General features: G+C 43.1%; 3 protein-coding genes, 6 long non-coding RNA genes, 2 other non-coding genes and 2 pseudogenes across 24 annotated transcripts; 6 read left to right on the forward strand and 7 right to left on the reverse strand.

Moving 5' to 3' along the window:
* Nucleotides 1-7505: 7505 nt before the first annotated feature.
* On the reverse strand, nucleotides 7506-9134 carry LOC129635508 (tyrosine--tRNA ligase, mitochondrial-like; annotated as a pseudogene).
* An 18409-nt stretch (nucleotides 9135-27543) lies between these two features.
* Nucleotides 27544-120138, forward strand: TGFBR2 (transforming growth factor beta receptor 2). Its single transcript, XM_055558314.1, has 7 exons — nucleotides 27544-28185; nucleotides 65683-65851; nucleotides 70155-70345; nucleotides 94710-95509; nucleotides 97428-97569; nucleotides 114719-114846; nucleotides 117592-120138. Exons 1-7 carry the CDS (start codon nucleotides 28092-28094, stop codon nucleotides 117769-117771), a joined length of 1704 nt encoding a protein of 567 aa, XP_055414289.1. The 5' UTR covers nucleotides 27544-28091; the 3' UTR covers nucleotides 117772-120138.
* Nucleotides 120139-147837: 27699 nt separating this feature from the next.
* GADL1 (glutamate decarboxylase like 1) lies at nucleotides 147838-653255 on the reverse strand. Of its 12 annotated transcripts, none has more exons than XM_055558455.1 (19): nucleotides 652544-653255; nucleotides 557983-558169; nucleotides 556031-556124; nucleotides 409414-409538; nucleotides 408370-408453; nucleotides 302163-302335; nucleotides 297204-297330; nucleotides 294384-294474; nucleotides 290651-290757; nucleotides 289850-289965; nucleotides 284121-284200; nucleotides 283943-283997; nucleotides 279065-279181; nucleotides 273819-273883; nucleotides 273443-273524; nucleotides 241470-241669; nucleotides 227492-227543; nucleotides 216470-216559; nucleotides 147838-149671 (listed from the first exon to the last, which is right to left on the reverse strand). In XM_055558455.1, exons 6-19 carry the CDS (start codon nucleotides 302313-302315, stop codon nucleotides 149498-149500), a joined length of 1509 nt encoding a protein of 502 aa, XP_055414430.1. In that variant the 5' UTR covers nucleotides 302316-302335; nucleotides 408370-408453; nucleotides 409414-409538; nucleotides 556031-556124; nucleotides 557983-558169; nucleotides 652544-653255; the 3' UTR covers nucleotides 147838-149497. The 12 variants fall into 12 exon arrangements, 11 of the variants coding, with proteins under 11 accessions (XP_055414430.1, XP_055414429.1, XP_055414432.1 ...); XM_055558454.1 differs by lacking the exon at nucleotides 652544-653255 and adding an exon at nucleotides 649918-650070; XM_055558457.1 differs by lacking the exons at nucleotides 557983-558169; nucleotides 652544-653255 and adding an exon at nucleotides 649918-650070.
* Nucleotides 164892-168223, reverse strand: LOC129635441 (uncharacterized). The gene is made up of 3 exons (XR_008706304.1): nucleotides 167916-168223; nucleotides 165983-166017; nucleotides 164892-165273 (listed from the first exon to the last, which is right to left on the reverse strand). It is a non-coding gene; the product is annotated as an uncharacterized LOC129635441 (long non-coding RNA).
* LOC129635662 (U6 spliceosomal RNA) lies at nucleotides 220659-220761 on the reverse strand. The gene has a single exon (XR_008706417.1). It is a non-coding gene; the product is annotated as a U6 spliceosomal RNA (small nuclear RNA).
* Nucleotides 245502-254777, forward strand: LOC129635442 (uncharacterized). Its single transcript, XR_008706305.1, has 3 exons — nucleotides 245502-245717; nucleotides 249560-249664; nucleotides 249752-254777. It is a non-coding gene; the product is annotated as an uncharacterized LOC129635442 (long non-coding RNA).
* On the forward strand, nucleotides 648925-650708 carry LOC129635440 (uncharacterized). Its single transcript, XR_008706303.1, has 2 exons — nucleotides 648925-649809; nucleotides 650458-650708. It is a non-coding gene; the product is annotated as an uncharacterized LOC129635440 (long non-coding RNA).
* A 23281-nt stretch (nucleotides 653256-676536) lies between the features above and the next one.
* LOC129635271 (uncharacterized) lies at nucleotides 676537-697023 on the forward strand. Its single transcript, XR_008706196.1, has 3 exons — nucleotides 676537-676622; nucleotides 692871-692934; nucleotides 696782-697023. It is a non-coding gene; the product is annotated as an uncharacterized LOC129635271 (long non-coding RNA).
* A 7902-nt stretch (nucleotides 697024-704925) lies between these two features.
* On the reverse strand, nucleotides 704926-735916 carry LOC129635277 (annexin A2-like; annotated as a pseudogene).
* Nucleotides 726385-726488, forward strand: LOC129635668 (U6 spliceosomal RNA). Its single transcript, XR_008706422.1, has one exon. It is a non-coding gene; the product is annotated as a U6 spliceosomal RNA (small nuclear RNA).
* Nucleotides 735917-858515: 122599 nt separating the features above from the next.
* Nucleotides 858516-886510, reverse strand: LOC129635279 (uncharacterized). Its single transcript, XR_008706201.1, has 3 exons — nucleotides 886248-886510; nucleotides 868965-869114; nucleotides 858516-858800 (listed from the first exon to the last, which is right to left on the reverse strand). It is a non-coding gene; the product is annotated as an uncharacterized LOC129635279 (long non-coding RNA).
* Nucleotides 886511-941178: 54668 nt separating this feature from the next.
* On the reverse strand, nucleotides 941179-946459 carry LOC129635278 (uncharacterized). 2 transcript variants are annotated; one of them, XR_008706199.1, is made up of 4 exons: nucleotides 945643-946459; nucleotides 943242-943388; nucleotides 942779-942885; nucleotides 941179-941394 (listed from the first exon to the last, which is right to left on the reverse strand). It is a non-coding gene; the product is annotated as an uncharacterized LOC129635278 (long non-coding RNA). The 2 variants fall into 2 exon arrangements; XR_008706200.1 differs by lacking the exon at nucleotides 945643-946459 and adding an exon at nucleotides 945253-945412.
* Nucleotides 946460-972620: 26161 nt separating this feature from the next.
* STT3B (STT3 oligosaccharyltransferase complex catalytic subunit B) lies at nucleotides 972621-1074506 on the forward strand. 2 transcript variants are annotated; one of them, XM_055558132.1, is made up of 16 exons: nucleotides 972621-973360; nucleotides 1026985-1027093; nucleotides 1030615-1030902; nucleotides 1041865-1041930; nucleotides 1043551-1043650; nucleotides 1051271-1051369; nucleotides 1052349-1052495; nucleotides 1053584-1053632; nucleotides 1057707-1057861; nucleotides 1061194-1061405; nucleotides 1062868-1063055; nucleotides 1063672-1063843; nucleotides 1064714-1064887; nucleotides 1067343-1067456; nucleotides 1069495-1069707; nucleotides 1072847-1074506. In XM_055558132.1, the coding sequence occupies exons 1-16, from the start codon at nucleotides 973059-973061 to the stop codon at nucleotides 1072925-1072927; spliced, it is 2469 nt and encodes an 822-aa protein (XP_055414107.1). In that variant the 5' UTR covers nucleotides 972621-973058; the 3' UTR covers nucleotides 1072928-1074506. The 2 variants fall into 2 exon arrangements, with proteins under 2 accessions (XP_055414107.1, XP_055414108.1); XM_055558133.1 differs by lacking the exon at nucleotides 972621-973360 and adding an exon at nucleotides 984896-985253.
* Nucleotides 1074507-1086461: the final 11955 nt, after the last annotated feature.

The following is a 1086461-nucleotide window of genomic DNA, read 5'->3' on the forward strand; positions in this document are numbered from 1 at the left end:
TATGGCAGAAATTGAAGAACTAAAGAGCCTCTTGACGAAAGTGAAGGAGGAGAGTGAAAAAGTTGGCTTAAAGCTCAACATTCAGAAAATGAAGATCATTGCGTCTGGTCCCATCACTTCATGGCAAATAGATGGGGAAACAGTAGAAACAGTGGCTGACTTTATTTTGGGGGGCTCCAAAATCACTGTAGATGGTGACTGCAGCCATGAAATTAAAAGATGCTTACTTCTTGGAAGGAAAATTATGACCAACTTAGACAGCATATTCAAAAGCAGAGACATTACTTTGCCAACAAAAGTCCGTCTAGTCAAGGCTATGGTTTTTCCAGTGGTTGTGTATGGATGTGAGAGTTGGACTATAAAGAAAGCTGAGTGCTGAAGAATTGATGCTTTTGAACTGTGGTGTTGGAGAAGACTCTTGAGAGTCCCTTGGACTGCAAGGAGATCCAACCAGTCCATCCTAAAGGAGATCAGTTCTGAATATTCATTGGAAGGACTGATGCTGAAGCTGAAACTCTAATACTTTGGCCACCTGATGTGAAGAACTGATTCATTTGAAAAAACCCTGATGCTGGGAAAGATTGAGGGAAGGAGGAGAAGGGGACGACAGAGGATGAGCTGGTTGGATGGCATCACCGACTCAATGGACATGAGTTTGGGCAGGCTCTGGGAGTTGGTGATGGACAGGGAGGCCTGGCATGCTGCGATTCATGGGGTCACAAAGAGTAGGACATGACTGACCAACTGAACTGAACTGATCTAAGCCAGGGAAAATATCTTTTCAAGATTTGGAAATAACATTCAGAGAAGTTACATCGGTTGCCCAGGACCACTGGTGCATCACTGGTAGTTACACTGTTGGCAGCAGCATCCTCGAACACTAAAAAGCACGTTGTGTGTGTAAACCCAGGAGTGAGGTTATTTATCCCTCTTTATCATTAGAATCAGACCTGCATACTCATTGGCTATTTTTCATTTCATATACACTTAAGAACCTGAAAGTTAAATGCTTGAAAATGCACTGAATGCAACAGACTGAAAAAAATGTCACATTCATATGCCTGCAAAGAAATGTTTAACACGTGTGTTATTTTGATATTAAATTATATAGACACACATGCATATGGGCTTCCCAGGTGGCTCCTGCAGTGCAGGAAACATGGGTTTGAAGCCTGGGTGGGGAAGATCCCCTGGAGAAGAAAATGGTAACCCACTCCAGTATTCTTGCCTGGGAAATTCCATGGAGAGAAGAGCCTGGAGGGCTACAGTCCATAGGGTCGTAAAAGTCGGACACGACTTAGTGACTGAGGCACCACCAACGCCACACAGATATATCAGATCAGATCAGATCAGATCAGTCGCTCAGTCGTGTCCAACTCCTTGCGACCCCATGAATCGCAGCACACCAGGCCTCCCTGTCCATTACCAACTCCCAGAGTTCACTCAGACTCACGTCCATCGAGTCAGTGATGCCATCCAGCCATCTCATCCTCTGTCGTCCCCTTCTCCTCCTGCCCCCAATCCCTCCCAGCATCAGAGTCTTTTCCAATGAGTCAACTCTTTGCATGAGGTGGCCAAAGTACTGGAGTTTCAGCTTTAGCATCATTCCTTCCAAAGAAACCCCAGGGCTGATCTCCTTCAGAATGGACTGGTTGGATCTCCTTGCAGTCCAAGGGACTCTCAAGAGTCTTCTCCAACACCACAGTTCAAAAGCATCAATTCTTCGGTGCTCAGCCTTCTTCACAGTCCAACTCTCACATCCATACATGACCACAGGAAAAACCATAGCCTTGACACAGACACATACATATATATATATGTTATAAAGAGCTTTCATAGACACGATCACATTTGATTCTCATGGTATAGATAGACATGGTTTTTTAATTAAATTTTTAAGGTAATTATAGATCCACATGCAGATATAAGAAATAAGGCAGACAGATTCCATGTATTCCAAACCCAATTTTCCACTAGTGGTAACAGTTCAAATCTATAGCAGTTCAAATCTATACAGTATTTCAACTATGACATTGACTTTCATGCAGAAGCTGCAGAACCTTTCTATCATCACCAGTCCCCAAATGTTGCCTCTTACTGGCCACATCCATTTCATATAATGAAACTGGCCACATCCATTCCCTACTACCTTCCACCCTCCTTAACACCTGGCAACCACTAATCTGTTCTCCTGTTTTATACTTTTCTCATTTCAGGAATGTTATCCACAGATTTCCCCTGTTCTCTGAAGGCAGGGCATTCCTATGAAATGTTTATAGGCTGAAGTGTTGTGACAAAAAGAGGCCATTACTTTAGGATACATGTTGCTAAGCATGCACAAAATAAATCAAGATAAAGCCCAGGGGTTCCTGGGCAAAGGGAACAGTAGCCTTTTCAACAAATGGTGCCAGAGTGTTTGGACTTCATATGCAAAAAACAAAACAAAACTTTGACCTAACTCTCTTATAGGGCTTTCTTGGTAGCTCAGATGGTAAAAGAATCTGCCTGCAATGCAGGAGACCCCAGTATGATTCCTGGGTCAGGAAGATCCAATGAGAAGGGATAGACTACCCACTCTAGTATTCTTGGGCTCCCCCTGGTGGCTCAGCTGGAACTCTCTTATAAGAAAATTAACTCAAAATGAATCACAGACTTAAATGTAGAACATAAAACTACAAGAACTTTAGAAAAGTAAACAGAGGAGGAAAAATCGTTGAGAGCTTAGCTGTAGATTAAAGTTCTTAGTTTTGAGAAAATAAAGAAAAGAAAAACAGATACATTAGATTTCATCAAAATAAAAATCTTTGTTCGGTGAAAGATGCTTTAAAAAGATGAAAAGACAAGCTATGGGTAAGTAAAAATTTTATATTCCACACATGTAATAAAGAACTAGTGTCTAGAATACAAAAAGAATCTGCAAAATTCAACAATACAAAGCCAAGAACATGAGAAGATGTTTTAAGAAGGAAAATGTTTAGGTGGCAAATAAGTCCATAAAAGATGTCCAACATCAATATTTATTGGAGAATTAAATTAAAGCCACAAGGAGCTATCACTGTATACCTATGAGTGTGGTTAAATAAAAAATAAGGGCAACACTAAATCCAGGTGAGGCTGTGGAGAAACTGGGTCACTCATATGTTACTGGTAAGACAGAAAATGATGTGGTCACTTTGGAAATCTTGGCAGTTTCTTAAATAATTAAACATACTGCTGCTGCTAAGTCGCTTCAGTCATGTCCGACTCTGTGCGACCCCATAGACGGCAGCCCACCAGGCTCCCCCGTCCCTGGGATTCTCCAGGCAAGAACACTGGAGTGGGTTGCCATTTCTTTTTCCAGTGCATGAAAGTGAAAAGTGCAAGTGAAGTTGCTCAGTTGTGTCCGACTCCTAGCGACCCCATGGACTGCAGCCCACCAGGCCCCTCCATCCATGGGATTTTCCAGGCAAGAGTACTGGAGTGGGGTGCCATTGCCTTCTCTGATTAAACATACAAAGATCATATAACTGAGCAATTCAACTCCTAGACATTTTATCCCAGAAAAATGAAGATACTTGTTCACACCAAAAAATGATAAAGAACTTTTATAGTAGATTTGCTCATAATAAGCCCCAAGCTGGAAATAAAACAGGTGACTTTCAACAAATGAAAACCACCTTTTGTTGGCCCTTAAACTGAATGAAGTTGTGAAATGTAGAGATGATCTCTGACATTTATAATGGATGCCTCTATGTTTTTATGGTGTAAATAAAATTGCTAGTATTAAGTGACATTAGAATCTGTCAATAAAGGAATTGTTTGTAACTTTACTCCCAGAAGATATTTTAAAAACTACAGCTTTTATATGAATCTACTTTGGAACATAGCAAAACAGCTTATACTATATGCAAGTTTTATGACTATTTTCCTTGTAGATTTTCATAATTGAGATATTCTTACATCTCCATTTTTGCATATGGAGATAATGACTTGCTCCAAGTAATCAAGGTAAAAAAAAAAAAAAAAAAATGGCTAGAATTTGAACTTAGAAGCCATGCTTTGCTGCCTCCTGTAAGATTTTCTAGAACAAATCTGGTTCTAAGTCATTTGGAGTATATTTTTGTGTTTCACTTGATCCTCAGAGGAAAATAGGATAGGAGTGCTATTAACTTGATTTTTCAGATGCTGGAAAACGTTCTGTAGAAACTTGCCTAATGATTGCAGGGTTTAACTGAACCCTGAACCAAATCTTGATTCCAAAGCCTTTAAATTTGACTTGAAAATTTCCCTGACTGGAATATCTTTTGGTATGAGAATACCAAAAGATATAGTTGGATATCTAGCAATAATATTTGCTTCTTTTATTTTGTTGGCTACTTAACTTTGGTTGATCTCAAGTTGCGATCTGACTGGGGACAGAAGTTGAAATAGATTCAGATTTCAGATAGATTTATCAACTTTAAGTTAGCTTTAAGACACTGCTACCTTTTTTACCGAGTAAAAAAACAAAGCTATGAGTAAGTTTAATTATATGGAAACACAAGCAAGGGACTGGAAAACTGATTAGGAATTTTCTGAAAAGTCAAGTACTGATTTTTCTTTTCCCTGAAAAGAAACTATTTCTACTGTAACTTCTAATGCCAACTATGGTTTCTAACTTTTCTCCTTTTTTACAGAAAACTGCATTTGCTTCCCAAACAACAAAAAAATGCAATGAGATATACACCTGATAAAAAGTATCCACAACTCCAACCTACCTCAACATAGTAAAGGCCATATATGAAAAGCCTACAGCAAACATGATTCTCAATGGTGAGAAACTGAAAGCATTCCCCCTGAGATCAGGAACAAGACAAGGGTGTCCACTTTTACCACTATAATTCAACATAGTTCTGGAAGTCCTAGCTATAGCAATCAGAGAAGAAAAAGAAATACGGAATCCAGATTGGAAAAGAAGTAAAGCTCTCACTGTTTGCAGATGACATGATATTGTACACAGAAAACCCTAAAAATAGTATCAGAAAATTACTAGCACTAATCAGTGAATTTAGCAAAGTTGCAGGATACAAAATCAAAACAAAGAAATCACTTGCATTTCTATACACTAACAATGAAAAATCAGAAAGAGAAATTAAGGAATCAATCCCATTCACCATTGCAACAAAATAATTAAATGTCTAGGAATACACTTACCTAAGGAGACAAAAGAACTATACACAGAAAATTATAAGACACTGATGAAAGAAATCAAAGATGACATAAACAGATGGAGAGATATTCCATGTTCCTGGGTAGGAAGAATCAATATTGTGAAAATGACTATACTACCAAATGCAATCTACAGATTCAATGCGATCCCTATCAAATTACCAATGGCATTTTTCACAGAACTAGAACAAAAAAATTCACAATTCATATGGAAACAAAAAAGACCCCGAATAGCCAAAGCAGTCTTGAGAAAGAAGAATGGAGCTGGAAGAATCAATCTTCCTAACTTCTGATTATACTACAAAGCTACAGTCATCAAGACAGTATCCTACTGGCACAAAAACAGAAATGTAGACCAATGGAACAAGATAGAAAGTCCAGAAATAAACCCATGCACCTATGGGTACCTTATTTTTGACAATGGAGGCAAGAATATACAATGGATCAAAGACAGCCTCTTCAATAAATGGTGCTGGGAAAACTGGAGAGCTATATGTAAAAGAATGAAATTAGAACACTTCCTAACACCATGCAGAAAGATAAACTCAAAATGGATTAAAGACCTAAATGTAAGACCAGGAACTATAAAACTCTTAGAGGAAAACATAGGCAGAACATTCAATGACATAAATTAAAGCAACATCCCCTATGACGCACCTCCTAGAGTAACAGAAATCAATACAAAAGTAAACAAGTGGGACATGGTTAACCTTAAAAGCTTTTGCACAGCAGAGGAAACTATAAGCAAGTTGAGAAACAACCCTCAGAATGGGAGAAAGTAATAGCAAAGGAAACAACTGACAAAGGATTAATTTCCAAAATATACAAGCAGCTCATACAACTCAATACTAGAAAAACAAACAACCCAATCAAAAAGTGGGGAAAAGACCTAAACAGACATTTCTCCAAAGAAGACATACAGGTGGCTAACAAACACATGAAAAGATGCTCAACGTCACTCATTATTAGAGAAATGCAAATCAAAACTACAATGAGAGACCACCTCACACTAGTCAGAATGAACATCATCAAAAAGTCTACAATAAATGCTGGAGAGGGTGTGGAGAAAAGGGAACACTCTTGCACTGTTGGTAGGAATGTAAATAGATACAGGCTCTATGGAAGACAGTATGCTGCTGCTGCTAAGTCACTTCAGTCGTATCCGACTCTTTGCAACCCCATGGACTGCAGCCTACCAGGCTCCTCCGTCCATGGGATTTTCCAGGCAAGAGTGCTGGAGTGGGGTGCCATCGCCTTCTCCGATGGAAGACAGTATGGAGATTCCTTAAAAAGCTAGGAATAAAACCACCATATGACCCAGCAATCCCACTCCTAGGCATATACCCTGAGGAAACCAAAATTAAAAAAGACGTATGTATCCCATTGCTCATTTCAGCACTATTTACAATAGCTAGAACATGGAAGCAACCTCAGTGTCCATCAACAGACGAATGGATAAAGAAGTTGTGGTACATATACACAATGGAATATTACTCAGTCATAAAAGGGAGCACATGTGAGTCATTTCTAATGAGGTGGATGAAACTATAACTGATTATACAGAATGAAGTAAGTCAGGAATAAAAGACAAATATCATATTCTAACACATGTATATGGAATCTAGGAAAATGGTACTGAAGAATTTATTTACAGGGAAACAATGGAGAAACAGACATAGAAATGTGACTTACAGACGTGGGGATAGGGGAGGAGAGGGTGAGATGTATGAAAAGAGTAACGTGGAAACTTATACTACCATATGCAAAATAGATAGCCAACAGGAATTTGGTGTATGGCTCAGGAAACTCAAACAGGGGCTCTGTATCAACCTAGAGGGGTGAGATGGGGAGGGAGTTTCAAAAGGGAGGGAATATATGTATACCTATGGCTGATTCATGTTGAGGTTTGACAAAAAACGGCAAAATTCTGTAAAGCGATTATCCTTCAATAAAAAATAATTAAAAAAAAAAGTATCCACAATTCCATATTATCCTTCTTTTTCACTATTCCTCATCTCCAAAAGAGGAAACAGAATGGGAAAGACAGCATTTAGTTTTTCACAAAAAAACTATTATTGAAAGAGATTAACCCTGGAAATCATGCTTTTCTATTGTAGTCCTCAATGTTCAAGGATTAGGAAATAAAACAGCACACTATTACACAAACATAACCAACCTATATAAATCATGAAGTAACTCACACTGTCAGGCCTCGAGTATACTCCATACTGTTTTGGATTTCCATAAGCCAAGGTATAAGTTCCTATGTCTTGAGAATGAATGATGTATAAAACTGAACCACCAGAAGGATTTTTTCATCATAGCTGAAGCCATTGTATCATGTGGAATTTTTTTTTTTTTCCATTTTAAGTAAGGAAAGGCCATTCTCAAGGATACATGGTCCAACAACCAAAACCAACTCTCAGCATTTGTTACTGTGATATACACTGACTCTGCCTCCTGACCATCTTATACCCTCATGAATCATCAGAAATGGCATTTGCTTTGTTGCAAATCTACGATGCTAGTTCCACAATGAAGAATTCAGAAAATGAATGTTCTTCCAAAACTCTTTTAACTCTAGGTCAGACATGGCTTCCAGTTCATCTATACTGCTAAAGGGCTTGTGTGCACCTTTGAGCAGAGTCCAGAGTACGTGTCCAAGATCAAGTTTTCTGACTTCTGCAGCAAGTTGTCTCTGAGGACCTTGCTTTTTTGGCCCTTTGACATACAGCTGCATTATGTGGTCAACCTCTGCAAGGGGCAAAAAAGTGAAGAGCTTCAGGGACCTGCTGCTGCTGCTAAGTCACATCAGTCATGTCTGTGCGACCCCATAGACGGTGGCCCACCAGGCTCCCGTCCCTGGGATTCTCCAGGCAAGAACACTGGAGTGGGTTGCCATTTCCTTCTCCAGTGCATGAAAGTGAAAAGTGAAAGTGAAGTTGCTCAGTCGTGTTCGACTCTTTGCGATCCTATGGACTGCAGCCTACCAGGCTCCTCCGTCCATGGGATTTCCCAGGCAAGAGTACTGGAGTGGGGTGCCATTGCCTTCTCCTTCAGGGACCTACTATCCACTTATTCTGCTGCTTGACAACAAATTAATACCATTTAAATGGAGATGTCTTATCTCTGTTCAGCCAAACAGCATTGCCAGCGGACTTTACCAGTTTTGCTTCAGTTGTAATTAGAGGAGCAGAGATTTCCAAATACATCTTAGCCACTCAACTTGCAGATGAACTTGGACCCAGATATGGTCCTTCCATCTGATCATATCCACCCAGCTAGACCCGACATCCATAACGCAGGAACAGGGAGGAGAAAACAGAGGCCTGGAGTACCTGGTTTCAAAACTGCCAAACTCCTGCCTTTAGGGCTCTTGAGGCGAGTCAGCATGCTCCACCTGTGGAGGTGCGTGCTCACGAGGAAGTGGCCGCTCACTGCCGCTAGTAAATCCACCAGGCGCTGCTTCTGGTACCAGGCGGAGTTTTCCAGAATAGCTGCTGGCCCAAGCCTGGAGCCGCTCTGCGTCAAGCGTCGCTTACGTGCTATGTAGCGCCCTGCTCGGGTCTCGCGTGAGCTCTGTGGGTCCTCCCACCAGTGTGATCACGTAGTGGCGAGCTCGCTGGGATTGTCACACTCCCCAAAGCGCCGGCAGGTGCCCACACTTAACCAGTTAGCCGTGGGGGTCAAAGCCGCAGCGGGTGGTACTGGGAGAGCCTCCGTCAAGGTCTAAAAGCTGGGGAGTTCTGACTTCCTGCGTCTCTCAGGGGTGAATCCCTTGAGCAGACCCAGAGCCTTCAACACCATCAGCAACCCCTGAGGCCAGAGTGGGCCTCATGCAGCCCCCCGGAGGGAAGACATCTAACCCGGCGAGGCTCACAGATTCCCCCTCCAGCGCAGCATGTGTGCACCATCTTGGCCACTTCACCAAAGGAATGGTGCCTCATGTGGGTTTATTTGTTAATTTTCTGTCTGTTTTAATTTTTATGTTATATTGGAGTATAGTTGATTTACAGTGTTGTATTAGTTCTAGGTGTACAGCAAAGAGAGTCAGTTATATGTATATATATATTCCTATTCTTTTTCCATTTTTTTTTCTTATTTAGGTTTCAGAATATCGAGTAGAGTTCCCTGCATTATACAGTAGGTCCTTGTTGATTACCTGTATGGTTTTGTGTGTGTGTGTGTGAATTCCAAACTCCTAATTTATCCCTATCCCCAGCATAATGTCATTTTGATGAGAAACAGATAATACCGTGTGTGTCTGTGGGTAGAGACTCTGCAAATTGGCAAATGCTACACCAATATTAAGGTCTAACTGAAGATTGTATTGTACACTTCATCCAGAAGTAGAATTTTGTGTGCAGAGTTGTTACTTTTCTGTTAAACATGTATGTAGAAGACCTGATTTGAAAACTTAACAAAAGTCAGTGGTAAAACCTCTTGTCTTTCTCTAGTTAAAGAAAAATGTCTCAGGGATCATGGGTGTTCCCCTTAAGAGAAGCAAGTATGTTTTCTTGGAGCAGATGGGTGAGATGAAAGAGTCGAGCATAATAAAAGGTGTCTATAAAATCAGTCAAGCAAAACATTAAGTGCTGTGAAAAGAGCTCAAGGTTTTAATTGTCTTTCAGAAGTTTGTTGTGTGTGTGGAGGGAAAATGATAACGGTAAATTTCAAAGGCAGCCTCTCTGAATGACTTCCTGTGAAATCTGTAGAACTGGTAGCATTCTGATAGCCTCTAGGTGAGGAATGAGGACGTGGAGCAGATGTTTTAATGTTATTACGACTTGGCGATAAGCATGTGCCTTGGTAACTCTAAACAAGGATGAATGAGTCTATGGTCAACTTGAGGAAAGAGGCAGCCCTTTGAAATGCCTGCAGCCCAAGTGACTCATGCTTTCCCAGTGATTCAGCAGGTTAATAATTAATAACATGTGAGTCTTGTGCAACTGATTACACAAGAGCACTGCGCCCCACTGTGAATACTTCACCCCTGATATGCTCAGGCTTAGTGTTTTGTTACCAAATATTCCCTGCAGTCATTCTTAGCCATTAATCTAAAGTTTCTTTGTTTATAGAATTGCCGTGAATGCACCAATTTATCATTGACAAATATTTAGTTCCTTTGGTTGATGAGACAAGTTGGAAATGGATCAGAACTCCAGGTCTCCCCACCTCCTGGCTACCAGGTAATGCTTCACAATGAAAGTGGATCTCAGACTGAATTCTGCTAAATGTACAAATATTTGTCAGCAAACTAGCATTGGCTTCTTCTGTAGGAAGGGAAAGACTCTGCTGTCAGTCCTTTTGTATATCCTGAAAGTATTTTGCAGGAAATAGCCAGTTCAGGAAAATGTGACTGTTTTCTGGCAGTAGAATTCAGTTAATCTGAGATTAAGGGTCAGACTCTCCCCAAAGAGGCAAACACAAGATACTGGGTGAGGCTTAAGGGACCACTCCTTTAAACCAGTCTCCATGTCCCAGCACCAGTTATTTCACCAATGAAAATTCATTTCTCATCTCCTTTTGTCAATTGACAAAACTTCTGGAGTTAGTGATAAAGATGGCTTGGGAATTCCCTGGTGGTCTAGTGGTTAGGATTCTGCACTTCTACTGCTGGAGCTTGGGTTTGATCCCTAGTTGGTGAACAAAGATACCACAAGCTGAGCAGCAAAAAAAAAAAAAAGGCTTAAGTAATAGGATAAATACATGTGTGCTAAGTCACTTAAGTCGTATCTCACTCTTTGCAACGCTATGGACTGTAGCCTTCCAGACTCCTCTGTCCATGAGATTTTCCAGGCAAGAATACTGGCGTGGGTTGCCATTTCCTTCTCCAGGGGATGTTCCTGACCCAGGGATCAAATCCACGTCTCATGTCTTCTGCATTGGCAGGCAGGTTCTTGACCAGTAGCACCACCTGGGAAGCTGCCTATGGGTGTAGTCATTTGATAAGGGCTTCCCTGATGGCTCAGCTGGTAAAGAATCCACCTGCAATGTGGGAGACCTAGGTTTGATCCCTGGGTTGGGACGATCCCCTGGAGAAGGGAAAGGCTACCCACTCCATTATTCTGGCCTGGAGAATTCCATGGACTGTATAATCCATGGGGTCACAAAGAGCTGGACAAGACTGAGTGACTTTCACTTTCACTTTCTTTTCTAAGAGCTACCATTACCCTCTGAATACTTTACCATACAGAATTTTTACCAGAAAATCTCAAATATGCATTACATCTAATTAGCATACAGGCATATTTTATGTTCTAAGCTGTGAAGTAGCATGCATTTGGAGTACAAATTAAATGATGTAGCTCTTAAAATGGTTACGTATTTCTCTGACCCCAACTAAATAAATCCTCCTTAAGCTACTTAATTTTTTTGTCATTCAACATATACTGTTAAGTGATTTTGTACTTTTGTGAAATGAACAATTAGAACAGTTCGTTGTAAAGTCATAACTTATGTTTAAGGTTTTAACCTTCAAGTCCTGTAATGTAACTATTCAACTGAATGATTTTCAAGCTTGGAAAATGATGTCAAAATGAGAGGGAAGTTATCTAGCATTTCTTAGAAAGTAAATATAATCAGCTCTCTGTATCCACCTACGCATTTCAACTAAGCACAGATGAAAAAGGCTTGATATACAAAATTCCTGAAAGTTTAAAAAGCGAAACTTGAATTTTCCTAATCTACCAGCAACTATTTACATAGTATTTACATAGTATTTACAACCATTTACATAGTATTTACATTGTATTAGGTATTGTAAGTAATTGAAATAAGATTTAAATTATATCTTAAGGGAGGATGTGCATAGTTTATATGCAAATATTTAGCAGTATTATGTAAGGGTCTTGAGCATCTGAGGATTTTGTATCTGAAAGGCTCCGGGAACCAATTTCCTGTGGATACCAAAGACTGCTGTACTGTTAGACAAAAAGATTGTTAGACAGAATTGGTTAACATGATTGTCACACACATAAATCTTCTCCCCTGGGTGAAATCTATCCTCTTTTGTACTGTTTTCACTTTGGGAAGCATTTCTGAGCATTTTAAAAGGAAGCTTATGCTGGAGTTTAGATCTCTTGACAAGCATTCTAGTCTCATTTTATCTTCAGGCATCAAGGGCACCATAGGTTCTAGTTCCCAAATGTCACAATGTGCAGAGTCTCGGTTCTTGAGTGTTACATGGTACGGGATTTATCCATTCAATCAGCCTCTCCTTCACAGTATTTATTGAGCAACAAATATGGATCAAGCAAAAGAATCTAAAGATTTGAAAAGCACAGTCCCTGCCTTAAGAATGCCTCAGTCTGGCGGGGAGACCAGGAGGGGCTGGTGTGGTGGCAGTAGATGACAGAGCTGCCGAGCCAGGCTGTCGTTGGGCTGGAATTCCGGCTCTGTCGTTACTTAGTCTCCCTGTGGTTCAGCATCGCCACCTGTAAAACGAGTACACATCACATAGTAACGTGTGGACAACATGTGTTGGTGATAGTTACTATTAAGTGTAGGATGCTTGGGAGCTGCTTCCACAAAAAATCCCTGTGGTTTATCTGAATCAATTCAGACACCAATTCCTTCCAAACTGAGCTCTTGGTTACGTTTCCTATCTAGGATTTCCTTCCACTCCTGATCGTGACTCTAGTAAGAGTTGTTATTTCACACTGTTTTCCCTGACAAGAGTCTTATGCTCTCAGATGCATCTTTCAGTCATCCCAGTCACTAATTTGAAAATCTTATATAATTGTCTTTGATCATCTCCTTCCCCTGTTCAAAATCTCCTTCAGTGTCTATCATCATCTTGAGTATAAAATACACTCTTAGTCTGACATGGAAAATGGGGTCTCCTGGAGATCAAGTAGTCCTGGGTCCCTCTTGGGGGACCCCTTTTTTCCCTTAATGTGGTGACCCAAGGATGAAAGAGCAGATTGAACCGAGGACGGTCTTGGAATGCGGAAATGGAAAAACCAGACCCTTATTGTCCTTCCCTTCCCCATGTTGTAACTATTAATGGAACAGTGTATTCTGTCTCCCCTCCTACCCCATAGGGAAAAGGATTTGCCTTACTCTTCCCCTACCCAGTACATATGCCTCATCCAATCAGCAAATGACCCGCAAGACCCCCATCCCACTCTTTGTACCCTGGGTATAAAAGTGGACTAAGGACCCCCATTCGACGTTGGTTCTCCCTTGAGCTGGCCCACTGTTCTAACAGAGTCTCCCACTCTAATAAACTATTTCCCTCTCATTCTGTCTCATGTCTAGAAATTCTTTTCCAACCCGCGCCCAGACATTTTTGGTGGCCCGTAGGGGAACCTGGGGTCTCTTCCCCACCTCCTCACTTCTCCTCCCCCATAGGGACCCTCTGTGAACAGGCAGGTACTGTGGAAGCAACTGAGGAGCTCTGGCCAGGGCCACCCTCTGGTGTGCTCCAAAGGCCCACTGCTCAATGCGCCCAGTAGCTGCCCGGTGAGGGTGCCGGAATGAGGGTCTCTCCTTTGTCTTCTCCCAACTGAGGACTAGGCTAAGCAAGTCCTCATTGTGTGGGCACGGGTCAGGCACTTAAAAGCCATTAGGGCGCCTGCCACATGAAGACTCCTGTGTGAGGATAAGGGGGACAGGAACGGATCAGTCCCAAGGGCATCCGCCCCCAGCAGGACAGCTTCCGTGCACTGTGTCAGGCGCATAGTGGTTGGAGCAAAACAGAGACTTCATCCCCTGGCTGCCGCCTCCCCACAGGGTTGTAAGGCGGGTTCCTCAGCCTTCTTCCCTGACACTTTCACTTCTTTCCCTTTTCAGTTGGATTGATTTCCAGGAGCCCAGGTGTTGCCTCTAAGCCATCCCAAGAGCGCCCTCCACGTTTCAGGGAATCTCCAAATGGTGAGTCACCCTGTTGCTCCCAGGAGTGTCTTTCTCTGCCCGGGTCACATGCTGCCCTGGCCACATGGCTCTCAGGGGTCACCTCTCACTGTTGGATGCGGCTGTTGGGAGGGTCAGCCATTTTTGTGCCATTGGTCGCATGGAGAGATGACTGGGACAAAAGGGACGCCTTTCTGTCAGCTGGTGACTCTCAGTGCGCCCGTTCTATGGTGGTAGGCTAAGAGTGGGTTCTGGTACATCCTGCCTCTCTCAGACTCACCCCTTGGCTACATTCTCAGAAACTGGAAAATTTTGACCCTGCAAAAGGCCTGGCCCCAATACAAACTGGGGGACCCGCAAAAAATGCCCTCTAAATGGCACACTAGCTTTTGCCAAGAGCAGGGAAAGGACTCAGAATTTCCTTACGTTCGGTCCTTCATGGCCTCAGTCAGAGTCCGGATTCGAGGCACTCATGCCTCAGGTCTATCAGTTGCCTCCCTGTCTCCTGCCCCCCTCTGTCTCTCTCCATCAGATTTCCTTTCATATCCACATGCTCTCTAGGAAAGGATTCTGAGGTTCCCCTTGGTCCAGTTCTTTCTCTTATAATCAAAATCCTGAAGGATCAAAAACTCTCCTAACATCCTAAAGAATTCCCTTCTAACTATGCGTATCTCCCAGGTGGGGAGGGAACCAAGGTTTTCCCACTCCTGAACATCCTAAAGAATTCCCTTCTAACTACTCCTGTTTCTCATGGAGGGGAAGGACACAGCTTCAAATCCCCTTAACCTTCAGATTCTTCTGATGGGACAAGGACCTCACTTCTCACCAAAGGGACAATCCAAGATTTTTATCAGTTGATCTGCCTCTGATATCAGAGTTAATTTGAGCACTATTTGGTCTATAATTTAGGTATAAAACTATGACTACAGAAAGGAAAGATGACTTTTTGACACAGGATGGCCATTATATTCTTTAGACTCTGGAGTAAACTGGTTAAAATGAAATCCTTTTCTTGGAAACTGCAAAACCTGTTCTTTTTGCATATGCAATTAAAAACAGCTAGCTTGTTAAAAAGCCTGTCTAGGGAAACGCTTGAAGTTAACCCTTTCCACATCCCTGAAATACACAGTCCACTTTGCCTGAGACCTCAGCCTTGAGCAAATTAAAACTTAAAAAAAAAAAAAAAAAAAAGGCGGGGGTGGGGTGGTGGTGTCAAAAGAGACATTTTAAATATCAAGTGGAAAACTATGAGATTTCCATCTGTCTGTCTGGATTTATGTATGTCTCAGTGTGTGTCTTTTTTTTTTTTTAATAATATTGCTGAAGTTGTAAATGAGTTCTAATTTAATTGGCCTAAAGAAAAATAAACGCTTACAAATCAGACAATTCTAAATACAAGAGAAATTAACCTAAAGAATGTCAGATTCATGTGAACTGGAAAATATTCAAAATTAAATATCTAGTATTAATGTTTGTTTTGCTAATCTAATATAGCTATGTCTAAGAGTTATTAACATTAAGTATAATATTTTCATTGTGCCTAGGTTTATTATAAGTTAAATATTGTTATTTAACAATATTTCCTTCCACTCCTGATCGTGACTCTAGTAAGAGTTGTTATTTCACACGGCTTTCCCTGACAAGAGTCTTATGCCCTCAGATGCATCTTTCAGTCGTCCCAGTCACTAATTTGAAAATCTTATAATATTGTCTTTGATCATCCCCTCCCCTGTTCAAAATCTTCGCTTGGCGTTGGCACTCACTTCCTCTTACAGAGAAACTAGAGACTTTGGACTATTAATGAATACTGTTTGATGCCATCCTGAGATGTTCTCTAGAATTTTTTTAAAGAAATTATCACTGGTATTTATGTTCACCAATCTATAGAATGCTAACATAAAGGTCAGTTCTTGGTTGCTTAAGGAAAGTAGGATGTGTGTTTTCAGTAAAGAAGGTGTGAGGAATGGAATTACATTTTATGAAGGGAAAAGGAAGTAGGTCTGACTTACAGGTAGCTGTTTCAGGATGGGAGAACAAAGTAATGGGTGCAGAAAGTGATAAGATTTTATGGAAAGTGGACCCCAAGGCAAGAGTTTTGCACATAAATACAAGTTTTCTTGAGATGTTGAACTGCCTTTGATAATGGATTTTAAGTTTCTTTACCTCTGAAGTGATCTGTTCTATGTTTACCTTTGAAATCTTCTTTGTTACTTTGGCTAAGTGGATATATAGTTTCACAGTGATCTATATGATTCTATCTGACTGAGTGTTATAAACCCTTTTCTTATTTATTGACAAAACTTCCTAAATAACTTGACTTCTAGCTGACTTTGGGATGCTTCAGAGGGCCCCTGAGACATCCCAAAGAGCTATTAAGCTACCTGGGTTCATTGGACATGTTAAATTAAATGGGAAGTACTGTTGAAGGGGTGATAAATCTTCTTAGGTTGTACTGTATGGTTGATGTTACTAATACAGATATTCTGAAATTATGTGGAATTCATATAGATTTTATATGCCCTGATAAAATATGGTCAATTATAATTTTAGTTATCATATTAAAGTGTTACATATCACAGCAATGACCAGGCTACTTGGGCAATTGCAATTTAATCAGATTTTTAACTTGTCTTATATGGTTTCACTCTGATGCCTTTGCAAGAATACTGCTACTTCAAGATTTATGGAAAAGACTTTTCTGAGATTAACCGATAAACAAATTTTGCTTCTTTGTTATCTGATAAACTGGTAACAGACTGTAATTTAGTCTACTCTCTCTGGCGACCTCATGGACCATACAATCAGTGGAATTCTCCAGGCCAGAATACTGGAGTGGGTAACTTTTCCCTTCTCCAGGGGATCTTCCCAACCCAAGGATCGAACCTAGCTCTCCCGCATTGCAGGCAGATGCTTTACCAGCTGAGCCACAGGGGAAGCCCAAGAATTCTGGAGTGGGTAGCCTATCCCTTCTCCAGGGGATCTTCCTGACACAGCTGAGGAAGATCTTCCTTTCTACCAGCTGAGCTATGAGGGAAGCCCTATATGGTTTCACTCTGATGCCTTTGCAAGAATACTGCTACTTCAAGATTTATGGAAAAGACTTTTCTGAGATTAACCAATAAACAAATTTTGCTTGTTTGTTTTCTGGTAAACTGGTAACAGACTGTAATTCAGTCTACGTTCTATGTTAAGAGAACAAAGTTTTCTTAGAATGCAGCTTTCAATAACAGATTATGAATTTCTTTGCCTTTAAGTGATTTATATTTGTTTTTTAAATCTTTTGTTACTTTGGTAAAGTAAAGAAGCATTATTTAAGATTATGGTACATGTAGACAAAGCTCATTCTGCTTCTACAAAAAATAAGCCCTCATGGTTAAACTTTTGCTATCCTGATGTCCTTAAAACATGGCAAGTCTACTCCTAAATGGGGGAATTAAAAATAGGTGAACAATAGCTGTAAATCAAAGAGTCAGGGCTATGGGAAATCCAAGACAGCCGCTTGGCTTTTCCCGGCTCCCTGACAAACCTCATTTTTATTTGATGGGTTAAAGCCTTCCTTCCCTGGCTACAGGGTTAATGCCCTCATAATGAAAAAAATCATGTTTCACTGAATATTAAGTTTTGTTCATTGTTAAACTAAGTTTCTAGTTTTGTTAATTAAGGTCTAGTGTTTACTAAGACTCATTTCTGAGATAGTTACCAATCTTCAGATAAAGATCAGATGCTCCGTGATGTACACCCAGGAGATTAACACCAGGCTATAGGCATTTAACAAGTGAAGTCAGATGACCTGGGGTATACTGGGCTCTACCTAATGAAGGTTCTCGACTTAAATTTTTGCTTGTGACCTTACTAATAACTGCTCGCTATACTATTTTCTATGTCACTTGTTTCAGAAGATTGTTTCTTACGTTACCAAATGTGTGCCTGAGCCTGGGATAAAATGCTGATATGCAGTTCCATATGAGATCAATGATTGTAATAATATAACTCTAGATATGGGAAGAAGCAACAAGAGGGAATATTTTCCTGGACCAAGAGGCTAGTAAATCAGGTATGGTCCAGAGACTTTTGCTACTCGTAATGCCTGGTCCAATAACAGCACACCGAGTGGCCTGTCAATGGAATCTTTGTTAAACTTGGGAATGAGCCTTCCCAGCCCCGCGGGACACAGTGGCCAGGAAATGCCCCCATAAGATCAGATCAGATCAGTCGCTCAGTCGTGTCCGACTCTTTGCGACTCCATGAATCGCAGCACGCCAGGCCTCCCTGTCCATCACCAACTCCCGGAGTTCACTCAGACTCACGTCCATCGAGTCAGTGATGCCATCCAGCCATCTCATCCTCTGTCGTCCCCGTCTCCTCCTGCCCCCAATCCCTCCCAGCATCAGAGTCTTTTCCAATGAGTCAATTCTTTGCATGAGGTGGCCAAAGTACTGGAGTTTCAGCTTTAGCATCATTCCTTCCAAAGAAATCCCAGGGCTGATCTCCTTCAGAATGGACTGGTTGGATCTCCTTGCAGTCCAAGGGAATATGGGGCTAGGAAGGGACTGGAAGTGGGCACTCGCCAGCTGCCTCTGCAAAGATTACATCATGACCACTGCAAGCTGCTGACCTTCAACACCCCCTGAAAGGAGCTGAGGGTGGAGATCAGAAACAAGGCACCCTGTGCTCTGGGAAAAACCCAGAAGAACTGGCCTTCACATAGTCAGATGTTTTCAGGTAAAGATTTTATGAGCCCAAATCTTTGCATCTTCTCGTACCTAGAGAAACACTAATGTCACGAACCAAGGTCTGGCCCTGGTTCTCCTGGCTAGCCCCTGAACAGCTTTTCTATTTCTATTACTCTTTGGGCCAAATATCTTTAAGTTTCTTGTTAAGTTTGTTTCTTCTAGAGTACAACAAATCTTCAAGTGATAGTTTGACAATATTCCCTGGCCAACACCCAGACAATGCTGAAACAAACCTCCTTATCATTCCATGGACTCTCATCTCCCTTTGTAAATGCATCCTGACAGAGAGCAGGCAAAGGGAACCCAGAGCCCCACGATGCCCCAGTACAGCCTAAGGAAACCAGAGTGGTCATCGCCCCTTTTCCTTTGAGACTGGGTTCCCAAATGCCTGAGAAGGGAAATAAGTAGATAGTTAGAGATGAGCAGGGTAGCAAAAGGGGCATGTGGTGACCCAAGGACGAAAGAGCAGATTAAACCAAGGAGGGGTTTTGGAATAAGGAACACCTCTTGTTCCTGCATTTTGGAATGCAGAAATGGAAAAACCAGACCCTTCTCGTCCTTCCCTCCCCCACATTGTAACTATTAATGGAACAGTGTAACCTGTCTCCCCTCCTACCCCATAGGGAGGAGGTATTTGCCTTACTCTTCTGCCCACCCTGCCTCATCCAATAAGCAAATGACCCTCAAGACCCCTATCCCACTCCTTGTACCCCGGGTATAAAAGTGGACGAAGGACCCCCATTCAACATCGGTTCTCCCTTGAGCTGGCCTGCTCTTCTAATAGTGTCTCCCACTCTAATAAACTTTATTTCCCTCTCATTCAGTCTCAGGTCTGGAAATTCTTTCCAACTCGCGCCCACGACACCTAATACTTATTTTTATTGTCTGCTCCGGGTCTCAGTTGTGGCATGTGAAATCTTTTATTTGGGGCACGTGGGATCCAGCTCTCCAACCAGAGATAAAACCTGGGTCCCCTGCACTGGGAGCACGGAGTCCTAGCCACTGGATTGTCAGGGAAGTCCCCGCTTTGGGATTGTGAAATGCCTTATTAATGTGTGAAAATGGAGAACTGCTAAAACAAAACTCTCAAAATTTTGCTACATTTACATGTCTGCAACATATAATAAACATACAAATGCATATTCATATGTATTTATGAGAACAAATACATAAATGTAATTGTGTAATTCACAAGACAATTTGAGAAATTCTACCGTTCTTAATTCATAGTTGATATGATTCGTATTTGGTACACAGATTAATAGCCATATGGTGACTAGAACATCTTCCTCTTTCCTTATGATCAGTGAACTTCTCTGGTATTAGTTAGGAATGATTTTGTCTGGAACTAATGACTTATACAATATCAGTTTATTATGTCTCATGGTTCTGCCATCTGGATTGAACTCACTGAGCCTATTCCCTCTGCATTTTCTGGGGCTGGAACATTCACGATAGCTTAGTTACTCAGATGTCTGGTGCTTCTGCCAGGCTGCTGGGATAGCTGGTGCCTGGCTGGGGGTCTCTCTCTCCATGTGGTCTCACGTGGCTCGCTTGGGCTTCCTCAGAGCATGACAGTCTCCGGGTATGTAGACTTCTTAACCTGGTGACTCATTTCTGAGAGAGGAAGTCCCCTTTGAGACTAGTCCTTGAACTGGTGTTGTGTCATTTCCATCATATTCTGTTGGTGAAAGTAAGATACAAAACCAGCCCTTTAAAGGGCCCTTTAAAGGAGAGGGAAAATAGAATACAGACCCCATCTTACCTCTGGGTGCAGGACGCAACGTGTGGGTCCAGTGCGGGGAGGGAGGGGTCACAGCCAATTGTGAGGGCTTGGCTGCCTCAGTCAGGTAACATCCATATGGAGGTAGCTGCCCTAGTGACTCACTGGTTCTACGTGATGCCTGTGGCATCCCTCTCATTGTTGAAAGGTCACGGCATCACCTCTGTGTCAGTCTCTGCTCATCAGGTCCAAAGGTAGGAAATGGAAGTGGTGAGGGGCATGTTGCTTTCTTTGGGCACTTCTCTGTAGTCACATAAAGAAAAAATCTTTCTCACAAGCCCCGATCGGATTTCTTCTTACATGTCTTTGTGCAAAATTGGATCATATATCTACCGTTAAAAAGGATGAGTCCTTTCCCTAAGTTGTAGTTAAAGTCACATCCTAATCAAAATTGGATTTCTGAGCGCAGTATGGAAAGGGGAGAATAGATTTTGTACAAAGCAAGTAACAGTGTTGGCCACGTTCTGTAACTGCTTATATACAGCTTATATACTACAACCAACATTGTAGAACAATTACATAATTGCATATAAGTTCAGATAACACTGTAATATTCACATTAGATATTTACCATCCACATAACAAGCCTCAGACCAGTGTTTGACTTTAAGAACTCTTTGCCTCTAGTGAGAAGAGCCATACAGATCTAATTGCAGGAGGTATGCAGAATTGGGGCCAAAACATCCCATCTAAAATCCCCTCATATTTATTATCTAGCATTCTGAAATCTTTGCCTGTCCTTATGCACTCCAAGGTCACACATGTTGTCTTCATGCTGCCATTCCGTGTACCTGTAACATCTTTCCTTATGCTTTCACCTGACCATCCTTCAAGATTCAGCTCAAAAGGCATTTCTTCCCCTGGGCCTTCTCTTACTCTTAAGCTAGATGGATGGCCTCTATTGCCTGTCTGCTCCCCATGGTACTTGGAGCTCATCACCACTGTGCTAATCATATTATCAGATTTATTAATATTGTGTGTTTACTTATATATGTTTTACATTAGATCATAAAGACAGCCTAATGCCCTTCAACTAAAGCTAGGATTACATTTTCTGAGTCCTCATATCTTCAGTGCTTAGAGAGTATTTGGGTCCCAGAAAATCCCATGGATGGAGGAGCCTGGTGGGCTGCAGTCCATGAGGTCGAGAAGAGTCGGACAGGACTGAGCAACTTCACTTTCACTTTTCACTTTCATGCATTGGAGAAGGAAATGGCAACCCACTCCAGTGTTCTTGCCTGGAGAATCCCAGGGACGGGGGAGCCTGGTGGGCTGTCGTCTATGGGGTCGGACAGAGTTGGACACGACTAAAGAGACTTAGTAGCAGTAGCAGCAGCAGAGAATCAAATGCTGGTCGAGTAAATGGATGGACAGTAGGCGGAAATTCTATCCTGAAGGCAAGAGGAAGCCACTGGATAATTTTAAATGTGATTGTTATTGTTGTAATTTTGGTGGGGGAACATTTTGGTAACAGTGAAGAATGTAGTAGAACGGGTGAGATTGAAGAGGTGAAAAGATTAGGAAACTGACATAAGACTCTATGAAGTAATGAGAGATAGAACTAAAATAACGCCGGTGTTGAGGATGGGAGTGGAACAGACTCAATATTTAGAAAATAAAAAGATCCTAATTCCCAGTTGGTTCTGGGGGGCAAAATAGAGGCAAACTCTTGGCTGATTTTTATCTTTCTGGCTTGGGTTACCCATGAAAGATAGAGCCTTTTCTTCATATTAGAAATGTACCACAGGACAGATATTCTGGAGTCCAATTTTAGAATAACGAGCATGTGGTACCAGTGGAACACCCATGAAGAGAGTCGAGTAGGCAGTTGGAATAATTGTAGCTTCAGTGAGAAACCAGAGCTTGATAATTAGATTTGGGAACATAGATTAGTAATGTCATAGAAATAGCTGTGTTCCACAGAAGGAACGAGAGAAGGGGCAGAGAACAAGCATTGTAAGAACCAGCACTGACCAGTGATGATTGGGTGGAAACAAACCTGTGAAGATATTGAGAAGGAGCAGCTGGAGAAGCAGGCAGAAAGTGGGGTGGACTAGTTTGTTAGGGCTGCCATAGCAAAATACTGCAGACTCCATGGCTTACCCAACAGAAATCTATATCTCACGGTTCAACAGGATAGAAGTCCAAAGTCAGGGTGGTGGCAGGTTTGGTTTCTGCTGAGGCCTGTCATCTTGGCTCCCAGGCAGCCGCCTCCTCGCTGTAAGTGCACATGGCTTTTTCTCTGTGTATTCACAGCAACATCCTCTCCTTCTGAGGACACTGGTCACAGGGGGTTGGGATCCTACCTTCAAAGACAGTCATGTTGTAGGGTAGGGCTTCAACCTGTGAATGTTGGGGATACAATTCAGTCAGTACCATGGGGATACAGAAGCAACACGGCAGTCAAAGGAAGGAGAAGATGTGCAAGTGTCTACAGCGTTAGACAAGATTCTGACTGAATTGTGCCTACGGGGTGCATTGGTTGCAGACCAAGATGTGAGTCAAACAAAAGGAGTTTCCACCGAACGGGGGGCGGGGGCTGCAGTGGCTGATTAATGAGTAAGAGATGAGGAAGTAACAGCAAAGGGTGGCGCTGATCCTTCCAGAGTCTTCTCAGAATACAGGGTGCAGGTAGATCAACCACCTGATCAGCTTACCCTAGAGTGGAGACTCTAGAGCTAGACAGGCCTCTTTCGCAGCTGGGCTCTGGTCCTTACTACTCTGCTGCTGCTAAGTCGCTTCAGTCGTGTCCGACTCTGTGCGACCCCATAGACGGCAGCCCACCAGGCTCCCCCATCCCTGAGATTCTCCAGGCAAGAACACTGGAGTGGGTTGCCATTTCCCTCTCCAATGCATGAAAGTGAAAAGTGAAAGTGAAGTTGCTCAGTCCTGTCCGACTCTTCTCGACCCCATGGACTGCAGCCCACCAGGCTCCTCCTTCCATGGGAGTTTCCAGGCAAGAGAACTGGAGTGGGGTGCCATTGCCTTCTCCATACTACTCTGCAACCTTGGCCAAATAGTCTTTCTGAGCCTCAGTTACTTATGTGTGCTTACCTGCAAGGTGAAAAGTAGAGTAATACTGTGAGGACATGCTCCAGAAGTTAAGGGATTATCTTTGGGTGACAGGGTTAAGGATCCTTTTCATTTTCTGCCTTTGACTTATCTGTATTTCAGAATATTTCTACCTAAAATTAACATATATTACTTTTGTGATTTTAAAAGGTTTTGTTGTCTCCAAAAGAAGCTGTTCATGCTTTCTGTAAACATGTGGCAGAATTTCAGTTTCTGTGAATATCTGGAGAACTGTAAACAAGGAAATGAAAATGGAGTCAAGAAAGATGCTCGTTTTTCTCTTTAGTGAGGACAGACATGCACTGAATACTGTAGGGCACAGAGTTGGGTTCACAGCTGAGAAAAATCTGTGCTTGCAAAGATTTTGTAATTGGTGGGTTAGAATTCCTCCAAATAAATGGATATGCTCCATGTCAAAATGGGACAAAACATTTTAAAAATAGGTCGTTGTTGTTGTTTAGTTGTTCAGTCGTGTCGGACTCTTTTGAGACCTTTTCATGGCCTGTAGCCTGCCAGCCTCCTCTGTCCATGGCGTTTCCCAGGGTAGAATACTGGAGTGGGTTGCCATTTCCTCCTCCAGGGGATCCTCCCAACCCAGGGATCGAACCGAGTCTCCTGCATTGGGAGACAAAGTTTTTACCACTGAGCCACCAGGAAAGCCTGACAGGTTAAATAAACTAAATGCTCCTCGGGTTCTCCCTGGGGGAGGAGGGATGGCATTAGGCTCGGAGGAATCACAGTGTTTCCTGGAGGAGGTAGCATCCTGGATGGACTGAGAGGCTGGGTGTCCCTCACGCGTTCACTGCTGTCTCAGTGCTATTGGTCAGCTTCACAATGGAAGGAAAATTGGTCCAGAGGTAAGAGCTGAGGATGCAGAATGGCCAAGGTACATGGAGAGGAATTTCCCTGACCACTGCTTTAGTTCCAGTAACCTCAACAGCTGCATGTCAGAAAGTTCAGAGGAGTGGAAAGTTCTTGCCTCATCACAGCTGGGAGATGCAAGACTTGCAGTAACCACATTTTGATCCAGTCCAGTTGTTGTCTGTGTTTATGTTCAGAGTTTGTAAAGCTGGAAAAACGAAGATGCGCAAGCTGTGTAACTTTTGTTCAAGTTGGTTTTTACTGTTTTTCAATTTGATCAGAACATAAAATTTTCCCCCTTGTTTTCCTTTTCTAACATAGTTCCTCCAGCCTTCTATTTATTTGTTTGTTTACTTGGCTGTGCTGGTCTTAGTTGCTGCATGTGCGATCTAGCTTCCTGACCAGGGGTGGAACCTGGGCCCTCTGTATTGAGAGCTCGGAGTCTTAGCCACTAGACAACCAGAGAAAACTCCCCCTCCTTGTTTTTCAAGCCAGGAGTCATACTTTTAGTTTTTGTTTCCATCTGTAAAAGGCCTAGTTTTTGCAACTGGATCTTAACTGCTTACGTGAATGCACAGTAGATGACATTAAGTTAAATATGCAACTGTGTGAGAGGACCATGGCTTAAGGGTATCAGACTGTTCTTACAGTGAGAATCCCCAAAGGAAGGTCATATTGACAGATTTGTAAGATTGTCAAATTGCAGTATACGTGAGTTTACATGACTCTGATTTCACCTCAGTGGTTTCTGAAAGATGAGTCTGCACTTGGCAATGCTGAATTCAGACTCTCAATTTCACAGGGGATTGAGGATGACATCAGAAATGTTCAAGGCAAACAAAATTAAAATCAGCATTAATCATATCCAATGACAGAGATCACCAGTTAAATATTCCATCCTGGATTCAAATACCTTAAACCTGGCCTCAATGTAGAATGTCTGTTCATTGCATGCAATAAATATAGAAAAGAAGGCCTTTGGAATTGATTGGGCATTTATTTGCCTCACTGTGTTTCTGGGAGTAAGGAAGTGAGTGTATGTATACTGGCCAGAGGAACTTGGGTGAGTTTAGAAAAAAAGAAACAAAACCACATACTTCTCCATTTGTAAGAAAAGGAAGTAGTATGACATCATCCTCAGCTAAAATCTAGCTTGTTTATATCTCAGTTTGTTAGGTAATAGAATGCCTTGTCCCGAGAGATTAAATAGGATGATTAAGTACAGTTTTCTTCTGAATCTTGATTACCTCATTCATTTATTCACATAACAAATGTCTCTTAAACACCTATTCTGTGCTAGGTCCTGAGTATACAATAGTGAGTGGAGGAAAAGATATATAATTCCTGTCCTCGAGAAATTTGGACATGAATTGGGAGAATAGAAAGGAAAAAAATGACACAAATTATTATAAAACTGCAGGTGTAGTAAGTGCTAAAAAGGAGAGGCCTCTGGTGCCGAGTGAATCTATAATAAAAGGGAGGGTGGGGAAAGCTTGCTCATCAAGGAAGTCAGGATTCACCCAGGGAGACCAGGAGCAGGCTGGGTGGAAGGGAGGACAGAGGAAGCAGAAGAAGGGGAGTGCACATCCCTCTGGTGGAGTGGGGAGGAACACACCCCAGGCAAGTTCTAGGAATTTAGAGATGCTCTCAGTGGAAGAGGAGAAACCCTGGAAGGTCACAAGAGAGGAAGTGGCTCCAGGGCACCTTAAAGGAGCTTGCTCCTATCCTCTAGCTCAAGAGCTGCGGGAGGTCTTCAAATGACTTTAATAGAAGGGTTGGGACAATCAGGTTTGCCTTTTGGAAAATTGACTTCCACTCTAATTTGAGAAATAGAGTTAAAAAGGCCCAGAATGGCCCTGACTGGGGATGCATGGATGGGGAAACTCCTACTCAAGGGATGGTGGTGGCCTGGGCGGCGACTGCAGAGGAAACAGGAGAAACAGATTTTGAACTCAACTTTTCTCCATCACTCAAGTGGCTTTGGCAAGGCCGTTGGTGGGAAGGAAGATGCCCAGCCCTGCTGATTTCATCCCACTTCCTGCATCCTAAATTCTAGAGCTAGGAAGTGGTCTTTTCCTAAAAGATGCATGCAGAGGCAGCTTCCATGCTGGGTAGAGCAGTGGTGACAAGACTTAAGTTTATTCCAGGATCACGCAAAAGAACTCCTGAGATTGACAGGGAAGATGGCAGGGTTGGGTTTCCAGGGAGAGCTAGTTGCCTTTATTCCCAGTAAGCCTGGCCACCTGCCTCTGCAAACAAGCTTTCTCTCAGATAAAAGAGTTTTATTGTGTAACCTCCTGGAAGATCTCCTGACCAGAGGGCTGTACTGAATCTAAATCTTTCAGGGCTAGAAGTAGGGTGAGCATATCTACCAGGACACATGGGAAAGAGAAAGGGGGGCCTGCTAATAATTCAACTTTGAAGCAAATATACACCAGGATTGTTTGGGGGCAAACCTGACCACCAAACCGAGATGGGGAAGTTGGAAGTTCATCCCGTTCTGCTCTCTCTCACCCATGTCCCCTTTTGCAGGGAGGGGCTCAGGGTCCTGTCCTATCACAGTGCTGGAAGGCAAACCCTGGCACTTAGCTGACCCCAGGCCACTTTTACTCTCACACTTTCTGCCCTACCTGATACATTCTGAAGATAACATTTCCCCTTACAATGATCACTCTGTGATGGCTTGTATTAGTAATTGCTCACGGAGTCACTCCCAGAAAGAAAGAGGGGATTCCAACTGGGAGGCATCACCCAAGAGCTCATCAGAAATGCTGCCTCTTAGGACAGCTGAAGCAGAAGCCGCCTTTTAACACGATTTTCAGGGGCACACTGAAGTTTTCCACCTGCAGTAAGATAAACATTTTACAATGTGACGATGTAGGCAAACACAATTAATTGAAACAAAAGTCTAATGAGGAAATACTACTTTATTGGGGGCGGGGGGGTGGGGGTGGGAACTGTGCTAACAACTCGGATTTCAGCATCTACTCTTGCCACTTGAAGTTTGAAAACCCCGCTCTGAGTCACTTAGGAGCAGCCCGAAGAGGGTTGTAGGGAAGTGGGAGGATGCTGGTTGGGGGTGCTCTGGAGAGTGCACATACACCCTGCGTTCAGTGACTTTCTGGAACTTGTGCACTTATTGCTCAGCAGTCCTCGGAGCGGGGAACGTGGAGGGCAGCGAGGGGCCGCTGAAAGTTTGCCAAAGCCCCGGAGGGGCTGGTCCGGGGCCGTGATTGGCAGCTGCGAGAGAGGGCGAGGGCCGGGAGCCGAGCCGGGGAGCAGGCTCCGGGCGGCGAGAGGTCCTGCCCAGCTGTTGGCGAGGAGTTTCCTGTTTCCCCCGCGGCGCCCGGGCGAAGTCGTGAGTCACTCGCACGCCGGGCCCGACGACACTCCGCGCGCGCACCCGCCGGCCGGGCCGGCCTCCAGCTCCGCTCCCCTCGGCCGCCGGGGCCCCCCGCGCCTCGCCCGCCGCCACCCTCCCCGCGGCCCGCGGCGCCACATCTGGCCGCACCGCTGCTGGGCGCCCGGCGCGGGTCCGGAGGGCGCGGAGGCGCGGCGTACGCGCTCGGGCCGGTCTATGAGGAGCGGCGGGGGCTGCCATGGGCCGGGGGCTGCTCGGGGGCCTGTGGCCGCTGCACGTCGTCCTGTGGACGCGCATCGCCAGCACGATCCCGCCGCACGTTCCCAAGTCGGGTGAGTGGCTCCCCGCCTGGACTTGGCGCCGGGGTCCCCGGGTCCCCGCCGGGCTGCGCTTGACAGTCGGCCTGGGAGGCGGGCCGAAGCCGGGACGTGGCCTGGGTCCCCGTGCCCCGGTGCCTTGTGCTGGGACGGGTGGGCTTTTCTTTCCAAAGGCCAGGAAAGTGGCTTCGGTGGGGGGCGCGCAGGGCGCCCGGTCCCCTTTGTGCGGGCAGGAAGGGCGCTGCGTCCCGGGCCGCCCCCACCCCCGGAAAGGGAAGTTTGAGAAGTTGGTGATCGGTGGAGGCAGGACGCTGCGGGCCTCGGAGTGAGCGGCGGGCACACCTGGTCCGGGCCCGGGGTGGCCCAGCTCCCCGAAAGGGCAGGGTCCCCTATTCTCTGCTCCTTCCCAGGGTCACATGCCCCCGGACCGTCCTCTTGGCCCGGAGTAACTTTAGCAAAGTTTCGAGGAAGAGAGCGATTGCCAAAGGAAAGTTGTCTGGTTCCACTTGGGGTAGGCATGGATGAGGCCAGAGGGGGGGGGCTTGTCAGGTGGAAGGCGGAGTGTTTACTGAGTGCCTGCTAGGTGCTGGGTGCCTGAGATGTTGCCCGGAGCAGGACAGCCCCTCCTTCCGGGCTTGAAGGCTCTCTGCAGTGGTTTGGTGGAAACAGAGGGGTTAAAATCTTAAACTCCCCTGCCCACCTGATCTTGATGTCTAGAGGGTTTTGCGGGGAGAAAAATGCAGAAATTGCGCTCTTAAGGATTTGTTATGGAAAGTATCCAATCCCTGAGACCTCGACAGTTAGAAATTTTGCAACTCTTAGCTACAGAACTGAGTATATGCATCTGGGATCTGGTAACAGACCCAGAGTCTTTGACCTTTGTGGGCCTCAGTCTCCTCATCTGTGAAAGGACGTGGTTAGGTCTGGATCATTTTAGTTCCCTTCATCTTTATCATCTTATGTCTCTCTCCTTCCTTTTGATGACTTGGAGATGCCCTGCGTGGATTAGGGATGAAATGTAGAGGATCCGACAGCCCTCTTCACTCTTGAGGACATGTTCTGTTTACCAAGGGCCAGAGGCATACCGCTTTTGGTTTTGTCTGGAAGAAATATGGAGGAGTTTCTACATAGGACATTCCATAGTACTTGAAGTGGATTGACAACTTTTAAGAATTATCTTTTATGTTGAAGGTGGCATGGAGATGGGAGTTTTTAATAGAATGAGAAAGAAGCAATATTGTAAACAAGAAGATCCTAACACAAATTTGAGTTCTATAGTTTACTAACAGTCCACTGTTTTATTCTTATATTGCAGTACCAGAATGTTTGACTCTCTAATTATACCCCAGACTCTTAAAAAACCAAGTTATATTTTGCTAATATTTTAAATGGCACCTTTAGTTTTCAGTTTACATTAGAAATCATTAAAACTTTTGTTTCAGTTTATGAAAGAAGGAAATTAGTGGCCCCTGATTCTGTTCGGGTTTATTTACAAGGATCAGATTTATGATTTGCAAATTCCAGACTCAGTAGTTCATGAGTCAGTCTCAGTTCATCTATATACACACTTTTAAACAATTAGCTTGAAAGCCAACTGGCTTTTTATTTGGGCTTTTAAACAGCATTACAAAACCCACAGATTTCATATTTTTATGGAATTAAAGCCACAAAATGGTTTAACCCTTGTAATAGGTATTCATTTGAAGTTACATTTTTGAAGATAGTTAAAGGTCAAAGGTAGCTGTAATCAAGATAGGAAACCTAATTCTACTTGTATTTAATTTTCCATGGAAGTCAGTAGTTTTAGGATTTTCCTAACATAATTAGTAACCTGTTGTGACATTTTTCAAAGTATCTTAATGCATAGTAAGGGAAGAAATAAGATTTTTTATAGCCTTCTCTTGGGTTACTTAAAAAAAAAAATTCCATCTTATGTTTAGGATATTGACAGGTGAGCTAAGATTTCAGTACACGGACAGACTTCACTAAGCTACATACTGAAAGGTATCTGAGTTTTTGTTTTTGACTTAGTAGACTCACTTATCCTAAATGCCTCAAATTAAGTAATTGCTCTTCGGGGGAGAACTTTAAATGTCTGAAAACTCTTCAGATCTGAAAAATATAACTTTTACTTTTCAAATACCTAACAGGATACCCTTGTAGAGGACTCAGTGTTGATGAAAATGTCAGTACAGATAAATTTCTTTTCCCGAATCACTGCTGATTTTGTCAGGGTTCTGGAAACCACTAGGCCTAGAATTTGATCTATTTGCTTTTGTTCCCAGAAAGCACGTTTCTTACCTCTAGGCCCCTTGCATTAATGGCATCTTATTTTTAAGCAGTTATGGTTTTTATAAGATGCTCATCACGTTTTGGATTCCTGGTCTTTTTTTTAGGGTAGCACCCCACCTTGAAACTCTGCTGTCTGTAGAACCAGCATCCCTGCTACATGGTCTCCCTTTCCATTATCAACACAACTTAAAAAAAAAAAATTTAAACCCTGTTTTTCCAATTAAGAATGACACTTCATTGGTGCTGTTGCAGAAAATGTCCATTACCCTTTCTTCCTTCTTAACAGTATTTATAATGTCATTTGGTGCCAGGCAGGTGGCTCAGACCTGGAAACAGCATCTTGAGTGAATAAGACAGGCTGGTCTTTGCCTCTGTTGAGTCTAAGATATAGGAGTGTGTTGAGACCCAGAGAAGGATACATATTCTAACCCTGGGTCCTGGGAAGCATTATGGACCCTAGACCCCTTTGTCAGAAGCCCACTTTGGTGAGTGTTGAGTGTTTCCTTCCATTCCCTCCACTGTCCCTCTGAACATAGGTTTTTCATTGATCCATGCTTTTCTATGCCTGCCTTGTTCCAGGCCCTCAGTTGGGTCACCCCACTTTTGTTCAAGCTGCTGTCTGGAACTCCTGCTGCTTTGGATAATTTACGGTCATCTTTTAAGACTTACCTCAAGGGTCATCTTAAGCAAACCTGCTTTCAGTGCCCTGGGTGGAGCGAAAGTTTCCCTCCAGGGGGCAGGCCTCTCTGGTAACAGTAGTAAGGCAGAATTCTCTATGGGACTCTCTCAAAGGCAGTGGATTTGTCTTACTTGTTTTTCTGACTCCAGGGTCTCCAGCAACACCTGGTGCATCACTTAGCACCCAGGAAACGCTGCACTGAGCCTCCACTTCATCCTCCGGGAGGCAGGGCAGGCCAGGCAGGCATGTTCACACCCAGGCAGTCACTGTTTATTGGGTGCTTGGTCTGAATGGTCAAATCTTTACTTTTAGTGAGAATAGTTTGGTTCTGATGTCAATAGGCAATTTTGCTGTTTTATACTGTGTCATTGGTCCTTTGATTCTGATGATCTATTGGAAAAGCTGCTTTTAACTTCTGACAAACATGGAGGAAAGCTGCAAGTTGTCATCCAGCCTCTTTAGCTGTTCAATTGAATTTGTGTAGGGCATTCAAAGCCATTGCAAAAATTTTTCCAACTTTCTCCCAAAGATAGTTTCCAGTGAATACTGGAAATACAGATCCATTCCCCCCGCTCCTTTTTTTTTTTTTTTTCTAGAAAATTGTCGAAAGGAGACTTTCATTAAAAATGAAGTGCAGAAATCTAAATTTAGCTTTGAAGTTTCTTTTTTCATCAGGGTCTTATGTTTGGGTTTTTAAGCAGTGAAGCAGAGTCTGTCTAAGGGAAGTGTGGCCCTGGGGCAGCTGCTGTCTGCAGAAGAGCAGTGTCGCTCTTATTTAGGTCTGATGCAAACCACCAAAACAGTTTAAAATAGGGTGTGGAGGAAATGTCCTTCCTGGCTGCAGCATGGCATTATTTAGCCAATTTCCACAGAAAAACATAACTCTGTCACCTTGTTGGCTCCTGCCCTTTGGGGCCTTTGGTATAGCGTTCCAGAATAACTCATGATTTTCAGTAGAAGTGATTTAACAGATAGGCATTAGCAGCAGGAACGCTCACCATGTGTTTCACACTCCTTCTTTCCCTTGTAATATTTTGCTCTGTATGCACTTGTGGCTTCTGACCAAGGTGGGATAACGATGATGGTCCTTCTTGCCTGGCATGTTATGAGGTTTGGGAAGCCAAGAAGGCACACTGGCTCATCTCAAGGAAAAGTAAGGAGAAGGGAGAAGTAACATTTGAGAAGCTGCTCTGAGCCAGTGGCCTGACATTACTATCTAATTTAATCCTCAGAAAAAATGGAGAAGATAAGTTTCATTATCTTTATTTTATAAATGGGGAAGGTGGCGTCTGTACAAGGCCACTTGAAGTTAGCCTCTGTGTGTGTGTGTGTGTGTGTGTGTGTGTGTGCATTTTCTAATCTCGCCTTCCTTGTGTTCTGCTCGGTGTATCTGTGTGAACATGTGTGGAGATGGAAGTTACGGAGTGAGTCAAGGGATGTCATAGGAAAGGGGAATTTACCATCTAATATCCATTCAGTAGATGGGGAAACAGTGGAAACAGTGTCAGACTTTATTTTTGGGGGCTCCAAAATCACTGCAGGTGGTGATTGCAGCCATGAAATTAAAAGATGCTTACTCCTTGGAAGGAAAATTATGACCAACCTAGATAGCATATTAAAAAGCAGAGACATTACTTTGCCAACAAAGGTCTGTCTAGTCAAGGCTATGGTTTTTCCAGTGGTCATGTATGGATGTGAGAGTTGGACTGTGAAGAAGGCTGAGCACCGAAGAATTGATGCTTTTGAACTGTGGTGTTGGAGAAGACTCTTGAGAGTCCCTTAGACTTCGAGGAGATCCAACCAGTCCATTCTAAAGGAGATCAGTCCTGGGTGTTCATTGGAAAGACTGATGTTGAAGCTGAAACTCCAATACTTTGGCCACCTAATGTGAAGAGCTGACTCATTGGAAAAGACCCTGATGCTGGGAAAGACTGAAGGCAGGAGGAGAAGGGGACGACAGAGGATGAGATGGTTGGATGGCATCACTGACTCAATGGACATGGGTTTGGGTAAATTCCAGGTGTTGGTGATGGATAGGGAGGCCTGGCGTGCTGTGGTTCTTGGGGTCGCAAAGAGTCGAACACGACTGAGCGACCGAACTGAACTGAACTGATTCATTCAGTGCCTCAGAGACCATGATTTGCTTTGCTCCTGTGATCTGCCTCCTTCCTAATTGTCATCTGATTGTCATCATACTACAGAAAATCAAGATAGGGAGAGTCTCTTTGCCCAGGGAAATTCGGCTGTCCCTAATAATAGTGTCCGAGTGGTGGGACACCCTGCGGTGACCCATCCCTTGACCACTGACAGTAGTTAGACTTGGGCCGACTGTCTCTCAAGATGTGCTCTGCCAACCCTAGATTCCAGGCGTGTAGGACCAGCATCTGTGGACAGACCTCCAACAGCTGCTGGAATGGGTGGGAAGAGTAGGATTTATCCAGGATCACAAAGGAGGATGACTTGATTTTTGATGTCTCACTCATTGGAAAACTTATAGGCAGCTAATATTCTTTGCCTCCCAAAAGGATCTCTCTTTTATTTGCCGTAATCAGCATTTTCAGTCTTGGCGCTCAACTGCCTCCTTGCCTGTGGTCAACTTAGGATTTCCTACTTAGCCTCTTCAGGGTTCCTAGGTCTGTTCTCGGGGCTGAAGCTATAGATCATTAGAATGGACTTATCTTGGGGCAAATGTATGGGCTGGTGAGATTGTATCTGGGGAAGGTTGCCTGCCCTTTATTTTATGCAGCTCTTTTTAAAATTTATTTTTGCTCTTTTCTGGTAAGATATTTGCTCCTCACCAAGTTTTTCTGCTTAGTTAAAATATAGGCCTAGTATACAGGCAACAGGAGCCTCTGCCCTGGGATTTAAAGGGCATTGCTTTTATTCTTCTCTGGTCAGGCCCCTGTCCATGGGATGAGGAAACCCCTGGCCTTGTGAGTCCAAAGTGTCCCCTTTTTATTTTTTAAAAATATTCATGTATTTAGTTGGCTGCCTTGAGTCTTAGTTGATGCACGCAGGATCTTTGTTGCATCATGTGGGATTTTCCATTGCAGCACACAGCCTCCCTAACTGTGGCCCATGGGCTCAGTAGCTGTGGCGTGTGGGCTTTGTTGCTCCATGTCATGTGGGATCTTAGTTCCCTGATCAGGAATCGAACCCGCATCCCCTGCATTGCAAGTTGGATTCTTAACCACTGGACTACCAGGGAAGTCCTCAAAGTCTCCCCTTTGTAGATCAGTTTCAGGTGCCTGGCAACCCAGAATATGCTGCTCGGACGGCTGTGGACCAGCTTGTACAGCTCGTGTGGATCTTTGGCCCATCTTCCTGTGGACCTTTGTAGCCACTGGTCTGTGGGCCTGAGCAGTGGCAAAGGCACAGCTGTGTATATATGGGATGTAGAGGGTGTGAACGTTAAAACTGGGGAGTTTACATGTCACAAGGTCTCTCTTGGTGCCGGATGGAGCAGCCAGTGGAAAGAGGAAGGTAGATCGTTGGCCAGGTCTGGGACGGTGTTTCCCCATTTCCTGGGCTGGATTCTGAGCAGGTCAAAAGTTTGAGAGTTGAACTTGGTCTTTTCTAAGAAGTTATCAAGGTGCATTTGTCAGTTGAGGCAGAAGGATCAACCTGTTTTGCTGAACAGTTGGTTAGTGCGATCTGTAACTTTCAGTATCTGACCTGTGGTCTGTGGACGTTATCAAGGTGCATTTGTCAGTTGAGGCAGAAGGATCAACCTGTTTTGCTGAACAGTTGGTTAGTGCGATCTGTAACTTTCAGCATCTGACCTGTGGTCTGTGGGCCACCATTTGTACGCCGCTGCCCTGGGTGTTCCGATGCCGGGGGTGGATCTATACAAACCACATGCCTTTGCTGAGGTGTTAAGTATAAAATTAGTTGTTGTGGATTGTATCATATTTTCCCTGGAGTAAAGAGATTGCTCATTAATGAAAAGGCTAAGAGTTTGGCTGTAGTAATAGTATTGTATCTCCTTGAGGAAATTCAGTTTTTCGTGGCTTGTCTTTTTGTGCAGGAAACTTAAGCTTTATTCATTTGACTTGTTCTAGCCAGGATTTCACTTACACAGCTTCTTTAAGATTTCCCAGTGTCTTGCTTGCGTTTCCTCTTGGACTTGGGAACATGAGGCACGGTGCAGCTTATCTGGATGTTTTCTTCTCCTATTGTAAATATTTTATTTGAGAGATCTGTGGCCTTCTCAAGCCTTTTTAAGGAAACAGGAATATCAGTACAGTATAAAGAAATAAAAAGCCCTTAGGATACCGTACAAGGTATTTTTGTCAAAACTGTGCATTTTTGGGAACTGGTAGCTTCGCAGAATCAACATTGAGTGTCTTTGAAGGAAAATAGGGAGCCAGGTGTGTGTTATCAACATTTTCCACTTGTTCTGTTAAAGGTGTAAATTGTGGTGGAGGATGCATTAGCTGTGGCAGGAAGTTCACTCCGCTGCTTTGTGGATGACTGCTGGTGGTCCTGAACTCTGCAGAACTTTGCTAAGGTAGCCCCCGCAGTGGTGTTTCGTCTTGAGGAAGCTTCATGAGAGAGACTTTATGGGCAGGTTTCCTGATAACGTTATGATTTTAGTTATACTCATTGGACCACACTGAGCACTTACTGTGTATTATTTAACCTCCAGGCAGGTAAACTTTATAATGCTCGTAGTAAGTCTTCTAGAGATCAGGGAAATTAACTAAGGCCACTCAGTTAGCAAATGGTTAGACTGGGGTTGAACCCAAGATGGTCTGGTTTGGGTACCTAGACCCTAAGTGTTATGCTGTACTGAACAGGCCACCTCAATTGATACAGACCACTTCTCCTTTATAGCCTGGGTGCTGGGAGACTCTGGGAGTTCAGAGAAATAATGGTGATAGCCAACATTTTTCTAATGCTTTGGCCTTCTTTATATGTTATCCCGTTTAATTTCTTTAAATAAAAGAATGTTTAATCCATACACCAGGTAGTCAGTCATTAGGCCTATCTTATGACCTTAATGGGAAAATGAAATATACACATCAGATGAAATAGCCCTGGCTGAATCATGGCCATCAAGGAGTTTAGGTATTCTGAGGAAAACAGACCCTTTATTTGGAAGGACTGGGGAAATTCAAGGATGAATTCAAGGATGTATAAGTAGGTGGGGGATATATATGGTGTGCCAAGGTGGTTTTACCATGATGTGGATAGAACTTAACCTCAAGGCTTCTCCCTGGTACAGGCCTGCCTTCTTGCTCTAGGAGGGACCCTGGCAATACAGTTAACAAGTATCATCAAGGTAAAGAATATTTAAGACATTTTGCAATGCCCTGAAAATTACAGCTCATCTGTAGAAGAAACTGGATACAGAGGCTTTCCCAAATTTAGAGGCATCTCAAAACATTCATATGATACTAATTACATGAGTTAGTTATGAAGCCAAAAAAATACTTCCAAGTTATTCAAGAATAAATTAAAAAATTCTAGGGGCTTCCCCGGTAGTTCAGTGGTTAAGACTCCATACTTCTGCTGCAGGGGATGCGAGTTCAATCCTGTTGGGGAACTAAGATCCCGCATGCCACACAGTGCATCCAGAAAGAAGGGGAAAAGAAGAATAAATTACAAATTGTGGTTATCAATTCTAGAGGAAGTATCGAGTTATTTTAAATTTTCTCTAACGAGATATTGCGAAATACCATTGGAAGAGATGATTAAAGACAATGCAACCAAAAACTGTAGTAGCATGTATCTGAGAGGTGTATCAAGCAGTTAATTTGTTTTCTTTTAAATTTTATATCTGTGGTATCTGCAGCTTCTTAAAATTTGGAATTTGTAAGATTCCACTCTAAATTCTAAATACTCACTTTCATACCTAAATTTCTGTTCTTAGTTTTATATTCTTTTTCTTAAGGAGTGCCCTTAAAATTGATAAACTTCAGCTTCCAGAAGACCTGACTCTGTGCCTAACGGTAGAGTTTGCTTGTTGACTTAGAAAATAAATTTAAAATTTTCACCACCCCCAATCCCATATAAATACTCTGAAGTCTGCACGGTTACATTACCAGACCAAAGCTTTTTTTTCCCTAACGTCTTCATCATTTTGCTAGTTTAGAGGCCCCATGCCAAGTAGAGAAAGAAGTTGTAAGTACGTAATTATCACAGAACCTTGATCTTGAATGATCTAAGCCTGCTTTGACCCATGGTTTTGAGATTAAGTCTCTGCCTAGGAGACCGCTGATGAAGATTAAACCCCATCATACTGGCCGTCAAGGTGTCTCGGGGCCTGGTTACCTTCTTTGGGCTCCCTGGGTCTCATTTTTCTTCTATGTATAGTGACAAGAATTCAACTGGCTAAGATTTGCAGCTTTTTCTGTCCTGAAAAAGCTGGGTGTTACTAAAGGAAATCATCAATGTTGACTTAGAAAACATAATCATTAACTAATCAAAATAGAAAACTATTGAAAGTCATCCCAGATCGGAACAGACGAATACCACAGACATCCAGTTGCAGTTTGTTGGGAGTGGATGCTGTTAAAGAAAGAAGCAAGCCCCGGTTATTTTGGAAATCTCCTAGTGCAAGTGCCTGTGGAGACTTCCTCACCAAAGAGCACGTTTCCTGCAACTCCCGCTGTCTCCTCCTGGCCGGAGAAAGGCGGCCTGGGTTTGGGTGGGAGCACCATTTCCCTCTGCTTAATTACAGTGTTGGCATCCTCCCCTTCCTCTGAGTTGGTGAGAAGGTCTGTGAATAGTTTTCCTAAGGTAGAGAGTTAGGAAATGCTTCTCTACGTCTAGGAAAAGAGAACCCTGAAGGAGCATCTGTCTTTGGGGGGAAATGAATGGAAACTTGTCTGAATATAACTAGTCTTGTCTTGCCTTTCAAAAATTTCTCCAAACATTCTCAGAAAGGCCAGAATTTGCTTCATTCGGGCAGTTTTCAGATACTCTTTTCGGCAGGGGCGTAGCTCTGAGTCCCATAATTGCATTTCTGTATAGTCAGCAGCGGAGGAATCTTCTGACTGTTGCTTTGGATGACTGTCTTGTTATCACAGCTTACATTTATGTTTTAGTCTCTCAAACCCATAATATTGAGCAAAAAAAGAAAGACCATATGATAGAATTTGCCTTCAAATATGTGAAAAGGCAAAAACAAAACAAAACACCCAATAGCAACATTTTGTATTCACTGTTCTGCAATCCCTTGAAGTTCGTTGTTTTAAAATAGTCTCTAGCCCTCTGAACCCAGCCTGGGCATGCTCCTATCCTAGCTTCTCTCGTGGCTGCTTACTCGCTCTAACGTTGCAGCGGGCCAGCCAGCCTTCCCGTCTGTTGCCCTCTTCTGTTGTCCGTCCCCTCCCCCTGCAGCCCTCCTTCCTCACTCTCCAGGAGCCTCATTTCTCTTTCCACATCCACCTTTCATGACCTGTAGTGTGCCATGAGGCCAAATTCTTGAGGTCAAAAACGATGCCTTTCTATCGTCCCCTGCTAACAGCAACGAAAGATGCTCCAGTACTTTGCTACCCAAAGGGCGGTCGGGCTGCCAGCAGAATCTGCATCACCGAGGGCTTATGGGAAATGCGGAATGTTGGACCCCTACCCAGACCTACTGCCTGAAATCTGATTCTGCATTTTAACAAGATCTCTGGGTGTTTCATGTATGTGTACATTAAAGTGTGAGAAGCACTGCTGTGATATTGTGGAAACCTTTCCACAGGAGTATCAAGTGATCTGCAGAGATTTCAGTATGTCAGATCAGACTTTTTTTCTGTCACTGAGAAAAAGAAGGAAGAATTCAAGGAAGGGTAGCTGCCCATTTTATGAGGGTACTTTGACTCATCCTCAGCTACAGGGCCCGTTTTAACCGAGGGTGAGTAATGCTCTAAGGCTAGCAGAAGAGAAAATTGCTGAAAGCAAGTCAGTTAATTGAGGTCTTAACCCATGTCTTTTGGGCTTCCCTGGTGGCTCAGCTGGTAAGGAATCTGCATGCAACGCAGGAGACCTGGGTTCGATCCCTGGGTTGCGAAGATCCTCTGGAGGAGGTAACGGCTACCCACTCCAGTATTCTGGCCTGGAGAATTGCATGGACTGTGTAGTCCATGGGTCACAAAGAGTCAGACACGATTGAGCAACTTTCACTTTCACTTTACCCAGAGCATCCTTCATGCCTGTTTCCTCCACTGACTGTCCCAAGACCACCAAGTATAGCTCCTAGGGATCCTTTTCTCTGCTAAACTCAGCATTCATCATGTTTACTCTTTAGGCATTTAATCACAGAACACCTTGACATTTATAGGCCATAATTAAGTCAGCAGCTATTATATGCTGGCGTGTCTTAAAATGTGTTGCACTCCCTTGTATATAAAGTATGTTTACAATAAATTAATGAATTAATGTCTGGTTTTTCAGGAAGTGGGTCTACTTTTCAATATGGAAAAAAAAATCTATTGTCTTGAGAAATGTTTTTGGTCAATGCTCAGGGAGGATTCCATTTTTCTTGAATCCCTCAACATTGATTTTAGACTGTTCTGAGAGCCCTATGACTGGTTTCTTCATTGATGAGCTTCTGTATTTTACTCAACAGAAGGCAATGTTTGTACCTCAGCTGCTTTTATCTTCCAATAGTTGTGGCTCCCTGTCAGTAGAAACAACTCGTTCTCATAACAACTTTTTGATTTTTCCAAATAATTTTATTTTCTGACCTTTTTTTTTCTTTTGACATCTGACTTGGCAAAAACAAACAAAATGTAGAAAAAACTTTCCATTACAGCCTTGTCTCATGTTGCTTCTTTCCCATCAGATCTCAACTTATTTATCAGAGTAACTTTCTTTTTTTTTTTTTTCAGAGTAACTTTCAAATAGAGTCTCATATAGTGTGCGTGTACACACACTCAGTCACATCCAGCTCTTTGTGGCCCCATGGACTGTAGCCCACCAGGCTCATCTGTCCATCCCAGGCAAGAACACTGCAGTGGGTTGCCACTCCCTACTCCAGAGGATCTTCCTGACCCAGGGATCCTGCATTGGTAGGCAGGTTCTTTACCGCTAGTGCCACCTGAGAAGCCTCTGACTCTCTTAATTAATTAATCAGACACTATTTACAACAATTACCTAGTTACAAGAAATGCATTTTTGCTCTTAAAATGCTACCACAGTGCAAGACTGAGCTCCTGTTTTCTGTCATCTGTAAGGCTCTCCTCATTGGTTTCTGCCCATGGACACGCCTCGTCTCTCCAGCACACAGTATATATCCCATCAGTTAACTCTGCCCCGCACCTGTCATGTTGACAGGTGACCTGCTGGGAAGCCTTCCGTGGATCCTCTCCACGGGTCCGGGGTGACTGCAAGGCCCTCGCTTCCTTCCTGAGGTCTGGGTGCGTCCCTGGTCTAGGGCGCACAGACAGGACCCGGCATCAGCTGGACGACCACAGGCCTGGATGGGACCAGCTTCTCCCTCAGCCCTGTTCTGCCCTCTTGCATCCTTAGGCCCTGGTTTCACTCAGCTTCTCTAGCCCGTGACTGTTCTGCTCTGCAGTTTTCCCGTTCTCTCCTCATACCCAACGACACCTCTGTTCCTTTGAAACAATGCTGGCCAAACCCCACTTCTCCTGTCGCATCTGCAGTCAGATTTGTCCTGTTTTTCCTTTCACAGTATCTCCGTCAGGCCTCACGTCCTCTTGGGCAGCCCTGGAGGGAAGCTCCCTGTGGCTAGATGTGTGTGTGTTTTAAATCTCGTCCTAGAAGGAAAACCCTTTGAGGGAGAGCCATCTGTCTGATTTTCCCCTGGTGCTCAGCATGTATCGTCACTGAAAAGAGTGTTGGGTTTGAAATTCATTACTGCTAAAGGCCAGGGACGCTGCTTATAAATCCAACATGGCGGGTGGGGGGGTTGACAAGATTTTGTTTTTTGCTCCCCCAGGTGCGTCCTCCAGGGCTGGTTATTTATAGCCACCTGTGGGGGTATGTGAGAGAGCCACGGGCTTGTGGGAAGTCGCGCGTCCTGACTTGTGTGAGTGGCTCTTTACAGTGGAGGTTTCCTGTGTGTTCAGCCTGTAGTCTCTGTGAATCTGGGGGAGCTGCACTCTGTGGGTGGGAGGGCTGTTGTTTTTCCACCCATCACAGCCACCTTTGATTCATTTATCTTCTTGTGCACATCTTTTGTCGAGGGCCCAATGTGCTATGACTGCAGAGGCCAGAAAAAGTCAAAGTAAATCATACCATCTGACGACTTAGGACAGTTGTTTTTTTTTTTTTTTTTTTCGCCAGTTCTGCCTTTCATTTTCTGACTCATAGCTTATTTCCTGTGTTGGGATGGTTGGAGAAGGGGCTGTTGAATGCTGGGGAGGTGGGGTGGTGGAGAGCTGCTGAAGACATCATCCTACCTGCCCAATGGAAAACATCCCGTCTGCAAGGGACTCCTGTTGGCACATTTGGAAAAGTCCTGTGGAAATAGCTCAGGGGTAGGAGACAGGTAGAAAGGCTGCCTTAGGTGGGCACTTAATGGGGATGGGTCTCCAGAGAAGGCCTGGAAGGTCTCAGCCCTGCCATCACCATGGTCTCCACAGCCCCTGTGTCAGCGCTCCGTTGCTGGGGTGCCTCCTGGGCCAGCACGGCTTCCAGACACATCTCCCCTCCTTTCCAGCTGAGTCATCACCCCTCAGCCCTCCTCTGTGGACATTCTGGAGTAGACTTCATAAAATAACATGGACATGGACTAGCAAGCTAGCCCCGCCTGCTCTATTGATGGGGGGGAAGGAGGTAAAATAAGGAATTTGCATCTTAATATATCTGTGGCACTTACTAGACAGAGAATGCTTCTAAGCTGATGTGCCGTTGGTGAGCTTTCAAAACTGTTGAAAACATGAACATCCCCAAATGTGGGGATGTTTGTGGCAATTATAGACTCACTTCTGTTTATTCAACACTTTGCAAAGCAGTTTGTAAAAATCAGAGTGTGTCCCATTACCAGTTTTTGAATTAGAGGCCTCTCGTGTCTTTGGGGCCCAGTACGGAATCTGGTTTCCTAACAGTTCAGCGGTTACTTCTTGAGTGATGTTAGAACTCCAATGAACTTGAACCTCGAAGCCCCTCTGCTCTAAGCCTATTGGCTTTGCTTCTCAAGGGATCCCTTCTTTTATGTAAAAACAATGGACTAAATGTTAGTTGTCTGTGTCACTCACGTTCTGCCAGTCAAAGCAGTTTTGTTCTTCTCTGTATGTCTTTATTTATACATCTTGCTTTAAGTGGAAAAGGAAGCCTCAAACAATTCCTGACCTCTGATACAATGGACTATTTTGCTGATGACCCGTACTCTAAAATAATTTATATTCCTGAAAGTTTTTGGAGGAAGCCCCTGAAAAATCTTGGCAAAGTCGAATTGGTCCCGAGTCGCTTTTCTTAAATCATCTTCCAGGTTACACAGGCCACCCATGGAAGCTGCGGCCCTCGTGCTCTCTCAGCTGCAGTGTCTTGAAGCTATAAGAGAAGCACGAGGCCGCAGGGAACTGAGGATTGTGCTGGTTGACAGCAGTCACAGAAACCTCAGGACACTATGGGCTCCTTTGCCTTTTATCAGCAGCAAGCAGGGCTTCAGGGGAAGGACCTGATTTCAGTGAGCGTTTCTGCCCACCGCCCTCTGTGTGCATATCTCTTGGGAACACATACAATGTCTTTCATTGTTAAAATAGCTGTTAAATGAAAGTTTAAAGCTCAGCAAATGTTGTACAAATAGTCCTTTGCTTACTTGTCCAGGCAGATGGAAAACTAGCGCCAGGGAGACAGAAAAGAGAAGTGATTTGAATAACTTGAAGGAAATGGCAACCCACTCCAGTATTGTTGCCTGGATAATTCTGTGGACAGAGGAGCCTGGCAGGCTACAGCCTGTAGGGCCACAGAGAGTCGGATAAGACTGAGCACGCGTGTACACGCACTACCATTGAGACGAACTGGGGAGAGAAGACCAGTGGAAAAAATCTAGTCAGCTAACTTTGAAGAAAACGTATTGACCATGTCTGATTATAACGGTGTTTTAATCATCCCATATGTTCACAGAATACTTTGATATCTGTAAAACACTTTCCTTTGCCCATCACATGTAACCTTGGAGACAACCCTCCGAGATGGGTCTACTTATCCCATTTCACAGACACGGAAATGGAGGCCTAGAAAGATGAAACCCCCAGAGGCATCGTAAAGTATCGTTCGTCTTTCATCATTTTTAGTCATTATATTCCCTCGCTGCTTCATGAGCAGAACCCTGGTCCCATCGTGTTTTTCTGCTTCTATAACTGAATTGTAGAAGAGCGAATGGGAGGGTGGGTGTCAGAGGCCTCGTGTTTCTGCCTTAAACCTGAGAAGCCAGCTTTAGGAGTGGAGCATTCCCTCCTGCCAGACGTTTTTCTGAGGGTTTTGTCTACCAGTCTTACTGGAGTTCTGACTGTGTTGTGAGTCATTTTTCTCTTTCCCCTTTTCTTGTGGGGATAGTTTCTCTTTTTAACACCATGTGGTCTAGAGTTATGTCACCATTGTCCCGAGACAGATGTTGCCATTTAGAAGAGCCCGTGGCCGTTGCCCTAGTCCTATAGGTCTGCCTTGCCTTGAGCTTCAAGGTACATGACGTGGTCAGGAACGTGAGGGTCTTTATGTGGGAAGGCCCAGAGATCAGGGACTTCTGGGATCCCTTCGAAGATCTTCTTAAAGACAGATGTCTGGAAAAGATGGAGGGGAAAAACACAGTTGTTTGGGCTGGCAGAATATGAGTAACATTAGACCTCTAGCGTTTAGTCACATTGCTTTGATAGGAAAGAAATCATGCCTTGAGGAGTTGTGAAGACTACACCTCTGATTATGACATCTTGAAAGGATTTGGTAAGAAATGGCCTCGTTGGCAGAAGCCTCATTCAGGCTGCCAGCGCACAGGGATAGTTAAGAGAGTTCATAAAAAGAGCAGCTGGGTTGTGCTGTTGCTTTACTATATTTCGGTTAAGGAAATGCGTAGAAGCAGCCCCATCTGTCCCACGGACCACTTTCTCTCCCAGCAGGTCCATCAGGAGGATTTCCCATACCAGGATCCCAGATGAGTCTGATCCTTCCTCCTCAGTGGATGTTTCTTAGAACAGATGAGCTTCTTTACATAATGACTGGGTTCATGAATTTGTATCATAATTGGAGAGACTCTCCCAACTATAATACATTTCAGTGTTATCTTTATACACTTTCTTCTGTAAAGGGACTTGTAGTAAATCCTCTGGAATAATGCCTTTTATATAATCCTTTAAAATGTATCATTTTACATACTGACTCCTGTTAAGGCAAATGTAATAAGGAAAATACATTTTGAACATTTTAGAAATGGTCCTTTTTTGGATCTGTCATATAGATGGTGCTCAATATATGTTTAAATAGAAACATGTGCTCAATATATGTTTGCTTAAATAGAAAAAAGAAAAATTTCACGAAGACTAGAAACAGAAATTACATTGCTGGGATATACTGACTTAAAACTTACCTTTTTTTTTTTTTTTGTCTACTTAACTATGTGATTTTTCTGAAGGAAGAGTTTATCTACAACTGTTACCTCTGATCTAAGGAACTGTGTATCTTGTTAACTTCTTTGCTAGTTTCTCTAAAGGGAGATATGCTTTCTCACGTTCGTCTCCTTGAACTCACTATTCGTTTTCCCTTATGGGGGTCAAAACACTTGAGAAATTCAGCTTTCTCAGGAAGCCTGCTCCTCAGACTTTTCAAACAGACCTTCCTTTAGGCCTATTGTCCCCTCCATGATTGGCAGAGGATTTCCACCCTTTAAATGATAGGAACTTGTGAAATCTGCACTTAAAAATTAATCTAAAAATGATCTTCCTGGAAGGAATTCATACAATAGCAAATAAGTGCCTTGAGGCCGTTATGTTTATGATCCCTGCTTCATCCTAAAACGATTTCTTGAATCATGTACAAAGATTGCTTAGGTTGAACTTGACCCTACCTGTGTAAACATTTATAATAAGGTTCAGTTTGAATGCAGCCTGTGGTTTTCCTGACAGCAGGCCAATGGCTGGTGGGCCTGGCCGCGTATGTCCAGGGGCACCATACCCCTGTCCTTACACCTCAAGTTTGTCCCTGCTGAGGTCTTCATTCTGTATAGCATAAATCCTCCCTGAACAGTATTTAAATTCTGGCTGCACATTAGAATTATCTAAGGAGTTTTAGATGCCTGAACCAAACCCCCCAAAGTTTGACTTCTTTGCCCTGGGGTTAGGCCCTGGCATCAGTATTGTTTTGAAAGATCCCCAGATGATTCTCATGGGGAACCCAGAGTGAGAAACACACGTTTAGCCTAACCCAGCTGGGCTGCAAATGGAGAATTTGACCAAGGGATTTACTTGGTCTCCCAGCAAAGAAGTACCATTTTTTAGGTTCAAAATCTAACATCTTCTGACTTTAAATCCAGTGTAACTGATAAGAGCAAGGTTTTATTATAGAGCTGAAGGAGGATCCGAATCCCTTTACTTTTGGAAACTTACCTGCAGAGTTGGGTAAATATAGGCCATAAGGGTGGTGAAAAGTCAAGGCCAAAGGAGGCAGAATGCTGTGGATTGGGGTGGAGATCGGTGACTTTTCCAAAGGAGTAAACAGCTGACCGGGCACCACCATCCCCTCATCAGCCAGGGTCAGACTTGTGAACTTGCTCCAAGGAAATCGCAAGCTGGGAAGACGCCTGCCTGTGATGTGTGCCCGCCAGCCACACCGAGGTCGTTTTCCAGCTCCCTGCCTGTGATGTGTGCCCGCCAACCACACCGAGGTCGTTTTCCAGTTCCCTGCCTGTGATGTGTGCCCGCCAACCACACCGAGGTTGTTTTCCAGCTCCCTGACTGTAGCCAAGGCGGGCCTCAGCCCGCTGTGGACCCCAGGCCTCCTCGGAGAAGCTGTTCTCCTGGTCCCAGCCACCCTCCAAGCTGCTGGCAGGGGCACTGAACTTCCTGTGGGGCCAGGGCAGGCCTCCTAGGTGGCGATCCCTTGGCACAGCCAGGAGACCTTGGGAGAAGGTGGAAAGGCCTGGGGTGAGGAAAGCAGAAGAAATTAACATATCAAAGGGTTTCTGATAAGGGGTTTTTGAGCAGGAAGTTAATCAGATTATGAGGGCCTTCATGCCAGGCCAGGTCCTTTAGGCTTAATTGTTTTTGTTGTTGTTTAATCACTCAGGTTGGACTCTTTTGAGACCTCCTGGACTGTAGCCTGCAAAGCTCCTCTGTCCATGAGATATGCCAGGCAAGAATACACTGAGTGAGTTGCTGCTACTGCTAAGTCGCTTCAGTCGCGTCCGACTCCGTGCGACCCCAGAGATGGCAGCCCACCAGGCTTCCCCGTCCCTGGGATTCTCCAGGCAAGACCACTGGAGTGGGTTGCCATTGCCTTCTCCAAAATTGGGAGAATGGGTTTCAATACTCACAGTACTGAAAATCTGTTCCCCAGCCCTAACTCTTCCTATATATATAATTAAATTCCTGGTGAAAAAACTAAAGTAGGAGTCAAGAAGCTTTGGATTTCAATCCTGTCTTCATCAATGCTTTGCTATTGTAGCCTTAGGTAATTTACAGGAAACTCTGCAAGCTTGTTACGTCAGCTACATCATACAGATATGAGAATGAAAGAGACAATGTCTGAGAAGAGCTTACAATTCCTTTTAAACTAGCTGGCTTAATATGAGGATTCACAAGATAGAAGAAGCAAACAAAAAAACATTATTAACCATCTCCATCATCATCAATTATCATTCCAGCCCCACCTCCCTCCCTAACTGCACTTCCTCGGTCTGAAGTATTAGATTCAAGAACACAACAGAGGTATTTGCTCCTAAAGCACAGGTCTATGCATTCCTGCCATGCCTAGCACCTACTCCGAGCATATGCGGAGTGTTCCTTGGTGATGAGGCAAGCCTAGAAAGAACATCCCACTTCTTGCCCCGGGGGATCCTCAAGATTCCACGGAAAACAATCCCTTCCCTTCTAGGTGGGTATATTTCTCATGAAACACTGGATTTGTCCTGTCTTCTCCAGACTGTCAAGCAGCCGAGTACAAGATGCAGGACTTGGGCATGTATTCCTGGATGAGAAAACAACATGGGAAGGAAAAGAACCACCACTGCTCAATTAATGCCCTAGATCACGAGGCTGCTCCCACTCAAATCAGGTGCCAGCACCTCTGCAGTCATGAGAAAGAAACCCGGAGGGAGTCACCGAGGTTGCCCAGCTCAGCCGGTGAGATGCTGGAGGGGCGAGACGCAGAGACGGGAAAGGCGGAAGCTCCTCCACGGCTAGGGCCTTGGTAGGACTAGCACGGGTTTCTGGACAACCCTGACTTCCCTTCCTGCAGAGGATGACTCGCAGCCCAGACTTTACCCCCATGCCTGCCCCACTGGTTTTAGAAACAGACACCTCGGACGCTGGCTGACATCCCACCACAGCTCAAGGAGGCTTTAGAGGATGCGATTCAGAAACTTATTTCTAATGGTATTGCTAGGAGCCCTAAGGAGGTCTTGAGGTCCCCAGGAAGGCAAAGAGGAGATACCCAGGGTATGGGGCTCTATGCACCAGCCTCTCTCGAACCAGAGCAGTCCTACCCTTACACTTTATATACTGGATTCCACAGAAGAGCTCAGTGAGAAAAAAAAAAGGGGGCATATTGCTTAAATAAACTCTCTAGGTCAACTTCCTCATTATACAGAGAAGACAGAGGCCTGCAACAGCTATCCAACTTTACCAGAATCAGCTTCCCCAAACAGGGCTTATTCCTCTCCCCTGGAATTGCCCGCTGCCCATCACAAAAGGAGACTCAGTGAAGCCAGGTGGGGTCCAGGCCAGTGACCTTAAATGCAGGGTCTATTACCTAACTGGGACCAGGTGGTTCCTTTAGCAGGCCCCCGACTTCCCAAACAGAAGAATACACTGAGTGGGTTACCATGCCCCTTTCCAGGGGATCTTCCCTACCCAGGGATCAAACCTATATAGGCAATTGGATTCTTTTACTGCTGAGCCACTGGGGAAACCCTTTGGCCTAATTGGTGACTGGCAGATTGTAAGTAGGGGCATGTCATCCTCAAACCATTGCAAGACCAGGAGGGTGTGGTGTTCAGGTAGTGGGCTCCTTTCTTCCTTTCCTGTCACGCGTGTGCAATGAGCAGAAGGCAGGGGAGCCCATCACAACCTCCCTGCATGTCAAGTTAGCTCCTGGACCCTTGTTTCTGATCCCATGGTGAAATATATGTCTTATGGTTTTACATACATATTTTTAAATTTAATTGAAGTATAGTTGTTCTACATTTTGTGTTAATTTCTGCTGCACAACAGAATGATTCAGTTATACACACACACACACACACACACACACACATATATTCTTTTTCATTATGGGTTAATCTCAGGATAGTGGCCCTGAGCTAGGTGGCGCTAGTGGTAAAGAACCCACCTGCCAAAGCAGGAAACATAAGAGATGCGGGTTTGATTCCTGGGTCAGAAAGATCCCCTGGAGGAGTGCACGGCAATCCACTCCAGTATTCTTGCCTGGAGAATCCCATGGACAGAGGAGCCTCCCGAGCCACAGTCCATAGGGTCAGAAAGAGTGGGACAGGACTGAAGCGACTTAGCACACACACACATGCTGTAGGGCTTTGCTGTTTATCCATCCTCTATATACTAGTTTGCCTCTGCTCATCACAGACTCCCAATCCTTCCCCCCCCAAACACTTCATTATTTTTTAAAACAGTATTTTCTTCATGACACCTCCAAAGATATATAGGGAAGCTCTTAAGAGGCCCAGAGCCTTGAGTATCCCCCACTTACCCTTGGTGGCTCAGGCTGTAAAGAATCCGCCTGCAATGCGGGAGACTTGGTTTCATTCTCTGGGTCTGGAAGGTACCCTGGAGAAGGGAATGGCAACCATCCAGTATTCTTGCCTGGGAAATCCCATGGACAGAGGAGCCTGGCGGGCTACAGTCCATGGGGTCACAAAGAGTTAGACACAACTGAGTGACTAACACTTACCTTGAGGTTCCACATAGACCTCACATCCCTCACAGCCTGCTGACTCCTCTGAAAGTGTGAAAAAAACAAGGGCACAGGTTCATCCATTCCAAGGGAGCACTTTCTTTTACCAGGCCTCACTCATATTTCCTGGCATGTCTGCAGCACAGGTACCTCAAACGCATGCTTCATACCTTTAGAAATCTGAAGAATGTAGCGTTTCAATTGAGTGCCTCAGTGGAATCCTTTTCTTCTACCTAATGCCATTTGAATGCCTGCGCCCAGGGGGGTTGAGTTGATTGGACAACATATATAAACCTCTGCAAGGAATTCACTAGGTGGAGAAGGATGCCAATAGCCCAGAAACGTGGTATCCCGGGAGCTTTTTATTTCATACTCTTCATGGGGTCATGGAGACAGATCGTGTAGGCACCTTGGTAAGCAGCCCTGCTCCGTGGGGCTTTCTGCAGTGGCGGCCTTACCTTGTATCTGTGCTTGCTGTCTTCTGTGGTAACCTTTAGCCACATACGGATGGCTTGAAGTGTAGCAGCTGCAGCTAAGGAACTGAATTATAAATATTATTTGATTTCAGTTAAATGGACGTATCCACATGTACATAGAGCTGCCCACTTGGCTACCATAATGGACAGGACAGTTAGTGCCTTCAAATTCCCCTTCTCCTCAAGTCATCCAGTGAGGGCAATCAGGTCATTTCTTAGCGGGACAGACTGAATTATTTGCACTTCTCCATTCCTGTCTTTTGGAATTGGTTAGAGGCTGTCTCTTTCCTGGATCCATGATATCCTAATGTTTATGGAAATACTACTCATCAGCAGTAACACTTAAATTATAATACTTTGCTATAAGAGGATACAGCCAGCCCTCTTATTATCTGTGTGTGGTTTTTTTGTTTGTTTGTTTATTTGTTTGTTTTAATCTTTAAAGGACTGGACAAACACTATTGTCTTGTAGGAGAAGAATATGCATAATATCTCTGCCCAGGGAAAGGTAGAGACTGTAAAACATTCCTCCTGGGAAACCGGGTAAAGAGAAGTTAAAGAGGCAGGTAGAAATCTCAGGGAGAAAACTTTTCCTGAAGGAATGCTTTTCATTGGGTTCCTCTTCCTTCAAAAGACTCCAGGGGAAGAAACTTCCCTGAGGGCACTGGAATTTTCCCTTGTGAATAAATACTCCCCGCCTTGGTCACCTCTCTGCTATGTTCTTCTGGGAGCTCCCCCTTCTTTGGCGTGCTGTGACTTACACCCTTGTAAAGACTTTGAAAAAAAAAAAAAGGCTAGTATTTTTCCTGAAATGTTCATTTCCTTGCTGTAGGCTTATGTGGGCTTTGAGTGGAAATGTGATCTGTGCGCCTCACTCTGCATTTGGTCTCAGCCATTGAGATGGGGTTTAATAAGAACTGTTTGATACCTTAGAGTCAGATGGGCCTTACTTTGTGAGCAGAGTGTTGTCTTAGACAGAGGGATTTGTATCTTGAGAGTGGCGCCAGCTGACGTGAGTCCTCCCAGGCACCAGCCTGTTGCAAATCTGGTTAGGTCCATGTTTTCTCACTTCTGGAACCTTCTGCGGCTGCCACTCACAGCTTGTGGGTTTACTCTGGAACTCTAGCCCTTGTTCACGACTGTCTTCTGTCCTTCCCTCAGCTGTAACACTGCACATGGGCAGTCATTTAATACAAATTTAATACAAGTCACATTTCTTATGAAGTCAAGATGGAGCTTTAATTTCCTAGGACATCTTAGCCAGTCAGCACATCTCTTTGGGGAACATCTTTTCTGTTTTGTCCTGCTTCTCCTTCCATGTCCCTTGGAGCCTTTGGTTTCAGAGCTCCTTGGAAGATGAGAAACCCAGGTCTTTTGGGATTTCTTTGTATCAGTGTTGTCCAGTAGACCTTTCTTCTGTAATGAAAAATGCTCTACATCTATCCTGGCCAAATACGACTACTAAGCCTTTTGAAAATGGCTATCGCTGCTTGAAACTGGAGATTTGATTCTATTTCGCTTTAGTTAGTTTAAATTGAAATGTCAACTCTTTGACTTCTTTTTTTAAAATTTTATTGAAATATGGTTGATTTATAATGTGTTAATTTCTGCTGTTCAGCAAAGTGACTCAGTTATACTTGTGTATACATTCTTTTCCATTCTGGTTTATCACAGGATCTTGAATGTAGTTAGTTCCCTGGGCTATATAGGAGACCTTGTTGTTTATCCTTCTTTGACTTCTGAACTGACTTCTTTATATTATGGCTAATGTTGACCAACCAGATCTCAAGCTTTTCATTTTCTCTCAACTCTGCCCTTACTGTTCATACCTCCATGTCTGGGTCCAGTACATCTTTTTGTCTCTATTGTCCTGTTTTCTCTGTGAGTATATTTTTATTCCTGCTCCAGAAAATATGTATTAATTTTTTACAAGTAAGGAGAATTTATCAGGAAGGTAGAAGGTTTCTCTTGGAACCTAAGGAAGGCATATGAAGCTTGCCTTTGAGAACTCAGGGAAATGGAAACCTGGAAGGGGCCTACTGCATGCCAGGCAGTGTTTGCAGTCTGGAGCACAAAGTCCACGTGTACCAGTGAGCAGACGGGACTCTGCTGCTGTGTCAGGGATGGTGAGTTCAGGATGTGGGCAGAGCGATTGGCATGTCCTTGTGAGCAGAAGGTAGGTGTCTGGAACAAGAACATTTTGGTTGGAGGCAACAGCCAGTTCCGATGCCCTAAAACCAGAGGCCGCTTGTCACCTTTCCCCCGCCCAACCGCCTGCTGGCTTTCGTGTTTACCTCCCTTTTTACATTTCTAGACACGGCTTACATTGTGCTCCATAGAAATGGAGCCAGACTGCACCAGCACGGGTGTAGGTAGGAAGATCAGACCAAGGTGGTGAGGGGGTTCCCTTGTAGCTCAGTCAATAAAGAAGCTTCCTGCAAGGCAGGAAACCTGGGTTCGATTCCTAGGTCAGGAAGATCCCCTGGAGAAGGAAATGCAACCCACTCCAGTATTCTTGTCTGGAGAATCCCATAGACAGAGGAGCCTGGCAGACTCCAGTCCATGGGGTTGCAAGAATCGGACATGACTTAATGAGTAAAACCACCACCACCAAGGTCTTGAGAGACCATGAAATGGAATAGAATGTGCTCTCTCAGTCTCCTAGGAACCATGCCGCTTTTTACACACCTTGGCCTTTGCTCCAGCACGGGGTTGGTTGAATGAATGAGACTGAGTGCAAATCAAAGACACCAAAGTCAGCTGCTTACAAGAGCTTGCATAAAACTCTTCTGAAGAACTATAAACTTGACTGTAGTCAAGAACTGTAGCTTGACTTCCTAGTCAAAGGTAATTGACAACATTTTGAAGTTGAAGTTGCATGCTCCACCCTTAGTCCTTGTGGTGAATGTTACTTCACCATTGCCCATCGTTGGAAGCATCCCACTGGATCCCAGGCCCGAGTGATAAGATGCACTTCTAGGGCCTTGTGGTTCTCGTTTTTCCTGGTTAAAGTGACTGTTGGATGGATAAAGAAGATGTGGTACACACACATACAATGAAATACTGTTCAGCCGTAAAACAATGAATTAATGCAATTATAGCACCATGGACACAACTACAGATGATCATACTAAGTGAAGTCGGAAAGAGAAAGACAAATGCCATGTGCTGTCACTTACGTGTGAAATCTGAAATATGACGCAAACGAGCATACAGTCTGTGAGGCTCAGACTGTGAGATCAGACTTCGGTTGCCGAGGGGGAGGTGGGGATGGGAGTCTAGACGGAGCAGAGGCAAACTATTATATGTAACATGGAAAATCAACAAGCGCCTGCTGTGTAGCACAGGGAACTATGGAAAAGAATATTAACAAACTATATCTTTGGATAACTGAATCGCTTTGCTTTGCAGCAGAAATTATCACAACGTTGTAAATCAGCTATACTTAAAGAAAATAACTTTAAAAAGTAAAATGACTATTGGGATCTAACTTGACCCTCCTGCAACCTGTTGACAAAGATCATCATGTAAATGTTGCTTTCTCTTCTCACCCACTGCAGGGCTCTCGGGACTTGCAGCGGTGGGGTGGGGCTTTTAACTTGTCACTTGTTGGAAGATAGCATGGTGCGGCTCACAGCAACTTACCTGCGCAGAGCCTTTCACACTATTTACTGCAAGTAACAGTAAGGTCATGGCAGCCCGGGAAGGGCAGAGACCCGCCTCACTTTCTCGTCCAGCTGCGCCTTGAGAAAACAAGCCAAGTTGCCCACTTTAAGGGCAGATTCTCATTTTGTTTCAAATTTCCTACCCTTTGTTGTCCTTTCTTGAACTTAACAATGCTTGAAACTTGTTTCTTTTCAGTTTCACTTCCTCTGCTTGAAGGACGTGAAGAGGGGGGTTTCAAAATGGGTGGCGTTATCTTAGAAGCCAAAGTGAACCTGAGCATGCTTTTTCCTCCTCCGATGCCAGCAAGCCAAGGTTTGTTTGGCTGCTCTTAATCCAGTAAAGGTGCCCCACTCGCCCTTCCCTCGCCCATGGCCAAGTTCTTCTAGAATTGGGTCCCTGTTCACATAACACTGAGACTCAGAGTGCTCTTTACTTTCATTTCCTTAAAATTGACTGTATTTTCTTTTCCTTAATTTGCATTTTGGAGAGAATCAACCTTAAACAGATGGCATAGTAGTAGGAGCTTGATTTTGAATTTTGGCCTTTAACTCAGCCAAGACTTATGGAGCCCCTGATATATGGTCCACCTGGGCTGAGGCTGTCTGTCCTGGAACAAGACAGGTGACATTCCTGCCCTCATGAAGTTTCCAGCCTCTGCCTACCAGCCTCATCTAGGTACTTAAACACTTCCCTCATCTGTAAAGTGAGAACATCAGTCTTTCGTAACTACATGTCACACATAAGCAAGGCGTTGAGCAAGCAGAAGGGTCAAGTGTAGCCATTCCTGTTGTCAGTTATCATTCAAGCTGAGCTGGGGAAATGGATCTGGAGTAAACAGTTAGCAGTAAAAGTCTCTGTTCTAAATTGGAACTTCCTCCTCATCCCCCATAGTTGGTGGAAAGGCCTCTCTACGGGCTGACTGGAAAGTGATCCTCTGTCCCCTGACAACATTTTCCTTCTTTCCACTCTCGTGATGCGCGGCTGACACTCTGGTTTTGCTCTTAGAAGCCCAGGTCAGCTGCCCTGATCAGGTGTGTGTCTGTGCGCGTGAAGGGGGGATGCGGTCCTTCAGCAGTGTGCTGAGAAGTGGCCCATGGTGGCAGAGAATACACAGCAAAGTGAGAGTCCTGAAGCCGTTTCTCTCGTGAATGGAAACATGACATCTCATGGCATTTAAGGAGGGCTGCCGGGTCAATGCTGGGACATGTTTGAATTATTCAGCTTTCATGATTTTGGGGGTGGAACTGTGAATGTTTTCCAAAATGAAAAGGACTTGAGACATCATTGTGCTCAGCACAGTATTTGACTGGTCCGAGGATGAGCTGTGTAGACTGGTTGGGAGCCTGGAGCCCTGCTGTGGTCTTCTAGAGCCTGCTCCGCTCCCTGCCTGGCCGGTTCTCCAGTGTGATACGGGGAGCAGTAGCCCCTCGTGAATTTTTACGTGATGAAATGGCCTCAAGGAAAAGAGGTTAAGGAATAGTGTTTTCCATATGTCTGAATGGCATGGAGCCCCTCTTACTAGACACTTAAAAGTCTAGTCAGGCTGTTGTCTGTGTTCACCACTTTTCTGTCCGCTGTGAACCTAAGCGTCCCGGGTCTTTCGCTTGAGAAGGAGAGCCAGCCATAACCGTATTTCAGCATGTTAGAATTCCAGAATCTTAAAGTGCCTCCTTGCCTCCCCATCTCTGAATGTTGAAATTCACTAATTTTATCAGCACGTTGCCAGATAACACACTAGGTGACTCAAAGCCGAAGCAGACCAGCTCTGGCTTCTTGAATGTTTTGCAAAGGTCAGCAGAGGATTGGAAAACTTGACCTTCAGCTTACTACCTATTTGCCAGATCTAAGCTGGTTATAGACAGTATTTTAAAACCACATTTTTTGTTTCTAGAAGGATTGTTAAAAGACTCTAAGCACTCTTGGAAACCTTTTGGTAACAATGATTGTTTCCATTCTATCTCTGAAAGCTTTGGGAGCATCACAGTAACAAAAGTTATTATATTTCGTTTTGTCTATTCACTCAGATGTCCTGAAAGATTTCTTGGAAGTCATCAGGCTGCTGCATCCAGTTGATAACTGGGAATAGATTTACCAGACTCTTAGTTATCTTTGTCACTGGCATGCCTTTCCTGTAATTTTCGTAACGGAGAGAGAGCATTGCCTGCTCTGTTCCTTTTCTCCCCAGAGAGTGCTTGTGTGGCACTTCTTCTGTCTAGATGGCTTTTACATGTATGTCAAGCCTGTTTTCTTTCCATCTTGACCCTAAAAAGTACCATTTCATAGATCAAGAAATGGAGGTTCTAAGAAGTTAAGTGGCTGACCCCCAAACCTGAACTCACACTCACGTTTTTGTCTTGAAAAGTCTTGGACTTTACCAGCCTGCCCTTATTATAAGCAAAGTAATTGCAGAGAACCAAAGCTGCCTTCTAAGAGGCTTACTGCTCCCCCACCCTCTACCTGCTCCCCTCAACTCCAGCTGGCCGCATTCAGGGTCTTTGCCTTCAGCTGGAATGAGCGTACACCTCTGCTCTTAGACCTCTGTAGCAGGAATCGCTGTTTTATTGTTCAAAGCAAGAAAGATGAGGGCCTACATATGACCTGTGGCTTTGTCTCTCATTGACTGTCTCTCATTGACCTTCCGTAAGTTACTCACCTCTTCGACCCTTAATTTCCCCATCTATAAAATGATGATGAGAAAATTCCATGGCATTTGTGATGAGTAAATGAACTAATCATCACAGCACTTAGCACTGGACTGTGCATTTGGCTTGCATCCAGTAAATGGTGATAATAGAAATAATAGTATTAGATCGCATAGATCTGATTTCTGAAGCAGAAAATGTCCCTTCTCCTTGAACTGAAATATGAGTATCCAGAGTAGAGAAGCAAATGCATATTGTAAAATATCCATAGTAGAGAGTTCATCACAAATTTTTACATTCCTGTGAAACCTCTAGTAATGGAAGAGAGAATTGAATGGACATGATAAACACTCACTAATGGAAAACATTTAGATGGCTGCAGGGTGGGGCAGGGAGGCTGGAGCCGCGGAGCAGCAGCTGGGAGGAGGCGCAGGTACAGATGCTCTGCACCACCGCGAGGGTGCCGACCCTGCCCTCCAGATAGCGGTTATCGTGAGGGGAGGTGGCCCATTGTTGCCCCGTCTTTTTATTTTCTTAAATCCAGTTAGAAATCCAGCTTTTCATGTAACATCTCCTCATTTTCAGACTTGGTTCACATCTGAAACAGAACTTAAGCCATATCTGGTTGCCATCCCCACCTCCCACCCGACGTGGTGATCTCGGCTGCGGCATCTCCCAGCCTGGGCCAGCCCCAGGCTCCCTCATTGCCAGAAACCCAGCCTCTCGAACCAGACTCACCATCTAAAGGAGTATCTCTCCTGAGTGTAGTAGCATTTCCGGCCCTTTTCCAGATCACAAATATGGGAATTATCTGCTTTGACTGATATTTTCACATACGTCATAAAACTGTAATTGAAAGACCTTTCCAGCACTGGGCGCGCACCAGGACACTGAAGCACATTTTGAAAGACAGTTAGGGAAAAACGGCCACAGAAATTTAGGAATGAAAAGCTGGATCTCACAGGAAATTGATACTCAGACCAAATTCCTTACTTAGTTGAAGCAAACAGCTTAACCCAAATACCTATTTTTCTGATGGTCAGATAGTTGCTACCTTTTAAAAAATCCTTTCCTACCGGGATTTTGTATTAGTTCTGGCATTTTGCTTTCAGTTGCCTCAGCATTTTGAGTTAAAGTATTGTTTAATTCATAAATAAATAACTTAATGGAAAAGCATATCTTTGGGTAGACTATTTCAAAGTTCTTTTGGCAAAAATCATTTTGTGCATGTTTTTAATTTCCTGTCAGATCATAAACATCTTGCAGAAAGAACCATGCTCTATTCTGTCCAACCTTTCCATAAAAGGTTAATATGAAGGCTCTTCCAGGGCAGATAAATAATGCATGTTTGTTTATGTTGGCTAATTTTTCTGCTAAGTAATAAATGATTTTAGCTGAATTGGAATGTGATAACACTCCATAAATCCGTGCTCATTATCTTGCCTCCATCAGACTATTTACCATGTTGTTTTGACTGTCACTAAGAGAGTTAATCATCTTTTATTTTCAATAATCTCTGTGTTATTTTCCTTGTTGCTACAGCCCATCGTCAAGTCATATCACCTGAAGGAGAACTGTTTTCTCTGTTACTATTACTTTCTGTAACAGGCCGACTTTCATGCCCTTCCTAGTGGGATGGTTACGATGTTGATGGTCTGAGAAGTGGCGCCACAGCCTGCTCTTCGCTCGGTGAACGACCCCACGTGCGCTGATGTGGGCTCCTGTTTGTCAGTGTTCCCTCTTTTCCTCAGCCGCACTCGGCATGCTCTTGGGTTTTGGCTCATTTCAAAAATTCTACAGTTAGGATTCATGCGCTACAGATAAACGCACTGTTAAAAATCAGCTTTCTCAGTGATGAACTAAAGTTGGCAAGTTTGGACGGTGGTTTTTGTTGCAGACTGCTCACCTCTGCCCAGCCTTCTCAGAAGAGTGTTTTATCCATGAGATCTCTGTTACAGTTGGGAGACCTAAAAGTGCTGCAGCTCTCTGAACAGGCAGAAGTGCCTGTATTTTGAAATACTGCCTCTGGCAACAAGACAGATATTTCCATCTGCAAGACTCATTTTAAATGTTTGCGTTTTGTCACCTGATATGTGACCTGATTCTGGGACATATATCAGAAAAAAAAAGCGAATTCAGCAGCTTGTTTGAGAACTCAAACTGTACGCCATTCCTCAGTGATCCAAGAAATTCAGGGATAAGCAGAAAACAGAGCCTGCCTGCTTGGGAGTTATTTGGAGTTCGTGGGGCTGGGGAGTGTAAAACAGGGAAGAAGCAGGTGAAATCCCTACTCAGTTGTTTTATGTTTGCCACTCTATTCAGCTCTAGCTTGTCTTAAACATATATTATTAGTTTTATATGTATATAACTCCTTTAATAGTTCCTTGCAAATCAAAATTTAAAAATCCTAGTTCAAAGGCACAATCAGGTTTTCAATTTAAAGTACTCTATAGAATTAATCCCTTTGAAAGATCCCGTAATTCCTTAATTTGCTTGCTTGGGGAATACAAATTTATGTTTATATGACTTAAAGCCATCCATAGATCCATAGTGAAGTGTTAAACTCATGAGCCAAAAAGGCTAAAAAAAAAAGAAAAGAAATCCTTAAAGCTAAGTTCCCTCGGTTGAACATGTCAGAGGGTGGAGAATTATTACAGACATAAACACACACACACACACACACACACACACACCACCTCAGAGGGTGGAGAATTATTACAGACATAAACACACACACACACACACACACACACACACACACACACCCCCACCACCTTCCAGGGCTTCAGAGTTATCTCCGTAACAGTGACATTAGACTGGAGTTGTATTAGGAGGGCAGAGGGCCTGCAGCTGTCCAGATTCAGGGGTTTATTCACCAGCTCCTGATTTTTAAGTTTTTAAACCAGGCTTGAGTTTCTTCAGTTCACTCTTAGAGTGTTGTTGTTGTTCAGTCACTCAGACATGTCCGACTCTTTGCGACCCCATGGACTGCAGTGCGCCAGGCTTCCCTGTCCTTCAGCGTCTCCCAGAGTTTGCTCAGACTCACGTGCACTGAGCCAGGGATGCTGTTTAGCCATCTCACCCTCTGTCGCCCCCTTCTCCTTATGCCTTCAGTCTTTCCCAGCATCAGAGTGTTTGCCAATGAGTTGGCACTTCACATCATGTGGCCAGAGTGTTAAAGCTTCAGCTTCAGCAACAGTCCTTCTAATGAGAATGGAATAGTCCTTTCCTATAGTCTCATAACAGATTAGGTAGACAAAATCAGATTCTGTTGTTGCCTGTTGTGCTTCTGCTGGGACATTTTTTATGCCTCCTCACTCTCCTTGTCTTTTGTAAATCTAGTTTTGGTCAAGCCATGCTATGAGCTGTGTAAACCTCGGACATCCCTGTGGCTCTCCTTCTCTCCATCTGTCAAAACAACAATTGTTGTTGAATAATTCTCTGTCTCCAGAGATCCTGCCCCTGTGTTGTCTGGATTCCGCGCTCTGCTCAGCCCCTCGTGGTCTACGCTCTGCTCCCAGTCAGAGTGCCTTTCTGTACTCTCATGCCTCTGAAAACCACCCATCCTTTAAGAATAAGCTCCTCCATGAATCTGGCTATCCCTGTATCAGCTTTTTGTCCTTTTCTGACCTCATGCTTGCACGGAAAGCAAGTTGGTTGCATCTGATAGCCTTGCCTTTCTATCTAGTACGTAAGCCACAGGAGGGCAGGGACCCACCTAATGTTTAAGTCTCTTTCTGTGTGGAGAGGATTTCAGAGACCTGATGAATCCCTGCTTGTTGACCATGTAGTCTGCAGTTTCAATGTAGAAAAATAGGTGTCTTTTCTTACTAGGCTTTTGACTGCTAGGAATGATCTCCTTGCCTCTTCAAATAGATTTTAGAGTATGGATTAGGTCATGCTTGGAGGGTCCTTAAGGAGTATTATCGTTGCAAAAAATACTTGCATGAGAAACATGGATGCCTTCAGGCCAGTGTCTCTGAGTCTTTCCTGTGCAGACTCTGGCCTCCCAGTTACCTTTGTGGTGGTTTTTCCAGAACAGCTCCTGGTGCCCGGAGACCCGGGGGGACTGTCATTGGAGAAAAGCCCCTCCTCTCCTGCTTTCAATATACTTATCATTACTTAAGGGATGAGGGTTAAAATACAATTTTAAAGCTAATAAAGAAGGTATTGCCTTGTGTTAGAAGTTCCGAGTATGCAGGAGATGTTCAGAGAAGGAAGATCTTTCTCAACTATCTCTGGCTTAATTATGAGGTGTCTTTTTGGTGTATTTATTTACTTATTTATAGCAATTGGCCAAAGGCTTTGACTCACTGGAGAATGTCTCTCTTTTCATTATGAATATGAAGGGTCCTGTGCGGTTGTTCGGTGCTTCATTCTGGGCTAGAGAACGCGTGTGACAGGCCCCTAGACTGGTCCCTCTGGTCTCAGGGGCCCTGGGTGTCTGTTGCCTGCATTGCAGACCGTGGTGGCTGGCTGCCAGATGGTAGCCTCCGTGTCTGACTCTGAAACGCCAACTGCAATTGAAAACCTTCTTGCCGAGAACAAGTCTTTCCATTCTGGGACCATATGGTGATCAGAGCCTCTGGGCCCACGATCGTTTATGGGGGCAGGCTCAAGAGAAGAGCAGATGGGAAGAACTGTCATAGGAGAGCATGGCTGGAAAAATGGTGAGGAATTGGTATTCAATTTTGCTAGATCCAGAATGAGTGGAGATAGGGGACTCATGGCCAGCCACAAGCTGGGTTCTGCACAAGACTGCCCGAAGAGTGACCGGGCAGCTTCAGCGTCAGCTGAGCATGGGGTCAGTGCCTACCTGAGAGGAGGGGCGGAACCTGTGAGTGTTTGGCGGGGTTCCAGTGCTCGATCTCTAATCAAACGGGAGCCTGGGGCTTGCTGCGAAAGTAGAGGATTGACGGCTACAATCAGCTGACCTTCCGAGAAGTAGATTGCCCTCAGTAACGTGATTGGGCGTCCTCCAGTTGGGTGGCCTTACATACAAGCAAGAACTGAGGTTTCCTGGAGAAGGAGTTCTGCCTGAAAACTGCAACACTGGTTCCTGCCCGAGTTTCCAGCTTGCTGGCCTGCTGGAAGTTCCAGACTGGCCATCCCAGCCATTTCATGAGCCAGTACACAGAGAAAACGCACCCGGGGGGGTTTAGCGTGTCCGCAGGGGCTTTGTGTGCTTGTTAGTGTCAGAGGAGCACTGCTGTGAGTCATAGTGGTTCTGTTCGCCAGTTGCCTTGGATTATTCTTTGAGATGCTGCACTTGGTTATATCAGTTTTAATAATCCTTGCTATGAAATTTATAGCACAAAGCAAGACATCCACAGGTGTTTGTAGAATAAATGAATTTCTAAGTGCCCTCAAAACATGCTGTAAAATGACAGTAGATAGATGCAGGAATTCAAAGCTACCCAAATGCATTTCTGCCCAAATGTTTGGGATTATTTCTGGAATTTTGAGACTTTACCTAATAGTTCAGCTAACGGTAGACACCATTCCAAAAGGTATGCAGTCACAGTTTGTATGCAAAATCCTTAATATTTTTATGGAATAATCTAACCCTTATTAGGCTGCTCATCTTTGACCTTCAAAGACAACAGTGCTGCTGCTCAGTCGCTTCAGTCGTGTCCAGCTCTGTGCGACCCCAGAGACGGCAGCCCACCAGCTCCCGCGTCCCTGGGATTCTCCAGGCAAGAACACTGGAGTGGGTTGCCATTTCCTTCTCCAGTACTGTTCTAGAAATAGACACAGCTAAGCATTTACTTTATTCATATTCTTAAGATCTGGCAGCAAGGTCTCTAGGCAGCAAGTTTGGGGAAAACGTGCTCTAAAATGAGGAAGGCGATGTGATCGAGACTGAAGGTCTTGCCATGAATCATGGGTCTGTGTGAAAAGAAGTGACATGTGATGGTCCATGTGATCGTCATGTGCTAAAGGGAGGCCGCCTTCGCTCACTTCCTTTGCTGGGTGGCTTTCTAGGTGAGAGATCTTCTCATTCTGGAGAATGCTGCATGCTGGCTCAGTGTGTCCGGCTCTTTGCTACCGCATGGACTGTAGCCCACCAGGCTCCTCTGCTTGGGGCTCTCCAGGCAAGAGTACTGGAGTGGGTTGCCATTCTTTTCCCATGGACTGGAATGCACAGAGGCAGTCGTATGTGGAGTGAATGACCATATCCCCCTGCCCCAGCTCCTTCCCCCCGCTGCTCTTGCCTCCCATTCTAATTAGCCTTGAACTGTCCAGCAGGTTCTCAGTGACCTGTGACGACTCTGGAGTGGGCCTAGGTTTCTTCACCTGGGACTACAGCCTTTCAGGGAATAGTGAAGCGATGAACCAAAGTTTGTATGCATTTCTCTCTACCCCTTCGCTCCAGAGTGAGAGCAGAAATCTTTTATCATGATTAGGTGGCTCCCAACAAAGGTGTGAAGAGCGCTGCGTCCCTGCACTTAGCTCTCTGCCCCACCAGGGCTCCTGTTCACAGAGGACAGTGCTGGCTTTGAGCAGAGGTTAGAAGTTCCTTGCTGGCAGATGCTCCAGGTCAGGAGCCTCCTGGTCAGCTAGTAGGGAGTGGCTGGTAGGGCTGGGGGCATGGCAGAGACTATGCCCTGTGTCAAGGCTTTCAAACTGAAAAAGAAAAAAAGCTGCCAAGCTAGAAAGTCCATTCACCTTAGCAGTGGTAGCTTTTACTGTCACAAAGAGGAAAATGGGGCCTCCTTGCGGGTACTTAGGAGGCTCTGTGATAACTGAACACCTTGACAAACAGGTGGGGTGCACACAAGCTGCCTCCCTCCACAGGCCGTGCCTCCAAGCAGGGGTCAAATTGGCCTTTCTCCTCTCCCCAGAGTTCACCGGCGCAAATCCTCCCCACCGGGCAGCCAGGCTAGGCAGCTCCCCGAGGCCCGGCCCCCTAACCCTGCAGTCTGCTGGCCCTTCTTTCTTCTTCTCCTCTTCTTTCTGTTTTTGGGATGACACTTTTTTTTGTCTCTTCCCTGTGGACTGTTTTGCAGGCATCAGATCTAAAGCACTTCTGCTTGTCCACACATGTGGCTGCTGCTGCTGCATTCTCCACCAGTCACGTCTGACTGTCTTGCTCTCCCATCTCTTCTGACTGTCACTTTTGTCCCATTTCTTAGCTTTTTGCTAGAAAAAGATTTGCCGGCGCGGGGAAGGACTCCTTTGCATCAGCAGTGTGTCGGAGTGCGGATCGTGAGGCTTTGGTGCGTGTTTCCCCCGGCTCTGCTGAGAGGCTGCCCTCCACTGTCACAGGCGTTACGTGTGTGTGTGTGTGTACGGGGAGGGTATGTTTGTGCCGCTTTGTTTTGTGCTGGTTATGTCATCGTGTCAGTGTCTCAGCCTTGGTTGCATGTGAGAATTGTCTGGGCAGCTTCTAAAAGTCCTGGTGCCCAGGCCACCCTCCAGAATAATTAAATCAGCGTGTCTGCGGGGTTGCGGAGTATTCCATGAATGTGTAAGCACCCTAAATGATGGATGGATTTCAGCACGGGCCCCAAAGTTGATAACCACTAATAGAGGCTAAAACCCTAAAATGCTGGAAGGCTGAATTCCAAGTCCTGGAGGCTTGATGTTATATTTAAAAGCAACAAAGCCTTCTAACCAAATAGATGTTTGTCTGAAGCTACTCTATTAAAAAAAAAAAAATCAAATAAACAGAAGACAGCCTGGCTTTTTTTTTTTCCTTGCCCATGTCTTTTAGGGAAGCCCGAAGGGTTAAATTAGCTGTTTCACAAATGGATCCAAATCTAACCATTGTAGGGGGAAAAAAATATACATATATATATATATATATATGTATATTTTTTTCCCTGTTGTCTTAGTCCCAAATGGAACGCAAGATTCAGAGAACATTGCAGCCTGTATTTTTAGCTAAGTTTAGTTAGAGCTCTTGGTCCGGGAGACATTGAGAATTTCAAAATAGTTTGTTACCTCAAAATACATTTCCTGAAATGGACTTGAGGCCTGAGAGGGATGAATGGGCTTTTTTTCTTTTTTTTTTTTTGCTTCTATATTTATTGTACCACAAGAAAGCAAATCTTAAATTTATGTAAGTTTTTATTTTTAGAGACCCAGGAAACAGGTGCTTTGCCCAAGCGACAGAAGGCTGCGTGGCAAAATGTCAATGGCAGACTAGAATTCATGGGCAGGGAGCGGTGGGGGAGGGCCCTGAAGCTGTGCATCTGGCCTCAGGCCGGAGCATCCTTAACGCAGGGGCAGACCAGGAGGGCTTGCTCAGGCCTGAGAAGCACCGTCCCACCTCCTGAGGGCGGGTTTGGTCCTGCGCCCCTGCGCCCGGGCGCCCTGTCTTTTCTCGTCTAGCAAGAAGGGGCTTTGAGTTCACGTTTGTTGAGGATACCCCGGGCTCCATCTCCCGGCTCACACTTTCAGTTGCCAGCACTGCCAATGGCAGAGGACCTCACAGAGGAAGAAGAGGGGCGAGGGTGCCAGGCCTTGTCGGCGCTCCTCAGCGTGGCGTGTGCTGCAGGGACAGTTTGCCTCAGCATGTCACTGGTGGACGTGAAGGAGTCTCACGTTTGCTCGCGCACTCTGCCTGGGGTGAGCGGAGCGCTGTGTCCCTCCCTGCCTGGTGCAGAGCCAGATGTGCCCCTCTGTGTTTGCTCCTTCGTGGATTAGCTGGTTACCATTGAGCACAACACATTTTGGATGGCATCTGTGCGATAGCCCCTCTTCTTGGCCCTGGAGAGGCAGCGTGGAAACAGGCAGAGAGGGCCGCATGGAGCTTGCGTTTGGTGTGGATTGGAAGCCACTGGGTGGTGGGGAATGTGCAGAAGATCAGACGAAGCCCTATGTTGATTGCCTTAGGACCACGCGGTGATGTTTAACAGAGGCCAGGAAGGCGCAAGAGGGCAGGTGAAGACCAGAGGAAGGGCAGGACCTGAGGCAGGCGGGAGCCCGGCTTCCCCCAGGAGAGGCCCTGGTGTCCTCGAGGGGAGTGAGTGAAGAGAGCGGGCAGCCGGTGGTGCTGGGAGGGCAGAGGGCGGAGAGGGGGCAGGCAGCAGAGCCCGGAGCTGGAGCTCACTGGCACTCACGTGTGTGTTGTGTGTGTGTATGTGTGTGTGTTTGTCTGGGAGACACACTTTTATCAGCTGAGTTGGCTCAGGGCAATAGGGAGAAGTCAGAGCCAGGCTTTTGCCAAGAAGAGCATCACCCTGATGCTCTGGTGAGTATAGGTCAGGAATGCAGTGGCCAAGTCTGCCCTCTTCCCCAGGGTCTGCTCTGAGCCGGCTGACCCCCTTTGCAGATGCGGCAGCTGCTCTCTGCGTGGCCCGGGTCTGCCCGCCGCCCTCTCGTCGGGCTCCCGCGCCCTCTGTGCCTGCCTCGCTTTTGAACTGCCCTGTCCTGGTCTGTTTTCATCTCCACCCACCAGCTAAACTATCACTTCCTCTAAGAGCACGTTCCGCAGCACCCAGTACCACGTGGTAGGCTGACCTGCCGTCTGTCTCTGGGTTGAGCACGGAGGTTTTGGTGGAAGGAGTGCATTACGATGGTCGCTGACAGAGGCAAGAAGTTGCCAGGCCTCCCCCAGCCGACCCCACCCCTCGCTGGCTTCCATCACAGCCTTCTCCTCTGCTGTGGAGGTGTTGGCAGCCTTTCTCCACGTTCATTCTTAGTGGCCCCGGGTTCATCTGGCATTGCGTCTCCGTTGGTAGCGGGCTGTGTTGGCTCACTGCATGGTGCGTCTCTCTTTTCTTTGCAGTTAACAGCGACGTGATGGTCACTGACCACAACGGCGCCATCAAGCTGTCACAGCTGTGTAAGTTCTGCGACGTGCGATCGTCCACCTGTGACAACCAGAAGTCCTGCTGGAGCAACTGCAGCATCACGGCTATCTGCGAGAAGCCGGAGGAGGTCTGCGTGGCTGTCTGGTGAGGGTGCCTCTCAATGCTGCTCCCTCCGCCCCTTACAAGCAGTGTGCGCTCGTGGGATGTGGAGTCACGTGTCTCATCTCTCCGGCATCTGTCCCGTTTCCCCCACTTCAGACCCTCTCTCTCAGTTACGCAGTGTAATTTCTCGAGATACTCTGTACACTTTCAAATACACACACACCCCTTCCTCGTGTCAAGGAGAGGGATTTGCCGCTTGCCAGCCACTTAAGTGACCCCCCCTGGGGACCCTGCAGTGACGCCCTGAGCTCTGTTCTGAGGCGGACTCAGCCTTCTCTCACAGAGATGGATGCTGGGCTGTTGCAAGAGGGACACGCTTGTCAGAGATGGAGCAGCGACTCAGGGCGTCAGGACATAACCCGTTCCTTAGAAGCCTGGCCACCGCAGCGCACCACCGCTGGCCAGACTCCACGTCTTTCTCTGGGAGCAGATTCTCTCCTCCCTCCCTTTCCCTTTCTTTCTCTTTCTTCTTCCCTCCCTCATCTTCTCAGTTTTGCTACGTACACGCACACACACACACACAGTGGGAATCATTTGATTAGCACGTAGTTATTAACACATATTATGAATTGGAGGTATGAGCCAGAGATTAAAAAAACAGTGATAATTAAGAGAGTCCTCATTTTATATTAAAAAAAGTATACATTTGTTGATGAAATGTAACATTTTGAAGACTTATATGGATGGTTTCAATGTTTCAGCTATTGTTTTTTAAAGTAAGCTCTGTATCTTCTAGCTGTTAGCAAATGAGAATATCCACCCAGTTATCTTTGCCTGCTCCTTTGAGCAGGAGTCTCCAAAGACTTTCTCCAGACCATGTGCCCTCAGCCTGGACAATAGATCTGAGAGCCTGGCACATTTCCCTACCCACCGGGGCATGAATCAGGTTCTTAAGAGCTAAAGGAATGTTCACAGCCAAGACCTGTCATGGTGGCTCGCCATTACCTGCCAGCTGCATTGTGTCCAGCTCTGAGCCCTGCTTTTGCAAAAGGGTTTTGACAGAGGTGGTGTTCGAGGAGAGGGACACGTGTGATGGGAGGTCCAGAAGCATGCCAGCCGAGGGCTGGCAGGGGCAGGGAGCTAGGTTAGTCCAGTAAAGAGGACGTGGGCTCTGCGGAGGGAGCGGAAGGGCTCTTGAGTGGGAAATGCAGTAAATAAATGGTTGTGCAGAAGCCTACAAGGCTGGAGAGACACACAGCTTTTCGAAGGGGATGGACAGACACACCTGAGCTCAAGGTCAGCTGAGGTGTTCTGTCAGTCGTGGTTTCCTGCCAGTGGGGCAGGCGCCCTTCTCTGGAAGCATCAGACCAAGGTCAAGTGGGGGGGAGTGACCACCGGTCAGTTCAGGGCAGAAAGCTTCAGATCCCGACCGGGTGACCCCAGGCTCCTCCTCCGTGTCTGTTCTCTGCTCACCTTTGCTTATGGAGCCACTGGGAATGAGAACTTAACTTCTGCACCAAAAGCAGACTTTTTCATTAAGGGGCGTTTCCCTACCCCTAGTCCAAGTGCAGGGGGTAGAACGTGAACTGCGTGCTCCTGGCATTGATGCTTTGCTGTCTCCGAAGGTAGGAGCATGTGGGCTGCTCTGCCCCCTCCTTGTTTCAGATGTAGAGTAAGCACAGTGAATGTTGTTTCTGCCTGTCTGCAGAAAGACACATCCAGAGGCGAAGAGGGGGGGTGCCAGTGCAGGCGCTCTCCTGTGACCCCACCCCGCCCTCCAGGGAGGGCCCCGCCCCTGCACTTACCAAGCTGGAGTCGCTCTGCGTCCAGGGACCAGCCGCCTAGGACTGGCTGGTGCAGGGGCTCCATTGCCTCAACTTGGGACGGCTCCGATGGGCCCTCGCAACCCCCAGGCGCCCAGAGGACAGCTGAGGCCACATCGCGAACCACTTGCCCACTCTGTGCAGATTTGCTCCCTGAAGGGACATTTCCCCAAAGCACCTGCACAGAGCTCTCACAGCCTCAGAGCCTGTGTGCCCGGGCCCTCACACTCAGACACAAGTCTATGTTAGAAGCAGCCGAGTGGGTGAATAGAAGACTGCTCTCTGTGATCCATTTCAGTCTTCTTTTCATTCATTCATTTGTTGAATTAATGCCAGTTGTGCACTCTCACTAAGTGAAATGCTTAAGTCCTTTTCAAGGATAGAAATATTTTGGAACCAATATTAATTTGATTACTGTGGTTCTTTTGTCATGGATATTGACAGTCTCTTCAGTTGTAGGACAAAGAAGTCTGTGTTTATTTCCCTGTATTTTTCCTTTCTGTCCTTCAGTGAATCCAAAATGTTTTGCACAGTGGGCCCTGTCTGTCCGGGGGGTGCTGTTACAACATTGAGTGGAGAAAGCCCTTAAGGACCTTACGGAGCCTCAAGTTTTATTTTTTTGTTTGTTTGTTTGTTTGTTTTTTAACGCATGTCTATATGTAGTGAAGGAAGTGAAGTCTCTCAGTAGCTTCCGACCCTTTGTGACCCCATGGACTGTAGCCTGCCAGCCTCCTCTGTCCATGGGGTTTTGCAGGCAAGAAAACTGGAGTGGACTGCCATTTCCTTCACCAGGGGATCTTCCCGACCCAGGGATTGAAGCTGGGCCTCCCGCACTGCAGGCAGCTTCTTTACCATCTGAGCTAACAGGGAAGCCCATACATGATTGCGTATATCCGTATATGTACGCCCACTCTTGTTTAGATTCTTTCTCCATATAGGTCATTACAGAGCACTGAGTCGAGGCCCTGTGCTACTCAGCGGGTCCTTACTGGTGTCAGTCACGTATAGTAGCGTGTACGCAGTCCCAGGTTACCCCCGCCCCCGGTAACACACATGTGTTTTCTACATCCGTGACTGTGCTTCTGTTTTGCCTCGGGTACCGAGGTTGAGCCCCCTCCCTGCGGTCCCAGTTCTGCGGTTAGTGGCGGTGGAAGGCGAGGGCTCAGAGAGAACCGGCCCAGGGCTCTGGAGCGGCTTTTCTTCAAGCTCCCAGTTTCTTCCTTGTCCCATCCCAGGGCCTCTGGAAGCTTCGCAGAGGAGCAGTACCATGCCCTTCCCTGGGAGCCTGGGGGACTCGGCGTGCCTTCATTTCGTTACCAAAATCAAACACGGACCCCCCCCCCAACACGGATGAGCACACACCTGTGTGCTCACCCACCTGTGTTCCCCCCGAGAGCCCTTGAGCTCTCTCCACAGCCCACACCTTATGGGGTAAGGAGGGCCTCTTGTTTCACGGCCACTGTTTTCCTCAAGACCTCCCAATAACTTGGGGGTTAAGGAAAGGATTTTTTTAAGTGTGATTTTCAAAATTATTTTTTAATTTTTATGCAGTTTTTAAAGGTTACCCTCCATTTACAATGATTAGAAAATACTCCTATATTCCCATCCTTGAGTGTACCTTACACCCAGCAGTTTGTGCCTCCCACTCCCACCAGCTCCTCACTGATTAGTTCTCTTTGTGAATCTGCTTGTGTTTTGTTACATTCACCGTTCTGTTGTGTTTCTTAGATTCCACATATAAGCAATATCATACAGTACTTGTCTTTCTGTGTCTTATTTCATTTAGCATAATTTCGCCAAATCCATCCACGTTGCTGCAAACGGCAAACTTTGGTGGGGGAGTCTCCCGGCTCTCTGCTGAGCTGGGCTCCAAGTGTGCGGTGCGCAGGGACACTCGGTTTATGGTGTCGGCACGGAAGGACGCCTTGCAGTTCTTTCCCACGTCGCTCTGTATTTTCCCTCATGTCCCTTTCTTCATGCAGGAAACCACAGTTCTTCATCTAGAAGTTTCTTCTGTCTCCAGCCCCACCAGCTGCTGGCTGGGATGGTGCCCTCACTCACAGAGCCCCGGGCCCAGCAAACAAAAAGAGCAGAACCGCAGCCTCTTTGCCAGACACACTCCCTGAGAATAATTTAGCTAGATTCTGTCCAGCAAACTAGGGATGTGTTGGGAGCCTCACAGGGCGGTCAGGAAGGAAGGTTTAGAGTCACCCCCAGGACCTAGCCATCTCCTTTTCCCCACGCCCTCCCTCTAATGATTGAATGAGTGAATTAAGGCTTCGAGTGTACTTTCCCAACAAGTTAGTCCCCGAGACAACCCTCATGTTATGATCCTAAGTGGGCTCTGAGATAAGCAAAGGGAAAAGTGGAGTGGGTGGGAAGGCATGGGAGATGCCGGGTGAGCTGTGAGAGATGGAGCTGTGAGTGACAGGAGGCAGCACCACTTAGAGACGACGTCCTGAGGTTGACACGGCCCAGACCGCCTCCTTGGGGTCACACTCACCTGCCTTCTCTGCACCCAGGAGGAAGAATGATGAGAACATCACGCTGGAGACAGTCTGCCACGACCCCAAGATTGCCTACCATGGATTTGTCCTGGACGATGCTGCTTCTTCAAAGTGTATCATGAAGGAAAGAAAGGGGTCTGGAGAGACTTTCTTCATGTGCTCCTGCAGCTCCGAAGAGTGCAATGACCACATCATCTTCTCCGAAGGTGAGTGTTCCTCTTCGAACAGTCTGCAGGCGCAGGTACGTCCTTCCATGGCTGGTGCTGGGAGCGGGCTCACAGGCCCCCTTACTTGCTGGAAAGAGGGGCTTAAGGGGTGATAGGGTCAGCTCTGGTCTGTATCCAGTCTGGCTCCTGGGAGCCACATTATGATTCTTCACTGAGGTTCTCCAGGTGCAGGGCCTGGAGAGGCAGTAGCAGCATCACCTGAGAACTTGATAGAAGTGCAGGTTCCAGGCCCCAGCCTGACCGTGGAACCAGAAACTCTGGGTGCACGTCCAGCAGTCTGCGTTTAAACAAGCCTTCTGGGTGATTCTGACGCCGCTCAAGTTTGAGAACGACTGGTCCAGCGGTGGGCGGAAGCTGTGTGATTCGGGAAGAGCCGTGCTTTGAGTCAGCTGAAGTGGTCATGTGCACACGCTCACTCCTTGGATTTGTCTAAAGGGCACTTACCCTTTGTCACTTTTGAGGAGGACTGCGGTGTAGAGGCAGTGAGGACACCCCACACTTGGAACCCAGCTCAGTCAGTGCCCGCCGGGGAAGTGCAGCAGCTGGCTCAGTGTGGAAGGAGGGCACCCACGTTTCCTGCAGTGTAGAAACATGTTCAGTGATTTTAAGGACAAAGGTAGTATATGTCACTTATCAAATATACAGACAATCCAACAGTATATAACACCTGTAAAATGGAAGACCTTCGCCTGTTCCCTTCCTCCCAGCCCAGCAGATGAGCTGTATCGATGGCCTGTAGGATGCACCCCTGTCTCTGCCTTTCATCCATGTTAGCCTTCCTTCCCTCCCCTCTTTCCCTACTCTCTCCCTCTCTCCTTCCTACTTACCCTCCCTCCCTCCATCTGCCCATCCATCTGTCTGTCCACTCTCCCATCTGTCCATCCATCTGTCCATCCACATGTCCATCTGTCTATTCATCCATCCATCCGTCTATTCATCTGTCCATCTGTCTGGCCATCCATCTGTTATTCTGTCCATGCATTCACCCACCCATCCATCTGTCTATCCATCTATCTGTCCATCCATTCACTGTACCCACTCATCCATCTTTCAGTGCAAATAGTTAATCATACTATAAATATTACCTGGCAATATTTTTTTTTTCACTCAGCCACTTTTATTCCTTTTCTAAACAAGATAATATATATAGATGTATTGTAACCTGTTAATTGCTGTCTAGAATTGTATAGGCATATCTTCTACAAGTGACTTAACCATTTCCTTGTTGATAGATTGTTTCAGATATCTCCAGTTTTCCACTTAGTGCTACACTATCTTAGTAAAAACATCTTACACATTTGTGCTAATGTTTCTGCAAGATAGACTTCTAGAAATGAAATTTCTGGATCAGAGATATGCACAGTTTAAATTTGGATAATTCTGTTAAATTGTTCTCATGCCCCTCCCTCAAAGATACATAAGCATATGAATTTCCATCTACTTTCTCCAACACTGGAGATTATGTCTTTTAATTTTTCCAGGCAGCAGTGAAATTAATATTCTTTTGGTTTTAGGATTGTAAATCAGAATAAGGAAAAGTTATTTTAGCCCTCCATAGGTCCAATTCAACAAACAATCCTTTGGGAACCCAGGTGCTGGGCTGGCATACTACCCCTTCTGCCATGTGTGTGCCAGCTACGGGGCACGATGAGCCTCTGCTTTGTGGTGCTCGTGGGCGCTGCAGACCCCTCTTTCTCTGTGCCCTTTAGCCAGTTTCCCTCCCTTCCTGTTCAGCTTCCCGTCCGTGTGAAGTTCTCAGTGTACAAGGCACGCATGTGCACTTTGTTAGCACAACACTTTTCAAAATCACTCCCCTCTCCTACTTTTTCCTCCTCCAACCATGCCATTTCATTTTTTCCTTATGTAATATAAGTTAGGAGACATGCTGCAACTAGATTTAATCACACTAAAACATGGCGACCCTGGTGACCTGGTTCACCCTGTTAACCTTCCCCAAGTACTTCACCTTTAAAAAGAAGGCCCAGGCGAAGCCAAAAGAATCAATCCCTAATAGTGGAATATCCGTTCATATTTACTATCATCTGTGAAACTTTTCTCTCCTTTTGCATACTGGCTTATCCACAATGGAAGAATTTATTTCATTCAAAGGTGACAAAAGTTGACAAATGGCTTGAAAATTGGATATATTTTATATGTGTGTGTGTGTACTCCTGTAAGCTCTTAAGGTGTTTATGACTTCAGTTTTCACTGTATTTCAACTCATGTGATAATCATGGGCACACGTTCATGTTTTCCCTCTTATTCATTATCAGACTGTTTGTTTCCTTGTGAGGTGAGATAATCAGCATAAAGGCAGTTTCTCATTGTACAATTCAAGAAATCCAGCACAGCTGATGACTCAGATATCTGAGTGATTTCAGAGTCTTCTAAAATGCTCAAGGGAGTATGCTTAAAAATAAGTCTTTCCTCTATAGTGAGATATTTTCCTCACCTACAACATTAGGTATTAGAACACTTTGGGATCGATTTCTCTTATTGCCACTATCTCTTCTTTATACTAAAGAATGAAAACTTAAAAAAAAATTTGAAGTATAATTGGCCTATAATGTGTTATTAGTAATTACTGCTATATAGCAAAGTGACTCAGTTATACACCCACCCCTCCCCCCCACACACATTCTTTTGTATATATTCTTTTGTGACTGATCATACAGGATTGAATACAGTTCTCTGTGCTCTACGGTAGGACCTTGTTGTTTATCTGTTCTGTATATAAAAGCATATGTCTGTTAATCCCGACCTCCCAGTCGATACTCTCCCAACCCCTTCTCCCTTGACAACCACCAATCTGTTGCCTGTGTTCATGTTTCTGTTCCATAGATAGCTTCATTTGTGTCATATTTTAGATTCCACATATATGTGATCTCATACAGTATTTGTCTTTCTCTTTCTGACTTAGCATGACCATCTCTAGGTCCATCCAGTTAAGTTTAGTTCAGTCACTCAGTCATGTTCGACTCTTTGCGACCCCATGAATCGCAGCACACCAGGCCTCCCTGTCCATCACCAACCCCCAGAGTTCATTCAACTCACGTCCATCGAGTTGGTGATGCCATCCAGCCATCTCATCCTCTGTCGTCCCCTTCTCCTCCTGCCCCCAATCCCTCCCAACATCAGAGTCTTTTCCAATGAGTCAACTCTTCGCATGAGGTGGCCAAAGTACTGGAGTTTCAGCGTCAGCATCATTCCCTCCAAAGAAATCCCAGGGCTGATCTCTTTTAGGATGGACTGGTTGGATCTCCTTGCTGTCCAAGGGACTCTCAAGAGTCTTCTATAACACCACAGTTCAAAAGCATCAATTCTTCGGCGCTCAGCTTTCTTCACAGTCCAACTCTCACATCCATACATGACCACTGGAAAAACCATAGCCTTGACTAGATGGACCTTTGTTGGCAAGTAATAATGTCTCTGCTTTTGAATATGCTATCTAGGTTGGTCATAACTTTCCTTCCAAGGAGTAAGTGTCTTTTAATTTCATGGCTGCAGTCACCATCTGCAGTGATTTTGGAGCCCCCAAAAATAAAGTCTGACACTGTTTCCACTGTTTCCCCATCTATTTCCCATGAAGTGATGGGACCAGATGCCATGATCTTAGTTTTCTATGAATGTTGAGCTTTAAGCCAACTTTTTCACTCTCCTCTTTCACTTTCAAGAGGCTCGTTAGTTCTTCTTCACTTTCTGCCATAAGGGTGGTGTCATCTGCATATCTGAGGTTATTGATATTTCTCCCGGCAATCTTGATTCCAGCTTGTGCTTCTTCCAGCCCAGCATTTCTCATGATGTACTCTGCATATAAGTTAAGCAGGGTGACAATATACAGCCTTGATGTACTTCTTTTCCTATTTGGAACCAGTCTGTTTTTCCATGTCCAGTTCTAACTGTTGCTTCCTGACCTGCATATAGGTTTCTCAAGAGGCAAGTCAAGTGATCTGGTATTCCCATCTCTTCAAGAATTTTCCACAGTTTATTGTGATCCACACAGTCAAAGGCTTTGGCATAGTCAATAAAACAGAAATAGATATTTTTCTGGAACTCTCTTGCTTTTTCCATGATCCAGCGGATGTTGTCAATCTGATCTCTGGTTCCTCTGCCATTTCTAAAACCAGCTTGAACATCTGGAAGTTCATGGTTCACATATTGCTGAAGCCTGGCTTGGAGAATTTTGAGCATTACTTTACTAGCGTGTGAGATGAGTGCAATTGAGTGGTAGTTTGAGCATTCTTTGGCATTGCCTTTCTTTGGGATTGGAATGAAAACTGACCTTTTCCAGTCCTGTGGCCACTGCTGAGTTTTCCAAATTTGCTGGCGTATTGAGTGCAGCACTTTCACAGCATCATCTTCCAGGATTTGAAATAGCTCAACTGGAATTCCATTACCTCCACTAGCTTTGTTCATAGTGATGCTTTCTAAGGCTCACTTGACTTCACATTCCAGGATATCTGGCTCTAGGTGAGTGATCACACCATCGTGATTATCTGGGTCGTGAAGATCTTTTTTGTACAGTTCTTCTGTGTATTCTTGCCACCTCTTCTTAATATCTTCTGCTTCTGTTAGGTCCATACCATTTCTGTCCTTTATTGTGCCCATCTTTGCATGAAATGTTCCCTTGGTATCTCTAATTTTCTTGAAGAGATCTCTAGTCTTTCCCAGTCTGTTGGTTTCCTCTGTTTCTTTGCACTGATCACTGAGGAAGGCTTTCTTATCTCTCCTTGCTATTCTTTGGAACTCTGCATCCAGGGTGCTGCAAATGGCATTATTCATTCTTTTTTATGGATGAGTAATACTCATTTATATATGTGTACCACCTCTTTATCCGTTCATGTGTTGATGGACGTTTTGGTAACATTGCCAAACTAATCAGTCAACCCAAGAAAGATATAGTTGATCTTAAACCTTGTCATTTGGAAATGAGCTAAGTAAGCTTTACTCAGTCTTTTCATGTGACAGAATTCCCCAATGAAATGGAAGTGTTTTTCCATAGTGATAGTGAAGACATTTGTGTGTGTGTGTGTGTGTGTGTGTGTGTGTGTACTCCACAGACTTTGTGCCAGCATGGAGCTCCACGTAGAGAAGGTGAGGTGCCTTTTCAGGAATATTTCTTTGGTTTTTATGATAATGTTCACATTACTTTTTCTGTGGAATTGTAACCATACTATTGCCTAAAGCAGGAAGACATGTAGGAATGCCTTCAGGATGCATTTCACAAGATGCTGTTCTGAACTGGATCTCCAAGGGAGCTGTTAGGTAGCCTGAGGAACCCTGGACAAGGAGTTCAGTTCAGTTGCTCAGTCATGTCTGACTCTTTGTGACCCCATGAATTGCAGCACGCCAGGCCTCCCTGTCCATCACCAACTCCTGGAGTTCACTCAGACTCACGTCCATCGAGTCAGTGATGCCATCCAGCAATCTCATCCTCTGTCGTCCCCTTCTCCTCCTGCCCCCAATGCCTCCCAGCATCAGAGTCTTTTCCGATGAGTCAACTCTTCGCATGAGGTGGCCAAAGTACTGGAGTTTCAGCGTCAGCATCATTCCCTCCAAAGAAATCCCAGGGCTGATCTCCTTTAGAATGGACAAGGAGTAGAGAGGCATTAAAGGGGTTCGCCTGCATCATTTTGCTCCTCAATTGTCTATTATGTTCATCTGAGGGGGTGAGAAGGTAACTCGTGGCAGGTTGAAGGAGGCACGCCTCTGCCCTACTTCCAGCCCCTGTGGCTGGATCCCTGGCCATCCCATTCTCCTCCTGACTTAGAGCTGAACTTCTGGAAATGGCAAGGCCCCTTGGCCATGTGGGAAAGGGCATTAGCAGTAACCTCAAGCCTGGACTCTGAAAAGTTTGGTTTCAAGGCCAGAGGTCCACCCCCTTCTTAACTGGCGTGCAGCATGCCCGAAACCCAGGCTGTGAAAATTCCTGGGACAGCGGTAGCAGTGGCCTTTCTCCGGGTAGGAGCCTGGTGTGGCCGGTCTGCCTGTGCTAACTGCTTTCAGGTGCGTGGCTTCGTGTCCTACAGGCATAAATTTTTTGACATCATACTGTACCAATTTTTCAAATTTACTCAGGTATATTTAACAAATAAAGTTGTACATATTTATAGCATACATCATGGTGACTTGATACACATATACTTTGTGAAAGGATTTCCACTCCCCACCCCTCCACCTAGGCAATTCACATATCCATCACCTCACATATTTGTCTTGTGTGTGAGATCATTTAAGTTCTACTCTCTTAGTAAATTTCAGTTGTAGACTAATGTTATCAACTGTAGTCACCATGTTTTACACCAGATCCTCAATACTCATTCTTCTTAGAGCTGACAGTTTGTACCCTTTTAACAACCTCTCCCTATTCCCCCATCCTCCAGCCCATGGCAACCACCATTTTTTTTTTTTTTTGGCTGACTTTTTCACATTTATTTTGCTTATGTTAAATGTGTGTATTCTTGGATTCAGTTGGACCTAAATTTATTTCTAACGTGGTTAAAAAGCACTAACTATAACACTGCAATCTACAACCATTTTTCTCTCTGTTTTTATGAGTTAGCTTTTTTTTTTTTTTGAGATTCCACATGTAAATTATACCACGAGGTATTTGTCTTTCTGTCTGGCTTATTTCATTTTGCATAATGTCCTCAAAGTCTGTCTGTAATGTTACAAATGGCAGGATTCCTGTCTTTTTTGTGGCTGAATACTACTCCATTGTATATACACACCACATCTTTATCCATGCATCCCTTAACGGACACGTGGGTTGCTTGCATATCTTGCTGATTATTAATGATGCTGCAGTGAATATGGGAGTACAGGTATCTCATTGAGATCCTGTTTTTATTCCTTTGGCTAAATACCCAGGAGTGGAATTGCTGGATCAAATGGAAATTCTGTTTTTCTTGTTTTGAGGAACCTCCGTACTGTTCTCCACAGTGACTGCACGGGTTTACATTCCCATCAACAGTGTAGGGGGTTCCCTTCTCCTCACGTTCTTGCCAGCACTTGTCATCTTGGTCCTTTTTAGGCTCATAGCTTTTTTATGCTGAAACGAAGCCCATGCAGTTAGCTCGTCCAAACTTTTCATTTTACCCACAAAGAAATGGGTTTTTAGAGAGTGATGTAAATTTCCCAAGATTTCACAGGTGGGTCTCCACCTTTTGTCTATGGGAGAGTTGGATAATTTGGTCTGTTTTTGAGGGAATACCATCAACCTCCCATGTTCGGGGGTGGGAGGGTTGCTTGTTAACAACTGTCTCACCCCGTGCAAGGCTATGGATACACATCTGGTCACTGAACTGCACCCAGGCTTCCCATTCAGCCAGTCCGAGGCAGGCAGCTCAACCAGAGGCTGTATCGTTCACGGGCTTGTGAGAGGACTGATCTTCACAAATGATGACTAGTGGGATGCTCATCTTTTGAGACGATCGTGGTCTCCCCAGTGAGATTTTCTGGGTTCAGATCCCAGCTAAGCCATTTATAAGTGGTTTGTCCTTGGATGAAACAGTTTCAGTTTTCCCCTCTGAAAAATGGGGATAGAAAACTGTGCTCACTTTGAATAGGATTTCTGTGAGGATAAACGTGTTTATTCATGTGTGGAACGTAGAATAAGGCCTGGCAGAGAGCAAGTATGCGATACGTTCTGGCTGTAAAGAGTCACTGCTCTTTCCTTTGATCCATTTGGATCTTGTCTTTGGATTTAGCCAGAGGAGTGAGGCGCTTTGTACCAATGTTGTGTTGCGTTCTCCTTCCAGAAAATTCCTTCAGCAGACACGTGTATAGGTATTGTCCATCAGCAGCAGCAGCCCTGGGAATCAGAGGAAATCTGTCAAGAACGCTGTTGAGGAAACTATTCTCTACATTGTCACCTTGCTGAGGAAGCCGGCAGAAATTTCTCTCAGCTCTCTGCCTTGGAAAGAGTATTCCCTTCATGAGGGTATATTTGCTTCTGATCTTCAGGACAGCTTGAAGCATAGAGAGCTTCAGATAGAGCAGGGATCAGCAAACGTATTTGCTAAAGGACCAGTTCCTGATTATTTGGGGCTTCACAGGCCAGGGAGTCTCTGTTGCAGCCACAGGCAGTATGTAAACAAGTTGGACACGGCTGTGTTCCAATAAAACTTTATTTACAAAACACGGCTTCGGGCCAGCCCCTGATGTGGATATCACGTTTTACTGTATTTCTCCCTACAGTGCTGACTACCAGAAAAGTTTGAGGCATGCTCTGGCAAGTATGTTGGTGTGGACTTTGTGGACTGACATCACCCGTTTGCCAGTTTTCCTACATCTACTGTCCATTTGTCTTGGTTCCAGCTCCCATTCTTAATTTCTCTTGGCCTTTCCCCTGACTGCATCTATCTCTAGGTTGCATGAGATTTTATATTTTTACAGGATGGAACTGTCAGTAAATACGTCAGTTATATCTAATTAACTTAGAAACCGGGGCTCTAGAAACCACTCTGACTCAGAGTTCACCAGATGTGGTTAAACAGCGATGCAGCCTCCACGCAGCGACTTGAGTGCTGCCGGCCGCCCGTGAGCTGCCTGCAGGCCGCGAGGTACCCCAGAGGCCGAGCGCAAGGGGCAGGGGCTCCTGGTAGCCACAGTCTCCTTCTCTCCTCTCATTGTTGTCGAGTTTCTTTTAAATGAAAACAGACTCTTTGGTTTGCAAGCCTAAAGCTGGCAGGAAGACAGATGACTTTTTTTTTTACAGTATCAGACACGCGGTTTCCTGTCTCTGTTTAACTTGCTAGCAGATCATCTCAGCCAGCTGGGTCCCCGTGGACCTGTGTGACCTTAATCCTGTCGCTTCCCGCCACCCAGCAGACCCACTCTGGGTGTGGACCACGTGCCTTGCGTGCTCTGTGGACGCGTCTTGGTTTGTGAGGCAGGGAGGGCTGGGACGTGCTGCCTCCTTCCTTTCCAGTCTCACTTTGCGTTCCTTCTGCTCCAGCATGCAGGGGCTGGTTCCGTGGGGAAGCGCCGAGTTTCTGGCGGTAAAGCAGCAGCAGCAGAATGCTGGTGCCGGGCGGCCCTGGGTGTGCTGCTGCCCGTGAGCGTGCCCTCGCCACTCAAAATAGCCGGCTCGCCAGCTGGGCCTTTTTGTTTCAAGGAAAACAAAGCAGATTTACTTTCTGGTCTCAAAGCAAAAGGAAAAATGTAAGTGTGGAAACCCGGTGGAGAAAAGTTGTTAGATGAGAAAGACAATTATGGATTGAAGTTCCACGTCTCGTTCCTGGGAAAAGAAATCAGTTATTTGAGGTGATGACTCGGTGCTGAAGGAGACTTGGGTCATGAATGACTTAGAAGCACCCCCCGAATCCCCGAGTACAGCCCTTGTCTGGTGAAGGAGATGATAAAGGTCGTACATGCCGGAGGGTACGGTGACTCAGTCCATTGAGGCTTAGCGTGTGTTTGAAGTGTCTTCAGGCAAAGCAACTGGCTTCTGTAGGTTTTTTTCCCTTTTCCCTAAGCAGCAAAGTAAACAAAGATGCTTTGAGGCCATGTGTGGTTGCCGGCTGGGAATATTTCTACCCTGGAGCCTCATTCTGACGTGAATCACAGCCGAGTGGAATCCATTAAGGACATGGTCTGTCTCGAATCCCAGCCCCTGGATGTGAGTGACCAGTGAGACGCTTGGGCCAATGGGGCTGGCCTTGTTACAAGTCTCTCCTCTCACAGCCACCGCCTCGTGTTCTGTAAACAACACACAGATGGGTGACGGTGAAAAGAGTCCAGGAGGCTGTTTGCTCCTTTCCAAGTACCCCAGTGTCCCACCAGTGGAGAAACACTGGAGTTAGCTAGCCACTGGGAAACTGACCCTCATTTCCGCCCGTTCTGAACCCCAGAGGCTGTATTTACCTCTAGTTGGACATCTGGCTGACTGGTTTTTTGGAAAACCTTTTCTGATCCTCAAATAACTCTTGCTCATTGCTAATTATGTAAAATTTCAATGTTCACAGCAATAATTATGCCTTATAAAAGCTAATATTAACTTTTAAAGAAACAATACATATTTGCTTCTCTACGTTAAAAAATATATATACACCTCTGTCGCTGGCTCCAGTGTCAGGAACAATGGATCCTACACTTGGTGATTAAAATTCTTTTCACAACTTCTCTTTTTCTGGGGTCGTATCCCAGTCTCCTGTCAGGCTGAGGCCGGTCTGGGCCTTGGCTACACATTGGAAACACCTGAGAAGCTTTAAAAAATGACTCATTAACTGGGTCTTAGCCCTGCAGTTTCGGACTTAATTGGTCTGGGGCCTGGTGTCAGGATTAAAAAAAAACAAAAAACCCAGCTCACCAAGATATTCTAATATGCAGCCAGTGTTGGAAACCACTGAATTCAAGACAGTTTGTTCTGCCAAAGGGATTTATATTTTTCATCCTGTTCCCCATATAACCTGAAAGAGGATGGGGACAATTAGAGTGGCAGCCACCACAGGAAGTGGCCAGATTCAGCCCTTGAGGCTAGAGGAGCAGAAGAACAGCAGGCCACACACCTGGGTCAGCCCTCCCCTAGGGAATAGCGGATCCCTTTATAGAGGCTATCACCGTGCTCGCCACACTCCACAAGCAAGCACTTCAGAACGAGGCCCGGGTGGGCACCTCAGAACCTGTGAAATGACACATTCCGGACAGGTTCATCTGTAGCCCTGAGGAGAGATGGCAGGGGTGGGGGCCGAAAACCAGCCAGAGCGTGCTTCAGGCGGAGCCAGAGGGAAGGCAGGGGATGGCGGTGTTTTGGTAACGAGACAGGTGTTGGTAATGTGCACAATTGATGTGCTTTTCTAAAGCCTTCTGGCCTCCCTGTTGGAGAAGATAGTGGGGTCACTCCAGCCCGGTCTCTCTACCTTCAGGTTTCCCGAAAACGCGAAGGGCCCTGAGACAGGGTAGATGATACGGCCCAGACTGTTCTTTTCCAGCCAAGGAACAGAATGAGAGAATTGGGGCAGCAGCGGGGAAGGGGGCCTACACCAAGCCCAGGCTGCGTGAGCGCCCGGAGGACTCTCGCCTGGACAAGGCGGTGAGGAGATCCTGCTCCAGAGAGCGCGGTCAGCCAGTGGAGGAAAGACAGTCATGAGATGTGTCCGTGTCGCGGGCAGAGCCTGGCTCCTTGTAGGCTCTGTCTCCTGCGGGAGGGACGAGCAACACAGGGGCAGGAATGCTCCTGGCGGGGACGACCCGGGCTCTGCCTGCCTGAAATGACCACGTGGGAAACTGGGCCAAACACACGTATGAGACGAGGCCTGTCAGTTCACACAGGTGATGGCAGGTAAGCAGCTTATCAGAAAGCGGGCTTGGCATCTGCTCGGCGGGTTCAGAGGTGAGTTCAGGTCATTCTGAAACTGGGGACTTAGTGAAGAGAGTGAAAGGGAGGCAAGAGCATACAAGCCAGGAGTCGTCTCCACGCCTTGCTAAGAGCGGCGGGCGCCCTGCGCTACTGCATTCCACGTGGTAGAGCTGGGTCTGGTGAAACGTCAGAGAATCTTCAGGAACAAGAATGATTCCAGAGAACAGATCACTTTATACTCAGAAAAAGGACCCAGTGTATATGGGGTGTCTGCTTCTTGCTGGGCGGGCAGACTTTAGAGTCTGATAAATATGAACGTGATAAATAGGTCTTTTCAGGAGTGACTGATTGAGGGAAATGGGCTAAATGCCCAGCAACAGTTTGAGAACTCCCATCCCACAGAAGAGGGAGCCATTGTGTCGTCTTTTGGTTCGGAGAATAGCAGGAAAGCTGGTAAGTGGGCTTATGGGAAGGCCATGCCTGATTATAAAGAATGTGTTTTAGAATAACCCAGTGTTAAGACTTTGTCCTAAGATGTCTGTCGGGGTGTAGAGTATGGGGTGACTTACAGAGGACTGGAGTCCCGCTGTGGTTACCTTTATGGCAGGTTTCCTCTGCACCTCTCAGGAGTGTTCTGAAGAGATGTCATCCTGGAGTAGACTGCCTGAAAGGCCCTTTTCGGGGGAGAGAGGAAGGGAAGAAGTAAATAATGGAGACTGTGGAGTGGGATGTGAGGAGGGAGGCAAAAGCTTACTTTTGAAATATGTACAGTTAGAAGAAAACAATTACATGGGCTGGAGAGAATTCCATCATTTGGGGAAAAAGTATTCTCGAAGTCTGTCTAGCGTCAAACAGTGCTGTCCACGTGCTGGAAGTTTAAGCCCTGCATGAGCTCCTGGCCTTCTGTTGTTTAATTTAGGTGGTTTTTTTACTATTTGGCTGAATTTGTTTACTTTTTCTTGAGATAATGGATAGGGAATTATCTCTCTCTCTGCACTCCCCCTGCAGTTTTTCTACTAGAACATTCTCATGGGCCATTTTCTCACTGGCTGGCAGAGTATGGTTGTCCTAGGGCTTTGCCAACAAGTCCTGTCTGTGGCAGACTCCCAAGGGATGTTTGCTGAAGCTGCTACTGCTGCTAAGTCGTTTCAGTCGTGTCCGACTCTGTGTGACCCCATAGACGGCAGCCCACCAGGCTCCCCCATCCCTGGGATTCTCCAGGCAAGAACACTGGAGTGGGTTGCCATTTCCTTCTCCAATGCATGAAAGTGAAAAGTGAAAGTGAAGTCGCTCAGTCGTGTCTGACTCTTAGTGACCCCCTGGACTGCAGCCTGCCAGGATCCTCCATCCATGGGATTTTCCAGGCAAGAGTACTGGAGTGGGGTGCCATTGCCTTCTCCTGTTCGCTGAAGCAGTGCTTCTCAAACCGGACTGTGTAAGTGAGTCTCATAGAGGATCTGTCGTGCGCAGGTCTGCTGCCGCAGTGGAGCACAGGGCTGAGGTGCTGAGTTTCCCTAAGTCCCCAGGTGGTGCCTGCTGACTGCACTGGTCTGAGGGCATACCCTGAATAGCAGCGTTCCAGGAGATTCTTTTTGTACCATGCTGTCCGTATTTTTAAAGATGAGAAAATATACAAAATTTTGGAACTCCCAAGTTAGAAAGTATGTATATATAGTAACTCCCGGATTAGAAAGTATATATGTAGTATGATGGATCAGGGTGTAAGGGAGAGATGGGGCAAGAACAGAGGAAAGCTAACAGGATGTGGATGTCGCAGAATAAGGAGGTGGTTTGCTTTGCTTCTTATGAGGGCCTGTATATTTTCCTCTAGGGATCCGTGTCCTCTAGGGCCCAGGGCTGCGACTCAGTAATGCTTCCCTTGTATGTTGAGTGAGCACACTTGGAACTTAGCCAGTAAATGTTTACGGGATGGTGGCACCTTTTGTTCACTTTCAACATCTTCTTTATTATAACTGGGTCCAGCATCACTAGATATGTGGTAAAACTGAGTTTTGCCTCTGGGAAAACAGAATTCAAACCAGACAGACAAAAAGCACCTGCCTCTCTTCTCTTAGTATATCCAGACTGAGTCCCTCCATAGACTTCTACTTGCTTTTTTTTTTTTTTAATTGAGGTATGGTTGATTTACAGTGCTGTGGGTGTTTGAGGTGTGCAGCAAAGTGGCTCAGTTATATATACACATATACACACACATACATTCTTTTCCATTGTAGATTATTACAGGGTATTGAATATAGTTCCCTGTGCTATATGGTCCTTAATTGTTTACCTGTTTTATATATAGTATCAATTGTTTGTACCTACTAATCCTATATTCCTAATTTATCCCTCTCCCACACTTTCCCCTTTGGTAACTATAAGTTTATTTTTGAAATCTTGGAGTCTGTTTCTATTTTGTTAATTTGTTCATTTGTATCAGTTTTTAGATTCTACCTGAAGTGATATCATATGAAATTTGTCTTTCTCTGTCTAACTTATTTCACTTAGTACGATCATCTCCAGGTCCACCCATGTTGCTGCAAATGGCATTATTTCATTCTTTTTAATGGCTGAGTAGTATTCTATCACACACACACACACACACACACACACACACGGCATGTCCTCTTTCACTGCTCATCTGTTGATGGACATTGTGGTGGCGTCCATGTCTTGGCTATTGTAAATAGTGCCGCGGTGAACATTGGACAACGTATTTCTCCAGATACATGCCTAGGAGTCGGATTGCCGGATTGTATGGTAGCTTTGAGACACCTCCATACTGTCCTCCATAGTAGCTGTTACCAATTTACATTCCCACCAACGACAGTGTAGGATGGTTCCCTTTTCTCCACGTCCTCTCCAGCATTTATTGTTTGTAGATTTTTTTGATAGTGGCCATTCTGATCAATGGGAAGTGGTATGTCATTGTAGTTTTGATTTGCTTTTCTTTAATAATTAAAATACTGATCATCTTTTCATGTGTATTTTGGCTATACCTATGTCTTCTTTGGAGATATGTCTATTTAGCTCTTTTTTTTTTTTTTTAGAATTAAAAAAAAAAAATCATTTAGTTTTGGAAGTCCCAATCCCTGTGTTGGGTCTTCTCTAGTTGGGGTGCATGGGCTTCTCTCATTGCAGAGAACTGGCTCCAGGACACATGGGCTTCCACAGTTGCGGTTCTGGGGCTCCAGAGCACAGGCTCTGTAGTTGCAGCACGCAGGCTTAGTTCCACGGGCTGTGGGATCCTCCTGTGTCAGGTTGAACCCGTATCCACTGTATCGGCAGATGGATTTTTTTACCACTGAGCTACCAGGAACACCCCCACCCACTTTTTTGATTTTTTTTTTTTTTAATATTGAGCTGCACGAGCTCTTGCATATTTTAGAGATTAATCCCTTGTGGGTCTCTTCATTTGCAGACCTTTTCTCCCATTCTTGGGTTGTCTTTTTGTTTCTTTTGCTGTGCAAAAGCTTCAGAATCCCAAGTTCTTAAAAACCAACGTCTACCATGCTGTTTCCTCTAAATATACAGAATGATAACTGTCAGGTTTTGGTTTTGTTTTTTGCTTTCCATGCTGCATGGCTTGTGGGATCTTAATTTCTCAACCAGGGATAGAACCTGGACCCTTGCCAACGAAAGCACAGAGTCCCAAACACTGGACTGCCATTGTAGAACCTACTTTGATTATTCTTAGGGGTTTCTATTGCCTGATAAAATATTACTAGCTTAAGTCTAGAACTTTTTTTTCCTAGACTTCTATTGACAATTTTTTCTTCAAATTGTCAATAAAGGCAACTTGTAAGTGTGTATTAAGAAAATCATGAAATCGAATCTCAGCTCAGTGTAGTGTCTGGTTTAGAGGCAAAGGAGTAACACGAAAAGTACAATACCTTCCTTAGATTGTAGACTTGGAAAGCTCAAGAGAAGTTTCCTTCCAAGGGCTGCAAGGAGTTCAGGATTTGAAATTCAGTCACTGTTGGGTAATGTCCTGCACAAAAAGTGACCTTAAACCCCAGGCAGCAAACACAGCAGGGCAGAGAGATGATTTGGGGATATACAGGAGACTTGGGATAAAAATTCTCAAATAAGCCGTTTTAACAAAATGTACGTTGTGTTGGTCTCTTTGGAAATAATAGGGTTTTTGGGCTGAATGAAGAGTGCTTTTAATATTGTGAGCTTGTCTTCCTGATGCCACATCACCCCTTACATAAAATTGTATCATCAGAAAGGCAGCTGCCTGTCAGTGGCTCTGTTCATACAGTAGATGAGCAAGCCCAGTGACATTTGGAGACTGAACACCACTGATCAGGTGTAAAGGACCGGGTGAGATGAGCCTGTCTGGGTAGACCTTCTTACCCGGCATGGCACATTCCACCATTCTGCCTCTCAGTGCTGGTTGGTTGGGATGTAAGTCATGTTGAGTAGAAATAGCTCTAGTTGGCCTCATTGCCTGAACCATTTTTCAAAGGATTGCATTTGAAATATCCCCATTAGAATAAGGTTTGCTGAAGATTGTTGGTATGTATTCCTTATGGAGGCCTTTTGCTTTATCATATACTTGCTCTGTATCTACCGAATGGATCATACATTTTTTTCCTCCTTTAAATTATTAGTGTGGTCAGTGATAGGAGTTGTTTTATTTCCATATTTGTTTTTAATTTAAAATAATACTTTTATAGCCTTGGCTGGATTTGGATTGCTAACATTTTTATTATTGGTGCTAGTGGTAAAGAACATGAATGTCAATGCAGGAGACATAAGAGACAAGGGTTTGATCCCTGGGTCAGGAAGATCCCCTGGAGCAGGGCATGGCAACTCACTCCAGTTATTCTTGCCTGGAGAATCCCATGGACGAGGAGCTTGGCAGTCCATAGGGTCACAAAGAGTCAGACACGACTGAAGCAACTTAGCACCGCACAACACACCATTTTTATTTAGAATTCGTTTTTCAAATCGTAGTATGTAAGTGAGATTGTTCTGTAATTTTCATATATTCTCTTTGGTTTTAGTTGTCCTGCTTTCAAAGAATGAGACACAGTGCTTTTCCTATTTACTGAGCTTGGGTGACATTGAAATGACCTGTCCTTGAAAGCTTGGTGGCTCTCAGCTTCATCTGAGATGGGTGTGCAGTAGGGGCTTTGAGGGGAGCATTGTTGCGCACGTGTTTTTGGATACTTTCTTCCCCAGTTTCTACTGGGAAGAACGGAGCTTTCAGCTAAGCCGAGAGAATGCAGCAGTGAGCCCCTGTGTACCCTCCCCTTGTGTTCACCCCCTTCTCATCCCCGTGTGTATTTGGGGGTGGGGGTGCATTACAGTCACAGTTCAGCTTCCCCAGAGCAGTGAGGGCATTGTCGACCCAGGCAAGGACCACCGTGGCCTTCAGTTGTTTTCACTCTTCCATGTGTCTCTTGCTTTTTGTGACTTTGACTTTAAACAGGTGGACCATTGATTTCATAGAGGCACATTCCGGATATATCTGATGGTTCCCCACTTGTTGAGACAATGGTCAAACATTTCTATAAGAAGTCCACTGGCATTTTTATTGTAGGAAGTTTAGGGGGTTGGCAATTCTGCAAAAAACAAACTCTGACATGTGTATCCAGTCATTGGTACTAAGAAATTTGACAGTGACTCATGGGCTTTAAAAAAGATTCAAAATTACAGTTATACTCTAGGAAGATTTTTAACTACTCAATTACTTTAATGTTTGTAAGACTATTCAAGTTTTTCTTGGCTCAGTTTTAGTAAATTACACATATTAATTTTTAGGACGTTGACCAGTATTGTTTAAGTTTTCAAACTTAATGGCAAAAGCTTTTCCAGTGCCTGAGAGTCTGTGTCCTCCAGGCCTCTGTCTGCCCTTCGCTGCGATTCATGTCACCGAGGTTCACCTGCTGTGTTGGTCACTGCAGCAGAGTCTATCCAGAGTGTTGCTGATCCCTCCTGTGTCTTTGTTTTCCATTCCTCTGATTTCAGTGTTTCTCTTTACTCTCTTTCCTTCTCTTCGACCATATAGTCAGTCTGGTCCTTTCTCTAAAAGTTCATGTTGAACCCTCTGTTGGCCAAAAATCCTGGGAGCTATCATCAGCATCCCTCTTGAGGGACACTCCCCCTGCAGCTGGCCACTGCCTGCCACGCCAGCCTCCACTGTACACACAGGATCCCCGTGTGTCTAGGAAGTGACCTGCCACGCCAGCCTCTGCTGTACACACAAGATCCCTGTGTGTGTGTCTAGGAAGTGACCTGCCACACCAGCCTCCACTGTACACACAAGATCCCTGTGTGTGTGTCTAGGAAGTGACCTGCCACACCAGCCTCCTCTGTACACACAGGATCCCCGTGCACGTGTCTAGGAAGTGACCTGCCACGCCAGCCTCTGCTGTACACACAGGATCCCCGTGCACGTGTCTAGGAAGTGACCTGCCACACCAGCCTCCTCTGTACGCACAGGATCCCCGTGCACGTGTCTAGGAAGTGACCTGCCACACCAGCCTCTGCTGTACACACAGGATCCCCATGCGTGTGTCTAGGAAGTGACCTGCCATGCCAGCCTCCGCTGTACACACAGGATCCCCATGCGTGTGTCTAGGAAGTGACCTGCCATGCCAGCCTCCGCTGTACACACAGGATCCCCATGCGTGTGTCTAGGAAGTGACCTGCCATGCCAGCCTCCGCTGTACACACAGGATCCCCATGCATGTGTCTAGGAAGTGACCTGCCACGCCAGCCTCTGCTGTACACACAGGATCCCTGTGTACGTGTCTAGGAAATGAGACCTGATTCAGATCTAGCAGCATGGCTACAGGACTTCAAAATAGTCCACATGAAACCAGTGCTTGGCGTTTAGTAGGCTCTCAGTAAATGAAAGCTGTAGTTTTAAAGATCACCATTAACCCAGTGGCTTTAGACAGGAAATTCTCCCTTCCCCCCAGCCTATCTCTCTCGAGCACAGCTTCCTTGTTTGGCTCTCAGCCAGTTGCGTATATATCCTGTTGCTTTAGATGAACATGTTGGCATGTGAAAGTCTCTGTGGTTAGATGTCACTGCCGGCTTCAAGAAGCTCTGTGGTTGTCTTGCCGTGTTCACCAGCGCACCGAGGCGTATGGAGAGCAAGCATCTGATAGCCCTTTCTGTTGCTTGGGTCACTTCGTGCCTTGGTAAATTTCTGCCCAGACTGCTTCACTGAGTCAGAGGAATTGCAGAACCAATTCAGCTAGTGAAGTAGTTAGCTCTGTTGATTTGGTTTTTATCAAGATGCATTAAACAATCCATATAGGCATTTTTACTCTTGACCTTAATTTAATGTCTTTTTCTCTATGTGATTTTTTTGAAGAAAAAATAAATTATAGAGATTCAGTGTTAAGTTCCTTTTGGCAAGCAGCGATGGATTTGGGCCTCACAGAGGACTTGAAAGAGCTTGGGAGTGACCTCTTTTCATTGTGGTGTGTGTGTGCGGGATTAGGCCAGTTGTTTACTTTTAAATTACTCAGGAGGAACCTGTACCAAGGAATTTCCCCTTGAGGTTTTCTGCCAGTTTGTATGTTTTTATGGCATACTAACATTTATCTTTGATGTTTGTCCTTAAAAAATATTTATTTATCAAGATTCTGACATTTGCAAATGGCTGTTTATTTGCAGCTCACTTGGGCTCCTGTATGTGGGACACATTTGGTTGGAAATTTTGGGAATTATTAAACAGCCTGCTGGGGCCGTTGCTGGGGAGACAGCTTGGTGGTGTGGAGAGAACATAGGCTCTGGAGCCATCAGACCTGAAGGAAATGGGACCCCCTCAGTTCCTCCCCTCCCCACCCCCATGCTCACTCTGCCTTCCCTCCTTTCCACCTTCCCCTCCCTTTCCTCTCGTAGCCTCCTCTGTAAACTAGGCAGTGAACAGAAGGCTGCTGGGGGAGTAAAGTGAGATGCTGCTGATACAGTGAGGGACCTGGGATTCAGCTCAGTAAAACCCATGAGGGGTTGGTTACCTCCACCGTTCTTCACAGAGTTCAGAGGAGGGTTTCCCACCCTTTTCCACTGCAGAGCTCCCCTCACAAGGGCAGAATCTACCCTTGTCCTTGGGGCGTACAACACACCACCCCAGGAGGACCGCTCGTTGGCACCATTTCTCCCTTACTCAGTTCCTGCAGAAACAGAGGCGTCTGGAAGTTTCCACTCCAGGAAACCCGGGCAGGCAGACCAGCACTCGATGCCTTCTCTCTGGTGCTGTGCGCGCCGTGCACGCTGGGACGCCTAGCGAAGCCTGCGGATCTCTTCACAGTGATGTCTTTAAATGCCTAAAACAGCACACACGGGAATTCAAAGAAAATCCAACCTAGAGTCATACAATTAAACCATACAAATGATTTAAGAAATCTGTGATATAGTAATCTTTGCTTCCTCTATAGTAATGGTTTAAGTAATAAGATCTAGCATCAGATGGAACAAACTGAAATGGCTAAGTGCTGAATATAAAGGATTTGTTGAGGCCTCTGCAAGAAATGTTAACATGGCATAAAATTATCTGTGGTTTCTCTTGGTGACAAAGTCATGGCATGGCTCATGCTGGGAAATGTGAAATTTTAGTTAAAGATTAGAGAAAATAAAAAGGTGTCATTTTGCCCATGTAAGCTGTAAGCCCACTGAATTCTGTCTCTGGAGCCCAGGCTGAGTCACCTCTGTGTGCGCCTGGGAGGCGTCCCCTCCTTTGTAGGAACCCCAGAACTCGGTGTGGCCACTGTTGTCCCCTGTTGCAACACGGGAGTGTAAAGTGAACCTCAGGTTCTGAGCACTGGTTACTTGTGTGTCCAAGAAATAGGTGATGGAGAGTACTGATCCTTGATCTCGGGTGTCCTAGGCCTGCAACAGCTTGCAGCGGGGCTTGGGTTCCCATTCAGAGATTGGGGCTGGGTTGCAGCCGTCGAAGCACCGGATCATAGCCACTAGGCCAGTGGTCACTGACAAGGGCCCTGGCCCTTCGGCTCTGCAGAAAAGAACTTCCACGGAGATGGAAGAGAGTGAAGCAAGTAAAGTGTTTTATGAGCAGGAAGGAGTACAGTGTGCATGGACAGACACACAGGCAGACTCAGAGGGAGAGTCCCTGAGTCGCGTCCTCATGGCAGTTTAAATCACTTATATGGGGTGTTTTTTTTCCAGTTTTCCTTTGTCCAATCATTTTGATTTGCCTGGTTCACAGTCCGTATTTGGTATATCTCAGGATCCTCCCAAGTGTGCGCACACATCTCTTAGCCAAGATGGATCCTACCGAAGAGGCCTCTGGGTAGAGCATCCCATGACATTGCTCCCTCTCCGGCCTGCAGGGAGCTTTTCTGTGCCTGTGTAGTTGGGGAGGTTTCCTGACTTCCGGAATGAGAAGTATGTGGTTTGAGCGGGGCCCAGCCTTCTCCCTTAATTGTCCTGCTATTCTTGTCTTGGAGTTTTAGTCAATAGAGAACGAATTTCCAGTTGCTTTATCCTGCGGGGGGCCCATCTGCCTCCTCCCTCAGGACCAGTAGTTCAGCAATTGTATCTTGAGTTCCCTACAAGCTGTGTCCTGTGATGATGGGTTCTGAGAGAAGAAAGTAAAAAGGTTTAAGGTTCTTCCTTGTGTAAGACTTCTGATTCCCAGACAGGAGAGAAATGCACAGTGGCAGGAACACTGGTTCTTCATGAAGAACCGAGGGGAGCAGTCTACACACCCAAATGTGCCCCTTTGGACACCCCGGGATCACTTAGTGGACGGCCTGCAGTCACTTAGGCCAGCCCCAAGTGAAGACAGCCACTTCATCCAATTGAGCGCTTGTATAAAGGCATTCTTAATTGGCTCCCGGTGATGTGAAGTTTAGAAACAGCATGGCATGGGGTTAAGAGCAGGCATCTCTAATCAGAGTTTAAGAATCTACAGAATGAGGTTTATAATAATAGCAGTATCTATCTCATAGGGTTTTCTGTCAATTAAATATAAATATTATATAAAACTCTTGGCACACAGAGAAGTATATAATTTGTATTCAGTTTACTCTTCTATGTGTAATTGGGGGTTGGCAGGAAGAAATACTTCCTGCTGGTCCCTGAGTAAAGGAGAAGCTGATTGTACCTGCTCTACCCACAGCTGCTGGTTTTTCTAGGAGCAACTCAGGGGTTAACTCTGAGAGGGTGTGGGTGGCTTCTGTTTAGATAAAGCCACATCCCAGAGCTTCCTTTCAGCCTGATTTGCTATTGTTAGGGTTTTTCACCACCTCTTTGAAGTTTCAAGACTGACAGATGTTAATAGATAATTCCCTCCCCACCAAATTTTTATGTGTAGGTTTTCAAAAAGAAATCACAGGAAATTTGAGGGGAACGTAACATTTGGTTTCTGATATTGAAAGGGGGATTTCTAGAGTCTTCTTTAATCAGTACATTTCAGATTTCTGTTTCTGTGTTTCCTTTAACCTGAAAAAGACTAGAAATCAGCAAGGAATATTCTTTTTCATAAATGGACAGGAATTGGAAAATAAAATTATCAGTGATACATGAATAGTTCATTTGGATGTTTTACCCCCTTTAATGAATTGGACACACAGCTAAATAATTAGGCAATTAATATTTAGAAATTTTTCATTGGGTTGTTTTCTCATACATAAAAGAATATACACATTGGAGCAACATGACGGCTCTTCAGATTTCCCCGGTGCATTGCAGGTTGTTAAAATAGCACCAATAGAAGTGGGGCGAGCAGACTTTTTCTGTAAAGGGCCAGGTAGTAGATGTTAGGGCCAGAAGTGATCTCTTGTATGAACTACTTAGTGTCTTTTTTTTTTTTTTTTTTAATTAAACAGCCCTTTAAAAATGGAAAATCCATCCCTCTTGAGGCTGAACAACAGCATCCCCTGTACCCTGGGGCCATAGTTGCTGACCCCTGCTGAACAGCGTGGAGAATGGGAAGGAGTTTTATAAATTGAAGTCTAGTTGATTTACAGTGTTGTGTTAATTTCTGCTGTACAGCAAATTAACTCAGTTATGCTGGGAGGGATTGGGGGCAGGAGGAGAAGGGGACGACAGAGGATGAGATGGCTGGGTGGCATCACTGGCTGGATGGCATCACCAACTCGATGGGCGTGAGTTTGAGTGAACTCCAGGAGTTCGTGAGGGAGGCCTGGCGTGCTACAATTCATGGGGTCGCAAAGAGTCGGACACGACTGAGCGACTGAACTGAACTGAATACATATATATGTACATTCCAATATGTATATATAAAGGAATATATATATACATATATACATTCCCTTTTTCATATTCTTTTCCATTATGGTTTATCATAGGGTATTGAAATAGTTTCCTGTGCCAAACAGTAGGACTTTGTTATTTATCCATCGTATACATACTAGTTTGCACCTGCTAACCCCAAACTCCCAATCCATCCCTCCCCCAACCCTCTCCCTCGGGCAAGCACAAGTCTGTTTGTTATGTCTGTGATTCTGTTTGTTTCATAGATAAGTTCATTTGTGCAATATTTCAGATTCCATATGTAAGTGATAACATATTGTATTTGTCTGTCTGACTTTACTTAGTGTGATAATCTCTAGCTCCATCCATGTTGCTGCAAAAATGGCATTTCGTTCTTTTTTATGGTTGAGTCGTATTCTGTTGTCTATATGTACCACATCTTCTTTATCCAAGAAGGGAGGGATGTTGTCTCATTAATCATTCATCCAGCTTCTACAGGAAACATTTGCTGAGCAACTAAGTGCCCTGTGCCAGCTGCTTAGTAGAGTGTGGTGATCAGTACCTCTAGATTTACCCCTGTAGAGCTTACTTTCTCATGGGAGGAACAAGCAGAGAATTAAACACGTTTATTTATAAGACATCTTATGTTGTTACAGACAGGTGTCCACTTGAAGAAAACATTCCCATTGGATAGTCCAGATAGTAGAGGTGGAGTTACAGGAGAGGAATGTTATTTTCTGCAGCATCTGCTGCAGTATCTGATGCTGATACTGCATCAGTATCATTTTATCTGTCCCCTCAGTCTTGATCTCTAGGCTCATTCTTTGCTGGGTAACAGGCACCATCCATATCTCTACAAGAGTTTCTATTTCTCCTGTAGTTCAATCTTTTCCTGCAACCATTTTGTCCCATCACACTTCAGCCTCTAGTCCCACCTACCCTGGGGTCCCATGCAGCCTGCCAGTGTGAGTAAAAACTTAGGTTTTCAAGATTCAATCACCAAATTTTTCCTTCTTCCTGTTTTTAAAAATTTTATTGAAGTATAGTCAATTTACAGTGTTAATTCCGTATAGCAAAGTGCCTCAGTTATATATACATACATGTGTGTGTGTTCTTTTTCCTACTGTTCTCCGTTATGGTTTGACACAGGATGTTGAACACAGTTCCCTGTGCTATGGTAGGAGTTTGCTTATCCCGTGTATAACAGTTTGCATCTGCTTAACCCAGACTCGCACTCCACCCCTCTCCATCCCTTCTTGGGAACCCTAAGTCTGTGTCTGTGAGTGTGTTTCTGTTTTGTAGGTGGGTTCATTTGTGCCATGCTGTAGATCCCACATGTAAGGGATATCATATGATATTTGTCTTCGCTTAGTATGATAATCTCGAAGTCCATCCATGTATCTGGCAGTGGCATTATTTCATTCTTTCTTATGGCTGAGTAATATTTCATGGTATATATGTACATCTTTATCCATTCATCTGTTGATGGACATTTAGGTTATTTTTAAGTCCTGACTATTGCGAATGGAGCCAGCAAAGCATTTTTAAAGGCCAGTGAGGAGGGCCTTGTTCTCAGCTTGTAAATCAGCTTGTTCTCAATTCTGATTGGTTGATGGTGAATTTCGATTTCCCAGCTAAGTTTTGAGGGAAGAGTAAAAGACGTTGACTAGATGGCCAGATGGACAAGCACACCCAAGCATCCATGCCTGGAATAAAAACTTACCATACCGTGTCCATGACAACTGTGCTGATGGTAAAGCCCACAGTGCCTGGGGCGTGGACCACTTCTTCCCAGGCCACACCTGCTGACCCGCTCCTTCTCTGTTTCCACTTCAGAGTACACCAGCAGTAACCCCGACTTGCTGCTGGTCATCTTCCAAGTGACAGGCGTCAGCCTCCTGCCGCCGCTGGGCATCGCCATCGCCGTCATCGTCACTTTCTACTGCTACCGCATCCACCGGCAGCAGAAGCTGAGCCCGGCCTGGGACTCGGGCAAGCCGCGCAAGCTGATGGAGTTCAGCGAGCACCTGGCCATCATCCTGGAGGACGACCGCTCCGACATCAGCTCCACCTGCGCCAACAACATCAACCACAACACGGAGCTGCTGCCCATCGAGCTGGACACCCTGGTGGGCAAGGGGCGCTTCGCCGAGGTCTACAAGGCCAAGCTGAAGCAGAACACGTCTGAGCAGTTCGAGACCGTGGCCGTCAAGATCTTCCCCTACGAGGAGTATGCCTCCTGGAAGACGGAGAAGGACATCTTCTCGGACATCAACCTCAAGCACGAGAACATCCTGCAGTTTCTGACGGCGGAGGAGCGCAAGACGGAGCTGGGCAAGCAGTACTGGCTCATCACTGCCTTCCACGCCAAGGGCAACCTGCAGGAGTACCTGACGCGCCATGTCATCAGCTGGGAGGACCTGCGCCGGCTGGGCGGCTCGCTGGCCCGCGGCATCGCGCACCTGCATAGCGACCACACCCTGTGCGGCCGGCCCAAGATGCCCATCGTGCACAGGGACCTCAAGAGCTCCAACATCCTGGTCAAGGGCGACCTCACCTGCTGCCTCTGTGACTTCGGGCTCTCACTGCGGCTGGACCCCACCCTGTCGGTGGATGACCTGGCCAACAGTGGGCAGGTAGGCCAACAGTGGGCAGGTAGGGTGGCCCTGCCCCTCGCTGCTGGCGTCCCTCCCGCTCGTGCTCCATCCGCCCCTCCCGCTTGCGCTCCTTCTGCCCCTCCCGCTTGCGCTCCTTCTGCCCTGCACTCTGACCTCGCCCAGGGGATCCTCTCAGCCCAGGAAGCGCCCTGCTCTCCTGCCAGGGTGCTTCCGACAGCCAGCAGCACTTCTCTACCTGGCTCTCAGACCCTTCCCAGTCTAGCACAGCCATTTTCTCCTTGAGTCAGTCCTCATTTCTCGTCCATTTAGACTTTTTTTCTTTGCTTCAAGCACTGCTAGTATTTCTTTTTCCTTAGGGTTGTACTCAGCCTCTTTCTGCTCTGTACTTTTGGTCCTTATGTTGCCTTTTTTTTTTTTTTTTTTTTAACCATTTTAGAAGGCAGTCTCCTTGAAGTCCAAATCCACATACATTTGGTCACATCCAACACAAGGCCTTGAACAGGCAAAGAGACCAATAAGTATCTATAGAGTGAGTGACTGACTGGGTGAAGGGAGAGTTCTTCTTTTGAAACATCTCACAGATTAAAATGGAAACCTTTTAATGTTACCAGTGGGTGCCCCAGGTGGCACTATGGTAAAGAACCCACCTGCCAGTGCAGGAGACATAAGAGACTTGGGTTCAGTCCCTAGGCCAGGAAGGTCCCCTGGAGAAGGAAAAGGCAACCCGCCAGGAAGGTCCCCTGGAGAAGGAAAAGGCAACCCACGCCAGCATTCTCGCCTAGAGAATCCCATGGACAGAGGAGCCTGGCGGGCTACCGTCCATGGGGTTGCAAGAGTCAGACACGACTGAGCGACTTAGCACACAGCACACAGCATTGTCATGCTTTATAAAAGATGGGCCCCGTGTTTCACACACCAGAAGCGTGGCTGTGACTCAGAGTAAAGTCTTGGGAGCATCGTTGCCTCCTCTGACCAGGCTGAGGGTTGTGCTTTTGGAGCATCTCGTCACTGCTCAGGCAGCCCTCCAGGGGTGCACATCCAGTGAGGAGATGAACACGTTGAAACTCAGATGAATCAATGTGCCAGGGTGACCAGTCGTGGAGTGACTTATTAAAAAGAAACTTGTCTTCTAATGCATGACAATAAAAAGCATTATTTTGGAGTAATATTATCAACTCACTTGACATTCCCCTGAATCCTTGGGAAGGTAGGACATCGCTGTTATTTAGTCAGTCTATACAAGCTGCATTATCACTCACTCAAATGATTTTTTTCTTAGAAATATTTTTTTCTTTTTTCCTATGTATCACAGTGTTTTCACACTGTCAGATAAAATCACACAGCATGCCTATCAAAATTATAAAATGACCAGATTTGAGCTTGTAGTGGAAATACTTCTGTATAGTTCCACTCAGCAGAGCTTTTATGTAATTATATGACATCCTCGGCACACTAGAACGTACCAGGGGGTGAACAAAGAAGACTAACGCAACCCTCAGGGGACAAAAAGGATCCTGGCAATTATTATTTTCACCTCGTATCTTGGAGTTTCGAGAATGAAAAGATATTTAATTTGGAAAAACACTGAACGTGTCCGTCACCAGTGTGGTCTCAGGGTCTCTGCAAGGACGTTATTGCACACGTGGTATGATGATCTTGTGTCCTGAGCCTGGACACAGCAGCTCTGCACTTTGCCATTTCCTTATTTTGGCATTTGTTCTTTATATTCTTTCAAGGTTTTTCAGGGAGAGACAACCTATTTTTTTAAAAATTGCATAAGCTCTACCTTTCTATGCAGGTCTCATTATCTTAAAAAGCATCATGGTTTTTAAAGACCAACTAACTACTCACGTAGGGGTCCAAGCGTCAGCTGTATTTTGAAAGCAGACCTGCGGTTGGAGTTGGATGACGGGCCTCCGTGTGTGTTCTTCTTTAGGTGGGAACGGCGAGATACATGGCTCCAGAGGTCCTCGAGTCCAGGATGAATCTGGAGAACGTGGAGTCCTTCAAGCAGACTGATGTCTACTCCATGGCCCTGGTGCTCTGGGAGATGACGTCTCGCTGCAACGCAGTGGGAGGTAGGCGTGGACCACCATCCTGGTGGACCTCCAAATGATGCTGTGCTCATTGCTTCAGCACGAGTTCAGGGATACGGAAGAGCTGTGTGAGATCTGGTAGGACACAGATATTCCAGCATGATGTGGAATCACGCCTTAGTTCCGTAGCTGAAAGCCAGGTTCGGAGCATAAAGCATTTTATCTCCTTTCCTGAAGTATATAATTACTTTTCCCTGGACCCATCTCTCCACTGGTATCTACAGATCTAGCAAGAGAGGAACACTAATAATATTTATAAGAATTCATTTCTTCTTTGATTCAGAAAATTATCTGATTTTTTTAAGGTTTTTCAGAATTAAAAGGTCCAGAAAATAGATTTTACTTAAAATTTACTTTTATGGACTTAACTTTCCTTTGCTGGAGAAAACAAGCAGAATGGTTTGACGGATTTGTTTAGGTTTTGAAAAATCTAGAGAAGAGAGGTTATTGAGGAATGAATGCAGCATTCTTCAGGGGTACCGGGGATGTCATGTTTTAGAGGGCATTGTCCCCTCATCTTCCTGGAGATGGGCATGGCTGATGTCCACACCACTTCATCCTTTTCTGGGCCTTCTCTCAGCGGTTACCGTCAGGATCTGAGGTCTCACCTTAGAAGTGTATATATCCTAACCCTGTCCTGGTGGGATGCTAAGTCAAGCCAGGCTAACTCCAATTTTATGTTTAACCCTTTGTTTCATAATAATTTTAGACTCACAGAATCATTGCGTGAGTAGTACAGGGAGTTCCCATATGCTCTTCACCCAGCTACCCCTCCTGTTAACATCTTACCTAAACCAAGTCCCCAGAATTGGGGAACAGGATTCACTCTGGGATTCCACATTACTTTGGTGTCCAGGCCACCTCAGTCTCCTTCAACATGTGATGGTCGCTCAGCCTGTTTCTTTTGTGACCTTGGCAAGAATTCAGACCAGTTATTTTATAAACAGTCTCCCACTGTGGGTTGCTCTGATGCCTTCCTGTGGTTAGACTGGGATCGTGCCTTTCCAGGCAGGAATGCCTCAAATGGTGCCGTGCCCTCAGCGCCGCACGCGGCTGGTGTGCCAGCGTGCTTGCTGGCCCGTCTCCTCACACGCTGAAGGCGGCCCCAGCTCTCTCCCTGGGGAGACACTACCTTTTCCATGTGTAATTAATACATATCTTGTGGGAAGGCGCTTTGACCTGTTTCTACTAAACACCTGTTTAATAAGGAGACTAGACCTGTTTTTTAATAATAATTTTACCTGCTGATTTTTAGGGTCAATTAATAGTTCTTGCAGACGATTATTACTGTAACATTTGCTTAATGGTGATTTTCTATTTTTCTTATCCCTTCTACATATTTTTCACAGATGCTTGGGAAATATCTGTCCTTTCTCTCACCAGCCCCTGTTATTTATTCATTTTACTCTGTGTTTACATGAGTATGGGATTGTGGGTATTTTATTCCGTGGATATTTAATGTTATCAGTATTTGTCACTTAGGTCAGTTTTGGGCACTGGCCAGACTCTCCAGCGTTTTGCTCCAGGTGGATTAGGTTGTCATCATTGCTGGCTCTCATCATTCCTCCTGCTGAGGACTTCCTTAGCTGACTGTCCAGGATGGGCCAGGCTGGGAGCCTTGCTGTCCCATCACCCATATCCTTGGGTCCCTGCACAGGACATAGAACTTCCTGTCTGGCTAACCCAGTTATTTTCTGGTTTTCTGCATGAGATGTCTTCCCCCACAGTATTTCCAAAAGTAACTGATTTTTTCCTTGCACAGTGAAATTTGTTGAACCAAGTTTCAGTCACTGAGAATCGTTTTCTGCTTGAAGCTTTGACAGTTCCAAAATGAACCCTTAGACCAGACCAGCGTGAACTGTGAAAGAGGGGACATGCCGCTGTCACTGTCAGAACAAATTCACCTAGGTTTTGGTATCTCTCTTATCCTTTCAAAACGGCTCATCGTCTATAAACATGCAGGAGCCCATCTCTGCCGTCCCCCCTGTTGGTGTCACCGGCTTCTTAAGGCCTGATTTGAGCTCCCTGCTTCCACAGTCGTCAGTGACTGAAGCCCTTTCCTGTTGATATTTGCTGAGTGTGGAAGAATTCTGGCTAGTGGGGAAGAACCGAGTTCACCAGCTTTTACAAGATCTAAAAACGGATACAGTATAAACAAGTTTTCCCAAGGAAGGAACAGGGTCCTATTTGTTCAGTAATCCTCATAACCTTTAGGATAAGAACAGACGGCTTTGGGGAACCGGAAAAGAGGCCATCCCTGTTCTCATTTTGTTTGATCTTAAGCCCACAGTACGGTTTCTCCCATCAGGCTGCAAAATCAAAGTGATTTGTCTATCCTCACTTTGGCCCAGCAGACAGCCCTTCTCTTGACTAAGTGTGTGAACTCACGTGTTAATAACCCCTCTCTTTTGTCTACTTTTAAAAGTGTTATTATATTTGGGTTTTTTGTTTTGTTTTGTTTTGTTTTTTGCATGTATGTGTGCGTCAAAAACTGTAAAGGCAGATTTTCAGCCTAATCTTAATTTCAGAGACTCTTATATTTAAAGATCTTCTTAGAAGATACGTTAAAGTTAGGACCTTCTAAGGGGAGTTAGGATGTGCTGCCTCTTCCCTGTTGTACAAACACAGATTTCCGTAGAGAAGCTTGCTGTCCACTGATGAAACAGGCTTTTCCCCCCTTTCCTTTTTAAATATTTGCATTTTCAGACACATTTCTTTCTTTACACATAAAATAGGTAATACCACTCTAGTGGATATTAGGCTTTAATTTATACAGAGGGCAGAATATAAAAGGCCTTCCTGAAGCTTAAACTTCTTTGTATAACTTGAAATACAACATAAGAAATTACTATCTTTTTCATGGACAGTCTCATTTCAGAAAAGGAAATGTGGAAAATGCTTACCTCAGTGTGGTGAGTTATAGACTGGTATTTTACTTCACAAAATAGATCCACTGATATTCCCTCTCAGTTATTCTGAGGAGCTGGACATCTGACTGAATGAAGCAGGAGTCTAGGCATCAAGGAACTCTCTTGCAGGGGGAGAATGTGAAATCCCAGCTTTCTTGCCTGGAGAACAGGACCCCATTCTATTCTCAGGGCTGAGCCCAAACTTTTGGCCTGGAGGCCCAGGCGCTGCCTGCTTTTTTCTGCATTTATCACAGGACTCAGTACGAGACTTTGTCTTGCGCTGTTTACGAGGCCTGGAACACTGAAGGAGACTTTTTTGCAGGCAAGGCAGGGAGCACCAGACTGAGTGCCCAGGTTGGCTAAAGACAATGTGACAGCAGGGTCAGGCAAGGAGGGTTAGATCAGCTCTTGAGGGAACAGTGAGCCTCGGAAGTGTCTTCTCTGCGCAAGCAGCAGAGAGGGAACATGAGCAAGAGAAAGCATGACACTGGAGAAGCCACATTCTTCTCAGGTGAGAACATGCAGACATAGTAAGAGCACCCTTTGGAAGCAAGCTGGTCCAGCTCCCTTACCACAAGACATGGATTGTCGTAAGTGAAGAAGGTGGTCAAAAATGAAAGGCTTTCTGGTGGAAGTAGGTTTGGTCCAGATGAAGAAGGCCACAAGAAATGATAGCTACCATTACATAAGCAATAGCATTATGGAACAATTCATCCCACTTACCAAGGGTTCTTTGAAGGGTGTGCTGTTACTAGCCCCATTTTACAGGTGGGTAAACTGAGGCTTCAGGAAGTATGATAGTGGAGACAGAAATCAACGCCCTGTGGTCTGACTCTGGCCCACAGGCCCTAAATGTCCTACTACAGGACTGATAGCTTATTTAGTCGGTGGCAGCTAGGATTACCATTATTACTGCGGAAGGGGTAGTCAGTCCTACTCTGTATAACAGCCTTTGACTTGAAGCCCTGCTGAAAGCGCCTGGCGGGACCATGCAGCGGTGGCCTCCCCGCAGCATGTTCCCGGCGGTGGACTTTGTGAGTCTGTTAATGGAATCCCAAAGCTGTTAAATGCTGTAGCATGTGTACCTCACACGCCTCGGTGCCTCAAAGTCTGAGATAACTTCTTTACCCTTTCTCTCTGAAGATGTATCAATTCATTATTTCTTTCACCCAACCTGTGTTTTTTGAGTACCTTCTGTGTGGCAGGCATTATTCAAAATGGTAAGGGTGCAGAGACTCTCAGGAGATGGAAAAGTAGAAGGTACTGAGCTTCCCTGCTTCTCACAAAAACACCAAAATCACAACTAACTGCTGAAAGCCATCAACAGCAAAGAAATGGTGGAACCTACCAAAAGATACCATAGGTCCAAAGACAAAGAAGAGCCCATAACAAGAAAGTAAGAGGGGTGCAGTTGCGATAAAATCAAGTCCAATACCTGCTGGGTGGGAAACCCACAGATTGGAAAGCAATTATATTGTGGAGGTTCTGCCACAGGAATGAACGTTCTGAGCCTTACATCAGGCTCCCCAGCCTGGCGGTCTGTCAACGGGAGGAGGAGCCCCCAGAACATCTGACTTTGAAGGTCAGCAGGGTTTGTTTGCAGAACTGGGGAAAACAGAAGCCCCACTCTTAGAGGGCACACACAGAGTCTTGTGCACAGCAAGACGCAGGGGGAAAAGCAGTGACCTCATAAGAGCCTGCTGGTATTAGACGGTCTCTTGCAAGGCTGAGGCACAGCTGTGACTTACTGTGGGGACAAAGACCCTGGTGGCAGTGGTTCTGGGGAGTTCTCATTGCTGTGAGCCCTCCTAAAGGCCGTCATTTTTTCACCATGACCTGGCCCCACACAGCAGCCTACAGGCTCCAATTCTGGGATGCCGCAGGCTAACCAACCGGAAGAGTTGACTCATTGGAAAAGACTCTGATGCTGGGAGGGATTGGGGGCAGGAGGAGAAGGGGACGACAGAGGACGAGATGGCTGGATGGCGTCACTGACTCGATGGACGTGGGTCTGAGTGGACTCCGGGAGTTGGTGATGGACAGGGAGGCCTGGCGTGCTGCGGTTCATGGGGTCGCAAAGAGTCGGACACGAACAAGCGACTGAACTGAACTGAACCAACCAGAATGGTGGGAACACAGCCTCACCCATTAGCAGACAAGCTGCTTAAAAACTTCCTGAGCATGTGACTGCCCAATAAACACACCTGTTGACACAGCTCTGCCCACCTGAGGGACAAGAACCAGTTTCATGCACGGGTGGGAAGAAACCAATCCCGCCCACCAGGATGCCAGCACAAGCATCTTATACCAGCCTCATCCACCAGGGGGCAGACAACAGAAGCAAGAAGACCTACAACCCTGCAGCCAGTGGAACACAAACTGCAATCATAGAAAGGTAGACAAAAATGAAATGGCAGAATATGTCTGAGATGAAGAAACAAGATAAAACCCCAGGTGACCAGCTAAATGAAGTGGAGATAGGCAATCTACCCAAAAAAGAATTCAGAGTAATAACAGTAAAGATTATCCAAGATCTCAAAAAAACAATGCAGGCATAGATAGAAAAGATGCAAGAAATGCTTAAAACAGAGCTAGAAGATCTAAAGAACGAACACGCATAGATGAACAATAAAATACTGAAATGAAAAATACACTCGAATAGAATAAATGAGGCAGAAGAATGGATAAGTGAGTTGGAATACAGAATTGTGGAAATCACTACTATAGAACAGAATATAAAGAGAATGAAAAGAAATGAAGAGTCTGAGAGGCCTCAGGAGCAACATTAAATGCACCAACATTTTCATCATAGTGTCCCACAAGAAGAGAGAGAAAGGACTTGAGAAAATATTTGAAGAGATACCAGCTGAAAAATTCCCTGACATGGGAATGGAAACAGTCACCCACGTCCAGAGAGCTCAGAGACTCCCAGGTAGGATAAACACAAGGAGGAACACTCAAGACTCACAATCATCCAATCGACAAAAATTAAAGACAAAGAAAATTTTAACAGCAACAAGGAAAAATCGACAAATAGCATACAAAGGAACTCCCATAAGGTTATAAAGCTGATTTTTCAGCAGAAACTCTTAGGAAGTGGTATAATATATTTAAAGTTATGAAAGGGAAGAGTCTATGACCAAGAATCTACAAGCAGGAGTCTACAAGCAAGGTTCTCTTTCAGATACAATTAAGAAATCAAAAGTTTTACAGACAAGCAAAAGCTGGAGAATTCTGTACCACCAAACCAGCCTTGCAACAAATGCTAAAGGAACTTTTCTAGGCAAAAAGAAAAAAAGAGCCACAACTAGAAACAAGCAAATTACAAATGGCAAAGCTCACCATTAAAGGCAAGCAGACAGTAATGGTAGGAAATCATTCATACTCAAATATGATGTCAAAACCAGTGACTGTGAGACTAGGAGAGCACAAATGCAGGATATTGGAAGTGTATTTGAAATGAAAAGGCAAGCAACTGAAAACAATCTTGTTTATGTATAGACTGCTGTATCCAAACCTCATGGTAATCACAAACGGAAAATCTACAGTAGGTGCACACGGAAAAAAGCAGCCAAAACACAACACTAAAGTTACCAAATCACAAGAGGAGAGAAGAAAAGAGAAACGAAATAAAAAACCTACGAGAAACAATTCCAGAACAATTAATAAAATAGCAAAAAAAGAGCATATACATTGATAATTATCTGAAATGTAACTGGATTTGATAATTATCTGAAATGTAACTGGATTAAATGCTCCAACCAAGAAACATAGACTGGCTAAATGCTTACAAAAACAAGACCTATACATGTGCTGTCTACAAGAGACACACTTCAGACCTAGGGACACATACAGACTGAAAGTGAGGGGATGGAAAAAGGTATTCCATGCAAGTGCAAATCAAAAGAAAGCTGGAGTAGCAATACATATATCAGACAAAATATTCTTTAAAGACTGTTACAAGATACAAAGACAGATACTACATAGTCATCAAGGGATCAATCCAAGAAAAAGATATAACAGTTGTAATATATTTATATATATGTAAATATATATGCACCCAACATAGGAGCACTTCACTATATAAGGCAAATACTAATAGCCATTAAAGGAGAAATTGACAATGATACTCTTTGATCAACGGATGGATCATTCAGAAAGAAAATAAGGAAACACAGGCCTTAAATGACACATTAGACCAGAGGGACTTAATTGATATCTATAGAGCATTCCATTAAAACTGCAAAGAACAAAAACATGTGGAGGCTAAACAGTATGCTACTAAACGGTCAATGGATCACTGAAAAAGTCAAAGAGGAAGTCAGAAAATACCTAGAGACAAACGAAAACAAAAGCATGACGATGCAAAACAGATGCAGCAAAACCAGTGCTAAATGGAAAGTTTATATCAATACGGTCTTATCTCAGGAAACAGGGTAAATCCCAAATAAACAACCTAAGGTTATACCTAAAGCAACTAGAAAAAGAGCAACAAATAAAACCCACAGTGCAAGCAAAGAGATCATAAAGATCATAGCAGTAAAAAATGAAACAGAGACAAAACAATAGATAAGATCAGTGAAACTAGACAGCTAGTTCTTTGAAAAGATAAACAAAATTGACAAACCTTTAGCCAGACTCATCAAGAAAAACTAGAGGGCTCAAATCAATAAAATTAGAAATGAAAAAGGAAAAGCTACAGTGGACATCACAGAATACAAAGGATCATAAGAGACTACTACAAGCAACTATATGCCAATAAAATGGACAACTTAGAATAAATGGACAAATTCTTTAAAAGGTACAATCTCTCAAGACTGACCCAGGAAGAAATAGAAAATATGAACAGACCAGTCACAAGTATGGAACTGAAACCATGATTTTAAAATTCCCAACAAACAAAAAACACTCCCATACTTATTCTGTGAGGCCATCACTCTGGTACCAAAACCAGACAAAGATATCAGAAAAGAAGAAAATCACAGACCAATATCACTAGTGAACATAGAACCAAAAATCTTCAACAAAAATACTAGCAAATCAAATCCCAATATAGTAAAAGGCTCATAGACCATGATCAAGTGGGATTTACTGCTGAGATGCAAGGTTTTTTTCCTAATATCTGCAAATGAATCGGCATAATACACCATATTAACAAACTGAAGAATAAATTTGTTTCTTATAGTAAACACTCATACCATATGATATAAATAAATCATCATACCATGTGATCCTCTCAACAGATACAGGAAAAGCTTCTGACAAAATTCACACTCATGTATAATGAAAATCTCCAGAAGGTGGACATAGAAGAAACATAATTCAACATAACAAAAGCCATATATGACAAACCTACAGTCAACATCCTACTGAATGGTGATAAGCTGAAAGCATTTCCTCTAAGATCAGAACAAGGTATGATATCCACTCTCACCAGTTTATTCAACAGTTTTGGAAATCCTAAATTCACTGTAATCAGAGAAGAAAAGAACGAAAAGGAATCCAAATTGGAAAAGAAGTAAAACTATCACTGTTTGCAGATAACATGATACTACAGATAGAAAATCCTGAAGATGTTACCAGAAAACTGTTTGAGCTCATCAATGAATTTGATAACATTGCAGGATACAAAATTAATACACAGAATCTGTTGCATTTCTACACACTAACACCAACAGACTAAAATATGAAATTAAAGGAACAATCAACCCTATTTATCATTGCATCAAAAAGAATAAAATACCTAGGGATAAATGTACCTAAGGAGGCAAAAGACATGTACTCCAAAAATTTTATACATGCTGATAAAAGAAACCAAAGGTAACACAAACAGATGGAAAGATACACCATGTTTCTGGATCGGAAGACATATTGTCAAAATGACTATACTCCCCAAGGCAATCTACAGATTCATTGCAGTCTCTATCAAATTACCAGTGGCATGTTTCATAGAACTGGAACAAAAATTTTTTTTACATTTGCATGTAGACACAAAAGACCCAGAATAGCCAAAGCAATCCTGAGAAAGAAAAACAGAGCTGGAAAAATCAGGCTCCCTAACCTCAGACTATACAACAAAGCTATAGTAATCAAAAAAGTATGGTATTGGCACAAAAACAGAAATACAGATCAACAGAACAGGAGAGAAAGGGCAGAAATAAACCCATGCACCTAAGGTCAATTAATCTGTGCAAAGGAGGCAAACACATACAATGGAGAAAACACAATATCTTCAGTAAATGGTGCTGGGAAAACTGAACAGCTACATGTAAAATAATGAAATTAGAACATTCTCTAACACCATACACAAAAAGAAACTCAAAATGGATTAAAGACCTAAAGGCAGGACAGGATAATACATAACTCTTAGCAGATAACATAGGCAGGACACTCTTTGACGTAAATCACAGCTGTGTCTTTTTAGATCCATCTTCTAGAGTAATGGAAACAAAAACAAAAATAAATGGGACCTAATTAAACTTACGACTGAGCAACTGAATTGACTGAAGTGACTGGATTAAACTCAAAAGCTATTGCACAGTAAAGGAAACCATGAACAAAGTGAAAAGGTAACTCACAGAATGGGAGGAAATATTTGCAAAACACGAGACTGACAAGGGATTAATCTCCAAAATTCACAAACAGTTCATGCAGCTCAATATCACACAAACAGCCCAATCAAAAAATGGGCAGAAGACTTAAATAGACATTTCTCTAAAGAAGCCATGCTGCTGCTAAGTCGCTTCAGTCGTATCCGACTCTGTGCGACCCCATAGACAGCAGCCCACCAGGCTCCCCGTCCCTGGGATTCTCCAGGCAAGAGCACTGGAGTGGGTTGCCATTTTCTCCTCCAATGCATGAAAGTGAAAAATGAAAGTGAAGTCGCTCAGTCGTGTCCGACTCTTAGCGACCCCATGGACTGCAGCCCACCAGGGTCCTCCGTCCATGGGATTTTCCAGGCAAGAGTACTGGAGTGGGGTGCCATTGCCTTCTCCAAAAGAAGCCATAGAGATGGCCAAAAAGAACATGAAAAGATGGTCAATACTGCTAATCACTCAGTTCAGTTCAGTTCAGTCGCTCAGTCGTGTCTGACTCTTTGCGACCCCATGGACTGCAGCACGCCAGGCCTCCCTGTCCATCACCAACTCCCGGAGTTCACCCAAACTCATGTCCGTTGAGTCGGTGATGCCATCCAGCCATCTCATCCTCTGTCGTCCCCTTCTCCTCCTGCCCCCAATCTTTCCCAGCATCAGGGTCTTTTCAAATGAGTCAGCTCTTCACATTACGTGGCCAAAGGATTGGAGTAATCTCTAGAGAAACACAAACCAAACTACAAAGAGATAGCACCTCACACCAGTCAGAGCAAACAATAAATGTTAGAGAGGCTGTGGAGAAAAGCGAACCCTCCTAAACTGTTACTGGGAGAACAGTATTCCTTATAAAACCAAAAATAAAGCTACCATATGATCCAGTGATCCCAGTCCCGGGCATACATCTGGAGAAAACCATGGTTCAAAAAAATAGGTAACATCCCAGTGTCCATTGCAACACTATTTAAAATAGTCAAGACATGGAGGCAACCTAAATATACATTGCTAGGTGAATGGATAAAGAATATGTAGTTCATATATATGGTGGAATAATACTCAGCCATGAAAAAGAGACACAATGCCATTTGCAGCCACATGGATGGACCTGGAGGTGATTATACTAAGTAAAATAAGTTCAGACAGAAAAAGACAAGTGATATGTTGCTTATATGTGGAACTTGAAAAGATACAAATGAATTACAAAACAGACCCACAGACTTAGAAAAACTTACAGTTATTAAAGGGAAAGGTGATAGAGAAGGATAAATAGGGAGTTTGGGATTGAAATATACACACTGCTCTATATCAGATAGATAACCAAGAAGGACCTACTATATATTACAGGGAACTCTATTCAATATTCTGTGATAACCTAAGTGGGAAAAGAAATTGAAAGAGAATAGACACATATATATGTATCAGTGAATCACTTCGCTGTACACCTGATGCTGGTACAACATTTTTAATCAACTAGAGACCAATATAAAATTTTTTAAAATGCTGAGAGTGCAGCAGTGAGAAAAATCTTTGTCCTCAAGGGACAGAGTGTCTAATGAAGAGCTAATACAGCGTGCTGCAGTCCATGAGATTGCCAAAGACTCGGACATGACTTAGTAACTGAACAACAACGAAATATGCTAGAAAGACAAGTAATGTGTCAATATCAGGGCTGGGGATGATGGTTGCAGAAAGAAAAACCAAGTTGGGCATAGCTCATAACAGAGACTGTTATTTCAGAGACTTAGGTCATCTGGAAGTATGCAACAGAAAAACCAAGAAAACAGGTTTTTCAGAGTTGTTTGAGGAGGGAACAAGATGGAAGGAGCTGGCTGGTGTGTTATTGTTTTATAAGGGAGTAAGTCATGAACTCACCATCTCTCCAGGACAAACCTGGAGACTGGCTCTCTTACAATGAAATCTCTGTCCTGGCTTTTGGTTCATCTGGTGTCCATGCAGGAGTGTGTGTGTAATGTGTGGGAGGCAGAGGAAGGCGGGTCCTTTCAGGGCCCCCCTCTGGGAGCATGGCAGGCAGTGTTCATGTCACCCAGCCAAACTGGCCCCCAGGCTGCCTGACTTTCAAATCCCTCGCCATGTCAGCCTTTGAATAGCAGCTGACACACAGCAGCCAGCTGAGCAAGTATTTTCACAAGACGATGAGAAACAAACTCAGCCTGCTGCAGCCTGTGAGGCAGAAAAAATGAATCGAAAGGAAAGGAGTGGAGTGGGGGCAGGGAAGAGGGTGGGAGAGGAGTGAAGAGAGCCTGGGATAGCAACCTTCCTCTTCCTGCGTTTTGAGGCAGGATAATTTGGAAGGAAGACAGATATAAAAGGGTTCCGCTCTGGGGAAAACTGCCAACAATTTTGCAGCTCTGTGAAGTTGGAACCACGATCAAAACAGCAGCTGTGGACCAGATGCTGACTTTAAGAGGAGCATCCCTATTGCCCAGGCCCCTCTGAGCACCAGAGCTCGAGATGCGGACTTTCCTTCTGCCAGCCTTCAGCCAGATAAAGAGATGCCAAGGGGTGGGGGTGAGGCCCTGGCCCTCAGGGGAGCCTGGGATGGGGGTGGAAAGAAGAGCAGCGAGATCTAGAAGCTTCCTAGAGCGGCAGCTAGTTGAAGCCTTCAAGGAGATCCCAGGGTGTCCCTGGTGCACCTAGCCCTGGGTGGTAGCGACGGGGGAGCTGATCTCAGCAGGTGGTCCTGCTGGGGGAGCGGGGTGTCAGCCTGGGGATGGACCGAACCCTTGGGTCAGCTGGACTCTTGAAGAGGAATCCAAGTTCAGCAGTCTGTAGGGAAAAGAAGGCAGGAAAGGCCTAGAAGAGAAGGAACAGGAAGTGAGACAGGCCGTGGAGGGAGCTGGTGAGCCCCAGGCGGTCACCTGGGGAACAGCTGAAGCATGGGGTCTGGGGAGTGGGGACGCTGGTTCAGAGCGCACACACACCTCAGCATCACACCCCCGATTCCGGGTTTATCTACCGTCTGCCATCAGTTGACAGTTAGTGTACCTTCTACCGGCATTTGTGGTTCTGCATTCCTGGCTCTAACCGCTCTCGGATCTTGTGTTGAGTTTATGACCCACAGCTGCTTGACTCACGGATGCAAAGCTCACGTATACAGAGGATCGGGTGGGAGACTGGGCGTCTGTGGGGGTTGGCGTCTGCCTCTGGTCCTGGGACCGGCGCCTGCAGGTACTGAGGGAGCGCTGTGCTGAGTGATGGTGGCGGTACTCACGCTCTCTCTTGTGCTGTGGATATGGAAACTGAAGCACAGAGTGGTGCCCTCTCTCTTCCAAGTCCTCGCCTCTAGTTTGTGATGGGATCCAGGCAGGCACAACCAACAATATCCCTGCTTATGATGCATATTGTTAGCACTTTTAAGTGCTAAACTTAATCTTACTCTCTAAGCTCCTTGATTCTTTTTTCATAGAGGTATTTCCTTTTTTTTTTTTTTGGCCACAGTGCACAGCACACAGAATCTTAGTTCCCTGACCAGGGATCGAACCTGTGGTCCCTGCAGTGGAAGCAGAGTCCTAACCACTGGACTGCCAGGGAAGTCCCCGAATTCTTAAAAGATGGCACTCTCTGACCTACCCTTTGACTTGCTTTCTCTGCTGTTCTTCACATTATTTAATCAAGGGCACAAAGAGGAAAATGCCCAGTGTTACTTTCCCCACCTGCACTGCCACCAGCCTGATCCCAGGACTGATCCTGATCCAGACATGAACTGCACCACCGTCATATCCTCCAGAGGAAGACACTTAGACTCTTCACACTCCCATGTTGTCCTTGGCTTCAGACTGCCCCTGGGGCTGAGGCTGTCATGTTCTAGAAATCTCCAGGCCAGGAAGCTCCTGTTAGCCAAGGGCAGTTCTCCATAGAAGGGAGAGAGCGTGTGCCCTTAAGACCCGATGCCTGCAGCAGCTGGGGGCTACTGCCTATGGCTCAGTAAGGGGGGTTTAGGCAGGCTGCCAGCCACACCTGCTGTGGCAGCCAAAACGGCTGCAAAGGGAGAGTCAGTGGACTGATACATTGTCTAAGGAGCAGTTTATATCATATGCAGACCCCATCACATCGCATTATATTATACACACCTGAGGGCGTGGCACCAAGAGAGCACCATCATTTGATCAGATTGGGTTACAGGACAGCTCTGGAGCGGGGACGCGGAGGTCATCCAGTTCAGAAGCCCATTCAGTTTAGAGAAGAGAAGACTTAGGTCAGAGTAAACCCTTAATGAGAACAAACTCTGATTCTCAGTTCTCAGCTCTTGCTTGAATCCAAGCCAGCTCATATTTATTGAAAGCCACCTATGTATAAGACATAATTTCAGGAGGGAATTAAGACACAAAACTCAGTCTGTGTCTTGGTCCTTAGGAATTTACATTCTGGTAAAAATGTAAGGGAATGGAAGAGAGAAATAAGACATCTAAGTACCATCCAAATCAACATTCAGATCTCACCTCCAGAGTAGTATAGATTCAGGGGCTGCAGGCTCTTGAAGGCAGACGCAGACACAGAGTAGGTTGTTTATGCTTGTCTCAAAGTGATTGGGGGGGGGTGGGTACGAGGAGGGTGAGAGAAGCCTTCATCCCACTAAGGGAAGAAACAGTATCCTGCCAGCACTTCTAGTTGGGTGAGGCTGAAGAAGATAAATATGCAAGAGGGCTCTGGGAATGGGGAGAAGTCAAATAAACAAGAACAAGCCATCTCTTTTCAAAATGTCATTTTGCCTTAAATGCTTCTTCGATTCTAAGCCTGTAGGGGCAATTTATTGAAAGTTTCACTCATTAAACAGGGTTATTTTGAAGTAAAGGCCAAAGGTGGTATTTATTCTGGAGGAAACTGTTGAGTCATGCCCACTCTTCCCTTTGGGCCCAGACATGTTTCAGTACTGTAGTGTTTTTATTTTCTAAATTGTCCTGGGACTCACTGGTGTGGGTATTGTCCCACCAACTTAAATTAACAGCCTTTCTAATCTTCACCTCGAGTTTATGCATGGGCCACTTTGGATAGGACCTAAGATTCATTCATTTGTGATAAAAACTCTCAACAAATATGATACACAGGGAACACAATTCAACATAATAAAGACCATTTACGATAAATCTACAGCTAACATTATACTCAGTTGTGAAAAGCTGAAAGGCTTTTATCTAAAATTAAGAACATGACAAGTATGCCTACGGTTGCCACTTCTATTTAACATATTATTTGAAGTTTTAGGTACAGCAGTTAAACAAGAAAAAAAGAGGCATCCAAATAAGTAGAGAAGAAATGGTCACCATTTGCAGATGACATGATATTATATGTAGAAAACCCTAATGACACCACCAAAAATCCAATGGGACTAATGAGTGAATTCAGTTACGTGGCAGGATGCAGGATTAATACATAGAAATCTGTTGCATTTCTAAACACTAATGATGAACTATTGGAAAGAGAAATTAAGAAAACAATTTGATTTACAATCAAATAAGAATAAAATACCTAGGGATAAATTTAACCAAGGGTAGAAGACTACCTGTACTCTACACACTATATGACATTGAATAAGGGTAAATGGAAAGAAATCCCATGTTCATGGAATAAAAGATTAATATTGTTAAAATGTTCATAATATTCAAAGCAGTCTGCAGATTTAATGGAATCCCTATCGAAATACCCATGACATTTTTTACAGGACTAGAACAAAATAATCCTAAAATGTGTATGGAACTACCAAAGGCCCCAAATAGCCAAAGTAATCTTGAGAGAAAAAGAACAAAACTGGAAGAATCATGCTCCCTGACTTCAGACTGTACTACAAAGCAGCAGTAATCAAAATGGTGTGGTACAGGCACAAAAATAGACATGCAGACCAATGGAACAGAGGGCCCAGAAATAAACCCACACACTTGTGGTCAACTAACCTACAACACGGGAGGCAAGAATATACAACGGAGAGAAGACATTCTCTTCAATAAGTGGTGCTGGGAAAGCTGGACAGTTACACATGAAAGAATGAAATGACATTTTTTCATACTACATGCAGAAAAGTATGTGTGTACACACACACACACACATTATGGAATATTAGCCATAAAAGAGAATGAAATTTTTCCATTTGCAATGACATGGATGGAACTGGAGGATATTATGCTTAGTGAAATAAGGCAGACAGAGAAAGACATATACTGCTTGATTTCACTTAAATATGGAATCTACAGAATGAAATAGAGGCAGATAAACTGCTGCTCATTGCCAGCAGGGTGAGGGGTGAAGGGAGGGGAAATGGGCAAGGGTGATTAAGAGATACAGACTACTAGGAATGAGATAGATAAGTTACAAGGATACAATGGACAGCATAGAAAACATAGCTCGTGTTTACAACTGTATACAGAGCACAACCTACAAAAACACTGAGTTACTATGTTGTATACCTGAAACTGATACAATATGGTCCCCCTGCCAATGCAGGAGATCTAAAAGATGCAGGTTCGATCCCTGAGTCGGGAAGATCCCCTGGAGGAGGAAATGGCAAACCACTCTAGTATTCTTGCCTGGAAAATCCCATGGACAGAGAAGCCTGATGGGCTTCAGTCCATAGGGTCACAAAGAGATGGACGTGACTGAGCAACTATACTTCAACAGGAAAAAATTAGAAGAAAATAAGTGACATGAATTTCCCTTAAAAAAAGAAAAGAAATGGACCTTAGTTGAAACCTGAAACTCTGATGAAGGGTTTACATCATCCTTCATTATTTTCTTTTTAGCGAGTATCACTGAAGGAAAATTACATTTTTAAATTTTTTGTTATCAATCTGTCTCCTCTGTCAGCTAACTAAAACAGCATTTCTGAACCTCATTTTCATTATTACTATTTAAAGGAGACTTTGTAGACTTTTTTTTTCCTTAATATACATGATATAAAATTCACCAGTTTAGCCATTTTTAAGTGTTTATGATTTTTAAAAAAGTAAGTGGTGCAGTTGGGTAGCATTAAGTACATTCACAATGTTGTGTAATCATAATCATCATCATTATCCATTTCCAGAACTTTTCCATCTTCCCCAGCTGCAACGCTGTACTAGTGAACAGAGTCTCTCCGTCCCCCAACAACCTATATTCTCCTCTCTGCCTCTGTGAAGTAGCCTAATCTAGGTACCGTACATAAGGGGAATCATACAATATTTGTCGTTTAATGTCTGGCTTATTTCATTTGGCATAATCTGTGTTGCAGCATCTATCAATTTCATTCCTTTTTCATATGGCTGAATCTCTGCAAGAAATTTAATACCACATATTAAATCTATTTATGTGCTGTGGACTTTTGTAGGGCCACAAACCTTTGTAATATGGAAGATTTTTCTACCTCCTAGGAACCACGATCCTTAAAGCCTGTGTCCCTGGACCTTGTTGACCTTGTTCTCGGATCTGTCTCCAGCCGTTAGCACTTCATGGTCACTTGTTGACTACTTCACGTTGAACAGTCACGTGTTGACTACTTCAAGGTCCTTCTATGACCCTCCTTATAATTTTATTAATCCATTAGAATTAAAAACCACCCCCAGCGTAATCACAGGCGAATCCTGACAGTATCCCAACCGTGCATGCCCTTCTCAAAGCCCTGTGTCCGCCTGCTCTCTCCAACAGAAGTGAAGGACTATGAGCCTCCGTTCGGGTCTAAGGTGCGGGAGCATCCCTGTGTGGAAAGCATGAAGGACAATGTGCTGAGAGATCGAGGCCGACCAGAGATTCCCAGCTCCTGGCTCAACCACCAGGTGAGGAGGGACTGTCGTATTCACCCAGAGGGAGAGGGACAGCTCAGGCAGCAGAGAAGTCCAGGCTGATGGGCATCAATCTGATGTGTTCCGTGATTCTGCTTGGTTTTCTTCATAAAGGAGTTTCAGTAAAATGGGATGACCTTGTTACTGTATGTCCCACCACAAGTAAGAAAGGGCTCACACAGAACATGTGACGGGCACCTGTCATATTGTCTAAGACCCCTTGGTTCTGAACTAAAATATTTTGTTTACAGCCTCTGCCACTCATCCTTTCCATAGGGAGTTTGTGTTTTGTTCTCTTCTGGGTTCCAAATGTTTTCTTCTGGGAACCTTCAACATTGGCAGGAACTACTTGTGAGAAAGAAGGGATTGTCTGCCAGCTGGCCTGCGAGGGGCTGCTGTGTGCTCAGGCCACAGCAGGCCTGTCGGGGAGGAGGCCGGGATGAAGAAAGGCAAAGAAGAGCAGAGGGCAGGGGAACAAACAGGAAATCTTTCTTTCCAGAACCTCCTGACAGGCGGTGGATGCGGCCGTCCATCCGCAGCAGATTCTTTGCTCTGGGGGCATTTTGATGGGGCAGCAGAGAGGGGAGGAGGACCCATGGGCTGCGGGAGCAGGGACGGTCTGGCACAGCAGGGAGGAGCTCTGGACCACACCCCCGTGCTCCCAGCTCACGACACCCTGTCTTTTCCATTGACGTAAACCTTTTATGGCTGCCTTTGGATGAATTCCCTCGTCCAGGGAGGGCTGGGCTAAGTCCTAGGTTTCCTAAGGGTAAGGCAAATGCAGATGAGAAGCCGAAACCACAGGTCAGGCATGGCAAGGAGACAGATGGAGCAGGAAGCCTGGTATGTGCCTGCCTGGCTGAGAGCCGCTTCAGCGGGCAGGCCCGCTAACATCGGGGAGAGCCTGCAACAGGCTGTGGACCCAACCGTGGGGGCCCAGGGTTTCTCCCCGGGTTTCAGTGGTTTCAGCAGAGCCTCTTTGACTTTGAAAATGCAAAGCTGTTTTGTGTTCACTCTAAACTCAGAAGGTGCAATAGTGTTTCCTTCAGCTCTGTCGCCTCCTCTGCTGTACAGTTCTTATAATGAATAGCCATTATTCATGATGATAAAATTCTGGAAAGAATTTGCATAATACATTTTTTTCTCTTAATGAGATTTGTTGCCCTATTGATTTCAAGTTAATGCTTAATATTTAATTTAATTTACTGCCTGTAATTACAGTGCCAGAATAAAATAAATGTTACTTGTGTACCAACAATAACACTCCACTCTTAACAGGGCCATCAATCAATACCATCAATTAGGGGAATTATACAATTAATCCAACATCATGGGCTCACTCACGGGGCAGGAAGGGAGGGCAGGTCCTGGGTGTGGGGTGCTGTTGCTCAGACTACAGACAGGAAAGTGCTGCTCTCAGGGAAGGGCTGGGATGGATCCATCCCCCGGGGCCACCCATGTGCGGGCCCACCAGTGACAGGGTCGGGCCTCTGAGAGGCACAGTCTGTTTCCACTCTTTGGGCTACGTATTTAATCCGTGTCTGCCTTATTTCCAAAAAACAACTTGAACTAACAAAAACATTTGCAATGCAAAATGAGAGTTATAGCAGTGAGAGAAGACCCTTGTCGTCTGTTGTGGACAGCATTTTCTGGATCGGCCTTTTTTGAGTGGGGCCTTTAGGGGGTTAGGTCAAGCCCCCTGATACAGCCTGCAGGACATACGAAGACAGCTGTTTGCCAGGGTCCAGGCTGAAGCTGGAGAGGAAGGGCCTAGCAGAGGGTGTCCTTGAAACTTCTGGAAGATGGGCTTGGATCCTTACAAAGCATGTGGACTTGACTAATACAACCAGACTAATGCCCACATGTCACTCCAACCGGGATAGTCAGTCCTACTGAAATAGGAATGCTGGTGGCTCAGATGGTAAGGAATCCGCCTACAGTGCAGGAGCCCCGGGTTCGATCCCTGGGTCTGGAAGATCCCCTGGAGAAGGGCATGGCAACCCACTCCAGTATTCTTGCCTGGAGAATCCCCAAGGACAGAGGAGCCTGTCGGGCTACAGTCCATGGGGTCGCAGAGTTGGACACATATGATTCCAGCTCTGACTCTCTGGAAAAGGCAATAATACCATTGAGACAGTTAAGAGATCAGTGGTTGTTGGGGGCCGACAAGGCGCACACAGAGGAAGTTCAGGGCAATGACCTTGTGGGGCTGTAATGATGGACGCTTGGTCAGAACCCTGATCCTGTACCTCACCATGAACCTTGCTCTGGCTGACTGTGGTCAGCGGTGATGTTTAGTGTTGCTTTACTGGTTTTAACAAATGCCTCACACAGATGTAGGGTGTTGATGGTGGGGCTGGGGGAGGCGGTCTGCGTTGGGGGAGGGGGTATATGGTATGGAAATTCTGTAATTTCCATTCGATTTTGCCGTGAACCTAAAGCTTCCCTCAATAGTAAAGCCTGTTACTGCGCCCCAGCTCCCTGGAATAGAGAGGTAGGAAGTGGCAGTAGAAGCCCACTTCTTGGGAATTTTCACGAACGGGGATGCTTCTGTCCCCGGAAGCCTGCTGGGGACCTTGTGCTGTATCTCCGCTTCCCCGCTTCCTGTGAGCAGGAGCCCCCGAGTGCTGCGGTCAGATGGAGCCGGGGGCTGGCCTGCAGGGGGACAGGGCGGGGGCTCCCCCACCCCCAGGAGCTGCCACCCCCTCTCAGGAGCTTGTGGACCCTCTCCCCCTGCAGGGCATCCAGACGGTGTGCGAGACGCTGGCCGAGTGCTGGGACCACGACCCCGAGGCCCGGCTCACGGCGCAGTGCGTGGCCGAGCGCTTCAGCGAGCTGGAGCACCTGGACAGGCTCTCCGGGAGGAGCAGCTCGGAGGAGAAGATCCCCGAAGACGGCTCCCTCAACACTACCAAATAGCTCTTCCCGCGGCCGGCCCAGCGCGGCCGCCCTGTGGCCAAAGAGCAGGGTCAGCAGAAAGCTGCCCCTGACGATGCTTCCTGGAACCCGGGGTGCTCCCTCCCCCGAGCTGGGAGGGGGTGGCAGGAAGCAGCCTCTGCCTTTGACGTTGTCATAGGATAAGCTGTGTTAGCACTTCCTCAGGAAATGAGATTGATCTTACAATAGCCAATAACATTTGCACTTTATTAATGCCTGTATATAAATATGAAATAGCTATGTTTATATATATCTATATATGTCTATAAATACACAGCCATACTCGTGGAAAGAGATGAGGACAGAGACCACACGTGCCCAGACGTGGGCTGGAAGGGCAGCCTCAGCACTTGGCGGCACGCGTGTGCTGGGCTCGGGGCACACGGGGAGGGGGTCTCTGCCTTCAGAGAGAGGCTCAGGTCTCGGAGCCTGCTGTGCCGCATTGCACTTGCTTTTGCAACGTAGTAACTCCCTGCACTGGGTCCTGTTCTGGCTGTGGAGCCAAGTGGAGCCGCACTGTCTGGGGACCAGTCCCCGAGGTCCCCACGTCCCGTCATCTCTCCTGGACTCGGCGCTGAGCTTCACACCCACGTTTGGTTTGTGAACCTCCATCCTCAGCTAGCTCAGAAAGTCTCATCGCGTCAACGTTTTAAGTCCCATCTTTTACCTCCACAAGCTACAGAAAAATCAGGACATGTTTTCCCTACCCGTGAAATTGCCACACCTTGTACTAATGAGAAAGTGTTCTTTTTAAAAAAAATCCTCCCCCCCACACCTATATTACTGTTACCCATTTCCTAAAAGGGCACAGATCTCCCCTCCAGGCTTTTTATGTTCAGTTTTTCATCACGCTCGGTTTCTGTCTTCCGCTTGCTACGCATCACTGGTAGGTCTCAGGCTCCAGGGGACTTGAGCACGTTTTGGCCACGTGGACAGTATTGAAGCAGCAGGGCGCTGCCACAGTCAGGACTGTCCAGGCACTCGGAACGTGTGTTTTGCTTGGCCAGCACAGTGTTTAACAAAATTGAGCCACTTTTTAAATATCTGAAGATATTGCAAACAAATTTTGGATCCCTGAGTGAGACTAGATAGCTGATGGCTTACAGTTCTCGCTGTCCCACGTCATTCACAGATGACGGTGAAGACACACTTAGAAAGCTGCTCTCTTCCCCTTTGAACATTCGTGTTTTCCCCTGTTCTCACCCTAGTTTGGGAATTAAACCTTCTTTCCCCAGCCAAGGTTCCCTGCAAGAAATGTGCATTCACGCAATCATTCTCTGGCTATAGAGTGTCGTTTTGATTCCCTTCCTGGGGTTAAAATTTGAAGTTGGCCTTTTTTTTTTTTTTTGGAGTGACAGGGACTGCCTCTGGATGGTCCCTGTTAACGCAAATCTCTTTTGCTTGTATATTAAAGAGTGTTCCCCTCTGCATTCAAAGGGGGAGACCTTTACTCCAAGAAGTTGTCATGGTTACCAGTCTCTTAGTCATACCCACCTTCAGTGTTTGCAGAATTTGAATGTGGGATGCAGGAGTCCCATCTACAGTTAGGAAATCTGTGTCCATGTGGGTAAGAACAAAGAATGAGCTTTAATCCTCCATAGGAAACTTGGTAATCCACAAACAGGTGTTAATGCTGCAAATAACAAGCTCTTTTGTAAAAATGATTTGAAGCTTATTTTCAGCCAAATAGGTAGGAATATTGGAGAGGGACTGGCAATGATCAGATCAGCTCTGCTTGGGTTTTGGAAGCCGCATCTCATTGGGGTTTTAGCAGACACGCTGAAGTTGGGATTAGGTGGAATTTTTAGGAACCCTTCTTGGTTCAAGTGGACTGAGAGAGATTAGGCAGTTTGGCCACAATGCCATGGAAGTGCCCAGAAGTCCCGTGCACTTTAGGGCTGGTGATGCTGTCCCAATAGCTGTTGCTCATTGACCTCTAGTGGTGAATTTCTAGAATACTGGTCCATTATGGGAACTTCCAAGATTCAAAAGAGCTTTATCACTTCTGGGTCATCATCAGCATAAACTGGAATGTAGATGATACTGTGGCTTGTTTTATGTTTGTTTTTTCCTTATTCAAGAAAAAGACCAAGGAATAACATTCTGTAGTTCCTAAAAATACTGACTTTTTTCACTACGTAAAGGGAAAGTTTTATTCTTGTATGGAACATTTCAGCAATACTCATGTATTAAAATAGGAATGTGAATGCTGTATACTCTTTTTATATCAAACGTGTCAAGCACTTATTTTCATTCTATGCATTGTCTTTTATATAAATAAAATGTTTATTCGATTGAATAAAGCAAAAGTACTCAGGTCAGCTTCCAGCCTCCTGTTCTTGTTCATAGGAGCCCGCAAGCCTCATTTGGTTATTTTGTAGTCTGCAGAAAAATCCACAAGACAGATCCTCTCCAGCTTTTCCACGTTCCCTGTCATCTTCACCTGACTGTGGCAGGTCCCTATTTCTAAAAATCAGTCACTTAGTACTGACATGTGGCAGGTGCTGGTGGTGGCTTCCTCCTCATCCCAGGGTCCGCACGGTGTTGCTCTGCATTTCCGGACAGTACCATGTCTATCGTTTCCCCTTGGCTGCTCCTGGGGCGTGGCTTCTAACGGGTGGCACAGCCTTGGCTCCGCACATGCTTGCTTCTGCCCTCCCTTCCTCCTCATAGTAACCGGCTGCCACCATCTTTTCCTCCTCCAGGTGTCATGCTTCCTGCCTCTTCCTGTCTACCCAGCCACCGCATCTCGCTTGGAGCTTTTTCATTGAGGTATAATTGATATACAACACTGTATTAGTTTCAGGCGTACAACAAAATGATGCAATATTTGACTGTATTGTGAAAGGGCCACCATAATAAGTTTAGGTAACATCCATCATCATAGTTACAGAATTTTTTTTCTTATGGTAAGAACTTTTAAAACCTACTCTTAGCAACTTTCAAACATGCAGTATGGTATTATTATCTATCGTTGCCATGCTATACATTAGATCCCCGGGACTTATTTTGTCAACTGGCAGTTTATACATTTTGACCCCTTTCACCCATTTCATCCACTCCCACCCTCTGCCTCTCTGGCAACCACCAGTGTATTCTCTGTAGCTCAACTTTTTTTTTTCCCCAAATTCCACACATCAGTGAGATCTCAATGGTATTTGCGTTTTTCTGTCTGACTTATTTCACTAAGCATGATACCCTCAATTTCCGTCCATGTTGTCACAAATGGCAAGATTTAAATTTTCATGAGTGAAAGTAAGCATGATACCCTCAATTTCCGTCCATGTTGTCACAAATGGCAAGATTTAAATTTTCATGAGTGAAAATATTGTTGTATATAAGTGCCACATTTTTTAATCCATTCATCCATCAGTGGATACTTAATTTTATATCTTGGCTTAATGCTGAGTGAACATGGGGCACAGATATGTTTTCAAGTTAATGTTTTCATTTTGTTTGGATAAATACCCAGACGTGGAATTGCTGGATTGTCTGGTAGCTCTATTTTGAAATTTTTGAGGACCCTCCATATTATTTTACATAGTGGTTGCACCAATATGCACCCACCCCCAGAGCTGTGACAACCAAAAGCATCACCAAACATTGCCAGATAGCCCCTGGGGACAAAATCGTGGCTCCCAGCTGAGGGTCACTTAGCTGGACGTGGTCCTGTCCCACTGTGGGCATTAGTTCTAATGCTATCTTAATAGTAGCTTGGCAGTTTTAGAGATTACTAATTTTAGCAGTTACCTGCTCCTCCATTTACCACCTATGTGACCTGAGTAAATTACTTAATCTTCCCATGCCTCACTTAATCATGTGTACAATGGAATTTTTACAGGCTTCGTCTAATACCAGAGACCACTGTGGTAAGGAATACTGGTACGGCGTTTGGAGTTGGTATTGAAATTGGAAAGCCCTCAGGGCATCTTGGCCAATGTTAGGCTGCTTTAGTGTGCCAGGGCTGCTTCCCAGAGAGGCTAAGACTGAGATACATGTTAGGGCGCACTAACAGCACAGAGGAGAAATGGATGTGCCGCAAGCCTGGAGCACAGGGCAGCTCCTGTCCTGGGTGCACAGCGGTCATCTGGGGAGGGTGCCCACTCACTGAGCACTGGCCTGGACTTCCTCCCTGAGGCGGGTACTGCCCATTTCCCAGGTGAGAAATGCGCCAAAGGCTCCGGTAAGAAGCTTAGGGTCTCAGAGAAGTTGGTCTGCTTGCGGAGCCAAGTTGTCCTGGACCTCAAATCTGGAATAATCATTTGGAGTAATGCTTGGTTCTTTTCTGTACTGTCTCCTGAGGGCTGGCCTGCCCAGTGGCATGACAGGGCCACATCACCACAAAACGTCCTGCCCCATCCGCACGGCACCGTTGTTCTCATCCCCCGCCCCGCTCCCCTGGGGCTGCATGACAACCAGGACAGGGAAGGTGTGCACGTCCTCATCTGCGCTGCCTGACATTCTTCCTCTCGTGTGAGAAGTGCCGCCTAAGTTCTTGCTGAGAGCAGGACTGGGGGACGAATGTGCACATGCCTTCAGAAGGTTTCAGACTGTGCCAGCCTTTAAAAACATTTTTTTTTTAGTGTGTCTATTTTTTAGCAATGGCAACCCACTCCACTACTCTTGCCTGGAAAATCCCATGGATGGAGGAGCCTGGTAGGCTGCAGTCCATGGGGTCGTTAAGAGTCGGGCACTACTGAGCTACTTCACTTTGACTTTTCACTTTCATGCATTGGAGAAGGGAATGGCAACCCACTCCAGTGTTCTTGCCTGGAGAATCCCAGGGACAGAGGAGCCTAGTGGGCTGCCGTCTGGGGTCGCACAGAGTTGGACACGACTGAAGCGACTAAGCAGCAGCAGCAGCAGAAAAAAAATTAACACATTCAGCCTTAGTTAGTTCAGTCGCTCAGTCGTGTCCAACTCTTTGCAACCCCATGAATCGCAGCACGCCAGGCCTCCCTGTCCATCACCAACTCCCGGAGTTCACTCAGACTCACGTCCATCAAGTCAGTGATGCCATCCAGCCATCTCATCCTCTTTCGTCCCCTTCTCCTCCTGCCCCCAATCCCTCCCAGCGTCAGAGTCTTTTCCAATGAGTCAACTCTTCGCATGAGAACAACAGACTGGTTCCAAATAGGAAAAGGAGTACATCAAGGCTGTATGTTGTCACCCTGCTTATTTAACTTATATGCAGAGTACATCATGAGAAACGCTGGGCTAGAAGCAGCACAAGCTGGAATCAAGATTGCCGGGAGAAATATCAATAACACATTCAGCCTGGACTTTTACAAATATTATGGCTTGAAATATAGCTTAGTTTAAAAACTTGAATTGACTTTTTTTTAATGAATTAAGTAGATAATTGTCCTTATTTTTGGCAGCTGCAGGGGCTGGGATGAGGAATGATGAGGTTAGCATGTTCCCTGCAAGGAAGCATATCCACACAAGCCCTTGGGAAGCACCAAACCCCACGTGCTGTGTTTTTCCATCTGTATCTTTTCATCACTGCCACCAACCTATGAGGTAGTCTCACCTCCACATTAGAGGTGAGGAAACTGAAGCAGGGAGTGAGGCATTAGTAAGGGCCCATGGTGAGGGGTCCTAAGGCCAGGACTGTAACTGAAGCAGTCAGATTCCGGAGCCCACACATAGACCCTGAACACAAGGTGAAGCGGGAGTTGAAGGCAGGTGGAGCCTAGGATGCTCAAGGGTCTGATTCCTTAGGGTCAAACCCAGATGAGGGAGATGCAGTGCACACAGGAGGGGTTGGGGTGGCCGTTAGGGAGTGAAGACTGTTCCTCAAAGGAATGGATTCTGGGCTCCAGCCCAAGCGCTCCAGCCAAAACAGGAGCCAAGGTCTTCCGACCCCCCTCGAGGGCTCCGTTTTGCCCGGGTTATTTCAGTTCTGGCTACTGCAAAGTCGGGAGCATTCCTGGTGGCAGTAAATCTCCAAGTGCCCTCAGCAGGGTCCTGGCCCTCACACCCTTCAGCAGCTCTGGAATGTAGGCACTCTGTGCCTGGCAGTTTCTAGTGTGCAGAGGTGGCTTTTAAGTTCTCTGTGCGAATGACAGTGTGTCCACTAATAGTCTAGTCCTGAGGGAAAAGCCTTCCTGAGTGACAGGGAAGTTTTCATTTAAGCAAACTTGTCCATCCGTTTTCACAAAAGTCACTAAAGTTGACATCTGCAATTCTGTTCATTTTTCTCCAGAAATAGGCTGCCTAATCGTTACTTATCATATTTCCAATTAGTTTTTTTTTTTTAACTTGGATAATTATAGCTCCAGACCATGAGTGTGGGGCCATGGCTTTGGGGCCTACTTTGCAAACTGTTCAGATAAAGACAAGACTGGGAAATTTCCCCCATTACATGGCCTGCCAATCAGCCTCATGTGGTGAAATTTAATTCTAATATACCTCCTGATATTGGTGCATTTAAAAATAGCTTGTTAAGAGTCTTCCTATTCTAATTAAGCTAAAATTGCACATGCTATGAAATGTGTGCTGTCGCACTTTTTCCACACACACACACCTTCCTGAAAAGTCACACTTGTGCAGCCTATGCGAAACAGCACTGCTAAAACTGTCCTCTAATCTTCCCCCTCTATGTCTGCAATGTAGACAGTAATGATAGCCCTGGTGCTAGAGTCATCAAAAAGAATGACGTGTCTTCAAAATGTCATATTTTGTCTATTCATAACAAAATCATTAAAACTGGGACCTCTAGAGCCAGACTTCCTTGGTTTGGTTCAAATCCTAGCTCTGCACTATCTGACATGGTGTGAACCTTTTAATCATTCTATTTGATTCCTTACCAAATAAAATGGAACCTACCTAGGAGAGTAGTAAGAATAACTATAAAAATAGAGTTAACTATTTTCAAAGTGGTTAGGACAGAGATAGGTGCATGTAAGTATTGATTTCTGTTCAATTCAGTTCAGTCACTCAGTTGTGTCTGACTTTGCAACCCCATGACTGCAGTACGCCAGGCTTCCCTGTCCATCACTAACTCCCAGAGCTTGCTCAAATTCATGTCCATTGAGTCGGTGATGCCATCCAACCATCTCACCCACTGTCATCCCCTTCTCCTCCTGCCTTCAATCTTTCCCAGCGTCAGGGTCTTTTCCAGTGAGTCAGTTCTTCACATCAAGTGGCCAAAGGACTGGAATTTCAGCTTCAACATCAGTCCTTCCAGTGAATATTCATGACTGATTTCCTTTAAGATGGACTGGTTGGATCTTCTTGCAGTCCAAGGGACTCTCAAGAGTCTTCTCCAACACCACAGTTCAAAAGCATCAATTCTTCAGCACTCAGCCTTCTTTATGGTCCAACTCTCACATCCATACATAACTACTAGAAAAACCATAGCTTTGACTAGATGGACCTTTGTTGGCAAAGTAATGTCTCTGCTTTTTAATATTGGTCCAGGTTGGTCATAGTTTTTCTTCCAAGGAGCAAGCATCTTTTATTTTCATGCTGCAGTCACCATCTGCAGTGACTTTGGAGCACAAAAAAATAGAGTCTGTTACTGTTTCCATTGTTTCCCCCAACAATTTGCCATGAAGTGATGGGGCCAGGTGCCATGATCTTAGTTTTTTAAATGTTGAGCTTTAAGCCAGCTTTTTCCCTTTCTTCTTTCACTTTTGTCAAGAGGCTCTTGAATTCCTCTTTGCTTTCTGCCATAAGGGTGGTCTGCGTATCTGAGGTTATTGATATTTCTCCCAGCAATCTTGATTCCAGCTTGTGCTTCAACCAGCCTGGCATTTTGCATGATGTACTCTGCATATAAGTTAAATAAGCAGGGTGACAGTATACAGCCTTGACATACTCCTTTGCCAATTTGGAACCAGCCTGTTGTTCCATGTCTGGTTCTAATTGTTGCTTCCTGACCTGCATACAGATTTCTCAGGAGGCAGGTAAGGTGGTCTGGTATTCCCATCTCTTTAAGAATTTTCCACAGTTAGTTGTGATCCACTCAGTCAAAGGCTTTGGCATAGTCAATAAAGCAGAAGCAGATGTTTTTTCTGAAACTCTCTTGCTTTTTTGATGATCCAACAGATGTTGGCAATTTGATCTATTATCTACGCCAAAATGAAGTTATGGTGGTGTCATATTTTAGAGACATAATATCTCAACATCACTATCAGAGAAATGCAAATCAAAACTACAATAAGGTATCAGCTCACACTGGTCAGAATGGCCATCATCAAAAAATCTACAGACAATAAATTCTAGAGAAGGTGTGGAGAAAAGGGAATACTCACTGGTAGAAATGTAAATTGGTAACAGTCTCTATGGAGAACAGTATGGAGGTTCCATAAAAAATGAAGAGATACCATATGATCCAGCAATCCTACTCCTGGGCATGTATATAGAGAAAACCAAAATTAAAAAATACACATTCATCCCAATGTTCACTACTGCACTATTTACAATATTCAGGACATGGAAACTGTCCATTGACAAATAAATGGATAAAGAAGAAGTGGTGTGTGTGTGTGTGTGTGTATGTAGTGAAATATTACTCAGTCATAAAAAAGAATGAACTAATGCCATTTGCCACAGCAGGAATGGGCCTAGAGAGGATCCTACTAAGTGACCTAAGTTAGAGCATGATAAATATATGATGTCACTCCCATGTGAAATCTAATTTTGAAAAAACACAAATGAATTTATTACAAAACAAAAACAGATTCAAAGACTTAAAAAACAAACTTCATGTTGTTGTATGGCAAAACCAATACAATATTGTAAAGTAATTAGCCTACAAATAAAAGAAATAAATTTATATTAAAAAATAAACATTAAAAAAAAAACTTATGGTTCCCAAAGGGGAAATGTAGTGGTGGGGGGACAATTTAGTAGCTTGGGGTTAACATACACACACTGCTATATATAAAATAAATAATCAACAAGGACCTACAGTATAGCACAGGGAACTCGATATTCTGTAATAACCCATACAGAATAGAATCTGAAAAAGAATGAATGTATGTATATATTCAATCACTTTGTATACCTGAAACTAACACAACGTTGTAAATCAACTATACTCCAGTAATTAAAAAAAAAAATACACAATGTTCCCCAAGTCATTGGGTAAAATGGTCCCATGAAGAAGATGAGCCATGTCTTCTGTATAAAAACCTTGCTGCTAGCTCCCTTCCATGAAGTACTTCTAACTACTCATGGTTTGGCACTGCCCTATTCAAATAGATGTTTGCTGTAAGTCTTCAAAATTTATTATGGTTCAGTTTACCTTACTTACACAAATACACCACAATTTCTTCATTTACCTTACTCAAAGACACTGAGATTTTTCTTTATTTTTTTTATTACAAAATTCAGAGTAGACAGTATGGATACATTAAAGAAGGAAATATATCAAAGTTAAAAGAAGTAAGATGATTTAGATTTTAGAATTCATTGGAAAATATACAGATTGAGTATGACTAGTGAAGAAACTGGACAAGAGCAGAAGACAGCATAGTGGTGACTTCCCCAAAGTGAGAAAAGCTCTGCCGCTTTAAACACTAACAAAATGCTTGCAGGATCTAGACACTGAAAACTACAGTAAACTGATGAATATAAAAGACCAACATAAATGGGATGCTATTCTTTGATCATGAACTGGAAGATTCAGTATTGTTAAGATATCTATTCTCTCCAATCTGATCTGTAGAGTCAAGACAATTCAATCAAAATTCTAACTTTTTTTGGATAGATATCAGTAAGGAAATTCTAAAATGTATGTAGAAGTGCAAAGGAACTAAGAAGGCACAAACAGTTCTGAAAGAACTAAGTTGGAAGGCTTACTCTACTTTGAAAACACACTATAAAACTATGCTGACCTAAAATAAATATTCTTCCATTTATTTCTCTAGCAAAAAATGGGTTTATTTTAGATCCTCAAGAAATTGCAATTTGGAGGGGCAGTCCTAAGATGGCGGAGAAATAGGACAGGGAGACCACTTTCTCCTCTCACATTCATTGAAAGATCATTTGAACACTGAGCAAATTCCACAAAACAACTTCTGAACGTTGGCAGAGGGCACCAGGCACCCAGAAACGCAGCCCATTCTCTTTGAAATATGAAAGATAAAAAAAGACAAAAGAGTTAGGGATAGAGACCTGTCCTGGGGAAGGAGTCATGAAGAGGAGAAGTTTCTAAACACAAGGAAACCCTCTCACTGGCGGGTCTGTGGGGAGTTTTGGAATCTTGGAGGGCAACATAACTGGGAGAAAAAAAAAAAAGAACCCACAGATTACATGCCTACCCACGACTCCCAGTGGAGAGGTAGCCCAGACGCTCGCATCCGCCAGCAGCAGCGGGGGCTAAACAGGGAGGCGGGCAGCATGCATAGGGTGGGGACCGGGCCTGAATTCCCTGAGGACAATCTGAGGGAGCTAACCTGAGATAGCAGCCCAAACTGTGGGATAGCCAGGGAGAAAAAAAAAGAGAGAGAGAACTTTCCTGCGAAAAGCTCTGAGGCACAGCCTAGCTCGCTCACAGAACAAAGGATTGAGCAAATACCAGAAATGAGCTAGCCGGCTGCAGACCAGGCCCTCCCCACGCTGGAGGCCGGGAGGCAGGTGGGCGACAGCCAGAGCTGGAAGGCAAGGGGCATTCTCCACCAAAGTGTGAGCAGGCTCCCAGTTACTAACCAAGCCTTCCTGGGATCCTGGATGGTTGACATCCACCAGGAGGGTCACAGTCAGAGATCAGCTCCCCAGAGGAGACACATGGCACACCTGAGGCAGCACTCATTCTGCCACCCAGGAAACTGAGGGGCTGGGACTGGGGAGGCGATAAGACGCACCCCCACCTAGGGAGAGTGCGCTCACCAAGCACCTGGTCATCTGCGCTGCTCGGACCTGGGAAGGACACGAAACGCAGGCCCAGCCGAGTCTGCGCCTTTGTGGAGTACCCAAGAACCTGAACCTGAGCAGCTTAGACCTGGGAAGTGCACGCAACCCAGGGCCCGCTTTAGACAGTTCCCCTGCAGAGCAACCTGGAGCCTGAGCAGTGTAGACCCGGAAAGCACACACACCATGAGCGGGGGCAAACCCAGTGTGGCCCAGACACTGTGGGCTCTCCCCACACACGCCAGCGATATTTGTTTGCCAGCGGTATTTGTTTGCGGTGTTCCTCCCTCCCCACAGCACGACTGAACAAGTGAGCCTAAATAAGTGAGCACCACCGCCCCCTTGTGTCAGGGCAGAAATCAGACACTGAAGAGACTTGCAAACAGAAAAAGCCAAAATAAAGAAGAGGGAACTGCTCTGGAAGTGGCAGGTGCAACAGATTAAAACCCTGTAGTTAGCCCTGACTACTAATAGAGTTTTGCCAAGAAAATGCACTGGTCATAACAAACACCCTCTTCCAACAACACAAGAGAAGACTCTATACATGGACATCACCAGATGGTCAACACCAAAATCAGATTGATTATATTCTTTGCAGCCAAAGATGGAGAAGCTCTATACAGTCAGCAAAAACAAGACCAGGAGCTGACTGTGGCTCAGACCATGAACTCCTTATTGCCAAATTCAGACTTAAATTGAAGAAAGTAGGGAAAACCACTAGACCATTCAGGTATGACCTAAATCAAATCCCTTATGATTATACAGTGGAAGTGAGAAATAGATTTAAGGGCCTAGATCTGATAGATAGAGTGCCTGATGAACTATGGAACTATGGAACTATGGAACGAGGTTCATCACATTGTACAGGAGACAGGGATCAAGACCATCCCCATACAAAAGAAATGCAAAAAAGCAAAATGGCTGTCTGGGGAGGCCTTATAAATAGCTGTAAAAAGAAGAGAAGTGAAGCAAAGGAGAAAAGGAAAGATACAAACATCTGAATGCAGAGTTCCAAAGAATAGCAAGGAGATAAGAAAGCCTTCTTCAGCGATCAATGCAAAGAAATAGAGGAAAACAACAGAATGGGAAACACTAGGGATCTCTTCAAGAAAATCAGAGATACCAAAGGAACATTTCATGCAAAGATGAGCTCGATAAAGGACAGAAATGGTATGGACCTAACAGAAGCAGAAGATATTAAGAAGAGATGGCAAGAATACACAGAAGAACTGTACAAAAAAGATCTTCGCGACCAAGATAATGACGATGGTGTGATCACTGACCTACAGCCAGACATCCTGGAATGTGAAATCAAGTGGGCCTTAGAAAGCATCACTACGAACAAAGCTAGTGGAGGTGATGGAATTCCAGTTGAGCTATTCCAAATCCTGAAAGATGATGCTGTGAAAGTGCTGCACTCATTATGCCAGCAAATTTGGAAAACTCAGCAGTGGCCACAGGACTGGAAAAGGTCAGTTTTCATTCCAACCCCAAAGAAAGGCAATGCCAAAGAATGCTCAAACTACTGCACAATTGCACTCATCTCACATGCTAGTAAAGTCATGCTCAAAATTCTCCAAGCCAGGCTTCAGCAATATGTGAACCGTGAACTTCCTGATGTTCAAGCTGGTTTTAGAAAAGGCAGAGGAACCAGAGATCAAATTGCCAACATCTGCTGGATCATGGAAAAAGCAAGAGAGTTCCAGAAAAACATCTATTTCTGCTTTATTGACTATGCCAAACCCTTTGACTGTGTGGATCATAATAAACTGGTGAAAATTCTGAAAGAGATGGGAATACCAGACCACCTGATCTGCCTCTTGAGAAATTTGTATGCAGGTCAGGAAGCAACAGTTAGAACTGGACATGGAACAACAGACTAGGTCCAAATAGGAAAAGGAGTACATCAAGGCTGTATATTGTCACCCTGCTTATTTAACTTCTATGCAGAGTACATCATGAGAAACGCTGGACTGGAAGAGACACAAACTGGAATCAAGATTGCCAGGAGAAATATCAATAACCTCAGATATGTAGATGACACCACCCTTATGGCAGAAAGTGAAGAGGAACTCAAAAGCCTCTTGATGAAAGTGAAAGTGGAGAGTGAAAAAGTGGGCTTAAAGCTCAACATTCAGAAAACGAAGATCATGGCATCCGGTCCCACCACTTCATGGGAAATAGATGGGGAAACAGTGTCAGACTTTATTTTTCTGGGCTCCAAAATCACTACAGATGGTGACTGCAGCCATGAAATTAAGACGCTTACTCCTTAGAAGGAAAGTTATGACCAACCTAGATAGTATATTGAAAAGCAGAGACATTACTTTGCCAACAAAGATCCGTCTAGTCAAGGCTATGGTTTTTCCTGTGGTCGTGTATGGATGTGAGAGTTGGACTGTGAAGAAGGCTGAGCACCGAAGAATTGATGCTTTTGAACTGTGGTGTTGGAGAAGACTCTTGAGAGTCCCTTGGACTGCAAGGAGATTCAACCAGTCCATTCTGAAGGAGATCAGCCCTGGGATTTCTTTGGAAGGAATGATGCTAAAGCTGAAACTCCAGTACTTTGGCCACCTCATGCAACGAGTTGACTCACTGGAAAAGACTCTGATGCTGGGAGGGATTGGGGGCAGGAGGAGAAGGGGACGCCAGAGGATGAGATGGCTGGATGGCATCACTGACTCGATGGACGTGAGTCTGAGTGAACTCTGGGAGTTGGTGATGGACAGGGAGGCCTGGTGTGCTGCGATCCATGGGGTCACAAAGAGTCAGACATGACTGCATGACTGATCTGATCCGATCTGATCTGACACTAGATAGGGCCTATAGACTTTGAGAAGAAGCATAGCTGGAAAAGGAACTATCTGAAACTGAACTGACCCCACACTGCCCTCAACGGCTCCAGAAAAATGCCTAGATATATTTTACTATTATCATTTTTTAATGTTTTCAATTTTATTATTTTTAAGTTATTACTCCTTTAATTTTCATTTTTTATAACCTATTACTTAGCAAAAAAAGACCATATTTTTAAAGCAAATTTAATATATATATATTTTTTATAATTTTTGTGATTGTTTTTTTTAATATTGTATTTTTGAGGGTCTAACCTCTACTCTAAATTTTTAATCGTTGCTTTTGGTTTTTGTTATCAATTTTGTACCTTTAAGAATCCAATCTTCAGTGCCAGTTTTTACTTAGGAGTGTGATTACTGGCTTGATTGCTCTCTCCCCTTTTGACTCTCCTTTCTCTCCCCAGGTCACCTCTATCTCATCCCTCCCCCTTCTCTTCTCTACTTAACTCTGTGAATCTTTTTGGGTGTCCCAGGCTTTGGAGAGCACTTAGGGAACTAATGGCCAGATCTCTCTCTCCTTTTGACTCCCCCTCTTCTCTTGGTGACCTCTATCTCCTTCCTCCCTCCTTTCTTCTCTATGTAACACTGTGAACCTCTCTGAGGGTTCCAGACTGTGGAGAGCACAAAGGGAATTGATTACTGGCTAGACTGCTCTCACTCCTTTTGATTTCCCCTCTTCCTCCTCCTGGCCACTTCTATCTCCCTCTTCCCTCTTCTCTTCTTCATGTAACTCTGTGAACCTCTCTGGGTGTCCCTCACTGTGGAGAATCTTTTCACCATTAACCTAGATGTTTTATCATCAGTGCTGTATGGATGGAGAAGTCTGGAGACTACTGTAAGAATAAGACTGAAAGCCAGAGGCAGGAGGTTTAAATCCAAAACTTGAGAACTCCAGAAAACTCCTGACTCCAGGGAACATTAATCAACAAGAGCTCATCCAAAAGCCTCCATATCTACACTGATGTCAAGCTCCACCCAAGAGCCAACACGTTTCAGAGCAAGACATACCAAGCTAATTCTCCAACAATGCAGGAACATAACCCTGAGCATTAAAATACAGGTGGCCAAAAGTCATACCAAACCCATAGACACCTCAAAACTCACTACTGGACACTTCATTGCATTCCAGAGAGAGGAGATCCAGCTCCACCTACCAAAACTGACTCAAACTTCCCTAACCAGGAAACCTTGATAAGCCACTCATCCAACCCCACCCACAGGGAGGAACCTCCACAATAAAGAGGAACCACAAACTACCAGCATACAGAAAGGCCACCCCAAACACAGCAATCTAAACAAGATGAAAAGACAGAGAAATATTCAGCAGGTAAAGGAACATGATAAATGGCCACCATACCAAACAAAACAGGAGGAGATAGGGAGTCTACCTGAAAAAAATTCAGAATAATGATAGCAAAAATGATCCAAAATCTTGAAAACAAAATGGAGTTACAGATATATAGTCTGGAGACAAGGATCGAGAAGATGCAAGAAATGTTTAATAAGGACCTAGAAGAAATAAAAAAGAGTCAATCAGTAATGAATAATGCAATAACTGAGATCAAAAACACTCTGGAGGGAATCAACAGTAGAATAACTGAGGCAGAAGATAGGATAAGTGAGGTAGAAGATAGAATGGTGGAAATAAATGAAACAGGAAAGAAGACAAAGGAGTTAAAAGAAATGAGGACAACCTCAGAGTCCTCTGGGACAATGTCAAATGACCCAACATTTGAGTCATAGGAGTCCCAGAAGAAGAAGACAAAAAGAAAGGCCACGAGAAAATACTTGAGGAGATAATAGTTGAAAACTTCCCTAAAATGGGGACGGAAATAGCCACCCAAGTCCAAGAAACCCAGTGAGTCCCAAACAGGATAAACCCAAGGCAAAACACCCCAAGACACATATTTATCAAATTTACAAAAATCAAATGCAAAGAACAAATATTACAAGCAGCAGGGGAAAAACAACAAATAACACACAAAGGGATTCCCATAAGGATTACAGCTGATCTTTTGATAGAAACTCTTCAGGCCACAAGGAATGGCAGGACATAATTAAAGTGATGAAAGAGAAAAACTTACAACCCAGATTACTGTACCCAGCAAGGATCTCATTCAAATATGAAGGAGAAATCAAAAGCTTTACAGACAAGCAAAAGCTCAGATTTCAGCACCACCAAACCAGCTCTTCAACAAATGCTAAAGGATCTTCTCTAGACAGGAAATACAGAAAACGTTTATAAACTCAAACCCAGAACAACAAAGTAAATGGCAACGGGATCATACTTATCAATAAATATCTTAAATGTAAATGGGTTGAATGCCTCAACCAAAAGACAAAGACTAGCTGAATGGATACAAAAACAAGACTCCTATATATGCTGTCTACAAGAGACCCACCTCAAACCAAGGGACACATACAGACTGAAAGTGAAGGATGAGAAAAAGATATTTCACGCAAATGGAGATCAAAAAAATCAGGAGTAGCAATACTTATATCAGACAAAACAGACTTTGAAATAACAGCAGTGAAAAGAGACAAAGGACACTACATAAGGATCAAAGGATCAATCCAAGAAGATATAACAATTATAAATATATATGCACCCAACATAGGAGCACCGCAATATGTAAGGCAAATGCTAACAAGTATGAAAGGGGAATTAACAATAACACAATAATAGTGGGAGACTTTAATACCCCACTCACACCTATGGATAGATCAACTAAACAGAAAATTAGCAAGGAAACACAAACTTTAAATGATACAATGGACCAGTTAGACCTAGTTGTATCTATAGGACATTTCACCCCAAAACAATGAATTTCATCTTTCTCTCAAGTGCACATGGAACCTTCTCCAGGATAGATCACTTCCTGGGCCATAAATCTAGCCTTGATAAATTTTAAAAAGTTGAAATCATTTCAAGCATCTTTTCTGATCACAATGAGGTAAGATTAGATGTCAACTACAGGAAAAAAGCTATTAAAAATACAAACATATGGAGGCCAAACAACACGCTTCTGAATAACCAACGAATCACAGAAGAAATTTAAAAAGAAATCAAAATATGCATAGAAACGAATGAAAATGAAAACACAACAACCGAAAACCTATGGGATTCAGTAAAAGCAGTGCTAAGGGGAAGGTTCATAGCAATACAGGCATACCTCAAGAAACAAGAGAAAAATAAAATAAATAACCTAACTCTATACCTAAAGCAACTAGAAAAAGAAGAAATGAAGAACCCCAGAGTTAGTAGAAGGAAAGAAGTCATAAAAATTAGGGCAGAAATAAATGAAAAAGAAACAAAAGAAGACCACAGCAAAAACCAACTAAGCAAAAAGCTGGATCTTTGAGAAGATAAATAAAATAGACAAACCATTAGCCACACTCATCAAGAAAAAAAGGGAGAAGGATCAAATCAACAAAATTAGAAATGAAAATGGAGAAATCACAACAGACAAAACAGAAATACAAAGGATCATAAGAGACTACCATCAGCAACTATATGCCAATAAAATGGACAACTTGGAAGAAACAGACAAATTCTTAGAAAAGTACAACTTTTCAAAACTGAACCAGGAAGAAATAGAAAATCTTAACAGACCCATCACAAGCATGGAAATTGAAATTGTAATCAGAAATCTTCCAAAAAACAAAAGTCCAGGACCAGAAGGCTTCACAGCTGAATTCTACCAAAAACTTAGAGAAGAGCTAACATCTATCCTACTCAAAATCTTCCAGAAAATTGCAGAGGAAAGTAAACTTCCAAACCCATTCTATGAGGCCACAATCACCCTAATGCCAAAACCTGACAAAGATGCCACACACAAAAAGAAAACTACAGGCCAGTATCACTGATGAACATAGATGCAAAAATCATTAACAAAATTCTAGCAATCAGAATCCAACAACACAATTAACAAGACCATACATAATGAGCAAGTGGGCTTTATCCCAGGGATGCAAGGATTCTTCAACATTCGCAAATCAATCAATGTGATATAACATTTAACAAATTGAAAGATTAAAAACCATATAATTATCTCAATAGATGCAGAGAAAGCCTTTGACAAAATTCAACATCCATTTATGATAAAAAAAACCCTCCGGAAAGCAGGCATAGAAGGAACATACCTCAACATAATAAAAGCCATATATGATAAACCCACGGCAAACATTATCCTCAATGGTGAAAAACTGAAAGCATTTCCCCTAAAGTCAGGAACAAGACAAGGATGCCCACTCTCACCACTACTATTCAACATAGTTTTGGAATTTTTAGCCATAGCAATCAGAGAAGAAAAAGAAACAAAAGGAATCCAGATTGGAAAAGAAGTAGTAAAACTCTTGCTGTTTGCAGATGACATGATCCTCTACATAGAAAACCCTAAAGACTCCACCAGAAAATTACTAGAGCTAATTGAAGAATATAGTAAAGTTGCAGGATATAAAATTAACACACAGAAATCTTTTTGCATTCCTATACACTAACAATGAGAGAACAGAAAGAAATTAAACAATTCCATTCACCATTGCAATGAAAAGAATAAAATACTTAGGAATAAATCTACCTAAGAAACAAAAAACCTATATACAGAAAACTATAAAACACTGATGAAAGAAATCAAAGATGATACAAATAGATGGAGAAATATACCATGTTCATGGGTTGGAACAATCAATATAGTGAAAATAAGTATACTTCCCAAAGCAATCTATAGATTCAATGCAATCCCTATCAAGCTACCAAAGGTATTTTTCAGAGAACTAGAACAAATAATTTCACAATTTGTATGGAAATACAAAAAACCTCGAATAGCCAAAGCAATCTTGAAAAAGAAGAATGGAACTGGAGGAATCAACCTGCCTGACTTCAGACTATACTACAAAGCTACAGTCATCATGACAGTATGGTACTGGCACAAAGAGAAAAATAGATCAATGGAACAAAATAGCCCAGAGATAAATCCACACACCTATGGACACCTTATCTTTGACAAAGGAGGCAAGAATATACAATGGGGAAAAGACAATCTCTTTAACAAGTGGTGCTGGGAAAACTGGTCAACCACTTGTAAAAGAATGAAACTAGAACACTTTCTAACACCATACACAAAAATAAACTCAAAATTGATTAAAGATCTAAATGTAAGACCAGAAACTATAAACTCCTAGAGGAAAACATAGGCAAAACACTCTCTGACATAAATCACAGCAGGATCTTCTATGATCCACCTCCCAGAGTAATGGAAATAAAAGCAAAAATTTAAAAATGGGACCTAATTAAAATTAAAAGCTTTTGCACAACAAAGGAAACTATAAGCAAGATGAAAAAACAGCCTTCAGAATGGGAGAAAATAATAGCAAATGAAGCAACTGACAAAGAATTAATCTCAAAAATATACAAGCAGCTCCTGCAGCTCAATTCCAGAAAAATAAACAGCCCAATCAAAAAATGGGCCAAAAAACTAAACAGACATTTCTCCAAAGAAGACATACAGATGGCTAACAAATGCATGAAAAGATGCTCAACATTATTCATTATCAGAGAAATGCAAATCAAAACCACAATGAGGTACCATTTCACGCCAGTCAGAATGGCTACTATCAAAAAGCCTACAAGCAATAAATGCTAGAGAGGGTGTGGAGAAAAGGGAACCCTCTTACACTGTTGGTGGGAATGCAAACTAGTGCAGCCACTATGGAGAACAGTGTGGGAATTCCTCAAAAACCTAGAAATAGAACTGCCATACGACCCAGCAATCCCACTGCTGGGCATACACACCAAGGAAACCAGAATTGAAAGAGACACGTGTACCCCAGTGTTCATCACAGCACTGTTTACAATAGCCAGGACATGGACGCAACCTAGATGTCCATTGGCAGACGAATGGATAAGAAAGCTGTGGTACATATACACAATGGAATATTACTCATCTATTAAAAAGAATGCATTTTCATCAGTTCTAATGAGGTGGATGAAACTGGAGCCTATTATACAGAGTGAAGTAAGTCACAAAGAAAAACACCAATATAGTACATTAATGCATATATATGGAATTTAGAAAGATGGTAACGATAACCCTGTATGTGAGACAGCAAAAGAGACACAGATGTAAAGAACAGATTTTTGGACTCTGTGGGAGAAGGCAAGGGTGGTATGACTTGAGAGAATAGCACTGAAACATGTATATTATCATATGTGAAACAGATCGCCAGTCCAGGTTTGATGCATGAGACAGGGTGCTCAGGGCTGGTGTACTGGGATGATCCTGAGGGATGGAATGGGGAGGGAGGTGGGAGGGGGGATCAGGATGGGGAACACATGTACACCCATGGCTGATTCATGTCAATGTATGGCAAAAAACCACTACAATATTGTAAAGTAATTAGCCTCCAATTAAAATAAATAAATTAAAAAAAAAGAAATTGCAACTTAAGAGTCTGCAACCATGGCAAGCCACATGCAAGTCCCCTGCACAGCAAGGAGAGGAGAACTCTTTTAAAGGGGGGAAGAGGGAAGAGGAAGTGGGAGATACAATCTATTAGGTGTAAGATAGGCTCAAGGATACAACACAGGGAATGCAGCCAACATTTCTATACAAGCCATAATTTTTTTAATTAAAAAATAAAGAGAGAAAAGGCAGTTAAAGGAGGTATAGTAAACAAAGAGTCCACTGGAGAAATTAAGATCTTTGAATAACTGTGGCTTTTCATTGGCTGAGCTGTGACAGGCTCTCATTGGTTGACCCCTTTCCAGGCATAAAGAAATAGTCTTTTTCTGGACTCTGCTATGGTCACAGGACGTGAGAGCTCACCCTTCTGACCTTTTGGCTTTATTTTAATTGATGTTCTTGTTTATTAATGTTGATGGCTATAATCATCATCAGAATAAAGAGTCAAGATTCAAGACAGTAAATCAATAAGGCAACAGAGATCCTAAATGATACAACAGAACAGTTAGACTTAATTGATATCTTCGGGATATGATATTCAAAAAAAGCAGAATACACATTCTTTTCAAGTGGAAACATTTTCAAAAAGGAAACATTCTCTAGGATTTTCCATGGGTATGTTTTGAGTACAAAACAAGCCTTAACAAATTTAAGATTATAGAAAATATTTTAAGCATCTTTTCTGACCCACAATAGCATGATGCTAGAAATCAACCACAGGAAAAACAAGAAAAAATTTACATGGAAACTAAGCAATATGCTACTAAAAACCAATGGGTCAACAATGAAATAAAAGAGGAAATTTAAAATATTAATACCTTGAGACAAAAGACAATGAAAACACATTATACAAAATATACAGGATGCAACAAAAGCAGTTCTTAGAGAGAAGTTTATATGGGTCTTCTTTAAGAAACAAGAAAAATCTCAAGTACACTAACCTACCACCTAAAAGAATCAGAAAGAGAAGAACAAACAAAACCTAAAGTCAGAAGAAAGAAGGAGATAACAAAGATCAGAGAGGAAATAAAGAAAATACAGATTGAAAAAGCAATAGAAGAAATAAAACTAAGAGATGGTTCTTTGAAAGGGTAAATAAAATTGACAAATCTCTGGCCAGGCTCACCAAGAAGAAAAGAGAGAAGATCCAAATAAATAAAATAGGAAATGAAAGAGGAGAAATTACAACTGATACCACAGAAATTAAAAAAAAAAATCCACAGAAGAATACTATGAACAGTTAAATGCCAGCAAATTTGACAACCTAGAAGAAACGGACAATTTTTTAGACATATACAAGCCCACCAAAATTGAGTCAGGAAGAAACAGATAACTTGAGTAGGTCAATCATTAGAAATTAAATAGAATCCATAATTTTAAAATAAATTAAAAAACCCTCCTTCTAAATTAAAGTCTAGGACCAGATGGCTTCACTGGGGAATTCTACCAAACATACAAAGAACTTATATTGATCCTTCTCAAACTCTTCCAAAAGATTGAAGAGGAAAGAATACTCCTAGAGACATTCTATGAACCCACCATCACCCTGACACCAAAATCAGACAAAGAACCATGAAAAAGGAAAATTTCAGGCCAAAATCTTTGTTGAATATAGATGTAAAAATTCTCAATAAAATATTAGCAGCACATGAAAAAGGTCATATACCACAACCAAGTTGGATTCATTCCAGCATCACAAGGTTGGGTCAACATATGCAAATAATTAGTGTGATACACAGTATCAACAAATGAAATGAGAAAAACTGTATGATCACCTCCACAGATACAGAGAAAGCACTTGACAAAATTCAGCATCCATTCATGATAAAACTGTTGTGAAAATGGATATGGGGGAACATATCTCAATGTAATAAAAAGCCATTTATGACAAACCCAGAGCCAATATAATACTCAATGATAATAAGCTGAAAGCCTTCCTGCTGAAATGTGGAACAAGACAAGGATACCCATACTTACCACTTCTCTTCAACACAGTATTGGAATTCTTAATTGCAGCAATCAGACAAGAAGAAGAAATAAAAGGTATTCAAACTGCTAAGAGGTAAAATTGTTATTATACACAGATGACATAATACTAGATAGAGAAAATCCTAAACACTCCACACAGAAACCACTAGAACTGATAAACAAATTCTGCAAGGTAGCAAGATATAAGATTAACATACACAAATTTCTTTAACAAATGAAATATCAAAAAGGGAATGTAAACAATCCCTTTTATTTATTTTTTTAAACAATCCCTTTTAAAAACATGTAAAACATACTTAGAAATAAACCTCACCAAGGTGGTAGAAGACTTATATGCTGATAACTACAAAACATTAATAAAGGAAATTAAAGTTGATTCAAAGAAATGGAAACATATCCCATGCTCTTGGACTGGAAAAATTAATATTGTTAAAGTGGCAATAGTACCCAAAGCAATCTACAGATTTAATGTGATTCTTATCAAATTACCCATGACACTTTTCACAGAACTGAAACAAATAATGCTAAAATTTATATGGAACCATGAGATCCAGCATTGCCAAAGCAATCCTGAAGAAAAAGAACAAAGCAGGAGGCCTAATCGCCTAGGCTTAAGACAATACTATAAAGCTATAGTAATCAAAACAGTGTGGTATTGGCACAAACACAGACATACTGATCAACTGGCCAGAACAGAGACTTGAGAAAAAAAGCCCACACCCCTACGATCAGTTAACCTTCAACAGAGGAGGCAAGAATATAAAATGGAAAAAAGATCATCTCTGCAGCAAGTGATGCTGGAAAAGCTGTACTGCTGCTGCTGCTGCTAAGTCGCTTCAGTTGTGTCCGACTCTGTGCGACCCCATAGACAGCAGCCCACCGGGCTCCCCCGTCCCTGGGATTCTCCAGGCAAGAACACTGGAGTGGGTTGCCATTTCCTTCTCCAATGCAGGAAAGTGAAAAGTGAAAGTGAAGTTGCTCAGTCATGTCCGACTCTTAGTGACCCCATGGACTGCAGCCTACCAGGCTCCTCTGTCCATGGGATTTTCCAGGCTAGAGTGCTGGAGTGGGGTGCCATTGCCTTCTCTGGGAAAAGCTGTACAGCTACATGTAAATCAATGAAGTTAGAACACATCATACACAAAAATAAACTCAAAACGGCATAACAACTGAAGCCTAAGCCATGACACCATAAAACTCCTAGAAGAGATCATAGGTGAAACACTCTCTGACAGAAATTGTACCAATGTTTTCTTAGGTCAGTCAAGGCAATAGAAAATTAAAACAAAAATAAACAAATAGGACCTAATCAAACTTAGAAGCTTTTGCAAAGCAAAGGAAACCGTAAACAAAAACCCAACCTATGGAATAGGAGAAAATATTTGCAAACAATGTGACTGACAAGAGCTTAATTTCCAAAATATACAAACAGCTCATGTAACTCAACAATAAAACAAAAAACCCAATTGGAATATGGGCAAAAGACCTAAATAGAGATTTCTCCAAAGGAGACATATAGGTGGCCAATAGACACATGAAAAAGATGCTCAACATCACTAATTGTTACAGAAATGCACATCAAAACTACACTGAGGTACTACCTCACACCAGTCAGAATGCCCATCATTAAAATGTCTACAAGTAACAAATGCTGGAGAGGGTGTGGAGAAATGAAAACCCTCCTACACTGTTGGTGGGAATGTAAATTGGACCACTGTTGATAACAATTTGGAGGTCCTCAAAAAACTAAAAATAGAGTTGCCACATGATCCAACAATCCCACTCCTGGGCATATATCCAGATAAGACTATAATTCAAAAAGATACATGTTCACAGCAGCACTATTTTCAACAGTCGAGACTTGAAAGCAACCTAAATGTCCATTCAACAAATGAGTGGCTGAAGAGGATATGGTACATATATACAATGGGATATTACTCAGCCATAAAACAAAATAATGCCATTTGCAGCAGCATAGATGGACCTAGACGGAGAAGGAAATGGCACCCCACTCCAGTGTTCTTGCCTGGAGAATCCCAGGGACAAGGGAGCCTGGTGGGCTGCCGTCTATGGGGTCGCACAGAGTCAGACATGACTGAAGCGACTTAGCAGCAGTAGCTGATGGACCTAGGAATGCTCATACTAAGTAAATTTAGTCAGAAAGAGAAAGACAAGTAACATATGGTATCACTTACACATGAACCTAAAACCTGACACAAATGAGCCTATGTACAAAACAGAAACAGCCTCACGGATGTAGAGAGCAGACTCGTGGTTGCCATGGGGGAGGGCTGGAAGGGCAGGCCAGGGTTAGCAGGTGTAAGCCTTTATATACAGGATGGGTAAACAACAAGGGCCTACTAGAGAGCACAGGTAACTGCACTCAATATCCTGTGATAAACCATAACAGAAAATAAGAACATAGAAAAGTTTTCTCTGATAAGCCCATCTACATTAATCTGCAGGGGGAAACCATTCTCTTTTCCTGCAGGAGCACATATACTAACCAGAATAAGTGACATTTCAGTTTGTAACACATGCTTTAAGAAGGTAACTTAAGAGCTTTCTCTAAGACATGAATTAGTTATGTTACATGTATGTATCCAGGAGTTCCCCAAATAAAGAAGTTATATCCAAAGACAAACTAGCGTACCTACTGGCCAATCCTCCTGCCATGATAATTAACTACTATGTGCTAGGCCCCGGATATTACAGTTCAATTTTCTAATGCATAGAGATAGATAATTACAAATAGTGATACATGTATTTTGAGAGAAGTATAGAGAGCTTATATTGGGGCAGACCCCCTTTGGGGTGGGTGGAAGGCAGGCAGAGAATCGAGCTGAGATCTGAACTGTAGGCAGAAATTTCACTGGGGGGTCGGGGGGCAGCATTGCAGGAAGAGGCAGGACCACATCCCATGATATTCAACAGCTGGTGTAAAGAGGAGCGGTGGGATCTGAAAACAGCCCAGCTTCCGGCTCCCATCAGGGCAGAGACAGTGCACAACAGCCTCTACGGGACTGGAAGGACACAGCGCCTTGGCAGCCACTTCCAGAACTTGATCTTTATCCTGGGAATTAAAACCACTTGCCTTCGTATAGCTTAACTATCGGGACGGCAATCACCTACATCAACATGATTTAGTTTTGTCCCAGGAGACTTTTGCTCAGAAAGTTCATGTTGTAAATCAGTGACTGACTTTACTGTTTGCTTTAGGAAATTCCTGCCAACCCACTTATCCAGACAAACACCTGACTCATCCCTTCCATCAGGATAAGAGGGTGCAGCCTGCTTATCACACATAACAGTTTATATAGAGAGACCTGTGCCAAGATGCTCCCCTTGCTGTGCCCACCAACCCCACACTGTTACAACCATGTCCCAACCAGTTTGCCTTGAAAGACCCACCTTAAGCCACCTGAGTGCACACACCAGAACCCTGTAAACAGGCATCTCCAGCCCCTGATTCCGAGCCCCCACTGGGGCTCGCTCAGGGCAGTGTTGGCCCCTATTCAGTCAGGCTAATAAATTTTTAATTAGCTTTCCTTGACCAATAGCTTTCCTAAAGGTCTTTTGCAGAGTTTGTTATTGTCAATCCTAATAGCAAACAAAGTGAGAGATAGGATCAGTCTGTGTTTTAATCTGGTTGTAGTTTGGTGAGCAGATGGGACAAAGTCCAGAATCAATGCGTAGATGCAGTAAGCAGGCTACAGCTGTAGTCCAGAGGAGAGGTGAGAAGAGTTTGGAATTTGGCCATGACAATGGAGCTGGGATAAGTGGATGGGCTGCAGACAGGTTTTGCAGGTGAATCCAACAAGGTCTGCTAATAGGCTAGACAGTGGGGGAAAGGTAGAGACAGAGATATAAGGTGTCATTTGTAAAATGTTGGTTTGCCAAACTAGATAGAAAACGATGTCATTCACTGAGATGGAAACACGGACAAAGGAACTTGTTTGAGGGGGGATGTGGGGCTGGGGATAGAAAACCTTGAGTCAGTTTTGAGTTTGGGTGAGACCACTGAGTGAGGCTGTCAAGTAAGCATGTGCGCACATAGACATGGAACTCACAAAGGTCTAGGAAGAAAGCAACGGCCAAATACTCAAAATATTCTCACCCCCGCTGTTGCTGCTGCTGCTAAGTCGCGTCAGTCGTGTCCAACTCTGATGGCAGCCCACCAGGCTCCCCCGTCCCTGGGATTCCGGGTTGCCATTTCCTTCTCCAATGCATGAAAGTGAAAAGTGAAGGTGAAGTCGCTCAGTCGTGTCCAACTCTTAGCAACCCCATGGACTGCAGCCCACCAGGCTCCTCCATCCATGGGATTTTCCAGGCAAGAGTACTGCAGTGGGCTGCCATAGCCCTTTCACACCTCTGCTGGGGTTCCTGTAAAAAAATTACTGTTTCAAATCAGAAGGACCTCTAGACTGTTACCCTCCAACTTCAGTGGCAAAAAACAGACAGGAAAATTCCTATCTTCTGGTTTGAAAAACAGGACATGACAGTATGATATAATTATTGCCTCTTCAGTTCAGTTCAGTCGCTCAGTCGTGTCCAACTCTTTGAGACCCCATGGACTGCAGCACACCAGGCCTCCCTGTCTATCACCAACTCCCGGAGTCCACCCAAACCCATGTCCATTGAGTCGGTGATGCCATCCAACCGTCTCATTCTCTGTCGTCCCCTTCTCCTCCTGCCCTCGATCTTTCCCAGCATCAGGGTCTTTTCCAATGAGTCAGCTCTTCGCATCAGGTGGCCAGTGTATTGGAGTTTCAGCTTTAGCATCAGAAGGCAATAATGAGAGCCCAGTTCTCGATGCTTTGTTTGCCTGGTGACTGTGGGACATCAGGCACAATCAGGTGGCAAGATTAGTCAAGGGTGACCCTCTTCTGTCCATACATTTTCAGCAGCAAAGTGAGGATGTTTACAGCCTGGGCTCTAGGGAGAGGTGGACTTAGGCTTGACTCTGGGGTCTACCACTCAGTAGTCTGATAATCTCACACAGTTTGAAGGCCAGTTTCCTCAAATGAAAACTGAGGATAAGACTCCCACCTTGATGGAGTTTTGTGAGATGTGAATAAGACCATGTAAATGCACTAGCTGGCATGCAGTATGGACTCAGTAAATGTTAGTGATTTTCACCATCCTTGGTCTTCTGCATTACAGGAGGCTCAAACTTGTGGAGTTTGCCATGAGAAACACCACACCTGCAGGACTAATCAATTAAAGAAACAGAAAACCTCTATCATCTTTCTCCTTTTGGCTATGGCACTCCACATACTCCCCCCACCCCACAGGCATTTATTTTAAGGGTCTTGGTGTCCAGTGCTTCCCTGGTTCAGTCTCATGTCCCCTGGAAGATGAGACTCGTAAGTAATGTCTTGTATGTATCTGGTTGGCTGACGTACAGACAGCTCATATTGTATGTGACTAAAACCAGGAAGAGCTTCTCTTCTTACAGCCTTCATCCCAGGAGCTGACAAGTCCTTTCTTAAAGTTGTCCAGGCCAAAGATAAGTGAAACTATCCTTGATTTCTCCCCCTTTTTTAAAATACTCAACTCCACCAGCCAAACCTACGGACTCCACCTTTCAACACCTCCAGGATTACAGCCCTTCCCACCACTTCCCTCACTGCTCCTCTAGCATAAATGCATAAATGTTTCCCTCACTGCTCCTCTAGCATAAATGCATAAATGGCCATGGTTCCTTGCTTGCACTATTGCGATTGCCCCCTATTTGAACTCCCTGAGCCCACCCTTGCCCACACACACCCTGTTCTTCAAACAGTAGTCAGAGTGATCCTCTGAAAACAGAAGCTGAATCATGTCAGTACCCTGCTCGGATGCTCCTATGTATATCCGTCTGAGTCCCACCTACACAGCCTAATATTCTGACTCCTAGAGGCGTCCCTGACTCCTTTGCCCCATCCTGACTACCACTCACCCCACTGTTCCCTCCATTCCAGCCACACTGCCTTCATGCTGGTCCTTGGATGGACCCCAAGCCTTCAGTTGACCAAGCCCTCCACCTGGAACACCCTGCCCCCAGATAGCCACAGGGCTCTCCCCACTTTCCTGACCTCTGTGCAGAGGTTCCCTTGTCAAAGAGGCTCTGCCTAACTGACTTCTCTCCAGCAGCCAAGTCCATCCTCAGTGACACCACGCTCCACCCCCTCACTCTCTTTTTCTTAAAAATATACCTTGCCACCTGCCTTATACTAAAAAGCAGAGACAGCACTTTGCCGACAAAGATCTCTATAGTCAAAGCTATGTTTTTTCCAGTAGTCATGTATTGATGTGAGAGTTGGACCATAGAGAAGGCTGAGTACCAAAGAGTTGAGCTTTCAAAACTGTGGTGCTTGAGAAGACTCTTTGAGTCCCTTGGACAGCAAGATCAAACCAGTCAATTCTAAAGGAAATCAATCTTGAATACTCATCGGAAGGATGGATGCAGAAGCTGAAGCTTCAGTACTCTGGCCACCTGATGCGAAGGGCTGACTCATTGGAAAAGACCCTGATGCTGGAGAAGACTGAGGGCAGGAAGAGAAGGAGATGACAGAGGATGAAGTGGTTGGATGGCATCACCGACTCAATGGACATGAGTCTCAGCAAGCTCCAGGAAATGGTGAAGGACAGGGAAGCCTGACATGCTATAGTCCATGGGGTCACAAAGAGTCGGACACAACTTAGTGACTGAACAGCAACAACAACCTGCCTTGTTACAGGCTGGCTTGTTGACTATCCGTTCTTCACATGAGCAGGGACTTCTGTCGGCTTCACTCACTGTGCATCCCCCCACACCTAGATAATGGCCGGGGACAGTAGGCCCACTAGCAATATGTTTAAAGGTCGAATGAATTACAATTAACCTTTTATCAAAAGGGCTTCCCTGGTAGCTCAGCTGGTAAAAAAAAACCCACCTGTAATGCAGGAGACTCTGGTTCGATTTCTGGGTCAGGAAGATCTGCCACAGAAGGGAATGGCTTCCCACTCTAGTATTCTGACCTAGAGAATTCCATGGATTGTATAGACTATGGGGGTCATGAAGAGTCACACACGACGGAGCAACTTTCCCTTTCACTTTTATCAAAAAATGTTTCTCGATCATTCAGTCAAATATCTGATTGGGGGATGGTATGTCTGTACATTTTAAGGAGAAAGAAGTGGGATGTTTGAAGTACCTGGTAGCATTATTCTTCCCCATTGAGCAAGAAACTGTCTCCTCACAAAAGAAGGCCTGACAGGAGTTGAACTGGGGCTGTGTGGGGTCTCCCATGGCCTGCCCAGATGAAGACAGACTGAACGAGAGGCAAACCCACACTGGTTATAACTGGCTTCATGTAAGGTGTTAACTAAAAAACAGACCACTTCCAACCTGCTCTCAATTATTTAACTAAAACACCAACAGAGCCCAATTCACGTACTGGCACCAAATAAGCTAATTTACAAAAGAGAAACAGACTCACAGACTTATATAGAAAACAAACTGAAGGTTACCAAAGGGGGAAGGGGGGGGGAGCATAAATTACGAGTTTCTGATTAACATATACACACTAATATACATATATGTGTGTGTGTATAACAGATAATCAACTGTGCTCAACACTGTAATAACCTATATGGGAAAAGAATCCAAAAAATTATATATATATATATATATATATATATATATATATATAAATAACTGAATCAAGCTGCTGAATCAATCAACCTACCACAAACAACACTGTAAATCAACTATATTCCAATATAAAATAAAAAGTTTTCAAAAGATATTAACACCTAAAAAATTAAAATGATTATGTATTGCTTACAAAATAAATAACATGTATTGGTACAATCCAGTGAAGCGGGAAAGACAGGAAAAGAAAAGCCAAACACACTGTGTGCTCACATTGCTTTTTTATTTCATTAAACCCAAATTATTGCAAACATCAGTTTCAGAACATTTTAGGGAGATGTTTAAACAAAGAGGTAACAAGAGATGCAATACACATACCACAGATTAAAGTAGTTCAGAGAAAGTTTAAAATATTCTTTGACCGATGGAGATACTGAGAAACCACACACTCTAAAATGAAAATATGGAATACAAGGAAATAGTGCATATCTGGTTTTTAACTCTTCAAAATTTAAATGGTGCAGGTTAGTGAAGGCGTACAAGATGGGTACTGAACATGCTAAGTCTAACGTCTGAACACTCAGTCACATGCCTTCCAAAGCGGAGCTCTAACCAAAGGTGTAACTGTGCCTTGTCGACCTCTGCTCCCGTCTAATACCTGAACACTCTCCATCACTTGCCTTCCAGAGGGGAGCTCTAATGAGAGTCATAATTGTACCTTGTTGACCCCTACTCCCACACCTCTGAATTCTGTTTATTTCTTAGTCAAAGGAAATTCTGCTAGAGATCTAGGACCAGGATTAGAGACAGAATTACAATTATCCACTCCCAGGATAAATGGCGGAGGTGTGTGCCCCAAAAGACCTCTAATTCCCTGATTCTCTGCCCAATATAAACCCTTTAATAGTCTACACTGCCATTTTAAAGCTTGAGAAAGGGAATGTTGTATAACCCTGGACTTCACTCTCGTTATTTCCTACAAGCAGAGATCAAGATAAGAAAGGAGCCCCTCAAGCTAAGAGGCATCTAATTAGAGACACGTATATCTAACATGTACTCCCAATTAATGACATGAACGATTTTGGGAAATGAATTAGGGACGTTGCTTTGATTAAAAGGCTACACTACAAAAGTCTGTGTCTTTTATCCTTAGCTCTAATTCAGATACTTTATAATAGATAGTGGTTAATTTTAACTTTTGAGAATAAACATTTAGCCTGCATAAAAGATATCTTTTCATAAAGTAAACATCTTATATATAGTTTCTCTTTTAAAAACAGCTTTGCTATACTTCTGATGCCCCTAAACATTAGTACTAAGAGCCCACAGCTGCATTCTCAGAGCCACCAAAGTATCAGATATCCCTTTGCGGGCAAACACATCAGAGTGAGTAGTACTCAGTTAATTCAAAGTTGTGTTAAACTGCTGGTTCTCAGATTTTACCTTGCCTAAGAAGCACCTGGAAGGCTGCATGAAGTTCAGAGCACCCGGCTCCCCCCACGCCCCAGGGATTCTGATTCAGTGGGTCTGGGGGAAGGCTGAGGCCAGGCATTTCTAACAGGATTCCAGGGCTGCTGGTCTCTGGGTCACACCTTGTAAACCATTCTTCCACCCGCTAATTCAGCTGCTCTTTCAAGAGCAAAGAGCCCAGAGCCCATGTGGTACTAAACTCTTTGGGGCTCTGTCCCAGGGGTCATCTGGGAGAAAACCCACCTCTCACTACCTCCTTTATTGCAGCAGTAGCCCCCTGGCAACTAGAGAGTACTTAACACTACTTGCTTAGCATTTCGGTTTTGCTGGGCAAGGATGTGGCATGTGTCCTACTCGCCCCAGAAGGGCTGCAGTGTGTGTGTCCCCGGATGCCCTGGACCCTTACCCGCAGGGCAGGACCCGCGCCTCTGGGGGACCCAAAGCCACAGCTACATGTCCCTCCCCAGGAGGTCTATCTCATCCAGCAGGAAGTCCATGTCCTCCCGGCTGACTTGAGGGCTGATCACCACCTGCCGGAAGAAGTTGACCTTCCCCCGGTGTGGCTGGTAGCCCAGCATGAGGCTCCCCTTCTTCATCATCCGCTCCTTAATGGCCGGGGCCACCTGCACGGGAGAGGAGGGAGACGGTGAAAGACCAGAACACTAAGTGTCACGACTGCGTCGCACCCAGGCACGGGCAGCGCACAGTGCGGCCACTGCTGTGGAAGCCCCTCTCATGCACACAGCGAGGTCGGCATTAGTACCAACAACTGGCTGAGCACTCATGGCACACGAGTAGTGATTCCAGCACCTTAGACAGATGAATTCACTTAATCTTCACAATAAGTCCACGCAAGACATACTATTAACATGCCCTTTCTAGGTGAGGAAATTGAGGTGCATGGAGATTAAATAGCCTGAGCTGAAATTTAAAACCAGATAGTCCCACCCAAGTCCTTGCTCAGAACCTTAAATCACAATGCAACACTGTCGCATTGAAAACAAACCAGTGTCCGCAGGGGTCACACTTTCAAAGGTGTCAAATGTTACATACCAAATTTGTCAGAACTAAAAAATACTTCAGTTCAGGGAACTCAAATAAAGATTAGTCAGAGATGGATAAAAATCACCCAAAATAACAGCCGTGCCTTGACAGTCTACCAAGGAAAACACTAAAACAGGTGCGATGTGCAGTTCTATTTTGAAGACTACATTTATTAGCTTATTCGTAGGACATACTGGTTTATTAATAGTAAATAGAAACATTGTATCCTTTATTAAGAGTGTACAGTTGGTAATAAAATAGGAACTTCATATTTGAAGGACTTCTGGTGAACACGGGGAGAACAGGCCATGAACGTCCAAAGGCACAAATTTTTCTACTTCTCCATTTCCATTTTAACTCACAGCTGCTGAGCGTGTCCTAAGTGAATATGGGGAGAGAGACTGGAAGGAGTGTGTGTTCTCTCTTGTCAGGACATGGAGTTAGCTAATAGGGAGAAACACATACGTAGCTAAAGTCAGACGCAGTGTGGTATAAGATGCCTGAGGTGAGAGGCATGAACCTCTGTTCCTGGGACTCTTCTCAGAGTGTGACCACCCCACCCCACCCCACCCAGCACCACTCTGGTTTGAACCACACCTATGATGTGTCAGGTACTTCCCTGAAGACATGCCAAACTGCTTCATCCAGCTCTCAACTTAGGGATCGGTTCCAAGCTTCTGGGAAGATCAATGCTTCAGACCTCTGGAGATCTATGTTGGACTCAACTAGAGTCTTATCAAGGGATGTCCAAGGGTCCTTTTCCCTAAAGGATTTTTTCGTATCATATGCTCATTTTAGACCCTAAATCTTATAACACATGGACCATAACCTGCTTAAAACAGCAAAAGCAGAGATCTACTAAGCTCAATCACACTGTCATTCCAGCGAAGGACTGAATGTCTCTCGTGGTATGAGGAACATAGAAAGAAAATACATGAGTTTTAACAAAAAGTAAATGTAGAAAAAGAAGATGAAGTCAGAGGTCATGTAAGTGAAAAAATACAGACCATCAGATTCTATAAATTTTGGGAAATGTGTCAAAAATTTTATCATGAACTTTTTAGAGATGCCGAAAACAGCTGAATCAGTACCACCTCCATCCTCTTAGCATAACTTAGAGACAAAAGTCCACTGGATTATGAAACTGGTCGGTAACTCTATGCATGTCCATTTGAAAGCCTTCAGCTTTTATGCTCTTAGTATCAGTTTTCTTCCAAAGATGTTTATGCAAGTACCATGTCTTATTAGATTATAAAATCTAGTGAAATAATACATAAGCAAATCAAAGTGAAGAAGAGTGTTTTCCATAAAAACTAAGTTGAATCCTTCGGAAAGACCAGATAAGGGGGAAGACGGAACTGCCAAACATTGCTGCTATCGAGGTAGGCGTGATGGAAGAACTATAAAAGCTTCACAACAAAGCTTTGCGCGTCCAGGCCAAGTCTGCACACAGGTGGCTGCCCAGGTGCTGAGCACGCTCTCCATATAAAGACTCCTGAGCTGGAAACGACAGATGATTCCTGAAGAGTGTAGTTTAGGCAAGAACCATAGATGCTCTCTGAGCATCAGACTTCTGCTCAAGACCAGCCTCACTGGCTCTTGGAAATCCTCACTTGATGGGAAAAAAAAATTCTATCAAAAGATGTAGAAATTGAAATGCACATAGATGTGTTTTAAGTTAAAATATTTAAGTTACGTATGCATCACATTTTTTTCTAGGATTATTTGCTTTAACTTGACCCATCCGCATACCCTCAGGTAGGTAGGCTTCCAGTGCAGCTGGGGATGTGAATGTGCATGTACGTGCATGTCTGTATGTACATGCATGTGTGTATCCATGTATGTACACGCACATGCACTTGTGCGTATGTGTGTACCTGTGGGTGTGTGTGGGCGTGCATATTTGCATGCATCGTGTGCATGCATGTGTGTGCATGTGCATGCATAATCACATGTAATTTAAACTTCCAACCCCCATCTGTCATGTACAGCTCTTACAATCCTTCCTAATCAGTCACAGGGCAGTGCAGAACTGTGGGCTGACTCAGGCTCATGCCAAGGGCACATTTGTTTCTCACTCCCAGAGTGAGAGGGCTCTTGCCTGTAAGCTGCAGGTGTGAGGTAGGTATGAGAGAGCATCACCACAGTGCCTGTGCTCACCAACCCCAGGAAGACCAGTCCACGTGGACAAAGGTCTGCCCAGGAGAGGCACAGACTATCAGTTTTAGAGCTAACAGCTTGTGGCTCTGTAGATTTTTTTTTTTTTTTTAATAAAAACATCCCTTGTATTTACCTCCATCTTCCTCTAGGTACCCAGGGTATAACCTGCTCTGGCCTATAGCCAATTTTAAATTTAAAACAGGCATGTTCTTGGCTCAAACTTAATTTGCATTGTCTATTCCTGTTTACTTTTCCTCTATTTTTCTTCCCCAAATGATAATTTATGCCTTACCTTTGGAGAGCAGAAGAATTCTGATTCTGGCCCCTAATGTTATCAGGGGCTCACAGGAGACACTTATCAAAATGAATGTCAGGTCTGCATTTCTTGTAAGCAAACCCAAAACACCTTCTAACATGAGCAAGGAAGGTAAAACTAAGAGGGCCACTTGGATGTTTTAATATAAAAATATTTTTGATCTTTAAATTCTTATTCCTTGTAAGACATAAAAATGTGCTTTCATGGGCAGAACACATGGCCTATGGACCAAACTTCTGAGACAAATTTTGCATCAGATTTTCAAAAATTATAAAGAAATGACTATCTCTGTGAGTCAGAGAACCAGCTAAGTAAGGGTTTGGCAGTAACAGCACACATCTTATCTTTGTACCCATGAATATAAGCTTAATTCCTATAGGTAATTTCTCCAGGCCAAGAGGGGAAAACTATCTTTGTTTATGAATACTTGATGGAAAAAGTAAACCGTAAGCAACACCAAGGCTGGTATTCATCAAATCTGCCACAAACTGTATTGCTAACAGTAGTATCGATTGCTACTGGTGTGGTGGTGGTTGTTTCTGTTAAATATTTTACCAACTCTAAAATCTGCAATGTGCTTTCATGTCTCTCATTCTCATGAACCCAAATTAAAAAAGAATCCACATTTTAGCAATTCAGAGACCAAGAATGTTCTTGTTAACAGCCAGCTTGTCACCTTTGAACCTAAAAACAAAAACAAAAAAACAAAACCAAAAAAAACCCACTTCCTATTTATAGAGCTTCAGGCATAATCCAGCACTGGGCACCTCAGAATATTCTCTTTTGCTGATCACAGCAGAGCAACAGTCCTAATGCGACAGGATGGAATATTCACAAGGGAAAGAAAATATGCACAAACTAAATGTAAGCATTCGAATCTCGCCTCTAAATGGAGCACACACGGAGGAAAGCAATTTGGCAGGAATAAGATTGCTTTCCAGCTCTCAATTATCTCACTGCTGGTTTTCCTTCGAATTGTAAATCAAATTCTTTTCTCATGCCTCAGTGCGCTTGTCCCTGCATCTTAAGTGGAGGAAGATCCTGACATTTCTATTTGGTTGCACAGGAACTTAATCCACACATTTCTGTAGGATTGCTGTCCTCCCCCCACCCCCGCCCCTACCTTAAACTATGTTTCAGCAGTGATTTAGCCATTTAAATAGAATTCTGTTGTCACACCCCTGCCACATAAAGCAGTTTCTGGTATTTAAAAGTTGTTTAAACCCAAGGGAAAAAAAAGACAACTCTCTCCTTCTGGTCAAGCACAGTAATTTGATAGCAAATAACTGACCAGGTGTTACCACAGCCTTTTATTAAAATAAAATTGTCATGTCTGTAAAATGACATTTCTTGTTTAAAACGTGTAACTTATTTAATGTTAAGCAACACGTTTATTTCCCAATATACAGTGTTTCTTAAACTCCCTGTAAGGAAGTTCATTTTTTCCAGTCCGTTACAGACATACATTTGTGAAATGCAATAAAAGTGAATTACTAAATAAAAATGAAATAAAAAAGACATAAAAACAAGGTCCTATTGTCTAGCACAGGGAACTATACTTAATATCCTGTGATAAACCATAATAGAATAGAACATGAAAAATAACATATATATATATATATATATAACTGAGTCATTTTTATATAGCAGAAATTAATATAACATTGTAAACCAACTATACTCCAATAAAATGAATTTAAAAATTTTTTAAAAGAGAAAAAAAGTAAGAAGGTTAAAAAAAAAAGACAAAAATACAAGCTAAATTAGTTTTTAAAGTCAACAGTAAAGTTACTGCTATTACAAAAGTTTCTGAACAGTTACTCTGGATTCCCATACTTTACTTGTCTCAGACTGGTAACACCCAGCTCATGTATCTGCAGGGGGCTACCACATTTTGAGGACTGAAGCTCTGTTTTACCTCCCTCGGTTCCTTAGGGGTGTACATCATTTTAGTTATGAATCTTGGTGTTATTTTGCGTACTTACTTCTGCATACTGGCATAATCTCCATACCATTCTGAGACGTGTTTCTTTTTTCACTATGCCATTGGTGCCATAGCTTATCTAAATATGTCCCACTTGTTGAATCTTGGAGCTGCTCCAGTTTAAATGGCATTTCCGTGAAATCATGAACCTAATTGTGAAACCTCTAAATCAGTTCTTCAAAGTCTGGTTCAGAGATTATAAGAGTAAATGTCTCAAAAGCTTCTAGACTTCAGGATCTTTATACAACCTTTCCCATCATTTGCTATAGGAGTGAGTTAGTCACATTTTTACCTGGAAGACATGGGCTGCACAACATCCAGAGTGACTGAGAAGATACGCCCGTAATTAAAGGAAGTGATCCTTTTCAGCAAATGCAAGGGACGAAGACTGCATACATGTGTGCTGTGACTCTAAGACAGCAGCATCATTCAGAGCTTCTAATAAATCTAGCGAGATCTGTGTTTGCTAAATTCTCCCTAAATCTAGTGAGATCTGTGTTTGCTAAATTCTCCCCTGAATTGATGTTCTTCAGACTCAATTTTAGAGTTGTTTTCTCAACTTCATTTTAATTAAATCTTCATTTGCTAATCTCCAAAGATTCTTTGAGGAGTAGGAGGCTAAACTCATAATAACTTAAACATCTTGTGGGTAGAGCATGGGGTGGAAAGGTGGACTAAAAAACTGGAGAATAAATTTTAAGAGTTTTATTGTAATTGATACTTTTTCTGGGATTATCTTGTCTAAAAGAGAGTTAGTTGTATTGAATGCAGAAAATTATCTACATTTTTTTCTATGAAAGTCACTTGAAAGAGTTTTTTATTTCTTTATATTAATACTTACATTAAATTTCACACATCTTTGGCCTCTTCTGTATTTCCCAGAACAGAGTTTATAGCCACACCAAAGCCACTCATTACAACACATGGTTAAGGAAATTAACACCAAGAAAACTTTACAGTGGGTGCTTATTCAGCTGCTATGCTGAATGTTAGCTGTTCTAGCTCTAGGGTGACAAGTTTTCTTTTTTTCTGTAAAATGCCAGACAGTAAATATTTGGGGCTTTGTAAAGTCATACAAGCTCTGTTGCAAGCACTCCACTCTGCCACTGTATCATGAAAGCAGCCCTGGACAATATATAAACAAATGAGTACGGCTATTTAGGGACTTGATTTAGGGGCAATGAAATTTAATATCGTATGATTTTCAAATGTCATGAAATAGTAACTGCTTTTCATTATTTTTCAACTTCTTAAAAATATTAAGCCATTTGTAACTCCTATGTTGTACATAAAGAGATGATAAGCTAGATTTCGTTTTGGACATAATTTACTAATTCCTTGGTTAAAATGGAAAAAATGTATAATGATATGTAAAATCTACCCCTTACAAAGAAAAAGTGAATGAAAATTAGGTTCACTGGGCTTCTTTCAGAAATTTTGAATTGAGCCAGGAAATGAAGAAGCTCTTCCTGGCCCTTTTTCTCCAGTAGAGCATGAACCCAGAGCCAGAGATGGGTGGGCAGGGTGGCCACAGTTATTCTTGAACCATCATTAACAAGTAGCTTGCTTTATATTGTTTTCCCAAATAATCTGGGTTATGAACTTGAGGTGAGTTCTTCTGAGAAGGATAATAACATTTAGTCATGAAAAGAGTTGGTACAAAACGTCCACACTTGATACCTGGTACCTAACACAAAAATGTTTCCAAAACATATAATAAGCTATATAACTCCTTTCCCCTTTAAGTCACTTTTTTGGTATAGTCTGGGGACATCCCAGATTTGCTGAGCCCAGATAGAGATGCAGTGCAGATCAAAGTCGGGGCCAGAATTCTAGTCCTGAGGAGAACTAGCATGACTAAACCGTTCAGAGTGCTTGAGTGGGCTTTCCAGGTGCCTTCCTTCTTCCAAGGTAAGTGCAGGCCAGCCCAGTGACAATCTAGGAGCCTTCCCAGTGCAGATAAGCTGAAGGCCAACCAATCATTTGGGAGAAGCTACCCTGAAGACATTCAGGCAGTCCGTAATGCCCTGTTTTGCTGTTGATAGAAAATAAGATGTGAGAAAAGGTGTAGCTCCTGAATTTGTGCGTGAGTGTCTCTGGAATCTGTCTCCATAACTAAAGCATCATGATGGTCCTTGCATGAGCCAGTAAATGGAAGGTGATCAGAACACCTATAACTGAATCATAGTCTAAACACAGATTTGCATCTCATTTTCCACTCAGCATCAAGTAAGAAATGAGTTGTACTCTTCAGTGGAAAAATGTTCCATCAATTTTTGATCATGAAAGAGCTCAAACATATAAAAACTTTCTAAAACTTAAATGAACATTTTTATCTTGATTTCTTCTGACTGTACATAAGAACTGGCTTTTCCAAAATTTAAAATTTGTATGAAAACACAGAAGTCTGCAAATAACCAAAGCTCTCCTGAGAAAGAAAAACACAGCTGGAGCTATCAGGCTCCCTGACTTCAGACTATACTACAGAGCTATAGTAATCAAAACAGTATGGAACTGGCTCCGAAACAGAAATACAGATCTCTAGAACAGAATAGAAAGTCCAGAAATCAACCCATGGACCTATGATTAATTAATTTATGACAAAGTAGGCAAGAATATATAATGGACAAAAAAAAGTCTCTTTAATAAGTGATGCTAGGAAAACTGGACAGCTAATTAAAAGAAGGAAATTAGAACATTCTCTAACCATATACAAAAACAAACTGCAAATGGATCAAAGACCTAAATTTAAGGGTATTTACATATTATTTACATACATTTACACTATAAAGCTCAGAAAAAATATAAACAGAACACTCTCTGACATAAATTGCAGCTATATCTTTTTTGATCCACCTCCTAGAATAATGAAAATAAAAACAAAAATTAAAAAAAAAAAGAATGAGACTGGAGAACAGTATGGAGGTTACTTAACAAACTAAAAATACAACTACCATATGACCCAGCAATCCTACTCCTGGGCATATATCCTGAGAAAACCATAATTCAAACATATTATGCACCCCTATGTTCACTGCCACACTATTTACAATGGCCAACACATGGAAACAACTTAGATGTCCACCAACAGATGAACTGATAAAGAAGATGTGGTATATACACACAATGGAATACTACTCAGCCATAAAAAACTGAAATGATGCCATTTGCAGCAACATGGATGGACCTAGAGGTATTATACTAAGGCAGACAGATAAAGACAAATATCTTATCATATCAGTTCTATGTGGAATCTAAAAAAATAATACAAATGAACTTATTTACAAAACAGAAGCAGATTTTAAAAACAAATTCATGGTTATCAAAAGGAAAAGGTCAGGGGGAGGCATAAATTAGGAGCTATACACACTACTATACATAAAACAGATCACCAACCAGGACCTACTGTGTACTACTGTGTATAGCACAGGGAACTCAATATTCTGTAATAGCTTATATGGGAAAGAACCTTAAAAAGAATATATATATGTGTGTGTGTGTGTGTGTGTGTGTGTCTATGTATGTTTGTATAACTGAATGGTTTTGCTATCACCTGAAACTAACACAACATTGTAAATCACCTATACAGCAATAAAATGGAAAAAAAATTATTTTCATGGGTTTAACATATTTCTGCTATTTGGATATATGTGAAATCTATATAAATGAACACTATTATAACAGTGAAACTTTCAATCAAAAAAAAAAAAAGAACTGGCTTTTCCTTTACACATGCAGTTCAAAACATACTGAAATGGATTTTGAATTCAGCTAAATATACATTCTCCAGTTTGCAACCTCTATATTACACAGGGAAGTTGTTGCTAAATGAGCAGCTATTGAAAGAAAGCATTTCCTTACAATCTAAACATGTTACAGTCACAGTGATTTTTTAGTCTTGCACAAAAAGTTCCTTGTGGTAATGGTTAGCTTTACATCTTTTAAATGGAGTAAAATGAATCTCTCACCCATTACTAAAGTAATAGTTGCTATCTCACAACATAGAAACTGTTCCATTGTACTTCCAAGCACGTTGGAGTAATTTGCCCCAAATGTGATATTCTATATAGCATAGGCATTTGCCCTCCTAACATAGTTTGCTTTTGTCTATAAAATTGTTCTGATCTCACAGCCCTAAACTGCAGAAATCTTGTTTATGGCTGATCACAAAGGCAGTTTCCACCTCCCTCCGACCCCCATCAAGGAAAAAACCACTATCTACCAGAACATTAATGCACTTCCACATTTCTGAGAGCGTTTCTGACTCAAAGGTGGAAAACCATGATATTATAGTGATGGATACATGATCACTGGTCTACAAACTCTGTTCAAAGCTGGGTCTTCACTTTATTTTTCTTTATAGCCCTCAAAAGCTAATGTAAATCCTTGCCAGGAAATAATGCTTTACACTTGTAAAAACACAGAAGTGCACACCTTAAAAGGTGAACTTTACCTAAAGCTTGTAAATTTAGAAATGAATAAATAAATTAATTAAGAGAGAGCACACAGATATGTGAGATGAGGCAAATAACTTCAGTTCCTGGTGCTCCAGTCTCCTCACCTCTAGGAAGGAGATGATAATAATAGTACAGACCTTTTCTTAGGATTGATAAAATATGGAGTGTGATATTGTGGGTGAAGTGCTTAATGCTGTGAACAAGCAGTCTGCAATGGAGATTAATATTCTCACTCAAGAAGAGTCTAGAAATACAAATAAAACCCACAATGGGGGTACCACTTCACAAGGGTCAGAATGGCCATCATCACAACGTTTATAAACAATAAATGCTGGAGAGGGTGTGGAGAAAAGGGAACTCTCCTACACAGCTGGTGGGAATGTAAATTGGTACAGCCAATTGTGAAGAATAGTATGGAGGTTTCTTAAGAAACTAAAACTAGAACTACCATATGATCCAGCAATCCTACTCTTGGGCATATATGCAGACAAAATTTTAATTCAAAATGATCCACACACTCCTATGTTCAGAGCAGAACTATTCACAATAGCCAAGACATGGAAACAACCTAAATGTCCATCAGCAGATGAATGGATAAGGATGTGGTGCATACATACAATGGAATACCACTCAGTCATAAAAAGAAGGAAATAACGCCATTGCAGCAACATGGATGCAACTAGAGATCATCATAGTAAGTGAGGTCAGAAAGAGAAAGACAAATACCACATGACATCACTTACATGTGGAATCTATAATATGGCACCAATGAACTTATGAAACAGAAGCAGAATCATGGACATAGATAACAGACTTGTGGTTGCCAAGCGGAGGGGTTGGAGAAGGATGGAGTGGGAGGCTGAGGTTAGCAGATTTAAGTTTTTATATATAGAATGGATAGAAAACAAGGCCCTGCTGCATAGCACAGAGAACTATATTTAATATTCTGTGATAAACCATAATGGAAATGAATATAAAAAGAATATATATGTGTGTATATAATATATATATAACTGAATCACTTTGCTGTACAGCAGAAATTAATAACACAGCATTGTAAATCAACTATACTTCAATAAAAAGATATTAAGACTGGAAAAAAAAAATAGTCTAGAGAACAAAATCTAGAAAGGAAATGGAGCCTGAATCGGGATGTTTCTTTCTAGTTCTACCACTAGTTGCTTGTCCCAAGGCAACCACTTGCGTTCTCTGTAGGTCTGAAAAGTCACGCTGACCACTGTTACGTGCTGTAAAGGGCATTTTGCGCATGGTGGCACTTGAAGCTTTCCTTCATGGTGGACAGTGGCGACTGTTGGAAACTGTGGCCTGAGCCTTTCTGGAGGCTCTGCAGCACATCAGATCAAATGGACTGTGACAAGGAAGAGCAAACCTGGCTCTGCGTGAGACCTGTCCCTTTGTTTACGCTTTGTGCTCTGTTGCTGGAGCTCAGCCACAGTGACTGCACCTTTTGTTAGACGATGCTGCCTACAGCCTGAAACATACAGGAGAGCCCATTCTCAAGATTCTGAACTTTAAGAATCTGTTCGTGTACAGAACAGAGAATAACATGTGTTTTCTTGGAGGTTTACAGGAGCATCGTGACCTGCCCTATGTGACAGCTGCAAGAATGAAGAATTCCAGAAGTCTGTAACAGCTAACCAGACCCATTCTCCCAAGTTTGCCTTTCAAAGTGCTTGCTGACACCCTCTGGGGAGTCTGGGGTTTCTTTAGGCACGAGCCATCCGTCACGTTCCATGTCCCTGAGATAAATCTTTTCTCTGCTCCAAACTCCAATGTTTCGGTTCGTTTAGCCTCACTGCATGCAGGCACACAGACTTTAGTAACATACCGCTATACTGACTGACTAGAATTCACATAAAATTATAGAGGATCGCAGCTGAGTTGTGACTGAGTTAACATAATCTTTCATTATGTTTGAATTTGCAGTTTTTCTTTTGTATGCTGGAGCCATCTTTAGAAGCTAGCAAGTATTTTTCAATGCCCTCATTCAATTTCAATGTTCCATCCCCACGCTTAAGTTGCCTGATGACTAAATAAACTGGCTTTATCACATTACAATGGCTAAACACCCAGTGTTCTCTACCTGTAATTATCAACAACACTCCTTTTCACTTGTAAGAGTGTCTGAGTCTAGATGCCAAGTTGTATGGTTTAAACTCACCATAAACAGACCGAGAGACTAGTTTATGGACCAGTGATCCAACTCCTGAAATTCCACATGACTCTGGACAAGCATTTAATTCCTCTCGGACTTATCATTTTCTCTTATGAAGAATGATAATCCTTGTAGGACTGTTATGTGGACTAAATGAAATAATATACATAAAAAACCAAGCATAGCATTGGCATCTGCTAGGCACTCAGTATGAACTGGTATTATTAATTTCTTAAAACGAATTTGCTTTTAATTGATTTACAGTCACACCTGGCCTTTTACTACTTTATTTCATTCTCTCTCAAGACACGATAATTTGAAAGTGTTGTGAAAACATAACTTGTAATTTATTCTTTCTCCCCAAAGCATCTAACCTGTATTAAATAATTCTGTGAGTTAGCAGTTTTAGAAATTAAATCATACACCTCATGCATGCTGCCTCTATATTAATCTTCTACTTATGTTCTAGGTTTTTTTCAAATCATACAGAAAATAACAAAGTAAACTTTTTTTCCTTTAAAATGTAAAGCAGTTGTCGATTATCTTGGCAGTCTGGTAGTGAGGAGAGAAGTTTTCATTGAAACATTTTGTAAATGGGGATGGGTTCCCATTGTATGCTGGAAATTTCTGTGTGTTATATAATTTTGCAAATTACAGAATCATTTTCGAAGTAAAGAAGTTACTTCCTTTTTAGACACATGAAAAGGTCATTCATATTCATGAGCTCTGTCCAAACTTTAGTGTCTTTGTGTTGTCCTGCCACATACATTTTCATCAAAGGATGATCAAAGAACTGTATTAGGTGCTTCCCAAACGTGCCTAATGATACAGGGCACCTGGACCAGACCCCAGTCCAGAGCAACTTAATTTGAATCTTGACGGGATAGGCTGGTGGTCAGTCTGTGTACTGACCAGGCACTCAAGTTCTTGCTATCGTGATGCAAGCCTGGGAGCTTGGACAATGGCACTCCTTTAACTAGGATGCTGGAGACATAGGGTGTGGTGAGGTACTGGACAGGAAAAACAATTTTGAGAAGGGAAGGATGTGAGATTGGGAGTGAATTGCTTATGTCAATTTCACAATAAACAAGTGACCTTCAAAAGAAGTTGTGAGCCAACTTTTCTGTTAACTATTAAACATGAAAAAGTGTTCAAAACATTGAATCATGGCCCAGAAAACAATGAAATTCTTGGCACTGATGTTTAAAAGATCAATTTGCCTCTCCCCATATATTTCCTGCCATTCCTTACCTCATCGATTCTGCTCCTCTGCCTTCACTCATTTCCCGGAGGCCCTGCCTGCTGCCATCATAGAGAGGTGAGCAGCACTGGCGTGCCTCCCAAGCCTGCATTACGGAAACCTGAGTGTCTAAAGGCCATGAAATCATTTACATCCAAGAGGTCATTCCAGCCTGGCAGACATGGAGGAATTGGCCACGCTCAGGGCATACCTTTTTACAAGTATGGATTTTTATTTTTACCCTTATGCTCCTCCGGAGTATATCTCAAAATCAGCACAACATTAAAAAGTGCTTCCACTTAAAAGCACTGCCCTGTCCATACGCCTCCAATACAGATGAGCGGAGCCACAGAAGTGGAGAGCTCAGACCTCCAGGAAGAGTGAGGAGCGCAGTTAGCTTCACATGTGGTGTTTACAACACAGAAACGACCAGGACGGCATCTTCAATAAACTTAATGTCAGTCATATATTCAAGGCAGCCGAAATGAATGGTCATAAAAAGAAACCAAACTGAACCGAAAGCTTTAACTGAAGGATGGACACAATAAACGTTTTACATCCTCTATAAAGCAAAGCCTTAATGTTCAGCGGTGTCACACCTGAGCTCACAGCTCCTCGGTAACTGCCGCGGGCCACCCCCCAAACAGCAGCCCACACTGGGAGATCCCTACTTTGTCCCTTAGAGTGGCAAGGTCTGTGGGAATGCCCAGCCAGGGCTGACACCACCTCTCGGGGGCAAATATTTGGAGAGGAGTGCAAGCATCCTGGGTCATTGCAATGACGTACTTGATGTCTGAGGTCAAGGGTGCCAAATGCTTCTTGAAGCTCAGACTCAGCTGGCCCAAGGAAGAAGCATGTGGCCCTGAATGCCTATGATGCCCTGTTGAGAAAGGCTGGTCAGGAGCCATGTGGGCTCCAGGAACACCTACACTTGGTCGTGACACCTCTTGGTCCTTTCAGATTCTCCTGCGAGTTACTGACCTTGCTTTGAGTCAGAACAGGTGACTAGACTGATGGGTCAGTCAAGTAAATGGAATCCTCGTGGGGGAGTAGGGGGGGACCCAGTATTTTGTTGTTTGCCTAAGATCCTTTTTTAATGCTTCACTTTAATTTCATTTTTTCCAGTTTTATGAGGTCAATTTGAGAAATAAGAATGGTATGTATTTCTAAGTGTCTGACGTGATGTTTTGATATACACTTAAGTAACAAAATGCTTTAGGTTTGCACATTTTGAGCAAATTAACAAACGTGATTATACATTCTACCTTATGGAACTCACTCAACACTGCTGAGCCCAGTGCTTAAAATTAGAAGTTGCTTTTGAAACCACATACAGGCCTCCTTGTCTTCTGAAGCAAAAGGCTGATTCAAGAATTAATGACTGGGGAATGAGAAGATGCAGAAACAAAGAATAGCTATTGGGCTGGGGACCTGGTAACGATTTAGACTATAAATCCACCACACAGCAGAATCACGAAGTTCCCTGAAAGATTTTTTTTTAAAGACTTGACACATATTCCTAAGTTGTTTTTACAGGAAGCAGACTTCCACCAGATGAAAACTGCTGACCAAAAGCAGACAGACCCTAGACTGGTTGGAACCAGAAGGTTGATGATGCTGACTCCCAATTACTTCACCCCCAACCAATCAGAAAAACGTCTGCAAGCTGATAACCCCCTGCTCTTTGAACCATTCCTATAAAACTCCTTACTACTCCCTCCAGAGTGGACACACAGGCCTGAGGGCATGAACCTGCTGTGTCCCCCTTTGCCTGGCAAAGCAATAAAGCTATTTCTTTCTACTTCACCCAAAACTCTGTCTCCAAGATTTAATCTGGCACTGGTGTACAGAGGCCAGATTCTGGCAACATTTTTTCCTTGAAGTCATGGTCCAGTTGTGTTCCAGGGGGCTGCAGGGGGCTGCTCTGGGGGAGAGGGGCTGCCACAAGCGGCCAGAAGGAGGCAAAGCAGACAGGGGCCTTTGTGGCCTCAACCCTCCACTTCACCCGTCTCACTACAAGTCTGGGTTCTATGTAAGAATTTGACAGAAAGAGATCTGCCGCTTTAAAAGACCAACTTTAAATCTGGTTGGCAATGTGTTTATTATTGGGGAATCCCAGGTGGCTCAGTGGTAAAGAACTCGCCTGCCAATGCAGGAGACACAGGAGACATGGGTTCAACCCCTGGGTCAGGAAGAGCCCCTGGAGGAGGAAATGGCAACCCACTCCAGTATTCTTGGCTGAAGAATCCCATGGACAGAAGAGCCTGGTGGGCTACAGTCCATGTGATTGCAAGAGTCTGACATGACTGAGCATGCATGCATGTGTTTATTATTATTAATTTAAGATCTATCATTTTGGGATAGCTGCAAAATAGCCCTCAAGATGTTGGCCAAGGAATGGTTCCTAGATGCAGAGTCTAAGGGCAGAGAGTGGAACCTAGGGTCTGACATTCTGAACTGGGTTGGGGAAGCTAAGAGAAGTCACAGAGAAACCTGTCTCTTTGCTAAAACTGAATTTCTTTTGTTTAAGAGTTAAGAATAAGCCATACATCATCAAATCACATTCAAGTTTAATAATGACAAGTAACCAATGGCCATCTAACATAACTGGACTTCAAGTACGTCCCACTCACAGCTAGGTAACAAAGCCGCATCAACTGCCCGTCCAGGGGCTCTGCTGCCTCCGCAGGTAATCACCATTCCATTCCTGGGCTCCTGCTCCCCCGCAAGTGCCCCAGGGTTCCAACTCAGCTGCTGGCTACTCGAATGTCCTCCTTTTAAAAAATGCTCATTCATGTTCTTTGCCCATTTTGGGTGGTCATCTTTTTCTTTTTGATTTGGAAGAACTCTGTTGGTAAGAACAGTATCCAAGGGCTTTACATGTTGCAAGTGATTTATCTGCTTTTAATTTTCTTTTTAGCTATTACAAGTAGGGTTTTAATATTTATATAATCAGACCTGTCAACTATACATATATAGTTTTCTAATACTGCTGTTAGAAAGCCTGATCCACACTAAGATTTAAAAAAATATGTGGGTTTTTTCTGATTTGATTCTGACCCTTAAAACTTTGAATCCATCTGAGCATTCCCTTTGCACCCTGTGTAAATTGCAGATGCACTCCCCACACTCTCACATTTAATCAGCAATGTCAGTACCACTGATGGAATAAGCCCTCCTTTCCCCAGCACATACTGGGAATGTGCGTGATTGCTACATTCCTACTTGGAAAACTTGGATTACTTCAGTCTGAGTTTTCAATTCTGTAAGATCAGTATGTCTATTCTTAGAATAATCAAGTGCTTTTATTCACAGCCATTTATGAAGTATTAAACTGCTTGCAAAGGGACTCCTCTTGTAATATTCATCCTTCTCAAAATGTTCTTATATATTATTATCCATCAATTCCTTTAGATAATAGATATCTAGATAGAAACAAGTTTTAAAAGACCCTCTAACCCTCCTACACTGTTGGTCAGAATCTTAACTGGTGCAGCTACTATGGAGAACAGTACAGAGTTTCCCCTTAAAAAAATAAAATCTCAAAATAAAATTACCATATGATCCAACAGTCCCACTTCTGGGCATATATCTAGAAAAGATGAAAACTGTAATTCAAAAAGATATATGCATGAAATATGCATGCAATATTCATAGCAGCACTACTCACAACAGCCAAGACATGGAAGCAACCTAAACATCCATCAACAGATAAATGAAGTAGATATATTAAAAGTTCAAATTACACAATGGAGTATTACTCAGCCATTAAAAAGAATACATTTGAATCAGTTCTAATGAGGTGGATGAAACTGGAGCCTATTATACAGAGTGAAGTAAGCCAGAAAGAAAAACAACAATACAGTATACTAACACATATATATGGAATTTAGAAAGATGGTAACAATAACCCTGTATACGAGACAGCCAAAGAGACACTGATGTATAGAACAGTCTTTTGGACTCTGTGGGTGAGGGAGAGGGTGGGATGATTTGGGAGAATGGCATTGAAATATGTATAATATCATATATGAAATGAGTCGCCAGTCCAGGTTTGATGCACGATACTGGATGCTTGGGGCTGGTGCACTGGGACGACCCAGAGGGATGGTATGGGGAGGGAGGAGGGTTCAGGATGGGGAACACATGTATACCTGTGGCGGATTCATTTTGATATATGGCAAAACCAATACAATATTGTAAAGTTAAATAAAATAAAATTTTTAAAAAAGTTCAAATTAAACCATATATAAGCCAGAATGACTTTCCCATATCTCAGTATGTGAAAATTTCTTCCATTGTTTCCCCCTTTTAATTGCAAATCTTTCCATAGAACGCATTGATAATCAATACATTTTTCCATCATTGCCAGAGTAGCTCAGGTGCCTACTCTGGGTCCATTCATGTCTCTTGATATTAGGCCTACATTTTGTTTATCTATCTGCCTAGTTATCCATGTTGGGGGAAAACTAATCAGACATAACAAACAAGGACAGAGAGGTATGTTGATGGAGAAACATATCCTGGGCCATACTTCTTAGCACTTATACCATATTGTCACATAAGCACTGTCCATGTGCTTTAGGCAGTGAACTTAAAGCCAGCAGTGACACACCATAAGTAAGTATATTCTGATAACGTTGCTAGACAATTTTTTCCATCCTAATATTAGGGTCAAAAATACGGTTTGAAGCAAAACATTTCCATTCGAATCCTTTAGATTTCTCACTAGTTTGGCAGTGTGATCTGAAAGTTATCAAATGTCTTCCATATAATTTAGTATACCAGATAATCCTAGTCCCTTAAATATTTCCTTCAGAGATGCCAGGAGCCTTTTGGAATTCTCAAAGTTAGCTAGAGAAAGAAACTTGCAATTTGTTATCAAAAGCAGCTCAATATTAACAGGGAGAACATTACCTGGGGACCAGTAAAAGAAAGAAAATCAAATTCCAGTCTTGTACCAGCTTAGTACAACCGGTCAGAATTCTGAAAACAGTATTTTATCAAGCTAGCTTTCTCTAACTGCGTATGCAAAAAGAACCAGTTTTGGAATTTCAAGAGTTTCATCTTCACCATTTTTTTCTGGAATCTAAAAAATACTGTTGTTGTATATTGTTAAAAAATTATCTTTCTTTTTCTTTAATCATAATATCATAGCTAAAGTTTTTCTAATGAAGTGAACCTGAATTTCCCATTTTACAAAAGGCAACAAGAATACCAGTCACACAAATGGCACACACACACACACATACCAGAAGACAGAACTGTCACAAACCCTTCAATAAGGATGACCGATACAGAGTCCCAAACAAACACTTTCCAACACAAATGGGCCTTGACGTCAGATACACGTCAGAACCAGCTGGCAAAACACCCAAAAGACCTTCGGTGTTCACAAAGGGTCCTCAGTGGCAGACACACATCAGAACCAATTGGCAAAACACCCAAATAGCTCTTTGCGCTCAAAAGAAAAGTTAGCTGGGTACACACCAATGGACTGACTGGGTCTTGGAGCTCCTCGGCTTGCCCAGAAGCGTCTTTCTGTTCCATCAAGGAAAAGCATAGTTGGGAATCAGTGCCGAGCAGGAGAGAAACAGGGAGGATCCCTAAAACAAATGGTATAGGCAGCTGCTAGGAACTTCCCCCCAAATCCCTTTCAGAGGGGCCAGTGAGCCACGAGCAGCGGCTCCTTGAAGCCTTCCAGGTGCATCATCATGGCGGCGGCCTCGCTAGGGAAAAACCCTGGGGAGCCAGATATCGAGAGAGGGGAGTCAGATATCGCGAGAGCACAGCCTCATGTGGGCGCCAATATCCATTCGTGAAAGTGGGTCCAGGTGCTCCCGGCTCCAAAGCCAATAAAGAAAAGGTTGGTGGAAAGGAAAGTTAGCTTTATTTAAAAGGCCAGCAACTTGGGCTGAGGGAAGTACGTGGACTTCTGTCCAGAGGTCAATCCCCTCCTCCACCCACCGATTAGGGGGAAAGAACTTTTAAAGGAGAGGGCTACATGCAGAAAGGGCACTGTCAGCTCTGACGGTCATCTTGAAATTGGTCGTCAGTGGTCTGACCAACGTCCTCCTGATTGTTTTAAGTACATTTAGTCTTTATTTCCAGGTTTGGTTTGTTACCATTTCCTTGTGGCCAGTTATCGGAATTGCAGCATATAATGCCATGACGAAGTCAAGTGGGCCTTAGAAAGCATCACTATGAACAAAGCTAGTGGAGGTGATGGAATTCCAGTTGAGCTATTTCAAATCCTGAAAGATGATGCTGTGAAAGTGCTGCACTCAATATGCCAGCAAATTTGGAAAACTCAGCAGTGGCCACAGGACTGGAAAAGGTCAGTTTTCATTCCAATCCCAAAGAAAGGCAATGCCAAAGAATGCTCAAACTATCGCACAATTGCACTCATCTCACATGCTAGTAAAGTAATGCTCAAAATTCTCCAAGCCAGGCTTCAGCAATACGTGAACGGTGAACTTCCTGATGTTTAAGCTGGTTTTAGAAAAGGCAGAGGAACCAGAGATCAAATTGCCAACATCCGCTGGATCATGGAAAAAGCAAGAGAGTTCCAGAAAAACATCTATTTCTGCTTTATTGACTATGCCAAAGCCTTTGACTGTGTGGATCACAATAAACTGTGGAAAATTCTGAAAGAGATGGGAATACCAGAACACCTGACCTGCATCTTGAGACACCTATATGCAGGTCAGGAAGCAACAGTTAGAACTGGACATGGAACAACAGACTGGTTTCAAATAGGAAAAGGAGTACATCAAGGCTGTATATTATCACCCTGCTTATTTAACTTATATGCAGAGTACATCATGAGAAACGCTGGGCTGCAAGAAGCACAAGCTGGAATCAAGATTGCCGGGAGAAATATCAATAACCTCAGATATGCAGATGACACCACCCTTATGGCAGAAAGTGAAGAGGAACTAAAAAGCCTCTTGATGAAAGTGAAAGTGGAGAATGAAAAAGTTGGCTTAAAGCTCAACATTCAGAAAACAAAGATCATGGCATCCGGTCCCATCACTTCATGGGAAATAGATGGGGAAACAGTGGAAACAGTGTCAGACTTTATTTTTCTGGTCTCCAAAATCACTGCAGATGGTGCCTGCAGCCATGAAATTAAAAGACACTTACTCCTTGGAAGGAAAGTTATGACCAACCTAGATAGCATATTGAAAAGCAGAGACATTACTTTGCCAACAAAAGTCGGTCTAATCAAGGCTATGGCTTTTCCTGTGGTCATGTATGGATGTGAGAGTTGGACTGTGAAGAAGGCTGAGTGCCGAAGAATTGATGCTTTTGAACTGTGGTGTTGGAGAAGACTCTTGAGAGTCCCTTGGAGTGCAAGGAGATCCAACCAGTCCATTCTAAAGGAGATCAGCCCTGGGATTTCTTTGGAGGGAAGGATGCTGAAGCTGAAACTCCAGTACTTTGGCCACCTGATGCAAAGAGTTGACTTATTGGAAAAGACTCTGATGCTGGGAGGGATTGGGGGCAGGAGGAGAAGGGGACGACAGAGGATGAGATGGCTGGATGGCATCACTGACTCGATGGACGTGAGTCTCAGTGAACTCCCGGAGTTGGTGATGGACAGGGAGGCCTGGCGTGCTGCGATTCATAGGGTCGCGAAGAGTCAGACACAACTGAGCGACTGAACTGAACTAATGCCATGACTATAGTCTGGTCATCATGTAGTTAACGTCTTCCTCCTGGTGGGTGTCTTGGTCTCTATAAGAGACACAGGACGTGGCTCAGAATATTATCTGTAGCCCTTGAGAAGAAGCTAAAGCCTTGACTTTGCTTACTGACTAAACTATTATTACGTAGTCGTGTTGGACTGTTTTCCTTTTATTCTGCATTTTCTCACTTCCCTGATTATATTTATTGTTTGGCTAAGGTTTGTACCCAGACAAAAGGCAGGCAGAAGACATGGTGTCAAGGACCCATAGGGTACTGCTCCATTTCAGATGGACCTAGAGATAATCGTACTAAGAAAGACAAATACCACATATCACTTATATGTGGAATCTAAAAAATTGATACAAATGATTTTATTGAAAAAACAGAAGCAAATTCACAGACATAAAAATCAAACTTATGGTTACCAAAGGGGAAGGTGGAGGATGGATAAATAAGGAGTTTAGCAGTAACAGATATATACTACTATTTATAAAATCAACAACAAATACCTATTATGTAGCATAGGGGACTATATTTAATATATGCTGCTGCTAAGTCGTTTCAGTCGTGTCCAACTCTGTGCGACCCCATACACGGCAGCCCACCAGGCTCCACCGTCCCTGGGATTCTCCAGAACACTGGAGTGGGTTGCCATTTCCTTCTCCAATGCATGAAAGTGAAAAGTGAAAGTGAAGTCGCTTAGCAACCCCATGGACTGCAGCCCACCAGGCTCCTCCGTCCATGGGATTTTCCAGGCAAGAGTACTGGAGTGGGGTGCCACTGCCTTCTCCTATTTAATATCTGCTGCTGCTGCTGCTAAGTCGCTTCAGTCGTGTCCGACTCTGTGCGATCCCAGAGACGGCAGCCCACCAGGCTCCCCCGTCCCTGGGATTCTCCAGCCAAGAACACTGGAGTGGGCTGCCATTTCCTTCTCCAATGCATGAAAGTGAAAAGTGAAAGTGAAGTTGCTCAGTTGTGTCCAACTCCTAGTGACCCCATGGACTGCAGCCTACCAGGCCCCTCCATCCATGGGACTTTCCAGGCAAGAGTATTGGAGTGGGGTGCCATAAAATCTAGTAATAACCAAAATGGAAAACTTAAAAAAGAAAAAAATATATATATATAGCTAAACTACTTTGTTGTACTCCTGAAACTAATACAACACTATAAACTATATTTCAATTAAAAAAGAAGGGATACAAAGAGGATTAAAAAAAAAAACCCTTCCATTGATATGATTAGAATTATATTAGGCCTATATATTAATTAGGGAAAATTGATCTTCTAATCTAAAATTATGGTGTTTCCTAATGAGGTGATTTTTAAAATATGGCTGCAAATTCTTTGGCACTCTTCTCAGAGATTTCCTGAATTGGAGAGGATCTGTGGCAGGTTAGTGAACAGTAGAAGGTGGTGGATGCTGTGTGGCCTTGAGGTGAAGTCAGGAGAGTGGGGCAGAGTCCAGCTGGTTCTCAGGCACTCTCACCTTTTGAGGTCCGACTGTCCTGGGCCCCAGAGCTGTGCTGAATCCCAGCCCCCTGGGGAGGCCTCAAACAGGTGCCCTGGTTGAAAGCCCCAGATGGGGTTCCTGCCCAGGGCCAACCATCAGACACAAGTGTGAGATGCTTCCAGAATGTTCCACACCCAGCCATTGCATCACCCTTGGTCTTGTGATCCCATTTGCTTTGTGCTGTCCAAATTCCTACCCACAAAATCTGGGAGCATAATAAAAAGGCTGTTTAAAGCTGCCACACTTGAAATAATTTATAAAACAGAAATTGTTCCCAGAACATTAAGGGTATGTTTTTGGTCCTCCAAGTTTTACAGAATTTTCTTCTGAAGGTACTGTACTTCATTTAACTCTTATTCATTTTTCAAGCATTTTTTGCTATTGTGGTGATGAAATTATTTTGACTAAAAATATGCCTTGTGATATAAGTTTCAATTTTCAAGCTCCTAATTTCTTACTCTGTATGTAAGGAAACTCTTTTTAGGTATTCAACTTTTATCTACTGTGAAAATTTTCTAAAGGTTTTTTCCTTTGCTGACCTTGGATCTTACAGGTTTATAGTTATACAATCTAAAATAAATGTATTTGGATCATCTCCTTTTAAGTATTTTAAAACCCGTGCCTTCTTCTGACCATTAAACTGGTAGTGCTCGTTAAACAACATTAATGCACAGCAACATGGGCAGATGCACCTCATTTGTTCCTCAGTTTAATGGGAAAACTTTTGTGTTTAATACACGTTAATCTAATACATCATATAAGCAAACAAAATGATATAACCATGAGATAACCTCTAAACCTTATTTTTTTTTAATTGAAGTATAGTTAATTTACAATGTTGTATTAATTCAAAGTTGTGTTCCCGTGTCTGTACAGCAGTGCTTGAGTTAATACACATGCATATACATATAAATATTTTTCAGATTTTTTTCCATTTTGGTTATTAGAAGATATTAAGTATAGCTCCCTGTGCTATACAGTAGGTCCTTCTCATTTATTTTATGTATAGTAGTGTGTATCTGTTAATCCCAAAGTCCTAACATTAATTTTGAAGGTCGGTCAACATGTGTATTTCATTTTTCAATTTCTAAGGATTTGTCAGCATTTTAAGTGGGAGAAATACTTTTGGACTACTTTCTTTTTTTTTTTGGACTACTTTCTTGATTTACTTGTTCAGCAATAGGTATAAAATGATGAAATTGCTTTTTCAAACCTGCTTTGGCTTAGCTTTGCAAATAATGGAGTAAGGCGGAGAGGAGCACAGAAAATGGACCTTCTGCCACGTGGCTGACTAATCCATCTCCTTGGACCATTCCGGGGAGTCCAGAAACACTGTATAAATTAAGTTGGTCAACTTGTGTGAGTGGGTTATTGTGCGGCTTCCTGAAATCAGCCTCTCATCTTTTACCGCAGTTCTGACCTAGTTTGGGGAAGGATCTTTAATATATTCTTCTGCTTCCCCGACCTTGAGGCAGACTAGCCAGAAATACCTGCATTTAACTGGCAGCTTTCATCTTCAGGCTCACAAAGTGGTCAGCTTTCTTAAAACTTATATCACAAGGTGTCTTCCTAGGCGTTCTGACTTTCTCTGCCGTGACCCTGACAGACGGAAAGCAGAGACCCGAAACGACTGAAGTGCTCAGAGTGGCGCCCACCCGCTGATGGAAGTGAGTCAGGAGCGGCCGAAGGGACCTGCTTAACCTCACCACTGATTGTCGAGTCACAGGCACTCGCCCCAGAAAGGAAAACAGGAACATGCGGTGTGGAAGGTGAGGTAAGGCTCGGGGGTTAGAACAGGACACAGACAATAACCTACCCTGAAGAAGAGGGGGATTGTGACCTGCTTACGGGAAGCATAGCTCGGAGATTTCACAACACACCCTGCTTATCTACAGGACGCTTAGGAGGTTAGGGGTCCTCTAGTGGTGGACGGGGGATGGATCCTCTTGGCCTGCGGGAGATTCTATTATTGTCCTCAGTTATCCACTGGCCTTTCTCGCTGTGCGTCCCTGCCCTTGCCTGCTAGCCTGAGGGGCCTCTCTGCAGCAGGAATGTGTAACATCCTCCCATTGGCACACGGCCAAGCGCTCGCTGAAATTTTAAGAGCCCTTGTGTGTTTCTGTCAGCTCTTTCCTTTCCCTTTGCTGCGAGGATGGCATATCCCAGACGGGGCTCTCCTTCAGTCGGGCTGCGAGGATGAGGGCCCTGTAGCAGAGCAGAGCAGCGACTAACCCTCAGCAGAGCGTGAAATGTGATCAAGAAATAGAGGTGCAATTGGGGTGGGGGAGCTCCTTTGCTCTGTGTTACTACATGAAATCTAATGGACGTGATTCAAACTAAGGTGGAGAATCTGAGATCCAGGACTCACAAAATCAAGTGAGTCCCACTTTAACTTTATTTTTTAAACATTTATTTACTAAGTTGGCTATATGGGGTCTTAGTTGCTCCAGGGCTTGTGGGATCTAAGTTCCCAAACCACTGATGAACCCATGTCCCCTGCATTGCAAGGTGGATTCTTAACCACTGGACCACCAGGGAAGTCCCTGAGTACCATGTTAGAAGAATCCAGGTAATTCCTCTTTGTCTGGAAGTTTGTGTGTACGTGTGTGCATGCTCAATCATATCCGACTCTTCGCGACCCCGTGGACTGTCACCCGCCAGGCTCCTCTGTCCAGAATACTGGAACAAGTTGCCATTTCCTTCTCCAGGGGGTCTTCCCAACCCAGGAGTCAAACCTGCATCTCCTGATTCTTTACCACTGAGCCACCTGTGTGCCAGTCTGGAAGTTTGGCTGTAACTCATTCTCCTCACATTAGGCAGTGGAGACTAAAGCCCTCAGGCTCTCAGGACACCACACACTTAGATTTCCACAGGCAGAACCAAGGCCACAGTCTGAACATTCAAAACCATTTTTCGGGGCTTCCCTGGCGGCTCAGTGGTAAAGAACCCACCTCCCAACGCAAGAAATGTGGGTTTGATCCCTAGGTCTGGAAGATGCCCTGGAGAAGGGAACGGCAACCCACTCCAGTATTCTTGCCTGGAAAATTCCACAGACAGAGCAGCCTGGCAGGCTACAGTCCATGGAGTCTCAAAGAGTCAGACACAACTTAGTGACTAAACAAGAACAACAAGATTCATTGAGGACCTGTATTAGGGTTATCTAGGTTAAGATGCAATAGAAACATTAAAAAAAAAACAAAACCCTAAACTATTACTTAATGAGTATCTGCCATCCTGAAAGTAGTTCAGTCATACAGAAACATCTTTGACGTGTAGCGCAAGGGTTGGCTAGGTTTTTCTGTAAAGGACCAGACAGTAAATACCTTAGGCTTTGAAGGCCATAACTTCTGCTACAACTACTCAGGTTGTAAGTGAAAGCAACTGTACATAATAAAGAACACAAGACTGTGGTTGTGTTCCAATAAAACTGAGTTTATAAGAACAAACTATGGGCTGGATTTGGTCTGTGGGCTGACACTGCTATAGCATAAGAAAACTTAAAAAATACACGACTAAGAAGCCTAAAGTTTTACAACCACGTTTATAGTGTTTTAACATTAAATTTAAAGCTAGCCAGTGGTCCTGGAAAGACATGGGTAATTCCTCAGTTTTGCCATAGAAATAATAAAAGCCACTTCATAAGGCTTTTGGAGGAATTAATTAAGATAAATATAAAGTGTCAATGAGTAAGCACTCACTGAATTTCACTCCCTGCATCCATCGTTGTCCTGCTCTGCAGACTCAGGGTGGATTCTCAGTGAAGATCTATTTAACACACGTGAGTTAACACATGAGGTCAAACAGTAACGCGATGAAGCAGAGAATCCTTTAGGTCAATGTTTGCTAAACAATTGGTTTGATAAGACAAACAGGGTAACTGGGAATAAATATTAATATCTGTCATGATTTACATGCCCATTAATTAGACTCTTAATTATATTGCCCTGACATGGAAGTGCTTTATTTTCAATTCAGGGGTGTATATTGAGCAACAGATTATAATTCTATGTTCTACAGCAAAGTTAAGAAATTCCCGAAGCCTTGCATTAGAGCTTGTCCTGCATGGACAAGGGATAGAAAACAAGACCTCAGTGTCATGTGCTCAGGTACACAGAAGTCAGTTTTGTGACTTATTGAACTCAGACTGGGAAGTCAAGCTTTCTTTTAAAAGACAGTGAACCTCAATACTATGTTGCTGTATGTCCTGTTGCTTCTGTTTTCTAACATCAACCATGAGCATCACATGCGCTTAGGACCTCCCCACCTATATCCACCATCTTTGTCACACGGGCCACAGAGACAATTGTTGAGATAACTGAACCACCTTTTTTCTCCCTGTAAATGTAAATGCCACCAGAGAAAAATGTATTTAGTTTTCTGATACATTCTTTGGCCTGATTTAGCATTTTAAATTTATCTTCCAGGACTTCTTCTGGATTCCCTGCATCCCTGAATTAAAGAATCCCCTCCCCTCCATCCTTCTCACGTCTTCTTCAGCCAAACTAATGACCAACATCATTAGCAACCACACAGTGTCTTTCCTGTCTCAGAAATGGATGATCTGACTCGCACCTTATCTGTCACTGTTCCCTCAGAAGACACAAGACAGGTCTGAATGCCTGCCTCCTGGCACAGTGTACAGAGGGAGAGAGAAATATTCTCCTGTAAATTCTGCAGATATACTTAAGGAAGCTTCAACTTATTCACAGGGTAGGGGAGATTTTTAAAGTAAGTGAAATTGCTCTGAGGTGATGGTATGGTTGTGTGTTTTAAAAAACATGTGGAGAAGGGAGTAAAGAACAGGAAAGTGACTTAATATTTGTTTAATCCTGACATCAACATACTTCAAGCGTAGTGGTGGGTGAAGACCACAGCATTTACACAAAGCCCCGAAGCACCCTGTCTAGTATTTCTGGAATTTACATACCATTCCTCTGAATGGTCCAGAGATGCTTGATAAAAATACGGACGTTGGGGTACCACCCACTGCAGACCTCCTGAACCTTCATTCGGTAAGAAATTGAGCCTGGAAATCTGATTTTTACCGTAACTGCCCTGTGATTCTGAGATGAAGTCAAGGATGGGAACCTCCTTATTAAAGGCACATGAAGATCAGGAGAGAGGCAAAGAGGCATCTCCATCAGCGTTTTCACGGCAATGTGAAGAGTGTCCTGGGGTCCGTCCTGCTGGGCAGCAGGGTGACAGGTGGGCTAACATTTCTGTGAGAACCATCTTTCTCTTCCTCCTTTGTACTGTTCTCTAGGCCATTGGGCATCTCATACTCAGGAACATCAACAAATAAAAATGAAATATAATTTGGGGATGCAAGAAAAAAATTGTTAAAATAACTGTCAGTTAAAATTGCCATTTGAATGCTTGAAAAAATGAACCAGATGGATCACATGCACAAAAATAATTTTCTATGGATTCAGTGTTGTCTCTGAGCATTTCGGCTGGCTATGGAGAGTAGAGATGAGCCCGTGTGAGTTTGAGCATTACAGAGCAGAGGACCACTGAAAGATCCCTTCATGAATGAATACAGTCGAGACCAGGAACTCCCATGCTTTAACCTCCCAGGCCTCTTGGTCCCTAGGGAAACCAATGGCACGCTTCTCTTTGTTGCTCAGATAATTTTCATCGCCATTGGCCCAGACTAAGCCTTGCAGACGAAGCATATCCTCAGGACAGCCCAACAGAATTGGGCTCTGCTCTGTCTACGGTGACAACAGAGTTATCTCAAGTGGAACCGGGCCATTGTTCCCTCCCAGGGATTTCAGACCCAACCCGCTGGGTTGTCTTAAGCTTTTTTTCATGAAGCTGCCTCCAGACTCAAACGTGTCATGAAAAAATTCAGTCTCCCTGGCTACTGACAATAATCAATCAACTGCATATACAGCTGTCAAAGTGATGGTATGTTCACCTATCTGAATAATCAAGCGGCCAGGGCAGGAAGGAGTGAGGAACTGTGGAGCCAAGCAGGACAAGTTCATATCTATTCATACATCTCATTGGACTGTTGTTTTCAGAGCATCCTAAAATACAGTTTGTTTTTGAAAGATGGTCTCCAATGTCTTTTGTGAATCAAGTGAATTTTTCAGTATTTAAGGAAAACAACAGTAACTCATCATTTCCTTTGAAATAAAGACCCTAGACACAGTGCTAAGAAACACGGATCCAAGATTTACATATGTGGGCACAAGTGTGTATACTTCTGGGGCCTATCACCTTCTGTAAATATTTCTATTCATTACTCATCTGTCTACCTCAGCCACCACCCTGGGTTTCAGTTCCTGCCGTGACAGGGCCCTGTGGTTTGAACTGGCCGTCTTCAACCAGGGAGTTAGGATGAATTTGTGATTTCCAGCACCAGCAAGAGTCAAGGGACTGCCGCTGATGGGTCTAGCAAAGCTTCCTGCCAATCACACAGAAACGCCTCCTGTCAGAACCCCGTTCCCGCCACAGATACTGAAGAGCATGGCCTGTGAAAGAGCTCAACAGTACGCACCCCTGCACACCTACTCACTGGCTAGGGGGGAAGGTCCAGCCATTCTTGAAGCCAGAGGGAGGGACCGCGGTCGGTCACAGAGGGATGGCTGTGTGTTTCCCCCATTTTCCTGGACCAAAGCAACCACGTAGAGACTATGGATTGACATGGAACACCATCTAGTGAAGGATCTGAGGAAGTGCAGGAACAGAGAGAAAATCCCAAGCCCAATTCTGATTCAGTTCTTTTGGACTCTCAAGTGTGTCTGAAATGATGATGGTGTGATTTTTAAAGTGAGGGCCAAAGCCAAACAGGATGACCTGCGTGTACTCCAGCCAAGACCAGCTGAGGCTAGTTACCCGTCGGCCTCCTGGGACAGACAGGCGAGGCTCCCTTAGCACCTTCCCCTGGATCATGGTAGGAATGGAAGGAGCACCTCAGGAGTCACCCCAACCAACAGCCCGACCAACCAGAGGTCACAGCTGGGAATGACACTGAAGAGCCAGGAAGAATGAGGCTAGGGCACCAGATTTTCAAACACGCATCTATCAACTGCTGTGTTTTCAGGTGAATAGTACATGTCAGAGGCCTTAGCTACCAAAACGCTTAAAAAATTTCTAAAACTCAGTTGCTTTTATTGGCAGAATATGAGTACCAACAGCGCCTTTCCCACAGTGGGCTACACACAGAAAGTGCCCAATAAATGTAAGGTTGTTCAATAACGAGAGGTGGGTGTGAGAATTTTTAACTGGGGAGGAACGCTGAATATAATTCAACTATTACATTTTGAATTCTCCTATATAAAGCTGTGTTCTTTATTTACTTCTTCATTCGTTCATTTATTTATAACTTCTCAGCTCTGCATTTCAAAGTCACACCCCTCATCCATTGCATCTACATGCTCTTCAGATCAGATCAGTCACTCAGTCGTGTCCGACTCTTTGCGACCCCATGAATCGCAGCACGCCAGGCCTCCCTGTCCATCACCAACTCCCGGAGTTCACTCACACTCAGGTCCATCGAGTCAGTGATGCCATCCAGCCATCTCATCCTCTGGCATCCCCTTCTCCTCCTGCCCCCAATCCCTCCCAGCATCAGAGTCTTTTCCAATGAGTCAACTCTTCGCATGAGGTGGCCAAAGTACTGGAGTTTCAGCTTTAGCATCATTCCTTCCAAAGAAATCCCAGGGCTGATCTCCTTCACAATGGACTGGTTGGATCTCCTTGCAGTCCAGGGGACTCTCAAGAGTCTTCTCCAGCACCACAGTTCAAAAGCATCAATTCTTCGGCGCTCAGCCTTCTTCACAGTCCAACTCTCACATCCATACATGACCACAGGAAAAGCCATAGCCTTGACTAGACGAACCTTTGTTGGCAAAATAATGTCTCTGCTTTTGAATATGCTGTCTAGGTTGGTCATAACTTTCCTTCCAAGGAGTAAGCGTCTTTTAATTTCATGGCTGCAGTCACCATCTGTAGTGATTTTGGAGACCAGAAAAATAAAGTCTGACACTGTTTCCACTGTTTCCCCATCTATTTCCCGTGAAGTGATGGGACCGGATGCCATGATCTTCGTTTTCTGAATGTTGAGCTTTAAGCCTACTTTTTGACTCTCCACTTTCACTTTCATTAAGAGGCTTTTGAGTTCCTCTTCACTTTCTGCCATAAGGGTGGTGTCATTTACATATCTGAGGTTATTGATATTTCTCCCGGCAATCTTGATTCCAGCTTGTGTTTCTTCCAGTCCAGTGTTTCTCATGATGTACTCTGCATGTAAGTTAAATAAGCACGGTGACAATATACAGCCTTGACGAACTCCTTTTCCTATTTGGAACCAGTCTGTTATTCCACGTCCAGTTCTAACTGTTTCTTCCTGATCTGCATACAAATTTCTCAAGAGGCAGGTCAGGTGGTCTGGTATTCCCATCTCTTTCAGAATTTTCCACAGTTTATTGTGATCCACACAGTCAAAGGCTTTGGCATAGTCAATAAAGCAGAAATAGATGTTTTTCTGGAACTCTCTTGCTTTTTCCATGATCAAGCAGATGTTGGCAATTTGATCTCTGGTTCCTCTGCCTTTTCTAAAACCAGCTTGAACATCAGGAAGTTCATGGTTCACATATTGCTGAAGCCTGGCTTGGAGAATTTTGAGCATTACTTTACTAGCATGTGAGATGAGTGCAATTGTGCGGTAGTTTGAGCATTCTTTGGCATTGCCTTTCTTTGGGATTGAAATGAAAACTGATCTTTTCCAGTCCTGTGGCCACTGCTGAGTTTTCCAAATTTGCTGGCATATTGAGTGCAGCACTTTCACAGCATCATCTTTCAGGATTTGAAATAGCTCAACTGGAATTCCATCACCTCCACTAGCTTTGTTCATAGTGATGCTTTCTAAGGCCCACTTGACTTCACATTCCAGGATGTCTGGCTGTAGGTCAGTGATCACACCATCGTGATTATCTGGGCCGTGAAGATCTTTTTTGTACAGTTCTTCTGTGTATTCTTGCTATCTCTTCTTAATATCTTCTGCTTCTGTTAGGTCCATACCATTTCTGTCCTTTAGCGAGCTCATCTTTGCATGAAATGTTCCTTTGGTGTCTCTGATTTTCTTGAAGAGATCCCTAGTCTTTCCCATTGTGTTGTTTTCCTCTACTTCTTTGCATTGATCGCTGAAGAAGGCTTTCTTATCTCTTCTTGCTATTCTTTGGAACTCTGCATTCAGATGTTTGTATCTTTCCTTTTCTCCTTTGCTTTTTGCTTCTCTTCTTTTCACAGCTATTTGTAAGGCCTCCCTAGACAGCCATTTTGCTTTTTTGCATTTCTTTTCTATGGGAATGGTCTTGATACCTGTCTCCTGTACAATGTTATGAATCTCATTCCATAGTTCATCAGGCACTCTATCTATCAGATCTAGGCCCTTAAATCTATTTCTCACTTCCACTGTATAATCATAAGGGATTTGATTTAGGTCATACCTGAATGGTCTAGTGGTTTTCCCTACTTTCTTCAATTTAAGTCTGAGTTTGGTAATAAGGAGTTCATGGTCTGAGCCACAGTCAGCTCCTGGTCTTGTTTTTGCTGACCGTATAGAGCTTCTCCATCTTTGGCTGCAAAGAATATAATCAATCTGATTTCGGTGTTGACCATCTGGTGATGTCCATGTATAGAGTCTTCTCTTGTGTTGTTGGAAGAGGGTGTTTGTTATGACCAGTGCATTTTCTTGGCAAAACTCTATTAGTCTTTGCCCTGCTTCATTCCATATTCCAAGGCCAAATTTGCCTGTTACTCCAGGTGTTTCTTGACTTCCTACTTTTGCATTCCAGTCCCCTATAATGAAAAGGACATCTTTTTTGGGTGTTAGTTCTAAAAGGCCTTGTAGGTCTTGCATTCAATAAATGTCACGTGACTGCTCTGAACTTCAAGAGGAAGAAATGAAACAAACCACAAGCCCCACACCCCACCCTGTGGTGTGTTTACGTGTGCATGCAAAGTCACTTCAGATGTGTCTGACTCTTTGTGACCCATGGACTGTAGCCCACCAGACTCCTCTGTCCATAAGATTTCCCAGGCATGAATACTGTTGTGGGTTGCCGTGCCCTTCTTCAGGGGATCTTCCCAGCCCAGGGATCGAACATTCATCTCCTGCATTGACAGGTGGGTTCTTTACCATTAGCACAACCGGGGAAACCCAGTATTACTTTGACTATGATTAACTATCAGTCAGACAAGATCAGATCAGTCGCTCAGTCGTGTCCGACTCTTTGTGACCCCATGAACTGCAGCACGCCAGGCCTCCCTGTCCATCACCAATTCCTGGAGTTCACTCAGACTCATGTCCATCGAGTCAGTAGTTTCTAACAAATCTTCATTCATCTTATTCTGACTTCCTGACTTCACTTTCTGGATTGGAAGCTTGCTTTGTCATTTCTACCTGTTGCTCAGAAGTTACACTCTCCATTTGCCATCTGGGGCATCACCATTTCTAGGATAACTAGTTCTAGCTATTCTAAATGGAAATAAATGTTGTATTTGTGTTTCTCGTGTTGCTGAGTTTTCCAATTCAGGTGAAGAAAAAAGCCTCCATCAGGTCTCCCAGCCTGGATCAGTGGTCCCTGGGGAGACAGTGATGTTCCATCTTACCCTTGGTCTGGTGTCTAATCAGAAGGGAAGAGAAGCAGCCAGAATGCTGGGTGGCTGTCTTGCTTCCTCCTTGAACTCTCCTGTTGTGTGACAAATGGCATATTTGTGTGTGTGTACTCAGTCACTCAGTCATACCAGACTCTTTGTGACTTCATGAACTGTAGCCTGCTAGGCTTCTCTGTCCATGGGATTTCCCAGGCAAGAATACTGGAGTGAGTTGCCATTTCCTTCTCCAGGGATATTCTGGACCCAGGGATTAAAGCCATGTCTCTTTCATCTCCTGAACTGGCAGGCAGATTCTTTACCACTGCACCACCTGGGAAGCCCCAAATGGTATATTACCCATCATTATCGTAATCCAGCCCGGCTTATTTTTTAGCAACAAGTGACTCTTGGGAAATTTCTTCAAGAAGCCAATATATATATATATGTTAGTAGCTCACTCATGTCCTACTCTTGGTGAGTCCATGGACTGTAGCCCACCAGGCTCATCTGTCCATGGAATTCTCCAGGCAACAATACTGGAGTGGGTTGCCATTTCCTTCTCCAAGGGATCTTGTCAACCCAGGGACTGAATCCAGGTCTCCCACACTGCAGGCAGATTCTTTACCATCTGAGCCACTGGGGAACTCCTCAAGAAGACAATACTTTAAACCAACTGGACTTACTTTGAACTTAAGAGAATATAGCAGTTTTCAAACATTTCAGCTATGCTTTCCGTGTATTTATTGGTGGTCCTATAACTAAGAAAGAGAGAAGGTCTTTCCCTGGCAGCACATCCTCAGTCTGCTGGACGCCGTGAAGAGTGCCTGGAGGCAGGCAGAGGAGCGGGAGGCTGCTTCTGAGCGGCTGGAGTCCCTCTGCCCATGTGAGGTGCCCTGGCTCAGCACCTCACATAAACGGCCGCTGAGGGCGCTAGCAGGGCATGAGCAGGAAAAGCACATCACTTCTCACAGAAGGGTGAGAAAGCATGAAGATGACAGGAAATGAAGCTGGTTACATATCAGAACTGAAGAACCAAATGTGATGGAGGTTTAAGACTCAGTGGTCTATAGGCAGAGATCAGGGGTGGTGGCAAAGGATGCTTTGGGTAGGAGAGTTTGTACTTTAGAGAAGGTTCCAGAGATACTGCTGGCACTCAACAGGTGTGTGGTGTGTGGGCAACTTATTATAAATTGAGTTATAGTACAGGAATTTGCAAGTAATACCTCCTCTTCCTCCTCTTTCTTAAAAGCATTTCAGATTATTCCCCATATAACATCTCCCTCACTCCTCTGACATGCTTTTGTGAAAGACAGAGAAGGAGTTAAAATTACAATCAAAAGAATGTAAACCAGAGCATTCACCTCTGTTACTTCTAACGTTAAAAATGTAGAGGGGAGGGACAAAGTAGCTTGGGACTAACATATACACACTGCTATATATAAAATAGATAACCAACAAGGACCTAGTGTATAGCATAGGGAACTCTACTAAATAATTATAATAATATTATGTAATATAATAATATTTTAAAATATTATAATTTTATATGTATATTATATTATATAATATTGTTATTATTATATTATTTATTATATTATATAATAATATAATAATATTATATCATTATATTACAGAGTTATTAAAAGAGTTATTATTATTACAGCACAGGGAACTCTATTCTGTAATAACCAATATGGGAAAAGAATCTGAAAAAGAATATATATATATATATATATATATATGTGTGTGTAACAGAATTACTCTGCTGTATGCCTGAAAGTAACACAACATTGTAAATCAACTATGTGCTAAGTCACTTCAGTCCTGTCCGACTGTGTGTGACCCTATGGACTGTAGCCTGCCAGTCTCCTTTGTCTGTGGGATTCTCCAGGCAAGAACACTGGAGTGGGTTGCCATGCCCTCCTCCAGGGGATCTTCCTGATCCAGGGATTGAACCTGGGTCTCCCCAGTCTCCTGCATTGGCAAGCGAGTTCTTTACTAATAGTGCCACCTGGGAAGCCAACTACACTCCAATATAAAACAAAAACTAAATTCAAAAACGTAGAAACCAAATGTTAACAGTGAAAGACTGAGTTGTGTAAAATGATGGTACATGTGTTCTCTTGTGTGTATAGACATTAAAATGATGCAGACCCACACTGGACACCATGGAAAGATGCCTGAGTGTTTACTGAAGGCAAGCAGATTTGTAGAACATTATATATCACTTGATCCCATTTGTGTAAGAGTACATTTGTGTTTCTGCGCATGTATGGGAAATAGATGGGGAAACAGTGGAAACAGTGTCAGACTTTACTTTTGGGGCTCCAAAATCACTGCAGATGATGACTGCAGCCATGAAATTAAAAGACACTTACTCCTTGGAAGAAAAGCTATGACCAACCTAGATAGCATATTGAAAAGCAGAGACATTACTTTGCCAACAAAGGTTCGTCTAGTCAAGGCTATGGTTTTTCCAGTAGTCATGTATGGATGTGAGAGTTGGACTGTGAAGAAAGCTGAGCGCCGAAGAATTATGCTTTTGAACTGTGGTGTTGGAGAAGACTCTTGAGAGTCCCTTGGACTGCAAGGAGATCCAACCAGTCCATTCTAAAAGAGATCAATCCTGGGTGTTCTTTGGAAGGAATGATGCTAAAGCTGAAACTCCAGTACTTTGGCCACCTCATGCGAAGAGTTGACTCATTGGAAAAGACTCTGATGCTGGGAGGGATTGGGGGCAGGAGGAGAAGGGGACGACAGAGGATGAGATGGCTGGATGGCATCACTGACTCGATGGACCTGAGTGTGAGTGAACTCCGGGAGTTGGTGATGGACAGGGAGGCCTGGCGTGCTGCGATTCATGGGGTTGCAGAAAGTCGGACACGACTGAGCGACTGAAATGATATGCATATTTAGAGAAGACCAGAAGGATGATCACCAAACCGTGAACAGTAGTTAGTTACCTCTGGGTTCTGGCACTGCGACGGACTTTTACTTGTCTTGCACTTTCTGTATTGTTGGGTTTTTCAAGTTGCTTTCACAACATTTTCACAATGTAGTGTATCTTACTACAAAGGTCTCTTTTTCTAAGAGGATTCTGGGTTAATCAAACGCATATATCAAAACAGAATTAAAATATGCTTTCTGCTTTTGGAACTCGTCAGAGGAATAATCATGAACAACAAAAGGGCATATAACCAGGAATGCTGGTTTGCTCCAAGCTGTGTGTTTCTGGTATAATTATTAACACCATCCACTTTACTTTCAGAAGTGTCTTGAGTTGAGCATACATTCTGGGTCACCAGACCCACTCTGACTGTCTGCCTTGTGGACGCTGCGTAAGTGTATGGAGTTGGCTACATGGGCAGGATGCACTAACAGCGCCTACTGGCCCCAGGAACCTGCTGGTTTCCCCTCTGCTAAGGTTTCTGAAATGTTGGGTCTCCCAAGCTATCCAAACAACATTCCAAATGGTGAGGCTGTAAGAAACGTCATAGTGACCATTGAGAGGGCACCACTGTATGCTTTCAAATGTTGGAGAGTATACAGCAAGTACAAATTTACATCTCTCCCTTCCTTCCCCTATGCCAATCTTTTGCCATAAGTGCCAACTAATTGCCAGTATTAGCAACACATACATACATACACAGAAGTGCACGTGCGTATGTGTGGTTTGTTCTGTGGTTTCATATTGTTTGATTTAAATTAGTATCTTTGTCAAATTAATTTATTTTCAGCTGGACTCCAAATAAGTGCTAATTCATGAGCTTGACTTGGCTCATTTTTTATTCACAATGAACATCAGGCCCTGATAAAGCAACTAAGAAATAGAACCTTATATAGTCTACATAGTTGGGAAGACACAGGGCTTCATCTGTATCCCAAGGTCAACTTTTGCAGCAAAGCTAAAAGAGTGTCTTTGGTAAAGAAAGAAGTAAACAGTCATTTCTTAGGCAGACTGGATATAAACAACCAGAGCGGAAAAAAGCCCTCCAGGTTCTGAACGGTGGCATCTGTGGAATACAGGCTAATATATAAATCCAAAGATAAATGATTGGAGGAGTGGTCTCACCTCCCCCAGTCTAGGTGCGCCACAGCTGTGGCCCAGAGACGATGGACAATTAGATTTCTGCTGCACTGGCACCCCCCGCTGGTCTCACCACCTCACTGCTCTGCTCACAGTTTCAGAGGAAAGCCCTTTGGAAGTTTTTCACAGGTTTTTGTCACAGTCTGCGGCAGGATTTAAACAGCAAAGTTAATCCAGCTTTCCTCTTCACCCCTAGCCAATTTCCTTCCTCTCTCTTTCCAACAAGTGAACGGCAAAGGGTAATGAGGCCAAAAATGAAAAGGACCAAAAAAAAAAAAAAAAAGAGATGTGCCAATGGATGGATAGCTGTCTGAATAAAGCAGGCTGAGGTTCTGAAATTAAACCCAGCAGGCTGAATCTTCCAAAGACTGCCTGACCTGCCGGCTGAAGCCTTTCATCCAGGGTCCAAGTGCTGCTGTGGGTTCTCAGTCCACACACACACAGGGACCTTCACTGACATACCTGAGCTGCGGCCTGCTTCCTGGGTTTCCTCGGGTAATTTCAGGGCCATTACCAAGGCAGGCAGATTCACAAACTGAGCACTAGTACAGGCTGCCAAGAGACAAAGCCTACTGTCCTCTTGTTTCAGACCCCGTGGGGCTTGCGCCTCCGATCTGACAGTTACAGGCACGGTTTAAGCATAAATCCATGTAAGTGGTGTGCTGTGCACGGAGGTGAAGAAATCCATGGTACAGGATGATGGGAATAGCAGAGGAGTCTGCACCACGCCAACCTCAGCTTCAGCTAATGCCTTGCATTTCATGGTTACCATAGTTACCGTGCGTTTATGGTGCATCTCCATAGCCCTGGAGATGAGGGTGACATGGAACTCTATTTGCTTCGTTGAATCACCAGAACCACTCTGAGACCCCTGTCTCAAGGAGCTTCAAGTGACTCTTCCCTTGTTTTTTGTCTCCTCACCTCTCCCCCTTAACCAGCTGAGGACTGCCGGGAAACTGTGGTTAGAGCTCACTCCACAACAGATGGCAGGAGCCGGAGGGCAGCATGGATTGTTCTAGAAGCAATTTCCCCATCTCCTAGTTCACCTGTGGATTTCTAGAAGGTGCTAGAGTCCAAAGATTTGTTTGTTAGCATCTGAGAGATGGTAATCACCTATTAAAACAACCCAATTGTTGGGAGATTGGTGTCTGTTTTATTTAAATTAATAGGACAACTATTGCTTAAAGTCTCAAAAATAAATGCTAAAAAAGGTGGATGGAAGTCAAGCCAGTATAAGTGGATGACAGCAAACAGGTAAGACCTTTGAAGTCAGCTGAGAAGGCAGACTCTTCATTCTCACCAACTTTCATCAGCGTAGGGCACTCTACCATCTGTATCAATGAAGCCCATCTTTTTTGTTTTTTTTTTTTTAATTGTGTTATTGAAGCATGGCTGTTTTACAGTGTTGTCTTAATTTCTGCTGTGCAGCAAAGTGATTCAGTTATATACGCACACACTCTTTTCCATTATGGTTTATCATAGAGCACTGACTCTAGTTCCTGGTGCCACACAGGAGGATCTTGTTGTTTATCCATCCAGTATAGTTTGCATCTGCCAATCCCAAACTCCCACTCCATCCCTCCCCGGATGTAATCTTAAATTACACTTCAAGTATATTCAGATTCGTAGAGAAGAGTCATGAGGCATCTTCATAAACCAACTTCTCTTTAAAACAAAACAGTCACTGCCAGTAGACACATACAATGCTTTCCCTCACTAATGAGACAGCGATTTATGGCCTCTGTGATCTCAATCTGCTAAGGAGGCTTGTGAAATACTAACCATACTCTAGAAACCCCTACCCACAACTGCAGACATGCAGGGGACCTGCCTTCAGACTGCATGTGTGGGGACGGTTCCAACAGACAGTACACTGTGTGTGCCTAACAGCATTTTTTCCTCCGACAGTCATTCCTTCGATTCAGAAGGCTTTCCTCAAAAGCAGCTTCCATAGATCCAAATACATCTTTAAGGACACCATGGACAGGTTTGCATACAATATGCACTTTGCTTATTTATTTTGTTTAATTGGGGTTCCTGCTTATTGTCTATTTTTATATTTTCTTAATTTTAACATTTAGGGAAAACAGAATATAATACTCTAAGTAGTCATTTTTGTTTTCAATTTAAAAAGAACCCAAACTGCAAAAATTGAACATAACACTGTAAATCAATTATATTTCAACAATTTTTTTTTAAAAAGGAAGCAAACTACTTCTGTTAAGAGTGGTTTCTTGTTATTGTTCAGTCATTAAGTCGTGTCCAACTCATTGTGACCCCGTGAACTGCAACCCCAGGCTCCCCTGTCCTCCATTAACTCCTAAAATTTACTCAAATTCACGTTCATTGAGTCAGTGATGTTATCTACCCATCTCATCTTCTGTCACCCGCTTTCCTTTTGGCTTCGATTATTCCCAACATCGGGCTTTTTCCCAAAAAGTCAGCTCTTCACATTCAGTTCAGTTCAGTTCAGTTGCTCAGTCATGTCCAACTCTTTGCGACCCCATGAATCCCAGCACGCCAGGCCTCCCTGTCCATCACCGACTCAAACTAGGAGTTCACTCAAACTCACGTCCATCTAGTTGGTGATGCCATCCAGCCATCTCATCCTCTGTTGTCCCCTTTTCCTCCTGCCCCCAATCCCTCCCAGCATCAGAGTCTTTTCCAATAAGTCAACTCTTCGCATTAGGTGGCGAAAGTACTGGAGTTTCAGCTTTAGCATCATTCCTTCCAAAGAACACCCAGGATTGATCTCTTTTAGAATGGACTGGTTGGATCTCCTTGCAGTCGAAGGGACTCTCAAGAGTCTTCTCCAACACCACAGTTCAAAAGCATCAATTCTTTGGTGTTCAGCCTTCTTCACAGTCCAACACTCACATCCATACATGACCACAGGAAAAACCATAGCCTTGACTAGATGGACCTTTGTTGACAAAGTAATGTCTCTGCTTTTCAATACGCTATCTAGGTTGGTCATAACTTTCCTTCCAAGGAGTAAGTGTCTTTTAATTTCATGGCTGCAATCACCATCTGCAGTGAATTTGGAGCCCCCCAAAATAAAGTCTGACACTGTTTCCACTGTTTCCCCATCTATTTGCCATGAAGTGATGGGACCAGATGTATGATCTTAGTTTCCTGAATGTTGAGCTTTAAGCCCATTTTTTCACTCTCCACTTTCACTTTCATCAAGAGGCTTTTGAGTTCCTCTTCACTTTCTGCCATAAGGGTGGTGTCATCTGCATATCTGAGGTTATTGATATTTCTCCTGGCAATCTTGATTCCAGCTTGTGCTTCTTGCAGCCCAGCGTTTCTCATGATGTACTCTGCATATAAGTTAAATAAGCAGGGTGACAATATACAGCCTTGACATACTCCTTTTCCTATTTGGAACCAGTCTGTTGTTCCATGTCCAGTTCTAACTGTTGCTTCCTGACCTGCATATAGGTTTCTCAAGAGGCAGGTGAGGTGGTCTGGTATTCCCATCTCTTTCAGAATTTTCCACAGTTTATTGTGATCCACACAGTCAAAGGCTTTGGCATAGTCAATAAAGCAGAAATAGATGTTTTTCTGGAACTCTATTGCTTTTTCAATGATCCAGTGAATTTTGGCAATTTGATCTCTGGTTCCTCTGCCTTTTCTAAAACCAGCTTGAACATCTGAAAGTTAACGGTTCACGTGTTGCTGAAGCCTGGCTTGGAGAATTTTGAGCATTACTTTACTAGCATGTGACATGAGTGCAATTGTGCAGTAGTTTGCACATTCTTTGGCATTGCCTTTCTTTGGGATTGGAAAAAAAAAACTGACCTTTTCCAGTCCTGTGGCCATTGCTGAGTTTTCTAAATTTGCTGGCATATTGAGTGCAGCACTTTCACAGCATCATCTTTCAGGATTTGAAATAGCTCAACTGGAATTCCATCACCTCCACTAGCTTTGTTCATAGTGATGCTTTGTAAGGCCCACTTGACTTCACATTCCAGGCTCTCTGGCTCTAGGTAAGTGATCACACCATCGTGATTGTCTTCGTTGTGAAGCTCTTTTTTGTACAGTTCTGTGTATTCTTGCCACCTCTTCTTAATATCTTCTGCTTCTGTTAGGTCCATACCATTTCTGCCCTTTATTGAGCCCATCTTTGCATGAAATCTTCACATGAGGTGGCCAAAATATTGGAGCTTCAGCAATTGTCCTTCCAATAAATATTCAGGGTTGATTTCCTTTAGGATTGACTGGGTTGATTTCCTTGCTGCCCAAGGGACTCTCAGAAGTCTTCTCCAGCACCACATTTCAAAATCAGTTTTTCTATGTTCAGCTCTCTTTATGGTTCACCTCTCACATCCATAGATAACACTGAAAAAACTATACGGACCTTTGTCAGCAAAGTGATATCTCTGCTTCTTAATATGGTGTCTAGGTTTGTCACAGCTTTCCTTCCAAGAAGCAAGTATCTTTTGATTTCATGGCTGCAGTTGATTGTCTGCAGTGATTTTGGAGACCAAGAAAATAAAATCTGTCACTGCTTCCACTTTTACCCCTTCTATTCACCATAAAGTGATGGGACCAGATGGCCATGATCTTAGTTTTTTGAATGTTAAGTTTTAAGCCAGCTTTTTCACTCTCCTCTTTCACCTTCAACAGGAGGTTCCTCTTCACCTTTTCCCCTTAGAGTGGTACCATCTGTATATCTGAAGTTGTTAATATTTTTTTCTGGCAATCTTGATTCCAGCTTGTGATACAAGCAGCCCAGCATGTCACAAGATGCACTCTATAGATAAGTTAGATAACCAGGGTGACAATAGACATCCTTGTCATGTTCCTTTCTCAATCTGGAACCATTCTGTTGTTCCATGTCCAGTTTAACTGTTGCTTCTTGATCCGCATACAGGTTTCTCAGGAGTCAGGTAAGGTGGTCTGGTATTTCTATCTCTTTAAGAATTTTCCAGTTTTTTATGATCCACACAGTCAAAGGCTTTAGCATAGTCAATGAAGCAGAAGTAAATGTTTTTCTGGAATTCCTTTGCTTTCTCCATGATCCAATAAATGTTGGCAGTTTGATATCTGATTCCTCTGCCTCTTTGAAACCCAGCTTGTCCAACTGGAAGTTCTTGGTTCATGTGCTCCTGTAGCCTAGCTTGAAGGATTTTGAGTGTAACCTTACTAGCAAGTGAAATGAGCACAATTGAGCAGTAGTTTGAACATTCTTTGGCATAGCTCTTCTTTAGGATTGGATGACCTTTTCCAATCCTGAGGCTACTGCTAAATTTTCAAAATTTGCCGACATACTGAGTGCAGCACTTTCACAGCATCATCTTTCAGGATTTTAAATAGCTCAGCTGGAATTCCATCACCTTCACTAGCTTTGTTCATAGTGATGCTTCCTAAGGCCCACTTGACTTCACACTCCAGGATGTCTGGCTCTTAGGTGAATGATCACACTATTGTGGCTACCCAGTTCATTAAGACCTTTTTTTTTTTTTTTTTTGTATAGTTCTTCTGTGTATTCTTGCCACACGTTATTTATCTCTTCTGCTTCTGTTATGTCCTTACTATTTCTGTCCTTTATCGTGCCCATCCTTGAATGAGATGTTCCCTTGATATCTCCATTAACGAGAAATTCTTTCCCCACACACTAACACTGAGCTCATCCAACAAAACCAAAGACCACAGATGTTACAGGATAACTGGTTAGTCCCCCTCCTGATCAATATTTAAATCCACTATCCTAACCTCACGTTTACCTGAAGGACGGGGCCTCCAGTCAGCCTCACTGACATGTGTGTAATCATATGAGGAAACCGATATGAATCTAGTAGCCCAAAATGAACTACCACAAAAAATAAACGTTGACAATCTCATTTGATTCGTAACTATTAAACTTGGAAGGCATGGATTTCTAGGTAAACTTTAGCTAATTATCATAAACTGCAAGAAAACAGGCGAGTCTACTTGACCCCTTAACTCACTTATGAGCTGACTCAGTAGCTTAGTTTTAGCAGCCTCTGCAAAAATAGGTAACAAGAAACTCGACTAAAGGGCATCATCTGTTGGCTAGGAGCACACTAAGAGTCATGGCCATGCACAAGATTTTCCCGAGGGTGCTTAGGGCCACTTGCATCACAAATTTTATCCTATGTCTTCAACCTTCAAGTGATAAACTCAACTAGTGACACAGCCTCCTGTAAAAAAAAGTGTACCTGATAGATATGTGGTCTCTAGATGATTAAAAGTTCTTTTAATAAAAAGTGAAATGGAAATGTATTAGTTTGCCTTTGACATGTGATTCCATCCTTTTAACTTCCTCCATGGGTCATGAGTCCAGTGTGTGTGGGGGGTGGGGGGGCAGCAAGCCCACCATTTAGTTTTATTTTTAAAAAATTTACTTATTTGGCTGTGCCAGGTCTTACTTGCAGCATGTGGGATTAGTTTCCTGACTAGGGATCATATTTGGGCCCTTTGCATTGGGAACTTGGAGTCTGAGCCACTGAACCACCAGAGAAGTCCCTATTGTTCCAAGATATAAAAAAAACAGTGCTATACACAAGCATGCAAACTATAATCTTAAACAACAAATGAAATGAAAGCTATCAAGTAATATCACCATGGGCTTTCCAGGTGATGCTAATGGTAAAGAACTTGCCTGCCAATGCAAGAGATGTAAGAGACATGGGTTCGATCCCTGGGTGGGGAAGATCCCTTGGAGGAGGGCATGGCAACCCACTGCAGTATTCTTGCCTGGAGAATCCCATGGACAGTGGGGCCTGGTGGGCTACAGTCCATGGGGTCGCAAAGAGTCAGACACGACTGAAGTGACTTAGCACGCAGCAGTATCACCTTATGGATTCCTTCAGAAAAGAAAAGTGGAGTCTGTTGTGATTGCCTTTTGAAAGTCATGATGCAGTGGTGATGATAAACATTATGAAACCTAAATCCTAAAGGGATTCAGAAAGAGGGAGCATCACAGGATGCTGCTAACAAACTTCTGAAGCCACAGGAGCCTGGGAGCATCAGGAGTGTGGAGTCCAGCTTCTCCAGCTAAGCTGGCAGATGGTAAAGCGTATATTACCTCAATGGCTAAAGATTTAAGCTTCATGGAGTGGAAGATATTTGACTGTAAAGGAGCCAAGAATACAAAATTAGAAGGAAAAAACTGCCTGCGAAATTATACTGCAGATATAAATCCTCAACTGTCCCAGAGCCCCCGTTTTTTAAAAGCCGTGGTTGACAGAACAAATTAAGTAGTGAGATGTTTACCACGGCTAACAGAGATAAACCGGGGTGTGTGAAAGATGTAATTACCCGGCATGTTTTCCTAAAAATGAATCGTAACTCTGGGCCATGGGAGCACTGGTTTATTTTCCTCTTTTTCTTCCTTTCTGAAAAATCAGCTCAGGTGCTTGGGAAAACTTTTAAAATTTTTCTTTAGAAACTAAAAAGATGGTCAAATACTGAAAAAACGCTGAGCCTTTCCCTGAGAAAGCATGACAGCCTCTCTGAAGAAGATTTCCTAAGTGAAGACTATTATTTGGGCTAGCAAGAAATCCAGAGGACTCACATTACTACCAAGTTCCCTTCCTGTAAATTATATCACAACTAGTTATGTCTTGTATGTAACAGGAGTAATTATTTATTGACTGGGAGGTAAAAACAGATGTTTATATTACGAAACTATAAACCTGATTTATTAAAGAAATTGGGGTTTTTTTTTTTTTGTATTATTAAATAGCAGCATTAAAAGAGGACAGTTCCAATCTAGTTCTTGAAAAAAGAGAACCACTGTAATAAAGTTTTCTATATGGTGAAATGCTTAAAAAGTCACATTTTCTCTAAGCCAATACTGGAGTAAATAGAAAGATGATTAGTCACACATTAAAACATATATTAAACTAAACCCTTTGTGAAGATTCTTCCTATCTGTAGGGCCTTTCGTGAGCCTCTCCTAGAAGGGTTACCTTCTTTGCAATACTGTTAAGACAGAAAATTCTCAGGGTCTTTGTTAGGGTGTGCCTTTGGAGAAACTATATATTTGCTGAATGATGATAAAATTATAGTTACTTATATGTCTGTCTGTATATTTAAGAAAGTGAAAGTCTCTCAGTCGTGTTCGACTCTTTGTGACCCCATGGACTATACAGTCCATGGAATTCTCCAAGCCAAAATACTGGAGTGGATAGCTGTTCCCTTCTCCAGGGGATCTTCCAAACCCAGGGATTGAACCCAGGTCTCCCGCATTGCAGGTGGATTCTTTACCAGCTGAGCCACCAGGGAAGCCCCTGTATATTTATATATATTAATATATATATTTTATACATATGCACATATACATGTATATATGGTATATACTTATATACACTAATGTAATGTTAGTTATTTCTTCATCTGTATGTTATATAGTATATACACATACATATACACATACATACACATGTATAAACACATGTAAACATATATGTATATATAGTTCATTTATATAATATATTTATATTATAGTATATTAATATATATAGTATATTTATGTGTTGCCTGTATCTCCCATTAGACCTTAAGCTGAGAACAGTGCCCAACATATGGGAAATGATCACTAAGCATTTATTAAATGAGTGAATAAAATAAAAGCTGAATGTCCAGAAACATATGTTATGATAGAAAGTGATTTAAACATGTACAAAAGTACCCTCTCTTTTCCTCCTAAAGAAAGTGTGAGGTGCTCATCTGTACACTCAACCTTCATCCGGGAAACCCCGAGTCAGCCTTACGGGGCAGTGCCCCGGGACACCCCGCACCACCGCGTAGGGTGAAGACCCGGCGGCAGACCCGCGCCGTGCAGGGGGCGCTCACCGAACCTGAGGAGCTGCACAGGATGCCTGGGCGGCGCGGAGCCGGCAGAAGCAGCGACAAAATCACTCATGCTCTCTGGACACACACGATCTAGCCACATCAAGAGCACTGCTTGCCCCCTAATCATCTTCTCACGCGCCAGGAACACAACACGAGCATGGTTACAGTTAAGAACCAAATATAGGTCCCGGCTCCACCTCAGCTCCACTGAGTTATCTACCTCATGAACAAATCTGGACCTCAATTTCTTCATACGGAAGATGGGGAATGATCATCAGAATTAAACTGACTTTACAGGATTCTTAGGCAAGTTGGGTGAGACTGGATGTGGAAACACTTGCCAAGCCACAGAACATACTCGGCTCGGCTGTACACGGTTATAAAGAAAACGGTCTGTGTGGCAGAATGCTAATTTTCTATCCCTCCGCCACGCTTTGCAGTGTGACTTTTAAGTCCTCATCAGCTGTGGTGGCATCTATTCCTCCACTATACTGCCTCTGTAATCTGGCTGGCTTCGCAGTTTGCTCTGGTCTATAAAAAACCAGCAGAGGATGGTGTGCCAGTACTGATGCCAAGAAGTCTTGCAAACTTTCATCTGTGCTCTTAGAACCCTACCGCCCCCGGAACAACGTGCCCAGAACAGCCTGGTGAGGATTAGCATTGTTGGGAAGTGAGCTCAGTTGTCCCTGCTGAGGCCGTTCCTGGTTCAGCAAACACAGCCATGGTGAGCAGAACCACACAGATCATCTGACAATTCATCAGGACTGAGAACAGCTTCCTGTTCAAAACCACTGGGTTTGGGGGTAGTCTGCTGTGTGGCCATCACTAACTGACCCAGCATCACAGCTTCCCACCAGAGCCCTTGGGGACATGTCCAGAGCAGAGGGCTTGCGTGGTCAGAAACTGGGAGAGTCAGTGGCAGCTGAACGGGACAGCTCTCCCCTTCAGCTCCCTTCAGCATTTCCCGGGTGGCTTCAACCAGTTTCTGGCTGACCTCAGGACTAAGGCTGAGAGCTTCTGACCTCAGCAGAAAGCCTGCCCTGAGTTCCCAAGACACCATGAGAGCAGCTGTGGTTTTGCTTCCAAGACGCGATCTAAAAGCAAAGTAAGAAATGGCCTCCTGGATCTCAGCCCTCTTGAAGTATGCTGTCTCAGTAAAGAGCCAAAGATGCAGGCGGGTCTCTTTTTAAATATAGCTTCTGAAATCAACCTGCTCAGACTGACATTTAAAAATCAGCTGATAAAGGAAGGGAGGAAGGGCCTAGTTGACAAAAATGGAGAAGGGAGAAGACCAGAGGCTAGAACATCATAAGCCCGTAAAAACCATAAATGCTCAGGACAATCTGCACTGGGGAATAGAAAGGTACTTAAGAAATAAGGGAAGGGTAAAAGCCATTTAGTCTTCTTGATGAGCAGCTGTGTCTTCACTCACAGACGTCTGGCCACCATAGCCACAGATAACATGATGCCCTTTGTGAATATTGTGAGGATAATCACAGGCCCAGGGATTAACATTTCTCTGTATTTCTATCTTACTGTTAGTGTTTTGTTTATTTCCCAGGACTTAACTCTCCCACAGAGTGTATATAAGCCTGGGATGAGGGCCCAGGACTCCAGTCATCCAAATATGTCTCAGGATTAATAGATTAGGTTCACAAATCTATGAGGACTTGAAGGAATTCTACAATGCCTACAAATATCTCCCCACCCTGGCTTGAAGGGTTTTCTTTTTATATTGTAACTTCTGGATACCCAGGCTTGCCTCTTTCTTCTTAATTATCAAAATATACCAGCAGCAAAGCTATTCAAACTACCAGTAAGTCAGCAAAAACAGAAAAAGCCACTGAGCTTAAAATGAGAAGGCCAGGGACCTATCACCAATGACTGCAGGTAACATTTACCAAGTCCTTTATGAGGTACTGAGGAAGGCCAGGTGGCTCAGCAGTAAAGAATCCACCTGCAATGCAGAAGACATGGGTTTAATCCCTAAAGATTCCCTGGAGTAGGAAATAGCAACCCACTCCAGTATCTTGCTGGGAAAACCCCATGGACAGAGGAACCTGGTGGGTTATAGTCCATGGGGTCGCAGAGAGTGAGACGCAACTGAACACCAGCACATACGAGGTTCTGAGGACCACCTGTTCATCCATTATCTCAAAATTGTCTTCTCAACAATTCCATGAGTCAGCATTATTAAGCCCACTTTACAAATGAGACTTGGCAAGATGCAGTGGCTTGTCCCAAAGTCTCATAGCTCATTACTGGCTGAACCAAGAGCAAAGCTGAGTCTGAAGATGACACCAAAGCACTTCCCTCCCAACAACCACTTGAACCTCAAGCTTTGACTCCAGCCAAAATTCTTTGCATTTTAAAGTAATGCTTATTCAACATGTTACAAACTGTCAAGCGTTGTCAGCTGCCTGCACCAAACGTTTCATCTTCCCTAGTGCAGCCCTTTCCTTGGCCGAACTTGGTCCAGCTGCCTGCAGAGTCCCTTCTGGCTGATGATTTTCCTCAGGGACCCCTCTTTGAAGCCTCTTCCAGATCTGCCTTTTGCCTGAGCTTCACTACCTATACTTTGCCCGTTGTTCGTTTTGCTTCCTTCCTTTTTCTGAGAGCCATGGTGCCTGGACTTAAGAACTTTAGGGTTAGACCAGCTCTGTTGCTAACTAAGAGACTAATCAACATGTGATGTCCCACATGTAACTTGCCTTCTCTGAGGGTAACAATAGAATCTACTTCATAGAAAAGACTAAAATAAATAGGGCCCCAAACAACTCTCAACAAATTTAAGAGGACAGAAATTATTTCAAGTATGTGTTCTGGTCACAACTGCATGAGACTAGAAATTCATCACAGAAAGAAAAAGGAGAAGGAAGCAATTACATGAAGACGGAGCAGCATGTCACTAAAAAACTGTGGGTCAACAATGAAATCAAAAGAAATTTAAAAATACTTTGAGACAAATGACAATGAAAACACAACCATACATAGCAAAAACAAGCCAAGAGGGAAGTTTATGGTGATACAGGCCTTCCTTAAGAAACAAGTCTCAAATAAACAACCTAACCTACCACCTAAAAGAGTTAGAAAAAGAACAAAAAAAACCCTAAAGTCAGCAGAAGGAAGGAAATAATAAAGAACAGAGCTCAGGTTTTATTGATTTTTTTTCTATTGTTTTTTAATCTGTATTTTATTTATTTCCTCTCTGATCTTTCTTATTAAAGATAAAAAAGTGTAAAAGCTCAAAAAACGTTATGGAAAAATAAATACAGGACTTCTATGAACATGTAGATCTGGTGGGAGAAGTCAAACATAGATTCTAGATTCTCATTTCTAAGAAAAAGATCTCCATGGTGACTCCATTCGAGAGGACTCCATTGGAAGTCCATAAAGCAAGCCTTCTTTATATTTGTGTGCTGCTTTACAAATTATGAAGTACTTCAATAAACAGAATGCTATGTTATCTTTGCTACAGGCACCACTTTCTAAGACCTGGTGCCAATGGCACCCTCTCAGCGACGTCTTCCTTGAACTTCCTGTAGAAGACATTCAGGATTCATTCAGCATCACCCAACCCCCTTCTCAATAAAGTCCACTCCTATACTGGAGATGCTGGTACATTTCCGAGACTTCCTTGCAGCCAGGGTGTCTGGTGTGACTGCCAATCAGAGGCACGTGTATAAGCCATCATTTCAGAACTGACTGGGAGAAGAGGCATAATGGTAGGGGTCCACTTTTGCTGGGAAGCTCACGGTGGGACAACTGGTTCTGGTGTTGGCATGTCTCATGGCAGACTCACAATTAAACAGGCCACTCCAGGCTCAGGCAGGAGCAGCAGTACCCTGCGTGGCCCAGTTCTGGGGCAGCACTTTGAAACGTGTCTTTTCAGCCCTTCGATGATTATGTAAGTCTTTAATTTCCTAGAAATCCCTTTCTTCTTAAATTAGCCCCAGCGTGCTCTATTTTCGATACTTGGTCTCTAAGCAGTTACTTAGAAGAGGAATTCTTCCTGACTGCCTTTTCATACACATTGCACTTTGTTCCTGCCCATAATTCTTGTGACATTTGACTTTTCATTACAGTAACTTTTTAAAATAGATAACTGTCTCTCCTTCCAGTTGAAGGCTGCTTGATAGAAGACATCATGTTCATTTTTGATTTTCCCCACAATGCTCAGAACAATGCATGTGCTGAATGGAATGCAGACAGGTTTCCACAGCAGCACTGTGACTGGCAAAGGACTGATTTTGAATTATCGCTAGGTTTTATTATTCCATGTCTGGGCTCTTTATTAAATCATGCCTAAACGCAAGACTTCAAAGTGGCCATCTTTATTTGTGGTCGGTTAGGTAACTCTTCAGAAATATTTCTTCTGACTGCCTCTCTTGTAAGGAAGTCATATATTGATTTTGGCCATATGGCTTGATTTGCCCTCACGCTGGGGCGGGACATCTCTCCACATCTTTTCCTGTTGGGTTCACTTATGTGATTTTCTTTGGCCAATCATCTGTTAGCAGACAAGCTATGATGGAGACTCTTGAAAAGCTCTTATGTAGCAGGTTTGGGCCTGTGGGTCTCTGCCATTGTCCTAACAGCATGCCCAGAGAGTCCACTGGCTCGAGGAGGAGGATACGGGACCCGTGGAGCAGAAAGCTCCCCACAAGAGTCCAGTCTAAATCGTTCCGCCTCCCCCGCTCATCTGTTTACTGTTGCCGATCACTGAGGCTTGGGACTGGTGGTTACACGGTGCGGTTGCAACAATAATCACATTCCCGGAGAGGCGAAGAGGGAAACTCTCCCTTTCAAAGAAGACTGGGTGTGTTAGAAAGAGAAGGTGCCTCCTGAAGTTTAATACCTTCCTCAAACACTTTCCTTCTTCCACCCCCACGCCTTCGCTCAGCTCCTTCGTCTCCACACAACACGCTCTGCCGTGTGTGTTGGGGCTGCTCTCTGCCCTGCCTGCCTCCGCCTCCCGCGCTCCTCAGTAGATTGTGGATTCTCTTCACTGAGTCCTGGTCTTTCCTCTCTCTGTCATTTCCCAGGACTTGCGTCACTCTCTGTGGAGAATTCCAAGACGCTAGCCCCTGTTCCTGAGTTGTCCTTAAGTCACACCCACTGAGTTCCGGGTGCCCAGAGCCTCTCTTCGGCTGGCATTATCCCAGACCATGCCCAGCAACTTCTTCTAACTCATTCTTCTGTCTCCTCTTGCTTTGACTGACCATCTTCCAGGTCACCCAACTGCAAAAACCTCAGGATTCAACAGTTCTCTTCCTGTCACCAGGCACCTGCCAAATACCTTGCAGGTGAACTGATGTGGCTTTCAGAAGCATGCAGAGGGAGTTACTTAGGTTCATGGAGAACACTCTTTAGAAGCGGAGTGACTGTGGCAATGTGGCTTTGCCATGAATGTGTTCCCTAATTTCAGGATTTTTACTGTACACACTTTCCTTGAACAGGGGGCAGGCGGTGAAGGACAAAAGACAGAGCCTCACCTGTAAAAAGACTGCGGGAACCAGTGAGGGTTTTGGTGGCAGAGAAAGGGCATAGGGAGACCATGGCCATGCACGCGTTGATTTTCAAAATTAAAGGCTGATATCCTGTACTGTCTTATTCAAAAATCAATGACTGGAACTTTCTTGGTGGTCTAGTGGTTGAGAATCTCCCTGTCAATGCTGGGGACACGGGTTCAATCCCTGGTCCAGGAAAATCTCACATGTCACACAGCAATCAAGCCCATTGCTACAACTACTGAAGCCCATGCTCAGAGACGCCACCACAATGAGAGAAGCTCAGAGAGGCTTCTCTTCCGAGAGAAGCCTGTACATCACAACACGGAGCAACCCCCACTGGCCACAACTAGCTAGAATCCACACACAGCAGTGAAGACCCAGCACATTCAAAAATAGCAAAATAAACAAGTAAATAAAACTTTAAAAATAACTGTAAAAATCAATGGCTAATAAAAATGTACACAATATTAACTCAGGCTGACAAAATAGGGATTAAAATTTACCATGTGGAACACAGCCCATAAAAATTTTGCAACTACATTTTTTTTTTTTTTTTGCCATTCTAAAAGGCAATTCTTAAAGGCATTCTAAAAACATTCTCAGTTTTTAGATAGGCATTTAACAAACGACCTCTGAACAGACCCTGGGCATAAACCTCATACTGGATGCTTTATCTACCTTGTCTTATATAATCCCAGCTTTTCTTCCAGTCTGGCTGGCTTTCCATCACACTGTTGCTGAGAGATGTCTGTCACTGGGGAAGGTACTGTCAGAGACAGTGCTGAGAATTCTGGGCACAGCCTCCAGAGGGGAGGCCATGAGAGCCTATAATGGCCCCTTACCACCTGCTGAGTTAAAATTGACTCAGAGAATATTTATTTGGTGAATTCTAGGAATGAATAACAACTGTTTACTGAGTATGTGTGGGGCTTATGAACAAAACAAGTGGCTAAAGGCTTCTCCCAGCACCCAGTGTCTGCAGCAAACACATTTTCACATCCCATTAACTGCAGAACCTGAGGTTGTATATGTTTATTTTTATTTCGTGGTATATTTTAGCTCCTGTGCTGGCCAAGATGTTTTGTACAGATGGAAATTGGGTAAACTTCCTTCCCTGACTCTCTAGCTGATCCTTGTTCTTCACCTGAAAAAAGCCTCTGAGTCTGGACTAAACTTTATCCAAACTGAAAATATCAGTATTTAGCAGACTGCAGTGATCACAAAGCAGGCTGGGATGAGATTTTCAGAGGTGTATAGGGAGAGAAACAGAGAGAAAATGAATTTAGTGGACCAGCATTAACTCAAAAAATCACATTGGAATTCTAATTCTACCATATGTAAAATCAAGCACCCAAACACACACCAACTGGGGCCAAACCTAAGGGTGAGTATCTTAAGACAGTGCTGAAATAGTATATCACATCAATGTGTTGTCTTTGGCCTTATATATAAGAAACGTATATATGTGTACACACAGGTATGTGTATGTGGTATTTCAGGAAGATGGGGCCATGAATGCGGTGAGATTCTAGGGAAAGGGGCCACCAGAACTGAGGTACAGAAAGGAGAGCAGAGGCCTTGATCTCGGAGCTCTGGGATCCATAAGGAACTCATGTGGCCTGGACAGGTGAGAGATACTGATGTGTAAGGAGGTGAAGCCATGTCTCCAAACACCCCAATGGCCCTGCTCAGGCACCTGCACTTTCTAGAGAAGATGGTGGGAAAGCCTTTAGTTGGATGGAACACAATGATTTGATGTCCATTGAAACATGGCCCGCAACAGTCTAAGGACAGAGGCTCGGAGAAGAGCCGGTGTTGGAAGCAGAGGGTAGCTGGAGACTTTGGGGCAATAATCTACGCAGGAAAAGAGGAGTGAGGAAATAGGTCTAAAACAGCTTCTGGTTCACCCAGCACCTCAATACAATACCCCTTTGGAAGGCTACAGTCAAAGTTTCCACGTGATTTTTCTGAACTGCCATTACTTGAAAAAATACACAATGTATAGATCTGAGTTCTCTAGTGCAACAAGCTTACCTCCAAAATCAGAGATTAGAAATTTAACAAAAATATTTTTATAAACGGTCTTTTAAACATGCTTCTATTAAAAATCTAACTGTGCATGTATAAATACATGTATATACACACATTAAAATTATATATAAATATATATTATACACATATATCTGTGTCTGTATATGTATATTCATATGGGTGTTTATGTGTATGCGTGTGTGCGAAGTTGCTCAGTAGTGCCCAACTCTTTACAACTCTATGGACTGTAGCCTGTTAGGCTCCTCTGTCCATGGGACTGTAAAGCAAGAATACTGGAGTGAGTTGCCATGCCCTCCTCCAGGGATCTTCCTGGTCCAGGGATAGAACCCACATCTCCTGCATTGCAGGCGGATTCTTTCTGAGCTACTGGGGAAGCTTCCTTTATATGTATGCTGCTGCTGCTGCTAAGTCACTTCAGTCGTGTCCAACTCTGTGCGACCCCCCAGACGGCAGCCCACCAGGCTCCCCCATCCCTGGGATTCTCTAGGCAAGAACACTGGAGTGGGTTGCCATTTCCTTCTCCAATGCATGAAAGTGAAAAGTGAAAGTGAAGTCACTCAGTCATGTCCAACTCTTAGCAACCCCATGGACTGCAGCCCACCAGGCTCCTCCATCCATGGGATTTTCCAGGCAAGAGTACTGGAGTGGGGTGCCATTGCCTTCTCCGCTTTATATGTATATATACATATAAAATCTTTAGTCAGCTTTTGACCAGAAATTTAAAAATTATGTAACAAAGTCAATATGTCTACTAAGTGAAAAAATGTACAAGTATCAGAAAATATCTTTTTTTGAAATGATGTAGAATATGGCAATATAAATTTAGAAAATATGGCTTTGTAATACAAAAGAAACTACCTTTCCATTGATTTTTTTTCTTTGTAACAAAAAGAACCAAAATATCATAAGGTGTTCTCATTATCTAACTTTAAATATCTGAATGGGGCTCTCAGGCCATTAAATGTTTTATTTAATATGAATTTTATGATAATAGTATAGAAAAATTTAATAACAGTATTTTACAAAGATGTAAGTTAGCATTTTACATAGTGAAGCTATTTTATACTTAAACTTCATACCAAAGCATAAATAAACTGCTTTAAGAAATTTTCACAATTTAGTTCTCTTAAGTAATAACTGAAGATATGAAAGGGGAGAAAATCTCAATAGAATTATAGTATAAGATTTTAGATTCAAGTTATTTTCTTTGTTCAGACTATAAGAAGATATACAGTATTCATCTTGGAAAATAGTTTCCAAAACATGAGCTGATAGATTCTGGTGTTCAGAGTATAATAGAAATCATAACTCAGCTTTGCAAAATTTATGTTAGATTATGCTTACAATGTAATGTATGCCTGTCAGAACAACAGAACTGCAGGACCACTGCATTATAAACTAAAAACCAAGCTGAACCTTTATTTGTAAAAACTGAGGGGTGATTCAGTTTTAATTTTTAAAATCTTTCCTGTTATCCTTCATAAAAACTCAGCCTCTAGTTATAATGATCAACACTGATTAACATTGTATTAGAGAAATTACTCAACAACAGAGATGCACTCCAAGCACCTAGAAGAGAATCTGCACGTGATAGGTGCTCGATACGCTTTTTGAATGAATGGGCTAATTCCAAAGCAAATTCTGACTCCCTGATTGTCTTTTTACACTGAAGCATTGTTAATGTACATGAAAGATGTGAGGAAGACCCAATTTACTACCTACAAGATTCTGGTCCACTATAGTACCACCTGGAAAAGCAGCTCCCCCAGGCTGTTGGCTGAAAGCCTCCATTCTGAGTCAGACAGGAGGCTTTACAGTCAACTGAAGCAAGCTCTGCTGCTGCATTTCTAGCATATGAATTACCCCTGCCCCTCCCCCAAACAGTGGGGTGCTATCATTTTTACGACCTTCTAGATAAAGGGATATTTCCATAGGAAGCAGAGCATGATTCAAAGAGAGATAGTAGGAAAAGTCTGAACTAAAATTAAGAGATCCATCTGAAGTCACACTTTAAACATTATGACTTCCAAAAAATGTTTTTTTTTGCATTCTGAACTAATGATGATTTGGCCAACAGAACAGAACTAGACAACCACAACACCAGCCTGCTAGATTCACATGGAGACAGAAGATTGGCTTCCTCCGATTCCCAAAATGTCTTCCTTATCAAGCTGCCCTTGTCCTGAGAATCCCCCACACAGATCCTTCGTGAGATGTGATGATTCCCAGACATTCCTGCATATCAGAAGCCAGATAGAACAGATGATCCCAGAGCTTCACTCTGGACCAACCAAATCAGTTGAGAAGGAGCAGTTACAGATTTTAAAATGTCTATGGGTGAGCTGATGGGCAAGAAAGATAAAAACAACTAATGTCTCTGCTGCTGCTGCTGCTAAGTCACTTCAGTCCGACTCTGTGTGACCCCATAGACAGCGGCCCACCAGGCTCCCCCGTCCCTGGGATTCTCCGGGCAAGAACACTGGAGTGGGTTGCCATTTTCTTCTCCAATGCGTGAAAGGGAAAAGTGAAAGTGAAGTCGCTCAGTCGTGTCCAACTCTAGGAAACCACTATAAGCATGTCAGCTGGTCACCCACAGGGCAACCTATTAGGCCATGTCTCTACTCACCGACTCATTTATTGAGCATCGGTGCATGTCAGCAGCATTGTGAGAAAACGCAAAGTAGTAACCACTAGCAACTGCCCTCTTATTGAAGACACCATACGAGTGTAGGTGATCACTAGGACGGGTTCACAAGTGTGCAACATGCAGCTGCAAAGGACCCTGGGTGTGGAAGAGCCTCGTGCTTGGTTTAATGCTCTGCTGTCACTATCTTGAAATTCCTGAAAATTTTGGAACAAAGTTCCAAATTTTTTTGTATTTTGCTTTGGGCTGGGCTCTATACTAGCCTGGCATAAGATATGAAAGCTGGAATATGGCTAACCCCAGTGGGACACTCTGCCACTTTCTTCATCTCCCTTTCCATCAACAGTGTCATCAATACAAATAAGTGAATCTTTGCTGATCACAGGGATTATCAATGCATCTTCCTTCCTTGTGCTAAAATCCATCAGCTATTTCCTCCAACAGGTGACTCCTGATTGCCTGCTCTCCTCTTCCCTGGCTTGTTGCCGTCTTTTCCACTCCCTGCCCCAAATGTTGCTATCTTACAGTAACTGCCAACACAGGGTAGCAAAGACATCACAGGAGTATATGGAAAGGGTGGTAGTGGTGGGTTGGTTGCTAAATCATGTCCGACTCGTGCAACCCATGGACTGTCACCAGCCAAGTATACTGGAGTGGGTTGCCATTCCCTTCTCCAGGGGATCTTCTTCGCCCAGGGATCAAAGCTGTGTCTCCTCCTCTTTACCAACTGAGCCACCAAGGAAGCCCCATATGGAAGGGGTACTCATGCTCAACTAAAGTGCCTGAGCACACTCAGGAAGTGCTCTCAGGGCAAGTTGGGGTTTGACAGCTTAATTGGAGGTTGACTCAGACCGCCAAATTCCCTATGTACTAGGTTGAAAGCTACATTGAGGCTTGGAGAAGACTAGGTTACAGCAGTGTTCCTTCAGAGAAGGAAACAGGTACAGTATCTCTGGAGCCTCCAGGAGGAGATCACACGTGAAGATGGTGAGCAAGAGGCTGAATTAAATCAGATCTCTGCAGGTCCTGAATGATTGTGGACTCTCTCCTCTGGGATGAAGGGAAATCTAAGCAGTGACATGATCAGGGTTGTATTTTAGAAAGTTCACTGTTACAATGGTATTGAAGGTAATCTGGAGGGGGACAAGAAAAAAGACAGGAAGAAAGCGTTTAAGGCTCATATAGCCCTTCAAACATGGGGAAACAGGATTAATAATAATGAAAGGTAGTATTTAATGAACACTGACTCTGAGCCAGACCCTGAACCTGAGTTATGCCAGCCCTATCAAAACCCCTTATGGTATGTGCTTTTTATTATCCCCATGCTATTGAAGGAACAGAGGAGGTAAAGGGACTTAAAGTAGCTTGTCTCTGGTTATACAGCCAGCAGGCAACAAGGGCGTTATTTATTTAACTCCAGATCTGGTGATTTTAAACGCCAATAAAAATCTTAACATGATACTTTTGTAACTACAAAAAAAAAAAGTTCTACAAGAGGCACACAAAGTTTTAAATATTATATTAAAGACTGTTCTTTTAAAAACATCCAGAAGGGTAGCATTTTAGCAGCCTTGAGAACTCATTATAAAGCAACACCATTTAAAACCTTTTGTTCCTGGAACAAAAACAGAAACACAGATCAATAGAACAGATTGGAAGATCCAGAAATAGAAAAATTGTTTTTTAAAAATGTGACACATGATAACACAAGCTTCCCATAACAAAAAGTGCTAGAAAGAATTATTTAATAAATCAAATTGAAATAACTAGATAATAATTTGAGGAACTGATCAGGTTAGATACATACTTTATACTGTACACAAAAATAGCCTCTGCATGGATTAAGGAGTTAAATACAAATAAAAAAAAAAAGTTGAATGACAGAAAAACCAGCAGGAGATGGAATAGAATATTTATCAGATTTGGGAAAGAACAGTAACTTCAGCTTTGAAGCAGTGGAATAAATCATGAAGGGAAGGACTGACAGATTTGAATACATAAAAAATTTAAAACTTCTGTACAATGAGAAAACAGCAAGACTTAAATAAAAAGGACATTATACTGAGGCATTATTTGCATTCCATCTGACAAAAAGGGCTTTTAAACTCAAACTCTATATACCCTCATTCAAATTTATAAGGAAAACATCAGATCTCCAAATATAAATATGTAATATAAGGAAAAAATAATGGATACACAGAGAAGCACCATAGGTAAAGAAAAAATAGAAAATGGCTCAGTCCACCAACGATGAATACAATGAAAGGAAAACAAACTTAAGATGGGAGCTTTTACCTTCCTAAGTAACATTCCCCCCAAGCAGACAGCACGCAGGGTTGCCGCACTCGGCTGGAAGGCTGAGCACTGGGTGCTTCCTGGTGGCTGCGACCTTCTTAAAACTCAGCATCACAACACACAGCTGGAGTCAGGCTCCAAACCACAGTGATTTCCACAATCAGCAATTACATACTGAGCCCTTTTATCTTCCGGAAATAATAAAAGCAAAAGTGGACTGAGCCTGGAGATGGTCATTCGTTACCGCTCACAAGGGGGAAATGCTGTGAACCACCTGAACATCACAGTTTTGGGGAATGGTTTTGTAAACTATGACACACGCTATTAAACAAGGGGAGACGTTTTAAGCTTTTCAGAATTTTCGTCCAAAAGGATGGAGAGAGACAGGTAGCTATCCTGAGAGGGGAACAGTATGAAGAGCAAATCATAAAATGATTGCCTTTAAGGTTATTAGAGCCTGGATGAGCTTACCATTGGAGGGGAGCAATATATTAGAGAAAAAAAGAAGGAGCATGTGAGAAAGAGAGAAAAAAGCATGGAGAGGAAGGATGGGAGCAGAGGAGAGGAGAGTGTGTGTTGAGAGTGCAGGGGGGGCTGAAGTGCAGACAGCAGACGTCTGCCAAGGTAAGCACAGACGGGAAGACGCAGAGCTACGGGCACATGCTTGAAGCGAAGGCTCACAGGCCAATTTTATCATTCGAGCATTCCTCACCTAGGTAAGCTGTTCTTGATTTGGCAGAACCCTGTACCCTTGATATCAGCGGTGCTATAATTCTGTAACCTTTTATAACAGTCAGCTTTTAGTGTCACTTCCCAGCTAGGAGAAGGTGATGGCACCCCACACCAGTACTCTTGCCTGGAAAACCCCATGGACAGAGGAGCCCGGTGGGCTGCAGTCCATGGGGTCATGAAGAGTCAGACACGACTGAGCGACTTCACTTTCACTTTTCACTTTCATGCATTGGAGAAGGAAATGGCAACCCACTCCAGTGTTCTTGCCTGGAGGATCCCAGGGACGGGGGAGCCTCATGGGCTGCCGTTTATGGGGTCGCACAGAGTCGGACACAACTGAAGAGACTTAGCAGCAGGACAGCTAGGAAAGGAAAAATGCACAGAAGTGCCACCAGGGGGCAAGTTTGGTACTGGCAAAGGGACTTCAAACAGAACATGCAAAAAAATATATATATCTATTTTTCCTTCAGCACGGGGTCCATTCATTGTTTTGCAACAATAGATACTGCATCAAGTCCAGAGCAATTTCCTTAATGGGTGTGTAGTGGGTATGAATTTCGCTCAGGTGTACAAGAAATGTCACAGTGCTTTACATCCTTTAAATAAAATGAAATCCAACCTCAAGCTGTCATCCTACTAGTTCAGGTTAAAGGTCAATTCAGCCATCATCATGGCTCCCGCAGCCTCACAGGGTCCAGCAGAGATTCTTGGGGGAGTCTCAGTCAGGGCTAACATTTGGCCTTTGGTTCAGTATGTGAAAGGCTTATGGTTTGAACCAACATGATCCCTTGATAGGCTGTGACTTTTTAGGAATGGGCAGACAGCCACCTGAAACACACACACACACGCACCTCCTTAGAGCACTCAGCGGAGGGAAGCTGGGGATCAAGGCATCCTTCTCTGCAGAGCCCTTATCTCCAGCATGCCATGCCCCCCTCTGCTCCTCTTCACTGTGCCTGCCACTGCCTCTACACTCTTCACCTTCCTCTGTGCGTTTTGTCTCTGGCCAGCTGAGGCTTGCAGAAAATCTAGGAAGACAGACCTCTTCAAAACTACAGAAGCCTCAGGAGAAGCTTGGAGTCCAGAGGCCAGGTCTAGTCCTCAGGACAGGGAAGGTTGAAAACACAATAGCAGCAAAGACACCTGTACCCTAAGCGTGCTGCCACAACTGCCCACAAGACCACAGTTCTTAAACACCCCGCTCACGAGCCCGACAGCATGGGACAGTGAGTTTTCTTTTTCTGGCAGATGACACAGAACTCAGATATCCCTCAGAGCTGATGGCAGGCCGGGACTGCCCTGGGGGAACAAAGACAAGGGCAGGGCACATCCTCATCTCAAGGAGCTTCCGGTGACACACACACGGAAACATGGGATCGGGTACTAGTGGATTTAGGGAAGAGTTGCAAGCTAAGTGAAGTGAAGTCGCTCAGTTGTGCCCGACTTTTCACTTTCTTTCACTTTGCAAGCTAAAAGCCTGAAGGCCAGATCCCGCTGGCCTTAACACATTTTCCGTTTGCCAACATTTACACATTTAAAAGCAAAGGCCAGTTTACATAAGTTTCTATAAATCTAGAATCTCTTTAAAAAATAAGGAGGCCTGGAAAGCCAGGTCTGTGTGCCCATATGGCAGCCATCCCTAGGGACTGAGCGGAGGCTGCTCCGGGTGCCTGGAACCAGCACTCCCCGCCAGGTGGCCACAGCCTCGCCACTCCCCGCGGGGCCATGCCCCGTCTGCTTCCTTCCTGTGTCTGCTGGCTTACCGCTACAGGTGTTAGGTTTGCAACTCCTGACTGAGTGGACTAAATACAATTATACTCAGGACACAGTGGTAAGCGCTCCATGAAACTAACAGCTTCTTCAGTTCTTCAGGGCTCAGTGTGATGGATCTGGAGATTCAGAATTATTTCAGACAAGCTTGAAGATCTGAGCAGAGACTAAAGAAACTGCCATGTTTAAGTGATCGACTTGTTTCATCTGTAAATGTTACAGACCAGGCCAGTCATCCTCCCACCATCACACAGAGTATATGCATGACTGTGTGCTTAAGAGCAAACCCGAGGCACGAACAGGGATTCGGGAAATGTGGCTGCGGCTGTGTGCTCTGGTCTCATTTCCCGTTACTGCTATCCTGAGTACCCCATGGATCAGCCAGTCACAAGTGGACAAGTGTGTGCTGGAGTGAGTGAGCTGCCAGAGGCCACGCCCACAGACATTCTTCTCTCAGACACAGTCCTGTCCTGACCTCGGGCCCATGGACTCAGCCCCAGCCTTTAGAGACACTGGCTTCATTTTTCTGAACTTAAATTTTCAAAAGATAATTAAAAACTCAGAACTTCTTGCACACTCAGTTAGAAAAGTCTAACAAAAACATGAGAAACTCTTAAACACGGGGAGAAAAATAAAGGAAAGAAAAAAATAATTTTTTTTTTTTGAGAATATCTAGACTTGTTTGGCTTTCTTGGGGGAGGGGTGTGGTTCAAGTAACAATCTGGGAAAACTCTTCCCTATATGTCTGAAAATAATGCTTAAAGACCAGAAAGCAATGTATGAAATAAATTAACAACACCGTTTTGACAAATGTATTTTACATGTTGGAAACTGCTGCTGAATACAAAGGACAACTCATGTGAACCTCCCCTTTATACACACATCCCCAACATGCAGCTGTGTGAACCTTTAACTGCTTGAAACTGTATTGACCTGACAAAGGAGAGCTACTTAGAAAGACCATGAGGAGACAACAGGGAAGAGAGATAGGCATCAAAGCTGCATGACAAAGCACCCACCTCCTCCAGCAGAAGGGGCAGCCAGCCTCCCGGGCTGACTCTGAAGAGGCTGCATGCAAGGGACTAAGAGGCTCCTTGACCCCTGATGACCCAGAAGAAACTGCTTATAACTAACAGATTGTACAAAATAACATCTTTCCCTGAGAGAATACCTAAGAGAAGAGCATTTTATCCCTGGTCTTCACAGTTTGGGGAAAGAGGATATAGTATCTGTCCCTGATGGCTCAGCATGTAAACCCACCTACCAATGCAGGAGGCATGGGAGACGTAAATTCAATCCCTGGGTCAGGAAAATACCCTGAAGGAGGAAATGGCATCCTGCTCCAGTGTTCTTGCCTGGAAAATTCCATGGACAGAGGAGCCCGGTGGTCTATAGTTCAAAAGGTCCCAAATACTCAGACATGATTGAGCAACTAAGCAGGCACGTAGGCAAGACATAATAGAGTATTTTCAAAACTGACATCCCACCCATTATCAGAAGGACACCATCTCAAGTTACACTTAGAAATATTTTGGGCTTCCCTCATGGCTCAGTTGGTAAAGAATCCAGCTGCAATGCAGGAAACCCTGGTTCGATTCCTGGGTTGGAAAGATCTGCTGGAGAAGGGATAGGCTACCCACTCCAGTATTCTTGGGCTTCCCTTATGGCTTAGCTGGTAAAGAATCCACCTGCAATACGGGAGACCTGGGTTCGATCCCTGGATTAGGAAGATCCCCTGGAGAAGGGAAAGGCTACCCACTCCAGTATTCTGGCCTGGAGAATTCCATGGACTGTATAGTCCATGGGGTTGCAAATAGTCGGACATGACTGAGCGACTTTCACTTTCTTTTCAAGACACTTCTATATTAGCTGCTGCTGCTAAGTCGCTTCAGTCGTGTCCAACTCTGTGCGACCCCACAGACGGCAGCCCACCAGGCTCCGTCGTCCCTGGGATTCTCCAGGCAAGAATACTGGAGTGGGTTGCCATTTCTTTCTCCAATGCATGAAAGTGAAAAGTGAAAGCTAAGTTGCTCGGTCATGTCTGACTCTTAGCAACCCCATGGACTGCAGCCCACCAGGCTCCTCCGTCCATGGGATTTTCCAGGCAAGAGTACTGGAGTGGGGTGCCATTGCCTTCTCCCTCATCATGCTATAGTGACTGTTCTATAACTTATCTTTCCAGTTAATAACAAATTATGAATATGTTATTCTGGAACAAAATTTTAATTGTCTATACACTACTAATTTGCATATAAATTGTATTCTATATTTGAACTAATTCCCTATAGCTGACTATTGAAGTTTTAAAAAATGTCTTGCTATTTTAATGCCTGAGGATCAGATATGGAGGCCTTTGGATGCCAAGCGGAATGGACTAGATTGTATCCTGTGGATCAGTCATTCTCAGGGGAATGGTACTACACCTCCAGGGAATATTCTGGGAAGTCAGGCAGATACTTTGGTTTTCTTGATGTTTGGGGGTTGCTACTGGTGTTCAGTCGCTTGGGCACCCAGATGCCAGCTGCCCTGCTGTGTGCAGAGCGGTCCTGAGCCAGAAAGAGCTGCCCCACATCCTGCAGGACTTTCAAATGTCCTGCTGGAAATGCAGGAGCCCAAGAACCTGATTATGGTTACCAGAACCTGTTTCACAAGCAAATGCAAACTATTCTATGCCCGTTTTAAAAAAACACCAAGTTTTCTACTATCATGTAAATCAAGAGAAAATGTCTTCTTCAATGCTTTACCAAGAATTGTGTGTCTTGTTTGGAAAATTACGGGGCCTTCCTCGGTGGCCCAGTGGTTGAGACTGTGCTTCCAGTGCCGCAGGCATGGTTCAATCCCTGATCAGGAAACTAAGATCCCACGTGCCGCACAGCACAGCCAAAAATAAAAATTAAAAAAAGAAAAAAGAAAATCATGTCTCTAATATCATCACCCCATTCCTATTATTTGCATCAGCAATAACTTTTAAGAGTCATATTCATAGTGATTCTAAGAGGATATGTAAGGATCTCTTATCACTTCCTCACGTCTTCTAATATTGTTGTGCCAAATGTTTATGTAGTAAAATACATATCTTTAAAGATTATTATTCCTTCATATGACCAGTAATGCCTTCTGCTACCTTTCACAAAATTCCATGTAGGTAGGCCTTATTTTCTATTGGTTTCATCTTCAGAGAATAAAGAGAACATCAACAGAATTTATTATAAACAGTGGTTGGTGGCCAATCAGGTGGAAAGCTATGACTAGAAGAACAAGGAAAGCATTCAGAGGCCTTCAGGAGGAAAATGAGGAGATAAAACAGGGCAGTAGGTATGACTGTGTGGAGAGAAGAAAAAATAAACAGGAGACAGACACCAGAAAAGATGCAAGAACAATCTGCTTGGGGAACTAATGAAGACCTAGAAGGCCGCAATGCCTGAAAAAACAAAACAAAACAAAAAGAAGAGCTCTAATGGAGGAGAGCTTCAAGAGGAGTCTGGAACTCGGTGGGTGCGTAGGGTCAGAGAGGCGCTTTCACAGCAGCAGGAGAGTGTGTTCTCAACAACCGTCTCACATGTGCACGTGAGCGCACACAGACACACACACTCTTACACACGGACACACTCAAACTCCAGATTCATTACCAAATAATCTTCCTCCCCTCCTCCTGCCACAGGGAAGACTCCTCACACCATTGATGCTGAACTTGGACAGCTCCGTCTGACACGAGTCTGATGCGGGCGGGCAAAGCCTTAATCGGTTTATTTATTTGTTTGCGATTCTCCAACCAAGATAAACCCCGAAACAAATTTCAAGTGTGCTTTAAGTACACTCCAGGTTATAAATCACACGCTTGCATTCTCATACTACAGTAAGCATGAAATCGCATAGATCATCAATAGATATATACGCCTCCCTGCCTTGCAGAATTCACGCACACACATCCACGCAAAGAGAAAGGCTAAAAGGAAACTAAGGCTGAGCACCCATGATGATTCATCTGCAACATACGTGTTTATGAATCAGAAGAAACCAGAACAATTAGAATCGGATGATACTAGCCTGGGCAAGGGCCCCAAGGTTCTAACTGGCAGAAAAGCGTTTCCAAAATGAAAAGATGGAGATTCACGGATGTTAATCATGAGAGCATAAATGCTGGCAAAAACTGCAGGGAGAAGAGATGGCCCCGATTCATATTCAATTTCCAGTTAAGATTAAAACTGTATTATGTGCTGATTTATCTGATTTTAACTTATATACCCATCTTGATTTCAAATTTTCTGAGATTAGATCATGTAAATATTTCTTTAAACAAAGGAAGAGTGAGGCCATGGTATCCCCAAACATAAAAGGGACTATTTAGTTGTCCTGATCCATGTCCGTGCAATGGTCCATAAAAGATGAACATCACCTTCTCGTGTGTTTTTCTTAACAACCAGAAAGAGAGAAGAATGGCCACCATATTTTTCTCAGCTGTTAGCAATTATCCCCCACATCGCCAAACAATGCCTGATGCATTCTATCAAAGCAAACATCACGATTAAATTCTCACACCATTAAGCTCTTGTTTCTTTTTGAGTCACTTCCTGTCTGAAATGTATTCTTTAGTACTTTCTCATTTGCACCGTGTGATGTATGAAAGGCAAGCCAGATCCTGCCTGAAGTGGCCCATGGAAGGCTTGTCTAGGCAAAGGCACAGGTAACTCTGTCCATCTCTCCCTATCTCTGCTACCTGATCGCAGGTTCAAGGAGAGGTAGAGTATTTATATATTGGGTATATACTGTGCTACCTTGCAGGAGATGAAATGAGCTACAAATAAACAGAAAGTCACCCGAGGCAAAAGAAGATGCTGCAGGTAAGGATCCAGGTGGCTATGGCTTAAAGGTCATGATCGTCCCACCCCCACCTGACTAGGCACAAATCCCAAGCACCTTGCAGTGGGAGACGGGCCTCCATCTGCGCATGCCACTCACCCGCTGCTCTCATCTTGCCCTCCGCCTGCCCCTCACCCCACTCTGTTGGTCTTCCACCACGCCCTCCTCTGTTGAGCCTCTGTGCCTTCATGCTGTGATTCTTCCTGGAACCCACCTGACCGGCAGCTGCTTACTATTCAAGATTTGGATCTTCTGTCACACACACTAGGGTGATATCCTTTCTCTCTGCCTTATAGGGTTTCTCTACATCTAGGCACCTATGAGTTCCCTTGTGATGATCTCTTTACTCGTCTGTCTCCTAGAATACGAGATTCCCAGGATGGGGACCAAGTCCCTTACATGTGTATCTCCTGGGCCGGGCATAGTGAGCACCTGATTGGAAAGTTTTCCCTTTTCTTCTAGAGGGCAAGGAGAAGGGGTACCATCTATCGAAGCTGTTAAAACTATCATTGATTTCCCCACTGAGGGCAGAGAGGGGTTTGCAGATAGGAGCTGTTACAGTCAGGCCCATATAGCTAGCTCACTGTGCTGGAGAGGGAGCAGGCAGGGGGTACAGGAATACAGAGCTCCGACGTGACGGGACCCAAGAACTCGCCCTTTACATGACGGGCACAGAGTGCTCAGGGGATGCTCATTCAATTCAATCTGCACTCCGTATATGCAGCGGGAAGGTGGGGTCACGGAAGGTCGACTTGGGAGACTTCAGAATTCTTGGAAACGTGGGTTAGGAGGAGGATGCTCCTTGGCAGGGCCATGCTGGGGGAGGTGCAGGAGGGACACAAGAAGTCCCCAGCGCCCGAGGCCTCTCCTCACTCTGGACGGCCAGCCCTCCCCAGCTGTGTGTGAAGGTTCCCTGCAGCATATTCAGTTCGATGGTGAGCTGACATTCTTTGCCGGCATCTCTTTCTTTTTTATCACGTTAGTCCCTTGGGCAAGAGATGCAGGGTCTTTGTTGACAGAAAGAACAGAAAGTCTCACATTCACGAAGGGGAGCAGATTTAGACGTTAAGGTTGCCTTCTAGGGAGGTGATGCGCAGTCACAGACAGATTCCAGTGGGGATGAAGAAAGAAGCCACGCGATGTATGACATCAGCCACTCCAGATCACATGCTCGGAAGTGCACCGATATTAGAACTTCGCATACATTCTACAACCATTTTGCAAACAGCATAATTATTTTGAATTTGTGTGTGTGTGTCAAGTGTGTTGGCTGGTCAAATGTAAACAATGCTTATAACTGTTTGGCATGTGCTTAGCTTTTAATATACTAAGAACCACCTCTCTAGAACTTCAAGACGATCTTGCCAGTCTGGAATTATTTACAGGCTCAATAGATAACAGGCATTGGATCTACTTCTTTGGAAGGAAAGATGTGATGTGCTTATTACTCACCAAATGAAGTTTTGCCCAGAACTCAGGTCCTTCCTCCATCTGTCTGAGGCTCGGTGGAATGTACCAAAAGCAAATATTGGCATATTCAGGCTGAAGAGGAAGAAAGTTTGAAAGCTGTTAATTAATCTTAGAATGCAGTTCAATTCTAAGCTAGTTTCTCTGAGTCATCATATGTGTCTTACGTTGGTAATGCCAGAATCTGATAGATTAGACATCCATCCTGCCTTACTTTCGGTACAGCTTATTGGGAAATTTTCTTCTCAGTTGGTGTACCCAGAGAGTGCTATTTCCTCTGGATACGGGATGAGCACAAGATCAAGAATAAACACAATTAAGTTAGAAGCTGACTCAACGCAGATCTAACTAAGCATTAGTTATAGTGCCTGACACGCAAACACCCAGAGGTGCCCTCATTTATCCCTCTGGTGTGATCACTCACCTAGAGCCAGACATCCTGGAATGCAAAGTCAAGGGCCTTAGGAAGCATCACTAAGAACAAAGCTAGGGGAGGTGATGGAATTCCAGTTGAGCTATTTTAAACCCTAAAAATGATTCTGTGAAAGTGCTGCACTCAATATGCCAGCAAATTTGGAAAACTCAGCAGTGGCCACAAGACTGGAGAAAGGTCAGTTTTCATTCCAATCCCAAAGAAAGGCAAAGCTGAAGAATGCTCAAACTACTGCACAATTGCACTCATCTCATACGGTAATAAAGTAATACTCAAAATTCTCCAATCCAGGCTTCAGCAAAAAGTGAATTACAATACGAGATAAAATTGCCAACATCTGCTGAATCATCGAAAAAGCAAGAGAGTTCCAGAAAAACATCTGCTTCTGCTTTATTGACTATGCCAAAGCCTTTGACTGTGTGGATCACAATAAACTGTGGAAAATTCTGAAAGAGATGGGAATACCAGACCACCTGACCTGCCTCCTGAGAAACCTGTATGCAGGTCAGGAAGCAACAGTTAGAACTGGACATGGAACAATAGACTAGTTCCAAATAGGAAAAGGAGTATGTCAAGGCTGTATATTGTCACCCTGCTTATTTGACTTATATGCAGAGTACATCATGAGAAACGCTGGGCACAGCTGGAATCAAGATTGTGGGGAGAAATATCAATAACCTCAGATATGAAGATGGCACCACCCTTATGGCAGAAAGTGAAGAAGAACTAAAAAGCCTCTTGATGAAAGTGAAAGAGGAGAGTGAAAAAGTTGGCTCAAAGCTCAACATTTAGAAAACTAAAATCATGGCATCCAGTCCCATCACTTCATGGCAAATAGATGGGGAGACAGTGGAAACAGTGGCTGACTTTATTTTTCTGGACTCCAAAATCACTGCAGATGGTGACTGCAACCATGAAATTAAAAGATGCTACTCCTTGGAAGGAAAGTTATGACCAACCTAGACAGCACATTAAAAAGCAGAGACAATACTTTGTCAACAAAGGTCCGTCTAGTCAAGGCTATGGTTTTTCCAGTGGTCATGTATGGATATGAGAGTTGAACTGTGAAGAAAGCTGAGCGCTGAAGAATTGATACTTCTGAACTGTGGTGTTGGAGAAGACTCTTGAGAGTCCCTTGGACTGCAAGGAGATCCAACCAGTCCATCCTAAAGGAGATCAGTCCTGGGTGTTCATTGGAAGGACTGATGTTGAAGCAGAAACTCCAATACTTTGGCCACCTGATGTGAAGAGCTGACTCATTGGAAAAGACCCTGATGCTGGGAAAGATTGAGGGCAGGAGGAGAAGGGGCCGACAGAGGATGAGATGGTTGGATGGCATCACTGACTCAATGGATATGAGTTTGGGTAAACTCCGGGAACTGGTGATGGACAGGGAGCGTGCTGCGGTTCATGGGGTCGCAAAGAGTCAGACACGACTAAGCGACTGAACTGAACTGAAAACTGATTATTATCTCCCACATCTCCTTCCAACAACTCCTTCTCTGTTTAAGGTAGCCAAAGTTGTCTTCTATTTCCTGCTATACTTGACAAATGCAAAATCACTGATTACCTGTGAGTTGATAACAGACATACTTGGGCTTTACTTAACCAGCCTTGCTGTGACCCTGATCAATACAGCACCAAAAGAACAAAAAAAAAAGACATCACCTTGACTCCTGACCTTCGAGTATCAGTATCGGGAAGGGTGTAAGTCCACTAGAGACCTTGATCACAGACCACACTTAGCCCCTGGGCTCAGCACCTCCAGAGTGCAATTCAGTGCATCACAGAAATGGCTGAAGAACTGGCATTTTCAGAAGCATTTCAGGGGACTTCCCTGGTGGTTCCGTGGTTAAGAATCCACTTTCCAGTGCAGGGAACATGGGTTCGATCCATGGTCGGAGAGATCCTACATGCCTTAGAGCAGCTAAGCCCGAGCGCTGCAACTACTGGGCCCACACACCACAGCGAAAGAGCCCACGTGCCTCCACTGAGACCTGATGCAGCCAAAGAAATAAATTAGCTAATAAATTAACTTTTAAGGAGAAGCATTTCAGGTGATCTCAAGTGAGCTGCACATCGTCTATGTTTGAGAACTTCTGGTCTAAAGTGGCCCAGTTATTTTCCCCAGTAATCTGGTTTTCCATTAGAAATACTTTGGTTAAATGTGGAATAAGGTCTCACAATGGGCTTCAGGCAGCTGTTTTCACAGAGACATAAACGCAGGGCCTGCTAGGGGCAATCACAGACTTGTACTCAATGACCAGGTGATAACAGACATTACCTTGGGGCTGACAACTCAGACACACCAAGCTGTGCTCAGAAAAGACCATGGGTCGTGCCCTCCCACTGGGCACCTTCCTCATCGCATTCTTCGTGCTGATAGTTTCGGAAATGACTTCCATTTTCCCACCACAAACACAGTTTGTAGGTAATAACCAGTGTCAGCATAAAGTTTCAAAGTATTTCAGAGAGAGAGGAAATGGCTATCATCTCATCTCCTAAAATCAAAACTGGTACTATAGAGAGTTTGGATTTTAGTGGATTTTAAATTACAAGTGATAGCCCAGAAACATTCCTAGCTCAACAAGATAAGCTCTTGATCTGATCATCCTTTCACCTTTGAAGTCAGTAACAGGTTTATTGAGTTTGACCAAAAAAAAAGTCAAAAGATTAAAAAAAAGAAAAAAAAAAAAAAGGAGCTACAAGTCTTCAAAACAGAGAGTAATTCAAAACACAATACTTTGTAATTCTAGTCAATTTCCACAAACATTTACCATGAGACTATAACAGTCTTTACAAATCTACACAATTTATACTTGGTTTTCTAATTTATGATTAATTTGGTTTTTCTAGACTAGAATGTCGGGCCTTCAAATTATTTAATCATCTAATGTGAACAAATCTGTTATTGAATAAATAAAGTCACTATGGTTGATTAGAAAGTAGAAAAAAATGGAGTTCTTATCTGTCACTAGATTCTAGGAATTTGTGTCTTTATGTAAACGAAGGATTCTGTTCCAGATACCATTTATGTCAGTTATCAATTTATTGCCTCTCAGCTCCAAATCCACCCTCTCTGTATGTCCTGCAATAATGGAGGTGGACACTATAAATATTTCTCCTTGCCATCTGGTCCTATCAGAGGCTTTATCAGCAGAGGGTGCTGGAGGGATACGGAGGAGGAGTGGACTCCTCCTTGTCCCCTGGCTCATCTCACGGGGCTCCTGCTGTGGGTGGGGCTCTCGCCAGCAGTTTTGGTGGCCAGCACCAAGTGGCCCCAACAGCGTCCCCCAGCCCCGCACCCTGAGGTGGCTTCACCATGGCCTGGCCACGGGTGGGCATCCATAATGGTTTTCCCCTTGCCCACTCTCCTCCAGGGATCTCATCGGGAAGGCCGCCAGCTAGGCGAACTTGCCTTGGACAGCTTGAGTGAGTCCAAGATTCAGCAGTGCCCTGAAATCAGCGTCCTGCTCTCCAGCACTCCAGCTGGTGGATTCCTAGAGACCCAACCGCCCTGACACCTTGGGGGATGTGCCTGCCATCCTGTGAGTCATACACACTCTTTCCAACCAACTCTGGATCTCAGGTCTGGGCAGAGGCGAGCTCTTGTCTGATGCTCTGTCTCAGTTCTAGAAGTGATGGCTGTTCTCTACATCATCTGCTATTTCTGTACTTTTAAAGCTCTTTTTCTCTCTTATGAGGCATCTCCCATGACTCCAATCCCCTGTTAATAATTCTTTTTTTATGGAACTCTTCACAAATCTACATATCATCCTTGTACTGGGACCATGCTAATCTTTTCTGTATCACTCCAGTTTTAATATATGTGCTGTTAAAGCAAGCATGATAATTCTTTTTTTTTTTTAATTTATTTACTTAGCTACACTGGGTCTTAGTTATGGTATGTGGGTTCTGATCGAGTTCTAAGACCAGGGATCCAACCCAGGCCCCCTGCATTGGGACTGCAGAGTTTTAGCCACTGGACCACCAGGGAAGTCCCAAGCACTATAATTCTTTACATTTCATGTTCCCACTTCAAATTATTGTGCAGTTTTTGTCTTCTTATTAGACACTAAAACATCATTAAATTAGCCATTCTCTTTCATTTGCAGGGCAACATTATGAATCATTTGGCAGTAGCTTCTATCTGATTCCCTGGTGGCTTAGATGGTAAAGAATCTGCCTGGAATGCAGGAGACTTGGGTTCAATCCCTGGGTCAGGAAGATCCCCTGGAGAAGGGAATGGCAACCCACTCTAGTATTCTTGCCTGGAGAGTTCCATGGAAAGAGGAGCCTGGTGGATTACAAATCCATGGGGTAGTAGACACGACTGAGTGACTAACACATCATTAAATTCACCATTCTCTTTTATTTGCATGGCAATATTGTGAATCATTTTGCAATCGTTTCTATCTGCTATCACATCTGCTCAATATTTTATAATTTGGGACTTTTGCCTTTTGAACCACGTTTTAAGCTTTCTTCCTTCAGTCAGTTTCAGTTTAGATATTTCAGAAGTGACAAATCTGGGATCTCTTTGCCCAGCCTCTTTGAGAATGGTGTGGCTTCAGTGCTATGACATTTGAAAACTGGTGAAGCCTTTTTGACATTTCATTTCACTGGAGGAAATTTGACGTGCCATTTGGTGGAATACCTATATGATAAATCATTCCTCAAATTATTAAAATTTGAAAAAAAAAGTTAAAAAACCACAATAAACCTTGAATATTCACAAAGAGTGTTCATATTGAGTTTTCCTGTCTCTGCCTATGTAGCTTTTATTTTATATAGACTTTCTTCAAGTGCCTTCAAAGCACTAACCTGTATTTTCAGAGTAGAATTATTCACATGCCACTTAATTGCCTACATATATGAAAGCCTGACCTCTTGGGTGTCTTAGGACCACATTTAGCCCATATTGTCTAACACTGTAACACTGAGAAGGCATAAGAAGGAATCCAAGTGTCCAGACCAGGCAGGTGATAGAATGGCACAAAAAGTCTATAGCAGTGAAAGTATCGTCATCATTTTTTAAAATTCATTAAGACGTAAAGAGGAGAAGGCGATGGCACCCCACTCCAGTACTCTTGCCTGGAAAATCCCATGGACGGAGAAGCCTGGTAGGCTGCAGTCCATGGGGTCGCTAAGAGTTGGACACAACTGAGCAACTTCACTTTCACGCATTGGAGAAGGAAATGGCAACCCACTCCAGTGTTCTTGCCTGGAGAATCCCAGGGACGGAGGAGCCTGATGGGCTGCCGTCTATGGGGTCGCACAGAGTCGGACACGACTGAAGTGACTTAGCAGCAGCAGCAAGACGTAAAGAAGTGTCACAAAAGAAAAGATGGGTTCATTCTACCCTGATTGTCTCAGAGAAAGAAAGGAGATATATTCCAAGAAAAAAAGCCAGTGCTTTGATGTCAATTTCAGCAAGGATTATCGAGCAAATAATATGTGACTCTTGGGGAAAAAAGGTCAATGGTCACCAAGCTGTAGTGGCTCACGTTCTCTAAAACTGAGTTTTGTCAAAAGAAACTCTTTTCCCTTTCTGCAATATCATTAGGTCACCACCACCACCACAATAAAAGCCAGCGCTATGCTTTTTAATAAGTATAACCGTAGAATCTAGCATAGACCGAAATGATCAGTCATGCAAATATAGAATGGACAAGGGGGTCATGATGGATTTTATTTGACTTCAAGCTCACAAATTTTAAGTTACACTACTGAAAAATTCCAAAGACAGCACTTGGTAGCACAAAGAGCCTGGCTTTTGGAGTCGCATGGATGCAGTCTGAATCCCAGCTTCACCAGGTCTTTGCTTCGACAGGTACCTGTCCAAGCTCTCTAAGCTTCCGCTTCCTAATCTACAAGATGGAGATTGCACTGTCTACCCCCACAGAGTTGGCTTGATGAGTAAAGGGATTATTTCCAATATTTACCATCGCATATGGCATACAGAAGGCACTCTCCTATGTAGCAACTATTATCTGGAACTATACTCGTAGGAAAATACATCCTCTACAAGTGGATAAACAGCACCATTAAAATCTCTACTATGTGAGACACATCATTGTGGTAATTTCTGCCAATATATTAGAAGGGGACCATGAAAAAAATCATAGCATGCCAGAAGAAGGGCAACTTACATATTCAATTTAATAAGAAACAGAATAGAATTCAAAATTTTTCTATGTTCTAGATATAAAATGTGGGAAAAAGTGACTTGCTCTTAATGCTTATCTCCAGGAACTCAGACAATAGTAATAAAGCTATTAAAGATACAGGTGATCAAACTGCAATGGGATGAGTATTTTAAAAGAGGAAACCCAAGAAACGTTCCTGACAAAGCAAACAAGCTCACATGTAGAAGCCAGTGTGCCCAGGGTGATGATGAGTGCTTGGGATGAGCAGATGTCAGCGTGTGCCGAGGAAGGGTGAAGGGCTTCCTCGTCAGCCATGCTGGGCAGAGGGGCTTCATCCCAGAAGCAACCGGAGAGTTTCAGTCCAGGGCACAGATTTCATTTTATTAGAGGGCCCTCGTGGTGGCTGCAGCATGGAGATGGGCTAAAAGGTCTGACTGGAAGCTGGGGATGAGTCGGGAGACAGTGCCAACCTGGGGGAGCCTGAGCTAAGTGGTGGCTGGAGGAGTGGGGAAGGGAAACAGTGAAGGCAGTCCCTAGACTTTTTAAAGATGGGTTAGAGTTCTAATAAAAGAGAAACTGGCTCATAGATCTACTGGCAAAGAATTCCAAAAATTCATCTGGAAAATGAATTTATCAAACTGTTGATAAAGAAAATGGCTACACCTCAGCCTTAGAAATGATGAATTTGAGGCTCCTGAGAGAGCCTAATTGAAAATTTCAGGACATACAAAGGACTAGAGTTCAGGAGACAAATCAAGGATGGAGACATAATTGAGATGATTGATGACAAAGCTCTAGATATGGATACAACATTTCAGGTAGAGTGTGTAGACACAAGAAAGGACTAAGACAGAAGATTGCAGAACATTGAAGTAGTACCCAGATGGAGAAAACTGGGTTTTCTTATAGAGCTGGAAAAGAAAAAGTCATATGGAAAGGAGAAAAACTAGGAGAGAAACCTAAAGAAGCCAAAACAGGAGCGAATTTCAAGAGGGATAAAGTGGATAATGGTGCAAAATGATGCAGAAATCCAACAAGGAGATTAAAGAACATGCATTGGATTTAGCATTTATAAGATTGTTGTGATCTAATATAACTACATAAAAACTATGTTTAAAAAACTGTAAGTTGCAATATGCTTGATACATACTGAATTTTAAGAGTAGGATTCTATAAGTATTAGAATACAAGTAATTAGAGCTCCCTGGAAGAGGAATAAACTGAACTCTCTCACATAGGAAGTGTTCAGGCAGAAGTTGACTTCCTGTTACAAGAACTATCAAGAGAGGTTTCCTGCAATGAGCAGGCAGTTGACTAGATGTCCTTGAAGATCCTTTGTAACTCGCAAAGTCGATGAAACCTAAATAACTCTTTCTAAGGCAGAACTCAGGCAGAGAAAAACAAAAAGTTGAATAATTAGGACTCTCCCAAGAGATCAAAATAAAATATGTGAATGATAGTATATACCTCTAGGAAACCATCTATTAGATCTTGGGTCCAACATAGAAAAATAGAATTTGCAGGGGCCTATGAATAATGCAGAATTCATTTGAAATGATAAGTTTCAATCATCTTCAAGAACATATACGTTATTTTTATTCTTTTTAGGAAAAGATATTCAAGTATTGGATATGCTGTTTGGTGATGTGCATTTACAGGTTTTAATGTTCCACTTAACACTCTCACTGCCATCTGTGAAAAATATATAAGCCAAGACAGACTTTGGTTTTTCGTAAATTGACAGTCTTGCAGTTTTACAGACCTGGGTTCCCATCGAACCTGTGTTATCTCTTCTCTTAAGTATGCATTCGACTTATATTTAATCAACCCAAGGAAGGCTTTTTTTTTTTTTTTTTTTAAACAAAAAGAGGCTAATCAACTTGACTCTTATATGTGACAGTCAAGGTCTATTATTTCTCTAAATGGATACAGAGAAAAGGGGTACATGCAGATCACATACAGAATCCCTTGTAAGTAGGAACTCTGGAGGACCACTGAAGAAACCATCTTTCCTGCTTTGGGGCCATCTGGCTCCCAGAGATAAAATAACCAGGGCAGGAGGCTGCCTGATGATTACAATCCACCGTAACTTTCATTACAAGGATGTGAATGCCTGCATTTCCCTAAAGCTGATGGCAACAGGTTCCTCCCTCAAATTTTAAGCCTTTACGAAGAATATATAAACAACTTTTAAATCAGTTCATAATTTTCCTCATCACTTTTCCTCTCAGCTCTATCAAAAGTCCATGCAATTCCGAGGTGTACAGCACTTTTAGTAAGCCTTTTAGCTCCCACCACCAGAAAAATAAAGAAGGCACTTCAAACTTGAGAAAATAAAGAAGTAATTCAATCTCAAGAAAATGCAATATGGTAACTCAAAGTCAAGAAAATAAAAAAGGTGGTTCAGACTCAGACTCAAGCCAATCATGCAGTTGTTCATCCTTACATGATACGTATGTATCTCTAGAAAATACAGACATTTTCTTCCTTAGATACAATGCCATCATCATGTCTAACAAAATTACTGATAATTCCTACCAGTTCATATGAGAAATTCCCCAACTGTTTCAAAATTTACTGTTTATAATTAGCTCCTTTAAACTAGGATTCCAGTGTGTACCCGTTGCCTTTGGCTGTCCTGTCTCTTAGGTTTCTTTGACCCTGAAAATGATTATCATTACTCCTTTATTTTCCTTCATGCCACTGACCTGCTGAAACCACGTCAGCTGTCCTGTGGAATGTTCCACATTCTACATGTCTTCTGGCTTCTTTCTAGTGTTATTAGAAAGTCATTTAAATATGGATTCTTCTGCTATTTTTGCAAGTCCCTTTCTACCTCTAGTTTTCAAGGGGTTTGAATTGTTAGAACCTTCTGACCTGACGTCCCCTTGGCAGACAGTGAGGAAATCCACGGCCAGGAGTCTCCACAGGAGTGTCTTCCAAAGTTGTCTGAGGGCCCTCCTCACACCCCACTGGAGTTACTTGCACTGGTCTCCCAACTTGTCTCGCTTACTCTTTTCTTGTCCTCCCCTCACCATCACCCCCCTCTTTCTCGTGACATCCAGCACCGTCTTTCAAATGGAAATCAGACTCCCTTCTGCTTAAAATTTCTTCAAGGATAATTACACTTCAAGGGGGTATTACAAAAGCCAGAGGCCTTTACCAGCACCTACATGGTGCCAGCAGACTCAGTCTCTGCCAACCTCTCCACACCAGCACCTGCTATACCCTAACCTTGCTTGATGCACCTTCCTTTGGCTCCTCAAGGGGGCAGAACTTTTTCAGTTTCATGCTTTGCGGTTGTCTGTGGATTCCACCTGGAACGCCTTTCCCTTGAACCTCTGCCTGGCATGCTTCTCACCAACGCACAGCAGGTCTCAGCACCAAGAAAGCCAATGGGGCCCTCCCTGCACCCAAATCAAACAGGCCACCCCACACCCGCCGCCATTTCAGCATGTTTGTTTATTTATCTCTCTATTCCCACATCTGGAACTGTCCAATTAGCTATTCATAATTATTTATTATCTCTCATGTATCTCTTTTATTGTTTCCTTAGTATCTGTTTTACTGTTTCCTTAAGACTTCCCCGACCCTGATGTTCCCCATTTAACAATCTGCTTGCTTAATTGCCTGTTACTTTCCCTTTGAATGTAAGTACCATAAGAGCAGGGAGCTTCCCTGTCTTGCATCTCCACCGCACAGCAATTGCTCAATAAATCTTGCTGAATGAATAAATACCAAAATATACCCAGATTGCTTATTCACAGGATAGATTCCTAGGCTACAGCCTCTAGGTGATTTTTGCATTATCTTAAAAGTTGCTACAAAGTATATACTATAAGAAGGTCTAACTGAACCTAACATTTCATATTTCTTAAAATCAGATTTCAATAATATTTTATCACTTTAGCCATACATTAATATTTTAGAAAAAAACAATATTCTCTTTGTAACCACTTTGTTTCTTATTTATAACAAACAATCCAACAACAAAATGACTTATTTCCCATTGTTCCAAGCTAATAAGCTCTCATTATTCTATAAAAAGAGAAAACTATCTGTACATTCACTTTAATTGATTTTTCACCTACAGGCCCCACTATAACACAGTTCAGTATTTTCAGTACAATCATTATGCAACTTAATATATCAAGATAGAGGTCATAATTTATTCCATATTATCCTTGGTAATTATTATCGAGCACTTTAATTTTCAATACTCAAAGGCAAGTGTTCTCTGTGAGTCCAACAAAGGAAAAATACTCACTAATAGAATAAATTAACATAATGGACTCTATGAATTAAGCTAATGACTTGCTTTTAAGTCTGCAACACAAAAACCAATGAAATATAACAGATTAGAAAATTACCACCTTCAACACTGTTGACTGACAAAATCACAAGTACAATTCTGTAATCACTTACTTCCATCAGTAACTTGAATCCTTCTCTTTTCTTGATTTCTTCTACTAGGTACCTAAAAAAAGTCACAATAATATTTATAAATTGCAATCTAAACATTCCATGAACCTGACTGACATACAATGAAACTATCGTATAATTTCCAATGTAGAGACAAGGCTTGGAAATAAGTAAGGGTCCATACACAGATACAGGATTGGATTTAGATAGATGCTGCTGCTGCTGCTAAGTTGCTTTAGTCATGTCCGACTCTGTGTGACCCCATAGACGGCAGCCCATCAGGCTCCCCTGTCCCTGGGATTCTCCAGGCAAGAACACTGGAGTGGGCTGCCATTTCCTTCTCCAATGTATGAAAGTGAAAAGTGAAAAGTGAAAGTGTAGTCGCTCAGTCGTGTCTGACTCTTAGCGACCCCCTGGACTGCAGCCTACCAGGCTCCTCCGTCCATGGGATTTTCCAGGCAAGAGTACTGGAGTAGGGTGCCATTGCCTTCTCCGATTTAGATAGATACATCTATCTAAATGTAGATAGCTTACTGTAATCCACTGTGCCTGAGGAAAAAGGTACATCTTTTTCATGAGATGATGTCTATCTCACGTGTTAGCATCAGACTTTGTGTGAAAGCCACTCAGAGTAGACTGGATACATATCTCCTACCATGTGGGATTTCACATTCATATCCTAGATGGGGATTTAGCATAGGTACTTAAATTCTCTAGCTGGCATAGTGGAAAGGGTTTTCAGTGTGTAGTTTTGCTTGTGTGTTCTTTTTTCAATCAAGGAAGTGTAACACCCTCTTTCCCAAGGCCAGGCCATAGGGAGCAAAGACTGATCACTGATATCACGCTAAAAGCAAGTGGATTGTAGACATTAATAGAATGCCTATGAAATTATCACAAATATCAGGGAAAAGAGAATTACCATGCCATAAGCAAAGGCTGCAGCTACATGAAGTATGCAATATTATGAAGAAAAGACTAAAATGACATTGAAAATGTAGAGTAAATTAACATTGACTCTGCCTTCCTGGGCTTTGTTATTGTCTGTATAAAAAGATAAATCTTTTGAACAACTAGTCTTGAAAACTAGTGATTTGATCATGAGCTTTGAAAAGTTCAGAACGTTTGACACAGAATTTCAAATTTGGAGGTCAAATGTAAGGAAACAATCAGAGGTGATGACAAAAATGTACTTGCCAAGGAATTTTTTATATATAATAGCCAAAAAGGAAGGAAGGATGGAAAGAAGGCATAGAGGGAGGAGTAGTTTTGAAAATCCTGTCCATATCATATGGAATTACGATACTATGACATGGAACTGCAATATCATGACACGGAACATGATCATGTAACTGAATTACATACATTCAATTAACATTTAAGGACAACAAAGAAATGCTTCCCTTTGGACCTCAATTCCCTTACCTGTAAAACTGGAATAAACTATGCTGATTTTCCAATCGCAAATGGATGTTGTAAAAAAATTAAATAAGTATTACTCAGCCATTAAAAAGAATACATTTGAATCAGTTCTAATGAGGTGGATGAAACTGGAGCCTATTATACAGAGTGAAGTAAGCCAGAAAGAAAAACACCAATACAGTATACTAATGCATATATATGGAATTTAGAAAGATGGTAACAATAACCCTGTATACGAGACAGCAAAAGAGACAATGATGTATAGAACAGTCTTTTGGACTCTGTGGGAGAGGGAGAGGGTGGGATGATCTGGGAGAATGGCATTGAAACATGTATAATATCATATATGAAATGAGTCACCAGTCCAGGTTCGATGCACCATACTGGATGCTTGGGGCTGGTGCACTGGGACAACCCAGAGGGATGGTATGGGGAGGGAGGAGGGAGGAGGGTTCAGGATGGGGAGCATGTGTATACCTGTGGTGGATTCATTTTGATATATGGCAAAACCAATACAATATTGTAAAGTTAAAAAATAAAATAAATAAATAAATAAAATCACATGTAAAAATTATATAGAATATAAACTGTGAAAATGGAGGATTATTATTATTATGTTTATTTACTAAAGGACATCCCAGAATGTGGGTATTGAATATATCAGTTAATGGGATGCAGTTCTTTTTTCCAAAACATTTTTTTTTTTTTAGTTTTTTTGCATAAGGTTAACTATTGGTGTTTAACATAAAGATTATAAAAATAATCTTTAATTTATAAAAAAATTATAGATAAATTTTAAATTATAAAAAATCTTATAAAAATCCTATCAGTATTAAATGGATAAAAATGAGTATTTTATATTGAGCAATAATGTTGTGATATCACACACACACAGACTCACAAAGTATCTGATGTTCTTTCCACATACTCCTTTCCCTGAATAATTTTTCAGGAGATGTTACGTAGTTGTAAAGTTTTTACACCCTTAGCACACTGCCTAACTTTCAATAAAAGCAATTCTAATGGTCAATAAACATCAGAAAAATGCTTAAGATCATTAGTAATCTGAGAAGTGCAAATTGAAATAACAATACTAAACCATGTTGCCCACAGGACACTGGAAACAAATTTAAATAATGACAACATTCGGTGCTAGTGAATGTGACAGAGAGCTGCTACGAACCTTTCAAAATTAATAATACTCATATATTCTGATACAGCAAACCACTTATGAGATGATGGTCTACCAGGAAAATCTCATCAACACGAAAGTAGGTAGATAGATGGCTTATTGCATGGATGGATGGATAATAGGTTGGTACGTAGATGGATTGTTGGATGGATAGATGGATGGATAGGTAGGTAGGTAAGTAGATAGATTGTTGAATGGATGGATGGATGGATGGATGAATTGATGGTTAGGTAAACAGGTAGATAGGTAGGGAGATGGGCCGATTGTTGGGTGGATAGATGGATAGGTAGGTAGGTAGATAGACAAACAGAGATAGAAATATAGATAGAGACAGAAATAGAGACAGATAGACAGATGATGCATACACATATGTTACTGCATCTACATTACCTGTGTATGTGTATGTATTCCATACAGAATAATTAGAAACAAAATTAATATCCAGAAATTGACAAAGGTAAAATAAAATGTATTATAGCAACACATGTTCTATGATGCAGCTATTAAAGAGGATGGATTATATCCACTTCAATTAAACCACCGAGATGCTCATGATGCATTAGACATGAAAGCAGGGGACTGAGAGATATAGATAATGTGATTCCACTTTTTAAGAAGCTCTAAAAAAGAAAGCATAAGTGATCACTCTCCACATGTATACATGAGCATGGAATAAGGCATGGATGACCAATCATAAATCCTTGATGTATCCGAGGAAGGGAAAAGCCGGATTCAATGGGGAGAAAGGGACTATTCACGCTCTGCAAAGTTTTATAGGTGTGGTTACTTACAATTTGTGAAAAGGAAATTAATAAAAGAAAAAATATAAATTACAAAGCAAAATAAAACACACATACAATCTTTATCTATATGAGGACCAGCTTTGTGAATCCTATTTTTTCCTTACCTTCTCAGGCACAAATGTAAAGGCAACCTGCAAACTCAATGCCAGGATTCCATCCTGAGGGGGCCTGCACTAACCCTGAAAACCCCCCAGACTACAGAATCTGGGGAATGAGTCTAGAAGATTCTAGATGTGTAACTGATTGACTCTGTGACTCTAGGCAAACTCCTTAGCCTCCCTGAGCCTGCCTCAGCTTCCTCATGCATGAAATGGAGAAGGAACTAGGTTGGTAAAACTCTTCCCCAGTAGATTATGACTACATGACACGCCGCCTATAGTCCTGATTTAAAATATCTGTCAAACTGGTGAAGACTGCTCCCAGGAAAAAGGCATGCTAGAGCACATCTGAATCATTTCCGTTAAAACTCTGCTCTGTGCTAACCGTCAGGCTCTGGGTTTTATGTCAAAGTCAATGTCCCCATTCAGTCACTCTCAGAATCTATAAAACCTGGTGTAACAGTTCAACTGAACTGAGGGTAGAGGAGATCTGCATGAAGAATGATAACCATAATAAAAGGTTTACACCAGAGTTCCCAAACTATTTTTCCATGATATACTGTGCTAATGGGTTTCCCACTTATCCTTGAAAATGAATTTGAGCAATGTTAGGCTTATCAATCTCAATGGACGTGAGTCTGAGTGAACTCCAGGAGTTGGTGATGGACAGGGAGGCCTGGCGTGCTGCGATTCATGGGGTTGCAAAGAGTTGGACACGACTGAGCGACTGAACTGAACTGAACTGAGGCTTATTAGTTAGATCATTTTTGTCTGAAACTAGGCGTATACTTGGCTTAATTCATAAGAACATTTATTGAACTGTTTGGAAGGTTCAATAATGTCACCAAGAAGCAGGCTTTTTCAATTGTTCCAGCCTGCCGTGTTTGCAGTGTTATTGAATTCTCTCCTGTTCACGAGACGGCAGCTACAGCTCTGCCCGTCACGTCCATATATGACCGTGTCCCAGGAAGGAGGGGAAGAGGTTAGAAAGTATTTTCTCTTAGCTTCGCTCTGTTTAGGTAAGAATATTTTCCCCAGAAGCCATCACAGAATTCGTCCTGTATCTTACTGACTGAATCTGAGTCATACATCCATCCCTGAAGTGATGATTGGCAAGGAGGATAGACTTGGACCGACGTTCCCAGTTGGAATACTGCTATCTGTACACAATAGAGGCTCTGTTGGCGGGGAAGAAGGAAGGATGGTATTCGGATGAACAGTCAGCAATGTCTGCCTACTGGCTAAAGTGAAGTTAACATTGTACCTGTATTACAAGCCTTTCAGAGACTTCAATGTGCTAACAAACACTTTGAACCCCCAAGAGAGGACTAATGTATTGGTTAGCCTTTCTCAAACATACTTGACTAAGGAGACATTTTTTGGAACAACATCTATTAAGATCTTCTGAAAGCCTACGACCCCACAGAGCGTAGGCTCAAAAACGCTAGTTTCTACACTAGCGCCTCTTCTACAGGGTACGTACCCTCTTCTTAAATAAATGCTTAAATACATTGAATTTTGAGGAGTAAACAAATTCTGCCTATGTTCATAGGTGACTTATTCCTCACAACTTTTCAGTATATAAAAACAGTCTAAAGATAATATGAGAAAAAAAAACTCTATTCTTATCTGATGCAAGCCATAAAAAAAGAAAAGATGTACATTGAGGTTTTGGACAAAACTCGGGAACCACAAACCACTTCTACCAAAAGGCATCCAGGTATTGTTCAGAAAGCAACAATGACTTCATAAAATTCACTGTCCTTTCCACTAAGCTCAGCAAAAGGGAGAAATACTATACATTAGTAAGAGTTTTCACCAATTCTACTGGGTAAAAAAACTCATTCCATTACGATTCTGGCCTAGTTTTGAAGTGTACAAAAATGAAATCTTGCTCTGAAACATTTCCTGTCCTTCGTTCCACGAGTCCATCTAATACTTGTGTGTTTCACTTGCCCTTTTTGAAGAGCATGCATTCCTTTCCGGAGATAGCTTTTCCAGTCCCTTTCTCAATTCACCAGCCTCCTGGAGTCTCCCTGAAGCGCTCTGGACCAAGTGCTTCTTCTGGTCTCATCTCCTCATGGGAAATTTCTTCTGATGCACTGGAGTCTCCCTGAGTTTCTGAGATTTTTTTCCACCTGCTTTGTGCATGCTCTGCATACATGAGAACACATTGCATGGCCTGTGTGACTCATCACAGACACCTGCATGTTCCATTCCACTGCACTGTGATGTTTTTAAAAAATATAAATATAAGAAAAAATGCAAACGCTGGCCCTTCTAGAGTCTTCTACACTCTCTCCCTCTTCTCACCTAGAGAAATACACTAGCGCAAAGGTGCCATTGTATAACAGCTTACCTTTTCCATACTGGTACCAATAAATCTCTCAGTATTCATGCAAGTCAATGAAATGAATTCCATCTGAGAGATTACAGAGATTGTGTGTCATGGGAGCAGATAAATGATACACGGGAGACCTAGCAAAGCAGCAGAATGGGAGTTCCTGAGCTGTTTGTTGTTGTTGAAAAGACTTACGCACATGACTCTTCTGGATTTGCTTTAAAAATTGCCCCCCAGCGAATATCCATTTAACTAGAGTGTCGTAACAACAGCCTACAAGGTGCCCTCAGCAACCAGAAGCCCTGAGGATTGTAACACATTTTCAACTTTCCTAAGCAGATATCAGAGATCACAATTGCCTGCCTTCTGCAAGAACTGGTGATTTTAAACCTCAGCCTTCTCAGTTTCAATTATGCTTAATAATCACATGCTGCTTTAGGTTCACAATGTCACTGGTTTTCAAACAACCGAAGAAAAAGGCAAGTTTTTAGTCATTAATATTTCTTGAAAGCAATGTTCTCTCATTCAGTGAAACGACAGGGTCAAATGGAAATTAGGGAATGCCTTGGAGATCTTCTAGGAACTAAGAGCTCCTTCTTTCTGGATTTGACAACTCATAAAACAGGAATTGCTGTCCCCTTGAGAAGGTCTGCTCTTGCTTCCCCGAGGGAAGAGGGAGCATCTGGCCAGGGTGATGCTGTCCACTGGTCCATCAAAACCTGGTCTTTACATCTTAAGGTCAATATACAAATTTTAAAACTATTTACTTATTTTTATTTATTTATTTATTTAGGCCATGCCAGATCTTAGTTGCAGCACACGGGCTCTTTCATCTTTATAGTGGCGGTGGGATCGTGTGTCACGGCGTGCAAATTCTTAGTTGTGGTACGTGGGATCTAGTTCTCAGATCAGGGATTGAACCTGGGTCCCCTGAACTGGGGGGCTTCCGAGGTGGTGCTAGTGGTAAAGAACCTGCCTGCCAATGCAGGAGACACAGGAGACGAAGGTTTGATCCCTGGGTCGGGAAGGTCCCAAGAAGTAGGAAATGGCAACCCACTTCAGTATTCTTGCCTGGGAAATCTCATGGACAGAGGGACCTGGCGGGCTACAGTCCTTCGGGTCGCAAAGAGTTGGAGACAACTTAGTGACTGAAAAACAACAACAACCACATCATTAGGAGCTCGGGGTTCTGGCCGGTGGACCACCAGGGAAGCCCCCAGTATACAATTTTCAAACTAAGCTCCATTCTGGTTCAGGAGCATGGAAGCATTGCGTCCATGGAGTCCGTGTGATCCTCACTGCAGTGGGCCGGGGCAAAGACTTGCACAGCCTTCCCCGTGTTTGAGAGCCCTGACTTAGCAGGCCTGTGGGAAGAGACATCTTATCTACCTCGGCTACTGATGACAGATGTGCACCCCAAACAGCAACATAACTGTCACCTGCAGCTTTCCTTGGCTGAAGTTACCTACTGAAGAGAGTCATACTTCTTGGAAACAAAATGATGCTCCTGCGACCTAGCAATTAGCCAAATACAGTCTTCTGACCATGCATGAGAATTTTTATTAGGTAAACTCTAAAACAAGTGGCTGAAGGTCAGTAGGCTGGATGAGAAGTGGTATTTTAACTCCTACCAGCCAGTGGTTTGAACGAATTATATTGGCTCATATAATCAATGGTGCTCTAGAGCTCGTTTGTACTGGTTAGTGAGATCCAACTGTTAAATATAAGAGCATTTACAAGCCATGGCTGTTGGCAGCTTGAAATTTTCCACAGTGGGAGTACTTATACCATGGAAATTGGCTGACATTACAAATTGTGGCTTTTCTTCCTCCTGAGATCCAGTTTACTAGTACCCAACTGCACATGGGCATGAGCAAGTGGAATAAACTTCAGAATTCAGAAAATGTTTCCTCTTTCCTGAAGAGCACACCACACTTCATTTGAAAAAAAAATAAATCATGAAAATAAAGCACTGATGTTGCTAACTTAAAATAATTGTTATTCCCAGAGAAACTTTCTCCAAGTTGATAGTTTCACGTTTGTTTCAAGTAACAAGCCTAAGAGGATTCTGCCTTGGCACCGGGGATGGGGGACGTGGATGGCTTTTGCCCACTCCAGGAAAGGACTTGCTGGATAACAAGAACGTGGGAAGTTAAGGCAAGAGAACCACTGTGACTAACAGCACGACAGAAAAGGGACCATTTTTCAAATATTTAAATATAGGTCACAGAGCCTGCAGTGATGCTCACTGAAATGTTAATTCAATTCAATTCAGCATGACAAACATTTACAAACAATAAGTGTTGTTGAATTGAATTGAAATGTTAACATTTATTCTCCAGTGATATTTCTCTGCAAAAATTAGGAGGTATCCTTAGACTATAAATTAAATTCCACCCTGAGATGAATGTTAACTCTGTAATAAATGTGATCATCAAATATTTATATCTAGCTTTGTTTCAAGACACCTGCCATTGAATTACTTAGCAGCTTAGATAAAATAATGCAGAGTCTACCATACTTATATAGTATGAGAAAAACACAAACAGGGCAATAGAACTTTCTGAACCTTTTAGTTCAGTGGGCAACTTTGAATATTTATGGTTGACAGTTTCATGTTTTCACCACTGGGTAGTTATCTTCCAGGACCAACCCCATTATACAGTGGAGGTGAGAAATAGATTTTAGGGCCTAGATCTGATAGATAGAGTGCCTGGTGAGCTATGGAATGAGGTTCGTGACATTGTACAGGAGACAGGGATCAAGACCATCCCCATGGAAAAGAAACGCAAAAAAGCAAAATGGCTGTCTGGGGAGGCCTTACAAATAGCTGTGAAAAGAAGAGAAGCGAAAAGCAAAAGAGAAAAGGAAAGATATAAGCATCTGAATGCAGAGTTCCAAAGAATAGCAAGAAGAGATAAGAAAGCCTTCTTCAGCGATCAATGCAAAGAAGTAGAGGAAAACAACAGAATGGGAAAGACTAGAGATCTCTTCAAGAAAATCAGAGATACCAAAGGAACATTTCATGCAAAGATGAGCTCGATAAAGGACAGAAATGGTATGGACCTAACAGAAGCAGAAGATATTAAGAAGAGATGGCAAGAATACACAGAAGGACTGTACAAAAAAGATCTTCACGGCCCAGATAATCACGATGGTGTGATCACTGACCTACAGCCAGACATCCTGGAATGTGAAGTCAAGTGGGCCTTAGAAAGCATCACTATGAACAAAGCTAGTGGAGGTGATGGAATTCCAGTGGAGCTATTCCAAGTCCTGAAAGATGATGCTGTGAAAGTGCTGCACTCAACATGCCAGCAAATTTGTAAAACTCAGCAGTGGCCACAGGACTGGAAAAGGTCAGTTTTCATTCCAATCCCAAAGAAAGGCAATGCCAAAGAGTGCTCAAACTACCGCACAATTGCACTCATCTCACATGCTAGTAAAGTAATGCTCACAATTCTCCAAGCCAGGCTTCAGCAATATGTGAACCGTGAACTTCCTGGTGTTCAAGCTGGTTTTAGAAAGGGCAGAGGAACCAGAGATAAAATTGCCAACATCCGCTGGATCATGGAAAAACCAAGAGAGTTGCAGAAAAACATCTATTTCTGCTTTATTGACTATGCCAAAGCCTTTGTGTGGATCACAATAAACTGTGGAAAATTCTGAAAGAGATGGGAATACCAGACCACCTGACCTGCCTCTTGAGAAATCTGTATGCAGGTCAGGAAGCAACAGTTAGAACTGGACATGGAACAACAGACTGGTTCCAAATAGGAAAAGGAGTACGTCAAGGCTGTATATTGTCACCCTGCTTATTTAACTTATATGCAGAGTACATCATGAGAAACGCTGGGCTGCAAGAAGCACAAGCTGGAATCAAGAATGCCAGGAGAAATAGGATGGGGAACACATGTATACCTGTGGCGGATTCATTTTGATATTTGGCAAAACTAATACAGTTATGTAAAGTTTAAAAATAAAATAAAATTAAAAAAAAAAAAGAAATATCAATAACCTCAGATATGCAGATGACACCACCCTTATGGCAGAAAGTGAAGAGGAACTCAAAAGCCTCTTGATGAAAGTGAAAGTGGAGAGTGAAAAAGTAGGCTTAAAGCTCAACATTCAGAAAACGAAGATCATGGCATCTGGTCCCAACACTTCATGGCAAATAGATGGGGAAACAGTGGAAACAGCGTCAGACTTTATTTTTCTGGTCTCCAAAATCACTGCAGATGGTGACTGCAGCCATGAAATTAAAAGACGCTTACTCCTTGGAAGGAAAGTTATGACCAACCTAGATAGCATATTCAAAAGCAGAGACATTACTTTGCCAACAAAGGTTCGTCTAGTCAAGGCTATGGTTTTTCCTATGGTCATGTATGGATGTGAGAGTTGGACTGTGAAGAAAGCTGAGTGCTGAAGAATTGATGCTTTTGAACTGTGGTGTTGGAGAAGACTCTTGAGAGTCCCTTGGACTGCAAGGAGATCCAACCAGTCCATTCTAAAGGAGATCAGCCCTGGGATTTCTTTGGAAGGAATGATGCTAAAGCTGAAACTCCAGTACTTTGGCCACCTCATGGGAACAGTTGACTCATTGGAAAAGACTCTGATGCTGGGAGGGATTAGGGGCAAGAGGAGAAGTGGATGACAGAGGATGAGATGGCTGGATGGCATCACTGAGTTGATGGACATGAGTCTGAGTGAACTCCGGGAGTTGGTGATGGACAGGGAGGCCTGGCATGCTGCGATTCATGGGGTTGCAAATAGTCAGACAGGACTGAGCGACTGATTTGATCTGAGTTATCTTCCAACTTCTGAAGATGACATCTATCAGAAAGAATTAAAACCTTCTCGGGATTGTTGAGAAAGGAGCACTCTCTCCTTTTGACCTTGAAGTTGAACCTGGGAGTCTACAGATCTGACCCCCTTTGGGAACTACCTTCCTACAGGGGAGTAAACCCAACATGAAGGAGAGCAGATCTGACTGATGGACGAAAATTAAGGCCTGGTGAACTTGCTTAAGCACTTAGAACAAGCCATTCCATGGTCATCACTACATTGACTTATAAGTTACATGAGCAAATAAATTAACTTTGTTTATAGTACTTTGACGGTTTCTGTTGCTCACCACCAAGAGAGTCCTAATTTATGAAATATTTATAGGTTTTTCAAACTACTTTTTAAACCCAAATCACCAGAAATGCTGACTTCTAACAGGCTTCTGAAAGTGCCAAACCATCTCTTTTCCTGTCTTTATTTCCAAGCCCTTCGGCATGTAACCTTGCAGTTCTTCCTACCTCTTGATACTGACCTTGGCCATCTGATCTGCTCGGGCCACTGGAATTCTAATGGGCATGATGCGTGCTAACAGGAGTTTAAAGCAGGCTTGCCCTCTTGGGCTTCTGTCGCCACCATCACAAGAAGAGGCTCTGGCTCAAGGAAGTTACAAGACGTGCCAGCAGCAGACCCAGGCCTCCCCCCACCCCCACAGCCACTGGAGAATGAGATGAAGCCACTCCCGCCAACTTGCAGACCTCTCAAAATAAACAACTGTTGGTTTAAGATCCTGGGTCCTCACTATTTCCAAGGCAGGAATACAGACGCAGACACAGAATGGACACATGCAGACACAGTGGGGAAGGAGGCGGGGCGGGATGAATCTGGAAGCAGCACTGATGTATATACACTGCTGCTGCTGCTGCTGCTGCTGCTAAGGCGCTTTAGTCATGTCTGACTGTGCGACCCCATAGATGGCAGCCCAGCAGGCTCCCCCGTCCCTGGGATTCTCCAGGCAAGAACACTGGAGTGGGGTGCCATTTCCTTCTCCAATGCATGAAAGTGAAAGTGAAGTCGCTCAGTCGTGTCCAACTCTTAGTACCCCATGGAATGCAGCCCATCAGGCTCCTCCGTCCATGGGATTTTCCAGGCAAGAGTACTGGAGTGGGGTGCCATCGCCTTCTCCGGTATATACACTATAATACGTAAAATAGTGAGCTAGTGGGAAGCTGCTGTCTAGCACAGGGAGCTCAGCTTGGTGCTGTGATGATCTAGAGGCAGGGGATGGGGAGAGCGGAGGTAGGTCCAAGAGGGCTGGGATATAGGTATACATATGGCTGCAAAATCACTGCAGATGATGATTGCAGCCATGAAAATAAAAGACGCTTACTCCTTGGAAGGAAAGTTATGACCAACCTAGATAGCATATGGAAAAGCAGAGACATTACTTTGCCAACAAAGGTCCATCTAGTCAAGGCTGTGGTTTTTCCAGCGGTCATGTATGGATGTGAGAGTTGGACTGTGAAGAAGGCTGAGCGCGAAAGAATTGATGCTTTTGTACTGTGGTGTTGGAAAAGACTCTTGAGAGTCCCTTGGACTGCAAGGAGATCCAACCAGTCCATTCTAAAGGAGATTGGTCCTGGGTGTTCTTTGGAAGGACTGATGCTAAAGCTGAAACTCCAGTACTTTGGCCACCTCATGCGAAGAGTTGACTCATTGGAAAAGACTCTGATGCTGGGAGGGATTGGGGGCAAGAGGAAAAGGGGACGACAGAGGATGAGATGGCTGGATGGCATCACTGACACGATGGACGTGAGTTTGAGTGGAGGGGAGTTGGTGATGGACAGGAAGGCCTGGCGTGCTGCGATTCATGGGGTCGCAAAGAGTCGGACACAACTGAGTGACTGAACTGAACTGAACTGAATGGCTAATTCATCTCACTGTGCAGAAGAAAGTAACATAACATTGTAAAGCAATTATACTCCAATTAAAAAAAAAAAAGATCCTGGGTTTTCAGACAGTCCTCACTGGTACTCAGAGAACCCTTGTCACACAGAGTGGCATACACAGCACCTACACCATTCCCCCTAAAGGAGGAGGAGGCTGATTAAATCTCAGGGAGACTCTGCAGGCTTTTGCCCGTGAAATATGAACAGGGAGTAAAGAAGGAGAGGTTTTCCAAACCAGAGATCACAAATGCTGATGCTTCTAGTGACCAAGCAGGTAAGAAAATAATTTTTTAAAAATAATTAAAACACAGCATATGGCATTTGCCAGGCACTGTCCTGGGTGTTTAACAAACATCAGTTCACTGAATCCTCCTCACAGTTAACTGAATTCGGAGTTGCTATCTTCAGGACCCTGGGATGGAACAGTACAGACAGTTTCAGCAGCTTGCCCTGGTCATGAAGCTTGTCAAGGGTGGCCCTCTCTTTCCCTGGCTCTTGGCCTCTCTGAACCACAGTGAAACAGGCTTGACGAAACCCAGGGAGTGTGGGGGTGCCTCGTCACCATGTGGGACTGAGAGCATGCTCATCTTCTCAAAGAAGCCAGGAATCTAGACTGTTTACAATTTCCCTCTTTAAAACTGCTTGGAATGTTTGAACGCTCGATTTTTAAAACACAATCGAGGTTAACCCTATAGAGCTCAGGCTCGGCAAATCACAATTAGAGCCACACTTGGCCGTGGCCTGCCCTCCACCCACTGGTCTCAGCAGCAGAGCCCTTTCGGGTGACAAGCGCCCAGCACGCACATCTCAAGACCTTCTCTAGTGTCACTGCAAGTGGTTCAAAAGCTTTGTCCTTATGTTAGAAAAAGGCGAGCAACCAGGGAGCTGCCACATTTGCCTCTGCCCGTCTGTCCTTCTGTCAGCCCCACGTTCTCACAGGCCATATTTCGGGTCCTTGAAGTTACTGGGATCTCTCCCACACGCAGAGATTGGACCTGGGGCTCCCTCTGCCTGAACTCAATCATCTCTCCTTTCCTCACTGGGTCTTAGCTGCATGTCACTTCCTCCAGGAAACCTCTGCCAGCAGCCCTCATGACCATACTAGGGAACACCTGAGTGCTCTGGAGCATCGTGTACCTCCCCTTACCAAAACGTAGGTGCACCTGTATTGTATCTGCTCTGCCACCTGGATGTATCTCTCCCCAGGCTAGGATGCTGCAGAACAGAGGGGAGAGCTGCTTTGTTCCCAACATCTAAAATAGAGGGTGCTGAGAAAATGGCTATGACATGAAAGAAGGGATCCATATATGAGAGAACATGTACAGATCTTACAAACGTACTTTCAGTGAGTCTATCAGACACCCACAGACACACAGACACACACACACAGCAAGTACCTAGATAAAGCAAGAGCGCGGTTAACTCTTTCTTCAAGGCCTAATGTGCCCAGGGCCTTCCAGGCCAGCCAGAACTTGAATGCATCTGGTCTCCTGCTGCATTGGATGGACTTGTCACCCGTGTCATAGCTGACATCATAAAATTTATCCTGCTGGAAGAGGTAAGATGCATTGGCCGAGTAGCATCTCTTAAGAAGGTCCTTTTGGGGAAAAAAATAGAAAGAAAGACAACTTGTAATATTGTCCATTTTTCAAATACATTTGATTTCAAAAAACACACCCCACCAACAAAACCTCGTATAATATTCTACTGCTTCGTGCCAAAGGCATTTGGTCTGGCTCTGTGACTGACCTGTGTCTGGAACACTAGATGTGTATTAACTTTGAGACACAGACAACTCCTTGTATTTTCAAAAACACCCAAAATCCTCAGAGTCCATCTTCACACTTGTATGGGTGAGTATTAAGAAACTTTAAACGACCATGTCATCATCTGTATGACATCAACATGGGCCAATTACTCCAGATGGGGAAAAAAAAATCTATCTGAAACTCACTCAAGGTTCCACATTAGAAAAATACCCAACATACCGTATATACTTTATACAATTTCACAGGCGAAAAAACTAGGCCTTGGGGACTTCGCTGGTGGTCTAGTGGCTAGGACTCCAGACTCCCAACACAGGGGGCCTGGGTCTGATCCCTGGTTAGAGAACTAGATCCCGCATACTGCAACTAAGAATTCCATGTCACAAGTAAGATCGAGGAGCCCATGTGCCGCAATTGAGAGCCAGTGCAGCCAAAGAAATATAAATTAAACAAACAAAAAAAAACCTAGGCTTTAAAATCCCTTTTTTCAATTCATATCCATAATGAAAAGGCCAGAATCGATAGTTAACCCAGAGATTAAAAAAAAAAAAAAATCTGAGGAAAGAGCAATGAAGAGTAAAAAAAAGAACTGACTAAATAGCACCTACAGTTCCACAGGGTTTGGGGTTTGGTCTCACACTGGTTTTATCTGTAATCAAATTCAATTTACATTTATTGACTGGTTACTTCTCTCTACAATTTACCCTGAGTGACAATTCACCCTGTTTATTTCCATTCTACAGTCTTTACTTTGACCTCAAATTATTAGCATTTAAGCCCTGTTTCCTTCAAGTCATGTGGGATCTAATACTCCAGGATTCCTAAGCCACCCCTCAGCCCCCACAATTCCCTGAGCATCTTCACTCCCAGGGAACGCCTATTAGAACCTCTGCTTCCCCAGCATGGCCTTCCCTGGTGGCTCAGACGGTAAAGCGTCTGCCTACAATGCAGGAGACCAGGGTTCGATCCCTGGGTTGGGAAGATCCCCTGGAGAAGGAAATGGCACCCCACTCCAGTATTCTTGCCTGGAAAATCCCATGGACGGAGGAGCTTGGTTGGCTACTGTCCATGGGGTCGCAAAGAGTCGGACACGACTGAGCAACTTCACTATCACTCTCACTATTCCCCAGCATAACAGACTGTTCAATGTCCCTCAACCACAAGATCATGCTCTATGTCTTTGTTCACACTGTTTGCTTCACCTTGTCTCTGCTTTAATATATTTGGCACATTCGGAAGAATATACCCAGCATATTTATAAGCTGTAAAGTTTACTAACATCAAATGTGGCTTCCCTCTTTGGGTTCCATCTCAGGTTCTGCTTCCCTCCAGCATTTTTTTCCCTGCCCCTCCTGCTAGACGCCTTTCCTCCTCCCACCCTTGACTGCATTTGCTGGCTTTGGTTCTGCGTCACCCCTACTCGGTGAGCAGCCCTCTATATTCTCTCCTCGAGAACCAAGCAGCTTCTCGACAGCAGGAATCATTTCCTGTCCATGTCCACACCCACAGGGCTTAACACGGTATTGAGCACAAGACCCTCACTGAGCTGTTAGCTGAGGACACGGCTCCCCACATTCTGTCCCTCTCCCCCATCATCCTGACAGATCATATGAACAGAATAAACACAGGCACAGGAACATCTTCCAGACTTTAACAATGCAGAACCACCAGCGCTGACAGGAAGCCCTGGAGAAACTCCCCAGAGTCACAGAGGTCCTAGAAAAAAATGATCCCTTCTAAAGAGGGAATATGCATTTTATATTTTTTTAGAGACTATGTATTCATGCATTTAACAAACATTGAGAAATTTACTTATGATGAGTCGGGCATTGTACCTTACAGAGTGCATACCAATGTTTTCTAATAGTAAGGATTTGCAGTTTAGTGGGACACTGATGTATAATTCAATGATTATTTTCAACACTTACTTCTAAGAATAAGCTTTCTTTTGTACACATTGTTATATTTAAAATAAAATGTTTTTCCATGAGAGAATGTATTTATTCCATGTACCCAACTGACTGATCAACAAACATATAAAGAATAAAAAGAAAATTTCAAGATATCATATTCCAAACGAAAGCACACATTTGCTGTTTCAATAACAATATTGGCCTGTGTGGACACTAATTTGGGTATTATTTGCACCAGAAAGTATGATTCAATACTAAGCAAAAAAATGTATACTGACTATAGTCAAGAACTCCCAAGTCCCACTCATCCACTACCCAAAAGTAAAGTGATTTTAAAATAACAAAGGAATGCTCATAAGCCTTCAGCCTGGCTCAAATGGGTAATATTGGTAGACATAGGAGAAGAGGAGATTGCTCCAATGTGATCATTAAGGTAGAAAAAGTGTGTATTCTTTAATCTTGAGCTTAATTCTATCATCAATCTCTCAACTCTGATCATAGCTGCCACGGCCACATCTCCCTACTCTCAAAGGTCAGGAAATTTGGGTATTGTTTCCATAGCAACTACAGCCTGACCATATATTATGACATTAAAAGGCCACTGCAGCTTAAGGACAAAGCACACGCGTGCGCACACACACACACACACACACACACACGTGCACACACACACACGTGCACACACACACACACACACACACACACACACTTGTACTTGCATCATGAGTACAAATTTACTTTCATAGACCATGAAAGATGCAAACAAATCCCCAAAGCACACGAACACTGGACACATCCCGGGCAAGTTTCAGTGCCTGCTGCCAGTGATGGAAAGGGAGACGAACCCATCCATCCTGGGAAGACAAATGGCATCACTGTAGGCAAATGGAGGAGTGGAGAGCCAAGAAAGTATGTCGTAAGATGAGTGATTACCCTGCACTCATAACACTGCCGATCTCGCTGCACTGAAAAATCCTCCTGCCTTGGAAAGGTTTCATGAACAACTAGAGGCTTGGGACTTCCTTTATTGAAAATAAATGAGAATTCTCCCCCCAAAGACCCTGCTTTGCATTTTGGTTTCTGTCCTTGTACTAAAATGGATGAGGTGTCTCCAGTTTTAAGACAGACATCAACCAAGAGGATGTTCGGATCTCCAGAGAAAAACAGCACTTTAGAATAAGTGTGGTAAAAGTTAACGTTTTTGAAAATAATTAGTCACTGTTGTGCTATTAAAGAGAAGGACTGTGTTTGTCTTGCTCATCTTTATATTCTTAGCCCTGGCAAGACAATAAATACCCGTTATCTAAATTTCAAAGACAAATATTCAATGAGAATGCCGATTGTTTCATATTGTGATAGCATCTCAAACAGTTCTCAGGAATTAGGAGACAATGGGTTAGGACACATACAGTGACAAGTGAAATAAATGAAATCAGCAGCTTAAGCAGAAAGGAGAATGTTTATAGGCATGTATATTTTAAAATCCAGTCATATATCATATATCAGGCACAGTTGGATCCAGGACTAAACCAGGAATCTATCTTTTCTCTCTGTTTTCTCACGTGTTGGCCTCACTCCTAAAGCAGAACATGGGGAGGAAGCCTCGGAATGGGGGCTCGCAGTAGGACCTGTGAGCCCAGAGGGAGGCTCTGTGTGGAGAGCCAGGAGATCAGAGAGGAGGCGGCCTTGGCCGGTGATGCTACCCCTGCAGAGAGAGACCAGTGACCTTCCAGCCTCAAGCTCTGTCTGAAGCCAGTGGGCCAGCGAGCGTGGGACACATAGTTCCCAGCAGTCAGGCACCGTTCGGGGCAAAGCAGAAGAAAACGGGAGGACGAATGACACAGTAAAGGGAGTGGACAAATGACAAGCACACTACCAGAGTCCAGAAACCAAAACTCTCCTTTCCACCGAGCGCGTAACAGGCCTGAGTGGAGCTAACGTTTGAGGAGTCCTCATTGCGTGCCAGGTACTGTGTGTGGGTGAACTCGTAAATCTCATAACAGCTTGAAGAGGTTATTCTATTATGTTTTCAACGCCACTGCAGGTGTGTGAAAACTGCAACCTGGCAAGGTTCAGCTAATGACATAAGATCATGTAGCTACTGAGTGGTATAGCTGGCTTTCAAACTGAGGCTGCTAGGATTCAGGATGCGAACTCTCTAACACGCTCCTCTCTCTACACTGGAGCTTAAATACATGTGGAGGAGAAAGAAAAGAAAGAAAGTGAAGTCATTTATTTGTGTCTGACTCGTAGTGACCCCATGGACTGCAGCCCACCAGGCTCCTCCATCCATGGGATTTTGTACTGGAGTGGGGTGCCATCGCCTTCTCCAGGGGATCTTACCCACCCAGGGATCAAACCTGGGTCTCCCACATTACAGGCAGAAGCTTTACCGTCTGAGCCACCAGGGAAGTTATGTGGAGGAGAGGGCCCCATAAACATTCATGAAGAGCTTTTTGTTTGTTTGTTTTAACTGGAGTATAGTTGCTTACAGGCTTGTGTTAGTTTTTGCTGCACAGCAGAGTGAATCAGCTGTATGTATACGTGTATCCTCTTGTCTTTGGATGTCCTTCCTGTTTTGGTCACCACAGAGCGCTAAGTAGAGGGAAAGGGAAGCTGGTGGGGTGAATTGGGAGACTGGGACAGACATATGTACACCATTGATACCATGTATAAAACAGACAGCCAATGAGAGCCCACTCCACAGCTCAGGGAACTCATGAATTCCCGAACACGACAGTAGGGAACGCACTGCACTAGAGGTCAAAGCCATTCACATCCTGTTTCCCAGTCTTGCCTTGTTCCTGTATATGTGACTTCTGGTCTTACTAGTATAATGTCTTCTCTCTAAAGCACTTTGAGATTCTTCTAAATAAGTGTGACTGGCCATACTTAATCTATCACATGGTCATACTTAATCACTGAAAATACATCCTGAGTCACAAGTCTACATCCTGAGTGATATTTTCATTGTCAAAGTTAGCTGAGCTTTCTGATTTCCACAGGCCAGACAAGATTCTGCAAGCTCTTTCCCAGGAGCAGTGACTACCCAGACCTACTTGAAGTCTCCACTTCCAGCAATCATGTTTTTCAACTTAATCAAATCTCCTAAAAATTCTTCAAATATAGCTTCTCACATAGTCTGTCCCCTATCACCCTTATTTATGAGAGAACTTGCCTAAATGCTTTAGGAAATGAGTCTATTAATCACCTTCATACTAATTAATTCATTCCACATTGAAATATTGAGGACTTTTATACAACAAGCACTATGATGCTGGGGGCCTAGAGACATAACCCCATGGAGGGACTAAGCATCTAGGCTCAAACTTGGTGACTGAATGTGCAAAACTAAATTTAGACTGTGAGTAACAGGAAGGCTTAGTTGTGGTCTAGAATACAAAAGTGAATTTTTAAAATGATCATAGCTTCTGATGTTTCTTTATGTATTTATTGAGGAAACATTTTGAGAACTGGACTATCTGCCAAAAGCTGTGCTAGGCACTGGGGCTGGAACGGAAAATGAGAATGTCACTATCCTTAAGAAGTTGAAGGTGGAGACGGGATGAGAAAAATAGGCAGTTGCAGTACAGAGCAAGATTAGGGGGAAAAACAAGGTCTAACGAGCAAGAAGGAAGCTCATCGTTCACCAACTTCGAGGCATTAGATGGGGATCTTCAGAAGCAGAAATGTGTCACCTAAGAGCTGAAGGATGAGAAACAACTGAGTAGGAAAAGGAATTAATTCAGTAAGAGCAGGGCTAATTAATGAGGTCACACAGAGAGAGGAAGAAAGAGAAGCCAAGACACTGAGGATCTCAAACGCCACGGGGAAAGTGACTGGCTGTGGAGTTCTCGGCAGCTCCTAGAGCTGTTACCGTTATTACTGATCTGATAGAATAATGTGAGAATCAGCACATGAAGATCCCACTATGGGTTTCGTACCTTGGTGTCAGAGCTCAGAGCGAGTCACTTAAGCAGTTTGGGCTTCATTTTCCTCCTTGGTTTGGGCCTCCCTGATAGCTCAGTTGGTAAAGAATCCACTTGCAATACAGGAAACCCCAGTTCTATTCCTGGGTCAGGAAGATACACTGGAGAAGGGATAGGCTACCCACTCCAGTATTCCTGGGCTTCCCTGGTAGCTCAGCTGGTAAAGAATCCACCCACAACACAGGAGACCTGGGTTCAATCCCTGGGTTAGGAAGATCCCCTGTAGAAGGGAAAGGCTACCCACTCCAGGATTCTGGCCTGGAGAATTCCATGGACTGTATAGTCCATGGGGTCGCAAAGAGTCGGATATGACTGAGCGACTTTCACTTTCCTCCTTGATTAATGGAGAGAATGACCCTTGCTCTCCCCTCCATCCAGGAACGTGATGGAAGTCTAGGGAAACGGTGTTACTGGAAACAGTCTGTTGCCAGCACCCTCCCCACTGCTCCCTTTCGCATGCATATCCTCATACCCCCGACCCTAAGCAGGCATTCCCACCATGCTTTGATTTATGCTCTCCCCAGGCAAGATGCTGACAAGGATGATGCCAGCTCTAGACTAATTCACTGTTTATGAAATGAGCCTGTTACACCTCCCAGCCACTCACCCTTTGTAACAGGATGTATCTGCCAGTAACTCTATGCTGCTGCTGCTGCTGCTAAGTTGCTTCAGTCGTGTCTGACTCTCTGCGACCCCATAGACGGCAGCCCACCAGGCTCCCCCATCCCTGGGATTCTCCAGGCAAGAACACTGGGGTGGGTTGCCATTTCCTTCTCCAATGCATGAAAGTGAAAAGTGAAAGTGAAGTCGCTCAGTCGTGTCCGACTCTTAGTGACCCCATGGACTGCAGCCCACCAGGCTCCTCCGTCCATGGGATTTTCCAGGCAAGAGTACTGGAGTGGGGTGCCATTGCCTTCTCCGAGTAACTCTGTAGGAGTAGACCAAGTTGATAGAATATATTAAAGCTATTATAGGACATCTTAGAGCAAAAGGAAGACTTATCCACGGTCTTCATTCTCCAAGCAGAAGTAAGCCTGACCTTGCTTAGCTATCATGATGACGGCTGTCTTAGATGATGTGGGTCTTTACAGCCCCAGTGTAGTTAGAATGGAAGCCACAACAAGTGCAGTCCAGGGTGAGAGTGGGCACGGGCACGCGCCAGGGGGACTGAGGCCCAGGAGCCATCGCCTTGTTAGGGAAGCACACTGATCGAAACTGCCCACCCTGGCCAGGCACCGTAGTAACCATTTGCATGAGTTGTTTTACCACAGGAGGTCCTGGGAAGGGAACTAATAAGCCTCCACCAATCGGAGGAGTTTGGGAAAGGTCAAAAGGAAACACTACATGTCCGACCACCTCCCAGAATCCTTCTCTCTGGCATTCATCTTGGCTGAGCAAGGCGTGCACCACCAGGAAGGACTCTTGAGTCAGAATGACTGGCTAAAGACAACCCGGAAATTAATCCCATCACCATAAAACCGGAGACTGCGAGCCATGAGACAGAGCAGTTCTCCTGGGTTCCCTTATCCTCCTGCTCTCCACCTGCGTACCCTTTCCCAATAAAATCTCTTGCTTTGTCAGCACATGTGTCTCCTTGGACAATTCATTTCCGAGTGTTAGACAAGAGCCCAGTTTTGGGCCCTGGAAGGGGTCCTCCTTCCTGCAACAACCTGGCCAAGTGGAACTGGTCTAGGGGTCTTCGGTTTCCTTAGGCAGAGGGGGGACAATGGATGTGCTGACTGACCGCTGAGGGGTAGGCTGGGGAGGAGGGAAGAGAGCAAGCCGATGACAACAATATCAGTGTAATTTTCCATGAAAGGAAGTAGATCAAACTGAATCATGGACAAGGAGGCTGTATTAGGCAGAGCCATGAAGAGTCTGGAAAGAAAATAAAGGAGAAGAAAGAGAAAAGAAAGAAGGAAGGGTAAGAAAATGCTCAAAGTTTATATCTTTGGGGATTTCTTAAGTCTTTCCTTCTTTTATTCTCCTTTCTTTTCTTTCTGACTTTCAGATGCAAATGGAACATTTTACAAACCCTTAGAAAGGAGAGTCGGTCGTCAGAATCACTTGGAGCAACAAAAACCTGTGCCTTCAGTCTTCCCTGTACTCCTTTCTCTGTCCGTGAAACTTCCACCCGGTTTCCTAGCCCCATGCAATCACTGATGACGGCGGCTTGTGTGTTTCATATGCTGCTCAGCTGTGTTGTAAGATCCGCCCACTTACTGGCAATCTGCTTCAAACCGTAACCAGCCAGGCCTCCACTTCCGGGACCTGCACTCACCGTATGTCTCTGTCATGCCCCGCACACAGATGTGTCCGTCTGTCAGACAGACACCTCAGAGCAGGTGTCCCCTCATTCCTGAATTCTTTACACAGACACTTCATTTTCCATTAATCCCTCTTTTGGGGATTTATTTAATTCATTTTCTTCCTGCTGTAGTTTTTCTATTCTCAGTTACAGTAGAAAATTATTAAGTCATCTCACGTCACCTCCTTGGAGAAGGAAATGACAACCCACTCCAGTGTTCTTGCCTGGAGAATTCCAGGGATGGAGGAGCCTGGTGGGCTGCCGTCTATGGGGTCGCACAGAGTTGGACATGACTGAAGCAACTTAGCAGCAGCAGCAGCATGTCACCTCCAGGTTGAGAAAATCTGTTTTGGATGAATGGCCACAGTTTCTCCCTCAACTCATCACCACATCTGAGTTCTCATCTGCCTTCTCCTCTGCCATCTGCACAGCTGGGTCAGTCACTGACCGCTTCAGTTTCTGCGGAAGGCTTCCATCCTCTTATAAGAGGCTTCAGCAGCCAGCGAGGAGCTGTTTTCTGACAGGTTGATTCTGTGTGCCGTTCCATTCCCTTTGAGCATGTCCCTAGCTCTGGTGTCACCTACACATCAGCCTCTGCCCACATCTTCAGTTAATTCTCCAGTTTTTCCCCTCCCCTCCCCCCATCACCTGTATATTCTAGGAGATGTTAGGGTTAGAAGTGTGCTGATATTTACGGGGTTTGTGCTTCAAATTCTGAAGAGCTTGGGGATGGATACCTGGCTCTCTATTGCCATGGGGTGCTTTCCTGCCATTTCCTCATCTCCTTTCTTAAAGTTCACATCAGCCTCTGTTGTCTCAAAATACAGCTGACTGTTAGCCCTCTTTGCAGACCTGCTTGATGGACAGCCTGTTTCAAGCTGTTTCCAGAAAGTTTCTGGGTACTGTGAGATGGGCTTTTTCATAAAAATGTAATATCCTCTCCTTTCTCATTCAGTTCATGCATATAACACATTTAACCACACAGTGCTCTGTGAAGGGATTGATATATTCCTTGAGGAAACATCATTTCATCCATGAGGATCCAACTTCCATGATACATACTTGCTTTGTCTTCCTCTTTGGGGCAGAGATTATTTTTTCCCCACAATTCCTAAGCTGCTTTTGAACAGCTGAGTTCCAACTCTCCTTCCTTTAATGCATTTGACATAGTTTTCAAAATTATCACTTTTCCACTGTACTTCTCGAAGTTATGAAACAGATCCTACAACTCTGTGCCCCAGTTCAAGGTGGAAGGGGAAGAAAGCACACACCACCCCCATATTTTCTTCTGAAATGTAAATCATCCTTAAATACCCCTGAACTAAGGGTTAGACTCAGCAGATTCTGAAATGAGGAGGCTGAGCTAAAAGACATTTTTAAGAAATGCAAACTTAATACTTGAAAGCAGTGGTGGTACCTATGGGGAGCGGAAAGTCAGGCTCAATGTCTCAAAGAACGTGTGACGGCTTCTATAAATAGACAAGAACATTTGACAGTGTGGAGTTCACTTGGCAATACCTCTGCATGCCCCACACACATTTAAAAATAGTTCAACAGGGCCTCTTTCTTAGGACAGATGGAAATTTTCTGATCTTCCCCGGGCAGCTATCAACATACCTTCTCTGTTAAATATCATCTAAAACACTGTTTTTCTGACTATAAACTCTGACTATAACCCACAGTAAGAAATTAGTTTTAAACAGTGATAGCATCCAGTCTAAACTACAAGAAACGGAAATAAAAGTTTTCTGATAGAGTGGTCATCACTTCTACATGAAATGCATACTGATATTTTCTATTCCATTTTATTGTCACTGTTCATTAAAAAGGAAAATAAAACCCTGACATGACTTACAATTGACCATATAACTCAAGATTAATTAGTATGGTGGTTCTTAATTCAAGTTAACATTAGAATTATCTGATGAGATTTTGTTTAAAAAATAGCAATTCAGGGTCCTTTACTCCAGACCAAAAAATCAGAATCTTTGATGTGGGGTAATTTTTTTTTTAAGTTCCCCAGGTAACCCCACTGTGCAGCCAGGACTGCAAACCACTGCTCTGAGGGATCTTGATCTTCTGTTGAAAAATTCTGTTGAGAAATTTCAGTAGGTGTTACATTTATGTTGAATCCAGGAAACTCTCAAGTGCTGAGTTTTCACCAGAGCACATAAACCAGGGTGATTATCTGCCTTCTTTTTGTGCTGTGAAGGCCAATCATCAAAGTTTTATTTGTGTATGAGTACAAGTGAAGAGTGATTTTCATCCATGCACCTAAATAAAGAACATTATGGGGTCAATATGAATAATGCTGGAGTCTTTGCTGGTGGGGAAAATGCTCTGAGCTATGAAAAATATGACCAAGGATTTGGCATGGATGTGAAGTGCAAAATAAATAAATAAATAAATAACCTTAATCTATTACCAGAGATCAAACTGGCAACATCAATTGGATCATAGAAAAAGCAAGAGAGTTCCAGAAAAACATCTAATTCTGCTTTATTGACTATGCCAAAGCCTTTGACTGTGTGGATCACAATAAACTGTGGAAAATTCTTAAAGAGATGGGAATGCCAGACCACCTCACCTGTCGCCTGAGAAATCTGTATGCAGGTCAAGAAGCAACAGTTAGAACTGGACATGGAACAACAGACTGGTTCCAAATCAGGGAAAGGAATACATCAAGGCTATATATTGTCACCCTGCTTATTTAACTTCTATGCAGAGTACATCATGAGAAATGCTGGGCTGGAAGAAGCACAAGCTGGAATCAAGATTTCCGGGAGAAATATCAATAACCTCAGATATGCAGATGACACCACCCTTATGGCAGAAAGCAAAGAAGAACTAAAGAGCCTGTTGATGAAAGTGAAAGAGGAGAGTGAAAAAGTTGGCTTAAAGCTCAACATTCAGAAAACAAAGATCATGGCATCCAGTCCCATCACTTCATGGCAAATAGATAGGGAAACAGTGGAAACAGTGGCTGACTTTATTTTTCTGGGTTCCAAAATCACTGCAGATGGTGATTGCAGCTATGAAATTAAAAGAAACTTGCTCCTTGGAAGAAAATTCATGACAAACCTAGATAGCATATCAAAAAGCAGAGACATTACTTAGCTGATAAAGGTGTGTCTAGTCAAATCTATGGTTTTTCCAGTAGTCATGTATGGATATAAGAGTTGGACCATAAAGAATGCTGAGCACCAAAGAATTGATGCTTTTGAGGTGCGGTGTTGGAGAAGACTCTGGAGAGTCCCTTGGACAGCAAGGAGATCCAACCAGTCCATCCTAAAGGAAATCAGTCCTGAATATTCATTGGAAGGACTGATGCTGAAGCTGAAGCTCAAAAACTTTGGCCACCTGATGCGAAGAAGTGACTCACTGGAAAAGACCTTGATGTTGGGAAAGCTTGAAGATGGGAGAAGAAGGGGATGACAGAGGATGAGATGGTTGGATGGCATTACTGACTCGATGGACATGAGTTTGAGTAAGCTCCGGGAGTTGGTGATGGACAGGGAAGACTGGCGTGCTGCAGCCCCTGGGGTAACAAAGAGTCAGACATGACTGAGTGACTGAACTGACTGAACTAATCTATTAGATTTTTTGATTTGCTAGGTGTTTGTGATTGGGACAAAGACTCATTTGTTTTTGGAATCTTAATCGTATCCACATGGATATGAGTAAGCCTCATTCATTCAACCCAATGGGAGGAAATGAGAACTTGCATTAGTTCCATCTCTGACTTTCTAGATTCTATCTGATATAGCCAACCTTCTTTGTTGCAAAAGGGATTTAAGGAAGCTCACAAAAGTACAGTATGGTGAATTAGAAGAGCAAAGGAGGAAGGGGAGACAAGATAGCAGGGCAGGTAGGAGAGATGAGGGAAGCGAAGTGGTGTGGTGGGAGGGGAAGGGGGAGAAGCCGATGTGGATGAAACATGATGAAACGTGAAGTGACGTCTGTGCCAAAAGGAGGGTGAAAGGAGACAGGCTATTTGCCAAGCTCTTGGCACACCTGGTCCCACGGACACAGCCAAAGCATCCAGGCAACTAAGTGCTGGGTCTTCACTGTGAACTGTCAGCTACATCATGCTGTCCTATCACCTCACTCCTCACGCATCTGTAATTTCAAGATGATGATACTGTGCTGCATCCCACCTCTTGGGGACGGGTATTCATAGCATAGTGTTGAAATGAATGTCTGGAAGAAAACATTTATTAATTCAGAACATATTCCTTTAGTCTAGGTGGTTAGTTAATTCTCTCCAAGATGGGTGGACAGACATAGATGGAAATGAGGTCTTTCAAGCTGGACAAAAAAGACCCTGAAAGAGTGCTGCTTTGGACGGAGGCCAGGAGAGCCATTCCTCATCAGAATGCAACAGGGAACAAAACCAGACTGTGTCTCCAGCTTATCACGATGCTGTTCAGGTGGCTGAACAGCAAGGCTGCCAGCATACACTTCTGAGGCCTGAGCATCGTTGAGAAGCCTGGCTTCTAAAGTCTAGAGCACAGGTGAGGGATTGATTTTGTACAGGGAATGCTTCCCAGAAGGGCCATTTCTGAAACACTGCTCCCTGCTCATTTTCGTACAAACCCCGTGAAAGGGTTAGTTGATATTACCATAACCATGGGCAATCCTACAGAAACCTAGCCTAAATTACAGTTTAAAATGAGCCAGGAAGCACTTGGTAAAAATCTCTGAATAGATCCTAGAATTTGGGGAACAAAAGTATATTTTCCCAGACTCATGGTAAAATATAGAGATGTGCCAAAAAGGCAAAGAATGTTCCCACTATCCACATGGATGCTTGTCCACATGGGAGAACCTGTGCCCTCAATGTGGACCAACAAGGGAACGAGAAATGGCACGCACAGGGTGCCCACCGCATGGCTGGCAGTACACTGTGCACTTCCGCACCTTCTCATTCAAGGTCAAGGTATTTCTTCAAAATGGGAAATGTCTCCACTTAACAGATAAAATAATGAAAGATCAGAGAAGTTAAGCGACTTGTCAAAGTCGTCAAAGTCACATAGTGAAGAACAGAGGGAGAATTTGAACACAAGTCTTGCCAGGCATCAAGGGCCCTACGTGGATGTACCCCCTGATAAACTGTATTTAATGCCAGAGTTCCCTAGTCAAACTGTGGTCCCGGAGCATGGGGAAGACAACGCCCTCTCCTCTGGAGGTTCTAAATTGGGGATGGGCAAACAATTTCTGTAAATGGCCAGATAGAAATATTTTCAGCTTCATACAATATTTGAGAGGCTTCCCAGGTGGCACTCGTGGTTATGAACCCACATGCCAGTACGGGGGATGCAAGAGATGTGGGTTCAGTTCCTGGGTCAGGAAGATCCCCTGGAGGAGGAAATGGCAACCCACTCCAGTATTCTTACCTGGAGGCTCCATGGACAGAGGGGCCTGGCAGGCTACAGTCCATGGGGTCGCAAAGAGTCGGACACGACTGAGTGAGCGTACATAAGCCATTTACTTGCTGTCATAGCTACTTAGCTCTGGGACGATAGCCTGAGAATAGCCTTATGTGACACATAAATGACCAGACCACACTGGACTGTTCAGAACATAAATCTGAGAATAACTGGGGTGAAGATGTCACCCTGATTCCTAGCCTGTATCCTCAAGCCCTCAAGCCCCCTCTGTTCAGAACCCTCTAGGAAGGTCCTGTGGGCTGACCAGTCTTGTGCCCAGAACCACAGGAACTTCAAATGAACCACAGCTATATTTTTCTTCTTCCAGTCTCTCAAAATCCATGAACTGGTACAATGATAAAGGATAGCATGTCTTTACTTTTTTCTATTTGGGGGGTGGGGTACACTGCAGAGCATGTGGGATCTTAGTTCCCCAACCAGGGATCAAACCCATGTCCCCTGCGTTGGAAGCATGGAGTCTTAACCACTGGATCACCCGGGAAGCCTCCAGTATTCCTTTTCTACGATTTCTGCAGCCTGGCACCGAGGAATGACAATTTTTTGGTCCTAAATAATTATGAGAAATGCCCTGAATGGAAGTGACGCCCTGCCTCAAGAATGCCTAAAGCAAGGGTGGCTTTGGGGGACATCCCCAGGTGGGGACAGTTAATCCCCACAGGTTCCCACCACTTCACTGGTAAACTCCATAGCCAATATCAGACTCTACAGTACATTGAAGATTGCCAGCTTCATAAAGTTTACCTCAGCACTCATCACCAGTGAATCGATCCCCAATCACAACCTTTTTAAATTAAGGAGACGCATAAAGAACTTCACTCCCCTGGAGATTTTCCTCTTGGCTTTCAACTGAAGCCTTTAAGTGAAGGGCAGCCTATAGCTCTCACAGTGGGAAAATACAATCTGTTAAAGTGACTAACCTTCTAATCCTTGCTGCTGCTACCTTGCTGGTAGAAAACAATCTTTTTCCTATTATATATAAATTCCTGATTCTCAGTAGCTCAGAAGAAAAGCTATGTATTTCATTGCATTTCACTGCATCTCTGGCAAGTTGGATATTGAAATGGCACAAAGATGCTGACAATCCTCTAAATGAATGCATTGGTATTTCCGTGACTGGTGACTGGGTGTCAAGGGTTTAATCCACACTATGGTGCTGTCTAAAACTGGTAATAAAACAGAGGAATAATACACCAAGATAAGATCCAAAGGACATATAATAGTGACATGCGCTGCTCCGTGACAAGGGCATAATGAAACATACGTGGGAGAGACTCGCTTTATAAAAAAGAAGCCGTGAACTTCTTTCCGACAACTGCTGTGAGCTAGAAACGGGCAAGATGCAATCCATCTTCCTGTTCCATTTCTGTTTCTGGACCAGGTTTAAAACTCAGCAATCCATTAGTAAGCTGTCACAGCAAGAGATGGAAGATGTTTATAGCTCACAATCCAGGCTCTCTGCCCAGCTGCCAGGGACCCCTTACTCTCCCTCTCTCCCACAGGGACCGTATCACCTTCCCCCAGCCCATCCCCCCATCCCAGCTGACCGGACCAGAGGAGAAGACAAGTATTTGGAACAAATACTGCGAAATCCTAATTTAACTTGTGCTGGTGTCTTGGGTAAAGATGTAAACATCATCCTGTGAAGTGCCAGCTTTTACCCATCACATGAACCAAAAAACAAAGCTGTTACGAATTTCAAAATGATATCCCTTTGATGGGCAAAAATGACACCACTTTTCTTTTGCTGAAAACATTTTTGACTTGGAGCTATGTTTCTTTCTAATGCAAAATATTTAATCAGGTCATTTCCAGAAAAATTCAAAACTCAGATTGAGTGATCTCTTGGACCATATACAGACATAAAATATGGGTGGGTGACTGAGATTCTTCCTCTGAGTTCTCTTTCTTTTCCTCTTAGTTTGATATCATTGGGGTATTCACAGATGCCACTGAGGAGGGTTGCCAGATAAAATACAAAGCCATCTAGAATTATATATGTTTCATATAAACTCATAAAACTCAAAAATTTTAGTAAAGGTATTATCCATGCAATGCTTAGGAAATATTTTTACTAAAATATTATATGGGATTTCCCTGGTAGCCCAGTGGTTAAGAATGTGCCTTGCAATGCAGGGAACATAGGTCCAATCCCTGATCGGGGAACTAAGACCCCAAATGCCGGGAAGCAATGAAGGGCGCGTGCCATGACTGGAGACTCCGTGCGCCGCAGTGAAGATCCATGCGCCGCAAACAAGACCCAGTGCAGCCAAACGAATAAGTAAAATATTATATGTCATTTGTCTGAAATTCACATTTCACCGAGCATCTTATGTTTTCAGTTGCTAAGTCTGGTGGCTGAAGGCAGGGAAGGGACATCTGTCTCTGCAGTGTGGTCGCTGCTGTCGTACTGACGCCTTGCCCCATCTCTAGCTCCTCCCAGATGGTCTTTTCGGTTTGTGTCTGAAGACCTCACATGGCCTCTGGCTGTCAGCTCACAAGAGTCGGGCTTTCTGCTTCTTGCCCTATTTCCAGGCTCCCTGGTGTCCCTGGTCCATTCTCAGTCCCTTTCGATTGATCTCCTGACCAGCCTCTCTGAAGCCTACAGGAGAACTCAGGGCTATCTCAGGCACCCTCACGCCTCAGTACACTCCCTTCTCATCTCTGCTTAATTTCTATTTTCCAGATTGACAGAGGCAGGGAAGGAGGAAGCCGTCCCAACTCTCAGAGCCTCACCCAGAACCTGAATCAAGAGAGAAAAGAAGCCACAGATTCTACTTATGGGGAAGTTCTGTTTTTTTCTGGAACGCCCCTGGCTTTGTTTATCCATATTTAATGTTTGGTTCCCCTTCAAACACTCTTCCATCGTCCCTTCCCAAACCTGAGGACTGTTTGCTCCTTGGGAAAGAAAATGCAAACTAAAAGTGGATTCTGGATAAGATACCCTTCCAACTTTTGAGTTTAAAAGGTAAAAATTCATCACTCTTGATCTCTGCTTTCATTTTGATTATCCGACTACAACAAAACAAACCAGAATTTCATAACATGTCTTTAGCACTTGAGAAGTTAAAATTACTTTTATAAATCACCCTTGGCTCGAAGAGTAAATCAACGGTATTATTAAAGATTAATTGGAAAATAACTTAAATGAGAATACTCCAAAACAAAACGAGCTGAGCCAAAACTGTCCTCAACTGTAAAATAACATTTTTTTTTTACAGAACAAAAACATAAGGAAGCAGGAGTAAATGAATAAAGATGTGAACTGAAAAAAAATCAATGCAAGAAGTGATTCTTATGGAGAAAAGATAAGCAAAGTAGGTCAGAAAAGGATTTTAAAAATTAAGACTTCAGGCAAGGATATAAGGTGGAAATTAGATGAAAATGATGAGATGATATAGATTCTATACAATCTCAATAAAATTTATTCAATATTTGAGAAAATGTTCTTGAAATTGATCAAGCAGAGCAGAAAGTTCTTAATAGCTGAATAAAAGTGACAATATAAAAAAAGAATTATCTCCCCCTAAATTTCTGAACAAGAATTTTATGACTCACTTTTCTGACCATTTCTTAAAACTGACGATCTCTATGCTCTTGTAACTATCCTAAAACAAATAAAACAGTTGAAAGGTGACAGTCAAAATATAATCCAACCAAGATAACAGGTGCGCGCGCACACACGTGCACACACACACACACACACACAGAGGAGACTAATCATATATATGACGTGAAAATGAAAGTATTAGTTGCTCAGTCATGTCATACGCTCTCTCACCTCATGGACTGTAGCCACTGTCCATGGAATTCTCCAGGCAAGAATACTGGAGTGGATAGCCATTCCCTTTGCCAGGGATCAAACCCAGGTGTCCTGCATTGCAGGCAGATTCTTTACTGTCTGAGCCATTAGGGAAACCCAATTGTATATCCATGGGCCAAAATCTAAGTATACAAACCCATTAACATATTAAAGCAATTTACTGCAACAAAGTGAGGTTAATTAGTAATGTAGAAAATCAATGAACACACACCTAACTTTGTTCACGATTAAAAGGACAGAACTAGCTTTTGCTATTAGTCACTCAGTCATGTCAGACTCTTTGCAACCCTATTGGCCATAGCCCATCAGGCTCCTCTGTCCATGGGATTCTCCAGGCAAGAATACTGGAGTGGGTAGCATTTCCTTCTCCAGGGGATCTTCCCAATCCAGGGATCGAACTCAGGTCTCCTGCATTGCAAGCGGATTCTTTACCACCTGCAATGCAGGAGATTCTTTAGAGCCACCAGGGAAGACCTAGAACTACCTTATCAGATACTAAAAAGGGATATAGTAAAAGTCAGTGACTTTCCCATCCCTAAGTCACTTCTTAAGAGGATTTATAAAGAATATATATTTTAAGGCTCTGTTAATAAAATCACAAAGAAGAAAAAAATGGCTTCTATTTAGTATTACTACTGAATGTATTTTTGAAGATTCTATCATAATTGCAACTTATATCAAGCAAACAAAATAAATTAGAATATTAGAAAGCAAGTCATAGTTATTATACTGATATTATATATTCAGAAAATGCAAGGAAACTCTCAGAACTAATATGAAATCTGGTAAGATAATGTGGTCATCATTTAAAAAATGAGCACATTTAAATCAAGATTTTATAAGCCCAAGTGCCTCTGTTTTTTTGATCATGATGGTGGTAGGAATGGGTAAAGAAAGGCGGTGCAAAATACAGACTCTATAGATTCTATATTTTTATAGAAGCAAAATATATTACTATACCAATATAGATAAAATAATATATAAATATTCATCTATCAATAAAAATTTAAATGATTTAAGTCGGTGGGTTACACAGGATTTTTCTATTCCTCATTATGCCTGGCCCAATGCTATTTTGATCACTGCTTTAAAAATGGAAAGAAAATACCATTTTAAAAGTTCTCTCTGTTGCAATTAAATTTTCTAAACCAGCTTCTTCAGGAGGGTTATACTTTCACTTGATCTGCATTTATAAAACAACTGCTTTTCACACTGTTACATAAATAGAAGTATTCGATTTTATGTATTTATTTTATATATTTTAATTATTTGCATAAAATCTGTCTCTGCTACTGTTCCTTGAGCTCACTTAGGGCACAGAGCATGTCTGACTTGGCAACATGCAGAGAGGCTGCGGCATTTGCAGGCTGTGAGAAGGCGAGTAGAGCAAGCAACGCTCGTCCCGCCGGCGGCACTGAAGTGCGGCTGACTATGAAAAGCCAAAGCCGGGCATGTATCAACTCCAGTAATAAGAGACTAGATGAACTGGAAATGCTCCTACTGAAAATAACAAAAAGGTTGGAAAAATATAAAAACTGCATCTAATAAAAGTACTGCAGACCTGCTGCTGCTGCTGCTAAGTCGCTTCAGTCGTGTCTGTCCGACTCTGTGTGACCCCAAAGACGGCAGCCCACCAGGCTCCCCTGTCCCTGGGATTCTCCAGGCAAGAACACTGGAGTGGGTTGCCATTTCCTTCTCCCATGCATGAAAGTGAAAAGTGAAAGGGAAGTCGCCGAGTCGTGTCCGACTCATAGCGACCCCATGGACTGCAGCCTACCAGGCTCCTCCATCCATGGGATTTTCCAGGCAAGAGTACTGGAGTGGGGTGCCATTGCCTTCTCCTACACCAGCAGAAATAAACTTTTATTTATTTAGGATGTACAGGAAAGGTAGGGGTGGAGCTCAGAGGGGAGCCAGAGGTGCCTGCAGTGCAGGGATATGCTCAGATCCAGGAGCAGAATGGGGAGAGGGGAGAGGAAGGAAAGGGAGAGGGGAGAAGAGGGAGGGGAAGAGGAGGGGAAGGGAGAAAGAGAAGGGGGGAAGGGAGGAGAAGAGGGAGGGGAGCAGGAAGGGGCAGGGGAGAGGGGAGAGGAAGGGGAGGGAGAGACAAGGGAAGGAGGGGAGAGGCAAGGGGAGAGGGAAGGGGATGAGGGGAGGAGGAAGGGAGAGGGGAAAGGGGGGAGGGGGAGGGGAGAGAGGAGGGTGGGGGGGAGGGAAGGAGGGGTGAGGAAGGGGAGGGGGAAGAGGGTGAGGGGGAGAAGGAAGAGAGGGAAGGAAGGGAGAGGGGAGAAGGAAGGGAAAGGGGAGAGAGGAGGGAAGGGACGGGGGAAGGGGAAAGGGAAGGAGAGAAGGGGAGAAGGAAGGGTGGGGGTGAGGGGAGGGCAGGAGGGGAGGGGAGAAGGGGCAAGGTGGGGAGAAGGTAGAGAGGGAAGGGAGGGGGAGGGGAGAGGGAAGAGAAAGGGGAGAGACTAGGGAAGGGAAAGGGGGAAGGGGGAAGGGAAGGGAAGGAGGGAAGAGAGGGGAGGGTGGAGGGAGAGAGGAGGGAAGGGGAGGAGATGGGGGAAGAGGGTGGGGGAAGAAGGTAGAGAAGGAAGAGAGGGAAGGGAGGGGAAGGGGAGAGGGAAGGGAAAGGGGAGAGATGAGGGAAAGGGGAGAGAGGAGGGAAGGGAGGGGGGAAGGGGAAAGGGAAGGAGAGAAGGGGAGAAGGGAGGGTGGAGGGAAGAGGAGGGGAGGGGAGGAGGGGAGAGGCAGGGGAAAGGGAAGGAGAGAAGGGGAGAAGGGAGGGTGGGGGGAGAGGGGAGGGGAGAAGGGGCAGGGTTAGGGAAGGGAGAGAGAGGAGCAAGGGAAGGGAGAGTGTGGCCACCACGTGTTGGGACCCAGGGTATCACCATCACTTCTCCTCCCAACATCCAGTTAATGGGCTTCAGGACAGAGAATCAAAGTGGTCAGTATAACAAGGGGACTAAAGCAATTGTTTCTCTTAAGACCCAAAGGTCTCCACTGGAAAGAGGTCAAAGTTATACTCTGATGATTCAAGAATCTTCAAGCCTTCGTCCTGGACTGCTAATCTCCCTAGATGCCCACAAAATTAGAATAAAATCCTCTATAAAGGAAGAGAGCTTCACTTCTAGTTTCAAATTATTCCTGAAGGTAGATTTTTAAATAAAATATTCGAGAATGGCATTGAAACATGTAAAATATCATGTATGAAATGAGTTGCCAGTCCAGGTTCGATGCACGATACTGGATGCTTGGGGCTGGTGCACTGGGACGACCCAGAGGGATGGAATGGGGAGGGAGGAGGGAAGAGGGTTCAGGATGGGGAACACATGTATACCTGTGGTGGATTCATTTTGATATTTGGCAAATCTAATACAGTTATGTAAAGTTTAAAAATAAAATAAAATTTATTTACTGGTGATCAAAAAAAAAAAAATATTCAGTAAACCATCAAGAATATAATAAGGTGCCTCTCTAGAAGAGCCAGGTCTCACAGGCTGAAGAAACAATAGGTGCAGCGCCTGCGGGAATCCAGATACTGGAGTCAGCAGAGGCAGACTGTGAATCTATGATCAGAATGTTCATGAAGATAAGAGCTGATCTTAGTATCAACAAGGACCCAGAGATGGTCTATATGTGAAAAAGATTCAATTAAATACTGGGCAACTGGAAAGACAATAATAAAGTAAGAACTCAAGGGATAGTGTTAACAGTAGATTAGACAAAGTTGAAGACAAAATTACTGAATTTCAAATAGGCCCTAAAATTCTCCACAATGAAGAAAGCAAGGCAAGATAAAGTTATGAAATTTAGAAAATAGAGTAAGAGAAGAAGCAGTAAGGGAGTATAATATGCATTTAATTGCAGAACCAGCAAAGAAAGAAGAGGAGGTAGGGTCAGTAATTAAATGGAGAGTATTAAAAAACTATGAAACATGTTACTCTACACATTCGAGAGGCCCATTGAAGTCCCAGTGACAAAAACCAAATAAAATTCATATTAATAACATTATAGATAAATGGCAGAAAATTAAGAAAGTTTGAAAATTTTAAAGAAAGCTAGAGAAAGGAGTCATTTTGCCATTAAAAGAATTAATTAAGTAGTTAACTTTCTAATACATAAAACCAAAAGACCCAAAGGAGGGGAAAAAAAAAAATTAGAGTTCTAAAGGAAAATTGCTGACAGAATTCTATTGCCAGAAAAAACGAAATTACCTTTTGATTCATTAAGAAATTCCTAAATATAATCTTTAAGAAAAGAGAAAATTATACCAGACAGCATCGCAGAGACATAGAAGACATGCATAAAAAATATTCATAGCAAAATTTTGTACAGGCTCCAAATTATACTAACTCAAATGTTCATCAATAGCCAAATGGATAAACAAATGGTGGTATGTTCATAAGGAATGGTATAAATAGTGCAAATGAATAATCCTCCAATTATGTGACATGGAGTGATTCCTACAGACATAAGGTAAGATTCAGTAATAACAACAAGACCAAATCAAAAAATGCATACTGAATGACTGCATTTATATAAATCTCAAAAAGGCAAAAGTAAAAAATATATATATATTATTTGAGAATATATAATTACAAAACAAAACTAAAGAAAAAAGTTAAAATGTTGGTATCAGGAACAAGGGAATTCCTGGGTTTCTAATCTTTATTTTAATCTGTATGGAATCACCTGATTATTCGTCTTCATAAAAATAAATTTAAGCTGTTTATATATGTATCATGCATGTTTTATATTTTCCTTATATTTCATAATAATTAATTGAAAAAAGATCAGTATCTTCTAAACTCCCAAATAGCCCTCAGAATGAATGATCAGAGAAGATCCTGGTTCCTTTTGCAATTAACAAGACTCCCTAAGTTAGGGTTTTCCACCACCATCATATTGACCTACAGGTAAGTATGTTTGTTGAGTAAACACATGTGTGCTTGTGTGCAGGAATCATATTCTCTTTCAATATAGAAAATATGGTGATTATTTTACAGAGCTCTTCTTTTTTGATTTGGTCTACAATTAATTCCTTTATTATATGCCAATAACAATTTCTGTACAAATTAGGGTTTAAGCACAATGACTAAAAGTCTATATTAATCTTTATTTACCACCTCTTGAGTTATCTGCAAAATAAAAATACTCTCTTATTCACATGTACTTGTATCAGCATTTTGAATTGCCATGGAAGAAAAACCTCATACGCACAAAAAAATGGACTCTCTGAAATTATTTGGCCTTGAAGCAACAAAGCTAGAAAGCCTAATTAGGAGTGTCAGATATGTTTTTAGATATCTTCCTTGGAAAACAACGAATATGACAGCTAGAATTGTGCAAAGGAAAACAAATGGAACAATTTATGCCAAGAAGTCAAAAGGGCATCAAGTGTCATACCAGAGAGTAGAAATAGAAGAGAAAGACTTGGTGCCATGAGATAACAATAAAACAAAAATAAAAGCAAAAAGACAGCTCCTTAGAATCTTTTAAAAAATGCTAAAATCAAATTTTAGCCTACCCCACTGAGGCAGGTAAAGCATGTATTTTTTCATTAACTTTTTTCCAGGTTTCCTTTTATGCCCTAATCCTTATGTTTCCCATTTTTCTTAGTAATTTACATATAATCTTCCTGTATTATGGGACCCTAATCAGTTTTATTACAAGTTAGGATAGAAAAAAAAAAAATTCAACCCATAAGTAGAATTTTCTTTCTGAGATACTTTTTCAACTGCTAGTTTTTGTCAAATTAGAGATGAGCAAAGGGCACAATGGTAGAATTTCCCATTTTTCCCCTCATGGTCATTTCTTAGCAAATCTGAAGTTATCTGTGATGAATGGCAGAGAAGCAAAGGTTGCGGTCCCTTAGACATGGGATGGCTGTCATGAAGAACGAGTTCTTTACCTGGAAGGATATCAGAGAGATTCCCACACTCTTCAGGTTCTCCAGAAATAGACAGGCAGATGATATTAAATCCAGCCATGGGCAGCATCCCAACTCATTCAAGTCAAACTGATGAAATTAACGTGGGACGAGGTGGCAGCCACCCAAAGGCTTGAAGGAACTCAAGGATGAAATTGGAAAACCGTTGGCCAAGATGCTGGGTCCAACATTACAAACAGGCAACGCTGTCGCCCTGGCAGATTGTGAATGTCATTCTCTTCATTAGAAGGGGTCAGGGGAGGACCTGGGAGCCTTAGGAAAGCAAGTGTCTCTTCCGCTTGTCCAATATCCAGTGAAGTACAGCATCATTAGACACTGAAACAAAAATAACCTTCTAGGGGAAAGACAATATGGTTTCTGCAAAGAGGAAAGCGTGAGTCACTGATTTATTATTGGTCTCCGAGGCACTGAGACAAATACCAAATGTTGGCACGGTTTAGGGGAGAGCTTTCCTAAGTGCCATTATGAAGCAGGGTGTAAGGAGATGATGGATATCTCAAACCATATGCACAAGACAGATAATTTCTACATCCCATCAAAAAAGAAACATTCTAAGTACCAGCAAGAAGGGACAGTCTTTGAGACTCGAAGAGATCAGGTTGTGACGATAAAGGATCTACTGTAGGTGACATATTTAAAACATTACCATTTGATGGTACTGGGAAAAGACACGAAAGAAGTTCACTTGGGGAAACCTTTTTATTGAGCATGAATCAAGTGTCAGGTTTTGTGCGAAGTAGTGTGTCAAGAGCAATGAGTAAAACCCCTTCTGCTCCCCAGTAACTCAGAGTCCCAGGCGGCAGTAGTGGGAAAGAACCTGCCTGCCAATGCAAGAGGCGTAAGAAATGCAGGTTCAATCCCTGGATTGGGAAGATCCCCTGGAGAAGGGAATGACAACCCACTCCAGTATTCTTGCCTGGAGAATCCCATGGACAGAGGAGCCTGATGGGCTGCAGTCCACAGGGTCACAAAGAGTTGGACACGACTGAAGCGACTTAGCACACACACACCATACAGATGATTCCAAGACCAACAGATAAGCTCTCTGTTGGGACTTGTGCCCATTCATGACCCATGGCAACTACGGATGGAATCAGATAGTACAATCCTGGTCAGGCACGAACACATCCCTCAGGACTACGGTTCACCAGGGAACTAGGTTCCTTGAGGCATAATTCTAAAACATACTACAAATCCCCTTGTTAAAATTAATGACAATTACAATATGAACCCAATAAATCCTAAAACCCAATTTTATTGGTTTGCTCAGTGGAAAAAGATATAATGGATTTTAAACACATGCAATTCTAACATGAATTATTATCTGTCCTGACTTTGTGGGGAAGGGAAGCAGACATGATCGGGGTGTTTGTCATGACTATTAATACCATGTGAGGTTTTTAAAATGTGATACATACATAGATACACATGTATGCATAAATTGCCAAAAGCCTCATGAAAAAAATTAACTTTTTTCACTATAATTAAAGAAAACTCAGCAAATGAAAAGAGAAAACTTGACCATGAATTTGAAGAACTCTACTGGTGTTATGCAATTCTCAACCTTGCTGAAAAGTTGAAGAATTCTCTCAGCTCAGGCAACAGTCTCCCAGATCTGAAGAATAATTTCAGCAACCTCAAGCCCAGGAGACCGAAGTCTGTCCTGCCAGTCAAATGCTTCTTTATTTCCAATCAGCTTTAAGCACCCACCTTCCCCCTTTCCTGCTTCATTAGCTAGGGGGCTGTCATTTCAAAGACGCGTATAATGTACATGTGTAGGGGAAGTCTTAGTGTTCTCTGGCATGAGAAAAAAAATTATTTGATGATCAGATTGCTCAGTATTTTCAAACTATTTAAGGCACTTCCATAGGAACTCCATGAAGCAAAATCAGAGCTGAAGAAGAGATCCACGCAAAGGCAGACAGTTTTTTCTAGTTTCTCTGATAAATCACATTCTCTCCCTTTTTTCTTTTCTTGTACAATTTTTTTTAATGGCATATAATACCAGTCCTTTGCAATATCAAAGATCATTCAGAATAGAAACTGAAATCGATCTGAGAGAGAGCACGTTTCTCAGGTGTCATATCACGTGAAAAATCCCTGCCTTCCTTGGGAACCACACTGGGAGGTGGGATTTGTCTGCTTTTCCATTTTTTTTCTGCCTTTGTATGGGCCCACAACATGCCTTCAATGAGTGTGTGTGCTCAGCCGCTCAGTCATGTCCAACTCTTTGCGAGCCCGTGCACCGTAGCCCGCCAGGGTCCTCTGCCCGTGGAATTTCCCCGGCAAGAATTCTGGAGTGGGTCGCCATTGGCATCTCCAGGGGATATTCCCGACCCAGGGATCAAACCCGTGTCTCCTGTGTCTCCTGCATTGGCAGGCGGTTCTTTACCACTGTACCACCTGGCAAGCCAATGAGTGTGTGTTCTGAATGGATTTCCTGCCCCTCTTCTTTCTGCTATTTCTCTTTCTAAAGAAAAACTAGGATCATCTTGCACTTCTTGCAGACTGAAGTTGAAAGGAAAAGAACTGGAAGCCTACCTCCAAGGCCTCACATCTGAAACCTAGGAAAACCAGCACTGCATGTCAATATTTCCAGCTAAAGATCCCCGAGAAGGAGGTACAGTACATCACTGCATAAAATGAGAAGGAAAATGGTTATGTGTCTGTAAGTATGGGTGTACAAATGTCTTGTCTATCAAATCAATGAAGCTAAAACCTCTTGCGATGTCAGAAGTTAACACACAGACACACATGCCTGCTCATACTCTGCTAGGGAGAAAGCAAGCTATTTTTTAGAAGGAGAATTAGGAAACAAAGTATAAGAAAACATCATGAAAGATGGTCACAACTCTTTGACTTCTAGGAATCTATTCGTAGGGGGAAACAGAGAATATGCACAAAGATTTAGCCTCAAAGCGAGCAGTCATATCTATATTAGCTCCAAAGCAAAACAATCTAGTTGGTCAGTGGTAAGGAGGTAGTCAGGTTAATTATCAGATATCAAAATGATAGAACACTGTGCAGCTATGGGAAATGTACAGAATGCAGATTGACATGGAGAAATATTCACAATTTTGTGAAAGAGAACAGGCATGCTAAAATCAAAATATGTTTTTATATTAGGTAAATACATATGTATATTTAAATATGTGTGCATGCTAAATCACTTATAGTTATGTCCGACTCTCTGAGACCCTATGGACTGTAGCCCACCAGGCTCCTCTGTCCATGAGATTCTCCAGGCAAGAATACTGGAGTGGGTTGCCAAGTCCTTCTCCAGGGGATTTTCCTGACTTAGGGATCAAACTGTGTCTCTTACATCCCAGGCTTTGGCAGGGGGGTTCTTTACCACTAGTGCTACTTGGGAAGACCCACATTTAAATATTTCAATATGCATAACAAAATATGCATCTTCAGATATTTGTAAAGGGCATCTTTTCCTTCATCCTTCTCCCTATCTGAATTTTCTGATTCTGGTCTATGATAAACGTGAATTACTTCTGAAATTAACATAGAAATAGACATTTTAAAAATCCTTATTATCTACATAGATTTTTAAAGGAAAAAAATGTCCCTTTAACCATCTATAGCTGCTAGGTTAAACAGGAAGTCCTTGTGAGTTGGTACTGGATGGCAATGATAAGTTGAAACAGGAATAATTCATAGTCAAAAAGTCATCTGATTATCATGTTTCATATCTTCATATAACTGTCAGATTTTTTACACTAAAATGTTCTTCCAATAAACCTAAAAATCAAAAAGCCAATACCAAGATTTTTCTTCATCTATGCATCTGATTCTCAGAATATGCCTTTTATTTTAGATCAAAGCATCAAAATTGTCTTTGATTCCAAACAACCATGTAGATCCAGCATTTGCATCTAAAGTCAACCTATTTATAATCACAGATTTTTTTTAATCCCTGATTTTCTTTTTATCACTATCATGCAGAGTGCTAGTGATGGTACAACTTGGGTAGTTACAGCCCTGCTTTGTTTCGGGGGCAGTCTCCTTTACAGATGCAGGAAATTAAAAATGCAAACACTACAAGCCAGTCAATCAGGAAAGCAGCACTGTGAACGTTACGGCTCTGAGGGTACAAATCAGGGAATCAGTTTTTCCCTTAGCAGAAGTATGTTCACTAAGTAATTTGTTGTTTTCTTTAACTGGAATTACCGCCTTCCATTAACTGGAGAAGTAAGTCCAAATTAAAATCGCTATTTGTCAATTACCTGCTGGAGGTATGCTCAAGCCTTGGGTTGGGTGGTGGTGGTTTAGTTGCTGGGTCGTGTCCGACTTTTGCCACCCAATGGACTGTAGCCTGCCAGACTCCTCTGTCCATGGGATTCTCCAGGCAAGAATAATGGAGTGGGTCGCCATTTCCTTCTCCAGGAAATCTTCCCAACCCAGAGATGGAACCCTGGTCTCCTGCACTGCAGGCAGATTGTTAACCGACTGAGCTACAAGGGAAGTCCCTTGGGTTAGGACCAAGGCAATAAAGCTCATCAGCTGTCATTATAATCACCATTATCTCAAAGCTCTCAGAAGGCATAATATGGGGTAGGGGAGATGTTGGAAACTCCTAGTTACTGTTGACATGAAGGCAGACATTGTTGAGGATTTTAAATTTACTGAATTATTCTCCCTTTTTTTCAGTGAATTTTAATTTTTTCCTCGTTCTGGGAGGACTTGCTCAGCATACGGGCTACAGTAGTGAATATAATGATTTGGTCCCTGTCTACATACAGCTTACAACCTAGGGGAGGGAATGTTAAAGACTTGAGAAATCATAATCACAAATGTGACAAGCACTTCAGAAGAAGGGAATGGGGTCTGAGAAGGCGTAATGGAGAGGTGACACGGGTGAGTCAGCGAGTCTTCTCTAAGGAAATAACATTTCAGCTACACTCCTCCTAATATGCTTCTCTCGAGTCTATTATCATCACCCTTTCCTAGTCCTCCTATTGTCTCCCTGGCCACTCCAGCTCAAATTTCTCTCACTGTGGGTTCCTCTTCTTCTATTCCAAACTCAGATTCTGAAGTTTTTCAGGTCTAAGATCTCCATCTTCTTCTCACTCCAAAGCTCCCCCTAAGGCAAGCCCTTCCACTCTGATCTCAAGCATCACCTACATTCAACAATCCCTAATTTAGTTTTCCAGTCCAGAACTCTTTTCCAAGCTTTGAATCCATGTGTCAGCTGCCTACATGACACCTTCATTTGCATCCCTCACCGGAATCTCAAATGTAACATAGCCCATGCTAAAGCTAAGATATTTCCTTCTAGCATCTTCTCTTCAGCCCGGTCTAGTTGGTAGCTGAAATACATCTTGAATTTTATCACATTTTCCCATCTACCCTACCATCAGCTCTTGTTTGGGTACTGCAAGCCTTTTCTCTTCTTGTATCAATTCTGTTCCCTTCCAATTGCTGTCTTAAATGGAAATCTTTCCTGATTACTCCTTGTTTTTAAAATTCTTACCCTGTTCTAAACATTGAATCTAAAATTGTTCAAATGGCTTCTAAGACCTTGCATGATCCATCCACTGCCTAATCTTTTGGTCTCATCTCATGCCAATCTTAGCATTATTCATTGTTCAATGAACCTCTTTCAGTTTTTAAAATTAAGAAGAAGAAGAAGAAAAAAAGGACCCTCATTTCTTAAAGACTTTGCACATACTGTTCCTGCCCTCTGGAACTTCTCAGGTCTGCTTTATAGCATGAGTAACATACTGTTTTCTGTCTCAGATACCAGGACATTCAGCTTCAAGTAACAGATTACCTGGTGGAAGAAGTTTTATTATTAATAATTGCAATAAGGATACTTACTTGTACCTCATATCACAAAAAATCTGGAAGTGGGCACTTCCAAAGTGAATACAATGTCACCCAAGACCAAGGCTTTCCTCTTTTCTGCTCTGCTCTTCTGTGCTTGCCACTTTTTAATTTAGGGTCATCACCTCATGGCTACAAAGTGGCTGTTGGAGCTCCCTACATCACGGTCTGATACCACACAGTTTCTGCATTCATGGTAGAAAAGGGGAGAGAAGGCTCTCCTCTTGTGTATACCAACTCTCTCAGAAACCAAAACATTTGTTTCCCATTTTCCCCTCATCATATCTGTGTCATAGGGTGACTCTTAGCTGTCAGGGGGGCTGGTTAGATGAGCATCAGGAGACAGAAGGGAGATCATGATGGCTGGTGAATACATAATTAACTATGTCCGATGCAGCCTTCAGAGCACTTACCAAATTAGTAATCGGACAATTCAACAGGCAGGGACACTTTGCCCACCGTCTCCTCTGTGAGATCATATGCCCTTTGACTACGGGGAACACATCTGTTTCGAAGCCCAGCAGCAGTGCTGTGCCTGATCTGTGTAGGAAGCAGCTGGTGGTGGGAGAACAGGTGAAAGTACAAGAGAACAACAGAGGCAGAACCCAGGTACAAAAGGGGAGAAAACTCCCAGCACAGAACTCAAGCCGATGGTCGTCTCTCATACCTCACGGCTCAACTCTGCATTCCAGTTAATTTGAAAACAGTCTTTCATCAAAAAAGGGCAACTTTTGAAAGTGCTGCATTCTCTGCACCGTGAACACAATTTTCCTAACCTCTTAATCCCTGCCATGTGAGTAGACATGGGGACTATAGTTTGCATTGAGATCCAGGAATGAATTCTTTGGCAAAAATATTTTAACCACTGTTATAGAGTTAGATGATCCAGAAAATTTTAAATTGCCTCAAGGACATGAATGTAAATCAATTCTTGGCTAAATCACTCCAAATATCATTCAACAAGAAAAATTTATGAAAGCTAGAAAGTTATTTAAAAGAAGAGTCATAAAATTGGGGGTTTAAATTTTCCACTCCTGAGAGCATCACACTAACAGATAAAGAAGTCATCCAGACGACTGGATGAGGAGAAAGCAGATGTAAAGTGCCTGGAACTTGAAGGATGCTCGGCATAGTATTTTTGTTCTTATATCTGGACCACAGGAACCTGATTTACTCCTAACTCTTTCATGTCCTATATATGTAATTGTAGGCAAGTTGAATATATTCTTTGGTTCATAAATAGTATAGTAGTCTTAAACCACCTTCCAGTTATAACATGCAGTCACTCTACTATTTAAAAACTTAAGTTAATAAAAATTAAATGGCATTGAACACAGTCCAGAGTAGCCAATCTAATAAAACATGAAGGAATAGATTCATATTCCCAAGATGCAGAATCTGTTCATAGTTTCTGATGAGCATTCTCTCTGGTCATCTCAAAACACAAAGGGCACTCACTGACATGCAAATACCACAAAATATTTTCTTAAAGAAAGTTGTGACACAGACAAGATGAGATTTCAGATTTTAAATATGGTTGTTGTTTGAAATAAAATTCCTTAAAAAGAGAAAATGACTTTAGCGTTGGCAAAGGGAGTCCCCTAAGAAAAAGATGTAAACAGATGGCTGAGAAAGATCACCCACATGCTGCACGCAGATCTTGAGGAGGCATTTCTAAGAATGAGGCGGCACTTCCCAGCCTGGGCCACAGCCCACAAGGATCCTTATTTAACCCACAGAAAGCAGAGGGTTTTCACCTCTAACCAAGAGGAACCTCAGCCTGCTTGCCTCACAGCAATCCAGACCAGTCTCCAGCACTCCCCAACATTCCAGCAGAAGCTAAGTACCAATCGCTTGAGACAGGCAATCCTCTAGTAAATCAGGGTTTGAGATCAACCCTGAACCAACGTCTTCCCATAAAAACGGGCTGTTAAGCCCCAGCTAAGCATATTAGGCATTCAATTTAATGTGTGACATACATCTGCTTTCCTTTCTAAGGGAAGAGAAGTTTCAAGATAACTTAAATCCTGGACTTAATCAAGGGGAAAAAAAAAATTTGGCAATGTTTAAAACTGAGCTTTAAAATACAACCCCAAAGAGAGTGAGGGAGACCATTTAGCTATAACTAAAGAGATTATATAACACCTAAATCAAATACAGGTTACCTGAGCAGAAGTACTCCATCTTTTATCTGGGCCCATTCATCTTTCCATTTGATGCCATCGACACTTACCAAAGACTGTCATCTACTTCTGGCCCCAGGCACAAAACACAAGCAAAAATGCAAATCTGGTAATCCACCCCCCTCCAAGCCCAAAGGCCATAAGAGGAAAACTCACAGATTTGTCTTTGACGAGGAAAGCGCAGCACTGAATCCCAGCCATCAACATCTTGTGTGGGTTCCACGCCACAGAATCAGCTCTGTTTCGTTAAACAGAGGAAAAAGCAGGGTAAGGAGGGGAGACTCAGCTTCCTCTGGTGGGAAGAATGCTATGACCCACTGCAGGCGCATTCAGTATTCACTTTCAAGTCAGCGCTCCAGAGGACTCCTGGTGTGAGTGGTTTGGGGAGTTTGTTGTTTGGAGATTTTTTTTTTTAAAAGCAAAACAATTGCTTAGTTTTGGGCCTATTATTAAAATGTCACCTAAGTGGGGAAAGTCCAGAGAGATCCCCTTGCCTGAAGAAAAGGCACCGGGCCTGGGAAACCACGCTTACCTGTGGATACCTTGCAGGAGCCTGCGGTGCTTCCTGGACATCAAGGCTGAGCCACCCCAAGAAGCCTGTTGAGACAGTGATACAACCCAAACTGCATTATTTCAGTGGTATTTGTTCACCAGCCAGTTGTCATTTGATACTGTAAGTCAGTTTCAACCAGTATGGAGTCTAGGAATTTTTTAAAAATTATTTATTTTTAATTGAAGGATAATTGGTTTCTACCATACATCAACATGGATCAGCCATAGGTACTCAGATGTTCCCTCCCTCTTGAGCCTCCCGCCCACCTCCCACCCCATCCCACCCCTCTAGGGTGTCACAGAGCCCTGGTTTGAGTTCCCAGTGGACTCTGGGAAATTTTGATCACCAGCTATGCTCAGGTGATCTGAACCTCATTGCAACAGAAGGGTCTCCACTGATGCTTAGGAATTAAATCCCCACATTATAAAAAGACTGGTAAGTAACTCGTTGAGTTGCCAGTGGACAAAAGACACAGTCCACATGCTCTAAAATCGTAGAATCTAAAGTACACAATTGTCCTTCAATGTTGACGACTGCAACAAAAGATAAGAAAGAGCCCAATATCATATGGAAAGAAACGGCAAGACTGTGCACCATGGATGTGGAGGAGGAAGGAAATGAGAGGTCTCCAGGTTCTCAGAGCGTCGCAAAAGCTGAGCTCACTGGTGGACAGCAAAGAGTGGCCGCAAGAGCAGCCTTCCCGTTCAGGGCTGGCCAGGGGCAGGAGAGCGAGTCGCCCAGGCTGCACCCTTAAGGAGGCGCCCACTTGCAGAGCTGGGCTCTTACATGGCCCTGGGAGTGAATGTCTCATTAAGTTTTCAAGTACCAAACTGACGTTCTTATTTCTCACACTGATTCTTCCTCCCTCCCCTCCAGGCTTACTGACTCTGGGATTTCCTTTCCTCTCCTTATTCTCAGCTCTCCTCTCCTTTGCTTAAGACAATTATCTGCCCAATGAACCCTAAGGAACCTCGACTGCCTCACATTCCAGCCCTGCTTCCCTGGACTAGACTCTCCGATGACCCCAGAAGTTCCCAAAGGTTTGTGGGCCAAAACTGGTACACAGGCACATCCTCAAGATTCCCAGATAAGGGACTGATGATCAGGACTGTCAGTCAAGCCCCCTTGTCCCTGCCCTTGTCTCCCACTGTCATTCATGACGGACCATGTGTGACCCAGGCTGAGCTGTGGAGGCAACTGCCCTCAGCCTCTGGGAAAACTTGATCTGAACCTGCTAATTGAGGCTTCCCAGGCCTGGATTTTAAGAACCTGACCCTCTCAAACATGAAAATCACTTACATTTTAGGTTCTTTTTACTTCTCGTATACACCCTAAACTCTAAGTTGCCTGCTTTTCTCAATTCTCTTATCCTTTAACTTCTTGAGAACCTACCAGTGGCAACTAGGGGAAGGGTTAATCAGGAAGACTCAGCCACACCCAGTACCCTCACCCTTTCTGCCCAACTCACACAGCTGCTCTCCCTGCTGCCTCCTGCACAGCCCTCTGCCTCTTCTTCCTCCTCAAGAAGCAGACAATGTTCTGCCCATCTTAGTGAGCTGGGCTACAGTTTTAAAATCCCAGGAGCTCTTTCAAGGCATCAGTTCACTGGTTTACAGGGTGGTTAGGCATGGTTGGGGGCTTCCCTGCTGGCTCAGACAGTAAAGAATCCACTTGCAATGTGGGAGACCTGAGTTCGATCCCTGGGTTGGGAAGATCTCCTGGAGGAGGGCACAGCAACCCACTCCAGTATTCTTGCCTGGAGAATCCCCATGGACAGAGGAATTTGACGGGCTACAGTCCATAGTGTCTCAAAGAGTTGGACATGGCTGAGCAACTCAGCACAGCACAGTATTGGCAGGGTTAGAAACAGCTCAGCCACAAATGCATTCCTCAAAAGAACTAAGGAGAAACACAACACCCCGATGCCAGTGTCCTACGTATACTGGCTTCCCTCTGTAACTTCCTCATTCCAAAGCTCACTACAACATCAAACCAATGGATGTCACTCTGGACCTCTGAGTTAGGTGCCGTGGGGAACACTTGCCTATGTTTTTCTCTTGAAGTAACTAGTTAATAATCTTAAATTGTAGGGCTAATCTTGAGAGGGAAGTGGAGGCAGGGTGGAATGGAAAGACGGCAGCTCCTAGAGCCCCTGATTTTAAGTGTAGTGTTAGCCATCTTCTCCAGGACGAGGACTTGGGATGGAACGCGGGTGAGACACCGCAGGAAGTGTGGCTGGGAGTGTGAGGATTTGCAGTGGCCGCAGCCTCTGCTTCAGAGAAGAGCTGGACTAGCCCTGAAATCCTGGTCTCAGGCAGAGGCTGCAATAACCCTGGCTCTCACAGCCAAAACTTTCAACACGACTAAGGTTTTTATTATTCAGTAGTTTAAAAATGCATTGTGATTAACCAAATTTCAGACACTATCAGATGTAAGGGAACCATTTTTTTGTGGACTGCTGAGAAAGAAAAAAATATGACATCAACATACCAATTAGGTATATTAAAGATGTAAACAAAATATTTTCAAAATAATAAGATACAGTATACATGCTGGCCAACTTGGTTTTAAGGAAAATGCAGAACAAGCAATCTTGATTTCATTTTTAAAAAGAAACCCAAGTAAATACCAGTTTTTAATATTTGAAAGGATCTTTAAAATACCCTCTAGAAAACTTCAAACAGGCCAAAGTTATCACTGTAATGTTATTAATTTTTTTATCTTTCAAATTAATAAACTTGGTATGGAAAGTTTCTTCAAGAAAAGCTACATGTTCCTGCATAGAATTTGTTCAATGGGACTTCCCTGGTGGTCTAGTGGTTAAGACTTCAGAGGACTCGGGTTCAGTCTCTGGTCTGGGAAGATCCCACAGGTGTGGAGCAGCTAAGCCCGTGCGCCCCAGCTATTGAGTCCATGTGCCTGCAGCCTGTGCTCTGCAACAGGAGAAGCCACGGCAATGAGAAGCCTGCAGACAGCAGTGAAGAGGAGCCCCAGTTGCCGCAACTAGAGAAGCCCATGGGTAGCAACAAAGACCCAGCACAGCCAAAAAATAAACAAAATTTTTTAAAATGTTCATTAACAGAATGATGTCTGTAATATTAGAGGGTGAGTGAGTATTGTCTCAGTGTTAGAGCCAATTTCTTTAATTAGTCACACTAACAGTTGTCAAATTTAATCAAATACTACAAACATGCAAACAGAACAATTTTCGTGGTTCAAATATTCCCTTATAAAAGGGTTTTCTTAAAAAATTCAACCTCAGATTTTTAAAAAATCTAGAGAGGTTTTCATTCACATCTTATCAATCACAATTCTCTCTAAGCCCCATAAATCTCTTAACATCATTCCCAATTTGGAAAGTGCTGTAGTTACTCTGTTTTACATAAACTATATAATCCATATTTGATGTTTCTTTTATGAGAGTAGAATGTTTAAGTACAACTGCTCATATATTTGCTTTTGCCCCTATTTCCACAGTCACAAAAGTACTCCCTTCATATTATCTTTCAGGACACAATGTATTATTATACTTCTAAGTCTATAAAAATCAATAACATGTAAGTTGAAATGTGAACAGATACAAACCCTACAATCTCATTGAAAGAAGTCACAAATAATTTACCTGACATATTGCCATTTGCATACTAATCAAGCCTGTAACTCTAGAGAGCTTCAGGTGACTACTGCTGCTTTTACCAAATAGTAGTATACATTCAATGAAAGCTTTGGGTTGCTAAAAAATTCTTTCGATATTATATCATAGAAACCCTCCTTTCATTCATCCAAACTATAAAATTAGGTGTAGGTGTATGCCCCCAAACAAAGGTTCAGTGAGTCAAAACTATTGTCCTTTCTTTGTCTGATAAGGAAGGTATGAACCACTCACTCACTGGAGGAGAGTTCCCTGAAGTCTCGTCTTCGGGTTCAATGATTCTTTCTACCAGGTTGAATCAAACTAACTAACTGCTGGTGTCATCCACACACAAAGTCAGAAAGCTCAACAAACATTCTTAACCAGCTGAACTCAATTTTTTAACCCTGAATAAGTAGAATTTTAAGTTACTTTTAATCAAGGAAAACAATATTATGAGCAACCCCAGGACCTACAGAACTAATCACACAAAAAGGCCAACCCTTTAAGTTAGAAAAGTATAAAGAGTATATGTTATTCCAATCACTCTTCAATAGCTATCTATGATAGATCCAGATAAAAGCTGTTTTAATTACGGCATGCAGTGCACCTATGCAGCTTTTGGCATTTTCCAGCTGACTGGAATCACACAACATTAGAGCTGCTGCTGCTAAGACGTTTTCACTCGTGTCCGACTCTGTGTGACCCCAGAGACGGCAGCCCACCAGGCTCCCCCGTCCCTGGGATTCTCCAGGCAAAAACATTGGAGTGGGTTGCCATTTTCTTCTCCAATGCATGAAAGGGAAAAGTGAAAGTGAAGTCGCTCAGTCGTTCCCAACTCTTAGCGACCCCATGGACTGCAGCCTACCAGGCTCCTGCGTCCATGGGATTTTCCAGGCAAGAGTACTGGAGTGGGGGGCCATTGCCTTCCTTTACTGACCACAACAGGCATTTATTTCCCTCTTTACAAAAGAAACCAAAACCCAATGAGCTGGGGTCACAATGAAGAGGAGGCAGGTTTGAATCCTAAATCAGCCTCTCAACTCCACAGTGTGGAAGGGGTCTCCCATACTGTGCTGTCTTAATGACAGTAGATACAAGGAAATTATCCAGGAGAGAAGAGGAAATAAGAGGAAACCTGGAAAACTATGACAAAATACCCATCGAGTTTTGGGTAGCTTCTTCCTTGTTACCTAACAGGATATGACATGTTTATCTCCTCTAATCAGAAATATTCTTGCTTGTGCTCAGTTGCTCAGTCGTATCTGACTCTTTGCATCCCTCTAGACTGCAGCCCACCAGGCTCCTCTCTCCGTGGAATTTTTCAGGCAAGAATACTGGGGTGGGCTGCCATTTGCCTTCTCCAGGGGATCTTACCAACCCAGGGATCAGGAAGACACACATCTCTTGTGTCTCCTGCATTGGCAGGTGGATTCTTTACCACTGAGCCACCTAGGAAGTCCCAATTGGAAATATATGTAGATACAAATAGTTGGAGAGCTCATATCTAGCTCCTGAGAGTATGAAAAACTTCCCACCAAAGCTGCAGAAAGGCTACACAGTTTAATAGACGGGCACACAGGGGTGAACTTACGTCTACATGGAGCCAGAGGCCGTGCCTCTCGCAGATGTCCGCTATCTCATCCAGAGGATCGAAGGCCCCCAGCACAGTGGTACCAGACGTGGCACACACAAGGAATGGAGCTGCGCCCTGCGAGAAGCACCCACACGTCAGAGTTCAAGAATCGTCATCGTCACCACAGAATCCGTGGCACAGTTATACATCTGGACATTTATGTGGTTTCTTTGGAGACAAACATTCATTCAGTGAGTGTGTTTACATTTTTCCATCACATGGCCTCTGCCTGATACGATAAGTCACTTCAGTTGTGTCTGACTCTTTGTAACCCTATGGACCATAGTTGGCTAGGCTGCTCTGTCCATGGGATTCTCCAGGCAAGAATACTGGAGTGGGCTGGCATACAAACAGCTTAAGAAAATAGAAAATGCCATGATAATAGACTCCTTTGTCCCAACTCCACATGCCTTTCTTTCTTAGGTCTTCTCTAGCTTTCCCAGATAGAAAGTGAATAAGCTAGCAACTAAGATTTGGTGCTGCCAAGTAAATAAATAAATTAAAAAAAGAAAGAAAGTGAATAAGCTGAACTCCCATGGCAAAATGGCTTGCTCTGTGATTCCTAACTCCCTCCCAGGGAGACCCCCTTAGCAGCTCCAAAACAAGAAGGAACAGGCCTGGGAGACAGACCACAGCCCCAGGGGCAGGCCTCCCAGGCCTGTCTGCTGGTCACCTGGTAGCTACAAGGCAAGGGATGTGCTGGGGACAAATCTGGTGACAGAGGGGATACGGTAACCTCACTGGGATGCACTCCCCAAATGAGAGCCATGATAGAGAAAATTATTAGAATGTGCTGGAGAAGAGGACCTGTGTCTTTCTGCCACGATAATTCCTCATCTAGCCCACAGCTGCGTCTTGCAGAGGGAGCAGGTACCATGAGAAACGGGAGGAAAGGGAGAATGTGGGAACAGGAATGCTAACTCCCGCCAGGCGAGCCCAGCAGGCGCCCGGGCCCCAGGAGAGGTTTCATGGCAGCCACAAAGAAGAGAACACAGGAGGCTATTTCCAGACAGAGCCTTCCCAACCTGCTGGCAGGGGTGTGCTTCTCTCTGCGAAAGTGCCTTGAGGGGAAAATCTGCAGACAAAGATGGGGGTGGGGAGCAAAAGTAGAATCCTGATCCAGAGCACCAGGAGTCAGAGACAACAATGCTTACTTGTCAAAGTCATTTTAGGATGAGTCCTTTTCCCCTCAATTTTATCTTGAAAGACACTTGTTCTTATAATGTATTTTATGTCCCATTTAACAACAGGGATGTTCTGCTTGAACCAGATTCATTCCAATTTAGCTGACCTTTGACAGAAAGATGTGACTTCCTGGCTTCTAGATGGAGGCCATCTAGAGCAAGGATGCTTAGCCGCCATCTCCAGGCTGAAATGCAAGGACTCACGGTGATGGTACACAGCGGATCCACCTGCCGGGTGGGGAGGTGGCCATGACCGGTGGAACCCAGCCCACTGAGCCTCTTGGGAGCAGGGCCTGTGGCTGACAGAGCCCCTGGGAACCACGGGCTTCAGGGCTTCTGTCCTGTAATCAACTACCAACGGATTATGTCTTTATCATGCCCGTGACCTAAATGAAATGCGACCAAATTTACATCAGTCATTGAAAGCAACAGAAAAAGTAATTTACTAAAACCATTGAAGGTGTCTTTAATGCTGGGGCTTTCCTTATAAACTCTATGACATCCTGACAATTGTGAAAAATATCTGCGCTAGCTATTATAGCCCATTAATGAGTTTTCCTCACCCTTTTAACAATCTAGCTACAAATATAAGACCCAGAAATTAAACTTTTGTAATCTGGATTTAACCTTCGATGTTTTTCCCCTTTCTCATATCTCATGCTATTAATGAGAAAACTCAGTGGAAATAATATTGATTGTGTGTTGCCAATCAGCTGAATTCTCTAACAAAGTTGGTCATTTCAAATGCTCATACACAAAAATACCTTCACTTATTCAGCGATCATCTTAGTCTTATTTTTTTAAAATAAGCACTTTAGAACCTCTGCTGCTTCTGTGGATTTCACCGTTTTTATAATGGCATCAGGGTAAAGGTCACAGCTCAATCAATTAAAAAAATTGATTGTGGTTGGTCAGGGAATTGAATCCCAGAAGAAAAACAGAGTTGATGTACTATCTGCTACGTCTGTAACAGCACTAATTAAAAGTTTAAAACAAACAAAAAAAAACTATGTCTGAAGAACTGAGAAAAAGAAACTAGTCATGAGGTATGAAGATCTCAGAATGGATGCAAGATCGGTCCTCAGTGAATCCAAGCTCAAGTTTCAAATGATGAAAGAAGACCGAGACAGACCAACTCTAACCTTGTTGCCCTTCTTTCAAATGTGCCTAAAGCAATTCTTACTTTTTAAACACTTCCCTTTTCAAGTTTTCAGCTTCAGATATGCCCCTTTCATGGACTTTAGTTGTCAAAACAAACAGAAATTTGAACGATGAAAATAATGATGACTGCTGTGGAATAAAATCCATCCAGTATGTTAGAAGATGAGTTCTTCATGATACTTTAAATAGAAAAAACTGTTTGGCTATCTTTCAGGATGTTTGGTAATTCACTCACTATTGTGAAAATTGTTAAATAAGCGGGAAAATAAAATATTGATCCTGTCTTGGCTTGTTCAAACTGTTCCTTAGGGTAACTAAATAGGGATGAAGGAGCAAAACTGTTTATGGTAGTAGGCCTGCCACTAAATGAAGAAGGGATGAGACAATTAGCTAGGACATCACTAGTGAAATAGTGGGTCTAGACAATGAGGACAAATGGCAGCAAAGTCCACGAGGTGAGAGGCTGATGCAGAGTTCTGTGATAGATGGACTAATAATGTTATCACAAAGGGGCCCAAGACCTTTGCTGACTAAAGGGCAAAATGCCACCCGTGAAGGCTTCTTGGTAAAAATTCCAACCTGAATCTCCCCAAGTCTCAATATCTAACAGCCAAACAGAAAATATAGAAAACAGATGGGGAGGTATAAGAGCACTTAAAGTCAAATTCTCAACGGAATCAACAAAATCTACCATGTGGAAAACTCGACAGGAGAAAGGACTTGGTTTCTCCAATGGATCACTTGCAGGGGGGATAAAGGAAAAGAAGGCTGTGGGTGGGAAAGCATTTATGTGATAAATCAACCAAATGCAACATGTGGACTTTATAGGAATTCAGACCACCAGCTATTTTTTATAAAGGACAATGGGAGAAAATCTAATGAGTGAATACTGGATAATGTTAAGAGCTTATTCTTTAAGTGTGATGTGTGTGTTTTTTTTTTTTTTAAAGAGAAAGTATTTTTTACAGATATACTGAATTATTTGTGGATTAAATATCATAATGTATAGGATATGCTTCAGAATGATCCAGTGGGAGGGAATGGGAGCAGAAGTCAATGATGGTGAAACTTGCATGACCTATATGTGTAATCTCATTATATTAGTTTTATATATATTTAAAATTTTCCATAATGAAAAGTTTGAAAATTCAAGAAAGAAAAAAAGAGAAAGAAAGAAAGGGTGAAGGAAAGATGGAAGGAAGGAATCATATGAACCATACAAAGAGCGGAATCAATATTCCCCGCCAACAAGCATTAACAACATAAGTTCCTTTTGATAGGAGCTTTTGTAGAAAAAGATACAATTAGATTTTTAAAAAATAGATAAAACTAAAGGTGACATCTGTAGTCCACAGCAGAAAGAACAGGTTTCAATGTAGAATTTTACTCAAGAGGATAAAGAAATCGGATAACCTCTACCACAAGACAACTATCAAATCCATTTGTCAATGGAATGTTTTAAAAATATAAATCTAAGGACACACACCAGAAGCCAGTACATCTGCAATAAACGCAGAACGTTTACATAGAGAATTTCAAACCAAATACAGTGATCGAGCATGCTCCAGATAAGGTGAATTCTGGAGAAGTTAAAAAAATTATAAACAGTACAAGAACAGAAAAACAGAAATATAATGTTAAAATTTAAAAAATAAAAATAAAAGAACCCATCCCTCAGTATGAAGCCCTCTGAGGACAGAGAAACTTCTATCAAAGCTCAAAATCCAAACACACCTGATGCAGTCGCTGCCTATTGGAAAGTGATGGGAGAAGGGTCTGAAGCTTCACTGGCTGTGGGGCTTCCAGGGGATGGGAAGGATGCATGGAAATGGCTGTACCTAATCCATCAGTCATTTGGCCCAAGAAGAAAGATAGCTGATGTCAGGCTTAAAAATAAAACAGATATCGGGGCCAGGCTTTGCTGCAGTACAGCAGGTCACCAGGGCCATGCCTTGCCTCCCCCAGCAATGGGCAGGCCAGCTTTCAAACATTCTGGAAGCCAAGGGAGAGAGGACAGTCTGCCAGAGCAGAAATACTAGGCTCAGACCCAACGGGGGTGATGGTTACGGATGGGCTTCATGTGGAAACAACCCAGGAGGATCGTTTGTCCAAGAAGTCAGAAACTACCCTGAATGCAGCCTGGAGGTAACTGGTTTGGCCTGAAGCATCCTCAGCGTCAGGAGTTATACAGCAGCAAGAGAGGCCAGAACAAGGTTCTGAAGCTTATTCTAGGCAAGGACCTGGTACAGAGTGACATCAGTGTTTCAATAGGCTCCAGCCCCCTGGGAATGAGCACATTCGAGAAGCTCCACAGAACACGCAGAGCAAGCACCAGACACAGCACCCCTGTAGATGAGCTCCCTCCGTCCACCCGAAGAGGACCTCTTCTCTCCCCGACACACAGACAGGTGCCTGGCCGCTGCCCCGCATGCTCTCCTTCATGCCCAGACACGCGCACGTTTCCCCTCCCTCCCTCTCCTTGCCCACGCACCTCTTTCTTGGCCTCCTGCACGCGCTTCTCCAGCTCCTCAGGTATCATCTTACCTCTGAGAGAACAGATTTGTGACACAGTCACACTCGGCAGTGAGCAGACGTGGGACAGCTTTGTAAATGGTATCGATCCCCCCCGCCACCGCCCCGGCCAGGCTTCTGGATCCTGTCCCCGTTACCTTCCATCTGTCTCCACAAAGCACACATTCTCAGTACCAATCCCAAGAAAGGAAGCAGACTTCTTCATGGAGTAATGACACTACATTCAAAGAGGCGAGGGGGAGAGAGAGACACGGATACACGGCATGAAAAAGGTACTGCTTATTAGATACATGGGTGTGCGTCACACGGCTGAGCCCAATCTCTGGAATCCTATTGCCTTAAAACATAAAAAGCATTCAATTGAGCTCTTCAGTATGGTGGTTAAAAACACTGGCTTCCCCTGGGATCTGAGAAACCAAGATTTAATTCCAGGTTTTCCCCTACAGATATGGACCCTTGAGCAAAGAATGCATGCTCTCCGAGCCTCAATTTGCTCATCTATAAAGTGGCTATATGGGTGCCTCCTCCATCTGCTTGTCATGGAGTTAAAATGGTTAATACGTATAAACAGTTGGCACAGAGCCTGGTGTATAAACAAACTTGGCCTCGGGAGGTTGTTGTTTTCCGTAACACTGAGGAAAAGTTTCTCTTGATGCTTCTAATAAAACTCAGTATTAATGGAAACAGAATCTAATCCACTGCTGACTCAAAAACCCTCTAAGGGGCGATCAAGACTCTGTCTCAAAAACTGTAATCACAGACCACAGAAGAAGCCGTTTTCAAGAGCAAACAATGAGTTATACATGCTGATCAGATACTTGACTAGTTTCGTTTAATACTGACTATAAGACTGAAATTAGACACAAGGGAATGTGGCTAAAATCATAATAACGAAAGTAATAAGTTTGGGATTTTCCTGGTGGTCCAGTGGTTAAGACTCTGTGCTTCCACTGCAGGGGGCACAGGTTCAATTTCTGGTTGGAGAACTAAGATCCCAAATGCCGCATGGTGCAGCCAAAAAGTAAATAAACAAAATAAAATCTTAAGAAGTAACACTCACTTACAGAAATACTATGCGATGTAGCCCTGGCAGGAATGAGGCTAAGAGCTGACTTTGGAATTAGGTCTTGTCTATTTCTTATTGGCAAATAGCAGTATATACTCTGGGTTGTTGGGCCTTTTTTCCCTACATAAATTCAATAAAATAATTAGCACTCAAACACTGGAGATGTTTCTCTTTATACATCAATGTGGACAGGCGGTCAGTTAATTCTTTTTCATGCCAGAAAAACTGAAGGGGCTAAAGGACCTGACTGTACCAAAAAAACCTTAGTAATTTAATTTGTAGGTATGAATACATTAAAGGAGTAGTCATGCCTTCACACTTAACTTGATATATTCCCTCAAATGTGGTAATTTTTTCCCTCTTTTGTCAAGAGAGTTTTATGGAGAGCTCTTTTTTTAACTCTATAAAAATACATGCCGAAGTAACACCATCAGGAGAAATGGCATCATCCTAAAAAAATTAATTTCCAAATATCGAATAGGACACATTTGAAATGCCTGTAGGATACATTCATTTCAGGTTGTTACAAAAACACATGCATAGTGAAGAGTAATAATGTACATGGAAACATAGTTAATTCTCTACTTGCTACATCAGTCCACCATAGCTAAGGTGACAAGTAAGGTGAATTATTTCTCACCAGAGACTGGGGGCCTCTGGCACCAAACAGCTATTGATTTCATAATGATAAATAGCAGCCTACCCCCACTGACATCTGCCAGTAAGGAAAATCACACTGCTTTGCCCCGAAAAATAGCAACATATCCCCAATCAATGGATCTGCTGAATAAAAAACCTGTCCTCAGAATAAGAACAGCTTCTGGAGCTATTTTTGGGAATCTCTGGGCAAACTGGGAGTCCAATGGCAACCTCAAATGCATAAGGACAGATTTTTTTTTTCAAAGCCTGAAAAACTGAAGTCTAAACATCTGAAAACATCAGAGGAGGAAAAGAACCTTGGAAGGGGGAAAAAAAAGAAAAGAAAGGGTGATGCTTCAGATATACCAAGTAGTTTCAAGGGAAGGAAAAAGCTAGAACCCGGAGTTCAGAAGTAACAGCTGCATTTAGACACAAGAATGCCTGCTCCCTTCACTGGCAGAAGAATAGTCAGTGCTTCTAAGATCCAGTCTCCCCTTGGGTTTCACTGTCCCACAGAAGGTACACGATTCTCAGCAGGCATTTATTTCTATGAAGACAAGACAGCCAGTACCCACATGAAAGACAGAACTGCATGGAAATTTTCACTCCTAGTTCCAGAAAAGCTTTCCTCTGTGACCTTGATTTTCTCAGAGCACTGCAGTTTTCCGCGCTCATGGGCTGTGTTGTGGACACTCGGAGTCCTAACATGCAGTGCTCAGATTAGCTTCAGGTGGTGGGGAGAGCAGGGTCGTGAATGTCATGCCTTAGGAAATGAAGAAAAGGAAGTATAGGGACTTCTCCAAGAGCACACAGCTGGCTCGATTCCTAAAGAGGCAGAGCCGGGATCCTGGAGACACCCTGGAAAGCACCTGCTCACCCCGTCAGTGCCTGCGATGGTCCTGAGCCTGGGGCAGCCTCACGAGAGAGCAGGGCCACAGAGCGGGTGGAGCAGGTGAGGCACCTCCAGTGCAAAATTTAAGAAGGTGTGACCTTGAGACGTGTACTCTAGTGACCTCACTGCCTCACCCCAGCCTGGACCCTGATGGAGAGGAACCAGGACAACTGGTTGCTGGCCTGGGAGTGAAAAGAGCTTCCTTCCTCCTCCCTTTTGAGTGGCAGACAATATTCAGTACTTCATGCTGATTTCCAAAATGATTTGAATGACAAAACTAAGATTTCTCTAAATTTAAGGAATTCCCATGTGCTAAGTTGCTTCAGTCGTGTCCAACTCTTTGCGACCCCATGGACTGTAGCCCGCCAGGCTCCTCTGTCCATGCGATTCTCCAGGCAAGAATACTGGAGTGGGCTGCCATGCCCTTCTCCAGGGGATCTTCCTGACCCAAGGATCGAACCCACATCTCTTACGTCTCCTGCATTGGCAGGTGGGATCTTTAACACTAGCATTCATATCTAACTGCTAATCAAGCTACAAATGTTTTTTACTTTAATTATTTTTCTCCAAAAGTTCCCTTTTCTTTGGCTCCCCTCTGCCAAGGCTCAGACGCTAATCTACCAGCACCTTGGTCTTGGAGGTCCCAGCCTCCAGATTTGTTGAGAAATACATGTCTGTTGTTTGGGCCACAGTTTCTATATTTTGCTAGAGCAGCCTGAGCAAACCAAGACACAGGTCGAGTTTGGTTTTCTGGCTTCATCTTCTGCTGGCACGTTAGCCAAAGCATATATTTTGCCCCTTTTCGCACACACATCTCCAACAGAGATTTTAAAAAATACTCAGCTCTTGGTTTCACAACTCCACAAAATTTCCATTTCTTTTCATGCCTAATTTGCCAGCTACACCTGTGTTACTGGTCTTCCCCAGGCATCATCTTCATTCTAGTCTTCCACAGAATTTCTTCCCCACTTCCAGGGCAATTATTCCATAAAAGAATGCTGGTACATTTTATTTATTTATTCTTAACTAATTTATTTATTTTTGGCCATGCCACATGACATGCAAGATCTTAGTTCCCTGACCAGGGACTGAATCCACTCCCCCTGCAGTGGAAGCACAGAGTCTTAACCACCAGACAGCCAGGGATGTTCCTCTGGTACCTTTTAAACCAAATGAAGAATGAAAAAAGGCAAAAGTATCGCTGTGCTGATAGCAGGGCCCTTATTTAATCAGCCTTTCCAGGCGGGGACATAGCAATTCAAATGCAGAAGGGACTCTGCATTTCTGATATGCTAGGGTTCCTCCACCTGAAATACCAAGGGTTGGAATCCAGGCAGGAAATTCTACTCCATCATCATCTCAAGAAACCAAGCATTTCCCCTAGAAGTCCACATTCCTAAATATTCTTCTTTTGCTATAGAAAGAACATCTTGTGAGGAAGGGCCTGGGGAGGTAAGTTCAGAATCTCAGAGGAGATGACTCCTCCTAGCTGCCCCCAACTCAATGTCCACTCTGCAATTAGTGCTGAGCTAACCAATGGTCAGGCAGGACAGGGGAAACACATGGGGGTGGTCAGGTTCCTGCACAGATTATACTTTTGTGATAATAAGATAACTTCTGCTCTTGGAAGAGAGTAACAGATACAGGAAAGTTCAGTTGGAATTAGCAGAAAACTATCAGATTTTGCCCGTCTCATGTGTTTGACAGGAGCCCTAGGAGTACTGCAGGAGCTACAGGAGGGGATGTGGGGAAAAAGCAGTGGTGGGATGGACAGAGGCCCCTACTGGAACCACAAACAGGACAAATAAAAAGCATCCTTTCCAAGTAAGACAGCATTTGAGCTGCGCCCCATGTTGGTGTAGCTGGATCGTTCTCTCCTCCTGAGCGCATGTGTGCTAAGGTGTTCAGTCGTGTCCAACTCTGCGACCCCACCGACTGTACCCGCCAGGCTCCTCTGCCCAAGGGATTCTCCAGGCAAGAATGCTGGAGTGGGCTGCCGTTTCCTCCTCCAGGGGATCTTCCCGACCCAGGGGAAGATTGAACCTGTGTCTCCTATGTCTCCTACACTGGCAGGTGGGTTCTTTACCACTAGCACCACCTGGAAAGCCCTCTCCTCCTCCTATTACTACAAAGAGCTAACGTTTCTGTCTAGTATGTGCCAGGCACCACTCTACATGCTCTAACTCATTCGATCTCTGGTGATAACGAAGCTCACGTGGATGCTGGGTCGTTTTTATGGACTGTTCACCGCCCCCTGCACCCAATCCCTTCTCCAGGCAGCTTTGCAGAGAGTCTCCTTAAGAGGTGAAGTCTATTTCCCTACTTCTTGGATCTGGGTTCCTATATGCAACTCACTTTACCAAGAAAATGAGGGGGAAACGACAATGTGCCAGTTCTGAGCCCAGAACTCAAGAGGCCCGGTGTGTCTCTGTGCTGTTTTTCACCTGCACCGCTGCCATGACAACGCTGGGCCAGCCTGCGGGAGCATCCCTGTTGTCAGCCCAGCCCAGCCACGCCCAGAGCAGCCATGGGCCAGGCAAGCCCAGCGCTGCTCGGCTGTCCCCAAACCTGAGGGCCATGTCTGGCTAGAGCTGCATGCTTCTGGGTTGAGGAGCAATTTGTTACATTAGAGCTGACTGATACACTCATCTTTATAAATTAGGAAACTGAGTTACAGCAGGATTCATCAACTTACCCAGGTCACTCAGAGAGTAGGCAGTGGAGACAGGAACTGGCCCCAGGCAGCCTAGCCCCGGGCCTGCGCCCCCACCCACAGGCTGACCTCTCACTTCAGAGGGGGTTGTGGTAACATCCCCTTGTGTGTCTGTGTGATGTCACTGTTACTGAATAGCTCCCTTTCCTAGAAGGGCCCTTGTGTTAGCCACTCAATGCAGTCAGTTTCACAAGGAAATGGGAGCAGAAGACAGAGCTGAGATCAGCAGCAATCACCTAAATTCTAATAAATGAGACACTCAAAGCAGAGATTCACAAGAGGTGGCACTTTGAAATTAAGTGCTCTCTTTTCTCCAATAACGTTACAGACTATAAATCTTAAATAAAAGGTGATATACAAAAGAGGGTGGCCAGGGCTTACAATATCAAATGCATCAGAATTTCTTTTGGAATTAAATATGACGCTGTACATAGGCGCATGACTTACACGCTGACAAAAAGCACCCTTGGGAGCCCTCAAACCAACAAGCCCTCTTCCATGACATGTTCATTTTCAGAAAATCTGTATCTCATATCAAAAATAATTTTTTTTTTACCTCTGCAGATGTGAAAAGGATTAATCTTGGCAAGCCAGACAGCCCCTTTTCCTTAATATCAGGACAGTACTTGTATCTGGCTAAATTCATGGCATACATATTGGACACTGAACCACCTGTGAAAACAAAAATGGAAACATGGATAGCATGACGTCATTGTCCCCAGAGCACCAGCCACAGTGGGGGGCACGGATGGCTGTGGGCATGCCTGTCTAATGACAAATGACTGTCAAAGTCAAGAGAGCACCCCCATCCCATTCCTTTTACACACGTCCTCATCTCCAGCTCCAGAAGTTTTGGCCTAGTCTCTCATTCCGGAGTTTTTCTAAACTCAAAGCTTCCATCTATGGATGTAGGGCTGGTACCCACGTCTCCACAGTTAATAGTAATAATATTCTTTCTGTCTTTAATCAATAAAATGACAGCATGTGCTGCTCCCTGGTCCCCAAGAAAGACTGTAGGGGAAACAAAATACAATTCAGGAAACTTCTCAAGTAAAATGAATTGATAAGTTTGATAAACATATCATAGCCCTTCAAATTGCCACCAGTAGATCAATTCATTTGTGTTGGATATAAATCCAAAATTTTAGACATCTCTCTTGTTGGCAGGTATGTCATTTCTGTAGCATTTATACAAAATATCATACTCTGGAGAAAGGCACAAACTTGATCCTCCCCAAGTAGCATGATTCATACCTAACTTCATGTCATGTGGAAATCTGCAGGGAGTTGTTCCTCATATTAAGGCAGGAATAAAATTGCAGATGCATTAATGGAGGCAATAATTAATTGTACTTACCTGGGTTAAATATTCCATCCCCTTCTTTCCAGCCAATAAATTCAATCATTTTCTTCAGAACTGCTTCTTCCACCAATAGAAACACTGGAGACACCTCATACGTATAACTAGACAGATATAAAAAACACTTCACTTCTATGGTTAGAGTCAAACCATCCCTATGGAGTTCCAAGAAATGCACATAGTTTTATTAAACCAAGTGGCTGCTGAAGTGTGGGTAGAGTCTTTGGAAATGAATCCTTCAGAAATAAAGAAATACACAGAGACCGTGACTGCGCTGGTCATGGCTGGACAAATGCCGGGAGCTGGTACGCTAGGGACATTAGCTACTTCGAAGTCTTAATTTACAGAAAACTTTTGCTTCCATTGGGAGAGATCAAAGCAGTGCATCTGTAGCCTTTGTATTAGCCATGAGCAGTGGCCATCTTGCTCTTTGGATGCTGTTTTGGAGGTTGGTTAAAGAAAAACCATTGTCATGGCAACCAGGTTTATTAGGCTACTATCGTGAGCTACCCTAGCAGTCAGCCGTAGAGCCTGGGTTTCCTCCACCACACTCCCGTGTTGGTACAAACGGCAAGAGCACTATGGACATCTCTTACAGTGTGATTTGACTATAAAGTGCTACCTGGATCCCTGCTGTGAGGGTTTGTGGCTGAGGGTTGGAATGCTGTCAGCAGGGAGCATTGCTAAGTTAACCCCTTTAGGCACGTCCTGTGGTCATCCACACCTGATGACTGGTCCATCTGGAGGACCAACTAGGCCTGGCCACGAGGTCCCGGCTCCAGAACACCCTGCAGGGCCAGGGTAGCTCCAGAGATCCATTGGAGTCAGCTGGTGGGGTCTCAGAGCCTGCACGGTGGCTTGACTCCTAACTCTGCCCAGCTGTTTCCTTTCCCTCCAGCACCCACAGAGATCCTAAGGGTTTCCCTTAATAAACACCTGGCTCACTAAGCTCCATCTAGAGCAGCTGCCCAGGAAGTCCAGCCTGAGACAGTTACCAGGTCATTTTGTAACACTTCTTTCTTTCTCCAGAAAGCTGGAGGATGACTACTGTGTATTATCTCCTTCTCCAACAATTCTGTGACTAAATTGAATCTGAGTAAATGTGTACTCTAAATAAGTAAGCTAAAGTAAGCTAGACAGACACATTTAAATTTATAGTCACGGAATTTAATGCAGTTATGCTAACATCTAGAAGAAAAAAAAAACTTTGGTAAAGAAGGGAAAAAGAAGAACACCTACTGTGTATCACCTCCCTATGTGCCAAGCACTCTACAGACATTACATCATTTTTCAACAATTTAGATTCTATTTTCAACCATGTTTAGGAAACTAACACATACTAAAAGTGTGCAAAATGGGGACATATGTAAAAAAACATATTACACATAAAAGGGAAATAATTATTTCCTTTTTAGTATGAAAAAAATACTATTAAATTTGTCTTTGGAAACTACTGCTACTGCTAAGTCGCTTCAGTCGTGTCCGACTCTCTGCGACCCCATAGACGGCAGCCCACCAGGCTCCCCCGTCCCTGGGATTCTCCAGGCAAGAACACTGGAGTGGGTTGCCACTTCCTTCTCCAATGCATGAAAGTGAAAAGTGAAAGTGAAGTCGCTCAGTCCTGTCCGACTCTGAGCAACCCCATGGACTGCAGCCTACCGGGCTCCTCCGTCCATGGGATTTTCCAGGCAAGAGTACTGGAGTGGGGTGCCATCGCCTTCTCCGCTTTGGAAACTAGCTCAACTATAAACCCAGAGGTGGAGGAGGGGGTGATACAGAATGTGCTCATGGCTTAGTGAGATTTTGAGGGGCCTGTTCAGCAATTTAATACTTCAAAAGCCTCTAAATATTCCAGTAAAAGAACCCAGATGAGTAGTTAGAAAAATCCCAGGACTTACAAGGAAAGGGTCATGGAATTGTGTAATTTTACTATCTTTCTTACCACTTATCTCTTCTACCCATTGTAACCTGGTATCTGGGATTGTTTTGAATATTCTACAAAAAATTATCTGACGGAAGTCACCCATGACACCCATGTTGTTAATCCAGGGGATATTTGTCAGTCCTTGTCTTAAACACTCAACAACACGGGACTCTGGACACACTCTCCTCCGTGGCCCCCAGACTTCCCTGGACTTTCTCCTCCTTCTCCCTCCATTGCAGGTGGGCCTGTGCCTCCCAACCAGGGAATGTCAGTTGCCCTCAAGGCCAGGCTGAGCCTTCTGCTCACCTCCCCCCATGTTCTGTCCTGCAGGTGGTGCTTCTCCCACTCCTGGTTTAATTTTATTGAAAGTGTCTCCATCCTGCTCATTAAAATCACTTGTTGGACTGTGTATCAGTGCCTGGGACACAGTGACAGAAATTCAGATTTACTTGGTCTCTGTTGGGATTTTTCTTGGTTGGGTGGGGGGGTGGTATTTTCCTTTAATATTTTTTTTAAAGCTCCCAGGTTGAGTCAAAGAGCAGAACGAGTTGGGAAGCCTGACTTAAGGAATCTCATCCATGACTAGTAACACCTAAATTTATAATTTCATAAAAATACCAGGATTCCAGGCCCATGTATATCTCAACTCTTCAAGAGCATAGCCTTAGATATTTTGAAATTACTGCAAACACAAATGCTCACAATTGAAAACTGAATTACTAAAAAGAAAGAAAGAAAGAAAACTGAATTACTGCTCTTGCTTTTTCCACCGTATACTTGAAAATTGTCATCTCAATGACTGACACGACCATCAGCCCAACTATTAAAGCCAGAAACCTAGGCACCATCTTATAAACTTCCCTCCTGTTCCCATTTCCAAGATCCAGTATATTATCCAGGCTTTTCTGTTTTATCTTCCAAACACATTTTTTACTATTTCTACCACTTCTCTCTAAATCCAAGCAACTATCATCTCTCACCTGACTAAGGCAATGCCATCCTAATGGGTCCTTTCCAATCCACTTTCTATATTTCCAGTGATCTTTTCAATAAGCAAATGTCACTTAGTGATTTGGAAATCTTCACAGGCTTTTCATTGCACTTAGAATGACTCATGAACCTGGCCCACTGGGTCCCCATGTCTGGCTCCAATCTCATCCCAACACCCCTCACAGTTTTCTCAGCTTCCCCACCCTGACTGTCAGTTCGTGGCATGTGTCATGCTGTCTCCTGCCACAAGAGTTTTGTACGTGCTGTTCCCTCCTCTTTTCACCCAGCTAACTTCCACTCATTCTCCACCTCTTAGCTGTCACCTGCTTAGAGAAGACTTCCCTGAGTGCACAACTAGGAAAAATTGTCCCATATATATTTATAGCATCATGTACCTCTCCTTCATTTGAAAATATGACATTAATCTGTGCAGATCATTTGGATCAATTTGCATGCAGCATCTCTATATCTAGACTACTTGCTTCATGAAGGCAAAGCTAACATCTGCTTTTACACAAAGACTCTCTCCAGCACCTTAGCCCACATATGGCTTTTCATGCAGGAATAAATGAAAAGTTGCTTAATCGATTTTCTCATCTGTTAAGTGGAGAGAATTCCTGCCTTAACCATCTCACAGTACCACTATCGGATCAAACTGCTCTTTAAATACTGCTAAGTGTCAGAAGACGCTTCCATTATTTATGATGACACTGTACAAATGAAACAATTAAAAAGAAGTTCATGAAATAAAACTTCATCTACTTAACAAAATCCCTAATCCATATTCAGTGTAAAATTCCAGTAAAATGTACTTACACACTTGGGTTTAATGCTTCTGTCATAAATCTGGCCACCAAAGAGTAATAATCAAGTCCAGCATATAACTGGTTGAAAAATCTTGGATGGTCTGTAAATTGAAGCAGAATATTAATCCACACAGCAATAAAAAAGAAAGAAAACTATTGATACAGCAGTAACATAAGTGAATCCTTCAGACAATGAAAGCAGCTGGATATAGAGGGCATACAGTACATGACTCCAGTTACATGATGCTCAATCTGGGGCAGAGCTGACTGATGCTGACAGAGGTGAGAATTCTGGGTACCTCTGGCAAGGAGACGTTGATTAGCACCAGGCTTAAGGAGCCTCTGGAGTCCCAGGAATGGTCTATACCTTGATATGAGTGATGGTCACTTACATGCAGATATGTACAAATTCACTGAGTTGAGCACCTAAGATTTGTCCACTTTAGTGAATGCACATTATATCTCAATTAAAAAAAATTTTTTAATCTAGTCATGTACAAGGGAACCAAATGTTGAAGAAGAAGCCTGTCTACTGAACGTTTCTAAGCAAAACTTGAGCACTTTTTTGAGACCTTTGGTTTACTTATTTCATTTTCCTTTAATAATTTTTATTTGTTTGTTTGTTTTTTGGCTGCAGTGGGTCTGTTGCTGCACGTAGGCTTTCTCTAGTTGCGGCCAGGGGGGTGGTCCTCTCTAGTTGCGTGCACAGGCTTCCCTCTGCAGGGGCATCTCTTGTGAAACACAGGCTCAGGTGTACAGGCTCTGCAGGCTGTAACGCACGGGCTTAGTTGCTTCACAGCATGTGGGATCTTCCCAAACCAGGGATCGAACTCCTATCCCCTGCATTGGCAGGCAGATTCCTATCTGCTGTATCACCAGGGAAGTCCTACCTGTTTCCTTTTAAATACAACCCAGACCCAAACCAGAACCCTGAGAAAGGGATTATGTGAGCAATCTGTCCACATATCAAAAAGCCTGTGGCTACGTTTACCTTCTGAAATTATCCATGTCAATTTCCCTAATTTGAACACATTCCACTTACTGACAGGGTTCACTTCAGGCTCTTGGCAGTGAGTGGCCTTTTAATTTTTCAGATTGGACCGTTTTTTATAGTGCAGCTGGCATCCTGTCTATGGAGTAAGATGTGAGTCATCGCGCAGCTTACATAAACTTTCTGATTCAACGGGCTTCAAAGGCACTTGCCTTTAAGACTTGAAAAACTTTAGTTCCAACTTTCTATTTTTTCCCTCCTATAAAAGGTCTCATAAAGGTTCTTTGCTTTACACAGTGTGAATATTCACACCAGACTCCAGGCTAAGAGCTGGCTTGACATTCTCAATCATAAGAAGCCCAGCATGATGAAGAATAAAGAGGCAGGGGGCCTATTTAGAAATGTGGGTATTTGGGAACCATGTTAGTGACCTCTCACAGCAACTCAAAGCATTTGATGTTGTTGTTTTTTTTTTTTTTTTCCTCTCTTTAAACTAGTTCAATGAAAAACAAGAGGCTCAAAAGAAAATGTCTTTTCGTATAAAACATGGCAAACTTCCTCTAATCTGGCAAAGGAAACCCGACATTGCTACAAGTAATTTTAATAAGTTTTTTTTTAGTTCCGTGTTAATTTATGATTGATTTCCATGGTAACATTATGGAAAATATCCAGTAAACTGAAAAATCTACTGCACTAAATGTCATTCTGTGCTTCTGACATGCACTATAATAATGAGATATGTATCTCTGCTTTTGAAATGCTAACTGGGTTTTTGATACATGCACCAGACTTTGCTAAGGGAATATAAACCAATTATTTTTAGCCAGGATTTTATTATGTTCTTTTCACTAAATTTAGTTCAGTGTCAGAACTCACAAAGCATAATGCCTGTATGGTCTTAAGTACTAGATTACCTTTACATCACACTGAGAAATGCATATTCTGGAAAGTTTTTCCCCTACTTCTGAAACTTATTCACTGGGTATATAGTATATTAGCAGTCAGTCAGAGTAGGACTTAAGCACAAAACAAATATCATGTTGATGCATTTACAAAAGATCACAGTGGTTAAGCATTATTGTATCTTCTGAAAGGTTTTTATCTCTTGATCCTGGTAGACGGGATAAAATAACTTGGTTCTTGCCAACTCTAAGAATACTCTTCAAATAAATCTATCCCTGTTTATAGGAAGGCAGTCTCTGGAACATGTTGAGGGGCGATATTCTGGGAGGTCACGATTTAAAATCCCCACCAATTCTATAATCAAACTACCATTTGTCAGGTGGCACCAACATAAGAAATGATAAGTAGCAGTCATAATTTCTGGTCTTGGTTATAAATGGAGGATGGGGATTGCCGAGGAGCAGACAGTATTTATATAAGACTGCTTAACACCATCAGTTTTTCTATCAACCTATCTTTGGCCCTGACAACACATCCGTACTAGGGATTAGAGGAACCACTGTCAAAACCTCAGAAGCACTATTTTTCATCCAGGTTTCTCATCCATAAAGAATTTGACAGCCAGCTTTACTATGAGGTCTGTGTGTGCTAAGTTGCTTCTATCATGTCCGATTCTTTGCGACCCCATGGGCTGTAACCCACCAGGCTCCTCTGTCCATGGGATTCTCCAGGCAAGAGTACTGGAGTGGGTTGCCATGCCCTCCTCCAGGGGGTCTTCCCAACCCAGGGACCGAGCCCACATCTCTTATGGCTCCTGCACTGCAGGTAGATTCTTTACTGCTGAGCCACCGGGGACGCCCCGACTATGGGATAAACACGTGCTAACGAAAATGGAAGAACTGTCTGCAGCACAGATGAAGCGGGGGGAGCTCTTACTGGTCTTGACGCTGTAGCGTATGACGTCCTGGCAGCGCTGCAGCAGGCGGTGGTGCGGCTCTCCCGCGTCCCTCAGCTCCAAGTCAAGAAGCCGCTTCAGCTCTTCAGGGGGCCGCCACTCACAGACCTGGGGATTTGGCAACAGCACGGTTACAGGGGCACTCACTGGAGCCAGGTGTGGAGAGGATGTAGGAAACGTGAACCCCACCCTAGTGAAGCTTCCAGACCAGTGGAAGAGAGAGAGATGCAAACGGGCAAGCACCGTTCCCTGGGGCCAGAGCTCTGACATCTGCTAAAGCAGATGCTGTTGCAACAAAGCAGGGGACTTTGTCTTCAATTTTGGAAGAAGTCTTGAAAGCACTGACATCCAAGTGGGACAAAATAAGACTGCGAAAGGTTGAAGGCAGAAGGAGAAGAGGGCGACAAAGGACGAGATGGTTGGATGGCATCACTGAGTGAATGGACGTGAACTTGGGCAGACTCCAGAAGCTAGTGAGGGACAGGGAGGCCTGGCGCCACAGCCCATGGGGTCACAAAGAGTCGGACATGATTTGCTGACTGAACAACAACTAAAGAACCAAGCAAAGATTATAAGGGATGGGGGTCATGCAAGGGGCCTTCTAGGAGGAAGAACAGAACAAGCAGGGGCTGAGATACAAGAGTACCCATGGCCCATCTGAAGAGAGAAGTCCGCTGGGTGTGGCTTGAACTCAGAGCTTGGGGGAGGTAGGGAAAAGTGGAGCTGGAATCCCGGAACAGCTCCCCCACTTGTCTCTGTCCCTGGCCCCCGGCCCCACACCATCTGCTGTCAGCCCCGCAGTCAGCATCTAGAATGCTCCTCTTCCATCTCAGCCACAGGTAGCCCTCTGCTCAAATATGTCTGATGGCTCCTCATTTCCTTCAGAGTAAAAGCCCAAGTCCTTACAATGACCTGCACTGATCCTGTACATCTGTTTCCCCGGTGGCATGGACGCGCCCCCCACCCCACACCCTGGCCTCCTTTCCACTCCTTATACGTACCAGACGCATTCCCATGTTAGGGTCTTCACCCTCAGCCTGGAATGCAACCTTCACCCAAACCTCCTCATAGCTAACTTCCTCACTTCATTCAAAACTCTTCTCAGATGTCCCTCTGTCAAGTCAGCAATCCCCACTCTTTATTTAAAATCACAAGCTGTGTGTTACTCTACCTCCAGAAGTACCCCCCCCCCAACTCTTTCTTCTCTTCCTTTTTCCAGGCCCCTGTGACCTCCCCATGTAATTCATTTGTGACACACAATCACCATGAAAGCAGAGGTGTCAGTCAGTTTTCTAACCAATGCCAAGGAACTAACAGAGCCTGCCATACAAGAGGTTATCAACAGCATGTTGAATGAATGAATGAAGAGATAAAACAAGGCTCAGATGGTGACGGGCTTCATGTCACATGTTACAGAGTTTGAATGTGGCTCTAAAAAAACACTGATATGCTTTGGACAAGGGAATTACATGTGATAATATTAGTTTTAGATAATGGCTTTGGTTGCAATATGGAGAGTCCAAGTAAAATTGGAAATAAGGGGTTACTCTGATAAAGCAGGCAAGAGAAGGTAGTGGTCTGGATGAGGCTGGCTGCCTCAGGAATGAAGCATATCTGGAGATATTGAACATGCGCCATCAATAGAACCTGGAAAGCAATAACACAGGAAGGATGAGGGCAAGGAATAGCCAAAGGCCATCTTGAGCTTTCCAGCTGGCATGTGGTTTCATGGTGGGTGCGGTTGGGTGGGGTTGGATGGTGAGTTTGGGGCATATTTAGTCCAAGGCACCTACAGGACATCCAAAGGGGGTGTAACAGTTGGTCTGAAGCTCTTTCAAAAGATCAGAAACAGAGTTGCAGGGATCTATTATAATGTGACCCAAGTGACACAGCTCAGAGGGAACCTGTAGTAACAGTAGAAAGTGTGGGTCTCACCTGGGCAGCGCCAGCACGTAAGCAAAGGGTGAAGGGAAAGAGCTCACTTGTGAGGTGAGGACACTCCAAAGAGGCAGGGAGCAACCCGGAAGAGTTTAGAGCTACTACACAAAGGAAGAGGGACGCTCGGGGGAGGAGACAGTCACCACTCAGGTCCTGTAGAGACGCCAAAGTAGACAGAGATTGGGAAGTACTCCTGGGATGGATCAACAAGGCAGTGTGCTTGGCAAGAGCGTCTGACTGAGGGAGGTGGGAGTGGAGACCAGATTGCATGAAGCAAGGACGTAGGAGGTGAGGACGTGGAGGGAGGGGGCAGTGTTGAAGATCCTTAAAAAGTTTCCCTGTGGAGGGGAGGAGACAGACAGGGGACTCTCCAGAGGGTGGAGGCCAAGATCAGGAGGCTGGAGAAAGCAGGGCGAAACACCAAATCATGCAAGAGGTATGAAATTAAACTCCGAGCTTAGAAGCATGAACCACGGCGGGCAGAAGTCAACCAAACGGGGTGTGACCGTGCAAAGGAAGGACTATGAATTCATGTGATGTCGATGAAAAAACTTCAAGGACAGCAACACCCCACAAACACAAATCAGTGATTGCCAGGGGCCAGAGGTGAGGGGAGAGGCTGACAACGGAGGGGCACAGGGGCACATGGGGTGACGGAACTGTTCTGTGTTTTAATTCTGTTGCTGGTTACGCGATTTGTCAAAACTCAAAGAAGTGCACACCAAAGGCAGTACATTTGACTGAAAGTAAGTTACAGTTCAATTGAAAAAAAGTGGCTGAGGAAGAGTGTCTACAAAAGAGGGGAGCCAGAGGTAATCATGTCACTAAGTATGGCTGTGCTGTGAGTGTGCAAAGTCGCTTCAGTTGTGTCTGACTCTTTGCGACCCTATGGACTGTAGCCTGCCAGGCTTCTCTGTCCTTGGGATTCTCCAGGCAAGAATACTGGAGAGGGTAGCCATGCCCTCCTCCAAGGGCTCTTCCTGACTCAGGAACTGAACTCGAGTCTCTTATATCTCCTGCATTGGCAGGCAGGTTCTTTACCACTATCACCACGTGGGAAGCCCATCACTAAGTATGGGGACCCATCCTATCCTCAGGCCACCTTTGAAAGGGGACGCATTGAATCTCTGACCAAGTAGGCTAAGTCAGCAGCATAAAAACCTCACCTCCCTCTCCCAACTCCAACATCACAATCCAGCTTCACATGGATGCATGTCCCTGCATGACTGCTGCTGCCGCCAAGTCACTTCAGTCGTGTCCAACTCTGTGCAGCCCCACAGACTGCAGCCCACCAGGCTTCTCCATCCATGGGATTCTCCAGGCAAGTACACTGGAGTGGGTTGCCATTTCCTTCTCCACCCTGCATGACTACCATAATTCAATGGGCTTGGGGCCACTGAGTTGATAACTTAGGATTTTAAGCCCACCCTTCTCATCCTATCTCCCATCACTGCCCTGTATGAGCCCTTCTTTCCACGTGAAGGGGCCCCTTGGTGTAATAAATACCTTGCCCTATTATACCTCTCTCCGCCTCATTCACCTTCCACTTTCTGCAACACACCTGGGCCCAGTTCTCTCTACCCATCAAAATCTTACTCCAGGAACTTCCCTGGCAGCCCAATGGCTAAGACTCCATGCTCCCAACGTAGGGACTTGGGCTCAATCCCTGGTTGGCGAACTAGATCCCTCATGCTGCAGATAAGACCAGACACAGCCAAATAAAAAAACAACAACAAACACCTATTTCATCCTCAGATTCTGCATCAAAGTCCAAGGTGTCCACTTCTTAGTGAGATCTACCCAAAATCTGCCCAAACCACACAGCATTTATCACCTTCTTCTTGGGACCCCCTGTTTTTTATTCCGATTCTGTTCAAAGCTGAGCCTTTATCTTACTTTGCTTTATATCCCCCAGGGCTGAATATAATGTTTTATCCTTAGCTAGACTCAGTTAATATTTAATGACCGAATAAAGGCCAATATAAAAAATTTCCAGGGGAGTAAAAGCAGGTCCAAACGTTCCCTGGGTACAGCTAAGACAGGAGAAAACTCAATTATAAGCACAAAATTAGGAAATACCTTCAGTGATTTGAAATATGAAAGGTGATCAGTGTGATAGCTATTAATTGTGAGATTCTGAGAGACACAGGGAGAAGCCATGAAAAGCACAGACTCTGCAACCAGCCTGGATTCTGGCACCAGCCCCAAGACCCTCTGGCATGTTCTTTGGGGCAACATCCTTGGCATCTGGTGCCACGCTTTGCCCCTCGTCTCTAAAATAGAGTTGATCAATAGTACCGGCATCTTAGGCGTCTTTACAGATTCAGTACACAAACACATGGGTTACATACACAAACACATACGGAGTAGTTCTTAGAATATCAATTGGCACAAAGTAATTACTATTAAGAACAGATGTCATTAGTGGTGATTCCATTGTCAATTTGCGTCTGAATTTGAAAGCTAGAACTGGTCACTGGTACCAGTCAGAAAAGTCAGACTTAGCAACCCAAGATTTCCAGTCTAAGCTCAGACAAACTGCTAGTAAAGTCCCTCAGATAAATTTAAAAACTTTTCACACTTTTTCTACCTTCTGCTTGATTTCACTAGTAACATAAGGAATATGCGCCAGACAATGGAAAGCAGGGTGTGTGCTGGAGACTAGAGAAATCAGATCATCGGTTGATTTATAATTTGTATCGTCATCTGGGGCAGAAGGGTTCATCCTGTGCTTCACAACCTTACCTGGTTAAACTCTGGGTCTTGGCCAGTCTCCCCACACTCACTGGCTGCTTTCCAGGAAAGCAGAAACTGGATGGGGGTCTGGAAGCTGAGGTGGGGTGGGAGAGTGGGTACCAGCTTTGGTATCGGGGCATCCCCTTGAAACAAAAGTACACAGGAAATGAAAGCATGATTCCTCTTCCCCTTATATCTAGCCATCCAGGGGTGGATAAAACCTAGCAGTCCCATCCTCATGGTTTCTCACAGGCTTTCACGTTTACCTTCTCATTGATGTCTGTAGCCTTCAAAATCACCTCTTCCATTATTAGTCTACAGGCATCTTCCACAAATTTTTCTCCTGCTTTTGTATCTGTTGTGGGGCCATTCAGTATGACTCCATCCACGAGAACCACGTTCTTCCTGCTCGGAACCATCTCTTGTGGATCGATATCTCCTGGAAGCACACAATCAAACCATGTTTTAGAGAGAATCTTACTCCAGCACAAAGCAAAGCATGGAGGAAATGGCTTGCGATCCCACCTTCAGAGGGCGTCCCTTCATTTGATACGTCTGAGGCACTGAAGCGAACAGCTTCTTAATGGCGCCCAATGATACGACAGAGTTAAAGAAAGCAAGCTCCATTTTCCATTCCTGCAGCATCTTTTGTTTAGCATCAGGGAGCATGCAGGAGTTCAAGCAATGTAAATTCAACCCATTTTATTCACTCGTACAAACATCTCTCAGACATGTGCAAAAATGATCTTTGTAAACACAAGCCCATGTCTGTTTCATGAGCACACACACTCCTTTGTAATTTAAGGATGACTGTATGTTTCCTTTCATAAGTCACTCCCAGAGAAGAAGAAGAAATGTCAATGTATCTCTTCTTTTGATTTTACATTTTAAGCCTGTGATTAAACGCCCCCTTGCTGTGTTTCTGAAAGCCCCCCGTTAAATATACTTGGCCATTTCCTACTGGGAGGAGGAGGAAAACAGAGCAGCGGGAAGGTTCCTGTAAGCTGTATCTCACACTTTGAAACTTCTCAAACTTGGAATTTAGGCAGGAGGATGGAACAGAACACTTTCAGGACTGGACAGCTGCGGGCCCGTGACTAAAGGTTAAAAGTCAACATGGAAATCTATATCTGAGACTAAAGGTTACTGCCTACCCAAAATAGCTCTCCTCCAAATTAATGCTGGCAACTTAATCCAGATATTCAACCAATATTCTGCCTCAAGCTCTGATTCAATCGTATGCTCTCTTTCTAATCAGTATCTCTTTCCTCCTTATTATATTCAATAACTTGCAAAAAGTTACACAAACAATTTTAAAATATTTTTCAGCACCTCGCCAAGCATAGCACCTCCCTTAAACACACTGATGGGTCTGTGTGTATTTCAGATATTTTTATACCTACCGAGGGTTCTAACAGCATTTACACTTATTATGCCCTTTAATTCTACGACTGGCAAACTCTAATGGTGTCCACAGGCAGATAAACGTTGCGGGAAGATTCTCCAATTCGAGAAGGATAGAATCTGTAGCAAACGATTGATCTTTTATCCTCAGACTGAGGGGTAAACCATTCAGAGCTCTCACAATGAATCTCAGCTTCATCCTTAGCTTTAACTTGTCTTCCACTTGGAAAGATGTATCTAACATGGTTTAGGGCCAAATGGTGAAGCCCTGGAATTGAGCTGTTGGATGGAAGTGCTTACCACTCAAGGCACTTTCCTCCCCGCCAAATTTTAGGTCCTAAAAATAAATTGGAAAAGAGGGCAATTATTCAGGGAACCCTGGTTATGTCAGCAGGCAGTGCTATTATTAAGCACACAGAAAAGGTCTGATTTTTTTCTAGCCTCATTAGTGGGATTTCAGGTTTCTATTGCCCAGGGAATAGCAGCCACTCTGTAAACCTCTAAGAGTCTCTCTCTTTCTCACCCTCTCTGTTTCTCTCACACATACACACAATGTCAAACACCCAGTTGCAACCAAAATAGCAGAGAAATTGAAATTAAAATTGTCTCTTGCTCCACAGCCATCAATTGTAGAAATCTATAATTTCTATATAGATTTTGAACAATTCTATAGGAGAAAAATCCTACTTAAAAAACTATAAAGGTTTGGGTATAGATTAGGCATCTTTTCTTGATGTTTTAATTCTACAACAAGATGTGATCATGTGCCTCTCCTCCCTGACCCCACCACATTGTCACACTGGCCCAGACTGGAAAAGACCCTCTGGAGACTGAACAGTCGGTCAAGCTGTGCTCTTCTGGAGAGTTACGTCAGGACTCTATCTGCTAGAGTTGACAGCAGTAAACACTCAAGCCTTCTATGAGAAGAATGCTCCAGGAAGAATACACCCAGAATCTGTCTGCTCTTCAGTGCCCCCTCCCTTATCACCATCAAACGCTTGGGCTCACTTTCCAATGAACCCTCCAGCTGCCACCCTGCCCCATGTACTGTGAGGACAATTCTCAGCAAGGCAGCTCCCATGTTTCTTCAAAAAGCTAAGTCAGATCACATCATGACTCCTGTTCAAACCATTCAATGACCCTTTATCAAATTAAAAGTCAAAGTCCTGAAAATGACGTCTAAGGCTTTAAATGAGCTCCTTCCCCCATTATCTCTTGGCCATCAAACCACTTCTCTAATTCCTGCCCTCCAGCCTCACCACATCCCACTCACTGTGGCTGCCTCACTCTTCCTTAACTCTTTCCTTCAACACCAGTTTCTCAGCGAGGTGTCCGCACTGACCTCATTTCACACTGCACCCACTCCTCTCTCCCACGTTTTTCTCTGCTTTATTTGAATCCAGAGTGGTAACCACCCTGTGACATATTATATGTATAATATTTATTTACTTACTTGTTTAAATACTGTCTTTGCAACAGAGATTAAGCTCTACGGGAATGATCCAATTCCTGTCAGCTGACGTCTGTTTCAGGGCACCCGAAAGTGCCTGTCAGATTGGAAGAGTTCCATAAACATTTTTTGGTTACTAGATACAAGAAGTCCGGGACCCTGGCTCCTTCAACCAGCCAGCGACCATGTCCCCTCCTCTGAGATGCCACTGCAGGTTGCCAGCTCTAACCAAGCAGGAGACGCCTTTGGTAGGAATAGGGCAGACACAGAACTCAATTCATGGACTAGAAAGGACCAGAAGTGGGAAAGAGGGACCCGGGGAACAGGGTCGATGAGGCAAAACTGAGTTTGCAGTCTGGGTCGTCAAGGGGAACCACGGGTGAGAGGCTCCCACTCTCCTCGCCATGTGTTCTTTTCACCAAGGCCACTTTCTTTCTCTTCTCCCTCCTTCTTTGCTTTGTAGGCTTCTGATGTCTGAAGGTCAGTCCATCACAAGTCTCACTCCAGGAACCACACTGCCAAATGTGGAAACCAGTCAATCCCCAAACGTTCTGACTTCTTTATTTCCACCGATTCCTCAACTCCATACTTTCCAAACTCCTGTCTATATAATTAGCTCAACTTCTGGTTTGTTTGAAAAGATGCACCCTTCTTCCTTGCTGAACAAATCATAAAGTGAAAGTGTTAGTCACTCAGTCGTGTCCAGCTCTTTACGACCCCATGGACTGTAGCCGACCACGCTCCTCTGTCCACGGAGTTCTCCTGGCAAGAATACTGGAATGGGTAGCCATTCCTTTCTCCAGGGGATCTTCCCAACCCACGTGTCAAACTTGGGTCTCCTGCATTGCAGGCAGATTCTGTACCATCTGAGCCACCAGGGAAGCCCAAATGATAAATTCAGCTTCAAATACTATTTCAGAGTTTCATAGGATTAAATGAATTAATGCAGATGAAGACCTAAGACCTAAAGCAAAGCCTGGCAAACAGTGGGCTCTCAGTAAACATTAGAAATATTAGCTAACTCAGGAAGTGTTAGGTAACAGCAGTAGGCAATTAAAACTATTTATTAAATAAATAAATAAACAGGAGTAATTACATGTGACAGTAAGCTATGACAAGGGAAAGGGAGATCTCAGAGTGATCAGATGCCAGGGTTCAGTTCAGTTCAGTTCAGTCGCTCAGTCGTGTCTGACTCTTTGCAACCCCACGAATCGCAGCACGCCAGGCCTCCCTGTCCATCACCAACTCCTGGAGCTCACTCAAACTCACGTCCATTGAGTCAGTGATGCCATCCAGCCATCTCATCCTCTGTCGTCCCCTTCTCCTCCTGCCCCCAATCCCTCCCAGCATCAGAGTCTTTTCCAATGAGTCAACTCTTCGCATCAGATGGCCAAAGTATTGGAGTTTCAGCTTTAGCATCATTCCTTCCAAAGAACACCCAGGGTTGATCTCCTTCAGAATGGACTGGTTGGATCTCCTTGCAGTCCAAGGGACGCCAGGGTAGTGAACTCTAAAGCAGCTGGTGAGTTATCTCCTGGAACAGTCAGAGGAAGGAGCCTCAGTGGGAGGGGGTTGCCCTGTGAAGAGAGCTGAACTTCCAGCCACGGTCAAGCAGCTGTGTGGCAGCTGTCCAGACTTCCTGTCTTGTCACTTTCCACTTTGCAGGAAAGTGGCTATTTGTGTAGAGGTTTTATTTCTTGTACCAGAGTAGAAACAACGACAGAAGGGATCCATGTCTCAATTTTCTGGACATCCCAGGAAAAACAGTTCAGTTGTTGGTGTTCACAAGCACTCAACAACTCCCTGAGCTGTTGGCTGGCTACATCATTATCTTAGAGGTCATCTTATTTAACCCTTTCACACAGCCCCCAAACCCCTTCCCAACCCTGTGGCTGAGACAACAGGAGAGCTGAGTTTGAGCCTCTCAGGTTCTCTGATCCTGGAATGACACATTCTCTCTGTGCTTCACTTTCCCTCATCAATAAAATAGGAGACAATCCAGGAAAAGTGTTGGGCCGGCTGCACTCTCACCTGCTGCTACTGCTGCTAAGTCGCTTGAGTCATGTCCGACTCTGTGCGACCCCATAGACAGCAGCCCACCAGGCTCCCCCGTCCCTGGGATTCTCCAGGCAAGAACACTGGAATGGGTTGCCATTTCCTTCTCCAACATATGAAAGTGAAAAGTGAAAGTGAAGTCGTTCAGTTGTGTCTGACTCTTAGCAACCCCATGGACTGTGGCCCACCAGGCTCCTCCATCCATGGATTCTCCAGGCAAGAGGACTGGAGTAGGGTGCTGTCGCCTTCAGTTATACAAATACTTATACTAACATGCAGGTGGGTTTAGGGACCACAGTTGTTGACCTCTCAGATGCTTCCAGAATCTGACATCTTTGGCTGCCTGGCTTCTCTCTTATCATTTAATGATTATGTATCCATTTCAACAAACATGGATTACTCACCTCCCATGTGCCACACAGCAGGCTGGAGGCTAAAGACAGGAACTGGATTATCTCCTTGCGGAACTCAAAGTCTCTTTGGGGAGTTAGGTGCTGAAAATTTACAACAGTACAAGACATGTGTGACAGACTCTGCTCTCAAAATTTTACAGAGTTGAAAAATTTCATCGCCACAAAATTTTTAGCTGGTTATTCAGTTCTATAGTTGAGGAAGTGGAGACACAGAGAGTTTAACTGGCTTGTCCAGGGTCACAGAGCTGGTTAAGCAGTAAAACTGGGGTGAAGAATACACTGAAGCTTTATGAAGGAGCAACAGGGTACTGTGCTATGGACATCTGCAGTTTGTAAGGCAGTGCTACGGAGTCAATAATGAGAGAAAGACGAATTAGACTCAGTTTCTGTCCTCTGTAACTGAGAGTCTCAGAGTTTGAATAATGCAATAGGAGATAATGAGTGTCACATGTCCTGAGAAGGACACCAATAACAAGTTGAATGCAAACACTGTAGACATTTAGGGTTATGGCTTAGGGTTACAGGAGAAGCTGAGGGTCAGAGAAGACTTCTGAATTCGAAGACTTGTCTTCTCTCTAAAAATCTGCAGGAATTAATAATAAGAAGAATTTTAAAACCTCTTCATTTCTTAAAGTAGCAACTCCATGACAAACAGCTGGAGGGGCCACAGAGCTTCCCCTACGGTGACTCTGAATCTGCACTTGCGTCATTTCTCCAGGCTTCTGCAGGAGAGGAGTGGACAAAGCAAGTCTGATTTCTCTCCCGTGGGGCTCTAATCCAAACATGTGAAGACCTTGTGCTAGCTTCGGCAGCACATATCCCAAACATGTGAAGACTTTCATCGATTCTCATCTAAGTCTCTTATTTTGCCAAGTAAAACTGCTCCAGCTTCTTCCATGGATCTGATCATCCATGGGTGCTCATCTGAATGAGTTTATTTCTAATAAAAGGAGGCATAACCCAGGTATGGTCTCATCAGCTCCAAATACAGTGAAGGCATTCCCCATTCTCTGGTCAGCATAATCCCATTAGTAAGGCTTCCATTATCATCTGAGGTGATGCCCAGGCTTAAGCTTTGAAACCAGGGAGATGCTGGCCCCAATTCTAACTGTGCCGCTGTGATGTTGCCCATGCTGCTTAACATCTATGTGACCCAGCCTTCTTATGTGGCCAGTGGAGAAAACACTGGGTCGTTGGAAAGGTGGAAGACAGCCTTGCAAGCTACAGAGCCAAGTGGCAGGAATAGAGTACAGGACACAGTGAGTAAGGACCATTACTGAGGTGGTGTTAGTGAACTCTTTTCCAGTACCAACATTGCATGCTGGTTCCGGTAAAGGTCAGATCTTAGCCAGAAAATCAACCCGAAAGAACCAAGCTCGCCATTTGAGAGTCTTTAATTGTTAAGAGAAAATTAGCTCTAGGAAAATCAGTGCTTGCTTCCAAGGAACAGAAAAAGGAACAATGAGTCAAAGTAAATCCAGGCATCTGGTGGGGAGGCCAAGGAACACTTCAGAAAAGCTGTGCCAGAGATACTGGGGCCCTAGTGAGAGCTGAGGGTCAGGACCTAGAGAGCCTAGTGGGACAGTCCAAGACAGGCATGAGAAAAAAACTGGGGAAAGAGGTAACATTAATTAATAAATTAATAAGGGCCTGCTGGGTACCGAGTACCCAGCCTGGTGCCTGGGAATACAGAAAGTAAAAAACGCAGTCTCTGCTCTCAAGTTGTTAAAGTCTTGAAAGACAATATCCAGGGGGACAGGGAGAAAAAAAAAACCAGAGCTGAAAAGAAGTTGAAGAGACAGTGCTCTGTATTGGAGTCTTCTAAATCAGGTGTTTCTTGAAAAAATGGACACCTAATTTAGTCGATGTACCTGGCACTGTCAGATTTACCCACTGTTTGCATCCCTTTAGAGTTTCATATCCATTTTAAGCCATTTGTACTGTCTTAGATACAGCATGTGGAGAAGGCAATGGCACCCCACTCCAGTACTCTTGCCTGGAGAATCCCATGGACGGAGGAGCCTGGTGGGCTGCAGTCCATGGGGTCACTAAGAGTCGGACACGACTGAGCGACTTCACTTTCACGTTTCACTTTCATGCACTGGAGAAGGAAATGGCAACCTACTCCAGTGTTCTTGCCTGGAGAATCCCAGGGATGGGGGAGCCTGGTGGGCTGCCGTCTATGGGGTCGCACAGAGTCGGACGCGACTGACATGACTTAGCAGCAGCAGCAGCAGCAGATACAGCATGCCAATGAGAGGGTAGCTATGGGCAGCCTACAAGGAAGACGACTCTAGGAAATAAATCAATATTAAGAAATAACAATAATACAAGGCAGTGGCCGCAGAAGCTCCAAAGGTGTGGATAGTAGCAACAAGTTCAGGGACTAAATGTCTGAATCTAGCTCTGTAACTGGTTTAATCAGAGACCTGACTTAGACACCAAATGATGTCCACAGCACAGCCCTAAAATATGAAATCACAGGAGCAAGCGGTAAAACTACGCTCACAACTTTGGTCTGCTAGAGATGGTCTTTGTTGTTTGTGGCTTAGTCGAGAAGTCTGTCTGACTCTTTTGCAGCCCAATGGACTATAGCCTGCCAGGCTCCTCTGTCCATGGGATTTTCCAGGCAAGAATATTGGAGTAAGTTGCCATTTTCTTCCCTAGGGGATCTTCCTGACCCAGGGATCTAATTCATGTCTCGTGCATGGGTAGGCAGATTCTTTACCACTGAGCCACCTGGGAAGCCCTAGAGATGGCACCCAAAGGCAAAAAAAAAAAAGACAATGCAAATCACTCCTTTGGTCTTATTTTGGAGGTTAAACTCACTTTAGTTGAAATTCACTGTGAGTTAATGCTTCTTTCACTTATACTTCCCCAAATATTTACTCCCACTCCAGTGTTCTTGCCTGGAGAATCCCAGGGACGGGGGAGCCTGCTGGGCTGCTGTCTATAGGGTCTCACAGAGTCGGACACGACTGAAGCAACTTAGCAGCAGCAGCAGCAGCAGCAAATATTTATTGAATACTAGGTATGTGCAAGACCCCGGGGCAGGCACTGTGCGAGACTCAGAGACGAGTCAGACATAGAGACAGTAACCACAGTGTCCAACAAGGAAACACAGACACATTTGTGAATACCTAGGATCCCATCTAGAAGGTATAAAGTATAAAGTATGATGCTTGAGGTCGGATAAAGCACACTGAAATTCCAGAGAAGGGCTTCTGATTGTGAGAAGCAGAAAGTCGTTTTAGGTTAGATGGTATTTAGAATGGTCCTTCATTCAAGCATTCAGCAAATATTTATTTAGGGCCTGTTATGTTCAGGACAGGAGAAGGCAATGGCACCCCACACCAGTACTGTTGCCCGGAAAATCCCATGGATGGAGGAGCCTAGTAGGCTGCAGTCCATGGGGTCGCACAGAGTCGGACACGACTGAAGTGACTTAGTAGTAGTAGTATGTTCAGGACAATGTGTGAGGCACTGGAAGCTGAGCAATGCAAAAGAAGACACAAATTTACTTGGGGTGGATGGGAGAGATAGTTAATAAAAAAACAATCAAACAATTTAAATAATTGCAGACCCTAACAAATGCTTTAAAGGAAATTATCTGAACGGCTTGATAGAATGAAGACAATGAGGAATTTCATATCTGATCAGGGGAAAGTATTTCCTATGAAGAAACATTTGAATTAAGATGCAAATGAGGAGAAAGTTCCAGATGTAAAAAGACATGAAAAGAGAGTAGTTTAGAAAGACCAACAGATGTAAATGATCTATAAATTGTTCTCTCAAAGGAAGAGAAAGAGATGGGTGGGGCCCAATTGTGAGGACAAGGGAAGGAAGCATAGAGCAAGCTTGGGAAAGAAGTTCGGGAGCAGACCAGGCAAGGCGTTTCATTCCAAAGGCACAGAAAGCCACTCGAAGGTTTTAATCTGAAGAGCAGCATGGTCTGGTTTGCATCTCCCACAGACGTCTCTGCACCCTGTAGAGGGGGCCTGTCTAAGGGCAGATGTGGGAATAGGGAGGCTGCTTAGGAGGCTACTGTGGAAGTCCAGGCAGTAGAGGCACTAGCCTCTTGATCTGGGAGGAGATGCAGAAAGAAGATGCAGTGAAGAGCTGCAATCTGGGAGGCTTTGGCAGTAAAGCCAAGAGGGCTGGCTGATGAAGTGGATTCAGGGGATCACAACAACAGAAGAATCTTTGAAGACACCTGAGCCACCAGGGAAATGGGGACCTGAGCCACCAGGGAAATGGTAGGGCCCTAGGCAGATGTGGGGACCACCAGAAAAGGGCGAGCTGGGTCAATGTGTGGTAAAGTAGGAATGGAATATCAAGACTTTAGACTGATTAGTTGAAGTTGGTTATGATGGGGTAGAAACAAAGGTCATGGAAAAGACATTCAGGACCAAAAAACAACCTGAACTAGGTAGAAAAAGGTGTGTGTGTGTGTGTGTCCAGGAAACCTCAAGAACTTCTCTTCATCCCAGGGGCAGGGTCTGTAAAAGGGAGCAGTGACTGACTGCTGAGAGGTGGCAAGGATGTCACTGAGGACTGAGGAATGTGGATGGCACCTGATGGGCAACGGGAGCCGCTAAGAATTTCTGGGAATAAGAAAAGTGCCTTAGAAAGATGAAGTAGGTACCAGTGACGGGTTCAGATGGCAAATCAAGAGCTCAAGTTGGGGAGATATGATGGCAATAATCCAGGCCAGGGAGAGGGAGAACATGAATTACATGACAGACAGGGTGGGAAAGTGAAGAGTTAGTCGTTCACTTGTGTCTGACTCTTTGTGACCCCATGGACTGTAGCCCGCCAGGCTCCTCTGTCCATGGAATTCTCCAGATAAGAACACTGGAGTGGGTAGCCATTCCCTTCTCCAGGGGATCTTTCCAACCCAGGGATCGAATCCAGGTCTCCCATACTGTGGGCCGATTCTTTACCACCTGAGCCACAAGAGAAGACAGGATGGGGCTTATACTTAATCTGATCTCTCCCCTATAATACCGTTAACTGCAAACTTGAAGCCAGGAACCCCATGTTTTTCTAAGAAGCCTTATAATTGTACTTGGATAGTATAGCTTTCCTACACTCCAGGAAGTCTACGCTCTGAAATGATCTTTGGCTGAAAGGTGATAGAGTAAGATACGTAAAAGTCATGTTGTGCATCCATACATCAGCTCCTCTCTTGCAAAGCATGCAGGAACACAGAACATTTCAGGGTGGTGACACGCTCCCATCACCCCAAGTTTTATTTTGTGAGATCCTCTTGTGTTAGCACCTGGGCTGCCAGTCAGGTGATTCAGAGTCTGTGGAAACACCGAGCCATGACCTTTAACATAACAGCTAGGTCCATTAACACCATCCATCCTCCGAGACGGCAAGCTTCTTAGAAGGGAGTCTCTGAAACAGCCTCTCCAATATAGCTGTCACTGGAGAAGGCAATGGCACCCCACTCCAGTCCTCTTGCCTGGAAAATCCCATGGATGGAGGAGCCTGGTGGGCTGCAGTCCATGCGGTCGCGAAGAGTCAGACACGACTGAGCGACTTCACTTTCACTTTTCACTTTCATGCATTGGAGAAGGAAATGGCAACCCACTCCAGTGTTCTTGCCTGGAGAATCCCAGGGACGGGGGTGCCTGGTGGGCTGCTGTCTATGGGGTCGCAAAGAGTCGGACACGACTGAAGTGACTTAGCAGCAGCAGCAGCCGTACCAATGGCCGATACATGCATGGTTCGCCATAAACTCTATGTATTTATTTTTAATTTCAAAATGTTTTCTTTTCACAGGGCACCAGGCCAGAAACTGGGTGACCTTCTGATATTTTCAGGAGAGTAGGATTTCCTGAGACGTCTACTCTCGTGACTTGAGTAAAAGTTACTTGACAAGATCTACATGCTGGTATGGACGTGTCATCTAGTCAGGCTGACAGGCAGCTCTCAAGACCACCTCACCCACCATTCCCCTCTCTACCTTATGAATTTCTCTGATGGATACAACTTCAGTTTGCAAGGACTTGGATGAAGCTAGGCTCTATGAGAACTCTAGATCGGCATGTGCAAACAGTAAATTTCAGCCCTGGCTGCAGAACTTGGCTACAGATGACGTGCTTTTGTCTGACTCAACAGTAACGTGTTCCCCGGGAACCGCTCTCACTGTGTCTGCCCTCTCGTTCATTAGCCCTCCCCTCAAGAGTCACCATTCCTGCTGGCATTTCCCCTCTGCCATCTTCTTGGCTCTGTACCCTCTTTGACTCTTCACCTAACTTCTTGCCTACAATATCTCTGAAACATTAGATTTGACTTGTAGCCTTATTAGTGACCCTCCTGTTTTCTGAGAGTTAAGGCTGAGTAGGGAGAATGTTCCTTTTGAGTTTGCTTGTTAGCTTGGGCAATTTTTGGCCTGGCCAGCATCCCAGCTGGAATCTCTCTTCCCCCCAGGATGCAGTCTTGGCAGTACCGTCAGTTAGGTTTACCCCTTTCGTGGGTATTTCCAAGTCCCCAATATTCCAGGTCTTCAGAGTTGCCTTGGCCCCTGTTTCTTCCAAGGTCTCATTATTCAGCTTTCTCACCAATTCTGTGAGTTCTCCCAAATCCTTCTAGTAAACTCCCCCTTCTAGTGAGCAAGAGTCATTCTGTGTTCGGCAGAACCAGAGAACCATAACTAATGTTCAGAATAACTTGGCTTCTGTAGACATTTCTAATCAAGGAAAGTTAAAGCCAACTAGACATAGCTTAGTAAGTATATTCTCCGGACCTTCAAAGCTTCTTATCTATTTTTAGTGCTCTCCAAAACTTAGAGGTCACCCAGCTACCATCAGAAAACAAATATTATATTTCTTCTACTTTATGAAATGTTCCACTCACGTACAAGTCAGGATGTTTGTGGCCAGTGGGTAGATCACTGTCTTAGTAAAAAGCAACTAGAAGAGCATGGCCAAAAATAAATACCATGCCAGCCACCTGTGTGACTTTATCTTTTCTAGCAGCTTTTCCAGTAGTAGTATGCAGAAAGGGAACAAAAATATAATAGCATTTAGAAAACAATAACAGTAGTTAACATTAAGTACTTGCAAGGGATCAGGTACTGAGCTAGGTATCTTGTATATGTCACTTCATCTAATTCTCATAAGAATTATTTTTATTAACGCAATTTTACAGACAGGACGGAAGCCAGAGAGACAAAGAGAACTGTAAATGTCAGAGACAGAATTCAATGCCAGGTGACCTGAGTTCAGACCTCACATTCGTAAGGACTATATTCTATCTTTTCCCCCAAGAAAAGATAAATAAGAAGACATTATTTCTCATGTAACCACTTTAAAACTATTTGGACACATATTTTGTACTCTGAGAGCAACAAGCAATTATTTTGGAACTGTGTATAAACTGCATGTGCTGCAATGTAATATATAGTTTTAAAACCAATTTACTCAAGTGTTGACTGTGGGATTTTAAATGATTCCATTTAACCAGCAATTTAAATGAAAATTTAAATAAATGCTATAAGTGGGTGCTTCATTTGCATGATCCGTTGATTAACTCTGACGTGATGCTCATCTGTGCCAGGGTTCTACCTCCTTGCCTAGGCCTTTGGAAGGTCATCTTCTAGGTCAGAAGTGGGCAACTGCTCTCAGCTCAGTATCTCAACATGCATGCTAATTCACTTGTGGCCACCCTCAAGTGCAGAGATCTTCACTGACCAAAATCTCTTCATGAAGTTTATTACAATGGAATGGGAAAGGATATGCTGAGGAGCTTTCCGGAATGGCAAGAAGGCCTCTCAAGAAGCATCTTTAAGAAATACACGGTCTAAACTGCCTTCTAGGAAGGGAGGGCTCTTATTTGCAGGGCAAATGCATTGCTCAATGGGGGATGAAAATGTGGGTTCAGAGATGAATTGCTCAGTAAAGCAGAGAGGAGGGTGAGGAATCACTAGCATCTTCCTCCTCATCCTTTATGCTGCACAGAATCAGCCTCCCCTCCATATGATATTAGAGCAAAGATTTCAAAAAGCTTAAGCTACCTGGGAGGCAGCAGTTCCGAAAACGACAGTATCGACGGTGCCCCAGAAGCGGCAAAGGCGGCAGCTCTGGGGGTGCGCGCGTCTCACTGCCGCCCCGTGTTGATAAATGAAGCACTCAGAGACACTGCATAAAAGACCGTAAAAGCGCTGGCATGGGCTGGTCCACAGCTGAGACCCAATGAGGCATGACTTTAGAGCCATCGAGAGGACGTGCCAAGCTGAGTTTGGGGCCAACTTTGTGCAGGATCATGGCATCTTAGAGCTTGAAAAGCACTTACAGATAATTTAGGAAATGTCCTCATTTTAAATTTGGGAGAACTGTGATTCAGTGGCACGCAGACTGACATTCATTGTGACTCTATTGGATGTTCTAACAGCTGTGTGCACTACCCCTCTCAAGCATTCAGAACCTATTTCACATACAATAGCTACCATTCATTTAGCCCTTCTGTGTGCCAGACTTTGATAAGCCCTTAGCAAAAAGTAGCACATTCATCCCCCACAACAGCCCTGTGAAGATACAAACAACTAAAACCCACCCTGGCTAAGTTAAGCACAAAATAGTTTACTGGATGGGTGTGTAAGTTATCTATGGTTGTGTAACAAATGACCACAAAACTTTGTGGATTAGGACAAGCGTGGGGACTTCCCTGGTGGTCCACTGGTTAAGAATCCACCTTGCAACACAGGGGACGCAGGTTCAATCCCTGGGCAGGGAACTAAGGTCCTACATGCCATGGGGCAACTAAACCCCCATGCCATAACTAGAGAGCCAGTGTGGCACCACGGAGCGTCCCACATGGTGAAACAAGGACCCTGCAGGCACAACTAAGACCCAGCACAGCCAAGTAAATAAGCTTTAAAAAAATACAAGGATGTACTATTTCCTACGACCCTGTGGTTAGCTGGGTGCTTTTCCAGTCTCCCCTGGGCTAACTCACATACCTGCAGTGGCCTGAATGTTGGCTTAGAGCCCAGCTCAGAACTGGGAAGACTAAGAGAGCTGGGTCTCGCTGTCATTATCCAGAGATGTGACAGGTCTTCTTCAGAAGGGGAGGCAAGTTCAGATGGTGAAGGCAAAAGCTGCAAAGCTTCTTGAGATCTCAGGGTGGGTGTCACACGACCTTTTGTTCTGACTTTTGCCATACTCTGTTGGTCAAAGCAAGTCACAAGGAAAATCATACTCAAAGATGCAGAAGAAAAGCTCACGCCTTGATGACAGATGGCAACATCACATTGCAAGTGGGAGGCATTCTAGGAAGGGAGGCATCTGAATCCAGCAGAGCCTACCTTCTGGCCGCAAATTATTCCTATTCCTCCCGTCCACAAAATATGCTCTTTCCATCCCAGGACCAACCTAAATCTTATCTCATAGAGACAGTCTTCAGTCTGGGATCTCAGGATTTGTATCAAGTCTACAGACAGACAAGGCAGCTCTTGGTCCAGGGACCCATAAACTAGAACACAAGTTACCAGATATTACACATAATACACGATGGTGAGAAGGACGGGATAATACCACAGACACACCCAGGAAAGAAGGCAAGGCCCAGGGCCAGGTGCTGGCCCCTAGCAGCTCTGATATCTAGCAAGCTGTATAGTGTGCATATTGAATAGGGTCTGGCTCTGCCTCTGGGGTGCTCTCCTAACCCAGCGTTCTCTGTGGCTCTCGGCTCTGCTCTCGGGCAGAAGTGAACAAGCAGCGCAGCCTCTCTGATGTCTGTGAAGGGTAGTTGTAGACTTGCCAGCACACTGTAGCTTGGTCTCACTCTCCTCCTCTCCACTAGATGCGTGGCTCTGGATCTCCTGAGATGGTAGTTACACCGCTAAACAGCTCTGTTGCTTCAGCGTCATTCACAGCAGGCACACCTTGGCAACTTTGCATGCCTGCATTCACGGGTCCCGCGAACTCTAACCTATCCATTTTCGACGGTGCTTTGGGAAGCTGGTTAGTGACTCTTCTCTGACTCCTAACTCCTCCTGTGGAATTTTCCTTTCATAGCTCCTCCCACATTGGCGTAAGGCTTAATTTCAATAATGAAGCCCTTGTTCTATAGTGGATCTTACAGACAGCGTGTTACTGCATTTAATCTTCATCACAGCTGTGTTATAGACATGCCCATTTTACAGACAAAGACATTGAGGCTCAGAGAAGTTAGAACATGGCTTCACAGCTAAAAGATGCCAGACTCAGGTTCGACCTCAGCTCTCTTTAATTCCCATTCTGCATCTCCTGGGAGAAAAGGTTGGGGGACAATGGAGTGCTGCTAAAATTGTTGTGTTGTGTTAGTTGCTCAGTTGTGTCTGACTCTGTGACGCCACGGACTGTAGCCCACCAGGCTCCTCTGTCCATGGGATTCTCCAGGCAAGAATACTGGAGTGGGTAGCCTTTCCCTTCTTCAGGGGATCTTTCCAAGCCAGGGATTGAACTCAGATCTTCCTGCCTGGCAGATACCATCTGAGTTACCAAAGTCAAAGTGTTAGTCGCTCAGTTGTGTCCGACTCTTTTTGACCCCATGGACAATACACTCCATGGAATTCTCCAGGCCAGAATACTATGGTGGGTAGACTTTCCCATCTCCAGGGGATCTTCCCAACCCAGGAATCGAACCGAGGTCTCCTGCATTGCAGGTGATTCTTTACCAGCTGAGCTATCAAGGAAGCCCCTCTGAGTCCGCAGGGAAACTTTAAATTATCTAAGGGAGAAAAAGGTCCTGCTTCAAAGCATGTGCCTGTTTCTACAGTATGAAGACTTCCATCAAGCTAATTTCAAGGGACCAATAGTTTACAAATTGGCTTACAATATTTTTTAATATTTAACACCATCATGAGCTTGTATGAGGTGACTTCTACCCACTATGGGATAGGAATCTAGGAAAACAAAAGGTCCTCAATCAGAAAACATAATCACAGTTAACAAAAGCCTGGTAATGTGGTTCTTGAGGTGTGTCTCATCCAAGGAAAACCTACAAGCTTTCCAAGTGCTAGCACTTTCATCGGAGAAGGCAATGGCCCCCCACTCCAGTACTCTTGCCTGGAAAATCCCATGGACGGATGAGCCTGGTGGGCTGCAGTCCATGGGGTCGCACAGAGTCGGACACGACTGAGGCGACTTAGAAGCAGCAGCAGCACTTTCATCCTTTTCCTATGACCTTTCTACACTGTCTGCTCACATGGCAAACCCAAAGCTCTGAAACATTAATACCCATACCAGCATCCCTCAACCAACAACTGATAGAAATGAACAGGCAGACATCCAGTTCTCCTGCCCTTCATATGGGATAACTCTGGGGTGCATACTCTTCACCAACGCTCTAGTTACCCAGCAGAAGTAAACTGTAGTTACCCGCAGCGATAACTCGCTTTATAACGGTTCTCTGTTGATCTCCCTGGGACCACCTTCCAAAGATACTATTTACGCTCCAATCCTCGACTCATGGACTGCTTCTGGAAAATCCAAATCAAAACAAATGACTGCTGTTTTTTGAATGCCTATGGACCAGACAAACACTGTAACAGGTATTCATACCACATGTCTCTGCATGGATCTTCATAACATCTTATAAGGCAAGTATCATACCCAATTCTACAAATATGGAAATGAGAACCCAAGAGGTTAATTAAATTTATGGAGGTCACGCAGCTGGCATAGTAAATAGCAGAGCTGATATTTAAACTATGATTGATTGCAGTGTCTCTTCTCTTTTCACTAAACCATGCAGTCACTCTCGCCAGGGAGGGTGGACTAACACGGGTCAAACAATAAAAGAACAATTAACTGCTAAGCTGACATACTGTATTGAACAATTCTGGGCAAAACTGTCTCATATGTATGTTCCACAATTACTTTCTAAAGTTCTCTTTTGTTGTGCCATCAACTTGAAAAATAAGACCATGGATGAATATTAGGAAATTCAATTTTTCATAGATTTTCTTTCTCCTCTATCACTGCTTCACACAAATTAGGGACTGAAATAAAACCGAGTCGATGGCACAGTAGAACATACCACGAGGAAAATGCATATGAGGAAAATACATTCCTTTCGTTTTTTTTTTTTTTTTTTTTGGCTCATATAGGATCTGAAAGAACAGATATGTCATAAAATATCAACTAAGGCTCTATTGATTTTGTAAGTTGATACAAAGTGTTAGAAGGTCAATCAACACAGAATCCAGAGTGCTGAATGGGGAACAGTCTTCTCAGCTAAGGCACTTAAACAAAGGGAGGATTTAGCCATGTATTTAAGAGGCAAAAATTGGAGTGTGAAAATTTAAGATTTGTCAATGCTACAGCTAAATCACCAAAACAGATTTTAATATTTAACAACAAATTATTGACATCAAGTAATTTAAATAGCTGCACTGCAATATAGAAGCTCCTGGATGCTGAAATTCTTAGTGCTGCCCCAAGACCTGGCGGATGCTGGTGGAAAGAAACATAAATCTAACTCGGATTTAATCAGTATTTGGCAGGGTTGATTTCTTATGCACAGAAAGAACACTCTGGAATTTGGGATGGGGCAGGGGTTCCAGACCCAACTCTAGCCCTACCTAGTTTCTGTGGCTGCGAAATAGGACTTTAACTTCTCTGGTTAAGTGACTGGTGTTGTTTAGTCACTCAGTCCAACTCTTTGCCACCCCATGGAGCCCACCAGGCTCCTCTGTCCATGGAATTTCCCGGCAAGAATACTAGAGTGGGTTGCCATTTCCTTCTCCAGGGAATCATCCTGACCCAGGGATTGAACCCATGTCTCCTGCATTGGCAGGTGGATTCTTTACCACTGAGCCACCAGGGAAGCCCCATGGTTAAATGATACCTTCAGTTAAATGGTGGGCCACAAGATGCCTTGCCACTCTGATAGTCTATAGATGAGAGAAGTTCCTCAGTCGTGTCTGACTCTTTGCGATCTCATGGACTGTACCCTGCCAGGCTCCTCCGTCCATGGGATTTTCCAGGCAAGAGTACTGGAGTGGGTTGCCATTTCCTTCTCCAGCGGATCTTCCCGACCCAGGGGTTGAACCCAGGTCTCCTGCACTGCAGGCAGATGCTTTACCATCTGAGACATCAGGCCACAGTTAATAACAGGTATTAGTAACAGTTAATAATAGTCAATAACTCTATAGCTAAAGCCCTTTCTAAAATTAAATTCTTATTCACATAAGTAATATAAATCACATTCCAGCATTTCTAAAAGCAGTCCTCATCAATGATCTGCAAAACTGTGAATTCCTATAATGTTTCAGGACCTCCATGGTTGTGGTTCAAGAAAGGAACTGATGGAGAGTCTGTTTTATCTCACAAGCGTCTCTATACTGTTTTGCTTTGAGTTTGTAGGCATGAGTGTATGATGGAACACTTCGGCTTCAAATTATAATATGACTGAAAGTCATTTGACTGCCATTGCTTTTCCGTCTTTAAAAAGTGGAAGACTTAAATACTAAGCCTCTTGCCATGGGATTCTTCATCAGCAGACCCGAGACTCAGCTTCATACACATTTATCTTTGGCAACTGTACTCCCCCCAAACAGCGCTGATGTCAAGGGCAGTGGCTGAAGCAGCCGATTTAGTTTCAAGGGTGTCTGTGGCACAGTGATATTTACGACACTCATGTATACTGAGAAAAACTCAGTACCGGCATACTTTGGAGATATGGCTGGTTCAGTTCTAGATCACCACAATAAAAGAAATATCAAAGCAAGTTATGTGAATTATTTGGTTTCCCAGTATGTGTAAAAATCATGTTTACCCTCTACTCTAGGCTAGTAAGTATTCAACAGCATTATCTCTAAAAAAATACATATAGCTTAACTAAAAAAATACTTTATTGCTAAAAAAATTGCTAACCAGCTTTCAGTGAGTCATAATCTTTTTGCTGGCCTTGACGTTGATGGCTGCTGACTGATCAGGGTGGTGATTGCTGAAGGCTGGGGTGACTGTGGTAATTTCTTGAGACAACAATGAAGCGTGCTACATTCATTGACTCTTCCTTTCACACACAATTTCTCAGCAGCATGCAATGCTATTTGATAGCATTGGACCCTCAGGAGGACTTCTTTCAAAACCTGAGTCAAGCCTCTCAAACCCCCAACTAAATTTACTCTAAATCCTTTGTTATTTACACAAGCTTCACAGCATCTTCACCAACAGTAGACTCCATCTCAAGATATCACTTTCTTTGCTCATCCATAAAAAACAACTTCTTATCTGTCCAAGTTTTATCATTGCTGTTCAATCACTCAGTCATGTCCCACTCTTTGCAACCCCGTGGACTGCAGAGGCTTCCCTGTCCTTCATCATCTCCCAGAGCTTGCTCAAACTCATGTCCATTGAGTTGGTGATGCCATCCAACCATCTCATTCTCTGTTGTCCCCTTCTCCTCCTGCCTTCAACCTTACCCAGCATCAAGGTCTGTTCTAATGAGTCAGTTCTTCACATCAAGTAGCCAAAGTACTGGGGCTTCAGCTTCAGCATCAGTCCTTCCAATGAATATTCAGGATTGATTTCCTTTATAAGTGGCTGGTTTGATCTTGCAGTGCAAATTTTATCATGTGAATGCAAAAATTAAGTTTCATCTTCAGGTCCCACTTCTAATTCTAGTTCTCTTGGTACTTCCACCACATCTGCAGTTACTTCCTCCACTGAAGGCTTGAACCCCTCAAAGTCGTCCATGACAGTTGGAATCAGCTTCTTTCAAAGTCCTGTTGCTATTTTGCCCTCTTTCTATGAAACACAAATATTCTTCATGGCATCTGAAGTGGCGAATCCTTTCCAGAGGGTTTTTTTTTTAAATTGACTTTCCCCAGATTTATCAGAGGAGTCATTATCTATGCCAGCTATAGCCTTACTAAATGTATTTCTTAAATAATAAAACTTGAAGGTTAAAATGACCCATGGGCTACAGAATATGTGTTATATTATTTACCAAGCATTAAAACAGTATTAACCTCTTTGTATTAATACATCTCCATCAGCATTCTTGAGTGTCCAGGTGCCTTGTCAACAAGCAGTAAATATTTGGAAAGGAATCTTTTTTTTTTTTTTTTTCTGAGCAGTAGATCAACAGTAAGTTTAAACTATTCAGTAAACCATGTTGGGAACTGCTGTGGTCTCATGCAGGCTTTGTTGTTCCATTTACAGAGGACAGGCAGCGTAGATTTAGCATAAGTCTTAAGGACCTTAGGACTTTCAAAATGGTAAACAAGCATTGATTTCAACTTAAACTCACCGAGTTAGTTGCATTAGCCCCTAACAAGAGAAATCAGCCTATCCTTTGAAGGCTTGAATCCAGGCATTGACTTCTCTCTAGTCATGAAAGTTCTTCTAATAGAAGGCTGTTTCATCTACATTGAAAATCTATTGTTTAGCGTAGCCACTTATTATTTATCTTATGGAGACCTTCTGGGTAAGTTACAGCAGCTTCTATACCAGCATCTGCTGTTTCACCTTGCATTTTGATGTTAAGGAGACGGCTCCTTCCCTTCAATCTCATGAACCAACCTCTGCTGGCTTCAGACTTTTCTTCTGCAGCCTCCTCACCTCTCTCAGCCTTCCGAGAATTGAGGAGAATTAGGGCCTGGCTCTGGATTAGGTATTGGCTTAAAGGAACGTTGTGTCTGGCCAGATTTTCTTTCCAGACTATTCACATCTTTTCCACATCAGCACAAAGGCTGTTTCTCTTTCTTGTTCACTGAAGAGCATTTTTAATTTCCTTCAAGAACGTTGCCTTAGAATTCACAACTCGGCTGTTTGCGTAAGAGGCCTAGCTTTTGACCTATCATGATGCGTGTTTTCCTCACTAAGCTTGATCATTTTTAGCTTTTGATTTAAAGTGAAAGACTTGGGACTCTTCCTCTCACTTGAACACTTAGAGGCCATTGTAGGATTATTAACAGTCTAATGTCAACACTGCTGTCTCGGGGAATAGGAAGGCCTGAGGAGAGGGAGAGAGATGGGGAGTGGCTGGCTGATGGAGCTGTCAGAACTGCCACATTTATTGATTAAATCTGCTGTCTTATATGGGCATGGTTCCTGGTGCTAAAACACAATTACAAAAGTAACGTCAAAGGCCATTAACCACAGGTCACCTTCAGTTCAGTTCAGATCAGTCGGTCAGTCGTGTCTGACTCGTTGCAACCCCATGAATCGCAGCACATCAGGCCTCTCTATCCATCACCAACTCCTGGAGTTTACCCAAACTCATGTCCATTGAGTCAGTGATGCCCTCCAACCATCTCATCCTCTGTTGTCCCCTTCTCCTCCTGCTTCTAATCCCTCCCAGCATCAGGGTCTTTTCCAATGAGGCAAATCTTCGCATGAGGTGGCCAAAGTATTGGAGTTTCAGCTTCAGCATCAGTCCTTCCAGTGAACACCCAGGACTGAACTCCTTTAGGATGGACTGGTTGGATCTCCTTGTAGTCCAAGGGACTCTCAAGAGTCTTCTCCAACACCACAGTTCAAAAGCATCAATTCTTTGGTGCTCAGCTTTCTTCACAGTCCACCTCTCACATCCATACATGACCACTGGAAAAACCATAGCCTTGATTGGCAAAGTGATGTCTCTGCTTTTTAAAATGCTATCTAGGTTGGTCATAACTTTCCTTCCAACGAGTAAGCATCTTTTCATTTCATGGCTGCAATCACTATCTGCAGTGATTTTGGAGCCCTCAAAAATAAAGTCTGACACTGTTTCCACTGTTTCCCCATCTATTTCCCATGAAGTGATGGGACCAGATGACATGATCTTAATTTTTCTGAATGTTGACCTTTCAGCCAACTTTTTCACTCTCTTCTTTCACTTTCATCAAGAGGTTTTTTAGTTCCTCTTCACTTTCTGCCATAAGGGTGGTGTCATCTGCATATCTGAGGTTATTGATATTTCTCCCGGCAATCTTGATTCCAGCTTGTGCTTCCTCCAGCCCAGCGTTTCTCATGATATACTCTGCATATAAGTTAAATAAGCAGCATGACAATATACAGCCTTGACCTACTCCTTTTCCTGATTTGGAACCAGTCTATTGTTCCATGTCCAGTTCTAACTGTTGCTTCCTGACCTGCATATAGGTTTCTCAAGAGGCAGGTCAGGTGGTCTGGTATTCCCATCTCTTGAAGAATTTTCCACAGTTTATTGCGATCCACACAGTCAAAGGTTTTGGCATAGTCAATAAAGCAGAAATAGATGTTTTTCTGCAACTCTCTTGCTTTTTCAGTGATCCATTGGATGTTGGCAATTTGATCTCTGGCCCCTCTGCCTTTTCTAAAATCAGCTTATCATCTGGAAGTTCACGGTTCACGTATTGCTGAAGCCTGGCTTGGAGAATTTTGAGCATTACTTTGCTAGCATGTGAGATGAGTGCAATTGTGTGGGAGTTTGAGCATTCTTTGGCATTGCCTTTCTTTGGGATTGGAATGAAAATGGGCCTTTTCCAGTCCTGTGGCCGCTGCTGAGTTTTCCAAATTTGCTGGTATGTTGAGTGCAGCACTTTCACAGCATCATCTTTCAGGACTTGGAATAGCTCCACTGGAATTCCATCACCTCCACTAGCTTTGTTCGTAGTGATGCTTTCTAAGGCCCACTTGACTTCACATTCCAGGATGTCTGGCTGTAGGTGAGTGATCACACCATCGTGATTATCTTGGTCATGAAGATCTTTTTTGTACAGTTCCTCTGTGTATTCTTGCCACCTCTTCTTAAAATCTTCTGCTTCTGTTAGGTCCATACCATTTCTGTCCTTTATTAGAGCCCATCTTTGCATGAAATATTCCCTTGGTATCTCTAATTTTCTTGAAGAGATCTCTAGTCTTTCCCATTCTGTTGTTTTCCTCTATTTCTTTGCATTGATCACTGCAATGCAAAGATAAGAAGGCTTTCTTATCTCTTCTTGCTATTTTTGGAACTCTGTATTCAGTTGCTTATATCTTTCCTTTTCTCCTTTGCTTATTGCTTCTCTTCTTTTCACAGCTATTTGTAAGGCCTCCTTAGACAGCCATTTTGCTTGTTTGCATTTCTTTTCCATGGGGATGGTCTTGATCCCTGTCTCCTGTACAATGTCACGGACCTCTGTCCATAGTTCATCAGGAGTCCCTTAGAAGAAATGGAGTAGCCATCATGGTCAACAAAAGAGTCTGAAATGCAGTACTTGGATGCAGTCTTAAAAACGACAGAATGATCTCTGTTCGTTTCCAAGGCAAACCATTCAATATCATAGTAATCCAAGCCTATGCCCCAACCAGTAACGCTGAAGAAGCTGAAGTTGAATGGTTCTATGAAGACCTACAAGACCTTTTAGAACTAACACTTAAAAGAGATGTCCTTTTCATTATAGGGGACTGGAATGCAAAAGTAGGAAGTCAAGAAACACCTGGAGTAACAGGCAAATTTGGCCTTGGAGTACAGAATTCTGAAGCAGGGCAAAGGCTAATAGAGTTTTGCCAAGAGCATGCACTGGTCATAGCAAACACCCTCTTCCAACAACACAAGAGAAGACTCTACACATGGACATCACCAGATGGCCAACACCGAAATCAGATTGATTATATTCTTTGCAGCCAAAGATGGAGAAGCTCTATACAGTCAGCAAAAATGAGACCAGGAGCTGACTGTGGCTCAGATCATGAACTCCTTATCACCAAATTCAGACTTAAATTGAAGAAAGTAGGGAAAATCACTAGACCATTCAGGTATGACCTAAATCAAATCCCTTATGATTATACAGTGGATATGAGAAATAGATTTAAGGGACTAGATCTGATAGAGTGCCTGATGAAGTATGGACAGAGGTTCGTGACATTGTACAGGGGTGACCTTACAACAGATAATAACAATAACAGGAAAACTTGAAATATTGTGAGAGTTACCAAAATGTGACACAGAGAGGTGATGTGAGCAAATGCTGTTGGAAAAATGTTGCCAACAGACTTGCTCAACACAAGGTTGCCCCAAATCTTCAGTTGTAAAAAACAGTATCTGGGAAGTGCAAACAAGCAAGGTATAATAAAACAAAGTCTGCTTGTATCTTTACTTTGGACTCTAATTGATGTTATCGCCTCATGAATCTCCACTGATGGAAAGAGGTGACAAAATTTCCATTACTTAATCCAATCTGGTTAAAATTTGGTCAGCGATGATAAACAGTCCATTTAGGCAATGCTCCATTTTTACAACGTTCAATAAAGATGCTTAATCGCTCAGATCCCCACTCCCTTGTCTCCAAGCTTTTAGAGGTTAAAGTGTCTGCCTTCAATGAGGGAGACCTGGGTTCGATCCCTGGGTCAGGAAGATCCCCTGGAGAAGGGAAAGGCTACCCACTCCAGTATTCTGGCCTGGAGAATTCCATGGACTGTATAGTCCATGGCATCGCAAAGAGTCAGACACAACTGAGAGACTCTCACTTTCACTTTCTATTAAAGAAAGTGAAAGAAAGAAAGTGAAGTCGCTCAGTTGTGTCTGACTCTTTGCAATCCCATGGACTGTAGTCTACCAGGCTTCTCTGTCCATGGGATTTTCCAGGCAAGAGTACTGGAGTGGGTTGCCATTTCCTTCTCCAGGGGATCTTCCTGACCCAGGGATCAAACCCAGGTCTCCTGCAATGCAGGCAGACGCTTTACCCTCTGAGCCACCAGGGAAGCCACTTTCCATTAAATTAGCAGGTAAATGGGCTACTGCTCCTCATGACTCCTTGGCTTTGATCTCAGGCAATGAGAAATGGAGATAAATCTTTCAGTCCTGGTCTGTCTTGCCCCAATTACTTTTTCTGTCTCCATTATCTTTTCATGTCTGAAGTGGAGACTTTTCATTGACATTTTTCAAAATTCCCAGTGGGTTTTATTTTTTATTTATTTAATTTTTTTGCCACCCCACTTGGCATGAGGAATCCAAGTTCCCCAGTCAAGGATCGAACCCACACCCCCTGCACTGGAAGCATTGGAAGTGAGGAGTTTTAATCACTGGACTGCCAGGGAATTCCCTTTCATTCATATTTTTCACACTAAACATTCTCTTTTTTGACCTTAGCTTTTGGGAAATATTGAAGGCAGGAGGAGAAGGGAATGACAGAGGATGAGATGGTGCGATGGCATCACCAACTTGATGGACATGAGTTTGAGCAAGCTCCGGGAGTTGGTGATGGACAGAGAAGCCTGGTGTGCTGCAGTCCATGGGGTTGCAGAGTCAGATATGACTGAGCGACTGAACTGAACTTACGGCTAACCATTAAAGGTGCACAAGGGAACCTTCTCTGTAGTATGGACAAAACTCCATGAATTTGTCTTCTAGGTGCAGCAGGACATGCTCAACGGTAAATTAAAAAATTTAGAAAGTCCTATCTGAAGGCAGTAGTCTGTCTTGCAAAACTATTGTTTTGCTTTGAAACACTTACTTTGACCACAATATCTACATAACAGGGAATTCCCAGTGGCTCAGCAGTAAAGAATCTGCCTGCAATGCAGAAGACCACCTGCAATGCAGGAGACACAGGATCGATCCCTGGGTTGGGAAGATCCCCTGGAGAAGGAAATGGCAACCTGCTCCAGTATTCTTGCCTGGAGACTCCCATGGACAGAGGAGCCTGGGGGGCTACAGTCCATGGGGTCGCAAGAGTCGAACTAAACCACCACCATCACAATCTTCATGATTATCAGGCTTCTCTGTCCATGGAATTTCCCAGCAAGAATACTGGAGCGGGTTGCCATTTCCTTTTCCAGGGGATCTTCCCAACCCAGGGATCAAACCTGTGTCTCCTGCAATAGCAGGCAGATTCTTTACCACTGAGCCACCTGGGAAACAACTCTGTACATTTACTAAAAATGAATTGAATTGCACAAACAGGAGAATTTTATGATATATAAATCACAGCTGAAGAAAGCTCTTACAGAATCATGAGCAATGTGAAACAGAGTGAAGCACAGTTGCCAGCCTCTGGTAAGCTATACTAGACCTCTTAGTAGTGAGACCAAAGGGCCCTCTGGGGTTCTTGGGCACAGAAACCTTTCTAGGTCTCCCCTTGTGCCTTGTTTGTGGGAACAGACTCCAGTTTCCATGACCTTCCCTAAGTTACAAAGGACAGAGCTAACAGCTGTTAATCAGGGAAGGGAGGGGATGCAGAGACAAGGGAGAAATAATCAAGAAACAATAGTGCAGCCTTGGGGTATGGTCCTGGATCGCCTCACGGTATACATGTAACAAGATATGTGTAAGCTCTTCATAGAACTAAAAGAAAGAAAGAAAGTCACTCATGTTGACTCTTTGCGACCCCATGGACTGTAGCCTTCCAACCTCCTCCATGCATGGAATTTTCCAGGCAAGAGTACCGGCGTGGGTTGCCATTCCCTTCTCCAGAGAATCTTACGGGTCGCCCACATTGCAGGCAGACACTTTACTGTCTGAGCCACCAGGGAAGCACTGATAATTTGGTTTATAGAAATAAACTCTCAACAAATGAAAGATACAAGCATTTTTCATTCCAGAGAAGACCACCTGAGGCTAGATTAAAGGAGCACAGACTCTGTGCGCACCTTAATCTTATCAGCTACACCACCCTTGTACCATTGCTATACAACTTCTCACCAAGTACCCCCAGGGTTGGGATACAGTTGGCACGAACGGAAGCCCTCTGTGTCTCCCCTTTGGCAAAGCAATAAAGCAATTCTTTTCTACTTCACCCAGAACTCTGACTCTGAGATTCAATTTCAGTACTAGTGCACAGAAGCCAAGTTTTCAGCATCAGTTGGACAGCTGATGGGAGTAGTGTAAACAGAGCGAGTAAGGCAAGAGCGTGCAGGAATTGCCCTAAGGGCTAGAAGTCAGTCATACTGCCAGTGCAGAACAGTGAGTAAAGCTGTAATTTTCCCTTAAACTGAGACTTACATGCCAATTCTGTTTACATATGTTATCTACTGAGCAATGTTATCAGTTTCTTCAAACTATAAGCATGAACTATAATTATTCATGCACATGTTTACACAAAAATAGTTTGCCAAATAGAGAAACACTCTATATGGAAGCTTCTTATCTAGCAACATCCACCATCCAGAAGTACCTAAGAATACTAGGAATGCAAAATAAATATATAGAACAATGTCCGTGTAACAGGTATTTATAAACTTCACTCATAGTCCTCTTTGCACCTCATTCAGAGGCAAACTACCTTGTATCCTGGACAACTTCAACATTTTGTAAGCTAAAAGAAGCAAGATGAGATAACTGCCAAACTTGTTAAAAACAATGAGCTGGAGTTAAGTGCAGCAAATGGTGATTTAAAATGCTACTAGAATTAGGAGAAAGAAAAAAAGCTGATGCTCATGGAAAACGCCATGAGGAGGGAAACAGCAACAGGATCCAAGAGAAAAGAACTCAAGAGAAGCATTCTGACATCATTCAACGGAGAGACAAAGAAACAGATGGACGCCTCTCAACTCCTGAGAACGTGATACCATTCAGTGCTCCTAATGGCAGCATCAAATACACAAAGGTTAAACTGTTCACGGAGGGAAGTGAGTTCTTAAATTAGTTTATGAATTTTTCTATCCTTAACAGTCTTTTTGCTTGTTTTTAAATTGGGTATTCCATTTTTATTGTGATAAAAAAAAACATACACATAGCATAAAATTTAGCGCCTTAACCATTTTAACAATACAGTTCACTATGTTAAGTAAATTCACATTGTTATGAAACAGATCTCCATAATTGTTACCTTGCAAAACTGAAACTCTAGACCCATTAAACACTTTCCTCTCCCTCTATTCCCCCTGCTCCTGATAACGAGCATTCTCTTCCCAGCTTTATATAAGTGGAATTACACAGTGCTTGTCTGTTTGTGCCCAGCTTCTCTCACTTACCATAATGTCCTTGGGGTTCATACCTGCTGGAGCACATAACAGTACATCTATCATTTTTAAGGCTAAATAATATTCCATTGAATGCATATACCATATTTACTATATCCATCGATGCACATTTGGTTTTCTTCCTCCTGTTTGGCTATTATGAATACTGCTGCTGTAAACGTGGGCATCTCTTTAAGACTCTGTTTTCAATTATTTGGGATGTTTACTCAGAAGAGGAACTGTGGTGGTTTTGTGGTTTACTCGCTAAGTCGTGTCTGACTCTTGCAACCCCATGGACAGTAGCCTGCCAGGCTCCCTTTACTAGTACTTATATGGTGGTTTCACGTTTCCTTTTTAAAGAAACCTCCATACTGCTTTTCATAGCAGCGATACCATTTTACAATCTCAGCAACAGTGTACAAGAGTTTATAAAAACTGCCCCATAATACACCCAAGTTACTACTATTTGAAATAATTAGTAAATGAGAGCATCATTTTTCAGCCAACTCATTATAATCTTTAATGAAATTCATGAAAGAATTGAGGAGCTGAATAGGAGAAACTTAATTAAATGCTTTATTGCCTAATATTATAATAAAAAACCTAATAGATAAAATGATTTCATGGTTGTCTCTAGAATTTAAGGATCAGACTAAAAAGAGTAATTTAGCCAAAAGGACTGAGAAAGAGGAAGGGCTAGGGAGGCACAAGCCAGAGTTCAAAGAAGGCAAGCTTCAAAGAAAATGTTAAATCTTTAGCACAAAAGCAGTAAAATCCAGATTGCAGAGAATTATGTCGAGAAAATGGCCCAAGTTCTTCAACAGATAAATTATTTGAATAGAAAAGGTCAGGATAGTAAATCTATAAATTAAAAGACCTATCGTAATTTTTAAAATAGGACTAAATTATTAGGTCTAGGAATGCATATTTGGTTGGTTAAATTACGAAATGCAAAAGTTAGGGTCAGTTCAGTTCAGTTCACTCACTCAGGCCTGCCTGACTCATTGTGACCCCATGGACTGCAGCATGCCAGGCTTGCCTGTCCTTCACCAACTCCCAGAACTTGCTCAAACTCATGTCCATCAAGTCACTGATGCCATCCAACCATCACATCCTCTGTCATCCCCTTCCTCTCCTGCCTTCAGTCTTTCTCAGCATCAGGGTCTTTTCCAATGAGTCAATTCTTTGCATCAGGTGGCCAATGTATTCAGCTTCAGCATCAGTCCAACCGATGAATATTCAGGATTGATTTCCTTTAGGACTGACAGATTAGGTCTCTTTACTGTCCAGGGGCCTTTCAAGAGTCTTCTCCAACACCATAGTTCAAAAGCATCAATTCTTTGTCACTCAACTTTCTTTATGGTCCAACTGTCACATCTATACATGCCCACTGGAAAACCACAGCTTTGACTATATTGATCTTTGTCGGCAAAGTAACATCTCTGCTTTTAATATGCTGTCTAGGTTTGTCATAGCTTTTCTTCCAAGGAGCAAGCATCTTTTAATTTCATGCCTGCAGTCACCATCTGCAGTGATTTTGGAGCCCAAGAAAATAAAGTCTATCACTGTTTCCATTGTTTCCCCATCTATTTGCCATGAAGTGATGGGACCAGATGCCATGATCTTAGTTTTCTGGATATTGAGATTTAAGCCAACTTTTTCACTCTGCTCTTTCACTTTCATCAAGAGGCTCTTTAGTTCTTCTTCACTTTCTGCCATAAGGGTGGTATTATTTGCATATCTGAGGTTATTGATATTTTCCCCTGCAATCTTGATTCCAGCTTGTGTTTCTTCCAGCCCAGCATTTCTCATGATGTACTCTGCATATAAGTTAAATAAGCAGGGTGACAATCTATAGCCTTGACGTACTGCTTTTCCAATTTGGAATCAGTCTGATGTTCCATGTGCGTTTTTAACTGTTGCTTCTTAATCTGCATACAGATTTCTCAGGAGGCAGGTCAGGTGGTCTGGTATTCCCATCTCTTTAAAAATTTTCCACAGTTTGTTGTGACCCACAGACTCAAAGGCTTTAGCATAGCCCATGAAGCAGATGTTTTTGAGGAATTCTCTTGCTTTTTCTATGATCCAGCAGATGTTGGCAATTTGATCTCTGGTTCCTCTGCCTTTTCTAAATCCAGCTTGAACATTTGGAAGTTCTCGGTTCACAAACTGTTGAAGCCTGGCTTGGAGAATTTTGAGCATTACTTTGCTAGCATGTGAGATGAGTGCAACTGTGCAGTAGTTTGAACATCTTTGGCATTGCATTTCTTTAGGACTGAAATAAAAACAGACCTTTTCCAGTCCTGTGGCCACTGCTGAGTTTTCCAAATTTGCTGGCATATTGAGTACAGCACTTTCACAGCATCATCTTTTAGGATTTGAAATAGCTCAACTGGAATTCCATCATATCCACTAGCTTTGTTCGTAGTGATGCCTCCTAAGGCCCACTTGACTTCACATTCCAGGATGTCTGGCTGTAGGTGAGGGATCACACCATCCTGTGTTGCTGCTGCTATTGCTACTAAGTCACTTCAGTCATGTCCGACTCTGTGTGACCCCATAGATGGCAGCCCACCAGGCTCCCCCGTCTCTGGGATTCTCCAGACAGGAACACTGGAGTGGGTTGCCATTTCATTCTCCAATGCATGAAAGTGAAAAGTGAAAGTGAAGTTGCTCAGTCGTGTCTTGACTCTTAGCGACCCTGTTGACTGCAGCCTACCAGGCTCCTCCGTCCATGGGATTTTCCAGGCAAGAGTACCGGAGTGGGTTGCCATTGCCTTCTCTGCCATTGTGTCATTAATCCATGACAAAAGAGGAAAGAATTTACAATGGGGAAAAGACAGTCTCTTCAATAAGTAGTTTTGATAAAACTGGACAACTACATGTAAAATAATGAAATTGGAATATTCTCTAACACTATATACAAAAAATAAACTCAAAATGGATAAAAGAGCTAAATATAAGACCAGAAACCATAAAACTAGAAGAAAATATGGGAGGAATAGTCTTTGACATATATTGTAACAGTATCTTTTGGCTCTATCTCCTAAAGCAAAGGACATAAAAGGGAAAGTAAACAAATGAGACCTAATTAAATTTAACAGCTTTTGCATAGCAAAGGAAACCATCAACAAAACAAAAAGACACCTAACTTAGTGGAATAAAATATTTGCAAGTGGTATGCCCAATAAGGGGTTATTATCCAAAATATATAAACGGTTCCTACAACTCAACATCAGAAAAACAAACAACCCATCTAAAGAATGGGCAGAAGACGTAAATAGCCACTTTTTCAAAGAATATATACAGAAGCTTCAGTATTATTAGTCATCAAAGAAATGCAAATTAAAAGCATGTGAGGGAGCTCCCTGGTGGACAAGTAGCTAAGCTGTGTGTTCTGAATGCAGGGGCTCAGATTCAACCCTTGGTCAGGGAACTAAGAGCTCACATCGAGCTTTATTATACATCCCTCGTGCCACAAGACTGAAGATCCCACATGCTGCGGCCAAATAAACAAACATTAAAAAAACACACATGAGATATCACCTCACACCTGTCAGAATGTCTACAAGCAAAAAGAACACAAACAAATGTTGGTGAGTGTATTTTAAAAAGGGAAACCTCCTACGTAGTTGTCAGGAATGTAAACTGGTACAACCACTGTGGAAACAGTAAGGTGGTTTCTCAAAAAATTAAAAATAGAAGCACCATATATAGTTTTGGGTATACATTCAAAAATAATGAAACTCCACTCCCAGGTATATATTAAAAAAATAAGGAAAACACTATTTTGAAAAGATACACACACCCCAATGTTCACAGCAGCACTCTTTACAATAAAGATATAGTAGCTGGGACTTCCTTGTTGGTCCAGTAATTAAGACTCCCCACTTTCACTGCAGGGGGCATGGGTTTGATCCCTGATTTGGGAACTAAGATCTTGCATATGATGTGGCAAAAAAAATAAAGATACTCCAGCAGTGTGTGTAATCTGAATTTATACTTAAAAAAATATGAAGGCAACCCAAGTGTCCATCAACAGATGAACTGATAGAGATGTTATAATATATAATCCACACCCGCACTATGAAACACTATTAAGCCATTAAAAAGGATGAGATTTTGCAGTATGCACATATGCAACAACATGGATGGACTTTGAGGGCATTATGTTGAGTGAAATAAGTCAGACAGAGAAAGACAAATACTGTATAATATAACTTACATGTGGAATCCAAAAAATAAACTGATGAATATAACGAAAAATAGACTCACAAATACAGAGAAAAAATTAGCGGTCACAAGTGGAAAGAGGAAAGCCAGGAGGGGGATTATAGGAGGAGGAGTAACAACCTACTATATACAAAATAAATAATCCACAACTATACAATAAGTCCCCCACGTATGAATGAGTTTTGTTCTGAGAGTGTGTTCATAAGTCCAATTTGTTCAAAACTCCAACAAATTTAAACTAGGTCCCCAACTAACACAAATGGCTATGTAGTACTGTGCTGTAATAGGTTTATATTACTTTTCACACAAATAATATATAAAAAACCAACACAAAAAGTAAAGAAAACATTTTCAGTCTTAAGGTACAGGACCTTGAAAAGTACAATAGGACAGTACAGTGGCTGGCACACGGGCTGGCATCCAGGGAACAGGCAAGAAGAGTTACTGACTGGAGGAGGGAGAGGAGGTGGGAGATGGTAGAGCTGAAGGGTCATCAGCAACAGGAGACGGAGGGTGAGCTGCAGCTTCACTCATGTCTGAGTGAAGGAATGCAGGTTTGCACCTTTGAAAGTTTGGAATTTGAAGGTTCATATGTGGGGGACTTACATATATTGTACAACACAGGGAGTATAGTCAACATTTTATAATAACTATAAATGGAGCATAACCTTTAAAAATTATGTATGACTAAGTTGTACACCTGAAATTTATATAATGTTATATACAAACTATCTCAATTTTTTTTTGTTTGTTTATATATTTATTTATTTTTGGCTGTGCTGGGTTTTCTTTTTTTTTTTTCTTTTAATTTTATTTTATTTTTTAAACTTTACATAATTGTATTAGTTTTGCCAAATATCAAAATGAATCCGCCACAGGTATACATGTGTTCCCCATCCTGAACCCTCCTCCCTCCTCCCTCCCCATACCATCCCTCTGGGTCGTCCCATATCTCAATTTTAAAAAGAAAAAAATATGTAAGGTTAAAAGCTACTTATTCACAGCTCTATTCCCAAAGAATGGTGACTTTTCCCCCCCACCCCAAAGAAAGGAAAGAGACCACCTTCCCTGCTTTACAAAGTTCTTTTTCCTGGACCTAACTCTGCAAACAAAGAAAGGATACTTAATGGCAGCCAGGATGAAAGCACCTCAAGTACAGACACAAAACAACTAGGGAGCACTGACTAATTAGGTTACTCATGAACTGCCACAATCTTTACACAACAAAGGGAGGAAAGCCAAGGGCACAGGGGAGACCAAAAGTTAACTATGATTTGCAGCAAAGCAATGTATTCAATACCACAGGCTGGAAAATTCTGTCATTGGCATTAGGTTGCTTTCTTTTTCCTACTTTGAGTTTCTTTTTCAACTGCTCATCTCTTTAAATCAATTATGCTACTTTGTAACCTTGAAAGGCCGAAACTTATTTAAACATTCAAAAAGAGTTGGGCAGACACATTTGGAAAGTCAGTTGAGAAAACAATGTAAGTGTCCAGTGTCAGGGAATTAGGTGATGCAGTGTAAGTGGTCTATGGTATTTTTTTCTTGGAGTGTAATTACTTTACAATATTTTATTAGCTTCTGCTGTACAACGAAGTGAATCAGCTATCAGTTCAGTTCAGTCGCTCAGTCGTGTCCCACTCTTTGTGACCCCATGAATTGCAGCACGCCAGGCCTCCCTGTCCATCACCAACTCCCATACGTATACATAGACCCTCTCCCTCTTGAGCCTCCCTGCCCTCATTCCATCCCCTGGGTCAGCACAGAGCACTGAGCTGAGGCCCCTGTGCTACACAGCAGCTTCCCACTAGCTGTCTATTTTACACATGGTAGTGTTTTTATGTCAAACCTAACTTCCCAATTGTCTTATGGTACATAGTCCTTGTATCGTGCCTCTTCCTTATAAAAGAAAGCAAGTTCATTACATAAGAATTGAAAACATAAACAAGCAAAAAAAATTAAGGAATATTTTTTATTCTATTAATCCTCTCTTGCCTTTCCACCTAGATCCTTTTGCAACAGGTAATGATTTTCCAAAAACAGAATGCCATCACATAGCTTTTTAAAGCCTATCATAATTTATTTATGCCATCTAGCAAAGGAATATTTATGTTTTTAACACCCTATACTGTTTGGCATGTAAATACTTACAAATTTTCATAATTATAAACAACCTGGAGGAGGAAAAAGTAAGTACGAATTCAAGCTTAAATGCAAAAATAAGGACTGATGTAGTTCAGGAATCACACATAATTACCACCCATCACTTTCTTATTCACTCACACATTTCTTTGCTCAGCAGATAGATGTTGAATATATGTACAGTGTGTCAGGCACTTAGCTAGGTACAGTGAAAAGTGAAAGTGTTAGTCACTTAGCCATGTCTGACTCTTTGTGACCCCATGGACTGTAGCCTGCCAGGCTCCTCTGTCCATGGGATTCTTCAGCCAAGAATACTGGAGTGGGTTGCCATTTCCTTCTCCAGGGGATCTTCCAGACCCAGGGATTGAACCCAGGTCTCCTGCATTGCAGGTAGATTCTTTACCATCTGGGCCACCAGGGAAGCCTCTGAGCTAGGTGCTGGGGATTCAGTAAATAGAAAGATGTGGTCCATGCACTCATGGACTTTAGGTAAGAAACAGAGATGTAACCAATTACAAAAAACTCTGAAAAGTGTTTCAATGTAGACAAAACAGAATTTAAAAAATTATTCAATACAATAGAAAAATCACTGAGCAAGAATCAATGTTTTCAAAGTGAATTGTGAGGGTAACTCCAGGAGCAACCTGCTTTCTGAAAAGTACTCTCCCAGGATTCACTGGGACTCCTAACTCATTTTCCTGTTTTAATATATAAATTAACTTCTCCTCACTCTTTGCACAAAATGAAAGCTCCAATTGCACAGACACAACAGCCAAAGAATGTGCACACAAACACACACACACACACACACACACACCCCGTGTGTGGCTGGTCACACATCTGGCAGACTACCCACATCAGTAGGTACACTGTGCCTGTTGGTGTTGTACAGCTGAATGGATTTCACACTAACTCTCTTTCCGGAAAGTTGCACTTTGCTAACAGATTCTAATTAAACCTCATTAAACTCTATATCCAATTTTCTGAGTATAATAAGTTTATGGAGAGCCTGCTACCTGCCAGACACTCTGTATATCAGTGCAAATGTTCACAATAATTTCAACTAGTGGATATCTTTATCCCTATTTTATAGATGAAGAAACTGAGATACAGAGTTTTCATCATGTATTGGGAGATACTACACATCCGAGCATTCGCTGTGCATCCTTCTCTTTCCTCTGCCCCCACAGTTCCCCACAGAGAACAACTCTGCTCTACTGCAGGTTGCCTGCTCCCAGGGCACTGTCTTTTTAAAATTTTTATTTTTTATTGGGGTATAGTTGATTAACAACGTTGTGTTAGTTTCAAGGGTTTAGCAAAGTGGTTCAGGTATACATATATGTGTATCCATTCTTTTCAAATTCTTTTCCCATTTAGGTTGTTACAGAATACTGAGCAGAGCTCAGGGTACCACCTTGTAATGTGGACCCATCTTGGGCAGCCTGAGAGAGCGGGACCCCTGCCACACCTGCTCCAGAGAAGGGCTGGAGAGCATCCCGTGGGGTGCTGTCTCTGCCTCAGAAAGGGACAGTTGTCCTTCATTCCCAGCAACCAGAGGGCTTCTGCCCCTGGGGCAAAGCATGGGTCCCTACCCTGGCCAGAGGGAGAGAGGGAGCTGCTATTGCCAGCTCTCTGAATACCCAGGCTCTTCCCTCCCATCTTTCCCACCCAAAGGGAAAGGGAAGAATGCTCCTGTCACTTCAGTGAGCTTAGCGCCACCTTCCAGGGGTCTCGCCAGTGTTCCACCTGTGGACATTCAACATTGTTTTCCAGCAGGAGAGGATCTAACACCCTGGGTTAGGTGTTAGGGGAATGGATTGAACACTCACAGCTGACAGTCATCCTCCCAGAGCCTCAGTTTTATTTTTAACAATTTATAGTTATAATAAAAGCAGATAATAATAGTTCTCCTTGCTAGTGAGGCTTAAAGAAGCTAGTGCTTGTAGTTCAGCCTTGCAGGTAAGTGTTCAATAAATATGAGCACTTCATACCTTAAAGGAGGGATAAGAGACTGGGTCATAAATTTTACCTGCAGTGGGTTTCATTTAAATTATGAGCAAAAGGAATAAACAAAAAGTGAAAAGTTTATAGAGAGAAAGAAAACAAAGAAATATACAAGAGGCCAAAAAATTACACAGAAATTTTGTTCCTGAATATCATGGTTTCAATTTTATTCCAATGTACCAGACTTACAACATTCCATAAAAGTCAGATTTTCAATGGAAAAGTTTCTGCCCCTTATTATTAAAACTTAAAAGTTTCTTCCAGTTTAAAAGTAAAGAATCAAAATAAGAATCAAAAGCTGCGTAAGAAAGAAACTATGACTTTGCAGGCCAATATTATGTAGGAGGTTTGTCTTATAACTTCAAACCAGAGGAGAAAATATGAGTTGAGTCCAAAGAATTCTTTATTTCTACTGGAATTCAACTTCAAATCTGTTATAATTAGCCTAAATTTCTCTGGGATGTACTATATGCAGACTATAAACTGGGTCAAAACATGTGGAGTAGAATAAGAATTATTTATTTGTAATAAAATTCCCTATGACGTTCTTCCATAATGCATAGTCTGTAACAGATATTCAGCCAGACAGTCTGTTTTAACAAGGCGTGTCATTTAACATACTCATCACATCACTTTCACAGTCTTGTTAAACACACTTCGAAATTTACAAAGTCTGACAGATACATATCCTGTCCGCTTTTAAGATGTCATAGCAAACATTTGGCACAATTAGGTGTTATTGGACATGTTATCGCCTTGTCACCTGCTCAAGGATAACTGGACTGACAGCAGCCTAAAGCCTTTTGGTATCCTCCAAAATTCAGATTGAAGGTTAACCTCTGCACTTCACTACTCATATATAGCAATCAATGAAGTCCTCACAAGGTACAGACATGCCTGGTTATAAGGACTTATGCTTAATTTAGGAAGACTAGATACTTTAAAAGTTTCTATCAGAGGTCTAAAGAGTTTGTGGCTTTAAAACAGGAATTAAGATTTCAAACAAAACAAACAAAAGCGTGCAGGGCTAAGGCAGTCAGATACAACTATCCTGTGTGTCTATCCCTCACATAAAGAAACCTGCTATATTATTAGGAATTAAAAAAAAAATCAGCCTAAAGTATCAACCAGTTTTTTAAATAATTATCTTCCTTAGATTGCACTGTGTGTTGATCTCAGAAAGTAATCATTTTATAAAAAAGTTCCAGCAAAGTGACAGTTTTTATGTTGTTGTTATTGAAACAGTAACCATGCAACTTAAACTTTTCATTTTGTATTGGAGTATAGCGGATTAGCAAACAACATTGTGAAAGTTTCAGGTGAAAGGGGACTCCTCCGCCATACATATACAGGTATCTCTTCTCCCCCATTCTCCCCTCCCATCCAGATTGCCACACAACATTGAGCAAAGTTCCCTGTGCTATACAATAGGTCCTTGTTGGTTATCCATTTTAAATATGTGTGCATGTGTCCATCTCAAACTCCCTCACTAGCCCTTCCTCCCATTCTTCCCTAGGGCAACCATAAATTGGTTCTTGAAGTCTGTGAGTCTGTTTCTGTTTTGTAAGAATAACAGTAACAATGCAACTTTAAAAAAATATTTTCAAAAGAAGATCCAGGGCAGCGATGCTGGTAACTTCGCCTAGGACTGTGAAAGGGAGGAATGAAATGTTTCTTGCAGCACAGTGATTCTTGTCTTACCCATTACTGGGTGAAAATCCCCGCCCTTTACATGACTGGTCTCCAGGGAATCCTGCCCCGTGCACCTGCCTCACCAATCCCCCAGAGAGTTTCGGCTTAAAAAGCAACTTCATTAAGCCGTGTTCAGTACAATCCAAAAGGGTTATTGATGCAAAGATGAGTTATTCCTGGAGGAACGCTCTTCCTAAAAGGTCAATAACTAACCAGCAAATAGCAGTAATGAGGACCTTTCAGGGCAGGGCTTCTGAACCAGGGGTAAACCGAGGCAATTAAGGGGTCACGTTTGAAATCTTTAGCAAACAAGCGAAAAGGTGAATAGGTGAATTTTTATGGGAAAAAAGTTCAGAGCATTTCATCACCCGTTCATAGCAACCTGAGACTTCCCTCGCAGAATCATATAACCATCATTTACGAGACGGACTAAATGATACCCGAGTTCTAAAGTCGGTTTGGGGAACTCTGCTGCACGATGCATGATGCCTTCTTTGAACAACTAACATTCCGGGTCCCCCACCCCAAAGAACACGAGGGCTCACTCACTATAAGATGAGGTAGCCTCTTTTAACGCCTGTCTGTGGAGGAGACAGGTGGGGGGGGGGGGGGGTGGCGGGGTAGGGGTGATGCCGGGCACTTCCCAAGTAGAAGCACAATCATTTCTTAAAGGGAAGGGGCTCCCTCTGCATCTAGAGATACCCGCGGCACCCCAGCGGTGAATCTTGTTCTGTGCTTGATCTCAAAAACCCGCCCAGTGCCCACCGCTCTTTAAGAGCGGTTCTGTGAGCTTTAGCAAAGTGAACTTGTCTCATTCTAAAAAGAACACCCAAAAGAGCAGGAAAGGAGGCAATAACTTCAGGAACACGTGGACTTAATACCCACACCAGCCGCCTTACGGGGAAACAAATAACCCTCCTCCGGGACCCCTGATCCACCGACAGCGGGAGGTCAGACCTCGCGAGTCGTTACCGTCCGGGGCGCGCTCGCGGTCCGGGAGGAGGCTCATCGCTGCTCCGCGCAGGGCTGCCGGGGCGCGGCTCCTGCCGTTCAGGCCGCGGCGGCTGCAGTTGCCGAGGCAGCGCCCCCCGTGGGGACCCGCAGGTGCGCGCAGCCGCTGCTGGGCGCGAGCCACCGCTCGGGACGGACGGGGACGCGCTCGCGCTGCCTGAGCTCGGCCGCCCGAGGCTCCCGCGCCTCTCTATTAATACTTGCTGAGCTGCTGGCGACCTGCCGCCTGCTTGACCCGGGGCCAGGGTCTCTCTGCCCGAGCTGGGAAGGGCTGGGGGACGGCGTGTAGGGGCGTGAGGCATTTGCCCGAGGAACTGGCAGGGCGTACCCCGCAGCAAACCTTGCCCCGCTCCCGCCCCCCCCCGACCCCGGCTCCGAGGTAGAGACTGGGCATGAGTGAGTGAGCCTTGGAGTGTGACCTTCCCAGCTTCCATCTTTTTGGAGTCACCACCACGCAGGGTCCGATCTGGCGAGAGAAGCCCTAAGCTAAATCTGATGACCACTCCAGGCCACCAGCGCAGGGAACCTATTTTAGGGCAGCCGCTCCTCATTCATTCAGGCCTGCCTTGACATTTAAGAGTTCCATAAGCAAATGCCTTACCCCGATCGGATTTCACCCTTTTGCCTCCGCAACATTTCAAGTTTGAAGAAGGGAAGGCAGTCTGCACCTTGTTGTCCAGGGATAAAAAGAGCAAAAAAGGGCGGTGGATTCGCTATTTGTTTGGTGTTTAGACTAAAGTGTTCACAACACTCATTCTTCCAGCAAGCCCCTGAAAGTTGGGCTCCAGCCATGTTCCTATTGTAAATTTAAATCTCATCAGTGAGGGCTGCTTTTTTGCCATCCCTCCAACAAGTGTTATGTTTAAATTCCCTTAGGAGTTTTTAAGTGAGGCCATTGAGATGATAGGAGCAATCAGTTAACGCTAATTCAAAGAAAATTGGTGACATCCACATTACAGACCTGCATTCATAATACAGATCCTTCAAGGGCCTTAAAAAAAAAACCTGGTTTACTTCTGCACAGAGCCTAGAGTGGTTTCTTAGGTGAATTATTTCCTCTGGCTGCATAATTAAAGCTTGTATCAGTGCCCACAGTGCAGCCCTTTTCTCTCAAAAGAACTGATGATTCCTAATATACCCAAGACTAGAGTTATTAAAAACATTAAAGTTAAGACCCTGCAGACAAATTTTATGAAGTTTCTGAGACCCCCTCCCTCCATCTCCTCTTTTGTAAGTAGCCCCACTGACAAAGTACTGAGAGCTAGTCATGGAAGCACAAGTAAGAACTTCAGGAGTTAACCTTTGGTGACTCTATTAAAAAATATGGAAAGGAGTATACACTCTGGCAAGGTTTTCATTTACTTTTTTTAGCTTTGTAATAAGTGGGCCCTCTCTAGCCCAGCTTGGAACAGTGACCAGTGTCAGCCTCTGCTAAATTACATCTCTCTGTGTGAGGCGAACCAGGACCAACTGGGCTTCAGTGGATTGTAGAAATGCCAATTTATAGAACTGTTCCCTCATCCCCTCCTGCCCCAACCAGGGAATATGCCATTTCAAATTTCTTAGATTAGAAGTCAAAAACTGCTCTCTAAGCTCACCTCTTAATGGGTTATCTCCCATTTTTATTCCCATATTTATTTCCTATAGCAAGGGCATTGTGTTATATTTCTTCTTGCTTTTATTCTTCAGTTACTTGGCACTTTCTCTGTGCCAGTAACTAGGGATTTCAAGAAAAATCCTGCCCTTATAATGCTGTAGAGTAGTTGAGAGAGACAGGCTTAGGAGCAGTTAATTTTTTCTCATCTATTTCATGTTCTAGGAAAGAAGTGGGCACTGAAGAGCCAGAGCTGAGAGGAGGGCTAATTCTACTTGAAGGATTAAGAAATGTTTCCAACCAGCAGTAACCATTTTCTCCGATGATAGTAGCTAGTATTTTTAAATATGTACTATGAGCTAGACACCCTGCTAAATGCTGTTCATACATTTCCTTCTATAATCCTTCCATGAATGGGAATTACTATTATTCCCTTGTACCATATGTACAAACAGAGGCTCAGCTTTAGTAATTTGCCCAGAAACACAGAGGGAAAGCATTTCAGAACCATGATTGGAAGGCAGCTTTCTATAATTACAAAGCCTGTGCCCAGTGTCTACACTCAGTTGCACTGATTAGCAAAGGTATTTTCCACAGCTGGTGGTAAGAGCTTTTCACCAAAACCTTTCAGGAAAATGGGTCCTTGGAGGGTACACAGACAGGCTAGTTGGTGTTGCAAGAAACCGGACTGTCCCAGCTATCATGGCTCCTTACAGAGGAGCATCCACATTTCATAACAAGGCAGGGCCCCAAAACTGGTCTTAAGAAAGACTGCCATGAAAATAGCATTCATTCATTCATAAATCCATTCATCATTTGTTGAGCATTTACTTTGTGACATACACTTTTCCTGGAATCTGATTTCATCTCGACAACAGATTGCCCCCTAGGAATTCTCCAAGGAATTAGGAGTTTACATTCAGGAAAAGAAAGAGGAAGTAGCTCTAGAGACAGAGATGGGTGGCCATTGGGATAATGTACTTAGAGTTGAAAAACTTCCCTTTTGCTGGAGAGGCTGTGGGAGAGAAGAAAGAAGACGCACAACACCTTTTCCAGGGAGGAAACTTCCAGCAGTCATGCCTACTCAAGGAGGCCCACGGGTCATATTGGTCTACATTCTGGTGGCATGCTCAGCGCAGGGGCAGTAAAATGTAATAATCAAGAATTCAGCCTTTGTTGTCAAACAGACACTACATTCAAATGCTGACCCAGCAGACCCAGGGTCAATAACGATCCAATATTGTCAATCCAATACTGTCCAGTGAATGAGTAACGTGGGTAAGCTTTACAACTAGCCTAAGGCTCTATTTTGTAAAACAAGATTAATAGTATAAATTCTATAGGATTTTTGCGTGATAATCTATGTATTGGTAAAGAACTATTTGCAGTTGCTAGCAGTAGAGGCCCAAATTAGATAGAAAAAAAAAAAAATCAGATTGTTTTTCTCCCTTAACACGAGGGTAGTTGAGCTTGATGTCCTATATTTGGTATTGTAGCTCCATGTTTTCATCTAGGGCCTGAAGCCTTCTCATTTTCTGCTCCAGTGTCCTTAATACAAGTTTCAGCCTCGGGACTTTGTCATGGACACAAAATGGCTTCCAGAACTCCAGTCTGACTCATGGCCAAGCAAGGAGAGGGAAGGGGAAAGGACAAAATAAAACCGGACAGCTGAGTCAGGTTCCTTAAAATAACCTTCTTGGAAGCCTTATCCAACAATGTCCATGTAAAATCCAATATATACTCTTTCTGCAAGAAAAGCTGGGGTATGTCTGTGTGTGTGTGTGTGTGTGTGTGTGTGTGTGTGTGTCTTTTAACCCAGGCATTTTAGGGATTGTGCTATCCAGGGTAAGGGAGACACTGGATACTGGGTAGGCAGCCAGAAAATGCTGCCATAGCTGGAAGAACATTTGACACAGTGCCTGTCCCAAGTAGACTTAAAGAGAAAGAGACAGAGACACACAGAGAGATACAGAAAGAGAGACAGAGAAAGCAGCTGTGTTAGAGAGCCAAGAATACTTCCAGACAGACAGACAGTAACAGGACTGATCTGAATGCATGTGCATCTTGGACAGGGCAGTGAGGAGCTTGGGTCAGGCAGGTATTTTTCATGAAAGAGCATTCAGTTCATTTCATAAATTTCAAGCAGACTTCAAAACTGCCAGGAAACATCATTTAGATTACAATCAGCACAATTCGGTGCTAGAAGTCTAAGGAACACGACTTAGATAAATCAAAGAACTCTTACGCTGTGCTTAGTCATTCAGTCATATCTGACTCTTTGTGACCCCACAGACTGTAGCCCGCCAGGCTCCTCTGTCCATGGGGATTCTCCAAGCAGGAATACTGGAGTGGGTTACCATTTCCTCCTCCAGGGCGTCTTCCCAATCCAGGGATGGAACCCGGGTCTCCCACATTGCAGGCAGATTCTTTACCATCTGAGCCACCAGGGAAGACCCATGAGGAAGAAGGACTATAGCAATTTGTAGAAACAAAAGTGGAGAGATGGGGGAGAAAAAATGAGACAGTCATCTATTGTTTACTGTTTTCAAACAAGCTAAATGACATCTCCCTACCTGAAGAATTTTCTTTTCACAGGCGCTTTACCAGAGGATATCAGAGACATCAGACTTGACTAGAGGTTAGAAAATCAGGCTTGAAAGTTAAGCAAGAACCAAGCCAGTTCTGAGAATTCAATGAGGAGGCGGTACAGCAGGCATCTTTTTGCAGGGACAGGTCTAACCAAGGATGCCCGTGTCCTCCCTGGAAGACCCAATGTCCCCATGAGACTCTCCCTCAAGTACCTGGAGAGAATGCAACTTCTCATCTTAACGGCACTTGATCAAATCAATCAGATGAGTGCACCAGATTGGTCAGTCTGGATCCAATGGAGGGTACAGGATGGATATCTTCCCCAGGTGCTGAAGTGCCCCCACAATTACCATACTCAAAAAAAGTGATCCCACATACAGAGGAAGGAAGGGTAGATTCAAGACAGGCCCTCAAAAAATGTCATGACCATATCCTAGTGAGTCGAGCTGTGTTGAACACTTGGCCTGTGATCCTAGGAGACAATTGCAGGGATTCAGAGTGTGCCTTCCCCAAATGTTCCATGTTTGCAAGGTACTTATTTTGAGCTGAAAGCAATCAAGACCCCAAGAGTCCAAAAGAAACTACTGCCCCTCCCTTAACTACCTTGGAGAACTTATATTGGGGATTTTTCCCAGAGAAGAAAAATCCCATTTTTCTTGGGAAGAAGATTTCCCATTTATCTTTCTACTGAAGATAAATGTTATCTAACTGGCTTCATCTGTATGGCAGGACAAACACCAACTACCGAGTATCTGCTCTTCTTCTGGTCATCCTGTGAACTGCCTTCCTGTCCCTGGAAGCCTCGGGCCCCTATTCCATTCCTTAGATCAGAATGCTGTATGTACCTCATTTTACCTTTCTGTGTCTGAAACGCTCATGTATGTGGGATTCTCATATATATGAAATTAAAATGGACATTGTTTTGTTCACATGTCTCATGTCAGTTCAATTCTTAGATCAGCTAGAAGAACCTAGAAGGATACAGTTTTCTTTCTCTTCAACATATAAATTTTCCATTTTATAAATTTTCAACCAGGCCTCTGTCTAAGGCAACATACTTAGTAAGCAGAGCTGGGATTCAAACTCAGATTTCAAGAGCTCTTTCTTTTTGCAGTGTGTGACATACTTCGCTTTTATCATCATAAAAAAAAACATCTGCCTCGCTAGAGCTAGGATCAAGGGATTTGGAGACTGACGTTGGGATACTAAAAATCATCTGACATTGAACGTGGTTCCTGCAGCTAATTGATGATGAACAACCAATCATTATTGGTCCACTCTTTGGTCGTTCATTTAAATAACTCTTCTTGAGTTTTGATGATGTAACAGGCACTGAGTTAAATGCAGCTCACAAATAAGACATGTTCCCTCAAACAACACTGTCAACCTGGGGAAATAGATGTGTGAATAGTTAAATCAAAATGTGTCATGTTAAAGGCAGCAATAAAAGTAGGTACAGGGCTTCCCTGGTGGCTCAGTGGTAAAGAGCCCGCTTGTCAATGCAGGAGATTGGCCCCTGATCTGGGACGATCCCACATACTTCCAAGTATCTAAGCCCCTGTGGCACCACTCTTGAGCCTGTGCTCTAGAGCTTGGGAGCTCCAACTACTGAGCCCATGGGCCGCAACTACTGAAGCCTAAGTGCCTTAGAACCTGTGCTCCGCAACCAAACAGCAGGTACCGCAATGAAAAAGTCCACACGCTGGAACTGGAGAAAAGCCCGTACAGCAACGAAAACTCAGCACAGTCCTAAATAAGTAAAATTATCTAAAGACTTTGTTTTAAAAGTAGGTACAAAAGCATTTACAGAAGTAGTGGTGAGCAGGCAGCAACTTTGTCAGAATGACCTGGTTTTGTTTGGTAACAAGTAAGTCCTCAGATCCCTGTGGTTGACGATGACTAAGATTTATTTCTCATTCCTGCTAAATGGCCATCATGCATCTGGAGCAGCTTTCCTCATCACCCTGCCAGGACCTGGGATGCTGGAGCAGCCTCTCATGGACCATTAACAGGCAAATCCTATCTCTGCCTCTGTTAGAGGAACAGCAGCCATTGTCTCTGCTGATGGTTTATCAGGCAAAGAAAGTCACATGGCCAAGCCTGAAACCAACAGTACCGGAAAATAATCATCTTCTTCCGGGAGGGGCAGCGAATGTTTGAAAGTGAGGAAACTGTTACCTGGGACAGGGCAGCCATGGGGAAAGCTTCCCTAGAGATGAGAAATAGAAATGACTCTAGATGGGCTCTACAATCAACCTGATTTGAACTTTACATCTACCACTTGCTTCACAACCAATGGAAAATCACAAAAATTAGCTTATTTTTCATCGACAGTCACTATAAAGAGTAACTAAAGCAAATATTTAGCACCAGTGTCTACTATACTTGGAGATTTTAGTACATAGTAAGCACTTCATGGCTGGATGGCATCACTGACTCAATGGACGTGAGTCTGAGTGAACTCTAGGAGTTGGTAATGGACAGGGAGGCCTGGCGTGCTGCGATTCATGGGGTCACAAAGAGTCGGACACGACTAAGTAACTGAACTGAACTGAACTGAAGCACTTCATGGGTTTCCCAGGCGCTACTGGTGGTAAAGAACTCACCTGCCAATACAGGACACATGAGACTAGGGTTCAGTCCCTGGGCTGGAAAGATCTCCTGGAAGAGGGCATGGCTACCCACGCCAGGATTCTTGCCTGGAGAATCCCATAGAGGGACGAGCCTGATGAGCTCCAGTCCACAGGGTCGCAAAGAGCTGGACACGACTGAAGAGACTTAGCATGCACACATGCCAGCACCTCATAAATGTTAGCCATTATTGGTGTGAAGAGCTAACTTTTGAGAAATGAATACAATTATAACATATTAGGAAACGAGGTGGAATGACAGTCTTCCAGGCAGAGGGATGGACATGTGCAAAGTGTTGGCATCAGTAATTGGGTCAATGCTTCTCAGAAAGGCTAAGTGGGGAGATGGGGGTTCCCAGAGATAAGGTCCTCAAGACCCTGTAGACCAGGTTCAGAAGCTTAGACTTTTTCCTGGAGGCAACAGAGACCCAGTGAAGAGTTTTAATCTGGGGACAGACGGAGAGACGGAGTGGCATTATGGAAGAGGGATGGAGGGTGAAACCAGAGGTGAGAACAGTCTAATAATCCAGGTGAGAGCTGGCAAAGTGCTACCACTGGACGGGGTGGGGAGCACACAGTGAGAGCTGGGAGGAGAGACAGGCCAGAGAGGGGAAGTAACAAGTGTGTATGTACAAGCCATGCACGGAGGGGGCCCTGTCTATCTCCACTGCTGATGCCCCAAACCCAGCATATCATCCGGCATGAGCCAGGTCCTGAATAAGTGACTGCTAAGTGAACACATCAGCAGGATATGTGCTGTGACTGGATTCAGAAGTGGGGGTGGGGGAAATGTCCACAGCAGTCTCCCTTCTCTCAGCATTTTCCAAATACCGCAGCTCTCCAATTAGACGGACCTCCTCTCCCATTCCTACATCTTGGATGGGAACCTAAAAATCTTTATTTTTAACAAGCACTGTTGATTAGAGGTGAGAAACTAATGATTATCATGAGAAATCTTGCTAAACTGATTAAAATATCATTAGCCAAGAGAAACAAGGGAGCTGTGTATGTCAGTGAGGTCCCGTGAGGTGACCTGGGATATTGTATTCCTTCTTCTGTCCTGGCCACTCATGACTGTACTCTAGAGGATTTACATTATGGTTAGTTATGTCATTTAAAAAATAAATTTCTTTTTTGTAACCAGTGTGGCTTCCTCTACCCACTATTAGGACCCGTGGCTAATACACTAAGTTTTCTGGAAATCTCCCCCCCATTAGTTCACATGTTGGGTTTGATCAAAAAGGCAGTGGCAATACCTCTAGAATGTTCTTTCTTGAAGTGTGATCTGAAGACCAGCGCCAGTCTGAGAAGTACTCATAACTGGTCCACGAATAAGTTTAGAGAAAAAAGGAAGGAGTAATTTAGAAGATGTAACGGAACAATGCTGATGTGTGAGAGCAGTGCTGGCATCTCGGGCCTGGAGCTGGCTGTGGGAGCTGCTCCGTGCCTTCTGGGCCGGGGGGTGGATGCTGGGCTGCAGCATCGCTGGCGTCCACACACTAGATGCCAGGGGCATCCTTCTCTCAATCTGGACAGCCAACCACGTCTCTAGATGTTGACAAACATCCCATGGGACAAATTGTTGAGAACCACTGCTTTATACCAATTTGACAGACTAATTTTATGTCTGATGTATCAAATAACATGAAAATCAAATCAGGACTAACATTGCCTACATCTTTTTATTTTGCTTTTCTAATGATTTGTTAGTATCATATTATACTATTGATTTAAGACAGATTAAAAACATGGTCCTTCCCACAGATAACTTAGAATCCACTGATACAAACGGTCATTGTTAAAATACAGCAATGGTCCTTAGAGGAAAGGATACAACCTGGCCTACCCTTCATCTCTCCACCACAATAACCAAACATTATGTGGTGACTTGGAGAAGGCAATGGCAGCCCACTCCAGTACTCCTGCCTGGAAAATCCCATGGACGGAGGAGCCTGGTAGGCTGCAGTCCATGGGGTCGCTAGGAGTCAGACACGACTGAGCGACTTCCCTTTCACTTTTCACTTTCACGCATTGGAGAAGGAAATGGCAGCCCACTCCAGTGTTCTTGCCTGGAGAATCCCAGGGACGGGGGAGCCTGGTGGGCTGCCCTCTATGGCGTCGCACAGAGTCGGACACGACTGAAGCGACTTAGCAGCAGCAGCAGTAGCATGCAGTGACTTATGAAGAAATGAACTGACCTTTTTCTCTATGGTTGTGCTCCTGTAGCCACCGTGAGAAGTCCCCAGCACCGCACTGTGTCAGAGAGAGGAGCATCTTCTGGGGAGCCTTTTCCAGGACCAATGAAATCTTGCTGATGAGGGGATGGACCAACAGAGAGACAGAGCCTAAAATTCTGACAGAAAGGCCTAGGTCAGAGGTCACAAACTGACTAGCTACCAGCTGAATTTGGCCTATAAACATGTTGTCTTTGGCTCCTACCATGAGCAAAGTTGTCTCTCTTGAAAATCTCGTGCTCAGCATCTCTTGAAAAATCAGAAGCTTCTGGCTGCAGTGGGCCTGCCTGCCCTCAGGGTGCCAGTCAGTGGGGACTGAGGAGTGGCCACTGTCCTTACCCCTCTTCTGCTGTGCCCTGACAAGCCCACCTTTGTGTGAATTGGCACTGCCTGGAACAGGCCATCAGGGCCACTGGTTGGATATTTGGAGAAACCAAGAGGGCAGAGAACTTGACCTTTGGGCGTGAAAGGAAATGGGGCTGGGGACTGCACACGTGTGGGGGAGGCAGGTTGCAGTAAGTAGTCGTGGCCTAGGTCCTGGGGGGAGGTGGCTGGGCTGCAGAAGGAACTGGCAATACAGGAACCTCTGTAGAGAGAGGCAGACTGTATAGGCCTGACCTTCCTGCCTGTCCCAGTGGAGTCTGAGTGACGATTCTAGTCTTGCATGACAAGGACCCCACCAGCTGGTGTGCGGGATCCTCCCCCAGCACCAATTCCTTCGCCCTGTAAGCCTCAGGATTCCCCCGCTGGAGAAAGCCTAACCAACCTGGCAATGGACCTCAGGAAAATACGTAACCGTGACAGCGGCTGCACTCTGGGTGCCAGAGAGAAGTTGCCATCCGTGAGAGAACCACTCTGTGAGCATCTACCGTGCGCAGGCTCTGAGGTTACAGAGACAGATGAGACCAGCCAGGGGTCTGTGTGCTGTGACGCTCTCTGCTGAGGACTGCAGACAGAGGTGTAGAAAGAGAATTAGGACACTGGTAAGAGCTGTCTCAGGGGGTGAGTCAAACCCTGCAGCAGCCAGAGCAGGAGCAACGGGACTCTGCTTGGGAAGACTGGGGCTCCCCAGAGGAGACAGCATTCAGCTGGCTTAGAAAACAAGGCAGTGTTTACCAAATGAAGAAAAGAAATAGTTATTAGAAGAATCAGCTTGTGCAAAATCAGAGGTCTGCTGAAATGAGCAGCAGTTCAGGGTGGCCAGGACAGGGGTCGGGGGATGGGGGTGAGAGGGAGAGTAACAGAGTGGTGGGAATCTGAGCAAGGGGTTGGGTACAGTACTGTCTTCAAGTCAAGGGGTTCAGATCTGAACTTGTACACTGAATGTCAACGGGTGACATTATCACCTTTGCTTCTTTGGAAGTCAAATCTGGTGACACATTAAAGACAGACCAGGTAAGAAGAGCTGAAGATAGAGTGGTTCTGAGGCTGTTTTTAAACCAGAACTAAGAGGTAAGGCAGTCAGAAGGCATTTTCTAGAAAGTTCAAGTCGTGCAGTAAAGGTGGGTGTGTGACAGAATTGACTCAGCTTTTTGACTTGGGAGACTGGGTGGATGATGAAGCTGTCAACAGAAAGTAAAATATAATAAAGAACTAAAATCATGTTTGGGGTAAGATGCATCAGTAACGAGGGCTTCCCGGTGGCTCAGTGGGTAAAAAAAATCTGCCTGCCATGCAGGAGACACAGAAGATGCAGGTTCAGTCCCTGGGTCTGGAACATCCCCTGGAGGAGGGCATAGCAACCCACTCCAGTATTCTTGCCTGGAGGATCACCATGTTCAGAGTAGCCTGGCGGGCTACAGTCCATAGGGATGCATAGAATCAGATATGACTGAAGCGACTGAGCACATACTCAAACATAGATCAATAATGAATTGCTTGGGATAAATGTGAAACAGCCGTGAGGCCTGCGAACAGTGCTTTAAAATAGGGCATTTACAGGAGCAAGAGAAGGAGAAGGAGATCCTAGACAAAGATTTCATGGATGGTGGATGAAGACACAGGCAAGATTGATTATCACCAGGAGGAGGAGAAAAGAAAGGCCAGGACAGAACCTCAGAGAGCCCCCTGGGTGTAAGGGGCAAATAGAGGGGAGGAGGCAACAACAGGAGAAAGAGAAGATGGTGGAGAAGCGGGACAGTCAGGTCTAGACGACAGAAACAGTGAGGAGTTGTCAGGAGTAGTCCCCCAGACCTGCTCGCCGAGGCCAAGCCAGAAGACATCCTCACAGGACACAGTGATGCAGAGGGCACCAGACAAAGCCACATCAAGGGTGGTGGTGGCCAGAGCCAGAACACAGTGGGCTGAGGGATGACCCGAGGGTTTGTAGAGGTAGAGCTGGTCAAGGTGAACTGGTAATTCAGAAAGCTGGATGTTAAAGATGAGCAGAGAGTCAGAAGCGTGGTGGTGGGGTTTCACCTTTGTCTTGCTTTCAGAGGAGGGGGGACTTGAGCACATTTTCAAGGAGAGGGAAGGATCTGGTGCAAAGAGCCAGCCTGACAGTGCAGGGGAGGCGGTTCTGGGTCGTGCTCCAGCGAGACCACCATCTGGGACTGACGGAGGGACCAGAGGACAGTTGGTTTCAGAGGGGTTGCTGGAGGGACACTGACCAGAGGGAATGTCGCTAGAGAACCGCATGTTGGGAGGGGTGGCACTGAGAGCAGGGGAGCTCCTCCCCAGACTTGTGAAGGCCCCAAAGGCAGGTGGCACTTCTCAAGAATCCAGCAAGTCAGAATCTCTGGGAGACGAGCCCAGAACCTACATCTGAAACCAGCACCCCAGGGCTTCCCTGGTGGCTCAGATGGTAAAGAATCTGCCTATAGTGCAGGAGACCTCAAAAAGCCCCTGGAGAAGAGAATGCCACCCATGCCAGTATTCTTGCCTGGAGAATCCCATGGGCAGAGGAGGCCTGGTGGGCTGCAGTCCGTGGGGTCGCAAAGAGTCAGAGACAACTGAGCAACTATCCATCCATCCTGGGGCCCCAGGGTGAGGAAGGCCATGGAGTGAAGGTGGAAAGAGGGGTCTCCAGCTCTCACCTCTGCCCCTAACCAGCTGTGTGATCTCGGGAAACTTATGAAGGGTCTCTGTGCCTCTGCTTCCTGCCCTGGAAACTGAGGATGATAGTGCCTACTTCACAGGGGACTGCTGGGGAGTATGAGATGGCCCATGGAAAGCATTTACAGTCACGTCTAACACGTAAGAAATGCACGTCAAGGGACTTCCCTGGTGTCCAGTGGCTACAACTCCACGCTCCCAGTGCAGGGGGCCTGGACAGGGAACTAGGTCCACGTCCTGCAACTAAAGATCCCTCCTGCCACAGGGAAGACCCAGAGTGCCTCAGCCAAGACCCAGCACAGCCAAATAAATATTAATACATACTTTTTAAAAAAAGAAATGCATGTAGACTGGAAAAAAAAATTGCCCAACCTAAGAGCTGAGAATTATGTTCTATTTGGCCGAATTGCTGAGGACTTGAGCCAGGAGACAACCTCTCAGATTCTCCACGGAACTGCTCTGAAGGGGTAAGAGAGGAGCCAGAATATACAGGGGATTTTGCAGGTAGTCAAAATATCAAAAGATTCCTGCTAATTGAAGAAAAGCAGGCCATCTCAAGTTAATGAAGTTCGTGCTTCTCTGTGTATGGGAAGAGTCAAGAGTCGGGGCTCATGGAAATGATTCTGAGGATATGCAGGCACCCTCCAGGCCCAGTTCCCTGTTCTCCATCCCGAGTCCCCTCAGGGCACAGTCGGGGCAGCTGTGGAGGCTGCTGGCTTGATGGCTGCACCATCCTTTGCTCACTGACAAGGAAGGCGACATTCTTGCACAAGACTGCACATTTATTGTTTTTATTCCATGCTGTCTGTCATAATAATTCTGTTTATAGTTTGCCCACAAATCACCTGGGGTAGCTTGTTAAAATTCCACTGCTGAGACTCCAGAGATTATTGGAGTTGGTCTTGGTCTAAAGTGGGAGCTTGAAACTCTGCCTTGTAAACAAGGCCCTCCTCTTCCCAGGTGATTCTAACGCGAGTAGGTGCCAAGACCACACATCATTGTTCAACAGGACTGCCCTGCAGGCTGGCTGCCCCCCGAGGGTCAAGACAGCCACAGGTCTCAGGCGGCCTCATAAGAGTCGCAGAGAGGAGAGAAAGAGCTGCCGATTAGAGCTGATGGTGAAGATGTTAGAAACAACTTTCCCTTTTAAAAGCCCTTGTCTCTCAAATGACTTTCCCCCAAATTAGTCATTTGTCTGCCTTAATTACTACTGGCTTTTTCTTTGAGGGCAAAGAAACTTTGAAAAGAGATATGTGTGATTGTGTAGGAACTAAGTTTCAGGGACATGAAGTCATTTTTCGGGGTATTTATAGCACAGCTGTTCCTGTGTCTGTTGGCTTCAAACCTGACATTACAAAAAAACAGGAACTGTCAGAAAAGTAAATGAACACAGCAAACCAAACATTTTCTTCCAACCGGGTAGTGGTTCCCCAATTTCAGCCTGAATACTCAGCAAAAGGATGGTTATTTATTTTTCCAAATAAAAGTAATGGAAAAAATGATTGAAGGTGAAATTAGATTCCTCCTGGCAATGCTCTATAAAGGACGGTTATTGAAAAGGGGAGGCCAGGTGGCTGGCCTCCAGGGTGCGATGCAAATGAGGCTCCTTGCTTGCTGGGGTTTTTCTGGGCAACTTTTAGTTAACTTATCCTGAGACCTGGGATCCTCTGCTAAGGAAAGGGGGTGGCCTGGTGGGTCAGTTTCTGCTCTTCCCCAACCAGAGTGGGTTCTTATCAATTTACCAGGATTCACTGTGCTGTGCTAAGTCGCTTCAGTCGTGTCTGACTCTTTGCGACGCTATGGACTGTAGCCCACCATCCATGGGGATGCTCCTGGCAAGAACACTGGAGTGGGTTGCTGTGCCCTCCTCCAGGGGATCTTCCTGACCCAGGGATCGAACCTGCATCTCTGAAGTCTCCTGCATTGGCAGGCAGGATCTTTATCACTGGTGCCACTTGGGAGGCCCAGGGTTCTCTGTATTCTAGATTAAAAACATTTGAGCTTTGCTGGATTATATGGCTTCTAGAATCATTGACCTGAGGTGGCAACTGGGCTTGTCTGAAGCCATTGCTGGCCTGCAGAGGTGCTTTGCTGGGCTTGCATAATGTTTTTGTTTTATTAATATTCATTTATTTTTAACTGCGTTGGGTCTTCACCACTGCCTGCAGGTCTTTCTCTAGTTGTGGCGCATGGACTTCTCATCGCAATGGCTTCACTTCTTGCCGAGTGTGGGCTCTAGAGGGAGTGGGCTTCAGGAGGTGTCCCTCCTGAGCTCTAGGGCATAGGTTCCACAGCTGTGGCACATGGGCCTAATTGCCCCTCGGCACGTGGGATCCTCCCAGACCAGGGACTGATTGAACTTGTGTTCTCTGCACTGGCGGTGTCTTCTTAACCACTGGACCATCAGGAAGCCTGTGCATAATATTTTTATGTTTCTCAATAGCTGCTTTTTTTTCTTAATTGAGAGAATTCCTATTCAATTCAGATTTCAAGCTTTTTAAAAAAAATACAGGGTTATGATCCAGATTCCCACATGTTTACAATGAGTAGCCACCACTTTCTTTACGTTTCTGCACTACCTGCCCTGTGCCTCAGTTTCCTCATCTGAGAAATAGGGTTAATAATTCTGCCTGCCCCACAGAACTGTGGTGAGCAAAGAGCTAATGTACGTAAAACGCTTAGTGTTTGACCTGTAATAACAAGTCTCATAGTCTCCACCCAGCCCGATTTATTCAAATTCCTACCAGGAATTGATATGCACTTGCATTTGTGGCTGTTGCTATAAGCCATGCAAAAGTGAACTGACGCAGAAATTTCTGGAAAGTAAAGAAGTTTGAGGGAGTTTGTACCTTTCTGCCAAAAATTGCTGACCATGGTGAATTTAAGATCTGAAAGGACCAAGGCTAATCTGCTGAGGAAAAGAAATAAAGAGGTCAAATCTGTAATGCATGCTAGACCTCAGAACACTTTCTTGTTAAACTTTGTAGTGTAAATTTGAAGCTTTGGAATTTTCCCTTTCTGTTTATGTCTTTTCCAGTGTTTAAGGGTAGCAAAAGTCGTTAGAAAACAGCACACAATCTTGGATGTGTTCCAAAGAAAGTAAATAAAAGATTCAAGATAAGACTGTGATCCTGAAAAATTCCTAATATGAACAGGCAAGTGGCATCAATATTATGAAAGGAGTTTGGGCCTGAGTAACACAACCCCCACCCCCCAACCCTCCAACCCTTCTCGGAGAGAAAGGTTCAGGGGAAGAGGTGCATGCCAGTGGGGTGATACTGCTTTGCCACCTACATGCCTAAAATGCTGGGCATTTTCATCCCTCTTCCCAGATCCCCTCCTCCCTGCTCTGTGCCCAGGGGGCTGGCCTGGGTGGGTAGTTCTATTGGGCTTCCCCACCTGCCTTCTGGTATCTAGTTGGATTCACCAAACAGGGGCTTTGCTGGCAGACAGGCAGGGCCGGGGAGTGTGAGTTTCCTGTGCCCCCTCCCTGCTGGCTCCCTGCAGGCTGGTCGTGTCTCCCCACTAATGACCGATGTGGCTCCTGCCCCGTGGCCCTCCAAACAGCCAGTCTCTCTGAGTTCCAGTAAGCATTCCTCCAGCTTTGCCTCTTCAAGCAGGACAAGGAAGACAAAGGATTTCACTGTCACCAGCCCAAGAATGTTACTCCATCCTTCACTGGTCCCTAATGTCTGCTGGCATAAGGAGAGCCATCCCTTTAGTAAACGCGCAATTGTCCCCATGTGGATGGTGCTGGCCTTGGCTTCTCACCAGGACCCTGACTGATAAACTTGTCTACTTTATAATATCCATCACCACTTACATCTTGCTTGTGTTTAAGAACAGGCCTTTCACATGTTCCTGAACCACGCCCTTATGGGTAAGTTATTGGATACGGCTCCATCACTGCCTGGGAAGCAATGCTCAGTCATCTGTAAGGGGTAAATTCACTAATGTGCTAATCAAAATATTTAGGAAGGGAATATTTAGCGAATGGTGACATTTTAAAACATAGTAATATTAATCTACATGAGTTTTGTCTACCATTATCTTGAAATAATGAGGGAAAAACATGCTCCACCAATGGATGAATGGTAAGGACAGTGTGGTGAACATACACCACGGCATGCTACTCAGCCACGGAAAAGAATGCAATCCTTCCGTTCGTGACAACACGAATGGACCTTGAAGGCATTTTCCTTAATGAAATAAGTATCACGTGGAATGATAAATACTGTATGATCTCACTTACTTGTGAAATCTTAAAAAACAGATAAGAAACAAACAAACTCAAGCTCATAAATCCTGAAAACAGATTGGTGGCTGTCTGAGGTGGGACTGGAGGGGCTAGCGAGTGGGTGAAGGAAGGGGGCCAGGAGGTGTAAGTTTCCCGTTACAAGGTGAGTGAGTGATGGGACTCTAACAAGCAGCCGGCTGACTATGGTTACCAATACCATGGCACACACTCGGGGGTGGCCAGCAGGGTGGGGCTTGAAAGTTCTCATCATAAGGAAAAACAGGTTTTTTTTTTTTCTTTGTTTTTACCATGTGCAGTGATGGATGTTGACTGGACTATTATGGTAATCACTTTGTAACCTATACAAATATTGAATCATTACATTCTATACCTGAAACTAACAGGTTCCTTTCTCTCTCAGCTGAAAAAGAGAGCAATGCTTCAGTGTCTCTGTCCCATTACCGCCTTGGGCCTCTCGAGCACACCTGTCTTCCCCGCTCCCCTGACCACGCTGTCATTATTTAGCTGCTCAGTTGTATCTACAGTGCTTCCTGGTAGCTCAGTTGGTAAAGAATCTACAGCCCACCAGGCTCCTCTCTCCATGGAATTTTCCAGGCATGGATACTGGAGTGGGCTGCCATTTTCTTCTCCAGGAGATCTTCTCAACCCAGGGATCAAACTCGCATCTCCTGCGTCTCCTGCGTTGGCAGGCAAATTCTTCATACACTAGCAACACCTGGGAAGCCCCATCATGGTTCTTAAGACATGTTCATGATTTTCTGCTAAAATTTCAGCTATAGAAATTGGAAGCATGACCCCAGATGGTGACTTGATTCTGGAGATAAAGTCTACAAAAATTTCCCAAAGATCCTAGTAGCCAAGATGAAGGCTAGGTAACACTGAATTAGGTAGATCTACTGTCATTGGACAATTCAGGTATTATGATCAGCCTATGGAGATTCATATTGGGTCATTTTTCCTTCATTTACTTTTTAACCAATAACCTGGATGAAGAGATATGATTTCACATTGTTTCAGTAATGAAAGCAATCACAAATAATTTGGAAAATGAAATCCAGTTTCAAAGGAACCTTGATATACTCTAAATAATGAAATCTGAGATAAAACTCCTACATTTCAGGTAAAACTTTTGACACATCAACCAAATGCAATACAAAAGTCTTGTCTGGATCATGGGCTAAATAAACCAAGTTTGAAAAGAAATATTTGAGACAATTTGGAAAAGTTGAACATGGACTCAAGTATTAAATAATATTAACAAAATATTATCAGTTTTTTCTTTTAAGAATGATAATGACATTCTGGTTACTTTTAGAAAGAGTTTAAAAATTTGAACAATACACAAATGTTTAGAGGTAAAATTATATAACTGTGAGATTTACTTTAAAATGGTTCAGGAAAAAAATGAGATGTAGATATATGAAATACAGCAAAAAATTATAGCGTTGGACCTTGACGATAAATAAATTCCTGCTCTGGCGTTGATTATTACCTATCCCTCTGATTAAGGTTGGCAGATAGCCTTCAGCTTGTCCAGAATTCAAGTCCTGCTTCCTCTTTAGCTATCAAGGAAACACTTGCTGTGGGTGGTGTATCCACCCAGAAGGGTGGTTTGTATTTAGAAGGCCATCAGGCAAGCAGACCACTTGACTCTCCAAGCTCCATCACTCTCTTAAATGAGGGTGAGGCCAACCTGTCTCCTCTGCCCTCCACAAGCCAATGATTTCCAGTTCTGAGGTGTGACGTACGTGAAGGCGTGTGCTGAAGGAGCAGGGGGTGAAGCAGGGATTAGACCAGAGAGACAGACCTACTTCTCAGTCCTTCCAAAAAGTAACCAAGTCAGCTAAAATCTATTAACTTGGTCTTCCTGGACACTAGTCACTATTTCAGTCCCACCGGGCAGGCCCCCTCCTTTCCTAGCCTGGTCAGTGTCAACTTGAGAAAACTGTAAAACGAGGTCCTCCACCCCACACTGTCACCGTGGGGTATGCCCTGTGGGGAGCTACAAGCTCTCACAGACTTGGTAGGAGGGTTTAAGCCTAAACCAGGTAATTAATTACCAGGAGCTTATTAGCAAAAACAAGACTGGGAGCTGACTGTGGCTCAGATCATGAACTCCTTATTGCCAAATTCAGATTTAAATTGAAGAAAGTAGGGAAACCCACTAGACCATTCAGGTATGACCTAAGTCAAATCCCTTATGATTATACAGTAGAAGTGAAAAATAGATTCAAGGAATTAGATCTGATCGAGTGCCTGAAGAATTATGGATGGAGGTTCGTGACATTGTACAGGAGACAGGGATCAAGACCATTCCAAGAAAAAGAAATGCAAAAAGGCAAAATGGTTGTTTGAGGAGGCTTTACAAATAGCTGTGAAAAGAAGAGAAGAGAAAGGCAAAGGAGAAAAGGAAAGATATACCCATTTGAATGTAGAGTTCCAAAGAACAGCAAGGAGAGAGAAGAAAGCCTTCCTCAACGATCAATGCAAAGAAATAGAGGAAAACAATAGAATGGGAAAAAATAGAGATCTCGTCAAGAAAATTAGAGATACCAAGGGAACATTTCATGCAAAGATGGGCACAATAAAAGACAGAAATGTTATGGACCTAATAGAAGTAGAAGATATTAAGAAGAGGTGGCAAGAATACACAGAAGAACTATACAAAAAAGATCTTCATGACCCAGATAACCACAATGGTGTGATCACTCACCTAGAGCCAGACATCCTGGAATGTGAAGTCAAGTGGGCCTTAGGAAGCATCACTATGAACAAAGCTAGTGGAGGTGATGGAATTCCAGTTGAGCTATTTCAAATCCTGAAAGATGCTGCTGTCAAAGTGCTGCACTCAATATGCCAGCAAATTTGGAAAACTCAGCAGTGGCCACAGCACTGGAAAAGGTCAGTTTTCATTCCAATCCCAAAGAAAGGCAATGCCAAAGAATGTTCAAACTACTGCACAATTGCACTCATCTCACTCCAGTATTCTTGCCCGGAGAATCCCAGGGACAGGGAAGCCTGGTGGGCTGCCATCTATGGGGTCGCACAGAGTTGGACACAACTGAAGCGACTTAGCAGCAGCAGCAGCAGCACACACTAGCAAAGTAATGTTCAAAATTTCCCAAGCCAGGCTTCAACAGTACATGAACTGTGAACTTCCAGATGTCCAAGCTGGATTTAGAAAAGGCAGAGGAACAAGAGACTGAATTGACAATATCTGCTGGTTCATCGAAAAAGCAAGAGAGATCCAAGAGAAACATCTACTTGTGCTTTATTGACTACGTCAAAGGCTTTGACTGTGAGGATCACAACAAACTGTGGAAAATTCTGAAAGAGATGGGAATACCAGACCTCCTGACCTGCATCCTGAGAAATCTGTATGCAGGTCAGGAAGCAACAGTTAGAACTGGACATGTAACAACAGACTGGTTCCAAATCAGGAAAGGAGTATGTCAAGGTTGTATATTGTTACCCTGCTTATTTAACTTATATGCAGAGTACATCATGAGAAATGTTGGGCTGGATGAAGCACAAGCTGGAATCAAGATTGCCAGGAGAAATATCAATAACCTTAGATATGTAGATGAAACGACCCTTATGGCGGAAAACGAAGAAGAACTAAAAGAGCCTTGATGAAAGTGAAAGAGGAGAGTGAAAAAGTTGGCTTAAAACTCAACATTCAGAGCACAAAGATCATGGCATCTGGTCCCATCACTTCATGGGAAATAGATGGGGAAAGTGGACTCACAGTGGCAGACTATTTTTTCGGGCTCCAAAATCACTGCAGATGGTGACTGCAGCCATGAAATTAAGAGACACTTACTCCTTGGAAGGAAAGTTATGACCAACGTAGACAGCCTATTAAAAAGCAGAGACATTACTTTGCCAATAAAGGTCTGTCTAGTCAAGGCTATGGTTTTTCCAGTGGTCATGTATGGCTGTGAAAGTTGGACTATAAAGAAAGCTGAGTGCCAAAGAATTGATGCTTTTGAACTGTGGTGTTGGAGAAGACTCTTAAGAGTCCCTTGGACTGCAAGGAGATCCAATCAGTCCATCCTAAAGGAAATCAGTCCTATATATTCACTGGAAGGACTGATGCTGAAGCTGAAACTCCAATTCTTTGGCCACCTGATGCAGAGCTGACTTACTGGAAAAGACCCTGATGCTGGGAAAGATTGAAGGCAGAAGAAGGGGACGACAGGATGAGATGGCTGGATGGCATCACCGACTCGATGGACATGAGTTTGAGTGAACTCCGGGAGTTGGTAATGGACAGGGAGGCCTGGTGTGCTGCAGTCCACGGGGTCACAAAAAGTCAGACAGGACTGAGCGAATGAACTGAACTGAGAAGCTTATCACCTGACTGACTGCCTCTTCTGACCCTAGCATTTCACGATGTAGGATGCTAAGTTGTTCAAAAGTCTTTAGGTGAAAGGAACTAAGTCTTCATGTTCTCAAATACTGAGGTATTTAATTTTATAAATAGATGGCTCTGCTTCAGGAAAGTCAGCTGGAGCTTTCCAACTGTGAAATCATTAACTGAAGGACAAGAATTGTCACGGTCTTAAGTGAGGAGGCAGAAATGCAGGGGATGCAAATGTAAATAATATACTAAGAAATTAAATATATCAAGGTAAGAGAAACAAAATTGGATAGCAGAGAATTCTGAAAAGTATGGCTGAAAGTGAAAGTCGGTCAGTTGTGTCTGACTCTTTGCGACCCCATGGACTGTATAGTCTGTGGAATTCTCCAGGCCTGAATACTGGAGTGGGTAGCCTTTCCTTTCTCCAGGGCATTCTTCTCAACCCAGGGATCAAACCCGGGTCTCCCACATTGCAGGCAGATTCTTTACCAGCTGAGCCACAAGGGAAGCCCAAGAATACTGGAGTAGGTAGCCTATCCCTTCTCCAGCGGATCTTCCCAACCCAGGAATTGAAATAGGGTCTCCTGCATTGCAAGCAGATTCTTTACCAACTGAGCTATCAGGGAAGCCCCAATTATGGCTGAGAAACAGGTTAATAATTAAATCAACAATTAGTCAACCTACCAAATTATTGTGACATATGTGCTAAGTTGCTTCAATTATGTCCAACTCTTTGCAACCCTATGGACTTTAGCCCACCAGGCTCCTTTGTCCACGGCATTCTCGAGGCAAGAATACTGGAGTGGGTTGCCATTCCTTTCTCCAGGGGACTCCCAGGGATCAAACCCTCATGTCTTATGTCTCCTGCATGGCAGGCAGGTTCTTTATCACTAGAGCCACCTGGGAAGCCTAAGGTGCCTAATATTCAGATTTTTTTTTTTTTTAATCAAGCTTTACATTTTTCAAACTCCTCTTAAAATGAGCAGGTAGGGTCATACAAGTGAATGCTTATCTAGTCCAGGAAAAGGAAAACTGAGGATTAGGGAGGTGAAGAGACAAAGTCACAAAGTTAATTAGTGTCAGCATGCAAATTAGGATTCAGATCTTTGAACCATTCATTACTCTTTTTGCTCAAACACATTAAGACAAAGAGCTGGGAACAAGCACCCACCTACAGAAACATAAAGTTATAGAAAGCCAGTAAGGCTCATCCTTGACCACAGAGTTTGGAATTTCATTTTAATTTTTGTTGTTATCATTAAGTACCTTAAAAATGGGGCTCGTCTGGTGGCTCAAATGGTAAAGAATCTTCCTGCAATTCCAGAGACCTGGGTTTGATCCCTGGATTGGGAAGATATCCTGGAGAAGAGAATGGCAACCCACTCCAGGATTCTTGCCTGGAGAATTCCATGGACAGAGGAGCCTGGTGGGTCTATAGGGTCTATAGGGTCGCAAAGAGTCGGCCACAACTGAACGACTCTCTGAAACACACACTTTATAAATACAAATTAGATGGCCAGAATCAGGCTCTCCATCAGGTAACAGTGGACCCCAGAGTAGCCGGCCATCAGAGTCAGCTCCTGTGGGCAGGAAGGACATTGTGGCGATGCAGGGCTTGGGGAATGGCTGGGAGCTCCACTCCATGCTGGGTCAGACGCATCCACGGGACCTATCAGAGCAGTGCCTGCCTCAGGCTCAGCTCCCGCTGGGCCCACCCATGTACCAGGAAGCGCTATCCCTGCTCTGCAGCCTATGAAGGTCTGGTGCACACACCGGCAACTTCCTGTTGCCCTCCCCACACCCCGGCTTTTCTCTGTGCTTCTCTGTGTTTGCCGAGTCTACAATCACACAAAATCGCAAAACCATGCAGACCAGCACAGCTCTTCACAATCACGGTGCGGTTGTATTTTTACAGTGTGGGATGTGACCGTTTGATTAAGGACTACGAGATCTCTTGGAGAAGTGAATGGCAACCCACTCCAGTATTCTTGCCTGGAGAATTCCATGAGCAGAGGAGCCTGGCGGGCTACAGTCTGTGGGGTCACGAAGAGTCGGATATCGCTGAGCAAATCTCTGCCTGCCTATCCCCACTAGCCTGCAAGCTAAAAAATAAGGGAGAAAAATGCAGCCACTAGACAGAACTCCCTGAGTCTCCTGCTGTCAGCCTCCAAGACTGCCTGAAGCTTTGCCCGCCCAGCCTTCTCCCTTCCCTCCTGTTATGGTGGCAGAGACATGGGTGATCTCTGTCTCTGGCTAATCCCTCACCTATATTCCAGGTTCTGCTGGCTCATAACTTGCTACTGGATCCTCCCAATCCTCTCTGCATCTTCCAACAGTCCCTCCCTGCTGGCTCCTCCCCATTAGACTGCAGAGACCCTCAGCGTCCTGTCACCTCTCCCGCTGTCTCCCCTTCTCACTCTCCTTTCATTAGTGAACTTGGGGACACTTGTTCACACCCACTATTTTCTTCCACAAATCTTTCTCTCCTTGGCCTCCTAACACCTCACTGAACATTGCTTTTGCCAAGTCACCAACAACCTCCTTATTACCAAGCCCAATGGGCACTCTTAAAGTGTTGGTTTGACTTCATCTCTCAACAGTATTTGACAGCGTTGACTTTTATCTACTGTTGAGATGTTTCTTTTCTCTTACAAGACACCCTAACCCTGTTTCGTCCCTCATCTGTTTAGCTGGGTTCAGTCCCTTCTGTGTGTCTTGGTTGCTCAGTCCGACTCTTTGCGACCCCAAGGACTGTAGCCCGACCCGCTCCTCTATTCATGGAATTCTCTAGGCAATATTACTGGAGTGGGGAGCCTCGAGAAGATCTCCAGGGGATCTTCCCAACCCAGGGATAGAACCTGAGTCTCCCACAGTGTTCGTGCAATTAACGACTATTTATTGACCACTTAATGTGTGCTGACAATGTCCTAGGTGCAAAGGGCAGAGAGGAGGATGAGTGAGGGGGAGTCGGATAAACAGATAAGTACACTAACAAGATGACGTCAGAAATAAAGCTGGGCTTTAGGCAAAGCTGTGCAATAGCGGCTTCCGAGGTTCAGCTGCTGCTCATGCAGGGACCTTGCTGTCTTCTTTGTGCCTCTCTATTTCCCTATTTGGGGAAGGTAATTAGAAAAAGATGACAGAGATGAGAGTAGATTAGTGACTAGCATCTTGCACCTTCACTCTTGGAAAAGCAAGTCACGAATAGAAAAAAAGGAATCAGGGCATGGCTCAGTCCTCCTACACAGATGCCTCCAGTTAAAGAAAATGCACTTCCTTGCCCTTACAGAAGAGGGCACTCTAAAACTAAGAAAGTTATTGGCCCATTCAAACCTGTCGGCCACATTTTTTAAAATAATCACTCAGTTAAACCTAAGACATTTAAAAACAGAAAACAGGCAACACCAAGTAAAGTTACTATATAAAAATAATGAAAATGGGAAACAACTGATAAAAATACTCTAAAGAGAGGAAAAGCAGAATAAAACTATGCATAACATTTCAACATGAAACATATGCCATGAACAATTATTTGCAGATACAGGAAGACACAGCAGATATGGAATCTAGAAGAGAATGGACAAGAAATAGGAATATGTGCAAAAGACAACCAAAATCAGGAAATAATTTTAATAAAAATAAAAGGTATATAGAAATAGACTAAATGACTAAGTGTACAAAGGAAAATCAACTTGATTTAAAAATAAATTAAGAAACATTGAGGAAATGAATAAAAAGTTAAATAAAGGGAAAAAAAAAGCAAAGGATCTCAGAAAAAGTGTAAGTATTCTTAGAGCAAGAATAAGTAACATACATGAAGGAAGGAAGCAGAATGGGGGATCTAACTCATGTGTAAGAGTCTAATCCAGGAAAAAACTCCAAGAGAAAAGCATTCAGAATGTACTCATGAAAGGCCCACCACGTGTTCAGGACCATCAACTCCAAACCACAACTTGGAAAAGTTTCAGATTTAAGAGAGAAACCAAAAATTACAAGAGCCTCTTGGCAAAATGATGGTGTCACTGCAAGTATAAAATCTCGGGTTTGTGTCAGCAACATGAAAAACAAAAGAAACTGGATCGACATTTTCTTAAAACTGAAAGAAACAGTGGACCAAGGATTTTTTGTTTTTAAATCAGGCATGCTTCTAGAATCAAAGCTATTGAAAAACAATTTTAAACATGCAGCGATTTAAGTAATAATACTGTATTCATAAGTCCTTGAAAAATCTACTAGAAGATGACCAAGAAAAGTTTGGAAAAATGTCCAAATTTTGAATATATGTATATACACTCAAAATCTATATATATGTACGAATATATATGTGAATCAATGTATATATTTTCAAATTTTTGACATTTTCCCAATCTTCTCTTAAATGTATGTGTGTTTATATCTATAAACACACACAGACATATATTACATACACTTTCATGGATCTGAGACAAAAACAAAGTTATGATAAAGGTGGGAGACGGTTTGTAAATGTTTTGTTTTGATAAAGTTGAAAGAGCACAACTAAACCATTAGAGATGGGAAGGAAAAAAGGCAGTAAAATAAGCACATCTATCATCACCTAGGTGACAGGGGAGGTACCAAGGATATCATTGAAAGATGACAAATCAAATAGATAACACAAAGGGAAAGTAAGAATGTATGAAAACTATTAATACTTAGGTCAAGCCTAGAACAAAAATAAAAACCCTTTCTAAATACCAAAAAAGAAAAATTTTTAAAGCAAAAACAGACTACCTAGAAAAAAAAACAAAAACAAGAATTTATAATAAATCCACAGGAGATCTAAACACTTGTCAGTGTGGTCTTTCCTTTCTCCTTTTTTGTCAATTCCCTGCTCTGCTTTTTCCTTGCCACATCTCACAAAGCTCTCCCTCTCCCAACGTAGTCCGTTCCCATCTGTGTTTCCATACTCATGTCAGTTATAAACACACACACACACTCATACACATACATACACACCAGAGGGCTTTTTAAATGTACAAAATGATACGTATCAGTCACCCTTTCTGTATTTTATTTTTCTTCTTTTTCTCACTCACTCATCCTGAGGCCACACGAGACTCCAGGGTGTAGAAGCTCCCACTCATTCATCTATTCCCTGACAGTTTCGTGCTGGAAATAATGCTTTACAGACATATGAGTACACACATCCTTTTACTTCTATAGGATAAATTCCAGAAATGGGGTTTCTGGTTTGAAGGACACTCATATATTTTTTATTTCAATAAAAAGTTGTTCAATTTTTAAAATTTCTAGGTCGGTTTCCAAACTGGCTCTAACACTTCAAATCCCCATGAGGCAGGAATATTTGGCAGGGGCGGGGGCGTTCTGCATCACGAGATATGTGGAACCTCCCTGACCAGGGATCAACCTGTGCCCCTCGCACTAGAAGCATGGCGTGTTAACCACTGGACCACCAGGGAAGTCCTTATCTCCCTTTTTACAATTTTAAACCAATAGTGCAGAGAAAGTCAGGAAGATACTGGGATCCAAACTACACCCAGCTGGTTTCCAAACCCCGCTGCTTTTCCCACGTGGGTGCTAAGCCTTCCAAGTAGTAGGCACCTGTCCTTCAGCGGCCAGGCATGGATGCTGCAGGGTGGAGAGCTCGTTTTCTCCTAAACCTCTGTGCATGCAGCTGGCAGTGCCCTCGCTGTGGCCACAAGGCCATCGCTGCTGGGCTTGCGCTATTTACAACACATAATAGCTCTCTCATAAAAGTATAATGATGAACAATTTGTAAGAATAATGATACTCCAGAAGCATAGCGGCTACTAGAGCTCGATGCTACTAAATTTTACCTGCGAGGTCACAGGAGGTTGGTAATACAATGAAAAATACAGGGACTCGTCTTCCTGACTAAACTCATTATCCCAGGAAAGGTGCTGGAAAAGCAGAATGGGAAGGAGAGGCAGGTACTGAGGTCAGTTTGGTTACCACAAAGCTACTGTGTGAGTTATTAGGTGTTGTAGCTAACTAAAGAATGTGTCACTCACTAAACCCTACTCGCTTGTGGGTGGGGGAGCAGGAGAGAGAGAGAAAGCAGAAAGCAGCATTAATTTTAAGAATAAACAAGCGGATGTATCTTTCTGTAGCTGTTGTCAATGGAGCTCATTTGGGGAATTCAATCACACCCTGGACATGTACACTGGAAAAGGTTAGCTATAACAACATCCTTTCCAGATAAATTTGAGAAAAAACAAACAAGTTTCTGTTTGGACCACAGGGGGAAACATCGGCATGGTGTTTGAATCCTTTCCCAGCATACAGGAACAAAGTTCTGCCTGTGTGTGAGTTGTGGCCCGAGAGACAAATGACGAAAAATATTGTGAATAATAATGCGTTACTTTCTTTTTGGAAGAATGTAATAGAGTGGTCAAGCTGACATGGGAACAGTCAAGTAGGGCCAAACCATGACCTTCAACAGGTCTGATTTATGCCTGGTCATAAAAAGTGGGACAGGAGCTCCTGGGTCTCTGTGGCCGACGGGAAACTTGTAGAAAAATATAAAGAAACAGGAAATACTGCCGTGATCCAGTTCTGCACGATGGGGCAACATTATGTAATCTTCCTAACTTTCAACTTTCTTTTAAACAGTTCTTTAGACAACTGAACTGCTGTTTTGTTTTTCTTTTAATCATTATGAAAGAGTCACTTTGAATGAATGCTTTAGTCTGAACTAAAAAATACCCAGGAAGTAGAGATTGGAAGAAAATGACACAGAATATCCTTGTATTTTGAGTCCATGGATTGGCTCCATATTTGTTCCATGTTATGTCACTTGTAGCTTTCTACATGGCTAATGGTATCTGTGATAAATATTTTACCGGATCTTTGACTTTTTCTAAGAGCAGTCTTTTTACAACTTCCCAGTGGAATAAACAAAGTAGGTGTAATTACTCCCAATTACAAGTGTGCAAATTAGTGAAGTCACCTACACAGGGTCATTAAACCAGAAATAGACTCAGGAAGGACTCACACCTCCAGATGCATAGCTCAGGGGCTTTCATTAGAACACACCTTTGTACCAAGAGCTGTATAGAGTCCAAATCGGCATTTATCACCTTCTGCATGAAACACCCAAGTTCTGGGCTGACGACACACCACGTGCAGAGGTGTTTGAGAAGGGTTATGATATCATCAGTGCCATGATGGGTTGGGCATGTCTGCCGCGAGTGGGGAGAGGGGCTTGTTAAGGTACACAGCATGCCAGCCCCTGTATCTATCCCTATTCTCCATTTGGACCATAGGCTTCACTGTTCCTCAAGTCCTTCAACCCAATCTCAAGGTCACTTCCTGGACCACATTTGTCAGGATTGAACCATCCCTAACATCCTCTTTTTCCATCTCTAAAATCTCCTCTTTCACCATTGTTCTTTCATCTCAGAAACACTCCCAATTTCTTAAGCACTTTCTTACCAGTCTGCCTGACTTCACAATCCATTAACTCAGTCTTCTAAGATGCCAAACTCTTTTCCTCCTTTGTCTTTTTACTAAACTTTAAAATATTTTATCATGAATCAATCCAACTAGCCTGGTTTTTAAACCGGAACCCCACTGCAACAAACATCTCCATATATAAATCTTAGCTCCACTAAAAATGTTGGCCATTCAATTTCAACTGGCCTACCTGTGTAGGGCATTTTCCAACCATGAGGGACTTCCCTGGCAGTCCCCTCACTGATCAAGTCTTAAGAACTTTAGAAAAGGTGACATGGTGCATTAACAATTTGAAATCATGACATAAAGTTAACCTCAGTCTCTCCACTCTTAAGCTAAAGAATTATTTGTATCCACCTCCATCCTTTTCTGCCTTTAAACATGGGTGATCTCTTCTAGAGTTGTTCCTTCCTCCTACTGAAGTTTAAGAGAGAACCCCTCCTCTGACACTCTGCCACATCTATCAGTCCCTCTCCTTCCTAAATCTTAAACCCCTCCCTTTCTGTGGACCACTTCACCTTCACTTATAAACATAGTCAGGTTTCTAATGCTCAAAACTGAACATGCCATTGTGTAACAGATACTGAGAACAACACCTGATGTTAGGGATTGAACCACAACACCTGATGTTAGGGATTGAACCATCCCTAACATCCTGTTTTTCCATCTCTAAAATTATATATCCTGAATTCCTTCCATTTCAGGAATTCAAATATCTGACACCTGCCTCTTCTTTTCAAGGCCTACTTTGGCCACCAGAGCCTATTATCCTTTCAATCAGCAAGTTGCAAATTTCCATGAGGGACTTCCCTGGCAGTCCAGTGGTTAAGACTCTGTGCTTTCAACACAGGGGGTGAAGGTTCGATCCCTTGTTGGAAAACTAAGATGCCACACATTATGCAATGTGGCCAAAACAAAAGTTCCATGGAATTAATGAACTGCCCTCTACCTCCAGAGTAGCCTTCCATTGGTGGTTAATAGTAATTGGGGTATAGCTATCCCAGCTCCCTAACTCATTAGGTGGGATAAACTTTTTTTTTTTTTGCTTTTTTAAATTTATTTTAATTGGAGGCTAATTACTTTATAATATTGTAGTGGTTTTTGCCATATACTGACATGAATCAGCCATGGGTGTACATGTGTTCCCCATCCTGAACCCCCCTCCCACCTCCCCCATCCCATCCCTCAGGGTCATCTCAGTGCACCAGCCCTGAGCACCCTGTCTCATGCATCAAACCTGGACTGGCAATCTGTTTCATATATGATAATATACATGTTTCAATGCTATTCTCTCTAATCATCCTACCCTCGCCTTCTCCCACAGAGTCCAAAGGTCTGTTCTTTACATCTGTGTCTCTTTTGCTGTCTTGCATATAGGGTCATCGTTACCATCTTTCTAAATTCCATATATATGTGTTATTATACTGTATTGGTGTTTTTCTTTCTGACTTACTTCACTCTGAATAACAGGCTTCAGTTTCATCCACCTCATTAGAACTGATTCAAATGCATTCTTTTTAATAGCTGAGTAATATTCCACTGTGTATATGTACCACAGCTTTCTTATCCATTCGTCTGTCAATGGACATCTAGGTTGCTTCCATGTCCTAGCTATTGTAAATAGTGCTGCGATGAACATTGGGGTACACATGTCTCTTTCAATTCTGGTTTCCTCGGTGTGTATGCCCAGCAGTGGGATTGCTGGGTTGTATGGCAGTTCCATTTCCAGTTTTTTAAGAAATCTCCACACTGTTCTCCATAGTGGCTGTACTAGTTTGCATTCAGGTGGGATAAACTTTAAGGTGCATATTCTCTATTTTTACCAAGAGTCCTCCAATAGGATTAAGTGCCAGTTGCCCCAAAGTAACTTGCCTAAAAATACGTTCTTTTTTGAAGCTTCCTTCTTTTCCTGCCTCACTATAATACTTCTCTATTTCCTGGGATTCCTTCACCAAATACACTTCTTGTGCTTGGATCTATGTTTCAAAGTCAGCTTCTGGGAACCCCCAAAATCAGTACCCCCTCCTTTTGACCCTCTGTTGACATCTAGCAACCACACAAACCCTTTCACTCCTTCACTGCTAAGGTTCTTGAAAAATAATCATATCATGAAGAAATTGCACTTTGCCACCATAGAGAACCCCAAATGGCTTAAATTCAGGGTTATCTTTTTCTTAGCAACAATAACTTTGGGCTATGAATTCCTGGGCTGACAGGGCAGCTCCACCCAATGTCCTCAGGGACTCAGGGTCCTCTGTCTTCCCACTCGGTCATCCTCAGATCTCCTAAGTACCTCACCATCTTCAAATGGCTGAATCTCCTCCAGTATCACCTCCAGATTTAGGAAGGAAGGCAGCAATGGATGGGAAAGAGACAGAAGGGCCCTGGCAGCTGAGTCAGCTCCTTCTTCAATGAACTTTTTCAGAAGTACAGGCCAAGAGCTCTTTCTTGGATCTTCTTGGTCAGAATTCAGACCACGTTTGGTTTCAGAGGAGACTGAAACCTTTGATTTTAAATCTGGGCTTTCTGTTTCCTCTGATAATATTGGGGTTGTCTTATAAAAAGGAAGACTGGATAATGGGTAGGTAAATAGCTCTCTCTGCTGTGAAACTCTATTTAAGAAGTTACAGTTTCTCAACCACTGCTACCTGGTTAAACTACTCTATGGAAAAACCTTTCTCCTAAGCCAAAAATTACTATCTACCTCTGGTACACAATAGATAATTTCCAGTCCATTTCATACTGATTTCTCATCGATTGTCCCCATTTTATTTACCACATTTATAAATATTCCCACATTTGTAAAAAATTTTACCACATTTGTAAAAAATTTCCCTATGCTGAATTGAATTAAAAGTCCTTATCAAACCCTTCAGCTTTTCAAGGTCAACAGTCTTATGCTAAAGCTAGTTAGGCAGGGATGTTAGTGATGCTGGTGGTTTAGTCTCGAAGCTGTGTCCGACTCTTGTGACCCCAAGGACTGCAGCCCACCAGGCTCCTCTGTCCATGGAATTTTTCAGGCAAGAATACTGGAGTGGGTTGACATTTCCTTCTCCAAGGGATCTTCCCGATCCAGGGATGGAACTCCAGTCTCCTGCACTGCGGGCGGTTTCCTGCACTGCAGGCAAATTCTTTATTGACTGAGCCACCACGGAAGCCCCAAGGCAGGAGTGGAGGGCAAAGAAAGAGTGGTGGCAAGCATATGTCACCCTCTGTCCCATCTCCTCAAGTCCCCCTTTAGCATTTATTTATTTTACAGGCAGACCTTGTTTTATTGCACTAAGTTTCATTTCACTTCACAGATACCATGTTTTTTCCAAACAGAAGGCAACACTGCATCATCAGATGATGGTTAGCATTTTTCAGCAATAAAGTATTTTTTAAAGTATGTACATTTTTCAGACATAATGCTCTTTATTGCATACTTAATAGACTACAGTATAATGGGAACATAGTTTTTATATGCACTGGGAACTAAAAAATTCATGTCTTGCTTTATTGCAATATTCAACTTACTGCAGTGGTCTAGAACAGCCATCACGATCATCAAGGTGTGAGTGCCTTTTGCATGTGTGTGTGTGCACACACACCCCCATCCTGGGACACGGATGTGCTTTTGCCTCCAATGGTTTTGCTTCTTCCTCTCAACCCACTGGAACCCACTTTGCCTGTGTGAACAGAGCTAGAAGTCCTAGAAGAATGAAGAATGCACTTTCTGCTATGGGAGCAGGGGTATAAAGCCTCAGCTCCCTTGTCTCAGAAAGTGACAAATTTGAGGATGACTGAGGGCCCAGAGCTAAAGCTGCCCTCTTGCGACAGCTCAGAGCTCAGACCTCTGCTGGCCTGCCTCCCCTTCCCCATCCGGTATCCCCACTCCCTTCTGGGTGTGCTCAGTTGGGTCCGACTCTTTGCGACCCTATTGAATGTAGCCCGCCAGGATCCTCTGGCCATGAGGGTTCTCCAGGCAAGAATACTGGAGTGGGTTCCCATATCCTGCTCCAGAGGATCTTCCCAACCCAGGGATCAAACCCACATCTCTTATGTCTCCTGCATTGGCAGGTGGGTTTTTTACCACTAGAGCCCCCTGGGAAGCCCCCACCTGACTCCCTTACTGGTCTTCATTGAGAGTCCTTCCCTAAAGATCACCTGTATACTTCTGGGGAATCGATGCTGACAATTGGGTAATAAATATCTGCTGGAACGAAATGAAACCAAACAAGCTTTTCAAGATACGCTGCTGCATTAAGATACTCTTGAAGTTTTCATATTACCTTTCTAAAAATTAGACTACTTCTGAAAAGTAATATTCTGTTACAGCTCATAAAGTCTAAAAAATCCAATTGCAATCATTTGCTTAAATGCACAGCTTATTTAATATTTATCCATAAATTATAGCTAAAATCATATGAATAATCCTAATACAGTATTGCCTACACAGTTTGAATTGTGCTCTGTATAGCATCTTTAATTTGTTTTGTAAGAATTATTTAATAAAGTTAAAGGAATTTTATAAGCAGTGTCTGAGAAATCTGTCTGGAGATACAGGAAGACGTAGGTATATGATCTTTGTATAAACTCATCCTTTCTTTACTGAAGAACAAACAGTGCTGAATTTTCCTATGATCTCTTCTCCTCCCCACGTGCCTGTGCCAGTTACCAATAGATAATTAGATCCAAAGTCACCCTTTTTTCCTGCTCTGTGGTAAGGGGTAGACCTGATGGGCACTTCCCTTTAGACAGCCAGGATGATGTTAAGTCAGCAGAGGGCACTGAGAGAACGGCGGAGAAGGCAGGGGTGCCCTGGATGTGCTCCTGAGAAGTGGGTGGTGGCTTTTCGTGGTCATGTACCCATACCTGGCAGCAAAAGTTACCTGCTCATGGGCTGTTAAAAAGCACTCCTAAGGGCAGCTAATATTAAGTTCCCTGGGCACCCAGCTCCTTTTCAGGTCATTTCCCAACGGCAGCTTCTTCTCAGGGAGTAAACAGCATCCCACCACAATTTTAGTAGCTTCCCAGAACCTTCCTAGTGAATCCATCAGCTGGCTTTCCAGAAAGTCAGCGACACCCACCCCTCACCTGCCTTGGAAGCTGTCTGGTGAGTTTCCTTGGCCTCGCAGGTGGTCATGTGCTGGCCAGCCCCAGCCTCATTTCACTGACTCTGGACACAGCAACATAGCAAACTTTCCACCTTCCAAGGCTTCAACCACACGCTTGCCAACGAGGCACGAACCCCAGCCTTGAGAAGGGCACTCCCCCACTCAGCGGATTCTGCTCATTCCTTGGATACCTCTCTCAGCCTGAGGGTGCCCTTAAGAGTTCTTTTACTCCCCTCTTCTAGCCACTTCCCTGTTAATAATTTTTCATATTAAACTTTCTTTGTCCATCTTCTGATAGGATCCTATCTAACAGAGTGACTAAGGAATACAAAATACCTAAATCTTAAAAACGGAAATTTCTCTAAATGTGTGAGTTCTTTGAAGAAGATTTTTTCTAAAGATGTTTAAATAGGTCATGCCCGTTAAATCTCTTTTTCTAAAGTTGTTCTTGAAGTCAGTAAATGGTTTTCAATTTAAGGCCAAAAAGGTTGCCGGCCCCAAGAGTGACAGCGCTGAATTTTTATTAATATATGGATGGTTTGGCTATTTGGCCATATGACTATATATGGTTAATATTAAAAATCAGGGCTGTCACTCTTGGACAATCTACATAGTGCCTGGTAATCTACAAACAAGCATGACACTTAATTCTCAGAAGAGCTCTATAGGTCAACATCATCTCTGTCTTAGAGATAAGGAAATCAAGGCTCAGAGCTGTGAAAGTATCTTCTGGTGTCATCCAAGTGGTATGTGGCCCAGCTAAGACTTAAATCCATATGAGTGGGGAATTACCTGGTGGTCCAGTGGTTAAGACCCCATACTTCCACTGCCAGGGGCATGGGTTCCATGCCTAGTTAGGGAACTAAGATCCCACAGGGCATGGCCAAAAAAAAAAATCATAAAAGAAAAATAAATAAACCTATATGTGTGGATTCAAAGCCTTTCCCCTATTTTTATGGCATCGCCTGCAGGCATAGAATAAAACTTTTTGGATCTTTGTTAATTCATTTCTTCATTCTTTCCCCAACATTAGTTGGGTACCCGTTATGTTTCAGGTATTACACCTCATGCTACATTAAAAATAAAAGACCCAGAGCCCTTGTCGTCAAGGAATTTTCATTTTAAAAACATTTTTCTTGGGACCTCCCTGGTGGTCCATTGGTTATAACTCTGTACTTCCAATGCAGGGGGTGAGGGTTTGATCCTGGTGGAGGAGCTAAGATCCTACCTGTCTCACAGCCAAAAAAAAAAAACAAAAAAAAAAAACAGAATTTAAACAACAGAAACAATATTATAAAAAATTCAATAAAGACTTTAAAAATGGTCCATGTCAAAAAAATCTTAAGAAAATACTTTATTAAAAACATTTTTCTCAACTACATGACCTTAACCATTCATTATACCTTGAGCCTTCTACAAGACCTTAAATTTCTACCCAAGCCTGTGGCAATCTTTTCCAGAGTTGCTGTGAACACCTCCTGCTTGGCAACTCTCTCTACGGGATTTGCCTAGTTTTTCTGCCCCCCTGCAGTCCCCTGCGCCTTGGAATTCAGTCTCTGCCTGTTCTGCTGGCTCTCCTGACCCATCTGGCAGCTGCGTGTCCCTCCTCTGATTTTTACTTCCTCCCCTTCTCCATCTGAGCCTCTGAGACCAGTCTCCAGGCTCCCCCAGCATCCACATCCATGACCCTTTACCACCTCTCCTGGGGCGCCCCCAGTCAGGCAGTGGCACAAGCTTGCTGTAAGTGGGGAGTTTCTGTTTTAACAGGACTCAGACTGGGGGGCAGCGCTGATCTCCCCGGGGCGGGGGGAGCGCAAGCAGGCCAGCTCCTGTGGCCGGCTCCTCTCGCCTGCAACAGGGCTCCTCACATGGCTTTCCCGAAGGCTCTTCTTTTCCTTTCTTGTGTCTCTGCTCTAGCCCATCAGGCTGCCCTTTGCTGCAGTTACCCCGATAGATCCCACTCATCTTATACCTTTCACTTTAGCATTGATTCTCCCTGACGCCCCCTCCCTGACCAGCTCGAGGATATGGTTCCCCCCACCCCTACAGGTTCTGCTGGCTGACTTTTCCAACAGGAACCAAGAGTGTCTAAAGTGCCCTGAAGGGACTGTGTGGTATTAGGAGGTACCCCAGGGCCCAGTGCTGGCCACATGGTGTGTGCGTGCTCAGTTGCTAAGTCGTGTCCAACTCTTTACTCTTTACACTTTACATTTGGGGAGGAAGTGCGGGAGGAAAGAGAGAAAAGGCAGGGATGGGAGGAGGAAGAAAGGGAGACAGAGGAAGGAAATGTGTCCTCCGTTTCTCTTTTGGTCATTTGTATGGCATTTCATCATCTGAATTAAAGTTTATCATCTGACAGTTGCCGTATCTCTAGAAACACTGCTTGCGCTGGGTCCTGGCTGGGTCCCCACTTCCGGCCGGTGATGTCACTCAAAGACAGAAGCACTAACTGCACCAGCAGCAGCACCACCACAAAAGAAATGACCTCAAACAATGTACCAGGCCCTGCTAAGCATCTCCGTGCGTTATCTTATTCATCACCACAGTCAGCCAATGAGTAGGTACTATCCTTGTTCCCATATAAGGAAACTGAAGCTTCCGATGTGAAGAACCTTGCCAAGGTCACATGGTTTGTAAATAGCAGTGCTGGGATTCTAAATCAGGCCTCTAAACAGCCAAACGTCTAGCCGTCCCACCAGGCTGTGTCTCTAAGGAAATTTTATACATTTTCATGTCCAGAAGGCACACAGAACAGAACAGCAGCCTGGACCCTAAAGAGAGACACCTATCAACTTTGATTAATAAAAGGTCTTTAAAAAGCCACAAAAAAATGAGTCAACATGTGATAAACATGTTCTTACAGGAGCAAAGTAAAAGTCACCCCAGAATGGCATCTGCCTGCTTATTTGACTGGAGGTGGGAGGGGAGCAGGAAAGAAGGAAGAACGAAATAGCATCATATGCACAATTTGCCACCAAATTGACATAAAAAATTATAAAATGATCATTGCACCCAATCAGGGATGAAGGTCTCAAACAGACAAGTGTAAAGAAAACACTGCAGTAGTGAGGCTCTTGAGCAGAATCAGTCCCCAACAGCCTGCTAAGGTCTGTCTCCAGTCATGGTGTATGGGAGAGCCCCCTTACCCTTGGTGGGGGGAAACATTAGCACTTCCAAAAGGAGGGCGATGGAACTTTAACAGTGATGAAACAAGCTTCGCAAGAGTTGGTTTCAAAATTAAATGGCTTAATGATGTTCACTTTGAGTCCTGGTGCATCAAGATATAAAATGCTCTTCTGCGTGCATTCCCACAGCCATTTCTCTGTTACACTGCACTGCACTGCCAAGCCTGTTGTGTTAGGAGGAAATAACACACAAAGGGAGGTGGGCTACCTGGGGACCTATCCTATGCAGTCCCTGTGACGTGCTTAAAATAATTCAAGGATGAATACAAAGAGACCAGGTTTTGCTTCTCTCCCCTAAAACACGTCTGGTCTCCTGCAAAGGCAAGGATGAGTTTTCAGCTTTGAATGCTCAGCTTCAGAAACTCTCCGGTTTGGTTCTGCACATGTTAAATTTCAGACTGGTTTCTACTCTCAAGTGATTCATTCTCAGAGTGATTGGTCACTAGCTGGCTGACAGGTTATTTACTTGGATGCAGGCAGAAGGCAGCAAGACGTCATAGGAACAATTTATTTCCAGTCCCTGGTTCTCAGATAGGAATCCACCTAAGCCATTCATGGGGCATTGTTTGCCAAAATGGCCAGGACCCTTCACTGATTTCTTGGCTTGTGGCTTTGCAGCTCCTCCCATCAAGAGATAGAGTTTATTTCACCTCCTGTTGAGTTTTGCGTCTGACTTTGACCAATAAAATGTAGCAAAAGTGATACTCTGCTGGTCTGAGCCCAGGCTTTTGTATTAAAAATGTAAAAATGTATTAAAAATTAAGAAAAGCTTGCATCCCGCCACTCATTTCCGTGGCCCCTGACTCCGCCATATGAACATGCCCCAGCCGACCGAGGGCATGGGCAACCACGTGGACCAGAGCAGCACGAGCCCAAATGTCCCAACCAACATCAGCAAACCCATCCACCTGGCCACGGTTCATCACAGAGGTGGATGAAGGGGCCCTGCCAAGACCAGAACTACCCAGCTGAGCCGCAACTAAACTGTCAACCCATAGAGTCATGAGCTAAACAAACAACTGTTGTGTCAAACCTCTAAGCTTGTTGTTTGTTTTTTAATGCACAATAGTTAACTGACATAACATCTCAGAATTCATTCTGCTATTGTAGCAAGCCTGAAAACTGTCCTTCTCCAACACTGAGAGTGGGGGAGTCCAGGCTGTGTGCTCAAAATCTGTAACCTGGGCTCAAATGAGTGACCATGGGCTCAAAATCTGCGCCTCTGGAGTAAACATTGGAGCTTCTATGGAACAGAGCTCAGAATGCTCTACGAACAAGATCACATCCAGGTGCAAAACGTAAGCTGGAAGCATGGCATGTAAACACCAGACACCAATGAATATTCCTGAGGGCGTGTGGGGGCCAGGAGTGCGAAGCAGGCACAAGGTGGAAGACAGAGGAAGCTGACTCCCAGCAGCTGTCTCATTTGCCGGGTGTGCTCTCCGAGTGCAGACACCGTGCCTGCCGTGCTCACCAGAACCTCACACCTTGGAGGAGCTCAGCGACTGTTTCCAGAGTGAAAACATGCAAGCCCATCCTTAGGACTTGCTTCTCTGCATCTGCAGCTGAGTGGACAGGAAGCATGGATCAGAGGATCCACTCAGTTCAGTTTAGTCACTCAGTCCTGTCTGACTGTTTGCAACCCCATAGACGGCACCCCACCAGGCTCCCCCGTCCCTGGGATTCTCCAGGCAAGAACACTGGAGTGGGTTGCCATTTCCTTCTCCAATGCATGAAAGTGAAAAGTGAAAGTGAAGTCGCTCAGTCGTATCCGATTCTTAGCGACCCCATGGACTGCAGCCTACCAGGCTCCTCCATCCATGGGATTTTCCAGGCAAGAGTACTGGAGTGGGGTGCCATTGCCTTCTCCACTTCCCAGAGGAGACACACTCAAATAATCAGAGGATCCACTCAGTTCAGTTTAGTCACTCAGTCCTGGCTGGCTCTTTGCGACCCCATGGACTGCAGCACGCCAAGCTTCCCTGTCCATCACCAACTCCCAGAGCTTGCTCAAACTCACGTCCATCGAATCGATGATGCCATCCAACTATCTCATCCTCTGTCATCCCTTTCTCCTCCTGCCTTCAATCTTTCCCAGCATCAAGGGCTTTTCTAATGAGTTGGCTCTTCGCATCAGGTGGCGAAAGTATTGGAATTTCAGCTTCAGCATCAGTCTTTCCAATGAACATTCAGGACTGATTTCCTTTTAAGATTGACTAGTTTGATCTCCTTGCAGTCCAAGGGACTCTCAAGAGTCTTCTCCAACACCGCAGTTCAAAAGCGTCAATTCTTTAGCACTCAGCTTTCTTTATAATCCAACTCTCGCATCCTTACATGACCACCGGGAAAACCATAGCCTTGACTAGATGGACCTTTGTTGGCAAAGTAACGTCTCTGTTTTTTAATATGCTGTCTAGGCTGGTCATAGCTTTTCTTCCAAGAAGCAAGTGTGTTTTAATTTCATGGCTGCAATCACCATCTGCAGTGATTTTGGAGCCCCCAAAAATAAAGTCAGCCACTGTTTCCACTGTTTCTCCATCTATTTGCCATCAAGTGATAGGACTGGATGCCATGATCTTAGTTTTCTGAATGTTGAGCTTTAAGCCAACTTTTTCACTCTCCTCTTTCACTTTCATCGAGAGGCTCTTTAGTTCTTCTTCACTTTCTGTTATAAGGGTGGTATCATCTGCATATCTGAGGTTATTGATATTTCTCCTGGCAGTCTTGATTCCAGCTTGTGCTGCATCCAGCCCAGTATTTCTCATGATGTACTCTGCATATAAGTTAAATAAGCAGGGTGACAATATACAGCCCTGATGTACTCCTTTCCCTGATTTGGAACCAGTCTGTTGTTCCATGTCCGGTTCTACTACGTTAAGACAAATTAAGAAATGTTTATATTGTGCTACCTCTGGTTGCTTCCTATGGTGCTTCGTATGCTTCCTATGAGGTGGTAGGGTTCTACTCACATAATAAATAAGAAGCCACTTAATTCTCTTAAAAGCCATATGAGGTAGGCATGCATTTTATTCACATGTCTGCCATGAAGAGCAGAGGCATGTGGTATGACAGTTTGCCCAATGACATGCAGCCAGCAAGTGGCAGAAGAAGGAGCCTGGCTCTCAAGTCTGCCTGCTGGCACCTCCTCACACTGCCTGCCCTAAAGTCATCACCATGAACACAGAGGCTCTAGGAAGTGCTTAGGTCAACCCCTCTTTCTGTAGATGTGGAAATGGAGCCCAAGACTTACATGACTAGCTCAGAATCATACCAGAGGCTGGACAAGAACTCACATCTCCTGACATGCAGCTTGGTGTTTTCTCCTTGATACCACACTGAGGATGTGAAGAGCTATTTCACAGGCTTCTTTATTTTTGAAAGGATTCAGAATTTTGAGACATTTTGAACTCCGAATCTCGAACCCAGGAAGGAGTGGAAACTGACAGTAAGAATGCTAAGGAGGAGAAAGGAAACAAGAAGGAGGAAAGTGACTGAATCCTCCAGCCACATTACAACAGAACGCAGTCCCACTCAGAGACCGAAATCTCCTGGGGATTCCAGAAGCCTCCGGGACTCACGTTTTTATCTAGTGTGTGTGTAGAGGGGTCTGGGGGACTAGTACAGAGCTTCTCAAGCATTAATGTGTCTGTAATTTACATGTGCATCTGATGAAAATGCAGATTCTGGTAAAGTGCCGGAGGGGGCTTGGGATTCCAACAAACACCTAGCTGATGCCACTGCTGCTCAGGTGTGAAAAAGAAGCCTTAGCTGGATTCTTCAAATAAGATCTAAGGTCCTGATGCAGACAAACTGTATTTAGGGACAGAGACAGCCTGAAAGTAAAGACCTAAAATATGATCCGAGGTCATTCAAAGATGTAGGTGCATGAGATATATTCATATAAATATTAATTTAAAAATTAATAATATTTCGAAAAGGAGAACATGCCCTTAGACACTGTTAACGTTGCATAAAGAAAGGCAGCCAGTTTTGTGTGCCTTCTGTTGTCATATAATAGGAAATACCCAACATCGTCTATGGAATATTCTTGCCAAAAATCACAACTGGAATCAGAGCAGGTGTTTAAATCCAACTACCAGCTACAACTGTGGGCAACAATCTCTTAGAAGAAATGGAGTGGCCGTCATAGTCAACAAGAGTCCGAAATGCAGTACTTAGGTGTAATCTCAAAAACAACAGAATGATCTCTGTTCTTTTCCAAGGCAAACCATTCAATATCACAGTAATCCAAGTCTATGCCCCAACCAGTAATGCTGAAGAAGCTGAAGTTGAACAGTTCTATGAAGACTGACAGGACCTTCTAGAACTAACACCTCAAAAGACGTCCTTTTCATTATAGGGGACTGGAATGCCAAAGGAGGAAGTCAAGAGATATCTGGAGTAACAGGGGAATTTGGCCTTGGAGTACAAAATGAAGAAGCTCAAAGGCTAACAGAGTTTTGCCAAGAAAACTCACTGGTCATAGCAAACACCCTCTTCCAACAACACAAGAGAAGACTCTACACATGGACATCAGCAGATGGTCAATACCGAAATCAGACTGTTTATATTCCTTGTAGCCAAAGATGGAGAAGCTCTATACAGTCAGCAAAAATAAGACCAGGAGTGGACTGTGTCTCAGATCATGAACCCCTTATTGCCAAATTCAGACTTAAATTGAAGAAAGTAGGGAAAACCACTAGACCATTCAGGTATGACCTAAATCAAATCCCTTACAGTTATACTATGTAAGTGAGAAATAGATTCAAGGGATCTGATAGATCTGATAGACAGAGTGCCTGAAGAAATTCGGACAGAGGTTCATGACCTTGTGTTTGTGACCTTGTACAGGAGACAGGGATCAAGACCATCCCCAAGAAAAAGAAATGCAAAAAGGCAAAATGGTTGTCTGAGGAGGCCTTACAAATAGCTGAGAAAAAGAAGAGAAGCCAAAGGCAAAGGAGAAAAGGAAAGATATACCCATTTGAATGCAGAGTTCCAAAGAATAGAAAGGAGAGATTAGAAAGCCTTCCTCAGTGATCGATGCAAAGAAATAGAGGAAAACAATAGAATGAGAAAGACTAGAGATCTCTTCAAGAAAATTAGAGATACCAATGGAACATTTCATGCAAAGATGGTCTCAATAAAGGACAGAAACGGTATGGACCTAACAGAAGCAGAAGATATTAAGCAAAGGTGTCAAGAATACACAGAAGAACTACACAAAAAAGATCTTCAGAACCCAGATAATCACCATGGTGTGGTCACTCACCTAGAGCTAGACATCCTGGAATGCGAAGTCAAGTGGGCCTTAGGAAGCATCACTATGAACAAAGCTAGTGGAAGTGATGGAATTCCAGTGGAGCTATTTCAAATCCTGAAAGATGATGCTGCGAAGGTGCTGCACTCAATATGCCAGCAAATTTGGAAAACTCAGCAGTGGCCACAGGACTGGAAAAGGTCAGTTTTCATTCCAACCCCAAAGAAAGGTGATGCCAAAGAATGTTCAAACTACCACACAATTGCACTCATTTCACACGCTAGCAAAGTAATGCTCAAAATCCTCCAAGCCAGGGAAAGACTGCCTGTGGACCAGGTGAGCTTAGTCACCTGTAAGATACAGATGACTATAGTCCTCCTGTGGTTGGAGAAACACTGACTTGAAGATTTTCTCTTACTGTAAATTCCACAGGAGTCAGTAATCGAAGCAGCTGCCAACGCTAATTTGATTTTACCATAGATTAAAACAATTATTTTCCAGAAGAGTGGATGAACACAGTCACGGCATCTAGCATTTAGTAACCACTTACTATATGTGGCATCGTGCTAGGGACTACACATACGTTATCTTGTTACTAGAGACACTACACTCAGTCGTGTTTGACTCTTTGTGGCCCCATATACTGTAGCCCAAAAGTCTCCTCTGCACAAGGAATTTTCCAGGCAAGAATACTGAAGTGGGTTACCATTTCCTACTCCAGGGGATCTTCCCAACCCAGGGATTGAACCTATATCTCTTGTGTCTCCTTAGCAGCAAGAGGATTCTTTACCACCAGCACCACCTGGGAAGCCCTGGTTTCTCTGAAGGTGGAATGATACTTCTGCCACTGAAGTTATCAGGCATGGTCTGTCAGAACCTTTCAAGGGACTGATAGAATAAACTATCTGTTTAGGTCTTTTGCCCACTTTTTGATTGCACTGTTTTTCTGGTGTTGAGGTATATGAGCTGCTTGTATATTTTGGAAATTAATCCTTTGCCAGTTGTCTCATTTGCTTTTATTTTCTCCCATTCGGAAGGTTGTTTTTTCACCTTGTTTATAGTTTCCTTTGTTGTGCAAAAGCTTTTAAGTTTAATTAGGTCTCACTTGTTTTTTTGTTTTGTTTTTTAATTTTCATTCCTTTGGGAGGTGGGTCACAGAGGATCTTGAAGAGATTTCTGCCTATGTTTCTTCTATGAGTTTTATAATTTCCAGTCTTATATTTAGGTCTTTAAACCATTTTGAGTTTATCTTTGTGTATGGTGTTAGGAAGTGTTCTAATTTCATTCTTTTACATGTAGCTGCCCAGTTCTCCCAGCACCACTTATTGAAGAGACTATCTTTTCTCCCTTGTATATTCTTACCTCCTTTGTCAAAGAAAAGGTGCCGACAGGTATGTGGGTTTATCTCTGGGCTTTCTATCTTATCCAATACAACCCAATACCAGAAAAAAACCAACCCAATCAAAAAGTGGGCAAAATATCTAAACAGATACTTCTCCAAAGAAGACATACAAATGGCTAATAAAAACATGAGAAGATGCTCAACACTGATTATTATTAGAGAAATGCAAATGAAAACTGCAATGAGTTACCACCTTACACGGGTCAGAATGTCATCACCAAAAAATCCACAAACAAGAAAAGCTGGAGAGGGTGTGGAGAAAAGGAAACCCTCTTGCACTGTTGGTGGGAATGTAAATTGATACAGCCACTATGGAAGACAGTATGGAGATTCCTTAAAAAGCTAGGAATAAAATTGCCATCTGACCCAATAATCACACTACTAGGCATATACCCTAAGGAAACCACAGTTGAAAAAGACACATGTGCCCAATGTCTACTGCAGCACTATTTACAATAGCTAGAACATGGGAGCGACCTGTCCATCGACAGATGAATGGACAAAGAAACCGTGGTACATATATATGATGGAATTTTACTCAGCCACAAAAAGGAATGCATTTGAGTCAATTCTAATGAAGTGGTTGAACCTAGAGACTATTATACAGGGTGAATGTGAAAGTCAGTCAGTTGTGTCTAACTCTTTGCAACCCCATGGACTGTAGCCTGCCAAGCTCCTCTGTCCATGGACTTCTCTAGGCAAGAATACTGGAGTGGGTGGCCATTCCCTTCCCCAGGGGATCTTCCCAACCCTGGCATGAAATCCAGGTCTCCCGCATTGTAGGCGGATTCTTTACTGTCTGAGCCACCAGGGAAGCCCAGGAATACTGACGCAGGTACCCTGTCCCTTCTCCAGGGGATCTTCCTGATGCAGGAATCAGACCAGGGCCTCCTGCACTGCAGGCAGATTCTTTATCAGCTGAGATACCCTACAGAGTGAAGTAAGTCAGAAAGAGAAAAACAAATATCGTATATTAACACACACACACACATATATATATGGAATCTAGAAAGATGGCATTAATGATCCTACTTGCTAGGCAGCAATGGAGATGCAGACAGAGAGAACAGACTTATGGACATGGAAGGCAGGGATGAAGAAGAGGGTGGGACAAATGGAGAGAGTCGAATGGAGACATATACACCACCATATGTAAAATAGACAGTCATGGGAGTTTGATGCATGACTCAGGGAACTCAAACCAGGGCTCTGTAACAACCTAGAGGGGTGGGATGGAGTGAGCCATAGGAGAGAAGTTCAAGAGCAAGGGACCATATGTATACCTATGGCTGATTCATGTTGATGTTTGGCAGAAACCATGCTGTGATGCAATTATCCTTCCATTAAAAAAAAAAAAAAAAACACCCAAATATCTGATCCCTCTGGTTGAGTGTATCCAGACATCTGCTAAGGGGACCAACTTATGGACCAATGGCTAGAGCAGGAAATCTTCATGAGAAGCAGGAAGGCCAGAGTCCTGGGCAGAGGTAAAATTTTAAACTTCATAAAAATGTAAAGAGCATGAGACCCAGAATGCCAGGAGATTGACTGAATCTAGCAGAGACTGGAAATGGACACTCAAGTTGGAGGTTGGAAAAAGAGAGTTTATAGTCAGAAAATAGGAAATAAAGAAAAGCAATGGAGAGCTGGATCTCAAGGTTTGGAGAGTAGGTGGAGGATGGCAGAAGAGGCCTCAGCAGTAAAAACACACCGAGACGACTATATGCGGTGTATCGGGTGTGCCGGAGGAGCGGGGAAGCACGCCGGAGAGAAGTCAGCCCGGTCTCGAACAGGAAGCTGACAGAAACACTGAAGCATCAAGTGAAGGATATGGATTAGTGTGAACAGTCAGGCTCCTTCTGAAGCTAAGACTGTTGGTTCACATGCCGGGAGTCACGTGGTAAAGGATGATCAGTCTGCAGGTAATTAAAATCAGAAGTGCTCCCCATGTTCCTCTGCATGCTATATGAGTCTTGACAGAGTGAGGATGTTTCTGCCCTCAGATAAATTCTAATGAACAGCAATCCCCGAGTGCCGGCTTCAGGCCATGATGACGCTTGCGCAGGGAAGCAGGCTCCATGGTCTTACACATCGGCTCACCACCTGGTTTTGAAAACGTTCATTTCATAATTAAAATCCATGTCTGATAAACAACCCAGCACTAAGGAGCCATAGCATGTGTCTGCCAGGCTGGTAAAGTGAAAGTGAAGTGAAGTCGCTCAGTCGTGTCCGACTCTTTTCGACCTGTGGACTGTAGCCCACAAAGCTCCTCCGTCCATGGGATTCTCCAGGCAAGAATACTGGAGTGTGTTGCCATTTCCTTCTCCAGGAAAACTGAGTTGGATACATAGAAATCACCTTACATTTATCTATCTGTCCATCCATCCATCCATTTATCCAGGCTACTGGAGGTACATTATGATAAAATAATACAGACAAAAAGTTGAGATAAAACTGGTGATGAATGCACGTATGACTCAATAAAGGAAGCTTCATCTTGGATCCTCAAAAGGACAAGGGCATTGGCTGGCTTTTGTGGCAAGTCAGTGAGCCAAGTCAGTCACTGACCTCATGAGGGGGATGAAAAAATAGATGGAACAGTAGTGATCTTTCAGAGACCCAGAATGACCCAGTTTGACTAATCAGATAGCAGGTCTATTTTGTACTCAAAGAGACAGGCCACACTAAATCATCATGCCTGGGGCCTTCACCATTAGCCATCAGGGGCTGGTCCTTCCCTATTGTTTATGGAGTGGCCAGTGAGCCAGACCTCTCAGAGGTACACAGAACATTAATCTAGGAAAGGATATGAAATTTAAACCCACATTAAGATACAGGTCAGTCGGTGGGGAGTATGATTCATGCCCTCAGCTTAAAACCTTTCAGGAGCAACGCAGGTAGACCATGGAATCCGTTATCCTGCCCCCCTTGATGTTGGCCCTCCTGTGATGCAGGTGGGTGAGCAAAACTGAATGAACTCTCAAGCTCAAAACTGGCCCAAAAGTTCAAAGAGGAGATATAGATTGAGACCAAAACTCCCATCCCTGCTTTGAACTATACATTTTGTAGTTGGAAGTGGTCTTAGAAATTATCTAAACCAATTTCTCATCATATAGTTGGGAAAACTGATTCCATAAAGGAAAATGTACATATCTCCTGGCCATTTCTTTCTATGACAGAGCATTTAGACAACGTACCCAGTGAAAAAAAATGGGAAACATAGAATTTGGGCTTGCAGAATTTTGTTTTTGAAATCCTGCCACAGAATAATTGCTGTATCAAGGAAGAAACACTATGGGTCAGGAATTCCATGATCTGGACCCAGCAGCATCTTCACTAGCTCTGGAACCTTCTCTAGAGTCCCTTTCTGATTTTCTCTCTTTATTCCAAAACCTGTCAGAATTCAGAGCACATGGTTAGGTTAAAAAAAAGGTTTGATGAATGACTAAATGCACTTAAGCTCTAAATTTCCATACTTCTCTGCATAGTAATAAGAAAAAAAGCACTCTTTAAAAGGGAAGACTTCATTTATCAGAGTACGAATATATTCAAATTCCTGGATTTGTGTTAAGATAAAGGCACAGTAATTTTGCTAAAAATACTTCCAAAAAACCAATTAACTTAAGGACACTGTTGATGCCCTTAAGAGATGTTCATTCATATCATTCAATTGAGGAAGAGGAGCACTGCATTTTTATTCACTGGAGAGTTAAGACCCCTGGGGACAGCTTTAAAAATTGATGTCCCTTTGAGCTTCCTGTACCCTTACTTCTCAAAGTGAGGTCCCTGGATCACCAGCAGAAGCAGCAGTATTATCTGGGTGCTTGAGCAATTTGCAAAGGTTGAAGCTCAACCCTGAGCTTTTTTTTTGGATAACTGCTTTACAATATTGGTTTGATTTCTGCCATACATCAACATATATTAGCCATAAGTATACATTACTTTGCCAACAAAGGTCCGTTTAGTCAAGGCTATGGTTTTTCCAGTGGTCATGTATGGATGTGAGAGTTGGACTGTGAAGAAGGCTGAGCGCCGAAGAATTGATGCTTTTGAACTGTGGTGTTGGAGAAGACTCTTGAGAGTCCCTTGGACTGCAAGGAGATCCAACCAGTCCATTCTGAAGGAGATCAGTCCTGGGTGTTCTTTGGAAGGAATGATGCTAAAACTGAAACTCCAGTACTTTGGCCACCTCATGCGAAGAGTTGACTCATTGGAAAAGACTCTGATGCTGGGAGGGATTGGGGGCAGGAGGAAAAGGGGACAACAGAGGATGAGATGGCTGGATGGCATCACCAACTCGATGGACGTGAGTCTGAGTGAACTCCAGGAGATGGTGATGGACAGGGAGGCCTGGTGTGCTGCAATTCATGGGGTCGCAAAGAGTCAGACATGACTTAATGACTGAACTGAACTGAACTGATATATATGTATACTCCCTCTTGAACCACCTTCCCACCTCCCACCTTTTCCCACCAACCTGGGTTTGAATTTGTTTTCTAGCCAACCTTGGGTTTGAATTTGCATTACAACAAAAAGGTGATTTGCCTGCTAGCTACAGTTAGGGAAATGCTGCCCTGGGTCAGTCCAGCAGGCTGAGATGCTCAGCAGACATAACATCCACTCTGCAGTATATAGTTCCCTCTGCCTCTTCTGAAGAACCAGCCCTGGGTATTGCCTACCTAAACACCTAAGGATAAATTCCCAGTGAAACAAACTTCAAGAAGCCTTCAGAATATTTCCCTCTTAATTATTTGACTGAACCATATGAAATCACTGGCACTCCATGTCTTTGAACTACAGAAATGGCCATTTCATATATTTCAACGGCTTGTAATGCACCAAACTTTGTGTTAAGTGCTCTAACTCTGATTATTCTAATCCACAGACTCCTCTATGAGGTCAGTATTAAGTCCATTTTGCAGTTGGGGAAGTGAAGGACTGAAAAAGTCACATTCCCAAAGTTACACAGACAGGAATGAAAAGGTTCACATTCATATTCGACCCTGGCCCCAAGGAGGCCCAGCATTTCTCAAGGTGTGATCCTCAGACCATCACATGGGAAACTTATTAAAATGCATATTCTAGATACCATCCTGGACATATTGAATCTGGATCTCTGGTGTTGGGGACTAACACTGTATTTTATTGAATCCTACTCTTTATATACACTACTTCCTCTCGAAGTAGGTGATGAATGGCCATTAACATAAAAGTCTAACTCATGCCAAGGCAGAGGGACCAGGTACCCAAATTCCCCAGGAAAGTCATGGTTTACAGACATTGCTTATGGTCACGGTACAGCTTCTGGGAGCTCCTCATTTGATTCTCAGAAGAGTTCAGGTTTGGATGATAAGTTATATGGTCATCTTGTGTTAGGGGGCAGACTGGGTTGGGTTTCTCCCAAGAGAGCATCAGCGCTCTGTCCCCATCGGGCAGCTCTCCCGAGCTTCCTGGCGCTCAGGGCGGACCTGGGTCTGTCCAGTGTCCCGAGCCTCCCTCTCCCCTCCCCCGGCCCCAGCCTCAGGGGCCCGCAGCCCCAGGCCAGCATGGCAGGTGGGTCTCCAGCTGACCTGAGACATTCACACAGGGAGGGCCATGCTGGCATTCCCTGGATACCTGTTGGAAACCTCTGAGCTGTTCTGACCTGCGCTCCATTGAGAACACTGTCTCTTTTCCATGTGTCATCCTCTGGGGTAACCTTGCCTGAGAACTTTCTCCATGACCTCACAGGTGGGTCCCTACTAGGCCACTAGAACTGGCAAGGTCTCACTCTTCTCTGGATCCCAGTGTGGGACCCAGAGCCAGGCACTAGTGAAATTCCAACAGGTATTTGCCAATAGTCCAAATGATCAAATTAATGCAGTTCTCAGATTACTGTCCCAGGAGCAGGTTTTGAAAATTAAGGACAAAGGAAAATTAGAAAACTAGTGGGTAGGGAATGTGATTTTATCAAGGCCTTAAGGGAGTTCATAAAAGAAAAAAGGCCATAGAGTGCAAAGTCAGGATACAAAAAAAAAAAAAAAAAAACAAAAAACACCCAACCTTATTTTTAAAGAATATGTTAGCTTCACCATCAAATAACATAATCAATATCAATTCAGTTCAGTCACTCAGTCATGTCTGACTCTTTGTGACCCCATGGACTGCAGCATGCCAGGCCTCCCTGTCCATCACCACCTCCCGGAGCTTACTCAAACTCATGTCCGTTGAATCGGTAATGCCATACAACCATCTCATCCTCTGTTGTCCCCTTCTCCTCCTGCCTTCAATCTTTTCCAGCATGAGGGTCTTTTCCAATCTAGGGTCTTTTTGCATCAGGTGGCCAAAGGACTGGAGTTTCAGCTTCAACATCAGTCCTTCCAGTGAATATTCAGGACTGATCTCCTTTAGGATGGACTGGTTGGATCTCCTTGCAGTCCAGGAGACTCTCAAGAGTCTTCTCCAACATCACAGTTCAAAAGCATCAGTTCTTCAGTGCTCACCTTTCTTTATAGTCCAACTCTCACATCCATACATGAGTGCTGGAAAAATCATAGCTTTAACTAGTGGACCTTTGTTGGCAAAGTAATCAATATATTCTCCTTCAATCTCTGGATACCTTTTCAGGTAAATTGTGTCTACATTTAAAACAATGGGTTTAATTATGAATGCACTATGGAACACCCAAAAAGTCTGGAAAAACAAAGAAAACAATTTATTTTCCTTTTCAGATTAATATGGCATTAAATTTACAGAAATTTTATCTGCAAATATACTTGGAGGCTACAGAAAATGTAACTTACACACTGTTTAAAAATAAGTTTATCTTACATGTGGTGATTGATTTTTATATATCATCTTGACTGGACTATCAACTTTGACCAGACATTTGGTCAAAGGCTATTCTGGGTCTTTCTGGAGGAGATTAGCATCTGAATCTACAAAGTAGAGCAGATTGCCCTCCCCAGGGTGGGTGGGCCTCTCCCGGTCAAGGGAAGACCTGAAGAGAACACCAAGGCTGAGTAACAGGGACGCCTCCTGCCTGCCTGCCTGAGCTGTGACATCAGTCTTCTCCTGCCCTCAGGCTGGAACCTACACCATCAGTTTTCCTGGGTCTCAGGCCCCTGGACTTGGCTGGATTTCATCTACACCGCTGGCTATCCTTGGCCTCCAGTTTGCCAACTGTAGATCTTTGGACGTCTCAATGCCCATAATCACATGAGCCCACTCTTTACGATAAAGCCCTTGGCTCACATGATTACAGAGGCTGAGACGTGACAAGATCTGCAATTAGCAAGACCCAGAGAGCCAGAGGTCCATCCAGCAGTAGTCCACGTACTAAGGCCTAAGCACAAATACCTACATCTGTCTACCCTCAGGTCCAGGGCAAAATTCAAAATTGCTATAATTCAACCTTTTCTAATATATGCTCAGCCAATCAATATACCACTCACCCACTCCCAAAACATTTTAGAAGTCAGATAAGTGAGAGAAACACTAGATAGAGGAAAACATGCAGCCAGAACCCCTGAGATGAGTACACACATGTGAGCCTCAAAGAGAGGAAAGTGGTTCTTCTCTGATGCTTTTGATCGCTTATATCCCCTTCCTCCACCATCCTCGTTTTACCCTTGCAAGACTGAGATTCCAAGAAAAGCACCAGGGAAAAGCTGTGCCCAATTCATCCAGAGCGGCCAGTTCCAAAGCAGAAAGCAGCAGCCAGGGGCAGTGGGGCTCTGAGATGTCGCCCATGTATGGTACCCTAGGACATGCATGGCTCCTTCCATTCAAATCCCAAAGATTTGAGTACACATCTGTGGGCTCCACTTTTGTCATATTACACAATATGTCAAAACACAATATTTTGTCTCTTCCTGTAAAAATCTGCTTTGTTTGGGACTAAAGGTCAATATAAAGCACAAAGACTGTGATTTGTGGCTCTAGGCTTACCAGCTGTGTGACCTCAGGCAAGGTGCTAACTTTTCTGTGCCTCACCCCTCTATCTGCAAAATGGAGAAGATAATAGTTGTTATAAGGATTAAGTGAATTAATGCATGTATAGTCTTAATATAGAGTTGTGCTGTCTCATAGAGTAGCTATCAGCCACATGTGGTGATTTCCAAAAAATTAATGAAAATGAGGTTCTCAAGGCAAGAATACTGAAGGGGCTTGCCATTCCCCTCTCCAGTGGGCCACATTCTGTCAGACCTCTCCACCATGAACTGTCCATTTTGGGTGGCCCCACAGGGCATGGCTTAGTTTCATTGAGTTAAACAAGGCTGTGGTCCATGTGCTCAACATTCAGAAAACTAAGATCATGGGATCTGGTCCCATTACTTCATGGCAAATAGATGGGGAAACACTGGAAACAGTGGCAGGCTTTATTTTGGGGGGCTCCAAAATCACTGCAGATGGTGACTGCAGCCATGAAATTAAAAGATGCTTACTCCTTGGAAGGAAAGTTATGACCAACCTAGACAGCATATTAAAAAGCAGAGACATTACTTTGCCAACAAAGGTCCCTGTAGTCAAGGCTATGGTTTTTCCAGTGGTCATGTACGGATGTGAGAGTTGGACTGTGAAGAAAGCTGAGCGCCGAAGAATTGATGCTTTTGAACTGTGGTGTTGAAGAAGACTCTTGAGAGTCCCTAGGACTGCAAGGAGATCCAAGCAGTCCATCTTAAAGGAGATCAGTCCTGGGTGTTCACTGGAAGGACTGATGTTGAAGCTGAAACTCCAATCCTTGGCCACCTGATGCGAAGAGCTGACTCATTGGAAAAGACCCTGATTCTGGGAAAGATTGAAGGCAGGAGGAGAAGGGGATTACAGAGGATGAGATGGTTGGATGGCATCACCAACTCGATGGACATGAGTTTGGGTAAACCCCGGGAGTGGTGATGGACAGGGAGGCCTGGCGTGCTGCAATTCATGGGGTCACAAAGAGTCGGACACAACTGAGAGACTGAACTGAATGAAAATGAAATTAAAATTCAGGTCTTTGGTTGTACGAGTCACATTTCAAGTGCTTCACAGCCATGTATGACAGGCAGCCACCATACTGGATGGTACAGGAGAGATGTTTCCATTGTCAGGATGTTGTACAGTCTGAACACCCAGCAAGGACTGAATAAGGGCTAGTTTTTATTTTCCCAAAGCCTGCACAGATCAGGTTCATTGTTTAGCTCCTCAACTCATCAGGCAGGTCCCCTCCTAGGGGTCTAACACAAACTAGGGGGCCTCAGTCACTCTGCCCTCTCTTCTCTTTGTCCTGTTTCTGCCCGCTTCCCTTACGTCTCTCATCCTTCCTTCCTCCTCCCCGCCTCCCTCTCTCTCATCTTCCTCTCTCCCTCCCTCCATCCTGCCCTCTTTCTCTTCCTCCTTCCTTTACTTTTTCCCTCCCTCCTCCCTTCTTTTCCTTTCTCCCTGCCCCTGCCTTTTTCTCCAATAGGAGGACCACCAGAGGTTCCTGGTCCCTTACCATGATCCGGTAGCCAGACCTTTGCTGTTGTGTACTCCTAGTAACATATCCAGCTCTCTGCGTTCACTGCCCCAGGGTCACTGTTGGCATCTGTGCCCGAGATGTTGTCATACCACCTCTGGGAGGCCCTGACTTTGTGAGTCAGAGAGCTGAGCCTATCTGTCCACCAACTACATCCTTTCTCTCTATCAAAGTGAAAGACTTTGACAGAGATAAATGTGCACCTGCTAAATTATTTATAGTAGCAAATGTCGCCGTAACAGGATCAGTCAAGCACCATCGCCATAGGCTGCTGCATCGGCCTCAGAGAAACAGGCTAAAGGGAACTTTCTGTTGGTAATTCTGGTTGTGACAGGATGTGACCACCATTCCTTCCTAAAAGAATCATAATGGATATCGATTCTTAGTTCTGGAGTTTGGCTCGTTAAAAACCACAAATAGAATTCTATGGGGAACGAGCTATATTGATTGGTTCATTTTGCTTTATGGGTTTGTTTCCTATGTAACACGTAATTGTATATTACAGTTGCTATAATACACAAGAATTAAAGACCTAATTTGGCTAAATAAGAATTGACTTATAAATTATGAAACATTCTCTCTCATCAAACTCCTGGATAATTAAACAAGATTTTAGCGAGTGCTATCTTGGTAGATTGTTTTGTATTTGGGGTGGGAGCTGAAAGACTGGGAACCTTTTTTTTTTTTTCCCTCCTGTTAAAAAGTAACTTTCTGAGCACTTAAGCCAGTGGTAATGAGTTTAGGGATTTCAGACAAGGCTGTTAAATTTTTGCTGAGGTCTATTAAGCTGTCTTTTCTTTCACATTATTTCGCTTCTTAAATCTCAAAATGAATTGCCATCAGTGGCATGGTGGCAAGGGCACAGGTTCTGGCAGTAATTAGACTTAAATTCTAACTCTGCCTCTCCCTCCTCATTTTAGTAGGTAGGCTGTCCTTCCATGCACCTGGCTTTCTGCACTTAACCTTGTGCAGACACTTAACATGTCTTGGTCCATGTGAAGTGAGCAGATACGATGTACAGAATATCTGGAAAAGCGTCTGCGTTCTTGGGCTTGCCCTACAGTTCTCTGTCACAGTCACGAGAAGAACATGCTTATATTAGCACCTGGTCCCAGGAGGAGGAAAAATACCTGGAGGAGAGCCACCCCTAGCCAGGTTCAGCTTAGACAGCTGACTTAGCCCAAAAGTGTATCTGTGGACTGAAAAAGTTATAATCGTTGTATAGTGCTGGGTTGTATCACAGCTAACCGACACACCTGTCAAGCATCCTTTATCCGCCACCTTCTCCCATTGTCAAGGGGTATGGCTCTCTCTCAGCACTGCCCTGAGGGATGAGAAAGACACCAACAAGAATAAAGAGACCAACAAGAATATCACCACCCCCACCGAAAAAATCCACTCGGTCTGTGTGCTGAATGGATATGAACACACCCAGTGCACAACAGCGCTTTCTACCGGCAAGAGTGAGATTTGTAGAGATAGGCAGGCATCTGTGGTTCCCGAGCAGCAACTGCCTGGGAGACTAAGAACACAGCCCTTCTACCGTGAAACATATGTCAGGGAAAGTTGTTGCTAAAATAGGATACATCATTAGAAAACAAGATAACAGACAGGAAGAGGAAGGATATGCCTAAAACTCAGATGCAAGCGATCTTTAAGGATCCAGCTGAATCCAAAACCAAAAGATGAGCAGAAAGCCTAAGATTAATTTATGTGTTTTTATTTTCCTTTGTTTAAATCAGAGTCTACAACTCTCACAGGGAATATGAGCATCCTATGTGACTCCTTTAATGGTAGATGCGCAGTGGCTGAGGGAGTCATCAAGGTAGATGAGCTGCGTAAGCCCACTCACTTCAGTCATGGGCGGTAAAACTGGAGGTGGACCTGCACCCCACCCAGGGAACCCCTGTGCTTCAGCACAGAAGCACTGAGGAAGCCAAAAGAGCTGAGAGAGCAGGGGGGCTGGAAAAGGGATGCACGGGGAGGTGGCCTTCAGGACCAGATGCTCGGGCTGAGCAAGGAGAGCACGGCTTAAACAAAGGAAAGAAGAACCTTTCTGTATTGAGAAGTGTTAGCCATTAAGTCCTCGAGTCCCTGTCTTATTTGATACTGACCAGTGAGGGAGTTTCTTTATCTTTATCTTTGCCTCTGTGGGTACCACCAAGGTCTTTTGAGTGATATTGGTAACAAGTTTGCAGCAATTGAAGAAAGACCCTACAAGACTGAGGCTGAAGGAAGGCTGATGTGATTCAGTGTTGATAAATGTCTGATACATGCTTCAAGAAAATTAGTTCACATCCATAATGCCTTACAAGTAGCAAAATCATAACAGCTATTATCTCCTTTAAAAAAATCCCGAAAATTTGTGTGAAAGAGGATATATAATACAGGATAATTCATAGCTAGTTTATAAACAGTGTTTGAAAGCTATAATACAAAATGCTAATGTAACCAGAAATTGTGACATAACCATATTAAGAAAGATGGGGGAGGAGAATTTAGAAAGCACATGCGGAATATAAAATTAATGGACCTAGAGAGTGTCACACAGAGTGAAGTAAGTCAAAAAGAGAAAAACATCATATATTAGCACATACATGTGGAATCTATAAAAATGGTAGAGATGAACATATTTGCAAAACATAAACAGAGACGCAGACATAGAGAAGAAATGTATGGACACCAAGGGGAGAAAAGGAAGGTAGGATGAAATGGGAGACAAACACTCACAGTGAAAGCCACGGTCTTTCTGGCAGTTGTATACAGATGTGGGAGTTGGATCATAAAGAAGGCTGAATGCTGATGAATTGATGCTTTCAAACTGTGGTGCTGGAGAAGACTCTTGAGAGTCCCTTGGACTGCAAGGAGAGCCAACCAGTCCATCCTAAGGGAAATCAACCCTGAATATTCATTGGAAGGACTAATGCTGACGTTCCAATACTTTGGCCACCTGATGCAAAGAGCTGATTCACTGGAAAAGATCCTGATGATGAGAAAGACTGAAGGCAAAAGAAGAAGAGGGTAGCAAAGGATAAGATGGTTGGATAGCATCACTGATTCAAAAGACATGAACTTGGATGAACTCTGGGAGATGGTGAGGAACAGGGAAGCCTGGGGTGCTGCAGTCCAGGGGGTCACAAAGAGTCAGACACAACTTCGTGATTGAACAATGATAGAAACTGTAAAACAACTATACTTCAATAAACAAATTTTAAAAGATTAATGAACTTATAAATAGCAGTTTAAGCAAATGATTTAGAAAAGTGGAGGTAAATAAGAGAAGAAAAAGTAAAAGAAAGAATTAAGACCAGTTCCCCCTGGGGAGTGGGACTCCTGGGTGGAGAGAAGTGCTGTTTTTCATCATAAACACTGTGGAAACACCACTTGACTTTTAGGACTCTGACTCCTATTGTTATGATAAAGGAAATTAATCATCTATGCAGAAGCAAACAAAACAAACTGTTCTATAATGACAAGTTCTGGGCAGCACTTGAAAAGAGTTGGGAAAAAGGAAGGAAAAAATGAAATGTCAACCTATTCAAGCACAGCTTCTGCATTCTTCCACTCAGACCCGCACATGCATTTCTGCTCTCACTGCTTAGAGAAGATTTGCCAGAGCAGGAAATACCCAAGAAGAGGTTGTATTAATCCAGCAATAAACCTGCCTCCCCCTAACCTGAGGACCTGCTGTGAAGACACTGGCCCTCCCACCATCCTCAAGCAAGACTAGGAATGATAGCTGTCTCGAAGGGTGAAGCTTGATGACGACATTATCAACATTCAATGTCATGGAAGTTCTGCCAAGAAGAATAAACACTGTGTCAAAGGGGCAGAGAAAAGAACAGGGGACAAGAACAACACTAAGCTCTTCTCAAACGTGAAAAGTAATGATGGAGAGAAGTTAAGTCAGTACAAATACATTCAACCAGCTCTGTCAATTACAAAGCTAAATTAATGTAAATATCTGCAATATTTCATCAAGAAACACTCAATTGGTGAACTGACTGATCCACTCAACACATGCAATGTGAGTCAGTATCAATAAATATTATGTTGAGTGGAAGGAGCCAGACACAAGAGTATATAGCCGCACTTGTTTTTCCTGCCATTGTTCTCTAAACTGTACATGTATGATTCACATACTCTTCTAGAATGATATATTTCCTAAGTGGAACCATTCTGAGGTTTACTCTTGTAATATTTCTGGAATATAATTTTTCTAAGAATACTCCTACCTATGGAGGTCATCGGGCAACCCTGGTGGCTCAGATGGTAAAGAGTCTTCCTGTAATGCAGGAGATCTGGGTTCGATCCCTGGGTTAGGAAGATCCCCTGGAGAAGGGCATGGCAACCCACTCTAATACTCTTGCCTGGAGCATCCCACAGACAAAGGAGCCTGGCAGGCTTCAGTCCATTGGGTTACAAAGAGTCAGATATGACTGAAGCAACTGAGCACGCACTTACCCATGGAGTTCATTAATGGTTATTGAAAACCTCCTGTGCTGTAGCTACGTTATAAGTATCATTATCTTTATACTCAGAGTAGCACTGAATTAGATTATCATGGTTCTAATTTAAAGATTAGACAACTGAGGCTCAGAAGGATGAATTCCCCTTGCCCAAGATCCAGACAGCCATGCAGATCTACTTGACTTCAGGGTCCTGGCTCTTTTGACAGCATCAGATTGTGGTAATTATTATTAATTTTCTTTAGCAGCACTGTGAAGCCTATGGGATCATAGTTCCCCGACCAGGGATTGAACACACGTCCTCAGCACTGGAAACATGGAGTCTGAACCACTGGACTGCCAGGGAAGTTCCTTTTTTAAGAGGTGTTTCTAAGAGGAAACAAAGGATTGCTTGGAGCTGTGTGCAGAACACGATCAGGAAAGGCAGGTGAAGCCTAGAGTGGATGGCGGTGGGGCTGCCTCTCTGGAGGTGCCCAGCACTGTCTTCAGCATTGCTTCTTCTCCCATCATCTTCCACTCTTTCGGATAATGATGTGCCCAGATGCTTTGATAAGTTCCATCCTAGAAATTAACTTTGACAGTGATACAGAAACATTTGTCCTTCCCAGTGGGAAGCTAAATGAGAAAACAACTGATCAATAATGAGAAGAAGCCAAGAACGAACAAAACTGGAAAGTGATGATTCAAACTGCGGGGCGTCTTAGATGAATTATGTAAGATATTCCACATGCACTAGGATTTGACTGTTGCCAAAGAAAGTAAGTAGAAACTCCGTGATTTATTTAAGAGATTGTTTAAATTCACTTGATCCATGGCTAAGGCTCCAGAGGTGATATGACCCAGCCAGAACTGCTCCTCTTTCTGGAGTAAAAAGGAGAAAGAGGTAACTCAAGTTTCCTTCTGATCACAAAAGAATGGCTAGAGATTCTTTTAGAAATCTCTTTAGGTTGGATAAATGGTGAGAAAACAGAATCTGCTCTCTCCGGAGTCAGTTTCATTTTTAAAAGCATCACAATGAAGCCTGCAGTAGGGAGATCACTGCTGCAGAAGACAGCTGCAAACTGTGACTTCTTAAAAATGAGACCGAAAAACAGACTAATGAATTGACAAAATGCAGGGTGTGCCAAGAGCGTAATAAAAATCCATCGCACTTAGTGTCTACTTGTGTTTCAGCAAAACAGGAGCACTTGCAAAGTGCTGTAAATTAAATTATAAGGCACAATGATGGTGCATAATTCTCTCATATATATATGTACACACACACATATATATACCTGGACAATTGAACTGAAATCATTCTAGATGCAAAAAATTTCTTAATATCTAATTAGTAAACATCTACATAGGCCCTGTTACCAGGGGCTATATTGATATGGGGCTCTCTCTCATAACTCACATCAGTTTGTTAGAAAATCTTTCAAGTAGATCCAGAATTTAACCTCCTCAACAACATTCACTGCTACCATCCTGGTCTGAGTCACCTAGACACTAGATATTAAGGAATTTTTTGCATGAAGATAGAGGGGAGCTTCCCAGTTGTCTCATCGGTAAAGAATCTGCCTGCCACCGCAGGAGATGAGGGTTCGATCCCTGGGTCAAGAAGATCTCCTGGAGAAGGAAATGGTGACCCACTCCAGTATTCTTGCCTGGGAAATCCCAAGCACAGAGGAGCCTGGGAGGCTACAGTCCATGGGGTTGCAGAGTCGGACACAACTGAGCACCTAAACAGCAACAACAGGAGAGAGAGAGAAGCACAGAGGATGACTCAGAGTTTCTCCCTTTGACCCAATGAAAGATAGATAGAGTCCTGATAAAGTAAGATGAAGAAACTGGGGTGGAGCAAATTTGTGGGGAGAGGGAAGCTCAGTTTGGACATGTTGGGTTGGAAATGTCAAATACAATTTGGCACTTACCAAGAGCATTGCCAATGACTGACAACAAAGGCGTTTGCCATCTGCCTCTACAGAGATGGAACCCCACGCTGCTATAGCTGTTGACCTTCAACATCCCCTGAGGGAGTTCAGGGTGGAGGGAGCACTCTGTGCTCCAGGGAATCTGCTGGGACAGCTCTTTAGATAGTTGGATGTTTTGGGGAACAGGTTTTATGATCTCAATCCCTGCATCTCCTCATATCTGGAGAAGCACTAAATCCCTTCACAGTGACATCAGATCCTCATGACTGACAAAAACCTTTTGTAAAATGAGTGTTTCATTGTATTGAACTCCCCCTTCACCAAAACCTTATATATTGACTTTCCCCACTGCCGCTTTGTAGCAGTCTCTCAGAGCTATCTGAGGTGCTGCCTCCCAGGCTGCAGTCTTCATTTTGCCCCAAACAAAACTTAATTTGCAACTCCCAAGTTGTACATCTTTTTTTAGTCAACAGAAATAACCACTAGACTTTCAAGTAGAGGACTAGAGCAGGCAGCTGAATAGGTGAAGAGAGCAGGGAAAGGCCTGATGTTTTTATGTGCTTACTTGGCTGCTGGACCTTATATGCATCACCCATTTAATTCCCCAGAAACCTACATGTTAGATATCTCACATGTTTTGAATGTTTTGTTTTATGCAGTTTATATGTGGTGTTGGAGAAGACTCTTGAGAGTCCCTTGGACTGCAAGGAGATCCAACCAGTACATCCTAAAGGAAATCAGTCCTGAATATTCACTGAAAGGACTGATGCTGAGGCTGAAACTTTGGCCACCTGATGCAGAGAACTGATTCATTGGAAAAGACCCTGATGCTGGGAAAGATTGAAGACAGGAGGAGAAGGGGACAACAGAGGATGAAATGGTTGGATGGCTTCATCAACGTGACGGACATGAGTTTGAGTAGGCTCTGGGAGTTGGTGATGGACAGGGAGGCCTGGTGTGCTGTAGCCCATGGGGTCAAAAAGAGTCAGACAAGACTGAGTGACTGAACTGAACTGAGTATCAAAGCGTTTAAATGACATTGTCAAGGTCATACAGCTGGTAGATGGAGAAGCTGAAATTCAAATCCACGTTGTCTGATGCCAAACCAAAACCCATGCTCTCTTTTTTTGCTGCCTCAGGCCCATGCCTTTTGGAAGTCACTTTGAGGAAGTGACTATTTCATTAATGAGAACACAGGTTGAATGCTCAAGAGACCTGACATAGCAGTAGTTTAAATAAAACTCCTGAAGCTATTTCTCTTTTCTGTAACAGACTGAGGTAGGCACTGCCAACGTCATCAGGGGACCCAGGCTGCCCCATCTTCTTGCTCCACCATCACCCTGATATTCCCTTTGCCTGAATGGATCAGGACAGCCAACATCCCTGGACATGATCCCAGCAATAGGAATGAGGACGGGAAAATGATGGTCCTCCTCTGAAAACTGCCCACATCATTACTATTCACACCCCATTGGCTAAAACGTAGTCTGAAGCCACCTCTAGTCGCAAGGCAGGCTGGGAAATACTGCCTTTATCTTCAACAATCAAATGTCAAGTTAAAAAACCAGGGCTTCTAATAATATACTTGGAGAGGACAGGGGAGAAGAGGGATCAGAGGATAGCAAGCATGATCTGCTCTAAAAGTTGGCCTAAATCTCTTCTCAATGTCTTTAGGTGAATGCTTATGGAACAAGTTTATTTTATATAGATTTGAGTTTTAAAACATGACTACAATCTCAATGGATGTAAATTTTTACAAAAGCCAATTCCTTCATATAGAATGCAAGGAAATAGTATTTCAAAGGATGGTGTGAAATCATAAAAAGTATATCACTGGTCTTTGCACCCTGTTCCTAACACAGAACTCCTGAAATCCTTGTAATCTCTTAGATGATAAGGCTGCTTGGAGAACCTTGCCTTCTCTTATTTGCACTTTGACCCCAGTTCCTAACACAGAGCTCCTGAATCCTTCTGAGTTTCCTGGGTGACAGGAATCTTCTGTCATAATGAGGCAACTCCTGGAGGGCTCCTGGAGGGCTGCATGATGGGGGCTGATCACAGAAAGAGCAAGCCACAGTGAGAAGCTTGGAACTTTGAGCCCCACCCCTCCTCCTCTGGGAAGGGGCGAGAGAGCAGAGATTCAATCAATGATTGTGCCTCCTCAATGAAGCCCCCATAAAAATCCCCAAAGTTTGAGCTTGGTACGCTTCCAGCTTTGCTGATCACATCCATGTGGCCAGAGACAAGTGCATTCCAGCTCCCCGGGGACACAAGCCTCTGTGCTCAAGACCTTCCAGACCTCGTCCCACCTCTCTTTACCCAGCTGATCATCTGCTTCCTTTATCACACCCTTTATTACATAATAAATCAATAAATGTAAGTATGTGTTTCCCAGAATTCTGTGAGCTCCTGTGCAGATGACAGAACCCCAAGAAAGGAGTCTGGAAACCTATGCTTTATAGCAAGTTGGTCAGAAGCCCCAGTGACAACCGGGGACACACACTGCCATCTGAGGTAGGAGGGCAGTCCTGAGGGACTGAGCCCGTAACCTGTGGAGCCGACACGGACTCCAATTAGTGTCAGAATGGAAAGGAATTGCAGGACATCCCGCTGCTGTGGCAGAGAACTGCATGGTGTGGGCAGAAACCCACATGGCTGGTGTCAGAAGTGTGCGCGTGAGGGACACACACAGGAGAGCGCCTTCCACGCAGATGGGGACGACGTGGCTCGTAAACCACGCTGAAGCTACTGCCATATGGAGCCGCCACTTTAGCTGGTAAATCAAAATACCTGTCATGCTTGGCCAGGATGAGTCTCGAAAGACATGAGTTTTTAATTATCAGATTCTCTCAGTAAAGCATCTGTCACATAAACTGTAGCCACCCAATAATTCTAATTTCTGTTTCCACGATCCAACAAGACAGTTCTTTTATAACAGAGCAACTATTGTCAAAATAGTGTTACTTTTCAAATCAAACTGCCAATTTTAGGAAAATGAGGTCAAAAACACCATGCTTCTTCCTCTCTTTTTCTCTGCTCCTATTATTAAGTAGGGTAACAATGACAGTCATAATCATGAGGTATGAGAGAGAAAACTTTTCTATGTAAATCCCACATTTACATTTCTAGTTCAGACTTCTAGCTAGTTCATAGATCTCATTGTCTCCATGCGGAAGTCTAACAGACACGGCAATTTGAAAATGTCCAAACTGATTTCTTAAAATATTTGCACCTTGCATCACCTACACATCTTAGTTGATGGAAAACTCATCCTTCCAGTTATCCAGTTCTTCCACAGCACACCACTTTCCCACGTTCTCATGAAAAGTGAAAAGTGAAAGTGAAGTCGCTTAGTCATGTCCGACTCTTTGTGATCCCATGTCCATGGGATTCTCCAGGCAAGAGTACTGGAGCGGGTTGCCATGTCCTTCTCCAGAGGATCTTCCCAACACAGGGATCGAACCCAGGTCTCCTGCACTGCAGGCAGACTCTTTTTACTGTCTGAGCCACCAGGGGCTAGATGTGGGTATACCCACATCCAATCTGTCAGAAATCCCTTGTGGTTCCACCGTAATCCGGCCACTTCTCACCACACCCCCCTCCACTATCACGGTGCCGGCTGCCATCTTCCTTTTCCTGCACTGTTGCAGTGATCCCCATTCTGCCAGACCCCTATGGTCAACTCAACAGAATCGTGGACGGGATGCTTTTAAACCGTGACTTGGGTCATGTTCTTCCCCTGCTCAAAGGCCGGCAGTGGCTTCCCTCCTGCTCCCCTCTCCGTGCTCCCTCAGCTGAAGCTCCGGGGACACGACAGGCTCCCATCAGGGGCTCTGGGACTTTGCTCCCACCAGCCACTTGCATAAAGTGCCCTTTGGGCCAGCGATCCCCTGGCTCTCACCCTCACCTCCTTTACGTACCCCCTCCATGAAATTTCACCTCTTCTGTGAAGCTGACCTTCATCGCTTCTTGACACCTCAGCTACTCCCCACCTCCGCACACTAGGTTCTCCTCAATTCTCCTTTTTCTCTTCTTCCTGCAGTTTACTTATCTGCTGTGTTAAGTCTCTCTCTCCACTCAGAGTGCGAGCTCCCCCCGGACAGGGATCTGCGCGTGTCTTGTTCATTCCTTGCAGGCCCCAGCCCAAAGAAGGGGATGGGCCCACAGGAGGGAACTTGGCTGGGTACAGCTGCAAGTTACACCCGCTGACCATGTCACTTTGCACTTGTCAAAGCACCTGTATCAAATTGTTTTATGGATAAAGAACATGGTCAGCAAATCATGATGTCCTGTTGCTGGGATATTTTTCCTCAGATCTTGCCTCATTTCATTAGGAAATGTTGTGTTTGGGACTTGCCTGGCAGTCCAATGGCTAAGACTCTGAGCTCCCAATGCACGGGGCCTGGGTTCAATTCCTGGTCAAGGAACTACATCTGGTATGTCACAACTAAGAGTTCACAGGCCACAGCTAAAATATTCCATATGCTGCGATGAACATGAAGATCCTACATGCCGCAACTAAGAACTGGTGCAGCCAAATAAATATTTAAAAAATATATTGTGTGTATGGCTCAGAAAGTGTAACCAAATTACTTATAACTATCGGAGTTGTTGAAAGAATATAAAAAGAGACATAAAAAGAAGCAGTTTGCTTTTGGAAAAGGCATGAAAGTTGGCAAGACTTCAGTGTACTATGGGAAGAAATTCTCAAGGGTTTCATTTGGGTAACCATACCTGGTATTAATGATCCACCGAGGTGTTGTTTAAATATCCACGGTAAATAATTATGCGAGCAACACCCTGGCCAACTGCACGTGAGGGCTTTGCACACGTGCCGCACTTGAGACACAAAGTCGTAGTTAATTCACGGCCAAGGACACAACTGACACGAGCAGTAAATAGAGTCTTGCCCTGAGGGTCCGCAGATCAAGAAAGATGTTGTTCCACTGGAATTACTCAAGGTCATAAACTACTGTCTCTTTATTTGTTCTGCTTGTGGACAGAGCGAGGACTACTAGCCGCATTGTGTAGGAGAGCAGTCTCTGTGGATTGAATGAAAGAGCGAATGGCAGGGCTGCTAAAGAGGACCGAGCCCTTCACAGACACCGCTTAAAGCTGCTCTCACTGCTTTCACTGTTTCATTTCTCCTTCTATTCCATTAAGATGGTTGAAGAGAAGAACGACAAATAATTTCACGAGAGGAGTCTGGATAAAGATCTGTTTCATGGCAAAGCAATTAAAGGCCACAGATACAAAATTACTGGGCCAAGACAGCACTTCTTCTGGTATAAACTTTACAAATTGGTAAAATTTACAGCTGTTTTCTCACATTTTTATAGTTTTTTCAAAACCCACTCCCATGATTCTAACATGCCCAGACCACTGAAGATGTTCAGACTTGTTCTATCTTTAGAAATTTATTTCTGTCCATCAAAATGATGGCGGTTTTCTTTGAAATAAATTCCAAGGGGATGGGGACATAAAATTCATGAACAACTCATCCCCAAAGAGCTCATGGACATTTCTGCCAAGGTGCCCCATTTTTACTTTTACGTGACCCACAATGAGAGCTGAGTTTGAGCGGGTGAGAAGAGGAAGGACTCCCTTGCCCCACCCCCAGTCCTTCTCTGTAAGCACTATTTCTTGAAATTCCTTTTAATCAAGGACCACAATTGTTATTAAAATGCAAATATCTCTGAAAGAGAAAAAACAAAACTGTTGACTTAGATTCACACTAAGGGGTAAATAGCTTATCAGATCTCTTCCAAGGAGTAGGTTCTGATAGCTTCAGACTCCATGGAGAGAAAAGCAGCACTGGGGAAAAGGAGAACAAATGTTGCCTCATTTACATCGCTGCTTAAGGCTACCCTGCCTCTGGATTTAGTGGAGTCTCTACCAGATCAGTTCCCTGGAATCTCTTCTGAGCACTCACGGCTCCAACGCCTGATCCATTCTCACCACCTTCGCCCTCCCCCATCTGCCCACTCTGGTGCTCCCAACCATCCCTCTGCCAAACGCAATTCCAGTTTTGTCCGCCCCCCCCCCGTCTCAGTGAAAAAGCTGCTCTCATGGGATAAAATACTAAACAAGAATCTTTTTGCAATGACCGTAACCCCAGTTGGCTAGTAAAGGACTCAGCTTTCCACTAAGGACAGTATTACTTATCAGTTCCCAAGGGAGCAGGCTCTGAGGCCGGCCTACAGCAGCAAGTTTATTGCAGACTATTCTCAAAATCAACACCCCTGAGGAGCTGAGTGCAGGGGAGTGGGGCAGGGCGGGCTGGGGGTGGGGCTTGGGGGGATGGTCAGGAGAGAAGCCGAGCTGCAGTACAGTACAGTTGAAGCAAAGATCTCAGTTAATCCAACAGGAAGATCTATAGCCAAGACGGCCTTTCAGAGCTGTCCTGAATGAGGTGGGGGGCGGCCACACTTACAGCCCAGCCTTGACCAGCCTGTGAATGAAGTCTGTGCCTTGAGCAAGGCAGCTTCCTTCAGCTGAGGGCAAGACCCAAAGAGGACCCAAAGCTAAAGGCCATCAGCCATCAGTACTGCCAGCAGCTGGGGAAATAGGTGCTTCCGTCCTGGAGGAGCATCCTCGCAAGGTACCACGGCATGCACTACAATACATCCCTGCTCCTTTTAAGGGCCTGTCTGCCCAGCCCTGTCCCACTCTTTGTGCCCCCATGCAGTGTAGCCCACCAGGCTCCTCTATCCATGGGATTTTCCAGGCAAGAACACTGGAGTAGGTTGCCAGTTCCTACTCCAGAGGATCCCCCCGATCCAGGGATCAAACCCACATCTCCCGTGTCTCCTACATCGAGCCACCTGGGAAGCCCACCTTCTTTTAAGTACACGCTTTGAATATGGTCTCAGAGAAATAGAAAATGGATGATTATTTTGTTAGAAATTTTACCAAGATCTGCTCCTTTCAAAAATCCCTGCCCCCAAGGCCAGCAGTAACGTCACCTATGGTTTGATTTTGAGTTGCCAATTCCACACCTGGATCAATCTGCATCTGCAACTGCCACATTGATAATAACTCACCCCCACATCTGCTTCCTTCCCTGTAAGTGTAGTCAGATTCACAAATTAAAATGTTTGAAATGCACATTGTAACAAATTACCTTTCTGTTATTTCTCCTTTATGTTCAGTTAAAAATATGTGCATGAGAAATAATATTCATGTAAATTTCATTTCAGGATAGTAAAGGAAGCATTCTAAAGTACTTGATGTGAAAAAGAGAGAATTAAATCTGAAAAAGTAATTCAGGACTAGAACATGCCCTAGAGTAATTCTCCTGGCTGCCCATTAAAATCATCCTGTAAAATATCCTGATGTCCAGGCCACACCCCAGGCCAATTAAATGGGAACCTCTGGGGGTAAAACCCAGGCATCATTATTTTAGAAGCTCCCCAAGGAATTACAGTGTACAGATGAGATTGATAAATCTGGGCCCTGGAGCAGCGGATCTCAAACTTGTGTGTTTTACACTCAACTGGACCACTCATCCAATCATGTTTTGCTGGGTCCCACCCCCAGAGTTTCACAACTCTGGGAAGGGCAGATACTGGGCATTTCTAATCAGTTCCTGGGTGATGCTGATACCGCTGGTCCCAGGACACTTTGAGAAACAAGTTTCTAGGGGCTTGGCCTCACCAGTTTCCCACCACATGTAACAAATCTCCACCCTTACTTCCTGGCTCCTCTCCTGGGTTCAGTCCCTGGGTTGGGAAGATCCCCTGGACGAGGACACAGCAACCCACTCCATTATTCTTGCCTGGAGAATCCCTTGGACAGAGGAGCCTGGCAGGCTATGGTCCACAGGGTCGTAAAGAGTCGGACATGACTGAAGGACTTAGCATGCACACACACACACACACACACACACCATTCTTACTGTCTTCCCTACCCTCCATCCCCTAATCAAACATCTCAGAAAATCTTGTACACTTTCTCCCCTTAAATCAATCCCTGAGATGCCCCTTTCCCCTCTGCATAGCTATTTCCAAATGCTACATTCTCCCATCATCCTGAGCAGCAACCACCAGCCATCAGCTAAGATGACCTCTAACTTCTCCCATGATTTTTCATCTCCTTTTGTCATGAATTCCTTTGTTACTTAGGCATGATTCTGCAGATTATGAGACTAGAATCACTCCCTTGAAACTGAACTAATGGCTTTTCTTGCACACTTCAAGCCCAGCATTTATGGTTTGGAAAGCAAAGCAAAAACACTTACCTGTGCCTTTTCACACTCGCTGTTCTGTATCCTGAGATGGAGCAGATGCAGCTGTTTGTCTACACAGTTTTTGGCTGGCAGGATCTAGAAATGCATTACACTTGTTAGGACTCAAATTAATCAATGTCAGTAAACAACGCAAAGATGGGCAGTGGTGATTTGGCTACAGTCCTCTCTTAGTTACCCTAATATCAAAGGATTTCACAGAAGGGTTTAAAATAAGATTTATTTAACCCCTACCTTCCTGCAGTACTTTCAGTGGGACAGAGACCCTTCCAAAATTCATCTTAAAACTCATACCTTTAACTCCCAACGCTAAATCTGAAAAGGTGTTTGAAGATTCAGATTAAAAAAGAACTTTCCCTTTTAAGAGAGCCTGAAGAAAAAGGAGACCAAAAACGTCCTCATTTTCTCTAGCAAAAGAAAAATATTCACACGATTTTTCAGTTTGGCCAAGATTAACAACTCATAATCTGAAGATATTGGCTTCTGTTGAAGTGAATATCAAGATTTATTGACCTGCAGAGTAAATATTAACGGAGGTGAAACAGAGGTTAATAACAAACCTCAAGTGATAATACATCTTTATATTTGCTGAAATAAAAAGTCAGCCCATATATTGCTCATACACACATTCAAAAATCTCTTTAACCAGAAAGCTCTAGAAATCTGTTTGCTATGACAGATTGCTTAAATATATGGCTGAATTTCCATTTGTATTAACATCTTTGAAAACCCAGGCAGCCGGAAACACAAAGTATTAATCACTTCCTCTGAGGATCATCAGTAGCCAATCAGAGGTCAGTCCCTTATGAGCAAATGAGATCTGATTGGAAGACTCTAGCCAGCATCTCATTCTTGTCAGTCCTACTAAGGTGAGCAGGGTATTGAACTGACCTAAACTAATGAATCTTTTTTCCACATACAAATAAAAATATTTCAGACTTCTCACTTCATACAAATCCAAATAAATATGCTCATTGTCCGCAAAAAATTTATAAACTAATGTTTGTTAAGGAGACAGTTTAGAAAATAGAAGCTTACCTGGATAAAGGAAGAGAGCTCTGGGCTCTGATGCAGAGGACCACTGCTGGAATTCTGGTGCTGCCACTTATTTGCTCCGTGACATCAGGCCAGTCACTCAACTACTCTGTGTCTCAGCTCCTTATCTGTAAAATGCAGATAATGGCACCAACTTTACAAAGCTGCTGTGAAGATTAAATGAGTTAGGACATGTAAAGTGCTTTAAGTGTGCCCGTGAACTTCCAGATGTTCAAGCTGGTTTTAGAAAAGGCAGAGGAATCAAAGATCAAATTGCCAACATCCGCTGGAGCATCGAAAAAGCAAGAGAGTTCCAGAAAAACATCTATTTCTGCTTTATTGACTATGCCAAAGCCTTTGACTGTGTGGATCACAATAAACTGTGGGAAATTCTGAAAGAGATGGGAATACCAGAGCACCTGACCTGCCTCCTGAGAAACCTATATGCAGGTCAGGAAGCAATAGTTAGAACTGGACATGGAACAACAGACTTGTTCCAAATAGGGAAAGGAGTATGTCAAGGCTGTATATTGTCACCCTGCTTATTTAACTTCTATGCAGAGTACATCATGAGAAACGCTGGGCTGGAAGAAGCACAAGCTGGAATCAAGATTGCCAGGAGAAATATCAATAACCTCAGATATGCAGATGACACCGCCCTTTATGGCAGAAAGTGAAGAAGAACTAAAGAGCTTCTTGATGAAAGTGAAAGAGGAAAGTGAAAAAGTTGGCTTAAAGCTCAACATTCAGAAAACTAAGATCATGGCATCTGGTCCTATCCCATCACTTCATGGCAAATAGATGGGAAAACAGTGGAAACAGTGGCACACTTTATTTTGGGGGCTCAAAATCACTGCAGATGGTGACTGCAGCCATGAAATTAAAAGACACTTGCTCCTTGGAAGAAAAGCTATGACCAACCTAGATAGCATATTGAAAAGCAGAGACATTACTTTGCCAACAAATGTCTGTCTAGTCAAGGCTATGGTTTTTCCAGCGGTCATGTATGGATGTGAGAGTTGGACTGTGAAGAACGCTGAGCGCCAAAGACTTGATGCTTTTGAACTGTGGTGCTGGAGAAGACTCTTGAGAGTCCCTTGGACTGCAAGGAGATCCAACCAGTCCATTCTGAAGGAGATCAGCCCTGGGATTTCTTTGGAGGGAATGATGCTAAAGCTGAAGCTGCAGTACTTTGGCCACCTCATGGGAAGAGTTGACTCATTGGAAAAGACCCTGATGCTGGGAGGCATTGGGGGCAGGAGGAGAAGGGGACAACAGAGGATGAGATGGCTGGATGGCATCACTGACTCGATGGACGTGAGTTTGGGTGAACTCCTGGAGTTGGTGATGGACAGGGAGGCCTGGCGTGCTGTGATTCATGGGGTCACAAAGAGTCGGACATGACTGAGCGACTGAACTGAACTGAACTGAGAGAACAGTAAGAGGTATATAAATATTTGTCTAAATAGAAAAGGTTCTAGGGGAAAAAGAACTTTAAGATCATTTTGCCCCAAAGTCTCAGAGCCTTATGGGCATCAGGCTCATCGTTTTCCCATGTTTGGCCTGAGTCATTGACTATGAAGCACCGCTATCATTTCTGTTTATTTAAATTTAACTTCTGTGGCCAACCTCTAAAATTCAGGAGAATTCCATGTAAAATAATCAGGATTTATAGTTCTTGAAAAAAATTTAGCACACACGTCCGTCCTGGACTAATATTCACAGGGGCCAATAATCGAATGATACGAGGGGCAGCCACCTGTGGCAGAGAGGGAAGGAAGGTCCAGAGGACACAGTTCCTTTGGCCACAGTTCCCACACCTCCAATTACTCCTCATTCTGAGGTTCAGCGTCATGCGATTATCCCAGTGCCACCACTGCCTTTATTACAGTAGAACAAAAAGAAAAACGCACCTTCACATCCATGTCTTTTTCAAGAACGGAAAAAAGAAACAAAGCGTTCCATGTTTCCAAAAAAAGACAGACTTTTCTAGGACATAAAGATTCCCGGGTTTAACATGCCAACAAAGTGTGTCTGCCGCCAAAGAATACAACTTAATCTTCCATTAGGGAAACAAGCTACGAGAAGAGCCATGACTGGCGTGTGGAAAGGATGCCAATGAAAAGATTAACGATCTGTGAAAGAGACTGGAATTTCAACACCGTTGTTTTTGTGAGTGTGAACAAAACAAGCGGCGATGGTGTGGTACCTTGTAATATACATGTTTATGGTCCTGTCATCTGTCCTGCCCACGGAGGTGTTTGTGTTTCTAACCCCTGGCCCGATCCAGGCTTATCATTGTACAAATGAAGGCAGAGAAGCGAAAGGATGCCTGTGAAACCACAACCCTGGTCTCTGCAGTGCCATTCACGTAGGAACAGCATTGTGACCCCCACAGTGATTCTCAGAGCAAATACACACCCTCACGCGAGCCGAATCCCCACCTTTCACCTTCTTATCAGACCACAGACACAGATACGCTCTGAACGTCAGCTCTCCAGTTAGAAAACATGAATCTCAGTCCTGGCATTCTACCTGCCCAAAGTGCTTACAAGATGGAATGAAAAGGATCTACAGGCATTTGGGTCAACAGACCACAAAAAGGAAGTTAACACTCACCCGAGGCCTTAATCGGCAAAATGTCAATGTTGAGTGAAAATATAAAACAGATACAAACAGTAAACACACATTTGGTGACATGACATATCACTTGCCAGGAACGTCTCTATTCTATCTCAGAACAGTACAAACAGCCTTCGTTTCTTTTGGAGAAAATGCAGCATCATTGACATCTCTAACTTAAGCTTGATCGGGTCTTTGATTCACTCTAACTTTACTATCTCATTTTCTCTCCGCTGTGTGAGCCCACTGGTCGGATACCTTTAGAAAGACTGCCAGGTACAGGCTTGAAACGACAAATCTAAGGACGGGATAAAAACAAAAACTTACCCTCTTGCTCACAGACTGACATGCAAATCATTAAGGTCAAAGGATACAATGTTAATTAATATTTACAGTTATTAACTCCAAAAACATTTTGGTTTGTATGCATTTGCTATTCCTTTTTTGACCAACGGCTTTCCCAAAAGAGGAAAATTGTGTTTTTTAAGGTGTAAAAAGCCGTCTTTTCCCCCTTCAGTACTGCCCTTTTTTTCCCCTCTGCCTCCATTCAGGGGGACAGGGCCTTCTAGAACAGCCTCGGGGGAGGGAGCTAATGCCTCAAGGGTGGAAATCCCTTAAAGGGTGAAAATGGGTTTTCAGACTTTGGTGGCAAAATTTTATACCAATTAAAAATTGTGCTGATCATATATCAAGAGAAAGAGCCTGAGGGAAAATATGGCAGAGGGAGAGATCACCGTGAGAGAGTTAAGGGGAGCCTCAGAGAATTCTGCAGTCCAAATCTGGAGAGATCATTCTCATGAACATCCTACACTGTGGCTTCCTAGGTTCAGCTTCAGCACTGTCCCCTGATCTCTCCAGAGGCTCAGCTTTTCTTCTCTCTCTTCTTCAGTGGCCAGGCTGCCACAAAGCTGTGTCTTGCTTTGGAGCTCTGCTCCTGCTGACCCACCTGCCCCAACATTCCAGTTCACCTTGTCCTCATCCTCCCCTTTCCCACTGGGCTAATTCTTGCGCATCCTGCAAGCCTCAGGAAGCCCTGCTTCCTCTAAAGATGTGACCAGCTGCTCCAACATATGGATGAGCAGCCCCTCCCTAACGCTCCTGCACGCCCTTTATGTGTATCGTATTGCCTTCTGTTTATGAATCTCTACTCCCCCCAACCCCCACCATCAGAATAGATGAACATTGCCAGGCTAGGGACCAGGGCTAGGTTCTGGCTTTCTTCCTAGAAACTTCACATGTTTGGTGAGACCATATGAAGCATGCCTTCAGTGTAATGGTGAGACCTCAGTGAGTTTTGGTTGAATGTGTGGATAGATGAAACACACACACCCACCAAACACCGCCCCCCACCACACACCCCCCCCCCACACCACACACACACACACACACACACACACACAGGCTCCTCCTCTCTCCCCCTCTCTCAAAGGCAGATCTCTGCTGGAAGATCTAACTTCCAGACCAGCTAATGCCCCAGATGAACTGAATTGACACCCATGCTGGCCCAGAGAAGAGCTGGGATTTAAAGAAATAGATGAAGGGTATGGTAAGTTTGTAGAGGAAAAGGAGACTGGAGAGTGATGAAAGGTTATCTGCAGAAGCAAAAACCAGGACAAAATGAATCACGGAATGTGTCTGTGAGGACATAAAAGGAGGAAGATTGACCTTTGTTGACCATTTTGACCAACTAGCCAGGTAAATGCTATTGCTGCTGCTGCTGCTGCTAAGTCACCTCAGTCGTGTCCGACTCTGTGCAACCCCATAGACAGCAGCCCACCAGGCTCCCCTGTCCCTGGGATTCTCCAGGCAAGAACACTGGAGTGGGTTGCCATTTCCTTCTCCAATGCATGAAAGTGAAAAGTGAAAGTGAAGGTGCTCAGTTGTGTCCAACTCTGTGCGACCCCATAGACGGCAGCCCACCAGGCTCCCCCATCCATGGGATTTTCCAGGCAAGAGTACTGGAGTGGGGTGCCATTGCCTTCTCCGAAATGCTATTAGGTGGGTGCAAAGTAATTGCAGTTTTTGCATTGTTGAAATTTGCCTTTGATACTGGAATACATTCTTATGGATAAATAAATGTGGTTATGCTATACACCATTTTAATGCACATTCTCACTTTACGATTTTTTGCTAATGAGTTATTACTTGCAGTTTATCGTATGTTTATTTTAGACTATGGAAATGATGTTAAACAAAAAGCAAAATTGAGTAATTTTCTTATTGGAATTCAAAATGGGTCATAAAGAAGAGGAGACAACTTGCAACATGAACAACGCATTTGGCCCAGGAATTGCTAACAAATACAGAGAAGGCAATGGCACCCCACTCCAGTACTTTTGCCTAGAAAATCCCATGGACGGAGGAGCCTGGTAGGCTGCAGTCCATGGGGTCGCTAGAGTCGGACTCGAGTAAGCGACTTCACTTTCACTTTTCACTTTCATGCATTGGAGAAGGAAATGGCAACCCACTCCAGTGTTCTTGCCTGGAGAATCCCAGGGATGGGGAAGCCTGGTGGGCTGCCGTCTATGGGGTCGCACAGAGTCGGACACGACTGAAGTGACTTAGCATACAGTGCAATGGTGGTCAAGAAGTTTTGCAAAGGAGATGAGAGCCTTAAAGATGAGGAGCACAGTGGTCAGCTATTGAAGCTGACAATGACCAATGGAAAGCAATCATCAAAGCTGATCCTCTTACAACTACATGAGACGTTGCCAAAGAACTCAATTTCGACCATTCTGTCATTTGGCATTTGAAGAAAATTGGAAAGGTGAAAAAACTCAATAAATGGGTACCTCATGAGCTGATCAAAAATCAAAGAAATCATCATTTTGAAGTGTCATTTTCTTTTATTCTGTGAAACAACAATGAACCATTTCTCGATTGGACTGAGACATGTGACGAAAGACAGCCAGCGACGACCAGCTCAGTGGTTGGACTGAGAAGCTCCAAAGCACTTCCCAAAGCCAGACTGCACCCAAAAAAGGTCATAGTCCCTGTTTGGTGGTCTGCTGCTTGTCTGATCCACCACAGCTTTCTGAAACCCAGTGAAACCAAGAAATATGCTCAACAAATTGATAAGAGGCACTGAAAACCGTAGCACCAACAGCCAGTGTTGGTTAACAAAAAGGGCCCAATTCTTCTCCCTGACAATGCCCAACTGCACAACCAACGCTTCAGAAGCTCAACAAACCAGCTGCAAAGTTTTGCCTCATCTGCCACATTCACATGACCTCTTGCCAACCGACTACCACTTCTTCAAGCATCTTGACAACTTTTTGCAGGGAGAATGCTACCACAACCAGCAGAATGCAGAAAATGCTTTCCAAGAGTTCAGCGAATCCCCAAGCATGGATTTTTATGCTACAGGAATAAACAAACTTATTTCTCATTGGCAAAAGTGTGTTGATTGTAATAGTTCCTATTTTGATTAATAAAGATGCGTTTGAGCTAGTTATAATGATTTAAAATTCACGGTCTGAAACCACAATTTCACTTGCACCAACCTCCCTGTAGTTCATATGGTAAACAACCTGTCTGCAATGCAGGAGGCCTGGGTTTGATCCCTGGGTAGGGAAGATCCTCTGGAGAAGGGAATGGCAACTCACTCCAGTATTCTTGCCTGGAAGCTCCCATGGACAGAGGAGCCTGGTGGACTACAAGGGGTCACAAAGAGTCAGACATGACTGAATAACACTACTACTTCTAATATATTCTTTACTAATTACTTTATTAACTAATTGAATATCCCTCAAGTCCTTCTGAGGTAGATATTATTGCTCCTTCCAAATGAGGAGACTGAAGTTGAGAGGGCATTAATGATACATCCTTGATTAACAGCTAATATGAGAGGGGAGTAGAGCTTCAGTCTGTGTGATTCCAGCACTGGGGTCCTTTCTGCCACACCCTGTTACTTCTAAAGCTATGCATGCCACAGTGAAGATCAAAGATCCCATGTGCCACAGCAAAGACCCGACGCAGCCAAATAAATATTGAAAAGATACGGATGAAAAATGTTGCTTTTTTCCCTAAGTTCTTCCTGGGGACAGAGAGAAGGAATAGAAGGGCCTAATCACATCTCCTGGCTTGTATAATAGTAACAAACACTTACAGAGCTCTTAGCATATGATTTCCACTGTTATCCTTCAATCCATAACCAGCCCTGGGGGGAGAAGCAGTGGTGGGGGGCTCCTCACTTGACAGATGGGCAAGTAGAGGGTTTATAAACTTGCCCCAAGCCACCCAGAGCATGAATAGAAGATGCGAGATTCAGAAGCAAACCATGTGGTCACCAGATTGATGCCTTTAACTAATTCTGCCTCCAGTGGTACCCAGTGGGACACAGAGAGACCAGCAGAGCCTGGAAGAAAGGAAACCCAGAAGTCACATGCTCTTCCTAGTCACCCCAAGGGTTTCCCCCGTAACTGTATGAAGAGAAGAGTAAAGATGTATATCAGTACCCATAACACTGGCGACCTTCACCAGACCTTCAATTTGCAGCTAAATTTGATCTTGGAAGAAGGCTATGAGTCATACCATTATAATGTAAACTCCTATTTCCTAAAGGTAAATGCAATAAGGTTTCATTTCTAGAAAACCATTATAGTCCATAAAAATACCAAGATCATCAGAAGAATACAGGAAAGGAACACAAATGGAGGCTTTTGTAAACATTTTCTATGATTAAAAAAAAAAAAAAAAACAAACATTTAACCTAAGTTTGGATCCTGCAGGTACTAGTCTGGTTGAAGTTAGTTAAAAATATGAATTGATGAAGTTTGGATTGGAGATAAATGACTTTCCCTAGCAGATTTCCCTGTGGCAAGCATGGGCATATGTCATTGCTCTAGGCATCTTAGACTTGAATTCAAAATTAGAGTGATTTGTCTCAAAAAATTTATTTTCATTCAGTGTGAATAAATGGAAAATTTCTGCTCAGTTAAAGCTAGGAAAAGAGTTCCCACAATGTCATTTTCTCCAATGATCTCCTGCTCTTCTATTTCAGTAAGTCTGTTGACAGTGACCTCCACCTGATTCGTCAATATTGCTGATTATAGTCATTATCAGTTCTGGTATTTTAGTGTTCTGATATACGCTACTAAAAATTCAGCCATTTCTTACTAGTGTAACACCACTGCTTTAAAATTTAAATAATTCTGAAAGTGATTTGCATATTGATTGCATATAGAAGGAGTTCTCTGATGCATTCAAATTTCGTGTTGAACAAAGCTTTCCTGTTTAGAACGCATTTTGCTAAAGCTCCAGAATCCTCAAGGAGAGGAAGAAAATAACAATTGATAAAGTAAAGCCTCATCCACAAGAATAATTCTTATCTAGTTCAAAGGCTTTCGGAACAAGTGGTATATAAATCTGACAGTTTTGAAATTGGAACAGGTAACTAACTCTACTTAGAGTATCAGGAGTACAAGATAAAACCAAAGACAACACAGATAAACCCCAAATGCTTTCTTTGAGACAAAAAAATATAACTGTCTCTCAACCCTCTTCTCTTTCTGTCTCTCTAGATATATTTTCAACATAATCAAAGTCATATATATATGTATAACTAAACATCAAATTTACATATATATATTTATATGACTGGTTCCCGAAACTTGTCCAAGGAGTTTCCCTCAAACAGGAGACACAATTATAAAGTCATTTGAAGATGAAAATGAAAGCCCCTCAGTCATGTCCAACTCTTTGTGACCCCATGGACTGTATAGTCCATGGAATTCTCCAGGCCAGAATACTGGAGTGGGTAGCCTTTCCCTTCTCCAGGGGATCTTCCCAACCCAGGGACTGAATCCAGGTCTTCCGCATTGCAGGCAGATTCTTTATCAATTGAGCCACCAAGGAAGCCCACAACTACTAGAGTGGATAGCCTATCCCTTCTCCAGGGGAATCTGCCAGACCCAGAAATTGAAATGGGGTCTCATACATTGCAGGCGGATTCTTTACCAGCTGAGCCACCAGGGATATATTCCTGACAAGAACACGCCAGAGCCATGGCAGTAGCTAGAGAAATTTGTCCAAAGATGTGCTCATAATTCCGTGATCCACAGTATTAACACATGTTGCCGCCTTGATTTTGCTTTCAGATTTAGTTCTTTAATTTGTTTACAAAGAGCAAATGACATTTTCAAATTTTTCATGATTCATTATCATTTCTTTCTCATGCAATATGCTTTTGGATAATATTGTGTTTATTAATTGTAATCTGTTCATGTGTATTTAGCATTTATATTTTGAATACATCAATAATTTTTTAACCATTTTATAATGTGTTTACATGTTCTTGTGTTGAAAATACATTTCTATTTAGTTGCTGGTTTTAAAATTCATTTTATGAATCCTGCGTATGCTTTTACAAAGTTAGTAATAAGGCTTGTGTTCCTCAAATTAACTATCAAAATGCTGTAATTGTCAATCAACAATGATCAAAAAACTCTGTACGTACAAGTTTCGGGGTTTTTTTAAATTTAAGATTAATAAAAGTGAGCAATGTGATGCTATCTTACAAATTAATCTAAATCACTTGTACGACATTTAGAATTTAATTCTACTTAACTCTTTCTTTAGAATATTCTTAAAAGTTTAATATGCACAAGAATCACCTGAGGACCTTGTTGGATTTCAGTCTGATTCTGGGCTACCAACGAGCATTTTGCAATTTTTAAGAAACTCCCAGGTGATGTTGATGCTATTGGTCCAGGGACCACATTTTAAGGAGCAAGGTTCTTCTCGTGTACTTCACATCCCACCTTGTGGATTCAGTCACTTCCAGATAAATGTTAGAGTTAAGTACCAGGCAGAATCATTTTGACACCTGCAATTTGAATGAATGGAAGTGTCCTACTGGGAGCAGTGTAAGAGTGGAGAGCTTAGTCGCTAAGTCATGTCTGATTCTTTGCGACCCCATGGACTGTAGCCTGCCAGGCTCCTCTGTCCATGGAATTCTCCAGGCAAGAGTACTGGAGTGGGTAGCCATTCCCTTCTTCAGGGGATCTTCATGACCCAGGGATCGCCTGCATTGGTAGGCAGATTCTTTACTGCTGAGCCACTTGGGAAACCCTGTGAGATAAGACAGCCGGGGTGGTCTTGGTCTTAAAAGTCAGCAGAGGGTTGGATTTATATGGAAGAAAACTGAGAGTTCCAGATTCTTGTGAAGGGAGAGCTAGGCAGCCTCTGGTCATGGCATGGAATTGAAGTAGAAGAAACTGTCTGAGAATGCTGCCAGGAGCTTCCTTCTTTCAATCGACGCTCCTGAAAGAACCTGGAGTTTCTCCTGGGATCTCCTGCTGCTCATCCACTGTGGGGGAGCAATAAGCCCCTGGCCTCCCACTCCCTGCCGAGCTCTGTGCAGTGAGGCCAGTGCAGAAAGGGACAGGAGCCCTGCGTTCACTGTGGGATTTGCCCGCCTCCTCTAGGAGGAGAGGAGCTCCCGCTGAGGGCCTCCCATGCATGCCCCCGCCCCAGCCACCACTGTTACGTCATCATCGCCATCTGCTTACTCACCGGCCTCTCCCTTTTAAACCCCAAGCTTCCTGAGGGCTGATGACTACCTGTTGTGTATCTGGTACATGGACACTGATCCCTCAATATTCATTCAGTGAATGTGTGAGACCCTGAACAAGTCACCCTCTCTGAATCCTCCTTCTCCAATGTTAAATTAGAGGGTGATCTGAAGAGGGTAACCCTGCAGGTGTCCGCTTGGCTTCCTCTGTGCTTTGACCTCTGTGGTGAAAGAGTGGATTTTAAGGCCTGACCCCTCCCCCAAGACTCTACTTAACCCCCAAGGCTCACCCTGGGCTCTCTGAGTGTGCAGTTCTTCCTGAATCTGGGAGCAGACTTCACCCAAGCTATGACAGCAGGAGACTTCTTCCTTTTCTGTCTCCATTAAGCCGCTAGCTCAGGCGGTACTCAGATTGCCTCAGGAAATGGGATTTGTTCTCAGGGAACATGTGGAGGTGAGGAAGTAAGGAACCTTTCTTGGCAGTGGCACAAGCTCTCCGGGTCCCTGAGCTTCTGCAGTTGGAACAGCCTGCAGGCACCATGGCTATGCTCACTCACCATCAGCCAGGAGGCACCAGGAGCCCCAATCCCCCAACAGCCTTGCTGGACTGTCTATGCAGCAGCTCAGCTCCCTGAGGCTTCCTAGGTGGCCCTGGTGGTAAAGAATGCAGGAGACACAAGAGACTCAGGTTCAATCCCTGGGTTGGGAAGATCCCCGGGAGGAGGGCATGGCAATCCACTCCAGTATTCTTCCCTGGAGAATCCCAAGGACAGTGGAGACTGGCAGGCTACAGTCCATGGGGTCACAAACAGTCGGACGTGACTAAGCATTCGTGCACACACGACTCCTTGGGTTTTCACTCTGTTCCATCAGCGGTTTGCCCAAGGGGCATCATTAAATGACCAATGCTGTAAAGAGATATGGGGCCCAGGGCACACCCACAGGCCCTACAGACTGTCGCTTGTTCACTCTCCACGGCCGACCCGCCTCATCTCCATCCTCCTGTCCCAAGCACAGGATGAAGGGCGCATTCTCGGGGGTCCCCGGTGTCAGCACACAGACACACTTACATGTACACGCCCCCTCATGGCAAAGAGCTGCTGCTTAATATCAAGTGCTAAGTGCTCTACAAGAGCTCTTTAAATGGTTTTTAAAATACCACACTTTGATTTTGATAAAGCTGTGTAAGTGCGTTATGGGTGACTGACTGACAAAGGGCGGCCGTGGCATTCAAATGACACGTCTGAATTTGGGTTGGTGATCACAACGGTGCCAAGAGGTATGCCTTTGACGACTGTGGGCTGATGACAGGAATAGAGACCAACTACACGGGAATGCTGAATAATTCCTTCTCACCATCCGTGCAGCCCAGGGTTTAGGGAAACTCTGTTACAGAGTGATGGAAAGTGGGCCCTGTGCCCAGCGTCCTACAGCAGAGGCCGTGAAACGTGAGACTACCTGGGCCATTGCACAATCACGAGTTCATCTTGAAATGGCAATTTAGTTTCAGCCAAACACCATCATCCATCTCTTAAAATTGAGGATTTATAGCCTCAATTTGATTTTTAATGGCCTTATACTTTAAGAAATTCATTTGCAGTTTCTTTTGATTTCATGCCTTTTTAAGAAATGTAAGCATAAGATGTTTATTGAAACTACTGGGTTCATATATATTTATGTAAAGTTATAATAAAAACAACTAAAGCCAATGTTTGAAGCTAAGAAAACTTTCCCCTCTTAGGAGAGCACCCATGTACTAATCGAACTTGAGAAGGAACATCTTTCGAGGTTTAACCCCTCTGTTCAAAGTAAATTCTCAGTCAAAGCAGCATGAAGGACACAGAGCGGACTTCAAAGGAGACGTCACCTGTGGGGGACTCTGCTGGGGTCTCCCCTCGGTCCCCTTTGTTAGGCTGGTACACCCCCTCCCCAGCTGCTGGGAATGATGCTGCTAATGGCTCACAGCTCCCCTCTCCCACCAACTCGCTGGAGAAGTGCCATCAGACAAGGGGAGCACGTGAGAGATGACACCGGCCCCTCCCAACTGGGGACACGCCACAGCCATTGACCGGCTGACCTGGGGGCCCAGTCCTCTCGCCCTGACATGGGCTCAAGTGAGGGGTACACACCCTGCTCCAGGGCTCCCCCTGGGATCAGGCAGAAGCCAGGCTCCAGGTGCCATCACATCCTCACCACGCATCTTTTGCTTCTTCATCCCGCTTCCCTCGCTGCTCGCTTTCTCTCTCTGGAAAGTGCAGCCCTAACATGCAGCCCCATCCTTGTCTTGCTTGGTCTATCTTTCCAGGGAACCAAACTCAGATGCCCTCCAATCCGTGGAAGATGCCCTTGGCACTGAGGCAGGCCTGCTGCCCAGACACGCGTGGGCTCTCTGTGGATGTGATTATGCCCCTCTCTCCCATCACCATGAAGGGGAGACACACATCTCACTCCCCAGAACATGCTAGAAAATATCCCCAAGTGAGATTTAATGACACAGAACTCTCAGTTCAGTTCAGTTCAGTCGCTCAGTCATGTCCGACTCTTTGCGACCCCATAAATTGCAGCACACCAGGCATCCCTGTCCATCACCAATTACCAGAGTTCACTCAAACTCACGTCCATTGAGTCGGTGATGCCATCCAGCCATATCATTCTCTGTTGTCTCCTTTTCCTCCTGCCCCCAATCCCTCCCAGCATCAGAGTCTTTTCCAATGAGTCAACTCTTTGCATGAAGTGGCCAAAGTACTGGAGTTTCAGCTTTAGCATCAGTCCTTCTAAAGAACACCCAGGGCTGATCTCCTTTAGAATGGACTGGTTGGATCTTCTTGCAGTCCAAGGCACTCTCAAGAGTCTCCTCCAACACCACAGTTCAAAAGCATCAATTCTTCAGTGCTCAGCTTTCTTCACAGTCCAACTCTCACATCCATACATGACCACTGGAAAAACCATAGCCTTGACTAGAAGGACCTTTGCTGGCAACGTAATGTCTCTGCTTTTCAATATGCTATCTAGGTTGGTCATAACTTTCCTTTCAAGGAAAAGCCAATTAAAAGCCACACGTCTTTTAATTTCGTGGCTGCAGTCACCATCTGCAGTGATTTTGGAGCCCAAAAAAATAAAGTCTGACACTGTTTCGATCTTAGTTTTCTGAATGTTGAGCTTTAAGCCAACTTTTTCACTCTCCACTTTCACTTTCATCAATAGGCTCTTTAGTTCCTCTTCACTTTCTACCATAAGGGTGGTGTCATCTGCATATCTGAGGTTATTGATATTTCTCCTGGCAATCTTGATTCCAGCTTGTGCTTCTTCCAGCCCAGCGTTTCTCATGATGTACTCTGCACAGAAGTTAAAGAAGCAGGGTGACAATATACAGCCTTGACGTACTCCTTTTCCTATTTGGAACCAGTCTGTTGTTCCATGTCCAGTTCTAACTGTTGCTTCTTGACCTGCATATAGGTTTCTCAAGAGGCAGGTCAGGTGGTCTGGTATTCCCATCTCTTTCAGAATTTTCCACAGTTTATTGTGATCCACACAGTCAAAGGCTTTGGCATAGTCAATAAAGCAGAAGTAGATGTTTTTCTGGAACTCTCTTGCTTTTTTGATGATCAGCAGATGTTGGCAATTTGATCTCTGGTTCCTCTGCCTTTTCTAAATCCAGCTTGGACATCTGGAAGTTCACGGTTGACATATTGCTGAAGCCTGGCTTGGAGAATTTTGAGCATTACTTTACTAGCGTGTGAGATGAGTGCAATTGTGTGGTAGTTTGAACATTCTTTGGCATTGCCTTTCTTTGGGATTGGAATGAAAACTGACCTTTTCAAGTCCTCTCACCATTGCTGAGTTTTCCAAATTTGCTGGCATATTGAGGGCAGCACTTTAACAGCATCATCTTCCAGGATTTGAAATAGCTCAACTGGAATTCCATCACCTCCACTAGCTTTGTTCAGAGTGATGCTTTCTTTTTTTTTTTTTAATTTAAATTTATTTATTTTAATTAGAGGCTAATTACTTTACAATATTGTGTTGGTTTTGCCATACATCAACATGAATCCGCCATGGGTGTACACGAGTTCCCAGAACGTAGTGATGCTTTCTAAGGCCCACTTGACTTCACATTCCAGGATATTTGGCTCTAGGTCAGTGATCACACCATGGTGATTATCTGGGTCATGAAGATCTTTTTTGTACAATTCTTCTGTGTATTCTTGCCACCTCTTCTTAATATCTTCTGCTTCTGTTAAGTCCATACCATTTCTGTCCTTTATCGAGCCCATCTTTGCATGAAATGTTCCCTTGGCATCTAACTTTCTTGAAGAGATCTCTAGTCTTTCACATTCTGTTGTTTTCTTCTATTTCTTTGCATTGATCACTGAAGAAAGCTTTCTTATCTCTTCTTGCTATTCTTTGGAACTCTGCATTCAGATGCTTGTATCTTTCCTTTTCTCCTTTGCTTTTTGCTTCTCTTCTTTTCACAGCTATTTGTAAGGGCTCCCTAGACAGAACTCTAGTACATTCACTTTGAGGACTTCTGACTCAGTCTGTGTGAGAATTTCAAAACCAAAATGACTTTGTTCAAATATTTCTAAATCTCCAAAACCAAATGATTTCTTTTCATGATCCAGTTATAAGAAACTTCCTTCTGATCTAAGAAGTTAGCATCCCCCCAGGCACTCAGCGCTATAGCAAACTCAACAACCTCTGGACCCTGGAACAGACAGACAGACCCATAGCCAGGTGTCCATCTTTCCCCCAGGGCCCTACTATTTGGGAGAAGAAATCAAGTCTCTGAGAATGGAGCAGGGTCCTGACTTTCTCTGACATAGCATTTCACAAGGCTTACATTAATTGGACACTTTTCTACCTTATTTTTTGGTGGTTCTATAGACTTCACCACTCAGCCTCGAAGAAAAAAGAAGAAACTCACATAAATTAAAACCAAGTGAATGATAATAACAGCAATCAGTTCAGTTAAGGCGCTCAGTCGTGTCTGACTCTTTGCAACCCCGTGAACCACGGCACGCTAGGCCTCCCCGTCCATCACCAACTCCTGGAGTTCACCCAAACCCATGTCCATTGAGTCAGTGATGCCATCCAGCAATCTCATCCTCTGTTTTTCCCTTCTCCTTCTGCCTTCAGTCTTTCCCAGCATCAGGGTCTTTTCCAATGAGTCAGCTCTTCGCATCAGGTGGCCAAAGTTTTGGAGTTTCAGCTTCAGCATCAGTCCTTCCAATGAACACCCAGGACTGATCTCCTTTAGGATGGACTGGTTGGATCTCCTTGCAGTCCAAGGGATTCTCAAGAGTCTTCTCCAACACCACAGTTCAAAAGCATCAATTCTTCAGCACTCAGCTTTCTTTATAGTCCAACTCTTATATCCATACATGACCACTGGAAAAACCATAGCCTTGACTAGATGGACCTTTGTTGGCAAACTAATGTCTCTGCTTTTTAATTTGCTATCTAGGTTGGTCATAACTTTCCTTCCAAGGAGTAAGCGTCTTAATTTCATGGCTGTAATCACCATCTACAATGATTTTGGAGCCCCCCAAAATAAAATCAGCCACTGTTTCCACTGTTTCCCCATCTATTTGCCATGAAGTGATGGGACTAGATGCCATGATCTTAGTTTTTTGAACGTTGAGCTTTAAGCCAGCTTTTCCACTCTCCTCTTTCACTTTCATCAAGGGGCTATTTAGTTCTTCACTTTCTGCCATAAGGGTGGTGTCATCTGCATAACGGCAACAGTGGCCAACTATCAAGCACTTAGGGCTTCCCCGGTGGCTCAGTGGTAAAGTATCCCTCTGCCAAGCAGGAGACACAAGTTCGATCCCTGGGTCAGGAAGATCCCCTGGAGAAGGAAATGGCAACCCACTCCAGTATTCTTGCCTGGAGAATCCCTGATGGGCTATGGTCCATAGGGTCAAAAAAGAGTTGGACATGACTAAACTACAACACTGAGCACTTAGGCGTGTCAGTTACTGTACATAAACTTAATCATTACTATCTTGTTCATCTCTCCACTGCTGTGAGGTGACTGTCATCTCCCTCCCACAGAGGAGACAACAGGAGCTTACAGGGTTGAGGTCAGGTATCTAGGGTCACAAGACGAGTGACGACCATGAGGCCTGCCAGGACTCTGCTCCTTTGTCCATCTACAGGGCAGACCATGACAGAGTGCTTACTTGCATGAGTGTTTTTAGCAGAGATTCACACGCCCCAGCACTTCCCAGAGTCAGCAGTCTATGAGTTACCTTCACTTTTGATGAGAGTTCCTTGTTATCTCGGCAAATTATTCAAAATTTTCCCTTTCTGTTTCTCCAGCTGTGGATAACCTTAAAACTTGCTTTAGAGAAACACCCACAATAATAATAAAACGATCATCACTAAAGTTCAGTTATGGATATTTTGAGGCTCATCCTACCCTTATCTCTACTTTTGTGTGTGTTTGAAAATGTCCACAATTCAATAAAACACAACTTCAGGGAAAGATGTAGATGGTCTTCTCAACTAATGGATAGTTCCTTTACAACAGAAATGGCATATATGTGTTTGCCACATAAGCCTCTTTACCTTATAGCTCCATTTTACTGCAACCCGACATTAAAAAAAACAAAAAACAAAAAAACAGTCCATGTATGAGCATAATTGAGTTGGGTATGAGATACAGAAATCATAGTGGACTGGCTTAGACAAGTAAGAGTTCATGTTTTCCTGGTACAGGAAGTCAGGAGGTGTGTAGACCAGACCTGTGCACCTGGTCCATGAAACCACCAATACCTCTATCCCCTCATCTTCCTCGTCTCCGTCCTGGCATTGCTTTTCATCCTAACGCTCATGCAAATGAGATGCATCTTTGGGCACCACGTATGTGGGAGGCACGGAAACCACGCGGTTTTCCCCGAGTGCTCATTCACCAAGGGAGGCAAGACCTCTGCAGGGGTTTCTGGCTCCTCTCACAGACCAGAGCCGTAAACCTGGCCACACTAGCTGCAGAGGAGGCTGGGAGCTGGAGCACCTCACTTTGCAGTATTGTAGCAGCATTCCTAACTACAACTACGTACCAGATATTGGTACGGACCATGTCTTAGGTTGCCTGGACGGTCCTGGTTTACACTGTAATACCGGCGTGTCACTAACAGGGTCCCCTTTCAGCCTCAAGGGCCCTGTTTGGATGATAAATGATGTGGTTAACCTTTCTGTAACGGAGAATGGCAAAAGTGCTGAGCAAACCAACCTTGAGGAGCTGCCCTACTCCAGCAACCAAAATAATTGAAAATCAATGAAAATCTAAAGTCCTTTGTGAAAATACCAAAGGAGTGTGTATTTACAACCCAAAGATAAACTTCTTTCACGTGTTCTTCCCCATTTCTCACACTGTCAGTATCTTGCACGTGCATAGCTAAGGTTCTAAAGGGCCTCTCCTCTTCCTTCTAAGTCCAGAAAATTCTCCTCTAATTCAGTCTGTGCAGCGCCCTCCTCCGCCTCCCACGTCTTTACTTTGCCCCTCACCTCCCCACTGCCGTGCCCGCCTTCCTCTGCGCCGCGGCATCTCCCCTCTCACCGCCAAGAAGCAGCAGCCGTCACAGCTGCCATTGACAACCACCCTGTAACAGGGTGAGCATCAGCCTGACCCAGAGCAGAAGAGCCCAGAGGCACAGGGCTGGACCCCAGTGTCCTCCCCCAGAGCCCGCCCTGCGCATGGAGCTCCAGGCTGCCAGGTGACAGAGCTCTTTTGAGCCCATTTGAATCAGGATTGTCCTATTTGTAAGCAAGGATGTTCTGACAAATACACTGGCGTAACTGCGGAAGTCCCAGGATAGAGGCTTTCACCCTCTGATGGTAGTGGAAAGGAGAAGAAGGATATGTCACATATTTGTAAGTTGATGTTTCTTATCCCAATTACTGATAACTTCATATATCTTTCTTTTGCTCTTTTTAAAAATGTTTATAGGAAACCATAATTTAAGTGGGTTTTGTTTTGGGGCAGGGCCTCTTTGAGAAATCAGAGAAAGGAAGTAATGTCTTTGCTGTTTTCTAAAAAGGGGAGACGTCAGCCAGGCTGGGCTAAATCATATTAAAATCAAAGCAGACACATCACTAAGCTGGCGCTGATGAAGGCAGTCTCTTGAATGGGAAAACTATAAAGCTGCATAATGAGACGGTGTTGCAGGAAAATAGGGACCCACGGGGAAGAGAAAGCAGAGCACAGTGGCTCACGTGTTGTTAAGCTGCAGAAATGCGAAGCTTTGGGGAGAGGCTCCTCTGAAAGCCGAGCACCCTTTTTGTCACTGAATGCAATTGCAGCTCTCAGAGATTGAAGCCCGTCCCCCCAACAAGGCACAGTGGTGGCTGGAAAGGGATTCAACACCCAGGAGTCGCCAGCGGGGCCCAGCTCAGGCTTGAAAGGTAGGGCCCAAATCGCCAGCAGGTCTCTCCACTGTGGATGATCCTCCAGAAGCCACGATGGTTCAGAGACAGGGGTCAACCCTACAGAAAACACTGGGCAAAGATCATTGTAAATTTAGACAGTCAGAGGCAGGTTGGAAAGGAATAAGACACAGTGAGTTTTTGGAAAGACCATGTCAGTCTGAACCCAGCACTGTTTCTTTACATCTTGTTCTCTACTGTAATAATCTCTGATGCTAAAAACAAATGCAATAATATACGTCTAGATTCTTATGCTAAACATTTTTTGTGGGAAACAAGCAACACTGATGTCTTCTTCCTTATCTGATCTACATGTCGCTTACACATACAATACATACCCATGCTGCTGCTACTGCTGCTGCTGCTAAGTTGCTTCAGTCGTGTCCGACTCTGTGCGACCCCATAGATGGCAGCCCACCAGGCTCCCCCAACCCTGGGATTCTCCAGGCAAGAATACTGGAGTGGGTTGCCATTTCCTTCTCTAATGCATGAAAGTGAAAAGTGAAAGTGGAGTCACTCAGTCGTGTCTGACTCTCAGCGACCCCATGGACTGAGGCCCACCATAAACCAATGCAGTTTCCCCAGAGGGCTTCAGCTGACATGCTGGCATAGCACTTGCCCAGTAAGTCAAACCCTATTACAGGGACAGCCACTACAAAGAAAAAAGGACAAGGGAAGAAAGGAGCAAAGTGAGTAGAGGAAAACTATGAGTTAAGTGTGGGAAGTGGGGGCTGGAGGGGAATCAGGAATGAGGAGAAAGCCCACTGGAGAAAAGAGGAAGGAGCTACTCAAGAAAGTGGAGAGATTTTTGGAACAATATTAACCAGACTATGATGAGATGATCAATGAAACAATGAGCTTCCTACTCAGGAAAACACACACCATATAAACACAGCACTTTTTATTCACTGTGTTTGTCACAGGGCATATGAAAAGGGTACGTACTCATTTCATAGTTGAACAATTCCCTTCTATCAAAATGAAACTGGATTTAAACAACTAAACAACTGTACTCACTCAAAGCATCTGTATATATGACCAAGCTATTTAAACCAATGAATATACTCCTGAAGGTATGAGCAACAGCAGGATGGTGAACGCAGAAAGCACAGTAACTACCTGAATTCTAGGGCAGAGACCAATGATGGGGAATGAAATGTTATTTTTCATATATTGGACACAGCAGTGTGGTCAGCTTTGGACACAAATTTAGATAGCATTATGACTCACTGCCTTGCCGTCTACACAGGCAGGAACAGTCCTTCCCAGGAGAGAAGGGCAGGTGCCAACCAGCAGGAGACAGGAAGGCATTTTCGTCCATGGTGTTATCTACACAAAGCCCACCTTGGTGTATTCCTGCTCAGAGGCCTTCTGAAGTCAGCTGTCTTCAGCCAACCAGTCCTCCTCTCTATCATCTGAATTCTGCCTTCAGCTAAACTGGAAAAATAAACATTCCATCTTACTAACTAGAAAGGACATTTAGTAAATGTGTAGGCAGTCGCTAGAAATATGGATGGGCAAGTATTAGCTGTAGACACATAAGGCTCCTGCTCAGTGCCAAGGGCGGCCCCGAAACATCTTCCTGCATGAGCCTCCTGCCCATGCCCAGCAGCCTCAGAGAAGACGACTCTGAGACAGAAGCATCCCCAGCAAGGCCAGAGCCAACCCAGATGGACACTGTTGCCATTCGGTAGTATCTGTGAGTGATACTGTCTGTGTGTATTTTAAACACAACAGTCCTGATCTGGCTCAGAGATACTGAATCAACAAATAAGAGTCAAAAGGCCAAGGAAGTCACGGAAATTGAACTAAGAATCAAACTGAGAATTTTATTTTTTTAGTCGAAGTATAGTTTTTCTGAGAAGGCAATGGCACCCCACTCCAGTACTCTTGCCTGGAAAATCCCATGGACGGAGGAGTCTGGTGGGCTGCAGTCCATGGGGTCTCGAAGAGTCAGACACGACTGAACGACTTCACTTTCACTTTTCACTTTCATGCATTGGAGAAGGAAATGGCAACCCACTCCAGTGTTCTTGCCTGGAGAATCCCAGGGACGGGGGAGCCTGGTGGCTGCCGTCTATGGGGTCACACAGAGTCGGACACGACTGAAGTGACTTAGCAGCAGCAGCAGCAGCAGAGTTGATTTACAGTATTCTATTAGCTTCAGATGTATAACATAGTGGTTCAATATTTTTTAGATTATACTCCACTTAAAGTTACTATAGAATATTGACTATATTCCCTGTGCTGTACAATACACCTTGTAGAGCATTCGTTTTATACATAATAGTTTTACCTCCTAATCCCCTACCCCGATCTTGTTCTTCCCCCTCCCCTCTTCCTACTGGTCATCACTGATTGGTTCTCTTTTTCTGTGAGTCTGCTGCTGTTTTGTTATATTCATTCATTTGGTTTAGTTTTTAGATTCCACATATAAGTGGTGATAGTATTTGCCTTTCTCTGTGGGACGTATTTCACTAAGTATAACACCCTTTAAGTCCATCCATGCTGTTGCAAATGGCAAAATTTCATCCGTTTTATGGCTGATCAATATTTCATCATGTATCTATTCTACATATTCTTTATTCACTGACAAAGCAAAAAGACAACCTACTGAATGGGAGAAAATATTTGCAAATAATACGACCAATAAGGGGTTAATATCCAACATATATAAGCAGCTTATCAAAAAAAGAAATAACCTGACTTAAAAATGGGCAGAAAACCTGAATATACCTATATATAAATATATATATATATATATATATTAAAGAAGATATACAGATGACTAACAAGCACAAGAAAAGATGCTCAACACTGCTGATCAGTGGAGAAATGCAAATTCAAATATCATGTGATATCATTTATATGTGGAATCTTAAAAAATTATACAAATGAACTTATTTTCAAAACAGAAATAGACTCTCAGACATAGAAACAAACATGTTTACAAAAGGGGAGAAAGGAGAGAGATAAATTAAAACTTTGGGATTACCATATACACACTACCATATACATCACAGATAAACAAGGTCCTACTGTATAGAACAGAGAACTATATTTAATATTTATAATAACCTATAAGGGAAAAGAATCTAATAAAGAACATATCTATATAATGGTGCAGTGCATGCGTGCTCAGTGGTATCCAACTCTTTGCAACTCCATGGACTGTAGCCCACCAGGCTCCTCTGTCCATGGGATTTCCCAGGCAAGAATACTGGAGTGGTTTACCATTTCCTACTCCGGGAGATCTCTCTGACCCAGGAATTGAACCTGTGTCTTTTGAGTCTCTTGCATTGGCAGGTGGACTCTTTACCACTGGGGGAAAAAAAAAAAACAAAAAACAACAACAACAACAAAATATATATATATATATATATATATATATATATATATATATATATATATAAACCTGAATCGGAAACCAACACAACACTGTAAATCAACTATACTTCAATAAGAAAAAAAGTTCATTTAGAAGAAAATATAGATTTCTTTCAAATCCAAATCAATGTACTGAGATGTATGTATACCATACTGTTAATAGTAACCTCTTGAAGCTCAAAGCCTTTGACTGTGTGGATCACAACAAACTGTGGAAAATTCTTCAAGAGATGGGAATACCAGACCACCTGATCTGCCTCTTGAGAAACCAGTATGCAGGTCAGGAAGCAGTCAAGAAGCAACAGTTGGAATTGGACATGAAACATCAGATTGTAAAGGAGTACATCAAGGTTGTATATTGTCAACGTGCTTATTTAACTTATATGCAGAGTACATCATGTGAAATGCTGGGCTGGATGAAGCACAAGCTGGAATCAAGATTGCTGCGAGAAATATCAATAACCTCAGATATGCAGATGACACCACCCTTATGGCAGAAAGTGAAGAGGAACTAAAGAATCTCTTGATGAAAGTGAAAGAAGAGAGAGAAAAGTTGGCTTAAAACTCAACATTCAGAAAACTAAGATCATGGCATCCGGTCCCATCACTTCATGACAAAAAGATGGGGAAACAATGGAAACAGTGAGAGACTTGATTTTGGGGGCCCCAAAATTACTGCAGATGGTGACTGCAGCCATGAAATTAAAAGATGCTTGCTCCTTGGAAGAAAATCTATGACCAACCTAGACAGCATATTAAAAAGCAGAGACATTACTTTGCCAACAAAGGTCTGTCTAGTCAAAGCTATGGTTTTTCCAGTAGTCATGTATGGATGTGAGAGTTGGACTATAAAGAAAGCTGAGTGCCCAAGAATTGATGCTTTTGAACTGTGGTGTTGGAGAAGACTCTTGAGAGTCCCTTGGACTACAAGGAGATTCAACCTGTCCATCCTAAAGGAAATCAGTCCTGAATCTCCATTGGAAGGACTGATGCTGAAGCTGAAATTCCAATAGTTTGGCCACCTGATGTGAAGAACTGACTCATTTGAAAAGACCCTGATGCTGGCAAAGATTGAATGCAGAAGGAGAAGGGGATGACAGAGGATGAGGTGATTGGATGGCATCACAGATGTGATGGACATGAGTCTGAGTAAACTCCAGGAGTTGGTGATGGACAGGGAGGCCTGGCATGCTGCAGTCCATGGGGTCACAAAGAGTCTGACACAACTGAGCGACTGAACTGAACTGAGGCTCATTCTCCATTCATGAGCTAAGAACTGTGGGTGGGGCCCAGTGTCCTCATCTGAGGAAACTAAACCATAAGTGGGGTCAGCGACCTGCAAAGCATCCCACAGCCAGACATTGCTGCGGCAAGGCCTGATCCAAGGTCTCTGAGCCACAGGCTGGTTCTCTTTCTAGTGTCTTCCCCACCGGTTTCCCCACCCACCTTCACAGGCTCATTTCTCGTGCACAGCTGTGTGGGTAACAACACGTGGAGTGCTTGCTCTTATTACCCGATGGTGATGGTGGCCACGTGCACCCAGGCACAAAACAGAAGGAAATGCCACAAGGTCTCGCAGGTGTGAGGAGGACAAGGACATCCCCTGCAGCAGTGACGCTCTGAACGTGGCAGGGGACCCCCCGCTTCAGGACACACAGCCATGAACAACAACCACAGAGGTTCCAGAGTCTTCCGGCTGGATATTACCATTGCTTCTTCGCTGAACCAAGAGAACACAACATTTTTTTCTGTTTAAATCAGCCCAAGCATTCATATCTTTGGACTAGAAACTTCAAGTTTAAAATCCATTTGTTCACAGGAAAAATAAAATGCGATTTTCTATTTGCTGGCAGGAAAAAATGGTCAAGTTACTCCTTAAATACTTTTTGGAAGTTAAATCACTTCTGCCAACGAAAAATGATGAGTCAATAGAAACTAAATCATGATCAGATGGATTAAATTTTTTTCAATAAAGCAATTTCTTTAAAGCAAGGGCAAAGTGTTTAGAAGAATGGGTTTCCAGTAAATTTTATATTAACGATCATCACTTTTCTGTTCTTAAGGCTTATCCAGCGTGTTGTTATGGGAATATGGGATGTGGTCCCAAATGCAATAGTATAATTTCACTGCAAGATTAACCAAGAGAGCAGTAAAACTCCTAGTTAAAATGTAGTGCTTTGGTGTTCTATTAAGTACAAGAAGGAAAACAGCACATAGGAAGGAATTTACATTGACATCTTTCATTGCTAAAGCTTTCATTCCAGTGGGGAAATTCTTTTTGACTGCCTCTCCCTTCTGGATGGGCATTTAATTGAACAGTGTGTGTGCATTAGTTGCTCAGTCATGTCCAACTCTTTGCAAGCCCACGGCCTATAGCCCACCAGGCTCCTCTGTCCATAGAATTCTCCAGGTAAGAATACTGGAGTGGGTAGCCATTCCCTTCTCCAGGGGATCTTCCCAACCCAGGGATCGAACCTCGGTCTCCTGTACTGCAGGCATATTCTTTACCGTCTGAACCATCAGGGAAGCCCTAAATGAACAATACGGACTTTCAAAGAAACCAGCGTATTAGAGCTGACAAAATATTTGGGAGGACTGTGTTCAGAATCTTCCTAAGGATGCTGAGGCTCTGGGAAGAGGGGTACCTTGCTCAGTCACATAGCTGGGGGAGGGAGGACTCGACCCCCAGGCTCCTGATTCCAATGCCAACATGGAGTCCACAATATCACCCATCTAAACCTTTTAGAAACAGTTCAGCAAAAGCATGAGCCGGAGCTAGAAATCAGAGACCTCCAGAGGAAAAAGGAACTTGCAGAGATGTTTTCTCCTTGTCTCTCCAGCTTCCATCCCCTTCTGCCCACAGTCTCTGCTTTTGTTTGAAGACCTCTGGGTCACCCACTTCAGTCTGAGAGGTTAGGCAGGGTCAGGCCACCAACCTAAGGGGTGCAGCCCATGACCCAGGTCAAGCCAATCCCCACAGTACAGCCTCTCCCCTATGATGGAATCGTGGATGGGCACGTCACTCAGAACTAATAGCAAACAACTAGATTGGTTTTTTTTTTAACTTGAGAAAGTATTTCATTGTTCTCCTCTTTCCACTTGAAAAGGAGAAAATATTAGGCTTGAAGCCACTGCCATTCTCCTTCCATAACTTGGATTTTGAAAATAAAGCTAGGATATCAGCCAGCAGAGCCAAGGGGTGATGGGAACCACCCACAGGAGACACTGTTTGAACCCTGAATGCAGCCATGTCTGAAACCACCTCAAACCATGTGCCTTTTGGTTACATGAGCTGGTAAAGTCCACTTAATCACTCAAACCAGTTTGGATTGGGTTTTCTATCATCCGTGGGGCTTCCCTGGTGGCTCAGACAGTAAAGAATCCATCTGCAATGCAGGAGACCTGGGTTCAATTCCTGGTGGGGAAGATCCCCTGGAGAGCAGGGTAACCCACTCCAATATTCTTGCCTGAAAAATTCCAAGAACAGAGGAGACTGGTGGGCTACAGTCCATGGGGTCACTAAGAGTCAGACACGACTGAGCAACTAACACACACACATCACTTGTAATTATTAATATGAGTCCTAAATAATACAAAGCCCTTGAGATAATTAGGCCTATTTCTTACACTATAATTTTTTTTATAGTTGTTTTAAATAAAACTGAATCCAGACAACTGAAGTATCCTGTGTGGTATCACTGAATTTTAGTGACAAAGCCAGGCCAGAACTTGCCTCTGAGCCCCATGTCAAGTGTTCTTGAGTTCTGTCTGAATTTTTCAATACGGATGCAGCCTGGGTCAGGTGACGGATGCCTCAAGGCACTGAGGTGGGTAGGTCCTCCCAGTCATCCAGAATAGGATGAGGAGGGTACAGATCTAGAGCCGGGACAAACCTGGATAAACCTAACAAATAACACAAGAGAAAGCTGGTGCTGAGGATAAGAGAGAGAGATGCAAATCAGGAGAAGAGAAAAGCCAGGATCTGATTGGAAGCAAGACAGGAGCACATGCAGTGGAACTAGGATTCGGAGGAGCAAGGGAAGGACCCAGTACTCAAGGACTTCTGAGGCTTCTCACCTTCGGTCACCTGCTTGTCAAGCCATCCGCCTTTTAAAGGTTAGCACACAAAAGCATGTAATTCCCATAATGTATGGCTGGCTTGTCCTTCCCCAGCTAGTTGACCCAAGAGTCAATATGGAGGCAGATGTGACTGCGTTGGATATTCAGAGATCAGTGGTCTATCCCAGCTCTGTCACAGACCAGCTGTTGGCCTGGGCTCAAGCTAAGCCATTGGAATTTTGGGGATTTAACTGAAATTCACTCATGTGAAACTTCATATGGGAACTTTGGGTAACGGTTTCTCTGAAAATAGATGACATATATATATATATACATATATATATATATATATATGTCATCTATATCATGATGAATATTCTCATACGTACTTAGGATTGTGTATTTTCCTTAAACTTTAAATGCTTAATCATCAAAATTCTTTACTGGCTCTCCAGGTGCCTAGAGGTTGATGTTCACTGCCGCTGGCTGGTCACACAAGTCCCTTCATGGTCTGACCGCAACCTCTGTCACCAGCCTTCTGGCTCATCTGCCCTGCCTCACATTTCCAATATTCTTACCACATGCACCATCAGCTGCTCTCCCCTGGGAAAGATTTGGGAAGTGGTCCTGGCAGCTAGAGGTTGGACTGACAGGTACTGGTACAGACGGGGCCCAAGGGATACAGGGGCTTCCCTGGTGGCTCAGCGGTAAAGAATTTGCCTGCAATTCAGGCAATGGTTCGATCCCTGGGTCGGGAAGATCCCCTGGAGGACAGCATGGCAACCCACTCTTGCCTGGAGCCTCCATGGACAGAGGAGCCTGGCGGGCTATAGTCCATAGGGTTGCAAAGAGTCGGACACGACTGAAGGGTCTGAACACGCACACATACAAGGGATACAGGCTCCAAGGTCCCCGAAGATGCCCCTCTACCCCCCCCAACCCCTTGCAGCACCTCACCTCCTTCCTGCCCCATGGCTGAATGAAGGCCTTACAGGAGGCAGAACCGCAGAACTGAAGGAGCCTGGATCCTGATAAGACCACTCAGAAGGCTGCTCACTGGCTGGGAACATCCAATTGGACTTTACAAATAAACAGTTATGCTAAGCCACCAAAATGTGGGGATTGTTACAGCAGTTAGCTACCCTGACTAACACGGGGAGAAAACAGATGTCTGGACAGCCAGCCACAGTCAGGCCTTAAATATTGGAATCTGTGGGTAGCAGAAGATACGGCTGGATTATCACCTTGTTCATAAAAATCAGTGAGTTGCCAGCAGGAAAACCCCTGAGGTTACAAAGGTATGATAGGAAGGCAGCCCCGAGACAGGGCCTCTGGTTCATAAGCAAGAAAAGCCTGGGCTCAGAAACACAGAGGGTTCTTGAGCACTAGCCTTGTCTGCACTATTTCAACTACCCTTCCAGCAGGAGGAGGGGCCTGAGCAAACCTTCCAGGCACATTGCCCTTTAAGCGCTGCAGACCCACCTAAGGTTGCGGAAGAAACCCCCCAGGGGGGACAAACCAGCACAGAATCTGTGCCTAAGCTCTGAGCTCAGTGACAAGGGAAGGACACCCTCCTCCATGGCTCCTGCTCAAAAAGAAAATCAGCTTCCTGGGGGGCTAGTGAGGACAAAGTGGCATGAGAGCGAGGAGGAATGCGGGAAGGAGCCAGCATGGTTGAGGGCTGTCCTCCCACCAAGACCAGCCACCAGGTTTCACAACACAGGGTGTTACACAATGCAGTCCTGCAATCCCATGCCTCTAATTAACTTTAAATTAATTTAACGTATTTGGAAATCGTGGCGGTGGCCAACTTAACATCACATGTTTATCTTTTTTCTAAGTATCCTTCTAAATATTTGTATATAAATAAACTACTTTATGTGAACAGTTACCTAAACATTTTCTTAGAAAAAACTTGTGTGCTTGCACAGTGCAGGCCTCTGAAAGCATTCTGATGATGGAATGCGTGAAAGACACATGTACTGTAATACCCTTTTCGTGTACTGACAAAGTTCTTATTTCCATGCTCATATACGATTAGTACCCCAGAGAAGGAAATGGCAACCGACTCCAGTATTCGTGCCAGGATGATCCCATGGACAGAGGAGCCTGGCAGGCAACAGTTTATAGGGTCACCAGGAGTCGGACACGACTGGTGACCGAGCACACAAACGCACACGCACACCATTAGTAGGGCTCCCTTTGTTAATACCTTTGCTTTTTCAGCTTTGCTGTGTCACCCACCCACTACCCCTCCCTGCTCCCCCAGCAACAACAGCACCAAAACGCACACCTGAGAAACGTCCCAGCAGCGTCCTCATGAAGGCACGTCCCTCCCTTCACCTTGCACCAGCCCCTCCCACGTGGCAGCGTGCTCTGCGAGGAGACCACCCTGCTATGATGAAAATCACCCACGTTAGGTGCAGCTTTACAATTCACAAAGCACTCTCTAGAGCTAAGGAGTTTGATTTTCACAGTAACCCAGAGAGGAAGGCAAGTCAGGTATCACTGACTCCTTTTTCAACAAGAAAACTGAGGCTCCAAGGGGCCCCACGATATGCTCAGGAGACTCCAACAAAGAGACAGAGCTCCAGGGACTCAGATCACACTCTCCTCTCTCCAAGCCATGAGCTCTTTAAGCGTGAAGAGGCTGCATCTCCCCTGCTGACTTCTGAGGCGACTGGCCAAGTTGACCCCCCGCCCACCTGCCTCCAGGTACGAGCTCCGCCAGCATCAGCCGCCAGCATCCATGGCAGGGAGCAGCGGGCAAGCTCATGGTGGGGGCCACTTCACTCTCCTCTTCCAGGCAACAGGAAGGTCACAGACACAGGCCAGGAAATGAGTGCAGTCGATGGCCAGAGGGGAGCCTGTGGGCACAGGGGCAGTATATTCAGGATGGGCAGCAGACCTCCCCCAGCCACTAACCACTCAGAGACCAAAGGAAAGCTGGGCCCTCGTACACCTGGGAGTTGGGCACTTGAAGGTCTGAACACAGCCTGGCTGCTTCCAACCTCTTGGGCAAATTTTAACCCAGTCTCTGAACCTCCAAATGGGGATGAGGATATTAACATTACAATGTATTTTCAGCCTCAGTGGAGGAGGGTAAATAAAGTGCTCCAGCCAAGACCTCAATGGAAGCTACCATCGTCATCTACAGTTTCTATCATCATAACACACAAATGATATACTGTAATAAATGAGGCAAGCTTGGGGGACTGAGGAAACAAAATACCACCTATAGCAGCTTTTTGCAAAGACAGAGAGCTGTCTGTATCAACAAACAAGCACCCAGCACCTGCCCGATGAGTTTGTACATAATGAGACACAGCTCTTCACCAGCATCATTCTTGGTGTGGGAGAGGAGCTGAGTCAGAGGCGCCTGTGCCCCAGGGCACTGCTCACAGCCTTCCGTCAGATTGTGTCTGTAAAACTGCGTTAGGGCATCTTGGATCTGTTCTCTAATGAAGCAGCTCAAGCAAATTCTTGGAGTGTGATGGTCACTCAGGCAATTCTCAGAGATACAATTAAGAGTCTCCCTGGTGCAACTTTCCAGGATAAAGAGCTAAGTGATTCACGGAAAGACAGGATGGGGTTCCGAAGCAGAGGAGCATCAAGACCGGGGAGGCCTGCATTCTGTTGAAATCTTAACCCTTTGGAGTGCACTGGCTATTTGCATCTGACAGCCATAGTTCTTGAAACTGCCATGAAGATCCAGAGTCCTCAGAAGGACTAGGAGGATATAATAAGCTTTGCGTGCACACCAAGTGCACTGTATACATTTTACAGATTTGACTTTTTAAATTAATCTGTTTATTTCAATTGGAGGATAATTATTTTAAAATATTGTTACAGGTTTGATTTTAATGCCTAAGTTAAAAAAAAAAAACCTACAGGAAAGTTGAGAAACTAAAGTATCCTTTTAGAAGTGTTCATTATCTCAATTAAAATAACAGACATAAATAGGGTTCTCTGAACTTAGAGGAAGAATGGACAATTCATTGATTCATTCCAAAACACTGAGCGTCTTTCTCTTCTAGTTTGCTCAGAGCTAAATTTTGAGAAGAGAGAGTGAGATCCAACTCATAGCCTGAATCAGCTTATAGCTTAGCAAAAGAGGTGGGCATGCATTCAAGTATGGCAAGTGTCAGACCATTTTCCAAAGAAAGTTCTAACAACATCTCCCATTTCACATGCTCTTCTAGAACCTCGCACTTCCCCATCAAAAAGCAGAACCTAATTCTTCCCTTAAATCTGGCCAGGCTAGTGACTTATTTTCAGTTGCAAAACTGCAGCAGAAAGTGACAACGTGGGACTTTCAAAGTTAAGTCCGAAAAGGCCACATAACCTCTGCCGTGTTTTCTGGAATCCTCAGTCGTAAAGCCTTGAGCTGCCAAGCAAACGGTCTGACGGCCCTGAGGACACCATGCTGAGAGGAAGGCCAGACGGCCCCTGCAGAGCGGCCGCATGGAGAGGCTTCCAGACCACGGGAGAAGAGATGAGACGGCCGGCAGCTGACAGATGCTCCAGCAGCCCTTCCGGTGCTGTGCCAGCGGCAGCTCCCATTTAACCGTGACCCCCCAAGGGCCCCAGGCTCAGCGTCCCAGCCGGGGCCTCTCTGCCTCCTGGCCCGCAGAAGCCATCAGAGGGGAGACGGCTTCACGGACTAGGTATTGTGGTGATCTTCTACGAGGCAACAGGAAGCGGAATGGGGCCCAAGAGCAGACCTCTGTTTGCTCTGCTCACCTCTCTTTACCCTGTGGCGACCGCAGTGCCTGGCAGAGTCACTGTTCTAGAAGCATCTATTGAATTTTGTTGAGCAGAGGTAAATGTTAGGTACATGTGTGCTAAGCTGCTGTAGTGGGGTCTGACTGTTTGTGACCCCACGGAGTGTAGCCCACCAGGCTCATCTGTCCATGGGATTCTCAAGGCAAGAATACTGGAGTGGGTTGCCATTCCCTACTCCAGGGGATCTTCCCGATCCAGGGATCAAACCCAGGTCTCCTCTGTGTCCTGCATCCCAGACAGATTCTTTCCTGCTGAGCCACCGGAAAGGCCAATGTTGGGTATATCTATGGCTAAAGAAATGATTGATGACCTGATGAAACAGGAACTGTTTCTCAAAGAAGGTGACAAGTCTATTAGATCTCAAGGGATGGATCATTATGTTTCAGTCAAACAAGGAAGGCAGGAGGCAAGTGGATGCAAAGGCACTGGGTCCCAGAACCGCTGGTTAGATGTGGGGAAGCACAGGTAACACAACAAGGCTTAAATGGGGCCTGAAATGGGAAGTGATGGGGAATGTGGCTGGAGAGGCCATGGGCCAGATGGGGAGAGGCCTGCATGCCCAGCGGGGTGGGGGGGTAGTCTCAGAGTCACGAGGGAGAGTGCCACCCTCTCCACCTCCAACAGAAGGCCTTGCTGGGGCAGGCAGGCCTCTCCACACACCTTCTATGATTTCCATGCCTGTGCTGAGCTCATGGACCTCATCTCTTGACCCTAGAGGTCACTGAAGGGGTGAGAACTCTGTGAAGAGAGTCAGCTCTCCATGCGTTGAAGACATGTCTTCTCATCAAGCTGAGGCTGGGGTTTTTCCAAAGACAGGACACACATCCTTTCAGATCTTCAATGTCCAAACCCCACTGGGGTTTCTAGAGGAATTTTCCACCTTGCAAAGACACAGATAGAGGACGAGGACTCAGGGACACAGTGGCATCTAAGCTCTTTACTTTCCCCTCAGTTCTCCATATTTTCTCCCTCTGAGGCCAGAAGACCCTCGCTGAGCCTGGCAGACGATGGCTGGGATCGCCAGCTGGTCTTTCAAACGTGTTGTATGTGCATCTGGGCTTCAGATGTTTGAAATGGAAAGCCACAAATTAGCTCCTTTATCATCTGTTTTAAAATGCCACACTTGAGATGCTGTATCCATCAGGGCAGGTCATGTAAGGCTGTAGGAACAAGCTCTCCAAACCCCATGGTTAACACGACAAATGCCTGCTTCTCTCCTCTCTCAGGCCACAGATCCAACATGGCGGTGGGGGTGTGGTTCCACTCACCACCTCCCTCCTCAGGATGGAGGCAGATACGCTTCCATCTCCACACACGCTTCCACAGTCACTCTCTTGGGTGGAGGGACAGCAGTGTACAACACATTAACTACTAAAATCTCTGCCTAGAACAGACACATATCACCCAGGGGCTGAAGAGCAAAGCCTGCTATAGAGGCTTCAGGAAACGATGTGTTGGGGGTGGGGGTCTGTTCGGGTGGCCACAGTGAACACCACAGACCAGGCGGCTCAAGCCAAAGACACATCTTTCCTCACAGGCAGAAGCCCCAGCTCAAGGTGCTAGCATGGCTGGCCCCTGAGAGGGGTGGCCTTCCTGGTGTGTGGCCAGCTGGCATCTCGCCCTGTTCTCATGGGCCCCTTGCTGTGTGTGCAGAGGCAGAGAGGGCTCACTCTCAGGTTTCTCTTCCTACAAGGTCACTAATCCCCTCAGATTAGGCCCCTGCCCGACCTCACCTGACTCACAGTTCAGATCAGTCACTCAGTCATGTCTGACTCTTTGCGACCCCAGGGACTACAGCATGCCAGGCCTCCTGTCCATCACCAACTCCTGGAGTTTACTCAAACTCAAGTCCATTGAGTCGGTGATGCCATCCAACCATCTCATCCTCTGTTGTCCCCTTGTCCTCCTGCCTTTAATTTTTCCCAGCATCACGGTCTTTTCAAATGAGTCAGCTCTTCACATCAGGTGGCCAAAGGATTGGAGTTTCAGCTTCAGCATCAGTCCTTCCAATGAAGATTCAGGACTGATTTCCTTTAGGATTGACTGGTTTGATCTCCTTGCAGTCCAAGGGACTCTCAAGAGTCTTCTCCAACACCACAGTTCAAAAGCATCAATTCTTTGGCACTCAGCTTTCTTTATAGTCCAACTCTCACATCCATACATGACCACCGGAAAAACCATAGCTTTGACTAGACGGACCTTAGTTGGCAAATGTCTCTGCTTTTAAATAAACTGTCTGCTGCTGCTGCTAAGTCACTTCAGTCATGTCTGACTCTGTGCGACCCCATAGACGGCAGCCCACCAGGCTCTCCCATCCCTGGGATTCTCCAGGCAAGAACACTGGAGTGGTTTGCCATTTCCTTCTCCAATGCATGAAAGTGAAAAGTGAAAGTGAAATCGCTCAGTCATGTCTGAACCTTAGCGACGCCATGGACTGGAGCCTACCAGGCTCCTCCATCCATGGGAGTTTCCAGGCAAGAGTACTGGAGTGGGGTGCCATTTCCTTCTCTGATAAACGGTCTAGGTTGCTCATAACTTTTCTTCCAAGGAGCAAGCAAGCATCTTTGACTGTCATGGCTGCAGTCACCATCTGCAATGATTTTGGAGCCCAAAAGAATAAAGTCTGCCACTGTTTCCCCACCTATTTGCCATGAAATGATGGGACAGATGCCATGATCTTAGTTTTCTGAATGTTGAGTTCAGTTCTTCTTCACTTTCTGCCATAAGGATGGTGTCATCTGCATATCTGAGGTTATTGATATTTCTCCCAGCAGTCTTGATTCCAACTTGTGCTTCATCCAGCCCATTATTTAGCATGATGTACTCTGCATATAAATAAGCACCGTGACAATATGCAGCCTTGACACACTCCTTTCCCAATTTGGAACCAGTCTGCTGTTCCATGTCCAGTTCTAACTGTTGCTTCTTGACCTGCATACACATTTCTCAGGAGGCAGGTTAGGTGGTCTGGTATTCCGATCTTTTGAAGGATTTTCCATAGTTTGTTGTGATCCACACAGTCAAAGGCTTTGGCACAGTCAATAAAGCAGAAGGAGATGTTTTTCTGGAACTCTCTTTTTTTTTCTTGATCCAATGGATGTTGACAATTCGATCTCTGGTTCCTCTGCCTTTTCTAAAACCAGCTTGAACATCTGAAGTTCACGGTTCACCTATTGTTGAAGCCTGGCTTGGAGAAATTTGAGCATTACTTTGCTAGCGTGTGAGATGAGTGCAATTGTGCGGTAATTTGAGCATTCTTTGGCATTGCCTTTCTTTGCAATTGGAATGAAAACACATTTTCCAGTCCTGTGGCCACTGCTGAGTTTTCCAAATTTGCTGGCCTATTGAGTGCAGCACTTTCCCAACATCATCATTCAGGATTTGAAATAGCTCAGCTGGAATTCCATCACCTCCGCTAGCTTTGTTCATAGTGATGCTAAAGCCCACTTGACTTTGCATTCTGGGATGTCTAGCTCTAGGTAGTGATCACACCGTCATAGTTATCTGGGTCGTGAAGATCTTTTTTGTACAATTCGCCTGTGTATTCTTGCCACCTCTTCTTAATATCTTCTGCTTCTTTTAGGTCTATACCATTTCTGTCCTTTATTGTGCCCATCTTTGCATGAAATGTTCCCTTGGTATCTAATTTTTTTGAAGAGATCTCTAGTTTTTCCCATTCTATTGTTTTCCTCTATTTCTTCGCATTGATCACTGAGGAAGGCTTTCTTATCTCTCCTTGCTATTCTTTGGAACTCTGCATTCAAATGGGTATATCTTTCCTTTTCTCCTTTGCCTTTTACTTCTCTTCTTTTTTCAGCTATTTGTAAGGCCTCCTCAGACAACCATTTTGCCTTTTTGCATTTCTTTTTCTTGGGAATGGTCTTGATCCCTGCCTCCTGTACTATGTCATGAACCTCTGTCCATAGTTCTTCAGGCACTCTGTCTATTGTGTCTAATTCCTTGAATCTATTTCTCACTTCTACTGTATAATTGTAAGGGATTTGATTTAGGTCATACCTAATGGACTAGTGGTTTTCCCTACTTTCTTTAAGTTAGGTCTGAATTTGGCAATAAGGAGTTCATGTTCTGAGTCACAGTCCACTCTCGGTCTTGTTTTTGCTGACTGTGTAGAGCTTCTCCGTCTTTGCCTGCAAAGAATATAATCAATCTGATTTCGGTATTGACCATCTGCTGATGTCCATGTGCAGAGTCTTCTCTTGTGTTGTTGGAAGAGGGTATTTGCTATGACCAGTGAGTTCTCTTGGCAAAACTCTGTTAGCCTTTGCCCTGCTTCATTCTGTACTCCAAGGCCAAATTTGCCTGTTACTCCAGGTATTTCTTGACTTCCTAGTTTTTCATTACAGTTCCCTATAATGAAAAGGACATCTTTTTTGGGTGTTAGTTCTAAAAGGTCTTGTAGATTTTCACAGAACCGTTCAACTTCAGCTTCTTCGGCATTACTGGTCAGGGCATAGACTTGGATTACTGTGATATTGAATGTTTTCCCTTGGAAATGAACAGAGATCATTGTGTCATTTTTGAGGTTGCATCCATGTACTGCATTTTGGACTCCTTTGTTGACTCCACTCCATTTCTTCTAAGGGATTCTTGTCCAAAGTAGTAGATATAACCGTTATCTGAGTTAAATTCACCCGTTCCAGTCCATTTTAGTTCGCTGATTCCTAAAATGTCAAGGTTCACTCTTGACATCTCCTGTTTGACCACTTTGAAATTGCCTTCATTCGTGGACATAACATTCCAGGTTTCTATGCAATATTGCTCTTTACATCATTGAACTTTACTTCCATCACCAGTCACATCCAAAACTGGGTGTTGTTTTTGCTTTGGCTCCATCTCTTCATTCTTTCTGGAGCTAGTTTTCCACTGATCTCCAGTAGCATATCAGGCACCTACCAACCTGGGGAGTTCCTCTTTCAGTATCCTATCATTTTGCCTTTTCATACTGTTCATGGGGTTCTCAAGGCAAGAATACAGAAGTGGTTTGCCATTCCCTTCTCCAGTGGATCATGTTTTGTCAGAACTCTCCACCATGACCCGTCCGTCTTGGGTGGCCCTACACAGCATGGCTCACGGTTTCATTGACTTAGACAAGGCTGTGGTCCATGTGATCAGATTGGTTAGTTTTCTGTGATTGTGGTTTTCAGTCTGTCTGCCCTCGGATGGAGAAGGATAAGAGGCTTATGGAAGCTTCCTGATGGGAGAGACTGACTGAGGGGGAAACTGGGTCTTGTTCTAATGGGCAAGGGCCACCTGACCTTAATTCCTCCCTTATTCCCAATGTAGCCACACTGGAGGTTTTGGCTTCCACATATGAATCTGGGGGACTCAAACATTCAGCCCACAAGAGCTACCATTGCTGAGAAGGGTTGGTATGAAGCCAAGCTGGGACACTCCCTGTTAGAGGGGTGTGCATGCTCAGTCACTCAGTCATGTTCAACTCTTTGCGCCCCCATGGACTGTAACTTGCCAGGCTCTTCTGTCCAGGGGATTCTCCAGGTAAGAATCCTGGAGTGGGTTGCCATTTCCTCCTCCAAGCCATCTTCTTGACCCAGAGATCAAACCCCAGTCTCGTCTCCTGTACTGCAGGCAGATTCTTTACTGCTGAGCCACTGGGGAAGCCCTAGAGTGGTTTGGCTATAACTAAAAAGAACTAACAAACAGTGGCCTTGGATAGATAACTCCTTATATTTTTCAGATATTATGTAGTAAATCTCTTACCTGTGCTGATTTTCAAAATAGAATTTACCACCTAGTAAGTTAAAAAAAAAAAAACCAAACTTCCACTTATCTGATTAATCAACAAAGTCTGAACTTTGAAAAAAAGGAAAAAAAAAAAAAAAAAAAAGAGGAAAACAGCTTTCGTTCCTCTCCATTCTCCAAGCTTAAGTTGGAGTTTTCATTCAATAAAAAGGTATAAGTGTTGCATTGTTTTATTATACGAGTCTGTGTTTTGCCATCTGAAATGCAAATTCATTTTCAATAATCATAGTTTAGATTATACCATAACATCATTTAAAAGGCCAGAGTAGGAGATGATGATAATTTGTAAACTGACAAAATGGAACTGAAAATAAATTTTCTGCACGGTTCTTTATTCTTACCTTTGGGTCATCATTCTCTCAGTGTTTTCTGAGCAGGTCACCACAATTTGCCGGCATGCTCCCCCTTTTTTTTTTCAGTTTACAGTGAACCTAAACCAAATAAATGTGCTTCTATTTCTAACGGAGAAGGCAATGGCACCCCACTCCAGTACTCTATTTCTAAACCTAAACATGATATGATGCATAGTTTGTATTTCAACAAATCTTCGTCAGTATATCCAACTGATAAAAAAGAAGCAGTGACAGGAAAGAAAGGGGGAGGGAGGGAGGGAGAGGAAGAGGAGAGAGAGAGACTGTGGCCAATTGTTAGTGTCATAATTTGCTTCTTCCAAAGCATCTCTATCTGAACCTAGGCTACGTTACAACTGGTGTTCATCAGTAGCCGTGTCCAGGAACTTAGGTAGCAGGTCTACCCTAAGAGAAGCCAATTCAACGCAAATGATTTGTATTAAAGCCTTTATTTCATTAGAAGGGGGCAAGAGCAGCTTCAGTCCTGGGCAGCTGGGTTAAGAGACGGGGAGACAGATGGAAGGGTGGTGCTTCCCCTACCTGGCAGCATGAACAGTGGAATCGTTGGCAAAAATACGTTCTTTCTCTCCCTGAATTTTGGATGACCCATAATATAAGATCTTCTCCTCTCCCAGAAGTACTGTTCTCTTGACTTCTTCCTACAAAAGCGGAAGTGACATACCTGGTTGTTGAGACAGGGTAGGTGTATTGTAGCCCCCTGACCCGTCTTCATTCTCTCTCCATCTCCTCTCCTGCCCTCTTGGCATGCAGTGCGGTCTGTAAGGAAAGGTCTGAGCATGTTCAGGGCTTCTGCCTATGATCTGATGTGGAAATTCAGTTCAAAGGAGAACATGTAGAAACCCATGTGGCTCCTTGTCTGAGTCTCACACTCTGCAATCTAGCCCTGCAGCAGTAACTCGGATATTCTTGACTTGTGTGTGCAAGTCTTAATAGCCAGTCTTTATATGAGGCTCACCACGTGCCAGACTCTGTCCCGAATGTTTTACATCTATTTAATCATCATGAGACCCAAGGAAGAGTGAGGTAGGTCTCATGACGATGTCCCATGCCAATGCCCCAAACCTGTGAATATGTTTCATTAATGACAAAAAGGGAATTTAGGAATTAAGACTAAGAATCCACTGGCCAAGATGAGATGATCTCAGATGACCCAGGCAGGGCCCATTACCGTCACAGGGACCCTTTATAAAGTCAGAGGAAGGCAGAGTGAAGCAACACAAGGGCGGCTTGACCGATTGCTGCTGACTATGAAAATGGATGAGGGACCATGAGGCTCGGAACACGTGTGGCCTCTAGAAGCTGGATAAGGCAAGAAAACGGATCTTCCCCTGGAGCCTCCAGAAAGGAACGCTTTGACTTTAGTTCAGGGGGCCCACTTCAGTCTTCTGTCCTCGGGAACTACAGGATAATCAGTGTGTGCTGCTTCCAACCACAATAAGCCTGTGATCATTTGTTACAGCAGCAAAACAAAACTAATACGCAGTGGGTACTATTGTTATCTCCACTAACCACTGAGGCAAGTGAGACAGGGAAGTGTGGAGTGACCTGTCCAAGTTCCCACCAGGCCTCCACGTCCAGAGTTCACCTTCCCCATCACGGGGCCACTGCCTCTCCAGTGCTTTCCCCAGTTGGGTTAAAAGTGAGTGGGGAGAAGGTAATAGTTTAATTATTAAACTGGTATAAATGGGGAAAGAAGGCAATAACAGACCTGTGAGTATTTACAATTCTGGGTGTTTGGCAGGTACTTTCTCATCAGACCCTAAGAACAGCCCCAGGCTAGGGACACAGTTCTTATTCCCATTTAGCAGATGAGAAGGCTTGGTTCTGCAGAGGCGAAGCAGCTTGCCCACCGCCCAGGGATCAGGGAGCAGTGGTGGCAGGAGTGGGCACCACCGCCTCACAGGCATGCCACACGTGCGCATACATTGCTTAACTCCAAGAACTGATTTTGCAAACCTTCCAAGACTCACAGACATGCAGCACTGCTTCAGGCCCCGAAGACAAAATATCTCATGGCTCAGGGAACGGGGAATTTCCAGCTTTTCTACAGGCACATAGTCCATCCTAAGGCTTGTGTACCAAAGGCAGTGCGGTTCCTGTCGGCCGGGAGGTTGTGGGTGTCCCAAAGACACACTGCAGCTGCTCTGGCCTGGTTTGTGATGACACACGAGGCATCCCCAGAGGCTTTCAGAAATACTGAGGGCATGGAGCCGAGCCTTTGGGGAAAACTAGGTGTAAGAATTAACAAAATACAACATAGGACCTGTACTGTGATTCTGTCTGTACCCACAGCAAGTGAGGCAGGGAAAGGCAGACCTGCTGGAGTCACTGAGCTGCTGCCCTACTACTCACAAGCACAGAATCTCAGTCACGTACGATAATAAGCACTTACTTCTCACCTACATGCTTACACCTAGCCTGATTCAAGCCAAGTTGGGCCTGGGCCACAGGCCATGGTCAGGCCCAAGTTGGTCACACATATCTCTTGTTATCTGGGACCAGTCAGCTATCCACATCTTGTCTTTTCCATGAGAATAACAGAAGCACAGGAACAAGGAGAATGGATGGTGGCTCTTCAGGACTAGGCTTGGGACTTGACATTGCCACTTCCACCCTCTTTGGCCATTTCAAGTCCAATGCCACTAGTCCAGGGAGGTATATTCTTCCCATGGATGCCAGTGGCAGGAGAGGTGGGGAATCTCCACTGACCAGTCATCAGATTTGTCACAATCGTGGCAAATCAAATGCCATGAGGAGAAATGGATACTCTTGAGATGAAGTCTGCAAACATCCTCCCATTACACACACACACAGGCTCTTGCTTCTGTTCTATGCAAACTGGTGATCTGTGCTGTCAGACAAATGTAATACGGCATTCCTCATCCTCAACTTACCCATGTGGAAGTCTGCTGAGCCTCTTATACATCTGAACCTCAATGACATAATGTCCCTATGATGCAACAATCAATGTAGGTTCCCCAGCTGGTGTGGAGCTCACTCACAGCAAGAGAAACTTCCATGTGGAAATGACGCCCTTGTAACACAGTCTGTGACCTTGTCATGCTGGGCGTCCCCCGGTCACCCTGCTCCTGTGACCTGTTGAAGAGGCCTGCTGTGTGTATCATGGTGGGCTCATTGCAAACTCAGCACTTTGGGAAGAATTTTTGAGGTGTGCCGAGTTAAAAAAAAATTGTTTTCAATTATCTTTTCTCTTAACTGAAGACTAGAAAAAACAACAGAGAAAAGTGAAAGTCGCTCAGTCATGTCCGATTTTTTGTAACCCCATGGACTATACAGTCCATGAGATTCTCCAGACCAGAATACTGGAGTGGGTAGCTGTTCCCTTCTCCAAGGGATCTTCCCAACCCAGGGATTGAACCCAGGTCTCCCACACTGCAGGCAGATTCTTTATCAACTGAGCCATCAGGGAAGCCCAAGAATACTGGAGTGGGTAGCCTATCCCTTCTCCAGTGGATCTTCCCCACCCAGGAATTGAACCGGGGTCTCCTGCATTGCAGACAGATTCTTTACCAGCTGAGCTACCAAGGAGGCTCTCTTAACTGAAGACTAGACAAAACAGCAGAGAAAAGGTAAGCCCTAAACTATTTCGTTCTCGTAAGTTAAGAACGTGACTTACAAATGTTTACAAAGGTAGAGAGATCCTGTTTTTTTTCCCCCCTTTGAGAGAAAGAAAGCAGATGACAATTTTGTGAAGCATGAATACATTAATTGTCTATGGTTCGTGCTGCCAGAAATAAGATGATTGATTATTCAGTTTGTAATAAGATATCAAAGGAATTCAGGCTTCATTCTTCTGACCCTCAAGAACATATATATCTGGAGGAAAAACTGAAATTACTTCAAGTGAATCATGTCACCCTTATAGTTTTAAGTTTCTTTCTTTTTTTCCTTCCATGTACCTTCTTTTTCCTTCATGGTTAAAAATAAATAAGCAAAAGCAGTGGTGGGCTGTGCCCTGTGATCTTGTGAGAATCAGTAATTCTTTACTGATTAGTTCTGTTGGTAAATACACTCTATTTTCACTGAATTTCTGCTCAGGATGGTGTAACAGAATAGAGAACACACTTTGGAATCAGTCCCTCAGATAAATCACTAGCCTCAGCTTCCTTTTCTGTAGGACTGAGATCTTTATGCCTGATTCAATTCAAGAGGTTATTTTGAGTATCAGAATGTCAGTTCAAAAGTTCACACTGGGAAGACAGTAGACTTGAGTGACTGGGGAATTTTGTTCTCTCATACTTATTCTGCAGGGTGGACCTGAGCGAGAGAGAGCTCATACCTCACCCATCTCCTCCCAATACACGGCCAGTATGCATTTCCCCTCTGTTACAATGCTCAGCCCATCCCCAGGTAGCCATCCTCCGTGTGGGGACTCCACACTGCGGTCCCCAATCATAGACGAAGGTGAAGAGAGCTGGGGGTGGGGAGGGAAGCACCCACCGGACCACTGTGAGGCGTGGCACAGTGTGCTTGCAGCCCACCGGTCAGAACCAGTCACGGGACCCAGGCTCCTCGCAGCAGGACTGGGACCTGGTGGAGCAAATGGATACCCACCTAGCAGTAAATATCTATATCCCCACCGCACAGGACTCCAAAAGAACCAAATCCAATTCATGGATCACCCTGACCACAAGCAACTCTCATCTGGGCATCCAAGACTCTGGGTAGGCTGACCAGACAGACATCCATGAGTCCCCTCCATCTCTCTGATGTGATTATCACTTATGAGTTCAACACCCAGATGGATGTCAGAGTTCAGGGGAATGCTTTAATTATTAAGAACACAAAAGATAAAGTATACTGCGATAGGCTGAGATTAAGAAGGAACCCAGTCTGGTGCCTGGGAAACAAGAATCAATAGGATGCCAGGCAGAAAAGAAAGAATCAATGTGGAAATAAAAGAAAAAATTTATAGCACAGATATGAACTGGTAGCTTCCAAGGCACAGCCTTCCCACAGATGTGTTTTGTCTCACACAATGTTTGAAAAAAACGTTTTAATGAACTCAGTTCAGTTCAGTTCAGTCACTCAGTCGTGTCCAACTCTTTGCAACCCCATGAATCACAGCACGCCAGGCCTCCCTGTCCATCACCAACTCCAGGAGTTCACTCAGACTCATGTCCATCGAGTCAGTGATGCCATCCAGCCATCTCATCCTCTGTCGTCCCCTTCTCCTCCTGCCCCCAATCCCTCCCAGCATCAGAGTCTTTTCCAATGAGTCAACTCTTCACATGAGGTGGCCAAAGTGCTGGAGCTTGAACTGCTAACATTTAAAAAAAAATGGAAAATGTGACATCATAATATAGATTTCCCGATACTGTGGAAACTTTGGATGGCTGGGCAACACTGAGTCAGCAACAGTTTTTTCTGCTATGCCTGACAACAATAAGCTGGAGAAAGGGCCACCTACTTGCTGCAGAGGCTCAGCCTTCCGTCCCAAACCCCGCCAAGCCCTCATCACTCGTTCACAGCCCCCGGTGACCCCACTAGTGTCTGGGTTTGCAGCTTCTGTTCTGAATGAGCGCATTCGAGCTCTTGCCAGCTCTGTAAAGCAATCATGCTGCAAAGAACATACAGGTTGTTTCCAGCAGGGATCTCAAGCAGGGGTCTCCAAGCACTGCTGGCAGGCCAGCACAACCCTCTGGAAAGCAACTTAGCAAGGTACCAAGGACTTTCCAAATCTCTACACTCCTTGATCCTGTAATTTCACCCTTGAGAAGCCATCTTAAAGAAATAATTCCCTACACTGCTTCATGCAAATGTGCATCAGACTTAGTTTATAATGGAAACAATTGGAAACAAGTAGAAAGTTTATGCTGAAATCTTTAGGTAAGCAATACTATGTAGCTAGTGAGCTCTAATGCATATAAACAAAAAATGCCAATTAAGGGTCATTCTATGGCACCCCACTCCAGTACTCTTGCCTGGAAAATCCCACGGATGGAGGAGCCTGGTAGGCTACAGTCCATGGGGTCGCTAAGAGTCAGACACGACTGAGCGACTTCACTTTTCACTTTTCACATTCATGCATTGGAGAGGGAAATGGCAACCCACTGTGGTGTTCTTGCCTGGAGAATCCCAGGGACGGGGGAGCCTGGCGGGCGCCATCTATGGGGTTACACAGAGTCGGACATGACTGAAGTGACTTAGCAGCTACTAAACCACAGGCTTGTGCTCTGCAAAAATGTTAATTCATACAAATCAAAAGATAACTGATAAGGCCTTTAGGATTAAAGGAGACCCAGGAGACAGGCCTGCTGAATTCAATGTGTTATCCTTGACAGAACCCAATTTGGAAAAACATTACTATATAAGACAGTGGTTGAAGCAACTGGCAAAATTTGAATAAGAATATTTATTAGATAATTGTATCTATATTAAATACCCTAAAGTTGATCCTTTCATCGTGATTATGTAAGAGAGTGTTCTTGTTTGTAGGAGATATTTGCAGAAGCATTTAGGAACAAAAGTAAAGTCTTTGACTCAGTCTCAAATGATTCAGAAATAGAAAACAGTATTGTGTATGGAATAGAGATAGAGATAATGCCAATGTGGCAAAGTTTTTACTAACTGGTGAATCTGGGCAAAGGATAAATGTGTGTTTGTTGTACTCTTCTTGCAATTACTGTGGTTTAAAACATTTTCAAATCAGAAGTTAAAGAAAAGATGCTCATCTGGAAAATGCCATGACATAATGTTAAATAAAAAATTCAAACCAGGTAATTATGTATCCAACGTGATTTTAAGTTACAAAAATCCTTCTATACGGAAAACAAAACTGGAAGAAAAACACTGAAACATTAACAGTATCTAAGTTTGGTGAGTGGACTGGACTGGGAATGGCTTTACACTTTTTCCTATATTTTCTTCACATTTTTAATAACCATCTATCACTTTTATAATGAAAAAAAAAGTCTTTAAAAAACGTACCAAGCACATAGGAAAAAACAAAGTCATTTTTTTCCTCACCTCTCCAAATTTGAGCCTGAAGCCAGAATCCAGAGCAACAACAGAGGAAATGGTTCAAGCCCTCAGCTATTAAGGTGTGAAAGAGTGTGTTTCAGGGGATGCCAAGTGACCTTTAATGAACACCTGTCTGAGACAGAAAAATCATAGTTTTGCAGGCTGAGGACTCGCTGTATAATTTAGTACCGCAGCGGGGCCACTGGGTATATCCCCAGATTTAAGATTTATGGCCAAAAAGAGGAGTATTTTTGAATCTGGCTGGTTCTTTATGGACTTAGACCCCAGGTTCATGTGCTGCAAGCTAGCTAAACTTGACTTCAGATCAGAGGCCGAGTGGGTCAGGCCTCACCAATTGGTAAGTCTGAAGCCTCTCTCATCAGGGCAAGGCAGGCATCCTTCCTGTTCCCTGGAGGGATCCTGGCCAAGACTCCCCAGCAACTGCCCCTCCACCCACCTCCTTCCAACGAGCTCCTTCTAATGTGCTGACTGCTCTGTTTCTGTCCTCTGACTCCCGTTCTTAGAACCCACGTCCTCTCCGACCTTCTGCAAAGAGGCCGCCCAACTCTTATCTCTCGGAAACAACTCTGTACCCTTAACAGCCCTCTCCCTTCCTCTGGCCTTGGCTGCAAGCATACAGTAAAAGCCTCCCTTCCCTCCATCCCACTGGCCCTGGGCATTCTCTCCAAGCTCCCTGCCTGTCACCCACATCCATTACTCCATCCTGCTGGAAGCCCATCTAGCTTGGATACCCCAGTAGCCCCTCACACCCACTTAGGCTGATACTCCTGACCATCAGGTCGCCCCAGCTGTGGCAGAGCCCAGGTCCCAGCTGGCCCAGACCAGAGCCTCACTGTCAAGATTCCCAAGTCCCCTCCTGCTCTGGGGGGCCTCCCCTGGTGATTGCCATGGTTCTCTTCCCCCCATAATTTTATTTATTTACTTATTCATTTTTGGCTGTGTTGGGTCTTCTGTGTGGGCTTTTCTCCAGCTGTGAAGAGTGGGGGCTACTCTCGAGTTGCAGTGCTCGAGATGAGATGGCTTCTCTTGCTGCAGAGCACAGGCTCTGGAGCATGCAGGCTTCAGAAGTTGCAGCCCCTGGGTTCTGGCGCACAGTCTCAGGAGCTGTGGCACACGGGTATAGTTGCTCTGAGGTACACGGGATCTTCCTGGATGAGAGACTGAACCCGCATCTCCTGCACTGGCAGGCGACTTCTTCAGCACTGAGCCACCAGGGAAGCCCCACAATGGTTCTTAGAAACCCTCTGACACTCCCTCTCAGCTCACATCCAGCTGGGGTTCCAGGAACATCACCCTCAGGCATCCTAGAGGCCCCTCACTCCCCAGGGTCATGCAAAGGCACTGAGCTCCTTTCGACATGATGTCAGGGCACTGTGCTTGAAGCCCAGAGTCAGAACACCTGAGATCAAATCCTTCCTGTGTCCCCTTCCATCTATGAGACGTCACATAAACTACAGACCTCTCTGGGCCTCAGGCTCTTCATTTATACAGTAGCAATAATAGTATCTACCTCATAGGGTTATTGAGAGAATTAAATGACTTATACTACTTAACATGCAAAGAACAGTGCCTGGCACAGAACAAGTGCTATCTAAGCATTAGTTTTTATCACTGTTCATGTGTCTGTATCCATTATGGCCACCATCCTGAGACAAATGCTCCTTGAGACCCAATTGTTACATCACTTCCCTGACATATTAGGAGTTTAGAATACTTGGTGGGCAAGCAGCACAAAAGAGACCACTGCAACTGCCCTAACAGGTCAAGAAAAATTATTAAACTGAAACATGTGGAGGGAAAAAAAATGAAAAAATGGGAAGAGTCTCTAAAATCTATAAAATAGTATCAAATGATCTGACATACATGTAACTCGAGTCTCAGAAGGGGAGGAGTGAGCAATGAACCAAAGAAATTTTTGAAGAGATAAAGGCTGAGAATTTTCCAAAAGTGATGGAAGACATCAAACCACATACCAAAAGGTCACAGAACCCTCAGAAGGTAAAGACAAAGACAACTTCATAAGTCAAAAGGCCGGAAATGAAAGATAAGGAAAATTTTGCAGGCCATCAGGAACAAAAGGCAAATTATATCAAGGGGGAAGGGGAGACTTTCTGATTTTTAATCAGAAAAAGTGAAGCCAAGAAGACAATGAAATGGAAACTTCAAAGGTGCAAAATGAAAGAGAAACTCATAGGACTTTATATCCAGCTTTGCTCCCAGACATCTGTCTTGACCAGGAGGGGTAGTTCCTTTATCGTGTGTCAAGTCCAGGGATATAAGAGCCAGTTTCTTCTTTATAGTCCAAAGTCCACTAAGACGGTCATGGGGCCCAAGGACCACCCACTCCTTCTGCAGCTCTGAGCTCAGCGGAACTCCCAAGAGAGCATCTTTCGTTAACACAGTGGTTCCTAGCCTTGATACTCACCTGGAGAACCACCTGTGGAGCTTTAAAGAATTATACACATCCAGGCCCCACACCCTGAGATTCTGATTTAGTCATTCTGGGGTTGGTGGCTGTTGTTCAGTGGCCAGGAGTGTCCGACTCTGTGACCCCATGGACTGCAGCACACCAGGCTTCCCAGTCTTTCACCATTTCCCTGAGTTTGCCCAAGTTCATGTCTATTGAATCAATAATGCCATCCATCACCAATTCAATGAACATGAACTTGGTCAAACTCTTGGGAGATGGTGAGGGTTGGGCCTGGCTTTTTTTTTTTTAACCAAGAAAATTATAGTGAGCAGCTAGGGGGGTTGGGTGGTTTAAAACCTATTATTTAAATAGGAATCTTTCTCCCTTAAGACAGACATGATTTTACATATCAATGTTATTTCCTATGTTTCTAAATATTAAGGGCATCCTGACTGTTTTAAAAGTGGTATTAGAAGCAGCATGGGCAGGATGGCCATTCTGCTGATACGCTCTCAATTTGGATGCACATTGTTAATACAAGAGAAATTTTTCAATATCCTGCTGCCTGGATCCCTCCGCTTCCCTGGTGGCTCAAGTAGTAAAGAATCTGTCTGCAATGCAGGAGACACGGGAGATGCGGGTTTGATCCTTGGGGTCAGGAAGCTCCCCTGGAGAAAGAAACAGCAACCCACTCCAGTATTCTTGCCTGGAGAATTCCATGGACAGAGGAGCCTGGTGGGCTACAGTCCATGGGGTCACAAAGAGTCAGACATGACTGAGCACGCACACACGCTGCCTGGATCCTCAGAGATCCTGATTTATTTGGAATGGGTTACAGCCTGGGAGTCCAGATTTTTATAAGCTCCATTGCTTTTGAGATTTTTAAAAGGTGCGGGTCCCCAGCACGAGGCTGGGGGCAGGGGTTGACTTACCCGAGGCTGTCGTGGAGCACAAGCAAGAGCAGGGGGCTGAGTGCTGACCTGCCCTATCTGTGCTCAGTCACCACTTCCAATCCTCAGCAGGGCATCCCCAGCCCCTCTGGCCCACTGTACCTTAACGGCTAGCCCAGCCCGCTGTCTGCTCCAATGTAAGAGCTGCTCCTTACAGACCTCACATGCCTTCCTCTGGTCCCTAATGCTCACACACAAAGTGGGAACCTTGTTACATCAGAGTTGAAGGGTTGTCAGGAAACAAGTATTTGCTGCTGTCTGGGTGTCCTGGAGCCCAGGCCAGGCCCGGGGTGGGGGGTGGGGGGCAACAATGATTCCTGAGCATCCCTGCAAGGCTGTCAGAACCCTCAGCAATCATCACCACCACAGGAAACACTGCTCCTGACCACGGAGCGGGCTGGCCCCCTCCCTACTCTCATGGTTGGGTAAGACGGTAAGTCTCCCAGCCCTAGTACCAGGATCACAGCATTCAGCCACGGTTATGTTGCCAAGTCCAAATTCATTCTGCCCGCCTGACGCACAGTGAGGCCAAACAATATTGAAACACCAGAGTCTGGGACAGAAGTTTATTACAGGACCATGGAAGGAGAACCAGTGACCTGTGCACAAAAAAACCCTGAACTCCCCAGATTATTTCAGCAAAGCCTTTTTAAGGGCCAAGTGCAGAAAGTGGGTCACAGGGTATGTGACCAGCTCCTACACAGTTCTCTGGTTGACGGTATGTAACAGGATGGTTAACATGATCAGTCTTTAGGCTCCAATAAGTCTGGGGCTTCATGATCATGACATAGTTAATTTCCTCTGTTTGGTGGGAGGTTTTAGCATCTGAAAAACTCAGGAAATATGCACTGGATACTACTACCTGGGTATTTCAGAGAGGAGCTACAACAGAGGATATTGGGGGTCGGGGGGTCTGTCCTGGGAAGGCCCCACTGGGTTCTCCTGGGTAACAGGGAGGATTTCATTGCTGGAAAATTCAAATGCCGAGTCCCACTGACTTCTGTTAATCCAGTTTCTGTTCTCTGACGTCATTGCTTCTGACGCTGCTGGTTCAGCTGCAATTCTGTGAATCTTTGGATTATCTTTAGTGCCTACTTCTTCATCATCACTGAAATTCAGAGTCTGTCAAAGAATGCTCTCAAGATCATACAGTCACATCACCTGGGGTATCTGTCCAAAGCTCAGACTCCTAGACCTACCCCAATTCCACTGAGTCACACGTACAGCTGGAGCAGATATCTGTAGTCTGAGCAAGTACTCCGGGTCAAGGTAAAGATTGAGCACCCCAATCAGAGGTCGCACCCTGTGACCCGGACTGGATTCCTGGGTGTGAGTACTAGTTTGGCAGCTCACTGACTTTGGAGCCCTGAGCAAACTCTCCCAGTTCCAGTCTCCTCCTCTGGAAGGTGGAGCTGAAGTACCATCAACCTGCTAGGACCGCGGCGAGGAGTAAATGAGCTAACTCAGGTGACACACTTGGAAGAGCACCAGCCTGGGGCGGAAACAGACTTCACCAATAACTAACTGAGAAAAATCCCATTCACCCACCCAGAGACTGGAGTCAATATACTAGCTAGCTGACTGATTGAAATATGTTTCCTTTTTAATATAATTTCTTTATACATATGTTATTTAAATATTATATGATATATATAATATTATATATATCATATTAATTATATAATATATATAAATATATATTATATTTTTAAAAAAACTACTGTGTAATTTCATTTTTCACATATAATTATGTAGATTATATAATATTTAAATATTATATGATATAATATCATATATATTATTATATAATATTAAAATGATATGATATATGATATGATATATTATATATAATAATATATAATACATAAATAATATATATAAATGTATATATTTATAATATATAAAAATATATAATAAAAATATATTAATATTATATATTACATATATACTATATGTAATATTATAATCATATCATATCAATATTATATAATATCATAATATATGATATTATATCATATAATATTTAAATATTATATAATCTACATAATTGTATGTGAAAAAATGAAATTACACAGTAGCTCTTTTTTTTAAGTTAGGTTACAGAAAAATTGAGCAGATAATACAGTCTTCACACACCCCACTCCCCCTGCATGCATGGTTTTCCCTTATTAACATAATTTATTAACATCTTCCATTAGTGTGGTATGTTCGTTAAGATTCAGCCATGAATACTGATACATGATTATTAACTAAAGTCCGCAGTTCAATCCCATGGGCTCTGACAGATGTATAAGGATACGCATCTGCCATCGAAGGATCATACAGAACAGTTCCTCTGCCCTAAACATGCCTGGCCTCCACCTACTTGTCCCTGCCCTCGTCCCCTCAAACCCCTGACCTTTTTATTGTCTCTGTAGTTCAGCATTTCCCAGTATATCATACAGCTGGAATCATGCAATCTAGCTTTTTGAGACCGGTTTAACTTAGCAACATGCATTTAAGTTTCCTCCTTAATGCGGACATCTTTTCGTGGCCTAACAAATTGTGTATTTTCATCATTGAATAATATTCCATCATGTGGATGTACCATTTTGTTTATCTAGTCACCTATGGAGGGACATCTTGGTTGCTTCCAGTTTGGGGCAATTATTGATAAACATTAATAAATAATAATCTAACATTTTATTACGAAGTAGAAATTATGAGCAAGTTTTTGTATGGATTTATTTTCAATTCACTTGGGTGAATACCAAGGAGGGGAACTGCTGAAACATATGGTAAGACTATGTTTAACTTTGTAAGAAACCGCCACACCATCTTCCGCTGTGTCTGTGCTACTCTGCATTCCCACCAGCAATGAGTTAGCGCTTCTGTTGCTCCACATCCTCACCCACACTTCGTGTTGTCAGTGTTCTGGGTTTTGGCCATTCTAGGTGTGTAGAGCTATCTTACTATTACTTTAATTTGCAATTCCCAAATGGCTTATGATGTCAAGTGTCTTTATGTGTGCTCTATGTAAATCTTCTTTGGTGAGGTGTCTGTTCAGTTCCTTTTGCCTGTTTCTTAACTGGTAGTTTCTTTCTTTTGTTTTAAGAGTTATTTATATATCCTTTTGGAGAAGGCGATGGCACCCCACTCCAGTACTCTTGCCTGGAAAATCCCATGGGCAGAGGAGCCTGGTAGGCTGCAGTCCATGGGGTCGCTAAGAGTTGGACACGACTGAGCGACTTCACTTTGACTTTTCACTTTCATGCGTTGGAGAAGGAAATGGCAACCCACTCCAGTGTTCTTGCCTGGAGAATCCCAGGGACGGCAGAGCCTGGTGGGCTACCGCCTATGGGGTTGCACAGAGTCGGACACGACTGAAGCAACTTAGCAGCAGCAGCAGATATATACATTATCAGGTAGATACAAGTCCTTTATCAGGTACATATTTTGCAAATATTTTCTCTTGAATCTGTCGCTTGTCTTTCATTCTCTTTAACAGTGTCTTTCAGAGAGCAGAAATTTTTAATTTACTTATCAATTTTTTTCCTTCATGGATCATGCTTTTAGTGTTATATCTAAAAATTAACCACCCAACCCAATATCATTTAGCTTTTCTCCTATGTTAATTTCTAAAGGTGATATCATTTAACATTTTACTTAGAGATTAATGATTCATTTTTAGTTAATATTTGTGACTGGTGTAAATTCTGTAATATCAATATGCATTGCATTTCTAGGGCTAAATTCCCAGTAATGAATTTTCAGGGTCACAGGGTTATGCAGTTTTCATTGTACTAGGCAATGCCAGAATGCATGTTCAGAAAATGTGTTAATACTCTATTTTTGCATCATAAAAAATGGGTAGAAAATTTTACCCATATTCTCAGTATAAATTATTATTATTTTTTTCTCAATATGGTGGATGTGAAAGGATATTTCTGTGTTACTTTTATTTCTCTGACTACTAGTTGAATTTGAAAATATATTCTATATTTGGCAGCCATTCATGTTTCATTTTTATTAATTATGCATATATTAGGGGTTTTATTCTGTTTTTTATTGCCAATTTGTAAGAACTCTTTATATATTATAGACATTACCCTTTCACTACATCTTCATTATACCTTTTTCCCCCCGATCTATCTTTTTAATTAAATTTGTTCATGGACCACTTCATCCTTGACTTTATTTCCATTTGAAAGGATCAATCATTGGCTAAAATGTGTAGGAAATATTTTAACTAAAGAAATCAGAGTCCAGTGAACGACCGAACAGGTCCCTCTCTGAAAGCTATAGACATAAGGAAATCACAGACAGAATTAGGTCATTCTGCTTGGAGGAGAAAATAGTAGGCAGGGGGTAGCTGCTGCTGCTGCTGCTAAGTCGCTTCAGTCGTGTCCGACTCTGTGCGACCCCATAGACGGCAGCCCACCAGGCTCCTCTGTCCATGGGATTCTCCAGGCAAGAACACTGGAGTGGGTTGCCATTTCTTTCTCCAATGCATGAAACTGAAAAGTCAAAGTGAAGTCGCTCAGTCGTGTCCGACTCTTAGAGACCCCATGGACTGCAGCCCACCAGGCTCCTCCATCCATGGGATTTTCCAGGCAAGAGTACTGGAGTGGGGTGCCATTGTCTTCTCCAAGGCAGGGGGTTAGAGAGGGGAAAAAAGTTATTTCAAGTATCTGAATGACTGCCATGTGGAAGAAGGACCACGCTGATTCTGAATGCTCACAAGTGAAAGAACAACAAGTGGGCCGCATTAGGTTTGATATAAGAAGGAAATGTCATGGCTGCCTCAGAACTAAATGGTAACTTATGGTTTAGAGGATTCCAGGAAACATCTGAAGATTGCCAACATAAAGATTCCAGGAGACAATACCATGGATAGTTTCTATCATTCAGGAGAACTGACGCAGTTTCAGTTCAGTCACTCAGTCATGTCCGACTCTTTGTGACCCCATGGACTGCAGCACGCCAGGCTTCCCTGTCCATCACTGACTCCTGGAGCTTGCTCAAACTCACGTCCATCGAGTTGGTGATGCCATCCAGCCATCTCATCCTCTTTCATCCCCTTCTCCTCCCACCTTCAATCTTTCCCAGCATCAGGGTCTTTTCCAATGAGTCAGTTCTTCACATCAGGTGACCAAAGGATTGGAGTTTCAGCTTCAGCATCAGTCTGTCCAGTGAATATGCAGGATTAATTTCCTTTAGGATGGACTGGTTTGATCTTCTTGCAGTCTGATACAGTTTAGGCACTGTAAATAAAATGTGGTTCAATACAGACAATTCAGTGATCACTGAACTATTGTAAGGGCTGGAGAAGTGGAAGGCAGGACTCGGAAATTAGCTTTCAGCTTCACTTCCACAATTCTAGTCTCACAAGATGGGCAAATGCTGCTGTCACAGAGGAGTGGGTAATGCAGGGACCTCACAGCTAACTTTCCAGTTCCCCCTGTAGACCCAAGTCACGTGAATCTCAGGAAAGCTCAGAAACCACTGCAAAATCCAATAGCATCCATGCAAAGCCCACATCACCACCCGTGGCCACTACCAGAGGAAGGAGAAAGCAGATTTCACCCCTACTCCACCTTACTGTAAGTGCCTCTCTCGTTGACAGAGTGTAATGGTAAGTGATATCCTCAGGGCTGGAAACAAGAGGGTCTGGGAAACACAGTTCATAGACTTCTAGCCCCTGACAGACAGAGGAGCATCAGAAGGATAGCACAGGGCATAATGTTGTCAAACACCTAGAGTCTGGCTCAAGCATCAGTCTGGGGGACAGAGGGAGGGTTGTACTTGAAGCTACATAGCCTGCTTGAGACTTAAAGAAGCAGGATTCCATGTCACTCTGCACATCTTTCCTTCTCAAAATGCTTTTAAAGGTTTTCTCTGTCTTTAGAAAGTATGAGCAATGCTGCCTATCTAAATATGGAAACACACCCATCGTATCACTCTTGCCGATTCTGTGCAAACTGTACTTTAAAAGATGTCATTCACTTAAGGTGACCATCTTTGTGACTGCTAAAAACACAAGCCTGTTATTCAGCTCAATTAATGTGTATTAAGGAACACCTCCTACGAGCTGTCAGAGGCCCAGCTAGCCGCTGGTGTTGCAGACACCACCATGCACCTCAGCATCACTGCAGTGTCTTCTGGAAGGCAGGGGAATAAAGACCAGCGGCCTCCTGACTTGATGGGTTAACTGCATCATGATGGGTGGGCCTCCAACCTCCACCCGGTTTATGCTCCAAATTTCAGGATCACTCCCATAAGGTCACATAATGAAGATGAAGCCATAGATTTGACTGAGGAAAGGAAACACTAAGGCAAGATCAGCAATACAGAAATCCACAGTAATCTTCATCATTCATTATTCTAATGGAAAGGCGTGCCAGGACCAGGGAGGGGCACCTCTCAGACCTCATTCAAGAGAGATCTGCCACGAGTAGCATAGTGAGCAGACAGCCTCCTCTTTCAGGGCCTCTGGGAGCCACAGGAAGGCCGGAATTCCTCCAGAAGCTCCCGATGTCTAAGCATCATACAAGCACCAGGGGACAGGCCATTTTTGCCCAGTGGGGGACTCCTCTGCAGACAGTCTTAGTGCTGGCCGTCCCTGGTGGAGTGACCAAAACCACCCCAGAGCTCCACTGGGGAATGCCAGGAGCAGTCTCCTTGTGAGCCTGTGAGGGATTCCCTGGGGTGCCTTCCTACTAATGAAACTGTTTCACATGGCTCTCGTTACAGGTCAGCTCACTCATGCATCACAATTTCAGGCCTGCAGTGTATTATGGGCTTAATGTGGACCAAACTGCAGAATAATTTACAGTACTTCTGAAGCAAGATGCCCCTTTAAGGATCTACCTGCCACCACCACTCAGAAATTATAACTAGGACAAACTAAAGATTATTCCTTGAGCACATAAACCAAAGACAAATGAACTTGTATTGGGTTTGGAAGACAACAGCAGACTCCCGTTAAAGGAAGAGGCTCTCATAGCAGCTGGAATCACCACCGAGACTGAAACAGCATCTTCTTTGAAGAAGATTATAGAACTACAAAGCTAATCCCATTTCATCCTGGTGAGAACCTCACGGGCTTCCTTTCTGCATACCTGTATTAAGAGCTTTATCCATGAGCGAGTACAATACACCTGTCAGAGGCTCTTCCTCCCACACCTGCCTGCCTTCCTCCTCTCTTGACATGGTGTCAGATCCACACCGCGGTCTGAAGTCTTGCCCAGCCCCTGCCTGCTTCCCTCTGGCTTACCTTCACTGCATTTTCCCCAACACACTTCTCACCCTCGTAACTGGGGCTCAGTGTACACTTGCTCGATGACCTAAACGAATACAGCTATGACGGCTGCTAGACACAACGTGGGTTTTGTTCTTGAGAAGGGAGCCCTTCCCTCTTTTTGCCCACCCCCGATGTTCACATTGCTGAAGTGATGGGGTGGGGGGATAAAGAATGGCGGGGGGAAGGGGGATAAAGAATGTTTATTGCCAAGTAGGCTGGACTGGGGATGCCAGCTGTTTACAGCGGTTGTCTGAGGATGCCAGCTGCTCTGATCCTGTGTGAAATCTGGCTCTTGAGATGACAGAAGATTACGGTCTATAGGAAGCTGATTTTAGATGGAGCTTCTTCCACTGGGAGAAAGGAGGTCCTGCTCCCAGATGACTCGTTGCCCAGGTGACCCAACAAAAACTGTCAGGGCTGTTTGGAGATAGTTCTGCTCATGTTCAACACACAGACAATTGCTCTTTTTATTCACACACCATGGCAGCCTTCAAAGCAGGAGATGCTAAGGCAATCCCGGATTCTACAGCTTCCATCCCTAACTTAGAGCAGGGCTATACATGCATTCCCTGATCTTAAAATTTCCAATTAAAAAAAAGTCCAGCTGGAGAGATACACTGTCACATGTACTACTGTGTACTCCAACTCCAAAACCACGTGAGCTTGCTGTCATGTTTTGCAAGGATTTATTTCCCCCCACTTCCTCCCCAATATGCCACCTCCGCCCCCTTCCACCCCAGGACTATATAACCACCCTTCTTTCCTCTCCCTCACTTCATTTGTTCTCTCTGATGCAGGAAGAGAGAATCAGCACGACTCCGGGCTTTGGACAGCTGATTTATTCCAAGGAGCAGAGTACAGATCGCTTGTTTCTGGGTCCACACCTCTTTGAAACAGAGGCTGGAGACACTAAAGATGCAAAGTAAACTGTGTGAACCCAAGTTATGACAGCTTTTCTAGCAAGGGAACCCAGGACTTAGGTATCTAATCTGGGTACCTCTGTCCCTCCCACAAAGTCTAAGCACATGGCTGCAGAGACCGATGGAGAAGCATGGTGCCACCCTGGAGGATGGGCATCACAGGATAGACTATGGTCTTGTTTGGCTCATAATCTGTAGAAGGCAGCCAGGGAGTTGGTCCAACACTTCCACTTACCAATGATGGGATGGGTGTGACCCTTTACCTACTCAGAGTTTTACAACTAGTTGCAGTCCCTCAGAAATAGGATTGTAGTCTCCATAGCCCTAATCCACCACTCTTTCCTCAGCATCTTATTGCTTCTTGGTCATTTGACATTTTTCTGCCTCAGTTTTCCCAGCTGCTTCAGTGTAACCCTTACCAAGGACAGGCCTAGACAGGGTGGCCGTGACTCTCTCTTGCCTCGCTGCAAGGATGCAGCATAGTCAGCAGGCATCGTATGAATTGTCACCAACCAGCACTATGATTTTCCACCCGTGGGTCAGTCCCTTATATTCTTACCATCTCACTTGCCCTCTTGTGTCCAGCAGCCCTACCATCATCCACATTTATTGCTTTCTCCAGAGAGGAAAGAAGCACGGTTTATAAAGTTGATGAAGGTCACTGAAATTTTTAGGTTCAGTAAGCAGAAACAGATACAGGCAGGCAATTACTCCTCTTCCACACTGAGTCAGTTGCCTACAGTTATTACACGTGGTCATTTGCATCACTGGCCCCGCTATTTGTCTCTTTCTGAATCCATACCCTTTTCTGTTTGTGGGTGCTCACTCAGTTGTGTCCTACTGTTTGGGACCCTATGGACTGTAGCCCACCAGGCTCCTCAGTCCGTGGGATTCTGCAGGAAAGAATACTGGAGTGAGTTGCCATTTTCTACTCCAGGGGATCTTCATGGCCCACGGATCAAACCCACATCTTTTGCATCTCCTGCATTGGCAGGAGGATCACTGAGCCACCAGGGAAGCCCACGTCTGTGTGGCCACTTTGCTTTGTCAGCTTAGCTAGCTGAGCTGGAATTTCATTTCCTGCAACATTCTTCTGTCTAGTCCTAGATTAAGTTGGCACTGAAAAACTGTATCTGGGTTTTGGAAAGGGGAAGTCAAGCAGCAGCCACTGTCTTTGTTCTGGAGGTGGGCGTCACCACCTGTGGGCTCCTATGTCGGCACAGAGGGCAGCCAGGCCCCAGCACCTCCGGCCCCTGTTGGAAATTCCCCTTCACCTTCTTCAGCTCCCGTGCCAGGGGAGCCTGCGGTCGGCCACACACACACCAGCAAGAGTGCCAGCCCCCTCCCCATCACGGTGACTTTGTGCCTGAAGACAGAGGCTGACCTGGGTTCCAGGTGGTCCCTGCTGGGACCCGCGGCTGTCTTACTTTCCCTCCCCGCTGTGGGCCCTGACGACCGCAGGCTCAATGTCAGGTACAGAGGGAACGGCCATGTGCTGACTTCTGCACCAGCTCCCACAACCGCGTGAGGCTCAGTGCCTGCACCAAATCGCTTATTCCTGTCACGCGTTGTAGTCCTGCTTCGATAGTCAAACCCCCAGTGATGCTCCACCAACTTTACACCACCCCCTCTCCAGCAGAGAGTAAATTTCCTCAGCGCTTGGCTTTGGCTTTGGCTGGTACCCGCCTCGATGTGACGCGAGAGGGAACTACACGGTGGATGCTCTGCTGCAACCAGGAGAAGAGTGTGCTTCGGCCAGCCCCCAGCTCAGGAGGAAGAGGGATTCGTGTGGACACAGAAGCGCCTCCAGACAACCCCAGACCCACAGGGCAAAGTAGAGCCGCCAGGCCCAGCCCAGGCTCATCAGCCAGACACCGCCGCCTCACAGAAACATGAATGACAGGAAATACTTGTTCCATTAAACCCACTGAGTTGTGAGGTGCTTCCTTACACAGCAATAACGGACCAATATACTGTCATAAAATGTTTATGTCAGAAAATGGATTCCATACGTCTCTGACTTTTGCCAAGGTTTACTTTTATGTGTTTTCAGATAACTTAGGCAGCACTTCATTAAAAAGTCCCTCTCTTTCCAGTCTGCTCTACAGAGGCAGGAGAGGGAAGTGAGGACTCGAGTCGTGGCCCAGGACAGTTTCCCAGCCTCTCTGTCTCCCTGTCGTCAGATGATTCCCAGGAGGTTCAGGGAGTGACCGTCAGGCAAACAGCGTGGAGATTCCCACAGAGAGCTGCAGGTGTGCCCCAGGACCAGCCCTCAAGGGGCAGGGAGGGAGCAGCAATACCTGGGGATGGAGGTGAGATGAAGGGATACCCTGCACTTTTACCTTGGGGCTCCTGGAAGCTTCCCTCCCTCTGGTTCTTCTGGGTGAGCCAGACAGAACAAATGAAAAGCATCCTTCAAACAAGCCGGGGAAGAGGCCGTGTGGCATGTGTTCAGAGGCCCCGAGGCATCCCTTTCAGGCCCTGTGGACAGGTGCTCGCCCTGAAGCAGAGCATTCCCCTTAATCATGTGGGGACTTTCTGTGAAACTCTGTGCTGGCCCAGGTCTCTCCAGCCTGAGATGACCGCTTCCCTCATTCAAGCCTCGGGGCCAGCCTAATTTCTGCCCTATCAATGTAAATAGCTCTTCTTAGACCTGTCCTGGCTTTAGCCAAACTGCCGCCCATCAGCTTTCACAGATCCTTAATGCTACAGGTAGCTGAGGCAGCGTTTATAGACATAAACCTCAATTTGGGAAGTTGGGGTTAACATATACATATTATTATATATAAAACAGATAACAAACAAGGACCTGCTGTAGAGCCCAAGGAAATATATTCAATATCGTGTAATAACCTATAATGGAAAAAAATCTGAAAAAGTATATATATAGTGTGTGTAATCAAATCACTTTGCTGTACATCTGAAACTAACACAATATTGTATATCAATTATACTTCGATTAAAAAATTAAATTTAGGGTTTCCCTGATGGCTCATGTGTGTGCACTAAGTCACTTCAGTCGTGTCCAACTCTGTGCAACCTTATGGACTGTAGCCCACCAGGCTCCTCTGTCCATGGGGATTCTCCAGGGAAGAATACTGGAGTGAGCTGCCATGCCCTCCTCCAGGGCATCTTCCCGACTCAGGGGTTGAACCCACGTCTGTTATGTCTCTTGCACTGGCAGGCAGGTTCCTTATCACTAGTGCTACCTGGAAAGAGGTAAAGAATCCATCTATCAATGCAGGAGACAAGGGTTCAATTCCTGATCGGGGAAGATCCCACATGCCATGGAGCAACTGAGCCTGTGCATCACAGCTACTGAGCCCACGCTCTGGAGCAGAGAGCCGCGGCTGCTGAAGCTGGCATGCTCTAGGATCTGTGCTCCGCAACTAGAGAAGCCACCGCAACAAGAAGCCTGCACACCGCAATGAAGAGTGGCCACCGCTCACCACGACTAGAGAAAAGCCCGTGCTCAGAAGCAAAGACCCAGCACAGCTAAAATAAATAAATAAATAAAAATTTTTAAATTGTATTCAAAAAATTAAAAAAAAAAAAAAAAGACACAAGCATCCATGGCCTCCTATTTCGTCCTCTCCCTGCTCATCCATTACTGGCCCAGCAACCAGAGGGCCTTTTTAAAAACATAATAAAATGATGTGCCACACTATCCTTGCTGAAACCCTCTTAAGATACAGGGCAAAATAATGCCAATTTCATTCACCCACAAGGAGGTGCAAAGAAAGGCCCCAGCGCCCTCGTTATCACTGGTCTCCCTTTGTTCTCTGTCTCCCTGACACCCCAGCCTACTCCGCTGATACACTGCGCTACTTCCGCCCAAGGGCTTCTGCACATGCGCTGTTAGCAGTCTCCCGTCACGATTTAACTCTTTCTTACCTCTTGGGCCCCTGAGCTAAACAGCCTCTGTTTCACCTTCCAAACCCACTCCCCGCTCCACCTCCCTTTCCTCATCCCAGGGGGCTAGTCTATAGGGACGACATGAATGGTCTCCTTTGTCCTCCAACTTCTGGAAGGATACTGAAGAGAGACACAAGAGTTAGGTGAGAGCCTTTCTTTTCCTGGATTACACTTCACAAAGGGCAACTCTTCACAACCGTCAAGCATGCTGTATTGGTCAGCCATTGGCGTGTAACAGCTAAAACCTCTCGGGGTAAAAAACGATACTCTTCATTTCTCAAATGTGTCCAGGTCATGTGGTGGAGGGACAGGCACTGCTGTAATGATAATTCTTGATTTTCTCTTATGGATGATTTGACATCTTGAGGGTATGGGCCAGGGACTACGCTGGTGTCTACTGGCTGAGACTCTGCTCCCAATGCAGGGGGCCCAGGTGTGATCCCTGGTCAGGGAACTAGTTCCCACATGCCACAACGAACAGTTTTTGCATGCCGCAACTAAAGAGCCCACGTGCCCCAACTAAAAAAGATCTCCTGTGCCCCACAATGAACATCAAAGATTCCGAGTGTCACAACTAAGACCCAGCACAGCCAAATAAATACATAGAAACAAATTTTTTTTAAAAAGTACTGGCTTTAACTTTAGTAACAGCTAAAGATGTTTACATCCATATTATCGTGCATTTTTGCAGGTTGCACGGATATCATATGACAAGCCCCCTAACCACAACCCCCAACACCTGTTTTGCCAGTAGGGGACATCCTGCTCATTGGGAGACGTCCCCACCTAACAATCTCCCACCATGAGAGTGACAGAGGCTCTCACTCCTGCCTGTGCCTCCCCTGACTCCCTCTGCTCCGGACTGGCCAGGTGCTTCCTCACAAGGCCCTGTGCAGTATGGCCTACCCCTTCCTCCTGGGAACTGTAAGTAATGAACTTTCCTTTAACACTGACATTGATAACCCTGACCTCTCCATGATGGCCCTTAGTCATCTCCACAAATTAAGTCCCAGGTACGTTTTAAAACAGACATGCTCAGCTGGGCGGCAAGAGCAAGCCCGATCACGTAAGTACTTCTGATGATTTACCTGTCTGTCTCTTCTACGAAACTGCTAGCACCCAGCTTATTCTGCTCACCCTTACAGTCTCGTCACCTAATAAAGAGCCTGGCACGTTGCAAATTCTTGATAAATATTTATTGACTGACTGGAAAAAACAGGAAGCCTGTGTTAGATGCAACTTGGTGCCCTAATGTAAATGGGGGTGGGGGCACTATCAGAGGGGCTGTTCCATGCTTCACATGGAAGAATTTTGAAAACACATGGACTTCCTCTGAGGGCACAGGTGACTATGAATTGTCACTGTATAAAAGTGACCACTGCTTGCTAAAAGTAGCCAACTGGATATAGACAACATAGCCCACCATACTGACCCAGACAGTGGTGACCAAGGCTTCAACGGTGCCTAAGATGCCCTGGGACTTTCAATAGATCCTGAGTGAGTGACTGGGAGGTGGAATTTGGAATGAAATAGGCTGACTTGCTATTTGTTTGCCTTCTTCAAGCCTTGGTGGGACACCATTATCTGCCATAAGAGCTGCTGTGAAAACAGAAGGACGATGTATAAATGTTCTGCAAAAATGTACGCACCATGATTCACGCACATTGTTATTCCGGTGCTGGTAGTTATGGTCATGTTAGTTGTTTTTATTATTCACAGCTGTGACTGGGGACAAATTGAAATAACATATCCCATTTTTCACTTGCATGGGGCTCTCTGGAGCACATACATGGTTTGAATATGAAGGAGAAGTGGGAGAAGAGGAGATGGTTTGGGTAAGCACCCACCTGTGCCCTCTGATCCTTGCACTTAGGGGCCCTTGGTGCTGACAGAGTGAGAAAGGAAGGAAGCAGAGAAGGAAGGACACCCCTGCCATTTCAGGGTGCTGGAGCCTGGAGAGGGGTGCAGCATGTCAGAGCAGGTTTCTGTGTCCCAGAGACCCAGGTTCAGACCCGGCTCTAGCACTTCCCAGCTGTGTGATCCAGGCATTGTGCTCAGTTGGAGCCTCAGTTCAGTTCAGTCGCTCAGTCCTGTCCGACTCTTTGTGACCACATGAACCACAGCACACCAGGTCTCCCTGTCCATCACCAACCCCCGGAGTTTACACAAACTCATGTCCATCATGTCAGTGATGCCATCCAACCATCTCATCCTCTGTCATCTCCTTCTCCTCCCACCTTCAATCTTTGAGAGCATCAGGGTCTTTTCAAATGAGTCAGTTCTTTGCATCAGGTAGGCAAAGGATTGGAGTTTCAGCTTTAGCATCAGTCCTTCCAATGAATATTCAGGACTGATCTCTTTTAGGATGGACTGGTTGGATCACCTTGCAGTCCAAGGGACTCTCAAGAGTCTGCTCCAACACCACAGTTCAAAAGCATCAATTCTTCGGCGCTCAGCTTTCTTTATAATCCAATTCTCACATCCATACATGACTACTGGAAAAACCATAGCTCTGACTAGATAGACCTTTGTTGGCAAAGTTATCTCTCTGTTTTTTAATATGCTGTCTGGGTTGGTCATAGTTTTTCTTCCAAGGAGCAAGTATGTTTCAATTTCATGGCTGCAGTCACCATCTACAGTGATTTTGGAGCCCCCCAAAATAAAGTCTGCCACTATTTCCATTGTTTCCCCATCTATTTGCCATGAAGTGATGGGACCAGATGCCATGATCTTAGTTTTCTGAATGTTGATTTTTAACTCTAAACTTTTCACTCTCCTCTTTCACTTTCATCAAGAGCCTCTTTAGTTCCTCTTCACTTTCTGCCATAAGGGTGGTATCATCTGTGTATCTGAGGTTATTGATATTTCTCCCAGCAATCTTGATTCCAGCTTGTGCTTGTGCTTCATCCAGCCTGCCATTTTGCATGATGTACTCTGCATATAAGTTAAATAAGCAGGGTGACAATATACAGCCTTGACGTACTCCTTTACCTATTTGGAAACAGTCTGTTGTTCCATGTCCGGTTCTAACTGTTGCTTCTTGCTCTGTATACGTATTTCTCAGGAGACAGGTCAGGTGGTCTGGTATTCTCATCTCTTGAATAATTTTCCACAGTTTGTTGTGATCCACACAGTCAAAAGCATTGGCATAATCAATAAAGCAGAAGTAGATGTTTTTCTGGAACTCTCTTGCTTTTTCAATGATCCAGCAGATGTTGGTAATTTGATCTCTGGTTCCTCTGCCTTTTCTAAAACCAGCTTGAATATGTGGAATTTCACAGTTCACATACTGTTGAAGCCTACTTTGGAGAATTTTGAACATTACTTTGCTAGCATATGAGATTAGTGCAATTGTGCAGTAGTTTGAGCATTCTTTGGTATTGCCTTTCTTTGGGATAGGAATGAAAATTGACCTTTTTCAGTCTTGTGGCCACTGCTGAGTTTTCCAAACTTGCTGGCATATTGAATGCAGCACTTTCACAGCATCATCTTCTAAGATTTGAAATAGCTCAACTGTAATTCCATCACTTCCACTAGCTTTGTTCATAGTGATGCTTCCTAAGGCCCACTTGACTTCACATTCCAGGATGTCTGGCTCTAAGTGAGTGACCACACCATCATGATTATCTGGGTCATGAAGATCTTTTTTGTACAGTTCTTCTGTGTATTCTTGCTACCTCTTCTTAATATCTTGTGCTTCTGTTAGGTCCATACATTTTCTATCCTTTATTGTGCCCATCTTTGCCTGAAATATTCCCTTGGTATCTCTGATTTTCTTGAAGAGATTTCTAGTCTTTCCCATTCTATTGTTTTCCTCTATTTCTTTGCATTGACCACTGAGGAAGGCTTTCTTATCTCTCCTTGCTATTCTTTGGAACTCTGCATTCAAATGGGTATATCGTTCCTTTTCTCCTTTGCCTTTCACTTCTCTTCTTTTCTCAGCTAGTTGTAAGGCCAAGTCAGACAACCATTTTGCCTTTTTGCATTTGTTTTTCTTGGAGATGGCCTTGATCACTGCTTTTGGTACAATGTCACGAACCTCCACCCATAGTTCTTCTGGCACTCTGTCTATCAAATCTAATCCCTTGAACTGGGGACTCATTCGTCTATAAAACAGGACTCAGGAATATTCCCCTAGTATATTTGTTATATTAATTCAGACAACATATAAGGTTCTCTGCTGCTGCTGCGTCACTTTAGTCATGTCCGACTCTGTGCGACCCCATAGACAGCAGCCCACTAGGCTCGTCTGTCCCTGGGATTCTCCAGGCAAGAATACTGGAGTGGGTTGCCATTTCCTTCTCCAACGCATGAAAGTTCTCAGCACATGCTAAATTCCCCCACATAATCAGTGACTGTCACTGTGTTTCAGAGAGGAGTTAGAACAAGAAGAGACTCTAAAGTGGGTGGGAGAGAGCCAAGTTTTATCCACCATCGTGTTCTCTATGCCCACCCAACAAAACTCAGCTTCCATACAGCACTCACTCACATGTAGAAATCTAGTAACTGCCAGCAGAGGATGACTGTAGAGAGACCCTGAACAAACACCCTCGGTGAGGTCCCTGAACTTGAGTGCCCCAGAGGTGGGTTGTCGACATCCCATGTCCTCCCAGGGGCTCCCTGGCCAGACCAGGTCAGCTGTTACAGGGCTCATGACGACTCACATGGGCGAGCAATGCGGTCACTTTCCCTTGGCATCCAGTCGCCCTTAGTCTACCAGGCACTCCGCCCTTGTCACACTGGCCATGTCGGCAAGTAAGCCCATAAGCTCTCACCTGTTGTTAGTGACAGGGATGCACAAGCAGAGACCGGGGCAAGAACACAATCCTCTGAATAACTCCCACGACAGCCCATCAGTCTCTGGCACAACTGCCCAGGCAGTTTAGGGGCTCTGTATTCATCTCCTGTTGCTGCTAACAAATTCCTACAACTTAGTGGCTTTAAATGACACAGTTATTCTCTTAGAATTCTTGAGTTCACAAGTTCAAAATGAGTCTTGCCATAGAGAACAGACTTATGGCAGAGGGGAAGGAGCAGGTAGGACTCAGGGAGAGGGTAGCATGGAAATATGTACACTAACATGGAAAAGAGACAGCCAATCGGAATTTGCTGCATGACTCTGTGACCTCAAACCAGGGCTATGTGACAACCTAGAGGGAGAGGTGGAGAGGGAGGCTCGAGAGGGTGGGGACATATACCAACACATTACTACAATTATCCTTCAATTACCAATAAATAAGGAAAAAATGAGTCTTGCAAAGCTGAAATCAAGGTGTTCCCAGGACTGGCTCCCTGCAGATGCCCGAGGGTGAGTCCATGCCTTGCCTCTTCCAGCTGCTCTGCCTGCTGCGCCGCAGGGCTTGGGCTCACTCACGCCAGTCTCCACTTCCTGTTCCTCTTCTGCAGTGAAATCTCTGCTTTTTTTCTCCTATAGGATATTTTGATTACATTTAGGACCCACCTGTATAATCCATGGTATGAGTGCTGAAGAATTGATGCTTTTGAACTGTGGTGTTGGAGAAGACTCTTTAGAGTCCCTTGGACTGCAAGGAGATCCAACCAGTCCATCCTAAAGGAAAACAACCCTGAGGATTCACTGGAAGGACTGATGCTGAAGCTGAAGTTCCAATACTTTGGCTACCTAATGTGAAAAACTGACTCTTTGGAAAAGACCCTGATGCTGGGAAAGATTGAGCGCAGGAGAAGGGAATGACAGAGGATGAGATGGTTGGATGGCATCACTGACTTGATGGACATGAGTTTGAGCAAGCTCCAGGAGTTGGTGATGGACAGGGAAGCCTGACATGCCACAGTCCATGGGGTCACAAAGAGTCAGATGTGACTGAACTGAACTGAACTCCCTTTCAAGACCCTTGATCACACCAGTAAAGTCCCTGTTGCCACATAAGGTGACATTTGCTGGCCCCAGGGGTCAGGATGTGGACATCTTAGTAGGGGGCTGCCATTATAGCTCCCTTCACACAAAAGCTGGAGTAATAAATTCATGGCTTAAAAGAATAAGAATCATTAGAAATTGCAGTCTTCCTGATTGCTAACTTCACTATGTTTCACACGCTCTTTAATTACTGAGGAGGAAAATGAGCAAACAGAACCTGGGAGAGAGAATCACAGAACCCTCAAAGGTAGGTAGATGACAGATAGACAGGTAGCCCCAGACTACGAGAGATCATGGCCAGTGTTTGGATATTTTGCTCAAAAAAATCACAGTGCTTGCTTCTCCCTCTAGTGAAGCCCCCGTCACAAATGTGTGTGCCCATGATCACACCCCCGGATACCACGCACGCACACACACACATACACACTCACAAACAACGCTTCTCTGAGGGTAGTCTGCTTTCCTTTTTATTCTCGGGACACAGCTCTGCCTGTCACCCTGTAAGAAAGTGGCACTCCACCATGCCCACAGGGGCTGCATCATGCCACCCTCTCCCACGACCACCTGTGAGCTGCAGTGCTCAGCGCTAGGCACAAGCAGCCCCGTCGGTTGCTCTGCCATCTCCACTAAGCCATGGTGTAACGGCTGGAAGGACACAGCACACAATCCCCATTTGAGACTTTCAAACCATCTGAAATAGATTCCTGGGACCAGGTAAGTGGAAAGAGGTTATTAGCACAGAAAGATATTTAAGAACAAAAGCAGAGGGGAAATTGTGTGATGTGTGCAGGGCCATGCAGATGTCCTAGTGTGTCTCAAGAGTAACAAAAATGACGAATTCAGAAGGGAAACATAACTTGCAACTAATAAAACAAGCTTTTGTTTAGACAGCAGAGTCTCCCTGTTTGCATGTTTAACACATATGATGACAGATTCAAAGACAGAGAACATAAGAGACAAAAAACAATTTTCACAACGTGGTAATTCCCTCCATTCTTTCCAGTGAATGTGTCTTGGGGTGAATTCCCACTAAGCAGACTTTGAGATAAGGACTGGATGCATGGGGTTGGTTTGGAGGTATTCCCAGGAAGCACTGGTAGGGGTAGGGAAGTGGGAAAGGGAAGAAAAGGCAGGGGCGGGGGATGCATTCATGAGCAGGATATTTCTGTACAGATGATGCGCAGTCCCTCAGGGCTCCTCAGGGAGACTGGGTAAGACCTTTCAGGGGTCTTTCACAAGGGATGCAACAGTTGGGGTATCTATGCTGCAACATCCATCCAACTAGCAGAGGGTGGCTCTCTGGCATGGGATTCTAGACACACTCATCTCCCCCAGGGCAGGCTGAGCTCCCCCCATCAGAGGAAGCCCTCAGGCTGGGACTCACAGGTGTTCATGACTAGGATTGTCAACTGTGAACTCTGGTGCACAGTGCCGACCCCAGGGTCAGTGAGAGACAGGAGATGCGTGTCAACCACTCTCCCATCCTGATTCTTGTGTGGTTCCCATCCCCTGAGCATGCCAGCAGCTGAATGTCACTCTGATGTTGAAGGGAGGCATCTACCCTGAATGTAAAAACGCCCACTTTATCGGGGGCTCAGCAGCAAAGTGCCCCAGCTCCTGGCCGTATGGCAAGAACCTTTGTATCTAGACCCTGAAGAAGACCTTGTAGCTTCAGCTTCCCTCTGCCGGGAGGCATGACTAAAGGAAGTAAGGCGAGGGGGCAGATCAGAGGTGGTAGCAGATGAAAGGAAACGTTACTGTCAGTGTTGTTTTAAACAGGTGATAAAGGAGATCTGAGGCTTTACTTCTCTTAGTCTGTAGAGCAATGCAGTTTGTAAAGTAAGAAAAAATCCAAGAATGATATTACTAGCTATATAGCATGGGGTAGTTTATCTTTTTACTTTGTTTTCACCTTATCAGGATCCTTTCCTACATGGTTATGGGAATTCCATAAGCCAGGGTATATCCAAAGATATCACTGTGGCATGCAATGCACTTCAGCTCATTTCAAAACTGACATTTGCTGGGTAAACAAAGATCATCCATGTATTATCTTGTGTCCTAAAAGTCAAAGGCAGATCTGGTTCAGAGCCCTGATACACTGCCTCTAAAATTTCCCCGGGGGAATTGATCCTGCACCTTCCCTTGGCCAACGATACATGCTCTATATCTGGGACTGGATCCCAGGGTGCAACGGTGTTCTAAACTCGGGGCAGTAGAAAGGAGGGCTGCTTCTCAGCTGCTATGACTTGCGTGTTCTCAAGGCACTTGACATGAAACTCTAGCCAAAGCACACCCGCTGCACACTCTGCACTCGGCCAGGCACAAGTGGGAAGCGACGTGATATTTTTTTCCCAAGTCATTCTCTTTGGCCATCATCTGTTGAATCTCCCTTCCTGTTGCTGACCCTGGGCAGATTCTAAGCTTTTCAATTGTTTGACCACTTAAAAAGTCCAAGCTATTTTAAAACTTCATATATTCAATCTGGCAAAAAAGGAGAGAGAAAAGTGATCACGGGTAGAGTCGTAAAGGAGGAGCAGTTGCAACAGACCGTCCTGTGTCCCAGGCCTCTGACCAGGGCCCTGGGCTCTCCTGCCTGGCACTAAGAGGGAGCACAGTGGAGCACCAGAAGTGGCAGCGAGCAGGGTCAGTGTGGCTCAGACAAGGCGGGTTGTTCCTACCCGAAGCCTGTCATAAGGGCTTGATGCTCAAAGTTAAGCCATTCTGCATCTCCCCCCTCACCCAATCCTCCTCTAAACCCCAAATCTGGATTTTAATTGCATACAGGGTCTCTCTACTTGGGTGTTTAATAGGAATCTAGACAAACAGAAAGCTCACCACCCTTTGTTTTTCTTTATCTGTGGCCTATATTCTGATTAATCCGTTGCTGTCACTCTGCCATTGCTTCTGCCAGTGACAGAAGATAGAAACCACTGGATCATTATTTTTCCTTTCCTCGTCTGTTCAAAGTCCCTTTCATACTGTCAGAACCCAAAGCCTCTTGCTACTAAGGTATTCTTCCCTGACTGACATCCTCATGGACGAGTGGCAGAAAAACAATCCAGCCCCACTCACAGCAGACTCACTTCTCCTTGTCACATCAAAGGCGGTCACATTCTGTGCCTGCCCTCTCTCTCCACCGTGCAATCTCGAATTCTCTTTTCTATCTCCTCAAAAAGACCCAGGGCAGCACACTCAGCACATACCCTACAGGCAGATATCCAGGCCCACCTCACCCTCATAAAAGCCCCGTGAGAGACGGTACCCAGTGGCTCTCCTGCTAAGCCAGCAACTTAGGACTTAACAGTTCTCTCTGCCTCCCCTGTCCCAGTCTCCTGCTTCTATAGAATTAATGACAAGACTTGGGCGGACTGTGTGGCTAGGACACGGCTGAGGGAAAAAGACCAATTTAGGCTGCCATTTAAAAATTTATTTTTCAAAGCTGCATACAGAAAAATTCACTTCTCCAGGGAATATACAATTCTATGCCTTTTGACAAATTCCTAGAATTGTATAGCAATCACCACAATCGAGGTACCAGTTTCCTCACCTCCAAATATTCCACCATACCTTCCCCCTACACTTAAACACTCCCATTGTTTAAACCCTGGCAACTACTAATTTGTCCTCTGATCCTCCTGTTTTATCTATTCTAGAATGTCATGTAAATGAGATTGCATACAGTCTCATTTGGTGTCTACAGGAGATTGGCCCCAGGAGCCTCTGTGTATGTGTGTGTGTTCAATCAGGTCCGACTCTCTGTGACCCCAGGGTCGGTAGCCCACCAAGCTACTCTGTCCATGGGATTTCCGTCAGGAATACTGGAGTGGGTTGCTATTTCCTCTTCCAGGGGATTTTCCCGACCCAGGGATTGAACCCACGTCTCTTGCATCTCCTGCATTGGCAGGCGGATTCTTTACCACTGAGCCACCTGGGAAGCACCCCCAGGATGCTGGCAGATACCATATCTGTGGATGCTGAAAGCCCTCATGTACAGTGATATCATACAGTGGGCACTTTGTGTCCATGGACAAAGAACCCCAATAGGGAGGACTGACCACATCAGGCCTCTTCCACTCAGCACAATACACACAAAGACTCATCCACACTTGCTTGTTCCATGGCGTGCTCCTTCCTCTCGCCCAGCAGAACTCCACTGTATGATTATACCATAGTCTGTCACCCGTTTGCCAGCTGAAGGACCTCCAAGTCATTTCCAGTGTTTGACAATTGCAAATAAAGCTTCTGTAATCATTCACGTATATGTTTGGAGAGATAAACAGATCATATGGTGAGTATAAGTTTAACTTTACAAAACACTGTCAACTACTCAAAAGATATATACGCAGCCAGTAAAAATGTTTAAAAGAGATTTTCTTGGCAAAGCCTGGATTTCCTAATCTTGAAAAGTTTATATATGTATAATGTACTTCTCATATATGCATATATAATGTGTGTATTTGTGTGACCAGCCTACTTATAAAACTAACTCAGGGGTATAAATTGGCAGCTTGGAGATATTTTAAGGGCTTTATGAAACAGCTATATAACTGGACATGTCCGGTCTGTTGGGATGTCATAAAATGCAGAAGTACAGTGTAGGAAGCCAAAGAAAGATTATAAAATGAATCACTTAAGCTCTCTTAGTGAATAACTGAGCTTGATTATGATGGAATAAGTAGCAGCCCAGAATCGGCATCCCTGAGTTGTTCACAGAAGCCAAGGGCTCGCTCTGAGCACTCAGGGACACAGATGGTGAGGCCAGGTGAGCCCACTGTATACCCGCGAGAGCGAGTTGACCACGTGCCCTGCTACCACTGAGTATACTGCCTGAGCCTAACGCAGGAACTCATAGGAAAGTGCTGGCTCTGGTGAAATAGCAACTTTCCTGTTTTCATTGTAAAATGAAATGAGAGGAAACATGGGGAGAGAATTACAACCAACAAATGGCTCCAAAATTAGGTTTGTGAATGTCCACCAAGAGGTGAATGACTGAGAAGCAGTAAAATATTCACAGAATGGATTACAACTTAGCAGTCAAAATATATATATATATATATATATATATATATATATATACACATACATACACTGTTTATTGTTAGAGACGATGACATGGATGAGTCTCAGAAAGTTTGCGGAGCAAAAGATTCCAGACAGAAACAGTACGCACTGTACACTCCTGACTCGAACCTCAGATGATGGGATCAAACACAAGTTTCCTGGCCGGGACTGGAGGGGCAGGGGGCTGGCTGCAAAGGGGCACAGGGCCACTTTCTGGTGTGATGTAAACATGTGCCTTGGCTGCGGTGCTGATTACACGAGTGTGGCAGGGAAGGTGAATTTTTAACTCTACCCTCTCAGGGTCTTTTGACTGGCCCCGAGAATTATACTGACATTAGAGACAGATTAACAGGAGAAAAGCAGACAAATTATTATAAATTTCACATGACGTGCAAGCCCTCGTAAGAAATGAAGACCCAAAGAAACGGCAGAAACTACAGGCTTTTATAGCAGGTCGAACAAGAGAGGCAAAGTGGAAAAGTAACTAAACTATGTGCGGAAGCTAGGGGACAGTAAGAATAATTTTAACAAGGTCTATGTTATAGCGGTCTCTTGGTCTCAGCTTTCCCTGCCAATAAGAACGGTACTCTCCTCGTCCTACAGGAAGTGAGACAGGCTGGGATTCAGGACCCTTTGTAGCAGGGCTGCAGTGCCCACACCTGAACACAGCTCTCCTCACACCCTCCTTAGGCTGCTGCTGCTGCTAAGTCACTGCAGTCGTGTCCGACTCTTAGTGACCCCATGGACTGCAGCCCACCAGGCTCCTCCGTCCATGGGGTTTTCCAGGCAAGAGTACTGGAGTGGGGTGCCATTGCCTTCTCTGTCTCCTTAAGCAACAGAACACAAAGAAACGTATGGCACGAAGAGTAACTGCACGTATGTGCAGTTGGGCAGATTCTGGACAAAAGACACAAGGAGGCCAAAAAACCCAACAGCCATTCTGAAGCGCCTGGAGCAAAAGCAGGGTACCATGCAAGCCCCCTGCACACAACACCATCTAAGGCCTGGGTCAGGAAGGTCCCCTGGAGGAGGGAATGGCCACCCACTCCAGTATTCTTGCCTGGAGAATTCCATGGACAGAGGAGTCTGGTGGGCTACAGTCCATGGGGTCACAAAGAGTTGGACACGACTGAAATGATTTAGCAAGGACTGGGCAAGCCATCTAGGCCACCCCTCCAGCCCGACGCCTGGACACACCACTACCCTCTCCCCACATAATGAACTAGCTCGCCTCCCCCTCAGGCAGCAGGTGAACAAGGGAGCCTGTTAGTTATTCTCACCCCTCTGCTGCAGCAGGGGCCCCAGGAGAGCCTTGCCTGAATGTCTTGTCTGGTTTCTGATCAATTTCCATTGATTCAGGAGGACAAGAACCTTAGTTGGTAACAGAAGGACATCTTTCACATGTGAATTTTGTCTCCTACTTTTCAGAAAAAGAAGGAGGATCAGAGCGTTTTTCTTGTCTTTGCTATTATTCAAGTGCCTTTAACTCCACCCTTATGCCAAAGTGGCACATTTTGGGGTGGCATCTTCTGCCACTCTTCAAAATTCATTGAACTATACACTTAAAATAGGTGCTTTTTAAATTCTATGTAAACCAGTACCTCAGTAAAATGTATTAGAATTCAAAAGATAGGTTCGTAGCACAAACAGCAAGAACAGTTATCACACGTTAACAGAATGAGCAGTTCCCTTACGGGGCACTGTGATTACGAAAGCGCTTCCCTGAGTGTGGAGGTCTATGTGGAGCAGCCAAGGGTGGCTGCTCCCCATCGTAACCACACGTCAGAATTACCCAGTGTCTTCCGTAAATTCAGACGTGATTGTGCTGGGGGCACCCTGGGCGTGGAGGCTTTCCGAAGCTTCCTGAGTGGCTTCAGTGCGTAGCCAGGGGTGAGGAGGGGAGCGGAGGACACAGGTGTCCCGACACCCCCTTCTCCGGCTCAGACTCCTCCAGCAGAGAACAGAGATGTGGCCGAGCCGCTTGACCTCCAGGCCGCCCAGGTGCTGCCTCAGATCAGGAAGGCCCCTGAGCTCAAACCTCGGGGACTCAGATTTGGCCATGCCCAGACTGTTCCCCCGACTTGGAGGTCCCTCTCATGCGTTCACCTGGGCACGCATGCTCACTCAGCTAATTCGCCAGACTCGGCTGATGCTGGAAGACAAGGTGAGTCCTTTCAGCTCCATCACTGGGTGTTGGGGTATGTTCGTCCCTGCACAGAGGACAACGAGGTGGGACTGAGTGCCGGGAAATCCTGCGTTTTACCTTCTCAAAACGAGGGAGGAGATGGGGGAACATTGGGACAAAGAAATAGGCATAAACGTTCAAAGCGTGACGCTATCCCAGCCTCCAAAAATGGAGGAAGGAGCTAATACACAGTGAGAAGGGCTGCGCCCCGGGTACTCTGTACACATTATCCTACTCAGCCCGCACTGTCCTTGTTGAACACTCTGCACCAAAGGCCCATTCGGTGCTGCAGCCGCTGAGGCTCAGAGGGGCCATTTGACCAAGGCCCGGCGGTAAGTGACAGAGCCATGCCTTAAGTCGTTTCCTCCAAAACCTACGTGCACTCTTTCCACTACGCAGCACTGCCTCTTATCTTGAAAACTCATAACCATAAGTGGTAGTAATAGTAAGAGTTTTCTATGTGCTAGGATTAAATCTAAGGTTCTAACTGCATCTATACTTCGGGAGCTATATCTAGACCTATGTTTATACCTCGATTGTTGTTGTTTAGCTGCTACGTTGTGCAACCTCAGGGACTGTAGCCTGCCAGGCTCCTCTGTCCATGGGATTTCCCAGGCAAGAATACTGGAGTGGGTTGCCATTTCCTTCTCCACGAGATCTTCCCAACCCAGAGGTCAAATCCACACTTCCTGCACTGGCAGGCAGATTCTGCTACCACTGAGCCACCAGGGAAACCCTTACGCTCAGATATGAGTGTGTCCTATGTCACGTCAGTCATGTCCGACTCTTTGTGATCCCATGGACAGTAATCCACCAGGCTTCTCTGTCCATGCAGACCTATAAAAAGCCACTTAAAATTAGGTAGATACTATTATTATCCTCTTTAAATATGATACAACTGCTGCTAAGTCGCTTCAGTCGTGTCCGACTCTGTGCGACCCCATAGACGGCAGCCCACTAGGCTCCTCTGTCCCTGGGATTCTCCAGGCAAGAATACTGGAGTGGGTTGCCATTTCCTTCTCCAATGCAGGAAAGTGAAAAGTGAAAGTGAAGTTGCTCAGTCGTACCCGACTCTTAGCGACCCCATGGACTGGAGCCTACCAGGCTCCTCCGTCCGTGGGATTTTTCCAGGCAAGAGTACTGGAGTGGGGTGCCATGATATAACTAAGGTACAGTAAGGTTAAATAATTTTCTCAAGGGCAAGAGGCCACAAAAGATAGAAGTCATTTAATGACAATCCTTTGCTAAAAATTACCCAACTTGACAAAACCAGCCAGAAAAAAAAGATAAGAGAATTTTGCTAACCTTGCTTTCAACCTCAATACTCAGTCCAACTAAGACTGTAAAATACCGGCTCTTTCCCTCAAATTTTGCAAACTTATGACAGCCCATGTGCCTTCAGTGATTATGGTAGGTGGGAAGGCACTAGTCATGGCAAGCTCTGATTTGCAAGATCAATAAGAATATTATTACCCATGCTTGTAAAAAAGCATGGATTAGTAAGAAAGAAAAAGGTTTCTGACAGCTTCTGCAGCAAGAAAAGCAATGCATTAGGTCTGGTGAAAAGGGACTGAAGAAAGTGGTGCTTAGAAGCCAGGACTGGAACTGATGATGGAAAAGCAGAGCCTGATCCTTAATCAGATCCACTTCCAAGCAGCAACCATGTATCTGGGCTCCCATTTCACCGACATATGCGAGTTCTGAGCTTGCTGAGCCCCGCAGGGCAAATGCAAGCCTGGAACTGTGAACTGGGCCCAGCCCTGCCTCATACATCATCAGCACAGCTGTCCACAGAATTTCCAGCAAAGAACTTTTATTCATGAGGATGCAATCAGAACTGGAAGAGAATCGCAGAACTCCTCCAACTAGCCGCATTTTTACGTGCAGGTATTTATATGTACATATACTCAAGGCCGTGTTAGATCTAAGCTGGAAAACTTAAAATGTCAAAGAAAGATGATTTGAATGATAACTGGTCCCGTTTACCAACTTAAAATTTTTATGGATTATGAGAAAGCATTTGCGCTCGCGTTTAACAGTCACCCACATTCATACAATTGTCACTCGCATGCTTTCAAACTGAGATCCAGACCTCATCTCAGTCCGAGGGTGTGGGTCTCAGGGGGCTCCTCCCTCCCCGTTTCCTCAGCGCTGGCTAGGCTTAGCTGTGTGTCTTCAGGAAGGAGAATTCTTGGGGCTTCTCCAGTGTGGCAGGGGTGCGTCTTCACCTCGCCCTGAGCCGTACCTCGTGGACAGACGAGGGCAATCAAACCGTATCCCCTCCCCGGTGGCCAGCCTGGGAGTCCAGCTGTCACGTCACCAGGGAAATTCTACACTTCCTGGATTCCACTTTGCTAGATGGGATTGGTTTATTGAGTGCCTCTTCTCATCAGAGTGTAGACATAAAAAGTTCTATTTTTTCCCCATCTCTACTTTTATCCCTGCTTTATCAAATCCACATTTTCTGTCTCTTAACAACATCTTGGTGAGATTCCAAACCATTTAGTGAATTTTCATTATTAAAGGTGGTCTGAACCAGTCTTGAATTTCCATCTCGTGTGCATGTCCAAGCTCTCCGCCCCCCACTCCGCTCTGGATTTGTGGCTAAAGGCAGAGAGTGCATGTCTGGGCGGGGGTCATGCTTCACACATTCAACCCCCCACCCTCCTAGGTTCTGCCTCTTCTGAGCTTCCTGGATTGAAAAATAGAAGGAGAAGGCAGGAAGAGGAGCAGAACATCATCACCTCCCTGACCCCAGAGACCCACCTCCCCTTGTTGGCCGCGGCGGCTTCTCCGGCCTTCACGTTCTGGCCCTCAAGACAACATGTCAGGCCTCCCTGTGCTTACAAACATGCGGGAGACTTCTCTGCAGAGCCGTGAGGTTTCTCACAACCCCGCAGTTCCCTGAAGTGGGGGTCCAGCAGCATCTCCACCCTCCTAGGGAGCTGCCCAAAAGCCTCATGGCCTCTGCTGCCAGGGTCCCTCGCTGGGCAGGCAGCCCCAGGCTGGTATTTCAGGACATCAGGCTGAGTGCAGGTATCCTGTGTAACATCTCCTCTAAAACAGCTCCTCTCTGCCAGATGACAGAAGTACCGCCAGCTTCCCTGCCCCTTCCCTGTGCCTCTGAGCTCTGTGTCCCCTGCTCAGTGGGCACAGGGGCTCGTCAGCAAGGCTACTGCCCAAGCATTAACCACCTGAAAATAAACATCTCTTTATGTTGCAGAGCAATACCTCTACCCTATACAAATGCGCTCAAGAACTCAACACCTTCTTTGCTTTGGACAGAAAAACACAGCCCTCCTCCCTACTCTGTGTGGAGAGAGGGGGACCCTCTCACTCCCCATGACACCCTCTCCACAAGGCTGCCAGTGGAGACTGTCCCCTCCCCAGCGGTCTCACAGTACGAACGGGAGGCGCAGCGGGGCTGGGTTACTAACACGCGAGTGCAAAGTGGTTCCTATCATGTTTTCATAAGCCCTGGGCTGAAGGTATTGAGTCTGAGACTGCCAGAAAGACGCAGGACTCCCAGTTAAATTTACATTTCAGATAAAGAACCAATCATTTTTAGTGTAAGCATGCCCTAAGTATTGTATGGGACATGAATAATTTTTTTTTTTAGTATAAGTATCTCAGGGTATGCCTCCACAGGAAGAACCCAAGCCCAGATATTCCCTTTTGACCGGTAAACAGAATAATACAGAGCAGACAAAACACACCGGGGAAGGCTGCTTCTCTACCCTTATCCATTCCTGTTATGATTCCCCATTCAGGCACTCAGATCAAACCACTCCTCAAAAGTCCTAAAAAATGAAATCCAAAGCTTCTCTTTTTTGGAACGTTTATATGCACAGATTTTTTTTTTTTTTTTTCAGAAAGGAAAGGGCATTCTAATCCACTTACAGAAATTATGACAATTAGCTCCAAGAGGAACTCGAGAGTTTCAAAGTCATAATGTTGGCAGAAAGAATTGAAACACACGGAGTGAACATCAGAATTGTAAATTTCTAGAGCAGTTAGATCATTGTGTAAGAGTACTGTGGGGAGGAGAGACACTTATCTCATTAGCAGGAAACTTCTAAGAATCCCAGGCTGTACTGAGTAAGCATTTTTTATGAAAAAGTCCAACTGAAATCCAAAGCATAAACAGTGAAGAATTTTTGCTTTTAATTTTTTATGTAAAAGGACCATATTCAGGCCACTAAGAGAGCCTCATTCTAGAAGGAGCTTCTTTGTTCCCGCAGGTAAGCTGGCATCTGCTCAGAGGGCATTGTGGGGGAGAGTGAGGAAGGTGGTCCCTTCACACTCTGATAACGAAGCCAACCAGCTCTCTGCTCACCTCCCAGATAAGCCAGAATCTCAGGCTGGGTTCTGCAGCAGCATAGCCTGACACAGAGATTCTTGGGTGTGTGATTTAGTGAGAGAATGTTCTCAGGTGAAACCTGCATGGAAACGAGGGATGCAGGGTAAGGCAAATGAAAAGTCTAACAAAGATGCGGGTTTTTTCAATCAATCCCACTGTGAACTCTGCAAAGTCAAGCGGAGCTGTCCTGCCTGGCAGTGGGGGCTTGTCTTGCCTGGCAGTGGGGGCCAGGCTGTTAGACCCTTGCTGACAGTCACTGATTGCTGTGGACGGCTAGGTAGGGGTGGAGAGGGGCAGGGAGGTGTGATCACCCACTGTCTCTGGGTGCGACAGCGTCGGCCAAGGAGAAACTATCTCCAGGGAAGGGGGGCAGCTGTGAGTCATGAGCAACCACCGCCCACAGCAGCTGGGGTGGGCACGTCAGCCTCGTAAAGGGATGTAGAGGCACCAGGAGTAAGTAAATGCCGTGCTAAGTCACTTCAGTCATGTCTGACCGCAATACTATGGACTGTAGCCCACCAGGCTGCTCTGTCCCTGGGGCTCCCCAGGCAAGAATACTGGAGTGGGTTGCCATCCCCTTCTCCAGGGGATCTTCCCGACTCAGGGACTGAACCTGCATCTCTTACATCTCCTGTATTGGCAGGCAGGTTCTTTACCACTAGCGCCACCTGGGAAGCCCAAAAGGTTACCTCAATACCTTAATGACTCAGATCAAATGCCGCTGCAAGGTGACCTATGGTCAGTAGTTTTCCAGTAATTTCTAAAGAAGGAAACCTAATCCTCAAATTTATTCCATTTTATAATTACCCACTGCTGGCACACAAATGAAAGAAAAAGATTTTTTTTTTATCTTTTGCAACTTAACATTTCAGCCTTTATTAAAAGATGTATATCTCATTCTCTCCAAACTTCACAACCTCTGCCTGGAAACCTCCCACTCCCCACCCCAGGCTGCTGCATCCTCTGCAGGGGTGTGTTCGTCTCTGGAGAAGCCAGGCAAGGTGGACTACTGAAACTCCTAGTTCCCCAGCTCAGCTGAGGGGCCAAGTCCCTGACAGCAGCGATGAGTGGTTTCCTCAGGGTCTTGCTATTTTGATGTTGAGATCTAGGAGAGTCCCTTCCAGCACTGAGGGGTTTAGGTGGAGCATCAGAAGTCCCAGAGTTTGGTCCTCCGAGACTCGAGTCGCAGCAGGTCAGTCTGAGCTCCCACACCGGGGCCATCTCTGAGGACCAGAGAGGAGCACGGCCCAGGTGCCATGTCCAGTCTGCCTAGAAGCACTGCAGTGTGAGCAACAGCTGCTGGGCAAGGGAGCCGCCACATGTGTGAGGCAGGGCGAGGCAGCCCAGGGAGAGCTGACCTCAGGAACGTTCCTGACGGACTGAACACCTCAGGCACACCCAGAAAGGTCAAGACAAATGCCACCGGGGCCATCCAAGCCCGTCTAGAGACCTTTCAAACTAAATAACCACTCTATGAAGCGCTGATTTGGAAGACTCAGCTAGCACTGCCTTCAGAGCAGAACAGAAGGGGGTGCATTCCTGTCGTGGTTCCCCTGAAGGACAATGTGTCTGTTTAGCTCGGGTCTGTGTTAGAGGTTCTCCTGCTGCCGCCCTCCCCACCGGGCTCTGTGTGTGGAGAGCATTTTCCTGGTAAGGATAGAGCCTGGAAGGGAGTTGAGGTGGGTGGCGGCTTATACTTGAAATGAATGGTGTTTGGAGCCTTTGAAGAGCAAAAATATAAAACTGTTTATTGACCTACAGCCATCCATGAAATGGAATATAATCCCTGGCAGAAAGTATAGAATAGAAAGTCCCCAATATTGCAGCTGCCTAGAGATGAAAAGATTATCTGGAGCTAAGAAGACTATTTTTTCATCCACAGTCTTAATGCTGAGTCTCCCACAGAATCCGGAAGAATACTATCTGCTTCTAGGCTTCAGAGATAGAGACAGAGATATTCAAGGGGAGCAGAAATACCACCCCAAGGTGTATACCTTTCTTTTGCCTTTTTTCCAAAAAATATTTACTCACTTGTTTAGCTGTGCTGAGTCTTAGTTGCAGCATGAGGGATCTAGTTCCCTGACCAGGGATCAAACCTGGTCCCCCTGCATTGTGAGTGCAAAGTTTCAACCACTGGACTACCATGGAAGCCCCCAGAATGCATCTCTGTGTTATGAGGATGATTTTAGGCTGATCATTTTGGTCAGTGGGGGGAGGGGGGCTGTGATGGGTCTTTGTTGTTGCACGCAGCTTTTCTCTATTTGCAGCGAGCGGGCGCAACTCCTCGTTGTGGCATGCAGGCTTCTTGTTGGGGTGGCTTCTCTTGTGGAGCACAGGCTCTAGGTGCATGGGCTTCAGGAGTTTCAGCTTGCTTAGTTGCTCTGAGGCATGTGGGATCTTCCTGGACCAGGGATCAAACTGGTGTCCCTTGCATTGCAAGGCAGATTCTTAACCACTGGCTAGGCTGATTATTTTTAAGAAACAGCAGACACAAGTGAAGTGCTGAAAACTGCGTAGAAGTTACCCTTCAGTAAGAAACATATGGGCTTCCCTGGTGGCTCAGTGGCAAAGAATCCGCCTGCTAATGTAGGAGATGCGGATTCAATCCCTGAGTCAGAAAGATCCCTTTGGGAAGGAGATGGCAATCCACTCCAGTATCCTTGCCTGGGAAATCTGTGCTCCAGGGAATCTGGTAGAACACATCTTTAGATAGATACTTTGAGGAACTGATTTCATGATCACAATCCTTGTGTCTCTTCATACCTAGAAAATCAGCAAATCCCTCATGGTGACATCAGCTCTTACATCTAGCAAAAAACCTCTTGTAAAAGGGTGTGATTGTACTGAACTCCCCCTTCACCAAAATCTTATATTTGACCTTCCCTGACTGCCCCTTTGGAGCAGTTGCTCAGGGCTATCTGAGGGGCTGTCTCCCGGGCTGCAGTCCTCATTTTGCCCCAAATAAAACTCAATTCACAACTCTCACATGGTGCATCTTTCTTGGGCAACAGCAGGAAATAAAACCACCCATGGGAAAGGCACCCTCCCTGTCACCAGACATAGGATCCAGGGCTAAGCCGCTGTATAAACAAACTCTGTCACTTCTTCATCAATTTACTACTCCAAGCCTGAACATTTTTATCCTGTCAATTCCTCACAGGTGTTTCTTTATCTAAAAAGGATAAAAGCTGCCTGCCTTGGTCATGTCTTCAGACCTTATATTGCTGGGGCCGGGAGGGATTCAGCCAAGTTCAGTCATTTTAATTACAAAATTAAATTTAAATTTGCTTTCTCCTGATAATTTCCCTTTTATTACTGGGTGTGGGGGGGAGATGACTCAGCCAAGAACCTAGTGGAGTCAAAGGAAAATTCGTTTTCCTCCCTCACAGCAACATTTTCTGAGCATGCTGGGGTGCTCACCCCACTCCATGACAACCACTCCTAGGCACTGTCTCATCAGGTCCTCGAAATGCCTGTACAAAGGAAACACTCTTTAAAAACTGAGGAAGTGAAATCAAACTCAAGGCCATTTCCCTGAGAAACAGAAGAACCCTGTTCAGTCTGACCCTGGCCTGAGCTCTTCACCACTGGGTCTTCTAATGAAAGCAAAGTACACTCTAGACTATGGGCTTCCCTGGTGACTCAGACTGTAAAGAATCTGCCTGCAATACCAGAGACTTAGGCTCAATCCCTGGGTGAGGAAGATCCTCTGGAGGAGGGCATGGTGACCCACTCCAGTATTCTTGCCTGGAGAATCCCACGGACAGAGGAGCCTGGTGGGCTACAGTCTATGGGGTTGCAAAGAGTTGGATACAAATGAGCGACTAACACTTTCACTTTTTTTTCACACTCTAGATTGGGACTGTCCCATTGGCTCAGCAAAAAAGAATCCACCTGCCAATGCAGGAGATGTGGGTTCGATCCCTGGGTTGGGAAGATCCCCTGGAGGAGGGGGATGTGCTGTATTCTTGCCTGAAGAATCCCAGTGAGAGAGAAGTCTGGTGGGCTGCAATCCATAGGTCAGAAAGTCAGACATGGCTGAAGCAACTGAGCATCCGAGCACATTCTATACTGCAGCCACCGTTCAGTGGGCACTCACCATAGCTGCTAGCATTTCAGGGCACTGGGTTCCTCGGGCATTGGCCTGTCACCCCTGCTGCTCATAGCTGAGGGCAGAGGGCCCGCAGAGCCGCCACCATTGACTCATCCGGTGCTTTGACCTTCGTGGCTGTCAGCCACTAAATAGATTCTTCTTCGAAGGGACTCATCATCACCCTTTCCACCGCATTTCCCCTCCACTCTGGGTTCAATGTTGCCTCCTATTTGGGTCACAGCGACATTCTCCCCACAGGCTTCTCTGACTCAGCTCTCTCCTTCCTCATCCAATCTGCCTGCTCCCTGCCAGGCTTGGCTTCCAAAAGCACTGCGTCCTGCTCAAACACCGCAGGCAGCTCTCTGATCCCCAGTGACCTAGGCTTCGGCTCACAGAACCAAAGTCCAGCCCTGGTTTGTACCCTTTCCATCACCTGCCTCCCCTGCACATCTAGCCACCTTCACCTGTGCTGTCATCCCCTCCACACTCTGTTACTTAAATCACATCCAAATGTCTGGGTCAAGTTCAAGTCTCACTTCGCCCTTGAACACTGGACTTGAAGACAAACCACCAACCCTGATGTTACTGTAGATAACATGGCTGTTTTTGTTTGAATTACAGCCAAAAGGAAATGCTCAGACAAGAATCTGAACGCAAATACAGTATTTGAAAGCTACAGGAAAGGCTACAGGGAGGTGGAAAAGAGGGACAGGGAGGAAGAGCCGCCAATAAAAGGTGCAGATCAAGTCAGTTACCATCGGAGCAGCTGGAGCTCAGTCCTGTGGGGATGGGCTAGCCAGGACAGGACACACACCTCCGTTATTCCACCCAGGGGGAGGGAGCTGGTGCATTGATACACCAGCTGGAGAGTCCAGTCATTGTTGGAGAGCTGCTCCACCTGGAGCTGGTGCCCCAGCACCTCCAGCCTATGAGCAAGGCCAGAGGCAAGAGAAAGCTCCACATGAAAGCAACTCAGGTGCTGGAAGCTAGAAACCCAGTGTGAACGCCAGGACGGTGAGGGTGACAGGATACAGACGGGGCAAGGCCCACATGTGCTACAACAGCCACACACAGTTCATCACTCAAACCAGGGCAATCAGAGAGTGAAAGGGAGTACCATCAGTAATCATTCTAGGAAACAGGCAAGATTCAGGATGACCTGGGCAAATTACCATGCGTGAGCTTGCATTTGTAGCTGTGACTTTTGTATCAAGCTCATATGACTCTACGGAGTGCCTTCCACGTGGTCCTGCTCTGTGCTCATCACTGAACCGAGTAAGGTGCTTAAAATAAAGGAGATGCTCAGAAAACACTGCACTGCTGGACCCAGAATGAGGTGGCCATTCAGAGTCGGGTGCTATTCAAATGGCATAGGCTTTAAAGTCAGACAATCCCGAGTTGAAACCCAAACCCCACTGATTCACTGCTAACCCCGGGTGTAGATATGACATCTCAAGAGTTGGGGTGACGATGATGATATCTGCCTTGTACAACTGTCAAGGATCAGAAAAGACCTATACAAAAGCAAGTCAAACTACAGCAAACTGAACCTCAATTTCATTATTATTCCACAAGCTAATAATGATAATATGGATTATCAGTTTGATCATTATCCTTCAGGCTCCTACTCAGCACTGGTTCTGTGTCTGTCTCAGCTCAGCGTTTTATTTTCTTCTCTATGGCTGTGGATCGTTTTCACATAGCAGATGAGTTGAGCCTTTGTGAAATGCACTTCCATTCACAGGGACAAGGAGGCTGAAATTGGCTGGACATTCTCTAAGTCAGGAGTGGATATGAATTTGAAAAGGGAGAAGTTAAGAGGATAAGATCTGGCATGAGCTGTTAGCTGAGCTGATCAAAATCAGAATCTCCAGATTAAGCTTCACTGTTTCTCACACTTTGAAAGGCTATGAATTAAGAGGAAAGTGATAGTGGAAAGACACTCGGCTTTTCAAAAAGAGACGTCTAACACCCCAGAAGTAAACAAACCTGCCTTAAGCTTCTGAGTCACGTCCCTGGCTTACTCATCACTACTGCTTTTATTGTCCACTGGGAAGATTTTCTTTGTGTTTATATAACAACAAGAAAAATGGGGTAGACAGAAGGGAGAACTTATAAACCCAATTACTGTCCCTCTGCAATTTGGAATCATAATTTTTCACTTTGTGAAGAAGCTTAAAAACACCAGGTTCACTGTAAATTTAGAAATGAGCAGGGAGAAATATAAGGCAAAATGGAGAAACGTACTTTCATCCTGCATAGGCTTCTGGCACATCCACATGTCAGAGACACTATGATTTCTTTTAACTTTTTTATTTTATCAACATAATGCATGCATATAATTTTCAAAAGTTAGTGATAACAGTACTAAAAATTTGTAACAAAATACAGCAATAACATGCACGACTATTCCCTGTCCAAAAGGCTCATTCTCCAACCAGTAACTAATTTCAGTAAATTCAGATACTACTTCTGGAATTTACTTCCACATTTCTAAATAATATGAATAAATAAAGAAGAATGAAGAAATGGTTAGTTCCCCTATGTCCAGTCTCCCATTCTTCCATAGGAATACATATGCCAACTTCTAGCTTAGCTCAAGAGTTTTCGAATAAAAATATATTTTTTCAAGCTCCCCTATACATGGTTGTGCTATTAAATCTGGGCTAAAGGGATGTGAGTAAAGCATTACATGTAACTCTCAGGAATCTTCCTTAAAAGACAACTGAAACATATACTTTGACTTCTTCTTCATTCTTTCTTCCTTCTTGATAAATGGAATGCAGACATAATGAGCCATACTGAATCATGAGGTTAACTTGGGAATGAAATTGTGCCGTGTCAGAACAACAGAACAAACAGAAGGAGAGTGGGTACCTGAGGTTTTAGGGAGCAAGGCTGTCACCTGAAACCTGACAGCTACATTAGGAGAGAAATAAAAACTTTTGCCTAATGCAACAAAAAAACCAAACACCCCAATTGAAAAATGGGCAGAAGACCTAAACAGACATTTCTTCAAAGAAAATATACAGATGGCCAACAGGCGCATGAGAAGATGCTCGACATCACTAATTATTCAGTTCAGTTCAGTCGCTCAGTTGTGTCCGACTCTTTGTGACCCCATGAATCACAGCACACCAGGCCTCCCTGTCCATCGCCATCTCCTGGAGTTCACTCAAACTCGCATCCATCGAGTCAGTGATGCCATCCAGCCATCTCATCCTCTGTCATCCCCTTCTCCTCCTGCCCCCAATCTCTCCCAGCATCAGAGTCTTTTCCAATGAGTCAACTCTTCGCATGAGGTAGCCAAAGTACTGGAGTTTCAGCTTTAGCATCATTCCTTCCAAAGAAATCCCAGGGCTGATCTCCTTCAGAATGGACTGGTTGGATCTCCTTGCAGTCCAAAGGACTCTCAAGAGTCTTCTGCAACACCACAGTTCAAAAGCATCAATTCTTCGGTGCTCAGCTTTCTTCACAGTCCAACTATTGCATCCATACATGAGGACTGGAAAAACCATAGCCTTGACTAGACGGACCTTTGTTGGCAGAGTAATGTCTCTGCTTTTCAATATGCTATCTAGGTTGGTCATAACTTTTCTTCCAAGGAGTAAGCATCTTTTAATTTCATGGCTGCAGTCACCATCTGCAGTGATTTTGGAGCCCAAAAAGATAAAGTCTGACACTTTTTCCACTGTTTCCCCATCTATTTCCCTAATTATTAGAGAAACACAAATCAAAACTACAGTGAAGTACCACCTTAGAAAGCCCATCAGTAAAAAGTCTACAAATAACAAGTGCTGGAGAGGGTATGGAGAGAAGGGCATCCTTCCACACTGTTGGTGGGAATGTAAGTTGGTGCAGCCCCTATGGAGGACAGTATGGAGGTTCCTCAGAAAACTAACCCTGCAGTCCCACTCCTGGGCATATACTCGAACAAAACTATAACTCAGAACGATAATAACCTCCCAAAAAGGAACAGGAAGAAATAGGAAACATGCACAGACTAATCACAAGCATGGAAATCAGAACTCTAATAAAAAATCTTCCAACAAACAAAAGCCCAAGGTCACATGACTTCATAAGCAAATAGTACCAAAGTTTAGAGAAGAGCTAACACCAATCCTGCTCAAACTCTTCCAGAAAATTGCAGAGGAAGGAACATTCCTGAACTCATTCTGAGACCACTGTCACCCTGATACCACAACCAAAGATACCACAAAAAAAGAAAACTACAGGCCAATATCACTGATGAACACAGATACAAAAATCCTCAACAAAATTCTACCAAACAGCATCCAACAACACATTAAAATGATCCTCTATCACAATCAACTGGGCTTTATCCCAGCCATGCAGGGAGTCTTCAATATACTCAAATCAATCAATCTAATATACCATATTAACAAATGGGAAGATAAAAACTACATGATCATCTCAATAGATCCACAGAAAACTTTTGAAAAAATTCAACACCCATTTATGATAAGAGCTCTCCAGAAAGTAGGCACAGAAGAAATCTACCTCAACATAATAAAGGCTAGATACAACAAACCTACAGCAAACATTATTCTCAAGACTGAAAAACTGAAAGCATTTCCTCTAGATCAGGAAAAAGACAAGGGTCCCCACTCTCACCACTATTAATCAACATAGTTTTGGAAGTCCCAGCTATGGCAATCAGAGAAGAAAAAGAAGTAAAAAGGAATCCATATTGGAAAAGAAGTAAGTCTCACTGTTTGCAGATGACATGATAATATGCATAAAAAACCCTAAAGATGCCACCAGAAAACTACTAGAGCTATTCAATGAATATAGTAAAGTCACAGAATATAAAATTAATACACGGAAACCCCTTGCATTCCTACACACTAATAATGAAAAATCAGAAAGAGTAATTAAGGAAACAATCCCATTAACCACTGAAACAAAAAGAGTAGCTGGGAATAAACCTACCTAATCCAAGCCAGGCCCCAACAATACATGAAACGTGAACTTTCAGATGTTTAAGCTGGTTTTAGAAAAAGCAGAGGAAACAGAGTTCAAATTGCCAACATCTGCTGGATCACGAAAAAGCAAGAGAGTTCCAGAAAAACATCTATTTCTGCTTTATTGACTATGCCAAAGCCTTTGACTGTGTGGATCACAATAAACTGTGGAAAATTCTGAAAGAGATGGGAATACCAGACCCCCTGACCTGTCTCTTGAGAAACCTATATGCAGGTCAGGAAGCAATAGTTAGAACTGGACATGGAACAACAGACTATTTCCAAATAGGAAAAGGAGTAGGGCAAGCCTGTATATTGTCACTGTGCTTATTTAACTTATATGCAGAGTACATCATGAGAAACGCTGGGCTGGAAGGAGCACAAGCTGGAATCAAGATTGCCGGGAGAAATATCAATAACCTCAGATATGCAGATGACACCACCCTTATGGCAGAAAGTGAAGAACTAAAGAGCCTCTTGATGAAAGTGAAAGAAGAAAGTGAAAAAGTTGGCTTAAAGCTCAACATTCAGAAAACGAAGATCATGGCATCTGGTCCCATCACTTCATGGGAAATATATGGAGAAACAGTGGAAACAGTGGCTGACTTGATTTTGGGGGGCTCCAAAAATCACTGCAGATGGTGACTGCAGCCATGAAATTAAAAGACGCTTACTCCTTGGAAGGAAAGTTATGACCAACCTAGATAGCATATTGAAAAGCAGAGACATTACTTTGCCAACAAAGGTCCATCAAGTCAAGGCTATGGTTTTTCCTGTGGTCATGTATGGATGTGAGACTTGGACTATAAAGAAAGCTGATCATTGAAGAATTGATGTTTTTAAACTGTGGTGTTGGAGAAGACTCTTGAGAATCTCTTGAACTGCAAGTAGATCCAACGAGTCCATCCTAAAGGAGATAAGTCCTAAGTGTTCATTGGAAGGACTGATGCTAAAGCTGAAACTCCAATACTTTGGCCACCTGATGCGAAAAACTTACTCATTTGCAAAGACCCTGATGCTGGGAAAGATTGAAGGTGGAAGGTGAAGGGGACAACAGAGGAAGAGATGGTTGGATGGCATCACTGACTCAACGGACATGTTGAGTAAACTCTGGGAGTTGGTGATGAATAAGGAGGCCTGGCATGCTACTGTCCGTGGGGTTACAAAGAGGCAGACATGACTGAGTGACTGAAGCAAACTGAAGTGAAAGAGACAAAAGACCTGTATGCAAGAAAACTGTAAGACACGGATGAAAGAAATCGAAGATGACACAAACAACTGGAGAGGTATACCATGTTCTTGGATTGGAAGAGTCAACATTGTGAAAATGACTGCATTACCCAAAGCAATCTACAGATTCAATGGAACCTCTATGAAACCATAGAGTTCTCTATTCTTTATTCTCTAGTTCTTTAGAGAACTAGAACAAAAATTTTCATAATTGGCATGGAAACACAAAAGACCCCAAATAGCCAAGGCAATCTTGAGAAAGAAAAACAAAGCTGCATAAATCAACTGTCCTGACTTCAGACTATACTACAAAGCTAAAGCATGGTACTGACACGAAAATAGAAATATAGACAAATGGAACAAGATAGAAATCCCAGATAAAAACCCATGTGACAATGGACACCTTCTCTTTGACAAAGGAGGCATGAATATATACAATGGAGAAACAGTGTCTCTTCAATAAGTGGTGCTAGGAAACCTGGACAAATACATGTAAAAGAATAAAATTGGAACACTTTCTAACACCATACACAAAAATAAACTCAAAATGGAGTAGAGACTTAAATGCAAGTCCAGAAACTATAAAGCTCTTAGAGAGAAACATAGGCAGTCCACTCCTTGACATAAATCATAGCAAGACCCTCTATGACCAACCTCCTAGAGTAATGAAAATAAAAACAAAAATAAACAAATGGGATCTAATTAAACTTAAAAGCTTTTGCACAGCAAGGGAAACTATAAACAAGGTGAAAAGACAACCCTCAGAATGGGAGAAAATAATAATAAATGAAACAACTGACAAAGGGTTAATCTCTAAAGTATACAAGAAGTTCATGCAGTTCAATATCAGAAAAACAAACAACCCAATCAAAAAGTAGGCAAAGACCTCAACAGACATTTCTCCAAAGAAGACATACAGATGGCTAATAAACTCATAAAAAGATGTTCAACATCACTCATTATTAGAGAAATGCAAATTGAAACTATAATGATGCTTCACCTCACAGAATGGTCAGAATGGCCAGCATCAAAAAACCCAGAAAAAATAAATGCTGGAGAGGGTGTAGAGAAAAGGGAACCCTCTCGCACTCTTGGTAGGTAAATTGATACAGTCACTATGCAGAACAGTATGGAGATTCCTTAAAAAACTAGCAATAAAACTACCATATGACCCAACAATCCCACTACTGGGCATATCATCTCAGGAAAACATAACTGAAAAAGACACATGTGCCCCAATGTTCATTGTGGCACTATTTACAATAGCTAGGACATGGAAGCAGCCTAGTTGTCCATCGACAGATGCATGGATAAAGAAGCTGTGGTTCATATATACAAAGGAATATTACTTAGCCATAAAAAGGAATACATTTGAGTCAGTTCTAATGAAGTGGATGAACACAGAACCTATTATATAGAGTGAAGTAAGCCAGAAAGAAAAGAAACAAATATCATACATTAATGTATATATATGCAATCGAGGAAGATGGTACTGATGAATCTATTTGCAAGGCAGCAATGGAGACACAGACATAGAGAACAGGTTTGTGGACACAGTGGATGAAGAAGAAGGTGGGATGAATCGAGAGAGGAGTAATGAAACATATACATTACCTACATTCAGTTCAGTTCAGTTTAGTCGCTCAGTTGTGTCCGACTCTTTGCGACCCCATGAATTGCAGCACTCCAGGCCTCCCTGTCCATCACCAACTCCCGAGTTCACTCAAACTCACGTCCATCAAGTCAGTGATGCCATCCAGCCATCTCATCCTCTGTCATCCCCTTTTCCTCCTGCCCCCAATCCCTCCCAGCATCAGTCTTTTCCAATGAGTCAACTCTTTGCATCAGGTGGCCAAAGTACTGGAGTTTCAGTAAGCTGTTTCAAATGTTACCCGTTACATATCTTTCTTTTACGGTGGTTGAGGATCTTACCCTGTTAGTCCTCACGCATCTCAGCTTCTACATTACTGCCACACACATATCCTCAATGGTACAAAGCTTGGTTAAAACTTAGTGTTTACATTATAATGACAATGTAAATATTGTTTGCTGCTGACCAGATAGTTTACTATGATAATTTCTGCTACAACTCTTATTTTTCCTTGAGTTAATAACTGCTCTATTTATTTCATTTGTTTAGTTTACTGTGTAACTGTTACAGGCTAAATTATGTCCTCCCCAAATATGTATGTTGAATTCTTAGCCCTCAGTACCTCAGAATGTGACTGTATTTGGAAGCAGAGACTTTAAAGAGGTGATTAAGTTAAAATGAGGTCACTATGGTGGGTCTTAATCCAGTATGACTGGTGCCCATAAAAAGGAAACCAGGAAATGAGGACACAGACGCATACAGGGGAAAGGCCACATGAAGACACGGTGGGAAGGCGGCCATCTGCAAGCCAAGGAGACAGGCCTCGGAAGAAACCAACCCTGCTGACACCTGCGTCTTGGACTCCACCCTCAAGAACTGTGAGAAAATGTATTTCTGCTGTTTAAGCCACCTAGTCCGTGGTATTTGTTATGGCAGCCCTAGCAAACTAACACAATTAACTCTTTGCTAAAAAATTTAAAAAAGATATATGCACCCAATGTTCATAGCAGCACAATTAGGCAACAAGACAGGGAGACCACCTAAACCTCAACAGATGACTGGATAAAGAAGATGCCATCCATATACAAATGGAGTAAGAAAGAAAGCCATTTGCAACAACATGGAGGGACTGAGAGGTTCTCATACCAAGTGAGGCCAGTCAGAAAGAGAAAGGTAAATACCGTATATCACCCATATGTGGAATCTAAAATATGATATACATGAAACATCTGTGAAACAGAATCATGGACACATAGAGAAAAGAATAGTGGTTGCCAAGGGGAAGGCAGTTGGGGTGGGGGAGGTGGGAATGAAGTGGCAGATTGAGGTTAGCAGATGTAAGCTTTTATATATAGAATGGATAAATGACAAGGTCCTGCTGCAGAGAACTATATCCAATATCCTATGATAAATCAATGGAAAAATACATAAAAAGTGCATATACCTATATAAATGGATGACTTTGCTGTATAGCAGAAATTAACACAACACTGCAAATCAACTATATTTTGTAAACAAAAATTGATAAAAAAACTTTTGCCTAGTTTAATTGTTATTTTGTGTCTCTGTATTTTACAGTTAACCAAAATATGTATATTATTGCTACTTCATTTCCCAGTTTTAGAAATTATCTACTGATGATCTATCAGTTCAGTTCAGTTCAGTCGCTCAGTCGTGTCCGACTCTTTGCGACCCCATGAATAGCAGTATGCCAGGCCTCCCTGTCCATCACCAACTCCCGGAGTTCACTCAGACTCACATCCATCGAGTCGGTGATGCCATCCAGCCATCTCATCCTCTGTCGTCCCTTTCTCCTCCTGCCCCCAATCCCTCTCAGCATCAGAGTCTTTTCCAATGAGTCAGCTCTTCGCATGACATGGGCAAAGTACTGGAGTTTCAGCTTTAGCATCATTCCTTCCAAAGAACACCCAGGACTGATCTCCTTTAGAATGGACTGGTTGGATTTCCTTGCAGTCCAAGGGACTCTCAAGAGTCTTCTCCAACACCACAGTTCAAAAGCATCAATTCTTTGGCGCTCAGCTTTCTTCACAGTTCAACTCTCATATCCATACATGGCCACTGGAAAAACCATAGCCTTGACTACACGGACCTTTGTTGGCAAAGTAATGTCTCTGCTTTTCAATATGCTATCTAGGTTGGTCATAACTTTTCTTCCAAGGAGTAAGCATCTTTTAATTTCATGGCTGCAGTCACCATCTGCGGTGATTTTGGAGCCCCAAAACTAAAGTCTGACAACTGTTTCCACTGTTTCCCCATCTATTTCCCATGAAGTGATGGGACAAGATGCCATGATATTCATTTTCTGAATGTTGAGCTTTAAGCCAACTTTTATAATACCAGATAAATATTTGGCTTTCATATAACCTCTACTCCTCCACTTACACATCCTTCATCCTGTTATAATATTATAGCTATGCAATTTTTGTTCACTGCCAAACCAAGTAATACACTATCAGCATTTCCTTTCTTGTACAACTTTTCATGTTATCTGGAATTAATAACTGCCTTACTTTTTCATTTAGTTAATTTTCTCTATGGCTACTGCTAGTTTTTCTGTACAGCAAGGGAACATATCCAGTGATCTATCAGTCCTCTTTTCATTATTTCATGTTGTTCAACATTTTCAGACGCTGCCACTAGGGTCTTCTCTCCGCCTGCCCCGCAGGTCTGCGACACAGCAGTCATCCCTGAGCTTCCCTGCGCCTTGTTCCTGTGTGGGATTCTCAGCTTCCTTCCTGTCAAGTAAGTCTGCTCATGTTTTGGTTTCTCCTTTCCTGTAACTGGAGGTTTCCTAAGACTGTCTAAAAGGTAAATTATATTTCATCTGTCTTGTAGGATCAGGTATGTGGATGGCCTCAGGAGTTCTGCGGGCTTGCAGGACCCATCGGAGCCTGGAAGAAGTGATGCTGGCAGAAAGTCACTTCATTTCTTGCCTTCAGGTACATCTGTGCTGCACAGAAGAGTAAAACCAGGCAGGGAAAGACAGTCTCTGCAACAAGGTTTTCCAGAAGCCGAGAAAAGGCATCATTGATGCACCTGGATGCAAGGAACGCAAGAACTCCAGACGCTCTTCTTACGAATGTGCCACCTTTTAAAAATCTGACTTAACTCACTCCCTTGGGGCAGAAGACGTTATGTGACATGTGATGCTTTTCCCCCTCATCACCTGGAATGAGAGACTCTGAAAGCAAACTCTGTGAAGCTCATTTGCTGTATAATTAACCAACTCAAAATCTTCCAGCATTGCACAAGGAAATCAGCAGGTGGGCATCCCTGTTAGCCCAGGAGACTGCTGGCAGGCGTGCCTCCGAAGAGCCCAAATTTTGCCCTGCCCTTCCTCCAGCTCCTCCTGAGCCCTTGATCTCAGACCAGCAGTGAGCATGGTTTTGTGAAAACTTCAGTCTGGGTTTGGGCCATTTCCCGTGCAGTCTTGGATGGGTACCTTAGAAAACCTGTTTTGCTCCAGGTGAAAAAAAAAGGCATGGTGAATGAATCCAGGACCATTGTCTTGTTTTTTAACTGAAAATTGTATCTTGAGGTGTATTCACTGAAAGCAAACACACAAAGATCCGGGAAGCAGAGGGAGAGGCTACTTCCCACCACTTGGCTCTGCGACCCAGAAAATCAGGCTCATGACACTATTGCAGTGTAGTCTGAACAGCATCCGCTAACCTACCGAGAAGGTTTAGCATTGCCATAGCGACTCGGTGAGCAGCTCCATGGCTCATCACGCAGCAGGGACTCAGGGAGCCCACATGCTCCATCGCTAAGGACTGCAGACGAGTTGGTGGGAAGGTTCTGTGGCCCTTTTGGTAGCCCTGGTGCCATTTTCCTCTTTTCAGAGGAGGACACAGCAGACAGCTCTTCTCTTTGGCTGTGTGTCCTTTTCCTTCTATTTTTCTCACATTCCCTTCAAATGTGGCTGCCGGTGTGCTATGCTGATGTTCCCCCAAATGTACGTATCATATACTATTATATACCCCATAAGTTAAGGCAGTGTTTCTTGGAAATATAATATCATGACGGTGAGATTCATGTGAAAATGGGCTTGCCCTAAGTAATCGTCACTGTATGGGATTTTTTAGGTCTTCAGTATGTTAGTTTATTGAAGAAGGAGATGACAACCCACTCCTATTCTGCCTGGACAGAGGAGCCTGGCAGGCTACAGTTCATGGGGTCACAAGAGTTGGACACGACTGTGACTAAACCACCACCACCATGTTAGTTTATGATCATGCTCCAAGACCAGGCTACTGAAAGCGCCATTTCCAAAACTTACTTGACCACAGAACCCTTTATTTGGGAAGGGGAAAAGGGCATTGGATGTTTCCTTACATTTCACAGCCACTGGTCCAAAAAACCAAAGGAAATGCTGGCAGAGCTGGCCTCCATGTCCCCAGCACCCATGGTTTATTATTTCTAAACCAGAGACCGAGAGGCCAGGATTTGAAAATTTCATGTACCATATCCTGGCTGTTTTACCACTAGTTAACCTCTATGAGATCCATTTCCCTGTCTGTAAGATGGGGACAATTATACTTAACTTTTAAAGAGATGTTTAGAAGAGACTGAATGAGCGACTAAAGATAAAGCCTCCATTGAATGCCTCATTCTCAGTGGCATCAACAGTAATTAATAGCTCTGCTAATCTTTTTCAGCTTCTTCTGTAATACCCACACCCACCTCACTTCATCAACAACGTCAGTGTTACCTGTCTATTTGCTGATGTCTGAAATATCTTTTCAGAACGACTAAAATAGGTAAGAAACCAGGAAGAGGGGGGTTAAATAAAGTAGTGGTTGTCTAACACTGAAGCAGCAAAATTATATGGCAAGATTTTTTTTTAATACTACATAAAAAATGCTCATACTTGCAGATTTTCACTTAGCAGATCAAGGATCAGGTGCTGACTTCTATATTTTTAACAGAATCTCTAAGGAATTAATTATGATGCAAATAAAACTTTGGTAACCACAACATTTGAAGTAAACGTCTACACAGATCTATCTGTCGAGACTGAGATGTAAATAATATCAGAGGCTTCTGTGAGAGCAAGCGGTGGGGACCGGGAGATGGTTAGGACCCTGGTGACTGAGAAACAGAGCCAGAGAAGGCAGGCAGAATGGACTCAGAAGCTCTAGTTCTGTGTCTGAGGAAAGCGTGCCCAGGATGGTGGCCAGGTGTGGAGAAGATACTCAGTGGCCACAGCGAGTGCAGCAGGGAAGCTGCGGAGCCTCAGCAGCAGGACCCATCAAGCGGCCGTGCACTTGGGCTTGGTAAGCAGACAGACTCCGGGCCCCAGAGTCACTTCCACTTTCACTGCCAGTGCCTCTCACCCACACCAACTGCAGGCAGGGGTTGCAGTCACAGCCCCCTGACAAGAACCGGCAGGGGTCTGGGAAAGCCCAGACACTGAGTGACCCACGCCCCCAAGGTCTGGATGACGGGCAGAGTGGTCCCCTCTCCTGGTGACCCACAGGTCACCCACAGGTTTCCTGTCTGTCCTTTGAGAATGGAGCCACCAAATCGCCCTCCTATTTGGCAAATCCAAAATTGAGGAAGAAGGAAATCGTCATAGAAAGAGAAGCAAAGGGATCACAAAATAAACAAGTCTGCCCCTGGATTTCAGGGTTCCTACGAGGATTCCATAACTGACATGGTGTCCAGCCGGGAGCGGCCCACTGTCTCGTGTCCTCGGGGGAGGAACAAGAGGCACGGTTTTTAGCTATCAGACTACGGACGTCTTCAGTGCAAGGAGAGGCCTTTCACTTCTGTCGCCCAAGTTGGTCCAGGGCCCAGCATCCAGTAAGGACTGAACGAATTTCAGCTGGCTGACTGGGCAGCTAATGCAGATCCATATCAGCAAGTTTTTCGGACATATTTAGTGGATGGCCACCCTACAGAGGCCTCTTTATTGGGGCTGTGGTTCAAAGAGACAGAAAGTCTTGTCCCAGATGGAAACTTTTACAATTTTTTCTGGCAAGAAAAGCTTACATACACACACACACTGCACTTGAATACCAATATAACACGCAATCAAATGAAAATTCACAACATGAAGACACAATGTGATAATCTAGATTAAAGGAAGTTTGGTTGGGTTGGGGCAGCCTCATTAGGGATGGACTCTTTATGAAGTCATGGAGAAAATACTGGCCTTGGAGTCAGGCAATCTTGGTCCACATTTAACTTAAATTTCCTCTTCTGTTAAATGAGAATACATAGTAATAGTGCTGGAGAAGGCAATGGCACCCCACTCCAGTACTCTTGCCTGGAGAATCCCATGGACAGAGGAGCCTGGTGGGCTGCAGTCCATGGGGTCTCTAAGAGTCGGGCACCACTGAGTAACTTCACTTTCACTTTTCACTTTCATGCATTGGAGAAGGAGATGGCAACCCACTCCAGTATTCTTGGCCTGGAGAATCCCAGGGATGGGGAGCCTGATGGGCTGCCATCTATGGGGTTGCACAGAGTCAGACACGACTGAAGTGACTTAGCAGCAGCAGCAGTAATAGTGCTTGACTCATAGGATGGCTGGGAGGATTTAAGGATTGGAATGTAGAGCAAGGTAACATTTTACAATACTTTTTATATAAACGTTTCACATTGGGTAGTGTGGCAGGGTGAATAATGGCCCCAAAGTATGTCCACAGCCCAATCCCTGAACCCATGAACATGTAACTGTGTGTGGTAGAAAGGGCTCTGGAGATGTCACTAAGTCAAGGGACTTGAGATGGAGAGATTATTCCGGGTTACCCAGACGGGCCCAGTGTAACCCCAGGGGTCCTTATAAGGGGAAAGCAGGAGGATCAGAGTTACAGAAGGAGCTGGAAAGACAAGAAGGAGCAGAGTTGAGTTTGGAGGGATGCAGGGGCCCACAACGGAACTCAGACAAGAACAGAGCATTAGATGGTTGGCTGCGTGTGTAAGTGCTAAGTTGCTTCAGTCATGTCCTACTCTTTGGGACCCTACGGATCATAGCCCACCAGGCTCCTCTGCCCAGGGGATTCTCCAGGCCAGAATACTGGAGTGGGTTGCCATGCCCTTCTCCAGGGGATCTTCCCGACCCAGGGATCAAAGCCGCGTCTCTTAGCTCTCCTGCATTGGCAGGCAGGTCTTTTATCATTAGTGCCACCTGGGAAGCCCAGATGGTTGGCTACTACTGATGTCAAATAGACTCCCAAAGCACGTTCAGAAACAACAGCTGTGAAAGCCAAGACATTCACTTCGCAAAAGCTGTGATTTTTTTTTTGAGAAAGAAGGAGGGAAAAAATGGGGTCTCAGGTTCCAAAGATCAAAAGCTCATACCCTCGGATCAGAGGATGGAAGAAGAGGTGGGTTCCTGAGAGAAGTTCAGCCACCACCTGGGAAGAGCTAAAGCCTGGGAGTGACGTGGAGGAGCATGCAGGGGAACAAGGTCACACGTGAGATGCAGCCCTTCTGACCCAGAGGAGAGGTGGGCAGGCAGCTGTCTGTGAAAGGGAAAGCGTTAGTTGCTCAGTTGTGTCCGACTCTTTGCAACCCCATGGGCTACAGCCCACCAGGCTCCTCTGTCCATAGGATTCTCTAGGCAAGAATACTGGAGTGGGTTGCCATGCCCTTCTCCAGGGGAACTTCCCCACCTAGGGATCAGCCTGGGTCTCCGGCATTGCAGGCGGATTCTTTAACACCTGAACCACCAGGGAAGCCATGTGCGAGGTGCTAGTAAAACCCGGTAGGATGAGTTCAGGCCTTGCCGACCGTGAAGGGTCTTCTGCCCCAGCTCACTTCGGTGGTTCTGGCAGAAACGCCCTGGGAGCTCCCCAGAGCATGCCCCACCCACCACCAGTAAGCAGGAAGTGAACAGAGACCAGGAACTTGAGGCAACCAGAACGCCTGAGACCGCGTGTGTGCTTCCCACTGGGATCCCGACTCCAGCGCTCCAGTGGAGGGCCCAGCAGAAGGCTGAGAGGATCCATTCACTGAGAGGGAGCTGGGTCGAAGGAAGACAGCAAGTACACGGAAACCATGGCTGCGGCCTGTGACTTGGCCCACGGATGGCGGGGAGCAGCACAGCAAGCTCAGAGCAGGACACAAGGCCCGCCCACTGAGAAGAAAGCATGAGCTCCTCTGAGGCTCCGAGGGCTGTCGACGGAGAACTCCCTCTCTCCAGCTGTGACGCTGCGTGCGCTTTCCTCTGTACACGGGCAGCATCCGGAAACGAAAGCGGATGGGAGAACCCCTAAGAAGGGAGAGCAACCTAAGATTTCCGGAAATTTCAACTCTGATTTAACAAAATGTATGAGAAATTTATGACTTGTGAGAATTCATTAAAAAAGAAATTGTTTTAGCCAAATAATTTGAGTTGTCTTGGCATGACAAAAAAATTCTGCCCCACCACCAAAAGCAAGTTGAATTTGATTTCGGAGAAGGAAGTTGAAATACACTGTTGTTCTTGCAACTTGTGACCATGGGTGTTAAGCCTGGTACCTAGGCGTGAAGCACTCAGCACACAGGAGATGTCCAATGATATTATCACATATTACCTTTTGCAAAGGAAGGAAGGGGGTTGTCTAGGGGAAAAAGAAGGGGAAGGACATATTTTGTAGAAGGAACTAGAATCCAGTCTTAAAGGAAGTAGCAGGTGTCTATTGCCACCCCTTCCTGACCAGCTGCTGAGGCTCGGGGAGCAGGGAGTGAATTCACCAAGGCTACACCCACCCTAGTCCTGAGATTTGGGTGGGGAAGGATTTGCCAGAACAAAATCAGGGCAAGTGCAGAAGAGACCATGGGGGCTGGAGAGCAAAAGCCACAGATGCCACCTTAGCGGATATGATGGAGCAGACATCTGAAGCTGGAAGAGAAGCAGTCATAGCAAGGCAAAACTGAGAAAGCCGCCGAGAGGAGAACGGAAGTGAGTGATCCCACTCGAGAGACATGAGCCATTCTTCCTAAAGTGTGGATGGCAGCCTGAATCTATTTATCCTGTATCTCCGGGAACCTTTGGCACGACACCTGGCAGTTTTTGAAATGTTTTCATTGAAAATAAAACCTCTCTCAATTGAGAGAATGTTTTCCATAGCTAAGGAAGACTACATTCTTCAAAACTGATGGCTTTGCACGCTGTGTAGGGTTCCCTGGGAGACGCAGGAAGCTCTTTCATTCCACCTTATTCAGCTTCTGTATGAGAAAACAATGAGGAATCACAGGTGAGAAAGTTATAGCCTCTGGCCCCAAATTTTGCATGTTATCAGCTATAAACTTCAGAGAAGCTAGTATCAACATTTTTTTTTTTTGAGTAAGGCTTTTTTTTAAATTGCAGTATAATTCATTTACAATGTTGTGTTAGTTTATACTATACAATGAAGTGATCAGCTATTTGTATACATATATCCCCTCCCCCTTGGACCTCCCTCCCACCTCTCTAGGTCATCACAGAGCACAGAGCTGAGGTCCCTGTGCTATACAGCAGTTCCTTGCTAGCTTCTATTTTACAATGGTAGTGTATCTATGTCAATGTCACTCTCTAAATTTGTCCCCCTTCTCTTTTTCTCTCTTTTTCTGTTTAATCAAGTTCTCCAGCCACCATGTTCTGACCAGGAAAAAAAAAATTCACTCTTTCCCCCTCAAAGAAACTCAGAATCTTCAACTTAGCCTATCCATGATTTAAATTTTGTCTGCAGAAGATCTCTATTCAGTCCCAGCTACATGTTTTGGCCCCATTGCAATACTAATTATTAATCCTCAGGACATTATTAACGCTCAGAACAGCCAGAGCAGAACATCACACCAAGCTGGAAGCCCTCTAAGCAGGGTCCCTGGACAGACAGCAGGTAACACGAGCCTGGTCTCTTCATGTCTCTTCCTCCTCCTCCCCTGAAAGAGGAGACTTCCCAAATGCCTTTCCTCTAAAGAACCTGCTGCCAATGCAGGAGACAGAAGAGATATAGATTCCATCCCTGGGTCCAGAAGATCCCCTAGAGGCGGAAATGGCAACCCACTCCAGTATGCTTGCCTGGGAATCCCATGGTCAGAGGAGCCTGGCGGGTACAGTCCATAGGGTCGCAAAGAGTCGGACCCCTGACTGAAGCGGCAGCACGCACGCAGGCACCCCCTCCCCGGGTTTACCAGGACAGGCGGTGCTTTGACTGCAAATTGTTACCAAGCGAGAGGCCTCTCCCACCTTCAGAGCCTCCATTTAGCACTTAAGTTACATATTCCTTTCCATCCCATCGCTGGCCATTGCTTACGCTTTGGGGTCTGTTTACAGTTCTTTCTCAGTTATTTTATCTGACTTACTGCAAATCCATAAATCTCACCCCTCCACCCTGGCAGGTGAATAATATTTTGCCTGCAAATAAGACTCCTCAGGCAGAGACCTTTCCTCTTGGAAGTGCATGTAGACATCATTGTGCTGTCTTCTAATTTGCGGTGTTGTCAGAATACAGTTCCAGTGACAATCTGATTCTTTTTTTCTGCCTAACTTTATTTTTCTGTCTGAAGGATATAAATTTTTCTCTTTACCCTTTAGGTTTAGGAATTCTGGCAGACACATTTAGTTACGTGGTTCTTCTCTTCAATACTGCCTGGTGCTTGGAACACTTCAGTCTGCAGGCTAAGGGTTTTTTTTAGCCTCAACTCTCTCCTCAGTGCAGATAAATTTCTTTTTATTATCTGTTTACAAATAAGCTCTCCGGCATCCCTTCTTTGCTCTTCCTGGAACTGTGCTGTTCATACGTTAGGGTCTTGGGGGCCTATGTACAAATCTGTTAAGTCCTTTCTTAATGATTTTCTTCCCTATGCAAATTTGCTCCATCTTTCTGCTCTCACCCACCCGGTTCAAATCTCAATCATCACCATCCTCTCCCACTCATCTGCAAGAATTTAAAATTCAAAAATCATGGTCTTTATTCCAGAGAATGTTCTTTTCTTTGTGCTGTAGTCAAATCACCTTTGGTGGGCTTCTTGCCCTTTCACGTGAGCTCTTGAACAGACCTCCCAGCACCTTCATTTCTTTGAGATGCTGCCTGGACAGGGGACCTACTGTTCTTTCTTGCTCTGAATTTGAGATCTCTCTACCCTTGGCTCTGGAGCCCAGGGCTACACCAAGAGCGGAGCACTGGCCACAGTCTGCCCCGTGTGCCAGCTGCTAAGAGCATCTGCAGGGAAATGTAAACAAGCATAGAACCAAGTAGAAGCCAGTCTGCTCTTTATCTTCACTGTGGATGGCAATTTAAACAATGTCAGTGATAAAATACTCCTCTCTCCCAAAACTCTTCTGTTGGTCTAAGTTTTAAACAACGGCTGTGGTTATAGTAGGGTTTGAATTATACATACACTAGCTTCAAATTAGCACATTTTTGTCACTTATCTCTTAATAGACACTACATTCTACATGGAAGCTAATTCATAAGACTTTCAGTTGCACAGTTGGCCTCCAATACACCCAACTCAGTGCTGAGCTTCTGTGAAGAATAAGTTCACAGCAAGTTGGAAATGCTCCAGTTCAGGTCTGTCTCCAGCCCCCATGGTACCAAGTGTTCCTGTGTTGGCACAGCGGGTTCTAAGTGAGCAATGACAGCGTGGTAGCTGCTGTGGCCAAGAAAGAGAACCTGGGTCACTTCAGTTCTATTACAGTGGAGTTATCTGTGTTTAAAATCTTTTTTAATGAAATGAAGTATGAACTGCAAGCCAAAATATTTCATTTGGGAAGCGAAATTTTAGTTCATACATCTAACATCTTCCTGAATTTGAATAACATTTTGAAAATTAAAATTCCTTCTTCTTTGCTCATTCTTGTTTATAAAGAACAATTAAAATTATTGTTACCAAATACTACATGATTATCTCTGAAAATAACGTTATCGTATAAAGGCAGGAGTATTAAAATATGACCTATGTCGGGTATAAAATACCTCGATACTCCCCTGGGTCCACTCCCTGGGGCACCTTAGTGGCCAGAAATGGTTCACAGCCTGCCCTGTGGGTCAGTGGGGACCCAGCTGCAAAGTGCCATCCCCAGGACACCTCAAGACAAAGCATCTGGGTCCCTCAGCTGTGTTGGCAAACACCAGCACTTCTGGGCATCAAAGTAGGGGGATTCGCTTCCTATTTCAGATCCCTCACAACTTCTCAGGATCTGGCACCGGGAAGAAGTCCCAGAAGCATGCATAGGGCCAGTACTCTTCCCCCTCTCACAGGCTGCAGGCCGCTGAGGCCATGCCTTCTCCAGGAACCTGTACCTGGATCCTCACCCCACAGCTCTCTACAGTGCCCCTCAGCTCCTATTAGGCTCAGAAAGAGAAAAAAGTCCTAAGATAGTTCCTTCCAAAGACTCCAGCCAAGCCCAAGGCCCGCTGATGGTCCCCACATCATCCTGCCTGCATGGAAGTTGCATTTGAGGAGGTCAGTCAGCTGCCATCTTTCCAGAGTCCCCACCATGGGATTCACACAGTCACAGCTTCAGATGTACAATCTGGAACTTCATTTTTTGATAACTAAACTTGAGTTCTTTGGCCACTCTTTTTCTACTTGGAATTGAAAAAATGTTCCCAGTCAATGTAAATCAGTAACTGGCAGACTTAATCATGAGCGATTCCAGATTTAAAGTCAGTCAGTTCAAGATGGCATCCTTCTCCCTTGCTCTAATCTTTGTCCCGTGGCCAACCTGAGTTCCTGAGATGTGTGTTCTCCTGGCCTGGGGGAGGGGTGCCTGCTCTGGGTCATCAGCGCCTGGGCCTCCTCTGAAGCTGGGCTCCTCAGAGTTCTTTATGATCAAGCTGGGGAGGTTTGGCAGTTTCCCTGTGAATTTTTTGACACTCCTGCTATCAAGATGTGGAGTCTATCGCCTCCCTTTGAACCCGGGCAGGACTTTGTAACTGCATCCAGGGAGAGAATGCAGAAGCGCTGCCCCATGGGTTCTGAGACCAGTTTAGAAAAGGCCACGCGGTTTCTGTAAGCTGTTTTGGGGACACTGGCTCGGGGAGCCTTCAGCCACCACCCGAGATGTCTGGGACTGGTGGCTGCACTATGACAAGACTGCACGGAGAAAGAGAGAGGCCTGAGCAGCACTGGTGTGCCTGCCCTCAGCCGTCTGAGTCTTCCTGGCCTGGGGTGAGATGTGTAAGGAGACAGCCAAGGGAAGCCTGCCCCAAGTGCCTCCTGACTGCATCCATACAAAAGAGCCTGGGCAAGAAGGGCCCCGCTGGGCCCAGCTATCCATCCCCAGGCTGGTGAGCAAAACTAAGGATTGTTCTGAGCTTAAACTCATGCCAGTGGCTTAAGCTAGTGTCTGGTTCATTTTGCAGCAATAGACTGCTGAAACACATGTCTATGAACACACCTTGACATGGTTTCCTCAGCAGAAGCAAAGCTCAGTAGCTGAACTGGGAGCTCCATGTCTTCCCTGCCATGGGTGATACTCTGACTCTGGGCTAAGCCCCTATCTGTTCCTGGCCTGGGATAAATAACCCACAGCCTCTCTCATGAGATCCCTACACCCAGGGCCACATGGATGCCCAGCAGTCCCACCAGCCCTCAACTCTCAGCCTACTTCTTGGTCCCACTCCAGTATGAGAGGTGGGGTGCTACCCACCAACTCTTCTCCAGACAAGGTTGGCAGCCTGTGCCTCGCCTACTGTGATGCCTCATCCTCTTTGGGGGATGAGGCTAAAGACTGTCTGGTTCTAAATGAGAAACTGCAAGCCAATACCCTCAGCCCTCAGACACACCAGGCATCTTCTCTGCATGCAACCGCGTCTAAGCTCCAGTATCCTCCCTTCCTAATTTCTTACCCCTACTGGATAAGTTTTTCCTCTGATGTGAGATTCAAAGGCTCTTGCGCCATCCCATATATTTCCATCTCTACTTTGTGTGGCACATAACTATCCTCAAAATTCTCCAATAATTATGATTTATACAAGGCTCCAAGTGTTTGATCATCAAAGGTCTTATGGGTTAAACCAAGGAGTCTGCCCCAGAATAAAAATTCCTGAACACAGCCATGAGCAGCAGCCTTAAGCATCCCACCTATCTCCCAACAGAGGCTCTCAAATTATCAAAGAAATGGAAACAGAAGCTTCTGCTCCCTAGAATAAATCAGAACACCTCCCACCCCCATCATGACCGAAAATAAGGCAAAGGGGTACAGCAGTATGGAGCCAGTCAGGAGAGCAGGCAGGATTTCCTCCGAATAAAACTCTGCCATTGAGACAATCACCTTATTGCCAAATTCCAAAAGAGCTGAAGAGGGTGAGGTCATGGCTGTCTGCAAGTAAGTCCAGTTTCCACGTCACCCTTCTCCATTAGAATCCCCACCTTGGTTCAAAGCTCATACAGAAACACTGTGATGGATACAATCAGCAGGAGAGGCTTGAAATGCACATGTCCCCCTAGGCACTTTTTCTTTTTTTTTTAATTTTATTTTATTTTTAAACTTTACATAATTGTATTAGTTTTGCCAAATATCAAAATGAATATGCCACAGGTATATATGTGTTCCCTAAGTGCTGTCCGTTTCACCTGTGTACGTTTGCAGAGCAAAAGGGCAGAGAAGGAAAAGCCGAATTGGAAGAGAAAGAAAAGTTTCTCATCAGTTTTCTGATCCAAAACAAAGAAAGACCCATGAGGGAGGGCTCATCTACTGGATACATCCCAAGAGCTGGGAGAAAAGTACGGCAGAGTCCTGGAGGTTTCAGATACTCATTCCCAGGGCAGGAGCCTACCCAGCTCGTGTGAGAGAGGAGAAAAACAGAAGCAATGTTCCTGAATTTCCAATATGACCACAGCAGTCTTCCCTTAAAAACACCAAGGGCCTTAGCTCAAAATACTAATTCAGAAATTAGCATTCTTTTGTAGCCATTTCTCCGATAGTTTGAATAAAATTAACTTTATTAATGAAATCAATTGCAAAAGCATCAAAGCCACTATTTGGAACATGAAGGAAAAGAAACTTCTCTCTCACACATACACAAAACCTTCACTGCCTGGGACACAGCAGGAGCTTAAGGGGGTATATGGAGTACTAGTGAGTGAATGAATGAATGAACAGCCCCTCAGAAGCCATGTAACATATTTCTTACCCTCTCTTTGCCTAGATTTCCAGGGACTCCAAAAGAATGGATATAGCTACTGACTCAACCCTGGTATTAAATGATGGCACCATCCAAGGCCTTGCCATCATCACCCAATCGTTACCCATTAGCCATTGCATCTTCCGGGAAGCAGGGTTCCTCTCTGTCCTGGCACAGTGATCAGCGTGCTGGGGAGACAGCTTTGTTCTCAGAGGTGCATCTGCAGGATCCTCTGTGAGTCATTGGGAGGACTCATGCCATTGGGATCCTCCACTGGGAGGACTCACGCCATCTGGCAAAGGTTCCTGAATCCAGGAGAGCAGGACTGGGAGTCACCCCGGACTCCTGCTGCCAAAGCCATCCTCAATTGAACGTGAAGTGAGTTATTCGGTCCCTACCACCACCTTTGGCTAAAGAGTCAAATGAAGCTGTTTTCTTCAAATCAATCAGCCAGACTTTGCTGAGCTTTCAGCTCCTGCCTGCAAGGAACTTACCATCTGTCGGAAGAGGCAAGCTTTACACCCAAGGAACATGAAGGAACTAATAACACGTGGTCAAGACTAACGGACCGCACGGGAGCATCTTTACCACTTCCCTTCTTTTTGCCCGTGACAGGAAAATAAACACTGGCCCACAATAAACACATCACAGAACTGAAACTGGACAAGACTTGCACTGAGACTGCATATGGAGAGAAAACAATGAGGGGTCTCCGTGATGCTCAGAAAAGCACCAAAGAAGTAGGGTGCCTTCACTGCACTCAGGTGCTATTTTCAGCAAATGACGCCTCAGGAAAGCGCAGGCCAGCGGCTCTCAGACTTAGGTGTGTCAGAACCTCCCAGAAGGCTTGTTAAAACAGACTGCTGCGTCTTGCCCCCAGGGTTTCTGATCCAGGAGATCCAGGTGGAGCCTGAGAATCTGTATTTATAATAAAATCTCAGGAGATTTGCTGATGAGAGGGAGGGAGGACCACACTCGGAGATCTGCTGATTTAGGCGGCTATTTTGAAGTGGACACTGTCTGAAAATGTTTGGTCTATGTACGTTCCAGGTGATGCCCAAGTCTACATAAAGCATCTCACTGCTTGTTAGTGAGAGCTCGGGGGAGGAGAGAGGAAGGGGTAGAATGGGAGGGGAGAGGGAAAAGAGGAATCAAATTGTCGCTATGGAAGAGGGCTAGCCCTGATTACAGACTAACTCAGGGTTGGCAGACTCTAATATCTGTAGGCTCCAGGAGGTGACATAATTGAGAAAGGGGCAAGCAGGGATGAGAAACAGCCACTGCCCACTACAATGTGAGACACAGCGGGGGCATGGGGGCTGGTTTTGGGGACCCAGAACTTCATGCTGCCTCTAAAATGGACAGCCCCTATTCAACTCCAGTGCACTGTCCTTATTCAAAGAATGGGGCCCGGGATTCCCAGAGCTGCTAACTTTTCAAAAGAATGAAAAACTTTGGATTTTTGTAAAATATATCTATTAGGTACTGATAACCAGACCCATAGTTAAAAAAAAAAAGAAAAGTTATCCATTCAGTATCTGGGATGACCTTAAAGACAAGATTAAGCAATTCTCCAGAATTCAGATGTGGAACAACAATTGATATCTCTTAAGGACAGAGAGCTCGCCCCTCTGGCCAGAAGGCAAACAGGTCATCTCAAATTTGCTGTGAGGAGCTTTCATCGCCAGCCAGGGACATTGACCGGGGCCCTGTGTGCTGGATGGCAAAAGCTGTTCATCCCAGGACAAGAAGCCGGAGGTACCCCCTCTTCCCCAGGACTCCAGGCAGTCTCCCAGCTGAGAACAGAGGCCATGGCGTGCAGCTCCAGGTGGCCCCAGCACAAGCCTTCCTTCCCGGACACATAAGCAGGGAAGCAAGCTGACCCCGCTGAGAGCCTCCGGGAGAGCAGGTGAGGAGCCCCCTGAGAGCAGGGCTGTGTCCCCTCACCCAGGGACCTCCGGAGCCCAGCTCAGGGCCCATTCAACATGCGAACTCAGCGCTGCGGACCTAAAGATACTTCCACCCAAATGAGAGCCCTCTGGAGAAGTAACCCACTTTCTTAAAAACCTTCATTTTCCTTTCTCTTCTTTGGCCCCCACAAACCTCTCTGCTCTCCTGGTCTCCCTGCTCTCCCTGTCCCCTCACCACAGGGTCCCTGTGTATCTGTGTCTTGGACGCTGAGAGCTGCTTTTTGAGCCATTAGAGCAGACAACCCGTGCTGCCCTTCATCTCCTGTATCCAGGGGGTTCCAGGAGAAGAGAACAGGTGCAAGGACGGGAAGACAACTGAGAATTAAACACTTTAAAAGCTTTAAGCAGCCCTTACCTTAGACCCAAGGCAACTTCCAAAACCCCCAGCACAAGGCACCCCATTAGAAGTTGTGGTACGGGCATGTGGCTTAGCTTAGAGGATGCAACCGGGTCTAGGGAGGTCAGTTCTCTATTTACACGAGACTGAGGGGCTTCCTGGGATTCTGGAGTTTCAGAGCTACAACTCAGAGTGTCCCAGGAAGAACAGGATGGATGGATGAGTAAATGACCGCAGGATTCCTGGCCCCTAGGCCTGTCTTAAAGGTTGAATCAACTGAATGGGAAGTTTTCAAATATTCCCACACCATCATCACGCCCCCTTGCCTCCTACTTCTCCTCCAAATCAAAATGTTGGAGACAAAATCAAAGGATGAAATGGTGGACTAAGAAGAATGAGTCCTTTGGCTTCACCCACACTAGGAGACTCAGCGAGAAGGAAGAAAAGAAAGCCAAAAGGCTTTGCTGACCTTGACAGCACATTATTTAATCCACAAATTAAACAGAGTCCAGGCAGAGCAACCCTGCCTTGGAAGTGGGAGGACTATATGAGGGAATGAGATGGAGACAGAAGCATGCTGGGGAGCGCCACCCTGGAGGATTTCATTCTAAGATCTGTGTGTGTGCTCACTCACTTCAGCCATGTCCAACTCCGCGACCCCATGGACTGTAGCCTGCCAGGCTCCTCTGTCCATGGGATTCTCCAGGCGAGAGTACTGGAGTGGGTTGCCATGCCCTCCTCCAGGGGATCTTCCTGACCCAGGGATCGAACTGAGGTCTCTTACATCTCTTGCACTGGCAGGTGGGTTCTCTACCACTAGCGCCACCTGGGAAGCCCTTAAGATGAGCCCCTTCCTTTTCCTTTGGAGGAGCCCTGCCCTCTTGCACAGGCTGGTTCCAGGATCAGTTCCACAGATTCTGTTTTACATTAGTGCTCTGGAACAATAAAGAAATGGGTTCTTGCAAATCATTTCTGGAAGCTGATTGCTTTGACACAGTGAACTTCAGCATTTTACCATAGCAGATTTCTCTTCCATTTAGCTTATTTCACCATGAAATGACCCCATTCAGCAATAGTGTGTTACATACCACACCTGGACACTGCAATTCCCGTCGATTGCCAGAAAGGGAGGAAGCAAAAGAAGGCTGCCCCAATGGAACAGAGACTTTATTTAAAACAATTTTCTGAAAAACAGTGACTAACCAGAGGTTCTGAGCCAGGATAGCTGGGAACAAGCCATCATATTCCCCTTTCAAGGCACAGCTCCCTGTTGCTTCCAGCAGACGACGTATTTCTTAGTATCTCTGAAGAAGTGTTAAATCAATAAGCTCCCTAAAGGTTGCTGACAAATCAGATGCTGCTCTGTAAAAACATGAACCCCACTGCCAGGGAAAACTGAAGGCCTAAAGAGTTTTAAGAAGGAAAAGGCCATTTCCCAGTAACACACCAGCCAGTATTCTGACATCCAGGGTGTCTTGGCTCACATCAAAGGCACAGTCATGGGTCCTGGTTGACTCAGCCAAACCTTTGAGGTTTAAAACTCTTAGGCAGGTACAAAGAGAACATGGCCTTGACCAACCTGGAGCTCCATATTAATTTTGAAAATGATTTCCAATTGCAAAGTAGTCCCTTCTACCTGGGCAGTGCTGTTTCCAGAGCATTTCACACCATCATGCCATTGGCTTGCCACAAAAACCTGAATCCGGTCAAGACGATATTCTCACACGTATCCCTCAGCCAAGGGAAAGGAGGCTCAGAGAGCCCTTCATAACGTGCTCTAGATCACACGGCTTAAAAGCGACAGAGTTGGGTCTAAAACCTAAGGTTTCTAATTTTTCTATTTTACATTCCTCTTTTGAGTACTTCTTCAAATCAATCCAAGATTTCCTGCTAGCTTCTATACTACCTGATAATAATTCATATATTCTGCCAGAAAGAGCAAAGCTCCTGGTTTCTCCAGAAACTTAATCTACTTATATTTCTTAATGTATCAATTCTTATGTTAACAATTGTATAGCTTTATGTTTTATTGCTCAAACTCAATCACTTCAGAAATATTTGTCAGACTCCTCCGAGCAGTGTGCAAGAAACTGCCAATGAGACACAGAAGTGAGTATTAACAAAACCGCCCCCACCCCACAGACCCCCACCCACAGCAGGGGCTGGCAAACACCCTCTGTAAAGGGCTGGTTAGTGCATATTTTAGACCTGGTGGCTATCCCGTATCTGTCACAACTACTCTTTCACTGTTCAGTTCAGTTCAATTCAGTCACTCAGTCGTGTCCGACTCTTTGCGACCCCATGAATCGCAGCACGCCAGGCCTCCCTGTCCATCACCAACTCCCGGAGTTCACTGAGACTCATGTCCATCAAGTTGGTAATGCCATCCAGCCATCTCATCCTCTGTCGTCTCCTTTTCCTCCTGCCCCCAATCCCCCCCAGCATCAGAGTCTTTCCCAATGAGTCAACTCTTCGCATGAGGTGGCCAAAGTACTGGAGTTTCAGCTTTAGCATCATTCCTTCCAAAGAACACCCAGGACTGATCTTCTTTAGAATGGACTGGTTGGATCTCCTTGCAGTCCAAGGGACTCTTAAGAGTCTTCTCCAACATCACAGTTCAAAAGCATCAATTCTTCAGTGCTCAGCTTTCTTCACAGTCCAACTCTCACACCCATACACGACTACTGGAAAAAAGGGATAAAGCAGCCATAGAAGATGAATGGACGTGCCTGGGTTCCAATAAAACTTTATTTATAATCACAGGCAGTGCATAGGATTTGTCCCATGGGCTGTAGGTGGCCTACTCCCCATCCAGAGTGAGCCCCAAGGCAGAAAAATCCAACAACGAGGCCATATGTTAAATGTTCTGAGATCATGTGTGGGCAACTTGGCACCATCACTCCTATCTGGGGCTTGGAAGTACATTTCCTAGAATGCCCTTCTTTATGGCTCTAGGTTAAAGATGACTAACAGGAAGTCATGTGAGATCTTGAAGGCAGAAGAAAAGCAGAGGCCATTTCTTTAGGAGGTCATAATGGTCAAACAGGAAGAGAAACAAAGGTTATATGCCCAGAGGGCCCCAGTTGCCCACCTTCTCCTCTCAATCCACATCCAGCTCCCATTCCTGGCTGCCAGCCCTTCTGACCACCAGTCGCCCCAAGTTCACCACAAGGCATCTGACTGAACCCTGTCCAAGGGACAGATTCCACAGAGACAGCAATTTCCACATCCATTTCCACAAGCACCTCCCTTGGAGTTTCATGTCAGCAGTCAGGCACATGTAGCATCTTGGATTTTCCTGAAGTTCCAACTGTCTTCCCAGCCTGTGCTTAAGGCAGGCATGACAAGAGACTGTTTCTCTGACACTGTGACTTCCCCCTTCCAGACCTTCATTTCCTCATGGCCTTTCATTTTCACATAAGAAAAAAGTCCTGTGTTAAATTCCATATCCCATGCTATGTTGTGAATATTTGCATTCTTCCAAGAAGCAGACTCTAAAATGAGGATCGCATTTAAGTACTTTATTTGGGAAGAGATCCCAGACAGTCTCACTAGGGCAATAAAAGCAGGAAGGGGAAGCGATAAATAAAAACTGTTTTATCAAGTCACTGCCATTCTGGGTAACTGAATTTTAATCCCAAGGGGTGACTCAGGAAACTATGCAAAACAAATGCCTCAGAGTTATCCCACCTGAAAGGTGAGGGAGCGAGGGTACTGATACATGAACTCCTACCAGCTGTTATTTAAGGGCTGCTGGGAGCGATGGTAAGCGACTTTCCACTGCCTTGAAGAACACCATCAGGCAAAAAGATACAGATGCTGGCAGCTGGAAACCTCACAAGTGGGCTGGAGGTTCAGGGGATGTGAGCAGGAAACGGACATAATCTTTGCGGTATTGTTCTTTGCTGTAGGAAGCACCTGGCAGATAGTGAGCTCTCAAGTAAGTGTATGTAAATGAATGATTAAATGTGAATCAATGAATGGGAATGAAGTACTAATATCCCGATTTCATACAGGGAACTAGGCAAGTGATGAACATATCTGAGGCTAAAGTTCACACGCTTGCATGCCCAGGCACAGCGACTAACTACCCCTCCATGGGCTGCTCCTACAGGAAAATAGTGCGATGTTTTCAAGTGCCTTAAGAGTCAATTTACTACACAACTGCAACAACAGCAATCATCATAATAATTCTTTGTACTTAATAACACATCGGAGTCAGTGACATTAACAATTATGCTATAATGAGCTTAGCTGGCAGGGAAATTCAGCTTGGATAATACTGTACACATACCTGTTTTTTGCTTCCACTTCTATTTCTTTATTTTTGACTAGAGATGTGTTCACCACAATTTCCCCAAAGGTCATATTCTGGAGATAAGCGCTGGAGAGGAGATAGAACTGCTTTCTTGTTTACACAGCTTTTATGTCTGCCCTTGTCATCTCTCTGCCACTGACTTTTATGTTCCAGTGTGATTACTGTCATTCACATTTTTCCTGCATTTGGTGAAAATACCTAATATTCCCATAAGCTTTTATGGTTTTCAAAGCACTGTTCTTTACAGATGCTCATGTGATCCTTGTCACAAACCTGGGACAGAGTCACCTGTAAGATAGTCATCGGAAAGTCATCTGGTAGTTTACTATGTTGTTACAGTAAAACTCTACATATGAGGGGGATAAATGAGGGCCAAAATTCAGCTGCATAAAACATGGGATTATTGGGAAATTACAAGAGACAACTCTACACATGGATATTGCCAGATGGTCAATACTGAAATCACACTGATTATATTTTTTGTAGCCAAAGATGGAAAAGCTCTATACAGTCAGCAAAAACAAGACCAGGAGCTGACTGTGGCTCAGATCATGAACTCCTTATTGCAAAATTCAGACTTAAATTGAAGAAAGCAGGGAAAACCACTAGACCATTTGGGTATGACCTAAATCAATCCCTTATGATTATACAGTGGAAGTGACAAATAGATTCAAGGGATTCGATCTGATAGACGGAGTGCCTGAAGAACTATGGATGGAGGTTTGTGACATTGTTCAGGAGGCAGTGATCAAGACCATCCCCAAGCAAAAGAAATGCAAAAAGGTAAATGGTTGTCTGAGGAGATCTTACAAACAGCTGAGAAAAGAAGAGAAGCAAAGGGCAAAAGAGAAAAGGAAAGATATATCCATCTGAATGCAGAGTTCCAAAGAATAGCAAGGAGAGATGAGAAAATCTTCCTCATGATCAGTGCAAAGAAATAGAGGAAAACAATAGAATGGGAAAGACTAGAGATCTCTTCAAGAAAATTAGAGATACCAAGGGAACATTTCATGCAAAGATGGGCTCGATAAAGGACAAAAACAGTATGGACCTAACAGAAGCAGAATATATTAAGAAGAGGTGGCAAGAATTACTATACAAAAAATACAAAAAAGATCTTCACAACCCAGATAATCATGATGGTGTGATCACTCACCTAGAGCCAGACATGCTGGATGTGAAGTCAAGGGGGCCTTAGGAAGCATCACTTCATAGTGATGAGGAGCTAGTGGAGGGATGGAATTCCAGCTGAGCTTATTAGAAACCCTAAAAGATGATGCTGTAAAAGTGCTGCACTCAATATGCCAGCAAATTTGGAGAACTCGACAGTGGCCACAGGACTGGAAAAGATCAGGTTTCATTCCAATCCCAAAGAAAGTTCAAACTACTGCACAACTGCACTCATCTCACACACTAGTAAAGTAATGCTCAAAATTCTCCAAGTTAGCCTTCACCAGTATGTGAACTGAGAACTTCCTTATGTTCAAGCTGGTTTTAGAAAAGGCAGAGGAACCAGAGATCAAATTGCCAACATCCACTGGATCATGAAAAAGCAAGAGAGTTCCAGAAAAAAATCTACTTATGTTTCATTGACTTCGCCAAAGACTTTGACTGTGTTCATTTCAGTTCAGTTCAACTCAGTCGTGTCCGACTCTTTGTGACCCCATGAATCGCAGCACGCCAGGCTTCCCTGTCCATCACCAACTCCAGGAGTTCACTCAGACCCACGTCCATCAAGTCAGTGATGCCATCCAGCCATCTCATCCTCTGTCATCCCCTTCTCCTCCTGCCCCCAATCCCTCCCAGCATCAAAGTCTTTTCCAATGAGTCAACTCTTCTCATGAGGTGGCCAAAGTACTGGAGTTTCAGCGTGGATCACAACAAACTGCAGAAAATTCTTCAAGAATTTTCAGGTGGGAATTGACCACCTGACTGGCCTCCTGAGAAATCTGCATGCAGGTCAAGAAGCAACAGTTAGAACCAGATATGGAAAAACAGACTGGTTCCAAACTGGGAAAGGAGTGTGTCAAGGCTGTTTGCTGTCATCCTGATTATTAACTTATATGCAGAGTACATTTTGCAAAATGCCAGACTGGACGAAACACAAGCTGGAATCAAGAGTGCAGGGAGAAGAAATATTAATAACCTCAGATATGCAGATGACACCACCCTTATGGCAGAAAGCAGAGAACTAAAGAGCCTCTTGATGAAAGTGAAAGAGGAGAGTGAAAAGTTGGCTTAAAACTCAACTTTCAAAAAATGAAGATCATGGCATCTGGTGCCATCACTTCATGGCAAATAGATGGGGAGATAATGGAAACGGTGTCAGACTTTATTTTCTTGGCCTCCAAAATCACTGCAGATGATGATTGCAGCCGTGAAGTTAGAAGACGCTTGCTCCTTGGAACAAAAGCTATGACAAACCTGCACAGCATATTAAAAAGCAGAGACATTAATTTACTGACAAAAGTCTGTCTAGTCAAAGCTATGGTTTTTGCAATAGTCATGTATGGATGTGAGAGTTGGACTATAAGAAAGCTGATCACAAAAGAATTGATGCATTTGAACTGTGGTGTAGGAGAAGACTCTTGAGAGTCCCTGCGACTGCAAGATCAAACCAATCAATCCTAAAAGAAATCAGTCCTGAATATGCATTGGAAAGACTGATGCTGAAGCTGAAACTTCAATCTTTTGGCCACCTGATACAAAGAACTGACTCATTGGAAAAGACCCTGATGCTGGGAAAGATTGAAGGCAGGAGGAGAAGGGGACAACAGAGGATGAGATGGTTGGATGGCATCGACTCAATGGACATGAGTTTGAGCAAGCTCCAGGAGTTCGTGATGGACAGGGAGGCCTGGAGTGCTGCAGTCTATGGGGTCGCAAGGAGTTGTACATGACTGAGTGACTGAACTAAACTGGACTGAAAGAATATATGACTGTATATTTGTACTTACAGTTACCTTTAGGATGGACTGGTTGAATCTCCCTAAAGGAGATCAGTCTTGGGTGTTCTTTGGAAGGACTGATGTTAAAGCTGAAGCTCCAATACTTTGGCCACCTGATGCAAAGAGCTGACTCATTGGAAAAGACCCTGATGCTGGGAAAAATTGGGGGTAGGAGGAGAAGGGGACAACAGAGGATGAGATGGTTGGATGGCATCACTGACTCAATGGACATGGGTTTGGGCAGACTCCGGCAGTTGGTGATGGACAGGGAGGCCTGGTGGTTCATGGGGTCGCAAAGAGTTGGACACAACTGAGCGACTGAACTGAACAGTTACCTTATGGGAAAAAAAATTTAAATATGTCCTCATTTATTATATGTGTAGTAACTAGGAGAGTTATCATAAGCAACGGGTACACCAAACACTGGAGTTAAAATTCGCTCCATGGGGTGGTGGAAGGCCAGTCCCAATCCCAGGTGCAATTCACCCAGTGCAGCCTGAAAAGGCTCAGTAGCATCCATTTTACTGTCAAAAATGTATCACGGTAAGGATGATAATCTTTATAGTCACTAGTTTTGATGAATTTCACTTTATAACAATGAAGTTCTCAACAGGGTTTTACTGTATTGCTTCATCTTGTGGATACCAAAACTGAGACTCTGAGAAGTTAAACGACAGGCCCAAGCTGACACGGCTAGTATTTGTTCACAACTAGAACCAGAAGCCAAAACTAGCTTCCTGAGTGGGCGTGTGCTTCAGATGCCCTCTGGCACACTGCCTGTCCTGGTCTGGGCAGCTATAACAAAGTACCGCAGACTGGGAGGCTTAGAAATGGCAGAAATTCATTTCTCACATTGCTGGAGTCTGGAAGTTTGAGATCACGCTGCCAGCATGGTTAAGTACCTGGTGAGAACTCTTCTGGGTTGCAGAGTGCCAAATGGTTCTCGTATTCTCTAGTGATAGAAAGAGGGCTAGAGAGCTGTTTAAGGTCCCGCATATACAGGCACTAGTCACATTTACGAGGGCTCCTCTCTTGTGACCAAATTATTTCTGAAGGGCCTCATGTTCTAGTATCATCACACCGGGAGTTAGGATTTCAACATGAGAATCTGGGGAAGGGCGGATGGATTGCAAACCTCGGGTGTATAACAGTAGTTTACTGTGTTGTTTCCGTTTTGCAGATGAGCAAATAAGCAAACGGAGGCCCTGAGAAATTACATTACGTACCCAACACGACACCACTAGCATTCTCTCCTAGTTAGAACAAGAAGGCAAAGCTAGTTTCCCTCCTGGCACACAGCCTCCTCACACAGGCTGACTCTCACCCGTCATCACTCGCAGGGTGTCCCCTGCACATCACATCATCTTACCATTCAGCTCCAGTATCTTCTACTCTGCGCTCACACATTCTACTTTTAGTATATTTGCAGCGAGAGCACAGGTAGACAATTAAAATCTACATTCTCATTAACTACATTATCTGACAGAATGTGGTCCACTGGAGAAGGGAATGGCACACCACTTCAGTATTCTTGCCTTGAGAACCCCATGAACAGTATGAAAAGGCAAAATGATAGGATACTGAAAGAGGAACTCCCCAGGTCAGTAGGTGCCCAATATGCTACTGGAGATCAGTGGAGAAATAACTCCAGAAAGAATGAAGGGATGGAGCCAAAGCAAAAACAATAGCCAGCTGTGGATCTGACTGGTGATAGAAGCAAGGTCTGATGCTGTAAAGACCAATATTGCATAGGAACCTGGAATGTCAGGTCCATGAATCAAGGCAAACTGGAAGTGGTCAAACAAGAGATGGCAAGAGTGAATGTAGACATTCTAGGAATCAGCGAACTAAAATGGACTGGAATGGGTGAATTTAACTCAGATGACCATTATATCTACTACTTCGGGCAGGAATCCCTCAGAAGAAATGGAGTAGCCATTATGGTCAACAAAAGAGTCCAAAATGCAGTACTTGGATGCAATCTCAAAAACGACAGAATGATCTCTGTTCGTTTCCAAGGCAAACCATTCAATATCACAGTAATCCAAGTCTATGCCCCAACCAGTAAAGCCGAAGAAGCTGAAGTTGAATGGTTCTATGAAGACCTACAAGACCTTTTAGAACTAACACCCGAAAAAGATGTCCTTTTCATTATAGGGGACTGGAATGCAAAAGTAGGAAGTCAACAAACACCTGGAGTAACAGACAACTTTGGCCTTGGAATATGGAATGAAGCAGGGCAAAGACTAATAGAGTTTTGCCAAGAAAATGCACTTGTCATAGCAAACACCCTCTTCCAACAACACAAGAGAAGACTCTACACATGGACATCACCAGAAGGTCAACACCGAAATCAGATTGAATATGTTCTTTGCAGCCAAAGATGGAGAAGCTCTATACAATCAACAAAAACAAGACCAGGAGCTGACTGTGGCTCAGATCATGAACTCCTTATTACCAAATTCAGACCTAAATTGAAGAAAATAGGGAAAACCACTAGACCATTCAGGTATGACCTAAATCAAATCCCTTATGATTATACAGTGGAAGTGAGAAATAGATTTAAGGGCTTAGATCTGATAGAGTGCCTGATGAACTATGGACTGAGGTTTGTGACACTGTACAGGAGACAGGGATCAAGACCATCCCCATGGAAAAGAAATGCAAAAAAGCAAAATGGCTGTCTGGGGAGGCCTTACAAATAGCTGTGAAAAGAAGAGAAGCGAAAAGCAAAGGAGAAAAGGAAAGATATAAACATCTGAATGCAGAGTTCCAAAGAACAGCAAGAAGAGATAAGAAAGCCTTTCTCAGCGATCAATGCAAAGAAATAGAGGAAAACAACAGAATGGGAAAGACTAGAGATCTTTTCAAGAAAATTAGAGATACCAAGGGAACATTTCATGCAAAGATGGGCTCAATAAAGGACAGAAATGGTATGGAACTAATATAAGCAGAAGATATTAACAAGAGGTGGCAAGAATACACAGAAGAACTGTACAAAAAAGATCTTCACGACCCAGATAATTACGATGATGTGATCACTGACCTAGAGCCAGACATCCTGGAATGTGAAGTCAAGTGGGCCTTAGAAAGCATCACTACGAACAAAGCTAGTGGAGGTGATGGAATTCCAGTTGAGCTATTTCAATCTTGAAAGATGATGCCGTGAAAGTGCTGCACTCAATATGCCAGCAAATTTGGAAAACTCAGCAGTGGCCACAGGACTGGAAAAGGTCAGTTTGCATTCCAATCCCAAAGAAAGGCAATGCCAAAGAATGCTCAAACTACCACACAATTGCACTCATCTCACATGCTAGTAAAGTAATGCTCAAAATTCTCCAAGCCAGGCTTCAGCAATATGTGAACCGTGAACTTCCTGATGTTCAAGCTGGTTTTAGAAAAGGCAGAGGAACCAGAGATCAAATTGCCAACATCCGCTGGATCATAGAAAAAGCAAGAGAGTTCCAGAAAAACATCTATTTCTGCTTTATTGACTATGCCAAAGCCCTTGACTGTGTGGATCACAATAAACTGTGGAAAATTCTGAAAGAGATGGGAATACCAGACTATCTGACCTGCCTCTTGAGAAACCTGTATGGAGGTCAGGAGGCAACAGTTAGTACTGGACATGGAACAATAGACTGGTTCCAAATAGGAAAAGGAGTCCGTCAAGGCTGTATATTGTCACCCTGCTTATTTCACTTATATGCAGAGTACATCATGAGAAACGCTGGACTGGAAGAAGCACAAGCTGGAATCAAGATTGCCGGGAGAAGTATCAATAACCTCAGACATGCAGATGACACCACCCTTAGGGCAGAAAGTGAAGAGGAACTAAAAAGCCTCTTGATGAAAGTGAAAGTGGAGAGTGAAAAAGTTGGCTTAAAGCTCAACATTCAGAAAACGAAGATCATGGCATCTGGTCCCATCACTTCATGGGAAAAAGATGGGGAAACAGTGGAAACAGTGTCAGACTTTATTTTTTGGGGCTCCAAAATCACTGCAGATGGTGACTGCAGCCATGAAATTTTAAGACGCTTACTCCTTGGAAGGAAAGTTATGACCAACCTAGATAGCATATTGAAAAGCAGAGACATTACTTTGCCAACAATGGTCCATGTAGTCAAGGCTATGGTTTTTCCTGTGGTCATGTATGGATGTGAGATTTGGACTGTGAAGAAGGCTGAGCGCTGAAGAATTGATGCTTTTGAACTGTGGTGTTGGAGAATACTCTTGAGAGTCCCTTGGAGTGCAAGGAGATCCAACCAGTCCATTCTGAAGGAGATTAGCTCTGGGATTTCTTTGGAAGGAATGATGCTAAAGCTGAAACTCCAGTACTTTGGTCACCTCATTCGAAGAGTTGACTCATTGGAAAAGACTCTGATGCTGGGAGGGATTGGGGGCAGGAGGAGAAGGGGACAACAGAGGATGAGATGGCTGGATGGCATCACTGACTCGATGGACGTGAGTCTGAGTGAACTCCGGGAGTTGGTGATGGACAGGGAGGCCTGGCGTGCTGCAATTCCTGGGGTCGCAAAGAGTCGGACACAAATGAGCGAGTGAACTGAACTGAACTGAACATTATCAGTTAGGATTAGAAGTGCCCTAAACAAGACAGACAGAGAAGGCAATGACACCCCACTCCAGTACTCTTGCCTGGAAAATCCCATGGACGGAGGAGCCTGGAAGGCTGCAGTCCATGGGTCGCTGAGGATCGGACACGACTGAGCGACTTAGCTTGCACTTTTCACTTTCATGCATTGGAGAAGGAAATGGCAACCCACTCAAGAACCCAAGTGTTCTTGCCTGGAGAATCCCAGGGATGGTGGAGCCTGGTGGGCTGCCGTCTATGGGATCGCACAGAGTCGGACAAGACTGAAGCAACTTAGCAGCAGCAGCAGCAGCGAACAAGACAGAAGGCTTCAGGCAGGAAATCCAGGCTGCCAAGGTGGTTCCATAGTCATTAGGGATCTTTCTTCCCTTTCTCCTCCACTATCCTAGAATCTGAATCCCATCCAAGCGCACCTTGTGACCAAGACAGCCTGTGAAGCTCCACTTTTCATCTGTGAAGCTGGAAACAGGAAGAAGAAAGGAGGGACAGTGGCTAAAGGGGTGTGTCTCTCGGGGAAGTCTGCTCCTTTCAATCAGATTTCCCATAAATCTGACTCAGCTCTCTATGCTATTGGACAAACAGTGAAGAAAGGAAGGACAGGGTAAGGGGTGTATTTCTCAGAGAAGTGTGCTCCTTTCAATCAGACCTCTGGCTCAGTATCTTGTACAGAATTTAGCCACAAAGACATATCTACAGTGAAGGAAGCTTTAAAAATGTTTTCTTTTAGCTGAGCACACTGCTGTCCCAATAAAATTAGAATTTTGTTTTCATAGAATAAGGAGAGAATCGGTTATCTTCACAATAATGCTGCATAAGAAACCATCCCAAACTTTAGCGACTTAACAACAACAAGCACTTTTTTCTCATTTGTTGAATCTATTCACAGAGTAGTGCGTGATTCACAGAAAGCAGGACCCTGACTGTGTGATCTAAGCTGGCAAATAGAGAACAGAGGCCATCGTGGAAGGGTCTGCACAGCTAGAGTTCAGTGGGAAGGGTTGCATGCCTTTAGGGTCCTGCTGGATGCCTTGGAATGGAATCTCTCTAGAGCTTTTCTTGAAGCCCAATCGCCACCCCCCCCAAAAAACACCCAGGGGTATATCAAAATAAAAAGGAGATGAGAGGTCAGCAGCACTTGTATCAGTTAATGTTGCGGTGAACAGGGCTGCCACACCGCCTGACTCCTGAGGTTCCCGATCACGTCACAGCTGAGGCAGACAGCAGGACAAACTTTACATGGCCTTAAGCATAAGCCCTCGCACTGTACATGCCATGCACACTTCTCTGAAATGTGTCCTCTCCCAATACAATGAAAACATCCTTCCATGAAAATAGGTGTGGACCTTCTTCTTTTTTGGGGTTGTCTAATATCCTATGGTGTAGGTTTACCACAATATGCTTAGGTACTTTCTGAGTCATAGACATTTAATTGTTTCTAGGGGCCTTTTTGCTGCTATAATCACTACTGCAAAAAGCTTTCTTCTCCATATATCCTTTCCATCATTATCTCATACCACACAAAAATAAAATTCTGGACAGATAAAAACAAATGAACTTAAATATGAGAGAAAAACAGAATGTAGTAGAAAAATATAAGATGATGCTTTTATATTTTGTGGTATAGGCAGCCTTTATAATACAAAGCCTTTATCAGTATAACAGAAAGTAGCTTTTATGTATTTGCATAACTATAGAAAAATTCCCCTGGATAGTTTGATTTTATAGGACATCTAGATGGATAGACATAATACAAAGTTAAAAGACAAATAGACTTGAAGCTAATGTTTGCAATCCATATTGAAAACTAACAGTCAAAATACATTTATTTAAAGAGTTCCTATAAAGTGATTTCTAAAATGAGTGATTTAATAGAATTAGAGCAAAGAAGGTGAATTGGCAATTCACAAAAGAAAAATAAGAATACAAATGAAAAATAGGACACTCGGTCTTACTGGTGAATAAGGAAATGCAATTTAAAATAACAATAAAATATAACTTTAAACAACTTTTCAAACCCTAGAGTATTGGTAACATTTACTGTTGGTGAGAACTTGGAAAAATAAACATTCCCATGCTTGCTGGAAGCAGGGAGCATTAGTACAATTTTTCTGCAGAATAACTTAACACTATCTACCAAGATATTTAACAGCTCAGCAATTCAGTCCTGAGAACCCAACCTGAAGAAATATGCTTACAAGTGCAAAGACACAGACACACACTTACACACACAATCATGGGGTTTTATCTGCAGAGGCAAAAACAGGACAAAGACATGAAATGACCTAACTGGTCATAAAGAAGTTTATTTAAACGAATGGTATAGATCTATATGCTCTAATTTGGACAAATGTCCACAAAATACTTCTAGAGAAATAAAAAGCATAAAAATATGTGTAGCTTCATTACATTTATCTAAAAAATATTTTATGTCTTTGCATAACCATAGAAAACTTATAGAAAGCTATATGCCAAAGCTAACTTCTGTAGGAGACGGGATATTAAATTGGGAGAGAGAGAACTGGTCTTTCATGTTTCATACATTTTGTTCTTTTGAATGTGTTACAACAGGCAAATATACTTCTCTGATTTAAACAATAAAGATTTAAAAAAGAGAAGTGACAAATTTTTCTATTCTCCACTCCTGAGCAGGATGGGGTTTCCCTCAGCGTAAGCAGCACTGGCTGGTGTGGGTCAAGGTGGACAGCAGGCAGGCAGCCTTGATTGTCGAGTTTGTTGATTTCCATTGTGTAAATATCCCCACATGCTCAAATTTCAAGTGACTCACAAAAGTCACTTTGGCATAATTTGTGCTCAATAAATCAATTTTTAAAATTAAGTGTTAAACAGAACTGAACTGCTGAGGTCCTGAATAAATTAACAAGTTAGGTCAGAAATTCCACTCTGGTGGAATGGAAACATCCTGCTGGATGGGCAAGTCTCAACCTCGTTTGTTCACAGCACATCCATCTCTCTCCCCCGCTTGCCACTGAAAATTCAGCATTCAAGTTTTCTGAGGTTGGTGTGGTCTCATTACAGTTTTACAAAGTCAACTGATTTTACCAATTCTTTAAATGAAGCTTCACCCTTTAGAAATAGGTCAGGTGGTGGAAGGAAGTCTGCCAGGAAGGGTTCCTTGTTCATTATCAGCCCAGGCAACTGAATTCTGCAGATGGTGCACATAGGGAGAGAACCTGGTTGAATTTTCAGCCTTTACAAAAATACTCCTGCAGATGGGAAGATGTGAGAGCTGCAGTGCAGCCCCATTTCCAAGTGCTTCTCTACACTGCAGCAATTAACAAGGCACGTGGCAATGCATCCAGCTGGGAATGATGAAGAATTCCTGCCCTCACAACATGGTCACAGTCTAGTAGAGGACAGTCCAAGCAACATCACAGAGACGGTGCTATAATGGCCAGCCCACTACCAGCATTTGCAGGGACTATGAAAGTTGCCTTCCTTCTCCTCTCATCCCAGGTTCTACCTTATACTTCAGGGGTTCTTATGTGGACACCCCGCCCATGTGTCCAAACTTGATCTAGCTTTGCTGTCCTTTAGAACCAGACATGCACACCAGCTACACCATCTGTCCTCTGGTGCAAAGAATCTGGGAAAGAGACCCCTGCAGCTCTTGGAAAGAGGCAAAGGCCATTTGGGATAGGGGTTTCAGGGTCCTGGTTATTCAAGAATGATACAGAAGCAGGGCCAGGACTCTTCACCTCACCAGAAGAGGAATACAGCCCACATGGGGCCTGACCTGTGTGTGTCAGTCAGGCAGTCATGTCCGACTGTTCACAACCCCATGGACTGTAGCCCGCCAAGCTTCTCTGTCCATGGAATTCTCTGGGCAAGAATACTGGAGGAGATTGCCCTTCACTTCTCCAGGGGATCTTCCTGACACAGGGATCAAACCCAGCTCTTCTGCATTACAGACAGATTCTTTACCATCTGAGCCACCAGGGAAACTCCTGGGGACTGACAGGAGTCCTCAAATGCACAGCATGCAGAACAGGGGCTCCAATGGCCTGGAAAGTATCGGTAATGCGAATAACTGGGGCCAAGAAAACAACTACCCCACCCTTAACCAGTGCAAAGCAGGCTTCCTGGAGGAGACGAGCCTAAACTGGGCTTTGACCTGGGCATAAAGTTTAGCCCATCAGAGAACAGGGAGGGCACTCCAGACATGGGAACAGCATGTAACAGGATCTTAAGAGCTGAGAAATGCTCACAAGAGCTGATGTTAAATTGTTCCTAAGAGTCTTTGCCTTTTTGTTTACCCAAGTCAGAGAGATGCTGCTGCCTTCACCCTCAAGCCCTGAGAACAGGGAATGGCAATTCAGTGGGATCTAGTCACAGAAGAGTGATCTGCATTCTCTAAGCAGCTAGGAGTCCAAATTCTAAGCAGATGACATTGATTCTCGATTTGCCGTGCAGACCAATCCCGCCCCAGCCCCTCCCCCAGTGCTTTCCTCTCCTCCCTCCACGCCCTCCACAGTTCACCGCTCTCTCAGGAGAGGCACCAGGACCCAGGACTGCAGGCAAGGTGTTAATTTTGGTAACGAATTGGCAGCTAACCCATTTGTATTGAGTGACACATATCACTTCTGCTTAGAGCCCACTGTCCATACGCAGTCACATGCCCACACCCCACTGCAAGGGACTCTGGGCAATCTCGGACAGCACACAGTGTTTGATAAGCACAGTCTCTCTGCCACACAGGCGCTGCCCGTGTATAGTTGTATGACCTTGGACAAGGTTCGGAAATATTCTGTGCCGTACTGCATCCTCCATAGTGAAGCAGGAGTAACACTGGTCTCTGACTCCAGTATTGTGGTCTAGGAATTGATAATATGCTTTTCAATCACAATGCCAGGCACATAGCGAGCATTCAGCAAAAGCCAGGTGTCATTTTTATTGTTACTGATTGTATGATTGTGAGAAAAACGCTTTGTCCTTCTGGGTCTATGCTCCCTCATCTGCAAACCAGCCATGACAATAACCCTGATTAGGCTGGCTATTCAATTAAATGGCACAATACATAAAAAGACCATAGCACTGTGCTCGACATATAATCAGCACTTAATACAAGTTTTCTCCCCTTAGTGGAGGTAATCATGAATTGATAATCCTCCTCAGATCAAGAGGCAAAGGCCTTGTTTGTGGATTTAATAGGGTGCAATAGTATTTAAGACGCTGACCAATGGAAACCCCAATACAGAGTATTTCAAAACATAAGTGATTTTACAGATTTTCTATTTTCCAGAGGCAGCTTAACACCCAACAAGCAGGCTGAGTCACTCCAGTCAAGTACAACTCTTTGTGACCCTATGGACTGTAGCCCGCCAGGCTCCTCTGTCCATGGGATTCTTCAGGCAAGAATACTGGAGTGGGTTGCCATTTTCTTCTCCTTAACACCCAGAGATACAGTATATAATATGTAGTATGGTTCTGTGGACCACTTAGTTATGTTTCGAACTACATTTCCCAGAGTCCCTTTTTAAGGTGGTCTGGGTTAGTGTTGTGAAAAGTAAACTGAGATTTGGACGTGGATGTGGAGCGGCAGCCACTCTGCTCTGGAGGTCAGTGTTGGTGATAGGTGTTGAGGGGTGGAACCGAGGTGCTGTTGGGTCCACTTTGTCCTTGATGACTTTCCTTTCATACTGTGAGTCCTGGGGAACTGTGCTGAGTCCAGGCCCGCAGCTAGGGACTTACCAGGTGACACTGTGCAAGGCTGACCCTCTGAGAACTCCTATGTCAGCTCCGTTTTGCCTTGCCAGCAGCTGGACTGTGTCATAGCTTCCATATTTTCCTGGAGGTTCTGCTCATTCATCCCCACCAGGACTGCTTTGTGACCTGCTGTGGACTGAATTATGTCTCCACAAAATTCATTTGTGTAAGTCCTAACCTCCAGGACCTCAGAATGTGACTGTTTGGAGACAGGGCTCTTAAAGAAGTATTTAAGGTAAAATGAAGTCATATGAGTGGGCCCTAATCCAATGTGACCCGTGTCCTTAGAAAAAATGTAAATTAGGACACACACACACACACAGAGGACCCCGGGAAGATGGCCATCTGCAAGCCAAAGTGAGGGTCCCTAGAAGAAAGAAACCCTGACGACACCTTGGTCTGGACTTCTAGGCCCCATGAGAAAATACATTTCTGTTATTTAAGCCAGCAAGTCTGGTACTTTGTTATGGCCGCCCTAACCAACAAATGGGCTTCCCTTATACCTTTCCTTATAGCTCAGTTGGGAAAGAATCTGCCTGCAATGCAGGAGACCTGGGTTCTATTCCTGGGTCAGGAAGATCTCCTGGAGAAGGAAATGGCAATCCACTCCAGTATTCTTGCCTAGAAAATCTCATGGACAGAGGAGCCTGGTACGTCCATGGGGTTGTAAAGAGTTAGACATGACTTAGTGACTAAACCAACCAAACCAACCAACAAATACATAACCTTTCTATGACCTCTCAACTTCTAGCTGTGGATCATTATTCTTCCAGCTCTTCTCACAACTGGGTAAGGTCTATTTCTACAGTAAATTCCTTATTCTATAGTTCTCATGGTGCTTTTGGTTCCCTGACTGAACCCAGATTGATACATATAAGGCTTAAGAACATGAACTCTAGAGATCGTCTTTTTGGACAGAAATCTCATCTAATTTTATTCTGTGCGATCCCTGGGCTATTACTTAACTTCTCTGTGTCTCTGTTGCCTTATCTGGAAAAATGGGATAATAGTACTTTCCCCTGCTCCCTTACAGAGTTGGATTAAACAAACTACTACAAAGAGACTTAGTATATTCTTACACAAAGATTATGCTCAAAAAGTGTTAATTAATACTGTGATTGTGATTATTATTTGTTACCCACCCAAGAGCTAAAACACTGATTCATAAGTACCGCTTTCCCTGCCCTGACTTCCTATATGAATGTCCACCTTTCCTCCTGGATTGTAATACCCTAAAGAAGGGTATCTTAAGTTATTTCTGCTTTTCTACTCCTGAAACTTCCATCTTCATGTGTCAAGAAGCCTTCACTGTCTGGATGCTGGTCAAGTGAGAATTAGAGTTTCATATGGTCCAAGGAAGGCTTAAGGTCTGTGAGATCCAGCCTCTAAGATCCTGGCTCTCAGGACTCTTGCCTCCTGGTACTCACACCTATACAGTCTCCTCCCACATGAAGCGGGGCTGACCTGTGTAACCTATAGGACATTTGGGGAAGTGAGAGTGTGACTTCCAAGGTGAAGTCATAAAGGAAAGTGATGTTTCTACCATGCTCTCCTGGATCATCACAGGGGAAGCCAGCCACCATGTCATGAGGAAACTCAGGCAGCCTTATGGAGAGACCCACACGGTGGGGAAGTGATACTTCATCCCAGCAAAAGCCCTAACTTGCCAAGCATGTGAGGCACCATGTTGGAACCAATCCTCCAGCCCCAGCCAAGCCTTCAAAAGACCACAGTCACAGTGGAAATTCTAATTGCACCATCTCATGAGAGACCCCCAACAGAGACTGTTCAGGTAAGTAGCTCCCAGTTCCTGACCCAAAGAAATCATGTGAGGTCCTAAATATTTATTGCAGTTTGTTATACAGAAATAGGAAAGTAATATACAATCTAGAAGAAAACTGGCCTGAAAATATGCTTTAGCTCATCAACTGCAATGGTAAGAATCAGTTGTATTATATATCAAGTGCTAATTATCTGTTAGGTGTTATATGGATTACTTTACAATCATAACCTTATTTAATCCTTAATATTATCGTAATGAATGACAGAATTAGGTTTGTACTATTAATAGTCTTATTTTTCAGATTTAAAAAATGAGGCCTAAAAAGGCAATCAATTTCTTCAAAGTCTACCAGCTAGTTGGTGATACAGCCAAGACTGGCTGCTCATCCCCAGGCCCCCAGAGCTGGGTTCTCCTCACCGACACCCTATTACATCTGTTTGGCAGAACTCACCGAGACCTCTTCTAAGGTATTGCTTTCCTAAAAACTCAGGGGAACAAAGCCCCTGAGCTATGAATATTGTCCCCAAATCCTCCAGACCTGGATAATGAACGCCAGCTCGCCACTTCCTACAATCTGGTGCAGGCCTCACTGGGGGTGCAAAGACAACGAACTAATCTCAAGTTTGTGCTGTGAACATACTCTCTAACACCATATACAAAAATAAACTCAAATGGATTAGGGACCTAAATGTAAGACGGGATGTTACAAAACTCTTCAGAGGAAGACACAGGCAAAGCACTCTCTGACATAAATCACAGCAATATCTTTTTGAATCCACCTCATATAGTAATGAAAATAAAACCAAAAATAAACAAATGGTATCTAATTAAACTTAAAAGCTTTTGCATAGCAAAGGAAACCACACACAAAATTAAAAGACAACGCACAGAATGGGAGAAAATATTTGCAGATAAACTGATGATCAAGGGAGTAATCTCCAAAATATATAAACAGCTCATACAGCTAACTATAAAAAAAAAATCAAAAAATGAGCAGAAGACCTAAAAAGACAGTTCTCCAAAGAAAACATACAGATGGCCAACAGACACATGAAACGATGCTCAACAGTACTCATTATTAGAGAAATACAAATCAAAACTGCAATGACGGGACGGTCATCACCAAAAAATCTACAAACCTAAACACTGGAGAGGAGGCAGAGAAGAGGGAACCCTCCTACATTGTTGGTAAGAATGTAAATTGTTACAACCATTATAGAGAACAGTATGGAAGCCTCTTAAAAAATCTAAAAATCAAACTACCATATGATTCAGCAATGCTACTTCTGGGCATGCATCGAGACAAAACCATAACTCAAAAACACACACGCGCCTATGTGTCCACTGCAGCGCTATTCACAACAGCCAGGATGCAGAGGCAAGCTAGACATCCAGCAACGGGGGAGAGGACAAAGGTGTGCATATGCAATGGAATGCTGCGCTTGCTTAAGTCACCTCAGGCGTGTCCATCTCTCTGTGAACCTTTGGACTATAGCCCACCAGGCTCCTCCATTCATGGGATTCTCCAGGCAAGAGTACTGGAGTGGGTGGTCATGCCCTCCTCCAGGGGATCTTCCTGACCCACGGATCAAACCTGTATCTCTTATGTCTCCTGCATTAGCAGGTAGATTCTTTAGCACTAACATCACCTGGGAACGGAATACTACTCAGCCATAAAAAAGAATAAAGTTATGTCATTTGCAGCAACATGGATGGACCCAGAGATTGTCAAACTAAGTGAACCACAAGTCAGAATGAGAAAGACAAATACCATATGATATTACATGCAGAATCTAAAAAAAAAAAAGATACAAATGAACTTATTTACAAAATAGAAACAGAGTCACAGACTTCAAAAACAAACCTATGGTTACCAAAGGGAAAAATGTGGGCAGAGGATTAAATTAGGAGTTTGAGATTGACATATGCACACTACTATATATAAGACAGATAACCAACAAGGACTTACTGGATATCATATTAAACTTTACTCAATATTCTCTGATATTCTACACATGGGAAAAGAATCTAAAAGATAAAGAATGGACATATGCACATGTAAAACTGAATTACTTTGATGTACACCTGAAACTAACACAACATTGTAAATGAACTATACTCTAATATAAAATAAAAATTAAATTAAAAAAAAACCCATGCCCCCAGGTAACTGCAATTCAAGTATCCATATTCCTTTCCTGTCACTGCACTCTGATTTTCCTCCTGGCATAAGTGGTTTTTTCCCTGCTCAGGGAGGGGCTTGAGGATGCTTCAGGAGCAATTTCACACTTCATTCTAGAAACCTGCCCTGTTCTCCAGTGGAAGATACAACAAAGAAAGTAATCAGCTCAGAAGATTGAAAAGTGAAAGTGTTAGTCACTCAGTCTTGTCTGACTCTCTGCAACCCCAGGGAGTGTAGCCCTCCAGGCTCCTCTGTCCATGGGATTTCCCAAGCAAGAATACTGGAATGGGTTGCCATTCCCTTCTCCAGGGGATCTTCCCGACCCCGGGATCAAACCCAGGTTTCCCGTATTGCAGGCAGATTCTTTACTGTCTGAGCACCAAGGAAGTCCAATTCAGAAGATTACAGATCTTATTACGAGAACCAGCTTTCAGTTTTCAGAGCAACTTATATTCTCTTTGGCTCTTTCTATGTGTTAGCACTTGGGCTGACTTGGATTTCTTGCTGATGTAGTTCTTGATTGCTTAAACAATTCCATTTTCCACGAATCATAAGCCAGTGACTTCCTATTAGTAAACTTCCTCAACCACAAAACATCTACTTAATCAAGATGTGTTCTCATAGCATGGTGCCTAAGTCCTATGAAAAAAAGTGAAAATGAAAGTTGCTCAGTGATGTCTGATTCTTTGCAAACCCATGGACTATACAGTCCATGGAATTCTCCAGGCCAGAATGCTGGAGTGGGTAGCTGTTCTGTTCTCCAGGGGATCTTCTCAATCCAGGGATTGAACCCAGGTCTCCCCAATTGTAGGCAGATTCTTTACCCTCTGAGCCACCAGGGAAGCCCTATAGTATGTTGCAAAGGAGAGTAGAGACTTTTCAGATTTCTACTTAATTTGCTAGGAGACCAACCAATCTTTGTTGTTTTCTTTCAAATTATAATACAGAGTTGGCTGACATACAACTATTTTCCAAGTCCTGCCAGCTAAAGAATGTCACTCGACATCTAGTTCTACAAGGACTGAGTCCTGAGCCTCTGCAAACCCTGATCTACAACATACCCTGAGAGGGGTGCAGGGCGGGCGGAGATCTCCATGAGGCACTCTGTGCATTGGGAAAACTGTCAGATCAGGCCTTCAGAGAGTTAGATGTTTTCAGGAGAAAATATTATGAACCCCCATTCTTGCACCTTCCCATCCTTAGAAAAGCACTGAAACCATTCACTAAGACATCTGTTCCTTGTGACCAGCAGCAACCTTCTACCAAATGTTCCTGCTTGCTGCAGAAACCCCTTCATAAAAATCACGAATATACTGATACCTCTACAGAACAGTTCCTCAGAGCTGTGAGAAGCTGACTCCCGGCTAGAGTCTCAGTAAAACACTGAATAAACTTGACTTACAGCTTCCACATGGTGTATTTTTGTTTTCCAGTCAACGACACATAATACATAAAGTGGAACTTGCCCAATCTCCTGCCTTATCAATTATCATTGTAAACAAATCAGAGTACACACATTCAACTTGTATGCTAAAATATTTTACTTTCATTTTCTCCTTTAAAAAATAGAGCTTATACATACTGCTCTCTCGTGTATTTTTTCTCTTAGAAGTCTCTCTTGGAAAGACTACATCTTAGAAAGATGTTTCGCTTTAGTACTGATGGGGTCTGGGGCACGACACTCTAAGATGTACCACTCTGGCAAATGGATTATTTTGAGCTGAAAACAACCAAGGTATAAAAGATTCAGGAAGAACATTTGGACTTCCTTCTTACTGCCTAAAAGAATTTAAAATAAGAGGCCTGTCCCACGAAGTAGCTATCTTCCTAGTTAACTATACTGAATGATTAAGTATCATAGACGGGGAGAAATCTAGCAAAGCCCATTCGATCAAAGTTCTCTCTGTGTCACCGCCTTTGGATGGCCCAGCAAACAGCTGTCTGCCAAATATTAACATTTTTTACCTTCCTGTGAATTATCTTACTTTCCTTTGGGGTCTGAGACCCTAATTTCTTCTCTTTGTTTAGTCACTAAGTCATGTCCTATGCTTTTGAGACTCCATGAACTGTGGCCTGCTAGGCTCCTCTGTCCATGGGATTTTCCAAGGTAAGAATACTGGAGTGGGTTGCCATTTCATTCTCCAGATAATATATATACCTCACCTTGTCTGGCTGTCTTTGGAACTCTTCATTCCTATGTGAATTCTCCATGCACATAATAAATTTGATTTTTTTTTCTCCTATTCATCTGCCTTAAGTAATTTTTCATTGCCAGCCAAAAGAACTAAAAGGGGAAGGATGGATATATCCCCTTCCCCCACAGCATGCAGAGATTCTTATTCTTTGAAACAGTTACCCTGACATGATCAACTGTTCTCATATTCAAGGAGCTGTGGGCTGCTTCCTTCCTTTTTCCAAATGGCAATCTAATGGGGAAATGACCGTTCTTACCTGTATGCCCTGCACATTCAGAGGAGTGTTTCTGGAGCATAAATTCCTATAAAGGGGAATTCTGAGATAGGATTTGTGAGCTGTATCAGCTTACATTCCCATCAACAGCATCTGAAGCTGCCTGTTCCTCTGTACTTCTTCAAGATTGGATATTATCCTTTCTTCTCTCATTTTGCATTATGCCTAACTCTTCTTATAATTAACACTGGTGAGGGGAACAATGGATTCTTTTCCTCCTCTACAGGTGGATAGAAAAGGAAATTCCCTTAGTAGCAAACAGGAGATTAAGTTGGCCCAGAAGTAATTAGCATTTATATAGTGCTCATTCTCAGAACTAATTCCCATTTACACACACAAAGAGGAGTTTACATTGAGGGGAGCTCTGAATGCCCTTCCTCAGAGCTTGTGTTCTGCTGTTCTTGGCTTCAGCCAGTGATCTAGAGCCAGGAGGTCCCCCTGAAGATAGGTTAAATTGTGGATGTTTAAGTATCACTTGAGAGGACTCAGAAAAAAATGGAGTTTCTAGCCCTCTTATTTCCCATTTGATTCAGGGGGCCCTGGGTGGACATTTCTGCATCTTTTGGAGCATAAAACGCTGAGGTCATTATCCTGTAGGGCTTGGCACACGGACATCGCTACGCCACGTGGGGCCACTTCTTTGTTTTATCCAGTGACTTGCTTTCACTCCCATCAACTCCCATATCCTCTATAAGCAACCATCTCTAAGCATTGGATATATTTTCCAGAATTTTAAAGTATCTCTGGGAAATATGTAGTGTGGTTTTACGTGAATGTATGTATAAATTTTATATAAATATATATTAGATAAAAATAATGTTATAGGTATAATATAAAAAAAGAATTAAGTTGTGGTATAGATGTTTCTTTTTCTTGCTTTTCACCTCAGCACTCTATTTTAAGATCTATTCTGATGGCTGTGCGTTGCCCCCCAGAATTCCCTGGTTCTAACTGCAGATCTTTTTGTCTTTTCATACTGTTCATGGGGTTCTTGTGGGAAGAATACTGGTTTGCCATTTCCTCCTCCCGTGGACCAGGAGAAGGGGCCGGTGGAGGATGAAATGGTTAGGTAGCATCACTGATTCAATGGACACGAATCTGAGCAAACTGGGAGACAGTGGAGGACAGAGGAGCCTGGCAGGCTATAGTCCACGGGGCCGCAGAGTCGAACAACTGCAGATCAGATCATCATATCCTCCTGCCCTGCCATCGCCTCCCGCCCAGGCATGCCCTCAGAAATGGGCAGGGTGGTTGTGTCCAACTCCACGCCCTGCTGCTACAAACCAGGCCACAGTGGCCAACCTACAAAGTCCTGAGAGGGAATTTCTCTGGGTTTTATGCCTGGGAGTTTGACTGTTAGGGTTGGGCAGTTTTTAATTTCTTGATAGTTTTGAAAAATAGACAAAAGTACAGTAAATGGTATAATGAGCTCCTTACCCCCATCTGCCTGAATTTTGAATTATCACGATTTCACTGGACTTTAGCTCTTTCTTTTACAGCACTATTTTAGAGAAAATCCCTGACACTGGGCCATTTTACTCGAAGTATTTCCATCTGCATCTTTAACACATAAGAAAATATTTTACATAACCCCAGTGGCAATGTCACGCCTAAAATATTAAAAATATTCTCTCGATATCATCTTCTTTAAAGCTTTTTAAATTTTACTCAGGAATAATTGACAAATAAAACCATACATATCTGGACTGTAAATATATATATACACATTGTGTACATATATACACACATTGTGAAATAATTACCAAATTAATTCAACTATCAGCTCATGTAGCTAACTCTGTTGTAGTAGTTAGCTTTATTGAGATATAACTTGACAAATAAAGTCATATATCTAAGTGTACAATGTGATGATTCAATATAAGTTTACATTGTGAAATGATTCCCATCACCAAGTTAATTAACACATCTGTTTCCTCATATATGTGTGTGTATATATATATATATATATATATATCACATTGTGAAATAATTACCAAATTAAATTAATACAAGTATCACGTCATACAGCAAACTCTGTTATAGTAGTTCTTCCCTACCTATAGGGTTTTTTAGCTTTACTGGATATAACTGATAAAGTTGTATATTTAAGCATACAATGTGACGATTTGACAAAAGTTTACACTGTGAAAAGATCCCCATCACCAAGTTAATTAACACGTCTGTTACTTCACATGTTTCTTTCTTTTGGATGAGAATCCTTAAGTTCTACTTTCTTAACAAATTTCCATTATACAATACGGTGTTATGTCAGCTACAGTCACCATGTCACACAATTAGGTCTTCAGACCTTATTCATCTTAAAGCAGAAAAGTTTGTATCTTTTTACCAACTTCTCCCTCCAGGCCGTAGAAACTACCATTCTACCCTGTCTCTGAGTTTGACTTTTTAAAAAATTTTACACTCCATATAAGTGATACTGTGCAGTATTCGCCTTTCTGTCTAGACTATCTCGCTTAGCATAATGCCCTCAAGGTTCACCCATGTTGTCGCAAGTGGCAGGGTTTCCTTCTCTATCATGGCTGAATATTACTGAATAGATCTACCACATTTTCTTTATTCAATTCATCCCATGACAAACATGCAGGTTGTTTCAACACCCTGGCTGCTGCACGTGCTGCTGCAGTAAAGCTGGGTGCACAGATACTTTTTGACCTTTGACATGATGATTTCATTTCCTTTGGATGCACACCTAGAAGGAGGATTGTTGGATCATGTGGTGGTTCTATTCTTTTTTTTATTTTTTGAGAGTCCTCCATAAACTGTTTTCCACAGTGGCTGCACCAGTTTATATTCCCATCAACAGTGAACAAGGGTTCCCATTTCTCCACATCCTTGTCAACATTTATGTCTTATCTTTTTGATAAGACATCCTAACAGGTATAAGGTGATAATGAGGAAATTGGACACCCAGTTCAGCATTTATTATATAAAAGAAACAAGAGAAAACATCAAAAGGGCAAAGAGGTACCCAGAGATACATTCTGATGCTTCTCAAGTTTGCCTTAATCCAGTTTTACTGGGATATACTTTATACCGTGAACAGTCAAGTATATTATTACACTCAAACTGAGGGTCTGGTCTCAAAGGAGCTTTGTATATACTACCAGCATAGATAAGGGAGAGGGACACAGCAACAAGGAATATTTTCTCTAAGTAACCGCTCACAACTTTTAATAATTTGACTTTTTTAATTTTTGAGGCTTGAAGTAACATAATTACAAAGCTGAATGCTGCCTCTAGTCTTTACTGTGTGACCTTGGATAAGTCACGTAAACTCTGATTCCCAGTTTCCTCATCTATAAAATCTGGGTTACAATATCTATTTCTCACGATTGTTGTTCAGGGATTCACTTATTCCTCTAAAAAAAATTAATTCAGTGTGAAGGGACTTACAGAATATGCCGCTCCAAAATATGTCACATTGGCACATGGATCATTTTGAGCCAAAGACAATTGAGAACAGATGCAGAGAGAAACCTTCTCAGAGCTTCTCTTGCCTGATGAAAAGCAGAAAAACTTCTGAGAAATGAGAACTGCCCTATATCACTCCTCCAGGGGAGTTTTGTGACCATAAAGAAAATGGGAAATTGAGCACCAAGATGAATGAAACAAATCTAACTAAAGTAAACCTTATCTTCCATTAGTTTCCCCACACATAAATACACTCCCACAATTTACTACTCTAAGAAGCCCAAACTTCCCCTTGTCTTGTCCCTTCTCTTATCACCTTTTCTTAAAATGGTATATAAGCTTCCAAGTCTAACCGCTTTTTTGGCTTTTCATTTTTTTGTGGAGCCCTGTGCACATAAAACTGAAATGTTTTTTCTCCTGTTAATCTGCCTTTTGGAAGTTCAATTTGCAAACCTTTGTCACTTAACCTTGGCTGGGGTAGAAGGCCATCCCATGTGGAGGGCTCTGCTTCAAAGACGGACGTAAGTGGCAGACGTGAGCACTAAATGAGCTGACTACCTCCAAGGAGTAGGTCTCAATAAATTTTCACTTCCGTCTTTCCTGCATTCTTCTCTGCCAATAACCCAACTGATGCCACAGGTATTCGTTTTAAAGAGTAAAGAAGTCCTATAGACGTTTAATACTCCAGCCTCTGCCTGTGGACCAGGAGCCTTGGTCTCACCTGGGAGCACGTTAGGAATGCAGTATCTCCGTTCCCAGCCCAGACCTGCTGCATCAGAATCTACCTTTTAACTAGATCCCCAGGCGCGCTCTGCACACAAAGGTTTAGGAAGCACCGCTAGAGGATACAGGAAGGGACTAACTGCACTGACAGATGAAAGGGAGAGTCCAGAAAGCAGAGAACGTCAAGGAGAGCTCCTCAAATGCAAGGCTGCAGCAGCATGGGTGAGGTAGGTCTACACGTGATCCGGGATGGCTGATACGTCACGCGTCCTCCACTTCCGCAACGTTCCCTTCCGCAAAGTGGCCCGTTCTCATACTGTCAGTCCTCTCAACCTGGCTCCTTCTGACAGTATCTTCTTGCAATGTAGGAAGCACAACCCAGATGCAAATAACAAGAGGCTCCAATAGTGCCAGGCCTTCTCTCAACAAGATTAGTCAGCCTCCGCCAGCAGCTGAGAAGTGTGAAATGAAATTCCCTAGTTCGGATGGATGGATTCTTTCTGCCACGTCTAAACGCAATGGTAGCTTGGAACAAGCGGAGCTGAGCCCCAGTGTTTATTATTTCTGGCTGCACTGGGTCTTCACTGCTATGTGTCGACCTTCTCCAGTTGTAGTGAGTAGAGGCCACTCTCTAGCTGCGGTGCGCAGGCTTCTTTTCTCATTGCGGTGGCTTCTCGTTACAGAGCACAGGGTCTCGGGGGTGTGGGATGCAGTAGTTGCAGCACACAGGCTTAGATACTCTGAAGCACGTGGGAGCTTTCTTCCTGCACCAAGGATCAAACCCGTGTTCCCTGCACTGGCAGGCAGGGTCCCAGCCACTGCGCCACCGAGGAAGGCCCAAGGCCCAGTTTTCTAGAGCCCGAGAGGGTCAGAGTGAGGCACAAAGAAATGGAGGTAGACCTCACTTCCCACAGGGCTAAGGCAACGCAAGGAACTGGGACCTAAACAGCCCCAGGCTTAGCAAATGTCCACTGACTCTGGACCAACTTCTGTCCCCTTTTTACTATATCCCGCTCTTCCTCACTTCTCATTTGTACTAATTAACAATTAGGCAAATGATTAGATAGATAATATCGGTGAGGGAAAAAAAAAACCAATTCTCCTCTCCTCACTTATGTTTAATAATTAGGGGCATGCAAAGTAAACCAGGAAGACACATTAACCCAAGAAAAGACAAAGTTTATTCATGTAAGTACAGGGGAGCTTCCAGAAAATGTGGCTCAAAGCAGTAGCTAGCATTTGGGGCTTATATAGCATCTTAATAGGAGAAGAGGAGGGGAAGGAAGGACACTTTGGGGAAAATGAATGACTTTGGGCAAAGACAAATCATACTCCAGGAGAGCAGATGGGGAGGGATGATGGTTTTCTAACAATGTTTGTTTCTGCAATTTCTCTTCCCAGTGTCAACTTCTCATTTTCCCCAGTACATCTTCCCCCAGTATAGGAACCCCGCCCCGCAAAGGGGAACTTAACGGCAACCAAATTGTTTTGGAAGATTCTACTTCTAGGCAAATAAAGGGGGATGAGAATCAGACAGACTCTCTTTCTGCATCTTTTGATTCTCAAATGACTGTTCAGCTCAAAATAATTTTATGCCACATTGGGTGTAATTTCCTTCAGTAATTGGGAAAATAAGAGGATATAAATAAAAATACACGTGCTATCTTTGTATCACACACAGGCATGCACACACACACGCACACCATCCACTATTGACACCAACTGGAAATGACTGTTAACATTTTTTTTATGATGTGTTTTTTAATCTTTCTTTCCACTTTTTGGCACAGCTTTGGGATCACACTATATATACAGTTTCATTTCTTGGTTTTTCTACTTTAATATTTTCAGCTTAGCACTGGAGAAGTGTATATGAGGAAGACTTTTCAACATTTAATTAAAAAAATATGAAACCCTTCAAATGTAAAGTTCAGGAAGTAATATAACAACTATCCAGGATTTAAGAGACATGACTATTCTGCTATATTTGCTCTAGATTACTCTGCAAACAATGTCACAGATGCACTTAATATGTCCCCCCAAAACCCACCACAACCACCCCTTTCCAGAGGTCACCACCATCCTGAGACTTGTATGTTCCACTCTCAGCCTTATTTTTAACTGCTGCCAATGAAATATGTCAATGTTTCTTGGGGTTTTATATCTCCCATAAATGGTATTATGTTGCAAAAATTATCCTTTTGCAATTTGCTTTCTATCATTCAACATTAGGTCATCTCCATAAAGATAATCTCTTTTCCATTTAATTATACAAATGAAAAACAGGTATCCATTGTTCTGTTAGAAAATGTTCCAGTTTTGCAAAGGCCCAGAGCTGAGAGCTGATGGCAGATGGAGTTAGATGGTACCTTCTTATCTTTTTTTTTAATTTATTTTTAATTGGAGGATAATTACTTTACAACTGCTATACAACGATGTGAATCAGCTCTAAGTATACATATATCCCCTCCCTCTGGAGTCCCCCTCCCAGCCACCCCCCACGCATCCTTTTAGGGTTCTCCCTTTCATGTGCCTTTTTGAATCTGTTCGTTGTCAGAGGACTCAAGGGCATTCTGGGAGAAACAAGAGCAAGTGCAAAGCCCAAATCCTCTTAAGTGTCAGGTTGTATAGACACATTTAATGTGGCCCTGGCAGAGGCTAGGTGGCAGGAAAAATCAACAGAGAATTCTTAGGGTACCCATAATCGTGGGGAATCTAATCTGAGACTCAGATTGTAAAGCAAGTCTATTTCTAGGCACAGACTAGAGAATATCTGGTTATGAACACTGTGTGAGGATGTGGCACCCAAACTTCATCCCATCTGGATGCCTTGGCTCATGGGCAGAAGGAGAGAGAGGCTGGGGCAGGCAAGGCTATCTGTGCATACATGGTAAGAACCAGTCCTGCCAGCAAGTCAGCTTGATCGCCCTGGACGGCGGAGTCTCTGTAACGTGGAGATCACGTCTCCCGTGGCCAGACGCAGGTGGGTGATGCAGACACCACCTCGAAGGGCAGCTGAGAGGAGCATTAGAGGCAGAGGTACTACAGCTTCTGCTTTTCCTCTGCAAGCTGGTGGTTCTGAGCTTTTGCTATCCTTGGACTTGTCTAGGGAATGGGATCTGAGAGAGTGAAGGATGGACTTTCCCTAATCAGATCCCACTGATTCTGTGCCAACAGATTTGAACATTTAAAGCAACGTGACGCATCTGCACATTCTCCAGAAGCCACGTACAAGGATGTCGTGACGGCACTGTTCCCATCGCCCTGAACTGTAACTACTGCCATGCCCTTCAACAGTATATAGGTGAATACATGGCTACCAACCTATACAATAAAAATTTCTACACCCACGGGAATGACCAATTTCCACAGTAAAGATGAGCTTCACAAATACAACGTTGAATAAAAGAGACCATATACAAATGAGCACAAATTGCAAGGTTCCATTTATAGGAAGTTCAAAAACAGGCAAAAGTTAATCTGCACTATTATAAGTTGGATTGTAGTTGCTCTTGGCAGGGGTTAACAAGTGAAAGGGGACTTCTGGGGCCCTGGTGCTGTTTTATTTCTTGACTTGGGTACTAGTGAAAAGGGTACATTTCAGTTTGTGAAAATTCATCAAGATTTACACTTATGCCAAACTTTCTATAGGTATACCATCATTCCAAGGAAAGTTTTTTAAAAGCGATATTTGACTTCAAGCTGAGGCTTACACATGAACGCCTATCAAAGCCTTAACTTTACCCTCACATTCCCTGGCACTGGTTAAAGGTCAAGACACACTGTCATCCCTCCACTAAGCAGCCCACTCTAATGGCCCAGCCGTCTTCCCAGTGTCCCCCCAAAGACAACGCTGTGACCTGACTGCTTCTCCACACCCCTACTCCACCTTCTCTGCACTTCTATGAGAAAGTGCTAGAAATCGGTGCTAAGCCAAGACAGGAAAGTTCTCGATCCCCAGGACAGGACTCTAGGGGTAAACTGATGATCTGAGGGCAGACAGTGCCCACTACGCAAACATTCCCAGGAGACGGGAGGCCCAGCTTCGATCTTGCAGCATCTATATTTAGCAGCCTGGGGTTTGCCTCATTCAGGCCTCAGTAGGCATTTTGAGACCTTCTGTTGTTGCACACCAGAGAGAAGCATCAAACAAGGAACCCTCTCAACTTAAAGGCTTTGTTCCCACTGGACACTGTGAGTTCTGAGCATGCTTTCAATTCTCTGCATTTTAACCGTGGTTCTTACCTCTAACATCCCTCTTTGTGTGGTTTTTTTTTAAAGCCAGTCTCTTTAGAGCACTTAATTCTGTTTCAGACATTTGTCTCCGTCGTGCCAGCAAGTCTGAATTTGCCTGTCTGATTCCTGTTGGCGAAGTCTCTTTCCTGTGGACCCCTCACTAAATGATGGTATTGCAAGGGGAAAAGATCCCTCTGAATACAGAGGGGGCTACCCCTCCCCCATGAGCCGTGTGTCCAGTGGCGGTGCCTGGGGCCTCTTCCGGGCGGCTTGTGGACTTCAAAATCTTTTAAGTGTAAAATGCACCGAGATCAAAGATGATATTAATACGTTACTGGAAAAACTACGCCCCACTAATTCCCTTTGTTCCATGTATGGCACCTCCCTTATTACATTGTTCCTGAATAGTGCCGGAATGATAATATGTCCTCAGTATATGAGGAAGAAGAAAGGAGAAAGAAAGATGAAAGAGGAATGTGAGACGATTTCCTGATTATAGTCCAGAAGTCTTTTAGTCTTTTTTCACACTTCAAAATCAACTGGTTTGGCAAGATATGCTGTCAAATAATTATTCTAAGGTTTTTTTTTAAAAAGTGGTAAAACTCTGTACACGGTAACGTCTTCTTGGATATTCATAATGCACATAAGACACTAAAGCTGCTGGAAGTTCTGTATCACAGAAACATGTTTGATTTGGGTTTCTGCAGAGTGCTTCATGGAATCCTTTTCGGGTCCTCAATTAGATCTCTCAGTACCATCCAGTCACATCCTACAGGACCAGTGTTCTTTAGAGGATGCTTTGGCAAATCCACCTTTAACTCAAACAGATAGGATTCAAAGACTGTCAGTCCCAACTGTTCCCACGCAGAGAGTTTCTGAACCCTTAGTTATCACCACCGTGAATGCCAGAGACTGCACCAGAGACGCTCTGATTAAACACCTGCTTGTATGAAGCAAGGATACATGGCTGTATTGCACCGCACACACTGTGCCTTCTGCACAGCTGGAAGGAAGCTGTTGGTCTCAGGGGTTTCAGATACAAGTGACAGTAGGCAGCATGGCTGTAACAATCGGGAGAGCAAAGGTCCACTCTGGGGGTCATTACAGATGACTCAGAGGACTTATCAGTACAGTCTAGTCACTCAGCTGTGTCAGACTCTTTGCGGCCCCACGGACTGCAGCATACCAGACTTCCCTGTCCATCATCAACTCCTAGAGCTTGCTCAAACTCATATCCATCAAGTCAGTAATGCCATCCAACCATCTCATCCTCTGTCGTCCCCTTCTCCTCCTGCCTTCAATCTTTCCCAACATCAGAGTCTTTTCTAATGAGTGAGTTCTTCACATGAGGTGGCCAAAGGATAGGAGTTTCAGCTTCAGCATCCATCCTTCCAATGAATATTCAGGACTGATCTCCTTTAGGAAGGACTGGTGGGATCTCCTTGCAGTCCAAGGGACTCTCAAGAGTCTTCTCCAATACCACAGTTCAAAAGCATCAATTCTTCAGCACTCACCTTACTTCACAGTCCAACTCTCACATCCATACATGACCACTGGAAAAACCTTAGCCTTGACTAGACGGACCTTTGTTGGCAAAGTAATGTCTCTGCTCTTTAATATGCTGTCTAGGTTGGTCATAGATTTCTTCCAAGGAGCAAATGTCTTTTAATTTCATGGCTACAGTCACCATCTGCAGTGATTTTGGAGACCCCCAAAATAAAGTCTGTCACTGTTCCATTGTTTCCCCATCTATTTCCCATGAAGTGATGGGACCAGATGCCATGATCTTCATTTTCTGAATGTTGAGCTTTAAGCCAACTTTTTCACTCTCCTCTTTCACTTTCATCAAGAGGCTTTTTAATTCTTCTTCGCTTTCTGCCATAAGGGTTTTGTCATCTGCATATCTGAGGTTATCGATATTCTCCCGGCAATCTTGATTCCAGCTTGTGCTTCATCCAGCCCAGTATTTCGCATGATGTACTCTGCATATAAGTTAAATAAGCGGGGTGACAATATACAACCTTGACATACTCCTTTTCCTATTTGGAACCAGTCTGTTGTTCCTTGTCCGGTTTTAACTGCTGCTTCTTGACCTGCATACAGATTTCTCAAGAATCAGGTAAGGTGGTCTGATATTCCCATCTCTTGAAGAATTTTCCACAGTTTGCTGTGATCCACAGAGTGAAAGGCTATGGCATAGTGAATAAAACAGAAGTAGACGTTTTTCTGGAACTCTCTTGCTTTTTCTATGATCCAGTGGATTTGATCTCTGGTTCCTCTGCCTTTTCTAAAACCAGCTTGAACATCTGGAAGTTCACGGTTCACGTATTGCTGAAGCCTGGCTTGCAGAATTTTGAGCATTACTTTGCTAGTGTGTGAGATGAGTGCAATTGTGCAGTAGTTTGAACATTCTTTGGCATTGCCTTTCTTTGGGATTGGAATGAAAACTGACTGCTTCCAGTCCTGGGGCCACTGCTGAATTTTCCAGATTTGCTGCCATATTGAGTGCAACACTTCCACAGCATCATCTTTTAGGAGTTGAAAAAACTCACCTGGAATTCCATCACCTCCACTACCTTTGTTCATAGTGATGCTTCCTAAGGCCCACTTGACTTCGATTTCCAGGATGTCTGGCTCTAGGTGAGTGATCAGACTGACAGACAGGTTAATATGTGTGTCACCTGATCCTGGCATTCAGGTTCATTTTGTGTCATTTATTTCAGGCAGCAAAACAAAGCATTGATATCTCTTCAAATCCAATTGCAGACGGCCATGCTTAACAAGGAGGAAGAAAGCAAGTGGTTATTGAGACCAGAGTTTGCAGATGTCAACCACCCAGTGATAAAAGTCATCTGAGCCTGTCCTGTAGGGAAAATAATGGAAAGCTGGTCTTGTCATGGCATCTCTCGTGCCAATAAGAGGCAGGCAGGATATGACCTCTCATGAAGACATGTTTTTTTGACCCCAGATGGATTCTTTACCAATATCTTCAGTGCGGGGATGCACTGACATCTAGTGGATGACCAGGTGGCTGATGTTTTGGCCACAAATGATAAGGTAGGAATCAGTAAACTACACAGTAATGGCATCTGAAAAAAACTTAGTTCAAATAACATCTAAAGTAGAAATACAGATTTTCTTTTCTCTCATGGCTGAAGCCAATTAATTAAATTCATATTTAATATTACATGTGAAGACTTTTTCCTGCTAACAGTACCACCCCTCTGGTCTTGTGAAACGCTGGTGCATGGTTGGATGCCTATCAGAATTAACAAGCTTACAGGTAGGTAAAGACAGGTAACGGAACACCACAGATACCCAAATAAGGCAGGAAATGCTGTCCATTTTGGTTTTAGAAAATAAATATTTTATCTAATCATCAAATACAAGTTGAATTGTTAGGTTCTAGCCACCTGTGTGGATCACAATAAACTGGAAAATTCTGAAAGAGATGGGAATACCAGACCACCTGACCTGCCTCCTGAGAAACCTTTAGGCAGATCAGGAAGCAACAGTTAGAACTGGACATGGAACAGCAGACTGGTTCCAAATAGGAAAAGGAGTCTGTCAAGGCTGTATATTGTCACACTGCTTATTTAACTTATATGCAGAGTATATCATGAGAAACGCTGGGCTGGAAGAAGCACAAGCTGGAATAAGGTTGCCGGGAGAAATATAAATAACCTCAGATATGCAGATGACACCACCCTTAGGGCAGAAAGTGAAGAGGAACTCAAAAGCCTCTTGATGAAAGTGAAAGAGGAGAGTGAAAAAGTTGGCTTAAAGCTCAACATTCAGAAAATGAAGATCATGGCATCTGGTCCCATCACTTCATGGGAAATAGACGGGGAAACAATGGAAGCAGTGGCTGACTTTATTTTTTGGGCTCCAAAATCACTGCAGATGGTGACTGTAGCCATGAAATTAAAAGACGCTTACTCCTTGAAAGGAAAGTTATGACCAACCTAGATAGCATATACAAAAACAGACACATTACTTTGCTAACAAAGGTCCGTCTAGTCAAGGCTATGGTTTTTCCAGTGGTCATGTATGGATGTGAGAGTTGGACTGTGAAGAAAGCTTAGCACCAAAGAATTGATGCTTTTGAACTGTGGTATTGGAGAAGACTCTTGAGAGTCCCTTGGACTGCAAGGAAATCCAACCAGTCCATTCTAAAGGAGATCAGTCCTGGGTGTTCTTTGGAAGGAATGATGCTGAAGCTGAAATGCCAATACTTTGGCCACCTCATGCGAAGAGTTGATTCATTGGAAAAGACTCTGATGCTGGGAGGGATTGGGGGCAGGAGGAGAAGGGGACGACAGAGGATGAGATGGCTGGATGGCATCACCAACTCGATGGACATGAGTTTGAGTGAACTCTGGGAGTTGGTGATGGACAGGGAGGCCTGGCGTGCTGTGATTCATGGGGTCACAAGGAGTCTGACTTGACTGAGTGACTGAACTAAACTGAAATGAGCCACCTGTCAGTACAGAATTTGAGAATTTTAGAAGTTTGGTCAAAAAACTGCAAAGCTGAATATGATTATACCAGATGCTACTCTAGAATGGGGAAGAGGGCATTTCAAGTTTAAAGAAGAAAGTCTGTGTGTCTAGTTTTCCTAGAATCAGTGATCAAGGAGTCTGTAAAGTAAATCTTATGTATCTAGTTCAATGAATGATATATTGCAGGAAGTAATTAGTGTTAAGATGCAAGGAGAAAAATGGACTCTTGGATTGTGAAACAACTGGGAAATGGACTTATGGAGTAAATCAGACAAAGATTTAACAATGCAAGTCCTACTCTGGGTAAAACAGATTGAAGAACACTGTTCAAACTGTGCCCAGCATAGATTTTTCTAATAATACCATTGACTCCTGGGATTAAATTTATGCTGATATGATTATAGTGCTTCTGTCCAGTTTCTGTCTCATTTCTACTTTTCCCAGAACTCTATGTGTTACCATCTCTTATATCTATTCTTCCTTAACATACAATGATAAGAAAAGCATTATCCAAAATTTGGAAATAAGGTAAAGAGTATGACTTTTCAATGGGGTGTCTTTTCAATGTCATGCTAGAATTTTGTTTAATAGGCCAACATAAAGGACTTTGTAATTTTCTAACACAGTGCACCTGTATTTGACTTACAGCTTATTATTTGAATAGAGCTCAACCACTGTGAAGTTACATGTTAATTTGTAGAGTTCTGTAGGAAGAATCTGAATACACAAATGGGAAGTAGCCAGACCATGTATAAAAACAGAATTCTGAGACAGAAATTGAAGGAATTATCTCTAGTAACCAGTCCTGGAAGCCAGATGGCTGTAGGTTGGACCTGTAAGAATCAGATCTCCATCTCCAGTAACAACTCAGGAAGCCAAACAATAAGCTCTGTAATGATCAGAGAATAGCTAAGACTGGATCAATAACTGACAGCTTTCTAATTTGTATGCCTGCTTCCAACTGAAGACCAACCAGAGAAAGTCAAATATCCAGTTCAGTTCAGTCACTGAGTTGTGTCCAACTCTTTGTGACCCCATGGCCTGCAGCATACCAGGCTTCCCAGTCCATCACCAAATCCTGGAGCCTACTGAAATTCATGCCCATCGAGTCAGTGATGCCATCCAACCATCTCATCCTCTGTCGTCCCCTTCTCCTCCTGCCTTCAATCTTTCCCGGCATCAGGGTCTTTTCAAATGAGTCAGTTCTTTGCATCAGGTGGCCAAAGGATTGGAGCTTCAGCTTCAGCATCAGTCCTTCCAGTGAATATTCAGGACTGATTTTCTTTAGGATAGACTGGTTGGATCTCCTTGCAGTCCAAGGGACTCTCAAGAGTCTTCTCCAACACCACAGTTCAAACGCATCAATTCTTAGGGGCTCAGCTTTCTTTATAGTCCAACTCTCACATCCATACATGACCACTAGAAGAATCATAGTTCTGACTAGATGAACCTTTGTTGGCAAAGTAATGTCTCTGCTTCTTAATATGCTGGCTAGGTTGCTCATAGATTTCTTCCAAGGAGTAAGTGTCTTAATTTCATGGCTGCAGTCACCATCTGCAGTGATTTTGGAGCCCAAAAATAAGATCTGTCACTGCTTCCATTGTTTCCCCATCTATTTGCCATGAAGTGATGGGACCAGATGCCATGATCTTCGTTTTTTTGAATGCTGAGCTTTAAGCCAACGTTTTCACTCTCCTCTTTCACTTTCATCAAGAGGCTCTTTAATTCTTCTTCACTTTCTGCCATAAGGGTGGTGTCATCTGCATATCTGAGGTTATTGATATTTCTCCTAGCAACCTTGATTCCAGCTTGTGCTTCATCCAGCCTGGCATTTCACATGATGTACTCTGCATATAAGTTAAATAAGCAAGGTGACAATATACAGCCTTGACGTACTACTTTCCCTGTTTGGAACCAGTCTGTTGTTACATGTACAGTTCTAACTGCTGCTTCTTGACCTGCATACAGATTTCTCAGGAGGCAGGTCAGGTGGTCTGGTATTCCCATCTCTTGAAGAATTTTCCACAGTTTGTTGTGATCCACAGAGTGAAAGGCTTTGGCATAGTCAATAAAGCAGAAGTAGATGTTTTTCTGGAACTGTCTTGCTCTTTTGATGATCCAGTGAATTTTGGCAATTTGATCTCTGGTTCCTCTGCCTTTTCTAAAACCAGCTTGAACATCTGGAAGTTCACCATTCATGTACTGTTGAAGCCTGGCTTGGAGAATTTTGAGCATTACTTTGCTAGTGTGTGAGATGAGTGCAATTGTGAAATATACACCCCACCAATCACACAGGATGCCCTGCTTCTGTGTAGCCCACCTAGGCTGCTCTATCCCAACAGCCTCCGTCAGGGCACACCCAGAGCTCCCCCTCATTTCCACTATAAAGGCTTCTTCCTCTACTGCCTGCCATTGAGTTTCTTCCAAAACGTGAGTGACATGGCTGACTCCCTTGCTATACCAAGCTCTGAATAATAACCTTTGTCTGTGTGGCTGATCTTCACTCATCTCCACAGTCCAGTAGAAAAGAAAGCCTCAGAGGTTAATGTTTCCTCATTCTGTAGAGAATTAACCAGTTGTGTATGTAACCTAGCAACTTTCTTTTAACAATCTTTTTTGAGTGCCCAGAAATAACTGTCCCTTATATGCTCTTGGAACCAGTTTTACCATCTCACTTGTTCCCTCATTAATGAGTTAATTAAATTGGTGACATGTGTTCACTTTATATTTGTATGGGAATGATGTTTTTAAATTTTTGAAAATTACACATTGACAACAGAAAAGAAACAAAATGCCTATAAACATCTAAGGAGAAATTCAAATACATATTATATTAAAAGTTATTTTAAAAGACAAAATAGCATACTTATTACACCTATAGAATATCTTCAATTTATTTTAATATTGTGAAGTAGCTGTCCGAGATATTTGTTGAGGAGACTTACCAAAGTTACTCAGCTCACTGGAATTACTTGGCTCTGAGTGGCATTAGTCAGTTTTTGCTGCGTAACAACCCCACCCCCCCAACCCCGCTACCAAATCCAGCTTTCTGCAACATTTATTTTTCATACTCACAGCTGTGCAAGTCAGCTAGAGTGGCTCTGCCTCAATATGAGCAGGCTCAGATCTGCTCTACCTTTGAACCAGAGGCTATTTGAGACAAATTTTTCCCATAGTGATGACAAAAGAACAAGAGGACAAGCTCTCCCAGGCCAGCCACCTCGCCTCGTGTCATCCTAGTCACGCAGCGGAGCCCACATTCAGGGTGAGCGCAGGACACACACTCCCCCACAGCAGGATGTACTGCAAAGTCTCAGGTCAAAGGTCACAGAATACACCCCCACAGAGGGGCAGTGACCTCACTGAACCTACAGCAAAAGCGAAACCATGGAGGAGGGAAGAACCCCACTGACCGGCTTTCAGAGGGGCTACACATAGCCACAGACCAGACGTGGAAGATGGCAGGTGGGGACAGTACTCACCTCCCTGAGGGACATGCCCTGCACTGGTGTGATCACAGCTCTTGGAGACCTCAGAGCGCTTCTGCAGTGTGAAGGTCACAATTCCAGAAGCAACCTACAGGGAAGTATGAGTCAAGATTTAAAAAGCCCGTGTCAGCTCTATGAGGAGAATCTCAGGAATAATCTGGCGTTAGCCCTGGTGTGCTTCAGTTCCCAGAGGCAATGACTGGGCTGGAAGAGCCTGAGGCCTTGGGAATAGAAGACAATACATTGTGAACACTTGAAATAAATACACTGCATAAAATCTCTGAAAAATCTTATTATAGTCTAATTCTGAGTAATGTTCATAAAACTGATGAAATAAAAGCTAAGGTCTAACATCAATGATATGCCTATTTGTATACATCCCAAGTTGGTCACTAATTATTCTCTCTTAAAGTATCAACAGCTCATTGATTGTGACAGATGGTTTATTAGGTGTAAGCTTTATTTTTACATGAATAAATTTGATGAAATGTTGTAACTGTTCTTACATAACATTACAGATAAAGCCATGAAATTAAAAGACGCTTACTCCTCGGAAGGAAAGTTGTGACCAACCTAGATAGCATATTAAAAACAGAGACATTTCTTTGCCAACAAAGGTCCATCTAGTCAAGGCTATGGTTTTTCCAGTGGTCACGTATGGATGTGAGAGTTGGACTATGAAGAAAGCTGAATGCTGAAGAATTGATGCTTTTGAACTGTGATGTTGGAGAAGACTCTTGAGAGTCTCTTGGACTGCAAGGAGATCCAACCAGTCCATTCTGAAGGAGATCAGTCCTGGATGTTCATTGGAAGGACTGATGCTGAAGCTGAAACTCCAGTACCTTGGCCACCTCATTCGAAGAGCTGACTCATTGGAAAAGACCCTGATGCCGGGATGGATTGGGGGCAGGAGGAGAAGGGGACAACAGAGGATGAGATGGCTGGATGTCATCACGGACTCAATGGACATGAGTTTGGGTAAACTCCGGGAGTCGGTGATGGACAGGGAGGCCTGGCGTGCTGCGGTTCATGGGGTCACACAGAGTTGGACACGACTGAGCGACTGAACTGAACAGATAGAGTCTGTACTCCAACTATCAAATAAGCTATGATCACTATCTTTTCCCATGCAGCTTATAAGTGTCTGATTACAGGAACACAGACTTAAAAAAAAAAAAATTAGATGCCTGATAGAAAAATGCTTCAGTTTGCTACCCAAGTTGATTTTTTCACTCAAAATTATGTTAGTGAGATTTCTCTTATATGTGTGGTTTTAGTTTACTCATTTCCAGTGCTATATTGCATTTCATTGTCTGTGTATCCTGCTTCCAAATTCATTCTTGTACTAATAGTTATTTAAAGTTATTACTTCAGTTTGGCATCCCAAAATATTCTTTTCCTTATCATTTGTCCTTCCACATATGCTCACGTCACTCCCTAGCAGACGTGCGCCATGGCTGGAGTTTGGCACTGACTGGTTCTAAGTATGTGAAGGAGGGCCCGCTGGAGGATGTGCTGCCTCTCCTCTACTCCATTCACGGTTGAGGCCAAGATTACTCAGGTAAGAGAAACATCCAAGACACTCTGCACTGGGCCAGGCTTGCTGGATCCTGACTAGCTTGCTCATGCATCTGCAGTTGGTCACAGGGAGGTGGACTGGTCCAGGAAGGTTTCACATTTCTAGAGGCAGCGTGGTTACTGGCCTGTTGACTGGGGCAAAGAGCAGCTGGGCAGAAGTCTCTTATCCTCCAGTAGGCAGGATATCAAGATGGAAGTAGATGCTCCTAAGGCCTGTTAAGTATCGGTATAAGCTAGACATCACCTCTTCAACATTTTATTGGCCAGCCAGCTCCTATTCAAGGGAAATAGTTCAGTTATCTATATTTCTATATAACAAATCACTTCAAAACTAACTACTTTAAAACATAATTCATTATTTTACTCACCAATCTATCATTTGGCCAGAGCCCGGTGGGGACAATTCATCTCTGCTCCACTAGATGTCAGCTGGACTAAGGCTGAAGGATCCACTTCCAAGATGGCCCCATCCCATGGCTGGCAAATTCCTGCCCAGGGAAGATTCTCAGTGGGCAGGTTACACTTCTTGAATCATGGGAGATGGATCCTAAGAGACTGGAAAAGGAAAGTTGCTAGTTTCTTAAGTCTTGGCCCAGAAACTGGTATAGCATCACTTCTGCCAACTCCTTTTATCACATCCTTATTCAGGAGAAGGGAGACTTGAGACTGTATCTTAAAACTGCCATAAGTGGGCTCTAAGCCCCAGCTTTATGAGAGACGTGACAATGCCACCTTGTAAAGGGCATGGGAACTGGAAGAGAAAAGAGTCACATCCATTTTCACAATCAGTGTGAGCGTGAAGGGGGAGAGATTTCTGGTTCAATATTCTCCTTTTACAAAGCTACTATTTACTCATCTCAGCCTTATATTAACTATAACTTATCAAGAGGCAAATTTAGAAACCCTACTCATTATTTAAATGGCTTGGGATTTTATATAGAAAGGCTTTAAAGTGCCTCCTTTTTATTTCAACGTAAATGTTAGTACTTTAGCTCCCCTTGAAAGATGTGAAACCATGTTTTATTGATGGGATAACTATTATGCAACAAGAGCGAGAGTAATCGTCTTATTCCACTCCACAGGATGAACATGGCCATTTCTGCACAGAAAAGACAGTGAAATGCTCAATTACAGCTGTGTGGTCAGTGTAAAATCTCTCATTTATATGAGCTGCAGAGTCATTAATTAGACATGGGCAGGGAAAGCTGTGGCCACCTTGGATTTTCTTTAGGCTGTCTTCTCTGTGCTGTATGAGCCACAGCCAAAATGACCTAGAGGCCAACCAGATAGAATCAGTCATTGACTCTCCCCATGCTCATTCATACTCTTCACACGTGACTCCATGGGATAGAACCACTCCTTCAGGGAGGAAATTCTGAACTTCATGCCTCAATTACATTCCCAAATCCCTACTTTCCTTTCCTAGACAGAAACTTAATTTCAATAAGAAGATCTGACCTCCCAGAAGTCCTAAAAATAAAGCATCTACAATGTCCACCTAGTATGGCTTAATAAGCTCTGTCCAAAAGTTCCACGCCAATTCCACCTCCTGGGGAGCACTGGGGTGGTGATAGCTCTGTTCACTGAGACAATTTGAGTCAGTCTTTTTATGGCTTTTTAGCTGCTCTCAGTTAAGAACTGTGTTTGGTAACAAATGATGGAAAACTTTACATACAATAGCTTTTGAAAAACGGAGTTGCTCTTGTTTCCCTTTTATGTTAATGTTGACTTATTTATTCACTTATTGAAGTATAGTTGATTTACAGTGTTGTACCAATTTCAGGTATACAGCAAGGTGACTGTTACATATTAATATATATTCTTTTTCAGATTCTTTCCATTATACGTTATCATAAGATACTGAATACAGTTCCCTGTGCTATACAGTAGGTCCTTATTGTGTATATATTTTTATATGATAGGTTTCAGGGATCATTTCTATAGTTTTTTTTTGTTGTTGTTTCTTTTAATGCACAAAGAAGTATAAAATTCTGGCAACCTCATGATACAATCAGGTACTTATACTGCTGTTTGGATTTTCTTATTCTGTGGTTTTCATCCTCATGTTTGTAACCACAATGTTACCAATCAACGTTTTAAAATTTTGGATTGAAATTACTATGATGATCTTCCTAGGGGAAGTGTTTGAGGTTGTAGACAACAGAAGAGGAATCAACCAAGAAACATGAGGAGCCCGGAGCCTTTATTCACTTAGGTTAAGGCCATTCTGAAAACACTCTTAAAATACATGTACCTGTGGTTTTTTAAATTATCTTTTTAATAAACAGATTGGTCTAAAGTTTCTTGTCTTTTGGAACTGAAAGAATCTTAACTGATACAAACTGTATATCGCATATAAAGTAATTTCAGTTCAGTTCAGTTCAGTCACTCAGTTGTGTCCGATTCTCTGCGACCTCATGAACCACAATATGCCAGGCCTCCCTGTCCATCACCAACTACTGGAGTCCACCCAAACCCATGTCCATTGTGTTGGTGATATCTGAAGGTCTCTAAATCTATCTTTAAAAAATATTTATTGAATGTATTTGCTTTTTGCATTCGTGTAACAAGAACTCACATGGCAAGAATTTGGAACATGAGGAATTCCTGAACTGAATTTGGGAAAAACTACAAAAGTTGTATTTAGAGGGGACAGATAGTCTTGGATGCTTATAACAGAAGTAGAGACTGAAATTTATTGAGCTAAGCACCAGTGCCAGAATTAAGAAAAGGACTGAATATACGTAGGCATTTTCAAGATGGTGGAGAAGACACGGAAATCATCTTCCTTCCTACAAATACATCAGAATACATTTACACATGGAACCACTCCTACAGAACATCTACTGAATGCTGCAAGAAGACCACAGACTTCAAAAAAGGGAAGCTGATCTCCACAAAATGGGGTAAGACCAGAGAAGAAAGGAAAAAAATGGACAAAGGAAATGGGATGAGGCCTGCAATTTAGGGAAGGAGATGTGAAAGAGGAAGTTTCTGCACACTGGGAAACCCCCTTACGGAGGGGACAGAAGGGTCCTTTTGAACCTCAGAGGTGGGGAGTGTAGCAGCAAGTGCATGGAAGAGAAAGTGGAGAGAATTCACCACAGAGATCAGTGCCGACCAGCACTCCCCAGTGGGACATCTGTTTGTACACCCACCACAGCAAGTTGGGGCTAGGTGCTGAGGCTCCGACTTCAGAGGCAGACCTCAGGCAGAGGATTGGGGTAGACTGCTGGGAAGATACTCAGGAGGGGCTAGTACAACACAGCTGAGGGAGACCAGAGAAAAGCCTGGGCTAGTCAGAGAGCCAAGAGATCTTTGTTGCAGGGACCCTCTAACTCCCTTCGCTCACAATCTGCAGAACACCACCTTTACAAGGGCCAGAAGCAGGGTGGGATGCGGCAGTGGTTTGCGACCCCAGAGGCAGCCAAGCCTGCTGGCCACCAACCACCACAAAAATCCACGGGAGAGCAAGAGGCGGGGGACTGTAACTACGATCTGGAACCCCAAAGATGAGCAGACTGGCTGGCTGCTGCCTAGGCATACCCAAGTACTAGAGGTAGGAGATAAGACGCTGTTGCAGTCCCTGACCTCAGAGATGGGCATGACGGGACTCAAACTGTGGTATCTTCCTATGGGGCTCCACCGCTGCAGGCACTCCCCACATGTCCCAGTTGTGTCTGCTGGACCCCTCACTGCCCCCAGGCCAACTGAGCAAGTGAGCCCCCATAAGCCAGTGCTTTCACCCCTCTCTTGTCTGGGCGGGGAACAGATGCTAGAGAGAGGCCTACCAACAGAGATGGTACCAAAACCAAAACTGAGCAGCAGGGGCTGTGTGACCCAAGAACAGGAAGGGGATTTGCTTGCAGTCATGGGATCAGCAGATTAAATGCCCACAATTAGCTTGAGACTGCAGACTTCGGGGGCAACTACAGCTGGAGTAAGACCCGTCTAGCCTGACCGCACAGTGCCCACAGCAGTTCCAGAGACTAACCCGGAAATCCTGAGGGAATTCCCGAGTAGGAAGACTGGTTGCAGCTAATTGTGTGGCAAGGACACTAACAATTGAGGCCATGGGAGAAATTCTTAGTGCCACCCTCTCTATATAGGTTTTCATCTTTTTTCTTTTTCATATTATTCTATTATTGTTTGTTTTTATTATTCCTTTTCAATTTTTTACTTACATTTTCCTTTTTTAATGTTTTTGCTTTTACGTAAACTTATTTTACTTTACCTTTTTCCTATTTCTACAGTACTCTTTTCTTATATTGCATTTTTTCCATGTTTTTGGTTTTCTATTTTTGCTAGTATAGTTTTAGCAGTGTTTGTTTTTATTTAAAACACTTTTTGGGAGTGCATGAAGTTCTTTGTGAGTTCTTGTCTATTTAATGTTGCTTTTACCATTTGTCTTGGGGTTTTGTCTTTCTGTTCTTTTTTGTTTGATTTTTTTTTTTTTCTTTTCTCCCCTCCTCTTATTTTCTATCTCTTTCTTTCTCTTCTATGCTGTGTAGCTTGTGGAGTCTTGGTGCTCTACCAAGGGGCTGGCCCTGAATCTCAGAGGTGGGAGACTGAAGTCCAGGTTCACTGGACCACCAGAGGACTCCCAACTTCATGGAATATTAATTGAGAACAGCTCTCCCAAAGGCCTCCATCTCAACACTAAGACCTGGCCCCACTCAAAGGGCAGCAAGCTCCAGGGCAGGATGCCTCACACCAAACAATCAGCAAATCAGGAACATGATCCTACCTAGCAGACAGGTTGCCCAAAGCCATACCAAGTTCACAGACACCCCAAAACACCCCACTGAACATGGATCGTCAGAGAAATAAGATCCAGTTCCCACCAAGAGAACAGAGACACCAGTTATCCTCACTAAGAAACCTTCAAGGCACTGGTCCAACCACACCCTCTGGGGGCAGGATCCCCAAATAAGAGGAACCATGACCTTGCAGGCTACAGAAAGGAGACCTCAAGCAACTTAGATTAAACAAAATGAAGAGTCAGAGAAACACGCAGCAGATGAAGGAGCATGGCAAAAACCCACAAGACCAAACAAATGAAGAGGAAATGGGCAGTGTACCAGGAAAAGAACTCATACTAATAACATTAAATATGATCCAAAATCTCAGAAATTAAATGGAGGCACAGATGAAGTGAATGAAGGCACAGATCAAGAAAATACAAGAAATGTTTAAGAAGGACCTAGAAAAAATAAAGAATAGACAACCAGCAGTGAACAACACAATAACTGAAATAAAAAATACACTAGAGGGACCCAATAGAATAACTGAGGCAGAAAAATGGATAAGTGAGCTGGAAGATAGAATGGTGGAAACAACTAAAGCAAAGCAGAATAAAGAAAACAATGAAAGGAAATGAAAACAGTCTTAGAGACCTTTGAAACAACATTAAGCACACCAACATTTGAATTATAAGAGTCCCAGAAGAAGAGAAAAAGAAAGGATGTGAGAAAATATCTGAGGAGATTATAGTCAAAATGGGGCTTCCCTGGTGGCTCAGATGGTAAAGAATCTGCCTACAATGCAGGACACCTGGGTTCAATCCCTGGGTCTGGAAGATCCCCTGGAGAAAAAACTGGCAACCCACTCCAGTATTATTTCCTGGAGAATTCCATGGTCAGGGGAGTCTGGCAGGTACAGTCCATGGGGTCAATAACAGTCAGACACGACCGAGTATCTAGCACACTGCTACTGCTGCTGCTGCTCAGTCGCTTTAGTCTTGTCCGACTCTGCGCGACCCCATAGACGGCAGCCCACCAGGCTCCCCCGTCCCTGGGATTCTCCAGCCAAGAACACTGGAGTGGGTTGCCATTTCCTTCTCCACACACTGAGTCAAAAACTTCCCTAACATAGGAAAGGAAACAGCCACCCTAGTCCAGGAAGCCAAGAGTCTCATGCAGGATTAATGCAAAGAAAAACACACTAAGACACATAGTAATCGAACCAGCAAAAATTAAACAAAGAAAAAATATTAAAAGCAGCAAGGAAAAAGCAAAAAGTAACAAAGAAGGAAACCCTCATAAGGTTCAGTTCAGTTGCTCAATCACGTCCAACTCCTTGTAACCCCATGGACTGCAGTGCACCAGGCCTCCCTGCACAGCTCCCAGAGCTTGCTCAAACTCATGTCCAACAAGTCGATGATGCCATCCAACCATTTCATCCTCTGTCATCCCCTTCTCCTCCTGCCTCCAATCTTTCCTATAAGGTTAACCACTGATTAATCAGCAGAATCTGCATGCCAGGAAGGAGTGGCAGGATATACTTAAAGTGATGAACATAAAAAACCTACCACCACCATTACTCTATCCAGCAAGGATCTCATTCAGATTCGATAGAGAAATCAAAATCTTCACAGATAAGCAAAAATTATGAGAATTTAGCCCCACCAAACCAGCTTCCAGAGAAGGCAATGGCACCCCACTCCAATACTCTTGCCTGGAAAATCCCATGGACAGAGGAGCCTGGTGGGCTGCAGTCCATGGGGTCGCTAAGAGTCGGACACGACTGAGAGACCTCGCTTTCACTCTTCACTTTCATGCATTGGAGAAGGAAATGGCAACCCACTCCAGTGTTCTTGCCTGGAGAATCCCAGGGACGGAGGAGCCTGGTGGGCTGCCATCTATGGAGTCGCACAGAGTCCGACGTGACTGAAGCAACTTAGCAGCAGCGGCGGCAAACCAGCTTTACAAAAAATGACAAAGAAATTTCTCTAGGCAAGAAACACAAAAGAAAGAAAAGTTCTACAAAAACATCCCCCAAACAAGTAAATGGTAATAGGATCATACATATCCATAATTACCTTAAATGTAAATGAATTTTATGCTCCAACCAAAAGATACAGACTGGCTGAAGGGATACAAAAACATGACCTATCAGCTGTCTACAAGAGACCCACTTGAGACTTAGGGACACATACAGACTAAAAGTGAGGGGCTGGAAAAAGATTCCATGCCAATGGAAATTGAAAGCAGGAGTAGCCATACTCATATTAGATAAAATAGACTTTAAAATAAAGACCACCACAAGAGATAAGGAGGGACACTACATAGTGATCAAGGGTCCCCTCAAAGAAGATATAACAATTATATATGCATCCAACAGAGGAGCACCTCAATATATAAGGCAAATGCTAACAACTATAAAAGGAGAAATCAACAGCAACATAGCAATAGTGGAGGACTGGAACACACCACTCACATCAGTGGACAGATCACCCAGACAGAAAATTAACAATGAAACACAAGCCTTAAGTGGTACATTGGACCAGATGTTCCTAATTGATATCTATAGAACATTCCATTGAAAAGCAGTAGAATTCAGTTTGTTCCCAAGTTCACATGGAACATTTTCCAGGATATATCACATCTGGGGTCACAAATTAAGCCTTGTATATTTAAGAAAACTGAAATTGTAGTGAGCATTTTTTCTGACCACAGCACTGTAAGATCAGATATCAATCACAGGAAAAAATGGTAAAAAGCACAAACATATGAAGACTAAACACTATGCTTCTAAATAACTAAGAGGTCACTGAAGCAATCAAAGAGGAAATCAAAAAATATCTAGAAACAAATGACAATGAAAACACAACTGAACATCTGTGGGATGCAGCAGAAGCAGTGCTAAAGGGAAGTTTATAGCAATACAAGCTTACTTCAAGAAACGAGAAAAGCATCAAATAAACAACCCAGCCTTATACCTGAAGCAACAAGAGAAAGAACAAAAAGCCTCCAAAGTTGGTAGACTTTGGATAATAAATCGTAAGATGAGAGCAGAAATAAAAAGACATGAAGGAAACAACAGCAAAGATCAATAAAACCAAAACACTGGTTCTTTGAGAAGATAAACAAAATTGACAAACCATTAGCCAGACTCATCAAGGAAAAAAAAGGAGAATCAAATCAATAAAATTAGAAATGAAAAAGGAGAAATTACAACTGACAATGCAGAAATACCAAGGATCATGAGAGACTACTGTAAGCAACTATATGCCAATAAAATGGACAAGCTGGAAGAAATGGAAAAAGTCTTTACAAAGTACAATCTCCCAAGACTGAACCAGGAAGAAATAGACAATATTGACAGACCAGTTGTAAGCACTGAAATCAAAACTATGATCAAAAACCTTCCAACAAACATAAGTCCAGGGCCAGATGGCTTCATATGCAAATTCTACCAAAAGTTTAGAGAAGAGCTAATACCAATCCTGCTCAAACTCTTTCAAAAAATTGCAGAGGACGGAACACTCCCAGACTCATTTGACAAGGCCACCATCACCCTGATACCAAAACCAGACAAGAATATCACACATACAAATGTTTCAGGACAATATCATTGATTAACATAGATGCAAAATCCTCAACAGAGTTCTAGCAGAATCCAAAAACATATTAAAGGGATCATACACCATGATCAAAGGATTTAGTGTAGTCAATGAAGCAGATGTTTTTCTGGAATTCTCTTGCTTTTTCTATGATCCAACAGATACCAACAATTTGATTTCTGATTCCTCTGCCTTTTCTAAATCCAGCTTGAACATCTCGAAGTTCTTGGCTCACCTACTGTTGAAGCATAGCTTGGAGAATTTTGAGCATTCCTTTGCTAGCTTGTGAAATGACTGCAACTGTGTGGCAGTTTTAACATTGTTTCGCTTTGCCTTTCTTTGGGATTAGAATGAAAACTGACCTTTACCAGTACCGTGGCCACTGCTGAGTTTTCCAAATTTGCTGGCATATTGGGAAAAGGAATACACCAAGGCTGTATATAGTCACCCTGCTTATTCAGCTTATATGCAGAGTACATGATGCAAAATGCCAGGCTGGATGAAGCACAAGCTGGAATCAAGATTACCAGGAGAAATATCATTAACCTCAGATATGCAAGTGACACAACCCTTATAGCATAAAGTGAAGACGAACTAAAGAGCCTTTTGATGAAGGTGAAACAGGAGAGTGAAAAAGCTGGCTTAAAACTCAACATTCAAAAAACAAAGATCATAGCATCCAGTCCCATCACTTTATGGTAAATAGATGGGGAAACAATGGAAACAGTGAGAGACTTAATTTTCTTGGGCTCCAAAATCTCTGCAGATGGTGACTGCAGCCATGAAATTAAAAGACACTTGCTCTTGGAAGAAAAGCTATGACAAACCTAGACGGTGCATTGCAAAGCAGAAACATTACTTTGCTGACAAAGGTCCATCTAGTCAAAACTACGGTTCTTCCAGTAGTCATTTATGGGTGTGAAAGTTGGACCATAAAGGAGGCTGAGCACCAAAGAATTGATGCTTTTGAACTGTGGTGTTGGAGAAGACTCTTGAGACTCCCTTGGACTACAAGGAGATCCAACCAGTCCATTCTAAAATCAATCCTGAATATTCACTGGAAGGACTGATGCTGAAGCTCTAATACTTTAGCCATATGATGTGAAGAGTTGACTCGTTAGAAAAGCCCCTGATGCTGGGAAAGATTGAAGGCAGGAGAAGACGGGAATGACAGAGGATGTGATGGTTGGATGGCATCACCTTCTCAGTGGACATCAGTTTGAGCAACCTCTGGGAGATGGTGAAGGACAGAGAAGCCTGGCGTGCTGCAGTCCATGAGGTTGCAAAGAGTCAGACATGGCTAAGCAGAACACCACCACCACCACCACCACCACCACCATGATCAAGTGGGGCTTATTCCAGGGATGCAAGGATACTTTAATATATGCAAAGCGATCAATGTGATACACCATATTAACAAATTGAAAGATAAAAACATGATCATCTCAATAGATGCAGAGAGACTTTTTGATTAAATTCAACACCCATTTATGATTAAAGAAATCTCTTCAGAAAAATCAGCTAGAAGAAACATACCTCAACATAATAAAGGCCATATGCAATAAACCCATGGCAAACATTATTCTCAATGATGAAAAACATAAGGGCATTTCCTCTAAGATCAGGAACAAGACAAGTGTGTCATTCTTACCACTATTATTCAATTTAGTTTTTGGAAGTCCGACAGAGGAGCCTGGTAGGCTGCAGTCCATGGGGTCACTGGAAGTCAGACATGACTGAGCGACTTCACTTTCACTTTTCACTTTCATGCATTGGAGAAGGAAATGGCAACCCACTCCAGTGTTCTTGCCTGGAGAATCCCAGGGACGGGGGAACCTGGTGGGCTGCCGTCTATGGGGTCGCACAGAGTCAGACACGACTGAAGTGACTTAGCAGCAGCAGCAGCAGCAGCCACAACAATCAGAGAAGAAAAAGAAATAAAGAGAATCCAGATTGGAAAAGAAGTAAAACTCTCACTGTTTGCAGACAACAGGATAATAAACATAGAAAGCCCTAAAGATGACACCAGAAAATAACTAGAGCTAATTAATGAATTTAGTAAAGTCATAGGACATAAAATTTATGAGAAATCAGAAGGAGAAAATTTTAAATTAAGAAACAATCTCATTCACAACAAAAAATATAAAATATCCAGAAATAAACCTACCTAAAGAGAAAATAAAAACCTATATGCAGAAAACTGTGAGGCAGTGATGAAAAAAAAATCAAAGATTACACAAACAGATGGAGAGAAATACCATGTTCTTGGATTGGAAGAGTCAACATTGTGAAAATGACTATACTACTCAAAGATACCTACAGATTCAATGCAATCCCTATTAAAATACCAATGGCATTTTCCACAGAACTAGAAAAAAAACTTTCACAATTTGTATGGAAACACAAAAGACTCCGAATAGCCAAAGCAATCTTGAGAAAGCAAAATGGAGCTAGAGGAATCAACCTTCCCAACCTCAGACTACATTACAAAGCTACAGTCATCAAGAAAGTATGGTACTGGCACAAAAAAACAGAAATATAGATCAATGGAACAAGAATAAAGCCAAGGAATAAACCCATATGCCTGTAGGCACCTAATCTTTGACAAAGGAGGCAAGAATATACAATAGAGAGAAGATAGCCTCTTCAGTAAGTGGTGCTGGGATAACGGAGCAGCTACATGTAAAAGAATAACATCGGAACGCTTTCTAACACCATACACAAAAACAAACTCGAAATGGATTTAAGACTTTAATATTTAAGGTCAGAAACTATAAAACTCTTAGAGGAAAACACAGGCAGTTTGAAATCACAGCAAAATTCTCCTTGACCCATCTCCTAGAGAAATGGAAATAAAAGCAAAAATAAATAGGTAGGACCCAGTTAAACTTAAAAGCTTTTGCACAGCAAGGGAAACAATAAACAAGATGAAAAGACAACCTTCAGAATGGGAAAAAACAATTGCAAGCAAAGCAAATGACAAAGGATTACTCTCCAAACTATATAAGAAGCTCATACAGCTCAATATCAGAAAAACAAACAACCCAATCAAAAAACAGGCAGAAGACCCAAACAGACATTTCTCCAAAGACATACAGATGGCCAATAGATTACATGAAAAGATGTTCAACATCACTCATTATTAAAGAGATGCAAATCAAAACTATAATGAGGTATCACCTTACGCTAACCAGAATGGCCATCATCAAAAAAATGACAGACAGTAGGTGCTGGAGAGGATGTGTAGAAAGGGGACCCTACTGCACTGCTGATGGGGATGCAAACCGATGCAACCCCTATGGAAGACAGTATGGAGATTTCCTAACAAACTAGGACTAAAACTACCATATAACCCAGGAATTCCACTACTGGGCATATACCCTGAGAAAACCACAATTCAAAAAGACACATGTATCCCAATTTACTGTTTGAAATAAATCCCAACAGCACTGTTTACAGCAGGCAGAACACGGAAGCAACAAAGATGTCCATTGACAGATGAATGGATAAATCAGACGTGATACATAAATACAACACAATATTACTCAGCCAGAAGAAGGAACAAATATGAGTCAGTTCTAATGAGGTGGATGAACACAGAGCCTATTATACAGAGTGAAGTAAGTCAGAAAGAGAAAACAAGTATATATTAATGCATATATATATGAAATTTAGAAAAAGGTACTGATGAACTTATTTGCAAAGAAGAAATTTAAACACAGATGTAGAGAAGTGACATGTAGACACAGCAGGGGAAGGAGAGGGTAGAATGAATTGAGAAAGTATCATTGACAGATATACTCTATCATATTTAAAATAAATAACTAGTGGGAAGCTGCTATATGACACAGGGAGCTCAGCCTGGTGTTTTGTGATGACTTGGAGGGGTGGGATGGGAGGAGGGATGGAGGCTCCAGAGGGAGGGTATATATATACATATATATATGTGTGTGTGTGTGTGTGTGTGTGTGTGTATATATATATATAATTATGACTCATTCATGCTTTGTATGGCAGAAACCAGCACAACACTGTAAAGCAATTATTCTCCAACTGAAAAAAAGAAAGGGTTTGCCGAAAAACTTCAAAGAAAGTGAGACAAAGATGATGGAAAAGAAGAAATACAAGATGGCTAACAAACACATGAAAAGATGCTCAACATCACTCATTATCAGAGAAATGTGAATCAAAACCACAATGAGGTACCTTCTCATGCCGGTCAGAATGGCTGCTATCAAAAAGTCTACAAGCAATAAATGCTGGAGAGGGTGTGCAGAAAAGGGAACCCTCTTACACTGTTGGTGGGAATGCAAACTAGTACAGCCACTATGGAGAACAGTGTGGAGATTCCTTAAAAAACTGGAAATAGAACTGCCATATGACCCAGCAATCCCACTGCTGGGCATACACATCAAGGAAACCAGAATTGAGAGCGACACGTGCACCCCAATGTTCATCGCAGCACAGTTTATAATAGCCAGGACATGGAAGCAACCTAGATGTCCATCAGCAGATGAATGGATAAGAAAGCTGTGGTACATATACACAATGGAGTATTACACAGCCATTAAAAATAATACATTTGAATCAGTTCTAATGAGGTGGATGAAACTGGAGCCTATTATACAAAGTGAAGTAAGTCAGAAAGAAAAACACTAATAGAGTATATTAATGCATATATATGGAATTTACAAAGATGGTAACAATGACCGTATATGCAAGACAGCAAAAGAGACACAGTTGTATAGAACAGACTTTTGGACTCTGTGGGAGAAGGCGAGGGTGGGATGATTTGAGAGAACAGCATTGAAACATGTATATTAGCATATGTGAAATAGATTGCCAGTCCAAGTCTGATGTGTGAAACAGGGCATTCAAAGCCAGTGCACCGGGACAGCCCTGAGGGATGGGATGGGGAGGGAGGTGGGAGAGGGGTTCAGGATGAGGGACACATGACATGGCTGATTCATGTCAATGTATGGCAAAAACCACCACAATATTGTAAAGTAATTAGCCTCCAATTAAAATAAATAAATTAATTTTTTAAAGGGTTTGCAGAAAAACTCCAAAGAAAGGGAGACAAAGATGAAGAAAAGAGCGAAAGCTTATAAAACAAATCAAAAATAAAATACAGAGGATTAAAAATCATAATAGAAATGTAAAAGTATTTATAGCTGAATTATAATGAGAATTCTATTCACCAAGACTTGTAGGTTGAAACGAAATTGTTACTTGGAAGAGAACAATTCTAAATGCTTGTATTTGAGGAAAAAGGCTAGAATTTAATTTGCTAGATATCCAAGTTAAGAATTTAGAAAAAACAACAAAATAAATCCAAAAATTAAAGGGAAGAAGAGAAAACAAGTGCAGATCAAAGAACAGGATCAAAAAGCCAGAAGTTAGTTCTTCAAAAAGACTGTGGCAATAGGCAAAGTCTAGTAATATTCAGCAAGGGGAAAAGCAGGGGAGGGGGACAAAAGTAAATAACATTAGGAATGAAAAGCTGGCCCTATAGATAGACTCAGCAGATTAAAGCAAGAACAAAGCAGCATTATGGACAATTTCTATGCTAATGATTTGACAACCATGAAAATGGACAATTTCCTAGAAAAAAAATAATAAGATTCATTCAAGAAGAAATAGAGTCTTCACAGTGCTAGAAGCATTTAAAAAACAGATTCAGTAATTTAAAAATCTTCCCAGAGGCAAGATCTTTTTCCAGGAGGATTCTATCAAATTTTCAAAGACTATATTTAAAGTATACAAACTCTTCCAGAGAATAAAAGATAAAATATTCACAGCCCATTCTAAGAAGGCAGAATAACTCTGATCCAAAACTAGAAAAGAATATGAAAATGATCAGCTTTCTTATTGATAGAATATTTTTATGACCCAAAGGTAGGGAAGAATTTCTTAAACAAATAAAAATCACTGAACAGAAAGAACTGAAAACTTCTACATTAAAATTAATATATATTCATTGAGAACCACCATCCAGTGCACAAATACATCATAAAATAAGGGAATATTTCAAAACACATATAATAGGCAAAGGATTAATATCTAGAGTATTGAAAGAATTCTTTAAATCAGAAGAACAAACAAAAAATGGACAAAGACATGAACTGGTATTTCACATGGAAAAGAATTACAAATAGCAAATAAACATAAGAAAAGATGATCAACTGCATTATCAGCGAAGGAAATGCAAATTAAGACCATAAGAAGGTACATTTTAAATAGAATCCATGGCAAAAATTAAGAAATTTGGCAATGCTATGCCCAAAGGATGCAAGTCAGTGAGAACTCTTCTGCACTTGATTGGAAGGTAACTTGTTAGAACAATTGTGGTAAGCAATTTGCTCTTCCTTATAAATTCAAGTGTTCACATATCGTAAGACACAGCTACGCCTTGTTTGAGTAACACCTTAGAGAAACTTGCACATATGTACCATTGCTAGAATGATCGTAACAGGATTGTTGCAAGTAAGTGACTAGTTTAAAATGTCCATCAGTAGGAGATGGGGTAAATAAACTGTGGAATATTCACACTGGAGACTATTTCATAGCACATTAGTTCAGATAATACAATGAACAATCTGGTATTATTTCCTATATGTATATACATTTTGTCATTTATTTCCAGTATGCATATGTGCTCACTCATGTTTGACTCTTTACGACCCTTTGGACTGTAACCTGCCAGGCTCCTCTGTCCATGGGATTTTCCAGGCAAGAATACTGGAGTGGGTTGCCGTTTCCTCCTACGGAGGATTTTTCCAACCCAGGAATCGAACCCTCATCTCCTGTATCTCCTGCACTACAGGCAGATTCTTTACTGCGGAGCCATCGGGAAAGCCCAGAGAACCTCAAACGGGTCCATGAGGAGGCACGTGAGAGGATGCTCATTTCAGCACTGTTTGTGAAAGCAAGACCCACCTCCAAAGGGACAAGTAGAATGCGACAAATGTATGTGATGGAACACTGTGGAAACTACAACAGGCAGGAAAATAAACCAGACTCACCAAGTGCACATAAAAAGTTCTTCAAAACACAACATCGAGTGGGAGAAACAGCATTTGATTAGCATCTCAGCTATACTTATGTAATTTAAATAAACATACACACCACCAAACATTCTCAAAGAACACCAACATCTAAATACTATCGATGTAGAGGAAGTTCACTTCTTAAATACAGCAGTTCAGCTCAGTTCAGTCTCTCAGTCATGTCCCATTCTTTGCGACCCCATGAACACAGCACACCAGGCCTCCCTATCACCAGCTCCCAGAGTTCACCCAAACTCATGTCCATCGAGTCGGTGACGCCATCCAACCATCTCATCCTCTGTCGTCCCCTTCTCCTCCTGCCCTCAATCTTTCCCTGCATCAGGGCCTCTTCAAATGAGTCAGCTCTTTGCATCAGATGGCCAAAGTATTGGCGTTTCAGCAGCAGCAGACTGAGTGTCTAAGAGGCAAAATGGCATTGGAAGTGGGGATGGAAGAGAATAAAATAAAAGTGGGGGACTTCTCTAGTGGTCCAACGGTTGAGAACCTGCCTTCCAATGCAGGGGATGTGAGTTTGACCCCTGGTCAGGGAGCTGAGATCCCATATGCCAATGGTCAACCAAACCTGAGTGCCCCAACAACAGAGCCTGCTCGCCACAACTAGAGAGAAGCCCAGGCACTGCAACTGAGACCCAACACAGCCAGAAATAAATAAATTAATGTCTTTAAAAATGAAAATATTAGTATAAAACAAAAGAAGATGCCTGCATAGACTAAAGCAAGCAGCAGGCCAGCAACTGCAATGTACACTCAAACTCCTCTCTGTGCAGTTGAGTTTCTCACAAACACATGCACACACACACAGTCATTCATTTTCAGGGAGGTTTTAAAACTACCTATTAATCTACTGAACCCTCGGATCTTACAGCCTTTGTTTTATCACAATTGACTTGTTATCAGAGACCAGGTTAGTTCGACAGGACTAACACCAGTAATTGTCAAATTCTTCTCCAAATTCCCACAGATAGAACATTGCTTGGTTATCTTCTAGAATTATTTTAAATTTTTCTATCAACTGTTAGGTATGTGGTCTTTCCCTGTATCTCAGCTGGTAAAGAATCGGCCTGCAATGCAGGAGACTCCAGTTTGATTCCTGGGTCAGGAAGTTCTCCTGGAGAAGGGATAGGCTACCCATTCCAATATTCATGGGCTTCCCTGGTGGCTTAGATGGTAAAGAATCCACCTGTAATGAGGGAGACCTGGGTTTGATCCCTGGGTTGGGAAGAGCCCCTGGAGGAGGGCATGGCAACCCACTCCAGTATTCTTGTCTGGAGAATCCTCATGAACAGAGAAGCTTGGCCAGCTCCAGTCCATGGGATCGCAGAGTTGGATACGGCTAAGGGACAAATCAGAGCATTAGGTCTGTAATTCCTAGTATCTCCCTTTTGAAAAGCAGGTCATATTTTTCCCAGCTTTACCCTTCTTGCGTCTCTCCCATTCTCCAAAAATTTTCAAATATGGACAATAATAATAATCTTAAAATAACAAACAAGATAAAACCTGCGAGTGCTTTCAGGACTCTGGAATGTGACCTGTCTGAGCTTGTTGGGGTAAATGCATTTAAAGCAGCTTTGTGATTTCTTTGCTAACTCATTAATACTTGCTGCATCTTCATACTAAGACATTGATTACTCACTAAAGGCCACAGCCTTTGCAAAGAGCTTCTGTGATTTAGAAAAATACATAAAAATATAAACATAGCATGGAAACAGAACTAGCAGTGGAATATGAAACTGCTCATTCAATATTCAACTGACTATGTTTAAAAGGAATTTACATGGTGATGTCATGAGTAAGAACCAGAAACGTGAATTCTAATTTCCTATTGCCCGTTAATGACCTTCATCTATGAAATGATGTATATGTTTGTCAGGATCAAATGGGATAATGGATGCAAAATATCCCTGTAAACGTCAAAGAATTTCTAAAAAATGAACATTTTATTTTTTTATTTCTACAACTGTGTCTGAAGAAGTGGAAGGGTATATTCACTAAGATGTGTTTTGTTACTTAAGCAGTAAGAGGAATGTATTAGTTGAGCATCTGGAGAAGTCTGGAGAAGCTAGATGGGCAGGCAGTGCCCACCTCCCCTCCCTCAGTTTTCAGCCCCAGGTCCTCCGCTCATGCCCACCTTCACGGTCACATGATGCCAACAGCACAAAGGGCCACCACGCAGCTGGTGGTACAGACCTGGAAGAAACTAGGGCTGCAACCCTAAGAGTTTAAATGACACCCCTGCAATTGTGTCTTCCGTACTGAGTAGCCTGACTTGGGATGCGTGTCCACCCTCTACCCGTCCCTGCGGCCGGGAGCCTGGGACATGTGGATGGGCAGAAGCCAAGCAGAAAGCCTGGCCAAAGGAGCAGGTGTGCGCAACTCCAGAGGGCAGCACTCCTGTGTCCCTGAGAAGTAGGTCCTAGAGAGTCAGTCAATACAAGTAGACGCTGTGGACCCCTGGGAGAAAAGGCAAGGCTCGGACTGAAAGTCCTTTGAGAGTTGGGAATAGGACAGCCTTCCTCACCATCCACAGGCCAGACCCCCAGGAAAGCCCTGGATCTCACCCCATGACAATTTCCCTCATCCCTGCACACTCCTCTCCCCAATTCTTCTCTGGACTCGTCCCCACCTTGGCTCCTAAACCCACTGGCTGAGGAAGTCGTGTGCAGCCACGCTGGTCATTTCCCAAGCCCCCCTCCCTGTCAGCTTACTGGCAGCCTGTGCCCAGCATTCCAGGCCAACATCAGGTACCGTTCCACCCTAATCCCACATGACCATTCAAAGTCACGCTCCTTTCTTCTCTCCTTTCTTTAAGAGTCTGTGACCCAAATCATAATTTTCCTCCTTTCCTCTGACTTAATTCCATTTCTTTGACTGGTTCCTCTGTTTTGACAAAGGAATGCTGACGTGTTTCTGGCCTCTCTTCAGGGTTCTGTTCTTTTGCTATCGCAGGTTCCAGAGGACTTAGCGTATGCACTCTGCGTGGATGACTCAGAGGGGTAAATACACCCAGCCACCTGGAGATATCTGACTTCCCCAGGCATCCTAAGTCAACTACAGGTCTCTCCAACTCAAGCACTCAAACCAAAGTTGATTGTTATTATTATCTGATCCACCTTGGAATAAAAACAAACAGAAGCCAGCTGCTCTCTGGTAAGTGGTGCTCAGGGATGGCACCATACAGCCACCTGAGACAGAAGCCTCGGGGCTCCTCCCCGGCTCTCTCCACCTGCCACATCAGCCAGGGACGCAGCTCTCCCCTTAACCCCCAGCCCCTGTCCCGTGGTGTCCCCGTATGTACACCCGAAGTATCGTCCTAGGTAAATGCTCTCTTCCCCTGCTGGTCTCGCTGCTTCCATTGTGTGCATCATCTGCACACCTAAGGCAAAGAAAAAGAAAATATAAAAATCAGATCATAGCACCTTCCTTACTTAAAACCCTCTGTTGTTTCGCAGTGCAGAGCAAACTACATGTTGTCTACAGAAGCTGCTGTTTGCTCTTGTGGACAGTGTCTGCAACAACTTCATTTAAGTCAACGAATGAGATCACTAATCAGAGTAGAAACAACTTCATTTAAGTCAATGAATGAGATCACTAATCAGAGTAGAATTGATCAGATCCAGAGTCCTCCTTAGCCTGGTGTCTCCAGCACCAGGCCCTTGGCACCTTAGGTCCTTGTCTACCTTAGCGCTCACACAGCTTCAGGAAGCGGGTCCTTGTAGTGGCCCCATCTCACAGGCAATGAAACAAAGGGACAGAGAGGTGAAGAAGCTTGCTGAAGATGCGTGAGTAGCAGAGCCGGCAAATCAATAAATAGGGCAGCCTAACTCAAGAGTCCCCATTTCTAGCCATCCATCCAAGGCACTGCACTTGTCTATGTGGGTTCCCTTAACCAGCCCAGACATAAGCCAAAAGTTATTGAAATTACTGTGGACATACAAGTGAGGGTCTCAGTTCACCTTCAACCAAGCATGCAAATGGCAAGATCAAAGCTGACCACAGGGAAGCCCCACGTGTAAGGCCAGTGCTGAAGCCCAGTCATTTGCAGGGAAGGCCGGGCCTCGCTGGGATTCTCCCAGGTATGAGGGCTCTCAGTGGCCGCGGTCACCTCCTCCAGGCCTGGATGGGTGCAGAGTGCCCTGCTCACCTTGAGGAATGACTCTCTCCATAAAGCCAGTCTTGGGATGACACTGACAGAGAGCCTCTGCCCCTGTGGGTGAGCAGAGCAGCAGGGCCGTCAGCTGTTGGCAAGTATCCCAAGACCGCTCTGAGGCTGTGCAAGAATTCTAATGAAATGCAAAGCATTCATCAAACAGGAACACAATAGGTTTTCAAAGCTCATGCTCAGTCCTTTAACTGAACAACCACTGTCCCTCTTTAGGAAACACTACAGGCATTTCCCCGCTAGTAGAAAAAACACAAAACTTTACAAATTGTCTTATCATTTTTGTATTTTCTAAGTTTTAGGTTATGGACAGGTTCTATTATTATAAGGAAAAAGACTTTATAAATATTTTAAACATTTTTTTCCAAAGTCATGTACTCCCATGGTTCTCACAGGTGGTTCATTAACAGAATCAACACGGAAGATGTGTTCAAATGCAGACCTACTGAATCAGATTCCCTAGTGCTGGGGTCGAGAACCCGGGAAAGTGTGTCTCAGCTCACAAGTTCAGAAGTCCAGGCCTCTTGTCTATGTGAATTGAGTTGAATGTCCAATGCATTTCCTGTCTCTCTCTGCTTAACAGCACCCAGATTTTATTTCCGTAGCTACCTCTCTCTCCACATCCCGTATTTATCCAGAATAAGCTCATTCCTTCTCTCATTCCTTCTCTCATTCCACAAGTAGTCCCTGGTTGGTTTAAATCAGCCCTGGGTTCAAGGGTGAGCACCTATGCAATCAGAGCTGATCTCAGGACTTGATCAGAATGCTGGGGCAGAAACTCTCAGCATCTCACCAAAGCTGAACAGGAAGCCCAGAATCCCAGGCCTATGGCAGCCATCTTTAAACCACGAGTAGAAACAGGTCTGGGTGGAAAATGACACCGTGGAAGCTGAAGCAGGGAGATGGAAAGAAACTGCAACCTTCTGGATCAGCCAATCATGGAGCCTGCCTAGGCTCTGAAAGCTCAGGTACGTGAAACGATAAACCGTTTCTTTGAAAGGGCTGACTGAAATTAGATATTCTGTCCTTTGCAACGTGGAGTCCTGACAGCTCTTTATTGTTCTTGGTTTCAGCTGCAATACCATGTACTGATTTAATCTAGTCTGGTACTCTTTTGGAACACTACAACCAAGTTCTAGCTACCCTCATGGCAAACAAGTAACTTAACTAAAAAGAAAAAAAAATCACAGGATGCAGGACACAATGCCTTTCTCCCCATCCGTGATCATGACAACCGTCCTTGTATAAGAAGACCCTGGCTTCAGGGCTCCTCAGCTCCTGGCCCCAGGCTCTACCTCAGCTCCAACCTTAGGTCTCCCAGTGCTACGGTGAGGCCTCTAGTTCTGGGCAGTTGCCTCTGACTTGGACTTTGCTTCTCGGCCCACTGACCCTCTACTGAGATAGCCGGTGTACCATTTCAGTCCATTTTCTCCGGACATTGGCTCTCCGATAGGCTTGCTGCTGCTGCTAAATCACTTCAGTCGTGTCTGACTCTGTGTGACCCCATAGATGGCAGCCTACCAGGCCTCCCTGTCCCTGGGATTCTCCAGGCAAGAACACTGGAGTGGGTTGCCATTTCCTTCTCCAATGCATGAAAGTGAAAAGTGAAAGTGAAGTCGCTCAGTCGTGTCTGACTCTTATGTCGACCCCATGGACTGCAGCCCACCAGGCTCCTCCGTCCATTGATTTTCCAGGCAAGAGTACTGGAGTGGGGTGCCATTGCCTTCTCTGCTCCCATAGGCTTAGCTTTTCCTCGTTCATCTCCCAGGAGGGAGTCTCATCTCCCACAAGGCCAGGATGCATGAGCCCTGGAAGGCACTCAGTGTTTCTGATAGGGAGATGACTGGCCTGGACTGGAGATACTAAAGTTACAATGAATAACAAGCATCAGTCTTTCCTAATAAATAAAATGAGATCACTGAGCTGGAGATCACTCTGAGATTTCTTCCAGTTTTAAGATTCAAGAAGCTAGAGACACACCCCTTACAAGCCTACCACTAGTGTGATCCTGGAGGTCAGAGGACTCAATAATCAATACACACTAGCTCAGAGGCCTCAGGACACAGCAAGAGCCTGTATCACATGCATCAAGCTGCCATATGGGGCCTCTACTCTGTCTACAAACTGATACACAGAACACAAAATATATTAAAAGTGAGTGGTAGGATATAAACCACTATTCCAAAAGCTGACAACACAGAAATCAGGAAATGCACATTTTAAATATTCTCATTTTACTTATTCATCCAAGTCCTCCATATATGATCAGTATCCTAGAAACTATCCAAGGAGTTAAAAATGTTACTTACCACTAACTTACACAACTAAGGAGTAGCAGAAATTATAGTGGAATCATCGCACTAAGTCGTTTCAGCAGTGTCCGACTCTGTGATATCATTGACCATAGCCCGCCAGGCTTCTCTGTCCATGGGATTCTCCAGGAAAGAATACTGGAGCGGATTGCCATGCCCTCCTCCAGGGCATTGTCGCAACCCAGGGATGGAACGTGCGTCTCTTAACATCTCCTGCATTGGCAGGTGGGTTCTTTACCACTAGTGCCATCTGGGAAGCGCCATCTGCATTTATTACCATTGTCTGAGTGAACTCAAATAAAGCACCTTCATTTAGTCAAGTGAAATTCAAGTTTTTTATAATGTTTTTAATTATAAAAAATAGAAAACTAAATGTATTAGAAGGCTATGAAGTCCTTGAATCTTACAAATATTTGAAATTCTAAGTAGTTGTTAGAGAATTCACAGGCTGGTTATAGGAGAGAGTAGTTTCATGGTATAGACTAAATGACTTTAGTTTTTTCCAATCTGTAGCCACTTCGGAGCAATTATAATTTGTATCACTAGACCAGGGCCCAGATGACCTCTTCTTTTAAAATTATACTTGTAAATGTTTATTTTTTATCATGTTGGTGGTTAAAATTTAGGGTTCTGTAGATGGTTGGATTTGAGCTTCAGTTCCAGCCCCAAGATATATTAGTCATGTGATGTTGGGCAAGTTACTTAAATTCTCTCAACTCCAATTTCCTTGTCTATAAAAGGAGTATAATAACATTAAATATTAAATAATATTTATTATTAATAAATTTCATTTTATATAATTTATCTAATATATTTTATTTATGTAAATAAATTATAATTAAATATTAAATGTTGAAGAATTAAATATTAAAGACCTCATAGGGTTATAGTGAGGATCACAGGAGAAAGTACAGTCCCTGTTTACATCAACACCATCACCTCCATTACTGTATCCACTAAGAGTGGTACTTATGAGTCACTGTGGAAAAACAGAGAGAAAAGTGTTCTTTTCCTTGGAATAAGAAGAGCCCAACCCCAAGGAAACACACAAGGGCCATTCAAAACAGTATTTAGCAAAGGTCAGTATTTCGCGGGACCCAGACTCCCATAGCCCCGTCAGGGTGGGGGCTGTGCTGAGAGGGAAGGAACGTGCGTGGGCCCCTCATCCCAGTCTTCGAGTTTATGGTGAACAGCAGGAGGCTGGGAGAAGAGAAGTGGCAGAGGCAATGGAGCTACACAGGATTCTGAATGTGGACAGTGTGAGAGGGAAGAACCCAGAGGTTCAGGACACACTCCCCCAAACACGGCACCTTGCATGTTGAACATGTGCAGCCCAGCAGAGGAGTTTGAGAAAACGGGAGAAGCAGGAAGCTCGCTTTGCTCTCCTCCCCTCCCGCTTCCTCCCTGAAACACGTGGTAAAACCTTCCTGTGAGAGGTGTGCTCCCTACACGTGCAGCAGAGGAGCGGCCTCATCTCCCAAGATGAGGGAGGCAGAGGAGGACCCCAGCAGACAGGCCTTGCTCAGTCCCCAGGTCACTGCACTGGCCTCACACCCTCAAGCTCTGACATTGCTCCACTGCGGCCCCCGGCACCACAGCAAGCACAGAAATATGCAGGTCTGCTTGCTCTGGTCTCCATTTCCTCATTGAGGCTCCACCTCAGGGAGAACATCCAGCAAACAAATGTGTGTGCTTTTCTCTTGTTACTATTCTTGTCACTTCAGTTTTCACACTCAGCCAGGGACCCTAAAAGGGTAAAGGAAAGCCGCCTTCTCTCCTACAGAAGAAACCAGACCAAAATAGAATAAAAGCCATTTGCTTGGGCTCAGGGTCACTACCCTCTCCTTAAAGAAGAGACATTACAGGTTTCTATCAGAATTTACTACATATCATCTGTAGTGTGTTGCTTAATGCTTTAAAGTTCATATATAGTCAGTGTCATATCGTTCTAATTTTAGAGACAGATTGGGTCACTTTGTTTTCTTCTTATAAGAATATCCCAAGATTAAAGAAAAAAAAATCTAAGTATAGTAACAGATAAACAATCCAGACCCAATGAACTAGAGGTCTTCTGTCATCCCAGAGTGAGCAAAACCAGGAACACTATTTTGTTCATGTTCTAAGGCAATGCACGTTACTATGACGTGAACTGCTTTATTCGGCTCTGAAATCAGGTGAATCCTATTTGTGACAATTAGATTAGAGTAACTCCTTCAGAAATGCAATATGTAAAGCAGTGTTACATATCACTTTCTAGAAGCCCCCCAAGTACACAGACATCTCCTAGCAAGCAGAGGTCTTATCCCTTTAATAAGTAATGAGGTAGGGGCTTTCCTGGAGGCTCAGTGATAAAGAATTCGCCTACCAATGCATGAGAAAGAAAGTGAAGTCGCTCCGTCATGTCCGATTCTTTGCGGCCTTGTGGACTGTAGACCACCACACTCCTCCATCCCTGGGATTTTTCAGGCAAGAGTACTGGAGTGGGTTGCCATTTCCTTCTCCAGAGCGTCTTCCTGACCCAGAAATCAAACCCGGGTCTCCCACATTGTAGGCAAACGCTTTACCGTCTGAGCCACCAGGGAAGCCCTGCAGGAGACATAGGTTCAGTCCCTGATCTGGGATGATACCACGTGCTTCAGAGCAACCAAGCCTGAACACCACAACTACTGAGCCTGCGCTCTAGAGCCTGGGAACGCCGTTACTGAGCCCATGTGGCTCAGCTACTGAAGCTGGCACCCTAAAGCCTGTGTTCCACGCCACGAGACGCCCACGCACCACAACTAGAGAGGAGCCCCTGCACAAGGCAACTGAGGAAAGCCCGGGCAGCAGCAAAGACCCAGCACGGCCAAAAATAAATAAATGAGTAATCAGGTGTCCCAACAAGTTTTCCCAAAGAAACAAAAACCAGAAACAACTTCCTGGAGCTGTGCAGAATCATCTTCACCATCTTCATTGAACAGTCAGATGAAGATGGAATTCCTGTACCCCAACCCAGAGCATCCAGGAACCAGCGCTGTGTTCAGAGCTGGTTCTAGAGCTATCACGGCCCATGGAGCAGGCCGTCTCCCCTGCAGAGACCGAGGGAAAGCAGGCGCGCCGTGCTGGGAGCCCCGGAGCTGCACATCCCAGGCGCTCTTATCTGAAGCCTTCTGGAGGCCACGCTGCAGACAGCGGTGTGGATGCCAATCCCCCACTGATCACTCCCTTCAGAGTAAAGAGTGAACCAGGACGGCAACAGCGCCACCAGCGGACGTTTGGGAGGGCCGATTATGCGCCAAGCACCAGTGTAACGGCTTCAGTCCATACTAAAACGTTCCATTTCCCCGCAAGCCTACAGGTAGGCAGTCAGGATACCCGTCTTACAGATGGGGGCGTTGGGACACTGGCCTGTTAAGTAACACAGCCAGAGCCACAAGCTGGTGAGGGACACAGCAACGATTTTCCATTAAGCTGCTTTATCCTAGAGCTCACTTTCTCAACCAGCACTCTTACTGCCTCCTGGAAAAGTGAGGTGTACTGGCTTGTGTCCAATTTCCCCTGTTCCCAGACCTTCTTAGGGTTCTAAGCTTGCCTGGCGTAAAGAAAAGGGAAAGAGAAGGAACAAGGACCAGGAAGCTGTGAGGAGAAAGAAACAGGACTGATTTAACAAGCAAGCCTGTTGTTTAATTTCTATACCTGCTAAATATAGCCCTTCTTTCTTCCAAACTTTTTTACAGGAGAACAGAGTACATTTGACTGACAGTTGAGCAGAGAAACGACAAGAGCAAGTAAATTGTTATCTGTAGATCAGTGCACACATGTAAGGTATTTTCGCAGTGTTTGAAGCCGTAAGAAATTCCATGAAAGAAATCCTTCACAAAGACTAGCTCGCTGAAAGTCTGTTAACTCTTTGCAGCTTCTGGCACTTTTACCACAAAGTATTGAACCTTCATGTGCCACTCTTGTTGTTGCTTAATCACTAAGTTATGTTCAACTCTTACACAATCCCATAGACCAGAGCCCACCAGGCTCCTCTGTCCATGGGATTTCCCAGGCAAGAATACTAGAGTAGGTTGCATTCCCTTCTCCAGGAGATCTTCCCAACTCAGGGATGGAACCATGTCTCCTGCATCTCCTGAATCGGCAGGTGGATTCTTCACCACTGAGTCACCTGGGGAGCCCCACATGTCACTATCACCAAGGGTGTAATTGAGGCATGAATGGTGGTCCAGGAGATGGATGCAGAGAGCGTGCTCCAGTTAAGAGAATGAGAACAAGGATGCTTCCTCCTGTATCTGGCACGTGTGTGGAACACCCCCTCCTCCCAGGAATGAGTGCTAGGGGTACAGGAGGACCCCTAGCCCTAGGAGCTTATTGCCCAGTGCAGGGGTCTGCAAACTTCCACCTCTTTTAGGCTATGCAGGTCATAAAAGCTCTGTCCCAACTACTTAACTCTGCCTTGCAGCACAAAAGCAGCCATGAAAGTGAAAGTGAGTTGCTCAGTCATGTCCAGCTCTTTGTGACCCCATGGACTACACAGTCGATGGAATTCTCCAGGCCAGAATACTGGAGTGGGTAGCCTCTCCCTTCTCCAAGGGAATCTTCCCAACCCAGGGATTGAACCCAGGTCTCCTGTGTTGCAGGCAGATTCTTTACCAGCTCAGCCACAAGGGAAGCCCAAGCAAAACAGCTATAGATAGTATGTAAGTGAATGGACGCAGCTGCATCACAATAAAACTGTTAAAAAAGTAGCTGGCTATATTTGAGCCACAGAACAGTCTGCAAACTATTGTACCTAGACACCTAAAGAACAGCTTATGGGGAAAAAACAACTGTGTTATTTCATGTTTAGATCTGCTTGCTACCTTCATCCCTGAACAGCTTTGATCTGGGTGTGGACTCTCTGGATCCCACTTAGCTCCTGGAGTGTTTGGAGCTGCTATTCCACTGTCTGTGAGCGCTGGTGTCTCCAGTCAGTTGATTCTTCATCCCTGAAGTCCAGGAATCTTGTTAGGATATGGCTTAGTGATCCCAACATAAAAGGCTTTGTTTTCCACAAGAGATTTTAGCTCCTTTATAATTATTGATGTGATAAGGATGTTTGTCATCTTATTTTATATTGTACTTTCTTTTCTGGTTTCAGAACTTCCTCACCATCTCATGTTTTGCTTTATGTTTTCTGCTGCTTCTTATCCTAGTAGCATATGTAGTTTTATCCAAGTGGGTTACTTTTATGATTGCAATTTATACTGTATCTGCTAAATCTGTAAACAGTGATGAATTTAATATATTATCCTTTCTCCTTCCTTCACTTCCATCATCCAATTACTCAATCAAGTAATTTCACAGATACCTTTATAATATTCATTTATGTGATGGCTTAATATTTACTATTTAAGATTTTCTTCCAATTTTTGTGCTGAAGTCCTATTTGATATCTTCTTTTTTCTTACTATTTTTTCTCTGAGTTTATACATTTCTGCTTTATGTTCCAGTTACACAGTGGTAATACAATTGAATTAATTTGTGTTAGAAAAATTGGGAGGCCTGTGTTGTTTAGATTTCCTGTTCCAGGTGTATTTGAATATTGTGTGTGTGTGTGTGTGTGTGTGTGTGTGTGTGTGTGTGTGTCCCTCACCCCTAATGGAGATAGACAACTAAGGGGGGTTTTGCAATGCAAAGACTTTTCCCTCCTCCTCCACCACAGACAGCTTCTTGCAAACAAGGCTCACCTATGTGATTCTTCATGTAACCTCAGCTCCTCTGTCATCTGGAAAAAATCTAGACGAGGTCTTGGGAGCTCTGGCAACTGCCGAGATGTCGAGTTTTTACCTGCAGGTGCTCTCACCTGGAGATGACTTGTTTCTGGCTCTTTTAGCTGTGACATTTCTCTGTGCTTCTTGTGCATCCCGTTGCTGGACCCACTGCTTTTGGCAGCCCCTCCATCAGCTTTTCAATTTGGAACTTTTGCTGCCCTTTAGTTTTGCTAAAAATGGAGTTTGTGTTTACATTCTTCATTCACCTTTTCACTTTTGAGAACAATGTATGAAAATCCCTTTTTCTTTACATACTCTCAATAGATATTTACATCAGTAAGTTCTGATTTATAGTTCCCTTTTCAGTCTTGAGATAATTTCCTTTTTTGCAAAATGATGTCATGAAGCCAAGGGCAGAGAGAGTCAGAAACAAAAGTCGTGGTATCAGATGACTTTCCATATGGAGTTGTGGGAGCATTTGCTCAGCAAATACTTTTTCAGGTACTTAATATATATGCAGAGTACATCATGTGAAATGCCAGGGCTGGATGACTCACAAGCTGGAATCAAGATTGCCAGGAGAAATATCAACAACCTCAAATATGCAGATGATACCGCTTTAATGGCAGAAAGCAAAGAGGAATTCAAGAGCCTCTTGATGCAAGTGAAAGAGGAGAGTGAAAAAGCTCTGAAAAACATTCAAAAATCAAAAATCATGGCATCCGGTCCTATCACTTCATGGCAAATAGATGGGGAAAAAGTGAAAACAGTGACAGATTTTATTTTCTTGGAATCCAAAAGCACTGCAGATGGTGACTGCAGACATGAAATTAAAAGATGATTGCTCCTTGGAAGAAAAACTATGACAAACCTAGACAGTATATTGAAAAGCAGAGACATCACTTTGCTGACAAAGGTCTGTATTCAAGGTTATGGTTTTTCCAGTAGTCATGTACAGATGTGAGAGCTGGACCATAAAGAAGGCTAAGTGCCAAAGAATTGATGCTTTTGAACTGTGGTGCTAGAGAAGATGCTTGAGAGCCCTTTGGACTTCAAGATCAAATCAGTACATACTAAAGGAAATCAACCCCAAATATTCATTGGAAGAACTGATGCTGCAGCTGAAGCTCCAATTCTTTGGCCGCCTGGTGCAAAGAACTGACTTATTGGAAAAGACCCTGATGCTGGGAAAGATTGAGGTCAGGAGGAGAAGGGGGTGACAGAGGATGAGACGGTTGGATGGCATCACCAACTCAATGGATATGAGTTTGAGCAAACTCCAGGAGATAGTGAAGGACAGGAAAGCCTAGTGTGCTGCAGTCTATGGGGTCACAAAGAGTTGGACACAACTTAGTGACTGAATGATGAACAATAACTCTATGTGCAAAAACTGTGTAAGGCAATGGTAAAATTTTAAGATATATAAATATGCCCATAGAAGCACACTCTCCAGATGGGAATAAACTGTAGCCCAATATCTCTATTTAGAAAGGCCTAGAATCTGCTTCCTTATAATGTATGACTTGTTGAAACCTCAGCTTTCTTATCTAAAAAATGGTCTTGATGATACTACCTACCCTTGTGACTGTTGTGAAAAGTAGACAAGTTGATGCCAGTTTTTATATATGAAAGTCGCAGGCGATATTAATAAGATTAGACTGGTAGGTCAGGGCCAGAATGGAGAACTTGAAGATCTCATTAAGAAATTTCATCTTTAGACTATGGGTTCCCCGCAGATAATGATATGATGCAAATGGTGCTTAAGGAAGATTTTCTGGTCAGTCATTAATCTGCAGAAAAACGAGGCAATGAAGAGGCTAACAGCAAAGAGACTGGGTAGGAGGTAGATCAGTTAGATGTTTCTTCTACACGGCAGCCACTGAGATATCTTAAGAGAAATAGCATCGGCACTGACCAGGAAAAGAGGCATCTAAGTTATCACAAGAGATGCTGGCTGCAAATAACCCTTACGTCTGCACCAGAGCATATGAGCTGAATGGCAGCCCTACCCCTGAGTGAGAGAGTCCACCCCTGAAAGTGCTATGAACTCACGTAAAAGGATGATGCTTCCAGAGTTGGTTAATTGTGTCACTAGTTGAAATGCCAGTGCCCATCACGTCCCTCAGAGCCTGCCCTTCCGCATCCCCAGATCTAAGGGGGCCTCTGGCGGCAGCCTCTCTCTGTCCCTGGGGCTGTCTCCTCCCATGTGGAGGGAGGTGACACCCGGGGACAGTGCTCCACAATGCCTCCAGAGGTTGATGGACAGAATTAGGGCTTACTCACCTCCAAGGCGGGACAACTCTGAGATACGGCCTACACTTCATCCCCAAGGTCCCAGCAGGACTGAGGCTCAGTGATCAGGAGTGAAGCCTGCTCATTAAGGCGTAGCATGCTGACCGCCTTCCTCCCCCTGTCATTCCTCACTTCCCTGCGGACGCTGCCTGAGATCACTCCCAAATAAACTTCTTGAACTTAAATATCTTTCTCAGAATGGTCTTCTTGAGGAGACTGTATATATATAGACTTTCAACCTCGAGTTTGTCTGAAAGACATTCTCAATTTAATAGACAAGACAATACTTTTCAGAAGGCCCACAAGCCTTCTCCACACATGTCACTGGCCCACAGTGGGGTCACACGTCCCTGCCCAAATGTAATCACACAGAGAATGCGATGAACGCGATAGGCACCACACAGCAGACACTTGAGCCCCACTGGGGTCAGGTGACCGGGGAAGCGTGCCTCTGGATGAGAGCCACAGTCTTCCTGGAAAAGGCTTCTCTCATAAGCGGGCACAAGCAATGAGTGTCTGCTGTCGCTGTCATTGTTTCACTGCCCTGGCAGAGAAAACCTGCATCTGGATCCTGGACTGGACGTATCACCCAGTGAGTTCTGAGCTTTTCATCTTCCTTTAGAGAAATAAGAAGTTTTAGCCTTCAACTCTGTGAAGAACCTACCATAAGTCTGACGTGCACATTTCTACTGCAAAGGGCTTAATACATCTTCCTCACCCATATTAGGATAACATTTTCCATAATGATTAGGTATTCATACCACTTTTCCCTTCATTGATCTGAGTGCTCAGACCTACATTAGAACCACTTAGGAGTAGCTGTGCCGCACGCCAGCCCTTGATTATACAGCAAAGTGTCGAATATCCCCACACGCGTCTACAGCTTCACACCTAACACAGGTGTAGAAAGGTTGCCTAGAAAGCACTTATTCTTATCAAGTCTTTGCAGCCAAGACACCTAATGATCAATAACCTGGGCCATAAAGGGTCTTTGGAAACAGAATCTAGAGTTTATTCTTGTTTTGTATGAAGGTTTCCTCACCAGACTTCTCTTCACAGCCAGGAGCTGGTTCCAGGCACACCCTTTGCCTCAGTGTGGGACCCTGGCTGCCATTTTGCTCCCTTAACTTTTCCTAGATCCCAGGCACCGAGATGGTTCACCGAGATTATCTCCCAAAGGGGAAACCCTTCTGAGGAGGTCACAGAGAGAGAACTCCCCCCGGCTGGGACTGTCAAACACCTCACGGCAGACAGGGGAAGAGAAAGGAGAGTGTCTGGAACCCGGAGCTGTCCCTTCAGTGTGGACTTGAGGCCAGAGGCTGGTGCTGTCAGCCATGTGCAGAGCACCGAGGGATGGAGTTTGCCTTCACTTGGGGCTTTTATCTTTGTTGGCATGGAAATAAATTGGTTCCACTTTTTATTTCCTCTGTAAAAGTCCTTTAAATTCTAACAAGCTAATGGAGCCAATTTCTTTTGCCACCCCAATCCAAGTCCATTAACCCCACCCTACTTTTCATCGTAACCTGTGCCCGTTTCTAAGTCAAGCAATCATTCACGTTAAGTCTGTACTGTAGGAGGAAAGATTCAAAGGTGTCTGACAGTTCCTGCTTGAGACAGAGATTCAGGGAGGATGTCGGGCAGCTGAGTCCTTCAGAGACTGCTTGTCAATCTTGGCCTTTGGGCTGACACCCAGGAATATGGGCCATTAGCAGGAAGCCATCTTTTGACCTTCACTAATGGTGGGTGCTGCAGAAGTGGGAGGCATGGTGAGCCCCATCCTTGGGAAAAAAATGCAGAAGGCCCTCCACAAAGGACAAAGAAGCAGTGGAAGCTTCCACTTTCTGTCTCACTGAAGAGGCAGGCACTACACAGAGAAAGACTTAAAGTATTTTGAAGCTGATTCTCAATGCTGTATTACCCTACATTTGTTATTTTATCTCCCTGTTTTTGCATGATATTAATAGGAAAGCCCAATATGGAAGACCCTTGTGGTCCCAAATCAGGAAATGGAGTGAGACAGGGCAGAAGGTCTGGGTCCCACCAACAGCTGGTTTCAGGAGGAACAGAAACCAATGTTAGTTACATAGTGAGTAACAGTAGCTTTAGGAAGAGACAAAGTCAAATTGGGGGATTTCAGAAAGAAAAGGCAAGTGGAAGAAGATGTTCTTGACCTCAGACAGGTCTATGGAAGTCAGACCAAAGCCAGAGCTCTAGGAAGCACCATGTCACCAGGAGCTGCATGAGTTTTTAAGTCTAGATCTATACCATCCAATATGGTGACCACTCACCAGGTCACTACTGAACTCTTGAAATGTAGCTGCTCAGAATTGAGATATACACTCAATTTTGAAGACATATATATATTTGTTGCTCATTAGGTTTTTATACTGCATGCTGAAATGACCACAAATGTAATATACTAGGTTAAATAAAACATTATTAAAATTAATCCCCCTTGTCTATTTTCACCCATTTTACACATACACAGCCCATATCTCTATCTACTGAACACCACATGTATGTGCAGCCAGAGCAAAAGCTGCCCCACTTTGAGCAGCACAAGACTGGAAACACATATTTTTCCATTCCCATTGACTCAAGCATGTCTGAGAGCTGTTTTAGACAATGACTAATTGACTAGGAGAGAACTAATCTTGCTTGCTTAATTCCAGACCAAAACCTCCAGGACATGGGACAGGAGGCAGGCAACAATTTAGACTATAAACCAGCCACCTAAACGTCACCAAACTCTCAGTTCCCTGAATATATGGATAAAGGTCACACTCTTAAGCTGTTTTTACAGGAGGAAGACCCCCACCAGATGAAAACTGCTGACCACAAGCACTCAGACACCAGATTGTTTAAAACCAAAGACTGGTGATGCTCAAAACTTTACTTCGATGCCAACCAATGGGAGAATTGTGCACAAGCTGATCACACACACAGCAGCCCCTCCCTCATATTGCCTTTAAAACCTCCATCTCCTGGGGATTCCCCTGGTGGTCCAGTGGTTAAGAATCCGCCTTCTAATGCAGGGGATGTGCATTCCATCCCTGGTCAGGGAACAAAGATCCCATATCCCTCAGGGCAGCTAAGCCTCCACACCACAGTGAAGACCCAGTGCAGCCAAAGAGATGAACTGAAATAACCTTGGTCTCCTAACAGGTACCTTGGAGACGGTCTGAGGACGTATCCACCATCTTCCCAGGTTGCTGGTCTCCTAAATGAAGCAACTTTTCCTTTTCCACCAACACTCATCTCCTGAGTATAGGTCTTTTCAGCAGTGAGCAGCTGAATTTGGTTTCAGTACATTCGGACAAAGGGGTACAGAATTTCACAACTCTGGGTGGGTAAGGTCATCTGTGGAAATGTGCCCTCCTCCTCTGGACCCCAGAGCGTCCTACTCCCATGAGAAGCACTGGCACCAGCCTCAGCAAGGCTATCAGGCAGGAGGGTTTGGGCCTGCCTGCCAGCCAGGAGCACAAGCGTGGCTTTATTTCATGCATTAACTCTTCCTTTTGCCTTCAGAAAACACCTTTGGGGGTTGCTGACAACACAGGAAGCAGGAAAAGGTGTCAGTTCCCTTCTCTGCCCCAGTTTTTTCAGCTTTTGTTTGATGCTCCACTGGGTCATGGAAATTTGCCTCTTCTTGCTGCCCTGACTCGGCCCAGCAGTCTATTTCAATAAGCTGGCCATCGGGTGTGCCAGCAGCCTCCACTCTGCACTGAGGCACCAGCTCAAAATCATTTCATTACTCACGGTTGGGAGGCAATCTGAATATCCTGGAAGCCAACTTCGTTCTATTTACTCAAGTACTGAGGTCTTTCTTTATCCTATTGACTTATTACTGGGATTTGCAGAACATTTTGTGAATTCTGGTTGATTAGTAGGTTCTGATTTTAAAAAGTCTTTTTTTTTTTTCAGTTGTGTTTTACTTCTTTAAGAAAACCCATTCATCTGGTTAACAAAAATGAATGATTCATGCAAAGCACAAGCACTTTTTCATGCCCTCAATGAACTCCCAGACTAATTGAGTGGGATAGATTTGTTTTCAAAAAATTACAGATACCATGAGAGAAATCTATACAGAACAAGGAGGTATGTAAGGGAGGGAGTGATCAGTTTTCCTCTGGAGAGAGAAGAAAAGGTTCTAAGGGTCTTTGAGTTCAGACTCCCCCTCCTTCAACACACACATACACACACACACACACTCCTCCCCCAAGTGTGAGATCCAAATTAGCATATCTAAATGCCTCCAGACATTTCCACTTGCATGCCTCAGAATATCTCAAACATAACATATATAATATGTATTTCACTTTTTTCAAAGAAGCCATCCCTTCTCTGCCACCCACAGTCCCTTCAGTTTCCCCATCTCAATGAATGGCCTCACTAACAACTCAGTTCTAACCCTCCATCTGCAGGTCACTCTCGGCTCCTTGCTTTTCCTCCATACCGCTCAACCAGTCCACCTGGGAATCCTGTCGGTTCATCATCATCTCTCATCCAGGGTTAAGGCGGCTGACCCTATGTGCACTCACTTCCTCCACACCTTTCCCTTAAATTCTAAGTTCTAGGCAGCAACATCCATTTATTTCTACAGACATAAATCAGGTCTTGTCACTTACCTGCTCATGCCTATCAATGGATCTTTACTGCACAGATAAAATTCCAAACACTTATCTTAGAATCTGTAAAGATGTCTTAAATAGGACACAAAAACCGCTAGTGGTAAAGAATCCGCCTGCAATGCAGGAGACCCCGGTTTGATTCCTGGGTTGGGAAGATCCCTTGGAGGAGGGCACAGCAACCCACTCCAGTATTCTTGCCTGGAGAATCCCATGGACAGAGGAGCCTGGTGGGCTACAGTCCATAGGGTTGCAAAGATTCATACATGACTGAAGTGACTTAGCACTCACAATGAAGGGAAATAAGATAAATTGAACGATGTTGAAATTAACAACTTTCAATCATCAAACAGAATTAATTGAAAAGGCAACCCACTGAGCAACAGATGGTATTTACAAAACGCATACCTGACAAAGGACTCGTATTTAAAAATAAAAGAACTCGGACAAATAAGAAAATTAGAAACTACTCTGTAGAAAAATGAGCCAAATATTTGACAAAAGAGAACACCCACATGGTCAACATACATATGAAAAGGGCTCGGCTCATTCATCAAGTCTCAATGCAAGACCACTGCATCCATCAGGATGGCTGACGTGAACAAGGTGTATGGAATAACATCCAGCGTTAGAGCGGGTATGGAGCACCTGGAATGCTCACCCACTTCTGTGGACAGCGTGACTTGGTACAAAATGGCAGAAAAACTATCTGGCAGTTTCTACTAAAGCTGAGCATATGCACATCCTATGCTCCATCAATCCTACCCTCAGCTACACACATACACACACACCCCCAAAATCAACGTATGCATGTGAACATGCTAAATTGCTTCAGTCATGTCTGACTGTTTACGACCCCCCAGACTCCTCTGTATGTATACATACATAGGGCTTGCCAGGTCTCTGCATATGTGCATACACCTAAAGACAGCTACAAGACCACTGTCAGCAGCACTACTCATAAATAAGCCCCAAATGGAAATTAACCAAAGGCTCACTGATGGCAGATGAATAAATAAATCTTGGTTTAGTCATGTAATGGATTATTCAACAGCAATGAAAGTGATTTAAATCACAGGAAATACATGGTTGAATTTCAAGGTCATACTGAACAAGAGACAGCAAGAGAGTGCTTACTGCATGACTCGTTTGCGCCACATTCAAAAGCAGGCAAAACTGACGAGGGCGATCAGAAGTCTGGTAAGTGCTTCTTGGGCAGGGGGGAGTCCATGGTGACTGGAAAGGGGACCAGGGGTGCTCTGGCTGCGGGCTGTGTTCCGTTTCCTGATTTGAATGTTGGTTACACAGCTATGTTTTGTGTGACAAAATTTATAAAAATTGTACTGTGGTTTATGTACTTTTCTCCATGTACCTCAAACTTTAATAAAAGTTTTTAAAAATTCACATTTCCAATCACAGCCCAAGGCCCCAGCCTGTCTCCAAGCTCACCCCAAGGCCCTTCTCCCCAGGTTCACCAGCTCCCACCCAGGGCTTCTCTTCAGCCTCAGGACCCTGTTCATCCTGCTCCCTCACTGGGTGGTCTCCCCTCGCCCTTCACCAGCTGGTTCGCATTCTCCCGGGCACCTAAGCTTGGGCGCCTCCTCTTCCTGGTCACCACACCAGCAGGTCTCCATCTGATATGCTCTGCCACAAGCCTCTGTCTCCTCCTTTCACAGCACCTATCACACTTTTGAACAAACAAATCTTTAAAAAATAGTGTTGTCCAGGTGAACAAAAAAAAGGAGCAGACACATAACACTGAATTTCCCAAACTGGTACAGAAAGAAAGGAAACGAGGTCAGGATGGAGGGCATCTGTCTCCAGCAGGGCCTCTGTGATGTGCTTACTAGGAGTGATTAGATACTGCTGCAACCTCACAATGCATCTCAGGCTTTCAAAGTTGCTTCTGTGGTTGATTGGTGGGTAACTCTCTCCACAGGCTTTTTTCCTGCCTGGAAAGAGACCTAATGAAAGACAAAGTAATAGGCACTGCCTGCAAACACACTGGTCAGAACACTGCACTTAAATGATCATGCTCTGCTGGTGTCCTCAGGAAATGGAAGCCCTTCAGAAAGCTCGCCATCACTTTGTCAGGTGGAATATCCCTGCACCCTCCACAGTCACTGGGACAATTTTCCTTCCCTATGAGGGTGTCCCTTTCTGACTCCAGTGTCCTCAGCAGGTGAGAGCAAGGTTTCTGAAAGTGAAACGATGCTTTGAGTTCATGTGCATTCACTTGAGCCCTCCTTTGTAAGCTGCCGAGAGCTGTGTGATGGCCTCACCTTAGCGGAACTGCCTGTTGACCCAGCGTTCTTGACAACTTGAGCCTGTGGAAGGGATAGGTCAGCAAATCAGCTGAAATGAGAAGGCAGTGATTTTTATGACTGGTACAAGTCATCTGATGGGAAATCACAGGGCATATAGAGCATCCCACACACACTTTTAACATGCTTCCTGTGATCCACATGGCTCTATTGGTGAAAGCATTTACAAGTAAGCATACTGTACTTGTATTATTATTTCCAATTCCCCATTAGAGACACTGCAACTGAGTCTACAGTTTCTGATAAAGGCAGAGTTCATTTCTCAAGCACTGGTGGGACTCAGCCAAGCAACTTAACTTTCACCAGCTGGGTGTGGGTGGCATCGTAACACCTCCAGGCACAGACCTTAGGAGGCATCATACTTTTCTTCTCCTGCTCACACTGTGTGGCCGTGAGAAGAGCATGAGTCAGGTAGCTCACTGGTGCGAGGAGGACAAGAGACATGGAAAACACCTGGACCCAACCCACAGCTTCAAGGTGAGCTCCGACAGGCAAGGCCTCAGTCAGTCAACCTCATCCCCCGACCAACGCACAGGTGCATGAGTAAGAAGATCAGCTCTGCTTCCACACTGAGTTTGGGTGGTTTTTCAGTCAGGAGTTTTGTGGAAAAAGAAAATGACACAACAAAAATGAGTCTCCTTATGACTTGGCGCTCTCCGACTGCCCCTAATGAGTCAATGTCACCATCCCCTTCCACGAGGTCAGCAGCAACTCTCGGGCAGACAGCGTCCTCTCAGACCAGTGACGAATGACTGCGCATCCACGATGTGCCAAGCACTAACACCGGGACAACTATCAGAGGCTCTCATCCTTGAAGAGCTCATGTCCTAGGTGGGACACGGACACCCAGAAAACCACACCTGAAAAATCATAGGATTCTAAGATGGGCACTGGACTGCCTTCCCAGCCCAGGGGTGATGAGTGATAACTCCACTGTCCAAGAGAGACCATCTTTCACAGAGAGAAGACCACACGCTGAGGAGGTGCAGAGCCCGTGATGGGCCAGGAGGCAGGCACAGGGCCACTACTGGGCACAGAGTGACCAGCCCAGTGATGAGTCCCCCCAGTCCTCAGACAGTGGCTGGATGGCATGCGGGGCAGCTCCATATAAACCAATAGGAAGTGACTGTCTCCTGGCACTAGGAATCCACTTCCTCCAGACCAGGAAACAAGAACTGGCTTACACTGTCAACTTGTACAGAACCAAACAGCAGTAACCTACAACATCATTGAGCATAATTATCTTCTTTAACAAATATACATATTGAGGTATACCTTATTCACCATAAACTTCACCTGTCTTAAATATAAATTCAACAATTTTTTGTGAATTCACAGAGTTACGCAACCAGGACCAGAATTTAATACTAGAACACCTCCATCAGCCCAATAAAGATCTGCTCTATCAATCTGCAGGCACTTCTGGTTCCCATTCCTGGCTTTGGGCAGCTATCAGTTGACTTTCTGTCTCTACCTATGGCCTTTATTGGCAATTTCATATAAACAGAATCACATAATAATGTGGTCTTTTGCATTTGGTTCTTTCACCCAGCATGTTTCTGAGGTTCATCCATGTTTTAGCATGATGCATTGATGCATTTTGTTTTTTAAGGAAATTAGTTTCCTTTTCCAATTTCACTCCTGCCCAACAAAAATAGAATTAGAACAGTACACATATTTATAACTTTGGTTTCTTCGGCAATCAGGCCCAGGGAGGCTAGTGCCTACAAGAAATGGAGAAAACACTGATCGAAGTAGAAGGGAGATGTGTCCTCCACTTCCACACCCCTCATCACACTGGCCAAGATGGAACCCGAATCTGCAGCCACCACAGAGAGCATCAGAGTCATTATAACTCCTCTGGGAATGTGGTGACCTGCCGAGGTCCAGCCCCAGCTGATCCAAGGAGTTCGAAGTGGGGATGGTGTCGGCAAGGATCAGGATACAATAGCTTCAATTAGATATTAATTAGAGATGTAAAGAGTAATAGAATGAGGATAGCTCAGTAGGAAAATTCAGTGGAGAAAAGAGGCTGAGTAGCTTGGTTTACGCGGGAGACTAATAAAACTTCAAGACAAGAAGCTTGCACCACTTACGGAGGCCGCAGGCATCCTTCTGTTCTCCCGAAGGAGAGGAGACACTGAGGCCTCCCCGGTCGGATCTTAGAAGCCCAGGCATAATTAGTAAGCATGGCGGGTTCTGCGCTCCAGATGGAGACTCAGCCAGAGTGAGAGAGAGAGAGCGATACGGGGAGACCAATATTTCGAGAAACTGATCCCGATTCTTTATTTTCCATGGTCTACTTTTATACACTGAGATGTTATGCAAAAGTCACGCAGGGTCAGCAGTCCTGACTTTTATTAAAGTCAGGTGCTTCATACAAATGTATACAGAGGTCTTAGGGATGTTACATCATCTTCTGGCCAGGGGGCCTGCTGACAATTTATGACCCTCTCCTTGTGACAGTGGTCAGTCAACCAGGACACTTCTCCAGGAGTGATTATTCTTAAAACAGAGGCCACCCAAAGAAAGTTACATTCCTATAGGGTGAGGGTGTAGTGGGTTTTAGTTAAGGAAAGAATTTACTTAGCCTAAGGTCTAATGTGATTAATATCAAAGGTTAATACTTATTTCTTCTATATATTCATTAATGTGTGTAAGGGCAGGGGATATGGAGACTTAGCAACAAACATTGGCTCAACAAATGAAAAACCCTTCACCAATACAATTTCTAATCAGCCCATTATACTTATACTAATAGTTTTCTAACTTTTCTAAGGAACCTGTTTTTAGAAGGTTTAAAGCATCTCGTGCCTCTCACGGTTGGGAGGCTGTGAGCAATCACATGTGGCCGGACAAGCCTGTCAGGCAGGCTAGAGAACCTTCAGAGGAGTTTGTAGGTTAAAACACTCCTGTCACGCCCAGGAGTTTTTATTAACTGGAGCCCTAGGTTAACTCCTTCTCTGAAAGAGGTGGTGGGGCACAGCCCCCCGTAAAGTCAGAGGTGTAGGTGGGAGCACAAAGTAGTAAAGCAGGCAGGCTCTGGTTATGGGGGTAGATGCTCGAGGATTTCTAGGGGGACTCCTGAGGCTCGATCCCGCCTTTGCGTATGTCGAGCCTCCTTCCTCATGACCTTTGCCACGGGCGGAGTGCCTCACTCTGGCCCCCAACAGTGACCATTACGTATTTCCCTGACCACAGAGGACAAGCTTCTCGGGCTACTCTGATGCTGACTTCCTTTCCGCATGCGTCTCTCTCTGTTTCACTGACTCTCTCTCATGGAAACAGAGACACAGAGTGAGTGAGTGAGTGTGTGTGTGTCCTGCCCCCTTTATTGGTCCTCCAACTTGTTCACTCAGAATTTTGGAACTTCAATGAGACGGGATCTTATCCAAATAGGACTACAGGCCAAGACCAGAAAAATTGTCTTACCACATTCCAGTTTCAGTTCAGTCGCTCAGTCACGTCCGACTCTTCGAGACCCCATGAACTGCAGCATGCCAGGCCTCCCTGTCCATCACCAACTCCCGGAGTCCACCCAAACTCATGTCCATTGAGTCGGTGATGCCATCCAACCATCTCATCCTCTGTCATCCCCTTCTCCTCCTGCCTTCAATCTTTCCCAGAATCAGGGTCTTTTCCAATGAGTCAGCTCTTTGCATCGGGCGGCCAAAGGATTGGAGTTTCAGCTTCAACATCAGTCCTTCCAATGAACACCCAGGATTGATCTCCTTTAGAATGGACTGGTTGGATCTCCTTGAAGTCCAAGGGACTCTCAAGAGTCTTCTCCAGCACCACAGTTCAAAAGCATCAATTCTTAGGGGCTCAGCTTTCTTTATAGTCCAACTCTCACATCCATACATGACCACTGGAAAAACCATAGCCTTGACTAGACGGACCTTTGTTGACAAAGCAATGTCTCTGCTTTTTAATATGCTATCTAGGTTGGTCATAACTTTCCTCCCAAGGAGTAAGTGTCTTTTAATTTCATGGCTGCAATCACCAACTGCAGTGATTTTGGAGCCCCAAAAAATAAATCTACCACATGGAAGACTGTAAAATTCAATTATCAAAGTCATGATTTGCAAACAGAAACCAACAGAAAAAGGACAACTAATCTCAACATGTTTGTTTGGTAAATATTAAGCATTTCAGTCGGGCAGTCCAGAAAGGACACATTTCTATATAGTTGCTTATTACTTCCATCAGTGAGACTGGGTCAAACCAGCTCACAATTTAAGGAGGCTGTTCCTTTTATAAAGTCATGGAGAGAATCATGTAAGCTTTGCATTAAATAGAATTTTGGGTGTGTAATCAGCCAAGGGAGTGGCCCAACCTACTTGAGAAGGATGAACAGTCCTATGGACCAGCTGAATCCCCAAGCATGTACCACCACACACAATTGCTGCCAGTATCCTATGCCCAATGCACACAGTCTGATTTTCATGGCAGCTGCACGATCCCCGTTACAGGGCACGTCTGTCCTGTGCGCTGAGGCCACCTATGACATCACCACAGTCCACTGAGAGACACTGCCACGAAAAACATTTCCACACAAGGAGGCCGCGACCGTGCCAAGCCTGATTGGCAAGGGGAAGGGATCTGGCAATGCTTTGGCAGCAAGTTTGAATCCAAAGCAATCTAGAGAAGGAGAAAGCAAGGTTTAAATTAAACAGAATTGAACAGAACAGAGAAAAGGAGAAGATAAAGCCTTGTAACTGTAATAAATCCTTCCAATTCAAGGGCAAGAAATAGTGAGAAGCTGGAAACAAAACAAAACCTCCACATGCATTTGAGTCACCCACACTCATCTGGTAGAAAACAGGATGTTAACAACACAGAGGATGCTGCCCGAGGGTCCTTACGCCACCTCTCCATTCCCACTGCCTGAGGCTTTAAGGTAAAGCCAAGGCTACTCGAGTCACCCCACATGACCAAAACGTGGACCTCTATGGAAAGCGTGGAGTTAATCATATCCCTTGGTCCATGGGATTTATCATGATCAGTCTAGGCAAGAGTCTACTCTTGCTTTATTTACTTGCCCACACTTCTTATGATTTTCTTTTTCCTGTTTCCCTCCCCATCAGCAGCCAGCTTCCTGTTTTTGGGTCCATGTTATAAATATATGCTGCTATTTGCTCTGCAGCATCTCTCTTATGTGTAATGTGACCCACCTCATTATGCTTCCTTCCAACCTCTACTAAACACTAGCTTTTTAAATTTTTTTTATTTATTTAAACAAAAAAAATACAGTTCATCCATTACCCCTGCCCCATTTCCCACCTTACAATCATCATTCTGTTTGCTGTATCTGTGAGCTTAGCTTTACTTTTTGTATTTATTGATTTTTTTTCTAGATTACACATATGCAAGATGATACAGTATTTGTCTTTCTCTGATTTATTTTATTTAGCATAATGCCCTCAAGGTCCCTTCATGGTGTCATGAATGGCAAGATTTCACCCTTTTCTATGTCTGAATAGTATTTCATTGTATGTGTGAGTGTGTGTGTGCATTAATCACAATTTCTTTATCGATTCATCCATCAATGGACACTTAGTTGTGTCTGTATCTTGGCTGTTGTAAATAATGCTACAACGAATGGGGGTGTGTGTATCTTTTCGAATTAGTGTTTTTGTTTTCCTCAGATAAATACCCAGAAGTGGGACTTCTGAATCATATGGCAGTTCTAGGTTTGATTTTTTGAGGAACCTCCATACTGTTTCTATAGTGATTGCACCAATTTATATTCCCACCAACAGTATTGGAGGGTTCCCTTTTCTCCAATCCTTGCCAACACCTGTAATTTCTTGTCTTTTTGATGAGTCATTTTGACAGGTGTGAGATGATACACCTCAGCACAATAGCAACACTACCTCACTGTTGTTTGGATTTTCATTTCCCTGATGATTAGTTATGCTGATCATCTTTTCATGTGCCTGTTGGCCATCTGTAAGTCTTCCTTGGAAAAATGTTTTTTCAGATCTTCTGTCCATATTTTAATCAGATTGTTTGGTTTTCTACTTTTGAGTTGTATGAGTTTTTTATATACTTTGGATATTAGCACTAATTTCTTAATGTCCTCATTGTTATAGACAGCTCAAGTCCATTTCTGCTATTCACGTATGCAAAACCACATTTTGCCTATGCATTCCTCGGATGGTGGAATCACTTCCAGCTCCTCACCTCCACAAACAAGCTGGGATAATGAGATCTTTACATGCCTCCTGTAGACCAGGGTGGGTATTTTTTGAGCTATACACCCCAGAGCAGACTACAAGTAGATGCCACACAACCAAGAATGCCAAAACTCTCCAAGGTGGCTGTGCAGGTCTACATGATCCCCACATCTCCCCTTTCCAGATTTTCTATATTTTGCCAGCCTGAAAAGAGAAAGTGTTAGTTGCTCAGTGGTGTCCAACTCTTTGTGACCCCGTGGAATATGTAGGCCACTAGGCTTTTCTGTCTATGGAATTCTCCAGGCAAGAATACTGGAGTGGGTAGCCATTCCCTTCTCCAGGGGATCTTCCTGACCCAGGGATCATATCTGGGTCTCCTGCATTACAGGCAGATTCTTTACCATCTGAGCCACCTGGGAATGGGTGTCAAATGATATTAGTAACTCATTATTGCTTTACTATTAATTCTTGATTATTAATGAGTTAGAGTATTCTCTGTATGCTTCTTAGCCATTTGGGAGTCCATCTTTTATACTCTACCCGCTCATATCTTTTATCTGTTTTTCTGTTGGCGTGTTGGGTTTTTCTTGTTAATTTTTTAGAGTTTTTCATATAGTCTAGAAATTATAACTTGTCAGTTTAGACACTGCAATTGTTTTCTCTCAATATGATATGTGTCTGTTAACTGTGTACATGGTACCCTTAATTAAAAAGAAATCTTAAATTAATAAATTTAAAGTTAAAAAGAGATTAAAAGAAATATTGGGAAACTTGGATATTATCTGTTTACATACTTTTTAAAGTTAACACAGGACATGTGTCAAGCTAGTATTAACAAAAAAGTGAAGTGAAGTGAAAGTCACTCAGTCACATCCGATGTTTTGCAACCCCATGGGCTATTCAGTCCATGAAATTCTCCAGGCTAGAATACTGGAGTGGGTTGCCATGCCCTCCTCCAGGGGATCTTCCCGACCCAGGAATCAAACCAGGGTCTTCTGCATTGCAGGCGGATTCTTTACCAGCTGAGCTACCAGGGAAGCCCAAAAAAGTGAGTGGCATTTATTAGGACTCAAAAATATTCAAGAGTGATGGTTTTTGGGGGGTGGTGGGCAGAGGCAGGTGGCAGAACCAAGACCTGGAGAGCAGTCGGGAATTGAGGCATCGTCCCTTCTCTCTTTCTCCCTCTTTCTCTTGCTCTCATTCCTACTCCTCTCCATCCTCGCCTGGCCCTCACTCTCCCAAGGGCCCAAGTTGTTAAGCCCTCAGTTCAGAAAGCTCACCAGTAACAACACATTGCAAATTGCAGACTCCTAGAGGAGGGACTGATAGGCCCAGCTGTTTAATCAGTGATGCTAGATGAGCGCATCAGGCCAATAGAGACAGGGCTTCAGGGGTGTGCTACCTCGGCGGCAGCTCTCAGAAAAGGAGAATTGGAGCTGTGCCAACAGCACACGAAGACTGAGGAGACATAAACTGCCGTCACTGAGTGGGTGTGAGAGGCCTGTGAAAGTTGCCCTATTAACAGCTGACAATACTTCCTGTCTTGTTCTCTCTGCTGAGACCTGGGGGCCCCTGGAAATCAACAACGACTGTTGAATCGTTTGTGGGCATCACTCTTCAAGAATGATCCGCTGTCTCACCGGTGCCCCTGATAGTTGGCAATTGGTCCTGATATGTCCCAATGAGACATTTCTATATCCAGACTATGTCTGAGTACCTCAGAGACTGTGTGTCAAAAGCTGTGGCTCTTAGTCCCTGACTACAGTCTGAATGGATAAAAGTCTCCATTTTTCTCATGAAAAGCATCCTCTCTAAAGAGCTGTCTGGTCTCTAGGGCCAAACTGCAATAACCAAATATATATATCTATATATTTCAGCCTCCATTATTCTTTTACAAATCTGATTCCACACTTGTGCATATTACACAGCAAGTGTATATACTATGACTGTTTTATTTTTTCTTGTATATACATATACTAATAAAAATAGTTAATACCATTGAGTTCTCATTATGAGTCAGGCACTGGGCTAAGTGCTTAACATTTGTAATTGCCACTCTACACTTACAGTCCTCCCACACAAAAACTATAATCCCCGCAGCGGCCCTATGAGACTTTATTACCATTTCCAATTTTTAGTTGAGTATCCCAAGAGGTAGATGATTAAGTAACCTGCCCAGATTACAAAGTGGTGTGTGTAAAGCTGAGATGCAGGTATACCTGGATTCATCATTACCATGTGCTGTTCTATCTTGACATGTGTGGATGTGTTTGTGTGATGTTTGCTATTCACTGGTCCATTGCTTTATTATCTACCTTAGGATACGAAGGCTCAAAAGGCAATAACTGTTTTCTATGGCTTTACATTGTACACTTGTCTCAGTTTAGATGTACACATTTGAAAGGAATAAATCTGTGGATGAAAGAGTGGCAACAGCATACAATGCCTGATTTGAACACTGAGGGAAATCCTCTGGGTACAAACACCACACATACGGAGATTTAAGTAACACATGGGGAAATGTGGAGGAGGGGAGATGGATGCAGGCAAAGTGGGGAGAGTCTCGGAGTCCAGGGGTCAGTGCACCTTCTGACGAGCAGAGCACAGCCCGAGAGAAGGGGAGCCCCAGTCCCCAGGAGGGCCACCTGCGTGTGCCTATGGCAGACAGACTCACCTAAAGCTTGGTCATGGGACTGGTCCCTGAATGCCTCTGGGACGCACTGCAGCAGAGGAGACAGGACCTAGAAAGACCCAGGCGTGCCTCTTACTTCTGTCCGCTGTCAGTGATTTGAATTTGGAAATTTTACATTACCTCCCTGCACTCTCATTCACTTGCTTGTCTGTAAACTAACCCTTTCCTTGAAGCACTGCTGCAAGAATTAGAAATGACTTAGCCTCCCGGGTGGCACACAGGAGCAGCTAAGTTACCACCATTGTCGTCGCTGTCACTGTGAACCATAGGGAAGAAGGTCAGGGGCCTCCCTGTTCCCCAGAAATATTCCACAGCCTCAGACACATGGCTGAGGCTTCTTCTCAGGCCAAGGAATGGCCAGGAAATCTCTATTCTCTCTCAAAGAGAAAGAAAGGATCCCCATTCCCCATGGCTCCATTGAGAAATCTTTCAGATTAAAAATGACCAAGAGAAAGTGTTAAGTCATTCAGTTGTGTCCAACTCTTTGTGACCCCATGGACTGTAGCCCACCAGGCTCCTCTGTCAGCGGAATTCTCCAGGCAAGAATACTGGATGGGTTGCCATTCCCTTCTCCAGGGGATCTTTCCAACCTGGGAATCCAACCTGGGTCTACCCCACTGCATCTGAGCCACCAGGGAAGCCCCAAAATGACCAAAAACCCAATTAAAATTGGCTTAAGCAAGAAGGGAACTGTGTTGGCTCATGTAACTGGAAAGACCACAGAAGTGCTGGTTTCAGGATGAGCTGGATTTGAGGCTTCATCACAGATTTCAGGGTTCTCTCTCCTTAACCTTGATTCTTCCTCCCACCCTCCAGGTGGCTTAACAGTGTGGTAACACTTTAAAAGAGGAAAAAACAAAACAAAACCTCTGCTCATTTTTACAGCTTCATACATCTGCCCTCTGCAACTCTATTCTTTGGTCACTCCTGGACAAGTAGGGATTCATGCTGCTTGGGACAGTTTGGCTCGCATGCTCATCCTTAGAGCAATCCATGACCAAAGCAAGGAAACCATACTGGTGAGTTTAGGCCTGGGCCCCACACTCATCCCTGGGGCTGGGAATAAATTCAGCCCCACATAAAGCCTCTGGACAGAGAATGAGGTAGAGGAAGTCCCCTAAGACAAACTGAAGTGCTATTAGCTGAAGAAGAAAATGGATGCTGAAGACAAAAGCACCAGATACATGGCCCAGGCCCTAAACAGCATCAGAGAAATAACGACACCAACATTTACTGAATGTTGACTGTGTCCTGGGATAAGCACTTTTCCTTAGCTTCCTCATTCCATCCTTATAATAATGACACATGTGTGTATTATTGCTTTCCCCATTTAACAGATGATGAAACTGAGACTCACAGAGACTAAGTAATTTGCCTGAGGTCGTGACTCTGATAAACGTCAGGGTTGAGATGTGAACTCAAGCCACTGACTCGAGTCCATTCCTCGAAAAGATACATGCAAGCCAATGTTCACAGAAGCACTATTTACAACAGCCAAGCCATGGAACTACACAAGTACCCGTCAAGAGATGCATGGATAAAGAAGATGTGGTACATATATACAATGGGATATTACTCAGCCATTAAAAAGAATGAAATAATGCCACTTGCAGCAACGTGGATGGACCTACAGATGATCCCACTAAGTGAAGTAAATCAGAAATAGAAAGACAAACACCATATGATATCACTTATATGGGAACTCTAAAGAACTTATTTGCAAAACAGAAATAGACTCACAGACATAGAAAACAAACTTATGGTTACCAAAAGGGAAAGGTGAGTGGAAGCGCTAAATAAGCAGTATGAGATTAACAGAGACACACTAGTACATATAAAACAGATAAACAAGGTCCTACTGTGTGGCACAGGGAACTATATGTAATATATTGCAATAAACTATAAGGGAAAAGAACCTGAAAAAGAATATATGTGTTTGTGTGTATGTATATAGCTGAATCACTTTTCTGTATACCTGAAACTTTATAAATCAACTATACTAGAATAAAAAATTAAATAAAAAATTTTTTTTAATTTTAGAAAGAGTCCATTCTTACTCTGGTGAACTTAATAAAGATGTCCAGATCCTAATCCCTGCAATTTTTGAGCATGTTACCTTCTATGGTGGCTCAGACAGTAAGGAATCTGCCTACAATGCAGGCGACCTGGATTCAATCCCTGGGCTGGGAAGATTCCCCTGGAGAAGGGAATGGCTACCCACTCTAGTATTCTTGCCTGGAGAATCCCATAGACAGAGGAGCCTGGTGGCCTATGATTCACGGGGTTGCAGAGTCAGACACAACTTAGCAACTTTCACTTTTCATGGCAAAAGGGACTTTGCAGATGTGATTAAGTATCTTGAGATGGGGAGACTACCCTGAATTACCCTAATGGGCTTAACATGTAATCACAATGGTCTTTAGAAGACGGAGACAGAGGGAGATTGACTACAGAGAGGAGGAGGCAACACAATGAAGGAAGCAAAGACTGGAGTGACGCACTCTGAAAATGAAGGAAGAGGCCAGGATCCAAAGAGGGCAGGTGGCTTCTAGTAGCTAGAAAAGGCAAGAAAACATTCTCCTCTGGAGTCTCCAAAAGGGGCCAGTTCTACTGATTTCTTTACTTTGGCCTAGTGGGCCAAGTCGGAGAAGGCAATGGCACCCCACTCCAGTACTCTTGCCTGGAAAGTCCCATGAACAGAGGAGCCCAGTCCTCCGCTGGAGTCCATGGGGTCGCTATGAGTCGGCATGACTGAGCAGCTTCACTTTCCCTTCTCATTTTCATGCATTGGAGAAGGAAATGGCAACCCACTCCAGTGTTCTTGCCTGGAGAATCCCAGGGACGGGGGAGCCTGGTGAGCTGCTGTCTATGGGGTCACACAGAGTCGGACATGACTGAAGTGACTTAGCAGCAGTAGCAGCAGCAGCGGGCCAAATATAACTCTTTACATACTTCTGACCTCCAGCTATAAGAGAATAAACTTGCCTTAAGCCACTGAAGCTGTTGTTAGTTACAGCAGTCACAGGAAGGTACTGCAGTTACCAAACAATTTCCACACACACAAACACACACACAAACACGCACACAAACACACGCAGCCACAATGCCGCCCCAGAGCTAAGGGTACCTGAGGTCCGTGCCCTGCCCACTTCCTGCAGAGAGTCCGTGGGAAGCGGAGGGAGCACGGTGGCAGTTCCACAGCCTCCATCTGCCCCTGCAGGTCTAGGCTGAGCTGCCTCCACCCTCCTCCTCTCCTCAGAGGGCTGCTGCGTGTGGACAATGCCAGGTGGTCCCTGCGCCCTGCAGCCTTCGGCTGGGGTCCCCAGGGGTGCACCAGCAGTAAATGGACGGGAGCGGGAGAGACGCTGGAGCAAATACTCCCTCAGCCTCTGGTCTGCCTGAAGTCTGGCTCCACGATGACCAAAGCTCCTGTGCAGGAGCGCTGTCCTTACAACTGCACCTTTTCAGCTTCCTGAGAGGGCTCCTTCCCTGGCCCCTTCAGCCCTAGGAGGGCAGTACTCCCCGCACCCCTGGAATGGAGCGGGATATTTCCCTGCACCATCTCTTACGGTTTTCTTACATCCTTCTCTTACCTTGTACACTCATCTCAAAATATCCAGCTTGAGTGTACCATCTGTCTCCTGCCGGGACCCCCACTGACCCAGTTGTATGATGTAGTCGGGAAGTTAGAGATGTGGGCAGCCAGAAGTAGCAAGAAGGTTGGCTGGAAGCAGGGGATCTAATCTGTGAAACAATCTGCTGACTTAGGAAACCACAGGGAGATGGACATCTCAGCTGCACTTCTCTGACCAGGGGCATCAAGGACCACCTTAGCCCCCTGCCCCTGCAAAGACTTGGCTGTGTGTGTGTCTTAGGGTGCATTTCTCTGGAAGCAGGTCCTGTGGGTTAAGCATTTTCTATGCGTGTGTGCTCAGTTGCCTCCAACTCTTTGTGACCCACTGGACTATAGCCCACCAGGCTCCTCTGTTCACGGGATTCTCTGGGCAAGAATACTGGAGTGGGTCGTCATGCCCTTTTCTAGCAGATCTTCCCAAGCCAGGGATCAAACCCGTATCTCCTGCATTGCAGGCTGACTCTTTACTGCTGAGCTAATCCATGGGCCCATCAATAGGGAGGGGGCAATTACTCAGCAGAGGGGAGGGTGACCGCTTTGTGCCTGTCACTCTGGAAACAAATGAAGAGCTTGGCCTCTGGGATTTCCCCACTGTAGAGATGAGGGGGCAAATACACCAGCAAAAGAAACCCATTGAGGGCCCCACGGGTTGAGGGATGCTCCCAGGGAGCATGAACACCTCCACCCAGGAAGGAGTGGGGAGGACAGAGAGAAGCCCCGGCAGGCAGGGCAGAGCCCAGGCAAAGAGATGGATACGCGGTGTGAAAGTCTGTGGGTGTCTGCGGCTATGGGGAAGCCCAAGGGGCGAGGGGCGGGGGATACAGACAGCACATATGCGAAACCAAAGGAAGCTCTGAATCGATTGAGACTGTTTCTAAGTGGAAAGTGGCTGCAGACAGAAATTAGTCTGATTTATAGACAAAAGAAAATAAAATCTGCCTGCATCTGAGTTTACAGATGGAGATTCACATCCACTCAGATAACAGAAAACAAATCCTCTCAAGGTAGCACAGCACAAAGGAAAATTCATCCCAGATACACCGGGCCCTTGCACAGAACCCAAGAGCCGGAGGCTGAACTGCACCAGGGCCTGATGGAAACCAGAAGTGCCCCAGGAAAAAAGGGCAGCTAACCTCTCTGCACACAGGCACATGCGGAGCCCTCCCTCAGGGCTGCCCAGCCGTGGCCCTGCCCTCATAGTGCCTCCCTCTCTCCTTCCCCCTCTAGGCTTCTTCATCCGGTTTGCACGTGGCCCCCAAAGAGCAACCTCATCTCTATCAGGCAAAATACTAAGATGCCCCTACGAGTTCCCACTCCCCAGTGGACATGCCCACGTAACCTCCAGGATCCTGAGTGTGATGGACCTCACTCCCATGATCAGGTGACATTAAATGGCACAGTGGACTTAAAGGAAAAAGGGGTATTGGGCGAGCCTGACTGTCTGAGCTCTTCCTGAGAAAAAGAGTAGAAGCAGGAAAGGGATTGTTTCCCTGGTGGCTCAGTGGCAAAGAATCCGCCTGCTAATGAAGGAGACATGGGTTCGACCCCTGAGTTGGGAAGATCCCCTGGAGAAGGAAATGAAAGCCATTTCAGTATTCTTGCCTGGGAAATCCCACGGACAGAGGAGCCTGGCAGGCTATAATCCATGGGGTCGCAAGGAGTCAGACATGACTTAATGACTAAACAACAAGAAGGAAAGGAATTAAATATGAGGGAAATTCTCCAGGGTTGGCCTCGGGGACGAAGCAGGCCACAGGGCCAAGACTGCAGGCAGTGCCAAGGAACTAAGAAGAGACCCAGTCACCAGCCAGCAAGGAGACAAGAACCCTACAGCTACAGAAAAACTGAACTTGGTCGACTGCCCCCAGAGAGCTAGAAGTACATTCCAACAGTTCCACTCTTGTGAGACTGTAAGCTGTGGAAGAACCCAGCCACTAGGGCCTGGACCTCTGACCTCCAGAGCTGCAGGCTATTTTGAGTCGGTGCTGTTTTAATCTGGCAAATGTTCCATCATTTGCTACACAGTCACGGGATAGGAGCACACCATCCCCGGCACTGCACCAGCTCCTAACTGGAACACCCAACTCTAACCAACTATACAGTCTAGAAGTCCTAAAACAGTAGAAAGCATCAGCTTGTTCCCAGCTGGGTCACCGTCCACCACTGTCCCAGACCACTGTGGAACCAGGGCCAGGCGTGTGTCCCCCCACAGCAGTGGCTGTGGACAGTTTCAGGCAAGAGTATGTGGATGAGGCTGGCAGCCTGTCTGCCATGTTCCACTACTGCCCTTCTCACTCAGAGGGTGTAGCAATCTATCAGTCTAGACCTGCCTTACAGTATGTGCATTTCCTCTCACCCAGCTCGCTAGTGAGTCCATCAAAGGGTAGTCTGCTGCAGGGACACAGCACTATCCCATGGGGCAAAGACATGGATGTAAGTCCCGGTCATTCCCCTACATGCTAAGTGAGCACAGGCAAAACACTTAAACTCTCAGGACTCATTTGTGACGTGGCAATCATATCCCTATCGTGCAGAGCTGCTACGATAATTAAACTGGATGAAGTAGATAAAGCTCTTTGGGAATCTTTACTAAGTATCGATTCCCTTCTGCCATTTTTAGTCTATTGTCTATGTCCACCATACCAGCTGGCACAACAGTGCTATAAGCTCATTGCTGCCTCGAATCAAACAAATAAGAAAAAAAAATCCATATATTGGTGGTCTGATTGGTGGGGCAACCAATGGCAGAGAAGTGACCCAATGATCACAAGCAGCAATGGTGTCTGCAGAAGACAGATTTAGTAATGGTTCCCCCGGATATTGAGTCGGCTGAGAAAGTAATAATAAATGGCATGATGTTCAGTTCAGTTCAGTTCAGTCGCTCAGTCGTGTCCGACTCTTTGCGACCCCATGAATCGCAGCACGCCAGGGCTCCCTGTCCATCACCAACTCCCAGAGTTCACTCAGACTCACATCCATCGAGTCAGTGATGCCATCCAGCCATCTCATCCTCTGTCGTCCCCTTCTCCTCCTGCCCCCAATCCCTCCCAGCATCAGAGTCTTTTCCAATGAGTCAACTCTTCGCATGAGGTGGCCAAAGTACTGGAGTTTCAGCTTTAGCATCATTCCTTCTAAAGAAATCCCAGGGCTGATCTCCTTCACAATGGACTGGTTGGATCTCCTTGTAGTCCAAGGGACTCTCAAGAGTCTTCTCCAACATCACAGTTCAAAAGCATCAATTCTTCAGCGCTCAGCCTTCTTCACAGTCCAACTTTCACATCCATACATGACCACAGGAAAAACCATAGCCTTGACTAGACGAACCTTTGTTGGTAAAGTAATGTCTCTGCTCTTGAACACGTTATCTAGGTTGGTCATAACTTTCCTTCCAAGGAGTAAGCGTCTTTTAATTTCATGGCTGCAGTCACCATCTGCAGTGATTTTGGAGCCCAAAAAAATAAAGTCTGACACTGTTTCCACTGTTTCCCCATCTATTTCCCATGAAGTGATGGGACTGGATGCCATAATCTTCGTTTTCTGAATGTTGAGCTTTAAGCCAACTTTTTCTCTTTCCTCTTTCACTTTCATCAAGAGGCTTTTTAGTTCCTCTTCACTTTCTGCCATAAGGGTGGTGTCATCTGCATATCTGAGGTTATTGATATTTCTCCTGGCAATCTTGATTCCAGCCTGTGTTTCTTCCAGTCCAGCATTTCTCATGATGTACTCTGCATATAAGTGAAATAAGCAGGGTGTCAATATACAGCCTTGACAAACTCCTTTTCCTATTTGGAACCAGTCTGTTGTTCCATGTCCTGTTCTAACTGTTGCTTCCTGACCTGCATACAGATTTCTCAAGAGGCAGGTCAGGTGGTCTGGTATTCCCATCTCTTTCAGAATTTTCCACAGTTTATCGTGATCCACACAGTCAAAGGCTTTGGCATGGTCAATAAAGCAGAAGTAGATGTTTTTCTGGAACTCTCTTGCTTTTCCCAAGATCCAGCAGATGTTGGCAATTTGATCTCTGGTTCCTCTGCCTTTTCTAAAACCAGCTTGAACATCAGGAAGTTCACAATTTCACGTATTGCTGAAGCCTGGCTTGGAGAATTTTGAGCATTACTTTACTAGCATGTGAGATGAGTGCAATTGTGTAGGAATTTGAGCATTCTTTGGCATTGCCTTTCTTTGGGGTTGGAATGAACACTGACCTTTTCCAGTCCTGTGGCCACTGCTGAGTTCTCCAAATTTGCTGGCATATTGAGTGCAGCACTTTCACAGCATCATCTTTCAGGATTTGAAGTAGCTCAACTGGAATTCCATCACCTCCACTAGCTTTGCTCATAGTGATGCTTCCTAAGGCCCACTTGACTTCACATTCCAGGATGTCTGGCTCTAGGTGAGTGATCACACCATCATGATTATCTGGGTCATGAAGATCTTTTTTGTACAGTTCTTCTGTGTATTCTTGCCACCTCCTCTTAATATCTTCTGCTTCTATTAGGTCCCTACCATTTCTGTCCTTTATTGAGCCCATTTTTGTATGAAATGTTCCTTTGGTATCTCTAATTTTCTTGAAGAGATCTCTAGTCTTTCCCATTCTGTTGTTTTCCTCTGTTTCTTTGCATTGATCGCTGAGGAAGGCTTTCTTATCTCTTCTTGCTATTCTTTGGAACTCTGCATTCAGATGCTTATATCTTTCCTTTTCTCCTTTGCTTTTCACTTCTCTTCTTTTCACAGCTATTTGTAAGGCCTCCTCTGACAGCCATTTTGCTTTTTTGCATTTCTTTTCCATGGGGATGGTCTTGATCCCTGTCTCCTATACAATGTCATGAACCTCATTCCATAGTTCATCAGGCACTCTATCTATCAGATCTAGGCCCTTAAATCTATTTCTCACTTCCACTGTATAATCATAAGGGATTTGATTTAGGTCATACCTGAATGGTCTAGTGGTTTTCCCTAGTTTCTTCAATTTCAGTCTGAATTTGGCAATAAGGAGTTCATGATCTGAGCCACAGTCAGCTCCTGGTCTTGTTTTTGTTGACTGTATAGAACTTCTCCATCTTTGGCTGCAAAGAATATAATCAATCTGATTTTGGTGTTGACTATCTGGTGATGTCCATGTGTAGAGTCTTCTCTTGTGATGTTAGCATCAAGCATTAACTGCAAGTAGACCCGGGTTCGATCCCTGGGTTGGGAAGATCCCCTGGAGAAGGAAATGGCAATCCACTCCAGGACTATTGCCTAGAAAATCCCATGGACAGAGGAGCCTGGTAGGCTACAGTCCATGGGGTCGCAAAGAGTCGGACACGACTGAGCGACTTCACTATCTACTATCCTGTGTTCCAGGCACTGTGCTGAGGGAGTCCTGGTAAAGCTGAACAAGCCCCTGGTGAAGCTCTTTCATAAGTGCCATCGATACCAAATTTTACACATGAGGAATAGAGATTCAGAGAGATGAGATGACTTATGCCAGCTCGGAAGTGGCCGGGTCAAAATTCAATGCTGGGTCTCAGTGACTCCAGAGTCCAAAGCCTTGAGTCACTCTGCTTCAAACCGCCATGAATGTGGCAACCCTCTGCTGTAAACAGTTCTAGCTGGTGGAACCACTTATGGTGCCCGTGGCGCCTGAAACTGAATGATAAGATATAATCCCCTTCATTGACTGTTGGGCTCTTTTCAAATCTTTACATTTCCAAGTTGTTTGTTTGGGGTTTTTTTCCTATCACAGGGCAGGAAAAGTATCCAAGAGAAGGATAATGAGCTTATATCTGCCAAACCGAAAGTACCTATTCAAAAGAGAGCCCAGAGCGATTCCATCTCCCTGCCTAGAGGAACACTCCAGCGGTTAAGTCTTCCAAACAATTTCTGCTTCATTTTCAGCTGTTTAAAAAAATAAAGATAAAATGAGAGAACTCTTGTTTTCTGGTGTGGGAAAGCCAACAGTCTATGATTTTTGTCTTTGCTTTTCAGCAGAACTGAGACCTCCCAAGATGCTAAAAGTTCTCTGGGGTGTCAGGAAAACACCTGGGTCACCCTTAACAAACATGACTGCCCCTGGAAATGTGACATTTGGATTTATTGATTCCACACCCAGACAGTGCAGGCCCTCCAGTCCCCAGCAGGTAAGAGTCACAGGGCAGGAGATCAAGCCCCAGACTGTCACAATACCCCCAGGCTAGCTTTGATGGTTTTAATAAGCTTGGCCATTCCCCGCTCAGGAGGTGGCCATTATTGCTCAAACCTCTTCGTGTCAGCTTGAAATTCACCTTGGCAAGGACCCTGCCCTTCTTGGACGCTTCCCCCTGGCTTTTCAAATTCTGTGAAAGGAATTGAGATCGAGTGGAGAATGCCTGCCTGTCTAGAGTCTGTATGAAATCTCCCACAGAGCTGCCCTGGCCCTGGGCTAATTGGGCTGTTCTGATTCTACGACAGTATCAGGAAAAACTAAGGGTGACTCTTTATACCAGTCTCCGGGCCCCTGTCTCTGAGAGTTTGGAGGGTCTGTGTAAATCAGAGAACACATCAAGGCCCAGAATATTATTTTCTTGCATGGGTATGTGGGGTGTGCCTTTGAACCCCAGGTCCCATTGAAATAAAATGCTGCTGTTCACACAATATACTGACAAACAGCAAAGCTAAACAGATGCAGAAGGTTACAGACCCCCTCTCTCTGCACTCCGCCCTGTCTACACAGCAAACTCGTGTTCAGCCTTCAAACCCTCTCCACCCTGAAGCCACCCCTCCCTCGGGAGGTCCTCCCTGAGCCTGACTTGGCCGGCACCATGCGCCCTCCTCTGTGCTCCTGGCAACACCACCACATTGACACTGGTCATTACAGCCTGGGGAATGACGAACTGGGGAGCCCCAAGAACCAAGCCTGGGAGTGGGGGTGGGCCCTGTGGTGTAGAAAAGTGCTCTTCAAGGTGTGGCCCCTGAACTCAGCACCGCCAGCCTACAGAAGTCAACCTCAGCATATAGGAAACTCTGCAGTTACTTGACCGGTGCTGGGACCTTTTACCAAAGGACCAGAGCATGACAGAGGAGACAGAAAAATAAAACTACCTCTTTTTAAAATCAGTGTTTGGGATGCACTGGGATAAGAGACACACTAGAAAGGGTGGGGTGGGGGCAGGGAAGAAAGAAAAGGTGAGTAGGAAGGAGGAAATTAAAAATAGTCTCTGTGTGATTATTTACAATACACAAAGTATTTCCACACACATTACATCACTGGGCCCTGACCTCGCTGGTCCAAGGTCTTCCTCCTCAGACACTCTCAGCGCATGCGCTCTTCCCTCTGTTCCGTTCCCCTGCGGGCACTGCCCTCCACTCGCTTCTTCCCGTATTATGACCACGGTTTATATGTGATTTCCTCAGGGGGCCTTCCTAGCCACCCAATCTAGAATGTTCTCCTCTCTGACCCCAGGCCATCCCCCTCTCTCCACGGCCATGGTTTGGGTATTTTTTTCCCTCCACAGAACTTCAACAGTCCAGACTTTTTCATGTATTGGTGTATTGTGTATGGTCAGTTTCCCCACTAGAAAGTAAGCTCCTTAAGAACAGGCATGTCTTGTTCACTCTGAGAACTCCCTAAGCTAGGACATTGCCGGCCGAGGAACAAGTGAATGAATGAATGATTAAACTCATGAATGAATACAGTAGGTGTTCCTGTTTCCACTTAAAATGCAAAGAAAATAAAGAGTTTTAGGACTTTTCCCAAAAGAAACTGAGGGTCTTGTCCAAGGATACACAGCTCCTCGGGAGACCCTGGTCTCCAAACGAGCCTCCCGCTTCCAGATGCAGCTCCTTCCACCCTGTACCACTGCTGGGATGTTGCCATTTCTGGGGAAAAACCTGCAGAGCCTTTAACATTCAATAAGGGAATTCACGCAGGTTGTGTGACACTATGGTCAGCTTCTGAGGTTCATATATGCATCCCTTTGATATTAAAGGGAAAATAGCAGAGCCCGGGAGGGTCAACCTCCAGGGACATCCAACCCTAATGATGCTCTAAATCCCAGTTCCATTACTGGAGAAGAATGGTAACAGCAAAGGCTTTGGAGTCAGGCATATCTGGGAGAAAATTCAAGATTTGAATTTTCATAAAAGCTTGAAAGATGAAAAGTCCCTTTACAAAACTGCCTGGAACATAATAGGCACTCAGTAACTATTTGATGAATGAATAAAATGGGTATTTGTTTGCAACTAATAAAGAGGGAAAATGTTTGTATCCTGAAACCTGGCTTGATATCTCAGAATTTCAATTCATGACATTAACCCTAATTCATAAGAATTCACCAAGAACTAAATCAAGTCTAAAATTTTTTCTCATCTTATAGCTCCTCCTCAACTTAAAGAACCCATAATTTAAGGCCAGCTGTGAGTGGTGACATGGTCCACTGGGTGTTGGATCAAAAATTCCAAAAGTAACATCTCCACAGTCACCAAAGTGACCATTTCCCCCAGAAGAAGAGCAGACAGATCTCGACAGAAGGCATGTTTGAGGTGGCCACCCTCAAAGCAATCCAGCCCTGATTTCAGAGCACAGTCCTTCAAATCAAAACCACTCACTAAGCCTGGATTTTCAACAGCGCTCCACTGCTTTCTGTCAAGGAAATGATGCAGAAAATGCCACACAGAACTCAGATAAGAGCAGGAAGAGAGAGTTGGGCCAAAATTGAAGGGCCTGAGGTGTTGTTGCACTGGGGTTTGCGAAGTTCTGCATAAGTTCATATTAGGCACTTAGCAGAGACGCAGTTGTCTGTCACACATCAGCCCTGGTTTGCGAAGCTGTCAGTCACCACCGTGAACTACAAAGTCACCGCATGAACTGGCCAGGACCCAGGAGGATTTCCACAAAGTGAAAATCCAGATTTAAAAAACACCACTGAGCTCAAGGAACACTGGAATTCTTAATACTACTTCATACCAGGGCTCCAAAGCCACGTCAGGGCCCCTCTCTCCCCGTCTCCCCTTAACCTCCCCTCCCCCTGCCTCCCACGTTCCCCTCCTTCCTGTCACCTTTCATCTCCTCCTCCCCAGTTCTGAGAGATGTACAGAGAAAAATAATACAGAACATAAACTTTTTAGTCTATTTATCTGACATCTGCACTTCCACAAAATTCACATACGTGGGTTCGTTTTCTTTCCTTTTACGAGAAAATGGCTAACTGATGTGAAGCTTAGACTTCTGAATACATTACTATCAGGTAAGACACAAAGTCAACGTAAATATGACATCATCTGTCTGTCTCTCTATTCAATTTGTGTAATTCGACAAATACTTCCTAAGCACCAGTGAGGACTACACCCTCTCTCCTCTTCCCTGCCCACAGTTTAACTACAAACCCATGGCCTCCAGACTTCACTGGGCCTTCATGCTGCTCACAGGCTTTCTACAGCTCTTTGGTCCACACTCTCTCGCGCTGTCCACGCTAGCAGATGTCATAATCCTCAAGGTTCTGCCCAATCACCAACCTCCTCACTCAGGAAAGCCCCTCACCTCTTCCTTCTCAGAGAAAACAGAGCCATCAGCTGTCTACTCCCAAGCTCTCCGCCTGGGGTCCTGCCCACTCCAGAAGTGGCAGTGATGGTAGAACACTCTGGATGCCCCCATCCTACCACCTCTTGAGACACCTGCCTGCAGAGCAAGCCCCTTCTCTCCAGATCGCCACCCGATCCCTTTCTACCAGTTTCTTCCCCATTAGGATTTAAGGAGACTGCAAGTTATCCCATCATGAAAGTAAACAGGGATACAAACCCCCCTCCTGCGTGGAATGACCCTTTCTCTTCTCTCTCTCCTCCACTTCACAGCTCAGCTTGCTGAAAGCAAAGCCCACACTCGGCACCTAGACTCTCTCTTCCCAACAAGCTTAGGAGTTTTGGATTAAAGCACACCGAGTCCAGCTGTCTCCCATCTGTGTGATCATGGGCACAGTAGTGAACCTCTCCATGTCTCACTTTCCTCAGCAAAAAGAAATTAACATCAGTTCTACTTACTGCTGCTGCTACTGCTGCTGCTAAGTTGCTTCAGTCGTGTCCGACTCTGTGCGACCCCATAGACAGCAGCCCACCAGGCTTCCCGCATCCCTGGGATTTTCCAGGCAAGAATACTGGAGTGGGTTGCCATTTCCTTCTCCAATGCATGAAAGTAAAAAGTGAAAGTGAAGTTGCTCAGTTGTGTCTGACTCTTAGTGACCCCATGGACTGCAGCCCACCAGAGTCCTCCATCCATGGGATTTTCCAGGCAAGAGTACTGGAGTGGGGTGCCATTGCCTTCTCCGAGTTCTACTTATTAAGCTGTTGTTAATATAAAATGTGGCAATACTGGTAAAGACTTTAGGACAGAGTATGTTCTCTGACAGAATGTGGTCCACTGGAGAAGGGAATGGCACACCACTTCTGTATTCTTGCCTTGAGAACCCCATGAACAGAATGAAAAGGCAAAATGATAGGATACTGAAAGAGGAACTCCCCAGGTCGGTAGGTGCCCAATATGCTACTGGAGATCAGTGGAGAAATCACTCCAGAAAGAATGAAGGGATGGAGCCAAAGCGAAAACAATACTCAGTTATGGATGTGACTGGTGAAAGAAGCAAGGTCCGATGCTGTAAAGAGCAATATTGCATAGGAACCTGGAATGTTAGGTCCATGAATCGAGGCAAATTGGAAGTAGTCAAACAGGAGATGGCAAGAGTGAACATTGAAATTCTAGGAATCAGTGAACTAAAATGGACTGGAATGGGTGAATTTAACTCAGATGACCATTATATCTACTACTGCGGGCAGGAATCCCTCAGAAGAAATGGAGTAGCCATCATGGTCAACAAAAGAGTACGAAACACAGTACTTGGATGCAATCTGAAAAACGACAGAATGATCTCTGTTCATTTCCAAGGCAAACCATTCAGTATCACGGTAATCCAAGTCAATGCCCCAACCAGTAATGCTGAAGAAGCTGAAGTTGAACGGTTCTATGAAGACCTACAAGACCTTTTAGAACTAACACCCAAAAAAGATGTCCTTTTCATTATAGGGGACTGGAATGCAAAAGTAGGAAGTCAAGAAATACCTGGAATAACAGGCAAATTTCGCCTTACAATATGGAATGAAGCAGGGCAAAGGCTAATAGAGTTTTGCCAAGAGAACACATCCACTGGATCATGGAAAAAGCAAGAGAGTGCCAGAAAAACATCTACTTCTGCTTTATTGACTATGACAAAGCCTTTGACTGTGTGGATCACAGTAAACTGTGGAAAATTCTGAAAGAGATGGGAATACCAGACCATCAGACCTGCCTCTTGAGAAACCTGTATTCAGGTCAGGAAGCAACAGTTAGAACTGGACATGGAACAACAGACTGGTTCCAAAGAGGAAAAGGAGTACATCAAGGCTGTATATTGTCACCCGGCTTATTTAACTTATATAACTTTTCTTATATTTTGAGAAACACTGGGCTGGAAGAAGCACAGGCTGGAATCAAGATTGCCAGGAGAAATATCAATAACCTCAGATATGCAGATGACACCACCCTTATGGCAGAAAGTGAAGAGGAACTAAAAAGCCTCTTGATAAAAGTTAAAGAGGAGAGTGAAAAAGTTGGCTTAAAGCTCAACATTCAGAAAACTAAGATCATGGCAACTTGTCCCATCACTTCATGGGAAATAGATGGGGAAACAGTGGAAACAGTGGCTGACTTTATTTTGGGGGCTCTATAATCACTGCAGATGGTGATTTCAGCCATGAAATTAAAAGATGCTTACTCCTTGGGAGGAAAGTTATGACCAACCTAGATAGCATATTCAAAAGCAGAGACATTACTTTGCCAGCAAAGGTCTGTCTAGTCAAGGCTATGGTTTTTCCAGTAGTCATGTATGGATGTGAGAGTTGGACTGTGAAGAAAGCTGAGTGCCGAAGAATTGATGCTTTTGAACTGTGATGTTGGAGAAGACTCTTGAGAGTTCCTTGGACTGCAAGGAGATCCAACAAGTCCATCCTGGAGGAGATCAGTCCTGGGTGTTCATTGGAAGGACTGATGCTAAAGCTGAAACTCCAATACTTTGGCCACGTCATGCGAAGAGTTGACTCATTGGAAAAGACTCTGATGCTGGGAGGGATTGGGGGCAGGAGGAGAAGGGGATGACAGAGGATGAGATGGCTGGATGGCATCACCAACTTGATGGACATGAGTTTGAATGAATGAACTCCAGGAGTTGGTGATGGACAGGGAGACCTAGCATGCTGTGATTCATGGGGTTGCAAAGAGTCAGACATGACTGAGCAACTGAACTGAACTGATGTTTTCAAAAATGTAGTTATTATTAGTAGTAAATTCCAAACTGATATCAGTCATTTAGAACTTCTCCCAAGCTCCAGACTCAAAAATTCTACTGCTTTTAAGGTATCTCAACTAAGACAACTCCTAGACACTTCAAACGGTTCCAAGGGGACATAGCTATCGTCCACCCATCTTCCCGTGTGGACCACCACTCACCCAGTTAATACTGGGACCACCACCCAGTTAGCACGTCCACCAGCTCTAATTAATGACAGCTGTTTGCTTCATGCCCCTCCACATCCAGCTCCAGTTGTGCCTCCTGCATATGCCTCACTCCATCCGTGTATCTCCACTCCTACTGAGGCACTGTCATTGATAACACGAACCACTGTCTCCTGTCAGTATCACTATCACAAATTTCCAACTGATACAGGCTTGCATCTCTTCTGATATCTTCTCTACACTACAGCCGAAGTGAATATATATTATACATGATATATATCATCCAAGCTAGACCTTCAAAAATATACAGAAGTACAAAGAATGATATTGTACAACGAACACCACATTCACATTACCCAGAATTAACTATGATATTTTTACAATTAAAATCTTACCATATCACTAGTTCATAAAATGCTCAATGGCATCTACTTATCCTTAGGATCAAACTCAAACACAGTTGCAAGGTTGAAATGACTCTCCATAACTCCCAGCCTCTTCTCACCCACACCTCCCCTGTTACCGACCTGAAACCCAGACCACAGAAAACTATTTTTGGTTGCTCCCAAATGCCAAACTCCTCCTACCCTCCAGGTCTTTCCATCTTTGAGGAGGAAGGCATGAAAGGATGATAAACTGCTCAAGTATGAGACAGAAGCAGAAAGAAACATTGGGAGGTATTTGGCAGTCAGCCCAAGGAAGTGATATTCAGAGAAATATCTTAAATGGTAAAAGTGACGGCATCACAGAATCTTAAGAGTCGCTTGGACATTTAGTTAAATCCAGCCTCCCCTGCCGTACCCATCATGCCTTCAAAGAACCTCTATTGGAAAGGCAATAAAGTACATATACTTTGCTTTACATCTTACGGCTTTTTAACGAACTTAACAGAGAGTATATAATACATAGAGACATATGTGTATAATTCTTCAAGGCTCCTGGAAGGCAGACATCTTTCCCCAACACCCCTCCTAGGGGGCAGAGGTGATCTTTGAATGAAAAAGGAAAGAAGGTCAGTAACTTCTATTAGGCAGTTCTTTTCATGAAGAGAGAGGAAACGTCCAAAGGTTTTGGGCAATTCCTTTGTTTTATGGAGATAGTTAAAAGGAAACCAGGAAGGAAGAGAAATCTTTCCACTTCTGTGGCAGGCCTTGAAATATTCTTACTTTAAGGAAACACTGGTATTTCTTGCCCTCCCCAGTTACAGTAAACGATGCCTGGAAAATGGCACAGCCATTGTAAACTAAAATTCTTTTTTTAGTCTGCCCTGAAGTCTGTCTTCAAACACATATACATCATTAAATGCCTGATGCGATTTGACTTGGTAGAAAAATTAGTGAAATACTAATACATACAACCACACTATCAGAATTATTTATGAAACGAGCAGCCAGTGGGGAGGAAAATGAATTGTACAAATAAGCTGCCTAAATCCTCAGGGTTGCGATGGAAATTGCTCTGATTTCTGTGGATGACTGAAGACAGTAGCTTTGCTGTTATTTTTTCATAATTCAATAGTTGTTAACTGATCACACTGCTTCTACAATGACTTCTGTAAAATGCCAGAAGAAAACCAAAGGGACTCATTGCTAAATTTTTTTTAAAAATAATTATGAAAGGGAAAGGAAAGGAAATCCGTGTGTGATCTGTGTATAAGTTACCTGGGTATTGATTTTACATACAAGAAACCAACCTCCCCTGTCCATAAAGAAAATTTATTCTGGAACATAACTGACTTTCCAGTAAAGTAAAAATATTTTCAACGTGCTGCCCCTGCAACTGTAAAAGGTACACTGCCTTTTGGAACAAGTATTTTGGAAAAATTAAACTTGTGTCAAGTTGGATATTTTAATTTGTAATGGGAAGTTAACTTGTAACAAGAGCTCTAAACTATCTTTTAATGTATTATTTAGAACTTTATATCATTATGCATACACACTCAAAATTGTCAATCTTCCAAGCACAGTTCTGAGCTGATGTGCTACGGTAACACCTAAGTGGTGCTTTGAACTACAAGGTAGACTCAAGAGAAAGCTGGTGAAAATGCAGATTACATGGGGAAAGTTTTTGGAAAATTCAAAAACTCCATGACACATGGACCAGGCAGTGAGAGCTCGCGTGTGAGCATTACACACACAAACATACACGTGCACACACGCAAACACATGCATGCACACAGGCATGTACGCAGAGGACTGTTTCAGAGGCACAGTCAGGAAGTCACATGAACTCATGCTAGTCTCTGGAAACATCACCTCCTGAAGGGATCCGCCAGTCCCCGAGAGCTGGTCATGGCCGTCAATGCAGCAGCCACCGTTTATTCCCTGTTGACTATGTGCCGGGTGTCACAGCTAGTCCTTCATAATCATGATCTCATTTTATTCTTCCAACAAGCATATTTAGTAAGCTACAATACCATTTTACAGATAAGAAAACAGAGGTATGTTTTATCCCCAGACTACCACATGACCTTGAAAAAGGCAGCAAGGTCATTTATTTCCACATCACACTCGTTTCTTAAGGGCAAGCTTCCCAATGTCATTAGGAATCAAATTTGGGTTTATATTAGATCTGTTAACTTATCCCAAGGAATTTATGTTTGAAACCTAGAAAATAATGTTTTTTATTTAATTATATTCTTTCTTTTGCAACAGTATATTTTACTTTAAAAGCTAAGGATATATAAAGCAAATTTACTCCAATAAAAATTAATTAAAAAGCTAAAGATAGATATTGTCTAATATTCTGAGGAAAGTTTATTTTAATAGAATACACAGAGCAAGTATTGAAGAAATACCAATGCTTCTATACAACTAGCCTCCCTCTCTCTCAGGTTCATCAGTCCAACAGCTGATACATATGGGTTTATATCACACCGCTGCCACCAAAATATATATATATATATATATAAATAAAGAGCAGAGTACAAAACCAGCCTTAAAGCTCAACATTCAGAAAACTAAGATCATGGCATCCAGTCCCATCACTTCATGGCAAATAGATGGGGAAACAATGGAAACATTGAGACTTTATTTTATTGGGCTCCAAAATCACTGCAAATGGTGACTGCAGCCATGAAATTAAAAGATGCTTGCTCCTTGGAAAAAAAGTTATGACCAACCTAGATATCATATTAAAAAGCAGAGACATTACTTTGCCAACAAAGGTCCATCTAGTCAAAGCTATGGTTTTTCTAGTATGGATGTGAGAGTTGGACAATAAAGAAAGCTGAGTGCAGAAGAATTGATGCTTTTGAACAGTGTTTTTGGAGAAGACTCTTGAGAGTCCCTTGGACTGCAAGGAGATCCAACCAGTCCGTCCTAAAGGAAATCAGCCCTGACTATTCATTGGAAGGACTGATGTTGAAGCTGAAGTTCCACTACTTTGGCCATCTGATGAGAAGAACTGACTCACTGGAAAAGACCCTGATGCTGGGAAAGATTGAAGGCAGGAGGAGAAGGGGATGACAGAGGATGAGATGGTTGGATGGCATCACCAACTTGATGGACATGAGTTTGAGCAAGCTTCGGGAGTTGGTGATGGACAGGGAAGCCTGGTGTGCTGCAGTCATGGGGTCGCAAAGAGTCGGACACCACTGAGTGTCTGAACTGAGTTCCTGAGTATTACCCTAGTACCCACTATGTGCCATATATAGGAAATATAATATCAAGTTGGAAGACACTACCCTTGACTCTCACAGAACTTCCAATACTGTCATACATTTGAGGAAACAGATGATTAAACAAGTAATTTAAATACAGCATTACAAATGTTACAGAAGGAGAGAGTCAAGAGATCACAGGAGCATCTACAAAGGTAAAGAAGGATTCTGAGAGGAAAATGACATCTGTGCTGAGACTTAGAGGCCGAGGCAGAGCTGGCCATGGGAAGATAACGCTTCTGTCAGGGCCACAGTTTGAGAACACTGTATGTTCAAGTCACTCTTAAAACAAGCACCATGATGTGGTGGGAGCACAGAGGTGGGGATGGTGGGGAGGAAGACAGTGCAAGCAGTTAGATAAAGAGGTGGGCAAGGATGACAAAAACAAAAACAAAAAAGTCCTGAAACAAATCAGAATAGCTTCATGTGCCATTTTAAGAAGGTTGGGTTCAATCCAAAGGGTGATGGAGCAGCTCTGAAGGACTTTTATCAATAGCTACTATTTTAATTCCACTCCTGTGTCTAGGACAGAGTACAGCTCCGCCCACTCTCCTATGGCAAAAACCTCCCAGAATGTTTAGCCTCACTACATGATCAATTATTTAAAGTTTTTCTTCTGCAGTGGGCTTTAATTACTGCAGAAAAAGAAACTCCTAAGGTCTAGGACTTCCCATCCAGTCAGCATGCTCAGCCCTCCCCGCTTGCTCACTGTTCCAGTGTTCCATGTCTCCCAGCTCAAAGAACAGAGGTCCTTCTGTTGCAGGGGTAGAAGGAAAGACGTTAATAACTGCTCACACCTATAGCACAAGCCCACGTAACTCGTTTGCCTCCTGTGATACATTTGTCTCCTATACCTACCATCCACCTTACCTTTAGCTACTTTTCTCTTGAAGCTAGAACTTTTATGCGACTTGAAGCCATTAAATGGACCTCTTCCTTAGCAGCTATCACTGATGGTGGTGGTTTAGTTGCTAAATAGTGTCTGACTCTTGCAACCCCATGAACTGGGGCCTGCCAGGCTCCTCTGTCCATGGAACTCTACAGGCAAGAATACTGGATTGGTTTGCCATTTCCTCCTCCAGGGAGTCTTCCCAACCCAGGATTCGAATCCAGGTCTCCTGCATTCCAGGCAGATTCTTTACCAACTGAGCTGTGAGGGAAGCTTCTCTGTCCATGGAATTTTCCAGGCAAGAATACTAGAGTGGCTAGCTGTGCCCTTTTCCAGTAGATCTTCCCAACCCAGGGACCAAACCCAGGTCTCCCACATTGCAGGCAGATTCTTTACCATCTGAGCCACCAGTGATAGCCACCCTATCACTGATGTTGGGTTAAATTCCAAGCCATTCTCTCTTTAAAAATTTTATTTTTTTTTTAAACTACAAATATATTATGCCAGAATACAACCTTCTCAGCACAATTAACACTCGTTTTTAAAAAATACACCTTAAATACAAAGTGTATCTTCCACAGATTTTTTTTTTCTCCTTCTGGACTAAGAGACAATTCCTAATGAGAAAGTGGAAAATGCTTTTGGAATAAGACAATCCAAAACAAAGAGATAGATACGCACGCCTACGTTTCATCTGAAGACTGAGTGGCGACAGAAAGAGAGAGGTTTAGAAGGGATAGTTGGATGTCTGAACAGATAACATCCCAAATATTTCAAGTCTCACCCAGGAGGGAATTTCCACCAGCATATGCTGCAATTTGCCACAGGCAGATGAAAGCCTTTAATTCAGAACATAAGCTGGGCTCCCACCTATAAAAAATTCTACAAGCAACAGCACGCCCTGGCTAGAATAATGATGCACGACTCACGGCTGAGAACATTCCACAGCTCAACAGATGGCTCTCTTCTGGGGTTTAAGACAGGCAGGCATCAGGCAGCATCCTGATAACAGTGAGCTACTGACCCGAAAAGGAGAAAGTTGGAGGCACAGGGGTCCACCAGCCCAGGGAGATGGCATATCTTTTGAAGCACACCATTCTCTGGGCATGCCCTGCAGGAATTTCCCTGAAACACAGCATAAAGCAATTGCTTTGTTATAGAACCGTGTCAAGGAATTCATAAAACAAGAACCATTGGTGCAAATAAATTCACATGACTCAAATTTTTAAAACGCTGAGAGATGTAGGCCTTCGGTTTTTTTGGTTTCGTTTTTCATCTCTCAGAAGCTAAATCTTGTTACAGTACATCTAGATTCTAACTTGAGGTTTATCCCTCTGGTATATTTCAGCTCAAATTCCTTATTTTCCCAATGCAGATCCCATTTCCAATAGGGAGAAAAGGGAATCCATGAATAACAGTGAGTCTCCTCTTGGTCCCGTGAGCACCCATACCCGTGCAACTGGACAGCGTTGCACCCCAACCCCAGCGCACCCACACCTGAACCCACTGTTCACCCTCCAAATCCCAACCCTCCTTTCAGAATGAATGAGCACTGCTTGAGTGACTGAATGATCACTGAATTAATAAACTGTTGCAGTTTAACTGCTAAGTCAAGTCTGACTTTTTTGCCAACCCATGGACTATAGCCAGTCAGACTCCTCTGTCCATGAGATTTCCTAAGCAAGAATATTGGAGTGGGTTTCCTTCTCCAGGGGAATCTTCCCAACCCAGGGATCAAACCTGGGTCTCCTGCATGAGCAGACAGATTCTTTACCACTGAGCCACCAGTGAAACCCAGATTAATAAGCTACTCTCTTGATTATTTGAACAACTGGTATCACATCTTTTGCTTCCCGACTAACCTTCCCCACTCTCTTCCTTGTCTCTGATATATGCGCTGATCCAATCCCTCTCTGACCAACCTAGTCCGTCCATCCTCAGACCTCAGATGGGTGTGTACATGTGATGTCCCTGCTGTCTGGCTGACCCCTGGCTTTCCCATGATGTCTTTTGCTCCCCATCTCCCATTGGGTATGACTAGCCTCATAGAATCTAATTTATGGTACCAGTCACTCAGTTGGCCTATGTCTGGGCCAGTCACTACTCTACCCCAACTCACTCACAAAGTGAGGAGTCAAGACATTTTAATACACACCCATTGTTCCTGGAGTCTCAAGTGAAATCATACTATTTTGTCTCCTTAAATCATGACTATGATGTAGGGGCAGGACACACAGCCTGGTGGGATGTGCACTTTGTTAGGGTAAGAAATGGTGGTCAAGCAGGGAGCTCAAATTCAAGGCTCTGTGACAACCTAGAGGGGTGGGATGGAGTGGGAAGTAGGTTTACCAAGGAGGGGACATATGTGTATCTACGGCTGATTCATGTTGATATATGGCAGAAACCAACACAATAATGTAAAGTAATTATCCTCAATTAAATAAATAATTTTACTTTAAAATAAAGAAATGGTGGTCAAGACACTCACTTTCCCACCACAGCTGCTCAAGTAGCCCTGCCACACATCATCAGCCAGTTCTATGGATTCATCACAGAGCTGCAGAAATTCACTGACACCCAGGGCTCACAATCCTGGGGCGGCTGTTGCTAAGTCACGTCAGTCGTGTCCGACTCTGTGCGACCCCATAGACGGCAGCCCATCAGGCTCCCCTGTCCCTGGGATTCTCCAGGCAAGAACACTGGAGTGGGTTGCCATTTCCTTCTCCAATGTGTGAAAGTGAAAAGTGAAAGTGAAGTCACTCAGGCATGTCCAACTCTTCACGACCCCATGGACTGCAGCCTACTAGGCTCCCCCATCCACAGGATTTTTACAGGCAAGAGAACTGGAGTGGGGTGTCATTGCCTTCTCCACAATCCTGGAGCATTGGTCCTGTAAACCAGCCACCGTGGAACAACATGAAGGAGCACTGTGCTCTCCCTGCAGAGGGGACCCCAGCAGCCTCCCACCCACTGTGCAGGGCAGGTGCGACAGCCCCACCCACCACCTGGTCCCAGCCAGGAGTGACAAGTTAACATAACCAGGACACGGCCACCGAGCACCACTGGCCTAGCTAGTTCTCACACAGCACTCAAATGCTGAGTCCTGACACCAGCTGCTGAGACCCCTGCCACCCCCCCTCTCTAGGCACCACCCTCTGCCCCTCTGGATGTGGAGTCTACACAGACTTCCCAGGGGAAAACATTTAGCTGCCTTCCATGACCCCAAGCGACTCCCCTCCAGACTAAGATTCCAGCACCAAGGCATCCCCCAAACTAAGGTCTTCTGAGGGACAGCTGTTGTGATCCATCACTTCAGTCGTGTCCAACTCTTTATGACCCCATGGACTGTAGCCTGTCAGGCTCCTCTGTCTATGGGATTCTCCAGGCAAAAATACTGGAGTGGGTTGCCATGCCCTCCACCAGGGGATCTTCCTGACCCAAGGTCTTCTGGAAGGGGAAGTAGGGGAGGAATGGTCAGAGTCAAACAAATAACCACCCAACATTTCCCAGGGGGCAGCACCCTTTCTATAAATGCTGCTTACAGAGACTCTGAGGAGAGAGACTCAGGACTGGTGTTGGAGGCCAGCCTTCTTACAACTGACAGAGTGACTTGGGTGGGTCTTGAAGAATATTTTATCCTCTTCATGGCACCTTCAGATACTCTGCTGTCTTTCTTGAAGGCATTTTTAATCTGAAAAGTGCCAAAATTCTTAAAACACACGAGATGCAACCAAAAATACCAAACTGGGTATCATAGAAGTGCTGGCTAACCTTGAGGAGGAAGTTGGAATCTTGATCTGAAAAACCAGTAAAAGCCATCCTTTTATCTGATTCCTTCACCTGCAGGCCTGATTGCTTTTAAATGAAGATTCAAGATCTCAAGGAGAACAAGATGCAGAAAATAGAGTGCCATTTTTTTCTCTCCACTCTCTCACAGATAATGACATGGGAGCATCCAGAGGCAGAGACAACCAATGTAAATTAAGAGCTTAAGTGGGAGCACATTACAGGCCATCTCCACTCCCTCCTGCCTACTCCCATCCTCTCACAACCCACAACACGACTGGAAAGAAGGCCCAAGACATTACTCCTGGAAAACGCAATCGCTATAACCAATTACTGAGCGAAATGCCCTTTATTAAGCCCCAAGCCTCTGATTAGTAAGTTTAATTTAAAGGGATTCCTCCTTCTCCCACCTAAGGCTGAGCTGCACGGATCCTTATCATGGTGATGCGGAGCATTTATAGGCCAAAGCAGGTCTTGGATGTGTAATGGAATTGCCGCTAAGTCAGATCTGCTTTTTAAAAAAAAGAGTTGGAGACAATCAGAAGACTGTCCCATGCCTGGTCTAAGGTTCCCCCTGAAGTTTCCCCCATCACCTTCATATCAGTGACACTGTCCTTTGTGGCTGAGACACAGCAGGAATAATCAAAGAATATGTATTTTCCTCCTTCCATGCCTTTAGCAAGTGGTCAGCTGCAGAAAATTTGGGTCTTCAGTTTAGATGGGGCAAATGAACTTGAAAATCCAAGACAGACTTAGTCATGGTTTAGGGACAATATTTCCATCCCAGTACTATCTGTGGTGTGAATCCACTGCAGCGGGAATCTAAATTATAAAATCCATCATACAAAGCCCAATGTTCTGAAGGATTTTCTCGGTGAATTGAGAACTTCAAAAAAATATATGAAAGCTCATAAAAATCAGGCCATGACATTAGCCCCTTATTCAGGTTAGGAGCAGAGAAAAGGAAAAAGACAAAAAATACCTAAATCATCATGTCACTTGATTTGGCTGTTCTGTCCAAATCTCTGTCCATATCTATGTCCAGAACTCTGCTGAGGAGACAGGGAGCCAGAGGACTCTACCCACACCCCAGATATTTCAGATATTTCATTAAAAGCAAGCACCTAAAGTCTCCTTCACAGAAGGTTAAACTCAGACACCAACATTCTAGTTAGGTGTTTAGCTGTAAGTACAGACTCACAAGGTCATGTAAACAAACAAAGGTGTTGACTTCATTTTGAAATGGCTGGACTTCCCAGGTGGCTCAATGGTAAAGAATTCACCTGCCAAGCAGGAGATGCAGGTTCGATCACTGGATCAGCAAGATCCCCCCGAGAAGGAAATGGCAATGCACTCCAGCATTCTTGCCTAGAGAATTTCATTGACAGAGGAGCCAGGCGGGCTACAGTCCACGGGGTGGCAAAAGAGCCAGGCACGACTTAGCAACTATACAGTGACAAATAGCAGTCATACAGGGCACGTGCCTGTGTATGTGTGTGTGTGTGTCCACTTGTTAGTGATAGAGAAGCAGGTAGGGAGAGAAGGAGGGAGAGAGAGGAGCATCTCAAAGCTAATCTTCTGCAAAACACCTCTGAAATCCCCTTCCCTTGAGCTTTCTTAAAGGATTTCTGTGGCTTGCCACCAAGAGATACCTGTCCATGCCACATATCCTCCAAGCATCCTTGTATTATGGTTTGCATTTTCCTGAGTTAAACTATGTCTCTGGGCACTTATTATGTATTTCAAACAAAAGTTCTTATAAATGTTCCAGGATCAAAATGGCTTTTCATTCCAAATAAAATTATGGAATTTTATTGTATAAATTACCAAGCTAGAAATTATATCCTCAGATTTCAAGAGTTAGTAACAAAATAGACCTAAAGTCTTTGTAGAAAAAGAAGCAGAAAAATAAATCCTTGAACCCACTGGGAGAATGAAATTGATGTCAAAGGCCTCTCACAACTACCCTGTAATCTTTATCATCCACATCTTTCTTAATCTTCTGGAATTTCTAATGACTTTGTTTTATTGTGTTTTGCTTTGGTGAGCGGTTGGGGAGCTAAGTAGACATAGCTAGATGTTGGAGATAGGATACAGTAATCAGCTGGAATCTCTGATGCCAGAACAATAAAACTGTGAAGAACTCACTTCCCTCATCTGCTTTCCTGAGAAGAGTACACAATCAAGCACATCAACTGTCAAAGATAAATGACGCTTCTGAACAATGACAACAATAAGCAAAGGTGGCAAAGATTATTTTTACTAGGCTTAGTTCGTGATGTTTGGGTCAAAAAAATAACTCTACTGCCAAGAACCCTAAGATTTAGAACTCAAAAGTTTCATTGTACAGTGTTCTTCTATGTAAGGGTATTTGCCGATGTTTTCTCGTGTGACATTCAACTGTTGTGGTATGCGTGCATGCTAAGTCACTTCAGTCATGTCTGACTTTTTGTGACCTTATGGACTGTAGCCAGCCAGGTTCCTCTGTCCTCGGGATCCTCCAGGCAAGAATACTGGAGTGGATTGCCATGCCCTCCTCCAGGGGTCTTCCCGACCCAGAGACCACATCTCTTACGTCTCCTGCATTGGCAGATGGGTTCTCGTGGTATGGAGGGCCTTTTTCAAGGACTTATACACATACACTCAAACCCAAGGTGGCCATGTCCCCTGAAAAAGCCTCAGCTGCAGCTCCCAACTGGTTCTTACTTTTCCATAGGAAGTGAGCCATTAAAGCTGTAACAGGATGTTAAATCGGACTTTTCCTGGGGTGGCCAGACAAAATACAGGATGCCCGGTTGAACTGAATTTCAGGTAAACAATGAATTCTATACAGGACATATTTATATTGAAAAAATTTATTTGCTAAATGTAGCAACTTTAACACTTCTTGTCTCAAATATTCAACTGAAGTGTCAAAGCTGAAACCACTGGGTTATAAACACATCAGTAACCCTAAAAAGAGCTGCTAAACAGTCCCTTGCCTTTGGGTTGACTCTGCCTCAGCCTTTGTGCTTGAAGTTCTTTATTTCTTCTCTTCTGGATGTTCCAGCCCACCTCATCTATGACCGCCCCCTCCCCCGGCCTTCACATTTATCGTCACTTATAACCTGCGAACTCCTTCAGGGTGGGACCAAGTTCTCCTATTCATCTGTTTCCCCTGAGTCCTGAGAACACACAGAAGACGTTCAATAAATGTTCGCCAGAATCAAATGTTTGCCCATGGCCTTCTACATTGATTCCAGACTTCTCTTGGCTTTTCTGAGCTTTCATAACCAAGCCCCAGCTGAATAACCTCATTTTCCATTTCCTCTCAAGAACCTCCACATTTATTAAGTTTTTTGTTCTCATGGTTTCCCAATGTACTTCGCTCAGTCTGCCCCTCTCCTCAAGCTGATGTAGGAACCCATTCCACAGCGCTTCACCTCCGCTTCTGGAATTCTACACAAACTTTACATAAGATCCAATTCAAGTTGTCTACTTCTTGAGAAGATTTCTTTGATTCTTTTATCTGATGTTACCCCTGTTCCAAAACTCTTATTTCACAAGTTAGAGCTTAACACAGATTTCATTTTTAATGTCTGCTGTTTGGGTGCTGATTCAGTTGTCTCAGTTCCAAGGTCCTAAAAGTCAAAGATTGCGTGATAAATGTCCCTCGTAGTCCACCCCCTCCCAATCCCACCAAGCACAATGCTGCTGAGTGGACAAATCCCACAGAGCAACTAAGGAACACGAGACTTCAATCTTGGCCCATTCACAGATTTTTATCACTGCATTAATTCTTTTAAATCACACCTTATTTTCACGTGTATTTCTCTGACCACTAGATGCTGAATATCTTCATATTTATCAGACATTTACACTTCTTCTTTCATTGACCAGTTCATACACTGAATATTCTGGTTTGGGTTTAGTTTGAAATCTGAGCTTGAGATGTAGTCTTGGGAACTCATAGCCTGGGTGTAGTCCTTGAAATAATGGTTTTGGATAAGACAGACCAGGGAGTGTGGTAGGTACAGCAACCCAACTGTCTTGTCAAAAAATTATATGGATTTCAATAGTTTTTCAGAATTATTTAGCAATAGAAATAGGCCATTTATAACCTAATCTTAAGCCCTCAGCTCACATTTGATGCTGTAGGTTTTTGTTGGGATACACTACATCATGTTTCCAAGAGCCAAACATATTGTTCAGTGGGAACTTTCCAGAAGGCACTGTCAATAAAGCTGTGCCTGGCCTCCAATTTGACACTGTGAGATGGAGACATTGCTGGCAAGAGATGGTAGCTGCACTGGGTTCTGGATAGAGCTGAGAGTGGTCCAAAATAATGGAATCGTAGCATCTGCTCTGCCTGGGCATAAATTGTTTAGAGCAATTTCTTTGGCTACTGGGCCAAAGTCAGCATTACCCATTGCAGATTGGAGAGTCTGAAACGTTGACATACAGTTCACTGTTAAGCAAAGCAAGCCATGTTGTTGTAAGTCAAATAGCCATCATATTAGCTATGCAAGGAAATAATTTTGAGAGATGCCAAAGGGTCAGGATATGCCATTAGCCACTTTACTACAACAGGATATATCAAGGGCACAAGTACAGGCTAGCATGCTTGGCTGATATAGCCAGACATGGGGGTCCTAATGCTACAGCCACAGACTGCTGAAGACACCAGATTCTGCGAGGGGAAGTGATTATGCTTTATCTACCCCCAGGTCAGGGATCATGAAAGTTACATTTGTTCTTCCAACAGCAAGAGAAAAGGGCAGGGGATGATAAAACTCCACCACCATGAGATCTCATTCCAGCCCTGCCATCCTAGAATCAGAACAAACAGGGGGAATGAGGCTAGCCAAAGATGCATTCTTCATTCCCAAACACAGATGGTCACAGTAATAATCATGGTTATAATAACAACAACCAGAGTTAGCAATGAATAAGTACCTTCTCTATGCTGGGGACTGTGCTGTAATACTAACACAACCCCATAAGGCAGGGTGGATCATTTAGGAAATTACTCATGGCTTGGCCTAATCTTTCTGGAGATCTTTCTCCTCCAGAACTTCCTCAGGATGCAAAAACCCTTGCTATTTTATAGAAGCACCATTCGACTCTAGCCTCATGTACAATACACAGTGTGAACACAATCTTTGGTTTAATTTTGCCTCCACTAGTTCTTTTTTTTTGGTCTTGGTGCATATCTATGTAGCCATCTAAGAGGGCAGATTAACACTAGGAGTGAAGACTTCCAAACTCTGTGCCCTTGCAACATACAAGGAGGAAAGGCTGACAAAACAAACTGATTTGTTCTCTTGGATGCTAGGTAAGAAAATCTAGCCTACTACCTAGGAACCACTCTAAGACCTTGGAAGGACACCAAAGAATCCTTGATTGTGTGGGTGTGCTATTCTCAAAAAGTTATTTTTATGATTAACTTCTATTCTGAATGACAAATGGGAAAAGAAATTCTTGAACTTTTATACCAAACAATTGCCAAGCTTTGTTTTACTGTAGTGACTCAGAGAATTATATTGTCCTGACCTCAGAAGTCTTCATTCTGTTTCACAAAGTAAATAAACCAAAACAAAACTTTTTTCTTCTCCTTTGAAGAGATACTCAGAATTCTGCTCGAGGACGATCAACCCATGTTATAGGTTAATTGCTTTCTTCACCATTATTCTTGTCTGTGCATACTGTCAACTTTGAGTCTGCATCTTTTAACCAGTAATTAAAAGTTAGGAATTCAGCTGTTAATTCACTAGCAAACCACACTTCCTTTTTTCCCTACCTTTGTGATCCGTCTTTATTATTTAGTCATGTGATACGATAAAGTAATAGTGATACTAAAATAATAGCAGTGAAAAAGACAAAACAGAGTAAAGCCATCCATTGGAAAGACTTTGGAGAAAATGGACATCAGAAAAAGATCTCATTCATTCGGGAAGCCTTCATGGACCCTGTGTGCCAGACACTGTGAGGCCCAGTCCTGAGCATGGAGGAGCTGGAGGTGAGCTGGAGCCAGCATCGCATGGTGAGAACCTGAGCCTTGCAGGCAGGTGGAGCTGGCCTGGGCCTATCCCGGGGGAATAGGAAATAGCCAGCTTTCTACCAGTCTCTGACTGGTTCTCTGAATTGCAGAGGTTACTCACCTGAATTTTTAACTTTATCTTTTGAGGTACTTAAAAGTTCAAACATAAGAAATAATAAAGAGATGACCTGTACAGCCTTAACTCAGTTTCCCCAGCAGGAACATCCTGCATAACTATAGTAAATATCACAACTAGGAAAGTGGTATTGATACAATCTACCCACCATGCAGCTTTTACTAGTTTTACACACACTCAGTATGGGTGCATATATACCTGTATTTTTGTACAGTTTGTCATATATGTGGATCTGTGCAGCCAAAAGCAGTCAGGGTACAGAGGACCCCTCATGCTACCCTTTTATAGCCACAGTCAGCTCCCTCCCTCTAACCCTCTGGCAGCCACTAACCTGATCTCCATCTCTAGGACTGAGATAGATGGAGTCACAGAGCACAACCTTCCAAGACTGGCTCTTTTCACTCAGCATAAGTTACAAAATACCGAGCTGTGGTAACAACAGTAGGTTCCTTTTTATTACTAATAGCATCATGGTGTAGATGGGCCACCATTAGTTTAACCAGGTACCCATTGAAATACATTTGGGTTGTTTTCAGTTTTATAGCCAATAAAGTTTCTATGAACACTCACCAATAGGTTTTGTGTGAATATTAGTTTTTGTTTCTCTGGGATAAATACCCAGGAGTACACTTCTGGGTTGTACTATAGTTTTATAAGAAATTTCCAAGTGTTTTTCTAGAGTGGCTATACCATTTTACATTTCCACAGCAATACACGAGTGATCCAGTTTCTCCACACCCTTGCCAGTTTTGATGTTATCACTATTGTTTCTTTTTCTCATTCTGATAGGTGTGTAGTTATATCTCATGGAAGATTTAATTTGCACGTCCCCAGTAGCTAATGATATTTACTATCTTTTCATACGCTCATTTGCCATCTGCATATTCTTCTCAGTGAAATGTCTGTTCACATCTGTTGTTCGTTTTCTCACTGGATTGTTTGTTTAATTTTTTCTGTGGAGTTTTAAGAGTTCTTTATATATTTTAGATATAAGGTCTTTGCTAAACATGTGCTTGCAAATATTTTCTCTCATATTGTTTTTTTATCCTGTAGCTTATGTTTTTATCCTGAACAGCTGAGCAAAGCAAAAGTTTTTTTTATTTTAATGATATCCAGTTTCTCAACTTTTATGGATCATGCTTTTTGGTGTCAATCCCCCCATGACACCAAGAGAACTCTCCACTAGCCCCATGTCCTAAATGCTTTCTATGTTCTTTTCATAAAGATTTTGTAGCTTTACATTTAAATCATGACACACTTTGAGTTGCTTTCCTGGTGGCTCAGGTGGTAAAGAATCCGCCTGCAATGTGGGAGACCTGGGTTTGATCCCTGGGTTGGGAAGATCCCCTGGAAGAGGGCATGGCAACCCACTCCAGTATTCTTGCCTGGAGAATCCCATGGACAGAGGAACCTGGTGGGCTACAGTTCATGGGGTCATGAAGAGCTGGACACAACTGAGCGAATAAGCATGCACACTTTGAGTTAATTTTTGTAGAAGATATGAGATTTTGTTTGGGGCTTTGTTTATTCTGCCTATGGATGTCCAACTGCTACAGCATCATTTGTTGAAAAGAACATTTTTCCCCATTGGATTGCTTTTGCAACTTTGTCAAAAATCAGCTGGGCATAATTGTGTGGGTCTATAACTAGGATTTCTCTGTTCTGCTCAATTGATTAAACTATCCATTCAATCCTGTCCATCAGACACCACACTGCATGATGACTACTACAGCTATATAGTAAGTTTTAATATCAGCTTCCCAGGTGGCTCAGTGGTAAACAATCTGCCTACTAACTAGGAGATGCAGGTTCTATCCCTGTATGAGAAGATCCCCTAGAAAAGGAAATGGCAACCCACTCCAGTATTCTTGTGTGAAAAACCCCATACACAAGGGAGTCTGGCGGGCTACAGTCCATGAGACCTCAAAAGAATCAGAAACGACTTAGCAACTAAACAACAAGCCTCAACATCAGGTAGCATGATTGTTATTGTTGTTGTTGTTGAGTCGCTAAGTCATGTCGGACCCTTGGCGGCCCCATAGACTGCAACACCTCAGGCACCTGTCTTCCACTATCTCCCAGAGTTTGCTCAAATTCATGTCCATTGAGTCAGTGAAGCTATTAATATCTAACCATGTCATCCTTTGCTGCTCCCTTTACCTTTTTCCTTCTATCTCTCCCAGCATCAGGGTCTTTTCCAATGAGTCGGCTCTTCGCATCAGATGGCCAAATGATTTGAGTTTCAGCTTCAGCATCAGTCCTTCCAATGAATATTCAGGGCTAATTTCATTTAGGATTGACTGGTTTGATCTTGCAGTCCAAGAGATTATCAAGAGTCTTCTCCAGCACCACAATTTGAAAGCATCGGTCCTTTGGCACTCAGTCTTCTTTAGGGTCCAATTCTCACATCTCCACATGACTACTGGAAAAACCATAGCTTTGACTATACAGATTTTTATTGGCAAAGTGATGTCTCTGCTTTCAAATATGCTATCTGGGTTTGTCATAGCTTTCCTTCCAAGGAGAAAGAGTCTTTTAATTTCATGGCTGCAGTCATTGACTGCAGTGATTCTGGAGCCCAAGAAAAAGTCACTGCTTCCACTTTTCCCCCTATATTTGCCATGCAGTGATGGGACAAGATGCCATGATCTTAGTTTTCTGAATGTTGAATTTCAAGCCAGCTTTTTCACCCTCATCAAGAGGCTCTTTAGGTCCTTTTAACTTTCTGCCATTAGAGTGGTATCATCTGCATATATGAGGTTGTTGATATGTCTCCTGGCAATCTTGTTTCAGCTTGTGATTCATCCAGCCAGGCATCTCACATGATGTACTCTGCATATAAATTAGATAAGCACAGAGACCATATACAGCCTTGACATACTCCTTTCCCAATTTGGAAGCACTCAGTTGTTTCAAGTCCAGTTCTAACTTGCGTCTTAACCCACATACAGGTTTCTCAGGAGTCAGGTAAGGTGATCTAGTACTTCCATCTCTTGAAGAATTTTCCAGTTTGCTGTGATCCACACAGTCAAAGGCTTTAGCAGAGTCAATGAAGCAGAAGTAGATGTTTTTCTACAACTCCCTTGCTTTCTCCATGATCCAACAAATGTTGGCAATTTGATCCCTGGTTCCTCTGCCTCTTCAAAACCCAGCTTGTACATCTGAATTTCACAGTTCACATAGTGCTGAAGCCTAGCTTAAAGAATTTTGAGGACACCCTTGCTAGTGTGTGAAATCAGTGCAAATGTACAGTAGTTTGAACATTCTTTGGCACTGTCCTTCTTTGGGATTAGAACTGACCTTTTCCAGTCCTGTGGCCACTGTTGAGTTTTCCAAATTTGCTAACATATTGAGTACAGCACTTTTACAGCATCATCTTTTAGGATTTGAAATAGCGCAACTGGAATTCCATCACCTCCACTAGATTTGTTCATAGTAATGCTTCCTAAGGCTCACTTGACTTTGCATTCCAGGACGTCTGACTCTAGGTGAGTGATCACACCATCCTGATTATCTGGGTCACGAAGATCTTTTTCGTATAGTTCTTCTGTGTATTCTTTCCACCTCTTCTTAATATCTTCTGCTTCTGTTAGGTCCTGACTGTTTCTGTCCTTTATCATGCCCTTCCTTGCATGAAATGCTCCCTTGATAGCTCCAATTTTCTTAAAGAGATTTCTAGTCTTTCCCATCCTATTATTTCCCTATATTTCTTTGCATTGTTCATTTAAGAAGGCCTTATCTCTCCTTGCTGTTCTCTGGAACTCTGCATTCAGTTGGGTATATCTGCCTTTTTCCTTTGCCTGTTGCTTCTCTTCTTTCCTCAGCTATTTGTAACACCTCCTCAGGCAACCACTTTGACTTCTTGTGTTTCCTTTTCATTTAAGATGGTTTTGGTCACTGCCTCTTGTACAATGGTACAAATCTCTGTCCATAGTTCTTCAGGCACTTTGTCTACCAGATCTAATCCCATGAATCTATCCATCATCTCCACGAATAATCATAGGGATTTGATTTAGGTCATACCTGAATGGCCTAGTGGTTTTCCCTACTTTCTTCAATTTAAGCCTGAATTTTGCAATAAGGAGTTCATGATCTGAGCCACAGTCAGCTCCCAGTCTTGTTTTTGCTGTCTGTACAGAGCTTCTCCATCTTTGAGTACAAAGAATATAATCAATCTGATTTCTATACTGACTATTTGGTGAGATTCATATGTAAAGTCACCTCTTGCAATGTTGGAAAAGGGTGTTTGCTATGACCAATGTGTTTGCTTGACAAAACTTTGCTAGCCTTTGCTTTATTTTGTACTCCAAGGCCAATCTTGCCTGTTGACTTCCTAATTTTGCATTTCAATCCTCCATGATGAAAAGGATATCTTTTTTTTTGGCGTTAGTAAAAAGGTGTTGTAGGTCTTCATAGACCCATTCAATTTCAGCTTCTTTGGCATTAGTGGTTGGTACACAGACTTGGATTACTGTGATGTTGAGTGGTTTGCCTTGGACAGAAACTGAGATCATTCTGTCATTTTGGAGGTTGCACCCAAGTACTGTATTTTGGACTCTTGTTGACTATGATGGCTACTCCATCTCTTCTAAGGGATTCTTGCCCTCAGTGGTAGATGTAATAGTCATCTGAATTAAATTCGCCCAATCCTGTCCATTTTAGTTCACTGACTCCTAAGATACTGACCCCTAAGATACTGACCTTCACTCTTGCCATCTCCTGCTTGACCACTTCCAATTTATCTTGATTCATGGACCTAACATTCCAGGTTCCTATGCAATATGATTCTTTACAGCATCAGATGTTACTTTCACCACCAGTCACATCCACAACTGAGCATCATTTCTGCTTTGACCCAGTCACTTTCTAAAGCTATTAGTAATTGCCCTCTGCTCTTCCACACTAGCATACCAGACACCTTCTGATCTGGGGAGGCGGGGGTGCTCATCTTCTGGTATCATATCTTTTCGCCTTTTCATACTGTTCATGGGGGTCTCAAGGCAAGGATACTGCAGTGGGTTGCCATTTCCTCCTCTAGTGGACCACATTTTGTCAGAACTCTTCACTATGACCCATCCATCTTGGGTGGCCCTGCACAACATGGCTCATAACTTCATTGAGTTACACAAGCCCCTTTGCCATGACAAGGCTGTGATCCATGAAGCAGGTAGCGTGACTACTCCCGCTGTATTCTTTTTTTCCAAAATATTTTAGTTATTCTAAGTCATGTGCATTTTCATGTAAATTTTTAAATAAGCCTGTCTGTGTGTATTAAAAGCCATGCTGGGATTTTGATAAGATTTGCATTCAACCTATAAATCAATTCTGGGAAAACTGACATCTTTGCTATGTTGAGTCTTGCAATGCATGAACATAACCTTGATTTTAATTGTCCCCTGTGGGATTCTTTGCCTCAGCTCCTGGGTTAAAACATCCCTGGGGCCCACATCTGCTGAAACTACCACAGCCTTTGGACCCAGAGCTGCCCTCACTGGTCCTGGTCTCTGGCACAATCCCCTCTGATTACAGCTTTGGCTACTAACTGTAACACAACAGGAAAAGCCAGAATTTGAGCTTGAATTCTACAGCCATCACATGTCAGCTGAGGAACCACAGTCTTGATTTCCTTCGCTATGGGATAACAATACCTGCCTCAGAGCATTTCAATAGCTAGGTCTTAAAAAGAGACTTTTATTATCTCTCTAACACATGAGCCTCCCACTTACCTAAGCTGGTGAGTAACTAGATTTTAGTATCTAAAATGCCAAACTGCAAGCAACCTTAATAGTAAAACTTCACCTATTAATTCATCATTTCTATTTGTTGTGATCATTCTGGACCCTAGTATTATCTGTATTTTTATCCTAGTCATTGAAAAATAATAAAAAGAAGGCAAACAGACATGGACAGAGTGTGACACACACTAGAGAAATCTGTTCTGCTGTAGGTCCTTTGGCTCAGTGAACAGAAAGACATTCTTGGAAATTAGGCAAAAGAGATGGATTTTAAAATGGGTTCCCTGGTGGCTCAGTTTGTAAAGAGACCACCTGCAATGCAGGAGACCTGGGTTCAATCCCTGGGTTGGGAAGACAACCTGGAGAAGGAAATGGCAATCCACTCCAGTATTCATGTATTTCTTCCAGGGAAATCCTATGGACAGAGGAGCCTGATGGGCTATATAGCCCATGGGGTCACAAGAGTCAGACACAACTTGGTGACTCAACCATCACCACCATGGATTAAAAGGAAATCGAAGAATCATGTCTGGGAGCAATGGAAGCTGGCAGTGCCAAAATCAGGAACATGGCTGTCTTGCGGCTCTAACCACCATTTCTTTATCTATGTCACTCTACTCAAGATGTGAAGAACTAGTGAAAGGTCCTCTTGGCTGAGCTCAGGCACTGTGACCAGCTCCTGGCTGGACCAGAAAGTAGGAGGAAGGATCTGGCTGACAAGCCCCTTCAGCATCTGTCACAGAAAGATTCCACCAAAGCTGCTCACAGTGGAGGGCAGGCTGTGTCCCAGATGGAGTCACGTGCTCTCGGGAGGGGATGTGAGCACTTACATACCACCAAGTGTCAAAAGTGTATGCTAATTTTTTTCATTTGATCATGATTCACTAATTAGCAATGTCTGGCAATGACTATTCATCCAGAAAGAGATCCACCCAGTTGTGCAGGAATATAGATCCACCTGCTCCACCAAGGATGTGTTAACAAATAGACAGCTCCACCAAGGATGTGTTAACAAATAGACAGTCTTGCTGAAATGCAGGTGTGTGAAGCCTAGGACATTTCATGAATCTACTGGATTTACAGCCCTCATGTTGGAATTGAAGCTGCCAAGCTGATTGTATAGTGAACTCAAGTCTCTTAACCTCGGTGCTCAAATTTTCTCATTGACAAAAAAGAGATAACGGTTCTAATCTCACACTTCGGTGGGGTTTTTTAAATTACAAAGTACAACATACCTTATTTGTTACCTGTATGATAGTTATAACCTCAACTGCCTTTTTTATAAGCAGAGACCACCAGGTGGAGATCCCTCAATTTTGTTTCGATTTTTAAAATAAGATTGAGGCAACAAACCAGAGGGAGGAAATCTCGACAGACTTTTGAGTTATTCTGCAGGACAGAAAAAAAGAGAAATGGAAGCCCTCCTGCCATTTGAAGAAATCTGGGAGGGAGCGGTGAGGAGCAGGGCGGGGAGAAAGGGAGGAAGGCCCAAGAGGTGGCAATGGCAATGACATCACGCTTTATGATGACACTCATCCCATGCCCCCCTGGAGACCCTCCCCAAAGGGCAGTTTCATGTTCCAGTGGGCACCCTACAGCGCAATGGAAGTTGCAAGGAATGAGAACCCAAGTAGCAAAGAAAACCCATCCCACTTGGATCCCCACCCTATGATGCAGCAGAAATCTGGGATTTCAAGCTCCATGCACCATGGAATTTAGGGGCTAAAAACAAACACACAGGGACCTCCAGGGGCAAGCAAGCCTCCTGCACCTTCTGGATTACATACATTGGCCTTCATATCTCAGAACAACAGAAAATTAAAAATCCCTAGCCCTTGGGTGAGTTTTCTCAAGCAGAAAAAGGAAAAGAAAAGTTCTTTGTGCCTTTATTCCATCTTTGATCTTCCATCCATTCTCTAAGGGCACAAATGACTGTTTATAAATGTTTCCATACAAAAATTATACTATGAATAGCCATCATAGTCAACAAAAGAGTCCAAAATGCAGTACTTGGATGTAATCTCAAAAATGACAGAATGATCTCTGTTCGTTTCCAAGGCAAACCATTCAAGATCATAGTAATCCAAGGCTATGCCCCAACCAGTAATGCTGAATAAGCTGAAGTTGAATAGTTCTAGGAAGACCTACAGGACCTTTTAGAACACTCAAAAAAGATATTCTTTTCATTATAGGGGACTGGAACGCAAAAGTAAGAAGTCAAGAAACACCTGAAGTAACAGGCAAATTTGGCCTTGGAGTACAGAATGAAACAGGGCAAAGACTCAGAATTTTGCCAAGAGAACATACTGATCAGAGCAAACACCCTCTTTCAACAACACAAGAGAAGACTCTACACATGGACATCACCAAATGGTCAACACCGAAATCTGGCTGATTATATTCTTTGCAGCCAAAGATGAAGAAGCTCTATATAGTCAGCAAAAACAAGACCGGGAGCTGACTGTGGCTCAGATCACGAACTCCTTATTGCCAAATTCAGACTGAAATTGAAGAAAGTAGGGTAAACCACTAGACCATTCAGGTATGACCTAAATCAAATCCCTTATGATTATACAGTGGAAGTGAGAAATAGATTTAAGGGCCTAGATCTGATAGAGTGCCTGAAGATCTATGGACGGAGGTTCATGACAATGTACAGGAGATAGGGACCAAGACCATCCCCATGGAAAAGAAATGCAAAAAAGCAAAATGGCTCTCTGAGGAGGCCTTACAAATAGCTGTGAAAAGAAGAGAAGCAAAAAACAGAGAAAAGGAAAGATATACACATTTGAATGCAGAGTTCCAAAGAACAGCAAGGAGAGATAAGAAAGCCTTCCACAACGATCAGGGTAAAGAAATAGAGGAAAACAATACAATGGGAAAGACTAGAGATCTCTTCAAGAAAATTAGAGATACCAAGGGAACATTTCATGCAAAGATGGACCCTAATAAAGGACAGAAATGGTATAAACCTAATAGAAGAAGAAGATATTAAGAAGAGGGGGCAAGAATACACAGAAGAACTATACAAAAAAGATCTTCACGACCCAGATGATCACGATGGTGTGATCACTCACCTGGAGCCACACATCCTGGAATGTGAAGTCAAGTGGGCCTTAGGAAGCATCACTACGAACAAAGCTAGTGGAGGTGATGGAATTCCAGTTCAGCTACTTCAAATTCTGAAAGATGATGCTGTGAAAGTGCTGCACTCAATATGCCAGCAAATTTGGAAAACTCAGCAGTGGCCACAGGACTGGAAAAGGTCAGTTTTCATTCCAGTCCCAAAGAAAGGCAATGCCAAAGAAAGCTCAAACTCCCGCACAACTGCACTCATCTCACACACTAGTAAAGTAAGGCTCAAAATTCTCCAAGCCAGGCTTCAGCAGTACATGAACCATGAACTTCCAGATGTTCAAGCTGGTTTTAGAAAAGGCAGAGGAACCAGAGGTCAAATTGTCAACATCCACTGGATCATTGAAAAAGCAAGAGAGTTACAAAAAAAAACATCTATTTCTGTTTTATTGACTATGCCAAAGCCTTTGACTGTGTGGATCACAATAAATTGTGGAAAATTCTAAAAGAGATGGGAATACCAGACCACCTGACCTGCCTCCTGAGAAATCTATATGCAGGTGAGGAAGCAACAGTTAGAACTGGACATGGAACAACAGACTGGTTCCAAATAGGAAAAGGAGTATGTCAAGGCTGTATATTGTCACCCTGCTTATTTAACTTAAATGCAGAGTACATCATGAGAAACGCTGGACTGGAAGAAGCACAAGCTGAAATCAAGATTGCTGGGAGAAATATCAATAACCTCAGATATGCAGATGACACCACCCTTTATGGCAGAAAGTGAAGAAGAACTGAAGAGCTTCTTGATGAAAGTGAAAGAGGAAAGTGAAAAAGTTGGCTTAAAGCTCAACATTCAGAAAACGAAGATCATGGCATCTGGTCCCGTCCCATCACTTCATGGCAAATAGATGGGGAAACAGTGGGAACAGTGGCACACTTTATTTTGGGGGCTCCAAAATCCCTGAAGATGGTGACTGCAGCCATGAAATTAAAAGACACTTGTCCTTGGAAGAAAAGCTATGACCAACTTAGACAGCATATTAAAAAGCAGAGACATTACTTTGCCAACAAAGGTCCATCTAATCAAGGCTATGGTTTTTCCAGCAGTCACGTATGAATGTGAGAGTCGGACTATAAAGAAAGCTGAGCACAGAAGATGCATTTGAACTGTGGTGTTGGAAAAGACTCTTGAGAGTCCCTTGGTCTGCAAGGAGATCCAATCAGTCCATCCTAAAGGAGATCAGTCCTGGGTGTTCATTGGAAGGACTGATGTTGGAACTGAAACTCCAATCCTTTGTCCACCTGATGTGAAGAACTAACTCATTTGAAAAGACGCTGATGCTGGGAAAGATTGAAGGCAGGAAAAGAAGGGGATGATAGAGGATGAGATGGTTGGATGGCATCACCAACTCAACAGACATGAGTTGGGTAAACTCCAGGAGTTGGTGATGAACAGGGAGGCCTGGCCTCCTGCACTCCATGGGGTCACAAAGAGTTGGACACAACTGAGTACTCTTGCCTGGAAAATCCCATGGACAAAGGAGCCTGGTAGGCTGCAGTCCATGCTAAGGGTCAGACACGACTGAGCGACTTCACTTTCACTTTTCACTTTCCTGCATTGGAGAAGGAAATGGCAATCCACTCCAGTGTTCTTGCCTGGAGAATCCCAGGGACGGGGGAGCCTGGTGGGCTGCCGTCTACGGGGTCGCACAGAGTCGGACACGACTGAAGTGACTTAGCAGCAGCAGCAGAGCAACTGAACTGAACTGATAAATGTTTCCATATAAAAATCACTCTCCAGGCCTTTTTGTTTGTAGTGGGTGTGGTGGTTTCCTACTGCATGCAGACTTTCACGTGGAAGGCTTTTTCTTTCGAACCAAAAGTATGGAAAACCAGCACCCTTTGATGGTCATGTGCTACAATCCTTTGTCTGTGGGCTCTTTGGTCACATACTTTGCAGGGTACACAATCCGTCACAGACATGAGTAGGGGGTGCCTGCCATGTGGAAGGCCTCCAGCCCATTTCCACAGGAGGTGCCTAACCACAGCCTATGCAGAACATGAGTCTGTCCTCCAGCACGTGGCCCTCCCATTCCAGCCACAGCCAGGGCTGCAGACCGAACACCAGAGCAGCCAAATCCCAGCCTCTGGGGTGGACACAGGTGAAACGATAAGCTAGGCCCATTGGGCTCTCTTCCTTGGGAGTTTGAAACGGGATGTGGGTAAGACAATGCAGAAAGTGTAGGTCGAGGCAGGGCATGAGATAGCTCTAGAGGCCCCGAGGAATCATGACCAAACCAGAATGAGGAGAAACCAAGCCAACAGTAGGAGAAGGAAGCAGACAGAAGAAAATCAGTTGCTTCATATTTGCCCATCTGTTCTGAGCACAAGCCACACCTTCACCCACCTCCTCCAATTCTCTCTTCCTCCTCCTATCTCCTCTCTTCTGCGCATAAACACACCAAAGTGCAATGGTTACAGCTGCCTTTATGGCTGATGTAAATGCATGGTTCCAATTCCCTGGTTTCTCCCACTCCAGAACAAGATCATAAAGACATGCTGACCATCTTGTCACATGCAGGCATAACGACACCAAGGCCTTTCCTTGTGGTCTCAAAGTACCCAGACAGAACACCTGAACACTTAAGTTTTCCACCATGGCACTCTCCCCTCCGTAGAATCTATCTGTAGCCTCAGAGGAAGAGAGGCTGGCTCTTGCAAACCTCCCAGGATGCCAACACTCAGCCATCACCAGCTAAAGAAGAAAGAAGGTCAACACAGTGTGGATGCTAGGCAATGCTTCCTTTGCTGTTCATTCAGGCTGTCAGTTCTGTAGTGGGTTTGTGAAGAAGGGAAACAGAAAAGGATGTGGAAGTAATGTCACTGTCGGCAGCGATATGTATGTGTGGGGGGTGGGGGGGAAACAGAGCTGAATGTATTTTCAGGATGTGGAAAGTAGATATGGCTCAACCAAAGAATTTATAGCTGTCGCTGGCACCCCCAAGACCATAAAACTGTGCACAGAAGCTACTTTTAGGCTTTGAGGATCAAAGAACTAGATTCAAAACATAGATAATAGAGTAACAACCGCTGCTCAACAGGGAGCAGGAGATAAAAATAATTTGCTATACTTCACTGGATCCCACCCCCATACCTTTAACACAGCAATCCCAGGTACTTAATTTATTAGAGTGTGCGCAGGCGTCACAGATGAGAGAAAATGCTATCAGTGATGGAGGAAACAGGAGACAGAAGATCTTCAGCCAGCAGTTAAACAAGAGTAAGGTTTCAGAAGCCAATGAAGGTACAGCAGGAGGAAAGGAATTCCTAGGAAAGCAGGTCTCCTTGCCTTAGGTCAGTAAAAGCCATCTACATAAAGAAATTCATATCTCATTTTTTAAATTACTTGAAAATAGGCTATTGCTTCAATTAAGAGACTGAATTAATTTCCTAGAATTAATTTGTTTTCTGGGTTTGAAGTCAGTCATGAATAACACGGACCAAAAGGTACACCCAGACACTCCCTTTCCCAACCCATCTTTTAAACAACAGATCTCTCTCCAGCAACCATTACAAGGCACCCTAGAGCTATAAAGTAGCTATCAAGAATGAAATGTTAAAGCTGGCAGAATGAAAGCTGGCTAAAGGTGACATACCCTCGTCCCTCCGTGCTGACCCAAAGGAAGTGCTGGCTGTAGGAGACCCGTCTGTTGCGATGCCTGTGGACTTGCGCAGCAGCACTTTAATGAAGAAACAGAAAGGACTGGACACACAGGCTCACTCCCCCACCACCACTGCTTCCTAAAGTCTCCTCCTTGCCCCTCACAATCGCCAGGGACAACAGCCTGGGGGTGTTGATGGTAGACAGATGGAAAAAACACTTGATCTTATGGACTCAGTGAGAGCTTTTGATTCAAAGTAATGAGTAACTACTGTTTGAAGTCCCAGCCATAAAAAATTAATAATAATTTAAGTAGTCACTTTCCCCCAAAGTCGTCTTCTCCAATCCCGCAAGTTGTAACGTACTAAAGGAATACTTTCATTTATGCGTCCAAATACGTAATTCAGGGTGAGATTTCGTGTGATATAGCCACAGGGAACTTTCTGGAAGAAAAAGGCAGTCTCCGAATGGGATATATATACTGCTTTAAGGTTTTAAGATTTGGCAGAGCATACTGTGCTTTCGCTACACATAAGCCAGAAATGGCAGAGAAAAGAATTGGGTTTTCTAGGCACTGCAACATAGAAGGCAATGGCACCCCACTCCAGTACTCTGGCCTGGAAAATCCCATGGATGGAGGAGCCTGGTAGGCTGCAGCCCATGGGGTTGCTGAGAGTCGGACATGACTGAGTGACTTCAATTTCATTTTTCACTTTCATGCATTGGAGAAGGAAATGGCAACCCACTCCAGTGTTCTTGCCTGGAGAATCCCAGGGACGGCGGAGCCTGGTGGGCTTCCGTCTATGGGGTCGCACAGAGTCAGAGATGACTGAAGCGCCTTAGCAGCAGCAGCAGGCACTGCAAAGGGACTTGCCTAGTGTTTCAGTAGGTTCACAACGCAGCAAGCCAGACAGGCGGTGTCCTCAACACAAAGCAACACAGAGCCCTGAGCTTCCAGCTGGCAAGGGGACCCCACAGAGAAAATAGGATGCTTTTCAATTAGCTGACATCTCACCAATGGGGCCTGGAGAAGGCAATAGCACCCCACTCCAGTACTCTTGCCCGGAGAATCCCATGGACGGAGGAGCCTGGTAGGCTGCAGTCCATGGGGTCTCTAAGAGTCAGACATGACTGAGCGACTTCACTTTCACACATTGGAGAAGGAAATGGCAACGCACGCCAGTGTTCTTGCCTGGAGAATCCCAGGGACAGCAGAGCCTGGTGGGCTGCCGTCTATGCGGTCGCACAGAGTTGGACACGACTGAAGTGACTTAGCAGCAGCAGCACCAATGGGGATGGAGGGGTGTTGCAGAAGGATAAAGTGGGAGGGGGACTGGGAAACAGGCATAGAGGGACATGTGGATTCTGGAAGTGGGAAATTATTTTTCAAGCATAGAGAAACAACTTTAAAATATTACTAAGGAATTAATGTATGAGATGGTTGAATGGCATCACCGACTTGATGGACATGAGTCTGAGCAAGCTCCAGGAGTTGGTGATGGATAGGGAAGCCTAGCGTGCTGCAGTCAATGGGGTTGCAAAGAGTCGAACACAACTGAGCAACTGAACTGAGCCAAACTGAATGTATAAAAAGTGTCATCAGCAGGAAGGAGTATAAAGCAGGGATTGTTGTTGTTTAATTGCTCAGTTGTGTCCAACTCTTTGCAACCCTATGGACTGTAGTCCTCCAGGCTCCTCTGTCCATGGGACTCCCCAGGCAAGAATACTGGAGTGGGTTGCCATTTCCTTCTCCAGAGGATCTTCCTGACCCAAGGATCAAACTCGTGTCTCCTGCATTGGCAGGCAGATTCTTTACCACTGAGCCACTGGGGAAGCAGGGATACATGTGTCATAAAAAATACACTGTGGCCAAGATCCCCTGACCATTAAGACCACAGATGACTGGGATGTCTCTGGTGGTCCACTGGCTAAGACATCACACTCCCAATGCAGGGGGCCAGGGTTCGATCCCTGGTCAAGGAACTAGATCTCGAAAGCCACAACTAAGACCTGGCACAGCCAAATAAATTTTTTTTTTTTAAGACCACAGATAAATGAACAGAAAAATCTAATCAAGCAGATGGATGGCGATCTCCAAGGGATAAGTCATTTCACTGGGTATATATACCCTGGCCCAGGTATATACTAAGAGCAGAAATGTAAACATACACACGAATGCATCTGGAGGTAGAGCATCCCATGACCCGAGAACAGGAGGCACTGGGAAAATTCATTCACAAGGACTTTTTAATTGCTTTGTGTATGTTTTTCCTCTTCCCCATTTCTTCCAATGGTGATTAGGATTGTGTTTTGAAATCATGATCTACCACTGCAGCACTGTAATTACATAAATATGGCATCATAAATGAAGGTTAGCGCTAGAAATAGCAGAGCAGAGAGAGGTGCTATTTGTCTCTATGGATGCAAGTGTATGTGCATATTTTACAACAAATCTCCAATATACGTGGTATTTGGAAATCCTTTGCTAGTCCAAGCAAGGGCAGCTTAAGAAAAAGAATAAGTGCCTCATTCTCGTTTTCAGCTGAAAAAGATGACAGCAAAAAAGGCAGGTTTTTCTAGTCATGGTTAAGTGGAAATAATCAGGTAAGAGCTAGGTTCTGACTGAGCTTTACACTGAACTCAGGGCCCTGCCCTGGCCCGTGCTGAGGGGGCCCAGGGCTCTGCCTGGGGGCAGCACTCAGTCTGGGGTGGTACATCCTGTCAGTGGTACCCCTCAGCACCCCCTGGAGCCCCAGGGAATGTCTATTAAGCACCATTCAGAACAGGAGAACTACCTTCCTCCCTACTCTCACCCATTCCTGCCCTCAGATCACCAACCAGATCTTCAACCCATAGGGGTGGGAGTCGGAAGATAAACAGCTCAGCTTCTTCCATTCTCAGGAAAAAGGAAAATTCTAAAGTGTATTCCATAAGAGTCACACGGAGTAAGTGGCAGTCCTAAAATATGTCAAAAAATTCTTTGAACTTCAGTCTTTAAAAAGGTGAAGCCCAATTCCCCTGCCCTCAAGTGCAAGAAACATTTAGTGACACGCCTAATGACTAGAACATGATGAGACTTCCAAGCTGAGGCGGTGAAAACGCGGCCTCTAGGGAAAGCCAGAGCCATGTCGTGAGAACACAGGCAGCTCGCGGGGAGGCCCGCACAGCGAGGGACGAGGCGTGCCACCGACAACCAGCGCCCGCGCACCAGCCGCGTGGTGGAGCCTCCTTGGAGACGGATCCTGCACCCCTTCCAGCCTTCAGATGCTGCTGCTCCGACCATCATCTTGACTAAAATCTTACCAGAGGTCTTGAGCCAGAGCTGCCCAGATAAGCCAGTTCTGAATCCCTCAGCTACAGGAAATGTAAGTATAATAAATAGTTCTTGCTTAAGCCATTAAATTGCGGAGTAATTTGTTACCCAGCTGTCCTAGCGGCATCCACCCCAATGCCCGCAGCTGTAACCTACTCACCAACTCCCTCGCTGTGCTCCCGTAGATCACGTCCGAATTCAATGACCTGCACTCAGCATTCCTGTCTCCACGTTTGCCTTTGGTGTCTCAGACATCCCATATAAGGCCAATATTATTATTATCCTCATTTTAAGGATGAGAAAACACACAAAGGTTAGAGGTACACAGCAGGCCGTGACAGAGTGAGATTCCCTGAATCCTACTTCACTGCCCTCTTCTTCCTCCAGCTGCATCCCTCCAACCCAATCCTCTTTGCAGTTAAGCAATCTCTCCTCCCTCCCCAAGAACAATTAGTTAATTTTCTCATTCACTGTGGACAAAGGCACCCACCATAATCATAAAATGTAACCAAAAAAAAAAAAAAAAAAAACTAAGCAAATTCAACAACAAAAGCAGGAACTTTGAGTCACTGAAGTTTCAGTGTGTTTATTTTTCCTAATGCTACCTGTACATGGCAGGGTGAAATAATTAGCAAATTAACGGTCTGTTCTTTGTTGAGACTGATGCAAAGGCTGGATATGACTCTCTTTGTTCTTACAGGGCTGGTCTAAAACTGCTGATCAACGTCACTTGTGATTTACTGAAGTCATGAACAAGCGACATGCTGTGTGGGCAAGAAACAATGAAGAGGAAACCTATATGTGTTATGCTTTCTGTTCTGATCGAATAAAATGGACAGCCAACTTCAGCTGTCAGACATCTAATCATAATCATTATCGTGCTATGTGATAATTAGGCATAGATGGGACATGAATGACTCTTGATAGCACCATTTTATTAAACAATAACTTTTGTGTTTTTCTTCTCTCTTTAATAGTTTTCCAATATCCCAGCTCTACTTGGTGTCACTGTATTTTTTCCACTGAGCCTAACTGACAGAAGAGAACCCATGTGGGCTTTGGAACCAAACCAGTCACGCAGGCTGTGTGACCTTGATAAAGGCACCTTATGTCTCTGGACTCTTGTATAAGATGGAAATGAGGCCCCTCCCGCAGGATGGATATGAGCATCAAATGAGAAACTGAAAGAAACTTCTAGCACAGTCTTAATATGCAGTAGGCACTCGATGAAGTCTTCCTGTCTCTTATATCCACATGACTGCCACGTCCATTAATGTCAGAGGTTCTCAATCTTCTCCCCATGACTTATTTTCTTGTGCCTTGGATCCCATTCCCTGAAGCGCCTGCCTTCAATCTCCAAGTCACATGGTTTCACACTAAAATTCCCCCAAAGACTTCCTATTTACTGAAAGAATACTACCAAAGTAATCAGGAAAACTGGCTTTGAGATCATTCATAGAAATAGACAGGTTTAAAATTTAGCTAGGAGCAAAGAGTGTCAGCACCTTAGCGTGAATAATTTCTAGTTACAGACAAATGATGACGGTAAGGCCTCTATTTGGTTTGGGTATAGCTGGTGAGAAACTGGAAGGAACTAAGTCAACTGAAAGACCTAAAGGAAAAAAAAAAACAACTGTGGAACCCAATAAGCACCCAGTGAGAGGCTGCTGGTGTTTTGGAATAATTTAGGTAATACATAAGGATGGAAAGTGTCCACAAAAATATTCCACATCCTTACGGCTATATGCTCTCCTGCCCTTTGGCAGGCACGGCAAAGGCAAAAAGTTTGCTGCTCTGAAGTACCAACGCCCACTGATACTCACAACAGCTCATAACCACAACAGTAACTAATAATGACCACTTCTTAAAGGCTAACATTTATTCACATACCAAGGTTACCAAATAGCTTTTCTGTCTTACCTCATTTGACCTTCTTACAGCCTGAGTGGATACCATTAACTCCATTTCACAGATAAGCCAACTGAGACCCAGACAGGTTAGATGTCATGCCCAAGAAGCCCATGAATAATAAGCAATAGAATCAGATCTGAACTCTTAACCTCACACTCTCGTCTCTTATCAGCTTCCCTCTATTAGCTTGTTTGAGGGATAAATGGACACTAATTTATGAATTCTCCAGTTAGCTTTTCTTGCACCGTATTGGCTTTCAGACCGACAAGCACACACATCCAAATCACAAACAGGATGCTGTAGAAAGAGCTTAAAAATAACCGTGTCCTGGGAATTCCCTGGTGGTCCAGTGGTTAGGACTCGGCCCTTTCACTGTCAGAGCTCAGGTTCAATTTCTGGTTGGGGAACTAAGACCCCGCAAGCCACCCAGCGAGGTTAAAAATAAACAAATACGTAAATAATGGTTTAATGACCTTTGAGAAAGTTCCTGGTGAATAGAGATTCTGCTTCCCAGGGCCCAGGGCAATGGCAAGTGGGCTGTGTTAGGACCACTGTAGACAAAAGACCACACAGTGATAAAGTCTCATTCTTTGGAGCAATTGTGGCAGCAAATAGTCCCATCTGCGGTGCCACTTTTCTCTGCAGAAGGAAGCATTCAGAGCTGGCCACCAAAGGCAGACCTTGACTGGATCCCCTATGAAGTAAACCTACAATCCGTTTTTTTCCAACTTCCCCATGTCATCACAGGGAATTCTGACCACAAATGTCAGATTTCTCTGTAAAGCTCTCAACCTCTCTGGAAAAGAACCACTGTCCAATATCAGAAATGGAAGCATCACTTTCAAAACAAGGCAGTGAGGCTACAGGAGACCCACCCTGAGCCAGACTGTGCCAGGAGCTGGGGTCCCTGGGCCAGGTGCAGATGGACGAGGTCCTCCCAGGGCTCAGCATCAGTGTCTCCTGGAGATACTTAAAATCCCAGCAGGTCTCTATTGAGAACTAATTATTGCCAATCAATTCCAAAACTCCGCAAATAGGAAGGAGGCCTTAGTCTTGCTAAAGGTCTGATTCTCCTGTTCAGCTCCAGCTGAAAAACACTATTAGAGCAGAATCTAGAATGTTCCAAACTTTCTAGATTCGAGAATCCCCCGAGGTTCCTAGTAAAAGTACAGATTCGGGGACTTTCCCGGCGGTCCGGCGGTTAAGACTCTGAGCGTCCACTGTAAGTGGGCGGGGTTCCCTCCCTGGTAGGGGAACTAAGACCCCGCAAGCAGCACCGCAAAGCAAAAACAAAACCAAAACAGATTCATGGTTCCTGATTTTTATCTCCTGAATCAGAATTTTGAGAAAGGGCTTGGGAATATATGTATTTTTGAACAAAAGCCCAATGATTCTCAGGGTTGGGAAAGTTAGACCAAACCTGTTAACTGTCCTCGAAAAATCGACAAAGTGAAAAGCCGATCGATGGAATAAGAGAATATTTGCAAGTCGTCTCTCTGACAAGAGGTTCACGGCCAGACTACATAAGGAAACCCCACAAGCCCCAAACAAGACAGCTCGGTTTCATAAAGGGGTTGGGGGATGGCGCGGGGCAGGAAGGGAAGCCGGGCTGAAGCGAGGCCTTTTCTCCCCGTAAAACCAGCCGGACTGGGCGCGAAGCTCCCGCGCGCGCACCCTGGCGGCGGTCCTGGGAATGGTGACTCCCCGCCGTCTCTTCCCGCCCTGCCCGAACCAAGTTCCGCAGGTACCCCAGACCTGGCTTAGCACCCCGCCCAGTGATGTGCGTGTAAGGACCACGGCTCACAACTGTTCATCGTAAATTTAATGCAGCTGTACCCTCGGTACGCCTTGCAAAATTCAGTATGGGTTTTGATCATTGTATCACGGTAGTGTCACAAAGTCATACCACAGATAAACGCTTGATTTCTATCCCCTTTGGCGAGGAAGTTGCTTACCACCCCATCCACCCCCGTTCCATTGCCAAAAGGGTAGAGTTCTGACCCGAATGTTGGCTGATTTTCCTTTATATTAAGAATTAAGTAAAATGAAACAGTGAAACCCTTCCTTCCCCGGGAAAACAGGCAAAGGACTTGAACTGACATTTCTCCAAAGACAAGCTAGCAAGCATATGAAAAGATGCTCAGTAAACATGACTCAGTAGAGATGTAAGTCAAAACCACAGTGAGATATCACCTCACACTCATTGGGATGGCCATTATCAAGGAAAAAAGTGGAAAATAACAAGTGATGTTGAGGATGCAGAAAAACTGGAATCCATGTTCACTGTTGGCAGGAATGTAAAATGGTGCAAAGCTTCTGTGGAAAACAGTATGGCAGTTTCTCCAAAAATTAAACATGCAACTATTGTATGATCCAGAAATCCCACTCCTGGTACAAATCTAATTCAAAATAGGGTCTTTCCGGTATGTCTATACTGCCATGCTCATTGTAGCTTTATTCACAACAGTCATGAGCTGTTGAAGCTCTCAAGATAGTCAATGTCAGAGTCTGTCACCAAAACAGTGTAACCATGAAAAATGCTTGAATAATAGAATGCTGTGCCCAGAAAGAGTCAAAAATCATATCTACTCTCTCCAGGTTTTCTGTGCTTGAAACAGAGACAAAAGCAAAACTACCCACATGGTTTTGTGGGTCTTTCAGTGTCCCCAAACCTTGGCATGACCTCAGAGGGAAACTTCCAATAGGGCCACTTGTTGGCAGTACTCTCTGATCCATGGTGGGAGGGCAGATCCTGAAGGTACTGAAGGCAGAAGCAGGGAATAAGTCAGTGATGAGCAAAGGGAAGGCAACTCCACTCTCAGCAACCATGGTGGGAAATTTCAACGCTTTATTTATTTTTAATGTATTTGTATTCGGCTGCATCTGGTCTCAGTTGCAGCACGCAGGATCTTTGTTGTGTCACACAGCGTCTTCATTCTGGCACACACACTCGAGTTGTGTTGCACAGGCTCCAGAGCATGAGGGGCTCAGCAGCTGTGGCACGCGGGCTTAGTGGCTCCAGGACACTTAACCACTGGTGGTGGTTCAGTTGCTCACTTGTGTCTGACTCTTGCGACCCCATGGGCTGTAGCTCCTCTGTCCGTGGGATTCTCCAGGCAAGAATACTGGAGTGAGTTGTCATTTCCTTCTCCAGGGGATCTTTTCGACCCAAGAATCAAACCCAGGTCTCCTGCATTCCAGCCAGATTCTTTACCAACTGAGTTACAAGGGAAGTTTGACCGCTGGACCACCAGGGAAATCCTGAGAGTTCAACATTTTTAATCATAAGATAACCCAGTAGAAACTGTTCTTTCAACTCCTGAGCTTTCAGGTGGGGGTGGAAACTGGTTGCAGTCTCAGGAATGAGTTATTGGCAATGTCATGGGAGAAAATGAAGTCGCTCAGTTGTGTCTGACTCTTTGCGACCCCATGGACTATAGACTACCATGCTCCTCTGTCCATGGGATTTTCCAGGCAAGAGTACTGGAGTGGGTTGCCATTTCCTTCTCCAGAGGATCCTCCCAACCCAGGGACTGAACCTGGGTCTCCCGCATTGTAGGTAGACGCTTTACCATCTGAGCCACCAGGGAAGTCCTCATGGGAGAAATGTTAATTTTTAAAAAGGTATTCCCAGGGCCCTGGATTCGATGCAGGGTCTCTGAACAACTCACAGGGGGATTGACAGTCGACAGCTCCTGTGTTCCCACTCCCAACTCAATCCTCAGAGCCCCAGGTCTTCATTCTCTCCAACCCCATCAAATACTGCTGAGGTCCTGAGAAGGACAAGGTATTTCAAGGGGTTTGGGTCGGAGAAAAGGTCATTTCAGAACACGCAGGGAGATGGAGACTCAAGAGGGATGAAATATATATATATATACATACAGCTGATTCACACTGTTGTACAAAAGAAACTAACACAACATTGTAAAGCAATTATACGCCCATTAAAAATAAAATATAAAGAACATGCAGGGAAGGAGATTATATGTGTGACCCAAAAAGAAAATGTGAGAAAGGTATTCAGAGGATGAGAGGAAATGCAAATTAGTGGCCAGAAAGCAGATGAGCTGTGGAAACGGACAGGATGCATGAGGGTTCCTATCACCTTTGCTTTGTCTCCAGGAGCTCTAACCCCCATTTGAGGCAAAGAAACTGAAAAGGAAGACTGGGGATGGCTACGTGCTTTGGAATGTGCTTCGGAAAACAGCATTGGCAGTATTATTAGCTGCATCAACATGTGCATAAGCCATCAATCTTCCTACTTCAGGGAATAAGTGACTGCCATTAGGGACCAGACAGGCTGCTTCTTTCCCCCTGATGTCTGGCCCCGAGTTCAGCACAATTAGCTAAGTGCTTCTAGAAGTGTGGAGAAGCCCGGGAAGGCAGGCGGCGGCTCGCTGTTAAGTATAAAAGTGCGGGAGAAAAGAGAAGCTTCAGGAAGTCTGCTCTGTACCTGACCCCAAACCAGGACCAGCACCATCCATTCATGCTGCTTGTGAGCAGAAGTCCCGACTGGGTGGGCAGGGCTCTGCTTTTGGCTTGGGCAGGCTGCTGAAACTTACAACCCCTTCTCCAAAGAATGTTTTTAAGGGCACAAAATAAATATACAGGATTACAGAAGAAGCCACTTATGCTGAAATACCATTACCAACATATTTTTTAAAAAAACAAATTGGTGACAGAGTAGTAACAGCTGTTCATCTTTATTAAACATTAAATAAGATCCAGTGGTGGGTGTGAGAACTTAGAGTTATGGAAGTAATGAATATTTTAAGATGTCTACAACAATATCTAGATGATATGAAAATGTACTATCTAGCGGAACGGTTAATTCTACTGTGGTTTTCCGACCTACATTTATCACCAAAAGAAGAGCAAAGCTTCATTTCTATGTTAGTGAAAATAAATGTTTTTTTCACCTAAGTTAATAGATCACTGCATTCTCTCCATGTGCCTTAGGTTAAGAACTTCTGCTGTAAGTGGGAATTTGAAATGACCATGACCCTCTCCAGTCACTGTGAGTGCTATAAGCGTGCATTCATCTTCTAATTTAAATGTCCTATAAAAATCCCCCAGACCCTGGCCCTATCTGGAATGAAGTGACAGGAAAGGCATCGGATAGTGAGACCAACTCCTGCCATCCCCAAATCCATCCAAACGAATGGTCATTCCCCCTTTCCCAGATGCCACACAGAAACCAAAGCACACGGCTTTCTGCCTTCGTTTCCTGAGCTTTCTAGCAATGTCCCCATTTAGGGGTCGGAAAGAGATGGTCACTAAGTCCGCGGAGCTCACCAGTTGGACTGTGGACAACCTGTGGCTTTGGCCCGGCTTCTCTCTGTGATGTGATCAGATTGGCATTTCGGGGCAGTAACTTGGCCTTCAGAACTGAGACCAGCACTTCCGTCCACCTGCTGTTCTCTTCCACAGCTTCCGCCCTTGCCCAGGCCACCACCTGCTCCGTCTTTTCTTGCTCCCTCCCAGCTCTTATACTCAGCACAGCAGCCCGAGTGTTTTCTTTCTTTCTTAATTTATTTTTTGGCTGCTCTGGGTCTTCACTGATGCACTTGGGCTTTCTCAGGTTGTGGTGAGCAAGGGCTCCTCTCCAGCTGTGGTGCACAGGCTTCTCATTGCAGGGGCTTCTCATTATGGGGGCTGAGCACAGGCTTTAGGGTGGGCGGGTGCAGAAGCTGTGGGGCACAAGCTGAGCTGCCTGCAGCATGTGGGATCCAGTTCCCTGACCAGAGAGTGAACCCATGTCCCTTGCATCGGCAGGCAGATTCTTAACTACTGGACCATCAGGGAGATCCCAGAGTAATTTTCTTAAAAGTTATCCCATCTTGTCACTCTCTTCCTGAGAATGGCTCAGTGGTTTTCCACATCACTTAAAATACGTTTCCATCTCCTCGCCACACTGCAAGGCTGGGAACCTATTTGTCTCTGGCTGAATCCACCCAGCACCTGCTTTTGTATGGCAATCATCTGCAGAAATTTGTTTTTTGTTATTACATAAATACCTACATACAAGTACCTTGATTGTTGTCTCTTGTCTTATAAGCCCTAAAATAGTTACTATCTGGCCCTTTATAGAAAAAGTTTGCTAGTTTCTGCCAGCCAGGAAATCAGAAACTAGTCTAGGCCATTCAAATGATGAGGGAGGTGTAGGTGAAGGGGGATTAATGCAGAGAAATGGTTGTTCAAGAAGCTGTAAGAGCTGAGGGCAACGCAGAGATTCCCAGCAGCCAGAAGCGGCTGTGCCCTGCAGGGGGAGGGGCCAGGGAGGAGGGATGTGACCGATCGGAGCTGGGAGCTGGAAGCATCCCAAGGGGCCCGAGGGGACACAGCTGTGCCAAGGGTGCTGCCTAAGGTAGGGCAGAGGGTGAGGCAGAAGACCTGGATTCTACTTATCGTTTCACAACAGTACCTTCCACTGTCTAAAGCCACCTGGAGGGCTTTTGACTAAGGGTCTTGGAAAATGTAGTTCCCTGAAAGCCAAGGAAGAGAAGGAAAGGTCAGGATGTGGGTATGAGAGCTAACAAGCACAGGAGCAGCTCCCCTGGAAAGTGAGCATGGCACCTGGCCTGCGTAAGAGCCATACGAGCTGAGGATGTCATATGCCTGGTCATTGTTGTTGCTCACTCGGTCTTGTCCGACTCTTCGCGATCCCGTGGACTGCAGCATGCCAGGCTTCCCTGTCCTCCACCATCTCCCAGAGTTTGCTCAAACTCATGTCCATTGAGTCAGTGATGCTGTCAACCATCTCATCCTCTGTCGTCCCCTTCTCCTCTCACCCTCAATCCTTCTCAGCATCGGGGTCTTTTTCAGTGAGTCAGATCTTCGCATCAGGTGGCCAAAGTATTGTAGCTTCAGCTTCAGCATAGCTAGTATTATCCTCATTATTACTACTTTTAACTTTTCTTTTACACTTGGATTCCCATCTTCGGTTATCCAAGCTGAGTATGCAGGTGTAGATGGGAAATAGGACCATAATTGACTTGACTTACCCCAAAATTGTGGGGAATAGGGTGAAATTAGACCACATCTGGGGGTCCCAAATACACCATGGAGATGAGCCAAGAACCCGCACCAAACCCCCTTCTCCCAGGCAATGAAATCATTTCAAACCTTCCATTGCCAGCCAGAGCACTGGCAAGACCAGGAGTTTGCTATTGCAGAATGTACTCAGAGAGACTTAGTGCTAGTGGGGACTTTTTTTTTTTTCTAGAAGTGTATATGCTGTTAGTAGAAATGCTTTTCTATCCATTCATGCGCACATCTTCCTTCCCTAGAACTGTCTACCATTGCCAACCTCTGAAACCACAAGCATAACAGCTTAGTTTAACAAGCTTCCTCTTTGAAAATGCCAGCCATTGAGATCAACGGTGGGTGTAACAAGACAAAGCGTGTTTGTTGCCAGTAGGGAAAGTTTTGCCACCTGACACATCAGAGACGGGGATGAAAAGGTGCACAGGCTGAGTATGCATCTCCACCTCCGGAAGGTCTTCCAAGTGAAGCAGCCAGCTCCCCCACCAGCCCTGAGGAGATGCCTGCAGTCTTCTGCAGACCTCCCTCCTCTCTTTGTCCAGCAATGGTCACCCCCACAACCCTTCTCTGCTGGGCATGCTCATCCTCACTGACTTGATGTTGAGGATATAGGGACACATAGAGTTAAAGGGAAAGAAGGACAAGCCAGGATGATCCCCTACCCAGGTGCCATAGGGAGGCCCCCACCCTGCTCCCCAGCAGGCCCCAAATCGTTTCCAGGAAAAGCCATGGCTGGACTGACAGTCCCACCGCCAAGAAGAGCCTCCTAGAAGGAGCATCTGATTTTCACCAAAACTGCTGGATAAAGCTTCCGCCATTCAACCCCATGACTCTCTCCAAGAAAAGCTGCTTTCACTGAGCTCCTCTTCCTGCCTCCTGAAAGCCCTCATCCTGCTGTGTCAGTTTCCAGGGGACAGTCTTCAGTGAACATCTGCTGAGCTTGGGGGCCACGCTTTCCCCGTCCATTGAGGAGGCTGAACCAGTTTGCTTCCCAAAGTTCTTCTGACTCTTATCAGGGACCCTCTCTGATGACCTCGTCTGAATGTGATGGTTCACTAGCGGATGATTCAGGAGGAATGACTCCTTTTAAGCTTCTAAGAAGAACATACGTGGGCTTCCCAGGTAGCACTAGTGGTAAAGAACCACCCGTTAATGCAGGCGATGTAAGAGACCCAGGCTCCATCCCTGGCTTGGGAAGGTCCCCTGGAGGAGAGCATGGCAACCCACTCCAGTATTCTTGCCTAGAGAATTCCATGGACAGGAGCCTGGTGAGCTACAGTCTATAGAGTCTCAAAGAGTCGGACACGACTGAAGCAACTTAGCACGCACAAGAAGGATGAAGCCTTGGGAGAGAGGCCAGGGACATGCACGGTTCTCCCACGAGAGAGTGTCCCGGAGGGATCAAAAGAATTCAGAGGGAGATGTCAATAAACCCACCTGGTGACCAGGAGGATTCAACAATCCGGCTCTATTTCACTGAACACTGATTGTTACACACCTGGCTCTCCCACAATTACTAACTCTTACAACTGAGGAGGTAGGCAGTCTTCTTAGCCTTGCTGCGTACACAGGGAGACCAAGGTGGACAAAGCTGAGAGGACCTTGATGAAGGCTCCTTGACATCAAGGGATGATTTTGGAAGAAAAAAAATAGGTGAATAATGCCCTCAAGGCTGTTAGAAAGGGAATAGATTTTCCTAGTATGGGTTCTTCCCAAAGATATAACCTAAGACAGGAAGGTGGGTGCAGGCGGTTTCTTTCTAAGGTGATCCCCAGGAACAGAGGAGGCTTGTATGGGAAAAGAGATAGAAGCAAAAAAAAATAAAAGGTTTCTAATTGGCTGCGGACAGCAGGGCTCGAGTACACAGAATTTCTGGAGAATCCTTCCAGAGGAGCTCCCATGGGAAGGGCGTTGCAGAAACCAGTAATCGAGAAACCAAGCACCACACTCAGAGAGTTGGAGAACTCAGATTTATTATGCCGGCGGGCCCAGAGGAGTTAACACTCCAAGCTCTGAGCCCCGAACAAAGGGGTTACAGAGTTTGTATAGACAGACTATAGTGGGTAACACTAACTGTTAATAGGCTGGTTTAAACTAAGGGGTTTCACACACACGGGAACAGCACTCAAGATGGGGAGGGGGGTGCCTGATCTTTACACAAAAAGGCATGATTAAGCAGGTTTGCAGGGGTTGGGCAGTTGCAAAGAGCAGGGCAAGGGTGAGTGAGATAAGCTCCAGTTCCTAGTAGAGTAAGTCCCCGCCTTTGGAGACTACGTGACCTACATGATCCAGACTTTGCCAGGGAGCAAGCTGAGTTACAGAGGCAGAAAGAGCAGGAGGTTATGTAAAATTTTAACTTTTCCTCTTCGAGGGAGGGAGAAACCTGCCCCTGCTCCCTGTCCTAGGTATGTGGGCCGGCTGGGTGCCCTCAGCCACGGTTGCAACCCCAGCGGAGCCCGGGGGCAGAAAGCACAGACAGAAGACAGAAGACGTGGGTGAATGTAGATTCCGTGGGCAGAAGTGGACAGAAAGCAGGTTCTGAGCTGTCTGGTCACAGCTATCTTATCACAATAAAATCCCAGGTGATGCCATGAGGATGTGAGTCCAGGTCCCAGGTGTGCCTGCCTTCCAGCACAGGAGGTGGGAGGGGACACTTCAGACAGCAATCAGCAGGACCCAGACAAGCAACTGAGTGCCCACACCCTGTGTGACCCACCAAACACCTGCAAAACTTTCCACCCCTCCCCGGCCGCCTCCCCAACCTGGAGCTCACAGCTCTCCCACTGCAATGAGAGAAACAAATTCTCGGTTGATGCATGAGGTAAACTGGAGTGGAACCGCCCGTGATGCAAGAGGCCAGAGGCAGCATCTCCTTTTCTCTATTCCACCCGTGAAAAGCCAGCCCTCTGCTCCGAGCAGGTCTGTCACTGGGCTCTCGGTGTTTGGCAGTGGAGTGCCTAGACCTTCTCTGTGTCCTTGGGCAAGTTATTAACTTCTCTGGACCTCGGTTTGTTTCATCTCATGAGGAGGACAAAGATGCCTGCCCAGTAGAGCAAAGTGAGGATGAGATGTTATCCTACCTGCCCTCACCCAGCACAGTATGCTGCGTGTAGGGAGCGTTTCATCAAGGATGGAAGGGCAGAGTGTATTTTTGAGTTGTTTCAATTCACTATCAAAGTGGAGAACCAGAGACGGTTATTTATCATTTAAGGACACAGAGTAATGTAACATAGAGAGTGCTGGGCTGGCCAGGCAGAAGATTTCATTTCCCTGCTGTATAATCTTAGGTCTAGGACCCTCTCCAAATTCAGGTTTTTCTATCATTAATAGAGATCATCATGTTTGCCCAGCTCAAAATACTGCCAAGACTCCACGGAGTTCCCAGATGTAAGGATGCTCTGTGAATCCCAATGCATATAAAAATGTTGTTGTGGTGATGATATTCATGATAAGGATCCAACCTTCTCCCTTGTCATCAGGGGCACAAATGCACCCTTCTAGGAGCAGAGCAGGCATTTCAATGTTAAGGGCAATGCCATGAGGGGACCCTGTGATTAATATCAGAGTCTGTAACAGCTGCTTGGGGTGAGCCATTCAGACCATCCGTGTCGAGGACTCGGCTGCTAATTTATTTACATCTGAGGATGACAACCAGGGAAAGCAATTAGGACTTGGGCATCTGCCCTTTGGGGATCCTGATGGCTGGAGCTGAAGCCGTGGTGCTGCAGAAACCTTCACAGAGTCTGCTAACTGCTAACGAACTTCCTTTCGCATTGGCTCAGTCTCACTGTCTCTTAATATGTCAAACAAGTCATGTCTGTCTCCCAGTCCGTCATCTGTTCCCAAACTGCACGGCTGCAGTGCTGAAGGGGATAAAGGTACAGCAGGCCAGGGGTCTCAAGGACTGATACTTTCAGAGTTCTTTACAGCTATCAATTAATGAGCCCCGGCAACAACCTGGAAAGTAGGGCAGTATTATTATCCCTGCTTTGTGGATGAGAAAGCAGGCTTCAAAAGAATGGCTCGCCCAAGGCTAAGTCACCCATCAGAAGAGCTAACGCAGCATTAGATGGAAGAGTTCCTGACTCCAAGTCCTTGGCCAGGTGTGTGCCTCCTCAGTGAGCTGATCAGTAAATGAAGGAGACTTACTGACTGTGCTCTAAAATGATGCATGAACCCCCTCCCGCAAGCAGTGGCAGATGCTAGGTTCAATTTAGATCCCAAAGCTGGGAGAGCTCTTAAACACAGATCCTAAAACCTGAATAATCCAAGAAAATACCTTTGGATGCACTGCTTCCTTTGGAATACAGAGAGGTAGGTGTGTCCTTAGAGTGGATGTTGTTTTGACTGCCTAGCATCTGAATAGCTTCTTGTCCAGAGGCAAAGAGAGGTTGGCAGGGCTCCCTTTGTTTCCCCACCTCCCCAGGCTACCGTACCCCAGTGTGTACAGGCTGTCACTTCAGTCTTGTCCGGTTCTTTACAACCCTATGGACTGTAACCCACCAGGCTCCTCCATCCATGGGATTCTCCAGGCAAGAACACTGGAGTGGGTTGCCATGCCCTCCTTCAGGAGATCTTCCCAACCCAGGGATCGAGCAGGGGTCTCTAACATCTGTCTCCTGCATTGGCAGAAGGGTTCTGTACTATTACTCATACCTGGGAAGCCCAAAAGAAGCTTAATTAGAGCCAGTGTGTGGTACTGGTAGAGCAAAGCTGGGGGTTGGGGGCCCTGACTTCGCAGAGGTGCCCGGTGGTGACAGACCTCATGAGACTGTCCCCAGGGCAAGTCTTTGCTGGACGGGGTGGTGTTTCACCTCTCTCATCTTCCCAAAGCCTGTGCTCCAGTTTTGCAATCAATTCCAATAGACTTTCCTGCCTCAAGTTAACTGGACCCTCTTTCTGTTATTTGAAACCCTGGCTATAGTTTTTCACCTGGAAATGTAAGCGCTTGCCAAGGGTATGAAAACTGCCAGTTGCAGATCCCATTCATTGCTGGTGGAAGGACAAACAGGCAATAATACCAGGGAAGGCAACCTGGCAAAGCTGTCATGAATTCCTTGACCCAGCTCTCCACCTTGGAGAATTTATCCAACGTGTGTGTGCGCATGCTTAGTCGCATTCATGGAATTTTTCAGGCAAGAATACTGGAGTGAGTTGTCATTTTCCTCCTCCAGAGGATCTTCCCAACTCAGGAACTGAACCTGCATCTCCTGTGTCTCCTGCATTGCAGGCAGATTCTTTATCCACTGAACCAGTGGGGAGTCCGCATGAATACTTACACAATTGCAAAGCTACTTACGAAGTTGTTTTGCACTTGTGTACCTGTGAGCAGGATTGTAGCATTTGTAATAGCAAAATATTTGAAAGGATCCAAAGGTCCATTTCTAGCAGACTGATTAGATAAATTATGGTATATACACAGGATGGAAAGCTGCCCAGCTCTTTTTTTAATGGGATATTTTTTTTATGTGTTGATATGAAGAATCCCCCCAATAAGCCAGTAAGTTAAAAAAGATTCATAACAGTGTATATAATATGATACCTTTTATAGTAGTAGGGCGGAGAAGGCGATGGCACCCCACTCCAGTACTCTTGCCTGGAAAATCCCATGGACAGAGGAGCCTGGTAGGCTGCAGTCCATGGGGTCTCGAAGAGTCAGACAGAACTGAGCTACTTCACTTTCACTTTTCACCTTCATGCATTGGAGATGGAAATGGCAACCCACTTCAGTGTTCTTGCCTGGAGAATCCCAGAGACAGGGGAGCCTGGTGGGCTGCCGTCTACGGGGTCGCACAGAGTGGGACACAACTGAAGCAACTTTGCAGCAGCAGCAGCAGCATAGTAGTAGGGAAAAAATAAGAATCTGTATTTGTTCTTGCTTCCATACACATAAGGAAACTCCAGAAGGAAACAAGAGAAACTAAAACCAGTAGTTTCCTGTTGGGAGGGGAGGGGGGCAAATATGAAAACAAAACGGGGGCTGAATATTTTTCACTGGGTGCCTTTTTATAATGTTAAATTTTTTAGTCATGTCAATAGGCATCTATTCAAACAGCTACTTTTAAAAAGGCCACCCCAGAGAGTGAAATTCAGCGGACGAAAGACTCATTTGACGGTCCCTGCCTTCACACCAACCCACCCGTCACCCGCAGCATGTGGACAAAGCGCACCGGTAAACAGTGCCTGCGGGCTTGTCAGATTCCAGGCAGTGACTCCCTGGTGGTCCGGGAGCTAAGACTTCTCCCTCCCAGTGCAGGGGGCCAGGGTTCAATCCCTGGTCAGGGAACTAGATCCCACATGCCACAGTTAAGAGTTTCGTGCCACAGCTAAACCATCCAGCACGCCACAATGAAGACCGAGCATCGTGTGTGCATCAGCCAAGACCTGGAGCGGCGAAATAAATAAATGTTTTTAAAAAAAATAGTCCAGGGTATGCAGAAGCCTGCCTCTGAGACTTTTCATTGGAGGACGGCTTGTCTACCGTGGGAACAGAATCTGCTCCAGAGTGTTGAGGTTAAAAGGCAAAATAGGTTGCTGAAAAGCAAGAAGATGGTTTCTAGTGCAAAAGAAAAAGAAAATTCATAGCATCCTTTGATTTGTAGAATCCAGAGAAATTACATTTCAGAGACGTCCATGCTCCTAAGAAGGGTGTCTCCAAGACATACAATGCACTGGGCCCTGCTGTCAAGGGACCCCCTCAGTAACAGGGAAGTACCTCATCCCCCACCAGCTGTTGGGAAATATGGGGTCCTGGCAAATTACCTGCATCAGTGGAGTATGTCTGAGGTGATGATTTTACAGATACTGCCTAATGAAGGCGTTTAAGTTTTCTCTCCTGCAGGTCCACGGATCAAACTCAAATGAAGGTCCCCAAGATAAAACATACTTATTTATCCTCTAAGCCATCTACTTGAAAATCAATAATATTTCAAATTTAATGAGTTGTAAGACAAGTAAATTAGAGTCTGGAGTAAGCCATATTGATTAGATGGTTCTGTCAACTGGAACCCATAACTTTCCTCTGTAATTAAGTATTCCACGGTAGTGTATGACGCACTCAATACTCGTTGCTTTCATGAGGCAATCACAACTCTGGCCATTCCTGCAAAGAGAGCGTTGCCATGGCTAGGGAAACACCCACACCCACCCTGCCCGACTCTGCCACTGCCCTCTTCCCCAGCAGCAGCAGGCTTCAGTGACAAGTGGCTTTCCCAGGCACTAATCATCCTTGGCTTCAGTCACAGGGTCTCTGCAAATTTGAACATCAAAATGAAGAACAGCAATTTTTTTAAAAAATTAAAAAAATAAAAAGCATCATGGAAGAAACTGCCTTCAGTAAGAGAACATCTGTGGAATGATGTGTAACTGTTGGAAGCTCTTTCAAGCTCCCCTAGCAGTTTGCATTTCACAGAAGCTTAAGGATGGGCAAAGTCGATTTCTCACCAAGTTGACTACAGAAGGGACAGAAGGGCAGAATTTAAAACATCCACTGTCACCATTCAACATCAAGCATCCTACCTTTCAACACTAAATCACCTTGCCTACATCAATCTTTCCTACCCGTTCTGAAGGGAACCTTATTTCTTAAATCTGAGTAATGGTAGCTTTTCAATTAATTTCATTAATGTGAGGTGGAATCTCTGACCTGGTAGGAGTCCTGGATCTTTGAAGGGAAGGGCCCCCTCGCCCCCAGCCCATTTGGCTCAAGAAGAAAAATTCACAGATTGTGTGAGACACTGAACCACAAGTCAAAGCCTCGCTGGTTTGAATAGGAAAAACAGAAACATAAGTAGCACTCTCTAGGTTATGTTACTGAGAGTATGGACCATGGTGTGGTATGGGTGTGACCTGGGAGCTTGTCAGAGATGCAAGCTCTCCAGTCCCTCACCCAAAGCAGCAGACTCTGAATCTGCGTTGCGGTAAGATTCCCAGGTGATTTTTGTACTCATTTGGGTTTGCATAGCGTACCTAGGTTTGCCCTGTAGCTCTTCTCTTACTAATCATGTGATCTTAGCCAAGTTACACAGCCTCTGTGTGTTTTTCGGCCCCATATGCAATATATGGGGCTTTCCTCATAGCTCAGTCCATAAAGAATCTGCCTGTGGATGCCTGCAATGCCGGAGACCTGGGTTTGATTCCTGGGTTGGGAAGATCCCTTGGAGAAGGAAATGGAAATCCACTCCAGTATTCCTGCCTGGAAAATTCCATAGACAGAGGAGCCTGGTGGACTACAGTCCATGGGGTCACAAGAATCGGACACGACTAAGTGACTAAACCACTACCATGCAATATATAATCTTGAGTGGCAAAAGCAGATTAGCAGAAGAGAAAGAAAAGAGATCTGAACCTGATGAGAGAGAAAGAAGCACCTTACACTGTGGTAGAATATCTGAAGCTCAAGCAGCAGAAATGATTAGGCGTCTTATTCAAGAATACAGAAATCCAGTATTATTGGTGTTGTCTATCCCATGACAAATCTCTGCTTAAAGCAATCGCACAGTTCATATGGGGGATATCTAGGGAAATAACAGAGAGAAAGACACTCAAAGAGAAAGAGCCATCAACTCTCATTTGGGTGGATACTGATATAGAAAAAGAATATAAGCAGAGAATAAAGATTCGGTAAAAGCTAGAGATCAAAATCAGAGATGACCAGGAGAAACACAAAGCTGTTGGAAATGGTAGAAATCGTGGGGAGAACACGGACTTCCTGAACCAGCAGTCCCCAGTCTTTTTAGCACCAGGGACCAGTTTGGTGGAAGAATATTTCCATGGATGGTGGGAGGGGGTGGTTTGGGGATGATCCAAAGGCATGGCATTTATTATGTTAATCATAATCTGTATTTGCAGCCACTCCCCATGCCAACATCAGCCCTTCAGCTCCACCTCAAATCATCAGGCATTCGATTCCTATAAGGAGCATGCAACCTAGATCCCTTCACACACTGTTTAGTCGGGTTCGGGCTCCTGTGAGAATCTAATGCTGCTCCTGATCTGACAGGAGGTGGAGCCTGGCTGGTAATGCCAGCGATGGGGAGCAGCTGTCAATACAGATGAAGCTTCACTCATATGCCCTCCACTCATGTCCTGCTGTGCGGTCCGGTTCCAAGCAGGCCACAAAACAGCACCGGTTTGTGGCCCAGGAGTTGGGGACCCCCTTCCAACCCATGAGAAATAAGGGTGGGGGTCTATTTTCTCCGGAGTCTCGGAGCAAAGGTGAACTCAGCTGGTTTCAGGGTGCACATTCAGTACATGGTGAGATTATTCCTAGCCCTGACAGCCTGGCATCTCAACCCCAACCACATATCTACTCTTCCCCCATGGTGGAGCCTTCGGAGTGGAAACCCCACCAACAATGGGGAAATTTCAGAGAAGCCAAGTGGCAGTCTGGTACCACCAGGTTTGCAAACAGACTTTTGCCTTAGACGATTTCCAGCTTTTACATTAATAAAGAAGCCTCAGCTCATAGGTCTTGAAGGGCATTTCTAAATTATAAAAGGAAAAACATGGCCTCTATCTAACATGATTCTATTAAAACCCCCAATTTTCAGAATCCTAATATGTGTGACCCAAGAGTCAAGGGATTGAAGAAGATTGTGGGCTCAGGGGGAGCCTGGAGGTGTGAGCTTGAGGCTCACACATGTGCACGTATTAATGACTCCCTCCAGCCCCTTTCAGGATTCCACAGAGCTATCAGTCAGGAGAACCTAGAGAGAACTCAAATTAAACTAAATGACTGCATCACACAACATTTAGGAACGCACAGATTTTCTCTTTTTTAGACGGCCTCTTAGAGGCGTGATGGCCGTTAACACAAAGAGTGAAATCAGTTACAAAGAACCAGCATCATCCAATGTTCGGTTTTCTGGCCCCCCAGGAAAATCTTAAGCTTTCAAAGCTTAAAATGAAGGAAACCTTCTTGAGAGAGACCATCAAAGTTCATTTGTCCCATTAAATATCCCTGATTCTCTTGGCATGATTACTTTCTATAAGTGTTTAAGACTCCTAATGTGTCCTCTTTTTCCATGAAATAGAGGGAAATTACTTAAGAGCCAAGAACTTATTTATCTGGCTGACTCATATTCTTTCTTCTAGTCTCAGCTCAAGTATTTCATCCTCGGAGAAGCTTCTCCTGACACACACTTGCCCCTCCACCTGGCTGGAGGAAGTTGTCTTACTTCTGAATATCTTTAGCAGTGTCCTCACGTCACTACCTTATAACTTCTTGTTTTTTTAATTTATTACTATTTTCTAAAAATATTTACTTATTTGGCTGCATTGGGTCTTAGTGGCATCATGTGGAATCTTTCACTGAGCGCTATAGTTATGGCACATGGGCTTAGCTGCCCTGAGGCTGGTGGAATCTTAGTTCTCGGACCAGGGATCAAACTCGTGTCCTGTTCATTAGAAAGCAGATTCTTGACCACTGGACCACCAGGTAAGTCCCCATAACTTCTTATTTTATGTTGAGGTTATCTTTACCTGTCTGTCTCTCCTACAAGACTGTATACTGTTCACCACTGGACCCCTAACACCTGACACTGTGCCTGGCACAAGACAGAAAATCAGTATTCGTGGAACTGTTAAAATCAGCAGAAAACTAATGGAAAAGGATTCCAGTAGCCCAGAGTCTGTGTTACGATAATTAGAGATTTCTGTTGCTTTCTTCCTAGGAACATTAGACTCTTCTTCCAGCTTCATGGGCAATCTATCTAAAGAAGATGGTTTCCTTGAAATACGGAGACAACTAAAAATTCTCAAAAGCTGCCTATGCTGTAAGCTAAATTCGGTGAGGGGACTTGTCTTTCCTATTTGGCATTGCAAGCCCATGTCTGGGAGCAGGGTCTGCCCATGGCAGCCAACAGCAGTGGAGAGAAGGACGTGTCACCCAGACCCCCTGCAAGGAACAACCTGCTGTCCTCTGCACACAGCCTTCAGTCATTGACACCTTCAGAAAGTGCTTCAGCTGTGCCTTCTCTTGCCTGAGGTCATGGTCTTCCCAGGACAGCCCTCATTCCATGAATGAGCAAGGCGAGGAGACAGAGGCACAGCCATTCTGACCAAATGTGCCCACAGGACAACCCCAACACACATCATCTGCTCCAAGTCCCCCCAGCGACTGCCCGGTTTGTCCATGTCATCGTGTGACTCCTCCCTCTATCCAATAAATATTGGTCCCTAATAAATACTTTGCTGCTCAAACTCCAACTCAGTGTCTGCTCCAAGAGAACCTGACCAACAACCAACAAATGTTTGCATGAATGAATGATCAAAAAAAAAAAAAAAAAGAATCTATAAATAGATTAGGGCTTCCTTGGTGGCTCAGTGGTTAAGAATATGCCTGCAACGCAGGAGAGATGTGTAGGAGATTCAATTCCTAGGTCATAAAGATCCCCTGGGGAAGAAAATGGCAACTCACTCCAGTATTCTTGCCTGGGAAATCCCATGGACAGAGAAGCCTGACGGGCTACAGTCCATGGGGCTGCAAAAGAGTCGGATACAACTTAGTGACTAGAACAACAACGTAAATAAATGTACAAACAAAGACGTAAAAGATGTAACTAGAAAATATTTCAACTGCGGTAAGTGCCTCCAACTGTCACCTAAAGATACAGTTGGACTATTGGGGACTGACTTCCCAGGCAGCCCCACCTGGACAGTGGAACCCAGCATCTATTCCTGACTGTGTCTTTGGTCAATTGCCCTAACATCTCACATCACCCTTCCAGTATCCCTGTTGGATGGAAATTCATCAGCCTCACTTTTAAAAAAGGAAAGGAGGCTCTCAGAGGAGAAGGAACTTGCTCAGCTATCACACAGCTAAGTGAGTTGCAAAGCTGGGATACAAAGCCTTCTGCCTGGTTCCCAGGAAAGTTACTCCGCGGTTCCTGTCATCTTCCACCATTGATAGCAAATGTACCCTTTGCAATATGGTCAAACAGACTGGCTGAAAGCAAATATTCGGCTGAACATTACCTTCTATCCAGCTGGCTGCTCCAATAAGAAACCGTTACCCTTGTTCCAGACACACCGGCTCATCCCTGTGTGGGCAAACAGATGCTGTCTGGACAGTTCCAGTTTCCTTTCTGGTCACAGTGACATGTGCAATGCTGCTTTTCTATGTGATGAGTAATAGCAATAGTAATATTTAATATCAGTAATGATAAAATAGTAGTTTAAAAACCACCTTTATTAGCTTAAGAATCAGAAGGAAATTTCTTGTAACATTTACCTAAAATGAGGATGGAATGTCATCTAATAATTATGCAATGACATAGCATGATTTCAAACATTAAAAAATAGACTGAGGAGAAAGACTATCAGAAACCCTCATTTGCTCTGATCTTTTTCAAAAAAAAAAAAAAGGCAAAGTTACCATCCTTGCATCCCCAAAATAAATTCCACCTGACCATTACAAGATTATGAGTCAAGAATGAAATGGATCACTTATAGAGACATGGATGGACCTAGAGACTGTCATACAGAATGAAGTAGGTCAGAAAGAGAAAAACAAATATCGTGTATTAATACATATATGTGGAATCTAGAAAAATGGTGTAAGTTGATTTTATTTGCAAAACAGAAATTGAGACACAGACATAGAGAACAAACGTATGGACACCAAGTGGGGAAGAGGAGGAGAGGGGTGAATTGGGAGCCTGGGACTGACACATACACACTGCTATGTGTAAAATAGCTAACTAGTGAGAACCTAGTGTGCAGCACAGGGAACTCCACTCAGTGCTCTGTGGTGACCTACATGGAAAGGAAATCCAAACACAAGGGCATATAAGTATGCATATAGCTGATTCACTCTGCTGTATAGTAGAAACGGGTGGCTCAATGGTAAAAAAAAATCTGCCTGCCAATGTAGGAGACCTGGGTTCAATCCCTGGGTCGGGAAGATCCCCTGGAGAAGGAAATGGCGACTCACTCCAGTATTCTTGCCTGGAGAATCCCATGAACAGAGGAGCCTGGTGGGCTACAACCCATGGAGTCACAAAGAGTCAGACACGACTGAGCGACTAAACCACCATCACCAGAAACTAACGCTACATTGTAAAGCAACTGTATGCCAATAAAAATTAATTAAAAAAAAACCCAAGATGATGAGTTGACTGTGCAGTTCTGATCTGAGCTAGGCTGCCTCCTGTGTTTGAGGCTGGGTCCGCCTGACCAATCTCCACACGGTTCACCATCCATCATGCCAGCTCTATCTATTGGCAATAGCTGGGTTTGAAAGAGCAGAAACATGTGCGCTTGCCAGCCTGTGCTGGCATCGAGTTTGCCAGTGTCACATGGATCAGCACGATTCACGTGACTGAGCCAGAGCCCAGAGGGAAAGGACCTTCCAGTTACTGGGCAAGAAAGGTGGACACAGGAGGCCAGTTAGTGAAGCCATCGTGTGACCATTCTAGTCAACACCTTCCAGCTGCAGAGCACCAGGAATACAACAGAACAAGTTGGGTTTATTACCCATTTCAATGAGGATGAGCCCAGCCTGGAAAGCCTTGAGGTATCTTAGTAAAGGAGTATCCGAAAGGGGTTGTGATAGGATTTGAACTTGTGTTAGTGATCTGGGGATACAGGGCTTTGCTTGGAATTAATGCTCTCAGAAAGCAGAGGTAATGCTAAGCTTGGGCATCTTAATCCATCTTATCTAGAAGGAGGGAAGACTAGACAAAGGCTAAAGCTGTCCCTGACACACACACTGCTACATTTAAGATAGATAATCAATAAGGACCTACTGCATAGCACAGGGAACTCTACTCAGTATTCTGTGATGACCTTTATGGAAAAAGAATCTGAAAAAGAAGAGATATATGCATATGTGCTCAGTTGCTCAGTCGTGTCTGACTTTTTGTGGCCCCTGGACTGTAGCCCATGACACGCCTCTGCTCATGGAATTTTCTAGGCAAGAATACTGGAGTGGGCTGCCATTCTCTTCTCCAGGGATCTTACCCATCCAGGGATTGAACCCGTGTGTCTTGCGTCTCCTGCATCGGCAGGTGGATCCTTTATCACTAGCGCCACCGGGGAAGCCCCAGATAAATGCATATGTATGACTGAATCACTCTGCTGTACACCTGAAACTAACATAACATTGTAAATGCACTCGACTCCAGTAAAATTAAGTTTTTTGAAAAGCAGGGGTCATTCATATTAGCCACGGTATGGAGATGCTCAGTCATTGTAGTTTGGACAGTGGTCACGTTTGGTCAGCATTCAGACATGGTCATGCAGTGGTCTCGTTTGTCATGAGCTATCACAATCGCTGAGTAGCCGGGGCTGATACTGATCTACACAGTCATCTATGACCAACAGGAGGGCACTAAAGTCCCCTGTGATGCTGGCTGGGTCAGGGAGGTCACGGTGCCTTTTCTTCTTATATCACACATACAACCAGTTATCATTGGACTTAATGCTTTCACCATTCATCCCAGGAGGTGATCAAAATAACTCAATACAAAAAAAAAGCTTTGATATAAAAGCACCAATAGTAAGCACTGAAGAGTAGAACACCAAGCTCTCTCCAAATACATGTTATAAATGTGCTTACACAATATCAAAAACAATTACCAAATGAGACATATAAGCAATATAACAAGGACCTATTAATAATAAATATAAGAATAGAAAACCTCATATTAGCAAAAGTCAAGAAGGAAAAAATAGAGGGTGGGAAGGAGTTAAAATGTATGACCTTTTTCATTTTAAAGAAGTCAAAACACAGCAGTTCTTTTTGTTGTTGTTGTTTGGAGAAATATACATGCCAAAGATTGTTGATAAACTTAATGAAAACTACTTACAGTGTGAACAAAAGCAGAATATTTACCTTCCACATGATTGGGGGAAAGAAAAGCCAAAAAAGAAAATTGTAGCCTAAAATGGAAAACAAAATAAGCAAATATTTTGCTTACTTGCTCACAAATTTGCTAGCAACTATTTGGCTTATTTGCCAATGCAGGAGATGCAAGAGACATGGATTCAATCCCTGGATGGGTAAGAGCCCTGGAGAAGAAAACAGCATTTTTGTCATAAACAAAATGCCTGCAGACCAAACACCCCTCCTTTTTGCACCCAGTCCCTGCCTCCAGGGTGCCGGGATTCACCCACTATTTCTTACAGCATCACAAGCAGTCCACTACTTGGTCTTGGCCCCTCTGATTGACTCTCTGCAGAGCGGAGGGCTCCACCTGGGTGGGTCTCAGCACCAGAGATTTTTTTCTAAGAACAAAACTATGGAGTTGTGCGTGGGTTTGGGGCTTCCCAGGTGGCACTAGTGGTAAAGAGCCCGACTGCCAGTGCAGGAGACATAAGAGACTCAGGTTCGACCCTTGGGTTGGTAACATTCCTGGAGGAGGGCATGGCAACTCACTCCAGTATTTTTGCCTGGAGAATCCCATGGACAGAGGATCTTGGCAGGTTACAGTCCATAGGGTTGCATAGAGTCAGACATGACTGAAGCAATTTAACAGCAGCAGTAGCTTGGGTTTATCTATAAAATTATTAAATTCATAGTAACGAGAGGCTGATTAAATAATTAAGTTCCACCCTTACAATAGAATAATATATAGCTATTAAAAATAATGAACTAAATAACATTGAAATAGGTTTTCAGGACACTATGCAATATGCAAGTGGACTGTAAAACAAGACGTATGGGCATATCAGGGGATGATATTTTTATTAAAATACTGATAGACATGAGTATAATATGAACCCAGGTTCACATAAAAGTGTAGACATAGGTGGAGTCGGGTACAAAGATACTCATAGATGTGGACACAGACCAAATGTTAAGAATGGTTACCTCTGTGTTGTGGAATTATACGCTGTCTTTATTTTTCTTTTTTCCTATCTCTATTTTATTTTTACCAGAAGCATAATTTTTTCAATAAGGAAGGATTAATTGTCACCCAGATGTGTTGCCATGGAGCTCTGCACCTCTATGAGCAGATGCCCCGCTCACCTCTGATTGTCTGCTGAGTGGGCTCTCTCTGGATCATGGTCCTGGGGGCAGGACCACTCTCTGCTCAGTGCAGACGCAGTGCCACATGCTGAGCTGTCAGTGAGGACATATTTGCAGAGCTCAACTGAATGCACTGAATTGTCAAAAGACAGACGCTGGGCAAATAGACATCTAAGCCATTCCCCAGGAAAGAGAAAATGTAATTGATTCTAATTGACCTTAGTTGTTAAGGGCTTCCCCAATGGCTCAGTGGTAAAGAATCCACTTGGCAAAGCAGGAGACCCTGTTCGATCCTGGGGTTGGGAAGATCCCCTGGAGAAAAAAATGGCAACCCACTCTAGTATTCTTGCCTGGGAAATCCCATGGACAGAACAGCCTGGCAAGCTACAGACCATGGGGTGGCAAAGAGTCAGACACGACTAAGCACATATTCACATATAATTGACCAGCTTTCAATCTGACCAGAGGACAGAGACTTCAGGACTCATTTGTCCAATGAAGCAGGAATTGCGGGTGTTAAGGAAAAGATGAACAAACCCTTGGAAGCGTTCATGAGGCTTGATGGCCACTTCTCCAGGCGGTCCTCCTAGCCTATTGGTGCAGGTGTAGCCCTGATGATTTATCCAGCTGGCATCAATTCCTTTCAGGCAATTCAGAGGGAGAGTTTTTCATGCAACTGTTTGGGGAATGGAGCAAGTCCCCAGATGGGCATATCAACAGAAATTATTTTTCACTTTATCCCCACATCTTCGTGTCTTTCTATAATACTACTACTCTCTGAAACATATGCACTGGTTTTTCCCTGAAGACACATAGTTCTTTCACACATATTGAGCCTAGTTTTCCCATTTTTCAAGTTTCTCTCTGTGAGTGAGATCTTTGAAAGACATGTTAGTTCTGTAAAGCATCTAGATGTTTATTTACTTACAGATGGCTATTGCTGAAGGAACGAAGGCAGCTTAGCACCGTCTGACTGTTTGGGCTTCCAGAAGCACACAGCTTCCCTGTGACTCATATCATCCTTATAAAACATGTGTGAAAGAGCGAGTAGCAAGTGGAACGTCACTCCGATGTAGAAACTGAGGGTTGTGAACTGCGATTCCTGCCTAGCGCCATGAGCCTAGGTAGTGTGTTGAATGGTGACCTCCAAAACGTACCTCCACCAGAACCTCCCACGTGTCCTCATTAGGAATAAGGTCTTTGCAAAGGGAATTCAGGTAAGAATTTCAAGACCAGACTGCCTTGGATTTGAGTGGGCACTAAATCCAATGACAAGCTCTTAGATGAGAAGGGAAAGGGAGATTGACCGAGAAACACTCCGGAAGAAAGTCGTGGGAAGACAGAGGCAGAGACTGGAGATGCGCTGCCACAAGTCAAGGGATGCAGGAGCCACCAGAAGCCGGAAGAGGCCGGGAAGGATCCTCCCCAGAGAACCCTGGAAGGAGCAGGGCCCTGCTGACAACTAGATTCTGGTCTCCAAAATTGTGAGAGAATCAATTGTTATTTTAAGCTACCAAGTTTATGGTAATTTGTTGTAGCAGCCCTGGGAAATGAATATTTTCCTAAAATCACAATTCTAGAACACAGCAGACAGATTTGAACCAATCATAGGAGCTGATGGGACTGTGTGTTCACAAACAAGTATGTGCTTAAGTTTTCAGCCCTGGCTTTTCCCTGTGTAGCCCCCAAATTGGCGACATGTGCAAGACAAGGCTGAAAATGTGAAAAGCAGGGTTTAAGTTGGGAAAGCATGCTTCTCTCTCTTCTATCCCATCTCACCCTGAGACACTACCCAATATTTAACCACATCACCAATCTCGGAAGATAGGAATGTATAAGAGTTAAGAACATGGGCTACAGAGTGGACCAGACCTATCACTCCTAGAACTGCGTGACTTTGGCCAAGTTGCTTCACTTCCCTGAGCTTCAGTTTGTCTGTAAGTCTGAACAATACATGCAATAAACTTAGCAGAGGGCCAGGCAAACACAGTACTCAAGGTTGAAAGTGTTTAGTCAGCGTTGAAATGGATATATAAAGACCAAGAGGTAAATACAGGGATTGAAAGCAATAAGTAGCAGATAGAAGAAAAGTACAATGCAACTTTGACCACCACTCTCCATTTCCCATTTTATTCATCATTGAGGCTGAAGGTGAGTGGTCAAATTAGGGAAGATAAAAATTAGGACTTCCTTGACAATCCAGTGGTTAAGACTCTGTGCTTCCAATGCAGAGGGGGAGGGTTCGAGCCCTGATTGGAAGCTAAGATCCCACATGCCACACAGTGTTGCAAAAAACTTTTTTTTTTTTTAATTTTTTTAAAAATTGGAAAGTTGGAAGAGTGGATAAATTTGATGGGAAAAGCAGGAAGAACCACTACCAAGAAGAGAATCCCAAGGAAAGGGACCTAATAATCCTTAGTTATTATCACTGGTGCTGTTCAATCAAGATATACCATTGCTGACCTTGGCTTCAAAGAAACTCTGGCACAACTCAATAAGCAGCTCAGTCCAGAGACAGAGCTATGAAAAGGGAATAAATTGAAGAGCAAACGAAACTTATTTTTAACATAGTATCTTGAAGATGATGACAGAAAGGATTAGACTTTGAGAGCCACCCTTGGTGCCAGTTAGTAATATGACCTTGGACAAAGTCATAGCCCCTGGTTTAGATCTCCTGTCTGTGAAAGGGGGGAGTTTATTCTCTCCCTCCCTCTCTCCCAGAAGGGATGGGAGCAGATCCAAGACAGAACTTTGTGTGACAGGAGCTCTCTTTGAGAGGAAAATGCTCTCACAATGGCAGGTAATCTGCACCTTTCTGATGGCGCATCTTCTCCACAATGAGAAAGCCTCCCTCTAAAGTGCTGCCGGCTGCGGATTATCACAGAGCTGGGTTTTCAGGTCATTTCTCCCTCCTGGTATCAGGCGCTGAGCAGCAAATGGGTTTATGAAGAGGGACTGCTTGCCTGCTACTGTTCATAATTTCCCAGGCAGGAACGGCAGCCAGAAGTGACAGCCAAGCCTCCCAGGAGAATTGCTGAATTTGCCAAGGAGCTAAAATGCACTTCGTAGTTTACGGATTAAACCATTATGCTCCCTGCTATCACTGTCTCCATTTACAGACCCTCAGAGCCGCTGAATGTTAAGATCTTCTGAGGATCCTGCAGGCTTTAAACCCTTAGCAGTCCGTCCCCTCCCTCCTTCCCCTCCACCCACAGTGTAACCACCATCAATACACGGAAAATTTACAGTGGGGCAGTCACTCTAGCTCTTCCCCTTTCAAATGTGGGCACCGGGGTCCGGAGACGTGAAAACCTCCAGCAAGATCACAGGGAAGATTAAAGGCAACAGTGGGTCCTAGGACCCCTCAGCCGATGCCTTCCTTCCCTTGGACACCCACAGAAAATGAAGTGTGTTACTGAGTCTGATCTCCCATCCCCACCCCCCTCACGCTCACAACCTGAATCAATGCAAGGAACTCCGAGCTCCAGGAAAGACCAAGACTTCATAGGCACCTGGGTGATCCCAAAGAGAGGCTGCCTTCCTGTGACTGATTATTTGGTTCTGGCTTCCGGTTGCCCAGCAAAATTCATCTTAATTACATTCCCTTCAGCCTTCCCTTTCCCCTGGAGTCAAGGTGAACATACAGACCTTCCATAGCTCTTTCCTCATGAAATATGTTCATGAGCAGCAAGAGTCCAATGGTATACTCTGGTGAAGTATTATTTGTTGGAGAAATATTAAGCTGAACTGGAAGAAATGAGGGCCATCTGTGACTCCGAACTTTCCCCAGTGGGCTCTTCCACGAGAGTGGAGGTTTTGGTATCTTTCTGGGGTCTACTTCCCAGTAACCCTACCAGTCACCACCATCCACCCTCTCTTCTAGCATCTGTCTTGTGTTCCATGGAGCTTAGTCCTTTACCTTGAAACACACAGGCATGCCACCTGCTTTAAGGCCAACAAGAGGACTGTGTCCCATCTTGCTTTATCCACAGCCTCTCTCTGGATTCCTCTGTCCTGTTCTTCCCAATCAGCCTCTCAACCTCCTCCTGCTCCCAAACCTCCAACCCCTCGGACACTAATGCCAGCACTGTGATTCACTCTGAGATTCACCTCAAACATCTTTTATTCAAGTCACCAAGAAACAGCGATCGTTTGCTATATTAGGTGTTTGACTAGAGAGTATTCAAGGGCAAGCAAAATAGACATGGTCCCCATAACCTCTTTCTGCACCTCCATTTCCTCATCTGTAAAACAGGGGCAGAGGACAATTATATCAACCTCACCCAGTCCCTGAGATGATCAAATGAGTTAATTTGGCCTTAAAAGAGGGCCCGGCACAAAGAAAGTGTCTAATACATGTCAGCTGTCATTGTGATTGTTCTGATTTTTGTCTATAAGGACAGAGGTTTATCAAGGCATCATAGAAGCAAAGGTAAAATTCTAAGTGGTTCTACACCATGCTAGGAGGGTGTCTGCCAGGGGAGGTAAGCCGCTCAGGGAGATCAGAGTAGACTGGAGAAAGTGACCCGTAAGCTAAGATCAGAAATAAGAGTGGAAAATGGTGAGCACAGGGAGGGGAGGAAAGGCCTTGAGACAATAGATGATGCAAAGGTCCTGACGTGGGAAAATACACGATGAGTTCAAAGGCCTCCAGGAAGGCACGTGGGGCTACTAGAGATAGGATGAAACGCGAAACAGGGGAGTCACACAGGGTCAGAGCAAGCAGAGCCCCTTGGAACATCTTTGGGAGTGTTCTTTACTCCAAGTAACACTAGGAAATACTGTGATATTTAAGGGGTAGGGGTGACATGGTCACATTTGCATGTTGGAGAAAAATCAGTCTGTTAGGACTCCTTTCCAGCATCGATCTTAGAGGCTGTCCTCAACTATGACTTCTGGCCAAGGCTGCTATGGACGATTATGCAGGCTGGCCATGGTACCATGTCAGAGACTGCCTGGGAGACACCACGCTTGCAGACACTTCCGCAGACCTAGACGTGTGCAGTGTCCACTCTGCACGTCATGGGCAGCAGCCTTCCATTTATGCTCTTGGATTTAGTTTCTCCCCAGAGTTCTAGTTACACCTTGCAGCCATCAGACCTGGGGTGGGAAACGCTGTTCAACACCTGGGTGAAGGACTTTAAATGAAGGAGCTGTTTACAGAGGTGCTGGCGGGCTGGCAAGCCCACGTGTGGTGCTGTGGTTCTCGGAGACCAGCATCAGCTGGGTGGGGGGTGGTCATCGCACCAGCCTTGCTCTTGGGGCTCCGACACCCCGTGAGAAACTCTGCCTGCACCCTACCTTCATGCTCCCCTCCCCATCTCCTCCCTACCAAGAACCAGCATTTGGATCTCATTTCACGAAGGCAAGATTCTCTGATGCCCTACCCCGTATCCTTTCATACTCCAGTGTTAATTCTCAGATCTGAGTCCTCTGGCTCAAACTAAGCGTATTTCAAGCTGTGCCTTTTTGGAGACACAGAATAAAAGTCCTTTTTATCTCAAGTGCCTGGTTCACAGCAATCAAAATCAACTAGGCTTTCGGACTATTGTTGCAGGCGTGGACTCGCAAAACCCTTAAAAGTCAGAAATAACAATGATCTCTTTGTTCTATCCTGTATCCAGCCGCCCTCCTAAAGCAAAGAATACTATTCACTTGGATGGAGAGTGCGGGGAGAAGTGAAAGATAACCAGAAGCATCTGGGGATTCCTGAAGTGAAAATACCTCCTTTAAAAAACCCCAACTTGCTCTGTTTGCAAGTCTGAAAGGCGCCACTTGATAGGGAAGCAGAAGGGGCTGAGGGGCTCACACTAACCCTCTTCCTGGAACTGTTTGCTTCTTAAGAAGGACAAGACACATGATCCTGTTTAAGCTCCCTTAAGTACAGTCCCAGTCTAGTCCTGCTTCCTAAACAGGAATTATCAGCCATCACCTCGGCTCAATCAAAACATCCCCAGAACTTCTCAGCAAAAAGTTTTGCAAGTAGTGTCCTGAATTACTTTTAGAGCTGGGTAACTCCTCCAAGATTTTTTAATGTTACTTATTTATTTCATGGAGGGTCACTTTTCCTGGTCTGCTGGGAATCTGTGATGTAGATGGCTTTGAAGTTAGCCAGAGACATTCAGGGCATGGGAAACAACTTACCTGGTTACCCTTAATCCTGCAACCAGGGATGCGAACGCCACCTTCTGGGCCCCAGCCCTTTATGAAAGGCATGAGTCGTGTTCACTGGATGCAGAGAACAAGGGAGAAAGAACTAAAACTGCTCACCCTTATCCATCTCTCATTTGCACCCCTGGCCACATGGGAGAGAATCTCACCATTTGGGTCCAAGGTAGTGGACCTTGGAGATACATTTAATGAAGCATCTTGGGCAATGACCATTGTGTCGGCCCCCTTAGGAGGTTATTCTAGCAATTCATGGTTCACAAAAGCTCACACTGGTCCACTTCCCCAAAGGCTGTTGTACCAGAATGAGAGACTTATTTCTCATTGACTAATTAGCTCCTAAGACCCACTCTATGGAAGTAGATGCCTAATTACTATTGGCTCAACTGCCTTACTCCAGTACTCTTGCCTGGAAAATCCCATGGATGGAGGAGCCTGGTAGGCTGCAGTCCATGAGGTCGCTAAGAGTTGGACACAACTGAGCGACTTCACTTTCACTTTTCACTTTCATGCATTGGAGAAGGAAATGGCAACCCACTCCAGTGTTCTTGCCTGGAGAATCCTAGGGACGGGGGAGCCTGTTGGGCTGCCATCTATGGAGTCGCAGAGAGTCAGACACGACTGAAGTGACTTAGCAGCAGCAGCACCAAACTGCCTTATCTTATTCAGGGAGACACAGTGTAATAACTCCAGGAATTAAAAGGGTATCAGCCTCTCTCTTTGATGTCCATGGGGCTTTTGTGTATAGAAAGGAAAAGGCACTTGTATTTGTATTTTGTTTAATGCTCAATTCATTCAACTCATATACCTAATGAAGGACATTTTGAAAGCCTTTTATTCTTAAGCATTTACTCATTGATTACAAGTTTGAAGAATTTAATTCCCTCATACAGTTTAAACTGCAATTACCAATGTTGTATGGATGATTCTTCTAAAAGCTTTTAATGCGTTGAAGAACAGACAAAACAAAGTACAATGATTTAAAAACTATTTAAAACTCTTTCATCAAAAAAAAAAAAGCTCCCAAGTGCAAAATCATGAATTTAATCTTTTTTCCCCTTGCAAATACTATCCTTTTCAAGGGTTCCAAATTCCATAGCTTCCTAGGGCTTCAGTAATCTGAACAGATACCATTTCAAAAGTTTCCTAGAGTATTCATGATTTTACTGGACCCAGAAGGAAATGAGCTCCATCTCAAATAAGCTTGGAAGGCAGGTGTTGGATTGATAACCTGGTGGCTTTTAGCCAGAACATATCCTGTCTGGCAGTCCTCTGATGATCAGGCCAGATACATTTTCCCCATTTTCACTTATGGGAAACTTACACCCATGCTTTTCATTCCTGAGGTTAGGAGTCCTCTCCCAAAATGAGAGTTTCTTTAAGTCTCGACTTAACAGCCAACCATTTTCATTGCCCTATCATTATGAAATATTGACTGGGATTGTTGGTGATGTTGAAAATATATTTCCACCATTTTGGAAATTTAGTTGGGATTTCTCATAGAGTTAAACCCACACGCACAATGTAACTCGGAAATTCACACTCCTAATTATTTAGCCAAGAAAATAAAACCAGGCTCACAACAAGACTTGAATAAGCATGTCCACAGCAGTTTTATTTATGACAGCCAAAAACACTAGCCATCAATAAGAAAATGGAATAGCAAATTGTGGTGTTTTCATATAATAAAATATTACTCAATAATTAGAAAGAATAAACTGCTATATGTATCAATCTGAATTAATCCTCCAAATACTATGTTAAAAAAAATAGGGGTATAGTTGCTTTACAATGTTGTTAGTTTCTGGTGTAGAACAAAGTGAATCAGCCACTTAAAGTGAAAGTCGCTCAGTCGTGTCTGACTCTTTGCAACCCCCATGGACTGTAGCCCGCCAGGCTCCTCTGTCCATGGGGATTCTCCAGTCAAGAATACTGGAGGAGATAGCCATTCCCTTCTCCAGGGGATATTCCCAACCCAAGGATGGAACCCAGGTCTCCCACATTGCAGGTGGATTCTTTGCTGTCTGAGCCCCCAGGGAAGCATATCCCCCTACCTTGGGCCTCCTTCCCACCCACTCCCATCCCACCCCAGGTCATCACAAAGCACTGGGCTGAGCTCCCTGTGTTATACAGCGGGTTCTCACTAGCTACCAACTTCGGGAGTTCATCTTCTGGTGTCCTATCTTTTTGCCTCTCATACTGTTCATGGGGTTCTTGGGGCAAGAATACCGTAGTGGTTTGCCATTCCCTTCTCCAGTGGACCACGTTTTGTCAGAACTCTCCACTATAATCTGTCCATCCTGGGTGGTTCTGCATGGTGTGGCTCATAGCTTCCCTGAGTTACACAAGACTGTGATCCATGTTATCACTTTGATTAGCTTTCTGTGACTGTGGCTTTCATTCTGGAGGCTGTGGAATTGTAGTTCTTGCTTCTTCTGTCTTCCCACTATCTGTTATACACATTGTAGTGTACATATGTCAATCCCAATCTTCCATTTCACCCCACTTCCCCGTCACAGAGCACCACACACCACACGCTAAGACAGTGACTTTTAGCCAGGGCTGAGTTTCCTGCCAAGGGATCTAATGGTATTGTCTGGACACATGTGTGGTTGTCACAGCTAAGTGGGAGCAGATTTGGGGGGTGGGAGTGAGGAGGAAGTGAGCGGGTGACAGGGGGCTGCTGGCATCTCGAGGGGTGAGGTCAAGGATGCTGCTAAGCATCATACAATACCCAGGACCACTCCCCACCAATGGGCACTTGGCCTCAAATGTCAGCAGTGTGGAGGCTGAGAAACTCTGATCTGAGACATGTAATCAAAATCCAAAATAAAAAAAAAAATCCAAAAGAACAAGATCTTTTGGAAGGTGTAAGAGTTTTAGCCCCTTCGTGGATCACAGTCTTGTCATGGCCAAGGGGTTTATGTAACTCAGTGAAGCTATGAGCCAGGCAGGGCCACCCAAGATGGGCGGGTCATAGTGGAGAATTCTGACAACACGTGGTCCACTGGAGGAGGGAATGGCAAACCACTCCGGTATTCTTGGCTCAAAAACCCTATGAACATGGGGTCACAAAGAGTCGGAAATGACTTAGAGACCGAACAACAGCAAAGAGTTTTACAATTGCCAGTGGGTAAGCACCCTACCGCCACTGTTCCAAGGCTGACACAAAAGAATAAGGTCAAGTTCAAATTTATAGTAGACACATTCTCTCACAATCTTGTTGTCCCTTTCTTATAATATGTAGTTTTCTCAACCACTGAGACTTTCTCCTACATTGGCCGAAACATTTTTGTGTTCGAGTCAAGGGTGACCTCTTTGAGGTAGATTTCATGTAACGGTTCTAATGGTTCTCATGAAGACAACCTTCATTCTCCTTCCGTCATCCTTCAAGGAAAAATAATTACAAAGAGAACTCAAAGAACTTTCAGAAAACTCTATTGATAATCTTTTCACAGATTAATCATAGTACTTGGATACCGGGTTTCTTGGTCAGCGGACAGCACTTTTTCTTCAAGAAAATGTCACGTATCGACAAATTCCTACCTTTCCAATTCTGACAAAAAGGAAAGAAATATGGCCTTTCCTAGCCTTTTGAAAGACAATTCTAACTGGGAGAATCAGGAAAGTTGAAAGCCTTTTTGTGGTACAATAATCTTTCAGCCAAACCAGTAAACTCAATCTCCACCCAAAATAAGTGTGCCTGCCTTTCTCAAAGTGCACAAATATTCATTCACACCTGCAAACATCCCTCCCCATCTCAACCACACTTAGAGACACCCGCAGGTGCACACACATGCACAGTCCACGTGCATTTCCAGTCTTTAAAGTTTTTGAGTCAAACATTCTACAGAACAGATATATTTTCAGTCTTCCCTAAATTAAAGAGGCAGCAAGGAACCCAGTTCGATTCAAATTCACTATTGAAAACCTATTTCAAGCCAATTGACTTGGTAACCAAGCCACTGTTACAGTTTAGAGCTCTGCTCTGAAAAGATGAGTGGATGGAATAAACCTCTGATAAGCATCAGGATTGTTCCTTCAGGCAGCAGGTTACAATTTGAAGTGTGAAGTCTATATTCTTTTACTTCCTTCAGATTTGCATTTTTCCATCAGAAAACTGAAACCAATGTTTGTCAGCTGCACCTTCAGTATTGAGATGGAAGAAACAAAGGCTGCAGATGAAAGCGACCTAGCATCCTGCCACAGATAGACATGACAGTCAATATTCACCCATGGAGACTTCCCTGGTGGTCTAGTGGTTAGGGGACATGGGTTCAATGCCTGGTCCAGGATGATCCCACATGACTCAGGGCAAGTAAGCCTGTGAGTGGCAACTACTGAGCCCACGTGTTGCAACTGCCGAAGCCCTGGAGACTAGAACTTGTGCTTTGCAACAAGAGAAGCCACCTTATTGAGAAGCCCATGCACCACAACAAAGAATAGCTCCTGCTCACTGTAACTAGAGAATATCCACATGCAGCATCAAAGATCCAGCACAGCCAAAATAAATAAATAAATGAAATGAAAATAAATAAACAGAACCAGAAAATAAATAAAAAAACAATATTGACCTACGACTTAGGGCCAAGATCACTTCTAAAAAGCATACCCACAGAGTGGTAAAAAATATATGAAGAGCAGAAAACAAATCTAAGCTACCCTTTTTTTTTTTTTTTTTGGCCTTGCAGCTTGTGGCATCTTAGTTTCCCAACCAGAGACTGAACCCACACTCACAGCAGTATGGAGTCCTAACCACTGGACTGCCAGGGAATTCCCAGACCTAAGCTACCCTTTGTCAGTTACATACCATGGCGGAATGTACTCAGTCATGGCTGTTTGCACAGAAAACAACCTCGATTCAAAGTGTGAGTTAGATATCAGATAATTAGGATGAGAGGGATGCATTTTCAGAGGTCATCAACTCCAACTATGGAAAGGGCAGTGAAACCATTTATAAAGCAGTTACATATGTGCCCTGGAGGATGATGTCAAACTGTCTGATGGAGAGACTCTCATGGAATTCTTACAGAGACTGTGTAAGGTAAGGTTTCGTATCCAGACTTTAAAGATGGGAAAGCTGATACTAAGAATTAGGATAACTTGGCTCAGAGCTTAAATTCAAACCCCTATTACTCTGACTCTAAAGCCATAAGCCTATTACTATGTCAGGAATCCACAGCAGAAATCTCAGTGGGCATGGGTGTTCAGTTCAACCTGGTGTTCTGTGATGACCTAGAAGGGTGGGATGGGGTAGGGGGTGGGAGAGAGGTTCAAGAGGGAGGGGACGTACGTGACCTTGTGGCTGATTCACCACGTTGCATGGCAGAAGCCAACACAATATTGGAAAGCAATTATTCTCCAATTAACAATAAATTTTAAAAAAGAAATCCAGATGAAAAGTATACATTCTGGAGCAGATATGTGTATATTGACATGGATATAACATGTGCAAAAGGCATAAGAGCCTGTGTTCATAATGAAGATACTTCCAAAGGGAAACAACATTGGCAAATACCACCTCTTTTTATTTACATAACTGAATTTTTAATATTAGAATTAATCAAAGTGAATAGAGAGAGGAAATGGTAGATTTCATATGGAATTGACAATAGACTTCATGTTGTTGAGATAATATAATTGCATAGAAATTGAACTAGTTCCTAATTTTAATGGAATAGGTTTCATCAATGCTCTAGAAATCCAAGTACTATATGAGAGTGACATCTGTGGGAAAAGACACTTTTAGTGTTAAATTTTAGTCACTGATAGCATATATCTACACCAACATTTTCCATATTGTACTTCATGGACCTTTTCTCTTAAAATAGACTCCAGGATTCAAACCATTTCAAGAAAGACTAGTTTAACAACACAGGGAATTTCTTACTCTCCAAGAAAGAGGCAAAGTAGGCTAGGATGACCAAATGTCCTTGTCCATGGGATGCTCATTTCACTGAACACATAGCAGAACATGTTTTCTATAAGGAAAAATTTGGGAAATGTTTGTCTATGCACAGTTATGGGCTAAGGGAAAAGTTTGGAAGGAGTTGAGAATAGGAAAGTTGAAACATTTCACTGTTCAATAACCTTCACAAATCATTACCTTACTTTATTCTTCCACCTTCGGGCCCGAGAGGACCTGCATCATCCTCAACAGCCATTAACATGAAATTCCCATTTCCTTCCATGTCTGTGACTTTACTTCCTTGACCTTCATTAGAATGAAAAGCATTCAAACTCAGGACGACTGACCTTGTGATTACACGTGGCTTAATGTTTCCGTTTCCCCTCAAATTAAAGTAGCAGGCCATTTCTTCTACTTAATTTCATTTTAACAACTTCCTATTGATCTTTGGGGAGGTCTGAGGAAATCATGGGGAAAGGATTTTGAAGCTCAGTTGGCAGAAGGGTAGATTTAAGTCTGTTCATCATGGTGGTTTGGGGGCAGGTTTTTTTAACATATATAATTTTAATTAATCTATTTATTTTTGGCTGAGCTAGGTCTTCGTTGCTGCATTGACATTTGTCTAGTTGCGGGGAATGCAGTCCACTCTCCAGTTGCTGTGCACTGGCTTCTCACTGTGGTGGCGTCTCTTATTGCAGAAGACAGGCTCTAGGGCGCGTGGACTTCAGTAGTTGAGGCTTGTGGGCTCACTGCTTGTGGCTCCCGGTCTCTAGAGCGCAGGCTCAAGAGTTGTGGCGCACGGGTTTGGTTGCTCTGCGGTTTGTGGAATCTTCCTAGATCAGGGATCGAACCCGTGTCTCCTGCAATAGCAGGTGGATTCTTTACCACTGAGCCACCCGGGAAGCCCTGGGAGCATGTTTTATGCATATGATTTGAGTTCGTGGCTGCTACTGCTCCTAAGTCACGTCAGTCGTGTCCGACTCTGTGTAATCCCATAATCGGCAGCCCACCAGGCTCCCATCCCTGGGAGTCTCCAGGCAAGGATACTGGAGTGGACGCCCCCCAAAGTGTCCAATAAATGATTTGGGGCGACATAAGGTGGACAGATACAACATCACTGAAGAAGTGCGTGCAGAGGTATGGAAAGATAGAATTTTGCCTTCAGATTTCTCTCCTCTCATCATAATCTTGAAAGGATTCTTTATCCTTCATGACGAATGTTGATAATTCTCAGAGAGCAGCTGGGAGTTGTTTTCTGCATTACACAGGCAAGATAATGAACCTGATTTCAGAGTGGAAGTGTCCATACAATTGGGAGGTGGCCTATGAAGCTGCAGGGAAGCTCCACTTCCTGGAAATTCAGTCATGTCACCAAGCATGTTGATGCTGATTATGGAAACAAAATAGGCGAGAGAATCTGCACTGATTGCACACCTACTGGATACTAGGCTCATATGCCAACTGCCTCTCCCACATTAGAAGTTTAATCCATGTCACAAGACAACAAAGTAAATATCACTGACCTCACTTAGACCCAGAGGCAAAACAATGACCTGAGCTACGAAGCTGGGAGTGGCAGATTGCCATCTCTAAACTGTGCAATTCTGGAAGTCCACATTCCTCTAACGTAAAACATTCCCTTCAGTGAAAGGGGGGGGGGGGTTTCACCCTCCATCTTATTTTATACATGATCAGACCAAGAGCATTTTGGGCAGCCCCATCCTTTTCTTGATGCTGTAAGAAGAACACGATTTGAGAAATAAAACTATTCATTTTCTAAAAAGAAGGAACATGGCAAAAGTCAACTTCTCTTCAGCCCAGGTACCCAACAAGAGCAGAAGTCAGGGCTAAATATTTAGCCAAGGGCTTCAGTGGGCACATCACACATTAAGATACTGAGGATTCAGACATGAAATTTAATACTCCCAGCCTCAAATGCTCATAGCAGTATGGGACCACACAGGAAAGTCTCCTTTTCCCAGAAAACACCAGTAGACTCAATTTGCAGTCATCTAAAGCCAGATGGGTTTTTTTCTTTTTGATTGACAGTAAGCACAAACGTAAAGTATAAAACTTAATAACTCTTACATATGCTTACCCATGTGTAACCACCACTTCAGTTAAGATGCAGATCCTTTCCAACATCCCAGAAGGCTCCCTTATGCCCCTCCCAATCAGTACCATTCTCCCAAACCAACCACGGACCTTATTTCTAGCAGCACAGATTCACTTTGCTTATTTCTGAACTTCGTATATTGAAGTCGCACAAAACAAGCTCTCTTGAATCTGGCAGGCTTTACTCAACATTCCATTTGATAGAGTCGTCCATACTGTTGCATATGGCAGTGCTTTGTTTTTTTCCTATCGTTATGTGGTGTGTAAATGTATTGCAATTCATTGAACGTTATACTGTGAATGGGCATTTGGGTTATTTCCTGTTCGGGCTGTTAAGAATAAAGATGATATGAACAGCCTTACACATGCCTTTAGTGGAATTGCTTAGGCCATGGGCTAAGCCTGTGTTTAACTTTAATACACCTAAAGGCGATATTCCAAGAAAATCTGTGCAAAGTCACTTTTAAACAGTGTGGACTCCTCTCAACTCTGAAGGAGAGTTCCCATGGCTCCACATCCTCACCCACATTTGGCATGGTTAGTCCTCTTCGTTTTAGCCATGCTAAAGGTGAAGGAAATGGCAACCGCTGCAGTGTTCTTGCCAGGGGAATCCCATGGACAGAGGAACCTGGTGGGCTGTAGTCCATGGGGTCACACAAGAGTTGGACATAACTCAGGGTCCAAACAGCAACAATAGGGATGAAAGAGTCGCTTTTGTCATTTAAATTTCCACTTTCCAGTGGTCTAATTATGGTAGGCACCTTTTCACAATCTCGTTGTTTATTTGCTGTTTCTTTCTTGTGTAGTGCCTGCAGGAGCTTTTGGAAATGAGTTTGATGCAGCTTGTGACAGGCCAACTCGATTTCCAACTGCACACTGCGTAAGAGGTACAAAAAGGAGGGCTTCCCTGATGGTCCAGTGGCCAAGACTCCACGCTCCCAATGCAAGGGCTCAGGTTTGATCTCAGTCAGGGAACTACAGCCTACATACAACAATTAAGAGTTTGCAAGCCACATTGCAGATCGAAGATCCTACATGCTGCAGTCAGATAAATGCATGAATAATTTTTTTAAATCTAATGTTTTAAAAAAAAGATTTACTAAAAGACACTTTCTTCTCTCCAGCCCTTCCCCTCTCTCCAGTCCCCTCCTCTTTCTCCTCCACACTTGCTCCCCCTCCCCACCCACTCACCATGAAGAGCTTGTGTTAGCTAGAGATGGGAAACTGTATTTTAAGCTCAATGGGAAAACCCAATTTCATTTAGAAAACTGAAAGAGATGATGACGCTTTGGAAGTGTTCATTTCTGCCTGCTTGTTTTCTGCTCGGTGCCCATTTCACATCTCTATTACGGCTCCGTGATTTACCGTATTTCGTCAGGAAGAGCCCAGCACATGCTCTATCTCCCAGCATGCTAGAAATACAGCATTACATATATTTAAAAAACCTAAATCACTGTGAGGCTTGCAAAAGATAACCCAGGTATTGATTTAAACATGTCTTCTTGCAACATGCCCCCTGCACACTCCAGGGAACATAAAGTGACATAAAGCTTCCAGAAGGGCCACTCATCTTCTCTTCTGCTGTCACCCTCGGCCACAGAACCATTCCTTCCTGGGTGCTCCCTAGAGGTGAAATCAAGGGGCAGGGTGGCTGAGAGAAGAAAGCTCTGGCTGCAGTAGATTGCTGCAGGCCGTCTGCAAACGGTGCTGTCTGATCTCCCTTTAGGCTATTGCTAAAAATAATAAGCCGTGGTTTCTCTTTCATATCACCTTTCTCCCACAGTGGAGAGTTCAAAGAGGTTCTAGCTTAATTCATTCACTCCCCAGCACCTTCCGAGGTAAGGAAAATTTTGCTCTCCCAGGTTTTGAGAAGGATTTTAGGGTCTGGGTGTATGTATGTTCCAGGTTCTAGAGGAAAAACAAACAAGCAAAAAAAAACACAGATGGAGATTGGCTTCCTAAAATCCATCATCACTGACCTACGGAGCCAGGAGACTTTGGAGCCCGAAGGAGCATCTAATAGAAACAACTTCGTTCAACCTTGCTCAGGGGCCATACTAATCTCTATCGTTCCAGTTTCAGTATACGTGCTGCTGGAGTGAGCACTAAGGGCTACTATTTTCAGATGAAGAAGCTCAGACCCAAGGGGCCTGGGGGCTGCCCAAGGTCACACAGAGAAGAGGTTGGAGGTCCCGCCCAAGATCATAGAAACGCTTCATGACTGAAAAGGATAAGACCCAGTTTTCTGACTTTCAATCCAATGATCCAAGAGATAAAACATCAACAACATTAAGAAGAATGAGCCCGAGGAAAAGAAGGGGAACTATTTTCATCCTCAAGATTCCAAAGAAGTGAAACCAAAGTTTAGCTCAAGATTTTAGAGGAAATTTGCCTCTGGTGGGCTCAAACAGGGAATAAGCAGTGGGTTAGAGCCCAGATCTGACTGATGCCAAAGTCCTCTCTGAACCACCTCTCCCTACTGGAAGGTAAATATTTGAAGTGCTTTATAACGTTCTAAGAAAGTACTTGGGAATTTTCTTTAAAAGATGCTAGAAAACTAGACAAGTGGTTTAAGGGCAAAGTGGAACAGAAAACCTTTTTCTTTTCATTTCATACCCTTTTTTGCTGTTTCAATACTTGTTAACCATTATGCATTTATTACTGTCATTGTCTGAAAAAAGAGAAGTGGTTGACATATTTTTAAGGATTTTCCTGAAATATCAAATATCATTTAATTAAACAAAAAGAAAAAAATTAATTATTCTCCTTGTTCAGAATGTGTGCCCCCATTAAAGCATTATTTTATCTTCTTTCTACCCACAGTCCTCTCACCCCCTTTTCTCTGACTATATTTTTCATGTATCCTGTGGGTTTGTTACTTGACAATTACAGCTAAAAATATGCTTGCTTCTGCCCACTCCCAATTTATTATTTTTGTGAGCTCTCACTGCATACAATCTCTCATTATGAAGACTTAGCGTAGGGCTTTACAGTCCTTGTTAACTCAAGAGACACTTACTGGCCACCTTCTGTATGCTGAGCAGCTGTGACCCTGCCAGCCAAGAAGTCTGACCCTTGAGCAAAGTGCTACCATGGCATCAGGAGAACACAGAGGTAAGCTAAGATAAGCTCAGCTAAATTAATCAGCTAAGATATTCTTAGAGGACAGAGAAGAAAGGAAAGTGAGTCTGTGGAGAGAGGCAGGGAAGGGCAAATAGAAGTGACCTCTGGGACTTTCCTGGTGGCCCAGGGGCTAAGACTCTGTTCTCCCAATGCAGGGGGCCCGGGTTCAATCCCTGGTCCACATGTCACAACTAAAGCTCCTGTGTGCTGTAATGAAGACTGAAGATCCCACATGCCAAAACTGAGGCTTGGTACAGCCAGATTAATAAAAATAAATGTTAAAAAAAAAAAAAGTGACCTTGGACTTAGGTCTTAAAGGAGGCAATGAATTTTCCAGAAATCAAAGAAGAAACAAATTACTCCAGGTGTGTACAGGGGAAGGAGGTGGAGAAATTGACTCACCAGAATGTTCAAGGGCTGCTCCCTAGAAGGAACCAGGCAGTCAGGAATGGGAATGCAGAGAACGCCAGCCAGGAGGCTGTGGGAGAAGGGGAATCATAGGGCAGTACAGAGCACGAAAGCAAAAGCATAAAAAGAGGCCAGGCGAGGGGCAGGTGAGGACAGAGAAAGGAGGCAGGGCTGCAGGATGTATCCACTGGGGGTCTGGATAGATCCCAACACCATCCTCCAAAAGGGAAATCTGTTACCGGCCCAGGGACACCCCCTTTGGTAACAAATCCACATAAAGTCACTCAAGGACGTGATGCATACAAGGGGGAGAGAGGACACTTCAGTGGCACGAGGGGTAGTGATGGATGAGGGGACATGGGAGCCTCTGGGATGGTCAGCGTGTCCTGTTGGTTGTCCTGGGCAAGGGTGTTTGTCCTTATTTGACTGTTTGGTAGTTTTCGTGTTTATGTTTATTTTACAGTGTGAAAGGTGACAGACACCTGAATTAAAGACGTGTCTCCCTTCTCGGGGCCTCAGGATGGAATGTGAGTGCAGGGGAGGTGAGGGCAAGCCTGGGGGGGCCTGGCCATGCCCCAGTCACACGTGCGCATGGTTCTCAGAAAGGCACTGAGGCGGGGGTGGGCCCATAGAGAGGCCCAGACTCGTGACAGAGGAGGGAGGGGCCCGTGGGGAGCCTAAGGAGACCCAGGGAAAGTGGGTCTGTCCGAGCCCGCATCACAGCCTCCCAAAGCTCGGGCGACAACGATGGGGCCCTGTGCTCGGGGCAGGGATTCTGAGCCACGGGAGAACTCAGCCCCTGCCCCCTCTCCCCACTTCAGCATGACCCGGGGGTACCTCCTCAACCCACGGCTGGTCCTCTTTCCAAAAGGAAGCAGGAGACGAGAGCCACCCCACCTGATCTTCCTTTGCGGCTGGGACAGGGTGTCCGTTCCAGCTCTCTGGCTCAGAACCCTGGAGCCAGATGGCTGGGGGAGGGAGGTACACACAGTCCTGCGTGGGGAGACAGCGGACACCCCCATCCCCCAGAGGCTGCCCTAAGGGCACGGCTGGATTCAGAACACCCTCCTGTTCTGCTCAGGATCCCACTTCCCTGCTTCATCCTGACCCTGCGGGGTCAGTACCACAGGGCAGGGAAATGAGCACTTGCATCTTTGCGTCACAGTGAATGGATCCGAGGCGACCAGGGTCTCGCCACTGAGGACTTCCCTCTGCAGCTTCCACCACACCCAGTCTCTCTGGTCTTCCCCAGAGCGGTGAGGACATGCCTGGACCCAAGGGCTCATTTATGGACTGAATGAAGTATTCTCTACCTGACTCAGGGTCTGGCACTTACTAGATACTCTGTGTTCATTGATTTTAGAGTTGGGTAGAATTCACAAGCAATTGTTTTAAAAGCCAGAATGAGATAACCTCCAGAAGTGATCAACAACGTCAAAGGGCGGGAAGGATGGGGAGGATCCAGAACTGTTATATGACCTGGTGGGAGGGTGAAGTGGTCCCATGACCCTGGGAAGCTGGTCACCAGAATCTACCAAGGGTAGAACTCAGCACTTCCATCCCTAAGTGTCTACACACCCAACACAACAGAAAGTACACGTCCTGAGAGATAAGATGGCCATTGTAGCATCTTTCATAGCAGCCAGAAACTGGAAATTACCCACATATGCAGCATCTGCAGAACAGGTACATACATAGTGGTGTACACCCACAACGGACTATTGCCCAGCTGTGAGGTTAAATAGATTCCGATTTGACTCAGCAACATTAATGAACCACCTTAGCCAAGGGTGGAGCTAAAGAAGTGCACACACGAAGGGGCACATCTCCAGTGTCCACTTATGCATGTCTTTCAAGAAAATAGACAAAACTCACTTGGCAGTTAGGAGTCAGGAAAGTTGTCACTCCTGGGGCTGACACAATGGGTTGGTGATGGGAATGGGCAGGCCATACATCTCTGGAGTTCTGGAAGATTCCATTTCTTGATCTGGGCGGTGGTTCCTAGGTGGTCTCTGGGTGTGTTCACGTCATGATAATTCAATAAGCTATACATCAGTTGCATGCGTGCATGTGAGCTAAGTTACTTCAACTGTGTCCAACTCTTTGCAACACCATGAACTGTAGCCCACCAGGCTCCTCTCTCCATGGGATTCTCCAAGCAACAATACTGGAGTGGGCTGCCATTTCCTCCTCCAAGGGATCTTCCTGACTCAGGGATTGAACCTGCCTCTCCTGTGGCTCCTGCATTGCAGGTGAATTCTTTACTGCTGAGCCACCAGGGAAGCCCTATATATATATACACATATATACATATATATTATATGTCTGTTTTTCTAAGGATGTTATATGTCAATTTTTTTAAAGGTTAAAAAGGAAAGAAGTGTAAAAAAATCAGGCCATTAAATCCTGGTGCACCCCAGGTTATAACCTCCATCCCATATAATCAACTGTCCATCCTTCTCAGTCTTCAGAAAGCTTGCGTCTTCTCAGGAATAGCTGGCCACCATGAGCACTGACTGTGTCGGCATGCCTCTCGGGGAGTTACATGCATTCACTTCTTCAGTATTCATCAGAAGGACTGATGCTGAAGCTGAAGCTCCAATACTTTGGCCACCTGTTGCAAAGAACTGACTTATTGGAAAAGACCCTGGTGCTGGGAAAGATGAAGGCAGGAGGAGAAGGGGACGACAGATGAATGTGGTGGCAGAAGATGAGATGGTTAGATAGCATCCAACTCAGTGGACGTGAATCTGAGCAAACTCCAGGCGATAGTGGAGCACAGAGGCAGAGGAGCCTGGCATGCTGCAGTCCACGGGGTTTCAGAGTTGGACACGAATTAGCAACTGAACAACAATTTCTTTAACTCTTGTAACGCTTTATGAGTACAATGACCACACTTCTCTAGATTCTGGGTGGGGGCCCAGGTTATTCCTGTCACCCAAACAAAATTATTAACAGCACCCCACCCCCTCTTTTACTACCCAAAGTGCCTGGGTTTAAAGGGTAACTTGCATAGCCATCCTGCCCATGAAGTGGGTCACATTATTCTCATCTTTTGTTTGTTTGTTTTAGCAACACACAGATAAGTTTGGTAGTTTTCCCAAGGACACAGAGCTAATAAGTAGTAAAGTCAGAATTGAACCCAGGGTCTGGCTCCTCATCACTAGGATATATTGTCTTTTTGGTTCAAATATCATTTTCCCTGAGATTCAGAAATTTCTTGATATCTACACTTTCTTCTGTTGCTACAGTTTTAACCTATTCTCTGTGGCCAGGGATTTCCTGAAAATAGGAAGAGAGCTGCCCATTTCCCACTGTGAGCCCCATGGCTGGTCCACCTCAAATACAGTGGCCTTTCCAGATGTCTGAAAAATGAAAGGAACTCATTTTCCTCCATTAAAAAATTTTTTTTCATCTTTTTTTAAATGATATGAATATACTTCTTTTCACGTTTCCAATGCTTTAGCTGTGTCTGTAAATCTGTTTCCCACTTTTCCATTCATTCATCCAGCAAATTATTCATTGAGCTCTGCTGTGTGTCAGGCAACTGCCAGCCTAACTGGCAACAAAATGGTCATAACCAAGATGAGGGTAGCCTGTGTTCCAAGGAGCCTGTGGTCCAGTAGGGAAAATGACACTAAAGAAATGATGACACGAACAGTTATTCACTAAAACCACAATAAGGGCAGTGAAGGGTGTTCTGGGGGATTTGACCTGATGGGGTTAAACATCAGCAAAGGCTTCTAGAGGGAATAACATTTGGGTCAAGTCCTACAGGATAATTATGGGCCCTGGCCTGGGAAAGGAAGCAGGGAAAGGATTCCAGGCAAAGGGGAAAGAATAAGCAGAGACCCTTGAAGATGGAAGGAGTGTGGACTGTTCAAGGAACCCAGGGTCAGTCTGAGAGCCCGGAAAACCTTTAACATGTATTATTTGACCATTAGCCTTCGTCTCCTCTGTCCTCATCTGTTCTTTGGAAAATACAATAAACCGCACATGAAGTGGACAACTGGATAAGTACAGCCTATGTAACCAGCACCATCCCTGTATCACAGCACAGAGGAGCATCCCCCAGGGAGGCAGGTATAACCGGCAGGGGAAGCTGGATCTCACAGCACCTGAGACCAGCGAGTTCTCGCTCAGTGGGAAGCATTTGGACCCATTCAGCAGAGACGCACAGCCCCGCCTGCCCGCTGTGCTTCAGGTCCCGGCTTTCAAATCACTGATTCCAACTAAATCAGCAGGGAGGCCACCTGCACTCACCCACGTATCCCGGGAGCAAAGACTATTTTTAGAATGTTTTTGAGGACAGTTTTACAAATGAAAAGCCTACCCCCAAATGCCCTTGGTTACCAGAAACTTTCTCTATTTCAGAAACACATCGCCAACTGATCCGCAGAGACTACATGTGTCGGGAGCCCTGGATCACTGACCCCAGTGGCCTGATTCCGTCTCCCCTTCTGGTCTATCATTGTGCTCAAAGACCACGATCTCCACAAACAACAAGGGTAGAAGCCCCTGCGATTGGGTGATGTGACCGCCCTGCCTAGATACAGCATCTGTCTTTAAGACTTGGGTATCTACTTGTCTTCATATTGGCATCTTTATTTACGAGTCTATGTGCCTACCTTATTCTAAAAATGATTTAAAGAGGCTTATAAGGATAGAGAAAATAGAACAAGATTACAGAAAGAGGACATAAATTCAAACAAGGAGGAAAATAAAAGGAAGAACTAGACGAGGGCCATAGAAATGATTCAGGAATGAGATTATTACAAAAACGCATTCTTAGAGCTCTGTACATTTGCTGCTGAGCTTTCTTTTTCTTAATCATTTTTTAAAAATTTATCTACTTATTTATTTTTGGCTGCACTGGGTCTTGGATGTGGGGCATGAGTGCTTCATTGCTGTTCACAGGCTTTCTCAAGTTGCAAAGAGTGGGGGCTACTCTCTAGTTGCGGTGGCTTCTCTGCTTACAGGACACCGGCTTTAGCACAGGCAGTCTTCAGTAGCTGCAGCTCACGGGCTCTAGAGGGAGGGCTCAGTGGTTCTGGCACACAGGCTTAGTTGCCCCGTAGCATGTGAGATCCCCGGACCAGGGATTGAACCTGTATCCCCTGCATTAGCAGGTGAATTCTTAACTACTGGACCACCAGGGAAGTCCCGGCTCTTGAGTTTTCTAACAGCCAATATTGTTGGAATTTGAGGGCACTAATTAATCAGATCCTTCTTTAGAAGATTCAGAGCTAATTAAACAAATAGAGCTGAGACAAAGCATTATTGCTGTTTTCATGCTGGAATACCTGGATTGGAAAACTGGATTTGGGTCTGAGGTCCAAATAGTCTTCCCCCTGAAGCATATTGACCAGGGTCCACTGTCCCAGATATAGTTGTGGACAAATGCCAACTCCCCCTCCCCAAGGAGCAGAACCTGCCTGGACCACCCATGACCTAGAGAGGATGAGAACACCCTTGCCCTTGCCCTGAGGGTTGGCCCCAAGGGCGCATGGAGACGATGTCAGCGGCAGCCATGGTCCCAATGTCACCACCTGGTTCAATTGTCCTCCATCGCAGGAAGGAGGTTATAAAAGGCAGAGAGATGGACAAAAACAAATTTGCAGCCAGACCTTTTCAGTCCCGTTCAAGAACACAGCTCTCTGTTGCTTTGACCTCACTAATTTTTTTGCATGGCTTGTCAAATTTCTGTGTGCACACAGATAGCTCAAAGATTTCTGTTGAAATGTGGATTCAGAAACGTGGGTCTGGGGTGGGGTTGAGATCCTTTATTTCAACAGCATCCAATGCTGTTGATGCTGTGATGCCAATGCTGCCGGTCCACATCAAGAGCACCTAGAACCGGGGTCCCTGACCTGGGTCCACAGAGAATTCTTCAACTCATGGAGTCTGTGAATTTGGATGATAAAAAATCTGTACATCTGCGTTTTCACTATCTTCTGAACTTACCAATCCTGGGACTTCCCTGGTGGTCCAGTGTTTAAGACTCTCAGCTTCCACTGCACTGGGTGTGGGTGGGATCTCTGGTTGGGGAACTAAGAGCCTGCACAACCAAACTAAGCTCCTGTGCCTGTGTGGCACAACTGAAAAAAGAGAAACGTATCACTCCCTTCTATTATGAATGTAGATGACAACTACCCATAGGAGGAGCACCTGTAATTTTGTCCCAAATAGAAACCTCAGGTCTCTTCAATATCCCTCCATCGCTCCAAATTTCCCTTTATGATCTTTCCAAATACCACTGATGACTGTTTGGGAATTACAGTAGAGATTAGGCCCACCGCTAGCTCTTATTGTTTCATATGCTAATAAAGAGCCACGTACTTTATCATAACACAAATGAACACCCTAGGATATTTTTAATATTGCAGTAGCCATATTTCAGTAAAATTGTTTTTTTTTTTGTAATCCTATGCATTTTTTTTTCATGTGCAACTGGAAGTGTTATTCCAGAAAACAAACAAGCAAACGAAAAATATTATTCCAGGAAAAAGTTCATAGACATCCCCAGAATTCTAGAGGCACATGGTAATGTAAGAATCCCAGATTTCAGGACTTCCCTGGCAGTTCAGTGGTTATGATTCTGAGCTTCCACTGAAGAAGGCATGGTTTCGATTCCTGGTCAGGGAACTAAGATTCCACATGCCCTGTGGCACAGCCAAAAAAAAAATCCTTGATTTGGAAGGAAGGTTCTACCAGAAGGGGCCTCTACCCAACGGTGTGTGCATGTGACTCAGTTGCTCAGTTTCATCTGACCCTTTGCAACCCCAAGGACTATAGCCTGAGAGGCTCCTCTGCCCATGGGATTCTCCAGGAAAGAATACTGGAGTGGGTAGATAGCTACTCCCTTCTCCAGGGGATCTTCCTGACCCAGGGATTGAACCCACATCTCCTGCATCTTCTGCATTGGCAGGTGGATTCTTTACTGCTGCACCCCCTGGGAAGCCCCCTCCCCCAGTGGTGGTGGGGACATATTCTTAGGATGGGTTCTGAGCTGACAGCGTGGATCTGAATCCTCCCTCTTACGAGGTGTAAGATCCCAGGAAAGTGTTTAACCTTCCTGTGCCTTGAGAGCATGTAATTCATAAAAGGATGTCAAAGAATTAAAGGAGGGGGGAATGGAATGAATTGGGAGATTGAGATAGACATATACACACTATTGATACTCTGTATAAAATAGATAACTAATGAGAACCGACTGTATAACACAGGGAATTCTATTCAGTGCTCTGTGGTGACCTAAATGGGGAGGAAATCCAAAAAAAGAGGATATATGTATACGTATAACTGATTCACTTTGCTGTACAGCAGAAAGTAACACAACATTGTAAAGCAACTATACTCTAAAAATATTTTAAAACAATGATTAAAGAAGTTACTGTTTTCAAGGTGTAGGAACAGTCCCTGGCTGAAAGTGGGTACCTTACAAGTGTGGGCTAAACAGAGCGTAGGAGTGCTATTTTCAGAATCTCAGCTGAACAAGCATCTCTCGAGCACTCACCAAGGAGACAGAAATGGAGACTGCAAACTCCCTGATCTTATGTAGCCAACGAGTTCAGGAGAGAGGGCAAGCCAGAAAACTGAACATGCAGCTCAGCAAGCAGCTCATCTCCAAGCAGAGCTGGAGGGTGTGCTTAACTGACATGTATCCCTCTACCTTCACCTCAACCTCCAGTCCCAGAAAACCCAGTGACCCCAGGCTCCCCTCAACACTCAGTTTAAAAACCACTGTTGGAAGCCATGCATAAGCTGGATTAATCCTGGATGGATCTGTTTTGTTCTTTAACAGGTTTACTGAAATATGAATGCAATATGACAAACGAAGGTAATGGCACCCCACTCCAGTACTCTTGCCTGGAAAATCCCATGGACAGAGGAGCCTGGAAGGCTGCAGTCCATGGGGTCGCTGAGGGTCGGACACGACTGAGCAACTTCACTTTCACTTTTCACTTTCATGCATTGGAGAAGGAAATGGCAACCCACTCCAACGTTCTTGCCTGGAGAATCCCAGGGACGGGGGAGCCTGGTGGGCTGCCGTCTATGGGGTCGCACAGAGTCGGACACGACTGAAGTGACTCAGCAGCAGCACATCAAGTGGACAACTGGATAAGCACACACCTATGCAACTAGCACCACACTTAGAGAATAAATACAGCCGTCACACCCAGGGTTGCCTCACCCCTTTGTAACCCTCTCTCATCCCTCTCTGCCCTTCCTGTTACCCACTCCTCCACCCCCATATCCATCCTAAGGCAACCACTGTTTGGCTATTTAAATGAATTACTATGAAATAAAATGAAAAGTCACTTCTCTTGGAGCGCTAGTCACATGTCAAGCGTTCGGTGGCCACGTGTGATACCATATTGTACGATGCCGGTAGAGGACATTTCTGTCGTCACAGTGCTCAGTTGGACAGCACTGCTCTGAATACTGGATCTTTTCCCTTTAAGAGCACTAGATAAAAGTGATCCAGACTTCTTCCGAGGCTCCCATTTCTTTTATAAAAGTTTCTTTTCTTTTTTTTTTTTTATATTTTTTTTAAATTTTATTTTATTTTTAAACTTTACATAATTGTATTAGTTTTGCCAAATATCAAAATGAAAGTTTCTTTTCTAAAGTGTATTTATTTATTTGTTGCTGCGCTGTGTCCTCCTTGCTGCGCGCGGGCTTTCTCTGGTTATGCGGAGCAGGAGCTACTGTTGTGTTGCAGAGCGCAGGCTCTAGGGTGTGCGGCCTTCATCAGGCCCAGCTGCCCTGTGGCGTGTGGGATCTTACTTCTGGACCAGGGTTCAAACCCATGTCCCCTGCACTGGCAGGCAGACTGTTACCCACTAGACCACCAGGGAAGTCCCCTGGTGGCTCACATTTTAAAAGATGCATGCATCCCTTCAGTCATGTCTGACTCTCTGCAACCCTATGGACTATAGCCCACCAGGCTCCTCTGTCCATGGGAGTCTCCAGCCCAGAATAATACTGGAGTGGGTTGCTGTGTCCTCCTCCAGGGGATCTTCCTGACTCAGGGATAGAACCCAAGTCCCTTATGTCTCCTGCATGGGCAGGAGGGTTCTTTACCACTAGCGCCACCTGAGAAGACCTTTTTAAAGATGTTTACAGCTAAAGATACGTAGGGCTATTGGGAGCTTATTTAATGAAATGAATAATCACAGAGGCCCTATGAGGTAGGAACAGTGAATGTGCCCATTCTCTAAACGGGAAAACCAAGGCTCAGTGAGGTTAAATGGATGGGACAGCTGGGCCAGCCTCTACAATTTGCCCTTGCCGTTGCCCTTGCCTTATTTCTGAGCCAGCACACTTCAGTGGTTAAGAGCACAGACTCAGGACTCTGCCTGCACAGGATTCAGCCTGGCTCCACCACCAGCTGTGTGATCCTGGGCGAGTCATTGGTTAGCTTTGCTTCCATGTCCTCCTCTGCAAAACAAAGATAAGGATAAAGCGTTCCCCTAGGGTTGTTGTGAGGATCAAATGAGTTAAAATATATAAAGCCTTTAGGAGGGTGCCTGGCACACAGGAGGGTCTCTATAAGTGTTTCCTATTTTAAACCCTGTTCCTCACTGCCATCCTGAACTCTTTTGTACAACACACCAGTTTCTCAGAAATAGAAGCACATACTCTGAATAATTGGCCATTTACTCATCCCACTATTCCCTCGCTTGATGTCCCCACGAAATTAAGTCCCCACAAAGCTCAAGGCTCTCTGGGGTCTGCACTGTCACATATAATGATGAATGAGGTCCCTATGGCTTCAGACTCGATACTTCTGCTCAGACTTCCCCCCAGCGATCCGTAAGTCACTTTATTTCCTTTTTAAAGTATACACAAGATGATTTGAGGAAACAGAAGCACAGAATCATTTTCCCACTTCACTGCTTTTTCGAAAGAGTTAAGTGGTGTTAGGTTCCTGATTTGTACCTATTCTTTTCCTACTTTTTTTTCTTCCCTTTGACTGCCTCACATCCCAGCCAGAGCAAGAACATAAGTGCTTTCTCAAGGAAACTCAAATAATATACTATCACCATAAGAATCTCGTGACAGATTATCATTGCAAGAACCATTAAGTCTCAGTATAGAAGTCCATTAACGGGACTTCATTCAGGAAACACAGACTTAAACAGAAGTGCAGATGTGCGAACAAGAGGCTGCCTTTTCTAACAGACAAGACAGAAACACCCATTCACCTGGTTTTTCCTCCTTTAGTGAACAATTCTCATTTCAGTCTCTATTCTCAGCTCCCTGCCTGCGTTCAACATTTGACTCCCAAGAGAAGACCTTCACCTGATGAAGATGGAAAATGGTGGTCCACCTCATTCCACTCTCCAGCAGTACCAGTGTCCCCAGTACAAATGTCCACTGGTCATGGGACTGAACTAGGAGTCCTTCTGGACTCAAAACAACTCTGGACAGTTGACTGCAGCCACGAAATTAAAAGATGCTTACTCCTTGGAAGAAAAGCTATGACAAACCCAGATGGTATATTAAAAAGCAGAGATATCACTTTGCTGACCAGAAAAAGCTCTAACAACATACAAACACACACATATGCACACACACAAACATTTCTTCAGCTCACTTTCAGATGATGTCGTTTACATTTGAAAGTGACAAAATTTGTATCCAACCTAAAAGTGTTAAAAATTTCTTCCTAATTACTGAAACCAACATTTTTTTAAATGGATAGAGTTTAGATTAGGAAACCATGAATCTATCCCATGAGCATGCAGAAGTTCTCCTTGGGTACATATTGATCATTTGAAACACAATTTTATTTTCTTGGACAATTAAAGGGAGATTATACCACTGGGTATAAGAAGATGCTATCACTTCTTATCTCCTGGCATCCAGCCGATTGCTATCTTAATTTAAAAAAACCCTAAAGGTCAATGCTTATTTAATTCCTTGCAATAATCTATTTTGCCATAATTTTGCTTTTCTATTTAATTCCCTTATCTAGAGCAGCATTTTCCAACTCTAGTTTTGCAGAACAAGAGATCCATGAGATGTTAATAAGTATCCCTGATGAAAAATAGATGGTTGTATAAGCAAATACATTTGGCAAAAGCTGACTCATTGGAAAAGACTCTGATGCTGGGAGGGATTGGGGGCAGGAGGACAAGGGGACGACAGAGGATGAGATGGCTGGATGGCATCACTGACTCGATGGATGTGAGTCTGAGTGAACCCTGGGAGTTGGTGAGGGACAGGGAGGCCTGGCATGTTGCGATTCATGGGGTCACAAAGAGTCGTACACGACTGAGCGACTGATCTGATCTGATCTGGGCTGAAAAAAGCAGGTTTCTTTCATGCAGGACTTCTCAGAGCCTTTAATATGCTAATGTGTAGAGTGAACAGGATCAAAGAGAACAGTTTGTAATCTGCAGGTAATTTAACAACAATCCATGTTAGCTTTTATAATTATTAGCTATGACAAATTCGAGGCTTTCTAAACATACATGTTAAGAGTACCCTTCTTCCACAGAACAGCTCTCTGGATTTTTTTTTTTTTCTTAAGTAAAAATTCAGTTTATTCACAAGCAGGACCTGATTAAACTTAAAAGCTTTTGCACAGCAAAGGAAACTATAAGCAAGGTAAAAAGACAACCCTCAGAATGGGAGAAAATAATAGCAAATGAAACAATTGACAAAGGATTAATTTCCAAAATATATAAGCAACTCATACAACTCAATACCAGAAAAACAAACAACCCAATCAAAAAGTGAGAAAAAGACCTAAACAGACATTTCTCCAAAGAAGACATACAGATGGCTAACAAACACATGAAAAGATGCTCAAAATCGCTCATTATTAGAGAAATGCAAATCAAAACTACAATGAGATTTCACCTCACACCAGTCAGAATGGCCATCTTCAAAAAACCTACAAACAATAAATGCTGGAGAGGGTGTGGAGAAAAGGGAACACTCTTGCACTGTTGGTGGGAATGTAAATAGATACAGCTACTATGGATGATGGTATGGAGATTCCTTAAAAAATTAGGAATAAAACCACCCTATGACCCAGCAATCCCACTCCTAGGCATATACCCTGAGGACACCAAAAATGAAAAAGACACATGTAATCCCATTGTTCATTGCAGCACTATTTACAACAGCTAGAACATGGAAGCGACCTAGATGTCCAGCGACAGATGAATGGATGGAGAAGTTGTGGTACATATACACAATGGAATACTACTCAGCCATAAAAAGGAATGCATTTGAGTAAGTTCTAATGAGGTGGATGAACATAGAGCCTATTATACAGAGTGAAGTAAGAAAGAGAAAGATAAATATCATATACTAATGCATATATACAGAATCTAGAAAAACGGTACTGAAGAGTTTATCTGCGGGGCAGCAATGGAGAAACAGACATAGAGAATAGACTATGGACATGGGGAGAGGGGAGGAGAGGGTGAGATGTATGGGGAGAGGGGAGGAGAGGTGAGAAGTATGGAGAGAGTAACATGGAAGCTTACCACACATAAAACAGATAACCAACAGGAATTTGCTGTATGTCTCGGGAAACTCAAACAGGGGCTCTGTATCAACCTAGAAGGGTGGGATGGGGAGGGAGATGGGAGGGAGGTTCAGAAGGGAGGGAAGATACATGTCCCTGTGGCTGACTCATGTTCAGGTTTGACAGAAAACAACAAAATTCTGTAAAGCAATTATCCTTCAACTAAAAAATAAATAAATGTTTAAAAATTCAGTTTATTCATCTGTTTATGACACTGTTGTCAAGAGACAAAGTGTTTCACATCATAGATTTCACTTCCATGTTCATTTCTTTGGCTATAGAGAGGGACTAGATGGAAAGTCAGGTGATGTGGAGGCACCTAAACTAACAAAAGAGGGGGTGGGGCGGGCAGCACTCACGTCACCCTCCCAAGGATGGGCACAGGGGCTGTTAGCCCAAGCCGACTGTGTGGAACTGTTAGCTGGAGCAGCCACCCTGGATGCTCGGGCTGTTGTGGGGTTCAGTCACCCCCACCACGCAGGTTCAGCAGCACTTTCTAGTAGTCACCCTTAGTGTCTTGCTGAATGTAGTAGTACAGGGACTTGCCGAACTTTACTTGAAATCAGATCTTATTTTCAACATGTCCATGCCACTGCGGGGCATTCTAATCAGGACCTTACCACGAGTGCCCTAGCCATTCATGGAGATATACAGTCTGTCAGCAAAATACAGGGGCTTGTTCTGAATGCACTGGACCAGATTCAGGAAAACATTTTCCAGGTCACCTTTGACCTCCTTCTTGATGCTCTCCAGCATGTCATCAGGGCTGTAGCTCTGGTACCTTTCAAATACTTTCAGGAAGTGACACCCGCTCCACTCAATCATGATGCTGATACACTAGGGAACGTTAGTTTCTTTCCTCTTCACACCAGCATCATAGAGATAGCGGGAGTCCTGGTCAGTCAGTTCATAATCAACAACAGAGCCATTCTCTGCTCTTTCACCCTTTGTGAGGGCAACCATCAGCTTCTGGAAGTCGCCAGATGTGTTGGAAATGATGTCCCTCTCCAGTCCGGTCTTGTACCTTTCCATGTAGATTCTGTTGATTTCCTGCAGCTCCTGGTTGGTCCTTGAGCAGATGATCTCAATGACAAAGTCCTCATCAATCCCCAGTCCCTTCATGGATGCGTTCAGCTCAGGAGCAGCATACAGAGCAGGTGTTTTCAATAGGCCCCAAATCACTGCCTCCGGGTGGCAGAGACAAGGCTGACTTCAGTGCTGATGAAGTTCCTTCTTGGTCCTTCGCTGGCAGGCGAAGGTGATATCCTGGCTCTGTTCATTGCTGCGGTTGGTCAGATGTTGACAATGGTGGCCTCATCCACACCTTTGGTCTTGATGGCTGTCTCAGTGTTCAGAGCATCCCACTCAGCATGAAAGTTGGTGTATGCTTTGACTAACCCATGTGCACTTGGAGGTGTGAAGTGATCACCCACAAGGTGAGCTTGGGCAGAATTTCAAGAATGGTAAACATTTTGAAAGAAACTGGGCTGGGTGCAATGCACTCGGTGTCCCCAGATGCAGAGCGTGCTCTCCAGATTTAATGTTCCATGAAGCATACTTTGGGGAAGGTTAACCCAGCTCACTCCCTATTGCTGTAAAATAAGTATTTTATTCATGTCTGTGAGCAAAGAATTAAGGTAAAATATAGTGCAGTGTAAAAAAGCACAGTTATATGAAAGAACCTTACTCCAGGATTTACAATCTCCAAACAAAGCTAGATCCTGAAAAAAATAAAAATAAAAACTAGACCCTGTTTGGATAGGAAGTCATTTATTCCGCCTCTCTCACCAGAACTAATGATCCTATAGTTTTATATAGTCCCAATGACTTTCTATCTACCTAAAAAAGGATGCATCCATGCACGTGAACCATTTATTAAGAGAAAAACTGATGGGACATAGAGAAAATCCACAGGTTACTTTGATCAGTCATGAATTCACCCACTCATTCACTGAAATACACATATGTGCGCACACACACACACACACATATTGAGTTAGCCAAAAAGTTCATTCATGTTTTTCTGTAAGATAATATGGAAAATCCCAAATGAACTTTCTGTCCAACCCTATGTATATTATAGATATATGTAGATATATATACATAGACACCCACATGTATATATGTGTATATGGACTCGTTATGTATCAAATAACAGGTCCTAGAGATAAAATTTTAAATTTAATGTTCTAACTTAATCTTAAATTAAATGTTGTAGGTCCTGGAGATAAAATTTTAAATCAAGTAGATTACTTCCTTGCCCTCCTGGAGTTTTACATTCTAGTGGACAAGTGCAATAATACATGGATAAATAAGGAAATATACAGTATGTTAGTATAAGTGCACTGGAGAAAAATACATCAGGATGAGAGGCTCAGAGAGTGACAGAGTAGTAGGGGAGGGTGTTGTTTTAAGTAAAGGAGTTGGGAAGGCTTCACTGATAAGGTGATATTTGAAAAGAGACTTGAAAGCAGCAAAGGCCAAATCTTGCAGAGGGTGGAAAGGACTTGACTGAGTGTGAGTAATGTGCGGTAGAATGTAGCCACTGTGGAGCCCTCGGCGAGGAGAGTGATGAAGCTGCGAGAGCAGTGGGTGGATCCTCAGCAATACGGATGGACCTAGAGGCGATCACACCGAGCAAAGTCAGACAGAGGAATATATCATATGCTATCACTTATATGCAGACTCTAAAAAAATGATACAAATGTTTTATTTACAAAACAGAAAGACAGTCACAGACTTAGAAAACAAATTTATGGTTACCACAGGGAAAAGGAGGGCTTCCCTGATGGCTCAGGGGGTAGAGAGTCTGCCTGCAATGCAAGAGACCAGGGTTTGACCTCTGGGTCAGGTAGATCCCCTGTAGAAGGGAATGGTTACCCACTCCAGAATCCCATGGACAGAAGAGCCTAGTGGTCTATAGTCTTGGGTCTCAAAGAGTCGGACACGAATGAGTGATTAACGCACAAAGGGAAAAGGTGGGGGGAATAAATTAGGAACTTGGGATTAACATATACACACTACTATATATAAAATAGGTAACCTACTGTACAGCACAGAGAACTATACTCAATATCTTGTAATAATCTATAATGGAAAAAATCTGAAAAAAAAATCTCACCTGAATCACTTTGCTGTATAACTGAAACTAATACAATATTGTAAAAATAAAGTAAAATTTAAAAATCAAAAATGAGGAATGAGTTGAAGAAGCTGTCAGATCATCTGGGCCTTATAGGTATTTGTCAAGACTTTGGCTTTTACTCTGGGGAACTGCCTTAGGATCTTGAGCAAAGATCAAGCTCTGTTTTGATTTCAAAGGATCACATTCTCTGCGTGTTTGAGATGAAATATGGTGGACATGGAGGGCAGAGGTGGGATCAGGGAGAGCCATCTAGGTACAAAGACCATGGTGCCTAGGACCTTAGAAGCAGTGATAGACGGAGCTCCAGGAGTGAAGTTCCTTATGGGAGAAGTAACACCTGTCAGATTGCTCATCACTCAACAGACCCCTCAGGAGCTCGGCTGACATGTGGAGCAAGGCTCTATGTCTTTCTGAGACTGGGGTGTCCAGCCACCACGGTTAATCTTGCTCAGTGAGTAATTAGCTTGTTAGAAACCTGTCATCTTCTTCCTCTCCCAGAGATTCTTACAATCAAGATCTAAATTGAGATATCTGGCAGATTACCATAGCTACAGGTGCCTGGCAACCAGGACTAGACTGATGGCCATTGATCTATGGGTTCCAGATTCTTCCCAGGGATGCAATGCACTGAAAAGGGCATCCAAGTTCCTGAAATAGTCCAAAGCAGGGAGAAAACCACGCAGTCGTTGCCCTGTTCTATCTGACTGGCCTTTGTCTCACACAGACAAGGGGGCCAGCTCCCATCCCATCATGGGTTCACTCAGATATGGGGCCATCCAAACTACTCCCACCAGAAGACATGTAAAGATCTAAAGGCAGAGACAAAGACACTAGTCATGAGAACAGAGGAGATGAAGGCAATCAAACAAATACTTAACCGTTCAGTGTTGGAAAGGAGGGAGCAGAGAGGGAGCAGGACGGAGGGTAAGAGGGAGTCAAGGTTGGAGACTAGGAGCCTTGGGCCAGGTTGGCCCACAGCCTATTTTTTTTTTTTGTGTGTGTAAATAATGTTTTATGGGAAAACAGCCATACTGTAATCATTTACATATTGTCTACAGCTGCTATCATGGTGTGAAGACAGAATTGATTAGTTATGATCCACAAAACCTTTTGGCTTCCCAGGTGGTGCCAAAGTGGTAAAGAACCCACCTGCCAATGCCAGAGACTCAAGAGACATGGGTTCGATCCCTGGGTCGGCAAGATCCCCTGAAGGAGTGCATGGCAACCCGTTCCAATATTCGTGCCTGGAGAATCCCATGGACAGAGGAGCCTGGTAGGCTACAGTCTATAGGATTGCAGAGTCAGACATGACTGAAGTGACTTAGCATGCACATACACACACAAAATGTTTAATATGTATTACTTGACCATTTTTCAAGAAAAAAAAATTGTTCTCTTCTGGTCCAACGGTTCCTAAGATGGGCTGGAGGACCTGGTCATCTTGTTCACCAGAGAGATTGGCTTGGCTCAAGGCACAGAACCACTGTGGGCCATGAGGTGTGCTAAAGAAATAGTGACAACTTACAAAGTTAGAGCCAACATCACTTTATGATGAGGAGGTATGCCACCGCCACAGCTGCTCGTCTCAGCTGGCAAGGCACAGAAGAGTACTTCCCCCTCAGGGCACACCCTGCACGTGGGGAGCCAAGACACGGAGGGCACAGAGACGGGACAGGAGGACGAGCAAGGCCCCCGAAGGAGAACGACTGGTACATCAGGACTTCAATGCTGTTTTCATCAACTTCACTGCTGTGGACTGTGAAATTGTGTCCCACTCCTAAAAAATTTCATGTTGAATTCGTGCTGAAGCCCTAACCCCCAGTGTGTTAGTATTTGGAGGTGGGGCCTTAGGGAGGTAATTAGGTTAAATGAGATCATGAGGGTGGGGCCTCATATGGGATTAGTGCCCTTAAAGAAGAGACACATCAAGCCCTCCCTCCTCCCTCTCCCTCTCTCTCTCTCCCTCCCCTCCCCGTCTCCCTCTCTCTCTCTGTCTCTGTATCTCTCTCTCCCTCCCTCTCTCCTTTCTTCCCTCCTCTCTCTCACTCCTTCTCTTCCTCCCTCCCTCCATCTCTGTCTCTCTCTCCCTCCCCTCCCCACTCTCCTGCTCTCTCTCTCTGTCTCTCTCTCCCCACCTTCCTCTCTCCCTCCATCTCTCCCCTCGACCTCTCTCTTCCAAGTGGGGGCACGGTGAGAAGACAGCTATCAAACCCGAAAGGGGGCTCTCATGGGAACCCAACCATGCTGTCACTCTGACCTTGGACTTCTAGCCTCCATAATAGTGAGAAAATAAATTCCTATTGTTTAAGCCACCCAGTCTATGATGTTTGTTATGGCAGCCACGATCAACAAAGACATTCACTAAACTGTTTGACCCAACACAGTGTGGCTTGGGGAGCAGCTAAACAGGCATGACTGCAGAGAGAAGATCACAGAAATATCCTATTGCTTCTTCCTTATGTGATAGGGACTCTCCTGCTCTAGGAAAACCAAATTTTAATTTTATCTCTTCCAAGCACCCAAGCAGGAGTTAAGCAGAAAAATGTACCTGGTACAAGATGCTGGCTCCATTTTTCCAAGAAACTGTTCCTCGTTAATGGTCCATGGACATTGCCCAGTATCCCCCAGGTTTTCCTGCAGTACTTCCATTTGCTGCTAATTATTTTCTGGAACCAGAGCTCATGGAAACAGGCTCCAAAAAGCTTCTAAAATAGCCAAGGATTCTGGTTTCTTACTTGCAACCTTAATTTATTGGAGAGTACAAGTGCCTGAAGAACTCCATGGACAGAGGAGCCTGGTAGGCTACAGCCCATGGGATCGCAGAGTTGGACCTGACTGAGTGACTAACACTTCCACTTCACTAGTGTTCAACAAAGTGATCATCTATGTTGGGTTGGGAGAATTTTGAAAGGTTTGGGAATTTCAAAGACTTTGTAGGACAAAAGGTGAAATAAGAGTAATGGTGAGGCTTCTCCTACCCACCCCTCATATCATATTGACCAAACAAGGGAAGACAGTGAGTGAGCTTTTGTTCCCTTGACCTTCCATTACATAAGCCTCAGAAATTCTCTGAAGGTGAGAAATGGTGAGAGGAACAGACGTTTTGTTTTACAGGATTCTTCAAACCCGAGGTCTCCTTTGTAAAGCTCTGTAGCCACACAGCTCTTCTATCCTCTGTTGAGAGCCGAAATTGAGTTTGCTTTGATGACAAAATAATTTAAGACCTTTCTCTAAAAATGTTGAGTCAGGCCCTGAGAATGCTGTTGACCGTGCTGGAGTTGTTTCCTGATGCCTTGTGCTGTGTGCTGCGTGAGCTTAGTCGCTCAGTCATGTCTGACTCTGCGACCCCGTGGCCTGTAGCCCGCCAGGTTCCTCTGTCCATGGGGAGTCTCCAGGCAAGAACGCTGAGTGGGTTGCTTTCCTTCTCCAGGGGATCTTCCCAACCCAGGGATCGAACCCAGGTCTCCTGCATTGCAGGCAGATTCTTTACCATCTAAGCCACCAGGGAAACTCCTTGATGCCTTGCTCGGGGAAGAGGGGGTACAAATAGCTTACACTTAAAAGGCGGAAGCAATTGTCTCTGAGGTCCTACCCTTTTTGCAGAATGATGGGAATCCATCCCTTTCTGCTCCTGGAGCCACATGGCAACAAGACAGGCCCATCCTCCACGCAGCTCATTTTTCCTTCTTGAAGATCTGTGGTGGTTTTGCCTTTTTTCTTCAGCATTTTCTGTCCTTGACTGTTGATTTCTTCTACCTCCTGTTGTTTTGTTAAACCTGAAAAGAGTCTAGAGGGAGAGGAATGAACACAGGCTCTGATTTCCCTGTGGGAAGGGGAAGTGTGGGGCTCCCCAGGTTGCTTTTCTACTGAGCTGGAAGTCAGTGCTGTTCTGAACTGTGTTTCTTCTTTTGAAGACTGGGGCACATTAAAACACACAGTTAAATTTAACTGGTCTGAGAGAGGCTAATGGAAAAGTTGGAGACCATGAAGAGGTCAAGAGCAAGGGAGAAATACCAATGGTCAATAAACATGCTAATAAATGTTACATTTTACAATAATCAAAGTTGCTAATGCAACTCAAATGACAAGATTTCATTTTCTGCCCATCACATTAGCAAACAGTATTAAAAATATATACGTAATGGCCTCTGACCTGTATGCTTTCACCCATGAGGTTCTGAGGGAGGTGCACAGATACGTCAGCACTCTCTCCTGAGTAGGTGCTCAGGTGGGGTGTGTACCTCCTTGCAAGTCCTGCTTAGGTGGCCTTACTAGCGCCCCACTCTGGGTGCTGAAGTCACCAGCACCACCTCTGCTGAAGCGCTGACAGGACTTCTCGCTTGCACACTCTGTACCACCCCCAGTGCAAGAAGGTTGCGTCCCTGGTGCACAGAGGTCGCAAGTTAAGTCTTTGGTAGATGAATGGATAAAGAAGCTGTGGTACATTTACAAAATGGAATGTTACTCAGCCGTGAAAAGGAATGAGATGCTGCCATTTGTAGTAACAAGGATGGACCTGGAGATTACCATACTGCAGTAAGTGAAGTCAGCCAGATGGAGAAAGGCAGCATCATATGACATCATTTATATACCGAATCTAAAAAAATGATACAGATGAACTTATTTACAAAACAGCAAGACATTCACAGACTTAGAAGACAAGCTTATGGTTATCAAAGGGGAAAGGGTGGGGGGAGATAAGTTAGGGGCTTGGGATCAGCAGATACACACTAACTATATATAAAATACATAAATGACAGGGCCTACTCTGTAGCACAGGGAACTATATTCAAGATCTTGTAATAACCTAGAATGGAAAAGAATCTGAAAAAGAGTATATATATATATATATATATATACATATATACACACATATATGCATACACACATATATGCATATACACATACGTGTGTGTGTGTATGTTACATTGCTCTACACCTGAACACTTGAAACTGATAGGGACAGAGTAAAGACACAAAGTAGGTGATTAAATAGCTAATTTCACTAGGGAATTGTAAGTAGAGAAAAAAGTATGGGAGAGCCCTCTAAGTTAAACATCACTCAAAGCAAGTTTGCTTAACTACAAAACCAAGCAGGCTTACTTAACAACAAACCCATGCAGTGGAAACATGAGACACGCCCCCAAGACAATGGTACATCCTGCCCACTGATGTCATTAAGTTACTGATTCCTAGGACATGCTCCTCTATGCACACTAAAGACAAAACTATAGGCAAAAGTGACATTATACTAAAACCTGAGGTGCTTTACCATACTTTAGTATACATTACTGCCCTTTGGGTTGTTTCCATTGCGCCGTGACAATCCCAACCTGACCACCTGACATGGAGGAGTTGATGACGGAAGCGTGACATCTACTCAAGAAGGAGGAAGAAGGTGTCTTCTTCCCCTCCCCATTTTTCCTTTGATTATAGAAGTGTAGCCCACTAAGTTCTTGGCAAGGTACTTCTTTGCCACCTACTTGTAAGCCTCACAAGCATCCTATTCTAATAAATCACTACTTATCTATCACTTTGCCTCTTGGTCTGATGAGACATAAACAACTGGATTCCCCCGAGATACATTTCTGAGATTTTACAACTAACACAATACTATAAATCTACTGTAGATCAATTTTTTTTTAAGTTTCCAGGAAACTTCTTACACTTTCTAAGATCACACAACCAGTCTGCAGCAGAGCAGGGATCTGAACCAACAAATGTTTGTCTCCAGGTCAAGGTCTTAGCACTCCACTGCTTAATGAAAGGGCTTTCAGGAGGTTTGGCCTTAAAATGAACCCCATCACCTCCCAAGGTATTCCTTTAGGTAACTGATCCACAATATGGGGCCAGGTGTCTTTCTCCCCCCTCCCACCCCCATGAGCCACACCTCCCTGAGGTCGTGTTGCCTGGGCCTAGAAGGACAGACTGTGTGCTCTGCAGGAATTTAGGGCCAGCAGATAGATCTCCAGCACACCCAGAACCCTGCACCTCAGCTGCTCCCCATCATCTCAAGAGTAGGGAACGGCAGAGTCCATATGCCTCACCTTCCTGAAGGATGTAAGGAAAGCACACTGTAAGCACCAAACATCAGTCTGTGTCTATAAAACTCATTATAAACATCACCAGGAATGAGAGAAAAACAAAGCATCTCTATTTACAGTGTGAGAAAGAGAAAAACAGAAACCTTCCAAGCATATACTTAATCATATTTCTGTACTGGGAGGGGAAAATTACCTGTAAATCTTTCCTTTGTGGTTGATGCAAAGCTGATGGATCTTCCCTCTGGAGATAGATGTTTATGACTCCCTGATGGCTGGGGGAGAAAGCAGGCCCCCTCTTTCCCGTGCCAGCCCCCTGGGACCCACATCAAAGCTGTTTTGTTTAAACTGGGCCACGCCTGCCCAACCGACCCCACCCCATGTCTTTTTGGATCCTCTTTCTCTCTTTGTGGAATCTGCAGTAAGCTCTGCAGCTGACCTCAGGGGTCACCCACAAGAGCTTTCCTGTTTGAAACTTGTTCCGCAGGCTGCGTTCCCACCGCCTTTGAGTCATTGTCCTCCAGCCCTGACATCCACATCCCCAAAAGATGAAAGAGCTCCACCATCTCCGCCGTCCTGAACACAAAGGCGGCAGGGCTTGTTGTTGTTTAGATTTGCTCTCTGTTTTTAAAAATAAAAACCTATGTTGCACTTGTTCCTTACTACAAAAGCAATACCTATTTATCATAAAAATATTCAAACAGTGCAGACAAACAGAATGGAGAAATAAAAAGCACCCATTATTGCACCAAAGAGTAAGCACAGGGAGCATGTTGGAATACATCTTTCTGACTTTTCCCTCGGCAGAGATCTATCTACCTAGTGCTGTGAAAGGAGATCACGCTGAAAATCCAGGAATGAACCTGCTTTTTCATGAGGCCCTATGTGGGGAACATCTTTCCATGTCATTAGATATTCTGTATGTTTTATTATATTTTACAACATGAACCGGGTTTAGTAGTTTTCATCTGAATATAAAAGCAATTCACACTTAAAAATTTCATCTCCTTTGCTCAGGCCGTTGCTTTCCTGGGGCTGTTGAGGAAATACTGTGGGTCGATCAGAAGAAGGCATGCTAGATTTTTGTTTTTCCTTCTGAAAAATGAGGACATTGCTAATGTTCTTTTAACTCCTAGGGGCTTTGACTACCTGCTTTGGAGAGCTTGACGACACTCTTGTGCAAAGATGTTCCCTCTCCCTTACATCCTCAGGTCAATTCAAAAGAGGCCCAGGCTCTTGCCCCCCTTCCTGTTTCCTCCGCCCCTGCTGCCATATTAGAAGTGATACCAGTTATCTTCCCCCTGGGGAATATGCCTCCCCAGGAACTATTACACAAAATGCGGACCTCAAAATCACAACTCTTAGGAGGAAAAAGTCAGCCCAACTTCCCCATCGACTAGGAAACCACTGGGATCTACCCTGCCTTCTAGTACTGCTGCTGTCTTTGCTCCGTTCATGGCCCATTGGTGCTCTAGGGCCAATGATGTTTCTGGGTCATTGGTGGTGATGCCAACCCCAGGCTCGGTCCAGCTCCGCACATGGCAGCCACTGTGCTGGGAGACAGGATATCTCCACTCTGTACTGCAAGGCCAGCTCCAGGTGCCTCTTGCTTAGTATCCAGGGCCCGATGCTCCTGGTCCTGTCCCTCCTAGAAGAGCTATTTCTACTGGGACTTCAGCCAGGGGAACCAGATCAGAAATGAGTTCAGGAACCCAGGTCTTGCCAAGCAGAACCACTATTTATCCCATTTTCCTCTTATGTGGATCCACATCCATACACCTGGCATTGTCACCTCCCTTTTCAGCACTGATGTATTAAAGAGCTCCTTTATCCCCCTTTCTGGTCAGTAGGACACTGGGGCAGTGATGGAAGGATTCAGACCCTCAAAACAGTTAGCCCCCCAGGCAGCTTCACCACGTTGACCCTAGGTAGCATTGCTGGCTTTCTGCTTTCAAAACAATAGGAAATAGTAACATCAAAAGGGAGACCAGACCCCCACCAAGAGGCCGGGGGAGAAGAGGGCATTTTATTCGTGATGGAGGAGGAATAATTTCCCTTCCTCACCTTTTATTCTCTAACCCAAACATAAGCCAGGGAAACATTCAATGTGTCTTGTGGTAAAAAGTAAAATCCAAGCTAGGTTTTAAGTGGGTCACCCTGCTAAACAGCAAAATTAATCTTCAATGGATCATTCCCTCTGTCTTTAAATGAACAATTATTGTTTCTAGAGAAACAGCGTGGTGCCGTGAAAAACCCCTGGGGTTGGAGTCATGAAATCCAAGTTGTTCTACCCCTCCCTCTTACCACCTTGTGACTCTCAGACAAGTATTAGGCCCCATGAGGCCTTTCTGTCTCTGCCTAAGTTTGGACTTGACTGCCGCTAAATCACTTCAGTCACATCCGACTCTGTGCGACCCCACAGACGGCAGCCCACTAGGCTCCTCTGTCCCTGGGATTCTCCAGGCAAGAATACTGGAGTGGGGTGCCATTTCCTTCTCCAATGCATGAAAGTGAAAAGTGAAAATGAAGTTGCTTAGTCGTCCCCGACTCAGCAACACCAAGAGTCATGTGATCCCCTTTCATAGCACTAGGTAGATAGATCTCTGCCGAGGGAAAAGTCAGAAAGATGTATTCCAACATGCTCCTCCAAGGGACTCTCAAGAGTCTTCTCCAACACCACAGTTCAAAAGCATCAATTCTTCGGCGCTTAGCTTTCTTTATAGTCCAACTCTCACATCCATTCATGACCACTGGAAAAACCATAGCCTTGACTAGACGGACCTTTGTTGGCAAAGTAATGTCTCTGCTTTTGAATATGCTATCTAGGTTGATCATAACTTTCCTTCCAAGGAGTAAGCGTCTTTCAATTTCATGGCTGAAATCACCATCTGCAGCAATCTTGGAGCCCAGAAAAATAAAGTCAGTCACTGTTTCCACTGTTGCCCCATCTATCTGCCATGAAGTGATGGGACCGGATGCCATGATCTTCATTTTCTGAATGTTGAGCTTTAAGCCAACTTTTTCACTCTCCTCTTTCACTTTCATCAAGAGGCTCTTTAGTTCTTCTTCACTTTCTGCCATAAGGGTGGTGTCATTTGAATATCTGAGGTTATTGATATTTCTCCTGGCAGTCTTGATTCCAGCTTGTGCTTCCTCCAGCCCAGTGTTTCTCATGATGTACTCTGCATATAAGTTGAATAAGCAGGGTGACAATATACAGCCTTGACGTACTCCTTTTCCTATTTGGAACCAATCTGTTGTTCCATGTCCAGTTCTAACTGTTGCTTCCTGACCTGCATACAGCAAGGTATCATAGTTGGTTTACTATAATTTATTACCCTCCCTGAAATTTAGTTTCCTCAACTACTATGATACCTAACATCAATTCTATAGGCCAGACACTAGTCTAAACGTTTAGGTATATTAACTTATTATAATTTCATAGCTGCAACTCTATAAGGTAGATCCTATTATTATGATCATCCTTACAGGTGAGGAAACTGAGTCAAAAGCTTTTAAGTGATTTTCCCAAGGTCACAGCTCAGAAGTGGCAGAAGCAGGATTTGAACCCAGCAGCCTGGCTGCAGTGTCCATAGTCTTCAGTGTATGTCATGACACCTCTGGCTCTGAGATGATGGAATGGTGACTCAGATTCACCTCCCAGGACTGTTGAAAGGACTAAATGTACATAAGACACTCTACCTGACACACAAAGTTCCCAAGATATGAAAAAATATTACTATGCTATTATTTTCTAAATAAATCTGATTAGCATTCTGTTACTAGTTGAAAACTATCAAAACTTCATGACAACACAGAGAAACCCAGCTATCATATACATAATGAACTAAAGTGAAATACAATTCTGGTTGTGCCTATGTACAAATTCACATTGTATAAGTGCATCAGTCAGTTATTGCTGCATAACAAACAACAAGCACTTATTCCTCATATGTCTGCTAGTGACTTTGCTGTGGTTCAGCTGGGTTTTTTCCCCTGAAGTAGGCTGAACTCAGGTCTGCTCCACACATGTCTGTCCTGGGGCCCAGGCTGAAGGAGCTTTTTCCATGGCAATGACAGTGGTACAAGAGGGCAAGTCCAGCAGCACGAGTATACTCTAAGCCTCTGCTCACATCATTTCATTGTCAAAGCAAATCACGGACTTCTCTGGAAGTCCAGTGGTTAAGACCCCACGCAGCCATTGGAGGGAGCAGGAGTTTGGTCTCTATTTAGGGAACTAAGATCTCACATGGCACAGCCAAAACAAAAGCAAAGTAAATCACATGCCTGAGAAAAATATGGGGATAGGAAAGTATACTTCACACCCCATGAGACCAAAGGAAGTCACAGGGCCAAGCATACTTCTCCCCGTGGGAGTGGAGGTGAGCGGGGACATGCTCTTGAAGGACCAGATATAAATAGAAAAAAAAAAACACAAAACTGAGAAGCATGATAATTTGGTGAGATTGAGAGTGAGTATTTTTGTCTTCCTTTCTTCCCAAAATAACACTTACTATATTGTCTTTGAGATTGAAAGAGAAAAACAAAACAAAAGGAAACCTCAAGAATCAGTCCTAAAAAAAACAAGCTGGGGATTAGCAGATACACACTGCTGCTGCCGCTGCTGCTGCTGCTGCTGCTAAGTTGCTTCAGTCGTGTCTGACTCTGTGCGACCCCAGAGATGACAGCCCACCAGGCTCCCCCGTCCCTGGGATTCTTCAGGCAAGAACACTGGAGTGGGTTGCCATTTCCTTCTCTAAGATACACACTACTACCTATAAAATAGATAAAACAACAAGGATCTACTGTATAGCACAGGAAACTATTCAATATCTTGTAATAACCTAAGTAGAAAAGAATAATCTATAGTAAAGAAAAGAATAACCTTTCAGTAAAAAATCTGAAAAAGAATATTAATATAATGTAATGTAACATATGTATATAACTGAATCACTTTGCTATACACCTCAACATTGTAAATCAACCATACTTCAATTTTTTTAATTTAAAAATAAATAAACGGAAACAAAATTTTTTTAAAAGGAATAATTTGAAAAGAAAGATTGACACTGAAAAATGTGGAAGTGTTAGTCACTCAGTCATGTCCAACTCTGCAACTCCATGAACTGTGTAGGCTGCCAGGCTCCTCTGTCCACGAAATTCTCCAGGAAAGAATACCGGAGTGGGTTGCCATTTCCTTCTATAGGGGATCATCCCAACCCAGGGATCAAATCTGCGTCTCCTGCATTGCAGGCAGATTCTTGACCATCTGAGCCACCAAGGAAGCCCAAGCGTGACACTAAGTAACCTTTGTTCACTCATTCAGCAAACACTTGCTGAGTCCTCCTACTGCTGCTGCTGCTAAGTCGCTTCAGTCGTGTCCTGACTCTGTGCGACCCCATAGACGGCAGCCCACCAGGCTTCTCCATCCCTGGGATTCTCCAGGCAAGAACACTGGAGTGGGTTGCCATTTCCTTCTATAGGGGATCATCCCAACCCAGGGATCAAATCTGCGTCTCCTGCATTGCAGGCAGATTCTTGACCATCTGAGCCACCAAGGAAGCCCAAGCCTGACACTAAGTAACCTTTGTTCACTCATTCAGCAAACACTTGCTGAGTCCTCCTGCTGCTGCTGCTGCTGCTGCTGCTAAGTCACTTCAGTCATGTCTGACTCTGTGCGACCCCATAGACGGCAGCCCACCAGGCTTCCCCATCCCTGGGATTCTCCAGGCAAGAACACTGGAGTGTTGCCATTTCCTTCTCCAGTGCATGAAAGTAAAAAGTGAAAGTGAAGTCGTTCAGTCATGTCCGACTCTTAGTGACCCCATGGACTGCAGCCTACCAGGCTCCTCCGTTCATGGATTTTCCAGGCAAGAGTACTCGAATGGGGTGCATTGCCTTCTCCGGCTGAGTCTTCCTATGCACAGGTAAATCTAGTCCCTGTCCTCAAGCAGCTCACAGTCTAGCAAATGAGCAACCATGATCATGACAATAGTGATGACGATGACAATGATCATGGTGAGAGACGAAATTAAGTGGCCCATATCCAGGTGCTGTGTAAGCCATTTACATGGTATAATCTGTAATTCTATTACAAAGCTCCATAAAGGAGGTTCTGTTACAATCCTATTTCATAGGAAAGAATCAGACTCAGCCCACACGTGGCAGAACTGGAGTTCCTACCAGGCAGTCCAGCTTTAGACCCTGCACTCTTTAGCACTTCACTCCCCATACACTCGGACCCCTAACCTGTCCCACCCCTATATCTTCACAACAACCTCTCTCCATGTACCTGAGTTAAAAGATTACTTACACAACATGCCCTCCTCTGGGAGGTTTTGCAAACACAAAGCCTATGCATTTAATCAGTTAGATTCCATAGACAGGTGTGGGCAAAGAATGCCAGCCTTCAGTAAAGAAACTGACTTTTTGATCGGCTTGGAGAAGACGTGAAGAAAGGGAGACACAATTGTGTTCATCTCCTAGGTTGATGGTGGCTGAGGATCCACTGAGGGTGGCAGCTGGCTTTTCTCTGCCTCGTACAGAAGCAGTAAGGAGTAGGCCTTGCACACAGCATCAAGGGAAACGGGCGAGGCCAAAGGGGACATTTCCAAATTACAAGGACCTTTTTTTTAGAAAGAGACTCCTAAGCAGAGGGCAGATCCCTTTTCCAGAGGCAGAGTGTTGAAGCAGGTCAAGCAGGGAGCAAGGTACAGATGGACGAGATGGACGAGATGGCCTCACAGGACACCCTAGAATTCAGCAATTCCACCATCAGGTTCTTTTTTCTACCTCCTTTTCTGTAGATGGTTGTTGGTGGTTTTTTTTTTTAATGTGAACCATCTTTAAAGTCTTTACCAGGCTTGTTACAGTACTGCTTTTGTTTTATATTTCAGTTTTTTGGCTGGTAGGCATGTGAGGCGTTAGTTCCCCAACCAGGGATCGAATCAGCACCCCTGCATTGGAAGGCAAAGTCTTAACCACTAGACCACCAGCGAAGTCCCCTACCTCCCTTTCTCGAGGCTGTTTTCAGAATGTGCCAAGCAGCAGAGGTTTGGTCAGATACCAAGGCCCAATTCCATCCCGATGATGGCAACCCACTCCAGTATTCTTGCCTGGAGAATTCCATGGACAGAGGAGCCTGGCAGGCTACAGTCCACAGGATCACAGAGTCGGGCATGACTGAGTGACTACCTTACCTACGTGGATTTCCTCACCTTCCCAGACCACCCTGGCGTCTGCTCTTGTGCATCCTTCCTCTGGGAGGTCAGTGAAGGGGAAACTAGCCTCCCACTTACCCCCACCAAAAGACAACAGAACACAGGAACCCTGTAAACACTGGCACAGAACTCAGCTCTTTCAGCTACAGTCACGGTATCTCATACTCAGTAGCTAACAGAGAGTACCAATAAAAAACAACAGCCAGCACAAGGCCATTTGCTGAATCAAGTGGGAAAGAACTTATCTGTCTGTCCATGTCCGATCCAACCCATCACGAATGACCTGACGAAAGGGCTGAATGAAAGCGGCAGCGGCCCTGCTGGAGAAATCCCACACGGAGGCTGCCGGCAGTTCGCTTTTCTTAGAAATAACGGCCAGTCGCCTTAAGTACAGTAACAGAGAAATCAGAGTCCGACTCTCCCATTAAAACTGGGTCACCCCGCACCAGAGTGGGCCTGGGTTAATAGACAGCTCCCAGCCAGCTCACCTGATTAACAAGCTGTGGGGTTTTCACCAATGGGTTTCCAGATTTATCAGCCCTCACCTGACCGACAGGAAGGAAATTAAGAGATTAAAGAGGCACTATTTTTAATAGGGTTTTATAACGCATTCCTTCCAGCCAGCTTCTGCTGCTGTCCCAGCCCTCGCGCTGTTATCACGTAAAGATGTCAGGAAGTGCACTCGTATCTGTAGAGCCCTGCCACCGCCGCGCTCTGCTTCTGCTGTTCACGAGGTGGGACCCAGGACAATCCTCCAAAGCTGGGCAAGGGACAGTCCGGGCAGGGGGCCGCCCCCGCCCTCACTCTCCTTCCCCTCCCCCTCAGAAGACGGTAGACAAGGGGCGTTGCCCATGGCGTCCGGCTTCCTTTAAGTCACGGGACAGCTGTGAACACATCCTCCCATCCCCTGGCCTCTTCTTTCATTGCTTCCTTGACTCTTTCTCGATAATCTTATCATAACTCCTGTCAGGAGGTGACCTTAAAATAAATTCTCACAAAGATACCACTTTTATTTCATTTATCTATGTTTTATTGAAGTATAGTTGGCTTACACTATTGTGTTAGTTTCAGGTAAACAGCAAACTGACTCAGTTACATACACACACACACACACATTCTTTTTCAGATTCTTTCCGTTATAAGTTATTACAAAATACCGAATATAGTTTCCTTGTTGGTTACCTATTTTATTTATAGTAGTGTGTATCTATTAATCCCTAAGTACTTAATTTATGCACCCCTGCCTTTCCTCTTTGGTAACCATAAGTTTGCTTTTTATACCTATGAATCTATTTCTGTTTTACAAATATATTCACTTGTATCATTTTTTAAAATTAGATTCCATCTATGAGTGATATCATATGACATTTGTCTCTCTCGGTCTGACTTACTTCACTTAGTAAAATAACCTCTAGGTCCATTTATATTTCTGCAAATGGCATGGTTTTATTCCCTTTTGATGGCTGAGCCATATTTTATTGTATATACATATACCATATCTTCTTTATCCATTCATCTGTTAATGGACATTTAGGTTGCTTCCATGTCTCAGCTATTGTAAATAGTGCCGCTTTGAGCATGGGGGTGCGGGGGTGGGGGGGAGGTGCGTGTGTCATTTCAAATTATACTTTTCTCCAGATATATGCCCCACAGTGAGATCACTGAAGCATATGGTCATTCTACTTTTAGTTTTCTGAGGAATTTGCATGCTATTTCTAAGGAACCTCAAAACTGTTAGTTCTCTGAGGAACCTCCATATCACACATAGAGACTGTACCAATTCACATTCCCACCAACAGTGTAAGAGGGCTCCCTTTTCTCTGCAGCAACGGTGCCATTTTACAGAATGTGATCTGGGGCCCCGCTGTAGGTGGAGTGCCTGGTGGAAGATGGAGGCCCTATTCTGTGACTAGTTTAAGGATCAGAAGGGGGGCCCCAGAGAAAACAGGAACTAGGACACGGGGGAATGAGGCAGTGGTGAGGGGAAGAGGCAGCACAGAGCCTGTGGGGAAGGGGACAGAAACTAAAGGCAGACAGGAGCCAGGACAGCATGGGTGAGCCTTGAAAAGTGACATGAGCCAATGCCAAAGGGATCGTCTGTGCGGCCCCACTCATAAGAGGTACCCAGGGAAGCCAAGTTCACAGAGGCAGCAAGTAGAATGTGGTTTCCAAGGGCTAGGGGTGGGGGTGGGGAGTTAACTGCTTTATGGATACAGAACTTCTGTTTGGAAGATGAAAAGCTGTGGATGGTGGTGATGGTTGTGCAATTATGTCAATGCACTTAATGGACTATATATTTAAAAGTGATTTAAATGGTTCATTTTGTTATATATATATATATATATATTCATGATAAAAAATGTTCAGGGCATGGGGCTGAGGTTAGTTTAGTTTTGCGTGGAAGACCTAGTCTGGTAAGAAGCAGATTCACTGTTCCTCTGAAATTCAGGGGCAGAGGGCAGAGTCGGGGGCAGGGGCAGCTGGACCACTAGGCTTCTCCAGGAAATGCCCTCTCAATAGCATCTGAACTTGGGAACCTGGGGTCTTTCCCCCTGACTGAGGGGAGGTGGAAACCTTCACTGGGAATCATCTCAAATGTACAGACGACATTCCTGATTCCTGCTCGCCCAGGAGGCAGCCCAGGGGTCTGGCAGTGAATGGGACTGCCCTCCCCTTCCTTAGGCCTCTCTGGGAAGGCTGAGGGATTAAAATGGAAAGGTGTGAAGGGTAACTTGTGTATAAGTTCCAACTTTCAGACTGGGATGAAAATCCTAGCAAATCTGACCACACGGAGGTCACAAAACTCTGTGCAAGAAACTAGAAGAGACTGTGGTACCAGAAGCCCCGCTGCAGCTGAACTCTGGTAAATTAGGTCAGCGTGTTCTTTGCACATCCACTGAGTCTGCCCCGAGTCTGGTCTCGTGCAAGAGGGGAGACTTCCTAGACAGTTTGGGAGCTTCTGCTGGGGGAGGCTGGGCCTCCTGAAAGAGTCTGGGCTGGCGGTCACACTAGCATCCTGTTTTGCTGCAGGCAAGCATCTTTTTTCTCTGTTATTTTTGTCTCTGGCCTTGGCTTGTTTTTCCCAGTGCCTCTCCTTGGCTCCTAACATTTCTTCCCTGGTTTATTAAGAACTGAGATAAATCACCTAATAAATCTTGGCTAAGCCTTTTTTTTTTCCCCAAACCTCCTCGACAATTGCCAAAGTCACAAAGTTGCATCTTTCCCGCAGTGGGAGGCTAACAAAATAGCTGGTGTGCTCAGAAAAATGTATAGATGAAGAAAACAAAGGGAAAATCTTTAATTATTCAGAAGCCTCCCACTTCTGGTACTAAATTTACTCGCCGGGGTTTGATTTAAAGATGCAGAGCTGTATGTACCTGAGCAGCAAGCAGGCAGTGCCACGCCCATCAGCAGAGGAAGCAGCCTGCCTCCCTCTGCAGCACAAAGAAGACGTGCATAAATTAACTGTCTTTCCCTGTTGATGGGATGGTTCCTGGGAGTGCTCCTAGCATTTAATTATTAAAGGTCTCCCTCCCCCACTCACATAGATGCAAACCTCTGCTCCTTCGATTTCTTAAAACCATTGAATCACACAGTCTGGCATTTGAAAGGAATTCAGGCATCTTCTAATGTCACCTCTAATTGTCACAGAAGCACAAGATTCTATGGATATTAAAAGTTATCTATTCTGGACTTCCCTGGTGATCCAGTGGTTAAGAATCCACCTGTCAAGGGAGAGGACACAGGTTGGAGCCCTGCTCTGGGAAGATCCTACATGCCTTGGGGCAACCACTGAAGCCCACATGCTCCAGAGACTGTGCTCCGCAACAAGAGAAGCCACAGCAATGAGAAGCCCCAGCGCGGGGACTAGAGAGGAGCCCCCACTGACTGCGGCTAGAGAAAGCCCGCAGGCACCAACGGAGACCCTGAGCAGCCAAAAATAAACACGTAAGTAAACATTACCTATTCTGACACCAGCTCTTCCTACGACTGACTGAACTGATAATTAGAATACACAAATCTACTTAGCACTCCAATAGCACTTTATACAATACACACTTCTGTTCATACTTGGCTCATTCAATGTAACTAGTTCTTTTTTAAAAGTTTAAACTTTACTTTTTGAAAAGTAAAATGTTCACACAATTGGTCATTTGAAAGGTAAAAGAATATAAAACCCTAACCCTACAGACACCTAGTTCTCCTCCATAGAGGCAACTAACAACAATGCTTTCAGTGTCCTTCCTGAGATATTCTATGTCTATACACTTAACTATGTCATTTTCTTCTCTCCTTTTTACACAAATCTTTTCACACTGGTCTGCATTTATACTTTATTCTGGAGATTTTTCTGTTTCAAGCTTCATTCTTGTAGAGAGTTCTGTGGCATTTCATTACATGGAGGGGCCATAATCTAGGAACATTATGGTTGCCTCCAATCTTTTGTTTTATAAATAATGCTACAATAAATAATCTCCTGCTTCTGATATTTTCTACCATTATTTCCTTCAGAGAGACTCCCTGAAGTGTAATCACTGGGTCCACAGGTATGTACATTTGCAATTTTGATTGTTTTTGTTGTTCAGTCACTCAGTCGTGTCCAATTCTTTGTGACTCCATGAACTGTAGTCCGCCAGGCTCCTCTGTCCATGGGATTCTCCAGGCACGAATTCTGCAGTGGGTTGCCATTCTCTTCTCCAGGGGATCTTCCCTACCCAGGGATCAAACCTAAGTCTCCTGCATTGTTAGGCAGACTCTCTACCATTGAGCCACCAGGCAAGCCCCACAATTTTGATGAATCTTGCCAAATGTCCTCCCCTAATTTCAGTTCTCACCAACAATAGATGGTGTGTGGCTTTACCAACAGTGTGTCAGGAAGCGTTTGACTTTTGCTATAATTAATCATTTACCTGCCTCTCCCCTTGGCCCCCTTCCCTCATTAGAATGTGAGCCCACCAAGCTTCGTCAGAAACTAACATGGTACCTGGTACATGGCAGATTCCCAAGGAACACTAGAAAGCGTTTGTTTCGCTGCCACGTGTACTAAAACTAGAATAACGCGGAGAAGACAGCACGGCCTCTGCGCCAGGATGATACACAAATTCCCCAGGTGCACCATAACTTTAGAAAGTAGATCTTAAGTGTTCTCAACACACCAAAAAGTAATAGGTAAGGTGATCATTTCTCAACATATACGTGCATTAAAGCAGCACACTGTACACACTACACTTACATAATGTTATATGTCAATTGTATCTCAATAAAACTGGAAGGGGGGTGGACAGGGAGGAAAGTGAATCTCTCCCCAAAGTAAATTAATATACTTTAATAATGTATATAAATGGATGGATGAATCAATGAACTATAAGGTTCTTTAAATCAGAGCTAGAAATGATGACTCTCATTTTCTCCATTCTGTGAGTCTGGGTATGCTGCATTTCATTTTATTTAAGTACCATTCATTGGTATACATGTACCAATGGTATAAATGGTATAATTTGAAACCAGGATGATCTGTCCTCCAAATTCAGACTCAGCCTGAATTTCCAATGTTACACTATTTCCAAACATCACATTTCCCTCTGAGGACTGTGCATCATGATATTGGCATGTTAGAGCATAAGAATCTGTGGAAGAGACAGCAAATTTGCCTCCATCCTTTCCTACTAATAGGACCCCAATTCTGTTTGGGGTGACAATATGCTCAGGTAGAAAGGCAGTTTTAGCCCCCTCCATTAAGCAATGAGATGCAAGCAGAAGTCTCTAGAAAGTATTTTCTGAGAAAGTCTTTAAAGGGGAATACCCTCTCCTGCCTGAGATACAGACATAATGGCTGGTGCCTTGGCAGCTACTTTGAGTGGTTATGAAGAAAAGGATCACACTATCCTACTCAGCCATAAATAATAATGAAATCATGCCATTTGCAGCAACAGGGATGGACCTAGAGATTATCTTACTAAGTGAGGTAAGTCAGAAAGAGAAAGACAAAAATCATATAAGTTATAAGAAGAATCTTTAAAAATATATACAAATGAACTTAGTTACAAAACCAAAAGAGACTCACAGACATAGAAAATAAATTCATGGTCACCAAATGGGAAAGGTGGGGGAGGGATAAATTAGTAGTTTGGGATTAACCTATACACATGAATACACATAAAACAGATAAACAACAAGAACCTACTGTATAGCACAGGGAACTATATATTGAATGCCTTGTAATAAATTATAATGAAAAATAATCTGAAAAATAATATATAAATATATACATCACTTTGCTGTGCACTAGAAACCTATATATATATATATATATACACATACATACAACTGTATATATATATACACATCAGTTTGCTGTGCACTAGAAACCAATACGATGTTGTAAATCAACTATACTTCAATTTTTTAAGTTTAAATAATAAATAAATAAAATGCAAAAAGAGGGATCACACCATAAGAAGAGAGTGGATTTCTAGAAGCCTGAGTCTGTTCATGGAGCTACTACATCTGTCCTCAATTGCCCACATTAGGACTTCTCTTTAGGTGAGAAAATAAAATCTTGAATAATGGTGTTAGCCACTACATTCTAGGTCCCTACTAGTCATGATCAAAATAGATTCTTCTCTGACACAAGCCCTCTAACGCTCACTCCCCTACTAAATTAGAGGACTCACTCTCTCCCAATCTTCTTGCTTAAGAAGAATCAGAGCACCGTGCTAGCTGGCGTTACCCTGCCCTGTGCCCTGACACATAATGAAACCTCCTCATTCCTGTCTGCCAGCCTAGCATGGTCAGATCTGTGGCTCCTGGTTCCATACCAGGACTAGGAATTTACCAGTAACTACCGGGACACTGACTGCAGACTCCTGGCCTGTCTGACTTCTCATCTCCTTGTGGCCGATCTAGAGAAGTGAACCTGGGGTCAAGGGAGCCCAGCAGTTAGCACTCATCATTATTTGTTTGCTCTTCGGCAGTTTGTTTTGTTTTTTTTTTACAAAGCACATTTGTGAGCTGTATGTCTTTTGACTGTCACAACTTTGACCAAGGCACGGGGAGAGTATTGGTTTGTGCCCCCATTTTAAAGTTCAGGAAAGTGGTTTCTGGAATGGTTGAATCATTTTTCTGAGGCATACAGCCAGGATGCAAACTCAGCATTTTGGTGCCAAGGTCCTCACTCTTTTCAATATGCCAAAGGTCCCAATCCACTTCTTTAATTCTAATGTCACAACTCAGTTCAGGCAACCTCCTTGGAAGCAGATTAGTCTGGCCATCAGCTTCCTGTCTCTGTCTAGTATTTGATTATTCATCATCACCAAAGGGCTGATCCACTCACCTGAATCAAGAAAATATCTACATGGTGTACAAAAAATTGATTAAATCAACACCATCTGTGTCCACTGCACAGTTACTGTCTGTAATGGGCAATGATGACATGAACAAACAATGATAATTCTGCAAACATCCAACAGATGAATCACTTCTCTGAGAACAATGGCAGTTTCTTCACGGTTGCTTTGAGCATAGTGGGGGACAGTGACAAGTGAGGCTGAGAAGATGCTGGCTCTCAAAGAAGAGAAGATACAAGGACAGACTGGCACCTCCCAATTAGTCAGGGGAGGTTTCCTGGGGAAGACAGTGTGTCAGACGCTGTATCATTCAGGAAGGAAACAAGTTCAAGAAGATAAGTGCCAGTTCAAACAGAGGCAGAAATGGAAGAATAATAATAAGAGTCAGCATGATCTTTGCATAGTACTAGACAGAATTCTTCAGTGTGGGAAATAGAAATTGGCTCTGGCTGATATAAGCACAAAGGGCATTTGCTGAAAAGATACTGGATCACTTGCATTAATTGCCAAGAATTCGGGAGGACCAGACTCTGAAAATGAACAGGAGCAAAGAGATCCTGGGCACCCAGGACCACTCTAAATCCCAGCACACTGTCTGGCAGTGGACACAAGTATCCATTAGCTGTTTCTGCAATAACGCTGTCTAATCAATAGCGACAAACACATGGTGAGAGATGACAAGCGTTTGTTGCTTGTGTGTTTGGGTCACTCAGAGGCTAGGAGGCAGCTTTGGAGTCTTGACTGGACCCCTCATGAGACTCCAGCTTGGCTGCTACTAGCTGTTCTAGGCTGGCATCGCCTGGGGTGACCCGGCTCTGCCCACACGTCCAGACCAGGCACACCCACATGGCAATGGCAGAGGAGCAGAGGAATTACAAAGGCCCGGGATGTCTCTTGAGGCTCAGAACTGGCAACACCATCACCTGATTGGCCAAAGCAAGTCACAGGACAAGCCTGCTCTAAGGATTAGGGGAACAGAGTGTCTCTTTTCTTTGGCGGGAGGTGGGGTGGAGAAGGGCGGGGAGCAGTGAATATAGTCTCTTTACACTGTTATCTTGGTTTCTGCTGTACAGCAAAGTGAATCAGCTATGTTTATACCTAAGTTCTCTTGAACCTCTGCCCAGGCTACCTTGACAGAGAATGAGAGGTGTGTGGTTTGTCTCAGCCTAGATCAGCCCGCCGACAGGTAGACGAGCCACAGACATATGAGCAAGCCCAGCCCAGAGCTGCAGAACCATCTAGCCAACCCCCAGCAGAACCAAACACAAGAGCAATAAACACTTATTGTTATACGCCCCTGTGGTTTTGTGGTCATCTGTTACCAGAAATCCCTGGGACAACAGATAACTGGTATAGCCTGCCAGCAGGTTGCATATCAATAAACTCATCTCATTCTTAGCCTGCAAGGCAGATATGAGAATTTTCATTTGCATGGAGAGATGAGGTAAGCTGTCTAGGGTTGCTCACGCTGGATTTGATAGTAGTTTTGTCTCCATGACCCAGGAACATAATTAGAAAGAAGTGGGTTCATGACCCTGACTGGCACTTCCGGGATGAAGCCTTTCTTCACCTCATCTGGGCCCACAGTGACTCTGAAATGAACCAGGAAGACTTGGGCAAAGACCGAGAAACTCTTCCAAGGCTAATCCCATCAGAATGGACCCTGGGAACAATGCAAGGTCATTCCCTGCCCTTGAAAGTTCTTGAAATCAGGGAACTGCCAACAAGGACCTGGAACACTTCATGATTTCTCCTGGCAAGAGGCTTGGCTATGACAGGATTGGGTCTGTCCCCTGTTCTTAAAGGGTTGCTGCTGCTGCTGCTGCTGCTGCTAAGTCGCTTCAGTCGTGTCCTGACTCTGTGCGACCCCATAGACGGCAGCCCACCAGGCTCCCCTGTCCCTGGGATTCTCCAGGCAAGAACCCTGGAGTGGGTTGCCATTTCCTTCTCCAATGCATGAAAGTGAAAAGTGAAAGTGAATTCGCTCAGTCGTGTCCGACTCTTAGCGATTCCATGGACTGCAGCCTACCAGGCTTCTCCATCCATGGGATTCTCCAGGCAAGAGTACTGGAGTGGGTGCCATTGCCTTCTCCCTTAAAGGGCTAAGGGTGCACTATCCATACAGATAATTCCATAGAACTTAAGCTAGTACCATAGATTCAGCGTGGTAGGACAATCAGGATGCCTAGCATATAATAGGCACTCACCAGACATCGGGCCCCTACTTTGCCCTTGCACACAGATTTACAAAATCATATCGTGCATATGTGCTAAGTCACTTCAGTTGTGTCTGACTGTTCGCAATCCCACCGACTATAGCCTGCTAGGCTCCTCTGTTCATGGGATTCTGCAGGCAAGAATACTGGAGTGGGTTGCCATGCCCTCCTCCAGAGGAATTTCCTGACCCAGGGGTCAAACCTACATCTCCTGCATTGGCAGGCGGGTCCTTTACCACTAGCGCCACCTGGGAAGCTCACAGAATCTTATCACCAAGTCTTTTTATTTCCACAAATCACAGCTCTTGGGGCCTGACAAACTCAAAATTATGTGTTGGCTCCTATATATATACTGTAGGCCTACTATGTGCTAGATGCCAAGAATATAGAGACCGAGAGCTGACCTGGAGCACATAGATTCTAGCGGGAAACAAAAGTTCTCACAATCAGACTTAATAACTAACCAAAGTTAATGTTTTACCATCATGCCATGCACTACACTTGGGAAGATACAATGAGAATGTCGGATTGTTATGTTAAAAGGTGATTTTATTCATTTAATCTCTATTAAAAAGTATCATGACTGATTTTCAATTTTTATAAGGAAAAAGGCACAATATTAATTTCCTGCATTGATGAATATATTATACATTTTAACACATAAAAGCTGAAATCTATATTAGCTTTGATACACATCTCTTCCTGCCTAAGTCCACAAAACTATAAAAATCCTACTTTACAGCTGAAAATAAAAACTTCATAATAACATAAAAGCTAAATTTATGCATTCATTTAAACTCTATTATAAAGACACCACAAATTATTGTTTTAGTGCCTTTGAAAATAAATATCATTAAAAGGTGAAGGATCTTTTTCCAAGGCAATTCCTGTCTACAAAGCCACATTCTGAGGGAAAATTGGCAGAAAGTTCAAGGAAAACACAAGAAGACCAACTTTAGAGAGTTTCTTTAATAACAAAGTGGAATTGCCAATAAGACCTTAACTTTACTGCATACATACACCAACCAGCCATCAACAGAAAGACCCAGTTGTATGATCCCTACTATCTCATTCCAGGGGTGATTTGGAAACCATTATGAGAGCTGTCCAACCTCATTATTGCCCTCAAAGTCTTTTCTTGGAAGAGGACATTCTGACCATCCAGGCCATGTGCTTTCTTTTTTTTTTTTTTTTTTTTAATTATATAAGAACATTCTTTAATCAGGAGATTGAAGAAAGCTGCATTATTGATTGTTGGATAGTTTGTAATTAACTTTTCATATTAACAACATTAGAAAGCTAAGTACAAATACATGTCAACACACAGGCCATGTGCTTTCAACACAAGGCCTTCTGTAGAGATTCATGGATTAGCATCCAAGGGGCTAATTCTTCATCAAAATGACCGGGAGTCATGCAGCAGGAAGGGAGTAGGGTTCGGAGTGAGGGAGACAGGAGATGCTGAGTCTGAATTTAGGAAAAGTTCTGAGGAAAAGGGATGGCAAGCACAGAGATAACTGAGCAGGTGATGCGGTTGGGGATGCTCCCGCCGGCAGCAGGAAGAGCCACAGAGTCTGCCAAGTGGGAGCTGGGTGAGGAGGAGACCTCCCGAGAACAGCACATCACAAAGGCTCAATAAGCATGAAGTGAAAGGCCCGTTGGACTACAGCAGACCAATGGTTTGGCCGTAGTTATTCTGTCCATATGGCAAAATTCACAAACTCAACATTACCCCTGAAAATCCGTCAAATGGCCCATGTGTCTTTAAAAAAATTATTTATTTATTTTTTGGACCACGCCTTCCTACATGTGGGTTCTTAGTTCCCGACCAAGAATGGAACTAGCGCCCCCTGCATTGGAAGTGCAGAGTCTTAACCACTGGACCACCAGGAAAGTCTCTGTTACTTACATCTTGACAGTTAAACTTGTTGCAGCCATATCTATATGCTCCAGATCAGAAGCCAACACACCAACACACTGTTACCTCTCCCCGAGCTCATCACAAGCAGGTTTTTTCCCAGCAATGGGACCCATGACTGTATCTTCAAATAAATGCCAGATGAAGCATCTGGCTTGTGTTAAAGATCATGTTGTAAGAAATGACACACACCTTTAAACACCAAAAACACACTCAATGTAGCAAGAGGTACATGTGATAAGAGGCTTGTGGTGACTCAAGCCAAATAGGAGAGAGCAGATTGACCTCTCAGCACACTCGGTCCAGGACAGAAACTCACAACGGTCCCATGGGGGCCCTGAGAACACTGCTTGTCCCAGTGAGCTAAGGACTTGATGAGGGTAAAGCAGTCATTGTGTCCGGAAACATACAACAGATCAAGGTCAACAAAAATAAAAACAAAACCAGGTCTCCCTCTGACAGAAAATCTGCAAAGCTGGCCAGCACTGGCGATTTGAAGGCACAGGATTTCAAACACATCCTTGATTTTCTGGGAGAGTTCCAATTTAAATATTTTGACACCATGATAATCCTGACCTGAGCCTTGAAAGGTAAGTAGGACTTAAATATTCTGCCAAGCAAGACAGCCAAACAAAAGACAATATGAAGTGGGGAAGGGAGTAACAAAAAAAGCTTTTTCCTTTTTTCTTCTTTTGCTCAAAATGTCAGAACATACATGCTTTGTGAACATATCCAGCACAAAGTAGTCCCTGAACACACATTTATAAACACACCTCAGCTCAATAATATGGCCTTAAAAATTCCATGTTACATGGTCTTTCCTTGGGTTAAGTGAACATGGACAAGAGATGCACCACTCAGACGGCTCTCTAAGAAAGAACTCAAGGAGCATGGGAAGGGACTTCCCTGGTGGTCCAGTGGTTAAGACTCTGTGCTTCCAATGCAGGAGGTGCAGCTCCAATCCCTGGCCGGCGAACTAAGATCTGATGTGCTGTGCAACCAAAAGAAAAGGAGTATGAACATCCAACAACCTCCACTTTCAAGTCAAGTTCATGCTCTTCTCAAGAGGTTTCCAGCCAATGACTGAGCAGAGCAGTGATACAGGATCAAACCATCTCCACCCAGCACAGGACCCAATAAAGAACTGTCTTGCTCTGAGGCTCTCCCTGGAGCTGGCCGAGGCTCCGTTCAGTGTGCACCCTGGTTTGACAGCTCCCACTGTGCAGTCCTGCTCCATACTCTTTTGCTTCCCCGGGTGTGACTCCCCAGTAAGTATTTTACCCTCCTGAATTCATCTCAGCATCTGCTTCCCGGAGAGCCCAACCTGTGATCAGCAGTATCCTCAGAGGTTCTCTACGAAAAGGCCAGTATCATGGGGCACAGTAAGGCCCGCCCAGCCGTGCACACCTTAAATGAGATGGGAGTGGAGCCCTGCACAGGCACACTTTAATGGAAGCAGAGAACGGATAGGACAAGCCTGGGGTGTTTTCATGGTGTTATGTTGCCTTAGTGGCCAAGAAAGGGTAGAACAGTTGACAAAGTTTGTAAGATGCTGTCACTGCATTAATTTTCAGGGTAATCCCTTTAGGCATCCTGAGTAACTCCCACGTCTGCCAAACAAATATCACTTTGGAACAAGACTTTCTTTAGATTCCAAACTTTCCCCTAAACTGGTTGAAATCTGTAGATGTTAAATATAAAGTTGAAGATAAATTAATGCTTCACATTTAGGGACTAATTCTACTGATACATTTACACTGTAGGGATGTGGCTGGATTTTAACTAGGCATTTTTGTAAAGGATGATCAGTGACTTAAGTGCGCCTGGGATGTTTGTGTCCTGAACACCTGGTCATCCTTGATGAGAGTGAGACCTACATCCACCTGACCTCAGAGATAGCAAGGACCCGACAGTTGGCTCTTGGGGCAGCCAAGCAGTAGGACACACGGGCTACCCCTGCACCTGCTGAGACCCGTGGAGGAAAGGCTGCTCCCTGCTCTTAGCAAAGGCAGGACCCCAGTTGTGCAAGAGCCCCCGCCTGGCACCTGCGAGCCGCACGCTGCAGCAGTGGAGCAGGCCCATGGAGAACCTGGAACCTCCCAAGCCCTCCTTGAGCCAGAGCCTTCCTTTTTCTTCCCCCGTTGTGTCTCAGAACCCTAGAAGGCGGTCTCAATGCTTGCTTGTGTTTTCCAAGTGTCCTGAAGATCTGCATGAACATCCATTCATTTAGGGGCAAAAACCCACTTCTAGTTTCAATCTCGTCCCTGAAACTGAGGACTTAATCTCTAATCAGTGCAGTACAAGAGCCACAGAGAAATGTTACTGAAAGGCATGGACGTGCTTTTATGCCCCTTACATGCTTGCCGTGAGGTGGGGGATGGAAAGCAAAGGAGTGCCAGTGTCACAGCAGAACTCGCCTGTCCCCGTCACCCACTACATTTTCCCATGACCAAACCAGCTACTCAATGTATGTGTTTTCTCCCTTCATCTCTCCTTCCGCCTCTCAGCTTCTGCTTACTCACAGTACCTTAATATTTTCTGCTTGCTGTTCTTCCATGTCTTCTCCATTCCTACTCCTGTTTCTCTCCTTCTAAGTTTCTGCAGACACTTTCAAGGCCTCTTTGCCTGCCCCTAAGGCCACCGCAGCTGTGGTAGAGTTTCCAGCAGGTTGAGCTGCCCTTTTGACGTCACCAGAGGTCCCATGGGTACTTGCTCAGCTGCAGCAAGTACAGTCCAGAAAAGTAAAGGAATTAACGCCCTAGAAGTAATAGCCCTCAACTGGTAGAGTTCTTATTGCTCATTGTATTACTTATTGGGATGGGCCCTCCATGAATGAGTGAGTCAGTGTCTTACTCACCTGTCCTCCAGAGGGACAAATCCATATGAGTCCACACAGTTTCTGAAAGGGTCCCCAATAGAGGCAAGCTCCAGTTGCCTAGAATAACCACTCACTCACTCCATAGTTTTTTCCTCCTACGCATCCCATTTTCCTATCATAGTCTCTATATAATTATAATTCCTGGAATCACCTCTGATGTTAGTTCTCCAGACAGAAAGAACCAATAGGATGGATGGATAGATGGATTGATAGGAAATTTATTGTAGAATTGGTTCAGTCAGTTATGGAGGCCAAGAAATCCCACAGTTGGCCATCTACAAGCTGGTGAGTTAACAAAGCCAGGGTGTAATTCAATCAGATTACAAAGGCCTGAGAACCAGAGGCCCACAGGTGTAAACCTCCGAGTCCAAAGGCCTGAGAACTAGGAGCTCTGATCTCAAAGGGAAGGAGAAAAGAGACAAGAGAGAGAGGAAATTTGGATTTCCCTGGTGGTCCAGAGGTTAAGAATCCACCTGCGAATGCAGGGGACACAGGTTTGATCCCTGGTCTGGGAAAATCCCGCATGCCACGGAGCAACTAAGACATACACCCCAACTACTGAGCTCCTGTGCTGCAACCACTGAAGCCTGCACTCGCAGACCTGGTATCTCTGTACTGAGTCAAGCGAATCACATGCTAATTTGATCAGGGTGTTTGATCCAGAAACACCCTCACAGACATGCCTAGAAATAAGGCTTTACCAGCTATTTGGGCATCTCTTAGGCCAGTCAAGTTGATACATAAAGTTAACCATCACACTTCCCAAATAAACTTCCTATACCCACGTTATCCTCTCAGAATCTTCTCCTGGAAGAACCTACACTTAAAAACAAGGTCCCAGTTCAAATCCCAAGAGAACTGTATTGAGACAGAGCTCTTCACACATCACTGCCCAGACCAGCTATTACTGGCTGCTCTTGGGTTCGGGTCTTGGGTCTAAACAACCATGTGGTATATTGCATGGCTGTAAGAGCTGCCTCCCCTGCATGAGGCCATGAGTGCAACTGTCTTCCTTAGGAGGACTCTGAGCAGGACAGGTACTCTGACCAACCAGTTCAGTACAGAACCTGAGTATCTGTGTCTATATCTAGGCATTCTGATGGTACACCCCATGGCCCCCCAGCTAGGACATACACACCGTTCCAGATGCCCACGTGCATTTGTAAGTACAAGTTACTCAAACACCTCCAGAGACTCATCAGCCACTCAGCTTTGTTTCTGCTTCCTCCTGAACTCCTTCTTGTCATATAACACTTTGTGATGGACTCTGCCAAGAGAGGCCTGAACACCCAAGGACTTGACAGGCAAATGTGTGTGTGAAAGGAAATAGGGAGTGAGCTGGAGCCAGCTGGGAGAGTCAACAGCTGGTGGCACAAGTGTGACCCCAAGGAAAGAAGGAGAAGAGGAGCTTTTGTGGAGGCATTCGAGATCCCTGTGCAGCCGGAGGAAGGTTTGGCAAAGCTCTGTGGGTGTCCTTGAGCCATGTTGATAGCAAAGGAGTCCCCTGCCTCCTGGACTAGGTCCCCACCACACAAGTCTTTGGTGGGGAGCAGCACAGAGGAAGTATGGCCTTGGCACAAACGCAAGCCAGATTTCAAAGTGCAACAGCAATTAAATGCCCAACTCGGCCACTCATGGACTATATAACTGTCCCCATGTTAGGGACGCTCTCTGCTGGAGGACCACACATCTTACTATCTCTGGGATGGCCAAATGATTTACTTTGGCCAATGGAATGTGAACAGAAGTGAAATGTATCACTTCTGTGTGTGTTTTAGTCACTAAGTTTTGTCCAACTCTTTGTGACCCCATGGACTGTAGCCCGCCAGGCTCCTCTGTCCATGGGATTTTCCAGACAAGAGTACCGGAGTGGGATGCTGTTTCCTTCTCCAGTATCACTTCCAGAGAGCAGCTTTAAGCCCCAGCATAGGGTTCACCATCTCCTTTTTGTCTTCTTTCTCAACAAACAGCAGAGTCCCACATAGAAGCTACTTCATCAACCTGAGTCCTGAGTCAAGGATGACAAGGCACAGAGCCACAGTTGACCATGGTCACACAGTGCAAACAAGAAAGAAATCTTGGTTGTTGTAAGTCATTGAGATGCTATGTTCTTAGTTACCACAGCATAACCTACCCACACAGACGAATACACAACTTCGGCCACCTCTGCTGGTCCTTTTCTCCATCCATATAAAAAAGCCAGATGATCCTAATGTAGGATTAGAGAAATTATTTGTTTTCTCCATCTGCCTTTCTCCCATTGCCACAGGCAAAAAGTTGGATACTTTAATGTTTGTTAATTTGTATTGTCAGTTTTCTCATCAGCTAGCAATATTAAGAAAAATGCTTATGATTTTATATCCAGAATCTAAATTTTTTAAAGACTTTTTTGATGTGGATCATTTTTAAAGTCTCTACTGAATTTGTTAAAATATTGCTTCTGTTTTATGTTTTGGTTTTTTGGACACAAGGCATGTGAGAGGGCTTCCCAGGTGGTGCTATTGATAAAGACTCCACCTGCCAATTTGGGAGTCACAGGAGACACAGGTTCAATCCCTGGGTCAGGAAGATCCCCTGGAGTAGGAAATGGCAACCCACTCTAGTATTCTTGCCTGGAAAACTCCACGGACAGAGGAGACTGCTGGGCTATAGTCCGTGGAGTCACAGAGAGTCAGACACGGGCGAGCACACACAGATAAAGGCATATGGATCTCAGCTCCCTGATCCGAGATCGAACCCACACCCCCTGCATTGGCAACCACCAGACCACCAGGGAAGTCCCTGGAGAAAAGAATAGGTATCTTGATTTACAGTCTGAACTGTGGTGATAGAGTTCACATTTAACAGCACTGCCCAGCTGGATTCCTCTTTGGAAACCTTTTCTTAAAACACATACCCTGTGTGGCTCTTTGTTTTCATTGATCATTCCCCATTATATACCATAAGTCTCCTTTTTTCCCCTCTTTTGCAAATCCTTTACAGTGGATTCAAGGGAATACAACTACATTTAATAATTTCATGTTCTGGCTGAATTTATACAACTTCCGGTGAATAGGAAAATAATTCTGACACCCTGACAAAAGATTCATAAATACGAATCCATTTTGGCATCTGTTTCCTCGATTATAAAATAAAAAGAGGGAAAGGGAAGCACCTAGCAGATGCTGGTTTAGAGCGGCTCGTTTGGTCACCGGCTTCCTTGCTGACCAGTGCTAGAGGCCTAGTACTAAGGGCATGTCTGGATTTGAGGTCTAACCTTCTTCACTTACCAGGGGTGCAAGGGGCTTGGGAACCATGTCGGGGATCCCCTTTGATTTAATCATGGATTAAGATGGACTTTGCAAACTTTTGAGAAGAAAGAGCACACAGAAATTTCTGGAAGAGATGTTTGTGAGGAGGCTGGTCTTCAGATAAAAATAGAAACAAGGCGGAATGCTGACTAATTAACAAACCTAATTATAGGGATTTCTTACAGACAAATGCTCATGTCAGCTTTTTGCTCGTCAAAATGGTCACTGGTGGTTTCCCAGTCAGAAGAAAATAAAAAATCATGCGTGGGAAGGCTGTGAATTTTTGGCCAAAGAGAAGAGCTGGGGATGTGTCTGGAGATTTCTTGTGTTGGGGTAACAGTCTTACAATTTCAGGTTGGGGTTCACCCACTCTGTCCCCTGAGTCTCCTCAAATCTGGAGACAGACTCCCTGGTTCCTCTGGATACCAAATACATTTGGTTTCTAATAGAATCAGTGAAGTATGCTCCATTTCGGGCTTCCAGCTGTAGTAAGATATTCCGACTGGTGGAAATCAATTCAATTGAAGTACCCTTGAGCACAAATCACATGAGACGAGACTGTAATTGAGGGAAATTATAGTCATAACTTTGCTTTAGAAGCTAAGTCACTTTCTCTCTGCGTGATCTCTGAAATGGTACGGATGCTCTCGGCTCTCAGCACTGACGCAGGTGCCAGAACACATTTTTGCTAAAGAGAGTTCTTAAAATGTCTTTAGCTGTCTGGGGTGTGTCATCATTATTAAAAACAAAAGCAGAGAGGAAAATAATACAAGTTGAATCATGTTCAAGGGGTTCCCAGCCCGACATGTGCTGGCAATACGATTAATGACCGCATTTAGCGGGCTCCTGAAGCATGCCGTCAATCAGCACACACATGCCACAGTGCAGAAGAACTAAAACAATGACTTTTCACAAGCAAGCTCTCCAACAGCATTTCCACAGTCAGTTTCTATAGTTTACGGTCCCATAATTGTGCACATCACACAAGGTTTCTGACACGTCCACACTCGCAAGATCACAGATTGTGGTTCAAGAGGGCACCTCGGTCTCCATGTCATAAATATCTATCCACTCACACCGCCCCCCATTCCCACACACTCAGTACTCCACTCCACAGATGAGAAAAACCGAGGCCCATGGAGGTCAAATGAGTTGCCCAAGGTCACACAGCAAATCAGAGACAACCAGAATTAAAATCCAGGACCAGAACAGTTTCTTCTCTAGAATTCTGTCTCATCATTCATTAACAGCTTCAAGTTGCTGTTTTTGTTTTTCCAGAAGGGATTAGGCTATGAATTATAAATAAATCAATAGTACTACACACTGTGTCCCCCAAAGGTAACTGGGTACAGGACGCCTCTGCTTTTAAGATGCAATTAAAATGCAGTACATTCCTTGGAACAGATGTTATGGAGCTAACCATCCTCAGGCAGACCCAGGCAATGCTCCACCCACGCGGGTAGAAACCATCACACAGACCAAAGACTGTAGAATAAATGACCAAGAAGGTGAGATGGAAAGCCTAAGGGTCCATTGCGCTAAGTCACATCAGTTGTGTCCGACTCTGTGCGACCCCATAGATGGCAGCCCACCAGGCTCCCCCGTCCCTGGGATTCTCCAGGCAAGAACACTGGAGTGGGTTGCCATTTCCTTCTCCAATGCATGAAAGTGAAAAGTGAAAGTGAATTCGCTCAGTCGTGTCCGACTCTTAGCAACTTCATGGACTATAGCCTACCAGGCTCCTCCGTCCATGGGATTTCCCAGGCAAGAGTACTGGAGTGGGGTGCCATTGCCTTCTCTGAGGGGTCCATTAGGAAAGAGCAAATAAAGAAGAGAAATGTGGCAGGTTGAAAAGTAGACCCTGCCTGTGCATACAAATGGAGCCCATTCATCTCTGAGGACAGCAGACCCTAAAAGGCTGGTGCTCCAAGCTCTGCTCCCTGTTATTTGAATTCAGCTCACCGAACCTTCACTGAGACCCCTACCATGCGCCAGGCTCGAAAGGAGGCATGGGAATATTTACAGCAGTGGACCAAACAGCCCCTGCCCTCACAGTCTTATAGCAAAGACAGAGCAGAAAGAGGGTTTTTCAGTAAAGTCTTAGGTCTTAATGCACACTGCCTCTGGGAGCACACAGCCCAGTCATTCAGGTGAGGAATAGAGAGAGAGAGACGTAGGGAACAGATATGTGGACACAGTGGGGGAAGGGGAGGGTGGGATGTATCCGGAGACTGGGATTGACGTATATATGCTACCATGTGTGAAAGAGATAACTAGTGGAAAGCTGATGTATAGCACAGGGAGCTAAGCTCGGTGCTCTGTGATGACCTAGAGAGGTGGGATGAGGGCAGGGTGGAAGACTCAAGATGGAGGGGATACATGTATGCATAGAGCTGATTCATGCTGTTGTACAGCAGAAACTAACACAGCATTGTAAAGCAATTATACTCCATTTAAGGGCTTCCCTAGAAGCTAAAGGCAAAGGAGAAAAGCAAAGATATACCCATCTGAAAGCAGAGTTCCAAAGAATAGCAAGGAGAGATAAGAAAGCCTTCCTCAGTGATCAGTGCAAAGAAATAGAGGAAAACAACAGAATGGGAAAGACTAGCGATCTCTTCAAGAAAATCAGAGATACCAAGGGAACATTTTATGCAAAGATGGGCTCGATAAAGGACAGAAATTGTATGGACCAAATAGAAGCAGAAGGTATTAAGATGAGGTGGCAAGAATACATAGAAGAAGTGCATAAAAAAGATCTTCATGACCCAGATAATCACGATGGTGTGATCACTCTCCTAGAACCAGATATCCTGGAGTCCGAAGTCAGGTGGGCCTTAGGAAGCATTACTACGAACAAAGATAGTGGAGATGATAGAATTCCAGCTGAGCTTTTTCAAATCCTGAAAGATAATGCTGTGAAAGTGCTGCACTCAATATGCCAACAAATTTGGAGAACTTGGCAATGGCCACAGGACTGGAAAAGGTCTGTTTTATCCCAATCCCAAAGAAAGGCAAGGCCAAAGAATGTTCAAACTACCACACAATTGCACTCATCTCACACAATAGCAAAGTAATGCTCAAAATTCTCCAAGCCAGGCTTCAACATTACGTGAACTGAGAACTTCCGAATGTTCAAGCTGGATTTAGAAAAGGCAGAGGAGCCAGAGATCAAATTGCCAGTATCCGCTGGATCATCAAAAAAGCAAAAGAATTCCAGAAAAACATCTACCTCTGCTTTATTGACTACACCAAAGCATTTGGCTATGTGGATCACAACAAAAGGGAAAATTCTCAAGAGATGGGAATACCAGACCACCTTACCTGCTTCCTGAGAAATCTGTGTGCAGGTCAAGAAGCAACAGTTAGAACTGGACATGGAACAACAGACTGGTTCCAAATCGGGAAAGGAATACGTCAATACACAAGGCTGTATATTGTCACTCTGCTTATTTAACTTATATGCAGAGTACATGATGCAAAATGCCAGGATGGATGAAGCACAAGTGGGAATCAAGATTGTGGGGAGAAATATCAATAACCTCAGATATGCAGATGACACCACCCTTATGGCAGAAAGCAAAGAGGAACCATAGAGCTTCTTGATGAAAGTGAAAGAGGAGAATGAAAAAGCTGGTTTAAAACTCAACATTCAAAAAACTAAGATCATGGCATCTGGTCCCATCACTTCATGGCAAATAGATGGGTAAACAGTGGAAACAGTGGCTGACTATTTTTCTAGGCTCCAAAATCACTGCAGATGGTGACTGCAGCCATGAAATGAAAAGACGCTTACTCCTTGAAAGGAAAGTTATGACCAACCTAGACAGCATATTAAAAAGCAGAGACATTACTTTGTCAACAAAGGTCCATCTAGTCAAGGCTATGGTTTTTCCAGCAGTCATGTATGGATGTGAGAGTTGGACTATAAAGAAAGCTGAGCACCGAAAAATGGGTGCTTTCGAACTATGGTGTTGGAGAAGACTCTTAAGAGTCCCTTGGACTGCAAGGAGATCAAACGAATCGATCCTAAAGGAAATCAGTCCTGAATATTCATTGGAAGGACTGATGTTGAAGTTGAAACTCCAATACTTTGGCCACCTGATGTGAAGAACTGAGTCTCATTGCAAAAGACCCTGATGCTGCGAATGAATGAAGGCAGGAGGAGAAGGAGACGACAGAGGATGAGATGGTTGGATGATATAACTGACCTGATCGACATGAGTTTGAGCAAGTGCTGGGAGTTTGTGATGGACAGAGAGGCCTGGCGTGCTGCAGTCCATGGGGTTGCAAAGAGTCAGACATGACTGAGCGACTGAACTGAACTGAATTGGTAGCTCAGTGGCAAGAAAACCACCTGCCAATGCAGGAGATGCAGGTTTGATTCCTGGTCTGGGAGGATCTTCTGGAGAAGGAAATGGCAGCCCACTCCTATGTTCTTGCCTGGGAAATCCCACAGACAGAGGAGTCTGGTGGACTACAGTCCATGGGGTCACAAAGAGTCGAACATGACTTAGCAACTAATCAACAATGACAATAAAATGTAAAAAAAAGAATAATCTCATCCCAGCTCCAGGGTGAGCCCCATAGACTTAAGCTCATCAGCATATGATATTTCTGCAGCCCCATGATTGGCTCCAGGTGGGCACCTGACCTGAGTTTGTTCACCTAGAGTGAAGCCACTTTTCCCCAGTGCTTGGTGCCCTCCTTTGTACAGTGTGGGGATGGATGAGAGGCCAGCACAGCTGTTTTATGGCTGTAGCCAGGTGTTGAGTGGGAAGCTTCCAATGGCCCCAGAGTGGAGATCCAGGATAAAACGGGAAAGAAAGAAAAGTAAGAACTCCATTCCTTGGCAAAATTCTACAAAGAGCAGGAAAATCCTCAAGTTTCGATTAAGAGGCCCTTGAACTGGTTCCCCTTGTGCCCCAAGTCACACAAGGACCCTGGAGACCCCCATGGGGTGAAGTGGTGCCTCAGGCACACACCGCACTCCTTGGCTGGATGCCCGCTGGGCTGTAGACACCCACATATCTACCTTGGATCCCTGCTGCCAAGGCAAAGGGAGGGAAGGAGTTCCTGGTGATGTTGGCAGGGTCCCCAGCAGATGGGCTGAGTGACCCTCTTCTTGCCTGCAGAGTTCTCAGGTTGGGGGTGGCCAGTGTGGAAAGTAAGGGCCTGGTGTGGTGCGTTTGGACAAGGTGTGAGCCATGTTCATCCCACCCCCACTGTTCCTCAAGGCCATCGGATGGAAGAGGCTGTGGAGGTTCATGACTTCACATGAACGTCACAGAGGTGTGAAAAGGAGACAGAAACCCAGAGGCTGTGTGGGCATTTTCAGTTGCCCAAGGCCACCACCCACCCGGAAAGGATTCAAGTCCAAACTCCTCCTGTAGGTAATGAAAAAAAGATGCAACTGCCCTCTCCAAAGGTTCTTTATCAGGCAGGTGGGATAGAGTGAACGGCATCCCAAGGAAAACTGCTCACTGTCAACACAGATCACCTGGAACCCGAGGGAGGCTGGGAGCCACTCCGCACTGGGGACAGCCAGTGAACGAGACACTGGGCCACCGTCCCAGTCCCTCCTCCCGGTGGAGCTCACGGAGACTCTGAAGCTGAAAGGGCCGGGGCAGGCTAGACAGGCTGGGGCTTGGGACCCTCGACTGCAGTGCTTGCACCTGGACAAATGTCTCCTCAAGCAACAGAACACAAAGAAAGTGCACGGGACTAAAATTAACTGCCTGCATATGCAGTAGGAGCAAAGTCTGGACAAAAGATACAAAAAGACCAAATTGCTCAACCACCACTTTTGAAGAGCTGGGAGCAAAAGCAGGGTACTGTGTACGCCTCTTGCACTTGACAACACAGAGGGGTGGGCAAAACACCTCAGCCACCTCCAGCCATACCTCTGGACACACCTATGCCTTCACCCTGTATAAGAAACCAGCTCAACCCCCCGGCTTCCCCACCTTGGGGAGTGAGTGATCAAGGGAACCTGTTGCTTTTCTCACCCCTCGCCCAGCCCTGCTGCAGCAAAGGCCCCAGTAAAGCCTTGCCTGGATTTCTTGCCTGGCCTCTGATCAATTTTTATTGATTAAGGAGGGCAAGAGCCCTTGACAGTATCAGAGAGGTACACCTGAGAGCCCCATGCCTTCTCTATCGCAGGAGCCTCACACCCCAACTTTAGTTGAGACAGGGAAAAGGGAAATAAGATGAAGTCTTAACAGTAGGTAGGAGATTGGGGTTTTAACTACAAATAAGACTAAGTGGAAATAAGCTATGACGAACTTAGAGTAAAAAGCAGAGATATCACTTTGCTGACAAAGGTCTGTATAGTCAAAGCTATGATTTTTCCAGTGGTCATGTATGGATGTGAGAGTTGGACCATAAAGAAAGCTGGACACCAAAGAATTGATGCTTTCCAATTGTAATGCTGGAGAAGACTCTTGAGAGTCCCTTGGACTGCAAGGAGATCAAACCAGTCAGCCCTAATGGAAATCAACACTGAATATTCATTGGAAGGACTGACACTGCAGCTCCAATACTTTGCCCACCTCATGTGAAGAGCTGACTCATTGGAAAAGACACTGATGCTGGGAAAGACTGAAGGCAGGAGGAGAAGGGGACGACAGAGGATGAGATGGTTAGATGGCTTCATCGACTCAACGGACATGAGTTTGGACAAACTCCAGGAAATAGTGAAGGACAGGGAAGCCTGGCATGCTGCAGTTCCATGGGGTCACAGAGAGTCAGATACGACTGAGTGACTGAACAACAGCAACAAAGGCTGGGTTGCAGATGCTGAAGTAGAATAACCATCGTGTTACTAACAGTTGTTGGTTGTGAAGTTTTGGAATCTGTTCAGGACATCGGTTCTAAAAAGGGAAGTGAGATTTGAACCAGCACATTGGGGGCAGTGATGGGAAAGAAGAAAATGCTCTGAAATCCTGGTCCTGCCACTTACCGGGCCTCTCTGTGGGGACTGTGAGCCCTGATCTACAGGATTGTTGTGTGGCTACAGACACTGACAGTCCACTCAGACTGGTATAAACTAGATTCCACAGCCGAGGAATTCCCAGCCTAACATGAAAGCAATGGAAATGCATTTCCACATTTCCGGAAGCTGGATATCTGGGACCAGGGTGCCAGCCTGATCTGCTGAGGTCCCTCTTCTGAGTCACAGCCTTCTTGCTGTGTCCACCCCTAAAGGAAGAGGCCAGGGATTACTCTGAGATCTCTGTCATAAGGTCACTAATCCCGTTCACGAGGGCTTTGCTGCCCAAAGACCCAACTCCAAACCCTCACCTTGGGCATCAGGTTTTCAGCACATGAATGGGGTTGGGGATGGACACAGACCCTCGGACCACAGCGCATGCCTTCAAAAGACATGTAACAGAGTTCAAAGAGCAGTGTGTATGGAGTTTATTCAGCTGGGTGGGAAACTGAAGATGAGTGAGACATCACATTTTCCGAAAAAGACCACAGTCATATTTCAGGTCCCATGTGTTCTTCTAGAACCTTGCTACAGACACGAATCTATCTTTTTTTCCTTTTTTAGCTTTTTTCCTTTTTCGCCACACTGTGAAGCATATGGGATCTTAGTTCTCTGACCAGGGATCAAACCTTGTCCCCTGTACTGGACGCACAGAGTCTTAACCATTGGACGGCCAGGAAAGTCCCTGGAACCTGATATTTTAAAAGTATGTTCCTTACACGTTGCAAACCTTCTACACTGTAGTTAAAAGTCAGCCAAAGAACAAATAGAACAAATCATGGGAAAGGCCAGTGACGCTGCTTTCAGGTTTGGGAAGGTGACATACTTTTAAATAAATCCACCAGCTTACAAAGACAAAATTTAAGCTATGGGGCAAGGCTCTCTGCATTAATCTCTGGATTATGAGCAAAAAACAATGACTCCTGGGAAACCCAGAAGCCACCCAGGAAGGCTCTCTGAGAATGAACACAAATCATCCAGCCCTCCTGCCTCCCGCCACTGCCTAGAGGGTGGGCAGGGTGAGGTCCTGAGGAAGGCGGGGGCCAGCTGTCCTTGCTGGACCAGGTGGGAGGGGGCTGCCAAGCCCGGGGAGCCCCCTGGCAGCTGGCGAGGCCACCCTGGGTGACACTCAGGCACGTAAGGATCAGCCGGGGCTGCTGCTGCAGTTCACAGCCAAGGGTGACTTCCTCCCCACACAATGCAGAGGAATAAACAGTGTGAGTGAGCCTGCTTGGCCTCGGCCAAATTCTTGCCTGCCAACTCCAGAGCCAACCCACTGAGAAGTGTCCCGGCTCTGCTCCCGGCTGAGCTGCTTGAATAATACCCTACAGGTCTTAAGCCAGAGAAGCCCAGCGCATACATATTCTCTCTCTTTCTCTGCCCCGCCATCACACCCCTCCCTCTCCTGCTTTTGTTCTTAGCTGCCTCTGTCAGTATTAACCCAAATTTCTCTGAAATAGCAGGTTTTTCTCAGAGATTCTCTCACTGACACGTGAGCAGTGAGGTCTGAGGCATGCATTAAAATTCTGTAAAATGCACTGACCACCTAGGATGGTCCAGACCCTGAGTTGGGCCCAAGGGCTACATAGATACGGACTTGGAGGGTATCTCCATCTAGTGAAGACAAAGATGCAACAAGAACCAGTGCTGCCCTTGGGATCTCAGGTGTGCTAGGTTTATCACGTTTGCTTTTGTAACTCAAGGTCATTCTTCTGGCTCTCATTCTGCCCCAGTGTCAGAAAAAGGATTGACCTGGGTTTGTTCTGCTCTGTGCTTCCTAGAGCTGGGTCTTTGCCGGAAGTTAACACAATCAGAGGGCTTCCCAGGCGGTGCTAGAAATAAAGAAGCTGCCTGCCAATGACACAGGTGATGCGGGTTCAATCCCTAGGTCGGGAAGATCCCCTGGAGGAGGGCATGGCAACCCCCTCCAGTATTCTTGCCTGGAGAACCCCATGGACAGAGGAGCCTGGCAGGCTACAGTCCATGGCGTCACAAAGAATTGCACACGACTGAAGCGACTGAGTATGCACACACAGTCAAAGAGGGAAAACAGAGACCTCTGGTCACCATCCAATCCCTGTGGCTGCACGGCATCCCTCTGCCCGTCTGGTCCTCAGCCTTTAATCAATGGTGGGGCAGGGGTGATAGCGGGGGCAAGAGGCCATTTCTGAAGGATGACCCAACACTGGCTGGAAGACAGAGTAGGGGAGGGCAGACAAAGACTGCCGTAGAAGATGAGCTCACAGGGGTTTTATGAGTCCAGGGAAGCCTGATATGTTTGGTCAGTTGGGGGGTGACTGCAGGAGAAGGGCGATGGAAGGGAATGGAGAGGAATTTGGGGGGGGGGGGATTGATGGCGTTTGGGGCTGAAGAGGTGTGAGGTCCAGGAGAGGGTGGTGTTGAGGACAGCTCTAGGTTTTGGGCGATCCTGTGGCTGCACGTGGAGCTGAAGCGAAGCCAAGTGAAGTGAAGTCGCTCAGTCGTGTCCAACTCTTTGCAACCCCATGGACTGTAGCCTACCAGGCTCCTCAATCCATGGAATTCTCCAGGCAAGAATACTGGAGTGGGTTGCCATTTCCTTCTCCCAGGGATCTTCCCGACCCAGGGATCAAACCTGGGTCTCCTGCATTGCAGGCAGATGCTGAGGAGCTGATGGGGATGGCAAATGTGTTCTGCTCTCGACCTGTTGACTGGGAACTGCTGGGGGTGGGGGGTGACTGGGGCGGCTGCCCAAAAAAGGGCTGAGGGGGCAGAACAGACACAGACATCCTCAGAACCCGGGGGGTGTCCTCCCATGGACAAGGACAGGCCACCCAGGCAGGATGTGGAGCCCGAGAAGCAAGAGAGCAGAGGACAGAGGCCCACCAAGGAGAAACATGCGAGAGGCAGACAGAGAATGGGACATCAATGAGGGGGTAGGAGTCAGGTGAGTGCAGAGGCTGGTGGAGGCATCAAAGGGATAGAGTCGTCAGAGGATGCACCCCGTAGGACCAGCTGCTGCTGTGGGGTCTGTGGGGGTGAAAACAGGGAAAGATAAGCCCTTAGACTGGAGGCTAACCCCTGGCACGCTGGGGTAGGCCACCATTACGTTGTAGGGAACTGGCGACAAGCAGCTAATATGTGTTTCTATGTTCATGACAGTTACTAATTGAAAGGTGTTAATAAGCAGAAAGGGAAAGGAGAAGCCAACAAGTGCATGTCACCGTCAGAAGCTAGTTGCCCCTACACGGGGTGTGTAATCTGAACATGACACTCATTACCACGCCTGCGGGGCACCAGGAACGGCAGGAGAAGGCTCCCTGACAGCACGTGGGTCCCCATTGAGAGCACCAGGACCCCCCGGTGTTCAGTTCATATGACTCAACACCAGGCTTACTTAAGAAGAGTGCGCACCCCTTGGTCTGTGGGCAAAGACGGCTATTCCCAGGCAGGACCACCCTTTGGAATAATATCCACTTCTTGTGATCTCAAGAGGTGCTCACTCCCCCAACCCTAAAACATTCTCTGCTATGGGATTTTTAAATTCCCCTGGTGGGCCAGTTCTTTATAAAGTTACTGAAGACCCTGGTGTATAGCAGGTACAGATAATCAGGATGAATAAATAATAAAGGAGCATGATCTCTAAAAATTGTAAATCACTATATTGTACACCTGTAACTTATCACCTATCAGTTCAGTTCAGTTCAGTCCAGTCACTCAGTCGTGTCCGACTCTTTGCGACCCCATGAATAGCAGCACACCAGGCCTCCCTGTCCATCACCAACTCCCGGAGTTCACCCAAACTCATGTCCATCGAGTCAGTGATGCCATCCAGCCATCTCATCCTCTGTCGTCCCCTTCTCCTCCTGCCCCCAATCCCTCCCAGAATCAGGGTCTTTTCCAATGAGTCAACTCTTCACATGAGGTGGCCAAAGTACTGGAGTCTCAGCCTCAGCACCAGTCCTTCCAATGAACACCTAGGACTGGTCTCACTTAGGATGGACTGGTTGGATCTCCTTGCAGTCCAAGGGACTCTCAAGAGTCTTCTCCAACACCACAGTTCAAAAGCATCAATTCTTCGGTGCTCAGCTTTATTTCAACTTAAAACAAAAGAATAAAATCCTGACTTCCTGAAGACAGTGTGGAGAAAAGTGAATCCTCCTACACTGTTGGTGGGAATGTACATTGAGCCAGTCACTATAGAGAACAGTATGGAGGTTCCTTAAAAAGATAAAAGTAAAACTAAAATATGATCAGCAATCCTACTCCTGGGCATATACCCTGAGAAAATCATAATTCAAAAAAGACACATGTACCCCAATGTTCTTTGAAACATTATTTACAATAGCTAGAATATGGAAGCAACCTAAATGTCCATCAGCAGATGAATGGATAAAGAAGGTGTGGTATACATATATAACGGAATATTACTCGGCCATGAAAAGGAAAGTAACTGGGTCATTTGCAGATACGTGGACGGACCTGGAGGCTTTCATACAGAGTGAAGTAAGTCAGAAAGACAAAAACAAATATCATATATTAACACATGTATGTGGAATCTAGAAAAATTTCACAGATGTTCTTATTTGCAAAGTAGAAATAGAGATACAGACATAGAGAACAAAGGCATGGACACCAAGGGGGAAAGGAAGAGAGGGATGAATTGGGAGATTGAGATTAACATATACACTCTACCATGTATAAAATAGATAACTAATGAGAACCTATTATATATAGCACAGGAAGCTTTACTCAATGCTCTGTGGTGCCCTAAATGGGAAGGAAATCCAAAAAAAAGAGGGGATATAGTTATACATATAGCCGATTCATTTTGCTGTACAGCAGAAACTAACATAACATTGTAAAAACAACTATACTCCAATAAAAACTAATTTAAAAAAATCCCAACTTCCTACCATGGTTTATAAGTCCCTGCATTTCTAGCCACCCTTCCCTCTTAGGCTCTTTACCCTCTATGAGCCGGTCACTCTAGCCATCTTCAGTTCCCCAAACATCCCGGCGCTCTCTCATCTCCAGCCCTTTGCATATTTTCCTCCTTTTCTAGAATGTTCTCACAGGATTCAGCTCAATTACTCCCTCCCCAGAAGCTGAGGAGTGAGAAGAAATGTCAGGAAAGGAATAGAAAGCAGCTAGTTTGGAGAAACAGAGAGAGTAGAGTCTGGTTTCTCTGAGCTCAGAGCGAACACACATTGAAAGAGTCTGTCTACGAGGCTCGGCAGAGACCTCAGAGTCTAGCTGATGGGATGCTGGGGGGCACACATGTGACTTCCCCAGATGACTCTGTCCTCTGCTGAACATCTAGAACAACATGCCATCTGTAAGATGGCAGAAAAATAAAGAAGTTTCTCAATCCTTTGACCTTGGAAACAACAAGGATAATGAAAGACCCCAATGCAAACTCCACTTCTGACAGAATCACTCTGAATCACTCTATATGAGGAAGAGTTACTAAATGCAGAGAAAATTTAACAGAGCTCTGGGAGATGCTGAAAGCACGGAGTGGTGAAGCCTGAGGGACAAAGTGAACAGTCATTTCCTTGGATCAGGGATTGGGTATGAGAGCTGCCTGGGAAGCTGCCTGGATTCTGCACAGGAATGCAAGTAACAGTGCCAAGACCCTAAAGTGGAAATTATATGGATACCATTCTTTGATTACGATGAGATTACACTAGAGATGAGCGACTTTCAAAAGGCTTTGAAAATACTACATGACAGAGTCTGTGGGCAACAGCTAAAGAATTCCCAAAGAAATTTCATTAATCTTTTTTAAAGATTTTTTTGATGCAGACTATTTATAAAGTCTTTATTGATTATGTTACAATATTGTTTCTGTTTTATGTTTTGGTATTTTGGCCACAAGGCATGTAGGAACTTAGCTCCCTGACCAGGGATCAAACCCACACCCCTTGCCTTGGCAGGTGAAGTCTTAACCATTGGACTGCCAAGGAAGTCCCCAAAATTCAAAATCTTAAGCACTTATATTATAAATAAGAATGGATGAGAAAAATAAATTACACACATATTCTCGAGGAGCTAAAAAATAGCAAAAACTAAAACTAAATAAAGCAGAAGGAAATCATTAATAAATAAAAACAGAAATCAACTAATTATATAATAGAAAAATATAAAAAATACACAGAGAGACATATAAATGAGGGAAAGAGACAGACAGACAGTTGTTGCGGGGGGAGGAAAAAACCTCCAAATTGAAAACCACATGCTAAGTTAAAAGATAAGGGTATGAAGCATAAAAAAAGAAAATGGAAAAATATGCAGATATATAGTATAAACTAAAAAAATCATAAGAAACTATTTTTATCGATTCTATTCAGATATTTTTAAAACCTGACTATGAAATAATTTGAAAACCTCGATGGAGGACTGTCCAATGAAACATGTTACTAAAATTGAACCCCAAAGTAAGAGATAGTTTAAACAGACCAATTACTGTTGGTTGGGGAGGAACTAGAAAAAATAGCTACCCATCACAAAAACACCAAGTCCAGATGGTTTCACAAGGAAAACCTACCAAAACTTTAAGGGACAGAAAAGCCAATGCTATTTAAATTGTTGCAGAATCTAGAAAAGGAAATGAAGATTCTAAATTCTTTTTATGAAATCACCACAACATCAGTACCTAAATCCAACAAAGATAAAACATACAGCCACAGACTGACTGATCTAACTTATGACTATTGACAAAAATAGCTAACATAAAATATTACCAAAGAGAATCCAGCAATCGGCTAGAGAACAAGCATAAGATTAGTTGTTGGAGTTCACACCAAGAGGAAAAAGTCGGCTCTATGCTGTATAAACATATAAATATAATCAATCAATTACATTAATCAGTCCACTTGAAAAATTATAAGGTATCCACATAGATGCTGAAAATGATCAGGTAAGATTCACATTCATTCTTGATTTTAGTTCAAGTGCCCAATCATGATTTGTCTATAAACAAAGAGCTTCCCAAGACATTGTACTCTCAGTGCTAAAACCAAGAAAGACCCAGACAAGAAGGACAAGTTAGTTATGCTAATTTCCATAGAAACAGACAGATGAATACTTAACAATAGAGATAAACATGATATACATCTCAATCCAAGAAGTAGAATTAGAGAAACACTACAAACTATTTTCAATAAAGTAGGGAACAGGTCGATGACCTACACTAATTCCAAGTTATTTAACATTGTTACAGAGGTACTAACCAAAGCAGTTGTCTAAGAGAACAAAATTAAATGTATTTTAAAAATTAGGAGGCAATAAAATTACCATTATTTGCAGATAATATGATTATATATCTAAAAAGTCTAAAAGAATCAACCAAATAATGATTTCAATAATAGTGGTTGCTGCTGCTACTGCTGCTGCTAAGTCACTTCAGTCGTGTCCAACTCTGTGTGACCCCATAGATGTCAGCCCACCAGGCTCTCCTGCCCCTGGGATTCTCCAGGCAAGAACACTGGAGTGGACTGCCATTTCCTTCTCCAATGCATGAAAGTGAAAAGTCAAAGTGAAGTTGCTCAGTCGTGTCCAACTCAGCGACCCCATGGACTGCAGCCTACCAGGCTCCTCCATCCATGGGATTTTCCAGGCAAGATTACTGGAGTGGGGTGCCATCGCCTTCTCCGATAATAGTGGTTGAGTGTATAATAATAACTCAAAAAATAGACCAATAGAAAAACAGCAAGCTGTTAGAAAATATTGTAGAATAAAAGATCAGATCAGATCAGTCGCTAAGTCATGTCCGACTCTTTGCGACCCCATGAATCGTAGCACACCAGGCCTCCCTGTCCATCACCAACTCCCGGAGTTCACCCAAACTCATGTCCATCGAGTCAGTGATGCCATCCAGCCATCTCATCCTCTGTCGTCCCCTTCTCCTCCTGCCCCCAATCCCTCCCAGCATCAGAGTCTTTTCCAATGAGTCAACTCTTCGCATGAGGTGGCCAAAGTACTGGAGTTTCAGCTTTAGCATCATTCCTTCCAAAGAAGTCCCAGGGCTGATCTCCTTCAGAGTGGACTGGTTGGATCTCCTTGCAGTCCAAGGGACAATCAAGAGTCTTCTCCAACACCACAGTTCAAAAGCATCAATTCTTCTGCGCTCAGCCTTCTTCACAGTCCAACTCTCACATCCATACATGACCAAAGGAAAAACCATAGCCTTGACTAGATGAACCTTTGTTGGCAAAGTAATGCCTCTGCTTTTGAATATGCTATTTAGGTTGGTCCCTTTGCAGTTTCAATAATAGTGGTTGAGTGTATAATAATAACTCAAAAAATAGACCAATAGAAAAACAGCAAGCTGTTAGAAAATATTGTAGAATAAAAGATACCCTTTGCAAAAGCAACAAAAATATAAAATAAATAGAAATAAATTTCAACAGAATTGATTCAAATTAACAAGAAATAGGTGAACTGTGCTGAAGGAAACCTAAACTGAGATAAGCCAGAAAGAAAAACACCAATACAGTATACTAACGCATATATATGGAATTTAGAAAGATGGTAACAATAACCCTGTGTACGAGACAGCAAAAGAGACACTGATGTATAGAACAGTCTTATGGACTCTGTGAGAGAGGGAGAGGGTGGGAAGATTTGGGAGAATGGCATTGAAACATGTAAAATATCATGTATGAAACGAGTTGCCAGTCCAGGTTCGATGCACGATACTGGATGCTTGGGGCTGGTGCACTGGGACGACCCAGAGGGATGGAATGGGGAGGGAGGAGGGAGGAGGGTTCAGGATGGAGAACACATGTATACCTGTGGCGGATTCATTTTGATATTTGGCAAAACTAATACAATTATGTAAAGTTTAAAAATAAAATAAAATTTAAAAAAAAAAGAAAAAGAAAAGTTGAAGATATGAATATGCATGCACTGTTTTTGTATGGAAGGACTGTCAGTTCTCCCAAAGCTAATCTCTGTATGTAATGTAATGAAACGCAATGAGAATAAAAATACCAACAGCATATTTTCTTAGAACCAAACTGTTGAAATGTGTCTTGAGAAGCCAGAGACAAGGGATTTACACAGCACAGCACAGTAGAACTTCCGGAAAATAATTGTTTTTCATCTCTCTCCAAAGCTGCCCATCATGGCACCTATTTCTCCTCCTCTTTTCCTCCTCTCTTTCTCAAGCTCCCCCTCTCAACTCTCCCTACTCCTGCTGTTCCTCATCTTCTCAGGCTACCCCTCCCAATCTCATCCTTTCCCACTTAAAGGAATTAGATCTGGTTTCAAATTCCATTGCTCCTGATCACGAGAGAAGCACAGACCTCCTTATAAGAGGGGAGAGGGAAAAGGAAGAGAGAAAAGCAGAGAAGAGTTGCAATTATTCTCCCCACGTCTCTACCCTTAACTATAGGAAATGTATTTTGCTGAGAAAATTTAATAAATATCATGGATTAATTAGCTTTGCAAATAGCAAGCATTATACAGGTGGTAACAATAGCCATAACATACAGGGTAGTCAATGGAAAATAATAATCATGCATGTAGAATTTACCATTTATAAAGCACTATAACAAAACTGTAATGTGATGGGACAGTTAATAGGATTCCCATTTTGCCTATAAGGAACTGGAGTCTTAAAGTGAAATCACTTACTAGGAAATAAATCATAGTCTGTAGAAGCCTCTAACCTATAGAAGATGCTCTAAGAATGAGGGTCGGGTTTTTTAAATTATTCACCCCAAATACTGAGGATTGAATCAAACCTTTTATGTAAGAATCAGCATTGGGACACATGAACCCAATATTTGCATATGTACAGAGTACATATATTTAGTACCAAAGTCCCCCTACAAGGGGGACCCTGGAAAAGAAAATGGCAACCCACTCCAGTATTCTTGCCTGGAGAACCCCAAGGACAGAGGAGCCTGGCAGGGTACAGTCCACGGGGTCGCAAAGAGTCAGACACGACTTAGGGACTAAACCACCACCACCACAAGGGGGAAAAGAGACTAGAAATAAAATAGGAATCTTCTAAGATAAATTAATGACAATAGATACCAAGATCTTTTCTTTGCATGTTGGTTTTCTGCGGCCACAGAGAGTTCAGAACCTCTGCCTCTTTAGAAACTTTTCACCAATAAATGCTGTAGGTAAAAGGTTTAAAATTCATGAACCAAGATGTACACAAATTATAACTTAATTTTTTCTGTGACCGGACTATGTTCCCATTTTATCAGTCTTTTGGGTCTTTTTCTCAGGGCTAACATCTTTTTCACATCTTTTCTTTTATCTTGCCTTTCAAAATTGCAAACAATATCTTAAAAATTGGCCGTATTGGGACTTTCCTGGTGGCCCAGTGGCTAAGACTCTGTGCCCCAATGCAGGGGGCCTGGGTTCAATCCTTGGTCAGGGAATTAGATCTCACACAACACAACTGGGAGTTCACATGCCACAGCTAAAAGCTCTTGCCTGCTGCAATTGAAGATCCCGCATGCCACAACGAAGACCTGGCATGGCCAAATAAATCACTATTTATCCTTTTTAAAAAAGAATGATTTGTTTTAAAAAATTGGTCATATTCAGGGTAAGGGCCACCTGTAAGTTAATCATTTCCAGTGAGTGACAACAACCACGCTGCGTAACTACACACCCTGCTGCCTGTCACCGCATCAGTCAGGATTTGCTAGGTTTGCTGTAGTAACAGATAAGGTCAAAAATTTCTGTGGCTTAAAACAACAAAGTTCCTTTCCCACTCATCCAGCCTGTTAAAAGTGGGCTGGCTACAGTTTTGCTCATCATAACTGCTCAGAAACCCAGGCTGATGAGGCCCCATCGCAATTTCCATAATCTTGGAGGCAAGGGAACGTAAACATGGCAGCTCACACTGGCCCTTAAAGCTTCTGCTCAGAAGTGACACGTGTCACTTCTACTCATATTCTCCTGGCCAGAGCAAGTCGTGTGGGTGTGCTGGAGTCCAGCAGACTAGGAAGTCTGCCCCTCCTGAGAAAAGGGGCACTGATGTGTTTGAACTTAAATACAGCCTACGCAGTCTCTGTGTTCTTGAGCTCATGGTCTCAAGAACATGGAAAGCCAGACTGGGCAATGCAAGAAAACAGTGCTAAGTGGCCCACCAAAGGGTGACCCCAGCCCTAATCTCACTTGCTCCTGGATTCCTAATCAGGTGGAGGTGAGTGGGTGGGTATACTTGTTCTAGCTGGAAACTTCTGACCTCTTGGGAAGCAGGTAAAAGTGAGGCACATATGGGAGAAGAATTCAGTATTTCTCAGACAAAACTCAAACGCTTTATTTTGGTGTGAAAAGGCCATGTTTGTAGAGACAAAAAGGAGCAAATGAATATTTATGTCTCTACAGGTCTCAAACCTCTAAAATATAAGTGAGTGGGTCAAGTCTAATATTTATTTTTATTTATTAATATTTATTTATCTAGTTGGCTGTGCTGGGTCTTAGTTGAGGCATGCAGGGCCTTTGTCGTGGTGTGAGGGGTCTAGTTCCCTGACTAGGGATAGAACCCAGGCCCCCTGCACTGGGATTCTTAACCACTGGACCACCACGGAAGTTCCAGGTCAAGTCTAAATACCTCAATAATATCTTGCCTGCAGATGCACACATATCCATACCTTTGTTATTCACTTAGTGGAGTCAAAGTACAAAATGATTATGGCTCTAGAAGCTTAGTTTTCATTTTAAAATTCTAGTGTACTAAATAGAGTAGCACACTAGTACAACTGTATCCAGGTGATACAGATCAACTCACATGTTCGAGATTCTGTTCAAAATTAGTATTTGAGATGAACGAATGTAAAAGATATGGTACATGTATACAATGGAATACTACTCGGCCATAAAGAAGAAAGAAAGAATGCCATTTGCAGCAACACAAATGCAACTACAGGCTATCATACCAAGTGAAGTGAGTCAGAAAGAGAAAGACGAATACCATATGCTGTCACTTACATGTGGAATCTAAAATATGACACAAAGTCACTTACCTGCAGAATAGAAACAGACTCACAGACATAGAAAGCAGACTTGTGGCTGCCAAGGTGGGGGGAGGAGGATGAGTGGACTGGGAATTTGGGGTTCAAAGATGCAAACCATTATATATAGGATGGATAAACAACAAGGCCCGACTGCATAGCACAGGAAACTATGTCTAATCTCCTGGGATAAACCATAATGTAGTCCCTAATGTTGGGAAAGATTGAAGGCAGGAGGAGAAGGGGACGACAGAGGATGAGATGGTTGGACGGCATCACCAACTCAAAGGACATGGGTTTGGGTGGACTCCGGGAGTTGGTGATGGACAGAGAGGCCTGGCGTGCTGCAGTCCATGGGGTCGCAAAGAGTCGGACACAACTGAGTGACTGAACTGAACAGAACTGAAGAAGAATATTAAAAAAAGAATGTATATATGTACATAACTCAGTCAATATGCCATACAGCAGAAATTAACACAACACTGTAGATCATCTATAGTGTTGATCGCTCAATCATGTCTGACTTCTTGCAACACCATGGACTGTAGCCCGCCAGGCTCCTCTGTCCACAGGATTCTCCAGGCAAGAATACTGGAGCGGGTTGCCATTCTCTTCTCCAAGGGATCTTCCTGACCCAGGGATTGAACCTCGCTCTCCTGCATCACAGGCAGATCTTTATGGTCTGAGCCACCAAATCACCTATACTTCAATTAAAAGAAAAGATATCTGATAAACCATCTCCAAGCAATTTTCCAATCTGAAACTTCATCTACTTTACCCATGGCCTCGGGATCGATGTACATCTTATTCTGTATCTCTACTTTGTGCTTCATTTCCCCAATTCTTTGTTATAACTTACATGTAAAATAATTTGCTTTTCTCCTCACTGAATTCACTGAACTTGGTGTGTGTATAAAACAGAGATTGCAGAGCTAGAGAGGAAGCTGGGTAACTGCAAGTTGAATGTTTATATCCTTTTGGCTGCAAGTAGAAATTCTGACTCAAACTGAATTAAGTAACAAGGGAATTTATTATTACTATATACTTATTTATTATAACTATACAACCATATAGACCTTTATTTGATTGACTGGTTGATTGATTTAACTGTGCCAGGTCTTAGTTGCAACATGTGGGATCTAGTTCCCTGACCGGGGATCAAACTCGGGCTGTCTACACTGAGAATGCAGTGTTAACCACTGGACCACCAGGGAAGTCCCTAGACCTTTAAAATAACTATAGAGTCTAGAGGTTGGATGCACTTCAAATTTAACTGAATCAGAGGTCCATCAAGGTCATCAGGAATACAAGGGCCTGCTACTGCTCTGCTCTACCAGCCTGGGGTTGGCATCATTCTTGGGCTAATGGAAAGATGACTACCTTCTCTCCTCGGAGTTCTTTAGGGACTGATGAAATTCTTCCTGAAAGCCCTCCAGCACACTTACCCTCACACTTCACTGGCCATAATCATCCATTCTTGAATCAATAATGGATGCTGCTGCTGCTAAGTCGCTTCAGTCGTGTCCAACTCTGTGTGACTCGATAGATGGCAGCCACCAGGTTACGTCGTCCATGGGATTTTCCAGGCAAGAGTACTGGAGTGGGTTGCCATTGCCTTCTCTGCAATAATGGATGAGGGGGGAGGAATTACCAATGTTGAGCTAGAGTGGATGGTGAACATCCAAGCACAAGGTCCCCACGAGTTACAACCCACAGTAAGATTCTACTTCAGGTCATTTCCCCTCTCTATGCCTTGGTGTCCTTGTCTGTAAACCAAGGATGGTTTCTGAGTTGCATCCTGTCTCTAACACTGAAAGGCTCATGAGTCTTTGAGGGAGACAATGTGCTGTGAAAATGACACCATCTCTCTAACCTTTGTATTTATCACCTGTAAAATGGGGTAATAATACCTGCCTCATAGAGTTTTTGACATGAAATTAAAGAGTCTAGCATCGTGCTCATCTCATGGTATTCACTCAACAGGTGACATAATGATGATGGTGATTATTTCAATTATTATGCAGAGAAAACACTGATATTTCTAAGAAAACTTAAGAAAAAATAGGGAAGGGAACAAGATGTGGCTTTTTCAAAGAAAACAATTCTCTCTCAGTTTGTTTTGTTTTGGGTTTGGTTATCCTTTAACTTAATTCTTTTAAGTTTTATCTTTTGAACTGAAAATAGCTTCATAATTTTCAAGACATATTTCCAGAGGAGAAATTACATTAGGATTGCGATACCCTTGTCACCATTAACTGTTATTTGCATCCAAAGAGGAAAACATATCATTTAAATTCCAGATGCTGACTGCATAATTTATCTTTCTATAGGCTCAGGAATGTTTTCTTATTGTTACTGCATTTCACAAATCCCTAGTGCATAAAATTATTAACATTCAAGCAGATGATTTTCAGCTTCATTTCATGCCATCTTTGTGCTACAATGCCATGGCCAATAGGTCAAAAAGCAAAATCGTCCACTATCCTCACTGTGTTCTCCAGGAAAGAGGTCTTTTTTCTCCACATGTAGGGAGCAGAAACTGATTCACTCAGGATGAAGGAGCAATCACATTAACTCCTTTGGGACATACCACCATGTTGGTATGAACCATTTATACAACCATGCAGGGTCAATCCATTTTTAAAAGGAACTACCACGAATGCAAATGTCAACTTATTTCTGATGGACTAGAAACAAAATAGACTACTTCACCCATTGAAAGATACTCCACTCATTGACACTGTGAAAACCTCAGTAATTGTGAAAAGCAGAAAACTAAGTCTTCTTTGCCAGAGGATTCTAGTATCACCTTACCTCAACCCCAGTGGATTTAAATAATTCAGGTCAAACTTTGATGATTGGTACCATGTGAAGGGTGCAAATCCTCACTTGAGAAAGGTTAGAGAAAAGACATCAGCTGTTTGCTAACAGCTGAGGTTTCGAGTCTCCAAAATACCGGCCAGGTTCTTTTGGTTCTATCTCAAGAACCAAAACCAATCAACTTTCCAGGTTTTGTGCTAAACAGTTCTGGGACTGAGCACTCTTCCTTAACAACTTCACTGTGGAATATTTATGTACAAACATACTTTTTTTTTTTTTTTTTCCCTCAGTGCTTAACAACACTGGGATCAGGCAGAAAAACATTTGGCTACTTAATCTAATACTTACACTTCGAAGATAAGTCTCTAAAGCAATGAAACACTTTATTTTTAAAACTACTTGCTTCGGGCTTCCCTGGTGGCTCAGTGGTAAAGAATCCATCTGCCACTGCAGGAGACATGGGTTTGATCCCTGATCCGGGAAGATCCCACATGCTGTGGAGCAACTAAGCCCACGTGCCACAGCCACTGAAGCCCATGCACCCCGGAGCCTGTGCTCCACAACAAGAGAAGCCACTACAGTGGGAAGCCCTCTCACTGCAACTAGAAAAAGCCCGTGCAGCAACGAAGACACAGCACAGCCAAAAACAAACAAACAAATAAATAATTTTAAAAACAAACAGAAAAAAAACCTACCAGCTTATGCACCAATATATGCACCTCAAAACCTTCACCTCTATATTCCATTAAGCACTATGTCATAAGTTCTGTCTAATACCAATTAGTTCTCTGCCTTGTAAGACTCTCCTTAAAATCATTGAACCCAGATCCAAAGTGCAATAAGTATCCTCCCTGAGGTCCCCTCTGAGGTACTATTAAGATGCTATCAAGGCTGGAGTATGTCTAACATATAGCTTTGTTTGACCAATAGGCTTTTCTAGGGCTTTCTTTGGGGTGATGATGGCTGTCAAGTTTGTCCTCCAGAAAGAGATGGATAAAGCATTTCCTATCCTCCTTCTCAATAAATCCCCATTTCCTGGTTAACCATAATTAATAAACAGTAATTGTTTTCCACATATTGGGTTCTACCTTAGGAAATGTATCAAAGATACATATAGAACATGTCCATACGGGGCTGTGGGTTAACTTAAGAGACAGAGAAAGGACTGAGAGACTAGCGGACGTGACCAGTTAGTGCAGCTTTGATACAGGATGACCGGCACAGACCTGGGTGCCAGCAGGGCTCAGAGGAGGGGCATCCCTGAGGCCAGTGACACGGATGGCTTCCACTTCCTGCCCCCTCTGCTCCCAGGGCTTCCCCAGGTCCTTCTCCTCAGCTGACTCCATGCCCTCTACTGACATCATGATTCATGACTAGTCTTGAGCTTGCTCCATTCAAACTACTGGAGATACTGAAAGACATCTGACAGATACACAGTACTTTATATATAAGAGATAAACAACAAGGACCTACTGTGAAGCACAGGGAACTATATTCAATATCCTGTGACAAACCGTAATGGAAAAGAATCTGAAAATACATATGTGTGTGTGTGTATATATATATATATATATATATATATATAGAGAGAGAGAGAGAGATGTATAATAGAATCACTTTGCTGTATACCAGAAATGAACACAACATTGTAAATCAACTATACTCCAATAAAGAAAAAAAAGAAGAAAAAAAAGAGGCGGGGGGAATAGGCACTTGAAGGAAAATCCAATTAAGTATTCAAAGGATTACAAGAGAGCCAGGAGAGACCTGAATAGCTATTCTTGGTCCTTCCTTGTTGCCATTTAAATTCTGTCCAATCACATACAATAGCTATTTATTCATTTAGAAGCTCATTTCCTCAAATGCCAAGACATCATCAAAGGCTTTCCATGTGGCATGCAGGAATCCCTTTGAATATAATTTCTTCATTTACTCTGAAAAAGCAACCAACAATTAAAAATCCCCACAACTTCATGGGCATGAAATACAAAATGTCAAAAGCAGATTCAGGGACACGTCCAGACTCTCTCTAAGCTTGTAAGGGAAAAGATAAAGCAATTAGATGAAACCAAACACTGCAACAGACTGTAAAAAACCACCTCGCACGACACTGCTCCTCAGGGGCCCCACCATCACCAGGTCCTGGGTACCTTTCTCCCTCTGCCTCACCCTTGCTGACTGTACTGTTGAGCAGTGAGTGTCGGAGACCACTCCCTGGAGTTGAATTCTTGACTCATCTCCTCCACTTACCAACGCTGTGAATTGAGAAAAGTTACATAACCCATTGTGTCTTGGTCTCCTCATCCACAATAATGACTACGACTCAGAGATTGTAGGAAGTATTAAATTGTAATCATAATTAAATAATGCATGGACAGTGTTTACATGAGACCAGATGTGACTGGCTATGCTTGGCTGATAAACAATTCCCAGAATTCAACCCAGCAAAAAATTAATTTCTTATTCATGCTATATCTCCAACTTGGTTCACTAGCTTCTAGATACATGATTATATAGTAAAAAAGAAGAATGTGACAGATGTCGCATGGCCTTTAAAGATGCCACCTGGAAGTGACTCATGGGTTTCACTAACATTTCATTGGTTAAAGCAGATCACATAGCTCCATGCGCCATTCAAAGTGCTGGCTTGTAGGAAAGCTAAGAGTAGAATGCAGGTCCCTCGGGGCCCAATTCAGAAACATTTTCTGCAACACAAAACCACAGTCAAGACCATGTAGGGTTGGGACTTCCCTAGTGGTCCAGTGGCTATGACTCTGCACTCCCAATGCAGAAGGCCCACGTTCAATCCTTGGTCAGGGAACTAGATCCCATTTGGTGCAACTAAGACCTGGCACAGCCAAATAAATAAATAAAGGAAATACTTTTAAGAAGGACTATGTTGGGCCACCTCTCTTTCCTGGAGGAGCAGATGCCTTTCTTTAAGCCATCTCACAATTCAGCTTCTGCCCAAGATTCCAAGTCTGCTGGCCTTAGTCACACCCCAAGGTGCAGATCTTTTGATCCTGCTCACAAGCCGTAGTCGACTTCTCTGTATGCTATTCATTCATTCAGGCAGGCAGGTATTCAAAACTTGTGTGTGCCAGTCAGGGTAAGGGAGTGACAAAGTCCAGAATGACCCTCCTGTAATAAACAACTAGAAACCTTGGGAGGAGAAGGGGACATAGGACATACGTATTTTCAGATGTCGGACAACAGGCAGTTCAGGACCGTGATCTCTAGAAGAAACAAAGGAGGATCAAACCTAAGATCGCCCCATCTTTCTGCCCTGAGGCAATTTCCAAACCACAGTGTAGGGATGGAGAGCGGAAATGGAACCAGGCAAGCTCTCTGAGTTGAGGAGACAAATGTCAGAGTTTAGGGAGGTGGAGACAGAATTTTCAGTGTGGAATACTTTAAGAGGAAGCTACACAGAGAAAGGACTCTGCAAATAGAGTATTCTCCTGCTTCTTCGGCTTAACACAAATCCAGGACCATCAGCTGCAGGCGTGGCCGACACTAGTCACACGGGACAGGACACGTGGCAGCCCCTGAAGTGAAGGTACACTGGGCCGACACAACTGTCCTTTGTGTGTGAAAGTGGTGGGTTTGACAGTGTGGTGTGTGTGCACATGGTGTGTGTGTTTGTGGGGTGTTTGTATGTGGGGTGTGTGTGGTGGTGGTGTGTATATGGTGTATGTGGGAGGGGTGTATCTTTAAGTGTGTGTGTGTGTATGTGGGGTGTGTGTTATATAGTGTGTGTGTGTGGTATGTATATATAGTATGTATGTGGGGTGTGCATGCATATAGTGTTTGTGCTGTGGTATATATGTGGTATGTAGGTGAGTGTGTGTATAGTATGTGTGTGTCTGTGTATGTGGTATGTATGCATATACAGTGTGTGGGGTGTATATGTATATATTGTGTATCTGGAGTGTGTGGTGATGTATGTTGGGGTGTGCATGCACGTGGTGTATGTGTGTGTATGTGCCATGCACACCCACATTGTAAGGTAAGGGAGTTAGAGAAGGCGAGGTTCAAGGGAAAAAAATGAGACGGGCATTTTACAGGAACAGATCACCTTTAATGGGGCAAGAAGGGGCAGCAGTCCGATTAGTGGACTGCTGGGCTAAGTCAAGAAGAGAGTAGGTATATATAGAAAACATATATATGCGGAGGTGCATCATTTTGAGGGGGGTCTCTTTTTCCTCGTGATTATTTCTGATTAGTTAGCAATCAACAACTGGGGTAAGGAATTCCCGATACCAGCCGGAGACTGGGATCAGCTGGGAGTTGAACGTAATCAGTCTCCATGTCCCTTCCTTTCTTCAGGGGAGAAAGCTCTTTATTCTGTATAGAATGGTGGGGAGGACCTGGAGGGAGTTTTAGCTCCAGGCTGTTTTGCGCCGTGCAGCTTTCCTTCACACAGGACTGTATCTGTGCATCTCCCTTCGGTCTCTGTGACTGAAGGCTGAGCGCAGGGTGAGCTGCAGATTCTAAAGGCGGCGGCCACTCCATCCTCTACACGACCTCCCGGAAAAGACATCACAGATCACTGAGCTTTAGGACACAGTGGGGTTTGGTCCAAGCCAAAGAGCTTAGGCTTTTTTTTTTTTCTTTTGATTATATTATTTAACATTTTCCTTAGCACAAAAGTAATCTATCGTCACCATATAAAGTCAAGGAAAAGCAAAAAGAATATAATAAAAACCTTTGATAATTTCACAAAGCACAGATACCTACTGGTACCATCTTTGTAAAATTATTTTCAGTATCTTCTTTCTTCTATAAAATTAGGATGGCAGAGTTACATATTTGTCTATAAAGGGAGTACTGTAAATCTGCTGCGTCAGTCAGAGTTCCAGGAGCAGAAGGTATCCTTAAATTAAGGACAGCTTAACAAAGGGCCATTGCATAAGGACAAGCAAAGGTTCAGAAACCATGAGGGACAGCACGGGGCCCCAGGGATAGGATAGCAGGGAGCAGGTGTCATCCTTGGACCAGAAGGGGCAGGATGGGCTGACATTACCAGAACCCAGAGGCAGAAATGGCTGATTGGAGGGGGGCCCCAAGATGACCTGAGACTTTTAGTCCTGAACTTGAGGCAGCAAAGGGAGGAAACTAAAGGAATGAAACCCCCAGCTCCCTCTCCTCCTTCCCTTCAGCCTCTGCCATGCTCCCAGGACTGAACCTACATAGAATTCAGAGGGCAGAGGAGCCAGTGGTAGAGGCTAGGGGCCAGCAAACAAGTCCTGTAAAGAGTCATAATAGTTTAGGCTGTGTGGGCCACCTGGTCTTTGTCACAAACACTCAAACCTCCAGGTGTGTAGCATAAAAATAGTCATAGAAGATATTTAAACAAATGGATGTGACCAGATTGGGCCTGTAGGCCACAGTTTGCCAACCCAAGGTGTTGATTACGTGGGTTGGTCTCTACAAGGGTTAACGAAAGACACCTAGCTACTTGCTTTATCTTTTTAAAGTTTAATGTGGACCATTCTTTTTAAAGTTTTTATTGAATTTCTTACAATATTGTTTCTGCTTTATGCTTTGGTTTTTTTGGCCCTGAGGCATATGGGATCTTAGCTCTCTGACCAGGGATCAAACCTGCAGCCCTTGGACTGGAAGGTGCAGTCTTAACCACTGGACCACCGCTTGCTACTTGCTTTAAGGGTCCAACATTCTGCAAACATTTCACCAGGTACCTGAGATGCAGCGGCAAATAGGGATGCTTAATGGGACATCTAGCCTTCCCAGGTGGCTCAGTGGTAAACAATCCACCTGTCAATGTAGGAGACACGGGTTTGATCCCTGGGTCAGGAAGATCCCCTCGAGAAGGAAATGGCAACCCACTCTAGTATTCTTGCCTGTGAAACCTCATGGACAGAGGAGCCTGGCAGGCTATAGTCCATGGGGTCACAAAAGAGTCAGACATGACTTTACAACTAAACAACAACAACAACAATGGGACATCTGGTAAACCCTAGTTGGTGAGTTCAAGGGCAGATACGTATAGAATTCAGAGTAATGCCATGTCTTCTTCTGCCTATACTTATCCTAGTTTTGAGAAATAGTTGTTGGCTTACTACTACGCCCAAGTAGAGGCTGAACACCTAACCAGGGGGTATCAAGTGACCATGTTGTCTGAGCTTCCCATCACTAAATTTCCATCATCATCTGACCCACCAACCATGAAGGTGGGTATACGTAGCATTAATCCATCATCAGATGACAATGGCTTACCCAGGACTGAGCTTGACCAGGCCCTGGAAGCACTCGTGCATGGCACTGGCTGAGACTCCCTTAGCAATCCCTCTTGTTGCATTGCCCTCTCTCTCTTCATCTATTCCTACAGCCTCGTGGAACTTTCCTGTGACCATTTGAGGAAGACAATACTCGAGTCTGGTTTACAGATGGTCTACAAAATATGGTGGCACAAGTCAAACTGAAATATTACTGATTCACTCTAAAGCATCTGTGAAAAAAATGTCGAGGAATCCCTACCTGGGCAAAACTTGAAGTAGTATATCTCATTATCCACTTTGCCTGGACAAAGAGATGGTGAAGGGATGGATCAATCTTGATTCTTGGGCAATGTCTAATGGTTTACCCAGATAGTCTGGAAAGGGGTGGGGATGAGGGAAGCCTAGAACATGGATAACTACAGGTTTGAGGAAGGAAGGCAAGCACATGCATTTCAGTGGAAGCAGAACCAAAGCTATTGCATGTGAGAGTAAGGACCTCTGAAAATCTGCTTCTCTGGAAAAGCAATGAATCAGCAAAATTGTGCAAGTCAACTTTTCCAAAACTCTGGAAATTTACAAAAGGTTTGCAACAACCCAAGGACAAGAACCACATCTTGTTAAGAATAGGCAGGATTGTGGCATTTTAATTTGCTCTTTCTGATCCCTTCCCCTCTCCAGCTTCACAGTAGCCTTGAAAACCACAGTTCCACAATCAAAGTGAAAACTAGCAGCCACTGGAGGAAGCAGACAGGCTTTGACCTCCCCAAATCACCACTCCAGAGAATTGTTATTATTTGACCTCTCTTGCAGTTCCCTGGACACTGTCATTAAGCAAGTCTTTATGGGACTTGACTCAGAGCTTACTCTGAGTGTGCAACCTTTTCCTCAGGGGTATTTATCAAAAACTATCAGCAGCAATTGTTTAATATTGCACCTGCCTGAGGTGGCAATAACAGTTGGGACAGACAACAAGCTGAAAAGAAACTTAAAAGGAAAAGCAAAGTTTGTAAAGATCTCTGAAAAAAATATCTCTGTAAGTCCAGATGATCACGCACATGTACAGGTTTCTGTACATGCCCAGTGCCATGTACAAGGCCAGAAAAATGCTGAAAACCAGGAAATCACCTCTACATTTTTTATGGTCAGCCATTTACTTACTATCCAAGTCATGGGGTTCCTACTATGGAAATGTGCAGGTCCATACAATCTGCTCTCTAGAACAGTTTTACTCTTAAGAGACCAAACAGACAAATGGCCAGACAATAGATGAAAATAGAACTCTGACCCCTCACTTCTGCAGCAATTAGTCTAGGAACACAAAACCTCTGCAGCAATCATCCCAGACAACCAAGACTTGGTCAACGACCACCAGCTTCCCAAATGTTTGCTCCCAGTTCCAACTCATGACCGGCCAGAGAAATCCCACTCTGTTCCCCAGATTAGAAACATAAAATGCTTCACTTCTGGTTAGCCTGCTCCCAGATTCCCTGTGCCTACAGCCCCCAATCAGAGCACTCTTGTTCAGTTCAGTCTCTCAGTCATGCCCAACTCTTTGCACCCCATGGACTGTAGCATGCCAGACTTCCCTGTTCATCACCAACTCCCAGAGCTTACTTAAACTCATGTCCATCGAGTCGGTGATGCCATCCAACCACCTCATCCTCTGTCGTCCCCTTCTCCTCCTGCCTTCTTGACATCTTCCCTATTTTTCACTGTAAAGCTCCCCCATCCCCTGCCTCCCTGAGTTTCTGGCAAACACAGGTGATGATGGGCGATCCCCTTGCTATAGCAAACTCTGGAAACAGCCTCTGTTTGTTCTTGTTTGGGTGGTCTCTTGTTTATTTTCACAACCTCAATGAGTCTGGCCAGTTTCACTCTGAGCATCCCCAGGATGCTGCTCAGGAGTGGCCTGTGTCCAAGGGTCCAGTAAGAGCATCTGCTATGGTATGCTCCTCAAGACCATTTTTTCTGCTTTTGAAATTTCTTGGCCTGTAACATTTCCTTCTCTTCCATCTGTTTTCTGTTTGAGTGTGACAGGCCTCTGGTGTCTGCACCCCCCTGTTCCCCTCAGAAGCTACATCTGAGATGATAGCAGCTTCACCTGCTTCTTACAGGGTCCCTCACCTTCGCTATGGGGAGTAGGACCACACCTTTCTGCTGGCCTGGCACTTACTTTCTGTCGGCTTTCATACTGCTTTTCTGACCCAGGCACTTGTCTTTCTAACTTCCTCCTCTTGGGTTGGTCTCTCTGGGTCCCTCAGAGTATCTGATACCAAGTCAGGGAGTCAATCATTTTCCAAGCATACAATTTTCAAACAAATCTTATCTAGCTTCACTTTCCCAAGTTATTCAAACCCACTCAGGAGGGATGCCCTCCTCAGATCAATAACGGACTCAGGATTGATCTGGTTAATTTTTATCTTGCCTGGCTCCTCTGGAGGATGTCTTATATGCCCTGTGCCTCTCCCTGTAGGGAAACCCCAATCCCATAAATTTCCCTAGGAAGTTCCCACCTGGCACAGGCAATTCCTGCTTTCCCACCTGTGAGAACTGATAACAGAACCAGTTTCCAAGTCATGACTCAATGCCTTGAGAATTTTATCTTCTCAGGCCTCGTCATTCACATCTATCCAAATATTGTGCAGTTGTCTCAGTCCTCAAGGGAGCTTACCCAGTTGTTCTTATTCGGGGAGAACAACCTGCAGTTTTACAGAAATACCCTTCAATCGTTTCCCAAAGTCAAGGACTGCCGGGGAAACATTAGTCCCATCTCCTCCCAGAGATGAGTGACCTTCTCTGATCTTAGAGCAGACACACAGCAACCTCTTCATTAGGAAGGGGGTTGGATGAATGTGCTTCTCCTGTCCATTCTTAGATCTGTCTCATCCAGCCTCTAAGATCTCGTTTTCTTTTTTAAAAAATACTATTTTATTTTTTTTAGAAAGAAGGAAGTTTTCTTTAATCCATAAGAAAATGTTTATTCTTTTGAACACCACAAGGGGGGAAAAAAACAATGCAGCCACGACCAAGTGTTTAAGCAAAGCAGTGTCCCAAAAGCAGCAAAACGGGTGAAACCTTAATACAAAGCCAGTAACAGTTTTCCAGTTTTTTCACAAAGATAAAAAAGAAGAACAAGATCTCATTTTTCATTTCATATCTGTCCAGACTACACTCTAAGATCTCAGTCACTCTGCTCAATAAATTTCTCTCCTTTTCACTTTAGTCAGCTGTTTTCCCTTTTTTCCTGCTTTAATTCTTCTACTTGCTCCTATTTGATAGCAAACTCAGTGGATGACTTAAATAATTCCCTTAGTTTCCTGATCAAACCTGACCCCTAAACACAAAGTGTTACAGGCACAGAGCTTTGTAGCTATGTTATTTTCCTTGGTTGTACAGCAGTTTACAATTCCTTTTCTTCAACTAAAAGCTGTCCCATCCCTCTGTAGTAAGATTTACGGTATGATTCTACAGCTTGGTTCTCTAAAGTCCAAAATGAGAACTAACCTCATGGAATTAACAAAACAGAACTTGCCATATAAAGGCCTATCTCTGAACATGACCCTGAGGTTGGAAAGAAAACAGAAAGAGGCAGATGGTTTCAGATCAGACCCACGCTGCGTATCTTCAGCTGCATGATACATTTCTGATAAAACACCTGAGTTTTCTCCCAGAGCTGCCACTGCAACGTCTGACCTAGAGTTCAGTCTTGACCTGTCCTGCTGAACTCCGTGGCTTGGTTGTCTTATGTACGCTTGTCTCTGATCCTCCCAGGACAAAGTTCTCATCAAAACCAGCACCATTCATGGGGGGAATTCCCTGGTGGTCCAGTGGTTAAGACTCTGCATTCTCACTGTTGAGGGCCTGGGTTCAACTCCCGATGGGGAACTAAGATCTCATAAGCTGTGTGATGTGGCTAAAAAAAAAAACAGAAAAAAGGAAGCACCAGCCAACCCAGGATTTCTCTTCTGGAAACAGGCATCCCAAGTTTTCGTGCTGTACTACCAGCACAGAAGTGTCAGCTCCATCCCTGTGTTGGCCCCAGGACCCATCCTGTGCTTCCCAAACTCCACACTGGGCCCCAGTTCTGCCAGGAGGCAGGGTGCTACAGTGGCAGCAGCATCACCACTGAATGAAGCCTTCTTATGACACAGTTACATTATCACTACATGTGGTTTATAAAACTGTGATTTATTTTTAAATGAATATTTTATTTATTTCATTATGCTATAATAAGGTTCATTCATTATACAATATTGTATTTGCTACTTGCACTAAAAGAGAAGCTCCATAAGGACCACAATTTTGTCTGTCTTATGCACTGTATCCCCTGCACCTAGAACAGCCTCTGTCACATCATTGATTCTCAGGAGATGTCTGCTGAATTAATTAAGAGTTAAGAGCAGACCCTGGAATCAGACTATCTTGGCTCAGATCTGGGTGTCATCGGGCTTCCCAGGTGGTGCTAGTGGTAAAGAATCCACCTGCCACTGCAGGAGACTCCAGAGACGTGGGTTGGATCCTGGGTCAGGAACATCCCCTGGAGGAGGGCATGGCAACCCTCTCCAGTATTCTTGCCTGGAGAATCCCATGGACAGAGGAGCCTGCTGGGCTACAGTCCATAGGATTGCAGAGTCGGACATGACTGTTAGCACACAGGCTCACACACTGAGTGCCACCACTTAGAGCTGTGTAACCTGAGATGAGTTACTCTTCCTAAGCCTCAGTTTCTTCCTCTGTAAAATGGGGAGGATGTACTAGGGACCAGTCGTGCTGTGAGAGTTAGGAGAGCTCGTCAATGTGAAGAGCTTGACTCCCAGAACTTGACCCAGAGTGAGAGCCGAGTTGACGTTAGCCATTGGTTTTCCAGCTGCCCGCTGGCCAGCTCCTGTCAACTGTTCTGTAAGAGCACTTGGACTCCACATGCCGCAATAAACTTGATCTAACTGCCATCCATTCTCCAAGTCTGCAAGGTGACGGATCCCCGCCAATTCCCACATATTCCTCACCCCAGTCACATTAGACACCAAAAATATTGTTCCAACATGTGATGAACCAACTGCCTCTCTCAAGCCAACTGGCCGAGTCCATCCTCTGGGCCTCCTGTTCTGTGGGACAGTGTGGAGAGCCAGGCCTTTCTCATAGCCTTTGTCACACTGAATAGAGGTTTTGACCTACTGATCGACCTCCCTCCCTGGACAGCAAGTTCCCCAAAGCTCATTAGCATCTCTCATTCCTTTTTAAGGAAACTAGCAATGTTGCCCAGATTCAGTCATCAATCAGCAGCTCCTCGGAAAACAATGTCAATAAGTAAAGGCTCCACAGAGATACTGCTAGGGATCTGGCCCAGCCTCCAATGTCAGCCTCATGGTCCCCTCCCTACCCCTATTGCTGAGACCAGAAATGCCAAAATCTCATTTTCTCAGCCATTCTTGTAGCTCAGTGTGGCCACATGACACAGTTATACCTGGTGAGCCGAGAGCAGGCATCCACTGGGGCTGACTCTATCCATTCTTCCAACTTCCTGCTGTTTTGGACTGAATGTTTGTGTCCCTCGCCCAGTTCATATACTGAAGCACTGAACCTTGATGTGACATTATCAGGGAGTAAGGACTTTGGGAGGTAATTAGGTTAGACAGGTCATGAGGGCAGGACCTCCCTCTCCACCATGTGAGGACATGGCTGGAAATCATCATCAACCCAGGAAGTGGGTCCCCATAACAGCCAACATGCTTGACCAGCTGATGTGTCCAGGCCCCAGTGGCTGCAAGTATAGCAGATAATGGCTCACCTAAGCTGCTTTGCCAGGGATTATATTAATACTTGGCTGAAGATCATCAGGTGGGCAGAGGATGCTTAGAAGTTGATGGACAGAGGAGGGGGGCAGGGGCAGGTAACTGATAAGGAGTTTCAAAAAAAAAAAAGTCCAGACATCCCTGGTGGTCTAGTGGTTAAGAATCTGCCTGCCAATGCAGAGGACACGGTTTTGATCCCTGGTCCAGGAAGAGCCCACTTACCATGAGGCAACTAAACTCTTGTGCCACGACTACCGAGCCTTTCTACTAGAGCCCGTGCTCCACAAGAGAAACTACCACAGTGAGAAGGCCGTGCACCACAGAGAGAGAAAGCCCTCTCGAAGCAACCAAGACCCAGTGTGGCCAAAGATGAATAAATTAACTAATTTTTAAAAAGCCCAGCCCCTTCCTTCAAGGTGCAGCAGTCCCAGGGCACTGTGTACGCTCCAGAGCACCAGGGACCAACAGCAAATCAGATTGTTTCCACTGACGTGTTCCACTCATTCCCCTTCCCATCCCCTTCCTCTGCTCCCCAGCAGGTTATTGCTGAAGAGCACTCCCTCATAAGTCACTCAAATCTCTGTCTCAGGGACCCCACCCTTAGACAGACACCTACAAATGTTGTAAGCGTGTCCTTTCCTGAAAGGGGGGAAGAGTGCCAACACCAACCCCACAAGCCCTCATGCTCTCTGATGGCCCAGAGTCCCACCGGAGATGGCTTTGTCTGGCTGCCCATTCCTGCTGTTTATCAAGCAGAAGCTCTGGTGAGGCTCCTTAATCTGGTAGCACTAACAGAAACCTTCCACGCAGAAATTGATTAATTTCTCACTCCATCAAAGTTTAAGTCATCAGGGATCTCAGCACTCAGCTAATGGATTTTGAGAATAGTTTCAATTCTGTGAGCAAATGTGGTTGGAAAAAAAGCTATTAGCTTAATGTATAAGAAAAGGCATCTTTTTTGGTGCCCAAATTCTGCCTGTGTAGAACCGAACAACCAAAGGATGCAGAAAACTCCAGATGATGCTGGGAAACACAATTTTGAAGAAAATTCAGGCAAGTCTTCAGATCTCAGTGTTTGAAAAGAAGCCCATAAATGTCCCATCAAGAGAAGGCAGTTGTAGGAAAAACAAAAACCTCAGCAAGTGGTATGTTGACAAATAGCCCACTTCTTCAAGTGTAGATGACAAGGGTCATTTCATGTAAATTCAACATAGATGTGGATAGTGTAAATATAAATGTTCAAAATGTCAGAAACTGACCAATGGGAAAAAGGAAAAGAGGAAAATCAGGTCATGGAGGAAAGGTTGTGAATGAAAGAAACTAAACAAGAGATCCGAAAACAATATCTGTACTTCAGTGAATCAGAACAGGAACTAGAGAAAGCAGGTGTGGGAGTTACCATGCCAGACCACCAGGGAGGGGAACCAGTAGGGGGGGAGTTACCACTGCCGGACCACCAGGGGAACCAGGGGTGGGATTTACCACTGCCAGACCACCAGGGAGACCAGGGGTGGGGGTTACCACTGCAGGACCACCAGGGAGACCAGGGGCGGGGGTTACCACTGCCGGACCACCAGGGAGACCAGGGGTGGGGGTTACCACTGCCGGACCACCAGGGAGACCAGGGGCAGGAGTTACCACTGCCGGACCACCAGGGAGGGGAACCAGAGGTGGCAGTTACCACTACAGGACCACCAGGGATACCAGGGGCGGGTGTTACCACTGCTGGACCACCAGGGAGACCAGGGGTGGGAGGCATTCAAATGCAGGAACCTGGGAAAACAGAGCCCATAAAAGGGCCTAGGAGGCTGCCCAGCAAACATACTTTGGCCCAAAGATACACCTGGAAAACAGTCCACTGCGTCCTTAATCCTTACATCCTAGAAATCAGAAAAAAAGTGAAAATCACTCGGTCGAGTCTGACTCTTTGCAACCCCATGGACTATACAGTCCATGGAATTCTCCAGGCCAGAATACCGGAGTGCATAACCATTCCTTTCTCCAGGGGATCTTCCCAACCCAGGGATCGAATCCAGGTCTCCTGCATTGCAAGTGGATTCTTTACCAGCTGAGCTATCAGGGAAGTCCAGGAATACTGGAGTGGGTAGCCTATCCCTTCTCCAGTGGATCATCCTGACCCAGGAATCAAACCAGGGTCTTCTGCATTGCAGGTGTATCCTTTACCAACTGAGCTACAGACTCTTTAAGGGAAACCCGAAAAAAAGTGAGTTTCTCAGTCATGTCCAACCCTTTGTAACCCTTGTCCATGGAATTCTCCATGCAAGAATACTGGAGTGGGTAGCCTTTCCCATAGTCAGGGAATCTTTGCAACCCAGGGCCCAGGTCTCCCACATTGTAGGTGGATTCTTTACCAGCTGAGCCACAAGGGAAGCCTAAGAATACTGGAGTGGGTAGCCTATCCTTTCTCCAGTGGCTCTTTCCGATCTCAGAATCTAACCAGGGTATCCTGCATTACAGGTGGATTCTTTACCAACTTAGCTATCAGGAAAGCCCTGATAGAAATCAGAGAAACCCCATAAAGCGAAGGGAAGAAGTTCATAGACACAGCTTTGAGTTTGGACACTGGATTCTATGATGGTTTTCTAGGTACTTGTTATTTGTGAAACCAAAAGAGTCTGTATCCTGAGATTTCTCAGCCTGTCACTAAATCCTTTAATATTGTGGTTAAAAATACAAATTTTAGATTAGACTTTACCCCTGGATCCAATCCAAGCCCTGCTACTAATTCACTGTTTGAAGTAAAGTGACTTACCTTCCCTAACTCAGTTTCCTCACCTAAAAATAAGAATATTAATAATACGCAGCTCATTTGCAGCAACATGGATAGATCTAGAGATGATCATACTAAGTGAGTAAGTCAGACAAAGACAAACATCGTGATATTGCTTATATGTGGGACATAAAATACTACACAGGTCTTCCCTGGTGGCACAGTGGATAAGAATCCACCTGCCAATGCAGAGGATGTGAGTTGGATCCCTGGTCCAGAACACTCCACATGCTGTGGCACAACTAAGCCCGTGTGCCACAACTCCTGAAGCCCACACACCTAGAGCTGCACTCCCCAACAGGAGAAGCCGCCGCAGTGACAAGCCCACACACCATAATGAAGAGTAGCCCCCGTTTGCTGCAACTAGAGAAAGCCCGTGCAAAGCAACAAGACCCAGCAGCAGCCAAAAATAAATAAGTAAAAATTTTAAAAATATGCTACAAGTGAACTTATCTATGAAACATAAACAGACTCACAAACATAGACAACGGACTTGTGGTTGCAATGGGGAGGGGAGCTGGAGGAGGGACAGGGTGGGAGTTAGGGATCAGTGGGTGCAAACTGTTATATACAAGATGGATTAAACAACAAGGTCCTACTGTACAGCACAGGGAACTATATCCAATCTCCTGGGATAAACCATAATGGTAATATAGTAAAGTAATGCTCAAAATTCTCCAAGCCAGGCTTCAGCAATATGTGAACCATGAACTTTCTGATGTTCAAGCTGCTTTTAGAAAAGGCAGAGGAACCAGAGATCAAATTGCCAACATCTGCTGGATCATGGAAAAAGCAAGAGAGTTCCAGAAAAACATCTATTTCTGCTTTATTGACTATGCCAAAGCTTTTGACTGTGTGGATCACAATAAACTGTGGGAAATTCTGAAAGAGATGGGAATACCAGACCACCTGACCTGCCTCTTGAGAAACCTGTATGCAGGTCAGGAAGCAACAGTTAGAACCGGACATGGAACAACAGACTGGTTCCAAATAGGAAAAGGAGTACGTCAAGGATGTATATTGTCACCCTGCTTATTCAACTTCTATGCAGAGTACACCATGAGAAACGCTGGACTGGAAGAAACACAAGCTGGAATCAAGATTGCCGGGAGAAATATCAATAACCTCAGATATGCAGATGACACCACCCTTATGGCAGAAAGTGAAGAGGAACCAAAAAGCCTCTTGATGAAAGTGAAAGAGGAGAGTAAAAAAGTTGGCTTAAAGCTCAACATTCAGAAAACGAAGATCATGGCATCTGGTCCCATCACTTCATGGGAAACAGATGGGGAAACAGTGGAAACAGTGGCTGACTTTATTTTTGGGGGGTCCAAAATAACTGCAGATGGTGACTGCAGCCATGAAGTTAAAAGACGCTTACTCCTTGGAAGGAAAGTTATGTCCAACCTACATAGCATATTCAAAAGCAGAGACATTACTTTGCCAACAAAGGTCCATCTAGTCAAGGATATGGTTTTTCCTATGGTCATATATGGATGTGAGAGTTGTGGACTGTGAAGACGGCTGAGCACAAAAGAATTGATGCTTTTGAACTGTGGTGTTGGAGAAGACTCTTGAGAGTCCCTTGGACTGCAAGGAGATCCAACCAGTCCATTCTGAAGGAGATCAGCCCTGGGACTTCTTTGGAAGGAATGATGCTAAAGCTGAAGCTCCAGTACCTTGGCCACCTCATGCGAAGAGTTGACTCATTGGAAAAGACTCTGATGCTGGGAGGGATTGGGGGCAGGAGGAGAAGGGGACGACAGAGGATGAGATGGCTGGATGGCATCACCGACTCGATGGAGGTGAGTCTGCGTGAACTCCGGGAGTTGGTGATGGACAGGGAGGCCTGGCGTGCTGCGATTCACAGGGTTGCAAAGAGTCGGACATGACTGAGCGACTGAACTGAACTAAATATATATATATATATATACACACACACACACACACACACACACATATTCTGGAGTATAGACTCTAGACCCTCTAAATTATGGCAGTGGGTCAAGTCAGAAAGCTGTGTGCCTTGCCCATGAGCTCTGTTCTCCTTAGAGAACTTATTTTCCTGAATTGTATTTGGCATTACATCATCACTTATATTGAAATACATGATAGAAAACAGTGCTTTGAAATTCAGTTTGTGCTGACTAATGAGATAATGTTGAGAACATAGTTCTTTACATTATGAAGTATTTCTTTAATGAGAACTTACAGGAAAAATGCTCTCCATCCCCCAAACTGTGCATAGAGTTGCATCTCCTCTATGCAACTATTTGAAATAGTTGAGCTATTTCAAATCCTAAAAGATGATGCTGTGAAAGTGCTGCACTCAAGATGCCAGCAAATTTGGAAAACTCAGCAGTAGCCACAGGACTGGAAAAGGTCTGTTTTCATTCCAACCCCAAAGAAAGGGAAGGCCAAAGAATTTCAAACTACTGCACAATTGCACTCATCTCACACGCTAGTAAAGTAATGCCCAGAATTCTCCAAGCCAGGCTTCAGTGGTACGTGAACAATGAAGTTCCAGATGTGCAAGCTGGATTTAGAAAAGGCAGAGGAACCAGAGATCAAATTGCCAACATCTGTTGGATCACTGAAAAAGTGAGAGAGTTCCAGAAAAACATCTATTTCTGCTATATTGACTACACCAAAGCCTTTGACTGTGTGGATCAAAACAAACTGTGGAAAATTCTTCAAAAGATGGGAATATCAGACTACTTGACCTGCCTCCTGAGAAATCTGTATGCAGGTCAAAAAGCAACAGTTAGAACTGGACATGGAACAACAGTACTCCAAATTAGGAAAGGAGTACGTCAAGGTTGAATACTATCACTCTGCTTAACTTATATGCAGAATACATCATGTGAAATGCTGGGCTGGATGAAGCACAAGCTGGAATCAAGATTGCCAGGAGAAATATCAATAACCTCAGATATACAGATGACACCACCCTTATGGCAGAAAGTAAAGAACTAAAGAGCCTCTTGATGAAATGCAAAGAGGAGTAAAAAAATTGGCTTAAAACTCAACATTCAAAAAACTAAGATCTGGCATCTGGTCCCATCACTTCTTGGCAAATAGATGGGGAAATAACGGAAACAGTGAGAGACTTTATTTTGGGGGGCTCCAAAATCACTGCAGATGGTGACTGCAGCCATGAAATTAAAAGATGCTTGCTCCTTGGAAGAAAAGCTATGACAAACCTAGACACCATATTAAAAAGCAGAGACATGACTTTGCCGACAAAGGTCCATCTAGTCAAAGCTATGGTTTTTCCAGTGGTCATGTATGCATGTGAGAGTTGGACTATAAAGAAAGCTGAGCACTGAAGAATTGATGCTTTTGAACTGTGGTGTTGGAGAAGACTCTTGAGAGTCCCTTGGACGCAAGGAGATCCAACCAGTCCATCCTAAAGGAAATCACTCCTGAATATTCATTGGAAGGACTGATATCAAGCTGAAGCTCCAATACTTTGGCCACCTGATGTGAAGAACTGACATTGGAAAGGGCAATGCTGGGAAAGATTGAAGGCGGGAGGAGAAGGGGATGACAGAGGATGAGATGGCTGGATGGCATCACAGATGCTATGGACAGGAGTTTGAGTAGTCTCCGGGAGTTGGTGGTGGACAGGGAAGCCTGGCGTGCTGCAGTCCATGCGGTCGCAACGAGTTGATTGAATGACTGAACTGAACTGATCCCCCAAACTGTGCATAGAGTTGCATCTCCTCAGCAGTTGTAACTTATGTTATAATTACTGCTTAAATGTCTCACTGTGTGTTAGCTACTAGGAAGATCACTATTAATTAGTAGCCAAAGTTCTAGCAAACTATATGGGATATAATATGCATTTGGGGTTTAAGTATTAAGCTTATCCTTAGAAGGCAAAGTAGAAACTGAAAGTTTCCATTAGGTTGGAAACTCCTCCAGAAGGCATATGCTATGTTTGTTTCATTCGTGACTGTATATATAGTATCTGTATATTAAATGAGTGAATGCTTCAGTGTACAACACAGCACCTTGAAAATAATGTATATTATAGAATGCAACAATAAAGAAAAGAAGCAGCAACAAAAAAACTGTAGTGTTTGTAAAAATTAATCAATTAGTTATGAGAAATGTAACGTGGCTTTCCCCTAATGTTTTCTTTTTAACTTATATTATTGTTCTGTTAAAAGAAATCGGGATATCCATCAACAGAATCAGACAGAACTTTGTATATTGATATGGGAAAATACTAACAACCAAGTGAATATAAATATGTACTATATAATCACAATATTTGCAATTTCCCCCTATATATATATATGGTCATAGGTGCAAAGAGAAACTGAGTTCTGAGTACTGTTCTACTTTGTCCACTCTATTATTGTGACCCTGACTTGGGACCTCATCTCATAAGGGTGAGAATGGTACAGTGAAATTTGGCATAAAATTTGTGTTTTCCTACATTGCCAGTAGCAGTTTATTTCAGTAAACTTATGGGTTATCAGTTTAATATTGCTTATCTGAAGCCATAATGATGTTCATAACCTTTGACCAATTACCCCACATCTGGGCATTTATCTTAAGGAAATTGCTTTAAAGAAGAATCAAGGTCCATGCCCAAAGATGTTCACTACTACCATAATAAATATATTTAACAATCCAAACCAAGCGGGAGTAAAATATTGAAATAGTCTTTTCCTTAACATTTTTGTTTCTCAACTAGATGATATTTGAAGCCAATCCTATAGCCCTTTCAATCACTTTAAAGTATTAAGAATAAATAACTGTCTCATTTTGGGGGTATTAAAATGTTTAATAAAATCGGAATTAAAACTTCAGTCCCATTTAATTTAAAACTCTTGATGTAATCTGAGTTTAGAAACCTGCGATGTGGATTGGGAGGCAGTGGAGGTGAAAGGAGATGGTTATACTTTTTCTTTCTTCCCCACTTCCTTCCCTGCTCAGGATGGGAGCACGAGAAAGCGGAAAGGTAAACAGAGTGTGGTGTGTGAAAAGCCTTCCTTGACTGATATTAACCTGGGGTCAGAGCCCTTTCTAGGGACCAGATACCCAAATACTGAGAGGGTAACAGGCAGGAAGGCCAGGGGTCTCCAAACGGAGGAAATAAGCTCCAAGTGTCAGACACTTTTTCTCTCTCTCTTAAGCAGCAGGAGGAAACAAACCAGTGTTATGTTTTTTTCCCCTTCTCTATACAAATTTAAAAAGAGGTTTCTCTTAAAATTCTGTGTTGCCATCATCACACCTGGTTCCACCAGAACGTAACTTTTCTCAAACCTTGAGCTAACCAATGCATTTTTCTTATGGAAATCTTTGTCTTAAGCTAAAACCACTAGACCATTCAGGTATGACCTAAATCAAATCCCTTATGATTATACTGTGGAAGTGAGAAATAGATTTAAGGGACTAGATCTGATAGATAGAGTGCCTGATGAACTATGGATGGAGGTTCATGACAATGTATATGAGACAGGGATCAAGACCATCCCCATGGAAAAGAAATGCAAAAAAGCAAAATGGCTGTCTGAGGAGGCCTTACAAATAGCTGTGAAAAGACAAGAAGCGAAAAGCAAAGGAGAAAAGGAAAGATATAAGCATCTGAATGCAGAGTTCCAAAGAATAGCAAGAAGAGATAAGAAAGCCTTCCTCGGCAATCAATGCAAAGAAATAGAGGAAAACAACAGAATGGGAAAGACTAGAGATCTCTTCAAGAAAATTAGAGATACCAAGGGAACATTTCATGCAAAGATAGGCTCGATAAAGGATAGAAATGGTATGGACATAACAGAAGCAGAAGATATTAAAAAGAGGTGGCAAGAATACACAGAAGAACTGTACAAAAAAGATCTTCATGACCCAGATAATCACGATGGTGTGATCACTCACCTAGAGCCAGACATCCTGGAATATGAAGTAGGGTGGGCCTTAGAAAGCATCACTATGAACAAAGCTAGTGGAGGTGATGGAATTCCAGTGGAGCTATTTCAAATCCTGAAAGGTGATGCTGTGAAAGTGCTGCACTCAATATGTCAGCAAATTTGGAAAACTCAGCAGTGGCCACAGGACTGGAAAAGGTCAGTTTTCATTCCAGTCCCAAAGAAAGGCAATGCCAAAGAATGCTCAAACTACCACATAATTGCACTCATCTCACACGCTAGTAAAGTAATGCTCAAAATTCTCCAAGCCAGGCTTCAGCAATATGTGAACCGTGAACTTCCAGATGTTCAAGCTGGTTTTAGAAAAGGCAGAGGAACCAGAGATCAAATTGCCAACATCTGCTGGATCATGGAAAAAGCAAGAGAGTTCCAGAAAAACATCTATTTCTGCTTTATTGACTATGCCAAATCCTTTGACTGTGTGGATCACAATAAACTGTGGAAAATTCTGAAAGAGATGGGAATACCAGACCACCTGACCTGCCTCTTGAGAAACCTGTATGCAGGTCAGGAAGCAACATTTAGAACTGGACATGGAACAACAGACTGGTTCCAAATAGGAAAAGAAGTACGTCAAGGATGTATATTGTCACCCTGCTTATTCAACTTATATGCAGAGTACATCATGAGAAACGCTGGACTGGAAGAAGCACAAGCTGGAAACAAGATTGCCGGGAGAAATATCAATAACCTCAGATATGCAGATGACACCACCCTTATGGCAGAAAGTGAAGAGGAACTCAAAAGCCTCTTGATGAAGGTGAAAGAGGAGAGTGAAAAAGTTGGCTTAAAACTCAACATTCAGAAAACTAAGATCATGGCATCTGGTCCCATCACTTCATGGGAAATAGATGGGGAAACAGTGGAAACTGTCAGACTTTATTTTTTTGGGCTCCAAAATCACTGCAGATGGTGACTGCAGCCATGAAATTCAAAGACGCTTACTCCTTGGAAGGAAAGTTATGACCAACCTAGATAGCATATTCAAAAGCAGAGACATTACTTTGCCAACAAAGGTCCATCTAGTCAAGGCTACGGTTTTTTCCAATGGTCATGTATGGATGTGAGAGTTGGACTGTGAAAAAAGCTGAGTGCCGAAGAATTGATGCTTTTGAACTGTGATGTTGAAGACTCTTGAGAGTCCCTTGGACTGTAAGGAGATCCAACCAGTCCATTCTAAAGATCAGTCCTGGGTGTTCATTGGAGGGACTGATGCTTAAGCTGAAACTCCAATACTTTGGCCACCTCATGCGAAGAGTTGACTCCCTGGAAAAGACTATGATGCTGGGAGGGATTGGGGGCAGGAGAAGGGGACAACAGCAGATGAGATGGCTGGATGGCATTACCGACTCGATGGACATGAGTTTAAGTAAACTCCGGGATTTGGTGATGGACAGGGAGGCCTGGCGTGCTGCGATTCATAGGGTCTCAAAGAGTCGGACAGGACTGAGTGACTGAACTGAACTGAACTGATGTTAATGTACTTAACTATTTAACTCTGTACTTAAGCTATTTATCCTAGACTCTGTCTTCAGGTCCCTTGCCTAAAGGCTCCTAAAGTTTCCGCTTAAAGGCTCAAAACCGACTTGACAAACCAGTACGTTATATTCATACATTGTTCTCCTAACCTATGTTAATGAAATTATATATTTGTTTGGAAATCTGCCTTTCTTCAAGATTCATGTCCATCATTTTATGCCTGGAATGACTCACCTGATGCCAGTATTATCTCAATGCATGTTGTGGGTGAGGGGCCTGGTGCCATTCTCTGAGTTTTTAGACATTTCCTTTCTCTAATTAGCAGACTGCTAGTACCTATATAACATCCGGCTAAAGACTAGCAAGGGGGCACTCTTTCAGCCCCCTTCTGATGTCTATGTCAGAAACTTTCTCTCTTTTATACTTTAATAAAACTTTATTACACAAACGCTCTGAGTGATCAATCCTTGTCTCTGGCCCTGGATTGAATTCTTTCCTCCAGAGGCCAAGAATCCCGGCGTCTTTTGTGGTTCAACAACAACCTTTCAATTCTAGTAGCTCTTGGGCTTCCCAGGTGGTGCTAGTGGTAAAGAATCCACCTGCTAATCCTGGAGATGGAAGAGACGTGGGTTTGATTCCTGGGTCAGGAAGATCCCCTGGAAGAGAGTATGGCAACACACTCCAGTATTCTTGCCTGGAGAATCCCATGGACAGAGGAGCCTGGTGGGTTACAGTCCATGGGGTCACAAAGAGTCAAACACGACTGAAGTGACTTAGCACTCACACACGGTAGCTCTTTCTCTTTGTAGCCCCTTCTCTTTAGTCTTTCTTGGGGGTAGATTCCTCACTTGAGGGGGTCCCCTGTTGTTCCAGTAAAGCACAGACTCTTGCTTCTTGGTTGCCATTTTGGCACAGGCTGATCCCCCAAGCAGGTGCTTTATTTATATATTTTTACACAATTTTTTTAATGTGAACCATTTTTAAAGTCTTGATTGAATTTGTTACAATGTTGTTTCTGTTTCATGTTTTGGCTTTTCTGGCCACAAGGCATGTGAGATCTTGGCTCCTCAACCAGGGACTGAACCCCTACCCTGTGCATTAGAAGGCGAAGTCTTAACCACTGGACCACCAGGGATATCTCCTGGGCAGATGCTTGAAATTACCCACAAGCCCAGTTGCCTTCCAAAGACCACTATTGTTCCAAAGACAGCTGAAAGCACTCCTTGCTCCTGCCCTTGTCCTCTCAGTGCCCTGACCTCAAAGAAAGCTGTAACCAGCCTCTTTCTAGGTGTGAACCTGACCCCAGCTGCTGTATCCTCCAACACAGGACATGCCTCCAGGAGTTATTGAGAATTCCCTTACTTGGCCTCATGTAGGAGATGTGAATGGGTTTCCCAGGTGGTACTAGTGGTAAAGAACCCACCTGCCAATGCAGGAGACATAAGAGATGTGGGTTTGATCTCTGGGTCAGAAAAATCCCCTGGAGAAGGTAATGGCTATCCACTCAAGTACTTATGCCAGGAGAATCCCATGGACAGAGGAGCCTGGCAGGCTATAGTCCATGGGGTTGCAAAGAGTTAAACATGACTGAAGCAACTTAGCACACATGAACACACAGCGGGTGTGAATAGGGAGAAACACAGCACCCCTTCAGCTCTCCCCAGAGAACCCTAGTAAGACCCACTAATTCCTCCACCCTCCAATGCATATAGAACAGAAGTGAGTGATGGGCTACGTGGGATGAAATTTGTTCTTTGGAACTCCCTTTAGGAAGGACTGCATGGGTGGTCTGGCCCCTCTATTTTTTTTTAATAATTTTTATTATAGTATAGTTGTTCTACAATGCTATGTTCCTTTCCGCTCTACAGCAAAGCGAATCAGCTATATGCTTACATAGAGCCCCTCCTTTATGGATCTCTTCACCATTTACATCACCACAGAGCACCGAGTGGAGTTCCCTGTGCTGTACAGTAGGTTCTCGTGAGTTACCTACTTTATACGCAGTATCAGTTCAGTTCAGTCACTCAGTCATGTCCGACTCTTTGTGACCCCATGAATTGCAGCACCCCAGGCCTCCCTGTCCATCACCAAATCCCGGAGTTCACTCAGACTCACGTCCATCGAGTCAGTGATGCCATCCAGCCATCTCATCCGCTGTCATCCCCTTCTCCTCCTGCTCCCAATCCCTCCCAGCATCAGAGTCTTTTCCAATGAGTCAACTCTTCGCACGAGGTGGCCAAAGTACTGGAGTTTCACCTTCAGCATCATTCCCTCCAATGAACACCAAGGACTGATCTCCTTTAGAATGGTCTGCTTGGATCTCCTTGCAGTCCAAGGGACTCTCTAGAGGCTTCTCCAACAGCACAGTTCAAAAGCGTCAATTCTTTGGTGCTCAGCTTTCTTCACAGTGCAACTCTCACATCCATACATGACCACTGGAAAAACCATAGCCTTGATTAGACAGATCTTTGTTGGCAAAGTAATGGCTCTGCTTTTGAATATGCTATCTAGGTTGGTCATAACTTTCCTTCCAAGGAGTAAGCCTCTTTGAATTTCATGGCTGCAGTCACCATCTGCAGTGATTTTGGAGCCCAAAAATAAAGTCTGACACTGTTTCCACTGTTTCCCCAATTATTTCCCATGAAGTGATGGGACCAGATGCCATGATCTTCGTTTTCTGAATGTTGAGCTTTAAGCCAACTTTTTCACTCTCCTCTTTCACTTTCATCAAGAGGCTTTTTGGTTCCTCTTCACTTTCTGCCATAAGGGTGGTGTCATCTGCATATCTGAGGTTATTGATATTTCTCCCGGCAATCTTGTTTCCAGCTTGTGCTTCTTCCAGTCCAGCGTTTCTCATGATGTACTCTGCATAGAAGTTGAATAAGCAGGGTGACAATACACATCCTTGATGTACCCCTTTTCCTATTTGGAACCAGTCTGTTGTTCCATGTCCAGTTCTAAATGTTGCTTCCTGACCTGCATATAGGTTTCTCAAGAGGCAGGTCAGGTGGTCTGGTATTCCCATCTCTTTCAGAATTTTCCACAGTTTATTGTGATCCACACAGTCAAAGGATTTGGCATAGTCAATAAAGCAGAAATTGATGTTTTTCTGGAACTCTCTTGCTTTTTCCATGATCCAGCGGATGTTGGCAGTTTGATCTCTGGTTCCTCTGCCTTTTCTAAAACCAGCTTGAACATCTGGAAGTTCACAGTTCACATATTGCTGAAACCTGGCTTGGAGAATTTTGAGCATTACTTTACTAGCATGTGAGATGAGTGCAATTGTGCAGTAGTTTGCGTATTCTTTGGCATTGCCTTTCTTTGGGCTGGAATGAAAACTGACCTTTTCCAGTCCTGTGGCCACTGCTGAGTTTTCCAAATTTGTTGGCATATTGAGTGCAGCACTTTCACAGCATCACCTTTCAGGATTTGAAATAGCTCCACTGGAATTCCATCACCTCCACTAGCTTTGTTCGTAGTGATGCTTTCTAAGGCCCACCCTACTTCATATTCCAGGATGTCTGGCTCTAGGTGAGTGATCACACCATCGTGATTATCTGGGTCATGAAGGTCCTTTTTGTACAGTTCTTCTGTGTATTCTTGCCACCTCTTCTTAATATCTTCTGCTTCTGTTAAGTCCACACCACTTCTGTCCTTTATCGAGCTCCTCTTTGCATGAAATATTCCCTTGGTATCTCTAATTTTCTTGAAGAGATCTCTAGTCTTTCCCATTCTGTTGTTTTCCTCTATTTCTTTGCATTGATCGCTGAGGAAGGCTTTCTTATCTGTCCTTGCTATTCTTGGAGGTTCCTTAAAAAGCTAAAAATACAACTACCATATGATCCAGCAGTCCCACTCCTGGGCATATATCCAGAGAAAACCACAATTCAAAAAGACGCATGCACCCCAATGTTCATTGCAGCACTATTTACAGTAGCCAGGACATGGAAGTAACCAAATGGTCCCTCTCTTTGGATGCATGAGCACTTAACCCTCTTTCACCCCAGCTGCATCCCGAAAACAAAAAGGCATTCTGTGCCACCACTTTATTTATTCTTTATTCCTTTTTAACCCGAATGAAAATTTTAGTCAACTTCAAACAACCCTCCAATTTTTCTCAATGCTATACTAAAAACTGAGTTCTTAGCAGAGAAAAACAGGCTTTGAAATTTTAAATGTGCATAGCTGCTCATGCAAAGTGCCTACTCTAGCTGATGTTCTGGTGGACGGGTTAATCAAATCAAAATCAAATCTTCCACTACCTACAGAGAACAATAAGATGGAAATAACTCATTCATAAGATTCGAATTTATAAAACCATTCCACTACTTACAAAATACTACTCTAAGAGGTATAATTCCATCGTTTCAATTTGAACAAATGTACAACTACTTAAACAACAACTGTTAAAAGAAAAAGGAATTTTAAATGTCTTTAGCAGAGTGATAGAAACATTATTAACACGATTGCCCTGGTGTGAACTTTCACAAGGACTCTCTGGAAGGCTAACTCAGCCATAGAAAAGTCATACCTCAGAAATCACTCTTGGGCAAAAATACAAGGACACTCCCCTGGTGGGTGGATATTCCTCTGTGCTACTAGGGGATGAAAAGCCAGGAAAATTCCCTGCAGGAATTAATTTGGGGCTTCATATAGGTTTATTGATGAGGTCCTTTCTCATGAATGGGTCCCTTCCCAGCATGGACCCATCACCTGGATGATGGGGTCGAAGAAAAGTGCCCGCAGCTACCTCACATTCCAGTGACAGAAATGGGTCAGTTCAGTTCAGTTCAGTCGCTCAGTCATGTCCAACTCTTTGCAACCCCATGAATCGCAGTACACCAGGCCTCCCCATCCATCACCAAATCCCAGAGTTCACTCAAACGCACGTCCATTGAGTCGGTGATGCCATCCAGCCATCTCAGCCTCTGTCGTCCCCTTCTCCTTCTGCCCCCAATCCCTCCCAGCATCAGAGTCTTTTCCAATGAGTTAACTCTTCGCATGAGGTGGCCAAAGTACTGGAGTTTCAGCTTTAGCATCATTCCTTCCAAAGAACACCCAGGGCTGATCTCCTTTAGAATGGACTGGTTGGATCTCCTTGCAGTCCAAGGGACTCTCAAGAGTCTTCTCCAGCACCACAGTTCAAAACATCAATTCTTCGGCGCTCAGCTTTCTTCACAGAAATGGGTCAGGAGGACCTAAATTATCAAAAACTTTCTCAGATGAGTCTCACCAGATGTCATTTTTTTAAATGTGGACTAATTGCTCTCTCAAAAGCAGCTCATTAGAACTTACAAGTCTTGTTGGTACAGAAAGAGGACCAATATCTGGAGCAAAAAGGGAGAGTCTGTCTTGTACATGCAAAGAAAGCTGGACCAGGATACAGACAAGCTGGTGTACATTCTGTCATCCTGGCTCTGGAACCCGTGGACACAATGTCTGGTGAAGCAGGGCAACATTGAACCCCGCATCTCTGAACTGCCTTCGTTTGATAAGACAAACCTCCTCTCTTGAGGATCTGATATCCAAATAATTTCCTGGTTCTCCTGGGCTTCAGCCTACTGCTCTGTTTGAATCATCGGTATCTTGTGGATCCTTTTCTAAAATCTTAAGTGTTTATCGTCTGCATTGATTTCAGTCTTCCATGTGCATTTTCTGTAACCAAGAGCATTCAGCTGGCTTTTCAAAGGACAAATAAATCAGTCTAGTTCTGTCAGAGATTTTTATCTTCTCTACTTAGTTCAATATATATTTGGTTGCTTCCTACTTCAAGGGTTTGTAAGAAAGCATTTAACTTGATAGCATTGATCAGTTTCCTCAAAGGTCATATTGACTTATCATCTAAGTGGTTCCAATTTTCATTGTCTCTTTATGTCCTTTTCCTGGTGTTATCTTTTTCAAGGACTGCAGCCAATCTGCTGTCTTCAGGAGACATTTAGTCAGTTTTGATCTGATGTTGCTTCTCATGTAGAACTTTTTCCATCCATGCTTTAGAGCAGTAATTCTCAAACTGTAGTCTGTGGGAGTCAGGGTATCCCTAAGATTCTTTTTGGCAGATCTGTGAGGTCAAAAGTATTCTCAGAATAATACCAAGATACCATTTCCTTTTTCACAGTTGACATTTACACTGACAGTGAAAGAAACAATGATGAGTAAAGCTGCTAACATTTTAGTATGAATCACAGCAGAAGCACCAAACTACTAGTAGTCATTGTATTCTTCATCATCTTACAATCTTGGCTTAAAAAATAAATAAATTAAATAAAAAGCAGCTTCTGCTTCACACTGAGTCTGATGATTATCTGGATGGAAAGCATGTGTGTAATTGACTGAGTTGCAAGCTGAACTAGCCACTTTTTCATAGAACACTATTTTCATTTGAAAGAAAATCTGACAAACCACACAGATTTAGGGATTTGGCAGACAAGTTATTGCAAATAAACAAAGCAAGCCTGTCACTTCAAGGAAAACAGTTGATAGTATTTTTGCCCAAGATAAAATTCAAGTTTTCAAGTGAACATAAGAATTTTGGGGGAAAAAATTGTATCAGTCATCATGAGTTTGACAGTATCCCAATACTAAAAGCCTTTTCTGGTTAATCAGTGGTGTTATTAACAAATATAATGTCTTTATATTTTATAAGGAAATACATCAACATTTGGAGGATTTAAATAACTCAGTAAATCAGTATTTTTCAAGGGACAATGCATGATATTATAAAATCATACAAAGGGAAAAGAGTTATTTAAAATATAAGATAGACCAATGAATTTTAATGTAGCAGAGCATGGAAATTTCACTGATATGATGTCAGATTCCACATCACAACTATCCTTTAATAAACAACTGTCAAGTTTTAATACAGTAACAAAGAATACCCACCATTACCTAAAAAAAAACTGTTAGCATATTCCTCTGTTTTCCAATTACATATTTGTGTAAGAAAGAATTTTTTTCATATATTCAAATTACAGCAATACACTGCAACATATTGAATGCAGAAGCAGATATAAGAATCCAGCTACCTTCTATTAAGTCAGACATCTTTTAAAAAATTTACAAATCTGTAAAATAATGCCAGTCTTCTCAGTAATTTTTGTTGTTTGGAGGAGGAAAATTGGCAATTTTTCATTAAATGTATTATTTTGAATATTAGGGGTTTATAATTAAAAATAAATAACAAATCATTGCATAATGTATTATTATGATAATAAAATAATGAATAAATACTATTTTCAAAATGTTCCTATTTTAATTTCTGATATAGTAAAAACCAATGGATATAGGCCACATGGCCAAAAGCCCTTGAGTGAAAGTTGCTCAGTTGTGTCTGACTCTTTGCGACCCCACAGACTATACAATCCATGGAATTCTCCAGGCCAGAATACTGGAGTGGGTAGCCTTTCCCTTCTCCAGGGGATCTTCCCAACTCAGGGATTGAACCCAGGTCTCCTGCACTGCAGACGGATTCTTTACCAGCTTAGCCACAAGGGAAACCCAAAGCCTTTGAGGATCCTCAATAATTTTTAAGAAAGCAAAAGTCCTGACATCAAAAACCTTGAAAGCTGTTGCTTTCAAGTCATCAAATTTTTGTTCTTTCTGTTCATCAAGTTTATGGAGTTCTCCCCTCTTTGCGCCCTTTAGCTCTTGTTGAGGTAGCATTACACTTTCCTGGAGATGGCCCACACCTTTCCTTGGTGCCGTTGAGTATATAGCTGGTCTCGCTTCCCTGATGGGACTGCAGAGCACTTGGAGCTCAATGGCTCCTGACAAGCACCTTCCAGTGACGGGGCATCCTGTGAGGAGCCCTCCCCAGCACTCATCCTGGACCTGCAGGAGTCTCTTCCCTTCATTCATTTACTGGCAATTCTGTGTTAACCTCAAGAATGAAACTTTATGGGTTTTGTTTGTTTGTTTTTTGTTTTTTTATCATTTGCCTCCAGGCTCAGCATTTCTGAGCATTTTATGACTTGGTCTCAAGGCTAGCCTCCTTCCAAAAGGACTCCAGGGCTTCATAATCTCTCTTAATATTCCTGAGCTTGGAGACTTTACTTATTCTTTATCAAGGGCAGAAAACGTTATGCCGAACTCCTCTTTCTCCCTGCATTTAAAAGTTGGCTGTTGTCTACAGGAAAGCCTGTACCACCATATCCCAGGTAGTGGGTAGCACCACCAAGGTCTGGACCAGTCCCCACACCTCACCCTCAGCCCCACACAGCATTTCTGGGGTGGCCTAGGCTGAAGCTTGGTAGCCATCACCAGCTCCCTGGTGGCACCAGTGGCTGCCACCAAACAACCTCAGATTGTCAGGGCCCTACTGGCCCCAACAGACTAGAGGGGGCGCCGTAGAATGTAGTTGTTTCATAGATTACTTCTGCATACGTTATAATCCCACAACACATCTTTATTACTCTTTTAAATAACCAATAATCTTTTAAAGAATGTATATATGTGTGAACAGATACATATATATATATATATATACATTGTTTCTGGTGAGAGATCTGCCCTTATGTTGTAAGTAATAAATCTTTTCTCTCAGCTAATTTCACAATTTCATCTGTATCTCTGTTTTTTGGAAGTTGACTCTCTTTGACTATGGTTTACTTTGAATTTATCTTGCTTGGAATTCACTGAAATTCTTGGACCTGTGGGTAATTATATTTCATCAACTTGGGGAATATGTGGCCATATTTCTTCAAATATTTTTTCTGCCCTGCTCCGTCTCTCCTCTCACTTCAGGACTCCATTATATCTATATTAGATCATAGGTCTCAGCGGTCCCTTTTGGTTTGGCATTCTCCTTTCTTCTTTGTTTTCAGCGTGTGTAATCTCTATTAACCTGTCTCCATGTCCACTGATCCTTCCCTGCTGCTAGGTGTACCAATTCAATTTAAAAAGTCAATTCTGATAGACATTTTTTAGCATTTCCATTTGATTACTTTCCACATTTCCCTTTTTTATGCTGAAATTCTACCTCTGTTTACATGTGTTATTCATCTTTTCCACTAGATCCTTTGATGTATTTATAGTGTCTATTCAAAAGCCCACACCTGCTACAGAAAGTGGACAAGTGGATGTGGTGCGGGGGAGGGGAGAGCGGGACAAGTTGGGAGAGCAGCACTGACATATACATCAGCATCGTATATACATCACCTTGTGCAAAACAGACAGCTAGTGGGATGCTGCTGCAGCACAGGGAGCTCAGCTTCGTCCCTGTGATGACCCAGAGGGGTGGGATGGGAGGGTTGGCAGCGGAGGGAGGTCCGGGGAGGGGGGGCAGATATATGTATACATATAGCTGATTCACTTCATTGTACAGCAGAAACCAACACAACAGTGTTAAAGCAATTCCACTACAATAAAAAATGGTTTTTTTTAATCAAAGTAAAATTAAGCTTAATTATTAGTAGTTAAGGGCTAATGAAGATGCCTGATTCACGTAAATGGCTATTTCTATATCTGGTGCTAAACTAGCTATTGCTTTTTGTATATGATCATTAGAGATTAGTTACTTGTTATGCTGTGTTATTCAATAAATTCAACCATACATACCCCCCCAAAAAAGTCTGCATCTGCTAATTCCAACCTCTGTGCTATATGTCAAACAATTCTTTCAACTCTTTTCTCTCTGGTTTATTGATCACATTTTCCTAGTTTATCTCATGACTTGCTATTTTTATTATATGCCCAAAATTGTGTGCAAGGAAATAATAAAGCCTGAAGTTGATAAGACTTAACCCCAGAAAAACCCCAGGGCTCTGTCAGCTGCCAATGTGTGGGTAGCCTGGCAGGTGGGGCTACTGGGAGAGAGGGCACAGCAGTAAGTGTATCGAATCTAGAGTTGAACTGAGTTTGGGCCTTGTTGGCAGCTCATTTAGTGAGATTTGGTTCACGTGCTTTGGAGAAAATTTGGGGCATTACCTTCAGCAGGACTTGGAGTCTGAGCCTCAGTGAGACTCTAGAGACCTCTCTTTGCATCTCTGTGTCCAGATGTCAACTTTGGGGATTGCTAGGAACACTATTTGCTTTGGCACCAACGTCTTTGTCTTTAAAAACTGGAAATTACTTACATGCCCAAAAGGAAGAGAATAGTTGTGTACATCATGAAAAACTAATACTGAATTAATTGTATGCACTGATTTATAAAAGAGCTCTGAGGAAAAGACAAATGCTTCACATATAAAGTTAAATTTTTAAAAACAGAATATTAAAGTAATAAAAGTTATATTAAAAATTATGTATACATATGGACAAGGCTTCCTAGGTGGCACGGTGGTAGTAAAGAATCCACCTGCCAATGCAAGAGACTCAGGAGACACAAGTTCTATCCCTGGGTTGGGAAGATCCCCGGGAGAAGGAAATAGCAACACACTCCAGTATTCTTGCCTGGGAAATCCCATGGACAGAGGAGCCTGGCGGGCTATAGTCCGTGGGGTTGCAAAGAGTCGGACACGACTGAGCAACTAGCACAGGACACACATGGACACACACGCACACTGTATGTATGGACAAGTACTAGAAAGAAGTCCCTACAAGCGAAATGTGTGAGCCATCAGTGTGGCAAGATCCAGAGCAGCTTTGCCTTCACGCTTTGTTGTGACTTCCACTAACAAGGCTAATCACATTGAGTATGCAGTAAAGAACAAACTGTAGACAGATCTGAAATAATAACAATTTCTTAGTCTAGGAAAGATAACCCAGAGCAGAAAGGAGCCAGCTAGCCTCTTCTCCCCTAAGGCCCAAACAAAAACAAACTAGTTTAAAATACAGCAAGAGGACTGGGTGAGGAAGCAAGGATGAAAGAGCCTTTGGACTGTCAAGGTTGTAAACCGAAGGCTGACATCAGAGGGTTAGAGAAGAATAAACTTAGAAAAACTCAGATGTAAACAATGTGGTTCTGCCCATTGGTTCTTCATTAATTGACAGCAATGCCGTGAGACACCTCAGAGTTAACCAGCCTCATTTCCATCACTGTTATTATGGACTGGAATTGGTTACCAAGGGAAGCTGTGGAATTTTTCCCTGGAGGCCATTTAAAATCAGATATAAATAAATGACCCAATCAAAAAATGGGCCAAAGAACTAAATAGACATTTCTCCAAAGAAGACATAAAGATGGCTAACAAACACATGAAAAGATGCTCAACATCACTCATTATCAGAGAAATGCAAATCAAAACCACTATGAGGTACCATTTCACACCAGTCAGAATGGCTGCAATCCAAAAGTCTACAAGTAATAAATGCTGGAGAGGGTGTGGAGAAAAGGGAACCCTCTTACACTGTTGGTGGGAATGCAAACTAGTGCAGCCACTATGGAGAACAGTGTGGAGATTCCTTAAAAAACTGGAAATAGACATGCCTTATGATCCAGCAATCCCACTGCTGGGCATACACACTGAGAAAACCAGAAGGGAAAGAGACACGAGTACGCCAATGTTCATCGCAGCACTGTTTATAATAGCCAGGACATGGAAGCAACCTAGATGTCCATCAGCAGATGAATGGATAAGAAAGCTGTGGTACATATACACAATGGAGTATTATTCAGCCATTAAAAAGAATACATTTGAATCAGTTCTAATGAGGTGGATGAAACTGGAGCCTATTATACAGAGTGAAGTAAGCCAGAAAGAAAAACACCAATACAGTATAGTAACGCATATATATGGAATTTAGAAAGATGGTAACAATAACCCTGTGTACGAGACAGCAAAAGAGACACTGATGTATAGAACAGTCTTATGGACTCTGTGGGAGAGGGAGAGGGTGGGAAGATTTGGGAGAATGGCATTGAAACATGTAAATATCATGTATGAAATGAGTTGCCAGTCCAGGTTCGATGCACGATACTGGATGCTTGGGGCTGGTGCACTGGGACGACCCAGAGGGATGGAATGGGGAGGGAGGAGGGAGGAGGGTTCAGGATGGGGAACACATGTATACCTGTGGCGGATTCATTTTGATATTTGGCAAATCTAATACAGTTATGTAAAGTTTAAAAATAAAATAAAATTAAAAAAAAAAAAAAAAAAAAATAAATAAAATCAGATATAGACAACCACCTGTCTTCAATAATTCAGGTTCCATTGAACTAAATGACCCCTAAAAGTCCTTTAAACCCTATGACTCTGGATTCCTGTGCTGATAACATTAAGAAAATCTTATGATCTTTTTTTCCTAATCCCTTACTGTGTACTCTCTGTTTACATTTTTTTTTCAGATGAGAAAGGGAAACTTCCTACAAGCAATCCGTTCATTTCTCTCCCTGACACGAGGCTGAAATTTCAGGCTTGCAAATATCACTAGGGAATATTTCTCAGCTGCAGTCGATTATTTCTTCTTTCTCTGCCAGGTGCCACTGTGCCCAGAGAGAATTCATTTAGCAAGGAAGGGGCTAGGACAGTGGGTAGCAGAGGGGAGAAATAACACATCCAAGAAGTTAGGGGGTGGGCCTGGCAGGAAGAGGGGAGGTGGACAGAATTTATGGAAAGTCAGTGACAGACACAAAGCAAGAACCTAAAATTGAAAATTAAAAGGTTAGTAAGCCGTAGTTCTGCATTTGTGTGTGTGTGTACATTTAAAGTGTTTTAGAATGAAAGGTTGACACTTGCAGCAACATGGATGACCCTAGAGATGATCATACTAAATAGGTCAGACAGAGGAAGACAAATATGATATCACTCATATGTGGAATCTAAAAAATGACACAAATGAACTTTGTTATAAAACAAAAACAGACTCACAGACATAGAAAACAAACTTACGGTTACCAAAGGCGAAAGAGGAGGGAGGGATAAATTAAGAGTTTGGTATTAGTGGATACAAACGGTTATATATATTATAATGGGCTTCCCTGATAGCTCAATTGGTAAAGAATTCACCTGCAATGCAGGAGACACAGGTTCAATCCCTAGGTCAGAAGACCCCCTGGAGGAGGGCATGGCAACCCACTCCAGTATTCTTGCCTGGAGAATCCTATGGACAGAGGAACCTGGTGGGCTACAGTCCATGGGGTCACAAAGAGTCTGAAGGGACTGAATGTGCACATATATAGTAGATAAGCAACAAGGACCAGCTATATAGCACAGGGAACTATATTCAATATTTTGTGGAAAAGAATAGAAAAGAATCTAAGAAATTCTTTTCCTATAATGGAAAAGAATCTGAAAAAGTATATATATATATGTGTGTGTGTGTGTGTGTGTGTGTGCACATGTGAGCGTGCGCACGTGTGCGAGTGTGTAGTTGAATCACTTTGCTATACACCAGAAACTTGTAAACCAACTAAGTGTGCTTAGTCACTCAGTCGTGTCTGACTCTGCAACCCCATGAACTCTAGCCCACCAGACTCCTTTGTCCATGAGGATTCTCCTGGCAAGAAGTTGCCATGCCCTCCTCCAGGGGATCTTCCCAACCTAGGGATCGAACCCAGGTCTGTCACGTTGCAGGTGGATTCCTTACCATCTGAGCCACCAGGGAAGCCCGACTGTTAGGGGAAGCACACTGGCTGAAACCCGCTCACCCTGGACAGGCACCATAGTTGCCATGTGCATGAGTTGTTTTTACGACAGGAGGTCCTGGTAAGAAACACGAAGAGTTCAGGAAAGGTCCAAAGGTGACATCCAACCACCTCCCAGAGTCTTTCTCGCTGGCATCCATCTTAGCTGAGCAATGCACGCGCCACCAGGAAGGATTCTGAATCAAATGAAGGGACAACCCAGAAACTAATCCCATCACCATAAAACCCAAGACTGAGCCACGTGGCAGAGCAGTTCTCCTCGTTTCCCTTACCCTGCTGCTCTCCACCAGGGCGCCTCTTCCTAATAAAATCTCTTGTTTGGTAGGCACGTGTGTCTCCTTGGACAATTCATTTCCGAGTGTTAGACAAGAGCCCACTTTCGGGCCCTGGAAGGGGTCCCCCTTCCTGCAACACAACTATACATCAGTAAAAAATTAAAGTAAAAGAAAAAAGACAGAGGTAGTTACTTCTGCAACTTTGAAGATACTGTCAACTGAAAAAAAAAAAAATGCTTTAGGACACAAAATCCTACACCACCCAAGCAAAGCTGTTATTTGGCCATAGCAACTAAAAATATTAATGATTCCACACCAAATGCTCCATAAGAAATCATCCCCAACTGCCAGAAAGGGTAAAAAGCATCAGGCAAGATTTACATACTCTTACTTATAATGAAAAAGTAGTGAGTTTACAAAAATTAACGATGTGGTTATTTTTTAAAATTAAAAACTTGAATTTTGCCCCTCAATTTCTCATCTCTCCTAATTTGTCAATGACCATTTGTGGGGTTCCTCTTGAGGACTGCTTTTTGTCCTACTTTGGGGTGTGATATGCACTCAGAGGAGAATGGGGCAGGAATTATTGAAAGCCCCATTTCGGATCAGCATTAACAATTCATGGAGCTCATCTCCAGTTCCACCTGAGGCGCTGGGAAGGACAGAGACAAGCAGCGAGGGCTTGTTCAAAGTGTCTCCTAGTCTGCTTTGAAATGCACGGTGTGTTGGGGCCAACTTGAGGTCAATACCTCGTCGTTATCCTCTTTCTGTGAGCTGCCTGGCTGCTCTTCTGGGAGAGGAAGTGAAAAAACAGACTGATTGCACACCCACTGGGTGTATGGCTGGCCGCTGAAGGGTCTTTTGAAATGCAAACCTCCAGAGCTGAGGGTTGGAAAGTTGTCTTCTATTCAGGGCCACTGTGACACAAACGGGGGGCGGGGGGGTGGGGGGGGGCTGGAAATAATCACCAAAAAGTAATTTAGGCTGACTGGTTTACAAAGTGAGATGAATCAAAGGGTTAACTTACACTGTTTAAATATTGAGAAGAGCGAATATTCAACATGATTAAGTGCGGGCAAAGGCAGTTCAGTTTCAGATGCAGAGCAGGTAAGGGGGCCGGGCATTAGTGCTTATACCTTCACTAAATTTCATGCAGGTCCAACAAATGGGTCCATATCAAAACTAGCCTAAGGCAACGTGTCCTCCAGGCAACGCTAACCTCTTCTGGCTTCTGAGATGCCAAAATCTTACTTTCGTCCCCCTTCCTAAATTCTCCTCCTCTGAGTTATTTGCAGAAGGGCATGGCAATCCACTCCAGTATTCTTGCCTGGAGAATCCCATGGACAGAGGAGCCTATCAGGCTACAGTCCATGGGGTCGCAAAGAGGCAGATACAACTGAAGTGACTTAGCATACACCTCCCCATCTCAGACCTGGAAGTTGTTTGCTCATGACTTGGTCCTAAGTCTGCTTTGATTCTGCTCACGTGCCTTCTACCTGGACTGCCCCTTTTCTTGCCCTGATTCCTCTCCATGTCTAATTCTTTTTTTTTTTTTTTTAAGCTCCAGGCCCAATTGGAAGTTTGACGTTAGCAGATGCAAACTAGCCTGTATAAGATGGATAAACAGGGTCCTACTGTATAGCACAGGGAACTCTATTCAATATCCTGTGATAAACCATACTGGAAAAGAATAATAATAAAAAAAAGAATTTCAAAAGAATTTTGTAAAAGTTTCAGCAATTAAAATAAAGATGCAAAGCAAAAAATTTTCTAACATAAAATAAAACAGATTTGGGTTGTCAAGGAGGAAGGGGGACAGAGTGGAGGATGGGATTAGCAGATGTAAGCTATTATATACAGAAAGGATAAACAACAAGGTCCTACTGTATAGAACAGGGAACACTAGTCAATATCTTGTTGAAGTGGAGCAGGATCCTATAGTCCTTCCCCGCCATGTCCTCAGCCTATCTTTTGTCTGTGGAAAACCTTTAGTCAAAGAATAAGTTTAATCAGAGAAGTGAGAAAATGCAGAAACAAAGCAGTCAAATAGGACAAAAAATTAAAAATAATAGTTTAGTCATTAAGCAAAGTCAAGGACCTTTAGTTCCTTCTCAAGGGCTAATATTCTGAGCCATATCCTGTGAGCTGTCTTATAGATACTGAAACCCCACCAGGTGGAAGAAGTTATTAATAACTACATGATGACCAGACTGTAGCCATGATGTAAGCTGTCACAGTCCCAAGAACTGGCCTCAAGGAAATGGGAACAAACCGACCCTGGAACAGAATACTAACTGTATAAAGACAACCGAGATGACACTGGTTAGACTACCGACGACCAGTTTCAAGGCGACCGTCAGAGCTGACTGTGCTGTTCATACATAGAGCGTGCTCCCTCTGCCTATAAAAGCTCTTGCCCACTGATTGGGGTTGGGGAGGAGTCGGCCTTTGGATATGAGCCCCTTGCCCTTGGCTGCCAGCCTCCAAAATAAAGCAAATTTTCTTTCCACTAACCTTACCTCTTCATTGGCTTTCCAGCGGCAAGCAGCTGGGCCCACTTTCGCTAACAGATTTTGGCGCCAACGTGAGGCTGTGCTCTCGCGATACCTGGCTCCTGGGGGGTTTCTCCATTGGTGCTGCTGCCATGACGACATGCTAGGAAGGCTGTGAGGAGCCTCGCTGGCCCCAGGAAGAGGTTTGGGAAGGATATTCCTAGCAGCTGCCTAAACCATTGGTTTCGGGGATCCTCCCTGCTTCTCCTCTGCTCAGCACTGGCTGCACATATGTGCTTTTCCTTGGTGGAATAAGAAGACACCTCTGGACAAGCTGGCGAGTTCCCAGACCCAGTAAGTTCAGCAGTGTGCGCCTGGCAACTTCCCTTTTGAGCTTGAAGTGCTATGTGGATGTTTTGCCAGTTGGTTCTGACGTGTTTCTGATGTGGAGGCCCGTTTGTATTGGAAGTACACTTAGAGAACACTGGCTAGATAAAATGCTGTTTTCAGAATTTTGACTGCAACGAGAACAAAAATATGCCTAGGAGAAAGCTTGAAGTTAACTCTTAAATCCTGTCCTTGAAATGTTAATACAAACACAGTCCACTCCTCCTAAGAATTCAGCCTTAGGTTAATTGGTAGAAATTCAAAAAAAGGGGGGGAAAAGTTTGGGGGAGAAGCCTTTTAAACCCAAGTGAGTAAATTCAGTTTATTCCAACTATTATTTATAAACTGATAACTTCTCTGTTGAAATATCTGATTTGAGATCTCTGTCTGAATATTATATGTCTATATGTAACATTGTCCAAAATGAAATCAAAAGCTTTCAGATAAACTCTCTGAAAATAACTGTTTCAGGAATGTCTACCTAAAAACAGCTTTTCCAGATTTTTGGTGACTTAAAACCTTACCGTTTTTTTTTTTTGTTTTCTTTTAAGTTAAACTATGGAGAAGGCAGTGGCAACCCACTCCAGTACTCTTGCCTGGAAAATCCCATGGATGGAGGAGCCTGGTGGGCTACAGTCCATGGGGTTGCTAAGAGCCGGACATGACTGAGCGACTTCAGTTTCACTTTTCACTTTCATGCATTGGAGAAGGAAATGGCAACCCACTCCAGTGTTCTTGCCTGGAGAATCCCAGGGGCAGTGGAGCCTGGTGGGCTGCCGTCTATGGGGTCACACAGAGTCGGACACGACTAAAGTGACTTAGCAGCAGCAGCAGCATGAAAACTAATTGAATATCTAAATAATTTTTAAGATAAAATACTGGAACTTTGCTGAACAAATGTAAGTTTGCCTACTTTTGCCTTCTTGCGTGTTTAAGTCTCTTCAGTCATTTCGGATCAATACAGACTGTAGCCCACCAGGTTCCTCTGTCCATGGGACTCTCCAGGCAAGAATACTGGAGTGGGCTGCCTTGCCCTCCTCCAGGAGATCATCCCCATCCAGCGATCGAACCCATGTCTCATGTCTCCAGCATTGGCAAGTGCGTTCTTTACTGCTAGTGCTGCCTAGGAAACCTTTCTTTGGAGATAAAAAAAATCACTAAAGATGTTTAGGTTTACTAAACACGCATCATGTACTACATTAAAGAGAACGTATGCTATGTGGGGGGGAAATGTATGTTTTTAGAGGTTATGCAATGTGTTCTTAAGTTTACCAATCAGTAAATGCTGGTATAATAGTTCAGTTACTTGATTCTTGATTTTGTTAAGACTTTTAAGGACTAAAAATTATAATATGTAATTAAAGCTACTAGAGATGACAAGGGGAGCATTTCAGTGTGTAAAGCAACTAGAATATGTGTTGCAAGTGAGAGAAGGTAAAAAGAATGGAGATGTTTTTGTTGCAGAAAAATGATGATAATTTTGTCATAGAGCCAGTTGCTTCTGGATAGGGAAAAATAATGGAAAAGCCATATGGATACAAAAAGTGGTATAAGGTTTGTAAAAAAAAAAAAAGAGAGAGAGAGAACCTTGAGAAAATAAATTTGTATGTTGTCAGGAGTAATTAAGATCAGATTTAATTATGTAAATGAACTTCATTATTAATAGTAAGCTGGTTTAAGACTGGAATTTGGTTTTCTTTCTTCCTATTATGAGAACAAAATTTTCCTGGAATATTGAGCTTCTTTTGATAACAGATTGTAAGTTTCTTTCTCTAGCTAATTTTGAGTATTCCAAAGGGCCCCGAGGTAGCTATTAATAAGAAAAAATATTAAAGTGCCTAGGATTTTTGGTATGTTAAATTATTTGGAACACATTTGATAACTTTCAGACCATACTGCTGAACTAGGTAAGAAAGTTAAAAGAATTCTAAAAGAAAGCTATTGTTTTGCTTCAGAATATATTTTTGACTCCAATGTTCAGGATGTGAAAATTGTCTAGTGAAGTTATCACAGAGTATAATTACTTATGATGTGTATCACTGCTGGCTCTAAGTTCACTGCTAAAAGCTCACATACATTGTTTGTGTACAAATGCACAATACGTTGTGCATAAGTGATAAAATGTATGCCTATGAAACGTTTCCCTGTCAACATATTTCTCTGTACTTGTTTGTTAAATGTGATTAGTTTTCTCCCAACATGGATAACTAGGCCAATATTTAAACAAAAAGTTGGCCTAGCACCAAGGGCTATGAATGGCCCCAGAGCAGGAAACTGAGTCACTCTGGCAACGATGAAAAAATATGTTGTTTATCAATGTTTTCTGTGGAAAGATTTGCCCTTATTAATAAAAGGGGAAAATGATGAAGGGAAATTTCACATATTGAGGTACGGGAAAGTCATTCTGGTCTATACATGATTTAAGTTGAAGTTTAGGCTAACCGAACAGCCTCCTGGTGGCCTATTAAACACACATTGTAACACTGTATATAAAAAATTGAAAAACAATAGTAAGCAACACTCACATACATACATTGTACGTCTGCTTCAACCATTAGGGAAAAATAACTTCAGAGAATAATTCAAAGATGCATTTTGGTTGTTATCCTCATTGTAATATGTCTACTAATTTTCAAGCATTTGTCTAAGTGCTGTGACAAGGTAATCAAAGAGAGGTAATGTTTTCACAATACAAAATATGGATGCTAAACTTGGAACTTGAAATTATTTCCAATTCTGTGTCCAATCCCCAAATTAGGTAGGACTGCATCCCATTTCAGCAGAAAGTAACCAGAGCAGTAAACACCCTCAAAGACTTGGGGAATATTGAAACAGAAATGGAACTAAAATCGAGTTCCTCTGCCAAGTTTAGGATTAACTTCTCTATCAAAAGCTTGATTCCATTTCTTGTTCAATACCCATTCCTCCTCAAAATTGAGGAGATTTCAAGAAAAGGGGGAATTGAAATGGAGCAGGACCTTATGGTCTTTGCCTCCCATGTCTTTGGCCTGCCTTTTGTCTGTGGAAAAACTTTAGCCAAAAGATAAGTTTTATCAGGGGCTTCCCTTGTGGCTCAGCTGGTAAAGAATTCTCCAGCAATGCGGGAGACCTGGGTTTGATCCCTGGGTTGGGAAGATCTCTTGGAGAAGGGAAAGGCTACCCACCCCAGTATTCTGACCTGGAGAATTCCATGGACTGTATAGTCCTTGGGGTCGCAAAGAGCTGGACACGACTGAGTGACTTTCACACCCTCACTCAAGTTTAATCAGAGAAGTGGGGGAAAATGCAGAAGCAAAGGAAAGCAGTCAAACAGGACAAAATAATAATAGTATAGTCATTTAATAAAGTCATGGACTTTTAGTTCCTCCTCAAGGGCCATAGGTAATATTCTGAGCCATATCCTTTGAGCTGTCTTATAGATACTGAAACCAACCCCCACCAGGTAAAAAAAGCTAACTACATAGTGACCAGATGGTAGCCATGACATAAGCTGCCACGATTCTGAGAACTGGCCCCAAAGAAATGAGAACAACCCTGGAACTAAATATTAACTGTATTTAAAATAATCAAGATGATGCCGATCAGACCACTACATGACCAATTTCAAAATACTGTCAAAGCTGTCATTCAAAAAGATACATGCCCCCCAATATTCATAGCGGCACTATTCATAATAGCCAAGACATGGAAAAACCTAAATATCCATCAACAGATGAATGGATGACAAAGATGTGGTACATGTATACCATAGACTACTATTTAGGCATAAAAGGAAAAGAAAGAATGCCATTTGCAGTAACATGGATGGACCTAGAGATGATCGTACTAAATGAAGTAGGTCAGAAAGAGAAACAAATACCATGTGATATCACTTAGATGTGGAATCTAAAATATGACACAAATCAACATATCTATGAAACAAAAACAGACTCACAGATACAGAGAACAGGCTTGTGGTTGCCAAGGTTGGAGGGTAGAGGAGGGAAGGATTGGGAGTTGGGGATTAGCAGGGGCAAACTATTACATATAGAATGGATAAACAGGTCCTACTGTATAGCACAAGGAGCTATATTCCATATTCTGTGATAAACCACAATGGAAAAGAATATAAAAAAGAATATATATGTGTGTGTGTGTATGTGTAAGTCACTTCAGTCATGCCCAACTCTTTGTGACTCCATGGACTATAGCCCACCAGGCTCCTCCATCCATGGGATTCTCCGAATACTTGAGTGGGTTGCCATGCCTATTTTTCCCAACCCAGGAATCCAGCCCATGTCTCTTACATCTTCTGCATTGGCAGGTGGGTTCTTTACCACTAGCACCATGGGTATAACTGAGTCACTTTGCTGTATAGCAGGAATTAGTGCATTAAAAATTAAGTATATTTCAATAAAAATTTTTTTGAAGAAAGATGACTCCTCCTATAAAAGCTCTTGCCCACTGATTGTCAGAGGTGGGGAATCAGCCTTTGGACAGGACATATTTTACCCTCCTCCCCAGTTGCTGGCCTCAACTTTCCTTATCAAACTTTCCTTTCCACTGGCTTAAAGCAGTGAGGAGCTGGACCCCACTTTCAGTAAAACTTTCTCAGTGAGTGTAGGTCCATCTACTCCATTTCAAAAATCAGAACACAAGGAGTCAGTTTTGAACCTCCCTGTCCTCACCTCCTGTCTACTGCATCTTCAAATCCAAAATACTTCTGCCTTCTTGCCCCTAAAGTCCCAGCTGCCAGCATCTCTCTGTCCAAAATGGCAATATGTTGTTATCCAGTTTCTCTGAACCCATTTTTGGCCCCCCAGTTCATTCTGTATGCACTAGCTAGGGTACGTCTCTGCAAGGCAAAGCAATGCCTTCTAATGCGTTTAGGATAAAGACTGCCATCCTATCATGGCCCACACAGCCCACCTCTGCGGCCTCATCTCTAAATGCCTCTCGCCCCCTAGGTGTACTCCGAAAACCACACAGGACTTGCGTTTCCTCCAGCTCGCCCAGCTCCTCATGTCAACACCTTCAGAAGGGCTCATTTTCTCTGCAAGCGCCTGCTTTCTCCCAGTGAATCTGCTGAGTCAATTTCCTTCATCCTTTCAGTATTAGCAGAATTACCGCTTCCTCACCTCATACTAACCATCCTGCATCCCCAAGGTCAAGTCAAAGAGGTTTGACTTTGAAACTGAAGGGAAGAGGGCGGGGTACAACTTTTAAAAGTAGGACAAAGCCATGCAGGATATGACATACACTGGTTAGAACCTAGCAGGCCCAAGATGGTGGAAGATTTGTCTATTGGTAGACCTTAAGCCTCATTATGTACTCATTATATTATCATGCTAAATTACACATCCACAGGCACCATAACAGTTCCAAGACCACCCAGAAAAGGCACAGAAGTGGGTGGTGCCCCAGTTCCTGGCAGTCCCCACTGCTTCTCCAAGATAGAATACTCCTCCCACTTGTTAGCTTATGGAATTAGCCAGCCTGTGAAAACTAACCATCCCCATGCCTAGGGCTGCTGTCAGTTTCCAAGGGGACCCCATGCCCTGAGGCCACCTCTCCCCTGAGATGGACCACATTCTCCCCATGGAATGTGCATCTCTGCTTTCTCTCTACTACCACTCACCCTTCAATTTTTCCTTCCCGAAGTCCAGGACCCTCACTTGGTGGCCTGTCCCAGGAACCCACTGGAGACTGCAACATGACCATTCTCTTGCACCCCATTTTTTGTAACATCTTTACAAAGGAAGAGGAGGAGGGTTGTCTTTTCTTCTCCACTTTGCCTTGGTTTAATAAATTTAGTTCTCACCCATCATTTTTCCTCTCACTGAATTTCTTCTGCACCAAGACACTTAGAACCTGAGCTTCTTTAAGTCCTAAGATAAGTTGTACAGTTTCAGTTGAATTATTGTGGGCTTAAGTCCAGTTTGAGGTGTGGTTTTATTCCTAGGCCCCGTCTCCTGTCTCACCCTGCTCCTCCCCCAGCACCTTCAGAAGGGCTCATTTTTCTCTGCAGCTCATTTTCTCTGCTTTCTCCTGGTGAATCTGCTGGGCCAATTTCTCTCATCCTCCTAGAGTCAGCAGAATTACCACTTTCTCACAGCAACTAGCCTGCATCCCCAAGGCCAGGTCAGAACCTCCACTTATCCAGTTTCATAGTCTCCTTGACTCTACTTCTGTAGGATTTGTCATGCTTTCTAATTAACCCACTCTGAATAGTTGCTTGTTTCCTGTTTTTTGCATTGTTGTATGTCTAGTGCTTGGCACTGTATCCTGCACATTCGATGAAACTGTCCTGAATGAATGAAAAAGTGAATAGTAGAAGCAGAGATAAAGTTACAAGAAAGGAGAACATTTTTCTGGAACTAAGTTAAAATTTGTGTATTTTTATTCCTGTAAACAGATGCTCTTCCTCAGTGACTCATATTGAAATCCATGATCAGCATAAACCCCAGTGGCTTTTTCCACATTAACTGATGTTGAGTTAGGTGTGCCACTGTGCTGAGGTAATTGTGTTTCATCTGCACATAAAGTTCTTAACTTTGGAGAAAAATACAATTTTTAAACCAAATTCTGTCATCCAAGATATTAACTGACCTCACCAGGTGTCATTTGAAAATACTATGATTATGACTATCATGCCTTTTTTCAACTTGTTAATAAATGGTCTGTCCATGTTAGCCCCCAGAAAACCCTACAAATACCCAACAGTCCTCTTTCTCAGTGTGTCAGACATAACTGGTCAGCTCATCCAATAGCCATTTCTCCAAACTTTCTTATTCCTTGCTCTCTTTTAATTATAGAGGCTGAGAAAAGCCACAAACCCACTATGCCAACTTTCGTATAGCTAGTTGTGGCTAGTGAGGCATAAAGAGACATCAACAAGGAGGAAGGAGCATCGGGAAATATTCTGCTCCCATTTTCTTAAAAAAAGCAAAGTCAGTCTAAGGCATCCTGTCTTAACACTGATTATTCCATTATTTCTACCTTTGAATGTGATTTTGATGCCTGGAGCCATAGCAGCTGTCTTGTGACCATGAGCTGACAAACTAAAGGCAGAAGCAATATTAAGATGGAGAAACTTTGGACTATTGTGGCTATAGCTAGAGTTCTCATTATGAGAAATAACTGTCTTTATTGCTTAAGCCAGTAATTTTTAAAATATTTATTTATTTGGCTTCATTAGATCTTCATTGAAGCACACAGGATCCTCAGTCTTCATTGAGGCATGTGGGATCTTTAGTTGCAGCATGCGAACTCTTAGTTGCAGAATGTGGGATCTAGTTCCCTGACCAGGGATCCAACTTGGGCCCCCTACATTGGAAGCCCGGAGTCTTAGCCTCTGGACTACCTGGAATGTTCCTTAAACCACTATTAGTTAGGTTTTCTGTGCTTTACAGTCAAACATGGCTTGAATCATACCTTTAGTTAAAATGCCAACATGAATCAATAGTAAAAGTATAGTTGATCAAACATACACAATTCTGTCTAACCACAGTGAACTCCAATGCTAATTTTTTTTTATTTCGCCCATGAAGGTATCATGAAAGACTTTATTCCAATTTTCCCCTCAAGTCACAGTATACTGAGACTATGATATTTCCCTCCTTTGACAGTCCTATAGATTTACTCTTTAACCACTGCTCTTGGCCTGGAAAGAATGAAGATAATAGATGTGTTGTGTTCATATCCTGTTTCTGTGATATTTGATCTGGATTAACATTAAGCCTCTTAAGACCTTTTTCTCCATAAGCTTCATCTTTCTCTTTTTTACAATGATTTTTTTAAGTGGGCAGGTATTTTTTTTCCCTTCTGAACACATAAAGATGAAAAAGCCAACAAAACAAACAATAAGGTCTCTGTGCTATTCTTCCAAACTCTTTCATGGTTTCACATCTTGAAAAATCTTCAAAAGTAAATAGAGTCTTTCCAGTAAATATAATTGTCACACTATTCTCTGACACTAGTGAGAATATTATTTGGGTTTCTGTGTCATAGACTCAAAATAACAATGGCTTTTATAAAAAAGATGATTATTTCCAGCCTAACAATTCAGACACTAGCAGTCCAGGGTGGTATGGTAGCCTTATTTTGTCAGGCACCCAGTTTTCTTTTTCCTCTAGCATATCTGGTTGGATTTTCCTCTTGGTCCAAAATGGCACCTATCGTACCCACATTCAGGGCAGCAAGATGGAGAAAGGAGAATTAGAGATGTCCTTTTGGGACTTCCATGGTGATCTAGTGGCTAAGACCCCACCCACATGTGTGTGGCACAGCCACAAAATTAAAAGCAAAATAAAGTTAACTTGCATTTTTAAAAACTGTCCTTTCCCTTTAAGGCATGACCCAGATTACACACATCACTCCTGCCCATGTATAACTGACTACAGCTTAGTCACATGGTCATGTCTAGGTGTAGGAAGGCAAGGAAATGTAGTCACTTTTCTGGGAAGCCAGATGCCCAGCTAAATAGCAGGGCTTCTACTACTATAGGCAAAGAGAAGAGAGAGTTCAGGGAATAACTTACAGCCTCTCTCAGACTCTCCCCTCAGAGAAATATGAATTCCTGGACTGAAGTTGCAATAACAAGCAAAATGTGATGATGTATGTGAAATCAAGCCAAAGGCTTGAGGCTTTCTCTTGAGCCAGACAGAGATCAACCACTTTAATGAGCGAGTCCCAGAATTTTTAAGTTTCTCCATCACATTGGTTTGCAGAGTGGCTGGGCCCAACAACACTTTGCATACCTAGCAGTATCACCTGGGAACTGCTAGGCATGCAAAGTGTTGGACTGCACTGGACTTTCTGAGTCAGAAACTGGGGATGGAGCAGAAAGCCTGTATTTTAAAGAGCTCTGCAGGAGATTCTGATACACATCCAAGTTTGAGAGCCGCCATGCTGTAAAGTATCACATTCACAGGTCTGTGATGAACATTTATAAATTCCTACAAGATGACACCTGATCCCTGAGGAGTTCTTGCACTCAGGTGGGCAATAAACTATTCCATTAAGAAAATGTTCTGATCATAAAATGGATTCCAAATAAAATATGTATCCTTATATTAAGGAGTCTAACTCTTAAGAAAGGTTCTATCTGATTTGTCATTAACCTTTTCAAAACCAGTGGTTTTGGAGCAGTGGATTTAAAATGAAGAAAAGGGCAAATCCCCTTCTTACTAAATGGTCACACAAAGACATGGACCAGCTCCGTTTCTAAAGCAGTCAGTATCATGAACAACATATCCAGTGGGGACATCTCGCCTCCAAGGTTGAGGGGCCCATGGCTGATTCACTAGATGGAGGTTGTAGGAGTCTGTGGGGGCATCCCTTCACACAATGCTTTCTTTTTCTAGCTCATAGATGTGAATAATTACTTATTTACATAGTCTTTCCTTTTTCCTATGGTTATATTAATTATACGACATAATACATGATCTTTAAGAAGAGGTGGCAAGAATACACAGAAGAACTGTACAAAAAAAGTCTTCACTACCAAGATAATCATGATGGTATGATCACTCACCTAGAGCCATACATCCTGGAAAGTGAAGTGAAGTGGGCCTTAGAAAGCATCACTATGAACAAAGCTAGTGGAGGTGATGGAATTCCAGTTGAGCTATTTCAAATCCTGAAAGATGATGCTGTGAAAGTGCTGCACCCAATATGCCAACAAATTTGGAAAACTCAGCAGTGGCCACAAGACTGGAAAAGGTCAGTTTTCATTACAGCCCCAAAGAAAGGCAATGCCAAAGAAGGCTCAAACTGCCACACAAATCCATTCATCTCACACACTAGTAAAGTAATGCTCAAAATTCTCCAAGCCAGGCTTCAGCAATATGTGAACCGTGAACTTCCAGATCTTCAAGCTGGTTTTAGAAAAGGCAGAGGAACCAGAAATCAAATTGCCAACATCTGCTGGATCATGGAAAAAGCAAGAGAGTTCCAGAAAAACATCTATTTCTGCTTTATTGACTATGCCAAAGCCTTTGACTGTGTGAATCACAATAAACTGGAAAATTCTTCAAGAGATGGGAATACCAGACCACCTGACCTGCCTCTTGAGAAATCTGTATGCAGGTCAGGAAGCAACAGTTAGAACAGGACATGGAACAACAGACTGGTACCAAATAGGAAAAGGAGTACATCAAGGCTGTGTATTGTCACCCTGCTTATTTAATTTATATGCAGAGTACATCATGAAAAACGCTGGGCTGGAAGAAGCACAAGCTGGAATCAGGATTGCCGGGAGAAATATCAATAACCTCAGATGTGCAGATGACACCACCTTTATGGCAGAAAGTAAAGAGGAACTAAAAAGCCTCTTGACAAAAATGAAAGAGAGTGAAAAAGTTGGCTTAAAGCTCAACATTCAGAAAACGAAGATCATAGCATCTGGTCCCATGACTTCATGGGAAATAGATGGGGAAACAGTGGAAACAGTGTCAGACTTTATTTTTGGGGGGCTCCAAAATCACTGCAGATGGTGACTGCAGCCATGAAATTAAAAGATGTTTACTCCTTGGAAGGAAAGTTATGACCAACCTAGGTAGCATATTCAAAAGCAGAGACATTACTTTGCCAACAAAGGTCCATCTAGTCAAGGCTATGATTTTTCCAGTGGTCATGTATGGATGTGAGAGTTGGACTGTGAAGAAAGCTGAGCGCCGAAGAATTGATGCTTTTGAACTGTGGTGTTGGAGAAGACTCTTGAGAGTCCCTTAGTCTGCAAGGAGATCCAACCAGACCATTCTAAAGGAGATCAGTCCTGGGTGTTCATTGGAGGCACTGATGCTGAAGCTGAAACTCCAATACTTTGGCCACCTCATGCTAAGAGTTCACTCATTGGAAAAGACTCTGATGCTGGAAGGGATTGGGGGCAGGAGGAGAAGGGGACAACAGAGGCTGAGATGGCTGGATGGACATGAGTTTGAGTGAACTCCAGGAGTTGGTGATAGACAGGGAGGCCTGGCGTGCTGCAGTTCATGGGGTTGCAAAGAGTCAGACACTACTGAGCGACTGAACTGAACTGGTAATCATTTTCAGCAGAGCCTCTCAAACTTTGATTGTCAGATGAACCCCCTGGGGATCTTCATAAAACATAGATTCTGATTCAGTGGGTCTTGGGTCAGGCCTGAGATTCTGCATTTCAAACTGGCTTTCAGGTAAGGCTGAATCTGCTGGTCCAAAAACCACACTTAGAGTAGCAAGGATGTGCCGAATAACAGGATAAAGAACAGAGGAACTGTTACAAGACCTCCCAAATTTAGCTAAAGAAGTTGATACCCAGGAGGACTGTTCAAATGAAGCACCCAACGATGGGGAGGTTAAAAGAGAAAATATGCCTATTTACTGGGAATACTAGACAAAGAGAGGAAAAAAGAAGGGGGCACATGGGGCAGTTCCCCCAAGGAATGCTCCACCCTTGCTTCCAGGGAAGGGTGTCGTCACAGCCCAGCTGTTTTCCCTGGGAATCATTGTGGTTGATGGCAGCTACTCCCTCGTGTGCATTCGTTAAAAACAGCTTTACTAAGCACTGAGTATATGCCAGGGGTCACCTGGGGTCTCACGAGATCAGTCAGAGAAGCAGAAGCTCACCGTCATGGTCCCACACTCTGACTGGGTCCCTGTCACTCCTGTCTGAGTGCTGACTGTTCTGTTGAACTTCTCCCCAGAAGTCGTCTTACTTCTCATTGAGTTGTTTAATACAGAGATCCCCAACCTTCAGGATCTGCCTGATGATCTGAAGTGGAGCTGATGTGACAGTAACAGAAATCAAGTGCGCGAGAAATATAATGTGCTTGAATCATGCTGAAACCATCCCCCCACCCCCACCCACATCTGTGGAAAAACTGTCTTCCACGAAACCAGTCCCTGGTGCCAGAAAGGTTGGGGACTGCTGGTTTAATAGCTTTGAGTCATAGGCGCTAGTGTATATTGGTTTCTTTACTTTATCTTGCAGAAGCCCATGTTCTTGGGTTGGGGAGATAGTCTGTCCAGGAATGCCCCCATGGGTATCTGGCTCTTCTGTCTACTCACAGAGCTAGTACTCAGCATCTCCTCGCTCAACTGAGAAGCCTTTTTTAATCAGGTCTTAAGGAGAGAAAAGGGTTTCCCCGGTGGCTCAGCAGTAAAGAATCTGCCACGATGTAGTTCAGTCTCTGAGTCGAGAAGATCCCCTGAAGAAGGCCATGGCAACCCACTCGAGTATTCTTGCCTAGAGAATCCCATGGACAGAGGAGCCTGGTGGGCTACAGTCCCTAAAGTCACAAACAGTAGGACATGACTGAAGCTACTGTGCATACTCGCACGCAAGGACGGAAAAAGCTGTATCTGTTTCCTTTTCTACCCTAAGCCCAAACATTCTCAGTGTCTTAACCAAAAAATTAAATGTGCTTCTTCCTTCACTATTCCTCAAGGCAAGATGAACTCTGGAAACTCCCCAAACACAAACTGACCCTGACTGTCCCTTTCTCATCTCCCACAAAAGAACATTAAGAAAATTTTAAGAACCTTTCTAGTCAAGATAAGTCAAGTTACCATGAAGGCCCTGGGGTAAATCAAACATTTTTTTCAAGCCAAAAATTAAGAATGTGCCTGGATATTCAAAAGTACTTTTGGGGACAAAGAAAAAAATTTAAGAATAGGCTTGTCCTAAAAAAGTTTCAAACGTATATTCGTCTTGGCACTGGTAACCAAAAGTGTTCTAGAGCTGACATAGAAGGGCAAAAAGGATGCAGAAAGGAACAGAAACGGACAGAGACTGTGCATTCCATCTGTTTACAGTAGCCAAGACATGGGGACCACCCAAGTGTCCAACAGATGATTGACTAAGATGTGATGTGTGTATATGTATGTTTATATACATACACACACACACACACACACACACACACACACACACACAATGGAATAAAAGAGAATGAAATATTGCCATTGCAGCATCATGGATGAACCTAGAGAACATTATACTTAGTGAAGTAAGTCAGAGAAAGACAAATACTATGTGATATCACTTTTATGTGGAATCTGAAAAGTAATACAAATGAATCTATATACAAAGCAGAAACAGACTTACAGACCTAGGAAACAAATTTATAGCTACCAAAGAGGAAAGGAGGCTTCCCTGGTGGCTCAGAGGTTAAAGCGTCTGCCTCTAATGTGGGAGACCCGGGTTCGATCCCTGGGTCGGGAAGATCCCCTTGAAAAGGAAATGGTAAACCACTCCAGTATTCTTGCCTTGAGAATCCCATGGACGGAGAAGCCTTGTATGTTATAGTCCACGGGGTCGCAGAGAGTCGGACACGACTGAGCAACTTCACCTTCACCTTCACCTTCACCTTCAAAGAGGAAAGAGGGAGTTAAGTTAGTATAGAATTAACAAATACAAACTGCTATACATAAAGTAGGTAAACAAGGATTTACTATATAGCACAGGAAACTATATTCAAGTATCTTGTAATAACCTATAATGGAAAAATATATATAACTGAATCACTTTACTGTACACCTGAAACTAACCCAATATTGTAAATTAACTATACTTCAATTATTTTTTTTAAAAAAGACTATGTTCTTCATAACTATATCACTCAGGATAAGCCAGATCAGTTTTCTCAAACTATTTTTCATTATCGCCTCCCCAGGGAGTCTTTTTCAGACTTTTTTTTTTCTTAAATCCCCCCATGAAATTTCATTACCACAGATACTCTATATATTTGTTTATTTACAGTATGTATGGACTATATTTTCACTCATCCCAAGAGCCAGTTTTTACCTCCATGGAAGTGATATAGTTCCTCTTAAGAATGCATGGGCTAGATGCAGCTTGGTAACAAGCAATCCAAAATCTTAGTACCTACTTAACAACAAAGTTTTTTCTCATTCACATTCCCTGTATATCAGGGGTCAGATGGTAGGGGTGGGAAGGGAATGGTGCGGGGGCCGCTCCCAAATCTCTTTACCCCAGGATCCAGGCTGACAGAGCAACCACCACTTTCATCATCGCTGGATACCAGTGGCAGAGGGAAAACAGTGCTTAGGAAGGTCTCACACCTACTGCTAAATGCTGCAACTCAGGAGACTTCCATCTCAGTTCGTTGGACAGAGATAAGCCATCTGGTCCCCACAACCACAGGGGACCAGGAGGTTTAATTCTATCTACTTTATGCCCAGAATATGGAAAGCAGGAAGAAATAGTAGGCAAAAGCCACTGAAAGCTCTTAAAACAACCTTGCCTTTGGACATCCCTGCTATCAAAGAGTACATGTTGCTAAACCTATCGGAGAGGCTCTTGGGACCACAGGATGTTAACTTCCTCATCCAAGACTCGCCTGAGTTCATGGTAGAATTAACCCACACAGACACGCCCCCTTCCCCATCCCCAGGCAGTGTCCGGTCCATTCATCCCAACTGCACTGTAACCCCAACACCATGTTCCCTCTTCTCCCCTTTTCTCTTCTGCTCCAACTCCACAACTAAGGATCTAAAGCAGCAAAGAAAGTTAGAAGGCTAAGAAGGCTGTCTATTAGAAAAACTTTCAAGGTTGCAAAATGGTTCAACTGCCAGCACCTTTTGGGAAAGTCACTGAATTAAATACAAAGAGTTTATTTTATTTATTTTTTTTTTTAGTTATAATTTTTATTATAGATTTCTGAAATATACCTTTATTGGATAAGGTGTTGTTTTTATCTTCCTCAGCTTGCCAAAGGATTTTTTTAATTGCTTTTATTTATTTTTTTTTATTTTATTTTATTTTTAAACTTTACATAACTGTATTAGTTTTGCCAAATATCAAAATGAATCCGCCACAGGTATACATGTGTTCCCCATCCTGAACCCTCCTCCCTCCTCCCTCCCCATTCCATCCCTCTGGGTCGTCCCAGTACACCAGCCCCAAGCATCCAGTATCGTGCATCGAACCTGGACTGGCAACTCGTTTCATACATGATATTTTACATGTTTCAATGCCATTCTCCCAAATCTTCCCACCCTCTCCCTCTCCCACAGAGTCCATAAGACTGTTCTATACATCAGTGTCTCTTTTGCTGTCTCGTACACAGGGTTATTGTTACCATCTTTCTAAATTCCATATATATGCGTTAGTATACTGTATTGGTGTTTTTCTTTCTGGCTTACTTCACTCTGTATAATAGGCTCCAGTTTCATCCACCTCATTAGAACTGCTTCAAATGTATTCTTTTTAATGGCTGAATAATACTCCATTGTGTATATGTACCACAGCTTTCTTATCCATTCATCTGCTGATGGACATCTAGGTTGCTTCCATGTCCTGGCTATTATAAACAGTGCTGCGATGAACATTGGGGTACTCGTGTCTCTTTCCCTTCTGGTTTCCTCAGTGTGTATGCCCAGCAGTGGGATTGCTGGATCATAAGGCAGGTCTATTTCCAGTTTTTTAAGGAATCTCCACACTGTTCTCCATAGTGGCTGTACTAGTTTGCATTCCCACCAACAGTGTAAGAGGGTTCCCTTTTCTCCACACCCTCTCCAGCATTTATTACTTGTAGACTTTTGGATCGCAGCCATTCTGACTGGTGTGAAATGGTACCTCATAGTGGTTTTGATTTGCATTTCTCTGATAATGAGTGATGTTGAGCATCTTTTCATGTGTTTGTTAGCCATCTGTATGTCTTCTTTGGAGAAATGTCTATTTAGTTCTTTGGCCCATTTTTTGATTGGGTCATTGATTTTTCTGGAGTTGAGCTGTAGGAGTTGCTTGTATATTCTCGAGATTAGTTGTTTGTCAGTTGCTTCATTTGCTATTATCTTCTCCCATTCTGAAGGCTGTCTTTTCACCTTGCTAATAGTTTCCTTTGATGTGCAGAAGCTTTTAAGGTTAATTAGGTCCCATTTGTTTATTTTTGCTTTTATTTCCAATATTCTGGGAGGTGGGTCATAGAGGATCCTGCTGTGATGTATGTCAGAGAGTGTTTTGCCTATGTTCTCCTCTAGGAGTTTTATAGTTTCTGGTCTTACATTTAGATCTTTAATCCATTTGGAGTTTATTTTTGTGTATGGTGTTAGAAAGTGTTCTAGTTTCATTCTTTTACAAGTGGTTGACCAGAGTTCCCAGCACCACTTGTTAAAGAGATTGTCTTTAATCCATTGTATATTCTTGCCTCCTTTGTCAAAGATAAGGTGTCCATATGTGCGTGGATTTATCTCTGGGCTTTCTATTTTGTTCCATTGATCTATATTTCTGTCTTTGTGCCAGTACCATACTGTCTTGATAACTGTGGCTTTGTAGTAGAGCCTGAAGTCAGGTAGGTTGATTCCTCCAGTTCCATTCTTCTTTCTCAAGATCGCTTTGGCTATTCGAGGTTTTTTGTTTTTCCATACAAATTGTGAAATTATTTGTTCTAGCTCTGTGAAGAATGCTGTTGGTAGCTTGATAGGGATTGCATTGAATCTATAGATTGCTTTGGGTAGTATACTCATTTTCACTATATTGATTCTTCCAATCCATGAACATGGTATATTTCTCCATCTGTTAGTGTCCTCTTTGATTTCTTTCACCAGTGTTTTATAGTTTTCTATATATAGGTCTTTAGTTTCTTTAGGTAGATATATTCCTAAGTATTTTATTCTTTCCGTTGCAATGGTGAATGGAATTGTTTCCTTAATTTCTCTTTCTGTTTTCTCATTATTAGTGTATAGGAATGCAAGTGATTTCTGTGTGTTGATTTTATATCCTGCAACTTTACTATAGTCATTGATTAGTTCTAGTAATTTTCTGGTGGAGTCTTTAGGGTTTTCTATGTAGAGGATCATGTCATCTGCAAACAGTGAGAGCTTTACTTCTTCTTTTCCAATTTGGATTCCTTTTATTTCTTTTTCTGTTCTGATTGCTGTGGCCAAAACTTCCAAAACTATGTTGAATAGTAATGGTGAAAGTGGGCACCCTTGTCTTGTTCCTGACTTTAGAGGAAATGCTTTCAATTTTTCACCATTGAGGATAATGCTTGCTGTGGGTTTGTCATATATAGCTTTTATTATGTTGAGGTATATTTCTTCTATTCCCGCTTTCTGGAGAGTTTTTATCATAAATGGATGTTGAATTTTGTCAAAGGCTTTCTCTGCATCTATTGAGATAATCATATGGTTTTTATTTTTCAATTTGTTAATGTGGTGTATTACATTGATTGATTTGCGGATATTGAAGAATCCTTGCATCCCGCACCCAACACGGGAGCACCGCAGTATGTAAGACAAATGCTAACAAGTATGAAAGAAGAAATTAACAATAACACAATAATAGTGGGAGACTTTAATGCCCCACTCACACCTATGGATAGATCAACTAAACAGAAAATTAACAAGGAAACACAAACTTTAAATGATACAATAGACCAGTTAGACCTAATTGATATCTATAGGACATTTCATCCCAAAACAATGAATTTCACCTTCTTCTCAAGCGCACATGGAACCTTCTCCAGGATAGATCACATCCTGGGCCATAAAGCTAGCCTTGGTAAATTCAAAAAAATAGAAATCATTCCAAGCATCTTTTCTGACCACAATGCAGTAAGATTAGATCTCAATTACAGGAGAAAAACTATTAAAAAATCCAACATATGGAGGCTGAACAACACGCTGCTGAATAACCAACAAATCACAGAAGAAATCAAAAAAGAAATCAAAATTTGCATAGAAACGAATGAAAATGAAAACACAACAACCCAAAACCTGTGGGACACGGTAAAAGCAGTCCTAAGGGGAAAGTTCATAGCAATACAGGCACACCTCAAGAAACAAGAAAGAAGTCAAATAAATAACCTAACTCTACACCTAAAGCAACTAGAAAAGGAAGAAATGAAGAACCCCAGGGTTAGTAGAAGGAAAGAAATCTTAAAACTTAGAGCAGAAATAAATGCAAAAGAAACAAAAGAGACCATAGCAAAAATCAACAAAACCAAAAGCTGGTTCTTTGAAAGGATAAATAAAATTGACAAACCATTAGCCAGACTCATCAAGAAACAAAGGGAGAAAAATCAAATCAATAAAATTAGAAATGAAAATGGAGAGATCACAACAGACAACACAGAAATACAAAGGATCATAAGAGACTACTATCAGCAATTATATGCCAATAAAATGGACAACGAGGAAGAAATGGACAAATTCTTAGAAAAGTACAACTTTCCAAAACTGGACCAGGAAGAAATAGAAAATCTTAACAGACCCATCACAAGCACAGAAATTGAAACTGTAATAAAAAATCTTCCAGCAAACAAAAGCCCAGGTCCAGACGGCTTCACAGCTGAATTCTACCAAAAATTTAGAGAAGAGCTAACACCTATCCTGCTCAAACTCTTCCAGAAAATTGCAGAGGATGGTAAACTTCCAAACTCATTCTATGAGGCCACCATCACCCTAATACCAAAACCTGACAAAGATCCCAGAAAAAAAGAAAACTACAGGCCAATATCACTCATGAACATAGATGCAAAAATCCTTAACAAAATTCTAGCAATCAGAATCCAACAACACATTAAATACAAAGAGTTTAACACCGAAGAGTTTAAGACCTAAGCATCAAGATGAAACAAAGTAAGTGCTCAGTAAACACCTGATTGCTCAATGAATGCAAGGTTGGACAAATTGATGAATAAAAAGCATGATGTGCAGCCCATTTTCCAAAGTCCTCAGCAGGACATTTCCCTCTTTATTGTTGTTTTTCTGATCTTCACGTGGACCAGTGTCATATCCCAGTCTTAGCTTCACAACAAGCTTTGTTTCCTTGTGGCCCCATCGTTGGCTTGACAACTGGGCTCTGTGTACCTGTGTTTACGGCTCCACTTCCTCTTTCCTTCCCCTCTGTTTGCAGGCAAGGCCCTGTGACTTACACTGTCCTGTATCCTGTTTGACCTGTGACTATTCAGGTCTCATGCTGATCCCCAACAAATTCTCTAGAAAGAAAAAAACCCCTGGCATAAACACACTGACCACGAAACAATGACACTGACAAGCAGAAAGAAAGTAACTGGATGTTGTTACAAAATGTTAGAAACATGGGCACACAGACCTGTGTAGGTTCAGCCAACAATTGTTTTATGGGTTTGCTGTTTCTCGTTTTGTTGGAGGGCACTGTCCTAAGCCAAGTAAGTCAGGCAAAGACAAATACTGTGTGATATCACTTATATATGGAATCTAAAAATGCAGCATTCTAGTGAACATAACCAAAAAGAAGCAGACTCACAGAGATAGAGAACAAACCAGTGGTTATCAGTGGGGAAGTGGGGAGGGGCAATGTAGGGATGCAGGAGTGTGAGGTACAACTATTCTGTATAAAATAAGCTACACGGATGTATTGTACAATGCAGGGAATACAGGGAATATTTTGTAATAACTGTAACTGGAGTGTAACCCTTAAAATTTTCTTACAAATTGTTTTAAGAAATAGAGAAAAAAGACCATATGAAGACATAGCAACAGTGAGAGACACCGAAAAAATACCACGCTGAGGATGCAAGCAGAGATTGGTGTAATGTATCAACACAGCAGGGAACACTAGGGGTTGCTGACAACCGCCACCAACTAGGAGCAGACAAGGAAGGGATCTCCCTACCGCCTGCGTGGCCCTGCCAGCACCTGACTTCAGACTTCTGGCCTCTGGCCTTCTGATGAATTCTCTACAGTGAGAGAATAAAGTTCTGTTATTTTAAGCCACCAAAAATAAAATAAGATTTAAAGAAATATAAAATTAAATAGAGAAGATAAAATGTAAACTAACAAAGTATAAATAAAAATAGAAGCAAAATAAAATACTAATGAAACAGGCATATAGCCGTCAGTAGTATTCATCTTTACATGCATAGTTATGTGGTCAACCAGTTGCTCTCGGAAATTATGAACTATGAAAAGAACAAATCAGCTGCCCATATTTAGGCAATTAATGTGTCCAAGTGGAGGCTTGTCCTGTCCAAATCAAAATATCTACTTGGAAATATAAAAATGTTATTGAAGCTCCTTTTGGAAGTCAAGGCCTAGGGTGAGGATGTGGGAATGAGAGTCAGACTTTCTGTCTTGCAGAGGGATGCAATGAATAAAAAATAAAAAAAAAATTAACCATTTCAGGAAGGGAGAGGAAGAAGACGTTCCTGGTTGGCAGGAAAGTTTTGCATCAGGAATTCTAGAATCAAGCCCCCAAAAGGCCAGTATAGGCTTGTTTTGAACACAAATCTGCTGTCATTAGCACATGAGGAAGCTATCCAGGTTGCTTTATCCTGTAACATCCTGTCTCTAGCCTGTCTTGCTGTGTGCTTCCGAGACATAGATTTCTGTTTCCACGGCCAGTCATCTGGTATTCTTGACAAACAATGTCATGGAGAGGAGAGCGTATGAAAGGTGTAGAAGGAAAGGATCTCACTTCACCCTTTGATGCAGGCAGCCTGCTTAGCGTCCTGCACATATCACCAGAGCAGAACATGAGACACGAGAGGTGATGGTGCGCACCGCATGACCTGGTACCTGATCTCAAGGAAGCAACATTTTAATGGAGAAGAACAGACAACAAGGAAGTAAATGAACAGATGAAAGAGGCACTAGCATGAGATCATAAGTGTGGGAAGAAAATTGAAACAGGGGACTTCCCTGGCAGTCCAGTGGTTAAGACTCCGCCTTCAGTGCAGGGGGTGCAGGCTCACCTCTGGTCAGAGAGCCAAGAAAACGAAAACATGAAACTTCCCAGGTGGCTTGGTGGTAAAGAACTCGCCTGCCAATGCAGGAGCCACAGGAGACTCAGGTTCAGTCCCTGGGTCTGGAAGATCCCCTGCAGGAGGAAATGTCAACCCACTCCAGTATTCTTACCAGGGAAATCCCATGGATAGAGGAGCCTAGCGGTCTATAGTCCATGGTGTTGCAAGGAGTCAGACACGACTGTGTGGCTGAGCATGCACAAAGTGGAAGCGATATTGTAACAAATTCAATAAAGACTTTTAAATGCTCCACATCAAAAAAAAAAAAAAACCTTAAAAAGAAAGAAAAAAAAGATTACAAAATAAGGTGAAAAAAAATCTTGAAAGAAAGAAAAGAAAAGATGATTTTTTTTTTAACTGACTCAGGGGTTAGCTGTTACTTTACATAGAACAGTAGGTGAGATTTTTCTAAGGTCATGTCATTTGAACTGAGACGTAAATGATGAGAATGAATACGTCCAAAGGCCCTGGGGAAGTCATGAGCCTGGTGCCTTCAAGGAGCAGAAAGAGGGTCAGGTGTCTGTGAAAGTGAGGAGGATGATGCTGAGGGAAAACTGGAGCAGTAAGTCAAACTTGGATCACATGGGGTCTTAAAGACCAGGTTAAAAAGTGTGAATTTCTCCATGCATGTAGAGGGTGGTCGTCACAAGTCAGAGTGAGGAGAGCTGGCCTCGGTGGTCTCCCCGTGTCTCTCCAGCCCTACTGTGCACAACCTGGGTAAGCACAGGCTCACAGCTAGTCAGTGCAAACAAATTATTGTCCTCGGTGAAATTCGCTAGACATAGACCCCAAGACCAGAGAAGGCAATGGCAACCCACTCCTACTCTTGCCTGGGAAATCCCATGGACAGAGGAGCCTGGTAGGCTGCAGTCCATGGGGTCTCGAGTAGTCAGACACGACTGAGCGACTTCACTTTCACTTTTCACTTTCATTCACTGGAGAAGGAAATGGCAACCCACTCCAGTGTTCTTGCCTGGAGAGTCCCAGGGACGGGGGCGACCAGTGGGCTACCGTCTGTGGGGTCACACAGAGTCAGACACGACTGACGTGACTTAGCAGCAGCAGCAGACCCCGAGACAAGGACTCATGTCAAGGGACTTAATAACCCTGAAGAAGCCAGTAAGGAAGAGTAGGGGAGGAATGCAGAGTTTCAAGGATGGGAGCTTCAGCCTGATCCTTGGAGGCGACTCTGAGGGAAGACTGTGTCACAACACTTCACAGCTGTGCCAAGTTACCATGAGAAACCTGACCTTTCATAGTCTCATACCTGGCAGGTATTGGTTAAAGACCACTCCAGGAAAAGTAGGCTCCATTGTCCTGAGTGTGGATCTCCAAGAAAGAGCTGCAGGTGATAAACAGCTCAAGCAAAGGCATACAGCATAAACATTCACACACACACACACACACACACACAGCAAAATCAGATCCTCGAGGACTAGAAAAGTTCCTATATCATCCACAACACAGACGAACTAAAATACTTAGTTTCAAAATAAGTTTGCCCCACTTACTACCTCTGTGATCTCAGTCTTCTACTCTGCAGCAGGGGTCCCCAAACTCCAGGATCCAACGCCTGATGATCTGAGGTGGAGCTGATGTAATAAAATAGAAATAAGTGCACAGTAAAAGTAATGTGTGTGAATCATCTTGAAATCATCCCCCACCTCTGATCCATGGAAAAATTGTCTTCCATGAAACTGGTCCCTAGTGCCAAAAAAGTTGGGGACCTCTGCTCTTTAGAATGTATATAATCATAGCCCCCACCATATGGGGTTATCCCAAAGACTTGATAATGCATTTAAATTCTAGCACAATGCCTAGCATATAGTAGACACAACAAAAATTTTTTTCACCTAGTCAGGCATTCCAAAATTTCCGCAGCAATCTAATGGAATATTTTCCCATTCATTGCCTTCTCCACACTCATATGAGATTATAAAAGCTCCACCAGTTTCCATAAGCATAATAGCTTTATAATAAGGCCAGTTGGCAAGCTAAGGGATTATCCTCAGAATTTTCAAAGAGAAATATGACTGCATTTCCACCTAATTATACATCAAGGCATCCTTAAGAATCTCTCTTACCCCTGGGGGGGGGGGAGGGGAGGGACTAGGAATATTCTTGATGATAACCAAGGACTGTCATTAGCTATCAGAAATAGATTCAGAAGTCATAGATGCAAAAGACTTCAATCAAACTCTTTATATTCAGGTCCATTATGAGTGATAATAGACTCCTGTCTGCTTCATGGATTCTTGGATGTATTTCACTGCTTCTACAATTGCACTTCAAATGCTATCCTGCTTCCTAATAATAAAGGCACATGTTCACTTCAGCAGAATTTTTGTAACTTGATTAAAGGACCCAATGTCAAAGAATCTCTAGTTAGCACTCAATGGGACTTTGAACCTTTAATCATATTCTCGTGTCTTTCATCAGCCCACTTCCCAGCACCTACATTTTGAGTTGTTTCCAGGTCTGCCTGTGTCTTTTTATCCATTACAACAAGCCCACAGCAAGGAAAGGGTGATCTACGATAGAGAAATTCAAAACCCCAGGGTCCCGTATAGGACCCATATCAGTGGCAAGATATCACTCAGCTCAGAGTCTGATTGGAAAGGAGAGTAATACATACCATTCTTTAAAGTCAACACAGTCTATTTATATGGAAATTAAGGGGACTTGATTGATAAAGATGGTTTGTGAAGAGTAGTTGTCTTAAACTTCTAAGTAAGATGGATAATCCTCTATGCTTTTCTCCCTTTCCAGCCAGACTCCACTGAAATTCCAGCAAATTAATTTAAAAATATATATATGTGTTAACCCAAGGGGACAAGTAGATGGGAAGAGGAGCTAGCAAAGGAATGAAGTTAGAGGCGGGACTGGAAACAGATGGTTAACCCACATTCTGAACTACAAGAACCTCTTCTCTCTTCTTCTACCTGTCCCAAAATAACAGCAGCCAGGCAATTTACTTTCCTTTCATCTAGCTCCATCTGCAAGCTAGATGCTCCTCCATAGAGAAACTAAACACAAATATCTTTTGAGACAGGTAAAGTCCCCCAATAAAAATACCCCATCATTACCTCATCATCTTCAGATGTTTCCTTCCCACAACACACAGATTCCAGTCTGCTTTCTATATTTTCCTCTCAATTATACATGGAAAGCCAAAGATGACCAGTTACAAGAGCAGATTTCTGGCATGAAAGACATCAAAACAATCAGAAAAGGAGGATCTGAGGGAAACAGAGACAGTGCATGAAGTTTGAAAAACCTATAGTGTATATTTTTAGAATGCTAAGAAAAGATATTTGTATTTGTGAAACAAGACTAAGAAGCTAGTAAAAAGTACCAAAGTACAACAAGGAGCAGCCTGCCTCTCTTGTGTCTCCTGCATTGGCAGGCAAGTTCTTTACCATTGCACCACCTGGGAAGCCCCATGTAAAATTTAACTGAAATTAAATTTTTGATGGAAAGACTAGATGATAAATTTGAGGAACTTGGAAGAAGGGAACTTACCAAGAAAGTAGAACAATTTTCTGAAGACAGAAATGGGAGGGGAAATGAAACAAAATTAGATCATCAATCCAGGAAGTTCAATGCCTAATTAATGAATTCAAGAAATAATAGAAAAAGGGAGTGGATAGAATTATTAAAGTCACAAGAAGATAGTCTATGGCTAAAGACATGTGTCTCTAGTTCCATAAGTGACAAATACAATGAATTATTAGTGTCTCAGCCAAAGTCACATCCTCATGAAAAATCAGAGCACCTGGGATAAACGAAGACTAAATGCTTTTACAGTGAGAAAATATGTCACACACAAATATTGAAAGCATGCATGACGACCACCTAGGTGCCTCCAAATTTCTGAGAGTTATTATTATTTTTTGTGTGTGTGCAGGTTCTTCATTGTGACATGCAGGCTTTCTCTAGCTGTGGTCTCTGGGCTTCCCTGGCTGTGGAGCACGGGCTTCCATGTGAGCAGGCTCAGCAGTTGCCGCTCTCAGGCTTCTCCAGTTGTGGCACACAGGCTCTCTATGTGTAGTGTGTGGGTTTAGTTGCTCCAAGGCACAAGGGATCTTAGTTCCCCAACCAGGGATCAAAACCATGTCCCCTGCATTGGAAGGTAGATTCTTAATCACTGGACTCCCAGGCAAGTCCTTGAGGGTCATTATTAATCTAAAATTCCATACAAAGTCTGACAATTGATCAAGTGCAAGGAGAAAATGCATTTTCAAGCATAAAATCCTCAAATAAGCAAATCTCTAATGCACCCTTTTGATGGGAAACTATTTTAAAAATATATGCTTCAGTAAAAGAAAGAAGAAGATACGAGTTTTAGTACATATCCTTTCTTCTTCAACCAAAGGAGATAGTGAAGGGAAGTCACAAGCAGATTGTGAAGGGAAGACTCAAGTTGATAGCAGAGTGGAGGCCCTGAGATCAACCATTCCAGATACAACAACAAGTTACTGGGTTAGCCAAAAAGTTTGTTTGGGTTTTTCCTCAATATCTTACAGAAAATCTGAATGAACTTTTTGGCCAACCCAATAGACGATTGTAGAGAGAGCTTCTGAATCGGGTGGAAAAAAAGAACCAGATTATTTAATGTGTTTTGTTGTTGTTCAGTCACTAAGTTGTGTTGAACTCTGTCCCCATGAACTGCAGCACACCAGGCTTCCCTGTCCTTCACTGTCTCCCGGGGTTTGCTCAAACTCATCTCCATTGAGTGAATGATGCCATCCAACTATCTCATCCTCTGTCATCCCCCTCTCCTCCTGCCTTCAATCTTTCCCAGCATCAGAGTCTTTTGATCATTTGGAAAATATATGTATATATATTGCTACCGTTAACAGATCAATGAGAGCATTGGGGGAAAAAAGTCCGTAGAAAACTAATCAAAAGTGAAAACAGGCAACTGTGGATGTAAGAGGTGGGGCAGGAGGTGAACAAAATTGGTGAAAGGGGTCTAAAGGGTCACACTTGGAGTTATAAAATAATCATGGCAATGTAATATACAGCATGGTGACCATGGTTTAGTACTATATGGCATAAAAAATGTGTCAGATCTTGTGTCAGCATGTGGGCTTCTCTAGTTGTGGCCCACAGACTCCAGAGGGGGAGGGCTCAGTAGCTTAGTTGCTCCATGACATGTAGGGTCTCAGTTCCCCGACCAGGGAGCGAACCCACATACCCTGCACTAAAAGGCAAATTCTTGACCATTGGACCACCACGGAAGTCTCTGTATGACATATTTAAAAGTTAGTTGCTAAGAGAGTAAATGTTAAGGGTTCTTACCATAAGAAAAAAAAAATATTTTGTAACATGTATGAGGACATATGTTAATTAGACTTATGGTGATCATTTCACAGTATATACAAACATCGAACCACTGTGTTGTATATCCAAAACTAATAAAATGTTCTGTGTCAATCAGACCTCAATTTAAAAGACCAAAAAATTTAAAAAGCCAAGGGAGGGACTTCCCCGGTGGTCCAGTGGTTAAGAATCTGCCTACCAATGTAGGAGACAAGGGTTCAGTCCCGGGTTGGGGGAGACTCCACGTGCCTTGGAGCAGCTAAGCCTGTGCGCCAGTTACTGAGCCCACACTCTGGAGCCTGTGCTCTGCAACAAGAGAAGCCACTGCAATGAGAAGCCCATGCACTGCAATAAAGAGTAGCCACTGCTCACCACAATTAGAGAAAGCCTATATGAAGTAACAAAGACCCAGGGCAGCCAAAAATGAATAAATAGTGTGTGTGTTTTTCCTAAAATGCAGAGGCAAATATTAACTCAAACAAAAATTGTATTAAAATGCAACCACAATATATTACATTTCTCAGCAGTGAATGACTTTTATAAACTGAAATGATGTAAACAATCCTTAATTGAACTAAAAATTGTGAAAAATTGGGTAGATGGCAGAGAGAATTGGAAAGAGAATTGCAGAGAGTAGTATAAGACAGAGAAACTCTCAACTATCTAGCAGGAAATAAAAAAATCTGAAGAGATTATTTAACATAAGAATATTATTTAACATGTGGAATTACAGATCAGACATAATCTCTAAAAAGGATTGAAAGTAGTTATTACTGGGGATTGGAGGTATGGAGTGAAAAAGTTTTGAACAGAGGGTCACTTATTTTTCTGATAAGTATTTTGACACTACTTGAACTTTTTACATATGAAACTTCCATATAAATAATTTTTTAACTGTGAGGAAGGATCATTTGCCAACGAAATCCAACAATATAAAAAAAGGATCATACACTTATACTTAAGTTAGATTTTATTCCATGGACCCAAGGATGCTTCCATATCTGCAAATAAATCAAAGTGATACACCACATTAACAGAAAGAGGATAAAAATCAAACGATCATCTCAAAAAATGCAGAAAGAGCATTTGACAAAATTCAATATCCATTAATGATAGAAAATCTCATCAAACTTGGTAAAGAAATAACATGTCTCAACATAATAGAGACCATTTATGACAGTCCCGTAGCTAACATCACACTCAGCAAAATAAGGGTGTGGGATTAAGAGATACAAACTACTATGTATAAAATAGAGAAATGAGGTTATATTGTACAGTGCAGGAAATTATAGCTGTTATCTTGTAACAAGCAAAATAAGGGTGTGGGATTAAGAGATACAAACTACTATGTATAAAATAGAGAAATGAGGTTATATTGTACAGTGCAGGAAATTATAGCTGTTATCTTGTAACAACTTTTAATGGAGTATAATCTGTTGAAATACTGAATCACTACACTGTACAGCTGAAACTAATATTATAATGCAACTTCAATAAAAGTAAATTAGGGAACAGATTAAAATAAACAAATAAATACACCAATAAGGAAAAAATAAAGAAAAAAGGTCAAAGGCTTCTGTGATCCAATCTCTAGCAACAAATGCCCACAGGTAGAAAATTGTTCTTGTTGAAATAGTGCCCAGATCAAAAGTCTCTAAGGGAACCATACCTACTCAGACAAGACTAAGCCAGTTTGGAACTAAAAATAAAAAACTTACTTAGCTCCTTAGAAAACAGATTCAAGTCAAGTAAATAAAATATCAAGTTCACTTTATGCTGAAGTCCAAATATATATATATTGGTCTTTCAGTTTTAATTCTCTTTAATCATTTTAATGTGTATGTATACACACACACACACACACACACACACACACACATATATATATATATACATATCATCCTTTATTCAAACCTCCATAAGATGTGGATTCTTATTTTTCATTCTTCACTTTTAATTATTTTGATTAAGTGGTTAACATTGCAATCAAGTTACTAGAGTTTCGTTCTTATAAGTTAAGAGTTTTCAGATAAAATACAAGATGATCAGTTAAACTGGAATTTCAGATAAAGCACAAATTTTTTTAGAATAATGTTTTTCAAATACTGCATGAGACATACTTACCCTAAAATAATTCATTGTTTATCTGAAATTCAAATTTAAATGGGTATCCTAATTTTTATTTGCTAAATATGACAACCCTGTTTTAAGGATTTCCTCTGTTGAACTCATCTCATATCTGTCAGTCTAAGCTGCAGCTGCTGTTTCAGTCCATGTAAAGCCATCATTCTCTGCCTGGTCATTCCAGGACCTCCCAAGCCCTTGTTCATCCTAAAGTGGTGCAATCTCTGCCTTGCTGGCCTCAGCTAGTGGCAGTTCCCTTTGCTCTCTTCCCCTTGACACCTGCCATACACCACTAACAGAGTCTGTGTCTTTGTAAAAGATTTGGTGACACTTAACACAGACTTTTGCCTACAAAGATCCTTATAGTCAAAGCTATGGTCTTTCCAGTAGTCATGTAGAGATGTGAGAGTTGGACCATAAAGAAGGCTGAGTGCCAAAAAAAAATTGATGCTTTCAAATTGTGGTGCTGGAGAAGATTCTAGAGGGTCCCTTGGACAACGAGGAGATCAAACCAGTCATTCCTAAAGGAAATCAACCCAGTATATTCATTGGAAGGACTGATGCTGAAGCTCTAATAGTTTGGCCACCTGATGTGATGAGCCAACTCATTGGAAAAGACCCTGATGCTGTGAAAGATTGAAGGCAGGAGGAGAAGGGGATGACAGAGGATGAGATGGTTGGATGCATCACCTACTCAGTGGACATGAGTATGAGCAAACTCCAAGAGATAGTGAAGGACAGGGAAGCCTGGGGTGCTGCAGTCCACGGGGCCGCAAAGAGTTGAACATGAATTAGCAATTGAAGCACAACAACAACAACAACAGCACAGAATACTAAATATGACTTAGAGAAAATAGAAGTAGAAAAAAAGGTGGAAGAGATTTCACTTGGGACCTTCTCAGGGAAAACTAGTTCCCAGATGGCTTCCTTCTCCTGTGGTCCACCACCATCACATCCTCCTCTGATGATGAAACCACATCCCTCAGTCCTTCAGAATATGACTTCCTTCCCCCTTATAGCAGAGCCCACTTACTACCCAGAGGTGTGACCTCCCCCTCCCCTTACCAGGGGAATTTATAGGGATTAAGAATCCCCCAGGAGTGGTGGAAATGTTTGACACCTTGACTGCAGTGGTGATTGTGTGAGTACACACGTTTGTCAAGGTTCATGAATTCTACACATTGAATGCATGCGTTTAATGATATAGTGATGATGCCTCAATGAAATGGATTTCTGAAAAATATCCCCTGGCAGTAGTTTTACAAAAGCATGAGTTAATCATTCTTTAACCTAAAAGAACACTACAGGGATTTCACCAGTCCAGGATGTTGCATCTCGAGTTTGCATTTCCCCAGGTTCTGGCACTGGGGTGAAGATGTGCCTCCAGGAGACTTCCCTGCTGGTCCAGTAGCTAAGACTCTGCGCTCCCAATGCAGGGTCTCAGGTTGGATCCCTGGTCAGGAAACTAGACCCCACGTACCTCAACTAAGACCTGGTGCAACCAAATAAATAATTTATAATAAGATGTATTATAATAAATGAATCATAAGAAAAACTGTGCCTCCTTTAGTTTCTTGTGGTGGCCTCGTCCCTTGTGGGTACCTCTAAATAGCACACACGCAGACACCTTAGAGGTGGTGCAATATAGTTCATCTAAATATCTTACAGGGAATTCCCTGGCAGTCCAGTGGTTAAGACTTGGCACTGTCACTGCGGTGGCCCCGGGTTCAATTCCTGGTCAGAGAACTAAGATCCCACAAACCACGCAGCATGGCCAAAAGAAAGAAAAAAAGGGGGGGGGGAGGGGATTGTTTACTAGTGAACTCTTTATGTGACCTGGAGACACAAGCAAGATGGTGCTTGGTGGAGCAATTCCATCAAGACAAAAGCATTCCATCTCTACACAAATGCTTGCGTGTGAAGCAAAATTAAAAATGGAATCGTTAAACAGGGATATCCTCTGAACTAATACATGTGGGGTAGTGGGGTGGGGTTGGAGACATGTTTAGTGTTGTTTTACAGGAATTGTCTTGGCTTCCAGGATTTTTCTACTCAACAAAGGGAAAATTCCATTTTCAGCTCAAACTCTAATCAGGAAATTATTCTTCCAAAAAAAAAAAAAAATAATAAGATGTGTGTGGGGGGCGAGGAGAACAGCTGAAAAACTCTTCACTACTCCATGCCCCAGAAAATACAAACAGGACAGAGAGACCGGAAGAGTCTCAGCTCCAACCAGATAATAGCCATTTCTGGGTAAGGAATAATTTAGGACCAGACACTCTGCAGATAATACAGGAGGAAACAGATCTCTTAAGTCAAGAGTGGGTACTTAAGTGAAACCTCTGAAAGCACGTAAACAAACTTGGACAGCTTTCCATAAACTTTAATAAACAAGTGTGGGACTTCCCTGGCAGTCCAGTGGTTAAGAATCTGCCTTCCAGCGCAGGTGTGTAGGTTCAATCCTTGGTTGGGGAGATAAGATCCCACATGCCACAGGGCAGCTAAGCCTGTGTGCTGCAACAAAGACCCAGTGCAGCCAAAAAAATTTTTTTAATAAAATAAAAATAAATGTTTTGATACCAAAGAGAGAGAGAAGAAAGAAAGAAGAAATAAAATAATCCAATACCAAACAAAGACAGAACCATGAGTCCCCAGTGAGCAGAGTGTCAAAAGAAACCAAAAAAGGATTATGACCAGACATAGCATAATAAGAATAACGTTGACAACTACCTTGAACAGCCCTTTTGCACTCAGGACTGTGTCCAAGTGTTTTATATGCATTTGGTCCTCACAACAGCCTTGTGAGCTAGGACTATTATTCATCCCACTGTGCACTTGATGAAACTGAAGCACGCAGACCTCAAGCTATTTGCACAAAATCACACTGCAGTTGAGTAACAGGGTCCAGATGCAAATCCATCTTCATCTGTTTGCAAATCCTTAATCGTTGAGCACTGTGCTGTAGTCCCATGCTGCTCAAAGTGTGTTCCATGGACCAACAGTAGCACGAGCAACCCTCTGGAGCTTGTTAAAAAGCGGAATCTCAGGTGGCACCCCCAGACCTGCTTAATCTGAATGTGCATTTGGTGGTGCTAGTGGTAAAGAACCCGCCTGCCAGTGCAAGAGACATAAGAGACTCGGGTTCAGCCACTGGGTCAGGAAGATCCCCTGGAGGAGGGCATGGCTACCCACTCCAGTATTCTTGCCTGGAGAATCCCAAGGACAGAGAAGCCTGGCAGGCTACATCCATAGGGTTAAACAGAGACACGACTGAAGCAACGTAGCACACATGTGCACGTGAGTGCTATGAGTGATGCTATGAGTATAAAACTTTGAAAAGCATTACTCTAGTCCCTTTCAGAAGACAGGTCAGTCCTACTTGGTTTGGACTGATCACAGATTCCTTCTTGAGAATGTACTGAAATGGATATCAAAAGCTGTTTCTTAGAATTCATCATTATTTTAAATAAATTATGCTGTTTTTTGTAGTAAGTGTTACAGGAAGGGCCACCCCATCCGGAACCTGAGGGTGGGCTTTTTCCAACACTCAAAAGTGAATTGTCCAAGGAGTCACCAGTGCTGACAAAGCAAGAGACTTTATCAGGAAAGGGCACCTGAGTGGGAAGCAGAAGGATAAGGGAACTCAGGAGAACTGCTCTGCCACATGACTCGCAGTCTGGGGTTTTATGGTGATGAGGTTCGTTTCCTGGTTGTCTTTGCCAATCACTGTGACTCCCAGAGTCCTTCCTGGTGGCGTGCACATCGCTCAGCCAAGATGATGTCCAGTGAGGAGGATTCTGGGAGGTGGTAGGATGTGTGGCATCTCCTTTCGACCTTTTCTGAATTCTTCCAATTGATGAGGGTTTGTCGGTTTCCTGTTCCTTAATAGGACCTCCTGTCATAAAATAACTCAGGCACATGGTTACAATCATGCCTGGCCAGGGTGGGCGGTTTTAGTCACCCTCTAACCTAAGTAAAACAACACGTAGCTTGCTAGGTTCTTTCAAGTTGCAGAGACCAGGCACACCCAAGTTAATTTACAGCCACACTCTTAAAACTTTTCCACCAAACACCCCAATAGCTGAGCGCACACCCCCAGAGATTCTGGGAACCTATCCTTTTTTCTTTCTTCCCTATCTTCCTTTTACTTTTTGGTAAACAACTTTACTGAGATTTAATAAGATTGATCTGTTAAATTTGCCCATAGATAGGTGGGCTATCTCTTGTCTCAGTGATTTTTAATAAATTCACTAAATTCACGAAGTTTTACAGCTATCACCATAATCTAGTTTTAGAACATTCCTGTTAGCTCAGTAAGACCCTTCATGTCTATTTACAGTTAATCCCCATTTCCATCACCAACCCCTGTCTCTATAGATTTGCTGACTATAGACATTTTATGTCACTGGAATCATGGAATATGTGGCCTTTTTCATCTGGCTTTTTTCACTGAGTATAATCTTTTTGAGAACTATCCATACGCTTCCCGACCCAGGGATCAAACCAGGTCTCCCAGGTTGCAGGCAGATTCTTTACCATTTAAGCCCCCGGGGAAGCCCCACTGTAGCCTGTAGCCTTGATTCTTTGACTGCTGCATTGTCCATCGCATGGAGTTGAGGCAGGCTTTAGGTGGGCTCCAGGCTAGACATTTACAACTGGCCTCCTGTTTACATTTCATGGGGCAGGAAACAAGTGGGCTTCAGGCCAGACACTTAGAACTAGCCTGCTTGCATTTCCTGAGACAAGAGTTCGGTGGGCCTCAGGTTAAGCATTTACAGTCAGCCTCCTGTTTGCTCTGTGAAATGGAAGGAACAGAAACTGTATACAGCCAGGCTTTGTCTCTTAAAGCAAACACTTTAAGATAATAGTCATGGCAGAAACAGAGAGAGGCTAAAGCCTGTTTGAATAAAAGATCAAGAGGTCATATATTTCCCATCCTTGGAGCAAGGGAGATATTGCCCATGTTCAGAAAGGCTCCTTGGGGGTCAAAAGGAGAGGACACCATCCCACGATATGTGATGCCAAGGCTCCCCCATAGGCCTATGGGCTGGACTCCATCTTGGAAAAAATTGTGCACACATGTTGCGGGGGGGGGGGGGGTGTCCTAGGGCAAGTCAGGTGTGGAAAAAGAAACCAGATAATTGGGCAAAGGTCAACAAAAGCCGAGAAGAACTGCCCTATATAAATGATTTAACCACCTCTCCTGCAGTTCTCCTCATTAGAGATCACCCACACTCCTCCTCTCTGGGTGCGCATCTCTGCCTCACTCCCACCTTAACTAAGCAAACTGATCCTTCGTGCGCTCTCCGACTCATGCTGTCTCCAATAATAAACCCCACAAAGACACAACTCTCAAGACTCTCGCAGAATTTGCCCGCGCGTCTTCCCGCGTGTACTCTGCTTTTCCCATAACCGCTTTACTTTTTCCTTTACCTTCCGCTTCCTCATCAGAGTTCATTCTGGTCAAGGCAGGCAAGGACTGGGGACTCAGGCCCTAGCCATTAGCCTCTGTGGTCTAGCAGTTACGACTCCTGGGCAGAGAACTAAAGTCTTACTTTCAGCTACTGTTTGCTGCAGCTGCTGCTTACTGTAAGCTACTGCTCACCACTGCATGTGTCCAAAAGCAGACCCATAGACCCTTTTACTGTTTAGCAAGTTTGAAAAAAAAAATTTGATGCCTCAATATGTATCTTTAAATTCTTTATGTATCTTTTAATTCATTCCAGTGTTACACATGTCTATGTTGGCCTTAATAGAAAAATGTTTTAAATAATGTATTCATTTTCTCCAAATTATTTAAAAAGTTGATCTTTGCTCTAGTTTATCTTAGACTCCTTCAGGGTGAGACATATAACTTCAGGAGATGGAAGTTAGTAACAGGGAAGTACACGAGGAAGAGAGAAAGGTGTGGTCATTAAAGTCTTCAATCATCTAAGTCTTGAGTCACTGAAAACTAATCCTTCTGTAATTTGTTCCAAGTCCCAAGATAAAGATGCCCACCAGGTGCTAGCATAAAGAGACAGCAGGGTGACATAGACATGATGGTGATATCACCATCAGGACAACTGCAGTCAAGATTTTAAGACTGACTATGTAAAACAGTGTGGAGGCCCCTCAAAACACTAACGTAGAGTTGCCATTGATCTAGCAATTCCACGCCTGTGCATATACCCAGAGAAAGCTATAATTCAAAAAGATACATGCACCTCAATGTTCGCTGCAGCACTGTTTACAACAGCCAAGACGTGGAAGCAACTGAGCGCCCGTTAACAGATGAATGGAGAAAGATGTGGTACATACACACACTGGAATACTACTCAGCCATAAAAAGAATGACATGATGCCATTTGCAGCAATATGGATGGACCTAGAGATTATCATATTAATGAAGTAAGACAGACAATAACAAATACCATATGATATCAATTATATGTGGAATCTAAAATATGACACAAATGAACCTATCTATGAAAAACAAACAGACTCACAAAGAGAACAGACTTGTGATTGCCAAGAGGGGAGGACGGAATGGGGGAGAAAAGGACTGGGGAGTTCAGGATTAGCAGATGCAAACTATTATATGTAGAATGGATAAACAGCAATGTCCTACTGCATAGCACATGATAAACCAAAATGGGAAAGAATATGAAAAAGAATGTGTGTGTGTGCGCACATGTGTGTAACTGAATCACTTTGCTATACATCAGAAATTAATGCTAACTATAAATCAACTATATTTTGATTTAAAAAAATGTGAAAATTTTGAGGACTAGAACATGAAAAAAATAATAACAGTTTAGTTCAGTTGCTCAGTCATGTCCAACTCTTTGCGACCCCATGGACTGCAGCATGCCAGACTTCCCTGTCCATCACCAGCTCCCAGAGCTTGCTCAAACTCATGTCCATCGAGTCAGTGATGCCATCCAACCATCTCATCCTCTGTTGTCCCCTTCTCCCACCTTCAATCTTTCCCAACATCAGGGTCTTCTCCAATGAGTCAGTTCTTCACATTAGGTGGCCAAGATATTGGAGCTTCAGTTTCAGCATCAGTCTTTCCAATGAATATTCAGGACTGATTTCCTTTAGGACTGACTGGTTTGATCTCTTTGCAGTCCAAGGGACTCTCAGCATCATTCCTTTAAAAATATTGCTTATTGAAAGGCTTTTTCTATCATTGCAAACAAGTAACTACCCCTCACCCTAATACCCCAAAAGCTTCCTCTTAAAGGAAAGCCATTTCCTGGATGTTCTAAAGTTATTTTTGCTGGCTTTGTCAAATCTTGGAACAGCCGTGTAGGACTGTTAATTAACTCACAGATGATCACCTCGTTGTTCCCTAGCTGAGGTTCTATTAAAAGCACCATCAAGTCACCCAGTGCAAAAAATCTTGGTTTCTTTCTTTTTTTTTTTTAATATGTCATCCATCTTAATGAAGTGTTTATTGTGTTTTTTTTTGTTTGGTTTTTTTTTTTTTTTTTTTTTTTTTGGCTGTGCTGAATGGCATGCAAGATCTTAGTTCCCCAACCAGGGATCAAACTCACAACCCCTACAGTGGAAGCTTGGAGTCCTAACAACTGGACCACCAGGGAAGTCCCCAAAAGTCTTGGTTTCTAATATTTTTCCTATAAAATAAACCAGAGTTCCTTGGAGATATAGTTCATTCTAGGACTGGGGCAGGAAATATATAAAATGATCCTGGAGCATCTTGTGGTCCTGGAAAGTAAGAAAGTATTCCCCCAGAATCATGATAATGAAGATATATCAAAGGGACACAAGAGCTGAGCTGAAAGAGCTGCCAAGGGCCAAAACTGGGACAGTTTGAGAAAGAGAATGAATAATGTAGGATTGAATTAAAATCTAAAGTGGTTATCCATGAGACCATACTGATATAAAGTACTGAATAAATAAACAAATGGAGCAGAAAAGACGACCTCCCATACAGAAAGTTCCAAATACTTTGTGTAGGGACTTCCCTGGTCATCCAGTAGCTAAGACTGTGTTCCCAATGCAGGGGACCCAGGTTCAGTTCTTGGTCAGGGAACTAGATCCCACAGGCTACAACTAAGAGTTCACATGCCGCAACTAAAGACCCCAAGTGCCACAACTAAGACCCAGTGCAGCCAAATACATAAGTACGTATTTTACAAAACTTGATAAAGCCAAAATATTTTGTGTAGATACTCCTCTTGAAGGAGCTAGAACTTAATTCCCCACTTACTGGGCTTGGACTGCATTCAGTGACTTCCTGCCAATAAGACAAGTGTGTAAAGGGAGGAAAAAGTTACTCCACCAAGGATAAGCCTGGCAGCACTGCATTGGCCAGGTGACCAACATGGACATCATCCTTGATAAGTCATTTTGTAAATATGGACACTTTAACTCATATGGCGAGAAGAGCAGTTTACCTCTATGGCCTTCTTCCCAAGAAAGCCATAATCCTAGTCTAGCCATGAGAAAAGCATCAGACAAACCCAAACTGAGGACAGTACTACAAAATACAAACTACGCCCTACAAGCGCTGACCAGCACTCCTGCCATCAGGGAAGGTCTGAATGTCTGAGGGCTGCTGCAGCCCAGAGGAGCCTCCAGAGACATGACAACCAAATGGAGTGGCATGGAGAAAGAACATGGGAAAAGTTAACGAGACCCAAACAAAGTATGGAGTTTCGTGAATAGTAATGTACTGGTGTTGGTTCCTTAGCTGTGACAAATGCCCCCCTGGTAATGGAAGGTCTTAATATTAGGGGAAACTGGCTGTGGAGTAAGGGAACTGTCTCTACAATCTTATAATGTCTGTAAACCTATGCTATTCTAAAACAAAAGATTTAATTGAATATTTAAAAATTTTTTACTTTTTTTTAAATTGCAGTATAATTGCTTTACAATGTTGTGTTACATTCTGCTGTACAACATCATGATTCAGCTATATGTATCCATGTATCCCCTCCCTCTTGAGCCTTCTTCCACCACCCCCACCCCACCCCTCTAGGTCATCACAGAGCTGAGCTCCCTGTACTATACAGCAGCTTCCCACTAGCTATCTATTTTACACACAAAACATTTATTTAAAAAAAAAAAAAAACAGTAACAACCAGAGTTATTTCAGGAATCTATCTACAGAGAAATATGCAGCCAATTAGACTAACCAATCAGCAACATCTAATAGGCAACTGATGGTTATCTGAAGAGAGACTCTTTGGTTCTTTTATTTTTGGCCACACTAGACAAGTTGATCTTGGTTCTCTGACCAGGGATTGAATCTGAGCCCTCAGCAGTGAGAGCACAGAGTGCTAACCACTGGACCGCCAAGGAACTCCTTCTTTCATTCTTTTAAGGAGTCATGACCAGGTCAATGTCCTCCACAGTCCAAGGCTTCGAGGTGCATGACAATAACTCATGAAGCTGTACGGCCACTGTCCCAGCCCCGATTCAAATACACAGAGCCTGATAAGCTTTCCATTGTCACTATCACCCAGGCCCCAAACACAGGTCTATCTTTACTGGCTATTATTATAACAGTTTGAACATCCAACACAGACACATTTTCCAGAAAACTGATGTTTGTGAGTGCAGCATCCTGGCTGGTCCTAGTGATTTGCTCAGCCTTTAAAATGAATAAATACATGTTATAAACCATACATGGGAAAGGTCCACTGGCAAATAACCCAGTCATTCCTAAGTGGTCAGGGCAGTCCTTGGGGTCAATCACTGAAAATAAACCGAAGCCAGTTTTTCAGTGGTAGTGAGGTGGGAATAGAGATTATGAATAACCTCCAATCTCTCCCTAAGGTTTCAAAATCAGGACACTGGGACCAGAGGCTGGGCCAAGGATGGGAATTCAGCCTCTCTCTTGCATTTATTTTCCATCTTTCGTACATTCTTTCAGCAATTATTTATTGAGCCTCTACCATGACCTGGTGACCCCTAGCTGTTGCCTAATGCCAGGTGGCCTCTAGATGAACAGAAAAGAAGATAAGTGAGGGGAGCCAAGAATGCAATAAATCAAGCCCAGAACTGCCTGCATGCAAAAGTTCAAAGTGCTTCCCATCATCCAACAGTAGCTGGCTTACACAGTTGCTTAATAACTACTTGTTGAATGAGTAAGTGGACACATCAAAGCTTTCCCTGAATACCAGCACGGATACCTAGAGGAGATGCAAACGAAAGAACTTTTCTGAAGAATCTACTTTCTATGTGTCAAAGGAGGAATCACTTATCCTTCCGTATTTTTCTTTATGACTAGTGACACAAGCTCACACAAGCTCAGGCATTTTGTAAAACAAAAATAAAATAACCATATCTAAGCAGACTGAGGGAAAAGCCTTTGGAATGATAATGTGCAAGAAGGAACTGCAGATCCTTCCTACCCAACGCACTCATCCTGGAGCCCCTGTGACACAAGGGGACAGATTGAGTACAAAGAGCTGGTTCTCAAGCTAGACACCTAATTAAATTATTACAACATTGTTCCTGTATTTCCCAGGTCTCTCTGATCTTAAAATTAGCTGAACAAGATCAAAACATCCTTAATATAGATTGAATAATCATTTGTGAACAAATCTCAAAAGCGGAGTAATCCACATGATATCTTGGAAAAAGAGATTAATTAAGAATTAACAGCTGCACTGGTTAGCTCTTCGTAGAGCTTTAGGTGGATTGCTCCACTTCTCTGTGACTCTGTTGTGGTGGTGGTTTAGTCGCTCAGTCATGTCTGACTCTTTGCAAACCCCATGGACTGAGGTCCACCAAATTCCTCTGTCCTTGGGATTTCCCAGGCAAGAATACGGGAGTGGATTGCCATTTCCTTATCAGGGGATCTTCCCGACCCTGGGATCGACCCTGGGTCTGCTGCATTGTCAGGTGGATTCTTTACCAACTGAGCCACCTGGGAAGCCTAGGTGACTCTGTTACCTTTCCTTAAAAAAGAGTATGAGGACTTCCATGGTGGTCCAGTGACTAAAACTCCAGGCTCCTGATGCAGGCGGTTCAATCCCTGGTCAAGGAACTAGATCACACATGACACAGCTAAGACCCAGGTCAGCCTAAATAAATAAATAAATATTTACATTTTAAAAGGATGAGGTGAAAAGTTAGAATATCTTATCTTTAAGGTCCCTAGGGTTTAAAACATTATAACTCTAAGGGCATTGCTCAAATAACAATAATAGTGTAATAATAGTTACTCACTGGTTGTATTTACTGTGTGTCAGGCACTGGTCTGTGTGTTTTTCAAGTATTGTTTCATGTAACCCCCAAGAACTGTATTGGGTAGCTGTCAATATTTCCATTCTCCATGAGGAAACTGCAACACAGAGGGTTAAGGTCCCAGGCAGTCTTCATGGTACAGAATACCAAGGGCACAGGTATGTGTATGCAATTCTGTTAACACAGTATCTGGAAAATTAATGACTGTCTGTAGTCAAAGCTGTGGTTTTTCCAGTAGTCATGTATGGATGTGAGAGTTGGACCATAAAGAAGGCAAAGCACCGAAGAATTGATGCTTTCTAGTGGTGGTGCTGGAGAAGACTCTTTAGAGTCCCTTGGACAACAAGGAGATCAAACCAGTCCATCCTGAAGGAAATCAACCCTAAATATTCACTAGAAGGACTGATGCTGAAGCTCCAGTACTTTGGCCTCCTAATGCAAAGAGATGGCTCGTTGGAAAAGACCCTGATGCTGAGAAAGATTGAGGGCAGGAGGAGAAGGGGATGACAGAGGATAAGATGGCTAGATGGCATCACTGACTCAATGGACATGAGTATGAGCAAATTCCAGGAGATAGTGAAGGACAGGGAAGCCTGGCATGCTGCAGTTCATGGGGTCACACAACTTAGTGACTGAACAGCAACAATACACGAACTCAAGCAACTCAGCTTCAGAGTCTGCATACTTAGTGTCCACCCACACCAGCAGTTCGCAAAAGACAGCCACCAGCCCAGAAACATCAGCGTCATCTGTGAATTTGGCAGAAGCGCTAATTCTTGACCCCAGTCCAGGCCACAGAATCAGAAGCTCTGGGGCTGGGACCAAGTGCTCTCTCTGAACAAGTCTTCTGGGTGATTCTGATGTAAGTCAGCATATGAGAATCACTGCTCCATCACTCTGAGGAGCCATGATGGTGGAAATCAGGGAGCAGGAAGTCTGAGGCTGGGGCATCCTCAAAGTCATCTCCTCTAGGTGAACTGAGGGTTTCTTAAACCTTAGCAAGAAAATTTGCACAGGTAATCAACTTTGCAGGCTAGTTACTTTTGTTGTTGTTGTTGTTGTTGTTGTAGTGCTCAGTCATGTCTGATGCTTTGTGACCCCATGGACTGTAGCCAGCCAGGCTCTCTGTCCATGGGATTCTCCAGGCGAGAATACTGGAGTGGGTTGCCATTTCCTTCTCCAGGGGATCTTTCTGACCCAGGGATTGAACCCACATCTCTTACATCTCCTGCATTGGCAAGAGAATTCTTTACCATTGTGCCACCTGGTTACTTTTAGAGAGATCAGGTTCTTTTATCATAGCACCTCAGTGAATGAAGAATAAGGAAAAAACTCCATTTTTTCCCTTAAAAATATCATCTGTAACCACTTTTTCTAGGTTGAGGTATCCTCAGGTCTTATCTCTAAGTTTCCAGAGTGCTCTCCAGGGATTTAGCAGCAGGAGTCTGATTAGACTCTGCAGCAGAGGTCCAGCCGGAGCCAGATGATGCTCTGAAGTCTTCACCTCTCATGGACCGTCTCCTGTTCTCAGACACAGCACTCAATGGTCTGAAAGTGGTGGAAAGCATTTGACAACCCTTGTATTTCTGTTTGGGCCCAATGTTGTTGATTCACTGACTCTTTTTCTAAGAAGCACACCAGATTGTCAGCTTGCTTTCTTTAAGAAAAAAAAAAAAAAAATTGTCCAGGGTAAGATATTCAAATCACTGAGCCAATGGTATCATGGGAAGCCATTATAAAACCCTCTCCAAGTTAAGTCTGCATGCCTCAAAGAGCAAAAAATTAATATACTGTCATTACACAGTTGAGAGGGGAAATTAATTTATATGGAAACCTTTTCGAAGGCATGTTCATACTGCCTGGATACTGCTCCAAATGGGAGCATTATCTGCCTTCCCAAAATAATACACCATATGCCCTAATCTGGCAGACACAAAGATAATTGCGTGACTCTGGCAGAGCCAATATGCTTGCTAATAAATGGGAAAATGAGGACAATGCAAATCAAAGCGAAGTTCAATGGTTATTCAGAACACTGGGGAGGAAGCTACCTGCTACAATTAAACATGGTGACAGGCAGAAAATGGGTCTCTTGCATAGATTAAAGGAGCCCATGCTGCTGGGAGGAGACCCGTTTCTACCAAGAAATATTAACAGAGGAAGTGGGGCTGCTTGTGAGCACCTGTCATAGGATTCCAAGTCACCTGGTAATTTCCCTTCTATTAGTCCACTCTTAAGAGATGCAGTGGGAAGTTTTAGCAAAACCAAAGTTCAAAAACCAAATTCTGCACAACGATCTGCAAATGTAAAGCAAAGGGAGTGGAAGGCAAGAAGGTGGTGCAGAGATTGGGTTTGCGTGAACACAGATGACCTGAACCCAAACCACGGAGAGCTCTAATCCACAGCAAAGAAATCTGACATCATAGGCATGCTCTTTAGAACGCTCTCCCTTTTAGGTAAGCGATCTTTTGCTCTTCATCATATTCTTGAAAAACTGCTTGGAATTCTCACGTCTAAGCTCTGGATTCTGCATGCCTTTGTGCTCAGTCGTATCCGACTCTTTGCAACCCCACAGACTGTAGCCCACCAGAACGTGCGCTGAAAAGTGCTAAGTAATGAAATTATCAAGCTTGACTCCACATGGCTGCGAATGAAAGATAGAGACAAAACAACAAAAAAAGTGTTTCCTTTACCTTGAAAAATATCCAGCTTTGCTGAGAAAATGCTTTTCCTACCACTTTTCTCTTTATCTTGCCCTCCAATAAGCCCTTGGTCATAGACACAGCAAGCCTTCCTATCTTTCCTTTTTTTTTAAGTGAGCAATAGTCTTTTTTATTTCAATATTTATTTATTTGGCTTCACAAGGTCTTTGTTGTGGTGCACAGGATATTTAGCTGCAACATGCGGGATCTAGTTTCCTGACCAGGGATGGAACCCAGGCCTCCTGCATTGGGAGTGTGGAGTCTTAGCCACTGGACCACCAAGGAAGTCCCTTATCTTTGGAATAGAAGGTTTTTCCTTGCTCTGGTGATGAAAGAAGTGTTGATGTGAGAGACTGTGATTGAACACATTTAGCGTTTGATGCACTGCTATGTGCAAGAACCAACCAGAATCGTAAAACACAACTAGGGTGAGATGTGGGGACACGGTAAGCCCTGGACAAGGGGCTTCAACTCGTCAACAACAGGAACAGAATAATCAAACGCTGGGACTCTGAGCCCTTAGAGAAGGAGTCCCGCCTCCAATGCTAGCAAATACAGTCCCATGAGTGTCTCATGCCAATTAGATTCCAGGAGAATGACAGTGACAGATGTGGGGGTGCCTGTGGGTTTGCACTCTGTCAGTACAGATACCTTCACAAGGGAACCTGCATTGTACAGAGGAAGGCAGCAGTGATGAAATATTTACATATTTATAAATATCTAGACATTAACAAGCTTGTCAGTTTCCTTCCATGCATTCTAAAGAGTTGTCCGGGAAAGAAAGAAGAGAGAGACATGGCCTTGATGGAGGGATGACCTTGGGTTTAGCGTCTGAGTGAACTCCGGGAGTTGGTGATGGACAGGGAGGCCTGGCGTGCTGCGATTCATGGGGTTGCAAAGAGTCGGACACGACTGAGCGACTGAACTGAACTGAACTGAACCCTCCAGGAGGGTACCCACCATGGTCACTGATTACTGCAAGCCCAGAAATATACCTAATACAACATCTCCTAAAGCATCTTCCACACTATTTCTGAGAGGTGAATGGGGGGTGGGGGAGGGGAGCCTCATTTTCATCCAAACTTGGGAAAAGTTTTATTCTTAGAAACTTAATCTATCCACTGGGCTAGCAAAGGCTCTGAAAATTCCTGCAGTAAAGAAAGCTGTTCAGTGTTGTTTAACCCAACATTTCCCTGATGTCTTGGGTCATAAGGCTCCTTCTCTTCACTGATACCTATGTCTCATACAGTCCAAATTATCCTTCACCACACTGTGTTAATGCTAGAATTTAACTAGGAAATGTTTCATTTGCTTATTAAGTAATGTCAAACAATACTGCATTTATTTTCCAATAATCTAGACTAAGACAAGTATTTTTTTTTAATAAGCAGGGGAAAAAAAGGGAACAGGATTGGAGAGTCTCTGAGGTTCTGTTTGATTTAAATCTTTATTTATTATTCTTGTGTCTGAGGCCAAGGTCAGACTTGCTTTTCTCTCTAGGCAGACATAAAAGGCACACCCACGCTTTGGATCATCTTCTGACACTAAAACAACTCTAGAAAGAGTGGGGATAGATCATGGGGGAAGTATTTCTGAGAAGTGACTGGGGTTTTTGTTTTTTGCCATCAAATCTTTTATTGACTTGAAAATTTTGAAAAAATACCCCAATTAAGTTAGTATAGTTTATAGCAAGTCTTCTATGATATTATTGATTGTATTGTATAGTACATTGTATTGCTGTGGTATAGTAATACCCTTTTAGAGTGGTTTTGTTGTGGTGTGTAGTTGATGTACAATATTATATAAGTTTGGCTTCCCTGGTGGCTCAGACAGTAAAGAATCTGCCTGCAATGAAGGAGACCAGAGTTCGATCCCTGGGTTGTAAAGATCCCCTGGAGAAGGGAATAGAAACCCACTCCAGTGTTTTGGGGGCTTTCCTGGTTATATAATTACAGGTGTACAATGTAATGATTCACAATCTTTGGAGAAGTGACTGATTTTGATTGGTTTCCAGTCCAGTGTGCTTGCTATAGTTGGGGGCAAGATGCTTAAGTCTTTTGTAAAAAGGAGCCACTGAGTTGTTGCTTACCCAGATTCATTATCATTTAAAACAGATTTTGAATATGAAACCATCAAGATGAGTCCTCTTCCCTCCTCCCAGCCCCATGCAGGGCTGACTGACTTATTAGCAACGTGAAGTGGCTGCTTTCACCTGCCAGCTCCAGGTCTGCCACAAGCTAGGATGGGCCCTGTGTCCTTGCTTTGAATGCACCCCTGGTTCCTCTCAGTATTAATCAGCTACTGTCACAATGATGCCACATATCAAAGTACCCCAAACTCAGCAGCTACAACAGTAAACACATATTTTTGCCGCCCTCAGTTCTTGGGGATGGCTCCTTTTGGCGCCTGGTTGGCTGGCCAAGCTCCAAGCTGTGTGTTGGGCTGCAGTCTGCTCCCCACATCTCTCTACCCCAGGCTGCAGGCTAAGGAGGCAGCAGAAGCCATGTATCCTCACCTCACAGCAGATCTGGGAGCAGAAGAGAGCCCAGTAACACCATCCACTTAAGGTCTCTGTCACACCCTACCTGCTCACATGCTGTTGTTTAGTTGCTCAGTCGTGTCTGACTGTTTGCAACCCCATGGACTGTAGCCCACCAGGCTCCTCTGTCCATGGAATTCTCCAGACAAGAATACTGGAGTGGGTTGCCATTTCCTTCTCCAGGAGATCTTCCCGACCCAGGGATCGAACCAGACAGAGTCTGCTGCATTGGCAGGTGAATTCTTTACTGCTGAGGTACCTGGTAAGCCCACTGTTCATATGCTACAGGCCCAAAATGTTACACAGCCAAGCCCATCCTCAACATGGTGGAAAGTGAGGGCCAGGTGAGTGAATATCCACTGAGTAGGTTAAACCATATCATACATTTCTTGCCCTGCTTCTCCAGCTACACATTTTAAGGCACCCTCCCACACAACTTGTCTGGCTTTCAGCAACTAGATGATTTTAACCACTCATATACTCCCTGCTTTCTACACCAAAACTGGATCAAGTAGGGTGAAGAACATGAGGAATCCTAAGTGGAATGAGGGTGAATAGAAGCTGTGCTATTAGGGTGACATGAATAACATGGGGAAGCCCATCTTACAGATCAGAGGATCCTAGCACAGAAGATATTAACAGATGAGCCGCGGGACTTCCCTGGAGGTCCAGTGGTTAACACTCTGCTCTTCCAGTGCAGAGGGCCTGAAGTAGATCCCTGACTGGGGAACAAAGATCTCCCATGTCATGCAGTCAAAAAATTTAATATAAATAAATAAAATTGGGTCTTTATAAGTATTTTTTTTATTAGACAAACAAAAATCAGATGAGCCACAACAGTCAGAAGTTGAATTGATAGGCTGCAGGTCAGAGAGGCAAGGAGATTCAACAGGTTCTTCTAGATGGTTCCCTCTTGGCCATCGGTCTTTTTCCCTGCTTGTGGGATCTTAGTTCCCCAATCAGGGATTAAACCCAGGCCCAGTGCAGTGAAAGCACAGAGTCCTAACCACTGAACCACCAGAAAATTGCCCATCAGTCTTAATTTGGATTGTCCCAGGCCAAATTTGTGACTGTGACCCACCGCCCCAGGGCAGCAGGCTGGACATGGCCCCTCCAATACCTCACTCACCCCCCAGACTGCACAGCAGTTACGGGAAGTGGCTTTGGAGCTCCTGTTTCAGCCTCAGCTTAGCCTTCCCTATGATTGGCAAACAGACCCCTACTACATCTCTCCTAATGATTTCCCTTTTCACCAAAGCCAGAGATTCCTAGACTTTGTTTCATGTTGGAATCATCTAGAGATCTTTCTTTCATTGAAGTATAGTTGATTTACAATGTTGTGTTAGTTCCTGGTGTACAGCAAAGTGATTCAGTTAAATACATATTTATATATTCTTTTTCATTATCTTTGATTATAGGATATTGAACATAATTCCCTGTGCTATACAGTGGGACCTTGTTTATCCATTCTATCCATAATAGTTTGCTATTCTCAAACTCCCAATCCAACCCTCCCCCACCTTCCCTTCTCCTTGGCAATCAGAAGCCTATACCATCTAGAAATTTTAAAAAGTGGCTCCCACCCCCAGGCATTCTGATGTAGTTGCTCTGGGGCACAAACAGGGCACCAGAATTTTTTAAAGCTCCTTATATGATTCTAATGAGCAGTTCAGCAAAGTTTGTACCCACAGATTTGAAGACCTAATCTAGCCAGTCGACTACACAAGAGTTCATTTTAAATCTGCAACACTTCACTGGACAGACAGAAGATGGCCTTGTTCTGGCTTTGTACATAGCTACTAGAGAGACCCCATCGACTCTGCATAGGAAAATACAGGTCCATAATCCCTTATTCTGAAATCCCAAAGACTCAGAAAAGCTTAAAGTTTTTTCCAGACTCATTGGTGACAAAATCTGACCTGACTTGAACTCACTTGGTGGCAAAACTGAACTATTTATAGTCTTTATCCATCACACTTAACATGAATATTCATGCATTTTGCCAGGAAATATTAATGTGTTTAATTACGAGTGCTTTCCCAGACCCTGCTGGAGCTATTACATAATACAGAATATGTGGACCTTTCTCACTCTGAAAGGATCAGAATTCGAAAAACAAATGTGTGGCCCCAAGGGTGTAGGCAAAAAGGAAGATAAACTCATAGAATTTGTTTTAGTTCTCCTTTGATATAAACATCAAGAAGGAGAAGGGGGATAGAAGAAAGTAAAATGACCAGACAACACGGTGCTCGTGTGACTTATCGGTGAGTGTCCCCTTTGGGTGGATTATTAGAGAAAAGGAGTAAACACAGCCCTTCGGTAAGACTCACGGCTTGACAAGCGGATCGCATGCTGGATTTTATGCTCTCTCACCTCCCTTGGCCAGTTTCTTTTAAGCAGCGCACCAACCACGCAACCATACAAGCGGCCTGGCCAAGCAATTTTGATAGCAGCTGGAGCCTGAAGTACGGAAATGGGCAAAGCCTTTTCTAAGTACAAGGATTCTTTTTTTTAATTTAATGTTTATTTGTTTATCGCTGTTCTGGGTCTTCATTGCTGCTCGGGGGCTTTCTCTGGTTGCAGGCTTCTCATTGCGGTGGCTTCTCTTATTTCAGAGCACGGGCTCCAGAGTGTGGGCTCTGTGGTTTGTCACATGGGCTTCATTGCCCCTCAGCATGTGGATTCTTCCTAGACCAGGGATCGACCCTGTGTCCCCTGCATTTGTCAGGCACATTCTTAACCCCTGGACCACCAAGGAAGCCCTAAGTATTTCTAATATTCAATTTCAGTGTCTATTATTGAAATGAAAAGCTTTAGGGTAAAGAGCATTGGAAGGCCTATGTAGAGTGCATGGGGACTCCCCAGTGGTTCAGTGGCTAAGACTCCAAGTTCTCAACGCAGGGGGACTGGGTTGGATCCCTGTTCAGGAAACTAGACCCCACATGCTGTGACCAAGAGTTCACATGTCACAGCTAAAGATCCCACCTGCCACAATTAAGACCCATAGAAGCCAAATAAATAAATATATATCTCTACTAAAAATATATATCTATATACACAGATAGAGAGAGAGAGAGAGAGCACATGCATGGGGCGGCATGGAAGGGCCAGAGTCCGTAAGATGCAGCACTGGGCTCTCCACACACCACTGAACAGAGTCCAGAACAGTCACATCCAACCAATAAAGAGCAGTGCCAAGTGGGACTCCAACCTCTCTCTGAGCTACAGGATCGTTTCAATGAACACCTAATCAGTTGAATATAATATGCACTATCTCAGATGCGCCTCACCCCAGTTCTAGGGGAGGAAAGGAAGCTAGGAGTGATCAGGTCATTTCTTCAAGTAAAAATAGTTAAAAAATGACCGAGCCCATTGTTTGATCTAGATCTTTCTGATGCCAAAGCCGGTGTTCATCACCACCGCTCTGTGCCTACCTCATGTAGCTGTCAGAGCACTGGGCATGGTGTCTGCATAAATGTGCTCAAAGGCTACTCTAGCAGAAGCAAAGACTGGTGCCCACGCAGCACTGCAAGTGGGAGAATCTTGTTAAAACTATGCCTTAAAACTAAACCATAGGGACTTCCCTGGTGGTCCAATGGTTACAAACTCTCACAATGCAGGGGGCGGGGCTTCAATCTCGGGTCAGGGAAGTAAGATCCCACGTGCTGTGGAGCAACTAAGCTCCTGAGCCACAACTACTGAGCCCATGCCCCACAACCAGAGAGTCCATGCACGGCAACAGAAGACCTCACGTCTGCAACTAAGACCCAGGGCAGCCAAATAAATAAATAAAGCTGAAAGTCACTCAGTCGTGTCCAACTCTTTGTGACCCCTTGGGCTACACAGTCGATGGAATTCTCCAGGCCAGAATACTGGAGTGGGTAGCCGTTTCCTTCCCCAGGGGATCTTCCCAACCCAGGGGTCGAACCCAGGTCTCCCACATTGCAGGCAGATTCTTTACCAGCTGAGCCAAGAATACTAGAAAGGGAAGCCCAAGGGAACTGGTTGAAAGCAGTCAAAAGGCACAAACTTCCAGTTATAAGAGAAATAAGTACTACAGTGGGTAGCCTATCCATTCTCCAAAGGACCTTCCTGACCCAAGAATTGAACCAGGGTCTCCTGCTTTGCAGGAGGATTCTTAACCAGCTGGGCTACTATAATAAACACCCTACCAGACTAACACAAGCATGTGAAGCGCTTGAATAGTTCCTGTATACTAGCCGACCTCATTCACATTTATATAAACTGTACACCATACAAAGGTACCCACAATTTCAGCTATAATTTAAAGAGAAATGTTTTGTTTCAGGCATTTCATTTGTAGAAGCCATTCAACTGAATATCTCCAGTAGTTCCTAGAAACCAAATACACTCTCATGTAGGCAAAGCTGAAAAGATTCACAGCACTGCTTATCTGCAAAGGTGGTTTCCATTGCCTGTACCCATGTGAATATCAACAGACCACCAGAAATTCATCCAATCAGGAACCGGTGACCAGCCACATGTGGTTCTGTTTGCATAAACTCCTATCAGAACCCAGCAACCAAACTGCACTGGTGATGGATTTGGCAGTTAGTAAGCAACATAGTTAAATTGAAAATATAAATTTCCTCCTGTTTATGACTGTAGCAGAGACCCCTGATAGTCTACTATGGCAACAGCTAACTATGCATCAAAAATATGTCCTCCCCAAAGGGACTTCTGCAGTGCTGGTTATGCTCTGCTTCCAGATCTGGAGCTGGTCAGACAAGTGTATCAAGTTTGTGAAAATGCACTGGACTGATGGTAACTAGACCCATCATGGTGAGCATTTTGAGATGTACAGAAATATTGAATCACTATATTGTGTTCTAGGAGCTAGCATAATACTGTAGGTCAATGATAGGTCAAAACAAACAGACTCATAGAGAAAAAGATCAGATTTTTGGTTCCCAGAGTCAGCAGGTAGAGGGCAGGGGAATTGGATGAAAGCAGTCAAAAGGCACAAACTTCCAGTTATAAGATAAATAAGTACTAAGGATGCAATGTACAACATGATAAATATGATCAGCACTCTTTTATATTACATATGAAAGAAACATAAGAGAGGAAATCCTAGGAGTTCTCATGATGAGGAAAAAATATATTTTATTTCTTGGATAGTGTATCTGTATTACATGATAGATGTTCACTAAACTTATTGTGGTGATCATTTCATTATGTACATAAGTCAAATCATTATGTTGTGCACCTTAAACTTGTATAGTTCTATATGTCAGTTATACTTTTAACAAATACAAAGAAAAAGAAGAAAACGCACTGGACTATACAATACATGCACTTTTCTGATGGTGTACTACAGTAAAAAGTACCTAAAAAACAATTATCCAGGGAATTCTCTGGCAGTCCAGTGGCTAGGGCCTCACACTTCCACTGCCAGGGGCCTGGGTTAAATCCCTGGTCAGGGAACTAAGATCCACAAGCCATGTGGCATGGCCAAAAAAAATAAAATTAATTAAAAAATAAATAAGAACAATTATCCAGTCTACACAGTATAGGCAAATAAAAAGAATACACTGAGGAAAAGTGTGTTCTTTTCCAGGTAAGTGTATTTAGTAGAAGCAGATGGCAAAAGCAGAGACTACATTCCCCAGAACCACTTGTTTCTAGATGGAGCCATGTGACTCATTCTCACAACTGAATGTGAACAAGGGTGATGTGTCATTTCTAGGCCTAGTGGCCAAGTCATTGTGTACTTTCTCTACTCGCTCTTCTCATCTGCCTAATAAATGAGGATCCCAGTGCCCTATAGCATAACTGATCGACAGAATGGAATGCTGCCCACTGACCAGGAAAACCCACACTAGACTTCTAGTGACCTATATATAAAATTCTGTAGTGTTAAGCCTTTGAAATTTTGGAATTTCCTTGTTAAAGCAGCTAGCATCACCCTAACTTGTATGTGTGTGCTTAGTCGCTCAGTTGTGTCCAACTCTTTGTGACCCCATGGACTGTGTTTGTCCATGGGGATTCTCCAGTCAAGAATACTGGAGTGGGTTGTCATGCCCTCCTCCAGGGTATCTTCCCAACCCAGGAATTAAACCCTGGTGTCCCACGTTGCAGGTGGATTCTTTACTGTCTGAACCACCAGAAAAGCCCTGACTTGTGCCCTAACAGGCACCCCAAATCTGTTCATTCTTGCTTTCTATAGCTTCTCTATAGTCCTTTGCAGAATATAGAGAGGTTATAATATACAAAAACACCTACTTCTGCTTCATTGACTATGCTAAAGCATTTGACTGAGTGGATCACAACAAACTGTGGAGAATTCTTAAAGAGATGGGAATATCAGACCACCTTACCTGCCTCCTCCTGAGAAACCTTTATTCAGGTCAACAAGCAACAGTGAGAATGAGACATGGAACAACAGACTGGTTCCAAATGGGAGAAGGAGTACGTCAAGGCTGTATATTGTCACCCTGCTTGTTTAACTTATATGCAGAGTACACCATGCAAAATGCTGGGCTGGAGGAAGCACAGGCTGGAATCAAGACTCCCAGGAGAAATATCAATAACCTCAGATATGCAGATGACACCACCCTTATGGCAGAAAGTGAAGAGAAACTAAAGAGCCTTTTGATGAAGATGAAAGAAGAGAGTGGAAAAACTGGCTTAAAACTCAACATTCAAAAAACTAAGATCATGGCATCTGGTACCATCACTTCATGACAAATAGATGGGAAAACAATGGAAACAGTGACAGACTTTATTTTCTAGAGCTCAAAAAAATCACTGCAGAGGTGACTGCAGCCATGATATTAAAAGACACTTGCTCCTTGAAAGAAAAGTTGACCAACCTAGACAGCATATTAAAAAGCAGAAACATTACTTTGCTGACAAAGGTCCGTCTAGTCAAAGCAATGGTTTTTCCAGTGGTCATGTATGGATGTGAGAATTGGACCATAAAGAAGGCTGAGTGCCAAAGAATTGATGCTTTTGAACTGTGGTATTGGAGAAGACTCTTGAGAATCCCTTGGACAGCAAGGAGATCAAACCAGTCAATCCTAAAGGAAATCAATCCTAAATATTCATTGGAAGGACTGATGCTGAAGCTTCAGCTCCAACACTTTGGCCACCTGATGTAAGAGCCAACTCATTGGAAAAGACCCTGATGCTTGGAAAGATTGAAGGCAGGAGGAGAGGGGTTGACAGAGGACGAGATGGCTGGATGGCATCACTGACTCAATGGTCATAAATTTGAGCAAGCTCCAAGAGATGGTGATGGACAGGGAAGCCTGGCGTGCTGCAGTCCATGGGGTTGCAAAGAGTCGGACATGACTGACTGAACAACAACAAATATTCCCTTGCAACTATTAATAGATATGGCTACATGATTCAGTCCTGGTCAATGAGATATATATAAATGGAATTTGCCAGCTATGATCTGGAAAACACTTTGTGTTCAGGTGCTCAGGCATGTCCAACTCTGCAGCTCCATGGATTATAGCCTGCCAGGCTCACTCTGTCCATGGACTTTTCCAAGCAAGAATACTGGAGCGGGTTACCATTTCCTACTCCAGGGGAACTTCCCAACCCAGAGATCAAACCATTATCTCTTCCATTTCCTGCATTGCAGACAGATTCTTTACCACTAGCACCACCCGAGAAGGCCAGGAAAGCACTCTTTAATTTATTTTTTATTGAAGTCTAGTTGATTTACAATGTTATGTTAATTTCTGCTGTATAGATAAGTGACTCATTTATATACATATATACATTATTTTTTATATTATTTTCCATTATGGTTTATTCCAGGAGATAGTATATAGTTTCCTGAGCTATACAGTAAGACCTTGTTGTTTATCCATTCTATATGTAATAGTTTGTATCTATTAACTCCAAACTCCCATCCATCCTATGCCCCCCCACCCCACCATGGTAGCCATAAGTCTGTTCTCTATTCCCATGATTCTGTTTCCATTTCATAGATAGGTTCATTTGTGCCATATTTTAGATTCCACATATAAATTACGTCACATGGTATTCATCTTTCTCTGATTTACTTCACTTAGTATGATCTCTTGTTGCCTCCATGTTGCTGCAAATGGCATTATTTCATTCTTTTTTATGACTAATATTCCATCGTGTAAATGTTCTTGTTGTCGTTCAGTAGCTCAGTCGTGTCTGACTCTTTGCTCCTCCTTGGACTGCAGCACGCCAGGCTTCCCTGTCCTTCACCGTCTCCCAGAGTTTGCTCAAACTCACGTCCATAGAGTCGGTATGTATGTACCACATCTTTTTTATCCGTTCATCTGTTAGTGGACATTGAGGTGGTTTCCGTGTCTTGGCTATTGTGAATAGTGCTGCTGTGAACACAGGGGTGCCTGTATAGTTTTGAATTATAGTTTTTTCCAGATGTATGCCAGTAGTGAGATTGCTGGGTCACGTGGTAATTCCATTTTTAATTTTCTGAGACCCTCCACACTGTTCTCCACAGTGGCTGTATCAATTTACATTTCCAGCAACAGTGTAGCATTCATTATTTGTAGTCTTTTAAATGATGGCCATTCTGACCAGTGTGAAGTGACACCTCATTATAGTTTTGATTTGCTTTTCTCTAATAAGTAGCAATTTTGAGCATTTTTTCACGTGCCTACTGGCCTTCTGTACGTCTTTGGAGACACGTCTGTTGAAGTCTTCTGCCCATTTTTCTATTGGGTTGTTCAGGAAAGCCCTTTAAAAGATTCAGCTTTACCCTGGGTGGAGCAGAGACATGTTCCATGAGCTGCAGCAGCCACTTTGCAACCATGAGAGTGTGTTGAAGATGGTCATGAATTCCCTTTATGATAACCACCCAGTGAAGAAATTGAAAACTGCCACTACCCCAGAGATCCTTCATGTGTCCCTTCCTGATCACAACCCCTTCTCTTTCCCTGGAAGTAACCAATATCCTGCTCAGTCTCTCTTATTCATGGCATTCCCCAACCCACAGACGTGCAACACACCTATGTTCAAACATTCCTTTTCAAAATAGCATTCAGATATAAAGAGTAGGGACTCAAGAGTCTTCATGGCAATGACAATGGTGTCCTCAGATCTACACAGTCTCCTCTAATGATGAGCATCTTATTCACGAGAGAGACTAGCAAGACCCACGTGTCCTACAAGTTCCCTTTTCTGCCTGTGTCTTTTTCGGTCTGACTCCCCTTTGCCCTAAACATCTCACCAGAGTAGACAGGTTTTCTCCTGTGTCATATTCTTCCTTCCAACCCCAGCCTCAAGGCCAAGTCAAAATGGGGATAAATATTTCTTTCCTTACTCGATAAGAGAAACTCTAGGAAGACTAGTGTTTGCTATACTACAAAAAGAACTAAAAGAACTTAGGAAAATCCCCCATCTTAACAATGTCTAATGCCCAAGACTACTGCTTGCCAGAGAAGTCAAGAACCTAACCTTTCCTGCCCAAGCCACCAAGCTTCCAGACTGGTAGTTCAAGGAGAATTGAGTGGCTTAAAATAACAACCCTTTAGTCTGCTCATGTGTCTGCAGGTCAGCTGGGCAGGTTCTTCTGATCTCAGCTAAGCTCACTCATGCACCTGCGGCCCAGCTCTGGATTGGCTGCTTGGCTCTGCTGATCTTAGTTGGACTCTCTCGTATGTGCCCAGGGGTCACCTGACTCTCAGCTGTTCTGCGAAGGCCTCGCTGACCCATATGTCTCATCCTCTGGCTGACTAGCCTGGCTATCCTCTCGTGGCAATCACAGAGGAATAGGGGAGAAAGCAGAAACACATGAAGGATTTCTCAAACCTCTGTAGCAAGTCTGCTAACATCCTAAGACCAGCGACAACACACAAAACCTACATTCAAGTGATAGGGAACTGGATGCCATCTCTTTAGTGAGAGAGATCATGAAGTCATAGAGCAAGGAGCTGATGGCTCAGGCAGGAAAGACTCTGCCTGCAGTGTAGGAGACCTGGATTCAATCCCTGTGTCGGGAAGATCCCCTAGAGAAAGAAATGGCAACCCACTCCAGTATTCTTGCCTGGAGAATTCCATGGACACAGGAGCCTGGCGGGCTACAGTCCACGGGGTTGCAAGGAGTCGGACATGACTGAGCTGCTAACACTTCCAGGGCAAACAGGATGGACTAAGAGATGATCAAAGGGAATGTCCCTGGCAGTCCAGTGGTTAAGACTGCACTCCCAACACAAGGGGCACAAGTTTGACCCCTGGTCAGGGAGCTAAGATCACGCATGCCACATGGCACAGCCAACAGAGAAAAGAAAGAGAGGGTCAAAGGACTGGTGCTATCAAAGCAAGCACTCTGCATACCCACCAATTCCCATGTGCTGCTGATTTAGGACAGTTCCTGGGCACTGCCAGACTGCCCCACAAGATGCGGTTAAGAGGAAGCCCGTAGGCAGAGAACTGCTAATACTGAGAGCAGCACCGGGTTGATAATTACTGGAATGGTGAGTGATAAGGGACATGCATGGGACTCATCCATCAATCCACAGTTTGGTGGGTGGTTCGTGATGGAGCAGACCCATGAGATTCTCACTCAAAAATTAGTCCTGGAGGCCTAGACAGATGTGACAGAAAAAGAAATTCACACAATTAGCAAGACAGAGAGAGTACCTAAGATTAGCTAGGTCTAGTCCTAAGCTACTATATGTAGAAATGTGCAAGCCTCCTTGTATACCTAAGTGAATATCTGTGTGTACATTGGTTGCCAAAAAATGGGCCAATTTCTCTATCTCTCCCTGTCTCCATGCCCCTTTGCAATGCAATTTTATTGGTCTTTCAATCAAAGAGTACAGGAATTCCTCTTTATCCGTGGTGGATACATGCCAAGAAACCCCCATCAGTGGATGTCTGAAGCCACAGGTAACCCCAAACCTTTTTTTTTTAACTGTTTATTCCTACGCTTCTATACCTATGATAAATTTCACTTTACAAATTAGGCACAGTAAGACAGTATTCAAATTGCCAGCGCCCCTAATCTTGCTCTTTGGCATCCTGGTTCAGTAAAACAAGGGTTATTTGAACTCAAGCACTGTGGATACCAAGACAATCTGATCACTGAGACAGTCTGCTAAGTTACTAACAGGTGGGAGGTGCCGGGTAAAGTGGAGATTCAAGTCCAGGGCAGGACGGAGCAGGACAGTGCAAGATCTCATCGCGCTTCTCAGAATAGCACGATTTACGATATACATTTGCTTATTTCTGGCATTTTTCATTTCATCTTTTCAGATCCCAGTTAATCACAGGTAACTGAAACCACAGAGAGCAAAACTGTGGGTAAGAGGGTACTGTTTATACATCCATGTCCATACCCCCTGAGTCTGGGCTCATGTTGTCAGCTCCTTTGACAATTCAATGCAGTGGAAGTGACAGTATGCTCATTTCAAGTCTGGGTCTCAAAGGATGCACAATTTTTGTATCCTTGCTACTATCACAAAAAGAAGCCTGTTGGGGAATGGGAGAGCTTACTTGGAAGAGAACAGTCTTTTAGCCAAAGTTATTCTAAACCCTTGAGCAGCAGCTGATCCTCAAAGCACAGAAGATCAGCAGAGCTGCTCATCCAACCCCAGCTAATCATAAACACTGGGGAGTGAGCTCAACCCAGGCTGGAAAAACATTCTACCCGACTCTAAGGGTCTTTCTTCTTTGGTGTGCCAATGTGGTGTATTATATCAATCAATTTTTGAATATTGAACCAGCCTTGCTATTCTCAGGATAAACCCCACTTGGTTGTGATGTATTATTCCTTTATCATACTGCAGAATTCAAATTGCTAATATTTTGCTGAAGATTTTTGCATCTGTATCATGAAAGTTCAGTTCAGTTCAGTCGCTCAGTCTTGTCCAACTCTCTGTGACCCCATGGACTGCAGCACACTAGGCTTCCCTGTCCATCACCGACTCCCAGAATTTACCCAAACTCATGTCCATTGAGTCGGTGATGCCATCCAACCATCTCATCTTCTTTTGTCCCCTTCTCCTGCCCTCAATCTTGCCCAGCATCAGGGTCTTTTCAAATGAGTCAGTTCTTCACATCAGGTGGTCAAAATACTGGAGTTTCAGCTTCAGCATCAGTCCTCCCAAGGAATATTCAAGACTGATCTCCTTTAAGATAGACTGGTTTGATCTCCTTGCAGTCCAAACGACTCTCAAGAATCTTCTCCAACACCACAGTTCAAAAGCATCAGTTTTTTGACACTCAGCTTTCTTTATAGTCCAACTCACACATCCATACATGACTACTGGAAAAACCATAGCCTTGACTAGACGGACCTTTGTTGACAAAGTAATGTCTCTGCTTTTTAATATGCTATCTAGGTTTGTCATAGCTTTCCTTCTAAGGAGCAAGCGTCTTTTAATTTCATGCTGCAGTCACCATCTGCAGTGATTTTGGAGCCCAAAAATATAAAGTCTGTCACTGTTTCCATTGTCTCCCCATCTATTTGCCAAGAAGTGATGGTACCAGATGCCATGATCTTAGTGCTTTGAATGTTGAGTTTGAAGCCAACTTTTTCACTGTCTTCTTTCACTTTCTTCAAGAGGCTCTTTAGTTCTTCTTCACTTTCTTCCATAAGTACGGTGTCATCTGCATATCTGAGGTTATTGATGATCTGTTGGGTCGTCTGTTGGATTGTGAAGGTTATTGGTCTATTATTGGTTTTTGGTCTTTTTCTTTCTTTGAAACTATACATTCTTTTTCTGAATAACTAATAATTAACAAAGATTATAATTGTATAATATTGAGAAGTATAGAAGAAAATACAATTATTGGAGTACAAGTGCTCTACAATATTGTGTTGGTCTCTGCCACACATGGTCTTTTTCTTTCTTTTACTCTCTTTGGTTTTTCTATCAAAGGAATGCTAGACTCATAAATGAGTTCATAAGTATTCCCTTCTTGTGTATTTTCTGGTAGAGATTTTGTAGAAATTGTGCTATGTCTTCATTAAACGTTTGGCAGAATTTTCCAGTGGAGCCTTCTAGACCTGGAGTTGTCTTTTTTTGCAGGTTTCTAAATATAAATTATGTTTCTTTGCTAGATATAAGGCTGGTCAGATGGTCTATTTTTTCTTGAATAAATTTTGGTAATTTTTTTTTACTTTCAAGAAATTGGGCCATGCTATTTCTGTTATTGAATTTATGTTCATAGTTTTCTCTTTATTATCTTTTTAAATCATGCAGAGTCTATAGCGATATCCCCCCTGTGTTACTTCTGATACTGGTAATTTGAGTCTTCTCTCTTTTTTTCGTCAAGGTATGGCTGTAGGTATACAAATTTTGTTGATCTTTTCAAAGAATCATCTTTTTGTTTCATTGATTTTTCTGTCTTTCTGATTTTATTTCATTGATTTCTGCTTTTGTCATTACTATTTCCTTCATTCTGCTTGTTTTGAATTTATTTTACTAGTTGTGTAAAGTGAAAGTTTAGATTATATATTTGAGGTTTTTCTTCCTTTTTAGTGTTTGCATTTAATAACACAATTTTCTCTAAATGCTGTTGTTGTTCAGTCGCTAAGTCATGTCTGAGTCTTTGAAATCCCATGGACTGCAGCATTCCAGGCTTCCCTATCCTTCCTTATCTCCCAGAGTTTGCTCAGACTCATGTCCATTGAGTCAGTGATGCCATCCAACCATCTCATCGTCTATTGCCTCCTTCTTCTCCTGCCCTCAATCTTTCCCAGCATCAGGGTCTTTTCTAATGAATTGGCTCTTCACACCAGGTGGCCGAAGTATTGGAGCTTCAGCTTCAGCATCAGTCCTTCTGATGAATATTCAGGGTTGACTTCCTGTAGACTTGACTGGTTTGATTTCCTTGCAGTCCATGGGACTCTCAAGAGTCTCTTCCAACACCACAGTTCAAAAGCATCAATTTGGCACTCAGCTTTCTTTATGGTCCAACTCTTACATCTGTACATGACTACTGGAAAAAACATAGCTTTAACTATACAGACCTTTGTCAGCAAAGTGATGTCTCTGCTTTTTAATATGCTGTTTTTCATAGCTTTTCTTCCAGGAAGTATGTGTCTTTTAATTTCATGGCTGCAGTCACTGTCCACAGTGATTCTGGAGCCCAAAATTGGGTGGGCCAAAAAGTATGTTCAGGTTTTTCTGCAAGATGTTACAGAAAACCCCAAAAGAACTTTTGACCAATTCAATATTACATTTTTATTTTATTTTATTTTTTGAAAGCTAGTACCAGTACCATTTTGTTTAGTATTGTAGGAAATTTTAGGTTACTTTTAAAAAAACAAAAGCACAGAAATTCAAAATTCCCAAAGTAACAAGGCAGGAGATAAGAATTCTATAATCCAGAAATGCTGGGTGAGCTTTCAGTCAGAGCAAGGAAGACGTCACATCAGTAACTCACACAACAGATACTGAGAAAACCACAGGGTAGATGGTGTCGAAACTGGAGGTTAAGCTCTCCAGCCCAGTAAGGCAACAGATCCTTCAGCCTTGAGGAACCATTCATCAGTGAATAGGTCTGAAAGAGAAGGGGTACAGGGGAGGAAAGATCGTGCCTAATTTAACATGAAGTTGCTTCCGGCGTTCAGTCTGGCACATGGCTGAGGGTCGTGGACTCTCCTCCCTCCATGCCCTTCTGAGCCCCTGCCACCTGCAGAGCTGGAAACCACAGTCATGTGCCACTCACCGCCCACACACCCCCCACTCCAGGTCAATGGCTGTTCGTGTGGCAAAGGGCAGACTTTCTTGCTCCTCCATTCCACTACACGGGGAGGCTGACCCACAGAAAATAAAAGAGGTGGGCAGGACATCTGTGAAAGCCCAACAACAGAAATGATATGAAGTAACTTGGCAAAGGATTGACATTTTTTTCCAGATGCTGACCTCCATTGGAAGTTCATCACAAGGTATTTGGTATTTCACTGGATGCTTCCCTGAAGTACTGACTGGTCTTCTGAGGGGGCAGCCAGGCAGGGACAAGAAAGAGCTGCTCCTGCTTCTGCAGGGCATGGCCTCCTCCCAGGGCCCATGAGTTAAGTAAGCATTCTCAGCAGCCAGAGGCTAAGCCAGACTCTCCTGGTGCAGACAGCTCTGTGTAAGCCCTCAGACCCATGTTGGCTGCAGGAGCTCCAGCCCTCCAGTCCACCTGCCCCTGTGAACAGCTCAGAGCTGGCTCCAGCTTTCCCAGATAAGATCTCCCTCACACTGGAGTCCTCAAGGATAGGTATTAACTGTCATCCTCAAGAGGTGCAGGAATGCTCCCCATGAAATTTTTTTCCAGCAGTTGGTAGAAACCAGACACTCTTGAAGTTGATTGTCCTTCATTCTCCAGAGTTCTCAAGTGGCATCTCAGAGTAGAGGAATTCGCTCCCCAACCCGATGACCCTCTCAAACATGGACCAGGTCCCATCCCCGAGGTCCTAGCAGCAGATCTCCCACAACGAAAAGCTCTTGGGAAGAACTTGGGTCTCCACATGAGCTCTTCCTGGGAGAAACCGCTCAGCGCCCCTGCCACCCAGTGTGTGAGGGTCACCGCAGTCCAAGTCCACTGACGTCAAGTAAAGAGCATTACGCAACAGATAAATACACGTATCTTCAGAGTTCAAGCCACATCCAGTTTTCTTTATAGAGATACAAATAAATCTCGTAGCGCTACAAAAATATGGAGTCGTCTGAGAGGTTTACAGTGGTCCCCGGTACTGTATATAGGAGGGTATTAAATAAAACAGCTATTGATAATTAAAAGTGAATTAGTTCAATCAAGTTACAGTATCATCCTTAAGACTAAAGTGCTCTGATATAACTAATGTGGCAGCAAACGTGATCCCGAGAAGGAATCCCACTGCCAATCATCTTGCCTCTTAACTTCGATACAATAAGAACGAACACAGAGAGAGTTCTGTTTAATAACTGCTCTTTCCTCAAGCCCTGCCCACCCCCTTGGCCTGTGACATTCTCTCCCAAGGAGAGATGTCGGGATTTGACAAGATTCTGTTTCAACTGGGAACAAAAGAAAAAAATGAGTAATATAGAAAACATTCTAATATTGGGTTACTAACAATGAAATTACCTGAAGAGTCTGAGTTGTTTAGTTGCTAAGTCATGTCCCTCTTTGCAACCCTGTGGACTGTAGCCCACCAGGCTCCTCTGTTCATAGGATTCTCTAGGCAAGAATACTGAAGTGGGTTGCCTTTTCCTTCTCCATATATTTTTATTTTCATTGAATATTCAAAATATTTTCTAATTTATCTTGTTCTTTCTTTTTAGCCCATAGATTTTTTTACATTATTTATTTATTCTTAAATTTTATTTATTCATTTATTTATTTTCGGCTGCACTGGATGCTCTTTTATGCACAAGGGCTTTCTGTAGTCGCAACCAGCAGGGGCTACTCTTCACTGAAGTGCTCAGGGCTTCTCATTGCAGTGTCTTCTATTTTTGCAGAGCATGGGCTCTAGGTGCTCGTGCTTCAGTGTCTGCAGAAAGTTTATGCTTATGATAATTGTTAAATATTGGGAGATATTTCGAATATTTTTTGTTAGTGATTTCTAGTTTAATTCCAGTAAGGTCATATACTTGGAATAATTTTAATTCTTTAAAATTTGCTAAAGATTGTTTTATGATCCAGGATGTGGTCTATAATGATGAATGCTCCACATGCAAAATGAGTGAGTAATTTGCTACTATTGGGTCTTTATAAATGTCAGTTGGACAAGCTGGTGGATGGTATTGTTTAAGTCTTCTTTACCAGGGACAGAGGACCCTGGTGGGCCGCAGTCCATGGGGTCGCAAGAGTTGGACACGACTGAGTGACTAACATTTGCACTTTCTTTACCCTTTCTGATTTACTGTTTACCTTTCTTTTCATTCAATTAGTGAGTGAGGAGTGTTGAAGTCTCCAGCTATAATTGGGGTTGTCTGTTTCTCCTTACAGTTCTATCAGTGTTTGCCTCTCTTACCTACCCATACCGTCCTTAGGCACACACACGTCAAGGACTGTTGTGTCGGAGAACTGACCCCTTTACCGTTGTGTTTTCCATGGTAACTATCCTAGTCTGAAGTCTGCTTCGTCTGAATTAGTGTAGCTACTCCAGCTTTCTTTAGCATTACCATGGTATAGCTTTCTCTCTCTCAATTTTCAATTTATCTGTGTCTTTATATTTAAAGTGACTTCTTATAGACAACATAGAATTAACTTATAGATAAATTACAGTTTGGTCTTCTTTTTTTCTAATTCAATCTGACAGTCTCTGTCTTTTAATTGGTGTATTTCTTTAGACCGTATACAGTTTAAATGATTATTAAAATACTTGGATTCATAGCTACCATTTTGTAACTTTGTCACACATTAATTTGTTACTGAATTTGTTACTTGTTTCTGTTTGTTTTTCTTTTGTGTTTCCCTCTTCTTTTTTTTGCCTTCACTAGTTTTAACTGAGCATTTTGCATGATTCTGTTTTCTCTCCTCTCTTAGTATGTCAATCATATTTCTTTTCAAAAAATTTTTGTGACTGACTTCAATTTTGCAATATACATTTACAACCAATCCAAGTTCACTTTCAAATAACACTGTATTGCTTCACAGGTAGTCCAAGTGTCATATTAATACACTGGCATATTCCTAACCCTTCCCTCCTAACATTGCTGCCATGCATTTCACTGAGTCATAACCATAATCATTCAGTATGTTGTTGCTACTAGTATTTTGAACAAATGGTTATCTACTAGATTAATTAAGAATAAGAAAAATAAAAGGTTTTACTTTATCTTCATAATTTCTTCTCTAACACTCTTTATGTGGAGCTGAGTTTCTGACTTACATCAGTTTCTTCTGTCTGAAGACCTGCTTTTAGAGGGTGGGCTGAATTGAGAGAGTAGCATGGAAACATATGCATTACTGTATGTAAAGTAGATAGCCAGTGGAAATTTGCTGTATGACACAGGGAGCTCAAATCAGGTGTTCTGTGACAACCTAGAGGGATGGGATGGGGTGAGAGGTGGGAGGAAGCTTCAAGAGGAAGGGGGAAGTGAAAGTGCTAGTCACTCAGTTGTGTCCAGCTCTTTGGGATGCCATGGACTATAGTCTGCCAGGCTCCTCTGTCCATGGAATTCCCCAGGCAAGAATACTGGAGTGGGTAGCCAGTCCCTTCGCTAGGGGATCTTCCTGACACAGGGATCGAACCTGTGTCTCCTGCATTGCAAGTGGATCCTTTACCATCTGAGCCACCAGGGAAGCCCAAGAGGGAGGAGATGTATACATATCTATGGCTGATTCATGTTGATGTACAGCAGAAACAACACCATATTGTAAAGCATTTATCCTCCAATTAAAAATAAATATTTAAAAATCAAGAGCTCCTTTTGACATTTCTTACAAGGCAGGTCTACCGATGACCAGCTCCTTCAGCTTTTGTTTGTCTGAAAACTCATTATTTCTCTTAGACTGTTCAATGATAATTTCACTGGATACAAAATTATAGGTGGAGAGTTCTTTTTTCTTTCAGTACCTTAAATATTTCAGTCCACTTTCTTTTGCTTGCGTTGTTTCCGAATAAAGGTCTGATGTAACTCTTACACTAGTTCCTCTACAGATAAGATGAGCTTTCTTTGGTTTCTTGCAAGATTTTCCCTTTGTCTTTGATTTTCTGCAGTTTGACAATGATATGCTAAGGTAGATTATTTAGTATTTATTCTTGTTAATGTTCTCCAAGCTTTCTAGATCTGTGATTCATGTCTTTCATTAATTTTGGAACATTCTCAGTCATTATTTATCCTGGTTCTCTGTAATTTGACAATAATGTGCTTAGGTGTCATTTTTCATGCATTTATTCTGCTGGTTCTGTAAGCCCCCTGGATTGTGGTGTGATGACCAACATTAATTGGGAGAAATTCAGTCACTGTTATTTCAAATATTTCTTCTATTCAAATTTTTCTGTTTTCCTTTTGATATTCTCATTTCACATACATTACACCTTTTGTAATTGTCCCACGATAAGTGGATATTCTGCTCCACTTGTTTCCTTCTTCATTCTCCTTACTTTCCATTTTTGGAAGTTTCTATTGCCATGTCTCTGAGCTCACTGATTTTTTTTCCTTGCCCATATCCAGTTTGCTGACAAGCCCATTGAAAGTATTCTTCATTTCTGTTATCATTGTTTTTATTTCTAGCATTTTGTTTTGATACTTTCTTCGCATTTCCTTTTCTCTGCTTACATTATCCACCCAAGCTTGTATGTTGCACTTTTCCCACTAGTGTTGTTAGCATATTTATTGTTGCTATTATAAACTTCTGCTGTGATAATTCCAAAATTTCTGCTGTCTCTGAATATGGCGTGGATGTCTTCTCTGAATCTCCAGTATTTTTTTGGTGGGGGGTTGGGAGCAGCTTCCTGATTTCTAAGCAGCACCATCTTCCTTCTGTTGCTTCTCCAGCCATTCTAAGGTTCTTACAACCAATTCTATATATTAAATCTATCTCTGGTTGGAATATTTTGAAAGATCATATTAGACATTGACTAAAATAGCCAGGTGGCACAATAGTAAAGAATCCACCTGCAATGCAGGAGTTGCAGAAGACATGGGTTTGATCCCTGGGTCAGAAAGATCCCCTGGAGAAAGGAAATGGCAACCCAGTCCAGTATTCTTGCCTGGGAAATCCTATGGACAGAGAAGCCTGGTGGGTTACAGTCCATGGGTCCACAAAGAGTCAGACACGACTGAGCAAGTGAGCACAACAATGGCAGAATAGATGGAATAGGGTCTCATGTGAGGTTTCTGGGGTACCACGCATGGACAGCCAGAGAGTTCTCAGTAATACAATTATAGCAGAGTCTATTCGGAAGTATGTGCCTTAGGGAGCAGCAAAGACATAAAGGTTGTCATGGACTACAAATGAGAAAAGGAGACAAAAATTTTAATTCATAAATTTATTAGTGTTCCTGTCCTGCTCTTAACTGCTGTTTGCCTTAACATGATACACACCACTGTTAAAATTAAATGTGGATTTTTGGCCATCTTATAAAAATTGTTTTAAATTGATGTTTTTAAATAGATGAATGGATAAACTGTGGTACATCTGTACAATGTAATATTATCTGGCACTAAAAAGAAATGAGCTGTCACACCATGAAAAGGCATGGAAGAAACGTAAAAACTAAGTGAACGAAGCCAATGAAAAGGCAACATACCGTAGGATCCAACTCCATGGCATTTTAGAAAAGGCAAAACCCTGTAGAGAGTAAAACAATTAGTAGTTGCTAGAGGTATGGAGGGAAGGAGAGATGGCTAGGCAGAGAACAGAGAATTTTTAGGACAGTGAAATTATTCAGTATAATATTATGATAGTGGATATATTTTACATTTCTCAAAACCCATAGAACATCCAACACAAAGAGAAAAACCCTAATATAAACAGAGTCTTCAGTAGTAGAGATGTGTCACTGATAGTTGGTCAGTTGTAACAGAGGACCACTCTTGCGGAGAATGTCAACAGTGGTGGAGGTGGGGGTATGGGAACTCAGTGCTGTCCACTGAGGTTTTGCTGTGAACCTAAAACTGCTCTTGAGAAAAAAAATTATGTGTATATATACACACTGCTGCTGCCGTTTAGTCACTCAATCGTGTCTGACTCGTTTGCAACCCCATGGGCTGTAGCCTGCCAGGATCCTTTTTCCATGGCATTCTCCAGGCAAGAATACTGAAGTGGGTTGCCATTTCCTTCTCCGAGGGATCATCCTGACCCAGGGATCAAACTTGCATCTACTGCTTGACAGCAGATTCTTTACCACCGAGCCATCTGGGAAGGTATATATACACATACACAAACACAATTATTACACTTAAAAGAATATTGTACAAAATACACTTAATTTAGTGATAGAGACATTGGCTTATTAATCCATATAACAAGAAGAAAACAAATTTTCTTACAAATTTCCTCCTTTCCTATGAAAACCAAAATGTTAAAACGTTATTAGATCAGAAATAAAAAAAAATATTGGTTGCATTACACAGGAACTAGAACTATTCCTTAGGCAGGTTTTTAAAATCTTCTGTTTTGTAGAAATTAATCCTTCCAGAAACATCACAGAAACTGCAAGCCTAACTTCATGTTTCTGTAAAGAGGAGGAGAAAAGGGATCCTAGACCAACATGCACATGTCTTGGAATGCGCGCTTGCAAACATAATCACATTTGCTTCATGTTAAGCAAGATCACAGGGACATTCAGAAGTGAAACCAAATGAGGGAATGGTAGCAACATGCTCAAATGGCTTCTTATCAGTGCCAGTCTCGAAAAGTACATTACACTCCAAAGGAAGAGATAATAGTACAGCTGAATGACAGTATATTTATTATTACAAGAAAAATGAATTGCTTTAATACCATTAAACAAAACTTTTTTTGTTTTTACCATCTGACCTTTCTCCAACTGTGCTTGGCCCATGTTTCTGTCACAGTTAACAGGTGTAAGCCACAGAAGCTGGACTCGGGCTGAATAAGAAACAAGAATATTCAAAGGACGTCACAAGTCCTTTGGAGGACTGTAGACGCAGGTTAAACATGAGCTCCCAGAAACAGTTCTCAAATCCACGCTGCAGAAATAGTCCGACTAGAAAACAGCTACCAGCACCACTGCCAACAGGCAGTAATTATGCAGTTTGAACCACTGCTGTGTCCATGCCAGGACTTCTGCCTCACAGCCTTCACCTCCAGAGAAAGAGAGCAAGTCCACCATCTGTATTACTTCGCTGGTTCTCCAGAGAAAATGAACCAATAGGAGCTACATACAGTTGACTGTTGAAGAACACAGGTTTGAACTGCATGGGTACGTTTCTATGCAGATTTTTTTTCCAGCAAATAAACACTGCAGGACTACATGATCTGTTGTTGTTGTTCATGGATTTTTGACTGAACAGAGGGTTGGTGCCCCTAACCTCCAGTGTGTTCAGGGTCAACTATATACACAAAAGAGAGATTTATTTTAAGAAATTGGCTCATGTGGTTATGGAATCTCAGTTAGGTCCACAGTCTGATTGAGTAAGCTGGTAAGGCAGAGTTATAGTTCAAGTCCAGAGGCAGTCTGCTGGTAAAATTCCCTCTTGCTAGAAGGAGGTCAGTTCTATTCAGGCCTTCAAGTAATTGGATGAGGCACACCCACATTTGGGCTTCCCCAGTGGCTCAGCGGTAAAGAATATGTCTGCAATACAGGAGCCACAGGAGACACAGGTTCGATCCCTGGGGCGGCAAGACCCGCTGGAAGAGGGTATGGCAACCCAACTCCAGCATTCTTGCCTGGAGAATCCCCATGGACAGAAGAGCCTGGTGGGCTACAGTCCATAGGGTCTCAAAGAGTTGGACACAACTAAAGCAATTTAGCACACACCCACATTGGGGAGGGAAATCTGCTTTATTCAGTCCATTGATTTAAATCTTAATTTCATCCAAACACACCCTCACAGAAACTCGAGAATAATCTTTGACCAAATATTTGGGTACCGTGGACCCACCTACTTGACACATAAAAATTAACCATCACACCCACCCAGCCCTCTGCTGTCAGCAGCTTTTCGAGTCAAAGTTTGGCAAAGACATGTTTGATTTGCCGAGTGAACCAGCAGGAGCCCAGGCAGGAAAGAGACGGCACACAGAGAAGGATAATTGCAGAATGTTTATTAAGAGGACTGTTTACAGTGGTGTGGGCATGGATGGCGACAGACTCAAAGGGCTAGCAGAGGGGGAGCCAGTACCGCATCTGGAGCTGGAGCCGGGGGGGCGAGCCATTCCCGCAGGTCAGCTGAGATCATGCCAGGCGTCAGTAGTTTCATTTTGTTCTGTTTTACATTTTATCAGATTATAGTTGATTTACAATGTTGTGTTTGTTTCAGGTATACAGCAAAGTGGTTCATGTGTGTATATATATATATATATATATTTTCATTTTTTCAGATTCTTTTCCCATATAGGTTATAACAAAATATTGAGTAGAATTCCCTGTGCTATACAGGAGGTCCTTGTTGGTTATCTGTCTTATATATAATAGTATGTGTGTGTTAATCCTAAGCTCCTGAGTTATTCCTTCTCACAGCATTTCCCCTTTAGTAACCATAAGTTTCTTTTCACCAACTGTAAGTCTGTTTCTGTTCAGTAAGTATATTCATTTGTATCATTTTTTAAAGTTAGATTCTGCATACAAGTGATATCACATGATATTTGTCTTTCTCTGAATGACTCACTTCACTTAGTATGGTCATTTCTAGATCCATCCATGTTGCTGCAAATGGCATTCTTTCTTTCTTTTTGTGGCTGAGTAATATCCCATTGTGTATGTATGCCACATTGTATTTACCCATTCCTCTGCTGATGGACATTTAGGTTGTCTCTGTGTCTTGCCTATTGTAAATCCTGCTGTAATGAAGGGTACATGTATCTTTTCTAATTATAGTTTCCTCCGGATATATGCTCAGGAGTGGGATTGCTATATATGGTAGTTCTATTTTTAATTTTTAAGGAAGCTCCATACTGTTCTCCACAGTGGCTGTACCAACTTACATTTCCACCAACAGCATAGGAGGGTTCCTTTTTCTCCACACCCTCTCCAGCATTTATTGTCTGTAGACTTTTTGATGATGGTCATCCTGACTGGTATGAGGTTTTGATTTGCATTTCTCTGATAATTAATGATGTTGAGCATCATTTCATGTGTCTTCTGGTCACCTGTATGTCTTCTCTGGAGAAATGTCTATTTAGATCTTCTGCCCCTTTTCTGATTAGATATTTTTTTGACATAGCACTGCATGAGTTGTTTGTATATTTTGGAGATTCATCCCTTGTCAGTTGCTTCATTTGCAAATATTTTCTCTCATTCTGTGAGTTGTTGTGTTTTTTGTTTCAGTGTTTGGGGGAAATTTACCGAGAGACGCTTTCAGGCACGAAAAGGATGCTGAGCTTTTCTCTGTCACTGGCAGGTGTCACGGCTGGTGGCTTTCTCATGGGAACTAGTTGGAAGGCCAGACTGCAGTGGCCGCAATAGCCACAAGCAGCAATAACAGTCACCAATCATCCCACAAGATGTTGACTTTCTATCCACCGTGTTCACACACCTGGTTTCGGTGCGAAGTTTCTCATCTGTTTCTCGTCTGTGTTCTCCACCAGGTTGGCAAGGTCATCAGTGATCTCTCTGACGCTCTCTCACCCCTACTGTGTTCCTGGTACAGGAAGGACAGTGAGCACACTTTACGGAACAGGTGGAGATGAGGGAGTCTGGATCCCACTGCTCCCTCCTTCCACTCTCCAGTCTTTAGCTATTGGCTAAAGTCAACCAGAGACAGGGAAACCATGTAAGTCCATGCAGGTCAGCCTCCTGGGGGACGGAGCATGTAGAGAAGGGCAGAAAGCAGATCCGGAGAACCAAATGAAAGAGACCCATCACCCTGAGCCTAGGTCACTGGCCTAGACACCAGCTGTAAGTCTAGGAAGGTGAGGGCCGAGTGTGTGAGACCTGCCTCCTACATTCATGAAGTAGGATTTGTGAATGAGGGAAATTTCCAAAATAGAAGAAAGTTGTCCCCATGATGCTGGGTGGACACACAAAAATAACAATTTAAACTCCATCATCTGGGTACCCCACCAAGGATCATAGACACCTCCACACAGTAGCCACTGCTGCAGACCACAATCTCCAACCTCACAAAAGCTGAAGACAACAAGGACCTCCTCATGCACAGGACTCTATCTCCTCTTCCAGAACATCCTTGTCCTGCAACTCCAAATCGTCTCTCTCATCAATCAAGCCTTCATTTTCCCTTGAGGGAAATTGGACACTTCTACTGTCATCTGAGAAAAAGAAACAAAAGATAAACATGCCTGTAACAAAAGAAAGGAAAAAAAGAAAAAACTTCATTTCAGCAAGAACCCCCCGAATGTGTAATTTAGTACACAAGTCTCCAATATAATCTTAGAAATACTCAATTCGGTGTTAAAGGATGTTGGCCTGAATGGAGGGGAGACCCCAAAAGGTCATTTAGCAGCCTTCTGCCACCCTCACAGCGGCTTGGACAAGGAGTTACCAGTGTGGGGTTTGGGGTCAACGGAAACTGGTATCAGCCCTCCCTCCAGGTGTCTTCTTAAAAACACACACGTCTATGCAAATATAAGCTTAAAGTCCAGAGCCAGAAGCCATACTTGTAAAAACAGACCACAGTCAAAGTTGCAACCTGGCCATAAAGTCAAGCCGGCCTTGCCACAGTGAATCGCAGGGCCTGTGCTGAACTTCATGTTGTTTTTTTAGGTGCCAACATTTAAGAAGCATAAAATTCAAAACCCACATCCAGATTGCCAACTTCTCCTAAAACTTAGGTTGCTCTAGGAAAACTGCACCCATATTCCAATGTGGCAGCACTCAGAGGGAGCCAGGAAATGACTGATTCCTTTGCAGGACACAAGCTCTTCAGGCCCCCAGGGTTTTGTTCCCAAGAAACTGGGGCTGACCATGAGTGACTGACTGTATTTCTAATCATGCTTTTGTTTTGCTTATAATCAAGTTAGAAAAATATTTCTCTATCAAAACATGGGGAAGCGACTTCCCTGGTGGTTGAGTGGCTAAGACTTCGTGCTCCCAAGGCGAGGGGCAGTTCAGTCCCTGGTCAGGGAACTAGATCCCACATGCTGCAAGTAAAGATCCCGTGTGCCACAGCTAAGACCTGGTGCAGCCAAATAAATAAATACTTTGTTTGAAAAAGTGGGGAAATTAGAGGCAGACCAAGAGAACCACATGTTTCAAGAAGAAGGGCCGGGAGCCTGTTTCTGGGCTGAAATGACCCAGCTGGTCTTGCTTGTTTATGCTTTGTGCACAGTCCTGAGTGACATGTGGGATTTTGAGACCTGGTTTGACCCCAAGCGACTCCTATAGACCCACCTTAACCTCTCGGTTCCTTATTTGCTTTAACCGCCTTTTCAAACCCTAAACCTATAGGCCTAACTTCATTTTATTGCACTTTGTTTTATTATACTTCATAGATTCTGCGTTATTTTTTCCTTCTTTTTTTTTTAAACAAACTGAAAGTTTGTGGCAACCCCGAATCCAGCAAAGTTATTGACACAACTTTTCCAGCAGCCTCTGCTTGCTTCATGTCTCAGTGTCACATTTTTGTAACTCTCACAATATTTCAAGCTTTTACATTATCATTTTCATCTTTGTTATGGTGATCTGTGATCTTTGATGCTCCTATTGCAAAACAACTATGACTCGCTGAAGGCACAAATAATGGTTAACATTTTTTGAGCAGTAAGTGGTTTGTTTGTTTGTTTGTTTTTTAAGGCCGCGCTGTGCAGCATGTGGGATCTTAACGTGCTGACCAGGGACCAAACCTCTGCCTCTGCATTGGGAGCACAGAGTCTTAACCACCGGACCACCAGGGAACTCCCTAGCAGTAGGTATATTTTAATCACGGTATGTATATATATATATATTTTTTTTTTTTACATAATGCTGTTGCACACTTAACAACTACTGTACAATATAACATAACTTGTATGCACCAGAAAACCAAAAAATTCATTGTGACTTGCCTTATGTGATGTTAGTTTTATTGTGATATCTGGAACCAAGACTGTATTATCTCCAAGGTGTGGCTGTAATTTTTTAACTCCAAAGTGCTCTCTGCCCCCTATAAACGTGGAGATGCTTGATTTCTTATATATTCAATCACTCAGCATGCATCCAGCAAGTAATAATTGAGTGCTTACAGCCAAGGCACCAGAGACAGAACAAGGCAGGTGTGATCTTGGCCCTCCTGGAGCAACCACTCTGTCCAAATCTTTTCCAGAAACTTCCTACAGTATATTACCATGGGAAAACCTCATTTTTTGGTGAACAGTTTCACAGCTTTCTCCTGAGCCTGTCCACTGACCCATGAAAATATCCTTGCAAATAGTAACAGGGGTTACTTTCTATGAGCAAAAACCCAAGAAGTTGTTCAGTTTCTCAGTCATGTCCGACTCTGTGACCCCATGGACTGCAGCACGCCAGGCTTCCCTGTCCCTTACTATCTCCTGGAGTTCTCCCAAGTTCATGCCCATTGAGTCGGTGATGCCATCCAACCGTCTCATCCTCTGTCATCCCCTTCTCCTTCTGCCTTCAATCTTTCCCAGCATCAGGGTCTTTTCCAATAAGTTGGCTCTCCACATCAGGTGGCCAAAGTATTGAAGCTTCATAGATCACTGCCTTGTCCTGGCGAAGGGCCTTGCATAATTCAATGAAGCTATGAGCCATGCCATGCAGGGCCACGCGGGATGGACAGATCATAGTGGAGAGTTCTGGCAAAATGTGGTCTACTGGAAGAGGGAATGACAAACCACTCCAGTATTCTTGCCATGAGAGCCCCATGAATCATGTGAAAAGGTGGAAAGAAGGAGACAGCTGGGCAAAAATCATTTTCACTGATTACTGGTGTCATTCAGGATAGACCGCCCCAAGATGCAGTGGCTTATTTCTTGTTCCTGCTAATAGCTGTCTTGGATTGGCCACAGTGCTCTGCCAGTTGGTGGCACAGCCCCTGGCACCCAGGCCAGCTGGTAGCAGGAAGAGAGCTGAATGGTAGCCCAGAGATCTTCTGCTTGGGGTCTCAACTCATGGTTCTCTGGCTAAAGCAAGCCTCATGGCCACACTTGAGTTCTCCAGGGCAAGGAGGTAGAGTCTTCCATCTAGCAGGAAGGGGATCACACGGAGAGATGTTTGATATTGTGAACAATAATATGGTCGACCACAAAGAGCGTTACCATGCATGTTATTTGGTCCCTTGAGACCAAAATAAAGAGTTTGGCATTAAAATCATCTTCATCAAAAAATGACAGTCTCTATGTGGGTTTGATCCCTACTTGGGGAACTAAGATCCCACATGTGGTGGGGGAACTAAGCCTGCACAGCACAACTAGAGAAGCCTGTGAGCTGCAAGGAAGAACCCATGTGCCAAAACCAAGACCCAGAAGAGCACAAAAAATTGAGTCTGCCAAGAAAAAGCCAAATAGTATATCGAAGGAAGAAAACAAGAAGCCAAGGCAGCTCCATCCTGTGCTCCTTGCTGCTACAGCCCCAGCCGCATTTCCCCACAAAGCAGAGAGATGCTCACACCGGGTACCCCAACCCGCTTTCCAGGGTGAAGTTTCCCTGCCTACTCGTTACGGCTAAGTGACTGAAACAGGAAGCCCAGAAAATTGTTTTGGGAGGATATTAAATAACTTCCTGACTTAATTGATTGATGAATAATAACTTCTAAAATTAGCCCTGGATTTCATTACTTAATGTCTGAAATGAAATCCACTCAGCTTACCTGAAATTCTGGGAAATGCAAATGTTGAACAAATGCCCTTTAAGTGCCCCAAATCATCTTCCTCTGCAGTTGTCTTCCGGGAGTTCCCTGGGGTGGGGGAGGAGGGGTGCTCAGTCTCATCTGTAGAGCCCAAATTTCCTCCACAGTTTCCAAGAGCACGTACATGTTTACAGTCTTCATCATCAGAAAGGAATTAGTTCTTTAGATAAAGACTGGGAATCAAAAACTATAATTACTTGCCACCCATGCTAAGTCTTACCTTTCTCTCCAAAAATTCACCAGTAGAAATTGTCAAAAAGAACAGGAAGCTGTGTGATTCTAAAGGCCTGGGGTAGGATGCAGACCCTTGCAGGGAGCAAGGGAATGCTTTCATTCCCAGAGTGGAAGACATTTCATCCCAACAGGGGTGAGGAGGTTGAAGGAATCCAGAGGATCTATCTACAAACCATCCGTGAGCTCCCGTTTATTTTCATTCACTTGCTTTTAGCCCCAAAGAGACAGAAACTGAAGTTCCCCCAAATTATTCTGCTGTAGACCACAAAATGTTAATTCCATGGGAAAACATGATTAAAAATAAGAAACACTGTTATCACAGATCTGAGACCCCTCTGTCAAGATTTGAATGTGGGAGAGTAAATGTGCTTTCCCAGATGTAAGCTTCTTGCCCCACATGACCACTTCCTTTACCACTGCTTTCTAAACTCAGCAAGTATTCATCAAGCATCCTGGGCTGTAGAGTAACTAGTGCAGAAGTTAACTCACCCACCAGGCAATGAAGCACCTCCCATCCACTTCTGAGCAGACAGATACAGGGCAACTTGGTCAAATAAACAAGCTCCCATGGACTCTTAGACAAATCCCTCCCATAAACATGAGAAGATGTGCATTTTCATCTGCTTGCACTTATTCACAAAGAAACCTGGAAGAACCCTGATAGCAAAGCCTAGGGGTAATACGTAAAATTTTCCAAAAGCCACACCATAAAGATGGCCTTCTATGAAGCAAAAATGAACACCTTCAAAGAGGTAAACACTACAATCAGAAAAGAAAGAATGGTGGACATATAGCCAGTCCTCCATGGTTGAAAGGTAAATGCTAGAGATACAGACATGAGCAAGATGGACTCCATTCCCATTCCACACAGAGCCTGCAGTCTATGGAGAAAGAAGGTAAATATTTGGAAATTTGATGACTAGTTTGAAAGGAGAGGTGCGCGGAGCTGTGGATTACAGAACAGAAACATTTACTCTGAGGAAGTCAGAAGAGGCTTACTTGAGGAAGTGGCTTAGAAGTTGAGATCTAAGAGTTTGTGGAATATTAGTAGGAACATGTGGCAGCTCCTGTCGCTGCCCGTGGAGATTCACACTGTTGTCTGCTCCTCACTTTCCCATTCAAGAAGCTCCCGTGAGGCACATCCCAGTATCAAAGCTCAGCAGCAACCTCCCACCTTCCAGTAGACAAATGAAAAGACAGATCCATGGGGAAATAGGTTAAGGATGACTTCAGCTCAAAAAACTTCAAATGGAGAAACCCATAGTTTATTAGATGGGTCATCACAGAAATGAGCTCATTTTTATCCTGTAAAACAGATAGTCACAAACTCTTGCCAAGGTCATGGTAACTGTACCTTCTCACAGTCAAGAATGGTGACCCCACTTTCTCTGAGACAGTCTCTAAAAGATAATGTGATCTGAACTGTGGCTTTATAAATGGAAGAAGAAGGAACTTCTTCTTTGGCACATGTATTTGAAAACTTGCGCTCAAGATGGACACAGAAAGACAACGTGAGTATTGTCAACAGTCAGTATCGTTCTTAGAATTACGGATAATACACATCACTTTGCTAAAATGTCATACTCTCATCAGAACCAGAGTATTTGATCTTGTGTTTTTCATCAACGAGCAACTACTCTCTTCAACCAACAGTCACCCGTTTGGCCATCAGATGAACACAGTTTGAGCCAAATGGCACGGCTGGATGTGGAAATCTTAGCAAATTGATCACAAGCAAAACCACATGAGTATTAATAATTTTTCTGTTGAACAGGTGTGATCATAACGAATAAAAATGCTCTTTGAAGAGTGACTCTGATAATTAGAATGGCAGTTTCTTCTGGGGGTTGTTTTAACCATATACAGTGTCTTCTTCATTAGCCACAGGAAGAGAACAGAATGCCGGTGCTCACTGCAGCACTGCCCACAATAGCCAAGGTTTGGAAGCAACTAAACGTCCTCCAACAGATGAACAGATAAAGAAGACACCGTACCTGTACACAAAGGAATGCCACTCAGCCATTTAAAAAGGAGGAACATTTTGCCAATTTCAACAACACGGTTGGACTTGAAGGGCATTACACTAAGAGAAACAAGCCAGGCAATGAGGGGAAAATATTGTATGGTATCATTTATATGTGGAAGCCCCCAAAACACAACAAAGTAGTGACTGTAACAGAAAAGCAGACTTACAGATATGAAGAACAAACTGGTGGCTTACCAATGGGTATGTGGGGTGAAACATATGGGTGGGGGTGGGACGTACAAGATATTCTCAAGGATGTATTGTGCAGCATGGAGAATATAGCCAATGTTATCATAACTGTAAATGGAAAGTACTCTAAGTATTCTATAAAAATAAAAATTCATTTTTAAAATTATTTAATTTGTATTTTATATTGGAGTATAGTTGAATTATAACTTTGTGTTAGTTTCAGGTGTACGGCAACTTGATGCAGTTATGTGCAAACATGGATGTGTTGTTTTTTGTATCCTTTTCCCATATAGGTTATTACAGAGTGTTGAGTAGAGTTCCCTGTGCTGTATACATATAGCACATATGTAGTATCTATATACAGCAGGTTTTTGTTGATCATCGACTGATCTGATCTGAATATTAGATTATGACCAACCTAGATAGCATGTTCAAAAGCAGAGACATTACTTTGCCAACAAAGGTCCGTCTAGTCAAGGGTATGGTTTTTCCTGTGGTCATGTATGGATGTGAGAGTTGGACTGTGAAGAAGGCTGAGTGCCGAAGAATTGATGCTTTTGAACTGTGGTGTTGGAGAAGACTCTTGAGAGTCCCTTGGACTGCAAGGAGATCCAACCAGTCCATTCTGAAGGAGATCAGCCCTGGGACTTCTTTGGAAGGAATGATGCTAAAGCTGAAACTCCAGTACTTTGGCCACCTCATGTGAAGAGTTGACTCATTGGAAAAGACTCTGATGCTGGGAGGGATTGGGGGCAGGAGAAGGGGACGCCAGAGGATGAGATGGCTGGATGGCATCACTGACTCAATGGACGTGAGTGTGAGTGAACTCTGGGAGTTGGTGATGGACAGGGAGGCCTGGCGTGCTGCGATTCATGGGGTCGCAAAGAGTCGGACACGACTGAGCGGCTGATCTGATCTGATTTCATACATAGTAGTGTATATATGTTCGGAGAAGGCAATGGCACCCCACTCCAGTACTCTTGCCTGGAAAAATGGACGGAGGAGCCTGGTGGGCTGCGGTCCTTGGGGTCGCTAAGAGTCAGACACGACTGAGTGACTTCACTTTCACTTTTCACTTTCAAGCATTGGAGAAGGAAACGGCAACCCACTCTGGTGTTCTTGCCCAGAGAATCCCAGGGACAGGGGAGCCTGGTAGGATGAGGTCTATGGAGTCGCACAGAGTCGAACACAACTGAAGCGACTGAGCAGCAGCAGCAGTGTATATATGTTAATCCTAACCTCCTAATTTATTCCTCTCTCCCCTACCTTTCCCCTTTGGAAAAAAAAAAATTTTTTTTTTTTAAATTTTAAAAGAGAATGGAATAGACCAAGAAGGCCATGAGAAATCTAATCTCATGCCCAAATATATGGCCTTGGTATTGGAACCACAAAGACTTCCAGCTACCTTTTTCCTTTTCCTCTTGATATGTACCACTGGCTGCATTCCTCTACCCAAACAAATTAAACCAGGTCCTCGTTGCTGACCTTGAGGCCGTACTACTGATCAGAAGCACCTTAGCTGAGACACCTTTCTTATTCAGCCAAGAGCAGAGGGACTGCAGAGTCTTAACTGGAAGGTAAGGACTCGTTGTTGGGAAAGGGGGCCAGGAGTGAGCCTTTTCCTATGGCTCTGCACTGCGTTGTAACAGAAAAACTTCAGGAAAAAATATGTCTGTTCTTTCTTTGAAATCAGTGTAACTCTAACTGGGTGTCTTAGGATACTCAAGTCTAGAAATGAACTCCTGGGTGATCACACACATGGTGATACATTTGTTGGGTGGGAATAAAAGTCTATGAATTACATCTCATTCTTCTTGGGATTAAATCTCATGAGAAAATTCTAGCAAAACAATAGGATTTTTAGCTTTTTCTGTTTAAAAATAAAAACCGGTTATTCAGATAGCACCAATATATATTCAATTTTTGTCATAAGAAAGCTGCATTTTGCCTTATTTGTAATGTGACTTGAGCAATTATTGTTTCTACCATCTTTACAATACAGGAATGGTTACAATATTTCCACTGGGGCTAACGTTCATCAAATTAGTCAATATACTTTATTTCTTCTAAATATTCATAAAGCATTTTAAACTTGATTTCTTAATTATGAATCATTTGGATAAACTAAAACACAATGAATTTTCAACATGTTAAGTCAGGTTCAGTGATTCTTCTGAAAGAATATACCAGCACATCCATTGGATGACTTACTGTCCTTCTTTCTTGACCTCTCTTCCACCAACACCAGAAAAAAAAAAATCCTGCAAAGTCAGGTTTAAAATATAAATATTAGTTGATAGAGTGTCAGCTTTCCAGATGTCAGCAGGAGAAATAAAAGGCTTCAGATTGATTATTGATGGGAGCAGGGACATACAAAATGACTCCAGTCTATCTACAGGATCATCTTTTGTCTATCTTGTCGTAGACCTGATTGAAGTGATTCAAGCTCAGATTCCACTTGGAATATTTACAGTTCTTTTCTGTTCATGTAATTCTCTTCTTCAAATTGACTAATGGTCTCTTCTTTTTCTCTCTTCCACTCTCTCTCCCCATTCTCTAGGGGATTTGGCTTCTAGGAGGAACAGGTCTGAACTGTTCAGAAGTTTTTTAATGGCTCTAAAGAGAAAACCTCATATTTTCAGAAAGTGTTTCCCATTATGATCCATTCACATCTTTTAAGATGACCATTATGTTCACAATTATTCACACTTCTATATTGTTGTGATTCTCTTTTCTATAAAGATTCACAAAAAAGTAAAGATCCACGAATATCTCAAATTTACTGTTTCATTCATCATTTCCATGTGGACACTATCACACTTGGTACCACACAAAATCAAAAATCTCCCTATGAAAACATCTAAGAACTATCATTCTTTGACTTTGACTTTCCTAAACAAAAATCTCTCAGTTTAAAATATCCCAAATAAGAGACCTATTTCCTTCCATTTTCTGATTTTTCCATCTAAACAATGGGAGATTTTCTCCAGGAAAGGGAAAATGGGGACTGGGAATCAAGGGTAAGAATGAAACTTACTTTTTACTAGTGATTATAAAAATGTTCACAGCTTAAGATCATACAAACTTGTTATCTCACTGTCAAAAGTCTGGGTTGATTGACTTGTTTCTCTCTTCCAACTTCCATGAGGCTGTAACCAAGGTACCAGCAAGGTTTGTTTCTCTTTAGAAGTTCCCAGGGTAAAATCTGCTTTGGGGCTCATTTAGGGTGTGGGCTGAAGTCGGTTGCTTGTGGCTGTAGGACTGAGGTCCCAGTATGCTTGCTGGCTGTCAGTCAGGGCTGGTCTTGGAGCCTGACGGTGACCTGCATCTGACCTGGTACCTGGGGCACCAGCTAGTGCATCTCACTCACCCTCAGACTCTCTCCCTTCCTCATCTGCCACACCTCTCTGTTGCTAGCCAAGAAACGTCTCTGTTTTTAAGGACTCACTTGTTTCAATTGGGCCTACCTAGATAATCCAGGATAATCTCCCTATCTTAAAGTTCATAAACTGAATTGCATCTGAAAGTCCCTTTTGCCATGTAACATATTCATTGGCTCCAAGGATACGGGTGTGGATATCTTTCTACGGGTGTGGAAGAGGCATTATTTGAGCTACCACATTACTGTATGATTTTCATTACATTTTGAAGTTATCATCTGTGTGTACCATCTATTCAAAAAATAATTAAAATAATAGAGAAGACATGTGAAATAACAATATGGTAATATTTGTGGAAGTTGTATATTTGCTGAGTACTTGACAAACATCTGGCTCTGTTCAAAGTACTATCTATATATTCCCTAATTCAGTCATCACAACATTGCCATCTAAATTTTACAAATAGAAAACTAAGGCCCAGAGGGGTTAAGTGTTGGCCTGAGGTCACACAGCTAGCATGTGGCACAGTCTTGCACACACAGAGGTAGCTGGCACACCAGAGCCTGCTTCTAGCCACTAGACGGCACTGCCTGTAAGTCCCCAGCTGTGAGAGCTCTGTCCTTCACCTCGCCCTCTAGCACGGATTTCTCTAGGGGAGTAAATGTCTGAGGGAAGTGACTTTAAGTGCAATTATGTTTTATGAGAGCCAGAGAAAGCTTTCTGGTTCTAATAGATCAGCACTCCTGACAATCATTTTCCTCCTGCCCATTCCAAGTAGGAGAGAGCCGAGAGCCACCCCCAGAGCCTGTGGGCTGGGCCGGATGTGCCTGCATGCTCAGTCGCTCAGTCATGTCTGACTCTTTGCAACCCCAATGGACAGTAGCCCACCTGGCTCCTCTGTCCGGTTGCAGTTTTTACAGGTGGCAGGCCACAAATCCTCCCCCAACCCTTGTTCAGTTCAGTTCAGTAGCTCAGTTGTGTCTGACTCTTTGCGACCCCATGGACTGCAGCACTCCAGGCCTCCCTGTCCATCACCAATTCCTGGAACCTACCAAGACTCATGTTCGTTGAGTCGGTGATGCCATCCAACAGTCTCATCCTCTGTCATCTCCTCCTCCCGCCTGCAATCTTTCCCAGCATCAGGGTCTTTTCCAGTGAGTCAGTTCTTCACATCACATGGCCAAAGGATTGGAGTTTCAGCTTAAGCTTCAGTCCTTCCAATGAATATTCAGGACTGATCTCCTTTAGGATGGACTGGTTGGATCTCCTTGCAGTCCAATGGACTCTCAAGGGTCTTCTCCAACAACACAGTTCAAATGCATCAATTCTTCTGTGCTCAGCTTTCTTTATAGACCAACTCTCACATCCATACATGACTACTGGAAAAAACCATAGCTTTGACTAGACGGACCTTTGATGGCAAAGTAATGTCTCTGCTTTTTAATATGCTATCTAGGTTGGTCATAACTTTTCTTCCAAGGAGCAAGAGTCTTTTCATTTCATGGCTGCAGTCACCATCTGCAGTGATTTTGGAGCCCAAAAAAATAAAGTCTCTCACTGTTTCCATTGTTTCCCCATCTATTTGCCATGAAGTGATGGGACCAGATGCCATGATTTTAGTTGTCTGAATGTTGAGTTTGAAGCCAACTTTTTCACTCTCCTCTTTGCATTTCATCAAGAGGCTCTTTAGTTCTCCTTTGCTTTCTGCCCAACCCCTGTGCCTGCTTCTAAATCCTTATCTTACCCCAAAGGCCTCTGAGATGCTGCCTAATGGTTGTCTGGTGCTTCCTGCCCTAGACTACTTCTGAGCAAACAGGAAGCTCTATTTTACCTATGACAAAAGGGAATCCCAAACCTCCATCAGCACTCAGGAAGCAGAAGCAGGTGGAGGGCCGAGAATGGGACCCTTGACAACTCCCTGCATATGTACACCTCAGGCATCCTGTCTATTGCTTGTGAAATTAAGATCTGTTTTTTTTTTTTTCCAACTGTACAAATATCACATGTTTGTTGGGAAAAAAAAGAGTAAAAGTTATACAGATGAGCAAAGAGAAGAAATTGTTCTCTTTCTCTCACCAAAAGAGAACCACTGCAATCCACTGGTGTGTGTGCTAACAGATGTGTGTGCGTGAACATGTGTCTGTGTTGTGCAAGCCAGGAGGAAAGGGGCAAAGACAGAGAACAAATAGATTTCTCTATTAAAAAAAAAAAAGAAAATATATTTATGTTATTTTTGGCCGCCCTGGGTCTTTGTTGCTGTGAGAGGCCTTTCTCTGGTTGTGGAGAGCAGGGGCTATTCTCCAGTTGCAGTGCCCAGGCTTCTCATTGCAGTTTCTCCAGTTGTGGAGCACAGGCTTTAGTTGCTCTGGGTTATGTGAGAGCTTCCTGGACCAGGGATTAAACCTGTTCTCCTGCATTGCAGGCAGATTTCTAACCACTAGACCACCATACCAGGGAGGCCCTGGGTTCCCTTTTTTAAAAAGTAGAATCATTCCACCTGTAGGTTAACACCTTTTATTTACAATTGTTAGCTTTAGGAACATTGTTGTCATGTCAGTAAACAAGCTTCTACAATGAAACTCTTTTACAGTTCTAAAAATGTTTAATATGTTTAAATGAGTAACATATTCACTGAAGTCAAAGATGGAGAAGCTCTATACAGTCAGCAAAAACAAGACCAGGAGCTGACTGTGGCTCAGATCATGAACTCCTTATTGTCAAATTCCGACTTAAATTGAAGAAAGTAGGGAAAACCATTAGACCATTCAGATATGACCTAAATCAAATCCCTTACGATTATACACTGGAAGTGACTAACAGATTCAAGGGACTAGATCTGATAGACAGAGTGCCTGAAGAACTATGGCTGGAGGTTCGAGACGCCATACAAGAGACAGTGATCAAGACTATCCTCAAGAAAAGAAATGCAAAAAGGCAAAATGGTTGTCTGAAGAGGCCTTAAAGAGAAGCTAAAGGCAAAGGAGAAAAGGAAAGATATACCCATTTGAATGCAGAGTTCCAAAGAATAGCAAGGAGAGACAAGAAAGCCTTCCTCAGTGATCATTGCAAAGAAATAGAGGGAAACAGTAGAATGGGAAAGACTAGGGATCTCTTCAAGAAAATTAGCAATACCAAGGGAACATTTCATGCAAAGATGGGCACAATAAAGGACAGAAATGGTACGGACCTAACAGAAGTATAAAATATTAAGAAGAGGTGGCAAGAATACACAGAAGAACTATACAAAAAAGATATTCATGACCCAGATAACCACAATGGTGTGATCACTTACCTAGAGCCAGATATCCTGGAATGCAAAGTCAAGTGGGCCTTAGGAAGCATCACTATGAACGAAGCTAGTGGAGGGGATAGAATTCCAGTTGAGCTATTTCAAATCCTAAAAGATGATGGTGTGAAAGTGCTGCAGTCAATATGCCAGCAAATTTGGAAAACAGCAGTGGCCACAGGACTGGAAAAGGTCAGTTTTGAGTTTAATCCCAAAGAAAGGTAAAGCCAAAAAATGTTCACACTACCACACAATTGTACTCATCTGACATGCTAGTAAAATAATGCTCAAAATTCTCCAAGGCAGGTTTCAACAGTACATGAACCATGAACTTCCAGATGTTCAAGCTGGATTTAGAAAGGCAGAGGAACCAGAGATCAAATTGCCTACATCCATTGGATCATCAAAAAAGCAAGAGAGCTCCAGAAAAACATTTACTTCTGTTTTATTGACTATGTCAAAACCTTTGACTGTGTGGATCACAGCAAATTGTGGAAAATTTTTAAAGAGATGGGAATACCAAACCACCTGACCTGCCTCCTGGGATATCTGTATGCAGGTCAGGAAGCAACAGGTAGAACTGTAAATGGAACAACAGACTGGTTCCAAATCGGGAAAGGAGTACATCAAGGCTGTATATTGTCACCCTGCTTATTTAACTTACATGCAGAATACATCATGTGAAATGCTGGGCTGGATGAAGCACAAGCTGGAATCAAGATTGCCGGGAGAAATATCAATAACCTCAGATATGCAGATGACACCACCCTTATAGCAGAAAGTGAAGGACTAAAGAGCCTCTTGACAAAAGTGAAAGGAGTGAAAAAGTTGGCTTCAAACTTAACATTCAGAAAACTAAGATCATGGCATGTGGTCCCATCACTTCATGGCAAATAGATGGGGAAACAATGGAAACAGTGAGAAACTTTATTTTGGGGGGCTCCAAAATCACTGCAGATGGTGACTGCAGCCATGAAATGAAAAGACTCTTGCTCCTTGGAAGAAAAGGGTTATGACCAACCTAGACAGCATATTAAAAAGCAGAGACATTACTTTGCCAACAAAGGTTCATCTAGTCAAAGCTATGGCATCCCACTCTAGTACTCTTGCCTGGAAAATTCCATGGATGGAGGAGCCTGGTAGGCTGCAGTCCATGGGGTCGCTGAGGGTCGGACATGACTGAGCGACTTCACTTTCAATTTTCACTTTCATGCATTGGAGAAGGAAATGGCAACCCATTCCAGTGTTATTGCCTGGAGAATCTCGGGGACGGAGAGCCTGGTGGGCTGCCGTCTATGGGATCGCACAGAGTCAGACACTACTGAAGTGACTTAGCAGCAGCAACAGTCAAAGCTATGGTTTTTTCCAGTAGTCATGTATGGATGTGAGAGTTGGACTGTACAGAAAGCTGAGCACCGAAGAATTGATGCTTTTGAACTGTAGTGTTGGAGAAGACTCTTGAGAGTCCGTTGGACTGCAAGGAGATCCAACCAGTCCATCCTAAAGGAGATCAGTCCTGAATATTCATTGGAACGACTGATGTTGAAGCTGAAACTCCAGTCCTTTGGCTATCTGATGTGAAGAACTGACTCATTGGAAAAGACCCTGATGCTGAGAAAGATTGAAGACGGGAGGAGAAGGGGATGACAGAGGATGAGATGGTTGGATGACATCACTGACTCAATGGACATGAGTTTGATTAAGTCCTGGGAGTTGGTGTTGGACAGGGAAGCCTGGCGTGCCACAGTCCATGGGGTCACAGAGTCAGACACGACTGAGCCACTGAACTGAACTGAACTGATTCATTGAAGAAAAATTAGAAAATACAGACACACAAAATAGAATTGTAATTCTACGCTGGGGAGACAACCACTATTAACATTTCCACCTTTGTTGTTACAGAATGCATTCTATTCTAATCCTTCAAAGTTAAACACTATTGCCAAGGGTTTGCTAGACAAGATTTTGCTAGACAGGCAGCTGCAAACGTTAAGAGAAGCCAAACTTTCTTCATGTCCCTGATTATTTGCTAATGACTAAGTTCTAGAAGAAATACTGGGTCAAAGTACATGCACATTTTTAAGACCATTGATGAATATCATCAGACAGTTTTCTGGGAAAGGCAGCAGGGTATGGAGGTATCCAGGTCCCCTCACCAATTGTGGGTGGTATAACTTTTAAGTCTTGCAGGAACATTATTTAAAACATTTTCACTTTGGTGCAGCACGAAGTTGTATGGGGTGTCGGTCTGGGGACACAGGCTCACAGTTTTAATCACATCCTGACTGACTGGGAGGATCAGACAGGGTCTTGTGCAAGAAAAAAATCACGAAAGATTTTTTCAATTACAAAAGAAAAGATTCGAGTGAAGAAAGAAATAGGATGCCCTTTGAAATTGTTTCTAGAGGGAAATAGAGTCATCTTCACTTTGATTTTGTTTTCTAAAGACGATGACCCCAAGTTCAAGAAGTCCATTTATAACTTAAAGGCTGTGGTGTCAAATGGCAATTTAAAAACCCCGAATAGGCTCTGACACTCCTTTGGTGAACACTGGAGAGCAAAGAAATACAGGAGTATCCCATCCTGTCATCCCTTGCTCTGCTCATCACATGGCCAAGCGCACGTTTTTTGTTGGTTGGTTGCTCTTCGTTGTGCTGTGTCTTCGTGGCTGGGCTTTCTCTAGTCTTGGCAGAGGGGGCAGTCCCTAGGTGCAGGGCACAGGAGTCTCACTGCAGGGGCTTCTCTTGTTGCCGAGCACAGGCTCTAGGGCATGGGCTCAGTATTTGTGGCACAGGGGCTTAGTTGCTCTGAGTCATGTGAGATGTTCCCAGAACAGGAATCAAGCCCATGTCTCTTGCATTGGCAAACGGATTTGTAACCCCTGGACCACCAGGGAAGTCCTGAAAAGTGCATCTTTAAGAAGCGTCTCTGTCTTAGACATGGATCTGGTTTCGGTCAGAGAGCATATAATCTGCCACATGGAACTCAGTCCAGTGAAGGAATTGGCCCATTTCCAGCAATTATCTGAGAAATTCTACTCCAGCCACTAAATCTCCAGTTTTAATCAAGTTGCAAATCCCCATTGCTCCCAGCAGTGAGCGATCAGTGTGGTCTAATGGAAGCAGTGATTGTGTCTGTCACCCCAGAAGCCCTCTCCCCACCAGCTGGCACTTGGAAGCCCAGGGGTTAAGTCTCATTTTCTCTCATTAAAACTTCGCTGTTTCCTGATAAGATATCTGAACAAAGGAAGAAATGGTGCCCAGGTGTTGGAAGAGCTGCCACTTGGGGCGGACTGATGCTGGCTGCGTCCCTCAGCTGGAGCTTACGGAAGAGAAAACAATTACCTGGGAAATAGATGTGTGTTCTGTTCTTAGCGTCATCAGATGCCTGGCTTAGCCAGAGCTTTCTCTCCCAGCAGTTCCAGTGATGATGGCTCTCGTCATCTGACAATGCCAGCATCAGAGGGTAATTGATTCCTCCGCTTATTTGGCTTTGGTACCAGCAGCCGTTTTGAGGCAACATTTACCCAGAGCTCTTAGTTTAACCCCAGCACTTAAGTTTTCTTGGCACTGCTAGAAGCTGCCATCTCACCCAGCAAAAACCCCAACAGAAGTGCCAGTGCCCAGCAGAGGGTCCAGATTGTTTATTACAACAAGTGGAATAGATCAGTTCTTAACTATGGCTTGTGAAAGTCAGTCATTCATTCTGAACAAGTGCATGTTAAAAAAAAAGAGCCAAGTGAAAAACTGTTTTCTGTTATAACATAAATCTAGGCTTCCCTGGTGGCTCAGATGGTAAAGAATCTACCTGCAATGCAGGAGACCCAGGTTTGATCCCTGGGTTGGAAAGATCCCTTGGAGGAGGGCATGGCAACCCACTCCAGTATTCTCGTCTGGAGAATCCTATGGACAGAGGAGCCTAGTGGGCTACAGTCCATGGGGTCGCAAAGAGTCGGATATGATTGAGCAACTAAGCACAAAATAAGATAAATCTAGGAAAGAATATCACAAAACTTACTGTTTTACATTGTAGATTTTTTAAAGGCTATTTCTGCTTTTTTTTTAAGTGTTGAGGTAGTAGGGAGAGGACAGAGGTAGCCAAAATTTGCCTTTAGAAAATGAGATCTTCCTCCCCAAATGACCAGGACAAGGTTTTCTAGGACAAATTGTTGAAAATTAGTTCTCTCTATTAAAAAAAATAGTCATTGAATTCTAACCAATTTCTACTTAAAATAAAAAAATCACATTTGTGTTCTAATTAAACCCAACAAAAAAGATGACAAGACGTTTCCTCACTGGGGTCAGGAGTGAGGAGGTTAGTCGTGCCCACACCACTGCCTGGCGCACCTGCCCACGGCCTAGCATCCCCCAGCTCACGCTTCTCCGAGCAGCAGGAGCATCCAGCACTGTCACAAAACTGCTTCCCTGTGCATTGCTACGCAAGCACCTTTCACCTGCAGCATTTCTCAGGGCTTATTTTTCCTACCTTGCAAAAAAGAAAGTGCACCTCCTGTTCCTCTTCTTACAAAGATTCCTCCCATGGTGTGGTGTTGAAGTGCTTGATTGAACAAACAAGCTACAGTCTGGGATTCTTGCAAGGCTTTCTTGCTTGAGTTGTGGAGTCTGTTAAATATTGGCAGATAATAAGAGGTGAGTTACTACTACACCATGGTGCTACTCACTCAGTCACTACTAACAGATCGGACGGTGCCAACCACAGGGCAGCTACACTCTGAAGGGTGACTGACACGCCCACACTCTGCAGAAAGCCAGAAGAGCTGGGGAGTTCACGCCACCATCTCTGCCCCACAAGGTGGTCCTTACCCAATAAGCAGGAATGTGAAAACCTGAGGTTAAGATAACTGACACATAATTCCCTCAACAGGATCAAGCTGGAGATGCCCTCTATAGAATTTGGCTTGAAATCTTATTCCTGCTGGGTCTCTTTCTGTTTCCGTGATCTATTGCTGCATCACAGTCTACCCCAAATTCAGGAATCTATTGTTGTATAAAAAACTGTCCCATACTTCAGTTATCTGTGACTACTCAACAGCCCAAAGACAGGTGTCCTGTGAAACAGGAAAAAGAGAAAAAACAAAATTTAACCAAATCACCTCTTGCCTTGGGGACAAAATCTTGTCACTGCTATCAAATAACATGGGTTACAAATCTGGTTTCCAAATTTGATTGCTCTGTTTCAAATCTAGGAGTGGAGTGGCTTCTCTTGGCTGAATAAGAGTCACAAATATATACTCTCTTAGATATTTAGAAAAGCAAATTCCAGTTACCATGTACTGTTTGCCTTATGGCATACAACATTGAGAATGTGATTCCTAACTCCCACTAGTGTTTTATAGACATGCTAATACCTAGCTTTCTCTTTGTGAGGAACAAAAAAAGCCTTGATTATATCAGTGCCTGAGTTGGGGGCGGGGGCATGGAAACCTGTCTTCCCCTGCCATTTATTAAGCCTCAAGGGTGAAATCTTCTATTAAAGATCCATAGTCTAGAAGGATATTTCAGAGAAGACCCTTTTCTTGGTAATTCTGCAATAAATTTTCTTTTTGCTGAACCTGTTCATCTTTAAGTGATACAAAGGAGACAGTGTTATAACTTTCTGTTATTATATTTTCTTATTAAACTTTAATCCTAATTCTCAATTTAGTTCCTCTAATTATTGGGTTCTAGTCTCTAAAACGCAGTTTTTAAATTAGCACGATAGAGATCAATATCATACAAAATGTGTGCTAACACAGAGCTAGATTTTGCTTTCCTGTGCATGGATGCCAAGTGTGGAGAAGCTAATATGCCCCAGGTTCAAGGGAAACTAAATCTCATCCAAGAAATCATAGCCTATTTCACAGGAAGCAGGAATCCTGAAATACCGAATTTTAACAATGTACTTCCTCACACACACACACAAATTCTAATAGACATGTAATGAAAGTATGTCTTGTGATTATCATTGTAATCACAATGATAATCTTTTTTTCTTTCATAGCAGTACATACAGTAATGGCATTTCTTTAAACTGGTAATATCTGAGTCTAGATGAAATATGGCAATCCACATCAACTCAGCCGGAGAGAATTGAATCGACTTTATATTAAATGCAGGTGTTTGAAAGCAAAGACAAAAACGGAATTTCCTCTATGATGTAGTCCCTTTTGGACAATTCCAGAAGCCAACAGCTACACCCAAAAATAAGTGCTATTTGCAGCTCATTATCTGTACATAACCACTCTCATCTATTGCATTTGGGGGCATATTGACCACGTTCAGAATGAGCCCTATAAGAGATTCATTCTAAACATGAATATGGAGCTTTACAGTAATAAATACTGCAGTTGCCCAGCTGGCATTTAGTTGGGTTTCTATGACATGCTTCTTTATTTCACAGAAACTGTCCTTGGGTTTCTGATGCTAACAAGAGCTCCAAGACAGAAGAGCAATAATTCTCAAACTTTAATGAGAATCGTCTTTGGCATTTGTTACACATATTCATCCCAGGGCCTCACCCCAGACTTTCCAGTTCAGGAACTCTAGGGGCGTGGGTGGTTGGGCTCGGGAGGCCAGCTGTGTGATTGACAAGCTCTGTGGGTGGTTTGAATGCACATCACGGTTGACCACTGCCCTAGTGGTGTGAAAACGCCAGTGCTCCATGTACGTGCGGTGGTTCTTTAGTGGCGAGATTTCTCTAGCCCCCCATCTGCCTGGAGTTACCTGGCTGGGGGCTCACACTGATCCCTGGGCACAACTCAAGTCCATGTCTCTTCACATGTGTGTGCATGCTAAGTCACTTCAGTCATGTCCAACTTTTCGCAACCCTATGGACTGTAGCCCACCAGGCTCCTCTGTCCATGGGATTCTCTAGGCAAGAATACTGGAGTGGGTGGCCATGGCCTCCTCCAGGGGATGTTCTTGACCCAGGGATCAAACCCGACTCTTCTGCGGCTCCTGCACTGCAGGCAGCTTCTTTACCACCCAACCACCTGGGAAACTTGTATCTCTTCACATCAGCTGTTTTCCCCATGAACTATTGTCTGTCCTCCATGTGACTCTCCAGATCCAGGGAATATGTGGCAACAGTTATTTTTAAAATTTTTATTGGACTATAGTTGATTTACAATGTTGTGTTAGTTTCAGGTGTACAGCAAAGTGAATCATCTATTGTTGTTGTTCAGCCTCTCAGTCATGGCTGACTCTTTGCAACCCCATGAACTGCAGCACACCAGGCTTCCCCGTCCTTCACCATCTCCTGGAGTTTGCTCAAATTCATGTCCATTGAGTTGGTGATGCCATCCAACCATCTCATCTCTATCTCCCTCTTCTCCTCCTGCCCTCAATCTTTCCCAGCATCAAGGTCATTTCCAATGACTTGGCTCTTGGCACCAAGTGCCCAAAGTATTGGAGCTTCAGCATCAGTCCTTCCAATGAATATTCAGGGTTGATTTCTTTTAGGATTGACTGGTTTGATCTCCCTGCTGTCCAAGGGACTCTCAAGAGTCTTCTCCAGCATCACAGTTCAAAAGCATCAAGTCTTCAGCATTCAGCCTTCTTTATTGCCCAGATCTCACATCCATACATGACTACTGGAAAAACCATAGCTTTGACAATATGGACCTTTGTTGGCAAAGTGATGTCTCTGCTTTTTAATATGCTGTCTAGGTTTATCATAGATTTTCTTTAATTTCATGTCTTCACTCACCATCTGCAGTGATTTGGAGCCCAAGAAAATAAAATCTGCCACTGTTTCCATTTTTTTCCTGTCTATTTGCCATGAAGTGATGGGACCAGATGCCATGATAGCCTTTTGAATGCTGGATTTTAAGTCATCTTTTCCCCTCTTTCACCCTCATCAAGAGACTTTTCAGTTCCTCTTCACTTTCTGCCATTAGGGTGGTATCAAATCTACTTTTTTTTAAGATTCTTTTCCCACATAGGTCATTACAGAGAATTGAGTAGAGTTTCCTGTACTGTATGCTGCTGCTATGTCACTTCAGTCATGTCCTACTCTGTGTGACCCCATAGACGGCAGCCCACCAGGCTCCCCCGTCCCTGGGATTCTCCAGGCAAGAACACTGGAGTGGGTTGCCATTTCCTTCTCCAATGCATGAAAGTGAAAAGTGAAAGTGAAGTCGCTCAGTCGTGTCCGACCCTCAGCGACCCCATGGATTGCAGCCTACCAGGCTCCTCCGTCCATGGGATTTTCCAGGCAGGAGTACTGGAGTGGGGTGCCATTGCCTTCTCCGCCTGTACTGTATAGTAGGACCTTAATGTAGCAATTGTTCTAAAAATGCTTCTTCAGTGAAAAGGAAGTGGCCTAAACTGGTTTACTTCAAATAGTGAAGGGGCAAGGAAATTTGGGTTCATTAACATCGATTTATTTGCTGAATAATTTTCATTTCAACAGCCACATGGAAGCTGCCTTTTCCAGTACACCCACATGTATTTCCAATACATGTCATGATTCTAGCCCAGCTTAACACTCAGGGTGGGGTCTCTGCCTCCTCTGCTTTTAATGCATGTTCCAGACTGTGGGCCTGGTGGACTGGACAATGGCCCTCAAAGATGTCCATGTCCTAATCCTGGAAGCTGTGAATATGTTATCTCGAAAGATGAAAGGGACTTTTCAGGTATGACTAATTCATTACTGACTGGGAGATTTCTGCAGAAAGTTAACACCTATGGCCAGGGATTTTTTATTTTGGCCAGCCAAAAATTAATTCTGTTATTTCACTAATGTTTTGTGGCTTATTACATTCAGTAGTTATACCTGCAGCTGCTGCTGCTGCTAAGTCGCTTCAGTCGTGTCCAACTCTGTGCGACCCCATAGATGGCAGCCCACCAGGCTCCCCCATCCCTGGGATTCTCCAGGCAAGAACACTGGAGTGGGTTGCCATTTTCTCCTCCAACGCATGAAAGTGAAGAGTGAAAGTGAAGTTGCTCAGTTGTGTCGGACTCTTAGCAACCCCATGGACGGAGGAGCCTGGTAGGCTGCAGTCCATGGGATTTTCCAGGCAAGAGTACTGGGGTGGGGTGCCATCGCCTTCTCCGAGTTATACCTGACACATCTGTAAAGTCTTCTCCAGCGCTGTAAGTTTCATGTTGACTTTCCATATCAGAATCAATCACTAAAGTTTGTTGTCTTTTTGTTGGTCTAATATTGACATTGTAGGAATTGGAACTATATTCTGAAGAACTATCATCTTCTGAGACACTAGTATATATGTTGCTGGGACAGTCAAGGGAAGTATCTACATAAAACTCACCAAAAATTTTCTCTTCACTCAAAATTTCCTGATGAGTCATATTCAAAAATTGTATGTCTATAAGGTACACAAGGTTGGAACAAAAACCCAACAGAGCAAAATGTAAATGATAAGGACAATATAAGTTGTATGAAGAACTCTTATTCAATCCTAAGCTCTAACAACTTTGCACAGTGAAGTTAATTAAATCACTCTCTAAAAACACGCTAATACATTAAGAAGAGCGGAGCCTAGGTTGTCCAACTGGACCCAGTGTAATCTGATTGGCCTTATAAAAGGGGTGTGGGCAGCTCAGAGTCAGAAAAGATAGAAGCAGAGGTCAGGGAGGAGAAAAGTGCTGGGCTGCTGGCTCGGAAGATGGAGGAAGGAAAACAGGTGGCTCTAGATGCTAAAAAAGGCAAAGAATAGATTCTCCCCTACAGTCTCTAGAAGGAATGCAAGTGTATGGACACCTTGCTTTTATTATATATATATGGCTTCCCTGATGGCTCAGCAGGGTAAAGAATCTGCCTGCAATACAGGAGACATAAGAGACGCAGGTTCAAACCTTGGGTCGGGAAGATCCCCTGGAGGAGGATGTGGCAACCCACTCCAGTTCTCTTGCCTGAAAAAATCCACAAACAGAGAAATCTGATGGGTTACAGTCCATGGGGTTGCAAAGAGTTGAACACTACTGAAGCAATTGGGTGTGTATGTGTATATATATATATATATATATATATATATATATGTATATATATAGGCTGCTAGGCTTCTCTGGGTGTTAGTTGCAACCCTTGGGGTCTTAGCTGAGGCATGGGAACTCTCAATTGTGATATGCAGGATCTAGTTCCCTGACCAGGGTTTGAACTCGGGCCCCTGCATTGGGAGCATGGAGTCTTAGCTACTGGACCACCAGGGAAGTCCCCTAACACCTTGATTTTAGACCAGCACTACCATCTGGGATGATAGGTAATACCATTGTGCTGTTTAAACTGCTATGGTTGTGATAATTTGCTGCAGCAGCAATAGAACGTTAATAGAGTGGGTTTTTAACTTATCCATCTCACTACAGAGCTTAAAATTCTCTGAACACATAGTGGGCCTTGGGAGGCCTGGGTGAGCAGGCCTTACAGGGAGACTGAGAACCGGGACACTGACTGTCCCTATTTCTCAGAAGCAGATGGGATTAATTGACTGTGACTTTGATTCTTAAGTAACAAATGCCAAGGTCTCTGGGCTCCATCTAAATCAGCTGTAATTCCACAACCAAATGGAAGCACCTACAGGTCTGCAGGTCTCTCCTCTTCAAACTCACTTGTGGCTGTAAGCTTGCTTTCTTGCTTCTTCCTGGGAAAGGCTGAAGTTTCTGTGAGAGTCTTTTTATTTTAACATTTATTTTTATTTATTTATTTGGCTGCATCAGGTCTTAGCTGAGGCACGCTGGATCTTGATTGCAGCATGTGGGATCTTTAGTTATAGAATGTGAGATCTAGTTCCTTGACCAGGGATCAAACCCGGGTCCCCTGTATTGGGAATGTGGAGTCTTAGCCACTGGACCACCAGGGAAGTCCCCTAAGAGTTCAGATGAAGGTTTATCCAGCAGTGTCCCAAAGATGATGAAAGGAAGTGTGTCCCGTAACCTGTGTTCAACATGAGCGAAGGGGGCTAAGCCGTCCCACCCTGGAGGCCTCCCAAGCCTCTTAAAGGGCGGAGCTGCCTTTTTCTGTCTATTCAATGTCCTACCCCTGGCCCTCTTCCCTCTCCCCAGCTCCTGCATCCTGATAAGCTCATCCTACACCAGTTCTGAAGCCTTGGGCACCTTGGGATGACTTTCTGCACCAGGAAGAGGATGAGGACTTTGGGGCGAGGTGCCAGATGGTGTCTTCTCTTTCAGTCCTGGAGTGGGTAACCTTTCCCTTCTCCAGGGGATCTTCCCAACCCAGGGATTGAACCCAGGTCTCCCACAATGCAGGCAGATTCTTTACCAGCTGAGCCACCAGGGAAGCCCGTCTTAGCCCTACAACCCCCTATTCTAAGCTGCTTCTCCACTGCCCAGCCCAGAGCCTGCAAACTACACTTTCCAGCCTGGCTTTCCACTTGGCTCCCTGGCACTGGCAGGAGTTTGGAAGAAGCCTTTTTTTTTTTTTTTTTTTTTTCCCGGTGGACCTGGTTTTGCTTCTGCAGAGGTGGGGCAGTCATGACAGGGGAGGCAGGGGTGCCAAGGGCAAGGACAGGCTCCGGGGTTTCTGCCAACTCAGCCCTGACAACAGCACCCTGAGTGCAAGGAGCAGCATGTTTTATTCCCTTTGCTCTTTCCCGATCTGGAGGTGGCAGCCACTTCCTACAGTGACTGATCTTTGGGAAATCACATCCTCCCACCTGCCCCCAGCTCTTCTAACACCTTCCAACAAACTCCCTGTTTCACAATCTACATCATTTGCTTTCCTGATTCGATGAGGAGAACCCCAAATCTTTCATTTGCCTTGACAAGGACCAGAGTGAGTGAAATCCTTCAAATGGCATCAGTATCTTGGGTTTTTGGATTCCACTGTATTGGGATCAAAAGACTCAAAGTATGGACTTACCCAGAAAGAGGAGGTCGCTTGAGTTTGGTGATGTGCATCAAACAAACCAGGTTGGAAGTCAATGTTTTTTCTGAGATACTCTTGGTCTTAGGTTAGTTTACCCAGAAAAACTACCTGAGGTGAGGGTCCTATGTTAGTGACTTTTCGTGGATGAAGTGGGCAGGAGGCACCCAGGCCTCAGAGGGTCACTCCAGGCTAGTCCTCAGGAGAGCCTGGCAAGTGAGCCACCTTAGAGTTTTTCAAATGATAGTAGCCATCACTCACCTCTAAGGACCAGCCTCAGGGGCCATAAACTCCCAGGTGATATTGACTGACCCTTCAGAGTGCCTTGGACAGCAAGGAGATCAAACCAGTCCATCCTAAAGGAAATCAACCTGAATATTCATTGGAAGGACTGGAGCTGAAGCTCCAGTACTTTGGCCAGTCGACTTTGGCAAAGTCGACTTTGCATCGAGGCCAGTCGACTCATTGGAAAAGACCCTGATGCTGGGAAAGATTGAAGGGAGGAGGAAAGGGGGGGACAGAGGATGAGATGGTTGGATGGCATTACCGACTCGATGGACATGAGTTTGAGCAAACTCTGGGAGACAGTGGAGAACAGAGCAGCATGGCATGCTGTAGTCCGTGGGGTTGCAGAGTTGGACACGACTGAGCAACTGAACAGCAACAGGTAGTCTGGTAACAGGCTTCTGAAGAAAAGCTGCAGATGTGAGCCTTTGGAGCAAAAACACACGAAAAGCTTGGGGACCTGGGGGATCTGGCCAGGGCATTGACGAAGCCCTTCTGGTTACAACTCATACTGTATCTGACTGTGAAAAGGCTTTCAAAAAGGGACTGCCAGTCCTTCACTTCTGCCTCCCCTGCTGCTGCTGCTGCTAAGTCACTTCAGTCGTGTCCAACTCTGTGCGACCCCATAGAAGCAGCCCACCAGGCTCCCCCTTCCCTGGGATTCTCCAGGCAAGAACACTGGAGTGGGTTGCCATTTCTTTCTCCAATGCATGAAACTGAAAAGTCAAAGTGAAGTCGCTCAGTCATGTCTGACTCTTAGCAACCCCATGGACTGCAGCCCACCAGGCTCCTCCATCCATGGGATATTCCAGGCAAGAGTACTGGAGTGGGGTGCCATTGCCTTCTCCATCTCCCTCCCCAGTTTTATGCAAATTTCTCTTTGGCCAACTCAAACCCAGAATCACAGTGGGAGAGGGATTCTAGGAAAGGTAGTTCTCAGCTGAACCATGTTAATGACAGAACAGGCCAGATATCCAGCCTAGCTGTTTTAATAAATATCACCAAACCCAGGTGATGGGTGGGCCTCCTGTCACTAGAATACACACAGGAAACTGGTCCACTGTAGCAGGAAGAACTGTTTGACACAGTCCTGTGTGACCTCCATGCCGTGCTCCATCACATGGAAAGAAATGCTCCACAGGTGGGGAGGCAAGTCCCTAGGCAGCAGGGACTTCCCTGGTGGTCCAAGGCAAGTTAAGACTTCACCTTGCAATGCAGGGGACATGGGTTTGATCCCTGGTCAGGGAACTAAGATCCCACCTGCCTCAGGGTAACTAAGCCCGAGGTTTGCAACTACTGAGACCAAGTTCCACAACTAGATTGCCTGCATGCCACAATGAAAGATTCTTTGTGCCCCACTAAGACCTAACACAGCCAAAATAAATCATTAAAAAAAAAAAATGTTCCAAGTAGCAGCATGGCCATAGAAGGTGCCAGGCCAACTCCACACCTCTCCACACGGCTCCAGTGCTGGCCTACACACCCTGGGAACCCCATCCCCAGCTTTCTTGAAACTTTCATGTTGATTCTCAGTGCTTATGGGAATTAGACGCCGTCACTGATGACGTTGATCCTCTGCGTATAAATGTAAAGGCAGTGTGGTGTTGCAGCAAAAAAACAGTCTCAGAAGTTAGATTTCTGGGTTCAAGGACCAGGTCCACCATTTCCCAGCTGTTCCACTTTGACCAAGTTATTCAATCTCTATGCCCCAATTTTTTTCCTCATATCAAGTAGGATAGTATTACTCTGCTGCTGCTACACTGCTTCAGTCATGTCTGACTCTGTGCGACCCTATAGATGGCAGCCCACCAGGCTTCTCTGTCCCTGGGATTCTCCAGGCAAGAACACTGGAGTGGGTTGCCATTGCCTTCTCCAATGCATGCATGCATGCTAAGTCGCTTCAGTCATGTCCGACTCTGTGCGACCCTATGGACAGCAGCCCACCAGGCTCCTCTGTCCACAGGATTCTCTAGGCAAGAATAATGAAGTGGGTTGCCATTTCCTTCTCCAAGTATACTCTATAACACTATTAAATGGTTTTTGAGAGGAGTTAATGTGTCAATCACTTAGAAGTTATATGAATACCATTCATTATATTTCAATGACTATAAGTCACTTTATTTAGTGATCATGTATTTCTTAGTTTCTTTGTATTCTACCGAAGCATTATCCAATAAGATCTGACAATACTTTGGAACAAATCAACATCATCATGTGTGAAAAAAACAGAATGATAATTTAAGACAATGGTAAGAAAACAATGTTATTTTCAGAACTTTCATATTTCCACATGTTACTATTTCAGAATGACCTTTCCCCAAATTTGTGAGGTTTTCTCATCCATGGGCGACTTCCCAGGTGACTTAGTGGTAAAGAATCTGCCTACCAATGCAGGAGGCGCAAGAGAGGTGGGTTCTCTCCCTGGGTCAGGAAGATCGCCTGGAGAAGGAAATGGCAACCTGTTCCAGTGTTCTTGCCTGGAAAACCCCACGGACAGAGGAGCTTGGCGGGCTACAGTCCATGGGGTCACAAAGAGTCGGACAAGACTGAGCACACACACACACACACACATCATAAATGGAACTTACACTTACAAGGCCGTCTTTAGGGAACTTTTCTAATAGTGATTATAGAAAAGTTAAAGACCAAGTAAGAGGCAAAGTTGTCTTATTTCCATCAATAGCTGGCAAATTTCACCCATGACTATTTGCTTAACTATCAGGAACATAAAGCCATAAGAAAGGTTCGCAATGTTGGGTTTCATTGAAGACCTCTGCAAGAGGAGAAAGGTGCCCTCCCAGAGACATAACCTTGAGCTCCACATGCTTGGTCTCTAGTGATCTAGTGAGTGATCCACTATGAATCATCCTGGTCAGAATTTTCCCTGTAGAAATATTCTCATAATCTACTGGGACTGCATATGTGGTTCAGTCTCTTTGGAGGACAATTTGGAGAGGCATGTCAACACTTCAGATGTTTATACCCAGTGATGTGCTCAGTGTTTGTTGTATTAATGATGGAGAATCGAATGGTCTTTGTCCCTGGTTGATGGGATGTGTGCTTAGTCACTCAGTCATGTCCCACTCTTTACAGCCCTTTGGGCTGTAGCCTGCCAAGCTCCTCTGTCCATGAAATTTTTCAGGCAAGAATATTGGAATGAGTTGCCACCTCCTCCTCCAGGGGCTCTTCCTGACCCAGGGATTGAACCCACATCTCCTGCATTGCAGGCAGATTTTTACCTGCTGGGCCCTTGGGGAAGTTCAGTTAATGGGATGGAGCCTCTTCAGATCAGTTTAGTTCAGTCGCTCAGTCCAACTCTTTGTGACCCCATGGACTGCAGCACGCCAGGCCTCCCTGTCCATCACCAACTCCCAGAGTTTACTCAAACTCATGTCCATTGAGTTGGTGATACCGTCCAACCATCTCATCCTCTGTCGTCCCCTTCTCCTTCTGCCTTCAATCTTTCCCAGCATCAGGGTCTTTTCAAATGAGTCAGTTCTTCGCATCAGGTGGCCAAAGGATTGGAGTTTCAGCTTCAGCATTAGTCCTTCCATTGAATATTTAGGACTGATTTACTTTAGGATGGAGAAGGCAATGGCACCCCACTCCAGTACTCTTGCCTGGAAAATCCCATGGATGGAGGAGCCTAGTAGGCTGCAGCCCATGGGGTCACTAAGAGTCAGACACGACTGAGTAACTTCACTTTCACTTTTCACTTTTCACTTTCATGCATTGGAGAAGGAAATGGCAACCCACTCCAGTGTTCTTGCCTGGAGAATCCCAGGGATGGGGGAGCCTGATAGGCTATAGTCCACGGGGTCACAAAGAGTCGGACACGACTGAGTGACTTTTTACTTTTACTTTACTTTACTTTAGGATGGACTGGTTGGAGCTCCTTGCTGTCCAAGGGACTCTCTCTTGTTGTTGGAGTCTTCTCCAACAACACAGTTCAAAAGCATCAATTCTTCGGTGCTCAGTTTTCTTTATAGTCCAACTCTCATATCCATACATGACTACTGGAAAAACTATAACTTTGACTAGACAGACCTTTGTTGGTGAAGTAATATCTCTGCTTTTTAATATGCTGTCTAGGTTGGTCATAACTTTTCTTCCAAGGAGTAAGCATCTTTTAATTTCATGCCTGCAGTCATGGAGCCTCTTAACTCTTAGAATTTCCTGAATGTTAAGAGTGCCACCTATTCATGCTGGGCTCCTGGTGTTGCACCTGGGTTTCTGTTAATGAGTTAACCTTGACTGTGACAGTGATGGGCTTCCAGGAAGTTTTAAGATGGGGGCTGGCCATGCCAGAAAGATGGATCCTGTGGTTAGAGGACTGGGGCTTAGGCCACCCACTGGTAGCCCATCCTCCCTTCCCTGGGAGGGCACATGGCTGGAGACTAAATTCAATCACATGGGCAATAATTAAATCAATCTCGCCACCTTAATGAAATGCCAATAAAAGCTCTGGACACTTAAAGCTCCAGTGAGCTTCCTGGTTGGTGAACACTTGGATGGGCCTGAGGGATGACGAGTCCTGTAGGCCCCAAAACTCTTCATCCAGGACTCTGTCAGGTCTCACCAAAAGGTTTCCTTATCTGGCTGGTCCTGATTTGAATCCTACATAATGTAGCCATAATGATAAGTGAAGAGCTGAGTTCTGTGAGTCATTCTAGTAAATTATCAAACCTGAAGAGGTTATGCTAAGTTGCTTCAGTCATGTCCGACTCTTTGCAACCCTATGGACCATAACCCTCCAGGCTCCTCTGTCCATGGGATTCTCCAGGCAAGAATACTGGAGTGGGTGGCCACATCCTCCTTCAAGGGATCTTCCTGACCCAGGCATTGAACCTACGTCTCCTATGTCTGCTGCATTGACAGGAGGGTTCTTTACCACTAGCGCCACCTAGGAAGTCAGAACAGGTCATGGGAACCTCCAAGTCTGTAACCGGTTAGCCAGAGTGTGGGTGACCTGGGACCCCCCAGACTTGCAGCTGGCATCCGAGGTGAGGCCAGCCTTTTGGGGGCTGTGCCCTTAACCCGTGAAGTCTGCGCTGACTCCAGGTAGTGCTGGAATTTGATCACAGTACTGCGGTGTTTGACAACCGGCTCTCCAGGAGGGATAAGTGAAGCCCTCTTGTGTAATGACTGCAGGTTTCCATGATGTAAATACTCTCACTGTGGCCAAGTCAAGTTACCAGTGTGACGTCATTGACTGTGGGGCTGGGAAAGGATGCATTTGGCTGGTCCTCCTGGGCGTGTGTAAACTAAGTAAAGGTCAGTTTACTCTCGTAGCCTTGGGCCAAGCGATTCCACTTCTCAAAATACATCTCTCAGGTAGGCTGGCACATTCTCCCCACCCCAGACATTTACAGGGATGTTCATTGTGTGTTGTTTGTATTCATAAAAGACTAAAAACAAGCTACAGGCCCACCAATGAGCTTTTAAAAAAAAATCATCGGACATGAATAAAATGAAATGCTCTGCAGGGTTTAAAAAGAATGAGGCAAATCCATACTGATGTGGAATAATTTGCAAGGTGTATCATTAAGTGAAAAAAGGAAGATGAAGAACCCTCTCCTGGTTGCTACCATTTGGTATAATGTGAAGGGGGATATATATTAACCTGGATACATGTGTAGGCTTTCTTGGGAAGGAGTACACAAAAATCTAGTGAAAAAGGGAGACTCTGGGAAGGAGGATTGGGAGATCTGAGTGAGAGACACTACTTTTTATGTACATGTTTTTGTACTGTTTGCATTTAATGGCGCCTAATTAAAAACATTAAAGATTAAAGCAATAGGCCATGAGAGTAGGGTAATTGGAATGAATGAGTAAATAAATGAATGAATGAACCTTTGAACAAAATAACCTTAGCTCTTTCATCATAGTCAATACACTTGTCACAGATCGCTGGGCACAGCTCTGTTCTAAAAGTGACAGGGTTCAAAAAGAAACCACGAGGCACTGACAGTGAGGTCAAACATGGAAGTCCCTGTAGGAGCCAGGTAGATACTATGAATTCACGAAGCTACCCATGGAACCAAAGGGCTCCTGCCCACCTCGACAGAAGCCCTGATTCAGCTACAGTTGCTGTTGGCTGGCAGAAATGCAGGCCCAGGGTTGCCAGATCTTCTGAGTTCTTCAAGAGAATTCAGAAATTAAAAAAAAAAAAAAAATTGTTTAAAGCAAGCAACTAATGCAAATCTTTTAACAACATAATATGACCCAGATAAAATCAATTATAAGTTGGTAGCAGAGACATTGCTTTGCCGACAAAAGCCCGTCTACTCAAAGCTATGATTTTTCCAGGAGTCTTGTATGGATGTGAGTTTGAAAAGTTTTAAAAGTGCAAGTTGCTCAGTCATATCCGACTCTTTGAAACCCCATGGACTATACAGTCCATGGAATTCTCCAGGCCAAAATACTGGAGTGGGTAGCCTTTCCCTTCTCCAGGGAAACTTCCCAACCCAGGGATCAAACTCAGGTCTCCCACATTGCAGGAAGATTCTTTACCAGCTGAGCCTGAACTAAAAGAAAGCCGAGCACTGAAGAATTGATGCTTTTGAACTGTGACATTGGAGAAGACTCTTGAGAGTCCCTTGGACTGCAAGGAGATCAAACCAGTCAATCCTAAAGAAAATCAGTCCTAAATATTCATTGGAAGGACTGATGTTGAAGCTGAAACTCCAATCCTTTGGTCACCTGATGCGAACAACTGACTCATTGGAAAAGACCCTGATACTGGGAAAGATTGAAGGCAGGAGGAGAAGGGGACGACAGAGGATGAGATGGTTGGATGGGATCACCTACTTGATGGACAGGAGTTTGAGCAAGCTCCAGGAGTTGGTGATGGACAGGGAGGCCTGGCATGCTGCAGTCCATGGGGTTGCAAAGAGTCAGACATGATAGACTGACTAAACTGAATTGAACTGAATTTTAAAGAGGATGTTTGTTTCCACCAGGAACTTGCTACTCATCTAAGTTCAGGCTAAGTAGGATTTGACAGTCTAAGATTTTTATCATTTTTTCTCCTCAAGCCATCATTATATTTAATAATGGTATGGTATTGGTAAAACTAGTGTCCATTTGCGTCCGTGTGTGCTCAGTCACTTCAGTCATGTCCAACTCTTTGTGACCCCATGGACTGTAGCCCGCCAGGCTCATTCTGTCCATGCGATTCTCCAGGCAAGAATACCAAAATGGGTTGCCATGCCCTCCTCCAGGAAATCTTCCTGACCCAGGGATTGAACCCAAGTCTCCTGTGGTTCCTGTATTGCAGGCAGATTCTTTACCACTGAGCCACCAGGGAAGCCCTAGACCATTTGGGCTACTATAAAAAAAAATAATAATTAAAATAAATAAATAAAACTACTGCAGACTGGATAACTTAGAAACAACAGCAACGTAGGACCCTGGTGGTCCAGTGGTTTCAGAATCTGTGCTTCCAATGCATGGGTTGGGGGTTCAGTCCCTGGTCAGGAAACTAAGATCCCATATGCACATGGCGTGGCCAAAAAATGAATTTAAAACAACAACAACAAAACAAATTTCTCGCAGTTCTGCATCAGGAAGTCTCAGATCAAGCTGCCAGCACGGTCATGTTCTCTGAGGACTTTTTTCCTGGCTCACAGCCAGTGACCTCCCTCTGGGTGGGGGCGGTGTCGGGGGAGTTGCTAGGACTTTTTTTTTTTAAGTTTTTATTTTGCATTGGGGTATAGCCAATTAACAATGTTGTGATAGTTTCAGGTGAATAGTGAAGGGATTCAGTCATTCATAAGCCTGTATCCATTCTCTCCCAAACTCCCCTCCCATCCACGCTGCCCCACAAAATTGAGCAGAGTTCCTTGTGCTACACAGTAGGTCCTTTTTAGTTATCCATTTTGAATATAACAGTGTGTATCTGTCCATCCCAAACTCCGTAATTATCCCTTCCCCTTATCTTCCCCCCAACCCCAGCAACCATGAACTTGTTCTCTAAGCTTTGAGTCTATTTCAGTTTTGTACATAAATTCATTTGTATCAATTCTTTTTAGATTCCACATATAAGGGATTTCTTACAGTACTTCTCCTTCTCTGTCTGACTTCACTCAGAATGACAATCTCAAGGTCCATCCATGTTGCTGCAAATGGCATTATTTCATTCTTTAGTGGTTAGGATTTCAACCTGTGACTTTGGAAGGAACATGAGCATTCAGACCATAGCAGTCAGTTAAGTCTGAAACCAATTTCCCTTGGCAGTATATACCAATTAACAGATTTTAAAAGCTATAAGAAATTGTCAGACCCGTACAAAAGTGAGGGATGAGAGTGTGCAGAGGAAAACTTAAGTGGGAGAAAGCTCTAAAGGCCACAGCTGGGCAGACCCAGGAAGACAGCCAGAGCGGAGCCCATACCGGAACAGTGACAGGAGAGGCCCACAGCACGGCTGTCCCCCTCCCTGCCCCAGAAGGATGCGGAGGAGGTCAGAGAAAGGAGGTCCAATCGTTATAAGGTAGTCTTTTCCAGTGGGTTTTCTTGTTTATCGATCTGCCTTCCTGAATCCCCTGTGTTTCCACTCTAGTTTCATTAGAATTGCCGCGTCCATCAATATCCACATTATAACTCATTTATCCTTACTGACTGAGATCCTCCCGTCACCCTCTTGGCTGAAAATGTTCAGGCTTCCTGTTGCTCTAGCTTTTTAAAATCTCAACTGTCAGCCTGGCCATGCTTCCATGCAAGCTCAGACCCACAGGGTTAAGCAAGCCCAGATGGAAGTGAGATTAATGGGGGCGTCTGCGTTACTGCAGAAGGAGAGAAAAGAGAGACATTAATAATAATGATGATGAGGGTAGCAGTTTTTATTATGGGCCAAGGGGCTTTATAGGAGAGGCGACCAGAAGTCTCAACCTATTACTCATCTAGCTCCAAGCCCAGAATCTCTGGGGAAATGTGCCTTCCTCTGAGTCAGGTCCACGTATGATTTCTCAGAGCCCAGGAATGATCAATTTAAATATTTCAACAAACAATGGTTGAAAAAAACAAATAAGGTAACCACAGATGACTCCTTTTTGGATAAAAGCAAATAGAGTCACCCAGGACATCCAGTCCTGAGCACGCTCTATCCAGCCAGAGAAGACTGGCAGGCACTCCAGTCCTTGGCAGTGAAGCGATGTCCTTGGTCAGCCAATCTGGCTGCGCATGGTTTTGCAAACAGAAAAGACTTTTCGTAGCAAGGTTATATCCTGTTTCCTCTTCTAAGAGCCATCTTGGACCAAACTTTGTCCCACTCTCTCAGGACTCAACCGAAAGCTACAAGAATGAGCCAACACACTCCAACATTCAGATTTTTTTCTACGTAAGTCAAAGCTAGAGTTCCATACTAGTGTCATTTCCTATCTGCAGAGCCAGAAGCCAAAACTCAGGGAGATTAAGTTACTCACCCCATCAGTAAGACACAGAGCACAGATACAAATGGATTTCTCCTACTTCAAGATTATTGTTCTTTCTGTTTCATCATTTATAACTTTTTCATTTCTAACCACAGAAGTAAGTACATAAGTGTGATGGGAAAATTGGAATATACAGAAATGGATTTTGCATTTCTTTTCAGGCTCACTCTTTTATCATTACATGCATGCAAAAAACACAGGTCACATTTCATCAGGATTAGTCACTGCATGGGCTTGACAAAGTGCAGAATTCTCACCCTCAGGCAGGAAAAACAGCCCCAAGAACTGGAAGGTTTCCCATGGTTTATAGCTTAGGCAAGGACAACCTTCAAATTACTTCAGATGGGCTTGTATTTCACTGGGTTAATTTTCAAATAACCCATTATAATTAATAATCCAAGTATTAGATAAATTGAGATTTTTAAAATATTCTGCTTCATGACTGCTTTCAGAAGTGGGACATCATGCTGGGACATGATGAACACCAAGTTCACTTAAAGTCTGAGTAATCCTGGCCACCGACAGAATGAGGAGGTGACATACAATAAGGTCAGATATTCATCCAATCATTTATCATTCAATAAGTAAATCAGGGACTTCCATGGTGGTCCAGTGGCTAAGACTCTGTGCTCCCAATGCAGGGGACCCAGGTTCAATCACCAGTCATAGAACTAGATCCCACATGCCACAACTAAGACCAAGTGTGACCAAATAAATAAATATTTAAAAAAATAATCCAGAGCACCTTTCATGGGCCAGCACTGGTTTCAAATTTGAGATACAACAGTACCCCAAACAGTCCCTGTCCTCAGAGGGCTTCCACTCCAGGAAGGGAGATGGACAATACACAAATGAACTGAGAAAATGTCAGGCTGTGAGAAAGAACTGTGTAGAACAATAAAGCAGAATATAGGGAATGTAAAGTGTTGAGGTAGGAGGTGGCTCCTTAATGCAGTATATTATTCTGCTCAGGCTGCATAACAGCATACCACACACTAAGTGGCTTAAACAACAGCAATTATTCTCTTGCAGTTCCAGAGGCTGGATATTCGAGATCAAGACTGCCCCCCGTTTGGTTACAGTGGGAGCTCTTCCCGGCCTGCAGACTGCCCCCTTGTTTCTGTCCTCAGCATGTGCACACAGAGTGGGGAAGTGGGGGAAAGAGCTCGGCTCTCTGCTATCTCTTGCGTGCATGTGCGTGCTCAGGCATGTCTGATTCTTTGCAACCCCATGGGCTGTAGCCCACCAGGCTCCTCTGCCCATGGGATTCTTTCTCTAGACAAGAATACTGGAGTGGGTTGCCAATTCCTACTCCAGAGCATCTTCCTGACTCAAGGATGGAACCCAGGTCTCCTGCATCTCCTGCATTGGCAGGCTGAGTCTTTACCACTTGAGCTACCTGGGAAGCCCCCCTGTTTTCTCTTAAAAGGACGCTAATCCGATATGATCAGGGCCTCACCTGTGTGACTTCATTTAACCCCAATTACTTCCTTTCTCCAAACAGTCACACTGGAGGGTTAGGGCTTCAGTGTATGATTTGGGGAGGAGGGTGCAGCCGGGTGGGGATACACATGCATTCAGTCCATCATGTATAGAATAGTCTGAGAAGGCATCTCTGATAAGATGGGGCAGCCAGCTTTCAAGACGGCCCTTGGTGAGCCTCACCTCCCTGGTGTCTATACCCTTGTGTAGACACAATAAATCAGGGATAGCCCCTTGGCCTGTAATAAAAGCTGTTACCCTCATCATCGTTATTATTAATGCCACTGTTTTCTCTCCCTCTGCAGTAACACAGATGCCCCATCAATCTCACTTCCATCTGGGCTTGCTTAACCCTTTAGCCTGAGTTTGCTTGGAAGCATGACCATGCTGACAGCTGAGATTTTAAAAAACCTGGAGCAACAGGAAACCCACACATTTTGGTTTTTGGGGTGACTCCCTCTGGGGCAAGCCACGCTTCAAGTCAGGAGGACACTGAAGCAGCCTTGGGAGAGGACCATGTGGAGAGGAATTCAGAACCCCCTCCAGACTCTGATCTGTCAGATGTGTGAATAAACCACCACGGGAGAGGAACCTCCAGCCCCAGTCAAGCCTTCAGATGACTAGCCCCAGCTCAAAGCTGCACTCCAGTCTCATGGGAAACCCTTAGCCAGAGCCACACAGCCGTTCCGGCCCTGACTTTCTAATCCACAGAAAAGGTGAGATGATACAGTTTCGAAGTAATTTGTCGTGCAGCAAAAGATAAGTAATACCTAAGGTGAGTGTCCCGAAGGAAAGAAGCAAGATGAAGCCTTTCAGGAGGAAGGAAGAGCAATGATCCAAGCCATGAGATGAGAGTGTGTGCGGCAAGTTCAAGGGACAGCTCTGAAGCCGGTGTGGCGAGAGCAGAATAAACGAGGGCAGGAGGGGTCGGAGGCGGGCAGAGTGGAGGAGTGCGGGGTCAGATCACACAGGGCCTGTGTGTCTCTACCCTGCCAGCATCACATGCAGAGACATCCCCTTAGGGGAGCTTCTTAGTTGTTCAGATGGAATATCCTGGTAAGGTTTGAATCTCATATCATCAGATTATGCCAGATATCTTAATGTTCTCAAAAAGTGTTCCTTTATTTTTTATTTATTATTTTAAAAATATGTGTGTGCTGTACTGAGTCTTAGTTGCAGCTTGCGGGATCTTTAGTTGGCAAGTGAACTCTTGGTTGTGGTATGTGGGATCTAGTTCCATGACCAGGGATTGAACCCTGGTCCTTGGTATTGGGAGTGCGAGGTCTTAGCCACTGGACCACCAGGGAAGTCTCCCTCACTCCTTTAGATATTACTTTTGTTTACAACCCCCAGATTTGTATTTCCAGTCTAGATGTTGCTCCTGAACGTCAGCATCTTATACCCAAGGGCTTAGTCAACTTCTCCCCTGGAATAACTAATAGCTGTCTCAAACTTACTCTGTCCCAAATCAGATTCCTGGTTTTCCCCCCACCACCTCCGTTCCCCAGTCTCCCTCATCTCTAAAAATGAAAACCCATCTTTCAGGGACTCAAGTCAAAAACCTTAGAGACATCTTTTACTCTCCCTCTTGTTTCCCCTACTTCTCATTCAACATATTGGCAAAAGACTAGAAACACTCCTTTTAAATTGTAAACAGAATCCAACACGTCTCACGATCACCAGTTCAGTCACTGTCCTCCAAGCCACAATTAATTTCTAGTCTGGGTTATGGTACAAGTTTTCTAACCAGTTTCCCTATACCCTCTATGGTCTGCTCTCAAACCTGTAGCCAGAGGGAGGTTTAAACATAGATGTCAGATCACATCATTTGTCGGCCCTCAATTCCCCAGTGTCTCCCCATCTCACTCGGCATAAAAACTAAAGCCTTCATAAGATAAGCCCTTCAGGATCTTGCCCAATTATCTTTCCAACCTTGTCTCCAGTTACTCTTGCCCTCATTCACTCAGCTTCAGCATCAACAGCTTCCCTGCTGTTCCAGAAACAAGCCAGGCACACTTCTGCCTTGGGGGCTATGCTCTTGCTGTTCCTTTTATCTGGAATACTATTTTCTCCAGTATATCCAAGATTGACTCCCTGACCTCCTTCAGGAATGTGCTTCGTATTACCTTGCCAGAAAAATCTTTGGGGACCACGCTGTTCAAAATTGCAACCCCCATCTCTAGAATCCCTTAACTCTTCTTTGCTTTATTTTTGCACAGAGGTCTTATCGCTACCTGACATGTTATGCATTTTAATTATATTTTGTTTTATTTATTTTTGTAGGGCTCCTGCTATTACAATATAAGCTCCTTAATGGTAAGAGTTTCTGTTTTGCTCACTGCTGAACCCCCAGAGCCTAAAACAGGTCTTATCACATAGTAAACACCTAATAAACACTTGAATGAATGAGTAAGACCCTTAGTGCAGATATAAGAGCCTCCATTTGGGAGGTGAACAAATGTTGAAACATGGTAGCTAACCTGGCAGGCTTAAGATAGTGGGGAGAACTTAAGATGCTTTAAAGAGTACTCTTGCATGGAAAATCCCACGGGCAGAGGAGCCTGGTAGGCTGCAGTCCATGGGGTCGCGAAGAGTCGGACACGACTGAGGGACTTCACTTTCACTTTTCACTTTCATGAATTGGAGAAGGAAATGGCAACCCACTCCAGTACTGTTGCCTGGAGAATCCCAGGGATGGGAGAGCCTGGTAGGCTGCCGTCTATGGGGTCACACAGAGTCGGACACGACTGAAGCTACTTAGCAGCAGCAGCAGCAAAGAATGAGGAAAAGAAAAACAAAGGCAAGGTATACAGAGAAGGGCCCAGCATAGCTAGGAGGAACCTGGGGAGGGGAGCCAGAGAGAAAGTTCTTCCCTTGGAGATGGGTTCAACAGCCTGGGGAAATCAGACTTCCCTGGTGGTCCAGTAGTGAAAACTCCATGCTTCCACTGCAGGGGGCATGGGTTCAATCCCTCTTCCGGGAACCAAGATGCCATAAGACATAGCCAAAGTGGGGGAAAAAAAAGACTGGGAAATACTTAAGGGGACATTTAAACTAGTTTGTTATGGGATGTGCAGTGAAAACTTTAGTCCTCCACTTTCCCTGCAAAGTGTTTCCACCAATTCTTCTCTGCTTGATAATGCTTCTGCGGGAGGGGATTCTCACTGTAGAAATGGACGAGGACTGACTTTTGCATCCAAGTCGGCTGCTGGTCAGCACGTTTAGTGCAGAAGTCAGAGGCCAAGAGCACAGCTGATGTCTGAGTTGCACCTGCAAGCTTTAACCTTGCTGTGTATTTCCTTGGCTGGATTCTGTTGAATAGATGGTAACTTGAACAAGGACCAGGGTTTTTAATTCATCAGACACTGTGCACTGTAGCTTGGGTCCAATTCATCTTAAGGACAGCTGCTTTTCTGCACATTCTTCGATTCATCCTTATAATTACTATCAATAACCAGCACATGCACACACAGTGTACCAGACATGACAGCCTGGAAAGACATGATCTCTGAGCTCAACAGCTTAGTTTCTCTTTTAATCATGCAGTTCTAGGGTCTTACTCTCCTACTTGTTTTCTAATAGAGTTAGCTGATTTAAAGCAAGTAGACTTTTTGAATTCCCCTCTCCATGAATTTTGCTCCAGCCTGTGCTTTGAGAGAGCTGCAGGCAAAGAAATTTCTTTCAAGAACAAGTCACCACCACTGGAGAAGGGCCAGAAAATTAAAGCAGGGAGACAAGAATCGTGTTATTTTTGTATTGTTAATATAAAACCACATTGAGATAGTACTTAAGATAGAGAAAAAAATATTTTTGTAGGCTAAAAAGCCATATTCGCAAAAGTTATATTCTTTTTATCTACGTCCTATTTGGCATTTATCTGCCTTTATTTTATTTCCATTATAGTTCTTAAGGTAGCAATAATGTGCCATAGGCCAAAAGAGCCATAAGGGTTCTTATCCTTTGCTGTCTTCTATCCTGAAACCCCAACTCTGAGCAGCCTCTACCTGTCTTCTCTTCCCCAGCCTTACTCATCATTTACCTTCTATTCGGAAATAATTGGCCTTTCAGGTCCTCTCTCCAAAACATATTTCTCACCCTCCAGGTTTTCTATAGGTAAAAAGAAATTCATAACTTTTCCCAATCTCAGATTTGTAAACTCAATTTAATTTAATTCTGATACCACAAGTGATTAAAAAAAAAATCAACAGTGCCATTGTTACAAATGGGTGAACGAGGACAGAGATTAGCAATGATACCTAGTAGACAGAGGGCTTCCCAGGTGGCTCAGTGGATAAAGAACCCACTTGCAATGCAGGAGACAAAGGAGATGCAGGTTCGATCCCTGGGTCGGGAAGATCCCCTGGCAAAAGGCATGGCAACCCACTCTAGCATTCTTTCCTGAAGAACCCCATGGACAGAGGAGCCTGGTGGGCTCTAGTCCATAGGGTCGCAGAGTCGGACCTGACTGAAGTGACTGTGCACACAAATGCTAGTAGGTAGAATTCAATACAACTTCAAACCAGATCAGCAAAATACTGTTGGGATATATGAGGAGGCACAGGAAGAATCCACAGGGTGCAAACCCAGTTCTCCAGACCATACTCTGCTCACAGCCATCGCAAGCATGTGTAAGTCCTACATTCAGAGAAGCAGACAGGACTTCCCCAGCAGTCCAGTGGTTAACACGCTGCCTTCCCGTGCTAGAGGTGTGGGTTTGATCCCCGAATCAGAGAACTAAGGTCCCACATGCTGCAGGGTGTGGCCAAGAACTTTTTAAAATAAAATAAAGAAAGAATAAAAAAACAGAGAGATGGACAGATAGGCCAAAGGAATAGGACAGAGAAGCTAAAACAGGTGTATACCTAGAAAGACACTGGTGTGTAATGGAAGCGACATTCTACAGCAATAGAAAAAGACAATCTTCAACTAAATGGTGCTAGGACAGTTGAGTGTCCATGTGGAGAATTTGAAACTGAGCAGCTGCTTTACAACATATACAATAAACTCCCAGTAGATTAAGGATTCAAATATAGAAGGCAAAACCCTCCAACTTTTAGAAAAGAATATCTTTATGACCCAACTATATTCATGTTGCTGTACAACAGATACTAACACATGGTAAATCAACTATACTTCATTAAAAAAATTGTTCATAGACTACATATACCAATAGCAGTGTTTTTTAAACTATGAAGTGCTATACAATTTCATAGAGGCTTCCCTGGTGGCTCAGATGGTGAAGAATCTGCTGGCAATGCAGAAGACCCAGGTTCAGTCCCTGGGTCAGGAAGATCCCCTGGAGAAGGGAATGGCAACTCACTCTAGGATTCTTGCCTGGAGAATTCCAAGAACTGAGGAGCAGGCTACAGTCCATGGTATCTCAAAGAATGGGACACAACTAAGCAACTAACACTTTTACTTTCATACAATTTCCTGTTATGATCTTTAGCAGTTTAACTGGGACCGATACATAGGAGTGAACCTGATGAGTTGTACACAGACTATGTACGTCTTCAACCTCACCAAAGAAGGCCAAATTGTTTTCTATTGAGTATAGAATAGAGTTCCTATTGATCTGCATTGTTTCAAGACTTTTTAGTTATTTTAGCTACTAGACTTTATTTTCCAATCCAATGTGTATCTCATTATAATATACATTTTCCTGATAATTTACAAAGACCATGTTTTTAGTATTTATTGACCACATTATATTTGTTGGCTATATTTAGAGTTGTACTTGTCCACATTTTTTACTTATTGAACAATTGTGTGTGTCTTTTTTTTTTTTTTTTTTTTTTTGCTTTCTCAACCATTCAGAGAGGTCTTTTTATATTCAGAATACTAGTACTTTGTTGGTTACCTATTGCAGATTCTTATTCTCAATTTGTGGCTTGCCCTTTCACTTTTTTTAGCCTGTCATTGGATGAATATAAGCTCATAATTTTAATGGTTCAATTTACCAAACAGTGGATTATTTACCATCTGAGCTACCAGGGAAGCCTGTATGAAATTGTTAATATCTGTTGTACAGCAACATGACTCCATTATATACATATATACATTCTTTTTTATGTTCTTTTCTCTTATGGCTTATCCTAGGATACTGAATAGAGTTCCCTTCACTATACTGTAGGACCTTGTTGCTTATCCATTCTATATGTAATACTTTTTATCTGCTAAACCCAAATTCTCAGTCCATCTCTTTGTCACACCCCTCCCCCTTGGCAAGCACAAGTCTTTTCCTCTATGTCTGTGAGTCTCTTTCTCTTTTGTAGATAGGGTCATTTGTGCCATGTTTTAGATTCCACATAGGAGTGATTGCCCATGACATTTGTCTTTCTCTTTCTGCTTACTTCACTTAGTATTATAATCGCTAATTGCATCCATGTTGCTACAAATAGCATTATTTTATTCTTTTTTAGTATTAGTATACTGAGTAGTATTACTCAGTAGTATATTAGTATACTGAGTAGTATTCCATTGTATACATGTACTACATCTTCTTTATCCATTTATCTGCTGATGGATGTTTAGGTTATTTCTGTATCATGGATATTGTGAATAGTGCTGTTCTGAACATTGGGGTGCATATGTCTTTTTGAATTATAGTTTTATCTCGATATCTACCCAGAAGTGGGATTGCTATTTTTGGTAATTCTATTTTCAGTTTTATGAGGAACCTCCATACTGTCATCCATAATGGTTATACCAACTTACATTCTCACCAGTAATGTAGAAGGATTCTCTTTTCTCCACAGCCTCTCCAGCATTTGTTACTTGGTCTACAAACAATTTGTAATCCATTTTTAGTACACATTATTAACTCTACTTTTCACAGAGGTTTAGTTATCCTTTTAAGGTCACATGATTGGTGAGCAGTATTGATACTCCCATTCTCCTAGTAACGGCCCCCATTTTTGTTCTGGGTATCTACCTTCCCCACTCTTATGAGGTCTGGTTGAGGCTCTACCCAGACATGATCAATTAAAACAGCACAGTGATTGGTCTGGGGATAACATGGATCTTGGGCCTGTCCATTCAGAGGACAGAGTAGTCCCCTTAGGACCACTGGGAAAGTTTCCTGCACTTTCATGCTGGTCTAGAGCCTGGGAGAAGATGAGACCAGAGCTGAGATGACCTGCCATGTGGAGTCTGAGAAAGAAGCAGGGGTGGAGTTGAGAAATGGAAGGAAAAGAAGCCTTTATGATATAATTAATAGCTCTGAGCTACTTGAAGCCAGATTTACCCCCAAACATGTAAGTTACTTCAGCAATAAGCTCTCTTTTTGCTTAGGTGACTTTTAAAATGTTATTTGTGATTGATTGATTCACTTTTGGCGGCGCTGAGTCTCCTCTGCTGCACAGGGTTTCTCGGTCGCAGTCGCAGGCTTCTCACTGCAGTGGCTTCTCTGTCGCAGAGCACAGGCTCTAGGTACAGGCTCAGTAATTGCGGCCCATGGGCTTAGTTGCCCCTTGGCCTGTGAAATCTTCCTGGACCAAGAATTGAACCAGTGTCCCCTGCATTGGCAGGCAGCTTCTTAACCACTGGACCGCCAGGGAAAACCTGCTCAAGTGATTTTGTGTTATTCTTTCTGCAAAGTAGAAGCCAGTGAGTTGTGGACCACACAGTGACAAAGCCAACAGTAGAGCCCAGCCTTCCTACTGTGCAGGGCTCTGTCCGTAGCTCTAGCCAGCAGGATGGGGCTGCTGTTATTTGGATGCTGGCTCCAAAGCCAACAACAACGAAAAAATGAAAACAGTGTTTAGCTTTTACCTGGACAAGACTCTTTGGAGTGTTTTCCCAGCCTATTACACGCCAAAATTTTCTTCCCTCTTATTTCTACAGGTGTATGTCTAGTTTGTATCTTATCCAATTCAAGGTCAACTACTTCATAATTGAAGGAGTTTCTTTATCAAAAATTTCCCCTAACATAGTCAAGGACAACGTTCTGTAATTATAGATGAATTCATCCAAGCTGCCAATTGTGTTTAAAGGTGATGTGAGGATATATGTTAATTAGTATTTAACAAGAAGAAGAAAGTATGATGACACTGTAAAGAAAATAACCAACAATCAGGGTGGTAAACAGTTCCTCTGCACACGGGAGAGCGGCAGATTGTCAGAGTTGTCAAGAGAATGTGCTTGTCTTCTGACAGAGGCTGACTACACCCGGAGAGAGGGGCCACCTTGCCAACTGGAATTAGTGAACTGGAGCTGAGGGGCTCCGGAAACCATGCCCATCATTGTAAGACCATGATTCCCCAAGTTAGTCTGATGTATTTATGGGGACAGCAGAACAGGGTATTTGAAAGACATCACAGGAATTCCAGAATGGTGATCAGCAATGTAGATAATAAAAGCCATTCCCAGTCAGAGCAAAGAGATCAAGTTATCAAAGAATGAGCATGAGATATCAGCACAGCTGCCGAAATGACAAAGCACACAGGACTGGTCTTCCAAGTCCCCACTGCTCCGTTGCCTCCCCTCCTGAACTTCCTCTGTTTCCCCCAGGCTCCACTGGCTTTAGATGCTCTCTCTTTGAAAGGGCTTAAAATTCAAATTAAATGTTTTTCTTTCCATTTCACTCACCCAAACTTCCATTCCCTCACAGAATCATGAGCACCAAAGCCAGGCAGTGCTAAGTCAGAAGCCAAGCCACGGGACTTCCCTGGTGGCCCAGTGGATAAGAATCCGCCTGCCAATGCAGGGGATATGGAATCAAACAAAGATTCCACGTGCCCTGGGGCGACTGCTGAGCCTGTGTGCCACAGCTACTGAAGCCCACGTGCCCAGAGCTTGTGCTCTGCAACAAGAGGAGCCACCACAAGAAACCCGCACGACAAAACCAAGGGTAGACCCTGCTCACTGCAACTAGAGAAGAGCCCTCGCAAAGCAACAAAGACCCAGCGCAGCCAGAAATAAATGAAAAGAAGCTAAGCAGGCCCCTGACAAAGAAATGAAGCTAAGCAGGTTAACATCTCTAAGCATCAATTTCCTCATCTGAAAAATGCAAATAATAATAGCCCCTCACTCATAGAATTCTTGAGAGAATTCATAGAGATAAGGCATGCAGTTTACCCAATGGGTGGTCCATAGGAAAAGTCAATAAACATCAGTAATTATTATTGCCGCTACTGGTAATAATAATAATAATTATTGTAAAGATGATCAATAGGTCTAACAATCCTGTGGAAGTTTATCTATTTTTTTTTTTAAAGAGCTTAATTGCTGGTTGATAACTTTCTGGAAGGAACCGCTCACCATTTGCACCCTGCCTCCACTGCTTCCCTTGTGTCTCAGCTGGTAAAGAATCCGCCTACAATGTGGGATACCTGGGTTCGATCCCTGCGTTGGGAAGATCCCCTAGAGAAGGGAAAGGCTACCTACCCACTCCAATATTCTGGCCTGGAGAATTCCATGGACTGTATAGTCCACGGGGTCACAAAGTCGGACACGACTGAGTGACTTGCACTTCACTTCACTTCCTCCACTGTTTTGGCCTGTGAGGATTTTTGTAGGACAGATCACGTATTCCTTACTGTAGTAAACTTCAATATTCCTTTTTCACAGGATCCGTCAGCAGGTAACCAACCCAAACGATGCAAAACAAGATGGCAGCTCAGAGATCTGATACTAGCAATGTTCAAGAACTTTCCCCTCTTTCTTTAGTGATTTACTTTAAGAATAAATTGCTTTTCTTCAAAGGTCACTTTGTCATTTTAGAACACTTTACACCTGACACTATCTTCTTGCTGTAGGGAATTGCACAAAGGATGATTTAAGCAATATTTCCTAAGATTTTATCTATTATATATCACAATTCTCCTAAGGGAAAATAAAATAAGATGTTGACCAAAATGATTTTCCTGAAAATCAAATTTTTTTAAGATTTTTTAAAATGTGGACCATTTTCAAACTCTTTATTGAATTTGTTACAAAATTGCTTCTGTTTTTTATGTTTTGATGTTTTTGGCCATGAGGCATGTGGAATCAAACACACACCCTCTACATTGAAAGGTGAAGTCTTAACCACTGGACCACCAGGGAAGTCCCCGAAAATACAAATTTTATCAGAAATCAAAATAACACGCAACCTGTTTTATTATCTTCTACCTGGGTAAGACATAATAGGTAATTACAATTAATATATATGTATGTATATATATGTATATACTTCCTATATACTCATCAATAGACACTAAGGGTTTGTCATCTCATTGAGTCCTGACAATTATTCTATGAAGGTATTATTATTCTCATTTCCTTTTGGCTTAAATATCCACTGACTCCCATCTCGTAAAAACAGGCAGAATATTATGACCGGTAGTTGACTTACCTCCGAAAGACACACTCTGACAAGGCCGTCATCTCCAAAAGATGCCGACCTGCTAGGAGAGCCACAGAGTGATGGTGCAGATACCAGACACTGAATGTATTCTCCCAGTCTATTAGAAATACCATTTGCCACAGGACACATTTGTGAAATTGTCACAGGATATTGATTTCATTAATTGTTTCATTAAGTGTCTATTATTCAGACAGACTTTGTGGTTTTGCCATATGACTTGCCTAGGAGCAATTCTAGTAAGAGACTAGTAAAAGACTTAGAGCGTGTAGTATCCATGTTCTCCTTCCTTTTAGTGGCAGAACCCCTGGGTTTTAGCTAGAAATCTAGTCACCCAAGAAGAAACTACATTTCGCAGACTGCCTTGTGGCTTACTTAGACCAATGGGATGTAGACAACTTCCAGGTCTTCTAAAAGACTGACCCAGACACTCTCTCTTCCCTGCCCCAGGCTAGATCACGAAGGTGGAAGAGAGCAAGCATCAGCCATAAGGACATTCAAGGAGATTACAGGGCAATGAGATGGAAGGCATCAAGGTCTCTGAATGTCTTTGTAAAGCAAAACCACCCTACCTGCAAAAGTGAGCTCATTCTAGACTGCTCTTGGGAGATACATAAGCCTATTTACTTAAACCATTATAGTTTATATGTCTTTGTTCCAGGATCTTTCCTCTCCTTATCCATACCCTCTCCTTATTTTCAGGTACCCTTCATTCTTCTTTGGGTTTCAGAGGCTGTGTCCTTCCTTCACTGCCTAAAGTACAGCCTTAAATCCTAACACAGCCTCGGAGGAGCAGTATGGCCTTGGGCAAGCTTCTTACCTTCTCAGAATCTAGTCTGCAAGAGAGTAGTTGGAAGGATTTGTCAAAAGGAGCGAGTACAGGTACATCTACGTTGTATTTTGGGATGTCTTTAGCCTGTATCTTATACAGCCACTTTCCAACCTACTTTTCTCTAATAAGAAAAGACATTTAAATTTCCTTTTTAAGTTCTCATATATATATATATATTTGGCTGCATCAGGTCTTAGTTTGGCATACAGATCTTTTTTTAGTTGGGCATGTGGGATCTAGTTCCCTAATCAGGGATCGAACTTGTGCCCCCTGCATTGGGACCATGGAATCTTAACCACTGGACCAACAGAGAAGTCCATCTAATGCATTTTTGAGCCCACACTCCATGCTCAGTGGCGCCCTGATTGCTCTTAGGAGTGAATCCAAGTTTCAAAAAGACGTTTAAAAGGCCCCAGATGACTGGACTCCAGTGCCACCTCCAGGCATGCTCTCCAGGCAGCCACAGATGCTCTCGTTGAGTCGGGAAAGGGCCCTTTGCCAACCAGGCCTGTCACTCTTGATTCAAGGCCTTGTACTCTTGAGTTTCCTACAGCTCAGCCAACCAGAAGGCTATCCAGGGTAGGGATTAAGGCCAGAAGAGTCACAAAAAGCTAAGTCCCAATCCTGTCTCCCCCACTACTTCCTGTGAATTCTGGCAAAGGACTTAACTTCCCTGTAAAATGGGTACCATCCAATGACTCATCTCAAGTGATTCTGATCATGATATCAGCTAGATAGCCCTTGGCTGAGAGTCTTGCATGTAGTAAACACTCAGTACACAGGTACTGTCATTATTGCAGCTCTCTTTACTGGCTTTTTTTATTTTGTTACCGCACAAAAGAAGCATGGAACAGCCTCCCACCCCTCACCCTCTTTGTTTTTGTTGTTTAGTTGCCAAATCAAGTCTGAGCCTTTGTGACCCCATGGACTGTAGCCTGCCAGGCTCCTCTGTCCAAGGGATTTGCCAGGCAAGAAAACTGCAGTGGGTACCATTCTCTTCTCCAGGACATCTTTATGATCCAGGGATCAAACCTGCATTTCCTGCCTTGGCAGCCGGTTTCTTTACCACTGAGACACCAGGGAAAACTCCTCGGCCTCTATCTGAGGATATATTCGGGGCCATACACGGTGAGTGTCACCTCCCAAATTGTGTCTCCCTGATGACAATGTGCCAGTGACACAGGATGGAGCCCAAGCCCTCTTCCACACACCTGCTTGTCCAGTGCATTTGGTGAGAGGCAGAGTGGCCTATGAGTAGCCGACTCCCAGCATCCTGGTGCCCAAGAATCAGCTCCAGATCCTTCTCCACCAGTTTGCCCCCAGGATCCACAAGCAAACTGACTCTGGCATTTGGAGTTCTCTCTTTGGAGCCCTCAGGCTTAAAAGTCACTCTTGTGAAAGCCCTAAAGTGAAAGCCACTCAGTCATGTCTGACTCTTTGCGACCCCATGGACTGTCCACGGAATTCTCCAGGCCACAATAAATACTGGAGTGGGTAGCCTTCCCCTTCTCCAGGGGACCTTCCCAACCCAGGGATCGAACCCAGGTCTCCCGCATTGCAGGCGGATTCTTTACCAGCTGAGCCACAAGAGAAGCCCAAAAGCTCCAAAGCCCAGCTATATTGTGGTGCAGTCATGCATCCATTAAAACAACAATCCAGCAACCAAAAAGTAATTTTTAATTAGCATTTTACTGCAGTTTCTCTCAAAGAACACCAAAGAGAAAATACAGAAGAACTTGTTAGAAATTCTCTTTTCCTTTTCTTTCATTTCCAATTATTCCCCAAACCCTGCTGCTGTCCCAAAGACTCTCAGCCTTCTCTCTAAAGCAAGACATACACACATGCACACACTTGCACACAGCCTACCAGAGGTACACCAGAGCTGGCTTGCCTCAGCTTGAAAGAGCCAGTTGTTCAATTTTCAGGAATTTTGCCAGTCAGTTGTTCAATGCGGCCATTATTAAAAATTAAATTATAGACACTTACAACAATAAATTATACACCAAAGTGATAAATATGCAATACTCAGAGGAAGAAAGGAATGAACATGGAACAACATGAGTGAATCTCAAAATAGTTACACCGAAGCCAGGCAAAGCAAGAGTGCAGACGGAATGATTCCATGTATAGAAAAAAATCACCCTTGTAGTGACAGAAAGCCAGATGAGCGGTCATCTGAGGGTGGGGCTGGGAGGCAGGGGAAGGGACAGCTTATAAAGAGACATGAGGAGATTCAGGGGTATTCAACATATTGTGGTGGTATTTTCACAGGTGTATATATATATATATATATATATCTGTCACTTTCACTTTTCACTTTCATGCATTGGAGAAGAAAATGGCAACCCACTCCAGTGTTCTTGCCTGGAGAATCCCAGGGACGGGGGAGCCTGCTGGGCTGCCGTCTATGGGGTCGCACAGAGTCGGACACGACTGAAATGACTTAGCAGCAGCAGCAGCATATATATATCAAACTATCAAATTCGTGTATGTGCAGTTTACTGCATGTCAATCATACCTCAAGAACGCTGTAACAAACACTCAAAATCCATCACTCTAACTATTTGACTATATTTACTCTTTTTCTTTCCTTTTTTTTTCATTTGGCTGCATCAGGTGTTACTTGCAGCATATGAGATCTAGTTCCCCTACCAGGGATCAAACCCAGGCCCCCCGCATTGGGAGCACAGAGTCTTAGCCACTGGACCACCGGGGAGGGTCCTATCTATACACCCTTAGGGTTTCTTTACATCTGTATCCGTAATGCGGAAATACTGTACGGTGGTGCTTCTGGTCTCTTCTCCCAATTCCATTTGCAGTGACCGCATGGTGGGAGCCTGAAACCGGCCCTTGTGGGGGTGTTTACACCATGGAAATCAGCAAATTCTCCAAACCATGGCTTGGTATTTTTGTTTTCTTGGCTGTCAGGACTTAAGACAGTCATGGGAAAAATGTTATTAATAGTAATACAAGTTAAAATTGTGTTATGCCTCACATTATGAGTATCCTTCCCTGGTGGCTGAGACAGTAAAGAAGCTGCCTGCAAGGCAGGAGGCCTGGGTTCGATCCCTGGGTGGGGAAGATTGCTGGAGAAGGAAATGGCAACCCACTCCAGTATCCTTGCCTAGAGAATTTCATGGACAGAGGAGCCTGGAGGGCTCCAGTCCATGGGGTCACAAAGAATCGGACACAACTGACCGACTAACACTTTCACTTTCTTTTATGCTGTGAACAGGATAAAAAATTAGGAAATAGTTCAAAAACTATTACCCATTTCAGCAAAGGAGTCACTGACATCATTGATGAATGTGTAAAATTAAACATACTCTTTTTTGTTTCACTTTCTTGTGTCTAACTTAACATAAATGAAAATATTAACCAATTTTAGGTTAGGACTATATTCATTTATCAGTTGCAATGGCTCTAAGAGTTCAGCAAAAATCAATGAAAGCATTCTGTGGGGATCAATTGTTTGTAAAGAATTTATAATAAAGAATATTACATATTTTATTATCTGTAAATTGTGCATGACACAATAAAATCTATAATAAACTTACGTATGTATGTGCAAACACACGGAGGTTGGTTTGTTTCAGAAAGCCTGTATGAAATATTTAGCAGCATTGAGTCACTTTAATGTTGCTGTGATGTTTGCAAGATAACTAGTCCATTTGATGGTGTCTCTTGTATTTCCTTCACATAAGGTCTTCATTCTATAGTTCTCTGGTTAAGAGGATCTTTTTTTTAATTCATTTTGCTTGCTTTTCATTTTCCTATATGTGTTCAGTTTTCCCAATTCCAGAAAATAAGAAGGGAAGAGTCTAGAATGACCAGATAAGCAAGAATCCTTCCTCCTTTGTGAAGGAGCAAGATTGCAACTGCTTTAATGTTAACCTCTTTGCCTTTACTCCTGCCACAAGCATGTTTTTGGCTCAGTGCTTTGGAGCTGACAGGATGCTTTTACACAACTACGCTATGCTAACCCAGCTGGCTGCCCTCCCCTCCACACCCCCCTAAGCCACTTCACTGAGATCCTGTCATGAAATCCAGCGTCTGGTGCTGACGGCATCTCAGATTGAAGGCGCGCAGGTGTTCCCTGCATCACACCCTCCAAGCTCAGAAGTGACAAGCAAAAGCCTTGAATCCAAGATGGCCTGACCAGAAAATCGTATCAACACTGATGACAGAGATAGAAATCTTCGTAGGTTTTCCTACAAGACCTGGAAAGGCACAAGAATGAGAAATACTCATTTATTTAGGTGGGGTATAAAAAAAAATTCAAGTGAACTTTTCCCCATGTTTTGTATTCTATTCAAGTCACTCTTTTCTGCATCAACTATGGAAATGATTCAGAGGATATATTTATGTAGAGTGCATGAAAACAGAGAAATTTCATTTGATTTGTTTTGTTACTAGTCACCCTAAAGCACAAAGCATTGTATAAATTTCCCATGCGTGTGTGTGTGTGCTAAGTCGCTTCAGTTGTGTCCAACTCTTTGCAACTCTATGGATGGTAACCCTCCAGCCTCCTCTGTCCATGAAATTCTTCAGGCGAGAATACTGGAGTGGGTTGCCATGCCCTCCTCTAGGGGATCTTCCCGACCCAGGGATCAAACCCAAATCTCTTAAATTTCCTGCATTGTCAGGATCTTCCTGACCCAAGGATTGAACCCAGGTCTCCTGCATTACAGACGGATTCTCTACTGTCTGAGCCTCGAGGGAAACCATATATGAAGTACGTATATGATAAATGCTAGTGGAATGAATGAATGAAAATCCTGTGGTGTCTGGATCATTAGAAAGCATCACGCTGGCTGAAAGAAAAAGAAATGCTGTGTCCCAGGCTTGCTGTATTCAGCTGGACAGGGTGGTTGCCTCGTTGCTTGAGGAAGGTGTGATTTATGTCATGTCTGTGTGAATGCCACCCCCAGCCATGATCCAGGAAGACCCAACACCACCTCTAGATGATCATTCCTTGAAGGCAGGAATTTTGGGGTCTTTTTTTATTAACTGTTATTGGAGTATAATTGCTTTACAATGTTAAGCTTGTTCTGCTGCCTAGCAAAGTGAATCAGATAGATATAGACAGATGGTGGTGGTTTAGTTGCTAAGTCGTGTCCAACTCTTTGTGACCCCATGGACTGTAGCCTGCGAGGCTCCTCTGTCCATGGGATTCTCCAGGCAAGAATACTGGAGTGGGTTGCCACTTCCTTCTCCAGGGGATCTTCCCAGGGATTCCCTGGCCCAGGAATCGAACCTGAGTCTTCCACACTGCAGGCAGATTCTTTACCAACTGAGCCACAAGGGAAGCCATTTTATATATATATATATATATATATATATATATATATATAAAATCCCCTTTTTTGGATTTCCTTCCCATTTGGGTCACCACAGACCTTTGAGTACAGTTCCCTGTGTATAGTACGTTCTCATCAGTTGCCTATTAACACACATATATGGAATCTATAAAAATTGGTACTGTACAGTTCAGTCACTCAGCTGTGTCCAACTCTGTGACCCCATGGTCTGCAGCACACCAGGCTTCCCCGTCCATCACCAACTCCCAGAGCTTTCTCAAACTCATGCCCATCGAGACAGTGATGCCATTCAACCATCTCATCCTCTGTCGTCTCCTTCTCCTGCCTTCAATCTTTTCCAACATCAGGGTCTTTTCCAATCAGTCAGTTCTTTGCATCAGGTGGCCAAAGTATTGGAGCTTCAACTTCCTTCCAATGAATATTCAGGACTGCTCTCCTTAAGGATGGACTGGTTGGATCTCCTTGCAGTCCAAGGGACTCTCAAGAGTCTTCTCCAACACCACAGTTCAAAAGCATCAATTCTTCGGTGCTCAGCTTTCTTTATAGTCCAACTCTCACATCCATTCTTGACCACTGGAAAAACCATAGCCTTGGCTAGACGGACCTTTGTTGGCAAAGTAATGTCTCTGCTTTTGAATATGCTATCTAGGTTGGTCATAACTTTCCTTCCAAGGAGTAAGCGTCTTTTAATTTCATGGCTGCAGTCACCATCTGCAGTGATTTTGGAGCCCAAAAAAATAAAGTCTGACACTGTTTCCACTGTTTCCCCATCTATTCCCCATGAAGTGAAGGGACCAGATGCCATGATCTTAGTTTTCTGAATGTTGAATTTTAAGCCAGCTTTTTCACTCTCCTCTTTCACTTTCATCAAGAGGCTCTTTAGTCCCTCTTCCCTTTCTGCCACAAGGGTGGTGTCATCTGCCTCTGTGAGGTCATTGATATTTCTCCCGTCAATCTTGATTCCAGCTTCTGCTTCATCCAGTCTGGCATTTCACATGATGTACTTTCTACATGTAAGTTAAATAAACAAGGTGACAACATACAGCCTTGAGGTACTCCTTTCCCAATTTTGAACCAATCTGTTGTTCCATGTCCAGTTCTAACTGTGAAAAGTGGTACAGATGATCTTACTTGCAAAGCATAAATAGAGACACAGAAGTAGAGGACGGACATATGGACCTGCCTTTTTTGCATCAGTTCTGCCTATAGCACCTCAACAAGGCGCTCTACACCTGGTAGGTCCAACCGGCTATTTGAGGAATGAATGTATATGTCCAAGGAAATTTTTTACAAAGCCATGGTAGCCAAAGGATTGCCCTTCTTCACACTAAGGATATTTTCATCTGTAGAACTGTGACGCATAGTCCAAAATGATGTCCTTTCCTCGCTACAGGCATTCATTCACTGAGCAGAGTATACCGAAAAGCCTGTTGTGTGCCCAACACAGGCACTGCTCTGGACCCTAAAGGTATAGTGGTGAGGAACAAGAAGACCCTGGCCTCGGGGAGCTAACATTCTAGTGACGACAGACAAACAGACTAGCAATGCTTTGATGAACCTATTTGCAAGGCCAAAGTAGAGATACATACAGAGAACAACCGTATGGACACCAAATGAGGAAAGAGAGGGTGGGATGAATTGGGAGACTGGGATTGACATATATACACTATTGATACCACGTGCAAAATAGCTGAATAATGAGAACCTACTGTTTAGCACAGGGAACTCTACTCAATGCTCCATGGTGACCTAAGCGGGAAGGAAATCCAAGAAAAGGTGATATATGTATACATACAGCTCATTTACTTTGCTGTACAGCAGAAACTAACACAACATTATAAAGCAACTATGCTCCAATAAAAAAGAAAGAGAAGAAAAAGATTAGCAAAGTAGGTGTATAATGCAATGTCAGGTAGTAGGAAATGATAAGAAGAAATTCAATGCCAAGTTCGAGGACAAAGGGGACTAGAGCCACTTTAGGGAAGACGGCTGGGACAGGCCTCCATGAGGGGCCGATGCGTGAGCAGCTCTCTCTAGGTTCCATGAAGCCCTTCAGTTAAAAATCAGTGTTTTGTTTTGTTTATTTGTTTTCATTTCTATAAGTCACTTCTTATGTCAGGATACCAGCTCACAGCACCACTCAGGATACTGGTTTTGTTCTTGTTGTTAGCATCTTTATATTCCAAGTCTATCTTTTTGGTATGGAATGCTGGATTTTTTTTTTTTAAGCATTCTCATTTCTTCAAGCAGTACACATTTTCCTTTTTTTTTTTTTTTTTAAGAAACATGAATGAGGAGGGATTACCCATCCATGTGCCCATAGCTGTCCATGATGAATCAGATTTTTGCTAAGTATAATTTTTTAAATGGATTTTTCCTGACCTTACCCCAGTTTCTAAGCATCTTCTCTGTGTAGGCTATTGGCAGTGTGACCATAAAGCAAGACAGCTCATGCAAAAAGCTAACAAAGTTTCACTATGGAAAATTAAGATGGTTGAATTTGTATGTCTTTGTTTCCCTAAGAATGTGAAGTAGCAAAAACCATTCACAATTGCTCTTTACAAAGACAGCCTGGTTAAATTAACATTTTTCATCTAACAGAGAGGTTCCTGCTAGTTCTTATCAACCAAGTCCAATTTGACCAAAGCATTTTTTCTCTTCTTTTAGAAGGTATTTGTAGGCTGAGTATTATATTGAAGGCTCTATTATCCTCTAGAAAATAATTCCTGAACATTTTTTCCTACCATGGAACAGTGAGCAGTGAGGTGATGTGACATACTTTATGATCACACGGGTTGTACTGAGAATATTCTTCACTCTGGATGGACCGCATCGTAAGAGTCAAAAAACTCAAGTCAATTTCACTTGATCCCTACAATATCATTTCTCTTCCTCACACCACCTTCCCAAGAAATAAATGATTGCTTATTTGGCAGGTCAAAATAATAGCCACGTTCAGACTAGGGCTTCTGAAGTATCAGGATAGAGTACACTCAATGACATTGTAAACAGTGGTTAAAATGCCAGTTTTAGTCCATAAGTCTTTTCTGACTCTTTTGCAACCCCATGGACTGTAGGTCCTTTGTCCATGGGATTTCCGAGGCAAGAATACTGGAGTGGGTTTTCATCTCCTCCTCCAGGGGATCTTCCTGACCCAGGGATCAAACCCAAGTATCCTGTATTGGCAGGCAAATACTTTACCACTGAGCCACCTGGGAAGCCCAAAATGCCAATCAGTCTTTCATAAAACCTTGAAAGAGACAATAAGACAATGTATATTCCTCTCCCTTCCCTAGCATATTCTATATGAAAAATATGCTGTTCACAATTTGGGGGAGAGGGGGAGGAGAGAAAGCTATATATGTTTCCATAAAGCTCCCTGGATTTCGTGGTGATTCTCTTGTTCAGTCATTTTCTCATTCCCCATCTTCATTGTTCCCCTGTTCTGTGGCTGTATTTCTATGACTTTTTAAAAAATATCTATTTGTTTATTTTTGGCTGCACTGGGGCTGCACTGTGTCTACACTGCTGCATGCAGGCTTCCTCTAGTGGTGGCGAGCTGGGGCTACTCTTAGTTGTGGCGGGCAGGCTCTAGAACACACGGGCTCAGCAGCTGCGGTGCACGGGCTTAGCTGCCCCATGGCATGTGTGGGATCTTCCCTGACCAGGGATGGAACCCATGCCCCCTGCATTGGCAGGTGTATTCTTAGCCCTGGACCACCAGGGAAGCCGTTTCCTAATTTTCTTAATACCTCTTCCTTTCCTTTTACCCCTTCTCTCACAGCTGATCATAATACAGATTTCAAGTGTATTTTGAAATAGTTATTGTATCTCTAAAATTAAGTTTACGTTTGCCATTCTTCACTGTAAAGTCAGATTTTGGAGGAGGAGAAAGGAACTAACATTTATTAAACACTTTAGTGCCAGACATTATGCAAGGTGCTCTGAGGACATAAATTCACGTAATCACTTAAGCAGTTGGTGGTAGATGATTATTATTCAGAAATCTTCACTCCCTCCTTCCCTCCCTACGTTCCTGGGAAGCATAGAGTTTCTGCTCCAAGGATGTTGAATTTGCCTATGCAACTTGCTTTCGCTTCTATGAGGTTATATTTCCCCTCCCCTTGGGTTTGGCATCAGTCACATGACCAGCTTTGCCCAATAGGGTGTTAGTAGATGGATCCAAGCAGAGACTTGAAACAGGGCAATGCGTTCTCAGGCAGCCTTCTGGTCTCTGGAGGGAAATGAGACTCTCAGAGAACAAAACCACTGCAAACCAGCAGCACTATTTGCAACAGCATTACATGGAAACAGCCTAAATGTCCATCAACAGAGGAATGGATACAGAAGTGTGTATTATATATGTATACATGTATATATACATATATATGTGTCTGTGTATGCATATATATATATATATATATATAGTCAAATTTTTCTTTTAGGTTTTTCCATAAAATTTGCAAAAATTTGAATGAATTTTTTGGCCAACCCAACTATCTACCTGTCTGTCTATCTATCTATATATACAGTGAAATATTACTCAGCCAGTAAAAGGGATGAAATATAATGCTATTTGCAGCAACGTGGGTGTACCTAGAGATGATCATACTAAGTGAAGTAAGTCAGAAAAAGAAAGACAAATACCATATGAAGAATCTAAAAATTGATTCAAATGAACTAATTTACAAAACAGAAACAGACTCATAGACTTAAGCAAACAAACTAATGTTACCAAAGGGAAAAGAGGGGGAGGGATAAATTAGGAGTTTGGGATTAACAGGCACACAGAATTATACATAAAATAGACAAGCAGCAAGTACCTACTGTATAGCATATAAGATATTCAATATCTTATAATAACCTATAATAGAAAAGAATCTGAAAAAGAATATATATATGAATCATTTTTGCTGTACACCTGAAATTAACACAGCTTTGTAAATCAACTATACTTCAGAAAAAGAATAATTAAAAAAAAATTCTCCAACCTACATTAGCCAACTCCCAGCTGACCTCACATGACGTAAACAAAGATTTGCATTCCTGCCACTGAGGTTTTGTGACTTTTGTTACACAGCAATAGCTAACCAATGCACAATCCTATGAAGTAAATAGCAATATCCCTTTCTAACAAAACTGGAGACAGAACGAGAAACAAGCCCGCAGTCACCAGCTAGAATGCTGAAGAACCGGGATTCACACCAAAATCTGTCTGATCCAAACTCCAGCGATCTTTTACTTGTAGCGTGTCTCTTATTTAAACTTTATATTCCTCTTTCCATAAAAGGAATAAAACTGATTTCATTTTCACTTAAGATATCTCTTGGTTGATTTTTACTAAGGTATATAGTCCTCCCTGTGTTTCCCAGGTAGCTCAGTAGTAAAGAATCTGCCTGTCAATGCAGGAACTCATCCAGGGATGGATTCCTCCCTGGATTGGGAAGGTCTCCTGGAGAGGGAAGTGGCAACCCACTCCAGTATTCTTCCCTGGAAAATCCCATGGACAGAAGAGCCTGGTGGGGTCCATGGGGTCACGAGTCGGACACAACTGAGCGACTAAACAACAACAGATAGTCTTCCCATGAAAGTGTTTTCTTTTCCCAGCCCAGAAAGTTGACTTCCTAGGCTCACTTTTCTCCTTTCTTGTGTGAGTTCTCCATATGGCCTGCTGAGAACAGAAGCAAAAACCTAATAACTGGTTACTCCAAAAATGTAATTTATATATATATATGTGTGTAATTTCTTTCTTAAGCTCAGAATTAATCAAATATGAAGAGCAAGCCCTGGCTGCCAGCATGTGATGGGAAATCACTTTCTCCTCTTCTCTAGCCTGGAGGTCAAGTACGTGATAAAAGGGAAGTATTCCAAGCGCTAGGTCCTATAACACGATTCTCAACACTCGGCAGGAATGGGTCGCCTTACGGCTGAGTCACTGGTCATTATTTTTCGAAACTAATAGGACTGAAGAGAAAAAGAATGAGGAGACAGGATAGATACAGTGCCCAGTAGTTTAAGAGGTCAGAAGACTCCCCTGGCTCTTTGAGATTGATCAGTGTAACTTCAATATCTGCAAAGGAACTCGACAGAAGAGTCAGTCAATTTGAAATGATGCTGTAGTCAACTCAATTGCCAACCAAAAGGGTTCCCGTTTCGCTAGCTTAACCTTGTGTGGTGAATCTTTAAATATCACCAACAACAGCTGTCAAGTTGATGGGGAATACTGGTTTTTTGTAAATCCATCTTTGGGATACATTTCCAAGTTTCTCAGTCTAGGCACTGATGACATTTTGACTCAGATAAGGCGTTGGAGAAGACTCTTGAGAGTCCCTTGGACTGCAAGGAGATCCAACCAGTCCATTCTAAAGGAGATCAGTCCTGGGTGTTCTTTGGAAGGAATGATGCTAAAGATGAAACTCTAGTTTCATCTTTGGTCACCTCATGCGAAGAGTTGACTCATTGGAAAAGACTCTGATGCTGGGAGGGATTGGGGGCAGGAGGAGAAGGGGACACCAGAGAATGAGATGGCTGGATGGCATCACCGACTCGAAGGACGTGAGTCTGAGTGAACTCCGGGAGTTGGTGATGGACAGGGAGGCCTGGTGTGCTGCGATTCATGGGGTTGCAAAGAGTCGGACATGACTAAGTGACTGAACTGAACTGAACTGAAGTGGAACCCAGACCTCTATGTTTTCTGGGGTCTTTTTTACATTCTTTTTTCTTTTCATGTTTTTTTCCATTATGGTTTATCACAGGATATTGAATATAGTTCCCTGTGCTAGACAATAGGACCTTGTTGCTTATTCATCCTAGGTATAACGGCTTACATCTGTTAACCTCAACCTTCCTCTCCAACCCTCCCCAACCCCTCCCTCTTGGCAACCACAAGTTTGTTCTCTACAGGTGTTTGTTTTTCAATGACTTTCACCAGGTATTTCAGAGTTCATGCTTAGAGAACCACCTCATTGCTGCTACCCTTATCTTTGTAAGGCTAAGAAACACATTCCCAAAGACTGGGTCTACTAGTCTGGCTCCAGACGAATATTTTCTTCCTGGTCATAAGCTCTCTCCCTTCAGGCAAACTGCCAAATGCAAACACCTCTCTGATAGCACTCACAGGTCATCAGATACATTCAGACGAGCCCAAGCACCCAGCAGCTAACCCAGGCTCCCAGCATCTGGAAAAGGAAGAAAGTTTGCATGTCCTTTCAGACTGGAGTACAATCGTTAAATAAAAGGCACAATTATGAACCCACATGGGAAGTATGTGCATGATTCAGCTGCCTAGAAATGCAGAGCTGGAAGACCACAGGTCTTGCAGACCTTGGGCCATGGCCCTCCTTGCCCCTTGAGCAGTTGCCCCAGACACAGAAGGTTAGAGAGATTCACTTGTGTCATGCTTTAGATTCCACATGTAAGTGATATCGTACAGTATTTATCTTTCTCATTCTGACTTATTTCACTCTAGTATGATCATTTTTAGGTCCATCCATGTTGCTGCAAATGGCATTATTTCCTTCTTTTTATAGCTGAGTAATATTCCATTGTATATAGGTACCACATCTTCTTTATCCATTCATCTGTCAGTGGACATTAGGTTGCTTCCATGTCTTGGCTATTGTGAATAATGCTGTAATGAACATTAGGGTGCGAACATCTTTTTGAATTAGAATTTTCTTCAGATGTACACTCAGGAATGGGATTGCTGGATGACACAGTGGGCTCTGTTTTTAGTTTTGTAAGGAACCTCCGTACTGTTCTCCATAAAAGCTGCACCAACTTACATTCCCACCAGCAGCATAGGAGGGTTCCCTTTTCTCCACATCCTCCCCAGCATTTGTCATTTAGAGTTTTTCATGATGGCCATTCTGGCCAGTGTGTGGTGGTACCTCATTGTAGTTTTGACTTGCATTTCTCTAATAATTAGCAATATGGAGCATCTATTTATATGCCCACTGGCCATTTGCACTTCTTTGGGGAAAAAATGACTAGTATAAAGACAGTATTTAAATACCACAATTTAGGAGAGTTCACATTTTTCTGAGTGTCTCTCCTTGATGGCATATTTGCATATAAATGTTCACTGCTTTTCCCTCCAGTATTTCTCTAAGCTCAACCCCATCCCCCCTCCATTACCCACCAACCCCATAATGGCATCCATCAAGCATTTCAATAAGGACAGTACACAAAGCAACATCCAGACAAATCTGGCAGGATCAGGCTAAATCTACCCAGGAAGAAAATGTCATTTTCTATTTTCATAATAGACTTTTGAAGAAACCTATCATATTCCTCTCCTTCTTTATGAAAACCCATATTGTAAAGGATAAGCCACTGAGCCAAAACAGATCAATAAAAATGCCATGTGCTTTGTCTTAATTCCAATTTTCTCTCGTTCTAACTTCAAAATCAATTTCCGTCTTATTGCACACTATTTTTACAAGAATGATCAACTTTTTACATTTTAGGTTATTGTCCAATCTCCTAATCTCTGAAGAAATATGGATACAGTGTCCATGTAACATAGATCTTCCAGGGTCAACCTGATTTCAAATGCTTTTCAGTTGTCATCTTTCAGTCCTGGGCTGTGGTTCATCCTGTGTCTGAGAATGCATTCATATTTTTCCCTTTTAACATAAGGAAATACTGGCTTCTTCAATCTGAAAATTTACTGTCTCATACTTTCGCTGGAATACTTTTTTTTAATAGGCTACCCAGAAATGAACCGCCCTTTTCTCATTTATTTATTTATTGGCTGCCCTGGGTCTTAGTTATGGCACGTGGACTTCTCTCTACTTGCGGCACGTGGGCAACTAAGCCCACACACCACAAGTACTGCACAGGCTTAGTAGTTGCAGTGTGTGCATGGGGCTTAGTTGCCCATGACATGTGGGATCTTAGCTCCCCAACCCATGTCCCCTGCATTGAAGGTGGATTCTCAACTACTGAACCACCAGGGAAGTCCCATTGGAAAAGATTTGATTCAATTAACCTGAGTGTGTGAATGTGTGAAGTCGCTCAGTCATGTCCGACTCTTTGTGACCGCATGGGCTGTAGGCCGCCAGGCTCCTCTGTCCATGGGATTCTCCAGGCAAGAATACTGGAGTGTGTTGCCATTTCCTTCTCCAGGGGATCTTCCCAACCCAGGGATCAAACCCGGTTTATCCTCTGAGCCACCAGGGAAGTCAATTAACTTGAATCCTTCTCAAATCTTCCCTCACTCCCAGTTCTGCTTTTCCTTCTAATCTCTAAGGGCCTACATCCATTTCTATTATGTCACATTTCTATTATCTACCTAAGGATTATTTATTATGTTAATATTATTGTGATGATAATATTATCAGAATCTAATATATTACCATATATGATTATATGATTGTATATTATTGCAATAGTTGCTTGCTTTGCTATTTCACGTGTAGGTGTTAGTTGTTTAGTCATGTCCGACTCTGTGCAACCCCATGGACTGTAGCCCTCCAGGCTCCTCTGTCCATGGAATTCTCCAGGCAAGAATACCAGAGTGGGTTGCCATGCCCTCCTCCAGGGGATCTTCCCAATCCAGGAATCAAATCTAGGTCTCCTGCATTGCAGGCAGATTCTTTACCATCTGAGCCACCAGGGAAGCCCACTATTGCACATACATGTACATTTATACGCATCTGTCTTTTATATATGGCTTCCCTAGGTGGCTCAATGGTAAAGAAACCACATGCCAGTGCAGCAGACTCAAATTCAATCCCTGGGTTGGGGAGATCCATTGGAGAAGGAAATGGCACCCCACTCCAGTATTCTTGCCTGGGAAATCCAACTGACAGAGGAGCCTGGTGGGCTACAGTCCATGGGGTTGCAAAAGAGTTAGACATGACAGCAACTAAAACAATAAGAATCTTTTTTATATATTTATTACTCATTTACTTACCTGTTTGCTTCCTTATTTGGCTGTGCTGGGTCTTAGTTGTGGCTTGGGGGATATTTTAGTTGTGGCATATGAACTCTTAGTTGCAGCATATGGGATCTAGTGCCCTGAGCAGAGATGGAACCCAGGCCCCCTGCATTGGGAGCACTGCATCTTAGCCACTGGACCACCAGGGAAGTCCCATATGCATCTACCTTGCCCAGATCATTATTTTTTTGAAAACAGGGACCCATGGCATTTACACGCATGACACAATGTATGTTCAATTACCATATATTTTAAGTCAACAAAAATAAGTAAGTAAATACAGTTTTGCTCATAATTAAGTACAGAAGTAGGATTTCTGGGCACTACAGAGAAAATTGGGTCTATTTAAGATGGATCACCCAGGCAACATAAGTGGCTTAGTGTGGATGGGAGGTAGAAAGGGGATCGTGCTAATGGGGGAGGTAAAAGGGAGCTGGCAACAAATGCGACCTCCTTCCAGTTTTGTCTAAAGTCATTTGTCCACAGCAATCACTTGAGGGCTCAATTTAATAGCGAGAAGGGAGGTCAAGGGCCGAGGGCAGACTTAGTGGAACTAGAAATTAAATAAGTTCTGCAGTTGGAGAATGAAGAGTAAATGCCCTGCTGCTACACTCCAAGAACGTCCTCAAGAAAAAGACGTCCCATTAATTTGGAGAGCCAGAAATATGGTTCAAAAGAGAGATTGTTTCCCCACTCTATAAAAAGCTAACTGCCAGACGCTCTTGTCGGCCGATCCTGTGAGATGTGATCGTGGAATATGGCTTTTTTCAATGCAAGTGTTTTCCCTTTCACCAGGGAACTGAGGTCTTTAAATGGAATACTCAACAAATAAAATCAGGTAAAATTTCAAGGGTTCTCAAAAAGACTTAATTTTATTTTTATCGTCTAGAAGAGGTGATCCAGAGGAAGAGGAAATTCTCTTGAATGATGAGAGAGAGTTTGGATCTGAGCCCTCAAACTCCAGTCACTTTCTATAGCACTCACATCCATCAACCCAATTTTCTACCAAAACAGGCAAAACTCACCCTCCCAAAGTTAGATTTTTCCAGAGTTGGAGAGAGGTCTACAGTTTGCATATTTCTTGACTCATTTGAGAAATCCGGATGCTTCCTCCCCCAGGTTCCGATTTTTGATCTGTGAATTTTATTTTTGCCTTGGTTGACAAAAGATAGTATATCCCTTCTTGGCTTTCTGCAACCCTCAACTTAGTCACCAGAAAGCAGATGGCTAGAAACATGTGATCAAACTTTTTTTAAATGATTTTATTTTTGTAAAGTCAATATATCAATACATGAAAGCAGGCAGTCTGATAGCCTAAAATAATAAGCATGACAAAAATTTCTGAGGTTTGAAGTGAAAACTTTGCTCTTGTGTATTCTCTCAGCGGCTCCTTGCAGGCTGTAAAAGTTCCCCTTCCTTTTGTTCACAATGTTCGTTAACCAGGGGCGTAAATGTTTCGGATCCTGCTCTCATATAAACAAATGGGGCTACTGGCGGTTTGATGTGCGCAGAATTATAGACTGGGGCTTTGTGACTCAACACATAGCCACTGCTATGTTCTCGTTTCCTTTAAAGGAACTATGAACAGCTATTTCTGGTTATCCAAGTTCTTCTTGATGCTGTTATCCACTCAGCTTAATTAAGTCCTGGGTTGATATAAATAAGGTTCTGGTTTAACTGACCTCAGCAAAAGAAAAAGTGTGTTTGTTAAAGTTCTTTGGTTGCAAACAAGAGAAATAAAATTAGATTAGCTCAAGTTCACAGAGGAGGGGGCTTTGAGACAGTGCAGAGTCTCAAAGGCCTGGAGACTGCAAGACACACAGCCTCGGGAGAGAAAGGACTTGGCGATGACAAAATAGGAGGACACATTCAGTAAAGATATCTTCCACGTTCTCTCCCCAAAGCAGCTTCATCTGCTTCCTGGAACCTGAAGGTTCAGCCAAGAAACAGACTCATCTTTCAATTTCAGCCCCAGATGCCCAGAAGACTGACAAGTATAGAGCTGGTATGTGGCGCTGGTTCAGATAGCACAGCCAGAGATGAACTTACACAGAAAGACTATGGTGGCTGGAGAACCGGCTGTTAAGATGAGAGTTGTTCCTGGGAAAATGCGGAGTTGTCTCATTAGCTGATCAAATATCCCCAGAAGAGTCCACCAAAGAACAGCATCTTCCCTGATGGCTCAGTTGGCAAAGAATCTGCCTGCAATGCAGGAGACCCAGGTTTAATCCCTGGGTTGGGAAGATTCCCCTGGAGAAGGAAGTGGGAACTCACTCCAGTACTCTTGCCTGGGAAATCCCATGGACAGAGGAGCCTGGTGGGCTACAGTCCATGGGGTCTCGAGAGTCGGACAAGATTTATTGACTAAATTACCATATATTTATACCAAAATATTTAAACACTCTGTGATTCAATAGACGGTGTGTGATAGCAAGTTTAGCAGTTGGGGTGGATAATGAGGAATTCTTTAGGCCATTGTTTCATATTCTGCAAGAGAATGACCACCATTTCCAGCTTGTCACAGGGAAAGTAACAGGGATTTTGGACAACTTTCTAGTTCCTCTTAAACCTTATTTTCTTTTTTATTATTATTTCAAAACTTTTAAAAAATGTTTATTTATTATTTATTTATTTGGCTGCACCGAGTCTTGGTTGTGGCATGTGGGCTCTTAGCTGAGGCTTGAGGGATCTAGTTCCCTGATCAGGGATTGAACCCAGGCTCCCTGCTTTGGGAGCATGGAGTCTGGACCCAGTGGAGCATCAGGGAAGTCCCGAACCTTATTTTCATAACGTAAATACATTTGCTTTTTAGTTAGAAATATTGTGATTTCCCACTGTGTCGAACAAATCCTTATCTTAATGGAAGTACCAAAATCCACTTAAAGGCTAACATATATGACTTATGAAAGTGTACTGTTGGATTTTTATCAATATTCCCTTCAAATTCCTAAGAACTGATGCATGATCAGTGGATCTCAGTTTGTAAATGTAGTAAAGGTCACATTTTTAAGATATTTTCCCCCAGTCATTCTCTTTTCCCTAAGTCCCTTCCTCTTTAGGCAGTTAGGCTGTTTTGAACTCCCTGCCTCTAGGCAGAGCCTGGTGGACAGCTGAAATGTGGCCTTTTCCTGGCTTGGGTTTCCAAAGTCCTTGGCCCTGTTATGTGGCAGGAGAGGACAGAGAGCCCACCCTCAGAGGAGACAGAGAAATTCCATGGTTGAGAATAGAACTGAGTTGAGGGGAGGTTGCTGAGTAGACTAGAATTTCTTCAGAGTTGGGAAAGACTGCTTGATAGGCTGAAAGGAAGAAATTCGGGGACTAATTAAATATTTGGAAAATGGCAAGTCTTCAAGATTGTGGCTTTGTACGCTTTTTCCAGGGCCCCCAATGGGCAGCAAACTTAAGGTAGATTTGAAGGACCAAGGGGCGGCTACCTGGTCTCTGCTGACCATGTGACTGGAGCGGCCCAGAGCCGTAGCGGCACAATCTATCTACAGACACCTGGGGAGAGTCTTGTGCACTTGGGTTCTCCTGTCCTCATGAAGCCCACTGTGGCCAGAAGCAGCTGAATGATTCTCATGCGAAGCAAGCCATAGACGTGACCTCCTGGTAGTCACTGGCAGGGACTAACGTCAGAGACAGACGAACATTTCAGTGGGAGTCTGTACAGAAAGATACCTCAAAGACCAGATGCTCTCCAGATGCTGTTTTGATAGCATTTACATAACACCCCCACCCCAAGGATCTAAATTTGATTGTGAAAAAGATAGAGACAGATAATTCTGAATTCAAGGAGGTCAAGTTTCAGCCTCTTGAATGGAGGCTCCAAATAGAATGAAGTCACATTAGAGAAAATATAATTTATTTCAACATTTGGATTTCTGAACTGAGATATACATCCACTAAATAAATATACAGAAAAAGAAGAAAACTTAAGAAACAATTTCATCAGACCTCCTAGAATGTCATTCAATGCCATTCAGGATAATGGTAGATTTTCTTCTTTTCCCGCCAAGTATCCACTTTCTCTTCCTCACCTCTGTGGAGCTCCTCTGGTCCTGATGATGGGCATGGATGAAGGAATGTTGACAGACGTGATGCAAGTAGGGGCAGAGGCATGTAAAAATATTAGTGCCGAGTTTGGCTTGATCTCTTGGGCTTTTGACTTTCATCATGAAAAGAACATGTGCCAGATAGCACTTATCCCAGGACAGGGAGACACTCAGAGCAGACCAGGATCCAAGTATAAAGCAGTCATCCCTGCTAAACCCCAGTTCATGAATGAGAAATAAATGTTTGTTGTAAGCCACTGAGATCTTTGGAATGCTTGTTATGCAGCTTATTATGGTGATAGCTGGCTAATACACGTAAAAATCTCTATGTGTCACCAACCAGGGTTTTTGGCCTTCTTTATCCATAGAAATTGCTCTCTCACTCCCCAAGGTGGAGCAATCTTGTTCCTTACATAGGGTGAGGGTAGGTGTGTGCCCAGGGGTTGAGCTGGAGGGGTGGCTTAGGTGGTCTGCCCACCCCAGCGTGTGCAGGGGGCCTGCATAGTCCTCTTGTTTTGCTCCCCAAAGCCCTGATTTTGTCCTAGGCTCCTCAAAAATGGAGGCTGAGGTTTTTGGTCTCTTTGTATCCTTTGTGTCCAGAATTTGCTCCAATGAATTTGCCCCAAGGGCACATGCACACAGTTATTTTTAGTCCCGTGCAGCTTCTTCGTATTTTGTTGCTGGAGGAGAGGTGTATCCAGGTACAAGCACTACAGCAAAGGGTCCCAGTCCCAGGCCTGTCTCACTAGGAGATCAGCAGCTGCTCTGATGACATAACTGAATCCTAGGGCCTTTGTGCTCAGAAGTAGGTATCCAGTGATTCCTTCTCTAACAGTCTGCCATTATGGCTACTACGGTGGGTATCAATGAATGACTCTACCCAGTTTCTCTCCCTTCTTTGGGGAAATTTACCCTCTTTCTCTTGAAGGTCTGTTTTTTCTCTTGTGGAAACCATGAAGACTGTCAACCACAATACACAGCCCCCCTAGCCACACTGATTTGTCCAGTGATGGTTTTAGCCTCTCCCTAAAATGTTTTCGTGGTAGAGCTACTACGATGTCCCCTCTCCCTACAATGATGATGCCCATTGAAAAATAGAGAAAATGAAACACACTAGACACAATGGAAACAAGCTTACAAGACAAAAAAAAAAATTCTGGTTGGGATCAATTCTTGCTTCTCATCCTACCTAACCACATCCCCAATCTTCATAGCTCTGTCAGCCAATAAATTTCTCCTTTTTGCCTAAGCAAGTTCAGAAAGGGTTCCTGTCCCCTGAGACCAAGAATTTGATCAATAATTTTCTGCTTTTGCTTCTACTGCTGCAGCCATTGTCAACTGACTCCCTTCTCTTCCTGTGACAGCATCCGCACTTAGAGGCATCTCTTTATTATATCCCTGGTTCCATGCTACCCTCCTCTTGCTGTATGTCACTGGGTGTCCCATCCTTTAACATCCTCAGACTAGCCAGTCATGAACCAGGACAGATCCAGGCCACCTGGAAGATTGCTAACTTTTGGCCATCTTTGGACCTGGACCCCATCAATAGTCCAATCTGATGTGGCCTAGACGGTGGGGGTGCATGATACAAAGGATGACATCTCATGAGTGAAGGCCTCTGCAGAAAAGGACGGTGGGCTCTGAGGGTAACCAGAAGGGAACAGTATAACCAGCCAGTACCTCTCATGGTCTGTCACCTCGCTGCTTTTATTGGTCCACAGCATTGCTTTCTGTCTATTGCACAGACAATGGAGTGTTCACTGAAAATGAAAACAGAAACAGGTTTCTAATAAGAGGATATTATAGAATGGGTATATTTGGAGGAAATTAATTGGTTGCAAGTTTCAATGATGCAACTAAGAAGAAAAACTAGTTTTTAGTTCCCAGTGCCTCCATTTTTTCAAAGGTCTTCCTGGTAACAAATTCGCCATCTGAGAGTTCTCACTTTCAATGTTTTCTTCTGAATAAAAAATAAAAGGTCAGAGATCAGATCATTAATTCCTTTATTCAATAATTAATTTAGTACTTTTCTTGAAGTATAGTTGCATTAGTTTTAAGTGTACAGCAAAGTGATTCAGAGAGATATATATATATATATATATTTAGATTCTTCATCCTTATAGGTTATCACAAAGTACTGAGTATAGTTCCATGTGCTATACAGTTAATTTAGTATTGAAGCCCAATTCACCTTGTTTTTTTAAACTGTTTTCAGTTAATTGCATCAAATTTGTCAGTAATTGTTTAGCTAATCATATCTTTTCTCCTCTAGCGTTTTGTGTTGAAAATGCCAAACACAGAAAAGTCGCAAGGATAATCAAACACACACCTAAGTTTACTGTCCCTTTAGGTTGACCAGTTAACTTTGTTCCAATATTCCAATTCTTTTTTTTTTCTTTTCCTTTGACTGCACCATGTGGCGTGCAGGATTTTAGTTCCCTGACCAGGAATAGAACCCGTACACCCAGCAGTGGAAGCTCAGACTCCTAACCACTGGACCACCAGGGAACTCCCTCCAACATTCCAACTCTTGATTAGAATATTACTTAGACAATATCAGTGAAAGTGAAATGTATCAGACTGAATCATAAAAATGAAAAAGACAAAGCAAAGCCCCAGAGGAGCACAGAGTCTAGTCAGCATTTCCAAACAGCAAAAGCAGTTCTAGTCACAGACTGCAGGAGGAATCTTTGATTCAACGGGTCTGTAGTGGATGGAGCCCAAGGACTGAATTGATAATAAACTCAGCAGGTGACTCTGCTATAAAACCAGGCCTGGGCCCACAGGGGTAGTAGAAGAGAGAATGAACAAAGAGAGAGGTGTGATGTGATTGGCTGAATTCAAGATGCAAGGATGTTCTGTGAAAATAGAGGATGTAGCAGGACTGGAGGTTCAAGTGGGGCTAATTGGTGGCTAATTGAAACTTCCCAAACGGAGCTGAGTCTGAGGGTAAGACGACTGTCCTCAGGCCCAGCTTTAGAAACCTCTGCTTATCCACTCCAGTAACCTCCCCCAGCAGTCAGTGTCATAAAGGGTGTGCACTGGGTACTTCCTTTCCCACAGCAATTAGAAATTTCTAGACCATGGAGCAAGAGGCTTTCTCATTTGCAGAAAGGGGTGAATGTGTTTTCCAATTCATTTCATGAGTTGCGGTACGAATCAAAGCAAAGAAAGCTTATGAGCATCCTTTGTTGTCTGGCACGAGATGTAGACACTGCGAATAATTATTACCACCCTCAGTCAGTCTATCCACCTCACATGTGCACCATCCACGGAGGCTGGGTGCTACTCCCCACCGCAGCTTTGTTTCAGAATGTGTGAAAAAACAGAGTACACGTGAGCTTTGGATTAACCTCCCTTTGGTGCTTTGTTGTTGTCTTATTTTGGGCTGCTTCAGGTCTCAGTAGTTGCCGTGGGCTCTTCCTTGCAGCGTGGGCTCAGTAGCCGCGGCACACGGGTTGCCCCACAGCACGTGGCATCTTAGAAGGGTCCCAGCCAGGGACTGAACGTGAGTTCCCTGCATTGGCAGGTGGATTCTTAACCACTGGACCACCAAGGAAGTCCCTTAACCTTACTGTGGACAGTGCCAGCAACTAAGAGTCATGCCATAAACTTTCATTGACTAATTCATGGATAGGCTTTTCCCCATTTCATCAATCTCCCCTGGAGATGAAATGGACTTTGTTTGACATATTTCTGGTCTTAGACCATTTCCCCTCCTGAATATAGGATCTCATAGTAACAAGGAGATATTGATTCTTGCTCAAGGAAGATATAACACCGCCCTGACTGACACAACCCGAGGTGGGTTGTCTGAAATTCCCTTATTCATATGTAGAGGGCTAGAGCTCCTGGGAAAACCATTGATTTGCTGATGGGATTATCTCATCGTCTCTCCTAGTTCCTCAGGTCCATCCGTGTGAATAGAATCATCAGATTCGGTCGGGTTATTTTCTCGATCTGCAAGCTCTTCCTGGTGGCAGTTGCTGCTGCTGCATCCCTGCCCCGCAGCGTCTCAGAGGAAACCTGTCATCAGGCAGCCCGTGTGGGCTCTCTAACTGGTTAGCTTGACTTTCTTTGTTTCTCGTTAAGTATCCTTGGAAGGGTGACACACATTGGGAGCCTGCTGTGTGTAATTAAGAGATAATTGTAGTTGTCTCTGCATTTTGTGCTGCTACCCCATTAGCTTATTTGCAAGTGATGCCTAACTAAATATGCTTAGGATGATGGTTTCGAAAATAAATCAAGAATACTTTTTGGGGGAAGGAGAGGGATGGGCTGGGAGTTTGGGGTTGGTAGACACAAACTGACATTTAGCATGCACAGACAACAAAGCCCTACTGTATAGCACAGGGAACTATATTCAATATCCTAGGATAAACCATAATGGAAAGAAAATGAAAAAGAATGTACCAGAAAATATATTTTGAAGGATGAAATGTGTGATCATTGGAAAGAGCACTTTACCATGTTTTGCAAAGATGGGCTACATTCAAGCCTGATGTTTTTAAATGAAGCTTGACGTTTTTAAAGGAAGCCAACCTGCTTGGGTTTCCAAGAGCCCTTATCACATATTTTGTCCTATTGTGTACAGCCTGGAAGATTGTCTTTCTACCATAACTTTCCTCCTGTGGAGATGTGTAACGTAATCTTTGCACAACTGGATCTGATTAAATGCATCACAGGACAGTGAATGATGATTCCCAATGAATTTTGGAGCAACCCTATTCAATTTCATTAATATTAGCTAGACGAAGAAATTGTCTGATATTATCCTGGGTGTGACTTTTCACTCTTCTACTATATGATGAATGTTAGTGAGTAATTCATGGGTGAAAAAAAATTCCTAAAATAATATGCAGAAAACTATTCATCTCACCAAAGAGTGGGCAGATGATAAGTCAAAGAATAAAGGCCAGAATTTGGAAGGTTGCTAAGAGCAAAATAACGCACATACTTTTTGTTTCATCATTGTTTTCTCCACTGAATTCTCCACCATTTATGTTTGGTGTGGACTCCTTCCAATAAGGTTTATAAAGGTCTGCAGCCAGTTCTAAAGGCTAAGTCTGGGAACTTCCCTGGAGGTCCAGTGCCTAAGACTCTGAGCTCCCAGTGCAGGGGGCCTGGGGTCAATCCCTGGCCAAGGAACTAGATCCCTCGTGCTGCAACTAAAGATCCTGCATGCCACAACTGAGACCTGGCAAACTAAATTTAAAAAAAGAATAAACATTTTTTAAAATGCTAAGACTGAGCTGTACATGCAAAGATAGACCTTCAGTGTACATTTGGTGAAACAGTCTTGTTGTCTATGGAAATACACAGAGATGTTACAATCAATCCACTTAGGCCCTCAACATGAGTGGAGGAATGTGAAAAACTGCCAAGTCACCTGAGAAGAAATTCAGTTTGCTTTGAACACAATTGCATAACCTTACCACCCCCAACAGTGCTCATCAGAGGAAGACGCTGGTTTTTTTTTTAGCTTTTAGAGATGACTCAGAGAGGACTGATGGCACTTACCTTTCACAAAATGCAGAACTTGATTTGCCCTTTTGCAATAATTATATCCCTTCACTAGGGTAATGGTTACCATAAATAGCATAATCTTAGAACTGTCATTATTATCAAATATTTATCAAGTCTTCCTTCCCTGCATGCGTAGATAGTAGAGATTTATAGAGTTGATTAGAAACAGCCAGTGTTCTCAATAGTTCATAAGAGAGAATTCAGAAGAATGGAAAAGACACAATTCTCTTGAAGCTAGGAATGGCCTGGTCTCTTCTTCTGTGGGTCTCATCTCTCGTTGTCTTTCTGGAGCATCCTGTCCTAAATGTATGCTCCCAAAAGTCAGTGCCTGAGACAAGATTTTGGGTACAAGCCATTTATTCGGGAGGCAATCACAGAAGCACAGAAAGAGGTGGGAAGTGAGACAGTAACAGGAGGAAAGCCAATAAAGGGTCTGCTCACAAGGATGTTACTGCTGTTACTGAGTTTCAGTCCTTCTGGAGAACCGCTGGTGCCTGCACAGCACACATCTCAGAACCGTCCCTTCTCCCAAAGGGATAAAGAGATGTGGACATTCATCCTCCAGCTCCTGTCCCTGTGTGGGTGAAGGTTGCTATGAGGGCACCCTCCTCACCAGGCCCCACCCATGCCACTGGCAGAGAGATGCAGGCAAGGGGGAACTTTGTGTGAGTAGAGGGGTTCTCCACAGGAGCGGCAGACCACCTCTGTGGGAGGGGAAGGGGCGGGGGGATGGGAAAGTGAGTGGGCCGTTTATGACAACTGCCACATCTCCTTTGCTCATTTGGGTAAAAGTTAGTTCTGGACCAAAGCCATCATCAGAATACCAAGGATTCAAGACATTCTAACATTATCTGAAGGCACCCTATACTTTTCTTGTACTAAAAATTATGCTGTATCTACTTGAGTCCTGAATAACGTTTCCCAATGTTGAATAGCCTAAAAATTAGTACTCATAGCTGGATTATTTTTTTTATCACAAGTGTGGTACATTGGCATTTTTCTTGCCAGCATTTTTTTCCGATAGGGCAATGGCTACCTAGGAAATTTTCACCTTAGAGACTTCCCTGGTGGTCCAGTGGTTAAGAAGCTGCCTTGCAATGCAGGGGACCCAGGTTCCATCCCTGGTCGGGGAACTAAGATCCCACATCCCCTGGTCGGGGAACTAAGATTGCCCCCGTGGGGCAACTACAGAACCTGTGCACCCTGGGGCACGCGTGCCAAAGCTAGGGAGAGAAGCCCCCCATACCACGATGAAGAGCCCCTCAGCCCGGTGAAGAGCCTGTGTGCTGCAATCAAGACCCAATGCAACCAAACAAATAAATATTTTTTTTAAAAAAAGAGAAAAAAAGAAATTTCCATCTTAAAAAGACAATTATCTCAAAAGAATCAAAGTGAAATCTGTACTAACCAAAATAGTAGACACTTCAGTGTCACCAGGCAAGTACATATTATATTTCTGAGGTTATAGTCATGCCAAAAAGTTTCAGTTAAATTCTATTTTAAAGGACTGACTTTAATAAGATATATCTTTAGAGGTTGTCTTCATGTCAGGGAAGAGCCAGATTGCAGGTTCCTCCCGATTTCTTTAAAAGATTGTGTGGGTGACCTAAAGATACAGTGCATCTTAAGTAGGCAGAGGCAAGTCAGCCCGGGGGCATGACCAACCAACATGCATATCATCACATCCTTATGAAAATGAGCTGAAGCAAGTGCATTAAGCAAATAAGCACAAGCAAACATAGATGGTGGCCTTTTACAGACACTTAAGAGGAAAGACTCAGAGAAGGCAATGGCACCCCCCTTCAGTACTCTTGCCTGGAAAATCCCATGGACGGAGGAGCCTGGTGGGCTGCAGTCCATGGGGTCGCAAAGAGTCAGACACAACTGAGCGACTTCACTTTCACTTTTCACTTTCACGCATTGGAGAAGGAAATGGCAACCCACTCCAGTGTTCTTACCTGGAGAATCCCAAGGACGGGGGAGCCTGGTGGGCTGCCGTCTATGGGGTCGCATAGAGTCGGACACCACTGAAGCGACTTAGCAGCAGCAGCAGCAAGAGGAAAGACTGAGTCAGAGCAGGTGGAAGAGGCAGAAGGGAGATCAGACAAATCAAGACAATGCTGTTTTAACACACAGGCTTCCAGCAAGAAACCCAGAGCACACTGAAGCAGAAATGTGGAGAGTTTAAGAAATATATTATTTACATAAGTGTGGGCAGGTAAAGGGAAAACACCATTGGGTGGTGTAATACTCAGGGCCAGCGACGGCAGGGAACCCAGAGGGGCAGGGAATAAGAGAGGTTACCAGAGATCAGAGGGGAGAAGGCCACGTGGCAGGAGCTGTGTAGGTGTGTAAGCACTGCTGATGCCACAGAAAGAAGGCCAGGGAAACAGACACCCCAACCTCCCTGCCTGCACTCACCGATGGACAACCCCAGCTAAAAGGCAGAGCGCAGGAGCCACGGGGATGTCAGCCAGCCAGGTCGGCCACCAGGAGCAAAGGGCACGTGGGGAGCACGGGTTCGGAGGACGGGAGGAGGTATCCAATGCCAAGGACCCGGCTTGGTTCCTGTGCCAGGTAAATAAGAGCGATCACCCCTGAGTTGTCTGCAATAGTCCTGACGCTGACTTGAGGGAAGGAAGTACAAGGTCACCGTCTCAGTAGGCAGTCAAGTGTCCCCTAATATCGGGCATGAGAGAAAGGTGGCCGAGTCTAAAACGTCAGGATGCCATTTATAATCCTAAAGAGGATGTGTAGCTCCCGAGTCCCATTAATTCATGACAGATTCAGAGAGAAGAGTCCTCATAATCATAAATCAGCCGCATCCCCCGACACACCTAGACTTTCGGAGCATTTGACCTTGTGCTTCAGAAGCTTTAGGGGTCTCCGTGGTGCTCCCACACATAATTGCATTAGCCCGGTAGCCCCTGCTCACCATGCCCTCGGGGAAAGGAATGAAGTTCTGAATACGCCTCAAGTTAAATACATTTTTTAATGCTCGTAAGTGAAGGACACCCAGAGTGCTCCCATTTCCAGAACTTGGCCTCGTGGCCTCGTCAGCATCAGTGAGAAGACGGGCAACGGCGGACTCGAGGGAGCTCTCCTCGTCGCTGTGTTTTGCAGCAACTTTTCTCTGAGCCTCTTCAGAAAATCCTATGCGCATGCGCTTTGGGAGGCAGCAGTAATACTAAACCTCGGAGAGCCGGGGAAAACTTGGACTGTGACGGCAATTTCCCTTGCGTGAGAAGAACTCTCAGTTAGATAAGAAATTGAGCACTCCTCTCTCCTCAGCCATATGGTGCTGTGGTATAATTTAAATTCAAAAATCCAGATTTCATAGCCTGAGAATTGCAGTTGGTAGACACTCCTAATCACTTTACTGATATAAGTAAGGACAGAGACGCATAATAATTTAAGTGAAAACCGTGCTTTCAGAATCTGATAGAAAAAAACCTCCAAACCTAATGTTTTGGATTGTCTGCTTCAAAGGAAAGACCCAGAAAAAGAGATGCCAAGGGAACAGGCTGGGCAAATTCATTCTACTAGCAAAGTTACTTTAAAAAAAAAGGCTGGATTGCTGACCAAGTAACTGTTTGGAATCCTTTAAAACAAGATCTATTATGGCAGGGTTCTCAGATCAACAGAAAGCAATCCATTAAGCTCTAATTCTCACAGATGCTAGTAATGTTAATAAAAGTCAGAATTGAGGAAGAGGACGTCGGTATGCAGCCAAGATATTGGACAGAGGAGTTTTTACTAAATAGGGAAAGAATTCCAAGGAGCATTTGCTAGAAATAAGTAAAAATACCTAGAATAGGTTGAGCTGAGATTTACAGCTTATGAGTTTTAGTAGAGATTTACAAGCCAACATATTTTTAAATTTTTAATCCAATCCCCAAAAAGGCAAGTTCTAAGAAACATCAGCAGCTCCCTCTCCTTTAGGCTGAAAGGAAATAGAGCATGGAGATGCATAATTTGACCCTTAGGAGATACAAGGGAAAATTCAGTTGCCTTTCTGAGTAACTGTGAGAGGAATGAAGAGCTTGAGAGAACAAAGAAATAAAGGTGATCTTATATGCTGCTTGGGGGAAATCCTCCTTTCTGTACCAGTTGAGATTTTTTTCAGTTAAAAAGGAGAATGAGAAAGAAGGAAGAAAAACAGAAATGAAGGAATGAAGAAGGGAGGGAATAAGGAAAGAAGGGAGAGTTATTGGCTTAAGTAGCAGGGGTATTTTGGCTTCAGGTACAGCTTGATCCAGGGGTTCAAAGCTATCACTGGGACAGGATTGATTTAGTCTCATCTTTCAACTCTGCTCCTTCAGAGCAGACTCGATTTATAGTCAGGCTCTCCGTTGGCAGGGAGCAGCAGAGAAAGCTCATTGTCCACCCACAGCTGTTTCCCCTTTGCTTCCTTTATCATAAAACCTCTCACCTGTGGCTGGGAACAGCCTCCTGAGGTAAAGACCACATATCCATGCCTCTGTTGCAGTTAAGCATGGTAGTGTGGCCAGTGGCATACAGGTGGCAGAAACGTCATGAGCAATTTTCAGAAAGTTGTTCTTGAAGGATCCCTCTTCACCATCTCCCTTTTCCCTACAGCCTGAAAACTCAAGCATCTGTCTGGAACCATCCGTGCAGTCAAGAACAACAGAGCAGAGAGAAACCATGCTCTGCTGACCACGGAGCCACCACACAGCCTCCCTGAATTGCTTACTGCATTCATATAAGAAAAAATACACATGTATCTTATTTAAATTATTGTAAAGGTTTCTGTCTCTGAGCAAAACCTAATATTAATTAACATGCATGGCAGAATGCTTACCACAGTTCCAGGCTTATCTCCCATGGGGTAAAGCTCTGCAGGATACTCTGCAGGATACTGCCTCTTCCTCAAAAGCTCTAAGAAGATGCAACTGAGCATCTACATGGCTTTGGTCAGGATGGGCCAATTCCTGAGCTGATCACTGAGACCCAGGACTCTGAAAGGTTTTGCAGCCACACCCGCCACTAGAGTTGGGGTGCCGTTCTCTCCACCTGTATCACTCTGGCTAAGATTCATCAAGGTTTCCAGAGGGCAAGCAATAAATGTTCAGTATGCTTCCCAACCCAGAATCTTCCCCTTAATTTTCTGATTTCTATCAAAGATGTGATCATTCCTCTAGGCTCACAACCTTTTATAGCTAATCTGTTACCTCTTTTTTAATTTAAATTGAAATATAGTTGATCTACAACGTTGTGTTAGCTTCAGGTATACAGCAAAGTGATTCACTTATACTTACATATTTATCTTTTTATTCAGATTCTTTCCCCTTATAGGTTACTATGGAACATTGAGTAGAGTTCCCTGTGCTATACAGTGGATACTTATTAATTATCTATTTTATATATAGTAGTGTGTATATGTTAATCCCAAACTCCTAATTTATGCCTCCCCATTATTTAAGTTTTCATTATTTACTTTTATTTTTTTGGATTATAGTTGATTTACAACATCATGTTAGTTTCAGGTATACAGTTAAGTGAATCGGTTACCCATATACACATATACATTGCTTTTTTAGATTCTTTTCCCATATAGGTTATTACAGAATATTGAACAGAGTTTCCTGTGCTATATAGTAGGTCCTTTTTAGTTATCTAGTTTATATACATGTAGCACCGTGTATGTGTCAATCCCAATCTTCCAATTTATCCCCCCTGCCATAAATTTGTTTTCTACATCTATGACTCATTTCTGTTTTGTAACTAAGCTCATAAGTTCATTTATACCATTTTTTTAGATTCCACATAAAAGCAAGATCATACGATACTTGTCTTTCTCTGTCTGCCCATGATTTCTTGAGGTGGTCTCTTATGCTTGCTATGTCTCTTCTCCAGCATCTCTCAGGAAATGAAAACAGGGGCAGAGACAACAGACACATGATGATTCATAGGCTGAAGTTTGCAGGGAGGGTAAATGACATGCATGTGTCCCCTATTATCTGAGAAAAATATTTTAGTAATTGTTAAAAACACAATGGTCTCACCTATAGGGTCATCTTTACCATCTTGGCTGATTCATGTCAATGTATGGCAAAAACCACTACAATATTGTAAAGTAATTAGCCTCCAATTAAAATAAATAAATATATTTTAATAAAAAGTAAAAAAAAAAAAAAAACACAATGGTCAAAAGTACACACATCAATAAAAGCTGCTCAGTATTCCAAAGTGCCAAGGTTATGAAGGACACGAGGACTGTGTAATTGACCACCTCTTATCTGTGAGCACCCTGGAGGTCCCCACCCCCTGGTGGTAACTATGGCACCTCCCCGCCCCCGGCCTTGACTGTTTCTGACAACAGAATCTGGCAGTGGCGATGGATGTCATGGTCCCTGTGATGGTGTCATGTTAGATAAGGCTCCATGTTGCTGGCAGACTCGCTCGAGAGAGTTCTTCCAGCCACCTTTGGAGAAGCAAGTGGCCATTTGGGAGACTCACCCACAGGCTGAGAGTAGCCGTCAGCCAGCAAGAAGCCAGGGCCCCCAATCCTACAGTCTCAGGGAAATGAATTCTGCCAACACCTGAGTGAGCTCGGAAGCAGATTCTTCCCATTCTAGCCTTCAAACGTCAGCCCAGCTGACACCTGGATCACAGCTTTGTGAGACCCTTTGCAGAGAACCCAGTGAATCTATGCCTGAAACCATAACCCACAAAAACTATGAAATAATTAATGTATTGTTTTTAGCTGCTGAGTTTATGGCAATTTGTTCTGCCACATTAGATAGCTATCTTAATCCACTCAAGCTGCAATAACAAAATACCATAACTGGGCAACTTATTAACAACAGAAATTTATTTCTCACAGTTGTCGGGGCTGGAAGTCCCAGATCACAGTGCCATCATGGTCGGATTCTAGTGAGGAGCCTCATGTGGCAGACGGCTAACTTCTTACCACATTCTCTCATGTAGATGGAAAGCTTATTCCCTCGTCTCTTCTTACATAATCCTACCTCGGGCTCTACCCACCATGATCTAAGCACATCCCAAAGGCCCCATCTCCAAATTCCATCATAATGGGGATTCAGTTCAGTTCAGTTCAGTCGCTCAGTCGTGTCTGACTCTTTGCGACCCCATGAATCGCAGCACAGCAGGCCTCCCTGTCCATCACCAACTCCCGGAGTTCACTCAGACTCACGTCCATCAAGTCAGTGATGCCATCCAGCCATCTCATCCTCTGTCGTCCCCTTCTCTTGCCCCCAATCCCTCCCAACATCAGAGTCTTTTCCATTGAGTCAACTCTTCGCATGAGGTGGCCAAAGTACTGGAGTTTCAGCTTTAGCATCATTCCTTCCAAAACAATCCCAGGGCTGATCTCCTTCAGAATGGACTGGTTGGATCTCCTCGCAGTCCAAGGGACTCTCAAGAGTCTTCTCCAACACCACAGTTCAAAAGCATCAATTCTTCAGTGCTCAGCTTTCTTCACAGTCCAACTCTCACATCCATACATGACCACAGGAAAAACCATAGCCTTGACTAGACGAACCTTTGTTGGCAAAGTAATGTCTCTGCTTTTGAATATGCTATCTAGGTTGGTCATAACTTTCCTTCCAAGGAGTAAGCATCTTTTAATTTCATGGCTGCAGTCACCGTCTGCAGTGATTTTGGAGCCCAGAAAAATAAAATCTGACACTGTTTCCACTCTTTCCCCATCTATTTCCCATGAAGTGATGGGACCAGATGCCATGATCTTCATTTTCTGAATGTTGAGCTTTAAGCCAACTTTTTCACTCTCCTCTTTCACTTTCATCAAGAGGCTTTTGAGTTCCTCTTCACTTTCTGCCATAAGGGTGGTGTCATCTGCATATCTGAGGTTATTGATATTTCTCCCGGCAATCTTGATTCCAGCTTGTGTTTCTTCCAGTCCAGCGTTTCTCATGATGTACCCTGCATATAAGTTAAATAAGCAGGGTGACAATATACAGCCTTGACATACTCCTTTTCCTATTTGGAACCAGTCTGTGGTTCCATGTCCAGTTCTAACTGTTGCTTCCTGACCTGCATACAAATTTCTCAAGAGGCAGATCAGGTGGTCTGGTATTCCCATCTCTTTCAGAATTTTCCACAGTTTATTGTGATCCACACAGTCAAAGGCTTTGGCATAGTCAATTTTCAATATATGGATTTGGAGTGAGGAGACATATTCAGTACACAACACTGACTAATACAACAACTAAATGCAACACAGGACTCTAAAACAGACAAAGAACAGTAAGAGAAAAACTGGTGAAATTCAAAGTCTCTAGTACTCTTGCCTGGAAAATCCCATGGACGGGGGAGCCTGTGGGCTGCAGTCCATGGGGTCGCAAAGAGTCGGAAACAACCGAAGCGCCTTAGCAGCAGCAGTAATGATCAAGCACCAATGTTGTTCTTTTTTTTTTTTAACTTTTATTGGACTACAGTTGATTTAAAATGTTAATTTATGCTGTACATCAAAGTGAATCAGTTGTATGTATACACATTTCTGTTCTTTCAAAACATTCTTTTCCCATATAGGTCACTACAGAGTACTGAGAGGAGAGTTCCCTGTGCTATACAGCAGGTAAATGTATGTATAAGAAAACACTGCTGCTGCTGCCACAGTGCTTCAGTCATGTGCGACCCCACAGACGGCTGCCCACCAGGCTCCTCAGTCCCTGGGATTCTCCAGACAAGAAGACTGGGGTGGGTTGCCATTTCCTTCTCCAATACATGCATGCATGCCAAGTCGCTTTAGTCGTGTCCAACTCTGTGCGGCCCTATGGACAGCAGCCCACCAGGCTCCTCTGTCCATAGAATTCTCTTGCAAGAATACTGGTGTGGGTTGCCATTTCCTTCTCCATAAGAAAATACCACTCAGCCATAAAAAAGAAAAAATAATATCATTTGCAGCAACATGGATGTACCTAGCAATTGTCTTACTTAGTGAAGTAAGTCACAGAAAAACAAATATCATATGATATCACTTATATGTGAAATCTTTAAAAATGGTACAAATAAGCTTATTTTTCAGTTTTAATCATTGCACTATGATTATGTAAGATGCTAGCAATGGGGGAAGCTGAGTTAAGAGCATATAGGAACTCTGTTTGGTACAGTTCTGGAATCTCCAGATAAAAAGTTTAAAAATAAATACAAATACACAGGTAACTATACTCAATATTCTCTAATAACCTATAAGGGAAAAGAATCTGAAAATGAATAGCTGTGTGTGTGTGTATAAATGAAACACTTGGCTGTATACTGAAACTAACATGACATTGTCAGTCAACTATACTTTAATTTGAAATAAATACATACAAATAAATTTAGAAGTACACTAATCAGTTCAGTTCAGTTGCTCAGCCATGTCCGACTCATTGCGACCCATGGACTGCAGCATGCCAGGCCTCCCTGTCCATCTCCAAATCCCGGAATTTACTCAAACTCATGTCTGTTGAGTCGGTGATGCCATCCAACCATCTCATCTTCTGTCATCCCCTTCTCCTGCTGCCTTCAATCTTTCCCAGCATCAGGGTCTTTTCAAATGAGTCAGCTCTTCACATCAGGTGGCCAAAGGACTGGAGTTTCAGCTTCAGCATCAGTCCTTCCAATGAAGATTCAGGACTGATTTCCTCTAGGATGGACTAGTTCAGTCTCCTCGCAGTCCAAGGGACTCTCAAGAGTCTTTTCCAACACCACAGTTCAAAAGCATCAATTCTTTGGTGCTCAGCTTTCTTTATAGTCCAACTCTCACATCCATACATGACCACTGGAAAAACCATAGCCTTGACTAGACGGACCTTTGTTGACAAAGTAATGTCTCTGCTTTTTAATATGCTGTCTAGGTTGGTCATAGCTTTTCTTCCAAGGAGTAAGTGTCTTTTAATTTCATGGCTGCAGGCACCATCTGCAGTGATTTTGGAGCCCAAAAAACTAAAGTGTACCACTGTTTCCCCATCTATTTTCCATGAAGTCATGGGACCAGATGCCATGATCTTTGTTTTCTGAATGTTGAGCTTTAAGCCAACGTTTTCACTCTCCTCTTTCACTTTCATCAAGAGGCTCTTTAGGTCTTCTTCACTTTCTGCCATAGGGTTGTATCATCTGCATATCAGGTTATTGATATTTCTCCCAGCAATCTTGATTCCAGCTTGTGCTTCTTCCAGCCTAGCGTTTCTCATGATGTACTCTGCATATAAGTTAAATAAGCAGGGTGACAATATACAGCCTTGACGTACTCCTTTCCCTGTTTGGAACCAGTCTGTTGTTCCATGTCCAGTTCAAACTGTTGTTTCCTGACCTGCATACAGGTTTCTCAAGAGGCAGGTCAGGTGGTCTGGTATTCCCATCTCTTTCAGAATTTTCCAGAGTTTGTTGTGACCCACACAGTCAAAGGCTTTGGCATAGTCAACAAAGCAGAAGTAGATGTTTTTCTGGAACTGTCTTGCTTTTTCAATGAGCCAATGGATGTAGGCAATTTGATCTCTGGTTCCTCTACCTTTTCTAAATCCAGCTTGAACATCTGGAAGTTCACAGTTCACATACTGTTGAAGCCTGGCTTAGAGAATTTTGGGCTTTGCTAGTGTGCGACTTCACTTTCACTTTTCACTTTCATGCATTGGAGAAGGAAATGGCAACCCACTCCAGTGTTCTTGCCTGGAGAATCCCAGGGACGGGGGAGCCTGGTGGGCTGCCGTCTGTGGGGTCGCACAGAGTCGGACACGACTGAAGCGACTTAGCAGCAGCAGCAGCAGCGTGTGAGATCAGTGCAATCGTTTGGTAGTTTGAACATTCTTTGGCATTGCCTTTCATTGGGATTGGAATGAAAACCGACATTTTCCAGTCCTGGGGCCACTGTTGAGTTTTCCAAATTTGCTGGCATATTGAGTCCAGCACTTTCACAGCATCTTCTTTTAGGATTTGAAATAGCTCAACTGGAATTCCATCACATCCACTAGCTATGTTCGTAGTGATGCTTCCTAAGGCCGACTTGACTTTGCATTCCAGGATGTCTAGCTCCAGGTGAGTGATCACACCATTGTGATTATCTGGGTCGTGAAGATCATTTTTATATAGTTATTCTGTGTATTCTTGCCACCTCTTCTTAATATCTTCTGCTTCTGTTAGCTTCATATAGTTTCTGTCCTTTATTGTGCCCATTTGTGAAAAACAAGCTTTGATTCTGCCTATTAGCAGTAGTGGAAAAATAACAAAATGTTGACCAAGGTGGAAAAGAAAGCTATGGACAATGGGATACAGCAGTTCCCCATCTGATGCTCAGCTTCCCCTGCTGCACAGGCTTGTGGGCTGTCTCAACAGCTGAGCTGCTTTGCTTCCCTCAGTGTGCAGATTTCTTACTTGCAGTCAATTGATGTATCACAGCTAGAGTTAGCTGTGGTTTTATTCTTAGTTACTACGATTATTTGAAAACAACATTTATATGAGATCCTTCCCCCACTCTCCCTGCTCCCGAGAAGCCTCTCTTGCTTCTGTCTCTCCATAACTGTATCACTTCTTTTCTTTCCTTTCTTCACCTCTTTGCTCTCTCTTCACATCTCTTTCTCACATGGTTTGAAATTTCTAAGGAAGGTTGAACAGGAACTACCAAGGCAAGAGAAACAAAGGTACCTGATGTGTTATTATATTTTAAACACAAAACCCAGCTCCACTTCTTTTTTAGTTGTACAGTGCTCAGAGTCAATCCAGAATTCATCACTTCCCTCTACTTAAATCTGTACAGTGGCATCTCAGCCTAGGGTAGAATGTGCCCAAGATGTTTTACTTTCTTGACCTCAGTTCAGTTCAGTTCAGTCGCTCAGTCGTGTCTGACTCTTTGCGACCCCATGAATCGCAGCACACCAGGCCTCCCTGCCCATCACCAACTCCCGGAGTTCACTCAAACTCATGTCCATCGAGTCGGTGATGCCATCCAGCCATCTCATCCTCTGTCGTCCCCTTCTCCTCCTGCCCCCAATCCCTCCCAGCATCAGAGTCTTTTCCAATGAGTCAACTCTTCACATGAGGTGGCCAAAGTACTGGAGTTTCAGCTTTAGCATCATTCCTTCCAAAGAAATCCCAGGGCTGATCTCCTTCAGAATGGACTAGTTGGATCTCCTTGCAGCATGTTTTATTACTTCAGAGGAAGTCATTTAAATTTTTTAGTAATTTTTTTTTGGTGGCTTTAGTGGTAAAGAATCTGCCTGTCAATCCAGGAGATGTAGGAGATGCTGGCTTGATCCCTGAGTTGGGAAGATCCCCTGGAGGAGGCCATGGCAACCCACTCCAGAGTTCTTGCCTGGAGAGTGCCATGGACAGAGGAGCCTGGTGCGCTACAGTCCAAGGGGTCACACAGAGTTGGACACGACTTAAGAGACTTAGCACTCATGCATACAATTTTTAAAGGTTACTTTCCATTTATAGTTATTACAAAATATTGGCTACATTCCCCATATTGTACAATACATCCTTGGGCTTGTGCTACACCCAATAGTTTGCGCCTCCCATTTCCCCACCCCTATATTATCTCTCCTCCCTTCCCACTGGTAACCACTAATTTGCACTCTATATCTATGAGTCTGCTTCTGTTTTATTATATTCACTGTGTTGTATTTTTTAGATTCGGCACACAAGTGCAAAATATCACACAGTATTTGTCTTTATCTGACTTCATTCACTTAGCATTATGCTCTCCAGGTCCATCCGTGTTGCTACAAATGGCAAAATTTCATTCTTTTTAGGGCTAATATTCCATTGTAGATATATACCACATATTTCTTATCCCTTCATCTGTTGGTGGACACTTAGGTTGCTTCCATATCATGGCTATTGTAAATGGTGCTGCAATGAACATTGGGATGCATGTATCTTTTTGAATTAGTGTTTTTGTGTTTTTCAGAAAGCAAGTCACTTTTTAAAATATAGATCATGTATACATTTGGCAAAGGGAATTAATGTGGAGAACCAGAAACAGTTATTAAAAAACAGAAGAAAGAAAGAGAGAACAGAATTCATTCTTACAGCCTATTGTTTGGAAAATAAATAGCTCAACCTGAACCCAAACAAAACAAGAATAATAAATGTGCCATTGACTTGGTGGAAATGTCTTGTACCTGGTGGAGAGGAGCATAAATATTCATTGAATATGTTCCTTACATTTATCTTGGTCTGCAAATTTAAAAACCTCTTAAACTTATTGAGACCTCTCAGGGCTATTTCTTGCTACTTTCTCTGAGTGTCCTGAATTCCTGCGTAGGTCTTTTTTTAAATTAACTTTTATTGGCTTGTAGTTGTTTTACAATGTTGTGTTGGTTTCTATTGTTTATCAAAGTGAATCAGCTACACATATACATATACCCCTTCGGTTTTGGATTCCTTCCCCATTTAGGTCACCACAGAGCTTGAGTAGAGTTCCTTGTGCTATACGTAGGCTCTCATTAGTTATCTATTTTATACGCAGCATCAATAGTGTATATATGTCAGTCTCAACCTCCCAGTTCTTCCCAGCCTCTTTCCCCCTTGGTCTTCATACATTTGTTCTCTATGTCAATGTCTCTATTTCTGCTTTGCACAGAAGATCATCTAAACCACTTTTCTAGATTTCATTCATATGTGTTAACGTATGATATTTGTTTTTTCTCTTTCTGACTTACTTCACTCTCTATCCTGTGTAGATCTTAATCGCAACAAAACCCGGTCAGTGTTTACTGCGTAAGCTGGGCTGACGTGCTCTGCCTTTAAGATGCTTATTTATTTCTCTAAAACTATAAAACCTCTTCTTTTGAAGTTGAGGTGGAATAAGGCATTCCCTACTACTAATGCAAGGGCACAAAACCGTAATTATATGTAGAGTATAAAGTAAATGTCTTTTATTCAAAGCGCACAAAGATGAATAGGGGGAAACAGGAAAGAACTAAATTAACACCCTCAGTATACTCATAGAAGTTACTAATAGCAGTTCATGATTTTTGTTAAATAATGTACAGTGAAGGAGACTTAAATGTCTTCTTTCAAAACTGCTTGCTTTTTTAAAGTAAATTTTTAAGTGCACTTAGAGTCTTGAGTGTTTTCCTTATCTATGTGACACAGTAAGTGTGCAGACACTTAATGAGTGCTCTCGAGGTAGGGAAAGAAAAACGTGAATTCAAACAGAAATCAATTTAGTTTTAAAGTTAAGGCTTCAGATTTATTGGTATACCTGAATAAGATTTCATTCTCACAAATGTCTGGGTTCTCAGTGGTGAAATGAAAGGGAGTTGAGTGCATCCAGGAGACGCTGGCAGATGAGAGAAGGCTGTACTGGCAGGTCAGGCAAACTCCCAGGAGCCGGATTTTAGTCTCATGTCCCTGGCGAGGGCTGGAAGATGCAATCGTGCTGGTGAATCCTACGCAGAGCCCCTGGGAAATCACATTCCTCACAGAGACTGTCCAGAAAAGAAGAAATAAAAGTTCAAGAAGTACTGGGGTTTTCTGGAATGTTATCTAGTCTCAGTAGCCAAGGAGAGATTGAATAGATTTCATGTGTGTGTGTGTGAAATGAGAGTAAGTTAAATGAAATCTGTATTTTTAGTCTATTTTAAATTCTTGATTCATATATATGTAAGACTCTGTTTAAAACTATAATTCAAAATGATACATGCACCCCAATGCCATAATAGCATTATTTATGAAATATTACCCTGCCATGAAAAAGAATGAAATGTTGCCTAGCAGCAATATAGATGGAGCTAGAGATGAACATACCAAGTGAAGTAAGCCAGATGAATACCATGTGATATCACTTCTCTGTGGAATCTAAAATATGACAAGTGAACTTCTGTACAAAACAGAAACAGGCTCACAGAGGGCGAAGGGATGGATGGGTAGTTTGGGATTAACAGATGCAAACCATTATATTTGAATGGATGAACAACAAGGTCCTACTGTATAGCACAGGGAACTATCTTCAGTATCCTGTGATAAATCACAATCGGGAAGAATATTAACAAGAATATATATATATGTATAATTAAATCACTTTGCTGTACAGCAGAAACTAACACAAGATTGTAAATCAACTATACTTCAAAATATAGATATAAAAATTCTTTTTAAATAACAAGGTCCTGTCTGAGCACATTATGTTATGTAAAGGCTATATGAGAATGGACTCTCAAGACTGAATTTCATGTGTGGTTTGTCCAGTGTCTCTCTGCTTGACATTTTGTACTTTGCACGCACACACCCTTGCTTTTGCTGCTGAAGACCACACAGCCCAACCACTTTCAACTGAACATGACCTTTGAGCTGTTTTTCCAAGAGTGGTTTGAGGTCTGCGCTGTCATTCCCTCTTATGTGGTTTTCCTTTGTGACCCAGTGCACATGTGTCCACAAGCTCTGGCTGAAGTTAGATGCTGCAGCTGAAGAATAGTTTTCTTCAGTGAAAAGCAAAGTGGTTCAGTAAAAATAATGACAAGGTTTATTGAGCACCCACTGTATGAAGCTCAGTCCTCAGGCTTCACTTCAACAAACTCATTTAATCTTGACAACCTTGTTATGTAGACCCTATTATTAATACCATTATTATTCCCTTTAATGAATGGACAAAACCGATACACAGAGAGGCTGAGTAATTCACCCAAGGGTACACAGCCCATAAAAAGAGCCAGGATACTAACTCAGGAAGTCTGGTTCTAAGGCCCCCACTCTTAATCACTCCATTACTAGAGGAGAAACCATTTGCAACTGGTACATTAAAACAGTAAAATAAGGGGATTCCCTGGTGGTCTGGCAGTTAGGACTCCGCATTCTCACTGCCGAGGTTGGGGAACTAAATTGCACAAGACCCATGGCACGGCCAAAAAATAAAGAATTGGCAAGGGACTACTTTGGTGGTCCAGTGGCTAAGACTCTGAGCTCCCAATGCAGGCGGCCTGGATTTGATCCCTGATCAGGGAACTAGATCTCCCATGCTGCAAAGAAGAGTTCACATGTCGCAACTAAAGATCCTGCACGCCACAGCTAAGACCAGGCCCAGCCAAATAAGTAAACAAAAAGAAAATTTAAAGAAAAAGGAATTGGCAATTAAAGAAAAACAAGAAATAAACAAAAAACAGTGAAATAAGATATCAAGACAAAGCATCTCCCCAGACCCCCAAAACATTAGGGTCTAATGGACAGATTACCTATTTTATACTCAGGAAGAGTTCTGATTTTCTCTAGTCATGAAGTTTGCTGCTCACTGGATAACCAAGGGTTCCCCTGAATGTTCTAAGCCCCTGGTAACATTTAAAGCCATGTGGTTAGTTCTGGCATAGGCCGAAAGTGCAAGTGATGCAGGCTACCTCTGGACGGAAAATTTTAATTCTTCAGTCCTATGGTGGTCCTTTGGGTCTCTGTTCACCTCCATGGTGATGGAGAAAACCACTGTGGTCTAGATGCTTATGCTGCTGCTGCTGCTAAGTCACTTCAGTCATGTCTGACTCTGTGCGACCCCATAGACGGCAGCCCACCAGTCTCCCCCATCCCTGGGATTCTCCAGGCAAGACCACTGGAGTGGGTTGCCATTGCCATTTCCTTCTCCAATGCATGAAAGTGAAAAGTGAAAGTGAAGTCGCTCAGTCGTATCCGACTCTTAGTGACCCCATGGACTGCAGCCCACCAGGCTCCTCCATCCATGGGATATTCCAGGCAAGAGTACTGGAGTGGGGTGCCATTGCCTTCTCCAGATGCTGTTGCTAGAGGTTGGTAAAGCCTCAGTTAGCCCATCTGTGAATAATCGCATGACCCCACATGAGCCCACTAGGCTGTGAACTATGAGTGAGGAATAAACCTTAGTTGTGTTCTAAGTTTAAGATCCTGTAATTTCAGTTTTTTTGTGTGAATATGCTAGAGGAGAGAAAGTCACTTAAGGAAAAATGTATTGATCAACTAGGTTGTGATCAACTCTGGCTTCCCAAGTAGAGTACCACGAACTGGGTAGCTAAAAAAACAACTTCCATTTATTTTCTCACGGTTCTGGAGATTGGAAATCTAAGATCAAGGTGACAGAGGGGCTGGTTTTGGTGAGATCGCTCTCCTGGGGTGGCAGAATGCTGCTTTCTCTCTGCGTCCTCACACGGCCTTTCCTCTGAACGCAAAGGACAGAGAGAGAGACAGTACTGGTGTCTCTCCCCCTTCTTGTAAGGCCACTGGTCGTACTGGAGTAAAGTCCTGCCCTTGTGCTGTCATGTAATCTTAATCACCTCCTTGAAGGCCCTGTCTGCAGACACAGTCACACTGGGGATGAGGGCTTCAACGTGTGAATTGAGGAGACACAGTTCAGTCTGTGACAACACGTGCAGTCACACAGGGACTCAGCAGGAAGAACACAGGCTGTGTCTTCAAATATGCAAGGTTAGGGTCAGACTTTTCTGCCTACTGGAGTGTCTAAGCTGTTTTCCGTAGACGAATGTCTTACAGACCATCAGTTCAGTTTAGTTCAGTTGCTCAGTCATGTCCAACTCTTGCGACCCCATAGACTGCAGCACACCAGGCCTCCCTGTCCATCACCAACTCCCGGAGTTTACTCAAACTCATGTCCATTGAGTTGGTGATGCCATCCAACCATCTCATCCTCTGTCGTCCCCTTCTCTTCCTGCCTTCAAACTTTCCCAGCATCAGGGCCTGAATTTTCAAATGAGTCAATTCTTCACATCAGGTGGCCAAAGGACTGGAGTTTCAGCTTCGGCATCAGTCCTTCCAGTGAATATTCAGCACTGATTTCCTCTAGGATGGACTGGAGACAGCCTGCTGGAGATCAAACCCCGGCTCGACTTCTGAGTTATGTGGCCTTTGGCCCATTTCTTCACCTCTGTGTGCCTTGGTCTCATCTTCAAAGTGTGGATAAGGGTTAGCACCTTCCACTTAGAGTCCTGTGCTGTGTGCTTACTCGCTCAGTCGTGTCCAACTCTGTGACCCCATAGATTGTAGCCCGCCAGGCTCCTCTGTCATGGGATTCTCCAGGCAAGAATACTGGAGTGGATTGCCATTTCCTTCTCCAGGGGATCTTACCGACCCAGGGATCAAACCCGCATCTCCTGCATTGGCAGGCAGATTCTTCACTGCTGAGCCACCAGGGAAGCCCATGACAGCACTTTGGCCCCATCCAATTCCTGCATTCTTATTTGGATCAAAAGTCGTACTTCAAAACTCCATGGACATGTTCAGGTTATCCTACATCAAGGACAGCATTCCTGGCCCTACCACATGGCCCAAGGATAAAGTGCTGAAGTTCTTGGTGTTTCATCAAACACACACTCACTCTGCCTGGAACACAGTTGCTGACCATCAGTCTCTTGGTGACATGCTTCCACCAGTCCTTCACCTTTAGCTTACAGCTTTGCTTGGCTGCTGCCTGTGCATTCAGGTCTTTTTTTTTTTTTTATCCTAGCTGCATCCTTATTGGGGTTCTTCCCTTTCCTTGACCTCTCCCTCCCTTGACAATTTCTCCTGAGGGCACTTCCTCAGTAAGTCACACACAAGCCCATCTCAGGAGATTCTTCGGGGAAAACGGATCTAAAATGGATGTGCAAAGATTTCATGAAAAGCAGAAAGATGTTCAAGAGAGGGCACTGCAATGGGAATTTGCTGTATGACTCGTGGAGCTCAACCCTGGGCTCTGTAACAACCTAGAGGGGTGGGACGGGGTGGGAGGCAGGAGGGAGGTTCAAGAGGGAGGGGACGTATGTATATGTTTATGGCTGATTCCTGTTGATGTATGGCAGAAACCAACACAATTCTGTGAAGCAATTATCCTTCAATTAAAAAATAAATTAATTAAAAGAGAGAGGGAGGGGGCACTAAGCCCCAGAGGAACGGGAGCCATAAGGAAGCCTGAGGAAGAGTCTTTGAGAACAAGAACAGTGAGTGTGTTAACGGGTGAAGACAGGAAAGCAGTTACAATGGGAACCAAGACAGCATATGGCGTCAGCGTATGGACAGGGTGCAAGGAAGATGACAAGTCATGCAACTGGCCCAGCGGAGTTTTGTTGAGACACCAGAATTGCTGTGCATCCCAAAATAACTTATTGTTTTCTTTGCGGTCTGGCTGTGCAGCGGTAGAGGGGTCTTCCTGTCTCTCTTTTCCTCCTCTGTGCATCCTTTCAATAGATTCCATTACCCGGAACCCAAATACATCTGTTCTTTGAAAACTGAAAGAGGCTAAGAAATCCACACTACCAGAAATAAAATGAACACCCCAATCGTACATGCATGTATAATGCTTTAGGTATTCAGAATATTTTTACAATATATCCCTTCAGCTCCTTTTATTTTTATTATCCAAATTATAACATAGTTTTCAATTTTATAACTTCCGGCTAATGTGCCTTCCATTCTTCATTATGTCACTAATTTAATAACCAACAAAATCTCTTCTAATTTCTTAGTAAATGAGTTTGTTTTGTATAGTTATTGAGGGGAAGATATTTCTTCAGCAAAATAGTTACTGTATCTAACTTTAAAATTAAATATTTGAGACATGAACAATTTACAGTGGAAAGAAGGGGGGAGATTTTAAAAAATGAATACATAAATTCTGAAGCTCAATATATGTTAAATTCTCTGGTTCCGCAAGAAAAAAGCCCTTATGTCAAGTTTTCCTGTTTTCTGGACACCTATAGGATGAAATAAACAGTATCTTCATATTATATAAATTTTGAACTTCACTCTGACTTATTTTATGCATGTGTGTGTGTGTGAGTGTGTGTTTGTGGTGTTCAGTCATTCCGCCGTGTCTGACTCTTTTGTGACCCCATGGACTGTAGCCTGCCAGGCTCCCCTGTCCGTGGAATTTGCTAGGCAAGAATACTGGAATGCATTGCCACTTCTTCCTCTAGGGGATCTTCCCAACCCAGGGGTTGGACCCACCTCTCCTGTGTCCCTTGCATTGGCAGACAGATTCTTTACCACTGCACCACCTGGGAAGCCCCAACTTATTTTACATTAGAATATAATTTAACACAATCTTTTACAACTAATGCAGTTATTGATTCTGTGATCACTTTACAATTTATATTTAAAAATCCCCAGTGTATAGGAACGGGTGATTGCAGTACATTAAATCACTATGATTGTAACTGAAATATATTTTTAAAATATTATTTACTAACCTAGACAGCATATAAAAAAGCAGAGACATTACTTTGCCAACAAAGGTCCGTCTAGTCAAGGCTATGGTTTTTCCAGTAGTCATGTATGGATGTGAGAGCTGGACTATAAAGAAAGGTGAGCACCAAAGAATTGATGCTTTTGAACTGTGGTGTTGAAGACTCTTGAGAGTCCCTTGGACTGCAAGGAGATCCAACCAGTCCATCCTAAAGAAAATGAATCCTGAATATTCATCGGAAGAACTGATGCTGAAGCTGAAACTCCAATCCTTTGGCCACCTGATGCGAGGAACTGACTCATTTGAAAAGACCCTGATGCTGGGAAAGATCGAAGGCAGGCAGAGAAGGGGACGACAGAGGATGAGATGGTTGGATGGCATCACCAGCTCAATGGATATGAGTTTGAGTAAACTCCGGGAGTTGGAGATGGACAGGGAGGCCTGGCATGCTGCAGTCCATGGGGTTGCAAAGAGTCGGACACGACTGAGCGTCTGAACTGAACTGAACTGAACTGAAAGCAACCTATTTACTTATCTGCTCCTATAAGGCTCTCAGGAAGAGGTGCACAATTTAGCTACATATCAGGAAAGCACAAAACTTCCTGACAGTAAAATAAAATGAAACAATCACCTTTCTATCAGAAGAGGCATTTTCTAGCAGTTACTTTATCTTTAGAAATATTCTACCTGAATTTCTTAATGCACCATAAAAAAATCCCTTCATTACTTCAAAGGTACTTTTATAAAGTACATGATCTAGAGTAGATAACCTACAGGATATGCTAAATTAAACAGTAAAAGAGTTTGGGGAATTTTTTTAGGAACAGATTTGCATGAATTCAATGTATATGACCTCATTTTCTGAGCAACCAGCAAATAAAACTATACATGTTAATGGTTTCCATAACATTGGAGCTACTACCCTGATAAGTATGCTTAAAGATACACAATCAATGCTGGCAACTCTGCCTCATTGAGGATGTGAAAAGATTGCCTTAAACATAAAATCAGGTCCCCTTAAGCTTTACGCATAAGGGAAATACAAATTAAAGCCATGAGTTTGCATCTCACTGGTTGGCAAAAAGACAACCGTTTCTTTTATTTATTTATTTATTTATTTATTTATTTATTTATTTGGTTGTGCTGAGTCTTAGTTGTGGCATGCAGGATCTTTATTTGCAGCATTCAGGATCTAGTTCCCCAACCAGGGGTCAAATTCAGGTCCCCTGCATTGGGAGCATGCAGTCTTAGCCACTGGGCCACCAGGGAAGTCCCCAAGCCAACCCTTTATCAATGTACATTGTTGATGAGCCCTGGAAGGTGGGTCTCTCACACTCTGGTAAGGCAATTGATTTGAGCCATGGACAATTTATCTACTGAAATTACAAATATTACAAATTTCCACAAGTTTATCCAATCAACATACTTAGGGAAAATTATTTCTTTTATAATCTATTCATTTTGTCCTTGTTTGTAGTAGCATAAAATTGAGAGCAACTCAAACACCCACCAGTGAATTACTGATTAATATGCTACATCCATTCTATGGAATATCATGCAGCTGTAAAAAGGAATGAAAATTTTCTCTATGAACTGATGTGGAACGATCTTGAAGATAAATATTTAGAAAAAATAATTAAGATAGAAAAAAGTGTGTCAAGCATGTAAAAAGGATGGAAAAATAAGAAAACATATGTGCTTGCCTTTTCATAAAGAATGCTGAAAGAATACAAAAGGAAATAATAAAAATGATTACCTACAGAGAGAACAGTGAAGGAATTTGGCTTCAGGACAAAGGAAGGGAGGCAGAGTCTTCACATAACTCTATTACCTCTGTAAAGTGTTCAGTAATAGTAATGACAGTAATAATAATAGTAGTAGTAATAAATCAGGCTCTCCGGTGTCCATCATTTCAGGGATGAGGAATACTATAGTTCAGGAGATGGCAAACGACAATGTGTAGGCCAAATCTGACCCAACAGCTTCTGATAAATTGTTTTATTGGAACACAGCCAACTCACTGGTCTATATCACAGAGTATTTCTTATCCTCTTAGCCAAGGTATTTGGTTAGGAATTGGCACTTGATCAAAGACAGGCCAATCAGACTCACTAAAACCCAATTTCAGGACTTTTGCTCGAACTATCCACAAGGCCAGATATGCCTGAAGAAGTGGCACTGCGGCCCTGGGGCAACAGAAAGTCAAGGTGATCACAGTGGGGTGGCGGGGGCGGGTAGTGGGTTCTTGCCAATGACCTAAGAGAAGGTAAGTTAAGATAATATCTGGGAGAACTTAGTTTTCTTTAAAAAGGGGAGACATACATGATTGACACTTCCTGTTCCCCTAACATTCTGCTTCCAATGCTGACATGATGTCTGGAGCTTCAGCAGCTATTTTACAATGTGGAGCAGCAGTCAAGAGGATGAAAGCCAACCTTGCAGGACTGTGGAGAGTTAAAAACTCTGCTGCTCTAGTTATTTGACAGGTTCCTGTGGGCAGCTGACCTGCCTCTTGAGAAACCTGTGTGCAGGTCAGGAAGCAACAGTTAGAACTGGACATGGAACAACAGACTGGTTCCAAGTAGGAAAAGGAGTACGTCAAGGCTGTATATTGTCACCCTGCTTATTTAACTTCTATGCAGAGTACATCATGAGAAACACTGGGCTGGAGGAAGCACAAGCTAGAATCAAGATTGCCGGGAGAAATATCAATAACCTCAGATATGCAGATGACACCACCCTTATGGCAGAAAGTAAAGAGGAACTAAAGAGCCTCTTGATGAAAGTGAAAGAGGAGAGTGAAAAAGTTGGCTTAAAGCTCAACATTCAGAAAACTAAGATCATGGCATCCGGTCCCATCACTTCATGGCAAATAGATGGGGAAACAGTGGAAACAGTGGCTGACTTTATTTTTCTGGGCTCCAAAATCACTGCAGATGGTGATTGCAGCCATTAAATTAAAAGACGCTTACTCCTTGGAAGGAAAGTTTTGACCAACCTAGACAGCATACTGAAAAGTAGAGACATTACTTTGCCAACAAAGGTCCATCTAGTCAAGGCTATGGTTTTTCCAGTAGTCATGTATGGATGTGAGAGTTGGTTTATAAAGAAAGCTGAGTGCCAAAGAATTGATGCTTTTGAACTGTGGTGCTGGAGAAGACTCTTGAGAGTCCCTTAGACTGCAAGGAGATCCAACCAGTCCATCCTAAAGGAAATCAGTCCTGGGTGTTCATCGGAAGGACTGATGTTGAAGCTGAGACTCCAATATTTTGGCCACCTGATGCGAAGAGTTGACTCATTGGAAAAGACCCTGATGCTGGGAAAGACTGAAGGCAGCAGGAGAAGGGGATGACAGAGGATGAGATGGTTGGATGGCATCACTGACTCAATGGACATGGGTTTGGGTGAACTCCAGGAATTGGTGGACAGGGAGGCCTGGCGTACTGCGGTTCATGGGGTCGCAAAGAGTCAGACATGACTGAGCGACTGAACTGAACTGTGGGCAGCTTCAGGGAGCTGCCTAAGGTCACTTGACTTAGGGTCAAGACCTGATCCAGGATGCAACTCTCAGCTGCTCGTCCAGGGCTCTTCCACATGAAAGGCTCTTCAAGTTCTAGAGCTGAAGAGGAAATGTCAACTCTAATCTCATGCTGTGTTTCCCAAACTATGTCTGAGGACTAGGTGTTTCACAGCCTCTTGATGGGTATTATGAGGAAAAGAGGTCCTAGGGTCAAATAGGCTTAGGCAGTGCAGGGTAAAATCAAGTTATTGCAAAATTTTCCAGAGCATTGAGTATGGCAGTATTGATCACAAATTCCCAAGGGGAAAATAAATGATGTTGTTTTTCTTCTGGGGGGCGGGGGGTGCTGCACTAGTCTTTGTTGCTGCTCGCAGGCTTTCTCTACTTGCAGCAAGTGAGGACTACTCTTCATTGCGGTGCGTGGGCTTCCCATTGCTGTGGCTTCTCTTGTGGCAGCACACGGGCTTAGTTACTCTTTGCAGCACATGGGATCTTCCCAGACCAGGGATGGATCAAACCAGTTCCCCTGCACTGGCAGGTGGATTCCTAACCACTGGACCACCAGGGAAGTCCCCATGTCTATTTTTTTGACCAGGAAATCTTTTTTGTTTTCTCCCAAAGAATCTTACGGGATAAGTGTGCCTTAGAAATTGTTTGGGTGATTAAGTGGTTTCTTTTCATATTTGCAGGTTATTTAGGTACATTGTTAGAAAACTTATGAGAAAAATCCTGATAACCTTGTCACTCTTTATTTCCTCTGGGTTCGTTTATCCATAGCTGTGTAGCAAGTTACACAAGGCTTAAAACAATATACATTTATTATCTCACAGTTTCTGTGAATCAGGAATCTGGGTGCAGCTAAACCGAGTCCTCTGGCTCAGGATGCCTCCATAGGCTGCAGTCATCTCAGGCCTGGGCTGTGAAGGTATCTGCTGCTAAAGAAACTCTTGTGGCTATTGGCAGCCTCAGGTCCTCACAGGCTGCTGGCCAGAGAAAATAGTTCCATGCTACACGGGGCCCCTTTACAGGACTCCTCATAATATCATTGTTCGCTTTCCTGGGAGGGGAGAGAAGAAGAAGGAGATGGAAAAGGAGGAGAAAAGGGGGGAGGCAGAGAGGACAGAGGAGGGGGAAGGGAGGAGGAGGGGAAGAGAGGAGGAGGGGAAGGGAGGAGGAGGGGAAGGAGATGAGACTATTTATAACCTGATTTTTTTTAATTTAAATTTATTTATTTTAATTGGAGGCTAATTACAATATTGTATTGGATTTGCCATACATCAACATGAATCTGCCACGGGTGTACATGTGTTCCTCATCCTGAACCCCCCTCCCACCTCCCTCCCCATACCATCCCTCTGGGTCATTCCAGTGCACTAGCCCCAAGCATCCTGTATCCTGCATCGAACCTGGACTGATTTTTAAAAATAATGTCTATTTATTTTTGGCTGTGCTGGGTCTTTGTTACTGCACAGGCTTTTCTCTAGTTAACGGCAGGTGGGGGCTACTCTCTAGTTGCCGTTCACGGGCTTCTCATTGCGGTGGCTTCTCTTGTTCCAAGCATGGGCTCTAGGGCTCTCAGGCTTCAATAGTCGTGGCTCCTGGGCTCCAGTGTTAGTCGCTCAGTCTGACTCTTTGTGATCCCATGGACTGTATCTTGCCAGGCTCCTCTGTCCACGGAATTCTCCAGGCAAGAATACTAGAGTAGGTAGCCATTCCCTTCTCCAGGGGATCTTCCCAACCCAGGGATCAAACCGAGGTCTCCCACATTGCGGCAGATTCTTTACTGTCTGAGCCACCAAGGAAACCTCCTGGTCTCGAGCAGGGGTTTAATAATTGTGGCGTGCGGATTTAGTTGTATGTGAGATCTTCCTGGACCACGTCCCCTGCATTGGCAGGCAGATTCTTAATCACTGGGCCACCAGGGAAGTCCTATAACCTAGTTTTGGAAGTGACAACCTATTACTTTTGCTGTATTCTGTTGCTTAGAAGTGAGTCACTCGATCCAGCCCACACCTAGTGGAGGGGATCACAGGGTATGAACACCAGACATCAAGGATCACTAGAAGTTGCCTACTACACCCAGTCTCTGAGATTTTCTTGCCATCTTGCTGCCCGCTAGTTTATCCAGGAGATATTTCGGTGAAACAGCATTCCTAGGTGGTGGTTGATTTGAGGCAGGCACTTTCTAGTTTAAAGAAATGGAGAAGTGTTCAGATGGACTCAGGTCATCGGGGATTCTTTTCAGGAGCTCACAGAAGTCAGTCTCACAGTCCAGCTGTTGTCATCCCAGACACAGAAGTAGTTCCGGTAACAGTGTCAAAAACCAACGTGGATTGTATGCTTCCGTAGTGCTAGGTGTTGGTCCAAGTTGTCCTGGATTGTTTCCTTTATTCCTCACTAGGACCCTAAGTGGGGGCTTCCCTCATAGCTCAGTCAGTAAAGAGTCTGCCTGCAATGCAGGAGACCTGGGTTCAATCCTTGGGTTGGGAAGATCCCCTGGAGAAGGAAATGGCAACGTACTCCAGTATTCTTGCCTGGAGAATCCCATGAGAGGAGCCTGGCAGGCTACAATCTATGGGGTCGCAGAGTTGGACACGACTGAGCGAGTAAGCACACAGCACAGGACTCTAAGTGGAAGGTGCTAACCCTTATCCATGCTTTGAAGATGAGACCAAGGCACACAGAGGTGAAGAAATGGACCAAAAGCCACATGACTCAGAAGTCGAGCTGGGGTTTGATCTCTAGCAGGCTGTCGCCAGAGCCTATGCTCTATACCACCAGCTAACTCTGCTTCTGGGAGTTCACAAACTCATCACTTTTCTCCCACATCTCTCCCTCTCTGCTTCCCTCTCCTCTCTGGGGCTACAGGTCACCATCAGGTCCTCTGACTGATACTTATCAACATGGGATGATGTCAGAGTCAAGAGTTCCTCAGTCAACAAAGGTTTATAAATGCCAATTCATTGCCAGACTCTGGCTGCCCCCGCCTGTGGTGTGTCCAGAAGAGGAGTGTTGGTCATGCTGTTTCTGTTCCTCAAGAAAGGAGGAAACCTTCTCTGAGACCTGGGCCTCTCATGAGACACAGAATCATCAGTTAAATCTTGCCCACCTTGGAAATGCCAGGTGCTGAGGATCAGTCACTTTGTCTTTTCTTGGCCTGACTTGATCCTCCGTGTGCTTTCTAAGCCAGACTTCTAGAAAAGGGTAGTTTACAGGCCCTGCCCTGTACCCTTTGCTTCCCTCCCCACTTTGCCCACTGCCATCTGGTTTCTGCTCCTCATCCCTCACACCAGCCTTGTGAAAGGTAACTGACCAACTCCTGGTCACCAAACACGGCACACTTTCCCGTGGGGCCACACTGCACTGCTCTACCCTCTGTGCCAGTGCCGGCCCCCCTCTGTTCCTCTTTCTCCGCTGAGCTGCTGGGACATCACCCTCTCTGCTCATTCTTCCGTCTCCTTGGCTCCTGTCTCACCTCCCTTGCAGGCTCACTTTTCATCTTAATTTGGGAGTTCCTTAGGGTTCTGTCCTCAATCCCTTTCTCATTCTTTCTAAATTTGGTCCCACCAACATTTCATCAGTGGCCCAACCTTTATCCCTAGATAACCTCTTCCTCTTCTTTTAAAAAATATTTATTTGGTTGTGCTGGTTTTTTTTTTTAATATATTATTATTTTTTGGCTGTGCTGGGTCTTGGCTGCACGTGGGCTTTCTCCAGTTGTGGTAAGTGCAGGCTACTCTCTAGTTGTGGTTAAGTACTGGCTTCTCAGTGATATGTCTTCTCTTGTTGAAAACACAGGCTCTAGGGTGTCCAGGCTTCAGTAGTTGTGGTGCATGGGCTTACTTGCCCCCCAGCATGTGGAATCTTCCCAGAACAGGGATTGAACCCATGTACCTTGCCTTGGCAGCGAGTTCTCAACCCCCAGACAACCAGGGAAGTCCTGTGCTGGGTCTTAGCTGCGGCACACAGGATCTTTAGTTGTGGCATGCAGGATCTAGTCCCTGACCAGGGATTGAACCTGGGCCCCCTGCATTAGGAGCAGGGAGTCTTAGCCACTGGACCACCAGGGAAATCCCCAGATCTCTTTATTTATGTGCCTGGATGGATCTCTTTGTCTACATCTGGGATGTCCTCAAGAGTCTGGTAACATGTCCAAAGCTGATCTCCAAATCTGTGCCTTATCTCTTGTGCTCCCCATTTCTGTGACACTGCCTCCACCTCACTCACCTTAACTCTGACTTCCACCATCAGTTTCTGGATTCCGCTCTCTTGACACCTCTCCAATGTAGTTCTTCCTCTTTGGATCCCACCCTCAACTCTTACCCTTTCCAGTATATTCTTCACATCAAACCTTTTTTTTTTTTTGCATCAACCAAGTCTGATGGTTTTACTGTTGTCCTAAATGCTTTGATGATCCCAGCTGCTTAAAAGTTAACACCTCAACTCAACAAGGCAGACAAATCCTTGATAATATGGCTCTTACTTTGCAGCCTCATCTTCCAACACACGTTCATTAACACTGAGCTTCGAGTATTCCAAGGACTTCCTTGTTCCTGTTTGAAATCCTGCCCTCCCCCATCCCTCTTCCTGGTGTGTCTAGTGAATTTTTACTCAAGTTTCATCTCAAACATTTGCTCTCCTCAGAAGCCCTGAGGTGGAACTGGGCACTCTCTTCTCCTGATGTATCACCACCCCACTACTTACACTGCATGGCTTACAATTGACTGTCTTAACTCCTCGGAGATTTGAACTCAGTGAGGACATCATAAGCACCTAGTGAGATCAACAAGTGCAGAGAGATAAAACAATACACCCAAGCTTCATGCACAAACTGGAAACTATTCTTCTATGTTGGTGAGCTGGAAACTGAGAATTAACCTTATTGCAATTTATTTCTATGGGTTCCTTTGTGGTTCTTCAGTAATGCATTCCTCTCAGAAGTAACCTCTGAAATATCAGATGTTGGCACATGTAGCTTGATGAGATTTCTCACTGGTTCCCCCTTCCAAAGTTCTTTCCACATTGCATACCAGTAATCATTTCAAACACACACCTGATTATCTTTCTCACCCCATCTCATACATACCACATCCTACTTAAAGCTCTTCATGGCTTCCTATTACTCTTTGGCTACAACAAAAGAAAAAAAAAAACCAAACACCTCTTACCATGATCCACACCATCTGGCCTTTTCTTCAGCTCCTATCTACTATCTGTGTTGTGGCCACACTGGTCCTTTTCTGGGTTCCTTGTACTTGTCTCCCTAGCCCCACTGAGGGCTTCTCTGCCTGTGCTTCTCTGGATAATTCTTTCCATCCTTCTTCCCCTGGCTCATTCCCTCTTACCTCCAGACCTCAGCTCTAGCGCTGGCTCCTCAGGGTAAGGTTTTCATCTTGTGGGGATCAAATCCCCCCTGTAGCTCCCTTCCACTGTGTTTGTCACACTCCATTTTTGGTACTTAGTAATGTGATGGTTTAGTCAATGTCCACGTCCCTAGGGCTGGAACCACATCCCTCATGTTCCCTCCTGCATCCCATGGTCCACATAAAGCTTGGCATAAAGGTGTTCTGATATAAGCCCCAGGAAGGGCACGGAGCTTTCAGTATAATCAACAGTCAGTAAGTAAACACTTGATTAATTTTTCACGTAAATTAAGATTTATGTAAAATTGGTTTCTTGGGCTCCAAAGTCAATGTGGATGGTGAGTGCAGCGAAGAAATTAAAAGATGCTTGCTCCTTGGAATAACAGCTATGACAAACCTAAACAGTGTATTAAAAAGCAGAGATATCACTGTTGACAAAAGGTCCATATAATCAAAGCTATGGTTTTTTCAGTAGTCACATACAGATGTTAAAATTAGATCATAAGGCTGAACACCAAAGAATTGATGCTTTTGAACAGTGGTGCTGGAGAAGACTCTTGAGAATCCCTCAGACAGCAAGGATATCAACCAGTCAATCAACCTGAAAGAAATCAACCCTGAATATTCATTGGAAGGACTGGTGCTGAAGTTCCAATACTTTGGCCACCTGACGCGAAGAGCTGAGCCACTGGAAAAGACTCTAATGCTGGAAGGGCAAGAGGAGAAGGAAGTGACAGAGGATGAGATGGTAGGATGGCATCACTGATTCAATGGATATGAGTTTGAGAAAACTCAGGGAGATAGTGAAGGACAGGGAAGCCTGGTGTGCTTCAGTTCATGGGGTTGCAAAGGTTTGAACACAACTTAGAGACTGAACAACAAGTTAGCATAGAAGGTTTGGGCTTTGACAGAGTGTCACAGACTCATTCAATGAATAAGGGAGTCTGTGAGTGAGTGAAGATCAAGAATAACAGCTTTCCCTGCTGCTTTTACCCTCACGGATACTCTGTATTTGTGTATGTACCTTAGTAAATTTTCAAAATATTTTCAGATAAGTGGTCTAATTTGATATTAATAATTGACTTGAAGAGTAGAAAGGGCAACCAGTTGCAGATGACTTGTCCAGTGTTACATGGCTAGTAAGCAACAAAGTGGGACCAGAACCAAGACTTGTTCCTTTTCAGACGAGGGCTCTGGACTTTAAACAACAAAAAGCAAGCAAAAGAAGAAAATGCACAATTGAATAGGCAGCATCTACACAAAAGGCAATAGAGATTATCCAAATAAATTAAAATAAAAACAATTTATTTTAGGCTGATAGAACCTGGGTTCACTGTAGGCGCAAGTTCTCTAAATGCTGGCATGTTCGCATACAAGGTTAGAGCTCTGATAAACAGCATGTCACCTAGAATTCTGGTACAACAGGACTCAGTTAATATTCTATCATAATTTTCATTAAAATTTGGGTGTTTAATAAATGTCGGCTATTAAGTCGTTAGTGGGAAAGTTTATTTCTGGAAACCTTTTCGTTCTTTCTTTAATGAGACTATTTATTTATTTATTATTGTAAGGAAAGGAGAGAAAAGTTAATCACTTAGTGGGCTAAGATTACGTAGCTGGATCCAGTTGTTTTAAAGAGCAGCCTCTAAAAAAAAATAAAGAGCAGCCTCTAACGATACTTGTTCATTTAGCTCATATCAGAGCACTTCTAGTCTTTATACACGCTAATTTTTATTGAAATATAGTTTCAATAAAACTTGGTTACCCCACTTATATTTAAACTTATTTTGCTTTGAGTTTAGTCTACCCGGTACCACTTTCTTTTGGGGGGCAGGGGCGTGGGTAAACGGGGAGAAAGATGTAAAAATACAACCTAGACGTGCAAAAATTCGTATACAGGAATTCGCTATCACCTGCTAAAAAGAGGACTGGGTAATAGCTGAACGTCCACAGAAAGTTTCACTCGACTGATGGAGTATACGCAACTGTTAACAACGATTTCCTACATTTGCCCTCATTTCCAGAGAATCAACGTTATCTCTGCATTCAGGAAAATACAAGAAGTGAAAAACGCCGGAGAAAGTCGCACTTCACTTGCCCCACGTGCTCCTTCCCGAGCTAGGGGCTTCTCCGCCAGCTCCAACGAATTTCCAGCGCCGGCAAACGCGTCCTCGCGCGCGACCTCTGAGGCAGGCGGCGGGTCGCAGCTCGCAGAACGGAATCTGAGCGCGGCCGCGGGCGGTTCACTTGACGCGCCAAGAGCGGGCGCCTAGGGGCGGCCGAGCTCTGCGCGCCCGACCTACGCGCCGGGCACTAGGGCAGAGCGCCTGCGCGCCCAGTCACGTGCTGGGCGCTCCGCGCAAAGCGGGTTAAAAGTGACGACCGCGGAGAGCCCGTGAGAGCCTCGCCGGTCCGCGCGGCGCTCCTCGAGTCCCCTAAGCCGCTTCTAAGGGAGGTCGTCCGGCTCTCCTTTATCACTTCCCGCCCTCTCGGCCCGGCTCTGCTCCACGCAACGCCAGCACACTTCCTCGCCGCCTACATAAGCGCGTGAAACCGCCTCTTTCAACTGACAATGAAGCCGTAGCCGCGCAGCACAGCCGCTGCGGGCCAACGGGCGCGAGGCCGGGAGGGGGAGGAGGAGGGGAGAGGAGAACGGTTGGGCCAAGCCCCGCCCCAGCTCGCACTCCTATTGGCCGGCACCAGGGCTCTGGGCCCGCCCCCTTACGGACCTGTCGCATTGTGACAGGCGGAGGGGCCAGTTCCTGTTGGGTCGGGGGCGGAGCCAAAGGTAGCCTGAGCTCCGCCCGGACGCCCGGGGGCTCCTCCTCCTGTTCCTCACGGCGCGGCGGGCGGCGGTTGTGAGGGGAATGTCACTGCTGCTCCGAGCGGTGGTGCCGCCTCCGACTGCTCCTGCTCTTTCTCTGGCGCCCTCGTCCCGTCAGTTTTCGCCGTTGCCGCAGCTCCACTGAGGAGACGGATGGCTAGAGGGGCGCAAGGGCCATCCGAGTTGAGAGAGCGGCGGTCGCGGCCACTGCTGAGGCGGAGACTCCCCGCCGCCGCCTCCACCCCCAGTTTTCTGGCCTCGCGGCGCTGAGGGCGGGCGCGCGCCGCGCTCTTCCCTCCTCCCTCTCCTCATTCTTCCTCCTCCTCCTCCTCCTCTGGGTCCCCGCCCAGCACCCCTCGCACCAGGCGGCGGCGGCGGCGCGGAGCGAGACCCGCCGCCGGGGCACAACATGGCGGAGCCCTCGGCCCCGGAGAGCAAGCACAAGTCGTCCCTCAACTCGTCCCCGTGGAGCGGCCTCATGGCCCTGGGGAACAGCCGGCACGGGCCCGGGGCCCAGTGTGCGCACAAGGCGGCGGGCGGCGCGGCGCCTAAGCCGGCCCCCGCGGGGCTGTCCGGGGGGCTGTCGCAGCCGGCCGGCTGGCAGTCTCTGCTTTCCTTCACCATTCTCTTCCTGGCCTGGCTCGCCGGCTTCAGCTCGCGCCTCTTCGCGGTCATCCGTTTCGAAAGCATCATCCACGAGTTCGACCCGTGGTGAGTGCCCGCTGCCCCTCCCCCGCCGCCGCTACCTCCCCCCCCTCCCCCCCACCGCCCGCTCTGCCCGGACCGGCCGTGGGTCCCGAGCTCGGGCGCGCCCCCGTCCGCGGGCGAAGTTTCCCCGCGCGGCTCGAGGCGGGGCGTCGGGGCCCGAGCGGGACCTTGACCCCGGGCTGGGCCAGCCTGTCGACTCCCTGGAGGGCGAACGTGGCTCTTCGAGGCCGGCTCGGCCCCCAGAGCCCGACCCGCTTCGCGGGGTGCCGGGCGGCGGACTCCCCGCCTCCCCACTGCCCGGGGCTCTCAGCTTCTCGGGCGCCTTTTCGGCTGGCTGGGGTGGGATCGCCCAGGGGGGTGCCCCGTTGCAGTTGGAGGTGAGTCCCGATGTGCCGGAGCCTCGTCTGCTCAGACTCGCAGTTGCACGCTTTTACGTTGTGTCTCTGGGCTCTCAGACGGGAAGGGAAAAAAGCGAGGGAGCGAGGTGTTGGAGCAAAGGAAATAATATCCCTGAAAGTGATCTGAAAGCTAGGGACGCTAATTTATTTAACGTGAGATATTGTCAAGAGTGGCTTTTTTTTTTTTTTTTTTTTTCATGGCCCTTAAGTGCATTCCGCACCTCACCGGTCCACAATTACCTTGGCTCATGACACTTAGCCAAACTGTCACCCTCAGTATGTTATGCACAATATCCGAAAGCGTTACATTAGTTCCTTTATTGGTCTCTGTAAGAAGGTTTGTGGATTAGAGAACAAACAGTAGCATAGTGGATGGGAGCCCTGGATTTTAATACTGAAGTTGCACATGGCATCAGGGACTGACCTCAGGTTTTAGGAAATTACCCCATTAAGAGCACTGGCTAATTTATCTAATTTAATTCATTGGTCTGTGATAGGACGAGTGCTTTAATATTTTTTGCAACTTGCCCAGCCTAAGTTTCCTGTGGGTTTTATTTTAGTCTGAGTCTGTGCCTTTTAACTAACTTAATTCATCTTGACCCATCACCGTTGAGTTAATCTTACTTCTTTATAATCAGACCCGACTAAACTGGTATTTATCGCTGGGATTAGAGAGAAAATCTTCTTGAGAGGTACTAAATATATGACTAATAAATATTTGGGGGAGTGATGTTAAAATACCAACTGAAGTTCTGTCACAGATAGAAAAATTGGTAATGCATCGTCTGTTGAACAGCAGAGGGGTCCACTCCTGGAGAATTCAGTTTACATAGACAATTAACAGCTGTGACATGCTTCCATGAAACGTTTTCAAAAGCATTTTAGAGGTGTGTTTTTTTTTTTTTCTTTTTTAAAATAACTTTTGTGTTACTTGGAATCACAGAAGAAAATAAATTCCTGTGAAGCCTTATGAACCAGAGTATTCTTAGTCCTAGCTTTTAAACACATAAGCAAGTGAGATTAAAAATGAAATTGGAACTAGAAAATGAAAACTGCTAATATGTTGCTGAACAATGTGAAAAGAGAAAGTTCTGTTTTTTCAGATTACGAGAGCAGAAGTGCATGGTTGACCAAACGTTTCGGGTAACAAAAATTGTGAATTCTGTTTCTGGAGAGTATAATTTTTAAAAGCAGAATTTTTATTAGTAACATTGAGGCTTAAATTAAAGATTGCAGAGAAATTAACAGCTGCATAATGAGACGATTGGTATTTTTCCTTATTTTGAAGGAAGGTTAGACCTGTGCATCAAGCCAGCCAAAGAGTTTTTACTAAAATTGAATGTTATTCATGAAAAGTCTTACTGGATTGCTTCACAGATAAGTTTTTTTTTTAATATGGCAAAAAATTAAAAGTTGATTTCTTCTCTAGTTTCGAAAACATACTCCAAGGGTTTTTGGAGAACAAAATCCTTTTTCACTCACACAAAAATTTGTTTTGTGTCCCTTTTTCTATGTATAAGACACATTTTAGAAGCATCCTTTAGTAGAATACATAACGTTTGACTTTGATTCACATACTCTAAAGGTATATAAACCTCAGAAGTCTTAAAAATCTATTTGATGTAGCTGTTCAGCTTACTGATAGTTTTAATATTTATGTTTTGTTATATTCTTGGTTAAACATTTATGTTCATACTGTTAGATAATTCTGACTAGTAGTAAATAGCCTTTTATAATAAAGGAATTTTCCCTATCTTTTATTGTGAATGGAGATTTGCCAGTATAAATCTTAAATATAATTCAGATGACTTAGAATTTTCAGTCCAAAAAAAAAAAAAAATTCCTTGTTTGCTCACTTACGTTTTTCCTGTCATGTCTTTCAAAGAATTCAGGTATCTTATTCTTAAAATCCATTCTTATTGAAAAATTTAAATTTTAAAAGTAGTTTTTCTTCAAAGCCCTTTGATTCTCAGACACTCAAGTATTATACTGTCTTGGGAGTCTCTCAGATTACTGTTTTAACATGTAGTAGTGACATGAACCTTTAATAATATTTGAATGTTCCTCTCAAGTTCTGTACCCGCAAACCAATTTTTCTCTGACCTTCCCTGATCCTTTTTTTTTTTTTTTCATGTCTCTGTACACTGGCTTCACTTCTGAGGTCTTTTTAGTGAAAAGTTTACTTCCTCTGTTTGATTGTAAGTTATTTCTATAAATTTTAACAGTAGTACTTACATTGTGTAAGACTCTAGTTAGCTGCCAAAGGTGACTCATTGTCACAAAGTTATACTTGTTTTTTAAAAAGTTTGTCATTCAAGTTATTTTATAAAGCTTACCAGTTGTTAGAAGGTGTGGTATGTGATGTTCATTAATATTTATTGAATTTTAAAGTACACTGCACTTTTTTAGAACTTCACTGCATTTTGGGTAATGATCTGTTCCCCACTTCACTTTAGTAATTTTCCCCCTTATCAGTTGAGTTGATCATACATGAGGACACAGTTTGAGAATTTGTTGTTTGTACTTGGCAAACATTAGGTTGACCAACTTGTTTAACAGCACCTAATTTTATCTTTTTATCTGGCGCAGAATATAGTTTCTACTTATTTTTGTTGTAGCTGTCAATACTTGTATATTAACCAAATGCTTTTCCCATAACCATTATCTTGTTAAATTGTGGTAGCTTTTCCCACAGATGCAGTGGAAAAGCTCCCTATAAAAGAGGAGTTGCTCTTTTCCCCTGCCTGCAAGGTTGGAAAGGGATTCTCCCTGGAGCCTGGAAGGAGAACTCTCTCAGCCTTGAGTTTTGACTGCAGTTAACTGTAAAAGGGTAGCAGGGCAGAAAGCTGCAGTTTATGGAGTTGAAACTTGGGAGGCAATTTTCCATAGAAACTTTGGTATAAATAGGTTAATTAGTACCAACATGTTTTCAGAGGAGTGATAAACCTTTGGAACATAAGCTGTAAGTTGGGGACTACTTCCTGTACTTTGAGGTCTCCATGTTTTTCTTCACTTGACAGATGACAGAGGCTGTTGACCTCAGTTCTGAAGATGACCAAATGGGTAACAAAACCAATTTTAGAACAGAAGTGTCACAAAATCTTAAGTCTCTTTATGGAATTGTTAGCAGCAGCAACCCAGAGGCCCTTCAGAACAGGTGTACTGTCACTGATTTCATTGTAATTGAAAACTCCTCAAGCCTTGAGCTCTGGAGATCTTTCCACTTGTAAGAACACTTAGGGAGGAGGCGCAGAAGTGTGTGGAGCTCCTGGGTTGGATGAGGGGATTGGACCTGCTCCCACTGGCTGAGTGTGGTGGCTCCTGTAGGTAGTAATCACAGGTTTCCTGAGGCGTCTCATAGGTGCTGGGGAAGTTAGGCTCTGTCAGCAACCACTCTGGAACTTTTTTCTGTCCTTATTCATGTATTGAGGGCCAACTTGAATAAGACTGCACACACCCCTTACTGCCATAAGCAGTTTGCACAATGTTGGTCTGAGAAACTTTGATTAAGGAATTGCATTCTAGGTTCTGACCCAGTTACTATGAATATGGGCAGACTTACTAGCCTGACCATGCTTTGTCTTCTCTGATTTTTATGCTGTCAGTAAGTTTTGGGTGCTTTGTGTGGTATGAGAAAGTGTTAAAAGTTGTCTTCATCGTAGTATCTTATTATGAATCAGTGCATACATGCTCTCAGAAATAATGGAATGATTGATATTCTCCAGTGACTGAAACATTTTTTTCCCTCATTTTGTTTACTTTGAAAACTTAATGCTGTTAGGAAAGACAATACTGCAGTTAACCTGTATTATAAAGCACTGTACAGTTCAGCAGCTCAGTATATTGCTTGATTGTCATATTATGAAAATTTTCAAGCATACAGAAAAGTTGAAAGTTTTACAGTGAGCGCTCATACTGAACATGTAGGTTCTGCACTTTGTTGTTTAGTTGCTAGGTCGTGTCCGACTCTCTTGTGACCCCATGGCCTGTAGCCCACCAGGCTCCTCTCTGTGGGATTTTCCAGGCAAGAATAGTGGAGTGGGTTGCCATTTCCTTCGCCAGTTAGTATTTACTTAATTTGCTTTATCATGTCTTTCTATCTGTCCATTACTGCTTTTAAATCCTGCTTGTAGGATACTAATAGTACACTGTAATGTGAAGAATGTTATCTTTGTTCCTCAACTCTGTGATAAAGAGGAGCTCTTATCTCTGGGTAGCATTTATTTTCTATAATACTTGAATATAATGAGCATAAATACAGTTTATATATCATCTTCAAATTGAACTGCAGGTTAGAATCAGATTCAGTCATTCTGGGTTTTGGTTAGTAACTCACCTGAGTACATTATAAGTCAGTGCTTTTAGCCCAAGTCTGTTAAACGACTTGAAAGTGAAAAGAAAGTGAAGTCGCTCAGTTGTGTCTGACTCTCTGACCCCATGGACTGTAGCCTACCAGGCTTCTCCGTCCGTTTTTTCCAGACAAGAGTATTGGAGTGGGTTGCCATTCCCTTCTCCAAAGTTGAATCCTATGTCTCAGGAGAAATTCTGAAGGTTTTATTAGATTTAGTTTTTGTGGAACTCCTAAATTCGTTTGAATTATTAGAAGCTTTTTATTGGTGAGCCTGTGCTTATTATGAGTTCTTTTTTCCTTTTCTTTTTTTTTTTTTTTTTTTTTTTTTAGCGTTTTGGCTGTGCTCCATTGCTGTGTGCAGACTTTGTCTAGTTGCTCTGCATGGGATTCTCATTGTGGTGACTTGTAGAGCACAGCCTCTAGGGCACAATGGCTCAGTAGTTGTACATGGGCTTAGTTGCTCCTTGGCCCATGGAATTTTCCTGAACCAGAGATTGAACCCCTGTCTCCTGCATTGTTTTAGAGACTTAAATAATGGCAAAACTTAAATAATGGCAATACTACACACATAAACTGGATTTTAATTCTACTGCTAGTGTAAAGGTCTAGTCACGCATCCATGACTCTTTTTTGAGACATCACCACTACTGCTTTTGGATTAAAGCACTCCAGTACTCTTGCCTGGAAAATCCCATGGACAGAGGAGCCTGGTAGGCTGCAGTCCATGGGGTCGCTAAGAGTCAGACATGACTGAGCGACTTCACTTTCACTTTTCACTTTCATGCAATGGAGAAGGAAATGGCAACCCACTCCAGTGTTCTTGCCTGGAGAATCCCAGGGACGGGGGAGCCTGGTGGGCTGCCATCCATGGGGTCGCACAGAGTCGGACACGACTGAAGTGACTTAGCAGTAGCAGCAGCTCCTGCATTGATCGGTGGCTTCTTAACCACTGAAACACCAAGGAGTCTTCTGATGAGTCTTATTCGTGCCTTTTTTTTTTTTTTTTGCCATGTTTTATCCACATGGAATGTGTAATTGAGTATTATGTATGATTCCAAAAGTAGCTTCTCTCAGTCCCTGCAATAAATGGGAAGAAAGGAAAACATGTTCAAACAATGTAGGACCCACAGTTGTTAACACATGGGCAAAATTAATACTTTTGAAAGGGGAAAATATATAAATGGTTAACCTGCTATTCCATTTTTACTCCTTCATTTGCTTAATCTTGATTCTGGTGGCTTTTTTGTTTTTAAACCTCTTGCTCTTTTTCTGAGAGGGTTTCTATGACTTTATCTTCTTACATAAATAATTTCCAGGAATTTAGAAATTGAAAGAAAATGTGTGCTTAGTCATTCAGTTGTGTCTGACTCTTTGTGACCCCATGGATCCCACCAGGCTCCTCTGTCTATGGGGATTCTTCAGTGAGGGATACTGGAGTGGACTGCCATGCCTTCCTCCAGGGGATCTTCACAACCTAGGGATCAAAGGTAGGTCCTCCAGCATTGCATTACAGTCTGAGCCACCAGGGAAGCCCAAGAATACTGGAGGGGGTAACCTATCCTTTCTCCAGGGGATCTTCCTGACCCAGGGAGACCCAGCGATTGAACCAGGGTCTCCTTAATTGCAGGTGGATTTTTCACCAGTTGCGCTACCAGGCAGTACTATAAGATTAAAAGAAAAATCTGTTAGGGGAGGGTCAGGGCTGGAAGTGGAGAAGGAAATGGCAACCTACTCCAGTATTCTTGCCTGGAGAATCCCAGGGACAGACGAGCCTGGTGGGCTGCCATCTGTGGGGTCGCACAGAGTCGGACATGACTGATGTAACTTAGCGGCAGCAGCAGCGGGGCTGGAAGAAACAGGAGCAACTACTCAAGGCTCTCATATCTTAGGTAAATGTAGGTTAACTGGCATTTGTAGACTTGCCAGGAAACTGAACTACTGTTTGGAGTCTTATTTCTTCAGAAAAGGACTTTCATAGTTTTAAATGAAAGACATTTAAACATTTTGGAATATAACCTGTATTTAAGTTGGTAAATATCTTTATGTTGTTCAGGTTTGTACTGTTTTTAGAAAAGCAAATTTCTAGGAAATTGTGACTGGCATACTAAGCTGACCATGTCATCAGTGACTTTTCTTTCTTTGGAACTTAATATTGCAGGGTAACTTGAATGTATGTTCTAAAAAGTGGTAAATGCTTAGTTTTTACATGGTCTTATAACTTGATTTTAGATCTTAGAATTGAAGAGGTAAGGTAACATCTTTTATTTCAGTAGATAAAAAATATTTCAATGCAATATTACTCTCAAAGATTGAATAATACAGGTCTGCCTGTTCTCAAAAATCTGTCCTTTTTATTACATCTTTTGCCTCCAAGGCAGGATTAAATGACAGCGTCCTCCATTTATGTTTTTTAATCAGCCGCCCTGATTTAAGTCTTAACACGTTGGCCTATCAAAATGCCTGGGCACACAAAGTTCCTTTTCTAGCAAACTACACACTCACTAGTTGGATGATGGCTAATTACTTCATTTGTTTTGATGTAAAGAAGAGAGAAGAGTTGATGGTGGCTTAAAGTTGTTATGCCCGAATGACTAGGCAATTTTCAGAGAGGGGCTTTTAAGGGAATAGCTGAATGAGAGGGAAAAATGATTGAATCCAATTGAATGTTTTCATTTAGATTTGTCTATAAAAAGTTGAGAGAAATGAAGTTGGAAGTATTAAGCCATTCCAGTTAAGGGAATTATGGTTGTTACTGTTCAGTGGCTAAGTAGTGTCTGACTGTTTGCTCTTGGAATTCTATAGTCTAAAGGACTATTTAGAGAGTTAATGTTGGTCAGCTTGTCTTGTTTTCAGGACAAAGATGCTGACTGCCAGAGGACTGGACTACTCTTTCTAAGGTAGTATAGTTGTGGGTTGGCCAAATTCTTTTGTATTTTCATTGCATCTGTGTTTGCATTAGAAGTTTTTTGAGAAGTTGTTTGGAGATTGTTACTTCAAAAGATGAGGGGAAGTTAGTGTCTACCCTTACTTAAATCTGTCTGGGAGATCTTCACAGTTCAAGTTTAGCTATGGAAATGGCCTTTGTGTGAAGTTTGACTCTTTTAGAACTAGTGATTTTCAAAACTCCATCAGTTATCTGTAATTTCTGTAAGTTACTAGTTTCCGTAGTTCAACTTTCAAACTTCTATTTTTGATTTTTTTTACTCTTATCTCAAGGGAAATATTACCACAGAAAAACAAAGAAATTCTATGTTTCTGTTAGTAAAGTACTAGCGATTTGCTGATAACCAAGTTGGTAAGGTTTCTTTTGGAATTTCCTTTTAATTTCTTTTTCATGCCTTGCAGGTTTACTAGCTATTCTCAAGTAGTTAAAGATTTTTCTTCATACTGTGGATGTTCTTTTCTTTAGTGATACCTCGCAGTCTCTCCATCCTACAGATGACTTGGACTGAATTTGGTTTTTAAATTTAAATTATTGGATTCTGTTTTTTTAGATAGATGGATAGATAATATTACAGCATATACTGTTTTTCATACTATTTTAAAAATTAAAATGTAGTAATTCATAATTAATTTCTAAAATGCTAGTATATGCATACCTTAAATGTGCTCCTGGCCAAAACCTGGAAACTCACTTGTGACTATCATACCTTTTTAATTTTTTTAATTGAAGTAAAATGGACATATAACATTAGTTTCAGAAATACAACATATGATTTAATATTTGTATACATTTTGAAATGATCACCAGGGAAACTCCAGTTAACATCTATCAATCACCTTATATAGTTACCCTCCCCCCTTTTTTACTGGGTTGAGAACTTTTTAGATCTACTGTCTTAGCAATTCATGCTTATTCTTAAAACACCAGTAACTCCTATTAAGTAGAATGTAACCTTTTAAAGTAGTTTTTATTATTAAACTAGTTATTAGGACATGAAACAACAGACTGGTTCCAAATAGGAAAAGGAGTGCATTGAGGCTGTATATTGTCACCCTGTTTATTTAACTTATATGCAGAGTACATCATGAGAAATGCTGGACTGAAAGAAACACATGCTGGAATCAAGATTGCCGGGAGAAACATCAATAATCTCAGATATGCATATGACACCACCCTTATGGCAGAAAGTGAAGAGGAACTAAAAAGCCTCTTGATGAAAATGAAAGAGGAGAGTGAAAAAGTTGGCTTAAAGCTCAACATTCAGAAAACGAAAATCATGGCATCCGGTCCCATCACTTCATGGGAAATAGATGGGGAAACAGTGGAAACAGTGTCAGACTTTATTTTTCTGGGCTCCAAAATCACTGCAGATGGTGACTGCAGCCATGAAATTAAAAGACGCTTACTCCTTGGAAGGAGTTATGACCAACCTAGATAGCATATTCAAAAGCAGAGACATTACTTTGACAACAAAGGTTCATCTAGTCAAGGCTGTGGTTTTTCCTGTGGTCATGTATGGATGTGAGAGTTGGACTGTGAAGAAGGCTGAGCACCGAAGAATTGATGCTTTTGAACTGTGGTGTTGGAGAAGACTCTTGCGAGTCCCATGGACTGCAAGGAGATCCAACCAGTCCATTCTGAAGGAGATCAGCCCTGGGATTTCTTTGGAAGGAATGATGCTAAAGCTGAAACTCCAGTACTTTGGCCACCTCATGCGAAGAGTTGACTCATTGGAAAAGACTCTGATGCTGGGAGGGATTGGGGGCGGGAGGAGAAGGGGACAACAGAGGATGAGATGGCTGGATGGCATCACTGACTCGATGGATGTGAGTTTGAGTGAACTCCGGGAGTTGGTGATGGACAGGGAGGCCTGGTGTGCTGCGATTCATGGGGTCCCAAAGAGTCAGACACGACTGAGCGACTGATCTGATCTGATCTGAGACCATCTTACCTGTGTAATTCATAGAAAAAATAATGGAGTACAGAATTACTGGAAGGTGGCATTCTTTTAGTTTTTGAGATATTCTGAAAATGTCTTAAATATTTACATAAAAGAATCATATTCTATCAGTGAGAAGATATTCAGCTTCAGTCTATTAAAAATTTTTCCCTTACGGTGAAACACATACTGAAAAGTATATAAACCTAATGTGCAGTGTAATGACTGATTATAAAATAAATACCAACGTGACCATCACCTCCATCATCAAAAGAATGGCCACCACCGGGACATCCCCTGGTGGTCCACTGCCTAAGACTCAGAGCTTGTAATGCAGGGGGCATGGGTTTGATCCCTGATCAGGAAACTAGATCCCGTGTGCTGCGACTAAGGCCCAGTGCAGCCAAATAAATAAATACTTTTTTAGGAAAAAAAAATTTCTGCCTCCTCAGAATTCTTGTTGTGTGCTTTCTCAATCCATCCCCCTCCCCACCACACACGTGATAGTAATTACATTCTGCTTTTTCTCCTAGGTGGTATAATTCTGAGTGCATTCCTAAATAATATAGTTTTGCCTATCTTAGAACTTTAGAAAAATGAACTTGTGGCTTTTGTGTCTTGCTTTTTCATTGTTGTTCATCACTGTAAGATTAATCTTCAGTGCTTGAAGGGTGTTGAGAGTATGTCGGAAATAAGGTTTGACAATAATTTGATTCACCATACTTTTCAACCACCTGAGGAGGTTGCCTGCTCTTTTGCATCAGAAGTATCTGTAAGACAAGTTTTTTTTAAGGTATGGAGCGATTTAATCCTTTCAGACAGTAAGACTACAGAGAGGTTGGAGAAGGAGACATCACTTTGAGGAGACAAATGATAATCAGATAAATGCAAAATTATTGGCTTTTTAAACTGTAGCTTTTGCCAACTGTTCTTTTTAAAGTATATACACTAAAATTTACATAAGGAAAAGTTGCTGTAGTTCTTGAAAGAGAATGTTGAAAGGGGAGCTGAACTATAGGAATTTAGGAAAACCCTAAGACTGAACTGTTTAATGTATTAATATTTTTGTAGAGGATCGTTGACTCCAGGTTGTTTGTGATTTTATGTAGATATTATGGGCTCTTGAACAGCTTTCTTTTCTCTGAGTGTTGTTTTCATGTTGCTTTCTTCCAGTCTTCCATGGCCACTACTTATATTGTTTTCCCATATTGTTACCCACCTGGGTTCTTCGGGCTTCCCTTGTGGCCCAGCTGGTAAAGAATCTGCAACGAGGGAGACCCAGGTTCAATCCCTGGGTTGGGAAGATCACCTGGAGAAGGGAAAGGCTACCCACTCCAGTATTCTGGCCTGGATAATTCCATGGACTGTATAGTCCATGGGGTTGCAAAGAGTTGGACACGACTGATTGATCAGTCAATAGAAATTGATAAGAGGCCTCTTTAATCAATAGATATTGATAAAAGGACTCCTGCAGCAGGAGGGAACAGAAATAAGTAACGGGATCCCTTGCTTGCACATTGCAGAGGGGGGTGAGCTGGTCTCTTAGGGGTGATGGTAGGATTGGAGGGTTGGGTCAGGTGGGTGGCTTAGGTAGTCTTTCTACCCTGTTGATGCTGTGTGCAGGGATAATGTGCAACTTGCTTTTGGTCCTGGCACCTCAGAAGTAGCGGTTTTTTGGCTTTTTTGTATGGTGTTTTTCATAATTTGCCCCAACCTGCACATGCACAGAGTTATTTTTAGTCCCTTATAGTTTCTTTGTATTCTGTTGCTCAGGGAGATGTTTGTCTATGTACAAGTGCTGTAGGAAACTGTCCCAGGTCCCAGCCAGTTTCAATATCTTTTTTCTTTTATTGATTTAGTAGTTATCTTGGACACGCAGCTGGTGTTGGAAAATTTCTTGGTGGTGTGGGGAAACACCCCCATTCCCTGCCCCCATCACACACACTGGAATGCTGTGGTGAACTGCTTATAGTGAACATCAAGATCTTACTCTCAATAAAGATGTCATTTTAATGTTAAGAAAGAAAGAGTTGAAGAAAGTAGGTGATAGTGTTTGTAGATGTAATCTGCCTCAGCATCAGAAATTGCCGTCAGCAATTGAGAGATGGCTAGTTGGATGGATGGATGCCTTAGGAATAATTTTAAGGGAGGGAGATTTTAGTTACATGAGTAAATATTTCTTCAAAATACCAGCAACTCTTAAGTATAAGTTTTGTCTCACGTTTTAACTCACTAGTTAAGGAACATTGAATAAGAAAAGACAGGTAAGTTAATATCTAAAAATCATATGAATGATACAGTTTCAGTGCTGTGTTCTTTTGAGATGATAAATGAAAAAAGATATCAGCTATAGAAGAGTGAAATTCACAAGCTGGCATTTTATTTGAACTTGAGAAATAATATCTTGATGTGGAAGAATAGGAATGATCATTATATACACAGGTACTAGTTAGAATATACTAAATTCATAAAAATAAGTTTGGATGTGGTTAGATTAATGATCCCTTTGGTTTCTCTGTTCTTGACTAAGCTTTATGGTAACAGGTAATTAATATGGAAATTAAGCAACACTTTAGGAAGCATTCCAGCTCTGTCTGATCGAAATTTTTAAGCTTTACCATAAAAGGTTAAAGGATACTAAATAAAAATACTCATTAGGGATGAAATAAGTTGTTTGTCTCCTTTAAAGTGTCCACAGTGGAAATAGTTTGTCTGTGTCTAATCACTGGGAGAATCATTGAATATTGTAGATCTTAAGAGTAAAGTAAACCAAGATATAAACTCTTTATCTTCTTTTACTGTGTGTTGGACTCTAACAAAATGATTGATCTGCTCTTTAATTATACTGTTATTCATGTAATAATAACAACATTCCTATGAGTCCTAAACCTGATGTGCTATAGTGACATTTTTGCTTAAAACTGATTTTTTTTTTAACCTTCATACATCAGGGTGCCTTTAAAAAAATTGTTATAGTGAGTAAGGTTTGTTGAATATATTGACAATTAAGACATTGAATATGTTCTTAAATTTAAAAACTTAATGAACTTGCTTCATGGAAGTTTAATTTTAGTCCTAATATTTTTATTCTAGTTAGCTAAAAAAGAGTTTTGTTTTAATATACTAAGCAGCTTCCTGGCATTTGTAGGAACAGGATAATGAAACAATGTGCAGCAGATGAACTGTAATCTTAAAACTGTCAAGTCCAGTCATTTGTTCCAAGTAGAAGAATGAGTTTGAGGAATGACTAAAATCTTTTTAAATGTAAGAGTTTTTTGTGTTTTTTTTTTTGAAGATGGTTAAAAATGAGTTAGTCACTTAGAAAGGGAGATCTTTTCTCCTGTTTAAGATACTTATTTTGATTGTTAAAATAATTTGCTGCATTTAAATGAAGTGTCTGATATAAACAATTTAAAGCAACAAAAAAGATTTTCCTTCTGAAATAAGAATCGTTTTGGACTTTTAATAAGCGTTTGTGTAATTAGTGTTGGAGGTCATAATTGTTGGTTGTGAATTGCCTCATAATGTTCTACATAAAATTTTTGTAAGTCAAACTATATCGAGAATGCAACTTGCATATAAAAGAATGTATAAACCCTTATATATAGTTAGGAACATGATAAACACCTGTGAAACTCCAACACAACTAGAGAACTGGAACATTACCAACTGCACATTATCTGTGTTGCTTCCCTAGCCTATCCTTCTTGTTTGCCTTTTCACGCTAGGAAACCACTGTCCTGAGTTCTGTTTAACATTTCCTTTGAAATACTGAGGAAAAAAAAGCTCATGTATGTATTTCTAGACAGTATATTGCTAATTTTGCTTAGTTTGGAGCTTTAAAAAATACCCTATATAAAGGGTCTCTGACTTGGATTTATATATATATATATATTAGTTGAACATTTGGGTTTCCTCGTTTTTTATGAGTAATGCTACTATGAACATTAAAAGCTATATTTTCTGATGCATATGTGTACATGTTTGCTAGAGTGTATACCTGGGAATTTTGTCATGTGTTTTGATTGTTTGTAAAAACAAACCACCACTCTAAGTGACAAAACAGCATTTCATTATTTTGCAATCTGTGTCTTGAGTGGGAGGTTCTTTTGCTTCATGGTATCAGCTGTGGTGCTGGGATGATTATAGTCAAACAGGCTGCCGTCTGCAGGGGCTAGAATGGCTGCGATGTGGACAGCTCAAGAGTCATCTGGATTCTAGATTGGGAGCTCAGCCAGGGTCTTTTTTTTTTTTTTTTTTTTTTGGTTCCTTCACTTGGGCTGCAAGGACTGCCTCACAGCATGGTGGCTGGGTTCTGAGAAAGAGCCTCCCGAGAGAGAGGAAGTTGCCAGGCTAGTCTTGGAGTTAAGGGAGAAGATGCATATACCTATAGGGACAGAATTGTTTTGGGCATCTTTGGAGACTTGACTGCCACAGTGTGTCACTTTTATCTCCTCTGTGAAATAACTGTTAAGTTTTTGGTCAGTTTTTTTAGTTGGGTTGTTTTGTATTTTGGTGTGTGTGTGTGTGGAGGGGGGATGGTGGCGCTGATACTAAGTCTAGGTTAAATTTGTTGCAAATTTTACTGCATATTTTGGCATATTGGTCCTTAAAAGCAGTCCTGTGAGACAGATATTTTATTACATTCATTTTACAGGTAAAATCAGTGCTGCTTAGTATGTTAAAGTAGGTCTTAAAAGTCAGCCAGCCTCGGGATATTTTTGGTATAAAGAATAGCATGTGTAAACATGAACAGTTACCAAATGGCATGCTTCCATCAATCTGCCTGCTACACCACTGCCACCATCCTGCACCAAAAGATTAAAGCTTGGAAAAGTTTACAAGTTTCTCTTTATTCATTTATGGTCACTTTCAATGTTTCAGGTGAAGTGTGGCTTTCATTAGTAAACTGAGGCTTGGTGATGCCAGAGTGACAGAGCTGGAACCAGTACACTCAGGTCCAAGTTCTCTATAGTCTTCCTGCCTTCCCCCCATCCTCACTTTTTTTCCTCTAAATTCTTCAGTTGGATCATCAGCAGGATCTGCTAGTACATTTCAAGACACTTGTGATTTTGATAGCCAAACTAGTTCTGCTCTCAGCCTCCCACTTTGAGGATTTGCTATAGTTCTCAGAACACAGTGGAAAGGAATTGGCTGATATTGGAGATTTCCTTGACTAACCCTGCTTACAGACTGTATATTGGAAATTAAGATGCAAAAGTGTTGTGGTCAGAATGTTTTATAAGAATTCTAGTAAGCCTAGAGATTCACAACTGATATTCAAGTATCCGCCATATGTATGTACTTTAAAAAGAACACTGTAGGCTTGCATCAAGCTCAGCTGAGTTGCTTTAAAACTGAAAATGCCACAGAGCAAGACTTTAAAATGAAGCAGCTTTCTCTCATGCCTGAGCAAATTCAGAGTATATAGAAATGAGTGTGTAGACACTTCCCAACCCTCAAATTTAGGAAAATCGTTCTTTGTGTAAGTATAGTTTCTGATCATTACAATTCGATTAATATATGTTGAATTCAGACACCTCAGTACAGTTCTCCAGTGTAAAAGCAATACTTCAGGCAGCATGACTTACTTTCATGTCACCTCAGATTTCTTGGGTCCAAGATTCAAAGGCAGAAACAAAGGTGATAATAGTAATTGTACTTACTGGAGGAATTTTTGACGAATAGTGGAATTCAGAATATCTTTGGGCTTTGACTTAGGAATGTTTTTCCCAGCAATAACAGCCATTGCAGGACTGAGCCTCTCATTCATTTTTATTTTTCCCAGCCCCATATTCTTCCATTCCAGTGTCCTGCATATGAAGATTAGTTACCCTTCCTCAGGAAGTAAACTGAGATAGAATGCATTTGCTATACTGTTTCCATGATAAAGTATAGCTGTCAGGTCACTTGGCAAAAAGCTTAACACTAGATACCCCAGGTGAATATAGAACAATACTATTTGTTGTTTTTTTTTTAAGGGGAAAATTAATGATTTTTTTAACTCATTCATTTAAAAATTCAATAAATGGCACTTAACATTTGTAATTCTTAGAATAAACACATTTTAAAATACAGTATTTAAAATACAGTATACCAAAAATATGCTATTCTCTGAATCTCTGAGGCATTTAATACATGTTATTAGTTTATAGAAATTAACAAAATTACCTTTGCTATGTGAAGGACACCAAAGCTTTCTTATAATTCACTGTTTCCTGTCACCTTTTCCTCGAGCCTGAAATGTGGGTCAAAAGGGAGGAGAAAATGGTATCATTGTCCTTTTACTCTTTCATTACTCTTTGAGTATATTTGCTGATACTTTGAAAATGGGGTGATTAAAACTAGGTAAACTGGATCACTTTTCCCCCACCCCTGGAATGTAGAATGAACTTCATACCTGGAAGAGAACATAGCAGTTATTTGTTAGCATTCATACATGCTCAGTCTTGTCTGACTCTTGGCGACCCTGTGGACTGTAGCATACCAGGCTCCTGTGTACATGGGATTCTCCAGGCAAGAATACTGGCGGGGGTTGCCATTTCGTCCTCCAGGGGATCTTCCCTTCCCAGGGGTCGAACCCAGGTCTCCTGCATTGGCAGTCGGGTTCTTTAACACTTTAACAAGGTCATGATCTTTAACAAGGTCATTATTTGTTAGAGTGCTTAGCAAAATGTTGTGCAGAACACATATCACAGGAATTGTAGTTCAAAACTAAAAAATAACCTGCTTACTGCTAAGTCACTTCAGTCGTGTCCGACTCTGTGCAACCCCATAGACGGCAGCCCATCAGGCTCCCCCGTCCCTGGGATTCTCCAGGCAAGAACACTGGAGTGGGTTGCCATTTCCTTCTCCAATTAAAAAAAAAACCTATTATAATTTAAACTTGGAAAAAACTGAATACCCTGTGCTCTTTATTACAGTACATATTAGCATGTTAAAGGCTGAGGCATTTTTGACTGTAGTATTGATTTTATTTAGTATTAGTGTCTACATGTTAGAGAATCTCTGTAGCTTTTTTTTTTTTTTTTTTTTTTTTAAATTTTCTGTGCAATGCAGTTTGGGAAAGATTGATCTGGATGCTTTATTTGATAGATGAGGAATCTGAGGCCTGATGATACTAAGTGACTTCATAGAGCTAAAGCTAGGACTGACTGCCTTGCAGGTTTGAAATCTTTCCATCTTTATTTTTTAGTTTGAATTACTGCATTGTGAACATCAAGTGTTATCTACCTTATAATGGGAGCATGTATGTTATTTCATAATGAAACAGGTGTCTACTCGCTTATACCATCACCCCATTCGTCTTGGTGACTAAGTTGGGTGTTTTGACACTCTTCAGTACTTGCATGGCAACCCACTCCAGTGTTCTTGCCTGGAGAATCCCAGGGACGGGGGAGCCTGGTGGGCTGCCGTCTGTGGGGTCGCACCGAGTCTGACACGACTGAAGTGACTTAGCAGCAGCAGCAGCAGTACTTGGTAATTTGTCAGATTTTAACATTGCACCCTGGCTTATGAATATGAGGGCCTATATACATTGCTTATTTAAGTGGCTGTTTCAGTTTCTCTCTCGATATTGCTTTCCCCCTGAATGTTCACTTCGCTTTTGAATTACCCACTTTGGTTCTTTAATCTCAGCAAATTGTGGATCAGGGGATATTAATACTGTACATGTGTGTGCATGCTTAGTCGCTCAGTCTTGTCCAGCTCTTTGCAACCCCATGGACTGTAGTCCGTCAGGCTCCTTTGTTCATGGGATTCTCCAGGCGAGAATATTATTGAAAGGGGTTGCCATTGCCTTCTCTAGAGGATCTTCCCAACCCAGGGATTAAACCTGAATCTCCTGCATTGCAGGCAGATTCTTTACCATCTAACCACCTTGTTAGTTGGAAATCTTATTTCTGTGGTATATAACATGTCTTGGGTTAAATATATGTATTATAATACATATTTATATATCAAATGCTTGTTAGTTGGAAATTAATTACATTGTATATTACAGTATAGTGCATATAATTATGTAATGGCAGTGTTAGATAAATGGGCTTCCCAGGTGCTAGTGGTAAAGAATCCGCCTGCCAATGCAGCAGATGCACGAGACCTGGATTCAATCCCTGGGTTGGGAAGATTCCCTGGAGACGGAAATGGCAACCCACTCCCATATTCATGCCTGGAAAAATCCCATGGACAGAGGAGCCTGGTGCGCTGTACAGTCCATGAGGTTGCATAGAGTTGGACATGACTGAAGTGACTTAGAATGCACAGCATGTTTTTGTGTGTAACATTGGAGATCTTGTTGCTTTTATGTATGGATGTGTGCCTGACTAAAATGTGTATGACACATACATGTGTGTTCTTTGTAGGGAGAAAGAATACATGCAAGTGTGTGTAACTGTCTATTATGTAGATTTTTTAAGACTTCAGTCTGTATTGCATTTAACTGAGCAAAAAGTATCATTATGTATACTTTTAATGTATCAAATACACTATTTTATGTATGACCCTAGAATTTTTTTAGATTTTTAAAAATGGCATTAAGACACTTATTTTGGTAGAAGTTTTTGGTGCCTGTCTATTGTCATTTCCTTTTTTCAGTTTTTAAAGTGTCCTTTATAAAGCAGAACATACTCCTTTTTCAAATGGTTACTTAGGAAAATTGATAGCTGTCATTGTCAGTTAAGGCAAAAGTTGAGAGAGCAGTAATAATATTTTTGCTCTGTGTTCTTGTGAGATCTAATATTTTTTGTATTTAATGCATTCTGCCTTTGTGCGACGGCACAGAGAAGCTCTGTAGGGCATCCCCAGCTTTTGAACGGTCCTTGTTTTTCCCCTATGGGTTGCTCAGGAGTAGAGAAGCAGACTATTTGTCCATGTGAAACATACAGCATGCTTTCTGCTTACAGAAGATCTTGAGGCAGAATGACCCACACACATCATGGGTAAGAACCAGAGAGGTTATTAAGAGTAGTCTTAGACCCAGTAGCAGTTACTTTTCCTTAAAAGAGTTGTCATTGATGGTATGCTAGCGGTCAGTCTGCATTTATGGGTCTTTTCAAACTTCAAGATTGACCTAATAAAACAGGTTAAAAAAAAAAGACTTCTTTATTCTGTACCATTAGTAATCCTTTGAAATTTTATTTTTTTGCTGTTGTCACTTTAATATTGGTATGAATCTCTAAATCGTGTTAGGCTTTAATATATCTCTACATACAAATTTCCATAGTTTCCAGTTGGCCAAAGTGTTCATATGTATAACATGTTAGGATTAGATATGTCCCTTTTAGTAGTTTTAGTAAATTGAGGATTTTTTTTCCTCTCTTAGCATTTCAGTGTGGCATACTTTTGTTTTTGATACTGCCACTAGATTGCAAGAACAAAAAAGGTATATTGAAATGCTGATACAAACTGGTAGCCTTAGCTACTTTATATTAATACTTTGCCCTGGCCTGGTTGTTTTCTATTCCCATGAGTGCTGAATTTGGGGTGTATATATATATATATATATAGTCTTGTAACTACTTACATATGTAGATCTGGTACCTTGTGTAGTCTCTTCATTCCGAGACAAGATAAAAGAGAACAGTGGGAAACAAAAAACATTTAATCCTGGATGTAATCATTGGTGTTCTAACACTTTGGGTTTCACTTTGATTATCTCTGTGAAATTCCGTTCCGTTCCTTTATTTTATTGATTCTCTTACATTTACATTGGTATCCGTAGTTGGTCATTTTTGTTGGTGATAACTAGTTGCCTTCTCATCTAGCAGATGAATACATATTCAGATCAGATCAGTCGCTCAGTCGTGTCTGACTCTTTGCGACCCCATGAAGCGCAGCACGCCAGGCCTCCCTGTCCATCACCAACTCCCCGAGTTCACTGAGACTCACATCCATCGAGTCAGTGATGCCATCCAGCCATCTCATCCTCTGTCGTCCCCCTCTCCTCCTGCCCCCAATCCCTCCCAGCATCAGAGTCTTTTCCAATGAGTTAACTCTTCGCATGAGGTGGCCAAAGTACTGGAGTTTCAGCTTTAGCATCATTCCTTCCAAAGAAATCCCAGGGCTGATCTCCTTCAGATTGGACTGGTTGGATCTCCTTGCAGTCCAAGGGACTCTCAAGAGTCTTCTCCAACATCAGAGTTCAAAAGCATCAATTCTTCGGCGCTCAGCCTTCTTCACAGTCCAACTCTCACATCCATACATGACCACAGGAAAAACCATAGCCTTGACTAGACGAACCTTTGTTGGCAAAGTAATGTCTCTGCTTTTGAATATGCTATCTAGGTTGGTCATAACTTTCCTTCCAAGGAGTAAGCGTCTTTTAATTTCATGGCTGCGGTCACCATCTGTAGTGATTTTGGAGCCCAGAAAAGTAAAGTCAGCCACTGTTTCCACTGTTTCCCCATCTATTTCCCATGAAGTGGTGGGACTGGATGCCATGATCTTCATTTTCTGAATGTTGAGCTTTAAGCCAACTTTTTCACTCTCCACTTTCACTTTCATCAAGAGGCTTTTTAGTTCCTCTTCACTTTCTGCCATAAGGGTGGTGTCATCTGCATATCTGAGGTTATTGATATTTCTCCCGGCAATCTTGATTCCAGCTTGTGTTTCTCCCAGTCCAGCATTTCTCATGATGTACTCTGCATATAAGTTAAATAAACAGGGTGACAATATACAGCCTTGACGAGCTCCTTTTCCTACTTGGAACCAGTCTGTTGTTCCATGTCCAGTTCTAACTGTTGCTTCCTGACCTGCATGCAAATTTCTCAAGAGGCAGATCAGGTGGTCTGGTATTCCCATCTCTTTCAGAATTTTCCACAGTTTATTGTGATCCACACAGTCAAAGGCTTTGGCATAGTCAATAAAGCAGAAATAGATGTTTTTCTGGAACTCTCTTGCTTTTTCAATGATCCAGCAGATGTTGGCAATTTGATCTCTGGTTCCTCTGCCTTTTCTAAAACCAGCTTGAACATCAGGAAGTTCAAGGTTCACATATTGCTGAAGCCTGGCTTGGAGAATTTTGAGCATTACTTTACTAGCGTGTGAGATGAGTGCAGTTGTGCGGTCGTTTGAGCATTCTTTGGCATTGCCTTTCTTTGGGATTAACCCAGCCCAATTTTGTAAGATCTTGCTCTATACTTTGAAAAAAACAAAAACAAAAAACCTCTTGAGTTATAATTGACTGTGAATCTTTTCACAGAATGAAGTATTTTTGACAGAGCTTGTCTGTTGATAGTCTTTAGAGAACGGAGTGGTGGATAGAGGCTAGGGTGGTGGCACGTAGCTTCCATCTTAACATTATGTGAGATTCTGTCTTACTATTGAACTCACACCAGCAACTCCCCTTGCTGGCATTATGAAGTACTAAGTGGCCATGTTGGAGAAGTCCATGTGGCAAGGAACTGCAGTGGCCTCTTGTCAGGCTCCAAAGAACTGCCAGCAAGAAACCAGGGTCCTCAAGGAAATGAATTCTCCCAGTAATCTAAATGAGCTTGGAAGTAAATTCTTTACCTAATTGAGTCCCAATGACAGCCCAGCCCTGGTCACACCTTGATTGCAACCTTGTGAGACCGTACAGGGGTGCAATTAAGCTGGGCCTGGATTCCTGATCCATGAAACCATGAGATAATGAATATATGTTGTTCTAAGCCAGTTGAGCTTGTTGTACTTTGTTACACAGACGTAGAAAACGAATACAGATACCCTTGATAAACCTTTCCCATCTCTGAATATTATGTATTTGCCAGGTATTTGGATCCAGTGGTGTGAACCCAGACAGATTTGATTCTAGTCTAGTCGGGGAGATAGACTTGAAACAATTAAGAATGACAAATGGTGTGAAGGTCATACCACAAGAGCATGTAATAGACTTACTGAAACATGACTGTCTCTTTAGGACTTACTCTACTTCTAAAAATACTCTTCCTAGGTCTCCTCCCCCAACCCCCACCCCACCACTGTCTCTCTCTCTTTACTACTGGTAGGATATTCTAACATCACAAAACTTGATCTAGCTTTATTTTCTATTAGCATTATGAAAACCATATTACAGCCTTATTATTGCCTCAAATTAATTATTCCTCAATAAGAGAATGAACTGTAGTGTTTATAAATGGAATACTACTCAGCAAGAAAAAAGGAACAAACTGCTGCTACATGAATCAATCTCAGAAACAGTATGTTGAGTGAAAAAAGCCAGACACCAACAGAAAGTAAAATCTATGATCCATTTATAGGAAATCTGAGAACAAACAGAATCAATCTATGATGAAAGAACTCAGAAAATGGGAAGGCGAAATGACTGAAAAGGTGATGTGGGAACTTTCTTTAGTGATGGTTTTGGGTGATAGTTATGATTGATGATATGTATAAAATTGTCAAAATTCATGGAATCAAACATAAAACATCAGTGTGTTTTAATGCATGTAAATTATACTTCAAATTTTAAAAATAAAGTTAGATATCCTTTAGTATCTTTTAGTGGATTCTTTCAGAGAAGGCAATGGCAACCCACTCCAGTACTCTTGCCTGGAAAATCCCATGGATGGAGGAGCCTGGTAGGCTGCAGTCCATGGGGTCGCTAAGAGTCAGACACGACTGGGCGACTTCACTTTCACGCATTGGAGGAGGAAATGGCAACCCACTCCAGTGTTCTTGCCTGGAGAATCCCAGGGACGGGGGAACCTGGTGGGCTGCTGTCTATGGGGTCACACAGAGTCGGACACGACTGAAGCGACTTAGCAGCAGCAGTGAATTCTTTTCTCTGATTGTATTTTCTTGTTGACTATCCCTCCTGTAAGATTGTCCAAGATTGTGAGCTTCATGAGGTCAGGGACTGAGTTTGCCTCTGGTTGTTAGTTAGAATTGTGTGCTTGTATCTGTAATGCCCGGGCTTATTTCCTCTGAGGGAAAAGTTATTTGTCAACTATAATTTACTCATAAGTTGATAGCCATATGTCATGGTTGTGTGTTTCAAGAAAAATATTTGTATTATTTCAGAATTTTGTAATCAGTGTTTCTTTATGTCGCTTCTGTTTAAGTGTTGGTAATCTTGCTCCAGTTTCATCTTTGCCAGCCAGTTTGAGATAACACCGTGCTATATTTATATACCAAAACTTAAAAATCAGATTTTTTTTTAAATGTGAAGTTTATTATATTCCTCTTAAATGAAAACTAGATATTGCTCCTCTTTCTGTCATCTCTAATTTTTTGATGGGGAGCAAAGAATGGAGACACTCTTGTTTTACAGTTTTGATACAAAAAGCCCTTACGTACCACAGTGATTTGAAAAAGAACGAGATGGCTCCATAGTACTTTGCCTAACTGGTGCTATCCCTTGACAGTAAAATTTAAATGATTTAATGGCTGGGTCACAAACTTGAAAAATAAGTATACTCTGGAACTGGTAGATCACAGGTGTAGTGTTTCTGAACTGTTGAAAAAGATAACTCAGAATAGGTTTTTCAGTGCCAGAAAAAAATGCCTTTCTATTGTGACTTATATGTTGGGGGTCTTTAAAAATAAATTCGAAATTCTGCAGATTTTTTTGGCATATTCTTCTGATAAGGGAATTCATATTTTCATCAGACTCTCAGAGGCCATCATCTAGAAAGATTAAAAATCCCACCTGTCCCTCCTTTTTTCTCTTAGGATTTTTTTATTGCCAGCTGATGGGTTGCCAACTTTTCAGAAACATAACCAGCTCTCAGTAGGCAGGAAATTACTCTGTACTGTGTTCACCTGTACTGAACAGTTTGAAAGTGTAGTGTTTGTTTCAGTTGGTTCCCTATATTTCTTCATTGTTTTTTTCACTGTTTTTCTGACCTTTTGGGTTGCACAGCTAAATCCTAATTACTGAGTTCCACAGGCTGTTCCCTTTGCTTCTGCATTCCAAACCATTACAGACATAGGTGTAAGAATGGTGGAAAAATACTTCCGTAAGTAAACATGATTTTTGTTAGGGAATCTCTGGTCAGAAATGCTTGTTCTCAATTATGATACCAGTTTTTTTGGAGGAAAATACTACTGTCTGGCAAGATGTTGAGAAATGTCAAAGTCTGAGACTGTGGCTACATGCGTATTCTGTCATTTGTTGGTTTATTCTGTCCTATTTCTAATCTTGCCACTCTTTTCCTTGAGGTGGTACCTAGCTGTAATAACCTATAAAAAGGTAAAATAGCATGATTCTTAGCAAAAAAACTAATTAGGATAAGCTTCATATTTTAAGAAAATTCATATTAGAGTTGCTGCATTTTGTATCCGTATTCTATTTGAGTTTAAAAGACATTGTCATATTGAGATACGTTCAATCAAAATTTAATTGTGGAAATGACATTTTTTGTCCTTTCTGTTGAGAGTTATGTTACTCATGCCCCTCCTGTTTTGCCTTGATTGCTGGGAAATGAAGTCAGATTTAAAGTTAAAATCATAGGCTCTTTCAACTTATCTGGTGTGTTTTTACCTAGTCTTGAATTTTTGTATATGTATATTTCTCTTATTGTTTATCTTTTATTAGATATTATTGTGGAACCAGAAGGTAATAATAAGACAGCTGATAGAATTTAGAATTTGGAAAAGCATTGATTTCTTTCCTCCCCCCACAGGGCTTGATTGCATATCTGAACTATTGTAGAGCAAATGCTTTTCGTACTAATTTACATTTAACATTCAAGTCACAAAACAGATATTTACTGTATGGCTTGCCTAGTGGCTCAGGAGTAAAGAATCTGCCTGCCAGTGCAGAAGATGCAGGTTCAATCCCTGGGCCCGGAAGATCCCCTGGAGAAGGAAATGGACTCCATTTCCACTTCAGTATTCTTGCCTGGAGGATCCCATGGACAGAGAAACCTGGTAGACTGCAGCCCATGGGGGTGCGAAGAGTCAGCATGACTTAGCGACTAAACAACAATAATCATGTGCCAGGTGCTGTGCTGAGTGTTTGAAATATTTATGGGGTCTCTGTTGTAATGGACCTTATTTTCTGGCAAGGAAAATATAAACAAAAGACCTAGATTATTTTAGTTAATGATAAAAGCTGTGAAAAAATAATATGCTAGCTAGTGTCTGGGATGTTGCTGTGGGGCTACCACTATAGAGAAGGAAGCAAATGCGGCCCTTTTGAGGCGGTATTTGACCTAAGATGTTAGCTAGCCTGTGAAGATGACAAGGAGTTAGCTAGCTCTGTGAAGATCTTGGTTAAAGGCTATCTCTGCAAGCAGGAACAAATTTGGCATGCTGAAGGAAGATAAGGCCCCTGTGGCCAGGATATAGTGAGAAAGGATATACTGTGGATGGGGATAGGATAGGAGATAGAGGATTGTGGAGGTTAAACTCTGAATGCAGACTAGTTTGAAAAAATAAGTGGAACAGAAATTAATTTGACTGTAACAGATGTTTTTCATTTCTGGGTATAATACTGAGTGGTTTTGTGGGTGACACACAGGATGGATGAAAGACTTCAGAGGCCAGAACCTGAAGAGGTAACCAAATAGCACTGACCGTATGGAGTGTTCAGTTCAGTCGCTCAGTCGTGTCCGACTCTTTGCGACCCCATGGACTGTAGCACGCCAGGCTTCCCTGTCCATCACCAACTCCCAGAGCTTGCTCACACTCATGTCCATCAAGTTGGTGATGCCATCCAAACATCTCATCCTCTGTCATGCCTTCTTCTCCCGCCTTTAGTCTTTCCCAGCATCAGGGTCTTTTCCAATGAGTCCGTTCTTCGCATCAGGTGGCCAAAGTATTGGCGTTTCATCTTCAGCACAATGGAAATTTTTTAAAGACCTTTTAAAACTTTTTCTTTTGTATTGGGGTATAGCTGACTGACAATGTTGTGATGGTTTCAGGTGGACAGCAAAGGGACTCAGCCATACATATACATGGATCCATTCTCCCCCAAACCCCCCTCCCATCCAAGTTGCCACATAACACTGAGCAGAGTTATGTGCTATACAGTAGTTCCTTGTTGGTTATCTGTTTTAAATATAGCAGTGTGTACATGTCCATCCCGAAGTCCCTAACTATCCCTTCTCCCCATTCTTCTCCCCTGATAACCTTAAGTTCATTCTCTAAGTTTGTGAGTCCCCTACACAGTGGAAATTTGATTAAACCAGTTACAGTATTTTTATTGCCTTCTACCTGAATTCTATTTCTGTAGAAGAGTAGTTTACCTTAGAGTGGGAGTTAAAATGTTACACAACTCATAACTCACTCAGGGGACATCTGTGGAAAATATTTAAAAATTGGGTCATATATAAAGTGTTCAGAGGCGCTTTAACATTTATTGAAATTACTATATTCAGGGTGCTTGGTGATAAGGGGGATAGTAAGATCAAGTCATTCATCTTTGTACACCAAATCGTGTGACTCCTGGCTTTGCTGTTTTTTAAGTGACCTTGAGCCAAGCTAACTATTTGCATTTCATTTCTCATCTATAAATTGGGATTGACATGGCTGATTCATGTCAATGTTTGGCAAAAACCACTACAATGTTGTAAAGTAATTAGCCTCCAATTAAAATAAATTAATTAATTTTAAAAATTGGGATTGACAATAGTACCCATCTCAGTGAATTACCATAAAGATGGAATGCACTCATACGAATAAAAGTACTTAAAATAGTATAGAATTCATAAAAGGCACTCATTAATGTTCACTATTTGTTAATTTTGTTACTCTTCACTTACAGGGGCTTTCCAGGTAGCTCAGTGGTAAAGAATCCGCCTGCTAGTGCAGGAGACACAGGTTTGATCCTTGGGTCAGGGAGATCTCCAGGAGAAGGAAATGGCAGCCCACTACAGTATTCTTGCCTGGAAAATTACATGGACAGAGGAGCCTGGCAGGCTGCAGTCCATGGGGTCACAGAGAGTCGGACACGACTTGGTGACTGACCAACCAACCAATTAACGTACGATGCAAGCTAATAGGTAAATCTATTCAGTTTAGTATGTTGGTTGGAAAGAGTAAAATGCAGAGTACAAGATCCACCAGAGGCATAAAGGAGGGTTTCCACTCCTTAGCTGAAAAGGAGAGTTATGACTTAGTAGCAGGTGTCTTTTGAGTTAGGTCTTGAAAGGTAAGTGTGGGAGAATTTGGAGGAGGATTTGCTCTTCAGGAAACAAGAACAGCTTGTGCAAAGGTATAGACGTATGAGAAAGCATGAACAGTATATGTTTAGGGAAGAACAAGTTTGGATCCATGAGGTAAGAAAGAGGTAGTAGGGAGCCATTTCAGGGTGGGAATAGGGAAGGGAGTCTAAAAACATTAGGACTTGGTCCTGTAGATTTGGGGAAATAGTGAAGGACTAGTGTGTTTCATTTAAGAGAGAATTTGTGGAGGATGAATTGGGAGGCAGGAAATTAATACAGAGGCACGTGAAATAGAATACAAAGAGATTTTTTTTTTTTATTGGCCTCTCCTTGAGGCATGCTGGGTCTTCTTTCCCTGACCAGGGGTTGAACCTGTGCCAGCTGCATTGGGAGCACAGAATCTTAACCACTAGACATCCAGGGAAGTCCCCGAAGAGGACTTTTTATTGGGGGATTTTAAGAGCTGGATTTAGGAAATGAGTATAAGATGATCCCAATACCTCTGTAATAATGGTAGCCTTTTTAACTAGTGGAGAGCAGAGTAAGTATGAGTTCAGTTTTAAGTATGTTGAGTGTAATGTGCCATCATTTCCAATGTGAAACTGTCTCAGCAGCTGTTCTGGTGGGCTGCTCTATATGAGGATTGAGAATTTAGGCAGAGGAATTCTTAGGAATCATCCATGGTAGTCAAATGGACAAGGAAAGAGGAGAGGTAGCAGTGAAGAGAGTCTGGCATCAGTCAGACTCTTTACATCAATCTTTGAAGCATAGTGACTAAGAAAATTTGTGTACATGATGCACAAAATTATTTTTCATCTAAGGGACTCAGGGGAAGGGGCACTTGGAAGAGACTTTTCAGGTTCTTCTTTATGTTGTTGTTTGTCTCTGAGTCATGTCTGACTCCTTTGTGCCCCAATGGACTGTAGCCCCCCAGTCCATCCATGGGATTTCCCAGGCAAGAATACTGGGGTGGATTGGCATTTCTTCCTCCAGGGGAATCTTCCTGACCCAAGTATTGAACTCATGTTTCTTGCATTGGCAGGTGGATTCTTCACTGCTAAGCCACCAGGGAAGCCCTGCTTCTTTATGTACTTTTTCTTAAAACTGAGGTCCAGGCCACATGGGAATTCTCATTCCCCATCTCCCATTGCACAGTTACCCATCTCCCATTTTCCAAAAGGAAAGCATCCCACTCATGTGTCCCTATATGTTGCCCTGAGCTATAAAAATCTCTGAGGGTTCCAGATGAAGGCACAATACAGTTGACTGTTGGTGTGGAGAACTCTCCATTCTCTCAAAGAAAGCTAGTAAGATCTCTGTTACAGGGACTTCCCTGGTGGTACACGGGCCAAGACTCCACACTCCCAATGCAGGGGGGCTGGGTTTGATCCCTGTTCAGGGAGCTAGATCCCACTTGCCACAAAAATAAATAAATAATACATTTTTTAAAATGCCTGTTGAGTTTTTGGAAATTTGTTTGCCAGATCATAATTGAAACAGATTGAATGTAGCAAATTTAATTTGAAAAAGCTTATATATATCCTGAGATATTTGTGAGAGTAAGTCTAAAAAACATTGACTATCCTACTAATTTTAAAGCATGAAATAGAGCAGAAAAATCAGTATTAAATGAGAAAAAAAATGGACAGAGGTCAGTTTTACAGACAAAAATCACAGTATAAACCTTGAGATGCTTGCATTTGGTGAGGGATGTCTCATTTGGAATTTCGATATACAGATGGTCTCTCTCAGGACAGATCTAGCTTTGATAGAGCTTAGCATAGATTTTCTTACTCTAACAAAGCTGATGATGATTAAACAGGGTTCTTTAGGAAGCAATTTAGAACTCTGAAATTAGAAAACTAGTTCTTTTCCATAAAACCAGTCTTTTTTAGAAGACAGTACTTTTTCTTCTTGTGTTTTCATGATAGTTTTTACTGCTATAGTTGAAGAAATAGGAAAGTTCCTTTTCTTTTCAAAATAACTACAGTAATGCAAGCAAGAAAAGACACTAATTGAAATAGTTAAATATTAGAAGTATATAAAGGAAAAGGTGGGGCTTCCCTGATGGCTTAGTGGTAATGAATCTGCCTGCCAATTCAGGAGACCTGGTTCAGTCCCTTGGTTGGGAAGATCCCCTAGAGAAGGAAATGGCTACCTACTCCAGTATTCTTGCTTGGGAAATCTCATGTACGGAGGAGCCTGGCAGACTATAGTCCATGGGGTTGCAAATGAGTCAGAAATGACTGAGACTAAACAATGGCAACAACAATGGAGAAGGTGATTTTCACTTGTTTCGTTTAGGGTAGAGACTCTCCTTTTTGGTAGTGTAATATTTTACTTGAAAAGAGTGCAAGTCAAAGGGAGCTAAAATTGCCCACTCTTGCACATTTTTGACATTTTTCCTTGGAAAGAGAGGGAGAATGACTTTTAAAGACAGGCTAAATAAGTCTCAGACTTCATTTCTGAAATGGGTTATATGAATAATTTTCTCACTTGTCAGTAACAAGACTATTTACAGATATATGGGTAAAATGGGATAAGGAGTAAACTGTGATTTTTAAATTCATTAAAAGAGGAGAAACAACTTTACTTACTGGAGGATTCCTATTTCATCTAAAAAGGCCAGTTCACTTTTGTAATATTTCTATTATACATAGGTGAAAAACTTATCTGATAGAAAACTAAGTGTCAGTTCCCATGCAGGACAGACTTGTTAATGGTGGTGGTGGTGGCAGCTTAGTAGTAGCTAAGTCATGTCCGGCTCTTGTGACCCCATGTACTGCAGTCTGCCAGGCTCCTCTGTCTGTAGGATTTCCCAGGCAAGAATACTGGAGTGGGTTGCTATTTCCTTTTCTAAGAGATATTCCCGACCCAGGGATTGAACCCGAATCTCCTGCATTGCAGGCAGATTCTTTACCATCTGAGCCACCAGGGAAGAAAATAGCATGACATATGGAAATGGCAACCGACTCCAGTATTCTTGCCTGAAAAATCCCATGAACAGAGGAGCCTGGTGGGCTCCAGTCCATGGAGTTGCAAAGAGTCAGACATGACTGAGTGTGCACACACATACGGTATCTCTTGTGCTTTTCACCAGAATCTGGTTTCCCTCTTTTCTCAGCACATGAGTTGGGCCATGTGACTAGTACTAGTGGTGAATCAAGATTGTAAATGATGTGTGTTTCCTTCCAACCTGAAAATTTGTTGTGTCTGAGCCTCCAAAGTTCTCTTCTGTCAGGCAGAATGATTGCAACGTTCAAGGTAGTGGCTGTTCAGGCCATGATAGTTTAAAAGGTAGTATCTGTACCAGAGAGGTAAAACCTGAAATGATACAGTTAAAGATGTAGTGGGCTTCTCCATCTGTTTGTTTCCAAAGTTACTTAAGAGCAAAAGCTTCATGGTTCAAAGTTGCATCTTAATCTTAAGAGAACTTTGCTAATGATTTTGCCTATATAATTTCAAATATATGCCAGTGTTTTTCAGACACTTGTTTTTAGCTCTTGAACCCTTACTTTAAATGAGAGTTTATACAAGAGCCTAATTAATATATAACCAGATAAGTATGATTAAAATGTGATGGTTCCCTATTCCCTTGAAAACTATATTCCATTTGCTTCAAAATGTGTACCCCACTCCTATTAGAGTGGTAGGGGTTCTTTGGAATCTGATGTACGGGGAACTATTTAAGATTCACTTTTAAGATTCACAGTGCCTGGAAGGTGATACAAATTATTATTTGGATTTATTACTCTTACTCTTTGGAATCATCGGAGAAGGCAATGGCACCCCACTCCAGTACTCTTGCCTGGAAAATCCCATGGGTGGAGGAGCCTGGTAGGCTGCAGTCCATGGGGTTGCTAAGAGTCAGACACGACTGAGCGACTTCACTTTCACTTTTCATGCTCAAGAATGTGGGCTCTGGAATCCGAGCTGCTTAGTTCACATTCCATCTTGACCAGTTAATGGCTATATGACTTTGGGTAAGTAATTTAGTGTCTCTGATAGATTGGGCATAGTATCCTTAACCTCAGTGGTTTGTGTTTTTTGTGAAGAAAGCTGTTCTTACCACAGTACCTGACAGTTGTTGAAGGTTTTTAAAAAATGTGCTTAGTCTCTCAGTCATGTCCCACTCTTTGCGACCCCATAGGCTGTAGCCTGCCAGGCTCCTTTGTCCATGGGGACTCTCCAGGCAAGAATACTGGAGTGGGTTTCCATGCCCTTCTCCAGGGATCTTCCCAACCCAGGGATCAAACCCAGGTCTTCCGCATTGCAGAATATTCTTTACTGTCTGAGCCACCAGGGAAGCCCTGATTGTAAATAAACAGTGCTGAAAATGCATTTCTTTATCACTCCTCCTCTTGGATTCTTTGCTGTCCTTAAATACACTAACCTCTCCCATCTCAAGGTCTATGCATTGGAGATGGTTCTCCCCTACTCTCCCATCATTAAGGTCTCACAGATATTAGAAGACTGCATTTATACCCACTTAAAGGCACCTTTACCCTTCTTCCCATTTCACTCTTTTATCCTGTCCCTTTAGTGTCTTCCAAAGCTCTTGTTTCAACCTATAATTATCTGGTTTGTGTTTATTGTACTAAAGCTCCAGGAGAGAGATACTGCCTCTTTTTCACTGCTCTGTTCTAGTGCTGAACAGATATCTGTGACACATTCGTTGCTTAGAATTTAAAAAAAATAATAATAATAAATGATTATTACTTTTAAAAAATGAAAACCACACTAATGTTCAATGTAGAATGGCAATCCTTAGAGGCACATATTATAATATCTTGACAGACAAAAATTTGGGGGAGTTATTCATGCCGATGTATGGCAGAAATCAAACCAATATTGTAAGCCAATCCTTAATTAAAAATAAATATTAAAAAATAAAAAAGATAATCACACTTAAGTGCATAAGTAAAGAAAAAAGGGTGTACATGATAAATTATAAAATTTATAAATATAAAACTAGAGGAATTATGCAGAGAAGGCAATGGCACCCCACTCCAGTACTCTTGCCTGGAAAATCCCACGGACAGAGGAGCCTGGAAGGCTGCAGTCCATGGGGTCGCTAGGAGTCGGACACAACTGAACAACTTCACTTTCACTTTTCACTTTCATGCACTGGAGAAGGAAATGGCAACCCACTCCAGTGTTCTTGCCTGGAGAATCCCAGGGACGGGGGAGCTTGGTGAGCTGCCGTCTATGGGGTCGCACAGAATCGGACACGACTGAAGCGACTTAGCAGCAGCAGCAGTGGAATTATGCAAGTATCTTCTAAATGCCATAATTGGATTAGTTTCACCAAAGTGACTGAATTTGTGTTGCTTCATGTACTCTCTAAAAGGAGTGTTACTTTTAATTTATTTTCTTAATAATTATATTGGGATCTCTGTCAGCCAGAGTAAAATTAATTTTAAAAGAAACTTTGAGGAAGACTTTGAAAAACGTGCTGTCAAATTGACATAGGAGCCATAGACAACTCTTGAGCCCTCAGTTGGAGTCCATGTATCCTTATTTTTGGTAGAAACTGAAGTGTGGTTGACCTGGGCTTTCAGTGCAAAGCAGATGAAAATAGGAGCGCGGGTGCAGACTGTGGCCTTGGAGAGGGGACCGTTGGTGCCGGTGCCTGGTGTGAGCTCTGTGCCCCCTTCCCTTCTGTCACATCTCCTTCCTCCCATTCCCTTCGTTGCTTTCACTTGGTGTTCTTCATCATCATGGAGCAGAGCTGCTTGCCTTGCCTTTGTTTCCTTCACTGTTTCCGGTTGGTTCTTCTGTTTTTTAGGTTTTACTTGCAGAGGCTAAGCTAAACTAGACTTGCGTTGTTTTATGGAAGTCAGATTCGCGCGCTGACCATTTGTGGGGTGTGGGACGTGTTTGTCTTCCATCCTCTCTGAGTTTATCTTGTTTCATTGCCAAAAACATTCTTTTTCTGTTGTTTCTTAGTTACTTCCTAATTTGCATCTGTTTCTGTAAAGCCTGGTTTTTGCACTTCTGAGGTTTTTACTTTGTTCTCTAAAAGTGTGTTAATCTTGGATCTATACAAGAATCTAATATAGACGTGAAAAGAGTAGGGGTTATTACAGGAGGCACTTACTTTGAGACAATCATTTTGATGCCAGTCTTGCAAAAAAGCAGTGACATAGCCCCTGGAAAATGTCAAGTAGCAGACTGTAGTTAAGGGTTTAATTATATTTATGTGCATTTGGTAGATAGTTGTAGACAAGTAATGGTTTAGGGAAAAGGAGGACAGAACTGGCCCTTGGGAAACCTGGCTTGTGTTTTCCTTTCATAGCACTGCCAATAGCCCATTTCTTTGGCCTAGAACCTTTTCTGTCTTTTACGTCCATAGCTATAAATTGAGACCTTTATTTCTCAGCTTGTCTAGCTCAAGTTCTACATATACTGTATATTCTGTTATAAAAGCTAGTCACGGGGGTCATAGACAACTTCAGGTTGGTCACAACTTTAAGGCTAAGAATATACTGTTCTGCTTATTCTTAGACATTTTCCAATTATATTAGTTTTGTATATATATGTATAATACAGTGCCATGTTTTTATAGAGGACTGGAAATGTTAAACATACAAAACCCTTTGCCACCTCCGAAGTTTCCTCTTGAAGATAGAGAAACCTTTGATTAATATTAGGACTAAGGTATATATATTTTTAACCTTCAAGATTAAGGGTATATTGTGGTATTTTGTTTTAGTACATAATCATGAGATTCTGTGTTTGGTTCTGAATGTATGTTAGTGGTTCAAAATAGCATAAAATGAATAACAAACCTAAGATGAAATGTATCAAGTGGTTAGGTCATCAACAAGATCTGTAGAGGAAAATGTGGTTGTTCTTAAGGGCAGCCCTAGTTTCTGAATGGATTGGTACTGAGTGTTCTCCTCAGGAAACAATATGGTATATGTTGATAAGCCTTAAATCGGTTTCTGAAATTCTATTTAAGCTATGTTTTGAATATAAGTACTAGACTAATCTCTACTAGAATCCAAGAAGTATAACCCATTTTTCCATAAATGGGCTTCCATAATTTAATTTCATCTTGCTACTGTAGTTTTTAAGCACAAACTTTTCTTAGCTTTTGAAGAATTTCTTGGGATGAAGAATTAATAGTATGGCATTCACAAAGATTTAAAATGAGTATGTGGCTTTCAGAAGCAAGTTTTTTATTCCTATCTTCTTCCTTTGCATTTGTTCCCTATAGATAGAGGGAAAGGCCATTATAAAATGTGGTGTCTTTGAATAGCCAAAGGACACCTTAGGTCTTTTAGGAATATGTTGAAGAAGGAAATAAAATTTATATATCTTCGCTTTGTGAAGATGGGTCTCTAAGACCTCTTTTAATTTGTCATGTGGCCGTTTCTTTTTTATCAAATTTAAAACTCATATTTCATTTTCATACCCAGTTTCTTCTTATAAAATAGTTTGTTACTCAGAAGTAGACAAATTATTTATCTGCCCCTTTCAGAATGAAAAAGTTAATGTGAGAATAATTTTGTCTGTCTTAATAAATCATTATCCCACACTTTATTGGAATTTCAGGGTGACTCTAGAGATTGGATTAAGAGAATTTGGGGGAAGGCATTCATTTATTTTTTAAAAGAACTTTTATGAGAATGTCAAATGAACATAAGTAGAGACTGTAATGAACCACATATATCTACTATCTGTATTCAGTAATTATCTTTTTGTCACAGTTGTTTCAAAACACATTATTTTATTGAACTTAAAATACTGAACGTTGCTCTTACAATATTGATAAAAATGTATGTAAAATGTGGTGGCTTACTCAGACTATTTTAAGGTAGATAATATTTTACCACTTATCTTTCTCTTTTATTTCAGTTTTATTTTGGTGTCTCCTAACCTTTAATACATCATTTCTCAGTCAATTCACCTAGTTTTACTTGTGGGAAACTAAGTTATATGTATGGCATATGTGTGTATTTGTGTGTGAAGTTTTCTGACAATTGACTTGAAACAAGTAGACTGCCAGATATTCCTTCAGCAAAAGTGGATTATTCGGGATTAGCTGCTGCTGCTAAGTCACTTCAGTTGTGTCCGACTCTGTGCGACCCCATAGATGGCAGCCCACCAGGCTCCGCCATCCCTGGGATTCTCCAGGCAAGAACACAGGAGTGGGCTGCCATTTCCTTCGGGGTCTGCAACACATAGCAGGCCCTGTGCAAGTCCCAGCAGGCCATTTTATAGAGAGGAAAAGGGAGTTAGAGCGGCTGAAGTAAACAGGATCCATGGCTTTTCACTGGCTACTGAGCCCTCTCCAGGGAAGAGGAACCTTTTTCCTCTTGGGCTCTGCTCTCCTTGCAGGGCATGAGAGCTCCCTTTTCTGATCTTCCTACTCTGAGTTTATTAATTTTTAACAATATGTGTTACATTACTCACATATATGATTATGTAGACCATATATCTATGTATATATAAGTTGTATTATAATTGCATATATAATGTATGTTTTATATATACACAAACACATATACACATGCACAATATCATGGAAAATTTCAGACATAAACAAAAGAGCTAACACTGTAATGAACCTCCATGTATCACCCAGCTTCAACAGTTTCCAGTTTATGATCCATCTTTTTTCAACTATAACACCCTCCCCAGCTATTCAAATGTTTTTTGAATATGTAAATTGGACATACTAAAATTGAAGACTACTTTTGTGCACGTGATAGCTTGCATTTAATGAAGAAAAAAATAGCTAAGATTGAAGTCAGTGTTAACACTCGTGCCTAGTATGCTAGAAAGGAGAATTAACTGACCCTCGTGAGTGAAGTGCCAGGAACTATATGATGCCTCCAAGGATACAAAAGTCACTAAGAAAAAAATATTCCATTGCCAGGTGAACTAGAGTAAAGGTTCCAACTTGATGCTTTCAAAGCACAAATTCAAGTGGATTGGGAAAGGGAGGATACAGTATTAGAAAATGCTTCTTCAAGCATGAATCTCAGATTTGAGGAGACTTGCATGAAGAAAGGGGAATAAAATGCATGGCTGTGGATGGAAAAAAGAACTAAAAAAGATCACGCTAAAATTGCTCCATAAGAAGGCAAAACAAATGAGTGATAGGCATATTCTTCTTTTGGTTATTTACTGTAATGGAAAACAGTAGTTGTACGATTAATCCAAATGCCTTTTATATTTGTTTTGAATTTTTTTCCCCCGTTATTAACCCTCCCACCCGGATTCTTTTTTTTCCAATTGAGGTATGACTACTATATAACAATGTAGTATACATCATAATGAGTTCATATATGTATATGTTGTGAAATGAGTACCACAATAAGTTTACTGAATATTAATTATCACAGCTAGTTACAGAGTTTTTTCCTTGTGATGAGAACTTTTAAGATCTAAGTAACTTTCAAATATATAATACAGTATTGTTAAAACCGTAAATTTGAACCTTTGGACTACCTTCATCCATTTCCCCCACTCCACCTCTGACAGGTAGCAGTCTGTTCTCTGTATCTGAGTGCTTGGGAGTTTTTTGTTTGTTTTGTTTGGGAGAGAAGGGTATATTCCACATAAATGAGATCTTGTTTATGTCTTTCTCTCTGACTTATTTCACTTAGCATAATACCCTCAAGGTCCATCCTTATTGTTTCAAATGACAGAATTCCTTCTTTTTTATGCATGTGTGTGTATGTGCTCTGTCATGTCCGATTCTGTATCCTTTTATGATTGAATTATATTCCTTTGTGGGTGTGTACACCGCATTTTCTTTTATCTGTTTATTTGTTAGTGGATACTTGGTTTGTTTCCATACTTTGCCTTTGCTACAGCAAACATGGGAGTACAGATACCTATTAAGGATAGTAATTTGGATTAATGCCCGGGAGTGTAATTGCTGGGTCATGTGATTGTACTATTTTTATTTTTTGAAGCATCTCCATACTGTTTTCCATAGCAGCTGCATCGATTTACGTCCCTGCTCAGTGTGCATGGGTTCCCTTTTTTCACATTCTCACCAACATACATTTCTTGTCTTTTTGGTAATAGGCTTTCTGACAGGTGTGTAGTGGTATCTCTTGTGGTTTTGATTTGCATTTCCCTGGTGATTAGGTTATTTAACACCTTTGCATCTAACTGTTAGTATTTGTATGTTTTCTTTGGAAGAATGTCTCATCAGTTTGGATTGGGTTCCCTGGGAATTCACATAGAAGGAAATAACCAGACTACTTGTAGTAACAGCTAAATCTGTAACGCAGTGTTACAAATTAAAATTTGGGTACTTCTCCTTTACTCTCTATAATTTGTGTGTGTGTGTGTATACATATAATGAGAAATACAAGCATTGTTACATAATAGTTACTTAATCTTGAACTGAAGTTTTCTGTTAGGCTCTAAACTTTCATATCATTTAATTGAATGGTATCTTTAACAGCAAGGAATACTTTTTAAAAAATGATTACTATTTGACAGGTACATCTAAGTCAAGTTTTTTTAGTTTTGTGACCAAAAGAAAATAACAAATTTGATGAGATGGTTAGCATCTTTGCAACTATGATATATAACCTCAAGTTTAAGATTCTGTTTCTGAAAGAACCTAATTGTTTTTAATCATTGACTTATTAATAAACATTTTAAATTTAGGCTTAAATTTCTATTTTAAAGACTACTTTTATTTTTCCTTTATTTTAAAGATTTTATTTGAATAAAGGTTCAAGACCTTTATAGTTTGAGAATGTAGTAGCTTATTCCATTTTGAAATTTCATATTACATCTCTTAATTAACTATTTCAATTAAATATCTTTACTTGAATGAAATTAATGTTTATCTGTATTTTCTGTTAATTGAAAAGATTGGTAGTTATAAGAAAGAATGAAGTGATTTGGGAAGACAATATTACCTCTTATAACAGGGTTTTAAAAACTTGAAACTTGTCAAGTAGTAGTCTGAGACATCTCTCTCTTTTTAACATAGTCGTCGGGGTGTTTATTGATTTTCAGATTTAAAGCCTGAAGGAATCTAGTGACACGTTTCTAGTTATAAAATCAATGTAAAATATCACGAGGTACCTGTCACTATGTCAAGCAGAATTTTTAAAAAATAAATGATTCCATTAAAAATGGGAATAGATTTAAGCAAACAATGTAAGACCTCTCGGGTGAAATTATACATTTTCTGGAGAGACATTAAAGAAGACCTAAATGAAAGAGTTAAAGTGTATTTATGGATTGGATGGGTCAGTATTCTAAAGATATTAATTATCCCGAATTAATGTGTGGAATTAATGGACTTTCAGTCAAAACCCAACATGATTTTCTTGGTGGAATTGGCAAGCTTATTTTAAAATTTATGTGAATATGCAGAAGGGCAAATTATAAAATGCACAGTTTTAGAATGTTCTTTGAACTCAAGATTTTATTTGAAGCTCTACTTAGAAAGTTTGCATATTATAGGAGGACATAAAGATTACTCAAGCAGAATAGAGTCCAGAAACAGATCTGCACTAATGAATCCTTAGTTTATGGTAGAGGTGGAACTGTACAGCAGTGGAGAAAGGAAAGCTAGTTGAAAACTAGTTGTTTCAGTAAATGGAAGGGAAACAATTATTTATATTAATACAGAGGCAATCAAGTTGAGCCCTTATTTCTCATTATATAAAATAATTGATTCCAGGTGTATTACGTACCTAAATAATTAAAAGTTTAAGCTGTTAATTGTCATGAAGAGGAATATAATACCTTTATGACCTTGGGGCACCGAAAGACGTTTTTTAACTAGAAAAACTGCACTAACCCATAGCAAAGAATTGATGAATTAGGTTTATGTCAAGAGTTTCTATTTAAAAAATACCATTATGAGTGAAAAGAAGCTATGGAATGACAGTAGTTTATAAAGCCATATAACTGACAAAAGAACAGTATAAAGAACTTTATCAAATTAATTAGAGAAAATGCTTCAAAGTATTTCAGCACACACTTAAGAGGAAGGTTAAAGACCAATAAATATATGAAAAGTGTTCAACATCAGAAGGCATCATGGAAATTCAGTTACTTTTGTTGGCAAAAAGCCTTTGGGAGTCCTAAATGTTGGTAATGTTACTAAGCAGCAAGAACTCTTAGGTAAGGTGTCCACCATTTATATATCTCTGTAGTTAGTTTATTTAACTGACAGGACTGATTAGTGGTAGTGGTGTGTTGTATGGGGGAAGATAGGGCTTCCATGGTGGTTCAGGTGGCAAAGAATCTATCTACAGTGCAGGAGACCTAGGTTCGATCCTTGGATCAGGAAGATCCTCTGGAGGAGAAAATGGCAACCCACTCCAATATTCTTACCTGGAGAATTCCATGGACAGAGGGAGCCTGGCGGGCTACAGTCCATGGGGTTGCAAAGACTTGGACACAACTGAACGACTAACACACAGGGGCAGTAATGTATTATGTGCCCGAAAAAAGAGAAGTGACTGCTATTACTTGAAAGTGCTCAGTGAAATAAGAGAGTGCTGTGCTTTACAGTAGATAAGAGGGGAAACCCATAAGCACATTCAGTAAACTATTCATAGTGGTGGGTTAGAAACTGGGCCAGAAAATAGGATAGAAAAATGAATGGCAAATCAGATGGAGGAAGTGAACTGAAAGTCAAATAAAAATGGGTATATACTAGAGAGTTAAGGGAGTTTTGGGAGCCTTGCGTATCGGGATTGACTTGACCCTGGGGATAAAACAGGGCAAAAAGCATTCTTCATTCATGTTTAGTTTTTTTATTCTTTGAGTAGGTTTTCAGTAGAATCTTAATGAACTTTCTTGTTTGTTTGAACTCTGTAATTCTGCCTTCAGGTTTGGATCTCAGGAGGTATAGTTAAACTGGTCTTTAACTTTGGGGATACCACTTAAAGTTGACACTAGGTAGCTCTCTGGGAAGCTATCTAGATTGTATTTCATCTATTTAAAACACATTTATGAAATCAGTTATTTATTCAACGAATATTTTAGGGCTACTATGTACCAGGTGCTATGCTAGGTGTTGGAGACATGTGGTTTCCTTGTGGAAGTATTTATCTAGTGCGGTAAATATTAATCAAGTAAACTAATGTGAAATTGCATCTGTGGCAAGTGCTAGGGAGAAAAAAGTACACTGAACCTTTTTCTTTCCCCGCCTCAAAACAGCATCCCCTAGAAGTGTGCTGAAGTTTGAAGGGTGAATTATTTAGGCTAAGAGGGGAGATAGCAGTGATACAGAGGTAGGGAACTGGCAGTCTGAAGATGCTGAGGAGGGGAGAAGGTGAGTCTGGAGGACTGAAAGATAGGTATATGGAAAGTAGGGAGATGGTAAAACGTGAGACAAGACTAGAGTTATGTAAGAGCTAGAGTACGTGTGGCTTTATGTTAAGGTTCCTTCCATTTAATTTTAAGAGATGAAGCCCTTGAATAGTTCAGCAGAGGATTGCAATGTAATTACATTTGTATTTTGAAACAACATTCTTTGTTGAGAAACAGTATTTACAAATTGAGAATGAGATGGGCAAAATGGATGTAGGGGGTTGAGTTAGGGGCTATTGCAGTAAGTAGTGTAGTTTAAAAATGATAGCTTAGATTTCAGTGCTAGTATCAGAGTAGGAAAAGATTAGACAAATTTCAAGGGTATTTAAATAGAAGGATCACTCCGGGATGACACCTAGATTTTTGGATTTTTCAATTTAGGTGGTAGATAGGAAACACTAAAAGCAGACAGTGTATGTGCTCGTTTTGAAGTTAGGTGGTGTCCAATCATGAGTCTAGTTGAATGTTGACTTTGAGATGCCTTTGTGACATTCAAGGGGGGAAAAACATGTGGATAGGGAGATAACATTGGCAGATTGTGGGCATACTGGCATACAGTCGTACCCAGGTATGACTGACATCCCTTGGGGAAGAGTTAAGAGTTGGTAAGAGGATCTTGGGTAGAGGAGTCTGCCTGTACAGAAAGCAGAGAAGAGGACTGGAGATACAGGGTAAAAATTAGGAGACTGTTGTAGTTTTAAAAGCCAAAGAAAGAGAATGATTCAGCAAAGAGGGAGGAGAGGTCAAGAATTATGTAAAATGAAAAGTTTAAAATATCACGCAGAACAACTTTATAGAGCTGGAGTCCCATGTTTCTCAGTTTTCAAAACATGTTTGGTATCCCTTGGAGTCCTTTTTTTTTCTTAATCTGAAAAATTGTATTTAAAATTTAAAGCCCTGGTTCTTGCTAAAATACTAGGCCTTCTGTCATTGAAATACCTTGACCAGTTTGGGGCTGTTACTTGTGTACTTTCTAATGGTGGTTCTCTACCGCCTATAGTTTGTTACTGTTGTTTATGAGCTCATTTTTTTCTAAAGTTATTTTTGGTTTTTGCTTAAACTGTTAATCTAAGTTTTTGGACCTGGGTTTCAGTGTTAATTTCTTGATTTGGAGATTCCTGGTAAATTTAGACTGTCATGCATGGTAGGAACGTTAAGAGTTTACCTTTTATGGGAGTCTTTCTTCCCTTGGAAAGACAAAGATTTAGCCATTTCTATTCTGGTGGCTACCGTTTTTTCCATCTCTAAAGTGGTAGTCTTTCCAGGGTCCCACCTTTAAGTACAATAAATATTTTGTTTCTAGTATTGGGGGATTTCTCTTTTAAAATTACCTCCCATACTTTCTTTGGAGCATGTGTAGCATTTCTAGCACTAGCTTAGATTTCCAGAATTGTTGCTGGAAAATAAATGTTGTTTTACTTTAAGTTCTGATTTTAAAATCCTTTTCCTATAGTCAGAAATTTCATTGCCTTTGTAGCATTCAATAATGACAATTAATTGATACTCCTTCAGAGAAAATGTTTATTTTCTGTGGATGATTTTAAGTTAGACTTTATGCTTGTTGTTCAGTCTCTCAGTCATGTCCTACTCTTTGTGACCCCATGGACTACAGCATTGCCAGGCTTCCCTGTCCTTCACCATCTCCTGGAGCTTGCTCGAACTTATGTCCTTCCAGTTGGTGATGTCATCCAACCATCTCGCCCTCTGTCGTCCCCTTTTCCTCCTGCCTTCAGTCTTTCCAGCATCAGGGTCGTTTCAACTCTTCACATCAGGTGGCCAAAGTGTATTGTAGCTTCAGCTTCAGTATCAGTCCTTCCAGTGAATATTCAGGACTGATTTCCTTTAGGATTGACTGGTTTGATCTCCTTATCATTAGTGTTTTGAAATTTGTGTTTTTTCATAATCATCTGTGAAACATAGTGATTCTTTTTTTTTTTATGATTAAATGTAAAAACTGGATTTACTTTTTGTGATTTCTTAAATTTGTCCTTAATATTTTTTTCCAGCTTTATTGAGATACAGTTGACAAAGTTGTATGTATTTAATGTACATAATGATTTGAGAATGATTTGAGATATAGGCAAGAACACTGGAGTGGGTTGCCATTTCCTTCTCCAATGCATGAAAGTGAAAAGTGAAAGTGAAGTCGCTCAGTCGTGTCCGACTCTTAGCGACCCCATGGACTGCAGCCCACCAGGCTCCTCCGTCCATGGGATTTTCCAGGCAGGAGTACTGGAGTGGGGTGCCATTGCCTTCTCCTGAGATATACATACACATTGTGAAATGATTATCACAATCATAACACATCTGTCACCTCACATAGTTTTTTTTTGTTTTTCTTTTTTGTGTGTGAGAACTTTTAAGATTCCATCTAGCAAATTTCAAGTATATAATACAGTATTATTAAATATAGTCATCTTGCTGTACAATAGAGCCTTAGAACTTATTCATGTTTTAATTGAAGTTTGTAACCTTTGACCTATGTCTTCCCATTTGTTCTGTCCCCCATCCTCTGACATTCACCATTCTACTCTCTTTCTGAGTTAAACTTTTTTTTTTTAGTTCATATGTAAGTGATACTATTCAGATTTTTCTTTTTCTGTCTGGCTTATTTCACTTAGCATAAATGCCTTTCAAGTTTGTACATGGGTCACAAATCACCAATGGCAAGGTTTCCTTCTGTTTGTGGCCAAATGTTTCATTATATAAACGCATAATTATAAAATGTGTGTTTATATACATGTTATTATTTACATTATAATATAACTACATTTTCATTATCCATTCATATGTCAACAGACCCTTAGGTTGTTTACATATCTTGGATATTAGAAATAATGTTGCAGTGAACATGGAAGTAAGTGCTGATACATCTTCTGTATACTAATTTTGTCTCCTGTGGATATACAGTAGACCCTTGAACAATGCAGGTTTGAATTGCCCAAGTGTACTGATACACAAATTTTTTTTCATTGATAAATACAGTCTGCAGCTGGTTGAATCGGGTGCAGCTGGAACAGATGCAGAGGAACTGCAGATGTGGAGGAACCAAGTATCTTGGAGGGCTGACTTATTTTTCAGCTACAGAAGCTTGATGCCCCTAACCCGCATATTATTCACAGGTCTACAGTGTACCCAGAAATAGGATCTCTGGATCACATACTAGTTCTATTTTAATATTTCGAAAGGAATCTCCACACTATTTTCCATAATGGCTGTATGAATTTACATTCCCACCAACAGTATACCAAGGGTGACAGCATTTTTTACCTCGTCCTTTTGATACTAGCCATCCCAACAGATGTGAAGGGTATATCTCATTGTGGTTTTGAGTTGCGTTTCTCCAAATAGTGATGTTGAACACCTTTTCTTTTTCCTATTGGCCATTTGTGCGTCTCTGGGAAAAGACCTTTTCAGGTTCTTTGAACCTTTTTTTAAGTCATATTTTGTATGGGTTTTTGGATTTTTTGTTTGCTTTTGAGTGGTATGAGTTCCTTATATTATAGATAATAACCCCTTATTAGATATATGGTTTGCGAACATTTTCTTTAATTCCATAGGTTACCTTTTCACATTGTGTATTCTTTCCTTTGTTGTACACAAGCCTTCTAATATATAGTCCTGCTTATTTACTCTTTACTTTTTTTGCCTGTGTTTTTGGCATCATATCTGAAAAAACCATTGCCAATGCCAATGTCAGGGAGCTTTTTTTCCCCTCTATGCTTTCCTCTAGGAATTTTATGGTTTCACATTATACATTGACGTCAGTAATCTATTTTGAGTTAATTTTTTTGTATGGTGTAAGATAAGGGTCCAGTTTCATTCATGTAATATCCGGTTTTCTAACACCATTTGTTGAAGAGACTAGTCTTCCATCATTGTTTGTCCTTGATGCCCTTGCCAAAGGTTAGTTGACTGTAAATAGTTTTTTTCTTGGCTCTGTATTCTGTTCCAGTGTTCTCTCTCTCTCTCTCTCTCTCATTTTTTTTGCTGGTAACATACTGTTTTGGTTACTGTAGTTCTGTAACATGGTTTGGAATCAGGGACTTTGATGCTTCCAGTTTTGTTCTTTCTCAAGTTTGCTTTAGCTATTCAGGGTCTTTGGGGATTCCATGAAAATTTTGGGTTATTTTTCTGTTTCTGTGAAAAATAGTATTGGAATTTTTATAGGTATTGCATTGAATATGTAGATTGCTCTGGGCAATATGGACTTCAAATTTTTTTTTTTTTTGGCGTATGGCTGATTTACAATGTTGTATATATGGACATTTTAACAATACTGATTTTTCCAATCTGTAAGCGTGGAGTATCTTTCCATTTGCTTTTGTCTTCATTTATCAGTGTCCTATACTTTTCGGTGTACAGGTCTTTCACCTCCTGGGTTAAATGTATTCCTAAATATTTTACTGACTTTTTTTTTTAACATACTACTGTAAATGGTTTTGCTTTCTTAATTATTTTCAGATAATTCATATTTAGTGTATAGAAATGTAACTGCTTTTTTAATGTTTTTCTTGAATCCTTGGTAAAATTTTTAGAGTTTTCTGTATATAAGATCATGTCATTTGCAAACAATTGAAATTCTTCCTTCCCAATTTGGAAGCCCTTTATTCCTTTTTCTTATCTAATTGCTAAAGCTAGGACTTTTAGTACTGTGCAGGTGAGAGTGGGCATTCTTGTTTTGTTCTTGATCTTAAAAAGCTTTCACCATTTCACCATTGAGTATGATGCTAGCTATGGACTTGTCATATATGGCTTTTATTATGTTGAGGTAAATTTCTTCTATACCTACTTTTTTAGTTTTTGTTGTGAAAGAATGTTGAATTTTATCAAATGCCTTTTTTGCCTCTATTGAGATGATTATATGATTTTAATCCTTCATTCTGTTAATATGGGATCACATTTATTAATGCTTGTATGTTGAAACATTCCTGACTCCCAGGGATAAATTCCAGTTAATTGTGGTGTGCTGTGTGCTAAGTCGCTTCAGTTGTGTCTGACTCTTTGTAACCCTGTGGCCTGTAGCCTGCCAGGCTCTTCTGTCCATGCAGTTCTCCAGGCAGGAATACTTGAATGGGTTGACATGCCCTCCTGACTCAGGGATTGAACCCCGCATCTCTTAGGTCCCCTGCATTGGCAGGCAGGTTCTTTACCACTAGCACCATTTTAAATCCATTTTAAATGGCAGTCCCTAATAATGGTGCATGATCCTCTTAATGTGCTGTTGATTTCAATTTGCTAGTATTTTCTTAAGGATTTTTGTATCTTTGTTCATCAGGGGCACTGGCCTGTAGTTTTCTTGTTGTGTTGTCTGACTTGGTTGTCAGGGTAATAATGGCCTTGTAAAATGATTTTGGAAGTGCCTTTTCTTTAATTTTTTTGAAAGAGTTGGAGATGGATTGGCATTAATTCTTTAAATGTTAGGTAGAATTTGCCAGTGAAGCCATCTGGTCCTAGACTTTTCTTCGAATTAGTAATCAAAAGCCCCCAACAGTCACCTTTCTTGTTATTGGTCTGTTCAGATTTTTTAAATTTCTTCCTGGTTCAGTCTTTGATATACATTGTTTCTAAGAATCTGTCCATTTCTTCTGGGTTACCGAATTTGTTGGTATATAATTGTTAATAATAATCTTTTATGATCCTTTGTGTATTTGTGGTAGTAGTTGTAATCTCTCCTCTTAGTTTTTTTTTTTTTTTTTTTTAATTTTTTTTGCCTTAACATGTGGCATGTGGGATCTTAGTTCCCCAGCCAAGCATCAATCTTGTGCCCCCTGTATTGGAAGCTCAGAGTCTTAAGAACTGGGTAAGTCCTCTCCTCTTTCATTTCTGATTTTGTCTTCTTTTTTCTTAGTCTAGCCAAAAGTTTGTCAATTTTGCTTATCTTAAAAAGTAGAATAAAACTTTTTTCCTCTTTTTTTTTTTTTAAGTCTATTGCATTCATTTATGCTCTGATCTTTATTTCTTTATATCTGCTTTTTAAGTCTCTATTGCATTCATTTATGCTCTGATCTTTATTTCTTTATATCTGCTCTTTGGGCATAATTTATTCTTTTTCTAGTTCCTTGAGGTATAAAGTTAGACTGTTTATTTGAGATCTGTTTTCTACTAATGTTGATATTTATTGCTATAAACTTCTCAGATTGCTTTTGCTACATTTTGCTGTGTTTCCATTTGGGGGTGTGTCTTTTTTTTTGGACGCATTGATTAAGGAAAATATTGTTCAGTTTCCACTTATTAGTGTATTTCCTAGCCTTCTTATTGATCACTAATTTCATACCGTTGTGCTCAGAAAAGACACTCAATATAATTTCAGTTTTAAATTTGTTAAGACTTGTTTTGTGACCTAATGTATGAAGTATGAATGTGAGAGTTGGACTATAAAGCTGAGCGCCGAAGAATTGATGCTTTTGAATTGTGTTGGAAAAGACTCTTGAGAGTCCCTTGGACTGCAAGGAGATCCAACCAGTCCATCCTAAAGGAAATCAGTCCTGAATATTCATTGGAAGGACTGATGCTGAAGCTGAAACTCCAATCCTTTGGCCACGTGATGTGAAGAGCTGACTCATTTGTAAAGACCCTGATGCTTGAAAAGATTGAAGGCAGGAGGAGAAGGGGATGACAGAGGATGAGATGGTTGGATGGCATCATCGACTCAATGGACATGAGTTTGAGTAAACTCTAGGAGTTGGCGATGGGCAGGGAGGCCTGGTATGCTGCAGTCCATGCAAAGAGTCAGACATGACTGAGCAACTGAACTGAACTGATACGAAGTATCCTGGAGAAAGTTCTCTGTGCACTTGAGAGGACTGTATGTTCTACTGTTAAATGGAGTGTTTTCTGTTAGATTCATTTGGTCTAAAGTGTAGTTCAAGTCCACTATTTCCTTCTTTATATTCTCCTTCTCATCTGTTCTTTGAAAGTAGAGTATTAAAGCCCACTACTATTATTGCATTGCTATCTATTTCAGTTGTTGTATCTTGATGAATTGATTCCTTTATATAATGAATGACCTTTTATCTCTGTTACAATTTTGGGGTTCTTTCTTTTTTGGTCTGATAAAAGTGTAGCCAATCTTGGTCTCTTCTGCTTTCCGTTTGTATAGAATATCTTTTTCCATCTCTTCACTTTCAGGCTGTGTGTGTCCTTAAAGCTGAAGTGAGTTTCTGTTAGCATATATTTGGGTATTGCATTTTTAATATATTTACTTACTCTATGATTATCTCTATGATCATCTCACACGCTAGTAAAGTAATGCTCAAAATTCTCCAAGCCAGGCTTCAGCAATATGTGAACCGTAAACTTGCAGTTGTTCAAGCTGGTTTAGAAAAGGCAGAGGAACCAGAGACCAAATTGCCAACATCTGCTGGATCATCGAAAAAGCAAGAGAGTTCCAGAAAACATCTATTTCTGCTTTATTGACTATGCCAAAGCCTTTGACGCTGTGGATCACAATAAACTGTGGAAAATTCTGAAAGAGATGGGAATACCAGACCACCTGTCCTACCTCTTGAGAAATTTGTATGCAGGTCAGGAAGCAACAGTTAGAACTGGACATGGAACAACAGACTGGTTCCAAATAGGAAAAGGAGTACGTCAAGGCTGTATATTGTCACCCTGCTTATTTAACTTATATGCAGAGTACATCATGAGAAATGCTGGACTGGAAGAAGCACAAACTGGAATCAAGATTGCCGGGAGAAATATCAATAACCTCAGATATGCTGATGACACCACCCTTATGGCAGAAAGTGAAGAGGAACTCAAAAGCCTCTTGATGAAAGTGAAAGAGGAGAGTGAAAAAGTTGGCTTAAAGCTCAACATTCAGAAAACGAAGATCATGGCATCCAGTCCCATCACTTCATGGCAAATAGATGGGGAAACAGTGGAAACAGTGTCAGACTTTATTTTTCTGGGCTCCAAAATCACTGCAGATGGTGACTGCAGCCATGAAATTAAAAGATGCTTACTCCTTGGAAGGAAAGTTATGACCAACCTAGATAGCATATTCAAAAGCAGAGACATTACTTTGCCAACAAAGGTCCGTCTAGTCAAGGCTATGGTTTTTCCAGCAGTCATGTATGGATGTGAGAGTTGGACTGTGAACAAAGCTGAGTGCTGAGGAATTGATGCTTTTGAACTGTGGTGTTGGAGAAGACTCTTGAGAGTCCCTGGGACTGCAAGGAGATCCAACCAGTCCATTCTAAAGGAGATCAGCCCTGGGATTTCTTTGGAAGGAATGATGCTAAAGCTGAAATTCCAGTACTTTGGCCACCTCATGCGAAGAGTTGACTCATTGGAAAAGACTCTGATGCTGGGAGGGATCGGGGGCAGGAGGAGAAGGGGACGACAGAGGATGAGATGGCTGGATGGCATCACTGACTCGATGGACATGAGTCTGAGTGAACTCCGGGAGTTGGTGATGGACAGGGAGGCCTGGCGTGCTGCGATTCATGGGGTCGCAAAGAGTCGGACACGACTGAGTGACTGAACTGAACTGAGCTGATGATTAGTGAATTTAATCTGTTTACATTGAAAGTAATTATTGATAGGTAGAGATGGTTGGATGGTGTTACCGATGCAATTGACATAAGTTTGAGTAGGCTCTGGGAGTTGGTGATAAACATGGAAACCTGGCGTGCTGCTGTCCGTGGGGTTGCAAAGAGTCAGACGCAACTGAACTGACTGACTGAAAGATTTAACTACTGCCATCTTGTTAATTGTTTATGATTGTTTTGTAGTTCTTTTGTTCCTCTCTTCTCTTGCTATCTTCCTCTGTGATTTGATAGTTTTCCTTCGTGGTAGTCTTTCTTTCTGTATCTACTATAAGTTTTTGCTTTGTGACTACCCTGAGGTTTAAATAAAACATTTTATAACAGTCAACTTTAAGCCATTATGTCAGTTTTTTTATGTTTTGTATTTAACAAATTATTGAATGCAGATATTTTAATTTTTGTCTTTCAACCTTTATACTAGTTAAGTGATTTACACACCATTACAGTACTAGAATATTCTGAATTTGCTTATGTCCATATCTTACCAGTGAGTTTATACTGTATATGTTTTTAAGTTGCTAATTACTGTCCTTTCATTTCAGCTTGTAGAACTCCCTTTAACATTTCTTATAAAGCAGGTCTGGTAGTGATGATCTCCTGCAAATTTTCTTTCTCACTCTCTTTTTTTAGTTTGGGAATGTTTTTTTCTGATGGTTAGCTTTGCTGAGTATTCTTAGTTGGCAGTTTTTTTCTTCTAGCACTTTGAATCTATATACCTTATTCTGGTGCAGGGTTTCCACTGAGAATCTGATAGCCTTATGTGGGGTCTCATGTATGAGTTTCTTTCCTCTGACTGAGTTCTCTCTTTGTCTTTGATTTTTGATAGTTTTATTAGATTATCTCTCAGTGAAATCCTGTGCGAATTGAATATGTATTGGGGCATGTGAACACCACATGCCAGGATGACTCGATTTCTCTCCCCAGATTTGGGAAGGTTTAAGCCATTATTTCTTTAAATAACCTTCCTACCCCCGTCTCTCCTTCTAGAACTCCTATAATGCAATCATTACCCTTGATGATGGCCTATAGTTGGTGTAGGCTATTTTTCACTTTTCTTTTCCTTTGTTTTGATAATTTCAAGTAACCTTTCTTCTGGTTTTCAGATTCTTCTGCTAGTTCAAGTCTACTATTAATGTTCTCCACTGCATTTTCATTTTATTAATTTAATTAGCTCCAATATTTCTCTTTGGTGTTTTTTTTCTTTTAGTATACTTTCTGTCTCTGTTGAACTTCTTATTCTGTTCATGTGGTATTTCCTGATTTGTTGAGTTGTCTGTCTGGGTTCTCTTGTAGCTTGCTGAGCTTCCTTAAAACAATTACTTTGAAGTCTTCATTGAGAAATAGATTTATTTCTCTGTGGTCAGTTACTGAAAAACAATTGTGTTCCTTTGGCATTGTCAAGTTTTCTTGATTTTTTTTTTTTTTTTAACATTTCTTGTAGCCTTATTTTGTATAGTGTGTTAGTCACTCAGTCGTGCCCAACTCTTTTTGACCCCATGGACTGTAGCCTACCAGGCTCCTCTGTCCACAGGAATCTCCAGGCAAGAAAACTAGAGTGGATTGCCATTCACTTCTCCAGGGGATCTTCCCAACCCAGGGATTGAACCTGCATCTCCTGTACTGCAGGCATATTCTTTACCATCTGAGCTACCTTTATGTCTGCCCATTTTATGAAATAATTTTGGTGGGGAAAGACCTTTACCTGTGGCTAAGTGCAAGAGTGACAGCTGGATAGACTGGCAGTTCTTACCCCGGGTAAGATCCGGGGGTGTAGTCTTTGTGCATTTCTAACAGCTGAGTTTAAGTGGAGACTGCACACTGCGGAGGTTCTCAATGGCCGAGGCTGCAGGTGTCCATCGGGGCTTGTAAGGGCTACGGGGAACCTTCTGATCTTTTTTTCTCCCATGGCGAGTTGTTGTGGCCAAGGAAATCTTGGCACCCGGCCCAGCTCACCGGTGTCCTCCTCATTGTGGTGGTACTGGCTAATGCCCATGGAGTCACCACGGAGCTGTGAGCTAGAGCACAGACAATGGTGGCTCAGCTGCAGGTCTGGGGCCCAGAGGCACTTGTCAAGCCAGCCATGGAGCTGGGATCTGGAGCTCAAGAGGCTGCAGAGCTGGAATCTGAAGTGTAAGCACTTAACAGTGGTTCTGGGGTTCAAGAGTATTTGTGGGACCGTGGTAGCCCTAGTCCTGGGGCAGTGCAGCAGCAAGTCTTTCTTGTTGAGGGCCTAACAGCGTCTCCTTCTCCAGGGGCCCTGTGGCAGTGATGACTTTTGCTGAAAGCTGTTGTCCTCTGTAGAGCAGGCCACTGGGGTCTGCTCTGATGAATACTTACGGGGTCCTCCTTTGTGAAAGCTCTCATGGATGTTGTCCTCAGTCAAAAAGCCTTCCTCGGTCCACCACAGAGCAGACCATGGGGACTGCAGGAGTACCTGCCACGTGGCTGATCCTGTTGTCTCCAGATGCCTCAGCTAAGCCTGTCACCCCAGTGATCCTTCTTCCGTCTGTGTGGTTGCTCTCCATCCTTTGCTTCATTGTGCTGCTGTAGGATCTCAGTTCTACTTGAGCTTCCCGTAAATATTTTCCTTTGTGGATAGCTGTCTGTTATTTTTTATTGGGGGTATGAAGGCTGCTGTCACCTACTGTGCCATCTTTTCAAAGCCACCTCTCAAGACACTTTTTGTCTTGTTACTAATTTCCTTTGCATCTTGAACCTTTTTAATATTTAGCTTATTTTTAATTTGACATTCAAAAACTCAAATAGTGCTTTTACCATACTTTATTTCACAGTAATAGTAACAGTAGCCTCTGGGTGCTTTAGGACATTATATTGTTTATTTATCAAAGCCACCTTATTGACATGGGTACAGTTGTTATTCCTTTTTTACAGAGGAAGAAACTGGACCACAGAGAATGGTCTAGCCAAGGTCACATAGCTAGTAAGTGTGGAAACAGGATATCCAAACTCAGGCAGTATGATTCTAACACTTGTACCATAAACCTCCCTTTCAGGCTTTGTGGCTTATCTTCTGAAGTTATTCTTATGTCTGTTGGTATTAGTTCTTCCATTGGTTGATTTTGATGCTTAGTTTTCATATTGCTTATTTTTCTCGTTTGATTTTTGGATGTGTGCTTATTTTATATTAGATCAAGTCTGTCTTAAAATATTACAGTATTTTGTTTCTAGTGATCGTGTGTTGGAAAGTCGTGACTTACGGTTGGGAAGGATATATCAAGCTGACTTTGGATATGAGGTTTTCCTATTCGTCTGGGAAGCGTTGTTCCACTCTTTGAATTACTTGGCTGTGTGTGTTGGAAATACCCCTGAGGCCCACTTCCTTGCTTAGCAATGGTCGTCTAAGGGGATCCACCTGCCTAGCAGTTCCTATTGCTCATTACCCTGAGGTTGGCAGGATTTTCTCTTGCCTCTCTCCTGCCCTCAACAACTTTATATTAAGCATGAACCATCCTGAATATTACCTCTTCAACTCTTCCCCCTTCCAACACCCAAGCGTGCACACATGTACACACACACACCATAGTTTGCAGTTACTTCAGGTTGCAGTTTGGACTGTGGTTTCTTCCATCTCATTTCTTCTTATTGTTATTTTGTCTTTCATTGATCAAAATTCTCATTCGTTAAGGTCATGTTCTTATTTTACAGTACAGTTACAGTTCATCTCTGGTTATTTATAACTTAACTCTCTATTTCTGTGATTTTTAGAGTCATAGTTGTTCAGTCGCTAACTTGTGTCCGGCTCTTTGCAACCCTATGAACTGCAGCACGCCAGGCTTCCCTGTCCTTCACTGTCTCCTGGAATTTACTCACATACATGTGCATTGAGTTGGTGATGCTACGTAACCATCTCATCCTCTGCCGCCTTTCTCCTTTTGCTTTTAATCTTTCCCAGCAGCGAGGTCTCTTCCAATGAGTCAGTTCTTCACATCAGGTGGCCAAGGAATTGGAGCTTCAACGTCTGTTCTTCCAATACATATTCAGGGTTAATTTCCTTTAGTATTGACTGATTTGATCCCAAGGGACTCTCAAGAGTCTTCTCCAGCACCACAAATCAAAAGCACCAATTCTTTGGTGCTCAGCCTTCTTTATGATTCAGTTCTCATATACATTCATTCGTACCTGACTACCTGGAAAAACCATAGCTTTGACCATACAGACCTTTGTCGATAAAGTACTGTCTCTGCTTTTTTTAATACCTGTCTGGATTTGTCATAGCTTTCCTTCCAAGGAACAGGCTTGCATCTTTTAATTTTGTGACTGCAGTCACCATCTACAGTTATTTTGGAGCCCAAGAAAATAAAATCCGTCACTGTAATCACTTTTCCCCCCTTTTGTTTGCCGTGGGGCCATATGCCATGATGTTAGTTTTTTGAATGTAGAGTTTTAAGCCGGCTTTTCCCCCTCTCCTCTTTCACCCTCATCAAGAGACTTTTTAGTTCCTCTTTCTTCCATTAGAGTGGTGTTATCTGCATATCTGAAGTTGTTGATACTTCTCCTGGCAATCTTAATTCCAGCTTACGATTCATCCAGCGAAGCATTTTGCATGCTGTATTCTGCATATAAGTTAAATAAGCAGGAATTGAAAGCAATTATATTGAATGTACAAGCTTCATTTTGGTGCTGTATTCTGTTAGTGGTTTTTAGTCTTTTGAGAGTCATTGACATCTTTGAAGATTTGGTAAATTTTATGTACCATCACATTTTTTGTTCAGATGCATAGCTATGTACCATCTGTACCCCAAGCAATGGCCAAATGTTAATTTGATTACTAGTTTTGTAGACTTGTTTTTGGGGGGAGAATGGGCTTTTTTTTTTTTTAGTTATTTTTAGAGGTATAAGCCAATTTCTTAGAAAATAATCTATTGTTCAGGTTTGAGGAAAATTGTTATGAAAGATATATTTATATAGCCATAGATTTATGTATAAAGAGTTAAATATAAAGTATAGTATTAAAAAGCTAGAGCTATTTCTTTCTAGTAAACCAAGTTTTATAACATTTCTTTTTTTCCTATTTTCTCTAGGTTTAACTATAGATCAACACATCATCTTGCGTCTCATGGGTTTTATGAATTTTTAAATTGGTTTGATGAAAGAGCATGGTATCCACTAGGAAGAATAGTAGGTGGTACTGTAAGTATATATGCAGTTACTCATGTTAATCTTAAATTTTTTCAGTGATTTGAGTAAATCATTCATCACTAAGGTGATGGCAATTCTTAAAAGTTTTATATAGTTAAATGATACGTTTTCGCTGGCTAATTTATCTGTTATTTAATTTGTTAAATCTCTTTTCTTAATACTCTTCTTCACACACCCCCACCCCCCAGACTGTTTTGGGGTTATCTCATACTAGCCATTATTTCTGACAAGTGGTGGAGGTTAAGAGGAGAAGCTCTTGTCACACTCTTAAGTTCAGGTTACTTGTGTTTTTGTTTTGCTCTATAGAAGCTTTATTGAAAAAAACATTTTGGAAGGAAATAAAATGTAGAACAATCAGATAATTCTAATTTTCCTGGTCCTAAATCTGTCTCAGATTACTCCAGGTATTGTTCTTAATTTATGGGAAATCAGAATGTCCAGAAGATGATAGAAAGGAAAATGTTTTTAGGATTTGGGATGTAAGGAGAATGGTTTGAGAGAAAATGAAAGACAAGGCACCTACTGGAGAAACATATACATTTAATATTTTTTTCTTGATCACTTTTGTCAGAGGTTTATCAATTTTAGTAGATTCTTTAACCCATTGAACTTTGTTGATTATTGAATATTTGTCTTGTGTTACCTTCCGTTTGTTTCCTTCCTCCTACTTTCTTGAGTTTGATGTTTTTATCTAGTTTCCTGATGTAGTTTGCTCAATAATTTTCAACTTCTTTGTTACTAATGTATTTGTTTTGAAGCTCCAAATTGCCTCATGATCACTGTTTTAGCTACATTGATTAAGTTTTGATATGCAGTGTTTTTATTATCATTCAAGTCAAAATGTATTTTAATTTCTGTTATAATTTTCTTTTATTCATGAGTTACTTAGGACTGTATTTAACTTTTAAACATTAGAGAATTTCCTCATCATCTTATTTTGCTTTTTACTTCAAATATATTAATGTTAGAAAACAAATTCTATAATTTTAATCCTTTGAAATTTATTGAGACATGATTTGTGGCCCCAGGATATAGCCAAATTTTATAAATGTTCCCTCTTTGTTTGGAAGGAATATGTTCTCCATGATAGTGAGATGTTATATTTATAAAATCTGGCACATCTTTTTATCTTTGTAAATAGGGATAATGATATGAAGAATAGTCATGATAGCCTCTGAGGTTGATTAGAAAGGTATTGAATGGTGAAAGATGTGGTAGATGACTATTATCTGTACTGCTTGTGGTGTGAATGCTGTCATATATTTTATTGTACTAATCTTTAATTACTGTAGTTTGTTTCCTGCTATGTTTATAACTTTTTATCTTGAATTCACCCTCAGTGAAGGCTGGTTTTCTGAGATTCCTGGTGTCCTGGTATTTGGAACCATCCTTACAATAATCTTTTTCACTTCCTTTTGCTGGAGCCCTCAGAAGTTTAGGACTGTTTTTACAGGTTGTTTCTCAGTCTAAGTTTCTTATATGTGAAGTTGTTATAAATGTGGAGAGGGCTTCCCTGGTGACTCAGTGGTAAAGAACCCTCCTGCCAGTGTAGGAAATATAGGTTGGATCCTTGGGTTGGGAAGGTCCCCTGGAGAAGAAAATGGGAACCCACTCCAATATTCTTGCCTGGAGAATCCCATGGACAGAGGAGCCTGGTGGGCTACAGTCCATGGGGTTGCAAAGAGTCGGACATGACTTAGTGACTGAGCTTGCATGTATAAATGTGGGACCCATACTCACCCATGTGGTGAATTAGTTATTTCTTGTTTTGTTTCTACTTAAAGATTTGGAAGTAAGGCAGAAGTTGCTTACTGTTTTATTTGATGGGTGGGTAGAATTCATCTAGTTTCATAAACAGGCCCTGGGTTTGTGCTGGAAATTAGGCCTTTTCTTTCATCTCAGTGGTGAGCAATAACTATCCCCCAACCACCTCAAGTACCTAAAGTATATATTAGGGCCTCAAGTGTTTTCGTTTTTTTTTGTTTGTTTGTTTGTTTTTTAAAGACTTCCAAAATATCAGTGCCTAGTTTGAAATGCTTCTTTATGTTTGGAACCTGAAGGATTCCCTCCAGGTTCTCTTTCTTTTAAGGTTAAACATGCCTTTTTTGTTGTTGAGTGGTTTTGTTTGTCTAGAATACCTTGATCTTTTCATCTAATACTTCTATGTGTTATTTTGTATGTCAGTTCAATCTACCGTATTTAGATATTTTCAGATTTATTTCCATTTAAAAAAAAATATTGCCAGGAAAACTATTCATTTGGGACCTGGTATTGTATATGTAATGGAACAAAATTTTAATTTTTAAGAATGGTGATGATTGCCATACTTTTTCCCCTTTCCTTATCCCACTCTCCTTCCATGAGTTCAGTAGATATTGTGCATCTATTTTATGCCTATCATTGTTATTTGGATGCTGGGGAAATTGTTCATGTTATTCTGGAGCTTGTATTCTGTGAGAGTGTTCATTTATTTATTTATTTTTGGACATGCTGTGCAGCATGTGGGATCTTAGTTGCCCAACCAGGGATTGAACCCATGCTCCCTGCATTGGAAGTGCGAACTCTTAACCACTGGATCACCAGGAAAGTCCCCAAGGGTATTTACTTAATAGATTGTAAGTAAATAAGTAAAATAAATACTATGTGAAATGGTGATAAGTGCTGTGGAGAAAAAGCAAAGGAGTTGGTTTAAAGACCATGGGCAGTTTGCAAATAGTATGGCTCAGAAAGTAAATTTATAACATTCTTTGTAGTTTCAGTGATGGAGAAAGAAAAAATCTTTTAGGATGTAGCTAAGGATGAAAGTGTAAATACACATTTTAATCACAAATAGCCCAGAATTACATTGAATCTTAAATGTTTCATGTTCCTCCTTTGGGGAGAGGTTGAAGAGTACAGCTGTTAACTGGGCCTATTCTAGTTGATTTGCTTTCCATTGTTAAGTATTCTAAGAAGTGTAAAAATGTCAACCTTTGAGGAGTTCCAAAATATTATATTTGAATTCACTAACTAGTCCTCCTTTCCCTAGCTAGAATTGTTCACTTTCCAGATCTTGACTTTGAAGGGAGGAAGAAATCATTTATAAATATCACTTAAATAATAACTGCACATAAATTTTTTTCATCTTCTGTTTGTTTCTCAATCCCTTAAACACAAGTATGGGCAAAATTGTTAAAACCCCATACTTCAGGATGTGTTAGATAGAACCCTGTTTATAGTGAAAGATAGAGTTAGTGGGGACAATTATAAAGTTACTCAGTGTTCCATCATTAAACATCTTCACTTTTAATACTTCATTCAGTCTGATCTTTCTTCTTTTGCTTAAATATATATCTCTGCATATGAGAATTTTTTGTGTCCAGTTGAAAAAGAACATTTAATTTTGTAGTATGTAAAGAAGGCAAACTGTTGTGAGAGCTTATTCTCAACCTAATTATGTAATAATAAAGAGCTTAGTGTTTTCAGCTACCTCCTTCTATTTGTAATTACATTTTCCTTTTTTTTTTTCATAGGTTTACCCAGGGTTGATGATAACAGCTGGCCTTATCCATTGGATTTTAAATACGTTGAACATAACAGTTCACATCAGAGATGTATGTGTGTTCCTTGCACCAACTTTCAGCGGCCTTACGTCTATATCTACTTTCCTGCTTACCAGAGAACTGTGGAACCAAGGAGCAGGGCTGTTAGCCGCTTGCTTCATTGCCATTGTGCCAGGCTACATTTCTCGCTCAGTAGCTGGGTCCTTTGATAATGAAGGCATCGCTATTTTTGCACTTCAGTTCACTTATTATTTGTGGGTAAGTAACACTTGATGTTTTGTTATCATTAATACCCATGAACTTTCTACTGAAAGTTGTCATTATAGTTGCATACAGAAAACTGTTACTGTTCATGACAAATAAGTCACAGCTCCAATAAAAGAGGCTATTGGAAAATAAGCTGTTGATTTTTTTGTTGTTGTTCCTTTACTAGTGGAGAGAGAGGTCAAAAATACTTAAGAAAGCTGAAGTGGGGTTCAGTGGCTTAGGATGTTGAATTCTGTGTGTGAAATTTGCATTATTTTACTGTTGCCAAGTTATTTCTTCTTTCCCTATCTGTATACCTTCTGTTTCTTTTTCTTGTCTTGCTGTATTAACTAGTACTTCCAGTATGATGTTGAAGAGGTGTAGTAAGATGATCCTCGCCTGGTTCCTTTTCTTAGTGGGAAAGCTTTGAGTTTCTCACTATTAAAACATGTTGGTTATATGTTTTTTTGATCTTATTTATCAAGTTGAAGAAGATCCACTTTAGTTTGTTGAGTTTATCATGAGTGGATGTTGGATTTTGTCTAATGCTTTTTCTCTACTGATATGTGATTGATCCTTGAACAACACAGGTTTGAACTGTGCAGATCCATTTATACATATATATTGTTTTCTATTGAATACATACTACAGTACTTCACAATTTGGTTGAATCCATAGATCTGGATCCAAGGATTATGTAAGGGCCCTACTATAAAGTTATATGTGGATTTTCTTATGCCAACGAGATAGTCACTGCTGCAACCTTTGCCTTGTTCAAGGGTCAATTATAGTTACATATAGTTGTAACTGTATGTAAATTCTTTGACCTTTTGATGTCATGAATACATTATTTTCAAATGTTGAACCTGTATTTCATACCTGGGATAAATCTCACTTGGTCATGCTATATAATTCTTAAAATATCTTGTTAGACTTGATTTCCTAATATCTTGTTGAGGATTTTGTTTCTAATGAGAGAGATAATGGTCTGTTGGTTTTTTTTCTTATAATGTCTTTGGTTTTAGTATTGGTTCAGTACTGGCCTTGTAGAACGAGTTAGGAAGTATTTCCTCTGCTTCTATTTCCAGAAAGAGATTGTAGAAAATTGTTATTTTTATTTATTCTTTTTTAATCATTTGGTAGAATTTACGAGTGACCTCCCCCTTGGCCTGGTGCTTTCTGTTTTGGAATGTTATTAATTATTTATTTATTCCATTTCTTTAATAGATAGAGATCTAATCAGATTTTGTTTGAGTATTAGCAGATTTTGCCTTTCAAGAAATTGGTTCATTTCGTTTAGGTTATCAAGTTTTTGGACATAGAGTTGTTCATTGTATTTCTTTATTATCCTTTCAATGAATGTCCAGGGGATCTGTAGTGATGTTCCTTCTTCCATTTCCAATATTAGTATTTGTGTCTTCTTTTTTTGTTATTAACCTAGCCTAGAGGTTTATTGATTTTTGTTCAGCTTTCAAAGAACCAGTTTTTGGTTTTATTGATTTTCTTTATAAATTTCCTGTTTTCAATTTCATTGATTTCTGCCCTGGTTTTTAATTCTGCTTTCTTTGGATTTAAATTACCCTTCTTTTTCTAGCTTCCTAAGGTGGAAACTTAGATAATCATCTTAGCTCTATCTTTTCTACTGTTTACATTCAGTGCTATAAATTTCCATACTAGCACTATCTGTATACACTATCTGTATATATCTGTATAAAGATATCTGTATATCTTTTTGCTGCATCCCATAAATTTTGATCAGTTGTGTTTTCATTTTTATTTAGCACTATTTTGAAATTTCTCTTGAGGTTTTTGACTTTTGAATGTGCTTATTTAAAGGTATGTTGTTTAACTTCCATGTATTTTGAGACTTTCTAGTTATTTTTCTATTAGTGATTTTTTGTTTGATTTCATTGTGGGCTGAGAATTCATATTATATGACTTTTATTCTATTAAATTTGTTAGGATGTGTTTTATGGCCCAGATGTTGTTTATCTTGGTGAATATTCCATGCTGACTTGAGAAGAATATGTATTCTTCTATTACTGGATGAATTTATCTTTAGATGCCCACCATAGCCAGTATCCAGTTCATTGGTGGTGGTGTTGAGTTTTAGCTCTATCCATCTGTCTGAGAGAAGGGTTTTAAGTCTCCAATTAGATAGTGGATTTATCCATTTATACTTGTGGCTGTATCAGTTTTTCCTCATGTAGTTTGATACCCTGTTGTTAGACATGCACACTTGAAGGATTGTTTTGCTGTCTTTGAGAATTAATCTCTTTATCATTATATAATGTACTTCTTGATCTCTGATAGCTTTCCTTGCTTTGAGGTAGGCTTTATTATATGTATCTTTATCAGTTCAGTTCACTCAGTCATGACCAACTCTTTGCAACCCCGTGGACTGCAGTACACCAGGCCTCCTTGTCCATCACCAACTCCCAGAGCTTGCTCAAACTCATGTCCATCGAGTTGGTGATGCCATCCAACCATCTCGTCCTCTGCCGTCCCCATCTCCTCCTGCCTTCAGTCTTTCCTAGCATCAGGATTTTTTCTAATGAGTCAGTTCTTTGCATCAGGTGGCCAAAGGATTGGAGCTTCAGCTTCAGCATCATTTTTTCCAATGAATATTTAGGACTGATTTCCTTTATGATGGACTGGTTTGATCTCCTTGCAGTCCAATGGACCCTCAAGAATCTTCTCCAACACCACAGTTCAAAAGCATCAGTTCTTTGGTGCTCAGCTTTCTTTATAGTCCAACTCTCACATCCATAATGACTACTGGAAAAACCATAGCTTTGACTAGATGGACCTTTGTCAGCAAAGTAATGTCTCTGCTTTTTGATATGCTGTCTGATGGAGCAAGTGTCTTACTTTCATGGCTACAGTCACTGTCTGCAGTGATTTTGGAACCCAAGAAAATAAAGTCTGTCACTGTTTCCATTGTTTTCCCATCTATTTGCCATGAGGTGATGGGACTGGATGCCATGATCTTCGTTTTTTGAATGTTGAGTTTTAAGCCAGCTTTTTCACTCTCCTTTTTCCCTTTCATCAAGAGGCTCTTTAGTTCTTTGCTTTCTGCCATAAGGGTGGTGTCATCTGCATATCTGAGGTTAGTGATATTTCTCCTGGCAATCTTGATTCCAATTTGTGCTTCATTCACCCCAACATCTTGCATGATGTGCTCTGTATAAAAGTATCTTTATATATACTTCAAAAATTTTTAAATCTTTAAAGAAATTATTTATTTCTGGCTGCACTAGATCTCCATTGTGGCACACGGTACTCTTCATTGCTGCATGTGAGTTTTCTTTAGTTGTGGTATGTGGCCTTCTTGCAGGCACGAGATCTAGGATGGGCAGGCTTCAGTAGTTGTGGCACTTGGGTTCAGTGGGATCTTAGTTCCCAAACCAGGGGTCAAACCTATGTCCCCTGCATTGACAGGTGAATTTTTAACCACTGGACAACCAGGTGAGGCCCTGTATCTTTATATTCAAAGTGGGTTTCTTGTAGACAACATATAGTTGGGTCTTGGTTTTTGATGCACCCTGACAATTTGTTTTTTAATTTGTGCATTTAGACCATTGACATTCAAAGTGATTCTTGACTGTAGTTGGTTTAATATTTACCCCACATGTTACTGTTTTCTGTTTGGTACTCTTGTTCTCTATCCTTTTTCTGCCTTTTGTGGTTTGAACTGTGCATTTCTTGTGTTCTGCTTTCTCTCTTTCTGGCACATCAGTTATGCTTTTTTAAACTGTTTATAGTGGTTGCCATAGAGTTTGCAGCAGACATACACAGCTGATTCAAGTTCACTTTCAAAGAATACTATACAGGCATACCTCGTTTTAATGCACTTCACAAATACTGCGTTTTTACAAATTGAAGGCTTGTGACAACCCTGCATCAAGTGAATCTGTCAGCACTAGACATTTGCTCACTTCATGTCTGTCATATTTTGGCTTTTCTCACAATATTTCAAACTTTTTCATTATTATATTTGTTACAGTGATCTGTAATCAGATTTTTGATGTTACCCTGGCAAAACGATTATAACTCCCTAACGGTTCAGATGATTGTTAGCATTTTTTCGCAGTAAAGTATTCTTTATAAAGTATTATGTGTTATTTTATTAAACATAATGTACTCTTAATATTGAGGACTTTCCAGGTGGCTCAGTGCTAAAGAATCCACCTGCCAGTGCAGGAGTTGCAGGTTCGACCCTTGGGTCGGGAAGATCCCCTGGAGAAGGAAATGACAACCCACTCCAGTATTCTTGTGTGGGAAATCCCATGGACAGAGGAGCCTGGTGGGCTACAGTCCATGGGGATAGCAAAAGAAACGTGACTTAGCAACTAAACAACTCATAATCGACTCGAGCTTAGTGTAAACATATCTTTTATATGCCTTGGGAAGCAAATTTGTGTGAGTGGCTTTACTACAATATTCAGTTTATTGTAGTGGTCTGGAACTAAACCTGCAATATATCTGAACTTTGCGTGTGCCACTTTATAGGCAGTGTGAGTACTTTATAGTAACAAAATAATCCTTGTATCATTACTGTCATGACATTCATATGTAATACATACATAACAGATTACATTGTTGGTATTATTATTTTAAATAAACTTATCTGTTGAATCAATTAAGAATAAGAAAACTAAAAGTTTTTAATTTCCCTTCACTTATTCTGACTTTGATGCTATTCCTTTCTTTAGATGCAGATCTAGGTTATTTTCCTTCTTCTTAAAAAACTTCTAGCTTTTATTGCAGGACAAGTCTGCTGTCAACAGATTTCCTCAATTTTCATTTATCTGAGAAAGTTTTGAAGCATAATTTCACCAGGCCCAAATTTCTAGATTGTTTTTTTCTTTTTTTCCTTTCTCAGTTCTTATATATTTCACTCTAATCTCATCTTGCTGGCGTGATTTTTGAATAGAGGTCATGTGATCGTTATCCTTGTCCTTCTAGAAGTAAGGTGTCTTTACCTCTGGCTTCCTTTAGGGTTTTTTCATTATCGTTGATTTTCTGTAGTTTGAAAAAGATATGCCTAGGTGTGGTTGGTTCTTTTGGCATTTACTGCTTAACATTTGAGCTTTCTGAATCTGTAGTTTGGTTTCTGACTTTATTTAGGGGAAATTATCAGTTGTTATTGTGTCAAATATTCTATTCTTTCTCTCCTCTCCTGGTACTCTCATTACATGTATGCTATATCTTTTGAGGTCTTTTAACTAATACGTAGTGTTTAACATATATAAGTATATATTTTGACAATATGTATGTCTGAATCTTGATAGTATAATGCCAAGTGGAAAAATAAATTGAGGTAGAATACACACAGTAATTTTAAGCAGTACAGACTATATTGTCAGTTTATACTTATTTATAATCAAAGTATAAAAATATGGCATTTATCCATCATATATACCAACTTTATGATAGTGGTTACTCTTGAGTATGGGTGAGTGATACTGAGGAAGGAAGTATGAAGGGGGAGGTTCAACTATGTTAAAAACTTTTTTTTAATAAAATTATCCAGAGCAAATATGTTTTATTTGCATTTGGAAGTCTGGATGGCTATTTTTCTCTGCTCTTCTATATGTTTGAAACCTTTTGTAATAAATTTTTAAAATAATATATTCTATCTGTTGGGAATTTAAAAACATAGAAAATTAATATAAAGAAACCATCACCCGGGTATTACTGTCATTTGCATTTTGTCATAGTTTAAAATTTTTTCATGCTTTTATGAAATGCAAAAGTGTTACTGTTTAAATAGTTTTTTTATTCTTTTAAAAATAGCATGAGTCAACCATTGCAGTAGTGCCTTAACTGGCATGTTAATTACCTTTCATCATTTAAAAATTTAAGAAATTGAGACAAAATTCATGGCATAAATTCACTTTCAGCCATTCTAAAGTGTACAGTTCAGTGGCTTTTAGTATCCTCTGTTTACTTGCAAAACATTTTATACCCCCTAAGGAAATCTTGAACCTCCCCATTCCTAATTTTTTAGTTTCTGTTTGAAGACTTATTATTCTGGACATTTCATGTAGGTAAAATCCACATAAAAAATGCATTCACTTAGCATAATCTTTGGTATTTTTGACATGTATCAGTATTTCTTTTTTGTGGCTGAATAACCCATTGAATTGCATTGTATTATATTGTATGGCTTCCCTGATGGCTCAGATACGGGAGACCTGGGTTTGATCCAGGTTGGGAAGATCCTTTGGAGAAGGGAATGGCAACCCACACCACAATTCTTGCCTGGAGAATTCCATGGACAGAGGAGCCTGGTGGGCTATAGTCCATGGGGTCTCAAAAGAGTTGGACACGATTGAGCGAGTAACACTTTCCCTTGCAACCCATTGTATATATACCACATGTTTAAAATCCATTAGTGGATGGACATTGAGTTGTTTTCAAGTATTAACTATTAGGGGTAATACTGCCAGTGCACATTTGTGTACTCGTTTTTGTGTGAACATATGTATATTTTCATTTCTCTTCCATATATATGTAAGAGTGGAATTGGGGGATTTGCCAGACTATTTCCTGCAGTGGTTTCCCCCTTTTACATTTCCACTGGTAGTGTATGAGAATTTTAATTTCTCCTGATCCTCACCAAAACTTCCCCCCACTCGCCCAGTTTTTTTCGTTTGTTTTACTTGACTATTGGTATGAAGTGGTATCTCATGGTTGTTGCTTTGGGTTTTTGTGCGTTTTTTAAAATTGTGGTAAAATATATGTAACATAAAATATACCATCTTAACTATTAGAGTTCAGTAATGTTTAGCATTCAGTAGATTTATAATGTTATACAGTCATCACCACCATCCATTGCCATCGTTTTCCATAACTGCCCATTTTAACCTTCCCCAACCCCTGACCCACCACCATTCTACTTTCTGTCTCTGTGATTTTGACAGCTCTTAAGTATTTCATATAAGTGGAATCATACATTTTTGTCTCTTTGTGACTGGCTTATTTCACTTAGTGTAATGTCATCAAGATTCATCCGTGCTGTGGCATATGTCAGAATTTCCTTTTTTATGGCTGAAAATAATATTCTATTGTATCTATATACCACCTTTTGTTTATCCATTCATTTGTCGGTAGACACTTTGGTTGCTTCCATGTTTTAGCTAACATGGGTATACAAATCTCTCTTACCTTGCTTTCAGTTCTTTTGGGTATACACCCAGAAGTGAAACTGCCGGGTCATGTGTTAGTTCTATTGTGATTTTTTGAGAAGCCACCATATTGTTTTCTGTAGCAACTGTACTATTATACATTTCTACTAGCAGTAGGTCTATTTGAATTAGTTTTGTATATGCTGGTAAGGGTCCAACTTCATTATTTGGCACATTGATGTCCAGTTTGCTCAGCTCTGTGTACTGAAGGGACTGTGGTTCCCCATTGAAAAGACTTGGCGCCCTTATTGAAAATCATTTGACCATATATACAAAAGTGTGTGAGTTTTTTATTTTGTTCCATTGACCTCTCAGTATGTATGTGTCTTCATGCCAACACCACACTGATTACTTTAGCTGTGGAGTAAGTTTTAAAATCAGGAGGTGTTTGTCCTCTTTGTTCTTTTTCGGGATTCCTTTGGCTACTAGGGGTCCCTTGAGATTCCATATGAATTTAGGGTGGGTTTTTACTTCTGCAAAGAAAAAATCATTGGATTTTGATATGGATTGCATTGACTCTAGATTACTTTGGGTAGTATTGTCATCTTCCAGTCCATGAATAATCATGGAGTGTTTCCATTTACATTTTCTTTAAACAGTGTTTTACAGTTTTCATCATGCAAGTCTTCTAATTCATTAGTTTAATTTTATTCTTTTTGATGCTATTGGAAATTTTTTGTAATATCCTTCTTGCATTGCTATTGGTTAGTGTATAGAAATGCAGTGGGGTTTATTTATTTATTTTTCCTGTGTTGACTTGTATCTTGCTGTTTTGCTGAGTTCATTTATTAGCTCTAGCAGGTTTTGTTGCGGGGTGGGGGGAGCTTTTTCCATATGAGATCATATCTGTGAACAAGGGTGATTTTGCTTCTTTCCAACCAATTTGGATTCCTTTTATTTATTTTTCTTGTCTAATTGCTCTGGGTAGGACTTAAGTACTGTGTTGAATAGAGGTGGTGAAAGTAGGCATCCTTGTCTTCTTCCTGGTCATAGAGGAAAAATTTCAGTCTTTCACCTTTGAATATATTCACTGTAGTTTTCATATATGGCTTTCATTATGTATTACATATTATTAAGTATGTAATATATTTTATATACTAATATATAGTATTTTGTATTTTAATGTCATTTACACATTTTTTTATACATGGTATCGCTAGTCTCATATGTGAGAGTTCGGCTAGATAGAAAGGTCTAGGTCATTTGTTCTTTACTTGAAATTTTTGAAACTGTTGTACTATCATCATTTTGCTTCTTACTGTTAACCTAATTTTATGTGTTTCATAAGAAATGTCTTTTTTTTTTTTTTCTGAAGAAATAATGAGTTTTTTATTTTTTTTTTACCTATATAGCATTGAAATCTAATAGATTTCCTAAGATATGTACCAGAGTTGATAACTCCTGGTAATGGTAAACCCTTTCAACACAGTATATTTATTGTTAATTTTTATTTCTGGAAAGCTGTCTTTGATTATAGTTTCAAATATAGTTTGTTTCACTGTTTGTTTTTCTTGGATCTTCTTCCTCTTTGTTTGAATTCCAATTCTATCACTGGAGTTGTTTAAACCTCTTCCATGTCTATTTCATCAGTTATAAAATGAAAGACAAGTGATACTTATATACACATCCAAATTTGAGGAAAAAAATTATTTATTTAGGTTTCAAACACTGTAATGGATAAGAAGCAAAAATAAAATCCTGTTACAAAGTAAAAAAAAAAAAAAAGTTACCTCATATGGTTTAAATAAGCTAATTCATGTAAAGGTACAGAACATTGTAGGAACACAGAAAGGGATGAGTAAATGTTTGTTTCCCTTGTTACTATCACCAAAAATAGAGCTAATGTGGATAGAATAGTACTTAGAACAGTACTTCTCACCATATTGCAGCCTATAGTTGTGGGGTTGAAAGTTTCTTCCTGTGCCTTGGTAATCAGCCTTGTCCTGAAACTGTATTACTTGCAATCACAGATCTGATTTCTGTCTGTATTATCTCTGGGAGTTATTCCTTTTCTGGAATGCCATGTTATAGAAACAGACAGTTTGGGGTGGCCCTTTATGTCTGACTTCATACAGCATAATACTTCTGAGAGTCATCTAAGAACATGGTATCTTTTTTTATTATTTTATTTCTCAGTTTTTGCTTTAACTTTTCTAGATCATTATATTAGTCATTTGAGATCATCTCTTCTCATGTAAGGAATCTTCCCAGGTGGTGGCTCAGTGGTAAAGAATCTATCTGCCAGTGCAGGAGACTCAGGAGATGCGGGTTTGATCCCTGGGTTAGGAAGTGGAAATGGCAACACAGTCCATAGGGCTGCAAAGAGTCAGACACAGTTGAGCACTCATACACTTCTAATATAAGTAGTTTCCCTTTATGCACTATTTTAACTTCACTGCACAAACTTTTTTTGAGAAATAATTTACATACTATAAAATTCAGTCTTTCAAAGTATATAGTTCAGTGGCTTTCAGTATATGAATAAAGTTATAAAACAAACTTCCAGATTATAATTTTCTTGCTTTAAAAATTTTTAATATTTTAATATATCCCCTCCCCATTCATATTTCAGAATAGGACCCATGTTATTTTACCCTGCCCAAAGGGAAACCTTTTCAAAGTTGGCATGGTTTGGGGGAGGAGATCAGAGTATGTTTTGGCATACATGTGCACTGTATTGCGAGCAGTGTTTCGGAACACTGAATTCTGAATTCCGAGCAGGGTTTTGTAGTCTATTAGAAGTCTCAGGCAGCTCGAAGTGCTGTGAATTGGGAATGTTTTCTCTTTTCTTCCTCTTTCCCTTCCTTTTTTGTTACAGTTTCCCCAAAGATTGATGTCACCTGTGGTTTGTTTAATGTACTAATAGAAGACCATTTTGAAAATAAAGAATTCCTTGAAATAAGCTCTGTATAATACTGTTAAGTTGAACTTCCTATCATATCAGGACATAAAGATAGCTCTTAATACAGGATTGCTTATAATGGGCCTTATGTCTATCATTTCTTTAGGACCCTCACTTGATTCATCTTAAAGATGACCCATTGCTCTTGGCATAAGTATTCAGAGCTTATGCTTTTAAATTTTTAAATTCTGTTTCTGAAGGTGCTGATGTATTTTGCTCTTCCAGATGAACATATAAACTCTTTGATTAGTTTCTTTTTAGACCATAGACATTTGTCAACTTTTTAAACCTTTGTTTACAGACCGTTGTCTTTCCAGTTGAGAGTAATTGAGAATTTTACTGACATTAGGTCTTCTAGAAATTTAAGAATATAAACTTAATGAAGATGTTGATTGTGGTGTCTTAAAATTTCTAGCTTAATTTGTTTTCAAAAATGAATGTTCATAATTAATATTGATATATAGATGATCACATTCAGATGAAGAAAAACCACAGATTAAGGTGTTAGGTCTAAGCAGACCTGCCATATAAAAATGTAGAGTTACTAAACAAATACATTTTTTAGTTAAAAATCTTAATTTGTTGATATTAATCATTTTAAGATAGAAAATAGAACAAATGGAGAAATATACATTGTTCCTTTTGATACTCTTTTTACTAAAAACTACATAACTAAAAAAAAAAAAATGAAGCTACTCCTAAATGTCTGACTACTGTCCAGTGTTAGTATGTGGATCTAAGTATCTGTGTAATCTCATTACCCTTTTTAAAGGATAATTTTCACTTTTTATAATACAAGTTTACTAAACACTTAACGTTTTTTCAATCAACAGGAACATTTATAAGCATTTTTATATCAGTTGCTTGTTTGTTTTTTAGGTAAAATCTGTAAAAACTGGGTCAGTTTTTTGGACGATGTGCTGCTGCTTGTCATATTTCTATATGGTAAGATTTCATACTTGAAACTGAATACATGAGGTCTAAGTCTTTGACAACTAGACCAGTGCCTTCTCTTCTCAGTCAGGGTAGTCCTCCACTTCCTTTCTCCTGAAGTCTTTAAGATCTTTTATTTCAGGCATTCTCTTTCCTTACTACCACTTTCTTCCCTACTCCTGTCTTCAGGGTCTTGTATGGACTTCTGCTTTACGGGTGATGGAGGACTAATACTTAACCTGTCAAACAATATTTGCAGCAAGTGAACACAAAAATTTTCTTTCAGATGTACAACTTTTTGTAAATAATGATCACATTCTCTGGGTTAACCTGTGAACTACTTGTCTAATTTTTTCAACAGGTTACTTAAGATTGGAGTTCAGTATCACCTCTTTAATCTCCTGCCTTTCTTTTCACACCACAGCCTATATGGTTTTCTTATGCTGAAAATTAATGATAATCTTAGGTAACTTTTTTTTAGTTGTTAAACAAATGTCATGGAATTTGTTTTCAAATTATCCATGCCCCTTTTTAAGTGGTTAAAGGTTAGGACATATTGTGTGCCTAATTAATGTGTCCTAGGCACGTTGTGCTCAGTAATAGCAAACTTACTGTCTTTTAAGTTTAGACTTAAATTTTAGAAATAACCAGGAGTCCTTCAGGTATAACTGGAGCTCAACCAGAGGAATGTTGTTTTTGGTGAAAAAATAGCACATGACTGAAGCAGTAAACTGATGTTGTTATATGAATTGTAAACAAAAAGCAATTTCTTATAAGTGGTTCTGAAATATTTTAGACAGGGATAGATAGCATTGTTAGAATGTATGTTAATATATAGTCTCCTACGGTGACAGTTGATTCAAATGGTTCTGTCAAGCTTTTCATTATTAGAGCACATGTAAGAACTTGATCTTGACAACCTTATTATTGTTACTGAATTGAATGTTCTTAAAAAATAATAAATAATAATAAATACTTTAATCCTAAAGCATAATCTTTAGGATCTTTATTAATTTAGACCAGAACATACTCAACTGTCTGATAAATAGAATTTTTCTAGCTTTGTGATACAGGCTAAACATTAAACTGGGATCCTGGTTTGTATCCATTAGTAGGAAGAAATTTATACCCAGGGTAGCACCTTTTATCTTGAGGATCACAAAGCATATCCAGATCATCAGAGTATTCCTTTTAGTTGAGGTGTTGACTGATGTTAACATCCATTGTTCTTACTTTCTGTGAAGTCTCTTGCAATGTATTTACCATAAAAAACGGGGGAGAGCAAAGGGTTTTTTGCCTTTAAAAGTTTATGATATGTATTCTAAAGTCTGTATCTCTGTGACAATCTTTTTATTGCCAATTCACAAACTGTTCTCAGTGTTCTTAATAAGTTTAATTTGACCATTCCTCTAGTGGATATAGAAAAATGTATTGGATTTATGGGATTGTGTTGTTTTAATTATCAATTAAAAAAAGTAGGTTATTTGTATGTTATAGAAAAAGTAGGTTATTTTGAAGCATCTCAAAATTGCTGAAAATCCTAGAGTTTATGTTTAGACTTTTGTGGCAGAATTTATCTACTTTAAGAAGCAAATATGTAAATTATTTAACTTAGCATTTCTTTACTCATAGGTCTCTGCTTGGGGTGGTTATGTGTTTATTATCAACCTTATTCCACTGCATGTATTTGTGTTGTTACTGATGCAGAGATACAGCAAAAGAGTCTACATAGGTAAGTGATTTGACTTCTGATATCTGTCAACTTCTAAGAGGTGTTTCGTATACATTCTTTCATTGTCAGACATTTCTGTTTTGGTATTACCCATGAGTAATAAACCTAACTTTACAGTGTTTTGCTTTTTTGTATTCATAAGGAGGGTTAGGCATTTTTACCGAAGTGTGTATCAACTTTTCCTTAATGAGTTTGTTTTGTTTTTGCAGAAATAAGTCTTGATTTAATATTTATCAGCCTTTTTTTTTTTAATTTGGGGAAATGATATATACACACTATAAGCACACTATTACACTATATATACACACTGTTACACTACATATACACACTATTCTAATTCACCTTACTTACTGTAAGAGACTGAGCATCCTTAACAGTTTAATAAGCTTTTGAAAGCCCTTTCTGAATAATATACAGCACAGTGTCTTAATCCATTCAAGCTGCTATAACAAAAATGCCACAGACTGGGTAGTTTATAAACAAGAGAAATTTATTTCTCAATTTGGAAGCTAGAAAGTCTAAAATCAAGGCACCAGAATGCTCACATTCTTCTGAGGGCTCTTTTCCTGTTAGCTTGATACCGTCTCTGTCCCCACATAGTAGAAGCAACAAGCCAGCTCTCTGGGGCCTCAATTTAAAAGGGTACTTGTTCCCTGGTGACCTCATTATTTAATCACTTCCCAAAGGCTGCCTCCTAACACCCTTTCCTCGGGTATTGGGTTTATAAACATTCAGACCAGAGAGTAGACTGAGTGTTTTCTTTGCAAGATTTTAATTTGCTCTGCAGGTTTTAGAACACATCTTTAGAATAAGATGCTTAGTAATAGATGGTGTCTTGAATCTTAGAACTCACTTTCTATGATAGAGACAGAACTTTTACAGGTTGTATTAATCACAGAGAAGTTGTCATCTGAAACCAGTGTCTTTATAATAAAGTAATACAATTCTATTATAATAATGTTGGAAAACATTAACAAAAATAATAAAGCTGTTTGCTTGATTAAAAAACATAGCAGTTTGGCAGTTTATCAAAAACTTAATGATAAAGTTACTGTGACCCACAAATCCACTCCTTGGTATATACCCAAGAGAATTGAAAATTATATACTTACACAGAAACTTGTAATGTTCATAGCAGCATTCGTTATTCATAATAGCCAAAAACTGAAGACAACCCAATGTCCATTAACTGATGAATGGATAAAGTGTGGTGTATCCATACAGTGGAGTGTTGTTCGGCAGTGAAAAGGAATAAAGGTGATACATGCTACATCGTGAACCTTGAAAACATTGTGCTGAGTAAAATAAACCGGATACAAAAGGCCATATACTGTGGGATTCTTTTTGTATAAAATGTCCAGGGGTGGCAAATCCATAAAGACAGCAAGCAGGTTAGAGACAGAAAGTTGGTTTAGAGGTTGCCAAGGGTTTGGGGACTAGAGTGACAGCTTATAGATCCGGGTTTCTTCTGGCGGGGGGTGGTGGAATTGTTCTAGAATAAAATAGTGGTGATAGTCACACAACTTTTAGTCACACACATAACCACTATAATAACCACTCAGTGGTACATTTTAAAAGGGTGGGGTTTTTTTAGTATGTGTTATATCAGTTTTTTTAAAAAGTTATAATCTGCTAATTAGGTTTATACCCACTTCAGCATACTTTATAACAATCACCACTGAAATAGTACATATATATATATCAGGTGGTTCACAATGAACTGTCCTAAGTTCTTTGCATGTATTGAACTCATTTACTCTTTATAACCTCACCTTGAGGATAGGTCCTGTTAAACAAGAGAAGACAATTTGCTCAGGATCATGTAGCTAGTAATGGAGCTGAAGCCTAAATGTAGATATTTTGGCTCAATAACCGTGATGCAAAAAAATCACTGTAACTGTATTGCCTACCATATGAATAAATACCTTACTGTAGAAATATATCAACATGTGATTATATATCTCGTTACCCTGAAAACACTGTTAGCCAGCATTGGAATCCAGAAAAGAAGACGATGGATTAAACAGTAACTCCGAGCTTTTTGTTTTGGAACGGTATGAGGAAAAAATGTTTTTAAATTAAATGATTATGGGGAAGAACTAAGAGTTTCTTTGTTTAATTTTAAAAATGTAGGGCCCTAAAAATGTAATGGTCAGGAGAACAGAGTTAGGGAGAAGATTGAGGGATAGACCTTTGTGAAATGCCCCTGTATCAGGAAGAGGAAGAAGAGCTAAAGGAAGTGAAGTTAGATTAGCAAAGTCAAACTTCCCTACCCTCCTCATTTCTCTTTAGCTCTAGAAGTTACCAAAGAGCATCATCTTACACTTTTAAATTATATTTCTTCGTTCTTTCTGCTATCCTATGCTTGATTTCATTTTAAGCATCAATAGTAGGTATATTTGCTATTTTAAAAAATTGTCATAGTGTCTCCATTCAGATGTTTTGCACAAGTCACTTCTTCCTGGTTTTACAAATAGAGCTTATAAAATAGTAGTTTAAAAGATTCATTCAATACAGTTTATAATGAACCACATCCTTGAGAAAGAAAAATTATTTTTTCTTTTGTGTATCTGTTAGTCATTATATTTCTGCTGGTCAAGAAGAATCCATGGAGGGTTTTTGTTTGTTTGTTTGTTTGTTTGTTTTTGGTGGGTGGATCTTGTAAGCTATAATTTCATGTACGTTTCTTCCCATCTTTCACTCCCTTTATTTATCAGCATTCACAGTAATCAAACAGTAAAATATCTTTATTAATCAAAGATTTCAACAGTCTTGTAAGCCTTTAATCATATTTATTAATAATAAAGCAAAACTGGTTGAGTTTTAAAGTATTTTCTGTTTCTTTTGGTTAGTGCTGTTGTGGTTAAGAGAGAAGTGTTTTGCCAGCCCTTTCTATTAAATATCACCCAGGAGATAGAGCGAATGCTAAGGTGATTTCATGGTAGATTAGAGTTAACTGGAATATAATATTCACAAAACCTTTTCTAACTTTATTTACATAAAGGGACGTACAATAGTATTTTAAAAGCATGAAGGGTGCTGTCAACTTAAGTTGTGATACTTTGTCAGGGAGAAAGAAAATACTTAAAGGTTACTTTGGGGAACAGCAAGAGCTTGAAAACTGGGCATTTCTTTGGTACTCGAATCAGGCCTTTTGGTGCCTTTTATTGTACAGACCAACTCATTTGTGCACCTTAAGCTAAGAACAGTGGTTTGTTTCTTTTCTATATCAATCTAGTCCCACCCAATACCCTTGGGAAAAAAAAGTACTGTAAAAGTGAAAAGATGTTTAGGTTCTGTTTTAGAAGATTACTATTTGTCCCAAATCATAGAGATTTTCTTTGCTTACAAATAAGCTAACAGACTTTGTATATATCTTCCTAATGATAATTTGAGGGGAATTCTAACACATTGGAAGTTTGATCTGCAGGAGAAAATTGCTGGTAACTATACTTCCACAGGATGGCAGTGTGGTAACATTGTCATGATGTAATGAATGATTTACCACACTATTGGTCTTGTTTGTTTCCTTAGAACTCACTACTTTGATGGAAAGAAAGCTTTATTCTTCTGGTTTAAAGGGTAAAAAAAAGTAGGTTAAGATAGATGGATAGAAGGTTGTGAAGATGTAGACCATAGTTTGGTCAAGTTTCAGAGTCTGGTGGAGAACAATTGCTCTGTGCGTGTGCTGTTGAGGGTTCTGAGAATGTCAGAGAATGGTGCAGGTGGTGTTATGTGCGTCTTCAACGTCCAGGTCAAGAAGCAGAGCTCTCGTCCTCCTTTAAGTTCTTACAGAGCCAGGGTTTTTTCCACCAATGTTGCATGTACTTGCTCCATTGTATTGAGGTAATTTGTGTACATCTTTGATTTTCCAAATTGGATATCTGATTCTTAGAATGTCAGATTGTATTTTTAGAATGTCTTGACCATAATAGAACATAACTTAATATTTGAATGAATTAAAGAGATAATTTTAAAACATATGGTACAAAGACTCAAGAAAAATACATTTTCATTTTGCGTTGGAGAATGGTTTAAGAATTGAAGGTTACTTCACTATTTCTTCTAGTTTCACTGTTTCTTAATATGTATATTCTGTGTTTTAAAACATGGGTTTGTAAATGGGATTTAAATTGAGGTATGGTGATGTATGTCTAATTTTACAGGTTCAAGAAGAAGGGCAGTATTAAGCAAGATGAACTTGAAATTTTTTTTTTGACAAAATTCAGCTGAGTACATTTTAAGTATCTAATTGGCTTTATTAATGATTCATAAGTTGGGCAGCATCACTAATCTAGCCAACTAGAAAGGAGCTCCAAAGAACCACAGTAAGGGAAAGATTTTTTATAGGCAAGACAAGGAATTCATAACCAAAAAAGCCTTTCAGGCTTAGGTAACCTACTTGTGGGGGAGGGAAAGGGTCTTTGTGGCAGATTCCCTCCTCTTTCTTTGGGCAGTGGGGGTTAGAAAGAATTACCTCATTTGTGCTGACAGAACATTCCATGCTGACCTAGTAGAATAGTATTCCTGGGGAAGGTTGTGACTACAGTTAGGATTGGGTATTGAGTCTTGAATTTCAGCACTACTGACTCCATTTGGGGCCTTTAACAATGGAAATATTTGTGTGTTAAAGAGTACTATGAAGTAGAACACACATCCCTCTATGTAAACATCTCAGTATCACTGATCCAAAAAAGATAAAAATAGGGAAGACATGAATCAAGTTCTTTTAAAAGAAGATGGTTATCTTCGGATTATTGCATGTATCACGTTTATTAGCTTTGAATCATCAGTGTATATAAGTAGGTATAAATGAGGTTAGTTTGGGTAGAGGAATATTTATAGGTAAAATATTGTTGAGAACATGTCTGTTTCTATTAGTTGAGATTTGTTTGACACTAACTCATATTTACAAAGTAATGTGTTTGCAAGTTAAAGTCCCACCTGGCCTTTTTTTTATGTTTCTTGAGATTGAGTTTCTTTTTCTTGAACCCATCTCCATCACTTTTTTTATTAACTTGAACTCTAGTGTACCACTTCTTTATAAAGAGTTTTCTTTACCTAATGGCAGTGAATGCCTGTGTAGCTGCATGAAACCACTGAAATAAGAATATTAGCAGATTTAGTCTCGTTTTGAATATACCTGGAAAAGTAGAAACAGTTAACAGATTTTCTTGGGCTTCAAAATCACTGTGGATAGTGACTGCAGCCATGAAATGAAAGACACTTGTTTGGAAAGAAAGCTATGACAAACCTAGACAGTGTATTAAAAAGCAGAGATACCACTTTGCTGACAGAAGTCTGTCTGGTCAAAGCTATGGTTTTTCCAGTAGTCATGTGTGGATGTGAGAGTTGGACCATAAAGAAAGCTGAGCACCGAAGAATTGATGCTTTTGAGTTGTGGTGTTGGAGAAGACTCTTGAGAGTCCCTTGGACTGCAAGGAGAGCAAACAGTCAATCCTAAAAGAAAATCACTCCTGAATATTCATTGGAGGGACTGATATTGAAGCTGAAGCTTCAATAATTTTGCCACCTGATGTGAAGAGCCAACTCATTGAAAAGACCCTGATGCTGGGAAGATTGAAGGCAAAAGGAGAAAGAGGGAAGCAGAGGGTGAGATGGTTGAATAGCTTCACCAACTCAGTGGACATGAATTTGAGCAAACTTCAGGAGATAGTGAAGAACAGGGAAGCCTGGCTCATTCTAGTCCATGGAGTCACAAAGAGTTGGACAGGACTTGGTGACTGAATAACAACAGTTCTTCAAGGTCACAAAATGACCATGTTCCCATTTTTTTTTCCTAATTCGGCCTGCTTGACTCTTTGTGCATCTACACAGACTGATTTGTAAGAGAAACATACTGGTTTTGAACACCATCAACCAAAATGGTTGGCAGTGCAAATATATGTGACATAGAATTTCTTGTTCATATTTACTTTTATTGCATTTGCGTTCACATATCTCATTGAGAGTAGTTCTAGTCCAACACTAATGTGTCTGTGAAGAAAGCTGAGCACCAAAGAATTGATGCTTTTGAACTGTGGTGTTGGAGAAGACTCTTGAGAGTCCCTTGGACTGCAAGGAGATCCAACCAGTCCATTCTGAAGGAGGTCAGTCCTGGTTTTTCTTTGGAAGGAATGATGCTAAAGCTGAAACTCCAGTACTCTGGCCACCTCATGCGAAGAATTGACTCATTGGAAAAGACTCTGATGCTGGGAGGGATTGGGGGCAGGAGGAGAAGGGGACGACAGAGGATGAGATGGCTGGATGGCATCACTGACTCGATGGACGTGAGTCTGAGTGAACTCCGGGAGTTGGTGATGGACAGGGAGGCCTGGCGTGCTGCGATTCATGGGGTCGCAAAGAATCAGACACGACTAAGCGGCTGAACTGAACTGAATGTGTCTGGAAAGTACATTGTTGGATGAGTTTGTTCTGCAGGATCCTCTCGACAACCAGTTCTCTGTTAGCTTGAGGTCATCAGAAACTTTACACATTGGTCCTTCCTATTACATTTACTTAAGCTTCTTAGCCTTTTCCTAATACTGTAGTCATCTCTGATCAGACAGCTTGGAAGGCAACTTAACATTTGAAATATTAACCCATAATTTACCTCAATAAGCATGCTTTCTCAGCTGAGTGGGATAAAGAGAAGTGTATGCTGTGCTGTACAGTGTGTAGCATACAGATGCATCTGCTGAGCCGTTCTCTTGCAGTCTTTTTTTCCCTAGTAGAGTACTTTATTTGCCAAGCACTAAATATTGACTATCCTTCATAAGGTGATGTGTATAATAAGCTTTTTAAATGGAATATTTTTCACATTTACTTATTTCAGAAGAGTTTTAACTTTTTTTCAAAGTAAGTTTTAATTACGACTATTCCAGATATTTTCGCTGTAATGATCTGTGAACACCTTAATGCAAAAACAAGTCCTTCATACAAGCTGTAACCACTCCCCAATTTGCCTATACACTTAGGTTCATATAAGCCAAGAATACTACATAGTATATTCAGTGCAGAAAGCAAATAAGTTTCCTTTACTAGATCCTAATAAATTTGTAACTAGTCTGTTTTATGACTTGACCTCTGTGCACTTAGTTCTTTTGTTCTTTAATAATAGAAAACCTAGTAGATGGACATAAAGTTTCTTTAAACTGGTTACATTACTGTACAAAAATATTAGGAGATTATAAAAAGGTTGTGAAATACTTACAAGCTTTTCAGACTGCAAGCTACTCATATAGGATAATGATAAGCTTTCATTTGGTAATGCATACTTTGTGTTAATGCTAATAGGAATGGTGTTTACATGCTTATTGGGTCATGTCAACAATTGTTAATGATAGGTTGAAAAAATTTGATTCCATTTTCAGAAAAAGAAAACAGCACCAGTCTCCTTAAAATAATACTTTTCTTAAATGGCAGAAAAGAATTGTATGTTTTATAATGTATAATTGATTAATCATCAAATATGTATCAAATAGAATAGTCACTTCAAAATTCTATTAAAATAAGTTGTTAAAACTTTGCTAAAAAAATATATGAATCATGTATATATTTATGTTTGAAGTACTTAATGGTAATAGTGAATTGTCCTTGTTTCCTATTTTGTCTTTATAGCATATAGCACTTTCTATATTGTGGGCCTAATATTATCCATGCAGATACCTTTTGTGGGATTCCAGCCAATCAGAACAAGTGAACACATGGCAGCTGCAGGTAGGAAAAATATCTATGTTCTTTCTTCTAAAGAATCCATGAATGTGTGACTGATCTTGAGTGGAATGAAGGGTTCTTTTGGGGTTTTGTTGTTGTTTCTAATTTTCATTGTATTAGTTCTGAAACATCACCACTGTAAAATATGACAATTTATTGAGACTTTCTGATATTGGGCTTCTGAAAGTGCCTGTCTTCCCAGGTATGGCTGTTTTGAGAAGGTAAAACATCCTTTTTTGCCAACACTAATTTGCTTTGTATAAACAAATTTGCTTTGTATAAACAAACATTAAATAGTAATATATCTGTATACTGAGTTATTATACCACTGAGTTGTCATTTTACCAAATTTAGATGGAATGAAACATTTCATTTTTATATTCTTGACATCTCACTAAAATATTTTATCCATCCCTACTAACTAGAATTAAAAGAGCTTTTATATTGATTATAAAGTCTCATAATTCTCCCTAAAGCAGAGCATTTTGCCATCATTAATCTGGGTCACAGATAACAAGATATAATGAGAGATCTGTGAATAAAACTTTTATCAGAGATTCCACACAAGGTCCATGACCCATAGAAAATCCATGGGTAGTCATTTTGTTTGTAGCATTTTATAAATACCGGTATATTTAACTTTGAGATGATGATGGTCCATAGCTTTTATCATCAGATTTTTCAGTGAGAATCTTGAACCACACACACCCACCCCAGCTATGAACAGTAACCATATATTGTTGTTCAGTCGTTAAGTCATGTCCCCACGGACTGCAGCACACCAGGCTTCTCTGTTCATGTATTACAAAAAAAAAATGTAACAGAATTTTTGGGATGTATTAATTGGTTACCCGTCATTTGACAAAGGAAATGTCAGATCACTGAATTGTACAAGGTATTCTAAGTCTTCCAAATTAATGTTTCTCAATGTTCTTAGAAAAATGCTTCGTTGATTACTTATATGAACCTTCTCTTTAATTAGGTGTCTTTGCATTGCTGCAAGCTTACGCTTTCTTGCAGTATCTGCGAGACCGGTTAACAAAACAAGAGTTCCAAACCCTGTTCTTTTTGGGTGTGTCACTAGCTGCAGGTGCTGTGTTCCTTAGTGTCATCTATTTGACTTACACAGGTAGGTGTCATCACCTGTCGGATGTGAATATTGTCTCTAGGTCATTGCAAAAGGTAAATTCTTTTGCAAATTTTGTACATGTTCCATTTATCCTAGTAGGTCAGCTATTGTTTCCTTAGAAACGGTATGAAAATAAGTCAAAGGTTCTAAAATCTGAACAGCACTACAAATTTCTTTCTTTTTTTAAACAATATATTTGTTGCTTCAGGTTTTGCTAAAGCCACATTCAAGCATCCTTCTCTTGATAGATGATTAGGCCCAAAATGTATAAAATTCAAAGTTTCTGGTGTTAACGGCATAGGTTTACCCTCCCTAGTGTGTTATATACTCTGTCTCCTGCTTCTAAACAGCCAACCAGATCAGCTTTCAGTCAGCTTCTGGATTCTAAGTTACTTTCTTGTCCTGACTTGACCAGTCACTGGAAACAAATCAAATTCTTTCTGAAGATATGTCAAATTAATGTACCAGCTTAGCTCATAAAATCATGAAGAATTCATTGACAGGAGTAAAAGGCACAAATGTTTAAAATCACCTTTATAATTGATCTAAATTTGGCGTACTGGACACCTCTCACTTTTTAAAATTATCCAGTGCTATCTTAATATCTTTACTAGTCAATTAGAGGTTTAAAAGAATCAGAAAGCTTTCTACAGTGTCGGTGTCATTAGCTTGTTGTATTTCTTTGGAAATGTAATATCCATGGGTATTTTTTTAATTTGATCCCTAAGGCTCAGACAGTAAAGAATCTGCCAGCAATGCAGAAGACCTGGGTTCGATCCCTGGGTCAGAAAGACCCCCTGGAGAAGGAAATGGCAACCCACTCCAGTATTCTTGGCTGAAGAATCCCATGGACAGAGGATCACAAAGGATCCGTAGGATCACAAAGAGTTGGACATGACTGAGTGACTTAACACTACTACTACTGTATTTTATCTGATGACCAGCTGTGTGAAATACAGTATAACCTTTTTTTTTTTAGGGCAGTTCTTTTAACATTAGCTTAAAATTAGTCCAAATAATTCGTAAACATAAAACCAATAAAAACAATGAAATGGCCAATGAATTTCCTTTGCATTTTTCCTTCCAAGGTTACATTGCACCATGGAGTGGCAGGTTTTACTCATTGTGGGACACTGGGTAAGTGCAGATAAGTTATTTGCCCTCATGTTATTTAAATATTCTTTTGTCTTCTTTATTGTTAATATCTCTGTCAATACCTCGCAACATTCTAAAATATTTAGCATATACCGGTTTAGTAAATGTTGTATTTTGTCTTTGTTATAATATCCGTTTGGAATTCACCTGTAGTTTGATATGTAAGTCATATTTCTGTTCTTCATGGGCAACTAACTTATTTTTGTTTATTAAAACATTTCAGGTAACATGTGCCATTTTAATGATTGATTTTTTTTTGTTTTTACCAATGTATTCAAAGTTTCCATATATTAGTAATATTTAATTTTTAACCCTTAAGGATAGATACTATGTTATAAATCTATATGCTATAGATATGAGAAAAAATTTAATTTTATTTAAGTTTCCTGGTGTCTTTTAACCATCAAATATGCTAGAGGATATTTGTTGCATTTTTTAAGAGTGCTTTTACAAGATGAGTTAATAAAAAAAAATATTTTTACATTAGCTCAATACTTTTTTTAACTCTAAAAATGTTTTTCTAAGGATAAGAAAATATCTCTTGGTGATAATTGACCTCTCTCCCTTGATTCTGCTATTCTGTTACCCCATGTGGCCCGATAAAAAACCTACTACATTTTATTGAACAGGCCTGCCCTTTGATATAATACCAAAAAGGCCCCTAGCCAAGCCTAATTAAAGGGCATAAGCAAATGATGTATGGATGGCTGAAACTAACAGACACATACTCCCAGAGATCAGCGTTTGCATCACCAGAGAGTTTGAGGGAAAAACCCTAATTGTAGAAGTTAATTAATTCTGACTAGGTTAAAATTTTACTAGTCATACTTATTCTTGTTTTCAAACTTTACTTGCCCACTTTGGAATCTTAGGACATTTCAGAGAAAATCTGTCTTGTCCTTTCCATGTCTCTCACCAACCACCTCTGTGCCATCTCCGTGTTAAGAGGTATTGTCACAATAGGATATCTTATTCGATGAGTTATTCTGCTAGTCACACATCCAAAAGGTAGTCGAACTCATTGGTGCAAACTTAGGAAGTGCTTGTTCAGTTCAGTCCCTCAGTTGTGTCCAAATCTTTGTGACCCCATGGACTTCAGCATGTCAGGATTCCCTGTCCATCACCAACCCCCAGAGTTTACTCAAACTCAAGTCCATTGAGTCGATGATGCCATGCAACCATCTCATCCTCTGTCGTCCCCTTCTCCACCTGCGTTCAGTCTTACCCAGCATCAGGGTCTTTTCAGATGAGTCAGCTCTTCACATCGGGTGGCTAAAGTGTTGCAGTTTCAGCTTCAGCATCAGTCCTTCCAATGAATATTCAGGACTGATTTCATTTTGGATGAACTGGTTGGATCTCCTTGCACTCCAGGGAACACTCAATACTCTTCTCTAACACCACAGTTCAAAAGCATCAGTTCTTCGTTGCTCAGCTTTCTTTATAATCCAACTCTAACATCTATACATGACTACTGGAAAAACCATAGCTTTGACTAGATGGACCTTAGTTGGCAAAATAATGTCTCTGCTTTTTTAATGTGCTAAGTTGGTCATAACTTTTCATCCAAGGAGCAAGTGTCTTTTAATTTCATGTCTGCAGTCACCATCTGCAGTGATCTTGGAGCCCCTAAAGATGAAGTCTCTTAACTGTTTCTGCTGTTTCCCCATCTGTTTGCCATGATGAGACCAGATGCCATGATCTTAGTTTTATGGATGTTGAGTTTTAAGTCAACTTTTTCACACTCCTTTTTCACTTTTATCAAGAGGCTCTGTAGTTCTTTACTTTTTGCCATAAGGATGGTGTCATCTGCATATCTGAGGTTATTGATATTTCTCCTGGCAATCTTGATTCCAGCTTGTGCTTCCTCCAGCCCAGCAGTTCTCATGATGTACTCTGCATATAAGTTAAATAAGCAGGGTGACAATATAGAGCCTTGACGTACTCCTTTCCCGATTTGGAACTCTTGCTTTTTCAATGATCCAGTGGATGTTGGCAATTTGATCTCGGGTTCCTCTGCCTTTTCTAAATCTAGCTTGAACATCTGGAAGTTCATGGTTCACATACTGTTGAGGCCTGGCTTGGAGAAATTTGAGCATTACTTAGCTAGCGTGTGAGATGAGTACAATTGTGTGATAGTTTGAGCATTCTTTGGCATTGCCTTTCTTTGGGATTGGAATGAAAACTGACCTTTTCCAGTCCTCTGGCCACTGCTGAGTTTTCCAAATTTGCTGGCATATTGAGTCCAGCACTTTCACAGCATCTTCTTTTAGGATTTGAAATAGCTCAACTGGAATTCCATCACCTCCACTAGCTTTGTTCATAGTGATGCTTCCTAAGGCCCACTTGACTTCACATTCCAGGATGTCTGGCTCTAGGTGAGTGATCACACCATCGTGATTATCTGGGTCATGAAGATCTCTTTTGTATACTTCTTCTGTGTATTCTTGCCATGTGTCCTTAATATCTTCTGCTTCTGTTAGGTCCATACCGTTTCTGTCCTTTATTGCGCCCATCTTTGCATGAAAAGTTCCCTTAGTGTCTCTGATTTTCTTGAAGAGATTTCTAGTCTTTCCCATTGTGTTGTTTTCCTCTATTTCTTTGCATTGATACTGAGGAAGGCTTTCTTATCTCTCCCTGCTATTTTTTGGAACTCTGAATTCAAAAGGGTGTATCTTTTATTTTCTCCTTTGCCTTTCACTTCTCTTCTTTTCATAGCTCTTTTTAAGTCCTCCTCAGACAACCATTTTGTATTTCTTTTTCTTGGGGATGATCTTGATCACTGCCTCCTTTGCAATGTCATGAACCTCCGTCCATAGTTCTTCAGTCACACTTGTCTATCAGATCTTTCTTGAATCTTTTTTTGTCTTGAATTTTTGTCTTTCTTGAATCTATTTGTCACTTCCAGTGTATAATCATGAAGGGATTTGATTTAGATCATACCCGAATGGTCTAGTGATTTTCCCTATTTTCTTCAATTTAAGTCTGAATTTGGCAATAAGGAGTTCATGATCTGAGCCACAGTCATCTTGGTCTTGTTTTTGCTGTATAGAGCGTCTCCATCTTTGGCTGCAAAGAGTATAATTAGTCTGATTTCAGTGTTGACCATCTGCTGATGTCCATGTGTAGTCTTCTCTTGTGTTGTTGGAAGAGGGTGTTTGCGATGACCAGTGCATTCTCTTGGCAAAGCTCTATTAGCCTTTGCCTTGCTTCATTCTATACTCCGAGGCCAAATTTGCCTGTTACTCCAGGTATTTCCAGACTTCCTACTTTTGCATTCCAGTCCCCTATAATGAAAAGGACGTCGTTGTTTGCTGTTAGTTCTAGAAGGTTTTGTAGGTCTTCATAGAACTATTCAACTTCAGCTTTTTCAGCATTACTGGTCAGGGCATAGACTTGGATTACTGTGATGTTGAATGGTAATGTTGAATGTGATGTTGAATGTTGCCTTGGAAACAAACACCATTCTGTCGTTTTTGAGATTGCATCCAAGTATGGCATTTTTGGACTCTTTTGTTGACTATCATGGCTACACCATTTCTTCTTAGGGATTCTTGCCGACAGTAGTATATATAATGGTCATCTGAGTTAAATTCACCCATTCCATTCCATTCCATTTTAGTTCACTGATTCCAAAAATGTTGATGTTCACTCTTGCCATCACCTGTTTGACCACTTCCAATTTGTTTTGATTCATGGACCTAACATTCCAGGTTCCTATGCAGTATTGCTCTTTACAGTATCAGAACAAGTGCAAAAGAAATTCCTATTTGAGCAATCATTTTTGTGTTAGAAATCACCCAGAAGAATATGTGTGTGGCCTTTTATAACTGGCCTTAGATAATTCTAATTTTAGGGACAAGTATGTTGATTTTGGTTTTACCAATATGTGTCAGATTTATATCCACTATAGCAGGTAACATTGGAATGTACTTCTAAGCCAGAAGAGGGAGAGATGGGAACCATATCTATTAGTACAATCAAAGAAAGTTTATTCACTTAAAAGGAACTTATGTTTTATCATTTAATTTTAAATAACGTAAACTTCTTTAATACCAGGTATGCAAAAATACACATTCCAATTATTGCATCAGTGTCTGAGCATCAACCTACGACTTGGGTATCTTTCTTCTTTGATCTACATATTCTTGTGTGTACCTTCCCAGCAGGCCTGTGGTTCTGCATTAAAAATATCAACGATGAAAGAGTATTTGGTAAGAGGTTTTTAATAAATACTTTGGTTTATTTTTGTTATTGAGATTATCATTCCACCGTGAAGTTTTGTCATTGCTCAACTTTGCATAATGATTAACTTTCCTCTCTTACTTTGCGTAAGTGCTTAACCAAGAAAAATTAAGTGAATTTGCATTATATATACTCTTAATTATTAACTGTTTAAATTTTGGACTAGTATGTAAGCTTTTCCTTCAATTTATTGTTTTCTGAGAGGTTAATGTAATGATAGTCTGTGGCTGAGAATTGGAAATTATAACTTTGTTGACAGAATAGACTTGACTATGTTTTCTCAGTTAATTCTAAGTAGGAAGACTTGCAGGGGCATCCATGATCCAAAAAATTTCAGTGGGAAAGTACATTTTGTAATAGAATACGAATCACCTGTAAGTAAATATCCTCTTGGCTGATAGATTTGTGTAATTTTCAACCAACAAGACTTAGAATTACAAACTATTTTAAAGCCATTGTTTAAGATAAGACCTGAAACTGAAAATGCTTTGTAATATGCACAGGGTCACACAAGCATATATCTTGTACAAGTACGTGGCCTGGACCATGCATGATACTCACAAGTTAGAGTTTCAGAGTGAAGTCAGGAGAGAGAAAATAGCATCTGCGTAGGTGCTAACCAAAGAATGGCACTCATTCTTTTCTGGTTTATATAGGTCAGTGGACTTTGGAGAAAGCCATGTTAATACTACATCGCTCAAGAAGAATTAGCTTAACATATTGCCCATTCGTGATTTAGCAGTCCCAATCCTAGGTACCAAGAGAAGGGAGTGTGTGTGTCTAACAAAGGACATGTCAAAGAATGTACGTAGCAACTTTATCCATAATAGTCCCTAGTTAGAAACATTCCAAAGGTTAGCAGTAGAAAAAAGAGATTCTTATGCATTTTAGAGTGGAATACAGCACAACAATTAATACAAGAATAGTGTGGGTAAACAAAAGAAGTCAGTACAAAAGAGAACATTTTATATAATTTTATTTCTATGAAGTTTAAGGAAGCATCACTACGAACAAAGCTTGTAGAGGTGATGGAATTCTAGCTGAGCTATTTCAAGCCCTAAAAGATGATGCTGTTAAAGTGCCACACTCAAATTTGGAAAACCCAGCAATGGCCACAGGACTGGAAAAGGTCAGTTTTCATTCCAGTCCCAAAGAAAGGCAATGCCAAAGAATGCTCAGACTACCACACAGTTGGACTCATCTCACACGCTGGCAAAGTCATGCACAAAATTCTCCAAGATAGGCTTCAGGAGTACATGAACTGAGAATTTACACATGTTCAAGCTGAATTTAGAAAAGGCACAACCAGAGATCAAATTGCCAACATGTGTTGGATCATAGAAAAAAAAGCAAGAGAATCCCAGAAAAATATCTTCTTCATTGACTTCACTCAAGCCTTTGACTGTGGATTATAACAAACTGTGGAAAATTCTTCAAGAGATGGGAATACCAGACCACCTGACCTGCCTCCTGAGAAATCTGTATGCAGGTCAAGAAGCAACAGTTAGAACCAGATGTGGAACAATGGACTGGTTCCAAATTAGGAAAGGAATACGTCCAGGACGTATATTGTCACCTTGCTTATTTAACTTACATACAGAGTACATAATGAGAAATGCCAGACTGGATAAAGCACAAGCTGAAATCAAGATTGCTGGGAGAAATATCAATAACCTCAGAGAGGCAGATGACACCACCCTTATGGCAGAAAGCGAAGAACTAAAGAGCCTCTTGGTGAAAGAGGAGAGCGAAAAATCTGGTTTAAAACTCAGTGTTCAAAAACAAAGATCATGGCATCTGGTCCCATCACTTCATGTCAAATAGATGGGGAAAGAGTGGGCTTCAAAATCTCTGCAGATGGTGACTTCAGCCATGAAAGTAAAAGGCACTTGCTCCTTGGAAGGAAAGCCGTTTCAAACCTAGACAGCATATTAAAAAGCAGAGACATTCCTTTGCTGGCAAAGGCCCATCTAGTCAAAGCTACAGTTCTTCCAATAGTCATGTATGGATGTGAGAGTTGGGCCATAAAGAAAGCTGAGCATTGAAGAATTGATGCTTTCAAGCTGTGGTGGTGGAGAAGACTCCTGAAAGTCCTCTGGACTGCAAGGAGATCAAACCAGTTAATCCTTAAAGGAAATCAATCTTGAATATTCACTGGAAGGACTGATGCTGAAGCTGAAGCTCCAGTACTTTGGGCACATGATGTGAAGGACTGACTCATTGGAAAAGACCCTGATACTGGGAAAGATTGAAGGCAGGAGGAGAAGGAGATGACAGAGGACAAAATGGTTGGATGGCGTCACTGACTTGATGGATAGCAGTTTCAGCAAGCTTTGGGAGTTGGTGATGTGGGAGTTGGTGATGGATAGGGAAGCCTGGCTTGCTGCAGTCCATGAGGTCACAAAGATTCGGACACAACTGAGCGACTGAACTGAACCAAGAATAAGGAAAGTTAAATTATTGCTTTAAAAGTTCAAATAGTGATTACTTGTTTTATGGGAGAGCGTAGTGGTTATTGATTAGGAAGAGGCATGAGGGCTTCTCCTGAGGAGGTATACAGATGTTCTGTATTTTGATATGGGTGGCAATTACATAGGTGTGTGCATATAAAAATTCACTGAGATAAACAATATTGTATAGTAAATGTATTTTTTAGTCAGGAAAAAAATATGAATTTGTTTCAAGTGAGATGGGCACTCAGAGGACTCAGTAACTTTGTGAAGTCACAGCCTCTAGCCAGAAATGAATAGAGCCTTTCCCCGTGGTGAGCACATTATCTGAAACGGTTTGATTGTTGGAAAGTACTTGCAGATTTTTTAAGTTTCTCGGCAGTAGCTTCATAAGTTCCTCCTTTGGTTAATAAATTACTTTCTTCTTATCCTATTCTTACTGTAAATCAGGCTTTATGCCAAATATTGGCATGATCTTTTCATAGACTATTTGATTCTATAAACTTACTGTGCCTATAATTCACCAAACACATTTTCCTCTGTTATGGATTTTTCTAATATGTGATGCTGTTGACAAATAACAAATTGTCTCATTCCCCATAATAGCTATAATTAATTTGAATCCTGATACATTTCTATCAACTATTGATATGCAGTGTTTATTTGGTCAATACTAGTTATAATCTCTAAATATGACTTTGAAATTGGTTCAGATTATCAGTTTAGAAACAGCCCTTTTATGAGATGTTTGTCTGTGTTTCGATTGTCCTTTGAAGTAGTTTTGAATTTTCAGTGGGTCTTCCTGGGACCCTTTCTTTCTTGAAGTATTATAAGAGAACCTGTCTTTGCAGTTGCACTGTACGCCATCAGTGCCGTCTACTTTGCGGGCGTGATGGTCCGGCTGATGCTGACCTTGACTCCAGTCGTCTGCATGCTGTCTGCAATTGCCTTCTCAAACGTTTTTGAGCACTATTTGGGGGACGACATGAAAAGGGAAAACCCGCCTGTGGAGGACAGCAGTGATGAGGATGACAAGAGAAACCCAGGAAATTTGTATGATAAGGTGGGAAATCTAAAGTAAGGCCTTTAAAAGTTTTATGTGTTCCTTTGTTTTGTTTTTCCACCATAGTAAGAACCATACATATTAAGAAGTGTGGTTAAACAAGAATCTAGACAAACTGACACTTCTAGTTTGTCTTTTCACTCAGAATAAGAAAACAAAATGTCACCAGAGTATATAATCACATTTTGGGTCAGGTTTTATAAACTAAAACCCAATTTTGAGAGCAAAAAGCTGATGTTCTTACTAAATTACATAAAATTTAACACTATAAATCTTTCTGAAACCATGTGCACAAGGGTTTTATCCTTGAAGTCCATATTCAGTGTAAACTTTTTAAATATCTAGTAGACTGAATAGTAAATGAGGGATATTGTGTATGCTGTTTTGTCTGACACTTTGCGACCCCATCGACTGTAGCCTGCCAAGGTCCTCTGTCCGTGGGATTTTTCAGGCAAGAATACTGGAGTGGGTCGCCATTTCCTTCTTCAAGGTATCTTCCCACGTCTCCTGTATTGGCAGGTGGATTCTTTACCCACTGCACCACCTAGGAAATCCCATATGAAGGGTATTAAATGCCTTTTTTAAAAAAAAAAAAAGTCTGCAGTTCGTTAGTACTAGGTGCTGGGCCCATATAATATAATTCACTTTTAAGATCTCAGGAAACACAGCAGAATTAGATTTGGTGGAAGTGTGGAAAGACTTAGAGCACTTGTCTTGAACAACAAATTAAACTTTACTATATTAACTAGGTTTTTAAGTAGCAGTTTAAAACTTTTCTTTACTTACTATGATAGGTCCAATATCATTCATACAGATTAGTGCTATTAAAGCACATGCCTGCTTTTGTGTTTATTTTTGGTTTGTGGTTTCTTAATAATTAACCTTGCAGTTTAGAACCTCTGACTCTGTCCTGTTCTCTCCTGGTTTTTGATGAGGTTTATTGTTTTGTTTTCAAAAATACAATCTTGATTTTAACAAGCTTATTGATTTAGGGTTTGGAAATTGGAAAACTCATTCTGATAATGTGTTCTTTTTCCTGTACTAAAGTCCTACAAAGTCCTGGATTATAACTGAACATTGCTTTTTTCAGGATGAGGAATTCAATTTTTTTATAAGGAAAGGTTGCCAGGATGAGACCATTTGGTTCTCCCCTTCGTATTTATGTAAACATAAGGTCAGTTGAGTTCCAAAGCAACTTCTTACTGGAGATATTTTGCTCTGCAACCAGTTCCTGGATTGGGTTTAGTTCCAGGAAGTCTTCTTTTTGACAGTTGACTTGAGAATCTACCTTGATAATTTTTAGAAAACATTGTATGACCCACGCAAGAATTCCTGATGGTTATACATTCTCCTCTTGAAAGAATTAAATTGATAGATGACATTCTCCCAGCTTCTCCATGTAATGTCTTAATGAAAGCAAGTGAGATGATGAATTTGTCTCATCAGTTTTCTGTATTTTCAGGCAGGCAAAGTGAGGAAGCATGTAACTGAGCAGGAAAAAACGGAAGAGGGGTTAGGCCCTAATATAAAAAGCATTGTCACCATGCTGATGCTGATGCTGTTGATGATGTTTGCAGTCCACTGCACCTGGGTCACAAGCAATGCTTACTCCAGCCCAAGCGTGGTCCTGGCCTCTTACAATCATGATGGGTAAGAAGATGGCTTGACTACGAAAGGATTCCACACCTGCTCTTTTCTCTTGCCTCAAAAAATAGAATTCAGAGGTCTATCTGAAATCTTTGCATATATAACATACACATTAGTCTTTCTCAAAGTGTCATGCTTGGACACAGCATCATCATTACCAGGAAGCCCATTAGACATGCACATTCTTGACCCCACCTAAGCATGTAGAGTTAGAAACCGGGGGGTGAGACTCAGGAATCTGTGTTTTAAGGCGTGCCCCAGGGATTCTGATGCAGCTGAAATTTAACAACAGGTGGTCTCTGTTCTGCCCCTACATTCCCACCCCAGCTTCTGCTTCACGTGGGTGCTCTTCAGACTTGTGCAGGCTCCATTTCAGAACTACTAAATCAGAATTTGCTTTTTTACATGATAGCCTGGTGGTTTGTATGCCTATTAAAGTCAAAGAAGCAGTAGTCTAGCTCTTTTTTTTTTTTTTTCTTTCTTCTTCTCTACCCTTGAGGCTTTTTAACTACCATCCTTAAAATATGAAATTATTTAGTGGCCTGGCACCCCAAGATTTTAAGAAACCATCTTCACATTTATAAGGTCTTATTTAAATGAATATTGTGATTCTTTTCAGAACCAGGAATATTTTAGATGATTTCAGAGAAGCTTACTTTTGGCTAAGGCAGAATACAGATGAACATGCCCGAGTGATGTCTTGGTGGGATTACGGCTATCAGATTGCTGGGATGGCTAATAGAACCACTCTGGTGGATAACAACACCTGGAATAACAGCCACATAGCACTGGTAAGAACTTGACTAACAGAAGGCCAAAAGTTACAAACCGTTATTCACTACTTAGACATCAGACTTCACTTGTGATTAAGTAGGAAAACTGGGGGGGAAAGTGCTTTTTGTTTGCTGAATTTTCAACATACTTCTCTACATATTTGTTCAGTAAAGTGATTCAATGTATGCTTACTTATTTGGTTTTTAAGACTAGAATTTGTATATATATCATTCAGAATCAGAGGCTATATGCTGGAGAATGAGGCAAAATCTGAAATTTACTGTATTTGTCTTATATTTTCCTTTTCGTAAGTTAAGAAAATTATTTGCAGATGTGTAAAGCAAGTGCACTGTGTTTTATGAACATGCACATTATGTTCACTCTAGCTGTTACAGAACTAACTTACGTTAATTAATCACCTCTCTGTTCTCGAAAGATTTTAAATAGATAGCTAGGTGTTAGCCAAATGAATTTTGTTTGTATTTAGTGTTGGAGCTAATCATCAGGTGTTTGGTAGACTGAAGAAAAGGATATATTTGTTGTAGCTAGACAGATGGTCATCCCCAGCCTGGGATTTTGAGAAATTCTACTTCTTTTAAGCTTTTTTTGTTTGCTTTCATATTAAAATGTTAATTTAATGCGACCAAATTATTAGGAAAATATGAGCTCATATCCTGATTTTGACATGCTGTAGTTGGTTATAGTAAGGGAGGTGCTTATAAATCTCATGAATTTGTTGAATTTATAGCAGATTGTTTCTATAAAAGGAATTCCATGTAAATCAAACTTGAGATGCATTCTATTTTAAGGTAAAAATGTGCATTCATGTTTATTTTTAGTGTTATTTTGGAACTAAGAACACATATTCTCACTTTTTTATTCTTTAGGTAGGAAAAGCTATGTCTTCAAATGAAACAGCAGCCTATAAAATCATGAGGAGTCTGGACGTAGATTATGTTTTGATTATTTTTGGAGGGGTTATTGGCTATTCTGGTGATGACATCAACAAGTTTCTCTGGATGGTTAGGATAGCTGAAGGGGAACATCCAAAAGATATTCGGGTAAGAAACTAGGTTCTTGTTGGTGTGTGAAGGACCGTTCCCAGAGTGCAGGTAACCCTCTTCCCTTTCTGACTGCGTTGTATTTGTTATCATCATCCTGTCTCCAGAGCAGTCCCTCACTCTACTGTTTACTAAAGCCAGCATAAGCATTTTCCCAGGTTTAAAACTTTTGAAATCTGGTACTCCCATTCTCCTCTAGGAAACAATTTCTTTTCAAGATCCTTGCTTTTACTCCTACAGCCTCTCCCATTTGCCCTTTCCTTCCATTTTTGTTGCTTCCACTCTGGTATTGACCCCAGTGCTCATAAACCTGAAATAGGACAGTAGCCTTCAAATTACTGTCTTTGCCTTTGTTTCCTCTCCCAATTTTAACATGACATTGATCATGTTACTTTACAGCTTTTTTTTTTTTTTTTTTAAGCCTCCATTAGTTTAAGAAAAGGTGCCTCGGAAGAAAATAGCAGACAGATAAGAGCTGCAACTAAACCCTGCCGCTGTCAGCTTGGTGCTTTGGGCAAGTTGTTTTTTGGCCAGTCAGCATTATATGGTTCGAGCGGTAGGTCTTGTTCTAGGTTCTAGTGTTAACAGTGGTGATTAGGGCCATTTCAGTTGATAACTAATAGAGATGCCAGGAATAATTCACTTGTAGTGCTGTTATGAGATTTTCTGGTAACATAGATGAACCCACAGCCTCATGACTGGTTTAGAATAATCAGAATGATGATTGAAATAGGAAAGCATTGGTACAAAATCAAAACCACTTAGCTCAAAATGCCACCCCTTAATACTTCCCTTTGCTGGCTTCTTGTCCTGCTAGCAACGTTTTCCACTCTGTCACTCTCCCCTAGCCCATGAAACTTGGTTTGTGTTTTCTTTCCTTGGCTCATCTGACATTCATGTTATAATCTTTTCTTCTTGGGGTACCTTCCTGACAATAGTTCTGTCCCCTTGGCAGAGGTCCTTCTGTGGTACATCCATGTCTCTACTCATCAGGTCATGTCCAGCCTGTTTTGTAGGTAGACTGTGTTGTATCCTCCCACTCAGCTACGAGCTCAGAGAGGATGGGCACCCAGCAGTGAGGTTACATGATGAAGGCATAAAAGAGAAGAGTAGGATTCACTGCTGATCCAGAATAAAAGGACCTTTTGGGAAAACATGGGAATGTGTTATGTGTGACAGGGGTAAAGTTGAGTAAAACCCCAGATTTCCTGTTTAAACATAAATGCTTAACTACCCGACATTATCTCTTAACTACCATTAATAAATAGTATTTCCTTGTATTTACATTGGTCTTAATCTTCCAAGTATGTGAGTTTTCACTTGTGGATTTGCTTTTAGCAGTGTTAAAATTTTGACATGATAGATTGAGATATGTTTTGAACATTTGTGTAGAGAAAAATCTTAATTTTCTGTGCTTTTGAGGAAGTAATTTACACATTCACATGGTTCACAAAATGAATATATATAGGGACATACAGTAAAAGTGTATCCCCCCCCAAGAAAAAAAAGTCCATGGTAATCTCTTGTTATTTTCTTATTCTAATTGAAGCAGATAACTAGTAGGAAAATATATACATTGTTCTTGGTTTTTTTTTTACTTCACAATATTCTGTGGAGATCTTCACATATTAAAATATGGGGATCCTTCTTCATTTGTTTTTTTACATCTGTATAGTGTATTCCATTGTGTGTGTGCACTATGATTTATTTAACCTGTCCCTGTTAATGGATATTAAGATTTTTCGAGTTTTTTAATCTGAAACGGTGGTGCAATAAGTAACTTTCTACACTCATCATTTTGCCCATATTTTAGTATCTCTGTAGGATAAATTCCTAGAAAAGAAATTTCTGTCAATAGTATCAGATTGGCCCTCTCAGAGGTTAATTTATAAACTTGATGAGCTTACAATAAAAATTGCTGTAAGAGTTTTCTAAATGTTCCCCTCCCAACTAAAAAAATTGTTTTGACATTCATATGGAAAAATAAGACAAATTTAGGAAAACTCTGAAAAGGAACAATGAATGGCTGGGGAAGGGGACACAGTTGGAGAGAGTCAGCATACCTGGTATTAATTCATGGTGTTGGTGCCATTTTTTTTTTTTAATAATTATTGAGGTTTTATTATAACATGGTTTAAAATCTGGTATAATTAATTGCTCTCCTTCATCCAGCAAACTATTGTTCTCTTTATGTTTTCTTGGATACTTTTTTCTTTTAATAAATAATTTCTGGACTGAGTATTAAACACCCATGATAGTTTTGTGGGTTTTTAAGAGATCACATTAAATTTATAAATTTGTCTTCTGATACTGTGTTTTTTTGAGATTTAACTAAATATGGCTTTATGAAGATAACCTCAAAAGCTAGCTCTTATGGGGAAATGAAAAGGGGAACCTGTAGTTGTGAATATGTTATATTAAACTGACACAGAAACTTCTGGATTCTTTCCTATAGGAAAGTGACTATTTCACCTCACAAGGAGAATTCCGTGTAGACAAAGCAGGATCCCCTACTTTGTTGAATTGCCTTATGTATAAAATGTCATACTACAGATTTGGAGAAATGCAGGTTAGTTATAATCTTTGTTTTTTTCTATAATCTTTATTTTATAAGCTTTATTCTAGACTTTTTCTGTAATCTTTATTCACAGGAATATTTTAACAATAGTCTTGTTTGACTCTAAAAAGCAGGATAATATTTTGGTTGTGCTCTAAAGAAAACTGTGCTCATCTAAAATTTTTTCTACTCTATTTACTTTCTGAAACTTCTGTGTGAAAAATGAGGAAATATTTTTTAGAGCAGAGGTTTCTTTCCAAAATGTTAATTAATAGAGGCTTAAATCCAACCCTTGCCTGCCATCCTGCTTTTTTTTTTGACTTCATGTTTTTGGAAAACGTTGCTCTCCCAGCGAGAGGTCTTGGGAAGCAGTGTGATCTTAAGTAGCTTACTCTACTGCCTGGTGAGGGGAGGCTGGAAATTAAAGGGTTGGATTATTTAGTCACTTCACACATTTATTCTCTCCCTGTTCTCCATTACCTCAAATAGCTGGGACTCTCTAGGTCAGCGTTTCCCAGAAAATTAGAATGATGTGCTACAAAAGATTTAGTCAATGAAAGGAATAAATGGACAGGGAAGCATTGTGGCAAAAGGAACGAACAGCAACTGTCACAAGCCTGGGGTCCAGATCGGGCTCTATCATATCATGTAATCCTTGGATGAGTCACATTCTCCCTGGGCTTGGTTTTTTCCTTATCTGTATATAATGGGGCTCCTGGTAGCCTCTACTGTTCTTCCTAACTTTTATATTGCATGACTGTCATACCAAGTTACACCTTCATACTAAGGTTATATTGAAAACTTTCTGGTTCCATGCTGCTTTCTGGTTGATACCAGAAGGCAGAGGAAAAAACCACGGATCAAGATAACGCTTCTGCATTATTCATTTGGAATTTTTTAAAGCAAGTAGCTTTAAAAAATAATAATTTTACTACTAGGTTTAAGTTTTTGTTAGTGTTTTGATTTCTTTTGAAGGCAAACTGCCTGGTCTCTAAACTCATGTTATGCTAAGAGAGAAGCGCTAAGGGCACAATAATTAGCTGCCCCAGAAAATGGGTGAAAGATTAGTTTCTCTATTCACTAATAATAGCATTAAAGGACTTTGTTTTTCCTGTCTGATCGAGAGCTCTAAGCCATGCATCTAGCATGCATTCATTTTGATGCCTTTCCCTACTCAAGAATATGTTCAAGACATGAAGTATAATAACTTTCCTGTTGTAAGATATGTAATAACAAGTTATTCCCTCATTGGACGAGATTTGTTTTCTGGTCTTATTTTTAAATTGAATTCACTTAGGTTCTATGTGACAGCATAAACCTACTCTGAGAATTTCTTAAAATCCTCTCCCTTCCCTCCATTTTTCTCTCTTCTTGTCCTGGTTAATCTTCCCTTGGTTTCGTTTAATGTCCTTTGTAGTTGCCACTTTCAGGATGTTTAGCATCAGGCTTACTTGTGCTCTGATTTCACAAGTAGCACTGGTGAGATAGAGCCACACTGAATAAGGTAAAGTCATCGTGCACCTTACCTCCTAGTGGAGGATGCAGATAATTTTGAAAATAAAAATTTTAGCAACAAACACTATAGAGTAAAAGAATAAAAGAATCAGTCATCAATCTAAAGAAAAGATTTCCCTGAAGTTATGGTATTTGGGCTGAGACCAGAGAATAGAAAGGAGCCAGTCATGCAGAACTGCCAGATGAAGAACTTTGAGGCTGGCAAAGTAACCTGGTAGTGCAAGGTCCAGGTAGGGAGGCCCTTCTGTGTTTGCTCTGAAAACCTGTAAGAAGGGTTTTCATGGATTTCATTTTGCTGTTGTGGGTTTTTTGTGCCTGCAGGCCCCTCGTCCATTCTAATTCTTATGCATTGAGTTTCTCACTTGCTGATTTCTTCTTCTCTGCTTAGCAGCATATGAGGACTGGTTAACAGTATATCACTCTGCTTCTGTTTCCCTAGTTTAAAAAGAGAGTTGTGCTCTGGTGATAACACTCCCTTCTAATACTGAATGTTTTCCAGTATGTTTAACATCCACTACTCATGTCGCTTTTGCAGCTGGATTTCCGTACACCTCCAGGTTTTGATCGGACACGTAATGCTGAGATTGGAAACAAGGACATTAAATTCAAGCATTTGGAGGAGGCCTTCACGTCAGAGCACTGGCTTGTAAGGATATATAAAGTGAAAGCCCCTGATAACAGGGAGACACTAGACCACAAACCTCGAGTAACCAACATTTTCCCCAAACAGAAGTATTTGTCAAAGAAGGTGGGTACCAAATGAAGTCAGGTCTATAAAATAATAACTCAAGATCGGTCGGTTTGTCTGAAAAATTATTGAAAATTGCTAATAGGTTTTCATTTGCCAGATTTGTAAAGACCAAGGCTTAAATACAAAGTAGATATCAAGTGCCAACCTGCTGAGGGCAGTCCTTATGAACTAAGCACTTAAGCTACCACAGGAAGCAGCTGTTTCTGGAGAGTTCTTCATGCGAAGAGTGGTTATCAGTGAACTGAGCCAAGATTTTTCAGAGACATTCTGGCTTTAATTTGTGCCACTCCCATTACAAAGACTAGTTTATAAAGTAAGATGTGTCTGTGGCCATCAGTTTCTGAACCTTTGTGAAAGTAAAAATGCCAGACACTCAGTAGCAGTTGTGATTCATTCATGATCATTTGGTCAAAGCAAATTTATATAGCATTTTCACGTTCCAGTCTCAGTACAATGTTACTATATTATTCACTGAATTTAAAAAAAAGCTCAAGTTGAATTGAGTCCTGAATCCTCAAAAAATTTATCTTTAGATAATTATTAAGTATAATTGGCACGAAAAAGCTTGTAGGCAGAATTATGATTAGACCATTGCAGTCTTTTTGTAATACTTAATAAGACATTAAGCCTTTTATTAGAGGTCATTATAGCTCACTTAAACCAAATAGGTCTAATCTTTGCTATAAAAACTATTGAAAATGAGTATTTATATGGTTTGCCCTCTGTGGGAGATGGAAAATAATGAACAGTCAGATGAAATATGAAGATTGTATTTTAAAGTACAACCCTTAATAATACTAGTTGTTGTTAGACTGATTTCAGTCTTAAGTCTTGAAAGATGCTTGTGTTTACATTGTCCAGATCAGTTATTTAAAATCATTGAAGGGGCTTCCCTGGTGTCTTAGTCAGTAAAGGATCTGCCTCCAATGCAGGAGACCAGGGTCTGATCCCTGGGTCAGGAAGATCCCCTGGAGAAGGGAATGGCAGTCGCAAAGAGTCGGACATGACTGAACAACTAACACTTTCACTTTGTATTACTTAAAATATACTTCAAATATGCTCAGAATACAAATTCAGTTTATCCTATAAAAGTGCTAACTATTAACTGTATGATATGTAAATGGAAACTTTAAATGAATACTTCCTGTGCCAGGAATAGGTTACCACGTCTTGACTAATGTATTGAAACGTGTCAGAGAGCTGGCACTCGTTGTGTCAGTTGTGTCAAGTGATTGGTGTCTCGTGAGCACACCGTGGGGAAAACCGGTGGGTCACATCAGTGCAGAGGCCAGAGCGCATGCCGGTCCCAAGGCAGGCAGTCCTTCCTCAGACATCTCAGCCCCGTTAAGGTCTCCCTCTTCTGAGGAACATAGCCATTGAACTAGCAGTCCTACTGATCCTAATCTGGCCTCTTTTGTCTTCCCATCATTTCTCCCAAAGAGACAAGTGAATGGATAAATAAAAATCCATCTGTCTTGTATGCCCCAAACATATATTCTAGTTGCCACCAATGTGAATCTTATATTTCTGATTTCCATGGCTTTATAGGTAGTTTACACTAGCAGGAATGCCTTTTGTTTTGTTTTCCTGTCCCCATCCCAGTTTCTGCTTTTGAGGGAGTGAGTACAGCAGCCACTGTGAGAGCTGTCTGGCCACTACCCGTTCAGAGCTCCGAGAGAGCCAGCACCCTGAGGGCCTAGTTTCACACTTGTAGAGAGCTGGGGCATCTTACAGGAGCTCCTAGAAAAGGTTTCAGGTTAGAAATCTGGGGGTAATGATAATAAACTCTTGGCCTGGTTTAAAGTTTTACAAATTGTACCCCCTGAATTTTTTTTTAACTTTTTGTCCTAATAAGTTAATAAGGTAACATATATTGTGGACAAGCTAGCAGTAGTTAATTTTTGTGATCTTAAGGATTGAATTTTGCCCCATATTTTTGTTCCTGTTGGAGAAATTTTAAATTGTTTTAATGTGAGCATCATAATAGGTACGTACACGATACAGCATTTGCCAAAGTTTCTGAAAATTAAAGTGTTAGTTGCTCACTTGTGTCCGACTCTTTCGCGACCCCATGGGCTAAAGTTTGCCAGGCTTTCCTGTCCAGGGGATTTTCCAGGCAAGAAACTGGAGTAGGTTGTCATTCCCTTCTCCAGGGGATCTTCCTGAGCCAGGGATTGAACCCGGGTCTCCCACATTGCAGGCGGATTCTTTACCATCTGAGCTACCAAAGTTTCTGAAACTACCTCCATAGTTATATTTAAATATGAGAATTGAATTGAGGGATCAGTCTCTGAGTCTTCACCCACTGCTAACCCAGACTTTGATGATGCATTGAATTACCTGTTGAATTGAATTACGATAAAAAGTGTTGCTTGTTTTCAGTGTCTATGAAAATGTCAGATTTGTCAGACACATGTCTTATATGATTTATCTTGTGAGACTCTAAGATAGCAAACATTTTTGCAGTAATTTGTTTCTTACACCACAGACATCAGTTTGACAGTATTTTTTTAAAGATGTATGAAACTCAAAGGATGTTACAGTTTTGTTTTTTTTCCCCTTGGTGTTTGCCTTTTGTTTCATTTTGAATATTTAAGTGCTGGAGAATGTGCCAGGTAACTTGATTCTCTTTTATTTTTGTGGATAGGTATAGGTCATCCTTTTACAGATAAGAGAATTGGGCTCCAGAAGTTACCAAGTTAATTAGGATTTCTGACATAGCTAATTCTTGGAGCCTAAATCAGGAGCACCAGAAACAGTTTCTGAATCCTTAGTCTACGCATACTCTAGCATGCTTAGAAATGTGAGTCATTATAGCTAAGCATTTCGTGGTTGAGAAGGCAGGTCGGGGTCCATTCACTTGATGACAAAGACATATGACAGACAGGCTTTGGAGGAGCTCTGTGGTGGTCTTTCCTCATAAAGCTGAGGACCTTGTCCAGCTCATCCTGGACCTCCACATCATCGGTGTAGAGCAGTGGGGAGTGCTTGTTGACAGTTCAGGGAGACCGGACCCAGGAAGAGCTGAGTGCTTATTAAGACAGTCTTCACCACTCTGCAGTAGACGATGTGTGTATCCGTATTTTTAATCCATAAGAAACCTGCACTAACACCAGGTATTCTGTTTTCTTTTTAGACTGCGAAAAGGAAGCGTGGCTACATTAAAAATAAGCTAGTTTTTAAGAAAGGCAAGAAAATATCTAAGAAGACTCTTTAAAAACACTGTTCTGGTTCCTAACTTGAAGCAGATGTCTTTGTGAGAACCGGTCTTTGCCTTTAGCTCATGTCGTGTTTCACAGCAGCGGAGGGTACAGAACCATCACTGGTCCAGGTTAACATCCAAAACTCTGGCAACACCTGATTTAAAAAATAAAATTGGCTTATTGAGAACAGCTGTTTTCGATTTGTAATGTGAAGCAAGACAGAGCACTGCTGTAAATGTCTTAACAGCAGATTTTTTTTTTTTATTGGTACATATTATCCTTCAAATCTGAAAATTTGGACAGATCGCACCAAAGAACCCTCTAATTTGGTCCCTGGCACATGCATACTTGTCAAGGTTTTTTATTCTTTTACAAGACCTGCATTTTATTTGAATGACCCAGATAGCAATATGTAAAATACAAATGACAAAATGTGATGCAAGCTTCTTGAACCAGTAAACTAGTACAGGTCTGAGAAAGAGGTATGAGAAGAGTACTTCCTTGAACTATATTTATTTTCATGTTTCTCCAGTGCAAAGAATGTTTCATCAAATGTACATTTTCTATTGCTTACTGTTTGCTCTGAGAAGAAGCTGCTGTTTTAAAGATGGACCTCTAACTCATTGATTCAAGTAGTTGTTGTTTTGTTTTGTTTTTTAATGTTGAAACATTATTGCTGCTGTTAGCAGTTGTTTTCACCAGGTACTTACAGAGCAGATACCATACATGGTTCATTCAAGGGCTAAATTTATATCCTTTGGCAATCATGGCAACACACAGAATGTTGCTTGTTAGCAGGCTGGGGTTCGGTGTCCTACTCCTGAGTTGAGCACTGTGTTTACATACAAAAGATTAAGGAAGAAACCCTTAAAGTGGACAGGTATCCAGAGTTCGTTTTGTGTGACTCTTCAAAATGACAAAGGATTTGTAAAATTCTGGCTTTCTCTCATTTTTACAAGTTTCATCCATCACAATGACTTTTGTCCTTTGCTCCATATTTGTTAATCCCTTAAGCATTTGATGAAACACTCTTTAATGCTATGTGCATTTTCTTTTATTAAAAATGTGACAGTTGTCAAAAAATGCACTAAAATGTCAATGGAGATTGAACATGTTCACTTTCCAGCTCATAGGCAACTTTATATAGACTTGAAATTTTTCTCCTGTTTAGTAAAAGTGAAAGAGAAAGGGTTTTTCCTGCCACAGGATATCTTTCCTTTTTTTTTTTTTTTTTTTTTTTTATATAAACAAGCATAACTTACACCACTGTTTTTGGTGGAAAAGTGCAGAATAGTATGTACCTTTTATGAAGAAAAGTGTAATTTACAATATACAGTGAGAATGTTACTGCCAATTTTCTTTTTCCAAAGTGTAGAATATTCTTTGACTTATAGAATTCATTTTTGACCCAGATGATGGTTCTTTTACAGACAAATAAAATGGTCCAACATTTTCACAAATGAAGTGTAACTGAATCTGGATTTCTGATACCTTGTCATTTGGGGGATTTTATCTTACTTTGTTGCTTTAAAATTCAATGCAGAGAAGTTGTTGACTGTAGGGAAAATAAAGTTAATTCAAATTTTGTGTTAAGTGTTGTCTTTTTACAAATCTTTTCTTTACCGAGTCTTGAGCACACGCTTCCTTCTTGTTCGCATTGACAAAGGTTTGAGAGAACCCATGTGGAGAATCAAAAGCAATAAAAACAAAGGCAGTTACTATAATTTCACTTTTATATATCTCTAATTTCACTTTTCTGCTACATTAAGACCTCAAGTGTCATTACAATATAGCTTTTACTGACGCAGTTCATGGAACCAAAATGGGGTTCCCCCAAACTAGTTCAACTGAGACCTACTATTTTGTTATGCCTTCCTCCGCCCACCCCGCCCAGAGTGAAAATTTCATTTTGACTTTTTATAGGTAAGTGAGGGGAAGACACCTAACCAAAAAGGAATTTTTATCTCCATGTAAATGAGGGCAGAACTCGTAACAAAAGCTCTTCTCTGTAAAGTTCTAGTTAAACATCACTGAAGTCTTATTTAATTTTCTCATTAAGAGTAGGAATGACCTCTCACCTCCAGTCTGGTTCAGGGGATTATCTCAGTAAAAACTATATTGTAATGACACGAGGTTTTATTATAACAGAAAACTGAAATTATCAACATATTAAATAGCTTTTGTTTTATTCCACATCTTAGAATTGAGCAAACTGAGTGCTTTGTAGTAAAAAAACATTAGGCTGCAAGTCCAAAGATAAAATTCATTTTGCAAACTCACGTTGTTACCTACTGGAGAGTGCATGTATAGAATTGTACTTTTAGTCCCCAGGCCATGACCAAAAGGCCAGAGGACTGAAGACTATAAAAGCATCCTATAGAGTATTACTGTTTCTATAGCTCAGGGGTCATATGATTATGAAATCTGGAGCTACTACACATTTTTTTTAATGGTGGTAAAATATAAAAGAGAAGATTTAACATCCTAACCACTGTACAATTACAGTCGAGTCGTGTTGAGTGCATTCACATTCTTGTGCGACCCTCTCCAAAAGCTCTTCCTCTTGCTGGAACAGCCGCTGTTGAAGTGGGGACTGTCAGACCTCTGCTTTGTTACCCAGGTAGGTGGAGTCGTGAGTGAACGTAGAAACAGCAACCTCTAAGAAATGGCAGGTGTCTGAAATGAAAAGTCTTTTTTAGTGTGAAGTGTAACATAGAGAAGACAAATGTCCGCCCTAGCAAGTTCCCACCAGACGAGCACCTCTGTAACCGCAATTCAGATCAAGACCACAGCACCGATGGGGCCTGGGAAGTTTCCTCCTGCCCCACCCGTCACTGGCCTGTCCCCTTGCCCTCCAGAAGGTAATTGGTCTCCTAGCTTTTACAGTGATTACTCTTTGTAAACATATTTAATCGTACCTATTCTTTGAACACAAAATGCAATCAAAATAGATATTTTTTTGTATCTAGCTACTTCAGCTTAATTTTGATGAAATTCAGAATGTTGCATGCAGCTATAGGTTTATTTTCATTGATGCATAGTATTCTTTGTCTCACATACCATTCTATCATTGATGGATATTTGCATTTCCAGCTTGAGGGTATTATAGTTAAGGCTATAGCAGTTTCTATTCTCTCTCTTGGAGACTATATGCACACATTTTTGTATTTACCTAATAAAGTAGAATTACTGGGAAAGGTATAAAGGTTCTTGTTTACTCCCACATCCTAATCAGCCCTTGTCAAGCTTTATAATTTTCTTTCTAGTAGGTGAATGATGACTTGTTGTTGTTTAGTTGCCATTTCTAGGTTACTAGTGAGGTTGGTCATTTGGAAATCCCCTTTTTACAAGGTTTTGGGTGTTCTGTGGATTTATATTTTTTCATTGTATTAGTAGGGGTTCTTAATATATCCTATATATAAGCTCTTCATCATTGTGTTACAAACCACCTAGTTAGTATTCTGATGTTGTATTTTCAGTCTTCTATCTGCCTGTAGCTTTCTGTGCCATTTAGTAATCTTTTCCTTACCTGGGGTGTGAAGATAGTTTCTTGTGGTCTTTTCTGGGAAGTTTTATTGTTTTATCTTTTATACTTAGCTTTGCAGTCTGCCTGGAATTCAGTTGAGTGCAGTGTGAATAGTGTGGGTTTTGTTTTGGGTTGGTTATGTTTTTGTTTTTTCTCCACATGTGAGTCTAATTTTTGCATTTATTGAAAGAACTATCCTTTTCCTGCAGCTCTGCAGTTCTCCTTTTGCAGGAAATCCGTACATGAATCTGTCTGAACTGTGTTATATTCCATAGAGGTCTTAGTTTTCTGTATTGACTTAATGTGCTTTAACATATTTCAGATGGTGATACAAGTCCCACTGCATCTTCTTAGACCTAGCTTGGCTATTTCCTGTCCTTTGTTTCTCCACGTAAATTTTAAAACCAGTTTATAAAGTGATACCAGAAAAGAAAGAAAAAACTTGTTGAGCTTTTGACTGGGCATTGAGCATTGAAACTATAGGAAAAATTAGCACCTTTGAGTCTTCTATATGTGAATATGCTACTATTTATAGAAGTCTGGGTCATCTTTAATTTCTGTATTGTTTTTAAATAGGTGTTACTCATTTTCATAAGTTGTATTGCAATACTGTCCTAAAAACTTATTTTCCAATTGTCAGGATATAAAATGTGTGGTTTTATGTGTTAAAATCATACTAAACAACCTGTTAAAACTATTGTAATAAGTTTAGATTGTTACTATAAACATATGCCATTGTAATTAGGAAACAGTGGCAGTTTTCTCTCTGCTTTTGTAGTGGTTATACATTTGACTTTGTTTTTGCTGCACTGGTCAGGACAGCGAGTCTAGTACTGCATAGAACAGGTAACATCTTTATCTTGTTCCTGTCTCAGGAAGTTACCAGTGTTTCTTCTTTAAATATGTTTGAAAGTGTTAGTTGCTCAGTCATGTCCAACTCTGTGGCCCCGTGCACTGTAGCCCACCAGGCTCCTCTGTTCATGGGGATTCTCCTGGCCAGAATGCCAGAGTGGGTAGCCATTCCCTTCTCCAAGGGATCTTCCCAATGCAGGGATCGAACTCTGGTCTCGCACATTACAGGCGGATTCTTTACCATCTAAGCCATCAGGGAAGCCCTTAAGTATGTTTACTGTAGACTTTCTATTGGTATCTTTGATTGGATTGAGTACATATTTTTACCAGTTTGCTGAGTTTATTACATGTGAAGGAGTTGGTTTTTGGTTTATTGAGATGATTTTGGCTTTTCTCCTTTATTCTGTTAACACAGTGAATTATAGAGATTTTTTGTTTACATTGTTAAATTTGCCTTCCTGGGATAATGATCAGTGTTTCATCGAATTGGCTGGTGCAATCATTTGGGCATATATTTCTCTTCGAATATAAAATTAAATATGGGGGGGAATGGCTACCCACTCTGGTATTCTGAATTGAATAGACTTAATAATTTTATTACACAGTTGGATTTTTAAATTTGTCAGATTTGGTAAATTTTTCAAGGAACTTGTCCATTTTTGTCTAAATTTTCAAATAGGTGAATGTAAAATTGTTGCTAATATCACTTTAAGTTATGTTACTGTCCACAGATTCTATAGTGATGGCCTTGTCATTTCTGAGGTTGGTTTTCTTTCTTCTCCCTGTTTGTCTCATCTCTCCCTCGTTACCCTTCAGTTTTTATCAAAGACCAACTTATTTATGGCTTTGTTGACATTTCCTACAGTATGTTTTTATTTCATTAACTTGTGTTAATTGTTTGCTTAAAGGAGAGGTATTGTTTTCATCTTAGTGTGATACATGATTTTAAAGTTCTAAATTTATTCCAAGCATAGTCTGTTTCATTCTCAGAGTTTTGATGTGAACTGTCATTGAGTTTAATGCATACTTGTGTACTTTCTTCTTTGAACCTTGGGTTGTTTATTTAGATGTACATTTCTTGATTTTTTAGATGTAGTGGTTTTCTAGTTATCCTTTTACTATCAGTTTCTACCTTAACTGCACTGTAATCAGATACTCTAAATTTTACTCCTTTGAAGATGTTTGAAATTTGCTCTGTGGTCCAATTTGTGTGTATAAAATCTCCCTGAAGCTTGTTCTGTTTGCTGAGAAGGATGTATTGACACTGTAAACTGTTACAGGTTTGCTTGTTCCTCTTTGAACCTTTTTTATATGTTTGGACCCAGATTATTAGGTGTATATACATTTACAACTTTTATTGGTAAATTGAACCTTCAGTTTTTGGGGACTACCAGGATTATTTTCAGTAATGCCTTTTGTTAAAGTCTATTTTGTCTGATTGTTTTATCAGCTTTCTTCAGATGACCACATGATGTATGTTTTTCATCCTTCAATGTATCCTACTCTGGATTTGTTCCGCGTGTAGTTTTGTAGCTTGTTGGGTTTTTTAAGTTCCCAATCATCACTTGGAATATTGCTTCTGCCCCATTCTCTTTGCTTTCCAAGACTCCTCCTATAAGAAGGCTATAATTAAGCCTTCTCTATTGGCTCTTTTTCCCTCTCCATTCTGTGTATCTTCTCTTGATTCGCTTCTCTCGTCAGTTATAACTAATCTGATGTTAAGGCTGGCCGTCCATTGAGTTATTATTTTCAATTTTAGAATTTTTCTCCATGCCACATCTACTGTTTCTTTTTATGGTTTATAGCTTACTACTGACAGTCTTTGATCTAGTGAACATAAAGTGTGTCTGATTCGCCCATTAATTCACTCGAGTTCTTGTGGGTGTTGGTTCTGGTGTGTTTCCTCTTAATGTGTGGACGAGAGGGGGCAGATGGTGTGCCCTGAACATACATAAGAAATTGTACAAGTAACTTTAGGTCTAAGCGATTTTCCTTTATAGAAGATTTTGTTTCTGCCAGGTACCTCATGATTCATAGCAAGCCGTAATCAGATTCATCCAGTTCAAGGGATGTTGTGTGATCACAGAGCTAGGCTGCCATCTCTGAGGGCTGGTTTATGATTCCCAGACTGAAACCCTGCAAGGACCTCATCCACGCAGGTTTTAATACCAGCCTTTGTCCTTTTAGTTCTACAAAGTCACTGAAATTGCAGTTCAGTCTCTGCCACTTTCCAGGGGGAAATGGCCTCAAATGCCAGGCCTTCTCTCTCAGGATTTCCATCCTCTGGATTCTGTGAAGTCTTAAAACAGGTGGTATTTCTTGTCCACTTCCCTGGTGGCTCAGCTGGTAAAGAATCCACCTGCAATACGGGAGATCTGTGTTCGATCCCTGGGTTGGGATGAGTCACCTGGAGAAGAGAAAGGCTACCCACTCCAGTATTCTGACCTGGAGAATTCCATGGACTGTATATATAGTCCATGGGGTCACAATGAGTTGGACACGACTAAGCGACTTTCCCTTGTCCAGCTTTACTACTTGGCTTTAGCTAAAGAGTTGGTCCAAACTCCCCCAGTTGACTACTGTCAGAAGCAGAATATTAGGAACAAAATTACTGATGGTCCTTTCAGTCCTAAAACAGCACATGTTTCTGAACATGTTCACCTCTCTCTTGGTGTATAATAGCTAGACATTGTGACCATCTCTGGGAGCCACAAAACTCAGATTGTCTAGCTCTTAATATTTTAGTTGGAGAATATGGAATATTCTTGGTGAGCTGTCTTCTAAAATCTTGGAGGCATTTTGATTAGAGTACCAACTATCTGCTTTTGTTGAATGGGGTTTCAATAAAAGCTGAAGATAGAAGATGATTGAATGAATGAAAACTCAAGGTCAGTGGCAGCCAGACTGACAACTGCATTCTCTTAACCTCAGCACACTGTCGTATTATTCAAACAGGCCAGACAGAGAAAGCAAGACCTGTTCTTTGACAAACTTACTTAGATTAACCTGAATCAGAGCTCAGGCCTGTATCCTGCTGAAGGAAATAATATATAATCCTCTTTGTCTTTCTTTTGATAGATATGATTTTTTTTTTAATGTTTTTATGGCTCTAGCTATTTGAGGCAACAGATAGTGTAGAAGGTGGGTAAGTTTCTCTTAGCCCACTTTACTTTGTCCAGGAATAGAAAAACAAACCTCCTATTTTGTACCTTTTTGGCCAACATAGAATTAACTTTTAGATCTGTAATCTGTTGAATTAGTTTTTATATATGACTTGTGTGAGTTTTTTCAGTTGAGCCAACATCATTTGTTGAAAAGACTTAAAAACTGACCAACATTCTTAATCTGTTTCATCAATCTTTGTGTATCCTCTTGATACACTGATAACTACATCTTTTCAGTAAATCTTGAACTTGGGTAATGTGAGTTCTATACCTTTGTTCAGTGACCTTTAAATATGTACCGAGACCGCAGGGCTAAACGAGGACGTGTTGTCACCCAACCTGCAGCAGATGTAAGATCAATGTCCAGACTCTGTAAAGAATGCTTAGGGGAAAAAAACAGATGCTGATTTTTGATTAGTCCTTAACAGAAGAAATCCAAATGGGAAATAAACATACCCATCAGGTTAGCCAAAATACAAACATATGCATTGCTGATGGGAACTTTAAGATGACTCAGGAGTTAGCTGATGCACACTGAAGATATATATCCCATATCCCTGCAATTCTAAAGTCTGTCAAAAGTAGCTAAGATAAATTGATAGTAATATATTCATATAAAGGAACAGTATAGAAGGAAAAAGTGCACAGCATTGATAAGGAATAACACTGATGATCATAAAAAGTTTGAGTTTACAAGCCAAGAGATTATATGATTCCATTTATATATCAAAAGCAGGCAAACTATGTATCATTTAGGAATGTGTGCATAGTATTAAAGCTATAAAGCAAACCAGGATGTGGTTTACTCACAAAGTTGGATTATAGGTCAACTCTGGGGGAGGAGAGTTGGGGGACAATAATGGGGACTTTGATTATAGAAAAAGGCTCTGGAGTGATAGCATGTTTCAGTTGAGTTGGATTGTGATTACATGTGTCTGCTTCTCCTTTACACTGTGCACTTGATTTTAGCACACACAAGACCAAGGTTGCAGACTGGAAGCTCCAGGCCCTTGATGCTTCATGAAGACATTTAAAATAACAGCAAACGAGAACCTGGCTAAAATAACTTTATAGGGGTTCTGGAAAATGGTCACTGGTCTACAGCACTGAACATATGCCCAATCATAGAAAAGTCACATTAAAAATAGTGCTATGTTTGGAAGTGTTCTGATTTCATCCTTTTACATGGAACTGCCCCGTTTTCCCAGCACCATTTATTGAAGAGGCTGTCTTTTCTTCACTGTATTTTTGCCACCTTTGTCATTCATTAGGTGACCATAAGTGCATGAGTTTAGCTCTGGACTTCCTATCCTATACCACTGATTCATATTTCTGTTTTATATCAAAACCATGCTGTCTTAATTACTGTAGCTTTGTAGTTTTTGACCCACCTTTAAGAGTAATGAAAATTTTTTTAAAGAAAAAAAAATGGGACCTAATTAAAAGCTTTGCACAGCAAAGGAAACCATAAGACAAAAAGACAGCCCTGCGAATGGGGGAAAATAGCTGCAAATGAAGCAGTGAACAAAGGGTTCACCTCCAGAATATATAAACAACTCAGTCAAAAATGGACAGAAGATCTAAATAGACATTTCTCCAAGAGGCACATGAAAAAGATGCTCAACATCACTATTACAAAAATGCAGACACATCAGAAATGGCCATTATCAAAAAATCTACAACAACAAATGCTGGAGAGGCTGTGGGAAAAAGGGAACCCTTGCGCTGTTAGTGGGAATGTAAATTGATACAGCCACTATGGGGAACAGTCTGGAGGTTTTGTAAAATACTAAAAATAGAACTACCCCATGACCCAGCAATCCCACTACTGGGCATATACTTCAGTGTCCCCTCTCAAATAGGAGGGAAAATAAAAGAACTTACCTGCACCAGTCTGATGTATCTAGGGCTACCTGAAGAAAAAAATCTTTTCATTCTAACTTGTCAGAGAAAAGTGGTATGGCTCAGATCGCAGGCTGGGAAAGCTGCAGAAAGGCAGACACTGCTCATAAAACTAGAACAAAAATGCTGTTTGTTTTTATAGAAACAAAATACCCTGAACACCCAAAGAAAGCTTGAGAAAGAAAAACAGACCTGGAGGAATCAGGTGCCCTGACTTAAACTGTATTACATAGCTACAGTCATATAGTGTGGTACTGGCACAAAAACAAATATAGATCATCAGGGTAGAAAGCCCAGAAATGACCCACACAGCTATGGTTGAGCTATATGATAAAGGAGGGAAGCCTATACAATGGAAGAAAGGCAGTCTCTTCATTAAATGGTGCTGAGAAAACTAGACAGCTTACGTGTAAAACAAATTAGGACATTCTTTAACATTATACACAAAAATAAGAAAGATCTAAATGTAAGAACCTATACTATAAAACAGGAAAACATGGGGAAGAACACTCACATAAATTATAACAGTATCTTGTTCAAGCTGTCCCCTAGAGTAATGGAAATAAATAGGACTTAGGTAAACTCAAAAGCTTTTGCACCGTGAAGGAAGCCATGAACAAAGTAAAAAGACAGTCCACAGAAGGGGGAAAAAATATTTGCAAATGATACGACCAACAAGGGATTAATCTACAAAATCTACAAACAGCCCATGCAGCTCAATATAAAAAACAAACAAAACCCTGTCCAAAAAATGGGCAGAAGAACTAGACATTTTTCCAGGACGCCCATGGAAACATACTCAAAATTACAGGGAGAGACCATCAAAAAGTCTACAACAATAAATGCTGGAAAGGGCGTGGAGAAAAGGGAACTCTTCTACACTGTTGGAGGGAATGTAAATTGGTACAACCACTATGGAGAACAGTATGAAGTTCCTCAGAAAACTGAAAACAGTTACCATATGATCCAGAAGTCCTACTCCTGGGCATATATCCAGAGGAAACCATAATTCAACAGGACACATGCACCCCAATGTTCACTGCGGTGCTGATTACAATAGCCAAGACATGGAAGCAATCTAGATGTCCAACACATGCGTGGATAAAGATGGGTATATATACACAGTGGAATATTACTCAACCGTTAGAATCAAATAATGCCATTTGCAGAAACGTGGATGTGCCTGGAGATTATCATACTAGTAAGTTAAGAGAAACACCATATGATAGTACGTAAGTGGAATCTAAAAACTGACATAAACTTACAAAACAGACTCACAGACTTAATTAGTTTATGGTTATGAAAGGGGGAAGGTGGGGTGGGATAAAGGTGGAGAGGGGTTTTGGGGATTGGAATATACACACTAATATATATAAAATAATCAACAAAGACCTACTGTATAGCACAGGGAACTCCGCTAGATGTTCTGTAGCAATCTAGACAGGAATTTGAAAAGGAATAGATGTGTGTGTGTATATATATAAAATCAAATCACTTTTCTGTACACCTGAAACATGTTACTCCAGCTCTACTCCAGTATTTAAAGAACAACAGAATGGCTATAGTGAGACTACAGACATGGAGATGCCTGGCAAGAAATTAACGGGTAGAACGAGTATCTAAGGTCCTGAGAAGAAGCTAAAGGGAAAGTCTGAAAAATTAAGATGTAAAAACAGTCACATATAGGGTGGACTCAATGGTACACAGCCCTAGACAGGACGTGTGCTCAGAAGAACACCTGAGACAAATTTCCACCTCAGGCTGATCCCAAGGCTCAGATACCTGCCTTACACATCAGCGAAGGTCTTCCCTGGTGTGCAGCAGTGAAAACTCTGGGAGAGATGGTTATTTTTTTCAAATGCCCAATGTTCAACAAAATACCACAAGAGATACAAAGAAACAGAAAAAAAAGGCCTATATAATAGAGGAAGAAAATAACAGCAATCATCTATTAGACAAAGACTTAAAGCCAGCTGTCTGAAATAAGCTCATAGAAATAAAACAACGAACTAAAGTAATTCAACAAAATAGAGAGTATCAACTAAGAAATTATCCTCTTAGAAAAAAATCAAATTCTGAAGCTGAAAAAAAAAAGTTGAGCATAGAGTGTTTTAACAGGAAAAAAGAATCAATCTTGGAGAGGTCAATTGAAGTTATTACGTCAGTTCAGCTGCTCAGTCGTGTTGGACTCTGTGAACCCATGAACCGCAGCACAACGGGCCTCCCTGTCCTTCACCAGCTCCCGGAGTCTACCCAAACCCACGTCCATTGAGTCGGTGATGCCATCCAACCATCTTATCCTCTGTCGTCCCTTCTCCTCCTGCCCCCAATCTTTCCCAGCATCAGTGACTTTTCCAATGAGTCAGCTCTTTGCATCAAGTGGCCAAAGTATTAGAGTTTCAGCTTCAACATCAGTCCTTCCAATGAACACCCAGGACTGATCTCCTTTAGGATGGACCAGTTGGGTCTCCTTGCAATCCAGGGGGCTCTCAACAGTCTTCTCCAACACCACAGTTAAAAATCATCAATTCTTCTGCTCTCAGCTTTCTTTACAGTCCAACTCTCACGTCCATACATGACCACTGGGAAAACCATAGCCTTGACTAGACGGACTTTTGTCGACAAAGTAATGTCTGCTTTTCAACAGGCTGTCTAGGTTAGTCATAACTTTCCTTCCAAGGAGTAAGCGTCTTTTAATTTCATGGCTGCAATCACCATCTGCAGTGATTTTGGAGCCCCCAAAAATAAAGTCTGACACTGTTTCCACTGTTTCCCCATCTATTTGCCATGAAGTGATGGGACCAGATGCCATGATCTTAGTTTTCTGAATGTTGAGTTTTAAGCCAACTTTTTCACTCTCCTCTTTCACTTTCATCAAGAGGCTCTTTAGTTCTTCCTTTTCTGCCATAAGGGTGGTGTCATTTGCATATCTGAGGTTGATATTTCTCCCGCCAATCTTAATTCCAGCTTGTGCTTCTTCCAGCCCAGCGTTTCTTATGATGTACTCTGCATATGAGTTAAATAAGCAGGGTGACAATATACAGTCTTGATGTACTCCTTTTCCTATTTTGAACCAGTCTGTTGTCCCATGTCCAGTTCTAACTGTTGCTTACTGACCTGTATACAGGTTTCTCAAGAGGCAGGTCAAGTGGTCTGGTATTCCCATCTCCTTCAGAATTTTCCACAGTTTATTGTGATCCACACAGTCAAAAGCTTTGACATAGTCAATAAAACAGAAATAGATGTTTTTCTGGACTTTCTTGCTTTTTCGATGATCCAGCAGATGTTGGCAATTTGATCTCTGGTTCCTCTGCCTTTTCTAAAACCAGCTTGAACATCTGGAAGTTCACGGTTCACGTATTGCTGAAGCCTGGCTTGGAGAATTTTGAGCATTACTTTGCTAGCGTGTGAGATGCGTGCAATTGTGTGGTAGTTTGAGCATTCTTTGGCATTGCCTTTCTTTGAGATTGGAATGAAAACTGACCTTTTCCAGTCCTGTGGCCACTGCTGCGTTTTCCAAATTTGCTGGCATATTGAGTCCAGCACTTTCACAGCATCTTTTAGGATTTGAAATATTTCAACTGGAATTCCATCACCTCCACTAGCTTTGTTCATAGTGATGCTTCCTAAGGCCCACTTGACTTCACATTCCAGGATGTCTGGCTCTAGGTGAGTGATCACACCATCGTGATTATCTGGGTCATGAAGATCTTTTTTGTACAGTTCTTCTGTGTATTCTTGCCACCTCTTCTTAATATCTTCTGCTTCTGTTAGGTCCATACCATTTCTGTCCTTGATTGAGCACATCGTTGCATGAAATATTTTTCTTGGTATCTGTAATTTTCTTGAAGAGATCTCTAGTCTTTCCCATTCTATTGTTTTCCTCTATGTCTTTGCATTGATCACTGAGGAAGTCTTATCTCTTCTTGCTATTCTTTGGAACTCTGCATTCAGATGCTTATATCTTTCCTTTTCTCCTTTGCTTTTCGCTTCCCGTCTTTTCACAGCTATTTGTAAAGCCTCCACAGACAGGCATTTTGCTTTTTTGCATTTCCTTTCCACTGGGATGGTCTTTATTCCTGCCTCCTGTACAATGTCACAAAC

This window comes from Bubalus kerabau, chromosome 20 (assembly GCF_029407905.1).
Source record: "Bubalus kerabau isolate K-KA32 ecotype Philippines breed swamp buffalo chromosome 20, PCC_UOA_SB_1v2, whole genome shotgun sequence".
NCBI lineage: Eukaryota > Metazoa > Chordata > Mammalia > Artiodactyla > Bovidae > Bubalus > Bubalus kerabau.

Bases quoted from the DNA above. Each gene is read 5' to 3' on its own strand.
- GADL1 (XM_055558452.1), bottom strand. From the start codon at position 341,145: ATGAGCCTCCTCCCGGACCGCGAGCGCGCCCCGGACGGTAACGACTCG. The intron at 294,475-297,203 runs GTAAGAGCTCCC...TTCAATTTACAG, and splicing joins ACGCTACAGCGTCAAGACCA to ACCATCCAAGATTTTTCAAC. The intron at 289,966-290,650 runs GTAAGTACAATT...TTGTTTTCACAG, and splicing joins GGATGGAATATTTAACCCAG to GTGGTTCAGTGTCCAATATG.
- STT3B (XM_055558132.1), top strand. From the start codon at position 973,059: ATGGCGGAGCCCTCGGCCCCGGAGAGCAAGCACAAGTCGTCCCTCAAC. The intron at 1,063,844-1,064,713 runs GTAAGAACTTGA...TTTATTCTTTAG, and splicing joins ATAACAGCCACATAGCACTG to GTAGGAAAAGCTATGTCTTC. The intron at 1,069,708-1,072,846 runs GTGGGTACCAAA...TTTTCTTTTTAG, and splicing joins AGAAGTATTTGTCAAAGAAG to ACTGCGAAAAGGAAGCGTGG.
- TGFBR2 (XM_055558314.1), top strand. From the start codon at position 28,092: ATGGGCCGGGGGCTGCTCGGGGGCCTGTGGCCGCTGCACGTCGTCCTG. The intron at 65,852-70,154 runs GTGAGGGTGCCT...CTCTGCACCCAG, and splicing joins GAGGTCTGCGTGGCTGTCTG to GAGGAAGAATGATGAGAACA. The intron at 114,847-117,591 runs GTGAGGAGGGAC...CTCCCCCTGCAG, and splicing joins GCTCCTGGCTCAACCACCAG to GGCATCCAGACGGTGTGCGA.